The sequence below is a fragment of the Antechinus flavipes genome, chromosome 3 (genome assembly GCF_016432865.1).
Source record: "Antechinus flavipes isolate AdamAnt ecotype Samford, QLD, Australia chromosome 3, AdamAnt_v2, whole genome shotgun sequence".
NCBI classification, from domain to species: Eukaryota; Metazoa; Chordata; class Mammalia; order Dasyuromorphia; family Dasyuridae; genus Antechinus; species Antechinus flavipes.
This window is the reverse complement of record NC_067400.1, coordinates 385295625-386315000: the sequence shown is the minus strand read 5'-3', so window position 1 is coordinate 386315000 and position 1019376 is coordinate 385295625. Positions and strand designations below refer to the sequence as shown.

Genomic DNA, 1019376 nt, shown 5'->3' with positions numbered 1-1019376 from the left:
GTCAAGTAAATTGTATATAATCCAGGTAAGGCAAGAAACTGGTGAAAGGGAAGAGACACTAAGTGCTTAGAGTTCATAAGAGAACTTCCCCTTTGACAAAAATTGGTGAGCTGCCTGAGTGACTGGGATTGGGATTGGGAGATTTTAAATAAAGTCCGTAATGGTGCTCCCGTTTTCCTTTGGTAAAACTGGATGATTCCTCCATCAAAAAAGACAAGATACTATGAAACAATGAAAAAGAACAATAAAAGGTAGTTGGTTCTAAAAACTTATCTAGTGTCCCTGAAAGATAAATTCTTTAGGAGGAATTGGGATGAGGTACCAAAATTTATAAGGATTAAATAAGGTTGTATTGTTTGGGCAGACACTCAACTTGGAGGAACTGTTAGCCCTCACTGAAGACTGGATGTAAATTCAAAAGAGCTTTTAATACCCAATTAGTGGGCTCTTATGGATGAAGCTCCAGAACTCCCTTCCTAGTTCCCCCCCAAGGTGGGGCCAAGAATAAGAGCTTGATTGATTTAGAAAATCAGTTTGTGTGTGTGAGCTTGTGTTTTGTCTTCTGTGTTTCTCTCAGTCAGCTGATTTACAAAGGAAAAGATCTAGCTATTTGGGATTTAAAAGTGCTTTTTTTGTACATAATTGGACTTATGAAAACAGCTTTTAGCTAGCGAGAGGAAGGACTAGTTCTGAGATGGGAAAACTTTTTAACTGCCACACCAAAAAGAAAAAAAAATAGCCTAACAATTCTGTGGACCTAGAACTGGCCAATTTGGGTCTGTAGAAACAGTTACAATTATAGAACTGCTAAAACATTTTAGCAGATTCTGGGGGTTTTGAAACTAATCATTAATTTGCTTGGCTCTGTCTCTCTGTTAGGTAATTTGAGTTAGTTTATTGCATTTTTAAGTAGGCCTAATTTATATGAGTAAATGTTTTCTGAGGGCCTGAACCTGAGGCTTACAGAAAAACTGCAAAAGAAAAAGAAAAAAAGCCCTCTCTGGGATTTTTCTTCTTTTTTTCTTTTCTTCATGCTTCTCTCTGTTGGAGAAGCTTGTGGAGTCTATCATTGCTAGGCCAGTGTCCCTTGCTGGCCTGAATTCTTCTGGAGTTTGTGCTTGTGCCCCAATATCTTTGACATGGCTCCTCTGAATTTCTGGCAGGGAGAGTGGGCTAGTCACTGGTCCACAGACCTGTAGCCAGACACCTGGGTCTAAATTTTTTCAAACCCCTCTCCCCCTCACACAGGGTCCTAAGGTCTACCAGTTTTTTAAAGCCCATCTTGCATGTTCCCCTCCCTTGTAGATAGACTTGAAAAGACAGTTTTCTGCCACCTTAAATTTTGGGGTTGTGTATTTTTAAGTTGGAATTCTGACTTTGAAATTATATGAGATAATTACTATTAATTGGTGCCTGTTAAAATTGTGAACTTGTTTATTATGGCATAAAATTTTAAAAATATGTGTGCGTTACTATTAAAGTATTGCTATTAGAAGTTTAAATATGTTTTTGATTTAATTTTAAGTTAAAAATTGTATGAGCTATGCTTTAACATTTTGTCACCTCTGCTGGATATGTGGTATAAATTTTGTGAAGTTTGGTCCAAAGTTATTTACATATTATCTATATTCTGAATCTTAAGGTTTGTCTTGCTTTTTCCTTTTAACAACAAAGTAAAAGCAAGAAAATCTGGCAAATAGAGATGTGTGTAATTGCAAAATAAATTGTATCTGAAAGGTGTATAATATGTCTAAAGCTAAATTAGAAGGTAGTGAGGAGGAAGCCCTCCAGAGAGAAGGAGCCTGGCTCCAGAATATTCAAGTTAGATTTTACTGAATTGACATCAGTGGGAAAACTAAGTATTTACTGATTAGAGGGGACCAAAGATGGGTGAAAGCTTTCCCCTGAGCTCTGCTGCCTTAAGAGGATTTAGTGAAATAACATTGGATTAAGTATGGATTGGTAGAGACCAATGTAGCTAAGTGTGGATTGGTAGAGAGCAATGATTCTGATAATGGAGCATACTTTACTTCTAAGGTTTTATAAGAATTAATGGGTAGAGATTGTAAATTTGAGTGGCAATTTCATACACCTGGGCAACTGCCTTCATCAGGGAAAGTGGAAACAATGAATCAGATTTTTAAGAAACTGATTACTAAATTTATGTTAGAGACTAAATTGCCTTGCACCAAATGTTTGTCTATTGCTTGATAAAGAATTAGAACTGATCCCAGAAGTGATCTGGTACTTTACCCATATGAAATTGGTTTATTTTATTTAGAAGAAGAAAGAGAAAGATCCTCTATGGAAACAAAAGATAAATTTTTAAGGAATCATATACTGGCAGTGTCCTCATCCCTTTTACCCCTTAGTAAACAAAGATTATTGGCCCAGACAACATCTTTGGAGTTTGCAGTTCCAAGAGAGTGGGTGTTTACTAACTCCTGGAAGAAGCAGAGTGGAAAAGGCATTCTTACCAGATATTACAGATGACTGAGACTGCATTCTGGAGGCTGGGAATATCAGGGCTAAAAGGACCTGTGAGGAATCTCAAGAATGGACTGTTAAGGACAATTTATAACCTCTAAAATTAACTTAGCATCAGGGCAATTAGGAATATTTTGCTGAGAGCGGAGATTAATTGTGCTTAGAGGAATTTTAACAATATTGGTGTTATACCTGTTATTTATATTTCCAGAAAATATAGATTAGATTAGAGGAAGCTGAATTAATATTTTTTAAAAGGAAGAAATTATTAATATTAATTCTGATAGGATTTTTAATGTGAAATTAGGACAGTATATTCTATATTCTATGTGAGTTTTAATTGGTCATTTTAAAGCTGTCCCTTTGTCTTTGTCCCCTTGAACATGGTTAACCAATCTATATCAAAACATTTTCAGGTATTATTGAGCATCTTAAAGTAAAATGATGTGTGTAATATTGAATTTAAAACCATCTACTTAAATATGAAAATAAACTGTGTTCTAGGATGAATCTCTTACTATTATCAATGTAAGATTAGTCAATACTTATTTAGGATATGTGATTCTTGAGAGCTAGATTCATCTGAAGCTTTGATTAATGAGACTTGCCATTTGAGATAAAATCTCTTGGGACTATAGCTGATATTATTTAGAGTTTTGAATTCAGATATGATTGTCTGATGGATCGTGAATCCAGTAACCCACCATCTGAAAGGAATATGCCACAAACTACTCAGAGGAATATGATCTTAAATTGTTATAGGTGGAGGTTGGTATCTGGGCAAGAGTTGGGAAGACAACCTTGGCCTCCCCTTAAGGTAGGTTCATTCTGACTCAGTTTTCCAGTATTGTTCCCTTGAAGAAGAGCCCACCTGATTATTCCCGAATCTGGCTATAAGGTGGAATTGTTATTGCATACAATTACCTAATGTCAAACTGAACTAAAGATACTTTATTCTGACATATATATGCTGTCAGGCTGAGGCCTAAAGGATTAGTTTTTTATTATAATCATGTCCCTGCTTTTTCTTCTTTTAGCAAATTTCTATAATCAGGGCAAGTGTTCAGTAGAAGCTAGGAGCACAATTCAAGTATGTAGGATCTTGCAGTTTCCTATCTGAAAATATGTGGCTATTATATCCTAAATAAGTAGGTAAGTAAGTATTTGGCCTAGTAATCTAGATAACCATTAAAATATTGGCCTGTAATCTATCTGTTGCTAGATACATATGGCTGTCTGGTTTGGTTTGGTTTGGTTTGGTTTTTAGCATTTTTGTTGTTGCTGACTTTCCTGATAGGCATCTTGATTTGTGAAAAGTGATTGAAGAGATAGATGGCCCCAGAAGGACGTTGGGGATACAGAATCCCAATTTGTATGCTGAATAGGCTCATTAGACTCCAGGCCATGGTGGAAATAATTATTAACCAGATGACAAAGGCACTGAATTTGTTAGCAGACCGGGCCACTCAGACTAGAGAAGTAGTAATCCAGCATAGATTGGTATTAGACTACTTGCTAGCTGAATAAGGTAGAGTTTGTGGGAAATTAAATCTATCCACTTGCTGTGTGAAAACTGATGATAAAATTGCCAAAGGCATCAGAAAATTGCCCTATGTCCCATCCAGACCTTATCCTCTCTGTTTAATACCTCTTGGTGGTCTTAGTCTGGAGGCAGCTAGTGGAAACAGGTTTTTTTGGTACCTGCTGACAGTTTTAAGTAGAGTCATGTAATTCTGACATCACTGGCCAGGATGGTAAAGACTGAACAACGTGGAGGGGAAGGTCCAGTTAGACTTGGAGTATTAAAAGGATCAGGATGGACCCCAGGAGAGAAAAAAGAGAAACCAGGTCCAGAGGGATTGGAGACTGAGGATGAGATGGTTGAGGAAATGTATCAAGAATGGTGTAAGAGGTCTTCAAAGGTTAATAAATAAAAAGGGACTGAATGGGATAAACTGAGTGAAGATCTCTCATAAGAATGTGGCCTTGACCTATACCCTGATTGAGAATTTGCAATAACAAGTTAAGCTATACCTAAAAGCTACATGTGTTTAATTGTCTTAAATAAACAAAAGTTTCCCTCCTTCCCCCACCCCTTTTCATTAAGATTTAAGTATCTAATACAGGGGTCCTCAAACTACGGCCTGTGGGCCAGATGTGACAGCTGAGGACGATTATCCCCCTCACCCAGGGCTATGAAGTTTCTTTATTTAAAGGTCCACAAAACAAAGTTTTTGTTTTTACTATAGTCTGGTCCTCCAACAGTCTGAGGGACAATGAACTGCCCCCCTATTTAAAACGTTTGAGGACCCCTGAAGTAGATAAAAAGTGTTCTGGGGTCCATATTTTGTCTCTGGCTAAATCAGATTTTATCAGCCAATGGGAGAAAAGGTCAGAAGTAGGGGTGCAGGCTTCTGCATTAGGGTCTATATAATCCTGTGTTTGCACTTTGCACTCTTCTACTGACACCTTGTCTGTTGGGAGTTGCCCTTTCTTTGGAGATTATAAATCCTTTTTTGCTTTTTACCTTGAGAGTCTCTGATTTTAAGGCTGTCCCACACAACTTTAAAACCCCTTTTTTATAGCCAGTAGTGCACATGGCATGATTTTTGGTCTTCTTTCTGAATAATGAAAATAATACTTTATTAATTTAGAATTCACTAGGGAAACAACTAAAGTCAAACTTAGTCAACAAACATTTATCGAGTGCTTTCTTTCAGACAGGCACTAGGCTAACTACTGGAAAGACAAATAAAGTTAAGAAGCACAATCTGCCTTCAAAGAGTATACATTCTAATGAAGATTACAATATGTAAGTAACTAAGTAAATACAAGATATGTACACTTATCCCTTTAAAGTGGGAGGGAAACTGTTCCCTTTTTCTGAAGTTATGTTCCCTTTAAGATTATCAATGTGAAACTGTGTTCCCTTTACTGAAACTGTTACCTTTAAAATTAAATTGTGTCCCCTTTTTGATTTGAGAGATCAGGATCTCCCAGGCTCTAAGGAATATAGAGAGTACCCATCCTCTCAGGATGAGAGAAGCAACACTATTCAAGGACAAATCAATTCCCATTGATCTTTTTGTATTTCTAAATTCTCATTCAATTGAGAAATCCTGATCTGATCAGCTCAGGCTGTCCCAGCCCCCCACCAAGAGCTACCCATAAACAGGTTTCCTTAAACTCACTCCTTGCAGAGAGGCCCAAAGCAGGAAATGCCATGCCAAGGAATTTCTCTCTCTCTCCCCTTGACATAGCAGCTTGCTAGGACCCTCTGCTTTCTGAGAAGGCATTCTCTTTTCTGCCAGGACTCCTCTGCTAGACTTTTACTTTTCTGTCAGGACCTTGCCATTGAGGAAGTTAGCTTCCTAACAAAGGCCGACATCTCAGTGCCAATAAACTTTTTGCCAATCTAACTTTTTGGGTTGGTAAATTCTTTTACGAAGGACCTGCACTGACCAGAAGGGATTTCCATAACTCTCTGCCCTGCACCAAACCTCATCACCTTCAACAGCACAGGAGATAGGGGGAAGGACAGGCATCCCCCATGTTATAGAAAATCTGAGTAAAATTTTTAGCCCTTGCTTTGTATCAGAGAAGTCTAAATTTTTTCTTTTTCTTTTATGGGGTGCTTAAGGTACCCTATTATAAAATTTGGGCTGATGTTATACAATACTATACATATACAATATTTTATGTATTTCTAACCTTTTAAAATTTTGTCATCTGCCACTTCCACAAAACTTCCCCAAATTTTTCATTTAATATCTTTTGCCAATCCTCAATATATCAATCTCAATGGGGAAAGTTGAGTCATTGAAGGGATAACTGTATGAATAGGTGAAGGTAATCTAAAAGGGAAAAGGCATTAGCACTAGAAAAGACCTCCTGTGGTGAGATTTGAGCTGAGTCTTGAAAGAAATTAGGGAAATTGAGTCAGAGATGTTGTTTGTCCTTCATTCTCAAAAAGGACCATGACATCAAGGAGGTGATAGTGATGATGTATAACTCCTAGGGCTGAGAAACCCTAAAGCTGCCTGACCTTAGGAGTGCCACAAACAGTGCTGGCTGACAGAGAACAATCTGTTAGTCAGTAAGCTATCGAATTCAATTATGGGAGCTGCTCCTGACTCTGTTCAATAACCCTACCCCTAACATGTCTCAATTGTACCTCTAAACCATAAAATTATCATATCAGTGAGTTGAATCTGATCTTTGTTTCTTTCCTATAAAATTATCTTCTTGTTTCTGGCTCTTCCTTAAATTCCTTTGGAACTTAGCTTGCTTCAATTGGCATTTAATTATAATAAACTTTGACTTGGAGGTGAGTAGGAGCTTACAAATTCTTTTGAGACATCTTGTGACACCATTCTAGAATCCCAATCTTTTTGGGATCTCCTTTGAACCTCGACATTGCCATGATGTGCAAGCAAATTGGATTTAAGTGAGGGAGGGCTGTGCAAGGTCATCTGTCTCACTTTCCCCTCCAGAACTTCTGGGACCAGTAGCCAGATAGAGATTAGGATGACTGAACATAGCCCTGGATGTAGTGGAAGACCTGAGTCTTTTTAAGCTAAGGTCTTCAACAGATCTAAGTCTGACTGAGGCAATTACCCATTCAGTGATTAAGGCTGGGTAACAATTGAGGCAAAGCCTCTTTCACCTAGTCAAAAAAAAAAAAAAAATCTAAATAAATAAATTAATCTAGAAGAGGAAGACAATCAGGGTTTCTGGCCAAAGCAGAAATGATTGCTATTTACATTCAGGTTACATTCAACCTGACTTAATCAGGACTCGATGAATCAAATGGAGCTTGGCCTAGGATCTATTGTTGGCCAATTAAAATCAGATTTGTTTTGGTTTAAGGCCTGGTCCTTGAGAAAGAAATCTAGCCAGTAAAGATCAGTATATCTTGGGAGATTTCAGAGGGGCAGAGGTAAGGAATGAGGGTACAGATTATTCCCATTATAAGAAAAAGCCAGTATAAAGGCCTAGAGACGGGAATTGGAGTGCCATGTGGCAGGAATAGCAAATGGAATGGTGTGCCCAGGTAAAAGTACATAGTGGAGAATGAGATGTAAAAAGACTGAAAAGATAGGAAGGAACTAGATTACAAAGAGCTTTAAATTCCAGAAAACTTTAAATGTGACATGGTAATAACTAAGCTTTAGAAAAATTACCTTGACAGTCAAGTAGAGGATCATTTAGAATGGGAAAATATTTAAGGCAGGGAAATCAATTAGAAGTCTCTCAGTAGTTCAAGAGAGAAGGGATGAGTATTAAACCTAAAATTGTGACTGAAGGAGTAGAGAGAAGTAGATTCAAACAAGAGAGGTCGTGAAGGTAGAAACAGCCAGAAATTGAATTTGTAGAGTGAATAAGGCAGAAAAAAGTTTAAAATGATGCAGAGATTTGGGATCAATGTTCTCAGGGCAATGTTCTTGAGATATTGGGATGGACATGTGATTTTACAGACATAGCAAGTTCCCTGCCCAGAAAACTCTCTGCAAATGCAAGTCAGCATCTTTTCTTCAAGTTAAAATTGAAGAGTCTCTGGTGCATGTAAGGTTGAGTGAATTGCCTAGGTTCACACTACCCAATGTGTCAGAGGTATGATTTGAACTTGGGTTTTTTTTGGCTCTGAGATAAGCTCTATTCACTATGGCATGCTGCCCCAAGGTACTCTTTTTTTTTTAATATTCATTTTTTTGGATTATCATGCATATTTTTGTCCTTTTACATAACCACTTCTAAAGAAATAAAATTAAATTAAATCTCTTATAAGAAATAAACATAAACAAAACAAAACAAAACAAATACCCATAAGGGTCATGTCCAAAAATGTATGTCTCATTTCCATATTGGTATATTAACTCTGGTCAGAAGATGGGTTTTTTCATGGAAATTACCATGAGAAGTAATCATTTGGACCCTTACTCTATTCCAATCAGTATTAATCAATTTGAAAGAATCATATCAAAATTCTGTATATAAGGATCCAGACATATGGGTAGGTTCTAAGTTCACTTGTTTAACTATAAGAAATTAACTAAAGACCCTCCATTTTTTTTTTTGACTTATCATGGTGACCAAGCCCAGTATGGCAGAGATCACAACTACATGGAAAGACCCCCAATATATTTTTGGGCCTCTGTATCGATCCTTTGTTTTATAACCATGATATGACTACCTAGGTCACTGATTGTGATAGCTTATCCCATTTCCTCCTGCTCAGCCTAAGGCAAAGCCTCTCTATCTTGTGTAAAGATGTTCCTTACTTCACCCAACTTGTCACCCTGCTGACATTTTCTTTTAGCTTATGTGTTACATGTTAATTAGTGGAATTATTCTATATTTGGAATGACTGGACATCTAGTCCTGTAAAAATAGAGCCTTGAAAAGAGAAGGCATCTCAGATCATGAGGAAGATCTGTGTGCCACTTCACCAGAAGGGACCATGAACCCTTTAATAAAAGGCCATTGGCTCAGAGCTCATTATCTTTAATGTAGGTAGGCTAATTTTAATCCCCACAAACTTTTAGAATAAAGATTGATCATCATGCTTATCAGAATTGTCTTTCAAAATTGTTCTTTTTAGATCTTAAAGAAGGGAAAGGGACCTGTATGTGCCAAAATGTTTGTGGCAGCCCTTTTTGTAGTGGCTAGAAACTGGAAATTGAATGGATGCCCATCAATTGGAGAATGGCTGAGTAAATTGTGGTATATGAATATTATGGAATATTATTGTTCTGTAAGAAATGATCAACAGGATCAATACAGAGCAGTTTGGAGAGACTTACATGAACTAATGCTGAGTGAAATGAGCAGAACCAGGAGATCATTATACATTTCAACAACATGTATGAGAATGTATTCTGATGGAAGTAGATATCTTCGACAAATTTAGTTCCAATTAATTGATCAATGATGGACAGAATCAGCTACACCCAGAAAAGGAACACTGGGAAATGAATGTGGACTACTTGCATTTTTGTTTTTTTTCCCGGTTATTTTTACCTCCTGAATCCAATTCTTCTTGTGCAACAAGAGAACTGTACGGATCTGCACACATAAATTGTACCTAAGATAGAATTTAACATGTTTAACATATATGAGACTGCTTGCCATCTAGGGAAGAGGGTGGAGGGAGGAAAGGGAAAAGTTGGAACAGAAGTGAGTGCAAGGGACAATGTTGTAAAAATTACCCATGTATATGTGCGGTCAATAAAAAGCTACAATTTTTAAAATTGTTCCTTTTAATGTTGATGTCATAGTCTTAATAGTTTTATTTCTTTTATTCACTTCACCTTGCATCAGTTCATGCAAATCTTCCCTAATTTCTTTGAAAATATCTTTATTCCTTGAGGAGCAAACTGATTTTAGAAAAGCTTGGAAAGACTTAACGTGAACTGATGCCAAGTGAAGTGAGCAGAACCAAGAAAACATTGTACACAGCAACAGCAAGATTATATAAGGATAAATTATGATAGATGTGACTCTTTTCAACAATGCAGTAATTCAAGGCAATTCCAATAGACTTGTGATAGAAAATGCCATCTGCATTCAAAGAGAGAACTATGGAAACTGAATGTAGATTGAAGCATTGTATTTTCATCTTTTTTTTTTCTAGTGGTTGTTGTTTGTTTGTTTGTTTCCTTTATTTATCATGGCTTTTCCCCTTTTGATCTGATTTTTCTTGTATAACACAACATAACAAGATATGGAAATATATTTTAAAGTATTTGCATGGGGCAGTTAGATGGCACAGTGGATAGAACACCAGCCTTGGAGTCAGAAGGACCTGAGTTTAAATCTGGTCTTAGACACTTACTACTAGCTGTGTGACCCTGGGCAAGTCACTTAACCCCAATTGTTTTTTAAAGTAAAGAAAAAGAATCTGCAAATATTTATTTATTGATTGTTGTCTTGAGGAGGGGGTAGATAGAGAGAAAAAAATAGAAACTCAAAAGTTTTACAAAAATGAATGTTAAAAACTATTCATGTTTTTGGAAAAATAAAATACATTAAGAAATAAATTTTTAAAGAATCTTCATTTCTTTTTCTAATCAAATTAACTAAAATTTTGTCTGTTTTGTTATTTTTTTTCATAAAACCAATTCTTAGTTTTGCTTTAATAGTTTGCTTTCAATTTTATGAATCTCCCCTTTTATTTTCAAAATTTCAAATTTGGTATTTATTTGGGGGCTTTTAATTTGTTCTTTTTCGAGCTTTTTTAGTTGCATGCTCAGTTTACTGATCTTCTTTCTCTGTTTTATTCAAGTAAGCATATAGACCTATAAAATTTTGGTATGCTGCCTCATTATTGTCATTCTCTTGGATGAAATTATTGTGTCTATGATTTATTGTTTCACCCACTCATTCTTTACCTTTAGATTATTTAATCTCCAAATAATTTTTGGTCTATTTTTCCTTGGTCCTATATTACAAGTGATTTTTATTGTATCATGATGTGAAAAAAAAGATGCATTTATTCTTTCTGCCTTTCTGCATTTGATTTTGAGGTTTTATGCCCTAATACATGGCCAATTTTTGTGTCGGTTCCATGTGCCAACAAGAAAAAGTATGTTTCTTTTTTTTCCTCCAAAAGTCTATCATACCTAACTTTTTTATTTTTATTTTTATCTATGATATCTTTTAGCAAGATGTAGTTTCCTTCCATATCTGTTTTAATTAGATCTATTTTTGTTTTTCCTTGATCTGAGATCAGGCTTGCTATCTCTGCTATTTTTTTATTTGGATTCTGCTCTAACATTTTACCTTTACTCTGTCTGTACCATTCTGTTTTAAATGTGCTTCCTATAAACAACATATTGTAGGATTATGGCTAGTCACTTCTTTTTTTTATGGGAGAGTTCATCTCCTTCACATTCACTATTAAAATTACTAACTGTATTTCCCACCATCTTATTTTCCCCAAGTTATACTTTTTTCTTTCCTTTCCCCCTTTCCCTCCTCACCAGTGTTTTGCTTCTGACCACCACCTCCTTTAATCTGCCCTCGCCTTTTCTAGCCTCTTTCCCTTTTCTTATCTTTTTTACCCCTCTACTTCTGTTCTCTCTTCTATGAGCTTCCTCCTCTCCTTTCCCCTTTACTTTCCTATAAGGTGAGACAAATATTAAACTAAATATGTCTGATATGCTCTCTTTGAGCCAAATCTGATGAGATTAGGGTTCAAACAATGCTCATTCCCCTCCTTTCTTTTCCTCTATTTTAATAGGTCTTTATTGCTTCTTCATGTGATGTAATTTACCCCAATTTACCTCTCCTTTCCTCTTCTTCCAATGTAATCCCCTTTTCACCCCTAGTTTCTTTTTTATATCATCACAATAAAATCAGATTATACCTACATCCTCTAAATATAACCCTAACAAAGATACAATTCTCAGGAATAAAACATATCATCTTCCCATATAAGGATATCAACATTTTAACCTTTAAAGAAGTTTTTTTCTTCCCTTTTTACCTTTTTATGCATCTCTGTATTTGAAGATCAAATTTTCTGTTCAATTCTGATCTTTTCATCAAAAATAAAATAAAATGAAAATTCCCTATTTCATTGAATGTCCATTTTTTCTCCAAAAGATAATGTTTAGTTTTGCTGGGTGGTCGATTCTTGGCTGCAGTCCAACCTCCTTTGCCCTCTGGTATAACATATTCCAGGTTCTTCAATCCTTTAAAGTAGAAGCTGCTAGGTCCAGAGTAATCCTGATTGTGGCTCTTCAATATTTGAATTGTTTCTTTCTGCCTGCTTGCAATATTTTCTCCTTGATCTGTTAATTCTAAAATTTAGCTACAATATTCCTTGGAGTTTTCATTTTGGAGTCTCTTTCCGGAGGTGATCAGTGGGTTCTTTCATTGGCTATTTTATCCTCTGGTTCTAGGATATCAGAGCAGTTTTCCTTGATGTTTCCCTCTTGAAAGATGTTGTCTGGGCTTTTTTATTCTTTGTGGTTTTCAGATAGTCCAATAATTCTATGATTGTCTCCCCTCGATCTATTTTCCAGGTCAGTTGTTTTTCTAATGAGGTATTTTATATTTTCTTCTATATTTTCAGTTTTTTGGTTTTGTTTGATTCTTAATGTTATCATTCTTGATGAGTCATTCACTTACATTTGTTAAATTCTAATTTTTAGTAAATTATTTTCTTCGGTTAGCTTTTTTAACCTCCTTTTGAATTTGGCCAATTGAACTTTTAAATTAGTTGTTTTGTTCATCAGAATTTTTTTTCCTATTTCATTAATTCTATTTTTAGGGAGTTATTCTCTTTTTCTCCTTCACCAATTCTGGTTTTCAAGGAGTTGTTTTCTTTTTCCATTTTGCCAAATCTAATTTTTTTTTGCTGAGGTAACTGCGGTTAAGTGACTTTCCTAGGGTCACACACTCAGGAAGTATCAAGATATGAACTCCAGTCTTCTTGACTTTAGGACTGGTGCTCTATCCACTACACCAACTAGCTCCCCTCAAATCTATTTTTAAGGAGTAGTTTTCTTCTATTTCACTAATTGTGTTTTTTAAGAAGATGTTTTCTTCAGACAATTTTTGTATTTCCTTTTCCAAAGCTCTCATTTCCTTCCCCCATTTTCTTCTCTCTTTTAAGATCTTTTTTGAATTCTTCTGAGAGAGCCTTTCGAGTTGGAGACCAACTCATATCACCCTTTGAGACTTCATCTAAAGACATTTTGCCTTTAGTGTCCTCTGGGTTTGAAGTCTCTTCTTCCCTGTCTCCATGAAAATCATCTATGGTTTGAGCTCTTTTTGCTTTTTTGCTCATTTGTAAAGGTTGAGATCTGCTCTTAGGAGAAAAGGAAGATTGTCCCAACCTTCCTCTATAGGATGATAGACAGGTTTTTACACTGCCCAGTGGCCAGTGCTGCTGGCTTCCTTTTCATGCTGGTTGGTGTGTTAAATCCCACTTGTTACTCTGGGGTTCAAAAGCTCACTATTTGTCTTCTGTAGTTGAGTTGGAGGTCTCACAGCTAGTTTGCTGGTTCATTGATTTCTGAACCAGGACATAGTAGCCAACTCTGCTGTATTTTGACTTAAGGCCTCCCACTAGAATCCTTGTATGGGGCCTCTCCACCCTGGAACTCCCTGCAGTGTGTCTATGGTAGGCCGTGTCTCCCCCTTCCCAATTGAGGCAGATATTTCCTGAAGTTCTTCCAAAATATCCTCTGCTGGAAATTTGTAACACTCCAAATATTTGTGGGGTTTGCCACTCCAAAACCCATTCAGAGGCTTGATCTGTTGTATATTGTGAGGGAAGCCAGAAAGAACTCAAACAAAGCCTTGTCTATTCTCTACCATCTAGCACAACAGTATTTTATTACATTCATACCCCATAAATTTTATAACTATTTCCCAATTGATAGACTCTCATTAATTTCCAATTCTTTGCCACTTAAAAAAAAAAGTTGGAATATAATATATATTTTACATATTAGACCTTTTCTTCCTTCTTTAATTTTTTTAGGAAATAAGCCTAAAAGTGCTGTTGCAGGCTCAAAGGATATAATTTTGGGAGCATAGTTCCAAATTGTTTTCCAAAATGATTAGACCTATTCTAGAAATATCAATGTGTCTTCAACATTTGTCATTTTCCTCTTTTGTCAACTTTGCCAATTGACAGATTTATAGTAGAATATTAAATCTGCTTTAATTTTCATTTCAATAATTATTAGTGATTTGGAACATTTTTTTTTCATATAGCTATAGAGAGCTTGGATTTTTTCCCTTGAGAACTATTCATATTTTTAAACCACTTATCATTTGGCAAATAGCTTCTAATATTATAAATTTGAATAAATTCTTTTTATATTTTGGAGATTATATCTTTGTCACAGGAACATGATGTAGAGCTTTTTCCTTAATTAACTATCTCCCTCCTTATCTTAGTTCTATTGGATTTCTTTATGTAAAACCTATTTAATTTCATATAATTAAAATTTTCATTTTATCTTCTCTTATTCTATTTCTTATTTGGTTATGAACTGTTTCCCTATCCATAGTCTGAAAAGTAATTTGTTCCTTGTTTCTTTAATTTGTTCATTAATGTGACCTTTTACATCTAGGTCATATCCACTTGGAACTTTTCTTGTCATATGGTGTAAGTGACATGTACTATATGATATAAATCTAATTTCTACCAGATTAATGTCCATTTCCCCATGGTTTTTGTCAAAAATCAAATCTTTCCCTCACCAGCTAGGATCTTTGAACTTATCTTTCCCTTAGCTACAAGTTTTCTGATATTATGTTGTGAGATTCATTTGCTTTGATATGTTGATCAATTTATATTTTTGAAAACCATTATCAAATTATTTTTTTTTTTATTTTGGCTTTGTATAGATTGTCCCAAAAGTCTTTTTGCAGGTTTGAGCTTTAATAACTTCATAAGTATAAATGTTATAAACTTTTGAAAAACAACATTAGAAAGGTTATTTAGCATTTTAAAATACTGATGTTTCTTATTAAAAGCCAATATAACTGATATCTTGTGTTATAAGTTATTCTAATCAGCTTTCAAATTTTGTTAGGAAAAAAAATCATCAGCTACTGCTCAGCAACCGAAAGGATAGCATTTATAATTATAATCTTAAGATTATCCAGAGAATGAGATTTTGACACATACATGTTGGTGTTGACATGACCCCACAAAAAATATCTAACGAAGATAGATTAGATGAGTGAAATGACTAGGCAAGGGGATCTCCCCTATTAATCTACCACTAGTCTGAGACACTATCATCCAGAAATTGTTTCACATGTGATACATAATGACAGGATGCCCCATTTTGTTAAAACTAAAATTAAAAATACATTTTAAAAATATGCTAAATTAAATATAAAAGAAACATAAACTTTCAAATGATATTTTCTACATGTTTATAACATTAATACTTCTGAAATTATTAGGTTTTACAATATGATTTTGGGGACAGACAGTAGTATAGTTTGAAAACTATTGTTATCTAATTTTTTAAATTTTTATTATGAGATACTTGTCGTTTTATTTGTTCAATTTGTATTATTTTTTCTGGACAGCTAGTTAGTACAGTGGTTAGCATGCTGGTCTTGGAGTCAGGAAGACCTTAGCTCAAATCTGGTTGCAGGAATTTACTAGTTGTGTGATCTTGCATAAGTTACTTGTTTACTTCAATTTCCTCAAGTGTCAAATGAGAATAATAATAGAACCTACCTCCCAGAGTTGTTCTGAGAAGCAAATGAGATACCATCTCCAGTCTTGATCTATATCTGGATACTGGACCCAGATGGCTGTGGAGGAGAAAGTGAGGCAGGTGACCTTGCCCACCCCTCCCTATTTAGATCCAATTCACTTGCATGTCATGGTATCACCTCCCTGTTGTCATGGTTGTCTGGGAGAATGAAGAACAAAAAACAACAGATACTTAACACAATATCTGATGAATAATTAGGTTTCATATTTCTTTTAATTAGCTCTATAAAGTAATCCTTTGATAGTTTGTATATAGCACTGAACAAGTAAATTTTATATATATATAAATATTATATAAATGTTTACTTTGTTATATTGGTTCAGCCTACCCATGAGTTATTAATCTTTCTCCAATTTGATAGTTCTGTCTTTATTTCCATAAATAGTGTTTTGTAGTTTTATTCCTATAGTTCCTGTACATCCTTCCATAGCTTAACCCCCAAATATTTTATGCATTATATAATAATTTTAAATGGCATTTCTATTTCTATTATATGTTCTATTTCTACATTATGCTATATTGTTTATATGTTTTATTTTAGCAACTTTACTAAAATTAATTATTTTACTTGATTCTCTAGATTTTTCTATATCCTCAGATTGTCTGGCAAAAAATAATTATTTGTTTTCAATTTGCTCATATTATTCCCTTAATTTTTTAAATTGTCTTATTGCTATTGCTAACATTTCTAACATTATATCAAATTGTAATAATGACAATGAACATCCTCACTTTACCTTTGCTCTTATTGGAAAGGACTCTAGTACATTCTCATTACATATTTTGCTAACCCTGAGTTTTAAATATAAATTTTTAATAGTTTACAACTGTTCTAAGCCTTTTGGAAGATCCTGTATATTATTTATCACATAAAGGAAAAGTACTTTCATTCCTTTGTTTTCTAATATTATTAATATTGTTGCTATGACAGATGAGTGTTATATTTCATCAAAAGTTTTTCTGTCTCCTTTGGGGTTTATTTTTGCTATTCTTTTTATTAATATGGTCAATTATAGTTAAAGCTCTCCTAATATTAAATCAACCCTGTATTCCTTGTATAAATTTCACCTGATCATAGCATATAATGTTTTTGTTACTTATACATATATATATATCTGTCTGTAAATATACACAATACAAATATATCCTTTTTGCTAACATTTTATTAAGATTTTTTGTATCAACGTTCTTTAGGATATTGGTCTATAGTTTTCTTTCTTTGGTTTGACTCTCCCTAGTTCAGATACAAAGACCATATTTGTATAATAAAAGAAATTTCATAGAATTCTTTCTTTTGCTATTTTTATAAAAAGTTTGTGTAATGTTGAAATTAATTGTTTTTTGAATATTTCATAGAATATTCTTGTGCACACATCTGATATGAAGAATTTTTTCTCCTTTCAGAGTTCATCTATCATTTATTCCTTTTTTATTATCTATCTCTTATTCAACTCTTTTTGTGAGGTTGAGTTGTTTTAATTCTCTATTTCTCATTCTATTAATTAATTGTAATTATGAATTCTAACAATATTTAAAATTTTGTATATATATATATTCCATTTCATGTCAGTTTTATTGACATCTAATTAGAAAAAACTATTTTACTAGATTCTAAGTTTTATCTCTAATGCTCCTTTTTTGTTGTTTTTACACATGGAAATCTTCATTTTTTTCAAAGAAAAATTACCAACTTACCCCCCCATATAAGTAAGAGGGCATGAGGATTTAAACCAGAGTGTTAACTGTGTGAGAGGTGGGAAACAGATGTAAGGAAAAATTATGGTGATATAATAGTCAAGACTTGGCAAATGAATGACTAAAGTGGTGATGGAGAAGGAAAATTAAATGATAAATATGAGTTTAAAACCTGTGTAGTTAAAAGAATCACATTGCTATCAAAAGAAATAGGGAATTTAAGAAGGAGGTGATAGGTAAGGAGAAGATAATGAGTTTGATTCTGGATGTGTTGAATCTGAAACACCTCTAGAACATCTAGTTGGAAATGTCCAAGAAACAGTTTGTGTACAGACCTGGAGCTCAAGAAAGTGAGACTAAGGCCAAAAACTATAGAGTTGAGTCATTGGTTCAATAGAACCAATAGAGATGACAGCTGAACTAAGAGAACTGAGGAGAGAAGGTATAGAATGGGAAGAGAAAACAGCCCAGAGACAGAAGCTTTGTCCTCACACATGTTATATTCACTATTTTTATCAATGACAGCACAGTATCGTAATTATTAAAAAACTGCTGATGACACAAAATTTGGAAAGAAGTTGATTCATTAGATAAAAAGCATTAAGATGCCACAGATTATGAATAGGCTGAAACAATATCAATCTTGCACAAATAAGAAGTCTAGAATCGTATTTCTTGTGAAAGAGACAAAAGTTTTCATATACAGCAAGCTCAAGATGAATTTACACTGTAATAGCAAGCAACCCAATATGATCATAGGCTATACTGAGACAAATACAGGATCCAGAATAGTGAAAGTCAGGGTCAAAAAACATAGATTATCATCAAATTCTATTTGTGCTCTAGATCCTGGATATGCAAAAATGGAAAATAATTTATTTCCTGACTTCAAGGATTTTACAGTCTTATTAGACTTATTAGAAAGGATGGGAGATGCAAACAAAAAAGAATGATAAAATCGAAAATATAATAAGGTCAAAGGAAATACTCTAAGTATTATGGGATGGGAGGATATCAATGAAGACTTCATGGAAAAGTGGGCAATAAACAGAGCCTAAAAAAAGAGAAGAATTTCAACATGTGCATCTATGTAGGAAATACATTCTAAGCAACATAGATAAATTTAAATGCGTCTAGACAGGAGGTGGATTCAAATGAGCTAGGGAAACTAGAAAAAATCCAGAGATTTTTTATTGAAAAAATTTTGTTTTTAAACAGCAAACCTCAAGAAGCTTTTCAGTGAGCCATTCCCACTACAAAGTACAGTCCTCCAAAATAGTTAAACAAAATAGTATGAGTGATTACAATCACTAGTGTATGCAAGTTTACATGTAACTATGTGTTGAAAAAATGAAAGCATGGTATTTTAACTTTAATATATTAGTGTCAATCATCAAAGAAGGCACTGTGTTTTATGAGGAAAAAGTGGAATTGCAGCAACTCAAAATTAACATGTGATTAGCAAATTTAGAAACATCTCCATTGCAAATGTTCATATAGATTGTTTCTGACCTGTGGTGTTGATCTGATCAGCCATGGTCAGATATGCTGTATTTTTATCCTAACATAATACAGTTATTTCAGTTCTCTGAGAATGGAGTTACAACAATCAATTATCTAATTGTATCCATTTATTTCATCTGAATTTTATTGTCTTTTGATATTGTCTTCATTTATAGTTAGTCAATATATATTTTTTTTTGCTTCTATTTTTTCACTGTATCATTTTATATATCCTCCCTTATTTCATATGGAAAATTAAATTCCTTCCCTCACAAAAGTTAAAATTTGTATGTGAGATATTTTTAGCTTTCTGAAGGAATAATCTTCCTAATACTCTACTAGTTAATCTACTAATTGCCATGTCTATGGCAAGAGCAATAACCTAAGACCTTGTCCCATGTAAATTAGGCTATTTTTTTCTTAAAAGATATTGAAATTGTCTTCCATATTTAATTGGCATAGAAAACCAAGGCTCAATTTATTGACTTGATTTTCTAGGTTACCTGAATACAAAAGGCACTCCAACTGGCCAACTGGAACTCCTGGTGCAAGAGGCAGTTAGATGGCACAGTAGGTGTGCTGGGCTTGGAGACAGGCACTTGTGAGTTCAAATCTGGCCCTAGACTTTTACCATCTATGAAACTCTGGATGAGTCACTTAACTATTATCTGCTCAATTTTCTCATCTGTAAAATAAAGATAATAGAAACATCTACCTCTCAGAGTTGTTTGGAGGATCAAATAAGGTAATATTTGTAAAGAGCGTAGCGTAGAATCTGACTCCTTCCTTTCATGGGCATCCTGAGACAGTGAGCTATATTTAGCTGAATCAAAGCTATATCTTTAAGGAATATCCTTCTTCCTGCTGAGTAATTCTCATTTTAACTTTATGTCTTTGGATAGTTTCATTTCATTCTAGTATCAAATCTATGGTAACAGATAGATCACCTTGGTCATCTCTAGCCTAAAACAGCATCTTTGAGATAATTCACTTAAGAATTTCCCCAATAGGGAAAAGGACCCACATATGCAAAAATGTTTGTAGCAGTTCTTTTTGTAGTAGCAAAGAATTGGAAAATGAGTAGATGCCCATCAACTGGGGAATGGCTTAATAAATTGTGGTATATAAGAGTAATAAAATATTATTATTCTATCAAAAAAGTGATGAACAATTTGATTTTAGAAAGGCCTAACAAGATTTACATGATGCTGAGTGAAACAAGCAGACCCCAGAAATAAACTGTACACAATGAACCAACAAAAAAAGAAAGAAAGAAAGAAAGAAAGAAAGAAAGAAAGAAAGAAAGAAAGAAAGAAGAAAGGAAAGAAAGAAAGGAAAGAAAGAAAGGAAAGAAAGAAAGAAAAAAAGAAAGAAAGAAAGAAAGAAAGAAAGAAAGAAAGAAAGAAAGAAAGAAAGAAAGAAAGAAAGAAAGAAAGAAAGAATTTCTCCCATTTTAAAAATTACAGTGGATAAGACTAATGTCAACCAGCAGAGGCAAACTGAGACCTCATTTCATTTCCAGGGATCAAATTTCATAATTTCATAGATTTAGAGCTGAAAGATGGATAGATAATATATTATTTTTAAATATTTTTGGAAGATACCTCAGAGGTCATCTAGTCCAATCCTATCACTTTTATAGATGAGACAACTGAACCCAAAGAGGTTAACTGCCATGGCCAAAGTTACACGTATAGAAAATCACAAAATGTGGACTCTTTTAAAACTACTCCATTTTTTTCTGCTTTGTCAATATAAATGCTTAGGGATATAAATTTAATTGAATAAGGGGATTATTGATGGGTCTTTTCCCCCTTTACTTGTTATCCAAAAGATAATAAATACTACTGTTCAAAATGATGCACTTCCTAGTGTCTAAGAGATTGATTTACAATAAAGTTTCAAAAGTGAAAAATAATTAGAAATAAAGGCTACCATCTTTGCAAAATTTATAATTAACTCAGGATTCCTGAATTCAAAAGTCTTGAAACTAAGCCAGTTCCTCTGGAGTTCAGATTAACTTGACCTTTGGCAAAATATGACTTCCTGTTCCCTAAGAATATTTTTAAAATATATTTTGAAGACTCAACAAGATCTTTGAATGGTGTGTGTGTATATATATATATATATATATACATATATATATATATATATAAAACTTATGCAAGACAAAATTTATACTATCTAAATATAAATTAAGAAGTAAGATATATAAAACATTTTTCTATAATAATACATTTTAACAAAGAGGGCTTGACCAAGTTATTTTGGGTTTTATTAAACCCAAATACTTAAAAACTAGTCACATTCTGAGTCACAGTTGGGTTTTCCCACCCACACAGTCAGCCAATGACATAGAAATTGATAGAAAGTGCTGAAATTATTCAGAGAGAATATAAAGACTTGGAATTTAGTGTCTGGTTTGTAAGTGGCTGTATATACCTTTAGAAAGAAAATCTATAGCACAGCAACTGAGCCCAAAATATTTTGGTTTTTTTCCCTCCCCCTATTCTTCTAAAATACAACAGCCATAGTTTTTCTGTGAAGAAAAAAATGTCCTGGAAAATATCAACTCCACCAAATTACTCGCTGACAAGTTTCTGGGGGCCTTGCTAAGAGCCAAGAAAAGTCCCTGCTTGTATGAAGAAATTTCCCTTGTTGAGAATAAGAATTTTCTAAGACTGTTCATTAAAGCATTAAGTCATTTTAAATGTAGTCCATTTGAAGTTAGTTATGCTACCAAGACAGGGCTTTGAAATGGAATAGATCCCAGTGCCTATAAATAGAAAAATTGGTGGGAGGGGAGAATAGAAGAAAAATGAATTGAATTGAATCAAAACATTAATTAAGTATCTATGAAACACTAACTAGAGACATCTTGCCAGTATTGTAGAAGATATAAGAAAAATGAGAAGGTTTCTTTCTACCTTCAAGAAGTTTACAATTCACTGGGGGAGGGAACAACACTAACACACCTTTAAAAATGGTATGCGATAATATGCAAGCTCTTCACAGAAATCTTGTACAGTTAGTACAAAACTTTTAATTTCATTTTAAACATTTTAGTTTTTAATAACATATTTGTTAAATTTTGTTGCAATATGTTAACCAAATCAGATTGACTGGGACTTTGCCCCAGAGCAGCAAAATTTAGAAGGCTGTTGATATACTTTGCAATCCTTTCAGAAATATTGAAAGAACTGAGTTTAGCACCTAGTTAGCAACTTTGGGGAAGGAAAGAAAGGAATAGACATTGAATTAGGACTTACTATGTTCCAAGAACTATGCTAAATACTTTACAAATATTATTTCATTTGATCATCATAGCAACCCTGGAAGATAAGCACTGCTATCATCCCAATTTTACAGTTGAAGAAATGGAAGCAGAAAGATAAAATGACTTGCCCAGGATCAAATATCTAGAGTCAGATTTGAATTAGGGTCAGATTTGAAGTCAGGTCTTTCAGTCTTCTATACTTGAAACTCAGCTCTTTATCTAAAAATCCTAGATGATACATAGTCATCACACCCAAGATAAATTTTCCCTAGACTGCCCTAATCTTTGAGAAGGGTTACAGCAACCTTTAAGGACACCTTTAACTAATATCCTTGGCTGAAAAAATGCCAGTTTTTACCAAGGTCTGAGTTTTTAAGACAGTTGATGCAACTGTATACTTCAATATTGTGTACTGTGTGCTGTGATAGCGTAGCCCTAAATTCTATCAGGAGAAACAATTTGGTCTCAATAGAATCACAGTTTTCTGGGGTTCATCACCTTTCCCATACTCCTGTAAGACCCACTGGAAACAGATAAGGGAAACAAGGCAGCTCAATTAAGCAACTGAAACACTTGTTATAGGTAAGCACAACTAAACAGAACCATGGTGAGTCTGGACTGAAATTTGCATCCTAGCTCAGCTTGGAAATTATTATAAAAAATCACAGGAGCATTGGTCTAGATCTAAAAGGGACCTTAGAATCTGGATTGAATCCAACCAACTCCTTTTTTTTAAAGATAAAAAAACTGAGGTCCAAATGGAAAATATCCAAGGGAGATTTGAATCCTCGACCTATTGACTGCAGAGCCAGTGCTCTTTTTTTCACCATATATCTTAATTATTATATCGTGGTTTGGGATCAATCTACTTCAGTAGAGGGAAATGAACTTTGCAATTATCAAATAGCATACTACTGGCCCTTAGGGCTTGAGGCAGATGTTAGTAATTTTGCTCTTATGGCTGTTGTTGTTTATCCTTCTTTTTTTGAAGAAGATCAATGACATCATGATGCTGGGATCAGGATACAGAGTGTTTGCCTATAGCTAATCAGTCCAATATGAATCGAGAAGGCTCTGTCACAAGTCAGGCATGTTGGAATATTGAGTGTGGAAGTGGCTCTGGATTTGCACAACTCACATTTCCTTTGTGCTGCTGTGATTCTGCTTTGCTCACAGACAACAGCACCTTCTTTGATCAGGGCACATCATGCTGGGCAGTCCTGAGCCAGAGATAACTACAATTCTTCTGAGAGACCCTAAGATTGTTCTTGTATTGCTTTTTCTAGTCACCAGATAATCATTTGCCTTATGTGAATTCAAGTGTGTGTTTGGCATTCAGGTTATATGGCCAGCCTATCGGAGGTATACTTGCTGCAATAAAGTTTGAATGTTTGGCAGTTCAGCTCCAGAGAGGGCTTCAGTGTCCAGTATTTATCATTATTATTCAGAATCTCCTTAAGACATTCAAATGGAAGTGGTTCAATTTTCTGGCAGGCTCTAGGAGACTGTCCAGATTTCAGAGATGTACAACAATGAGGTCAACACAATGGCTCTGTAGACTTTCAGTTTGGAAAGTAGTCTAATATCTATTTTCTTCCATACTTCCTTTAGGAGAGTCCCAAATGCTGAGCTAGCTCAGGCAATGCATATATAAACCTTGGAGAGTATTCTTCCAAGTGAACTTACTTATAACATTCAAAATTTCTCCATTTATTTAACCAATAGTTCCACACAAGATGCAGTGCTGACTGGTGAACAGCCTCTGTTTTCTTGGTATTTACTGTCAAGCCAAAATTAGCACTAGCAGCAGAGAATTGATCTGTTGCATCTCAAATTCAGAGGCTGCCTTGAGAAGTTGTACAATTATCTGCAAACAAAAAGTCACATACCAACTTAAACTCCATTTTTGTTTTGGTCAATTGCCTTTTCAAGCTAAATACTTTACCAACAATGCAGTTGCTGACTTTGAGGCAATTTTTGTCCTCATTGAATGTGTTGTTGAAAATTTCAAGTAAAACATCATGCTAAAGAGCATGGGAGCAAGCACTCAGCCCTGCTTCACTCTATTGGTGACTGGAAAAGTAGAGAGCATCATCCTTCATCCAGGAAGCAATTAAGGATGTATCTATAAAGTCCAATAAGAAAGATATTCATCATCAGGTATCTTCTTTGAGAAAGGGTAGCAAGATTGGTTTACTTTAAGTAATCTCTGTGGATTGGATTCAGAACTCTCCCCCCATTTTACCTTCACATGTGAGTATTCCTGTTTTCAGAATCAATCGTAGGGGACAAGTCTCGTTTGTGTTTTCTCTGAAGAAGTAAAGAGGCTTTGGGAGGGTTTACTTGCCTATGTCTCACTGTGGAGCTGTGGATGGGGGAAATGAGGGAGGGGTTGTCATAGAAATATATCTACATCAAAATACTTTCAAAAATTTATTAATGATTTAAACATAACAATAGTAACAATTAGCATTTATGCAGCACTCTGTTTTGTGACCACTTCAATTTTTTCATTTTTATTATCATAACAACCCTAGAAGATAAGTGCTATTATTACCCCTACTTTACAGATGAGGAAACTGAGGAAGATAGAGGTTAAGTTATTTGTTCAGTCTCACAGCTAGTAAGTATTCAAGGCTAAATTTGAATTCAGGGTTTCTTATTTAGCTAGTATAGAAAGCATGATAAAGTGTTGGCCCCAGAGTCAGAAGTTCTGAGTTCAAATATGAACTTAGATATTTATTAATTGGATGATAATAAATCTCTTAATCTGATCAAATCACTTAATCTCCATTTTCCTCAGTTCCCTTATTTGTAAACTGGGGATATATCACCTACTTCAAAGAATTGTTATAAAGTTCCACAGAGTTAATAGACACATAAATACATAGATATAGATATAAAAATGCTTTATAAACTTTAAAGCTTTATATAAATGCTAGCTATTATTATTATATTGTTATTACTTTCCAACAACCCTATTCTTCATTTCTCCAAAGAACCCTTTCTGGTAAAAAGTATATTAAGCAAAATAAATGTTCATATCTTACAATGTATGTGTATTTCCATACCTATAGGTTACCACTTCATTCAGTGATTCAAGATCACTGTGATCTGAAGACCTGTATTCAAATCTTAGCTCTTCCTCTTGTAGCTGTTTGTATAATTTTGGGCAAGTCAATTCATTTCCCAGGACATCAGTTTCCTCAATTATATAATGAGAGGATCAAATTAAATAATCTCCAAGTTGCTTTGTCATTTTGTAAAATGAAGCATAGTTAGAAGATTAATAGTATATCAACTATTATCAGATCCTAGGTAAAGATTCTCCATCCCCCACCCCAACCCCCCCAACCCCAGCCCCACCCAGGAGTGGTGCTATAGAAAGCCTGCTTAAGCTGATAGAAGATCAAGGACTACTTGTAACTTGGGGACAGGCAGCTAGACTTCTGGCTACATTAAAACGCACCTCCCCTTGGTTCTTAGAGGAAGAGCAAATCTCTCTAAAAAACTGGGCATTGGTTGGTCAACAGATCTCCGCATACAACAATGAAAATGGTCCTCGTTCAGTTTCCATTGAAGTATTCTATTTATACAATACGATATAGTTGGCCTTAAAATACCGTACTAGTTCTAGGAGAAAAGGAAAAAACTCTAGGAATAGCCAAAGGGGGAAGCCTGAGATAAAGGAGGAAGACAAAGAACAGATTAATGGCCATATCCCCACAGGGCAGGGAGACTTAAGTGAGGCTCAAGGGCAGGGTGAATCTGAGGCAGCTTCAGCCTCACCTGAGGAGCAGGTAATTGACTCTCCTCCATCAACTCCACCCTCCGAGATGGAGGGAGGAAGGATAATGGGGGGGGGAGGGGGGAGGTGTAGTGACAGCACCAGCACCTCCCCCCCAGCATCCAGCTGCTCCTATGAGTAGATTGCAAAAGGGACTAATTAAGGCCAGAGAAGAAAGGAAAAATGTATCCGAATTTCATGTCCAAAATGCAACAGAGGCTTCCATCGGGCCTCAGAATGCAGACAGATTCAGGGAAACCGGATGAGGGGCCCAGCCCCAGGGCCCAAGGCAAAAAACACTTGGGGCATGATGGCAGCCAATGGTGCACCCAAAGAGTGCCTAGAAGTCCAGTACCCAGACATGAGTACCCAGACATGACCAATCAGCCAGGAAGCCATATGATGGGAGAAGGGGATTACACAGTCAACCAGCCAGGAAGCAACCTGATGGCAGAAGGGAATTACAATTGGGGAGAATAGAGCTGTATGCAGCTGGGACAACTGAGATACCCCCTGGAGAGGTGAAATCTGTTCCTCTCCAGCCTATGGATCCCCTACCTCCAGGCACAGTAGGCTTGACCATTTCACCTCCTTGTATGTACAAAACAGTGTCTATCCACACACTGATGTGGGAAACTGGGGAATGTGTAGATAATATCCCAGTCACTAATACAGGTAGACAATGTGTGACTTATCACCCAGGAGACGTAGTAGCATCAGGTTTACTCATACAGAATCCTAATAAGCAGCCTGGTGATAGTCACCCAGATTCTGACTCCAGACCACAAAATCCAGGAATATACTGGATAGCAGCTGTAACGGCTGACCGACCTATGCTCACTATCTATAAACAGTTTCATCTTGTGTTAGGAAATCCAATGATTCCTGAAGATTTTAAAAGTCTTTTTAACAGTCTCCTTGTCAGCTATGCTCTTTCAATGGTGAGCACAATCAGCAACAGAACCACCCGATATTTCTTGGGTCTTCTCCTTTGTTTCAAGGGTCTGCTCCATCTCTCTGTGATGGACAAGGCGAATGCGGCTCGCAGGCACCCATCTGATTCCTTCTCCACATGTAGAGATGCAAGCAAATCCTCTCCCCCAAGCAGTTTTGAATGAATCATCCTAGGTGATGATTAGTGAACCAAAATGTTGTGGTTCAAATGTTCTTCTTTAAATATTATAAAAGTTCTCTCTGGGTGCCTTCCCTGGAATCAGGATTTTGTCGGTCCCTGTTTGGGCGCCAAAATGTGGAATTCAAATGTTGGAGTTCTTGTTCTTCTCAAAACACAGCTGGTTTAGCTTAGAGCCCTCCGGATGTCTCCAAAATCAAAGGTTCTGTCCTTCAGCCTCTGCCTCTGCTTTCTTCAACCTCCAACCAACACAGAGATGGAATGAATCTCTTGTCTCCTTCACTTGGGGTTCGGCTAGCTTTCTGGTGAGTCTTTCAGACCAGTGATTTACTACATGGAGGTGTGATTTACTAAAAACAATCCTTTGAAGACAAAAATGATCATTGTATTGGTCTTTTGATGTTGCTTTCCTTTACATTTTTATGGTCATTGTATAATGGTTCTTTTTATATCATTTGCATCAGTTTCTATGTACTTTATCTCAAATCAACATACTTGTTTTTCCTTATTAGTCTGCTAGGAAGCTAGGTTTTGCAGTAGTTAGAGTGCTGGGCTTGAGGTCAGGAAGGCCTGAGTTCAAAACTGACCTCAGACACTTATTAACAGGCTATGTAACCTGGGCAAGTCACTTAACTCTTTTTGCCTTAGTGTCCTTATTTGTAAAATGATCTGGAGAAGGAAATGGCAAACCACTCCAGTATCTTTGCCAAGAAAATCCCATCTGGGGTTAGGAAGAGTCAGACACAGTAGAAAAAGGATTGAACATCAAATCTGATACTTACTAATTATAGAAACTTGTACAAGTCACAACTCCAGGACCTTCAGTTTTCTTATTGTTAAAATGGGTACAATTATATCTCTAATTCAAATAGTACAACAATTCAAGTGGTGAATTTACATGGGATAGATTCAATTTTGGTGATCTCTCAAAAATCAGTCTTTTACTCATTTTGTTCTGACTCAGATTTTCCTGAGAATCTCAAAATTCTGCTACAGATAGCAAGATAACAATGGATAGAATGAAGTATTTGGAAATCAAGAAGACCCTCATTCAAATCAAATCTCAGATATTTACTAGCTATGTGATCTTATTTAAATCACTTCATCTCTCTTCCTCAGTTTCCCCTTCTATAAAAGCAGATAACAATAGCACTTCCCTCTCCAGATTGTTGTCAGGATCAAATGTGTTAACATAATGTAAAATAAAATATAAAGTATTATATTTTTAAAAACAACCAGCAATCATTATCACTGAGGGCAACTAAATGGTATAGTAGATAAAGTGCTAGACCTGGACTTAGGAAGATACATCTTCAGATACTTACTAGTTGGACGATGGACGTTTAATCTTGTTTCCTGTAGTTTTCTCATCTATTAACAAACTGGAGGAAAAAATAGCAAATCATTCCAGTATCTTTGGTAAGAAAACCCCAAATGGGCTCAGGAAGAGTTGTTCATTTCTGAAAATGATTGAACAACAGTTATTATTATCAAAAAACACCCAGTTCCCAAGTAAGAATTAAAGGTAATAATACATATTTGATATAGCTTTTTTTGATTATCTTTTGTTTTCCTCAATAGAAAGAATGTAGAAAATATGAAGAATTCATGAAGATGCATGACAATAAATTTCCAACCTAAGAAACTACAAAGTTCTCCTAGTACTATCTTTGGCTTTGGGACTCCTCTCAGAAGGAAAATAAATTTAAAGTTGCTAGAGAGGTAATTCCCTTCCCTTGGACCTGCACCACCCAAATAATTCATTTTAGCAAAAGAGGATAAAGTTCTAGATCCTCTAGCTTTAAAAACAGTTACTTAATCATTAAACCAGCAACTCTTGTTTTTTTATTACTATTTTTTTGAAAGGCAATTGGGGTTCTGCATCCAGAAAAAGAACTAAGGAGACTGAATATAAATCAATACATACTATGTTCACTTCTTTTTTCTCTCTCTTTTTTTAATCTCTCCCATGGTTTTCCCCTTTTGCTCTGATTTTTCTCTCCCAACATGATTCATAAAGCAATGTGCATTAAAAATAAAATTTTAAAAATAACCAATTCCCCCCCCCCAAAAAAAAAAAAAAAAAAAAAAAAACTAGAAGAAAGGCAATTGGGGTTAAATGACCTACTCAGGGTTACACAGCTAATATGAGTTAAGTACCTGAGACTGAATTTGGACTCAGGTTCTTCTGAATCCAGGGCCAATGCTCTATCCACTGTGCTATGGACCAGGAACTCTTGACACCCTTCTGAGAAGCTGAAGTTCAGTAAATCTTCAGTAAATCAGCCACAAGATTCCTTTCTCCGCAGATTCCATGTCTTAAGCCTAAAGGTGGTCATTCTCTCATCAACTTTTCTGCTCTAAAGCAGGGGAGAGTCATCCAGAGGCGACACAAAAGGAAAGGCTTCCCCACTCTTCTCCCCAGGAAACCTTGTCTGTTTTCAAGTATCTAGTCTAGTTCAGCTCTCTTTAGATTTTACTCAACTAATTCTGACACCTTCATCATTTTCCTTGCCCAGTCAGCAAGGACATTAGGATGGATGCCTTGGACTCCACAATAACCAGAATTAATCAATCAATTTCCAATGCGAAATTCCTCATTTGTGTCCAGGTTCCACTCCAAACTTTCCATACTATCCCACAACAATCTTCTCACTTTGGAAGTTTATTCTAACCTTAGTTTCCCTTCTCGTGCTCGAAGTATACACTCTGTTTCTATAGCTTCTTCTTCTGACTGGTTGATTCCTTCCGGAACTCTCATTTTGAGAAAAGGCTACAGCTAATTGTTTTTGATCATCTTGCTCTGTACTTTCTCCAGTACCCTGAAGGTACTCCCTTCCCTCAGGCCATCCCTTTCAACTTCCTTTTATGTGTTGCCTTCCAACGAGATTGGTGGAAATGTTCACACATTTTAAGAGATTATAACTTCTTTAAGTTTGAGCTAGTTCTCTTGGTCAAATCTCTATACACTCATAATACAGAAAACATTTCAATTAATAATAATAATAAATGATGATCTTTGATATTTACAGAGCAATTTGAGCTTTGTAGAGGACTGAATGAGATAATGTGTGTAAAGGACTCTGCATGATCTTTATTATTATTAACTGAAATGTTTTCTGTTCTGCTCCCTACCCATTTAAATCGTACTCATTTTTAAAGACCTAGTTAAAGTCACACTTGGCTCATGACGGTTTTTTCTACCCTCTCCAGTTGCATAGAAATCTTGCCTAGCCTTTTTATGCCTATCAATTCACCTGGCATGAAATAATACGCTTATCTAGCAAGGGAATAAATAAAGCGTTCAGAAGACAATGGGAAGATTAGTGAATAGAAGATGGGAGGGAGAAAATTCTTGGACTTTAGGAAGAAATTCTTAGTCATGTTTCTTATTTAGAACATCAACCACACCTAGCCCAGAAGTTTGGGATGTTAGATTTCCAAAGGAAAAGAATTGAAGCACATTGTTAAAAACAATCTTATAGAAAAGGGGGAGGAGTAGAAATCCGGAAATGTATCACCCACACACATGATTTAAAAAAAAAAAAATGTCCAGCTGAGGCAAGGGAATTAAAGTTCTTTCAGAATAACCAAGTTTCCGTTGTTGGAGGAGTTATTACATTAAAAATAAAGTAATGCATGTTCAAGAATATCAATCTCATTTAGCATAATGGAAGATTGTAGTTAAATGAGGTTCAGATGGGATGGAATTGTAGAGTTCATATGGTTTGTAACAGGAGAGGCACAATCTTTTTAGTTTGATTTCAGAAGGGCAGAATTGTGAATAACAGAATTAGGCAAATGATTGAAAAAGACATTTGTAATTCAATTAGAAGAAAAAATGGTTAGGAAAATCAAGAGTATAAAGGCTTATTTTTTGCAAAACAGCAATCTCTCAGTTCAATAGGTAAGAGATTCAGGTCTCCCAATGGAGCAGGCAGAAGTATGAAAAAGGCTACCTATGCATAATATATCAGGCAGTCCTGTGACTAGAATGTTGGCCCTAGAGTTAGGAGGTCTTGAGTTCAAATATAGCCTCAAACTTTACTAGCTGTGTGACCCTGGGCAAGACATTTAATCCTATTTACCTCAGTTCCCTCATGTATAAAACGATCTGGAAAAGGGAATGGCAAACCATTTCAGTATCTTTGCCAAAAAAAACCCAAATGGAATTGCAAAGTCAAACATAACTGATCCACAAAACAACAAATATATAATGTCTCCCTCACTGGCCTGAAATTCCCACTAATAATTACATCAGTTCTGAAGCCCTACTATAAGGAGTTATATCAGTCAACGAACATTGATGCAGTATCTAACCAAATGAGAGACAATATGCTAAAACAAACAAACAAAAACCAAAAGCAGTCCCTACCCTCAAAGAACTTACATTTAAACAGGGAGGACAACAAGAAAGACTAGTGTCCTTTCAAGTCTAAGGGTTGAACTATGGAAAACTGTCACGATATGCACTTGGTTTATTGTTTTATTTTTGTTTTTGCAATACACTTCTCTGAACTATTTTATGATTTTGTCACGTTATATTGAGTTCCTCGTGTAGTCATCTTGGGAACTACATCCCCTACAAGCTTAAGTAGAACAAAGTTGGTAAATGATACTACATCAGCACACATTAGCTGAATGGGAGATTTTTCAATTTAGTTTTGGAGAGGCTGAGCATAAATACTTATGAGAAAAACAGAATGCTGGAAAGTTAGAATAGGGTAACAGAAGACAAAGAGGAGAGAATGGAAGTAGAACCAGGAAGTTGCTGTGCACCTGGGTTTAATTTCTTGTATTATTAACAGGAAGCTTTTGTAGACAAGCGGTTTGTCATTTTGTTTTGTTTTAATTTGGGGGAGAAAGGCTCTGAAAATGGGAGGGAATAGTTTGCACTTTCAAAAATAGAAAGAAAAATGGGTAAATTAAATATTTTTTAATGTACAGAAGAGAAGGAAATTCAGAGGCAAATAAGACAGTTTTGAATCCAATGAGCTAGAATTTTTTACATACTAAAATTTTAAAAATTCAACTTTTTAAAAAATTCTGAAACAGGTAGTCAATAAACATTTATTGCCTATTGAGTACCATCACTGTGCTAAGCAATAGGGGTACAAATATGACAAAGAAATACAGTCCTTGCCCTCAAGGAATTTACAATTTACAATTTAACGGGAAAGACAACACTTTAAAAGGAAACTGGAACCTCTCCTCTCCAAACTCCAATGAGAGGGGCAGAGATGGAAAGTACCAAGACTGATATGATTTTACAGGATGATGAAGTTCCTGATGATGTTTCCTGGGAATTTGATGGAGAAATCCAGAGGAGTAGAACTGTGTAGGAAATGAATGGTTTTCACACACACACACACACACACACACACACACACACACACACACACGAACATTTGCATAAACAAAGTAGAAAAATATTATACATGAAGTCACTAATATCTATTGCATAGCTGTGCACATAGAATGTGCAAAACATTCAAGACGCTGTTTTCAAAGCTGTCCTACTGATCGATTTTCTTCAGAAAACTTTTTTTCTCATTTGTAAATTTTAAAATATTTCAGTAACCTTTCTATTTTTTGATAATGCTATAACTTCTCCCCCCGCCCTTCCCAGTTCCTCCCTTCAAAATGAAAAACAAAACCTTTGCAACCAATAAACATAGTCAAGCAAAACATTTCTACAATGACATGTCTGAAAATGTATGTGCCATCTGGCAATTTGAATATATCACTTGTTTTGAGCACTGTGCTTTGTAATTGGTTCTCCAGCTATTGTTATTGTATAAAATCTGCATCTTCCCAGATTTCTCTGAAACTGTGCCTATCATCATTTCTTATGGTAAACAACAATAACTGCATTTATATAGTGCTTTTTACATTTTTTAAGTTCTTTAAAAGTAGTTATCTCATTTTATTCTCAGAACAATCCTAAGAGACAGGTCATATTATTTTACAGATGAGGAAACATTGGCAGAGATTAAGTGACTTGCCCAAAGTACAGCTAATAAGTGTCCAAGGTTAGATTTGAACTCTGCCCTTCCTGAATCCAGGTCCAGCACTCTATTGTGCAACCTAGTTTTACAAATTGTTTTCTAGAATTTCCAGAGCAATTCATATTTCCATCAACAGTGAGTTACTTTTTTTACTTAAAAAAAGAGCAACACATAATTAAGATTTATGGTTTCATACACAATACTTGTTTTCTGTTCTTTGTATATGGAAAATTTGTAATGTTTATATTTTTCAAATATAAAATAAAAAATAAACATTTTTAAAGGAAATGTTTAGAGGGTGAAGATAATTGCTGCCATAAGGGCTTGAAGGAGGTAGAATACTAGTAGATCAAAGGCATTAGTGGATATTGGTTTTATGAGAAAGAGAAATGTTTCTTTAACTAGAAAGGAGAGAAGATGCATCTGCTGAAGAGTTTGGAGGAAGTGAGGAGTCAAGATGAAGAAATTAATGTCAGATGAGCTCAGTATTCTCAGTGAAGTGGGAGTATGGGACATCTGCAGTAAAGTTGTATGGGTTAGTTGCAGGGGGTGGAGGTGGGGAGGAAAAGAGAAAAGATTTGGAATAACTGTTGTGAGCTATGAGGCAGAAAAAGAGTCTAGAAAGGTAAAGTACAATGACTGTCAAAACCAACCAAATTTATATACCATGAGTTGATAATGCATGAAATAAACCCCATTTTGTGATTTTTCTCTAGGCATTTGCAAGCAAGATTGGAGCAGGAATAGAGAAATCACTAGGTTGGAATTACCTAGGGATAAAGTATCAAAATATTGGGAGGTATGGAAGATCAGAGGGGCAAGTGATAGGAGCAGCAGTTTATATAAAATAAAAGTGGCTAACATGGGATAAAGGTTGCATATGGAGTCAATCATTCTGCAGTTGTGAGAGATTGACAGAAGAGAGATCATTTAAGGCATTGAGGGTCACAGTTATATAACCTGATCAGGCCTCAGTTTTCCCTTCAATATAAAAGTAATCAGACTCAAACATATATAACAATTTGTGGAGCCATTCCCCACTTGGTGGGAAATTCCTTAATTTTTAATTTTTTGTTACTACTAAAGAGCTGCTATAAATATTTGTCTATTTTGGTCCTTTTACTTTTTTAAAATCTCTTTGGGATACAGACCTTAACTAATATAGTTTGTATGAGAAAAAGATAAAAGACATAGACATTCTATATATGTGTGTGTATGTGTATGTATGTGTATGTGTGTGTGTGAGAGTGTATATACATGGGAAGCTAGATGGTGCAGTGATTAGAACACAAGCCCTGAAGTCAGGAGAAGCTGAGTTCAAATATGACTTCAGACACTTAACACTAGCTGTGTGACACTGGGCAAGTCACTTTTCCTAATTGCTTCACAAAATAATCAATTAATTATTAATAATAATGACATATACGTAAAAGGATTTGGCTACCTATAATATAATATATAAATACAATGTTGTTTTATTCTCAAATTGCATGAAAAGGGAGAAGCATAGGAAAAATTATGTGATGCAAAGCAAAAAAAGCAGAATAAAGAAAATTAATATATTCAAAAATACTATAAGGATGTAAATAGAAGAACAACAAAATTCCAATGTGCAATTATAATGACCAACTTTCTCCCCAAAGATGAGATGGGAAAATGTTTCTTCCTCTCTTTTTTGCAGACTTGGGAGACTCTGGGTGTAGAATATTTCATATTTTTAATTGCATATTTTATTTCCCCCAATTGCATGTAAAAACAATTTAAACTTTTTTTTCAAGAAAAAAATTGAGTTACAAATCTTCTCTCTTCTTTCCCTGCCCCCCCTACTGAGAAGGCAAGCAATTTAACAAAGGTTATACATGTGTAGCCATGCAAAACATATTTCTATATAATTCATGTGATGAAAAAAGCAGAACCAAAAAGAGGAAATTTTAAAAATTATTCTTCTACATATTCAGACTTCATCTGTTCTTTCTCTAGAGATGGATAACATTTTTCATCATAAGTCCTTCAGAATTGTCTTGAATTACCACATTGAGAATAGCTAAATTATTCACAGTTGGTCATCATACAACATTGCTGTTATTATATACAATGTTTCCTGGTTCTGTTTATTCTACTTTGTATTAGTTCATATAAGCTTTCCAGCTTTTTCTGAAAGCATCCTACTCATCATTTCTTACAGCAGAATAGTAAACCATCACAACTATTCAGCCCTTCCCTACTTGATGGGCATTCCCTCAATTTTTAATTTTTTTGTCACTACTAAAAGGGCTGCTATAAATATTTTGTCTATTTATGCCCTTTTCCTTTTTTTTAAAATTTCTTTGGATATATAGAGAATTGACTCTAATTTATAAGAAATCAAGCCATTCTCCAATTGATAAATGGTCAAAGGATATGAACAGACAATTTTCAGAGGATGAAATTGAAACTATTTCTACACATATGAAAGGGTGTTCCAAATCACTATTGATCAGAGAAATGCAAATTAAGACAACTCTGAGATACCACTACACACTTGTCAGACTGGCTAAGATGACAGGGAAAGATAGTGACGAATGTTGGAGGGGGTGTGGGAAAACTGGGACACTGGTGCATTGTTGGTGGAGTTGTGAACGAATCCAACCATTCTGGAGAGCAATTTGAAATTATGCTCAAAAAGTTATCAAACTATACATACCCTTTGATCCAGCAATGTTACTACTGGGCTTATATCCCAAAGAGATTTTAAAGAAGGAAAAGGGACCTGTATGTGACAAAATGTTTGTGGCAGCCCTGTTTGTAGTGGCCAGAAACTAGAAACTGAGTGGATACCCATCAATTGGAGAGTGGTTGGGCAAATTGTGGTATATAAATATTATGAAATATTATTGTTCTATAAGAAATGACTAGCAAGATGAATACAGAGAGATTTGGAGAGACTTAAATGAACTGATGCTAAGTGAAATGAGCAGAACCAGGAGATCATTATACACTTCAACAAAGATACTATATGAGGATGTATTCTGATGGAAGTAGATTTCTCCAACAAAGAGAAGATCCAATTAAGTTCCAATTGATCAACGATGGACAGAATCAGCTACACCCAGAGAAGGAACACTGGGAAATGAATGTGGACTACTTGCATTTTTGTTTTTCTTCCCAAGTTATTTTTACCTTCTAAATCCAATTTTTCTTGTGCAACAAGAGAACTGTACGGATCTGCACACAAACATTGTATCTAAGATACACTTTAACATGTTTAACATGTATAAGACTGCCTGCCATCTAGGGGAGGGGTGGAGGGAAGGAAGGGAAAAATTGGAACAGAAGTGAGTGCAAAGGACAATGTTGCAAAAATTACCCATGCATATGGTCTGTCAATAAAAATATATCTTTGGGATACAGACCTAGTAGTGCTATTGATTGGCCAAAGTGATATTCCAAACCCTCCAGTCCTCTAATGTAGAAAATGCTAAATATTGCATTATCCTGAGGAATATTTCATATCGTCAGACTTAGTTGATGTATTGATTAATTTTACTGAATTATTTCCATCTCTTTTTATTCATTGCTATAGAAGAACAGAATGTCATAGCAGATTTTGAGCTGCTCTTGGAAAAAGATCTGTGTTCAAATCCACCTTTTGATGCAAAATGACTGTGACTGGCCAAGTCACTTAACATCAAAGTACTATAGACATTACTCTAAGATTATAAATTGCAGAAAAGATGCTGCCTGAATTAGTAGAGAGAATTTCCCAGCAGCTGGGGGGGAGGAGGGAAGGAGAGAAGAGGAAGGAGTCCCTACTCCAATGAAATTACAGGTCTAGTTCCTATTCTTAAAAGAAATTTCTCTCCAACTAGAAGGGGAGAAATATATTTGGAAGTTAAAGTTATATATAAATATAATAGATAGAATCGAGATTGGACCTATGTTTCTTCTCTTGACTGAAGGAAATTGCTGAAAAAATTTCCCTAACAATACATAGATCAGATGGAAAAATTAATCTTCCAAAATTCACAAAGGACATTCCATTTTTGAAGAGGACTAAGATGTAGCAAAGACTTTCAAAGATTATTTGTCTGATGAGTCAAATTTATTAAACCCCAGTTGTGAGTTATTGATTTCCCTGGAAAGTTCCATCAGTTGTTAATATAATTCTCACTGTTCCCTTGGTGTATAGAGATAACAGATTATCCTGGAAATTTTTTTCCTTCCAACTCTGCCTGGAGGTTTGGGAGGAGACATGGGACTTGTTTGGACTGTGGGTGTTGGGAATGCTGCTGCTGCTGCATTCCCTTGATATCACAAGGCTTGCTATTTTAAGGAAAATGTTCTTGTTCTTAAAAGAAAAGCAAACAAACAAACAAAAATCTTTAATTCCTCAGATACCAAAAAAGGGACTAAATTTAAGTGTTGAAGTAGGATAGACTAGTGAGAAACTCTGTAACCCCAAGAATCAGGAAGTCTTATTGAAAAAGAGGGAAGTGATAATTGATAACATCTGAAAACAGAGTCAAAGCAAACCTTTCATGATCAGAGGATAAATTGTATTGTATGTTACTGCCCACATTTTGAACCATCACAAAATCAAGATCTTTGCAACACAAAGAATAGAACTTTATGGCATTAAAATGAACATCTATAAAAAAAAAATTAAAATGCATTTTTCTGTGTCTCCTTGTAAATGTACTTAAGATAGTTACCTACCTTGATTAGTGTCAAACCTGTCTAGAAAATTTAATTTAGTACATTAAACCATGGAGCCTAGTTACTATCCAGTTGGAGTAGGAGAGGGACTGCCCTGTACTTTGTGTTGCCTACACATGACTTCTAATTGGTGGAAAGAATATTGGAAAAGGAGCTACTTACCTATTAAAAGTAGGTACCAACTTATCTGAGTTTGTTCCATCCACCCTTCAGAAGAGACATAGAGAAAGGAATTCCAGGAAGGTAATTGACTTTGGAATGACAAAATATGGGAAGCCAATCCCATTATATCACTGGATGTCTATGAAATTCTAGACACTATGTGATTTTTTTGTTTGCAGATGATTGTGCACTCAATGCAGCCTCTGAAGCTGTGATGCATCAAAGTATGGACTGATTCTCTGCTGCTTGTGCTAATTTTGACCTAACAACACCAAGAAAACACAGGTCTTCCATCAGCCAGCAGCATGGCATCCAGATGTGGAACCACCGGTTATAGGAAATGTGAAGTTTTAAATGCTATGGATAAGTTCCCCTATCTTGGTAATATACATTCCAGTATATAATTGATAATGAGATTGACATTGCCAGTGATAGTTTAGTGTTTAGGAGGCTCCGAAAGAAAATGTGGGAGAAGAGAGGCATTGGACTGACTATTAGATTGAAGGTCTACAAAGCCATTGTGCTGATCTCATTGTTGTGTGCCTGTGAAACCTGTATAGTACTAGCATCATGACAGGAAACTGGCTTCCCTTCAAATTGTCTTAAAAAGCTTCTAATTCAAAGTAATATGTCAAGCACTCCAACTTTACTGAAAAAAAGTACAACTCTGTTGGGCTGGCACATTGTTTGAATGCCAAATGTATGCTTGCCAAAAAAAAATTATTTTATGGAGAACTCATACAGGGCAAGGATTCAAGAAAAACCAATGCAAGGATACTCTCAAGGTCTCTCTTAAGAACTGTAGAATTGATTGTATGACATGGGAGACACTGGTACAGGACCATCCAGCATGGCATGCTCTCATCAGAGAAGGTGCTATGCTCTATGAGCAGAACAGAATTGAATTAGCTCAGAATAAGCATCAGATGCACAAAGTTAGAGAATCCACCCCAAATGTTCATAGGAATTATTTATGTCCAGCTTGTGGCAGAGCATTCCAAGTTTGCATTGCTTTAATTAACCACAGTAGAACACACTATAACTTCACTCTAACCTAGTGATGTATTTTGGTCCTCTTTGAGAACCAAGGACAAAAACCAGAGACTCCTTGAGTTAGATCACTTCCTTCTTCCTTGGTTGAGCTGAGATCTTATCATGAGCCCAGTTGAAAAGTTCTTTTATTCTTGATATCCTAATCTGTAGAAATTCTCCCACTTCTGCTTTCTGTTTTGCTCAAATAATACTTTCCACCCATAATGGTCTTTTCTGTATTTCTCCGTTAGAGACTTTTCTTCTGAGAATTGCCATGTATGCCATGTCAGCTGGAGAGTGGACCCAGGAGGGAGGAGGGGGCTTGGCCTCTGAGGCAGGAGGTTGTGTCTTACAGGTGTTTCCTTGAGATGGTGAGGGGTGTGTCCTCTTGCTAGATCTTTTCCTAGGATGCAGCACTAACTCCAGGTGTCTCCCTTTTGCAGATCCACCTACGCAGTGCTGAGTGGGCTCACAGGGCAATCCCAGAGGAGAGTTAATATAAATGGCCAGCTTTGCCATAGGCAAAAAGGATTCAGAGAGACGCAGAGACATATATACACTTGCTCTTGCTTCCTGCTGAGATTACCAATAAAGAAAGACTATTTGGCACTTTAACATCAGTCTCATTTACATGTCTATCAGGGAAGACTGGTATGTATGACCCTGGCAATCAATAACCCTTTGGTGGGAGCTTTTGATGGAGAAGGGCTAAGAGATCGAGTATAAGTTATGGCTCCACATACCTTTAAAGGTAATCAGGAACGTGGCTGTTGTTTTGAACCCTTAGATTACCAATATTTGAAGTGGATAGATATCATTCTCCTATTCTTCTTGGAGACTGGACAAGATGTTTAATGGCAGTTGATGGTTAGTTCTAAAACCAATTGTCCAAAACTTGCTCCCATCTCAGCTAGCATGTCACCCTCAATATGTGTCAAGAAATTTCGCTAACCCATATATAATTTGACATTAGTGTGTGTGATACCTGTGCCAAGCTGTATAAGACAGTCCAGATGCACATACAAAGTGCCTAACATGTCTTCTCATATGGAGAAGTTATAGAGCCTGCTTCTAGGAAAGTTGTGATGATATAGGATGGAAGTATCTATTATGTTGAAGTTAATACTTGTATATCTCCATAGTAAATATCTCAAAGTTAAATTCACAGTAAATTGATGCAATAGTCAATAAAACTGGGATATTACTCACTGACACCTAATAGTAGGGACAACACAATCAATGGGGGCTTAAGCCTATGTCAGGAGAGAAAAGGCACCATATAAACACTTCAGGCTGCATTAGAATCCAGAAGGACAGAAGTAATAGCCTAGCTTTGGGAGAACTAGAGTGTATACTTGGATAGAGAGGTTGTGAGAACCAGTTGGGCTTCTGAGGTGTGACCTTCAATGAACAAATCTCTCTTCCATTTTATTTTTGGCCAGTAGGAATGAAGAATTAATTCAAAACCACCAATCATAGATGGTGAGAAAACACTCGCTGTCTGGGATTTCTTACTGTACCTCTTTTAATCTCACAAGTATAAAGGAAAGGAACATGAACTTTTTTCACCAGGTCCATGCTGACCTTTCATTTCTTCTACTGGCAGAAGAAACAGTCCCACTTGTGCATGTGCCCCAGTCATTAGCCAAGGAGTATCACTGTGACAGGCTTCCTTTGAAGAGATGGTTTCAGAAGACTAGCAGCCGATAGCAATTTAAAGGGAGAGTACAAACAGAGCATCTGGTTTCTGTTGAAAGTCTAGTTCCTGGAGTCTTTGAACCAATTCAGGATTATTTTGTTTGTTTTCTGCTCTGCACCCTGCTTCCTACCCCGACCCTGAAACGCCAGCAGCAGCTGAGAGCCTGAAATGAAATTTGTCATTTCTCAAAGCATGCTCTCCTCATTAGGAAGGGCCTAAGGCACAGAGGAGAAAGTGGCCATTTTAGAAATTTGAATTCTTGGCTAATAAATATGGCCCATTACAAGGCAATACAATCCAGGAGTTAGTTGACATTCCTCACAGGCACTTTTTTAAGCTTTCATGGTGGGGTTTTTATCACACCAACACTGCTTTCAATATTGACCACCAAGAGCTAAAAGGAAAAATAGAATGAATGAACTGGTCAGAGGCCACAGTGCCTTTGGAAGTGTCTTGTTATCAGGTGAGAGAGCCTTCTACCCCTTCATTCCATTGTACTTTCTCCAGACTTCTTAAGTTATCGATCTCCACGACTATTTCTAGGACCTACTGATATACTTCTGCTTACATACATCTCTGAGGCTGCTCCTTTTTGTTAAGTGATTCTTCTCTTTAATTCACGTTTATTTCAGCCATCTCTGAGGCATTATATCCTTAGATCCAGAAATTGTTGTGTTGTTTATTAAATGGACCTCCCACTCTGATACAGAAATTACTCTGGTTTCTTTGTAGTTTCTTCAGTGTTTCTCCATATAGAAGCAGATTAAGCACTCTTCTGTTTCCCCTTCTAGAAAATTTAAGAAAGCTCTTAGAAAGTCTCATAGCCTAAAGTCATTGGATAAATCTGAAAGAGAAACTCTTATTAGTCTTTCTATAATGATCTCTGAAACAAAGTTCTACTCAACTCTTTTCTTAGTGGTTCAGAAAAACTCCTCCCTCAGATCAATTAGGGCAGTAACTGGACAAAGATAAGGGTAAGGAGTTCTTAATTGATCTACATAAGAGAAGAAATCAGGTGAACTTTGGGAATTTCTCCAACTGGAGAGTGGGGATTAAGGGAGTGGAAGTGGGGGTAAATACAGGAAGAGTCCTTGAAGAAAATGATTGTAAGCGAATTAAGTGGTTTCAAGAAAATTGTATTCCAAGATTAAATTATTATTGTTCTGGATTGATGAAACAAAAAAGACACTTTACCCTGAAATGCATGACTATGTTGTAGGATATTGTGAAATATTGTCCAATATTCCTATAAATGTTACTTCAAAAATTACTTGTTTGCAGAATTGTCTGAAGATGTAAGAAGACTCTGCCAATTTGCATAAGTCCCTCTCTAAGCTAGAAAAATGTTTGTATTAAAATAATAATAAAATAATCAAAACTATTTCTGACAGGCTTGTGCCTATAACACAGGTAAGTGCTATTAATATTTGTTACACCTATTAGTGGAGTTTTGTACCTGACAGTACAACACACAACATTTGGAAATGAAACCTTTAATCTACCCTTTATCCAGCTTTATTCACATATGAGGAAATATGGAGCAGAGAAAGCTATATGCTTCTCTGTTATCTAAAGAAATACTTCTAACTTGCATTAAGACCTCACTAATTCAGAACGATTGTGAGAAGCCACCTGAATTAGTGAAAAAATCTGAATTATCCATTTTGTGCTGAAAATGAAGCAGTCATTCATAGGCTCTATCCTAGTACTGATCAACATGGAAACTTTTCATTGTTTCATTTCTGACCAGGGCCAGTTCTTCCCTCCTTGGGCAGCCTGGTGTTCTCCCTTTTCCAGGGATTAACCACATTGGTACCAATCTTAATCTGAACACTTAATTAGCTATAGCCCCACCATGGAACTCTTGAACTTAAACAATCCACTAGCCTCAGTCTCCTTTAAGAGAAGGGATTATAGACATGCACTACCTCACTTGGCTCTCAACAAATTCTTTTTTTAAAATAAATGTAATTTTACTTCTTTAAAACAAGCATTTGAAAGAAGTTAAAGACACGAATAGAATTTTAGAAAAGTTAGATGGATAGAAAAATTGTGGATGGAAATAGAAAGGAATACACTTTTTTCTCAGTGGTACATGGCACCTAAATTAAAATTGAGGATGTTGGGGATAGTTTAGTGGAAGCTGCAGACAACATAAAAAGGCCAGCTGATGATACAGAAAGGTTTATAAATCATAAACTCATAAAATATGTGTATAATGTTATATAATATCAACAAATTTTATCTTTTAAAATCATAATAATTCAAACATCTTCTCTGGTATGAAGAGAGGGTCAAAAAAATTTTACATGGATTTTCCAGATTGTGGTAATAAAAAAATGGGGGTGGAGGGAAACACACCTCCCCTCTCCTCCATGATGTGGAAGAGATAATTGTATAGTCATATGAAAAAATGCAAATTAGATCATATAAGAGATACAAATGAACTATTATAATCAAAAGAAAGAAGGAAAGGGGATGAGCATTGTCTGAAGCTTGATTTCATCAGTTTTGGCTCAAAACAGGAATAACAATCACTCAGATATAGAAATTTGTCTAACTCTATAGAGGTGGAAAAAGAAAAAAAGAAAATGATGGGGCTGGATAGAAGAGAGGGCAGAAACACTAAGAAAAAAGGGTAAGAGAAGGGAGGAGGGATGATAGAAGGGAGTACAGAAAGAGGACAGAGTGAATAAGAAACAAAACACTACTAAGGAGGGATAGGTTGAAAAGAGAGAATAGTTGATCTGTTCACTTTACCAATATACAGCAAGATAATTGTATAAATATGTATGCATGTATTGGATTTAACATATAATTCTACCATGTTTAACATATATTGGACTACTTGCCATCTAGGGTAGGGGTTGGGAGATGCTGGGGAGGGACTGGAATACAGGGCTTTGCAAGGGCTAATGTTGCAGAATTATGTTTGCATATGTTTTTTAAAAAAATAAAAACCTTTAATAAAAAAAAAAAATTATAGTTCCAGAGTTTTGCAGCAATATTCCTTGGGATTTTCCTTGCAGGATCTTTTTCCAAAAGTGATCAATGGCTTCTTTAAATGACTATTTCCCCTTCTGGTTTTAGCATATCAAGGCAATTTTCCTTGATAATATCTTGAAGAATGCTATCCTGATACTTTTTTTTTTTTTTTATTCATGGCCTTCAGGTAGAATAATAATTTCAAAATTGTCTCTCCTCAATCTATTTTCCAGGTAGGCTATTTTTCCAATGAGGAATTTCACATTTCCTTCTATTTTTATTCTTTTTCATTTGTTTGACTGATTCTTGATGTTTCATAGAGTCATTAGCTTCCATTTTCCTTGCTCTAGTTTTTAATGTGTGATTTTTTTTTTTCAATTAGCTCTTGTATCTCTTTTTTTCATTTGATTAATTCTACTTTTCAAGGTGTTGTTTTCTTCAGTGGATTTTTTTTCATTTCATTTTTTCATTTTTCATTTTCATTTCATTTTCATTTTTCATTTCATTTTATTGTATTTTTAAAGAAATAGTTTCTTTGGTCCTTTTTTTCCCTTCCATTTCCAAACTGTTGACTCTCTCTTATATACCTTTTATTTCTATCCTCATTTTTCTTCTACCTCTCTTGTTTGCCTTTTAAAATCTTTTATAAGTCTGTCCAAGAAGCCTCTTTGGGCGTCAGATCAATTCATATTACTCTGAGATTTCCCCTGTGGGCATTTTTATTCTTATCTCAGTTGGTCTTCCCTATCCCCATAGTAGCTTTCTATGGTTAAGGTTCGTTCTGTTTCTTGCTCATTTTCTTCCCTTCTCTTTTTTTATTTCTTCTTTTGTGCCTTTTATGATTGAACTCTGCTCCTGGGGTAAAAATGCCAAACTTCCCAAGCAGCTCAGAGCCTTGGCTTTGAGCACAGGAACTGCTTGTGTTTGGTATCTTGCTCACAGCATGGGAACCCTACTCTTTCCAGGAAATAGCCTGGTTGCCTTCTGAGCTGGAACTGGAGGCTGCCCCACTGGTATGCTTTACTAACTGAGCCAGTGCCAAGGGTCTCATTTGGTGATCTGACGTAATTGAGACCCTTTCACTGGATTTCCCAGACACCGTTTGAGCTGGGCTTTTTTACTCCACTGAGACTAACCTTTCTTGAAGTCCTTCCACTCTATCTTGAGGTGGAGAATTGTTTCATTCATCAGACTCTGGTCAAAGGTTGATTCCATGTGGTTTTCAAGGAAAACTGGGAGAGTTTGAGCAGCTTCCTGGCTTTACGCTGCAATCTTGGCTCTGCCCCTGGAACTCTCTTCTAATCCAACCATTCTGGAGAACAATTTGGAATTATGCTATAAACCTCTGCCTATAAGATGACAGGAAAAGATAACGACAAATATTGGAAAAGATGTGGGAAAACAGGGACACTAATGCATTATTGGTGGAGTTGTAAAATGATCCAACCATTCTGAAGAACAATCTGGAACTATGCCCAAAGTGCTATAAAGCTGTGGATAATGTTTTACCCAACAATGTGCCTGTATCCCAAAGAGATCTTAAAGGAGGGAAAATGTCTGTGGCAGTCCTCTCTGTAGTGGCAAGAAACTGGAAACTGAGTGGATGCCCATCCATTAGGGAATGGCTGAAAAAGTTATGGTATATGAATGTTATGGAATATACATATATGAAATATATGGAATGTTCTTTTTTTTTTTAAATTTTTATTTAATAATTATTTTATATTGACAGAATCCATGCCAGGGTAATTTTTTTTTTTTACAACATTATCCTTTGCACTCGTTTCTGTTCCAATTTTTTTTCCCTCCCTCCCTCCACCCCCTCCCCTAGATGGCAAGCAGTCCTTTATATGTTGGATATGTTGCAGTATATCCTAGATACAATATATGTTTGCAGAACTGAACAGTTCTCTTGTTGCATAGGGAGAATTGGATTCAGAAGGTATAAATAACCCGGGAAGAAAAACAAAAATGCAGTGTTCTTTCTTTGGGTGTAGCTGCTTTTGTCCGTCATTTATCAATTGAAACTCAGTTAGGTCTCTTTGTCAAAGAAATCCACTTCCATCAAAATATGTCCTCATACAATATAATGATCTCCTGGTTCTGCTCATTTCACTTAGCATCAGTTCATGTAAGTCTCGCCAGTCCTCTCTGTATTCATCCTGCTGGTCATTTCTTACAGAACAATAATATTCCATAACATTCATATACCACAATTTACCCAGCCATTCTCCAATTGATGGGCATCCATTCATTTTCCAGTTTCTAGCCACTACAAATAGGGCTGCTACAAACATTTTGGCACATACAGGTCCCTTTCCCTTCTTTAGTATTTCTTTGGGATATAAGCCCAATAGAAACACTGCTGGATCAAAGGGTATGCACAATTTGATAATTTTTTGGGCATAATTCCAGATTGCTCTCCAGAATGGTTGGATTCGTTCACAACTCCACCAACAATGCATTAGTGTCCCAGTTTTCCCGCATCCCCTCCAACATTCATCATTATTTTTTCCTGTCATCTTAGCCAATCTGACAGGTGTGTAGTGGTATCTCAGAGTTGTCTTAATTTGCATTTCTCTGATCAATAATGATTTGGAACACTCTTTCATATGAGTGGTAATAGTTTCAATTTCATCCTCTGAAAATTGTCTGTTCATATCCTTTGACCATTTATCAATTGGAGAATGGCTTGATTTCTTATAAATTTGAGTCAGTTCTCTATATATTTTGGAAATGAGGCCTTTATCAGAACCTTTAACTGTGAAGATGTTTTCCCAGTTTGTTGCTTCCCTTCTAATCTTGTTTGCATTAGTTTTGTTTGTACAAAGGCTTTTTAATTTGATGTAATCAAAATTTTCTATTTTGTGATCAGTAATGGTCTCTAGTTCATCTTTGGTCACAAATTTCTTTCTCCTCCACAAGTCTGAGAGATAAACTATTCTATGTTCCTCTAATTTATTTATAATCTCGTTCTTTATGCCTAGGTCATGGACCCATTTTGATCTTATCTTGGTATATGGTGTTAAGTGTGGGTCCATGCCTAATTTCTGCCATACTAATTTCCAATTATCCCAGCAGTTTTTATCAAATAATGAATTCTTTTCCCAGAAGTTAGGGGCTTTGGGTTTGTCAAACACTAGATTGCTATAGTTGACTATTCTGTCTTGTGAACCTAACCTTTTCCACTGATCTACTAATCTATTTCTTAGCCAATACCAAATGGTTTTGGTGACTGCTGCTTTATAATATAATTTTAGATCAGGTACAGCTAGGCCACATTCATTTGATTTTTTTTTTTCATTAATTCCCTTGAGATTCTCGACTTTTTATTGTTCCATATGAATTTTGTTGTTATTTTTTCTAGATCATTAAAATATTTTCTTGGAAGTCTGATTGGTATAGCACTAAATAAATAGATTAGTTTAGGGAGTATTGTCATCTTTATTACGTTCGCTCGGCCAATCCAAGAGCACTTAATATTTTTCCAATTATTTAAGTCTGACTTTATTTGTGTGGAGACTTTTTTATAATTTTGCTCATATAATTCCTGACTTTCCTTTGGTAGATAGATTCCCAAATATTTTATGGTATCAACAGTTATTCTGAATGGAATTTCTCTTTGTATCTCTTGCTGTTGGGTTTTGTTGGTGATGTATAAAAATGCTGAGGATTTATGGGGATTTATTTTGTAGCCAGCTACTTTGCTAAAATTATGAATTATTTCTAATAGCTTTTTAGTAGAATCTCTGGGGTTCTCTAGGTATACCATCATATCATCTGCAAAGAGTGATAGTTTGGTTTCCTCATTGCCTACTCTAATTCCTTTAATATCTTTCTCGACTCTTATTGCCGAGGCTAGTGTTTCTAATACGATATTAAATAATAATGGTGATAGAGGGCAACCTTGCTTCACTCCAGATCTTACTGGGAAAGGTTCCAGTTTTTCCCCATTGCATATGATGCTTACTGATGGTTTTAAATATATGCTCCTGACTATTTTAAGGAAAAGTCCATTTATTCCTATGCTCTCAAGTGTTTTTATTAGGAATGGATGTTGGATTTTATCAAATGCTTTTTCTGCATCTATTGAGATGATCATATGGTTTTTGTTTGTTTGGTTATTGATATAGTCAATTATGCTAATAGTTTTCCTAATATTGAACCAGCCCTGCATTCCTGGTATAAATCCTACTTGGTCATAGTGTATTATCCTGGGGATGATTTTCTGTAATCTTTTTGCTAATATTTTATTTAAGATTTTAGCATCAATATTCATTAGGGAGATTGGTCTATAATTTTCTTTCTCTGTTTTCAGCCTACCTGGTTTAGGTATCAGTACCATGTCTGTGTCATAAAAGGAGTTTGGTAGGACTCCTTCAATCCCTATTTTTTCAAATAGTTTATTTAGCATTGGAGTTAATTGTTTTTTAAATGTTTGGTAGAATTCACATGTAAATCCATCTGGTCCTGGGGATTTTTTCTTAGGGAGTTGATTGATAGTTTGTTCTATTTCTTTTTCTGAGATGGGACTGTTTAGTATATTTACTTCTTCCTCTGTTAGTTTGGGCAAGCTATATTTTTGGAGGTATTTTTCTATTTCATTTAAGTTGTCGAATTTATTGGCATAAAGTTGGGCAAAGTAACTCCTAATTATTGCTCTAATTTCCTCTTCGTTAGTGGCGAGTTCTCCCTTTTCATTTTTAAGACTAACAATTTGATTTTCCTCTTTCCTTTTTTTAATCAGATTTACTAAGGGTTTGTCTATTTTGTTGGTTTTTTCATAGAACCAACTCTTAGTTTTATTAATTAATTCAATAGTTTTTTTACTTTCAATTTTATTGATCTCTCCTTTTATTTTTAGAATTTCAAGTTTAGTGCTTGACTGGGGGGTTTTAATTTGTTCCTTTTCTAGCATTTTTAGTTGCAAACCCAATTCATTGACCTTCTCTTTCTCTATTTTATACAAATAGGCCTCTAGAGATATGAAATTTCCCCTTATTACCGCTTTGGCTGCATCCCATACATTTTGGTATGATGTCTCATTATTATCGTTTTCTTGGGTGAAGTTATTAATTATGTCTATGATTTGCTGTTTCACCCAATCATTCTTTAGTATGAGATTATTTAGTTTCCAATTATTTTTTGGTCTACTTCCCCCTGGTTTTTTGTTGAATGTAATTTTCATTGCATCGTGGTCTGAAAAGGATGCATTTACTATTTCTGCCTTACTGCATTTGAGTTTGAGGTTTTTATGTCCTAATATATGGTCAATTTTTGTATAGGTTCCATGAACTGCTGAAAAGAAAGTGTATTCCTTTCTGTCTCCATTACATTTTCTCCAGAGATCTATCATATCTAACTTTTCTAGTATTCTATTTACCTCTTTGACTTCTTTCTTATTTATTTTGTGGTTTGATTTATCTAATTCTGAGAGTGCAAGGTTAAGATCTCCCACTATTATAGTTTTACTGTCTATTTCTTCTTGCAGCTCTCTTAATTTCTCTTTTAAGAATTTAGATGCTACACCACTTGGTGCATATATGTTTAATATAGATAGTACTTTATTCTCCATGCTACCCTTTAGCAAGATATAGTGCCCTTCCTTATCTCTTTTAATTAGATCAATTTTGCTTTAGCTTGATCTGAGATCAGGATGGCTACACCTGCTTTTTTGACTTCACCTGAAGCATAGTAGATTTTGCTCCAACCTTTTACCTTTAACCTGCATGTATCTCCCCACTTCAGGTGTGTTTCCTGTAAACAACATATTGTAGGATTCTGGCTTTTAATCCATTCTGCTAACCGCTTCTTCTTTATGGGGGAGTTTACCCCGTTCACATTTATGGTTAGAATGACCAATTCTGTATTACTTGCCATCTTGTTAACCCCGGTTTATGCTTTTCTCCCTTCTTTCCCCTTTCCCCCCTTCCCAGTATTAAGCTTGTGAGCACCACTTGCTTCTCACAGCCTTCCCTTTTTAGTATCCCTCCCCCCGCCTTAGAGTTCCTCCCCTATCTTACCCCTTTCCCTCCCAGTTTCCGTATTCCCTTCCGCTTAGCTTATTCCTTCCCTTTTCACTTTTCCCTTCTCACTTTTCAATGAGGTGGGAGAAGTTTCACCATAGATTGAATATGTCTTAAGATTTTTCACTTAAAGCCAATTCTGAAGGCAGTAAGATACCCACTATATTCATCCCCCTCCATTCTTTCTCTCAGATATAATAGGTTTCCTATGCCTCTTCATGAGATGTACTACCCCCACTTTACCCTTTTTCTGGTACAATGTCCTTTCCACATCAATTTCTAGAACAAGGTATACATGTATTCTTTATACATCTATATAGTCGAATTATAGTTCCCAAGATTAATCTTTACCTTTTTAGATTTCTCTTGAGTTCTATATTTGTAGATCAAACTTTTTGTTAAGTTCTGGCTTTTTCATCAGAAATAGATGAAATTCGCTTACTTCGTTGAATGTCCATCTTCTTCCCTGGAAAAAGATGCTCATTCTTGCTGGGTAAGTTATTTTTGGTTGCATACCAAGTTCCTTAGCCTTTCGGAATATCATATTCCAGGCCCTTCGATCTTTTAATGTGGATGCTGCCAGATCCTGGGTGATCCTTATTGTGGCTCCTTGATACTTGAATTGGGTTTTTCTAGCCGCTTGCAATATTTTTTCCTTCATCTGAGGGTTCTGGCATTTGGCCACTATATTCCTTGGTGTTTTGATTTTAGGTTCCCTTTCAGTGGGTGATCGATGAATCCTTTCAATGTTTATTTTTTCCTCTGTTCCTATGACTTCTGGGCAGTTCTCTTTGATAATTTCCTGGAAAATAGTGTCCAGGCTCTTTTTTTCATCATGTTTTTCTGGAAGTCCAATGATTCTCAGATTGTCTCTCCTGGATCTGTTTTCCAGGTCTGTTGTCTTCCCCAGAAGGTATTTCACATTCTTTTCCATTGTTTGATTTTTTTGGATTTGCTTGACTGATTCTTCTTGTCTCCTCGAGTCATTCAATTCCAATTGTTCAATTCTGATTTTCAGTGAAGTATTTTCTTCACTCACTTTTTTAAAGTCTTTTTCTAATTGTCCAATTGAGTTCTTTTGTTCTGTGGAATTTTTTTCCATTTCGCCAATTTTGTTTTTTAGAGAGCTGTTTTCTGTTTCCAGTTCACTAATCCTATTTTTCAAGGATTTTACTTCTTTATCCACTCTCTCTTTAACTTTCTCCAGGCTTTTTTGCCAAGCCTCCCTCTCCTTTTCCCATTTTTCTTCTAGCTCCCTTGTGAGAGCCTTTTTAATCACTTCTATGAGGTTCATCTGTGCTGAGGAACAGATGATCTCCTCCTTTGGGGATTCACCTGGAGACTGTCTGTTTTTAGTCTCCTCAGGATTTAGAGTCTGCTCTCTATCTGTATAGAAGCTGTCAAGGGTTAAAGTCCTCTTCAGCTTCTTGCTCATTCTGTCTAATAATCAGAGACAAACTAGCAAAGAAAAACAGAAAAAAACTGGAGTCTTTCTTTGGGGGAGGGGCTGGGTGGTGTTACCGAGCTTCCTCTACAGACTGCAGGGGGCAGCAGTGAGGCACTAGCAGGACTGTGCTGCGCCTGCGCTCTGAGATCCCAGAGCGTGCTGAGTCGCTGTGGGGGGGGAAGGGGAGGGCGGCCAGGTCCCGGGAGACTCCAGCTGTTTGGGGTTGTATTCTTCATCCCCGGTGTTTTTAGCTTCTCTGCTGGGCTGCTGACTTGCTGCTGGAGTAAAGTATCCAAACCTGTAGCGAATCTCTCCCCGCAGAGATGGCTGCGATCACTCCCCACTCCCTCTCCAGTCTGCTCCCGTGCTCTCACTGCCGCTGCCCGCCACCTGCGCCCGATCTAAAACCGTCCCAGCCCTCCAGTAAAGACAGACCTTTCTTGGCGGATCTCAAGGATGGCTTCTCTTGGTAACTATTTGTGGGGTTTTTTTCAGTCAAGCATTAATTCAGAGGCTTGTAATGAAATGGATAGTGAGAGAAAGCATGGAGCTTATGCAGCTGTGAGCCTCCTCTCCGCCATCTTAACCGGAAGATATATGGAATGTTCTGTAAGAAGTGACCAGCAAGATGATTTCAGAAAAGCCTAATACTAAGTGAACGTGAACTAATGCTAAGTGAAACAAGCAGAACCAAGAGAACTTGTACATAGCAACAAGAAGATTATGTGATGATCAACTGTAAGGAACTTGGCCCTTTTCAACAATGATATTAACCAAGACAATTCCTAAATAGATGGAATAGATCCTAAATAGATGGAAAAAGCCATCCGCATTCAGAGAGAGGATTATGGAGTCTGGATATGGATCAAAATATGGTATTTTCACCTCTTTTGTTATTGTTCTTGTGTGTTTGCTTGATTTTTTTTTCTTTCTCATATTTGTTTTCCCTTTTGATCAAATTTTTCTTGTGAAGCATGACAAATATGGGAATATATTTAGAAGAGTTGCACATGTTTGACCTATACTGGGGATTGCTTGCTATCTTAGGGAGGAAGGAGGAGTGAGGGAGGAAGAATAGTTTGGAACACAAGGTTTTGTGAAGGTGAATGTTGAAAACTATCTTTGCATGTGTTTGGAAAATATTTTTCTAAAAAAAAGAAAGACAACAACAACAAAACCTCTGCCTACTCTTTGACCTACTGTTTCTCAAGAGATTTTTTTTTAATGGAAAAAAAAACTATATGTATAAAAACATTTATAGCAGCTCTTTTTGTGGTGACAAAATAATTGGAAATGGAGCGACTGTCCATTAATTGGGGAATGGCTAAACAAGTTATGCTATATGATTGGGATGGAATATTATTGTGCTATAAGATATGAAGAGCACAATTGTTTCAGAAAACATGGAAAGACTTATATGAACTGATGCAAAGTAAAGTGACCAAAACCAGGAGAACATTATTCATAGTAACAGCAAGATTATGTGATGATCAACAATAAAAGACTTAGCTATTTTCAGCAATACAATGATCTAAGACAATTCCAAAGGATTCGTGATGCTATCCTCCTCCACGGGGGAGGAAAAAACTTGTGGAGTTTGAATGCAGATAAAAATATACTTCTTTTTAAATTTGATTTTTCTTAAGATTTTTTTATTTGTGTTTTCTTTCATAATATGACTAATATGGAAATATGTTCTGCATGATTATACATGTATAGTTCATATCAAATAGCTTGCCTTTTCAATGAGGGGGAGGGAAAGGAGTGAGACAGAATTTGGAACGCAAAATTTTTAAAAATAGTAAAAAAATGTTTTTACATGTAATTTGAAAAAAATATTATTAAAAAATAAAAATAAATTTAAAGAACAAAAATTCCCAAACTGAAGCTTATAACTCTACAAGATATGAAAAGTTTATTTGTTAAACAACTATGTTAGTCCCTTTGGCAACCAATGGCACAGTGGATAAAGTATTGGGCCTGGAGTCAGGGAGATTCTTCTTGAGTTTAAATCTGGTGACCAACACTTAATAGTTGTGTGACCTTGGGCAAGTCAGTTAACCTGCCTCAATTTCCACAACTGTAAAATAAATTGGAGAAGAAAATGGAAGACTACTTCAATATCTTTGCCAAGAAAACTCCAGAGTCACAAAAAGCTGTACATGACTGAAAATGACTAAACAACAAACAATATTATTCCATTTAAATATTCTAAAAGTAATAATTGGAGGGCAAAAGAGGGGAAAGACATTGAAGAGAGCAGAAAAGAAGTAGAGCAGAGTGGGAAAGAGAGTAAGGAAGAAGATTAATAGTAAAATCTGGAAAATTTGAAAGCAGTCATTGAAGGAATAATTTCTAAATGAATAACTTCTGGACACAAAAACATCTTCATATTGAGCTAGGAAAAAAAATCAGTAGCAACCCAATAGAAAGACAAACAAGATGATCTCCACATTGTCTAGCAACTCCAAATTGATTTCTGCTCTATAAAGTAACAAACTCTGGAACATGCCTTTTGAGAAGCATTTATTCATACTAAACATTCTTGAAATGGTTTAATTCTATTTATAAAAATTTATCTGTCAATCATGATTCTCTGTTTTGTTTTCAAATCAAAAGCAAAAAACAAACTGGAAAATCAACATGATCTCTTTTTTAAAAAATTATAAATTATGTGTTGTGTTAACTGATCATTCATTCTGTAGAGCAATTTGGAGGAATTTTAGCCCAAAGGGCTAAAAACTGCATACCCTTTGATCCAGCAATATTTCTACTGGGCTTGTATCCTAAAGAGATCTTAAAGGAGGGAAAATGGCCAACGAGTGCAAAACTGTTTGTGGCAGCCTTTTTTGTAGTGACAAGAAACTGGAAACTGAGTGGATTCCCAACTGAATAAATTATGGTATATGAATGTGATGGAGTATTATTGTTCAATAAGAAATGTTGAGCAGGATGATTTCAGAGAGACCAGGAGAGATCTACGTGAATTGATGCTCAGTGAAATGAACAGTACCAGGAGAATATTGTACACAGCAACAAGATTATACAATGCTCAATTATGAGGGACATGGCTCTTTTCAACAGTGAGGTGATGCAGACCAGTTCCAATGGATTTGTGATGGAGAGAGCCATCTGCACCCAGAGAGAGGGCTGTAGGGACTGAATATGGATCACAACATAGTATTTTCACCTTTTTGTGTTGTTTGCTTGCTATTTTTTCTTTTTCATTTTTTTTTCCTTTTTGATCTGATGTTTCTTGTGCAGCATGATAAATGTGGAAATATGTATAGAAGAATTGCACATGTTTAACATGTATTGGATTATTTACTTCTAGGGAAAGGAGGAAAGGAGAAAAATTTGGAACATAAGGTTTTGCAAAGCTGAATGTTGAAAAGTATCTTTGTATGTATTTTGAAAATAAAAGCTATTATTAAAAAAAATAAACTGTGTTGACAAGAAACAGAATCAAGAATCTAACTAATTTATTTGCCTATATTCAAATTAACACTTAACAACTTTGATACCTAATTATTATGTAAATAAGAACATTTCCCTTATAAAAGTGATCTTTTTGTATATTTGCTATGCAAATATTCATGGCAAATTCTAGAATTTATTACATTTCACATTAAATATGGAATGTGAAGAAACCAAGACTATAAGGACCAAGAGTAGTTGGGAATCCTTGCTTTAAAATATGTAAAGCGATATTAGGTTAATCTAATTTTGCCTAATAGAGTCACTTGAGGGGGAGGAGCAGAGAGTCATTTTGCTTTAATTTTTTAATCAAATTTAATTTTAGCTTTAATTCCTAGGAGTTTATGATCTAATAATCATCTATTATATCAGGGGTTCTTAAATTGGAGTTAGGATTTCAGGCAATTAATCATTTTGAATGAGGATGAAATCTTTATTTTCATTAATCTTTTTTTTTTTTGTAATTCTATCTATTTTATTTTGTGCATTTAAAAATATTATTCTGAAAATAAACTTCACTATATCACCAAAGGAGTCTACCCAAAAAAATCAAAAGGCCTTGCATTTAAAGACAGTTTTTAAGACTTACAGGAACTGATGCTTAGTGAAGTGAACAGAACCAAGAGAACATTGTGCACAAGAAGATTGTATGACAATCATTTGTGATGGACTTGACTCTTTTTAACAATAAGGTAATCCAAGACAATTCCAAGTCTTGGGATGGAAAATGTCATTTGTATCCAGACAGAGAACTATGGAGACTGAGTGTGGATTAAAGCATAATATCTGATATAGGTTAAACATGTGGGATTCTTCTAAACTTATTTCTATATCAGATTCTTTGCTGCATTGCGGGAAGGGGGAGGAAGGGGAAGGAGAGGAAGAAAAATTTGAGATAAAAGGTTTTGCAAAAGTAAATGTTGAAAACTACCTTTGCATGTATTTGGAAAAGTAAAATACTATTAAGAAATGCAATATCATCCATTTTATTTATTAAATATTTTCTAATTATCTTTTAACTCAGGAAAGTCATACTCCACATGCAGCCTTCAGGCTTAGTACTAAGTGAGCACCAAAGGAAAGTCAAAAGCCTTGCTACAATGATTTAGGCTTGTTCAGTCAGGTACCTATCTTAGTTCTGGTTTCCCATTACCTTCATCCCTGCTACCTCAGCAAATTTTCATTTTAGTGGTTTCTCCTATCCTTCCACTTCTTATCAAAGGTGTGAGTAACTGAGTAACCCCATCTTCTCCTTCCCTTTCCTCCCTCTATCCATCACCCCACTTCACCCAGTTAGACCAGGCTGGCTCTGGCTTCACTTGTCTCTGATCCTGATGGACACCATATAGCTTGAATTTAGATATCTCTTTTAGAATATTTATTTTAGAAATAATTGTACTCATTTTTTTCAGATAAAGTTCTGTTTTGGTAGAACCCAATTTCATGATACAAAACTTGTAATTATATTTTGCTTGTGGAATATTGTGGCAAAATTTGGTTGCCTAGAGGTGTTCATCAGTATCATAGACCAGTTCCATGATTGCATGCTTAGTTCTGGATAACAGAAGCTATTCTTGTGGTTTCCTAGTCACCAGTGAAGTGAAGCTTGCCAGAAAACTGAACCACTTCCATTGTAATGGTCTTAGGAAGATTCTGAAGATCACCTGGCAAGTTCTGGACCCTGAAGTCCTTTCTGGAGTTGAACTGCCAAGAACTCCAACTCTACTGCAGAAAGTACAACTCCAGTGGACTAGTCATGTTGTTCAAGTGCCAAGCATGCCTTTGTCTAAAATCCTATTTTAGGGAGAACTCACTTTTAGGGAGGCACTCACATAGAGGTCAGAAGAAATTATACAAGGACATTTAAAAAAATTAATAGCTTTTTATTTTCAAAATATATGCAAAAATAGTTTTCAACATTTACCCTTGCAAAACCTACCAGGACACTCTCAGTGTCTCTTTGAGAACTTTGGTATTCATGGGAGACTTTGGCAAAGGACCATTCAGCATTGAAGTTGTGTCCTTTGAGCAATACTGCACAATTGTAGTATCTCAAAAGAAACATGAGCTGTCGATGACAATATGAATATATGTACATACATTTGTGTTTATTTGCATTCATGTATATGCACATGTACACAAATGTACATGTATAGTACTCTGTGAATGACTATACATACACTGTGCACAAATGGATGTGTATATAGTTTATATGTGGTGTGAAATCTACAGTATATGTATATATATATACCCGAGTATATGTATATATATTTTATACACTTGTGTCCCTGTGTTTGTGTGCATGCATATATATAATGCATATATGTACATGTCTGTATACATGTGCATATTCACATGTATTGCAGATACACTTATGTCTATATGGATATGGGAGTACTATTATGTATTTTTCCTCATTTTGAGCCTCATGACAACCCAGTTATTTTTACCATTTTACAGATGAAATCAGAAAAGTTACATGATTTGCCCAGAGGCACACAGATGATGGCTTACTCTGCATTACCCAAATTACTTTTCCAATAACAACACTGGAGGGCATAATCCCCATAGGATATGGCCCTATTATTCAAAAGATCATAGTTTTCAGTGTTGGAAGGGCTCTCAAGAAGTTATTTAGTCCCCTCCCCACTTTTACAGATGAGAAAACTGAGGTTTAGAAATATGAAATAACTTGTCTAAGTCATACTAACAGGAGTGGTATTTGAACCCAGGCCCTCTAAGGTTATAGCCAGTGTTCTTCCCACTCTGCCAGGTTAGCTCCTGAGGCTATTATTATGTTGATGATTTTATAGATGGAGAAACTGAGGTTCAGACAAGTAAAGTGAATTTGTCCAGAGTCACATGTTTAGTAAATACGAGAGCTATCTCTTGACTCTTAGGTCTGGACTCATAAAAGAAAAAAAGCTCAGGGTTTTATTAGAAATTGTTTGGTTGATTGTTGATCAGAGAAATGCAAATTAAGACAACTCTGAGACACCACTACACACCTGTCAGACTGGCTAGATTGACAGGAAAAGATAATTGACAAATGTTGGAGGGGATGCAAAAAAACCGGGACACTGATACACTATTGGTGGAATTGTGAATGCATCTAACCATTCTGGAGAACAATTTGGAACTATGCTCAAAAAGTTATCAAACTGTGGATAACCTTTGATCCAGCAGTGTTTCTACTGGGTTTATACCCCAAAGAGAGACTAAAGAAGGGAAAGGGACCTGTATGTGCCAAAATGTTTGTAGCAGCTTTTTTTGTAGTGGCTAGAAGCTGGAAAATGAATGGATGCCCATCAATTGGAGAATGGTTGAGTAAATTGTGGTATATGAATGTTATGGAATATTATTGTTCTGTAAGAAATGACCAGCAGTAGGATTTCAGAAAGGCCTGGAGAGATTGACATGAACTGATGCCGAGTGAAACGAGCAGGACCAGATCATTATATACTTCAACAACAATACTGTTTGAGAATGTATTCTGATGGAAGTGGATCTCTTCAACAATGAGATGAACCAAATCAGTTCCAATAGAGCAGTAATGAACAGAACCAGCTACGCCCAGAGAAAGAACACTGGGAAATGAGTGTGAACCCCCTACATAGCATTTCCACTCTTTCTGTTATTATTTGCTTGCATTTTTGTTTTTTTCTTCTCAGGTTTTTTAAATCTTCTTTCAAAATCCAACCTTTTTTGTGTAGCAAGATAACTATATAAATAGGTATACATATATTGTCTTTAACATATACATTAACATATTTAACATGTATGGGACTACCTGCCATCTAGAAGAGGGGGTGGAGGGAAGGAGGGGAAAAGTTGAAACACAAGTTTTTGTAAGAGTCAATGTTGAAAAATTATCCATGCATATGTTTTGTATATAAAAAGCTATAAGAAAGGAAAGGAAAGGAAAGGAAAAAGGAAAGGAAAGGAAAAAGAAATTGTTTGGTTTTCTTTCGGACTACTTTTTTTTCCCCGAGGCAATTGGGGTTAAGTGACTTGCCCAGGGTCACACATGAGGAAATGTTAAGTGCCTGAGGCCAGACCACATTTGAACTCAGGTCTTCCTGACTTCAAGGCTAGTGCTGACACTGAGCCACCTCGCTCCAGGACTGATCTTTTTTGATATCTATACAGCATTTAGAATCCCAAAATCTATATCACAATCACCCTACCCTTTTTTTTTTTTTATTCACAATCTTTTATGATTCATGTTATTATCTTCCCACTTACCCCTCCCCCATCTTACTACATCCTCACTTTAATTAGTAAAAAGGCCATTTGGTTGTTTTCCTCCTTACATCTTTTTTTTTTTTTAATAGCTTTTATTAGAAATAGCATTATATATCATTATGTAAGTAATCTTGCTTAGTATCTGTTTATATTAAAATTAATTTCAATGCATAACACATAACTTTTTCAATGCAGTCTTCCAAATCTTGTCAGTTTCTTTAATTCTGTTTTTAAAAGAATTATCATTGATCTTTAATATTACTGATAAAATAATTGATTTTTTTTGTTTTTATATTACCTAGATTTCTTCCAATATTTCCCCTCAGAAAAAAGAGAGAAATAAATCACAAAACCAATCAATACATTGAGAAGTCTAAAAACATGCAATGTCCTACATCCATATTCCTCCTACCTTTGCAAAGAGGTAAAGTGCAGTAAAGGTGGCTCCTCTTCTTAGGGACCATTCTTGTTCTCTAAAATTTTGTAGCATTCATTGTTGATGGATTGGAGGAGAGAGAAAAGATTCTTTACATTTACATGATTTTTGTCATTTTGTGTTATTTCTTTGACTGTGATTATTTCACTGCATCAGTTCATTGAAGTCTTTCCATGCTTCTCTGTATACAGCATATGGGACATTTCCCAAAGCACTATAATGTTCATTACATTCAAATGCTTTCAGTAAATTCAAATTTCATTGACCCTTCCCTAATCGAAGGGTATTTACTTTGCTTCCTGTAATTTGGTACTACAAAAAAAAAAAAAAGGATAGCTATAAATATTTTGGTGTATATGAGGTATTTCTTTCTATCAATGATTTCCTTGAGGCATATGCCTCATCATGTAATCTTTGGTATTGTCCATTTATTCTTACTCATTTTTTCTTTGTGGACATAATTTATATACCATTCTGATATAAAATAATATTAAATTCAAACTCATTTTTTTAAATGAGAAAGTGAAAAGAATGATTTTTGGATCCTTAATCAATGGAATCACAAGTCCATTTTTGGCTATCCATAAAGCAGTATTGCTATTGTTTCCCTGCACCAGAATTGTAGTATAAGAGAAGGAACATTGGACTAAGACATAGAAGATCTAAGCTAGCCCAGTACTTGCACTGAGTGGGGTTAAGTAAGCAAAAACATTTTCTCTTTTCCTGGATTCAATTTTTCCCTTCTGTTAAATTAAGGGGTTGAATTGGGTGTTCTTCTAAGGTCTTTCCTAGCTTTATGAATGTCCAAAATCTGAGCCCCAAATACCAACTTGATAATTGCCAAAGAATGGGGTAAATTCCTGCTTTTTGGAGGAAAAGTCATCTTCACTGCAAAAAAAACAGATAAGAAAACATACCTAATTTCTCACTGTAGAAGAGGGAAACTACAAGAGCAGAATGGTGTATATATTGTCAGTTGGGATCAGAATAATAGGGATTTTAAAAAACTGGTTTTGAGAGGTTGTGGGTTTGGGTGTTTTGTTTTTTTTGTCTTTTGTTATTCAGGATGACTCTATTTAGAGGGGTTTGGGGAATTTTCAAAAATGACTATGATGTAAAAACAGAAGTCATCATTTAAATTAATTTCTAAAAAACACACCAGACAGTCTCCTTTCACTGTTGTAGGTTCTACTTTCCTTAACAACCACATAGCCCTAAATATTAATGATTTCATCTTGTTCAATCTCCTTAGCACATCTAGAATTAAGGCTTAAGAAGCCTTGTTAAGTTATAATTTTATTTAGAGAATCTATTTCCAAGTCTTCAGAGAGCTTTGAATTACAAAGAAATCAATAATTCCTTATTCTTCTATGAATTCTTTGAAGTGAAAGGATCACAGGATAATAGATTTAAATAAAGCAAAACCCTTGTATTCCAACTTCCTGATTTTATAGTTAAGAAAATTGAAGTCTCAAGAGTTTAAATTACTTGCTCAATAGAACACAAGTTGGAAATAGCACAGCCAGGTTTGAAATCCAAGACAAAGGAACATAGATTTAGAGCTAGAAGGGATCTTAGAGATCTTTGGTTCCAACCTACAGATGTGGAACTGAGGCACAGAAAAATTAAGTAACTTGTTCAGTATAATGGAGCTAATAACTATCTAAGGAAAGATCAGAACTAAAGTCTTCCTGATTCCAAATTGAGACAGCTAGCTAGTTCAATGGGTAGAATAATAGATGTTCAATCAGAAAGTCTTGAATTCAAATCCAACTTTAGACAGTTACTACTTGTGTGATCCTAGGCAAGTCACTTTCTCTTTATCTCAGTTCCCTCAAATGCAAAATGAAGATAATAGCATTTACCTTGCAGAGTTGTTGTGAGGATAAAACCAGATAATATTTGCTCTGCCTGGTACATTATAGATGCTTAGTAAATGCTTCACAATCCCCTACACCAGTGATGTCAAACTCAAATAGAAACAGAAGTCACTAAACAATTTATAAAGATATCTGAAGGCCACATACTGATTTAGAAAACCATATTAACATTATCTGTGTTCTCTTATTTTTTCATTTATTTTGTTAAATATTTCCCAAATATATTTTAATCTGGTTAGGCTGCAATGTGGCCAACAGTCCTGAGTTTTGATACCACTGTCCTCCACCCCAGTATTTTTTGATTTGCTTAAATTAATTCCTTAATAAGATTTTTTTTAAAAAATCCAATGTTATTTAAAAAATGAAAAAGACAAAAGACAACACTTCTCTTCACCTTCACAGAGACCCACTCCTGATAATTCTGTTGATGAAATAGAATTTGCTATCTATCCACTCAAATATTTATCCACATTTTTCAGGCATTTATTCTATTTTCCCTGTTTATAATTCTGATATATGTTGATCCATTAGAGTTCTCAGACTCAACTCCATACAGGCAGCATGGCCCTCTGGACATGTTCTCTCTTAATCCCATGACCTGAGCGTTTTAAACATGGGAGAAATTTGGGAAAGGACAGAAAAATGAGAGACCAAACAGAACTTTCTTTTTTAATTCTTCCTTAGAAGGATAGAGCACAAAATCAGTCTCCTCCAGGAGTATGACTGACACTTGTGTTTTCTTTAGGTAGAGTCTGTAAAACTTCAACTGTCATCCCTTGGCTGCCTCAGCCTAGCAGTGAGTGAATGTAAGATCAAGTTCAAATAATTCCTCTTCCCCTCCCTCTTCCTAGAAGATACCTAGGAGTAATTTCGTCTGAGGCATGTACTGTTTTATAGCTTAAAAAAAAACAACCTCTATTATGGTACCTTTTTATCACCTTGTAATAACCCCTCAAAATGGCAGACAATTCATGTAGCTTGCCTAGTAGTAATCTCTGAGAACAGGTATAAGTGGTAAATGAAATAGGGGACTGGTTATTTTTTTCTCTTTGTAACCCATGAAGAACATTTTGCTGGAGATTTTTCTTTTTTCCTTGTTGAGACAGCTTTAGCTGTCAAAATCCAAACCAATAGCCACATGGTTTTTATTTCCTGGCCTTCTTGTGTCTCAGGAGTGACCTATGTGCTCTAAAACAAAGGCACTATTCTCTCTGACTGGGAATTATAGACACTGTTAGCTCACAGTTTTCAAAGTAGAGAATTTGGAATCTATAAAAGAATAACATAATAATATAACATTGAAATCTAGAAATAAATAACATAATTGATCAGCTAAAATGACAAATGGTCTACAACAATAAATGAAGTACCATCTTCTCTTAAGTCCTGCTATAGACTTAAATTAAAATATAGCCTCAAAAATAAAAAAATAAAAATTAACTCCTGCCTTTTCAATTATCTGGTTGGTACTTAGAGACTGGATTTGGGGCATTCATAGATAGACTCTTAGAGCCCAGAAAGAACATTAGAAAAGTGTATAATTGAAGCCCTCCCCCCACACAATTTGAGAGAAGAAAAAAGTCCCAAAAGTTGAAATGTTTTGCACAAGGACACCCAGATAGTTTTTCATTTTTAAAAAAAGTGAGTTTGAATTTAGCATAGTTTCAAGTATTTCTAATTTGATAAATGCACAAAAATATTACCAGGATGGGGCTTGACCTAGGCTATATTTTGGGGTAATGTTGCCTTTGGAGACTGTTCTTGCTCACTCTTGAACTTTAACTATTTTATAGCTATTTAACCATATTTCTATTTAGACCTAATATCTCGTTTCACCTGGAGCTGTCCTTCTAATCTTCAAACTTAATCATAGAATTTAGGAATAGAAATGATTTTGTAAATCATCCTATTTTATAGATCAAGAAACTGAGGACCAAAGAAGAGAAGGGGGAACTGAGTTCTATAGCTCTTTTAATGCATAAAAATTTCTTTGTAAACATTATTTAACATGATCCTCTCAGAAAATCTAAAATAGATACTGTGATGCTTAAAAAATTCAAGAAACATAGTTTCTGGGTAATTAATTATTTTATTAATAATGCTAGCATTTTATTAACAAAAGGAACAGTCATTGGTTGTCTCTCACTTGGACCAAAGATAATCATGGTGGAGGGCTCACACTTGTATGCCCTTGGAAAAATAGATGTTCTACAGAATGGCAATCAATTCTGATTGGTTAACAATTAATAAGAGGTAGAGGGACCAAGAGAGTGACATCATCTCTACATCCAGACCACCACCACTCTCAGCCTTGGGCAATCTAGACAAAATATTTGCTGCCACCCAAATTTTCTCGAGTGTAACAAAATAGACAGAAATTCACCTTAGATTAGATTCCTTGTAAGGTTGGATAGGTCTGACAACAATTGAGAAAACAACTGAAGAGAAACAAATTGAAGAGAAGTTCAACCTTGAGAGACTGAGCTTTGAAATGAGGGCTTTAGAAGAGGGAATTCTGGATCTCCCCAAATCATTAGTTATTAATAACCATTCATCTTAAGACCACATATATCATCAGCCCCACTTTGAATAGAAGGAATCTTGAGGCTTTTAGGGAAGGTATGACTTGCCCCAAATCAAACAATTTCAAAGCCAGGATTAAAACTCAGGCCCTTTAACAAATCTAATACTTTTCCAACTACCTGACAGGTTCCTCAAAATCAGCACAAATCTGGCTCTGCAGAGAATCACCGACTTTTACCATGTCTATTTTCTTACTTGTTATAGGAAAAACTGATTTTCCCTCTACTCTTTTCTATTTCTTGCTCTGGGAATAATTTTTAAGAAATCATACTATGATTGGTAGACAAGATATGTGAATTCCCCTAGAGTTCTATTTACTCTTTCTGTGATTTCTACAGTCATAACCTTTTTCCCTGACTACTATTCCTTCATGGATATTATCTTTCTCTATTAGAACTAGGTAGATCAAACCAAAAATAATATAAAAGTTAAGGACTTGAACATAATTTTTAAAAAATTAGATATGATAAACTTCAGGTGTTTTTTTTAATAGGAATAGAAGGGGTATATATATTCTTTCCTGTGAATGTCATCTTTACAAAAATTGACCATATATTGAGGCATAAACTTATAAAAAGCTCATAAAAATGTAGAAAAGCAGAAATATTAAACACAAACTTTACTAAAATAATTTTTAAAATGCTATTTAATCAAAGGCTACTGAACAAAGAACAACTTAGAGAAATAATAATTTCATTAAAGATAAAGATAAAAATGAGTCAACATAACTATTTTAGAGATGCAACTAAATCAGTCTTGAGAGAAAAATTTATTTCTCTAAACACCTTCATTAGCAAAAGAGAAAAGGATCAGACCAATGATTTAGACATGCAACTAAAGAAACTAGAAAAATTAAAGAAACTTAAAAAAAAAACTAGAAAAATTAGGGACACCCCAATTAAATAACAAATAGAAATCCTGAAAATCAAAGAAGAGGTTACTAAAAGTGAATACTAATATATAAATCACAGGATCTCAGAATAGGAAGAAACCTCAGAAGAGCCTGTCCAACCCATGCCTAAATAGAAAACATCTCTTTAATATCCCCCGTAAATGATCTTCCAACTTTTGCTTGAAAACACAGTGAACTAACTAATTCAAGACAGCTTATTCTAGTTATATGAGCTATTCTCCCTGAAGATAAAGTATTTGTACTATCTCTCTGTATAGTGTTTTTTTTCCTCTAAACTTATGATTTCATCCAAGTGGGGAATTATTGATGTAGAAGCTACTCTTACTTACATAGAACAGCAATTTATATTTGTTAATTATCATCACAAGATGGCTTGGTATAGTAGAAAAACATTGAATCAGAAGACCTCAGTTACAGGCCTGTATTGGTTAGGTAAAAAATGACAGTGAATAGAGCCTGGAATTTAAAGCCAGAATCTCAGTTCTTATCTGCATGACATAAGATCAAGTTTCTTTATCAACTCTGAATCCCAGTTTATAGATCATAGGCTCATCGATTTAGTGCTAAAAGGAGTCTTAGAGAAGTTTGAGTGCAATCTCCCATTTTATAGTTGAGAAAACTGAGTCACAGAAAAGTTAAATGACATGCTTTGGATTACATAGTTAAGTGTGTTTTTAAAGCAGAATTCACACCCAAGTCTTCCTAACTTCAAATACAGTACTCTATTCACTCATAGTCATTTGTAAAAAGTAAGTTAAACTAACATCAAACGATCTTGCCAGTTGTTGCCAGCTCTAAGTTCTATAATACTATGATTCTTAATATGGGCAACTTTGAGCAAGCCATCTCATCAAATTTCAGTTTCTTTTATCTGTCAAATGCAGATACTACCACCTCCTTGCCTACTTCACAGATTAGTTCTAAGGTTGTAATATGGAGTGAGATCCTTGAATGTTCTTTAAAAATTAAACAGCACAGATGTAAAGTACTATGATTACATGAAGGGGGTATGCTTTTCCTTAGCAGTGAAGGGAGGTTTAAATCAGTTAGATAGTCATATCTCTTGAAGATGAGGTTAAGACTTCACAAAGGAAGAAGTGAGCTATCTGCTATAAATTGAAAGAGCACAGGATTTCCCTTGTGCTCGTGACCCCTTTTCACTAGAGAAATTTTTATATAGATATATATATAGATATATAAAATAGGTATACAAATCAAACATTTACTGATAATAAATCATAATTTTGTGATCCTCACATTTAGTCAGGAGACCCACAGTTTAAGAAGCTGTGCTCTATAAGCATTCTAAATTTTCTTGGAACAGTCTGAGGATCTACAGCATGAGGCAGTCCAAACACTTGGGAATCCTAGACTTAAAAAAAAAACTAGAAAAATTAGGGACACCCCAATTAAATAACAAATAGAAATCCTGAAAATCAAAGAAGAGGTTACTAAAAGTGAATACTAATATATAAATCACAGGATCTCAGAATAGGAAGAAACCTCAGAAGAGCCTGTCCAACCCATGCCTAAATAGAAAACATCTCTTTAATATCCCCCGTAAATGATCTTCCAACTTTTGCTTGAAAACACAGTGAACTAACTAATTCAAGACAGCTTATTCTAGTTATATGAGCTATTCTCCCTGAAGATAAAGTATTTGTACTATCTCTCTGTATAGTGTTTTTTTTCCTCTAAACTTATGATTTCATCCAAGTGGGGAATTATTGATGTAGAAGCTACTCTTACTTACATAGAACAGCAATTTATATTTGTTAATTATCATCACAAGATGGCTTGGTATAGTAGAAAAACATTGAATCAGAAGACCTCAGTTACAGGCCTGTATTGGTTAGGTAAAAAATGACAGTGAATAGAGCCTGGAATTTAAAGCCAGAATCTCAGTTCTTATCTGCATGACATAAGATCAAGTTTCTTTATCAACTCTGAATCCCAGTTTATAGATCATAGGCTCATCGATTTAGTGCTAAAAGGAGTCTTAGAGAAGTTTGAGTGCAATCTCCCATTTTATAGTTGAGAAAACTGAGTCACAGAAAAGTTAAATGACATGCTTTGGATTACATAGTTAAGTGTGTTTTTAAAGCAGAATTCACACCCAAGTCTTCCTAACTTCAAATACAGTACTCTATTCACTCATAGTCATTTGTAAAAAGTAAGTTAAACTAACATCAAACGATCTTGCCAGTTGTTGCCAGCTCTAAGTTCTATAATACTATGATTCTTAATATGGGCAACTTTGAGCAAGCCATCTCATCAAATTTCAGTTTCTTTTATCTGTCAAATGCAGATACTACCACCTCCTTGCCTACTTCACAGATTAGTTCTAAGGTTGTAATATGGAGTGAGATCCTTGAATGTTCTTTAAAAATTAAACAGCACAGATGTAAAGTACTATGATTACATGAAGGGGGTATGCTTTTCCTTAGCAGTGAAGGGAGGTTTAAATCAGTTAGATAGTCATATCTCTTGAAGCTGAGGTTAAGACTTCACAAAGGAAGAAGTGAGCTATCTGCTATAAATTGAAAGAGCACAGGATTTCCCTTGTGCTCGTGACCCCTTTTCACTAGAGAAATTTTTATATAGATATATAGATATATAAAATAGGTATACAAATCAAACATTTACTGATAATAAATCATAATTTTGTGATCCTCACATTTAGTCAGGAGACCCACAGTTTAAGAAGCTGTGCTCTATAAGCATTCTAAATTTTCTTGAAACAGTCTGAGGATCTACAGCATGAGGCAGTCCAAACACTTGGGAATCCTAGACTTTAAAAAAAAAAAAAAAGGATCCTCAAAGTACCAGAAGCATCCTGCTTTCTCATCTTTGGGGAACACAATCTGAACTATGAACTCAAATCATTGATGCAGACCCACTGGCAAGCCTGGTGCCTGCAGATCCTTTTTACAGTCAAAGCTGGTAATTCCAATGTAATAAAGTTTCATCTCTCTCATTTGCTTTGTATTACTTTAAGTAAATCAGAAGAGGTGTGTTTTTGCCTCTTACTTTGGGGACAACTAATAACCTTAAAAGATGTTATCATTTAGTGGACTTTGCTGCCCTCTTTTGCCCATTAGGAGTTTTTACAAGTAACAGAAGAATTTGAAAGCAAGTTATAAAATCATGGGTCTAATGCAAATTAAAACAATTCTGAACTTTCACTTTATACCCATGATTGGCAAAGACATACAAAAAAAGTGACAGACGCCAGAAGTTCTGCAGGAGAATAAGCACACTAATGTAGTGTTGTTAGTGGGATTGTGTGTTGATTCAGCCATTCTGGAATTATATCCCAGAAACCACTAAATTAGATAGATAGATAGATAGATAGATAGATAGATAGATAGATAGATAGATAGAAAGATAGATAGATAGATCGATCGATAGATCGATCTAGTGATACAACTCTTATGTTTATATCCCTGAGAGATCAAAGATAAAGTGACTACAGGTATAAAATACCTTGAATAACTCTTTTTTGTTGTTGTTGTTGTATCAAAGAATTCATAATAATAAGAGTCCATAGATTGGGAAATGGCTGAACAAAGTATGGTAAATGAATATAATGGAATATCATTTTGCTGTAAGAAAACGTAGTAGATCTTACATGAGTTGACACAGAATGAAACAGAAGCAGCATAACAATGTATATACGATGACTACAACTTTGACCTAGAAAGCAGATTTAAAAACTATTCAATGAAATAACCAAATGAAACTCTAGGGAACCTTTGATGAAGCATATTACTCACCTCCTGAAGGAAAGATGATATATTCAAGTTGCCAAATGTCATATAAATTTTTAGACATGTCAGTGTGGGGATATTTTGCCTGATTGTGTTTATTAGTTGTAAAAGTTTAAATTTGGGGAAGATTTTTGTTTAGTTTTTTTTAGTTTGGAGAAATGAAAGAGTAAGCCATAGCACTGCCAAAAAATAAAAAGTAAAAGTTATTGAAGCATTTAAAATAAAAGGCTGTTAGAAGAAAACAGACAATTAGGGCATCTGTGAAAATAATATATTGCATGTATTGAATGCTTTAAAAAAAACAATAATAGAGATTAATGGCTTTACAGATAACCTTTTTCTGTTCTAGGAAATTTTTTTAAAAATGTTTTTAAAGCTATTCATTTACTACTTGTTGTACTCTTTTGGATTTCTCCTTTCCAGGAACTTTATTATCCTGTAAGAGCACATCAATTTTGGTGATAAAGTCAGACCTTATCAGCACCTCAGTGCCTCTGATTGGAAAGAAGGTAGAGTGTGAAGAACTCCCAGAATTTTCAGTGATGAAGTGTTGGGTGCCTAAGAGGGGTTGGTTGGCAGAGAAAGCCTGAAGCAATGATAGGATTGTAATGCTCCCTCAGGCAGATGGAAAGAAAGTGATGGGATTAGTCTAGCTTTACAGGTTCTCCTCAACCCTACCCTCTACCCCCTAGTCTTTGGACACCCCAGCTTAGTGAATCCATTCAGAAAGCCAAGTTATGCCATCAAATTCCTGAGGTTAAATTTCTCCTATAAATCTGTTCATGACCCACATCTTTTCTGTAATCCCTTTTAGGGGTATCCCACTATGAGGCCCATCCTGCCCCATAGGGTCTTTCTTCTCACCCTCTCCCCAATGCTTTATGGTATCTTTCTCCTTATTATAGTTAACTCTATTAGGATGCTAAACTCATCTTTTAGGGTGTAAGTTCCTCTATGGATTTAGCATGCTAGTCTCACATGTATTTCCTTTCTCCTGGTTCACTGTGAGTTCCACTAGGGAACTTGTCTTTTTCCCTTGTTAATTATTAAAAATCTCTTTCCTTGCTAATTATATGTTCTCCCAAAGCTATTTCATATTTATCACTCCTGGTGTCTATTTTACCTCTTCATTTTGTCCATAACCTCTTACCATAAATAAAGTTACCTTTTGGCAAAGAGACGCCATTATGAATTCTTCAAACATGCCTAGTACCTCATTTTTCCAACTAGGAATTATTACCCAACCTCATCAGGAGGTTACCTTGGCCAACCATCTCTTAGTTTCCCAGCTGGCTGCATTCCTTTGGATTTTTCCATCATACCCTGGCACTAGGTACCTTTCCCCCACCCTCCACCCCATTCTCATCATCTTTTCAAGGATTCTTTTATATTGTCTTCAAACTCCTTGTGAACAAGGATTGACTTTCTTTTTCAATATTTGTATTCCTGAGTTGCCTCGGGAGATTTACCAAAAATTTACTTCCAGGATTACCACTCTATCCCCCAAATTGTGCAGTTAAGTATGCTTTGGGTTTCTTCAACAGCTCCTATGAAATTTGCTAATTTTATGGAAATGGATAAAGTGAGACTTGAAAGTTTTACAGAAGTGCCAGTTGCGAAGGATTGTAAAACTTTCAAGTCTCACTTTATCCATTTCCATTTCCTCCCTCCCTCTTCTCTATCTGTATCTCTCTCGTCTTTCTTTCTCTTCTCTCTCCCCGTCTCTCTTCCCCTCTTTTCCCTCCCCGTCCTCCTTTTCTCTCCTTCCCCTTTCTCCCTCCTCTTCCTTCTCTTCTGTCTGCCTCTCTTTTTTGGTCATCTCTTTTGGCCTGGAAAATCTGAAACATCCCGGCTATCCAATAATCTTAAATTTCTAATACAAGTCAGTGGTTTTGAACTGAAATACCATCACCTTATTCATGGGTGAAATAGGTAGGTGTTTAGATGAAGATATTTGATTGGTGCCAAGTAGCTCCTTTTATCCTTAAAAGTAACCTACTCTTCTTTGCTGCAAACAATTGTATTATAAACTATTTACAAAGCAATTAAAGGAAATTTAGTATTAAAATAGATTAATCATGTAACCATGAGATTTAAAAACTGAACTTTGATCGGTTTAGATCAAAAGTTTGCATAGGTTTAGAGTTGGAATGGACTTTAGGGCTCATCCTGTACAAACCTTTTGTTTTAAAGATGAGGAAGCAGGCTTAGACACTCCCCTCCCCTCGCCCCCCTCCCCCCCCACTAGTCATACAAACAATAAGTAGACCAGTTTATTTCTTCAATGAGACTTAAAATTTAGAATTAATTAAATTGACAGGGTCTCAAAATGTTTTTTTAATATCATAAGGGTTTAGTAGATATTAACTTAATATGCCAGTCTCGGGTTCTCAGATTATTAAGTCAGGTAAGGAAGTTTTCTCCTCAACCTCCAAATAAGAGATTTAGGGTTTTAAAAATTTTGTTAAACTACAAAAGTCCCAAATTATTGAGTCTATTATTTATTTCATTTCCCAACATCTTCCTCTATTTTAGTAACACAAAACATCATCCTTCCATTCCACACACTTTTTCTTTACACCCAATTTTTTACTGAAATTATTCCATATTATTTCTATCTCATCTACAATATTCTGTCAAACATCTCAAGTTTAATTGCTACCTACACTGTGTTTTAAGCTTTCCTGGTCCCAAATGGTAATTAACAATTCCTGTCCACCTCTGGAAATTTGAACCTGTCAGTAATTTTTAATGTGAAAAATAGTTTGCAGGTAATGTCCAAGAAATCATTCCTGTAATTTGCCATAATATGGAATAGCAGACATAAGCAGCTTAGCTTTCACAATAAAGTCCAGTTCTTAAGTCAGGGGTTGGCTACACTGTAACATAAAGAACCAAAAGAGCCCAGATGTTAATAAGCCAGGTTGTGAATATAGGCTTTTTACAGTTGGTTTACTCTATGTTCCTTCACTGATAGATATGCGTACCACATAGGATACAGATACATCTATGTATGTATATCTATCTGTATGTTTTGAGAACTCTAGTTATCTTCTCAAAAATAAATCTGTACCCTAAACCAAGTTGTCATCTCTTTACCTCTCAAGGGAGTATGACTGGTGTGCACTAATCTTTAAAACTCGAGTTTACTTTTTCCTCAAAGTTAGCCACAAACTACAAAAAAATTGTAAAATTGCCCACCAAGAATCAAGCTGAAAAATTCCTTAAACATTTCCTAGGAGCTAAGGGAAGAAAAAAACAGGATCCAGAAGGAATATGCTATCAGACATCTAGCTGTTAAGTCACATAGCAGTGTCTTTGAGAATGTAGACTGTTGTTTGTGTCCTCAGGTTTCAATGTAGGATGCACATAGAAAAGAGCAAGTTTTATTCATTCAACACCTCACCTTCTCCCTATTAACAATAATTACCAAGATTCTAAATTTCATCCAAACATGGAAAACAAGATACTACTAAAGTTTAGCTAGTCTGACTCTTGGTTCTGGGATACTACTCTCACCTCTGAGAAGGTTGGGGGTGTTTGGAAAATAGCTCAAGACATTTGTGAGCTAGTTTCTTATTGAGGATTGCACTAGATAATGAAATTATTTCAGTTAAGTGATATCAGCATTTCATTTATACTACTAAACCTGATTGTAGGAAGATAGAGATAATCTGGGATGTCTTAAGTGACCATCTCAACAAATTTGAACTTACGTTCTTTAAAATTTAAACCTACTTGTGTTTGGATAATCTTGTTTCTACTCAGAAGGTATGGAGGAAGGCTAGAAGGCAATGGGGAAGAGAAATTAAAGTGACATGAAACTTGCAACTGACAGGAGGCAGAAGATAGCTTTTAAAATTAGGTTTGTGAAAAACAATAGGATACATGTATCATGAGCACTACATAATGAACTATTTTATAAAATACTGCTAAAGATGTCATCAAACATCAAACTATATAGAGAGGAGGATAAAGTACACAGATGACTTCAAGATATCAGAACTCAAGAAAGATCCACAAGTATGTAGGGTAAACCTACAGGGACAAGATTTTCACAGGGTTAAGTTAGATTCAGCAAATATTCATTTGGATGAGAACATAGATCTATTGGACACATAAAGGAGGCTATTAATTTCTACTGTTGGGTACTCCTTCCACCAAACAAATCACAACCTCTCTGTTGTTTAGTAGTCCTATAGAGAGCTACCATAATTAAAAAAAAAAAAAAAAAGTCATCATTCTAAGGACAACCTGTTTGAATATAACTAGGCTGGTCTTTGGAAAACATGTAGCTCATCACCAAGTCCCTATTTAAATTTTTCTGGCTTGTACTCCAATGGTTTCTTTTAAGAATCCAATCATCTCCATCCTAGGATTAGGCTTCAGAATAAGATTATGTTGGAATCTGTGTATTTGCCTATCCAGTGTGATGTCGACCAAATTTTTAGGGTAAAGAAAGTGTGAATGAGTCAGCTTGAACCATGTGAAATTTAAAAATCTAAATATTTGCTAAATACATTATGAAAAGAACTTTTTCTCCTGGTACCCAAACATAAACTTCCTTTTTATGAATATCAGACTGACCACTGAGTCATTCCCAAGTTCAAGGTTTGGTGTCCATCTTCCCAGTAAAACTACAACTAAGTCAAGGAGAGTAAAGGAAGACTACTTGCACCTTATTAATACTCAAATTTTCCTTTGGTGGAATCCTTAATATTGAGCAGTGAATCATCAACAATGAATGAATCTAAGGCTGCTAGTAAAAACACCAAAATTCTTGCTAGCTAACAACATCTAGATTATATAAGAACTATATAGCTATAGCTAGAGATATGCCAAAAAAAGTATCTTTAGAGGAATATTTTAAAATTGTTTTGCTCAAAAGAAACTTTTCTCCTAGCACTAAATTTTATTTAAGGAATAAATTCAATGGTATGAATCTTCGATAACAGGCTTCTGAACAACTTATATCCCAACTGTGACAACTTTAGTTTCCTTAAAAATTTCCCTAAATTACTATGCTTTTCTGACTCCACTGTGATACTGAGAAACTTGAAAGTTATTTGCAGTGTTAGAAATTTAACCAAGAACAAAGAACAAGTGGTCACAATAATTTTCAATTTTGAGAAAGTTGGTTCTTAGAAACTTCTTTAATCAGAACTTTCTCAGTAGAAAAATATCATATATTAGCTAATCTTGAAAGTGGCAAAACCAAGACAGTGTAATATCAATATATTCAAACTAGCCGATTAAAAATTGGTCTACTAAATCTTTAGATATAATAAGTTTTATTTATCTGGTGGTGCCTGATGATCACAGGGTACTGTACAACAAATCTTTAAAATACAATAAGAAAAAATTGAACAGCCAAAGAGATTAATTGAGAGGGCAAAGGCCCACAAAGGAACCAACATAAGTGCAGAAAAGAACCCACCCACTTTCCCATTACATTAATTTCTGCCCTTGTTTAAGTTTGGCTTTAGGAACATCAAAACAAATTGTTAAAGAAGTTTGGAAATAAGAGAATTTAACTTCACATAGCGTCTTTCACTTTCACAAAATGCTTTTCTTGTTCAATAATAAGCATACAAAACGATAGTAATTCTTAAGGAACTCTTGAGCCTCTATTTGGTCCAGATGTTTAAGATTGCATCCTTTAGGACTTCCCCTGTCTCTGTGCCCACAAATTCTCTGCATTTATAAAGTCACTTATGGTGTAATAGTCTCCTGTGCTCTATTTTGCCACAACAAATGCATAGATACTTTCACGTGTGTAGCAAGGTGCTCAGCACATAGTAGGTACGTGAGGAGTACTTGAATTGTATTTTCAAATTTTGCCAAGATTGAAAAGAACATATTGCACACAAAACCTGGCATATTCCAATTTGGCTTTGAAATCTTTCTTCAAGTCTCATGATCAATTTTGAAGCTAATTTGACACCAGCTATAGTTAATAGCATCATTTTAATCATGTCATTTCTACCTACTATTATCAAAAACTGCTATAAGAAATTAAGTGAAGATCATTTTGGAACACATATAACTGAGTGTGGGGATGAGGAGGAAGGGGAAGAAGAGTCACATAACATATTAATGGGTCAATGCCAGAAAGCTATTCCATGCACGACAAAGTTCAAATTTAACTGCTCAAATATCAATTCTTTAAAAGCAAATTGAATTCTATTGCTGTATTTTTTTTCTTATCTACAGCTAGCAATAACACATTTCAAAAAACTAGTATACTGAGTGGCCAGTATTAGACAAAGTAGGAAAAATATTGCCTTTGTGCAATGAGCAAAAGTTTTTTCTCCCACTCTATCTCATACTTAACTAAATACTAAGGGCAAAAAAAGTTATTGGTAAAGCCAAAGCCTTAAATGAAGGATGCTGGACCACAAAAAGAGCAGCAGAGAAGCTGCAGGGGGAGGTAGAGAACAACCTTTTCTAAAATATTGCTTATTAGAGAATGACACTTATTTAGTGCTGGTCCCTCCAATAGTAGTATATTTCAGTCCAGGCTTGGAATCTGAAAATTCATTCCTAAGTGCCTAAGGCAAAACAAATGTGAAGCAAATGTAAAATTTTTGGCTGGTATCTTCTTATAATATTGAATCAAAGATGATCAGACAGACATATTTGAGCATGTCATGCTTGGGAGATTTGATTATTACTTTGATTATTACTGTTATTTGGAGATTAACTCCCTCACAATAGATAAAAATATTTTGCAGCAGAAAATGCCTTTAAAAATTTAGTCAGGTATTCCTATAGTAAATCTGTTATTCACTATCAAAAATTGGATACATCTTTCAACATTTGTTTTTAACAATGCTTATCTAGAAAGCATTTTGAGATCATTAGAGATGAAAGGCGCTATGTAAGTGCAAAATATTATTCAAGACAAATCAGTAAAGGTGCTCTTTCTGTGGTGACGATGAATGAACTTTCATGGTCAAATGGTTATGCTACTTGAAGCACTCTCACCCTGAAATAAGAAAGAACAATGGGGTTGTATCACTTTTGACAAAGACATTTGTCACCACTTAAGAGAATGTGCATTCTTCTTGGCTTTTTTAAAAATAAAATCTAGGTAACAAAGGTTAAATTATGCCACTCAATCTACACAGACCGACATTTTATCCAAGTTCCTCATTTTACAAGTCTCCATGTTCAAAAAACACACACAAATTAGCATTTTGTACACAAATGTTTATTTTTCAAATAAACATCCCCTTTAAACACAAGGAATGAAATCTAAATCTTCATAAAGATGAATTCAAAATGAAATCCCTCCAGTATATTGTGTGTAATCACTGTGTCCTTGGTCACTACTGGCATTTACTGTTTAACATCAAAAACAAAGACAGGTTATTTAAAAATCATGCTACTGGATTTCTAGCTCTTCTTCTATGACCAGTTCTACACTGATCTGCAATGTTTAAAATTTTACATCACCAAATTGAAGCAAGTTTAAGGTGTGGAACAGCTGTGCATTAAACACAAAAACAAACAAATAAAATTATAAGATATAGTCAAGTTCATAACGAATATAGGTGTTTTTTTCATCATTGTAGATTCTTGGATAATGTGCTATGAGTGCATCCTGTGAACCAATGTAGATAGAATTGTAAATCTTCCAGTACACATCTCTGACTTTTCTGGCTGGGTGAAACAAACCCTAAAAATAAAAAATAAAAATTAAGAATAAAATCTCTTTAGTTTTTTAAGCAAGATAATGTTATCTGCTTTTCAGAAACATATTTCAAATATAAAATGTCATCCAGCAATCTGGATATTTTTTCTTCTCAAAGGGTAAATCAATTTTCTAAACTGTTAAGCAATTTGTTCAGAAAAGATCCAATTCTTTGTCATTTTCCTTAATGAAGTAACTGCTCTGCCCATATACGTAGTGCCCTATAGATAATTAAGAACAGTAGTTTATTAATTTAGTAATTGATTTTTGCCAAATTATTTTCTTCATTTTGAAAACTGATTTAAATAAGTTAAACAATAAATCAACCTTTTTTTGATTTTTAACATACCTGCAAACAGTATTGCAACATTCTACATGGTCCAATAGCAACTCTTAGGCCTTCTAGGGCTCCCATAACTGCTTGAATAACATGGGGAGATGTCTCAAACACATTAGGCCATACATAATTCAACAAATGATTAAGAGAATCTTCACAACCAAATCCATAAACCCCAAGAGACATGTGTTGCACCACTGCACTGGCAGTCTGTCTGTGTACAAGATCTCTGTAACAAAATAAAATTTAGTTTTAGTTTTCTAAGAAACATCAAATTGCTCATTAGGAGACTGCCTATTTTAGAACATTAACAACAGAAAATACTCCCATGTATTCAATATTTATTTAGCAAAACCAAAACATTCTATCTGCCAAGTTTTGTTTCATCGGGACCAAATTCACCTCAAAAACTCAGCATGCTTGAAAACTTATTTGTCCCCCACCCCACCAGCCAAACTTAAGGCATTTCATGACAAGTCAGAAAAATGGCTATCAGAAACTATTTTCCAAGTCTACAAATAAAAGGGCAAGAATAATAATGTACATGACATGATGACTAAAATAATACATAATGAAATCTTATTAAATTTGAACTTGCAAATTTAGAACATGAGACAATTCAGACATTGAGATAACTAAATTATATACCCTTGGTAAAGTATTAAAACTTTCAAAAGTCAACAGCTTTCCCATACCAAGGAAATAAAAATTTCTTTAATTTCTTATATATTCACTGATAATTTAATATAATTAAGCAATGCAGATTTATTGTTATTTACAATGTGTTTCAATAAAAGCAAAATGTAATTTACACGGAATGTTCAAGTATTCCATGTAACTATGTTTTTCTGTGTAACTTGAGCTTATTAACTGAAGTGTTTTCCATCTTGGCCATTTTTGTTGTTTTCAATTGTATAAGACTCTTCAAGTCCCCATTACAAGTTTTTCTTAGCAGCAGAAATACTAGAGTGGTTTGCCATTTCCTTCTCCAACTCATTTAACAGATGAGGAAACTGAAGCAAACAGGGTTAAGTGGCATATCCAAGGTAACACAGCTAGTGAGTGTCTGAGGCCAGAATGAAACTAAGATCTTCCAGCCCCAGGCTGCCCAAGCTATTTTTAGTAACACTATAAAAACAAGGAAGCAATACCTGCCTTTCAGGGTTGCTTTGAGTATCAAATAAAATATTTGTAAAACATAATGCTTTACTCAGCATAGTGCCTAGCACATGGTATGTGCTTAATAAATACTTATTTTTATTCTCCATTTGAATGGAATTGTAGATTCTCTTGTACTCCTTATTATCCTATTGAATACAGGGAATATCAACTTAACCTTCCCTTAATGACAAAGGACCATGACGATGATCACCAACTATATTTAATGATTCCCTTTGGTATTATGACAAGGTACAAAGGAATATTCCTCTCTTAAATGATCCCAAACTATTATCTTTTAACAGACAATGACTTTTAAATTAATATCTCCTGGTATTAATTGGTCCTTCTGGTCCCAGTCATTTTATTCCAGCTTCCCAACACCTATTAAACTCATACTTTGAACTTCACAACTAGGTAGGTATTAGTTCCACACCCCTTCCCCCCATCTCCAGACAAAAAAATCCTAGGGCTTTGTGGTGATAAGATTTTTACTGCTCCAAGATTTTTCTTTTTACTTCTGTATTCAAGATAATCTTCCTAATGGCTGAGGCTTTCTGAGGTTAAGCCTCCCAATGAAGATGTGTGCGTGTGTGCATATATATATATATATATATACACACAACACCTGAAAAAAATTATAAATTGATTTCACTGTATTAGACTAAACTGATGTTACCCAAACAAGTCATATATAATTTTCATATTTCTAACAGCAATAAAGAGAAAAGGAACCAAAACTTATTAAGTTCAAAAAACTGACCTGTCCATCAAAGCATCTTCAAGTAATGGTGTTACAGCATAAATATAGTCTTTTCCCATTTCTCCAATGTATTCAAACAAGAAAGAAAGTGATTTTAAAACACCATTCTGCACGTTCAGTTCAGGAACTCGATATTCATTCATCAGTGCAGGCAGGACTGTGAATGGTGAGCATGTCTCTGCTACAATAGCTATGGCCACTGTTGTACATACTCGGTTTTGTCTTTCTTGAACTTTGAGGTTGTTTAGCAGTGTAGCCAATACATCATGGGGTCTAAGGGGAAAATACAATAACAAACTAAGAATCAATGTTTTAATTAACTATACTAAAAAACAAAAAAGAGAATAGAATTTTCCTATAATAAAAAAAGAAGTGATACTCTATATTCTCAGATTCTACTTAATACTCCACTTGTCAGAAATGTCAGAGATTCACACATGAAAGGATCTAAAGTATCTCAAAAGTATTCCTAAAAGCCTCTCTTCAAATACAATTATGAATTTACTAACTTTTGTCAGCTTTTGAGGAAAGTTACTTTAATGTGATTGGTTCATTTAAAATGTAGCAAAAGTCATTTCTAAAATGGAAAGTCAAGAAAATGTTCACATTAAATTTATTCTGCATTCAAAGCATCTGAAACTAATGGTTGGTAATGTATGGCATTAAATCTGCCTGGCCTCTAAGCAACTGGTAATGGAACCATATCCACTATAGTAAAAAGGCAACAATTCTTTCTTCTTTTCTTTTCTTTCCACTCTCAAGCAAGATATTAAGAAGGGTGATTGCCACCTCAAAGTCATCAATAGCTATCTGTTGTAAACGAGCTAATATTTTAGTGAACTAAGACACTGTGAAAAAGCCCTTGAGGAAGGATGAAAATAAAACATGCTGAATTAGAACTGTGTGAATGAACTACAGCTTCATATCTGTTAAACACATTATGTCACTAAGTCAGAGATAACCCAACTTTATCGGTCTGTTTCTACTAGTACAAATTGAGAGTCCCCTACATACAACCCTAGACAAGATATAAGGCAGGTTAAAGAAACATTAACATGGAAGAGCATGTACCTCTTTTGATGTTGTTTGATTCATTAATCTTAATATTTAAGAATAATTCCTGAGCTCCAGTCTTGCATCACTAACTGCCTATTAGGTATTTTGAACTGTTCCACAGACACCTTAAATTTAACATGTCTAAACAAAACTCATGATCCCTCCTCTAAATGCATCATTCTTCCAAACTTCTCTATTTCTGTGGAGAGAACCATTATCTTTCCAGTCCTCTGGTAAGCAACTTTGAAGGTATTACTCCCCATATCAATCAGTCAACCACGTCTCACTGATTCCAACTCCACTATACCCTTGAATATGTCCCTTTTTCTTTACAATATGACTACTGCTGAGGCTGAAACTGTTATCACATCTTGCTTGTGCTACTACAAGTTTCCTGTTCAATATCTCCCTCTCCCTCTCCAATTTATCTTATATACAGCTATCAAAGTGTGGTTCTGCCATATCACTTCTTGACTAATAAACATCTATGACTCTTTACTACCTAGATCAAACATGCACTCCTGCCTCACAAAGAACCTTACATCTCTGATCTTTGCATTTTAGTCCTGGCTACAGCTAATCTCTGGAATACATTCCCTCCTCATCTCTACCTCTCAGAATCGTAATTTCTGTCATAGCTTAGCTCAAGTACCACTTACAAATGGTATTTCCTGATTCTTTCCCCAGTTGTTTGTTCTTCCTCCTAGAAATTGACTTGCATTTACTCTGAATGAAAGTGAATATTTGCCCAAATCTTTTGAGGGGCAAGACTATCTTTATATCCTCAGGGTCTAAAATAGAACTTAATACCTTGTAAGAGGCTTAATAAAAACGTTTGTTGAACCAAGACTTGAAATTGTGGCACTGTTCAATATAAATATGGCTGATATTTTGGTTGTATAAACAAAACATCAACAAGCCTGAAATATAATTCTCTGCATACTTCAACTATCACCCAAGAAAAATATTCACATTCAGGGAACCGATGAACCCCAAGTACTGAATGAAGTGTGTGTGTGTGTGTGTGTGTGTGTGTGTGTGTGTGTATTTAAAACTTTCCTCATTTTTTTTTTAGCTTTTTTGGGGGGACAGAGGGGTTTTGGTAGGAGGGAACAACATAGTTAATAGGCAACTTATTATCTTCCATAACTTCACATGAATAATGGGTATCATAATGCTTGCCTTCTCAAAAGGTAAAGAAAGGCCTAGAAAGAGGGAAAGAATTTGGAACACAAAATTTTAAATAAATAAAAAAAATTTTAATGCAAATATTATTATAGAAAATTAAAATACCCTCCCAACCAAATTTTACTTAAAATTTAAAATAAGACACTTTAGAAAATAGCAGTGGAAATAAAATGTTTTTTCAACTATAAATACTTTAAAATATATATTATTTAAGTATTCTGTACCTTAAAAACACATATGACCGGTTTAAAATAACACAAGAAATTTATAATGAAGGGCAAAAAGAAAAAAAAAAAAAACCAACAAAATTAATGCCACTTACCCGATGGCTTTTGCAATATAACCAAATGTATTGACTGTGGCTCTCCGGATAGCTTTTTTGTGAGCTTTTAACAATTCTAAAAGTTCAAAGCAGATCCTCATCCATTCTCTTGCAGAGACATATTCTGCTCCCCTGATTACAAAAAATGCCATTAGATATTCTGAAGTTAAGAATAAACTTTTTAAAAAGCAAGATATAAGGTCTGACATCATGACATTATGGTCCTTTTTTTGGTGTTTTTGGGCCATGTGATTCCTTCCTTAGTAAAAGACAGCATGTAATTGACTATATTAATTACTTAACCATGTGTGGATATGGAATAAGATGAGGGGTAAAGGGGTACATGTGTGCCCACAATGTCTAACTTATCCAGTAGCTCCCAATCTACTAAAGACACAGCACAATGATATTAGAAGTTTCTATCTGGCATATATATATGAGACAGTCACTTTAAAAGGCTGCAGTATTGCTCCCTGGACACCAGATAATGCTCAGCCTGTAGATGCCTTAAATGCTCACACAACAATGAAGCTGTGGCTTCGAATAAAAGCATTGATAAGATCCACTATTAAATATTGGCTTATAAACATTTTTTGTGTAATGTATTTCCTGGGTAAGGAAACTCTTTACCAATGTAATCTAGCATCCATCTCTGCAACTTTAAGTTAAAATGATTTGCCCAGGATAACAAACTTTTCCTTAAAGGAAAGCAAATGTAATTCTTTCTCACAATTTCACCAATTTTAATTAACTCAAAGTCAATTAGCAATCAAATTAGAAAATCTGTTTAAGTCTTAAAATTATAACAGTATTGGAGAAAAATTGCTAAACACTATCAGGCTGATTCAACGACATAAAGTTATTTTTAACAAATCAGTATGAATAAAGTACTTTATATACTCTGGGAAATACCAAATTATTATTTTAAATTAACTTTTTAAAAGGAGTTTTAGAAAAAAAAATTCTCTTCTTTAGCAATACCTGTCAGCAATACGCCCAACAAGATCAATACAGTTTTCTTGTACTTTCTCATGTCTATTCTTTAAGATTGGTGTAAGCCGTGGCAATAAATCTTTAATTGGTGGAGTCATCTTGTGCATACCTATTTAATGAAAATCAATAAACACTCAATTAATGTTTGAACCATATTTTGATTTACTATTCCCTTGACTGAACTTGTGTATATAATAAGATTTTCAACTACCTTCAGAGAACTTCAGACACTGATTTTTAAATTTCATTTTTGCCATCAACTTTCAATTATGCACATTAAATGAAAGAAAATCAGTGAGATGGGCAATTCAAAGTGGTGAACAATCCCCAAAAAAGTTTATTTGGTTTTGGAATGTGTTTTATACTGAAAGTGAAAACAATGGTCTAGCTAAAGATCTGGCAAGGAACACTACTACTTCAAACCAGGGGTAGAAGTTTAAATTAAAGTAAAAATTTCAGAAAGGGCCCCCTTACCCTTTAACTGCAAAACAAACAGATCTCCAGTCTCCCTGCAATGCAGGGGATACTTGGGTGGTATTTAAACCTATGGAGAGAAAAAAAGGAGGCAGCTGGCAGGGGCTCTTGCTCTCACTCAAAGATTTTTTGCTCTGACTGATTTGCTCTCCGCTGTCTTTCCCACTTTCCCCAGGCAATCCATAAGGTTTGAAAACCCCATGCACACCAGAGCCAAATGATTATCCCTCAACAAATCAAATCTTTCAAGTTTAAAAGGGCTTAATTGATTTGGGGATCATATGCATATTTATCAATGCAGTGTTTTAGTTCTCTAACTTGCCATAAATATATTTTGTTAAGTTAGTAGGATGAGTAGCTGCCACAGCCCATAGCTGACTACCTTCATGGAGGTTATTTGGGGCCCCTCCAAACCCTGAATGAGTTGCTTCTGACTGTAGCTGTACTTCAAATATAATGAAGTGATACAGTGAAAGATATGCAGTGTAGCACAGTAGCTAGAGGGCTGGACTTGGAATCAGGAAACCTGGGTTTCAAATCCCACCTTAGATGCTTATTAGCTGTGCCAAATCACTTACCTTCTCAGAGCCTCAGTTTCCTCATCTGTAAAATGGGCATAATACTTGCACTACCTACCTCATAGGGTTGTTGTGAGGAAAGCGCTTTGAAAACCTTAAAGCATTATATAAATGTGAGTTATTATTATTATCGGGAAAGCTATCTTGCTTCATCATACTGCTCTCTTACTAAAAGCTCATCCTCATTCTCATTCTCCACTTTCTAAAAATCATTTACTCTAAGCTTGCTGCATTTGTTTTTGACACTTCCCTTGGGATAGCTAACAGTATTTTATTTTAAAAGATCTACCAGGAAAGGTAGGGAGATGATTAAAAGTAAAAAAACAGTAACTTGTAAATTGTTTTATAATCTCTTAAATCAAATGAACTTAAATGCTAACTTTTTGCCATCATCTGCCAACTGAGTTGTCTTAATGTTCTTTAATATGTTCTAAAGCTAAAATGAGATTTTAGAAGTTGAAAGGACACTATTTCTCAAGGATCTAAATTCTATAATGCCAAGCTCTTCAAATTTAGAACAGCCCCTTCCTGTTCTAACAGACTATATATCAAGCTAAAAAGATTTTTTTTCTTTGGAGATGTAATAATTTCATGGCCTCCTTTTTTAGTTTGGAGCAACCAGAAGTGTGCAAAACCAGGAGTGGGAATTGCTGTCCAAGTACTATGCTTGAATGCAAATTAACAATTATAAATCAACAAGGCTAATGTATATCTCACATTTTCCCACAATTCCATACCTATTACATTCACAATGGCCTTCAGTGCTCCAAGGATGCTTCCCAATACTTCAGGGTACTCTTCACCCAAGTACTCATACAGGACAACACCCAAATGTCCCATCAATTTTTCCTGAAATAAAGAAATGTAATTTAGAAACAGATACCGAAGTTAATTAACATTTTTATATAAAAGAGGAAGAGGAAAAGAAAATTTTAAGTAAAAAATTACCTCCTGACAAGTTTTCATAACAACAGCAGTACGAGAGATGAGGTCAGCAGCCTGTTGTCTGACTTTGGCTGATTTGTTGTTCAAACGCCACAAAACTGTACCACAGATCTGAGGCAAGTATGGTTTGACTCTCTTGCCAAGGGCATTGACTACTGTGCCAAAACCATTCAACATCACTGAGTCCTTTAAAAAAAAAAAAAAAAAAAAAAAGGAGGGAGAATGCAGTTAATTTACAGTATGGAACAGTAACAAATGCTATGATTGTTTCAGGTATTTCATTACCATTAAAGGTTCTTCCTCATATTTATTAAGTGTCTTCAAGTTTAAAAAGCAATATCCCAGGGCAGCTACGTGGCACAGTAGATAGAGCACCAGTCAGGAGTTCAAATCTAGTCTCAGACACTTAATACTTCCTAGCTGTATGACCCTGGGCAAGTCATACAATTAATCCCAACTGCCTCAGCACACATTTAAAAAAAAAAAAAAAAGGGGGGTAGGGGAGAAGGGGCAGGAATCCTTACAGAGTAGGAAGTATAGAGACTTCTTCAGCCCTTTTTACAGATAATGAAATTGAAACTTAGATGAAGGGACATGCAACCTTACCCCGTTACTACAAAGTGTGAATGTAAAAGTTAGAACCTAAGTTTCCTGACACTAGATCAAATACTCTTACTGGTTTGGGTCCCTATGGTTTTAATAGAACAAGTATAACTAGATAATAAAAAGAACTTTACTAAGAAGAAGATGAAAAATTAAAGAGCAAGACAGATTCAAATTATAAGAGGACCCCTACTATTTTAATTTCATTCTTTTTCAGATTTGCATAAAACCTTAGGATACATAAGTTATAGGATATAAAATAAAAAGATGATAAATTTTTCTTCCAAGTTAATCTCATTACTTACCTCTGTGGTCTGTTCCTGAAAGGCATACAGGATGCCATCAATAAGTTGTTCTTCAAGTTTGTGGTCAATATCTGCTGCACCCAAGTTTCCCATTATTTTCTCAATAGTTTCCATAACCATTTTCCTGTACTGTTCAGCTTCATCTTTTAGATCATCCACAATCCGGGAAATAATTTCTGCTGCACCAACTTTGTTTGCCAACTCTACTGTAGTATCCACTAACTGAAAAGAGAAAAAGCAAGCTCTTAAACATTAATTCATTTTTCTGTTAAGGAAATGAAGGCTAGAAAATAATCTTAAAAATAATTCTCCTGTGGTTTTTGAAATCCTTGAAATTTCAGATATATACCAAAAAAAAAAAAAAAAAAAAACAGGATTTCCTGAACAGCAAGTGTAAAGAAGATAATACTTAGTTTAAGAATAAAAAAATGAGATTTTTCTCCCGCCACCCCGACCCCTTCAGCCTAGGTAAAGAAATATAGGTTATATAAGAATTTATCTAACTTAGTGGCATAAAAAAATTATCCTCTAAAAGTTTTTGAATCAATCAACAACAACAACAAAAAAATTGCTAAATACCTACTATGTAATGAGCCACTATGCTAAGCTCTGGAAAAAGACTTGAACTTATTTATTTAGAATTTACTTATCTTTAAACTCTCTTGTATTCTCTCCTCACAACATTCAACTGAAGCTGCTCTTTCCCAGTTACTAAAGACCTCAACTGACAAATAAAACTGCCTTTTCACCATTCTCAAATTTCTTGACCTCTAAGCTGCCCTGACACTTTCTCTCTTCTGATCCTAGATCCATTTTTTCTCTCTAGGTTGTCATGGTTCTCTTATCTAAATGTCCTTTCTTGGTCTCTTCTGTTAATTCTTCTGTGTTACTTATTTAGCATGCATTAGGCATGGGTATTCCCCAACGTTCAGTCCTGTGATGTTTTCTCTTTTCCCTTTAAAATACTGCCTCATTTAATCTCCTCAGCAATCATGTTCAATTACCTGTATCTATGAAGATGATTCTCAGACCTATAAATCCAGTGCTAGTCTCCCTATACTATGCTCCAAATGTCTACTGATATCTTGAACTGAAACATCTCAAATTCAACATGTTCTAGCAGAACTCATAATCTCCCTGCCCCATCCTACTTCTCCCCAAACATTTCCCTTTTTCAAACTTCCCAATAAAGAACATTCATCTTTCCAGTCACACACAGTATTATCATCACTCTCACTCACCTACATATCTAACAAACGTTGCCAAATCATTAATTTTACCTTCAGAGAATCATCTCTCAGATATCCCTCTATTTACAAAGCTACAATGTAGTTGTGAGCCTGGTTCAGACCCTCATCATTTCTTACCTGCACTATGTAATGATTTTTTTAATTGAGGCATACTCCTATTTCAAGTCTCTCCTCATTCCACTTATCCTCCATTCAACTGACAGTGATTTTCCTAAGTCATAAAGTCCTACTGTTTTAAATTTTAAACTCTTTACAACTTTATCTCATCATTTCTAGTCTCTTATACTTTACTCTCCTCTACAAATTGGCTATTACATGGCACTCCTAGCAGTTTTCTGAACCTGACATTTCATGTCTCATCTCTGTGCCTTTGCACAAGCATATTCCCCATACTTGAAATGCTCTCCCTCCTTCTCTACTCACCTTTGAGTCTTTAATTCCTTGACTTCCTTCAAATCATTCCTTTGCAAAACATCTCAACTCGTCCCCACAGCTGCCCAAAGCCTTCCTATCTACTCATACTCAGAGCATATTTTGTACGGACTTAAGTTATTTACATCTTTAAAATATGAGCTCACTGAGGGAAAGAATATTTTATCTTTCTTTATATCTTATCATTCTAGTGCAGTGTCCAGCATATCATCAATACTTTCTAAGTGATTGGTCATCCTGGTTAGTTAAAAGTTTTGGTTTTTGCACTCTGGTTTTAGGAGAAAGCAAGATATCATATAAGGGCAAAGACTAATAGAGAAAATTGAATTCTAGCATATGTACACATTCAATACAATCTATAATAACTTTGCAGTGTCTCTCTGCCATTATCCCAGTTAAACAAACCAGAAGTCTCAGTAATTCTGACTCCTCCCTCTAAGTTACCATCAACAATTAATCATTGGGTTAGTTGTGACATTTGCCTTAGTATCATCCTTTGTTCTTCATTACTATCATGACCTTAGTTCAGATCATCATCTCTCATACTATTTTTGTATTGTATTATTCTCTCTCAATCCTCTAATCTATCCTATGCATTAACAGAGAGTAATGGTTCCCATCTATAATTCTAAAGTCATTCCCCCAACACAAAAAATTTCAGATCTTCCCTTTGTCCATGGCATATAGTTCAAATTTCTTAGCATTTCATAATCTGGTTCAAATCTGACTTCCCAATTTTTATCTCTGACTTCTCTCCTATTGCCTTCTTGTAGCATGCACTATAATTAAATCAAAATATTCAAAATTGTCTCAATTTCTGCTCTTTCCACCTCTGCTTTTATTCATTTTTCCTATACTTAGAATGTACTATGTCCCAACTGTGCTTTTTGAATCTCTTCAATTCTTCAAGGTCAGATCAAGTTCTATCTTTTACATGAAACCTCCCCTTCTCCTTTCAAGTAAAAACAATTAATCAACAAGCACTTAATTGCTGCAGGTAATGTTTGCCAGATGCTCAGGGGCACAAATGCAAGGATTAGAACAATCTCCCTTTTAGGGAGCTTTGATTCCTTTGTTCCTCAAAACTCTCAGTTTGCTTTGTGTTTTTATTCACTTACCATATTCTAATTTTTATTACATAGTGGTACAAAGCATGGGCTCTGGCAGGTCTAGTCAAGCTGGAAAAACATCAAATAAGAGGCAAGTAACACGCTGTCTTATTGTCCCAGGACCTGCTAAGTTCAAAGAAGCTAATCTCTGCATTAACCATAAATGAGGGGTTGTTCAGCCATGATAAGTCTATCAAATAAGGATTGAAATCTGCACTAGATGTAGGAATATTCACTGAGCACAAAATACTTAGAAGTATGCTTGGGATCCTAACTGCTATATGTTGAGGGAATTTGATCTCATCTTTAAAAGGTCCAGAACCTTCATCCAACAGACACTCGGTAAATATTAAACTGAGTTCAATTGATGAAAAGACACAGAATCCTAGAGACTGAACTGTATGCAGGACATTTGTGAAACATCACTAAACAGGAAAATGAACTGAGATAGCTTCTTACACACACACACACACACACACACACACTTCAAGGTTTAGAAAACATGTAACATGGAATTTCTGCTTTCAATGAATGCAACACATTTTGAGGATAAACATGCTTTCCCACACTGTAGAATCAGAAAAGGAAACCAAAAGCCAGAGGATAAACATTGTACATGAAAGACCTTGCTTCAATACTGCACTATTCCACCTTTTAAAAATGAAGCACTAGACAAAACAAGTACTATAACTAAGAGTAAAGTATGACTCTACTAACCTATTTCTTAAGCTAGGAGAAAATTTGATATACTGTCTCAATATATGAGACACATATTTGATTTTGTATTAAATTAAATAAATATGGCATATACATCTCTATATCCCCCACCGTCACTACAAAATTAAGAATGATTGCAACATGTCATAATGGTTTTCATAATTAAACCTTACTTGTCTATAATTTCTTCTGTCCAAGGCCATTCTGTGTTGCCAAAAATGTTTGAAAAAAGGAGGAAGAATCTCTGTTTTGATGTAATTTGCTTCTACACCATCTGTCCCACAGCACTGCTTTACCACCTAGGAGGTAATATTTAATAAATAACAAAATTAAAATGCTACATTAAGACTTAACTGCCCTTTAACATGCTTTTGCAATTTTCTCTTTAGATGGTGACACTAACCCATTTTAGATAAATTACTATGTACCTTCAATACAATTTTTTTCATTTCTTCATCAGGAGATTGGAATTCTCTGATAAGGATTAACATCACTTCTCTAGTATAGTAATTTGCATATTCTGCATCCATGAGGGGAATAAGGTATCCAATAGCTTTCAAGAAGGCAGCCAAGCCCTGTTTTAATAAAAAACGTAAGCATAAAACTATGATTCAAACTGTAACTCTAAAGGGAAGCAAGAAAAGAAAAAGTGGGAACTAATTTTTAGATATACCTTTCCTCTATGCTGGCGGATACCTTTCCACAAAGGCTTTAAAACAGAATCAAAAGATTCAATGCCATAAGGAGTAGCTGCTTCAGCCAGAGCAGCAATAGCCAAAGCACTAATGGTCCGGACTTTCTGTTGTTCATCCACAAGACCTGAAACATAAGACTATAAGTTTTAAAACAAAAAATCTAAACTGCTTCTAACAGGGTAATCAAAACAGGTGAAGCAGGAAATTTAGCAAACAATAAGCCAAAAGATCACATCATAAATATGACCTGTTTGGCATCTAACTTGTATGTCTTTTATACTATGACCTTGTACATCCTAGATTAATTTATTACAGATGTGTGTATGTATTATATGTCTATAGATATATACACAGAGGAACAGAAACAGAGAGAAAGCCAGCTATCAATCAGGCTCATAAAGCTTATATCAATTTTGCTATCAGTAATAGTCAAGAATAGCCCATTACTTTGATACTTACAAACACTATACTTCAATATTTTGCCCAAAGCATCATTTGTCCCCAAAAAACTTTTAAGCAAATATTGCATCTTTAAGTTCAAAACAACAATAAGTGCAGCATATTAATTAACTTACCATGTTCAATGATTTCAACTAAACTTCTGAGATGAGGAAGGATGGCACAACCCATAAGAATAGCAATTTGCTGTACAATCTTAATACCAGTATGCCTAGCCTGCCAGGACTTCTTGCTCTTACACACAGCTTTCAAAAAGGGCAACAATGAAGGAATGCCCAAGGCAGATGCAACAACAGCAAAAGCTCGAGCTGTTGTATTACGGACATATTCATCCATGTTATCAATATCAGGTCGCATAGTAGAAATCATGGTTGCCAGGCCAGCAGCCTAGAAGAAAGATTAAATCACTCATTAAGTTGAACATTTATATCCACCAAGCACTTTGTTAATTACAGCTTATTTTATCGTTAAAAATCTATTCCTTCACAATAGTCTCTTTACCATTTTAAAGGTAAGGAAACTGAGGTCCACAGAGTTGGGTTTGCATTCTTGTAGACACACTTCTAGTGAGGACTGGAGTTCAGGCTTGATTCCAACCTTGAAGCACTTTCTATTACACAATGCTGTCTCCCCTACTTGTCACCAATTAGTTAATTTAGTACAATTTTCTGGTTTTAGAACAAGTGATCGATTAGTTAATTTAGTTAATTCCTTCTCTTTAACTGATATTTACATTTAAATACAGTAGCAATTTGTCCCCTGAAATTTCCTATGACTAGATTTAGCTTTCTTCTTAAAAATGTATTTTAAAAAAATTCAAAAATAATAAAAAATATAAAGAAATACCTTAGCCAAATTTGAAATGATCTCCCTGCCTTCCACTCTGGCATAGTAATCTTCATCAATCAGTAGTGGTTCAATAACCACAAGGATCTACAAAGAAAAGGAAACGGGTATTATGGCAACAATCAGTTTATTTTATACTCTCTGTGTCTTGGGCTTGATGAACAAATATATATATTTATGTACATATATGTATACTAGGACTTATTTACATACGTACACACACACACACATAATTATATTTTGTTCCTCAAACCCCAGATAGAATTTTAAAATATGGAACTTGACTAGTATAGAAATGTTTTACAACACTATGTGTGTGTGTGTGTGTGTGTGTGTGTGTGTGTGTGTGTGTGTGTGTGTGTATAGTGGATATCACTGCTTGCCTTCTGAAGGAAGAGAATTTGAAATTCACAATTTAAAAAAAAGAAATGTTTAAAAATTTACAAATAATAAAGATGGAGATGGAAAAGAAAGGGGTAGAAATAATAAAAATGGAGATGGAAAAAGAAGAGGTAGTCAAGGAAACAATAAAAGGCAAATCAAAATGCAAAACTTATAGGAGGAGGGAGTTATTTATTAAATTGCTCTAACAAACTTCAACAATTACTAAGAACATTCATGTATTAAAAGCACAGTATAACTTATTTTCATTCATAAATTTTGAATCAAGAGGTTAAATCATCTTTAGAATTCTATTTAAGAGAACATAGAATTCTGTAATATTTTCATCTAGACTGATTCAAGGAAACAATAAACTGTTTATTAAAAGGGTTACACTTTATAGCATAAAAGTTCAAGTACTTGGAGCACTATTCCCAGAGAATTCTGGATAATAAAAGGTTTTTAACTGTGCCATTTTTATAATATGCCCAAGTATTCTTTAAAATTGTTTTATCATTGATGAAAACAAATATTTATGTGAAGCTTCAAGGTTTGTAAAAAAGTACTTTGTACTTTAATCCAATGTGGGTAAGACAAATGTTATCAGTGACCCCATTTTATAAATGAGAAAAGTGAGATACAGAAAGGTTAAGTGACCTGCCTAATGTCACACATCTAACAAGTATCTAAGGCAGGATTCAAATACAAATTATCCTGATTCCACGTCATTCTACTTATTCCCATAACCACAACAATATTCAAGTTAAGTCATTTTTCATAATTACAGAAAAAATATGAAAAAAAACTACTTCCCCAATTCTATTCAAAAGCTATCATTTTTTTAAATGTGAAAATTAATCAGTGAAAAACTTTCTGACTTTTAAAGTGAAGGAAAAAAAAAACCTTCTCACAAACCTTATGTACATATGGTCGAACAAGGTCATCTAGCTTGTACAAAATTCTGTCAATAACTTTTACAAGTAAATGACGTTCCTGATCTTCAAGTGTTGGAGACATCAGCAATGGAAGAATTTGATTAAACAAAGGCCCAGCTCCAAATTCACGAGCTTTGTCAGTGATCTGACGCAATGCAGCCTAAGAACACAAAGCAGTAAGTTGAGAGAATTTATTTTATTTTTTCATGATTCTTTTTCAAAAAGGAGGACACTTGGTTAGCATTTTAGACACAACACTAGAATGAATTTACCATATATGAGCTATTAGACTGTATTCAAAAGAAAGGTGAAAACAAACAATTTTCTGGTGCAAATTGTTATAAAGAACTCTAGCAAATAAAATTTCAAAAAGTATTATCTTCCTACTTTTAGAGCATGGATGACATGAACTATCTAAAACTTCCAAATTTTTTCCCACTTTTTCAAAGTTGTTGAATATTCTAAAAGATAACTTCAGGTCTCCAGATGAAAAAATTCCCAAACCTAAAATTCACTTGAAACATTAAAGTTTGATCCTTTAAAAAAAAAAAATCTATCTTAAAACTATCTTTCATCCTGAATAATTCTGTCTAAAGGAAAGCATATTAGAATAATTAGGTAGGTCATAGGAAGAATAATTATAAATTACATAACATGTGATTTTTTTTTTACATTAATTCTTACCTTTCTCATTGGAGGTGTGCCATTCTTGATTTTTAAAAGCAATTTCATTATTTTTCTCTCTTTTTGTTCTTCTGGACTAAGTGTTGATTCATCTACATCCACCTACCAAAAAATTTTCACAAATAATTTAAAAGATAAAATGATATAGTATTGACCATCAATTCCCTGGCTCACCCAACTTAAAAGGAAAACATTAAGTCTCTCACTAATCCTATTATTTACTTACCAATAATTTATCAAAGTATTGAATATCATCAGGTTTTAAAAATGGAAGATTTCCAGATGGTTGGTCATTCACACTTTTCATAGTCCTATCTTCAGTTTGCATGTGGAATCCAGTCATGCCACCTAAAGGTGTAGGAGTTGCTGTCAGCTTCCGGGCTGGAGTACGAATAGGAACATAGCCAGCCGGAGGAGGGAGTACCTAATGAATTAAGAGTTTAACAGTGATATATAAGTAATATCAAAATTATATGATAGCATTCTATGACCTAAAATTTTAAGAATTTCTGCTTGCTTACTGTCAAAAATTTAATACAAATATATTAATACATTCAATATTGAGTTTTAAGTTACAAGAATGAATCACTTTTATAAGAATCAGTGATTACTTTTGATATAATGAATTATGCTTTTGTTTTGTTTCAAAACTGTAATTTCACTGATGTAGAGTGTCTTATGAGGAATTTCCTTTACCAATGAAATTAAACAACTCAGAGGCAGTATTTGTAAGAGATGAGATTTGAACCCAAGTAGTACTATGCTTCACTTAAATATTTGTTTCATTCTGCAGCAAGGATAGCGATTTAAGATTCGCTCACTTAATGTTTTCCAAGTTACATTATAACAAAATTTCATAGCATCAAAGACTAGAGTTTTAAAATTATATGTCAAAAAGTTCCATCAATTTTAAAATTTTAAACAAAAGCAGACATACATATATCTTATGCTTCAAAAATTAAAACAGAAACTGCATAAATTCATGATTTTGATAGAAATGCTATTTTCACTATTTCAAAAAAATTTTTTTTCAGTATTTTCTTTACAAAGAATCAAAAAAATTTCTAAAAGAAAAAAAAAAGATTTTCAAACTAGTTGCAAAAATTAGAAATCTAAAGATTTACTTTAAGCAAAGGACCAAGTTTTAATAAAGATGACCTAAAAAAGGTGCTACAACTGATAAAAGAACTCCTGGCTTTTTTTTTTTTAAAAAACACAGAACATTGTCATGTGCCCATCAGGGAGAACTCATATCATACAACAATGTATCATACAACTCATATCATACCAGTTCAAAAAAGGATATATAATAGAAGACTAACTTCTAGACTTTCTAAGTAGTAGTAAACTCCCCAGATCCAAGAAAATAAGGTTGGTGTGACCAAATTATATAACTGAAGAATCCATCATTTTCCTACCATTGATACTGTCCTAAACAATTTGCACACAAAGAAAACTTTCCAATCTTTCCTGGACAGAAGCAGGTTAAAACCCTCACCTTTCTTTACAGTATCCTGACATCACTGTAAAGAATTTCTGAGCTGTGAATGAAACCTTGAGAATCAATTCCTTTTTGCTCTTTTGACCAGTCCCAAAAGTTTTCTGGACACATACGTGGTAATAGCTAAATAACTCTATCATATTGCTTACATTCTCAATGGGCAAGGGACAGGAGGAATGCTTTTAAAAAACACATTAGGAATAAATAAATGAATAATTAACTAGCTGAAGCAAAGTTCAGTCTTACTGTTTGATATTCTCAGTACGCAATCTTCATTTAGCTGATAATTACAACTTACAAATAACCAGATCTGATCTTATAGAACATACAACAGACCTTAAAGTGCTCATAAAGCTATATGTACATCAAGTACAGGGCTTAAAATATTATGCTTTACCTCATTTTTCCTTTTGGGGACAATTTTCAGAGAAATTTATCTTTGAGAGATTAACTTGAAACATTATGGCTAGATGTGTTTCAATATGTTGTTACACAGAAATGAGGCTAAGGAGAAAATATTAGTGAATGTAAGCTTCAAGTTAGAGGAAATAAAGTCGACTAAAAAATTTTATGCAGTCTTTAAAATGTAGGGCAATTAAAAACAAAATTCAAATTCCAAAGGAAAGAAGCTAAATATATTTTTTAAAGTTTCCTATATTACCCTATTACCTTATATCCTTCTGGGAACATAGCATCCAGCTCTTCATCAGAAAGTGGACGATTTCTCTCATCAATTTCTCTCTCCCATCTCCATGCTTGAAGCTGTTCCGGGGTCATGCTCATTATGTGACCTATATACAAGCAAAAAGACATACAATAAACAAATTACCCACCATTTAATGAGACTTATTACAAAGGCTCTTAAAAAGATAGGTACCATATAGAATATCAAATCCAAGCCTAATAAATTGTATTTTAAACTACATTCATTATCAATGGTATCAAACATAATCAAATATTCTGCATAGCACCCAAACTTTCTTATGAACCATATTCAGAAAAAAACAAAAAATGTAATACCATAAATTGAAATTCATAACAAAATATATATTATCTTAAAATAGCAAATATAGTTTCAGTAAGTACCTGGAGTAGGTGTTGCCATGTTCATAGCAGGTGTGCCTATTGGTGTTTTACCAGGAGTCAGAACAGGAGTGCTCCCACCCATTTGACTAGCTGGTGTTTCATCCCAACGTGACTTTCTTTTGCTTGCTCCAGGAGTTGGTGTTTCACCAATTGAATCTCCACCACGATCTGTACGAGGAGTCTCAGCCCATCCACTTCCATGACCAGGAGTATCTTTTAAAAAACAAAACCAAATATTTACAATTTTAATTTACTCAAGCAATATAATTTTAGAGTATCTTAAGTTTTCATAGAAATCTAAAGAGTTATTTGCTGTTCCTTCATGCCAGAGACCATATAGTACTGATTTCATGGTCAAAAAATGACTCCATTATTACTCAGCAAATCAATATTTAACAAGCCACTCAAATTTGCTTTCTTAACAAAAGCACTTGATCCAAAACACACCTCTTTCAGTTTTAGGAGTCTCATCCCATCTGTTTTTACGTGCACTTGAGGTTGCACCTCCATGGCCTGGTGTTGCATGACCAGGGGTATCACCACGTCCAGGAGTAGCAGCTCCTGCTGGAGTATGGCTAGGAGTAGGATCCCATATTTTTGAGCCAGGTGTTGCTCCAGGTGTCTCACTACCCTTTGCGCGACCAGGTGTTTCATCCCATCTCAAGGAAGGTGTATGCCCAGGAGTCTAAAAGAAAAAAATTCAATCACATGTTAAATATAATTAGCTATGGTTTCTACAAAGAAGTGGTCTGAGCATATTTTGATGGAAGTGGATTTCTTTGACAAAGAGACCTAACTGAGTTTCAATTGATAAATGACGGACAGAAGCAGCTACACCCAAAGACAGAACACTGGGAAACGAATGTGAACTATCTGCATTTTTGTTTTTCTTCCCGGGTTATTTTTACCTTCTGAATCCAATTCTCCCTGTGCAACAAGAGAACTGTTCGGTTCTGCAAACATATATTGTATCTAGGATATACTGCAACATATCTAACATATATAAAACTGCTTGCCATCTAGGGGAGGGGGTTGAAGGAGGGAGGGGAAAAATCGGAACAGAAACGAGTACAAGGGATAATGCTGTAAAAAAAATTACCCTGGCATGGATTCTGTCAATATAAAGTAATTATTAAATAAAAAATTTTTAAAAAAAATTTTTTTGCATGGATAAAAATAAAAAAAAGTGGTCTGAGATCCATTAAAAACAATTTTCCATTCTACTACATTAGATGAAAAAATAGAACATCAGTGGTTCTTCCTAAAAAGCAAATGTTTCCATTCTCTAAATAGAACTTTAATAATTTAGATTACATGGAAATTCAAGACTTCAAAATAGCTAAAAATCTAATCTAAGGTATTTAATGTTTTATAAAGCATTTTCTTCACAGTTCTGTTAGAAAAGTATTATCTCCCAATAGCAAACATACAAAGTTTCCAAAGACAAGTCTTCTTAGCAGCCACTCTCCTCTTACCCCTCCAACTGAAGGAGAGCATGGTTAACAAGCAAATCTCTTTCCACAGTAAAGGAATAAGGACTAGATAGAATCAAATGAGATAGTATCTGTAAAAAGTACCTGACACATAGTGGTTACTATCTAAATGCTTATTTTCTCTCTCCCCATTTGATCAACCTAAGAGATGATGCTTTATGGAAACAAACAGTAGCTACTGTTTATTTTCATATGCAGGAATTTAGCACAATACAATGAGATGCATATTTCTCCTTTCAGGTTTCAAAATTTAGAAACTGGATTTTATCCACAAAATAGAGGTTGATTACCCAAGGTAAAAACTGAGCTCAATAGAATAAATTCTCCCTTTTCATCCAACTACCACCAAGAGCAAGACAAATTCTATTCCACCACTTTAATGACTAAATGTTTGATAAAATAGCTATGTAACAAATTACATATCATTTTAGGTTTACCTTCTCCCAGAAATCTAAACTACCTCTGAAGAAGAGCAAGAAAGATCTATCTTATAGAGCTGTCCACTCAACAACAATGAATAACTGACCTATTGCATGAACTTAGACATTTAAGATTTCAAAATGAAGGCTTACCACGCTCTAACAGGGAAAGGGCAGAATGAGGTGGTGGCACAGGAAAAATATGGGAGAATACAGAAAGGTTACGGGAAATTACTACCTCAGCTTGATCCCAGTTTGAAAGCTTTTTTGGAGTTGCACCAGGAGTCTGATCAGCTGTTTGATCCCAACGCCTCTTGCGTTTTGAAGGAGGCTGGGATGATGCACCATTGACAACTTTAAGTTCTCCAGCTTTAGCTTTTTCTGCTAGCTGTTGCCTAATTTCCCTCTGAAAAATAAGAATAATGATGAAAATCAATTACTCAAAATAACTTTAATAGTTCTCAAACATTATTATCCACACTTCCTACCACTTGTCATATCCTTCTGTTTTACAACATACCTTTAATCTTTCTTTGCTTTATCTTACCCTTATGTTTCTTTTAGTCCATTTTCTCCCTTTCTAGACAACAAAATAATCTCTTCCAACTATATTCACACATATGCTAGGAAAAGCCATCCCATTTATTGGAAAAGATTCTTTCACCAGGAGATCATTGTACACAGCAACATCAACATTATGTGATGATCAATTCTGCTCTTTCCAACAATGAGATGATTGAAGCCAGTTCCAATGATCTTGTGATGAAGAAAGCCATCTACACCCAGAGAGAAGACTGTGGGAACTGAATGTGGATCATAACATTCTCACGCTTTTTGATGTTGTTCACTTGCATTTTGTTTTCTTACTCTTTTTTCTTTCCTTTTTGATCTTATTTTTCTTGTGTAACAAGAGAATTGTCTAAGTATGTTTACACATTCAAAAAAAAAAAGCTTTTTGTGCTACTTACTAGCTATGTGAGCAAATCAGTTCACTTCCCTGAGCCCTAGCTTCCTCAGCATATGTATTTTGAAATGTAAAATTTTCAAATGTAAAATTCAATAATCTCTTAAATCTCTCACATTTGAAATAAAAAACCAAACAAAAGGAAAAATAAAGACTCTTTCTGGAAGCAAGCCTTCAAGCAATTTTCTCTATCCATAAAGAACTGATGCACTTTATCTTTTTCAGAGACATTTTTTTTTTAAATTTTATAAACTAGGGTATGATTTTTTTAAAGTGTAACATTAAATATACTGTAAAGTGCTTTAATGTCAATTTCCTTTATTTATCTCTATAATTATAAAATGATGAGGAAAAAATATTTAACAGACCTCTTCTTTAGTCAAATGTTGTTCTCGCATAACATCCATATAGGTCCTAGCATTCATTTTAGGATCAGGTGTCTTGCCGCCTGCAGAAAATAACAGCAACAGGACAGGAGCACAATGAATAAAAAATAATTAAATTTAAATGATTTATCTGCCCTGCTCTAATAATATGTTATTCCATAATCACTTAATTTTACTTTTTTTTTAATTGAAAACTTCAATAATTACACATCTTACTTTTATTGAGTTTGCTGATCAATTTAACCTGTTTGAACACAAACATAACTACTGCAGTTTAAAACAAGTACTTTAATGCAGATAAAACAATAAAATGACAAAACACAGTTAAGAGTCTTCAGAAGTGATGGGTTCCTGGGTTGCTAATCCGGAATACGTACACTTTCGTGCCTTTGTCTCCACCAGCAGTTCTGACTTCAAGCAGCAGAATAGTAGCCTAGAAAATTATCTCTTTACCATTAGTAACACTTTGGATAGATATTTATATTCAAAACATTACCTGTGCAAGCTGTTGAAATCCTGACTTTCATTAACTAAGCCTAGATCAGTGCATCACATAAAGTTCTAGAATACAGTTATACTTTGGCATATCTGATCGAAACACTTCTATATTTGTATTCAAGTGCCATGTTATAAGAGGGCTTCTTTTTTTTTTATTTCCATGACACATTGCAGAAAATTTTTATATTTTCTCTTGAGAAATCATAATTACAAATTACTTGAAATGTTTAACTACAATTACTATGATACACACACAAAAAAGTCGTGTACAAGGAGATGTGTAATTCTATCCCTGAAGTTTCATTACTTGCTCTTTAAACTTCAAAATATTTTAAAGAAGCCCAATAAGAACAAGATGCGTGGAGGCACACTACTCTTAGAAATGGGAGCTGTGCTATACAAATAGTATAGCATCACAATTTGGGGGGGGAAATGAAATTCTAAAACATTTTCTATGCTGAAGACCATGCCCAATTAGCAGTGTCATTCTGACACTAGCTCTGATAAGACTTCCTTTGGAATACTTTTTCACCATAATCTACACAGGATGTGTTGAACTGCACCCTTAAGAATGCAGACAGGACTGGCATATAGCAGTACTGCTGTAGGAAAGAAATTAAGGACAGTTAGTATGGGCCTGTGAATTCTGACATACATGTTTAAATCAATTACAATTAAGCAAGTAAAAAAATATCCCTACTAATTCATGCAGGCAGAAATTCTAATTTGTAAAACCTGCAACAGAGTCTAATTTTAAGAAACAGGCACCTTATTTTGATTGTGAAACTCACTCACCTGAGGAAAGCTTCCATCAGGCCCACTATGCCCCTTGAACTGACTTGCATACTAAAATTAGCAAAACAGACTCCAACTATTAAAAGGATCCAAGTCTTTGTATATATATATAATATATTTTTTTTTGTTTTAACATAGGAATGCTTAAAGCAAAGTAGGTGCATTACTGAGCTATGATTAGAGCAATGGGCTCTATTCTGAGAAAATAGTATTTCAAAAATAATAATTATTAAATTCTATGATTTGGAAATGAAAACTTTCAAAGTTTTCAAAGACTTGAAAGTACTTTGAGCAGAAACACACACATTTGTTCAAAGTATAGTATGCGTAACCCAAAACAAAAAGAAAAGAAAAACCTTTAACCCTTTGCGTTTCTATGGCATTGGCTCATTATTTTCTTGTCCTTCTACCTAGAAAGAAAACTTGTATTATAAACATGAAGAATATGGCATCTGTGATTTCAAAATCTATACACATCTATAATAGGGGCTGCTTAAAAAGAAAAACTAAATTCACAAGCATGCCAAAAAAAATCAAAGGGCTAAAGACAACTTTATACAAACAAATTTTACAAGAGTTATAGAAAAGTGGGAGTGAATTACCATCTGCAAAAGGATCAAGACGCTCTGGAGAAATTATCATAGTTCGCCTGTGCTTTTTATATTCATCTTCACGGTCTGCAATCTTTGGAGGACGGTGTTCAGCAAATGGGTCATACTACAGAAACAAAGAATCCATAATTAATCAATTTTTACATCCTTACAAATGAATGAAATTATATGCTTTTTAAACAATAAAAGATCTATTGCGAGGATAATTTGAATAAAGGAAAGGGTTCAAAACTAATATCCATGATTTTATTTTTCCAAATATATGCAAAGGTAATTTTCAACATTCACCTTTGCAAAACCTTGTGTTCCAAATTCTTTCCCTTCCCCCCTCCCCAAGGTAACTATATAAGACAAAGAAAATGTTACCTGTTCAGTTGACTGTGGTATGTCATTAAGCAATGCCACTGTGGGTTGGTATCCTGATTTCTTCTGGCCAAGCAGGCTAGTGGATGAGGAGTAGTCATCATCATCCTACAATGCCAAAAAAAAAAAAAAAAGGAACAAAATTTGTCAAATAATTTTAAAACATAAGGGATGTACACAGAATTGACAAATTCAAAATACTTAGTAATATTTTCAAGTCTTTTAACTGACTTGAATTATAAAGAGAAAGTAGTGTATGATAATGAAAAGAGGTAGAATTTATATTATGCTAGTAGCATAGTGCTGGAGGCACTTTTCAGGAAAATTTTATGATTTTAAATATCATAAAACTCTGCTGTACTTACTTGCAATCTTATAAATATTTTTAATATTTAACACAATTTTCTTCAGTTTCAATTACACAGAACAAGAATTCTTACTGTCTCAGAGTATGAGAATGCTAACACTCTGACAACTGTGTAAAGCCCAAGTGCCCATTTGTGACAACCAGGAGAGTTGTTTCTAAATATCAAACAAATTTTTTTTCATGAAAAATGCTCAAAATTAAATAAAAAGCAATTTGAACTTGCAAGAATCAATAAGCAATTTGACAGGTTTTTTAAAACTACTTTAAAGCTTACAAAAACATTTCAAATAAAACCAAAACTACATAACTAAAGCATTTTTCAAAGAAAAGTTAATCATATTCTCACAAATATAAAAGATAAGTTTCTGTGAAATGTTATAAACAAAGAGGAAATTACTTATTATTTCCTCCAAATCAACAAAAAAGACACATCCATTTTAAACTCACATCTTCTAATTCTGTTGCAGCAATTGATGTCACGTAGCCAGCAAATCTACTGTCATTACCACCATAAATTTCTTGGTCATAATAACCTGTAGAATCAAGGCCAACTCCTTGAGCTTCATCAAGAGCTGCCTTCTTCCCTTGGATTTCTCGAATCTGTGCTTCAATATCTGTAAAGAAATACATATTTAAGTATCCAATTATACTCACTCATTAAATCAACATTTATTGATGGATGGGAACAGAACTGATTAAAAACACTGCCCTCTAAGTGGTTACAATTTAGTACTGACTTTCTATTACACAGATAATTCTATGAAATGAGAAAATGTAAAATGCAGCAATTAGGAAAAAAAAAAGTTATCTAGCCACAAAAATAAAGGGATTAGTTCTCCACTAGTTCCAAGTTTATAAATACTGGGGTTCCTTCAACCACAATTAGTCCTTAGCTTTAAAAGGTTGCTTCTTTTCTTTAAGCTTGCTCTAAATTCCTTGTCTGCAACTGAGAAGTTATTTTGCCACTGAAAGAACTTTAAATTAAATAATTGCTTAAGCCAGCCTTCAAAAATTTGCTTTAAATACCAAGAGAGTAGATTAGTCACAATGTCTAACAATTTCTATGTTTCGAATTCCAACACAGAACACTATGTTGAGATGATATGGCCTAGCTGTGTGAGAAAAGGAGTTATTCACCATATTCAAGACAATCATATAGTACTTTAGGGAGAATTTCATGAGAAAATACTGTATTTTTAACTCTTGGAAATTATTACTACTACTACCATTTAGTTCTCACCCTCATCTGCCATTTTTAAGTTACTGTATCTCGGTTTTCAAAGCACTTTCGTTCATTTTTTTAAGTTACAGTATCTTAGTTTTCAAAGCACTTTCACATATATTTCAATTAGAAATTTAGAGTTCATGATATTATAAATATAGACTACGGGGTTCTTTGAGGTGGAAAAGAAACTTCATCCCATTCCATTGTTACATAGAGACTAAGACAAACTTTGGAGAATCTTGATTATTGTAGTCAAACAAAAAAGTCCACTAGGCCCCTTCCTAATATCTCCCTAACTCCTCTCCAATTCTTCCCCTTATTCCCTAGATCCTCCTCCAGCTTAACTCAGAACACATTGCTTAATCATATATGATTCTGCCTTCCTTCAAACTCAAGAGCTATTTCATGTAATAAATGACAAACTTTTGTCCTGTAATAAGTGTCTCTCCCAATTCTTTCATGTCTCTTAAAATTATAATTCTAAATAAAATTTAATTCTAAAATTACTACTTCATTTTCATTTTTTCAGATAACAAATTGAGGATAACACAAAGACTGTTAAGGTCATAAACTATTAAATGCCAGAGTTGATCTTAAAAACTAGATATTAAATTTCTGGTCCTATGCTCTTTGCACTACTTAATTGTTACCTTATCTTTCCAATGATTCCCAAGTTGCTCAACTACACTACAGTAAGGTGAAACTTGGGGATCAGCATGGATAGTTATTTCCAAGAAAAGTCTGCGTCTACATAAGCAAAAGATGAAAAACACCAATTAGCAGCTAGAGGAAGAGTAGCTAAAGGAGTTCTTTGTAATAGTTGATTAAAACAATACTTTCAGACAATATATTCCAACTCTGTACACATCACATCCAAAGATGAGAGTTTTCTAGCACTTTCAAAATTTAAGATTATGTAAAAGCACTACAAAACTCAATACCAGTGAGCCAGGCACAAATCAAATTAAAACAAAGATAATACATAACAATGCAAGAAGCTGTGAATTAGAAATCAGAGGATCTAGATTCAAATTCCAGCTTTGTTACTAGCTTTGTGAGACTGCACAAGTCACTATAAGGTCTCAGTAGCCTCATCTGTAAAATAAGTAAAAAAATCACAACTCTAAATTCTAGAAGTACAAAAAGGAAAAGAAACCAGATAGCATCATGGAGTAAATGAGCTAACATTTGTTATTTTGTTGAAATTTATGTGTTTTTTCCCCAAAATATAAACAGCTGCTTAAATTCTATTATTTAACTTAAAATTTTAGTCCTTATTTGGTATAGTCAATCTTTTTTTTGTCAAGATTGTTAAATGCAAAACAAATTACTTCAAGGATCTGCAACTTTATATGGGTAGATACTCAGATTAAAAATCTTCTACAACATTACCATTGATTTTTAAAACGTTTCAACACCTTATAGTCAAACTGATGCATGAAATTATTAGGCTGGTACTCAGATAGACAGATACTTCATCTGCCTGTAAAAATAATTTAAAATTATAATAATGCATACAAAGAGGCAATTAGGTGACAGCAAATAAAAGTACTGGACCTGGAGTCAGGAAAAAAATAGAGTTTGAATCCAGCTTTAGACATTTTTTGTGTGACACTAAATAACTTAGCAAGCTATTTAAACATCCCCTGCCTCAGATTCCTCAACTATCAAATGAGTATAAAATTAACAGCACACATCTCCCAGGATTGCTCAGAGGATCAAATGAGATTTGTAAAGCATGTATCACTGTGCCTGGCAAATAAAAGGCACTATATAAATATTGGTTCCCTTTTCCCCCTCCTAAATTCAGGTCGATCTTGAAAGCCTAAATTTAATGTCATAGTTAACAATTAAATTGAAAGTTTAACATGGGAAAAAAGTCAAGAATAAGATCATTTAAGTCTAAAATCCATTAGAGGCCAAATAGTTCAACCTTCTGATATTACAGTTGAGACGTCAAAGGTTCAGACAGGTTAAATGAAACTTCCCCAGGATTACACAGTTAAGCATCAGAGGTAGAATCTGATCCTAGGTATTCTGGACTTATAATTACTGAAATATTTAAATGACTTTTTTAATCGAAGTATAATTAGCCTTATTTTGAAAAATAGAATGAGGACCAACGATTGACTAGAGGCTGGATGGAGACAGATAGCATAGCAACATAAAGAGCAACTCCTAATAATTAGGCAGTGACTAAAAATAGCTCCCTTGGAAGAAAGTTCATTCTTGTTTTATGAAGACATAATCTATATATAATGTCCTTTCTAAATCTAAAATCCCCTTTCAATATTGTTTTAACTGAGAAGGGAATACAAAAAAAAAAGATTTGAAAATATTAATAAACCAATAAGAAAAGAGTAAACAAAACCTTTGGTTCCATATTTCAAGCTTAACTCTATACAGTCAACTTAAAATTTCAATTTGTATGACATTTTAAAATCTAAATTAAACTAGTTCAACAAAAAATTACATCCAAGATCACTAAAAATGGAAGGGGAAAAAGAGAGAGAAAAGAAAAATGGAGAAGGGAGGAAGAGAACATAAGATCTCATCAACCAATATTAGTCATATTTTGCACAAAAGAAACACTGGAGATAAGACTTGTGAGGAAACGTCTAAGTAAACTTCTAAGTTCAACAAATTCGGTCTTAAGAAAATCCTACCTAATATTCTTTTGAATATTTCACTCAACCAACAAATTAATTCTTGAAAATATGTGCAAGCGGGGCAGCTAGATGTAGTGAACAGAGCATCGGTCCTTAAGTCAGGAGGACACGAGTTCAAATTCAGCCTCAGACATTTAATACTTCCTAGCTGTGTGACCCTGGGCAAGTCACTTAACCCCAGTTGCCTCAGCCAAAAAAGAAAATATGTGCAGGTACTGTTACAAAGAAAATATTTAAAATAATGTTCATAAATCATTCAGCCACTGCTTTCAACTGTCCCTCAATTTCCCAAATATGTTCTTATTGCATTTGTTCTCAACTTAAACACGTAGTGTATTATATCATCACATAAAGATAGTTCCTGTACTTTGAGGACAAAAAATTCTGAACAATATGCATTTGTTTCTGGAGACAAATGGAAACATTTTCATAATTAAAAAGTACATTCTGAACCTTATTTGCATATACTTTCTGACTTCTGGTGAGAAGTGAGAATTCAAGGGACAAAGGATGGACTAGGCAGTGAAATTTATTTATTCCTACATACATTTAAGAATAATGACTTTGGGGCAGCTACATGGTGCAGTGAATAAAAGTGCAGGCCCTGAAGTCAGGAGGACCCGAGTTCAAATTCAGACACAATACTTTCATAGCTGTGTGAACCTGGGCAAGCCACTTAGCCCCAACTGCCTAAGCAAAAATAAAAATAAAAAATAATGATTTTACAGGTCCACTTGTTCAAAAAAGTAAAATTAAAATAATTCTATCTCAAAAGCATAAGATTAGTGAAGTACCTTGGAAACTCAATTTGGAACTATAACAACAAAGTCAATAACTTTGTATAACCTCAAAACTAAGCAATATCACTGTGAGGAGGCTTATATTTCATTAGGATCCAGAAGCACAAAAATCCTTTCCAACTACCTTTTAGGTTTAGTCTTCTCCCATTAGCATGTAAAGTCCTTGAAGGGATGAACTGTCTTTCTGCTTGTATTTACAGAACATGCAATACTTTATGACTAGTTAATGGACTCTTCAAACTATGCGCCAGTCATTGATCGTCACTTATAATTTTTGGCAAAATTCTACAACATATTACAGTCATGGATTATGAGAATAAGAAAGACAGCACTAAAAATCTAAGTGGGCTTATCAAGAACAAGTCAAACAAATAAATTATTTCCCCTTTTTTGGCAGGTTGGCTAACCTAGTAGGTGATAAGTCAAGGAAATACCATAGATACTCTTTATCCTCTGCCCAAGCATTTTGATTATATTTTTTCATACTTCTCTTTTTCATTAGTTTTGTGCAAAAGCTTTTAAATTTAATATAATTAAAATTATCCATCATTTTGCATTTCATAATATTTTTTATCTCTTGTTAAAACATTCTTTCCTTCTTCATAGATCTGACAGGTAAAATACTCCTTACTCTGCCAATTTGCTTATGGTATCTAACACCCATTACATCTAAATCATGTGCCCATTTTGACTTTTCTTGGTATATGGTATGAAATGTTGGTTAATGCTTAGTTTCTGCCATATGATTTTTCAGTTTTCCCAGTGACTTTTGTCAAAAAATGGGGTCTTATCTCAGATACTAGAACTTTGGGGTTGCCATGCATTAGATTACAGTCATTGATTGCTCTGTCTTGTATATCTAATCTATTCCAACAATCCACCAACTATTTTTTGAGTACCAAATAATGTTGATGATTGCTGCTTAAAAATAAAGTTTTAGATCTGAATCTGATATGGCTAGGCCACCTTCTTCTCCTTTTTTTCCTCCATTACTTCCCTTGATTTTTCTTCTAAATGATCTTCTTCTAGATGAACTGCTATTATATTTTCTAGCTCAATAGAGTAATTTTTGGTAATTTGATTGGTATGATTGGTTAGTATTTTAATTAGGTGTCAGAGATGGGTTTCAAATTCTTATCTTCCTGACTCCAAGTCTAGTTGGTTATGTATTTACTATATCAAAATATCTCTACTTAGAGCAATGTGGGAAATATGTCAGTTATGCATATTCCAAAATACTTAAAATGGCCAGACCCAGTTATTTCAGAACAGCTCCATATAAAGCTGAAGATAGACCTTTTATTGGAGTGTGCCAGGGATTTGTTGTTGGTTCTGTTTTCTTGCACATTTTTATAAAGTATTTCATTGGCTCACAGGCTAGAACCTAAAGTGAGCTTTGAGTTCATCTAGTTCACCCTTCCATCCCCAAACTCATTTCACAATGTAAAATTTAAGGTCTAGAGAGTTTTAAAATCACTTTCACATGTAGATCATATACGTACTAAACAGCAAAGAGAGATTGGAACCCAGGTTCTCTGAATCCAAATCCCAAAATCTGGACTGAATTCCAAATCCATATCAAATTATCAAAATAAAATATGAATAAGCATTCACAAGTGAAGGGGAAATAAAAGGAAGATAAACTATTATACAGAAATTATATGTCACAAAACAAAAGACAAACAAAATGGCTGAATTTTTTTTTAATTTCTTTCTTAAATTTTATTTTATAATAGCTTTTTATTTTTCAAAATATATGCAAAGATAGTTTTCAGCATTCACCCTGCAAAACCTTGAGTTCCAAATTTTTTCCCCTCTCTCCTCTTGTTCCCCCCTCCCTTAAAACAGCAAGTGATCCAATTAAGTTAAACACGTGCAATTCTTCTAAACCTATTGTCACATATCATTGCTTTACAAGAAAAAGGAAAAAACAATGCAAGCAAACCACAAGGTAAAAATACCATGTTGTGATTCACATTCAGTCCCCATAGTCCTTTCTCTAGATGCAGATGGCTCTCTCCATCACAAGTGTATTGGATTTGGCCTAAATCACCTCATTGTTGAAAAGTGCCAAGTCCATTATAGTTAATCATCACATAATCTTGTTGCTGTGTACAATGTTCTCTTGGTTCTACTCACTTCAGTTATCATGAGTTCATTGTAGGTCTCTCCAGGCTTTTCTGAAATCATCCTGCTGATCATTTTTTAAAGAACATTCCATTAAATTCATATACCATAACTTATTTAGCCCTCTCCCAATTAATGGGCATCCACTAAATTTTCAATTTCTCGCCACTACAAAAAAGGGTTGCTACAAACATGTTTGCACATATGGATCCTTTTCAAAATGAGTGACTTTCTACACAAATTTATCAGGCTCAAAATATAACTGGAAATTGATAACCTAAACAATTTGATTTCAGCAAGAGAAAAATGAGACCAGTCATAAAGGAACTCCAATGGGGCTAAGGGATGGGTGGGTCAGGGAACTTCATAACTAGACAAGTTTATCAGTTTAAATCAGAAACTTAAAAGAAAATGATAATCCTTATGTTGGATAAAAAATACTTTTAAATGCAGAAAAGTAGCACCCTACCAAGCTTATAATATAAACAGTATCCAGATTCCTATGGGTATATATAAGGCAAAGAAAGAGCACTAGAATATTAGTAATAAAATAAAAATATTAAATAAAATACTATCAGATTAGATTATATCCAAAAAATTATTCATTATGACCAAGTTAGAATTATTTATTAGGGTATGCAAAAGTTATTTATTAGGGTAATTAGCATCATAAATGACATGGTTAAATTTGGAATTATACCCAAATTATAAAACCGTGCATGCTCTTTGATCTTAGCAAAACCATTACTAAGAGATCAGAAAAAAAGGAAAAGGTGTGTGTGTTTTGTGTGTGTGTGTGTGTGTGTGTGTGTGTGTGTGTCTATGTATAGCATTTTCACAGAAATAAAGAAAAATTAAATAGCTAATACCAATCCAGAGTCAATAAATAGACAGAAAACGATAATAAAGGTATATTATCAAATTTACTTAAAGATTTTAATGATTTATCAGAAAAACATGTATATACTTTGTAGACTTCTTAATTTTCATACCTGCATTCCTAACACAAAGTATAACAGCACACTTGTGGTACAAGAGATATGTAAGCATTTACATGTGATACATTGATTCCCTTTTAGCATGCACTAATAGCATCTCTTTAAAATAAAGGAATCACAGAACAAAATCAAATTCAACAATAATATCACTTTATTAAAATTCTTCAACCAAATTGTAAAGGGACTTCACATCTAATTATTTTAAAGATGATTCTTCCCCCCCTCCCCCAATTTATTATCCAGCCTGAATAAAGGAGGTAGGCTAGTTAAAGGAGCTTTAGAAATCTTTTTCTATATAGCAAAACAATCTACTAGACATACATAATACTATCTGTGCAAGTAACCTAAAGCATTTTTTAAATAGGAAAGCATGATAGGTTTAAAAAAAAAATTAAACTTTTAAAAGGTTATCCTATTTCCCCTTAAAAAACAAAATCAAAACCTCTCTGGAACCTATCTGGTAATTTTCTAAAATAAGCATATCCTTTCATAATGACCATTGTCCTGGCTACCCAAAAAAAAAAAAAAAAAACACCATAACGTCCCTACTTTCAAGGGGTTCACATTCTTAAAAGGGTAACAACATGAAAATGACTACAGATAAGATATAGATATATAAGTATATCTATATACATATATATTAGAGCCAATCGCACAGGAAAGGCTTCTTACAGAAAATGGAATTTTGTTTGTAGCATCCTTTTTTGCAGTGGCAAGAAACTGGAAACTGAATGGAAGAAACTGGAAACTGAATGGATGCCCATCAATTGGAGAATAGCTGAATAAGTTATGATATATAAGTGTTATGGAATATTACCATCCCATGAGAAATGATCAGCAGGATTTCAGAGACGCCTGGAAAAACTTACATGAATTGATGCTAAGTGAAATGAGTAGAACCAGGAGAACATTGTACACCGCCACAAGAAGATTATATGATAATCAATTTTGATGAATGTGGCTCTTTTCAACAATGGAGTGATTCAGGTCAGTTCTAATGGTCTTGTGATGAAGAGTCATCTGCACCCAGAGAGAGAACTGTGGGAACTAAATGTGGATCACAACATAGTATTGTTAACTTTTTTGTTGTTGTTTGCTTGTTTTTTGTTTTCTTTCTCATTTTTTCCTTTTTGATCTGATTTTCCTTTTGCAGCATGATAATTATGGAAATATGTATAGAAGAACTGCACATATTTAACATAATTGGATTACTTGTCAGCTAGGGGAGGGGATGAGGGGAGTGGAGGGGAAAAATTTGGATCACAAGATTTTGTAAGGGTGAATGTTGAAAATTATCATGCATATGTTTTGAAAATAAAAAGCTTTAATAAAAAAAGAAAAATTGTTAAGAAAGAGAGAGAGAAATAAAGAAAGAAGTTAGGAAGGAAGCAAGATGGGATTTTAGCTGAAACTTGAAAGAAGTCAAGATTCAGAGATAAAGAAGCAGAGCATTCCCAGCATGAAGATACAAAGTGGTAGGAGACGTATTCTCTTGACAGTAGAATGGCAAGAAACTTGGTGTCATTGGACCTTAAGTTCGTGGAAGGGAATATTAGGTAGAACAGGGTCAGTTTATAAAAGGGCTTTAAAACCAAATACAGACAAATCTTGTTTGATTTATCTCATTAAGCAAATCTGACCTTTCTTTAAAGAATCCTGATATACATTAGCATTCCAAAGAACTTTGGTTCAGGTACTATATAGCCTCTCACTCCTGCCATCCCTATTGCTCCACCAAAAACCACCCTATTAAAAACCCCCCAACTAAAAAATTTCTTCCAAATGAAAGCAGCACAGATTTACTGAGCAGCCACCTCTACCAAACACTTTCCTTCAGACACCCAGCACTGTGACCCCACCTTCCCTGTGATTTTCCTTTCCTTACATTCTTCTACAAGAGAACATTTTTATTATTAGGTCTTAAGAGTTTGTGGCACAGACCTTCCAAAAGAATATTGCCTTTCCTCTTTAAATTGTAAAGTTTTGTGGATTGCCTTTCCTCTTTAAATTGTAAAGTCTTGTGGAGAGGGAATGGCATATAGTAAACATTTAATAAATGTTTCCTAAATTGAACTGAATTACTGCAATAATATAATGTAATTAGGACAGGCAACACTGTGGTGACAGCATCAAAGAGAAGTGAACTTATGATAGTTTTTGAGAAAGTAAAATCAACAAGATTTGGCAAAAGACTGGACATGAGGAGAGAAGAATATGTAAGAGAGAAAAGCTACAGATGGCACCTTGGAAGACTGGGTAATGGTGGCAATCTTAATAATAAACAGCAAAATAAGGAAGAAAGGAAGACTTTAAAATTAGCTCTATTCAGAAAAGTTGACCTTGAGCTATCTACAGGACATTCTGTTCTAGGTGTCTTAACAGGCGGCTGCAGATAGGTGATTAGAGGTCAGCGAAGGTTATTGTTCTCTAATTGTTTCAGTTGTGTCTAACTCTTCATGGCCTCATTTGGGATTTTCTTAGCAAAGATACTGGAGGGGTTTGCCATTTCCTTCTCTACCTCATATGATAGATGAAAAAACTGAAACAAAAAGGATTAAGTGAATTGCCCAAAATTCACAGCTAGTGTCTAAGACATGATTTGAACTCATGAAGTTAAGACTTCCTGACTCTAAGCCCAGCACTACATGCACCTACCTACCCTAGTAGAGGATGTAGAGTTGGATAAATAGATCCGAGGGTGATTTAGACAGAGACAAATCAAACCCCAGGAGGAAATCACAAAGTGAGAATAGAGGGAGAAGAGGGCCCAAATAGAGCAGGGGGAGAGACGCCTACAGTGCACATTCCCATTCCCACTTTCTTGAGACAAAGAATTGAGGAGGAGCAAGCAGACTGTGAAAGAAGCAGAGTAGAGCAGTGTAATGAAAAAGAATCCAGAAAAGGATGATCCACTATGTTGAAGGTTACAGAAGGATGAAGATTGGTCATTTTGTAAAGAGCAGTTTTGGTTGTTTGTAATTGGAAGGAAGCCAGACTACAGAAGGTTTACAAGAGAGAAGGAATGGATAAACTAAACATAGATTTTTTTTTTTAAAAGGAATTTAGTCAGTTTCAGTAAAGCAGGGTAGTAGGCGAGGCAGTTGCTGGGGTTGGAATCAGGAAGATCTAAGTTCAGGAAGATAAGAGTTCAAACAGTAGATGTGTGACCCCAAGCAAGTCACTTAACCTGTGCCTCAGTTTTCTCAACTGTGAAACAAAAAAAATAATAATACCTACCCTCTCAGGGTTGTTATGAAGATCAAATGAGAAAATAACTGTAAAACCTTTAGCATAATGACTGGAAACACTGTTGTTGTTCAGTCTTTTATTCATGTCTGACTGTCTAAGGGATTTTCTTGGCAAAGACATGGGAGTGATTTGTCATTTCCTTTTCCAATGGATAAAGGCAAACAGAGGCTTAATGATTGTCCAGGGTCACACAAATAGGGAAGTATCTGATGTTGGATTTGAACTCAGGTATTCCTGACTCTAGATCAAGCACTCTCTCCACCAAACCATCTAGGTGCCCCAATTGGGACAAAAGTATATATAAATTTTATAGCTACTGAGATAGATAAGATGGAGGACAGATTGGATTGCGAGGATTCTTTAAGTGTAGGGAGACATGGTTCCTGTTTGTAAGATGCAGAGAAGCAGCCAGTAAACAGGGAGAGATTGAAGATTAGTGATGGTGAGGTGAACAGAGGTAGTAAACCTCTGTAAACAGAGGGCTCAGGTAAAATGGTTTGCCTTAAGGGGTGAAGATAGTGAGAGAAAGCACCTGAGTGGTGAGCTAGAGAAAAGAGGAAGTTCTGGTAAAAGGCTTCCATTTTTTCACTGAAGCATTTAGGCAAACTGACAAGGTAGTCCAGAGAGAAAACTATGGGAGGCTTTAGGAAGAATGAAAAAATGAACAGATTAAGACAATGTAAAAGAGTTGTCTTGCTGGGGTAAAAACTCAATTGAAATTGATTATTCTGCCATTCGTATTTCCTTCTCAAAGAGAACTAATGGTATCACAAGTCTGATGACTTGTCAATGAACTAAATGAGTGAGAAAGAGCTTCACAGGATTAATGGATCCAATCAACATAGTTTCAAATTTTTCCCTAGCTCCATGCAGTAGCATATGCATAGGAACATATGCTTCACAAGGTGGGAATAATTCAAGGCTAAAGGTTGGTAAGGCAGAAGCAGTGATAGGATAAGGAGGAAAGGGAAGAGAAAGAAGAAGATAATATAGAGCTGAATTAGTTAACTAAGGGATGAGATAAGGAGGTAGGGAGGAGAGTATAGCCAGTGCCAGACTGATGGCCTGGAAAAGAATTAAGGAGTAAAAACATTTAAAGAAGATAAAAAATGAGCTAGGGGTCACAAGCCAAAGGAAAAGATATGTCACTTAACTTCTCAGTGGTTCAGGCTATTTACTGACTAAAATGAACAGTGCTTTAAGGTTTTGCAAAGTTCTTTATATGTTAACATATGTGATTTTGAACGACACCCTATAAGAAAAGTGTTATTATCCCAATTTTATGTATTAGGAAACTGAGACACACAGGAAGTCTCCTCAATGGAATGTTCTCAGACCTATAAAATAACTGGCTCCATTTATTAAAATGAACAATACTAAACATTAGAATACTAAAAAGAAGAAGACTTTTGATGGAAAGAGCATTTGTATCCACAAAGAGGACTGTGGGGACTGAATGTGGATCACAACATAGTAATCATCATCACTTTCTTTTGTTTTGTTTGCTTGCTTGTTTTTTTCTTTCTCATTTCCCCCCTTTTGATCTGACTTTTCTTGTTCAGCATGATAATTGTAGAAATAGGTTTAGAAGGATCATACATGTTTAACTTATATTGGATTACTTGCTGTATAGGGGAGAAGAAAAATTTGGAACACAAGGTTTTACAAGGGAGAATGTTAACTTTCTTTGCATGTATTTTGAAAAATAAAAAGCTATTTTTAAAAAATTTTAATGTAAAATAAAATGATTAGATCAAAAAAAAAAAAAAAAAAAAGAAAAAGAAAAAGAAAAAAGACAAAGAAGTCAACTTCCAAGTAGCCTGTTTTCTAAAACAATCCAACAAGGATTTATTAAGTGCTTGCTATGTGCAAGACACTGTGGTAGAGTGTGGGAATCCAAAGATAAATCTAAAATATAGCCCCTGATACTCTCAAAGAGATTACCTTATGCTGGACCTGACCAGAGATAGAGCAAATAAATGATTCATAATTCAACAACACAAACTAAAATGCCTCCCTACATATTAAAAAAAAATTTCCAATAAACAATAGAGTTGAACCTGATTCAGCTGAAATATTCTAAAGTCACCTTCTACCCTACTCCTGGTTTAGAAACAGCATAAAGAAAGTTTTCTGTAACATAGTTCAGTCATTAAAAACTGAACATTTTTTCTTACAAGTTTTGTCCCCAAGCTGCAAGAATGTTGTGTATGTTGTCAGTGATTTTCCTTCCTCTATCCCTCCCCCACTTCTTTTTTTTCCCTCATTACTTTAAAGCTGAAAAAGCAATCTGTTTTTAGCAAATAAATTGACCCTGATGCTCACTTCCATCTCAGTCTTTGAGTTTATGACTCCCTAAGCCATAGATTCACAAGGTAGACCTATTCATTTTCCACCTAACACACCTATTTCTCAAATATTCATTTTCCAAATTAAGTACCTTCTTTCTGTGTCTTAGCCCAGCCAATGAAACACAGATACTAATGAATCCCACTGACAATTCTTCCTCCTTGTTTTATCACAAAGATTACAACTGTTTTTGTCATGGACCTCATTGGCAGGATGGTGAAGCTGTTATCTTTTAAAAATCACAAAATAAAGCATGTGCATCTGCATAAAAAACCAGTTATGTTCAAATATTTATCAAAATATTTTAAAATAATAGAGCCGAGATAGACTAAGAATCCCTATTTTATAAAATCCTCAAAAGAAAAATTTTCACAAATATAAATATATTTGATGATGTAGAAAGTTGCACTGTTCAAGTGTTAAAAGATACAGTGTATAGATTCTGCGGTGCTGATCACTAATTTATTTTTACTTAAGAACTACTAACTACTAGACACAAATATGAGTATTTAGGTGATTAGAATATCTATTTAATCTTCGGAACAATTTCCATGTGAAAGGCATGCATTTTCTGCATTTTCCAACTCCTCTCAAAAAGAATGCCCTTTCAAATCAATCAAGCAACAAGGATTTATTAAACACCTATCAATGCCAAGCATTGTGTGGTGTGTACCAGGATGTATATTCTAGATGAAGAAAGGTAAGGTAATAAGAGACAATATCACATGTGAGGAACTGCAAGAACAGTCTGACTATTCATTCCATAGTGTTTTAAGGGAAATGATATATAACAAAGAGTGGAAAGATAGAGTGGAGCCGGATTATGAAAGGTCTAAAATGTGAAATAGAGTTTGTTTTTAATCTTAGGGCTAAAAAGCAGCCAGTGGAGTTTATTGAGGATCACAACCAGATTTCTGCTTTAGAACTATTACTTTGGCAGTTACATGGAAAATGGATTGGGGACAGAAGAGATTTGAGACAGGACAATGAACCAATTTCAACAGTTCAGGTAAAAGATGATAGCCTTTCTCACTCACCATCCCACTCATGTTTAGTTAACATGCTTTAAGTACCCTCTTAGTATGTGGCATTGTAAGAAGCTGGAATTAAAATGTTGCCCTTAGACACAATCCGAGCCCTTAGGAAGTTTATAGTCTAATTCAAGAAATGTGTTTACACAGATAGAAGGAAAATGCAATAAGGTCCTTTACAAAGGACCAGACAAATGTCTGAACAAAGAGCATAAGAAATTTAAGGGGGGAAGAGACTGCTTTCAACTTGATGGAATTATTCATGGAAAATGTGACAGCCGATCTCACACCTCTCAGATTGGCTAAGAAGACAGGAGAAGATAATAATAAATGTTGGAAGGTATGTGAGAAAACTGGGACACTAATTAATGCATTGTTGGTGGAGTTGTGAACTGATACAACCATTCTGGAGAACAATCTACAACTGTGCCCAAAGAGCTATAAAACTTTGTATACCCTTTGGCCCAGCAGTGTTTCTACTGAATCTGTATCCCAAGGAAATCATAAAGGAGGGAAAAGGACCCACATGTGCAAAAATGTTTGTGGCAGCTTTTTTTTTTGTGGTAGCAAAGAATTGGAAAAGGAGTGGATACCCATCAAATGGGGAATGGCTGAACGAGTTGTAGCACATGAAGGTAATGGAATATTATTATTCTATGAAAAATGATGAACAAGCTAGTTATAGAAAGGCCTGAATGATTTACATGAACTGATGCTAAGTGAAACAAGTAGAACCAGGAATACATTGTATACAACAACAGTAAGAATATGAGATCATCAACTCTGAAAGGCTTGGTTCTTCTAAGCAGTTCAAGTGATCCAAAGCAATCCCAATAGATCTTGGACAGATAATACCATCTGCATCCAGAAAAAGAACTAAGGGAACTAAATGTAAATCAACACATGCTATGTTCACTTCTGTTTTCTGTGTTATCTCTCCCACATGAATTTTCCCTTTTGCTCTGATTTTTCTCTCCCAACATGATTCATAAAGCAACGTATATTACAAATAAATAAATTTACTAGGGGAAAAAAAATGTGGCAGCTGAATTCGATCAAGAAAAGAAGAATTTCAATAGGCAGAGATGCTGAAGAATACTGGAGTGGCATGGAAGGAATTTTCTTTGGGGGAGGAACTGGACAGTACAGGATAACAGCTGACATATATGTCTATAAAGCTCTTTATAAACATCATCACAGCTGAGCAACAATCCTGCAGGGTAAGTACTGCAAGCATTATCATCTCTTATTTTACAAGGGAAGAAAAAGGCTGGGATAGATCAAGTTGCTAGGCCATGGACATACAGCTAGTAAAAGACACAGGGCCAAGATTTCCTTAATAGTCCACCATGCCACCTCACAAATGGTAATAATTTTTACAGCACTTTTAAGTTTGTAAAAATGTTTTCACATATATTTTTTATTTGAGATTTATAAAACTTTTTTAAGGCAAAAGTTAGCAAGTCCATTTCAAGGAGAAAAAAACCCCCACAATGTATGAAGGGGAGGTTTGGGGAACCTCCCCAGGCTGACTTTGTATTTTATGTTAAAAAATAATTCATAATTACTAAAGGTTTATCAACCTTGTTTATCTGGAAGCTTATTTTGGCAGCAATATAATAAGAGTGAAAAATTGGGAGAAAGATTAGTTGAGAAGCTACTACAATAGGTCTGATGAGGGTCTGAACTAGGTGAGAATTTTGAAAGGGTGGGAATCAACAAAATTTGACACCTGACTGGAATCAGGGCAACTAGAGAGCGAAGTGGATAGAGTGAAGGGGCTGGAACCAGGAAGATCTGGATTCAAATTAGGTCTCAAAACATTTACTAGCTACAAGACCCTGCACAAGTCATTTAATCCTGTTTCTCTCAGTTTCCTCACCTGTCAAATGCACTAGAGAAGGAAATGGCAAACCACTTTGGCATCTTTGCCAAGAAACCCCAAAAAGTATCCCAAGAGGTCAGACATGAGTGAATACAATGAAACAATAATAAAAGATAATTTTAAGATAAGAAGTCTGGGAGAATGGTGGTATCATCTAAAGATGTAAGGATACTAGGAAAGCAGGAGTATTATAGAAAAAGGTTGAGTTCAGTTTTAGACAGTTTAAATTTTGAGATGCTAGTGGGATACAGATTTCCAGCAAGCAACTAGTTATGGGGCTAGAATCCTCTGCAGAGAGAATAACTGAAGCCAGGAAAGAGAATGTTGCCAAGTTGGGAAACCCTAGAGAGAAAGAGTCTTGAAGGCAAAGTCTTTTGAGGATGAATTCATGGATGAGAAGCAAGCAAAGGTAGTGGGCATAAATATTTTACATCGATAACCTGCTATCAATTTTTTATTTGTGGTTAAATATAGGTTTTTCCTACAGGATTAACGTGTGAAAAATTGAAACAGCCTATGTTGTTAATAAATTTTTTAAATATACTTTTAAATAGCCTTCAACCTAGGAGGAAATCTTTTAAGTTAAAGACTTTTTTTTTATAAGGGAAAAACTGGGAAATCATTTTGCAGTTACTATTCCACTGGAATTGGATGGATTCACACACAGAGGGCTGAATTACTGGCTGATATACAACTTGGGTACCCAATAGGATAGAGAAGGATATCTCTCTTACAAAGCAAAAAGGACTAACATCTATATTTTAGCTCTCTCAAATATCCTTCAATAAATCTGACTCCAAATACATTAATAAATGTTACCCTTTCTAATCCAGGAAAGATGAAAAATCAAAAAATATAAAGTGTTGTTCATAAGTTAGTCTATGAAGTGATGTTACCCTCAGTAAAAAATAGAAAGCAGGAATAAGTTCAGAGAATTATATATTTATAATTGGGAGGAACCTTAAGAGATCATTTAATCCATCCTACATTTTACAAAGCAGAAAGCCAACCTTGACTTAGAATTGAAATAAATTGCACAAAGTCCTACAAAATTGAAATTTCAATCTCAATTCTATTCATTTTAGTTCATCAATTTTTTCATTTTATTATGCTAGAAGGGTACAGAATGGTATATTAAAAAAAAGACAAAACAAAACTACAAATTCTCAAATCCTCAGACTAATCTTCATACTTTTATTATGTTGGCTTCACTATGAAAAATTCCTAGAAAATCTAGAACACTAAAATTACAGCATGCACACGCGCGCGCGCACACACACACCACCCCAAATATAAAAGATTTTTAGGTAATCCCTTACAAGTTCTTCTACAATTTTGCTGACTCTAAGCTGATCCATGGTTGTTATGAGAATCATAAAAAGAGGTCATGTACATTAAATCTTTACGTACACAAATATCCAATATGGGTTTACTCAACTACAGATACTTTTAGATAAAGACTATGATAAAAGCAGCTTGGTGGAATAGAAGAATATTGGTCCTCAGCTCAATCATTAAACATTTATTAGGTGCTTACTATGTATCATGAATTATATTAAGTCCTGGGAGAAATGGCCAAGTCTTGGCCAGCAAGGTACCCCCATTTAATAGGGAATATTTAATAATTAGGCTCTGTATGTGTGCATGCACCCATACACACAGCATAAATGTAAGATAATCCTCAAAATAAGACATTAGCAGTAGGGAAGAAACTGGCAAAACCCTTTAGCAAAAAGTGGGACTTGAGTTGAGTCTTGGAGGAAGACAGAAGTGAGGACAAGTGAAAAAGGGAAAGCATTCTAGGCATGGGAGACTACCAGTGAAAAGGCAGGAGACAGAATGCAATATGTGAAGAGTCAAAACATCAGAGTACCTATAGGAAAGTCTAGAATACTATAGAGGGGTGGAAGAGGCAGGCCATGTTGTGAAAACCAAAGAGGATTTTATATTTGATTTATAATAAGGAACCACTGGGTTTTACTGAGTAGGATGGATATGTAAGAGAGAGAAATGGGAAGAGGAAAGAACAGAAGGGAGGAATTTGGAATGAATGAAGACGAGTGAAGCAGAACAAATTTAAAAAAAATTTTTTGTAGCAGGCACGAACAAGGTAGTATACTAGGTAGAAGCTGTGTGAATGAAAATAAGGAAACAATACAGTATGAAAATAAAATCAACAGGACTTGGCAACAGATTGGATATGAGGAATGAATTCAAGTGAAGAAATGAGAAAGACTTCTAGGTCACTTGAGTTGCCAGTAGGAAAATAGTGCTCTTGACAGTAGAGGGAGAGTTTGGGAACGAAAAGATAAAAAAGTTCTATTTTAGAGTTGTTGAGGTCAAAATGACTACAAAGGTATCCAAATCAAAATGCCCTAAAGGCATTTAGAAATACAAGATTGGAGAAATCAAAATGCCCTAAAGGTAATTAGAGATATAGGACCAGAACTCAGGAGACAAAGACTAAAACTAAATTTATACATCTGGGAATAATTTGCATGGAGATGAAAATTGAACTCAAGAGAGCTGATAAGAACACCACAAAAAATAATATAGAGAAGGGATTCTTAACCTGGGAGCTACGGGCTCCTGGACAAATTTCAGAGGATCCATGGCTTGGAAAAGAAAAAAAAATTACATATTTATTTCAACAAAATTAATTTCCTGTGTAATCTTATTTAATTTTATACATTTAAAAATAATATTCGAAAGTGGGGCCCATAGGTTTCATCTGACTGCTACGGGATTATGTAGCATAACTTCTGGCTTGGAAGGAGAAAAGCAGAGGGCTACCCATGGTTAATAGGAATCCATTCCTACAAGGAAGACTGAGGAATCATTCAGAAAGAACAGGAAAACCAATCCAAGAAAAAAACGCAGAACTGTGTGAAACATTGCAGTTACAGAAGAATGAAGATTAAGAAAAAGTCTTTAGATCTGGCAAGAGCGCATCAACCAGTTTCAGCTGAATGATGAGGTTGGAAGACTGCAGAAGTTCTAGAAAGATAAGTGAGAAGAGGAAATTAGGAGCACAAAGTATAAATGGTGTTATGGAATTCAGCCATAAAGAGGAGAATGATCGGATAATAGCTAGAAGAGATGGTAAAATCTGGTGAGGATTTTTAAGGCAAAAACAGGGAGGGAAAGAGGAAGAGAGAGATACAGAGACAGGGGAGAGAGAAAGAGAAAGAGAGAGAGAGAGAGAGAATATTAAAACAATGGAAATGTCAATAAAGGGGCAATCTTCTGGGAAGATCAGTTCATGACTTTTTTTTGTGCCAAGTACTCCTTTGGCAGTTTGGAAAAACCTATGGACCCAGTATCAGATTTTTTTTTTTTTAAATTCGTAACTGATCCATCAAGAAAAACCAACAGACATTTATTTATAAGAGCAATATATGGCCAAAAGAGAAAATAAGTAATTTTCACCCCTCCAGTTTGTGGACTCTGAAATCTGTGAAACCTAGGTAGAGAACTCGTAATGTAGACGCATCTGCCTTTGCAAGAAAGGCCACTTCATTTGAGACAGGAGAAAAATAGATAGTAGAGGAAAATGAATGGATAATAAACGGAAGACATGAGGGAACTCTCAGAAAACAGTCTCATCTACTTTGTTGTACTGTTGTATGTACTGTGTATGTACTGAAGCCATACGATCAAAGGGAAAGAGAATGGAGATGGGATGCCATGGAGGGCTCCAGAAGGAATGAAATGGTATGGAATGATTAGGAAGATATAAAAGGATTTCTCTGTTGCCTTGAGAGATCAATTAATATAAACATCAATAAAATCGATACACACAGATGGTGGGAATAATACAAAGTCGACTTTGGCAAGGTGTGATCAGTGGTTGGAAAAGAGAAAAAGTTTCAAATAGCATAGAGCTGAATTAGTTCCTTTAAGGAGTTTAAGATGGGTAAAGGAGGAAAGTGTAGTCAGAGCTGGGATATCATGACAGCCTACTAAAAAAAACAGAGGCAGAGGCATTGAAAGTTACAATAAAGGTAACGCAAGGTTAGGAATCCTAAGGCATAAAAAATGGAATAAGATATTATGATCAGATAAAAGAATTTCAAAGTTCATAAACATGCTTGTGGACAATGGCAAAGAGCATCTCTGCATGAGACTGAGTGAACTGGAGAAACAGATCATGTGAATGGAATAAAAAGAATTAAAGAGTTAATATAGTAGTAGCATGATGAAAGATACACCAAAAACTAATAAAGGTACTTCAGTGGGAGGAAGGGATGTGGTTAGGAAGACAAAAAATAAGGTACAAACTGCAGGTAGAACTAATAACTTTAAGCTGATCTTCAACATGTTAAGTTTTCACACATATGAATTTGGTCAGGAACTTATTGGACAATATATTCTCTGAACACTAATATACAGTTAAGCAAAAAGCCATTTTTGATGACCCTAGTAGTATAGGGACAGTCAATTTGTTCAAGTAGATTATGAAATTCCACTCCATAAGTATTACTTATATATTACTACATAAAGTAGTAATGTAAACTACTTTACATTAATGGCTTCAATATCCTATCCACCAAAGCTTTTAGGAGCTGTGAAAACTTAGCAAAACTTACACCTCTTAATTCAATTTCTCACTGTATCCATGGCTACCTTATAGTAGACATCTTAATAAGGAAAAACCTTTTTAAAGTACAAAGCATAAAAAAAAAGCGATAATAGATAAAATAGATAAAACCAAACTATTTCATAAAATTAAGAATTGATACTATATCTTTAAGTTTTCTAAAACAGGGTTATTTTGTATCTTACTAATTCTCAGTGAGTTAATTACCCCTTCCAGCTTTTGTGTCATCTACAAATTTAAAGCAAATTTATGTTCTTTTATTCATTCTTCAGACAAGCAATTATAACGAAGTGCCTGAAAAGGCTTTCTAACTCTAGCTACTAATATTCTAGATACAAAGGAACAAAACTAGTTTTCACACACAAGAAAATACACCTAAAATCGCCACCATAAGCAGGATTGGACTACATAAGATTTTTAAAAAATACAAATCTACTAGTTTTAATTACTGACCATCTTCAAATTCTCTTCAGAACATTCTTTGGAAGTCTTTTGTGGCTACTAAAACTGGAAAACCAAAACTGGGGCTCCACATTCAAGTATGTCAGGAAGCATTTGCTAAGTGCTTAATAAGTACCAGTAACAATACTAAGTGTTGGGTATACAAAGAAATTCCACTACCCTGATCAGAAAATGGGAGGGAGGGGTAGTTGGTTTAATAAATTAACTACAAATTTGCTAATACAATCCTCTCCTCGCTAAAATCACTTAAAATTAAAAACGAACACCTAAGCTTAATTTAATGAAAACACCTCCCTTTTCCCCTTCCCTCAAGTCAAACAGCATCTAAGTTAAAGCGAATAATGGGTGTAGGGAAGAGGAAGAGTGGGTTGGGGAATAAGAACATTTCTAATCACCCTCACCCAGGCAAATCTAAATACTAAACTGGGACTAGTATTAAAAAGCAGGAATCAAAAACAGTGAGTGCCCCTCTCGTGGCTATACAAAAGTGAAGGAGTTACGGGCAGAGAAGGAGGTAGCGCGGTGCCAAAAATAAAAACATCTATTAGAGTCCCTCCCTGTCTCGTCTGAGGCAAATTAACACTATTCCGGAGGCTAGGGAAGAGCAGCGCGTGTGCCCTTTCCCCGCACCCGATTCCGGTGATTTCACGATTCATATCTCCGAGGTTTTATCCACTGAGCTCCGAAGAAGCCCATCAGGCCCAAAGGGAAAGCAAAAGAGATGCGTCGCCCCGAAGCACAAAACAAAGCGCTGTCGAGGGAGGGGGTGGGCGGGTGGGACGCCATTACATTGTACCGCGGCCTGCGCCGCCGCCCAATCGACCCCGAACCCCGCGGGCGCCGGCTCTGCTCCTTGGTCCAGAGGAGAAAAAACAAAGGGACAAGGAAGAAATGGAACCGCAGGAACCTGAGAGAAGAGGTGATCGAGCGACGACAGGGAAACATTCCTTACCTTCGTGAGTTTTGGCGATCTTCGCCATTTTGTCCACTCGAACACACAGACGGAACTGGTACGTCCAAGAACTTCCGCTCGTGGCCGCCGCCACCGAGAAAAATAGCGGGGGAGGGGAAGCGGTGCTTATGCGCAGGCGCTAACAAGGAGTGCGCGCAAATAAGTATCACGTGACAGAGGAACCACTAAGATCTAGCGGCTCGGTGCATTGTGGGAGTGGGAGGAGCGAGGAGTTCTGAGGTCAGCCCCTGAGTTGGCCCCAGAAGTGAATAAAGTCATCTGTAATGTAACGTCCTCGTGGATAGAAAGGTTTTTCTGCGGAAAAAAAGGTTGGCTTTGTGGCGTTACATAATCAGAGGCCTGGAAGAAACCTTTGGAGGTCATCCAATGAATCCCTCTGCTCCCTATAGCAATAACTAAGTCCCTTCTGCAAAATTCTCTCACAATCGGATGGTATCTGTGCCTTTTAACAGCACGTATGAAAGGAGTTTGCTCGTCTTACTTGGACTTCTGCGGTACTTACCTCGGGTTAGGCCACACGGGATGGTACTAGGACGTCTGAGTTTGGTGTTAGGGTGATTGGATATAAACCATACCTTTGACATGCTGACTTGTAGCCAGAGGGGAATCACCGAACCTCTTTAAGATTCAATTTTCTTTTTTGTTAATCGGTAAACTTGATGATCCATCCCAGTTCTAAATCTATGATCGTAGTTGATTAAAACAATATAACCTCTTAGTGACCTAAACAACCCATTAGGATTGTTGGGGATTCAAAGGGACCCCAGAATATTGGTATTCTGGACCAGTAAAAAGAATATGGAGGCTTAGATAATCTCTAAATCAAGAGGCAAAGTTTTATTATAATTGTGATGCCAGTTAAAGTGGGCTGAAATCCAAAAGAGGAATATAGTAAAGGACAAACAGATAAATTTATAGAGATTTAGGGAGTACAGAATAAATAAAGCAGGATAAATTGGGATTGGGGTTCACAGGATTGGTGGGAAGTTTTATAAAGGGCACTAACAGGACCCACTTTTCTTCTCATGAAACGAAAAAATGCTTATTCTTTGAGCCCCAGTGCAAGATAACACCCTAACCTCTCAGATAACAAACTAGAAGTTCTTGAAGGATAACTTGGTAGAATGAAGATATCAGACCCAACTCCCTTTCTTTCACACAGAGAATGGGCAGTTTCATTAGCTAGTTGGTAAATGGTGATAATCAGGTTAGAGAGGTTATGTTAGAGCTTTAAATACCAACCCAGGAGAATAGTATCACAGTTCTTTTCCTTAAATTTCAGAGAACATTTCCCCAAAAACCACACTTTCCATCTCTTCAAGGGGGTAAGAATGGGGGTAAGAACAGTAGTATTGTATACAGTAAAAAGGGTGCTTAAGTGGCCAAGAGCATTAAGTATTTAAAGGATATTAGTCATTGGGTGGAAAGGATGATGGGTAGAGGGGTTTTCCAAGTGGAAGTGTTCCTTTTGCAGAGAAAATGTTTCCAAGATTTCTGCAGTTCCAGGGGAAACTGCAAAGCAGTAGTTTTAAATCTTTAGGTTTACAGGAATAGTCAAGAAGGTCTGGAGAAGAAGAAATAAGTAGCATCTTTTATCCTAGAAACATGAATCCAGTTGGAAAGGCCTTCTAGTTTAGCAGCAATTGGAGTAGTTAAAATAACCCAGAATGGCTCCTTCCAGTTTGTGCCCAACAGGTCAGGATTGACCCAGGAGTTGAGCCTTCCAAGATTTCAAGTATGCCATAACTCCTAGATTTACTGGCTCTTCACAGAGTGACAATGGTCCATTCTTCTACTCACAAATAGCTCAAACTTTGACAGAGGCACTTAACATCAATACCTACCTTCACTCTGCCTGGTATCCTCAAGTCTAAGGAAAAGTGGAGAAAATCAACCATACTCTCAAATGAGTCTTTATTTGTTTAGAGATTGCTGAGGACTGGGTGAAAAACCAGACTGCTTAGAGTCTACATTTAACCCATTTGAGTTTCTATATGGAAGACCATTCTTAATCTCTGACATTTTCTATTCAGAATAACATTTGGTCACTCAGGTTCCCACACAACTTGAAGGAGTACAAAAGGCCCTTTCTGAATATGCAAATGAACACCTTCCAAAACCATTTTAACAGTCTGTATTCATATTAAAAATCAAAATCTATTGAGCTTTTGCCTTACTGCTCTATGAGTTAAAAATTTTGGAAAGAAAACTTTCAAGGGGCAAAGTTTACTATAATTGTAATGACAATTAAAGTAGGCTAAATTCCAAAAGGATTTAGCAAAGAACCAGGACCAAGAAGATAAATTTTAAAGACAGAGATCCAGTTCTTCATGTCACTGATAGGCTAATTTTATAACTTAGAACTGAGGAATGGTCTGGTATGTACCTCAATATAGTTTCAGAAACTTTGTTATCACTGACCAACAGATTGTTATCTGACAGTGAACAATGTTTATGGGACTATACTATAATATTCTTAAGGCCAGGAGATTTTAGGACCATTGACAGATTGTTAGAATAATAGCACTCCTAAGGTCAGGGGGCCTCAAAATTACTGCTGTATTACCCCTAGATGTTGTACCCCATATACCCCATCATTCCCCTCTCAAGCAGTTTGCGACCCAAATTCATTTGGGACAAAGAAATGGACATCTCATCTTCTGGATCTGTTCCAGGCTGATAAGGGTGGCCCTGTCTAGTGGGGTCCAAATGGGGTAAAGTGGTGACAGCAGCATCAAGGGGATGATGATTATCAGAATTAATTAGCAGGTGATAAGTTCATGGCTTTGGAGTCTGGAAGAAACAAATATCACAAATAGACTAAAAATGCAGGGGCCAGAAATGAGCAAAAAAAAAAAAAAAAAGAATAAACAAATGTGGAGTTATTATGGAAATTATTAGGATGAGTGGCAGAGTAGAGATGGTACTTAATCTTAAGAGCCTCACTCACAGTTTAGATTATTTGAGAAGTGAAGGGTGGGCCACTGTCACTGTAAAGAGCTGGGTAGGTCAAAATGAGGTATGATTTCCTTTAGCAAAAACTCTGAGCTTTTTCAGTCTTGCAGGGGAAGAGTTTTACCCAATTAATAAAGGTATCATCAAAAAACAAAAGCCATTTTGCCCCTGAGAGGGGGCATATATGTAAAATCTATTTGCCAATCCTCCCCTGATGTGTACCCCTCCTCTAGAAGGGCTTCAGGAGAGAGGGTAGGTAACAATTGGAGTTAATTGGGCACAAACTGGGCAGGCCTGACAAATCTGTTAATTGTTTCTCCTCAATTGTGACTAGTGAAAATAAGTCCCACAAGGGATTGGAGAGCCTTTCCCCAGTTCTAAAGCTCTGGTGGGAACAATGAGTTTGGCCCTCCAAGCAAAGGTCATTGTTGCTTTCAGGGTATTGCAAGCTTGGCCTGAGCAGAGCCCGAATCGAAGAGAAGTGTGTTAGGGTCTTGAATAGCTACAAAATCTTGCCATGCCCAGGAAAGTACACAGTTGTTTCTTTGAGGCAAGTTCAGGGAGTGGTAAGATCTAAACCACAATAAAGATGTTTCAGATTTTGTTTCAGTAATTAAGAGAGTAACAATTAAGTCCCATAGACAATGTATTAATTTAGGGGCCTAATTTCGCACAAGTATATATCCCATCATTTACCAATTATTTAGGATTTAATGACTACACATTTTCAGATTGAAAACAGCAAGATCTTACGTACTTGTATTGTGCTCATGGCTTCTACTTAGCACTTGCTCTGATTATAGAAATTTGCTATAAGAGGAAAAAGCAGGGACATGATTATAATAGCATGACAGGAGAAAGCATCTTTAGCTCTGTTTGATAACCAATGACAAACAATTCCACCTCACAGCCAGACTCAGGAATAATCAAGTGGCAAACAAAGAAACAGAACTAGGAGACTGAGTCAGAAGGATCCAATCTTGAGCAAAGGATGATGTTATCCTCCCAGCTCTTTCCCAGAGAAGTCTACTACGACAGTCCAGGGTGGCATCCCTTTGAGTAACTTATGGCAAATGGTAGTTGTTATTGACTTAATGATCTATCAAGTGATCATACCCAAATTCAAAACTCAAAAGAATATCTGTTACAATCCCAAGAGATTTTATTTCTAATAGCAAATTATACTAATCACAGTTTGTAATGCCAGAGAAACTGAGGCAGGAGAGAGATTAGAGAGTTTTTAATATTTTATTAATGGGAGAGTAAGATTGACTGGACAGGACTCTCGTCTCAAATTGTCCAGCCCTGATTGGGGGAATCTCTAACCTTTATATACCTTTTAGAGACAAAGAAGAGGAAAAAAGAGCGGGAAAAGCCCAGCTGGAAAAGGCTATGATAAAGATGTCAGTGAAATATCTTGGAATATTTTAAGGGATGTTGTAAATTTCTCAAGGACAGAAGATAATCAGGAAGTCTACTCTCTTGTTTATCTTACTTGGGCTAACAATTTATATCCTTAGACTAATTGGTCCTCAGCCTTCATGGACCAGAGGGAGATTTACAGCTTAGGGGAGTAATTAGGAAGACTGAGACAAGGGAAACTTATACAAGGAAACTGAGTCAGGACAGTTAAAGAGAACTGTGGCATAACAAGTTTAGGACTAGTTTTTTTTTTTGTTTTTGTTTTTGTTTTTTTTTGCCGAGGCAATTGGTGTTGAGTGACTTGCCCTGGGTCATACAGCTAGGAAGTATTATGAGATCAAATTTGAACTCAGGTCCTCCTGACTTCAAGGTTGGTGCTCCATTCACTGCACCACCTAGCTGCCCCCTAGATACATTATTTTTTTTAAAGTTTACTAGGACTTATACACATAGGAGATTTTGTTTAACATCTTTTATATATTTAAACTCATCCTGATCCAAAGGATCAATAACTAAACAAGCTTATAGTTTCTTAGTAAATACATTCCTTTTTGGAGAACAGTACATCCCAAACAATCTCATTTCTCAGGGCTGATGACCTTGCTTATCTTGATGTCTTCAAGAAAACTGGCAAGCTTACAAATTAAAGGGAGTTGGCAGAGATTCCAGAGAAGGAGCTGAACTTGCTATTGCTCATCCCAACTATCAGCTTCTGTGGGCTGTGTTATTTGATACCTTAATACCTCCCCCCACTCTGTGAAGAGGGAAAAAGGTGCTTCACACCCTCATATTTGAAGGTGAACTGATAAGGCTTTCACCTCATCCCTCTTGTTCCACATACACAGTAATTACCAATTTTAGGTAATTCCTTGTTATGGGCCAGAACTCTGAACTTGAAACAAAGGATGCTTACAAGGTACTAAGTGGAATTGAGGAGACAATGATTAAATCTAGTTTAGCATTGATTTAATCTTAAAAAAAAAAAATGAGGTTTTCTTGGGGTCTCTGGAGACAGCCTTCATTTCAGTTTGGTAGCCAGGGGTTAAAGTCCAAATCCTTTATTATCTCCTTGCCTGGGACCCGAGCAAGCTTTCTTGAGGTCCTCCTGAATGTAACGGTTTCTGTGGGGGAGGCAGGAGGGCTACCACCATGGTCTCTGTCTTCCAGTTCTGATTCTGGCTGAGTTTGTCTGAGTTTATATCATAGGTGTGAATCTTGTAGAACTATATATTAAGTACTAAGTACTTGTACTGAACTAAAGAACTGTTAAGCACCATGCTAAACAACCATTGTCTCTATGAATTCCACTGACTTAGCATCTTGTAAGAATCCTTTGTTTCAAAGATTTTGCAATTGTCAATGCTGAAAAATTACACATACACATATCTTGTAAATAAAAAGCTATAATATAATTTAAAAAAGAAAATGTAGGTAGAAAACAATGGTTTTCATATAATTGTAGAAAAGATTGCATATTATTGCGAAATATATATATTATGCAACTCTATTCATGATGAGGAAACTACATAGAATTATTGTCTTAATGAAATTGCTTTCACAATTATGTCTACATTATTCAGAAAAGTAAAAGTGAAACTAGCAATTTAAACCAAATGTGAATTTGTTTTGAAAGATGTTTTAATTCCAAAATGGCAGTTAATAAATTTCAGCAGTGTCTAATATTATTCTTTAAAAATTTTTTTTCTTAACATATAACTGAAGGAAAATACTATTTAAAAATAAATAAAAACAAAAAATCAAACTCTATATAATCCCCCCCACACTAAAAAAAAAAAAAAGAATCCTTTGTTTCAAGTTCAGAATTCTGGCCCATAACAATCCCTGATGACAATAACTCCAAATAACTTAGATAACAATTTAAGTAACAGGGTTAGCAAGGCTAAATAAACTTTCCATCTTCTTTTAGTATAATTTATTCTGTTCCCAAGCTATTGCAGCTTTGAAAATTCTCAGGAAGGGTTTCAGCTTCCCCCTTCCTTTTTGTTTTAAGGAGAAAACAAGAGAATTCATAAAATTCAGATAGAACAAAATCTATTGAAAAAAATGAATAGGGATCTCATATAATTTACAGCCAAGTTTCCAGTTTTAACATAGATGCCACTTTAAAAGTTATTGACTTAATTTTAGTTTATGAGATTCCCTAAATTCTAATTAAATGTTCCAGACAAACTAAATTGTCATTTGGTTATTTTCCCAATTCATCCAAACCATCTTTCTTTTGTGATCCAGGAAAGGGTTAAGTGCCAGTTTTTACTGACAGGGCTCTCAGAAGTTTGATTCTAGATAACTCAAAATCAGGCTGTTGGTTGCCAGAGTTTTTAAAGTAGCAGTGAACTGCTTTTCTGTTTTCCTAAAGTTCCCAAACTCTTAAATCTCCTGTTAACACTACCAGTAAAAATAGATTACAATTACATTTAACACTTTCTGGGTCTGTGTGACCCTGGGCAAGTCACTTAACCCCAATTGCTTGGGGGTGGGGGGAGAAAGAAAGAAAATAGATTACAATTTACATATATCTCTTTAGTGGGCTTTGATTAAAGTGTCTTTAAAACTGCTTTATCATATCTCAACTAACAACTGAACTGAGTTTATTTCCTTCCCCTCTTACCCCTTCATCCATATATCCTTGCTGCCGTCAGGAAAGGAGAAAAGGGGGAAAAAAGAGAAAAGAGATTCTCTTTTCTCTGTCCACTATTCTCCTAGTCCTGGGGAGATCAGGCATGATAATCTTAATTTTGTTGAATTTGCTTCCAAATTACTTTACACACACATACACAAAAATCATTTATCTCAGGATTGCCATTATATGTTGGTCACATCTAAAAACCCATATAAAATTATCAAATATGAAGCATTATATCCAATAAAGCAGTTAACATTCATGTACCATTTGTTTTATGCTATTTTTGCAATCGTGATCTTCACAACAACAATCATTATTATTTCTTTTTACAATTTAGAAAACTGGGCAGAGATAAAATAATTGGTCATACATTACATAGCTAATACAATTGAAACAGAGAATGGTGGTATTACCAAATGCAAAGAGTAACTGGCTTTCTCACCTCACACTACCATGCTTGGTGCTGCCAGAGGCATCTGGATTCTTCTTGGAAGTTGCTGGACAAACAGGATGAGTTCAGGGAAGTCTGAAGAGATTTACATGAACTGATGCTAAGTGAAATAAGCAGAAAGAAGGAAATCATTATACACAGCAACAACAAGACTATACAATGATCAATTCTGATGGACGTGGCTCTCTTTAACAATGAGATGATTCAGACCAGTTCCAATTGTTCAGTAAAGAAGAGAATCAGTTACACCCAGAGAGAGGACTGTGGGAACTGAGTGTGGAACACAACATAGCATTTCCACTCTTTCTCTTACTGTTTGCTTGCATTTTTGTTTTCCTTCTCAGGTTCTTTTTTTTCTTTCTTTCTAGATCCAATTTTCCTTATGCAGCAAGATAACTATAAATACGTATACATATATTGTATTAAAGATATACTTTAACATATTTAACATGTATTGGCCTACCTGCTATCTAGGGAAGGGGGTGGGGGAAAGGAGGGGAAAAGCTGGAGCAGAAGGTTTTGCAAGGGTCAATGTTGAAAAATTACCCATGCATATGTCTTGTAAATAAAAAGCTAAAATAAAATTTAAAATATATATATTTTTGAAAAAAAAAGAAGTTGCTGAACAGAACTTGCTGAAGGCTGAGGTGGCTAGCACCAGGAACTCCCTTTGATGGTGGTTTCAGGTGCAAGGGCTCAGGGAATGCTGACCATGGGGTCTGACCCTATTATAACTCTACCCTCCAAGCTGAGTTGGGAAGGTGCTTAGGGGGATGTATGGTGCTGTTGCTGCTTACCCCATTTCTACAGATGAGACAGATTGTTGTCTGACAGCAATTTTTGTGGGACTATACTATAGTATTCCTAAGGCCAGGAGACTTTAGGACCATTGACAGACAAATTGTTAGAACAATAGCATTCCTAAGGACTGGGTGCCTTAGGATTATTGCTCTATTTCCCCTAGAAACTGCATCCCATACATCCTATCAAAGATATGCAAAAAAAAAAAAAATCAATACTTCCAAAACTATTCTAGACAGATCTGAGGGGAACAAAGTTCAATGAGACTATGATTTCCTAATTCCTAGAAACTATACCTTAATATAGTATAGGCACATTGCCTCTTTTGGATATAGTATTTTGGCTGCTGTTTCATATTAAGCTTGTAATCCACTAGTAAAAATCTCAGATATTTTCCCTCCAAAAAAAAAAAAAAAACAACCTGCTTTCTGCTTCTCCCACCTTGTAGTTATCCTCTTTTATACTCCACACTTTACATTTATTCTTACCAAGTTTTACATTATTAGATTAAACACCATGCTCTAGCCTCTCAAGATCTTTTCAGATCTTAACTATTTTCCAGTATGTTAGTAATTCCTCTCAGCAATAAATTATCTACAAATTGAATTAATATTCCATCAAAACTTGTAGATGGATCATTGATAACACATTAAATAACACTAGACCAAACACTGATCCCTAGGTTCTTAGCTGTAAAGATAGATCTCTTGTCAAATTGATATCAAATCATTAATAGCTATCTTTCAAGTTCGTAGAAACTAGTAACCAAGAGTAGAAACTAGTTACTGAACCAGAAATGATGTTGAAGATATATAAGTAGAATAAAATGTCCCTTTTGGAAGTATCCATATAAATCATTCAATAAACATGTATTAAGCATCTATTATGGGTAGATTGTTTTCTTGAGTTTTTAAAGAGGAGCAATGGGACATCATGAATCATGTCTTGACCTGCATCTGAATTGGATTTAAGTGAAGCAGAATTGCCCAAAATCTGTTTCCAGAGTCATCCAAGTCCAGTGTCAGGACAAAAGTCAAAGCAACTGGTGATGGCCTGGAATGCCGGGCATGACCTCCAGGTTTTCAATGTAACTAAGATCTAAGGACTCCACAGCATCTGCTTCAGTTGCCTTCATGGCCTTTGGAACAAACTGTTTTCATTAAAAAAAAAAAAAAAAAAAGAACTATTTCTCCATTCCCTCAGTGGGTTTATGGCTTCATAGTCATACTCAACCTGGTGATAATTTATCAAGGAATGGCCAGGGGTTCATGTGACAGTGAGAATTAAGTGCTAGGTGGGTACCAAAAGTGAATGAGTAGTCCTGTTGAGGATCAGCAAGCTTCACATAAGAGGTGCTAGTCCTTCTTGAACATTCATATAATCCAATGTGGAGATTCAAAGGACAAAAATAGTTAAAGAGCTCACATTAACTGGAGGAGAGAATTTGCAAACAACTTTATACAAATAAACTCTATACAGAATAAAGTGGAAATAATCAACTGAAAGGAGGCAGTAGAATTAAGAGTTATTGAGAAAGCAAAGCTCTCATGGTTTAAATTGGCACTTAACCATCAACAATTATTCTTAGAGCCTGGGCATGCAGCTAGTTCTCACTGATCTAATTGTATTATAAGCTCATCTAATAATTTGAGACATTTTAACAAAAACTTTGTTAAAATCTAGGTCAAATATATCCATAGCATTCCACTCATCTAGTTTAGCAATCCTGTTTGAAAAAAAAAAAAAAAAAAAAAAAAGATAAATCAGGGATAAACTGAGAATGGTAGAAAAAAGGCTCTAGTACTAAGGGGGAATCTAGAAAGCTTTCATACAGAAGATGGAATTTTACCTATGACTTCAAGGAAGCCAGGATGCAGATGGGGAGCATCTGGGCAGACATGAGGAACAACCAGTAAAAATGCAAGAAGTCCAGAGATGCATTTTTTGTTTAAAGAACAGCAAGGAGATATGGATTACAGAATCCTAGTTTACCAAATGGGAGTAAAGTATCTGAAAACTAGAAAGTAAAGAAGGAATTTAAAATCAGATTTTATATTTGATCAAGAAGTTAATAGAGTCACTAGACTTTATTGAGGAGTGGGTATACATGGCAAGGTCAGATTTGTACTTTATGATCATTTTGGCCACTTAATAAAGAATAAACTGGAGTAAGAGCAATTTTAAAGGACAGAGAATAATCAGAGGATTACAACAGTAGTCCAGGCCTACAACAGGGTGCTGGCAATATCTGGGGAGAAAAAGGAATAGAAACAAGGAATGGTGAAAATGTGAAAGTAATCAGACTTGTCAGATAATTTTGAATATAGGGAGTGAGTTTAAGTGAGGAGAGATGAAGGGGATGGTGTGTGTTAGTGAGTTCAAGTGAAACATGGAAGAAGATATCTAAGTTACAGACCTAGGAGACTGGGAGGCTAGTAGTATTCTTGACAGTAATAGAGAAGTTAGGAAGAGGGGAAGGTTTGGGGGAAAAGGTATGAATTCAGCCTTAGAAATATTGAATGTAAAATATCTATAAGAGAGCCAGTTCAAAATGTCTAATAGGTAGTTAGGGATTTCTGTCACTTTAGCTAGGAAAGGAATTCTTTTTTTTTTTTTTTTTTACAAATGAATTTTTTTTCTCCATAGCATTTTATTTTTCTGAATACTTGTAAAGATAGTCTTCAATATTCATTTTTGTAAGACTTTGTGTTCCAAATTTTTTTCCCATCCTTCTTTACCTGCCCCCTCTCCAAACAGCAAGAAATCTAATATAGGTTAAATATATGCAGTCCTTTTAAACATATTTCCATATTTGTCATGTTGTGCAAGAAAAATCAGACCAAAAGGGAAAAAACCCAAGAGAAAGAAAAAACAAAAACAAAACCAAAAAAAGTGAAAATTCTCTCTCAGGATGTGATGGCTTTTCTACACTAGTTCTATTGGAATTGCCTTGAATCACTGCATTGTTGAGAAGAGCTATCATAGTTGATCGTTATACAATGTTGCTGTTACTGTGTACAATGTTTTCCTGGCTCTGCTCACCCAGCATTAGTTCATGTAAGTCTTTCCAGGCTTTTCTGAAATCATCCTGCTCATCATTTCTTATAAAAGAATGATATTCTATTACATTTCATAACCTATTCAGCCATTCTTCAACTGAGAGGACATATATATTTAATATATTTAACATGTATTGGATAACCTGCCAGGTAGGGGAAAGGGTGGGGAAAGGAGAGGAAAATTTGTAACAGAAGGTTTTGCAAGGGTCAATGTTGAAAAATTATCCTTGCATATGTTTTGTAAATCAAAAGCTTTAATAAAAAAAAATGAGTCTTTCTTTTCATGGGAAGCTTGGAGTCATTAAAGGAACTTTGCAAGAAGCAATTAGATTGTGCTCTAGGTATCATGCTGGATCTTTAATCAGAAAAACCTGATCCAGTCTCAGACACTTATTAACTATGTGATCATGGGAAGGTTACTTAATCTCTCTTTGTCTCAGTTTCCTCAACCATAAAATAGAGATAGTAACAGAATCTACCTCCCAAAATTGTTGTAAAGATTAAATGATATAAATCATTACCACAGTACCTGGATGTGAGAATGAAAAGTTAGGTTTCCACAGATATTGTCAAAACAGGATGAAGGAGGGGTGAAATATCTTGTTAAACTATCTTCAATCATCTTGTAAGTCAAGAAACTGGCTAAAGTAACAAAGTTCCTGATAAAGGGGCCCAGGCTTAAACTGGCCCTAAACAACTAGAACAATGATAGGACACAAGCTTTTATGTAATTTCATACGTCTTAACTGACATTGCCCAAAAGAGACACTTGTCTGACATATGGAATGGGTGGATAAGGAGAATTGTAACTTGAATTGTAAATATGAACAATTGTAATTCTGATTGTAAATCCAACCTTGAAGGGAGGGATAAAGAATAGAACTAACAGTATAAAGCTTGCTCCCCCTTTTAATTTGGTGTGTGTCTCATTCAAGAACACACCTGCTTCTCATAAGAATGGCTAAATAAAGGATATGTCTCTCTCTCTAAAAGGACATTGGTTGTAACTTTACTAATTTGCAACTGGAGAAGCTGTGGGTGTAGATGGCTCTCTTCATCACTGAACAATTGGAACTAGTGTGAATCATCTCGTTGTTGAAGAGAGCCATTTTTGTATCTCTTTTGAAAGAGCTATAGTCACTCATCACAAACTGGACACTTTGTATTGTATACCTCACACTCAACATGTCAAAAATAGAATTTGTTATCATTTCTCTAATTCTTCCCTTCTACCCAACTTCTCTATCATTGTACCATCCTCCCAGTAACTCACTCTCCTGTGACTGCCTTTCTTGGACCAATATTTCATGCTTCACATCAGTCCCAACTTTCTGGCCATCTCTCCATAGCCCTGATAGCTAAGGGCATCTCCAGTGATCCTAATCTATATCTTGCCCCTGGACCCAGATGGTTCTGGAGGACAAAGTGAGGTAGGTGACTTTTTAGAGCCCACCCTCACTTAAGTACAATCACTCACATATCATGGCATCACCTCTCTGACATCATGGTCCTCTTCAAGGATAAAGGACAAACAATAATAACCTAACTATCCAATGAAAATCTTTTCCTACCCCTTCCCCAATCCTCTAGTTCTGGACCATAAACCAAGGTCAAATCAAATCTTTCATTCTTCCTACATAGAATGTGCCAAAAGAATACCAGAGAGAGAACTGCGGGAACTGAGTGTGGACCACAAGATAGCATTCTTATTCTTTCTGTTGTTGTTGTTTGCTTGCATTTTGTTTTTCTTTCCCAATTTTTTTTTCCTTCTTGATCCATTTTTTCTTGTGCAGGAAGATAACTATATAAATATGTATACATATATTGGATTTAACATATATTTTAACATATTCAACATGTATTGGCCTGGACTACCTGCCATCTAGAGGAGGGGGGAGGGGGAAGAAGGGGATAATTTGGAACAGACGGCTTTGCAAGGGTCAATGTTGAAAAATTACCCTTGCATATGTTTTGTAAATAAAAAGCTTTCATTTAAAAAAAATAAATAATTGTTTTTTTAAAAAGAGATACAAAAGTTAGATAGAGTGTTTAGAATCATCTGCATAAAAATGACAATTTAATCAATCCATGGGAGCTGATGAGATCACCAAGAGAGATTAATATAAAAGGAAAAGAAAAGAAAGTTCAGGACAGAGATTTAATAAATGTCCTTGATTATTGATGGGCATGATTTGGATGAAGGTCCAGCAAAGGAGAATAAGGAGAAGTTTTTCATGTAGAGGAGAATCAGAAGTAAATGGTGTTTTGAAAACCTAGAGAGGAGAATATTTCCAGAAAGTTGGTTAATTCATTGTTGTCCTTTCAAAGGATAACAAAAGAACAAAATGATATCACTATGTTGTAGTCAAGGTGCAGTATTGGCTGATCAGACTGAAACTCTGAAGGCTCTGTCACAAGTTGCATACAAATAGTACACCTGAATATTTGGAGTGGAGGTGTCTCTAAATTTGTGCATCTCACTTTTTTCAAACTAAGTATCTTCTTTGATGTAGGCATGCCATGCTGAGCATTCCTTTGTTAGCGTCTCCCACATCATGAGATAGATTCAAAATTCTTCAGAGAGACTTTGAAAGTGTTCCAATCATTTTTTTTCTGGACAATATGTGAGAGCCTAACTTGTGTGAGTTCTCTATAAAAATAGTCTTTTAGGCAAACACATCTTTGGTATTTGAACCACATGGCCAAGCCCTTTGGATCTGGACTCTGCAGGAGTTCTTGAATGCTTGACAGTTCAGCTTGAGAGAAAACCTCATTGTCTAGTAACCTTTCTTTTTTTCTTATTTAATATGTTATTTTTTCTCAATTACAAATAAAAACAATTTTAACTTTTTTTTCAAATTTCAAGTTCTAAATTCTCTCTTTCCCTCTTTATCCCCCCACATTGAGAAGGCAAGCAATTTGATATAGGTGATACATTTGTAGTCAAGCAAAACACATTTCTATGTAAATCATTCTGTGAAAGAAAACAGAGGCAAAAGATTAGAAGGGAAGCAGAAAAGTGGGGAAAAAATTTTACATCTAAGGGTTCTGATAAATATATAGAGAATTGCCTTAAATTTATAATAGAAGCCATTCTCCAACTAATAAATGGTCAAAGGATATGAACAGACAATTTTCAAATAAATAAATTAAAATCATTTCTAGTTATATGAAAAAATGCTCTAAGTCACTATTGACTAAAGAAATGAAAATTACTACAACTTTGAAGTACATTATATTCCTCTCAGTTTGGCTAATATGACAGGAAAAAATAATGATAAATGTTTGAAGGGATGTGGGAAAACTGGGCCCCTAATACATTGTTGTTGAATTTGTGAACTGACCCAACCACTCTGGAGAACAATTGTATGTCAAATCCTGAAAATTGACACCTCCTTTTCTGTTCCAGTGTTGTCAAACATACATTGTATTGACTCAGCTTTCTTTTCAAGTTAACAAGGAATACTCTAATCTATTAACATTAAATTTTCTGGCAGTTGTCTTGAGGTCACAGCTTTTGTTGAATGCAGATATTTAGCTTGGACAGGATAAGTCTGTGATCAGTCTAGTGCTCTGGGTCACATATCATACTTCTGTTTATTCTACTGACAATGACATAGTCTGTTAACGTCAAAGTTTGCTGTAAAGGTACATCCAAGATGTTTTATTGTGATTAAGTAAATGGAAAACAGTGATGATGATAAGCACAAGTCTTCAATAATAAGTGTTGTTTTTTACTTCATTCCTTCCAAGGATTTCCTGCCATGTCTGATAGCCTGGACCTACTCTTGTATTAACATCATCCAGAAGTATAAGCTTGTCTTTTTTTTTTTCCCACACTGATAATGATGTTAAAATTTTTCTTTAACTTCATCAGGATTTATCATAGTAGGAATATATACACTGATGATGGTCGCATAGTACTTTCCTGTAAGTAGCAATTACATTGTCATGAGTTTGTCTTTCACTCCTTTTGGTAGGTATGCAAGCCCATTGGTTAGATTAGTTTTGATTACAAAACCTAAGAAATCTGTGCCAATTTCATGGTACTCTCTTTGACTATGGCCACTCCAGAAGAATATGTATCTAGTTCTGGCTTTGGTAAGCTGGCCCTCACCTTCCAGGCTTGTTTCATTAAGGTCTGCTATTTGGATGGGATACCTGCTGGGTTCTCTTGAAGAAAGAACTGTTCACCTTTCAAGTCTATTGGATTTTGTGTTGTCCATAAGCGTGTGCCTGCTCCATGTACTGATGGTGAGTAGAATCATCACAGGCCAGTGACAAGACACAATAAAGAAGACTGAGGATGGCTTGGGATACAACAGAAGACTTTGACAACTTAGATATCTCACCCAGCTCTAAGTGTTCCCCAGTGCCTGCTTTAGCTGCCACTGGAATGAAGTGTCCTAATCTGCTCGTTCCATCAGGGGAAATCTTCACATACTTAAGATGGACATTCCCCTAATTCACCGAAGATTTGAGACCTCTCAGTTATCCTCATCCTGATTTAGCCCATCTGCCAAAATGGTTTACCAGGGTCTAGCCACGACACATACTGATGTGGTGCAGCTCCCAGGGAAGATGTAGCAGTGGCCTCAAAGCCACCTGGCCTTGGAAGTGATGTGACTGGAAATGATATCTTTCTTCCCCTGAGTTATCCTGTCCCAGTTTACTCTATATGACCAAAATGCTATGGCTAAAAATATTGCTGTCTGTCAGATAACAGTCTGTTGGTCAGTGATAACAGAGTTTTTGAGTCTAATGAGCAACAATAATGAGATGCTTAAAGATGATGTAAGCACAGAACAATGGGTGTCTGCCACTTGAACTAGTGATGTTTCAGGCCTAAAAAATACCTCCTGAAGGTCCCCCACCCACCCAGAGAATTATAGGTATTGTACCTGTGCACAAAGTCAGAACCAGATGGCTCCTCAACTCCTCCTGTAAGCCATAAAATTAGTATATCAGGGATATGGTTTTGGGGTCCCATACTACAGTTTCTTGCATCCATAGGAGTGAGTTGGGTGAGTCAGAAGGGCACTAAGGTGAAAAATTGTGGAGAGCTGGAACTCTGGAGAAGTATACTTGAAACAAGGTGTTAACTCAGTAGAACTAATGAGATAATGGTTCTCTAGTTCACATATTCAGTATACTATAATGATATAATTATGATAGGGTATTTAAACTGGTTTCAAAGACTCAGAGGATTTGATTGACAGACTGTCAGACTGCTGGAGGAGATGGGTCAGACTGAGACGGGATCAGACTACGACAGACACATACTATGTAAGAGACAATAAAGACTTTGGACTCTATTCTTGTCCATTCTCATGATGTCTATCCTGCTGAGACCAAGGTCCTTCCAGAGGACCTCCAGAAAGCTAGCCTGGACATTACAGAAAGCAACTCTGGAAAGGGCTTGACATGCCCTCACATCAGAAGTCTTAGTCTTCCTTAAACACACCCTATACCCCATTTTGGAGCAGAGAGTAATCTAGGAGTAGAGGATAAACAACAGTGTCAAAAATTAAGGATGAGGAATAAGAAAAAGCCACTGAATATGGTAATTAATTTATAACTCAGAAGAGAGCAATTTCAACTGAATGATGAGATTGGAAGCCAGATTGCCAAAAGTTATGAAGAGAGAAAGAGGAGAGGAAATATAAGCACTCAAGAGTAAATGTTTTTATTTTGTTTTAGTCAAGCAGATAAGAAAGATAAAGCTAGTAATGAAAATCAGAATCAGTAAATTGTTTGTTTTGTTTTGTTTTGTTTTAAGAATGGGGGAGACATAGGTGTGTTTGTATCCAGCAGGGAAGGGGCCAGTAGGTAAAGAGGGATTGAAAATTAGAGAATGGAGATCTAATCTCCTGGATTAGATGGGAGGGAAAGGGATCAAGCATACATGTAGAAGGGCTTGGTCTTGCTTAACAAGAAGAACTACCTCTTCATTTTACATAGTGGTGAAGGAAGAGACTGTGAAGGGAGATAATTTATCCACTTCTGGACTATTTTTTGTGCTGTTATTTTCCAGCCCTCCATATCACTGCTATCTGCTACTGCCATTAAGATCTTCTCAGTGTGTACTCTGCTGCCCTCTAGGAATATATTTATAGCATTATTTAACATTTGTATATACCTTAAGATTTACAAAGTACTTTACATATATTATCTCATTTGATCTTTAAAACAACCCAGTGAGGTATGTTTTATCATTGGATCACCTTCCACCAGTTAGCCACTTCACACTAAGAAAGTAGCTCTTTTAACTCACCACCAGTGTCTATTTTAATTCTTTTGTGATTCAGACTCAGCTATCAAGCCAACCAAAACAGCTTTTAGTTTTTGAATTTAATCTTTGAACTCTTGTGCTTCACTCAGTCTGAGCTATCACTCTTTGATTTCAGTTTACTATTTGACTTTGGTCCATGTGAATCATCCCAAGACCTTCCTTTAGCCAGACTGAAAAGATTAAGATAGGGTGGATCAGATAACCTTCATCCTACTTAAAAAAATTTTTTTTATCTTTTCCCAATTGCATGCAAAAATTTTTTTCAACATTTGCCCTTTAAAATTTTGAGTTTCAAATTCTTTCTTCATACATTCCTTATTCCCTTCCTGAGATGGCAAGCTATTTGATAAAGGCTATACATATGCAATCACACAAAATGTATATCCATATTTGTCATGATGGAAAAAAAGACACGGACCAGGAAAAAAAAATCACCAAAAAATAATAAAAGTGCTTTGATCTGCATTCAGAATTCATCAGATTTTTTTCTGGTGATAGATAACATTTTTCGTCATAAGTCCTTTGGAATTGTCATGGATCATTGCATTGCTGAAAATAGCTAAGTCATTCACAGTTGATCTTTGTATGATATTACTATTACTGTGTACTATGTTCTCCTGGTTTCTCCTGTATTACTTTGCATCAGTTCATGTAAATCTTTCCAGGTTTTTCTGGTACTGCCCTGCTCATCATTTCTTATACCACAATAGTATTCCATCACAACCATATGTGATGTTTTTCTTCTTTAAAATAATATTTAGTTCTCTCTGGAAGAGGGTTTCCCGGAGAGGTTTTCTGGAGGCAGCCTTAGTTTCAGTTAAAAGTAATAATCACCCAAATGCAGCCAGGTGCTAAAAGTTCAGGTCTTTTATTGTCTCCAATATAGCCCCATTAGTTTTTCTTAGTGGCCTATCTCTCTGCTTGTTCCAAGAGCTCTTGCAGCTTTGTCCTTTGCTTCTGCCTCTGCTTTATTCAGCCTCCAATTCAGCTGAACTTCCCCAAACAGCTTCTGTCTGTTTCTTATTTTTGATCTCTTCTGAGAGAGTGGGATTATGGGTTTCTCCTACAGTGCTCTCTGGCCCTGAGAGCTTCAAGGGAGGTGTGAATTCTAATACTCATACTAAATCCTGAAATCTCCCAAACGTGTGAATCTCCAAGGGTGTAAACACAAGCATTGTTTCTCAGTTTCACTTAGTACCTTGTTTCTTCTGGCCCATAACATCTCCTTGTAGGATCAAATCAATCATACTGAACCATGCTAAATTAGATAATTATTGTCTCTATCAATTCTAATGACTTAACAGTTTGTAAAGATTCCAACAACCATATATACCACAACTTACCCAGCCATGCTTCAGTTGATGAGTAGCTCCTTAATCTCCAATTCTTTACTACCACAAAAAGAGCTGCTTCAAATATTGTGTATATATAGGTTCTTTCCCCCTTTCTTTTGATCTCTTTGAGACACAGAGCAATCAGTGATATTGCTGAATCAAAAGGTCATAGTTTGATTGCCCTTTGGGTGTTGTTCCAAATTACTCTCCAGAACAATCAAATCAGTTCACAACTCCATCAACAATGCATTACTGTCCCAATTTTCCCACATTCTCTCCATTATTGAACATATTAGCCAATATATTAAATGTGAGATAGTACCTTAAAGTTGTTTTAATTTGCATCTCGTTAATCAATAGTAATTTAGAACATTTTTTCACATGATTATAGATAGCTTTGATTTCTCCATCTGAAAACTATGTCTTCATATCCTTCATTTATCAATTGGGAAATCACTTGTGTTATTATAAACTCGGTTTTCTATATATTTGAGAAATGAGGCCTTTATCAGAGATACTTGTAAAATTTCCCCCAGCTTTCTGTTTTCCTTCTAATATTGTCTATATTAGTTTTGTTTGTTCAAAACTTTTTAAACTTAATAGAATCAAAATTCTACATTTTACTTCCCATGGTCTACTGAATCTCTTGTTTGGTCATAAACATTTCCCTTATACCTATACCTTACAAGTTAAGTTTTCCATGCTCCCTTATGTTACCTGTATTATCACTCTTTATGTCTAAATCATATACCTATTTTGATGTTATATTGATATCTGGTATAAGATGAAGGTTCACACCTAGTTTCTGCCAAATTTTTTCCTGGTTTTCCAAGTAGTTTTGACAAATAATTATTTCTTATCCCAAGAGCTTGGGCATTTGGGTTTATAACAGCCAATGGTTATTACTTATAACTATGTATGTATTATGTAGAAATTTATTCTACTTATCCACCATTCTATTTCTTATCCAGTAGCACTTTGTCTTTATGCTTATTACTTTGTTACATAGATTTAAAATCTGATATTGCCAAGTTGCTTTCCTTCACAATTTTTCCCCCATTGATTCCTTGATATTCTTGACCTTTCATTTTTCTGGATGAATTTTTAAAATTATTTTTTCTAGCTCTATAAAATGATTTTTGGTAGTGTGAATAGTATGGCACCGAATTAACTTAGATAGAATTGTACTTTTATTATCTCAACCTACTTATGAACAATTATTATTTTTCCAAGTTTATATTTGACTTTATTTGTGGGAAAAATGTTTTATAATACTTCCTGGATTTGTCTTGGAAGGCAGATTCCCAAGTATTTTATATTGTCTACAATTGTTTTAAATGTAATTTCTCTTTTTATCTCTTACTGCTGGACCGTGTTGGTAATATATAGAAGTGCTGAAGATTTAGGCAGGCTTGTTTTATATCTTGAAACTTTGCTAAAAATTGTTAAATTATTTCAACTAGTTTTTTAAAATGATTATCTACTTTTCTCTAAGTAGACCATCATATCATCTTCAAAAAGTGATAATTTTTTTCTTCATTATTCTAATTTCTCCTTTTTGTCAGAATAGCTTCATTATTCTAATTCCTTTGATTTCTTTTTCTTTTCTTATGCCTATAACTAGAATCTTTAGCATAATATCAAAGAATAGTGTGATTATAGGCATTCTTGCTTTATGCCAGATCTTATTGGGAAATCTTCTAGCTTATCTTCATTGCAAATAATGCTTGCTGATGGTTTTATATACATAATGCTTATCATTTTAGGGAAAGTTCCATTTATTCTTAAGCTTTCTAGTATTTTTAAATATAAATAAGTGGTGTATTTTGTCAAAAGTTATTCTATATCTATTGAGATAACAATATGATTTCTGTTGGTTTTGTTATTGATATGATAAATTATAATGATAGTTTTCCTAATATTGAATGAGCTTTACCTCCCTGGCATGAATCCCATAGTATATGAACTTTCTGATATGTTGCTGTTATCTCCTTACTAGTGTTTAATTTAAAATTGCTTGCATCAAGATTCATTAGGGAAATTGATATATAATTTTCTTTCTCTCTTTTTCCTCTTCCTGGTTTAGGTATCAGCACAATATTTGTGTCATAAAAGGAAATTAGTAGGACTCCTTTTTTACCTATTTTTCCAAATAGTTTATATAGTATTGGAATTAACTGTTCTTTAAATGTTTTGTAGAATTCACAATAAATTTAGGAAACTTATTGATGGTCTGTTCATTTTTTTAAAGAAAGGATATTTAAATATTCTGCTTCCTTTTCTACTAATTTTGGGCAATTTATATTTTTATAAATATCTATTTTGCATAGATTGTCAGATCTATTGGCATATAATTAGGTAAAATAGCTCTTAATGAATGCTTCAATTTCCTCTTCATTGGTGGTGAATTCACCCTTTTCATTTTTGATGCTGATAATTTGGTTTTCTTATTACTTTTTCAAAATTAAATTAGTTAACGATTTAGATATTTTATTTTTTTCTTCATAAAACTAGCTTATAGTTTTATTTATTAGTTCAATGGTTTTCTTACTTTCAATTTTGTTAATCTTGCCTTTGATTTTCAGGAGTTTTAATTTGGTGTTTAATTGGGAATTTTTAATTTATTCTTTTTTTAGTGGTATGCTCAATTCATTGATTTGCTCTTTCTCTCTTTTACTGATGTAAGCACATACAGCTACATACACCTGTGCTCCTCTACTGCTTTGGCTGATCCCATAAATTTTGCTCTATTTGTTGTCATTCTCTTTAATGAAATTGATTGCTTTTATTTATTTGTTTCTTGACTTATTTATTCTTTATAATTATATTATTTAGTTTTCAATTAATTTTAATCTATCTTCCTAGTAATTTATCTAATATTTCTGCTTTTCAGAGTTTGGTTTTGTATAGTTGCCATGTACCATTGAAGAAAAAAAAATTACTTTCTATTCTCATTCAATTTTCTCCAGAGATCTATCATATCTAGGTTTCATTTAAGCTTTTTATTTTCAAAACATATGCATGGATAATTTTTCAAACAATAATCCTTGCAAAACCTTATGTTCCAATTCCCCTCCCTTTTCCCCACCCCCTTTCCTAGATGGCAAGTAATACAATATATGTTAAACATAGTAAAAAATATGTTTTAAATATAATATATGCATACATATTTATACAATTATCTTGCTGAACAAGAAAAATCAAATCAAAAAGGAAAAAGAATAAGAAAGAAAATAAAATGCAAATTTAGTGTTTGACAAACCCAAAGACCCCAGCTTTTGGGATAAGAATTCAGTATTTGACAAAAACTGCTGGGAAAATTGAAAACTAATATGGCAGACACTAGGCATTGACCTGTAAAGGGTTGAAAGGTGTGCTTGAATCAGACAACGGAGTACTTAAGGTTAATTACTGATTGGGCAATGATTCTATTAGCATATGTTTAGAAAAATGGCCCTTCTCACTGTTCCATGCTGGCTCAATGTTTGGTGTATACAGATAATTGTAGGTAAGGATTAAGGAGTTGAGTGAGAGAGGCAAGAGAATTTCACTTTGCAGCAGGACCAGGAGAAGGGAGGTTGGTGGCAACTTGTGGCAATTTGTCTGTCTCTTTCACTTCTCCCCCTGAAAACCAAGGAGTTTTACTTATCCTGACTCTGGCTGTTCCTGAGGCCTCTAGGGAGCTAGCCTGGACTTTACATTGACCCATATTTAACACCATATACCAAGATAAGGTCAAAATGGGTTCATGATCTAGACATAAAGAATGATATTATAAATAAATTAGAAGAACATAGGATAGTTTAACTCTAAGTTTACCTGTGGAGGAGGAAGGAATTTCTCACCAAAGAAGAACTAGAGATCATTATTGATCACAAAATAGATAATTTTAGTTATATTAAGTTAAAAAGGTTTTGTACAAACAAAATTAATGCAGACAAGATTAGAAGGGAAGCAATAAAATGGAAAAACGTTTTATATTTAAAGGTTCTGATAAAAGCCTCATTTCCAAAATATATACAGAAATGACTCAAATTTATAAAAGATCAAGCCATTCTCCAATTGATAAATGGTCAAAGGATATGAACAGACAATTTTCAGATGAAGAAACTGAAACTATTTCTAGTCATATGAAAAGGTGCTTCAAAGCACTATTGATCAGAGAAATGCAAATTAAGACAACTCTGAAATATCACTACATATCTCTCAGATTGGCTAAGATTACAGGAAAAGATAATGATGAATGTTGGAGGGGATGTGGGAAAACTGGGACACTGATGCATTGTTGGTGGAGTTGTGAATGGATCCAACCATTCTGGAGAATAATTTGGAACTATGCTCAAAAAGTTATCAAGCTGTGCATGCCATTTGATCCAGCAGTGTTACTACTGGGCTTATATCCCAAAGAGATCTTAAGGGAGGGAAAGGGACCCACATGTGCAAAAATGTTTGTGGCAACCTTTTTTGTAGTGACAAAAAACTGGAAACTGAGTGGATGCCCATCAATTGGAGAATGGCTAAATAAATTATGGTATATGAATGTTATGGAATATTATTGTTCTGTAAGAAATGATCAAATGGATAGACTTACATGAATTGATGCTAAGTGAAATGAGCAGAACCAGGAGATCATTATACACAGCAACAACAAGACTATATGATGATCAACTCTGATGGACATGGCTCTCTTCAATAATGAGATGATTCAAACTAGTTCCAATTGTTCAGTCATGAAGAGACCCATCTACACCCAGAGAGAGGACTATGGGAACTGGTGTGGACCACAACATAGCATTTTCACTCTTTCTGTTATTGTTTGTTTGTATTTTTGTTTTCCTTCTCAGGTTTTTTTTTTTTTCTAGATCCAATTTTTCTTGTGCAGCAAGATAACTGTATAAATATGTATACATATATTGGATTTAATATATATTTTAACATATTTAACATGTATTGGACTTCCTGCCATCTAGGGGAAGGGGTGAGGGGTGAGGAGGGAAAAATTTGGAACAGAAGGTTTTGCAAGGGTCAATATTGAAAAAATTATCCACTCATATGTTTTGTAAATAAAAAGCTATAATAAACATATATATATGCATATATATATGTATATATATATATATATATATATATAGAGAGAGAGAGAGAGAGAGAGAGAGAGAGAGAGAGAGAGAGAGAAGAAAAGAAAATGCAAGAAAATAACAATAAAAAGAGTGAAAATGCTATGTTGTGATCCACATTCAGTTCCCACAGTCCTCTGACTGGGTATAGATGGCTCTCTTCATCACAAGATCATTGGATCTCCTCATTCACCTCATTGTTGAAAAGCATCATGATCATCAGAATTGATCGTCATATAATATTGCTTATATTTTTATGTAAGTCTCTCTAAATCTCTCTGAAATCTCCTGCTGGTCATTTCTTTTAGAACAATAATATTTCATAGCATTCATATACCATAACTTATTCAGCCATTCTCCAATTAAAGGGCATTCACCCAATTTCCAGTTTCTTGCCACTACAAAAAGGGTTGCCACAAACTTAATTGCATGTTGGTCCTGTTTCTTTCCTTAAGATCTCTTTGAGATATAAGCCTAGTAGAAACATTGCTGGATCAAAGGGTATGTAGAGTTTAATTGTCCTTTAGGTATAGTTCCAAATTGCTCTTCACAATGGTTGGGTCAGTTCACAACTCCAGCAACAATGTATTAGTGTCTCATTTTTCCTACATCCTCTTCAACATTAGTCATTTTCTTTTCCAGTCATCTTAGCCAATTTGAAAGGTGTGTAGTGATACCTTGGAGTTGTCTTAATTTGCACTTCTCTGATCAGTAGTGCATATCTAGCTTTTCTAAAATTCTATTCACTTCCTTAGTTTCTTGTTTATTTTTTGGTTAGATTTACCTAGTTTTGAGAGGGAAATTTTGAGATCTTCCACTAGTATAGTTTTATTGTCTATTTCATCCTGTAACCTTGTAACTTTGGCTTTAAGATTTTGGATGCTAGACAATTATTTAGTACATATGTATTTAATACTGATAATATTTATAGGAACTATATGAACATAAACACAAAACACTTTTTATATAAAGTCAGACAAATAATTGGAGTCATATTTCTTGTTCATGAGTAGATAGTCAATACAATTTTTAAAAATGACAATTTTACCTAATTATTTAATCAATGCCATCCCAATTAAATTACTAAAAAATTATCTGAGTTAGAGAAAATAATAACAAAGTTAATTTGAAAGAACAAAATGTCAGGAGTTTCAAAGAAACCAAGGACAAAAAATGTTAATGAAGGAGATTCAGCAGTATCATACCTTAAATTATATTGTAAAGCATAAATATTATTGCAGTGTGGAAAGGATAATTTCAATTATTTTAAATTAAAATGTTCTTGTATAAATAAGCCCAAGATAACTAAGAATAGAAAGAATGTTTAAATTTGGGGAGCTGGAATTTCATAAGCAATCTCTCAAATAGGGTGTGATTGTATGGGAATATTGCTTTGGTGCTGGAAACAATGAGCTGGTTGATTGAGAAAAGACTTTTTTTTTTTTTTTTTTTTTTTTTTTGCTGAGGCAATTGGGGTTAAGTGACTTGCCCCGGGTCACACAGCTAGGATGTGTGAAGTGTTAAGTGTCTGAGCTCAGATTTGAACTCCGGGTCTTCCTGACTTAAGGGCTGGTGCTCTATCCACTGCACCACCTAGATGCTCACCTCCCCTCCCCTCCTCCTCGGCCACTTAGCTACCCCCAAGATTTGGACCTTTGAAAGAAGATGCTATCCACTTTCAGAGACAGAGATTACAAGTGGAAATATGCATAAGATGGTCTTGCATAAATACCATAAGTATATATATATATATGTGTATACAGATATCTCTGTATATGTGTATGCATACATATATATACAATACATATATACATAGATGTTGTATATATATGCATATATATGAATACATATATATTTGATTGTAGCTTTCTTTAGAGAATGAGTGGAGGAAAGGAAAAATAAAGTAAAAAGTACATAGCAGAAAACAAAGGAAAACCTACAAGGAAGTAAAGAAAAGCTGGGTAACTTTAAAAACAATGTATAGTATTTATTATGTAGGTTTATTCAAATGGAAATTTATTGTTTTATATATGTGGGGTGTGTGTGTGTGTGTGTATGTGTGTGTGTTCTGCTATGTACTTGTCAATCTTTTTTTCTTTTCTTTTTTGTATTTTAGTTTTAAATGAATAAAAAGTTATCAAAAATGTATTTTTAGCAAGATGTAGTTTTCTTCCTTATCTCTTTTCATTAGATTTTTTTTTTTATTTTTGCTTTGTATGAGATCATGCTACCCCTCCTTTTTTTTTTTTTAACTTCAACTGAAGCATAATAGATTCTACTCCAACTCTTACCTTTACTCTTGTGTGTGTTTTTCTCTCTCTGCTTCAGATGTGTTTCTTGTAAATATCATACTGTAGGATTCTGGTTTTTAATCCACTCTGCTATTTGCTTTCGTTTTATGGCTGAGATAATCCCACTCACATTCACAGTTATGATTATGAACAGTGTATGCCCCTCTATCCTATATTCCCTATTTATTCTCTTTTTTATAAATCTTTTTTAAAAATTTTTTTAATTTTCCAATTTTATTTTATTTCAAGAAACAGAATAAGCAAAAAAGAAAAACAGAACAGCAACAGAAAAAACAAAATGAAACAAAACAAACGAGAACATTATCATGTGCCCAGCAGAACATCAGGGAGGATTTAAAATATATATAACAACAAATACCAAATATATATATATATATACATATATACATATATATATACATATTACTAGAAGAAATTATATTCATAAGTGTCTATCTTTTCTTTACTTCCTTGAATATTGTTCTTTTGTTCTTTGCTGTGCACCTTACTTACTTTATTCTTTTTCCCTCCTTTTGCTCCCCACCATTACTCCCAAGCAGACTATAGTTAAGAAGGGATATATTTATATATATGGATATGGATATAACATAGATATATATACACTCACACATAGGCATACACACACACACACACACACACACACACACACACATCTCCCTTTTATCCCCCACAAGCAAGCTACAGTTAAGAAAAGATATATTTATGTATATATATGTAGATATATACCTACATCCACACACTCACACCCACACATACCCACATACACAAGTCTTTCCTACATCTGCTGACTCATTATATTCTGTTTCATAACTTGGCTTACCTCCCCCGACCCAGAGAGCCCTCCCTTATCTTCTTCCCTTACCCTTTACTACCCCATCACTTATCCCTCCCCCCTTATTTCTTTATAGATTTTGGAGGGTGCTATATTCTTCATGATATATATGTAGTGTTGCCTATTGAACCCATTCTTGATGTGAGTAGGTTTTTCAGAACTGTGAGCCCTCTACTCCCAGTTCTGTGTCTTTTCTTCCTCTGCACCCCATTTGTATAACATGATTACTATTTTTAGTTTGACTCTGCCCCAGTCTTTCTTTTGAGCTTACCCTATTGTTGATGTAAATTTTAAACATAAAGTATATATTTCCCATGTTAAAAAAAAAAAATATATAAACAATTTGTCCATGTTTAAATAGTTTGTCTGTATTGAGTTCCTTAAAATTGCTCTTTGATATAGGGTCTTATATGTTAAATTTTCTGTTAAGTTTGGTTGATAGAAAGTCCTGAAAATCTGCAATTTTGTTGAATGTCCTTTTTTTCTCATTGCCTGCCATGCTTCTCCCTTTCCCCCACATTCCCTACTATTGTAATAACTCTTTCACATTTCTTTTATGTGAAATAATTCATCCCCATTCTACCTCTCTCTTCTTCCAGTGCATACCTTTTTCTCACTTCTTCATTTTTAGAGAAAAGAGATACATCCCATCATAGTCAACTCACACCCACATCTTCTTCTATATATATGCCAACTGCCATAATAGTGGCAAAGTTCTTAAAATTACAAGGATCATCTTCCTGTGTAAGCATATAAACAGTTTAACCTTATTGAATCCCCTTTGTTTTGTCTTCCCTATTTACTTTTATATTCTTCTCTTGAATCTTGTATTGGAAAATTGAATTTTCTGTTCAACTTAGTTTTTGCATCAGGAATGCTTGAAAATGCTCTATTTTATTTTTTTTTATTTAATTTTTATTTAATAATTACTTTATATTGACACTCGTTTCTGTTCCGATTTTTTTTTTCCCTCCCTCTCTCCACCCCCTCCCCTAGATGGCAAGCAGTCCTTTATATGTTGGATATGTTGCAATATATCCTAGATACAATATATGTTTGCAGAACCGAACAGTTCTCTTGTTGCATAGGGAGAATTGGATTCAGAAGGTATAAATAATCCGGGAAGAAAAACAAAAATGCAGATAGTTCACATTCGTTTCCCAGTGTTCTTTCTTTGGGTGTAGCTGCTTTTGTCCGTCATTTATCAATTGAAACTCAGTTAGGTCTCTTTGTCAAAGAAATCCACTTCCATCAAAATATGTCCTCATACAATATCGTTGTCGAAGTGTATAATGATCTCCTGGTTCTGCTCATTTCACTTAGCATCAGTTCATGTAAGTCTCGCCAGTCCTCTCTGTATTCATCCTGCTGGTCATTTCTTACAGAACAATAATATTCCATAACATTCATATACCACAATTTATCCAGCCATTCTCCAATTGATGGGCATCCATTCCTTTTCCAGTTTCTAGCCACTACAAACAGGGCTGCTACAAACATTTTGGCACATACAGGTCCCTTTCCCTTCTTTAGTATTTCTTTGGGATATAAGCCCAATAGAAACACTGCTGGATCAAAGGGTATGCACAATTTGATAGTTTTTTGGGCATAATTCCAGATTGCTCTCCAGAATGGTTGGATTCGTTCACAACTCCACCAACAATGCATTAGTGTCCCAGTTTTCCCGCATCCCCTCCAACATTCATCATTATTTTTTCCTGTCATCTTAGCCAATCTGACAGGTGTGTAGTGGTATCTCAGAGTTGTCTTAATTTGCATTTCTCTGATCAATAATGATTTGGAACACTCTTTCATATGAGTGGTAATAGTTTCAATTTCATCCTCTGAAAATTGTCTGTTCATATCCTTTGACCATTTATCAATTGGAGAATGGCTTGATTTCTTATAAATTTGAGTCAGTTCTCTATATATTTTGGAAATGAGGCCTTTATCAGAACCTTTCTATTTTATTAGATATCCATTTTCTCAAGAAGGATTATACTCTGTTTTACTGGATAGATGATTCTTGGTTGAAATCCTAGTTCCTTTGCCTTCTAGAATATCATGTTCCAAACCCTACAATCCTTTAATCCAGAAGCTGCTAAATCTTGTGTATCCTGATGGTAGCGCTACAGTATTTGAATTGTTTCCTTCTGGCTGCTTGCAGTATTTTCTCCTTGATCTGAGAGCTACAAAATCTGACTTAATATTCTTAAAAGTTTTCATTTTGAAATCTTTTTCAGGATGTGACTGATAGTTTCTATTTCTATTTTACCCTTTGATTCTTGGATATTAAGGCAGTTTCCCTTGATAATTCCCTAAAAACATTTAGATTCTTTTTAAAAATCATGATTTTCAGATAATCCAATAATTCTTAAATTATCTCTCCTTGATCTATTTTTCAGGTCAGTTTTTGCCCAATGAGATATTTCACACTTTCCCCCTAATTTTTCATTCTTTTGATTTTGTTTCATTGTTTCTTTTTTCTTTTTTTTTCCTGAGGTAATTGGGGTTAAGTGATTTGTCCAGGGTCACACAGCTAGAAAGTGTTAAGTGTCTGAGGTCGGATTAGAACTCAGGTCCTCCTGACTTCAGGGCTGGTGGTCTATCCACTAGGGCAACTAGCTGCCCCTGTTTCATTGTTTCTTGATGGCTCATAAAGTCATTAGCTTCTATTTGCCCAATTCTAATTTTTAAGGTATTATTTTTTCAATGAGCTTTTGTTCCTCCTTTTTCATTTGGCCAATTCTATTTTTTAGGAAGTTGTTTTCTTCAGTGAGTTGCGCTGAACATCTTTTCCTAATTTTTTTAGTGCTTTCTTTACAAAGCTTTCTTTTTTTTTTTCATGATTCTCTTGCATCACTCATTCCTTTTTTACCAATTTTTCTTCTACTTATTTGATTTTTTAAATTCACCCTCCCCCCCTTTTTTTTTTTAATAAGAAGTAATAAAGGTTAAGTGACTTGCCCAAGGTCAAACAGTAACTGTCTGAGGCTGGATTTGAACTCAGGTCTTCCTGATCTTAGAGCCAATGCTCTATCCATTGTACTCTCTAGTTGTTTCTAAAATCCTTTTTGACTACTTCTAGGGATTCTTTTGGGGCCTAATACCAATTCACATTTTTCTTTGAGGATTGACATGTTGCTCTTTTGATATTGTTATCTTTTTCTAAGTTTGCATTTTGATCTTCCTTGTCACCATAGTAACTTTTTATGGTCAGGTTCTTTATTTGTTGCATGCTCGTTATCCAGCCTATTTCTTGATTTTTAATATTATTGCTAAAGGTAGGCTCTGCTTCTACAGTAGAGTGGGCATTATACCAAAATTGAGATTTTTGTCTTTCTGTTTTCAGAGCTAATTCTAGAGGTTTACAAGTTTTCATTTCTTTCAAGATGATATACTCTAATGAGAATGCACTCCTAACCTGTGTTCTGGTCTATCCTGGATCTGTGACCAGGATCTCTGCTCACCTCTGCCACAGGCTATTAGTGTGCTAGTGCTCCTTTTTACCCTCAGATTGTGACCCAGATCCTTGTTTGATCAATGCTACAGAGTCTTTCACCCATTGCCAGCAAAGTGGTCCCTATAATCTCCTTCTGATCAATTATCCACCCTTCTTACAGCCAGTCAGCTGTGAATTTTAGAAGTCACAGCTACTGATTCAATTGCCCTGGAGGCTTGCATTGGCTTGCTGGAACAACCCACTGCTGGCTTGTGGGAAGGAGCAGGCTTTGTTGCTGCCTTTCTTTCTGGAGCGCAGCCTGCTCTTGGCTTGCTTTGGTTGTCTGTGCTCCACTCTCACCTCAGTGAGACAATCCTTTCCTGGCAACTTCTAAGTTGTCGGGCTAGAAAATTATTTCACATTGGTCTTTTGTTGGTTCTACTACTCTGGATTAATTTATAAGCCCTATTTTAAAGCTGTTTGGAGAGGAATTAGGAGAGCACAGGTGAATTTCTACCTTGTTTCACTGTCTTGGCTCCTCGGGTACCCTACCAGTAATAAAATTGCTGCCTTCCCTCTACCAGTAAATTCTATAGTTAGATTTATGGGGTAAAGGCTTATCTTTTAATTCCTTGGATACTAGAATAAAGCTAAATTTTAGGATTTTGAAATTTAATCCATTCAAGAATTCAGAGTAAAATTTGGGACATTAGTGTTTTCTCATGATTTAAAAGTCTTTTTCATAAATGTGCTGATACTACTTTCCTTTAGTGTATCTTTTAGGCAAAAGGCCAGAACTGAGGATTTTGGACCAATGAGCAGCTTTCATGAAATCTCATTTACAAATTATAAAGCATTATATAAACGTGATCCATTAATAGTTGAAGTCAAAAAAGCAAATTTTGGGAAAATTTTAGGGAAATAAACACAATACACAGTATAGGTGCTGAAGATTGACTGGACAGAAAGAATAGAGAGCTTAGCCTAGTTCCATAGGACAAGTAGTTGCTTTGGCTAAGGCTGATTACTAATCATGGGCTTTTATTCTTTAAATCCTAAGTATTTTCATGGCTCTCCAGTAAACCCTGTCTTATAGGCATAACTTCATGTAAAAGAGACTTCAACATTTTACGGCAATTTTACCATGATAGATCAGGAAAAGACTAAATATAGTACTCTAGTCATTGGATTGTTATGGAAAATATGATTTGTAAACTGTAAAATGCTATATAAATGTGAGATATAATTATCTTTCTTATGTACCCAGGAGCCTTTATATCCATATCAGATAGTAGGGTCATAGCTTCTGGTCCAAGTTGGAGATTATTAAATAGTGAGGAAGAACTTAATACAGATTAGTTATCGATGACTTTGTTCATCTCATTCAGAATTTTTTTGTTTCATAAATTCTCCATGATAGTGATCAGAGTCTGGACAAATGCTAGTGTCTAGACACACTCAACATCCAGTATTGGAATAATTCACAGGGTTATACTTCAGCCTTTCCTTCAAACTGAAGGTTCTTGGCCTAAGGGGAGAGAGAAAGATGTTACATACTAGAGCAACATTAAAACGATTATTATTCCTGAGGCAACTAAGACCAAGCCCACAATCTCTTGAGATTGTGACATCTCCTGAGATGTCTGCTGGCAACTCACTATCTGAAATGTTAGTTTTGGATAGTGATGGGTAATAAAACAGAAAATTATTCTCCTACAGAGTAGGTACAACCAGCATTTTTTACATTTCTTTTTTAAAAATAAGGTTTTGTTCATATTTCCTGCTTCTCATATCACTTCAGTACTTATCCTATATATCCTCATTCTCCCAGAGTCATTCCATATAATAAATACTATTTTTTTAAAAGAGGAAAAAAAGGGGAAGCTAGGTTGCACAGTGGTTAGAGCACCAGCTCTGAAGTCAGGAGGACCTGAGTTCAAATCTATTCTCCAACACTTAACACTTCCTAGCTGTGTGATCCTAAGCAAATCACTTAACCCCATTGCTTCAGAAAAAAAAAAAAAAAAAGGAAAAAAAGTTAGCCCAACTGATACATTAAAAAAATAAAAAATTGTATATAATATGTAACATTTGTGAACCTCCCACTTCCATGAAAGGATAGATGGGAGTATATCCTCATAGATCTTCATTGAGTCTAATTTGAGTTTCATAATTTTGTTTTACTTTGAATGTGAATCTTTGAGGGCAGGAATTGTCTTTTGCACACTTTGTATCTCCAATACTTAGCAAAATGGCTGGCACATAACAAGTACTTAATAAATATTGTTGACTGATTGATTTTTAAAATATTATTGTTCTTTCCATTTATATAGTTGTTAGGTATAATCAGTACTGAGAAGAATGACTTAATTGCAAATTTCCTGGCCACATTAGAATCAACAAGTAAATTTACTTTGCCATTGATGCTACACTGAGCAGTTATAAACTAATTCATTCAACTTTTAATATGGATACTGTAGTGTCTTAGGATCAATTTAGGATACATTTTATTGTTTTTGACCAAAGACCATTGCTAGACTTACAGAGCACATAAGGTTAAAAAAAAAAAAAAAAAACTTAGCAAATTTCCAAGCATGAAAATATTTAACATTGTACAGATGCTGTGGATTTTGGGGAACAGTAGTAATAACAACATGTGACATAATTAGATTTTGCTTTTGAGTTGCCACTGTTGACTCAATTTGAACTGCAATCCACTGAAACTCCCATTCTTCACGCATAATGTTTCATCTCCTAGATGCTTTTCTAATGATTGTGCCCCCCTAGAATTCATTCCTCATATCAAATACTTAAAATACCTCATCTTATATAAGATGGAGCTCAAGTACTACTTTCTGCATGAAGCCTTTCTTGATACCCCATAATTGCTAATGCTTTCCTTCCTGCCCATAATTCTATTTTAGATTGTGTTTATTCCATTTATATTTTGTACATTTTTTTATTATACATGTTGTCTCATCTGACAATCTAAATTACTTGAAGAGAAGGACTGTTTCACTTTTGTCTTTGTATCCATGGCATCTAGCATAATATCTGGCACAAGTAGGCACTTAATAATTATGTGTTCATTGAATGATTAATTGAAAATTGTTAGGTCTTTTCTTTTGGTCAAATAATGGATATTTATTATGTGTCCATTTTATTTTATTCTTAACACATTTTTATTTCTTATTATTCTGAATTTGAAAGACACCAACAAATATATGCATTTCCACATACCAAAAAAAAAAAAAAAAAAAGAGAGAGAATTGTATATGCAACCATTATATACAACTTGTTTTGTAATTATATAATAAATTTAATGTGTTGATTGCAAAGCTGTAGTACTTTTCTTTGTTTCCTTCTGAACTTTCTTCTGTTCTCTTGTTTCACTTTTAAAGTTTCCCTATTGTGTTTATCATTCTTTTCTTTTCTTTTGCATGACTATCAGTAGCTTATTCTTCCACTTAATTCTCTGCCCCATCAAAAAAATCTTTTTATGTAATATAAATAGTCCTAGTTCCACCCAACCCTTCCATTGTGCCTTTTGAAATACCTATTTTATAGGCAACAAACTTCCCTTCATCTTAAATGAATTTTTTCCCCACGCTTTCCATCTGCTAACTTTTACTGAAATCTGGTTTTCCTTTGACAAGAAAGGCTTCCTGATCACTTGTTCCAAAGTTGTTGGCACCTTCACTCATTTTCTTCTGCTCACTGATTGAATTGGGGGAGTTGGAATACTCTTTGCTCCCATTTTTACTTCCAGTTTCTCTCCCTTCCTCCATCACTTAGTAACTTCTGTTTCTTTGGGGCTTTACACTATTCATATTTATCAATACCCAATCAAAATTCTGATAGCTATTGTCTACAGACCCCAATCATTCCTCTTCTTTCCTCAATGAGTATGATACCTGGATTACAATTTTTCTCTCCTCCCCTTCAGACTAGAGGACTTCAATGTACATATTGATTTTCCCTCAAAAATCCTAACTCTACCTACTCCTCTACCCACCTCAGCTACACCCAAAGATGGTCATATCCTTGATCTTGCCATCACTCATTAATTTACCACCTTTGTGTTTGATAATTCTGAAATTTCTATGTCTCACAATTATATGAATTTTTACTTCTCCTTCTGCCTCCCCTTACATAATCTCACTCTTCATACATACTGTCACCTTTAATTCCTTGACCCCTCAATTCTTTCCCAGACCATCTCCCCTGCAGTAGCTATTCTATCCTCTTCTCCCTGGTGAGCCAATTCAACTCTACACTATCTTCTTCTCTTGAATCTCATTTATCATATTGCTGATTATTCACACCCAGATCTCAGCCTTGAATCAGTTCCATCATTCATTGCCTTCACTTCTACACATGTGTTGTTGAAAGAAGGCAGAGAAAAATCATGCAACTGTTCCTACTGGATCCACCATAAATTTATGTTACATAACCTCATTGTACTCTCACTGTTGCAATTCAATCCTATCTCTCATCAATTTACCCAGTTTCCATTGTGGCTTTCCCTCCTTCATTCCTCTTAAAATCTCCCCTCCCTTCATGCTCTCTCAGCTAAGAATCTTGCCTAATATTGTAATGCTGGAGAAACTGAGGCAGGAGAGAGATTAGAGAGTTTTTAATATTTTATTAATGGGAGAGTAAAATTGACTGGACAGGACTCTCGTCTCAAATTATCCAGTCAGACAGAGATAAAGATATACTAGGACCAAGGAATCCATGTTGATCCCAGGGCTGGAGGAGACTGTCATCCCAAAGAATCCAGCGTCCAGCATATAGCTGCCAGCGCCAGCCTCCAGCAATGAATGGAGGAACCCCAACTTCTTAAATACCTTTTCTCTAAACAAAGGAAGGGGTAAGAAGTGAGGGAAAACCTCTATCAGGATAGGGAGGCCATAAATCCTAGAAAACCCAGAGACAGGATATCTGAATACAAAGAAGTAAAGATATCAATGAGATATCTTGGAATATTTTAGAGATTATTGTAAATCCTTGAGGACAGAAAAGAGTCAGGAAGCCTACTCTCTTGTTTATCTTGCTAATTTATAACCTTTGAACAAATAATCCTCAGTTTTACTGGATCAGAGGGGGATTTACAACTAAAGAGATTGAGACAGAACAGTTAAGGAAACTGAGACAAGGGAACTCGTATAGGGAAACTGAGTCAGGACAATTAAAGAGAACTGTGGCATAACAATATATTACAGAAAAAATTAATTGAGGCTATTGAACTCATTTTCCCCTCTGCCTTTTCTCTTATCGCTCAAATACCTTCAGTCAGTTTTTTTTTTTTCCTTTACCTCAGTCTAACATAATGAAGTGGCCATAATCTTTACCAAGGCTAATCTCTCTACTAGTTCAAACAATCCCATTCCATCTCATCTCTCTAACAGATTAAATCTCTGTTATTCTCACTTTCACTTACTTTTAATTTCTCCCTCTTTATTAACCCATTTCCTACTGCCTACAACATGCTAGTAGATCCCCATCCTGAAAAAACTCTCATTTGATCCTCCAATTCCCTCTACTGTCCTATATCTCTTTTGTCTTTTGTAGCCAAATTCCTCAAAATCTGTCTACAATGGGTGGCATCATTTTCTTTTCTCTTACTTTCTTCTTAATCCCTTACAATCTGACTTTTGAGTTCATAAATCCCTCAAAATTGTTTTGGCAACTAGGTGATATAGTAGATACAAGGCTGGACCTAAAGTCAGAATGATATATTTGAATTATATCTTGAATACTTTACTAACTGTGTGATCATGAACAAGTCTTTTAATCTCTTCATTAGTCCTTTGGTGTTGGAATCTTTACAAACTGTTAACTCATTAGAGTTGATAGATTATTGATCTGATCTTACAAGAAGATGTTTTGGCCCAGAACCTGAAACAAGGTACTAAGTAGAACTAATTGATACAATGCTTGTGTTCACACCTTTACTCATTGGAGTTCACAAGTATGGGAGTTCACAAAGTTAACTGTGTAACTTTGTGAATTCACACGTCTCTTGAAGCTCTTAGGGCCAGAGAGCACTATGGGAGAAAACCCATAATCCCTCTCTCTCGTATCCCACAATTCCTCTCTCATATAAAAGAAACAGATAGAGGCTCTCAGACGGATTTCAGCTGAATTACGCCAGTAATTCCCCCAAGCAGTTAGTTTATCTGGTCCCTTCCATTCACTTTCTGGATCTCTCCACATCACCTGGCCATCATCTAAAGATAGTGGAGCTGCTCGCACTGGACACTGCTCTACTGATGGGTTATAAAACCTGTCTGCTGGAGCCAGTGCATCTTTATCAAAGATTAAAAAATTAATGGTATAGAGAACTAAAGTTAGAAGTTCTCTAAGGTTACCTGTGGCTCCCCCTTTCTTTTGTTTTTGGAGGAGTGTCTTAATGTCCCTGTTTCTTCTTTCTATGATTGCCTGACCTTGAGGAGAGGATTAAAGGGTATGCCAGTAGTGTGTAAAATCTTATACTGTGCACAAAAGTGTTCAAAATGGTTGGAGGTATATGCTGGTCCATTATCTGTTTTTATTTCTTGTGGCACACCCATAATTGCGAATGCTTGAATGAGGAATTCAGTGACCACTCGGACTGGCTCTTTTGCTGCTGGTATTGCAAAAGTGAATCCTAAAAAGGTGTCTACTACAATGCGGATAAAAGACAGGCGACCAAAAGATTTATAATGGGTCACATCCATTTGCCAGATTTCATTGGGTCTCAAACCACCAGGGTTCTTCCCTGGAGGCAGTGTAGGAGTGTGGAAAGGAAGGCAAGCTGTATAGTTTTTTACTATGCTCCTAGCTTCCTCTCTTGTTATCCCAAATTGTAAATGCAAAGCTCGAGCAGCCTGATGGTATTTAGAATGGGATTCCTGGGCCTCTTGAAATAAAGGAATACTGGCTAACATAGTTAAAAGGCTATCTGCCTTTGAATTTCCATCAAAAATAGGACCTGGAAGTCCACTATGTGAGTGGACATGCAAATGTAAATCTTTCCTGGATTTCTCCACTTACTCTTGAAGTTCTTTAAAGAGCTGATATATATTAGAAGCTGCAAATTTTATTTGGGCTGTGGCAATTCTTTGTACCACACTTACTGAATAGGCTGAATCAGATATTATATTTAGGTCTCCCGGGTAATAAGTGAGAGCTAGCATGATCGCATATAATTCATTCTGCTGAGTGGACTGAAAAGGAGTTCTGACTACTCTTTTTATGGTTAAATCATGAGAATATACAGCACAAATATTTTGTTTGGATGCATCTATAAAAATAGTTGGTCCTTTAAGAGGAACCTTAGAAACCTTCTCCTCAAAAATCCATTGCCAATTATGCAGTAGTCTGGTTATCTTTAATGGAGATCCATGTGCAAAATTTGAAGCCGTGGCCAATAAAACAAAAGAAAGGGGGAGATGTTGGAATCTTTACAAACTGCTAACACATTAAAGTTGATAGATTATTGATCTGATCTTACAAGAAGATGTTTTGGGCCAGAACCTGAAACAAGGTACTAAGTAGAACTAATTGATACAATGCTTGTGTTAACACCCTTACTCATTGGAGTTCACAAGTATGGGAGTGCACAAAGTTAACTGTGTAACTTTGTGAACTCACACCTCCCTTGAAGCTTTTAGGGCCAGAGAGCACTATGGGAGAAAACCCATAATCCTTCTCGTATCCCACAATTCCTCTCTCTCATATAAAAGAAACAGATAGAGGCTCTCAGACAGATTTCAGCTGAATTACGCCAGAAGAATTTTTGTCTAGTCCCCATATAATTCTTTTGCAAACCTCATTGGCATTTTCCTTAGCCAAATGTCTAGTCATTATTTCTATTGCTGCATTGTCTCCAATGGTTCTTATTACAGCTGTTTGCAAACGTCCCACAAAATCTGCAAAAGGTTGATTGGGACCTTGCTCTATTTTTGTGAAAGCATTATTTCCATCTTTCTGTCCAGGGAGAGAATTCCAAGCTTTTATTACAGCCTTAGAAATTTGCTCATACACTGTTATGGGATAATAAATCTGTTCTGAACTCTCTGCATACTGACCTTGACCAGCTAGTTGGTCAAAAGTGATTTGTCCAATAGCTCCTGTTTGTCTATTGCATTGGGCTTGAATCCTACATAATTCATGAAACTCCGAAAGCCACGATAAATTTTGTCCCTGTTCTAGACATGTCTTAGCTATGGATTTCCAGTCATTCAGGGTTAAGATTTCATTAGACAAATTATCTAGTAACATCTTCACATAAGATGATGTAGTCCCATAAAGAGTGCAACCCTTTTTCAAATCTTTAATTTTTCCCAAATTAAAAGGAGTGTATTTTCTCTCTTTTTGACCTGAAGAGTCAAGTTTTTCAATCACAGGATATGCACTTATAAAATCAGATATATCTTCTCCTTCATTTTTTGCCTTAATTAATGCTTTTTCTAATCTTGTCATATTCTGCTTTAAGGAGATGCTGATTGTGCTTCTGCCTCTTTCCCTCCCCCTTCTTCCTCCATCCAGGAAGGGCTAATTGAGAGGGGAGGGTCATGAGATGTGGAATGACCTAATTCCTCCTGCTGTGAAGTATCATACTCAGAATTGTAATTAATTCCATTCTCATCTGATTCGTCCTCCTTTTCACTTAGTAAAGTTGGCATTTCTTCCTTCTGTACTTTCTTTTTCTTGCCACGGGTAACCCTAGAGAACTTCTAAATTTAGTTCTCTATAACATTAATTTTTTAATCTTTGATAAAGATGCACTGGCTCCAGCAGACAGATTTTATAACCCATCAGAAGAGCAGTGTCCAGTGCAAGCAACTCCACTATCTTTAGATAATCGCCAGGTGATGTGGAGAGATCCAGAAAGTGGTGAATGGAAGGGACCAGATAGGCTAACTGCTTGGGGGAGAGGGTTTCTGGCATAATTCAGCTGAAATCTGTCCAAGAGCCTCTATCTGTTTCTTTTATACGAGAGAGGAATTGTGGGATACGAGAGAGAGAGGGATTATGGGTTTTCTCCCATAGTGCTCTCTGGCCCTAAGAGCTTCAAGGGAGGTGTGAATTCACAAAGTTACACAGTTAACTTTGTGAACTCCCATACTTGTGAACTCCAATGAGTAAAGGTGTGAACACAAGTATTGTACCAATTAGTTCTACTTAGTACCTTGTTTCAGGTTCTGGACCAAAACATCTTCTTGTAAGATCAGATCAATAATCTATCAACTCTAATGAGTTAGCAGTTTGTAAAGATTCCAACACTTTGGAATTGTCATATCATCACAATGATCAGAATTCCTAATTCTTTCAAAGTTGTTTACCTTTGCCATATTGTTTTTATTGTATGTATTATTCTCCTGGTTCACTTCAGTTAATATATTTGCATACAAGTCTTACCAGGTATCTCTGAAATCCACTCTGTTGTTTCTTATGTCATAATAGTATTCCATCATATTTATATTCCATAATTTGTTTACTTATTCCACAATTTATGAATATCTCCTCAGATTCCCATTATTTGCTAACACAGAAAGATTTATAAATGCTTTTATGCATTCTTAGAATTATCTTGCTTGGGAACGATCCCTTCCTTAAATTATTTACCCTCTAAACCCCCCTTCTCTTCTTTATCTCCTAATTCCCTATTGAGTAAAACATATTTTTGTATTTAACTGTGAGTATTCTTTCTTTCTTTGACCAGTTCAGATGAGAGTGAAGTTAAAATGTCAACTACTACCTTGTCACTTAGACTTTCTTTGACCCCTAATGAGGATAGGGTTCAGAGAGGTCACATGTATCACTACTCTTCCACCCCCAGAATGTAAGTAGTTTATGTTTGTTTAGCCTTTTTCATTTTCACTCATGCTTGCCTTTTTATGTTTCTTTTCACTCTTGTGTTTGAATTTCAAAGTTCCTATACAACTCTGGTCTTTTCATCAGGAATGTCTCCAAGTCCTTTTTTTCACTAGAGTCTCATTCCCTTCTTTCTACTTCCCTTACCTTACTCCTTACCACCCCTACCACCCCCAGCTTCTCCCAGTTGCATTATAGTCCATTTTGCTACATGCTTAGCTGTTGGGTTATACTGTTTTGGTATACTGTATTCCAAGCTTGCTAATCCTCTTATAGTAGCTGCTAAATCTTGTTTGATCTGACGGTGGTTTCTTGGAACACTTTCTGGCAGTTTGTATTTTTTTCCCCATTGAACGAGATAAGGTGAGATCTTTCAAGACAGTTGTGAAAATCGAGTAAGGTTTCATCTATTTCAAAGTTTGAGTAGGCCTGAAGGACTTTAAGCATTAAGTCAAGGGCATACTTAAAGTGTCTCCTCCCTGCTATTTTCTTAAGGACAATAAAATCTCCTCCCTGTTATCCCACTAAGGGCATACTTAAGCCCCCTTCTTGTTATCCTCCCTATTTCAGCCAAATATGGGCAACTATGTACTTATTGGTCAAGTTCATTTTCTTGGGTAGTTCCCGAGTTTAGAATGTAACATCCTCAGCCAATAAGGATGAAGGTCAGTGGTGAGAAGGGGAATTTGCGTTAGGGATAAAAGCCCCAACCCTGCCCCCTATGGTGCTTCCTCCCTTCGATTGTCTGCTCAATGGGTGGGACACCTGATTCAGAAAGTATAATAAACTTTGCTTTGCTTCTAGAGATCTATCCAGTCTTTTTATTAATGGTTTCTGACCCACACATCATTGATCAGGAAATTCTGTATTTTAGCTATGATGTTCCTAGGAGTTTTCATTTCAGAGTTTCTTTCAAGAGGTGACCAGTGGATTATTTTCATTTCTATTTTGACCTCTAGTTTTAAAATATTTGGGCAGTTTTCTTTTAATATTTCTTCAAATAGGATATGTAGGCTATTTGGGGGGCTATAGCATTCAGATAGTCCAATGATTTTTAACTTTTTTCTTCTTGATCTCTTTTTCCCCCTCAATAATATTTTATTTTTAAAAGTATATGTAAAGATATTTTTCAACATTCATTTTTGCAAGATTTTGAGTCCAAATTTTTTTTCCCTACCTCTCTCTTCCTCAAAATTGCAAGCAATATGACATAGGTTATAAACATTAGGCTATTTTAGATATATTTCCATGTTTGTCATATTGTGAAAGAAAGATCAGAACAAAGGGAGAAAAAACCACAAGAAAGAAAAAGTCAACAAATAAACAAAAAAAAAGTGAAAATAGTATACTTCATTCCACATTCCATTACCATAGTTCTCCTCTGGTTTTGATGAGGACAATACAGCCTTGCTGTACATTCCCTGGGAAAGACTCTCTTCCCACATATTATGCACCTTTTGGATGCAAAACCTACATTCCCTGAGAAAGACTCTCTTCCCACACATTATGCACCTTTTGGATGCAAAAACTACAGTCCCTGGGAAAGACTCTTCCCACACCCTATTTCAAGTATGTTCCTTTCGCATGCAAAACCCAAATTGTTTTGTTTCTGTATAAAAGTAAGCCCTGAGAAAATGTCTCTTTGCAATTCTTTGACATTGATCACTAAAGCATCTCTCTCTCTTTAATAAAGTGCCTCTTCTTATCATAGCCTTTTGTGTAGTTTCTCGCTGCGAACCCGCCCTAACTTGGTGTTCTGGAGAACTAAGAGATCAACCCATATTTCCTGCCAATGTCCATACCTCATCAGTTTCAAATGGCATTTTTGTTCCAAGTTTATTGGAATTGTCTTGGGTCACCATCTTGCTTAGAAAAGCTAAGTCTGTCATAGTTGATCATCACATAATCTTGTTGTTACTGTGTACAATGTTCTTACTTCACTCAGCATCAGTTCACATAAGTCTTTCTAAAGGCATTTCTGAAATTAGCCTGCTCATCATTTCTTATAGAACAATATTCCATTACATCCATACACTATAACTTATTCAGCTATTCCCCAACATTCATCCACTCATTTTCCAGTTCCTTGCCATTACAAAAAGACCTGCTACAAACATTTTTGCACATATGGGTTCTTTCCCTTTTATGATCTCTTTGGGTTATCTACTCAGTAGTGAGACTGCTGGATCAAAGAGTATGCACAGTTTGATAGCATTTTGGGCATAGTTCCAAATTGCCCTCCAGAATGGCTTTGATCTTTTTTCCTAGGTCAATTTTTTTGCTATGAAATATTTTAAATTTTTTTCTATTTTTTTTCGGTCTTTTGACTTTATTTCTTGTTATCACATAGAGTTGCCATTTGGTTTCTATTTGGTCCATTCTAATTTTCAAAGAGTTAGCTGCTTAGACAAGATTTTTCATCCTTTTGTACCAAGTTTGTTATTTCCTTTCCAATTCTATAACTCTCATTTCTCCTATTTTCCCACAAGTATACTTATTTCATTTATAAAAATCATTACTTCATTCTCTTTTAAACTCTACTCCATCTTTTCCAGAAATTCTGGTTGCTTTTTTGCCCAAGCTCTTGTTTTATTTTATTTTTGAGGTTTTTGCTTATAGTTATTTTGGAGTCATTCTGCATTTGTGTCTTGAGTTTGTCTACCACCATAATGGATCAGTGAAAGGGTGCAATGGATAGAGTACTAGGGCAGTAGTCAACAAGACTGATTTTCCCTGAGTTCAAATATGGCCTCAGACACAAATTAGTTGTGTGGCCCTGGGCAAGTCATTTAACTTTGTTTTGCCTCAGTTTCTTCATCTGTAAAATGAATGGAGAAGAAAATGGCAAATAATTCCAGTGATTCTGCTAAGAAAACCCAAAATAGGATCATAGAGTCAGATATAACTGAAAAATGAATAAACAACCACCACAATAGCTCTTTATGGTAGACTTTTATTTTTGTTTGCTCATTCTTCCAGACTACTTGTTGGTTTCAGATTTGATATTAGAGCTGGGCTCTGTGGTGTTTCTTCTTCTTTTTTTTTTTTTAATTAAAGCTTTTTCTTTTTAAAACATATGCAAAGATAATTTTTTGTTGAAGTTTTCTATTTTCAAAGCATAAGCATGGATAATTTTTCAAAATTGACCCTTGCAAAACCTTGTGTTCCAAATTCCCCTCCTTCCCTAGATAGCAAGTAATCTAATATATGTTAAGCCTGTTAAAAAAATATATACGTTAAATCCAATATATGCATACATATTTATACAATTATCTTGCTGCACAAGAAAAATCAAATCAAAAGGGAAAAAAATGAGAAAGAAAACAAAATGTAAGCAACAACAAAAAGAGTGAAAATATTATATTGTGATCCACATTCAGTTCCCACAGTCCTATCTCTGGGTGTAGATGGCTCTCTTCATCACAAGACCATTGGAATTGGATTTAATCATCTCATTGTTGAAGAGAGCCGCATCCATCAGAATTGATTATCTAATAATGTTTTTGTTGCCCATTCTGCTCATTTCACTTAGCATCAATTCATGTAAGTCTTTCCAGGCCTTTCTGAAATCATCCTGCTGATCATTTCTTATAGACCAATAGTATTCCATAACATTCATATACCATAACTTATTCAGCCATTCTCCAATTGATGGGCATCCACTCAGTTTCCATTTTCTAGCCATTACAAAAAGGGCTGCCACAAACATTTTTGCACATGTGGGTCCCTTTCCCTCCTTTATGATCTCTTTGGGATACAGGACTGGTAGAAACACTGCTGGATCAAGGGTATGCATGCATAGATAATTTTCAACATTTACTCTTGCAAAAACTTGTGTTCTAACTTTTTTCCCTTCCTTCTCCCTCCCTGCCCTAGATGGCAAGTAATCCAAATATGGTAAATATGTGTAATTCTTCTATCCATATTTCCCCAAATATCATGCTGCACAAGAAAAATCAGATCAAAAAAGGAAAACATGATAACGAAAACAAAATGCAAGTAAATAACAATAAAAAAGGTGAAAATACTATATTATGAGCCGTACTCAGTTCCCACAGTCCTCTCTCTGGGTGCAGAGTCTGTGGTACTTCTGGAGTGACCTGGACTGGTTCTATTGCTACTTTCTTGGGGTTATTGACTGTAATATTTTTCCTGGACCTGAAGGACAATCTGGGATCTATAAGTTTTCAGTCTCACAAAGTGGTATGACTTAGGGCAAAGTCTAAATGTTACCCTATGGTTGGAGCTCTGCAAGTTCCTGATGTGAGTTTGGCTCTGGATGAGAATAGACTGCTGCTGGAGTCAGTTTCTATCAGTCAGATGGAAAGGTCTGTTGGTCCAGAATGGCAAAATTGTATGCTCCACTTTGATACTGGAAATAAATTCCTAATCTGCTCCTACCGTGTGAATCACATAGCTGCTACTTGCTTCTGAGTTCATACATTTCTCTGAACAATGCCCAGTAGTTCCCTAATGGGGATTGCTATTCCTTTGCACAGGATCTTTTCTCAATTTGTCCTGTTTTGTCACCCAAAATTGAATAGTAGATAACAGTTGGCATCTGCCTCTACTGTGGTGTCCCATGCCAGTCTGGTGGTGGCCTACTGTGGATCTGTGACTTTCTAATCTGGTACGCAGCTTCTCCTTGGGTAATGGGGTGTTCAACACATGATCTGCTCTTAGATTCTCAAGTCCTCAGTGTCCAAAGACTTTTATGACCATGTCCTCCTGCCAACCTCAAATAGACAAATGGTTCATTATGCCTACTTAGGGATTCCCCCATCAAGATTAAGTCTGGTGCATTTTCTAGAATTGTTTGGATGTACTACATCCTAAAACTCCACTGTCTTGGTTTTTCTTAGCACCTTCAGGTAAGTAATAAAAGGGAAAAAAAAACTACCAATCCATGTATTTGCTTTTCCAAGAACAAACTGTGAAGCATCTTTCTACTTAGATGCAACTTTCTTTTGTCTTTTAGTTTAATTTATAGAGAGAATATAGGCATCCATATGATTATGATCCTCTAGTAATGTGAACCTTTATTGATCACTGAACAAGAGTTTCAGATTTAAAGTACTAGCAGCTAAGTTAATGTCATTAAAGTATGAAAAATTATATGATTCTTCCTTAGCATCCTCTGTTCTGCCTCCTGATGAATATTGAAGCACAAGGCTATGACGCTAGAGACATTTTTGTATTTTTAGGAACTATTATAGATAATTGCCAAGTGACTAGCCTAAAGGTGATGAGCTGTTTTCTTTGTAGGTTTAGCTAGGTTCATCCTCAGAACACAGGCAAAGGATATTGTCAGGCTAGAACTGGAAACCTTCCCAGCATGATAGAAATCAGCTAGAGCTTACAGTGCCTTAGTATAACCTCTAGTATTATATAACAAATAGGAAAAAAAATAGATAGGTGAAGCATAATAGAAAATCCAGAAATAGAACCACTTGTATGTAGAAATTTGTTATTTGATAGATCTAAGTTGGCAAAAATTGAATAGAAGTATTGTGAATAATGCCATTCTATACTATAATAGTTCCTAATTTGACCAGTGTTGTACATGTTAAAATAAAAAGTCATAAAAAGTCCTTGAGTTTCTTTACTCCTCATTCCCCTTATTAAAAATGTGAAGAAGAAACATTGTAAATGTTTCAAAAGAGAAAGAAATTAATCTGGTTTGCCTGAGTTCCTCTTATTACCATCCACTGGATAGCTAATTTAGATTATGTCCAATTGTTTTTAATGCAGCCATAATTGCTGATGATCAGTCAGAAGTTATGTCTCAGTAAGGTGTATATTCTTCGGCAAGGGGCCAGAGCACATACCCAGATTCATGGGAGAGACCAGTCCCATACCTCAAGAGTACCTTGGTACTTGATCATGTTGGAAGAGAGTAAGCTCAACATCAGAACTCCCTGGATTCATGTCCCTCCTTGAACTCATAAAAACTAGATTGGTAACTTTGGACAAATCATTTAACCTCTTAGTGTCCCAAGCTACTCTCTAAGATTATAAATTACAGAAAAGTTGTTCATATGTATTGCCAGAGAGAATATCTTCATTGAAAGTTCCCTGTAACAATAAAATTACAGACCCTGGAGAAGAAGAGGAAAAAAGTACACCAGTCCTTTAATAAAACAGTAGTCACTATTTAATTTGCTTTATACTTCAAAAACACTTTTTATAGACCTACAAAACAGATTATACTTTTTGACCTAGAGAACTTCACTAGTAAATCTAAAGATTTTTTTGTCAAAATCAAATAGGTTTTATTTTATATTAAGATTATAAATTGTTACATTGTAATTTAATCTTGTAATTATGAAATGTTTGTTTTTATAACATGAAAAAATAAATAAATCTAGGCATAAAATAGAATTGTATGGAGGTTGTATTTTTTTTAACCTTTGCAGTTATGGATTTTTAGAACTTTATTAGCAATATCATCTATAGTTGTTCATCTTTCATTCTCAAAGATGACCATTTGTAACAAGATAGAAAAACAAAGTCTGGAATTTCATTACTTCATTATAACACTTTGCACAGTGCCTGGCATATAATAAGTGCTTAATAAATGCATTTTGATCAATTGGCTAATTATTTGTTGCTTAGAATGGTAGCAACATTCCTTTTACTTCCACTTCTAGCTCTTGAGTCCCCATTGGCATGCTTCCCATCTAACAAATCAATTATTAACTCTTAATTAGAAATATTTTCTAAATAGAAGACAAAGCAAAAATAACTAAAATATCACATTCTATCCATAAACTTGGGTCATACTCTCCCCTTAATTCATACTTTGTCTGCAGAAGAGAGTGCACAGAACCACACCTAGAAGACACATAAGTAAGGAATACATGTGGTCAGAGCAACTTAGGCAAGAATATAAGCTTTTTAAAAAAATTATATAGTGGTCACTCATTTCTCTGAGCCACACATAGGCAATACAGAATTATCCCAAATTAGCCAAATTAGCTAAATAGGTTTGTAGCTATTAATGTCAAAGACTCATATCAGTCATATATATATATCAGATATTATAGAATACAATAGACTACTTCAGGCAAAAATGAATGTGGCTTCAGGACATTTTTCTGGTGATTCCATATGAAGAAGCATGTTTAAACTCTAATCCTTCCCACATATTCACACTTCCATCCTTAGGAATCCAGGTCTTTTCTTGGGTCTATTTTTTGCCTGGGCTGAACTAACAATCTCTCTCTCTCTCTCTCCTCTCTCTCTCCCCCTGTGTTCCCTCTAATTTCAGTTCTTGTCCAAGATTTAAAAAGCAAAATCCCTGAGCCTTTTCATTGGATAGACTAAATGATCTTTGACCAATGGTCAAAGTGAGTCACTGTGGGTCACATCACTTCCCGTAACTTCACTAACTCCCTGCATCCCAGGGTTCAAGGCTGGGAATAGGGATCATGTGACTTCTTGAAACCTGAGGTCCTCGGTCTCATCTTCCCATTCTGGGTATAGAATCATGTGACCATCTTAATACAAAATACTTCATCCCATCAGTTCCATTCAAATAGAAGCCTTGAGCAAACACAGAATTGGGGGGCTAGGAAGGCACAAGTGGATTCTGACAATCAGAGTTGTGGTTTTGAGAAAACCACAAACTTAAGATAATTGCCCATGCAACCCAAACTAGTTGGGGTCAATGATCTGACTTGACCATATCAGTACTGTGCCTGTTTAATAGGCTAATTGAATATTAAACAATACACCCAATGGAGGTGTTTTCTGCCATTTTTGAACATGGGATGTATGATGAGAGAAAACATGTTTATAAATATTTAGGGGAAATATATAGTGGAAATATCAGAAAGATTGTAATCCAGAAAGGAATGGAACAATCCAGTCTCTGAAGGGAGGGACTGTGCCAAACTAACAAGTATAAAGCTTCTCCCACTTCTGTGCAGAGGGGTCCCTCTTCCAGAAGAGGAATGAGGCCAGTCTGGCCAGAAATGTTAAGATGATTCCTTAAGATTCTTCTTTAATAATTTTTCCTTGATACCTGATGTAATGTTCTTTGTTCGGTTTCCCTGGAGATCTCTGGGCAGCCTTCTTTTCAGTCAGAGTAATCACCACAAGAACACCCAGGTGTTTAAGTCCAGATCCTTTATTATCTCCTTCCTGGGGCTGCGCAGCTTTCTAGAGAGCCTTTCAGACCGACCTTGGTCTCAGCGGAGAAATGCAAGAGGAGAGCTTGCCACCAGGATGGTGAAAGATAGGATGAATGAATCTGAGTCCAAAGGCTTGTGCTTCAGCCTTCAGTCCACTTGTCTTCTCTACCTCTCTGAATCTGAGTGAATCTAGCTGAGGCTTCTAGCTTATATGCTCTACACTGAGTATAAACCAATCATTATATCACTAGGAAACAATTATTTGTTGTAAGATTAAATCAATCATACTGAAGTCAGAGTACTATTAAGTACCATGCTAAACTAGATAACCATTGTATCATCAATTCCACTTAGTTAATACCTTGTAAGAATCCTTGTTTCAAGTTGAATTTTGGTCCATAACATCTCCTGCTTTCTTTTGTTTTGGAACATAAGGTAGTCACTCTTCCTGACTTCTCAAGGAGGTGAGAACCCCCAAAAGGAGGTGATCACGCCTTCCTTGATGTCTCAGAAAGGGAGATGAAAACCAAAGGAAAATGGGGAATCAAATCAGATTAGTGGTTTCTGAAGAGTCTCACTTGAAACAGGTATACATAATATCAACATGGGAGATATTACACATAATTACATAAATTACATAAGCACATAATAACACAGGCTAGTAGTGATGTGACAAATAACATGAATCAACATAATGAATTATACATGTCCATTAGTTCTAGAAATAGTCCAAAAGGAATTGTCCATTACTTCATGTGTGTAGGGAATCCAATGATTTCTGCAAGTTTTGAAGTTCTACAATAGTCTCATCATGTATTAGAGAATCCAATGATTCCTGTAGATTTTGAAGTCCAGCATCAGTCTTATCATGTCTCAGAGAATCCAATGATTCCTGCAGATTTTGAAGTCTTGCATCAGTCTTATCATGTCTCAGAGAATCCAATGATTCCTGTTGGTTCTGAAGTTCTGTAATAGTCTAATTATCAGCCATGCCCTTTCAGTGTCAGATGTATCTTAGGTCTTCTCCTTTGTTTCAAGGTTTTTCTCTTTTTCTGCCTCTCTCCAGGTGCTCATTGGCAACCTCTGATTCCCTCTCCATCTGTAGAAATACAAGCAAACCCTTTCTCCCAAGCATGTCTCTATCACATGGGCCCACCATAGCCTGATAGAAGGAAAGAGCAAACAAATAATTCAAGCCTTAGCAACCACCATCGCCCTAGGACTATACTTCACAACCCTTCAAGCTATAAAATCTATCCAGTTAATCTATCTAGTCCCTTCTATTTACCACTTTCTAAAAATCTCCTCATCACCTGGCAACTACATTGAAGCTGCTTGCACTGGACACTGCCCTTTTGTTGGGTTAAAAAACCTATATTCTCTCCAATTGTAATCTCTTTCTCCCATTTGATTGCTTTTCTGCTGATTGATCATATCAGAGTCCTGAACTTCTAAAGATTCTCTGGGTATAACCTCGGCTGCCATCATGTCCCACCTGTTTTTTGTTTGAGGTTTTGGAGCTGGGCTCTGCCTCTCATTTCCCTGGGTCAATCCACATTCTGAGGCCCAGTGGAAGCCCTTGTGGCATTTTGGACATGGGTTTTAAGTCTTCTCTTAGTCTGTCTTCTCACTCTTATCTCTATGCCTATATTGAGCTTTTGGATGCCCTATTTTTCTATATTGAATGCATTGTCAAGTTTCTCTGGAAGTCCCTTGCCAAGAGGGACCCTGTCTTTTCATGTTCTGTATCATAGCCTGGGTATAAAAAGCATTTGTGCCTACTGTGGCACAGCATGTTATGATCTCCTCTAAAGGAGCATCTTTGTGTATTCCCCATATAATTCTTCTACAAACCTCATTAGAATTTTCCTTAGCCAGTTGCCTTATCATTATTCCTGTAGTTGCATTTTTTCCAATAATTCTTGTGACAGCTGTTTGTAAAGGTCCCACAAAATTAGCAAAAGGTTCATTGGGACCTTGCTCTATTTTCATGAAGGCTTCTCCTCCATCTTTTCCTGGGAGGGAGCCCCATACTTTGATTGCAGCAGCAGCAGCAGCAGCAGCAATTTGCTAATATGCTTCTGTGGGGTAATTAATCTGTGCTGAAATGTCTGCATACTGACCTTTACCTTTTAGTTGGTCAAAAGTGATTTGTATATTAACTCCAGTTTGCTTATTGCATTGGGTTTGTATCCTGCAAAGTTCACTATATTCCGAAAGCCATAAGTTTTGTCCAGGTTCTAAACATGTCTTTGCTATGGATTTCCAATCACTAGGGGTTAAGATTTCATAAATTTCACAAATTCTCTAGTAACTTCTTAACATAAGATGATGTAGCCCCATAGAGTGCAAGCCTTTTTCAAATCCTTAATTTTTTCCAGATCAAAAGGAATGTATCTTCTCCTGGCTTGACCTGAAGATCAAATTCTTCAATCACAAGGTATGCATTTATTTTTTAAATCAGATATATCCTGTCCTTCATTTTTAGCCTTAACCAGTGCCTTTTTTAATCTTGTCATAGGCTGCTTCATAGGTGGTACTGATTGCATCACTGCCCCTTCCCCCTCCTTCTCCCTCCACCCATGAAAAGTTAATTGAGGGGGGTAGGTCAAGGGTTGGGGAATGCCCTAATAGCTTTTGTTGTGAAGCAACACACTCTTTAATTTCATCAGAATTGTTCTTAACTCCTTTCTTGTCTAATTCTTCATGCTTTTCACCTAGTTTGTCTGTATCCTCCCCGAACTGCTCTTTATTCTTTTTTCTTATTCTAATACTTATATAATTTCTTAATGCCAGTTGTATTAAGTTATATGTATAAAATATTTCTTTAGAAATTTAATTGGGTCTATTATCATTGTAATATTCACATAGTTGCTCTTCTACTAATTTCCACTCTTCTGGATCTAATTCTTTTTACTTAGAGAAGCAAGGAGATGTGTACTGTACTGTTTCTAAAAGTTCAATGATCTGCTCCCAAGTTACAATCAAACCTTGGTTTTTCATAAGTCTGATACTACTCTCTACACATTTTCCTTGAATTAGAAAAGAAGGCTGTTTTCTAAACATCTGTCCCATTTTAGCTGAAGCACTAGTTTACCCCTTTACAAAGTTTCCTTCTTGTACTCACTATAATTTCTGGGTCACAGATCTAGGTCCTTGGCCCCACATTGGGCACCAAAATGTAATGTTCTTTGTTCAGTTTTCTTGGAGTCTCTGAGAGCAGCCTTCTTTTCAGTTCAGTAATCACCGCAAGAGTAGCCACGAGTTAAAGTTCAAATCCTTTATTATCTCTTTCAAAGTTTTGTCTCCTTTCCAGGGGCTCAGTTAGCTTTTTAAAGGGCCTTCTGGAGTCCCAAGGGCTTGTGCTTCTGCTTCCAGTCTACTTGTCTTCTCTACTATCTCTCTCTGAATGAATCTAGCTGAGGCGCCCAGCTTATATGCTCTACACTGAGTATAAACCAATCATTATATCACTAGGAAACCAATATTTGTTGCAAAATTAAATCCATCATACTGAACTTAAGAAAACTATTAAGCATCATGCTAAACTAGATAACCATTGTCTCACCAATTCCACTTAGTATCTTGTAAGGATCCTTGTTTCAAGTTCAGAGTTCTGGCCCATAACATCTGATTTTCAATATCAAGAGTATATTTCTAATTAAGAGGGATTAACATGCCGGGAAAAGGCAGAAACTTATATACACAAGTGGATTGAACCATGACATAATAATTCTTAAGTCTTAAGTAGCACTTCTTATGGCAGGCTCATGCATGGGAAATACATCTATATGTCCTGTGGGTCACATAGCAGGATACAGAATTTGAGTTAGTAAGACGTGATAGATCAGGTCTTAGGAAATAGGGAATGCTCCCTGGTTGAACATCTGGGGCTTGTCAAAGCAACACACTTTGTCAGAGGGTGAGATGGTAATGCCAGAGGCAAGATAGAGATTAGAGAGCTTTTAATATTTTATTTGAAAGGGATAGATTGTGCTATGGGCATGATGCCCCCAGGCTGATGTCCAAAGCATCTAGCAACTCATGTGTGCTTCCCATGAAGTATACACACACACACACACACACACACACGCACACACACACACACACACAGTTAGAGCACTCAGAGCCAGAAGGGACTATCAATCTGGTTCTGACAGGGTGTTGGAGGCATCAGACATTCTGATAAATTGGTCTGGTGTCATAATGCCTAAGATAGAAGATCTTTCTCCTTATCAAACATCCTGATGATTAGGAGGGAAGGATAGTGTTGCAGGATTGAGCAGAACAATTAGGAATTGAGGCAGAACAATTAGGGAAACTGAGTCAGGACAATAAAAGGGAACTGTAGCATAACAAGATCACCTAGGATTATTGTTTTGTCAATCTCAGAGCATAGCCTGCTTGCTGGGTCTTAGCTTTAGGAAACAGGTTGTCTCCAAAATATTTTGACATTTCTGAGGTGTCACTAGCCATCTACCAGAGAAAAATGCTTCCCTTTAATAATTCTCATCCTGCATCTGAAGAGGGAAATGCTCCAGAGTTTCTTTTTCTTGGAGGTGTGTGGGATTAACTGAGTGAAGATGCTCTCATGGGAATGATATGGTATAGCTTTTAGGGAAATATAGCTGTAGTTTTGGGGTCCCCTTACATTGAGGGGCTTCTGTTCTGGCAATCTATCTGATTCCAAAGTCCTCTGGCTTTTCCCCATATACACATAATCTAGGAAATGTTATTGTTCTAACAATCTGCCTGATTCTGGAGATCACTCCTCAGTTCATTGCTTACTGTCAGATAATCTGTTGGTCAATGATAACCAGACTGCAGAGACCACTCTTCCTCTTTCTTATGAGCCACAGAATTAGCATGTCAATGATAGAAAGCTGGATAATGTGTCTCCTTGCTTCTGGTTCTTTGCTAATTTCTTTTGGAAATTCAGCCCATTTTGTAATGGCTTTACAATATTTTCTTCCTTGATTTGGAATGGGTTCAAGCCTGAAAATTCTTTTGAGACACCTCACAGCATCTGTCTATGACCCCAAACTTTTAGGATCCCTCTTCGCAACCTCAACAGAATTAGCCTTAAACTATACTTTAATTATGATTTGTGACTTTATAATAACAAATAGAGCTATAGCTAAAAAGTTGCAGGTGCTGTGGTATAATGTCCGAAGTAGCTCCTTGGAGGGCCTCAGGACCATCCAGTCAGAATAAATCAAAGTCCTTGGTCTTTAGGGGGAGAAGTGAAGGAGGCAGGCAAGATACCAAGAAGCTTGCCAAAGATGTATCCTGGATTCTGGAGTCCGGAGTCTCTAGCCTCTCTCCTCCTGCGACCAAGTGACCCTCATTTCTCTCACATTATCTCACTTCGAGACAACTCTGAGATACACACCTGTCAGATTGGCTAGAATGACAGGGAAAGATAACGCAGAATGTGGGAAAACTGGGACATTGATACAATATATTGGTGGAATTGTGAATACATCCAGCCATTCTGGAGAGCAATTTGGAACTATGCTCAAAAAGCTATCAAACTGTACATACCCTTTGACCCAGCAGTGCTACTACTGGGCTTATATCCCAAAGAGATCTTAAAGAAGGGAAAGGGACCTGTATGTGCCAAAATGTTTGTGGCACCCTCTTTGTAGTGGCCAGAAACTGGAAAATGAATGGATGCCCATCAAATGGAGAATGGCTGAATAAATTGTGGTACATGAATGTTATGGAATATTATTGTTCGGTAAGAAATGACCAGCAGATAATTCAGTTTCAATTGATCAAAGATGGGCAGAAGCAGCTACACCCAAAGAAAGAACACTGGGAAATGAATATAAACTGCTTGCATTTTTGTTTTTCTTCCCAGATTATTTATACCTTCTGAATCCAATTCTCCCTGTGCAACAAGAAAACTGTTCGGTTCTGCACACATATATTGTATCTAGGATATACTGTAATCTATTCAACATATAAAGGACTGCTTGACATCTAGGGGAGGGGGTGGAGGGAGGGAGGGGAAAATCAGAACAGAAGTGAATGCAAGAGATAATGCTGTAAAAAATTATCCTGGCATGGGTTCTATCAATAAAAAGTTATTAAAGGAAAAAAAAAAGAAATGACCAGCAGAATGATTTCAGAAAGGCCTGGAGAGACTTACATGAACTGATGCTAAGTGAAATGAGCAGGACCAGAAGATCATTACTTACTTCAACAATACTATATGATGATCAATTCTGATGGACATGGCCCTCTTCAGCAATGAGATGAACCAAATCAGTTCCAATAGAGCAGTAACGAACTGAACCAGCTATACCCAGTGAAAGAACTCTGGGAGATGACTATGAACCACTATGTAGAATTCCTAATCCCTCTATTTTTGCCCGCCTGCATTTTTTATTTCCTTCACAGGCTAATAGTATACTATTTTAAAGTCCGACTCTTTTTATACAGCAAAATAACTGTTTGGATATGTATACATATATTGTATTTAACTTACACTTTAACATATTTAACATGTATTGGTCAACCTGCCATCTGGGGAAAGGGGTGGGGGGAAAGAGGGAAAAAGTTGGAACAAAAGGATTTTCAACTATCAATACTGAAAAATTACCTATGCATATATTTGTAAATAAAAAGCTATAATAAAAAAAATTAATTAAAAATTAAAAAAAACTCTCTTGTCTGATTCAAGCACACCTTTTTCAGAGTTTTAGTCTTCTATTTCCCACCACTTCTTAATTAGCATTTAAGTACTTCTTTTAAGTGGCTTTGAATTTTATATTTGCTTGTATAGAAGTTCTCTAGGGAAATTTAAATTAAGAGTTTATTATTATTGACTTATATTCTTTTGTTTCTAGGTTAGATTTCTGTGAATAGAATGTAAGCTTGGACTCTGGCAAACAATGGAAGAAAAGGTCAGGTGTGGGGGAGGGAGGCTTCTGCATTCAGGATATTTAATCTTGTATTTTGGAAGTTATGCTTTGCACTTTGTTGACAAACACTTTCTCATGGGAGATCAGAAAAAACACCTTTTTGATTTTTCTTACTCTGAAAGTCTCTGATTGTTTTTGTGAACAATACTGTCCTATCACACAGCAGGAAACACAATTTTCCCTGTCTAATGAAATGTCAGACAAGGAACCTCTGCCCTTAATCAGCCAAACAATCAAATAAGTGTTTGTTAAGCCTTTACTATGTTCCAGGTTCTATATTAAACGCTAAGGATAAAAAAGGGAGGTTAAAAACAGAATTCTTTTTCTCAAAGAGATTACATTTTATTTGGAGGATATAATACACAAATACCCATGAACATGCAAGATACATATAATATAAATGGGAAGTAATTCTAGAAGAAATGGATTTGTAATGTGTGTACAGGTGTTTTCATGTTTCTCCCTTGGGCTACAGTCCTGATAATCTCTTGTTTCACAATACTTATCTAGGGATCAGAAGCATACTACTATTCTTATCTCTAAGAAGTTTAATCATGGACACCAGGTTTAGATATTGCAATTCTAAAAATCTGATCTTCTTCCTTCTCTCAGGAATAAAAAGATGATCTTTTGTCTATGTACTGCCTTCACAATTCCTAGAGCTTAATGACATATTTAATTTCTCTCTGAATATTAGTTCAATTCTCCCAAGTTACCCTGGAAACAAGTGAGTTACATAGTTAAAGCTACCTTCCACATCTTGAGTGGGAGGTGAGAAGGAAAATTACATGAACTACTTGCTAGTAAGACAGGTGAAGGGAGGGGAGAAAAAGAAGCAGTTCCCATTACCCTACTCTATGACAAAGTCAAAAACAACTGAACAATGACATTACTGCAAAAGGATTGGAGATGGTGCTACAACTTCTGAGAAGAAATGCATTCTTCTAGTGAGAAAGAGAGAGAGACATAGAGAGACACACAGAGACAGAGATGGAGAGGGAGATGAAAAGAGAGAGAATAGAGACAGAGACAGAGAGAGAAAAAGAGAGATGAAGAGAGAAAGAGTGAAAGAGAAAAAGAAAGGACAGACAGATAGATTGACTTTGGAAGGCCAACATGTAGACATAGATGATTTTTCAACATATCTCTGATTTTCAGCTCACCTCCTGGGAGATTTGGAAAAATTTTCCCTTGGTGAGGAGCAGCTGATAAAATTCCTGGAGTCACTTACTAGCTTTAGATTCCTCATCTGTAAAATGTGTTAAAGAAGGAAATGGCAAACTACTCCAATATTTTTGCCAAGAAAACCACATGGGATCACAAAGAATCTGACACAACTGAATAACAGCAACCCCTTGAACAAGACAGAGGTCTTTAGATGAAAGAGAAAATCTCTTTCAACCAGAAGAGACGTTATTATAAGGTCTAAAGACCTTATTATTGTGTTTTTTCTGGTACAGCTAATTTATATTAGTTTTCTGTATGCTATCTTGCTTGAACAAATGAGTTTATTTTCTATTCATTACTTGCAAAAATATTTTATATAATCAGATTTTGATAGGAAGGAGACAATTCAGTGTACAAAACACTTGGTGTGTACTTCTCCCTTAAAAGGTAACAGTCAGGAAAACAGCTATTTTTTGAAAATGTGTGTGTGTGTGTGTGTGTGTGTGTGTGTGTGTGTGTGTGTATGTGTGTGTGGTACATTGTTAATTGGACTGAAAATAACCTGGAACCTGTGAGTGGCTGGAGCCAAAACAGAACAGGCTAGAGACAGAAGAGTCAGGACGCACCTAAGTTTAATTAATTTCAGAGTAAGGAAAACAATACCTGCAGGTGGAAATCACCTCCTAAAAGGAAGGTTAAACACTGTTGATGGGGGATCACTTATATATATGAAAGGGTTGGTCCACAACACTATCATTCTTAGATCTTGAGGTAGTTCTCATGATTAGCATTTCCCCAATGAATACAGGCATGAGATTTGTAGCAAAGAATGGGTTTATTTGCACTAAGAAAATAGCTGGCAAACTCCTGTTAGGAATTAGCAAAGATGGGTTTACACTGAGAAGAAAATATGTTCATAAGTGGGCTAAGTCCAAAAGGGCATTTTGCAAAGCTTTGGTGTTCAGTCGTCTTTTATTAGCCTTCTAAGTTTTGGGGCTTTTTTGATCTTTGGCCCCTAGCCAGGCACCAATCTCTGGATGAAGCTGAGAAACTGATCTTCAATTCAAAATTGAATGAGTTTACTTATCTTAGAAGTTGTCTGGGAAGTATGTGCTCATGTACTCCTCCCAAAGGCAGGGAGGGTTTTCAAGTCAGGAGCACCCTTCCCCCAAAGGGGACACAGTTTACCTCAGGCCCCCCAAAGATTAAAGGGGATACAATTTAAATCATCCCCCCAACCAGTCCCCCCCCAATTCATTTGGGGCAAAGGGACAAAGGTCTCATTTTCTGTAGCTGCTTCAAGCTGACAAGGGTTGTAGAATTGCCCCTGTGTTCAATGGAGGTTTAGGCCAGGAGGAGAAGTGCAAAATCTGAAAATAGCATCATCATCTAAGGGATGTTATATGTCCAATAGCTTGGAGCCTGGAGAAAACAAATAGCTCCCTAGCTGAAAGTCTAAGAAGGAGTTAATTACGGGTAGGGTGCCATAGAATGACATCAAGAAAAGCTGAAGAGAAGATGCTAGGAGCAAAGTTTTCATCCTTGGAGTGAGAAAAAGTTAGGAAGATGACTGAGAGTGAGAAAAAGAAGGACACAAACAATTTCACACTTCTTTCTCCACCGTGTTCACAGGAGTGCTCTGAAACAACTGAGAAGTAAGAATTGGACTATTTGTCACTCTGCAAAAAGCTAGGGAGGCTTAGGCAAGATATGATCTCTTTTAGCAAGTGCCTTGCTACCTCCTGAGCCTTCTCAGTCCTGCAGGGAACAGCTTCCAACCAATTAGTAAAGGTGTCAACAAAGATCAAAAGTAACTGGATATATGCTCCTTCTCTGAACAGGCTTCAGGAGAGGGAGAGGTTTAAACCAAAAAGAAGGAGAAAGGGTTTGCTCTTGTAGACTATAAGAAGGGGTATAAGAATCTGAAAGCTGGGAGATTAAAGGTGCAGTAGTCAGGGGTGAATGAGCAGCAGCTTTAGCTGCAAACCTATTCCCCTTGGCTTGAAGTGAATCTCCCTTCTAGGGTCCTTTACAATATAATTGAAATCTTTCTGGATTTATGGACAGCCTGTAATAGCTGGAGAGTTTCTCCTACATATTTAATAGGAGAGTTCTTTCCTGTCAGAAGTCCCCTTTCTTTTCATATAGCCCTATGAGCAAGGAAAATATGAAATATGAAAAGCATATTTGGAGTCTGTATAGAACACTCTCATTCTCTTCCCCAGTTCCAAAGACCAGAGGGTCAGGGTAATGAGTTCAGGGCAGAAGTCCCAGGGGCTGTGGCTTAGTCTCCAGGATGCTATTGAGAATAGAGAATAGCCTTTATTTCCCCATTTTCAAGAAATCTCAACCCATCTGTAAACCATTTACCATCTGGGTTGTCAAGGGGAATATCGTTTAAATCAGGTAGGCTGGAGTAGACAGAATCTAAAGCTTCCTCACGATTATGAATAATGTCTCCTGACTGAGTGTTTTCAGGGAGCAGAGTGGCAGGATTAAGAGTGTGACACACCCAGAGAGTCAGGTTGGGGGTATCTAGCAGGAGAACCTGATATCTGATAAGCCCCCCACTAGCAAGCCACTGATGCCCTTTGGCTTATAAAATGCTCTGATGCCCTGAAGTAAATTTTGAGGCTTCTTCAATTAAAAGGGCTGTAGCAGCTCTAAGGCACAAGAGCCATTCTAGGGAAACTGAGTCCAGTTCCTTTGAGAAATAGATGACCTGTCTGGAATCTCCCAGGGCATAGCTCTATTTTTCAGATCAATATAAAACTGCAGTTAACTGGCTCCAAATCTCTTACATCTTTAGCTAAAAGTTTGTGCTTAAGAAATTTCTCAATCCTGAACTAAGGCTGGAATGGCCCAAAGAGGAATCCATTTCCCCCCAGATTTCAGAGGGAATATGGGAGGGCTTTGAGAACAGTGCAAAAAGACTGTCTGGAGTTCTGAGAAGAGAAAATTGGGTCCCCAATTTCACCATTAAATCATGCCCCAATAAGGGAGCAGGATAGGAGGGAATAATAAGAAATGAGTATTTAAATAACAGGTCACAAAACTGGCAAGGCAGAAGAAAAGTCTCCAAACAATTCTTAAATTCCCCTGCAATACCCATTCTATGGCGAAGGGGGAGGGAGGGGCGAGTGAGGCCAGAGTGCCAGAGCAAGAAAGAAGGAGAAGTCCCCAAAGCAAAAAGAAATTCAATGGTCTTACCAGTCACATCCAGGTGTTGGGCTGTCATGGTGGATCGAGGGGGAGCTTGACCAAGCCTCAAACTCCTGCCAGAGAGCAGGACATTGGGAGGTGGGGGAGCAGCTTGTCCCCTGTCAGGCCAGTCCATGACACCTGAAGCACAAACCTCTATCTCCAGATGAATCTGAGAAACTGATTTTCAATTCAATTCAATTCAAAATTGAAAGAGATTACTTATCTTGGAAGTTTCCCTTATGGACAGGAGGGCATGCCCCTCCCAGAGGTCGGGAGGATTTGAGACCCCAAATTTCCCTTTCCCCAAAGATTCTTTTCTGACCCTTCCCCCACATATTAAAAGGGACACAATTTACAGCAGGACAAGAGAGGCATTCTTGGATCCTGTGGGAGCTGTCATTACCTCAAGTGGGGCATAGAACAAGAATTCTGTGGTGGGAATAGGAGTTCAATACCTGTAGACAGAGAACAGGAATTGTGAACAAGTGACGGACAGCTCTGGGAAATTAGAGGGAAGCGGAATCCCTCAGTGAATAGCTGGTACTGATTCAAGCAATACAATTTGCCAGAGAGAGATATGTAGAGCACAAAGAATTATTGTTATGTCAAGTTTAGGACATAACTTGCGTGCTGGACCTTAGCTCTTAAAAATGTGATAGCTCCAAAATGATGAAAAGAATAAATACACATACATTGTATTTGGCAATGTATGTGTATTTATTCTTTTCATCATTTCTTACAACACAATAGCATTCCATTATGCCCATATGCCATAATTCAACCATTCCATAATTGACATTTCTTCATTTTCTAGGCCTACTACTTATATAACTAGGTAAAAGAGTATGTATGCCTGGTTTAATGACTTTGGAGGCATAGTTTAAAATTGATTTTATAAAAATTGAACAAATTCACAGCTCTACTAATATCCCATTAGGCACCCTATTTGCTTTCTCAAAAATTACATGATCGTTAATTGACAGATGTAATGGCCTTTTCTGAATTCTCATCTTTCTTGACCTCTCTTTAGCCTTTTATTTGTTGATCACTTTCTTCTCCTTAAATATTCTCTTCCTCCTAGGCTTTTGGGAGATAACTGTCCCCTGGTTTTCCTCCTATATATCTAATCACTCTTTGCCCTTGTTTACTGATTCTTCTTCATATTGTCTCCCTGATTAGACTATGAGATTCTTTACACAGGGACTATTTTTTGTCTTGTTTTTTTTTTTTTTTTTTTTATCCCCAGAATTTAGGCTAGTACATGGTAGGTGCTTAATAAATGTTTATCACCTCACCATTTTCTGACAGCTCCACTTCATTTGTCAGTTTTCTTTTTTGGGGGTCAAATCTTGTAAGTATGATGTACAATGTCAGAGTTGCTTTCATTTTCATTTTTTTAATTATTAGTGATTTAGAGCATTTTTATATGGCTTTTGATAATTTGCATTTCTTCTCAAAATTGCCTATCTTTTGTCAATTTATCAATTGGGGGATGGCTCTTCTAATTAATTGAAATTAGTTCCCTCTGTATTTTAAAAATGAGGCCTTTATTAGAGAAAAATGCTATAGTCCCCTGTAATGACCGTGTTATTTAAAATCAGCCAGAGTCAGGAACTCAGGTTAAGGGGAAAATCTTCAGTCTTTATTGAAGTGAAGAGATGAAAAAAGATTGCGATAGCAATATGGGCAAGAAGGATTGCGATAGCAATATGGGCAGCTGCGACAGGAAGCCAGCTAGCAGAGAAAGTGGGGCCTGAGCTCTCCTCCCCTTCCTTTTTCACTCCCCTGCCTCCACCCACCAGAATCGTCATTTCCTATACAACACATCAGGACTTGCACAAAGAGTGGGTGGGGGCCATTCTTTCTCCAAGCTTATATATTAATAGAGTATGATCCAATTACTATTTAGCCTTATGTGCTTGGGACCTCAGTGCATCAACTCAAGCCTCAGCCCATTACATCTCCCGCTTTCTTTTGTTTTAGAACACAGGTGATATGCCATCCCTGACTCCTCAGGGAGGTCAGAGCCCCCAAGGGGAGGTGATCACATCCTCCCTGACTTCTCAAGAAAAGAGGTGAAAGCACCGAAAAGGAGGTGATCACAACCCCCCTGATTTCTCAGGAAGGGAGGTGAAAGCACTAAAAAGGAGATAATCACGCCCTCCCTGACATCTCAGGAAGGGAGATGAAAAGCACCAAAGGGAAGTGGGGGTTGCTAGCAGGTTTCTGGGCTCAAGGGTCTTATTATGCACAAACCCATCAGCATGGGAAGTATTACACAAGCACATAGCAACAACGCAGAGGCTATTAGTGATGACTCTCCCCACAGTCAGTGCAGGCTTGATGTGGTGTAACAAACATGAATTATTCACCCAATTAATGGTATAACAAACAATATAAATCAACATTGTGTTGTAAAAGATTGCCAGAAGTCCTAGAAGGAGAGTATGTAAACAGCAGTCACACATACACCTTCTTCAGCAGCCAAGAGATAGTCCAAAACCAATCTATTGTACATTGCTTCACATATCAGGGAATCTGATGATCCCCCCAAGTTTTTGAAGTCCAGCAAAAGTCTTTTTATGTCTTAGGGAATCCAATGATTCCAGCAGATTTTGAAATCCTGTGACAGTCTCATCATTTCTCAGAAAATCCAATGATTCCTGAGGGTTTTCAAGTCTTAAGTCTCAAAGAATCCAATGATTCCTGAGGGATTTAAAGTCCTACAACAATCTAATGTCTCAGAGAATCCAATGATTTCTGAGGGTTTTGAAGTCCAATGATTTTCTATGTCCATGAGTCAAACGCCGTAACTGCCACACTCTTTCAATGGTGAGCACAATCAGCAACAGAACCACCCGATGTTTCTTGGGTCTTCTCCTTCGTTTCAAGGGTCTGCTCTGTCTCTCTGCGATGGACAAGGCAAATACGGCTCATTGGCACCCATCTGATTCCTTCTCCACCTGTAGAGATACAAGCAAACCCTCTCCCCCAAGCAGTTAGCCTATCTGGTCCCTTCCATTCACCACTTTCTGGGTCTCTCCACATCACCTGGCGATTATCTAGAGATAGTGGAGCTGCTCACACTGGACACTGCCCTTCCAGTGGGTTATAAAACCTGTCTGCCGGAGCCAGTGCATCTTTGTCAAAAATCAAGAAGTTAATAGTATAAAGAGCTAGATTTAGAAGCTCTCTAGGGTTACCTGTAGCTTCCCCCTTTCTTTTGTTTTTGGAGCAGCATCTTAATGTCTCTGTTTCTCCTCTCTACTATTGCCTGTCCTTGAGGATTAAAGGATATGCCAGTGGTGTATAAAATGTTATACTGTGCACAAAAGTGTGCAAAATGTTTGGAGGTGTATGCAGGACCATTGTCTGTTTTTATTGCTTGTGGCACTCCCATAATGGCAAATACTTGCGTGAGGAATTCAGTGACCACTCGGGCTGTCTCTTTTGCTGCTGCTATGGCAAAAGTGATTCCTGAAAAGGTGTATACCACAACATGGATAAAAGACAGACAACTGAAAGATTTATAATGGGTCACATCCATTTGCCAGATTTCATTGAGTCTCAAACCACGAGGGTTCTTCTCTGGAGGCAGTGTAGGAGCGTGGAAAGGAAGGCAAGCTGTACAGCTTTTTACTATGCTCCTAGCTTCCTCTTTTGTAATCCCAAATTGTAAACGCAAAGCTCGAGCAGCCTGATGGTATTTAGAATGGAATTCTGGGCCTCCTGAAATAAAGGTGTACTGGCTAACATAGTTAAAAGGCTATCTGCCTTTGAATTCCCATCAAAAATAGGGCCTGGGAGTCCACTATGTGAGTGGACATGCAAGATATAAATCTTACCTGGATGGTTTCTCACTTGCTTCTGAAGTTCCTTAAAGAGCTGATATATATTAGAAGCTGCAAATTTTATTTGGGCTGTGGCAATTCTTTGTACCACACCTACTGAACAGGCTGAATCAGATATTATATTTATGTTGCCTAGTGAGAGCTAACATGATTGCATATAATTCGTTCTGCTGAGTGGACTGAAAAGGAGTTCTGACTACTCTCTTTATCGTTAAGTCATGAGAGTATACAGCACAAATATTGTGTTTGGACGCATCTGTAAAGATAGTTGGTCCTTTAAGAGGAACTTTAGAAACTTTTTCTTCAAGAATCCATCGCCAATTATGTAAAAGTCTGGTTATTTTTAATGGAGACACGTGTAAAATTTGGAGCCATGGCTAATAAAATTTGCCACTCTGGGATGGTCTCACAACATACATTAATTTGTGTATTGGTGTAAAAGGTGTATATCTTATCAGGTCTTGCCCCTGCTCGCTTAATGGCCTTTAACAAAATTCTAGCCACAAGCACTGGGTAAGGAGTAAGGCTTTGTTCTGGTTGTGCCGGGAGGTTCACCCACTCTATCACACTGTCTCCTTGATGAAGGACTGCTGTGGGTGCCTCTTGTGGGGCAAAAACTGATATTTCCAGGGATTTTTGAGTGATTCTTTCAACCACTTTGGATAAAGCCAGTTCAACTTCTCTCAAAGCCTCTTGAGCTTCTTTTCTAAGCTGGCGTGGTGAATTTAAAGCACTGTCTTCCCTTAAAATATCATATAATGGTTGTAACTGATAGGTAGTCAAGCCTAACACTGCGATTCTGGTGGGTGGAGGCAGGGGAGTGAAAAAGGAAAGGGAGGAGAGCTCAGGCCCCACGTTGGGCGCCAATTGTAATGACCGCATATTTAAAATCAGCCGGAGTCAGGAACTCAGGTTAAGGGGAAAATCTTCAGTCTTTATTGAAGTGAAGAGATGAAAAAAGATTGCCATAGCAATATGGGCAGCTGCGACAGGAAGCCAGCTAGCAGAGAAAGTGGGGCCTGAGCTCTCCTCCCCTTCCTTTTTCACTCCCCTGCCTCCACCCACCAGAATCGTCATTTCCCATACAACACATCAGGACTTGCACAAAGAATGGGCGGGGGCCATTCTTTCTCCAAGCTTATATATTAATAGAGTATGGTCCAATGGTCCAATTACTATTTAGCCTCATGTGCTTGGGACCTCAGTGCATCAACTCAAGCCTCAGCCCATTACAGTCCCCCCCTCCCAATTTACCTACTTCTCTCCTAATTTAAGTTCCATTTATTTTGTTTGTTACAAAACTTTTTTAAATTTATGCAATCAAAATTGTCCATTTTAGTTTCTGTGACCTTCTCTATTCCTTTTATGGTTATGAAAGTCTTCTCATACTATAAATATGATGGATAACTTTTTCCTTGATTCTCTATAATTTGTTTATGATGTCCCTCTTTTTGTTTAAGTCATACAGTATAACCATTTGGATATTATACTAGCTTATGATGTGAAGTATTGGTCAGTATCCAGGTTTGTAGGTGATTCTAGTGATTGAGGACTGGACTTGGAATCAGGACTGAACTTGTCTTCATGAGTTCACACATATTAACTGTGTGACCCTGGATAGGTCATTTAACCCTGTTTGTCTCATTTCCTCATTTGTAAAGTGAGGATAATAATAATAACACCTCCATTACAGGCAGGGAATGAATAAATATAAATCTTATAAAAGTAAATTTAAGTTCTCTTTTATTGTTTTTTTTTTCTTTCTATGCCAATATTTTCTCCCCATTCAATTGCTAACCCCTTGTTTCTACCTTTCCTAGCTCTTGTCATTCGTCTTTTGCATCCCAATGTTCGGTATCAAAACATTGCCTTTATCAGGCTCCAGGGTCCCCTGTATCTGTCCTTCATTTGCAGCTCCCCACCAGCTTTACCACATGCTTTTAAACAGTTCTTTCTGATTCACTAAGTGTTCTCTATCTTTCCCTATTTAGAGAAGAAAAAATACATAGAGCAAAATATTAATAAACTGAACAGTGCTGTCTTTTCCTTAGGGGCAAAGATGATGCAGTGCATGGAGAGCTCCACTTGGAATCAGGTAGACTTGATTTTCAATCCTTTCTCTGATATTTCTTAACCGTGTGACCCTAGACAATTCATTTAATCTATCTTGACTTCAGTTTTCTCTTCTATCAAATGAGGATAATAATAACACTTACTTCTCAGGCTTGTTGTGAGAATAAAATAACAAAACACAAGTAACATACTTCACAAATCTTAAAACACTATATACATGCTAATTATTCTTATCTCCTGTTATATACACCTGTTAAAGTCTATGTGCTAAAACCAGAAAATTGGCAGAAAGAATCCACCAAAGCACACAGACTAGTTTAATGGTCTCTCATGGGGCTTATATCAGATAGACTAGAATATTACAAGATTTCAAAGAAAGTATTCCTTTAGTGCAATGGCAGAGGGAATTTCCTCAATGGCAGTTCTCTCTAATGATGATCATTTGTCTTGTCAATCTTTTTCCAAAGTTCAGTCTAAGAAAAACAAAACAGCATTAGGCTGTGTGCGAGCTTTATTTCTCTCCAACAAGAAGGCATGTACAGTGCTGACGTTAGAACTGAGCTCAAGAAAAGGGTTTGGTAAAAGGCATTATATAACGCTATAAGCAAGGAAGTGCCTCTGCCTCAAGATGACTGATTGATAGTCTTCTGGTTGCTGACACAGCAGAAGGATTTCAGGTTCCAGAGATCATCACATAGGATTGTTGCTGTGCCAGTTCATAAGGGCTCAAATCATCCTCTCTGATTGGCCAGTCCAAGTTTTTAGCCTTCTTCGCATGATGAGGCACTCAAGCAAGTCTCATAGCCCCAGAGTGTTAGTGTTCCTGCCATATTTAAAGAATTGCTAGGAGCCAGCACCAGCAACTCTTTATCCTAACATTTCTGAATTTGAGATTAAATTTTTCTTATTGACTTCAGTGATTTGAAAAGGGACATTAATACTTACTCAAATCATTATTAAAGGTGGGACCATTCTCTCATAGGTCAAATAAAGTGTTTGGACTAGATCATCTTTAAGATATCATCAGACTCAGGGATGGCTAGGTGATGCAGTGGATAGAGCACCAGCCCTGAAGTCAGGAGGACCTGAGTTCAAATCTGATTTCAGATGTCATATTTCCTAGCTATGTGACCCTGGGTGAGTCACTTAACCCCAACTGCCTCAATAAAAAAAAGCAACAACAACAAAAAAGATCTTATCAGACTCACATTTTATGAGTCCCTGACTTAAAAGTAGTGAGAGATTTGTTTTTTAAACAAACATAATGGAACTTATACATCCAAATGAGAGTTTGGAGTAGCAGCTTTGGGAAGCTAAGCATTTATTCATGAAATCAACAATTATTACTGTTATTAATAAATAATGATATTGTTATTAAATAATGACTGGGGATCAAATAAAAAGAATGAAACAAATTTCTTCTTCCAAGCTGCTTATATTCTAATGAGAAAACAAGTATACATATGCAGAATAATGAAAAAATGAATAAATACCACTATATTAAGTGAAGTTAAACACTAATAGTGTTGGATAGTTTGAGAGGGAAAACACCAGGGGTTGGAGGAATCAGGAGAGGTTTCATTTGCTACTTACACCATTTTAAAGGAAAAGAAGGGCATGAAAGAGTGCTAAATAAAGTATATTTAAATCTGTGCATCAGCAAAAACATAGAGATCAGAGATGGAACATGATTAGGATTCCTTTTGGAAATTCCTTCAAGGCTAATTTATGGGCCACATGAAATTTGACTCCTCATTTTTAGTCATATTTTCCATCCAAAATAGTACTGCTCATCTTATTCATCTGACTTAGTTTTCCATGATACCATAGGATCATAGATTTAGAGAGAGAAGACCACTTATAATCTAATCCAAATTCTTCATTTTATAGATGAAGAACTTTAGACCCAAAGAAGATAAAGGTCCCAAAGGTAGCAAGTAGATTACTAGAATACAAACCCAAATTGTCTGACTCAGTATCTTTCCACCTGTGAAAAAAAGATTGATTTGCACCCCTACTCTATTCCAATCAGTATTAATCAATTTGATATGATTCCATGGGGTGATGATGATAAGTTCTGATAGTAGGCCTCAGAATTGTGAATTGCAGATCTAAGTTAACTTGCTTAATCATAGGAACCTTAACTAGAGGCTTCCACCAGTTGTTTTTTTCCTTGTTAACCTTAATTTTTCCTTGGTGACCAAGCCCAGCATGATGGAGGTGACTCAATTATATGGAAAGTCCTCCAATTTTTTTTTTTTTTTTTTTTTTACCTTTTGACCACTCCTTGTCCAACATGAGCAGGTGACCATCTTATGACCATTTTACAACCATTTATTGAAGATCTCCCATGTTTCACTCAATCTGAGATTCCTCTTCTGATACAAGTTTTTGGCTGATACATTATTTTTGGCCCTCAAGAGAAAGATCTATCAACCAACAAGATCTGTCTGTATTTTGTGTAACCCCTCTAGAATATTAAGGTATCAGACCTTATTCATTTTTTTAAAAAATTTTTATTTAATAATTACTTTATATTGACAGAATCCATGCCAGGGTAATTTTTTTTTTACAACATTATCCCTTGCACTCGTTTCTGTTCCGATTTTTTTTTCCCCTCCCTCCCTCCATCCCCTCCCCTAGATGGCAAGCAGTCTTTATATGTTGGATATGTTGCAGTATATCCTAGATACAATATATGTTTGCAGAAGCGAACAGTTCTCTTGTTGCATAGGGAGAATTGGATTCAGAAGGTATAAATAACCTGGGAAGAAAAACAAAAATGCAGATAGTTCACATTCGTTTCCCAGTGTTCTTTCTTTGGGTGTAGCTGTTTTTGTCCGTCATTTATCAATTGAAACTCAGTTAGGTCTCTTTGTCAAAGAAATCCACTTCCATCAAAATATGTCCTCATACAATATCATTGTTGAAGTGTATAATGATCTCCTGGTTCTGCTCATTTCACTTAGCATCAATTCATGTAAGTCTCGCCAGTCCTCTCTGTATTCATCCTGCTGGTCATTTCTTACAGAACAATAATATTCCATAACATTCATATACCACAATTTACCCAGCCATTCTCCAATTGATGGGCATCCATTCATTTTCCAGTTTCTAGCCACTACAAATAGGGCTGCTACAAACATTTTGGCACATACAGGTCCCTTTCCCTTCTTTAGTATTTCTTTGGGATATAAGCCCAATAGAAACACTGCTGGATCAAAGGGTATGCACAATTTGATAGTTTTTTGGGCATAATTCCAGATTGCTCTCCAGAATGGTTGGATTCGTTCACAACTCCACCAACAATGCATTGGTGTCCCAGTTTTCCCACATCCCCTCCAACATTCATCATTATTTTTTCCTGTCATCTTAGCCAATCTATCAGACCTTATTCAAAGAAAGGCCTTGCAGGAAGGAGATATATCAAATTGTGAGGAAGATATGAGGTCTACTCCTTTGGGGACAATAAACCCTTTGATAAAGTGTCATTGCCTCAGAACTTATCCTGTTTTCTTTGTTGTAGGTTGGATGACTTTAAACTCCACATATTGTACCATGCTGCCTCAGTTTCTACCCCCTCGTGTCAAGGTCAGAGGACAAATAATTGTAAACATTCAAAAAGACTCTAAAGGTAATTCCCAAAGAAAAGCGTCTAAAATATTCTGAACAAATATAACATCACTGGATTAAGAGTATAGCTTTCCAAATTCAGCATTATGAAAAGGACAAAAAGAGCAACTGTCTCCTTTGTGATTCGTGATTTACAAATTTTGGACTATCACAAATTTAACCATTTAAACTATAGTCATCTATCATATATAAGTGAAGGACTGGTACCCTCTACGATATTAAAGATTAAGAAGTTTTAAGGATAGTTGTGAAAGTGGAATGATATTGTTAAGAGAGAATTTCATATATTTGTTAAAAGGTCATCTCTTTTAACATTTGTCAGAAGAGATACTTCTTTTCTAAGAATATTAGCCTTTTGTAAAACTAGTAAATTAAGGGAAATGTATTTTGCTGTAACCTGGTAAAATTTAAGCTTTTTAAATAAATAGCTATATGATTTCATATGTAATTCTTTTTTCTGTTCCTAGTATATAAAAATGTTCCTGTGTATTGTTATTTGTCAAGTTCAAAATAAATAAAAGTTAACTTGATTGGTAGTAGTAAAAATTCAGATTAAATCCACTCTCTACTCAGAAAAATGTTAAGAGAAAATATTATATATAAAGTATAAAAGCCACCAATGAAGACCAATTTTCTTTTATTTTTTGAAAAAAAAAATACTTTCCCCAGTTACATATAAAAACAACCTTTTTATGAGGGAGGGTCATACACATACATTCATTTTTTAACATTTCCTTATAAATCATGTTGGGAAAGAAAAAATTGGAACAAAAGGGAAACCACAAGAGAAAAAAAAAAAAACAGAAGAAAAAAAAAGTGAATGTAGTATGTGTTGATCTGCATTCAGTCTCCACAGATAGCATTTTCTAGCCAAAGTTTATTGAGATGGCCTTGGATCACTAGACTTCTGAAAAAAACTAAGTCTGTCATAGTTGATCATTGCATAATCTTGCTGTTGTTTCATATACTCAATTTTCTATTATTAGGCATATATAACAGAATATACAAACAGAACCCTAGAAAGGTATATCCAATCTTGCTTAACCTTGTTAAACATTTTAAAATTAATTTAGTTAAGAAAGCTTTATCTCCAACTACCTGAGTGTTCACAAATATTGCATTTTAAAAGCACAAATAAAGCATATATTAAAGAATTATATATTCTCTTTTTAAAGATTTGTGGTTTCATGAATGTGAGTACTATCTCCCCCAGTGCAGACTTCAACTCCTTTAAGGTTTAGCATACTGTGTATAATGAGTTTCTACTGCCAAAAATATTAATTACCAGATCACCAAAAGGTCACCAACCTTCTTCTGGTAATAAGCCTCTCCCAATTTAGCAAGGTTGATCCTTAGTCAGCAGACACACAATCTAGATCTATGCAATGCTTATAATTTCCAGCTTGTTAGCATAGTCTAGAGTAGAGCTTGTACTCTTAACTTTTGAAGAAATTAAAATAGCTTCCCTATGAGGATGAGATACGGAATTTAAAAAATTTTGTTTATATGAATCACATAATGCCCTTTAATAAGATTTAATGAGGTTATGCTAATTTCCATGAACAATTGCTATTACTGTTTAGTTGTTTCCCACATTTGAGGTTTTCTTGATCAAATTACTGGAGTAGTTTGCCATTTCCTTTTCCAGCTTCTGAGGCAAATGGGATTAAGTGATTTGCCCAGAATCACACAGCTTGTAAATCTGAGACCATGTTTGAACTCAGGAAAATGGTCTAAAATCTCAGTTTCAGTTCAGTAGACAATTAACAGGCTTCCCCACCCCCCCTTTTCCCCATGGAGTTAGTGGACAAATAACATTTACAGAACAATCGTGCATGCTCTGAATCAAGGATAAGTCTTCTTTATTACACATTATCACACACTTCCAAAAGTAGGCTCACCAAGACCTTCCTATGAGTTGACAGCAAGCAGAACACATTTACATTCTCTGAAGATCAAATCTGCAACTGGCCAGTTCCTTTACTATAATGAAATAGTAGGAAAGAAGGAAGTGTCAAAGGTGATAATGAGATTTTGAATATATGTAATTGGGTGGTTCTATCAACAGAAAGAGGGAGATTAGGATGGAGGTAAAGGTTAGGTCGAGGAAATGAGGCATTTGGGACATAGTGAATTTGAGAAATCTGGATAGAGGTATACGGTGTTAATTTCAGAAAACGAATGTGAGATAAGTCTTATGGTACCCCATCCCATTCTCTCCTCTTCCTCCTTTAACCTTCCACTTCCCCCACCCCCAAGTTTCATCTAGGGGCTCCAGAATCAAGGGAAATGAAGAAAAGATTCTTCTTTGGTCCTGCCATGTCTCTGACGCAGAGACAGTTAGTTCTTTGAGTTAATTCTCTGAGTTGCCAGGAAGAACAGCAGCTACCTTCTGAGGTATTCTTGAGTATCTCCTCCTCACTTTCTACCATGGTATATTTCAGTGAATTATCATTTCCCTTTGCTGAGAAACTATAAAACCGGAACAGAGAAGATTGTCATTTATTACCAAAATAATTGCTAGAAGAATTAATGCAAGCTTCTCTTTCCAGCTGAAAAGTCATTGTTATTTAGTTTTATGGGTTTTCAGTGGGTGACTGGAAAATAAACAGTGAGAATATTTTCAGAACACCTCCTGGTTCTTCTTACCTTCTTCTTCTTAGCTCATTGTACTGCTAATCTGTCTTACAATCTCAGCTCAAGTAGTCACCTCCTACCAGAGAGGCTTTTTATTTTCTACTTGTTTTGGATATTCTTTTGATTTACTTATCAATATTCATGTTCTTTTCCCATCTTCAATAGAATATAAACTAGAAGGCAGGTACTGTTTAATATTGGTTTTTGATATCTTCTAGGATAGTGCTTGGCACATAGCAGGTTGATTAATAAAAGCTTGTTTCCCCTATTAATAAATGGTCAAAGGATATGAATGGGCAATTTTCAGGTAAAGAAATTAAAGTTATCAATAAGGTAGCAATTTATCCTTTTCTGTTTCCTATGATAGGAAGCTAGGCAGCTAGACAGTACAGTGGAAGCCTGCACCTGGGGTAAGGAAGATGCATCTTTGTGAATTTAAAGCTAGCCTCAAAGCTAGCTGTGTGATCCTAGGCAATTCACTTAACTCTGTTTGCCTCAGTTTCTTCACCTGAAAAATTATCTGGAGAAGAAAATGGCAAATCACTCCCATATTTTTGTAAGAAAACCTCAAACAGAGGAAGAAAAATCATTTCTCAACTGAACAACACAATATAACCCTTCTTTTAGTAGCTTGGACATAGTACCAATCAACTATCATTAGTAAAAAAAAAAATACTGCATGCCCAGTTATGTGTGCTACTGACTGTCCCTGAGAATTACATCATTTAATCAATATTCATTGCAAAGTGCCAGGTCCTGGAAGAGAAACAAATAAGTATAAGATAGTTTCTGCCCTGTGCCCTGTGTTCTAAGTGACCTGCAGTAGTATTCAAGATATATAAAAGAGTCAATTCATTAGTTTCTATTTTAGCAGCCTTTGAATGTGCCATTCCCATGCTGGAATGTACACCTCCTTGTGCTTTTCCTTACCCCACTGGACTGCGATCTGTTTTACAGTCTCAGTTCTTGTTACTTCCTACAAGAGGCTTTTTATTTTCTACTTGTTTTGCTTTTTGTTTTTCGCATTTACTTATCAATCAATATTCATGTATTTCCCTATCCTTAATAGAATATAAGCTAAAAAGCAAGGACTGTTTAATATTTGTTTTTGTATCTTCTAGGATAGTGCTTAGTACATAGCTGGTGATGAATAAAAACTTGTTTTCCCTATTGATAAGTGGTCAAAGGATATGAACGGGCAATTTTCAGATAAAGAAATTAAAGCTATCTATAACCATATGAAAATTATCTAAGTCACCATTGATTAGAGAAATAAAAATTAAAACAATTTTGAGCTACCACCTCATACTCTGTCAGATTGGCTTATATGACAGAAAAGGAAAATAATAAATGTTGTAGGGTATATGGGAAAATGGGACATTAATGCTTTGAGCTGGGGGAATTGTGAACTGATTCAACCATTTTGAAATTTGGAACTATGCCCAATAAGCTAATTTATTGGGAAATGGCTAAACAAGTTGTGACATATGAATGGAATACAACTGTGTTATAAGAAATAATGGGCAGGCAGATTTCAGAAAAACTTGAAAAGATATAAATTGATGCTGAGTGAAGTGAGCAGAACTAAGAGAATATTGTAACAGCAACATTGTGTATTGATGACCTGTGATATAGTTAGCTCTTTTCAGCAATACAATGATCCAAGGCAAATACTCATGACGGAAAATGCTTTCCACACCAGAGAAAGAATTGTGGAGTCTGACTGCAGATTGAAGCATACTATTTTAACTATTTTTGTTTCTTTGTTGTGGTTTTTTTCTTTAAATGTCACAACATGACTAATGTGACACTATGTTTAACATAATTGCACATGTAAAACCTACATCAGATTACTTGCCATCTTGGGGTGGGGGTTAAGAAAGGGAAGGGGAGGAGACAGGAAAATTTGGATCTCAAAATCTTGTAAAATATGAATGTTGAAAACTATCTTTACATGTAATTGGACAAAATAAAATACTATTAACAAAAAAGCCCCCAAACAATTTTTGTTGAATTTAACTTGAATAATATTTTCAAAACATGTGCTTTCCAGAAAAAAAGCATCAGGGTAGCTAAGTGACATAGTGGATAAAATATTGATCCTGAGTTCAAATCTAGTATCACACATTTACTAGCTATGTAATCCTAGGCAAGTTACTTAGCTCTGGATTGTTGCCCCTTCCCTCCCTTTATCCCCCTGCATACAGTAAGATCTAAGTAAGAGGAATTAGTAATTTACCAAGCAATGAACAAGTTATTGCTGTGTTTAAAAAACATTGCCTTTGGCATAAACTTTTGCATTTGACAGTGTGGAAAAAGTTTTTCCTTACAAAGGTTACTGATGTGACTTCACTTCTTAATATCTGGCAAACTAATACTTCTTAAAATTAGGTCCTGAACTTCCACAGTCTAGCAGGGCTAACCAAAGGAAATCCGCAATTACCTAGGATAACGAGCACAGGTAAGTGACATCCATGGTCAATACAAAATTTCTTTCTTTTTCTTTTTTTAGCGAAATTCCAGTTTTCTCCTTTTGCCCAAGGTATAATGAACAAAGTCTTTAGAAGTAGCATGGCTTAATGGAAAGCATCATTTCAAGTCTGGGAATATAAAATCATATCTACATGCTTCTGGTAACCTTGAACAAGTCACTTCACTATTCTTTCAGTTTTTCACCTGTAAAATAAGAGTCATGATTTGGCTAATTGGCTTTAAAATCCCTCCCACCTCTAAATCTATGGTGTTACATTTTTTCAAATTCATGCTGAATTTGAATTATAGAATCATATTGTAACCCCCTCAAAGCCTATTGGTAAGGCACTTTCTCCTTATTGATGGAGATGAAGACCTTGCTCTGTGTGAGGGGGAAGGTGAAGATGGAAAGAGATAAAAGTGCTCCTACCTTTACCTGACCCTTTTGGAATACTCCAGCTAGTCCTCAGAAGGGATAGAGAGGATGAGCATTAGTATGAGGCCTGTTGCTGTGTGGCTAGAAGGGAGGCAGGCCAAACCTCTCAAGCCCCTTTGCCTCTCAACCTGCTCCAACGGAGATTAATTCTTGCCAGAAGGGGAAGCAGGAAGTTGGTGCAAAGGGAACTATTTTGCTCTCCTCAGAGAAATGGGATATAATTAGATTCAATCTAATTTCTGATCCCTTTGTCATTTGACAAAAATGATTAGATCACAAACCCTATATTCCGGATTCGACCCTTTCCTCACCTAATAGCAGTTCCACAACAAATACACTTAGCGAATAAAAGGAAAGCCATTTATTTAAATCTCTGTACAATGGTGAATAGTATCTTCTTTTCAACCTTTTGCTAGGTGAGTGTCCATCATTTCTTTCTACAAATTCATTAGAAAGTTACATTCATTTTTCTATGGGCAATAGAAGATGTTAAATAATTCTGATAGGATCCTCTACACTTCTGGGGCTATTTTGTAATTAGGTATCTCTCAGTTTCTCCTTCAACTGGAAAATGTACTGAGTATAAATAATTGCATCATTTCCTTCTCTGAGGGGCCAAAATACAAGTCAAAAGGTAGGTATTATTCATGCAAGAATATGAGCAAGTATGGTGAATTGTATGAATATACTAGAAGATACATTGACTCTACTGAACCTTTCGTTGTGATCTCAACATATTAAACAGTATTCAGTTAAAATCTTTAGAATATGGGTTTCTTTGGGGATGATAAGGAGTAATCCTAGAATTTTGATAACTTCCAAGGTCTACATTTCATGGAATGACTTGTTCTCAAAGTCCTTGCTTTGATTAGAATGGATACTAGCAAGAAATTCATACACTGAAAAATACTTTTCCCACAACATTTTAGTTTTTCAGTTTCTGGTTAGGTATTATTATGTATACCTGCTGGATGGTCAGTCAGATTTGACTTGTAAGAGGCAATTAGGTGGCACAGTGGATAGAGCACTAGCCCTGAAGTCAGGAGGACCTGAGTTCAAGTTTGATCTCAGACACTTAACACTTCCTAGCTGTGTGATTCTGGGCAAGTCACTTAACCCCAATTGCCTTGGCAAAAAAAAAAAAAAAAAATTGACTTTTACTATCTCCTTCTAGGGACAGAAAAGTCAATAGAGACAAGTTCCAAAGACTTCCTAATACATATGTTCTCCAAAAATGCAGCATGAGTTGGTAATATTTTCCTTTATATACATCTGTCACAAAGTTTTATACTCCTTGTGACATCTATAGCCAGCTTAGGCCAGTGAAATTGGTTTCTTATCAGTCCTAAAGTCTCCTCCTTCTCCTCCTCCTCCTCCTCCTCCTCCTCCTCCTTCTTCTTCTCCTTCTCTTTCTTCCTCCTCCTCCTCCTTCACTTCCTCCTCCTCCTCTTCCTCCTTCTCCTTCTTCTGCAGGCAATTGGGGTTAAGTGTCTTGCTCAGGGATACATAGCTAGGAAGCATTAAGTGTCTGAGGCCAGATCTTGACTCCAGGACCAGTACTCTATCCATTGTGCCATCTAGCTGTCTCTCTAAGGTCCTTTCTTGACCTATATGTCCAAAGTTATCTTGCAAGGCATTCATAGATATTGAGTAGCATGCTTTGGGTAGCACAGCTGCTTCCTAGTTCCATGTGTGGGCTCAGTCACAGTGCATTGCAACTTTTGATCACACAACTCCAACTTTTGCCATTGCCTCAGCAGTAAGGTGCCTTGTACTGTTTGGAACTTCACATGAATAGGATCATCACCCTGCATTTTGGCTTGTATTATTTTTCCTAGTCCTTCATCAGCCATTTGTTCTTGCCTCTAGTCATTTGCAGACAACTGCTATATTGAAAATTAGTTCAATATCACAAGGTTCACATGTGCAGTTGATGTGCAGTCTGGTGAGAATCTCAAGCTATTCTTCTATCTAGTTGTAACCCAGTACCTTGAGTGTCACAGATTGCTCTCACACCCTCTTCTGGTATCACTACAATTCTAGAATTCTGTGGCATTTGAGACAAATTGTGTGTCTCCACATTCACTATGCTGAAATTATAACTGGCTAGTGCTGCTATGAGGGTATCGAGTGCCTTTGCAGCTATATGTCTTAGGCTGTCTGCCAGTCTCATCACCTTGTCTACTTCAGGAGCAAGCTTCTAGGCATATTCTTGGCCTGTGCAACCCAAGTATCCCAAAATTGCCCTTCTGGAAGGCATGGTTCACATTTAAAAAAAAAAACAAAAACGCCAAATTTGGATCTATGGCAATTGTAGGCTACAGAAATTATCTGACAAATTATTATGTGTATTAAGGATTAGACTTTTTCTGTTTGACCCAAGGAGATAGAACTAGAAGTCATCAGTGGAAATTACAAAGAGACAAATTTAACTAGGAACAGCTAGTTAGTTAGTATAGTAGATAGAGTGCTGGGCCTTGAGTCTGAAAGACTCATCTTTAAATTATAATCTGGCATCAGACATCCATTAGCTGTGTGACCCTGGCCAAGTCATTTAACCCACTTACCTCAGCTTCCTCATCTGTAAAATGAGTGGGAAAAGGAAATGATAAACCATGCCAATATCTTTGCCAAGAAAATCCAAAATAGGATCACAAAGAGTTGGATGAAACTGAAATGACTCAACAACAAAAATTTAAGCTTCATAATCCCCTCCAATTTCCTAACAATGAGTTATCCAGAAGGAGAATGGGCTGCCTTAAAATGTGATATTCCCTCTTATCTGAAGGTTTTCAAGCAAAAACTTGATAATTACTTGTCAAATCTATTTCATTGAAAATTTCATTTGGATATGGATTGGACTAGATGACCAATGATTTCCCTTATAGCTCTAAATGCTTGGATTCTGCAATATTTAGGCACCACAGGGTAGTTGCAAAATTATGCTTGGGAGGTTATTGCCCAAGGCTATGCAAATAAATAGGACTTCCTGGGTTCATGTTTGAATGGTATTTAGTGAGAGGGGATGGACAATTTAAGGGAAAATGAGTACTGGATTAAAGTACATAAGGTTCTATGACTAGGAAAGAAGTTGAATTGGAACTATTCATACCCTACCCCAATAAGAAAAAATAAAATATATATATGCTCAATTAAGTACTCAGATAAAACAAGTTCTTCTGTATCCATTTATTATTCCAATTATTTCTATATTCCAATTAGTTCTATATGAAATAATCAGTAGGATGATTTTAGAGAAGCCTAGAGAGACCTACATGAACTAATACTAAGTGAAATGAGCAGAACTAGGAAACCATTGTACAAGGCAATAGCAAAATTATATGATGATCAATGGATGTGACTCTTTTTAATAATGAGATGATTGAGATCAGTTCCAGTGATCTTGTGATAAAGCCATTTACATCTAAAGAGAGGACTATGGGAACTAAGTGTGGATCACAACATGATCTCTTTCTTTCTCTTTTTGATATTGTTCGCTTGCATTTTGTTTTCTTACTCATTTTCTTTCCTTTTTGATTTGATTTTTCTTATGCAGCAAGATAATTGTATAAATGTTTACATATATTGGATTTAACATTAACATGTATAACATATATTATATTGCTTGCCATCTAGGGAAGGGGTGAGGGGAAGAAGGAGAAAATTTAGAACACGAGGCTATGCAAGGATCAATGTTGAAAAATTATCTGTCCATATGTTTTGAAAATAAAAAGCTTTAATAAAAAAAATTATTATTCCAAAGGCCAAGGACAGGAAGGTGAGTCTAAGAGCAACGATAAATACAAAATAGTGAAGATAGACAAAGTGTTCCAGGAATATGTAACACAGATCAACACTATTTCCTACCACCTGAAAGCCAGATATGTCATATTTCTACTTTATCCATCATCCTGAACCAGAAATCTTTAGTTCCCTTATGAAGATTTAGGCTATGCAGGACTAGGAATTCATTATATACTTCAACAACAATATTATATGATGATCAATTATGATGGACATGACCATCTCCAGCAATGAGATGAACCAAATCAGTTCCAATAGAGCAGTGATGAATTGAACCAGCAACACCCAGCAAAAGAACTATGGGAGATGACTATGAACCATTATATAGAATTCCCAATCCCTATATTTTTGTCCACCTGCATTTTTTTGATTTCCTTCACAGGCTAATAATACACTATTTCAAAGTCAGATTCTTTTTGTACAACAAAATAACTGTTAGGACATATATACTTATATTGAATTTAATTTATACTTTAACATATTTAACATGTATTGGTCAACCTGCCATTGTGGGGAGGGGAAAAATTGGAACAAAAGGTTTGGCAATTGTCAATGCTGTAAAATTACCCGTGCATATAACTTGTAAATAAAAAGCTATAATAATAATAATAATAATAATAATAATAATAATAATAATAATAAGAAGAAGAAGAAGAAGAAGAAGAAGAAGAAGAAGAAGAAGAAAAGAAGAAGAAGAAGAAGAAGAAGAAGAAGAAGAAGAAGAAGAAGAAGAAGAAGAAGAAGAAGAAGAAGAAGAAGAAGAAGAAGATATCAGTTCACCTGTGAGGGGGAAAAAAAGATTTAGGCTATGTAGGGTTTTTGCTAATGGCTCTGGCCACCACTGATAAGTGTTCCCTCAAGTCTAAAGAATGGTCCTCTGCACCAAAGTCCCATTTAGTCACTAACAGATTAGCTTTTTCATGCAAATATTTACTTCAATAGATAAAATCACAAATATACGAACTTATTCCTCCAAGATTAGGGGAGATATAATCCTCTTTCCCTCCCTTGCTCTACCCTTTTCTCTCCTCACATTATCTCAATCTCTTAGGAGAAAGAGATTAGGTTCATAGTTCTGTTCTCATAAAGAACCATCCCAATTGCAAGTCTAAAACACTACTCTGGCTAGAATCCCAGGCACTTTGGCTTCTTTGGACTTCCATACGGGCCTGACCACACCATCATTCCTCTTGCAAATTTGGCTCCAAAGTCTCCATAGCTCAAACTCCTAGTCCTGACTCATTCTTCAAAAAGGGTCATCCACTCCATGCTGGGCACAGCACATGGGAGAGCAAAAGAAAAAATAACATTAAATGGCTGTCTCAATTTTAAGGATTCAGTCAGACAATCAAGGAGGCTACCTTTCATCCATTCAGGAGAGCACCAGAGAGTTTGTGTTAGATAAAGTAGGAGTGCTCAAAAGGCCTTTCAAGAGTATCTTCATGCTAGAACTGAGTATGCCCAAAGGAACCTGGGTTATAAATATTTTAATAGAGAGAGAGAATACTTTCATTAGAAGAGTTAGAGAAGGATATATAGAGGAAGAAGCACATGAATGGAGCCTTGAAAGAAGTTAAATATTATGAAAACATAATTATTTATTACACAATTTAAGAACTTGGGAAATCAGGAGTTGGCACATTAAGTTTGAAAAATGATGATAGTTACTGATATAGAGTCCCTGTTACTATATGACTTGAGTTTAAGAATTTTGAGCTATAGTAGGGCTAAAGCTCATCATTTCTTATAGCACAATTAATATTTCATTTCAGTCAATTCCCAGTTGATGGACATCCCCTTAATTTCCAATTCTTTGCCACCCCAAAAAGAACTGCTATAAATATTTTTGTACATATGGATCCTTTTCCCTTTTTTATGATCTTTTTGGGATGCAGACTTGGTAGTATGCGCAGCTTTATAGCCTATTGGGCATAGTTCCAAATTACTGTCCAGAATGGTTGAATCTGTTCACAATGCCACCAAAAATGCATTAATATCCCAGTTTTCCCATATCCCTTTCAACAGTTATCATTTTCCTTTTCTGTCATAGTATCCAATCTGATAGGTTTGAAGTGGTACAAATCTGTGCTGTTTTAATTTGCATTTCTCTAGTCATTAGTGATTTAGAGCATTTTTCATATGATTATAGATAGCTTTTATTTCTTTGTCTGAAAACTGCCTATTGATATCTTTGGACCATTTATCAGTTGGGTGACTTTAATTCTTAAAAATTTGACTCAGTTCTTTATATAGTTGAAAAATGAGTCCTTTAAAAAAGATACTTGGTATAAAAATTTCCCAGTTTTCTGCTTTCTTTCTAATTTTGATTTCATTGGGGTGTAATGTTCTCTTTGGTTTGATTTTCCTGGGGTCTCTGGGAGCAGCCTTTGTTTCAGTTCAGTAATCACCACAAGAGTCACCAGGGGTTAAAGTCCAAATCCTTTATTATTTCTTTCAAAGTCTTGACTCTTTTCCTAGGGCTTCGGCTAGCTTTCTTAGAGGCCTACCTCTCTCCTTGGTTCTGAGAGCTTGAGCTCCCACTTGTCTTCTCTGCCCTCTGAATCTCCAAATCCAAAGATTTGTGCTTCAGCCTCCAGCTACCACAAAGTTGGAGGATGGAATGAATCTGTCTCAGCCTCCGAGAGCTTCTAGTGCGCTTGTCTTCTCTGGCTCAGAGAGCTTTTCTTCTGTGGTTCTTAGTTCCTACTTATATGCTCCACACTGAGTATACATCAATCATTATATCACTAGGAAACCATTATTTGTTGTAGGATTAAATCAATGCTAAACTAGATTTAACCATTGTCTCCTCAATTCCACTTAGTATCTTGTTTCAAGTTCTGGCCCATAATATTGGGAGTTTTTGTGCAAAACCTCCAAATGATCCATTTTATGCTTCATAATGATCTCTCATAATGTCCTAAATTCCTAATGTCCTAATGTCCTAGATCTATAGACCTGACAGGTAAACTGTTCCATTCTCTCTTAATTTGCTTATGGTATCAACCTTTGTATAAAATAATGTATTCTTAAGATAAAGTCAGCAAAGATAATCCACAAAACATTAAAGGACTAACTTCTTTACAACTTGAAATTGGACCAGTTTTCTTCTACTTCATTCTTGGGCCAGTATTGTCCTTTAACGACTCTTGACACCTGCATGTTGTTTCATTTTATTCTCATAAACCCCTGAGAGGATAGTGCTATTATCCTCATTTTGTAGATTAGTAAAAAGACAGAGGTTAACTCTTTTAACTCTGACTCTGAATAGAGATTTGAATTCAAGCAGTCATGACTCTAGGTGCAGTACTCTAACTACTGGCCATACATGTGTGATTTCCATGTTTTGCTGTATTAGAAATCATTCTACAATTAAAGGCACTGCAAAATTTGAAAGTTGGACAGTAGCTCAGTGTCTAACCTAAAAGTAATACTATAAGGCATAGAACAATCAGTTGTCTATTAGTTATGTTATAGTGGAGATTTCTTTTATGGTTAAAAAAAAAATGTTGCTGTACTTGGCAATCCTTCAAGGTTTATTTTCAGGAAATGCAGAAAAGTATGTAAAAATGAGAAAACCATAGAGCTCCTGTCCTCAAGCAGCTTGCTGTCTAGAACTGGATAAAATAATATTCATCTGTTTAGTGTTTTTAATTTTACAAGGTGGGTTTCCCATCTGTTACCTCACTTTTGCTCTTACAGTATCCCTGATGTAGGCTGCTGAGATAATAATACCTACAACTATACCTCCTGAAACTCAGCTGTGAGACTGTGTAATGTACAGAACTTCAGGATTTGAGAGTCAAAGGCCCGAGGTACAAATTCCAGCCATGCTTTGTGACCATGGGAAGTCCCTTAACCTCTCAGAAGATGAACTCGAAATACCTCCTCTCCATCTCTAAGTTGTTCTAAGGATAGAATAATATAGGGCCAAATGCAACAGCTTTGTAATGCAAAAAATATATAAGCATAATTTTAAATTATTATTCTTTCCTCAAAGGCTTTATAAAACCTTTCAAGAATATTTTTCATTTTCACACAATGTATCTTGTACGAGCATAATTATTTGTCTGGTTTTTCTTCCATTATAATATAAATTCCTTGAGGACAAAGGATGCTGGTTTTTTTTGTTTGCTTGTTTTGTTTTGTTTTTGCGTTTCTTTGCAGGCATAGTACTTAGCACAACGAATGACACATAATAGACACTTAATGCTTGCAGACTGGCAGACTACGCTTCTGTTCCCTGGCTCAGGAGCTGCTAGGCTGGGGCACTTACATAATTCACCTCCGCACACTGAGCTCCCTCTTCCTGAGGTAGAGTTCAAATCTATCCGCCCAACTCCGGGCACCGGATGGGGAGAACCATTTCCACCACGGGGTCGCCAGAAAATGAGCTCGCACCACCTGGAGGGCCGGGAACTGGAAGGCCAGTATCAGAAAAGCTACGTGAAACTCTCTTGGGGGTGGGGGTGGGGGTGGGGAGTAGGAAAGGGTGTGCATCGAAACCCCGAGTCCATTTGTGCGTCTCCGGAGGGGCGGGCGAAAGGGAAAGGGATCGGCTACTGGAGGAGCTTGTTGATTGGTCCCAGGGAAGACGCCGGGTCTCCTTCCCCGGTCTGTCCTCTCCCTCCCGTAGGGGCGTGTGAGTTTACGTCAGCTCTGCGCGTCACGGGCGGGGAGACGAAAGTGGGCGTGCCCTGGCGCCTTCTGGCTCCCGCCGATTGGCGGGAGGGTCAGAGCTGTGCTCCCTGACCGGCCGGGAGGAGGGCGGCGCGTTGGGAGGCCCTCAGCCCGGGGGGAGACTTGTAGACCTGTCCAGTAGCAAGATCATGGCAGCACGAACCGGTCAGGGGGCCTTGAAGAGGGTGGTCTCGGGCTATCGCCCGAAGTCGGCGACAGCACCTGGATGCCCGGCCCCGACGCGAGGCCCCTCGAAGAGCGTCAGGTAAAACTGTCGAGAAAAGCGGTCTTCGTTGTCTTGTTGTCGAAGTCTCACTCAGAGGCGGCTGCCTGGAGTGAAGGGAGAGGGGACGCGGAGGAGAGACCAGGGGTGGGGGAGTACATTCCGGCCCCGGCCATCCTTCCTCGAGGCCTCGTAGTCCCTCGAGTGGAATCCAAAGGAATGACGGCCCCGCCCGCTGGGGGCTCGGGTCGAGCAGTGAATCGTGGTTAATGCCGTGGTAAGCGCGGTGGAGAAATAACCTGCCGCGGGGTTCTTCCGGCCCTTCCCCCGCTGCCGGTGCGGAAGCCGGAGCTCGGGGTTGCGGGGGGAGGGGGTCGGGCGGGGGCGACTGGGCTCGGGAGCCTGGTCCCCGCTAATCCTCAGTCCATTGTCCCGCCGGATGCCCTGACGGGCCTTCCTGATTTGGGGTTAGAAGCCCTTTGCTCCCCCCGCCTTTTGACGCTTGCCAAACGAATCGTAGTCGACTTGGGGTGAGGACATGGGGGTGGTGAGCGGTCCTAGACGGTGCTGACCTGGAGACCCGAGTTCAACCCTAGCTTCTGACTCTTGTCGGGTTCAGTAACCTTGAAAGTCTGGCGCTTGCCCATTTGACTTTTAGGTTTGGAGAGGAATGAAGGGATTTCCCTGTACTCTTCTCTCATTTTATCTTGTCACTGATGGGTTTTCAGGGATTGATGATAATATATTTGTGGAACATTTTCAAGTTGGTAAAAGTGTTGTACAAAAATCGGCTCAGTTCATCCCGAGAAAACAAGTGCTATTATGATTTCCATTTTGCAGATAGTAATAATATCCAACTTTTCCAGACACTTGCTTAGAGCTTTGCAATTATTATCTCGTTTGAACCTCACTACAGCTTTGGTAAGTAGATACTATTATCCTCATAAGACAGAAGGGAAACTGAGGCAGGCAGAAGTTAAAGGATTTGCCCAGGGTCACAGGAAACTTGGGGTTAGATTGTGTCCTGAAAGTATTAAAAGTTTATGTTTGAAGTGAGGAGTAAGTATAAACTTTATCCCAGTGAAGGGAAAATATGAATCTTATCTTTATGCCTCTGAAGAAATACAGCTACACAAAGAATACAAAAATCATTCCCTCTCTATTAAAACTTTTGAGTGGAATCTAAATAATTTCTATTCCTTTGTTCCCTGTGTCAATTTATTGTTGTTGATTCTCTTATGATTCCATTGGTACAGGAAACTCCACCCAGACAGAAATCAGTGTTCCACCTCTGAAGTAGTGAGCTTTTGCCCAGGTTCACATAACTAATAAGTGTCTGAGGCTAGATTTGAATGCAAGTCTTATCGATTCCAGGCTTAACACTCTTATCTACTATAATTCTTAGCTGTCCCCAGCTCATATATACAAAGTACAAATTAAGTCATCATTATTCAGTTAAAGAAGTTTTCGTTTATGAAACGCTTCATAATAGCATTTGTTTTTTAAGTATCCGCCTCTTCTACTAGATTTAAAATTATCTAATTTTTAAAAAATTTTGTTTGGCATACCTCTTACACTGAGCAAGCAGAAATATTTTATGGCATAGTTGGGCATCAGAGTAGAGAAATTATAGAGCTCTGTAAGTATTGTAAAGAAAATGTAAGTTGTTAAGTAAGGATTTGGTTTCTAGTGGCTACAGTACTGTAATATGTAGCATATCCTATTGTTGGCCTTTTAAATTTCTTTTTCATGAATAATTTTCAGTTTGTTTTTAGGAGGATTTTTCCATTGGAGTTTATCTTTGACTTTAAAGCAGGGGATGGTGTGAGATAACATTTATTTTTTTTTAAAGGTGTTATTTGAATACTTTTTTTTTCTCGGTAGTATTTTGTTTTCCTAAATACATACAAAGATAGTTTTCAACATTCATTTTTATAAGACTTTGGTTTCAACAAGACAGCAAGCAATATGATATGTGCAGTCCTTTTAAAATATTTCCATATTTGTCATGGAGAGCAAGAAAAATCAGACCAAAAGAGGATAAAAAACACCACAAGAAAAAGCAAACCAAAGCAACCCCCCCCCCAAAAAAAAAAAAAAAGGTGGAAATACTTTTTTAAAAATTTTTATTTTATTTAAAAATAACTTTATATTGACAGAATCCATGCCAGGGTAATTTTTTACAACACTCGCTTCTGTTTCGATTTTTCCCCTCCCTCCCTCCACTCCCTCTCCTAGAGGGCAAGCAGTCCTATATATGTCAGATATGTTGCAGTATATCCTAGATACAATATATGTTTGCAGAACCAAACAGTTCTCTTGTTGCACAGGGAGAATTGGATTTGGAAGGTAAAAATAACCCGGGAAGAAAATCAAAAATGCAAATAGTTCATATTCGTTTCCCAGTGTTCTTTCTTTGGGTGTAGCTGCTTCTGTCCATCATTTATCAATTGAAACTCAGTTAGGTCTGTCAAAGAAATCCACTTCCATCAGAATACATCCTCATACAATATAGTTGTCGAAGTGTCTAGTGATCTCCTGGTTCTGCTCATTTCACTTAGCATCAGTTCATGTAAGTCTCTCCAAGCCTCTCTGTATTCATCTTGCTGGTCATTCCTTACAGAACAATAATATTCCATAACATTCATACACCACAATTTACCCAGCCATTCTCCAATTGATGGGCATCCATTCATTTTTCAGTTTCTAGCCACTACAAACAGGGCTGCCACAAACATTTTGGCACATACAGGTAAAAGGTGGAAATACTATATTTTGATCCACATTCAGTCTCTATAGTTCTCTTCCTGAATGTGGATATCAGATAATAGCATTTACTTGACAGAAATTTCCCTAACAGGCAACTTTATTTGAATATGTTTGTTTACTTGGCAATCAGTCCTCAATTATTCACATTTATGGAATTATATCAAAAAAGGTTGTTATCATCAAGAGATAGATATGTATTTCCAGCCAGTGGGAGGCAAAATGGCAGGTGTCTGAAAAGTCTCTCTCAAATATGTACTTAAGTATAGTTTCCATAATGATTTCAAGAAAAGTAGGAGAAATGATGTCCAATCTCTAATATTAGAGCAGAATGCCAATATGACTGAAACAGACATTATTTGAACTATTCCGTAATCTATGAACTCTTGTTTTATATTAACTCGTTTGTCTGAATATGGATGGTACATATCTATCTGCCCCTAAGAAATGTATTGGCCAACCCTATTTATGGTGTACATTATAAATATTGCATATAATAAAATTTAATTTGACAAGAAACTATTCTGAATACTGTCCAAAAAAATACTGTCCAAATTTGATGATTAGGTTCTCCAAATGTTTCTATTCATAGATGATATACTCATTGCCCTGAAACATTTTAGAGCTTCCTCAAAGATGTCTGTGGTGTAATACAAGAGATTAGGCTAGCCATGAACACTGTAAAAACAAAGTGAATGAAAAAAAACATTGTTCAGATTAATAAACAGATGGAAGGGTGGTTAGTTCATTGATGTTGTGTATCATTATATATCTTTGGTGAGTGCTACAGGTAGATAATGGGTTGGCCTCAGAATTGAGTAGAATGAGATTTTACCATTGCCTTTAGGAAATTGTTTTAACATTTAGAACAGGAGGCAGCATGGTATTATGGAAAGAACTCTGAAATTGAAACCACAGGATCTAAGTTATTATATTGACAATGTCACTTATCCTCTTTTGTACTTCAGTTTCCTCATTTATTAAAAAAAAAAAAGAAGAAGAAGAAGAAGGAATTGAGCTAAGAACTCAATCTTCTGCTCTAGGTCTGTTTTTGTTTTTATTTTTATTCTGTATAGTGACCCTTTTAGCTATAAAATCTCATCTCATCCCATTTATTAAATCATCCATCTGTTTCCTGGAGTTTATTCAGTATATGAATCATGCCATCTACCTCTTTGTGCACCAGTTCCCACCTCTCTTCACTTTTTGTTCAGGTAACATAACAAATTTATATTGCCGTTGGGACCAGGAGAGAGTAATACAATCTTTTGTTCTGTTTTATATTGCACTTACTGTCCTTGAAATGGCCTAAACCACTTCCCAAATCACCATTCCCCAGTTAAGTGTTGTATTTCTATACTAAATATTAGCTACTTGAGGGCAAGGCCTTTATCACTTTTTTATTTGCACCTCAAGTATCTAGCATAGTATCTGAAAAAAGTGAATGTTTTAAAAAATGTTTGTGAGTGTGTGTGTGTGTGTGTGTGTGTGTGTGTGTGTGTGTGTATGTGTGTTTTTAATTAAGACCAGGTCTCCCTATTTCACCTAGGCTGAAAGTAAATGGGTGCTAATTATAAACTCAATCTCACTATTAATTGGCCCAGGATCTTTGACTTATTCTGTTTAGGCAATCTGATGTTTTACTATCTTCCTAAACTTAGTGTTGAACTTAGTATAGATATCTGAGCAGGGGGTAGCTAGATGGCATAGTGGATAGGACCTGAGTTCAAATTTGATCTCAGATACTTAATACTTCCTAGCTGTGTGACCCTAGGCAAGTCATTTAACCCCAATTGCCTCAGCAGAAAAAAAAAAAGTAAAATTAAGAGGCAGCTTGGTGGAGCAGGAGATGGAGCACCAGCCCTGAAATCAGGAAGACGACCTGAGTTCAAATCTGGTCTCAGACACTTACACATCCTAGCTATGTGACTTTAGGCAAGCCACTTAACCCCAATTGACTCAGCAATCTGATCAGCATTAGCCTCACTGCAGCTCAACTTCTGAGCTTAAGAGATCCTTCAAAGTCTTAGCCTCCCTGTTAACTCTGGATCACTGACATGTGCCACCACACATACTCTTTAACAATATTTTTCTTATATTGTTATATATGTTGTGAATCATGGAATAGAATTATTAAAACTATAAATAACTTATACAATATTGGAAAGAGGCAAAATGGATATAAGCCATATTATTAACAGCACATTATTAGCAATAACTTGTTGCTGCCATCAAAGATAAATATGTATGTATATACATATATATCATATATTGGCTAGACATATGATGAAAACAAGAAATAATAAATGAATAACCCAAATATATAAATTGGTACATTCAAGATAGATGCTAAAAAAATAAGGAAAAGTACTCTGAAATCTCTGAAAAGTAATTTCACTTAGTTTCTTCATTAGCCTTAGATTCGTTATCTGGAAAATAATAAAAGAGCTGGATTCAATAAATTAAAATACTTTGATTCAGGCTAACTCTAACAAATTGAATCAGTCTTCTGTAGAAGATTTATGGGAGAAAAAAACGAGGAAGAATCATAGTGGCTGAGGTGTGAAATTGCAATTGTTTACATGTTTACATTAGTGAAGGAAGTAAACTGATGAAATCACAAATCTGATGAAGTAACCAGGCAACTTGTTATATTAGTCAGGATCATATGAAAATATGTTTATTTCTAAAGCTGTAAACATACTTGGGAGTGGGTATCATATGACATGAATTCTTTTAATGAAATTCATTCATTGAGTTATTATATTATCATTAAGCCTTTGGTATGATTTCATTAAAGAAGGTGCTGTGTTGTAAGAGCAAAGGAGAATTGCAGTAGCTCAAAAGAAATGTGAGATGTACAAATTCAGAGACATCTCTGCTCCTAATGTTCATGTGGACTATTTATGCTCTGCCTGTGGTGGAGCCTTCAGCTGGTATTGCTCTGATCAGGCACAGTTGATACAGTGTAACTTGACTCTAACATAGTGATGTCATTTTGTTCCTTTTCAAGAATGAAGGACAATAATCAACTAAGGCCTTGAAGGAGTAATGATTTTTCTGGAGAGTGCCTTTTTCTTAATATTTTATTTTTCTTCACTTACATGTAAAAACAAATTTTAACATATCCTTTTTTTTTTTATTTTACGTTTCAAATTCTATTTCTCCTTCCTCTCCCCTCTCCCTAAGTTAAGTATGCCTGATAAAAAGAATACTTGTGCAGTCATGTAAAACATTTCTGTAGTCATAATTTTGTACAGGAAAATTTAAACTGAAAGAAGGAAAGTGAAAAATAGTATGCTTCAGTCAGTACTCAGACTTTCTTAGTTCTTTCTAGAAAGGCTGATAGCATTTTTCATTATGAGACCTTTGGGATTGTCTTGTATCATTACATTGTTAACAATAGCTAAGGTATTCACAGTTCTTCATTTTAGAGTATTGTTACTGTGTATAGGGTAGATATAATATATAGTGTTCTCCTGGTTTTGCTCACTTCACTTTGTATCAGTTCATATAAGAATTTCTAGGTTTTAATGTTTGTGGCAGCCCTCTTTGTAGTGACCAGAAACTGGAGAATGGCTAAATAAATTATGGTATATGAATGTTATGTAATATTACTGTTCTGTAAGAAATTACCAGCAGGATGATTTCAGAAAGGCCTGGAGATTCTTACATGAACTGATGTCGAGTGAATTGAGCAGGACCAAGAGATCATTATATACTTCAACAACAACACTATATGATGATTAATTCTGATGGACGTGGTCCTCTTCAACAATGAGATGAACCAAATCAGCTCCAGTAGAACAGTAATGAATTGAACCAGCTACATTCAGCAAAAGAACTCAGGGAAATGAGTGTGAACTACTACACAGAATTCCCAATCCCCCTCTTTTTGCCCGCCTGCATTTTTTATTTCCTTCACAAGCTAATTGTACACTATTTCAAAGCCCGATTCTTTTTGTGCAGCAAAATAACTGTATGGACATATATACATATATTGTATTTAACTTACACTTTAACATATTTAACATGTATTGGTCTACCTGCCCATCTGGGGGAGGGGATGATGGGAAAGAGGGGAAAAATTGGAACAAAAGGTTTTGCAGCTGTCAATGCTGAAAAATTACCCATGCATATATCTTGTAAATAAAAAGCTATAATAAAAAAAAATTTCTAGGTTTTTTTGAAATTTTCCTTCTTATTTCTTAAAGCACATTAATATTTTATTACAATTATATAGCACAACATGTTCTCTCATTTCTCAATTGAAGAATATCCTCTAAAAATTCCAATTCTTAGCTACCAAAAAAGTTGCTATACATATATTTGTACAGAATATGTTCTTTTCCCTTTTTGATCTTTTTGGGATACAGACCTAATAATGGTATTGCTGGATCAAAAGGTATACACAACTTTATAGCTCTTTGGGCATAGTTCCAAATGGCTTTGAGAATGGTTGTATCCATTTACAATTCCACCAACGATATTAATGTCCCAGATTTCCCATATCCCCTCCAACATTTATCAGAATCTTTTTCTGTAATAGTAGCCAATCTGAGGTGGTACCTTAGAGTTATCTTAATTGTCATTTCTCTTTATAACTAGTGATTTGGAGCATTTTTAATATGACTATAGATAGTTTTGATTACTTTGTTTGAAAACTCCCCTTTCGTATCCTAGACCATTTATATTTATCAGTTGGAAAATGACTTATGTTCTTATCAATTTGACTCAGGTCTCTAAATATTTCAGAAATAAAGCCTTTATCAGAGAAACTTCTTGTAAACATTTTTTCCTCAATTTTCTGCTTTCATTCTAATATTGGTTGCATTGGTTTTATTCATGCAAACACTTTCAAATTTAATATGATCAAAATTAACCATTTTATATTTCATAGTTCTTCCTATATCTTGCTTGGGCCTAAATTCTCTCCAGGGTATATTTTTAAAAGAGATGAACAAGGAATTGCAAGTTAGTTTTGTTTCAGCAAATGCTATTTAGTCATATTGATCTAAGAGTTAAATGTTCATGCTTGTAGGTAGCAGGTGCAAATACCAAAAGGATATATCTTGTCTTCCTTTATCTCTTTGGGTGTGTTTTTTTTTTTTTTTGAGGAAATTAAAACATTATCTTTTGATTTGTTACTAGGTGCTACTCCCTAGAAATTTAAAAAAAAAAAAAAAAAAGACATGCTGTGAAATAAAATATCATACTTCAAGGTTTGCAGGGTGCTCAAATATTATTATCTTCACAACAGCCCTGGGAAGAAGGTACTATTAATATCTCCATCTTATAAATGAGGAAACCAAGAATGAGGTAGAATAAGTGCTTGACCAGAACCATGCATGGAGATTAGATTTTAATTTTAGTTCAAATGACTTCATGTCTTGTTCTATGTACTATGCCTCCTAACAGATGGGAAATAATTATTTAATAGCCTTTTTATTGTAAAAGGAGAGTAAGATGCATTATTTGAGTATAGGAAAATTGAAATTCTGAATAGAAAATAAGTAAAAAAAAAAAAAAAGTCATATAACTTTATAGCCACAAAACTGCAGTTTCCAGATGGTTATATAAACATACATTGGATACCATGTGCTAACTGCTCTGTCATTGCCAAAATGCAAAAAATGTCCAAATACTAGGCCAAATTCCATGAGTCTTATGCCATTCACATCCATTCTTGTTTCAAAATTCAATATTTTGGTTCTAGGATTTTAAGGATGAAGTAAGAAAAAAAAATTAGTTTTGAAACCTGTAGGCAACTCAGAGCATGACTAGGTTATGTTCCAAATTCAATGTTTTTTAATGCTTTTTACAAACATACCCCAATACAAATTCTTCTTTCCTTTACCATATTCCTTTGTAACAAATAAGTAAAATACAACAAAGTAAACACATTAGGGAGGAAAAAAAGTAAACACATTGTCCACATCTGAAAAGATTACTTTGTATTTCTAATCAAAGATGTTCCAGCCATTGTGTGGAAAAAAATACTTCAAATATGTAAGTCAGGTAACTTTTTATGAAAGATATGAAATCTTTTACCAGTGGTATTCCTTTACATTATTGTGGCCATTATATTAGAAAGAAATAGCTAGGTGAAACAAGACATAGAGTGCTGGCCCTAGAAGAAGACCTAAGTTCAACTCCAAACTCAGATCTTTACTCTCTATGTGACCCTATGGAAAGTCACAATCTCCCTCCATCTTAGTTTTCTCATCTATGAAACAGAGATAGTAATAGCACCTACCTCCCAGGATTGTTATAAGGATAAAATAAGAATATTGGTAATGCACTTTGCAAACTTTAAATTGCTATATAAATGCTAGCTATCATTATCATTATTAAATTATTCTATTTCACTAAATATTAGTTTATATGGATTTTCCCAAGTTTCTCTGAAATCTTCACAATAATAATTTCTTAAAGTACTGTAGTATTCTGCCCCAGTTTGTTCAACCATTCCCCAGTCTAAGAGTCTTAATTTTGTCTTCCAGTTTTTGTAAACAGTGGGGGCTGTTTCTGCAGAGTGGCTCTTTCCATTGTAGTATACTGGCTCTTTTTAAAGATTTCCAGTTTAGTAGAACCAACAGATCTATGTGCCCTGATAGTTTAATCTTTAAGAAACCATTCTGGCCACCATACCACAGTGAGGCATCAGACACGGACTTTTATGGAAGTTCTACTTTGGTTAAATTGGAGAAAGCCTAAAAATACATTATTTTTTATGCTTTACAATGACTTGGAGATTTAGGATGGTAAGTTATTTCCTCATTGAAGATTGAAAGACTTTAAAATAATCCTTGGTATTTAAATTACATCTTTTTCTGATGTAATTAGAGTGAGATCTAATTAATTTTTAAAAATTAAATTGTTTATGAGATGATTGATGCCAGCTCCATTGATCTTATGATGAAGAGAGCCATCTACACCCAGAGAGAGAAAGGACTGTGGGAACTGAATGTAGATCACAACATAACATTTTCACTCTTTTTGATGTTGTTCACTTGCATTTTGTTTTCCTACTCATTTTCTTTCCTTTTGGATCTGATTTTTCTTGTGCAGCAAGAGAATTGTATCAACATGTTTACACATATTATATTTAATATATATTTTAACATGTATAACATATATTGGATTGCTTGCCATGTAGGTGAGGGGGTGGGAGGAAGAAGGGGAAAATCTGAAACACACGGCTATGCAAGGATCAATGTTGAAAAATTATCTGTACATATGTTTTAAAAATAAAAAGCTTAAGATGACAGGAAAAAATAACGATGAATGTTGGAGGGGATGTGGGAAAACTGGGACACTGATGCATTGTTGGTGGAGCTGTGAACAAATCCAACCATTCTGGAGAGCAATCTGGAATTATGCCCAAAAAGTTATCAAACTGTGTATAACCTTTGATCCAGCAGTGTTACTACTGGGCTTATATCCCAAAGAGATACTAAAGAAGGAAAGGGACCTGTATGTGCCAAAATGTTTGTGGTAGCCCTGTTTGTAGTGGCTAGAAACTGGAAAATGAATAGATGCCCATCAATTGGAGAATGGTTGGGTAAATTGTGATATATGAATGTTATGGAATATTATTGTTCTGTAAGAAATGACCAGCAGGATGAATACAGAGAGGCTTGGAGAGACTTACATGAACTGATGCTAAGTGAAATGAGCAGAATCAGGAGATCATTATATACCTCAACAACGATATTGTATGAGGATGTATTCTGATGGAAGTGGATTTCTTTGACAAAGAGATCTAACTCAGTTCCAACTGATCAATGATGGACAGAAGCAGCTACACCCAAAGAAAGAACACTGGGAAATGAGTGTAAACTGTTTGCATTTTGGTTTTTCTTCCCTAGTTATTTCTACCTTCTGAATCCAGTTATCCCTGTGCAACAAGAAAACTGTTCGGTTCTGCACAAATATATTTTATCTAGGATATACTGTGACATATTTAACATGTATAGGACTGTTTGCCATCTGGGGGAGGGGGTAGAGGGAGGGAGAGGAAAAATCGGAACAGAAGTGGGTGTAACGGATGATGTTGTAAAAAAATTACCCTGGCATGGGTTCTGTCAATAAAAAGTTATTTAAAAAAAAAAAATAAAAATAAAAATATGCCTCTTAAATATATACTAAAGTTATCAGGTAAAAAAATAAAAATAAAAAGCTTTTTTTTTTTTAATTATGGGTAATTTTACAGCATTGACAACTGCCACACCTTTTGTTCCAATTTTTCCCCTCCTTCCCCCATTCTCTCCCCCCCGATGGCAGGTTGACCAATACATGTTAAGTATATTAAAGTATAAATTAAATACAATATAAGCATACATGTCCTAACAGTTAAAATAAAAAGCTTTTTTTAAAAAAAGAAAAAAATTAAATCATTTTTAATTAACCAAAATATCTTCACTCCTTCCAGCCCTGCACCATTGAAAAGAAAAAGAAAAAAAAAATTGTCAACAGATTTTTGTTTTTGCATTGGCTGTATCCAAAAAATATTTCTCTCATTCTTTTTGTACCCTTAGGACATCACCTCTCTGTCCGAAGATGGTTAATGTGTTTTGCCCTGGAATTATTTTTGGTCATTGATTTAATAGATTTTAACTCTTTAGAAGTCATTTGTTTTGATAATGCTGTTATTGTACAGCTTATTCAAACTCTATTAATTTTGCTCTGCATCAGTTCATATAAGTTTTCTCAAGTGGTTTTTTTTTTCCTTTCCCTAACACTTCCTTTTGTCATTTCTTACAGCATGGTAATTTTCTATTATCTTCATGTACTATAATTTGTTTAGCTATTCTCCAGTTGATTGGTGTCTCAATTTCCAGTTTTTTGTCGCTATAAAAAGAGCTCCTATCAATGTTCTTGTATAAAAATAGGTTCTTTTCCTTGTACTTTGATCTTTTGAGGAATAATTGTACTAATAGTAGTTGAGATGATTAGTTTGATAACTTTTGCCCTCTTAATTTGATATTTGATAATTCAGAATAGCTTGAAATTTATATTTGCTTAGGAAATCAACACATGGAGTTTACTAACTTTCGACACTATTAAGTTGCCAGAAACTGAATTATAATTTTTGACAATTCAGACTAGCCTGAAATTTACACTTGTTTAGAAAATCTTTTTGTTATTATGCAAATTAATGGTACAAACAAAATTATAAGAGGAATGCTTAAAATATTTAAGAAAACAAAAATTACCAGATATCCTCAAGCACATCAGAAGCATCTGTTTAAATTGATATACTACTTTCAATTTATTCTAATGATCATTGTAAAAAAAAAATTGATGGTTTAATATGAATTACAATAAATACTTGAAAATAACAAAATTGCTTTTTTGTGTGTAATTGAGAATTTTCTCTTAATTTAAACTGTTCTTCCAAATTAGATTCCATGTATGTACATGTTTTTGTACATATGACTGTACAAATGTACTATGACTGGTATATATTTCATGTATATATACACATATGTAAATATGTAATTATACATAATATACAATTCTTCCTTCAACTAGTTCTTCTAATCTAGTTTAATCTTTTTTTATTCTCCTCAGAAAGATGCCAAATCAATATAAGGCTTGGTTTTTTTTGTCTTTGCCTTTATTCATGCTAATCCTTTTTTCTGGAATGCTCTTCAGACTTCTCTCTACTAATTAGCATTTGTCATTTCTTTCATAAACTGATTAAAACAAACTCTTGTAAGAATCTTTCCCTGAGTAACTAATTTATCCTAATCATTTCTTTTCTCCAATTTCTGTTACCACTTAATACAATGAAAATCCTTGTAGCTAAGTCTCTGCTATCTAAGTTTATGACTACCTTTTAAATTTAATTTAATTTTCAATTCTAAATTTTCTCCCTTTGATTTCCTCCTCTCCCTTACTCATGTAGGAGACAAGAAAAATAAAACGTGTTGCATACAAGTGTAGTAGTCATACAAAACAAATTCCCATTAACATTACTACCTTTAAAAACTCAGTTAACAAACTCCTTACTTTCTCCTCATCTCTGACATTCATTAGAATCACTGGTTTTTCAGCTCCTTACCTCAGAGAGAAAAACAGAAAGTCAGAGTCTTGACAAACAGTTCTTGAAAGACTGTTAGTCTCTTTAGGATGCTATACTTAAGTTTTAATCATGTATTTTTTCCTATTTAATTTATTTGTATTAAGATAAGAGGCCCTAATATGTCTTTTGTGACTGCCCTCTTTTCAATAATGAGTAAAATAATATTTTGTGTAAGACAATTGACATTCATATATAGTTGTTGAATAAATGCAGAGTGATTCAAGTAATACTTGAAAAGCCTATTTCATTTCAAGTGCTCAAATATGTTTTTGGCAGATAAGAATTTTTCCGTGTTCAAAAAAATGCAGGTTAGTGAGGCCATAAAACATATCAAAAAAAGCACAAATAATAGAAGTTAAGATTGAGAGAGAAATGTACATGAGAGTTATGTCATAAATAGGAGTACATAAAGATCACAAGGAATTTAGAAAATTTTATGTTAAAAAGGTAGCTAGCTGAAAAGAAAAAGAGAGAACAAACCCAAACCCTCCGTGAATGAATAGCATCAGCAAACATTGTATGTGACAATCTCTGGATACAAAATTTCATATATTGACCAAGAATACATCCACATATTTTTTTGAGATGAAGTGACAATAGCAGTTAAATATATGCAAAATTTTTAAAGCCCATTGAATGATGGGAATTGATCCAATCACATTAAAGTAGATGGAAATACATTGCACAAGATAATTGTGGAGTTCTTAAATAATCATTAAGTAGGTATTATGATCATAGAGATATCTACTATCAGTCTAACTTCCTGCTTTTATAGATAAGGAAACTAAAGCTGCCTTTTTGACACCTAGCTGAAAAGAAAAAGAGAGAACAAACCCAAACCCCCAGTGAATGAATAGCATCAGCAAACATTGTATGTGACAATCTCTGGATACAAAATTTCATATATTGACCAAGAATACATCCACATATTTTTTTGAGATCAAGTGACAATAGCAATTAAATGTATGCAAAATTTTTAAAGCCCATGGAATGATGGGAATTGATCCAATCACATTAAAGTAAATGGAAATACATTGCATAAGATAATTGTGAAGTTCTTAAATAATCATTGAGTAGGTATTATGATCATAGAGATATCTATTATCAGTCCAACTTCCTGCTTTTATAGATAAGGAAACTAAAGCTGTGAGATGTTGTGGGTTCCTATGCTGATGCTTATTCCACATTTCCTAATATGTCCACCTCTTTAATGTGTTGTATGTGGCCAAAACCTTTCAGACACGAAAAACATAAAAAACTGTTCCAACTTTTGGAGAGAACAATTCTAGAAACATTTGACAATTTCATGCTATCATTTTTCTTTTACAAATGTTTAAGCTTTTCATGAGAATTACACTTGTTTACATAGAAATGACTTTCCAGAACCAGCAAGTGAGTGTTTACATACATGTAATCCATTGTTAAAAGGATATATGGGTTCCTCTTCCTCTACACACACATATTCCCTTTTTAATACCATCTATATGGTGGACCTCAAAAAGCCATTCACCTTAGTAAAATAGCAGTAATTGAGCATATGTTGAAAACTTTTGGGATATCTGGTGGAAATTCAAAAACATGATTTTTATTTACTTATAAATAAGTATAAATTCATCTCAAATAAATGTGTTTGTAATTGCCTCCTTTTCTAGTCCCTAGAAAGTAGATAATACCGTGGGATAAATTGAATCTATTGCTACTTCATAATGTATCATATGACTATAAGTTGACTTAAAGCCAAATTTTCAGTGAGAAAGCATTTTTGTAATTTATGATGTGCCAGATACTCTTTCTCATGGACTACAGGCTTGTTATTTTTAGTTTCCCTGAGGTGTTTAAAAAAAAAAAAAAGAACCTACAAAATATATAAGCTTATTAAATGTATTGTGAAGTTTATAGTTTCATATTTATATATTTCAGGATTGTTTAAAGTTGTGATGATTCTAAAATATGATAGTTGTTTCACTAGCTCTAATTGTGTGTTATTGATAATTGTCCAGTCACTCTAAGAAGGCAATTTTTTGTATTTTCAGACATTTGACTTCCTGTGGTATTTTGATGACCAAAGCACCTTTATTACACACTTCACTTATGCCTAAAGAGACTTCTGCAAGAACTTTCTTCAAAATTGCTGCCCCTTTAATAAACAAAAGAAAAGAATATTCAGAGAGGAGAATTATAGGGTTTGTATAAAATTAATAATTTTAATAAGTGACAAGTAAATATCATTTCTCTGATAATGGAATCTCATTTTACCCCTTTTATCTTTCTATACATTCTCTGATTTTTCTTTTAATAGTTTTTCTGCTAGGAAGTTCTATTTCACTTTCTTTGTTTCTTAATTCATTGCTTCTTAAATTTTTTAGTGATTTATACGTGTTCAAAAAGTATAATTTTATTCTACTGTGTATGATAAAAGTTTAAACCTATTAATTTACAAATCATTTTAGCAAAGCCTTCTGTATTGTTGCTCATGAAATTTGGTCACCTCTTTTCCCCACTCTTTTGAATTTCTCAGAGGCAATTCTGTTGTGTTTTATAGATTTATTTTATTTATTATCTTTATTTCTGGTCTCCAACAGATTAAAAATTCAGAGTAGCTACTGATTTGGCAAAAGGCATGGGAATGGAGAGCACTATTAGTTAACATAAATACATTGAATACATTAATATTTCTGAGCAGATAGGTGGAAATTCTCCTCCCAAATCTTTTTTAAAAATGAAAAGTAAACTTTATCAATTTATCATTGATGGTCCAATGATTGAAATTTCTCTCCATTTTCTATCATATTTGACATAATTGAATCCCCTCTCTCTCTCTGAATTTTGTCATTCTTTATAGAAAGCTTCATTTATATTTAGTTCCTACAATAGTTTCATTTTAATAGGAATCTATTTAGATTGTAACTTCATTTAATTTAGTTCACCATGTATTGATTACTACTATGTATTACATATTTGCTAGGCACCAATAATATGAAAATGTCAATAGTTCCCACCTTCAAGAAATTTGCATTTTACTTAATGTTCTTCACAATTTCTGAAATACTATAAAAATATAGTTTTAATTTTCTTATGCTCCCTACTTTAATTATTTTATTTTACTTTATTTTTTAAATCTCTTTTCTTTGACTCTATATCTGGGATTGAAAATGCCAATGAATAAAGAAAAGTCAAACTTCCTTACTTCTAAGGAAGTAAAAGAATGAAACTAACAGGGATTGAGGGTTTGCCATTAGGCTTAAGTTCAGGAGCTTGCCTCCCACCCCATTTGAGTGATTTTAAATTACTTCCAAGGGTTAGTATAATGAAAATGTACTGTACTTGAAGTCAGAATTGTAGTTATTCCTCTAACACACTAACTATGATCTTGGGTAAGATATGCTCCCTGTTATAGGCCTTAGTTTCCTTATCTGCAAAATGAAGGGATTGAACTAGAATATCTTTACAGTACTCTAGCTCTAAAAATTTTAAATTTCTTTGGAATTAATTGGAAAAATCCTTATCTCCAACACCAAATAAAATATACTATTAAGTGTGAAAAATTAAGTGTTAGGAATTTAGAAATACAGCTCCCTAATTCCACTCTAATGATTTGGGGAAGAAAAAAAAAAAAGAATGTTTTAAACATTGAATAGATTTATTAGAAAAAAATTTAAATAAAAGAAAATTCCAGCCCTTCAAATAAATTTTCTTAATTTGGAAATATAATTTGCTATATGAGCCTATGCTATGTTTCCTTCTTGGTTGAAAGAGTTTCAAAGTTCCTTACAATGTTATCTTAAAATAAATGCCTTTTAACATTCTTTAGTTTAAAGAAAGATGGAGAGTCATTTTTGTTGGAATATTTTCTGTAGTAATTAGTATCTTCATTTCTTTTAATTCACGAACCTTTGTAAAGTAGGTGACACATTGATCATTGTCCCCATTTTACAGGAAACTTAAACCTCAGAGAAGGGAAAGGCCTTTCCTCCAGATGACACAGCTAGTAAGTAGCAGAGCTGGGCTTGAAATGGAATCTCCAGAGCCTCTCATTCCAAGCCCAAGGGCTTTTTTTAAACTACATTTTGTTTTGTCTCTACCAAAAAAAAAAAAAAGCTAGTTTGAAGAAAATGGCATTTTTAAAAAATGTCCATATAGAGCCATAAACAAGAACACTTAAGTATAGTAATTTCCTGTTGAATGGCCTGTTGTTTATTGTTATTAGCCAGAAACATGGAATGCCTGTTATGTGTGTATATTATCTGTATTTGCTTTGCTTATGTATTGCATTTAATCAAGTAATAATAGTAACTTATATTTATCCTAGTACCTTAAGGTTTGCAAAGCACTTCCCATTTATTTTCTTTAATCTTTATAGCAACCCTGTGTTAGGTAGGTACTATTATTTTTCCTATTTTACAGATGAGGAAACTGAGTCTGGAAATGGTTTAGTAACTTGCCCAGGGTCACACATCTAGCAAGTGTCTAAGGCATGATTTGAAATCATGTCTTCCTGACTCCAAATCCTGCACTCTATCCACTATTCCAGATATGTTGTTTATTTTTTCTTTGAATAATTAATTTGATATTAGCAGAGATTTGGCTTTCCTGTATTAATGGCAGGAGTTCTTCAATGATTCATTTTGAAGGACGTGTCTTAAGGGCAGTTCTTTATTAATGTATTCTCATTTCTTACTCTGATGCTTCTTGTCCCTCCCTATTTAGGGAGACCTACAGGTAGCAGGAGGAATAAAAGAAGGAATGCATTTTGCTATTGCTGCTAAGAAAAGAAAATGGAAAAAAAATTCACTTGCTCATAATGTAGAAGGGTCTTGCACTTGTCAGAGGCACCATTCCCTATGATAGCTCTATTTTCCAGCTCCTTCTGCAGTAGAGGGAAGGGAAGTGGTTGATTGAAGATTGAATGTGTACAACTAGCTCACTTTTACTCCCTCTTCCCTCCACTCTGTACAGTAATTAGAAAGAAGCAGCTTCAACAAATGTGAAAACAAAATGATTATTTAAAAGAGTTATTTTGTTTCTTTGTGCTTCAAAGGTACTGAAAAATGTGAAACAAGCCTACTTGTAAAATACATACACACACACATACACACATATATATGCATTTATACACACACTTTTATATATATATTTTAAAAATTACGACATGAGTTTTTTAGAAACTTAAATAGAATTTTGCATTTGAGCAATGGAAGAATAAAAACATTTTCTACTCTTATGTATAATGTGAAGAAAAGACACTAGGCTAGCACTAATTTGTGATAATATTCATTCTTCCTTTGTAAAAGATGAGAATGTTTTTTAAAGTATCATAGTAACCTGTTGAAGTGGTAGACTAGAATAGTCTGTTAATAGATGAATGGAAAATAAAGATCTCAACACAACAAATTAAGTTTCATGAATTTTTAATCCAATTTCTGGAAACATAAGTTTATTTTATTACTTAGTTCCCCATCTCTTAATTCAGTTTTGAAGTTATTCATTTTGGAAGTTAATGTCTTTGTCCATAATGTTGCCCCATATGTATTTTTTGTTTATATTCACTTTAAAATATTAACATAACAAATGTATACGATTCTATACTTTATTTCAGATATTCTATGCAAGAAATGTATGATGTAGTATCTGGTATGGAAGACTACAAACATTTTGTACCTTGGTGCAAAAAATCAGATATAATTTCAAAGAGATCTGGATACTGCAAAACACGTTTAGAAATTGGGTTTCCACCTGTGTTGGAGCGGTATACATCCATGGTAACTTTGGTGAAACCACACTTGGTCAAGGTAACTTTTTTCCTTATTTATTTAGTTTTCCCATACTATTTTTTAGTATTTAGTATTTCCCCTAGTATAAAATATTAATATACAGTTGGAGTAGGAAACCTTTTCTTTCTATTGAGATGTCTAGTATTCCATAGTTTTAGGCCAACAAGTGAAAACAAATTAGTTCTTGAGTTTCTTTTTAGAAAGAAAATATTCCATTTTTAAGAAAACAGAAAATTATTTAGAAGATAAAGTACATTTTATGCAAATTAAGAGAAGAAAGTCAAAGAAGAATAGAAGTATTTTGTCTCCCTTTGTTTTTAATATGAAATTTATGTGCACAACTTTGCTCATAACAAGCATTTAAGTGTACTTTGTTCTTTATGAACACAAAGAAACAAACAAGACAAGTATATATAGATCAGAAAAAAAGCTTTCCTGGAATAGCGTCCTTGTGATTTTCCATTGTTATTAAAATCAAAATGAGAATATGTTCTGTTTTTGTAACTACTGGTAATTTCCCTAGCATATTTTTACTTGGTACTTTTTCTAAGAGCCAAATACTATATTACTCCCATCTTTGGTATTCAGCTCAGTTAGGGAAAGGGTGCAGCAACAGCTCTGTGACAACAGAGAGAAGGATAATATTCTAAGTCAGGATTTCATTGTCTGACCTATTTCTGCCAAAGCTTGGGGATAGGTAAACCTGTCATCTTCCAGACCTAGTGTGGTCTAGGACAAAGCAGATATCAGTAATGTAAAGAAATTTAGCTATAGGGGTTCCTGCAGGCTAGTGCCCTTATCTGGTGATCTTCAGAGGTTCCTTAGGGCAGGTTTTTCCTGTGACTTCTGTTCCTTCCTTCTAGCTGCCTCTAGAAATATTTAACTTGGTTATTTAAAAGCAAAAGGAATTATGTTCATTGATTTAAATTGCATATCAGTTGTGCCTAATTGCTGTGCAAAACAGTAACTATTATGGCTGTCATTGAATTCTAAGATACTTTAGAAGATCCATGATTGCTTTAGTGTGAATCATTCCTTGTAACAACATACTTATGCCTTAATAGATATCATGATAAGCTGAGCTAATCAAAAAGTTTTATCACTGGAGAAGTCCCTATTTGAAACTTGTCTTAAGTTGAGTAAAAGTCCATAGTTGTCACTGTATTGCTAGAGCCTTTCAGAATTCAGGACTATTTCTATATCATGGATCATCAAAGTAAGTTTTTCTAGAAAGGTTGTTAAATATGAAGCAGATTACATTTGTTGTTAAGTTTTGATTTCAACACTAAACAGTTAAGTTCGCATTTTGCTTCTCTTGAACCTTGAATGGCCTCTCAACCTTAAAATTATGTGACCATTTTCTCAGGGAATATCAATGTGGAACTTGACTGCAGAAAATCATGAAAAATCATAGTTCTATAACCCAAGTCCAATTTCCTGTGTACTAATTTAAGAAATATTTAGGAAGATCAAGGAGAATACCTGAGGCATTCTGGGACTGCCAGAAATTTTCCTGTGACTTTTTGAGCCATTTCTTTTATACTAAAATTTTCCATTCACCAAAGCCTTTAAAATATACAAATATTTCCAAAAGAGGAAAAGGTTCAGTTTACCTTATGATCTGTTTCTCAGGAATGTTTTTTTTATATTTCCTTAGTTCACCTAGGGAAAGCAAGCAATAATAACAGTATCCATAGCATTCAGTATATTCTGCCAAATGCTATTGGGAATAAAATATTTGAAGATCTTATTTCTGATGAAGTTCACCAGTAGGTGGTTAGATGAAATTGTGATTGTATTTGTGTAAAAATAAACTGTGAGAAATACAATATATTCCCTCTCACCCTCCACTCCTTCATTCACTTTTATTCCCACTTCTCATTAGTAATGATTCCATGGATTATATTTGCATCTTTGTTTTAAGCACTTAAGACATTTGTTTTGTATTTTGTGTAGCTTATCCTCCAGTTCAGAGGGAACAAACACTTGAGGAAGGGAGATGATGTGGTTCACAATACTTCTAAAAAGGGCCTGAATCAGTTAGTGTGTTGATAAACAAAGAAATATATAAACATGTGATTTCCTAAGTAAGTATGTGGCCCATAGGGAACCTTATGTATGGTTTCTAATCCTAGTTTCTATTTGAATTTGACACTACTGTTCTATTCCATTCTCCATTTACATTGTAAACTTTAGAGTCTTCCATCTTTTGTGATTTTCCACAGCAAACATGCAGTGAATGTTTCTCTGAATTGCATTGTTTTACACCAACTTTCTCTTTTAACTTATAAATTGTATTATGTTGATTAAGTTGAGGCATTTGCTAATAAAGATAATAATTAATGTGGAACTTTTGAATACTAATTAGATACAGTGCTTTAATCATTAAAGAAAATTATGAAATCTAACCAATAATTTATCACTGAGTCAAGTTATTAATGGAGATGATAAAAAGAATAAACTTTTAAAAGTCATCTATAAATAAAATTTTTAAGCTCCTGCATCTTATCCTTGGCAGTCGTTTTCAAATATTAGTTGCTAAACATTAATATTTTCTTCATGTAAAATTGCTGTTGAATAAGTAAATGTACATTTGTTTCAGATTTCCTCAAATAAATTTCCATATTTTAAACATTGATTTGTATATTCAAAGGGTTTAGATGAGACTGGAAAACAACAACCAAACTTAAGAATAAATCTTATTCTTTTGACTCTCATTCTGACATATATTATCGCTTTGGATGTTAGAAATTGGACAGATCCCTCAATCCCTTATTTTTTAGTATGTATAGGATAGGACAGAATTCTGATTTTCTGCTTTTGGGAACCAGGCATCCAGCCCTGGATAATAACTCAGGAAGTCAGTTCCTTGAATAAATATAGGAATGGTGATACTTGTTCCCTTAGTGAAGTGTTTTATCTATCCACTAAATCTTATCCTACTTTCAGTTGTCTGACATGTAAGAGTTTTAGCTTTTCCAAATGTTTATTTCAATCAATGAATCTTAGTACCAAATAGATGCATTTAACTGTGCCTTTTATATCATTCTAGGCATCCTGCACAGATGGGAAACTTTTTAATCACTTAGAAACAGTTTGGCGTTTCAGCCCTGGCCTTCCTGGATATCCAAGAACTTGTACGGTGGATTTTTCTGTATGTATATAATAAAATATTTGAATTATTCAAGTCACATGTATGAAGTCAATAGAGAAGTGAATAGACTGGTTGACCATCTTGAATATATTTGTGTCATGACAATGAGCTTCCCCAAAATCGTCAAATCGATCTTGGTGGTTCATGTGGACAAAGGATACTACCAGATATAATCTAGAAATCTTTGTTAAAGATTATAATAAAGTCCAGGGCAAAAAAGAGAAGAACTTGAGCTATAAATGGTATTTTTATCATTTTTGCCAGGTGAGGATAGGACAGAGTCAGATAAGAAGTGAACACAATGGCAGTACACTCTTTGAGAATAGGTTATAGATTTCTGGATAATGACTTCAAATATAGGAATTATGATAGGTTTTTGAGAGACAAAGAGGGAACAAATAAATGAGAGGTGGATAGAGCACCAACCAGACCTGGAGTGAGGATGTTCAAATCTGGCCCCACAGCTAGTTGGCACACTAGATAGAGCACTGTCCCTGAATTTAGGAGGACCTGAATTAGAATCCACCCTCAAACACTTAACACTCACTAGCTGTGTGACCTTGAGCAAGTCACATAATCCCAAATGCTCCTCTTCTTCAGGCCCCTCACACCCACCCATTCCCCTCGTGCCCCCCTCCCCCCTTTGCCAATCTGGTCTAAGACACTTACTAGCTGTGTGAACCTGGGGAAGTCACTTATAAATCCTCTTTGCCTCAGTTTTCTCACCTATAAAATGAACTGGAGAAGGGAGTAGCAATCCTTTCCAGTATCTTTGCCAAGAAAACCCCAAATGGGGTTTTGGAGAGTCAGACATGAGAAAACAACTGAATAACAATGAGAATTGTGTCAGCAACATTAAACTCAGAATGCACTACAGTTGATGATAAATAATACTAAGGACAAATGTTAAAGTGCAGCATAGTTTTTGGTTTTTATTTCTTTAAAACTATGTGAGAGCAAGAGAAGGGTCACAAAACATCCTTCTGTTCAGGGCAGAAAGATGATGATTACTAATGCTAATACTAATTACTAAATACTAATGACAAAGCAGAGGTGTTTAATATTTATTTTTCTTATGTATAAAAATGATTAGAAGCTAATGGAAATCCAATATATGTAAGGAGACAATGAGGTAGTTCTAGGTGGCCTCAGATCATCAGGCAAGAGCTACAGCTGGGAAATATTACTTAATTGTTCCCAGTGATCTCTGAAATATCTTAGAAAATGAAAGAGGTTTCCCAGGATGGAGAAGAGCAAATGTTTTGATTTTCAAAAGTGGGATGATTTATATTTGTGGTAAAATTCTGGAACACATTAGTAATGGGTAAGTTTGGTATGTTAGTGCTTAGAAATAAAAGTGATCTCTGTGAGACATGTCTTCATCAGACTAACCTAATTTACTTTTTTGATATTCACTAAAATAAGATTTATACTCCAGAATAATAGATTCTAGCTCTATTCTCAACCTAAATCTATTCTGTATTTACTTTATATATTTTGCATAGATATTTATATGAACATGGTGTTTTCCCTAATAATATGGGCTTCTCGAGGAAAGAGACTTAAATATTTATTTTTGGATACTTAGTGTCTAGTGATGCCTGTCTCATAATAGGCACCTAAATGCTTATTCATTTTCTATACGTATTTCACTTTGGATTTCACCTTAAACAATTTAACATTTCCCCACAGATTTCCTTCGAGTTTCGTTCACTTCTACACTCTCAACTTGCCACACTATTTTTTGATGAAGTTGTGAAGCAGATGGTAGCTGCCTTTGAAAGAAGAGCATCCAAATTATATGGTCCAGAAACTAGTATACCTCGGGAATTGATGCTACATGAAGTTCATCACACATAAATGAAAAAAGAACTGGTGCTGTCTGCTTATAATTATGATTTTAATCTAGTTCACTTTAAAAAGTGTTTTCATCACTGTGCTTTCAAAAGACAGGCTGTTAAACCTAGCTTAGAGTGTAAAAATTACACCATTGAAAAAATGCACACAAAATATGCAACCAGATGTATATAGAATTATTTGCTTCAATCAAGTGCAATTCAAGGTAATTTGTACATTAGCATGTTCTGTACTTTGAATAATGAAATGTAGTTACTATTGCTAGAATACTAATAACTTTTCCCAGGACAATTTCAAAATTGTAAATCAAAAAAGCAATTGTAATTACTATTTTACCTGAAATATTAGTTTTTCTGCTGTGTAATATATTCACAATACATCAAGTTTAAGTTATTAAATCCAAAATATTTGTAACTTATTGTTATAGGGCCTACTTTGATGGCCTGGGATGTTTGATAATCATCAGTGCATCATTAAGGTAAAAACTTTGTGACCTAAAAATACTGCTTATGAGAGTATGCAGCATACGTTTATGTATTTTCATAGTGATTTTATTAGCCTGATTTTTTATTATATTTTGGTCAGTGGTCCAGAGCTTTAAGCTATTTTCCTAGTAGTTTGTACCTTTCTCTAGGTACTTACTTGGCTGCTCTTTCAACATTGTTAATTGAAGGCCCAATTGCATTGACAACAGATTCAGATAGTTTGGTTGACATCTCTGGCAGTTTGCATCCTCATATTTTTATTTATAGTGTGCATTCACTTTCAATAATGTATTTTAAACCTTAACTGATATTTTTTTAAACAAATCAATGTAAGCACTGAAGAGGTAACTTAATAAAGTTAAAGCAGTTTGTTTACTTTTTTGTATAATTGTCATTATAATTCTTATTTTTATAAATACATATTTATAGCACAAGAACAAATTAAGTAATCATTTCTGATGGCTTAGGGTTTATCCTCATATCTAACATCATTCCACAATCCTTTTATATCAAATTCTAAACCACATGAGCTCTTAAATCTAAAAATCATTTTCATAAAATCATTGTACCATTATCTTTTTTTCTTCTTTGAATATCACCTTGGCAATATTTAAATGAAACCAGAACTGATCGAGTTTTTAAGATTTCAAATTGACCCAACACCTTCCTTTAGGTTAAGATACCAATCCCAGTTTATGGTTGAGCAAATGTAGCTGAGCTTCAGTAATTTGCCAAGGTTAAGAAGTTGAGAGAAAAAGGAATTAAAATCATTTTTATTGTAGAAGAAAATAGAATACTATCTTTACATTTATAAAAGAAAAATCCTTGCATTCTGCCCTAATCCACAATTTATGACCATCACCATTACAAAAATCCTTATGTATATACTTATGAGACAACTAAATGTCACAGCAGAAAGTGTGTACTATGCCTAAAGTCAGAAAAGCAAGTACAAATCTAGCCTCAAACACTACCTAATGTGTGACCCTGGCAGTTTTCTCACCAATAAAACAGGGACAACTCATCCCAGAATTGTTGAGGATGAAATGAGTTAAAATCTACCAATGTACTCTGCATTGACATGGTCTGGCTTCTGAATCCATCTGTCATGGTTTAAAGTCAGTTTTTACCAAGAAAAAGTAAATTAAAGGTGTTTCAAAAAGTGATTGGGGAGAATATTGCAGAAAATAAATTTGAAGGGCTAGAGATGTCCTCATTACTTTAATAATGAAGGCAATGAATTGCTCAGAGGCAGAACCAAGTTTTACTCTGTCCCTGTTAATAGGTCTGATCAGAGCTCAGATGTTTACAGTAATACGTTTAAGATAGGAAATGAGTTCTGGGAAATTGAGTGGAGCCAAATAAAAGTTTTAGCAGACATTAGTGGCTAAAATACCAGAATTTAAATTACTATACCTGTGCCTCACTATGGATAATCTTGATAGGCATAGTTCATAAAATGAACTGTTCTCTAATAATTCAGGGGTCCAATGACAGGTAAATTACTCTTTGATACCACCCCCCCCAACTCCAAATCCTGCTGTATCATATTGTTTTTCCCAATGTTGAAATTTTACTTTAACAATTTTTCATTTATATTTGAATTATTCAGACTAAACCACCATTTTGGTCAAATTTTTTGACTTTAACATCTGATCACTGTATTTTTATGGATTTAATTCCACTAATACACAAAATGAGAATACAATTACTAACTTTAAACAATTTTATTACACAAAGGTTGTCACATAATTGGATATTTTTCTACTTTGTACACAATTTTAATTAGTCTTCGTCTGCACATAAAGGCTGCTTCTGAACTTTCCTTCTAGTGATGGCAATACTACAATTCTGATTTCACAGAATGATAGTAAAAATGCCTCAGCTGGTTTAAGTTGAAAGCAGAACATTGGTACATGGATCTTGCACCCAGTATTAGGAATGTACAAATGTCTTTATTCAAAAAATACAAAATAAATTATCTGTAGGCATGGATAACGACAGCAGTAAACCATTACATATTTTGTCAACTGAAACCAGTAACTGATGGTTATAGTGATTTTCTTGAACATCAGCCTTTTCTTCAGTTCTGTCTCCAACTGACTTCTCTGAAGTTAGCGAAGAACACTGCTTTGAGTCTTGCTTGCATCACAGATCATAATGCTAGAGCATTATTCCAGGAAATTAGAACATGCCACCTCCCATGCCTCCACCCATGCCACCCATTCCTCCCATGCCAGGTTCTTTCTCTTCTTTAGGAATTTCAGTAACAACAACTTCTGCTGTAGTTAATAAGGAAGCTACACCAGCAGCATCCAACAAAGCAGTTCTTACAACCTAGAGGGGAATAAAGTCAAAATATTAACTTTACCTAAAATTCCAAACAGCCTGCATAATCAATCATTCTCTAGAGTTTTGAACTTACTATCTTGAGAAAAATATGCTAACAATGAAGTTTTAAAAAAAAAATTGTTTACCTTAGTTGGGTCAATTATTCCTTTTTCAACCATATTCACAAAATCTCCAAGCATGGCATCATAACCTATCTCTGAGGAGCTTTGCAGAATTTTCTCTACTATCAATGAGCCTTCAACACCCGCATTCTTAGCAATGGTCACTGCAGGAATCTTCAGTGTCTTCTTAATTATTTCTATTCCTATAGAAGGAAAAATCCTTTATAAAGATTATCTTTTGAGTTTCATTCATAATAGCAAATATCACTAATAGCAAACAGCACTTAAATTTGCCATAAATTTTAAATGTATTAAGAATTTGTTTTTTTGTGGAGTTGGGTTTATTTTGTTTGCTTTTTAACTCCCAACAATCTTGAGAGGTAGGTACTACTTTAATAATTGTTTTACAGATAAGGAAACACTTGTCTGGCTCACTGTGCTTGAGTTTGAGGCAATTCAAAGGCAGGTATTGCTAACTCAAGACCTGCACTCTATTCACTACATATATAACATTATAAAAAGTTATAATATGACAAAAGTACAAATCTGAAAATATAATTAGATCACAGCTCCCAACACCCTTCTCTTTCCCCAAAACTAGTTAAATTTCCTTTATTTTGGATTGACAGATCTGGACAATGCCAGTAACAAATATAGTTTGCAACACAATTTTAACAGGGGTAATATATTAAATGGATATAAAGCTTCCTAAAAAGTGAGATGAGCTATGTCAGGAGACAGTGTTAGAGAGGTTTCCTATTCAGGTATCATGTTGGATTAAGTGACTTCTGAGACTCTTCGACCCTAAAACTACTAAGAACTATAATCATCAAATGAATATTAGTCATCTATCCCTAAAATTACATCAAGGACTTTTCCTGCCTTCTGTCAACAGTTATAGTATAGAATTAACACCAGTTCAAGCACAAATCTACAAGATTATATTCTTTACCAATTTTCTGATCATCATTAGCTGGAGTTAATGCTTCTAATGCAGGAATGCATCGAAGCAATGCACAACCACCACCCAGAACTATGCCTTCTTCCACAGCAGCACGTGTAGCATTTAATGCATCAGTAACCCGGTCTTTCTTTTCGTTCACTTCTACATCACTTGTTCCACCAACCTAGAAGTACAAGGAAACTTGGAGTTAAATATTACCATATTAAAAAGCACACACAAAAAACCTCCAACATTTATATAATCAACTTATGTTTTTGTAAGATATGTAATAATCTAACAAATAACCTGTACTGAATATTCATTTTGTCCCAATCATAGTCTTTAACCAATTTCCCATTTAGACTTTTTTTAGTTGCATCATGGGAGTCACAAATGATTTAACCTAACAAAAAAAGAAGTAACTTGCCATCAGAAAGGAAAGAGTTCAAACTTTTCATGGTTGAATTAGGTTATAGATTCTTACCTTTATTACAGCTACTCCATCAGAAAGTTTGGCCAAACGTTCATTTAATTTTTCTTTTTCATAGTCACTAGTAGTAACCTCTAATTGTTCAATAATTTCTTGAACACGTTTTTCAATTTGGGATTTTTCACCCTTGCCTTTCAAAAGCATGGCATCATCTTTTGTCACAATAACCTCTCCAACTTTTCCAAAGTCATGAGGTTGAATATCTTCAAGATTCAGAGTCAAACCCTCCTCTCCAAAAACCTGTAAAAGTGATTAGGAGATATGATGGATATTAGGTAACAAGTTCATTAAGCAGAACTTTTCTGCATCACATCAAGCTTATTTAGAACACATCACTTTATTTAACCTACAAAAGAACTCAGTGATATGCCAACTTCAGATAAAGAATTTAACAGTATGTAACTAGGTACAGTTTGTTCTGATTGTTATCAAATTCAGATTTTCAAACTCTCAGTCCAACTTAATTTATGTACCATTTGTAAGGCATTGTAGTAGTAATTCAGTTGCTTTACTATGTCAAGCTGCACATTTTAAAAACAATTTATCAGATTAAATGTAAACTTCTGTGGATCCCAATAGCCCTAACTTGTGTTAAAACTATTTTACTTACTGTACCACCAGTAGCAATAGCCATATCCTTAAGCTGATTCTTCCTGTTGTCACCAAAACCTGGGGCTTTTACTGCAACAACCTGCAGCCCAACTTTTAGCCTATAAGCACAGAAACATTACAAAACTATTTTTAGGACTACCAGTGAAGAAACTCAATTTTCATTCTTCAGACATCGTTTTATTGCCTTTTATTGCTCTCAACATTAAGGGTTGCTAGCCACAAAGTATTAAAACCAAAGCTGTGGGAGCAATTAGATGGCACAGTGGATAGAGCACTGCCATTGGAGTAAGAAAGACCCAAGTTCAAATTTGACCTGACACTTACTAGCTGTGAGATTCTGGGCAATTCACTAAACTTCTCACTGCCTTGCACATACCAAAAAAAAAAGGTCGGCAATATGGGATATTCTTTACCCTTGAAATCCTGAAGATCTAAGACCATTTTTAAGCACCAGTCATGCTGACAATATATGAAAGGATGGTACAAAATATATTTGATATGTTTCATCTAAACATATTTTCTATGTTTAGTTTGTTCACATTCTAAATTCAGACTGCTATGTTCAAAATGTTAACATAATACAGAGTAAAAACTTGTTTTTGGTCTAGAGATCCAATTTCATAAAATTAGAGATTAAAGAAATTGTCTTTGCCTCCCTTTTTTCTTACTTTTTTTTTTTTTTTTTAAATAAGAGCTGCTCCCAGCCCGAAGGTTTAATAATCTGTTCATAGTTACATGGTTAGCCTTCTATAAAAACAGGTCTTGACTCCAAGGCTCTCTACCCATTAAGACAATTTTGTCAGTAAAAGTTCATAACCCCACATTTATTAATAAAAAGTAAACAGTCATTAGAGAGTCCAGATAATTTCTTGAACACAACTTTTTTAACACCAGTAATTCTACTATATGCAATTGCCTCCCCAGTCAAGTCTTTATTAACTATTAAATTGGTTGTCTTGAAATTAATGGGGAAATGTTTGGCAAGATAAATGCAAAGAAAGCACCAACAAGAATTATATCAAATCTAATTAGGCACCAGGCTTTCTTGCAGTTAAAAGGTAATACAACTATTTCTGTACTTAGGTATTTTCTTGTATCTATGGGTTGAAAATTACAATAGGACTTATAAAATAAAACTTTTTGGCAGACCCAATATCTTATCAATACAGTTGGGTTAATGGCTCTCTTAATTTGTGGAGCCTTCAAATATCCATGCCTCATTACCTGTTCAAAACCAGCGTACTTAATGCTTCTCCATCAACATCTTCAGCAATTATGACTAAAGGTTTACGGTGGGCATTTGCAATTTCAAGTGCAGGTACAATAGACTGGACACTAGAGATCTTTTTTTCACTTAAGAGTACATAGGCATCCTGGAATTCACATTTCTGACCTATATGATATATACGAAGGCAATTGTAAGCAAAATAAAAAATTTTATATTCATCTAATGTAGACTACTTATTATCCTTATAAACTTGGTACATAATAAATTATGTTAAAAAAAAAAAAAGGAGTTTATAACTCAGGCAAATATATCTAGAGAAAGATTGCTAAATAGATTTGTTTTAAACTACCTGTAAAGAGAATCTATTTTTCAGCAGCTTGGTTTATTCCCTCCCTCCAATTTATCAATTCATTGTCATTTTCTCCACCCTTTCCCTTATTCCAACCCCATTCTTTCTCACTAACTAAAATGACTTGGCTTATGTTGACTAGTGACCAGTATTCGTGCCCCCCTCCCACCATATCTCCAAAATGGAAAAATACTCCAGAAATGGTACAATTCAGCTTATACACCCTATACATGTCTTTGAATGTCAGTGATGACACATTCTTCACCTTTAGCTGTATTAATGAAGTATGGAGAGATATAGCCTCGGTCAAACTTCATGCCTTCAATAATTTCCAATTCATCATCCAATGTTTTTCCATCCTGAAAATATGAAGACAAACTATGAATACAGTAGAATACAAACATATACAAGAATCAAGACAGTAAACAAAATGGGAGGGGTGGGGGTGGGGGAGAATCTAAACATTTAATTAAAAATTAGCCCACTGGGGCTATGTATAAAAAGGAATAGGCAAACTAAGATAAAGCAGGTTAGTACAAATTTTTTATTTATCAATTTACAAAAAACCCTATTTTATAGTTACGCCCTTTGAGCTAGGAATTCTAATAGTGTTATAATGTTCTCAAAAGACTATTTTTGTCACTCAAGGGAACATCAGGATGATTTTAAAAAAAAGGAACAAGTTTTTCCTTTAAAATCAATGGATCCAGCAACTCTTTCAAGAAATTAAGTATTAATAAAATTAAAGTTACTCTGAATCTCATTAGCTTTTTATGCCACTAGTCAGAGAAAATCAAATGTTTAGTTTTTTTTAGTACAGTCATCATCATTACTCAAAAATGTATGTTATTGAGGGTGAGTTAAGATAAAATCTTGGTATACAATAATTAACTTATTACTTATACTATTGTAAACTGTCCAAATGTCTTTTATCATGGCTATCAAATAAGCAGCTTAATGTGTTAGGGGTGCTATTGAATAAAACATCTATACAATGTGTTGAGAATTCTTTGACCCAACACAATAGACTCATTATAACTTGCCTTTACTGTGATGACACCTTTTCGTCCAACCTTTTTCATTGCATCAGATATTATGTTGCCAATTTCTCTGTCACCATTTGCAGAAATTGTAGCAACCTAAAATGATTCTCAAGTTACTATTTCAAAGGTAAAAGTTTTATTGTCAATAAACAATCCACTTTGGTCCTAGCACCTTTACTCCTATTTATATCACCCACCATTAAAATATAAAAACAACAGAAAAATCATAATATATTATCATTACGAAGTGACTCACCAAGACAGTTTTATCTATAGAGACTTATTCCCTAAATACAACCGTTTAACACAACATATACCTATCATTTATTTAAAATGTATGTGTGTGTGTGTGTGTGTGTGTGTGTTTGTGTATTTGGTCATTTAAGAGGCTAATACATTACTTCAGTCAGAATAACTCTTAAAGTACCAAAATCAACTTGAAGTTAAATGAGAATCTATAAGATTACCCCTGAATTATAAATACATTAAAATGGAAAACAATACAAGAAAACTTGGAAGTACAATTTACAATGAACATTCTTAGCTTGACCAACATAAAATAAAATGATAGCAACTTATTACTTTGGCTTTTACTTTTAACAGGATACAGTTGTGACCACAATGAAAACAACTTACAAAGAATGCCTACCTGAGCAATTTCTTCAGGGGTTGTGACAGGTTTAGACTGCTTCTTAAGTTCAGCAATGACAGCATCAACAGCCAACATTACACCTGAATCCAGAGTAATAATTTGTTATATTTATCTTGAGTTACCAAATAGTTTCATGAATCTAGCAAGGAATTAAAGTCTTTAAGAAGCCTTTGTGTTGCTTCTATGCCAGTCTTAAGGCATCAAGGGAATTTTCAGTAATATATACTATAAAAGACTCAATGGATAAGTGATCAAAGGATATGAACAAACATGCCCCAACCTTTAACAATATGAATGACTAACCCAAGTAACTAAGAAATGAAAACAAATCCCAGGAACTTCACCTTATATTGAGCAAACTAAAAAAATGTGACAACGAAAATAGTCACAGCGATAGAGGAATTATGGAAAAAAACAGGCACACCAATGTACTTTTGGTAGCTCTATGAACTGGTTCAATCATCCAAATTATACAAACTAAAATGAGTGTACCCATTAATCCAGAGATCCTGGATTTAGGCATATACCAACAAAGAATTCAAAGTTAAAAAAAAAAGTCATAAAGTAACCTGTATCCAATACAGGTTTTAAAACCTGAGTAGAATCAAAAGTATTATGCTTGCTTTAATTATGCACTGACAAAGCTGAATTTTAAAAAATCTTTCTACAAAGGAAATTGATAAAAATCATAAGCCACTCTGACTAATTATCACCAATGCTGGCAGTTTTACTTTCCTTTTAAAGCTCATTTCCCTACTTATTTCAAGGACTGTCAATTCAGGAGTAAAGAATTATTACATCTATTTTTATTACTTTAGCCCTGATGTAACATAGCCAAAATTAATTTTTTAAATTGCAGATAAAATTCAAATAGGCTTTCAAGTGAATTAGCCAATAAACAACTTGTTAATATTTAAATGTAATAAAAATGACATGAAGTCTTACCTCTCCTGATTTCCACTGGATTTGCTCCTTTACTAATCTTCTCAAATCCTTCCTTAGCAATGGACCGTGCAAGAACCGTGGCAGTAGTAGTGCCATCCCCAGCCTCTTCATTTGTGTTATTGGCAACATCCTGAACTAGCCTGGCACCAATGTTTTTATATTTGTCCTTTAAATCAATTGCTTTTGCAACAGTCACACCATCTTTTGTTACCTTGGGACTTCCCCAACTCTGTTCAATGATCACGGTTCTGCCCTACAAAGGTAAGAACAAATTAATTAATAAATATGATAATCACATGCATTCCTTCCAAAGGTAGATCCAAACAGAAACAGAAATACTTATGTGAAATATTGAGGGCAAAATCACAGGGAAACACTCCAAAGAACTGAATATATCCCACTAAAAAGTATTACTACATTGTCTCACTAATAATTTAATCCCAAATCATGATTCCTAAGGATAGATTTAGCAAAGCTGCAGTATTCAATCAAATTGACCTTTCCCCACTAGCAAACAAGGGAACAAATTCTGGATAGTACACTGGACCTACTTAAACCATTCTCATATTTCACATTTTTGAAATGCAGCATCAGTCCTAACTACAGGAAAAAACAATCCCTACTTTCAAGGCTCTTTCTTACCTTCAAGTCTTAAACCTAGGGTAGTAGGAAGTACCTAGTACTTATCCGAGGTCTGAGTTCAAATCCTAACTCTTCAGAACCCAATTTCTTTGCCCTATAAAGAGAATGAACTAGATAGCTTGAAAGGTTCCTTTCAGTTCCAAATCTATAATCCCAGGTCATCCATCTAATTCAAAGATAGGAATTTTTCATTTTAAAGGTGAGAAAATTCAGGTCCAGAAATGTTAAGAAATTGCCAGAAATTCAACCTCTGAGGCATGTGAATGTAATACAATATTAATCCATGTGTTAAGAACAGAGTTCAAAGAAACAAGAAGACTCGTGAACCAATGCAAAGAAAGAACCAAATGGATCCTGACTTTTCCACTTAATAGCCTAAATCAGCAGTGTCAAAAAGTTTTACATGCTCCCAGTTTGGCTCCTATGGTTTATGTGGAGTCACTTGACTTTCTAGGCTTTCAGTTCCTTAACTTGTTAAACAAGGGAGTTGGACTAGATCAAAGTTTATTAAACTGTGGGTGAAAAGTCTGGAAACAAGGTTTCTGAATGTGCTACATCTTGCAATATCAAATATTCCACCCCGATTTAATTCTTTATGTAAAAATAAACAAGCACATTCACCTCATTAGATTCAAATGGTAAAATCATACATACCAAAGAATTATTTTAAAATTAATTTTCTTTATGATTATCAGTAAATGTTTGATTTATATTTCTATTTCATATAACTATATATACTCAGGGCCATATAAAAAATTTGTCCAATGAAAAGGGGTCACAAGTGGAAAAGTTTAAGAAGCCCAACACTAGGGACAGTTGCATGTCCCGAAGTGATAGAGCACCACAGGCCCTGAAGTCAGGAGGACCAGAGTTCAAATACACTGGCAGAAACTTAACACATACTAGCTGTGTGACAACCCCCTTCCCCAAAGTGACTTAATCCCAATCACCCCAGGAGCAAAGTCCTGCACTAGATAATGACTTTAAGATCCCTTCCAAATAAAACTTAATGTTATATATTACCCAAGCCTAAATGAGATCTTTGCATGAATGAAAGAATATTGGTCTTTCATAATGTTTAATGTAAAAAATTCATAAGATTTATTATTTATTGCATTTAAGACCAGAAGTGATGAAATTTTAATTACCCCAAATTCTCCTATGAATAGCTACCATGTTCAATAATTTGCAACACAAATGAAAATGATTATGATACCATGCCCCTCTTTTCCATGAGTGGGAGATAATCTCATTTATGATTATATAGACCTCTAGACACTGGCACTAAATTTAATTTGGACATATGGAGCAATAAAATCCAAGTCATCCCCCAAGATAACTCCACCAATTTGGATAAACTGCCTATGATTACCATTAATCTTTTAAAAACTGATTTTTTTCTATAACTAGACCCAAACCAATTTCTGTTAGGTATTTTTCCTATCAAACCTGTCCTCTCGCTCACCCAAGTTCTTTTCTTCTGAAGCCAGCACCTCACACTCAAAAGTTATTTCAATGTTGAGCAAAGATTAAAAAAAAAAAAAAGTTTTCTTCAAATGATAAAGCTCCCCAAAAAGGATTGTTATTTTTTTCATTCCCCAACTCTTTAAGAATTCAGGCTATTAGGATTTAAGCCAAAGTTTAAACAATACAGGCAAAGCAGGTTAGTTTTGCCTGGAGTTAAGAACTGCTTCAGTACTAAATGGTAATTCAATTCACTCCTATCCAGTTTAATAAAAAAGTGAAAATGGGAAACTGGGAATTGAGAGGAAGCCACATAATTAAAAATCTGGCTTAAGTAGTTCTGGGCCTTAACTCAGTTAAAAAAAAAAAAAAAAAAAGCTTACTCGAAGTTACCCTCTTAATGTAAAATCTTACTCTTGGCTCCCTTGACATTATAAAACTTTTTATACATTATTATTCAATCTAAGACGGTTTTGAGGGAGAAAAAAAGATATTGATACCTTTGGCCCCATAGTAACAGCAACAGCGTCTGCTAAAAGATCTACACCTTGAAGCATTAAGGCTCGGGCATCTGCTCCAAATTTCACGTCTTTAGCATAAGCACGTGTCAGGTGGGGGGCCAGTGCCCTAGACACTGGCCTTATCTGACGAAGAACTGTGGGCAACCGGAGCATTTCTGGAAAAATGAAACCATGAGATCAATTCGAATGCTCTAGATTTCTTGTGGCTCGATTATGCCACCTGTTGAAAGGAATATGAAGTAGTAGGCACCCATTGCACAAGAGCTTCCCAACATCTTCTGAAAGTATATCTCTACTACTACCATTACCAGCAGTGGGCACCTGAGTACTGCTACATCTAAGGACAGGCACTAGTCTTGGCCCTCAGCTCCCCTGCACCATTTGGACCCACCTTTGCTCGAATTTCTCCTTTGGCCTCCAGGTAAAAACCAGAACTAATCGTTTCTGCACTAGCTGAAAACATGCTTCAAGGATGAATCAAAGGCAAGAGGAGAAACTCCAAGGGAGAGCAGAGGCAATGACATAAAGCCGGGATGAGGGGTTAGAGGGAAAATCCCTGACACAGCAAAACGTCCATCAGGAGGAAATGTCTCCTTGTATCCAAATTGTTGAAACAGTATCAATGTGAGATACATTTGAGATTACTAGTGCAAGGGGCCCGCCCGCCCGCTCCCCACGCCCGGCCACATGTCTTTCCATCAGGACACATGGTACAAGGTCAAGGATCCCATCGTTCCTCCCCCTACTGTCGGAAGAGCAGAGCTGCACAGACTCGGGCTGCCCACCACCCCTTTTGCCCTCGGCAAAGACTCCCAAGCTAGAATCATTCCTCTGCAGGTGCGATTGTGGGCCCCACGCTCCATGACCCCGTGCGCGCGCCCTGTACCTCTGCCCCCCCGGAAGGAAAAGGGATGTCTAGAAGCTCCCAGGTTAGGGGCCGGGCCTAGCCCCGGAACAAGGTAGCCCGGAGCCTAATGCTCGGCGGAGATAAGTGCCGCAGGGTTCCGCCAGCCTGTACGGACCCGACCCCACCCCGGCCCTGCTCTTCCACGGCGGCAGCCGCCATTTCCCGCAGTCAGGTCCAGGCCCTCCCGCTGGCTGAAGCAGCGACCCCCAGCCCAGAGGGAAGAGCATGTAAAGCGAGGCCGCGGGGAGCCTGGCGCGTGCCGCGGAAAGACTCTCTTCCGCCATCCACGCGCCAAGCTTGCCGGCGGGGAAACAAAGACCAAGGAGGAGAGGACTGGGAAGGGAAAGGAAAGCGCGAGGCAGACCCTAGTATACCTGCTGGAGCAGGCGGACAAGCGCGCGGTGCAGATCGGCAGCAACGAGTGAGGGACACACGTACGGGGCGCACACGGCAAAGAGTCCCAGACCCCGCCCCCCCACTGCACCACATGTGCCGATGGCGCCTCCACCCCCTACCAACCGCCCCCTGGAGCCCCGCAATCTGCATGAGCTATATCTGGACCCGCCCCTCCCTACATTCGCTAGCGATACTGGGGAGGAGCTAGAGCGGCAGGGCATGATTTAGGCTCGTTCCTGGGACCCTGATTTTTCCAGAACTTTCTGGAACGCGCCGCTATAGCTACGGGTCAAGGGTGAAGTTGCGTCATTTCCTGGGGGCCCAAAGGGATTTAATTTACCGGAGCGCCGCTGCGTAGAAAAGACCAGAAAACTCTTCTTCTGTTTCCCTTTCCTGTGGGTGGGTCTGAGTAGCTGTCCGAAGGACGAATAGCACTTCGCGTAGCGGTCTCCGCTGCCGACGCACCTAAGGTTTGGACAAGATAGGGGGCGGGGGCGCGCCTGCGCAACAACTAGTGTTCGCCCTCTTACGACGTTCACGTGTTTAGCGGACTGGGCTGCAAGTCTACCGGTGCCCGAGGAGGGACGGAGGAAACGGACTGAGCAAGAGCGACAGCTGCAGGGCACTGCGGAGCCATGGTAAGTCCGGCCCTCGCGGCCCTTAAAATGAAGTAGCCACTGCCCTCACTAAGGCCTTTTGAACTCCCTTTTTCGCCAGGTAGGTCGGCAGTCTGACCAGCCGATAGGCCTTTGACAGTTAATTTAAATTAAAAGTAGCCAAGTCCTTTTATCCGTGCAATTACTGTCATTTTAATAGTAATGATCCGGGATGCCCTGAAAAGTCTTTGTGCGATTTTAAGCCACGAAAGCTGTAAACTGCGCCAAGGTTTTCGGGAGGGTGTGTAAATAGCATGTATATAGCTCTCAAAGTTTTGTAAAGCGCTTTACTTAGATTCTTTCATTTGAGCCTCAGCAACCCTGGGAGATCTGTGCCCTTGTTTTACAGGCGAGGAATCTGAGATTACGAGAAATGTTAAATGATTTAGGAATAAAAGCTTGATTTAGGGAGCCCCCGGCTCTGGGAACACGTGGATCCCGCCCCCCTTTCCCTCTCCTGGTAGGGCTTGTGGGGAGGGGCGGTGTGACAGGGGGCAACTTTTACCTTCTGGAATTCGAGTTCCCCTTGCTCTACCCACGTGCCCCTGGGCAGCAGGAGGCGGGTCCTGCAGGTTCGGGCGGGTGTTTTCGGCCATGTGGAAGCCCTTGGCGCCCTTGCCCGGCGCGGGGCGGGGATGGGGTGCAGGTTGTACCCCTAGAGCGCCCCCGCTCTTTCCCTCTCTCTCTGGAGAGAAATGAAATGCTTTGACCTTGTGTAACGTAGAGGTCGTCCTGGTAGCCATTCTGACCTGTGATTGGGGGGAAAGGGTGTCCTCGGGAAATTAATTAAAGTTTGGGAGTGATGATTAGAGGAAAAGTATAAAATTTGGTGGGTCCCCACTGTATACAGAATGGGAAAACTTGGGCCGAAATTCTGACTCCTTGATAGCCTTCAAGAAGAAATGATGTGCGATTTTTGCTTGTTTTTAAAAAAGCATCTCAAATTTCTCTCTCAACAGGCAGGGCAGGCTTTTAGAAAGTTTCTTCCCCTCCTTGACCGAGTTTTGGTTGAAAGGAGTGCAGCTGAGACTGTTACCAAAGGAGGAATTATGCTTCCAGAAAAATCTCAAGGAAAAGTATTACAGGCAACAGTGGTAGCTGTTGGATCAGGATCTAAAGGAAAGGTAAATCTAGACTACCAGTTTTAACTACAGTAAGAGAAATGAAAGATAGCCTCTTTAGCATAACTTATAGGGATCAAACATAATGAATAGACAGCTAGTTCCTATATTATTTAGCTCATTGTGTCTTCAATTCACTCAAATAATTGATTTTTTAAAAAAATTAATAGACTGAAAAAAGTTTTCTTTAATGAAAACTACCCATGTGTATATTGTTACTGCATAGCAAATAGCCCCAGAAGATGATGATTATACTGTTTTCTCATTATTGATCTTGATAAAAATTAGGCATCCATTTTCTTTTTACTTGATCCTGTGAATGGATTATTCTATTTTACTTCCTTGCTCCTTCAAGACTCAAGATCAGATGTTCTGAAGGAGGCTTTTCTCAGTTTCTTTACCCTGCACCTGAGGATTTATCTTCCACAGGATTATCATTGGTACAATTTTTGCATGTTATCTTCATTAGACTGGGCTCTTTAAGATCAGGGACTGGGCATTTACCTCCCTCTTCTCAGTACATAAATTCTTTTAGCAAAATTGTCTTTAGTAAATTTGTACTTATTATATTTCAGAGATAGTATATTATTATTGTTATTTTGTCATAAAGTAATAAAAATATTAAGTAGAAAAAGTAATGGGGATTTTTCTGTCATAGAACACTGAACAAGATAACTATTCTTTCTATATAAACAAACTAAATTGAAGTTCATAGCAGTTGGCTTATAACTACAGACTCTGCAAGTGCCTAGAGGAACACTACTATGCCATGTGACTTGCATTTTAATTATACTTATTTCAAGCTCTCTTTACAGTAGAATTCCTAGTTCTCTATTTTTTTTTTTTGTTAGAAGCATTAATTTTGCTAAGTTTATACTCAGAAGAGTGTATTTAAAACCCCAAAATTCTAAGTATGAAAACATTATTGAATCCAAAATTTTAGGGCCATTTGGAAATTTAGGGGAAGAGTTTTGTTAAATACTTATTATATGCCGGGCACTGTATTTGGTACCTTACAAAAATTATCTAATCTGATCATCTTAAAGCAGCCTTGGGAAGTAAGATTACTAAATCCATATTTTATATTTATAGAAAGACTGGAGGGTAAGTGACACTGGGATATACAACATGTGTGTAAGTTTGGATTTGAATTTAGGTCTTCCTAACTCTAAGAACTATATTATCATCTAATTAAATAAATCATCTAATTGAACTTCTTTATTTTATAGATAAGAAAACTTCTTCAAAATTTATTTGCCCCGGATCCCAGTGATTGCTTAGTGACCGAACCTAGTTTATAAAGAAAGTGCTAGCAAGCTTTTCAGAAGCCTTGAGGGTAGAATTTCACAACCTTTATTGTTCCATGCTGAAATCTGTCTATCTTGCAATCTGTTTGATCAGAATTGCCTTTGTTCTCTTAACTTTACTTCATGCTTTTATAGCTGAATAACAAAATTAGTGAATTCACCCTTAACCTATTGCTTATTAGCACTCCCCTTTTACATAATGTACGTTTCTTGAATTTGAGAATATACATTAAAATTGACACCAGAATTTTTAACTTCTGAAGCTTTTGAGTTGTGTAATAGAAAGAAATTGTGGTCTCTGTAGATTTGTTTAACTTAATGTTTAACTTGAGTATAAAGTTCTTTGAGTAGTTCAGAAATTTAAATATGTTTTTGTGTAACTAAAGTGCATAGTTTTCATGCTAAAGATAAATTCTTAGGCTTTTAGATCTAAAGAACCAATTTTGAAATCTTAATCTTGTAAAGTTAAAATATGCTAGCTACAAAAGTATTTTTCTTATATTGGTTTAATAACCTTGATGGGAGAGTTGGACAAATAGGATATATTTTCTAATTTTTTTTTTCCTATTTTGTAGAGTGGAGAGATTCAACCAGTTAGTGTGAAAGTTGGAGATAAAGTTCTTCTTCCAGAATATGGTGGCACCAAAGTAGTTATAGAAGACAAGGTTTGTTTAATATAACTTTAAATTAGTTAAGTTGCTGTTGCTAGCAGAATTAAATAACTTTTTTTTTTTTTAATTTGCAGGACTATTTCTTATTTCGAGATAGTGATATTCTGGGGAAATATGTGGACTAAAATCACTAATTAAGTGGCGTCATGAAAGTTGCCCATTCCACTGAAGTTCCAAAATCTTTCGTTTCATCATGTAAATAATTTCCAGGTCTCTTGGTTTTATAATTAATGGATATCTTGTGTCTAAAATCCTATTTCTCTGCATCGATATGAACATTTCCAAATAAAAAAAAATTGTATACATGAATGGTTAACTATATTTCTTGTGTTAAGAATTCTCTGAAATATTATTTTAATAGTGTGTTAACATTGAAAGACTTTCAAATTGGGGCTTTGCCTTTAGCTTTGTTTAATCACTAAATGGGTGAGGCCTCAAACTGAGAAAACTGCTAAAAGACTACCTTTAAAAGGGCAAGGTCCCCCATTGCATCCAGGGTCATCCCCAATCTTTCTGATTTATATCTTGTCACTAGACCCAGATATCTTTGGAGGAGAAAGTTGAAATTTTACAAGCGCTCCCTCACTTTAAATCAAATTCACTGGCAATGGTATGCTTCCCTGAAGTCATAATCTTCTTCGAGATGAGGGACAAAACAATTGTATCTGATTAAAAATAATAAACGGTAACATTACTCCTACCTTACTCCCTAGTAACATTTTAACTTTCTAAAAATGGCAAGTTTACATTGTTGAGATAGAACCCAGTTAAGTAGATCTTCACTGCTAACTTTTTTTTTTTGCTGAAAAAAGTTTTCATCTCAAAGGTTTTAGTTAGGAAAATCAAGTTTTTCCAAAAGGTTTACTTTTAACACCAGAAAATTTATCTGCTAAGAATTGAAATTTTAGTTGTTTGAGTATGGTTCTTTTTGTCTCTCAAGAGTAATTCTGTAGTTCTGACAATGAAACTTAATCATAAGATTGTTTGATAAAATACAGTTTCTTTGGGGACAGCTGAGTGGTATAATAGAACACTGGGATTAGAATCAGGAAGACATGAATTCAAATCCTTGCTCATATACTAGCTGTGAGACCCTGGGTCAGCCTCAGTCTCCTCAACTAAAATGAGGATGACAGACCTGTGCAGAATGTTTGAAATAAGGTACTTTGCAAACTAAGCATCATATATGTTAGCTGCTATTCTGTAGGTTTTATCATTACATGACAGAGGGTAATGGTATAATGACAGGAAAATTATTGATAAGGTAGTATTTAGTGGGACTAAGATGAAAACCACTCATTAAACACTTTTGATATCTATGTGCTCTTTAGCTGTGCTCTTAACATGACAATTGATTAGCCTACTAGATATTCTGTGCTCCTGTTCTTGGAAGTTGGCTTAATTAGGTGTTTGCTTTTAGTGTGGTAAAGAATTTGTGCTGAAAAGCAAATCTTCTAACCAATGCTAACTGTGAGATGGTTAACTAGGATTGGAATGTAGACTTTGACCCTGTAAGTAAATGATCTGGACCAACCAAACTCCATTAAAAAGATGGATGATTTAGAGAATTTTAAATAAGATGTTCCTTTGGTGTCAGTAAAAAGGATTTAATTTGAAATCATAAATTTTAGTACTCCCATGACAGTATGTCAAATCTTACTAAGGTCCTTGTAAATCCTAAAATAAGAACATTTCTGCTTGTATTTCCATCTAAATGTGCAAGGGACTCATTTTTATAACTTTTTCTCAACTTGGATTCATAGACCTTTTAGTCTTTTTCCCCTTTATTTTCTAATTGAAAAATTTTATCCAGTGGTAACTTAGTCACATAATTCCATACAGGTCTTGCAAAATAGCTTTCAAATACTGAATTTTTCACTAGGCAAAAGAATATAGGAATAGGATTTGATATCTTTTAACCTAATCTTTTTGAATGCTTGCATATGGCGAGAAGAAAGTTCTTCAAGTCGCTTGAGTTGAGATTAGGAAAAATTTTCACAGAGCTGCTTGATAGAAGACTAATATTAAAAGATGAGGTAACCCTCAGTTCTATAATAGTTTATTGATATTTTCATTTTGCCTGTGAAATAGGGGAAGAAAAAATGGATAAAAGAAATTTAAAGGGTCATTTCAAGAGTCTGAATGTAAAGAAAAGTTTAGGTTTCCCACTTATTAGAACATCTGCAATGCAAGCACTGCAGTAAATTATTTAAAATCTTGTTAATATCTTGAATTTAAGCGTAACCTTATTTTTTTAAAAATTTGAGTGGAAAACCCATAATCTTGTCTCATTTTTCCTTATTTGCATTCTCTGGCTTTTGAAAACTCTTGATTACCTCCTTGATAATTTTCTTCTCTAGATTTTTGGGACAATACTCCTGATTTTCCTACCTTTCTGCTACTTTTTGCTACATCTTCATCCAGATCATGTTCTAACCATATGTGGTCCACAGGGTTCTGTCTTGTGCCTCTTTTCTCTCTGTAGTACTCGACTGGATAATCTCACCAACTCCCATAGATTTCATTATCATCTCTATACTTATGATTCTTAAATGTAACTGTCCTAGTTCATCCTTTTTTTTGACCTTCAATGTCATATCTCCAAATGAATGGGTGTGGCCTCACTTTTAACTTTTATTCCATCTTTAGCCAAGGCCTATCAATTTTCACCTTTGCATCATCTCGGATATATCCTGTTCTCTCTGCCGTTGTCACCACCGGTGCAAGTCCTCATCTACTACCTACTTTAGGTCTGTCTCCTCACTCTAATAAATCCTTCATTTTGCTACCAAAATGACTTTTAAGTGTATGTCTGACCATGTCTCACATTTCTCCCCTCTACCTTTCCTTCTTATCCCTACCCAATTTGATAAACTCAGCCCCATTTTTCCTCCGGTATTAAACACAAATTCCTTTGGTATTCAAAGCCCTTCATAGCATACCCACCTCCTACTTTTGCAAGTCTTATACCTTACTCTGCCACATACTCATTAAGTGACATTGACCTATTGGCTATTCCACAAACAAAGCACTCCATTTCTCACCCGGGGATTTCTCTGGCTGTCCCCCTTGCCTAATTCTCTTTTCCACTTTTCTGGCTTCTTTTAAGTCTCAATTAAAATTCCATCTAGAGAAAGTTTTTTTAACCTCTTAATTCTAATGCTTTCCCTTATACTCTATCCTATCTATCCTGTATATAGCTTATGTGTGTGTGTGTGTGTGTGTGTGTGTGTGTGTATTTTAGCTGCTGTTTCTGATTGTGAGCTCCCTCAGGACAGGACTATCTTTTGCCTCTTAGTATTCTCAGCTCTTGGTATAGTATTTAATAAATATCGCTTAATAAATATTTACAGAATTTTATAAGTAGAGAAAGCATAAAAAAAATTACCTGCCATGAGTGAAAATCTGATTAAAAAAAAAAAAGCATTGCTTAGATCTGCATTACTTTTGAAATAACAATATGATTCAGAACATGATGCAATGTGTTGCAATGTTATTAAACCTTGAAATAAGATTTATGGAAGTGATGATGGGACTTTAGATTTAATGCACAAAAATGTAGAGTGAGAGCATCTAACTACTTAGGAATGAGTTTAGTTCAATTCATTAATAACATCTACTGAAATCATTTGTAAATTTGTCTTTTAAAATGGGGAAAAGTGCTGTTTGGAGCACAGGAAGTATATTTTTAAAAAGCTATTGCCATAGAGGTTGATTCTGTGACTTACTTGGTAATTAGAATAGGAGGACCAAAGTGGAGCTTTGGAGTAAGTCACAACCATATAGTTTTAGTATCAGATGTGATGGCAATTTCTCCTATTTCTTTTGTTTCCTTTTTAGCACCCAGTTTTATCTAGGCATTTAGAACAGAATTAGGGCAACCTTGGTTGTGACCCGTTTATCTGGATCATTTAGGGATTGGGCATCTGACAAATCATTTCTTATGCTGTCTTCTAACACTAAAGAATAATAAAAATAAGGGACTATTTGACAAGCAATTTAATTATTCCATTGGGTTTTAAGAGAGTTTTGACAATGACTTCAAGAAAATCTGATTTAAAAAAAAAAAGCATTGCTTAGATCTGCATTACTTTTGAAATAACAATATGATTCAGAACATGATGCAATGTGTTGCAATGTTATTAAACCTTGAAATAAGATTTATGGAAGTGATGATGGGACTTTAGATTTAATGCACAAAAATGTAGAGTGAGAGCATCTAACTACTTAGGAATGAGTTTAGTTCAATTCATTAATAACATCTACTGAAATCATTTGTAAAGCAGACTTAATTAGCTTTTAATTTAATTTCATAATGTATTCCTAATATTAATAACCTTATGCATATTATTTTTACTTACTCCCACCTGTTAATTTTTTTTTTTTTATTTTTTTGGTAAGCAAATATTTCACCCTCAAACCAGTAGGGGGCGAGACACCACTGACCTTGGAATTGGGAATGCTGGATTTGTACCATTCACAAGCCCTTGATCTTGTTAAACCTGTTTCATCATTTAAGATATGGATAATATTTGTACTAGAACCTGGAAAACAAACGATGGCTACAACAATGTAAATGGAAAAATAACTAGAAAACAATTGAAAATGAATATGAAATTATAAAGAATAAGCCTAGCCCTAAGCCCTTTTGGAACCAAAATCTGTGATTTCATTTATATAGAAATGATAAAGGCACACTGTATCAGTGTGCAGTGTGCTCAAGGCAGGATTTGGGGGGATTTTGTGGGGACTCAAGCTAGCTCTCTATTCACCATATTTGGCTGCCTTTCGTGGCCCAGAAAGTTTAGAATATTGGCCCCAATTTTACACAGTGAACAGAACTAAGTCTAGAACGAAATTCTACTTTCAGCTTAGTGTCCTCATTTATTATTTTGCTAATAAATGGAAGGGCCTCACAATCTATTGCTGTCTTATAACCATCCCTAGGATGATGAGGATAGAATTTATGGATAAGAATGTAACAGAGATAATTCTTTCCATAGAGGTTGATTCTGTGACTTACTTGGTAATTAGAATAGGAGGACCAAAGTGGAGCTTTGGAGTAAGTCACAACCATATAGTTTTAGTATCAGATGTGATGGCAATTTCTCCTATTTCTTTTGTTTCCTTTTTAGCACCCAGTTTTATCTAGGCATTTAGAACAGAATTAGGGCAACCTTGGGTTTGTTTTTGTCCTCTATAAGAGTAAGTAGGATATACAAAGAATATAAACTGTTTCCTCCTTCCTCCAAGAATTAGAAGTTGGCTTATGAAAAATAGTCCCAGATCATTAAAAGAAATGTAGATTAAAATACTCAAGATTCTATCCCACATCTAGCAAACTGACAAAGGTAATAACAGACCAAACTAGTTAATGTTGGAAAATCTAAGACTATAGGCAGTCATACACAGTTCATAGAGTTAGAAATTAATCCAAATAGTCTAGAAAACAGTTTTGAATCAGGTGAATCAAATCAATCCCTTAGTGGATAGAACCCAAATCTGATAGAAAGGAAAGTCTCCTACATATCAAAACCTACTTACCAATATCCATTGTGGAAGTTACTGTAGTATACAACAATAACAACCCTAGAAAGTGGCTCCCAATAGATTAGAGAATGACTACACAAAATGGTATGTAAAAGGTAATAAAACAAAAAAATCTGAAGAAAATTCCATTAACAATAATGTTAACAAGAACACTGGATTCAAGTCCCTTTGCTACTCATTACATGTGTGACATTAGGCATGTAATTTCATTCTTGGTGGTGGTGGTGGGATATTAATTATAAAATGAAAATGAGAAGGTTGGACCAGATCTCTTAGATTCCTGTCATCTTTGTGGGAACTTCTTTGAGGCATTTTTTGACCTTCTTCCAAGCTGTGGTGCCATGCCTCTCCACCACCTCCACTAATTACAAAAATTCATTTAGTTTTGTGTTTTTTTTTTTGCTTTGGTTGAGTTTTTTTGATCAATACTTATGATTTCATTGGTATCAGGAATTCCTACTAAGAAAATTCCTACTAATGTAGAAAAGCTCTTGCTCTGCCACTGCTAGTTTTACATAAGAATTACTTAGAGCAATGAGAGAGGGATTGGAGTGGAAATAATAATTGTTTACTGGCTTAAAAGATAATACAAAAGTTTCTCTGCAACCAATATCTTGAAAAAATAAACTCAGAGGGGGGCAGCTAGGTGGCACAGTAGATAAAGCACCAGCCCTGAATTCAGGAGGACCCGAGTTCAAAAGTGACCTCAAGCACTTAACATTTCCTAGCTGTATGACTCTAGGCAAGTACTTAATCCCAGTTGCCTCAGCAAATAAATAAACTGAGAAAGAGAAAATAAAAAGTAGGAAATCTAGTTCAATTTAGATATTAAATTTGTGAAAATTCAAAAAAGAATAGATTAAAAAAAAGGGATTTGGGAAAGAGCATCATTGAATTTTCCAACTAACTATTCACTAGTATAATAATATTAATGACATTTTTACATAGCACTTAAAAGTATACAATGTTCTGTCCCCAAAATAATCTTATGAGGCATATAGTTGGGGTATTCTTATTCTTACTTTTTAGATAACAAATCTGAAGATTTTAAAGGCACGTGAGAAGATATAAACTGATGTAAAGAAAACAGAACCAAGAAAATATATAATCAACTCTGGTAATGCCAACAAAATGAACACTAAAATAAAGTAGAAATCTAATTATAATGCCACATCTTCATCCCAAAGATGATGAAGATAGACCTAAATAATTGGAAAAATAGTTATTGTTCTTGAATGGGTCATATTAATATAATAAAAAGGGCAATTATTTTATTCAGTGCCATACCAATCATTGTCAAAGGATTTCCTCATACCTAGGGAAAAAAATAAGGAAATTCATTAGAACAAAAAATCAAGAATAAAGAGAAATAATGGGGGAAAACAGTTAAGTGTGGCTAATAGAATTAGACTTCAAATTATAATGAAAAACAGTAATCCTCAAAACTATTTGGTGCTAGTCAAAAATTAGATTTGTCAGTGCAATGGAATAAGTACACTTCTGACATTCAAATGAAACTTCCCTCTTTAAAGTTACCAGTGATCTTTAATTATGAAATCCAATACTTTTTTCTCCTCAAATTTTATATCATCTCTTCAGTCTTTAACATTGTTGGTCACTGTTTCTTGAACACTTCCACTAGGTTTTCATGACATTGCTCTCTTCATATTGTTCTCCTATCTCTCCAATATTTCCTCAGTTTCCTTTGCTGGTGATTCTTCCATATCACTCCCACTAAAGCTAAGGTTCTGCCTAGACCCTTCTTTTCTTTCCCCATTGTACTCTCTGTCTTGAGGATCTCATCAGCTCTCAGGGGTTTAATTATCATCTTGGTGTAGATATATATCCAGCTCTAATCTCTCTCCTGAGTTTGATTCTTGAATTAGCAATTGTCTATTGGACATATTGAACTAAATTTTCCATAGAAACCTCCTATTCAAGAGAATTTGAAACAGAATTAATTTTCTTCCCTCCACAAACCTCCCCTCTTCCAAAATTTCCTATAACTTTTGAGAACATCTACATTTCCCTAGTCACTGAAGCTTACAACCTGGATGTCATCCACAACTCCTCTCTCAAATTAATCTCACATATCCTACTTATTGCCAAGTCTTGACTACATCATTTATCTTCCCTTCACTCCATCATACAGTCACTATCCCAGCATAAGCCTTCAACACTGTAATGTCTGGGCTAGCTTTCTGGAGGATCTCTGGACAGGCCTTGGTCTTTAGGTAGAGAAGTGATGAAGGCAGGAGAGCTACCACGAGTCTGGTCAAAGATGGAGTCTGGAGTCTGTAATCTGGAGTTTTGACTCTTTTGTATCTGTGGCTGAGACTCCCTTAAATACCTCAGTACAATTACATCACTACAGCACACTGAGCATGCATGGACTCTTAGGAGAGCCATTACATCACCTTATAGAGAACCATTATCTCACATTGAGTAGGTACTTAACTAGAAGCATCCTGCTGTCCTTGATTCAAGTAGACCTTTTCAGAGTTCCGGCTCTCTACACAATACTTCACAAGTAGACTTTCATAATAGCCTTTTCTCTGGCCTCTTCTCACTCCAATCTATTCCCTGACTTGCCAAAGTAATTTTCCAGGACTTCCGGGACTTGGCAGAGCAAAAATGGCAGAGAAGGCACACATGACTTTCTAAGCTCCTCTCATTCCCCTCATAACCAACTATTTAATTCAGCCTCAAAAATAGCTCTTCACTGCTTAAATTCATGAAGATTAGAAGCACTACAATTTACCAGCCGAAGTCAATCTGGAAGATCGCCAGGAATGGTTTGTCCTGAGGGGCCAGGAACAGACTAGCACAGGCAGTGAGACTAGCATCCTGAGTAGACCAGGGGCGGGGGTGATCTCTGTGGCTAGAGAAGTTATAGAGACGACTCTGCTATAGGCTTAATGCTCTGCCTTGATTACAAAACAGTAAACTGGCAAAGAAATTAAAGCCTAAAACAGAGGGTACTCTTTTTTTTTTTTTTTTTGAAAATTTAATTTTATTTAATAATAACTTTGTATTGACAGAATCCATGCCAGGATAATTTTTACACAGCATTATCCCTTGCAATCACTTATGTTTTGTTTTTTCCCCTCCCTCCCTCCCCCCCCCCCAAGATGGCAAGCAGTCCTATATATGTTAAATATGTTGCAGTATATCCTAGATACAATACATATTTGCAGAACCGAACAGTTCTCCCGCTGCATAGGGAGAATTGGATTCAGAAGGTAAAAATAACTCAGGAAGAAAATCAAAAATCAAATAGTTCACATTCATTTCCCAGTGTTCCTTCTTTGGGTGTAGCTGTTTCTGTCCATCATTTATCCAATGAAACTCAGTTAAGTCTCTTTGTCAGAGAAATCCACTTCCATCAGAATACATCCTCATACAATATCGTTGTCGAAGTGTATAATGATCTCCTGGTTCTGCTCATCTCACTTAGCATCAGTCCGTGTAGGTCTCTCCAAGCCTCTCTGTATTCATCCTGCTGGTCATTCCTTACAGAGCAATAATATTCCATAACATTCATATACCACAATTTACCCAGCCATTCTCCAATTGATGGGCATCCATTCATTTTCCAGTTTCTAGCCACTACAAACAGGGCTGCTACAAACATTTTGGCACATACAGGTCCCTTTCCCTTTTTTAGTATCTCTTTGGGGTATAAGCCCAATAGAAACACTGCTGGATCAAAGGGTATGCACAGTTTAATAACTTTTTGGGCATAATTCCAGATTGCTCTCCAGAATGGCTGGATTCGTTCACAACTCCACCAACAATGCATCAGTGTCCCCGTTTTCCCGCATCCCCTCCAACATTCATCATTTTTTCCTGTCATCTTAGCCAATCTGACAGGTGTGTAGTGATATCTCAGAGTTGTCTTAATTTGCATTTCTCTGATCAATAGTGATTTGGAACACTCTTTCATGTGAATGGTAATAGTTTCAATTTCTTCATCTGAAAATTGTCTGTTCATATCCTTTGACCATTTATCAATTGGAGAATGGCTTGATTTTTTATAAATTTGAGTCAGTTCTCTATATATTTTGGAAATGAGGCCTTTATCAGAACCTTTAATTGTAAAGATGTTTTCCCAGTTTGTTGCTTCCCTACTAATCTTGTTTGCATTCGTTCTGTTTGTACAAAGGCTTTTTAATTTGATATAATCAAAATTTTCTATTTTGTGATCGGTAATGGTCTCTAGTTCATCTTTGGTCACAAATTTCTTTCTCCTCCACAAGTCTGAGAGATAAACTACCCTATGTTCCTCTAATTTATTTATAATCTTGTTCTTTATGCCTAGGTCATGGACCCATTTTGATCTTATCTTGGTATGTGGTGTTAAGTGTGGGTCCTTGCCTAATTTCTGCCATACTAATTTCCAGTTATCCCAGCAGTTTTTATCAAATAATGAAATCTTATCCCAAAATTTAGAATCTTTGGGTTTGTCAAACACTAGATTGCTATAGTTGACTATTCTGTCTTGTGAACCTAACCTTTTCCACTGATCAACTAATCTATTTCTAAGCCAATACCAAATGGTTTTGGTGACTGCTGCTTTATAATATAATTTTAGATCAGGTACAGCTAGGCCACCTTCATTTGATTTTTTTTTCATTAATTCCCTTGAGATTCTCGACTTTTTATTGTTCCATATGAATTTTGTTGTTATTTTTTCTAGATCATTAAAATATTTTCTTGGAAGTCTGATTGGTATAGCACTAAATAAATAGATTAGTTTAGGGAGTATTGTCATCTTTATTATATTCGCTCGGCCTATCCAAGAGCACTTAATATTTTTCCAATTATTTAAGTCTGCCTTTATTTGTGTGAAAACTTTTTTGTAATTTTGCTCATATAATTCCTGACTTTTCTTTGGTAGGTAGATTCCCAAATATTTTATGCTATCAACAGTTATTTTGAATGGAATTTCTCTTTGTATCTCTTGCTCTTGGATTTTGTTGGTGGTGTATAAGAATGCTGAGGATTTATGGGGATTTATTTTGTATCCTGCTACTTTGCTAAAATTATGAATTATTTCTAATAGCTTTTTAGTAGAATCTCTGGGGTTTTCTAGGTATACCATCATATCATCTGCAAAGAGTGATAGTTTGGTTTCCTCATTGCCTACTCTAATTCCTTTAATCTCTTTCTCGACTCTTATTGCAGAGGCTAGTGTTTCTAATACAATATTGAATAATAATGGTGATAGTGGGCAGCCTTGTTTCACTCCAGATCTTACTGGGAAAGGTTCCAGTTTTTCCCCATTGCATATGATGCTTACTGAAGGTTTAAAATATATGCCCCTAACTATTTTAAGGAAAAGTCCTTTTATTCCTATGCTCTCAAGTGTTTTTATTAGGAATGGCTGTTGGATTTTATCAAATGCTTTTTCTGCATTTATTGAGATGATCATATGGTTTTTGTTTGGTTGGTTGTTGATATAGTCAATTATGTTAATAGTTTTCCTAATATTGAACCAGCCCTGCATTCCTGGTATAAATCCTACTTGGTCATAGTGTATTATCCTGGGGATGATTTTCTGTAATCTTTTTGCTAATATTTTATTTAAGATTTTAGCATCAATATTCATTAGGGAGATTGGTCTATAATTTTCTTTCTCTGTTTTCAGCCTACCTGGTTTAGGTATCAGTACCATATCTGTGTCATAAAAGGAGTTTGGTAGGACTCCTTCAATCCCTACTTCTTCAAATAGTTTATTTAGCATTGGAGTTAATTGATCTTTAAATGTTTGATAGAATTCAGATGTAAATCCATCTGGTCCTGGGGTTTTTTTCTTAGGGAGTTGATTAATAGTTTGTTCTATTTCTTTTTCTGAGATAGGAGTGTTTAGGATATTTACTTCTTCCTCTGTTAGTTTAGGCAAGTTATATTTTTGGAGGTATTCTTCTATTTCATTTAAGTTGTCGAATTTATTGGCGTAAAGTTGGGCAAAGTAACTCCTAATTATTGCTCTAATTTCCTCTTCGTTAGTGGTGAGTTCTCCCTTTTCATTTTTAAGACTAACAATTTGATTTTCCTCTTTCCTTTTTTTAATCAAATTTACTAAGGGTTTGTCTATTTTGTTGGTTTTTTCATAGAACCAACTCTTAGTTTTATTAATTAATTCAATAGTTTTTTTACTTTCAATTTTATTGACCTCTCCTTTTATTTTTTGAATTTCAAGTTTAGTGTTTGATTGAGGGTTTTTAATTTGTTCCTTTTCTAGCATTTTTAGTTGCAAGCCCAATTCATTGACCTTCTCTTTCTCTATTTTATACAAATAGGCCTCTAGAGATATGAGATTTCCCCTTATTACCGCTTTGGCTGCATCCCATACATTTTGGTATGATGTCTCATTATTATCGTTTTCTTGGATGAAGTTATTAATTATGTCTATAATTTGCTGTTTCACCCAATCATTCTTTAGTATGAGATTATTTAGTTTCCAATTATTTTTTGGTCTACTTTCCTGTGGCTTTTTATTGAATGTAATTTTCAATGCATCATGGTCTGAAAAGGATGCATTCACTATTTCTGCCTTACTGCATTTGAGTTTGAGGTTTTTATGTCCTAAGATATGGTCAATTTTTGTATAAGTTCCATGAACTGCTGAAAAGAAGGTATATTCCTTTCTGTCCCCATTACATTTTCTCCAGAGATCTATCATATCTAATTTTTCTAGATTCTATTTATCTCTTTGACTTCTTTCTTATTTATTTTGTGGTTTGATTTATCTAATTCTGAGAGTGCAAGGTTGAGATCTCCCACTATTATAGTTTTACTGTCTATTTCTTCTTGCAGCTCTCTTAATTTCTCTTTTAAGAATTTAGATGCTACACTACTTGGTGCATATATGTTTAATATAGATACTTCTTCATTATTCATTCTACCCTTTAGCAAGATATAGTGCCCTTCCTTATCTCTTTTGATTATGTCAATTTTTGCTTTAGCTTGATCTGAGATCAGGATGGCTACCCCTGCTTTTTTGGCTTCACCTGAAGCACAGTAGGTTTTGCTCCAACCTTTTACCTTTAACCTGGATGTATCACCCCGCTTCAGGTGTGTTTCCTGTATACAACATATTGTAGGATTCTGGCTTTTAATCCATTCTGCTAACCGCTTCCTCTTTATAGAGGAGTTTACCCCGTTCACATTTATGGTTAAAATGACCAATTCTGTATTACTTGCCATCTTGTTAACCCCGGTTTATGCTTTTCTCCCTTCTTACTCCCTTACCCCCCCTCCCTTACCCCCCTTCCCAGTATTAAGCTTGTGAGCACCCCTTGCTTCTCACAGCCCTCCCTTTTTTAGTATCTCTCCCCCCCCCTTAGAATTCCCCCCCCAACTTGCCCCTTTCCCTCCCAGTTACCGTATTCCCTTCCACTTAGCTTATTCCTTCCTTTTTCACTTTTCCCTTCTCACTTTTCAATGAGGTGGGAGAAGTTTCACCATAGATTGAATATGTCTAAAATTCTTCTCTTAATGCCAATTCTGAAAGCAGTAAAATACTCACTATATTCATCCCTCTCCATTCTTTCTCTCAGATATACTAGGTTTTCTTTGCCTCTTCATGAAATGTAATACCCCCACTTTCCCTTTTTTCTGGTACAATGTCCTTTCCACATCTAGTTTCTAGAACAAGGTATACATGTATTCTTTATACATCTTTATAGCCGAAATATAGTTCCCAAGATTAATCTTTACCTTTTTAGATTTCTCTTGAGTTCTGTGCTTGTAGATCAAATTTTTTGTTAAGTTCTGGCTTTTTCATCAGAAATAGATGAAATTCGCTTATTTCGTTGAATGTCCATCTTCTTCCCTGGAAAAAGATGCTCAATCTCGCTGGGTAAGTTATTTTTGGTTGCATACCAAGTTCCTTAGCCTTTTGGAATATCATATTCCAGGCCCTTCGATCCTTTAATGTGGATGCTGCCAGATCCTGGGTGATCCTTATTGTGGCTCCTTGATACTTGAATTGGGTTTTTCTAGCCGCTTGCAGTATTTTTTCCTTTGCCTGAGGGTTCTGGCATTTGGCCACTATATTCCTTGGTGTTTTGATTTTAGGATCCCTTTCAGTAGGGGATCGATGAATTCTTTCAATGTCTATTTTACCTTCTGTTTCTATGACTTCTGGGCAGTTCTCTTTGATAATTTCCTGAAAAATAGTGTCCAGGCTCTTTTTTTCATCATACTTTTCTGGAAGTCCGATGATTCTCAGGTTGTCTCTCCTGGATCTGTTTTCCAGGTCTGTTGTCTTCCCCAGAAGGTATTTCACATTCTTTTCCATTGTTTGATTTTTTTGGATTTGCTTGACTGATTCTTCTTGTCTCCTCGAGTCATTCAGTTCCAATTGTTCGACCCTGATTTTTAGTGAGGTATTTTCTTCACTCACTTTTTAAAGATCTTTTTCTAATTGTCCAATTGAGTTCTTTTGTTCTGTGGAATTTTTTTCCATTTCGCCAATTTTGTTTTCCAGTTCACCAATCCTATTTTTCAAGGATTTGGTTTCTTTATCCACTCTCTCTTTAACTGACTTCTCCAGGCTCTTTTGCCAAGCCTCCCTCTCCTTTTCCCATTTTTCTTCTAGCTCCCTTGTGAGAGCCTTTTTAATTTCCTCCATGAGATTCATCTGTGCTGAGGAACATATGACCTTTGGGGATTCACCTGGGGACTGTTTGTTTTTATTCTCCTCAGGATTTGGAGTCTGCTCTTTATCTGTATAAAAGCTGTCCAGGGTTAAATTCTTTTTCAGTTTCTTGCTCATTCTGTCTAATTATCAAAGACAAACTATCAAAGAAACAGAAGGAAAAAAACCCCTTGAATGGAGGCTGCTTTCTTTGGGGGAGGGGCAGGGTATTCGTGAGGCACGGGTCCTACTGTGCTATGGCGCCTGCGCGCTGAGATCCGAGCGCTCTGAGATCTGAGCGGGCTGAGACACTGTGGGGAGGGGTGGCCAGGTCCCGAGAGACTCCAGCTGTTTGGGGCTGTATTCTTCACCCTCGGGTGTTTTTAGCTTCTCTGCTGGGCTGCTGACTCGCTGCCGGAGCAAAGTATCTAATCCTGTAGCAAAGCTCTCCCCGCAGAGACGGCTGCGATCACACCCCACCCCCTCTCCGCTCTACTTGGTTCTGAGCTGCTATCTGTGCTCTCGCTGCAGCTGCTGCCCGCAGACTGCTTCCGATTTAAATACCGTCCCCGTCCTCGCGCAAAAACAGACCTTTCTTGACGAGTCTCAAGGATGGTTTCTCTTGGTAAGTAATTGTATGTTTTTTTTCAGTCGAGCATTAATTCAGAGGCATGAAATGAAATGAATAGTGAGAGAAAAACACGGAGGTTACACAGCAGTGTATTTCCTCTCTGCCATCTTGGCCGGAAATCCGAGGGTACTCTTAAAAAACGCCAGAACCTAATGAGATCTGGCTGTAACCACTCAAACCCAGAAGTGACTCAGGCAGACTTTAACACAGCCCTGCAGCCATATCCTAAAGTTTGGGGCTTTTGTAGGGGCAGTTACTAATCTACCCAGCAGGAGGGCACAGCCTGGGGCAACAGGACTTCCCCAGCAGATTATGCTTCCGGGGCAGACACTTGCAGTCCCTGCAAATCCATTCACTGCTCAACTGCTAATACCCACAGCCCCAGGGCAGGCTTTGACTTGGAGTAGTGAAACTCTCACTGCTCAGTGCCTAGCCCCAGGGCAGTCATTATCTCACACAGTGGGGGTTCTTTGCAGGCCTGAGTTACTCTCAGGTAGGGAACTCTTTCCCAGAGCACTCCAGTACCTCGCTGCTTTTTGTAGCCGGCTGGCAGGACAGCTACCCCTCCATACACCTTTCACTGCTCTGCAGAGGAAGCTGGTAAGCTGGCTCTGAAGGCAGACCCTACAGGCTTTAACAAAATGAGTAAAAACAAATTAAAAGAACGATGGATAGTTTCTATACAGAAAGAAAACAGCTTTTCAACCCTGAAGAGACTAATAGCAGACAGTCTCCAGACAATTGTTGGTCTCCAATCACAAAAGGCTCTCCTAGAAGAGACTATTAAAAACCTTAAAAGAGAACTAGAAGAAAAATGGGGAAAGGAAAGAGAAGCTATGCAAGAGAGTACAGAAAAGGCATATAACTCACTAAAAGACAAATTTGATAAAATGGAAAAAGAAAACAGCTTCTGAAATGTGAATTGGAAAAGGTAAAAAACTCCCAAGAAGTGCAGGGAAACAGAATTTGTGAATTGGAAAAAGAAAATAACTCACTAAAAAAAAAAAAAATAATAGTGAAATGGAAAAAAATTCCATAGAGCAAAACAACTCAATTGGACATATACAAAAAGAAGTAAAAAAAGCTATGAAGAAAATAACTCACTAAAAATCAGAACTGAACAAATAGAAATGACTGATTGAGACATCAAGAATCAGTCAAGCAAAACCAAAAAAATGAAAGATTGGAAAAAAATGTCAACTATTTACTTGGAAAAATAACAGACCTGGAAAATAGATCTAGGAGAGATAACCTGAGGATCATTGGACTACCCGAAAATTATGATGAAAAAAAGAGCCTAGATACTATTTTACAGGAAATCATCAAAGAGAACTGCCCAGAAGTAATAGAACCAGAAGGGAAAGTAGGCATTGAAAGAATTCATCAAACACCTTCTGAAAAAGACCCTAAAATAAAGACTCCGAGGAATATTGTGGCCAAACTTCAGAATTTTCAGACTAAAGAAAAAATTTTGCAAGCAGCCAGGAAAAAACAGTTCAAATACTGAGGTGCCATGATAAGGGTCACGCAAGATCTGGTTGCCTCAACATTAAAGGATCGAAGGGTCTGGAATCAGATATTCCGAAAGGCAAAAGAACTTGGAATGCAGCCAAGAATAAACTATCCAGCTAAGCTGAGTATTTTTTCCTATGGAAGAAGATGGACATTTAATGAAACAGAGGGATTCCATTTATTTCTAAGGAAAAAACAAGACTTAAACAAAAAATTTGATCTCCAACAACAGGACTCAGGAGAAGTAGAAAAAGGTAAAAGGAACTCTTGAGAATTGTATTTCTGTTGTGGATATACATAAAAACCACATGTATAATTTGATTTTACTGATATAACATAAAAAAGGGAAGTAGAAATGGAAAGGGGATAGTGTCAGAAAAAGGGAAAAGGGGAGATAAAAAGAGGGAAGCTACATGTGACGATGAGGCAAAGGAAACCTATCAAATCTGAGGGAACTTAGAGAGGGGGAGGAACATTGTGTGAATCCTACTCTCATCAGAGTTGGCTCAAAGAGGAAATAATTGACATATTTGTTTTACAGAGAATCTTCTCTCACTTCATTAAAAAGTGGGAGAGGAAAAGGGAAAAGGAAAAAGCGTAGTAAGGGAAGGGTACAGGAAAGGGAAAGGGATTCAAAGGGAGGAGGGAGGGATACTAAAGAGGGAGGACTGCTTGACGCAAGTGGGACCAATAAGTTTAATACTAGGGAAGGAGGGAAGGAGGGCAAGAAAAAGAAAAGCATAATCTGGGGATATTAAGATGGCAGGAAATACAGAATTAGTAATTTTAACTGTAAATGTGAATGGGATGAACTCTCCCATAAAGAGGAGGCGGATAGCAGACTGGATCAAAAGTCAGAACCCTACAATATGTTATTTACAGTAAACACATTTAAAACAGGGAGATACATACAGAGTAAAGATAAAAGGCTGGAGCAGAATCTATTATGCTTCAGGTGAAGTCAAAAAAGTAGGGATAGCCATTCTTATCTCAGATCAAGCAAAAGCAAAAATTGATCTAATTAAAAGAGATAAGGAAGGAAACTATATCTTGCTAAAGGGTACTATAGACAATGAAGCAATATCAGTATTAAACATATATACACCAAGTGGTATAGCATCTAACTTCCTAAAGGAGAAGTTAAGAGAGTTGCAAGAGAAATAGACAGCAAAACTATAATAGTGGGGGATCTCAATCTTGCACTCTCAGACTTAGATAAATCAAATCACAAAACAAATAAGAAAGAAATTAAAGAGATAAATAGAATATTAGAAAAATTAGGTATGATAGATCTCTGGAGAAAACTGAATGGTGACAGAAAGGAGTATACTTTCTTCTCAGCAGTTCATGGAACCTACACAAAAATTGACCATATATTAGGACATAAAGACCTCAAAATTAAATGCAGGAAGGCAGAAATAGTAAATGCTTTTTTTTCAGATCACAACGCAATAAAAACTACATTTAACAAAAAGTTAGGTGTAAATAGACCAAAAACTAATTGGAAACTAAATAATCTCATCTCTCTCTCTCCGGATTCAACTTGGTGCTGGCTCTAGAGGCTGAAGAAAGCAGAGGCAGAAGCAAAGGACAAAGAGGCAAGAGCTCTTGGAACTAAGCAGAGAGATAGGCCTCTTAGCTAACTGGGCTATATTGGAGATAAAAGATCTGAACTTTTATCACCTGGCTGCATTTGGGATAATTATGGTCTGAACTGATACTAAGATGCCTCCAAGAAAACCTCCCCCAGAAACCTTCCTCGAGAAACCTACCCTCTCCCCCAGAGAGAACTATTTTACTTATTTTAAAAGAAGATCACCACACCTTCGGATCTTGGTTTCAGTGGGGAATCGAAAGAGGAGAGCTTGCCACCACTTCTCTGTCTTTCCTAGTCCTGATTCTGACTGAGTTTGTCCGAGCGACCTCTGGACCTCCTTCTCCGAACCCGCGCTCCCTTCTACTCCACCATGACGGCGTCGGCGTTGAGCCATGGCTGAGCGCAGGGAGTTCGACTTGACCGGCGCCAAACAAAACACCGGAGTGTGGCTAGTGAAGGTTCCTAAGTATTTGTCTGAGCACTGGGCCAACGCTTCAGGAAGAGGAGAAGTAGGAAAGCTGAGAATTGCAAAGAATCAAGGAAGGATTTTACCTTGAATGAGGAACTTGCCAATATCCATGATATTGGTGGAAAACCTGCTTCTGTTAGTGCTCCCAGAGAACATCCGTTTCTCTTGCAAAGTGTGGGAGGACAGACATTGACAGTCTTTACAGAGAGCTCATCAGAAGGCCAGCCTGAAGAAAATTCTAAGAGTAGTAATAATGATAAACTTTCATTGGAAGGAATAGTGGTACAACGTGCTGAATGCAGATCTGCTGCCAGTGAAAACTATATGAGATTGAAGAGGTTACAGATAGAAGAATCTTCAAAACCTGTAAGATTATCACAGCAGCTGGACAAAGCTGTTACAACAAATTTTAAACCTGTGGCTAATCATCAATACAATACTGAATATGAGAAGAAAAAGAAAGAAGATGGAAAATGGGCTAGAGCTGATAAGCAACAGGTTTTGGACATGTTGTTTTCAGCTTTTGAAAAACATCAGTATTACAATATTAAGGATTTAGTGGACATCACCAAACAGCCTGTGATATACCTGAAGGAAATCTTGAGAGAAATAGGCATTTACAATGTTAAGGGAACCCACAAAAATACCTGGGAACTGAAGCCAGAGTACAGACATTACCAAGGAGAGGATAAGAGTGATTAGGAAGACCTCATCCATATGCCCACAAGAAGCTGATGATAGGGTGGGCTTGTGACTGTACTAACCAAACCCTGCAGCCCTCCACAAACTTTAGAAACTTTATTTAAAAAACAAAAAGAAATGAAGGAGGACTTTAAAAGTACCAGTCACTTTACTCTTTAACAGACTGCTCAAAGTTTTGAGGACGGCTTAGAGGAATTAAAAAGTACCAGTCACTTTACTCTTTAACAATTATCAATTAGTTCTACTTAGTACCTTGTTTCAGGTTCTGGCCCAAAACATCTTCTTGTAAGATCAGATCAATAATCTATCAACTCTAATGAGTTAGCAGTTTGTAAAGATTCCAACAAATACCGAGGCATGAATTCCAAAAGAAATTTTTTTAAAAAAGTATCCAAATGTACAAAATATTCTAACAAAATGTATCTGCTTTTCCTTTGTGATTTCCAAGGATAGAATATAATTTTTGAAGATAAACTATTTTAGAAAAGGAATAATGACATATCAAATTTAGATTTTTTACAATAAAGCTAGAATCATTAACTTACAAAGTAAGCACTGGATATTATGTTATCCTTTCTTCCATAATCGTTATAAAACTGTGATGACTCTTTTTGAAATATTTGTGTAAAAGGGAGAAATTACAACAGAGAAAGGTCATAAAGTAAGTCAGGATCAGAACTAAAACAGGAATCATTTATCAAATTTACAGACTATACACAAAAATGAGAAGGGGGAGGGAATAATTAGAGTACAGAATGAAACAGGCAGAGAAACACATGGCAAGTGTTCTCAATAGTTCAGCTGAGTAATCACCATGAGAAAAGCCAGGTGTTAAAGTCCAAATCCTTTATTATCTCCTTCAAAGTCTAGTTTCCTTGCCTAGGGCCCAGTTAGCTTTCTTAGTGGCCTTCCCCACCAGCCTTGATCTCAGCAGGGGAAGTGCAGGAGGCCAGCCACCACGAGGCAGATGAAGATAAAATGAATCTTTCTCCTTGGTTCCAAGAGCTCGAGCTCCCACCTCCAGTTCTCTAGTCTTCTCTGGCTCTGTTTCCGAGCCTCTTGGTCCCCCAGGAGAGCCACCAGAGCCTGACCGAAGATGGAATGAATGTGTCTTTGGGTCCTTTCTGACTCTGTGTCTGGCCCTTGTGAGTCTTTCTCTGACTCTTGAGTCCCAGCTTTATGCTCTTTTATAATTACATTATCATAGGTGTGAATCTTGTAGAACTATATACAGCACTAAGTACATGTACTGAACTAGGAATTAAGCACCATGTTAAACTAGATAACCATCGTCTTTATCAATTTCACTAATTTAACATCTTGTAAGAATCCTTGTTTCAGAGTTCTGGCCCATAACATCTTTCTACACACTATTTTCTTGGCTCTGCTTATTTCACTCCACATCAATTCATATAAATCTTTCCATGTTCATTATATTCATATTTATCATTTCTTATATAAATATTATATTACAATCATATACCATTATTCATTTTAATTATTTATTCCCAATTGATAAGTATCTACATTGTTTCCACTCTTTGCTACTACAAAAGTGCTGTGTAAGATGTAAGGTGGGATTGATTTTTGTCAATGATTTCCTTGGGGTATGTTTCTAGCAGTGGAATTTCTGGATCAGCAGCTGTAGATATTTTAGCTATTTTATTTGTTTTATTTATTAGTACAATTCTAAATTGCTTTTCAACATGAGTGTACTAATTCACAACAGGATCTACATACATTTAAAAACTAGAATATATGTTTTTTTAAAATTAGTATATATTCATAAGTTGTGTTTGCTGATTACATTAAGTGATTTTCTTGGTGATCAAAAAACAAAATGACAACAGTTGTCAGGGATAGGTTTTCAGTTCAGTATACCTCAGTGTCCATAGATTGGTATTCAGGTATTAGAGGTAACCTCAGGGTATTCTAAGGTATCCTAAGGAACTTAGCATTAATATCTAACCTGTATTAATGAATTATTAATAAAAATAAACTGAAACATCAAAAGACAGTCAATTCTGTGGTATCTTCCTTTGTATTATATTCTGCTCAAACATATTTAATTATTCTAACTAAATGTATCTGCTTTTCCTTTGTGATTTCTAAGGGTAATATAATTTCTGAAGATAAACTATTTTAGAAAAGGAATAATAACATATCAAACTTAGATTTTTTACAATAAAGCTAGAATCATTAACTTACAAAGTAAGCACTGGATATTATCTTATCCTTTCTTCCATTATTTTATAAAACTGTGATGACTCTTCTTGAAATATTTGTGTAAAAGGGAGAAATTACAACAGAGAAAGGTCATAAAGTAAGTCAGGGTCAGAACTAAGGAATCATTTATCAAATTTATAGACTATACACAGAAATGAGAAGGGGGAGGGAATAATAGTTACAGAATGAAAGAGGCAGAGAAACAGAAATAGAGACATAAGTTTGTTGTGTTATGCCACAGTTCTCTTTAACTGTCCTGACTCAGTTTCTCTGTCTCAGTTTCCTTAACTGTTCTGTCTCAATCTCTTATAAATTAGCAAGATAAAAGTGTAGATCTCCTGACTCTTTTACAATATCCCCTTAAAATATTCCAAGATAACCCCCAATATCTTTACTTTGTCTCCGGATTTTTTAGGGTTTTATGGCTTCCCCTCTCTGATAAAAACTTTCCCTCCCTTTCTCTTCTTTGTCTCCAAAAAGGTACTTAAAGGTTAGAGGTTCTTTCATTCATTGCTGGAATATGGTGACTGGCAGTTGTATGCTGGTCTCCTCCAGTCCTGGGACCAACATGAATTCCTTGGTCCCAGTATACTTATCTCTGTCTGACTGGATAATTCCAAATGAGAGTCTTGTCCAGTCAATCTTACTCTTCCATTAATAAAATATTAAAACTCTCTAATCTCTCTCCTGCCTCAGTTTCTCTGGCATTACAGTTGCTAAGGAAATTTTTTCCTCCCAGATATCAGTTGTACTAAATGGCCAGTGAAGATTCCATACTTCTCTGAAAATCTTTAGAGAAAAGTTTTCTTTTTGCTTTTTTATTTTCTTTGGACTACAGATCACATTTAGAACAACATATTTTAAGTCTGTTATCCTGAAGGCTAAAGAGATTCTTTTGTGTGTGTGTATGTGTGTGTGTGTGTGTGTGTGTATAAAGCTTTTTATTTTCAAAACATATGCATGGATAATTTGACAACATTGACCCTTGCATAGCTTTGTGTTTTAAATTTTCTCCTCCTTCCCCTACTGCCTCCCCTAGATGGTAAGCAATCCAATATATGTTATACATGTTAAATCCAATATGTATACACATATTTATACAATTCTCTTGCTGCACAAAAAAAAAAAAAAAATCAGATCAAAAAAAGAAAGTAAATGAGTAAGAAAACAAAATGCAAGAGAACAACAAAAAAAGTGAGAATATTATGTTGTGATCCACATTCAGTTCCCATAATCTTCTCTCTGGGTGTAGATGGCTCTCTTCATCACAAGATCACTGGAACTGGCATTAGTCATCTTATTGTTGTAAAGAGTCACGTTCACCAGAATTAATTGTTGTATAATATTGATGTTCCTATGTACAATAATCTTCTGGTTCTGCTCATTTCACTTACCATCAGTTCATGTAAGTCTCTCCAAGCCTTTCTAAAATCATCCTCCTGATAATTTCTTATAGAACAATAATATTCCATAACATTTATATATCATAACTTATTCAGCCATTCTCCAATTGATGGGCATCCATTCAGTTTCCAGTTTCTTGCCACTACAAAAAGGACTGCCACAAACATTTTTGCACATGTAGGACTCTTTCCTTCCTTTAAATCTCTTTGGGATATAGGCCTAATAGAAACATTGCCGGGTCAAAGGATATGCACAGTTTGATAACTTGTTGAACATAGTTCCAAACTGCTCTCCAGAATGGTTGAATCCATTCACAACTCTACCAACAATATATTAATGTCCAAGTTTTTCTCCATCCTCTTCAATATTCATCCTTGTCTTTTTTTGTCATTTTAGCCAATCTGAGAGGTGTGTAGTGGTATCTCAGAGTTGTCCTAATTAAGCAAAGAGGTTATTAAAATGTAAATCCTTGTTGTTTCTACCATCATTACAACTAAATTCCTTATAGAGTTTAGCAGTTTCTTCCCCTTGAAGTCTAATTAAGGCCTACGACTCAGGGATCCTCCAACTTTTTAAATAGGGGGCCAGTTCACTGTCCCTCAGACTGTTGGAAGGCCAGGCTATAGTAAAAACAAAACCTTTGTTTTGTGGACCTTTAAATAAAGAAACTTCATAGCCCTGAGTGAGGGGATAAACGTCCTCAGCTGCCGCATCTAGTCCACAGGCCGCAGTTTGAGGACCCCTGGCTAGAATAAGGGAGAGTAAAAATAATCAGAAGTTTGAGAATCTCTTATCAAGGAAAACTGAATATCACTTCCATAGAGGGGAATTAATTTACAAATAATGTTTTTATCATGTAAAAGAGAAGGCCTTGTATTGTATAGATGTTGTATAGATATTGCTCATGAAAAGAGTGTTAGGGTCAGGAGGCCTAGATTTGAAACTCACTTCAACACTTTTGTCAGTATGTAATCAGAGGTCAGTATTTGACCTCTTAATCTTAGTTTCTTCATCTATCAGTAAAGTGAGTACAAAAACATTTATACCACTTAAGATAAAAGGCTATGAAGAAAGCACTTTGCAAATTTTAAATTACCATATAAGATATGAGCTGTTATTAATAAGCATACTCCCTAAAAATGCACATGATATCCTATCAGATCCTGCTATGTACTCTAGGTTTAAAATAAAAATGAAACATTTGCCCTTAAGGAACTTACGTTCTAATGTGATTACAAGGATAAATTTGACATGCATACACATATAAATAAATAAAGATGGCATGTAAAATGCATGAAGAAATAAAGTATAAAATTGGAAAGAATAATTGGAGCCAGATTGAACATCCAAAGATAAAGAGTTAATATTTGAGACTAGAGGCAACAAGAATAGGGGAGTTTTTGAATAGGGGAGTAACATTGTCATATTTATTTATATGAGATTATTTTAGTAGATGTATGGATCACTGGAAAGAGGGAGGCCAGAACATTAATCAGACGTTGCTATAATAATACATTCCCATGGGGTTAAATAGAAGTGGATCCATATGAAAAATGGTATGGAAGTAGAATTTACAAGACTTAGTAACTGGATATGAAGAGGTGAGGAAAAGTGAAGAGTCAAAGATAAATCTTAAATTCTTGACCCTGGGAGACTAGAAGTAGGGCACTATCCTTGAAAGAAATAGGGAAGTTTGGAAGAAAAATAGTTTTAGAGAAAAAGATGATTTCTCTTTTGGACTTATTGCTTTTACACTTCCCAAATGACATCTAAATGGAAATGGACAGCAGGTTGTTAATAATAAATGAATGTAATACAAAAGAAATACTAGAACTAGCTATATATTGAGAGTCATCTACATAGAGATGACAACTGAACCTTTAGGACTGGATGAGATAATTGACAGTGGAAGGAAAAAAATCACAAGATAGTGTTGGGGAATACCCATCCTTACAGAACAGAGGATAGAGTAAAGGAGATTGAAGGGTATTCAGACGTGTAATAAGTTTCATTGAAGTTTCATTGAAATTAAAGGAGGGAAGAGTAACTAGGAAGAGGTAAGAATGTCAAATGTTGTAGAGCAGTCAGGCAGGTGAGGACTGAGAAAGTCTAGTGAGTTCAGATAAAGCAGTTAAGATAAAAGGCAGATTACAGAGAGTTGAGAAATAAATAGGTGATAAGCAAGTGAAGGTTTTAAGTGAAATGATTTTTTTTCTGGAATGAAAAAAGATTACATAGGATGATCAAAGTGAGGCTGAAATTTAGCTGGTTTACAAAGCACTTTAAAGATATTTGATTTTTTCTTGTACATTTGGAAATCAAGGAAAATAAATATTATCCTTATTTCCTGAAGCTCATTAAGGTCAAGTAGTTTGCCCAAGGTTTTGCCACCTGTTAATGGCATTTCTAGGATGCTAATCCTGACCTTCTGTTTTCAACCTAACATGACAGTACTGCCACTACAAGCAAAATAAAAGGTTGAAAAAATTAAACTTTTGGTGGTAACTTTTTTTTTTGAACCAATCTTGTGTTGATTTAGGGATTTGGAAGGAGGAAAGAGAACAACTTCTTGCTATGGAAATGGGCACTCTTCTGGAATTTATCATCTTAGATAGTTGCCTGAGTAAGTGAGAACTTTTTGTTTTATTTTTGAAGTTATTCACTGGGATCACTATGAATAAGAGGTTATATAAGATGAACCCAGGTCATCCTTACCCAGAAGCCAACTCTCAATCTGGTATTCAAAATTTCTTCTACTTGACATACTTTATTTATCTTTTGTTGTAACTTGCCAACTTACTTCCACTGTTCCAATTTATCCTTGAAAATGTCCTTTCCACAAAGAAGAAAAAAGGATGTTATTATCCTTCTTACTAATAGAGATTTGAGACTCATTGGTTTGTTCCAAATCACTATCAAAACTAAGACCAGAATTTAGGATTCTTGAATTCTAAAAAGTTCTAGCAGTTTTGTTCCAAATCATTATCAGAACTAAGACCAGAAGCTAGGGTGTATATATTACCTCCAAAAATAGCATGCCATTTTTTTACTCCAAGCTGTCAGGTGGTCAAAGCATTTCTGATGTAGTTGCTGATGTTTTTCAAAACTAACCCTGAAAGCTTATCAGCATAAATGTGAGGATGTGGAAACATTTCATTCTTACAGAACAAGGTTATTCCTGTGAACAAGGCCAGAATTTACATCAGAAAAACTTTTATCTTTATTACTCTTCTTCCCTCCCACTCAGGATGATGTTTTACCTTTCTCTAAGCACAACATTCCATTTACTTCTCTTATTTTGCTTTATAGGCTAAATGATATTTCCTAATGCTACTTCAGACCTAGAATTCCTTGGTATATTCTGAGGAAAATATTACAGGATGGGTGTATTAAACTTGTAATGGATCTTGAGTATCATCAGTGTGGAGGATCTCTGAAACCCTTTTAGGGGATCTTCAAGGTCAAAATTATTTTCATAATTTCATAATAATATTGATGTCATTTGCTTATTAAAATACTGATCTCTTTTCCAACTATGTTTTGGTATGAGGCCAGATTTCCTTCATGTAACTCAACTAAAACAACTGAACAAATATAGAAGTAGATATGAGAATACAGTCTGACTATAAAGTCAGACATTAAAGAGGTTTGGAAAAAATATGCAAAATAATGCCACTTTTCTCACTTAATTTTTTATTTTTGGAAATAGCTTTCATAAAAATATTTATACATTATTTTATATTATTATTTATTATTATATTATTTATATTAATTAATTGAATTAATGTTTAAATAATTTACAGTTTTAATTTCAAATATGATAAATATTGAAAAGTATCCTGGGAAATGATTATTGAAAATTGATGGTTAGATTTTCAGTGTGAGCATTTATACCTCAGAAATTCATAAATGCTACAAATCAGGCTTGATTTATTAATTTGTTGATTGTCTACATTTAAATGATGGAGAAAAATGTAATGATGCACATTAAACTTAAAAGTGTGCCCTCAGTTATTAAACATTGCCAGAGTCAGCTGTTAAATATTTACCAAAATATTTACTAACAAAACCAAAAATTCCTTAGGATTCTTAATAATTTTTAAGGATGTAAAGGGGTCTTGAGAACAAAAAGTTTGAAACGTTCTGATCTAATCAATTCTTTCCCATTTTATAGATGAGGAAACAAAAAGTTTATATAAAATAACTTGCTCAAGGTGATTCAATTATTAGGATTGGAGTGAGGGATGGAGAAGAGACAACCCAAGCATTCCATATCTAGTTCACTTTCTATTACACAGCAGCTACCTCAGGGCTAGGGAGGTGAGGGTGTTAAATGCTGTAGGAAGGAAGTAAAATTGGGTTAGGCTGAAGAAAATGCCATGCTTATTTAGCACCTACTATGTGCTAGACACTGTATTAATCCTTGAGGAAACAAACAAACAAAAAAAGGCAAATGGTTCTTGTCTGAAAGATCTCAGTGCAATGAGGGAGACAAAGTGCAAACAAGATATATACAAAACAAATTAAAGATATATTTCAGAAGGAAGGAACTAGCATTTAAAGGGAATCAAGAAAGGCTTCTTGAAAAAATGGCAGAGTAGGTCAGAAAATTCCAGGCTTTCAAATTTCCCCCATAAACAAAACAGAACAGCCTCAACTTGAACAGCAAAAATAAACAAAATTTGGAATAAAGCAGTTGTCCACCTAAGAAAACTTGAGAGAATCAAAGGAAAAATTCAACCTCCAAGAGTAGATTTGGCCTGATTGAAGTACAAATATCTCTACAAACAACAAGCCCTGGGGGCAGCTAGGTAGGAAGTAATCTAGCCTCAAGAACTTTCACTTTATAAACAGTATGGGGATGGAATGGCTGAGTAAGGGCTGAGTAGAAGGGCAGAAAGACCCTCCACTGTCTTAGGACAGCTGGCATAGCAGTGCAGACCAGACTAAGCCCAAGGATACAGCTGTGGGAGAGAATGAGCTAGCACATGTTAGTAAGTGCTATAGCAGAGAGATAGGGACATTGTTGGTTATGGGCACTTGAAGGAAAACCAAATTCCTGGTTTCAATTACTCGGCAGAGGGGTGAGCTGAAAGTTGCAGCTATGCAGGAAGCAAGAGCATTTCTGGAAACGTATGGCTCCTAGCTCTGTTTTAGGAGTGGAGAGGAATACCTGAATTTAGACCCTTGGAGAGAATTCAGAAAATAGTAGTAAGCAAGACCTGAGGCCTAAGGCACCATTACCTACTAGCAACTGGAACCTGATTACAATAATAAATTGCTGAAAAGAAAATAAAACAAAATAAAAGCGAGTAAACAAAAGAGAAAGAATGGGCCATGACAGATACTATGGGGATAGAGAAGATCTGAGTTCATGTAAGGAAGAAGGCAGTGAAGTGGAAAAAGTCACTCCTACCTCAAAGAGAAACATCAAATGATTACAGACCCATATAGAGTTCTTGGAAGAACTTAAAAAGGACTTTTTAGAAAGAAAGAAATTAGAAAAATAAATGACCTTAAGAACAAATCAAGAAGAGACAATGTAAACATTGTTGACTACTTGAAAGTTGCAATAAAAAAAAAGAATCTAGATATAATTTTACAAGAAATTATTAAGGAAAATTGCCCTGAAGTTCTAGAACAAGAAGGTAAAGTAGAAATAGGAAAAAAAAAATTTAATAATCACCCACCTGAAAGAGATCTTGAGCTAAAAACTTACAGGAAGATCATAGCCAAGCTTCAGAGTTCTCAGGTTAAGGAGGAAATATATATATATTTAGTTAACAAACTCGTAATTAATAAGTAATATCCAAGTAATTTTAAGTGAAACTTCCTTTTAAATGTATGCAAAGCTTCCAAGTTCTTAAATTATACTACTTCAGAATATTACCAACACAAAGTCAGTAAAGCCAATAGAATGACTTAATAGCTTCCTAACCCACTGATTTTTTTAAACAGTACAATTCTAAATCTAACACCATCTAGATTATCAGAGAAATGTTTTTTCCTAATGATATAACTGACACAATTATTTACTAAATTGCACAATATAAGAAAATTTAGAAATATAATATCATAAACAATATTATGTATTTAAATTAAGAAACAATTAGTTTCCAATCAAGCAACCTTAATTTAGTTGAATGAGTTTCCAAATAACCTTACATAGGAAATCATTCATAACATTGATATTCTATATTAGCCACATATAAAAACCCATATAAAGTTATCAAATATGAAGCAATTACATATAATTAATAAGATAGTAAAAACAGTTAACATTCACATAGCATTTGCACTATGCCATGTACTATACCATGCACTTAACAATCTTGTGATCCTCATAACAATCCTGGGAGGTGGATTCTATTATTACCCCTTTAGGGAACAGTAAACTGAAGTAAATAGAACTTTCTTGGAGCTATACAATCAATATCTTACACAAAGCAGCAAATATCTTTTCATGTTAAGTTGTGATTTATCATAATAATACTGATTAAGAGATAATTCTCAGGCCTTGTTATTTCCTTTAGGACAGATTTTGGTTTAAATCAAATTAAATACAGATAATCATTAATGGCAACATTTTAATTTCTAAGGCCTAATACTCTTGCACTTTAATGTAAGTGATCTCTATTTATTTAATTTTTTTTTCCAGTTATATTTAAAACAATTTTTAAAATTTGTTTTTAAAACTTTTGTCTATTCTCTCTTATCTCCACCTTCCGCCCCTATATTAATAAATTACATGTGAAATTATGCAAAACATTTCTATAAAAGTCATATTGTAACAGAAAACATAGGTGTTCTCCCCTTCCCCAAGGGGAGTAAAAGAGAGGGGAGAGGGAGAGGTAATGTTGCAATCTGTATCCAGATACAATCAGTTCCTTCTCTGAGTATGGATAGTATTTTTTATCCATAAGTCCTTCAGAGTAGTCATGGATCATTGTACTATCAAGAATAACAAAGCCATTCACAGCTGATCATTCCAGAACATTGGTATTACTTTGTACACAATACATTTTATTTTGCTTTTCATGGAGGATTATCCAGGTTTTTCTGAGCATATCCTGCTCATCATTTCCCTAAGAACAATACTATTCCTTATAATCACATACCACAATTTATTCAGTCATTCTCCAATTAATGGGCATCCTCTTAATTTCCAATTTTTTGCCCTGAGAGTTGCTATATATATTTTTGTACAATATCGGTCCTTTTCCTTTTTTTTTTTTTTCAATCTTTTTTGGCATTCATGCCTAATAGTGGTATTTTTAGATCAAAGGATAGATATGAATGAATTTATAATCCTTTAGGCACATCTTTTCATCACTTACCAATTAGGCCTGGCTCTTATTTTTTTTTATTTATAAATTTGAAGTTCTATGTTTGAGAAATAAGGCCTTATTACAGAAATTTACTTGCAAAATTCTTTTTTTACAATTACTACTCCTATTTCTCCCCATTTATTTTATTCTCTCTTTTCACCCTATCCCTTCTCAAGTGTTCTGCTACTAGACTGCTCCCTTCCCAATACACCCTATCTTCTACCACCCTCCCCCTTCCTATATCCTATTCCTCTTCTTCTTTCCTGCAGGGTAAAATAATTTCTATATCCATAGAGTGTGTAAGTTATTTCCTCTTTGAGCCAATTCTGATGACAGTAAGGTTCATTCACTTATCCTTTCCTCCTCTTCTCCTCCACAGTACAAATTTTTTCTTGCTTCTTTTTATGGCAGATAATTTATACCATTTCATTTCTCCCTATCCTTTCTCCCTCACCACTTAATTTCATTTTTTAAAGATATCTCTGACTTCTCTGGGTTGTGTGGATCTTTCCTAGAGCCTATAAACTCTGTTCAGAGAGTTAGATAAAGATTACCAAAGCATTCCTTTAGTTTTCTCTAATGTGCTGTGGTTCACAAATGAAAGGTCACTTTCTAGGTTTCACACTTCAGTGTAATCCTCACACTCTAACTGCCATAATAAAGAAAAAGTTTTTTATGAGTAATAAGGATAATCCTCTCATGTAGGAATGTAAACAGATAAAACCTTATTAAGTCTAGATATCACTTTCCTGGATTTACCTCCTTATGCTTTTCCTGGGTCCTGTATTTGAAAATAAAAATTTCCATTCAGTTCTGGTCTTTTTATCATGAATGCTTGAAAATCCCCCTTTTCACTGAATATCCATCTTTTCCCTTGAAGGATTATACTCAATATTTTTGGCTTGTAATCCTAGCTCCATTGCTCTCCAAAATATCTTATTCCAAATCCTTTGATCTTTTAAGGTAGAAGCTGCTAAATCTTGTGTTATCCTATGTCTCCACCATCTTTGAATTGTTTCTTTCTGAATGCTCAAAATATTTTCTTCTTGACCTGGGAGTTCCAGAATTTGGCTATAATTTTCCTGGAAGTTTTCATTTTGGGATCTCTTTTAGGAGGTAATCAATTGCTTTTCAGTTTCTATTTTACTCTATGGTTCTAGAATATCAGGACAGTTTTTCCAAGTAATTTCTTGAAAGATGATGTCCAGGCTATTTTTTTTTATCATGACTTTCAGATAAACCAATAATTTTAAAATTATCTCTCCTGGATCTATTTTCCAGATCTGTTGTGTTTCCAATGAGATGTTTCACCAGTGTTTTCTGTTTTTACTTCAATGAATTTTAATTTTTCACAAAGTCATTAGCTTCCATTTGCTCAATTCTAATTTTTTAAAGGAATTATTTTCCTCAGTGAGCTTTTGAACCTCTTTTCCCATTTGGCCTAGTTTGTTTTTTAAAGCATTCTTCTCATTAGCTCTTTGTATTTTCTTTTGGAACATTCTCAATTCTCTAATTTTTTCTCTATTGCTCTTACTTGATTTTCAAAATTCCTTTTGAGTTCTTCCATAGCCTGAGACCAATTCTTATTTTTCTTGGAGGGTTTGGATATAGGAGTTTTGACTTTGTTATTTTATTCTGATTGTGTTTTGATTTTCCTTGTCACCATAGTACCTTTCTGTGGTCAAGAAATTTTTTCTGTTGTCTACTTATTTCCTAGTTTATTATTCTACTTTTAACTCTTTGTCAGAGTAAGGCTCTGTTTCCAGCGTGGAGTGCACTATGCAAAGCTTCAGGGATTTTGTGCAGCTGTTTTCAGAGATTCTTTTAGAGCACCTGACCACAAACACTCTTTTCTGCCCTGGAATTGTTAGAAGTGTCCCTGCTCCACTATAATAAGATTTAGGGCACTACAGTAACAGAGATCTTTCTCACTGCTAATAAAGAGACCTCCTATGAGCTAAAGCCTCAGGGAGTTGCCACTCACACCACTGACCATGCCCACTCTTGGTTTGCTGTTTTTCCAAGGCCTTCTCACTCTTGCTGAAAGATGTCTTTGGCGTCTCTGGGCAGAGAAGTCTGGAAACCACCAGTATTGCTGATGAATCAAAGGACCTTGACCCATTCCTGGTTTGCTGGTGTAGGGCAGGGGCTGGGGGGAAAGGCGTGGGTAGTGTAGGGTTGGGCTACACTGGCTTGGACCTGCATTAGAACTGTGTGCTGGTCTCCTACCTAGTGCCACAGACTTTTCCTATCTTCAATCAGAAAATTTTCTGCTCTGTATATTTGGATGTTCTGATGCTCTAAAATATTTCAGTCATTATTTAAAGGAATTTGGAACAGTTTGGGGGAAGAGGTGGGTGAGTTCCTGGTTTTACTCTTCGATCTTGGCTTTGCCTTTATTTGAGAAGGAAATATTATATGCAACAAGGAAAAAAATACTGAGGAACTACAACTAGGATTACATAAGAATTTGCAGCTTCTACACTAAAATATTTTATTATGAAGAGTAAATGAGTTAGGGTTGCAACCAAAAATAAGTTACTCAGCAAATTTGAGTATAATTCTAAATTTTAGAAAAGATCATTTGACAAAATGAAAGATAAGTATTTGTGACAAAAAGACCAGAACTCAATGGAAAATTCAGCATACAAGAGCCGGGAGAAATATAAATATTAAAGATCAAATATAAAAGAATCAATAAGGTTTATGATTTTATTTCTTACATGTGAAAATATTATCAGTTTTATTAAGACTATCTTTGTTACTTGGAAAAAAAGTTGGGGCTGAGCTCAGTATAACAGGGCAATTCTAAGAAACAAAATTGAGTAGGATAAGGTAAAAGAGAAAGCAAATGGAGGTGGAGGGCTGATAGTGCTAGAACCTTATTCTCATTAGATCCGAGGTAAAGATGGAACAACATATATATCTAGAAGAGTATAAATCTTCTAATGTATAAAGAAATAAGAGGGCAAGGGGACAGGTTAAGGGAGGAACTTATATAGAAAGGTGTGTAGATTAAAATTTAGGAAATTGGGAGTAGAGGAGAAGGAAGGAATTCGGAGGAGTGAGTAGAATAAAAAAGAGGAGGATAAAAGGGATAGGACAAGGAAAGAATTCTTTTAAAAAATGTGGAGGAGGTCGGTAGTTAGAAGTAAAGGACTTCTGAGGAGGCATAAGGTAAATAGAGAGGCTGAAAAGGACAATAGTAAAGAAAAAAAATGGAAAAAATGTAGAAATAGCAATTATAACTCTAAATGTGAAAGAGAAATAGTAGAATGGGTTAAAAATCAGAATCTTACAATATATTGTCTACAAGAAAGATATTTAAAAATAAGAGATACAGAGCAGCTAAATAGCACAGTGGATAGAGCACTGGTGCCCTGGAATCAGGGGGTGCTGAGTTCAAATCCAACTTAGACATTTAATACCTGCTGCATCCTGGTGATCCTGGTCAAATCACTTAAGCTCAATTGCTCACAAAATTAAAAAAAAAAGATTTAAAAAATAAAAATGAGAGAGAGAATAAGGTATGGAAAAGAATTTATTATGCTTCAGATGATTTAAAAAAAAAAGCACAGGTAGCAATTATGATCTCAGACAAAATTAAAGCTAAAACAGATTAATTAATAGAGATAAACAGGGAAACTTCATTATGATAAAAGACAACACGGACAATGAAGCCATATCAATAGTAAACTTATATGCACTAAATATAAAAAATCTAAATTTTTTAAAGTTAAATTAATTATAAGTCGAAGTAGACAATAGTACTATAAGTGGAATACTTTATAATCTTCCCCACTCAGAACCAGATAAATCTAACAAAAAAAAAAAATACACAAGAAGTCAAGGAAGTGAATAGAATTTTAAACAAGCTAAATATGAAATTTATATATGTATATAAGTATATATATAATCTGGAGGGAATTTAATGGGAATAGAAAGGAATATTTGATTCATGGTACCTTTACAAAGACTGACCATATATTAGGGCATAAAAATTTATTATATAAAATATAATAAAAATTATATTTAGTAAGAGACCACAGGAATACAAAATAAAAACTATTTAGGAACTAAACAACCTATTATTAAAGAATGAATGTATTAGAGAACCATCATAGAAACAATAATTTCATTAAAGAGAATTACAATAATGAGACTATATATCAAAACCTGTGGGATGCAGCAAAAGCAAGATAAGGTCAAAATGGATACATAACTTAGATACAAGGGAGATAATGAAAGAAAATTTGAAGAACATGGAACATATTACTTATCAGATTGATGGATAGGGGAAAAAATTCTGAACAAAAAAGAGATAAAGAACCCTGGGAAGTGCAAAATGGATACTTTAGATTACATTAAATTTAAAAAGGTTTTATATAAATAAAACTAATATGGTCAAGATCAAGGAAAAGCAGAAAATTGGGGGGGAAATTCATAGTTTTTCAGATAAAGGTCTCATCTCTCAAATATATAAAGAATTTTGTTAAATCTATTAAGAATGAGTCATTCCGTAGTTCATAAATCATCACAAGATGAATCATTTTCTGATGAAATCAAAACGTTTTAAAGTCATATAAAAATGCTCTAAATCATTGATTTGAGAAATGCAAATTAAACAAACTTCAGATATTTTATGCCTCTCCAATTGACTAAAATGATAGAGGAGGAAAGCAACAAACATTGGAGGGGATGTAGAAAAATTGGGTCACTAATTTATTTTTGGTGGAACTGTGAACCAATCCAAACATCGTAGAGAAGAATTTGGAATTTTGTCCAAAGAGTTATAGAACTGAGTACTCTTTGACTCAGCAATACCACTATTAAGTAAATGTCTCAAAGAAATCATAAAAAAGGGGGGAAAGGATATACAAAATATTTATAGCAGCTCTCTTTCTTTGCTACCAAGCGAAGAACTGAAAACTGAGAGGATGCCCATCAATTGGGGAATGGCTAAACAAGTTGTGGCACATGATTGTGATAGAATACTATTAGATTATGAAAAATGATCTAGTTGATTTTGGAAAAACATGGAAAGACCTACATGAAATAATGAAGAATGAAATGAGCAGAATCAAGGAAACATGGTATATGGTAACATTATTTTTAAAATAATTGAGTGACCAAACTTTTTGACTATTATAAATATCCAAATTAATCACACAGGACCTATGAAGAAAGATGTTATCTTCACCTAGAGAAGGAATTGATAGATAATAATATGGCTTTATAAATACATACATATATATATATATGTATATGTATGTATGTATTTAGGTCTAATGGTAGTGGTAGCCATGGTAATGGTGGTGGTGATGGGGAAGTTATACAAGTTTATTATATATTTAAAAGGAAAAGTAAGCTATATATAATAGATTTGCAGTTTCAGATGCAATCCTTTTTATGTGTGTTCTACTTTATTATGGAAATGTTTATTTTTTTTAAGTTAGGATAACAAGAAATAGTGAACTTTCTGGAGAAAGTTCAAGATGATGAAATTTTTGCTTAATCTTGAAGGAAATCAGGGAAACCTTTTAGTGAGGAAGGAAACAATTACAGGCATGGAGTCAGTCAGAGAAAACATTTGGAAGAGGGGATTGTAGAGGAGAGTAAGGTATAAGAAGGTTGGAAAGGTAAGAAAGGGCCAGCTTCTGAAGGCTTTAAAAAAACCAAAGAGAAGATTTTATATTTGATTCTGGAAGAGAGCCACAGAAGTTTCCTCAATGGGGAGAAGAGTTAAATCTGTTGTGTAGGAAAATCTGACAACTGAATTGACCACAGTCTGGAACTAGATGACACCTGAGGGAGGAAGACCAACCAGAAGCATATTCAAACTTGTTCAAGTATGAGATGATAAAGCAGAAAAAGCAGTTTCAGTTGAATAGAAAAGCCAGGGGACTGAGAAGTGAGTGGGAGATGAGGAAATGGAGACAACTTTTTCTAGGAGTGTGGTGAGAAAGGAAGAAAAGATTATATAGGACAACTTGAGAGGACAGCAAAGTTAAAATGAAGCTGATATTTACATATACAACAATCCTGTAGTAGTACAAGTATTATTTTTATTTTACAGGTAAAGAAACTGAAGCCCAGAGAAAGGTTCTTGAATTTTATAGAAGTCTTTCCATTATCTTCATCAAAGAGGCACCTATCTTGGAATCTTCAGTTTTGTTCCTTTTTTTTTTTTTTTTTTTTTTTTGAGGCCCTCTTCTTCTGGAGTATCCTCAATTCATTTGAGCTTAATTCCACAAGTGGACAATTATCTCACTTAAATTAAGGTTAACTCTTCACTTCTCAGACAAAATTAGAGAACTCTAAAGAACAACTGGGAATTTCTTGGAATCTAGTCATCTAGTCCCCCCCCTTTTTTGTTTCCCCCCCTTTAAACTGGCCTCCCAATTAGTATAAACTATTCTTCAAAATTCAGAGTTTAAGGTTTCTGAGCCACAAAACCATGCTTTACATCACTGGGGTAAACACAATATAAATGATTCAGGCTAGGAACAAATAGAAGATGGTAACACAAAAGATAGAAAATTTCCACTTTAAACACGTTCAATAAGAGAATCATTTTCTTCTCTGTTACATTGAACTGTGGAAACATAAACATATGTGCTAAAACTGTCTAATGCATTAAACCAGATAACCATTGTTTCTGATACAAGTATGCACTTAGGGGTTTTTTTTAAACACAGAAATAGGACACACAAAACTCAAATCAAATGGTCTTAATTTTAAATAGGGATCCAGCTCATGCTGAGGTCTTGTGGATTACCAAATCCCTTCTCTCTTTCCTAAAAACTACTATAGTTTTCTATCTAAGAAAACTTTCAATTTACATATTTCTAGCAAATACATGATTTTGAGTATATCGTTACCATTTCATGGTGAACTCCTAGAGGACAGGGATACTCTATGTCTTTCTTTTCACAGTTCCTGGAAAAATTTTAAGTGCTTAATGCCTTTTGACTGACTGGTATGTAGAGAAATATCTTGGAGATATCCTGCCACTTTGAAATTTCAATCTTTAGAGCCCATAAAGATTGCTCTGCTTATTCACTATGGTCACTGAGACCTGTATTTCGGCTTTTTATTGACAGAATCAGAATTTCAGAGTTGAAAGGGATCTCAGAGGACGTCTAGTGGAGGGAAGAAGTGGGAATCAACTATTGCCTAAGCCAGCACATTCCATTTGGGATAGATTGTTAATCAATCATTCAAGTAGGGAGAAAAAATTTAAAAGTCTCTACTTTCAAGTAACTTACATTCAATTAGACCGTAATTTAAGGTTTGCAAAGCTAGTTTACACTCATCTCATTTGAGCATAACGACCTACAGGTATTAATCTCCCCATTTTACAGATGAGGCACAGACAGGAAAAATACTTGCTCACAGAGAAATAGCCATTAATTAGAAGGGAAATTTGAACCAATTTTCTGATCCCAAGTCTAGCACTTTACCCCTTCCCCCACCGAGCCTAAATTGCGGCTGTGATTTCTATCTATTGATCCTTTGGAGTCCAGTGGTACAAAGCTTCCATAAGATAGGCGGGCTTTTAAATAGTCAGTTTTGTCCTTCCAAGTCTTCTTTTCTCCAGGGTAAACATCCCGAATCCCTAAAAGGGATTCTAACCGTACACTCTCCAGGCCCTTCATCATGGCCGACTTATCTTTGGGATTCGATTTCTCTTTCTCTATTCAGGCCTAAAGACTGCTATCGAAAAGGACTGCAATACCCACACGCTTTCACAAAACTATTTCATGCAGCACAAGGCCAAGCCCCCCCCCCCCCCCGCCCAAGAGACGCCCAGCACATTCCCACAAAGGTGCGCTTTCCCAGGCTCTTCCACGTTTTATCCTCTCCCCGTCCGAAGGCGGAATCCTCCTTCCAGCAGTTCCCGCCTCCTTCCCGGCCCCCTCCCGCTCCGGCAAGGTCTTCACTCATTTTTCTTCCCAGTTTTCCCTAATCTGGTCGTTCCTGCCCAGATCTCCGGTCCTTCCACCACAGTTGCTCCCTTTTCTCCCTTTTTTTCTTTATTCGATTCTCTCCCGCCTGCTCCCAGAAAAGAGCGACTCCGTCTGCTACTCTCCCGCCTACCGCTCTCCCGCCTGCCCCAGCCGCGGCTGTTCCGTCTGCTGGTTCTCCTCCCCAGCCCTTGGGCACCTCGGCTCCTCTCCCCTCCCCTCCCTTCCCCTCCCTTCCCTCTCTCGCCTTCGCCGCCCCGCCCCCTCCCTCCGAGCTGGGAGCCGTCCCCCAACATCCGGGTACCGGCTCTAGCCGCCCAGATTCTGGCACTATGGTCATGGCGGAGGGGACGGCAGTGCTGAGGAGAAACAGGCCCGGCACCAAGGCTCAGGTACCAGCGCAGGCCTCTTTAGAGGCCGGGTGCTTTTCTGCGCCGGTCGAGACGCCGGGCTGACCGTGCTGGGAAGGGGATAGAGGCTTGTCTTCGGAATGGAGTCTTGACAGAAGGCGGACGGGCCGGGCAAGTCTCCCGCAGGGGCTGGTGTCCGGCCTACTGCTTCCGCAGCCACTGGCTGGTCCTCCGCGGGCGGCCAACCTCGGGCGGCTCCGGAAGAGAGGCCGCTAGGGATCGGGCCGGGAGTGGGGGTGGGGGTGGGGGTGGGGGGGTGAGCTTGGCCTCGGAGAAGGGACCTCGGGTTGTCTGTCAGGAGACTGTCAAGAGCAGCTGTTGGCGGTCCCGGCTTCCCGTCCCAATTCCCCTCCCCCCCGACCCCCCTCCTCCGGAAAGACCCAGAGGACCCCACCCCCCCGCGGGGGAGGAGGCCCCGGATAAGTGCGAGTGTAAACACAATTCTCTTCCCCTCCTCAGCCTACTCCTTCACCCTTTTCCTTTTCCCCAACTCCATCCCAGCTTGGGTTGATTATGAACTCCATCTAGGTCCCAGGGTAAATGAGGTGGCTCGGGCTTTGTGGTCTGTCTTTGACAAGTTCTTGTTGATACCCTTGTGTGCTTTTCTAGTCCGGCGAGTTTTTCTTCCATCAGGCTGTGACTTGTTAGAAGGCAGTGTCTGCTTTTTCCGGGTCTTCCCTTCCCCAGCTTATGGGAATGATCTGCCTCTGGTTTTGCTAACGTCTAACAAACCACTAAATTGGTGTGAATCTGTGCTTTTAAATTAATATATTTTCTTTTGAAATTTGGCTAAGAGGTGCTGCATTTGAAAAAATTCCCAACTGGTTCCTAGACTTATCAATTAGACTACCTCATAGGACTTTCTTCAAAGCCTTACAATAGGTGCAGGGAATATATATATCTGTGCATATATATATGTATATATATATATATATATGTATAGTATATATGGAAATATATATAAGCAACTATTTCAGTGTAACTAATTTCCTTTATAATCCTATAAAACATCATTCTGAGAGTGTCCATAGGCTTTAGCAGTAAGCCGAAGACCTCCAAAGAACTAAAGAATCTCTACCTCTATCTCTATTTCTTTCTTTTTAAAGAAATCAAATTAAATGTCATTAAGACGGTAGAAAGCTGTTCTAGCTGGGGCAGCTAGCTGGTTCAGTGATAGAGCACCAGCCCTGAAGTAAGGAGGACCTAAGTTCAAATTTTGTCTCAGACACTTAACATTTCCTAGTGACCCTGGGCAAGTCACTTAACCCCAATTGCCTCAGCAAAAAAAAAAAAGAAAAAAGAAAGAAAGATAAAGAAAAAAAATTACAGAAAGCGTGTAATATGTTGCCAAAGATATATTATGCCATCTCCAGCTCTTAACTGAACACAGAATACTTGACCTGTTTTGAAAGGAACAATTTAATGACTGTCTACTGTTTTTCCTGGTAGTTTTATCTTCCTGAGTAAGTAACAGATTCAAACATTTTTCTTTTGTTTTGTGAACTTTCTCCTTTTTAAGTGTAATTTTATCGACCTTTTTAAAAAAAAAAAAATTTCATTGGATTGTTACTATTGGTTCCACATTATCTTTGTGCTGAATTAGATTTCTTAATTTATGAACTTAGGTTTTTTTCCTATCTTGATGTTTATACTCAGCTTACTGCTATCTTCTCATTTATTTAGGTGATACTTTTTGGTTCAGAAAATGTTACCTTAATAATATGGTAACATCTAAAGTGTATTGATATTTATGTGAGAAAAGATAGTTATGTTATAGTAGAAAGAATTGTAGTTCTCTTTCCCTTTTCCCTCAAAATACACTGTTATAGGTCCATTTTGTAAAATAAAAAAGCAGCCATCCAAAAAAGTCTTGACATAAAAAATGATTACTTAAGGATTTGTCTGGTATGCCAAACATGAGATAAGTGAATTTTTTCTTATGGAAATTGATCATTCTCCAAATTTAGGATTTTAGGTGACAAAACTAAAGGGATGGGATATCTCTGGTCTTATTTCCACCTACTTTTGTTTTGAGAAAGTTAAGTAGATGGTTGAAATGGGAGAAATTTAATTAATCTTGATTCTGGACATGTTTCATAGTAAATATAGTGAACATGAATAATTAAAATGATCATTCTGTGTCGTATTATATAATCTCTTTGTGTAAATTCTAAAGATTGTGATTTTTGTCCAATAACTTACTTTTTAAGCATGTGTATCAGCTTTTAAAATAATTTTGAAGAACAAAAAATGTGTATTAAAATTATTTTGCATTTATTCCACATATAAATTTGTATTGACTCATCTGTGTGCATGCTCTTTCCTCAAAGACGTATGTGAGCTTTTTTTAGAGCAAGAAGTTTCATTTTAGAGCAGTGCCTAAGTGTTTTGTATATAATAGGTGATAATAAATACTTAATGTATGAATGAATGCTTATGTTTAAACCATGTGGAAAGAATTATTACAACATAGTTTTTTGTGATTTGTAGGAGATGATAGTATATTCAAAATTACCTAAAGTTAATTTGTTGTATTTATTTCCTTTACTTCTAATTATTAAAGAAGCTATTAATATTGAATTAGATCCATTTGAGTATTAGAGTAATTCAATTTCATTACAATTAGATGATCATTGCATTTTAATAAAGTTGGTTGTTTGCTTTAGAACTGGGAATAAAACCATTTTTATTTTGTATTTATATAGAAAAAAAATTTACCTATTAATTTGGTAGCCTTAATCAAGGAAAATCAATATGTTCAATTAACCATATTTTAGTTGATTTGAACAATTATACAAATATTTAGAAATATTTTCAAGATAAGTTGCCATAGTTAAGTTGTCATAGTATTAAATATATTTTAACTTACTAATTCAATAAGACTTCTCAGAGTATATGTTGAGAAATTTGGAAAGAAAGAATTCAATTTGTTTTAAGATGAAGTAAAAATCTTGCTGTTTATTTGAAAATATTGTGTACAATTTGTAAAATTATTTTTCTAAATTCCATATTATAAGGCCTTTTTCCCTCTCTAGTTGTTAGATGTTGAAATGTAATTTAAAAAGTTGAAATCATTCCTAATTTTTGTATTTTCATAGGATTTCTATAATTGGCCTGATGAATCCTTTGATGAAATGGACAGCACATTAGCTGTTCAACAGGTAGGAAGTATTTTCTTCTTGGGTATTAACAACTTTATGACCTGCAAACTTTACTCAATATGTATCATCATATCTTTCTTTAAAATTTTTATTATAAATTTAGTAACAGGACTAAGGACTGAACCTGTTTTTATTGACTTAGGGAAATCTCAGATGAGGAAACTCCTTTTACTGATAGTAATTGTAACTAAAAATACAAAATAAACAATGGAATAAATATAAAATAAATCTTCAAATAAAATCATTAACATTTTGACTAGAAAATAGTTACATACATTTTAACCAAATTATGCTAATTTTTATTCTGTATCTTTTTCTTTATATATAAATATGTTTTGCTGTTTTTGTCAGTTCTTAAATTGTCATTGTAGGTCTTATTCTAATTTCATATCATTTCACATGTATTTCCATATTTATTTATATTCATTGTACTTTTTGTAGCACAATAATATCTTATTACATTAATATTCTGTAATTTGTACATCAATTTTCCAACCCTTGGACACATATATTTCTAGTTTTTTGGGGTTTGGTTTATTTGTTGGTGTGACAAAGTAGCTATGGATACTTTTATTTAGATACATATTCTTTTTAATTTTGATAAAATCTGTAGACTATAGCCTCAGAAATGGAATCATTAGGTCAGAGAGTTTGGTCGTTTTTGTTATATAGTGGCAGAAACCCTCCACAATTTTCATTAACATTAAGTTAGAGCCCCACTAACCTCAATATTTGCCTGTATGGGTTTATTTTAATTATGATAGTTGTGGGATGCTATCTTAAACTTGTTTTTCTTGGTACTTTTCTCCCTTACCAATAAATACCCAGAAACAAAAAATTGAGTCTTACACTGTAAATTTCTATTATTTACAGTGTTTAAAAGTAAATATTATTCCAAAGTGACAGAATCAACCTATTTTTTCCATATCCGCTCTAAACTGTTTTTGTTGTTGCCTTTTTGTTTAAATTAGCAATTATTCTCAATCTGTCTTTGTAAACTCTACTTATCCACAAATCAAATTTCATTAAAATTAATTTAACTATTATGGAAGGTATATTCATTTTAAACTTTTGTCAGCCATTGTTTTGTTTCAGGATGTCAGACTGAGTCATGAATCAGTCAATCCATCAAAAAATATTATTAAGCACCTACTATGTGCCAGCTATTATTCTAAATGCTGAGGATACAAAGAAAGGTAAAAGATAGTCCCTTCCCTTGAAGAGTTCATATCTAATGAGGAAGACATGAAAATAACAAAAAACAACATGAAAATAATAAATAAATGTTCCATGATAACCTAGAAGTATCTAATTTTTTTCTTTTTTTCTTTTAATTTTTTAAAAAATTTGTTAAAATTACTCAAGTAGAAAAAGTTTATACATACTAAGATACAGAATTTAAATAGTTATGTCATACACTGAATGTAATACATGTGACATTTTGTTGTCATAGTGACCCTGAGAGACAGGTCTAAGTATTTCCATTTTACAAATGAGGAAAATAAGAGAGATAGCCTTTAAGTGAAGACCTAGGAACACAGAACTAATAAAAGTCCAAGGTTGGTTTTGAACCCCAGGTCTTTCTTACTTTAAACATAACACTCTACTGCATCAGTTAGCTGCCTTAATTTATAAAAGAAAATGAAAATATAGTAAGGATTTCTGTGGACTCAATTGGTTGTGAGTTTCTGGTGAAGTCCATTAAAGATTTGATTTAGAATTGAGTCAAATTTTTAGAAGCAAAAATTCTGTGCTATTCAAGAGGTCATTTCTTTTGTTCCTCACATTTATGTCCTATGATCAAAAAGCTGTTTGATTTTATTGACTTAATTGAAGCTTCCAGTATAGAAAGTGCAATTATAGTTCATTCTTTGTATAATACTTGTTCCATTCATGACTACTGTTGTTTGTTGTTTACTGTTGAGAACCGGTAACTCCAGGCTTCTTTGCCTGTAACAAAAAATGAACTTTCTTTTTGTTTTAATATTTTAATAAGGGGCAGCTAAACGGCACAGTGGACAGAGCATCAGCCCTGAAGTCAGGAGAACCTGAGTTCAAATCTAACCTCAGACACTTAACACTTCCTGGATGTGTGACCCTGGGCAAGTCACTTAACCCCAATTGCCTCAACCAAAAACAAAACAAAACAAAACAAACAAAAACCAAAGTAGGCTCACTTTTGACATGGTGAGCTAAGATGTTTTTGCCTTCGCTAAGATCCAAAGAGGTGGAATTAGATTGGAAATTAAAAGTGAAAGAGAACTCCATTATGATTTGGTGGGATGGAATGATATTTAACAAAGATTTATAAAAAACAAGTCTTCCAGAAAAAGTAATATATATTTTTAAATAGTCATAAGCATAAAAATAAAATTTTTACAAAGTGACTAGATTTAATGTTTTGAAGAATTTAGGCATATCCATTATAAGTATAGAAGAAGTAAAACTCATGCTTTTGTTAAGATATAGGAAGTATTTTTGGCACCACCAAGTTTATGTCCTTGCATCAAATACACAAAGGCACATATATTAATAATGATAGCACTAACTCTCCATTTGACAAGATTACAAAATAAATAGCATAGTTAGAACTACAGATGTTACACAATGCAGAATATCTTCAGGGATTTGGCTAGATATTCCATCTGGGATTTTCCCAAGTATATATTTTCTGCTACATGGAAGTAAGACACTTGAATGACAAAACTCTAATTCTTTAACTTTTTTTCCCTTCACTTCAGTTCCTTTTATCTTTAAGAGCATCAGAAGGAAACTGGCCTGTGTTTAGAAATAAATGAAATCAAGAAATAAACTTAGGTGGAAGAGTAGAGAATTTTTTTTTCCACTTTGGGCAATCTTTTTTATTTTCAGAATTCCATGAAGATACACATGAAGCAATAAAGGAAGCAGAAACTGATGAAAGTGATATTTTAGAAAATGACAAAGCAAAGTCACATATAGCAAATTGTATCTAGTGAAAATTTCCCCACTGATTTCTTTTCAGAAAATAAAGACTTTTTAGACGTAGTTGAGATTCTTCTAAACCCTTAGGACATGGTTTTATTCATTTTTTAAAAATTAACTTCACTTTATAAATATTTACTACTGTTTTAGGTATTGGAGGTATAAAGATAAAAAATTGTAGTACCTGATCTCTAGGAAACAAAATCAAGTATTCCTAACTATAATATTGATGTTTTTTCATACATTGGGTATGGTGGCATATGTCTTCTTCTGGGAAGACTGAGACTGGGGGATTGCTTGAGTTTGGGAGTTCTGAGGTGTAATAGGACTAACTCTTAGTGGATTTTTAAAGACCAGTACTAATATTGTGAGTCCCCCAAGAGCAGAGGGTCACCATTCTGCCTAAGAAGGAGTTACCTGGCCCATGCCAAAAAAACAGCTGGTTAAAAACTTTTCTGCTATATTGGGATCAGATTGTGAAAAGCTACTATCCTGTTAGCCTATGTGAAATAAGGAGACCACTTTAAAAACAAATTTATGTTTTTTTTTCTTTCCATTCACTGTCAGAAACTGAGATACAAGATTCTTTTAACTTCAGCAATTTAGCTACATTTGTAACAGATTTTTAAAATTACATTTTACAATTCAATTAGTAATTATTTCTGGAAAAACTATACCTTACATTTTTCTTTACATCAAACATAATATTGTTATGAGTAAATCAGCTTATAAATTACTTATTTTAATGATCTAGATCCAGTTCCTTAGGGAAGCAAAACTATGAGCAAAATCACAGAAGTAAGATTAAGCATAGCATTTTTTTTTTTTTTTGTTTTTCATTTTTTTTTTGAAGCACAGTAATAAAGACCAATCTAATTGAAAACATAGTGTTAGGAAGCAGTGAGAAATGGTTGGATAGGTGTAGGGAAATAAAATTTTGGAGAATTTTTTTGAAAACTAGACAGAACAATTTAATTAGGTAGGAATTATGGAGTTATTGAAATATTTTTAGCAGAGTTAGGATATTGAATGTGATGATTTAGGAAGGTGAATCTAACAATAGTATGAAATATGGATTGAAGGGGGAATATGGAATTAGGAAGGTGGTATATTCAAGACTATGCTTCAAGTTTAAGAATATCTGCAAATTTTGACTATGTTACCAAATTCAGTCTTGAACTTTTTGATTTCATTTGAATAGTTTGTCTTCTTTTTTACTTTTAGTTGAAGAGGTTAATAGTAACTGAATACTTTAGAATTTTTTACAACCCTCTACCACATCATATAATTTAAAATTCATGTTCATTTGAATGATTTTCTGTTTCAATTCCAGTTCTGATAAATTCAATGTCTTTCCTATATATTAGAATTTAATTTCCTTTATAATAGAACATTTAAAAGATATTTAAGAATTAGCTTCTTTGCATGGTAGTTACTGACTGGCTTATTGATTGTAGACTATATACATTTCATTTCTCACATAAAAGTGAAGCATTTTGAAATTTTTAAAATGGCAGAAAATAATTACATATATTTAAAAATAAAATTTGACATAGGCAATGTATTATACTGTATTTAATTTAAATAACTTTGAGGACTTTTTATTCATAGTATATTCAACAGAACATAAGGGCAGACTGCTCCAATATTGACAAAATTCTTGAACCACCTGAAGGCCAAGATGAAGGTGTATGGAAATATGAACATTTAAGGTAGGGAATTACTGTTAGTATTTTTATTTGCCTGACTTCTGCTAAATGTGTTTCAGTAATACTGATTCAGTGTTAACTATAATACATAAATATAAATTACCTATGTAATTAGAAACTTAAAAAATCAAATGGCAAAGTTTTTGTGCCTTTTAATGCTATAATCTTCTCACCTTTGGCATTTACTGTATCAGTATTGTTCAGAATAAATTGAGACAACTGGAACTTGGCTTCAGAGAGAGTTAATAAATTGCCTGAGTATCTGCTCTAACACACTACTAAATTTTTGGACTTGACATTTACCTTTTTTATATGTTGTTTCAATTACTTATTATTTTATTCCATAAGAATATTTCTAGTTTACTCATCCTTTAAGTATCTATTAACTTTTTAATAGCATGCCCTTGCCATTCTTCATATTCTTTGATTTCATGGACTCTGTAAGACTTCATAGACCTGTAAACCCAAATTTGAATAGAATTTTGGCATAAAGAATTTGTTTTCAAATCTTTTTCAGTATTGTTTGGATGAGGAGAGTGACAGTTTTTGAGTTCGGGTATAACAGTATGATCATCTCAATGTCATAAAGTTGCTAGGCTCAGTCTTAGAATTATTGCTTTTAAATTCCAATTTTAAAGTCCAGATTGGAGTTTGATTTGGGAAGTTTGAATTAGGAATCAAAATTATGGAGTGGAATGAGGCATTAAAAATAGCCTTTCAGTTGATTCATGATTTGACTAAAGTAGATAATATGACCTCCCCTTAGCAATGCCATATCTGCCTATGATAAAACACCTTATTTCTTGTTGCTATTACTCTGTTTTTTAGGTTAAGACTTTTTTTCCCCTCATTTCAAAATACTGCCCTTTCTGTAGACTAAAACATTTTTGTATTCCATAGGGTTTTCTTGGTTAAGTTACTTTACTAATAATAAATTGCCCCATTTTTTCTTTTAAAAAAAGAGTTTAACTTAATCTTCAGAGTTATTGAAAAATGTAGATTTATTCATTTTTGAGATTCTTTTTTACTAAGTAGAATATTTTCTTAAGTTCCTTAATTAACTTTTCTATACTCTAATTAAATTTCAATCAACTTTTAACTGCTCTGCATAGTTGTAGCATGATAGTGTCAATACCAAATAAAAGGCTATTTCTTTATTTGTCAGTTTTCTTTTAAGAAAAAGGAAACCATCTTTTGTTTGTAGTATTCTTATTTTAGATCAATAGAACTCTTTATTTTATTTTATTTTTACTTTATTAAGTGAATAATTCAAAATAGAATTCTTATCCATGGTCTATTAGCCTAGTGCTATCGTTTGTTACCCTTTTAAAAAATAATACTAAACAATGTTTTTTTCAGTATTCTATACATTCAGGAAATGTCTCTTTAATGTGTTTTAAGAAAAAAGTTTCAGGGATAGTAAGTAGATTTTTATTTGAAATTGCTACATTGAGACATTGTTTGTTGGTAGTTGTATTTTTAATGAGATGTTGATGAATCTTAGATTATAAATTCTATTCCAGTAAAGACCAGTTAAATTCACTATATTCTTTGACCACAGATTGCAACTCATATTTTATTTTTCTTGACTATTTGGTGATAACAGGAACCAGGTGAGAGAAAACTCATGTTCATCACTAAAAATATAGCTCAAAGTACATGATACAAATAATATATTAAATATGCATTTTAAAATATTTTTTAAATACCAAAGATAATATTAGGAATCTGGAAAAGAAATGAGTTATCTTCTTTGGTTGATCAGTAGTGTCACTATAGTAGTATTCCTAACTTAAAGTAAATTAAGATACTTCTTGCTATTTATTTAATTACATTGTTCTTCCATGGTATTAATAAGATAGGATTCCTTCTCTTACCAGGTGATTTTTTTTTTTTTAAAGCTATGTTGCATTTTTCTTTTAGAGATTGCTCTTTTATTTTCCATAATATTAGTGTTACATTTTTAGGGAACTAAAGCTTTTTTTAAAAAATTAACTTTATGATGCCAGTTTAGAATTTTTTTTTTTGAGGCATTGAACTAAAACTTATTAAATAGTTTTTTTCTTTTAGGAATAATCAGTTTTTTGGCAATTGAAAATAAGACTATGTGGCATATTATTACTTTAATAATTCTTCATCTACCAGTGTATATTACAAAATTGATAAGGTTTCGTGCAGGGCAGAGAGTTGTGGGAAGCCCTTCTGGTCGATAGGTCTAACACGAAAGAATTCACGAACCTGAAAAGATAGGCTGGCAAAAAGAAGTTTATCGGCATTTAGAAGTCAGCTTTTGTTAGGAGGCTGACTTCCTCAGTGGCAAGGTCCTGACAGAGAAGTAAAGGTCTAGCAGAGAAATCCTGGCAGAGAGAAATAAAGAGGGGTTAATGCTGAGAAGAGAATGTCTTCATAGCTGGCAATGGGTCCTCGCAGGCAGCTATGCCAAGGAGACAAAGAGATTTTTTGACAAGGCACGATCCTGCCTTTTTGGCCTCTGCAAAGAAATGAGCCCCAAAGGTGCCCTTTAAAAGAGATCTGAGACCAAAGTTTCAATTGAATGAGATTACTGCCCCAGGCCTAGATTTCCAGTAGAATGAGGTCACTTACTGGGAGTGGTCCTGAGCCAGTTTTTAGCGTAATAGAGATCCAGCTGGTCCAGATCTCCAGCTAAATGAGACCACTTAAATTTGAGCTAAATAGGAGTGGTCCTTGTTCAATCTTAATGAAACCATTTAACTGCCCTGAAGGATGTTGGGTCCCTGTCAGGAGAGTTTCCAGGCTCACCCCAAAGGTCAAGGACAGTTTCATGGTTCACTCCATTAAAATGATACTCCTGTCTTGGTGAATTTTCTTATGTTTAGAGTTGGAAGGGATAATTCAAGGTCATGGCTTTATTAGATTTAAGAAAGACTATAAATTTTATTTTCAACTATGTTTTAAGTTATAGCTAGGCAAAAGGAAATATTTTGATCTTAGTAGATTGTACAGAAATTTATTTACTTTATATCATATTTTCAATTTTTATAATATGGGGACTACATATACCTACATTCTAGTTAAAAATAAATGAGATTTGTGAAGTACTTGGAAGAATTGTAGTGTGGTGTTACTCTTTTGTTAAAAATATAATGTTAAATTAAACATTATCTTTGGAAAATTATAAGATTGATGTTTTCATTTATATATTTGCATTTACAGGCAATTCTGCCTAGAGCTAAATGGACTTGCTGTCAAACTTCAGGTAATTTTTTTGTTTAAATTTTTAAAATTTTTATGTTTCAACTATAATCTTTGTGAAAGTGTTTATGCTTTTTCTGTGTATTTACAGAGTGTTGTTCAGAATTTTAAATGCTTTCTCTTAGAATCTCTTACAGATTTTTGAGTATTGTGCCTTTTTATTATGTTTATATGTTGAGACTAAGTACAAATATTTTAACAGAGTGAGTGCCACCCAGATACATGTACTCAGATGACAGCAACTGAACAATGGATTTTTCTTTGTGCAGCTCATAAAACTCCAAAAGAGGTGAGAATTTATTTTAAAATAATTAGAATGTGATTGAGTATAGCTTTATAATACAGATTCTTTACTTAAATACATGAGTAATGAAGTTTTAGAAGTTGTAAGAAGTTGGACATATCTTTCACTGGAACTGCTTATATTCAGTTTAACAAATATTTATTAAGCACTTAAGCGGTTCAAACACAATGCTAGTACTAGGAATGCAAAAATAAAAATGATAGATTTTGCTCTGAAGAAACTTGCATTCTTCTAATAATTCAAATTATTTTATTTACACATACTACCAAAGGGTTTGTGCACTCTTTGTAATTATCATATGAACCATGATATAAATGACCTAGAGTCACATTGGTAGTAACAGTTATAGATGTATTAAGTTCTCCTTTCTGTAAACTGTAGTAATTGAAATAATCTTATACTCTACTGAAAAAAAGTGAATGTGGATGAATCATAATTCATGAGGTTTTCCTTTTGTAAGAATAGTGTGATTACTATTTGATACTTTATATACTTATTAAATATGAATGAACCTCTTTTGAGTTTTGTAATATCATTAAATAGTTGGGTTTTTTTTTTTTTTCCATCTGTTATGTACATTGAAATCCTCCATATCACTGCTGAATTTTGTAATGAAGTCTTCAGAATCTTCATTCTTATTTGTAGGCATTGATGATTGTTCATTGTATCTTTTTTGGCAGGCAGACTTTGAGGGGTAAATTTAAAGTTTGTTAGATAGTCATTTATGCTGTTTGGCAGCTTTGAGAACTCTAAAGCAAGAGATTACCTTGTTCTACTTCTATAATGTTTGTTTTAAAGAGGGAAAAAATTCTCTAGAATACAATATTTGAAGTGCTTATTTTATTGAATAGTTCTTATTACAAAGACTGAATTTTTTTTTTCTTTTTTGATGAATTCAGGAAAGATTTATTTTACCTTCTTGCAAGAATGGGTGCCTAGGTTAATAGACACACCTTTGAAACTCCAAAGGCAGCCTTTTATTTCCTATTCTGAAGCATAAGTCCCTCACTTCAATCTCCATTAATTGGATATTACTGAAGTTACACAACCTGAATTTCCACCCCTCATTAGTCAGTCCCTGCCCCCAAGGAGCTTACTTTGTAGTTGGAGAAAGATTATTGTGGAGGACTTAGGACCAGGAACAAAAGATTCAAAGACTGACTTCTTCATAATGTTGTTATCATATCCTTTGAATTGATGTTAAACCTAAAGAAAATAGAGATCTAAGTAGCCAGCCCATATCTAGATAAAGCTACTGGCAGCAGACATTTTCATTAAAACAGAATTAAAGGCTTTCATTGAGCCTTTACTATTAAGTCACTTTGGAGGATAGTGATGGACAAAAAAAGTAGAAACAAAACAAGATTAGTATGTCCTCTGGTATCTAGAAAAGAGAAAACAATCCAAAGCCAGTTTAAGTTTCACTCTAGATTAAGGGTCTTGATGAATGGATGTGTTCAACTTGCTGGATGTCCTAGAGGTGTCATGGCTAGTTTCTTTAATATTTTCTTAACATAATATTACTTAGTAAAATGAGATCACTACTAAAGAGGTTTTGTAAACCATTAATCTATCAATATTGGAACTCTATTTGCTACCCTTCTGAATTGAAATGTGTGGAAAATAGATGAAAGCAAGAGTTCTCTGCAGTTACTGTGTGGTAAAGGGTAATTTTAAACAGTATGTGAAGAAACACTTAAAGGATAGGAAGAGGAGCATCATTATATGTTGTGGAAGAAAGCATACCATGTGGGTTACTTAATCATTCTGAAACAAAGGAATTAGTTGGATTCTGAGATAATGATTCAGAGGAATAAATGATGCTCAATTTACAACCAGTGACTTCTTTATCAAAGGACAGTTTTTATAGAAAAGAATGTTAGTTTTATGAATTTAGTCATATTCATGCTTATACCATCTATCATTGTGTCAGTTTTAACTGTGAAGGATGTGTATTTTGGGAGGTGTATTATTTGAATAAATAGTGGGAATGATATTTTAGTAGGCATATGGAGATTAGATTTTTGAAAAAATTAATATTGCTTTGAATGTGAATATGCACATAAAGATACTGCTTATTGTGGTGCCATATCAGCATTGAAACAGCTGGTGGTTTTCAAATAGCAGGTTTAAAAGCATATTTTGCTTTAAAAATATTCTCTCCACTGGATAGAACCATAATTATCATTACTATTTCTTTTACCCGAGTTTCAGTCCTTTTCTTTGCATGCTTGGGTCTCTGCTTGACTCTATTTACTGTTGGTTTCATCCTATCTGCCCTCTGAAAGAGTGGAGAACCTTATGATCATAGATCTAAGCTGGAAGTGAACTCAGAAGCCTTCTGGTCCATTTTCCTTGACTTACATATGAGGAAGCTGAGGCCAGAGATATTAAGTGTCCAAATAGGATATTCAGACTTTAGCAAGGGTAAAAAAAAAAACAAAAAAAAAAACCTAGGATAGGATAGATGTCAGTGTTCTTGATATGATGTGTACAATAAAGAAGAGCTTCTTCCATTGTAATATAAAGAATCTCTAATGCTAGCCAAACCCAGTAATAGCTGATGGGATGAGGCAGGAAGTAGAATTAAACAGATGGTTCCTATTACAGTAGTGTGGTAACACTGAAAAGACTACAAGTTAGGTTCTTGCTCTGGTGTTTACTATGTGATCTTGGCTTAATCAAGATCTTTTTGATTTCTCTCTGGGCCTTCTTTCTCTTCAGTGAAATGAAGAGATTATATTAGATGTACATTTCTTTGTTTAAAAATTCTTTAAAGGCTGGAATGTAAGGGTGGGGAGGAATAGAGAAAGAGAGTTTGTTTTGGAGAAGTCTAACATTAGCATATTAAAGTCTTGTTTACTAAAATGATGATTCGTTTGCATATTCTAATCTGATTCTACCACCAAGAATTCAGCAGAATTTTATTTTGCATTCACTGTTTGCTAGGTTCTATTTCTGTCTGAATTATTATAGCCTTTTTCTTTATTATTCTCTGTTCTTTGGATTAGGACAAGGCTTGACCTTTGGTTCTTGCCATATAAATATATACAATAATAGAGATAGAGATGTTTGGTGATACCGTTTTATACTTTTTTCTTTTGTAGTGTCCTGCTATAGACTACACTAGGCACACACTTGATGGTGCTGCATGTCTTCTGAATAGCAATAAATATTTCCCTAGCAGGTAAAACTTTTAAATATGGTGCTATTTATCTCTTCTATGTTTTATTTTAATGAGTATCAGGTTGTTGCTACAATGCATTTTTTACTCAAATTATATTTCTGGTATAATGTGTTTTAAGTTATTCAGATTTTGAGATTAAATCATATTGATGAGGTCTAGATATGGGATACCTAAATGAAATTAGGGTTTAATTGAGGTCTAGTGGCAGGTTCGGGATACAGGGAGTCAAATAGATCTCCCCTGCAACCCCTTTGGATTCGGCACAAGGATGCGGAGTTAAATGAGGTCTAGAAGCGGCACAAAGAGTCCTCTGCAAAGGAATTTACAGGCCCGAAAAGCTAGATTGATAAAAGAGGTTTATTATGGGGGTTGGAAGTAAGGTTAAAGTATAGTTAAGGAAATAGGTGAAGATAGAGATAAGAAGGGCACCAGAAACGGAATTCCAGTGGACAGAGATCCCTGGCATGCCAGGTGTAAGGCTAGCATGTTTGGAACCTCTGCAAAGAGAGGATTCCAGCTTAATTCTTTTATAACGAGAGATTCAGCTAAAAGGCCTGTAGTTGGCTCCTTTTGGCTTTCAGTGGGGGCTTGAGTCTGCTTGGTGGGGGTTGGAAAACTTGAGCAGATCATTAGAATGGGGGCTGGGACAGGCCTGGATCTTCTGTTGGAATTCAAAGGGACCAGGATTTGTGAATCTAAGGTCCTAGTTTCCTGGATTGATAATCCATCAGCTAGGAGGGGTTGAGAATCAGAAAGAAAGGAATAAATCAGTTCTTAAAGGGGCCACAACCTGCATTAGTATGTTTAAACCAAATGAAATAATTACAACATAGAAGTGGTGTGGGCAGCATATATATGATTGACATACAGATGACCACCATACCCATGCTAAAGAGGAGAGGTTGATTATCATCTTGAAACCATTGTGATTGCTGATTATGCATTTTAATTTTTTGCTTACCTATAGAATTATCATGTCTGAGAAGTTCCATTTCTTGTTCTAAGTGTAAAAGAGTCATTAGACATTGCAGTAAAAATTAAGAGACAATATGTTCTGCTTTATAACAGCAAACCTTTATTGTATTTGTTTTCAATTAGTTGAATTTGGTAATGATTTTTAAAGCCTTAACTATAGAAAGCTAACAATCTGGAAATTCACTAAAAAAGATACTTTCTTTACCTTTAGAGCTGAAATTTAAAAAAGTAGTTCAGATTTATAATGCCATTTTTAAAAAGTCATGAAAATGTATTTTTTTTCCTTTCAAGAAAGAAATAAGATGAAACTAATACCTTTTCATTGTTACTAATTACTGAGAGGACAAAATGTTAAAGTTCTAAATGGAGTCCTAGTACATCATATTAACATCTTAAAACTTTTAACAATACTTTATAAGATTGAATTCTGAGTTGTATTAGTTAACTGAATGAAATAAAAAGATGATTTCTTTTTTTCTCTATTTTTGTAGAGTTAGCATAAAGGAGTCATCTGTAGCCAAACTAGGATCAGTATGCCGTAGAATTTACAGAATATTTTCACATGCTTATTTTCATCATCGGCAAATATTTGATGAATATGAGGTAAGTATGTTACTCTGTGTTGGTGATGGCTATTTTAATCAAATGGTGATAGTTTTGTGGTAGTGGTGGTATACATTTCTGTTGATTTTGTTTTTGGATTACAAATTAAAATTTTTTTTCTCCATTCCACAGAATGAAACATTTTTGTGTCATCGATTTACTAAATTTGTGATGAAATATAATTTGATGTCTAAGGATAACCTGATTGTACCAATTTTGGAAGAGGAAGTGCAGAATTCAGTGTCTGGGGAGAGTGAAGCATGATGGGAATCATACATAAAAATGTACCGAACACATAATTAACATTAATTATGTACTGTATATATCATTTTAGACACTTCAATCATGTATTCATATTATAGCTTCTTTGTTTAGTATAGTTTTGTATGCTGTGTGTTGCCTTTTAAAATGGGAAAGACTTTAAGTTATTCATGAGCTGTATATTCACCAGTGTGGCACTCATGGTTTTTAAATAAGATTAGTATTATCTGTTTATAATGCCTGTTAATAAAAAGAAATTTACAATTCTGTAAAATTGCTGCTAAACAATCGTTGAATCACAATCCTCATCAAACAAATCTATCAGAAAAAGATGAGTGAGCTTTAGGTTTCACATAAGCCATTTACTAATGAAATAGCAACATTTTCCCTTAGTTTTTGTGTCCTAAATTTAGAATACTCTAGGAAATTCCACATAATACAGTTCAGACTAAACTGTAGCTCTTTTTAAAAAAGCTGTTTCCATGGTCTCCTTATGAATTTTGACATACATCTATGAAGATTATGTGTATATCCAAATGTAAAAGCAAGTGCAGTGTTATTAATGCTATAATATTAACCTTACTCTGCTACACAAAGTATATTCTGGGCCAACATACTTGAAAGCTGTATGTTTTTCTAGATTTACCTTTCTGTAATAGTGGATTATAAGTTTTGCATACATCATGGTAATGATGCTAAGGCAAATAAATGTTTCTCCCAATGAAACCCCTTTCTTTCCTACCTCTTTCCCTCAATCCCCTCACCAAAAAATATTTTTGAGGCTACCATGAATTATTACTGCAAAGGCTTATATGCTTATATGTATCTGTATTGCCTACAGATTATACCTCATGTTAACATTCATATTACACTACAAGAAAAATGTACTGACACACTTTTTCATTTATTTATGTTTGGCAGAATTATTTTAACTAAATATTTGGAAACCTTTAGTCTTTAAAATAGTTTGGATATTTCTATGAGTAATATTAATCTTTTTGTTCATCTAGACAGTATTTAGATATGGATAGAAAAATATTGCCTTCTCCCCCTTCCAAAAAATCTCATATTTGAATTGTGTATGCATGTGAGATTATTTACAATAATTCCCAGGATCCATGAGTGCTACTTAATGATGTTGCGCTAGTGGACCTCTTTAAAATGAAATGCCTTAAGGATAGAACTTCACATTTGCTAATTTGAGTGGTGTAACTGAATATAATCTTTTAAAAAGCACTTGTCTTATTTTTATCATATTGTGTAGAAGCATTATACAATAATATAGGATTTAAGAGAGTACAAACAATGAAGAAAATCAAAAGACAGGCTTTTGGGCAGTTTTAAGTTCCCAGAAGAGAAAAATATTTTTTGAGTGTGGAAGGTAGGGTTGTTTGGAAATAAAAGTGAAATACATTCATTTTTGTATCACCATTTCTTCCCAACTTGAGGCTGAACTTTATGAGAGTGTTATAAAATGTACAATAAGGAAATGTGGAATAATATAAGGTATAGAGAATGTTTAGAAATTTTTTTTAATATGCCTTTTGTTCAGATGTATTTGACTGACAGTAGTATGTTCTACTAATTAAGACATTTTTCTATGAAAATATTTTGCCCTACCTCTAGTTCTATCTTTAAGGATATCTTATTACATACGTGATAAAAAGAAATTAGCTCTGAAATTTTACATTTCTTTTAATCTCACTGTAAACCAACTGAAGTAGTAAAATTGCTAAATTTGGGAAGGAAGAAGTATACTTCTAGTTAATCAATACAGTGTAGCTGTTTACCTTAGCAAGGCATATCCTAATGAATTTCTGTGGTTTTATTCATCTCTTGGTGACTAAAGCAATGATTAGGAGAGATGACCTACTAACATTTTTACTTAGTATTTTCAATAGTATAACTCACTGCACTGTGGAAATACCCAAGGCATTTATTCTATCTTTCATATACTATATGTTTGGAGTTGATTCTCAAAAAACCAAGTCCAAACAAAATCCTGCAACAGTTTGTCTTGATTTTGTATTCATATTAACATCTCATTCATATATGTTGTACTGTGAAGTTTATTTATTACACTATGTAACCTGAGTATAAAAGACCTAAGTGAAACAGTTCCTTTTTTTTCCCTTGATGTTGTTTATTGGATCTATCTAAAAATGTATGTGTATTTATGAGGTCTTTACTACAAGAGTTTAAAGAGCCTGGCAAACCCATCAATTTGTATAGTAAGTATTTTAAGAGGAAAATTTGTGAACTTAAAGGCCCTGTATGCTGGAAAGTTGGGTTCCATTTTTAATTATGTTGTAAAGGTCAAGAGGTTAAAATTAAATTTCTTGCTTTCTATGCTGGCGTATTTGGCCTTGTGGCTCACTCTTCTCTTCATCTTTTAGATTGCCTGGGATAGTAGATGCTTCTTATAATTCATTTTTCTATAAATGGCTCATTCTAGTTCTATGTGGTATTTCTCCTTTTTCTTTTCTTTAGTTTAAGGTTTTGATTTTATGTGAGTGGTAGGTTCTCAGTTCTGTTCTATGAGATTTATCTAAATTTTGTTGTTTTTTCAGTCATTTCTGACTCTTGGTAACTTCATTTGGGGTTTTCTTGGCAGAGGGAATATTTTGCCATTTCCTTTCCCAATTCATTTTACAAATGAGGAAATGAGGCAAACCAGGCTTAAGTGACTTGCCCAGAACATACAGCTAGTAAATGTCTAAAGTCAGATTTGAACTTGTTTTCTTAACTCCAAGCCCAGCACTCTTATCTTCTGAGCCACTTAACTACCCCTAAATTCTGTAGAAACAAGATTTAAGTGTAATGAAACATTGATGGTAAGGATTTATTTTTACCTTTGATTAATTAAGTTTTTGGTTGGTTGGTTTGGTTTTTTAAAGACAATATTGGTCTTAATGGTATTTTAAGACACGTAAAAAGTTATTCTTTTCAATTTTTCGGTGGATTTAGTTGTTAAGAACAAAATGATAGTTAACTCTTTTAAAAAAAAAAAAGTTAATCAGAAGCCATAACTTTTTTTAACTGACCTTGTTTTACCTTTACCCCCAGATATCTTCAAACCAGTGGGCATAATTGTAAGTTAGCATTTATTTGGTGGCTTTTCATAACCAGAATTTTGCAAATGATGGACATTTGAGATCTTTGATAATTGTGAATGGTCCATTGCCTGTTGGGATATCGAATGTTCTCCCTATGGTAAGAGCTGAGTTTAAGTATATAAATTCCAGTTTTTAGAAATACTTCAGTTTTACAACTGCTTGTTGCCACTGCAAGCTTATTTTATTTCTACATATAGTATAAGCTTTATGTTAGAAATATTAGAGTTGGCTTCCATTTTTAATATGAAGCTAATGGATAGATAATCTGAGTGCACCTATATTTGTTTCATTACTGTTGACCAGTTCAGTGAATTTTGAAACATGTCAGTGAGAACATCAAATTAATTAACTGAACCAGTTACATGAATCAGTGTCCTGGCTATATTGTAAACATAGTGTTACCAATTAAATCCACTAGGGGGTATTCACTCCACAAAGTGGAAATTAATTTTTAAAATTTAAGAGAGGGGTTCTTTCTGTACTTGGAACTATTCATCTTTTCTGCACTATTTTATTTAAGTGTCTTCTGTTTTTATTTCTCCCTTATGTACAATGTTTTGTTTCAATTACAAAAACAAATAATGGAGTTGGGTGAACAAAAGATGAAATTTTCATAAGTATCCTGAATTCACAAGAGAGTACAAATGCTAAGATATTAACACTATAATCTAAATTTCTGGCCTTGGTTCTAAGATTTGTCAAAAATGTCAATTTTCAAAACCATTTCTGTTTTTAAAAACATCATAGAATTTTACTCTTCCTTAAATTTCTTTTACAAATGGTAAGAACATGTTTTTCCCACAAGCAATATTTTCTGATAGTTGCTGCTTCCCTCTCTCTAAAGTCAAGGGTCATATAAGCAATTTTTACTATAACTTATAACTTTTGAAATATTATTTTTTTAATAACATTTGTGTGCTAGTAAGGGATTTTTTGGATTTAGCTTGTGGCCATTGTGTGAGATAATGATGGGACTTTTAAAATGGGAATGGCTTGTTTATAGGAATGTTTATTATCCTTTAATTATTGATTTAAAGGATTCTTCCTGTGTTGTGTTTGTTTCATAGTTTAGTAGTAATTATGGTTTAATTGGATTTGTGAGACTTTCCAAGGAAGTAAATTCACTTTTTCTTTGGTTTTAGATGGCAGGTATAGGTTCTCTGGATTTTGAAGATAGATTGCTATTTTTACCTCCCTTTTTTTATCCCTATTTATCTTTCAAAATCTGAAGTCATTATTTTATTGTAGTATTAAAAAAATTAGCCTATCTTTCATTACTCTTGGATTTGGTAATTTTGGGTTGTGGTAATAAAACCAATTTGTAAACCACATCTTTATAGAAACATATGAAATTTATAATAATGAATGCACATTGTGCCTAATAATCTTGTAGGTGTTGCACTGGAAATCCTACCTACCCAAGTCTTAAGGAGTTAGCATTAACCCATGGTGGTGCTGATTTCTTGAACCATGGGAATATCTTAGAGGCTGAATTGCTGCTGCCATCTTTTTCACCTTCTCTTTTTCCTGCTTGCTGCTTTTACACAGGGATTGCCCCTATTGCCTTCCTTCTGTCACATTTGTATTTAACCTAAATCCTTCCTGTTCCAGTTAATAAAATGTCATTTCATTGGTGTAAGGAACTCCCATTTAGGAGACACCCTCTATTTGTACTAGTGCAGATGATTATTTCTCTGCAATTTACAATCTTAATAAATCTCCAAGGCATGCAAGTTTAAAGAATTTGCTGAGTCACACAAGTACATGAAAAGCAGAACTTGAACTCAAGTCTTCTGTATTTCTAGACACTGGATCACTTCCTCTTTTTGGTTCTGTTCCTGGTGGAGATCAAGAATAGTTGATTATCTTGCTTTTTTTACATGGGTACCATTAATTCATATGATCATTATTAAATTCCTCCTTCTCATAGTCCTCACCGAATAATTCTATAGTCTTCAAATTCTTGCCATAATTATTACTTAGCAAAGTACTTGATAATCTTTGTACCTTTCTTAAAAGATCCTCTCTCTTCTTCTTGTCTGTGGATCCTTGAAATGGACCCTGCTATGGAAAGTACTAGCCATTGTTGATACCAGCACTTATTTTTATTATATAGTATGCTCCTACCTATGGCTCCCCAAATCTTGCATGTGGTTTTCCTGAGTTTCATACAGGGGATAGCTTAAAACTTTAAGCATATGCCCTTGTTTTTCTTAACTGTAAAATAAGCAAGTTAAACTAGATTTCCTAAGTCAAAGGATTTAGAGTTGGAAGAAAATAAAAGATTTTCATAATTTTATAGCTAAGGAAACTATGATCCAGAATATAATATTAAGTAGTAATATGTCCAAAGTAACAGATAAGATACAGAGCCAGTATTTTAACTCAGGTCTTTTGACTCCAAATCTAGTATTCTCCTATATTATTACCCCCTTAGTTCCTTTCTAACTTTAACAATGTGATTCAGTGACTGCTCTTTCTTGGGCACCATGTATTAAATTCCAACAGGAATTTTAATTAGTGTTAACCAAACATTAATTTGCAGATGGTCTCTTTCTGGGCATAATCTAGCTAACTGATTCATTCACTGAACTTCAGAGGGAGATGGGGCAGAAACAGTATCAGTAGCTGTAAAAACATGTTGAAAATTAACTGCAATTAGAATTTATCTCTTAGGATTATTTAGAAGATGCTGGGGGTGTTAAAAGATACCAGTCACTTCCTGGACTATAAAAGAAGTCTTTGATGACACAATAATGTGAGTTTGAGGCTGACTTTCTTTGTGTCCCCAGCTGATTGCTATTTCTCTCCAGATACTTATCCAATAATAACTTCCAAATGTAACCAGCGCTTAATATTTAAGCTAATGACACACACACATACATACATGTTTGTGTGGATTATATAGGTTCCACAGAGAGGTAATCCTATAAGGTTTACAAAACACTTCTCAAATTACCTTATAAAGTTGATAAGCTAGATGAATGTATTTTTATTTAATGGAAATACCAAGGCTCAAAAAAGTAACTTACTTTAGATCATATAGACAGTACAAGAGATGAATTGAAATTCAAACTAAAGTGTTTTGATTCCCAAGTTTAGTTTCCTTTCTCTTATAAGCTTTTTTTAAAATTGTGAATGTAATCTTTAAGGAACAAAGTACAACCAAAAAAGAGCATTATATAATAAATCATGAACTCTTGTTATATACAGTTTTTCAAAGTGTATATTAAGTTTAACAGGAATTTTTTAAATCAAGTGTTCTTTCTACTGAATCTTAATACTTCCCTTATATGTTATTGGAAGTTACTTTAAAAGACTATCTGGTCTTTTTTTAGTAACAGCTCACATTTAACAGCTTACAACATGATTTTCTCAATATAAGCCAATAAGGTTAGTGCCCTTTAAGACCATTGCACTCCATTATGGACATAAGGGGTATCACATCATGACATAATTTGGAGACATTTTATAAACAGTTCATTGTAATTCTGTTTTGTGTACCTTTAGCCATGATAATGTGTAAATGCAATAATGTCTTTTTACATTGGATGAATAAGCTTTCTTTTTTTTAATTGAAAAATATTTTGGTATATTTTGATATATAGTTTAGGTTTTGACTTAAGCAAATCAGGCAAGTTCCAATTAGTCCAATAAGTTAAGGAGCCACTGCCATAGCAAAACTTTCCCATTCACAATAGAGAAGAGAGCTGAAAGAATGTTCATAGGGCTTTAAAAAAATATTCATTTGAAATAGCCCTACTCTTGGGAAGGAATGAACTCCTGATGTTGACTTGTCTTGAATTTTTTAGATGTGTTATTTTTAATAAAGTTGTGTTAGTGATAGAGACACCTCAAACTGGGTATAGTTTGAGGACATGTACTAACTATATAAAACACATAGTATTAATGATCACTGTAAATGAGAATTTTGTTAACTTATGTCCAACTCTGACTTCATTTGGAGTTTTTATGATGAAGTTACTGGAGCAGTTTGCCATTTTCATTTTCAGCTCATTTTTCATATGAGGAACTGAGGTAAACAGGGTTAAATGTCTTTCACAGGGTCATACAACTAATAAGTGCCTAAGGCCAGATTTGAATACATGAAGAGGAGTCTTTCTGATTTCAAGTCCATTGTGCTCTACATGCCCATTGAGAGAAGTATTTCTACGCAATTGTTCCTCAAAATTCCAATACTCAAAATATCCATACTGCAGTCAGCCAAACTTGACAATACTTCCTGGGAGTATAACATTTACAGATTATCTATGAATTTTTTTAGCCATTGGAAAATATTTACTACAGTTGTGCTATAATGTAGTACACTAAATAGTAGTAATGTTTGTTGATTTCCAAAGACCCTAATTTACTCCCACGGAGTAGTTTATTCTTTATTATGATCTGATTATAAATATTCTTTTCCTGCCTTAAAATTCTAAATGAAAAATAGACTGGCTCTAAATTTCCAGCCTGCACTTACTTGCCATTAGCCAGTTTATAAGGATGCCAGAGTCTTCATAATACATTGATTCTTTATCAGAGCTTCCTCAGGAGATTCATATTAACCTGATGGAAACCCCTTGAGTGGGATCAAATATGTTTATTTAAACTAGTGCTTACTACTGTAGTTGTCATCATTTGGTACTTCCCTCCTGCTCTCAAGTCTCAGGAGAAACATTGAGTAGTGTAGATGAAAAACAAAGAGCTGAAATTGTCACACTCAAAATTATGCAGAAAACATTTTTTAAGAGGTTGAAAAATGAATTTTTAAAAATAAAAAATATTTCAAAGGAATTTGGGAAATTTGGTTAAATTGATACTTCAGGCTTTTGCTGGCCTCTAAGGAAACCTATGACTTGAAGTGGACTAAAATTTAATCTGCAAGATTATTCCAGATTGAACAGCATTTGAGGGATGTGTAGTTTTGTGATCATGGGTACTGTCTATTGAGACAGTTTGTAACCCCCTCCACACTTCGATAGATTGTCTTTGTGAATTGCTGTAGCCAAAGCAATTTATCACCTAGTAATCAACCTGTCTGTGAGTTCCTTCATATGTGTCTTCAGATGCTTGACACATGCTTTGCATTTTGGTATGTATGACTTGGCAGAATTTGGCTGGCCCCAGTATTTTTGTGTCTCTTAACCAGGATGCATCAGAGGAGCACTTTAGTGGAGGAAACTGAGCAATGTCAAAAACACGAAGGGATTAAGAGCTGTAAGAGATCTTCCAAGAGATAATTTAGTTTAAACTTCTCATGTTAAAGATGAGGATACCAGACCAGACACCTTAAATGAGTTATGCAATGTCACACAAGATATTAAGTAGCAGATTTAAGGTAATAGAAAAAAAAATTAAATGCCTTTCAAAAGCATTATTAGAAGCATCCTTATAGTATATATTATTTTATACAGTATTATTGTTGGTACCCTTTAAAACAAGTCTTTGTTTGGATAAAATCACATTTCATATACTTTTGTCAGGAAAGATGAATGAGGCATTTTTAAAGTTAAAATTTTATCAATAATAATAATAATAACAGCATTTTTAAAATGACCCTTTAAGGTTTGAAAAGTGTTTTACAAATATGTTTATCCCTACAACAAATTGGGAGGTAGATTCTATTATGTCTATTTTACAGATGAACAACTTGAGACAACACAAGTTAGTGACTTGCCCAAGGTTGCATAGTAAAAGTCTGAGGCTGAATTTGAATTTAGGTTTTTCTGATTCATTTTCTAGCAATCTGCCAGTTTCTTCTACCTTGGGAAGGAAGAAAACCCTTTTAACAAATTGATGTAGTCAAAAAAAAATTCCTATGTTGACCTTGTCCTAAATGAAATGTCTGTCTCATTTTGCATATATTTGGTCCATTATCTCTTTGTTGGTACTGGTTTAATATTCTTTTATCACCAGTCCTTTAGAATCAGGCTTATTTCATTGATCAAAGTTCTTAAATCTTTCAAAGTCTTACAATATTATGTAACAATTATTTTCCTGTTGTTCACTCTGCATGAGTTCATATATAAGTCTTCCCAGGTTTCTCTAAAAGTGTTCCTTTCCTCATTTCTTACAGCACAATAATATACCACAATTTATTTAGCCATTGTTCCACTTGCTTTCCAGAGTAGTTTTCCAGAATGGCAATATCAGTTCACAGCTTCAACAACAATGGATTAATATATTTGTTTTCCCATGGTCCCGCCAACATACTATTTTTTTTTTTTTTTTGTCAACTTTACCAATCTGTTAGGCATGAGATAGAACTGGAATAAATATTTTGAAACCCTCCCCTCTCCACCCCCCCCCCCCAAATGTAAAACTTGGGAAATTTTGTATGAACTGACGAAGAGTGAAGTGAGCAGTGCCAGGGGAACAATTTACCCATTGACTACAATAATATAAAAGAAAATGATTTTGAAAAACTTCAGAATTCTAATGAATGCAGCAATGAATTTTGACTTGGGGATATATGGTGAAGTCTGCTTCCCAAGTCTCAGCAATGAGATTCTGAACTAGAGACACACATTGATGCATATGTTTTTAGATATGGCCAATGTGTCAAGTACTATTGTTTTATCACATTTATTATATTATACAAGAGAAGGTCCTATTGGGAAGGAAAATAAAGTTGCTGGAAATAGACAATGACAAAAAAAAGCATCAATAAAACATTTCTATAAATATCTAAAGATCACAGAGGCAAAATAGGAAAGTAGTTTAAAAAAATTTTTTTGGTGATGCCCTTTTGTTTTTATGTCAAAGCTATTTTTAAGAATACCTTTTCCTAACCTAAATGACCCCTCTCAAGTTTAAAAAAACAAAACAAAACAGTGAAAACCAACAGATAAGGTTTAGTATGTGTAATATACTGTTAGTTCCTATCCTCTCTGTCAAAGGGAGGGTAGTGAGTAGGAAATGCATTTTTGAAAGTAGCTTGGGCTATGTCAGCCATGATTTCTTGGGAATCAGGATTTAGAACACTTAAATAGTTTTAAATTTGTTTTCCCATATGTGAAATCATGCTAAAAATGCCAGGCAAGAAAAAAGATTTTACTTGTAGGTTTTAATTGCTCCTTGGATAGTACTTTGTACACTTGGATGAATATACCCTAAAATGTATAGATTGCATTGTAAAGTCATTGTAATATACTGTATAGGTAGAACCCTGTTTTTAAAAATTTCATTGTGACATTCAGTCTAACACAAAAAAACCTATTTTTCCAGTTCTGGCTACTATTCAGAATAACTCTTTAATCATGTGGATACAAGAAATTCTGATGTTAACTTCCTTAAAGCTAAATTTATCCACAAAACATATTCACTTAACAATCAGCCTATTTAATGATGATTTTGTCTTTCAGTGCTGAATTAATGTAAAGTAACTATTTTGAATACATCATTCAATATGTACAGTGTTCAATATGTGTTTTTAAAAAATAAAGCTGGACTTTTTTTTAGAAGATGTGTTTGATTTTTTTTTTTTTGAAGGGACTGAAAGGGGGGAAGTGAAAAGTGCTTGACTAATGGTAGATGCTGGTTCTCATCTCAGTCATAGGCATCCTGCCATTTTCTTTTAATGAAATGCTGGAAAAAGGGCTAAAAAAGAATATATTCTTAATCATTAACTCAAGATAGGAGAGCCTATATTACACAGTAATAGGCAAGATTTTTAGACTTAAAGATTTAGATCTAGAAGAGACTAAAAGGATAGAAGTCATCTAGCTACTGCCTTCATTTCTCAGATAAGAAAACAGACCCAGAAAGTGCTTTGCCCAATGTCACACTGTTAGTACAAGGCAAAGCTGAGATCCAAATCTGTATCTGACCCTGAACATCTCAGTGTAGAATACAATACTGGGAGAGAGACAGAATTTAGAGGAGACATGTTCTGTGCCTTTAAGGAGTTTGTAGCCTTGAAGAATGAGTAAATGACTGGCAGGAGGCTTCAGATGGCTGAGGCATTTGGAGAAATAGGGGTCAGGAAAGGGAAACCTTTATTGTATCTTTCAGGGAACATGAAGTGCCTACTGTGCACCTTGCCGTATGCTAAGGTGCTGGAAAACAAATTGGAAAAAGTTACTGCCCTCAAGGAGTGCAATCTGATAGGGAAAGAGAATAAACAAAAGAAAGCTAATAAGAGATCAAAGGCTTAAAGAAATTTGCTCATGGTTTCCTACCTAGTTTCAGAAGTAGAATTTGAACTTAGATTTTCTAACACTGTCTATTACTCTGTAGGCTCTTCACATTTCTATAACATTTTGACAATAATATTGGGAGTAGAAATATTTTTATAGGTAAAGAAGGTTCAGAGAGAAGAAATAACTAGCCCATAGTTACACAAAAAAACACCTTTTATTGATGCTTTTACCTTTAAATCAGTCATTTCTGGAGAAAAAAAAAATTCCCTTACTGTTCATAGTGTACCCTCTGTGGTAAACAAAAAACAAAAGCAAAAATAAAAAATCAAACCATTTAGTGACCACCTTTGACAGGACTGTTGTCTCTCTTAGGAAAGTGGAAAGTAGTAACTTTGCCTTTTCTAGGGGGCTTTCATTGGGAGAAGCCAACTCAAAGTTAGACAATCCTCTAATGATCTTGCAATTAACACCCTGGTAATCATTGTCTTATTTTCTCTTCTGATTATTTTACTATTTTGTGGTTGTTGAGTTGTTTCAGTCATGCTGGACTTTTCATTACCTACCATTTGGGATTTTCTTAGCAAAGCTACTGGAGTGGTTGTCACAATTGTGACAAGTTGAGTGACTTAACCTGAGGTCACACAGCTAAAAAGTGTGTCTAAGAGCAAATTTGAACTCAGGAAAATGAGTCTTCCTGATTCTAGGTCTAACTCTCTATCCACTTCTCCCCCTATCTGCTCTTATTTTTACTATGCATTGGTTAGGAAAAAAATCTTATGTTTCATTGAACTTATATTCATTATTTTTTGCTACCCAATGTCATTACATATTCCATAGTAATTCTTTCAGCCATCCCCCAATTAATGGACATCTATTGTATTTCTAGGCTTTGCTACCACAAAGAGTGATGCTATAAATGTTTTGGCATCTTGGACCATTATTTCTGTGAGTTTCTTGAGATATATGCCCCAGTAGGTTTTGGAGTCAAAGGGTATGGACAGTTGAGTACTTTTTTTTTTCATAATTCCAAACTGATATCCATAAAGTTTGGACTGATTCGCAATCTATTAGCTCAACGTCTACCAAACAATACTGCTTTTTAAGACATCAGGCAGATAATTGGAAAGTCCTCTTTAAAAAAATAATCCCTAGTCTCCTATAACTCCCTTAAATTTTTTTTTTACTTTTATTAATATTTAATTGCATTCAAATAGGGAGCACAGCAGAATCATTCCTCCCTGGTACTATTGCTTCAGAACATCCCTAGATTACAAACATAGGCCCCACTTGGTATTGTTGGCAAATGCAATAGATAATAAATGTTTATGTAAGCAAATTTAAAAAGCCAATAAGCATCATATTGCTTCTCTCCCCTTTAGTATTAAGATTACTTTTTTTTTAAGCTAATTTTAGCTCCAACGTCATTAGAATTTTACTGCTTTTTTCCTTCCTGTGGGTTAGTTCTTAATGTACCATAGTCTCATTGAAACTACTATTGCACTGCCCCCCCCAAAAAAAAAAGGGTGAGGTGAAATTGATCAATAACACAACTGCCTTTGAAGGTAGATTGTCAGTTATCACTCCTTATCCAAGAGAATAAGATGTGACTTCTAATAGATTGAGCCTGTGGTTAAAATCTCAAAATGGACCCTGACATCATTAATTGCAACCTCCATCTTCAAAAACCTGTAGTCATTGAGATATGAGTTATCTACTTGATGCTTCAAGAAGCATGTACTAGGTGACTATTGCATACTAGATACTGAGAATAGAAAGACAAATGAAACAATCCCTGCTCCACAGGAGCTTATAACATTGTGTCTAAGAAGCTAATTGTGTCCATGAACACATTTCACCCAGTGGTATATCTCTGTGGAATCAATGAACAACCTAGTTTGGGCTCAGGCCTACATTTGCTTCTTGCTTTGTAACCCTATTGTTTAGAAATCACAAAGTAAGTTTGTAGGCTCTCTGTAATTCTCACCTGTGGATAGTCATAAGGTATGCATATATTCATCTTTCTTATTGGCATAATCAAGAAATCCAAGAGAATAAGGTGTGACTTCTAATAAACTGAGCGGGAGTTTGAAATCTTGAAACGACTCTGACATCTTTTAATTGCAATCTCCATCTTCAAAAAGCTGCAGTCTTTGAGATATGAATTATTTGCTTGATAAAGATGTAGTTGAAAGATGCTTGTTTTGGAGTCAGGATTCAAATCTTCATTCTACTACACACTATCTGTGTGACTTTGGGTATTCACTACCTCTGGGTCTGAATAGCCTCATCTATAAAATGATAGTGCTGGACTGGATCATCTTAAATGATCTTCCCAGTTTTTATATCCTATGATCCTAGAGTCAGGAGAAGTCTCAGTAATATGCAAGGAATATTGATGAACTTCTGACTTTTTTTGAAAATTTAAACTGTGTATGATTTATATTCAAGATTGAACATCCAGTATAATGGATATTGGTGATGAAATGACTATCTGTCATCTAAGGACTAGCCTAGCTAAGTTTAAAGATGTCAGGTTTGAGGCACTAGCACACGTTTGGGAAATTTCAGGGTTTAGTATGAGATATCTGAATTCACACCTTCCTATAAGCTTTTAGGGCCAGAGAGCACTATGGGAGAAAACTCATAATCCCATTCTCTCAGAAGAGTCATATATATGCCAGTGAAGAGTGATTCAGGGGAATATTTTCCACTTGGCTGACTGGTGGCGCAAGAAGAGTTTTCAGAGGAAGAAGCTACGAGTCGAGATTGAAAAGATTGAGAAGGTTTTCTCAGAGGCAAGACAGATTCAACTTGGTGCTAGCTCTGGAGGCTAAAGAAAGCAGAGGCAAAGGCTGAAGGACAAAACCTTTGGATTTGGAGACATTTGGAGGGAGCTCTAGGACTCCAAGCTAACCGGACTGTATTAGAGACAATAAAAGATCTGAACTTTTATCACCTGGCTGTGTTTTGGGGTAATTATTGATCTGAACTGATACTAAGGCTGCTCCAAGAAAACCTCCACCGAGAAACCTGCACCTCTCTCAGAGAGAATCTATATTATATATTTTAAAGAAGAAAAAAATCACCACAAGAGTTCATTCCCAAATACAGCTCTTTTCTCCTGAAACTAGCCCTATGTTGCAAGAAATATTTTTGATTTGAAGTTACAGAAATTTTTGCAGCAAAAGAGCTATTCATCAAAAGATCACTATAGCAGGAAATATAGAATAGGAGAATGAGTACTGATTGTAAAGTCAGGATTTAGGTTTAAATTGTTCCTCTCCTACTATAGTACATTTTTTATTTTGGGGTTCAACTAGACTAATCTCTAAATCTTATGAAATATCCATGTCTCTTACAGTTCATTTTCCAAGTAAAACTAAATATATTCTTTACTAGTACTGTTGCACTAGCCCTAGAATCTGTAGGACCTTAGCTTAAATCCAGTCTCAGATACTTAATGCTTCCTAGCTGTGTGACTCTGGGCAAGTCATTTAACCCCTAATCGTCTTGCAAAAATACAAGATGATCAGGTTGATTGAAGCATGACAACTTTTTCTACTACAGTAACTCTTGACAGTTTTTTTAATTGTAAAGCGGTCATAATTTACCCCAGTGATTTCAAGCTCAAATAGAAATGGGATCACTAACCTATATGTAAGGATCCCTGCTGACTGCATGATGACATAGAAAATCCTACATTAACTATATGTTCTATTATAGTTTATTAATTTGTTTGAATATTTTCCAATTACATTTTGACCATTCAGGAATAATTTGGCTGATTGACATTTTTGATTTGCACCAATGGGGAACATATTGGTTGGGAAAATCACAGATCTTTGAGGTTTAAAATTTTCTCACTGATGTACTTCTAGCAATTGCAATATACATTATATATAATATTTATGTGTGTTCTTTGTCTAGACCATTATTAATACCTTTTTATATGACATTTTTCCTTGTATCCTAACTCTTCTTCCTTCTAGAAAATTATCACAACTTATAAGTTATATAGAAATAACCTATAACCATCGTTTATAAGAATTAAAAAAAAAAAACCTATAAAGAGAAAAACACCAGGAAAATTGATGAATGTAAAAAAAATTCTGATGTCATTTCCAATGTTCCATACCTATGGATCACCCATTATCCCCATGCTTCTGCAAACAAGAGGAGGAATGTTTTCAAGTCATTTCTTTGAGGCGGGGGTTATTATAATTTTGTGACATTCATTCCTTTTGTTTAAATTTTGCTAAGTTCAATTTTATGTTCAGTTACTAATTCTCAGAGGGCAACTAGGTGGTATAGTAGATAGAGCACTGGGTTTGAAATCAGGAAAACATCTCCATAAATTCAAATTGGGGCTCAAATACTTATTAGCTGTGTGATGTTGGGCAAGTCACTTAATCCTATGCATCATTTTCTTCATCTGCAAAAATGAGGTGGAAAAGGAAATGGCAAACCACTGCAGTTTCTTTGCCAAGAAAACTCCAAATGAGGTCACAAAGAGCTGGACGCCATCAAAATGACTGAACAACAACTACAAATTCTTCTCTACCCATTGAGAAGAAAAGAAAAATAAAGCTAAGTACAAATATGCATAGATAAAGCAAATCTAAATCCGGAATAACTCATGTCATGTATTATTTGCATATATATATGAAAACACCCCCCCCCACACACACACACCCCTCCTATATATGTATATTGTCAACCTGACAGAATCAACATCTAACCTGTGAGTAGCTGGAGCTGAATAGAGCAGACTAGGGATAGCTCGCTGGGACTTAGCTCTGAAAAATAGGATGTCTCTTAATATCTTACATTTCCCCAGTTGGTCAAAGGGATGAGGTATGAAAGAACTCTTACTCTTATAGTCGATTAAGGAAAGACAGATCTATAGTAAGATGCCACAAGGCCAGCTGGGCCAGGCTGAGATGTTGCCCAGGGCATTAGTTCCTTAAGGGAACATATTGTGGAATGTGTCTCAGATATCATTGCTAGCCATTGTTGGCTTGCAAGCAGAAAAGGTGGGGCAACGATATAGAGGGAGAAAATGTCATCTCATGCTTGAATCAAGCCCTGAGAGCAAAAAAATCTAGGGACCGTCCACTTAGCCTTCATCTGGAATCTTGGATCTTGATTGCTTCTGGGTCCATATTCGACCTTGGGCTCCTTGGAAGGTTCTGCCATCCACTCAGGAGTACGATTTCTTTGGATGATCCAAGAGACCATACCCACAAATTTGGCAGCTGTGGGAATAGTGAGAAGGATCTAGTAGGGGAGCCCTTAGAAACAATGACTGATTGCCAGTTTTCAGATAAAGACATATGAGTTACTTGAGATGTACAATTTGGGAAAACTCCTTGCATCAATCTTTGGATTTGAGTCAGCCTAACAACCTAACATAGTTCTCTTAAGGAACTAATGCACTGGGCAACATCTCAGCCTGGCCCAGCTGGCCTTGTGGCATCTTAGTATAGATCTGTCTTTCCTTAATCGACTATAAGAGTAAGAGTTCTTTCATACCTCATCCTTTTGACCAACCGGGGAAATGTAAGATATTAAGAGACATCCTATTTTTCAGAGCTAAGTCCCAGCGAGCTATCCCTAGTCTGCTCTATTCAGCTCCAGCTACTCACAGTCCTTGATTAAGGATCTCCAAAAAGCATATAGGCATTCAGCTATGCAGGGCTAGTTTCAAAGTTTTTTGCAGTAAGGTTTTTCACATTCATTATTACTGCATAATTACATTGTCAGGTACACATCAAACTACTTAGAGAACTTAAAATCAACTATTTCTGAAAAGGGAAATTTACATGTCACCAAGGTGACCAAGAAAACATAAACATCTTGAAACAAAAGACCAAAGCAATATAATGGTTATCATCAATCTCAATGAACATCAATTCTTATTTCCTCCATGTATCCATTCTCAATGTCCATTGAATCGGTGTATTTTGAGTCCCAGATGTTTCATTTTGAGTCCCAGTTATGTGATCCCTAGATATCTTTTTTTTTTTTCCTCAGAACAACTCTGAAGAGGACTGTTTCTCTGGTTCCAAATCTAGAGGTTATCAGATAATTCTGCTAGTAAAAAGACTTAATACAATTTAGTAAATTTGGTTCCCCAATCCTAAAACTTCAGAGACTTTTGGTTTATGTGTCATTTATTATTTCTAACCTTACCAAAATCCTGTATCTGATAGAATTAAAAAAAAAAAATTTACAAGAGTCCAACTGTAAAATTAACTTTTGCTTTTTAAAATGATCACAGATACTTTAATAATGAGAAAATAATTTAACTTTCTTTACCATACAATTTATGTGTAAAATCCAATTTTGAGAACTTATTACTGAAACATAAAGCCTGAATTTTCATGATAGATAAATTTTGGAAGGCAATCATATACATATGTGTATAGTTTAGAGAAAACATCTATCCTATTGTTTTCTTAAAATTTACTATTCCATTTTATTAGAACACTTTTACACTTATTATCCTGTTTAATCATTTCCTACTTAGAGGATATCATCCCTATATTATAATTTGACCACAAATACAGATTAAAATTATAAGATGTTCATATTTGTATCCTATTATAGTACCTCAGAGATGTTCAATCTATTACTTAATCAATTTAGTGTTGTTTTTTTAAAAAAAAAAAAAAACCTTTATTAGAGAAATTTGCTATAAAAGGAAAAAAGAGGGATATAATTATAACAGAAGCAAAAACACACTTGGCTCTGTCTGATTCCAGGAATGAGTCATATCTGCCAACCAATCATGTAGCACATTGGGGAAATGGAGTCAGGAGGATTCTATGCAGGCCATGGTATTGTCATCCCCAAAACTTTCCAGGCACAGATATCCAGCTACTTTTAGCAATTCCCAAACTGCAGCACATGCCATTTTCCACAATTGGCTTCATGACAATTAAAACAACTATGCCTGTAATCAAAGCTCAAACCAATAGCAAATTATAATCTCAAGAATTTTTACTTCAAATAGCAAAATTTTACTAACTGCAACTTTGTTAATATTTCCCTAAAAGTTGACCTTTTTATCAATCCTTTACTTATAAATTAAAACTACCCTTATTCTGGAGCTTCACACTTACAGCAAGTACCTGATAATTGATTCATCAATAATATGTTGAAGCAACATTTATAAACCACCCTATATGATTTATAATAGCCAATGATTTCAAGTAATAATTTGCTATTACATTTTATCTTCTTAAACCTATAAACCTCATTAAATATTAAATTTTAAATATTAGTTTTCAAATATCAATGACATCCTTTTAAAAAGTCCAATTCTTGTATAACAGCATTTAGATTAAAAAGTTGCTGTGCTCAACAGCATTTCTGTTATAATGGTCTCTCAAATTTCACAGTATAAGAAAATTTAGAAATAGAGTAATAACAAACACTATCATATATTTGAAAGAGGAAACAAAACTTCAAATTGAATCAACTGGATTTTCAAATGATCATATATTAAAAATCACTTATTTTATTACATTTGAAATTTTAAAGCCACTTTAGAGTTATTAAAGAAATAATAACAGTGCTCAGCATGTGCTAGTCACTTTGTTAAGCACTTTACAATCATCTTATTTTGATCCTAACAACAACTCTGGGAGGTGGATACTTTATTATTTTTCTCTTTACATCTCAGGAAATTAAGGCAAATAAAGATAAAATGACTTGTTATGTGTATATCTGTATGTATGCATATTCACAAAATTTATGTGTACATGTGCATGCATGCACATATAGGTATGCAATATATACATGTACACATGTATAGTACATGTGATGGGGATGAACCCTGAAACTGTATCTCTTTTAATCTGTAAAAGAAGGGAGATTCAGAGTCTCAGGCTTTCCCCTGAGAGAGCATACCTTCCCAGACAAGTTAAGTAGCTTCATTCAATTGGAGATCTTAGTCAAATCACCCTCCACTGATCTTTTGGGAGTGGCCAGGATCCCTTTTAGGGGGTTCCCAGACTCTGGGAAAAGTCTTCGATTCAATTGGAGATCTCTATCTGATGGTCCTTTATTGATTAGCCCAGATAGCTGCCAGTGCTAGGCCAATTTTTGCCCACATTACCAGGAGACTATTAAACACATCTTTGCTAAATTTCTAATGAGGAGTTTTGTCTGCTAAGAGAGCTCCTTCTTAGTGAACAATAAAAATCCTTTTGCCAGATTTCAAGGATCACGAATTCTTTTGCATTGGATCTGTGTCTCTGAGCAGAGGGGATCTCTCCCCCTATTCTCACACCCAACACATGTACATATTTACATTTTCCAATTACATGTAAAATAGTTTTTATATGGTTATATGTATACATATTTTATATGTATAGCAAATGTATGTATAGGTTTTTTTCCAATTACATATAAAAACAATTTTTAATAATTCTAATGGGGAAAACCCCATTAGAACCACAAAAAGGATTAGAAAGGGAGAGAGGGAGGATACAAGGAGGTATGCTCATGGGACAAGATGGGAAAGTCTAGAGCCACAGAGATTTGAGATAGAAGTAAGCATGAATGGCCTGTTTTCTTCATGAAATAGTGGTTCCAGACAGGAACTCGCCAATCACAAAAGGGATCTTAGATTTATATAGAATTAAGGTCTGGAGAATTGTCTGGGGTTATTTGACTTGACGATATACAGCCAATATATGGATAAAGAAAGAATACAGTCAGAAGGATATCGTACTGCTCTTGGAATCAGAAAAATCTACCTTCAAGTCCTCCCTATGTAAGTCTCCTCCTTTCCCCTCTCCTCTTTTAACTTCCTTTCTCTGTACTCCTTTCTTCTTAACTCCTTCTCCCTCTGTCTCTGTATCTGTGTTTCTCACCCTTTCTCCTTCCCCTCTCTCTCCTTCCCTCCCTCCAATTCTCTATCCCTTCCTTCCTTCCTTCCTTCCTTCCTTCCTTCCTTCCTTCCTTCCTTCCTTCCTTTGTAATGCCAGGGAAACTGAGCAAGATAGAGATTAGAGAACAATTTAATAATTCATTAAATGGAGAGATTTACTGGGACCAAATGGATCCATGTTTGGTCCCAGGGCTGAACGAGACTATTGGCTCAAAGAATCCAGCCCTGAGTATCGGGACAGCAAGATTTTTTATAGGATAACAAGAACAATGACATAATGGGGGAAATACTTGGATGGGGATGACCTAATGGGGGGAGGATCCTAGGATGAGGATGACATAATGGAGGCAGGCACTTAGGATGACATAATGGAGGGAGGTACTGGAGAGGCTCCTGATATGCTAATGATGTCTAAAATGGATAAAGACCTTTATCCCATTAAACATTAAGAGGGAATGGTTATAACCTGAGGTAGAGTAACTAAATTGGACAATTAGGGAAACTGGGTCAGGACATTAAAAAAGAACTGTGGCAGGACATCTTCCTTCCTTCCTTCCTTCCTTCCTTCCTTCTTTCCTTCCTTCCTTCCTTCCTTCCTTCCTTCCTTCCTTCCTTCCTTCCTTCCTTCCTTCCTTCCTTCCTTCCTTCCTTCCTTCCTTCCTTTCTTTTTTTCCCTTTCTTCCTTCCTTTCTTTCCTTCCTTCTCTTCTTCCCTCCCTCCCTCCCTCCCTCCCTCCCTCCCTCCTTTCTTCCTTCCTTCCTTCCTTCTTTTCTTCTCTAAGAAACAAAATATCTTACTAAGAACTCCACTGACTAATGAAGGCAGGAAAGATTTATTTTGCATTCTTGCAAGAATGGGTGCCTAGGTTAGTAGACACACTTTTGGAATCACTAATTGTTACAGAAATTATAGAATGTGAATCTCTACCTCTCATTGCATAGCCAGTCCCTGACTCCAAAGAGCTTACATTCTTATGGAGACAAAATTCAGAGGGCTCCTATTCAAATCTAAAACCTCCATCCCTGATTATTCTTTGATGTCCTTGTGAATTTCAATTTTCTAATTTGTTTCATTTTTCCAATTTTCATAACTGTGGAAAACAAATGCCTATCCATTTCTCATATTTCCTTTTCTTCATCTCTCCCTTTTTCTTTCCTCTCTGTCTCTCTGTCTCTGTCTCTCTCTCTCTCTCTCTCTCTCTCTCTCTCTCTCTCACACACACACACACACACACACACACAAAATGGTAGCAACCACTTAAATAATCAGAAATCTGAGTATGAGTGCAAGAAAAACTTTATTTTTTTTTTTCCCATGAGAAAGAGTGCACAATCTCTGATACATAAACCCTGGTTTGAGAGAGAAACATACATACAAGCAAAGACTCCTTTCTCCATTGACTGGGGTTTCTAAAGCATATTTTCAAAGAAAGCCTGAAAGCTATCAAATGCTCCAAGGAGCTTCCATTCTAGAAGGGGAAGATAACCTTGAAAAGCAGAGAGAGACAAAGAACCTAAGATTCCTTTCAAATCTCAGGCTATCACTCCTGATTACCAAACTCAGACCCTGCCCCTAAGAAGCTTACATTTTTACATTCTTTTGGGGAAGATAACCTCCATCCCAAAGGAACCTGTTGATTTCAATTTTCTAATTTGTTTCATTTCTCCAATTTAATTTTTATAACTATGGAAACCAAATAAATGCCCACCTATCTCTCTCTCTGTATCTGTGTCTCTGTCTCTGTCTCATACAAAAACACACATACACATATTTTGAGGGTTGGGGATATAAAAAATAGAACTATAGATCATTTTTGGCCCATGACTTATATCTTGTCTTGAGGCTTCACATCCCTATCTTCCCATTTAAATTGTGCAGATAAAATAAGAGGATGCATATTACTTAAGTAGCTCAGATTCCTCTCATGATCTTCCCCACAATGTGCCTGTCAAAGTCAATTATCACCTATAGTCAAAGAGTACCCAGCGCTCTTATAACAAAAAATAAAAACTAAGGAACATTCTTGAAGCTCACTATACACTGTACACTATACACATTTTTAGCTACATTTGGGAAAACTTTTGAAGTTTTATACTCTTCCCTATATATTTTGTTATGTCCTGAAAATTGTTCTCCACAAAAGTGTATATATAAAGGGAGGATCTTCCCCTTCTCTGTACTAATCTTGGAGGAAAGAATTTTAGAACCTATTCAAAAACCTCTGGGATGCTTTTCAGAGTGTTTGATGATGAATAAGTGAGGATTATGATTATGGAGTTTTTAACTGGAAAAGGTTAGGATAGAGTAAAAGAAAAGGGAAGTGTGTATTTTTTTTTTCAAAATTGAAGGATAAACTGTTTTCATTCAACTAAGACTTTTATAGCATGGCTCACCTCACATCTTAAATCAGTTTTGGAACGAGCTGCATTTTCAAATAGGGTGAATTTGTTTGGGCTAGTTTGTCTGTTCTCAGGATTTTGTGGGTACATTGTAGTGAAGCTCTTTGGCTGGTTCCAGATTTCATGGTTGCCCTGGGATTTGCTCTGTTTCCTCAGGCATTTTCTTATTTCTCATTCTTCTCATGTTCCCAAACAAGAGCCCTCTTTGCAAATTGAAAATTAAGCATTCCTTCCTCATACAACATAAAAAGTTGTACAGCCCATCCAGATCTTGAATCTCCTGAACTCCTGCTTCCAACTGCTTTTTCTCCAACTTGGGGACAGTGAATAACATGCAGTATTCAGTGTTTGAATCAATAGCTAAGCTGGTAGCTTGTTGAATTGTGTCATAAGAATGCAGTGTGCTGCATGAAATGATAATTATAAGTAAAAAAAATGGGAAGAGTAATATAAGCTTATACTGAGTGAGGAAGGTTGCTCCAAGAAGATAACATACACAATTACAATGATTCTGTAATTGAAAATGACACTAAAGATTATTGGGTTTAGATTAATTGCAATGTCCAGTCTTGATCCCAAAGAGCAGATAATGAAAAATACTTCTCCCTTCTTGTAGAGAAGTAGGGAATGATGAGGATGGTATATGCCAACAATGTTCCATATAGTTGCTTTATCAGTTGGATTTTACTTAACTTTTTTTTTTTTTTTTATTATGAAGCAATAAACATTTATAAAATGTCTTCTATGGGCTAGGCACTGTGCTAAGTATATACAAAAGGAGGCAAAAGTCCCTGAAACCTAATGTGGGAGTCAATCTATAATCAAATATGTACAAAGCAAATTATATAGAGGATAAAAAGGAAATAATAGAACAAAAGCACTAGAATTAATAGGGGGTGTAGAAGGTTTCAAGATTTGGTATGTATATATAAAAAACAAGATATATCTTAGAAAGAACTCCACTGACTCACTGATAAATGCAGAAAAGATTTATTTTACATTCTTTCAAGAATGGGTGTGTACTGCAAAACCTAAGATTATATAGACCCTAATGAAAAAGCCCCCATCCTTCCCCTGACCTTTTCTCCCATTGTCTGGGGGAGTCCAGGCTTATACTCTAAATGCAGAAATCTACCCCAGGAAAAAAAAAATACTAGTAAATATCAAACTCTTTACTCATTAAGTACTTAAATACTAATTAAGAGGTGGTGGTGGTGGGGAAACAAGAGGAGAAATATTTATCTAAGACAATGGAACACCTGCTGCTTTTTAGCTATAACTCAACTTATTATTGCAAAGTCTCCAGTCAGAATTAGGGCATAGGTCTAAGCCACATTCTTATGAGAAATCTTCATTCAGTTTATTCCACTCAGATACCTAGGTTAACAGACACACCTTTGAAACTACAAAGGCAGTATTTTATTTCCTATCCTAATGTACAAGTCCCTCCCTGTTCTCCATTAATTGGATATTACAGAAATTCTACAACCTGAACCTCCACCCCTCCTTACATAGCCAGTCCCTACCCCCAAGAATCTACATTTGTAAATTCATTAAGGGCAGGATAACCTCTACTCTTGATTATTCTTTGATATCCTTATGGGTTTCAATTTTCTCATTTAAGTTTCATTTTTACAATTTAATTTTACTTTCTTTTTCTTTTTCTTTTTTTTTTAAATTAAAGCTTTTTAATTTTCAAAACATATGCAAGGATAATTTTCTCTCTCTCTCTCTCTCTCTCTCTCTCTCTCTCTCTCTCTCTCTCTCTTTTTCTTTCTTTCATTCTTTCTTTCGTGAGACAATTGGGGTTAAGTGGCTTACCCAGGATCACACAGCTAGGAAGTGTTAAGTGTCTGAGACTAGATTTGAATTCAGGTCCTCCTGACTTTAGGGCCAATGCTGTATTTCATTGCATCACCTAACTGCATGGATAATTTTCAGCTTCATCCTTGTAAAACCTTGTGTTCTAATTTTTTTTCCCCTCAGTTCTACTCCCTCCTCTAGATGGCAAGTAATCTAATATATGTTAAACATGTGCAATTCTTCTATACATATTTCCACAATTATTATGCTACACAAGAAAAATCAGATCGAAAAGGAAAAAAAAAATACTAGTAAATATCAAACTCTTTACTCATTAAGTACTTAAATACTAATTAAGAGGTGGTGGTGGTGGGGAAACAAGAGGAGAAATATTTATCTAAGACAATGGAACACCTGCTGCTTTTTAGCTATAACTCAACTTATTATTGCAAAGTCTCCAGTCAGAATTAGGGCATAGGTCTAAGCCACATTCTTACGAGAAATCTTCATTCAGTTTATTCCACTCAGATACCTAGGTTAACAGACACACCTTTGAAACTACAAAGGCAGTATTTTATTTCCTATCCTAATGTACAAGTCCCTCCCTGTTCTCCATTAATTGGATATTACAGAAATTCTACAACCTGAACCTCCACCCCTCCTTACATAGCCAGTCCCTGCCCCCAAGAAGCTACATTTGTAAATTCATTAAGGGCAGGATAACCTCTACTCTTGATTATTCTTTGATATCCTTATGGGTTTCAATTTTCTCATTTAAGTTTCATTTTTACAATTTAATTTTACTTTCTTTTTCTTTTTTTTTTTTTTTTTTAATTAAAGCTTTTTAATTTTCAAAACATATGCATGGATAATTTTCTCTCTCTCTCTCTCTCTCTCTTTCTCTTTCTTTCTTTCATTCTTTCTTTCGTGAGACAATTGGGGTTAAGTGGCTTACCCAGGATCACACAGCTAGGAAGTGTTAAGTGTCTGAGACTAGATTTGAATTCAGGTCCTCCTGACTTTAGGGCCAATGCTGTATTTCATTGCATCACCTAGCTGCATGGATAATTTTCAGCTTCATCCTTGTAAAACCTTGTGTTCTAATTTTTTTCCCCTCAGTTCTACTCCCTCCTCTAGATGGCAAGTAATCTAATATATGTTAAACATATGCAATTCTTCTATACATATTTCCACAATTATTATGCTACACAAGAAAAATCAGATCAAAAAGAAAAAAAATAAGAAAACAAAATGCAAGCAAACAACAAAAAGAGTGAAAATGCTATGTTGTGATCCACACTCAGTGCCCACAGTCCTTTCTCTATGTGCAGATAGCTCTCTTCATCACAAGATCATTGAAACTGGCCCAAATCATCTTATTGTTGAAGAGAGCCACGTCCATCAGAATTGAACATCATAGAGTATTGTTGTTGCCGTGTACAAGGATCTCCTGGTTCTGCTCATTTCACTCAGCATTAGTTCATGTAAGTCTCTCTGGGCTTTTCTGAAATCATCCTGCTGGTCATTTCTTATAGAACAATAATATTCCATAGCATTCATATACCACAACTTATTCATTCAGCTATTCTCCAATTGATGGGCATCCATTCATTTTCCAGTTTCTGGCCACTACAAAGAGACCTGCCACAAACATTTTTGTACATGTGGATCCCTTTCCCTCCTTTAAGATCTCTTTGGGATATAAGCCCAGTAGAAACACTGCTGGATCAAAGGATATACACAGTTTGATAACTTTTTGAGCATAGTTCCAAATTGCTCTCCAGAATGGTTGGATTCATTCACAATGTAATGCTGGAGAAACTGAGGCAGGAGAGAGATTAGAGAGTTTTTAATATTTTATTAATTGGAGAGCATAATTGACTGGACAGGACTCTCGTCTCAAAGTATCCAGCGATGAATGGGAGAATCCCAAATCCTTATATACTTTTTCAAACAAAGAAGGGGACGGAAGCAGGAAATTTCTTCACAGACCCATTTGGTTCTGTCAGGATGTGGGGGGAGGCTATAAATTCTTACTAAAAGCCAGAGTCAGGATGTCTGAATAAACAGAAGTAAAGATGTCAATGAGATATCCAGGATAGTCTTATCGAGTGTCATAAATTCTTGAGGGCAGGAGGAGTCAGGAAGTCTGAACTCCCCCTTATCTTGAGTCTTACATTAGCAATTTATAACCTTAGAGCAAATGATCCTCAGTCTTAATGGACCAGAGGGGAAGGGTTTACAACTAAGGGGATTGAGGCAGAACAGTTAAGGAAACTGAGACAGAACAATTTAGGGAAACTCAGGACAATAAGGGAAACTAGTGAAGGGAAACTGAGTCAGGACAGTTAAAGAGAACTGTGGCACAACAATAACTCCATCAACAATACATCAATATCCCAGTTTTCCCACATCTCCTCCAGCATTCTTCATTATCTTTTCCTGTCATCTTAGCCAATCTGAGAGGTATGTAGTGGTATCTCAGAGTTGTCTTATTTTGCATTTCTCTTATCAATAGTGATTTAGAACACCTTTTCATATGACTAGAAATAGTTTCCATTTCTTCATCTAAAAATTGTCCATTCATACCCTTTGACCATTTATCAATTTCTCCAATTTAATTTTCAAAACTGTGGAAACTAAATCTTGTATTGTTAAAAACAAAATGTCAAGTTAAATTTTTCTAAATGCAATGACCATTATTGATCCACAGGACAAATTATGAAACACTTTTCCCTCTTCTTGAGAGATCTGTGATTAACTACAAATATAGGTTGTTGTATCTTCTGTCAGATAGTATTGAGGCAGAAGACACCTCAACAATATTAGGGTCCCCAGGTTGGTGAAACCCTGTATGATGAAAGAATTTGTAAACTCAGTTTGTCTCCAAATTAAGGGGGAAAAAATTATTGAGTTGTAAATTCCAAGGGAATAGCAAAGAGCCAGAAGCAAGAAGATAATTTTATTGGAAAGAGAAATAAAGACAGATTCAAGTCATTGATATGCTCATTTTATAGTTTATAGATACAATTGAGGAGTGTTAGAGTGTTAGAGGAGTGAAAGAGTGGGTTGCATTCATTATTGAATTCCATGGCTTCTTGAAGAGTATTGAATGGCGATAGAGCAGTTCCCATCAAGGTGGAACAGCTGTTATCATTGAATTCTATGGCTTACAGACCAACAGATTGTTCTCTGACAACCAGCACTGTTTGTGGCACTCCCAAGGCCAGGTAGCCTTAAGATTTCTCAGAAATTGCTGCATTCTGTCTAGGAGCTACATGTCATAAATAACATTTCTATGTCATTTGGTTTTACTTAACATTTTGTTGTTGTAATGGAAAAGGGAAAGGCATATGTTGGAAAATATTAGGTGAAAAATGTGGGTGAAAAAAACATTAATTAAATTTTAAGGAAACAAATTAATTCAATGATCCTCCTCTCTCTAAACTAACTAAAAGGATACTTGATGTCTGTACTGAGTCTGACATCAACACTGGGAGCTCCTAGGAAGAGGGGATGACCAGCCAAGATTGTAACTGGATTAGGTCAAAGATTCTATGCTGATCTGCAATGGGATAAAACCATGAGTGGCTACTGAACTTCCAGCCTCTATGAAATAGGGAAATGCAATCTAAATAAATATAACAAAATAAATATTCCTCAGTACCATCTCTCCAGTGAGGCAGATGGAAATCTGAGGCAAAGTATTTGTAGAAATAGGAAAAAAATATAAAGGGAATCACAAAGTATCCAAATGGTTGCTGGCAAACCCAGCTCCAGCTGCATTACACAGCTGAATGTTTTAATAAATCAAATCCTCATCAGTAATGTGTGTGTTTAAAAACAAAAGGAAGGATATTTTATCATTTGTTATTTCTTAGAAGAACAAACTTAAAAGGGCTTTTTCCCTGGTAAAAGATCTGTTGTTTGTAGAAGTAGAATGAAATGTTCAACCTTAATGCTTAAATTGAAGATCTGGGCCTCAGAAAGAAAAAAGAAACAATTAAATCCCTAAATTGAGTTTGTTCGAGTTTTGTATTAATTAACAGGAGGAAGACAGAGATGCCTTTCTCTCCATTTAAGCAGAAACAAAACATAGTCTGTCTTCTTCCCAGCATAATTGTATCTATTAAAATAAAGTGAATCTCCATTTGAAAAATTACTGTATGTAACACATTGAAAATTCTGCCAATGAGGATTTCTGTTCCCATGAAAACAGAGGAATTATGGTATATGGTATGTCCTTATTTCCCCTCTGGAGCATTGGTTCTACAGTGTGTGTGTGTGTGTGTGTGTGTGTGTGTGTGTGTGTGTGACATGGATTCCTTTTACAGCCTGGTAAAGCCTATAGACATCTCAGAATAAAAATTTTAAGTTCATAAAATAAAACATTTAGGAATATAAAGGAAATCAAGGCCTAGTGAAAAAAGGTGGTATTTTTTTTCCTCATCCAGGTTTATGGACTCCTCTCAACTCAATCCACAAAACCATTGTCGGTTCCCTTAGGTATAAGGAGTTTTCTAGAGCCCCAACACTGAGATGCCAAAATATACTGTCTGAACTAGCTCTCTGGAGGACCTTGGGACCAGCCAGAGTCCTTGGTCTTAGTGGAGGAGTGAAGGAGGCAGGAGACTCACAAGGATGGTCAAAGATGAAGTCTGAGGTCTGAGCTTGAGCTCGAGCACACTTTCACTCAAGTACATTCTCACTAGAGTCTGCTCATCCTCAAGTCCTCTCAGCCCTTAAATATCTTAGTACAATTACATCACTACAGCACAGTGAGCATATGCCAGCTGGAGAATCATTACATCACCATGCTATGTACTAAATATATGTGAATTATAGAACCATTATCTCATCAATCACACTGAGTAAACACCCTGCTGTAAGTATCCTTGTTTCAAGTACACTTTTCCAGAGTTCTAGCCCTCTACATCTCCCCCTTTCTTTTGTTTTAGAACAGAGGTGGTCATGCCCTCCCTGACTTCTCAGGAAGAAAGGTGAAAATACCAAAGGAAAATGGGGAATCAAACCAGATATTGTTAGCGGGTTTCCTTTGGGCCTAAGGGTCTTACTTGAAACAGGTATATGTAAATCCATCAACATGGGAGGTATTACACAAGCACATAGTAATATAACACAGGCTAGTAGTGATGTAACAACATGAATCACATGAGGAATTATACATGTCCATAACTCCTAGAAGGAGGTATATAAATAACAATCACACATATCCCTCCTTCAGCAGCCAAGAGATAGTCCCAAACCAATCTATCGTCCATTACTTCATGTGTCAGGGAATGCAATGATACCTGCAGCTTTTGAAGTCCTGCAATAATCTTATCAATTTTTGATGTTCACTGTCATGCTTTTTGATTGGCACATGTAGTTAGAGATGGAACCACCCAATGTTTCTTGGGTCTTTTCCTTAGTTTCAAAGGTCTTCTTTTTTTCTGTCTCTCTCTGATGGACAAGGCAAATACGGCTTGTTGGCACCCATCTCATTCCTTCTCCATCTGTAGGGATACAAGCAAGCCCTCTCCCCCAAGCAGTTAACCTATCCGGTCCCTTCCATTCACCACTTTCTAGATCTCTCCACATCACCTGGCGATTATCTAAAGATAGTGGAGCTGCTTGCAACGGACACTGCCCTTCCTGTGGGTTATAAAACCTGTCTGCCGGAGTCACTGCATCTTTGTCAAAAGTAAAAAAAATTAATGGTATAGAGAGCTAAATTTAGAAGTTCTCTAGGGTTATCTGTGGCTCCCCCTTTGTTTTTGGAAGAGCATCTTAATGTTTCTGTTTCTCCTCTCTACTATTGTCTGTCCTTGAGGATTAAAAGGAATGCCAGTGGTGGGTAAAATCTTATACAGTGCACAAAAGTGTGCAAAATGTTTAGAAGTATATGCAGGTCCATTGTCTGTTTTTATTGCTTGTGGCACACCCATAATTGCAAATGCTTGGATAAAGAATTCAGTGACCATTTGGGCTGTCTCTTTTGCTGCTGGTATTAAAAAATTGAATCCTGAAAAGGTGTCTACCACAACATGAATAAAAGACAGACAACGAACAGATTTATAATGGGTCACATCTATTTGCCAAATTTCATTGGGTCTCAAACCATGAGGGTTCTTCCCTGGAGGGAATGTACGAGTGTGGAAAGGAAGGCAAGCTGTAAAGGCTTTTACTAAGCTCCTAACTTCCACTTTTGTTATCCTAAATTGCAAATGTATAGTTCAAGCAGCCTCATGATATTTAGAATGAGATTCTTGGGCTTCCTGAAATAAAGGAGTATTGGCCAACATGGTTAGAAGGCAATCTGCCTTTGAATTACCATCAAAAATAGGACCTGGAAGTCCACTATGAGAGTGGACATACAAGATATAAATCTTACCTGGATGCTTTCTCACTTGCTCTTAAAGTTTCTTAAAGAGCTGATATATATTGGAAGCTACAAATTTTATTTGGGCTGTGGCAATTTTTTTGTACCACACTTACTGAATAGGCTGAATCAGATATTATATTTATATCTCCTAGATAATAAGTAAGAGCTAGCATGATTGCATACAATTCATTCTGCTGAGTGGACTGAAAAGGAGTTCTGATTACTCTCTTTATAGTTAAATCATGACAGTATACAGCACAAATGTTATGTTTGGGTGCATCTGTAAACATAGTTGGTCCTTTAAGAGGAACTTTAGCAACCTTTTCTTGAAGAATTCATTGCTGATTATGTAATACTTTGGTTATCTTTAATGGAGACCCGTGTGTAAAATTTGCAGCCATGCCTAATAAAATTTGCCACTCTGGGATGGTTTCACAGCATACATTAGTTTGTGCATCAGTATAAAAGGTAGATATCTTCTCAGGTCTTATCCCAGATAATTGTACTGCTCGCTTAATGGCCTTTAATAAAATTCTTGCCACAAGCACTGGGTAAGGAGTAAGGCTTTGTTCTGGTTGTGCTGGGAGGTTCACCCACTCTATCACACTGTCTCCTTGATAAAGGACTGCTGTGGATGCCTCTTTTATAGCAAAAACTGATATTTCCAAGGGTTTTTGAATAATTCTTTCAACCATATTGGATAAAGCCAGTTCAATTTTTCTCAAAACCTCTTGAGCTTCTTTTGTAAGCTGGGGTGGTGAGTTTAAAGCACTGTCTCCCCTTAAAATGTCATATAATGGTTGCAATTGACAGTAGTTAAGCCTAACACTGGACGCATCCATTGGATATCTCTTATCAATTTCTGAAAGTCATTTAAGGTTTTCAACTTCTCTGTTCTTAAAGAAAGTGTTTGTACATAAGCACCTTAGGATACACTTCATACCCTAAATATTGAAAAGGAGCATGTCTTTGAATTTTTTCTGGAGCTATATGCAACTTTTGTTCCTTAGTGTTTCTATGGTCTTTTGTAGACATGCTTCTAACTTGCTCCTTAGGTGCACACCCCAAGGTATGATCCATGTATTGTAATAACATAACTTTTTTATTATAGCTTTTTATTTGCAAGATATATGCATAAGTCAATTTTTCAGCATTGACAGTTGCAAATCCTTTTGTTCCAACTTTTTCCCTCCTTCTCCCCACCCCTTCCCCAGATGGCAGGTTGACCAATACATGTTAAATATGAATAACATAACTTTTGAAAATGCTTTTCTTACTGGAGTAAGAGCAGCAGCAACATACATCTGACACACAGTAGGGCTATTTTTCATTCCCTGTGGCAAAACTATCCATTCATATCTTTTATAAGTCTCAGCTAAGTTAATGCTGGGCACTAAAAAGGCAAATCTTTTCATATCCTCCTTATCTAGAGGGATAGAATAGAAACAATCTTTAATGTCTATAACCCAACAAGGCCATTCTCTAGGCAACTGAGTAGGTGATGGAAACCCAGGCTAAAGAGTTCTCATAGTTTTCATCTGTTTGTTTACTTTTCTCAAATCAATCAACATTCTCCATTTTCTAGATTTCTTTTTAACAACAAATACAGGGGAATTCCAAGGACTTAGAGAACATTGTAAGTGTCCTTGGTCAAATTGCTCCTTTATTATATCTAATAAGGCCTGAATTTTATCACTTGCTAAGGGCCACTGTTCTACCCTCACTAGTGTATCAGTTTTCCATTGATGGGAACAGGTGAGAGTGCAGGCAGGCTTTCAACAGCAGCCCTGCCTAAAAAAGCCGAAGTACTCAATTCTAATCCTAATTGTTATGTGTCTCTTCCCCACAGATTTATGGGCATTTTATTTACTACAAAAAGAAAAAAAAACTCCTGTTTCACCTTCAAAAGCCCATCTCAAAGGGGCAACACTAATTTCAGCTGCTATTGATCCTCCTACATCAGACATGTAGGTGTCTGCCTTAATCTTTGGCCAGTGACTGGGCCAGTTGGCACCTCTAATGACTGTGTTATCTGCATCTGTGTCTACCAATCCTTCTAATGGTATGCCATTTATATAGTGAGCATAGGATGGCCAGCTGTAACTGCTGCAGGCTAAATACTCCTGGATTCTGTTGCTTGGAGTCAGAACTATCACCAGATTGTCTATTAGGAGTCTTTATCAGTAAACCTGATGCTACTACTCCTGGGTGGAAAGTCACACATTGTTTACCTATATTAGTGACTAGGATATTATCTACACATTTCCCAGTTTCCCACATCAGTGTTTGGATGAACACTGTTTTTAAATACTTTCAGGAGGTGAAATAGTCAAGTTTATTGTGCCTGGAGGCAAGGGATCCATAGGCTGGAAAGGAATAGATATCACCTCTCCAGGGGATATCTCAGTAGTCCCAACTGCATACAACTCTATTCTCCCCAATTGTAATCCCTTTCTCCCATCAGGTTGCTTCCTAGCTGATTGAATGTATAATCCCTTTCTCCCATCAAATTGCTTCCTGGATGATTGGTCATGTCTGGGTACTGAACTTCTAGGTATTCTCTGGGTATAGCATCAGCTGCCATCATGCCCCAAGTGTTTTTTGCCTTGGGCCCTGGGGCTGGGCCCCTCATCCCGTTTCCCTGAATCTGCCTACATTCTGATGCTCAATGGAAGCCCCTGTTGCATTTTGGACATGGGGTATTGGGTCTTGTTCTCCCACCCTGTTTTCTCACTCTGTCTCTATGCCAACATTGAGCTTTCAGATGCCCTGCTTTACCTCATTGAAAGCATTGATGAGTCTCTCTGGAAGTCCTTTGCCAAAAGGGCTCTGTCTTCCCATGTTCAGATCTTGGGTACTCTGCATCATAGCCTGGGTATGAAAGGTATTTGTGCCCACTGTGGCACAAAGTCTTATGATCTTCTCTAAAGGACCATCCTTGTGCAGTATAAAACCTCATTAACATTTTCCTTAGTGAGTTGTCTTATCATAATTTCTTGCTACCTTTTCACCAATAGTTCATATGACAGCTGTCTACGGACATCCCACAAAATCAGCAAAGAGTTCATTTGGACCTTATGCTATATTCATGAATATGAAATCTATCTTGCCTTCCTGGGAGGATGCCCCATGCTTTGATAGCAGCAGAAGCCATTTGCTCATTTGCTCCTATAGGATAATTAATCTGTGCTAAAGTGTCTGCATAAGGACCTACACCTGTTAGTTGGTCACAGGTGATTGTTATATTAACTCCAGGTTGCTTGTTTCCTTGGACTTGTATCCTACAGAGTTCACTCTACTCAGAAAACCACAAGTTTTGTCCTTGCTATGGATTTCCAATCACTAGGAGTTAAGATTTCATAAGCCAAATTCTCTAATAACATCTTTTTTTTTAATTTTATTTTATCTATTAAATGTAAAGATAGTTTTCAACATTCATTTTTTATAAGCCTCTTGAGTTTCATTTTTCCCTTCCTCTCTTCCCCCACCCACAAAATGGCAACAATCTGATATAGGTTATACATGGACAATCATGTCATATTTCTACATCTAATAACATCTTAAGATAAGATGATATAGACCCATAAAAGAGTGCAAGCCTTTTTCAGATCTTTGATAATTTTCAGATTAAAGGGAGTGTTTCTTTTTTTTTCTTGACCTGAAGAGTTAACCTCTTTAATCACAGGATATGCTTCTATTCTCAAATCAGATATATCCTGTTCTTCCTCTTTAGCTTTAACTTTAACAAAAATGCCTTTTGTAATTGTGCCATAGGGGGTGGACAAAGCTGTTGCATGGGTGGTGCTGATGGTGTCACTGCCCCTCCCACTCCTCCTTCTCCTTCTACCCAGGAAGGCAAAATTGGGGGAGGATGGTCAGGAGATGGGGAATGCCCTAAGGGCCCCTGCTAGAGTGTAACTGAGCGGTGAAAATGAGAAGTACCACACTCTTTAAGCTTATCAGCCTGGTACTTAACTCCTTTCTAGTCCAGTTCTCCATGCTTTCAGTTGCTTTGTCAGTACCATCCCCCTCCTTCTCTTTCTCCTCACACTACCTTGCCTGGCTGTCCACCTTAAATCTTTTCTTGTTTTAGAAGTTGTGGGATTCTTTAAAGCCAACTGTGTTATATTGTACATAAGGAATGTCTCCTCAGGAATTGAATCAGCACTCATAGCTTTGTAATATTCAACTAGTTACTCTCCCACTATTTGCACATATCTGGCTCTATTTTTTCTTTCTTAGATAGCCAAAGAGACATGCACTCTCATAGATTTAAGAACCCAGTGATCTCCTTTTGAGTTACCAACAAACCTTGCTTCTTTATTAACCTAACTATGCGTGCTACACACTTCCCTTGAGGTGGGGGAGACTCTTTTGTTAGCATTTGCCCCATTTCAGAGGAAAAATGAAAGTGACTAATTTAGCTATTACCAAAGTTTCCTGTTTGTCGATTTTTTGTATTTAACCTATTTCCTGGTCACAGGGATTTCTCCACTGAGCTTATGATCACATCAGTCAAACTACTGAGTGTAGGTCTAGAGCCTCAAAATGCAGTGTGCTTCTTTCAGTACACCACCAAAATGTAATGTACTTTCTAGAGCCCCAAGTTGGGGTGACAAAATATAGTTTCCGGACTAGCACTCTGGAGGACCTTGGGACCAGCCCAAGTCCTTGGTCTTGGAGGAGTAAAGGAGGCAGGAGACTCACGAGGATGGATGGTCAAAAGATAGAGTCTGGAGTCTGAAGTCTGGAGTCTAAGCTCAAACTTAAGGACACTCTCACTTGAATCTGCTTATTTCAAGTCCTCTCAGCCCTTAAATATCTTAGTACAATTACATCACTACAGCACACTGAGTATGTGCCAACTGTAGAACCATTACATTACCATGCTAAGTACTAAGTATATGTGAATTAGAAAGCCCCTCACACTGAGTAAACACCCTGCTGTAAGTATCTTTGCTTCAAGTATACTTTTCCAGAGTGCTGGCCCTCTACACTTGGGGACCCTAGGTTAAGAATGTCCCCTATGTTAAGAATGCCCTGCTCCAGAAATAGTCAAATGTAGTGGAATACTAGAAAGAGCTCTCTGCATATTTCCTGTGGCATCCATGGGATGTCACTTTTCCTTCTCATTCTCAGTTTTAAGCTGGGAGCAATATTCTAGTCATATGCAGTTCCTGGTGATTCCACAGGAAATAGGATAAAATTGAAACTTACATAGTTAGTTCCAATTGTTTTGTTCATCAAATGAATCTGAATTTCTCCGTTCTTGTGAACTTGAATAATTCTATGACAAGTAAACATAAAATAAAGCAACCTTGCTTCTCTCATTCCTTTTAGGAGCTTCCTCTTGATGGGTTATTTTTCTGTGCTGATTGTCTTTCTTGAATCAGCAGAACTCTTTTTTGTGGTTACTTCCATTCATAGAAATAATGCTCAACATATGGGAAAGGTATGAAAATATATTACACAGACATGGATTTCCTTTTGAATCCATTTGTCTGATGTTTACAAGAAATTAAAAAGTACAAATTACTGTGTGTCCATAGGTGCAGGTATGGAGGAGGGAAATTATTTCCATTTCCTCTAACTATGTCACAGACTGGCTGAGTATCAAGCCAAAATATATAACATAAGATACAGTTTTCCACACATATAGTTCTCTACATCTGCAAGAAAGCAGAGGAGAAATGGAGGTAAGTGAAATATTTTTCTGTTCCATGCTGAGCTGGCCAATGCTGACTGATATAAAGCTCAACCGATCAGTGACAGGAAAATAAAGGAATATCATTTAAATGTAAGATAATATTTTCTTTCCCTTTGCTGACAATGTAATGAAAAAGTTCTATGTAGTGTTCTGAGGACAGAAGCATTAGAATAGCAGTGAAAATTCATAAAAATTGTTCTTCTAGGCCTCCCTCACTACCTTGCTCTGTTTGTTTTTAAATATGTTTGTATTTATTTTGTTACATATTTCTCAATTATAATGTAAATTTTTTAAACATTCATTTAAGAAGCATTTTAAATAAAAAACATTTTAAGTTTCAAATTCTCTCTTGTTTTTCTACCTCCCTTTCTCCCTTTGAGAAGGTAAACAATATGATGGCCATTACATGTGTGGGAAATGGAGAGATAAGGTAAAGAACTTACAGGAATGTTTAAATTCTTTTTCTGTATTTTTTATTATTTCTATGTCTCTGTGACCTACATAAGTACAGTGTGTACAAGCCAATATTTACTTAAAACTTTAGATATATTTACTTAACCAGAAATTATGACATTTATCCTTGTTCAATGTTATCAATATTTAGACTATTAGTTTAAATGATATCAGCTCAGTAATCTGAAGTTTGAAGGTCTGATTGATGATTCCTGTTGGAATCAGGGAAACAAAGCATTCTGTTCTAATCTGCCTTTGGCACCAATGTTTAACATTCAATTAGGGGAGAGAGCATCTATTTCTCAATGCTCCCCAATTTATGATGTAATCCTTTGTAACAGAAATCTTCCATTCCAATCTCTCTGAATAGCAACAACCAATTAGATGCCTCCCCCTCCCCTTCTCAATGCTCTCTTACTTGTGATATAATCTCTTGTATAAAAGCTGTGTATCTTTACTACTTCTTTAGCCCTCCTACCATGAACTTTCTCTTTCTTATCTCGTGATGGGTGGGTTCATCCTTTGGAGGTTTTCAATAAACAACTTTTCTGCTTTTTACTGAATGATTTCTGAGTACTCATTTTGGGTAAGGGTCTTCTACATCCCTCACACATGTGAAGACATTCAAAACATTTTCATATTAGCCACATTACAAAATACAGATACACACACACACAAAGCAAAAAAAAAGTATGCTCCAATTTGCATTCAGTGTTCATCAGTTCTCTCTCTGGAGGAGGATGGCATTTTTCCATCCCTATGGAATTGTTTTGAATCATTTTCTTGATCAGAATAGTTACGTCTTTCAGATTTGATCCTCCTTACAATATTTCTATTACTGTGTGCAATTTTCTCCTGCTTCTGCTCACTTCATTTTGTATCAGTTCATATAAGTTTCACCAGATTTTTCTGAAATCATTCTACTCATCATTTCTTATGGCATGATAGTGTTCCATTACAATCATATACTACAACTTATTCAGCCTTTCCCAAATTGATGGGCATCCTCTCAACTACCAATTCTTTGCCATCACAACCAGGTGCTATATTTTTGCACATATGGGTCCTTTCTCTTTTTCTTTGATCCTTTTGGTTTATAAACTTCATAATAGTATCACTAAATCAAAGGCTATGCTTGTGGGCATAGTTTCAAATTGTTTTTTAGAATGGTACTAGTTCACAACAATAGTGCATTACTGTCCTAAGTTTTCCATATTCATTTCAGTATTTGTAATTTTTCTTTCCTTCTAGTTTTATTAATTCATTTTTTTTACACATAATCTTATTAATTTTACTTTTAACTTTTAGGATTTCCAATTCTTTAATTGATGATTTTTAAATTGATCTTCTTTCTAATTTTAAAAAATTGCATACAGAATTTATTTGTCTGCTATTTCTCTTATTGCTACAAGCATTTAGATATATAAATTTTCCTCTGATTACTGTTTTTGCTGCATTCCATAGGTTTTGATGTCATTTAATTATTATCCTTCTCTTTAATAAGAATTATTTATTGTTTTTATGACATTCTTTAACCCAGTCATTCTTTAAGATTAGATTTTTTTACTCTTAATTTTCAATCTGTTTCCATGATTCCATATTAAATATAATTTTTATTATGGTCTGAAAAGAATGAATTTAATATTTCTGCACTTAACTATAAAGTTTTTATGCCTAACATATGGTCAACTTTATAAAGGTACCATATACCACTGAGAAAAAGGCATAGTTCTATTCCCATTCATTTCTCTTCAAATATCTATTCTATCTAGCTTATTTAAAAAATCATTTCTTTGACCCCTCCCCCTCTTCTCTCTCTCTCTCTCTCTCTCTTTGTCTTCTGTCTCTCTCTCTTCCTTGTTATATTTATCTGCTTCTGAGAAGGGAAGATTGAAATCACCCATTATTTTGCTATTTCCATCCATTTAACTATTTTTTAAAAAATGTGGATGCCAAAGCATTTGGTACACATATGTTTAGTATAATTATTACTTCATTTTTATTGTAACTTTTATCATATTTTTCCTGTTTATCTTTTAAAATTAAACCTATTTTATCTTTAACTTTGAGAACATGGTTGCTACCCCCCCCCTTTTTTTTTGCAGCTGCTGAAGCATAATAAATTCTACTATAACCCTTTATTTTTACTCTATATGTATATCTAATTTTAAAGTGTTTTTTTAATTTACTTTTTTTTTTTGCAAGGTAACTATGTTTAAATGACTTATTCAGGGTCACAAAGCTAATTAAGTATCAGGTGTCTGGATTAAATTCAGGGCTTTTTGACTCCAGGGTTGATGTTCTATCTATTGTACCACCTGGTTGTCCCATTAAGTCTTTAGAAAATCACAAAGGTGAGGATTCTGGGAAGTGGAGAAGTAGGTTGGTAAATCTCAAACTAGCTAGATTTTCCAGCTCAAGTAGAAAAAAAATTGCACTTCAGGGTGCACACAAAGTGGTGAAAAACTAAGAAGATTTAGGGCATGACAGGGAGAAAGCCCCCAGGCTGGGGATTGACCAGTGTGAAGATAAACACTTCTAAGCTAGCTCAGCAGAAGCACCAAGTGGGGAGCCCTGAGGCTAGCTGGATTTCTCTTGAACCTCAGTAGAAACCACAGAAAGTTTCACTTCTAGGACAGCTTGAGGAGTCAGGGAGACCCCTGAGTCCTGGAAGGCTGAGGAGCTTCAGCTGATTAGAAATGCCAGGCCCAGCTGTGCTGCTGAGACACTGCTCTGGGTGAGAAGGAACCAGCATTTCTGGTGAGTGCAGAGGCAGTCGGGCAGGGATGCTGCTGACTTGGCACTTGCTGGAGGATAGAGTTTTGGTTTGGGGCTCCAGATTATTTAAGGGATAGCTGAAGTGAAGCTAGAGTTGTGATCTTCCCTCCCACCCCATGATTAGAGTTGTTTACACGAATATTTCTTATTTTTAAAAAATGTACTGGCAAAGAAGAAAGATCTGGGAATAGGGAAGACAGTGAAGTAAAAAAAGCTTCTACCCCAAAGACATTCAACAAACTTGCAGAGTTCCAAGACTTTCTATCAACCAAACTTGATCAGAATAGAATAGGATAGAAAGTTTAACATATAAAAGCCAATATCAAAGATCAATTTCAAGGAACTCAACATGGACAAATTGTTTATGTGTTTTTTAACAAAGGAAATGTATATCACATGTTTAAGATTGACATCAACAATAGGGTAGCTCAAAAGAAATATTGGGGTAGAGTTAAACTAAAAATACTAATCATGTTTTCCAAATAAGGTGCAGAGGAAGAATAGTTCTGAAAACCTGTTCACATTGGGAATAGATTAAATGGGCAATACTACATGTATACCATGAAAGGTATAGCACCCTCTAAAATTTATAAAGAAATAAGGGGAGAGATATGAGCGGATGAGGAAGGAAGGGTGGTCAAAGAAGATTGGAGGGATTCATAGGTGGGGGAGTAGTAACAAGGCAATTTAAGGAGCAGAATTAAACCAAAGAGTGAGCAGGGATAGGAAAGATAGGGAGGGGTGTGTGTGTGTGTGTGTGTGTGTGTGTCTATTTATCTACATAGATAAATCCTTTTTTAACTATAGCTTGCTTGGGAGGAGGGATAAATAAGGAAGAAAAAGAATAAAGCCAAAAAGGTGTGCAACAAAGAGCAAAAGAACAATTTACAAGGAAGTAAAGAAAAAATGGACACTAATGAATAGAATTTCTTCTAATATATATATATATATATATATATATATGCACTTTCTTGAACTGGTAATTATTTATTATATATTTTAAATTCTTCCTGGATATTCTGCTGGGCACATGACAATGTTCTCTTTTGTTTTGTATTTCTTTTCTGTTTTTCCTTTCTCTTTTGTTTTTAAATAAAAATAAATTAAAAATTTTTTAAAGCGCAAAAAAAGCAATGAACCTAATAAAACAAAACAAAACAAAAACCACACAGGTAAGGCTAGCTGAAATCCTCTTGGAGATTCTGTAATAATTTAAATTCTATGACTCCTTAATCTCACTCATTCTTCTTGTCATAAATAGATGAAAATTCTTTTTCATGAGTTGAGTTTTATTTTCATCAATCTAGCCTTAATTTTTTAACAGGCAAATGCACCTGTATTTTAGAGCAAGAAAAGTCAGTGGTTGGAATTGGCAAGTCAAAGTATTTACTCTGAAATGTGCTGTCTGGGAACTGGTTTGCTTCTGTAGCTGAACTTACAGGCCTGAAAATTTTAAGTTTTAAAGATTTCTTTATTTAGAAAAAAAAGAAGAAAAGCAGTAAGTTATCAAATTGTAAAGACAAAGGCTTTACTTATTATTTGTTGCTTAGTTTTTTTTTGTCCAAATTTTTAATAAAGAGAAATTATCTCTAAATTCCCACCCATTTCTCCCTTTATTTTGAGACTGTAGGTTGTTTTTGTATTGAGCATAAGTGAATAGCATTCTGCTGTGGTTATTTTCTGGATGTCTAGGGAAACAGTGTCTCAGGTAAATGAAATCATTTAATAATATGGCATTCTTTTAGAAGCAAAGATGTACAAAAAGGAACTTTTTTTTTTTTTTTTTAACAAATATCCGAATGAGTAGGGGTTGCTATAAAATACATATATGTTGCAACTAAAGATAAATTGATGAATTTCTACATATAGGAAAATAACTACTAGAAAATTCTTTAATTTAGGAACTCTTTGTGAGATATGGGGCAATGATGAATAGTTTTCCAAAGGACTATTATTCTGGAAGAGTAGTTGACTGATGTAAGTATAACTAGGAAATGTGTAGGGATGTAATGCACAAAAAGATGAAAAATGGAAGGACATTATTTCTTGATACACTAATGACAACTCATTTTGAACAGATGTTCTTAGTTGACAAGAGAAATATAAACACAACCCTAATTAAAGAATTTACTAATAATAGATCTTCTGCATTTAGAGGCAAGAGCCAAAGCCAGCACAGAGGAGAAAAATACATATGTCTGGAGAAACACAGAACATTACATCTAAGTTTATGAAGTAATGTCCTCAATTCAGCATTGAATTAAATTTCTGTAATTATTTACAATCCTTTGAATTTAAGTATCTCCCGCCTCACATACAAGTGACCTGTGTCACCCCATCCTCTTGATCATATTGTCCATCATCCAATTCCCTCAGGACACTGTCGCTGCTGCTGACTCCTGAAAAGCTGCCATAGGGTGCTGGTGTCCCTTCTCTGGCCCAAGGATCTTGAGAAGGAGAGAGATGATGTTCCTCAGACCAGTGTCTGCTTTCTGCAGGGCAAGAAGTAGCTGTGTCTAGCCCAATGCTCCGGCTAGTTAGTTTGCTTTTCTCTTCTCTTGTTTTTATCTGCCTCATGGATTTTTTCTGAAATACAAGAGATATTCAAACATTAGTCATAACCAGACACTTGGCAACTGTTAAACAAAAATAGAGAAGCCAGTGGTGTAAAGTCTGGACAGGGCAATTCTGGATGTGATCTAAGAGCCCATTTGAGACACTTACCAACTGGGGGGGGGGGGAGGGAGGGGAGACTGAAAAAATTATATATCCCTTTAAGTTTCAAGTTCCTCATCTATAAAATGATCTTGATGACCTTGTCAACTCAGTACTCATCAATGCTAAAGAGAACCTGAGGGACACCTTTCAGCTCTAAATCTATGATCAGATATGTAGGTAGTTCAATCTGTTTCTGTAAACTCTCCTATTTTACTTAGGTCTTAGCCCAATGTGAAAAGACTAACTGAGTTCTGCTTTGGTTTGTCCTCAGTCATGGAGCTCAAATGTATTCCAAACCTGCTTCTCCACACGCTGTCTGGCAAAATGGGGATATCAAGCAATATAACAGTGCCCATGCTTTAGAACACTTATCAGCTATGGCTATCCTTAACCATAAATGATTAATGAGTGTTCACAGCATCCTTGATTTTGCTCAGAATAAAGATAACATCACATGGTCTCTGCTAGGGACACCAATTAAGCAAGAAAAAAAGGAGAAGGAAGGCAGAAGAACTGCTGTCTCCAATAACTCACATTTATTGAGAGCTTTGAAAATACACAAAGCATTTCCTTTTCAACAATTCTTTGAGGTAGGCAGTACGAGTCTTGTTGTCCCTATTTTATGGTTCCTGAAACACAGTGGGGACTTAATAAACGTTTTCTGCTTGAAAGATTATTATGGAAACTAAGGCTCAAAGTGGTAGAGTCCAAAGTCAGAATAAAGCTTTCCATTGCTTGTCTGCTAAGACCAGTGTAGTACTTTTCCCTTGACATCATGCTGTAAATGTAGTAATGTGATGGAAGAGATAGATATTTACACATGCTCTTGGAAGTATTCAGTTCAGAGCGTTTGTCACCATGCCAACATGGTTTTTACATGAGTGATATAGAAATGATGCTTATGGGGCTCCTTCTCAAGGCTCACTCTTCTCCAATTCACATGTAGTAGCAGATTGGGTAGCAAGTCCCTTAGATTCTAGGGATAACTCCTATGGGGGGGGCTATCCTCCTAACTCTGTAGTTCCTGAGGACCCACTGGTCCTTTGCATAATTATCCTTTTTTACTTATATTTAAATACATATTAATTTATTATATGTAATTTAATAACAAACGAGAGCAATAGTAAATATAAAGATATACGCATACATACATATATACATAATAAGTAGCAAAGTGATGAAGATCTGGAGTCAGGAAGAGCTGAGAGCAAAATTGGCTTCAGATACTTGGCAGCTGTGTGGCTCTGAGCAAGTCACTTAACCTGTTTGCCTCAGTTTCCCCAACTGTAAAATGATCTGAAGAAGGAAATGGCAAACCATTCCAGTATCTTTGCCAAGAAAACCTCAAATGGGGTTGTGAAGAATCAGACATGGCTGAAATGTTTGAACAAGGTACAAGATACACATGTATGTGCAACACTTGTTCATGATTAACGTTACTGCCACATTCACCTCGGGAGGGGACATTTCTCAGACAACATGAGCTATCTTTAGAGTATCCCCAAGTTTCAGAGATCCAGCTTTGTAGAGAAAGAAGACCCAGGACCAGTGGCTTTCTTGCCATATGCCCCCCATGTGATGCTCAGTCTTCTAATCTTGTGCCTTTTTATTGATATGGAGCAGCTGTTGTTTGTCCTGCGTTGCTGATGAGGACCATGACATCAGGGAAGTGATGCTGTGACATGTCAGTGAGTTGGAGTAAGTGGGCAAGGCCACCTGCCTCACTTTCCCTTCTGAGTCATCTGGAACTAGGGGCCAGATACAATCAGGATGGCTTAAATGGTCTGGATGCACCTTGGTCTTTAAGCTAAGGTCTTTAACAGGTTTCAGGTGCCTCAGGAGACACCCACTCAGTGGTTAAAACTAGGTAGCAACTGAAGCAAAGAATCTCCTCTCTAATCTAGTCCCCCAAAATCTAAATAAATGGAGCAGCCAGCTGGCTTAGTGGATGAGAGTTGGGCCTGTATGGAAGATCTTAAATTTCAAGAGTCCACCTGTATGTATCAGAGCAAATCACTTAATTTCCTCAACTGTAAAATTAGCATAATGATAGAACCTACTTCCAGAGAGGATCAAATGAGAGACTATTTGTATTAACATAGTGCTTGACTCAGAGTAATAACTATACAAATGTTAGCCACTGTTACTATTATTATTGTTAATAATAATATTAACATCTCCAATGCTTGGAATGCTTTTCCTCCTCCACTCTGCTTTTGGTTTTCCCTGGATTCTTTCAAGAAGCTCAAATCCCATTTCCTGTGAGAAGCCTTTCCCATCCCTCTATTTCTAGTGCCTTTCCTTTTCCACTGTATAGCTTTTTTTTTTTTTTTTTACATAGTGTCACCCCTTTGAGAATGTGAGCTCCTTAAAGATAGGAACTGTTTTCCTTTCTCTATATTTCCAATGCTTATCACTGTGGTTAACAAATAGAAAGCATAAACAAAAATTTATTAAGGCAGATACCTTTTCCAGTGGCCTTGATTATGATCCATTCATGCTTTCTCTTCTAATAGAACTCTTGTTCGCTCTGTACTTTATAGGCTTAGAATGCTGCCCCTGCCACTGGGAAGTAATGTGTCTTACCTGCTGTCACAAAGGTAGTATGTATGGGAAGAAGCACTTGTGGCCAGGTCTTTCAGACTTAAGCCTGTCTCCCATGTTATCCTATCTCCCTTGTTCATGGCTTCACCTACTTCCTCCAGAGAGGAGCCACACAATATGCCAAAGACTTTCTTTTAGTTTTTTAAACTTTCTCTAGGTAGTGGTGTTATATTTGGGCTTTCCATCTGTTATCATTTGCTCTACAAAATAATTAAGGATTTTTAAAATTTTCGTTTTGTTTCTGACATTGTGCTTCTCAGTACTTTTAGGGATAGTCTGGAATTTTTTTAAATATAAGAAAAATCTAAGCTTTCTATAGACCATCAGCAAGAATTAAAGAAAACTGATAAAATCCTTTATAATTATGACAATATATACAAAATTTTGGCATTTCAAGACACAAAAGACCTCCAAAATTATTTTTACAAAAACCAGACAAGAACTAAACAAATAGTTTATTCAAGGTTATGCCACACTAATATAGAAAAAAATGCCAATATTTCTCAAATGAATTTAAAAATTCAACACAATACAAATAAAATTACCAGCAGTATATTTTGTAGGATAAAATAAAATTATTATAACTTATATGGAAAAGTAGATGGAGAATGCACAGGGAGAACAGAGAATGTTAAAAGAAAATTAAATGAAGACCAGAAGGAAAAACCAAATAAACAGGATAGCTTTGAAAGCAACATGTTAAATTTATTATATATGTAAAAAGAAAAGCAAGTTTTACATAGTAGAAATTCTCAATTTTATAATTGAGCCTTTTTTTCTGCTCTACTTTGTAAAATGGAAATGCTTATTTTATTTGGTTTTTGTTAAAGTCAGAATAAAATACATCTAAAAAAGAAAAGTAGATGGGCAAGAAGATTAAGAACTAAAAAAAAAAAAGAAAAGAAAAGTGTACTTTAAAGCAATAATTATAATAATTAGTATTGGAAATAGAAAGAAATAAATGGGAAATAAAGAAAATACCCATGTAAGAAGCTAATATTTGATAAATCTATTCTTAAAAATGTAATAACCAACTTGTCTCTGGAATGAGAGGACCTGGGTTCAAATCCCATCTCTGAGGACTGCTATCTTAATGCATTTGGGCAAACCACTTAACTTCCCCCACCTCTGTTTCTCATCTGTAAAATGAGGTGATTTCACCAGATGGTTTCCAAAGTCCTTTCCAGTCTTAAATCTATGATCTTAAATGGAATAGGGAAAACTAGATAGCTGTATGATGAAAATTGAGTTTAGATTCTCATCATAATAACTTAGATTAGTTATGCTATTAGGGAAAGCTATTACTTTTCCTTAAAAGGTACTGCAACTGTCCTTGAGGCTTTATTAGCACAGGGAATTGAGGTTCTGGTCGCAGAAGGCATTTCCTGGTCATCTGAGGACAAAAATACAAGGAGCTCCTCTTCTGGAGGCTTCTGATGTAGTAGCTTCCCACACCAGTAGAGGGAAACTGCACTCAGCTAAATCAGTACCACATCCTTCCCTCGACACTGCTGGGTAAATCTCCTTTTGTTAATTATGAGCTATACGAAAACTGTATCTTTTTCCTCTGATTTTGAACCTGAGGTACTCAATTAGTTAGCTTGACTTGTTACACAAATGATCTCTCTCTATATATACATATATATATATATATATATATATTTATTTAATCATAAAAAAAAAGAGAAGAAAAAGGAATATTTTTGATTCACCAACAAAGAGAATGCTTCATGAAAAGTCCTCCCCAAATGCTTCAGTATAGTGTGGAGATGACTCTGAGTTTGTAGCAAGTTCTATAGAGATGGTCTGTTTTGGGGACTAATAGAGAAAGTAAGTCACACAAATCAAGACTTCCAATGGATCTAACACTTGTTTTTCCTTCTGACTTTTTATTTTACATGTCCAGCTATGGGGTCCATGGAATGATCATTTTTATCTAAATTTATATGGATTCCTGGACAAAGATGATTATGGTGATATCTCAAATTTCAACTGGTATCAAAGTAGACAGACAGAACCCTGGGTCTGGAGTGAGGAAGTCTTGAATTCAAATTCAGCCTAAGACACTTATTATTTACTTGTATCACCCTAAGCAAATCATTTATCCTATTTTTGCCTCCATGTTCTCAACTATAAAATAGATATAATAGCACCTCTCTCACAGAGTTTTTGTGAGTATCAAGAATATTTAAGTGAAGCACCATATCTGATGTATAGTAGGTGCTATATAAATGCTTATTCCCTTCCCTTCCCTTTCTCCTTCAACAATTGACTTTAGTCCTGAAGACACAAAAATCCTTTGAAGAATATTATGAGCCAGGAAAAAGTTATTAAAAGAAATAAACAATGAATGCTGCTATTATTAAACCCTTCTGCATCTTATGAATGCAATTCTTTTTTAAAAACAATTGATTTATTAAATTTTGGCATTCATTAAAAGAATTTAGAATTTCAAATTCTTTCCCTTCCTTTAGCCCCTCCCTCACTCATTGAGAAGGCAAATAATATGATACTCATTATACATGTGAGTATATTTCTATATTAGCCATGTTACAAAAAAAAAAAAAGAAGAAAGCATGCTTCCATCTGCACTCAGAGTTCATCAGTTCTCTCTCTGAATGTGGACAGCTGTTGTGATATGGAAGCTACCTGCCAGTAGCTACTGGAGGTCTAACTCAGACCTACAGAATGGTTCTCCTCTTGTGAGACATGATGCAAGGAGACTGAAGGCTGTTGCATTCTCTGAGCTCTCTTTTCTTCTCTCTGCCTCCAATTTATTTCATTCCCCATCCACAAGGAACATCTGCATCAGTAAAGGCTGCTTTGCAACTCCTTCAAGTGTTATGATCCACAGCTGTGGAGGCATTTTGGAGAATTGACCTGCCCCTTCACCAGGCATGGTCCTTAACAATTCCCCGTTTTTTTGTTTTATGAGACTGCGATTATTTTTCCCCCATAGCATAGTCAGTAAGTTTGTGCATTGGCTGTTATTTGAGTCTACATGCTAAGGTATCTGAGTCTGCATGCTAGAGAGTACAAACAGCACTATAGCAGGTGTTGAAGCTTATGAGATGTCATGGAGGCAAACTTTCAAAGAGAGAAGAACAACAAGGCTTTTAAGTCTCTCATCAGTCTCCTGGCTCGGCCCTTTGAGGTGTTGGCCCATTTAATTAGCCCGACTAAAAAAGTCTTATGGGTCTCTTCTCCCTTTCCTTCCCCACGGGTTACTAAAGGAACTCTGGGAGGATCCTACTCACAAACAGCTCTCGGGTGCTGATGCTTCTTTGTTTCTTGTGTTTCTTATGTCCAACATTCGGGTGCCATATGTTGTGATATGGGAGCCTGGAGGTCTAACTCAGACCTGTAAGATGGATCTCTTCATGTGAGAGGATGATGATGATGCAAGGAGACTGAGAGGTAGTTGCTGTTACCTGATCTCCCTCCTCTTTCTTCTTGCCTTCAATTTATTTCATTCCCAATCCACAAAGAACATCTGCAAAGGCTGCTTTGCAACTCCTTCAAGTGTTATGATCCACAGCTGTGGAGGTTCTTGGAGAATTGACCTTCTCTTTCACCTAGGCATGGTCCTTAACAGATAGCATTTTCCATGATGAATCCTTTGGAATTATCTTGGATCATTGTATTGATCATAGTAGCTAAGTTATTCATCCTTACAATATTGTGGTTGCTATGTTTAATGTCCACTTGTTTCTAGTCACTTTACTTTGCATAAATTCATGTATCTTCCCAGGTTTTTCAGAAATCATCCCCCTTTGTCTTATAGCACAATTGTATTTAATCACAGGTATATATTACAACTTGTTAAGCCATTCTTCAATTGATGGGTAGGCTATCAATTTCCAATCCTTTGCCACCACAAAAAAGTTGCTTTAAATATTTTTGTATATAGAGGTCCTTTTCTTTTTTCTTTGATGTCCTTCGGATATAGACTACCTAGTAGTTTAAAGTGTTTGAACATATTTATAATCCTTTGGGCATAGTTCCAAATTGTTCTCCAGAATGATTAGAGCAGTTCATAACTTCCTCAACAGCGCATCAGTGTCCCTATTTTTTCATATTCTCTCCAGCATTAATCATTTTTCTTTTCTATCATGTTAGACAGTCTTATAGATATGAAAGATACCTCAGAGTTGTTTAAATGTATATTTCTCCATTAGTGATTTAGTTAATTATAATGCAATTCTTAATTTTATTTTTAATTTATGCAATAAAACAAGCATTCCCATGACAAAGTACAATAAAAAAAGATTGCATATGAAACTATAAATGTAGTATGTGCAATTTACTATCTTTCAAATATACAACAAAATTACCATGTTACTTTCTTTTTTCTTTCCTCCATTCCTCTTCTCCCACCCCTAGAGATGGTTATCATTAAATATAGGTAACACACACACACACACACACACACACACACATGCACATATATACATATATACATATATGTATTTTTATTTATCAGTTCTTTCTCTGGATGCAGATAGCATATTTCTTCATATGTCCTTTATTAATTTGGTATTTATAATAGACAAAATAACATATTAAATTAAAATCATTCTTAAAACCAAATTGCTGTTACTATATACAGTGTTCTCTTGGTTCTGCTCATTTATTTCTCCATTATTTTATGCAAGTATTTCTGGTTTTCTGAAATCATTGCATTCATTATGGCTTACAGCCCAGTAGTATACCATTACAATCATACACCACAAATTATTCAGTTATTCCCCAATTTCTAGTTCTTTACTATTACAGAGAGAGATGCTAAAATAAATAAATGCAATAATAATAATAATAAATGAAATTCTTACCAAATACCTGGTATACTTAGAGGTAACATGAATTTTAACTAACTTAAAATTATGAGATATACAGTTTAATTTCTCCAGTGTCAATAGCATTCCTTTATTCAACATTTCAATAAACATTTATTATGTGTTTATTAGATGCCAGGCTATTATCTATATTTAGCTTTGACATAAAAAATATTCTGTTTTAACTAAGGAAAATAATAGACTTTATAGATTAGTGTTTCTATTATAATTGTCAAGATATTTTAGCTCTAGCCTGAACCACCCACATGTGCCATATTGAAATGACTTAAGTAAATTGAGATTTCCTGTTAGGAAAATCAGACATTCATCAAAATTAAACAAGTTAAGTTTAATTAGAAATTGAGCCTTAAGTTTTAATATATACATATTCTTCTGGGTGACATGCCTATGATTAACCTCTTTGTAGACTTCCTTCATATTTAAAGAATCAGTTATATTATATGGAATTTTAAAATATTAAATTACAAACTTCAAAGTATTCTCTTGCATTCTAAAGGATGTAGGTATAAAGATTATAGAAATAACTATCAATGGATCATAGGGCATAAATGTGATTAAAAGACAACAAACACAAATATTTCTGATGAAGGAAACTATTTTTTGTGAGTCTAATATGTTTAGAAAATTTGAATCTCCAGATGTGGGTCTGCCAATCTCAGCAATAGGGCTGGAGGCTGGTTCTATTATTTCCTTGCTATAAGAAACTCCTGGGTAAAGATTTCACTACAACTCTTTGAACCAGCAATACCATTATTAGGTCTATAGCCCAAAGAGATTTTTTTAAAAGGAAGGGATGGGGGGGAAAGACCTATTTGTACAAAAATATTTATAGCAGATCTTTTGTTGGCAAATTTGGAAATTGAGAGAATTATCTATTAATTGGGAATGGCTAAACAAGTTGTGGTATAGGATAGTAATGGAATACTTTTATGCTATAAGGAATGACAAGGCCAATTTCAGAAAAATCTTGAAAGACTTATGAAATTGATGCAAAATGAAGCAAGCAAAATTAGAAGAACCATGTACACAATAACAGCAAGATTGTATGATAATCAGCTATGAATGACTTAGCTACTATCCTAGAAATACAATGATCCAAGACAATGTCAAAGTACTCTTGATAAAAAATGCTAAACACATCTAAAGAAAGAACTGATGGAGTTTGAATGAAGATCAAAGTATACTACTTTTCACTTAATTTTTCTTTTCTTTTTTTTTTTTTTCACATGTCTGTTTCTTTTTTTTACAATATGACTAATATGGAAATATGTATTATATATTTGCACATATCTAATCTATATCAAATTATTAACTGTCTGGGTGGGGGAATGTAGAAGCTAGAACAATTGCAGAGGGCTGGAACTCTGAAAAGGTGTACTTGAATCTTAGGCAGCAGAGTGCTTAAGGTTAAGTACTAAATATGAGATAATGGTTCTATAAACATATAATTAGATGATATGGTGATATGATGGCTGTCCTCACAATTGGTGCTTGCTGAATATGTTGTGATGAGGTAATCATAGGAAAGGATTGGAGGAAGGAGGGAGAGAGTCAGAGTTTCTGCCACAGCAAGCTTAGCAGGAAAGACTTCAGGCTCCAGACTCCAGCGTCCAGGATTCATCTTTAATGAGGCGCTTGGCAGCTTGGCTGCCTCCTTCACTTCTCCTCCTAAAGACCAAGGACTTTGATTGATCCTGACTCTGACTGATCCTGAGGCTCTCCAGAAAACTAGCCCGGACATTACAGGGGAAGATAAAGGAAGGAGAGAAAATTTAGAACTCAAAATTTAAAAAAATTAAATGTTAAAATTGTCTTTATATGTTATTGGGGGAAAATCTTTTTTTTTTTTTTAAAGGGAGAATTTGGGGGTAAAGATAACAAGTTTTGATTTGTATATGTTTAGTTTGAGATACTTCTAGGATATCCAGTTCAAGATGTTTTATGGCAGTTGGAGGTGCATGTTTTGGTGGTTGGTTGTAGTCTTTTGTTCTTGAAGAGGACCAAAATGATGTCACTATGTTAAAGTTGAGTCACAGTGTGTCCGACTGTCATTATCTGATGAGGGCATGCCAGGCTGGGCAGTCCTGTGCCAATGTCATACAATTAATTTCAAAGTTCTTAAAAGAGACTTTGAGAGTGTCTTTTTCTGACCATCTTGTGAGCGCTTGTCCTGTGTGATTTCTTTATAAAATAATCTTTTTTGGCAAGTGCACATTTGCATTTGAATGTGCCCAGCCCAACCAAGGTATGCTCTCTGCAGCAGAGCTGGAATACTTGGCAGTTTCATTCAAGAAAGGCCCTCAGGGTCTGGTGCCTTATGCTGGGGTGACCTTCAGAATCTTCCTAAAACAATTTAAATGGAAGCAATTCAGTTTCCCGCCATGGTGCTGATGTAATGTCGGATTTCACTGATGTACTGCAAGGAGGTCAGCCCAGCGGCTCTGTGCACCTTCAGTCTGGTAGTCAGGCTAACACTCTCCTCTCCCACACTTTGCTTTGGAGCCTCCCCAACACTGAGCTAGCTCTGGCAATGTGTGTGTCAACCTCATTATCGGGGTGGACATCCCTGGGTCCATTGGCAATGGGTACATTTGCTTCACCATTTGCTGTAACTGATGGTTCCATGTGGGATGGTGTGGTCCTAGCTGGTAGAGGACCTGTGTTTTGTTGGAGGACCTGTGTTTTGTTGGTGTGAGATGGCTGTGTACTCAGTGCAGCCTCCAAAGCTGAGATATAAGAAAGTATGGATTGAATCTCTGCTGCCTGGGCTAATTTTGGCCTAAGAATTAACACAAGAAAACACAGGTCCTCCATCAGCTACCATCCGGATGGAGATGCCTGACTCTAGCTTAGAAGGACTGAATATATAATAGATCTAAGAACCATCAGCATAGAGGTGATAATTAAATCAGTGGGAGCAGATGAGGTCACGAAGTAAAATAATATACAGTAAAAAAAGATGACCTGGGCAGAACCTTGCTACCTCTGTGGACATGATATGGACCAATAAAGAAAACTGGGAATGAGCAGTTGGACAGAAAGAGAACTGAGATAATGGCATCCTGAAAACCTAGAGAGGAGAGGATATCTAGGAGGAAGGCATTAGCTTCATCAAGTGCTGCAGAGAGATCAAAAAGGATGAGGAATGAAAAAGTTACAACACTAGGTATGGCAATTAAAAGATCACTGGTAACCTTGGAAGAGGCAGTTTTAATTGAATGGTGAAGTCATAAACTAGACTACAGAAGTTTTAGAAATTTAGTTATTTTTGTACCTGTTTGACATTGTAATCCTGTTGGGGTCATAGACTATGTCATGTCTTATTTCTATTTGTAGTTTCTCCATTACTTACTAGTGTGTTCCACAATAAGGAATCGAAGACTTAGAAGAGCCCTCAATTGTGCCTTAGTCTAGTCCAAGTCAAATGGGAATTTGTAGTAACCTCTCCCTCAAAGAAAGACCTTTTGAGGTCTAAGCTATTGGAGTGGTTTGTCATATCCTTCTTTAGCTCCTTATACAGAAGAAGATACTGAGGCAGAAGGGTTAAGTGTCTTGCCTTGGGTCATTTATCTAATAAGTGAGCATGGATTTGAACTTAGGAAGCTGAGTCTTCCTGCCTCCAAGCCAGCACTCTTACCTACTGAGCCACCTAACAGCCCCAAAGTTTTCCCTTACATTGAACCAACTGAAATTTGCTTCATGGCAATTTCTACCTTACATGATTGATTAAATGTTTCTTGAATATAGAATGAATATAGGTAATTATAGACAATCTTTTAGGCTCTGATTTTTTTTAAAAGCAAGTACAATTGCTCTACAATTGCCACACTAGTGTGGTAGTACTTCACTGTCATTTAAGTTCTTATTTTGCAAGATCTTTCCTAGAACCAGATGGGTAAGGAAAAGCTCAGTTAAAGGATCTTCTAGTCTATCATCTGCCAATTTTCTTTATTTTATAAGCTGTGTTACATTAATTCATGGTTTTGTGTCTGTTAAGGATGAAGCAACATTGAATATACCATATGTATGTAATAGGGTCATAGACAAAAAATTAATTATGCTTCCTAAACCTTCCATTACCATATGATTAGCAGCTAGTCCTAAATCTATTAGACAGCTAGATGGCACAGTGAATACAGTGCCAGGCCTAGAGTCAGGAAGAGCTGGGTTCAAATCAAGCTTCAGACACTTGCTAGCTATGTGACCTTGGGCAAGTCATTTAACTCTATTTGCCTCTGCTTCCTCAATTGTAAAATGAGTCACAGAAAGAAATTTCAAACCACTCCTGTATCTTTGCCAAGAAAACCCCAAATAGGGTCACAAAAAGTTGGGCACTACTATAACAATGGAATAATAACTAAATCTACTGGGCTACCTGAAGATATGATTTAATTTGGAGATATGTGTGACTATCTGTCAACCTAGTTAATTTTTTTTGTAGATCAATTCAATAAATGCCTATTGAACATAATTATGGCCCTATATTTATTTCTAGGCTTGTTGGTACTAAATGTTTGCATATGATACTTTTTGGTGCCCAGAATAAGTGTGACCATCCGTTTTACTCTTAAATTTGGCCTAAACTTCCCTCCTTTCTTCTTCTACCCCCTGAATATGGATGGCTCACAAAATTACAAAATCTCAGAATTAGATAGGATCTCAGAGTCCCACTTATTCAATCTCCATCTCAGCAGGAACTCTCCTCAAAAATTCCTGACAAGTAGTTATCCAAGCTATGTTCAAAGATCTCTAGTTTTGGGCAATCCACAATTCCACTAAAGTAACATATTCTGTAAGCTACAAAAGAAAGCCACTAGACACACACATGTATTTTTCCAATTACTACAATCATCTTCATCTCTTGAAAAAGAAAACTAAACATGAATAAACATTGCATGTGCCACTTTAGACATATTAAATTTCCATATTTTGGGAACATTTCTATAGAGTCTTTTTTGATAACATGTCTGGAAAGGAAGAAATACATTTTGGCAGCATTACAATATTATTTCACAATTTGTGAGTTACTGTGATTTGTTGGGAAGATAAAAGGAAAAGAATAAGTATTTATTAAATTCTTATTACATACTGAGCACTTTACCAATGTTATCTCATTTGATCCTCATAACCCTGAGAAGTCAGTACTACTATTATTCCAATTTTACAATTGAGGCATTGGAGGAAGAAAGGTTAAGTGACTTGACCAAGTTACATACCTGGTAGGTATCTGAAACTGGACTTAAGCTCAGTTCTTCCTGACTCCAAGCCTAATGGTCTATTCAGTCCCCCATTCAGCTGTAGATAGTTAATAATTTTCGATTTGAAAATGGAAAACAATATACCTATTGCTGAGGGTAGGCTAGCAATTTTGGCATGATACTATAAAAATAATACTCTTAACAGGGGTATTCATAACTAAGATCAGGAATGTTTATTTAAATAATTTGAGGGTTCAAAACTTTCTTATGTTTCCTAATTACTACCCCATTCTTTCATGATCATATCTAACTTTGGGGACACAGAGGGAAACTTTAGATCTTTGACTTTATTTCTTTGTAGGGAAACTCCGGATGTGGAAACTTCCTCTATTGAAACAAATCAGTAACATCAGCATGTCTCGCTTACATGTATATCTTGGAAAGTTGACCTCTAGACCCAGAGAGATTAAATGATTTGGGGATAAATGCTGATTTAGCACTGTACTAAGTACTTTGCAAATATTATGTTAACTCTCATGTTTGGAGATTAACTCCTTGTAAAGCCCAATTCCTTATCTGTATCTGCTATAAGGAAATAGGGATGAGGGGATAGATATTAATGGGAATTTATATTGCTATTATATCCAACACACACATATGTGTATGAATGCATATATACATGTATGTGTATGTATATATTATATATACTAAATCTATATAAATATACAAAAAAAAATTTTAAACTTACCTCTGGTGTTTGTACTGCTGAATTCCACATAATAGGCCTTTGAAGAAATACAACCTGCTTTGTAGCCAAATTCCCTTCACTGCAAATGAAAACAGGTTTTGAGAGACCACGGTACTCCATAATTGATACGAATAGGATATTCATAGATTTAGAGCAGGAAATGATCTCAAAAGTCACCTAGTCCTTTTTTGCCCTCCTCCAATCTTATTTTTCACTTCCTCCCATCCCTCCCTCTTCTTTTACAGAAAAGGAAACTATGCATCTGAGAAGTTGAGTGATTTAGAATCACATACATAGTGGGTAGCTGGATTTGAATCCAGGTCATTTGACTCCAAATTGAAAATTGAGAAAATCTGTTAAGTGATTTCATTTTATATCACTTCTGATTTTGTAATTACCTATATCATGTTTCACTTGTCTCTAAGTTAAATTTGGAAGTTCGGCTTTCCTGCAAATTACTCACTGGCTCTGAGTTGAGAAGTTCAGTTTTTCAGCTAATTACTGTTCTATTCTTGTGTCAAGGAAATCTGTTATCCTTGAAGGATGCAGATGGATGCTGAGGAGTCAGGTCTGTTATCTCTGTAACACTGGCTGTCCTTCAAAAAAGTCTGGCTTGCTATTGCTGTGACACTAACTAGGCAAGAAGGGGACTGAATCAGAATTTACTAGTGAAAAGTTGTGGCTAGCTCCCACAGTTCCCATTTTCAGTTAATCACATTGTGCTCCATGCTTCAGACTTTGTAACCAATCATATTGTTTTCCCCATCTAGGATTCTGCATTATTTTGTCTATTTTGTCTCCTCCTTTTGTCTATAAAAATGATCAGTTGACCTTCATTTGGGGCCTTATCTAACTAAGGGGACTAATACCCTGCTTATTGGCAAATTCATGCTTTGCTACTAAATTGATTATGCTTGGAGCTTTATACTTCAGTTTACTTTAATTCCAATTGTGATAAAATCCAGAGTTTTTTCTATTATTCTATCCATCTATGCAATCATATGTCTTTTCCACATTACTATGTTGGCTACAGACTTTTCTTGGCTTGGAATGGCATATTTATTAGTACCAGGGCTTCTGATGTAGAAATCCCCTTTATCAGGATAGATTGCTATGGATTTGTAATTTATAGTTTACATAGTTTTCTGAGAGGTTGGGGACCTGCCCATGATCACAGAAGCACTACTTGAAGCCAGGGCTTCCTCAATTTAAGGCCTTTCTCTGTCCCATTATGTCATGCTGTTATCTCAGTTGATATACAACAGCAAATTAGATAGGCATGGAGACATTTAGAATGCATGTTCAGTCAGGAGAATTCAATCACTTCGGGGTTTTTTTCTTCAACAGTCTTGTCATAGTCTGTCATTCTGAGTTCCTTCCTTATTCAACTACCATCATGGCAAATTATCTTTTACCAAAGAGGGAAAGAGGGCTGGATTCCTCTTGAAATGCTTTTCAGGGTATCTCTGTAGTTTTGTGAATTGGAGTATCTGTAGCTAATGTTGCTCAGTTACAACTTTTATTATGTAAAAAGTCAAAACAAAACCCTACTATTGTAGATGTTTATCTAATCCTGATCTCTTTTATTTAAAAACAAATGCAGTATTGAAATATAACAAAGAAGTTATAGAATTCCACAGAATCTGAAATTCCATATTTTATTAAAGTAGTTTAATGTTAAATAGCTCCATCTTTCCCTAACTGAAGTATATATCCCTAATCTATTTTTAATCTCCGCTCAGGGCCAGAGCTAGCAAAAGTATAAAGATAACATTCAATTCAACTCTTTATTTACTTATTTTGATAGAGGAAAAATTTAAACTCTTTTAGGACCTTCTGAAAAGTGTACTGAAAGGGAATAGAACAGGCCCTATTGCCAAGATGCATGTGTCTTAAAGAAATATGAAATGGGAAAGAATGTCCCTTTATCCTACAATATACATTTTTTTTAAGCTTTTCATTTTCAAAACATATGCACGGATAATTTTTCAACATCGACCCTTGAATAGCCTTGTGTTTCAGATTTTCTCCTTCTTCCCCCCACTCCCTCCCCTAGATGGCAAGCAATCCAATATATGTTATACACGTATACATTCTTAATATGGGGTTTATGAACTTAAAAAAACTCCATCACCTGTTTTTGATAATTGTATTTCAATGTAATTGATTTGTAATCCTACATATTTTATTTTATGCATTTTAAAACATTATTCTGAAAAGGGGTTTATAGGTTTTATCAGTGGCTGAAAGGATCTTTAATTCAAAAAAGTGAAATAAGAACCTCTATTTTACAGGGAGAAAGCTAGGAACATGAGATGAGGATAGAAAAAAAATGTCTTTGGCAATGTTTCAGGGTATTATTTGGGTTTCAGACTGAGGATTACATGAATGTCATAGAATTGGAAACCTCCAGAGTAGGGGAGAAGGTATCAGAGTTCTTGAGTAGAGAATAGGCCTGCCAAGATGATGATGGTGAATATTCAGGGGTATTTTCCTCTTCTAGCATATCCACACACATCAGATCTCTGAGTACATGGGGTGTCCTAGGGTGGGCTATTTGATTTAGAGCTAATGGGCCATGTCTAAGAGAACTCCATGTTCATGGATTATTGAAGTTTCTTGATATTCCTCCACTAAATTCCTGTTTCAGTGCTTTATCACAATGTGAAGGTGAGCCAGGGTTTTCAAAATATGTGTTAAGAGACAATAAACTTTAGCTAGTAAATCTTAGCAAGCTGGAAATGTTTTAAGCAAAGACCCAGTGACTCAAGACCAACTGAGATAAATTTGGAAAGGCTCATTCACAGTGACCAAAAGTAGACTTTTTTTTTTTTTTTTTTTTGGCCACACTAACTTGTCAATTAAAAAGTATTCATTATCACTTATTAATATGTGCCAGGAATTGTATTGTAGATATAAAGAAATACAAAAAGCCTTTGTTCTTAAGGAGCTTACATTTTAATAAAGGAGATTATAACATAGAGAAATTATCACATATAAAACAAATCCAGAGTAAATGGAGAATTGTCTTGGGGGGAAGGCACAAGCAGCTGGGGGGATTAGAGAAGACAGCTTGTGAGCTGAATATTAAATGAAGCCAGGGACTCTAAAAGTCAGAAAAGAGAAAGGAGTGCTTTCCAAGCATGGAGACAAAGGCATAGAGATGGAAGATGGAGTATTGTGTGTGAGGAATAGCAAGTAGACCATTATGGATGGGTATAAAGAATAGAAAAGTTAGGAAGGGACAGGTTTTGAAGAATTTTAAGTACCAAATAGAAATGTTTCTATTTGATCCTAGATGTAATAAGGAACCAGGGCAGTTTATTGAGTGGGATGTGAGAACCAGTAACATGGTCAGCTATGCTTTTTTTGGAAAAAAATCACTTTGATAAGAGTATATATACTGGAATGAAGAAAGATTTGAGGAAAGGTTCATTTAGAACACTATTGTAAGAGTCCAGAAGAGATGTGATGAGGGTCTGAACTAGATGGAGCCTGTCTAATGAAGAAATGGGGCATATGTAAGAGATGATATAAAGAAATTACAAATTTTGGCAATTCACTAAGTATGTGAGTAGATGATAAGAGTGAAGGATGACAGAAAGGTTTTTAACATAGTTGACTGGAAGAGAGATAATACCCTTTGTAGTTATTGTCTAATTCGTGGAGGGAATGCAGTCTATGTTCATAGAGGTAATACCCACTAATAATGTAATGGATTTTCTGAAGAACTTAGCTATTCTTCATATCATACATAGCTTAGTTGCCCTATTTGATTGGCAGAATTTGGGGAGTATTACAGATTAGAGAATTATTTATTTCTCCACACAAATATTTAAATATCTCAGACCATAGGAAGAGAGTTTATTTCACCAACATTTTATTTAATTTAAATAAATTAATACGAAAGGGAATTTTCGTATTTTTTCAGAAAGGGAATAGAGCTAGTGAATGACAGGTGACTGAAATAGTAGAAATGATAGAAACTTCAGAATTGAAAGGTTTCAGTATGTTTCAGGTTCCAAAGTATTTTGAGTTCCAAAATATTGACTTATAAACTTTAGGAATATGATCCAATTAAAAGTTCAGGACTGTCAATATTGAAGTGTTTCACAATAAGACAGGATTTAGAATTGGAAGGAGTCTTGGATATCATCTCATTTGCAGATAAGGTAACAGGCTAAACTGACTTGTTCAGGGTTGTATAGGCAATATGTAAGAGAACCAGATTTGAATCAAGTCTACTGACTCTAAATTTAGTATATTATATATATATTTCAAAACTTTTAAAAACAAAATTTCAGCTGGCACAAAAATTAAATTTTATTATAGAATAAGATAATGATGTTTGCTTGGCTGAAAAAGATCACAAAGCCTTAAAGGGCTTAATTCAAAGTTTAGGATTTCCTAATAATCCTAATATTTCCTAAGTTTTTTAGTCTGAATAGATGGAAAAAAGATGACAGTTCTATTTTAAAGAAAAGGTAAGAACTTAAGCTCAGTAGGGCAATCAAGAGAGTTGGGAGCACATAATAGGCAAACTGGCTTTTTGAAAAAAAAAAAAAACCCAATCTTTTAAAAATGCTTCTCAGGGTAAAATTACTATGATTTAATTCACAGCAGAATTAAACAACTCTGGGTTTTTCAAAGAATTTAAATTAGAAAAGAAAAAAACCAAAAAGGACTAAAAATGATACTTTACAATACCCCCCAACTCCCTTTAAATATGCAATCTTTCTTTTAGGCTGCCACATGAGAACTTAGATGAAGCTAAGTTGATGGTCTTTTAGAGCTGAAAGTTAGTTTTATCCTTTCCAGAGTATATAGACTATTTGAAGTGTAAAATTGCTCTGTCTCTCCTATAGAGGCAATAATTTGTTCTGAGGACTCAGAACTATATTTCAAGACATCCTAAATGAAACCTGCCCAGGACAAAAAGTAAGTTTTCCCAGCTTTTAGGGAAAAAAAAAATCTAGTCCTCAAGCCCCAAAATATTTTATAAAACTTAACAACTAAAATTATATTCCTATGGACAAAGTACCCACATGTAAAGATACAGTGCCCTAAGAAGAGAGAGGGAAACATGAGGTGAGGAGTTACAATTTTAAAGATGAGTAAAATTGGTGACAGAAAATAGTTAATATAATTAATATGACAGAAAATCATTAGTACTAAATGTAATATTACTTGTCACTTCCTAGTAATGTCAGAATTACAGTAATGTCTTTATATTTTTATTTTTAAGATATTTTGTCTGCACTCATAGAACATTTCCTATGGTGGCGGGTTTGCTATCCTGTTATTTCAGTTAAAGATGCTTTATTTTTCAATTCATGACTTTGACTTATTTCAGGGCTTCACACTATGAAAACTAATCTTATTACTACTAGGACTTTTATTCTCAAGATATGTAGGCAAATAAATCTAGGAGTAAAACTATATCTCATTTAATGAAAGAAAAACATTTCAGCAAAGTTTTTGTATGAGTCATATTTTCCTATTCCATTTTAAAGTTATGTATTGCAATAGTAAAAATTCTGGCTCTTGGTTATGACAAAATAACACTTAAAATGAATCAAACCTCTTGCAATGATTTTTTTAAAAAAGAAATGGTAAAAATTTTTCAAAAATTGAAAATATCTCTAACACTACTCTTTGAATTACAATACTATATTGAACTAGACCAAATTATAATTTAAACTTATTGAAAGTAAAAATATAAAATTGTTCTAGAAATGCTGGCTGCACCAGGTTTTGTCTCACACTGTCTCATTTCCACTACAGAATTAAAAATGTCTATATTTTAAATGATTCAACTATTATTTATCTCTCTTTTTGTTGTATTTTTTGAAAGGAGTCTATGGTTTCATAAGTGTAGAAAATTCCTAATACCGGAGCACCTAGGCGCAATGGATAGAGCACCAGCTCTTAAGTCAGGAGGACCTGAGTTCAAATTTGGCCTCAGACACTTAACACTGCCTAGCTGTGTCACCCTGGGCAAGTCACTTTATCTCAACTGCCTTAGGGAAAAAAAAAAAAAAAGAAAATTGCTAATACCAAAATTCTTTCTCTTTCATCCATATCCTTACAATTCTTATGGCCAACCTAAATCCTGCTTGGATTTATAGAGCTACTCTGCTTTTGGGTTTACTTCTTAGTTTTTAAATCCATAGTAGTTCTTAAATGTATGTGGTATTTTCTTCTGATTACTCATTGTCTCTACGCTTAGTTCACAGAGTGAGACTTTGTGCCACAGCTGTCTTCTCTAGCATCCTTATTTTCTGGATTTAATTTTGTCTTTTTTGATCCTGCTTGGTTATTTCTGCTGCCTGGTCGTGGTTATAGATGGGAGGTTCATTGCTGGTCTCCTCCTGTTTCCCCATCTGTAAAATGAGAGGGTTGAACCAGACTTCTGAGGGCAGAAAAGTCTGGTTCTATATCCATGACCTTGATCTTTTAGCTCTTCCAAAACCCTAGCCTGGAACTCAAAACTGGGCCAAGAGCTAGGATTACATGCGGGCCTCTGCTTAATCCCTCTCTTCTTAGTCTATCTTCTGGTAGCCTGCTAGCCTCATTTATCTGTCTCTATCTTCTACTTTTACAATCAGTAGCCCAGAGTTGGCTTTAGTGCCTGCCATGGCCTTTCCTAACAAAATACTGGAGATTATTAGTATTAGTTCCCTAGTGCACTCTGGAAAAAATGTCAGCCTTATTCTATCTGAATTCACTCATGTTGAGGATTTCACTAATATTGAAGGCTGGTGGGTTCAGGTCTCCTGGAACACTCTTAGCCAAGCTGCCAGGACACTTCTATTCTATCTTCATTTCCTCTGCTGCAGGACACTTCTATTCTATCTTCATTTCCACAAGTAGATCCCTACTGGGATCCAACAGAACATTCGAGATTGGGCTGGCTTCAGATCTCCCAGAGCGGGCTCAAGGGCAGGCCTCGGCGCCCCTCTCGTGTCTCCATTTTCTAGGACAGATACCTCCTGGAGACTGGCTTTGATCTCGCTTCTCCAAAAGACAAGGATGGGAATCCTTCTGGCTTCAGGCTCTCTTCATCAGAGATTGTTCTGACCTCAGTTTACTCCCACTCTTATTCCCCAAACAGGTACAGAGCACCTGTGGGCTTGCAGAAATCTTACGTAGGTCTGGACTGAATGAAGGGCCTTACTAGGTCTTCCTTCCCCTTGAAGTTTTTTTGTTTTGTTTTGTTTTGTTTTTTTTGATCATTGCTTTACTGGCGTTATTCTAAACTCGTTTCTGTAGAATTTCTTAGGAGTTGTCTGGGGACCATAAGAGATGAAATGACTTGTACAGCTAGCATATGTCAGTACTTTCTGACTGCAAGGCTGTTTGTATTGATTACACCATGCTGCTTCTCATCATCAGTTATAAATCTCCCCAGTATTTAAAAATTTACATCTGATACAATTCCCACCTCCTTTAATTTGGCATCACTTCAACCACTGGATCTATCAAACCAAGGACAGTAATGTTCAATCCTTACTTACCAATGAGACCTATTTCATAAATAGGCTACTTCAGGGAACAATCTTTGAACTATTGAGTACGACTAAAAAAAAATGGAATCACTGTAGAATGTTACATGCAGACATTAAGCAAGACATTATTGCAAGAGCAACAAAATTTGGGGTGTTTTCAAAGATATGTATAGCACCACAGCACAGCGTCATCTAAAACTGCATGTAGCTCTGGTCCCTGTAATATCCCAAATAGAATGTAAATTCCTTGTGAGGAGACTATTTCATCCATTATATTTATATTCCTAGTACCTAATATAGTGCTTGGTACATATTAAGTGATTAATGAATATTTGTTAGTTGTTTGATAGAAACAAAGGATATAGAAAAAAGTAAATGAAAGGATCAAGGATGAAGAAGCAACATAATGCTAGATGAAGTAGGATGAAGGTTGAAAGAAGAAATGTGACAATCTATATCATCATGAATGACACAGGTAAATGTATAATGTATGTTTGGGGCATATTCTAAACCTCAGAAACCACCAAAAACAGGCCACCATATTCTTTTGCAAGTCCCATAGTGCCTTTATTAAGAGACATGTAACTGGAGTAAAGGTCAGTAAAAACATCTAACATGGCACAGCAATTTATTTTCAGATTGACACTATTGTTAGAGGAGTCACAAAGCCAACCTACCAATTAGATCTTGAACAATGATATTTCTTGAATTTTGAATTTCTTAAAATTTTGTTGTTGTTAAATTACTGTTTCAGGAAGTACTCCAGGGGAAATCATTTTTATGCATAAATGTTCATCTTAGCTTGAATTTTAATGTTGCTCTGAATATTGCAGTGCTTTGCTTTAGAGAATTTAAAGTATGTTACTGTTAAATCATTATCTGCACACAGTACTGTGGTGAGACTCAGTTGTCCCAAACTTGCATTTGTTAGAATTTCTAACAGAAACCAAAAATAACAGTTCCATGGAAAACAGAAAAATAAAATCACAATAAGTAAACTTTATAGGTTAGGTTTCTTAATTGCTACTTCTAAGAGCTTTTAATATTCCATCTGGCCTCAAAAAAGAACTCCTGTTTTAGAGTCTACAAAGCCACCTTTTGTAATTCTACACTGAACACACATTCTCAGGGACCACAAATCATGGCATGTCTACTTAAGCTGGTCTCACTTTTTTTTTTTTTTTATTAAATAAATGCAGTGAACACAGATATACCAATCATCAATAAAAGATCAAGATCAACTATTCACATTAATTTACTTCTTTTTTCTTAATAAGCTACTGAGCCAGAGTGGGATATTATCAGAAGTTCTTTTTAAAGCAATCCAATACCAAGCAAATAATACAGCTATACAACAATTTGAGAGGAATTTATTTTACAGAGCACGTGTAGAAAAATCTCTTCACAATCAAGGATTTGTTATCCCTCAGATTGACTAAGGAATAAAACTGTAAAGATGTGGCAAATATGGAAGCACAGAATTTTAACTCTGAAAAGGATTTGTAAGGATCACTTTGCAGAAAGATTCTGAATCTTTTTAATCTCATGGACTATTCTGACAGGGTGGTGAATATCATATCAAAATGGTGTTTTAAAATGCAGAAAATGAAACACTTAACATTCACATGTTATGAAACACATAAGGATCTCTCCACAGATCCCTTAAGGAAAGTTTAAGAATCCCTGATCTAGTCCAACTCCCTCATTTTATAAATGAAGGAAACTGAGATCCAGAGAGAACTGAATTGCCTAACGGCATAAAGCTAGTTAGATTCTAGGTTTTCTGAGTTCCTGTCCAGTATTTTCTACCACACATATTTGGACTATTCTCCAGAAAAGCAACATATCTTATCCTAAATTTTTGCCACTTTGGAGGCAACAGTTCCTGGTGAGTAGGGATTCTTTAAAGTATCTGTTAAGAATATGTAAAGGGATTTCAAATAATTCTTTAAGAGTATTTAATAGGCTGCCACTTCAAAGGGATAAGTGAAGAAACTGGCAAGTCTACCTGTGGAATCACCAAATGCTCACAGCTGTTGGCTCAGCTGCCTTACTGGTCCCTGAGGTGTAGGGCCATGACCCTTTTCTGGCTTCTGTGAATCTCATATTGATTTGTTTTTATTTCTAGTAGCTCCCTTCTATGTGGGGGCTAAGAAGGCAGTCAGTGGGAAAAAGAGTAAATATCAGTTTAGATAAACAAGACTATTACTGTGGAATCAAGTCTCTAAATAGCACTTTATCTCCAAGAAACTAGTGGGGAAATTTGAGATTTGGAATCTGGCCAATATTGAAACAGATCCTATTGAAACAAAGCACCTATAATTACAATTGTTCAGTTAATTTTGAACTTAGTTTTATAGTGGCAAAATTACCCTGCCAATTTTTAACAAATAAAATAACCATCTTCACAGAGGCTCATAAGGCATAATTAGGCAATGGTCATAAAAACTGCTGAAGAGGAAATGAACAATGCATGGTATTTAACTTTCCCAAGGAGCATAGACCATCATAGTATTTTAGAGCTGGATAGGAATTTAGAGACATTTGGCAAAGCAACTCCAAACAATTCTAGGAAGTGACATCCAGGGAAGAATGTAACCTGTTATACTTATAGAGCAAATGTCCTCCTCCTGTTCTTGTGACACTGTACTCCCTGTTGGACATATTTACCTCTCAACCAAAATGAACACCCAAATAACAATATTTCTAGAAAAGAAAGAGAAAGCTGTGAATAAGATCTAAAGGAAAATGGGGTACAGTGGGATGAGCACAGATTCTGGAGATAGATGACCTAAGATTAGGTACTTGTGGTGACAAGTATCTATATTAACTTTCTTGGGCTTCAGTTTCCCCATTTAAAAATGAGAGTTGGAATAGCTGGTCTCTGAAGTTCCTTTCCTTTTTTGACCTAAGAACCTAATCAATTCAGTTCAATTAGTATTTGTTGAGCACATTTTATGTGCCAAGAAAAGAACAGCTAATGAGGAAAAGCAATATGGAATAAATATCTATCTTAGCATATACAAAGAATTGGAAAATGGTATTTTTTGACAAAAATGGGGGGGGAACAAAACAGATTCAAGTTTGGGATAGAGGGAAGCAAAGAATATAAGAAAGTACCTCCATCAGCAGTTTTCCCCATAGTACCCTAGAAAAATATATTACAAGGATGGATAACAATTTCAGCACACTATCAATCATTTCATTCTGATAAATTAATCTATGTTACATTAGTGGAGAGCAGAGTAATTCATTGAGGAAATGCAATACATGCACATATATATTCTACTACATTATACATATTCAATTTATATTTTACATATAAAATTATATATCACATACTAAATAATTTCTGTCTCTGTGTCTCTTTTCTCTTGGAGACAGGGAAGAAAGATGAGGAAACAGTGTTTGGCACGAATAAGGAGAGGTCCAGAGCATAAATGTCACTTAGTAGAGTTATTACAAGGAATCTGGAGTTACCATAATTGGGGCCCTTGGGAAAGGGCATCAAAGAAAATACGGTAAGTTTGTGTCTTTCTATAGTGATTAGAGGACATGGGAGTTAGGACAGACAAGTCCTGGACCAGTGGATAACTTGATGTAGGAAAGAGCTTCTTTGCATTCTTAATCTTAGTATGTCCGTACGGACAACTGAGTGCTAGTGCCTGCATTCACTGGCTATGCTACCTTATACAAGTCAACTAGCCTCTCAGCTACAGTTTCCTCATCTGTAAAATGGGCATTTTAAAAAAAAGTGTTTTCACTGTCTACCTTGTATGGTGTTATACAGATCAAATGAGTATAATCTATGTAGATCACTTTATAAACCTTAAAGTGCTTATATAAATATGAATTATCATTATTACCATAATGAAATGTCAAAAGCTGGGAAACGCTAAGGGGTTACAACTTGCATTTTGAGAAATGCTTCAGAGGCAATCCTATATATTGAAAATCTGAGTTTGTTGAGCAATACTGTGTTACTCAAGGATTCTTAATTCCCTCCTTCCCGGAAGTGTGGGCATTTTCATTTAAGAACACAGTGAATCAAGCTGTGGTGGGACAAGAGGAAGCATGTTATATAGTTGAGGAAAGATCACTGGGCTATAGTGCTTGTTTTGCTTATATTGGCTAGAGAGTGGCTGTCGTTACCTAAAATGGAAGCAGGTGGAACAGCCACAATTCCTTCATTTGATGATTTTGCTAAATAGAAAGTAGAGGGTGCCTTGATTTGTTTCTTCTTCCTTCAACTTTAACATGCATTCATCAAATGCTTCCAGGTGAGAGAATGAAAGAACTTGAACTTGGGGGACCGGTTTAAAATCTTGGCTAAACAAATGACTATCTTTATAATCCTGGGTTTAAATGGATTAAATCCATTTAATCTCTGGGTTTCCATTTCCTAAACTGTAAAATGAAGTTGGTGGACAAAATGATCTCTAAGGCTCCTTAGAGCTTCTTAGAGCTAGCTCTTATGTGGCAAAACACACATACTAAGATAGATATGAGCATGAATAAGGCATGATCCTTGACCTCATACAACTTGGAGTCTAGGTGGATGTTCAAATACATATACAAATAATTACACTACAAATATTATTTGCTTTTAAGGCATAAAACTTTAGAGCTGGACCAGTTTAGAAGGCCTAATCATTTCTTTATACCCAGTAAGTAGTTAGCCCATTCAATGAGGAAAAAAAAGAGAGAAGTCTTAAAACAAATAAGTTTACTATTGGGAAGAAAAAATAATCAGGATAGGATGAATGGGACTTTGCCCTAGGATCATGATGTAGGGGAGTAAGTTTTCTTATTCTCCATGGGCACTGCTGCTCTTTTACCTCACTTTGTGAGCTCCTACCACTTTGCAGCTGACACACTTTAAGTTCCATCACTATCTCCTTGGCCACTTTCTCTGCTCTCTAGTATCCTCCCTCTCTCCACTTCACTCCAAAGTATTTTTGCTTTGATGAAAAAATTTCAAGTTAGACCTCTTCTCTGTTCAAGTTCATAGGAAAAAATAAAAATGATTCAAGTTTTTCTTATTTAGTTCGATAGTGTTCCCAGGAAATGATAATCGTAGATTTAGAGAAGAGGAAGGGAAATAGGATAGACATGAATCTATGACATTTTAACATTTACAGTTGTATGGATATAGTAAAAAGAAGAAACCAAGGAGTAATATTCATAGCATTCTCACTCGTGGTGAAAATTCAGCAGTTAAAGGTGCATATGAAGCTAAGGTCAACTTAAAGCAGAACTGCCATTGTGGTCCTTAGACTGGCTATTTCTCTAAACCTTATCTCCAGACCCCCAAACCAGACAGTTGTGTCCTGAGAAGAAAAGATGGACACAGACCTTTGTGACTACAACGCAGGATATCAAAGCACTGGGTTTTGGGGGGATGAATACATTTTTTTCTATCTGTTATTTTTAACAGCTCTTTCTTTATTCAGCTTGTCCAATTGAAAAAAAAAAAGATTCAATTTTGTAGAAATGATTTCACAGTCAGTATGCTTTTTTCAATTCCTTGTGGAAAAGTTGAAGAGATAGTGTAGTAGAATGGAAAGAGCTCTGGACCAGGAGATCTGGATTTTAGTTCTGGCTCTGCTATTAAATAGTTGTTATTTTTAGCAAATGAATTATCTTCTCCATGCCTTAATTTCTTTACTTATAAAATGAGAGGGGTAGACTAGATTATGGTGGCACTATAGTGCACAGAGTGCTGGACCTATAGTCAGAAAGACTCATCTTCCTGAATTCAAATCTGGCCTAAGATACTTACTAGCTATGTGACTTTGGGCAAGTCATTAAATTCTGTTTACCTCAGTTCCTCATCTGTAAAATTAACTGGAGAAGGAAATGGCAAACCACTCCAGTATCTCTGCCAAGAAAATCTCAAATGGAGTCATAAAGAGTTGAAAATGACTGAAAACAACTGAACAAGAAAACTAGATGTGGTTATATATATAAAAAACATATATATATATATATGTTTTAGAATGTAATGCTAATATTGAAATATGCTTTCATAATACCTGTCATGTCTTAATATGGGTGTCGGAAGTACACTCGTCAAAAGCCATCCAAATTCAGCCAGAGTATGCAGTAGAGGACCATAATCAGTTTTAATTTCACAGCCCTGCATAAATAAATATAGGTACATCGTAAGTGCTCTTTATATCTATTTTACTAATACCAAGTGATTAATTATATATTATATGAAACAAGTTACATTAGAAATGGTCACTAATGGATGATAAACTTATATCATGTCTAGTTGTAGTAGAGAACTATGTAACATATAATTCGAATAGCTAACATGATAAATTGAAGAATAGTTATACTGATTACCTTGTATCTAGTAATTATTTTTCTTCAAGAAGCTACTGGGTGGGAATACTGCATAAATTTGCCCTTTTCTATTCCATTTATCCTACTTCCAAGATTAGATGGTCTTGGAATATAGACTGCCTTTTCTATTCAAAAACATCTTTTTATATCACCTTAATTTCCCAATATATTTTTCCTGTCTGCCCCATCCAGAAATAGATTTCCTCATTAAAAAAAAAAAAAAAAAGAATGAAGCAAAGATAGGTCAGTAAAATTAGCAAATGCATTAAGTCCAACAGTACACTTTGTATTCCACTAACTTAATCCCTCACCTCTTTAAACGAGGCGGGAGGTGAAAGTACATTCTCATAGCTTTTATTCAGGGAAGGGAATAAGACTTGAGTGCCTACTGTGAACTAGATACTGTGTGTTTTACAAATATTAACTCAGTTGATCCGTAAGGCAATCCTATGAAGAAGATGCTATATTATGATCCCTATTCTATAACTGAATAACTGAAGCAGATAGAGATGTGAGCAGAGTCACACAACTAGTAAGTGTCTGAGGCTGGATTTAAATTCAGCTCTTCCTGACTCCAGCCAAGACTCTACCTATAATATCCCCTCACTGCCAGGCTTATTTTTTATAATAATGATTTTATAATCATAGCATTTAATTTCATTTGTCTGTTGCTATTGTTCTATTTTCAATTTGTTGTAGTCATATAGAATGTTATCCTGATTATTTCTTTGCTTCTCTGAATTTTTTATCTTCATTTCTTGCAATTCAGTTTTATTCCATAAAGTGTTTAGCTGTTTCTCAATATACATCTATTTTGTTTCTACTAAATATGATGCTATAAATATTTTGGGCATATATTGGATCTTTCTTTCTTTTCCTTGTTTGAGTATATATCATTAGTGGGATCTCTAGATCAAAGGATTTGGAGGTACAGCGTCTTTCATAATTTGTTTTATTACCACAAAGATTGCAAAACAAGTACATTTGGTTCCAATTTTCTAGATAAGTTTTGATAAAGAATTCTAAATACTTAGTCAAATGCACCTGTGAGGACAGGCATGAATGACATTATTCTTCTCTTATCTAACTGACTCTATAAAGGACTGAAAGCTAGACAATAAAACTTGAGAGCCTGCAAATAGTTTGCAGATATATTCATTTAAATTTTGATTGATATCTAGTTATTTATTTAGAAATTACAGATTTATTTCATTCAAGTTTTATATATCTCTAGAAGAATTTTTAGTTTCAAAATTTGGATGAAATATAAAAACATAAAAAAGAAACACACATATATGTACATTTATATATATATACATATATATGTGTATATATATATATATATATATATATATATATATATATATATACACATACACACACACACACACACACACACACATTTCATTTTTGTGTGGAGTATTCTGGGCAAAGATACTGGAACAGGTTGTCATTTTCTTCTCCAGTTCATTTTACAGATGAGGAAACTGAGGCAAGCAGGACTAAATGATCTGCGAAGGGTCACACAGCTAATGAGTGAGGCCAGATTTGAACTCAGAAAGATGAGCCTTCCTGACTCCAGGCCCAGACCTCTATCTACTACATTACTTTATAGCTTAAATTCTGAATTTTCTATTGACATTCTACTATTCTTTTAAGGTTAGGATAAAAAGTTTGCCTCCTCTGGGAAGGCAAATTTCCTGCTAACTTCAATACCTTTCATTTTTCCTTTCTCTGAACTGTTAAACACATTATTTTTCATTGTTTCACTTTTCAACTGGATCATGTGTATTGAGTTTCCTAAAATTCACTGTAGTTTTAAGCTATTAAGACTTATTTATTTATATTTAAGTTTTTAAAATTTAAAACTACACTAAGACTTTTGAGACACCCTTGTCCATCTTGAGATATCCCCAAGTCTCATCTGTGAGGCTACAGAAGTTTTAGTTTAGAAAACCTCTATGGTCTCTTCCAGTTCTAAATTTATGATCCAATGATTCTCCAGGAATCTAGACTGGGATCTAACTCGGAAATTGAGGGAAGAAAGGATTTTATTTTGTTCTCTGAGGCTTTCGCTGCCTTCTTTGGGTTTCTATAGGAATTTCAGGCCAGGAAAGGAGGAAGGGAGCAGATGAGAAAGACTTCACTGTATGTTCAGGCTTAATTGAAAAATTTGTGCTTGAAACCATTCTCAATATTTTACTGCCTGTGTATTTTCTAGTTTCATCCAAACCTACTTTTTGGTATATAGCTTGTGAAGGTTAATGATACAAATAAAACTCTCATATATGTAAAATATGATATATCTAAAAAACAGTGCTAGTAATAATAGAAAAAGGCTAAAATGAATTATGAGCTAAATGATTGGGAAATGGATAAACAAATTGTGGTATATGAATGTAATGGAATATTATTGTGCCATGAGAAATAGTGAGTCTGAACAATTTAGAGAAAAACTGGAAGATTTTTGTGAACTGATGAAAGCAAAGAAAATAGCATAAATTCGCATTGACTACAAAAACATGAATGAAAACACTAAAAACTATAGAATTCAGGTCATATAGAGGTTCTAGATGACTGAAAAAAAATACTTTCCCATGCTTTTTGTTAAGAACTGGCAAACTATGACTAGAATGTTACACTGTCAGTTGTAAGCACTACAATCAAATCTATAATGAACAATTCTAGCACTGAGATTAGCATAAAAAATGTGTCTGGGGTAAATTGTGAGAAAATCATTTTTAGTATACTTTTAAAAGCCAGAAAACTTGAACTACAGGTAATGGAGACTTTGGGACACCATGAAGAGGAGAAAGGCTCAGTTAGGAAAGAGCTGTGGCTATATGGAAGTGGAGTAATTATGTTCAGCAAGTTGATACATTCTATTTTTACTAATTATTATTGTTAATGAATGTCATTCATTTTTTATGAATATTGTTAATGAGGTACTAATCTTAGTTGTTTTTGCCTGCTCTAAATTCAGTGACCAGTGGCAAAGCTCTCCCCAGCCAATCCTAATTCTAGTTCTAGTTATATTAGGTAATTTTACTTAATTGGTAGTATGCATATGGATGTGTGTACAGTGTGGATTACTGGGGCATGATTCATATGTCAAAACAAGATGTATCAATTTCTAAAAAAAAAAATGCATTCTCATCAATGTTCTACCCTATTGGTGTTTTATTTGCAGTAAAATGGTGATCCTGAATACTTAATGGTTATATTAGAAGACTGAAAAGTCTGAAACACTCTACCATGTTAGAAAATTTTTGACTCTGGTTTCAGAAATAGAACGTCTGCTCTCCAAGGGTTACCCTAACTAAAATAGCTTCAGAGTGAGAAATGAGAGAGGTCAAAGTCTTGTAGACTATACAGAAATCCACACCTATATACTGTAAATATATTCTTCAAGAAGAGAGCTGGTCTGCAGAGAAGTGATACATGATAGGTACAAAATGAGGCATATATTTTCAGACATGGTCAATGTGTTGATTTATTTTGTTGTACTATTCTTATTTATTACAAGGTAGGTCATTATGAAGTGGGAGTGGGAGTGGGAAATGTAAATATATCTGTAATTGCATTAATCTGGATGTCCTATTCAAGAGCAATCAATTAATAAACATCTATTAATCATCTACAGTGCCAAGTACTGTGCTAAACTCTAGGGATAGAAAAATCAGTAAAAGATAATCTCTTCCCTCAAAGATTTTACAATCTAAGGGGGAGACAAAATATAAACAAATATATATGAAGCAAGCTAAATACAGAATAAATATGAAATATTTAAAAGAGAGAAAACACTTGAATTAAGAGAGATTGGGAAAAGATTCCAATAAAATATGGGATTTTAACTGGGGCTTAAAGAAAGTTGGAGGGAGGAGAGGGCTGGGTGATAAAGGCCTGCACTAGAGGGTGGCAGTGCTGGAGGAGAGAAGACAGCATATTTAAGAGATGTTGCAAAGGTGAAATCAAAAGGCTTTGTTTGGCAGCCGCTTGGATATTGGAGGGTGTGAGAGAGTGAGGAATCCAGGGTAACTTTTAGGTTGTGAGACTGAGGGACAGGAAGGGTGATGTTGCCTTCTCCAGTAAGAAGAAAAGTAGGACAGAAGGTTTAGGGGAAAAGATAATGAATTGTGTTTTGAACATAATTCATGTTATATTTTGAACATATTTAAAATATCTCTTGGATATCCAGTTCAAGATGTTGGAAAGGCAGGTGAAGATGTAAAATCTCACATTGGGAGATTTGGGAGAAACATTGTGGCTAGATAAGTAACTTTGAGAACCAGCAGTATACAGATGGTATAATGATAGTTAAAAAAAAGAAAGAAAAGAACATGGATAAAACATTTTTTTTAAAGAGGGAATGTAAGAGACAATACATCTTGGGCACTGAAAAACAACAACAAAATAAAATTATTATATCCTAATTGTCAGAAAATGATTGATTACTGATGTGAGAAATCATTCTGCAAATAACTATCTGTGTACAGACAACTGACTTATTAGATAAAAGATTAAAATTAGCACCAAATTAGGGGGAAAAATAAAAAGAAGTTATTTCATGTAGTTGAAGTAATTCTGATGTGAATTAAGCCATCTCATAAAGACAAAAAACAGGAAATGGTTAAAATGGACATTGATATAGACTACTACAATTTTCTGAGAGACTTTAACATATATAAATCAATTGCCATAAAATGGAGATCAAAAGAATGTAGGAACCACTTCATCTAGCAAGCATTTGATCTCTCTGCCAAAAGAGTAGATGTATCAGTCAAGGGCAACAATATGGTGAAACAATATAGCAAAAAGCAATGGAAAAGTACACCTCTACGTATTTTGTAGACACACTACAAATGAAAGATATGTTAAACTTAGAATTAAATAGGAAAAAGATTGTGGATTGGGTTGCCTTTAGGAAATTATTTTAGTGCTTTTAATAATCCCAAGAGTCTTCCTGAAATAGAGTATCATGTTGAAACAATAATAATCTTTTGATGATGACATTTGGCTCCAAGTCAGAATAAATTCCGCCATCTATAAAGAATTAAAGATGCAAGTCCCCCAAAAGATGATGAAGAAATACAAAGAAGCCAAAAGAAGTCTCAAGCATATCATCAATGAGTTGTATAAAAGATATTATTAAAGAAATGTTTTGACTATAAAGCAAAAGCATGGCATTGAGGGCTAGATGTAAGAGTAAGGAATACATGGATGGAATTAAAGTTCTCTCTTTGATCTATTTTAGAGGCATTGACAATCTACTCTTGAAGGAAGTATCTCTATAGTGTAAAGTCTTCCATAGTGATGTGGAAGATCACAGATCTGGGGGAAAAAACTATAGAAAGAAGTGAATTAGTTATGTAGTGAGAATGAAGGACAACTAAATGATGGAACCTGGTGTATCATTTGGTACACCACTGGTAGCCTGGTAAAGAGATCTAGAACTCTTCTCTCTTCCCTTCTTCCCACTCTCTAGTCCCAAAGTTGGATAGACCTCCAATGAAGGATTTTTCTAGAATATATGGGCAAGATTCACACAGAATAAGAAGGCATGGATGAGATGCAATATGAATTACAAATGAAACTGCAGATTTATTAAATATCAAAAATGGATAGTCTATTAAAAATGACAGGTACTGAAAGGAATGATCTCAGATGCACAACAGAGTATATTTGTATTGGATAATTCTGCCAGCCACACCCTTGTTATCTCAAGATTATCAGTCCTTTAGAGTGTACAGCATCCACAGAATTATTATATCTGATTGGGAAGCATTATGTTATTATGTAAATTTCTGTGCCAGACCAAAGGGTTTTTTGTTTTGTTTTGTTTTTGTATTCCAAGGTCTTTAAACTGTGCCTACAATGATACTGAAACAACAGGTCAATTGAATTAAAAAAAAAAAATCAAAGTGATTAAATGGGGATGGAGCACTTAATATGAATAATAAGTCTGCAGTCAGGAATATCTTAGGTCATATCTGTCCTCAGATATTATTAGCTTGTGATTTTGGGCAAGTCATTTAATTTCTCTTTGCCTCAATGTCCTCAACTGTAAAAGGAGGAATAATAATAGTACCTACCTCCCAGGTTGTTGTATGGATTGAATGAGGGAATATTTGTAAAGCAATTAGTATAGTGCCTGGCACAGGTAGGTGCAATAAATATGTTAGTATTGTTATTGCTGCTGTTCCACAAAATCAAGTAGTTAGTTGACTAACTTTATGTAGTGTTTCTCCTTTTTAACCATTTGTTGTGTCATTGTATAGAGATAGTTTAAGTGCCATAAGCCTTTTCATTTTATATTAGTATATCAAATCCTTTGAAGGCATGATGTTATCAAATTCTTAGCTAAATATTTGTGTTTCTTTTAAAAGCTTGATTTTTGTTATATCTGATTAAATATAAAGCAAGTAATTTAAATCTGAGAGAAAACTGCCAAATCATTTTGATGATCTTCCAACTATAAATAAACACATATCTAAGAATAATGAGGTAGCAAAAAAGTACTAACTTAGAAAATAAAATATACAAATAAAATTTTTGCCAAATAATTGCAATTTACCTCAATGACAGTCCATTGTTCTACAACAATAGCATCATTTCCTTTCCTGTTAGCATCTGGCACTCCAGAACCTTCTTCTTCATATATAAATAATCCTTCCAAAGATTTGGACAAATGATCTGTGGAGATAAAGGATATACTTATGAAGGGCTTTAAATATGTAATTTTTCATCATACTATCATCATCCTTAAATGAGTTTATAAAAGGCTGAAATGAAAAAACTCCAAATAAATGGTTAATAAGCACTTATTTTAGTTGACCCAATTATATCCTTTTCCTTTTCAGTTAAATTATAGTTATTTTTCTTTTCTTCAAAGGAGACAGACAATGAACATTAGAGTGCTCTAAAGTAATCTTCTGAAATTAGAAACAACAGGAAATACCTTTCAGCTTGAGAAAAGATTTTGGTTCATGTCACATACTTTGGTTACATATTATTTAAGCCAGTAAAAGAAACAACAATACTCTTCTCTCTTCCCCTTGCCCCCCACCTTTGAAATGATATAATGATGCAACAAATAATACTAAGACAAAATTAATTCAAAATACACAAACACAAAGACAAACATTTAATCCAATGAGCCTAATAAAAAACATTTACAATAACAACAGGAAGACTCTAAGCAGAAATCATTGTCAGGATTTCTCATGAGAAGGAAGTTATAAGGGAGTGTCCATCTGTCTTGTTTCTCAAATAGTCAGTCAATTGTAACCTACTGTCCTAAACTACATCTCCTTCATGGAAGTTCCATTGTTTCCCACTGGGCCTGCACTAGGGAAGGTCTTCATGGCCAAATGCTGGTTAAGCTTTTTCGTTTTTATAAAACAGTGTATATTTTAATGATTATATCAAAACTCCAGTTATTTATAATCTAAACATTAAGGACTTTAGAACTACCATTTCTAAATAAAGTATTTTAAAAATAATTATTAGTTTAAATTTTTTATAAATTGGCCAGAGATATGAGGAGTAGATCATTTTTCTTTGAAATGACTCCATCATAGCAGAATACCAAAATACATGTTTTTTGGAAAGAAAGTATCTACTCTTAGTTTAATTTGATCTCTTAAAATCACTGGTTTCCTAAATATAAGATATGTTACTTCCTTTAAGTATAATTTCTAGTATCACACCAAAGATTGCCAGAACAGTCAAATGTTTTTTGAATATGAGCTTAAGGTTTATCTAGAAAATCATTCCAAATATATATTTTGATGTTTATGCAGCTGTATGTAATCTGCTTCTAATTTTCCTTGACATTATATGATGTAACGATGAAGGCCTTGTGGCCTTCAACCTCAGGTTTTCAACACTTGGGTTTCTATTTTTGTTGGAAAGTAGTAATTTAACCTCAGTAGAAGATTTCTATCTCCTGTTTCAAAGAACAAGTTGAGAAAAACCTACATCAAGCTGACTCGATCCATTGTGGGATGGGAGCAGTCCAGGAACCTGTAGGGACTGCATTTTCATTGGTATCTTTTTTTAAATTTTTTAACAGAAATGTTAATAATTGAGTGGAATGGGGGCAGGGTAATATTAGGTCAAATCTTGTGAGGAGATTAAAATCTGAAGCTCTGCAAATACATATAATTATTGGGTATGTTGAAAGATGAATTGATTCTTCTTCTATAGTAAAATGGGAGGGTTTCTCAGTTTTTAGATATCTACATTTTGAATTTCTCTACTTTATGTAATGAATTCTTAAAAAAAATAGAAGTTTTCTTTTTAAATTTTTAATAATAGCTTTTAATTTTCAAAATACATGAAGAGACAGTTCTGCATTCACCCTTGCAAAACTCAAGTTTTTCTCCCTTTCTCCTCCCCCGACTCCTCTCCCTCCCCTAGACAAAAAGCAATCCAATATATATGACTTCTGACTCTACCATTCTACTGAAATTGATTTCTTCAAGGCCATAGTAGTTGCCATTCAAATGCTACAAAAAATGAACTTTGCTCAGTGTTTATCCCCTTTGACCTTTCCATAGCATTGATAGGGTTGACTATGTATTTTTTTTTCCTAAGTATTTTTTCCCATGACCTCTGTTATGCTGCCATCTTCTGGTTCTTCTACCTATACAAATGTTTCCTCTCTGTCTTCACCAGTTGGTCATGCTCCTCCTGCCCAAGTTTAAGGTGGCCCATAAGCTTTGCCTATGACCCCTCTTTTTTCATTTTCCTCTCCCTGAGTGATTTCATTAATTTCCAATGGTCCAATTATAGCTGATTTCCAAATCTATATGCCTAACCCTGGGCATCTCCATCCTGATGTATCAGCCACGGGTTATTTAAATGGTCTGAACGGAATGGTTTCTTCCATCTCTAATGATTCTAGGTCCCAAACTTCTAATTCTTCCAACCAGAATTTGTCTGTCTTCCCAATTGACCTACTTTTTCTAGGTCATCAAGTTCAGAACATTTAGAATCATATTTGATTCTTCCTTCTCTTTCCCTCACGGTCAGTTTATAAGTCCTACTGATTCTACCATCATAGTGCCTCTTGCATCTGTTCCTTTTCTTTACTTATGCTGTCATCGACCTACTTTGGGCCCTTATTTCCTCCTTTATCTGGATTATACTTTAGTAAACTCCAAATGGTTAGCCAAGCTGTAACCTTTGCCCTTTCTACTTTATCCCTCATATTTCAATGAATACATAATCTCATCAATTTGGCCAAATTTTTTAAAATAAGTTTTATTGACAGAACCCATGCCAGGGTAATTTTTTACAACATTATCCCTTGCATTCACTTCTGTTCCGATTTTTCCCCTCCCTCCCTCTGCTCTCTCCCCCAGATGGCAAGCAGTCCTTTACATGTTAAATAGGTTTCAGTATATCCTAGATACAAAATATGTGTGCAGAACGGAACAGTTTTCTTGTTGCACAGGGAGAATTGGATTCAGAAGGTAAAAATAACCCGGGAAGAAAAACAAAAATGCAAACAGTTTACATTCATTTCCCAGTGTTCTTTCTTTGGGTGTAGCTGCTTCTGTCCATCCTTGATCAATTGAAACTGACTTAGATCTCTTTGTCGAAGAGATCCACTTCCATCAGAATACATCCTCAAACAGTATCATTGTTGAGGTATATAATGATCTCCTGGTTCTGCTCATTTCACTTAGCATCAGTTCATGTAAGTCTCGCCAGTCCTCTCTGTATTCATCCTGCTGGTCATTCCTTACAGAACAATAATATTCCATAACATTCATATACCACAATTTACCCAACCATTCTCCAATTGACAGGCATCCATTCATTTTCCACTTTCTGGCCACTACAAAGAGGGCTGAATTTGGCCAAACTTTCAAGCGAAACAGATTATAATCCATCCATATCACTCTTAGAAATGTTTTATAAAAGAGCTATCACAGTGTGGGATAATGGACTGTATTTAGATTCAGTTTGAATCTAAATCTCTGGTACTTGTTAGCAGTATGACATTGGGACATTTCACTTAAATCTCTTTGTGTCTCAGTTTTCATCACTCTAAAATGAGGATCTCTAAAATCTTACATTCCCTTGGAGCTCAAATTACTCTGATCCTATGACTCCATGATCTGAAGGCCTTTTTCTAGGTTTTATAAGAGAGCTCTATAGATACCAGAGTAGTTAGTCAGGTCATCCATCCATCTTTTTTTCCTTCTTCCTTTCTGATTATACATTTCCTTTATGATATCTTGCACATCAACTTTGGTAATAAGTTTCAATTTATTTATGTAGGGTACTTACAATGTTGATTTTTTGGAGATGAGGGTCCTCCTTGATTTATAGTAGTATAATATCAAGGTTAAAAAGATGGATTTCTATATTAGGGAGTTGTTTGGGATTATAAATAGAATTGTTCAATCCACCACCTCTCTTCTTCATTATCAGTTTGGGGTGAAATGCTTATCTTCAGTCTATATGAAATATATTAACTTATGGCCTACTCATTGAGTTATTCTATCTAGGTACTTGTCACAGTTGGGATATAACTGTTCATCATAATTGCTGTGTCTTCTGTAATTATGAGGCTGATTTTTTTGGAGTGATCATGATGTTCACCAAAGAGACTCTATATTTTAAGACCTGAGGTAAACATTACAATGTCATCTGTAAACAAGAGCATTTAGACCCTCTCATCACTTATGGAAAATCCTTCTCTTATTTCAATTCTGCAAAGGATATTTTTCACAAAGAAATGTGCATGGGGCAGCTAAGTGTTGCAGAGTGGATAGAGCACCAGCCCTGAAGTCAGGAGGACCTGTGTTCTAATTTGGCCTGAGACACTTAATACTTCCTAGCTGTGTGACCCTGGGCAAGTCACTTAACCCCAATTGCCTCTGCAAAAAAAATGGAAAAAAAAGAAATGTGCCTTTAGTGAACATGCATCTTCCTGTTTTAGTCTTCATTTAATATTAATATTGAGATCAATGAACAAAGTTATTCCATAGTTTTATCTTTCAAGGAATCTTATATGAACACAATAAGTATGGGAGACTCTTTGCTAGAGGACTCCAAAAATTTCATTTGTCAAATGCTTTTCAAAAAATCAATAAAGAATAAATATAGCAGGATCTTATATTTGATATATCTTTCAATTAACTGTATGTTGATGAAGATGTTTTCTGCTATAGAAAATCACTTAGGAGAGCCTGCCTTTTCCTATTCTTATCAAGGACGCCTTCTATATGTATGTAAATCATCCTTATAAAGATTTTATAGCAATTATGAAATGAACATCCATCACTGAGCTGCCAAAATAATTTTTTAAATGTTCAAGTATGGTCATGCTATTTCATCATTGTTGAAAAACATTTGGTTTCCTATTGCCTAAGGCATAATAAACAAATTAATTAGCCTGTCACTTAAGGCCTTCCACAATCTGGTGCTAACCTACCTTTCCAGTCTCATTTCATATAATTTTGCTTTATATGTTCTACGTTCTACACAAATTAGACTACAATTTTTCATCTTCTCTTTCATATAATCCATTTGTGTATTACCTGTTTAATATTTCTCCTTCTTTAATGATAACTGAGATGCCACATTCTCTATTAAGCCTTCTTTAATTCCACCAAGATATAAGTGTTTTCTCCTCAGATTTTCTTATGGAATTTTGGATCACTTATGTGCTCATATCATATTTTATTTTGATTTAAATCTGTGGACATTTCTATTCCTCCCATAGATAGTAAACTCCTTAAGGGAGCAAAGGTCTAGAGGAAGTCTCCCAGCAGTCTGGTTGGATACTTTATGGAGGATTTATGGGAAGACATGTATAAGAGATGCAGTGGATAAATGAATTGTGATCTGACCATTGGCAAGGATAACAGTATTGATTAGAGCAGATCCCTTCAGAAGAATTGCAACATGACAGAATATCTGAGTCATTGAAGGCAGCATCCACAGGAATGAGGTTAGAGAGACAACAAAACAGGCAGCCTCTCATAGCATAGTGAAAGTTGGGAAATAGAAAAATAATTTCATGAAAAGTGTGTAAGAGACCCAATTATGACAGATCATCAAGGATAAATATATAATTTCACTGTATATACATATATACATTAAAACAATAAAGACAAATATACATATACCTATACACATATACATATGCATACACATACATACATTCATACATATAAAACCTTAAAGATTAAAAAAACCTTTAAGGATGAAAATGTTAGAAATTTACAAAATATGGCAAAAAAATCTATTAAGATTATTATCACAAACTATTTTCTCTATCTATGATAATGGAAATAGCCTATTTGAGAGGCTATATGAGGAAGCAGAAATCACCCTAATGAAGACAAAGACCAAAGAACCAAGTATACACAAACAAAGTTTGAGATGACATAGTTTTAAAGATAATCAGAACTTGATTCTTAAGATATCTGAGAAAAAAGAGGATACCAAATGCTAAGGGAAAAAATCAGGAATTTTTATTACTCTTTTTAAAAAATGAAATTCAGAAAATATCAATAGCTATCAACCCCTATGGGAAGCAATGATTTGGAGTCAAGAAGACCTGAGGTAGATACTTATTGTGTAATCCTGGGCTACTTAATCCTATTTGCCCCAGTTTCCTCACCTGTAAAATGAGCTGGAGAAGGACAGGGAAACCACTCTAATGTCTTTACCAAGAAAACCCTAAACGGGATCACAAAAAGTTGTACACAACTAAAATGACTATACAAACCAATCCTTGTGCCTATTTTCCTTTATGAGATCGTTCTATTTACATATTAGGATATTCTTAATAAGGTGTGAGAGAAAATAGCCAAGTTTTCCCAAATAGTACTCCATATCATACTAATTCATCTTAAATGAATGAATTGTAAAGGAGACACAAGATACTACTATGCCAGTAATTAAAAACAAAACAATCTAATACAGTGCCATGTTAAAGACTCACTCCCGATTTTTATTAATATCTTTTATATTTACATTGCCTACAATTTCTCTTGTATCCTTCTTTCTCTTTCTAAAAAATCATAACTTATATAATTGTTTTTTTTTTAAAGAGGAAGAATGAATGAAAAAGGCAAATTTATTAAAGTGCTTACTATGTGCCTACCACTAGGTTAAGTGCTGATTATAAAAGCAAAAAAAGCAAAAAAGGCTCTGTTCTCAAAGAATCGACCCTTTAATTGGGGGAGACAATACATAAAAGAAAGCTCAGAGGCCAGGCTGATGGAAAGGCCTAGAAACCCTAAGGGTACATCAGTGGAGGAGCATATGGCAAGGCCCAAGGATCACTACATCTCATCACTCAGATAACAATCTCAGGGGTCTTTAGGGCATAGACACAGAATAGATAGATAGTTAAGGACTGGAGAACTTTACGAAACAAGGGTCTGGCAAATGTAAAGCCTATGGTAGTCGTTCAACTCATCAAAAAGAATAGAGTTGGTGACTCCCATCTCATCCAACTTCCTGTGAATTGTAAAGCAATTAAAATGGGTGGTCTATGTTGGAGAAAAGGTGAAGGGGAAAGGTAAGAAGAATGAGGATATTTCCTTTTGGTGGCAGGTCTTCCCACTACCCAGCCACCCCAGACTGAATGTTTAAGAGAAACAGATTTAATCTTGGGAGACAATCCCTGGTTTTTGCTCTTATTATCATGTGAAATATCTGTTTCCATAGTGAGCTGACTTTTGTAACATTCATTAATTTAACTCTTTTACAATATTAGTATTGCTCATGAGTCCTGAGACAATTAGTAAGCAATATGAATGGATAGCTCACCCAAGTAGTTTTCAGACACAGAAATGCCAAATAATACTGAATTCAGTAACTGAGTTCAGCTGTGGTCCTTTAAAGTACTTTTCCAGATGTCCCAGACAGTTTTTCACAGTTTCCCTCTATATTGGGGCATCTGGATAATCTTTATACACTCTCAGTGAAGTCCCTAATGACACACCCAGTGGTCAAACTGCCAAAAGGCTAAAGCTAGTTAGGGACTCTGCTCTTGAAAAGCAGGCTATGTAAAATGTCTAATGAGACATTCCATAGCTGCTGAGAGTGATGATTTTCCCTTAAGCCCTGACTGTAAATAGCTTGGGAAGCTTTGAAACACAAAGGACCCACAGAGTTTCTTTAGTATTGCATCTGCTAAGGTTAATTTTGTTGTAATCAGAGAAGGACCCATCAAAAGTACTGTAGGATAGAGTTAGCATGGGGAATACTTTTCTTTCTCCTCCAGTAAAAAAATCACCACCAAAAATTAGGAGACTAATCAAGGGAGGCCCCAACTTGGACTCTGGAATTGTATGTGTAACTTTATGAAAGGTAAACAGTTGTCCAACTAGATGATCTGTGAATCGAAATATTGCAGCTACATGTCCTAAAAGGCCCTTAACAGAAAAATTCTTTTAAAGTTAGCAGTCCCCTGTTTGGAATATGCTATTTATATAATTCAGAGTCCCACTAATGGCTTCATACATGTATCTTGGTTATTAAGCAATATGACTTAATGAAATGTGAATTTTTGTCTCTTCTTCCAAAACATTTTAAAAGTAGAACTAGTGTAAAATATTTCTATTTAGATAAATCTGCAACTGTAACTCTGAAATGCAAATTGAGTTGCTCTTATTTCATTTACTTTTTCATTTATTCCTTTTTTACCTCTGAGAAAATGCTCTTATTCTGTTTTTAAAATCGCCTATTACAATAATAACTCATAATTGGGAGACTTTCTAATGATATCCTGTGAAACATAGCGAAATCATTATTATCCTCAATTTGTGATGAAAAAATTGAAACTTAGAGAAGATAAATTCAGTGCATTTGCTACTGTATGTCTCTAGCCACATTTCTAATCTCTCCACTATCTTGGTCTCTTCTCACTCACTTGAACAAATTTTTTTTTGTTTTTTGCTGAGGCAATTGGAGTTAAATGACTTGCCCAGGGTCACACAGCTAGCAAGTGTTAAGTGTCTGAAGTCAAATTTGAACTCAGGTCATCCTGACTTCAGGGCTGGTACTCTTTCCACTGTGCCACTAGCTGCCCCTCACCTGACCAATTTTTACCTTTTTCACAGTTTCTCTAAAAAAAGATCATTTAGGGAGTTTTGAGATGATGAGAGATTAAGAAAAAGGAAGGAAAGGAGCTTAAAAGGTCTCACCTTGTACTATATTTTCATCACTAATACTTACTTATAAAATCCAATTTATAGAAAAGGTTAAACATCAACCATAATATGATATAACTTATCTCCAAACTCAAGATATTTTACACTTGGAAATTAACTACTGCATATGGTGATAGATGCAAGATAACAGATATTTATAAAGACAATCTGGCCTAGAATCATTCCTTAGATTGGAAGTATAAAGAGAGACTAGAGGAGGAAAACAAACTAAGCCTCTAAATTAAAAATGCTCAATTCAAAGCACGAAGAATCATGATAATAACAGTTTTATTTAACCTAATTATCTTCAGATCAATAGCTTTCATTTTCCTACAAAACCAGCCATTATTCTTGACTGAACTGTTGTGAAGACTCTTCAGCAGAGATATTGTAAACTTTATTTTTGTTGGTCATATTGATCTGTTTATTTCAAAAAAGGAATGATCAAAAGGCAAGTATTTATTAGAAATGCTCCCCTATATAGCAGGTATCCATTTTGCTGCCTATGGCATTGAAGGAATTGCTGGATTAAATCTGCATATCTCTGTGGCATTGGTTATATAATTATTTTAGAAACCACAAACTTCATCTATTTAGCATTTATTAAGTACTTGTTATACATAAGGCACTGTGATGGGATTACAAAGACCAAAATAAAATCTAACAGTTCCTGTTCTCAAGTAGGAAAGGGTAATGGAAGCACAATTCTTGACACAGTTGCAAAATCTTTTGATATCACAAGATCTCTTTTTGAAATAAGACTTACCTTTAGAAGTTTCCCAGGATACAAAAGAATCGATTAAGGACAATCCTTGTTTATAATAAAATGTAGTCAGCTCTAGCCAGTCAGCATCCAGTGTGCTAATTACAGATCCTTTTTTTGTGACTTTCATTGATAGAATGCCTTCCTGATAGGTCCAGCATGTTGATTCATCATCAAAAACATTGAAGACTGTATATAATTTACTATCTAAGGATGAATATCCAGGAGAGAAAAAAAAAAAACAACTTTATCTTTTAGGGAAATCTTTCAAAAACAATTTAAATAAAAAGCAAACAACTTTGATAATGGCAGCTAAGTAGCACAATGTTTTGCTCTGGACTTGGAGTCAGAAAGACCAGAGTTCAAATTTGACTTCAGACATTTACTAGCTATAGGTAAATCACTTAACCCATGCTTGCATGGAAAAGGAAATAGCAAACTATTCCAATATCTTTGCCAAGAAAACCCCCATGGACAGTTGCCTCTTGGGGTCACGAAGATTTAGACATGACTGAACAACTTGGAATAAATGACTTTTGAAAGTTTTCAATTAAATCAGCAATGTCTTGGACTAATATTGAAAGAAAAAAGAAAATATTGATTTTATAGTTATCAGAAGCAGGTATTGATGACGTTTGAAAACCAACATAGGATTCAGTGAGATAGGGGAAGGAAGGATGACACACTCTCTTGGTACATGCATATCGGGGCGACTCTATTTGGTTATATAAACTGGGGAAAAAGAAAGCTGGAAGAGGGAGATAACAGCATGAGGTAAGCAGAGTGAGAAGAGTGATGTATACAGTGTAGTTGTTTATCCACCATGACATCAGGGAGGGGATACCTTGACATACAAGTGAAATGGATCTAAACCAGGGAGTTGGGCAAGGTGACCTGCTTCACTTTCCCCCCCAGAACCATCTGGGTCCAGTGGCCAGATATAGATCAAGATGATTGGAGATGGCCCTGGAGGCATTGGGGAGACCTTGGCCTTTTTAAGCTAAAGTCTTCAACAGTGACTGAAAAAAACACAGATATGTAGTTGATGGAGAACAAAGTTCAGGAAAGAGCTCCATGGATTTTTGGTTGATAGAAGGACTAAGCTAGACAGTCAATTTAAGGATACTGAAGGTGAGATTGTGCTTCCATCAATAAAGATATACAGCAAATTTTTCTCACTGACTCAGAAATTTTATGAACAGGTGTTGTCTTCAATTACCAGTACTAGCAATATAATAGGATTCAATAAAATCAGCTTCAGACCACTACACAATTGCTAATATATGTATATTCAGTATCATCCATTTTGGGGAAGACTAACCATCCTTGGTCACTGGAAACAAAGCACAAAATCACCTATACTGCAAGTAATGGCATGTGCTTGGATCCCATCTGTTTGCTTATATCATGTCTCTGTGTAGTAGGCACTATGGAGCTGATGGTATTTCCCCACAGAGGATACCCAGGACACTGCTTCAAGGAGAATCATGATGACTTTTAAGGGAAGTTCCTTGGAGACATAGCATGGATATTGAGTTAATTGGTTAAATCTGGCTAAACCACACTGAGAAGAGGCTGTCTTTGGAGGAATTCAATAAAGCCTTGCAGTTTCCATAATTTCCTCTTTGCTTCTGTTGTGCTTTTGTATCTGGGGAAACAAGATGATTCTTTTGCTCTTATAGTACAGTGGCAAGAGCATGATGTAAGGGAAAGAGCTATAGTGCCTTCCCCACCTATCCCCATGGCCATAAAATGGGGCTTCTTTGGACTATTTGTTCAGTTTTTTCTCTTATAGATGCAAGGAGTGGAATCTTTGATCTCAGCCAGAAGAATAAATTACAGGAATATGATAGTTATAATCCAGGCTGGGTGTTGTAGTTGGTCTAGTTTCAGAGGATTGAGGAGAGATCTTTGGGCCTGACAGGGACCCTAGTCCGGCGAAAGAAATTATCTGGACTGATGTAATTTGGTGATCAATTGGTTGTAAACTTGGTAGAATCAAGGAACTGAGTTAAATTTTTATCTTAATTCTACCCTGCTTCTACTCACTGACATGGTATGTATGTATGTGTGTATGTTTTGGGGGATTTTTATTGGAGGGAATTTTGCCCTGAAGAGTTCAGAGAAATGTTTGTTCTTGCTATATCTTTTTAATCTCTTTTTGTAAATGCCATTTGAGATTAAGTAGTTAAATGGAACTGGAATCCCAGTCTTTGGGAAGAACTCACACTGGAGAGTTGAATCATTAGCAATTGAAAGAAAATTGCTCCTCACACCCTTAGGGTACACTTGAATCCTGATGTAGCAACCTGGCTCAGAAGGGGAAGAGTCCCAAGCACACCTAATAGATTTAAATCCTTTTATATGCCTCTGAAGTCTTGATTTTTACACTATCTGTTTGTTCATATAGTATCTAGAGCCATAGTCATGTTTTAGTTAATGATCACATAGGCCAGTAAATCTCAGAGAGGTGAAAATTATCTATCAAGTGGGAGAGTTTTTGTCTAAAATTTTCATATCCTGTTTGTAAGTAAAATCTTAAAACCAGAAACAGCTTTTTCATAATCTTTTTGATGCACATTTACAGGCTGCGTCTTAGAAGTTGGTAAATGGTGGCCAAAGAAGAAATGACTAAATGCTAACAATTCTCTTTAACTGAGTGCCTTGTTGGAATAAAGTCATATTGTAGCAGATTCTCTGAAAAATAGTTTCACTTTAACCACTTATTCTACTCTCGGAAAGGCAAAACAAGTTGGCTTTACACTACCCTTGAAATCTGTGTGCAAAGGTATATATGATGCTTGTTGTCCATTACTATCATAGACAGCCTCCAAAGACAGCCTCCAAATTATGCTATAAAGGTTAGGTTTCTAGGCTAGTTCAAAAGATTATAGTACTGAGATTATAATATAACCAAATGAGTATTAAGAGCTTAATTCCATAATTATAGGACCATGAATTTAGGGTGAGAAGGGTTCTTACAAGTCATCTGGTGTAGACCCTCATTTTATAAATTAACAAATTGAGGCGCAGAGAGATTTATCTCAGATCCTATTGTATTATAAATAACTAAGTTAGGATTTGATCAGTAGCCTAAATTCCTAAATCCTGAGTCTCCCTATGCCCAAGAGAAGCAGAAGTGTGGTTTAAAAAAAAAAAAAAAAGAAAAGAAAAGAAAGAAAGAAAAAGTGGAGGTTCTGGTAACTGGACACTATCAATGGAATTGGAGGGAAAAGATTTCCAGCTGGAAATAAATGGGGAGTGGGATTATGCAGTTGCTCTTCTGACTTTCACAGAAGTGTTGGATAAAGAACTTCAAAGCAAAGGGAATACTTATAGTAGATGATGGATCAGGTAGAAATCCATAATGTCAGAGAGGGGTGGTAGAAGCAGTAGTGAATACACATGGATTATTTTCTAAATCAAGTGTGCACAAAATAGGAATTTTCTGAATCTTATATTTAATTCTATCTTTTCTTTATCAATTTTTAACTATGGTAAATGTCTATAAATAGTGATATCCTTTAAATAATTTTGTTTGTGGATGGCACTGTGCCGACTGTAGCAAGCTTAGGATCTCAAAAAATTAAATCCAAGAATGCCTTCTAGGGGAAGGCTCCCAGCATATTGAGTGGATCCCAACATGTGGAGGATTTACAAGATGCACAGGATGTGGATCAGTCATGAGCCACACTGTGAGAGGTAACCATCTACAACCAGGAGGTCATAAGCGTGTTAAAATCTTTTATACTTGTAGAATGGTAGAGAAAGGTCACACTCAAAATGATTTTAAGGCCTTGGTGAGGGGGCTCTATTCTCTTCTATTTGTGAAATGTTTAGCATAATATGCAACACTTAGTAGGTCTTAATAAATGTTGGTTATACTTGCCCCATTCCCTTTATCCCTCATCTTTCCACCATGTATGGATTCCTATTATATTGTTACCAAAGAACTATTAAGTAATCAATGGCTGAAATATACAGTTATGGGTATTTTTAAATTTTACTGCTGTGCTGAAATTGCTTTAGTTACAGCAAGGAAAAAAATGGTAAATTTTATATAATTCAAATCTTCCTACAAATGATCTCAGGAAGATTCCACCTTTGGATGGTAATTTTTCTGATTTGTTACTTCTTTGGACTTTTGTCTTCTTGATTTCCCTTCTTCCTTTTTCCCATTGCTCCAAAGCACTTTCTTAATCATCTTCATTTGGCATCCATATACAAGACAAGTGCATATGGGAGGCAAATCTTTCCTGGAAAGGGAAGGTCAAATTTCTGCCTACTTAACAATTATTCTTCCTCTTATTGCAAGAATAGTTAAAAAGACTAGGTGTATCAACTGTTTATTGATGCATGAATTTTTAAAACAATTATTTCATAGTTTTTATGTTTTTACTCTGAAATCTATTTTTACAAATGTACTTTATATGCAAATAATTAAAAGAAATTATTATAATTTTGCTTTAAAATAATAATTTTTATCCTATTATTTCTATTTTCCTTGCCTTTTGGATAAAAAAAAAAGACATTGTCCCAACTGATAATTGTTTGATGCTTTGAGTTATTCTTAAATTTTGGATTTTTTAGTGTTAAAAGGATCTTTGTGAAATTACACCCATTTTAAAAAAAATTGACTTCACAAGATAGAACAGTAGTGAAAAACCTCAAGTTCCTTTAAAACGGTGTAATTTCATTAGAGGCTTTTAGTACATGATATATGAGCTACAGTTTAGTTAGTTGATGAAATTTTGAAGAACAGTTTTTTCACATGGATCACAACTCACCATTACAAGTATTTATAAATAGTGCTAATTTGAAAGTAGCATGATAAGGAGGTTTAGTTTTGATTGTAATGATGTTATAAAAAACCTCAGAAGTTTATATTGTGGTCTGGTGGAAGGGAGATGGGCCCTTTCCCTCGAATCTGGGGCAAAGCATTTCTCAAGCTTTAATTTTCTCAAATTGTATATAAAACAAGAAGGTAGGACAATGTGATTTTAAAGATTTCTTTCAGTTTAGAATATTTTAAAACTGCTTACTGCTTTTGGAAGGGCAATGCTAGAGACAATACATTTACTAGCTGGGTCACCACAGATGAATCATTTAATCATTCAGTCTCTATTTTTTTAATCTATAAAATGGAGATTATCATTTTAGTGGTACTTATCTCTCAGAAATGGGGTGAGGACCAAATAAAATTATATATGTGACATATAATATATTAATATTGAGGGCTTTTATTTTCATTAGGGAGATCTATATATTTTTCCCACAACTTGATTTTTATGAAAATGTTTCGCCTAACTTCACATATTGTTAATTGTGGGTAGAGATAAGGCAGAGAACCTAGAACTCAAAAATTTTAAAAATAAATGTAAAAAAAATTTGCTTTGAATATAACTGGAAAAAATATTAAATAAATAAAAAAATTAAAAAAAATTTCCAGAACTTATTTTTACCCATTTGCCTCTTCCCTCTTTCAAAAGTCATATTTTTCTAAATTTAACTTAATAAATGTATTCTAACTCTCCTTTTCTCATTATATTTTCTTTTACCTTCTCCCTTTCTTGATTTAGTGGGAATAGGACTTCCTTCTCTTCCCATTTGCCATGGTCCACTTTCATGATGAATTTCTTCTTCAATTCCACTTTCAGAAGATTGCCCACTCAAAGTTCCTTCATTCCAAGTTTTACAATTTTCATCTGAATTGTGTCTCTGATGTTCTTGAGTTTTGTACAGGATTGACTCTGGTTCTACATCTCCATCAGGGCTGGTGCCATTGCAAACTTTAGACTGAGTACAATGTTGTGTTACAAATCCAACAAATTTCATTCCTCTTTTAGCACCTTCATTTATCTGCAGTTTTAAATGAGATGAATAATAAAGGATGAGTATGCAAGCAAACCTAAAATTTTTCATTTTATGAACATATTAATAATAATAAAATAAGAAATTTTCATGGAATAGATCAGACTCCATTGATCTTTATTAGTTACTGAGTATCTCTACCAATAGCTTTCTTAGTTATTAAATCTCTTGACCAAAGTATTTTAAAGTATTTTATAATCCTTTTGCAAGGGGATATGTTATATTAATCTTATATCCCAATTAATATAACTCATGAGATGTACTATGCCTTGATATATTCATCAAGTGAAATTTCCTCTTTGAGCAATAAAATCAAAAGCATAAACTAGGTGTGGAAAAAAATGTAATTAAGGTGAGAGGGAATAAAAAAAAATAACCACTGAGTAAAATCAAATTTTTAGAAAAAGCTGTATTGGTACTAGTTGAAAGAATTAAACACATCTAACGGATATCAGAGAATATAATTCCAGCAATCCCTTAAAGAGCTAAGTTTTGGAAATGCTTTGAGTAGCCAGATCCTTGTGTCTATAACCAGAGAGGTCAGTGAAAGGAGTTGGAGAGATAGTTCATTAGAAAAGCCACATTTCCTTTTCTCTTCCCTCCTATCTTTTCAGTTATTCATGTCATCTCAGAAACTGGATCAGTAAAAATGCATTTAGCTGGGCACTGAGAGAGGACAAACCAGACAAAGTGAGGAAAGACAGCTTCACTGAGCATGATTTCAGTGAGGCGGAGAGAACTGCAGCTCCAGAATACCAAACTCTCTCAGAGCTCAACAGAAAGCTACTCACTCCCACATACTCAGGGGAATTTACTGAAGCATGAAGGGGATTGTGGGGTTTTGATGCCTAGACCAATGGAATGTTCAAAAGGTCTTACAAAACGTTGAAAAGACTTCAAGTGTGAGTCTGAAAATGACCTACATATACATTACCTGTAGGACAGCCTAGCTAAATCTTTAATATATCTATTTTCTGTGAAATAGCCTAGCTAAATCCTTAAAAATATTCTTCATTACTAGAAAGTTGGTTACTAAATGATGAATTTTAGGCCAGAACAACTTAGGAAAACTGTCTACAAGGATATAAAGGTTGTGTGATTTATATTAATGAAATCATTCTTGAAGTCAGAAGAATTAAGCATCTAATAATTATAATATCTGGACTAGCTTCCCAGAGGGCCTCAGGATCAGCCAGAGTCAGGATATATCAAAGTCCTTGGTCTTTAGGGAGAGAAGTGAAGGAGGCAGGCAAGTCGCCAAGAGACTTGCCAAAGATGTATCCTGCATTCTGGAGTCCAGAGTATCTAGCCTCTCTCCTCCTCATCCTGCCACCAAGTGCCTCTGACTTTTCTCCCCCAGGCCTCCAATCCTTCCTAGGATTACCTCCCTACCACCCTATCACCCAGCAGGCTCCAATCATGAGGAAAGTTATCATCTAAATATATGCTAATAGAGCCATTATCTTACATCAAACAGGTAATTAGCCTTAAGTGCTCTCTTGTCTGATTCAAGTGTACACCTTTTTTTTTCTTTTTTAGAGTTTCAGCTCTCTACAAATAATGAATAACTCTAAACCTTTTTCTGCTCTTATTTTACTTATCCAGGTTAGCTCTTTTATTATGTTCCTTCCTTCACACTTAAAATATTTGATCCCGCTCCCCTTCTTCCCATCTTTTCCTATCTTGCTAACCTCTAGCTCTATAACTTTAGAGTCATTCTTAATTCTTTATTATCCCTCATCACATTACATATGTAGTTTCTAAAAATACTTATTATTTTATTTCTCCCCAATTACATATAAAAACAGTTTGCAAAATTTTGAGTTCAAAATTCTCTCCTTCTCTCCCCATTCCTGCCATTGAAAAGGTAAGCAATTTGATATAGATTAGTATAGGATGCCAATTCTTGCTATTTCTAGCTCTACTTCCTTCTGCTAATATGGATACCACCCTACTTCAATAACTTTCTCACTTGAATTATTACAATAGCCTCTTAAATGTTTTCCCTAATTCCAGAGTCTCCCTTCTCCAATCCATGTTCCACAGAGTTGCTAAAAATAATCATCCTAAAACATAGATTTGACAGTATCACTTAAGAATTTTCAGTGGTTCCTTATCATCTCCAGAGTAAAGTATAAAAATTCTTGATTTAGTATTTAAAGTCCTCATAATACAGTGTCAGACTGATTTCATTTTAGTACTTCCTACTTTACTTATATACTTTATGTTCCAGTCAAATTGGCCAATTTGTTGCTTTTCCGTCTAGGTATTGTATCCTCTATCTCAATGCCCTTTTACAAATTACTTTCCCTCACTCATACCTCAGATATATTTCCTTCTCACCTCCATTTCTTTTTTGGGGGAAAGGGAGGGGTTAAGTGACTTACCTAAGATCACATAGCTAGGAAATGTTAATTATCTGAGTCTGGATTTGAACTCCCCCTGACTTCAGGGCCGGTGCTCTATCCACTGCTTCATCTAGCTACACCATCTTATTGCAATTTTTTTTTTTAATAACCCATTATTTTCCTTCAAGGTCTAGACCAGATGCATCTCCTACTAGAGACATCCTTTGATAAATGTTAGTGTTCTTTCTTTTTTAAAATTATGTTTACTTACTTATATATTTTTTGTATTCCCATTAGAATATAAATTCCTTGGGGCCAAGGACTTTTGTTACTACCTTTGTATCCTCAATGCCTGACATATAGTAGGTGTTTTATGTGTGTGGAATTTCAATTGCTTCCATTCTAAAGTAGCAAAAATGCTGCTGGAGAAAAATCACAAGATCATGTCCACTACCAAGCTATTTTATTAGACTAGACCTTCATAGCTAACATAACAATCTTTGTATTCATTATTTATCACATATTCCTCACAACAGGTGTTCTAAACCTTCTCTTCTTTCCTCATGACTTCAACGTGATTTACCCACTCCCTTTTCATTTTCAGCAGATGATTTCATCCCTATTTTAATAAAGAGATTAAAGTCATCTGATTTGAATTTCCTCAACTCTTCTCTTTCAAATCCTCTAAAAATGATTACTTGGATTTGTCAAACTTTCTCTTTCTCTCCCATGTATCCTCAACACCTCCCATTTTATGAGTTCCTGTCTCTATGCTACAAATATGCTCATGCATAGTTCTTATTTTGAATCAAAAAATCAACATCATTTATTAAGCACTTACAAAGAAAAACTACACTGTCTCTAAGAGTTTATGTTGTATAGGGGAGTAAACATATATGTAAAAGGTATAGATAATGATAATGATAATATTAGTAGTAATAATGATGAAGAGGAAGAAGATAAAATATTTATAGTGCTTACAATATACTAGGCACTGTGCTAAATATTTTACAATATATCATTTGATCCTCACAACTTCTCTGTGGATGATATTAATATCCTCATTTTATAGTTGAGGAAATAGAAGCAGACAATAGATAAAAAAAATAAATATAAGGTAGAATTATAAAAGAGGGTGCTAACATTTGCTGAGAGGGAGTATAGAATCAGGAAATTGAAGTGATTTAGTGATTAATCGTAAAAATAGCAAGTAGCATATCTTGTCATGTCTCTACTTAAAATCCTTTAATGGTTCTCCAATAACTATTGGATGAAGTATAACTTTCTTATCTTGGCACTTAAGCATTGGCACAATCTGGCTCCAATTTATTTTTCCAGTCTTATTTCATACTATTTCTTTTCCATGTATTAGGAGTATATTTCCATTATGAAATTACTTTTACTCTTTCTTCTTGTATTGTCTACTCTTGTCTCCATGCTTTTCTTCATACTGTTTCCCATCCTTAAAAAGGACTTCCTTCTCACTACCACCAAGATTTGTTAAAAGTCTCTTCCTTCTTCGAAATCTTCCCTACAATGAAAAAAATTTCAAGTTTTCTCTACCTACTTTTTGCTAGTTTAAAATGATTTATCTTTAATTTAATAAGTATCCAAGGCTGGATTTAAGTTGAGCTCTTCTTGATCTTTCTGCATTCCCAAGCTGTCTCCTAACAGTAGCTTCTCTTTTCCAGCTTAAAAGATCCCTAGTTCCTTTAATTGATTCTCATATGATATAATCTCAAGGCTCTTCACCACCCTAGTTGTCCTATGTACAATTTCCAGATTATCAGTGTTCTTTGCAAAATGGGGTGATTAGACCTGAACACAATTCTCTAGATATGGCCTGCATAGGACAGAGTATAGTGGGTCTATAACACTTTTAGAAATGAAGAAGTGGAAAAGGGAGGGTAGGATGAAATTGGTAGGGGGAGAATAAAGGCAAATTTGGGGAGGACTAGGAAAGAGAGGAGAAATTGGAGAAAATGAGATAGACAAAGAATTATGGTTAATGCAACATCATTTTCTTATAGCAAATGAAAAAAATTGATAATAGGACAATTCATGAAAATTTTTCTTCTCAATGATAGAAATATATCTAAAATAGTTGATGATTGGGAACAATAGAAAATGAGGAATGAAGTAGAAAAATGGTTTGCTATTAATGCTTTAATTACAAGATTACAATTTGTGTTTATTTTCTATATGTTTAGGTCACAGCTTTCTGTGACAAAATACAAAAGGGTTAACCTTTGCTTTGGGTATTAATAAACAGTGCTGATTCTTTTTTTTTTGTTTTAAAATATGGGGCCTATAAACTGGAAACAGAGTGGATGCCCAACAATTTGAGAATGGCTGAATAAATTGTGGCATATGAATATTATGGAATATTATTGTTGTGTAAGAAATGACCAGCGGGATGATTTCAGAAAGGCCTGGAGAGACTTACATGAACTGATGCTGAGTGAAATGAGCAGGACCAGGAGATCATTATATACTTCAACAAAAATACTATATGATGATCAATTCTGATAGACGTGGTCCTCTTCAACAATGAGATGAACCAAATCAGTTCCACTTGTTCAATAATGAATAGAACCAGCTACACTCAGCTGGGAAATGAGTGTGAATCACTACATAGAATTCCCAATCCCTCTATTTTTGTCCACCTGAATTTTTGATTTCCTTCACAGGTTAATTGTATACTAATCTTAAAGTCCAATTCTTTTTGTACAGCAAAATAACTGTATGGACATGTATACATATACTGTACTTAACTTATACTTTAACATATTTAACAGGTATTAGTCAACCTGCCATCTGGGGGAGAGTGTGAGGGGAAAGAGGGGAAAAACTGGAACAAAAGGTTTTGCAATTGCCAATGCTGAAAAATTACCCATGCATATATCTTGTACATAAAAAGCAAAAATAAATAAATAAATAAATAAAATATGGGGCCTTGATATTATCTTATAATTTTACTTTCATTTAAGAATTCTGAATAATTATTTTATACTCACTTTCAAACTAAAATTGGTATAAGTATCAAGTTATGTTCTATCTTAGCAACTAGTTGTCTTGAAGTCCTTATACAATATAGTTTTCCTAAGATGTTAAATGGCTCTTATCCATTACTACTGGTCATTTACACAGAGATTTTCAAATACTTTATGTGCTTCATTTCCTGAAATGTCTTTCTTTCTGAGATAACTCCATTATTTTAAATGCTGAAATAACAATAATTTTCTGCTTCAATATGTCTTCTATCACATTCAGGAAGTTAGAGACAAAGTAAGATCTCTGCATTTATTCCACTAGGAATATATATTAAGAGTTCAACTTTTAAAATTCAAATAAATTTTTGTTTAAGTGGAAATTTTTTCCAAATATCTTTAAACACTTGAAAATCTGAAATGAATGACTCTTCATGAGTTAATTTTATTTATGGTATTTATAGTTATTACATATAAATATATTTATAATCCTTATGGTTAATTTTATGAGTTTCATGTATTAATCTAACATGTTTCTCAAATATTTGTAAACATAATCCATTTCCTTAGTAGAAACATGATGTATATGCTATTACATCTTTATTCATAAGTAGTTACTGGTTTGTATGTTCCACTGTATATATGTGTATACCTATATATCCTTTACTTATCCTCATCTAAATCAAGAGAACAATAGAACACTGACAAAGTTGCAGGAAAATGTCACATATCTTTCTCACCTAGAAAACAAAAACCAAAGGAGTTTTTGATATCCATCAAAAGCTAAATCACATTATAAAATCATGATCAAAAGCATTAATTAGACATACAGGTGCAACTTGAATATGTTAGACACTGTCCATGAAATCTAGCAGTTTGTGACATAAAAAAACTTATGGATAGTGAACAAAGAGTACTTTGATGGACTTGGGATTTTATCAACATAGGTATTGTTTTCAATGACAGATTGCAACCTCTTAGTTCCTTCTCATTCTGTGTGATTCTTATTTATGTTCTATTCTGTCACAGGGACATTCCTCTAGATCTCTTGAGATGATTGGGATACCAGTGGAGCTCTTAGTCTGTTCATCAGTTATCCTCTGCTCCAACTTCATGATGGAATCACCTCTTTTTCCAGTTATAAAACTTCCTGATGGCACCCTTTACGCTGTCACTCCTGGGCTTTGAAGTGCAGTGAAGACACTGATAGTGTACCCTATTCATATTCACCATGTCATTTTTCGTTGCTCTTTGGGTAAGATAAAACCTTAGTTCTTTGAAGTTTGTGGTATTCCATGATCCACAGGCATAAGGCATCATCAGAATAATATTAATGTTACAAAGTTGGAGACTTTGTTTCAGGGAGAAGCCCTGGGTGGGGGGAAGGAAGTGTCATTAAAAAAAATGCACATTTTTTTTCCAAAGGCAATCCAGATCTCTCTAGATCCAAGTCATTATCTATCCCCAATGTCTGTCCAACATACACATATCATAGAGTTGTTGAAAAATTCTGTTATGCTATTTAAAAAACATTGTATGATTTTGACATATACATGGGGGCATTTGTTGTTTAAGATGACATTTTGCTCCATCAAATCAACTGCTTTTTTTAAGTCAACAATAAATGCAATAGAGTCTTATAATTTTAATACTTTTCAGCCAATTATAGGATTATAAAGATGTAGACTGATATAAAATATTGCTTGCAGAAGTGATTGTATTTTTATCAAGAATGCTCCTGCAAGTATGCAGATATCTCCTGTAAATATTTTGTAACAATGGTAAAGTAGGTCAGTAGTTTTTACAGTTTTTTGATTGCCATTTTTGGGGCAACAATAAAATCTGTGATTTTCCCCCCACAATCATTTGGATTTATTACTTAAAACCTTTAATGTTGTTTCATCTTTAGCAAAATGTCCTTTTTGTATACTTTGCTTTGGTTTAGCTGTTCTTCCCATCTTCATTCTATTTACTGTTCCTTCTTCTTGATTCAGCATATTTGGGATTGTGATATTAGAATGTAAATGAGGTAGCTTCACTGTTACTGATGAGAAAAGTTTGTTACAGAAATCTTTACAATTCTTCACTACTTTTTTCTGTTTCTCCTCTCCTTTCTCCTTTGTTCCTTATTTTCTCCTTCCTTTTTCATCTTAAATGACCTTGGTATGACCCACATGTGGATCTCACCAAATTTTCTGTAAATTAATTTCTTCCTTCATTGTTTTTCATAGTTTTATGAAGTATTACTTATCATTGTCTTTTATTTTCTCCACTAATTTTACAAATTATTTTATGTCCTAAAATAATTTGAAGTTCCCCTTTTCTGCCATAGCTGTGTGATTGGCAAAAAGATGAAATATTTGTTAAATGAAGGGATTTCTAAGATCTTCTGTTCTCTCTTTATAGAATTTCTCTACCTCCTGTACAACAGATTTATGGAACATAATCTGTAATTATCTTGACATGGCCTTTTTGTAAATTCTTATTAGGACCATTGATATGTGAGATGAACAAATAAATTATGAAATAATGTTTCTTGCTATATTTGGATGCATGAAAAAACCAATTTTGCTTACAGTTTTACTTGCTTTCTTAAAAAGAACTTGTGAGTTTACCTTCCATTTAGTCACAATTTTCATTTTATTCTGATTTTTGTTATACTGAGAATGTAAAACTTTCAGTTAGTTCTTAAACGGTATGTTTACTCACTGTACACTGAGCAAGAATCTTACATTTAGAGTGCCATCAGTTAAATTGTTTGTAGATAATCTGAAAAAAAAAGATGATTCTTAGTAACTTCTGTCTCCTTTCTGGCTATTTTGCTTATATTGCCATTTAATGAGGAGATAGATAATGAAAGATTAGTCTTGAAAAGTATTTAGTCCATGAAAGTATTTGCTCTTCCTGATGAGTTAGAGTCTAACTATTAGGCAAAAAATATGCCATATTCCCTGGCTTGTTTCCATTCAACATGCAGAGACAAAATGAACTTATTCCTAATCATGAGTGATAGGGCAACTTTGGTGATGAAGAGTCTTTTAATTGACTAAAAGTACATACAAAAGGTTCAAGTAGATCTCTCATTTTCTTCCTTGATGGCTTTTGAGTATGGTCCTGGTTTCCCCCATCCTGACACCTGCCACCCAATAAGCCTATATTTCTTTTATCTTTTTTGTGCTTTCTTAACCATGGGTGAATGAAACCCAGAGATAGAAATGACCAGGTTATAACCTTGTGAGCATTGACATCTTAGAAGAACCATCAAAAGGTTCCTGACTTGGTAGCAAAGATCACTGAGGCTGGCAGCAGCATAGCTTAGTTTGGTAAGAACCCTGTCCTAAAGAATGATCTGATTGACCAGTCTAGTAATGAACCGTGCTGTTAGCCAAACCATGGAATCTAGTAAGGAGCTAGTCAGCTGACGAAGAAGCTATTCCTTTGCCAATGATGAAAAAAAAAAAAGGAAATTTGATAGAGGCCCCACAAATGGGAAAAAAAGGACTCTCAGGGCCAAGAATCACGAAATAGTCTGATTCTCTTAGATGTGTGTCTGATTACCTCTCTCTGTACTTTTTAGCTTGAGCCTGCTCTTACTTCCCTGAGCTTGAAGGTAGGAAAAAAGTAGAGTGCACCTCCAATCTGGGGGATAGTTTTATAACTTTTGTCCTTACTATATCTTGGGATGGGTAGGACTATTCTGGATGGGAACTTGTGCTTAGAATTAGGGTAGGAGGAGTTAGCTACCATTTGGGGACCTATTCTGCTAGTGAATTGGGAGAGTGAGTTAGAGGACACGTTACAAATGCAAAAGTGAAAAAAAAATGCCACATAAAATTGAAGGTTATTTTATATTTTTATTTGCTCCACAGTTTGCTATGGCCAAAGACCCTGGGATTACCCCATTGCTAATGAGTCTCTGTATTAAGTAAGGTCAGTCCTCAGAAAATAGTCATAGAGTCTGTGGTTAGGACCATGCTTGGTAGAATTTCCAAGCTTGGAAAGGATGGTATTCTAGGTCTGAGGACACTGTAAGGAATGATGAGGCAATGGAACAGGATTTGATGTACAATACAGATGTTCCTAACAGGCCAAATATCATTGTATTAAATTCTAAGAACAGTTCAAGTTTTGAAAAAGGTTTTAAAAGAACAAGTTAATAGAATAGAAATGGCCAAGACAAACGCAGTACCTTTTCTACCAATCCTTTAGCTCCTTCATTTGTTAGAATTTCATTCGTCAAGGGACATTCTTCAATTACGAGCCTGGGTCGACTTTGTCCTTTGGGTGTTGTCTGGGTCTGGCTGTGACAGAGAAAAGATCTTGGGTCAGAAATCTATTGCTGACTTTCACCTAACATTTGCCCATCAAAATACCTATGTTTGTAGATGAATGCTTACATCGCTAGGTTTTATGTGTAGGCCAATCTATAGATAAAACCCTGGCAATAGTTTTTCCACAACTTTATATAAGGCTTGATGGTTTTGCATTTTTATTGTAGACATCTTGAAAACACATTATAATAATGCTTAAACCTTTCTAATTTTGAACACAAGCTGATTTCATGTCTAAAGAAATATTATAAAGAAAATCAGATACTTTCTGACACTGATGTATAATCTTTGTATAACAAAATGAATCAAGAGCGTAAATAAAATGCTACATAGTGAAGATTTTATGTGGAAATAATTTGATATCAGAATGGAAAAATTATTTATACATGGCTGATCAGATTTTAATTAGGACACAAATATTGTTGCTATGTCATGTTTGTTTAGTAATGCTTGAGTTATTATATATATGCTAGGACCAGTATTCTCTTGGAAGCTAAAATGTAATATAGTTAAGTAGGAAATTATTTACTGTAAGGCAGTCCTTCTTGAAAGGACACACCAGGTTAATTCATAATTGTTTTTTTATCAATAATATTGCTAGATTTTCTTTTTTTTTCTGTTTTCTTTCCTTCCTCCTTTTCCTTCTCTCTTCGTTCCTCTTTTTTCCTTCTATTTCTTGGCTGCATAATCATGTTGCTCAGGGTCTGTAGGGCCATTCTAGGCTAAAGAGGCTGCTGATACTTGCTCTAAATAAAATCTGAAGGATTTGCCCTAGATTTTTAGATGAAATCTGGAAAATTGTGTTTAAAAATTGTTAAATTCAGATATTTACTTAGGTTTGGGGTTTATTATTATGACGGAAATGAAATACTTAATTATTTATTGGAGACTTTAATTGAGACTATTAAATTTGTGTATTAAACATAAAAAGCTATTATTTTGAAAAGAAATCATTTAAAAAACATGACTAATTTTATTTTTTTGAATCTACATTTGGGTAGGAATGGGGGAAGGGAAACAAGTCAAGCAATTTCAGGAATTAATCTAGTCTTGGAAAGGTTTGAAATTTCTAATTAGATCAATAAACACATTTTATAACTTAATGCTAGTTTCAGTTGCTACCATGTAATTCAAATTAATTAAATACCTTTATTAGGTTCTTACAAAGAGTAAGGCATTATGATGGATATTGGAGTTACACAAATAAACATAAGCCACATTCCTAGTTTTCAAAGGAAAACCTTTAGCAGGGAAGGTAAGACATATACCTAAATAACTATATATCAGTTAGAATTTGATAATTACTAAGCAAAGTTATGTGAGGAATTTGACAAAGGAAGACTCAGGAGGAGTTGGGGTAAGATCAGGAAAGGTTCTTGGAGAATTTGGCACCTGTGATTTCCTTATTTTCTCCTTTGAAGGAAAAGAGGGATTCTGACAGATGGGAATGTCAGGGGAACCCACTGAAGGCTTCAGGAATGATAATAAAGGTTTGGAAATGAAAGAGCATAATGAGAAAAGAGAATAGGGAATAATCTACTTTGGTTGTAATGCAATGTGGGTGAGGTAGAACATTATTAACTAAAGCTCAAAAAATGGGTTAAAGTAGAAGGAGGTGTTGGATAATGGTTAAGGAGTTTGTAATTTATTATGTAGACAATTAAGAGTCACTGATGGTTATTTTAATAAGGGAAGTGATCAAAGCTGAATATTTGGAAAATTATTTGAGTAACAGTGTCAACAGGGTTAGAGATAAGGTGATCAAGAGACTAGTTAGCTATTATCTAGGTAAGAGGTAATAAAGACAAGAATTTAGGCTATGTAACAGTACAGATAAAAGATATTGTGGAAGTACAATATTACATGATAATTAGTTGGATGTAAGAGGGGAATGAAATAAAGGGAAGAGTCAAATAAAACTTTGAGGTCTCATTTTGACGTTTTTGAGAGAAGAATAGTGTCATTAAAAAAATAAAAACTAGGAAGAGGGTCAGGATATATAAGAAGGGAATCAAAAGTTGATGATAACATGTCCTAAAGATTTGATTTCTCAGCCAAATGTCTTATTACTAAAGCATATTCATGACAGTTTAATTGCTTTTATTGACTAGTGGTGGGAACAGTCATTCCTCTTCTATTAAGAGACAGGTCAATTCTTGGAGAGCCTCCACAGCTATGGATCATAGCATCTGAAGGGGTTGCAGGGCAGCCTTTGCTGACACAGGTGTTGCGGACTGGGAATGAGATAAATTGGAGGCAGAGGGAAGAGGAGAGAGATCAGACAACAGCAACTGCTTCTCAGTCTCCTTGTATCATCCTCTCACAAAAGGAGATCCATTCTGGGTTGGAACTCCAGCAGCCACTGTCAGGTGGCTCCCATGTATTCCAACACTCTTCCTCCAAACACAGAAAGCCAGATTTGAGGAAATTCATTTCAGACAGCCTTGATCTTAGAGAAGCAGGAGAGTTCATTTACTAAAAAGATGGACAAAGAGAACCTAGGTGTGGATTTGAGGAAAGAGGGATAGTTTCTATGGAGTATATGTGAATACAAAAATACAAAAGTGAATACAAAAATCTTCATAAAATAATGAAGATTCTGTTGAAGTCAAATAGGATAGATTTGCAGAAGATTTATTCACAGTTTCTTAATTCCTTCTAGAAGCATTTGACTAATCTAGAGTAGGAGTGGAGATGAAAGATGTGTTTGTCTGAACAGATAATCAAGGTTTAGGTAGATAAATGCTGTTTAGTTGTAAAATACTGAGCATCACTGAAATAGCTTATCAAGCTAGTGTCAAGAGAAGACAGGATCTATAAGAAAATCTTTGCATTATGAAATGAATTTGTAAACATTTATTTTTTTCCCCCAACTGAAATAAGTAAGGGAATTCTGGAATAATCCTTCTTTCTGGTATAACGTACCTTAATTTTAAGCGAGACAGTACAACTCTATACAGATGGCTTGCTGGCAAGTGTCTTCTTCGTCCAAAAGATAATATAATAGGGTGAACAGCTCCTACAATATAGCCTTTAATGTAATATTCTTCAACTTTTGGTACTATATCCAGAATTGAGTTGATCTTGATAACTTCTGGATTTGAGGAAGCTGAAATGTTCAAGGAAAAAGGAAATCATCATAGTTAAATTTAATTCAACAAATGTTGATTGAACAACCTATAAGTGTCAAGTATCATACTAATCTCTGATGTACAGAACACAATTTTCACTTTCTAGGAATTTTGTACTAGGTTTCGCTCACATGGTATTGCCTATGTCTATAACAACAAAAAAGAAATATCAAATATCAACATGACTGTGGTGATCACACACACATATGTACACATATGCACACATATCTTGGTGAGGCAATCTGGGTTAAGTGATTTGCTGAGGATCACACAGCTAGTAGTGTTGTATCTGTGATTATATTTGAACTCAGGTTCTCCTGACTTCAGGCCTGGTACTCTGTTTACTGAACAACCTAGTTATCCCTGATCATATATTTTTTTTTAACAAAAAAAGTCAGAACATTAATAATCTGACACATATTTTCTTCTTAAATGTATACTTCTCCCCCCCCCCCCCATAAATGTAGATAGTGCTGGCAAATCTGTGGCATATAACTACCACAGATGCAATTTATTTTCAAATTAGGTTATAATAATAATTTTCTAAAAATCATATATTCTACATGGTAATTTGTTATAGAAAAATCTAAAAATTGCCTATTTTTCAGTTAAAAAATCACATTAATTACTTTTCAATAAGTCATAACTCAAAATATAAAGGAACTTAAATGAATAAAATGTACAATTTTACTAACACCTAAAATAGGCTATAGTTAACACTGTCTGTAAAATACAAAACAGAAGGGATATAAAATTAGAGAAAATGTTCTGAATGTTGTGCCAGCAATACAACTACAAAAACAACTTTAAAAAAATCCTCTAACAGATTTTTTCATTTTCCTGGAAAACAATCAAGAACCAATGTCTAGAAACAGACTTGTAATTTAATGATCTCCTTGAATAATAAAACATGAAATAATTTCCAGGTACAGTCATTTAAGACATTGGCCTCATGAAGCACTGCCAGTGCCTTTATAAAAAAGAAATGCTGTTGAATGCATTTGCACAGGAAGGAGGTTAAGAAACAGATGAGGAAAAAAGATCAGAGGAAATACTCCACCCCCTACTACCAGCCATTCAACACCCACGAATTGACCCATGGAATTGAAATAGAACTATACCACCAATTGGAGGATATACAAACTTCTTCCAAACCTTTACAAACATTCAAAACAGAAAGCTGTATCAATCCAGGCCACTTCATTTCCCACAACTTTTCATCCCTCTTTTTGCTTTAAAATAATCGTCTATTTAAGTATTTCCTCTTCATCATTAACAGCAGGAATGAAAACAAAGAGAATAATGTTGAGCTTTTAAGAAACAGCTGGGTTTCATTTTAAATAATGCAGCCCTGTTTGGTTATAGTTACATCCTTTAAAATATCCCATTTGTTTTTACTTTGGGTAGTGTTTTGAGTACTAGCCCTGATTTATAAATAAAACCATTTAAAACTTAAAAAAAAAAAAAAAAAGAAAAAGAAAAAAAAAGACTAAATCATAGTTGTGGTTGATTAAGGGAGAAAATTAAATAAGCTGATTTAAAACAACAACTGATTTTAAGAACATATGCTATCCAAAGAAAGCCCTATTGGATTTTTTAGCAAAAATAGTCTATTTTAAAATGTTTTCAAGTATGATGAATTTTTATCATTTGCGCCAGCAGTTAGAATTATAGTTCAATTACTATGTATCTATCATATAACTTTTGTGATTCAAAGCTATTAAACAATAGATACATTTTTAAATATACAATGGCACCTAAAGTCATATTTCAGTTACTCCTCATGGCATGGAAACCCATACCTTGGATTTTTAAAGACTATATCAGCAAAACACAAGCCTGGTAATCTCTACCAAGCTGGAAATATTTCAATTGTGAGCCTGGAATGCTGGAAAGATTTCAACTGTGAGCCTGGAATGGGTTGTATGTCTGATGAGTGAGAATTAGTCTAAACTGGGAGATTCTCATTACCCAAATGGCCACAGGGTGATAATTCCTTTTGGCCACAGCAACTCACAAAGACTCTCAGCTAATGCTTAGGAGTTATGAGCTGTTTTGGTAGAGGAAAGACCTATGTTGATTAAATCATGGATCTTTGAAATGTAGAAATAGCCAAATTAATTTTTAAAAAAAAATACATACTACATGCTACCTGCTCTAAAAACAAAACAAAACAAAAAAAAATCTTTAAGAAATATAAGTCTTCTTCTTTTTTTTAATCTAGTTATTTACTTTTTAAAAAACTGCTTTCAATTACTGTATGTCTTATGGCCCTCAGAATTACTATCTACTGGCCATTTGTACTAAGTATATATATTTATAAGTGGGTGTGCTTTACTATAATTGTTCATTAGTCTGGGCTCCTAATCTCTCTTGGAAGTTAGCCTAGTTATTTTGCTTCTTTTCTGTATTTTGATCTCTTAGGGCTTTGAAGCATCTAATATAACCCTTGGCATATATCTTAACTGGGAGTACAACAATATGCTTCATATAAAGTGGGAAAACAAATGCAATTGAAAAATCTTATTCTTATCAAATGCTTGGATTCTCAAGATGAAAACAATTAAGCTAGAATATGACACTGTTTATGGCCTTATGGGGTATAATCTAGTGGGAATTGGGAAAGGAAATGATGCATAAATACAATTAACTGATAAAAGTTAGTAAATATTTAAATTCATAGGGAAAAATCAAGCAGAATAGCTTAAGATATTAAAAAAATGAAAGAATGATTTCTTTTAAGAGATCTAAAATTATATTACACTAGATCTAAAATTATATTATAAAACAGTGATCATCAAAACCATTTGGTACTAAGAAATAGTGTAGCTGATCAATAGAATAGGTTAGGTTCACAAGACTCAATCGTCATTGATTATAGTAGTCTAGTGTTTGATAAACCCAAAGACTCCAGTTTCTGGGATTAAAAACTCACTATTTGACAAAAATTTCTGGGAAAATTGGAAAATAGTATGACAGAAACTAGGCACTGACCAATACCCAATACCCTATACCAAGATAATATTGAAATAGGTTCATGACTTGTACATAAAGAGTGATACTATAAGGAAATTAGGAAAACAAAGGATAGACTGCCTCTTATATCCATGGAAAAGAAAAGAATTTATGATCAAAGAAAAACCAGAGTACATTATAAAATGCAAAATGGATAATATTGATTACATTAACTAAAAAGTTTTTGTACAAACCCAATGCAAACAAGATTAGAAAGGAGGCAGAAAACTGGGAAAATATTTTTATATCCAAGGGTTCTGATTAAAGGTCTCATTTCTAAAATATATAGAGAATTGACTCAATTTATAAGAATACAAAGCATTCTCCAATTGATAAATGGTCAAAGGATATGAACAGACAATTTTCAAAGAAATTAAAGTCATTTTTAGACATATGAAAAAACATTTTAAATCATCATTGATCAGAGAAATGCAAATTAAGATGACTCTGAGGTACCTACCATTACATACCTTTCAGATTGGCTAAGATGACAGGAAAAGATAATGACATATGTTGGAGGAGATGTGGGAAAACTGGGACATTAATACATTGTTGGTGGAATTATGAAATTTTCCAACCATTCTGGAGAGCAATTTGGAACTATACCCAAAGGGCTATCAAACTGTGCATACCCTTTGATCCAGCAGTGTCTCTACTAGGCCTGTATCCCAAAGAGATCATAAAAAGAGGAAAATTTTGCAAAATTGTTTGTAATGGCCCTATTGTAGTGGCAAGGAATTGTAAACTGAGTGAATACCTATCAATTGAAGAATGGCTGAATAAGTTATGATATATGAATGCCATGAAATATTATTGTTCTATAATTTTGAAACTATCAGCAGGATGATTTCTGAGAGGCCTGGAAAGTTACAGGAACTGATGATAAGTGAAGTGAGTAGAACCAGGTACAAGGCAACAAGATTATATGATGATCAATTCTGATGCTTGTGGCTCTTTTCAACAATGAGATGATTCAGGACAATTCCAATAGACTTGTGATGGAGAGAACCAACTGCATCCAGAGAGAAGACTGTGGGGAGTGAATGTGGAACACAAGATAGTATTTTCACCTTTTTTTGTTGTTTGCTTGCTCTTTGTTTTCTTTCTCATTTTTTCCTTTTTTTGATCTGATTTTTCTTATGCAGCATGATAATTGTTTTAATATGTATGGAAGAATTGTATATGTTTTATATATATTGAATTGCTTGCTATCTAGGGGAGGAAATGAGAAGAAAGGGAAAAAATTTGGAATATAAGGTTTTGCAAGGGTGAATGTTGAAAACTATTTTTGTATATATTTTGAAAATAAAAACTATTTAATAAAAATGGTTTAGCAAAACAAAAATAAAATAAAATAAATTGAAGTGATAATTAGTGGAGATTGAAGATATGAAAGAGAAATAAAGAAAAAGGGGGAAAGAATAAGGGAGGGAGAGACAGAGAAAGAAACACAGAAAAAAATAACTGCTGCATCTAGAACCTAAGACTTGTATAAAGATAGCAAGGAATGGAATTGAGGTTACGGGTAGAGTGATTAGCTTCAGTGCAGTGAAGAAAAGGATTCTATCTAGAAGTAAGAAGAACAAAAGATATGTCAATATGTTGATACTCAAAAGTTTTGAGGAATAAAGGAAGGCAAATGAAGATGTTCACTTTAGATACCCCTAATCTTTTCAGTGAAATAGGGGCCTAGGTCATGTACTCTTAGTGTTTGGATTCAAGGTATTGTTAAGAAAAGAAGCAAAGTTTGGAATGATTTCCAAGGGAATGAGATGGAAGTTAATGATAATCCTTTCATATCCATGAGAGTCACACAGCTAGTATGTTACAAGCAATACTTGTATCTAGATCTTCCTAATTGAAAGGCCAGACTTCATATATGTCATAAACTTGTAGTGGGTCAGATGCATTTCCTAATTTTCTACAGCAGTACCCATCAGCAGGTTTTTGTTTTTGTTTTTTTGTTTTTTTAGTAGGAACAAAGAAATAAGATAACAAGCATTACCCATGGATGAGAATTTGGAATGTCAGGGGCAGAGATTCTATCATGGTAGCTAGTGAAATATTATCATGGCTAACCATGAGATCAGGGCTGAGTCTGAACCCAAGGAAAGTCAAAGTGGGACAAATGGGATGAGAGAATATTAAGAATATTAAGGGACTGAGTGCAGTTACAATAAGAACAAAAAATAGATTTAGTGGGAATGAAGGATATCCTTCCAGCAGGAATAGAAGGATAAAAGGTAGTAGTAAAGTTTGATGAAGGAGACAAGTACACACCAAAGTCCATCAAAATGATCACTTCTTTATAAAAGGATTTACATTTACCTCTGAGGTTTTTTTTTTTTTTTTTGATAATTTTAATTCTGTGCCAATAACATCAGTGAATGGTTCTTCTTTCAAACTAAGGAGTATTGGAATGTGAGGATCATATCTGAGTCCCTTTGCCCTTGTTAATTCAACAGTGGCCACCTCCTTTTCACAATTCTTTAAAAAGATCGACAAATAAAATAATTTTATAACTATATAACTATAACTATAAATTCTAGAAACATTGTTTAAAACTTTCAGTGATTTCCCATTGCTTAATGAGGAAAGTCCAAATACTTTGTAAGCCTATCATTCAAGGTCTTTAATATTTGATTCAACCTATTTAGCTAAATTTATTTCTTACTACTCCCTTATACAACTCTAGTCTTGTTAAACAATTTTACTTATTTGTTCATGAAATTGCCACTGCATGTTCCTGTCTTTCTATACCTTGGTTCATGACATTTCATATATGAGGATTGCTTTCTCCTCTTGTCTATGTTCTACTCTTCTTATAAAAGCCAGTTCAAGTCCCAGTTCCTTTATGAAATCTTCCTTAATTACTTGAGTTCTCAGTGATATCTTTGTTCTCTGAATTTCTGGAGCATTTTATGTATATTCATTTAGCATTTAGATGTTACCTTGTATTATAATTTATTTTTTTCACCTGTAAGTTCTGCCTCTTCTCCTAAGGTTCTTGAAAGCATATGTTTTTGCCATTTTGTATTTTCCTGTACTTAGCACAATGCCTTGTCTGTAACTGACTTTTCTATATTTTTTATTGTTCTTGATGATGATGAGAATCCCTTGTTTTATTTCCAATGGAAGTTAGAGGATTAATAACATTTTATTTAGTAGATTTTATGTTTTCTAGAAGACAAAAGAACCTAATTTGATCTTTTATTATATTCTATGACAAATTCATCTGCCTCAGCAGTCAATGAATGTTCACAGAATTCTAAAGAAATTCATACACATACCTAATTTTTCTATGACTGACTGCATACTGAAAGTCCAATTTGAAAAAGAAAAAGAACATATGTACATATAAGGGCTATTTTGCAATTTTACTGAATGATATTCCAAGATCATATCCCTACATTTGGAAAACAGATAACTTACAATCTTCTTTAATAAATGGGAATTTAAAAGGTATGATTCTATGCATTCTGCTACCTTTAGAAAAGGCATTAATAAGTAAAGAATCAGGAATCTGCATTTTGAAAACCAATATATTCCAGTCATCAAATGGGCAAATTGACTATGGTATCACTTGGCATATAGCTTAAGACAAAGCAGATCTATAATGATCCTATTCTAAGGTCCTTGAAAGCATGGATACAATTTTCTCAACTTCTGTATAAGTCCACCAGCATCCAGAACAACTGTCCCTTCAGGAAGAACTTGACAAATGTTTGGTAAGTGAATGTTGATTGAGGGAAAGATAGTGTCTTCACCAAAAGGTCCACTTTAAATAGGCATATAAATAAAGAATTATAGCTGAACAGAGAATAAAAACAATAGTAATTTGAATTTAGAAATAATCTCAGGAAAAACCTGAGTTTTGAAGGAGATGAAGTCAGAAGAATTTACCAAAAGGAAGAATACTATATGGAATAGCTTAAAGGCAGAAAGAACCTGTAGTCTGCAGTTTAAGTCTCTTACATTGCAGCAGAATGTAAACAGACATATACTGGGAATTAAGGGGAATTTCCAGAATGGGAAGGATTGGAAAGGGGAGTAGCTTGAGTAACAAGTGCTCTGTTTGTGTGTATGTATATCCAAAAATAGATACTTAGGGAGTTTAAGTTTGACTTTTTTTTTTAAGGCAATTGTGGGCCTCCCTAGACTTTAAAGCCTAAAGGAAGTAATATGATAAAAATGATGAAACATTTCATTCATTTTAGTTAAAATAGCAAAGTGGAAATTTCATGTAACCTTAACTGCAATTTAACCTATAACATAGTTGATTCCCCAAAGGCCATAGAACAGATTAGAAAATCAACAATTCAGTAAAATTATAATCAAAAAAACAGGTCACAATAGGAGATTCTCAACGCATATTGCCTTCTCTGGAAGCCCAGTCCCAATCTCACCTTGTGGGATAAAGAGTAGAGAAGGAAAAATATGGGCCAGACTGATAAGGATAATGAAGTTGTATAAGATAGAAACAAGCTGCCTCTTATAAAGAAGTGAACATTTTGATGGACTTTGATGTGTACTGTCATCTTCATTAAACTCTACCACAACGTTGTATCCTTCCACTCATGGCACAGTTTCTTTCCTACTACATCTATTCTGTGTTATTGTATCTGCACTCAGTCCCTTAATATTCTTTTTTTCCCCCTTAATATTCTTAATATTCTCTTGGACCATTGTTCTGCTCTGGCTTTCCTTGATTTCAGATTCAACTTTGATCCTATGGTTAGCTGTATAATGTTTCACTAGCTACCACAATAGAATCCGTGCCCCTGACATTTCAAATTCTCAACCAAAAGGTTGCTTTAAAAGTACTCTCTATCAGACAGCAGAAGTCATTACAATCTCTTCTGTATAATCAGGACATATCAAAGAATCAATTGCACCACATGGTCCTCTCTGCTCAGAAATAAATAGGAGGCAGAGAGTTTTGAACACATCTCTCCATTTCCCTTTTGTCCATGGAGGTGAGATTGGACAGATGGAAATAGTACAGTGCAGCAAAGGTTCAGAAAAAGTATGGAGTGGGAAAGTTGTGGGAATATGAATATGCTTTCTAATTCACAGGCTTGGGCCAAATGGAAAAAAAAATCAAGTTTGGTAGAGGTAGCATGAGGAATGCAGCATGACGAGAGAGGCACTACACCAAATAGGAACCTGGTGTGGATATGAGTGCATACATTAAAGTGTGTATGTTAATGTACATGTATGTAGTTGTACTCCTAAGAGCATTATTTTCATTTGAACACTCTATCAATCTCTAAAAGTAATTCAAGCAATAAGTAGGAGTGACAATTTTTACAGAGAATGATTTAGATTAATGGAACCAAACTAAATTCTCTCATTAAAACAAACTTATTTAAGATTGTTATGCTGTATCTGGGAAGGAAAAGTGTGTGACCTTCCCAGGACATTTTGAGTTATATGGTAGATTTCATAAAGAAAAGAGCAAAAAACAAGTCTTAAATGCCATTTCAAGATGGTTCTAGTCTCCATTTTTTCTAAAAAGCTAAAAGTCTCAAGGGGTACTGAATGTGAACATGTGTACAATGAATTTAGGAAAACTAGTCTTAAATCTCAAAGAGAACAGCTATTTGGAATATAAACAAGATTTTTTTTTTCTTATGTGACATTTCTGAAAAAAAGTATTAAGAAAAAATATGTATAGTTTTAGAAAAACTTGATTTTAGTACTTAAAGTCTTCATTTACAGTTGACATCACAACTGATTTACTTTTACGATTAAAATAAAATTAAAAACATGGTAATTTAATAGAATATAGGTAGCTTAAGAAAAACAGGCACTTTTAAATAGACCTTAAAAAATACAGTGTTTCAAACATTTTGGTGCTGTTTTCAAAATGTAGTAAGACTTTTTTGAAAACCCTATGTACATATAGCTAATATATATATATATACATATATATATATATATAAAACCATTATTTATGGCAAAACACCACAATGGAATTTATATGTTAGCAAATTTTGAAAAAGAAACCTAAGATACTCCATCATCATCATCATCATCATCATCATCATCATTATTAGTTGTAGCTATTTTTGCACAAAGGAATGTTTACTGAGCAAATCAAGCAAATTAATAATGTGCTTTTATATTGGGAAAAATAAATATAATTTTCTGTCCGTTGTGATAATTTAGCTTAGTATTAAGCTTCATGCATCAATAATTATGCAGCTGATTAAAATTCAACAATAGAAACTTCTGGTGTAAAAGTTTTACAATTGCTATTATTTGAAAATCCTAACAACAAATGATTTCTGTTTATCTTTTTAAAAAATTTTAGATTAAAGGGGTGTTTCTGTTCATCCCTCAATGGTCAATTTTATCAATGCATGGTACCCACTATTATAAAGCCACTAGAGAAATAGTTAATTGTAAAATGTGAGGCCAAAGTATCTATGGAGTACAGCAGCCTCTGTTCCCAGAGGGCTGCCATCTGGGGTTGTTTATTTGTGTTTTCAACTTTCTAGAACAGGGAGTTTCTCTGTTAGACAGGACATCCAGCAAAAGGAAGTATCCTGCACTGAGCTGGCCACCGCTAAGCCAGTTTACTTCAAGTTTACCTTACTCAAAATATGAAATGATCATTTATAATAATAATACACTTTGAAAAAGAAATAAGTTTTAAAACCTGAATAACTGTTCTTAGCAAGCCTACAGGACCCCACTACATCTTGTATTTGTCCCCAGGCTTTTCTTTCTTTCTTATACTGTCACTATGGTTATGGCTAATTCCCCTGAAAACTGAACATATATCATGGATCCTTCGGAAACAGTTACTTGATTCAGTCGGCAAAGAACATTTTCCAAGCACTTTTCCTCAACTTCCAGAAAGTACAAATAAGCTAGGTTTAAGAAGACTATTAGAAGATAACTAAACATTGAACATGTTTACTTACAACATTCAATTTAAATACGATTTCAATTTAAATCATAAGGTTTGAATGATCAATCTGAATATGACCATCTCTTTTAAGAAATGCATAAATCAACAGCTAAAAATCAGTAGCGGCTTCTCTTTGAAACCCTGAATTTAGGAGACAAAAAGAAGATAAAAATACCTTCTAAAGTAAAATCCAGCAATACATATTCATAAGCAAAGTCTGTCTTTGTTTCCACTTGTGGTCTCTTCAGTGTCGAAAATATTTTTCCCGGGCTGCTATCATCAGGGTCTTCTAATTTTCTAAGTCCGCACCCCATGGCAAGATCTGCAAAGAATTAAATTGCAGGAAAGGGGGGGAAGCGCTGCAAATTCTGTTGTTCAAGCTGCGAAAAGAAAGCCACCAACTTAACTGCCTGGATTTTGCTTACAACTAAGCCATAAACTCCCAAGGAGAAAAGTTTTGGGTCCCCGGTAAAAAGCTGAAGGCATTTTCTAGCCATTTTTACGCAGAAGCATCGAACCCATGATCAAGCGACAGCTTCAGGAGAGTGGGCTTATTCTTGGAGAAACACACAAGCTGCAACAACTTAGCTGAGATTTTCCATGCCACGTCAATTTATAGCCAGCCCCCAAACAGTGAGGGCTCCGTTGCACAGGGCACTAAGAGTGCTTTGTCCGTCCTTGTTGGCGGAATCATAAGGAGGTGGTGGAGAACTGAAATAAAGACGCAAGAGTGAGACTTGAGTATAATTACCTACAATTAGAAGATGTACTCATACAGTAGCAAACAATTCTCCCTTGCCTTGCTCTCTTCCTCCAATTCTACCCCTCCTCCCTTTTCCACTACCACCAAGAAGCAAGGGAGGGAAAAAAAAATGAGAAGGCTGTAGGATGAAGGAATGAAAAAGCAGATTTTCGACATGGTTGGAAATGAAGATCATTTCCAAAAAGGAAGCCGACTTTGAGAGCAAACAATTTCTTGCCTTGCAAAGGGAAGAAAAGAAAAACATTTTAGTTCCTGTTTAAAATTGAAGGATTTGTTTCTTGCTTTCTTTCCACATGAATTTCCTTTTTTTTTTTTTTTTTTTTTTTTTGCTAGAAAGACACAAATATATTATCACAGCATAGGACTAGAATAATTAAAGCCTCAAACATAATGAAAGTGTGAACATTAAAACAACTTAATTTCAAAGGAGAGACTTTTGTGGATTCTCCCATCCTAAATTCTCAAAATATGCTAGTATTTCTCTATTGCCTGAAACTTAGCAATACTTACTAATTACAATATCTCTATAGCACTAGCAGTATTATTATTAACAAACACTGATATTACAATCAGATATTTAACTTTGTCCAGGCAAAATTTGTGTTAGATCAGTAGTGATTGTTGATTTCATTTTATTATCTATGCAGTGAACAGAGGATTGAAATATTTTTATGTAGGGAAATGAAATGAAAATTTTAGTAGAAAATATTTTAAATAATAACATATATCAATAGAACATTTGAAGTTTACAAGCCTTTAAAAAAATAATCCTGTGAAATAATGCAAATTTTAGTAGCCCCCTTTTACAGATTTAATTAAAACCCTGAGACTCAGGGACTTTAAGTGACTTATTCAGGGTCATATACCTGGTAAAATCACAGTGTTGGATTCTGAATTTGAGAGATCTCATCTGATTATAACTAAATCTTCATTATTCTAATCAGCTTAGGTTTAAAGTCATCATCAAGTTTCAGTTTCCCAAGAATAACTTAGCAAAGAGTATATATCTGAAATATGTAATGGAAAGAGCCCTGAATTTTTAAATTTCCTACATGGCTGTACTCCTCTGGAGTTCTTTGGAGTTCTCCATCATGTATGTGCTCAGGAACTTCCACCATTGAGAAATCTCTCCATCCTGTGAGATCCAATAGTACTCATATCTCTTCCTCTCTGATTGGAGAGTAGTTATGTCCTCCCAAACCTTTCCTTAAAGAAAGGGCTAGGCCACCCCTCTCAGCATTTCCAATGGGGCCACACTCTGGTCGTCATGCTCATGCATTGGGTACCTTCTCTCTGCTTTTCAGCTTTCATCTGTGTATTTTCTCCCATTAGATTATAATCTCTCTGTGGGCAAGGACTGTAGTTTCTTTTTAATATTTGTTTCCCTAGGTCTTAACATATCACTAGCATATAGTCAGCACGTAATGAAAGTTTCTAGACTGAATGATTTGGAATCAGATAAGTTGAGTTTAAATTCTGGCTCTGATTCTTATTGCATATGTCATCTTGTACAAAGTTAGTTCCCCTTTTCTATGACCTCAGTTTCTTCATCTGTAAAATGAAAGGATTGAGCTAGATGATTTCTAAGATGCCAAACTTAGATTATGTGAAAATGTTGCATGGGATCTACTGCAATGCTTGTTTGTGAGCATAGGATACTCCTGTTGCAGATAATGTTTGAAGCATTTGGTTTGAGGTTTTGTATTTTTGAAAGAATGATGATTAAAAAAAATAAACACTTGGTGAATAGGTTACTTTATGCCCAGCACTATTTGATTGGCTGACTACATTGTACTGAGCAAGGAAAATAAAAATAGATGCTTTCAAGACAGTTCCCATTCTTGAGGAGCTTATATTCTATTGGGAGAAGACAGTACAAAAAGGGGAGCTAGGAAGGAATAGGCACATATGGTTCAGGAATGACTGGGAGATCTGGTTTTGGACTACAAAAGGGTTTAATGTTTTATTAGTAGTTTGGGCAGAGGAGAAAACTCACCTTTTAGAGCCTGGCATTCCAGGGGCATGTTCCAAGGTTCCAGGGGGAGATACTTAAGGAGGATAGTCAGAGTATAGGCAGAATTTAGTGGAAAATGGCAAAGAAGTAGAAGCAAAGTGTGGTTTTAGGCAATTAAGCTTTTCATGTGGGTGGTTATATATGTCAGAAGGTATGTTGGAAACAGTATTGATCCAGATCCAGTAAATAAAAAGTCCCTTAAAAAGGGAAAAAAAAAAAGAATATTAAGACGACCTGAGTTTGAAGCTAGTTGTGTCACTTTCTGCCTGCCTGAGCTTGGGCTAGTGACCACTTCCAAGTCAGTTTTTTCCATCATTTTATAAGGTAATAGACCTTTCACATGTGAACAATATGACTCTTAAAGGAGACAAAAGACTTTATGCATGAAAAATGAACAAATTCCATATGTGAAGAAAGTTTGCAGATAAAATATAGAGAAACTTACTGACATAGATTGAGAGGGGCACTGGGTAGACAACTGCTGCCCAGAAGAATAGACTCAGAGGACTTGTTGGAGAGCAGAGAAATAACTAAGGTTTCAGGGCATTGTGCTCTCCCAGATAACAGTGACTCGTTTTTACAGTTCTGAAGGTGATACCTCACAAAATGATAAATTAAATACCAAAATATTTGGAGATTATGAGAAGATTAAATAAAAATATCAGTTTCATAACTAAAAAAAAAGTGAGTCACTGACCACCAGGAGGCTGTGATTTGAGGGAATCCTAGAGTAAAGAAGCCAACAAGTGTGTAGTGAAGCCAGGAGGAGTGTAAACTGACTAAAGGGTTCCAGCTGTTGTGTTAGGAATACAGATGTTGATTGGAGGAGAGGATTGAAGAAAAAATTGTGGGCATTCACTCAATGGAAGGGGCAGAAATCTGGAAGTGTGATATTGCTCTCCAGTGCCACCTACTGTTTGAGAAAGGGGAAACCTCTCCAAAAAATATTTTGTGAAGCTTCTTTCCTTATAAGAAGGGAGCTGAAAGTAATTGGATTTGGCAAATTTTTACTGAGGGAAGAGCAGGATGAGTTTGTTTCAATGACCAAATATCAATCTGAGTAGTTTTTCAATTCTCTGGATTAAGGTAATGATTTATTAATACAATGACATCACATGCTTAGTGCCTTGTTAAGGATTGTCAGTTAAAAGAGCTTAATACTTTTTCATTAGTATGAGAAGAAAAGATTTACCCTCCTGAAAAGTGATTTGGACTAGAATGGAAGGGGATAGCAGAGAACCTGTAGATAATTCCTGAAGGGAATAAGGCATACCATTTATTATTATGAGCTGGCCTGAGGTCCTGAGGAAAAGGATGCTTATTAAGCATATTATCCCAACTTACAGTTGAGAAAACTGAGGAGAATATTAAATATCCGAGATGAGATTTGAATTTGTTTTCCTGATTCCAGGCCCAGTTCTCTAACCACTGTACTACCAGCTACTACTGGGAAAACATGAATTTCTGTACTCATGTGCTTCCTCCAAGTCTGCTTTCTCCATGGACATTATGTACCATGATGAGGACCAAAAGATGGGGTTCAGCAACAATTCACATGTAAAGAATACAAAGGGCCAATTCCTTTACCAAAAAGTAGATTTACAAGAAGAGGTTATGGACAAAACAAAGAGGTAAAATAGTATGATTTGGGAGAACACATAGTTAGCATGGGAAGAGGTTTTTAACAATTAACAATGGAAAAGACAAGTTCCCCAATGGAACTCATAAACTAGGAAAAAAGATGATCACCATGAGATAGTGTATGCCATTAATTAGCAGGCTAAATCCATAGAGGAGTTTGGCACTCTAAAAGAGTTAATTGGCTATGGCAAGGAGAAAAACACCATGAGGCATGGGGGAGGGGATGAGAGAAACCCACAACTGTATCAGCTAATCCAAAAGGGGCTCAGCAAAGATGGCACAGATCATGGACAAACTGATAGGAAATTTAACCTGGGGGGTGGTGTTTGACATAACAACTTGGCTTTCTGATTGGTATTGTAAGGTGGGATTTCCTAAAACCTCCACAGGAGTGGGACTATAAGGCTGAACTGATTCCTACAGTGCCCTTCCCTGCTTTCCTCCAGAAGTATTATAATCTTATCAGGAAATCAGGCTTTCTCTGTCAGGACCTAGTTACCCAGGACCACATCACAACAATGGGAGCGTATCCAGGTTTATGGTTGAATTGTAATGCTTTTTTAAAAAATTAATATTTTACTTGCCTGATACTGAGGAGGTCCTGTGAAGCTAAAAAACTATAACTATAATTATACATATATATATATAAATACATATCCAATATACTTTTGGTGGTATTACTCCATGTTCTCCAACAATTGGGTGGGTAACTCTATCATTTGGTGGCCCTATACAGGGACAATCAATCTGTAGCCCATAACTCCAACAATATTGAAAATTTTGATATGATTATTCTTTCTTTTACCATAATATGTAAATATTTATCTATTTTTAACTTTAAAAAGATTTTTATTTTTAAAACATATGCATAGTTTTCAACATTCTTATAAAACCTTGTGTTTCAAATTTTTTTCTCCCTCTCTTCTCCCCACCCCCTTCCTTAGATGGCAACCAATCCAATATATGTTAAACATGGAGAGTTCTATACATATTTCCACAATTACATGCTGCACAAGAAAAATCAGATCAAAAAGGAAAAAATGAGAAAGAAAACAAAATGCAAGCAAACAACAACAAAAAAGTGAAAATACTATTTTGTGATCTACACTTAGTCCCTACAGTCTTCTCTTTGGATATAGATGACTCTCTCCATCACAAGACCATTGGAACTGGCCTGAAAATGTTGAAAAGAATCAAGTCCATCACAATTGATCATGGAATAATCTTCTTGTTGCTGTACACAATGTTCTCTTGGTTCTGCTCATTTCACTTAACATCAGATCATGTAAGTCCTGCCAGGCCCCTCTGAAATCATCCTGCTGATCATTTCTTCTAGAACAATAATATTTCATATATGTTTTATGTTTTAAGAATTGATGGTGCCATGGTGATTTATATCACAAGAAATGAAGCTTCCCTGGTTTCTTTCAAATCCTAACTAAAATTCTACCTTCTACTACAGTAGCCTTTTTTCAACCCTTCTTATTTCTAGTGCCTTATCTCTATTTGTTATTTCATTTTTATCCTATATTATTTAGCTGTTTTGTACATTTTATTTACTTTTTTATCCCTATTAAATTGTGAGTTCCTTGTGGGCAAGACATTCTTTTTGTATCTCTAGTACTTAGCACAGGACTTGACAAAAAGTAGTTAATGCTTATTGACTCTGATTTTGTGTGAAGGAGAATCACATTCTTTAAGGCTCTGGAGTTATAGTGGCGAATAAGATTAAATCCTTGCCTCAGGAACATTGTCCTTAGGACTACAAGGTAGTCTGAGTAATAACCACGTAAGTATATGAATGTTATGGAATGTTATTGTTCTGTAAGAAATGACCAGCAGGATGAATACAGAGAGGCTTGGAGAGACTTACATGAACTGATGCTAAGTGAAATGAGCAGAACCAGGAGATCATTATACACTTCAACAATGATACTGTATGAGGATGTATTCTGATGGAAGTGGATTTCTTTGACAAAGAGACCTAACTCAGTTTCAGTTGATAAATGATGGACAGAAGCAGCTACACCCAAAGAAAGAACACTGGGAAATGAATGTAAACTATTTGCATTTTTGTTTTACCTTCTGAATCCAATTCTCCCTGTGCAACAAGAGAACTGTTCAGTTCTGCATACATATAGTGTATCTAGGATATACTGCAACATATTTAACATATATAGGACTGCTTGCCATCTAGGGGTGGGGGTGGAGAGAGGGAGGGGAAAAATCGGAACAGAAGTGAGTGCAAGGGATAATGTTGTAAAAAAATTACCCTGGCATGGAATTCTGTCAATAAAAAGTTATTATAAAATAAAATAAAATAAAAAGAGTAATAATCACATAGTGGTATAGTTCTGTGGGATCAATTATTATCTGCACAGTCCACTTTAATACAATTATTGTTCAACTACCACTGACATTTGAAAAACTGTTATTTGTTTAATTGCCAAGTTGACTTCTAAGTGTTTAATTTTTTTTTTTTTTTTTGCCACAATCACTCATAGACACTATCTACTAAAGCATGGAGGGGTTGTATGATTCATCTATGTGCATGGAGATAGTATCCACAGATCCTTTAAAGGCTGAAGCATTGACTTTTTCATGTGTTTGTCTTTTGTCTTTTCAATAAGATTACAGGTTGAATACCCGTACAATATACATGTACTATTATTTTAAATATATTTCCATGTTATTCATGTTGCAAACGAAAAATCAGAACAAGAGAGAAAAATTACAAGAAAGAATAAACAAACATAAGAAGGTGAAAATAATATGCTTCGATCTGCATTGTCTTCATAGTTTTATCTCTAGATGAGGATGGCTTTTTCTATCCAAAGTCTATTGGAATTGTCTTCGATTATTATATTGCTGAGAAGAGCTAGGTTTATCATATCTTATCATCATACAATATTGCTGTTACTATGTATAATGTTCTCCTGGTTTTGGTCATTTCACTCAGTATCAGTTCATATAAATCTTTCTAGATTTTTCTGAAATCAGCCTATTTATAATTCCTTATAGAACAATAGTATTTCAAGTAGTACAAATTCAAAAAGCAGCATAAAACATTGGAATTCAGAGTCTCTAATCTAATTTAATGATAAAATACATTTTGTTCCTTTCAGTAGAGAGATGGTGTAGGATTGAGGGTAAGTGAGAATATTGTAGAACATAATTCAACCACTTTATTTTGCTTAATTGTTTTTATTATAAGAGCTGATTCTAGGTAGAAGGGGTCATTAGAAAATGATTTCTAAAAAGCATTTTTAAATATAAACAGAATCAATAAAATCTCTCAACAGATATGAATTCTTTTTTAATAGTATTTTATTTTTCTAAATACATATAAAGATATTTTCAACATTCATTTTTGTGAGACTTTGTGTTCCAAATTTTTCTCTTTCCCTCCTTCCCCTTTTCTTAAGACAGCTAGCAATATGATATGTATTAAATAAATGTAATCCTTTTAAATAGATGTCATGTTGTGAAAGAAAAATCAACCAAAAGGGAAAAAAACACGAGAAAGAAAAAAACAAACAAACAAAAGAAAAAAGTTTAAATACTATGCTTTGAATGGATCTGAATTCTGTCTCTGACATATATTTAGCTATTTAACCATGAGGGGAATAAACATAATCCACACTTAACATTAATTGTAATGTAAAATCTGTAAATTGGTAATAATAATACTTTTAAGTACCTATATCACAGAGATGTTGTGAGAAATGTGTCATGAAATGTAAAATCTCTAAATTGATAATAATAATAATAATACTTGTAAGTACCTATATCACAGTTGTGAGAAATGTGTATGAAGCACTTTGCAAATTTTAAGCTTTCTAAATGTTGTGTTATTACAAATTATTATTATAAATATTATTATTATTATTACTTCTAATAGCAAGTTTAGCGTTAGAAAGGACCTCTAATCAGAGATAATCCAGTCCAATCTTTTATTTTGGAGGTGAGAAAACTGGAAGGCAGAGAAATTAAATTACTCAGCCTATAACACATATGAAGAAAGAAGCAGAACTGGGATTTAAATTTGGGCCCTCTGACTTCAGATACAGTTTTCTTTCTACTTTACCAGTGGTTCTGTACATATAGATAACTCACTCAAGAGATCACAGTTATTTTTGAGGATCCACAAATCCATAAGTATACTGTCATTTTAATATTTAACTAGCTCTAAAAATGTTGTTTGATTTTAATAAGAAAATATACTTTAATTAGGATCATTAAAATTCATATGTATAAGTATTTTCAAAATATGCAGATACTATTATTATTACTATTAGTTACCATATCTAGAGAAGATTCCAAAAGTTTTAGTGCATTTCAAAAAATTTAATATATTAACATTTACACTAAGACTTCCGGGATCCCCCAGTCTAGTATTTTAGTGTTTTGCTTATATATTATCTTATTTCATCCCCACAACAGCTCTGTATGTAAGTGTTGCAGATACTGTTATCCTATTTTAGACATGAGGAAACTGAAGTGAGAAAAGTTAAATGATTTCCTCGAAATCACAGAACTAGTATGTGAGGGAGGATTTGAATTCAAGTCTAACTCAAAGTCCAGCACTATACTCTTGTCTTTAACTCAATTGATGGGAGCTTTTTGTCATCCTGTATTTTCTCAATACACAGATATCTTTGACTCACTACCATGATGGGAGGTGACCACATTAAAAAACAAATCAAAACAAAATGTTAAAAAGGATTTCTTTTATTTAAAAAAGCTGGAAAATTACTTTGCTATATCATCCAGTCTTTTCTTTTAAGTCCTAGTCAAGAATAGCTACAACATCCACTAATTTCTAAATAAAATATCAGCAAAAGGGCATCATTTTTAGTGATTTTACCAGTAGACTAGCTATGTGAATTTGGGCAAATTACTTGATATCTCTGAGCTTGTTTTCTAAAGTATGAAATGAAAAGATTGATTTATAAGTTCCTTTTCAATGAATTATAAAATTGAATATTTAAAAATTCTCTGTGAAATCAGGGAACAAAAGAATGTGTTAATATATGTTTATTAAACTGTCTAAGATTTAGTTCCTACTCTAGAGGCCTGTATGATCATTTAGTAAGAACTATTATATAAAGAAAAATTACATTTGCTAGATAATTTCTAAATGGATGGCATAGACACGTGCTACTCAATAAAAGAGATCAATGTAGACTGATGAAGTTAGAGAAGATCTCACTGAATAGGTGAGTCTTTAATTAGACTGTGAAAGGTTAGGATCTTTGATTTCAATTTAGATTGAATTTGCATTTATTGCCATAGTGAGTTCCCTTCAAATGGAAGTTTTCATACAGAGACCTAAAAACCACTTGTGGATGATAATGTAGAGGAATTCTTGAGTACTGATGGATTAGATGGCTAGTTAGATTCCAAGTGAAATTCTGTGATTCTGTGTATGTTTCTTCCTTCTCTAATAGCAGTGCCCCCTCGAAGTAAAAATAAATATTGCTCTGGCCTTTAAGAGTTAAATTAAATATTTTTCACCAGTAGTCAATAATTGTAAAGATTTCATACTTTATGTAGAGAAAACTCTTCTGTTTCAATATTAAATAGAAATTATTTAGGGATCAACAGATGAAATTTAATAATATATGAATATTCTGCTTATAATATTTTAATCAGATAGTATGGTATTTAAAAATCGCTTGGGATTTGGGGCCAGGAGCTTTGGGATCTTAAGTTTCAGTGCTTTTTAGTTATGACTATCAGGGAATCACTTTGCCTTAGTCTCCCATCTTTCTCACTTATATATATATAATTTGAATCCCAGAGCCCATTGGTATGATACTACCTCTTTGGTGAAGATCAGTGCGTTGTATCCACTTATATGAGGAGCTGAGTAGAGTTTCCAGAACAGGAAAAAGTTTGGTTTTCTAAGTTCAGCAATCTTTTCAAGTTTTTGAACTTGTTTCAGCTCTCTTTGGACTCTACAATCACTTCGGGTACTTTTAGTTTCTAGCTTTCAGGGAAGAGATGGACCATAACAACCCCACTTCAGATTGCAGAAGGGAAGAATTTGGGAAGAAGATGCTGTGAGAGAAGCTGGCAGTCTCTACCATGTCCCCATCCAGTTTGCTATACCAGAGACTTAGGGAAATTTCTCTTTTGGGGAGATGCAGTTTCAAGAAACTGATATGTAGTTAGGGAAGATGTGACAAATAGATAAGACTGGAAGCCTGGAGCTCTCCTCTATCTGGCTCCTAACAAACCTCTTGGATCCTCAAGCAAAGCAGGACATTAATTTCCAGAAATGATGGGAGAGTCTCATACTAATGACTTTTGTAACTTGGGATATATTATTGGAGAACAATAATACTATTTATCTTACAGAGTTATTATAAAGAAAGCACTTCATGCGATGAAAGGACTTCATAAATATTAAAGTGATATTTAAATGTGAACAATGTTTCCCAATTCAGTATTTCAATACCATCATACGTAGCCTGATGAGCAGCTTACTGAGTTGATTTGTGCATAGATATTTTGGACTGACACTGTTGACTGTAATCAGGAAATTGTATTAGGAAGAATAAGGGATTAGTAAGTGCTGCTTTAAAATGGGAAATCAGAAAGAAAAGAGCAGAGAAAAATCATTTTAAAAACAGAAGAAAGTTCAGAAGGGGACATAAGAGACGGAAAGCAGTATTTTAAAGAAACATGTCAAATTTGAAAAATACAAATACCTAAATATAGAGCTTGAGGCAGCTAAGTATAAGAGAAGTCAAGAAGACTTAGGTTAAACATTGTACCTCATATTTCTATTAACTATTTGACCCTGGGCAAGTCAATTCCTTCAGCCATAGTTTTCTGTCAAATAAGAAATAACATTTATATCACCTACTTATCACCTTTACAATTATTTCATTTGATCTTTACAACAATCCTGGAAGGTTAGTGCTACCATCACCCTCATTTTACATATGAGTAATTGGAAACAGAGGTTAAATAATTTGCTTAGGATCACACATCTAGTGAATATCTGAGGATAAATTTGAACTCCTATCACATTCTCTTCGAAGTACAATCTAGCTGTCTCTTGGAGATAATCGATAAAAGTAAATCAAGATATTTGTAAATTTCTTTATAAACCCAAAGGGCTATATAAATATTGAATGTTATTGATATGCAGGTTTTTTGTTTGTTTAAGAAAGATGTTCGTGTTTGTCTAGTTTATGATTAAAAGTAATTTTTTTTTAAAGTCCCTGACACAAAAGCCTGTCTTTAGAAAAAAATTAAAAAATCAACACCCGTTTTCTCAAATATTTAGTGTAGCAATGCAAATGGAAACTGCTGGATTTGGGAGTTAGATTCTAATCCCGCAAATCGCATGACTTCGGTTTCTTCCTCTAAAAAATGGGGATATTAACTGGAGCTTAATGGGAAAATTTCTTCATCTTACTGTGCCTCGGTTCCTTTATCTGTAAAAAGGGATAATAATTGCAGGGCTTCACTGGGGTGGTGACAGATAAGAGGGCTGTGTAAAGGAGCGATATAGAAAAGTGTACCGGTACCTTGACGGCCATGAATCATGGAACACCTTCATTATTTTTAAAGAATTAAAAATGCAAGTTCATCCGCTCATCCACGTATCTAGGGGAAAGAAGGAAAATCCTTCCCCCGATTTTCTTTCACCTCTTCCGTAAGAAAGAAAACAGAGAGCCCTTGTGGCTTTTAAGACCCCGCTCACATATCCCGGCGGAGATTGCCCAGCTCCCTCCCCCGCCTGGCCCTCCGCTCCCCAAGATTTGCTATAGACTGAGACTAAGATCCAATTCCTCCGTTTCCTCCCCACTCTATCATTGCTACTGCATTGGGATGGCTCTTCCGGTGTGCGGGGCGACGTCATCGTGTTCGCGCGCTGAGATGGCCCTAGTCGGTGATTGGCTGGCCCTGGACAGGCAGAGTAAGCGCCTGCGCTCCTTTTTTACTCCGGCTTGTTCCATGCCGCAGTCCCCTCCGGCTTGCTTTTGCCGGTGCTCTGTTGTCCCTACCCATGCTTCAGGCCGTGCTTCAGGGGCTCGGGCACTCAGTGCGGCGAGGGCCCCGTCTTCGGATTCCTGTCCTGGGGAGCCGCGGCTGGTGTGACGGTGGCGGCGATGGCGAAGGGCATCCAGGGCCCCCGCGTGCCCAGGACGATCGAGCCTACTTCACTACTCCCATCTTTTACGTGAATGCGGCTCCGCACATCGGACACCTGTACTCGGTATTACTCGCCGATGCGTTGGCCCGCTACCGCCGCCTTCGGGCCGCGCCGCCTCAGGGCCCGGGTCTGGCGGACTCCTTCGTCCGTTTCTCTACTGGAACCGACGAGCACGGGCTGAAAATTCAGCAGGCGGCCGCCGCGGCGGGGCTTACCCCTTCAGAACTCTGCAACCGGGTGTCCGCCCAGTTCCGGGCGCTCTTCCAGGAGGCGGACGTCTCCTTTACCGATTTCCTCCGCACCACGGAGACCCGGCATCAGCGCGCGGTGCACCACTTCTGGGGAGCCCTGCGATCCCAGGGTCTGCTCTACAAGGGGCTCTACGAGGGCTGGTACTGCGCCTCCGACGAGTGCTTCCTGCCCGAGGCTAAAGTCACCTGGCGCCCGGGTCCCGATGGGGAAAGCCACCCGGTGGCCCTGGAAAGCGGGCATCCAGTATGTTGGATGAAAGAGGAAAACTATATCTTCAGGCTGTCGCAGTTTAGGGAGCCTCTCAGGCAGTGGCTCCAGGACAACCCTCAGGCCATCACTCCGGATTCTTTTCGCCTTACTGTTCTCCAGTGGCTGGAGGAAGACCTGCCAGACCTCTCGGTGTCTCGAGGGAATAGCAGTTTGTATTGGGGCCTCCCAGTTCCAGGTGACCCAACACAGACCATCTATGTGTGGGTTGATGCTCTTGTTAACTACCTCACGGTTATAGGTTACCCTGCCGTGGAACAGAAGGTGTGGTGGCCTACCACCCACCACATCATAGGCAAAGACATCCTTAAGTTTCATGCCATCTATTGGCCTGCTTTGCTCCTGGGGGCTGGAATGACCCCTCCTCATCGCATATATGTGCACTCCCACTGGACAGTACACGGCCAGAAGATGTCTAAGAGCGTGGGTAATGTGGTTGATCCTTTGACTTGTCTTAATAGGTTTACAGTAGATGGCTTCCGTTACTTCCTCTTAAGGCAAGGTGTTCCTAACTGGGACTGTGACTACTATGAAAAGAAAGTAGTCAAGTTACTTGACGCTGAGCTGGCAGATGCACTGGGGGGGCTCCTGAATCGATGTACTGCCACTAGCCTGAATCCTACTGGGATCTTCCCAGTATTTTGCAATTCCTGTTTCCCTTCCATGGAGGGTGTAACAGTAGCTCTCCCAAAGGCCCAACCAGAAGACTATGCCTTGGTGAGGTCAATGTCAGCTTTGCCTCTACAGGTGGAGAACTACTATGAGAATTTTCAAATCTACAAGGCCTTGGAAGCAGTGTCCAGTTGTGTTCGTCAGACTAATAGCTTTGTCCAGAGGAATGCACCTTGGAAGCTTAACAGAGAGAATTTGGCAGATCTTAAATGGCTGGACACAGTACTGCATGTAACACTAGAGTGCCTTCGGGTCTTTGGATTATTGCTTCAGCCAGTTACCCCAGCACTAGCTGACAGGCTTCTTTCCAGACTAGGTATCTCTGAAACTGAGAGGGGCCTTCAGGACTTAAGTTTCCTTCCTCGATACTATGGGCAATCTTGTCCCTTTGAAGGGAGAAGACTGGGACCTGACACTGGACTCTTATTTCCAAGACTGGACAAATCTAGGGCACGTTTGGCAAAAGTTCAAAGTACTTAGGTGTTTTTAAAAGTTTTGTTTTAAGTCAGGCAAACATCTTTGGTATGTTCCAGAAAGCTGGATGGAAAGTTTCTCAAATGACTTCTTCAAGAGGATGGAGATAAGGGGGTATAATGTGAACCCAGTACCTGGGAGAAAAGATTTATGATTATTGGGGTACACAGTGCCTATACTCTTTAACCTCTTCACCCCATTAACCATTTTACTTAGTACTGGCAATTTGAGTATAGGGTAGGGAAGAGAGAGAAGATAAAAGCAGAGCTGCTGGTACTTCCCGTCTTCCCTTTTCCCTTCCTTCTAATTGTGCTACCTTGCCCACTACCAACTTTTCTGGACAAATAAGTCGAAATTATCAGGTAATTATTTGCTTAGGCTACCTCACTCATTTTCCATAACCTAGGACTTTTGTTCCTGTCAGACAAAATAACTAAGCTATTCTAAACTGTGGTAACCATTTTTTGGTGATAAGATCCAAATTTATATAGTCCCTTGAATAAATTTACCTTCAAATGGTTAGTTTGTAGGTTTCTTAACTAAAGTACATAGAATACCCAAATCCCATTGGAAAGGATTATGAAGGGTGGCTGAATATTTGAACTGTCAGACTCCCTCCCTGACTGAAATACCAGTGGCACCCATTTCTCTAGAGCCTTTTAGTAGGACTCATACCACTTCGCTGATTAGTGCACTTGAAGTACTGATTAAATAGTATAATAGGTAGTGTTGAACTTGGAATCAGAAAGACTTAATTTGCAAATCTTGTGTATCCCTTGTCCTCAAATATTTTTTTCTCACTGAGAAGTATAAAGGTTTCTATCAGTTTGAAGATGGTTTCTCATTAGGACCTGAGAGGTACTAATTGATTGAGCGGGTGCATTTGTGTGACTTTCAGCAAGTCACTTGTCTCTCAGGTCTCAATTTGATGGCCTCCAAGATTCTTTTCAGCTCTAAAGTTGAATTGGTCCTATAATTTTATGATTCCTGTGGTGGTTCTATGGTTTGCTTATTAACCTGTCTGGGACCTTAACCAGTGACGACTAGATGTTTTATTTTAGGCAACTGGTTGAGTGAAACCTTTATTGAAATTTATTTATTTTTAAATTTAGGTTAACTATTGAAGTTACCTAATTAATTTTGTTGATATAACTGCTTAAATATACTGTTGTAATATTGTGCTAATCTGAGCTCTCATTGTCTTTGCAGTCAAATGATATTATAATCCATCTCTGAAATAAAACAGGCTTGCCCTAGAGAATACCTGGTACATGGGATCAGAATCCTGAGGTGCTTAAGGAGAGATGTTGAGATACTGTTTAGGAAATTTGAGGAAAACTTTGTGTTAACAGGTCTCTTAAGATATGTTAGTGGATTATAAAGTGTTGAACATGAAATCACTTGAGTTTGAATCCTTGCTCTGTCATTTTTAATATGTTTGTGACCTTTTACAATCTCCCAAGTATCAGTTCCTTCATGGAAAATATGGCTATGTTAGAAAGGGCTTGGATGGGTCAGGGAATGCTGTATTGGTGCTCATTGGATGTAGTTGCAAATTTCAAGACTTTTAAATTTATCAGTGATGGGTATTTATCCCAGTTCCATTTCAAACTAAATAAGCATTTATTAAGTGACTACTATTTGCAAAGCACTGGAGCTACAAAGAGAAGGGGGGAAGGGAGGCAGGTTCTGTGATTTTACTGGTATTGGGAATTTAACAGATGAGGAAACTCCCTCTGCCAGTGCAGGTCAGCACTTTTAAGATATCCAGGCTTGGATGCCTGGGGCACAAAGATGTTCAGTTAATTGCCTGGGGAAATATAGCCAGTGTGGGTCAGGGCAGGACTTGAACTTATGTCTTCCTAGCTCCAAAGACAGTTTTCTGATTGCACTACTATCCTGCTTCAGGAGGCTACAAAGAAAGAAACAAAGTGGTCCCTGCCTGTAAGTAGTCTGGCATCCTAACAGTTTCTAGAACAGTGATGTTGATAGAAACAGATTTCTGCAAGGAATGTAGAAATCAGAAATGCAGAATAGACATCACAAATTAGCATTATGTATATTGTACTAATGTATATTTTGTTAAACATTTCCAATTCTACTTTAATCTGGTTCATGCTATAATATTTTTGGAAATTTTGTTGGCTGGAATTTGATACCTCTGCTGTACAAAGCATGTAGTATGGTGGAACAAGACATTGGTTAGACCTAGGAGACCTGTGTTAGTGCCAGTACTGGTTTTAAAAAATCTCATCTAATAGGCCCAAACTATGTCCTCTCCCTCCTCTCCCTTAATAATGAAAAAATAATTTGATCTTGCTGGGCCTCAGTTTTTATATCTGTAAAAAGAGAGTCTGGAATACAAAATCTTTTCGGTCTCTTCACGCTTTAAATTTCCTAGCAATTAGATTTTGCTTTTACCATAACAAGAGCATATTATAAAGGAAAATACAACAAAAATTGTATCTGAATATTTTTAGACCCATTGCCCAAGTAATTTGGGCTCTTGTGATTTCTTTTGAAACCTTGGCCGCTTAACAAGTAGGGCGGAGTATACACATCCATGTGGCTGTCTTGTGACTGAAAAACCACTGTGATTTGATAAACCCATTAAAAAACTTTAGCTGCATGTAGTTACTGGAATTCAGAAGGAAAAACACTAATGGAAATTTAAAAGAATCAAGATTTGAATCCTGGCATGGATAAATAACACGAAAGTTTACATAAATTAGACCTAGCAAACTGCCCCAAATTCAATCTTCTCTCATCTTATTTCCTAATGGAAAGGTATTTCTAATTGTGCTCTTCCTGTCTTATTTCCTCCCACTCTTTTTTACCCTCTCCCCCACTGATTGCAGGAAGAGCTACCCATGTGAAGGTGGTATGCCATTAAAATGTACAAAACTGGGAGCTGAGGAATTCTTTAAGAGGTACTTATGAGCAAGTACAATGCTCATTTCCGCTCAAAATGTTCTATGAACACTGTTTCACTTCTCTGGGCTTCAATTTACTTATTTGTAAAATGAGGGGAGTTTGGATTAGATCAAAGCTTCTTAATATGGGGGTTGAAGAAAATTTGGCAACAATAAAAGGTTTCTGAACACAATGACCAAAAATTAATTGGGCAACTTCACTGCAGCTTTGTTTCTGAACACACAACATGCACATTTTGCCCTGCACATCCATAAATGTTGCTAGAAACACCTTAGCTCAGATTTGACATGGGGTTGTGTAAAAATTTCTCAGGAGAAAAGGGGTTGCAAGTGGAAGAAGTTTAAAAAGCCCTGAACTAGATGACTTTTCTGGTTCCTTCAAGCTCTAAAACTACAAAGTACAAAGAAGCCAAATTTTCCTCTGACCTTGGGAACAGCTTATCCTGGAGGAAGATGGCAATTTGTCAGGTGGGTTGTTTTGCATTTGCCGCACAGCAGCACCTTCTACTTTCTGTTACCATCTCAGCTGGATGTGGAGAATCACCAGGCAAAGAACAGCAAGCATCCTTTGACCTTAAGCCTTGGGTCTCCTTGCTGAACCCATACCTTAAGGGAAGAGGAAGAGCAAAGTTGGTGGGGAATGAGACTTTTCTCCTACTGAGTCCCTCCCCTCCCCTTTTTTTTTTCCAGTTCAGTCTGCACCTTCAATCATTCTAGGTTCACTGGCTGAGGCAAGGCAGTTTTCTGTTGCCACTTCCAAATTCTTTCCTCCATTATACAGTAATAGTTCATATTTACTACCCATTCAAAATCTTGGTAGCTGTTGTCTGTAGATCTAGGTCAGTACCTTTCCTTCCTCAATGAGTTTTATATAAAAACTATAGTTCAAAATTTTCTCTCCTGCCCAACTCCTTTCATACTAAAAGGCTTCAACATTCATAAAGGCTCTTCCTCAAATATTCTAATTCCTCAACTTACTTACCTTTCATGAGCTACATGTCTTTTATCTTGCAGATCAGAAATATAACACATGTTGAACAATTTTGAAATTCCCTTATCTGACCACAACTTTTTCACCACAAAGTTTTAACCATTCTGCCTTTCCTTACACCATGACTTCCAATCTTGACTCCTCAATTTTCCCCTATGCTAGCCACTCTCCTTGTTTCCCCATCTTAACTTCTTGGTGAATGAAATCAACTTTGCACTACCCTCCTCTCTTGAAATCCCTGGTTCCTCAAGCTTGTTGATGAGACAAGGGAATGTCCCATGGATGTGAAGAGTTCCCTGCAGAATAAGCAGATGAAAACTGTTTCAGTGGCCATTTTGAAGGCTGCTGAAGCAGATGCTGTAGAATGCTTAGAGCTTAGTCAGACACAGATGACATCTTGGGCTATCACCAGTCATCCTGACATTTTGGCTTGCTACTAGATTTCAACAACTCAGAAAGAGAGAAGTCGATATCTACCTCACTTTAAATCCAATTCATGTGTGATGTTCTTGGTACTCTTTGTAATGAAGGACAAACAACAAAAGCCAACAAAATCTCTTTATAGAACCAAGTAGACTCTTCCAAGTTTCAGTCTTGGATCACTCCTACCGTTTTCTACCTTTGTTTCTAAATACTTGCTGAACAGAGATGGAGAAAATCACAGTTTAGTCTGAGTCCACTTCAAATTTATGTCACACAAGCTCAAATTTATGTCACACAAGCTCAAATGGGCCTTGATGTAGGCAATCCTTTTCTTTTCCAAACCTTTTCATCCCTCCCTTAAACTTCCATGTCTTTTCTTTCCCCCATCCTTTTACCTGAAAAATTTACATATTTTAAAAAATCGAAGTCATTCACCATGACTCTTTTCACTTCCTCTGCCACTCAATGCCTTTCACCACTGTCTCCTTCATTCCTGTCTCTCATGATGTAAGGTGAATTACTCCTTAATAAGGTCATCCCCTCTGCCTGTTCAAATGATTCCATTCTAAATCCTCCAACAGAATACCCCTTCTGTCATTCTTTCACTAACTTTTCTCTCTCCCTTCATACTAGCTCATTCCCTGCTGCCAACAAATGTGTCCATGTTCCCCCATCTTGAAAATACTTCCCTTGGTTTTTCCACTCCTGATACTATCTTTTGTCTTTACAAACTAAACGTTTCAAAAAGTAGAGCACAAGTACTTCACTTTCTCTCTTTTCACTTTCTTTTTAACTTTTAACTATTTGCAATCCAGTTTACAACTTTATAGTTCTACTGAAAATACTCTTCAATGTTATCAGTGATCTTGAGTTGCCAAATTTAATTGTCTTCTCAAACCTTATTCTCCTTGAAAATTCTAATTTTGGACACATTCTGGATATTTTCTCTGTCCCTGAAATGCTGTCCCTTCTAACTCATCTATTGACTTTCTTGGCTTTAAGTCCCAAATAAAATCCCATGTTTTATAATAAGTTTTTTGCTTCCTTTTTCAAGTATTTTGGGAATTGAGCCAAGTTTATAAAAATAAGCCATTCTCCAATTGATAAATGGTCAAAGGATATGAATTGGAAATTTTCCAAGGGAATCAAAGCTATCAATAGTCATGTGAAAAAAAATGCTTTCAATCACTATTGATTACAGAAATGCAAAATAAAATAACTCTGAGGTACTACTTCAAAACTATTAAATTGGTGAGGGCCGTTGCCAGTTCTGATGTTTATCTGGCCACCAGACCCAGATGACTCTAAAGAAAGGAGAAATTAAGGCTGGTGACTTTGCACAGATTTAATTCAGTTACGTGTCATTGTATCACTTCCCTGATATTATAGTTGTCTTCAAGAATAAAGGACAAACAAGAACAACAGTCAGATAGGTTAACATGATAGAAAAGGAAAAAGGCAAATGCTGGAGGTGGGGGGAAGGGCAGGAAAATAAGAAAACAATGCTGGGATTATGAACCAGTCCAAACAATCTAGAAAACAATTTGGAACTATGCTCTGAGGGCTATAATTATGTAAATTCTTCGATCTACTAAAACCACTAATAGGTCTGTTTTCCAGAGAGATAAAAGGAAAAGGACTTATATGTAAAAAAAAAAAAAAAGTTATAGTTTTTTTTTGTGGTGGTAAAAAATTGGAAATTAAGAGGATACACAGCAATTAAGGAATGGTTGAATAAATTATATGATTATGATGGAATACTACTGAGCTATAAGAAATAATGAGCAGGATAGTTTCAGAAAAACCTGAAAAGATTTACATGAACTGATGCAAAGTGAAGTGAACAGAACATCGTTGTACACAACAATGGTAATATAAAGACAATTGACGACAATTGACTAAAGGATTAAACTATTCTAATCAATCCAGGCAATTCTAAAAGATCTAAAAGATCCATGCTGAAAAATGCCATCCATCTCCAAAGAGAAAACAGATGGAATCTGAGTGCACACTGAAGCATACTTCTTTTACTTTCTCTATATTCTTTTTTTTTTTTTTGGTAACAACTAATTTGAAAACATATTTTGCATGATTTCATATGTAAAAAAAGAATTTTCCCCCAACCTCTCTTAATTCTGTTGTCTTTTGTATCCTGTACATAGCTTGTTTGCATGTATTTGTATGGTGTTTCCCCATTACGTTGTGAAGTCCTTAAGAGCAAGAACAAGTCTTTTTGCCTTAAATTTTTTTAAAACTTACTTTGAACTTAAATACAAAAAGTAAAAAAAACAAAAACAAAAACAAACATTTTCATGTTACTTAGCACTACAGGGAGGATTCAATTATAAAACCATGAATTTTCATTTCATAGTGATTTGTGAAAAAAATACACATTGTTTTCAGTTATCCTGTTTTTCTCTGCTTCCAAGTTTTCTTTTGTTCTATTGTGCACTTTTTTCCTACTTTCCTGCTCTAGAGAAAACTATAATTAAACACAAATATGTATATATACACCTATTTATGTGAAGAAATATTATTCACCTTATTTATCAGTTCTCTGGATGTAAATTGCACTTTCATAGGTCCTTTGTAGTTAATTTGAGTATAATACTCAAGGAAGACTGTTAAGAATATTGTCAGCAGTGACTAACACAGAGACAGTCCCTTTGTCACAGGACAAATCTATTCCCTTTACCTTTATAAAGATGAACGATGGAGGTATCCTTGAACTTCTGGGCATAACCTTCTCTTGTCATGTAAGCTGGAAAATTTCAGGTAGTTTTTGGACTGTTCCTCCCCTCCCTCCCAAGTCTCAGATGAAATAAGATCAACACCTGCTGCTTTACTACACAAAAGCAGCCTGATGGCATTCACAATCTCTTCTTCAGTTGAAACTACAGGTGGGGAGTGATTGATTTCAACTTGAGGTACATGATCAGTAGCTTCAGCATTGATAGATGGTGGTTGGTTGACTATGGAAATGCTCAGTCCATCTCTCTAGTATCATGTCTTTAGCACTGAGCAATTACATTTGAGTACTTGAAATGTATCATAGGTCTCTGGCCCATAAATAGCCTTCAGTGCATCATAAAAACACTTTGAATTGTTATTATCAGCATAAAACCGAATTTCATCTGCCTTCTTAACTGAATGCTACCTTCTTAGAGATAAACTATCTTGCTGTAATACTCTGTGGAGTTCTTGTTTTTCATTTAGCAGTTTCCCATCATTTTCATCAAACCAATCTGCGAATGTTCTGACCCAGATGAACAAAGGCAATGCTCTACACCAAATCTCTGAAAGCTGCCCACTCCTTTTCTGTCCATTGTTGCCACCAGTGTGTTGGCTCAACTTACCTTCCAAGTTTGTTTTCAGCCATGTTGTTAAAAACCTTCAATGAGGACAATCTTAGAATCAAAGTCAGCTACCTCATGATGGTAAATTTGTAAACTTGAAAAGGCTACAATCCAAAACTAAAGTGGAGGGAGTATTGGCGCATGATTTTTTGTTTGCAGAAGATTATGCACTCACTGCAGTTTTGAAGCTTGAGATGCAACAAAGTGTGAACAGATTCTCTGCTGCTTGTGCTAATTTTAGCCTAACAGTTAACACCAAGAAAACACAGGTCCCTTATCAGTCAGTACTACACCATCCATATGTGGAACCACCAGTTACAGGAAATATGAAGTTTTGAATGCTCTTACCTTGGCGGTATACTTTACAGGGATGTTCACATTGATAATGAGAGGACCCACACATTGCCAGAGCTTGCTCATTGTTTGAGAGGAAAAGTGTGGAAGAGGAAAGATAGTAGATGGATTACCAAACTGAAGATCTACAGAGTTGTGCTGACCTCTTTGTTGTGTGCCTGTGAAATTCAGTGTGTCAGCTCCATGCCAGGAAATTCAATCACTTCCATTTGAATTGTCTTAGGAAGATTCTGAAGATCACCTGGCAGGATAAAATACCAGACACTGAAGTCCTTTTTTGAACTAAACTGCTAAATATTCCAGCTCTGTTGCCGAGAGTACAACTTCATTGCTGGCCACATTGTTCAAATGCCAAATGTGCACTAATATAAAGACACTCTCGAGGCCTCCTTTAAGAACTTTAGAAGTGATTGTATGACATGGGAGACACTGGTACAGGACCATCAAGCATGCCGTGCTCTTGTCAGACAGGGTGCTCTGCTTTATGAGCAAAGCAGAATTGGATTAGCCCAGAAGAAATGTGAGATGCACAAAGTTAAGAAGCCTCCCCCCTCCCCACATGTTCCTAGGGACAATTTGTGTCTGAGCTGTGGTAGAGCACTCCGAGATCATAATGGTTTGATCTGCCACAACTGGACACACTGTATCTCAACTTAAACATAGTGATGTCATTTTGGTCTTTGAGAATGAAGGGACAATCATCAACCAACCAGAATACTCAATGACTTTGTTATTCAAAGTTCTTCTTTTACTACGTACATTTTCTTGTTTTTACTCATTTTGCTCTTCACAATTTTGTGTAAATTCATTCTTTCTATAACCAACCAGCTCATCATTTTTCACAGTGCAGGAGTATTCTATCATAATCATATACCCCAACTTGTCCAGCTATTGGACATCCTTTCAATTTCCAATTCTTTGCCACCATGAGAGCTGCTATAAATATTTGAGAACATGTAAATTCTTTTCCTTTCCCCCTAATCACCCTAAGAAATAATGCTACTTGCTGGGTCAAAGAATATGCAGTTTAATAAGTCTTTGGAATAATCCTAAATGGCGTTTCAAAATTGTTGGATCAATTCACAGTTCTACCAATGGAGAATTAAGTGTTCCAATTTTTCTACATACCCTCCAAAATTTGTTCTTTTCCTTTTCATTTCAGCCAATCCGATATAAGCTGATATCTCAATAGTTTTGATTAGCATTTTTCTAATCAATGGTGACATAGAGCAATTTTTTTATATGATTATATAGTTTTGTTTATATTCTTGACCACTTATCAACTAGGGAATACTTCATATTCTTGTAAATTTGATAAAATTCTTTATATATTTGAATTATGAGACCCAAACATGAAAAATTGTATAAAATTTTTCTCCCAAATCTTGGTTACCTTGGTTTTATTTGTACTAAACCTTTTTAATTTAATGTAATCAAAACTATCCATTTAACATCTCACAATGCGCTCTTATTTATTATTTTCCTACCTCTAAGCCTGATAGGTAATACGTTCCGTTTTCTTCTAATTTCTTTTATCTTCCTTTATATGTTGTAGATCACATATCCATTTTGAACTTACATCAGTAAATTGTATAAGATATTGGTTTATGCTTAGTTTCTGCCAGACTGTTTTCTAGATTTTCCAACAAGTTTTATCAATGCATTCTTATCCCCAAAGCTTAAATCTTTACATTTATCAAACACAAGATTACTCATTTTCTGCTGTAAATTGTATGTCTCTCTGTGTTCCATTGTTTTGATGATTTTTAGTTTTGATGATTGTTGCCTTTTAAATCTGGTACCTTTTTCCTTTATATTTTTTCCCCATTAATTTCTTTGATATTTTTGACTTTCAAACCAAATTAATTTCATTATTATTTTTCCTAGCTCAGTAAAATTTCTTAGTAATGTAATTGAGATGGCATTAAATAGGTTAGGTTGTCATTTTTATTATATTGGCTCTGCTTCCCCACGAATAATGAGTATTTATCCAGTTATTTATCTGACTTTATTTGTATAAAAAGTGTCTTATAATTATGTTCATGTAACTAATGCGTTTGTTTTTGTGGGTATCTTTCTAGCTATTATATACTGTCTATAGTTATTTTATAGGGTATCTTTTACTATCTCTTCTTGAAGGGGTTTGTTGGTGATATATGGGAATGCTGATAACTGATATGGTTTTTATCTTATAACCTGATACTTTGCTAAAATTGTTTCAACTAATTTAATTGAATCTTTAGGATTTTCTAAATATTTCATATTGTCTGCAAAAAGAGATTGTTTTAGAACCTCACTGCCCATTCTGATTGCTTCAATTTCTTATTCTTCTCTTATTGCTATTGCTGGAATTTCTAATACAATACTGAATATTTAGAACCATGGGAATCCTTTTTTCACTCTTGATCTTACTGTAAAAACTTCTAGCTTATCCTCATTACAAATAATGTTTTCTTGTTTTGAGCAAATGCTTCTTATCATTTTAAGGAAAACAATTTATACCTGTGTTTTCAAGTTTTTTAAATAAGAATGAATTGTGTTTTAGCAAGTTTTTTCTGCACCTATTGATATAATTACTTTTTGATTTTAACTTACTGATATCAACATTGAAAGAATCAGTTATATGATGTTACATTTATAGTCTTCCTTATGTTAAACCATCTCTGCATTCCTGGTAATTTGGTCAGAATGTATAATTTTTGTACTGTACTGTTATAGCCTTTTAGTATTTTATTTAGGATTTTTGTATCCACAGTCACTAATGAAATTGGTCTATAATTTTCTTTTTATTTTTGCTCTTCTTGGAATAGGTATAAGAACGTATTTGTTTCATAAAAATTGTTTGGTAGGACTCCTTTGTCTATTTCAATTAATTTATTTAATTTGGAATTAGTCAATCTTTAAATGTTTGGTAGAATTCACTTGTAAACTCATCTGGTCCTAATACTTTTTTCTTAGGAAGTTCATTTATGACTTGCTGAATTTCTTTTTCTAAACTATTTTTATCTGGATATTCTATTTCTTCTTCTATTAATCTAGGCAGGTCATTTTTGTTTTTTTAGTTACTACTCTTCCATTTCACTTAAATTGTTAACTTTATTGGCTATAATTGGGCAAAATTACCCCTTGTAATTGCTTTGTTAGTTGTTACTTATCCTTTTCATTTTTAATACTACAGATTTTATTCTTTTAAAATCACATTAACCAATGGTTTATCTATTTTACTGTTCCTCCTTCTCTCCCCTTTCAACCTCCCCCCTTCCAAGCCAAAACCAACTTTTAGTTTTATTTATTAATTCAATTGTTTTTTTATATTCAAGTTTTATTAATCTCATCTTTAAGTTTTAGGATTTCCAATTTGTTTGGGAATTTTTAATTTGTTCTTTTTCTAGTTTTTTAAATTGTGTGTCGAGTTCATTCATTGCACATCCAATTTGTACTGCTCTTTCTCTATTTTATTAATATAAGCATTTAAGAAAGAAATTTTCCTCAATGTCCTTTGGGTTTTGATGTACTGTTTCATTACTATCACTCATTAATGAAACTGTTTCTATACTTTGTTCTTTAAGCCACTCCTTTAAGATTAGGGTTTTTTAAGTCACTTATTTTTTAATATATGCTTCCATGGTTCCTTATTAAATATAATTTTTATTGCATTATTATTGGAAAATAATGCATTTAGTATTTCTGTATTTAACTATAAAGTTTTTATGTTTTAATATGAGGTGAATTTTTGTAAAAGTACCATAATTGCTGAGAAAAAAACCTGTATTCTTTTTTAATTTTCATTCAATTCTCTCCAGATAGCCATAATGTCTAGCTTACCTAAAATTTTATTCACCTTCATAATTTTTTTCTTACTTATTTTTGGTTGGATTTATCTGAGACTAGAGTGCAGTTCCTTACTATTATTTACTATTTTTATTTAATTTTTCCTTTAAAAATTTAGATGCTATAGCAGTTGGTGCATCCAGGTTTAGCATTATTGTCTAATTTCCCTACTTATCTCTTAATTAAATCTATTTTAGCTTTTAATTTTGTCTGAGATTATGATTGCTACATCTGCTTCTTTTTTTAAACACAACTGAAGCATAATCAATTTTATTCAAGCCTTTAACTCTATGTGTCATTTTTAAATGTTTCTGGTAAAAAAAAAAAATTAAACAAAACCCAAAACAAAACATATTAGTCCATTCTGATTTTTAATACACTCTGCTATTTGTTTTTTGGTTGAGTTCATCCAATTCACCTTCAAAATTACAATTATACTTTCCATATTGGTGAGATTAGAGGTTTGACATCTCTGTGCTCTGAAAAATCCACTTAAAACTTTTTGGCTCTCTCTTTGTACAAGATAAGTTTGATTTTTCCTTTTTTCTTTTTTAGGGTACTTGTAGTACTTTATTGTCAAATTTGGATATACTTATGGTATTAAAATAAATTGATATTATACTATACATATTTATATGCATACACATATACATTTTATAATATACATATGTTTTATGCATTTCTTAGTTTCAGAAATTTTCCAATATTGTCTTCTTTCATGTCTTGTCTGCAAAACTCTGCAAATTACCCCTCTAATTCTCCTTTAATTTCTTATGCTGAACCCATGATATATCTTAACTGGGAAAGTCGTTATGTAGAAGGGATAATTGTAATTACTAGTTGTATATTTCCCTTCATCCTATTTTTCCTCATTCTTCTCATAAGTCTGATTTGCTTGTAACCATTATCTCCTCAATCCCCGACCTTCAGAATCCCTCCCTTATCCTCTTCCCCATCCGCCTACTTTTTGATCTTTGCACCCTTTTAAAAGTTCCATCTTTATCATATTGCCTTGCCTTTTTATTTCTTTAGAAATTTAGAAGACTTATATACCCTCCTAGATGTATATATTATTCTCTTTAATAGGTCTTCCAGTCACATCCTGTTTGAACGAAATAATTGCTTCATTTTATCTCTCCTTACCAGTTTTGTTTTTTAGAGCATCCCATCATACTCAACTTAACCTCAAGTTCTATCTATGTATGTTCTGTTCTTTCAAATTTCCCAAGTAATGAAAATGTTTTCAATACATTAATATTTTTTTTAAATATAAGAAGCAGTTTGATTTCCCTTATACCTGGTCTTTATTTAAAATAGTTTGACTTCCCTTATACCTGGTCTTTATTTAAAATAGTTTGACTTCCCTTATACCTGGTCTTTATTTAATGTTTGTTTACCTTTTATTTCTCCTGATCTTCTATGTCAAAATTTCCATTGAGTTCTTGTCTTTTTGTTATAAATATCTGAAAGCCTTTCAATTAATTACATATCCATTTTTTTCTTCCATTCAGGATTATATTCAGTTTTGCTGAGTAACTTATTCTTGGTTGCAAACGCAGCTCCTTTACTCTTCAAAATATAATGTTCAAAATCCTCCATCTTTTAATGTAGAAGCGGGTAAATCCTGTGTTATCTTGACTGTAGCTCCAAAGTATTGGAAGTTGTTTTTTTTTTTTTTTTAAACTTGCTTGTAGTATTTCCTCCTCAAACTGGGAGCTTTGAAATTTAGCAAAAATGTTCCTCTGTGTTTTCATTTTGGGATCTCTTTCAGGTGCTGAATGATGGACTTTTAAAAATTTGTGTTTTATCCTCATGTAGAAATTCAGGGCATTTTTCCTTAATAATTTCTCATGTTATTTAGACTTTAAAAGGTAATCCAGCAATTCTTATATTGTCTCTCCTCTATCTATTCTTCAGATCAGTTGTTTTTCTAATCAGGTATTTTAAATTCTCTTCTGCTTTTTCATTCTATTGATTTTATTTCTTGGTATCTTATGAAGTTATTAGCTTTCCCTTACCCAATTCTAGTTTTTAAGGAGTTTTAAATCTTTGTATCTTTTTCCAATTGGCTGACTTTTTTTTTCATAATTTTCTTGAATTGTTATTTTTTTCCTCTTAATTTCCCTTTAATCTTGCTGATTTTTAAAGTTTTTTTAAAAACTTTTCCAGGATCTGTTTTTTGGCTTGTGCCCAATTTGACATTTTCCTTTGAAGTCTTCTCTATCCCAATTAGCTATTTATGGTTATTTCTTCTTTGCTTACTCAATATTACTACTATTATTTTAAGGGCTCCTCAGCCACACTGTCACCACAAATACTCTCACTCTGCTCCATTCCCTTATTAACCTATCATTTCTTTATTGTATTACCACTAATGTTAGATCCAACTAACAGCCCCAGGTACAACCCTATCCCAGTTACTAAATAGGCAATTTGATGTAGTAGAAAGCCAAATATTTATGTCTGATTTTTGACTCTTAAGAATTTTTCCTCTGAACCTGTTTCATTATTAAGAAGAGGGCATTGAAGTACATTAATTCTGAGGTTGTTTTTACCTCTAAGTGATTCAAATCAGAGGTTCTTACCATAGAATCCAAATCTCTTAAGAGAATTCAAGGAAAATATGAACTTGGATGGGGGAAAAAACCAAACATCATTATTTTTGTTAACCTGTAGAAGTTTAGCATTTCCTTCAGTTATTTAAAAATATTATTCTAAGAATCCATAGGCTTTGTCAAGCTCCATGACATAGGAAAAGGTTAAGAAACTCTGACTATGCCAAAATTTTATATATCTTTGTAAAGTCTGGACATTACTTTGAAAACTATAAACTTCGGGTTTGGAGAGCTCTTAAAAATTAACATAATGAAATCACAATCACGTATACTTTATTCAACATAATACACTAAAAATCTAGAATTGTATCTCACAGGTTTAAACAAATTTGATTATGACTAGTTTAATTTAGATGATGGTAATTCAATCTAGATTCTATTTCTTGCTCCATCATTGATTTGGTAATGTAAGTTTAGTTAACAGCCTGATCTTGTAAAAAGGATACATACTCCCAGGATTACTGTGAAAACATAAGGAGAACGTGGACGTGAAATTCCTTTTTAAAGTTAAAATTGCTATACAAATTTGTGAGGCTAACACAGGCAGTCTCTGTTCTGTGAGTTTTCATGACCCTAGACGCTCCTGCTTTTCTTATCTGCTTCTTCAGTTACCTTGCTGACTTGCCAAGCATTATCAGGGTGTGAGAGTATTACCCAAGATTTTATTATATGTTCTCTATCCTCTCTACACTTTCAGGTTTAATTACCAGCCTTATGTAGAACCTAATTATAGGTTCTATGTAGCAAATTAGTCTCTTCTCTTTTCCTTCAATCTTGCATCAATAGCAGTTTAGTAGACCTTTCGCACTTAACATATCCAAATAATTAGTCATTATCTTTCTTCTCAAACACACTCCAACTTCAAACTCCTCTATAACAGTTAACATTCTTCCAGTCTTTCAGATATGTACCCTACTATTCTCAACTCCTTACTCTATCATACCCTATATAATCTGAACAGTTGACAAATCTTACTTAAAATTGATATTTATTAAAGCATTCTACTATATGCTAAGCTCTGTGGAAATAAATACAAAGAATGAAACAATTCATACTCCTGAGCTTCTGTTCTACCTCTTTAGCATCTCTTTCAGGTAGATGGGCCATCACTTCTCACCTTCTAATTGGATTCTAATTTAAGTTTATGTTTCTCCTTATGATATTTTCTCCAGAGTTGCCAAAGTGAATTTCTTTAAGGGCAGATCTGTCTGGCCAGGTCATTTCTTTACTCAGAAAACTGAAGGGAGAAAAGTTCCCTACTGTAATACAAATACACTGTATATGTTACAAATTACAACAAGAAAACTGCAAATACAAACTTCTCTATAAATCTTGTTAAACTTGACCCTAACTTTTTTCCCCAACTTTACTATACATTAATATTTTGGGATATAAATTAATATTTTGTTCATGAAACATGATATGCTATCTTGTCTAGGTGCCTTTACATCCATTTTCCCCATGCCTCAAATGCACATCTTCATTTTTGCCTCTTAGAATCCTTCTCTTTCAAGGCATAGCTTAAGTACTACTTTCCACAAGAAGCTTTTCTTGATTCTAACTGGACCTGTTAAGTACCATATTTATTTTCTTTGTATGTATTATATTCAGAGAGGTAATATTGTAGTTGATCAAGTCTCACTTTTGGCATTTACTGCCTGTAACTTCTTGGGCAAGTCAATTAATTAATTTTTAATTATTTTTAGACAACTAAGACTATAAATTGCAGAGAAGGTGGCAAAATTGCATTGGTAGAAGGAATTTGCTTACCTAGTAATTCCCAAAACCAATGAAATCAAAGGTCTAGTTCATATCACTATCCTTATACTTACATATGTTCTTGTTTCATCTTTTAGAAGGTAAATTCCTTTTAAAGCAGGGATTATTTCAGTTTTTGTATTTGTATCTCCAGGCACATAATACATTACGTTTGTTGATTGATTAAAGAAGTAGTAGTCCAAACAAGATTAGGTGATGTGTCCAGTCATATAGCAAGTGATAGAACAGGTAGTTGAAAAAGATCTTTTTTACTCCAAACCTTTTGATGAAAACAAAGCAAAAACAAACAAGCCCATATTCAAGTCATTGATATAAGATTAAGAGTCCCTTTCCAAAACTCCCAATTGAAGTTATTTAGTGCTTCCTTCAAATATTTAGACATTGGAAATAGCTACATTTTTAAAAGGCTCTCAAATTTAAGAGAAGCAAGACTAAGTTTAATAGAATGGATCAAACCCTATTTCCTTCCAAACTTTCCTAATTACAGTCAAAGGCACTATTATTTTTACAGTTCCTTAGGATTACAACCTAGTTGTCCCATTCTTGACTCCTCATGTTTTCATCCCCCATATTTAATTTGCCTTATAGTATATTTTCTTTCATGACAAAAACATGATTTTTATTAAAAAAAAAAAGATGTACCTGGCTTTTAAGGATGTATTACAGCAAAAGATGGGCAGTTTATATATATGATAATACTGTCAAGGTGTCTTGATAAAAGCAGCAAGGAAATTGCTAAAAACCTATGACACTGAATATGTACAATAAAGAATATGTAGCATGACCAACACCAGTGACTTTTCCATCCAAATGTACAATAGCTGACATTTACATGGTCCTTTTAAGGTTTTCAAGGAACTTTACACAAACTATCTTATTTGAGCCTTCCTTTTGAGGAAGATTATGAAGATCATCTGGCACAATAAGACATCAAAGACACTGAGATCCTTTCTTGAACTAAACTGCCAAGCATTCCAACTTTATTGCAGAAAGTACAACTTCATTGAACTGGCCATACTGTATGAAAGCCAATGTATGCTTGTCAAAAAAAATTATTTTATGGAAAACTCACACAGGGTGAGTGCTTATAAAAAGTGACACAAGGACATTCTTAAAGTATCTCTTAAGAACTTTAGAATTGTTTGACATGGTTAACACTGGCATAGGACTGTCCAGCACGCTATGCCCCCACTGGAGAAAGTGCTATGTTCTATGAGCAAAGCAGAATTGAATTAGTTCCCCTGCAAAAGTTCATAGGAATTATTTTGTGTACGACTTGTGGCAGAACATTCCAAATTTGTATTGATCTGATCAGCCACAGTTGGACACAATGTTAACTTGACTCTAACATAGTGATGTCATTTTGATCCTCTTCAAGAACAAAGGGCAGCAGCCACTGTAAGTACATGTATCATTATCCATGTTACAGATAGCCTTCAGAAGCTAATTTGTGGCTTTTATTGCCACACACTGGCTTTATATTTTACTATTCTCTTTAATGCTATTGGATTCTAGAAAACTGTGATAATCATTAGTGTATCAGAAAAGCCCTAGGTTCAAAACTTACCTTTCATATTCACTAGTTGTGTGGCAACGGGCAAGTCATCATCTTTCTAAGCTTCAGTTTCCTTATCTGCAAAATGGAGATAATACCTGTAGAACTCACCTCACAGGGTAATGATCAAAAGAAGATATTTGTAAAGTTCTTTGCAAACTTTAAAATGTATATACATGACAGCTATTTTATTTGAAAAGATGAGGCTTTTTTTGTTGTGGTTGATGTTGAACATCCTATCATTTTGGCATGCGTTAAATTTATGTTTTCAGCAATGTTTTTCTCTTGTTTTTCTTGATGATTCTCAGACAGGCTTTTGTTGAATTAAAAATCTATGAAAGTTAATCAGTTAGTCTTGGACTCACATACTGACTGGTTGTTCTCACCAAGGAACTATAGGTATAGTCCAAAAAGGATCAGTCAGTTTTAGGACTTGAAAGAAACTATACTCTTTCAATAAGTAAATTATTCAATATATTCAAAATTTTCAATAGGTAAAATTATGGTTGCATTCAGATTATTGCTAATAGTACCTTATATTTATGTACCACTTTAAAGATTATTAACATTTTCACAATAATGCTGTTAAGGTGCATAGTGTAATTATTTCTATTATTATAGATGAAGAATTGGGTAAAGAGTTATATGACTTATCCAGATTCACACAACTAATATCAAAGGACTTGTACTTTCTCATTCTAAAATCAATATTCTTACTGTTTTGTGATGATGCTCAGTAATAAATATATTTTTATAGAGACACTGGCAAATGTACTGAAGTCTAATGAGACTTTTTTAAACAGGTAAAAATGGTTAGAGAGTAAATTCAGATTTGGAGGTGAAAGGGATTTTGGAAAACTCTCCTCAATTTATAGATGAGAAAGCAGAAGTCCAAAGAAATATAGTTTAAGATCACATCGCTATTATGTGGCAGAGCCAAAATATAAAATCAATTTCTGACTTAATCTGTAATCAATTACTAAGAATCTATATGCCAGGCTGAATCATGCTAGACAATGGGATGAATGAAATAATATTTACTATTATGAATGTTAAAATGTAATGTTATATTCTATGAAATTAATAATATCTAGTATATTCTTTTCATTTATGCTATGATTTTTCTATTATTCTCTTTCAGACTGTCTCCTAATCTAAGAGTGATCAAAACAATTCTTTTGTTCCTGCTTCCTGAATCTGCATATTCCTAATAGATCCAGTTTCTCTGTAAATTCTTAATTCTAGTACCAGCTTCAGGCAGTGATTAGACTTCTCTCTTACCCCTGATGATAGCTTTGGCCTATTAAGAACTCACCAGGAAAACACAAATAGGTAACCCTAAGTTATGTTTCCATAATCAAGATAACATGAGCAGAAGAAAATGATTTCTTGATGGCTGAAGAATGTGAGCTTGCCCTCTCAAAATTTGGTGAATTTACTGAGTGCAAAAAGGGGTGAAAATTTTCAGAAAAACGTTTTCTACAGTTAACTCTCTATGTGCTGCTGGGTAAGTGATTTAGAAGTTCAATAATTAATTTTTGCAGGACTAGGGAAAATAAATGGGGAAAGTACTTTGGACTTTTTTTTCTTCATTATTATACTTTCCGTGTTGTTTCAATCTCTAGAATTTACCATTTCTCTTATGTTAAACATATTAAATTTTTATGTTAAATTTGGATACTTCGTATGTTTTTAGTTATTTCAAATATAAATGATAAGAGGAAAAGCTGAACTGCTAAAATAATGAAAACTTATTAATGTTTAAAATTTATATTTACCCCATAAGAACACACAATCAATATTAAAAATTTTTATTGGAATTAACTTTTTAGTTACAAAAACAGAATTTTATTAGGAGTTACAAACTATAGAAACTTGGTTTTTCATGACTGTATTACATACATACAGTTTAAATACAAATGAGCTATATAGTCAATTATGCTAAAGAATCATATATTTACTAACAACTTAAGTTCTATGAATTTATTAAACATTTATTGCTATACACTTATGATATTTTTCCTAACAAGCCTGCAGTAACTACATTAAATGCCCCTGGATTCCATTTATTAACAAAGCAAAACAGCTACCCCATTAGCTAAAATGTTGCATACTGGACAATACTTGATAAATTGCATGTCACACGACAGTTCTGTCATGTTCCAACTTCACAAAATTAAATATTTAGAAACTTTATTATGAATCACATGAAGAGCACTCATTGTTATATTTAATTGATCCATTTATTATGAAATGTAGCCATTTTGATGGACATAGGCTACATAATAAAGAAGTATGATGAAAACCTAAGTCTATGGCATTCTTTTAAGCTATTATTTTAAATATATTTAAAAAATGTATTATAATATCAAAAGGTTCACTTAAGTCCATGCTAACTTGGAAGGCCAAAAAGACCCGTCTCTTTACATTGTGTCTTAAATAAATTATTTAAAACTCTGTTTAAAATGTGAGCAATACATTCTTACAGCTAGCTAGGCATGATGGGTGCTTATCACATTTTTTTTTTTTTTTTTGCACAGTAGGTTATAGCTTGCTGACAGGATCATCAGACTAATGTATCATAAAAATGACCTATATATATATATATATCATAGTTTGAATTTATTTTAAAAATGACTTTTTAAAGGTTTTTTCCTTTACTTTAATAGAAGCTGCCATAAAGTGAAGAAAGCTTCAATCCAGATGAGCTGAAATTACTGCACTAACTTACTTTAATACTTAAAATATCTATGTTAACTTTTTTAGAGAAGGCGCATACTTAAAACTTCCTAAATCTTTTCATCTAAAATACAGAAAAATTTTAACCTATGTGTTCTGGTTGATTTTTATTAAATTACCGAAATGTGATTGATTAAATCAAATTATGACAGCAAAAGTTACCATATTAAGGAAGCCTATTTTGGTATTCAGAGTCATTAAGTACAGAGAAAAATAAGATATACCAAATTACAGAAAACACATGAATACTGGTTAATTGAATGGAGTTTAATGGTTGGGTTTTCATGACATTTTCTAAACATCTGAAAAAAGAAATTCCTGTTCAAATGTAAAAAAATATTATTTTAGTGATCATTATGACATTGCTTGACCGAATACATAAAAATAGTTGGTAATTAGTAATCAAAATTCAAAGTAGCATTTTTTCTCCCATAAAAGCATCTGGTATTATTGTCCATTGTCTTCAAAATCAATTGTCTTATTTTCAGATGTAAATGATGCCCTGAAGATCAAGTCTGTTAGCTCAAATGGATGCATAATATTTTTATCTATTTTTAATGGCTCATGGAGACTATCTTGTGGAGCCAACATTGATTTTACTTGAAAAGCTCTGAGGCAAAACAATCCCTGTATAGCTAAATAGAGGAATTAGGAAATGCAATTTTTTCTCTAGATCTTGGGCAGAAATGGAACATAAATATAGAAAACATTGCTTTATACTAAGGGTAGCAATAATTCCAATCCAGCAGAAGTTTACCAGGATAAGTATAAGTCTAAGTATTAATAACCAAGATGTTTAATAGTCATTTTCCAAAGAGAGGGACATATTAGGTTGAAAGGCAGAAAAATGCATATATTTAAAGGAGAGATATATTCTTAGCTACAAACATAAGAAACTTAAAGGGTAGCTTTTTAGTGTAATGGCATTCTCAAGATTTTAAGTATTATGATAAAGACTTAGTTTTAAGAAAATAAAACTTTTATCTTCTAAACTGAAATGGAGTGACCAAGTTTACTTTTTGGTATGAATATAATTTTATGAAGCAGAAAAGGTTACTGAATTGTAGAGCTCTTAGTAAACAAATCTAACTACTTTAAAAAATTCTGAATCCTTAATGTTCAATTAGGACTTCCACTTCACAAGGATTTTATCTAGCCCTTTTTACTTACAATTAATTTCTTTGATTTGGTACAAATGTTGAAATATTTTCCAAAAACCTTCAAAAGTTTCTTAAAGGTTTCATGAATGTATGTTAAATTATTTTTTGTCCTTTAAACTGAGGTGGTTTCTCTGAAGCACAAAGAATAATTTGTAGCAATACTTTATATTTTAATTCAACCTTCCCTTCATATACAATTTATAGTTTTTGAATCATATGAGGACCAAGAAAAAAGATTAGTAGTTAGTCCCTTTAATTTAACATTCTACATATATGGCCATTTTTATCATGACTTGTAATGAAAAAGGCAAGGCCATTTAAAAATAAAGCCAACACACTGATCTGTAAAATAGTTAAAGTTGCTATGGTACATCATTTGTTAAAATGCAAAATTACAGAAATTAAGCATGACAATTTTCCAATAGATACTCTATTGCCTTCTTTTAAGATTGGTTTTGTTACTTTTTTTGTGTGCATTAATGAATTTTCAAAGTTGCTCAGTCCTTTTTTTACTTATACAGTTGGAGAAAAAAAAAAGTATTATATTACCCTCATAAAACTGAATGAAAATAATAATGAATCCATGGAAATATTTGGGTTTTTCCAGATAATACTTTCCTTGATATACATTTTAAATAATAGCACAATTGTTCATGAAATTAGAAAATACTTCAAATGTAAATGTTTTTGGAATACAATTACTCTTGGACCTATAATTTACAACATTTTTAGAACATTACATGCCTTGGTATATACTTAATAAGCTAGAAATGTGAAAAAGGACTAAAACTTATCCTGCAAATACCAGACAAATGGAGTAAATATACTGTTTCATGATATTTTGAATATGGCTCTAATATCAGAACACAAGACTTTCTACACAGGATATTGTTCTCACAAATAATTACAGTAAAGGAAAACATGTACACATAGATGGAGTGGCTTTAGGATGTGCCAAAATACGCTTGAACGTTCCTACATTGCTAAATTTTAGTGTTCAGCTGAAGTATATTATTCCAAAACATTAAATTGACATCCCCAACAAATTATATACATCAATAGACAGTTTATTGTCCTACATGACAAATGGGGTAATAAAAGAGGATAAAAAACTGTCCTAAATTACAACAATTGGGCGATTTACCTTTTGGAATATTTATTCCTGTTCAACAAGAGTGCAAAAAAGCTTTAGGTAATAGAGTGGACACAAAATTATAATGTAGTTGAGAATATCTAACTCCTAACACATAGTATGATATAATCTCATTAAATATTAAGATTGGATTATGAAAACAACAATTTCAATATTATTAATTTATGTAACCACTGTTGCTATAATGCCCACTCTATAAGAACTTAATTTTGTTTAAGAGGAAGATGTTTTCTCCTAAGAACAGCTGAGATGTACCTAAACTGATGTAAATTTTTAAAAGACAGTTTAACATTTTATAAAAAATATCAACTCTTCCATACTACATTAACAGATGATCCTAAATTCTATTTTAAAAGGTTAAATAGAAAATTCAGTGTTTTTTTTTTTTAAATTCAAGACTAATTTATTTTTTAAAACTGTAAGTCTTATAAGCCAAGACATGAAAGCATAGACAGGTGGATGATTTACTTTCAATAAAGAAATATATATATGTTCTCTCAAGATATAATATGTATATATATTACATATATATGTGACACACACACACATATATATATGTTGCATATATAGGTATATTTAAACTGCAGAGATGCCAGAAAACACTTACACTTCATATATATCAGTGACAAGAGGATCGGTAATAAATATACATGTATTATTAACTGTATTTTAAGAATGTCAGATTTGGCCATGGAATATAGTATGAAACAAATAGTCCTTACCTGACAGACCTCTAAAATTCTTAATATAAATTATTTAAAAGATATATTTGGATAAGAATTCAAATGATAAATGAAAAATATTAGATATTTTAGCAAAATATTTAAAATAGACAAAACATACATAAAAACTTAAATATAGTGAAACTGGATAATATGAGAATGAGTATATATCTAAACATATTCTATATCAAGATATGGCCTTTTTGAGCCCAGCCTATCTTACAAACAGTTTGTCTTAACTGCTTTAATACACTGTGGTTGTGTTTATACAATATAAAACACATCTGGATGAAAACTGAGAAATTTAATCACTTAGAGGTTTCTAAAGTATCTGTGTATGAGGAATCAAGTAGATAAAATATCCAGATGACTCAATTTTCAGTTTTTTAATCTAGACATGTACTGTCATGTAGCTGTAGCCTCTGTTCTACTTATCAGAGATAAGTATATGTTACCATAAATGTTTATGAATTAATAAAGGAAACCATGATTTTATCCTGCACCTCTAATGTTCTGAGCAATGAATTGCAAGATTCCTTTTATTCCCTTTACAAAAAGCAAAGACACCTTTAACTTAGGCACATTCATTAACTCAGTACCAAACCACACATGGAGCTAGTAGCTATTTAGTGTTTGGGATAATAGCCAAGATTTTACTTAACAGAGTCAGTAGAAGAAGGTGGAGTAAGAATTGAATCTTCTGCTCTGAATTCTTTCCTAGGATGAAAGTGAGGGCTTCGGGTATATCGAGGTTTCAGTCCCACAGATGAAGGCTGAGAAAAACTTCTTCTCACAGAATGTAACCTTGGTTCCTATCATGATATTAAAAAAAAATAAGGATTTTTCCCCCAATCTATAAATATTAGAACAATATAATTTGCATTCAGTGAACTCAAAAATAAAAAAATGAACATTTTATTTTATATACTGTTTTTGGGAGGGGAGGAAAGAGAATGGATGGTTTCTTGACTTTATTAGTGTGGTCAGAAACTTTTTTGTGTGGAAACTATTTTTAACAATAACAGATCAACAATCCATTCTCCAATTATAGTCTTACATTGTTGCTCAGGGCATTAAGAGGTTAAATGATTTGTACATGATCATACAGCTAGTATGTGTCAGAGGCAGAATTTGAACCCAGGGCTTCCTTCTTCCAGGACTCTTTTATCTACTATAGCATCCTTTCTATTATTTTATATCACATATTTGGACAGAGTCACATTACATAGAGAAAAAACTACCCACTATTTGTAGCCTTATGAATAATAACTCAGCACAGTGATCTAAATGAGAGGTGCTCAATTTGACCCAACATGAGAGGTGCTAAATTTGACCCAACTGAGGGTTGGCACAGATAATTTTTTGCTCAGGAATCAAAAAGGCATCCTTTGCATTCACTATGTACCAAATAAAAACAGAAGGGAAAGGAGCCTATAAATTTAGAAACAAAAATCTCTGAAATCTAATAATATGCTCAGGCTGTCACTATTTTTGTGAGATCAAGTATTTGTGGACTCAAAAGGTAGCAGAGAGATCCAATATATTTCCTATATGTAATGGTAGGGAAAAACTATTTAAGTGGTGCTCCAGTAAAAACAACTTTCTAATGTTGAATGAATATACAATAGTAATTTATCAAATTGTATTTCTAAAATATTTTAAAAGTTGAAATAATTCTAAAAATGCTCCATTTAACAACTGATATAGTGGAGGGCATCAACTATTTAAATTAGTAAAGCAAAGTACTTTTTATCTTTCAAAAAAGATGCTAGTTGATTATAAAACTTGATGGACATTACTGAAATTGTCAGGAGTTAACTAGTTTCAACAGCTTTTTAAAAAAGGATTCAGGAAAAGACCTTAAAAGCACTTTATTCTGGAACACCTGTTAGTCACATATAATTTTCTGCCTAAAAAGTTTTGCAATTTGTGTAGCTTTCTGGAAAATTCATTCATATAATTTCAGGACTATACAGCAGTTTTTAACCAGAAAAGAAACAAATTTAAAGATATATTTTACATTAGGTTTATGCTATCTAAGATAAGTTTTATATAGTAAAGTACCTTGTCTCACAAAATTTAAAAAAATTTTCCATCAAGAATTGCCATAGTTACATTAAAATGAACACCACAATAATTTTCAGCTATGTACTTGATAGAGTTGTGAGGAATGTATTATGGTTTTATCTGTTTATTATTCTCATGTCAAATTCTTCTAAAACAAAATTTTTAATCAATTAAGTTTAATTGTCTTAAGAAGAATACCTAACCTATCAGTGTGGTGATGAGGATATTGATATTATAAAGCAGCAATTATTACAGCTTAAAAGTGGACAGAATGTGTAGGGCCTGGAGTCAGGAAGACCTATGTTTAAATCCTACTGTAGACACTTATAGTTTACTGTGAAAGGGAAATCCTACTACACCTAAATACTTAAATATGTATCCTGCAACTATAAATGATTTAATGGCCAACCCTGGAAAGAATTCTATCCTTATTACTCTAACCATAGCTACTCATATCTATGCTTACAGGCAATGACTACTTGATAATTACATTAATTTTTCTCCATTTAAAAAACATTTCAATTGTTTCAATAAACATCCCTTTAGATAAGACATTTTCAAATGTTCTGATGCTAGTAACCATTTTCTGATACTTTAGAGATCGAAATATTCTAGTGACTTGGTGAAAGTAGCACATGGTGATGCCAAAAGTGATTTCTTAAGCTATTACATTTCTTAGGATTTTTTAAACCACCTTGAAAGGGCCTCCTACAGTTGAGTCAATATGGCAGCAATGATGACTTTGATATCCATTAGGAAAAACTTATCTTCCAGAATAAAGTTGATAATCCTTTGTACTCTTTCTTGGCTAGGCCAAATCTGAAGTTTTATGTTCATTTTAAGATGCACATTGATAAACTGGAGTGTTTTTACAATGGGGCAAGAAGGATGATGAAGGCCTTTGAGTACATATTATAGGGGAATTGGTTAAGAGAATTTGGGATATTTAGTCTGAAGAATACAGGATTCAGAGTTATCACATATAATAAGAATTAACAATTGTTCTTTCTGGCTTCTGGGATCAGAAGCAACAGCAATAGATAGAAATCTATAAAAAAGCAAATTTGGGCTATCTCAAGTTCTCCCTTAATTAGAGGTCTTTTTGCTGTGGCCAATTATTTGTTGGGTATGATCAGTGGAGATTCTTTTTTTGGGGGGTGAGTTGAAGATAGCTGCTAAGGTCTCACAGATCTTTAACATTTATGATTTTATTATGATTCAAGCAGAATACCCAAATTCAAGTTCTGTTTTGAATATGTACTAGATAAATGATCTTGGGCAAGTTTTTTAGCCTCTCAGGGCCCTCAGGCAACTCGTTTAAGTTGAAAAGTGGCTTCAGATCTGCATTGGTAGAGCTGCTCATCAGGAGCTTTCTATACTAATCAATTATTGGGCTAGATTTTTTTTAAAAGACATAGATTAGTGGAAAGAATGTTGGATCATGGCATTGTAATAACCCAGATTATGAGGCAGGTGGGTAGAGTGCTGGGTCCAAAGTTAGGAAGACCTGAGTTCAGATGGCCTCAGATACTTAGTCATGTGACCCCAAACAAATCTTTTAATTTCTGCTTGCCTCTGTTCCCTCAAAACTGTAAAATAGGAATGATACCAGCTGCTACCTCTCAGAATTGTTATGAAGATTAAAGGAAATTGTAAAGTGCTTAGCTTTACATATAAGAGCAGTTTAATAATATTGATTCTGAGTTTGATACATAACAAATATGTGACTTTAAACAAATCACTTAACCTCTTTGAAACTTTCTCATGTTTTGGGATATCTACTCTATGTGTCTTAAAACCCCCAAAGAATTAATGCATATGAAGATATTTTAAACTAAAACAATATGTAAGAAACATTATTATCCTGAAATGTAAAAATATGGTCGGCCATACTATGATAGTCAAGAGTTTTGAAGCATAAAATTAACATCAAGACTGTTAAAGTCATATTTATTAAGATAAGATTTTGGATACTTTTATACCAATTTAATTATATTCATTCAACAAACATTTATAAAATACCTCGTATGTGCTTGACTGTGCTGAAAGGCCGAAGAAAATCAAGACTTTAATTGCACAATGCTTATCCACAAGAAGCTTAGATTTACTAAAGGAGATAAGATAAATGAATACATGTGTAGTGATAGTTGTAGTACATCATGGAGTGCTGAGCCTACACCTTGGCCCCTTTCAGGAATATAACTCAGTACTCTATGGAGGGTGTTTCCAATACAACACTTGTTATATATGAAGAGAACAAAAAATTGGATGTGATTAATGCACAAGAGACATATAAAACAAGTTTTAGAAGAGCTGAAGAGTGATTATTTCGTGGAAAAAAACAAAGAAAGTTTTCCAGAGAAGGTGGTATTTTAATTGGGCCTTGAAGGATGCTGAAGATCTTAATAGGAAGAGATGAACTCACGGTAGGAGGGATATTCCAGGCATAAATAGTGGCCTGGGCAGAGGCAAGAAAAGTGATTTGGCTGGAGCATAGCATATGTGAAGAGCAGATATTGTATGAAGGCAGATGGGAGCCATACCAATTGTGGAGAGTCTAGAAAGCCAAGTTAAGCAATTCAGATTTTATTCAAAAGACAATGGAAGATCTCTAAGTCAAATGTATTTTGTGTAGAAGAAAGTTTAATCTGTAAACAAAATGGTACTAATTTTAGATTCGGGAAGAAGTGAGTTAAAATCTTGTACTTCCTCCTTTTCCATGTAATTGCACAAATGACTTACTGAGCTTTGGTTTTCTCATTTGTAAACTGAGAATGATACTGCCACTTATCTCACCAGGGAGGATCTAATTATTATATATACTTTTCAAACCTACATATATTTTAAAGAGAGTCCTAAATTTGGAGAAAAGTGACCTAAGATTTGGATAATGGCTCTGCTACTTACCATCTGTATAATAAATCATTTTACTTTTCTGGGCCTCACTTTACTAATGTGTAAAATGAGAGTGTTGGGTTAGATGTTCTGTAAGTCTAATTCTAAATCATGATTTGATGGAAGAAGGAAGAAAGCTTAAGAAACTACTCAGTTAGAGGCTAAGTGAAATGAGCAGAACCAGGAGATCATTATATACCTCAACAACGATACTGTATGAAAATGTATTCGGATGGAAGTGGATCTCTTCGATAAAGAGAGCTAATTCAGTTCCAATTGATCAAGGATGGACAGAAGCATCCTTCTTCATCCAAAGAAAGAACACTGGGAAATGAACATAAACTCCTTGTATTTGTGTTTTTCTTCCCGGGTTACTTATACCTTCTGAATCTAATTCTCCCTGTGCAACAAGAGAACTGTTCGGTTCTGCACACATATATTGTATCTAGGATATACTGTAACCTATTTAACATGTATAGGACTGCTTGCCATCTGGGGAAGGGGGTGGAGGGAGGAAGAGGAAAAATCGGAACAGAAGTGAATGCAAGGAATAATGTTGTAAAAAAAAATTACCCTGGCATGGGTTCTGTCAATAAAAAGTTATTTAAAAATTTAAAAAAAAAAAAAAGAGAGAGAGAGAGAGAGAGAAGAGGAGGCAGATCTCCCCCTGCCAGGGCATTAGCTCACAACACAATAAAAAAGTAATTCAAAAAAGGAAAAAAAGAAAAAAAAAAAAAAAAGAAACTACTCAGTTAGCCCAGGTAAGAAATAATTAGAATCTGAATGTAAGTGGTAATTGTTGGAAGAGAAAGGAGATAAGTAAGAAGTATTGTTAGAACTGGGAAAACATCTTCACAATTAAAGGTTCTAATAAAGGCCTCATTTCCAAAATATATAGAGAATTGACTCTATAAGAAATCAAGCCATTCTCCAATTGATAAATGGTCAAAGGATATGAACAGACAATTTTTAGATGATGAAATTGAAACTATTTCCACTCATATGAATGACTATTCCAAATCACTCTTGCACAATGTGATCAGAGAAATGCAAATTAAGACAACTCTGAGACACCACTACACACCTGTCAGATTGGCTAAGATGACAGGAAAAAATAATGTTGGAGGGGATGCGGGAAAACTGGGACACTGATGCATTGTTGGTGGAGTTGTGAACGGATGCAACCATTCTGGAGAGCAATCAGGAATTATGCTCCAAAAGTTATCAAACTGTGCATACCCTTTGATCCAGCAGTGCTACTACTGGGCTTATAACCCCAAGAGATGCTGAAGAAGGGAAAGGGACCTGTATGTGCCAAAATATTGTGGCAGCCCTGTTTGTAGTGGCTAGAAACTGGAAAATGAATGGATGCCCATCAATTTGAGAATGGCTGGGTAAATTGTGGTATATGAATGTTATGGAATATTATTGTTCTGTAAGAAATGACCAGCAGGATGAATACAGAGAGACTTGGAGAGACTTACATGAACTGACGCTAAGTGAAATGAGCAGAACCAGGAGATCATTATATACTTCATCAACAATACTGTATGAGGATGTATTCTGATGGAAGTGGATTTTTTTGACAAAGAGAAGATCTAATTCAGTTTCAATTGATCAAGGATGGACAGAAGCAGCTACACCCAAAGAAGGAACACTGGGAAATGAATGTAAACTGTTTGCATTTTTGTTTTTCTTCTTGGGTTATTTCTACCTTCTGAATCCAATTCTATATTTAACATGAATAGGACTGCTTGCCATCTGAGGGAGGGGGTGGAGGGAGGAAGGGGAAAAATCAGAACAGAAGTGAGTGTAAGGGATAATGTTGTAAAAAAAAATTATCCTGGAATGAGTTCTATCAATAAAAAGTTATATATATATATAAAGAAGTATTGTTATATAGGACTGACAAGACTTAGTGATTGTTTTGGTTGGGTTGAAGACAGGGAAAAGATAAACAAGCTCCAAGGTTTTGAGCCTGATTGAAAAAAATAGTGAACATTTGGGTAAGAATATAGAGAAATCTACCAAGATCTTGAAATTAATTTACACTTGTATAATTAACAGTATAATTGATATTTGTATCTCTTTCCTAATACCAACAGGTAGATTTTATGCCTGATGAAACTGAAATAGTTTAATAAATAGATTCATTTTTAAATTTCCTTTTGGTGCCTAGCATAATGCCAGGTACTCAACAAGCATTTACTGAATGAACAAACATATGAAAGCCAGTACAGCTGTTCAACAAGAGGCCCTAGCACACCTCTCTGCACTAACCCTTGATTCTATTTTGATGCTGTACTTCATATGTGATATTTCAAAATCATAAAGTATTAAGTCACAATATCATAAATAAATACATTTCCAGTTATGAAAGGATTTCCTGACTTGTGGGAGGGAAAAAGGGAAATTATGAAGACTTGATGTGGCTTCAGGAAACTATTATTCAGAGAATCATACATAAAGAGGCAGGTTATAATAGGATCTTCTTAGAGACATAATGATTAATTAGATCTATTCCACTTCCTGTGTCAGGCTGAGAAGGTAACATTTCAGATTCTCTTCACTGATTATATGACATATGGGTCCTGTGGAAGCTTTATCCAATTCCCTGTTATTATCATTTTTTAAAAATTAAAGTTTAGAGCCACTTTTATAGTAGTATACTAGAATTAGGAAAAAAAACAACTCTTGTATGGTGCCTTATAGACTCCTAATAAATAAAGATTTGCATGGGAAAACTTATTTCAATACTGTAAACTTTTATTGAAATAATTGCCCAGAACAGGAACTGAAATATAATAAGAACTTTTGAAGTTCACATACCTTATTAACACAAAAACCTATTAAATTCTGTTACATTGAATATTCATGTGGATATCAATTGTCTACTGAAACATTCTGCAAAGACATTTGAGTGACAAAGAGTTTTCTGTAATCTTAACATCAAAGTTTTTTTTCCTACACTAACATTTCCCATGATAGAAAGCTTCTTCTTAAGTGCTTCTGTGCCAAAACACTAAAGCTGCATTATCTAAGTGTATCTTTTGGGCTATTTTTATCTGGAAATTAATATAAACTAATTTAATTTTTGTCTCTGTACCTCCAGCACTCAGTACAGTGCAGGGAATATAGAATGTACTTAATAAATGCTTATTGATGGATATACAGTAGAACATACAATTTCCATTTCTAATGTACAATGGACTTCTGTTAGAGGACTATAAGCTATGTGGAAATCAAACATAAGAATTTGGTTGGACAAGAGGGAAAGTGACAAATTTAGGTAGTCGAGAGATATTCAGATTATGGGGTAATCAAATAAAACAAGGATTTAGAAGGCAGGTATAAACAGGGCCAAAGATCAGGGAGGTCAAGCAACAGGAAACACTAAAATGAGCTGAGATATTTATGAAGAAAATATCAGAAGACTCAGGAAAAAGTCTAAACAGGTCAGGGGGCCTAGAAAAAAAGATCTGGGCAAGAAGCAAGCATCTAGGACAGAATTCTGAATAATAATCATAGAACCTCACTATGAAAAATGAAATAAAGATAATGTGATTCAAGAGTATGTTACATAATGCCTGTTTAAAACTGGTTTCAATAATTGAAGTCTTAATAAAAAGAATAACTTCAAAGAAATTAGGAAAACTTGTATTTGGAATTATGTATAAAGTGAACAGAAATGGAACAATTTATACAGTTACAACAGTTTTTTTTATTTTTTAAGTCTTGTTTTGAAAGACAAGAATGTATCAGCCACCTGGATGTACCCTACTAGTATAGATCAATACAGAAAAAAATCAATGGGAAAATATCAAAGAAATTTTACCCAATCACCTCAGTATCCAATTCCCTCTCCATTTCTCCTTTTTGTACCACATGGCCTTGATGCGACGTGTGGTATGAATAAGTTACACTGTGGGTTAAATGAGTTTTGTTGGATATGTATGGGATCTTATTCATTATATGTGGTTTTATAGGAAAATGTACTTCAAGTTTTAAATAAATTAATACTTGCATTTTTAGAAAATAATACCCATCTGCTCAACTATAAGAGATTTAGCTCTTCTTAGAAATACATTGATCTGAGGCAATTCTCCAATAGACTTGGGATAGGAAATGCCCTCTGCATCCAGAAAGAGAGAGCTATAAAGATTGAATGTAGACTGAAGCATGCTATTTTCACTATTTTTTGTTTGCTTCTTCTTGTGGTTTTTGTCTTTTGTTCTGATTTTTCTTTCACAACAAGACTATAATAGAAATATATCTTAAAAGATTGTACTTGTATTGGATGGCTTGCTGTCTTGGGAAGTGGGAAGATATGGGAAGAGGGAGAAAAGAAAATTTGACACTCAAAATCTTACAAAAATTAATGTTGAAAGTTATCTTTACATGTAATTGGAAAAATAAAATACTATTGAATAAAAATAATAAAACAATATCCATCTATAAACTTGTGACTACCTGTAATATTCAAAGTGAGTAATGATGAAAAGATAACTAGGAAGTACTTCTGTACATCATGTAGGAGAAAAAGGGTTAGAAAACATGTATACTTTGGAGAAAGTCCATATCAAATAAGAGAAATTCTTGTTTGGTTTTTTAATATCAACTTGAATACAAGAATATGCTTGATATGTATTTACTGTTCTTTTTTTCATCATGCATTTAAGAATGAGGTAAAAGGGGTACCACCAGAACAGTATGATGCTGAATAACACTCAAGTGTAAAAACCACCATTGAGTTGTCCTTCTGAGTTGGGTGCAAAAAAATGAAGAGGTAAGTGAGAGAAATGACATCTAAATAAATATAGGAAGAAAAAGAACTACTCTAGCTATTAACATATAATAGTTATCCAAAATAGCAGCTGAGATTAAAACAATGGCTTCTAAGATCTCATGAAACACAATGTAAATTTCTATACTTAGGCAAGATTGACAGGTATGTGGGAAACAGGTCCTAGAAACAAATAAGGGTATTATTTAGGAGGTGAACTCTACTTTTGAAAAAAAAGGGAACCATTTGTATTTTTAAAATAGTAGATGGTCATTAAATTTAAAATCTCCCATAAAAGGACAGTTGAGATACCAATATCCTAATTTAAGATAAATCTGAATCCCATCAAGAAGATATTCTTAAGGTTGGAGTGGAGGCAGGAGAGAAGAGACTTAAATCTACATCAGTTTCCTAAATCTATAGCAATTAAAGAATGTACAATGCTAAAAAAAATCGAGAGGCATAAAGAAGAAAAAAAAAATGATCGTAAAGGTATTCAACATAGGTTGGCTTAAGGTCCTAGAGGCTATAAAGGTTAGCCTAGTCTCAAAAATAGGTATTTTAAAAATTCCTCTCAGGAAATCTTCGAAGTGAAAGCATCTAGGATATAGGGTAGTCATACTATTTGATCCAAAGAGAAAGGACACGTCAACTCAATTGAATAAGAAGTTATTAAACCATTAATAAAAGCACTATATTAGGCACCAGAGATAAAAACTAAAAAAATAATTCTCATTCTCTAAGAACTTACTTTCTGTTGGGTATGTATGTATATGTATAAATGACACATACAACTAAACATAATAAAAGGCATATCATGATAGGAACAAAGATACTTAAACAAAGTACTCTGGAAAAATTTGAAGAGTATTCTCTTCTGTGGAGAAACAGGGATCTAAGAAATCTTCAAGAGCTTAAAAAAAGAACAAAGTAGGTTCTGAAAGATGGAGATGAAGAGTGAAAGCATTCTAGGTATGGGGGATGATCTAATCAATTATGAAGGAGATATGGGTCAAATATGGGTAACAGCTGGTTATTTTGGTCAGAAAATGGTGTCTGTCTTAGGGAGTGGAGAAGTAGGGAAGGGGGGGAAAAAGAGAAGTAGAAAATAAAACTGTCAAGTAGGCTACTGTCAGACTGTGAAGGATCTTGCTAAGGAGTCTGCACCTAAATAGAAGCAAGATATGGAGAAGCATGAAGTAAAAAAGGAATTCAAATAAGAACAAAATATTAATTTTTTTTTTTTTTAAGGCTGAGAGTAACCAAGTAGGCAGAAGTTCTAAAAGATTATGTGGCAAGGCCTCCAAAATCTGTAATAAATGGCAGAAGACATATGGTGTGTGTGAGAGGAGAGTGAGATGTGTGGGGAAAGTTAGGTCTTAAGCCATTGGCTTTCTAATCCCTCAGATCCTTACAGCTTCCCAAAGAGGAAGGTAAAATTACCAAAGTGATGACTAGTGACTTTGATTATCTTTAGAAAACTACTAAATTCTAACAGCTATATCCTCATGGGCCCATGGGAAGATATACAAATTGAGGTCAGTACTATATTGTACATAATACATGATAAAATAATACATGATCACTTAATTTTACTACATCAGAAGTACACTATTAAGCAAAAGACTAATAAAACTAGGTCCTAGAAAATATAAGAAAACCAGTATATTTTTCAAAGATAGTTAGGGGTCAATATGGTATAACAAGAATCTAAATCCAAAGGGCTATTCAATTTATTACACAAGTAAAATGTTCAGAAAATCAGATTTAACCTTAATTTTGCTATCAGTGTTTCAACCACTGAGGTTAAAAAAATTATGTCACTAACACTGAGATCCTAAAATATAGTTATTTGACTGGTATAAAATAGTAGACTCTACACATTCCAAGAAAATTTCTACTAGCACAGTGCTTTTTGCACAAAACAGGTGCTTAATAAATGTTTGTTGAATAGAACACAATCTATGTTTGTTAAGTTTTGCTGTATAAGAAATTTGCATAAAAATATAACTGATAAATTAAAAACTTAATCAGAACTGCTTAGTGGAAAAAAGAAACAAAATGAAAATATTATCAAATATACTTGGAAGCAATCTGGAATTGCTTTTGTTTGCTGGTTGAGAAAAGACTAGAATAAAAGGATGATGAAATTTGAAGTAAGGCTAAACTGAACAGATATTATATAGCCTGTAAGACAAAAACAAAGTGTGTAGTGCAAGATAGTTTCAATAAATGACTGATACCCACAGCTTTTAGAGAAAAGTATGAAAAGGATGCAAACTATCTTTTTAGGCATTTATGCAGATGGATGGCAAAATTATTAAATGAATAGTATCCAAATAGAAAAAAGCGTGAAAGAGTGTGTGTGTGTGTGTGTGTGTGTGTGTGTGTGTGTGTGTGTTGGACAGAACTAGCCCAAAGTAAAAATATCATTAAAAAAACCAAAACCTTTTCTTCAGGAAGATATCAGAATTCCAATGCAAAAAGATCTGGGAACATTTAAAAGGAGTCACTAAATTTGGCTTTTGCTTTTTTCAGATAAGAGAAGCAAAATGGGAAATCACATTTCAAGATTACATAAGTAGCCGTCTTTGGCAAACACTGGAGCTGCTTTAAAAAATAGGAAAAGGTAATGCTGAAGGCAAGTAAGGGTAACAGTTTCAGCTCATTTTCCTGTTAACCTAAAACATTGTTCCTTTCACTTTTGTGGATGAATAATCCAAGAAATTGGGAAGAAAGAAGTGGGTTCATAAATGAGGGAAGAAAATGCATAAATACCTACTTTTCCATAAAGGGAATTTTTTCTCTAGGTAGGGAGTACTTCATAAATATGAGCCTTAGATATGAATATAGAAACATATATTCATAAGAGAGAATAAAGCAAGACACTCATTTTTAGTGTGGGCTCTAAAATTAGTTTCATTACTATAGAATTAGTCTATCTTCTATAATCAAAAGATATACAGTCCTATAGGGGAGAACGGTTTCATTTTGACCAACATCTTCACTTACAGTCTGCATATATTCCACTACTAATTCATGATATAAATTATACTATGTACTAAATTACATTTCTCTTTTCAAGTCATCCATTCTTAGTCTATCAGGATCATTAATTAAAAAAGGGCAAAGGTCTTGAGGGTATTTCAGAATATAAAATAAGCCTATCAAACAAACTAAACATTATAGCAACATTAACTATTAAGAACTATAACTTAAAACTTCAGGATTTTTAAATCAGGTTCTACCTGAAGGTTCTGCCAAAAAAAGGGAATATTGTCATCATCCATGTAGTAAAATTATTACCATTGTGACATATGCATAATTGTTTTAGAAAACAATCATGAAATAATTTTGGAAATTTGTCCATAGACATTCAATAAATATTTACTGAATTAAAGACTGAGTCATGATCATCTAAATACAAAACAATGTAAATTCAGAAACTGGCAGATATCTTAACATATTTGTTCTCTTTTTCAGAATGAATACTTTTTTCTAATTTTCAAAAACTTCTACAGAAGATATACTAAATAAATGAAAAATAAAATGAGTTTCTTACAGTATCTGTAATGAGGAATTCTCCAAATTTGTCTCCTCCACAGATTCACACTCACCCTCCCTCCAATCCATCTGTCTTCTGAGGTAATATGGTTCTGGACTGGCAAGCTAAGGGATGGAGAAGGTAGGCTGACATGCTCCAATATTTGCAGGTGCTGTACACAAATGTTGAAGTCTTGGTCGGCTTCTCAAATTAAAGATAGTTTCTAAATTCTATGAACGTATCCATGGAGGACACTCACATATGTATTAACTATTACAAGATCTTTGACATCCATATCATCAATGAATTTTTGTCATATTTGTATTAATTCACATCATCAATGGATTTTTGCCCAAGTGATATATGGCACTGTCCTACCTAATGTTTTCCATATTAAAACTCTCTTAATTTTTGTTTTCAAGACCAGAGATATTAGAGAGAAATTTCCATAGCATAAATGGCAGTAAAAATAAAGACCAAAAAAACCCTTATGTGTCTTGCAGCCAAATATTTAAAGTGGGGGGGAAAAAAAAAGACACCTTCTTACCTGATATTGATACATCAAATGTGGAAAGCAAAGCAAAAAGAACATGACTTCTGAAATTTCAGAATAACAGGCAAAGTGAAATAACATTATTTCACTTGTGTTTTTCTGGAAATAAACATTCATAGATCCTATTGTCTCTCATGAAAGAACTTTAACTGGCAAATATATTCAGTAAAGGCAGCATGGTATAGCGGAAAAAGAGTTGGGCTTGGAGAGCCATGGGTTCAAATCCTGCTTCTGGCATTTTTTTAAGTTTGTGACTACAAGTCAGTCAGTCACTAAACCTTGCTGAAATTTAACTCATCTGTAAAAGATTTCACAGGGTGGTTGTGAAGATAAAATTAAAATATACATAATGAATTGTACAAGCATATCTGGGGAACATGAAGAGGAACAATTTTTACGTGATTTAGATCATTAGTACCAATGCTTTTCTTTTTTCCTCCTGAGATAAAGAGAGTTAAGGAGAATTTTATATGGCTATATCAATCATAACATCAAGGTCTGAATGTCTGAGTTTACTGACTTATGATTTATTCTACAGTTTCTAGAAAGGAAATATTTTCTTAAAAGCTTACTTCCTCATAAAATATGTCAAATTGCCTCCAGAATCAAAATAAAAAATGCTCCTAGGATTCACAAAAAGTGTTCATCTTTTTATAAAATAACTGGTGTGTTGAAGAAAATGTTGAACATGGAGGTACAGGACTTAGGTTCAAATCCTGATTCTGCTGATTTATTACTTGTGTGACCCTGGGCAAGAAATGCTACCTGACTTTAGTTTCTTCATCTGTAAAATGAGGGAATTGGACTAGATGACTTCTAAGGGCCCTTCTAGCTTTACAATTATGAATCTTTTTTATCCTCAAAAGAAATTTCACTTTTACTCTAGAATGTCAAGAATGTCATTAAACTACCATCCTTTGGGTCTGCATTATGGAATGACTTTCTAAATTCACTTTTCTCACTTACCAAAGGGATAGCTACACCATTTACCTCAAAGAATGAAAGTTCTTCAAACCTTCAAGAACTCCTTTAATAGGTTATGAATTATTGTTATCCCATAAAACAATATTTAACTAAACTTGCAAAAGGCATTATCTTATTTAGTGCCTATTATGGTATTCTCTGTAGAGTAAGTGTGCAAAATATAATTCTACTGAATGAATTCTGGAGGAGGTTCTAAGATGATTACATTTAAACATCTAGCAGATTTATAGTACAGTAATGCTCTGGTGCTTATTACAAATATTAAGAGTATCCCCCCAAAAAGGAATAAAAATCTCAATTAAAAAGATATGCTAATTTTTCAAATGTTTGGAAAATACCACAAAAGGAGGCATAAAAGTAAGAATTTTGCTGAAAATCATGATAGAAGTAGAAAAATATAAATGAAGAAAGTCAAAGATTAGGAAACAAGTAGTGGCTAATAAAGAAGCAAACATTAAAATCTGGATAAAGGATAATAAAAAATTTCTAAGTATATTGGCAGGAATATTGACCCAAGTCACGTTAAGGTTAAAACAATACCCTATGATCTAAAAGGCATAAAAATATATTTGAAAATCCAATATAAATGAGGAGTTATTATCATCCAAACAAAGTATTAAAGCAAAAATAAGAGGATGAAAATAACATTCAAAATCTAAAAGTCTATGATGAAAAGAAATATCACAAAGTAGTGAAAAGGAAAGATGATTCACTGTTCCCAGCATGGCTATTATGGAATAAACAAAACATTTATCACAGAAAATGTCACAATAGTTGGATTAATACAAAACAAAAACCAACATGCCATAGCCAACTACTTAATTTTTGTGGAGTAAGTGAAAGGGAGAACTTCATAATATCTAATAGCTTATAGTTGGAAAAACAAGTATGGTGAAGTATCAACTAACCCTAAGTTTCACAACGGGCAGCTTCTAGCCGGTTCGTTGAAGCTGGATCTCGGCCACACAAGGATCATTGGACAAGAAATCAGTTGAGCTGGACTAGAGCTGCCCAATTGTCTTAATAATGAATGCTCCACACTGTCTGTTAAGTAAAGAGAAAGAAAATACAGATCAGAGAAACTGAACAGAAAATGAAAGAACAAGAATAAGAGAGAAGAATCAACTACATCAATCAATATTATTGAACATGCGTGTGGCACTGTATTCATTCAACAAACATTTATTAAGCACCCACTATGTGCAAGGCATTGCTTTAGCACTAGAATATAAAGAAAAATGAAGCAATCCTTTCTCCTCAAAGAGCTTACATATGGTTGGAGATATACAACATATACACAGATGAGTAAATTCAAAGTCTATACTAAATGATATGAGGTAATATTAAGAGAGAAGAGAAGAAATGGGGGAAAGAGCTAGAGAAAGCAGAGAGACAGGGAGACAGAGACAGACAAGAGATGGGGGAAGAGGGAGAGAAAGAACTAATAAATGGGGAGATGATAGAAAAGATCTTGTATAGGAAATGGTACCTATCTCTGCTTTCAAGGAAATTTAAAATCGGTGAAAATGAGGGAGCGTGCATTCTAGTTATGCCTGTGCAAAGGCAAGAGATGGAATACCATCTATGTGGAAGTGCTAGAAGTTTGGTTTGGCTTTAAAAAAAGAAGATATATGAAAGAATAGTATAAAATAACTGGAAAGCCAAGTTGGGAGCTAGACTACGGAGGGTTTTAAGTAGCAAGGTAAGGATTTTGTATTTTATCTTCTTGACAGTAGGAGCAACTGAAGATTTCTGAGAAGGAGAGAGAGATAGTCACATCTATGACTTAGAAATAGCCATCTGGCAACTGTGTGATGAGTGAAGAGACTCAGCATGAAGTATGGAGACCAATTAGGAGACTTGCAATCATATAGCCAAATGGTAATGAAGACTTGAATTCAGGTAGAGCCTGTGTGAAAGGAGAGAAAGAAACAGATGTGAGAGATATTGTAGAGGTAGAATTACTAATAAATGTCAATTGTATATAATAGGGAAAATGGAAGAGTAAAAAAGTCTAGTATCATTCTAAAGTTGGGCCACTGAATAACCAGAAGGATGTGCATGCTCTCAAGATAAAAGGGAAATTTAGAGATGGATTTTGGCTTAAATGAATTCTATTTTACATATATTGGGTTTGTAATTATCTGTGGGGTTATCTAGGTAGAGATGAACAGATGATATGGGATTAAAATTCAGGAGACTGATAGGTCTAGGCATATAGATTAGGGGATCATCTGCATAGTGATAAAAATTAAATTTGGGAGTTGATGAGACCACCAAAAAAAAAAAAAAAAAAAAAAAAAGAAAAAAAAAGAATGAAGAAAGAGAAGCCAGCGCAAGGCAGGGCTTATTTTGAAGAGGCAATGAAACTTCTGGATGGATACATTGAGACTAGAAAGAGAAGATTAGCAAAAAATGAAAAGGAGTACTTATAAATGGAGATCAAGAAGGAATATGGCAAGTTAAAGAAAAAGGAAGAAAATTAAACTGTAAGCTGAAAACAAATTATTTTAAAAATGAGGTGGCTGGTGCTGCTTGCTGAATGAAATGAAAAGATACAGGACAAGAATTAAAAGAAAACCTTTGGGATTTAGCTTAGGCAAAATCTGATCAGAATTCTTCATGTGGCTATTTTGGTTAAATGGTTCCAATAGCAATAAAACTGAAAGAACTAGTCCTACATAGAATAGCACTTTTACAATGACATGAAACACCCCTCCCTTTCCATAGCAAAGAAAATGTAAGAGGAAATACCTTCTATCTTAAATCAGTAGATTGCCTAAAGCCTTTTCTCTCCTTTGCTTCTGCATATTGAACAAATGGGATTGGGCTTAATAACAAAAGAATTTTGGAGAATCAGCTCTAATGGATAGGCAAAAGAACTATTATAGATAAACTCTAGGCAGCAAGAATATGGGATAAAGCCTAGAAACTTAAGATTTTAGAGGAGGAGAAACAGCAGGAATGGTAGAGAGTGAATGACTAGAATAATAGCTTACAAACTGGGGAAAGGGTCTCCTATATAGAAGACAAATAAATATTAAAGAATAGAAAATGAAATGATTGTAATATAAATGAACTTCCAAATTTCCCTATGAAACTTATCAAAGTACTATAAAATTTATTCAGTATGTTAAATTTGCTATCATTTATCTTATGCAAGCAAATCTTCCACTTCCCTAAAGAATACTAGTAATGGCAGTTTATTTTAAACTTTTGTCAGACCCCAAATTTCTGGACTAGAAGGACAAAAAGAGAAAGAGGAGAGAAAGACAGAGATAAGAGACAGACACAAACAAACCTCAGAGACTGATTATATGACAATTCATTCCAGACCTAATTTTTGAATTTTTTTAGGGATTGGGAAATGAAGAAAGAGGCTTTGGCTGACTTGTCAACTAACTATTATGTAAGTGTGAATGACAGGCAAATATTTTTAAATTTTATAATACCTTAGTTGATAAACTTATTCTTATACTATTTAAAACCAATCTTTGCTCCACTGAAAGTATTAAGGAAATTTCCCTATCAATCATCAATTCCATAAAACACATACAAATTACCAAAATAAGAATCCAGACATTCAGAGTCTAATATAATACCAGGCTATAACAACACATCAGTAAAAATTAAAACTGCAGATATGACCAGCTAAATTTCTGCCATAAATGTAATTATCAATAATGTGACTGGCTTCATCCAATATTCCAAAAGACGTGAAATCTCATCAATATATACATTTCCTCCAATGATGCAAATTGCAACCTAATCATGCCTGTCAACTTGCACAACTATTGTCCATGACATTCAGTAAATTCTCATTGGGCAAAAGTGGGGGCCCAATGTTCTGGGGATCTTTTTCATATTTTCTTGACATTATATGGGTACCAGAGCATGTAAACCACCATCTTCTTATCTTCACTCTCACTGACCGGCACATTTTGTTTTTCAGCCATACATTTCTCTTATGAATAATATTTTTTCCTGCATTTTCACTGTTATATGACAAAGGCTGGAAACCCTGCCAAAACTTCTCAAGCTGAGACCTTATAAAACTATTTGAAAGATAACTTTATGAAATAAATATAAAAATAAAACTTTAATATAAAATTATCCCAAAATGCTTGCTCTATACAGTAAAACTAAAAATTCCAAAAGCTAACTGAAATTTTAATATTCAAACTTTAAATATTTTAATCTGGCCATTTTGGAGTGTAATTTGGAACTATGCCATCAAAGTTATACAGTGCATATGACCCAGCAATGCCATTGTGGGGCTAATATATCCCAAAGAGATCAAAGAAAAAGGAAAAGGACTCAAAAATAAAAAATGTTTATAGTAACTCTTTTTGTGGTAGCAAAGAATTGGAAACTGAAAAAATGGCCATCAATTAGGGTAATACGCAACAAGTTATAGTATATGAATATGATGGAATACCATTGTAATGATAGCAAGATGAATGCAAAGGTTTCAGAGGAAATTTATTTGAAGTGATATAAAATGAACCAAGAGAACAATATCCATAGTAACAATATTATAAAAATAATTCAAATGTGAAAAACTTGGTAAATCTTATCAATTCAGGGGTTCACAATGAATCCAAGACAGGATGAAAATTACCATTTGCTTCCAGAAAGAGAACTGGAGAATGATTGCAAATTCAATCATATCTCTTTCTTCTGAACATAGTTAATGTATAAATGTTTTATGTAATGTATATGTGTAATGAGTATTGTATTTTCTGCCTTCTCAATGGCTAGAAAAGGGGTTAAAGGTAGGGAGAAAATATGGAACTGAAAATAAAATAATTTTCTTTAAAAGGAGGATTCTTAGCAAACATTTATGACAAAAATGAGCAGGCTGAAAATTATTTCAAGTGGAGTTGTAATAGTGCTTATTATTATCATAGTTAAGTAATTTTTTTTGCTGCCAAAATAACTGAGGCACTAATAGGAAATTTCAATTTGTGCATCACAATAAGGGAATTTAAACTTTAACAAATGATAAAATATTCAATTTGGTTATACTAACATAATTTTAAAGGAAGAAAACTTTAATCCAGACCAGATGGGAACTATGCCTTTTTTCAGTTGTAAAAATTAAGTTCCAAATTCTGTAAAGGATTTTTAAAAAAAATTATAATCCCTTGACCTTTATGGTCAACCTAATTCTGTTGGGAAGTAGCCATTAATTAAAATGAGTTAAATAAAAGTATTATTTTTATTAATTTTGTGCTTGTAATACACACAAAGGTAAAGAAAGTTTGACAATGTTCACTTTCAAGAAAGTAATAAAGAGATCTCCAACATAAGAAATACAGAATTATGGACTTTATTTTCATAAAGAATCATTAAGAAATCAATCTCGATCAAATCAAAATATACCTACTGGCATCTTAACAATGTTTATTATATTACTTTACAATAGGGAAATGTTATTTTAAGATTATCTAGTTATTCAAACAAAAACCTATTTTATGCAACAAAAAATATAGGGGAAAATTTATTTACTAAAGAATTGGTGAAGGAAGGAATAAAAGTTTTTCTCATGCATTTTACTTCTCTAACATAATTAAAAGAAAAAAATAATTATACTTGGTATGCCAATTTCTCTCAAAGGTAATGATGTCTCTGACACCGTGGGTTAGGAGAAAAGTTATGTAAAATCTTAAAATATGACATGTTGAAATGAAAAAATTATAGATTTTGCATATGAACTGGAAAGAATAAACTTTTAAAATAGTTATTCTATAAAAATAAGTCAAACAGTGAAACTGACAGATCACTTGGGTTCCTAAGTGAACAAGATGAGGTGAAATCTTTCAAGACAGTTGTGAAAATCGAGTAAGGCTTCATCTATTTCAAAGTTTGAGTAGGCCTGAAGGACTTAAAGCATTAAGTCAAGGGCATACTTAAGTCCCCTCGTTATCCTCCTATGACATCAGTGTTTAGGTCAAATATGGGCAACTATGTACTTATTGGTCAAGTTCAATTTCTTGGGCAGTTTAGAATGTAAGATCCTCAGCCAATAAGGATGAGGGTCAATGGTGGGAGAGGGTATTTGCATTAGGGATTAAAAGTATTGACCTTGCCCCTTACAATGCCTCCTCCTTTTGATTACCTGCTCCACCTGTGGGACGCCAGATTCTCGAGAGAATGTTTATTTAAACTTTGCTTTGCTTCAAGAGATCTCTCCAGCTTTTTTTTTATTAAATAAGTATCTGAACCACACATAAGGAATTGCCAATTCTTGATCATTTGTAATATCAAACAGGATTGGCATGGATAATCTAAATTGAAAAATTTATTCTAAGATTTATTTTAGCCATCATTTTTATCTTAACCTCTTTTAGGATCATAGATTTAGGGCTGAAAAATGGTTTAAAAGCCATTTAGTCTACTCTTTTACTAAGCTTACTGTTTATCAGAATAACCATAAAAAAGGAAATGGTTTAATTAAAAAAAATTCCTATCTTTTCTCTAATGGGTTAGTTACAAAATAAAAAACATCTTTAAGTTGTGATAAAAATAAAATAAAATTCAATCAATGAACAATTAAGATAATCAATACATTATTAAAGAATTAACAATAAAGTATGTATGTCCTTTTATTTAGAGTAGCAACTATTCATTTTTTGGAATTTTTATTGCTATCTTTTAAAATATTATGTATATAATGTCTCCCTCCAATCTCTGTATTCTTAAAAATAATTTTTAAAAGCTCAGTAAATTATCCTATATAGTATTCTTTATCCATTTTGCCTCTATAAAAAGAAATGGTAGAGAAAGAAGTATATTCTCTTATTTCTTTGTTGGAGCTAAGCTTTGTAATAATTCTACAGCATTTAATTTTTATCATTGTGATGTTATTCATTTCACTTATATTTTTGTAGCCATTGCCTATGTTGTTTTTCTGGTTCTGCTTATTTAATTTTCATCAGCTCAAAAGTTTTCCCATACTTCTCTGTATTCATTATATTCATCTTTTCTTATGGTCAGTAATTTTCCATTATATGAACAGAAGCATCTATATGAACAGAAGCATCTACTCTGTTTCCAATACCTGGCTTCTATAGAAACTATTTCTATAAATAACAATAACTTTTTCTATAGGAAGCTTTCCTTTTTTTTTTTTTTTTTTTTAAATTACAATGAATCTCATTGGTATATGCTTACTATTACAAGCTCTAGATCAAAGGATTGTGGACATTTTAGTCACTTTTTATATAATTCCAAACTGCTTTGCAAAATAATAGGATTAATTCACAATGTTATGAACTATGTATCATTGTGCCATCTTTGTACAAATTCTCCAACACTGACTATTCCTTTCTTATCATCTTGGCCAAATTGTTAGATGTGAAAAGAAATCTGAGTTTCCTTAAAAGTGCAATTTTCTCTTGTTAATAAATCAATCAACAAACATTCTTTAAGCAGCTACTATGTGCTAGTTTGAAAAGCAAATATAAAGAACTTAATAATCCTTTCTCTTAAAGAACTCAAATTATCAATGTGGAATGTTTGAAAGTCAAATGGTGGTTAATGATGATGATAGCTAACATTTACATGGCTTAGTTTGCAATCTGCCTTTTGAGAACTTTTTGTTCAAATTCTTTGACAACTTCTCTACTGAGGAATACTGTCGGGTTTTACACGTTCTAAGTATCTTAGAAATTTGACTCTTTTTAAAGATATTTGATATACAGATTTTTCCTCCAGTTGATCACTTTCCTGCTTATACTATCTGCATTTGTTTCATTAGTTCAAAAGTTTTTCAATGTAATGTAATTGAAATTGTCTGTTTTGACTTTTGTAATCGGCTTAACTCTTCATTACAAAATTTCAAGGAAGGACAGAATTGAATTTGACCATGTTTTCCTTTGCAGAAAAAAAAAAAAAAAGCCCCAAACATTTTCCCCAATATGATTCTTTGGTAGAGAAAAAAAGTAAATTGGCATTTTATAACATGGTGGCTTCCAAACAATATGAAGAGAACATTGGTGTTTAACAATGGCTAAGAAAACACATCTTAAAATATCTCAGTTTTCTTTGATATGTATGGAGCAGAAAAAAAAGAGTGTTTCAATAAAGCATTATCTGTCACTTGAATGTTAGACATTTACTACACCCAATTCAGTGATTAAGGCTAGGTTAAGATTTAAAGTAAAAAGAAAAGGGCCTCTTTGAAACTTGTTAAAGACCTTAGCTTAAAAAGGCCACGGTCTCTCACTGCATCCAGGGCCATCTCCAATTGTCCTGATTTCTATCTTACCACTGGACCCAGAGACACTGTGCACAATCTACCTCACTTACATCCAGCTCACTTGTGTGTCATGGCATCATCTCCCTGATGTCATGGTCTTCTTTAAAAACAAAGAACAAACAACAATAACAACAAGATTTTTACAAGAGCAGAGCAAAAAATCACTATGTATGTTACTATATGATATGTCCAATAGATGGCATTAATGAAGTATCTGATGGTTTTAAAAAACAGAAATTTAAATAGTGGAATTAAATATGATTCGAAACAATGAAATGTGTCATCAGAAAACATTACTGGGATGGAGACAGTGAAGATGTAAATTCCCAACTAAACCATAAACACATTTATCTATTTCAAGGTTACATAAATTTGAAATAAAGTTGTATGATGAAGAAAAAATGTAGACCTCTAAGCATATGTCAATAGTTTATTGTTCTCAAAAATGAATAGAAGCTAAAGAACATTTTTCCATAAGGTACAGGATGTAATATACTAACAATGTATTTTAAATGATAAACAAAATGCACAAGTTGTTAAAGTCTATATACATTTCATTCAAACACACATAAAAGTAAATTATCACTATCTTAAAACTGTAGGCTACCTAGCTCAATTGAATAAGATCATACTATAAATCAAAGTAAGGGCTTACTAAGCAATTATCAATTATCTGTATATAATGGAGAAGATAATTTCCTGCAGGTCAAAGAAAAGTTGTGGTTGGAACCAAGTGGAATGATTAAACTTTTTGGAGCTTTGGCTTCTGAGTGACAGGTCAAAGTTCTCTACCACTCTATTTACTGGTACAGCAAAATGAAGTATTTTCTATTATCTATAGCATCAGAAACATGATCCTGGTGAGGTTTCTTGTTATCTAGTAACTTCAATACTCTTATGGGGCATAGCTGCCCACCTTTATAGCTGCATATCCCTTCTCTCTGCCTTTGCATAAGTTGTCCTCCTTCTTCCTCATTTTGGTCTTTTAGAAGCTATACTTTCCATTTTTACTCATTTTGATAGATTACTAATTGTACTCGTTTATTAGCATAATGTGATTTAGAGAAAAAGACAATGGTTTATAGCTACAGGAGTTACTAAACTACTAAATATGGCTATGTAGTAGCTATGTACCTTTGACTACAATATCAAAATTTAGGTTCAGTATATCTATCCGAGCCTAGATTATAATATCTGGATGACCTATATATAGCTATCTTAAAAGGGATATTGTTGAAAAAATAAAAGTAGTTTCTAATTATTGCTCTATTTTACTACATCACACAAGATAGCAAAAAGTACCAAAGGCTCAAATTTTAATTCCCATTTGTCTTTCTTACTCTGAAATCTTCCCCCAGTTTCTCCTTGTTCACTATCATATATGTAGAAATAAGTAAAAGTTATAATTGTATATAGGAAAACAACTATTTGGGACTTGTAACATGAATCAAAAGTAATAGCTAAGTGAGGGAAACAAAAGCTCCTTTTACAACCTATATGACAATGGCAATCATATCCTCCTTTATTTCTCAATTTGTTACAATACTACATTTTATTAATATAGTATATTCCTTCTAGGAGTACAGGCACTTCAAGAAGAAAAATAAAAGACAAAACTAAGAATACTCCTGCAAGGGAGGCTGATTTACCTTAGATGAATAGATTACAATAAATTCAGGAAAAGAAAAAAGTTCCCACTAATATTTTGGAGACATAATTCAAAAGAATCTGAGTATATATTTGTGCTTTTAAAAGATTAAATGCTTATTCAGTAGAATACTTGATTACAATGTTTAATACATGACTGATCAACCAATTAATTATCATTTATTAAGTACACACTACATACCAAGAACTGTTCTAAGTGCTAGGGAAGCAAAGAAATAAATGAAAAAGTCTTACATTCTAAAAAGGGACTCTATATGTAATACACGTAAATAACTTCAAATGTACACAAAATAATTTTATTGAGAAGGCACTAATAGTTGGGATGGTGATAGAAAGCTCAAGAAAAAGACTTCAAGTAAAAAATGGCTCAATGAGGAAGCATGCTTTGAAGAAAACTATGGATTCTAAAAGGCTGAAGTAAGGAAGAAGTATAGTCTAGGCATGGGGAACAGCCTATGCAAAGACACAGAGAAGCAAGATGTGGGTAAGGAAGATAATCTGGGAAGCAAAGAATATATAAGAATAAGTTTATAAGGGTAGGATGAAGCCAAATTGCAAGGACTTTACACAGGAGTTTGCATTTGATCTGAGGGGAAACTGGGAATAATAGGGAGGAGAGAAATTTATTGAGTAGGGGAATAATATGACTCTTGCTTTAGGAATATCCTTTTAAAAAGCATGTGAAAGATTGACTGATGAGGGGAGAGAGACTTGATTGGGAAGATCAATTACAATTGTTATTGAGACAAAACAGGTCAGATATATGAGAAATAGTGAAGATCTGAAACAGAGTAGAAAATAGGAGAGGACATGTTCTAGAGGTAGAACTAACAACTGAACAATTATGTGGGTAAGGAGTTGAGTAGATAAGGAGTTAAAGATGATGCCAAGGTTTCAAATCTGAAGACTGTGTAATGCTTTTGACAGAAACAGAGAAGTACAAAAGAGAGTTTGGGGTTGAGTTGAGTTGTTAGATATAACTTGTTTAATTTCAGATGTCTATGGGACATCCATTTGGAAAAGCTCAATATGCAGTTGGTACTGAACTGGTACAGAATCAGATCAGGAAGAAAATCTGGACTGGATATGCTATTCTGGGACTCATCAGTGTAAAGATGATAACTGAATCTATATGAGTTGATGAAGTCATCAAGTGAGATCAAGATAAGAGTTTTTGGTAAATCCTCTATGGATGATGATTGAGCAAGTAAAGAAAATGAAAGGAGGGGTCCGACACAGAGGAGAACCAAGATAGCAATGTCACAAGAAGATAAGTTTATATAAGAAGACAGAATGGTCAACACTGTCAAATGTTACAGAGAAATCAAGAAATAAGGACTGAAGCCACTGCATTTGGAAATTAAAAACTTAGTAACTTTGGGAAAAAATAATTTCAGTTGAGTGATGAGATTGGAAGCCAAATTGCAAGGATTTGAGAAGCAAAAGGAAAGGAAATAGAAGCAATGACAGTAGATAGCTTTCCCCAAGTGTTTGGCTGTGAAAGGGATACTGATATTATTTAAAACCATTATAGGCAGGAAGAAAATGCTTCCATACAATATCTAACTTTTTGAAAAGAAATTCTGTCTTTTTGGAAAAAGATTTCCTGAAAGAATTGGTGAGAAAACAAAATCCTACACAAGTCTCCTTCAGCTTACACCCTTTACACAGATACAAAGTGTATGGATACACCTTCAGAAAGCACATTTTCATCTTTTTTTAAAAAGATTCCTGGAGATCATACTTTTTAAGCATTCTTCTTCCCAAACCTCCACAATATTACTATAGGGAAACTATAGAAAGATTAAATGTCTATGTCTGTATATATTATGGCCATGGTGATCACTGTTCTATTACTAATCAAAAAGAGAAAAATGATACATTGTTAAGGAACTTTACACTTGGCCATGTAAACATTTCCCCCCTATACTGTATTATGATTGGTCAAAGAGTTAATGTTATTAGGAAGAATGGAGATAGGAACTAGACTTGTGATATCATTGGCACAGAGAACTCCCAGGTGAAGGAACTCTTTCATCCAAGGCAGGTCAGCATCCTCCCTGCAGCTAATACCTTTAGAGCTGCCCAGAAAGCTGGGTGTTAAGTGGTTTGCCCAGGGTCACACAGAATTTATGTGTCAGAGGTTGGACTTGAACCCAGGTTCTTGGCTCTAAGGCTAGCCCCATTTCCAGTACTTCATGCTTCTTCTCTAAGAGCAAATGATTACTGAAATATCTGGTCCATGGGAATCAAAATCTTATCTTTTTATACTTTTTTAGATTTGTGACTTTGAACACAACTTAGCAATCCCAAGTCAAGGGGTTAGATTGATTCTTCACAAATACTTCTGTTATTTGCAAATATTAACTTTATTATATATAGATCAAAGATAATTATCTTCTTATACTTTAGTTTTTAAAAATGTTTACATTAAAAAAAACCCAGTAAGAACAAATTTTTATATAATAAATTTCGATTGCAGACCTCTTTTTGAAGTCATCAGAGTTTTACATGAACAGTATAAAAATTTGCACAAAAGGAATTTTAAAATATGTTTAAAATGCTGTTCACTTATTTGAATAATAAGATTACTTTAAAGGGATTTGGTTAAAAAAAAGTTTGTTACAGTACAAAATATTGAAACTAGGCAAAGAATAGCATCAAATTTTACAATTTTTCCACATTTCTGTGAGATATACTACTCAGGTACAAAAAGGTCACATCTGCTGCAAAATATAACTGGCATGTTAATAGCACCAACAGGGTTTTACAGTTATAGTAGAAAAGGTAAGCACATCATTTTTGAGAAATTCTTTAACAGGACATGCAACTTTTTAATGAAAAGGCACTCTGCCTTAGAAAAAAAGAGTACAACAAAGTACGTAATGCAAATTACACTAATTTCTTTGTTTCTTGGAAAAACAAATTATTAAACTCAAGTGATATTTTAAAAAAATCATTTATGGTCTTGACCCTTTTTACTAATGCGCTGTGTGACCCTAGCTAAGTCACTTAATTTCTCTGACCCCCCATTTCCACATCCGTAAAATGAAAGGATCAGACTAGATGATCCTTTTAAGGACTTTTCTTCATTTTAAAATTCTATGTTCTCTTTCTTATACTCATCTACTTAGGCTTTATATTATTAGTAACATTTAAGGAAGATGAAGAAAAAAAGAAAGAGATGGGAAAAGGAAGGAAAACAAAGGGAAAAGCAGGGAGAGAAAGGGAATAAAGGTAAGGCTGGGAAGAGGAAAAAGAAAAAATCACTCTAGGAGTTGAAAGCCAGAAAGAAGAGAAGACTGGTTCTGAAGGAGACTTAAAACTACTAATTATAGTTTTAGAGGAGTAGGATATCAATTTAAAGGATAATTAGTAAACCATTGTTTCCAGTTTTAAACTTCTTGAATCCTTTAATGTAATAATAATAATAGCCATCTAATAGTTTAACTGGGGGGTAAAGACTAGGGTATTTGTGGAATAATTTTTTGAGTTATAACTACATGAAACCGTGCCTCTAAACTCACCCACATGATACCTGATAGACCTAGATCCTAATTCTCTATGGTAGTGGTACAGAAGCTTGAATAAGGAACTATGTATTTTTTGAGGTCAAATTCTCTAGGAATCCAACTTTTGCCTATAGATTCCCCATTCTACTTAGTTTTGTTCCGAATTCATCTATACAACAGACATTGGGTCATACTCAGGTAGTTATTCTCTGTGATAATTTGGAATAAACATTAACCAGTCATAAACTAAATGAAATAATGGATTTTGAGGCTTTCCTTAATTCTTCAGGACATCTGGAAATTATTTGATACTCAAGTGTATTAAAATGTTTGAGAAATCTGTGCTATGACCCCCTCTACTGGGATATAATTAAAATAACTAAAAAATCTGCAGGAGTATTTGATTTATAAGAAATCTAGAAGGTAAAAATAATTGTTATGTAAAAATTCACAGATAATCTATTCTAATAGATGGCACTGCTTTTAATTCCTTTATCTCAGAAGCATATAGGGGAACAAAATTTTAACAATTAGAAGGGAAAATTAATTTTATTGTATTTAGTGATAAATATGATAATGAACTGTTTAGTTTCATTATAACCTTTGCTATAAGTTAAAGTAAGCTAATCTCACTCTGTTTTCATGTTTTCGCTCAATGAGGGAACATTTTAAGCAATTTCTGCTTTTAATGAATTTAAAAGGAATGTCACAAACTGTAGAGAAATAAAAACTTTGTCATCATAAATCCTTTTGGTTCCCTGATAACTTCCTCAAACTATTATTTATTTATTTATTCTTTCCTACTATTTAAAATTTTATTTTTTATTATTTTTAAAATTTTGAGTTACAAATTCTTTCCCTACTTCCCTTCTTTCCCCATTTTCTTGAGATGCTAAAGTAATCAGATACAGGTTATGCATATGCAATTATGTATAACATTTTCATATTGGTCATTTTGTATAAGATTCGAATAAAAGAAAAAAGTGAAAAATAGCATGTTTCAGTCTATATTCAAACAATATCAGTTGTTTCTCTGAAGACAGATAGTATGCTTCATCATTGTTCCTTTGGGATTATTTTGGATCATTGTATTGCTGAGAATAGCCAAGTTATTTACAATTGATAATCAAGTATTATTGTTGTTATTGTGTACAATGTTGTTCTGGTTCTGCTCACTTCACTTTGCATTAGTTCATATAAGTTTTTCCAGGTTTTTCTGAAATAATCTAGTCAGTTCTTATAGCACAATGATATTACATTATAATTATACCAAAGATGGATTAACTATTCATCCATTGATGGGCAAATTTTTGATTTCCAATTTTTAACTACTACAAAAAGAATTAATAGGTCTTTTCCTCTTTTCTTTGGATATTTTTGGAATATAGATCTAGCAGTGGTATTGCTGGATTAAAGGTTATTCATAATTTTATAGCCCTTTGGGAATAGTTCTAAATTGCTTTCCAAAATAGTTGGAGCAGTTCACAATTACACCAACAGTGTATTAACATCCCATTGTTCCTACATCTCTTCCAACACTCAACATTTCCCTTTTTTGTCATATTAGCAAATCTGACAGGAGTGAGGTGATACCTCAGTTTATTTTACATTTCTCTAATCATTACTGATTTAGAGCATTTTTATATAACTATAAGTAACTTTGATTTCTTTCCTGTTAATACCCTTTGATTGACAATACCCCTATCAATTGCAGAATGACATGTATTTTTATAAATCTGACTCATTTCTCTTATATTTCTGAGAAATGAAGCCTTTATCAGAAACATCTGTTGCAAAAATTTCTATCCAGTTTTTTGGTTTCCTTATAATGCTGATGCAGTGGTTTTATTTGTGCAAAACCTTTTAAATTTTATATAATCAAAATTATTTTACATTTTGTGATACTCTATATATCTCTGTAGTCCTAAATTCTTCTCTTACCCACAAAATCATGCACCCATTTTGATCTTATCTTGGGATATGTTGAGATGTTAATCTATACACAGTTTCTGCCATACTGTTTTCCAGTTTTCTCACTAATTTTTGTCAAAAAATATGTTTTTTGTTCCAAAAGCTTTGAAATTTAGTTTTATCATATACTAGATTACTGTGGTAATTTATTGTAATGGAATTTGTATGTAATCTATTCTACTGATCTACCACTTTATTTCTCAGCCAATACTAGATTGTTTTGATAATTACTGCTGTATAATAATGTTTAAGATTTGATATGACTAGAGTACTTTCACTTTTTAATAATTTATTCCTTTGATATATTCGAGCTTAGGTTCTTCCATGGAAATTTTATTTTTCTAGCTCTATTAAATAATTTTTTGATAGTTGGATATGGCACTGAACAAATAAATTTCAGCAGAATGCAGAATTACAACTTTTATTATATAGGCTCACCCTACCTGTGAACATTTAATTTTTTTTCCAATTATTTGGATATGACTTTACTCGTGCAAAGCGTCTTATAGTCATGTTCATATAGTTTTGGGGTTTATCTTGGCAAATAGACTCCTAAGCATTATGTATCAAATACAGTTATTTTAGATAAAATTTCTCTATTTCTTGCTGGTGGACTTTTTTGTAATACATAGAAATGCTGATGATTCATGTAGGTTTATTTTTATTTGTATCCTGTAACTTTGCTAAAGTTGTTGATAATTTCAAGTAGCTTTTTAGTTGATTCTCCAGAATTTTTAAGTACAACATCATATAATCTGTAATGTGATAATTTTATTTCCTCACTGCATATTCTAACTGCTTTAATTTCTTTTTCTTCTCTTATTGCTATAGCTAACATTTCTTAGCAAAATATTAAATAATAGAGGTGATAATGGACATCCTTGTTTCATCCTTAATTTATTGGAAAAGCTTTTAGTTTATCTCCTTTACAGATATTGCTTGCTGATGGTTTTAAATAAACATTACTTACCATTTTAAGGTAAGTTTCATTTATTTTTATGAGCTCTAGTGTTTTTAGTAAGAATAGATGCTGTACTTTATTAAAGGCTTTTTCTGCCTCTATTGAGACAATCATATGGTTTCTGTTGGTTTTGTTACTAAAACAGTCAATTACACTGATCCAACTCTGCATTCCTGGTATAAATCCTACCTGATCATACTGTATGATCCTTGTGATATATTGCTATCATTTCTCTGTGATTATTTTAAAATTTTGTTATCATATATTCATCAAGTCTATTATGTTATAGTGTCATATATATACATATGTGTACATATCAGCATTCATGCTCTTTCTGTTTTAGGTAGCAGCACTGTTATATCATTAAAAGAATTTGGTAGAACTCCCATCTTCACCTATTTTTCCAAATAATTTATGTAGTACTGTGATTAACTGTTTTTTAAATGTCTGGTTGAATTTGTGAATCCATCTGGTCCCAGAGATTTTTTTTTCCTTAGGTATAATTATTTGATGGCTTGTTCAATTTTTTTTCCCTAAGGTTGGGGTTAATGATTGTATTTATTCTAATGTTAATCTAGGCAATTTATATTTTTGTAGATATTAATTCATTTCATTTAGATTGTCAAATTTATTGGCAACATAATTGGGCAAAAGAGATCTTAATAATTGCCTTAATTTCCTCTTCATTGGTGGTCAATTCTCCCCTTTCATTTTTGATGCTTGAAATTGTTTCCTTTTTTAAATCAAATTAACTAATGTTTAAACTTATCTATTTTATTTTTTAAATTTTTCATAAAACCATCTCTTAGTTTTATTTATTACTTCAAAAGTTTTTCTTTCAATTTTATTAATCTCTCCTTTAATTTTGATTTTTCTAAATTTCCATTTTGGTGTTTAATTGGGGATTTAAAATTTCTTCTTTTTCTAGGTTTTTTTTTTTTTTTAAGTTGTATGGCCAATTCATCAACTTTTTCCTCTATTTTACTGATTTAAGTGTTTAGAGATAAGTTTTTCATCAAGTATTTTTTTTGATTGCAACCCAAAAATTTTATGTTGTCTCATTTTTGTCATTTTTTAAAATGAAATTATCAATTGGTTCTATTATTTGTTCTTTGACCCATTTATTTTTTAGAATAAGATTAATTTCCAACTAACTTTTTATTGTCACTACTGAATATAATTTTTGATGCATTATAATCTGAAAAAGATATACTTATTATTTCTTCTTTTCTGTATTTGGTTGTCAAGATTTTAAGTCTTAATATATTGTCAGTTTCTGTATAGGTGCCATATACTGTTGAGAAAAAAGATTATTTTATTTTATATTCCTATTCAATTTTCTCCAGAGACCTTCCATATTTAACTTTTCCAAAATTTTATTCATTTCTCCTTAACTTCATTCTTGCTTATTTTGGGGGTTAGATTTATCTAATTTTGAGAGGGGAAAGTTAAGGTCCCTCATTAGTATCATTTTATTGTCTATTTCCTCTGGTAACTATGTTATACCATTTGGTACACATATATTTAGTATCCATATGACTTTATCTATGGTACCTTTCAGCAAGATATAGTTTCCTGCTTTATCTCTTTTAGATATATTTTTGCTTTTACTTTGAGACCAGGATTGCTACCCCTGCTTTCTTTGCTTTAGCTGAAGTATAATAGATTCTTCTTCAGTCCTTTTTTCCAAGCATCAAATTGCTTCAGATGTGTTTCTTGTAAATAACATATTGTAGGATTTTGGTTTTTAATCCATTCTGCTATCTTCTTCGGTTTAATGAGTGAGTTCATTCCATTCACAAGTATAACTTTTTCCCTCTTTGTGTTTTCCTTATGTATTTCCTCTCTCATCCCTTTTTTCCTCCTCACAAGTTGATCAACATTTTCCTCAGTCCAGCCTCCCTTTATCTGTACCTGTTCCCTCTCCTGTTATCCCCACACTTTTTTATTTCCTTAGAGGAGAGGATAGATTTCGATACCTATATGAGCATGTATGTTATTTCTTTGAGCTAATTTTGATGAGTAAGATTTTAAGCTCTGCCCTTTCTCTCATCTTCCCCTCTATTACAATGGCATTTTTTGGGGCTATCATTCCATCACAGTCACCTTATATCAATGCCCTCTGTATGCATATACTTCTAAGTTATTCTTATAGTAATAATGTTCTAAAGAGTTACAAATATTATCTTGTCACATACACATAAAAAGTTTAACCTTATAAAATTTCTTATGCTTTTTTCTTCCTTTTTAATATTTTCTTAAGTCTTGTATTTGAAAGTCAGATTTTTTATTCAGTTCTGTCCTTTCAATTAGCAATGCTTGAAAGTTTTCCATTTTGTTAAACATTCATTTTCCCCCCTGAAAGATTACATTCAATTTTTCTGGGTAGGTGATTCTTGGGAATAATCTTAACTCCTTTGCCTTCTGATATATCATATTCCAAACTTTAAAGTTCTTTAATGTAGAAAGCTGCCAAATCCTGTGTGATACTGACTGCAGTTCCACAATATCTGAATTGTTCCTTTTTTGTCTGTTTGTAGTATTTTCTTCTTGATTTGTGAACTCTAGAATTTGGTTATATTTCTGGGAATTTTTATTTTGAGATCTCTTTCAAGGCTGACAGGTAGATTCTTTCAAATTTTATATTCTCATACATTTTTGAAAGAAGTTGTTTAGGCTTTTTTTTTTTTTTTTCTTTTTTAATCATGACTTTCAGGTGATCCAATATTTCTTATCTTTCTTGGATCTATTTTCTAGGTCAGTTTTTTTCCAATGAAAAATTTCACATTTTATTCTATCCTTTATACTTTTAAAATTTTGTTTTATTGTATCTTGATGTTTCTCATAGAATCATTAGCCTCCATTTGCTCAATTTTTAATGAATTTTTTTCTTCAGTGAGTTTTTGTACTTTCTTTTCCATTTGGCCAATTCTATTTTTTAGGGAGTTATTTTCTTTGGTAAATTTTAAAAATATCTTTTTCTATGCTATTGACTCTTTTTTCCTGATCCTCCTGCATTACTCTTTCCCTCAATTTTTCTTCTATTTCTCTTACCAGAGAAATCCATTTTCAACTCTTCTAGGAATTCTTTTTGGGCTTGAGAACAAATTATTTTTCTTTTAAGGCTTCACATGTAGCCATTTTGACACTATTGTGCCTTAATCCTCTCTATCTTACCATAGTAACTATAGTCAAGTTCTTTTTGGCTCATTTTTTTCCCATCTTTTTTTTGTGACTTAAGTGATTTCATGTAAAAATTGGGTGCTGAATATACCTTGTTCTAAGTTTTTTTGTGCTGGGGCTTGAGGTCTTGCTGCTAGCTTTCACTGAGCTTCAAAGTTTAACTTTTTGCTTTTATTGTAGGATAAAACTATTCTTCTGACTTGTAGGGTGAGAGGACTCTCTGTAGGCCTCTCAAGAAGGTGAGTTTTAGCAGCCGGTCTACTCTAGGGATGGGGTCTTTCTGTGGGGTTGCTGTTGTGACAGAATCTTTCTGGTGGCTGGCTCTGGAGGAGGAATCTTGTTGCTGATTGGCCTTAGGAGTGGAGCCCCTGATGGGTTGCTATAATAACAGGGTCTTTTTCTTTCTTTCTCTCTGCTAGCAGGCCCCAAGGAGCAAGGTCCTGTTGGCCAGCCCTATGGTGAGACTTCCCTTCAGTTAGTAATAGAGTTAAGGTCTCAATGGTGATTTGTATTGGGGATGGGGGCTTCTGTACTGCACAGACTGTTCATTTGCCTGGGGGGCTGGGCCTCACTGGTGGAATGCCCAAGACTTGAAGCCTTGCTATAGCCTGGCTGCCACTGCTGCTCTTGGAGCTTGCTCCCTTCCATCCCTGTGAAACAGACCTTTCTTGTCATGTTAATAAGCTGCCTCCCTGCTCTTAGGTTATTTCTGAGGCAGTTTTCTAGTTGTTTGGAAGGGGAATTTGGGAGGGTTTCAGAGAGTCTCTTCCTCACTCCACCATGTTAGCACCTAACTATAATTTACCTTCTAACTAAATAGATGTCACATTTAGAACATCCATTGGATGAGTATCTTCAATGTATTTAACCATTATATTGTTAAGCTGCTTTAGAATCACAGCTGACATCCTACAACACATATTTCCTACTTCTGGATACAGAAGAAACGGAAAGTAGCCTCAAGTTATTTGAGAGGTAAAGTACCCTTCCTATATTTTAAATAAATTAGGGCCATGATCCAATTTCCTAAGGGCAATAACATGGTAAGTGAGGAAGTGGGGCAAAAATGGAGGGGTTCTTCACAGTAGCAATGCTTTGTATCCAATATTATATGGCATGGATCAACACCCTAAACAATGGACAACTAGTCTCCTCAATCCTACTGCAGAAGACGTCTCCTTCTGATCTAAAGATTCTGTACCACTACCAAAAGTACTGTTATTGACTCAACTCCTAATAAAAGAAAATTCTCTAAATTGGCACAGTAAGTTTGAATAAAATAATATATCAGGAGAGAGTAAGTACTCTCAGAGCTTGGTCTTTAGTAGGAATAGGACCAAGAATATAGCAAGCACAGCACCACCAAACTTATACCTTGAGCCAATTCTTTGTGAAAACATTTTTTTTTGAGGTGCAATACTAAATCCTCTGTGTTGACCTTCAACCAACCTCAATGTGGCTTTGGACATATTGTCCAAATATCAGACCGCATTTTATAATATATAGGTCCCTGGATCTGCTATTGTATGGAGTTCTAGCTTTCATCTTTGATTTATGTTACTGGTGGTTTGGTCTCTGAAACTCAAAGTGGCTCTTAATTGTGCCTGCTCTATTCTTTGAAGATTGCTGACCTTCTTTCCTTTGTTAATCATTAGTTAAATCTTCTGTTCTCATCACCACGTGAGCTTCTTAAATAGCACTCTTTTGGACTCAACAAATTCATCAAAACCTAGTCCTTTCTAAATTCACCAATAAAAGAGTCATTATTAAGTTTCTGGTTATCTTTACTAATATTTAACTTAAAGAAGATAATCAAAAACATCATATTTTACTTCTGGTATGGCCCAGTTATATCGTGCATAGAACTTTATATAACTAGAATCTATTTAACTATCCATAATCCTAAAATCCACCACTCTTTAATAAATGAGGCTAATTTATACTGTATTCTGAGATAGTAATTCTTTATGTTTAATTATGGTATGAGAGAGATACCTGAAGAAAATCTTTATTTTTAAAATAAAATATTGAAAAATTTGAAATCTGATATGAGGGGGAAAATAATCTAAAATAAACCGCTTACTTTAATTGGTTCAGGCTGCATCACTGGCGCAGGCATAGCAATTGCACTTTGGGCATAAACCTGATGATATGTTGCTTGAACTCCATGATCAGAATAAGGCTAGTAAAAGAAAAAGTATAAATTTTAGTCAAGAAGATCAATTAAAAGAGGCAGAAAAAAAGAGTTCTCAATATTTATAAATTTTCACTTTAAGTTGACACAAATGTCAACTCCCATAGTTGGTATTTTTGGTTTCAACTATATAAGCAAAATTTTCCAAAAACAAATTATACTCTTTACTTATTTAACTATTCTCTCACCAAAGTAAATCCTTTCCTTCTCTGAAATATTATTTATCCAATGCATGGTAGGTAATAACAAAGATATTATCAGCACAGCTTAGAGGACTACACTAAGAAATAACTATCTTGAAATATACTTTATATATATATATATATAAATAACTAGAAAGTCTCTTACATTAAAAGAAAAATTAATGTTATTATACAGCTATTTATTTTTTAGTATGTAGAAAGATGAGAAGCAATGAGATAGAGAAGACCTGAGTTCAAAGTATAGCCTTTGACACATTCTGCTTGTGTGACTCTGGATAGGTCACTTAGCTTCTCATTGTCCTAGGCGACTCTAAGACTGTATGTGTAGAGAAGATGCTGTTCTACATAGGCAGGAATGTCTTGTTTTTAGTCAAAAGCTCCCTATTATCAATGAAATCACTGGTCCAATTCCTATCCCTAACCTTATTCTTTTATAGAAATATAAACTAATAGTAAAAAGAATTATTTTTCCTAGGGCAAAAAGTATAATAAATACTTGCATTTAAAGTCTATTAATTTATTTCTTTTAAATTGCCACTATGTTTCAAAAAGGACATTACACTATAAGGTGGGTTTTTATAACTTTTATTTAAAAATAATCTTGACATGTTTGTGTTATATTGTTAGTTTTAAAAATTAATTTTACTCACTTCTGACACAGAAAGTGAAACGAAGTGTGGTAGAATACAGGAAAAAAAAACCAAAACTGAAAGGAAAAACAACTAAGTTCTCACTTTTGCTCTGTTACTCTATAGAGAGAACTGAGTAGGTTCAGAGAAAGGTTCATGGAGAGGGTAAGATTTTAATTGATGATCATAATGTATACAGACTAACAGAATAAAAATAAGCTGATAAGCAGAGAATTTAGGACAGTGGTTCTCAAACTTTTGTTCTCAGTATCTTCATGTTGTTAAAAAACTATCAAGGATCTGTTCAAAGAGTTTTTGTTCACATGGGTTATATTTATAGCTATTATTACTATATTAGAAATAAAAAATAATTTTGAATTTGTAGACTCTCTGAAAGGGTGAGACCCCAAACAATTCTTTGGACTACACTTTGAGGACTACTGATTTAGGATATCTGTAGGTGAGAAAACAAAAATGAAAGAAAATGGATGAAAAAGCCTAGCAAAAAAACCTTCCTTAGATGGAGCAAAAAGACAGAAAAAGGAAATTGGAAAACAAAAAATTACACATTTTAATAATAGCTTTTATCCCATTTTTAACAATAGCCAAATATTTGTGTCCCCCCTTTTCCCACACACTCTTGCAATTAACTGCTGCAATCACAATACATACCTCTGGAACTGAAGCTTCCATTAGAGAAAGAGGGGGGGGAACACACCCACCATCTTGTGCAATTTCTACGGGTTGATAAATAACCTCAGATGGCTGTAGGTATAAAAATGGGGCTGAAGAAGCTGGAGACTAAAGGAAACAAAACTAATTAAATTATTTCAGTGAAACCTAATTCAATAAGCATTAGTTAAGACGCTTTTAAGGCACTATGATTACCATGTTAAAAAAAAAAAAGTTGTTGCTTTCAAGGAGCTAATAGTCTCCTAGGGATATAGGAGAGATGGAAAATTAAATATACACAAGTAAAATAAAAATAAAACAAAATTAATTTCAAGAGAGAATAAGAATAACTAGGTGGGTCAGGGAAGTCCTTGAATTGGAATAGGTTACACTTTGCAGGAAGGTAGGGATGACTGCAGCAAAATAGTTAAAAGTAGTTTTTATTCCATGTATGGGAGCATCACAGAAAATTAAAACTCATTTTAACAACTTGTTTTTTTGGGACAACATAGAAGATTACAGAATTTTTTTAATTAAATTTTTTTTATTTTCAAAATATACACATGGATGATTTTTGACATTCACCTTTACAAAACCCTGTGTTCTAATTTTTTCCCCTCTCTTCCTCCTACCCCACCCCCTCCCTAGGTCGGCAAGTCCTCTATACATATTTCTACAAATATCATGCTGCACAAAGATTACAGAATTAAAAGACTAGAAGGTAATAAAAATTCTAGTGGGTATGTCACTAAATAATTCAGTAATCCTGGGGAAAACACTGAACTTCCCTATGCCATTGTCTGTCACCCTTTTTATCTGAATTAAGATGAACACATGTACCAAGGGTACCTTTTGCTCTATTGTACATTAATGTTCAGGTGGATATTTAGCTCCTTCAAGTAAGTAGGGACAAATGATTCAATTATATTTTATACATACATGCTACCTAAAACAAGCAACAGATTTCCTAAATATAAATAAAATAGAAACAAAATCTAACTTTAAAAAGTGCTGAATATCTAACCTTTCTTTAAACGTAATAATTTTAAAAAGAATTCATAACCAAGTATATAAGGTTACTGTTATTACCTGGGGGACTCCCCACTGCCATTGTCCTGGAAGACATTGTGCAGGTGCCTAACGTGGAAAAGAAAAAAAAATGTATTAAAAGGTTAAATATATTCAAGGTGTTTAAAAATTATAATTTCAAGCCAGAAATTTAATCAAAATTTCTTAGTAATGATAATATGTGACTTTTAAAGAAGATTAAAATGTAAAATATTAGCAATGTCCTATGTAGATGTTCTTCATAATGAAAGAACATTAACATTAATGACACTTTTTGGTATAAACTACCACCAATTTCATGAATTTAGAGTAGTAAGAACATTTTTCTAATCAGAAACACACACACACACACACACACACACACACACACACACACACACACAGTAATAACACAGATATTATCAGCACAGCTTAGAGGGCTACACTAAGGAAATAACTATCTTGAAATATACTTAGTATACATATACATATATATATATAAAACCTGAAAGAAAAATTCCTTAAATTAAAAAAAAATTAATGTTACTACACAGCTATTTATTTTTTAGAAAAATGAGAAGCAATGAGAGGTGCTGCTAGTTGTTAGCTCAGCAGATATAGCACTGGATCTGCAATCAGAAAGATCTCCAATGTGGCCTCAGACACATATTGACTGATTTTGACTAACTTTTTACCTCAGTTTCCTCAAATGTAAAATGGGAATAACTATGTATCTTGAAGGGTTATTGTGAGGATCAATGAGACAGTATTTGTAAAAAGATCTTAGGACAGTGCCTAGCACGTGGTGATATATAAATGCTAATTATTCTCTTATGAATTAATCAATTAAAAAATGTTGTTCCTGAACATATAGTAACAGAAAGTAAACTTTTATATGATAGCAGAATAATATATAACTACAATAAAATATAACAAAACAGACTACAATTAAGATTTCTGATATTTAAAAATTAAAATATTTGGTAAAGGTAGAAAATAGCATCTAGGAATAAAGTAGACAAGAGCTGGAGGAAGAAGATAAATGGATAGGAATAAAATAGGCAAGAACAGAATCGGAAGAAACAAATTGAAGAACAAAAGAATGGAGGAAATGATTGGTAAATATACCACCATCAGTTAGGAGGCCCACTTATATACATATTTTTAATATATGTGCATATGTGAAGATAGTGGAACTCAGGTCTAATATTGCTACACATACTATGACTTTAATTTTTGTGGCTTAGTGAAACTTGGTTTGGTAGCGGATAGAATCATAGTCAAGGTATATTTGTTATCATTGTTGTCATCATAGTATTATAGTAGAATTGTAGAGAAGTGTATTATAATAGTATTGTATTCTTCAGTTTAGACAATTTGTTTACTTTTTATATGTTATGGGATTAACTTAAGGAAAAACAAGATATGAAAAAAATTTAAAAGTAAATAAAGCAAAATTAAAGTCAGATATGATAAGGGGTCAATGGGAAGAGATATCTGGAAAGCTGGGGGGAAGTTATTGGGAACATGAATAAGCTACATATATATTTAAAGACCATTCATCAAATAAAAATATATAAACAAAAGGCTAGAAGAAAAATGAAAACAAGAAACCAATAAACAATAAAAAATAGTGAGCTTTGAAACATCTACGTGAGATTTTTACCTTTACAGGAGATAATTGCCATATTATTCTTTTAATAAAATGAAATAACTAATCTACTATGAAAGTAATGAAATCTATCAGAATAAGCATATGTAGAGTCACTTAAGTACTCCCTTTATTACAGAATTTGAAAATCAGGGATGGGTGATAGAGAAACATTATATTTTATGGATGTCCTCTCAATGTCATGTGACTATATCTTGGTAACAGATTTAGTATGGTTCTTAAATGAAAATTAATTTAAAGAGAGCATTTATGAATGTAATAGTACTGAGATAAATGAGAATGATTAAATTTCTATTTTAGAAAATCAACAGTCCCTCAGATCAATTAGCAAGGTACATCAAAATACCTCTGAAAGAAAAGAAACATTAATAAAAAATATCTAGAGGAATTTAGGAGTGGTTGATTACATCCTATTCTACCTTCTGCAGAACCCTGAATTAATCATTACCTTACTCTCTTAACTTTTTGACTTCTATTTCCTTCATGAGCTCCATCTTCTTATTCTTTTTTTACTAATGAACATACTTAAGATACCCATTATCCTAAAATAACCTTGCATAACCCCTGAGCAATTCACCTTCTTCCAAACTCCTGTACCCAATCTTGAGCAAATTTTTCAAGAGAAATTCACCTATACTTGAAGCTTCTACTTTTTTCCTATCCACCTGTAATCTGGCTTCCATCCCTACTGAACTACTGAAACGACTCTTTCAAAAGTTACTGACCTACTAACCACTAAATCTAATGACCTTTTCTCAATCTTTTTCCTCCCTGACATCCATACTGAGATGGTGAATTGCAAGGAGGAGTTAAAGTTAAGAGAAGAGGGCTGGAGATACGACTCTTGGAAAATACCCAAATTCAGGGAGTGGAAAAGGAATTAGGAAAAAAATTTAGTCCAGTAGAACAACATATGAAGAAGAAGAAAAGTACAGCAATTAGGAGCAAACAATCATAGACATCTTAATAACTGCTGATAATGATAATGACGATAACAATAACAAATATCACCTTTTATGTGCTAGGTATTGTGCTAAGTGTTTTATAAATATTATGGCATTTGAGTTCTCCAGCAACGTTGAGAAGTAGGTGCTATTATTATCTCCATCTTATAGAGGAAGAAATTGAACGAAAGAGATGTTAATTTAACAAGCCCAGGTTGACATATTATTCAGAATGTCAACCTCTGGATTAGAATAAAAGTAGATTAAACTATGTTCAGCCTATTGTTGAAAAGGCAAAGTGCACATAATATTATTAGAAAGATTTTCTATAACATATGGTTAAAGGAAAAAAAATGACAAATTTTCAAAGATAAATCAGGAACCACTCTGATTCTCAACTAGGAAATGCTGATGAAAACCATTAGCTATCTATCTACTCTGTTCTCTGTCCTTCAACCATGCCATTGAAGAGCAGTTTCAAGTTTGCTCTTTAAAATAGCAAAGAAAAATTCTAAATAGTGACAATCTGGAGGATTTGTCAGTAAGCAAAGTAAAAAATTGTTTATTTTTCTTTAAATATCTGATTTTGGAAGATTTTCAGCATTCTTAATGTGAAGTTATTTCTGGAATTTCAAATTTTTTCCCAAAATAACACATCTCTATTTTTAAAATGAAAAGTAAATGAAAAATGTCTTGATAAAAGAATTAATTCAATTTACAGGTAACTTTTTAGAATATAGTCTGTAATAATAATATCAGCAACTCACGTGGCAAATTTTAAAGTGCTTATGCTTTTCTTATAACCATTTTATGAGAAGTATTATTATTCCTCTTTTATAGGCAAGGAAACTGATATTCAGGGAAAATAAGTGACTTGACTTGGCTAGTTATACACATAGTGTATGTCAAAGGTGGTTTTCAAATCCACATGACTGCTACGCAAGAATCACTAAAAAGACATCTTAGCTTAATTTTTACATTTTAAACTAGTAACAGGGGAAAAAACAATCTGTTTCCTGATTTGTACTATCACACTCTCTCAAAAAGGAAGACTTTAGTCTAAGATCTGAATAATATAAAGGAATAAAAAACTGGTAGCAATCTGATATATTCTGTGGAAGTTTGAGCTGTTTTTTCTAAGAATGATTCAAAGAACAACAAAACCAAAACCAAGACTCAAAGTACAAAATACTATTTTAGCAGTAACATAATCCTCTATTAATTTTTACCTGATAATGATATGCGGGTTGCTGATAAACAGGTTGAGCTACCATCACAGGGGAACTAGATATAGATCGTGACTAATAAGAAAAGAAAAAAATAAGATAAAATTTAAGAAAAAACATTCCAAAATGGAATATGAGAGAAATGTCCCAACTAATCCAGTCAATTTTTGCCTTACTAGAAAATCACTGAATTTCAGCCTTCAAAAGGACTCCAGAAGCCACAGAGTCCAACTCCTTCCTGAAAAATCAATCATATTACCAGATACCTGCTGACAATCATCCAGTCTTTGAAAAATTCTAATGAGAGGGAACCAACAGCCTTCCAAGGAAAACCATTCCTTTTTTGGTACATATGGATGTGGTTCCTTTTTAAGAAGTTCTGTTCAAAAGTATATCTTATTCACTTAAAATATATTTTGAATAGTACTTAATATGCTATTTCAAAAGAAGTACCCATGACATATTAAAGCAATACTATATTCAATTAAGAGTTTAAATTATTACTATATATGATGAAAATGCAGTATTAATATCAAACTTAGAGGGTATGAAAGCTATTCCTGATCCTCTGCTATAAGTTCTTTCTTCCTAATATAAGATAAATGTCTATTAAATTGAATGAAAAGTACCAGGTGGCACTATACTAGGGACTGGGTGTAGAAAAATGAAAAAATATCGACCATCCTTGCCCTCTCTGAGCCTATGATCTAATTGGGGGATAAGACATACAAGTCAGACGATGATATGAGAGGTCAAACAGTGTGAAATTAAAGATCCAGGGAAGGAAGGATGACTTCTACTTGAGGGATAGGATCAATGACAACTTTATAGATAAGGTAGCACCCAAAGCTTGATCATAAAGTTAGAAAAATACTTCCAATAGAGGCAAATATGTTGTGCATGTGTTTGAAAGGAACAGAGGTTGGGTTATTCCAGACTTGGGAAATAGTGTGAATACATAAGTAAAAAAGAGAACAGTGAATAGTGTAGTATATACAGTACATGGAGGAAATAATATGAAATAAAACTTAGACTTCTGTCCTAAGTTTAGAAGTGCTGCTCCCTCACCCCCTTCCACTTTCTCATATAGGCACTAGGCAACTATTACTGTGATTTAAGCAGGGGAGTGATTTTCAAATAAAGATGATCTAACGTTGTTCTATTTTCAACAAACATTTGAATATATTGAGAACAAACTTTCCTGAACTTAAATCACTTACAGGCCAAGGTGGTGGGACAGAAGCTACTTCAGGAGTATGAAAATATGCAACACCGTTATGGTAGGTGTAAGGATAGCCAGTTGAAGTAGTCAGGTACATTGTTCCAGCTGCTGGCATTATACTAGAACCTAAGGCAGATAGTATTATATTGTTATTATATTTCACTAAATTTATATATATATATATGTAAACATACATGTAATATATACACATAAATATATACCTACATTAACACCAAAATTATTATGTTTTATTCAACAAAATGATAACTTTTGGATGTCATGTTAGATTTAATTATATATCTTAAAAAAACAACAACTTTGCTTAGACCTTAAGGTGATATTATGGCTCAATTTTTGTAAACTGAAATTCACTATGTAGGGCCCTTAGACAAATAACTTTACTTGCCCCAAGGGAAAGAAAAAAGATTCCAAGAATACCTTTAAAACATGATTTAAATCAACGTTTGAAAATCACACTAAAAATTAGCTCTTTTAGCTTTACCGAGATTATGCATGGCTAAGTTATCTAACTTCCCTAAAATTTCTATTAACAGATAAAGCATTTAAGAATTTTTCACCCTATTTGCCTATGTCTTCAGGATTTCATTATGTTTAAAATAAATCCCACAATACCCAGACATGTAAATACATCCAAGACAACCAGAATAGTAGTGGGCCCTCAAAACTAGCCCACCAGTGACTGTTGTCCTGGAAGTTTCCTCAGAATGGAACTCCCTGACAACTGATTTTTTATGTCTAGAGTGGCTAAAGAGACTACAAAACTAATACAGAACATAAAATTCAACCAACTATGAATGCTAAATCTAGAAGGCACCTAACAATTCATCAGTGTTTTTTTACTGTGATCAGGGATTGGGTGATAAGAAATTATATAATTTCATATCTTAAAAAAAGTTCAAAGAAAAAGTCTTTTTCTGTGATGAATTTAAAAAGTATATTTAAAAAGTTCTTGTTCTGTGATAAATAAAAATAATCTCACAACATAATCCTAGTGTTTTCTTTAAGTTGCTGGTTTATAATCAGATTAACTCCTAAACATAGAGTGGAAAAGTGAATTAGGACAAAAAAAAAAATGTCCTTTATTCTGATCCCATCAGGACACTAGGGAAGGCCTAGTATTGAAGATATCATGTTAATATGTCTTGATCTAGATGTCATTTGTGAACAAAAGGTTGCTAAAATCAGAAGCTCATGAGAGTGAACTACACAACAGCAGAAAAGAGAACTCAAGTTCAGAAGAAGTTAATAGGAAAGGAAAATCAAAAAATGCTAATCAGAGTTTATTAATATGGTTGTCGTGAAATATTTAATCCAGAAAAAATAAAACAAGTTATTATTTATGCTTCAGTAAGTCTAATATTAGGTTTCATCTTGAAATTACTTTACATAGTATTTTACACGCTACATACATACATACATACATACAACTACATTGTAAATTACATTTAAAGTGGAAATGGTGATAACCTTGAGGGCATATGTTATATAACTATACTTATTATAATGCTTAAGGAATAATGTTATCTGTGTCTCTCATCTAAAAGATATTCAATTAACTGATTTCAGTTCAATTAAGTAAAAAAGTAACTTTTCTACCCAACTTGCTTCACCAAAACTTACAGAATTTTTTTTGGTGGAGAAGGTGACGGGGGTGGGGGGAGATAAGAGAGAGGAAAGAAGAAGTCCCCTAATATCATCTAGTCCCTATTGCTATTATCAGGTGAAAGGTGAGCATACTATGCATAGCATTTTTGTGTAGTATTTTGTTTTATAATTAAACTGCAACAAATGATTACTTTCTGGCAAGAATTAGTATTTTGTCAACTATCACATGATTCTGTAATGTGTTAAAGACTAGCTAAAGAGTGTGGAAATATGTTAAATATGATTGTACATACATAACTTATGCATGCTGTCTTGGGGAGGAGAGAAGATGGAGAAAAATTTGGAACTCAAAATCTTACAAAAATGTATGCTGAAAACTATCTTTATATGTAATTGGGAAAAAAATACAAGTACCAAAAAAAAAAAACCAAAAAAACAAAAAAAACAAAACTAGCTAATAGGCTGATAATCAGTAAAATTAACAAATCATAAACTAAAAATGGAATGGTATAAACAATCTAATTTTCTCTCAATTGATTAGCAAGCTATGATTATATCATAGTAACCCTCCATTAATAGGTAATAAGTTAAAATACTTCAATCTTTTACTTTATGTAATGTTTTTCATTTCATCTGGAGATAACATAACAAATCATGTGGATATTATACAGGATAAAGGTATTTGTGAAAAGGTCAAATTTTAATGATAAAGAAATGTTTCAAAAAGTTAAAAGTAACACGATGTCATGTTGAAAGTGTCACCAAAGTTTGGGGTTGGTCAGTAAATTTTACTTTCCCCCTATATATTAAAGCATCATCATAAAAAAATAGAATGAACAGGCAGTTAGGAAATACTGATTCTAATCCTAGCTATGCCAACAACTAACTATATGGCAATAAATAAATTTAATTTCTCTGAACCTTAGTTTTGATATTAGTAAAATGAAGAGATTAAATTAGAAATCTGGCTTTAAGATCCTATCCTATCAATTATATGATTTTCATGAATAACTTAGGCAAATTTACGAAGCTTAAGAACTGTTTCATATGTTACAGTATTTTAACCTTTGGTATTTTGATAAAAGGGTGTAGCAGGGCTTTAAAATATATAAAATATTATAAAACTTATTTTCTTTGTAAACAGCTGATTATAAAGTTTATTACATGCTCAAGCATTATTTTCATTACATCTTATTATGAACTGCTACCCCCAGAAAAAGTTCCAATGTTGTAAATGAGAAAAAAATGTTCACTTAAAATTTGCAGTTAGATGAATTTTTATAAAGTGAAAAATACCTGTCATTTTAACAAAATGCGAGAGAATATTCTATTTTTAAAATACCAGTGTCAATAAAGTGAAAAAAATATATAACAATACATACGAGGAATCCCTACTTGTTGTTTTCTTATTGCTGGACCGATATTCAGTTTCTTATCTTTATAATTAAGTTTCTCTGCCTAAAATAAATGGAAAAAGATCACTTCAATTTCCCCTCCTTTTGCCAGTTATCTATAAAACTAATAAAAACTTTAGTTTTGATATCCTTTATAAGCTATGTGAAATCTTCCTGAATACTAAAAATGTGTTTTTTAGTCCCTGATAATCAAGTACATGAAACCTTTTCTTGTGAAGTATTAAGAAGCCAAAACACATGCAGACTGATAAAAGAAAAAACAAAGTTCTTCAAAACATGACAGAACATTAATTATGTCTATTATTAATACCTTGAAAAACTATAATAAAAACTCGGTCAAAAATGGAATTATTTCTTAGAATTAAAGTTGTTTGGTTTTCTTCTTTCCTTAAATACAAGAATGCTGGGAATTAAATTTCTTATGGGACCTTTTATAGCTTGCCATATAATAATCTCCACTAGTTATAATTATGCCAAATGCTAATCTAAAAAAAAGATTGTGCTCCAACTCATACAATTTAAATAATTGTGTCATTCTTCTTATTTAATAGTATAGAAGATTCTGGAACAATACAATCAAGATCGGAAGTAATAAACAAAATTCCATAAACTAAAGATTTTTTTTTTTTTTTACTGAGCCATTCTGAAAATGATTCTGATCTTCAGGAATGCTTATAGGGGCAAAAAGAGATTTTTTTTTGTGTGTATGTGCTGATAACAGTGCTTAGGATTTTAAGATAAATCATACATTTACTTAAACAAAGTTAAAACATTGGACTATAGTTACAAAATCCCTCTAAGTCTTTTAAAGAATAATGTTAGCAATAGGGCTTAAAGTCTTAGTCGGGGCAGCAGGACACACAAGCTAATTAATAGTGAAGTATTTTTCAATTTTAGGATCCTATGCTTGTTTTACTCTGTAGGAATTAAATATATCAACACTAAAAGACATTAAGGCCCCAAATTATTCTTCTGTTAACCTAAATTAAGGGGAAACTTATCTATGAAGAATTGTTAAAAATCCATATGAACTAAATTATTTGGAGGTCTTCAAAATATAAAATTGTTATTTATTTGGAATGTCTTGTTCCACTTTTTTTTTTTTTATAAATGGAAAAATTACTACTGGAAGATAAAAACACTTTTTACTTAGAATACATTATAATATTAATTATACTGAACTATACTAAAATCAGTGCTTTACAATCTTTTATCAATTCATGGAGATCCAAAAATGAGATAAAATGAAAAAGTACATGACCAAACAAGGTAAAAAAGAGTCATTTTGAAGGTAAAATGGACAACTTTGATCACACAATATTATAAAGTTTTTACACAAAACCAATGCAGCTAAAATTATAAAAGAACTTTTTAAAAAATCACTACAGCCACTTAGTTTCTCTAAAGTTTTATTTCTGAAGAATAAGAGTCACTCCCCCAATTGCTAAATGATCAAATATGAAGAAGCAGTTTTCAGAAGAAGAAATCCAAATTATCAATAGCCATATGAAAAAAATGCTCTAAATTACTAATAATTGAAGAAATGCAAATTAAAACAATTCAGAGGTTTCACCTCAGATTGGCAAAGCTGACAAAAATGGAAAATGACAAAAGATAGAGAACAGATACATTAGCATTGCTGGTGAAGTATGAACTAATCTAGCTAATAATAAAAGTAATAATTTTAATAATGATAACAGTAATAATAACTAGCAGTTATATAGTGATTTAAGGTATGCAAAGTGCTGTACATGTTATTTCATTTTATTCTCATGGCAACTTTATTGAAGTAGGTACTATTATTAGTCCCATCCCCTTATTTATAGATAAGGAAATTGAGTCTCAGAAAGGTTAGGTGACTGTCCAGGGTCACATAGCTACTAAGAATCTGAGGTGAAATCTGAACTCATCTTCTTGACTCTAAATCCAGCACTCTATCTACTTAGACAATTAGGTGCCTAATTTATTAAACACATACAGCAGGTATTCACCACTACTAGTTATGTACCCAAAGAAATCATATGTACAAAATATATATTTACAGCTCTTTTTTATGTCAAAGAATTGGAAATCGAGGGGGATATCCACCAATTGCAGGATGTCTGAATAAGTGATAGTATATGAATGTGATGATGATTGTGCTATAACAAATGGGTGATGGGAAGGTTCTGGAGACAACAAGACCATCATACAAATTGATATAAAGTAAGCAGAAACAGGAGGAAAATTTGCACAATAATAATGATATGGAAAAACAAACAGCTTTCAAAAAACTCTAGATCCCTGACCAATGCAATAGTCAACCAAAATTCCAGAGGATGCTGATGAAATATGCTACCTATCTCCCAACAGAGAGGTGATAGACTCCAAGTGTGCTAAGACACTCGTTTGGGAGGGGGGGGGGGGGGGGGGAACATGGCCAAAGCAGAAACTTGTTTTATTTGGCTTTATAGATCTATTATAAAGATTTTGTTTTTATTTCTTTTCCAATGGGGGGAGGTGAAAGGGAAAGAGATTGATTTTCAATTAGCTGAAAAATAAATTTCAAAATAAAATTAAGCAAATGTATAATTATATTATAAAATATATTACATAGATAGATATGCCTTACCTCTTGCAAAATTTTTTGCGCATCTTCTTGTGTTTCAAAAGTGATGAAACCATACCTAAATAAAATACATTAATTATTATCTTTTCTGGCAAATTTAAAGATCAATTTTTTTAAAGCATAGGTTGTCACTATAAAATAAGGATTGGCATGATTTAAAAAAGCCCAACCCAAAACCACTTCATCATGCTGAGGAAAAAATTGCATCAATTATTGACAGCTTAATAATTTGATACCTTCATATTGTTCTTATTGAACTATAGATTAAAGCGATGGGTCCTTCAAAGACTTTAAGATATTATCAATGTGAGTTGGGAATATTAATCAGGAGAGCCTTATAGACTTTCTTGTATATAAATTACTATTTGTTGATTTGTTGGTTTTTGTGTTCAAGAATATAAGTTCCCTTTAAAATTGATGTAAAAACCATTCTACTATTTACACATCATGTCAGCATAGATAACAGTGACACTACAGTGGATTACTATTCTTTATTCTATTTAGGGGTTTGTTTAAAGGTAATTTGGGGCAGCTAGGAGGTACAGTGTATAGAATGCAGGCTTGGAGCCAGGAAGACATCTTCCCGAGTTCAAATCTGGTCAGATACTTAGTAGCTATGTAAATCTGGGCAAGTCACTTAACCTTTTTTGCGTCAGTTTTCTCATCTATAAAATGAACTGGAAAAGGAAACGGTAAACCACTTCAGTATTTTTGCTAAGAAAATCCAAAAGAGGGTCACTAAAAATTGGATACAACTGAAAATGACTCAACCACAACAACTTACCCAAATATGTATTCAAAGTAGCAATCTTAAGTCTTAAACTTTTTTATTAAAAAAAATTGAAATACAGCACTTTTATATTGATAACAAGTGAACACAGTTGGGAAATTAAGTAGGGAAGTATAATGCGTTTTCCCTGGAAACTACTAATTAAGCATAAATCAAATAAAAATTTTATGTTTACTTGCAGTACATAATTCTCATTTTAATTATAGTTCATCAAAGATATGAATCATGTAAAGCTATTTCAAGACACTTAAGAGTGGCATAGTGGCTAAAAGGTGTCTTGGTGTCAGGAAGATCTAGTTTCAAGTTCTGCCTCTAATCTATGTTGGTTGTTGCCTTAGGCAATTTGCTTAGCAACTATAAATTTCTGAGCCGGCGCTAATCTGCATTGGCAGAATTTCCTCAGGTTGGAGGAATTATAAATCTAATCACAATCTAATGGGAAGGGGCGAGGAAGATGGCCTGGAAGAATAGAATTTAAAGTTAGAAAAAGGCACAGTGTGCAAATAGGTTAAGAGTGGGAAGAAGTGAATTAGGAGATTGTGATCAGTGAATTCAATTTCACACTACTTACTGGATCTTGAGAGAGATTGTTGGAGCTGATAAATAAAGTCAATGATATTGACTATAGTGAGAAACCATGTAATTAAGTTATTAAATTCAAATAAAATTTAAAAAACTTATTAATCATGTCCTATGCATAAGTTACAATGCTAAGGACTGGCAAAAAAACAAGATATACAGTCCTGGTCATGAAACGAACATGCCGAAGAAGAGATATGGCAAGCATGAATTAAATTAAGCATAATATAAGGGAAAATATGATAAATGCAGGGAAAAAAATCTAGGAGAATTTGACAAGGGAGAAGTAATTTTTAGCCAGTAAGAGGAGTAGGGAGAGAGTGACATTTGTACTAAACTTTGAAAGAATAGAAGGATCTGAAAAGCAAAGATGAAGGAGAAATGGGCCTGTCTGAATGCACTGAAATAGAGAGAGCATGCTGAGTTCTGGGAAAAACCAGCAGTTCAGTTTGGCTGAAACAGCTAAAACCCAATTTATGAAGAAGAATGTGAAAAGTTATTAGAAAAGTAAACTGAGGCCTTAATGCTTTGCTAATATAATAAGCCTGTATTTTATTATATAAATAATAAGGAATCACTTAAGCCTTTGAGTAGGGAAGTTAATAGTCAGATGTATGGACTAAAGATTATTTTGGCAAATTTGTGAAGGAGAGAGTAAAATTAAAGAGATGGGTTAAAAAGCTTTATTACATGATAGTCTAATGAAGTAGAAAAAATACTGGATTTGAAAAGGATCTGGGTTTGAATGTGTGACATAGACAATAAGATGCATTTCCTATTTATCCTGTATACAGCTTGCTTTATAGATATTTGTTTGCATGTTTTCTTCCCCCATTAGACTTTAAGATTCTTGAATGAAAGGACGGTCTTTTGCCTTTTTTTGTACCTCCAGTGCTTAGAATAGTACCTAGCAAATATTAAGTTTAATGTTTATTGATAGGATGGGTAACTGATAGGTCAGTGGGGTAACTGATTGGTCAGTGGTGCCATCAACAGAAATCAATAGAAAAAAAGAGTATCATATACCAAGTACTAATATCATTATGGGAGAATGAATAACCAGTGTGTAAATAACAACGCTAAGTATTTTCTAGTCAGTTAGAATGATGAAGTTCAATGATGAAGCACTGGGTCTTTAGTCAGGAAACTCTGAGTTCAAATATGGCCTCGAACATTTACTATCTGTGTGACACTGTGATATATAACCCTGTTTGCTTCAGCACCCTCATCTGTAAAATTAGCTGAGAAGGTAATAGCTAACAACTCAGGTATCTTTGCCAAGAAAACCTTTAATCAGGTCACAAAGAGTTGGACGTGACTAAAAAACAACTGAACAACAAAAGTTTTTGCTACTCATATATATAAATCTTGACATGCTAGTCTCGTTATGTCATCCACATGGTCCAACATTATGTTTTGTCTATCTTTAATTATACTGCTTTTTCTTCCTTATTCATTTTCTACCTTATTCTTTGTCCATTGAAATTCTACCTTTTAAGATCTACCATAAGATCCACTTTCCTTTATAAAAGCTTTCTGAAATATCCCGACTTTTATTTCCCTTTCTCTAAATTCTCTAAATTTACAATAATTCTTTTGAACTTGACTGCATATCCAATACATTATATTTTTTCCTAATTGCATAGCATGCAATTAGATATAAACAAGATACACAGTCTGTTTCAAAACTATTAGTGCAATTTTAAGCTTAATAAACCTATTAATTTTTGGGATGCCCAATATGTCTCGACTACTAAATTGTAGGCTTCTTAAGAACAGAGACAACGTATACATATTTCACACAGTTTAGTACTTAACTGTTGTCTCCTACTAATCACATTATGGCAAGAGTTTTTAAACTTTAATCACCAAATCCTGACAAATTAGCATAAAATGCATTTAATACTAAAATTATTCTGAGCAGTTTTTACTATTTTCTAAATTAACTTGAGGCATTGTAAAAAAATTTAAATTCCTCTGAGTCAAAGTATCTTACATTGCCTTAGGGGCAATTCTTATGAAGACCAGATATTATTTTGCCTCACATGCATGGAGGTGTGAATTATATAAAATTCTGGTTCATAAAAGACTGGAATGCAGGTAACTTAACAGAGGATCAAACAGATTCACTTAATCATCATGAATGCTTAAAAATTAAGAGAGTCATCTCTTGAAGATATAAGCAGCACAACAAACTTTGATAGGAAGACAAGATTAAATATGACAATACAGAATAATTCTTACCTATGGAAATTTCATTATTTCACCTACATATCTTATACTCCTGACACTATCTCTTACTCCTAACTTAGTTACTCTAGGCCTGAAGCATCCCTTAATCCTCTTGCCCTAATTTAGGGACAGCTTTTTTGATAAAGAATATTAATGTCCTAACATACTTCTAGGGTAATGAGAGGCAAGGTGTTTTGGTACCAATATAGAAGAATAATACATTATAGCTTTTAATTTTAGCTCTAAATATTAGAATAAAATAAGAATTTAATTTCAATTTTTAGAATATGTACTAATTACAACCATACTAACCCTTTTGACACTCCAGCTCTGTCATTTACAATCTTCACTTCTTTCACAGACCCATACTGGGCAAAAAATTTCCTTAAGTCATTTTCATTAGTCTAATAGAGTAAAAGCAAATAAACAAAAAAAGTGAAAATCTTTTCAAGTAAAAAAAAATTAACAGTTTCATGACTATTTTGGATACATTTTAAATGATACAATTCCCATTTCTGCTATATAAACAGTAGATGAAATTATTTGGAGAAAAACATTTGAGCAAAAGGCAAATGTTTATAAAATTAGCTGCCATTTTTAGTCTATACAGATTTTAGTTTGGCCAGATTAGAAAATCCCTAGTTAATAAAACCAGTTATTTATTTAAATTGATTAAAATATACTTTGATAGGAAGGTGAGATATTGAATTATTAAATACTATTAAAGTTTGGGAGAGGTAGGGTTTGCATTGGGTTTTCTGACACCAAAATTATGTTGCTTTTTACTTTCTTCCAATGAAGTAGATATTTATTAAGCTTCTATGTACAAAAGCACAAAGTAACCTCTACTGGTAGAAATGAAGACAGACATAATTCCTTTGCCCAGAAAGAATAAAGGAGTAAGGCACAAAATGTAAATATTGTAGTACTTTGGTTATTCCCTATGTACTTACAATCTAATACTGTTATATAGGTATGCCTGACTTATCTCTCCTACTAAGCAAGAAGCTACTTTAAAAGAGAGACTATAAATAATTTTATGTTAGTCTTACTAGTGTGTCTAACAGCTTGAAATCAGTAGGCACTTAATAACTGATTGTTGAATAGTTTCTCAATTTATCTCTAAATGAAAACAATCAGTGCAGTTTTCCCCAGAATAGGTACTAGAATTGTTGGTTTTTCTCTTAGAGGGTTTACCTCCTTTCTGTTGTCTTTGTTGTCTTGCAACATTCACTAATTGTTCATTCACTCATGAAGGTTTTTAAGTCAGTGAAGTAATAATATTTAATTTGCAGAATATATCCAATTCAATCCTAAAGCTTAAAGTTAAACAATGTACTCTTACTGGCTTCATAAATTTTTGGACTTGGAGTCAACAGAATTTAACAGAATTATATTTGATAGAACACAAGCTTCTTGAGGACAGGTATTTATTCATTTTTGTCTTCGTATTCCCAGTGCTTACCTGGTATAGTACCTAGTATACTGAACGACTTAATAGACACTGATTAATTATTTAGTATTTTTAATTTTGCTCCTTTAATAAAGAATAGTTGTGGGAAACTACTAGAAACCTTTATAATTAAATCAGCATTCATTTAGTTGAGCAATATAGTTAATTCTGGAATTCAGAACAAAAATTTGGGATCTCTATAATCTCTGCCGATTAAGTTGTTTTTTCATGTACTTCCTGTAAATCAAAACAGGTTACTTTACCTCAGAATAATTCCAATAAAGTGAATCCATTGCAATTTAATTTTTAAAAATAAAAATAAATTTAGCAAAACACTTTTCATGTATAAGCATTGATTCCTTTCCTTTTATTCCAGTTCAAAATGTTTTTATAATGCATGGAACAGGCTTCTATCTCCTTAATAAATAAAATGAAAATTTGAATACTCAAAAGTTAGTGACAGGACAATTTTTGAAGTTATTGTTCTACTACTATCTTCAGTGCCTAGTTATTGTTTTTAGTTAGATTCTACTATTTGATTCATAACTACTAATGACATTCATTACATACAAAGCATCATGTTAGTTGCTGAGCAAACTAACCTTGCATACTATTGTTAAAACCTTAAAGATTATTTTAATCTCTTTCTTGACTTCAGTCAGAAAGCAGTAGAACAAAGCTAATTTAGAATAAATAAACTAAACAATATTCTCTGGCAAGCTGTGGTACAGTATGAAAAAAACGATAAACTTAAAAATTAACAGACTTGAATTCCAATCTTGCCTCTGTCACTTGTGTGACCTTGAGGAAAGCACTTAACTTTCTAGATCTCAGCTTCCTTATTTATAAAATGAAGGAGAGAGGCAGGCTAAATCAAGTGTCAAGGTTCAATTCCAACTCTAAATTTATGATCCTATGATTTATTTTAATAAATTTATCAAATTTGAAGCATGAGGTGAACATGTATAAGATATTTATTAGATAAAGGAGAGATAGAAAAGTTTTAAGTTTCTAAGAAAAGGACATTTAAAAGAACCCGTGTCATTGCTGCTGTCCACTTTTTGCCTTGCTAAAACCCATATTAGCCTCAGAAAATGGCCATATAAGGGAAGGGATTTCACTTGGATCTTTCCATAGATGCTACATCAAAGATAACTGGATAACTTTATGACAACTCTTCACTGCAAATATAAAAGGTATAGACAAGACTATAACAGATTCTGAAAGTTTACACTATGTTGAAATATTTTTAACTGTATCAATAATTCACCATATCCCTCAATATGTTTTTATATTCTGGTAAATTCTCAACTTTTTTTTTTTTTTTTTTTTTTGGCAAACTGGAGGTGATGGTATTTGTCCTGTCTCCCTCATAGGATTATTAAGATCATTAAGTGAAATGATAGACATAATAGGACTAACAAATTTGATTTATAAATATCATTGCTGTAGGAAAACTGAATCACAAAGTGCCAAACAAAAGTTCTAAGATTAAAAAACAAACAAAAATCAAACCACTATAAAAAACTTATTTTTTAAATACCTTAAAGTCAATCCCTCCCACGAAGATACGATTAGGAATCACGGTTCCAAATCTTGGGGCGCTTGTTGGGTTATTCAAAGGCACAGGTGACACAGGATTGGGGGATGGAGATAAAGAATCTGTTTGTGTCTGATTTGTGGTTTGCTGTAAGATAAAAAATACTTTTAGGATTCACTTTTAATATCTTTTATGATATCCTACACAATGTAAAGATAAGCATTTTATAAAGATGAGATTAAAAAGGAATGACAGAAAAAAAATCCAACCTTTTTGTTTTCTTTTATGTAGCTTTATAGAAGTAATCCCTGCTGTAATAAATATAGGGAGGGCCTAACTCAGATGAGTTTACAGTATCAAAAATATTAACATCTTTTTTTTGGGGGGGGGGAATAGAAAAAAATCAGGGAAAATATGTGTACAAATTGTCAGGTGAGAATAGAATGAAAAATCAAAGAGAGAATAAAGCAATTTTTTACTGAGCTTAAAATACTCCCACAAGTTAATAAAGTAGCCTCATGACACAAGTAACTCTACCTATAGTTAAAACAAAAAAGTGTGCACTTGCCAAACTAGGAAATTTGAGATAGGATTTGAGAAATAAATTAAAGTTGTAAAGTCTTAAACAAATAATATTGTAGTCTTGAAATTGTCATACCAAAGACTTGTTTTCAGAAAAACATTTACATATGTATATAGCTTTATCTGAGACAAAAGGTTATTATTTAAATAACTTACAGAATAAAAGTTCAAATAGAAGCATAATTCAAGAACCTGCTATTTTTTCTACTTTTGCCTTTTTTATATTTATGTTTATCAGTCTAATAATTTCTGCCCTGTAAGTTAAATGAATTATTCCAAAACCATGTTTTATAGAATCCTGGTATCCCAAGAAAACACAAAAGGTTTATTAGAAAATTTTAATACAAGCTCCAATTAATTACTATTATACTAAACAATTTTTAACTTCCTTCTGGAAAAGGAGCACTGCTTAGACAAGAGCCAACTAATTTGGCATTAATTAGGAATAGTGGTGGGAAGAGATGAAGATTATGCTGGACAGGAACAGAAAAGATAATACTTGCCAATTTGATCAGTGACAGGTGAGTGTGACTCCTTAGAGGGATGAAACTCTAAGGATGGGGAACATATGGCCTGAGACATCATAAAATCATTTGCTTAGGCAACCACAAGCAAAGATGATTTAAAAGCTAGGCCCAATAACCTCCCACTGCTTGAGTTTTGTAAGTTAATAATTTTGTAAGGCTCATAAATGATGTTATATCTAAATAGCTCTTGAGAAAAAAAAAAAAAGGTTCCCCACCCCTGAAATTTATCAATGTGGAAATCCTACCTCAACACCACAGATGAGAATTTCTGTGAGGTTTCCCTCTACTGCTATTTTAGTATGACTCTTGTTAACTTTACAGTCCTGCTGAATAAAATGTATTACTCTATCAATATGTCAAAAACAAAAGTCTTCTGAAGCTAAATTAATTTTTTCTGATTAGAAAAATAGTATTATAGAAATGATTCAGTTTTATTTATTCATTCATTCTTATGGATAAAGAAAAGGAATTTGCCTTTTCTTGGGAGATAAGCGAAAAGTTTGCTGCACATCCATTGTAGTGTACTTTTAGGGTTGCTCTTTGTTCCTATTATGCTTATGCTACAGATAAGTATCTAAGTCAGCCATGTAAATCCCAACATCTAATATAGAAAAATGAACAAAAACATATAAGGGAGGAGGGAAAGGTGGATTTTTTTCCTCCTTCTGTGATTAAGCTATACAAAGGAAAAAAATAACTTACACCAAGTATTTAAGTCAAGTAAAGTACATATGTTAGAGTTCCTTAGCTAATTATATAAGATTTAAAACAACATCTTCATGAATATAGCATTAAAAATTTGTAAATAAATCACAGTAAGATCACTAATAATACTAGAATGGAATCTCTGAATTACCTATTATGTGTTTACTGTGTACTAAGAATGCAAATACAAAGAATGAAACAACTCCTTTTCTCAAAGACTTTATGTTGTAATGGGAGAAACAAGCACTAATACACACAATTTTAATGTTATAGGGTATTAAGAAATTAATCTATAGATTATTTAGAAATACTAAAGATATTTCATTCAAACATAATCATCAATACATTACCCATTAATAGAAATGAAGCAGTACTGCTTAATTTTTCAAACTGTTAATTTTTATTAGCAGAGATAACTAGTCTCATTTAATGTCACTCAAAGTTTGTTTGGAAATTCAAGCCCTTCTTTCTAAAATATGTTCAGTCAAAAGGATAAACATAAAGAATTGTTTAGAAAAATGAGTATCAAATATTCTGAAGATCATTTTAAGGATCTGGAAAGAGGAATCTGCGAAAAAAAAATTTCAGTTGATGGATAAGCATTTTTAAAAGAATTCAATAATCCCTAAAAGGCAACCTGGATGGAAATCATGCCCAACTAAACGTATTTTCTTTTCCTGATAGTTTACATGCTAACTTACAACTCTTTAAACTTTCATGGTCACTTAAAGTAGTTATGACAAACAAAACCAAAATTACTGTTATGAGGAAAACAGTTTAATTACTATTATATAAGTTGTATGGGATAAGTAGGTAAAGCAAACCTACTAGGACCCTCCAAACTTACTCAACTTCAAAAATTTTGATATTCATTTACTTTATGTGAAATGGGTATGGAGGAACATTGAGGTAAAGTATTCACTAGATTTCAGAAATACACAATTCAAAGACTAGTAGACTTCTCAGAAGCATCAAGTTCCTCCCATAAATTTAATACTCAAAAGATTTTGGACCAGCAATCATTGAATGTCCCCAAATTGAAAACGACTCTCTTAAAAGAATTAAATGACTAATTGTTGATGGAGTCATATCAGAATTTGCTTTTTCAGGCAGTTTGACTCATTAAATTAAAAGTCAAAATCAATGTTATAAGGACAAAAGACATAGATAAGAAAATAGTATGCACAATGCAATAATTTCAACCAGATCTATTCAAATACTAATGCCTCAAAAATGGATAATGGAAAGAGCCAATTATGTTGATCTTGATTATCATCTTTTGATGTAAAAATTTATTATAAGTAAAAAGATCACAATATGGAGGTTAAAAGTTAAAAAAAAAACAAAAAACCTTTAACCAACAAATAACAACTTAGGAGAGCTAGGAGCAACACTAGTTAAGAATGTAAACATTTGTTATAACAAAGTGATTGTAGATACTTAGAAATATTGTCTCATAAAACAGAACAAGGCAATGAAAATGTTTAAATAGAACTTGGCTTAACTAAGCCATTATCAATCCAAGATGAAATTAGTGAGACAACAAACCAATGAAAAACTGAACAAATGTATCTGCAGTCTATAAATTATTTTTTACCATCAATGACAACAGAACCACATTTGGATTCTAATACCATAGTCCCAAATATGTTTGACATGCTACTTAAGAAAAAATTAAATCAGGAAAAAGAGTACTTGGACTAAAATTATCAAAGAAATACATGCTAGAAAAAAAAATCTTAAAATCATTGAAGGATAACTCTATAAGGTATTTCAATGAGGGTGATTCAGAGAAATGGCAAAAATCAAGAATAATTTTAATATCCAAAAAGACAACTGAGAAGATATTAATAGCTACTAACCAATATGCCACTTTCCCATTTTTAGGAAAACTTATTTTATGCTATACATTTATCTAAGATACTGGTGAAATGAGTCTGGGCAGGTTTTTGGCAAGCAGCAGAATGGATATTTACAGTCATATAATTAAAGCAAGATTATAAGGATTTTTATAATTCCTTTATTTCCACTACATTGCAGAGCTCTTACTAGGCACTTTGTAAGTGCTTGCTGCCTGACTGAAAAGTGCCAAGAACCAAAAAATTTTATTTTGTCAATTACGGCCTTTTTCCCTCTTATTCCAAATCCTAACCCATTTCATTATATAGACAGTGTAGTAATGGTTTTCCTCAAACAAAGAGTCTTTCAAAGCTTATTAGGATCACAATGTTAAGAGGAAGAATAAGGGTGGGCTAGGTGATGCAATAAATAGAACACTGGGCCTGGAGTCAAGAGGACAATTCAAATATAATCTTCAGATACTTACAAGTTGTTTGACCTTGGCAGGCAAGTCACTTAACCCTGATTGCCTATATTAAAAAAAAAAAAAAAAAAAAAAAAAAAAAAAAAAAAAAAGAAAGAAAGAAAGAAAAAAAAAAAAAAAGAATATAGCTTGCTAATAGGGTTCACCATTATCATGGATGTGGTCTCATGCAAGTCGATTGATTCTATAAAAGGCAAAGTAGTCCAGAGGTACTGTCTTGCAGATAATGCTATGCCAATTGCTACAGATGGAATGATATTGATTTCAGAGTATTAGTCTCCCAAGTCATACTTTGGTTAAGGTATGGATTGATAACAATGGTGTTTTAATGTTAAGCATTAAATTTCATTTGATTCTCATGTCAACTCTGTATTAGGCATGGAAGTATTACCTTGTTTTGCATATCAGGAAACTGCCTCAGAAGAATAAAATGAGAACATGGCTAGTAAATGGTAGTATAAGAACTGAAATCAAAAAGATTAAATTTCAGTACTAGTTAAAAGTTCTGAATTTAAGATTAAAATTCCCCCAAATCAAATGCAGAATGTGAAGTAACACGACACAGATAATTTAATATTATGAGAAAAGCAAACCCAAGAACCTTAGGGCTTAGTTAGCTTTCAGCTGAATATGAGTTTTTAAAAAGGGACAAATATGCTATTCACGCAAATGAAATTAGGCTACAAATAGAAAAGTATAGTGGCCACACCAAAGGAGGTTAGTAATCTTAAGAGTCTACTACAGATTACTGATGTTGCCTGATCATTGTATTTTGTCTGATTGTGGGTACCACACTTTAATAACTATAGTGCCTAACAATTATGCCCAACATAATGAGAAATCTTGAAAGAATGTTACATAAGTAATTATTGGGGCAATTGTAAAGTTTTATTCTGAAAGAGACCCAACTCTGCAGATGTGTGTGGATAGCTATTTGAAGAAAATTTATTATGAAAAACAGCAGTTTCATTTTAAGTTGATTTACAGAGCTCAAGGAGGACCAACAAGAAGAAGTAATTAGGGAGGTTGGTCTGGGTTCAAGTTCCTAACAATGAAAGGTGGCCAGTAACCAAAGAATAGCAAATAGTATATTGTTGTTGGACATGTTTAAAACAGACACTGGATATGATTTATTAGAACCATTTATAGATAGTATTCTTACTGTTGGAAAAGATTAATTATGTTACTTTTTTTCTAGATTACTTCTAAAGTACCTTCTAAAACTTAAATGTGATATCAAAATCTTAAAATACTTTGGCAATAACTATTTCACAGAAACTTTTTGAAAGAATGAGGAAAATAAACTTTCATTAAGACATTCAAAGAAATTCAGTAGATTGTTTTAGTTACTTTCAAGGATTGGACAAATTTAAAGAAAATTCATAAACTAAATCATGAAAAAACAGAATAGCTACCTCCACATTTTTTGTTCAGTTGTTTTCAGTCATATCCCACTCTCTGTGATACCATTTGGAGTTTTCTTAGCAAAGATACTGGAGTAATTTGCTATTTTTTTCTCCAAGTCATTTTTCAGATGAGGAAAGTGAGGCAAACAGGGTTAAGTGACTTGCCCTGGGTCACACAACCAGTAAGCAAACATTTGGGGCTGAATACGAACTCATGTCTTCCAGACTCCAGGCCCAGAACTCTATCCATTGTGCCACCTAGTTACCCCTGTAGTCAAATTTACATTAGATCAAAAGAAATGTAGAAAACCTGACAACTTTCCTAAATGATTGTGTGTGTGTGTCTGTGTGTGTATGTATAAACACCTTGAATAAAACACACAAAAAAAATTTATTGTGGATACTACTAAAATTTGAAAGAAAACAAAAGACTAACGTCCTTGAAAAGCAAGAATAGAACAAATACTAAATAGCACATTTGAGGGAAGAGTTTATGTCAAGGTTAATTCTTAACTGAGGAAAAACAAATGACTTTAAAGTGAGCAACTAGTAATTATCTTCCCTGATACCAACTAAATTTCTGGACTAAGCTTTAACACCTTCCTACCTGTAGTTATCTTTAGAATTTATGGTACCTTAAAAATTCACCACTTCAAATTGAGAGGAACACCTATCTGAGTTAAAAAAGGCTGAATTATGCAGTATTTATTTATACAGTATTTAACACAGTGTACATATATGTATATACACACAATATTTAACAAGAAATGCTTTTTCATTACATTTTAATACATTATTCTAAATTCTATTAGGATTGATTCCTTCAGGAGATAACATTAATGAAAAGTTTAAATTTGTATGTATCTTAAAAGAACTGCAGAAAAATGAGAGTTCATTTTTATCAAGATTGTTAAACAGTAACTTATTTATATCACAATTTTTCTCTTAGTAGTTTGGCAGAAACTTACCTTTCCACTAACATTGAATATCTGGCTGAAATGTGGGTAGGGATCAGATTTAATGTTTTTTTTTTTCTATTTACTGTATTTAAATCAAATCTGAATTATCTGCATTGCATTACTTATGACAAAGTAATAATACAAAATAATAATACAATTAAAAAAAAAACTTGTCTCTGGATAGACTTTTTTTTTCAAGGGGAAGAGAGACTTGACTAGAATAAACCCCTTTTCAATATTATTTAACTATTAATTCCTTTTCCCTAAGAGAGGAAGTTAAAAAAAAAAAAGGTTTTATTATTTGTGAAAAGCAAAAAAGAAATTGTGTTATGCTATATGTAACCTGATTAGATTTTACAGGATGTTTAAGAATAGAAAAAAATACCATTTGTAAAACAAAACCCATGAAGCTGTTTCTATAACCAAAGGCAAGACAGAGACACTCTTATTTACAGAAGTTGTCGCTGATGACAATCTCGAGATTCAAAACAAACAAACCAAAAAACCTAGCAATATGGCACAATGAATAGTGTGCTGGGCCTGCATTCAGACTATCTTCTAAATTCAAATCTAAATTCAGAATTTTACTGTGTGACCTTGGGCAAGTAATTTAACTGTTCACCTCAGTTTCCTCATTTGTAAAACATGGAGAAGGAAATGGCATACCACTTTGTCAAGAAAACTATAAATAGGGTGAGTTAGAGTTGCACATGACTGAACAAAAGTGTATTTCCATACAGAATTCTGTGAGTAACTTTCCACGACAACATCTAAGTAGCATTACAGTAGCAATTCAGAAAAATGGATCCATCACTTACTAAAGACGAAAACTCCATTCCATACCGCACAACTTAACATGCGGCAAAAATACTCCTATTAGTAAAATTCTTTCCCACAGTAATGTCCATTTAGTGACTGTTTTCTTTGGGAGTTAAATACCATAGCTTAGTTTAACTGTAAAACGTGACAAGTTTTGCAAACGGAGCTGAAAGAAAGGGGGCGCCCTAACCGTCACGGTCCCAGTCTCAGAGCCCCGTCCCCTCGGAGGCCAGCCAGCGGGGTAATGGAAGCCGTAAGCACTGCCTCAGACTGCCCGAGATCGTCACCAGAGCCGATTTGGTCTCGAGGATACACTCCCTCCCCAGGGCTCGGGAGGAAAAAGAAGGGACACAAGCGGGAACTTAAGGCCAATAAAGTTGATCCGTCCTCCAGCCTCAAAGCGCCCCCATCTCTGCATAAATCCCCGTACCCAACGAGAGGAAACCTCAACGGCCTCGTTCCCGCCTCGCGCCCCGCCTTCCACGCGCGCGTGCTGGGGCTGGCGGGACCAGCCTTACTGCTGTGCATCGGGCGCGCCCATTGGTTCTCCCGCAAGGCGAGGGGGCGGGGCAGAACACAGCCAGGCACGTTGCCTTAGGGCTACAGCCCGGTTCCTCCCCTCCCCCCACCCCACGGCGGTCCCTTCGCAACACTGGCGAAGGAGAGCAAAGCCTCAGACGGGCCTTGGACCCCAGGCACTGGACCTTGCCCCTCATTTTCTGCCGGGTCAGGGGGAGGGGGCCACTTCGTAGCCTCACTAGAGGCTTCCTCGAGGCCTGAGTTGGCTATGGCTGAACTAGAAAAATTTTCCTTGCGTCGGAGGCTGAGTGGGTGCTGGGAGGGTGCGTGGTCTTCGAGGCCGTGGTTTCGGCGGGAAAGGAGAGCTCACAGCTCACAACCCCCGGTCTGCGCACAGCGGCGTCGCCATCGCCTAGCCTCAGACACCTTTCCAATCTCCTTCCCGAGGCACATGGCCTGGCTGCCGCCCATACCCAGAAATCTCCGTCCCCTTCCAAAGACGCCTTCTGGTCAAGGCCGTCTTCCTTCCTCGCCCCCAAGCTTCCCACCAGCACCTCTACGACTGGCCCGCGGCGGCGGCGTTAGAGGCCGTAACCTGGGCTCCAGAGGGCGAGGTGGGGGCTCCTTCCTTGGGGGAGCTGTTGACCCAGCCCCGCTGCTTGACCCCAAAACGGAAGCCTGAGCCCTCGCTCACCCAAGAAGGGGAGAAGGGGAAGGCAGCGGCTAAGGCGGCCCGGCCCACCCCGGATCCCGTCCCCTCTTACTCACCGCTCCTGAATCCGTCTCCATCTTCCCTGGGCTCCCTTTGGGAGAAAAAAAAAAGTTTTAAAGTGTAAAAAAAAAAAAAAAAACCCAAAAACTAAAAAAGACCGGACCTCGAAACCTTCAAATAAATGAAGCAGAACCACGTTTCCCGACGAGAGGAACTTTCTTCTTCCCACCCCCCCACCCCCGCCCCGCTCGCGGCAGTGGCTGCAGAGGCGGCGGCTCCAACGCGGGGGCGTGAACCTGCCACACGGGAACAAGCTGAAGTCCCCTAGCTGCCGGGGGAGGGGGGATGGGGAAGGTGGTGCGGGCGGGCCCTTTAACCGAGGGAGGGGGCGCTGCGGGCGACTCCTGGGACCTCTACGTGTTGCGGTGCTGCGCGGCAGGCGCGGGCGGGCGGCTTTTGCCCTACCCAGGCAAAGGCGAATTACCAGTAATCTGAAATGGGGAAGGTGGAAGGGAGAGAACTGAATGAATTCTTCTGCGAGAGGAGGGTGGTGAGGAAGAGGGAGGGGGCCCCAATTTAAAGATGAGATGAAACAGTATATATAAAGGACTTGGCAAACTTTAAAACAATATGTACATGCCTGTTATCACTATTCTTTTTTTTTCCCCTTTTACTATTACCGAAGAGTGACTAAAGCTGCTGAGGTTCGGGGGGTCGGATGGGGGTCAAGGGCGTCTAGCCTAAATCTGTGGCCGCTTTATGCTCGTTTCCGAGGGTTGGGAGCAAAGGGAGTGAATTAGGATATATTGCCTCTCCGCCTGTGATCTCTCAATTTCTTTTTCTAGAAGCTTAAATTATTTAGTTTAGAAACATTGCTTCCTCACCATTTCAAAGATTTTTGTTTTAAAGGGGGACTCTTTAAAGGAGCAATTAAGGAGATACTGGTGGAAGGTGAAGAGGGCAACATTCCCATAGAAGTGGGGATTCCTGAGACGCCATGGACAGCTCCCCCACCCTACCCTCCACCTGTTGTCGCTGTCACTCATCCCTGGGAAGGAGAGCAGAGGGCAGGCTCTGAGAACAGAGAGCCCTGCATGCTTCGTTGCTCCCCCCTTCTCCCCTCCCCCCCACTTGGCTTAGATGCCATTCAGAAGAAGGGAGGTTTGGGATCACTCACCTTTTATTTCGAGAAGAGTCCCGAAATGACAACTTTAGTTGGGGCGTTATTGCAAACTTCACCTTCCTAGAAAGGTTTCCAGGCTCTTGGCCACTGGCCCTCAGGGCTCCCTCTGATCCCCTCTGAGCTTCTGCTATGGCTAGATCCTTACACATTCCTTTTCTCTACTACTGTACTCTGGTATCAGTTCACCAGCATGCTCATAATTCTGCTGATCCTAGTCAGGTTTAGGCACAAACCTCCAGTGTTAGTATCGCCTATTAACCTATTCCCTATAATAAGACATTTAATATTTTTGGAGAGAATACTTTCCATAGGAAATACTATTCTAGGTCTCATTGGGAAGGAAAACAGTGCTCAAGAGGTAGTTGGGGCTCACTTAAAATTTAAAATTAAAAAAATATATATGAATCAAGAAGCAACAGCTTTTAACCAGAAATAGAAATAGAGAAAAGTATTTTTTCGTAATAATTCTCTTATAGTCTTGCCAAATGACCACTGTTACAGTGGATTTTACTTCTAAGGTAAGAGGATTAAAATAAAATCAATGAAAGTGCCTAATAGTGATTTTAACGTATTCAAAGATCTAAGGTGATCTTAATGTAACTATGGATATGATGAGAAGTGTACTTTTAATCCTTCTAATGGATTACATCTTTTCTAGATTTTCCCATGCTATTTAAACCTATTTTTTGTTTTATCCTCACTCTAAATAAGAATGTTATTCTTTTGATCTTAAAAGACATGTTCTAGAATTGAGTAATTATGCTTTAAACTTCCAGTAACTCCATTTTTAATTGTTTATCCGGGAGTGGTGATGGGCTTGATTGAACTACCAAACCTTTCTTGCCTTGTTCACACTTTGCCACTTAGCACATATATTCACAAGACCACTCTAACCTAAGTTACTCAGAAATACAGTGCCTAGCAAAGAACAGAAGGAAGATATCTGACAGAAAGATGGGGCACATGAGCTTATTAGAGATGCATTATGTGTAATCAAGTTCAATTATGGGTTAGTGTTCTTAATATCACCCATTCCTATATTTCCTCTCCTAAAGGTGAATAATTCCAATTCCTTCAACCTTTATATCCTTCAGTCTCCTTTATATAACATTTTAGCTTTCCCAAAATAAACACAATTGTTTACAAGGGTAAGCTCATCTCATCTAATGTCATTAATTTCTAAAATGGCCAAAGGAGATAGAAACGATATTTTAAATAGGTGATCGTGATCTAAATATAATGGGGTTTTATAACTTTGTGAAAGAATTTTTAGTAAAATATGGTAAGGATATCATTGGAAAGAAAGGGAGTATTAGTACTGGATAAAGAGCTAGCCTCAGAATCAGGCAGAATTAGGTTCAAATGTGATCTGGGCACTGACACATGTGGGATCTTGGGCAAGTCATTTAACTTCTCAATGCCCTAGGGAATTCTAAAATTATAGATTGGTATTCTGCACTGATGGAATAAATTTCTTCACAGGAATTTCCTATATCAATGTAATTATTTACAGGTCCAGCCCCCTAAAAAGAAACTGGAAAATGATCTTGACTGGGGCAACCTTATTAATGCAATGCTTGTATTCAATTTTCATTTGTTTTCATCCTGTTCCTCTCTTGTTTGAAAGCTTTCAATGGTACCATGTTCCCTAGAGAATTAAGGCCAGATTCCTTGGCTTGGAATTCAGAGTCTTAGGGTGATTTTCTTTTTTCTTTTTTTTTTTTAAATTTTATTTTCATGGCATATTTTTTCAATTACAAGTAAAGATAGTTTTCAAGATTTATTTTTATAAGATTTTGAGTTCCATTTTTTCCCCTTATCATCCCTATTCCCAAAAGAACAAACCAATAGGTCATAAATGTACAATCAATTTTTAACATTTCCATATGAGTCATGTTGGAAAAGAACAATCAAAACAAAAGGGAAAAACTCCAAGAGAGAAAACAAAAAACAAAAAATGAAAATAGTATGCTTTCATCTGCATTTAGTCTCTATGGTTCTTTCTCTGGATATGGATGGCATTTTCCATCCAAAGTCTATTAAAATTGTGGATTGCTGTATTGTTGAGAAGAATTAAGTCTAACATAGTTGATCATCGCATAGTCTTACTATTATGTATACAATGTTTTACTGGTTCTGTACATTTCACTTCTTGTAAGATTAGTATTTTCTGAAATTAGCCTGTTCATTATTTCTGATAAATATAATAATGATAATATATATTAATAATATAATTCTACTTTGTCATAATATAATTTCACCATATTATATTATGACAAAAACATAGTTATTTCCTTTTCTAATTCATTTTTCAGAGGAGGAAACTGAGGCAAACAGTTAAGTGACTTTCCCAGCACAGTTAGTAAGTATCTGACACTGATATTTGAACTCAGGAAGAGGAGTCTTCCTGACTCCAGGTACTCTGCTCTATTCACTTAACCACCAAGCTGCCCATTTGATTTAGCGCCCCCCCCCCCCGCCTTTTTTTTTTTTTTAACAAATGAGCAAATGGGAAAGTAATTATGATATACTTGCCTAACATAAAACAGGCATATAGTAAATCTGTGATAAGATTTGAATATGATAGCAGTTTACCATGGCCAGGTGGTATAATAGATAGAGCCTGGGCCTGGAATCATGAAGACCTGAGTTCAAATGAGGCCTCAGACTCTTCTTACTATGTGACTCTGGGCAAGTCTGCTATAATGTTCAGATCTTTTTAGTACCGACTCCATAGGATTTTTGTAAGGATCAAATGAGAAATTATTTGTAAAATATTTAGCACAATGTTTGCATTTAATTAATTACTCCAATGCTTAATAAGTACAGTACTTGTTTCCTTCTATTTTCAATATATTACACTCCTCATAATTTTTGTATTCATTATATATTTAACTCTTTAATGTGTGAGTTGTTTCTGCAGAGAGGCTGTTTTATTTTTATTTTTCAGTGTTTAGGACAACTATGTATGTAAATATTTATCAAATGATTCATTTAAGCCTAATCATTTACCTACAACCTTACATTGCATTAATGGAGTTTGGTTTTTCCCCTAGGATAGGGAATGAACTTATGATTTTATCAGTATAAGAAAATTTCAGATGAGAAAATGCCATCTACCAACACAGCAGCAACTTTTCAATGATTTGTGGCCTTGGAAAGTTACTTGGGGGTACTGAGAAGTTAAATTACTAGCCCAAGGTCACACACTCAGTATGTGTCAAAGGTAAGATACATCTTGATTCTAAGGCAAGGATTCCTATCCATTCTTCCATGTTCTTTATCTTTTCAATAATAATCTTACTTTATTATACCAAAATCCAGCCAAAAAAATAAAAAAAATTGTAAATATAATTCAACAGAATCCTTCAAGGCTTGCAAAACACTCTATTAAACAGGAGTCTGGAAAATTAGAGTTTAAATCTGCCCTTACACACTTATTAACTTTGTGATCCAGGGCAAATCACTTAACTTCTATTTGTCTCAGTTCCTCTTCCTGGAAATGGGAACACAGGAAATGGCAAACCACTCTGTCATCTTTGCCAAGAAAAATCTTTGGGGTCAAGAAGAATTAGACACAACTAAACAATTAAGACAGTCCTGCTATCTCTCTTCAGCAATATCTCTTAGAGCCTTCAAGGAATGTCTTCAAATCTTTCCTCTTCTATGAAGCTTTCTGAAATCACTCTGGCCTATTACAATCTTTTCTTCCCTAAATATCAATTCAATTCAAATTAGTTCAACTTTACTCCTACAGCATTTGCTTGGTCTATCATTTATTTTAAAATTAAATGTTAACCAAATGTAATTAATTTAATCAATCAGTTGTCTTTGTGTAAAGACTGCCAAGACTGACCAGCAAGTAAATAGCAGAGCTGAAGCATTAACTTTGGTTTTCTTCAAATTTTCTTCACATATTAGTCTTTCCTCTGGATCTTTCTACCACCACAAAAATTCAAACTGCTTTTCTCCCTTATAATCAAAAATTAATCAATGGCATATTTGAGTTTCAAGAAAAACTCAAGCTGTAAGAAATACATTAAAACAAAACTAAGAAATCTAAAAGGGATCTCGAAGTCATCTCTTTCCTCATTCTGCATTCAGATACCATCATACCTAAACATCTCATTTATAGTTAAAAAGCTACAAAGAAATTGTTTTTGTAGAATAATTTTTTTTAATCTAACTGAAATTTCCTCATTTTTTTTCTTTAGAGAAGATAGATAGTAGATAACATCCTCTTTATCAAGGGTCACTAGAAAAAGGGGTTACCTAAAGACTCCAGGAATTGGTTCTACTTACAAAGATGAGACAGAGACCTATAAATTATGGGGCTTTCAATTTCAGGCTTGACATAAAATGTCTCAGGAAATTATTAAAATGACCAGCTATCTTGGGGGATCTCTTAAATCCTGTTACTCTGAGGGAGATATGATGGATTGTTTGAAAAGGCTAAATGGATGACACAGGAAATGATACCAAAGTGGCCACTTGTCAACAATACATGTTAGGGATTAAATGTTGATTTCTTATCTATATTTTGTCTTTTTGGACATAACTAAGCTATATTTGTCTCCCGACTTCTAGCCACATATTTCCAATTGCCTGTTGAATCTCTCTACCTAGGTATTTCAGGGGCAGGGATATACTGGACACTCTCTAGAGATTGTTAAATTTTTAGTATGAGCAGATGCTAACTATTAATTAGGATGCAATTTTTGTTTGCTGATTGTACTTTTTAAAGTGATGGGAAAATGTTAATAATGCAGATCAAATTTAAAAGTGTGCCAAACATCTGTATATGTGTGTTTCCAGAGTTAGTTCCCAGTATATTCCTGCTCATTGGCATCTTAAACTCAATATGGTCCCAAACCAAAGTCTTTATTTAGGCTGTTCCCCATTCTTGGGGAACTTCTCTTCTCAGTTCCTATCAAAAGTCTTTCTTGATTTCTTCTCTGTTTTGTCTCTGTCAAAATCATTTTGTATTTCATATATTCTTTCCCTTGAGAGGAAGATTTATTTCATTTTTGTCTTTTTATCCAGGTTCATAGCAAAGTGTTTGGCACTTAGTAGGTTCTTAATAAGTGATTAATTTAAATTAATTAATGAACTTTAAAGTGTTAATCATCAGGTCTTCTTTCTTCCCTGGCAAAGAATTTTAGCTCCTTTAGTCTAATTAATCTTATTATTCCCTCCATCCTTCATCAAGAGAATGAGTTTAGTGTGCTTGGAGGAACACTAATATGACTAGAATATAAAATGAGAAAATTTACTTAGAATCTTAAACTCATGGAATCTTAGAATCAGAAAGGATCTTATCTATGGATTCTAACAATGTGGCAACTTCTTCTATGGTGTCTCTGACAGATGTTCCAGTAGAGTGAGATCGTAACTTCATGAGGAGTTTAGAGGCAATCTTTAATCAATGGGTGAGTGGGTCATAATCTTTGCAAGCTGTTTTTGAATATATGGTATCAGGCACCATATAAAATAATACTCCAACTCACTAGTAATTTTAAAAAAATGCTAATTAAGGCAATTCTGACTTTCAATCTCAAAGCTATCAGATTGATAAAATTGACAAAAAAGAAAAATTACAAATGTTAGAGGGGTTGCAGGAAAACAAGCACAAAATTTCATTATTAATGGAGTTATCAATTGGTATAATCATTCTGGAAAGCAATTTGAAACAATGCCCCAAAAGTTATTAAATTGTCCATATTTTTTGATTCAATGATTTTGCTACTAGACTATACTCCAAAGAAGATCAAAGAAAGAGGAAAAGGATCAATATGTGCAAAAAATATTTATAACAACTCTTTCTACCACTTAGCACAATACCTAGCACATATTAAGCACTTAGTAAATGTTTATTGATTAATTTTTGTAATGGCAAAGAACTGGAAACTATGGGAGTGTCTTATTTGTAGGAATGACTGAATGTAATGGAATATTGTTGTACCATAAGAAATGATGGAAAAGATAATTTCAGAAAAACCTTGAAGGCCTTGTATTAATCAATGAAGAATGAAGTGAGCAAAGCTAGAAGAATATTTTGTACTATAGCAACAATAAACAACAATAACTTGGAAAGATTTAAAAACTCTGAGGAAGTCAATAATCAACTCTGATGATTCCAGAGGACCAATGATAAAAAATACTACCCAATTTCCAATAGAGAGATAATAGACTGAATAGGCAGACTTGAAACACACACTTTTGGATATGGTCAGTGTGAGAATTAATTGTATTTACTATGCATATTAATTATAATTTTTTTGTTTTTATTTACCAATGGAGGAGATTAAAGGAAGAGAAAATTAATGCTTGTTATTTGAAAAATAAAATTTAATTGTTTCTGAAAGTCTTGCAAATAAAATTAATTATGACTGCAAAAATTAATAGTCATTATTGTGTGTACCATCCTTATATAAAATCGTTAAGTTCAGGATAAACAAGACTGCTTTTAACAAATTCATATAAAAATCATTAGAGGTAAGATTTTATTAAATTTACTTTTCATTGTCTAACCATTGTTTGTATGTGTTTCTGATAAGAGTTGGATTAAGTGGCTTTCCAATTCTGAGGCTTAATGAATTTATTGTTTTTTTTTTTTAAATCTACATTCTAATTTATTTTAATTATGGGTACAAGTTAGTAAGAACTGTCAGAACTGTCATGAAACCAATTGAAGACTTAATCTGAAACATGCAAAAGGTCAATGTTTGCATTATATCAGATATCAGATGTCAGAGTTTTTATCTCATATATCACTTATGTTAAGTTTAAATGAGTATACTCTTGATCCCTCAAAGATTCTATTTCTATTCAGTATTTAAATCAGGGATAGTACAAAGAGCACATGTAGAATAATAAAATAAGATAGAGTCTGAACCAGTGATTTCTTTGATATTTAAAGAACTCTTTAAAAAATATATGCATATATTTATTTATTTAAAACATGCAAAATAAGAAAAAAGAAAATAGAAAAAAAAGAAGAAAAAATAAAACCAAAGAAACATTGTTAGTAACATCATGAAGGATTCAAAATATGTCATAATAAATTTCCATTTCAGGAAAGCATATATAATAGTAGATTATATTGTATTCACAACTGTCTATCTTTTCTTTGCTTCCTTTTAAGTTTTCTTCTGCTCTCTTCTATGCACTCTTTACTTTATTCTTTCCCCTCTTTTTCCTCCTCCCACCTTCCCCAAGCAGGCTGAAGTTAAGCATGTATGTATATGTATATACACTACACATGGGTATAACTTCATATATACATGTGAATATACATATACATGTAAAGCAATATTAATATGATATATAATATAGATTTCTTTCTTGATTGAATCTTTTTTAAGTTTGACTTTGTCTTGTTAAGTTTGATAAATTCTGTTCCTGATTATTGTTATTATGTTTTGTATATCTCATTTCCTATTCCTGCTAACTCCTCTATTTCTACCTGTTGACTTGCCTTGCTATTACTTAACCTCTTCATCACCCCACTTTGCCATGGATCCCTCCCTTACCTTCTCTCTAGACTCTTTCCCTCTCTTTATCTGATTCCTATTAATCTGCCTTATCCTATGTGCCCTTTCCCTCTCTCTTTATCCCTTTCCCATTAATCTACACTCCTTATTCCACTCCTGTTGATTTATACTTCTTTTTGTATCCCACCTTATGCTATTCCTTCTTCCCTTATTTCTTTATGGATTGTGAAGGTGCTATATATATATACATATATATATGTATATATATGTGTGTGTGTGTGTGTGTGTATTTATATAAATTTATATTTGTTTGTGGTTTGTGATGTCCCCTCTTTAACCCATTCCTGATGCTAGTAGGTTCTCAGAACTACCGGTCCTTCTCTCCCATCTATTTCTTCTGTATTGTTTCTTGCTATCAAACTTCATTCATATAGCATAGTTACTATTTTTACTTTTTCCTAGATGGTTTTGCTTTTTAGAATCCCAATATACTCATCTCTCTCCCAGGCTGTCTTCTGGAATGACTCAATTACTATTTTTTTAATTGAAGTTTTTTATTTTCAAAACACATGCAAGGATAATTTTTCAACATTGATCCTTGAAAAAGCTTGTGTTCGAAATTTCCCCCTGCCTTTCCCCCGCTCCCTCCCCTAGATGGCATGTAATCCAATATATGCTAAACATGATAAAAATATATGTTAAATAAAGGCATATGTATTTATGCAATTATCTTGCTGTACAAGAAAAATCAGATCAAAAAGTAAAAAAAAAAAGAGAAAGAAAATAAAATTCAAGCAAACCACAACAAGAAGAGTGAAAATCCTATGTTGTGATGCACCCTCAATTCCCACAGTCCTTTCTCTGGGTGTAGAAGGCTCTCATCATCTCAAAAAACTTCAATTACTAATGTTAATCTTAGGCATATGGTTTATATTTCCTTGTATAAAACATAACATTTTGTCCTTATTGAATCCTTTGAAATTAGTCTCTGATGTATACGTTAAATTTTTTATTGAGTTTGAGTTTGAGAGAAAAATTGTGTAAATCTGTCAGTTCATTTTTTCCATTCAGTATTTTATATTTAATTTTGCTGTATGTATGGCCACAACCCTACTTTTTTTTATTGTAAATATATAGTATTCCAGGATCTGTAGTCTTTTATGGTAGCCATTGAAAAAATCCTGTACAATTCTTATTGTAGCTCCAGTATATTTGACTTGTTATTGTTGCTTATAAAATTTTCTCTTTGATCTGGGGTTTTCAAAATTTAGCAATGATATTTCTAGGTTGTTCTTATAGGATCTCTTTGAGGCGGTGATTGATGGATTTTTTATTTCTACTTTTCCTTCATGTACTATCATTTCATTTGTTTTTTGTATTGTACCAAGAGTTTTTCTTTTGGTCATAGCTTTCAGGTAGTCCAATCATTATTTTCTTTTCCTGATTTGTTCTCTAGATCTATTGTTTTTCTTATGAGATGTCTCATATTCTCTTCTGAATCTCATTTTCTAGTTGGTTGACATTCTTTTTATAGTCTTATTTTTCTTGGATTATCCTAATTTTGTTTGTTCATCTTTCCTTCATCTCTCTTTTGATTTTAAAAGACTTTTGGAGTTCTATAAATTCTTTTTGGGGAGGTAGCCAGTTAGCTTTACTCTTTGGGACAGGAGAAGCTTTAAAAAACAAACAAACAAACAAAAAAACTTCAGTATCCTCATCTAAAAATAAATCCTGGTCTTCTCTATTTCCATAGTAACTTTCTATGGTTGTATTCTTTTTCCTTTGTCTGCTCATATTTTTTAATAAGAACTTAAATAATGTAATCACCTCCAGTTCTGGGGTGAGGGGGATGGTGCTTCTGACTTTATATCTTCCTTCAATTCTTCCCTTCTCTCTGGAATCCCAAACCAATTAGCATCACAACTGTGCCAGGTGTTCCTTGTCAGCAGAAGTTCCCCTAATTTTTCCCATATCAGACCCCCTACTCCTCAGGATTCAGACCTCTGACTTCTCAAACTGTTGGAAGAAGTGAAAGTTCCTATAGTTTTGGCTGAAGCTACCTTCAATCCAACTAGCTCCAGCTTTCCCTGTTAGCCAATCTTTTTTGTGATGAGCTTCTTTGCACATGGATAGTCTGGTATTTAGAGATTATTCACTCAGTCAATTGATGATCAAATATTGAAGCCTTTTTAGCTAAAAAGCACCTGTCAAAATTTGTCTTTCATTGGCATAGACTTCAGTAAACTAGGATCATATCTCTTCCACAAACAGGCATAAAAGAAGATTTTAACAAAGTATCACTCAATGATGTAAACAGATTAAATTCTATCAAAATGTTTTGCTTCCCTGATATTGTAATATCATCAGTACATTCTTATTATGTGAAAATGACCCTGCTTCTTCTTTTAGACATTAGCGAATAGATGAATTAGAATTCAGAGCTCGTAGAGTGTAAGGGAAAAGATGTGGATAAAAAGAGTAATTCAATAAAGAGTAGACCCTGACCTAGTCAGCTGAGAGCTGATTCAATGACTTTCTATGTCAGGGCAATATTCCTTGATGAGATTTCCAAAACAGTGGAAGAACATTGAATGGGAGAATGTATAGAAGAAAAGTTCAAACTGAAGAAGGAGTTGTGAAGATTTGGAAAGTTTGGAAGTTATTAAGAAGTCCAGAGATTAATTATGGAGGTTTTAAAAATAAAGTTTAAAAAATAGAAAATTTGTCTGTTGATCAACACACATTTATTAAGGGTGTCAGGTGCCATGTTGTATGTTGAGATTATAAAGAAAAGAAAAAAGGTCCCTGCCCTCAAACATTCTAATGGAGGAGACAACATGCAAAAAGCTATGTACAAACATGATATCTTTTTTTCTCTAGTAAATTGGAGGCAATTTTTGATAAAAGGCACTGGGAAAAGCTTCTTTCAGAAGGTGATCTTTTAGCTAAAACTTGAAGGAAGCCAGTGAACCAGGAAGTAGAGATGAGGAAAGAAAGCATTTTAGGCATAGAAAACCATCTGTGAAAAAGCATTGAGTCAGAAGATGGAGTGGTTTTTTTTTTTTTTTTGGTGAAGAACAGTCAAGAGGCTACTTTCAGTGGATTGTAGGGTATGTATTGGAAACACTGGAAGTATAGCAGGGCCAGGTTATAAAGGATTTTAAAGGGAAAGGATGTGAAGAAAAGAAACCAAGCAGGACAGAAGAAGAGGGAGCAAAATAAAGATAATAAGAACTAGGAAGAAGAAAAGCATTAATATAGGGAGAAGAAAAAGAACTAGAAGAAGGAGGAAAGGCGTTAAAGAGAAGAAAATAATATAGAATAAGGAAGACAATGTTAAAGGTTAATAAAAAAGGAGAAAAGAATTGTGTTTTCTGTGAAGAAGCTAATAAAGATCTATTGTTAACTAAGGTGAGAAGATGCTATCAAGATGAGGAGAGCAACAGAAATAAAAATTTACAAGTTTCATCTCAAGGGGAATCTACTCCAAAGAATAAGGAAGGATTAAAAATCTCATCAGTAGCAAGCACAGAAAGCAGGATAACTCTTGTAGGACAATCTGCACAGAGTGTGTGATGTTTGTATTTCAACCAAGACCAAATGACTGTTATCCATGTTCAAAGTTCAGGGTGGTCTTCCTCCTAGGAGAGAAGATAAATGGATTAATGGAACAACTTTTTATTCCTCCTATTATGAAAAATTGTATCACTAAAAAAAGCAAAAATAAAAACAAAGTCCCAAACAAGCCAAAAACAAAAAGGAAGAGCTTCAATATGGAAAAAAAAAATGATAAAAAGGATCTAAAGAGTGAGAATGAACTACTAATATGGAGAAGTTAGAAGACAGAAGAGTGACTGAGAAGAGAAAGAGAAGGGGCACTGTAAATTTGGGAGCTAAGTAATGAATATAAAGATTTTTTACCAAAGAATACAGAGTTGGAAAGATTGGTTTATACAGATAACAGTAAATATTAGACACTAGAAAGTATTTGAATCACAAAGTGATGAGAATGATGGAGTCTAAAAAAGGACAGCCTTAGTGGCCATGAATAACTTGATCATGAATAACCACCATGGATCATAACCAGTTGTTACCTACCATGATTATATGCTTGAGAGAGATGGGTCATTGGAAGTTTATGTTTAATTTTGTCTTTAATGCTGTGCAGCCTAAAAGAGAAAAGCTTACTGAGTTTTTCCTCAGGTTGAAATAATCAGAGACTGATTTATATAGGTCCAATGGATACCGAGAACACATAAAAATGAATGACAGTAACTGAGCCAGGGCATGTTTCCAATGTCATGGTAGTCATAGAGACATAGAAACCACTGCCAAAAATGCCTGAGGTAAGACAGACACTCTTGGTCAATCTACCTCTAAAATCTTAACAGGTTCCAAGACTCTTGAGTTCTGTATAAAAAAATCAAAACAAAAGAACATCACTAGTGCAGAGCCATAGGCCTAGAGGCAGTCAGGTGAGAGAGGGAACAGTGAATAAAATTATCCTCCTCGGAGAGGTTGAGAATACAAAAAGAAGTAAAAGACAGATCCTGCTCTTAAGAAGCTTACATTCTAATGGAGACCACATGAAAACAAATAAAACGTAAATAGAGAATAATTAACAGAAGGAAGGCACTAGAATTATGAGGGGTTGAAGAAAACTTCCTATAAAACATAGGATTGTAGTTGGGACTTAAAATTAGGGAGGTCAGTAGGCAGAGTGGAGAATAGAGAAGAGATTTAGTACTTTGCTCAGGCTCACACAGCTGATAAGCTGAGATTGTATAATAATGAAATAACACTCCAGTTATGGACTAATAGCTATCTATGGATATTTTTTGACAAATGCCAAACTGGATGCTTCTTGCTAGGAATGGGTAGCAGCACTGGTCAATTGTGATTTCAGTATATACTATGGGTTTAGTATGGATATAGATGCTTTGTCCAGAATTTCACTGAATGTTAGAGCTATGATGTTATCCAAAAAAGGGTTTGAGATCATTCTGACACACATGAAACTACTACAACAAAGTAGAAGTATATTGATAGCTTGGAACTTTCCCAGACTATATGCCAAACATATATGTAAACCTTATATTTTTGAACCAAACTGTGCTATGTTTGGAGAATATAAATACTAGCAAACCCTTGGAACTTACTTATATTGACTTTCTATCTCTGAAAAGAACTAGAAAATTTTTTTTGTCTCCTTTTGCATTCAGGGTCCATTCATAAACTGAAGAAGGGGCCTTGTTACAGGGCGTTAAGCAATTGGCATGCATTGTTTAATAAATCAATATGCCCAGAAGAATGAATCTTTGTTTTCTTCCATTATTTCATCTTTTACCTGCCACAGGAGGTAGCTGTAATTGTTCTATCTTTGCCGCATAATTCTTTTTGCACATGTGGAGAATGGGGGTGGAAGGAAGTGGTGATTGGAAAAACTGTTTAGTCTTCCCTCTTTATCATTTGATCTAGAAGTCTTTAAGATGAAATTTAATAGGGAAATTGTACAACCTTAAAACAGAGTTTTAAAAACTCAACCTCAAGTATATGATCAAGGAAATGAAGTTAGAGAGCAGTTTACCTCTAAAGATCTCAGTGTTATATTGATCTGCAAGTTCATTGTGAGGAGTCAGCAGTGTCATGCGGCATTAAAAAAAATCTAATATAATGGAAGGTTTTATTAAGAGAAGTATGATTGAGGTACCTGACTAGGCAGGTGAGAGTTCTGCTATTTGCTGTCCTGTCAAATGACATTTAGAGTATTATATCCTATTAAGGGTAGCACCTTTTATGAAGGATATTGATTAGTTGAAGAGGATCCAGAGGAACTTATCAAGGATAGCAAATGGCCTTAAAATCATGTTTTCTTTTTAAAATATCCTAAAATTTTATTTAGTATTTTATTTTCCCCAATTAGATGTAAAAATGTTTTTAACATTTGTTTTTAAAATTTTGAATTCTAAATTTTCTGCTTCCCTACCCACTGCCCTCATTGAGAAAGCAAGCAGTTTGATATAGGTTATACATATGGTCAAGTTTTGCATGACAAGTTTTCCATATCAGTCATGTTATAAAAGAAAACAGACAAAAAAAATCTAAGAAGAATACATTTTAAAAAGTATGCTTCAATCTGTATTCAGACTCTATCAGTTCTTTCTCAGGAGATGTATAGTATTTTTCATCATTAGTCCTTCAGAGTTGTCTTGGATCATTGTATATTGAGAATAAGTTATTCACAGTTGAGCATCTTGCATTATTGCTATTGCTATGTACAATGTTTTCCTGATTCTACTCATTTCACTTTGCATCAGTTCATGTAAGTCTTTCCAGGTTTTTCTGAGAGCATTCTGCTCATCATTTCTTATAGCACAATAGTATTCCATCATAATAATATACCACAACTTGTTCAGCTCAATTGATAGCCACTCCCTCATGTTACTTTTAAAAAATATTTTATTAAAGCTCTTAAAAACAACTTTGCTGTTACTTCCCAGTAATTCCTACCTCCCTCTCACTAATAAAACTCTTCTTTATAATAAATAAATACAGTAAGCAAAACAAATAAACACATTGACCATATTTGATTGTTTTGTCCCTATAGGTCACCACTTTTCTGCCCAAGAGCTACGAAGAACAATTCATTGTCAAGGCTCTTTACATGTCAAAATATATAAAGACATGATAGATCACTGTAATAACTAGAATTCTGATATTTTTAAATGCTATTTTCCCTTACATTATTGTGCTAATTGTATAAATTGTTCTCTGGTTTGGCTAATTTTTCTTTTTTTTAAAATAATAGCTTTTTATTTTCAAAATATATTCAAAGACAGTTTTCAGTATTCACCCTTGCAAAACCTCCAAATTTTTTCTCCCTTCCTCCCTCCCACCCCCTTCCCTAGACATCAAGCAATCCAATATATGTTAAACATATTTTCCTTACTTTTCTAAGAATCAGTTCATACAAGTCTTCACACTTTTCTGAATCTTTGTAACCATAGTTTCTTAGGGCATAATCATATTCCATTATATTCTTATGCCACATTTTTTCAACCATCTCCAACTGATATGATCATGTATCATAAAAATCAATAAAAAGAATTGAGAATATTCAGAATGAAGAAAAGAAAACTTAGATGATAAATAATAGATATCCTTAAATGTTTGAAAATCTATCTTCATGTAGAAGGTTAGATTCTCTTTGATTGGCTCCAGATGGTAGAATTGCTGTAAAAGCAAAGAATGAATATGACATGTATACTTATTGTGCATTTATTTTATACTTTAATATATTTAACATCTACTGGTCATCCTGCCATCTAGGGAAGGGGGTTGGGGGAAGGAGGGGAAAAATTGGAACAAAAGGTTTGGCAATTGTCAATGCTGTAAAATTACCCATGCATATAACTTGTAAATAAAAAAGCTATTAAAAAAAAAAGAATGAATATGACAAAGATTTAGACTTGACTCAAGGAAAACTTCCCAACATTGGAGCCATCAAAAAGTGTAAAGGAATGTAGTATGTTTTCTTTCAGTGGTGGTCTTTTACCACATAACTTTCTCAATTCCAATAACTACTTAATGGAAAAGCTTAAGTAAAACTCTGGTCTCTAAATCCAAGTCTAGTATTGTTTATATTGTGTATGTGAAGTGACTTGTAAACTTTGAAGTGTTATACAAATGTCAGTATTGGTAACAGCTACTATTACTAATGTTAGTAACAAATTTTGCCTTCTGGTTATAGCAAATATGCATTGCTTTTGTGATAGACTGAATGTCAACTAAGACATTACATAATGTATATGCATATTTATATACTTAAATCATGAAAGAACATGCTGTGATTCTATGTTTTTTTGAGAAATTATAGGGTCTTGAGCCTTATCTGGTATTGGTTAATTTTCATTTGTCTTGCAATGGTTATTTATGGAAGTCTGGATTTGTTTAGTTGATCTTGAGGCTATATTCCCCTCTGTTAATATCGTGTGTGTGTGTGTGTGTGTGTGTGTGTGTGTGTGTGTGTGTGAGAGAGAGAGAGAGACAGAGAGAGAGAGAGAGAGAGAGAGAAAGAGAGAGAGAAAAGTGAGAGAGAGAGAGAGAGAGAGAGAGAGAGAGAGAGAGAGAGAGAGAGTGAGAGAAAGAGCGAGGGAGCTCTATTTATACTCAAGGTCTTTAACTGAATTTTCTTCTTCTTAAGCTCTTTGGTTCTTTCCTGCTTTTCCTCCCTTCTATTTTCATATTTATCACTTTCTGACTCTTTCCCCCTTGATTGTATTTTCCCTAAAGGCTGAATATCAAAGTTGAGTTATGTTGCAAGCCTATGGGTTGTCTTTTGTAGTTGGCTGGTTGGGAAGTAGATGCTGAGTGAATATGTTAGGCATTAGGAATTACCCTTCTCTATTGCTATTTCATTGAATTGTTACCTTATTAGAATTCTTGGTGTCCTAGACTATAGACTCAACTGAAATTGCTTTATATCTTGTACATAATTCCTATTTTGAAGAGGTTTGAAAAGTCACGAGGTTTAGAGAAAATGTTTCATTCAATTTGTTGCATGATTCAGAACTTAGCAATATAATTTCATAATTGACATAAAGTAGGTCTTTGGTGATTTATGCCTGGAAGGTTAAGAATTTGTGTGCCTTTTAATCTAAATAAATAGAATCACTTAAAAGAAAATTCTCAGATTCCTACTTGAGAGGATTATTATGGTTATCAGAATCTGATACTATCAAAGACAATTTGTTGCTGTGGCAAATACTCTGCAAATTTTAAACATGTGCAATAAATTTAAATTTAAATAAAAAATTTCAATGTGTACCATATAAATGACACTCTATACCAATTCAATTGTTAAGTTAAATTTTATCTCTATGATGCTTTTTAAATATTGCAAATCTGTTTCTATAATTTTTTACACTTTTTCAATACAGTTATGTCAGTATCTGAATCTTTTCATCAGGGCAACTTTTATACAACACAGAATGGTGTAAATATCCAGTGTGGGTCAACAGCTGTTGCTTCTTCCCAGTGGATCAAAGACAGAAAGAGTTGTATCCATGGTGACCTTTTTGACTCAATAACTGTGAGAACTGTGGGATTCTCTTTGGGATTAATGACTGAGCAAGCACTGTCAATCTAGTTTTAAAATTGGCCAAGAATAGGATTGATTTTTAATATTATGGTATTGAATGAAGTACATGTATTTTTATAGTTCTCCCATTAAAAAATGTTAGTACATCATGGCATTCATTTCTGCTTTCTCATCCTCATAAAAAAATTATGAAAATGAGAAGTATGTGCATCAAGGGCATTCTCTCCAAAATTGAGGGAAAAGAATAAATTAGATTTCTTTGGGCAGTTTTCTATAATGACTATATCTTTATTGTTATACAGCTGACAGAAATGGAAAGATGGTGATGTCTGGCTGTATTTGATATTAGATAATTTTAAATAAATCATACTTTGAAAAATTGTCCTTAAATAAAATATTTTTCTTAAGCACACTAACATCAATATTCCATGACATATTCTACTACAAAGATAATTTTATTCAAGGATTCACTAATGACATGAATTAAAGTCTTGCACACTGTAAAAATAGTTCACCAAAGGTGTTCACTATTGTCAGGGAAGACATCTTATGCAATGTTCAAAAAGACGAATTTCTCATTGATAATGAGGTTCTTCAGATGGTCTTGTTCACAAATGGCATTATATTAATCACATTGAACCTAAGAAACTTCTACAATGATTCCTTTGTGAAATTCAGAGTAATTTAAAATAAAATAGTCTAACCATTCACAATGAAAAACAAAATAGATGAAAAATGTATAATGTTAATATTATGATATATAAATGGATTAGCAACATGTCAAATCATAACATGAAAGTGTATATTCTATTAGACAAATCCGACATATGGGTAATAATCTGAGTCTTAAGTGAGTAGAAGAAGGGGACTGGCCTGGGCTGAATTTGGGAAATTATACAGTGCTTACATTGATCCCAAATTATCTATAATGGCCTACTTTTTTTACATAATCACTTAACAAACATTTATTAAATAACATGCACACAGTGCTAGATAGTAGATTCCTTAACACAAAGTATATCCTATCCCTTTTTATATCTATCTGTAGTTATTTCTTATTTCCCTTTGTGTTTTGTGTTTCTATTTATTCTAGTTTGGAATTTATATTATAAATAATTTGAATCTTACTAATTCAGAATTCTGTTGACCTCTACTCAAATAATTTTAGGAATAGGAAAGATGCATGATTTTGTCAGTATAAATACTTGCTATACTGCAACCCCTCCATTTCTTAATTTCTGAGTGCTGCTGTTCAACCTATGGTAGCTAACTAGGTAACTAGCCTGTTTGAATTTAGCTAGACTGGTCCACAGACAATAATACATTTTCAGTCTATTATGAACTGTGTGCTAAAATTTTTTCCAATTTGAGAGAATATTCCAGCACTGCTGGCACAGACTTCAATAACTCAAGGTCATTCCTGCCCTAAAGAGGAATAGGATTTTACTGGGAAGATTTTCCATATTATCAAGCCCAAAAATGTATATTTATTTTATGTATGATAAAATCCCAAATAAACTAAAAGCAATTACATTAAAACTCTGAGATTTGAACATTCTGTATTTGTTTTACAAATACCTGATTTCTTTCTGTTTGTATTGAAATTATCAAATTATCAGGAGAAATGGTCCTAGGTGCTATGAATTCTTTGCTATTCACATATGAATGATATTAGGTCAATTCTCTTCTAATTCAGAAAGATAAACATATTGATCATCTATCTCAAATTACACAAGGTTCAAATTCAAACTTTAAAAATTGTGGTGACACTGATGGTGGGTTGAGATCTTTGTGACCGTGGTTATTAGTCTTTAATTTTCCTAAAGTTTCCTAAAATGTAAGAACAGGGTCAATTAACTGTCATTAGGGGGTATGGTAAAGGTAGATCATGGATGATTCTTAATATTTCTAAAATCTAGTTATTGTTCCCTTTAAAGATGGCTCTGGAACACTTTCTCATGTAGAGTCCATTTTCATTGCTCTGTCTATGGGGACCAGTATGTGTGCCTCATTATTTGTTCATTTGGTTGTCTGGGCTCTACCCTGATATTGCAAGTATCTTTAATTCAATTAAGAAAATTATTATTGAATGCCATTTAAATAAGAGATGGTATATGTTGGGAGAAATATAAATATGGATCAATCAGTCATGGAATCATAGAATTTTAGTTAGAAGTAATTTTAGTTAGTTCAACCTATAGTTGGATAGCCATTGTGAGCTTGATCCCACCTTCTAAATTCTCTAGAAGATGGAACAAGTAAACATCTCTTTTCTCTCTCAAATCTTCAAACTCTGCCTCTTTATTAGTTTTTTCTCTACTGCCTTCAATCACCTCCAGGTCTCCCCTCTCCTCAAAAAACCTTCACTAAACTTTACTATCCCCTCAAGTTATTATCCTTTATCTTTCATGTCTTTGTCAGCCAAATTTCTTTTCTTTTTTATGCCTTAAATATTTTTATTTCCTCCAGTTACATGTAAAACAATTTTTACATTTGTTTTTTTAAATTTTGAATTCCAGATTCCCTCTGTTCCTCCCTACTCCACTCCCATTGAGAAGGCCCATGTGAAGTTGTGCAAAATATTTCCATAAAAGTTATGTTGCAAAAGAAAACATAGATCTCTCCCTCCCTTCAAAAAGACTCTCAAGAAAAAAAGAAAGTTAGAAAAAAGTATGCTTCAATCTGTATTCAGACACAATCAGTTCTTTCTCTGGGTATGAATGGCATTTTTCATTATAAATCTTTCAAAGTTGTCTTGGATCATTGTATTGATGAGAATAGCAAAGTCATTCATAGCTGATCATCCCACAACTTCATTATTACGTACAGAGTACATTTCACTTTGCTTGAGCTCATAGAGGACTTTCCAGGTTTTTCTGATAGCACCCTGCTCATCTTTTCTTATAGAACAATCATATTCCTTCATAATCCCATATTATAATTTATTCAACTCTTCCCCAATTGATGGTGATCCTCCCTCAATTTCAATTCTTTGCTCTGAGAAAAGAGCTGCTATACATATTTTTATGCATATAGGTTCTTTTAAAAATCTTTTTTGGGAGTCATGCCTACTAGTAATATTATTAGGTCAAAGGATTTGTATGATTTTAGAACCCTTTGGACATAGGCTCTGCCTATTTTTTTTCCTCTCCCTAACTCCTTAACTCTTTGTAATCTGGCTTTGGATGTCATCACCTAACTGAAAATGCTCTCACCAAAATTGATCTCTTAATATCCAGAACTGATAGTTCTTTCTCAGTTCTCATCTTATTCAAAATATCTTGACATTGTAGACCAAGGATACTCTGGATTTTTCTGGCAGAACTATCTCCAGGTTCTTCCGAGGCTCTACTTGTTCGTAGCCTCTGCAGTAACTTTCCCTGTTTATCATCTACAACATTTCTCCTTAAGTATGGGGGTTCTTAAAGATTCTGTCCTAGGACTTTTCCTCTTTTCTCTTAATATACTCAATCAATTCCCAATTCTTTTCCACCGTGAAAAGACCTAATATCAATATTTTTGTACATATAGGACTTTTTCCCTCTTTCTATGATCTTTTTGGGCTATAGACTTAGTATGGATAGGAGTGAGTCAAAGGTCATGAACAATTTAACAGTGGTTTTTTTTTTTTTTTTGATTTTGTAATTGCTTTTGTAATCTTCAGTTCTGCATTACCAGTTATCTATAAGATGGTTCAAACTGGATGTCTCAGGGACAACTCAAATTCAACATGTCCAAAATAACATTAAAATCTTTCTAAATCTTTCCTTCTTCCAAACTTCTGTTTGTATTTTTGTTTCTGTTAAAGAGGACCATCATGCTTGCAGTCTCCCAAGCTCTTAACCTTACCATTATCCTGGCCTACTCATTGTATATCTCACTTCATGATTCCAATCAGTTGTCAAATGTTGCTGTTTCTATTTTCACAACTTATCTTGTAACTGATTCCTTCTCACCATTCAGTTACCTCCTTAGTTTAGGCCCTGATCACTTCTTTGAAAATTTTGTATTTTTTCCAATTACATGTAAAAGCTATTTTTAGTATTCTTTAAAACAATTTTTTTGAGTTCCAAATTCTCCTCCTTCCTTTTACTCCCCCTCCACCCACTGAGAAGGCAGGCAATTTGATATAGGTGATACATAGTGATATATAGATATACATATTTATTTATTTATGCACACACATATAATCATGCAAAATATTTTCATATAATGTGAAAGAAAACAGATGAAAAACAACCAACTTCATCTCATACCACTGTGGTAACAGGCTTTCCTCCTTCATTTCTCCACTGGGATCAAGGCCCGTCTGAGCCAGAGACAGACTCAGAAAAGGGACTCAGAGACAGATTCCTTCCTTCCTTCACTTTTGTAGTGGCTGGAGGCTGAAGCCACGCCCTGGGACTCAAAGCCAGATTCATTCACTTCATTTCACACCATCGTGGTGGCTGGCCTCCTGCACTTCCCCCACTGAGATCAAGGCCTGTCTGAAAGGCTCTCTAGAAAGCTAGTCCAGATCTCAGGGAAGGAAACTAGATTATGAAGGAGATAATAAAGGATTTGGACTTTAACACCTGGCTATTCTCATGGAGATTACTGAACTGAAATGAAGGCTGCTCCCAAGACTTCCAGAAAATCAAACAAGAACACTACATGTTTGTGTAATAAGTTTTTCTTCCTTGAGCTTTCCATTCTTCTTGGGACCAGTTTGCTGTAAAATTTCAGACCATGAAATTCTGCCTATTCTTTTTCATGTTTGTTTTCCTGAAATTTGTATGTGCATTAATTATATTCAGTATTCCTCTTATTTTCTTTTCCAAACTCTAAGTTGGAGTGGATGCTTCCAAGAACTTCCAAGTAGTGGAATTTTAGAATTTTAGAGCTTAGAAGCTTAGAGATCATTTAGCCTAGCTGGGTTCCAAAAAGTGCCCACATAGCTAAGTAGTAGCAGAGCTGGGATTAGAAGAAGACAGCCTTCCTAATTTATAATCTTGTGTATTTCCCCTTATACCAAAATTCATAGATTCATAGGCCTTTAGCTAGAAGTGATATCAAAGGCCATCTAATATATTCATTTCATTTTACAGGTGATGAAACTGAAGCCCAGAGTCCTTACTCATCTTCTATTGTATACAGACCTTCTGGGTCTCTTGCCTCATTTTAGGGGTAAGCAGGAATAGGGATCCCTTCTCAAGAAAAATAGCCAAAAAATAGTGTGATTTTTTGGGGAGGGTTATCTCTAAGTAGAATTAGAGGCATCACATCTTTGAAGATTCTTTCTGGACCTTTTTAAGACTTATGTGGTGAATCAGTAATACTTACTACCAATTATTGGATCAGGATTGGGCTATTTGTCTAAAACAGGCTGAACTAAGCAATGTTTTTAAGCATATAGTTCAGAAAAGGAGTTCAGTGTTGTAAAGATGTTCATGGTTTGTGTGTGTTTTGGGATATTGGAATGAAATGAGAAAGGCTAGAAAAAAGAAAAAATGTTCAGCTAAGTGATATTAGTTCCAAAATTGTAGTCCTATTATTGTTGGGCTGTTGAATAAAGTTGTTTATTGGGAATTCTAACATTTCTATATTCTATATTCTAACAATTCTAACATGAGCATCAAGGGCCATCGATGTAGTAGTAGTAATGTTAGTGCACTCACATACATCAAAAGATGAAGGTTTTATTCCTAGGAAATTTATGGGAGAAAATAAGTACCAAAGGGATTGAGGGAGCAATAAACACTAACTAAGCCAGGAATAGTGGGGAGCTTTGTAGAAATTGGGGAACTTCAGGAATACATGGAGGATAGTTTCCTTAATTAGTGGGGCCTGAAGTGAGTTTAAAGGTCATGAAGATGGAGAAAACTTTTTTAATTGAAATGCTAAAGAGCATACTGACTGAAAAGATGACAATCTCATGTACCAACAGAGGGAGCTATCTTCTGTTTGTTCTGTTTTTGTTCTGTTCTGTGTTTTTTCATCTCCTTCCTTTTCCTTTACTTCATCCTCTCTATTAGCTTCAAAAAATGCAGACTTATTTTCACTAAAACAGAGTTTAAAATAAAGCTATAAAATTTCAACTCAAAGTAACTTTCGTTCCAGGGTGCCTCCCTACCTCTCTCCCTCTCTCCTCTTTATAGATAAGCAAATAGCATATTGTAAGAAATCTACTTCATGCATTTCTTTCAATACTAGCTAGAGGGGGGTGTTGTCTCTAAAACCAGAGATGCTTATATGATCTCGTACTTATTCATGTGCATTTATATTTTTAAGAAAACAAAAAGTTAAGTTTTCTGTTCCTCCTGCCAAAGTTGGAAAATCCTGCAATTAAAACCATCCAAAACTCCAGTTCATATCCCACTGTGGTATGCAGTCAAGATCAGTTTCTGGGACCTATAAGAATTTCAGGAATTAACATCTTAAAAAAAGGAAGAAAGAAAGAAAGAATAAAGAAAAGAAAAGAAAGAAAAAAGGGAAAAAAAAAGAAAAACTGTTTCTTAAATTGAATTTTGTCTTAATTTTAATCTAAATAGCGATGTGAAAATTGTCTAAATTATGACCTAAATCAGAATTTAGGTTACACTGTTTTTTAGACTTCTAAAAGGATGCTTAGGGCCTAGATATCTCAACTCTTTCTTACTTCTGACCTGTTCATGAACAAATTTTGCCTTAGATGTTCACTCTCAAGGCAGTTTTGAAAAGATCTAGTCTTCCTTAGATCTTTTTGTAACCCCTACAGGACAAATTCACACTCTAGGATTCAAAATTTAAAAAAAGTATTTGTAAATTCCAGGCATTTCTGCTTTCTATACCCTTTGGTAAATGTATGTATTTTTTTAATGTATAGATAACTATAGGCAAATGGGTAATTGAGATCATTTTGGTGAGATTTTCTGAGCATAGGGAGCTCTACGTGTTGGAACTCCTTTCATAAGCAGATTAATTGCATGAGGCATCTAGAGGTTAAAAGACACATGAAGGTCATACTGCAACTCAGTACTCTATCCAGTACATCATGCTTTCTTATCCGTCCATCTATCTCTCAATATAAATCTGCTCAGTAGATTCCTGACAATGACAGTAATCTTTCTGTCCACCTATCTATCCATCCTTCTCTCTCCTCTCTCTCTCTCTGTCTCTTTTTAATCTATGATTATTTTCTTCATCATCACCATCATCATCTATCCATTTAGTTAAAAAGAGATCTTTTCTTTTTCTTAGATACAGACTTTTATTAGATATATTAAAAGGCAACAATTTTAAAGGCTCTTTAGACGTCTTAGTCCCTTTAGAGCAGTACCTAATTGTGCTTGTTGAATAGTAAGGAGATCTTTAGTTGAAGTGACTTGGAATGAAGATTGGGCTCCACCAGCTTTCCCTAAAAATGTACTTGATTCAGATCTTTACACTTAATTTGCATAATTAACATTTTTCTATTGCTTTCTTAAGTCTAGTCAACAAACAAAACAGCAAATCAAGCCTTGATTTGTAGCATTTGTTGATTTCCTAGGTGTAAATGCTCATACTGAAAATTTGATAATGAGAACTGGACCTTAGCACAGCCCTGATTGGAATCAACTCCTATAAGTATAAAGGTATGGGTACCTTTCATCCTGTCACCCTAGGAGATTGTGTGGTTTGGCGGTTTCCAATAGGAGGTCTAATATCAGGACATATGTATGAGAAACGATTTTTCTCTATAGGCAGTTTACCTAAACAATGTATAATAGGAGCAAATCTCTCATTCAGCTTTTGAAGTAAATAGCATTCTATTATTTGTGCCTTTACAGAGGGCATAATTCTTACTGAATCCTTTAATTTGTGTTGTTCTTTAGCCTTCGAATTCCTCTTTATTCATCACATTTATTCATACTTACTATTACTATCTATTACTATTTTTCTTTTCTATTTTATATCCTTACAAGAAAATTATTTTCTGTCTCCCGACCTGCTATGAAAAAACCTCAGTAACACCAATCTTATCTCTGTCTGAAGCATGTGTGAAGCTGATACTAACCTCTCTCTAGGACAAGAATACTTCCCCACCCCCAAACATCCCATAAATTACTTTTATAGGCAATGGATGCTTTTAAGCATTTGGATCCAGCACCCCTGGGAGTTTATTTGCTTTGCAGATGGACAAGGATCCCCCTCTCCGTCACCCGCCCCCCCCCCCCGCCCTGTTTTATTTTTCACCTCGATTCAAATTTCAAAACTTCCCAAAAATACGTGTGAAGCATCCTCTTGCATGCGCGCACACACATAGACACACACTCACAGATCCGTAACACACAGTGTTATGTATGAGACCATCTGGATCTATTCCCAATACAGAACACATTCCATTCTTTTCTCTTGGTCACACCCCTCTCCATTGGGGATTGGTCACGCCGACCCCCTCCTTGGCATTGCTCGGCCCCTAAGAGGCCCAGCTGCCTGCCAATCCCCACGGGCTGTCAAAACAAGTCTCCCTCCCTGTCACAACAGAGAGGAGTGGTGGAGGCAGCCGCCGAGCCACTTCCTGCTTGCTCTCCCAGCTCGCTCGTTTGCTCGCCGCCTCGCTCTCTGGAAGGCAGGTGGGCGGGGTGCTCCCGTGCAGCGCTCGCTCGCTTCAGCTCCTTCTGCGCTCTGGCACATACTTATCTCAAGGAGGCCACTTTGAAAAGGCGCCTTGGAGTCTTTTGTTTGGTGGCGAGCGAAGCGTTTGCATAGCATTTTTTGGCAGCCGGACACCTCCCTTCTTCCTCGTCCTTCTCCCTCTCTCTCTTTCTGTTCCCCGATCTTCCTCTATCTTTCCAAATCAAGTTTATATCCTCTCTCCTCTTCCCAGGCTCCCTTCTCGCTCCCCTTTCTATAATCTGACTCGTTGGGGGAAGGAGTTCCAAGGACTGCTCATCCAGAGTAATGTCTCTTCTCGAGAAAGTTGCAGTGGCTGCCTCGGGGCAGTGAAAACAAAGTCTGGAGGGTCGACTTTGGGGTGCATGTTTGCTTGTGGGTGGAGGGGTGGATTCCGATATCCCTAAGTCCCCTCTACCCCGGGAGAAGCCCGAAGCTGGTACCACGATGGCCGAAGGTACGACCTGCAGAGAAGGTCCCTCCTCATCCGAGATGAACCATGGGGAGGAGGATACTCAGGTGTGCACAGATCCTGCATCCTTGGAAGGACTACCGGCGGGGGCTGCTGGACGCCGAAGAGACCGCAGAAGTGGACTTTCGTTGCCAGCCTCAGCGGGCACCTCTGCATCTGATTGCGAAGCTAGTCTCCTGGAAGCTGCCCGGGTGACACCTCGGCGAAGTAGCATTATCAAGGTGAGTCCATGTTGGCCGGGGAGTGGGGTTGTCCTCTGCGTCCCTGGTGATGCCCGGGCTTCCCTTCCCGAGCATCTGGAGTGCAGTGCAGCCTTGGGAAAGAGCAGGCAGGAGCTGGGGGCCAGGATGCAGGATCCCTAGAGACATCTTGAGGTTTTGTGTTGTTTTCCCCACCTCCCTTTCCCCCCCGCCCCTTCATTACCAAATCTTCCTTCCTCCCCAGGATGTTCACGAGAACTACTGTTGACTACAAGCTACAGATTTCTGTCAATTAGGCAAAGGACAAATTTAACTCCCCTGCTATTAATTCTGTGGATATACTTCACATCTACAATCCTCATCCCCAATCCTCTCCGCAAGCCTCTTGAAAGTTTCCATAAACTAGCCATAGGGATTGGGCCGGGATGGAGAGTAGGGGAGGATGAAGAGTGAGAAATTGTTTACAATCGAACTGTTTGTTGCGTATTAATTATATAAAACATTTGTCTCAAACGCGTACTCAGACTTCATTTTATGTTCTCTCTATATATCAGAGAGAAGGTTAGATTTTTGAACAGCAGCTTGTGAAGTGTACGGTTTTCCAGGAGTCAAAGAATTGCTTTCATTAGTAACTGGCTTTGAAATTCCGGAATTTAACTTTCTCAGCAGTGAAGTTCAAGCACCCCAAAATCAGTAGAACCTTTTCTCTGAAGCAAAAAGTAGTGCGGGGTTGAGGTATTGGGGGCGGAGGGGAGGGAAATAGGTCGTAGTCATAAGACAAAATCCAGTCAGGCTCCTGATTAAGCGAGAGTGCAGGGAAAATTAAGGGTTTTTTTTTCCCCCCTTCCATCCAATGGAGATTGCCTCAGGTAGCGAAGTTACGGTGGTAAAGAATCTCTATGAATGCGGGAGTCTCTCTGCTAAAATAGAATCTGGAATCTCTATAACTTCCAATCTTTTTTTTGAATTTAATGTTTCACATCTACCTTGAGGTTAGTGGGAACTCTAGGATTCCTGGGGTGGAGTTAGGGGAGGAAGAAAAGGAAGGAGCTAGGACAGCTAGAAACACACACAGACACACAGACACAGACACACAGACACATAGACACACACACAAACACACACACACACACACACACACACACACACACACACACATTGATTCTTTGACCTTCCTCTCTCCCCTTCCTGCCTCCAGTCTTTTCCTTTTGATTGTACTCGGTTTGGCATTTCATCTTGTGGGTGCATCATTCCACGATAGTTTTTTTTTCCCCCTGGCCCTCAATAGGCTTAGCACCAAACATAATTGGAAGATGTCTATTAAAACAAATGCCTGTGAGCAAGCAGACCTATATTTGATTAAGATCGATCTTGGCTGACATCGTGCTCTGAGTCAGCATGAAACTGCTTAAAAAAAAAAAAGTGTCAATGATGATAACATATGGCTGACTTTGAACTCTTCACTTCTGCATCTTGTTGGTGCTCAAATAAATGCCTGTTTTCAAGATCCATGTTCAGATCTCAGGCAGTGTACCCAGGACCTAACTAGTGGCATTTTTCCAAGATCTAAATTGGAATTCTCAGCACAAGTGTGGGTAGATTACTCCTATAATACATCTATCTCAGCCATAAGTACAGTTTCTGCTTTTTCCCCATACTCTGACACATGCAAGGTTAAGACCATCAAGAAGGGTGCTGTATTAAAAGAACAGTGGGTGGTGTAGACCAGATATAAATAGTTTATAGCAGTTTCAGTGATTTTGTGGTTCAGTGATTATATGGGGGTTAGTGTCCTATTCAGGTTATGAACTGGCATAAAGGGTAAGAAGGTCAAGCTTTAAATAAACAACCCTCCCCTCCCCAGCAATATATACTTTTGAAACTAATAAATTTGGAGTCATAATTAGTGAAGGAAGTACCCAAATTTCAGATGGTTAAACATCTATAATAGATTATACTATATGTAGTTATATACTGAGGAAGCATTTACATTCAAGAGATTTAAAAATATGTGTTTTCTTGGGGGGAAGGGAAAGTTTACTGATTCATGATCTTTTAGAGAGTCAACTCTTTGTAATGCATATCCCAGTCCTGTTCTGCAGTTTAAAATTTGTGAATTACCTAACACACTAGAGTACAAATTCCCAGAAATACTTATAAAGTATGATTATAAGGGAAACCTAAGGATTTCCTGACTCAGAGAATGGCTTGCTATCCACTATGAAGTATTGCTTTGTGATTTAGAAAAGCAAAATGAAAATAATAGTCCCTAAAAACCAGGTTGCTAAAGAAATACCGATTCCTGCAAATATGTTTGTTGTTCTTTAGCTGCACGTTAGATACTCTGCTTAGTATGTTTTCGGTGGATGGCTTAAATTCACACAAGGGCATGTTGGAATTATAATAAAGTTGTGGGGCAATGATTCTTTTACCTTTATTACCTAAAAAAGAAGGTAACAATAACAGGCCTAATCTCTTTTTGTGTTCTTAGTTCAAAATCCTGTGATGCTAATCCAAACTGAATTAAGGTTTGAAGGGCAATAGAGGACAAAGAAAATTGTGGCCTCTCCTAAATTAATATTGTAAAGTTCGGGAGCAGGCTTTTATTTTATAGTCATGGTATTTCAACAGCCATCAAATCGATTTGGAAATTTCTTAATTATATAAGTACTGTTTCTAGATGAGCCTCTTAAAGAAGTTACATCTTTTAAAAATTTACCTATTGCATTTTTGAGATTGGGATTAATACAAAATAAAAGGTTATTCTGACATTTTAACTTTGACTATGTTAGATGACATCTTAAATATTTGTAGCTGATGCACAAACTAACTTTTATTAAAAATTGTGAATTATCAAAGAGTTTTCATGCATTTGTTTGTTGCTTCTTTGAAAGTCTGTGATCTAAACAAGTAGGTTTATTAATGACACTATTTCAAAATCAAATAACTCTTTCCCTTTCCATACCAAATTACAGTGGACAGGGGAAAAAAAAAGAACTGTTTTCTGTTACTTTGATTTATACTTTGTACAAATGCAATTCTGGTTTAGATAACATTTCCTTCTGATTTGGGAAAAAAATCACATAGAATTGCTTTATGTTTACACATTTTCCCATTATTTACTGGGAGTTTCAGTGTTAATCTTTCATAACTCTCCTCACATTTTTTCTTAGTTCATCTCTGTAGAGTCTTGGATTTTCTCAGATTTAACATCTAAGTGAAACTAGATTTTCTTTTTGTTTCCCTACTTATTGTTCACTCTTTCTGAGCTTATTTCTGAGAGCTGAGAGGTGTTAGTCACCAAGAAGCTTTTATTTTATTATTATTATTATTATTTTAGTATTCACATGGAGTGTAAGCAAAGGTAGTACACAAAAGTTGATATCAGTTGTCAACTGATGGTTTGTGGTTTGAAGTGCCATATATTAGATAGGAACCAACATGTAAGATTCTCCAATAGTAATATTGTAAATTTAAAGTAATTTGCTATTCTTTTGCTGAATGTATTTCAACAGTTCTCACAGAAGTGTTTACTTTCTCTGGAACTGCCATAGAAACATGGTGCCATCCTATTGTGGAAGTAGCTGTATTTCATGGTGCATATCTGAAGTGATTCTCTCAATCACTTTTCAATGGTGTTGGAAAATTAAATTTAGTTAGGAGTTTATAAAGAACTTTATGATCTTTTGCTAATAATGATTTAGAAGTATCTGCTAAGGTGTCCATTGTTAGTATTATGATTGTATTTTTTTTCTCTTGGAAAAATCTGCTGATTATGAAAATACGAGCAATGACAGGCACAGAGGAGTTAAATGTATACTGAAATTAAGATTGTGCTCTTCCCACTTTTCACAATGGAGAAAATAGGTTATTAGGTTTTGCATAATGAAATGTCAATTGGACATTTCTTTTTAAGTCACAACCCAGGCTATTGGTATAGGAAGAGATCAAAAGCAACACGTATTTGACTTTTTGGGTTACTGTGCAATTTCCTCCTCGTATAACAGGTTAGCTATAGTCTCATGGAGTAATACAACATGAAAGCATGAGGGACTATTCCTACTTCTCTATTTCTTTTAATGGAAAGAAGAAATATTAAGCACTTTACTTTTGATCCTCACAATGACTCTGGGAAGTAGGTACTATTATTATCTCCATTTTTCAAATGAGGAAACTGAGGCCAAATTATCTGCCTAGAGTCAAATAGCTAATAAGAGTTTGAAGATATTTCTAATTACAGTTGCAGTACTCTATTGATGGCACCATCTACCAGAGGTCCTCGAACTTTTTAAATAGGGGGCCAGTTCACTGTCCCTCAGACTGTTGGAGGGCCAGACTAGAGTAAAAATAAAAACTTTGTTTTGTGGGCCTTTAAATAAATAAACTTCATAGCCCTGGGTGAGAGGGATAAACGTCCTCATCTGCCGAATCTGGCTCAAGGGCTGTAGTTTGAGGACCCTTGAATTAGCCTCTAGTAGTTATAAACATTAAATTAATTCTTTTTTTTTTTCAGGTACACAAATAATACCCAAAGCTGGACATAAGTAAGAATGTAAGCATTTTGACTGACAAACTCAATATATGTATACTTATATCCATTGGGGACTAAAAGAAGGAAAGTTATTACTTTAGTGTCTCCTTGTGTATTCTGGACTCTTACAAGTTGTTTGAGTTTGAGAGCATGCATATTTTTTATTACTGTAATGAAACCCTTTTAAGATAAAAAAATCACCTTTTGGGCTTACTATAGAAAAAGATCTATTTGCAAATTTCATAGAAAAAAGATTTTGGATTTCAAGTGGTTCCATATTTTCCTCCTAGGTTTCATATTTATTAATTATACTGTGCTGATTACAACAAATTAATAACACATTATAGGTTAGCTGTAATCATAGTAAGTACTGATATACCTCAAAATTTTTGTGTATTAAAGGTTTTCCTAAGCCTGAGCCAATGTTGTGCCCAATTTCAAACAATAAATAACTTTATAAGTAACTAAGATCCTAGTCACCTGAGAAGATTTAACAATTTGTTCAGGGCAAGTAAAAAAGAATTACAATTTTAATTTCCTTTATTCTTTCTAGGAAGAAAGCAGGTTGATTTACAAACAAATTTTAAAACACAAAGTTAGGATGATGAACTTTTTTGGTTTATAAAGCTCTCCTAATTATTATAAAACCACAAGAGAATTAACTTTTCCCTGCTATATGCACTCTGAGACAGACTTTAGAAACTATTTTTTTTTTCTTTTTAAATACCAGATGAGAATTTAATGATATCTTATATGAAGTCTTTGTAACACAGGAATTAAAATTTTTTTTGTAGGTTGACTTTGGTAGGTTGGTGAACTCCAAAGACCTCTTCTCAGAATAATATTTTTAAATGCATAAAATAAAATATCCAGAATTACAAAGAAAACTATAGTGAAATGCAGTCATCAGAATGTTAGAAAGTTCATGGACCTTCACTTTTCTCTTTCCCTTCCTCTTTCTCCCCTTTTCTTCTTCCACCCCTTCTAATTCCCCCACAGTTTAATAACATTACTTTTAGGGACATTAGTCTTTTAGGTAATCTCAAGTATAATTAAATTTAGAATTATACTAATACTTCAAGGATTTATGATTTCTTCCTGTGAGTCCTTCCTTCACTGACATTAATGGTATGGCCCTACTAGGTAAATATCCCAAAAGAGACTTAAAAAAGGGAAAAGGACCTATATGTACAAAAATGTTTATAGCAGCTCTTTTCTCAGGGCAAAGAATTGGAAACTGAGGTCATTGGCTGAATAAATTGTGTCATGTGATTATGATGGAATACTATTGTACTATAAGAAATGATGTGCAGGATGCTTTCAGAAAAAACCTGGAAAGTCCTCCATGAGCTTATTCAAAGTGAAATGTACTGTGTACAAAGTAATAGCAATGTTGTGGCTAATTAGCTGTAAATAACTTTGCTATTATCAGCAATATAATGATATAAGATTACTCTGAAGGATTTATGATGAAAAAATACTATCCATACTCAGAGGAAGAACTGATTGTGTCTGAATGCGGATTGAAGCATATTTAAAAATTTTTTCTTGAGGGTTTTCTTTTTTTTTGGTGGGGGGAGATCTATATTTTCTTTTACAACATGACTTTTATGTAAATGTTTTGCATAACTTCACACATGCCTTCTCAGTGGGGGGAGGTGGGAAAGGAGGGAGAGAGAGAAACTGGAACTCAAAAAATTTAAAAACAAAGGTTAAAAAACTGTTTTACATGGAGATGGAAAAATTAAATATTAAATAAATAGAAAAAAAGACTTATTGTGAACAAAAACTTAGTTATCTCAAAACTAACCTGATGATGAGGCTTTTTGAGGCCAATCTTTAGAAAACAGTCCTACAATTCTTCACTGGACTCAAACTTTGAAGCCTTTCCAGAATCATGCATGCTATTTTAAGCCTTCTTTCTTTCCTTTTGAGTCTTCTTGTACAAAATTACTAATATGGAAATGTTTTACATATTTGTACATGTATAACCTATATGTGATTGCTTACAGTCTCAGAGAGGGAGGAGGAGAGGGACAGAAGGTTAGAATCTGGAATTCAAAACTTTAAATAAAGATGTTAAAAAAAATTAGAGGGAAAAGATCTAGGATTATGATGATGAAATATTAGACTAGAACTTGGATAGAGTTTAAAATTAGTTTTTGAAAATAAGAATAATGCCCCCTAACTTTAAAAACTTAAATAAAGATGTAAGAAATAAATATTGTGGTTTAATTATTATATATATTTCAATAGCTAGAACAGCCTCCCAAATGTTGCGTGGAATTCCTGTGTTAAACTTAGAGGACATACAATAAAAAGCTCTAATTAAAAAAAAGAGAGAGAGAGACTAAATTATGGGGAAATTGTAAATGCCTAATGGTCTGTGGATAAAGTGATTTTCTGTGACAGTAATTTGTCCACCTTGTTTTCTGAAATTACCTTAGCTAAATTGACAACACAAGGAGCTAATATATGAAATTTTAAAAAATTCTGAACCTGAAAAATATGACCAAACACCAATATTTCTACAAAGAAAGAATAAAAAAGGAGTGCTTACGAAAAAAGAAAACTTAGAGGAAATAGAACAGAGATTTTGGTTGATTTCCAAAGCCAGAATACTTTTTTTGTTAGTTCTTTAATATTGACTCTTGAAAGATGGGAAGACCAAGTTAGCACCCTGGATACCTTAGAATCAGCTGGAGTCGGGATAAGCAAAAGCCCTTAATCTTTATTCTTGGTCTTTTGGGGTAGCAGTCAGGGGAATGGACACAGGAATCTCCACACCTTCTCTCTCTCTCCACAGCCAAAAACTAACTCTTGCTTCTCTTACTCCACCCTCTAATCCACTTACAATTCTCTGTCTACACCAACAGATCGAGCCAGCACAGAATAGTGGGGCGGGTCATTTTCCAAGCATATGCTAATAGAGTATTATCCAATAAGTAATAGCTTTAAGTGCTCTGTTGTCTGAACCTCAGTGCATGAATTCAAAGAATCTAAAAACTTCCTTGAACAAAGCTTAAGAATTGTCACTGTTTTACATTGGGAGGCTTATTGTATAAAATATGCTTTTATGTCCTATGTTTCTGTGACAATTTGTGAAGATCTCATTATTTTAAATTCAGACCAAATGGCAAATAATTTTAAGTAGTTAACACTTTTCATCAACTTGTTCATTGAAGAAGAAAGCAGCTATAGGGCTTCATCTATATCAAGTTGTTGAAACAGCAGCCTTCCAAGTTATTTTAAACTTTGGCTGCTTACAATTTTTAATGTGAAAATCACATAATTAAATTGCATACATTTTCAGAGGTGGGGAGTATCTATTATTTTTATTTTCCAAAACTAATTTTAAACTTCACTAAAGGATGTAGATTTTTCTCAGGGAGATTTTACAAAACTGACATTTTCCCTATCTCCATTTGTAAAAGGGGATGTATGTTAATATTTGTTGTTCTTTATATTCTGATATATCTGATATATATTTGTCAAGATAAAAGAACACTTGGCTAGAAGGCTATCTAATATTGCAGTCATCAACCACCTATGAAAACTGAAAAGTTCTCTATTTAGTGGAAAATCCCCAAAATTGATTCCTTCACAGACTTCAAGAAGGCAAAGATTTCATTAACACAGATGTTGCCTTTGTCTTGCTAGACTCACTCTATGGTGAAGGAAGAAACATAAATTTTGGGGAAATCCATAACCTTGGGGAAGACTTAAGAGGAATAATAATAATGTAACTTCTGTTAATAGATAAAGCTTCCTAGTGTGGTTAGTAGAGAAATGCTTTAGTGACTTTTAAAAAAATTTAGTAACATACAAAAGTAGATGTGTTGGTAGGTTTTTTTCAGTTGATGGGGAAAGCTTTGTTTTGTCGTACTAAAGTGGCCTAAGGCTGAAAAAATTTAAGAACCATTATTTGAATGCAATGATAGTTATAACCCTAGGATTTTAAAAAATAACCTTCTAATTTGACTTAACTTCTTGTTGCTGCTGTTCAGTCATTCACTTGTGTCCAACTTTTTAATATCCCATTTGAGTTTTTTCTTGGCAAAACTACTAGAGAGATTTGCCATATCTTTTTCCAGCTCATTTTATAGATAAAAAAATTGAGGGAAACAGGGTTAAATGACTTGCCTAGGATCACACAGCTAATAAGTGTCTAAAATCAATTTTGGACTCAGGAAAATCAGTCTTCCTGACTCCAGGTCTGGCACTCTATCCACTGTACCCTCTAGTTACCCTTGATTTAACAAGGACAAAAGAAATTTAATTTGAAAGTGGCATCTTCAGTCTGCATTTAATGAACTTCAGTGAAAAATAATGAGAATCTACACTGTTCTTTAATTTTCATTTTATAATACAATTAATTAAATTCCATGATATGATTAAATTTTTACTTTTGATTTGTGTAGATTTCTCTTTAATGTTTAATTTAATAGACATATTATATTTAATTTAGTAGACATATTTATCTTATTCCTGAGAAATATTTATCTTATCTATCTAGAAATATGGCATCTTGGAAATAATTTAAAATACTTCGATTTTCCTAATTTTGAAATCTTCTTCCACTCATAAATGGTGTAAGAAAAAGTCATTTGAAAAAAAATTCAGTTTATTAATATAAATTGGCAAGTGTAAAAAGGTCAAAGTGAAAGATATTTAAAATGAAGCAGTTATAATTATACATGTTTCTGTGTTGATCCTTGCTTAACTCATTATATGAGCTTGGGTTTTAAAATAATTTTTATGAGGAAGAAGTCATTTTGGAATCAACAACACAGGTTTGATACCAGACATGTGGCCATAAGTCAGTCACTTTGTCTTTTATGCCTCAGTCTCCTCATCTATAAAATAGGAATTCTTTACTATTTGTAATAACCAAACTTGTTTTGGTTTGTTTGTTTGTTTGATTTTTTGAGGAAATAGCTGTATAAAATTTAAAGCACTATAGAACTATGAGTTTTGTGTCTGTACCTGGAAGAGAGACACCGAAAGAGAAGGAAGGAGAGAAAGACAGAGACAGAGAGAGAAAAAGAGAGAGAGAAAGGAAGAGAGAAGAGGAGAGAAAGAGGGAGAGACAGAGGGAAGGAGAAGGAAGGAGGAAGAAAGAGAAAGAGGGAGAGAAAGGGAGGAAGAGAAGGAGAAAGAAACAGACACAGAAAGAAGCTGAGTTTTCTCTGAGATTATTGGGTTTTTATTTTTAATGAGCAAAAGAATTATGTGATAACTTTTTCAGGGATTTCTGGTTTAAAAGTTCTTTCCCAGCTCATTCCTTCCTAGACATGATAATCCCAAAGGGAAGAACTGGGTTTGAAATTTACTTATTAATTACTGATAATCTTTTTATTTGTTAACAAAACTATTGGGACTAATGCAAATACAGTTTTAATTCACAAATTGTGCTTGTTTATTTTTTAATCCCTTTCCTATGTTCTATTCCAGTTCCTTCATGGAGGCTACATGGAAAAACATGGCAAGAATTGTATAGGTTGAAAAGGCATGGAGGACTTTCAATCTGCCTAGGCAGAGATCATTGACATTAATGAAATCGTAGTCTGGCAAAACAAGCACACTTTGTGATTGCCAACTACTTCCTATTCCCCCACTTAAATAATGGTACTGAATTTTCCCTAAGATTTGAAGAGAAAGTACTCTTTTAAGCCCATCAATGTCATTTAACTTTTCTTGGTCTTAACTCCTCCTCTATAATATGAAAGATTGAACAGTAGAGCTTGCAAGGTCTCTTCTTGTTCTAAAACTATGATTTTTAGTCATGATAATGATAATGATAACAATGGCAAACTTGCTATACTTGCTATAAGACAGGCACTGTGCTAATCACTTTTCAATGATCTTATCTGATCCTTGCTATAACCCTGGGAAGTAGGTTGTTATAATCTCTATTTTACAGTTGAAGGAATTGAGGGAAACTTAAGGGATTTGCTGGAGGAAATATAGCTATTAAGTATCTGAGGCTGAATTAAAACTTTTTTCTTCTTGACTCCAGGCCCAGAGCTTCATCCACTGTGCCATTTTTAAAGATTATATGATCAGCAATCCCCTCTCCAAGGTAGTGAAGTTTATTATATTATTATTATTGTTATTTTTAGAAAGAGCAAGTCAGCATTGTTGGACTTAAAGTCAGAGGCTCTAGATTCAAATTCTTCATATTCAGTTGATAATGTGTAAATAGAAAAATAATTTGAATTATTTTCAATCTCAAGAGCAAAGGATATTTTTGTCTTCACATTTTTTTGCCATGCTAATTTAGCTTTTGTTAACATTAAGGTAATTTTTTGATTGTTGGTGTCCGTTAGAATAGTGCTTGCACCTAGTTGGATAATTCCTTTTATAGAAACACACTTTGTGTTCAGAAGTTTGTCTGTACTATAAGATTATACAGAAGGATCTGCTGGTACTAAGACATTAAGTGACTTATCCATGGTCATGTTGCCATTTTTGGAGGTAGTATTCTCATTTGGGTTTTCCTATCACCTATGCAATTCTGTCTTGCTGTTTGGGGGAAATAAAATATACTACTTATCCATGGTCATGTTGCCATTTTTGGAGGTAGTATTCTCATTTGAGTTTTCCTATCACCTATGCAATTCTGTCTTGCTGTTTGGGGGAAATAAAATATATTATCTTAAGACTTCTATTAGTGGAATGCCATTTATAGCAATACTGACCTTAGGAGAGGAGATTTTTTGAGGAGAAAAGTATGGTTATTTGTGATTTCTGTTTAACTGAGAACTATCTTTGTTTCAGCCTTTTTATAATGATTTTGGAAATTGTATTTATATATTTTTCTCATTTAATGAGTATTATTAAACTTTCTTTGGTGATTTAACATCTTGCAGTTTCTGATTACCAGAGGTAATCATTCTGAACATTAATTCTCATTATAAAACAATTGAGATGTAAGATTAACTCAATTTTCACTATTTCCAGAATACAGCCTATTTTTCAAGAAAATTAAATCCTTTTTATTAATTTATTTTATTATCATTTGTGGCTTCTTCCTAAGAAGTCTAATCCTCCCTATTTCAGTTATTTTAGGGCTTTAATGGTTCGAGTCTGCTTAATCAAAATTTAGTTTTATTGTTTGTTTTTTCTGTTTAAGAGGGCTGTATTTATTTTGTTCATAGTGATTTGAACCTAAGCAATAATTGATAAAACAACAGATTTCTCTTGTTGCTACCTTGAAGAGCAAACAACATATCAGGAAAAAAATAGTTCTAAGAATAGCTCTTTGAAATTTTTCCAAAGAGCATTTAATAAAGAATATCTCCTCCACCCCCTTCTCTAAGGTTCTGTTCTCACATTCCTATATACAGTTTTCCTTGACCATCTCTTGGCATCTGTATTCAGATAATCTCAAATCAGTAACTCCAGTTTTCTATTTTTCCTGAGTGCCACTTTACTCCTGAGCTCCAGCTGCCTAAAGGGCATCACTATCAGGATGTCACATTTGCCCAAAATTAAATATGTTCAAAAGCAAACAAAACATCAATTTTTTCTCACGTTTTCTTTTATGAGCATTCTCATTTTCTCAGTCACTCAGGTTCAAAACTTTTGGAATCATTTTCATTACTTTTATGCTTATGGTCAGTAGCTCGACACTATAAATTCTATCCCTTCCATGTCACCAGTCCACTCATTCCCTTCCCCCTTTCTTTTTTTCCTATTTCCACAATTTCTAGTTATGGTTCTAGTTTTCTCTTGCTTGAAGATCTCTCTGCCTCCTCCCTCCTCCCATTTTTACATAGATTATGGATAGGGATTGGGCCTGGGATTTCATCTGTATAGAGAATTCTCTACCAATTCTTACTGGCATTATCTCTGCCACTTGAAATTGTAGAGAGTTAGAGCACTAAGAGTTCAAGCAGCATGTGCTAGGGGTAGGACCTGATCCTGGTCTTGAGGCTAGCTCTCTATCTACTCCATCAAACTGCTTCTCTATAATCTTACATACAACAGCCAAATTCATCATGCTAATGCACAGCTCTGGTCATACCTCCCTTAATATCTTCAATTATTCCCCATTGTATACCTAATGAAATTCAGATACCTCCAGAAAATTACCTCAGCCTGCTATTTCAAATTCATCTGTCATTTCCCCCCTACATATGCCCCTCGGTATATATTTTCCCCATTTTGTGTTGAATACATTTCTTCCCATCTCTGTCATTTGATTCAGTTCAATCAACATTTATTACTTACTATGCTAGATGCTGGAGATACAAAGACAAAAATGAAATAGTCTCCATCCTCATGGAGCTTATATTCCACTTGAGGGAAATAACATTTATGAAAGTTAATAAATACAAAGCACATATCAAGTAAGAGTATTTTTAAATGGAAAGATCTGGCAAAGCTTCATATTGGAGCTAGTACATAAGCAGCTAGGTGACATACTACATTGAAAACTACACCTCAAATCTGGAAGACCTGAATTCAAATCATGCCTTCAGGTGATCCTTGAAAAAGTCACTTAATCTCTCTTGCCCCAGTTTCTTCTTCAACAAAATGGCAATAAGTATATCACTTACATCACAGGGTTATTATGAAGATAAAATGAAATAGTAGTTGTAAAGTACTTTACAAATTGTAAGTGCTATATCAATGTTATTAAATTATCATTATCTCATTGTTTTTAAAGTTAATGAAGGATGTGTGACATAGTGGTAAGAAGAGAATACCGTCTTAAACAGAGAAAACCACCTTTGCAAAGGCAGGGAATGGAATATTGCATATAGATTCTAAATACCAGGCCATATGTTTTAGAATGAAGAATGCTTGATGAATGACAAGAAATTTAGACTGCAAAACAGGTAGGAAAAGACTGTGGAAGACTTGAACACCTTACACATCTTTAAAGAACTATGAGAAATATCTTATACTTCATGGAAGTGTACCTTATTTGTGCAACTGGATACATATCTTTAAAGAACTATGAGAAATATCTTATGCTTCGTGAAAGTGTACCTTATTTGTTCAACTAGATACATATCTTTAAAGAACTATGAGAAACATCTTATGCTTCATGAAAATGTACCTTATTTGTGCAACTGGATACAATATCTCCTTTCTTTACTTTCCCTTAATATTTTGATCATGCCTTTTTGTTTGGTACATAGCATATTTTACCTTTTATATACTTTTATTTTTGTTCATTCCCTCTTTTTTAGATCAACATTAAGAATTGTGTCATTCATTTTTCACTCCTCTCATGTACTTAGCATAGTACTTTCTACATTGTAGGAGCATAATAAGTATTTGATTTTTATTCCTTTGCTTTGGAATGTCTCCTGGGAAGTCTATTTCACAAAATGTAAATTTTTCAAAATAAGTATGCTTAATGTTTTGCATTTGTTATGTTTTAATTCCCATAGCTAGTGTTGATCATTAATTTCATAAAAATTGTATAATGTTTACTATATGCAAGTATGGTTTGTATAATCTTTTTTTTCCACGAAAGAGTTCAAGGCATATGATATGAACCATATAAGAATAAAAGTAGTGTATTATTGAAACCTGCTGACATTTCTTTCATTTTTGAATTCCCCTCCCCACCAAGCCCTAGCCAAATACATACACATATTCTTAGCACTATACTAGATACTTTGGGAGTTAGAAATTTGATATTGTTCATGCCCTCCAGAAGTGTGAAATATTGGTGAGAACTAGTTAACATTGTATGTTAGGTACATTCCTGCTTTATATGTTTTTTCAATTTCTATTTTCTTGCTATTTGGAAATCCAGAGTCAATATATGGGAAATTCAAGTGGATAATTTCAATTAGGGCTGCTTTGCTTTAGTAATATTAACTGTCTTATTTGTCTAGCAGGGAAACTTCAGGTATGAAATTTGTTGAGTTGTAGTATTGTTAGTTTAACTGTAAGCCAGGATCTCTTACAGATTGGTCTGATGCTATTGGAATTGTGAGGGACATTTACATGGCAGGTTTAATGATCCTTCTACAGTTGTTGTTGTTGTTTTTTACTTTATTACAAAAGAAGATAGACTTTGGTTTCTTTACCTCCTGCTCTGCCACAATAAAGTATAACATTTGCAAATCCAGCCCCATCTCAGAACACCAAGTAGATTCTTTAGCAAATCCTTTACCTAGATATTTTGATCTACTAGCAAGGTGATTTCATGTCATTGTTTTCCATTTTAGTGTTCACTCTGGGTCCACCCTTGATGTGTAATGTGAGAAACAATGTGGCATGGTGGACAGAGTACAGGGCTGTAGTGGAGAAGACCTGGGTTTAAATTTCACTTCTAACATTTACTATGATCATGACTAAGTCATCTAACTTATTTGAACCTCAGTACTATGTTACTCAATCATCTTAGAAATCAGAGGAATCAGTGTTATAAAGTCACATAATGGCAAAAATGGAACAGATTAAAGATCATATAGTTCAACCTCCTCCCGACCCTCCAAGTTCCACCTTAGTTTACATATTAGGAAACTCAAGTTCATAAAGGTTAGGAAATTTGTAGACCAGAATAGTGTAGCAAAAGAGTCCTTATATATTGATCAACTAGGTAATATGGATCAACTTCCATCTAATTTCTGAGCATTTTGTCATTTGAGGGGAATGGGGGATCCCAAGCTCTTTATACAAGGTTTGATTCTTTTACTATGAGATACTAGTTTCACAATCAAAACACATAGGGATTAGCAAAAACAGAACAAAACAAACAAAGCATTGGAATCATTGCAAAACAGAAATTGGAGAAGGAGTACATAGGACAGTGTATTCCAGACAATAAAGTGAAGGAACTCTTCCACAGAAAGTGAGATAACAACTCAATTTAGAGAGAAGGTCCTTTGTTTTACCTAAGAGCAAAACTCCCTGAATAATATAGAGTAGCAAACTGGTAATAGGAACATGATGGAGTCTTTCTAGTGTTCTCATGCCTTTTCAGTATCTTTACCTTCAGCAACCTAAAGTGAATTTAGCTTTTTTCACTTCCTCCCTCAAAGCTGGAAGCTGGGAATGTCCAAAGTGACTAGAAGTACTTAAAAAAAACCCCTCAAATCTTGGTAAGTTCCCAAAGAGGACCAACCTTTGGAGAATCCCAAAGAAGGTTGGAACTCTCTTGTCTTTCACTAATTCCATCATGCTCCTCACATATGTCAGGGCCTTCATCTCCACCAATAAGGACATTGTCTCATGCCAATGGACTTTGGGACAGATGTTACACTAGCAAATGACAGACCTGGAGTTTGAACCCAATAGAGAATGGGAACAAAGAGTGCAAGTTTTCTTAAGCTGTTAGAACAAGCTTCTGTTTTGTGAATTGAATGACAGGTATGAAGTCCTTAAATTAAAAATATCTCCCTATAAAAGTCCTGCCAATGCTAATTTACTTTGGGTAAGAGGGAGGTCTGTGATATTTATAAGATCTTAAGACTTTTCAGTCTTTAGGAATCATTTATTAAAATATCTTAGGAGGAAAAGTAATACCATAAACCAATAGTTCCCAAACTACATTCTGTGGAACTCTGATATTGAATGGGATTTGTATAGTTGCCCCATGAAAAATAAACAAAAAATCTATCTTTTCCTCTAAATATATTAAATATGAAAATATTATCTACCTCCATTTCTCAGCTCATTATTAATGTCTTCTATTTTATTCCAAAAATGTCTCAGTTTCCTTTATTCTGGGGATGCTTCATAGCTGTTTCTCAGACTAGCACTTAGGGATTAGTTAATATATTTCAAACCCTTAATGTGACTTTGCCAAATTAATTGGAGAAATGCTGCCATAAGCAATTAACAGCTAACTCTTAGCTAGGGATTTATGAGAGAAAGTGGGAATAGAAACAGAATAGGCAGCTGGGAAGAGATATTTGATATCCAAAAGGAAGAGAGAAGAAAGTGCTAAAAGACAATTTGCCTCAGTTTTGGAGGGTCAACTCTAAGCATGGAGATAAGGAAAGAAATAAGTTCAACATTTTGCTTTCTAAGCCCCATCAGGACATTTTCAAGATGTTACAGAAAAATTGACAATTGGATTCTGATAAGAAAAGTAAATCACAAATATAATTAAAGAATCACAGAGTTGGAGGGGACCACTTTAGAAATTTGAACATATAACAGTTCAGATAAGAAGATCCTTCTGACATTCCCTTTCCTCTGAAAGGTTGTTAGTAGGGAATAGGCTGAGACATTATTGAGGTCTAATTAAGGATTTTCTTTAAGATTCATATACAATACGTGTCTGCTGGTGCTTTTATTCTATAATTTACCCTCTCTTTTGGAAAAACCCCACTGTTCCATTGCTTTCTTCCTTCACTTTATGCTATTCTCCAGAACAATAACCATCACCACCACCACCAATCCTGACCACACCCTCCTCCCCCCACAAGACCAGAATTTATTAGGTCAATGATTTAGTTGGGAAAGGGGGCTCAGTCAGAATGTCAAATCTAAAATGGTTTGAGACTGCTGATTGCTCTGAGATAGTAAAAGCAAGAAGTTAGGTGGCTTAAGGATTTTCTTAAACAGCACTGGCAGAAAACCAGAGAGCATTGCCAGAGCAGAAGTGTAGTTCCTAAGATTATGATATTTGTTATCATTACAGACCTTCTTTTAATACCTTGGTGGTCACAGCTCCCAAGTTTTAAACCACTTCTTTATGGTTAGTTTTCCCCAAATCTAAATTTTATTTAAAATCATTAATTATTTTCTGTATTAATATGAAGTCTTTAGGGATCATTTTATGGATTTTTTTCAAGCCTTTAATATCTAAATACAGTTTGGTAGCCAAGGTCATATATGATCTAATTTTTCATATACTTCATAATTCTTTAAAAGGAAACTCTTAGAACCTACTTTTTTGTGCACATTGGTCCAGAAATCTGTTATTTAGAACAAAAGAATCTTAGCATTTTAGAACTAGGAAGGACCTTAGTGATCATCTAGTTAACTGCTTTCCTTTAACATGTGGAGAAACTGAGGTCAAAGCAGAGTTGCTCATTATCAAGCATTCTGGATTCAAACTGAGATCTCTTTTGACTTCAGAATCTGAGTGTTTCTTTCCTTGTGTCAACTTGGAAATATGATGGAAAAAAGAACTTGGCATCCTGTTCAGGAATGTTAGATTGCTGGAGAATATCCCTAAGACTTACTTTTAAAAAATCTGAAGAACAGTTCACAGATCTTCATAGCATTCTTACACATTTGTTTTGGTTTTAGGTAGACCTTTAGAGCTCGTATAGCTTCCAGAGATCAGATGTTTGTTTACACAAAATGAGAACATTGTGCAGGATGTTTTAGCTAGACTGAACTCTTTCCAGAGAAGTCAATGAGAACTAAACAGCAACTTAACTTTCCTAAAAACCATGTCTAATATCTTACTATCTTTTGAAATCAACTTCCTTCTGAGGTACAGAAACTTAATGCATTGAGATTTCCTAGGAAAACAAATAAGTTAACTTGATGTTCATTAGATTTTTGTCCTCCATCTTTATTTGGGGGGAGGCTATTTTTATTCTTACTTTCAAAGATAAATAGTTGCTCAAGTATAATAAGCTTCAAGGCAATGAGGTAGCATGATTTAGTGGAAAGAATGTGGAAAATAGTGTGACTCTATGGATTTGAGGTCTGGTTCTGCTAGTTAATGAGTAAACTTGGACAATTCAATATAAAAAAAATTGCTAAGCATCTTCTATTAGATGGCAATATGCCAGGCCTGGAGATTCAAATAAAATAAGGTAATTTCTATTCTCAAAGCACTAATATTCTATTTTGTGTGAGTAGGAACACTATGTACATGCATAAATATATGTCTATTGATAGGAATCAGAGAGGTGGCTTTTATAGGCTTGCAGTCAGCAAGGTCTGATTCAAATGTGGCCTCAGACGCTTATGTTGTGTGACCCTGTCACGTAATCCCTGTTTGCCTGAATTTACTGGAGAAGGAAATGGCAAACCACATTAGTATCTTTTCCAAGAAAACCTCATAGACAGTATGGTTCATAGGTCATGAAGAGATAGACATGACTGACTGAATGACAATTATAACATATCTACAAAAACTAAATATATACATATGTAATATATATATATATACACAAATATAAACAAATATAAATGTACAGATAAATGAATACATATATCTATAAATATATCTATAGCTACATGTTTAAGCACATATACACATGCATATATCTACATCTATCAATATATGCATGTACCTATATACACAGACCAGCTACATATATCTCAATTCACAAATATATATACACATACATATATTCATAGACACATATCTACCTATCTATCTGTGTGTCTACATACTCACTAATAAATAAAAGCAAAACATCTTTAGGATGAATAGTGTGCTGACAATTATGGAATCAAGAAAGGCTATTTATAGGAGATAGCACCTAAGATGAATTTTGATGGAACTTAGAGATTCTAAGAGGAGGAAATGGGGAGAATTGGTCTTTTAGATATCTTGTACAATCTGTACAGATAGAGATATAATATGGCATGATGTTTTTAAGATTCCTTCCATACTCTAAATATGTGATTTTAAGTCAAGTTTGGGGACATCTAGCAGATCAGTTTGACTGGAAGGTAGAGAATGTAAAGAAGATAATAAGAAATTTCTGGAAGGGGGGTAAAGCTATATTGAAGAGAGTTTTAAATGCCAGCCATTTAAGTTTGTATTTTATCAAGAAGATGACAGGGAGAAAAGGTCTCTTTGTAATCTCTTTGTAAAATAACAGACAATAATAATTTCAATGTTAGTGAGATATAGTAGCTTTAAGGCCTCATAGGATTATTGTGAAAGGATGATCTATAATATGATATATGATATGTGTGTGCTTATGATTATATAAATATCAGGTGTTATTTTGATTGATAATAGGTTTTTTGCCATGATCTTTTCCCTCTTAAGATCATAGAAATGTGACACACATAGTAACATGGCAAACACTCATCATATTTCAAATCTTTGTTGTTAAGTCACATCTAACTCTTTGTGATCTTGTTTGGGAATTTCTTGCAAACAAAAAATTGTTCTTGCAAACAATGTTTGTCATTCTGACTGAGACTGAGGCAAATAGAGTTAAGTGATTGGCCTAGGGTCACACAAGTACTCAGTATCTGAGGTTGGATTTGAACTCTTGTTCAAAGCCTTCTTGCTTCTGAGCCAGCTCTCTATCCACTGTGCTACCTAAGATCTGTGACATTAGCTTTATTTATTTAGCCTGTCACATCTTTTTTCCCCCCAAAATATTGACATCCTTATGATATAGTGAAAAGACTATTAGTTTTGAAGTCAAAGGATCTGGGTTCAGATCCTTTTTCTAATACTCTGTGTGACCTTGAGCAAATCACTTAATCTATTGGACCTTTTTTCCCCAATCTATGCTTCTACTTCTATGCTTCTAAAATCTAACCAAGTCCTACCCTTTACATGTTCACTTTAAATAAGTGAAGCATATGCACTCTGAAATGTCCCTAAATTCTTTATCCTAGCATAGAATTCAGCATAAGCCTGAGAATATTTGTTCTCACCTGCCTAAATCCTGTACTTTCAGCTTGATGCTATTATATCTGTTCTGAATTGCCCATGTTTCTATAAAAAATTAGATTTATATCCCTTCTCTGCTGTTTACTGTTTGTCCAATCTAGAGCAAGTATCTTCCCATTTCTTTCATTTGTCAAATAAGGCAGTTGAATGAGTTGATTGCTAAAACCCCACCTCTAGCATCTTGTGATTTTAATAACAGCAGCCAAAATTTTTCTAGCACTTTAAGGTTTCACTAAGCTCTTTACAACTCACTTGATCCTCACAACCCTGTGAAGCAGATACTATTACTATCTCTATTTTGTTGATGAGCAAATAGATTGAGAGAGATTAGGCCACCTGCCCAGGGTTACAAGCCAGTAAGTACCTGAGGCAGGATTTGAATTGGGGTCTTCCTGATTCCGAATTCTCTGCTAAGATATCTAGGTATCTATGTAGTAGAGTTCAGGTTTTGCTTTTTAAATTTTTTTTGTTTTTAACTTGAGGCCTTGAATTAGAATGCAACTGTTTAAATTTCTTATCTGTCAAATGAGTGGGTGGGACTAGATGATCTCTAAGGCCCTTTCTAGTTCTAAAATAACATCATTTTATAAAATAAGAAAGAGGGAAATCACACTTGATATTTATAGACTTTGCAGTGAAGTATGCTTGTGTTAAGTTGAAAGAATTAGTTTAATAAGTACTCTTAAGTGAGTGAAAGAGCTAGGTTACTATATATTATCAAAATATACTGTGGAAAGCACTTTTTCTTGAATTCAGGAGTTTTCCTGATTCTATTTATGTGTATATACTAAGTAGTTGGGTTAGCTCAACTGATTAGAACATGATCCTTTTGAAAACAAGGTCAATTCAGTTCAATTCCAGTATGGGCCACTTAGCTTCATGCAGAGATATCTCTATCCTACAGCTATAGTCTGCATTCTTTGTGATAATAGGATAGCATGAAACCATAGGCCACTAGCTTCAAGGATAACTGTGAGGTCAATTGCATGAATGGTTCAATTTAACCTGCCATCCATTTTGAAAATCCATCTGAAGGACTGAATTTGGAGAACAACATATTATTTCATCTTTTTATTGTTGTTGTTGTTTGCTAGTTTTTTCTTTCATTTTTTCCCTTTGTGGATCTTTTTTTAATATACAGCATGTTAAATGTGGAAATATGTTTAGAAAAATTGCACATGTTTAACCTATATTGGTGGATTATTTGCTGTCTAGGGGAAGGGGGAAGTGGGAAGGGAGGGAGAAAAATTTGGAACACAAAATTTTGCAAGAGTGAATGTTGAAAATTATCTTTGAATGTATTTTGAAAAATAAAAAGCTATTATAAAAATTAAAATACATACAAAAAAAGAAAATCCACCTAATATATCCTGTTGACAGTTTATCATTGGGATCACTTTCATGTTTAAATAAATGCAAAAACATTTGTTAATTGCTTGCTATGTTCTAACCAAGGACTGGAAGTTGCTGAACGGGTCTGAGAATAGGGAATAAAGTGAAATATGGCAGGATCTTCCTGAAATAGTGACCAGGATAGCAAGTACAAATTTGGAGAAATGTGGAAGGCCAACCAAAGGATAGCTTTGAGTCCTCTGTAGATTCAATTTTTTCCCCCTGTGGTAATTGGGTTAAATAACTTGCCCAGGGTCACACAGTTAAGAAGTATTAAGTGTCAGCCCAGATTTAAACTCAGGTCCTCCTGACTTCAAGGCCAATGCTCTATTTAGTCCACCATCTAATTGCCCTTTATAGATTCAATTTTAATAAGTTTAACAAAAACTGCTGTTCTAGTGTTAAGTAGAAGAGAATAAAGTCAAAATAATGCTTGAGAAAGATTGGCCTGAATAACTGTATGCAAGTCAAATGAGGAGAAACTAATGACAGGGAGACAAAGCAAGAAACTGTAGCAGTTAATTTATGTGTGAGCTCCTAGAATAGGGCTGTGCCTTTGGAGATGCAGTGAGAAGGTAAAAGATGAGAAACATTTAGAAACATAAATAACAAGACTTCCTAATATTGGTGGAGGGCAAAGAAGAAGTAAAAATGATTTTGAAATTTTGAACTTGAATTATCTTAAGATATTTCATTGCCACCTACTATTTCTTTAACTATCATTACTAGATTATAAAATTGCTTTGATTATTGGAGTTGATATCCTTAAATGATTCTTGGCCTGTTAAATGCTTGATTATGGTTTTATTATAATCTAATTTGTCATAAATTAATGTTCAGTCACTCTTCATGACCCTATTTGAGATTTTCTTGGCAAAGATATTGGAGTGGTTTGCCATTTCCTTCTCCAGCTCATTTTACAATGAGGAAATTGTGGCAAATAAGGTTAAATGACTTGGTCAGGGTAACATGGCTATTAAGTATCTGAGGTTCATTTGAATTCAGGAAGATGAGTCTTCCTGATTTCAGGCCTGGAACTCTATTCACTGCTCCACCTAGCTGGCCCAGTAATTGATGACAAATGACAAATTTGTCATTAATGAATGTTATTTGCAAAATTATGCATGATACAGGAGAAAAAAAATACTATACTTAAATCAGGAAATCCAGATTCCTTTTCTAGTTCAGATATACACTATTTGATCCTGAGAATATCAATTAACTCTTGTGGCCTCAATTTCCTTATTTTAAATGAATATACTTTATTATCTATCTCACAATGCTGTTTATAAGGAAGGTGCTTTGTAAATTTTAAAATACCATATAAATACGAACTATTATTTATAATGTCCAGACTAGTTTCTTGGAGGGCCTCAGGATCAACTAGAGTCAGAATAAATCAAAGTTCTTGGTCTTTAGAGGGAGAAGTGAAGGAGGCAGGCAAGCTGCCACAGGCTTGCTAAAGATGTATCCTGGATTCTGTAGTCTGGATTCTCCAGCCTCTCTCCTTCTCATCCTGCAGCCAAGTAACCCTGACTTCTCTCCCTCAGCCCTTCAATCTTACCTAGGATTACCTCATCACCAAGCATTCAGGAAGCACCAAAGGTGAGAAGAACCAACATCTAAATATATGCTTATAGAGCCATTATCTCACATCAAATACGGAATTAGCTATAAGTGCTCTCTTGTCTGATTCAAGCATACCTTTTTCAGAGTTTCAGCCCTCTACAATTATTATCATTATTATTGCTATTATTATTGTATATTTGCCCAATGTAAGTATAGTGCAATAACTTATTTATTATTTTGGAGGTAGATATATTATAGTTATATATATATATATATATATATATATATATATATATTATATATATATATAAAGTCATATAGATTATGAACTTAAAAACTGAGTTGTGTGTAACTCTACACAGCCTGCTGCAAGACTGGTCTTAGAGTTAATAGGATTTGAGTTAGAGACCACATTGTCTAACACATCCTAAGCAATTCACTTTACTTTTCAGTCTCCCAGCAAATTCTCTAAGACAATGAATAGCAGAGCAGGTGCCTGGTTGATTATAGTAGTTTTTGCACAGGTAATTCTCTATATTAGAGATGTTATGTCTAGTCTCTCCCTACTCTAAATGTAGTTCTCTCTATTTTTTCTTTGAGAATTGTTATAAAGAGTGCATCTTTTTGTATCTTATTTTGGAGTGTTTTGGACACAGTTTGGATATTAACAACAATAGTGTTATGAGGCTTAAATAGAACTATCTAGACTTTAAAGTGGTTTGTAACTGAGTATTATTTCTTGTTAACATCAATATATTAAGATGTTGAATATGGTTTCACCCATGCAGTTATAAGTCAAAGCAAAAATTGACAATGTACTTTAAGAAAAACTATAATACTCTTTTAATAGTACATGGATAACTTTTGAGTATACTCTAATGCATGATTATTTTGAGAATGGACAGACTGCCTGCATGTGATGGTAGGAGGAAAGGGGAGGCCTTAAATTTTAAAAAAGTCTTTAAATTTTGAAACAATATAACTTCATAGAGCCAACCAAGCCTTTCACAATACTTCCCTGTATCAATAGATATTATATCATCAATGTGGATATATACTCCAATGATTCAGCTCACAACTACTCCATGCTCACCCAATATTTTGTACTCTTCATGTTCATGTCCACATAAAACCTAAAGGAAACCTATCCAAAATTTTGGGGCTATTTCATTCTTTTGAAATTGCATGAATAGCAATGAATTATATGGATTATTCACTAATTATATCTTCATGGACAGATGAAATGATCTAGTGAGCAGTAGAAATCAAAGGACCAAAATCTATCCATGATCCATCTATATTGTCATCTACCTACCTATGATTGTAGGGATAATTAATCTGTGATTTGGGGAAGAGTTGACACTGACGTACTAGCAACTGCAACATCTATTTTGTAGGGTCTATAATAATATGTACTCAGTAGGGTCTATAATAAGCACAAACTTCCTTTCTATAAAGGCGATTGATCTATGGAAAGTAGGAGGGAGTACTGTTATTTTTTTTCCTTTATTGCCTTTAACAGGATTTTTGGGAGATAGAGAAGCTATTAAAATTAAGCACTGATACTTCCACTATCAATTAGCCAAAAATTTAGTCTCAATCTTAGTTATAAATGCTCTTCTTTATTTCCCATTAATACTTTAAAAACTCATGATTTAATCTATGTCATTGATTATCCCTGCCCTGTACAAATCACAACCTCTTGATGCCTTAGTTGCATGAATTGCTGTGACCAAAGGGAAAAAAAAATCAACAATGAGTGTTTCTGGGAATGAGCTTCTCTAAACCTACATAATTTGGTCCTAGAGGACTTTTCATCTGTCTTCAGACCCTCATGTGAAGCCTGATACTATAGTCTTCTTCCTAAAATTATGATATGTGTTTATCTGTTGATTCCTCCTAATAGACTGCCTAACAGGCATCAAATAAAAGAAATTGTACAACCAGTTGTTAGACATTATTGTTCTGGGCTTATTTGGCTTTCTTATGACAGAATAGGCAGTTATATGATAATTAGAATTTATGATATTTATGCTATAACCTTTATTTCCTGTCATCTACATTGAAGTGGTTCTCTTGAGAAAACATTAAAATAAAATTAACAAAATGCTTCTTGAACTGGCTTTCCAAAATCTAACATTAATTTATAAAACTATCAGACAAGTAACTGACCAAATATGTAAAGAGGAAAGCTTACCCTGAGGCAAAAGAATTTTATTTGATTTTTAACAATAAAACTTTTTGTTTTCAAAACATATGCAAAAATAGTTTTCAACATCTACCCTTGCAAAACCTTGTGTTCCAAATTGCAAAAGAATTTTAAATGAATTTCGGGATTGACTTTTAAGGTATCTGAAAGAGAGAGAAATTCTAAAAGAATGGAAAAAATCGTTAAAAATTAAGTGTTATAAAAAAGATGACTAAAAAGACCTCAGTGATTCTAACCCATATGTCTATTTCCTCATCTTTATAAAATATTTTGTTAGAATGATCTCTACTCACATGTAGAATATCCTTGATAAAAATAGAAGGGAAAAGGGAAGCTTCTAGAGATAATTTTCTACAGTAGGCTATTTTCATTTTGGGATTTTTTTCTTCTACTCAAAGATTATTAATATTAAAATTGTCTCATTTAAAACATTTGTCACAAATACTTCATGCATGATTTACATTTTATATACTATCATCTTGGTTCTGTTTTATTCACTTTGCATCGCTTCAAGTTTTCCTGTGTTTCAAAGAATTCTTCCTATTTATTATGGTACAGTAATATTCCATTAAATCTACATACCACAATTTGTTCAAGCAGTCCACATTTGCTAGGCACTCTTTTAGTTTCTATGTTTTTACTATCACAAAAGCATTGCTATTAATATTTTTACTATATTTGTGACTTTTATTTCTGTTTAAACATTTTTAGGATATATGCCAGTAATGAGATTACTAGGTCAAAGGGCTTGAACAGTTTAATGACTATTGTCGCATAATTCCAAATTATTTTCAGAAGTCTAGAAGCAATTTACAACTCTACCAAGTAACTTTTCATGTATAACTACTAAGACTCTTATCTGCTTGCTCAGCGCCCTGTGATGCAGTATGACTGGTTACATTGTTTCTCTAGTTGTCCAAATCAGAGGCAAAGGATTGAATAAAGATTAGAGTATTTTTTAAAATATCTAGTAGTGGTTTCTCAAGACAAAGATTGTAATTTACTAAAGAATCTTGCACTAACATTTGCTTTTATACTTCCTCAGTATTTAGAACAGTTACTTTTATGGAATTAAAATGACCATTTATTATAGTGGGCCAGAACTCAGGAGAAGTATATTTGAAACAAGGTGTTAACTCAGTGGAATTGATGAGATGATGATTCTCTAGTTCACATATATTAGTACTTAGTATAGTGATGTAATGGTTCTCTAGTTCACACATAATCAGTATGTGGTAATGATGTAATTACAATAAAGTATATAAGGGCTAAGAAGGACTGGAAAAGAGACATTCCATTTCTGACCCTTACACTCCTGCACTAAGATCAAGTCTGGGCCAGGATAAAGACTCTAGACTCTATTCCTGTTCATTCTCATGGTGTCTATCCTGCTGAGACCAAGGCCTATCCAAAGGACCTCCAGAAAGCTAGGCTGAACATTAAAATTTATCACTTTTCAATTCCCAATTTTAAATAAAAGAAAAATTCTCTCTTGTTGGTTATAATAACTGGACACTGTTCTTCCTTGAATGAAGAGTGTCTAATAATATGGAATGAAGCATGAAAGATTTATGAGCTTGGATCTTGAAAAGATCATGTCTCTGGCTATGAAATAACTTTATTTGTACACAGTGATACAACATAAAATACTTTAATTATTGCATAAGTACTCTATGCCAGATATTGTAATTAAGCAAACTCTTCTTGGAATAGTTATAGGTCTTAAATTAAGTTCCCTTCCAACTTCCCTCCCTTAATTCTTTCCCTTAAAGAACATGAATCACATATGATCCTATTTTTTTGGGGAGGAAGCACATATAATGGGTGAAAATCATTGTATACAATGTGGTAGATTTGGGCTCACTATAATGGAAGTGGAAATTGTGGCTTTAGTGTTTATTTGCACTAAATGAGATGATACACGTGAATGACAGGCCATGGTTAGGATTCTATGCTCCTTAGTCTTGAGAATTCAGTTCCTTTCAACAAGCTTGTTTTTTGTCTACCACATGCAAAACACTATGCAATGTCTGGGACAGGGGAAAGGGATTTTCAACATATTCATAGAGCAATAAAACATAGATAGGATAGCTAGGTGATGTAGTAGATAGATGACTCAAGACTCATAAAGACTCATCTGAGTTCAAATCTGACCTCAGGCTATTCAGCTACTAATGTAGCTTTGTGACACTGAGCAAGTCACTTAACCCTGTTTGCCTCAGTTTCCTCTTCTGTAAAATGAACTGGGAATAGGAAATGGATAGCCTTAGCATCTTTACCAATAATATCCCAAATGAGGTCATTAACAGTGAGGTGTGACTGAAACAATTGAGTAATAAAAACCCAAGGAATTTGAGAAGTGAGAGAATTAAGAACTTGAGGATCATAAAAGGCTTTCTAAAGGAATTGGCATCTGAGCTGACTTTTTAGAGAATTCTCGTTAAGAGACAGATATGAAGATAAGGAGATTATATATTAGATGTGAGGTACACTTAACATAAAGGAAATGAGATGAGAGATGAAATGCCTAGTTCAGTGTCTAGGATAGTTTGGCTAAAACAAAATGAATGAAAGGGAATAATACAAAATATTTGGTAAAATGGATTGTGGAAGATTATGGAGGATTTTAGATGTTAAACCAAAGAGTTTTATCTTGAGAACCAGTAGAATCACTGTAGATTTTTTAGCACTAGGATAATATAGCCAGAATTATACCTTTGGAGGTAATAATAATAATGGCAAAACCAATCATTACCATTTACATAATGCTTTTTTTTTTTTTAGCATTCTTCTTTTTTTAAAATTTTTTTTTAAAATTTTATTTTATTTAATAATAACTTTGTATTGACAGAATCCATGCCAGGGTAATTTTTTACAACATTATCCCTTGCACTCGCTTATGTTTCGATTTTTTCCCCTCCCTCCCTCCACCCCACCCCCCAAGATGGCAAACAGTCCTATAAATGTTAAATATGTTGCAGTATATCCTAGATACAATACATATTTGCAGAACCGAACAGTTCTCCTATTGCACAGGGAGAATTGGTTTCAGAAGGTAAAAATAACTCGGGAAGAAAATAAAAAATGCAAATAGTTCACATTCGTTTCCCAGTGTTCTTTCTTTGGGTGTAGCTGCTTCTGTCCATCATTTATCCATTGAAACTCAGGTCTCTTTGTCATAGAAATCAACTTCCATCAGAATACATCCTCATACAGTATCGTTGTCGAAGTATATAATGATCTCCTGGTTCTGCTCATCTCACTTAGCATCAGTCCATGTAGGTCTCTCCAAGCCTCTCTGTATTCATCCTGCTGGTCATTCCTTACAGAGCAATAATATTCCATAACATTCATATACCACAATTTACCCAGCCATTCTCCAATTGATGGGCATCCATTCATTGTCCAGTTTCTAGCCACTACAAACAGGGCTGCTACAAACATTTTGGCACATACAGGTCCCTTTCCCTTTTTTAGTATCTCTTTGGGGTATAAGCCCAATAGAAACACTGCTGGATCAAAGGGTATGCACAGTTTGATAACTTTTTGGGCATAATTCCAGATTGCTCTCCAGAATGGTTGGGTTCGTTCACAACTCCACCAACAATGCATCAGTGTCCCCGTTTTCCCGCATCCCCTCCAACATTCATCATTATTTTTTCCTGTCATCTTAGCCAATCTGACAGGTGTGTAGTGATATCTCAGAGTTGTCTTAATTTGCATTTCTCTGATCAATAGTGATTTGGAACACTCTTTCATGTGAGTGGTAATAGTTTCAATTTCATCATCTGAAAATTGTCTGTTCATTTCCTTTGACCATTTAACAGTTGGAGAATGGCTTGATTTCTTATAAATTTGAGTCAGTTCTCTATATATTTTGGAAATGAGGCCTTTATCAGAACCTTTAACTGTAAAGATGCATTTACATAATGCTTTAAAGTTTGCAAAGTATTTACATACATTATCTCCTTTGATACAGTTTTTGGAGAATGGGAGAAGATGGAAGCAGGAAAATTAAATTAGGAGACTTTTGTGATAGTCCAGGCAGGACGTTCTGAAGGCCTGAATTAGCACAGACATAGGATGAATGGACAAAAATGGATCTGTGGAAAATATTTTTAGAGGTAGAATCAGCACAACTTAGCCATTGATGGGATATGAGGATATAGGGAAAAGGGAGGGATGATTATGAATTTGTGGACCTGAGTGACTTGAAAGAAAATGGTGCCTTCAGTGGAAATAGGAAGTTTGAAGGAATAGAGAACTAGGAGAGAATAGTACTACAGATATTAAGGGAGGAGAATATATAGGAGGTGGTTGATGTCAAATGCTGCGGAATTATCAAGTAGCATATGGACTGAGAATAAAGACCAATGGAAGTTATAAAGATATGCTTGAAAAGTATCAGAGTAGTGAAGTCTCTTGGATAAAGTGGTATCCATAGAAAATGCTTTTAGGAGTGGCATGTATGGCTAAATAGAGCTAGAAGTCAACCAGGAGGATTAGTCTGCATGGTAGAAGGTTTTGGTTGACTGAGAGATTTGATGTTTAAAAAAAGGAAATTTCAGTAATAAACTATAAAATTTTAAAAAATATTTTAAATTATTTTCAAGAAATAATACAGTGTAATATCATTTTGAAACAAAGATAATATTGTTTCAGATCTTTATTTTTAGGATTTTTTCTCTGCTCAAAGATTATTAGTAGTAAAGTAGTCTAACTTAAAACATTTCTCAGAAATTTTGCATGTAAAGTTTATGTTGTTTTCTAAAATTCCCTCAAATAACTTATTTTTTTAGTTGTATTTAGTATGTTGTAAATTTTCAAAAATTGTGATTTTTAGTTAGTGAGATATATTGATTTAGACAATATAATATTTTTTTCTGTTTTTATTTACTGATCTTTACCTTTGCTTGGTTATAGTCTGACAGATCTGTAATATTTACAGATGAGTAAATATGTTTGTAAGGAAGAAATTAAACTTAATTTGGTTAACTTTTAAAAACAGCATCATAAATATAAGGTATCCTCAAAGTCCTAATATAATAAAAAATCAATAATTTAGGCTATTATTTTGAATTAAATGTGGCTGACTCATTTAAATGATTCTTCAGAGGTTGGCATGATAGAAACATTTGAAGCATGTTTTTCTCAGGCAGCTAGATGGCACAGTGGATAGAGTATCAACCCTGGAGTCAGGAGGTTCTGAGTTCAAACCTAGCCTCAGACCTTAACATTTATTAGCTATGTGGTTCTAGTCATATAACTCCAGTAGATTGACACATACTAAAAAAGGAAAAATGTGTTTTTCTGCTTAGGATTTTTATCATATGCATGGTCCCATTTTATTGGTTTGATGGAAACTGACTTCTCTATTCATCAGATACTTGCAAGAAACCATTTTGGTTACTTACTACAATGTGGTAAAGATGAGAAAGTATTCTTTTTGGAATCCAAGGACCTAAGATTTGAATATTAAATATTGCTACTTCCTTGGCACAGCTAAGTGTCACATTGAATAGAGAGCCAGGAAGACTCATCTTCCTGAACTAAAATCTGGACTCAGACACTTACCCTGGGCAAGTCACTTCAACTCTGCTCACCTTAGTTTCCTTATCTGTAAAAGGAGCAGGAGAAGGAAATGACAAATCATTCCAGTACCTTTGCCAAGAAAACCTCAAATGGGCTTGTGAAGACTGGAAAAGGACCGAGCAATAATAATCTACCAGTTCCTATCTATGTGACATGAAATAACACCAACTTCTTCAAGCCCATTTCCTCTTGTAAAATGAGGTTATTGCATTAGGTGATCCTTAAGATCACTTCTAAATTTCAAACTATGAGCCTATGAAAACTATCATGAAATTGCTATTCCAGTATTATATTTCAAAATGATAGAAACTGAAGTTTGACATAGAAGGTAAGTTGTTTTCTAGGTACTATATTACTTTATTTGATCCAAAAATCAATAATGAACAAAAATAACCAAAAAAGAATTACCTCAGAATCACTTATGACTTATTTACTAAAATGGACAATTCCTACTTGCCTATGTTTTACAAGTTTCCAAAGAAAGAATAAAGTTAATTACTTTTTGGAGAGAATAAGTAGATCATTTCAGGATGTAGTTTATTGTTCTCTGAATTTTTTGTCAGGATTTAGCTTTATCAGATTGATGAGCTCTATACTCTTTCATAGTCAATTTCAGGAATCATTCACTATGTGCAAGCACTGTACCACAAATATAAAGACAAAAAAAAGCACTCCCTCCTTCAAAGAACTTGGAATGAAATAGTAAATATTTTAGTATAATGGCACAAATAGGTTGGTTTGGGGGAGGTGTCTAATTAAGACTCCATAGATGTAAATGAAAGTCTCTGTATATCTCCTGAGGTACCTAATACAGAGTTAATTATATGGTAAGATCTCAGTGAATATTTGCTGAATGAATGAATAGTATTGTTATAGCTCCTGAGTTTAAGAACAGAAATTTTGCTGAATTTGTCTAAGCTAAATGTCTGGCTAGGGTAACATCTTCTTTTTATGCTTGTTAATAGTGAAAATTGACCAAATAGTAGTTCATGGAGGAGCTAGGGCATCCATCAACTGAAGCTAATACTTTAGATAGCTTTAGAGGAGTTCTACTGTTATAGAACTCTGCTTAGTACTAGGAAATGCAATGGATTTCAATGTAGTTTCCCAGAAGTTCCCAAATTATCCAAACTTCCCAGAACCTGCAACTCACAATACAGCATATTTATTGTTGTGGCAGTATTCTGATTTGCTTATTTGAAAACTAAGTGCTTCATTTGATTTGTTTTAATATATATATATATATATTAAATATATATATATATATTTGCACATTGTGACCCACATGTTCCAAAAGCTTGAGGGGTTTCTTACTTCCTTTAGGATAAACAAATTCCTCAGACTTCTGTTTAAGGCCCTCTACAACTTGACTCCCACCTGCTTTTATAAATTGATTCAACATTATTTCCCTCCATGTATTTTATATTGTCAGTATGGTTTCCTTTTTGTCTGTGTAATTCTAGTTCATAGCACCTAGCAAGTTCTTAAGGTAGGGTAGTCATCTCTTTCTTATGTGTGTCCAATACGTATATATGTATAAGAGAGGCAGTGTGACATAACAGATAAAAGCTAGCCAGAAAGACCTGGGTTCAAATTTTGCTTCTGATATACTGGCTCTCTGACCCTAGGCAAGTCACTTAACCTCATGATGCTATAAGCAAATCTCTGAGTATAAATTTCAACCTGTATTAGTAGAGGGAATCTCTTTCATTGGAAATCCATTATGCCACTGAAATGACAGGTCTGTTTATCTTCTGTATGGATAAATTTCAATGTCAGATGCTATTGTTTGTCTGGGAGACATCCAGATATAATTAAGATTACATAGGGGCCATGCTATTTTTAATTTCTGTTTCTTATATAAGCTAAAAAAGCTGTGAATCCAGATGAACACCTAGGACCTTATTTTGAGAAGCAATATGCAGGTATTTAGGGAAGGCTATATGGGTATAAGGGCTGCTGAGACCTCTTCAAGACTGCTTTCCATCTTTGTGATCACCTGGCATCCAACTTTCACCTGTGACTCCAAGAAGTTACAGCATCTGTAGTAGTCTTACTCTGAAAAATCATTTCAGAAGATGGGATAAATTAGGCTAAGAAAAAACAATAGGTCTCAAAACCAGTGGGGGAGTTAAATGTAGTATCTACTGTAAGTATGTGAAATCTTTCCCTGGTAGAATAAACAAATGTGAACAATTTGTTCCAGTAGGTCCTGAAGGCAATGGAGGCAGGTGCTGTGGAGTGCTTAGAGCTTGGGCAGACATTGAAGATACCAAGGTCATTCACTGCACCTTGGACCATAGCCAGTTGTCTTGACTTTTGTCTTGCACCTGGACTTTGATGACTCTTCACATGAGCTAGATTCCTTGGTTTTTGAACTTCAAAATCCTTACATTTCAGGCCTCTAGGGGGTGATGATGATAATGAGATACATGCTTTATTGTCCCCTCCAGCTTTGAAAGAGTAAGGATTCAAAAGTCAGGCAGCACTTCTGCCTGCACCTTCCTCTGGTATTTGCTGGCCTTATGACCATGACCAAATCTTTTAACGTCTCTTTGCCATTCTTTTATCATCTGTGTGACCCTAAGCTACATCTCAGTTCTCTGTTTTCTCTTCTTTGAAATGGAGGGCTACACAAGATGATTTCTTAGCTTTATCTCTAAATCCTATAATGTGGTAGTTAAAAAGGGTTCAAAAGACAAAGTTCCTAGGTAATTTAATCATTTTACCAATAAAGTCAACACATTATTAATAAAAGGGTATTTTTGGTCATCTCAAACCAAAGACTGATAAGTATATATTTTTAAGAAACAAACCTATTGTTGACATATTTTAGTTTTGAAAAATTATACTTGAGTTCTAACTCATAGGAACCAATAATAAATAACTTAAAAGTGAATTTCTTTTTATGGCTTAAATACTTTCAAAATAGGTTTAATTTGAAATATAACATAACATTAAGATATAATAAAGTATAGTTAAATGAAAAATTCATCATGGAATTTTAAATTGTTTTTCTGTGAGGCTTATCATTTATTTTAAAGTGAGTATTGGAAAGGTAGCATAAAGAGAAAATATTGGGGTGATTCAGCAATATTAATTTGAAATTTTTGTATGAAGAAGAGACATCCTTTAAAATTTTTTTTCTCTACTTAACTATTTTGTTTTATAAAACAAAATGGCAGGCACCTAATGTCATGAAATATTATCAATGATCATAACATTTATTGCTGTAACTAATTTTAATATGACTTGCATAAATCCAGGATTGGATACTTAGTGACTGCCATTTTGTTAAAAGCAAATATTGAATGCTGTCATAAACAGTCCCCTAAAGAATGTATCAAAAATATATGGAAGTTGGCTGACTTTAGCTGCCTAAAACAACTTTATAAATGATTATTACTTTCTCTAAAAAGTAACAGATCCCATTGAATCCATTGTAGTTTTTTTTAATATGGGCTGCCAACTGATTGTGTAATTATATGTCATAAAGCAAAAAGCATGATTTATGATATTATTATAATAAGCATACCCAATAGGAGAATAAAAATGAGAAGTGTAGTATTAGCAGACATATTGTTGGAGAACTTGACAGAATGTTGCCATTGAACTTGATAATGATTGGGACAGAACAGATGTGTTGGGGGCAGGGATTTGTATTCTGAAATCAAGGTCATCTTGAACAAAATAAAGTCCTTTAATTTAAACAATGATTTTGGGTTTTGCAAATTCAGGCTTTATTGCAAGATTATTTTCAATAAATGTATTATTATAGCTTTGATAGTTATTGTAAGTTTTCCTATATTAAAAATAATATACTAATTCCCATATTTATTTTTTACAGAAATATTTCAATAAATTCTTATATTTTGTGTTAGTAAAGTTATGTAAAGATAGGATGTTGACAGTGGAAAAATCAATAATTTCTATTTGCTATGTTATTAGTAATGGTCTGCTCTTAATTTTACTGATAAAACTAAATAACTACATTTAAGCTTAGTAACTGAATAATGGCTGTGTTATTCAGTTGCAAAGAGATCTCTATAGTCACAGTTTATTATTATTATTTTTGAGTTTGGCAGATCTCCATCTCCTCTGGCTATACACATGTCATGAAATGCCCTTTGTATGTTATAGGACATATTTTTTCCATGAGGGTTAGAGGTTGGGGTTTCTGATTGTCTCCTTAATAATTGGTGAAGGCTTTAATGTTTTGTGGTGGTGTTGTTTTTAGAGGAACCAAATAAATCTCTCAGTTATATCCAAACTATTTCTCCTTGTGCCCACCAAAAGAAAAGAGAATAAAAGAAAAATAGATATCAGAGTCAAGCTCCTGTAAAAACTTTACCTGCAATTGGTCATTTATAAGTATAAATGATCAGAACCTAATAGTTTTTAGTTACTTGAAGAAGACACAATTATATGCTAAAATTAAAATATCATGGACCTTAGTTCCAGAGCATAAATTGTTAAAAACTGTCACTTTGCAGCTTGATTGTTTAGCATATTTCTAATGTTTTTGCTCATAATTTCTGATTGAGAAACACAATACCACGCATTATCATTTAACCAGCATTTATTTATTAAGCACTTTAAACTTTCTATGTTTTGAGCATCATTCTAGGTGCTACTGATACAAAAATAAAAATGAAACAATCTCTGCCCTCAAGGAACTTAACTTCTACTGAGTGGAAATAACATATGAAGATAGAAGTACATGCAAAATATATGCAAAATAAATATAGGATACCTTGCTGATATATTTAAGTGTGACGAGTACCTTGCAATGAACTGATTAAATATTTGAGTCTAGGGGAAAATAAGATGAAATGGGAAACCATTCAGACACATTGTTTGCTTAGCCTCAAATTATTAGAATTGGAAGAGATCTCAACAATTATGTAGTCCTATCCCATTATTTTACAGATGAGTCCCTTCCTACTTTTCTCCCATTCTTCTTCCCTTCCCTTCTCTTGCCTTCCTTTTTATTCCCTTTCATTCCCTCATCTTTTCCCTTGTCTTTCCTTTTCTTCCCCTTTCATAGCTACTAATATCTTAATTACAAAATCTAATGTCCTTTTTCAGTCCTCATCCTTTTTGATCTTTATGTAGCATTTGACATTATTGATCACCTTTTCTAGAATAATATCTCCTGTCTACATTTTCATGATTTGGCTCTCTCTTCATACTCTTCCTATCTGCTTTATTGCCCCATCACAATCTCCTTTGTTGGTTCTTTACTTATGTCACTCCCATTAATATGGGTGAACCCCAAGGGGTTTTCCCTGAGCTATCTTTTCTAATTTAAAACTTTTCATAACTTGACTATTTTTTAGTCTTCATATCTTTTTTTTTTTTTTTTTTTTTTTTTTTGCTGAGGTAATTGGGGTTAAGTGACTTGCCTAGGATCACATGGCTAGGGAGTCTTCATATCTTTTACAAATCCTCTATGTACCCCATGATCAAATTACATTGTTCTTTTGCTATTCCTAAACTGTAACATTCTCTTTTCTTTCTTTTTGCCTTTGCCATGGTTATCTCTGTCTGGAATGCTCTTGGGATACTCCACCTTTTTATTTCATGAATTCCTTCAAGACTCAGCTCAAACTTCACTTTCTGCTGGAGGCCTTTCTCTACCCCCTTTAGCTATTACTGTCTTCCCTATGAGCTCATTTTCCACTTACTCTATATATATCTCATATGTACCTAAAATATTTACATGCTATCTTCCCCATTAGAATGTGAGCTCCCTGAAGTTAACTGTAACTTTGCCTTTCTATGTTTCTTCAATCCCAGCCCATCACATAGTAAATATTTAATAAATGCTTAAGATCTAACTCACCAAGATGTGGAGCAGGGATGAGAGAATTCATGACTGATAAAATTTTAGTCTTTTTAATATAGTGTGAACTAAGAGAAGAGGACATAAGGAATAGGAAGGGGGGAGTTTGGAGTAATAGCTTTGAGGAATATTGCATGACGTCAAGAGATAAAAAAGATGATCTTGTAACAATGAAAACTCATTTGAGTTTAGATAAAATAAATTTATTATGAGGTCCAGGGGTATTCCCCGATTCCCCCAACTAGTAGCAGATGAAGTGAATGGTGGCGGTGGTATTATCCAAAGTTGGGAATAATCAAGGAAGAAAATCTGAAGATTGAATGGAGAAGAATAACATGTTTGAAATGCTTAGCCATATAACCAGTTAGTTGGTCAATAAGTTTTTAGAATCTCTTACTATGTGTCAGGCACTGAAGAAAGAATGAAAAGGAAAAAAAAACAGGATCTTTGTCTCCTCAAGGATCTCATATTCTAATGGAGGAGGACTACATGAAAACAATTATGAACACAAAATATACACAGGGTAAATGAGAGGCAATCAAAGGGGGATGACACTAAGGGGGAGTGGGGTGTGTGGAGGTAGAAAGAAGCTTCCCTTTATAGAAGGTGAGACTTGAGCTGAGTCTTTTATTTTATTTATTTTTTTATTATAGCTTTTTATTTACAAGATATATGCATGGGTAATTTTTCAGCATTGACAATTGCAAATCTTTTTGTTTCAATTTTTCCCTCCCTTCCCTCCCTTCCCCTCCATGGCAGGTTGATCAATACATGTTAAATATGTTAAAGTATAAATTAAATATAATATAAGTATACATGTCCTAACAGTTATTTTGCTGTACAAAAAGAATCACTCTTTGAAATAGTGTACTATTAGCCTGTGAAGGAAATCAAAAATGCAGGCAGACAAAAATGTAGGGATTGGGAATTCATAGTCATCTCCCAGAGTTCTTTCGCTGGGTGTAGTTGGTACAATTCTGTATGTACATATTTACACAAATACATATATATATATATATATATATATATATATATATATATATATATATATATACATATATATTTACACCCATATGTTCATATATTTTAATTGATTCAGTCATTCCACAATGGATGGATACTCCTGATTTTCTAGTCCTTTGCCACCAAAAACATACAGAGAGCTTTTGATCAAATAAAAAATTTTATATTTTATCTTAGAGGTAAAAGGAGGCAATTGGACCTTATTTTATTTTCCAATTTTACCTCTTCAAAGTGGATATAGAAATTGTGGTTAAATTCCATTAATTACTGTTTTGAAAATATGTATTAATTAAATTTCCCCCCGATTTTGGTGAAAACTTTTATTTTTTAATCAGGTGCAATAAACTTTCTAGAAATTTAACAGACATGATCCATCCATAAGACCTTTGTTTTTTTTTTTTTTTTTAGGGCATTTATTTCAGTTCACTCTCAGGCATTAATGTTCTTATTGTCCTATGTTGGTTATCCTATCCTTTGTTCAATTTCATTGTTGTTGTTGTTGTTGTTGTTTTTTTGAACATATGAGGATGGATAGAAGAAATAAAAAGATGATAACTGCATGTTCAAATTTCAAAAAAAATTTTTGAACAAATTGCTTTTTGTTAGTGTTGGTAAATATATTTTTACATTTAGTTTTGTATGGTTCGAAAGGATTAATAAGGGCATATATCAATAAAACAATAAATAATAGTGCAAGACATATGTCAATCAATAAACATTGATAGAGTAACTGTAATAGTGCAAGACATTCATGGAGATATTATGAGGAATATTAAGAATTCCTACCTGTCTTTAAATAGTTCAACAATCCAGTTGGAGAGATGGAATGCATATGTGGGAAGCTAAAAAAAAAATGAATAAAATAATTACAGTGACTTTACCTGGCTTCTAAAATAAGATAGAAACTCCTCTTTTTGCTTTTAACTTTCTATATATCCTGGCATAATCAATATTTTTCAAGCTTTATTGAACATTATGTCCCCTCCTACATTCTGTTTAGTCAGACTGGTCTTTTCCCTATTCTTCAAAGAAGATACTAAATTTCCCATCTCTGTGACTTTTCACTGACTGTTCTCCATTCCTGGAATGAATCTTCTCCTTACCTCTCACTTATAAAGTCCATCTCTTCCTTTAAGAGGCATCTCAGGCACTATCTTTTGCATGAAACCTTTCCTGATCCTTTTCCTATTCCAGATACTAATGCTCTCTCTCCTAAACTACCTGATATTGAATGAACTACTTTGCATATGTTTGTATTTCCTAAGTTTCTTTATATTTACATATATATATATTTTACATATACATATGTATTTTACATATATACTTGTTGGTTTTCTCATTAGAATGTAATCTCATTGCAAGTTAAGACTGTTTTATTCCTTGTGCTTGTATCCTGTCAGGTGTCAGGTTCATAGTAGGCATTTAATAAATATTATTGATTGATTGATACTAAATTCATAATAATACATACAATTAGTATTTAGGTAGTCTGTACTGGTTAGAAAAGGCTTTATAGAGGGGAGTATAGAATATAACTATAGTTATGGAGACAATGGGTAGAACAATATGGCTTAACTGGAGGGTAAGTATATGGGAATAATGAGAGATGTGACACAAAGATGTCATGTTCCAACTACTTACTGCTACATATAAATTTTGTACTATGTTGTCTGTCTTCTTCTAACCATGGATTTTTCCAGAAACAGAATTTGGAAAATGAACTGGAACAGTGACATAAAAATCAATCGAGCTGCATATAGACTTAGAAAATCACAAATTAACATTGTCTATGTTGTATTATTTTTATTTAAGATTTCACAATTACATTTTAATCTGATTTCAGATGCACTTGGAGGCAAGTTTGACATCTCTGAATGGGCCATAGTTTTGTCTGTGATAATGATCTGATTCCAGCAAAGTTAATTTGTTGAATTCTCAAGGATATTTTGAGGCCTGTATTTGTATAGGGATTTATAAAATCAAATGTGAACTTGCTCTGATAGTACAATTTATTTGGCAGTTAGAAAATAATTACTTATTTAGCCTTTGGAGAAGGATGTAGATGAAATTTTGGGTGGAGATCCTTTCAGAAAATAAGTAATTCCCCATTTCTATGTATTATATATTTTAAATTCTTGTTGGGAAGAAAAAAAAATGAAATGATTTCTAGGTCTAGTACCCTAAGATTAACTCTAGATTAACCAAGTTACCTATCAAATATTTTTATAACTTCCTTCTTTTCATTTATTTATATATTACCTTTGACCTTTTAGTTAACTATGCTGCTCTCAGAATTTGAAGTTGAAGAATTTGGTATAAATTCATTCTTTCTTAAACCAGTATTTAAGAATGGTAGATAGCTTTGATACCCTCTCACCCAAATGATTTTAAAATGATTTAATTATTATAAGAGCTATTATTTAACATTTGAGTATCAACAGTGACTTAGATTATTTCAAAACATAGAAGAAACAACCTATTGGAACAGATTAAATTCTCTTGTTATTGAGTTATTTCATTTGTGCTTAATTCTTTGTGGCCCCATTTGGAGTTTTCTTGGCAAAGTTACTAGGGTGGCTTACCATTTCCTTCTCTGACTCATTTTTACAAATGAGGAAATTGAGGCAAATAGAGTTAAGTAATTTGGCCAAGGTTGCATAACTAGTGTCTAAGATTTGTTCTCAGGAAGATGACCTTTTTCAGTTCTTGCCAAATGAATTTTTAATCTGTCTCTGTCTCTGTCTCTGTCTCTCTGTCTCTCTTTGTCTCTGTCTCTCTGTCTCTATCTCTGTCTTTCTCTGTCTCTGTCTCTGTCTCTGTCTCTCTGTCTCTATCTCTGTCTCTGTCTCTGTCTCTAATAGAGTTAAGTAATTTGGCTAAGGTTGCTTAGCTAGTGTCTGAGGCCAGATTTGTATTCAGAAGATGACCTTTTTCAATTCTTATCAAATGAACTTTTCCTATCTCTCTCTCTCTCTCTCTCTCTCTCTCTCTCTCTCTCTCTCTCTCTCTCTGGAGAACCAATTAAATATATATTTTAAATTTTAATAGCATTTCATTTTTTCTAATTACATAATCTTTTTTAATATTCATTTTTGTAAGATTTTGAGTTCTACTTTTTTCTCCCTCCCTCCCTTACCTCCAACATCCCCAAAACAGCAATCTGATGAGTTATACATATGTAATCATTTTAAAAGTATTTCTGTATCAGTCATATTGTCAAAGAAAAATCAGAACAAAATGGAAAAAAAAAACATGAGAAAAGAAAGCAAATAAAAATAAGTTTGAAAATAATATGCTTTGATCCATATTGTCTTCATAGTTTTTTCTCTGGCTGTAGATGGTATTTTCTGTCTGAAATCTATTGGAACTGTCTTGGATCAATCTATGCTGAGGAGAACTAAGTCTATTATAGTTGATCATCACATAATTTTGCTGTTATTGTATACAATTGAACTTTAAATCTCAATAAGAATTTGAAAGAGAAACCTAGTAATATATGAGTTACTGCATGATGGAGGAAAATTTTAATTTATAAAGCAGGTTTTAGATTTCTGCTATCAGTTTTAAAAATTAGCCATCCTTTCCTTTTTAAAAAATATTATGTCCCTGGCTGCATTTTCATCACATTTGTGATTTTAACCTTTGCAAAACATAGCTTAGAAATGACCATTTGAAAGGAATCCTAGAAAAAGAAAATATAAACAACAATTCAGGCTGAACTGATTTTCTTTTTTAATTATAACTTAAAAAAGTGGTAATGGAAGAGTGCCTTCCTTGTCTACAAAGTATTATAATAGAAAATGCAAAATTGGCTTGGAATACAGAAGACTAAAGTAGGACAAATTAACTAGTTTAGAGTTGAGGGAGGAGAAAGGGGATTTTCCTTATTTTATTTTCCCCAAAAGTTGGCACCATTTCTGAAACTGATACTGGAGCTTTTGGAAGGTTTTAAAAATGTCTGATTAACTTGTTTTCTGCAACTCTTCTTTAGCCACTTTCCTCCCAACATATTTGGCCAGTATGGTAATGAAGTTTTGGGAAGACCTTGGAAAAAGTTTCACTGATTGATTGAAAGACAGACAGTGTTTATGATTCTTCTCTGGAGAGATAATCCCGTACATATAGCTAGTTCAGGAGGTTTATGAGCCAAATATAAACCATAGGTGAGCCAAATATGATGTGAGATTTGAACTTTTGTTCCTTAACTTCCCTCTTCCCCTGCCAATTGAAGCCAACGCGCTCTAGCTAATTTGTTCTATGAATTGTGGGAGTACTGAGGGTGGGTGATTAAGTAATGCCAATAGAGCTCAAGCTGCTCCCTTTTTTATTTCTAATCAGGCCTGATGGCCAGGTCCCACTGTCAACAGCATCTTTGGAAACAAATTTTGTAAACTCTCCCAGCATTCCTTTAAGGTAGGGATAAAAGGGAGATAGTATGAAACAGGAGCTGGTATTATTAGCTGTGGGACTAATGAAAATCATATTGAAAGAAGAAAGGAAATGTAATATGTGTTTCCTTCCTTCTTATCCACTTTCATTTATTTATTTTCTTTGGTTATTGTCACCATTGTTTTCATGGCTTTGTGTAAGTGTATTTTATTTAGAGAGTGTAATTTTGAGAAGACAAAAGAATAGTCACTCTGGACAGGTTTTCATATTCAACACCTAGTCTCTGTGTTCTTAGACAAATAATGTAGCCTCTCTAGATTTATGAACCTTCATAAAGAGTCTTAATCATTCCCCCGGGGCAACTTTTTCTGATTGGAAGGTGAAAGGCTCCTCCCAAAATTCCTATGGTTTAGGCCAGGCTTGCCTTCATTTCCCATCAGACTATATTCACCTGGATTTGTCTATTATTTCTCACTGATACCTTCTCTCCCTGTTCCCTTCCTTTTTTCTATATTATTTTATGTGTTATCTTCTTCCATTAGAGGGAAAACTCCTTTGGGGCAAGGACTATCTTTCTTTTTCTTGTATTCTGTGTTTAGCACAGAACTTACTAAATGATTATAGAATGACTTTTAAGGGGCATAATAAAACTATTTTTGTCTTGATTTTATGTGGGAGAAGTAGTCTTTCCTAAGCAATAGAGATATGCTGTTATAGAAGGAAAGTCACAGTGGAAATCAAGAACTGTATGAACCATTGGAAAAATTTGGAAAGAGCTAGGATGTTTAAGGGTTGAGATAGTTATTCTGAGGCTTATATACAGAACAACTTCTTTTAAGTTCATATTATAATAATACTACTATCTTTCTAGTTTTTCAGACATCAAGTTTCTATCACTATCTTCCTAAGCCTTATTTACTTCTACTCTAGTCTGAACTTTCTCTCTTCCCTTCAAGGAAGGAAAGAAAGAAACAATAGTAGGTTCATTGAGGGCTAGAGAAATTTAATTTTTTTTTGTATTTGTTCTATTCATGAAAACAGAGGCATAGTAAAATTGTGTATTGCCCAAGATGATGATAGCAATGATTGGCTGGTAGGTTGGTAATATACATTTTAAGATTTGTAAAGCATTTTCCATAATTTTCTTATTTGGTCATCACATAACTGGCCAGTAACAGATAATATAGACAAAGCTCATTTTATTGTGCTTTGGTTTTTACTGTGGTTTTTACAAATTGAAAGTCTGTGGCAACCCTGCATTAAACAAATCTTTTGGTGCCATTTTCCCAATAGCTTCATATTGTGTCTCTGTCATATTTTGCTAATTATTGCAATATTCAAAGTTTATTATTATTATTATGTCTGTTATGATGATCTGTGATCAATGATCTTTGATGTTACTATTGCAATGGTTTTGGGGCACCACAATGTGTTTCCCACCTCTCTCTCACTCCTCAGGTCTCACTTTTGCCTGAATCACAATGTTGAAATTAAGTTAATTAATAATTCTATAGTGACCTCTAAGTGTTCAAGTGAGTCAATCAAGATGGCATACTTCATTGTTGTCCTATTCTAAATTGCCACAGCCATCTCATCTTTCAACAGTCACTACCTACATCATTTCAGCAGTCATCAGAATTGAGGCAAGACCTTCAATCAGAGAAAAGATTATGATTCACTGAAAGCTCAGCATTTTTAGATTCGCATTATTATTATTATTTTTAGCAATAAAGTCATTTCTAAATTAAAGTATATGCATTGTTTGTTTTTTTTCTATCATCCTTTTGTACACTTTCCTATGTAGTAGTAAACAAAACATTTCATGACTTGCTTTATTGCAGTATTTGCAACTGATCCCGCAATGTCTCTGAAGTGTGCTTGCTATGAGGATCAAATGAGATAGTAATTGTAAAGCACCTAGGATAGTGCCAGGTATGTTGTAAGTGCTACATAAATGTTAGCACTTACCAGATTATTGTTACCAGATCCCAGGACACCTAAGTTCACTTGCGGTCCTTCTACAAGGAGATGTAAGTTATATCTCAGTAACTTAGTGCTGATTTCTAGAGAATAAAAAAATGGTATGTCTACAATAAAATGATGTTGGTAGTATCAGGGAATATGTATAGGTGATGAGACATTAAATTCTGGTTAAGTTTAGTAATCTGGATGGGAGTAGTAGAAAATAAACTGTTAATGTAGTGTGGTACCAAATTATGAAGGGCCTTGAGCTAAGGAATTTGAATTTTGTTTGGTGGGCAATAGGGGAGCTATTGAAGAATTTTTAAAAGATAAGTGATATAGGTGCAGCTAAATGGCACAGTGGAAAAAGTACAGACTCTGGAGTCAGGAGCATCTGAATTTAAATTTGGCTTCAGACACTTAACATTTACTAGATGTATGATCCTGGGCAAGTCACTTAACCCCAATTGTTTTGCCAAAAAATAATAATAAAAAAGAGATGTGATATAATCATATCTCTGCATAAGGCAGTGTAGTATTGTAGAAAGAGTGCTGGACTTATCAGTGCTTAGATGAGGTCAGAATTCAAATTACTAGGTTTGTGATTGGCTAAATCTTTTGTTTCTCTGATTTTCAATTTCTTTATTTCTTTTTTTTTTTAAATTTCTTTATCATTAAGATGGAAATAATTTATAAGGCTATATTAAAATCAAATGAGATATTTATTAAAGTACTTTACAAAAATTAAAGCACTGAACAAATGCCAGTTATTATTATTTGCAGAAAGTTACATTTGAGCTGAGTTTTGCAGGAGGCCATTGAAGCCAGGAGGCTGAGGTGAAGATGAAGAACATTTTTGGCATGAGGCACAGTCAGGGCAAATGTACCAAGTCAAGAAATGGAACATTTTATGTGAGGAGCAGTTAAGTGATTAGACTATAGTTTTTGTGGAGGAGAGGAAAGTATACAAAAACTGAAAAAATAGGAGGAACCAGGTTGTGAAGGGCTTTAAATGCCAAAAGGATTTCTTTTTAGGGAAAATAGAAAATCATTGGTTGTTTATTGACTACAGAGGTGACATAGTCAGACTCATGCTTTAGAATTGATTGGAGGGTAAGCCACTTTGGGAAGAAAGATTGAAAGGTATTGTAATGGTCTAGGCAAGTGGTATGGAGGGTAATTTCTTGGCAATAAATATGCAAAATTATTGCATTATTGTCTATTATTATTTTAGATTGAAGTGATAGGACATGACAATTGGTTGAATAATTTGAAGTAAAAGAGAGAGGGAAAACAAAAGATATCTTCAAGGTTTCAAATGCAGATGACTAGATGAATGGTGGAGGTTTTTGGATAAAGATAATATTTGATTTTGGACAGGTTACAATAGAAGTGCTGGTGGGAAGTCAAGCAGAAAGAACTGCCTTGTAGGCAGGTGGAAATATGAACTTGAAGCTTGAAAAAAAAGTCTAGACTAGCGATTGAAATTTCAAATTTCAGTTATTTGTGAAGTAAACACGTTTAGTCAAATGAAGAAGGAGCATGCAGTTGTTAAAGTCTGACATCCTTTCCTCTAATTATCCCATAGATTTAGAGGTGCTTTAGGGTACTGACAATCTTGGAAGACTGTCAGTTGGATCTGGGTGGAGTGGATACTGGTTGGTAGCTCTTCCTACTTGAACCCAAAGCTAATTGTTCCTTTTCTTAAGCCTCTGTCTTTCCTGGAAAAAAAAAAAAAAACAAATCTTATTTCTCTTAAAGATACCTCTGCTGGTATCTTTTAATTGCTGTTATGATTATTGTGAGGTAAATAGCAAAAGTTTGATTATTTTCATTTTACAGACAAGTAAAACAGCATTAGTCAGTGCTCTAACTCATTTATTTTCCATTACATCATAATTATTGCTTCTAAAAGTTTAATATGCTTTTTATATTGTGATTTGCTCTTAACTCATCTTTTCCATTTGTTATCTGTTTCATGAGAAGTATAACTGCATGTTTGTAACATAAACTATTAAATATGAGGATTAAATGTAATCATTTTGGTTATTGATTTAATACAAAATTTTGTTGAAAAAGCCTTTTAAAGTAGTTACATCCTAGGGACTATTGGTTTGTTGTAGGGTTAAAATAAAAATTCTTCTAGTTCCTATTCCCATGACTATGTGGCATTCCTTCAAATGAATGAAACAGCTTTTGGCATTAACAGTAGTCCACCCTGATTTCTCAGGAAGTCATTTAGACATTATAAACCATGCTTCATGTAGGAGAAAAAAAAAACCGAGAGCTGGGAATTTACTTAGTACAAGGACCTTGGAGGTCAAACATGTCATTTAGAAGGCTCTGAGATATATGACTTGCATTTTATGCTTCTAATGGTAGGCACTGAGTGTGTGAGCATATTGGTCCTTGCATTTTCAAGTGAAGTCAAATCAGCAAGCATTTATTAAGTGCTTATTATCTGCAAGTCACTTTTCAAAGCTTTGGGAATACAAATAAAAGCAGAAGATAATTCCGGTCTTCCAGGAATTCATATTTTAATGAGGGAAGACAATACATAAAGGGAAGATGAAAAGAGGGTGGGCCAAAGGTACTCTAGTTGAGAGAATGGTTCTGAAGTGAGGAGCCAAGCTTGGGATGAAGTCATGACTGGTCTGGGCACTCCCTCAAAATGGACACTTAAGTGTATAAGCACTATCCAAGTATATGGATTTCAGGATTAGAATTATGGTTTCATAGTCAATTAGGGATTACTTTGGAAATCATTAAGTCTAAATCTACTTTTGTAATCTGGGTCAAGTTGCCAGCCTTCCTAGGCCCAACTTTCTTTCCTATGAAATGAGGGAGTTAGATTAGATCACTTCTGGAGGTTTCTTCTATCAGTAAATTGACTCTGTGTCATAATTTAGTGTAGACTAACTCCAAAGAATGCCATCCTCCTTTCTGCCTATCTCCCTCCTCCTCATTAAATAAACTACAGTAATTTCCTTTTAACGACAGTAGCAAATACAAAATATATTCTGTTACATTACAGTCTTAGATCTAGTGACACTGGTCTCCTGTCCATTCCATAAATAAAATGCTCCATCTCTCAGCTCTAGGTATTCTCTTTAGCACTTCCCATGCTTAGAACACTTTTCTTTCATGGAGACCTTTCTGGTTTCCTTTAATTCCCAACCAAAACCTCATCTTCTATAGGAAGCTTTCTTCAATTTCTCTTACTGTGTTTCCCCGATAATAAGACCTATCCTGAAAATAAGCCCTCCCCTTACTGTGTAAGATTCCTCTAAACTAAGCCTTCCTCCGAAAATAAGCCCTATTGAGATTGCTACTGTAGTGAAGGTGATCCCCTGTGCTACACGCTACATTACGGTACCTTCTGTATGCACCGCCCTTCCCTCCCTCCCCCGCCACCCCCCAGTGAAACGCACGCCGCCTCCCAGCTGCATCCAATCAGAGCTGCAGCAGTGAGTGCGTCATCCAGTTCTTCCCCAGTGATTTGCTTGCTGGTGCCATTGAGAGCATTAAAATAAGCCCTCCCCTGAAAATAAGCCCTCTGGTGTTTTTCTGTCCAAAAAAATAATAAGACAGTGTCTTATTATTGGGGAAATACGGTATTTCTAGTGCCTCTGTTCATTAACCATACTCTATTTATCCTGGATAGAGCTTGCTTTGTATATATTTATTTGCATATTGTCTCCCCGATTATATTATAAGTATCTTGAGGACAACTACTATTTTTTGCCTCTTTTATATTCCCAGTGCACATAGTATGTATTTGATAAATGTTTATTGATTGATGCATAAAAATATTTAGATAAAGCATAAGAGCCTAGAATATGTATTATATGGATACTTTAAATGTATATTATTGGTTAAGAGTAATGAGAAGACATAGAGGAAACCTTTGACACTTCCCTTGAGTAGAATATATTTTAAACTGTTCAGAAATAAAGGCATGAGGAGAGTGAAGATATGGAAGATGGCAAAAAAGTGAACTGAAGTAAAAGGTGAAGAAAGTACAATGAATAAAAGCATATATTTCTGTGATAGAAATAGGGATACAAATGCAAAAGCAAAGGTAATTCTTACACTTAAGGAACTTAAAAGTCTAATTGAAGAGAGGGATGTGTGTGGGTGTGTGTGTGTGTATGTGTGTGCGTGTGTGTGTGTGTGTGTGTGTGTGTGTGTGTGTGTGTGTAGATAGAGCACCAGCCCTAGAGTCAGGAGGCCCTGAGCTGAATTCAATCCAACACTTGTCACTTACCCTAGGTAAATTATTTAACTTTTATTGCCTTGGTCCTCTCTGACCTGCCAAAAAAAAAAAAAGTCAAATGGACTTTTTGGGCATTTTAGAATATTTGAAAAGAGGCTATAAGGTAGGTGAAATAGATAAGTAAGTTTTTATTACAGCAAGAGTAGTTCAGATAACAAAGATGTAGTAGTATACTCAAAGAAGAGAAATATGAGAAAGAATATGAAGGAAAACTTAAAAAAGTTAAGTTGTTAAAAGATGGTCCTATTGGAGGTTCCCAAGACTCTTTCCAGGGGGTCAGGGAATAAAATCTTTTTGTTACTACTACTACTACTACTACTACTACTACTACTACTACTACTACTACTACTACTATGACTATTACTACAACTGTACCTCTGATGTCTACTACTATTACTATTATCACAATTATGATGACTACAATAATGACTATAATTATAACAACTACTACAAATACATTATTTTCCTATTAAAAATATTCCCTTTTCCAATTAAAATTAAATTAAATCAAATTGTATTTATCTGTAAAGCTAGATTTTCTTCATATACTTCAACCAAAAGAAATATATTATAACAGATTAAATGCAGAAGGTGACTAGGTTCTCCTAGCTGTATTTTATGAAGTCAGATATTAGAAATATTTTTTAAAAATATACAAAACAACACCCTTCTCAATATTTTTTGTTTTGGAAAACATGTTTATTTTCATAAAAATTATGTCAACATATCGTGATTTTTTTTTTTCCTGAGGCAATTGGGGTTAAGTCATACAGAGTCATACAGCTAGGAAGTGTTAAGTGTTTGAGATCAAATTTGAACTCAGGTCCTCCTGACTTCTAGGCTGGTGCTCTATCTACTATACCACCTAGCTGCCCCATGATTTATTTTAAAATGAAGTAATACATATATTTAAAAAAATATCGATTTTAATTTTTTCACACAATAAATATCAATAGGTATTATACAAACAAAAGCTCTTTGGGATTCTCAATTTTTAAGATTATTAAGGGCTCTGAGACTTAAAAATTTGAGAGCTTAATTATTAAGTGTCTAAATGGTACTATAGAGAAAACTGTACTTAGAGTCAGGAATATCTGAGTTCAGATCCTACCAGAGATTCTTACTAGGTATTTGAGCTGGGAAGTCAGGGAGGGTTATGACCACCTGTGTTCTACTTCAAGCAAGGATACTTACAGTAGGGTGCTTATAGTAAGCACTTACTCCATGTGATTGATAGGATAATGGTTCTCTAGTATATACTTAGTGTGATGTAATGATGTAATCATACTGAAGTATTTAAGGTCTAAGAGGACTGGAGAGGAGATCTCAAACTGGAACACAGAGAGGAGAGATTTAGAGGAGACACAGAAGACAGAGACAGAAACAGAGATCCTCCTGGTGGCTCTCCTGCCTTCATCACTCCTCCACCTAAGACCAAGGCTCATCCAGAGATCCTCCAGAGAGCTAGTCCGGACACTAACATAGTTCTATTCTTAGGTATTGGGAAAGATGGTAGTGCCTCCAACTCATATGAGGGAAACTGGCAAAGATAGTGACTTTGGAGAAAAAAAATGAGAAATTTAATTTATTTATGCAAAATTTTTGTTTTGGCAAGGCAGTTGGTTGGAGCTTATTTGGAAATTCCAAGTAAGAGGAATTTCAGGAAAAGATAATGAAAAAAAATAAGTTCTGTAGAATTAGATAAAGGAATTGTTTGTGAAATGTATAAAAAGCTATTGATATTAAAGGGATGGTACATAGATCTAGGAACCCAAGAAAAAAAACAAAGGGACTTTCCTGTTAATAGAAGGCAGTTGGTTTAGAGAATCAAAGGCAAATTGGCAAGAGATTTTACTTTGGAAACTGAGGTTAAAAAGCATGTGGAAAAAGAAGGACTAAATGACATTGTTAAACAGCAGAGACATTAAAGGATAATCAGGATGAAAGATGGCATTTGGCCTGATAAACCATTGGGAAACTTTGGGAATAGCTTAAGTATCCTGGAATTTATAATAGGAACAATTTCCTCACTGAATTTTATGGGAGTCAGGATTAGGATGTTGGTTTCTTAATAGAAGCTGGTACAATAGAACTGTACCTATTGGAGAGAGAAGGTGTCAAAAGCCCTGCCTAAATCAGATTAAAATCTAATTGAGAAATATTAAAACAAATAAAAATACAATAGAATTTGGATAATGTTAAGCTTCTCTTCCCATTTCTATTTGAGCTTCACATGCTATTAATACTTAATAGAGAATTTTTTTGAGTTAATTTTTGATAATCAGAATTGGGTTGTGGGCTTTAGAGAAAGATTAAGAGGAACTGTGATGTTGATTTAAAACTTATGGCCCCTTATTCACATTTTAAAACTATGAAACAGTGGACTGGGCTGTTGAGCAAATGTGTGTTCTTTAGTTTTGCAGGAATGGCATGTACTTTGAATTCTTAAAATAGAATTTTAGTTTACTTTCTTGGTATTCTCAGTGAGAAAAGTTCAGGCCATATTTATTACAAATTACCAGAAAACATTTACAGGAGGATTTTCTTTTGAACTATAAGAACCTGTGGCTTTCCATAGACATTCAGTGCATTCCTCACATAAATATGTTCCATAATGCACTAGCTGATCTCATTATTAAATGCTCTGCAACATTCAAGTCACTAGAGATGGGACATTCATAATCGGTATGGCTTCCAGTTTCTTTTTAGGAAAGTATAACTAGAGGTGTACTCCATTTGAAACACAACACATGGCTGCTTTTTAACTGGGACTTTTAATTTCAAAAAATACAGAATTTGAGGAATAGTCTTTTGTATTAATTTGAATGCTAACTGTGACTATGGGTGCATAATCTGTAAAACTATAACTTTTTGTACAAGTCGCTTTCCCAGGTAATGCCATCTATTCCACCCTTCAAATGTAATTTTGTTGATGTTCACATTCTGAGAAACCTTGGTTTTCTGCTCATTTGCTCTTAAAGCACTGACTTCAATCAAGGTTTTGAGCTTTTGGTTCTAATTAAGTGTTCCTATTATTTTGTGGTTGATGCTAGATAGGAGTTGATCCTGATGAATAAATATATATTTTCTCAACCTAGCTCTCAAAGCAGTCTCTCACTGTAGTTATGTCCAGAAATGAGAAGCAGTAGATTACACAATTTTACATTTGGCAGTGGATCTCCCAAGAATAAGTTTTCGCATGCAGTTTCAGGCACCTTTGTGGTTTGGGTTATATTTTGACAGTTGCTAGGTAGCTTGAATCAGAGAGTACAGCTGTGCAATGTAACTTCTTTCCTCTACCTCATCCTTTCTGAAGAAAATAAAAAAAACCCCAAACAAAACCAAATTCTACCCTAACCACTTTTAAAATGTTAATATTATTTAAGATATTTAAAGCCTGCACAAAAGCTATGAGATATAATGAAAGGAATTAAGGTTCTGAATAAGGATGTAGATTCATTAGTCCAAGCCAGATGAAAACTATTTCCAGTATGAGAAAGAGTTGGCTTCTGATCCATTTAACTGAAAGGTGAACCCCTGTGCTTGGAATCCCATCTGTCTCATTACTCTTTATTGGATGTTAGTTCCAGGGCTAGAATTGTCCTTAGGGGCCATCAAGTTTGTGGCACATCCACTGTACTGTTAGTGCTTCTTCCAATCTTGTGCCTAATGTTTCCAAAATAATTTCCAAATCTAATTTGCTTATGTGGTAAAGAGTCAGGTGGAAAGATTGAATTCTTTGAAAGATGAAGTTAAAGGCAAGAAAAACTAAACCAGTGGAATTGTTAAATTTTACTTAAAAAAAAAAGGAACAAGTCTTACAAATTAGGCATGTACTATATAGAAATAAATTCAAAAAGGATCACAGTGAACTTTTGATTATTATTTCTAGCTGTTAGGCTAGATTTCTTCTTTGGGTGTCTTTTCCCAAAATAGCTGTCTAAAAAGGTTTACTGTCTTATGTTAGGAAGAGACAATTTACGAGTCGACAGCAAATGTAAAGATGATTTTGTTTGAGGATATCCTTGATATTTTATCATACTCAACCCTCCTCCCGAAAAAAATAGCAGGAAGAAAAGAAAGAAGCAAATTTTCTTTTTCAGATATTGCCTGTTTCAGGTTTTTTTTTTTTTTTTTTAAATTTCAGCTGAGTTTTTGGCATAGGCATGCCAATTAATCTATACAGTCATGTATAGATAAGGACATCAACAACCACAGAAAAGTGGATATTATAATACCTTTTTCACTTTAAGCTTTTACTTAGAATTTTAATTGTTTTGAGGTGGGAGTGGGTATGTAAGAAGGAGGAAAAGATGGTAAGAGAAAAGCATGAAGGAACAATGCAGAGGAAGGGGCTTTTAAAACATGAATGGAATCAGTGCTCAAACAATAAGAATTACATGAAACATGTTCCATTGTTTTCAGTCTTGTCTGACTCTTTGCAAACTCATTTGGGGTTTTCTTGGCAAAGTTATTAGGGTGGGTTGCCATTTCCTCTTCCAGATGAAGAAACTGAGGTAAACAGGATTAACTGATTTGCTTAGGGTTACAGAATTTATAAGTGTCTGAGGACAGATTTGAACTCAGAAAGATAAGTCTTTCTGATCTAGGTTCAGTACTCTATTCACAATACCACCTGGCTACATTATACATAAAACATAAGGGAACTATTTTAAGATCAATTAAAGTAGATTTAATATAAATCTTATTATGTTAGAGTCTATTGCTAGGATTAAAACAGTTTCAATAAATTAAGCGACAGTGCTAAAAGCATCAGACCCTTTTAATTTGATGTTTAAAGAAGGGGGAAGTATGGACAACAAGGGAATGACACTAGGGAAGTCTAATGACCCTTTCCTATTTTTTTACACCAGGGCCATCTCTAAAAGTGGGGCTAGTAAGGAAGAGGAAAGGGATGAAGCAGGGATATCTCCAGTAAGCTTCAGACACAGTGCTCTTCAGACCTTGGCAGTAAAGGGTCTGCAATAGTTTAGGATTACTGGGTCTATATTTCAGAGCAAATTCTGGATTTTCTTGGATGTTACAGCCAGTTTTAGGATCAGAATCATTCAGCTGTTTTTCTAAGTAGACAACGAGTCCTGTTCAGAAGGAAATACGTGATTTTCCACCTCTGAGATTATAGTCAAAGAAGCAGCAATCATCTAGAATAATCAAAATGTCTTTGTGTGGAACTTCTAAATAAACAAGTTTCTACATTTTGGGGGTAGAATGGCAGTCTCTGAGAAAGAACAGGACAGAAGGGAAGGGTTGTTGGGCAGAAGAAAGGGATATAACTAAGGAATAGATTGTCTAATGCACAGAAAAGGACAAGGTCAGGACAATTAGAAGTTTTTTCAGACCACAATATTTTTATAGAACATTTATTTTCATATGGGTTTTATATAGGTTTTAGGAAGTGCTCTCTCTCTCTGTCTCTCTGTCTCTCTCTCTCTCTCTCTGTCTCTCTCTCTCTCTCTCTGTCTCTCTCTCTCTCTCTCTCTCTCTCTCTCTCTCTCTCTCTCTCTCTCTCTCTCTCTCTCTGTCTCTCTCTTTCCCTCTCTCTTTGTCTCCCTCTTTCTCTCTCCCTCTCTTTCTCCTCTTAGTCTGTAGAGGCTTTGAAAAAGAGAAATGGATGTTCATTTAAGGGATTGGTTATATATTAGATGCTCATACAGTTCAAGAGATCATGGACATAATTATCCAATACTTTCTAAATCTTATTTTTGGTTATTCTACAGACAAAAAACTTTTGACTGAGGATTAGGAGATCTGAGTTCTTGTAGTTGTTCTGGCACTCACTAACTTGCTGGATGATGTTGGGTCCTACCTGGGTTTATACATCTATAAAATGAAATAATTGGACTTGATTGGACTAAGGATTTCCCTAAGGTTCCTTTTAGTTCTAATATGCCATATGTTTATTCTAAAATGGTTTATATTTTTAAGATGATATGCTAGTTGTTAGGGACATGAAGATGAGACAAAGAATTTCTTAAAGGGGCTTACATTCTGCTGAAGGAAAGTAATATAACATACAAATATTACACAATATTTCAACACAAAATAATTTGAGGAAAAAGTATAACCAACGAAAGAATTATGGAAAGGTTTCCTACTGGAGATGACACTTGTCTTTTCTCTTTCAAGGAAACTTAAGATGCATGGAGGTGAGGAGGGAGCACCTTCCAGACAAGTGAGGTAGCCTTTTTAAAGGGATTGAGACCAAAGATAGAATGCCAAGTTCAGGAAACCTCGAGAAGCTAAGTATGAATGGAATGTTGAGTGTATGAATGGTAGTAATTATGAAATAAGTAAGCAAAAGTAGGCTGGAGCTAAATGTGAATGGTTATAGATGCCAAATTGAGATTATATTTTATTCTGTTTTTTAAATTTTATTCTATTGTTTTAATAGAGAGCCACTGAAGAGTCTTGAGCAAAAGAATGACACTGGTCAGACCTGAGCTGTAGCTTTTTTCTTAACCTATTATTATCCCAAATTTGCTTTTGCTTTCTTAATATCTAAGGGCCTATAGTGACTAAAATGGTTTTTAAAACCCATAAACTAAAGGAAAACAAGATTAACTTGAGAAAATGTGAGACTTTCCTGGAATCCAGAGGATGTTATTGCACAGAATTGCTTTAATAAACACCAGAGTGTGTTGGTGATCAGATAGTGAACAATTTGGAAGCTGGGGACAAATGAGCAAGTTTCCTGATTTTTATTAGGAGAAAATGAGGAAGTAGAATGTTTGAAGGGAAATTAGCCGCAAAAAGAGATCATGCATGAAAACTATGTATCAGGAAATCTTTGGAAAGCATTTAGATTGTTGTCAGTACTGCTTTTTCATTCTTTGTAGGAAATGAAGTTACGATGCTATCAACTACAGGTATGGTAAGTTGAAACTTGCAATGTGGGCTAGAATCAATGATTCTTTTTTTCCCCACTGAGGCAATTGGGGTTAAGTGACTTGCCCAGGGTCACACACTTTGGAAGTGTTAAGTGTCTGAGGCCTGACTTCAAGACTGGTGCTCTATCCACTGAACCACCTACTTCTCCCAGAATCAATGATTCTTAAGATCTTATTTTATAGTTGTCTGTACAGTGAAATTTTAGTGTTCTGATGATTACAGATCTGGAACTAACCAGTAAAAAAACCCAGCAATGAGGGAACACTATTAAAAAGACATGAGACTTGAATACTGCAACTGTTATTCTACAGTTGGTAGATTCATCACACAGTAGAAAACAAAACAAAACAAAACAACAACCACCAGTTTGAGTCTAGGGCTCCAGCTATAAGAGAATAATCCTTTTAAAAAAAGTTTTTTTTTTTTTTTGCATGAAATCCAAAAAATAGATGGTGAAAATTTTTTTTTCCTGAGGTGATTAGGGTTAAGTAACTTGCCCAGGGTGCAAGATACTAGGACAAGATAAGTGTCTGAGGCCAGATTTAAACTCAGGTTCTCCTGACTTTAAGACTGGTACTCTATCCAATGTACTATCTAGCTGCCCCAGATGGTGAAATCTTTGAAGTCAGACTATGTTGTTTAACATTTTTATATCATTAGCTTCTAATATAAGGCTTTGTATTAAATAATTTTTGAATGATGCAAGTTATTGTTCAACAGCCTCTTCTTAAGAGTATCATTGGGTTTGGCACCTTGACTTAATCTATATTTTTAAGGAACCACCATTTAGGAAGCTGGAGTCTTGATAACATTCATAAAATCAAATCTTTAGGGATTGAAAAATTTCATCATCTTAAAACTTACAAAAGTGTCAGATATTTATTCAGCAAAATTTAAGCTAAAGATAAAGAGTTTTTTCTGGCTTCAGGCATATCTAAACTAAACCATCATTTTTTTTTTTTTTTTGTAGAAACATGTTAGGTGAAAAGATGGTACTACTATTGTGTAGTCAGTTCCATAGAATCAGTGTCTGTGTACAAGTAGCAAATGTTATAATGATGATAAATGGACTGATTGATACCTAGGGAAATTAAAGGAAAGGGAGACTTTTACATTTAAGTGCTAGCTTAAATTGTAACTATTCTCCTCATGTGTTGCCTCCTTAATGGTGTATTAGCTGAATGGTATTTTCAGAGATGAATGTTGAAATTCAAGTAGTTATCAGAGTCCATGAAGGAATGATACAGATGAAATAGATAAATCTATGCTTAAAGATGGTGATATGGTAGGGGCCTCTTCCATTGAGGTAATGATGAATAAATCATAATTTATGTTTTAAATCGGGCTGGCAAATTGAATAACGGATATTCATAGTAAAGGTGATGATTTCCTGGAAGGTGAGAAAAAAATACCTTAATCTTTAATTTGCTAATTCATTTTGAAGAAAGACAACTGATGAAGAAATCATTCACCCACAGCTTTATGAGAAAGAAGCCAATATTCATAGAGCAAGTTTATATGAGAGATTTCATTTTTTTCTTATTGACTTTTTTATATCACTATCTTTTTCTGATGTAGTTCTGCTTCTTTTCTTGTAGCAGTTAAGCAAAATCATTTGTTTTTGTTTTTTTATTTTATTTTTATTATAGCTTTTTATTTACAAGATATATGCATGGGTAATTTTTCAGCATTGACCCTTGCATAATCTTCCCCCTCAAGAAAACAACTCCCTAAAGTTTGGGCTAGCTACTAATACTTCCCTGTGTTCTACTCAATAGAAATGATAAGATAATAGATAACTTAGACCTGAGAGGACTTATAGATCATCTAGTATTTTCCTATCTTTATTTGCAGCTGCATTTTCAGTATGATATAAAGCTAAAATTCACAAAGCTAATCCAGAGTCATCAAAGAAAGACTGATTTATATTCAGGAAGTCCAGTTTAAGAAGCAAGGAAATTTGCAAGTCATTTGAGAAAGATTTCAATGAAACCAATGCTATCATGACAAACTTCACTAGAAAGGGCCTAGTACTTAAAAGGTTAAATTTCAAAATGATCGTAATCTGGAGAGTTGAAGTTTTATTGTCCTTCAGATTGCATTTTAAAATGATAGGGAGATGTCATGGTCAGCTAAATTTTCTATCTTTACTTATATTACCATTATAATTTTATTGGGAAATATTACATAGATATTCATGTATAAGTCACAAGAGAAAGCTCATGTTTAATCCCTTTTGTTGTATGCATACACATGTAAAGCAACAAGTATGTCTTTAACCTGTAGCCTATCTCAATCCATAAATACTACTTCATGATGATAGAATAAATGTCTATCTAGAACTATCAGAACTATCCTATTACATATCACTTAGTTTTACTTTCAATTTCATTAAATATTACCTATATTGACCTGTATTTTTAGAAAGATTTCAGCAAAATCAACACCATTATAGCAAACAGCTAAATAGATCCCCGTTCTTGAAATGGGCTGGGATGTGTTTAATTATTGAACTGAGAATTTGATCTAGTTCACAGAAGAGACAGTTAACTGAAGTCAATTTTGCTTTGAGTAGATTAAAGTTATTATTCAATTCAGAAAATATTCATTGAGCCCCTACTAGATGCTTTTTAACAAACTGAACAAGAATTTGTTAAACATCTATTCTGTGCAAGCCAAATCTCTGACTATAAATCAAAGGGTAGCTACTTGCATCTATCACTTGAGAGAATTTCTTTCAGTTTCCCACAGTAGTGAAATCAAAAGGTCAAGACCAACACAAGGAGGTACTGTGCAAGGTGCTGGCTGCACAAAGACAGAAATCAAGTAGTTCCTGTGTTTAAGAATCTTACATTTTACTGAATAAAATAAAAACTGATTTATACCCCACAGCATTAGGGCTTATTTGTTCAAATGAATAATATTGATTTCTCTTGGGACCATCACCATATGTCCCAGGGTTGTATAAAGGGCTGGTAAAAATGTGATGATCTGATTGCAAGGACATGGCTCCATACAAGGCCGAGCAAAATTTATTTCACTTTTTGCTGCAAGACTGAACATTTTCATAGAATTAATACACATTCATTGATATTCTTTGCCTCACTATGGCTTTAAATATACAGCTTATTTTTAAGCTATTTAACATATGACTTTATTGCTCTATTAACATAAAGAGAACTAATGGAGGATACAGCAAAGAAATATATAGAAGTAAGCTATAATCAGGATAAATAGGAAACAATTAATAGAGGGAAGGCACTAGAACTTAGAGAAGTTGAAAAAAGGTTTCCTGTAGAAGGTAGAGTTTTAGTTAGGTTATAAAGAAAGCCAGAGAAACCAGAGAACTAAACTTAAATTTAAGACTTCTACATTTTCCATAAAATCAAAGAAAATAAAAAAAAAATTAAAAGTCAAGAAGAGAAAGTAGAATTTAGTACCCATCATTCACTTATTTGTAGCAGAAGGGTGATACAGCAGAAGCAGAATGGGCCCTGATTTTAGAGGGGAGACCTAGAATATTGCATCCATTGTTCTTTGAGCCTCTCTAGGTTTTCAGGACATTGGCTCTTTGATTCTCCTTTTACTTATCTAATTGCTTTACCCCAGTCTCCTTTGCCACATCCCCATCCAGATCATGCCTTCTAATTGTAGGTGTCCCTCAGGGTTCAGTCCTGGGCCCTCTTTCTTTGCTCCCTCTCTACTACTTTACCTGGTGATCTTGTCAGCCTCCATAGATTTTAATAATTATCTCTATGCTGATGATTCTCAAATCTACCTATCCTGCCCCATCCTCTCTGCTGACTTCCACTCTCACATTTTCAATTGCCTTTCAAGTATCCTGAACTCAGTATGTTCAAAATGGAACTAAGCTTTCCTCCTAAACTCTCTACCTTCTCCATTATCACAGAGACCCTCATTATCCCCTTTGTTTCTCAGGTTTTCAAATTGGAAGTTGTTCTCCACTACTTTCTACCTCCCCTCTTCCCCATCCAGTCTTCTGCCTTTACATCTTTAAAACATCTTTCAAATTCTCCTCCCTCCCTGATATTGCTCACACTCTAGTGAAGGCTCTTATTATTTCACTCCTTGATTATTGCAATAAACCCATTATCAGTTGGTGGGTCTGCCTACCTCATCTCTCCCCACTACTGACTAATGTGATTTTCCTAAAGTGCAGGTTTGGCCTGCCTTGTCTCTCCACTCCAATCCATTTTTCTATTCAGTGACTAAAGTGATTTTCCTAGACTGCAGGTTTGACTATATCATCTCCAGATTCAAATAAAGAATCTCCTGCGTAGGGTTCAAAGCCTTTTATATAACCCAGCCTGCTCTTACCTTTTCTTTCTGCTTTCACCATACTCCTCACCATATAGTCTTCCATCTGGTGATACTGGCCTCCTATCTATTCTACAAACAAGACACTCCATCTTTCAGCTCTGGGTATTTTCTCTGGCTGTCTATCCATGTTTGGAATGTTTTTCCTTCTCATTTCGACCTACTGGTTTCTCTGGCTTTCTTTATGTCCTAACTAAAATCCCACCTTCTACAGGAAGCCTTTTTCAACTTCTCTAAGTTCTAGTTCCCTGTTAATTGTTTCCTATGCTGATTTTTATTATATCCTCCATTAGATTGTGAACTCCTTGAAAGTCCCCCCCCCCCCCACTCCCCTTTTTGTTTAATCCTGAACCTTTAGCACATTTCCTGGCACATGGTATGTGTTTAATAAATGTAGGCTCACTTTTCTCATGTGTAAAGTTTAGTTAATAGTGTTATAACTTTATTTCCTACATCGTTTTTGTGGGGAAAGTGCTTTGTAAATAGCTCACATTTATAAAGTCCTTTAAAGTTTGCAAAGCACTTTACATATATTATTTTAACTGTCTCCCTATTACTCTGGCAGGTAAGTACCACAAAAACCTTTAAAACAATTTTATGTGTAAGTTATTACTGTATTATGAGGAAAATGCCAGCTTTTTTGAAGACATTACTTACAAGTTTATGAGGGAACTATTAATGTCAATTGTATAAAATTCTTGAGGTAGTTAGTGGGGATTAGGAGAAGTGCTATTTATTTATTCCTTTAGTGTGTTAAACTCTATTTTAAGCCACTCTACCCTTTCTTAACTCTGGCTTTTGTAGATTTACTCTGCAGTAAAAACTGAGAGAAGAAGATAGGTGCCTTTGGAATATAATACAAAATTATTGACTAACTTGTCTTTCTAGTTTTATAGAATATTGCTTTCCTTCCTTTTCCTGGCCTGCTTAGTTCTTTCCTGTGACATTTCAATTGCCCCTTTCTAGAAGACTGTTAGCCTTTGCATATTTGGTTCCCGCATTTTTGGAATATATAGAGGGCTGGAACTATGCACTGAGATCGGGACTGCTGAGCGCTTGAGGCTAACTTCTGATTGGATGATACTCTATGAACATGTGCTTGGAAAATGGTCCTTTCCACTATCCATGCTGGCTCAATGATTGGTGTATAGAGGATTGTAGGATGGACTAAGGTGGAGTAAAGCTAGCCAGATACACACTCTAGGCAGTAGATGAGGGAAGGTGGTCATGGAGATTCTGCTTCCATCCTGTTCAATCCTGAATCTAGGGACCAAGAATAAAGATTGAGGACTTTTGCTTATCCTGACTCCTGCTGATTCTGGGGTGTCCTGGGTGCGAGCGTAGTCGTTACAGGAATACACCCCTTCTAATTTATATGTCCTAGATAACGAAATCAAATCAACAAGCATTTATCTTTTTTTTTTCCCCTGAGGCAATTGGGGTTAAGTAACTTGCCCAGGATCATACAGCTAAGACTGTTAAGTGTCTAAGACCATATTTGAACTTAGGTTCTCCTGACTTCAAGGCTGATGTTCTATCTACTTCACCACCTAGCTGCCCCTCAACAAGCATTATCAAGTACCTATTATGTATTAGATAATCTGAAATTTGAGAATAAAAAGAAGGCAAAATAATCCTTGCTCTAGTTTTAGCTAGAGCTCACAATATAATGTGGTAGATAACACACAAACAAACAAAATATATAGGAGATAAATCTGAAGATAGGTACTAATATCCTCCCCAGTTCTCAGCACTCTGTCCCTTTGAGAATTACTTTGTATAACTGTGTCTATCTTATGTAAATATATATGTACACACACACACACACACACACACACACACACATATATATATAAAATCTATATCTGATTGTCTGCTTGTCTTTTTATCCTATCTAGCTATCTCATCATCTCCCTCCCTTCAATAGAACATAACTCTTTGAGGATAGAGACCATTTTTTTCCATTTATCACATGAGATGTAACTTGATAATAAGTAATGAACATCCTGCACATAAAATACTTTATATAAAAATTTTTTCTATACTAGCTAGCCTGAGATTATCTATTAATAATGCCAAAAATAATAATTCTTCATATGAGGTGATATAAATATACACATATTTATAGCTTTGTAAACCCTGAAGCATTATATAAATATTATCTATTACTATTATTATTAATAATATATCTCTTTAAGGTCTACAAATTTTTATTCATAACAACCATATGTGGTAGGCAGCATAAATATTTGTACAAGTTTTGCTCATTTTACAAATCAGGAAATTGAATTTCAAAAAAGATGAAATGATTTGCCTGTGATTCACAATTGGCAAGCAGTGGAACTGGAACTCAAAACCATTTCTTCTGAAACCAAATATTCTTTTGAAAACTAGTGATCTTTTCTCTACACAGCATTTTTCATAAATCACCTGTAGCCTAGGTTTTTAAGTTTGCCATTAAAAATCGAAAGCTGATGGACAGCAATCTTCAAGTGACTCTTTAAAGAGAACAAAAATGTTCCTTGTTTATGCTTTGTGTTTTAAGATAGAATAAATCAATCTAAACATTGGCAATAATAATAATTAATAGTAACACATTTAGGTAGCATTTATAATGATAAATACATCATTATTATTATCTCATTGGAGCCACAAAACTTTGTTGAGCCTGAGGGGGTAGGTGCTATTATTACCCCTCTTTTGATATGTTTGTAATTCAGTCAGCAATATATCAGTTGTTCAGTTCACGCATATTTATAGCTTTGTAAATCTTGAAGCATTACGTAAATATTAGCTATTATTATTGTTAATGTATCTCTTTAAGATCTACAAATTTCTGCTCATAACAACCCCATATAATAGACATATTCTATAAATATTAACCATTTTACAAATTAGGCAACTGAATTTCAACTCTTTATGACCCTGTGGATGAATGGTTCATGGGGTTTTCTTGGCAAAAATACTGGTGTGGTCTATCATTTCCTTCTCCAGTTTTGTGTAGGTAGGGGTCAAGTGACTTGTGCAGAATTACATAGCTAGTGTTTGATCTTTCTGACTCTAGGACTGATAATATTGTGGTATGGTTGGAAGGTGGTGGTATATATAACAACAGACATTTACTGAGTTGCCTACTGTGTGTAAGGCACCATGCTTAGATTTTAGGGATTAAAACATAGCTATGATGTAGATCTTGACCTCAAGAAACTGTCAATCTGATAAGGAAAAAATTAAGAAACCATACACAAGTAACTGATATAAGAGAGTGTGAGATAAGTCCAAAAGAGAAGTCTAGGAGAAGATCTGTGAGAAATTTGAGGGGGAAGAGACCAGTTTCAGCTGAAGGAGTCAAAAGGAGTTTCATGGAAAAGGCATTTACAAAGAAACTAATTAATGCAGAAGATAGAGACTTGGACTTCAAGTCAGGGAGAATGAGCAAGAAGGGCCATCTTGTCCTTTTTTTTTTTTTTTTTTGAGACAAGCTAATGAATGTTGTTTAGTTGCCCAGAAGTATCACTCTTTTGATGTGTATGATTGCCTCTTTTCTATGCTGCCATTTGACTATGACAGTATTTTAAAACTTGTTAAATATTTGTCATGGCCTTCTTACAAAATCATGGGTATTTTGTATGTTGAGCAATCACAGGAGCCAATTATATACTAGTTCATCTACTTGCCATTTAGGAAATGTAGGGAATGGAAGTAACCTATATTTGTCATTTAAAGTTGAATAGCATTTTAAATTAATATATTATGTTACTTCTTTCATTTAAGCCTTTTTCACAGGTTGATTTTTCTTCAGTGTTCAAATATATCTGGAGTGCTAAAAAATAATAACTGACATTTGTAGAACATTGTAAAGTTTGCAAAGTGCTTTACATATGTTATCTCCTTTGAGCCACACAATCCTATGATGTGGGTATTATAAAGAAGACATTAAATGATTTGTTCACATTAGCCATGCAAGCTAATCAGTGTCAGAGACAAGATTTGAGCCCAGTCTTCTGGAATCCAGATTCAACAATCCATATTCTGACTTCGAGCATTCCCACTGGGTTCTGGATAATGAACAATGAATGCTCTTGTGTTTTGCCAATCACCAATGGAGTGAAATAAGCTATGTGCTTGCTCCAGTGCTTTTTAGCATGATGTTTTCAGCCATGTTGTCAAATGCCTTCCCTGAGGATGAACGTGGCATCAAGGTTAGCTAGCATACTGATAGTAAATTCTTCAACTTGAAAAGACTATAAGCCAAAACTAAAGTGGAGAGAGTATTGGTGCATGCTTTTTTGTTTGCAGATGATTGTGCACTCAGTGCAGCCTCTGAAGCTGAGATGCAAAAAAGTGTGGGTCTATATTCTGCTGTTTTTGCTAATTTTGACTTAACAATTAACACTAAGAAAACACAGGAACTCCATCAACCAGCACTACAATGTCCATATGTAGAACCATCAGTTACAGCAAATGGAGAAGTTTTGAATGCTATGGATAAGTTTACTTATCTTGGCAGCATATTTTCCAGGAATGTACACATTAATAATGAGGCTGACACATGCATTTCCAGAGCTAGCTCAGGATTTGGAAAGCTCTGAAGGAAAGTGTGAGAGAGAAGTATTGGACTGATGACCACACTGAAGGTCTGCAGAGCTGTTTTGCTGAGCTCATTGTTATATATATGGGAAATCTGAGCATTCTATGAGAGCCAAGTCAGGAACTGAATTGCTTCCATTTGAATTGTCTTAGGAAGATTCTGAAGATCACTTGGAAGGAAAAGGTACTAGACACTGAGGGCTTTTCTCAAACTTAACTGCTAAGCAATCAAACTCTATTGCAGAGAGTGCAGCTCTGTTGGATTGGCCACATTATTTGGATGTCCAACATGTGCTTGCCAAAAAGACTGTACACAGGCTCACATGTGGTGGTGGTCTCAAGGTTTCTCTTAATAATTTTAGAATTGATTGCATGACATGGGAATCACTGGTACAGGACGCCCAACATGACATTTCCTCATCAGAGAAGGTTGCTCTCTAAGCAAAGCAGAATTGAAGTACCTCAAAAGATGCACAAGATGCACAAAGTTAAAGAATCCACTCCAAATGTTCATATGAATTAGTTGTACCTGACCTGTGATAGGGCTGCTGAGCTCTTATTGGTTTGATCAGTCACAATTGGACATCTTGTATCTTGATTATAACATAATGTAATTTTGGTCCTCTTTGAGAAAGGACAACAACCAACATATCCATGTTTTCCTTTACATTTTATGATACACTCAACATGTAACTTTCAAAGCTGTATTGCATTTCTGTGTTTCTGGTCTTATCTTTTCTTTAAATTTAAAAAATATTCTTCAATGACTATCTTTTCTTTTCCTTTTCTTTTTTTTTTCAAAGAAATCTAGCTCTTTTCATTCTTCCTCCTGCCCCAAGTCAAATACTTAAAAAAGCAATAGATTCAAAGGGAACTTGTATTTTCTAGTCTTCTCAGTCTCAGTTGGAGTGTGACCATACAAAGGTATCTTGTATAGAAAATTTTCTATTAAATTCTTTCTATCTCCTTTTCATGTTTTCTTTGAGGATACGCTTAATGAATAAAGTTATTTATGGGAATATGAAAGCAGGCACGTGAATTATTAGTAGAACCTGATTTTTTTTTGGGGGGGTGAGGTATATAGTATGATGCAGTAGATAGTGTGTTGGACTTGTCAGGAAAGATCTGGGTTGTGACATTTCTTCACCTCTAACACTTATTTAACCAATCGTTTAATCTGCATAAGCTTCAGTTTACAAGTCTGTAAAATGGGGTTGTGCATGGGGAATAGGTAATACTTCTCTCACACAGTATTCAGAAGAATCAAATTATATAAAGGACTTCAGATCTTATAATACTAAATAAATGCCAACTATTATTAACGTTGTGATCTTTGCTGCTATTTTGAAATCTATTCCTTTATTAGATACCATAAAAATTGATCCCCAAGGGCCTTTCAAATAGAGTTGCTTGCAGAGTAGATTTCTTCTAAATATGTTTAGCCAAGTCTAACTGCTCCTACCTAATTTTATTTTTTGAAGCATTATTATGATTTAATTACATAGCTTATTAGACATTTAGGTGACAGAGCCCATATGTAGGGCTCTTTACTATTGCTGATAAAATAAGATTGTTTATTAAACTACAGTGGCTCCTGGCTGGGATTAAATATATATTTAATATATATACAAATTATATATAATTATAAAATATAAATTCTCCTGTTTGGCATTTAAAATCCTTTATAATTTGATCTTAACCTAATTATTCTTTATTCTGTTTTTTTCACTCCATAGTCCAGCTAAACTAGACTTCTTGTATTTCTTCACATTTTTCATCTCTGTGCCTTTACAACAATTGTTCCTCCTTGCCTGCAATGTAATCACTTCTCTACCTCTTATAAATCCTTGTTTCCTTCAAGACATTTCAAGTATCACCTTTATATGATGCTTTTGCTGATTCCCTGTAGGTCTTGGTTACTGACCCTCTCTCAAATTACCTTGTTTCAATTTTATGTGTATCTCTTCTGATAGAATGTAAGTTCCTTGAAATTAGAGACTTTTCATTTAACTAGCATTTATATACTGCATTATGGAATTTATATTTATTTCATTTAGCAATAATATCATCTTGCATTTATATAATACTTCAAAGTTTACAAAGCTCTTTTCAAATACTCTCTTACTTCACAACAATTCTGGGAAGCAAGTGCTATTATCTTCCCCATTTTTTGTAGATGAGGAAACTGAGGGAGACAGAAATTAAGTAACTTCCCCAAGGTTATATAACTAATAAGTGTCAGAGACAAGATTTGAATTTGGATCTTCTTCCTGACTCCAGGTCCCAGTGCTGTATCCACTGCACTACCTAGCAGCTTCATTTTTATCTGTTTATTTCTACTACCTATCCCAGTGCTTGAAATGAATTGAAAATTTGACAAATATTTTGGATTGAGTGAGCACTATATCTAAATGTGACTGGGGTAGAGATTTAGCCAGTTTGTATCATTTCATATTTGTTTTCAGGCTGGTTTTTTCCCACAGACGTCCCAATAGAAAAAGAACCAAGAAAGATTTATATTATTTAAAGCCCAAAAAGAAAAGATTATTGAGGAGGAGAGGATAATAGTGTCAAATGCTGCAGAAAGGTCAATAAGATTGAAGAAAGCAAAGAGATCATTAGTTTTGGTGATAAAAAGCTTATTGGTATCTTTAGAGATGGAGTCTCAGTTGATTGAAGTTGGAAGCCAGGTTGCACAGTGTTAAGAAGAGAGTACAAGGAGAAAAAGTGAAGATGCTGAGTGTCGACATTTTCAAGCAATTTGGCTGAGAAAGGGAGGAGATAGATTCAGTTAGTAAATATGGCAGAATCTAGTAAGAGTTTTTACTTTTATGTCAAAAATCAGGAAGTATTCAGTACATAGGGAGAGATCAAAAATTAGAAAGGAAAGAAGAAACAGACAGAGAAGCAGAGACAGACAGACAGACACACACACACACACACACAGATGCACACAGAGGTGGAAAGAGAAAGAGAAGAACAAGAGTAATAGTAGTAGTAGTGGGGACAATGCAATGGAGGTTATAATAGAGGAGGTGATAGAAGGTAGCACCAGAGACTGGCCTTGGTGAAATGAAGTATATTTTGTATATTTTGTACTTTTGATGTTTTCTTGAACACTTTTTTGTTTTGGTTAATTATATAATATGTCTTTGGGAGCATCATTTAGTACTTTCCTGTTTTTGTTTATCTTGAAAAATTAATTCTTTAGCTTCCAAAATTATAGTGCCTTCAGCATTTATATTTATGTACTTGGTCTGGTCTTACTGCCTTTTCCATTGTCATTTTTTAAAATGCCATTTTTACTTCTTCATATCATCAACAACTAAGGTGTTAAGTCCAATATGATGGCTCTATTGTTATCAATGATGAAAAAGATACATGTCTCATTTTTCATGTACTTATTTATCCTCCTTCCTATCTTACTTACAAATGTCCTTTTATGTGTAACTAGATCATCATCTACCTTAGTTGGGCCTCATGGCAAGATTTCTGCTGACTCATTTCCCCCTCCTCTACTCTTTGATGTGTTGTGAAAAGATGCTTATTATGATCTTTTATCCTATTCTACAATAGCATTAAAATTTTTAAAGTTAATTTTTATTTAAATTTTTTAAAAAATTAATTTTTCTGGTTATACATTTATATTAATTTTTTAATACACATTTCTTTATGAATCATCTTGAGATAGAAAAATCAGAACAAAAGGGGAAAAACCCACAGGAGAGAAAAAAACAGAAAAAAAAGTGAACATAGTATATGTTGATTTACATTCAATCTCCATAGTTCTCTTTCTGGATGCAGATGGCATTTTCTATCCGAAGTTTATTGGGATTGCTTTGGATCACTGAACCATTGAGAAGAACCAAGTCTTTCTTGCTATTACTGTGTACTATGTATTTCTGGTTCTGCTTGTTTCTCAGAATCAGTTCATGAAATCTTTCCAGGCCTTTTTAAAATCAGCTTATTTTTTCATATAACAATAATATTCCATTACCTTGATATACTACTACTTATTCAGTCATTCCCCAATTGATGGGTATCTATTCATTTTCCAATTCTTTGTTACCATCAAAAAGAACTACTGTAAACATTTTTGCACCTGTGGATCCTTTTTCTTCCTCTATGATTTCCTTGGGATATAGACTCAGTAGGTACTGCTGAGTCAAAGTGTATGCAGTTTTATAGCTTTTTGGGCGTAGTTCCAAATAGCTCTCTAGAATGGTTGGATTTCCCAACTTCACCAACAATGCACTAGTGTTCCAGTTTTTCCACATCCCTCCAACATTTATCATTATCTTTTCCTGTCATCTTAGCCAATCTGAGAAGTGTGTAGTGGTATCTCAGAGTTGTTTTAATTTTTATTTCTGTAATAAGTAGTGATTTAGAGCATTTTTATATGACTATAAATGGTTTTATTTTCATCATTCTGTTTCATATTCTTTGACCATATCAAATCCACAGATTTTTAAAAATTAGCTTTTTATTTTCAAAATATATGTAAAAGTAGTTCTCAACATTTACCCTTGCAAAACTTGTCCAAATTTTTCTCCCTCCCTTTCTCCCACTCTCTTCCCTAGACAGCAAGTAATCCAATATATGTTAAACATGTGCAATTCTTCTATACATATTTCCACATTTATCATGCTGCACAAGAAAAATAAGATCAAAAAGGAAAAAAATTAGAAAGAAAAAAAACCAAGCAAACAACAATAAAAAAGTGAAAATACTGTGTTGTGATCCACATTCAGTCCCCAGAGTCCTCTTTCTAAATGTAGATGGCTCCCTACATCACAAGTCTGAAATTGACCAGAATCATCTCATTGCTGAAAAGAGCCATTTTCATCAGAATTGATCATCACATAATCTTCTTGTTGCTGTGTACAATGTTCTCTTGGTTCTATTATTTCACTTAGCATCAGTTCATGTAGGTCTCTCCAGGCTTTTCTGAAATCATCCTGCTGATCATTTCTTATAGAGAAATAATATTCCATTACTATGAACATTCCCCAAATGATGGGCATCCACTGTTTTCAGTTCCTTGTCACCACAAAAAGGGCTGCTATGAATATTTTTTGCATATGTGGGTCCCTTTCCTTTTTTATGTAGAAACGCTGCTTGGTCAATGGTTATGCACAGTTAATAACTCTTTGGGCATAGTTTCAAAAACAGTAACATTTTGCAAATAAATTTATATTTAAAATTAATGTCGACTTTAGCTATCATGCCTCTTTTTTGAATAACAAGAGCTAATGTTTTTTAGCTTGGATGATATGTTTCTCCCCCCTCCATATTGTATTGTTTTAACTCAGTTACTTTTGCATGAAATGGGGATGGTCCATATAATTTTTTCCCTTTATTCTGAGTTTTTTGTGTATCATTGTTTGAATAGGGTAGTTAGTGTCATGTTTTCATATTTATTCTTTCTTCTTGACATTCATCGATTTAGAGCTGGAAATGACCTGAAAAGGTGCCTAATCCAATTCCTTCATTTAACGAATGATGAAAATGAGGTCCATATAAGGTTAATTGACTTGCCCAAAGTTATATAAGAATTGTCAGAGCCCAGATTCAAATATATATACTCTTGACTTCAAGTCCAGTGTTAAAGGATCAGTTACATTGACTCAAAGAAAACTAGGAAAGTAACAGTCTTTAGACTGTCTTTGAATATTAATTGAACTATAGTTACTCAAAATGTCCTGTCCAGTGACCAAGTTGGAATATTATGGAATGCCTTGAAGCATACTATATTGGCATTCTCATTATGAATAAAGTCAAAGTATACAGGATACTTTAAAAATTGTCAGATAGTGCAATTTTAAGCTAATAAAGCCTAATTAAATACTTTAATTGAACTTAAATAGAAGGATGATTCACAGCATGGCATTACAAAGTCAAAAGTTCTGACTGCTATGGCAATCATTGAGTTTGGGTATGAAGTTTTCATTAAGGGAACCCTTTTCAGTCAATTCCCCATTCTGTTTTTCCTATTTCTGAACAGGTATTATTATAGTAACATATGAGTTGTTTAGTATTTTTTATCTAATAGACTGGTATTCAAAAATGGGAGAAATGAAAATCTTATAATTTGATCATCAATCATAACAGAAATTGTCAAAGTCTTTTTGTTCTTTGGTTGCCACTATAATTTTCAGTTATTTCAGCTTTCAGAGTAGACTAATTACACATTTACACACAAATACACACACAGACACACAACCACATCTTTAAATTTTTCTTTCAAGTTTAGCTATGCTCTACATGATAAATGCCAGAAATGTCTATGACCTATTATTTCATTAGTGTGGAAACTCCCTTTTCTGATGCTTATCGAAATGTCTAAATCTTAATGTCTCAGAGAATTACTTGAAGATTAAGAGTTCAAGGTATTTTCTTGTGGTCATATAGTAAATCTTAGAATTGGGATTTGAACCCAGCTCTTCCTAATTCAAAGTCTAGCACTGTATCCATTGCTCTCTTTAGTAAGAAAGTGATCAAATGGAAGTTAGAGCATTTGTCATCAAATGAGCAATTTGTTGAATATCAGGCTACATAACATGCTTAAGTAAACAATCAAGCACTGTTTTAAAATGAGGAAATCATTTATATTTGGCCACATTTTAAAAATTATCATTTGAAAACCACACATTTATAAAAATAATTAGAAAATTTGAAAAATAACTTATAAATGGTATTTACTTATTAAATTTCTTCTCTTATGCCTAATTGTGGCAACGACTAGTCTAGCAAAATGAGAACAGCTTATCACTAGAGCTGTTATAAGTACACATCTTCTGAGATTGAATCATCATGCTTTCTTAGATTATTATATAAATTCACTCTTTCATTTTGAGGTATTTTGTGATGAATTTAGCTACCTAGAAAGAAAATGAACATTCTGATTCATTTTTCCCATTAAATTTATTTTGCTAGGTCTGGGGCCTTCACATTTTATTCTGTATCTTTTTTTTTCTTCCTAGAGAAAAAGGAATTTGGAAATTTCTGGTGGCAGAATGCCATAAGTTGGCATTTCCAAGAGAGGTAAACTGAAGTATATCTTTTTATGAAAATTCAATCAAGTATTTTTTGAATATTTATGATGTGCAATATAAGTAGTACAGTAGTTTTATTTAAGAAGCTTACAATTGCTACTTCCAACCCCAATGTTTTGAATGTGGTAGGGGCTTAATTATTTTTTTTTTGTGGTAAAGGAAATAAAAACTTGAGGCTCAAAATATGAAATAACTTGCTTATGGTCAGTCAAGAGATCAGTCACATATTTATTTATTTAACACTTATTATGTACTAGGCGTGTGTTAAGTGCTGGTTATATATCTAAGAGGTATCTGAGGTGGGATTTGAACCCAGATGTTTTTGACATCAAATTCACTTAGTGTCCTAAAAAGAATAGTATGTAAAATAAATGTTATTAACACCTAATAGGAGTTTTAATGACAGGTTCTTGGTTGACCCAGTTAGAATTATTTCAAATGTCAACAGATCAATGAATGCAGCATGTTTTGACATTCATTACACTCTAACCACTTTTATCGAGGCTTGTTTTTCTATTTCTTTTCTTTTTCCTGAAGGTTGTATTATAGCACAGTAGTAAGATTCCATTTCCCATAGATTAGTTGTTTCACTATTAATGAAATGGAAACTGAAATGAGCTAGAAAGGACATGGTTAGATTTTCTTGAGCATAAATATTATGAAGGTTTTGAAATAAGTGAATGTATTCAAGCCTTGTTTGTTGCTCTTTTTAATTTCTTAAGAACAATTTATTACACACTACATCTGCACATAATGAACTTGGAAAAATATTAAGCATATTTTCATTTCTTTTCAAGAGAACATAAATTGTCAAAGCTTTCCCCCCTTCAATGTGTAAAATGACAAATGATGTAAAAATGAATCTTGGCCAAGAGCTAAACAATATGCTTCATGCCAGTAAGAGATAACTATTTGACATTTTGGTAAATCTCAAATCTGAAAGCTTTCAATCAGAAGGTAAGGAATTTTAACTGGAGTGGAAGCTAGCCAGAAATCTCAACTGTATAGGAACATGCTATTTCTTAACTGGTAGGAAAACAACATCAACTGTCCCTCTCCACAAAAACATGCATTAAATGTGATTTTGTTACTTGACAGTCGCTGTTTCAGTAAACAGTATATAATTAAAGATGAAATAAAAATATTTGTAACTTTCCTAGCTTCTGTTGATTGCTTCCTGATTACTTTTTGGATTGCATTTATAATGCATCTTTCAGACACCTGAACACAAATTAGGAAGGCTTCTCTGATATTTTTTTTTCTAAAAAGCTTATGGAAAACTTTATAATACCTCTGAGATATTGCATCCATTCCTGTCTATTCCTTTATAATCCTACTCTCATCATCTTTGTTCTGATCTGTAGTTCAGAAGGGGAGGGGATAATTTGAATTGTGGCAGAAAGGACTCACAGGAATGTCAGTTAGTAAAACTTTATAATTACTTATAAGGAGAGGAGAACAGATCAACAGGGGAGATTCTCAGTATAATCTCTATTGCCGTTAGCCCAAGGGCAATATACTGAGGTGCAGCTTTGGACATACTATTGTGCAATGATGTGCACACATTTCAGTAAAGCCCCAAATTGTGTCAAGGCTCAAATTTATATAGCATTTTAGAGAAAGATGTAATATGAAACTATTAGGAGATGACCCATCATGAGGAAATAGAGTAAACCTGGACTATTGAGATATGAGGATTTTATGAATAAAGAACAAGAACAGATCCAGGAAACTTAATGCTGTTTTGTTGTTCAGTAGTTCAGTTATGTGTGGCTCTTAATGATTCCATGGACTAACGTCCATGAGATTTTCTTGGCAAAGATATTGCTGTGGTTTGCTATTTCCTTCTGCAGTAGATCCAGTGGATCCTTTTGTCAGGTAATCAAAAGTTAAGTGATTTGCTAATGGTTATGCAGCTAGGAAGTATGTGAGGCTGGTTGTGAACTCAGGTCTTTCTTACTCCAGACCCAATGCTCTATCCATTGAATCTCCAACTGCTTCATAATTTAATACTAACTTGCCATAAAAGCAAGAAACTGGAGAGGGAGGAGGTAAGGCCCAAACTTTGGATTTATTGGCTTTAGCATAATATGCATCCTAAGGACCAAACCAGTTTTTACTGGCTCTCCTCTGGAGTACAGTAGTAGCCTTCTATCACATTGCTCCTGATTTGATGAGGGTCTAGAATCATGGGAAAGACCACAGAAGTCATCTAGTCTAATCTTCCTCCCCCCCCTTTTTTTCCTAATTCCAATTTTACAAATGAAGGTTAGGATACATTAACCAGGAAAGTCACAAAATTATTATTAGAGGTATACTTTGAACTCCTATCCTTTTTTAAAAAAGCAAATAGTATTTTATTTTTTTCTAATTGTATGTAAAAGATAGTTTTCAACATTTTTTTAAACAAGATTTGAGTTCCAAACTTTTCTCCTTTATCTTCCCTCCCTCTTCCCCAAGATGGCAAGCAATCTGATTTAGGTTATACATGTGCAATCATGTTGAACATATTTCCACATTAGTCATGTTGTGAAAGAAGAAAACAGAACAAAAGGGACAAGTCACTACCCCCCCTCCCTCAGGTGATAATACCATGCTTCAATCTGCATTCAGACTCCATGGTTCTTTCTCTAGATGTGGAAAGTATTTTCCATCATGAGGTTTTTGGAACTGTCTTGGAACATTGTATTGCTGAGAAGAGTTAAGTCAATTAAAGTTGATCATTGCACACTGTTGTTACTATGTACAATGTTCTCTTGGTTGCACTTACTTCACTTAGCATCAGTTCATACAAGTCTTTCTAGGTTTTTATTTTGAAAATCACTATTTCCTCATTTTGTATAACACAATATCATTTCATTACATTTATATACCACAATTTGTTTAGCCATTCTCTAACTTATGGGGAAAGAATTTCTGATTCTTTTCCACTAAAAAAGAGCTGCTATAAATATTTTGTACATGTAGGTCCTTTTTCCCTTTTCATGATCTCTTTGGGATACAAACTTAGTAATGGTATTGCTAGATCAAAAGGTAGGCAGAGCTTGATAGTGCTGTGGACATATGAACTCTTATTTTTTGACTCTAGAACCAGTGATCTTTATACTACATCTTATCTCCTTCTAATACATTCTGTACATCACTGTCACATCAATCTTTTAAATGAACAGGTTTGAGCATTTTACTTTACTGATAAAAAAAATCTTTGATGGTCCCTTATTTCCTGCCCATTAAATAAAGATCATATTTTCTAACTTATCATTCAAAGCTCTCTACAACTTGACTTAGTTCTTCCTTTCTTATCTTATTTCACCATTCACTAGTTTATATACTCTGTGTTCCAGTAAACTGGAATACTCATCATGTTCTCACTATTTTCTGTATTTTTATTTTTAAAAAAGTCTTTATTTTTTCTAATTACATGGAGAAAGAATTTAAAATATTTTTTAAAAGTAAAATTTGAATTTCAAATTCTTTCCCATATTTCCATATTATTCTCTATTTTTCCACTCTATGTTTAACTAAGTCATGATTAGATTTAAAATGTCCATCCTTTGTGATTCTTCCTGCCACAACCTCTAGAAATTCCCTTTTTCCTCAGTGGAAGAGATTCTTTCCATCTTTGTTCTCTCATGATATTTTGTTCTTAGATACCTTGCCTGTGATATGTGTTAACCTACCTACCATACTCTATTCTATTTCATTAATGTTTTTGCATCATCATTGTTTGGATATATGTTTTATTTCCTTTGTTGGGTTGTAGGTTTCTTCAAAACAGTTCTGTATCTTAGTTATCTTTGTCTTTCCTACCATATCTAGAAGAACATGTGCCATTGTTTAATAAATTCTTATGGAATTGAAGAATCTGTAGTGGCTCATATCAGCTAGCCCTGTCACTGAGGATGTTGAGGCTGGTGGATCATCATTTCTGAACTTTGTTGTTCAATCATCTGGTTGAGTCTGACTTTGTGACCCAATGAATTGTAGCACACCAGGCCCTTCTTTACTATTTCCTATGCTTGTCCAAGTTTGTATTTATTGCTTTCATGACACTATTTATCCATTTCATACTCTTATCTTAATCTCTTCTTTTGGTCTGCAATCTTTTCCAATATGATGTATTTTTTTTTTTCCTAATGAGTCCTGTTGTTTCATTATGTGGCCAAAATATTTAAATTTCAGCTTCAGTATTTGACCTTCAAGTGAATATTATGAGTTAATTTCTTTAAGTATTGACTGCTTTGATCTTGTTGTCTAAGGAACTTTCAGAAGTCTTCTCTAATATCACACTTTGAAAGCGTCAATTATGCAGTGCTCAGCTTTCCTTACAGTCTTTTCTAACATTAAGATTCCAAGTACTTTTAAATAGTCAATGTGCAGAAGATTATTCAAATTACTATACATACTTTAATAATGATATATGCAATGACACCAAACACTTTTTATCAATTTGATAAGGATAAATTTCAGTTCAATTCAAGAAACATTTATGAGACCCAATTTGCATCTATTAGATCCTATGCATGCTTAGGCTGAACTTGCTTGAACTTGCTTGTACCATCTATTCCTTTTCCTGTTCTCCCATTCTCTTTCTATATTCCGTGATAAAGATGAATGGAGACTTAAAACTGTATAATTCAGCTAAACTATATACAGAACTTTTATCACTATCCCAAAAATACTTGAATTGCTCCAAATAGAGCAGTAGGAATCAGCAATACAAACACTTCCCATTTTGTCTTTCAGTACCATTCCTACTTTCACTCTCCAGTTCTCACTAAATCAAGGTTCATCCTAAAAGACCACCCAAACCCCTATGGATTCACTCTTAGATTCTTCTACAAGTTATAGAAAAACACAAGTGAAGACATCCATAAATCCAAATACCATAGCGTTACAATATTATCTAATCTCTTCCTCTCTGTCTCTCCCTCTTCTTCCTTCTCTTCCTCCCTCCCTTCTCCTCTCCTCCTCCTCTCCTACATAACCACTGATAATCATCTATCACACATTCTACTGCTTTCTACTTTCTCATTAATTCTAGATATACTCAAATATTCATAAGCTATAGAGTTCTTATTGAGCTTATTCCACCAATAATTTATTGAATTACCAGTATCAGGAGAAAGTCCTAATTTCCTTTTTTATAGCCAGGGTGATTAATAACTACAAACAGCTGTAAGCCCTCTTCTACTTGGATGTACATCATTCCATATTCAGACTTTATCAACTTGGTGCTGGGTCTACAAAAAGGAAAAAAAAATGAAACAATTCATACCCTTAAAGAGCTTATAGCATTTCCTGTGATATTTATTACATATATACAAGTTAATATAGTATAGTGTGACAAGGGTAAAGAAGAGATCAGTATCAAATGTTCTATGAAAATTTGAGGAAAAAGAGAAGAAAAAGGACATTTAAATAGTGAATTTCAATTATAATTTTTTAAATTAAAAGAATTTACAAAGGACTTTTTATTTAAGAGAAATAGGAAATTGTAAAAATCACCTATATTTACATCGATTATTGAATTACTATGGAAACTAGGCTTTTTTCTTTTTTCTAGATTCATCAAGGAATTATAGAAATGAATCAAAAAGGCAAGAGTTCATGCACTCCTGATGTGTAAATTTTGTTTTATAGAAAATTGCATTTTTTCAGTCCAGACTTTGATTTTAAAGATTGCATATTTTAAGAAAGTTCCATATTGCTTACTATTTGGAAAATTGTGGAAAAAGTCCTTTGTGAATATGTATAGTCCATGACTTTCTTGAGAATGAGTTCACTGTGACTACTAAAAGTACATGTCTTTTCATGTTCAGGATTTCATATTTAAAGTTGTGGCAAAATCAGGGATAGAACCTATTTATCAATCTATTACAAATGACCAATCAACCAAATTATTAAACTGACTAAGGATTTAAAAAATATAAAATTAACTTCTATCTACAAAAAATGAAGAACTAAATTGTGACTTTATTATTTTGTTTTATAAGTTAATTCTTAAAATATCATACATATTCAAAATCAAGATGGAAGTTTTTTCTGTGTGGTCAAAAAAATCAGTGTCACATATTGCCATTGTCAAATATTAAAACATATGCTCTTTCTTTATAGAAAAATCCCCAGTCCCTCACTCACAGTTTACTCTAATATTACATACAATTCTATTATTTTAGTGATATTTTTCTAGCCCTTTTCATGATAGACCCTGAAAGTGGATGGGAAAGAATAGTATAGGCAGAGAAGTTAATAATCAAAAACTTGGTAGGGAGAGAGAGGAACAGAAAAACTATAACATATAAACTTCAAAACTTAAGTACAAGTTTCTCATCTTGTCTTCTCCTAGACTACTGCTGGTTGGGTTGGCCTGCTTCAAGTCTCTCCTTACTTCAATCCACCTTCTGGTCAGTCTCCAAAGTAATCTTCCTAAAACCCAGATTCAATCATGTCACTCCTCTTTTATACCATATTTTCCTCCTGACTATTTCATCACTAAGACACTCCATTTCTTGGCTCTGGGCATTTTCTCAGAATGTCTCCCAAGCTTAGAATATTCTCCCTCAGTTATCTATACCTACTGGCTTCCCTGGTTTCCTTTAAGTCCTAACTAAGATCCTACCTTTATAGGAAAGCTTTCCTCTCTCTTAATTCTCCTGCCTCCCCTTTCTGCTAATTATTTCTTATTTATCCTGTACTTAGCTCATTTGTACATATTTCTTTGCTTGTTCTCTCCTCCATTAGATTGTGAGTTTGTTGAGGGTAGAGACTGCCTTGCTTCTTTTGCATGCACTGGGCTTAGTCCAGTGTCTAGCACAGAAGAGACTGCTTAATAAATGTTTATTGACTGACACAACTCATTGTCACAGCTCATTAATAAATGAGTGCTCCTGAGAGTATCGTGCATCATAGCAGCCTGGAATCCAAATCCTTGTCCCTGTGTGTCCTTAGGCAAATAATTTAACCCCTTTTGATTTCAAATTTTATTATTGTTACTTTTTAACATTTAAGACTTTTTGTCCATTCATTAAAATTATGACATTAATTTATTATTCTAATAAATGTTTATTGATTGCCTATTAGGTGCAAGGCATTGTGCTTTGCCCATAAATTACAATACACTGCACAGTTAATACATTTCCTTTGATGTATTCACAGACTTCAAGGGAATTGAATATGATAGTCCCATTGTTTATGTCCTTGTTTCCTAGGCAAAAGACATTTTTCATAGGGGAGTAAGACCCCCATTTACTTGAACCAAACAGATTTGATTTATCAAATGCTTCATGTAAAATGTAAGAGTTTTGGTTCATGAAAACATTGTTGTGGCCCTGATCAAAATTCAAATGTGCATTACCCCAATAACCTTTGGAAGGAAATAGTGATTGCCTACCTATGAAACTTACTTTTTGTAGATTCTTTGAATTTTTCTTGGGTTTGAGCAAAACCATGTATAAGGAATACTAATTAATCAAGTGAGGGACTGATATAATTGATTTTGAATGAAATCCTACTATTTGACTATATGCTGAAAGTGAAAGATGTATAATTTTATGAGGAGTACTGAGCAAAAATAGGAAGATGTTTTAAGCACCATTGTATCAGTGGTTTTTTCAATGATTTAAAAAAATTTCCCTAGGCATATGTAATCTCCTTTGCTAATTTAAAGGACCAATAATCATTATTGATGAAGTTACCATTCTTTTGTATCCTTGATATTTTTATGTAATTTACAAAGCACTAACTAATGCTTTCTTACGTGAAAAGTAAAGACAATATAATTGCTTTAATAGGTCAATACCCTATTTTATTTTCATCTCCAGTGATATTTATTGGTATAGAACTTCAATTACATAAAAAATCAATCTCCTGTATTAAGGAACTCTAAATATTGAGAAATGTCACTTAACTAGGATTAGTTGTACATTTGGAGAATCTTTTGGCAATGAAGCCATGCTACCATCAGTGTGGCTTTTGAGGAAGGTTTCTAATCATAATCTCCAGTGACTGTATTTCTTCCAAAGTTAAGTCTCAGAGATTCAAAAATGAAGTAAATTCTGTAATTTAAATAGGTACACATTGCCGACTTCTTTAGTATTTAGTATTTAGTGAGTACTTTTGACTTTGAACATCCTAACCTCTAGATTTGATAGTTTGGATTAATCTCCCAGAAAGCTAATTATTCTTATAAAGAAGTTTATAAATGTCAAGAGTTATATAAAATATGAGATGATAATAAATGTGGGATAGATTTTGCAAAACAATTAAAATGTCTGGTTGTGCTTGCCTTTAGGTGCAATTTATAACTGGAGAAATATTCCAAATGCAGATTGCTTTTGGAGTAAAAATTGCTGCCTGTTACCAATGTTTGGAATATTCTTCTCCATCTTTACCTTCTGGCTTCTCTGGTCACCTTCAGACTCCAAATAAAATCTTCTATAAGATTTATACTACTTTCTTGCCAGATTATCTTCAATTTGCCCTGTATATATTTTGTTTATATATAATTGTTTACATAATGTCACTCTAATTAGATTGTGACCTTGTTGAGAGTAGGTACTACTTCTCCCTCCCTCTTTCTTTGTATCCCTATTCCTTATCATAATATCTGGCATCTAGTAGGCACTTAATAAGCACTTATTGACTGACAGCTTGATAATAGGTAAGGAACATCCAGAAATAATGGCACTCCATTTTAATGGTACTAATAGTTTTAAATAAGACAAATTTCTGCTTGGATTATTCCCTTCCTTTCCTCCCCACCCCCAAAGTGACATTTAATTTTCTGATTGTTTAGTAATTCAGGTCAGTGCTAATGACAGATATGTTGCATGCTGAGTTTACTGATCCAGAGAGAGCATCTCCAAAGTTTAAAATGTGATGAAAAGCTAGAAGACACAATTAGGTTCTCTCATGAAATTTATGATTGTAACAAAATAAAATCACTTGAGAAGTTAGTTGGAATAATCATTGCTCAAACATTTGACAGTATTAGTTTCCTTCTTGCTGAATGCTAAAGAGGCAGGGATGGTTAAAGGTGAGTGGAAAGATTTATTACAAGTAGTGGTGGTTGAACAGGAAAAGGAGATTTAGACATTTCCTTTGAAATTATCATCCATTTTGAGCTCTTTCCAAGCAGCTACTTTGCCCTGAGTCTTTACAAGCTGTTCTGAATGAAATTTACTAGATAGTGCACTCAGGTAACTTAGAGTTGTGGAAAGAAACCTGAACTTGGTTTTAAGTTCTGGATTGGGTACACATGGGAAGCCCCTTAAGCTCTCCAAACTGAGTCATCTCTAGAAATTAGGTATAATAATTAGTTCTAATGACAAATGTGCTACATACTGAGTTTTTTTGATAGGCAGTGTAAACTATCTCACAGTGGAGAAAATGTTGTATAGACAATAAATTGAAATATCAGAATTTAAGGAGGATGTTTTCATTTTAACCTATAAATTACACACACACATCTCTAATTATGCATGTAGTAAGGGATTAATAAATGCTTTCTGAATATGAGCTATTGCTATTTTTCAGTTAATAGTACTATTGAGAAGAAATCTGGTATAGTTTTGGAATCATTAGTTTTAAAATCAAGACTTGCATTCAGTTTCTTCCTTTGGCATGAAGTTATTGTGAGATCCTAGGCAAGTCACTTGCTTAGTCACTTAATGCTCCAGCCAACTTTCTGAGACTAGCAGTTGCAGAGAAGGTGCTTATCTATTTTGATGAAGTTTTTTTATTGGAGAGTTAGCTCAAATATTCAAACAGATCTGTGATCTATTGATTTTGGAATTCCCACCAGCAATGCAACTTATAACCCATCCATACCTGCTTATCTTTTGGAACTCTCCATATTCTCCCTAAAATTCATCTTAAGGGGTTCACTTGACATGTTGGAGACATAATTTGATTGCTTCTGATATCAAATGTATTATTGGAGCAATCTAACTGTCTATTTGCTTTTCTTTAATCTTGCTATAGGATCAGTCCATCTTTTTTACCTATCATACAATTCCTTCCTGACATCCTTCACCCTTGTTCTTTTTAGGAGTATCTTGTTGGTTATTTGGCGTTTTGTCTAATACATCACATTTCATCGATTGAAGATACATGGGTTTAGAAATGTGATGTCATCTGCAAGATGCTGTGATGAGAGGCTCGATAGATGAATATTTCTTGATGAATGCTTTCTCCATTAGGCAATGATATTTGGACTATTCAAATTAAAGGCATCTAAAATGTCTGTAGTAACTATTATATTTGCTTGGTACTTAATCTCATTAGTGTATAGAGCTCCTGACACTACCAATATAGATCTTCACCTTCTCTGAACTTTATAGGAGTTAAGCAGCAGTATGATTTAATGAGCAGACATAGTCATAGAGTCATGAAGATGGGGTCAAAGTCTTGTATATACCATATCTTGACTGTGTGACCCTAAGCAAGTCTCCTCACTCAGGGCCCTAAGAAGTTCTACATATTTACTATGTTGTTATTGTTGACTCATTTCGGTTTTGTCTGACTCTTCATGACCCCACTGGAGTTTTCTTGGCAAAGATACTAAGATAGTTTACCATTTCTTTCTCCAGCTCATTTTACAAATGATGTACATCTTAGGCAAAAAGAGTTAAGTGACCTGCTAGAAGTCACACAGCTAGTATCTAAATCCAGATTTGAATTCAGGAAGAAGAGTCCTTCTGACTGTAGACCCAGCACTCTATCTACTGTACCATCAATTGTATCAGCCATAAATTAGTTTTTTTTTCAAGATCACATATGATTGGTAGCATGATAGTAGCATAGTAGTAAAAATGTGTTGTGGTATGATAGAAAAAATGTTGGACAAAGATATCAGGTTAACCCCACCTGGGACCCTTACTCTGTGACCCTAGTGTGGACATGTCATTTATTACTCCAAACCTCTTATGTGACTCATTTACAGAATAAGAATAATAGCACATACATAATTCACAAACTATATTAAGAAAATATAATGTAAAGTATACGTTGTTTTGGAAATAAGTCATAAATCAAACAAGTAAGCATTTATTAGGCATCTATTATATGTCAGGAATTGTTCTAAGCATGGAGGATGCAAAAATGAAAGCAAAATTCCCTGTCTTCAAGGAATTATTAGCTTAATATTTAAGGATTTTGGAACCTATGATACATTGTCTTGCCTTTAGATGACTAAAGGCATGTGTTAAAATGTGTTATCATTGAATTTGTTCTGTTTATCTACTCCAGTTTATTATGATGTAATTTCAGATCACTAGCAAGAAGCATAAAGAATATCTCAGATATAATTGAAATAGCATTTATTGCATTATAAATGGAATAGATATCTTTTTTTTACCCTTTTACCCTTTGGCAAAATACATATCAGCTAGCAATTTATTTTGCTCTAATTATTTTGGTCTATTTTGGATGTTTTTTTCTTTGTGTTTTAAGGAGCTGTGTGCCATTAGGTATTATGAAATTGCTATCTGTTTTCACAGGATACTATGTTCCATTAAATGGGTTTATTTCTATTAATTTCTTTAAAAAATTTTTTCCAAGTGTTCAAGTAAGAGAAATTGTTAGAATAATTACTTATTCTAGAAACTTTCTCATATTGAAGTTTCTGAGTTTCATGATCATTCTGATCCAGTCATCCTTTAACTTTATGAGATAACATAGTGATACTTTGCTTAATCATTTGAAAATTGTGGAAAAATTTGGAGAGTATCTCTGAATCACTGAACATTTTATAACACTATATTTGTTTATTTGTCATTTTTTGATATTTTATTTTTCCTCAGTTACCTATAAAATAATTTTTAATGTTAGTTTTTAAAACTTTGAGCTCCAAATTCTTTCCTTTCTTCTCCCTCCATTGAGAAGATACATGTTGAAGTTAGGTAAAACATTTCCATAAAGTCATGTTGTATCACTATATTTAAAAAACAAAAAAAATTATTTGTATATGAATAATAATGTTGACCAAGACTCTAGGTAGCACAGTAGAATCTGGACCTGAAGTCAGGAATACTTGTTTTAAAATGGGACTTCATTGTCTTACTAGTTATATGATGCTGGGTGAGTCGCTTTCTGTTTGCTTCAGTTTCTTCTACTGCAAAATGGTAATGATATTATCATCTTTCTCCTAGGGTTATTTTAATGATCATGTAAAGTAATTTTACTAAAGTCCTTAGTATCATCCTTGGCACATAGTAGGTGCTTAATAATATTTTTTCTCTTTTCTCCTCCTTTCCTTCTAACTGTATTCTGAGCATAGATGTCATATATATTTCCATACAGCTACATATCTCATTTCTAATCCTTACACCAGGGCCAATATTCTATATGATTTCTAGTAACTCTTTTATAAATTCAGCACACCTCCTGTGGAGGCAACTAATGCCATTTTATTAGAACTGTTTTGATAATGGTTCACTAAAGGTGGTAGTGGTGATTGGAAGAAGAAAGAGAAGTTGGTCATCTTGGCCTAGACTATAGAAGTTTCATAGAAGAGTTGAAATATTAGCTGCATCTTGATGGGGAGAAGCATTTTAGATGACATGTGTGAAGGGCCATCCTTGATAAAGGAGAGGACACCCAATGGAAAACAGACTTAAAGTGGAAAGTTAGTTGTATAGTAATGGAGGTTTCCTCTTTCCCTGGTCTCTGGTGGTATTTCTCTTCTCCCCTACCCCTTCATTCATTCATTTATTTATTTTTAAATTTTTATTTTTTTTCACATTCAGTATTTATTTGCATATTTCCCACTATATCTATTTTTAATAATAATAGCTTTTTATTTTTCAAAATACATACAAAGTTAGTTTTCAGCATTCACCCTTCTAAAACTTTTGTGTTCCAAATTTTTCTCCCTCCCTCCTTCCTCCCCTAGACAGCAAGTAATACAATATAGATTAAACATGTGCAATTCTTCTAAACATATTTCCACATATATCATGCTATTCAAGAAAAATCAGATCAAAAGGGAAAAATGGGAGAGAAAAACAAACAATAACAGCAACAGAAAAGATGAAAATACTGTGTTGTGATCTACATTCAGTTCTGGTGGTATTTTACATTGGTATATACTGGCAATAGAGGCTTCAAGGGATGAATATAACAAATATTTCTTAATTCTTCCCTCATTCCTCAGCCTTTTCTCTGTCTCTGTCTCTGTCTCTCTCTGACTCTCTGTGTCTATACTGTTTATATCTCCTTTTTTCTCTTTCTCATTGAAATATAGAATTTCTTTGTCTATTAAGTACCACTTTTATTTTATTGGAATATTTAAGATGTATGTTATAATGAGACTTCCTATGTAAATGAATAGCACCTGAAAGCCATAAAAATATTAGCAATTCCTATCTATGGAAAGAAGTTGAAATTCTGCTTGTACGAGCCCAGTCTTCTGGGCTTATAATCCAGGTTATTTGAGACCTTGATACTAATTGCAATGTTATTTGAGCCACTTTACATTAAGTCACTTTAATTAATAGAAGATCTTGAAACCCCCTGGAAAGGAGCTTTCTAAGTTTATACTCTTTATGATGATTTGCACTTTGGTGTTCAATCAATGTTAGTTTCAAGGTAATAAGCAGCACATGTTTCATAATTGAAGAACCTCAGGCTTAGCAAAATTAAGTGACTTGCTCAAGGTCAGGTGGTTCAGGATGAAAAAAAAATCAGATTTCTTGGTGTTCATTTCAGGGTTCTGCCCTGAAAAGTACATTCAAACCCGATTAACCAGTTTTTCAGAGGAAGAAATGACTTTTTTTTGTTGTTGTTGTTAGTTAAATAAAGGATCTCAATCTAATGCTTCTCACTGAGGGAGCAATTTCATTGACAACACCCCACCTACTTTTAAAAATATCTGAACATTTTATCTCTCTTCCATTAATTTAATATGAATTGTACTGTTGATACTTCTCTTTAAATGGAACACATCACTTACATATCTTCTCATTTTTCCTCCTCCTTTCAATCCCATTTTCCTTGAGCATGTTAATTTTCCAAAAAAGAATGCTGCCATCATCTTATTTCATTGTTGAAAAACATACAATCGGCTCTCTAGTAATTAGTACATCAAGTCCAAACCCATATATTTGTTTTTCAAGGTTCTCTATTATCTAATTCCATTGTATGTTATTTTCCACTGCTATCCAACTAACTTTCTACTTTAAACTGGTTTTCCATTGGGTACCCTCTCCTTTGTCAAGCATAGTTCTTCACACATACCATTTGAAATGTTCCTCCCCATCTTCCCATTTCCATCAAGATGCAGCTAATTTCTCAATTCTTCCATAAAACCTTCTATAGTCAAGGCCAAATTGATCTTACTATTCTCTGTAGTGCTGTTTTCTCATGACAGTTTAGGACTTGTTTAATGGTTTCAAATGTGGTAACTTGATTTTTTCAATTATGGTTCTTGAAGGCAAAAGCTTTTTTAAAAAAAAAAATATCGTTCTGAGTGCCTGACCATGTTAAGTACTCAATTACTGGCCATATTAAGTACTCAATTAAAAAAAAATCAATTGATGCCATCTTCTTGAGAGAAATTTATTTAAATAGAGAATTGTACATTGTAGGTGGTAATCGGTGAATACTTTCAGAAACAATAATGACTTTTATAAACACAAATCTACATGACTAAATTAAAATGCAAAGTATCACATATCAAAATAAAAGAAACAAAGGACCTAGACTAATCAGTTAGCAGGTAACCAAAACAGCTGTTTCAATAATTTAAATTCAATGACAATGATCTAAATATATTAAATAAAAACTAAATATTAAAAAGATTGGGCTGAGCACAAATGAGCATTACTGCTAAAGTTTGCTTGGATATCCATTATTTTATATAAAATATATCCATATTTTATCCATTTTCTTGGATAAAATCTAAGGTTAACTACCTTTAATGTTTGTTTTGTTGAAAAGTATTCCCTATGTAAGTGAAATGAAAGCAGTTTTAGATTCTTTTCTTAAAATAATTTGGTCTACTTGCTGCCTCATAATTTACACAAGATGAATTTAGCTTTTAATTAGTATAAAATAATCCCAATTATCTTTACTTTTTGTATGGTCTTTTTATTGTGTCGTTTTGTATTTCCTCTGATAATCTCTTAAGAGATAGTGATTTTATAATTCTCATGTGAAGTACATAAAAGACACCTTTTTAAATATCAAGGAACTTTTGGTAGCATCAATAATACATATTAATAGGATGGTAGAACTACCTGAAATAATTTAAGAACCATTAACAAATACAGTACATTTGATCTTTGTTGAACTTCCCCAGTCCTAGATCAGAGAAGAGGACTTTGGGAAAAAAGAATGAAAGAAATGCTATCTATCCTGTGCCACTTTTACTTTTAGATGCAATCTAAGATTGGTGGGAAGAAGGATCATTGCTTTATTTTCATGTTGGTAGGAATCATGCCATTTTTCTTATATACTTTGCAAAGTAGTTATAATTGATTTGATACCATCATACTTGCTTCCATGATCTTTTAGAAATGTGATTGGGATTGTACCAGGCAGAGACTATACCTTTCTTCCATTTGTCTTTGGAGGTAGCCATGGGATTTTCTTTACATTATATAGACAAATTCCTTTCATGGTGTTATTTTTATTCTGTAGAGCAATTGTGTCAAACTCAAACAGAAACTTCCAGGCTATATGTTTACTTAGAAAACCACAAATTATCAATATTTGTTATTTGTGTTTTTTATTTCTTTTGGTTATTATGTTTTATCTAATTCCCAATTATACTTTAATCTGATTCTGGTTGCATTTCGGAGTTGTCTGCAAGTGGGCTGCAAGTTTGTGAGTATTATCAACTGTTAGCTACTGTTAAAAGAATCTCTGTTAAGACTGAAATATTTTTCACATACTTTTGACAAAATGGTGAAGTCAGTAGCATTTTCCCATCTGGTCCCTATCTTGTGTAACTTTCAAGAATGTTGTTGAAGACCATATAAACCTAGTTCATGCTTACTCATGTGAACTGATAATTTTTTTAATACTACTAAGGAAAAATACTGGAAACATTAAAATAATTATTGTCTAGTTTGTATTTATTTTATGTTCTTTTAAAGTTTACTTCATATCAAATTCAGGCCATTTTATTGTTTTAAATTTATTCTTTTAATAAATTGGTTTCATCTCTAACACATGGATCTAGATTTATCAACAAATCTTGAAAAAATATTACTCTTCAGTATGCAGCACTTCTCCATCATATCCCAGAAAGCTCTTCATCCTGGAAAGTCATTCTATATTGGGAGATAGCTGGTGGTACAGTAGACAAAGTTCTAGGCCTGGAATCAGGAAGACCTGATTTCCTATCTAACTTCATCCTTACTAGCTGTGTAATCCTGGGCATATCACTTAAACTGTGTTTGCCTTGGTTTCCTCAATTGTAAAATGAATACAATAAAAAGAACCTACTTTCAGGAATTGTGAGGATCAAAAAAATGCTTACCACAATGTCTAGCACATAGTAGGTGTTATATAAATGCTCACCTCATTCCTTTTCTCCTCACATTAGGAATTCTTCCCAGAATCTCCATCTAGTCACCCAACCAAGCACATCTCATTTTTCTCTAGGCTGCATTCTAGACTTCTACCATACATGTTCAGTTGCTTCATCCTTTACTCTCTCTCTGTCTCTCTGTCTCTTTTTTTTTCTCTCTCATCTCCCTCACTCCCTTTCTTCCCCCAAACCTTTTACATGAATTGAATGGTAGAGAATATCTTTCTGCTTGAATTATATTCCCAATCTTTTGCACAGTGCCTGACACATAATAAATGTTTTATAAATTGCTTATTGATTGATTAAAAAAAGTTACCTGGAAGAACTTTAAGCCAGCCAATGCTTGCCTTGATAATCTCCCCCTCTTCTCTGCCCCCATCTTCTTTCTCTCCTTCCCATCAGTTTTTTTGGGAGGATTTTAAGCTGGGAGAAGAGCATATGTGGCAGGGCCAGGAAGGTCACTGGACGTAGAATCCCATCTCTGTCACTTATGAGCTGTGGAATCCTAGGTAAGTCACAATGTCTCTTGAATCTTAGTTTCCTTCTACTCAGTTATCATAATGGACCTGTGATTTCACTGACAAGGTTGAAAGCATATACCCTCTATGCAGGTCACAACTCATCCATGCTTATTCAAATAAGAATAACAATGTTCTAATTCCTTTCCTCCTTGGTTGTGGTAAAGATCAAATAAGATAATATATGGAAAGCACTTTATAATTGTAAAGTAGTATATAAATATCACTTAATACACTTCAATAATTATCCTGCCATGAAAAAAAAGACCAAATTATGTTCATTTTGCTGTGTTTAAGAAGACAGGAAATAATGGTAAATAGTTTTAGGAGCCTCAGTCAGCTGGATGGGTTGGATATAGCAGAGGTCTTGGTCTTGTGGATAGTCTAGAAACAGGGACAGACAAGACTGTTAAAGGCCTTTTGTTACCATTTTGGTGGAAATTCCTTCAGCTTGCTGTAAGAATAAGAAGGTTAAAGTTATGCTGTGAAGTTGACATTAGTGACTCTGGCCACATAAATTATGGGTAGTCGGGAGTTAAGAGGTAGACTATGGTGGTTCAGAATGTCAGTAGACTTTGTTAACCTGACTTTAGTTGGCTGACTAGTTAACTCCCACATTTCCATATTATTGCCATTAGTGTAACTGCACTCTGTTTTGGATACACTTCCTAAAATGGATAGGGTATGTGATTTTCATGGTTTCTGTATGGCTCTCTCTCTGTCTCTTGCTTTCTCTCTGTCTGTTTTTCTTTCTACGCACACAATGTGTGTGTGTGTGTGTGTGTGTGTGTGTGTGTGTATGTATGCGTATACATATATATATATACACACACATATACAGACACTTACAATACACATATATAGTTTTGGTTCAGAGCCATCAATTAGAAGAGTTTCACTTTGTGGACTCTATTTGCAAGATATTTAAAACATTCCACAGTCATGGTTCTTTTGAGTGGTAGATATTTCTCTGTAGAATCAAGAAATTGTGATTTTTGCCTTTCTTTGATACACAGTGCCTGACTCATAGTAGACAATAAATATTTGTTGACTTAGTGGTTTGAAATTTGGTGATAAAAGTTCTGGACATTTCTTGTTATTTTCTGCCCTTGGCTAGATGTATCTTTAAACTTCAAGTGCAAAAGTTCTGCAACTGTTCACATAAAGGAATCAATAGCTTTGACTTTAATCATGTGGTCATAGTCTTTGGAATACATTTTCAAGTGTGATTTATATGTGAGTTCACATATTTATAACTTTAGTTTTCTGATCTTAGGAGTTCTGCCACTTGTGAAGTCCACAGTTCATATCTAGCAACCCTCAATATATGGGAAAAGTTAAAACAGCAATCAGAAGAGCATCAGTGCTGTTATATTTTGTAAAGTGATAATGATAATCAAGATTGACCCTGTGATTAAAGAGTTGTAATACTTTCTTCTTCAATGAATTATCTGGCACAGATGGCAAAGTAACTTATGTAACTATTAGAGCCTATAATGTTACCCTACTGCTTAAGTCTCTTTCTTCTTTCCACACCTTCATTTATTAATTTTACTGATATTATTTCTGATATAAAAGCAGAGTAGACAACTACTGTAGTTGGTAACTATACCTTTAGTTTCTGTAATTTGCAAACTCACAGAATCACAATTTCAATCGCTATTTAGTCAAACCTCTACCCCTAAATGAATCCCTATTGCAAGATATATAAGGGGTGGTCATTCAGTACTACTTGAGGATTTCCAATGAAAAGAGGTCCATTACTTCCTTGATGGAGACTATTTCACTTTTAGGTAGTTCTAATTGTTAGAAGGTTTTTCCTCCTGGACATCAGGGCTAAATTTATCATTCAGCAAATTTATTTATCCACTATGTTGAGTTCTATCCATTGAGTTAAGCAGAGAAATTCTTCTCACTCTTTCAAATTATAGTTATTCAAATACTTTGAACACAACTCTTCTATTCCCCTTGAGTTTTCTTTTTTGAATAAATAAGCCAAGCTCCTTTCATGTATCCTTATATTAGTCTGGATTTGATGTCTTCCACTGGTGGCCTTTCTCTTACATTGTTATTGTTCTGCCATTCCCAAACTGTGGTGCCCAGAACTAAATACAATTCTCCAGGTGTAGTTTCACTAAGGAAAAATACTGTTATTGTTACCTTCTTATTATTGGAGTCCTTGACTCTTGCAGCCCAAGATTTCATGAGCTTTTTTGGCTTTTATTTCATGCTTCTGCTGAGGTTTCAGTCCTCTAAAAACTGCCAATTATGTCCAGAAAAACTGCTGCATCATCATGCCTTTCTCGTAATTGTACTTGTGAAATCAATATTTTGAACCCAGATGTAAGACTTTAAATTTATTCTTATTTAATTTCATTTTATTGGAATCTCAGTTGAGATTCTAGGATGTCAAATTCTTTTTGCATCCTGACTGTTGTCATTCAGGGTATTAGCTATTTCTCCAGCTTTGTGTCAGCTGCAGATTAGATCAGCACACAATTAATATCTTTTTCTAACTCATTTATAGAAATATTCAACAACATAAGACTAAGCAAATACCCAGAAGTTCTTCAGTGGAGAAATTCCTTCTAATTTGATAATGAGGGGCAGCTAAGTGGCACAGTGGATCATGCACTAGCCCTGAAGTCAGGAGGACCTGAGGTCAAATCTAGCCTCAGACACTTAACACTTCCTACCTATGGGAACTTGGGCAAGTCACTTACCCCCAGTTGCCTCTGCGGAAAAGAAAAAAAAATTGATAGTAATTCATTAGTGGCTACTTTTGGAGTTTAGTCATTCAGTCAATTTGAATCAGTTTAATTGACCTTCTAATCCACATTTTGACCTTTTTTGTGTATGTACTCCTGACTGAATTTTCTCTCCTATGATGCTATGAGTATAACTTCTCTTATGTCTCCTTCTCCTGAAACTCACATCTTCCTTTTATATGCTATTTTTTCTATTGGAATATAAGATTTTTGAGTGTATGAACTATCTTTCTGATGCATAATAAATTTTTATTGACTTGATTTGTTGACAAGAATAACATTAGACATTTTATCATTTAAAAAATCTAGACAAATTCTACACATACTATTAATTTATTTTGGAAATGGATTGTATCTGCCATATTGCTAATAACACTAAATTATATTCTAGTTTCTCTTCTAAAATTAGCAAAAACTTAATTTTATAATGCTTACATGTATTCCTTATTAGAAATCATTTATGACAGATGCCACACTGCAGTATCAAATGACACTGAAAGGTGAAGTTGAAATACCAGCTTGTTTGGGAGACTGAAGCATCACTGATTCCTTTTTCTTCTGAAAATAGCTTGACCAGCTGTTTCAACTGAAATTTAGTTCAAATGATACAATTAGGACTGACATGTCAAGATTATCATAAAACAGCAAGTCAGAGAGAAATGGGAATAAATTTTAAAAGATGTTAAATTTCAAAGTTTGCTCTACCAAATTTCATTGCTGCCAAATTAAGAGACTAAGACCAAGAACTTTGGTGTGAGATGGGGATATATTTATGTTGGGTCAGTGACATAAAGATGACAAAAATTCTCATATAATATAAAGTCTATTTTAGCCCACATTTATAACTACAGGATTCTCTTGTCATTCTCCCTCATTCCTCCATCCAGAATTACATTCTCTTTTTCCCTTCTCTAATTATCTCTAATTGGTCCCTTCCCAATTAAACTTTGAATTGAAGTTATTTGTGTTCACCTTTTATTTTCCTGCTAGACTATTAGTTCTTTGAGATCAGTGCTTTAGCAGGTATCTAATATTTGTTGGATTGAAATGTTATATTATAAAGATCTCTGAAAACAAGGTAATGTGTCAGTGTGTATTGAAAACACTGTTAAAAAGGAAAAACAGGACTTCCGGTTAAGATGGCGGAGAGGAGGCTCACAGTTGCATAAGCTCCGCGCTTTCTCTCACTATCCACTTCATTACAAGCCTCTGAATCAATGCTTGACTGAAAAAAACCCACAAATAGTTACCAAGAGAAGCCATCCTTGAGATCCGCCAAGAAAGGTCTGTCTTTACTGGAGGGCTGGGGCGGTTTTAGATCGGGCGCAGGCTGAGGGCAGCGGCAGTGAGAGCACGGGAGCAGACTGGAGAGGGGGTGGGGAGTGATCGCAGCTGTCTCTGCAGGGAGAGCTTCGCTACAGGTTTGGAACCTGCAGCAAGTCAACAGCCCAGCAGAGAAGCTAAAAACACCGGGGCTGAAGAATACAACCCCAAACAGCTGGAGTCTCTCAGGACCTGGCCGCCCCCCTTCCTCCCCCCCTCAGTGACTCAGCACGCTCTGGGATCTCAGAGCGCAGGCGCAGCACAGTCCTGCTAGTGCCTCACTGCTGCCCCCTGCAGTCTGTAGAGGAAGCTCGATAACACACCCAGCCCCCCCCCCAAAGAAAGACTCCAGTTTTTTCTGTTTTTCTTTGGTAGTTTGTCTCTGATTAATAGACAGAATGAGCAAGAAGCTGAAGAGGACTTTAACCCTTGACAGCTTCTACACAGATAGAGAGCAGACTCTAAATCCTGAGGAGACTAAAAACAGGCAGTCCCCAGGTGATTCCCCAAAGGAGGAGATTGTCTGTTCCTCAGCACAGATGAACCTCATAGAAGTGATTAAAAAGGCTCTCACAAGGGAGCTAGAAGAAAAATGGGAAAAGAGTCTGGAGAAAGTTAAAGAGAGAGTGGATAAAGAAGTAAAATCCTTGAAAAATAGGATTAGTGAACTGGAAACAGAAAACAGCTCTCTAAAAAACAAAATTGGCGAAATGGAAAAAAATTCCACAGAACAAAAGAACTCAATTGGACAATTAGAAAAAGATTTTAAAAAAGTGAGTGAAGAGAATACTTCACTGAAAATCAGAATTGAACAAGTGGAATTGAATGACTCGAGGAGACAAGAAGAATCAGTCAAGCAAATCCAAAAAAATCAAACAATGGAGAAAAATGTGAAATACCTTCTGGGGAAGACAACAGACCTGGAAAACAGATCCAGGAGAGACAATCTGAGAATCATTGGACTCCCAGAAAAACATGATGAAAAAAAGAGCCTGGACACTGTCTTCCAGGAAATTATCAAAGAGAACTGCCCAGAAGTCATAGGAACAGAGGAAAAAATAAACATTGAAAGGATTCATCGATCACCCACTGAAAGGGATCCTAAAATCAAAACACCAAGGAATATAGTGGCCAAATGCCAGAACCCTCAGATGAAAGAAAAAATATTGCAAGCGGCTAGAAAAACCCAATTCAAGTATCAAGGAGCCACAATAAGGATCACCCAGGATCTGGCAGCATCCACATTAAAAGATCGAAGGGCCTGGAATATGATATTCTGAAAGGCTAAGGAACTTGGTATGCGACCAAAAATAACTTACCCAGCGAGAATGAGCATCTTTTTCCAGGGAAGAAGATGGACATTCAACGAAGTAAGCGAATTTCATCTATTTCTGATGAAAAAACCAGAACTTAACAAAAAGTTTGATCTACAAATATAGAACTCAAGAGAAATCTAAAAAGGTAAAGATTAATCTTGGGAACTATATTTTGACTATATAGATGTATAAAGAATACATGTATACCTTGTTCTAGAAATTGATGTGGAAAGGACATTGTACCAGAAAAAGGGTAAAGTGGGGATAGTACATCTCATGAAGAGGCATAGGAAACCTATTATATCTGAGAGAAAGAATGGAGGGGGATGAATATAGTGGGTATCTTACTGCCTTCAGAATTGGCTTTAAGTGAAAAATCTTAAGACATATTCAATCTAAGGTGAAACTTCTCCCATCTCATTGAAAAGTGAGAAGGGAAAAGTGGAAAGGGAAGGAATAAGCTAAGCGGAAGGGAATACGGGAACTGGGAGGGAAAGGGGTAAGATAGGGGGAGGAACTCTAAGGCGGGGGGAGGGACACTAAAAAGGGAGGGCTGTGAGAAGCAAGGGGTGCTCACAAGCTTAATACTTGGAAGGGGGGGAAAGGGGAAAGAAGGGAGGAAAGCATAAACCGGGGTTAACAAGATGGCAAGTAATACAGAATTGGTCATTCTAACCATAAACGTGAACAGGGTAAACTCCCCCATAAAGAGGAAGCGGTTAGCAGAATGGATTAAAAGCCAGAATCCTACAATATGTTGTTTACAGGAAACACACCTGAAGCGGGGAGATACATGCAGGTTAAAGGTAAAAGGTTGGAGCAAAATCTACTATGCTTCAGGTGAAGTCAAAAAAGCAGGGGTAGCCATCCTGATCTCAGATCAAGCTAAAGCAAAAATTGACCTAATTAAAAGAGATAAGGAAGGACACTATATCTTGCTAAAGGGTAGCATGGATAATGAAGCACTATCTATATTAAACATATATGCACCAAGTGGGGTAGCATCTAAATTCTTAAAAGAGAAACTAAGAGAGCTGCAAGAAGAAATAGACAGTAAAACTATAATAGTGGGAGATCTTAACCTTGCACTCTCAGAATTAGATAAATCAAACCAGAAAATAAATAAGAAAGAAGTCAAAGAGGTAAACAGAATACTAGAAAAGCTAGATATGATAGATCTCTGGAGAAAATGTAATGGAGACAGAAAGGAATACACTTTCTTTTCAGCAGTTCATGGAACCTATACAAAAATTGACCATATATTAGGACATAAAAACCTCAAACTCAAATGTAGTAAGGCAGAAATAGTAAATGCATCCTTTTCAGACCACGATGCAATGAAAATTACATTCAACAAAAAAGCAGGGGGAAGTAGACCAAAAAATAATTGGAAACTAAATAATCTCATACTAAAGAATGATTGGGTAAAACAGCAAATCATAGACATAATTAATAACTTCACCCAAGAAAACGATAATAATGAGACATCATACCAAAATGTATGGGATGCAGCCAAAGCGGTAATAAGGGGAAATTTCATATCTCTAGAGGCCTATTTGTATAAAATAGAGAAAGAGAAGGTCAATGAATTGGGTTTGCAATTAAAAATGCTAGAAAAGGAACAAATTAAAAACCCCCAGTCAAACACTAAACTTGAAATTCTAAAAGTAAAAGGTGAGATCAATAAAATTGAAAGTAAAAAAACTATTGAATTGATTAATAAAACTAAGAGTTGGTTCTATGAAAAAACCAACAAAATAGACAAACCCTTAGTAAATCTGATTAAAAAAAGGAAAGAGGAAAATCAAATTGTTAGTCTTAAAAATGAAAAGGGAGAACTCACCACTAACGAAGAGGAAATTAGAGCAATAATTAGGAGTTACTTTGCCCAACTTTATGCCAATAAATTCGACAACTTAAATGAAATAGAAAAATACCTCCAAAAATACAGCTTGACCAAACTAACAGAGGAAGAAGTAAATATCCTAAACAGTCCCATCTCAGAAAAAGAAATAGAACAAACTATCAATCAACTCCCTAAGAAAAAATCCCCAGGACCAGATGGATTTACATGTGAATTCTACCAAACATTTAAAGAACAATTAACTCCAATGTTATATAAACTATTTGAAAAAATAGGGATTGAAGGAGTCCTACCAAACTCCTTTTATGACACAGATATGGTACTGATACCTAAACCAGGTAGGCTGAAAACAGAGAAAGAAAATTATAGACCAATCTCCCTAATGAATATTGATGCTAAAATCTTAAATAAAATATTAGCAAAAAGATTACAGAAAATTGTCACCAGGATAATACACTATGACCAAGTAGGATTTATACCAGGAATGCAGGGCTGGTTCAATATTAGGAAAACTATTAGGATAATTGACTATATCAATAACCAAACAAACAAAAACCACATGATCATCTCAATAGATGCAGAAAAAGCATTTGATAAAATCCAACATCCATTCCTAATAAAAACACTTGAGAGCATAGGAATAAATGGACTTTTCCTTAAAATAGTCAGGAGCATATATTTAAAACCATCAGTAAGCATCATATGCAATGGGGAAAAACTGGAACCTTTCCCAGTAAGATCTGGAGTGAAGCAAGGTTGCCCACTATCACCATTATTATTTAATATCGTATTAGAAACACTAGCCTCGGCAATAAGAGTCGAGAAAGATATAAAAGGAATTAGAGTAGGCAATGAGGAAACCAAACTATCACTCTTTGCAGATGATATGATGGTATACCTAGAGAACCCCAGAGATTCTACCAAAAAGCTATTGGAAATAATTCATAATTTTAGCAAAGTAGCTGGCTACAAAATAAATCCCCATAAATCCTCAGCATTTTTATACATCACCAACAAAACCCAACAGCAAGAGATACAAAGAGAAATTCCATTCAGAATAACTGTTGATACCATAAAATATTTGGGAATCTATCTACCAAAGGAAAGTCAGGAATTATATGAGCAAAATTATAAAAAAGTCTCCACACAAATAAAGTCAGACTTAAATAATTGGAAAAATATTAAGTGCTCTTGGATCGGCCGAGCGAACATAATAAAGATGACAATACTCCCTAAACTAATCTATTTATTTAGTGCTATACCAATCAGACTTCCAAGAAAATATTTTATTGATCTAGAAAAAATAACAACAAAATTCATATTGAACAATAAAAAGTCGAGAATCTCAAGGGAATTAATGAAAAAAAAATCCAATGAAGGTGGCCTAGCTGTACCTGATCTAAAATTATATTATAAAGCAGCAGTCACCAAAACCATGTGGTATTGGCTAAGAAATAGATTAGTGGATCAGTGGAAAAGGCTAGGCTCACAAGACAGAATAGTCAATTATAGCAATCTAGTGTTTGACAAACCCAAAGCCCCTAACTTCTGGGAAAAGAATTCATTATTTGATAAAAACTGCTGGGATAATTGGAAATTAGTATGGCAGAAATTAGGCATGGACCCACACTTAACACCATATACCAAGATAAGATCAAAATGGGTCTATGACCTAGGCATAAAGAACGAGATTATAAATAAATTAGAGGAACATAGAATAGTTTATCTCTCAGACTTGTGGAGGAGAAAGAAATTTGTGACCAAAGATGAACTAGAGACCATTACTGATCACAGAATAGAAAATTTCGATTACATCAAATTAAAAAGCCTTTGTACAAATAAAACTAATGCAAACAAGATTAGAAGGGAAGCAACAAACTGGGAAAACATTTTCACAGTTAAAGGTTCTGATAAAGGCCTCATTTCCAAAATATATAGAGAACTGACTCAAATTTATAAGAAATCAAGCCATTCTCCAATTGATAAATGGTCAAAGGATATGAACAGACAATTTTCAGAGGATGAGATTGAAACTATTACCACTCATATGAAAGAGTGTTCCAAATCATTATTGATCAGAGAAATGCAAATTAAGACAACTCTGAGATACCACTACACACCTGTCAGATTGGCTAAGATGACAGGAAAAAATAATGATGAATGTTGGAGGGGATGCGGGAAAACTGGGACACTAATGCATTGTTGGTGGAGTTGTGAACGAATCCAACCATTCTGGAGAGCAATCTGGAATTATGCCCAAAAAATTATCAAAATGTGCATATCCTTTGATCCAGCAGTGTTTCTATTGGGCTTATATCCCAAAGAAATACTAAAGAAGGGAAAGGGACCTGTATGTGCCAAAATGTTTGTAGCAGCCCTGTTTGTAGTGGCTAGAAACTGGAAAATGAATGGATGCCCATCAATTGGAGAATGGCTGGGTAAATTGTGGTATATGAATGTTATGGAATATTATTGTTCTGTAAGAAATGACCAGCAGGATGAATACAGAGAGGCTTGGAGAGACCTACATGAACTGATGCTAAGTGAAATGAGCAGAACCAGGAGATCATTATACACTTCGACAACGATATTGTATGAGGACATATTTTGATGGAAGTGGATTTCTTTGACAAAGAGACCTGAGTTTCAATTGATAAATGACGGACAAAAGCAGCTACACCCAAAGAAAGAACACTGGGAAACGAATGTGAACTATCTGCATTTTTGTTTTTCTTCCCAGATTATTTATACCTTCCGAATCCAATTCTCCCTACGCAACAAGAGAACTGTTCGGTTCTGCAAACATATATTGTATCTAGGATATACTGCAACATATCCAACATATAAAGGACTGCTTGCCATCTAGGGGAGGGGGTGGAGGGAGGGAGGGGAAAAAAAATCGGAACAGAAATGAGTGTCAATATAATGTAATTATTAAATAAAAAATTAAAAAAAAAAAAAAGGAAAAACAGGGGCTAGAAATGAAAAACACAAAGATGTGGCTAGTGATTGTCAAGATTCTTAGAACTCAGAAGAATTTTTAGGTTTTGGTTGCTTAATTGACTCATTACCAATTTTTTTTGGACTTGGCAAATTCTTGTCTTTTTTGCAGTTAGTGCCAGAATATTTTCTATAGTTGTAGAACCACAGTATCTCCTTCAAAGTACTTTGTGTTGGAGATGTGAGAAAAACCCAGAAACTTTGATTATAGGAAATTATTTGTTTCCTAGACAGCTCTTGGGAGTGATGTTGTGTTATCTGGAAGAACTTCCATGGAATCAGACTAAAGTCAGGTGCTGAGGAAAGATGGGAAATATAGGTTTCTGGGGCTGCATATACCATAAATCTTCAAATTAATTTTTTCATTTAAAATTTCATTGAAATTATTTATTTGCTTATTATTTTAGCTTTTAAATTACCCTTCTGTATCTATCAAACTATCCCTTGTAACATAGAATTATTTAAATGAAGTCAGTTTAAAGGTCATAAAAACACATAGGTCCTCTCAAGTAGGGATTGTTTTATTCATTGTATTTGAATCTCCAGTGCTCAGTACAGTGCTTGGAATGTTGTTGTTCAATTGTTCAATTGAGTCTGACTTGCTGTGATCCAGTAGACTTCTATCCATAAGTTTTCTTAGCAGAGATATTGGAATAGTTTGTCATTTCTCTCTCCAGTGGATTACCAATCCATAGGCAAACTGAAATTAAGTGGTTTGTCCAAGGTCAAACAGCTAGGAAGTCAAACTGATCTTAGTACAAAGCTAACACCAGAAACAAGACTTGAACTTAAGTCTTTCCGAATTCAAGCTGTGGTCCTCCATCCACTATGGTGTCCTATCTTTCTCAGCTGCTAAGAATATACAAGTAAATGAAGTCCTCAAAGGGGAAAAAAGACTTCTAAGGGAACACTAACATAGAAATACTGCTGTGGCTCCATATTCCTAACTATAGACACAGATGAATATAATGGAAAGAAAGGATTAGACATAATGCCTAGAGACAAGGAATCAGTCAACAGGATAATACAGAACATATATTTTCTGCTAATGTTTTCTGTATTCAGTGCAGTTCCAAGTTGCCTCAGAGCAATCTAGAAGTGGATGTGATATAATTTGCTTATATTATCATCTTTTATGTCTAAATCATGTACCCATTTTGACCTCCTCTTGGTTTACAGAGTTGAGATGTTGATTTATACTTACTTTCTACCATATCGTTTTCCAGTTTTCCCAGCAGGTTTTGTTTTTTTTTTTTAAATTAAATAGTGAGTTACAGAGTGTAATAGAAGAATACCTCCTTTTAATGTTTATAACATTGCCATCATAATGTCTCTGGTTGTCATTTTAATCTCTCAAGTTGATTGTGTTCTTAAAGTTTCTAATGTTCCCTATCCTCACTAGGGGTCAGAGGACATACATACCCTAGATACAATCCTGAGATCTGAGAGTCTATAATTACTACTCAGTCATTTGTCCCTGATTTGGCAGCAGTCTGAAAAATCTCAGGCTATGTATTCATTTTGAATATCCACTTAGATAAAGAACCATGTTCCATAGTAAGAAAGAGAGATAAACAGTAAAGAATTTGTTATGTGGTTCTGTCATTTGGTGTTGGCAATGGTTTAAGAAAAATATCTTTTAGAGCTTGTGATGATCTTTCCATTGGTAAGTAGATATGGTATATTCTTAGGAGATTTCAAGTTACTTAAACATAATCCATGTATCTATTCATTGTGCCTCTCTACTGAATTGAAAAAAAAAAAAAGACAAGTTCTGTTATCTGCTAATCAGAAAGTACAGTATAAGCCCATCACTAAATGTGTTCTGACTGATATTGTCTATCTCTTTGGGCAATATAGGTAAGAATAGAGTTATCTCATACCAAAAGGCAAGCATGAATCTATTTAATTGACCTATGAGGTAATCTATTCTCTTAAGTTTATAGTGGAGAGAGGAATAGAAAAGAGAAAATATAAGTTTCTTGTTGTTCTTGGAAATGCAGACTTGTTGCTTAGCATCATGGGTTTTGTTAGATGTGGGCCAAAACTGGGTTTGGTATCTTGGCAGTATCTCACAATACTGTCTTCCTGGGAATGTTAGAGGTAAACACTGGACTGACAGTAGATGTGGGGGAAGAGAGCTGACTGAGTACAAGGAAACTTTATGGGAAGGTCCCTATGTCTCTCTCCTCTTCAATATATCCTCCACATAGCTGCCAAAGTGATATTCCTTAAGCATAGATAATATTTCTCCCTGCTTAATAAGCTCTAGCTTATTGCTTCTAGAATTGAATATAAATGCTTCTGTATCACATTTAGAGATGTTCACAACCTAGTTCCAGTTCATCTTTCTTGGCTAATTATGCATTATCCCCCCTTCACATTTTATTATTCAGCTGACCTGGCTTTCTTGCAGATTCTCACACATAGTATTCTATCTCTTATCTGTTCCTTTGCACAGTCTGTCCCTTATGCTTGGAATGTACCCCCTTACTTCCATCTCTTAGAATTCCCAGAGTTCCAGTAATTGTCAAAACAAATCTGGTACAGTCTACAAAACTGAGTAGTAGATCAATGGAATAGATTAGGTACACAATACATAGTAATATATGACCATAGTCATTTAGTGTTCATATACCCAAAGATCCTAGCTTTTGAAATAAGAATTCACTATTTGATAAAAAGTGCTGAGAAAACTAGAAAACAATATGGTAGACATTAGTATAAACCAACAGCTCATGCTGTATATCAAGATAAGATCAAAATGGGTACATGTTTTAGACATAAAGGAAGATAACATAAGCAAATTAGTAGAGTGTGAAATTATTTACCTGTCAGATCTATGGAGAAAGGAAGGGTTTAGGACCAAAGAAAAGGTAGAGAACATAAGATGTAAATTGACTAATTTTGATTCTATTAAATTAAATCTGCACAAAGAAAACGAGACAGAACCAAGATTGGAAGGAAAACAGAAATCTGGGAAATTTTTTTAGTGTCTGCTAAAAGCCTCATTTCTTAAATATGTAGATAATGAAGTCAAATTTGTAGTAATACAAGTCAATTTCCTAATTTATAGTCAAATGATATGAACTGACAGTTTTCAGATGTAGAAATCAAAGCTATCCACTTTTATATGAAAAAAATACTCTGAATCACTATTGATTAAAGAAATGCAAATTAAAAGAACTCTAAGATATCATCTCACACCTATCAGATTGGTTTACATGGCAGAAAAGGACAATGAGAAAGGGCATATGGGAAAATTGGGACACTAATGCTTTGTTGGTGGAATTGTTAAATAATCCAACCATTCTGGAGAGCAATCTGAAACTATGCCCCAAAGACTATAGAATAGTGCATATCCTTTGATTCAGTCTCTACTATATTAGAATGCCAAAGAGATAATTAAAAAGAGAAAAGGACACACATATATAAAAATATTTATAGTAGCTCTTTTTTTTATTGTGGCAAAGAATTGGAAGTTGAGAGGATGCCCATAAATTGGGGATTGACTATATAAGTTGTGGTATATGACTATAATAGAATGCTATTGTGTAATAAGCGCAACCTATAGATACTTACAGGCATAGTGGTAGGAGCTGGTTATACAAATATAAATGGAAAAAGAGACAGTTTCTGACCTCAAGGAGTTTACTACTTTTTTTTATTAAAGTTTTTTTTATTTTCAAAACATATGCATAGATAATTTTCAGCATTTACCCTTGCAAAACTTAGTATTCCAAATTTTTCCCTCCTTTTTTCTCCCCTAGAAGGCAAGTAATCCAATATATATTAAACCTGTGCTATTTTTCTATACATATTTCCACAATTATCATGCTGCATAAGAAAAATCAGATCAAATGGGAGGAAAATGAGAAAAAAAAACAAAATGCAAGCAAACAATAATAAAGTGAAAATACTATGTTATGATCCACACTCAGTTCTCATAATCCTCTCTCTGGATGCAGATGGCTCTCTTCATCATAAGAACATTGAAACTAGCCTGAATCACCTTGTTGTTGAAAAGAGCCACATCTGTCAGAATTGATCATCACATAAACTTGCTGTTGCTATGTACAATGTTCAAGGAGCTTGCTTCTAATGGGTAAAGACAACATATAAAAGAAAACTGAAAAGGAGTTGGGGGAGATGATTTAAAGGGAGAGAATGCAGAGGTACTTAATCCAGCCATGGCAAAAAAAGTCCAGAGTGCAGCCTAGAGAGAAATGAGACAAGACTGTCTGGAATTAGGCCTCTGAAGCTGTAGTTAAGAAGGTATTTCCAATATGTGCAGTCTAAAGAGTAATGAAGTACTCAGTATATGGTTTTTGATTGATTAACTGATGATCTGGATGAGAGTAGAAAACACTTACGAGATTCTATGGCTCTTCATTTTGTGTGCTAAACTCCAATTTGGATTTGAAAATATATGTTAAATGATTTCTAATTAAAAGCTATATTGGAGGAAAGGCCAAAAAAAGATATCAAGTTACTTTAAATAATTTAACTCGCCTATAAATACTTTTAAAGATAGCCTCGTTGACCTCAGAGATTAGAATTTTTCATTCAATGTCCATTAAATTATATTTGGCAAATTTCTTGCATTGTAAGAAGTAAATGGTATGTGTAGTAGATTTATGAATTCTTAGATTAAGAAGGGGCCTCAAGGGCAGTCTGTGTATCTGAACAGGCATCTCCTCCTTAACATCCTAAATGAATGCTCGTGAAGGCTTTGCTTGAAGACCTGGAGAACTCATTCTCTTATCAAGTATGCATATCTACTGCATAGTTCTCTTCCTCCCCCCTCTCTCCCCCTTTTCTGGACTCTTATCTACTTTTTGCCTGCCTCCCTAAGAGGCTTCCACCCAGAGGCATTCCTCTCCTCAGTGATAACTTCCTCTGGGAATCAACATTTTAGGAAGAACCTCTTCCACACTTCACATCATTCCCCCTCAACACTCAAGATTGCTACATTGCTTTGGAGTAGTTATCCTTTCACTCTCTCCATATTAGATTTCTACTCTTATATGTATCAGAAGCCTGTTTTCTTTTTTGTTGTTGTTGCTTTTTTTTTTTTCATAAAACCAAGTCAGTTTTATTAGTTCAATAGTTTTCTTACTTTCAAGTTTATCAATCCCTCCTTTTATTTTCAGAATTTCAAATTTGATATTTAATTGGGGGTTTTTAATTAGCTTTTTTCTAGCTTTTTCATTGCATGCCTAATTCATCAATCTTCTCTTTTTCTATTTTAATCAAGTAAGCATCTAGAGATATAAAATTTCCTCTAAGAACTGCTTTGACTGCATCCTATAAATTTTGGTATGTTTTCTCATTATTGTCTCTTTCTTGGTTGAAATTATTGATTGTTTCTATGATTTGTTGTTTAAATTGTTTTCTTAAACAGGGACTGTCTTGCTTGATTGTGCGTATATCCCCAACACTTAACATGACTGGAATACGCTAAGTTCTCTCTCTCTCTGTCTCTCTCTCTCTGTCTCTGTCTCTCTCTCTCTCTTTTCTCTTTTCCCCTACCTCTCCTCTCTGTTCTTCCTTTGCTTCCTCCTTCTCTTCCCCCATCTGTTATCCATTTTCTATCTGCATAGTATTTGAATATCTAAAGGGATCGCAAAAGCATTTACACTTTATGTGTAAAATGTGTCAAATATGATTTACATCATCACCTACTTAGAACTAGTTGTTATTTCTTTGAACAGTTTTCCAGTTCTCACAACCAGAGCTTTTTATCCCTTTAACACAATTTTCACTGATTCTAGATGGTGTTTATTCCCAGATTCTTTGAATTAAGTAGTGTAAAATCAGCACAATACTAGTCATATAGCTTTTTTTTTTTTTTTTTTTTTTTTTTTTTACTAAATTTGAAGGGAATTTGGAGTCCTGGATGTCTTAACTTCAAATGACATTGGTGACTTTTCAGCTTTTGTTTTCCTGGCCCCTTAAAAAGTAATTTTAGAAACCAGTGGATAAGAAGTTTTTCTTTACCTACAGTTTCTCAGTCTAATTCCAGACAGCCTTGTCTCATTTTTCTCTAGTTTGCACTCTGGACTTTTTCTACCATGGCTGGATTAAATACCTTTGTATTCTCTTCCTTTAAATCATCTCCCCCACTCCTTTTCGGTTTTCTTTTATATATTGTCTTCCCCACTAGAAGCAAGCTCCTTGAACACTGTACACAGCAACATAGAGACCTTCACAACTTGATTATGAAGTTCAATCTTGTCTAAACTATTACTATGTACTCCCCTAGCTTGAGAAGTTTTATTGTAATATAGATTTGAAAATTATTTTTCATAGAGAAGGAAAAATGGTCAATAGCTGTAAAATAAAGCTTGTTTATTAAAAAAGTTGTAAATATAAGAATATACACAGTGACCTCTGGTTAGTTGGTGTCTAGCTCCCTGCCAAACTGTTTGGCATATCTTTAATCAAGACTTAAATCAGTGTGAAACAATGTCCTTGAGAAAACTTCACTGGTTTACAAAGAACACTTTGAAGTTTACTTGTTCTGCTTTTCTCCTTTGATCTTCATTCTCATAAACAAAGGCATCAATTGATAGTTTTTTTCTTTCTTTCTAGAGGCAATGGAATGTTTTGAGTTGCTATTATTGATGCATGTCATGATATTATCAAGAGTGTAGGGAACAGGCAATCTGGTGAGTCAGAGAGGACAAAGTTTCTAAGAAACAGTTATATTTACGGTTTTATGGAACTTACTAAAAATTATTTGCCAAAAGAATGAAAAGATTGCCAAAAGATTGAAGCAACAGTTTATAGTAGTTCAATTTAAAAAAATTAGTTCCAGGCCTTTTAATTATCTAGCTGGCCTTTCAATTAGATATTGATTTATACTTTTACAAGTTTTATTTTGAAAATTTTGAAGGATCATTTGGTTTGCCAACATGAGGACACTTCAGTTTGTGGAAGTCAGATGGCACAATAGATAGAATATCAGCCCTGGAGTTAGGAAGACTCTTCCTGAGTTCGAATCTGGCCTCAGAGACTTATTTGCTGTGTGACTCCGAGCATGTCAACTAACTCTGTTGCTTTAGTTCCACATCTGGAAAATAAGCTGGAGAAGGAAATGACAAATACCTCCTAAAATGGGGTCACAGAGAATTGGACATGACTGAAACAATAATCAACACTTCGTCTACTGGTAGAAGAGTAAATATTACAGCATTTTGGGAAAAGGCACTAAATTCAAAGAATAGGACAGTCACCCTCAAGATCAACTTTTGTGATTTCAAGCATTTGTTTGATTTTATTAGTAACCACATTTTCACTTTTGTTTTTTACAACGAGTTATATTCACAGGTATTTTTCTGTACTCTGATGTCAATTAAGGATCTCAAATGGTGCAAGAAGCATCAGTGATAGATTATTTCAAGCTGATGCATTCTTCACCATCTCCACCACCCCCACCAATTATTGTATAGTATTTGTGGCATTATAGATTTCATATGTTATAAAAAAGAATATAGTTTGAAGTCAAATTTTTTTATTTAGATGTTAGAACAAAGGATTGTTGGTAGATTTCTAGGTAAATACTACCAAAAAAAAAGTTTTTCATATTACCAATTTTATTTTGTATACTGCATTTTGTGGGTTATTTCATGATTACTTTGTTAGGAAAATGGATATTATCAGAGTTAATATTTTGATATGAATATTTGTATTTGGAAAAGTATATCTCTAGCAATCTCTAGCAAAAGATTATTGTTCTTGGTGGTGGAGGGGACCTAACTCTTTATTTTTAATGGGTTCAATATATCAACATTCCCATTTTTTTACTTTCATTTTTTTTCCAGGCACGTTACACCTATGACAATTGAGGATTGATTATATTTCTCAATCTTTTCTAGTTTTAGGATTTTTTAATAGAAAAAACTCATAGAATCCTACATAACAGCAATGATATTGTATCTGTAGATTAAGAACATACACAATGACAAGAAGTCATTATTAATTTAACAGTGCTTTCTAATAAATTTATCTTTTATAAATTTAAGTATTATCGACATCTACTTGAAAAGAATTGAAAAAGAGTGACCAAACAGACAAAAGTATTTGATATAATGCTGGAAATATAATGCTACATCATGAAGACAAGAAAAAAATGAAGAGAATAAATATAGGTAAAGAGGAAGAAAAAATACTTATTTGTAGATGTTTATTAAAAATTAATTGAAATAATAACTTCAGAAAAACTGAATGATGTAAAATAAACCCACATAAATAATAGGCTTTTAGGTATAATAAAAGCCCAACTCAACAAAGGGAGATGGAAAATTCCATTTAAATTAATTACAGAGTATATAAAATATTTTGGAGTCTACTTAATCAGACGTGTAGAAATTATATGAATATAACCAAGAAACAATCTTTTCAGTAGTAAAGATATACCTAAATAATTAGAGAAATATTAATTGTGCTTGACAAGGGTAAGCCAACATAATAGAAATAACAATACTACCTGAAATTATTTATTTAATGCCATTCCAATCAAAATAAAGGAGTGTCCATCAACTAAAGAATGGCTGAACAACTTATGGTATATGAATATAATGAAATACTATTGTGATATAAGAAAAAGTTGTTTTAATTGAGATTTAGGAAGACTTGTATGAACTCAAGCAAATTGAAGTAAATAAAACAAGGACAGTTCATGTAATAACAACATTGTTAAAAACAGTTTTTAAAAGCTTTAAAAACTTTGATCAATGAAGTGATCAACCATAATTCCAGAGGGCAAATAATGAAGACTTCTTATAGAGAAAAAATGATAAAACCTTTTGGGAGGAGAATGAGATATATATTTTAGTACATGACCAATTTCTTTTGCTATGCGTTTATTGCAAAGATTTTATACACACAAACTTTTTTTTTTCTAGTAGGGGAGAAGGAAACTGAAAGAACTGAAAATGAATGCTTGTTAATTGATTAAAAAGTAAGATAAAAATTGCCCTTTAAAAGCATAATATGACAATAATATAGTTATCTCTTCCACATCATGGGGATTGAAGATGGGGTTAGTGGCATTGTACCCTTCAATCTGGAAATTTTTCATACAATTTTTGGCCCTTCCATCATACCAGAAAAGAAGTCTGAATTTTTTTCTTTTTCTTTTATGAGGTGTTTATGGTGCCTTATTGTAAAATTTGGGTTAAGTATTTTTCTATGTCATCTAGCCTTTGAGTGTGTCATCTGTGACTCCACAAAACTTCCCCCAAATTCCATTTAATTTCTTATGTCAAATTGAGATAGGGAAAGTCATGATATGGAAAGAATAATTGTAATTGCATTGATTTTTCTGGGCAGCAAAATTAGTAGTTAAAACTCATGATGGTATATAATAGGTGTTTGATAGAACAGTGGAAAAATTAGTTTTTTTTTTTTAAATCTCTGATGCTTATTAAATGTGAGTCTTTTCAACAACTTATCTGATCTCTAATTTACTAGGCTATAGAATAAGATATTTGGACTAGATGATTTCTGAAATTCTTTTCTTCTGTATATGTGAGCTTATGACTGTGGTCACATCACTTTAATCTTCTGTACCTTTGTTTTCTTATTTATAATATGAAGTATTTCAACCAGATATCTCTCCCAGCTCTGTCATTTGATAGCTATCTTTTTTTTAACTTAATGGTATTTTTTCCCATATACATATGAACAAAATTTTCAACATTTATCTTTATAAGATTCTGAGCTTCAAATTTTTCTCTCTCTCTTCCTTCCTTCTTTTCCTTCTCCCCAGGACAGCAAGCAATCTGATATAGGCCATACATGTACAATCATGTTAGGCACCCCTCCACATTAGTCATTTTGTGAAAGAAGACTCAGAACATAAGGGAGAAAACTATGAAAAAGAGATAAATAATAAACAAAAAATGAAAGTACTATGTTTCAATTTGCATTCAGATTCCATACACATATACATGCATTTAGACTCTATAGTTCCTTCTCTGGATGTGGTCAGTATTTTCTAAGACAAGTCCCTTGGGATTAATTGTATCATTGCATTGCTGAGAAGACCCAAGTTCATCACAATGGATCATCATATAATACTACTGTTATTGTGTATGGTCTTTTCCTTGTTCTGCTCACTTCACTCAACATCAGTTCGTTTCCAATTTTTTCTGAAATTTATCTGATTGCCATTTCTTACAGAACAATAGTATTCCACTACATTCAGATACCACAGCTTGTTCAGCCTTTCCCCAGGTGATGGGCATCTCCTCAATTTCCAATTTTTTGTTACCACAAAAAGAGCTGCTATAAATATTTTTCTAAATGTGGGCCCTTTCCCCTTTTGGGATACAGATCTAATAGTGTTATTGCTGGATTAAAGAGTATGTACAGTTTCATAGCCATTTGGACGTAGTTCCAAATTTATCTCCATAATGGTTGAATAAGTTTATAACTTCACCAATAGTGCATTAATGTTCTAATTTTTCTATATCCCCTCCAATATTTATAATTTTCCTTTCTGTCATATTATCTAATTTGATAGATATGGGGTAGTGCCTCAGAGTTGTTTTAATTTGCATTTCTCTAATCAATATTTAGAGCATTTTTATATGATTATAGATAGTTTTAATTTCTTCATCTGAAAACTGCCTATTCATATCCTTTGATCATTTAGATGATATCTATCTTTAGAGTGGCATGGTTATTCACTCTCTTAGGAAACAGATTACCTACAATCAATTCCTTACTTTGCTATTCATCATCTTTTGTGGCTTTGGGCTAGTTCCTTTATCTGGGTATCCGTTTCCTCATCTGCCAAATGAGGAGGCTGAGCCTGATAATCTCTATGATCTTTTTCAAACTCTATATCCTATGATTCTGTGGTATGGTGTCTTACTTGGGAAAGCAATGCCCAATTATACAAATATGATTCTGAGAAAATCCAACTGACTTTATGACATGGATTTGATTTCCATATAGACATCACAGGGAAAATCCAAGAAAATCCATTATTCTGTGCTTTTTTGTCTTTTCAAGTAAAAATTTTTATTCTGGACTAATATGACACTTATCATTATGAAAGTATATCAAAACTCTTCTCTTTTTTTCTCCTCTTCCCTTGTAGTCCACCTTATTGATATTATTTGCAAGTTAGATTTAATTATTATTATTATTATTATTATAGCTTTTTATTTATAAAACATATGCATGGGTAATTTTTCAACACTGACCCTTGCAAAACCTTCTGTTCCAAATTTTCCCCTTCTTCCTCCCACCCCCTACCTTAGATGGCAGGTAGTCCAATACATGTTAAATCTGTTAAAGTATATGTTAAATACGATATATGTATACATATTTTTATAGTTATCTTGCTTCACGAGAAAAATCGGATTTTGAGAGAAGGTAAAAATAATCTGAGAAGGAAAACAAAAATGCAAGCAGACAACAACAGAAAGAGTGGAAGCGCTATGTTGTCGTCCACACTCATTTCCCATAGTTTTTTCGCTGAGTGTAGCTGGTTCTCTTCATTACTGAACAATTAGAACTGATTTGGACCATCTCATTGCTGAAGAGAGCCACATGCATCAGAATTGATCATCATATAGTATTGTTGTTCTCCTATATAATGATCTCCTGGTTCTGCTCATTTCACTTAGCATCAGTTCATGTAAGTCTCTCCAGGCCTCTCTGAAATCATCCTGCTGGACATTTCTTACAGAACAATAATATTCTATAACATTCATATACCACAATTTATCCAGCCATTCTCCAATTGATGGGCCAGTTTCTAGCCACTATAAAAAAGGCTGCCATAAACATTTTTGCACATATGGGTCCCTTTCCCTTCTTTAAGATCTCTTTGGGATATAAGCCCAATAGTAATACTACAGATCAAAGGGTATGCACAATTTGATAACTTTTTGAGCATAGTTCCAACTCCACCAACAATGTATCAGTTTTCCCACATCCCCTCCAACATTCATCATTATCTTTTCCTGTCATTCTAGCCAATCTGACAGGTATGTAGTGGTATCTCAGAGTTGTCTCAATTTGCATTTCTCTGATCAATAATGATTTGAAGCACTTTTTCATATAACTAGAGATAGTTTCAATTTCTTCATCTGAAAGTTGTCTGTTCATATCCTTTGACCACATTTATCAATTGAAGAATAGCTTGATTTCTTATAAATTAGAGTCAATTCTCTATATATTTTGGAAATGAGGCCTTTATCAGAACCTTTGACTGTAAAAATATTTTCCCAGTTTATTGCTTCCCTTCTAATCTTGTCTGCATTAGTTTTATTTGCAAAAATCCTTTTAACTTGATATAATCAAAATTTTCTATTTTGTAATTAATAATGATCTCTAGTTCTTCTTTGGTTACAAATTCCTTCCTCCTCTACAGGTCTGAGAGGTAAATTATGCTATGTTTTTCTAATTTATGCAAGTTAGATTTAAAAAAGGATTTCTCAGAAAACATGAAGTCAATGAGTATTTAAGAACAGTTTTATACCATGACTTTCTGTCATGATGCAATATTTCTAAGTCATTTAAAAGGAATGCAGGATGTTGTTTTGGAAAAGTCCCAAGAAATAGGAGATTGGATCTAGACTTGATTCTGTCATCGACTAGTTGTGTGACTTTAGATAAGTGACAACCCATTTGGATCTCTAGTTTCTTTCACTTTAAAAAGATAAAGTTAAAATAAATGATCATTAAGGTACTTCCTGCTCTTTATATTTTGCAGCTACCAAGATTTACAAGATGATTGATAACTTTTATTAGTTCTTTATTACCTCAGTTTTGTGAAGTAGGCTGGTATTGTTATCATCATATTACATATAAGGAAAATGTGATATAGGAGGGTAAATGATTCTCCTTGCCTAGGATTCAGACACAGTTTTTGTATTTAGTCTGTTGCTTAGACACTGAGCACAATTACTACATACATTAGATTTTACTAAAACATTAAACACACCATATTTACAGATAAGAGAAAAGATTAGAAACAGGCTACAAAACAAATATTTTCTTCTTGTTGTTATTCTTTAAAAGCAAATGAACAACATAAGCATAGAATTTCTGGTGGGGATACTCTGGGGACTATAAACAACCAAATGTGGTCTCCTATTTTTATAGTTTAGTTTGATTACTTACTTTTGACTAGCTTTCATAATACTTTCCATAATGTTTTTCTTGGAGGAGGGAAGTATTAGAATTTTAAAATTTTAACCTCAAACTAGAGGAAATTTACTAGCTATTGAAGAATTCTTGGAGCATTTATTCTGAAATTGCAAACGAATTTCTTCAGGATGTTTTCTGTTTTGAAAGCTCCATGAATGGAGAGACTATACCATCATTTAAACATTTTTATTTTAAAGAGTAGTATTTGTACTATGATGGGCCCTCAATAAGTATTTATTGATTGAGATAATTGAGCAATTATCTTTGTCAAAAGTTAATTTCTTTATAATTTTGGTTTCTGTTGGCTGGTTAACAGAACTCCTTTGTTTATGTTATATCATCTTAATTCATGTAAAATTTATATAATCTATATGCTGAACTGTTACATTCAGAGTGTTTACATGTGTCCAAATGCAAACACTGTCATATTGGGCATAACAAAAAACAAGTAGAAATAAATCTATTCCAGAAATAGGAAACATTTTCATATTTACAATAAAAAAGAATCTTTTATAGAGAAGAAATATCCTTACTATCTTTGTGACCCTAGGGAAAGCTTTAAATTTCTTTGAGTCTCAATTTCATTATCTATAAAATGGACTTAATGATTTTGTGACAGTGAAAGTTAAGTCTTAAAAGCAAAGAAAATAGAGGCTTCTTGAATACCAGTGTAAGATTCTACCCACTGAGCCACCTATTTGCCCATCAGTTTAGGACTATATGTTTTCTGTTGGGGACTTCTTACAATAGGCTGAGGTATTGACATCTTTCTCAGATTATAATATTGTCTAATGCTAAATGATATTAATGTGGAACAACCTTTGTAGGCTAGTGAGGCATCTCTTCACTCATTTCATGGATAGATACTCAGATGTAGTTGTACTTTAATAGTCCATTGATGCTCTTATCTTTTTGTGCTGAGAAATGGAAGGTGAAAAATTCTGAAGACTCACAGTAGTGAGAGACAGGGACATCCTGACTATCAAAATGAGAAATCTTTAATATCTATTCTATGGGCAAGTTGACAATAGGATTTTTGTGCTTATATAAATAGAATGTCCATTTTTCTTAACAATTTAGTGGGGAACTAGACTCAACCTTTCATTTTTGGTGGTTGAAAACTTTCTTTTTTTAAGGGAAAGGCGAGATAGGAATATTTTTCTATTCATTATGGTTTTTTGTTATTTATATTGAATTTATATTTTACGTAAATGTTCTTTTGCATTTCTGTTATATGTGGTGTCTGTGTGTATAATTGCATACTTGTTAAGAGTCAAAAGGAAAATAGAGAGTTGTGTTTAGACTCAAACAACTTTTTAGATAATTGCAGATCTAATTGAATGAAACTGAAGTTCAGGGGAAATGAAGTTAAAAGATGAAAAATATCAGAGCTATATGCTGAAAAATATTTTGGGGGTGAAACTGATTTTATCAATCTATGTAGTTCCCACTAAGAAATTCCCAATGTAAACCAGCACCTGCCCTGTACTTTAGATTTAGGAAATTGTGTGGGACAATGAATGAGAAGTTAAATGATTTTTTTCAGGACCCTAGAGTCAATATGTGTCAGTATGTGTTCTATATTGAAGATTAAGTAATTAATAAACTATGTGTGATTCAACAGCAGCGAGAATTTAAGTTTTATTTGAGAAGCAAGTTATTTGGATTTTAAATGTGTCATTTAATATCTCCCTAAACTTTTTTCTTTTGGACGTGGTAAGTAGTCTTGGTTTATTGATGGTAGTATGGAGGATTTCCTCTAAGTTGAGACTATATTTTATAGGTGAGAAAATGTGAATGAAGCTAGTTTCAGTTTACTTTAGTATATTAATAGGATGCCACCGAAATTTCTTAAGGAGAGTCTCAAGAATGTTTGCTTAATGAATCTGGATTTGTTTCAAATGTGTAGAAGCCCCAGACACAAGTCATGGTACAAAACCTGAGTTCTTCATCATCTTTTTATCTTTTTTTTTTAAATCTAGTGTCTCACAGGGAGTTCATTACATAAAGGATTAATAAAGGGTCAAGAAAATGTTTCACTTTTCTCTTTCTTACTAATTGGTTAAAAGCTAGTTCTAGGGTAACATAATTCATTTTCCTGATAACACCCAGGTTCCAAGGATTAGTAGCTCTTTTGCTTCTACTTTGGCAGTGTGATTCAGTGATTTTTCAATTGTGATTAATTCTTTATGACTTTATTTGGGGTTTTCTTGGCAGAGATAATGGAGTGGTTTGTCATTTCCTTCTCCAATTCATTTTACAGATGAGGAAACTGAGGCAGTTAAGTGACTTGCCCAGGATTACATAGCTAATATGGATTTGAGGCTGAAATTGAACTCAGATCTTCCTGACTCCAGATCTATCTATTGTGCCACTCAGTGGGAGCCTTACTATTATTACACAGTTAATCCAGGACAAAGATTTACAGTATATAATATAGAGGGTAGGCCACATAATACACTTTGAAGATATACTTGTTAACTGATTGCCTTGGAGATAAGGATATATATGTAGACTGACAGGCTATTTCTCCTGTTAATAAACAAAATCAAAACAAAACAGCAGTTAAAAAGTATCAAGAAAGAAAATGTATCAAATGCTTATCTGTTAATTACAAATATTACACTTTCTTTTTGCTAATAAATCTAAGGCTGATGTGAAGCCACAGTTTCAGTAGTGCTGTAACTGTTTACTCTTTTGAGTGCAATAATGAAAAATGGATTTTTTGCTTTAAGAAAAAAATGCAATCAAATTCTTTAAAAGACATAATTATGTTCAGATGCCCTTAAAAATATATATATTTTTATGCTTTGAAGTGTAGTGAACTACATCCTGAGCAAAAGTTAAATTCTGGTTATCTTTTAATTGTGCACTGTAGCATATATCTAGTGTTCAATTATGTCAGTCATAGAAGAAAGAAAATTCAGGCAGTTTCATATTTTACTTTTTCTTAATAGCTTTTCTTGGTGAAGAGTGGGGGAAATGAACTTGGTGAATCTCATATCCAACTTGATGAAAACCCTCTTTTTATTATGTTCATGCATAATAATCTGTGCAAACTATTGCATGCACATGTTAAGTAATTTAGATAAACATAGGAAAATGTGAAGAATTTATAAAAGCTATGAATATAATTAGTTTTAATCTTTTGAAAGAAATAAAAACCTAACCATAACTTTTCAAGTGAGTTAGCTTTTGTCTAATTATATTACTTTAAAAATAATTTAGTTTCCATGTAACAGCTAGACCAATAATATTCATAAAATATAGACAAGCTCTAGAGATTTTAGTATAGAAATGAATTGATACTTTATGTTAGGCAGCTAGATGGTGCAGTGGTAGAGTGCTGGACTTAAGAGTCAGAAAGATTAATTACCCTGAATTCAAATCCAGCCTTAGACTTATTAGCTGTATGATCTTGGATAAGTCATTTAACTTGGACAAGTCATTTATTTATCTCAGTGTTATCTTTAAAAAGGGCATAAAAATCACATTAACCAGCTAAGGTATTGTGAAGATAAACTGAAATAGTACCTATAAAGAGCTTTTCAATTTTCAAAGCCCTATGTAAACGTTAGTTTTGGTTATTTTGATAAGGGGGTAAATCTCTTGGAAATAAGCCACCTCAGTATTTTAAACATTCCTAATTTCACCTATGTGGGCACTTCCTCCATTGTTGTTGATGGGATGATACTTTTGCTTCCTTACTTTAAAGCAGGCTGTGTCTCAAAGCTGTGATAGTGAATGTCTCTATTTGGGGATGACTGATATTCAGAGCACAACACCAGAAATATCATCAGAGCTTTTCCAATTTGTTAGTATCCATTAGACATTGTAGTACAGCCTCAGTCAAATTGAAACTGTTAAAGATCTTAGCTTAAAAAGGCTAAAGTCTACCATTTCATCTAGGGCCATCTTCAGTCATCTTGATCTATATCTGATCACTGGACCCAGAAAGCTCTGGAGGGGAAAGTGAGGCAGATGAATTTGCATAGCCCTCCCTCACTCAAATCTAATTCATTTGCATGTCTTGGCATCCCCTCCCTGATATCATGTGCTCTTTCAGAATGAAGGACAACTCCAGAATGTCCAGAACTCATGGATACCTTCAGCCACAGGAGGCTCGAAGAATAGCACCTTTCATGAGATTGAATAATCATAGCAATAGTCTTTGCTATGGAAGGGACTCTGGATCTGGAGACAAAACCTTCATCGAGTCCTAAATTCTGGTTTGAAACCCAATCCTGCTGAGACTTGTTATTATCTATTCAACATTTGCCAATCATTTAACTTTCCTAAGTTATTCAGTGGTTTCAATCATATCTGACTCTTTATGGCAAAGATTTTGAGGTGGTTTGTCACTTCTCCAGTTCATTTTGTAGATGAGGAAACTTGGTAATCGAGATTAAGATATTTGTCCAAGATCAAGCTAGTAAACCAGATTTGTCAAACACTATATTATTAAAGTTATTGGCTGTTTTGTCCTTTGAACCTAACCTATTCCATTGATCAACTAGTTTATTTCATAGCCAATACCAGATGGTTTTAGTAACTGCTGCTTTATAATATAATTTTAGATCTGGTACAGCTAGGCCACCTTCATTTGATTTTTTTTTTCATTAATTCCCTTGAAATTCTTGACCTTTTGTTTTTTCATATGAATTTTGTTGTTATTTTTTCTAATTCATCAAAGTAGTTTTTTGGGAGTCTGATTGGTATAGCACTAAATAAGTAGATTAATTTAGGTAGTATTGTCATCTTTATTATATTTGCTCGCCCAATCCAAGAGCATTTAATATTTTTCCAGTTGGTTAGATCAGACTTAATTTGTGTGGAAAGCGTTTTGTAGTTTTGCTCATAAAAACCAGATTTGAATTCAGGAAGATGTCTTCCTGATTTGAAGACCAGCACTCTATCCACTGTGCCAGCTAGCTACCCCCTTGTTCATCAATAAAATATAGAAATCTCCTAGATTCCCCCTCAGGTCCATTTTTCTCTGTCTACCTTATGATAATAAATTACCACTAGCAAAGTTTTCAGCAAAAGAGAATATGATCTAATAGCTATGAAGTCAAATGTCTTGCACTCTATTCAACTTTCCACAGGACTTGCTATGGTAAGAGCTTCACTAATAGTTGGTTTATTTTCCCTATTAACAAAATCTTTGGAGATTAAACAGTTGATCTCAGGCAATAATAAAGTGTAAAAAATAAGTTGACTTCTGAGAGTTGAATGTAGCAAACTGCCTCACAACTTTACAAATGATATTTTCTATAATAATTAATAACTTTCAAATGTCCTCAACATGAGGCATGAAAAAGGGAACCATTCTATATTCCTTTCCTACAAGGTCAGAAGGGCATTTTTAGAAGATAACAGATTTAGGGAGCTACGAACTACATCATGACATGCTGCCAAGAATACTATACTTGGACTCAAGATGTTGTTCAGTCATTTGTAACTCTATTAATGTTATTTTGGTAAAAGCATTAAAGTGGTTTGCCATTTCTGGTTGTTTTATAGATGAGGAAATTGAAGCAAACAGCATTAAGTGACTTGCCCAGAGTCACATAGCTAGTAAATGTCTGAGACATTTATTCATCAGAATATTCTTCCTGACTCCAAGGTGTGGTCACTTATCAACTTTCCCAAGCGGCTTCTGACTTTCCAAGCTGCCTATTAACTTCTTATATATTTTCTACAAATGTATTTTATTCTTTTCTCTCACCTTCTCCCCACTTCCTTCCACAGAAATGTATGAAGTGGTATTAGAAGTAATAAAGATGCATGGTGTAAAGGGAGGAGGGCATAAGCACCTATTATTTCTCAAGTAAAGTGCTTTACAAATACTATCTCATTTGATACTTGCAATAACCCTTGGAGGTAAGTGCTATTATTATTTCCATTTTACAATTGAGAAAATTTAGATACAGATTAAGTGACTTATCCAGGGTCACATGGCTAGAAAGGCCATATATGAATCCAGATTTTCTTGCCTCCAGACTCTAATGGATAGAGTATCATTTATCCTCTTTTGTTCTACTTTTTTGTTACATGAGGATGTTTTCTATCTTTAAGTACTATACCTAGCCAGACACAGAATGAGAATCTAGAAGAATCTGCAAAACATGTGTATTGAAAAATTGTTAATTATAACTGGCATTTATTTAGCTCTTTAAAGTTTGCAATTTGCTTTATATAGATTTCATTTGAGCCTTATAATCACTCCGTGATTATACACGGGATATGTGTATATAACAGTTATTATCTCCATTTAACAGTTAAGAAAACTGAGGCTGAGTTTATTGCTCTTTCTTATGCTTCTACTGCTAGCAATTGCTAAAATGATTTAAAAGTGGCATATCAACTGTGACACCTGGGGATAACCCATCAGTGTCCTAGAAAATGCTTTAAAACTAAAGCAGTTGCAGACCTTTATTGGTGATTTTCTCTCCTCTAGTTCTGTATAGTAATGAAATCAGAAATCTGAATTAAAACAAAAAGCACCACATCCTAAAGAGAATGTTTCATTGGAAGGAATAAAGGAATAAACATTTATATAGTATCTATTATGTGCCAGGCACTGTGCTTTAAAAAAACAACAAATATCATCTTATTTAATTCTTATAAAAACTCTGTTAGGTAAGTGCTATTATTCCCATTTCATAGTTGACAGAATGGGAACAAATAGAAGTTACATGATTTATCTAGGTCCCACAAATAATGTCTCAGATTAGATTCGAATTCAGATTTTACTGATTCTAGGTCCATTGCTCTATGTGCTGTGCTATCAGCATTGTGATAAACATTCTCTAACTTCTTAGAACAGATTCACATTAGAAGTTAGGTAGTATAATGGACAGAGCTATGGGCAGGAGTCAGAAAGCTTTGAATTCAAATCCAGTTTGAGATGCTACTATTTGATCCTGGGCATCATTAAACCCCTTGTTATTTCAGTTTCCTGTAAAATGTGTGAGGACCAAATAAGTTAATGGTTTTAAAGTGCTAAGTACAGTTCCAGTCAAATGGTACGAACTATGTAAATATGATTTTTACTTCTATCCCCTACATTGCTATAATTTTCTTTGTAAAAGGAAATCTCTGATACTCTACAATAGTTTTACTGATTAGAATAAAATCCACTGTTTTCCTTTGTGATATTCTTGGAATTTTAAAATTTGTATGAGATCTAGGAGAACTGGAAATTTAGATCCAAGGAAAGTTTAATTTGCCAATAGCTCTTTTCCTTTAGAAGCACCAGGCTCTGTGATAATGGATCCCAGAGGTTCAGTGCAACAAGGAGGTTAGCCACTTTTAGCTTTGGAAACAGGGGCAGTTTTTGTGATGGAAATATTGACTGTATCTGCTCATCCCCATTTTATTCGTTTCTCCTTTCTTATTTCTCAGTCTGACTTTTAATAACAAAATGTAATGAATGTTTGAAAGAGTTAATGTGTGACTATATGGGTTTCTTTTGCTTGTGGGTCTGACCACTGCTTACAAAAAGATGTTTGATACTGGATTGCTGTTTAATTTCTAATGTTGGGCTTTGGAAAGACAGGATGAGAAGTAATACATAATGAATTAGTCATCAGCTTCATAAGGTCCTGGGCTGAAGGTCAATATGACACAATATCTATTCAAAGTGATGATCTGGAAGATTAATAGACAAGGAGTAACAGAATGTCAGAGACCACAGAAGCCATCTCTTCCAATCCCGGCATTTTAAGTTACTCTCCTATGCAAAATCAGTGATAAATTTTAAATGGCACCTTTATATAATATGACATTTTCCTAGATTGTAGACAATTTTTGAAAACAATAGTGCAGTGCAGTTAAAAGAAATTAGTAATGTGGTGTGTAGGCAGTTCTGGAGTCAGGAAACCCTGAATTCAAATTCCACTGCAGATACTCACTAGCTAGATCCTTACAAAAATAACTAAACCTGAATGTGCCTTCTTTTCCTCTGTTGTAAAATAGGGATAACAATATCATCTATTACATAGGGTTCTTATGGGCATCAAGTGAGATAATATTTACAAAATACTTAGCATAGTTCCTGGCACATAGTAGGTACTGTATAAATGTTACCATTCCCTTTCGGGAATATTATTTTTATTCCCCATTTGAGAAATATTTTTAGTGAAAATTTTCACTAATCACAAAAGTCCTGGTAAGTGATTTTAAAAATTCTCAGATCCTCAAATAATATTTTGTTGGAAGAAATTATATGGCACTTACCAAAGGAAGCCCTGGCTCACTATTTGTATGCCTGTTTTCTCAACTCTCCTGGACTTTGAATTTTAGGCCTTGTCTGTATTTCAATATATTTCCATGCAACTGATTTCTTTTGTAATACTATGTATTTCATTTTATGCATTTAAAAAGATTATTCCGTAAGGGCATCCATAGGTTTTACCAGACTGTCAAAGGGGTGCATTGCACAAAAAAGTTAAGAATTCCTCCTCTTATATGATAGGAAATAATGAAAAACATGAAAAGTCAGAATAGGCTGAGAAATTCATGAAGGAAAGCACAAAGAAGAATAATAATATTTATATGGAACTTTGCATTTGATCTTCTCAAGAACCTTGTGAGGTAAAAATATATTTTATATTTTTAATCCTCACAGCAATAAAGTAACAACTCCAAAAAGCTGATCTTCAATAAATAGTTCTGTAATGAAGGTAGGCATAATTGATGTGGCAGAGCTAGAAAAAAGTAATAGATTTGGAATCAGAAGCCCTGTGTTCAAGTCTCTACTTTCTCCCTTCCTAGCTAAATTATTTATTTCTAAATCATTTTGGGACCACATTTCCCCCATATTTAAAATGAGGGGTTAGGACTAGATCATCTGGTTCTGTGATTCTGTGAATGGAGCCCATTCGGTTAGGAAGCAATAACATTTGGGTAAACTGTAGAAATGTCTTTACTAATCCTATCTTAAATTATAAATATTCATAACTAGTGTAAAATAGTCACTTATTAAACTTCTCATAGCAGAAAGGAACCTACTATAGTCCAAGGTAATTACATGATGGGAAAGTCTTAGAATTGAGGGAAAATTAAAGGTTATTTTTATGTGATCTTATTGCAAATTTCTTCTCTATTGTTTCCCGCTACTGTTCTTTTAATAGATTCCCTTCATCTGCTCTCAAAGAATGACGTCATTTTCTTTTCCAAAGGTGAATCCTTCATCTACACTCTTGATCCTCTCCTGTCCTTTCTCCTTTAGGACCTTGCTCCTTCAATCATCTCCTCTTTTATTTTTGAATCTCCAGTTTTTCTATCTGTACCTTCTTCTTCCCTTCAGCCTACAAATATGTTCAAATCTCCCCAGTGGTAAAAGAATCTACCTCCACCACCATAACCATCCTTATCCTTTGATCCTATTATTTTCATAATATGAGGCAATATGTTGGAATGAACAGAATTCTGGAATAGGACAAGAACTTTCTCAATATTATTTCCCATTATCTGTATTCTGCCCTGCTCTGGTCACAACTGAAATACATCTGAATACTGAAATGCTAATAAATAAATACATAAAAAATTAAAAATGTTTATGACTCCTAGTTTTAAAATCCCTTTTAGAGTGTTTATATAATGTATTGGACTACCTCCCATCTAGGGAAAGGGGTGAGGGGAAGGAGGGAAAAAAATTGGAACAGAAAGTTTTGTAAGCATCAGTGTTGAAAAATTACCAATGCACATGCTTTGTAGACAAAAAACTTTAATAAAGTAAAAAATAGAGTTTTTGTATAGATATAACTTCTTCCTATTAGTCAGTACCAGACAACACACTTCCTAAGGTGGAAGGTGATCACAGTGATGAAAGGAATTATGTCACATGTGATTTTTTTTGAAAGAAAAAAGGAATGTTTAACCTGGAGATGACAAGACGAAAGAAGAAATGATTGGTGCCTTTAAGTAGCTGATCACTTCAATTGAATAGGCATTTTTAAAATGCCTACTGTGTTCTAGGTAATATGTTCAGTGATTCAAGGGATAGAGAGACAAAAAATAACCTTGTAACCCAAATCAAATCCCCCCCCCCACAAACAACACAAAACAAAAAACCAATTAAGTGTCTGTACCCAAGGAACTTATATTTTTTAGGGGAAAAGAAAGTGTATATAAGTGTGTGTATGTATATATCTATATCTATATCTATATCTATATCTATATCTATATCTATCTATCTATCTATCTATCTATCCATATATCTATATAGAAAAAGAACATAGAAGATGGATTAGATTTAGCTGGTTGGTCCCAAGGGAGAAAACTAGGAGAAAATAGGCACAAGTAACAAAGAGAAAAATTGAGACTTGATGTAAGGAAAAAAACGTATTAATGATTAGAACCATCCAATAGGAGAATAGATTTCCTCTTGAGGTAATAGGTTTTCCCCTTTTTTGGGGTCTTCAAGCAAAGCTTAGAGGACTACTTGTTGAGAAGATTTCTTGCTAAGGAATGAGTCAGAATAGTTGTTCTCTAAATGAGATTTTGTTATTCTGGGCTCTTCCTTCAACTATTGTTATCCTTCCCTTTCTTCAAGGACCAGCTCAAATGTATATTTCTCTCTTCTTCCTAAATTTGCCTTTCAACAACTTTTCCCCATTTCACTAGTTCTGTGACAACAACTCCTCAACTATTTGGATATAGTAATATTTAACTCTCTAGTCTAAAAATCTGGAACATACCTTAAGATTTATTCCCTCAACTTGTACTAGAAGGTTGGGTCTCTAGATGGTGGCTACTATATTGGAATTAGAGGAGATGAGGTATCCTATAGAACCAGCCTTTTTTTTTTTTTTTTTTTTTTTTTTAGAACCAGCCTTCTAAAACTATAGCTCATAAATCTCTACTAATGTACTTTTAACAGTTAGCCAGTGTTTTCCTGTATTATGTTGTATATTAGTTTTTGACAAAGGCATTTACATAAGAGTAGTTGATACATTCCTTCCCCAAATCTAGGATTCTCTCTCCCACAAATTCCCTCTCTTACAGCATCCAGGGGAAGAATTGACTCAACCTTAAAATACAGTAATAGTGAGGTTCATGTATCAAGGCATGCGGCAAAGGTGACTCACAACTCCTGGTATGAGGTGCCTGCAAGATCTTTCTTTCTTTTTAGAATCTTCATATGCCTTTTTGAGTGTAGTGTTTGTGTTGAATAGATTGCTTAACTGACCCCCTATGGTCTGATCTTTTCTTGAGTCCACAGAAATTTTCTCTGTCAAGATGAGAATAATTCTTGAATTCTTGTTTATTCACTTGGTTTACTGTCTTTAGATGTGTATCCCTGCTCTCAGTTGGATGCATTGTTTTCTGCTGGACTAATAGTTCTGATGACATAGTCAATGGAGGTGGGGGAAGAGGGAAGGTAGGAAATTCTCTTCTCTTACCCTTGCAAAAATCTTCCCTATAAAGCATTCTCAGGTACAGACTCTTCAACTACTGAAAGATTTGATTTGTGACTCATTTGATTTGAGTAAAGCCAATGACAACTTGTGGTTAGATTTTGCTTTATCAGAATAAATCTTGAAAAAGATGGCCTTAAAACTTCTCTAATACTGTTCATTTATATTCAGTATTATTACAATAAGCTGCTGGTAATTTATCCCAACATTTCAGATTTTCCTGCAAGATAGGAATATTAAATATCTTTCCTATCTAAGAAGGAAATAGAGCTGAGTTATTAGAATAATAAAAAAAAAAGATTTCCTTGAGAAATTCTAGAATGAAATGTGTATTTGTATCATGCAGTTGTAAAATCCTACCAATGGTCAGAAAAATGGCTTCCATGTTTTCTCATGAATCTTTATCCAGGTTGAATATTACTATTTATGAAATAACACTAGCTTAACCAACATATTGACTCTGCTATTGAAGTGTTCTTTTAATGTTATCACATTCAAAGATAATTTCTTTCAGAATATATTGATTCAAAGTAAAAAATGTGGATAAAAAATGACTTTTGTTTGGGGAGGTTGCTCATATGATGGAAAATTAAAAGACACAGGCCTATGGTTTATATCAGATGTATGATTTTTTAGCTTGTTAGAGCTGAAAGGAATCTTAGAAATGATTAAGCTCAACCTCTCATTTTATAAGTAATGAAGTTGATGCCCAGAGACTTTAAATGACTTTCCTGAGGATGCATAGCAAAATCAGTGTCAGACTCAGACCTCTTAACTTCCACTTCTTTGTGGCAGTTAAATAATTTTTAGAACTTTATTGACTTTTTTCAACTTTCTGAATATTTAGAAAAGCTAATAGAAAAAGGAAGCCAAATTTGGAAGTTAATTTTCTCCATCACAAATAATCAGGTGGTATCTATGTAGGACAATTAAATCATAGTTTACATAAGAAAAAAGTCTATGGGATTGAATGATGAAATTTGGATATTTTCTTTATAACCTTGCTATTAGGAGGAACAGTAGTGATAAATATTATTCAAGGTTATTAAACTTTTCTGTCAAGTTTCATGCCATTTCTCTTAACCTCAGTACCTCATCTGTAAAGTAAGTTTACTGGGCTTGTCAATATTTAAAGTCTTTTATTCTTTTAATATTTTATGATACATCCATGATATTTTCAATCTCCATAAGATTCTTTTCTTTCTTTTATTTTGGTGTAAAAGTTTTAATTTTTTAAAATTTTGAATCCTGAAATTTCATCCTCCCATCTGCTTCCTCCCATTCATTAAGGTAAAAAAAATGTGATCTCAATTATACATGTGAATCCATGCAAAACATATTTCCATTTTGTAAACAATCAATAAAAATAAAGTGGAAAAATTATGTTTCCATTTGCATTCTGACTTCACCAGTTCTCTTTCTATAGGTAGATAGCATTTTTATCATGGATACTTCAGAATTGTTTTGGATCACTGTATTGCTAAGAATAACTAAAGACATTTATAGTTGGTCATCATACAATAATGCTGTTACTGTGTAAAGGGTTCTCCTGTTTCTGTCTACTTTATTTTGCAAGTTTTCCCAGGTTTTTGTGAAACCACTTCTCCCCTCATCATTTCTATTATATCACGATAGTATTCCATCATAATCATATAGCACAACTTGTATAGCTATTCTACAATTAATGAGTATCTCCTCATTTTCCATTTTTTTTTTACCACCACAAAGAGAGTTACTATATATTTTTTTTACATTTAGGACTTGTTCCTTTTCCTTTTGATCTCTTTGAAATATAGACCTAGTAGTAGTAATATTGCTAAATCAAGGGATATACACAGTTTTATAACCCTTTGGGCATAGTTCCACATTGTCTTCTAGAATGGTTGGTACAATTTATAATTTTACTAAAAATGCATTAGTGTCCCAATTTCCTACATCTCTTCAAATATTTGTCATTTCCCTTTTCTGTCATGTTAGTTAATCTGATAGATGTCAGGTAGAACCTCAGAGTTATTTTAATGTGCATTTCTCTACTCAATAGCATTTTTTAAAAAACAACATGACTATAGGGAGCTTTGATTACTTCTGAAAAAATGCTTGTTCATATCCTTTGGCCAATTATCAATTGGAGAATGACATATTTTTGAAAATTTGGCTGTTTCCTATTTGAGAAATGAGACCTTTATCATGCTTTATATTTTTTTCCTCCAAATTTCTTCAGGTTGGCTATATTGGTTTTGTTTGTGCAAAACCTTTTAAATTTAATGTAATTAAAAATATAAATTTTACTTCTTGTGGATCATTTCTATCTCTTGCTTGGTCACAAATTCTGAAGGACTCTTTTCATGAAAGTCTTTCTTTTTTCCTTTCCTTTTCTTTTCATATTTCCTTTTTCTTTTTACAATACCTAATAGAGTGCTTTGCAAATAGTAGGTAGTTAACAAATGTCTGCTGAACTAAATTGAATGCTCAGTGAGTAATGCCCAGGGTACTATCTATGATTTTTCACTTAAGAGTTTCCTTCATATTTTCTGTATATTTCTATATCCACACATAGGTACAGTAAAGTATATGTGAAGTAAACTTTAATTATTTAGAAATTTTGTAAACTTTCTTTGAAATGTGCTGTGAAAATATCTCCAAGGAAATTTTGTTTTATTTGACCTCTCTCTCTCTGCTGAAGTAACATCCTGTTTATTCTTGATTTACTGTGTGAAAGCTTCAACTGAATCAACTGTTTTGTGTATAAGTTAGAGCCAATTTTTAATTACTGAAACTAGTTAAATTTTAAGAATCCCCAGAGAACTGGAGAACATTCTTATGTAGGAGGAGATCTCATACCTTTGTGTGAGGCTGATAAATAGCACTAAGATACACAAATATGTAGCTGAGTCCCAAAGCCAGTTTCACTCATTTCTCCAGCCAGAAATTATTAAAAGAGGATTTATATATAAGTACCTAACAAGGGAGACAAATCAATAGCTAGGATTAGGAATGATGGTACTTTACTTTTACAACATCTTGGATTTATACTGACTGTATTTATTCTTCTATTAAATCTGATTTTATTTTTTTGTTATTGACAATTTAGTGATTGTACATTGGTTAGAAACTGAACAAATGCCATATATGGAAGAAGGATAAGCAAAATGTACTCTTATTAAATGTACATTGTTTAATTTCTGGTCTTAGGGCTGATGATTTTGAATGAAATACTTTCCTAAAAACAACTAAGTGCTCATGAGCCAAAACATGTCTTTGAATGTCCATATTTACATTTCATAATAGGAATCTAGACTCAGGCAACATTTGAATGGGCTGATATTTGTAATCCAAACACTGGGCTTTAGCAAAGTTGATAAATGATCATTTTTCACAATAGAAATGTAAAAATGAAACTATTTATGAATTTGTTTTACTACTTATCCTATCTTATTCTGGATACTAAGCAATCATGTTGTATCTTATGGGTTTTCATTTTTTTTGGAGGGGGACATATCATTGTCCATGATGTAGGTAGAGGGTATTAGTGTCATGGAGATCAATTAGGAGACTGATATAACAGTCTAAGAGAAGGTGTGATTAAGAAAGTTTGCTAGAGCAGGACTACCAGTTGGTCAAGTACCTTAAATCCATGGAGTTTGGTGGAAGGAATTAGAAATATGTAGTCTGGACAAGAGAATAACCATGGGGGCCCTGATAATTGTTTTCAACTATTTAAAGAGCTATCTTATAGATGAAATTGTATATTTCAATTGTTTCTAGAGGTAAAAAAAAGTACCAAAAATTTACATTTCAGATGGACATATTTAGGCACTTTGATGACAGGAAAATTTTCCAACAAGGCTGTCCAGAAATGAACATTCCCCAGGATTTCTCTTCTTCTTCTTTCTCTTCCTTCTTCTACCAGGACTACCATAAAATATAGATTGTCTGGTGTAAAATAATGGATAGAATAGAGTACAAAAATTGGAGTCAGGAACTAGAGTTTAAATCCAAGCTGTATATCCAAGGAGAAATCATTTAACTTCTGACTCTCAGTTTCTTCATTTGTAAGATAGTGATAATACTTTTAGTATCCATCTCTGAGTTGTTCTGAGCCTCATATAAGAGTATATATTTTGCAGCTAGGAAGACCCATGTAAATGTAAGTTGTACTAAAGCTATATGGAGTTGTGCTTACCATTCCTATAGTGCAGAAGGAAGCTCATTTATAGAGTCAGTAAATATTTGACTTAGGGTCTGTAAATTTGAGGGGAATCAACAAATGTATTATCCATGGATATAATACGGTTCTGTCTTAAAATAGATCTGGATTTAAGTCAGATTTTAAAGCTGGACATTTGTATTTGAAACAGAGACTTACTCTTGGCAGTACTTCAGTTTTGAGTGACAATATTTGAAAACATTGAAGAAATTTGATGTGAGCATAAATTCATCTTTGACACAGTGTGTGTGTGGACTTATTATTGCATCTTGGCACCTGGCAGCTATATGTTCTTGATAGGTACTCCTGAGCTCTTGCCTCTATGGGGAAAAATAACATAAATGACTACCATGTATTTCATTTATAACTTCTTTGGGAGAATTAACAATTCTCTCTGCTCAGAATTGCTTCATATATTTGTTGCCACCAGATCATTTTGAAAAAAATAAGAAAAGACTTATGTACCTATAGTATGGTACTTTGCTAGCATTTGTCTTATATATGAAATATTAATTGGAAAAAGTTAAGAATCCAGAAAGACATGTTATGCCTTCCCTTCTCAATCACACAAGTCAGTGAGAATGAGTTTGTTTTTTTCTCTTGGTTAAAAAAAATTAATTTTATTCCTTCTAGAAAAGGAAAGTAATTTTAACCCTATGAATTTTCCTTTAGCATAAGTACACATTAATCTTAACTAATAAAAGAAAGACAAATGTCCAACACAGATACAATAAAACATTAAATATGGAAAAGGAGAACAAAAAGTAGGGAAAAAATGATCTTATTAGAATGAAATGCTTAGGCAAAGACAAAATAAAATCCAAACCCAAACCAAACCTTCAGCTTGAGAACATAGATCAGAATGAACATTTGGTTCTTGGAATACATGAGTAACCATCCATATTTTTTTAGCTTGGCATTTAAAGCAAGGTATCTATGACCCTCCCTTCATTTACATTTGTCTCTGCTTCTCTTAATATCTACTACTATAACCTTGAACAAGAACCTCATTATTAGATTCCACTGAAGTATTTCTATAGTTTCCTAACAAATCTTTCAGACTCTTTTCCCTCCTAATTTACTCTTAATACTGCTGCCAGATTAATTTTCCTTATTCTTAGAATTTTTATGTCAATCCTCTCCTCAAAGTCTTGTGATAGATTGAGTCTACTTTGTTTTCTACTTTAATCTTGCATTCAGAGATTTTTATAGAGAGATGCTTCCCCTTTTTACCTTCTAGCCATCTTTGTATTATTTATCTTATAAAATCTACAATCCAAACAAACTAGCCTACTTTCTGTCTCCTATATGTACTCTATCTTTAATTACCTGTCTATCTATTATCTGTCTATTGATTTTTTTTTTTTTGCCTGAAAAGTCTTCTTCCTGTCAAATTCCTACTTTTAAAAATAAACTCAAACATCACCACTCTTCCAGGAAACCTTCTACCCCATATCCTCAAACTGGTAATGATCATTCCCTCTCTGACATCTCAAAACATTTTGTTTATACCCTTCACAAATTAATCATGTATATTGCTATTTGTGTATGTGCATATCTCTTTACTAAATTATAAACTTCATAAAGGCACTTACGTATTTTAATCTTGTCCCTAGCATAGTGTTGCAATACAATTTTTAATAAATGTTTGGTGAATTTGAATAGGAAGGGCTTCTGTTACTAGTTATCTACCTAATATCATTCCTCTTACAATAATTCCCTTCGCTACACATAGGCTGATTTTCTATCATACTTACTGATCATTGTTTTCCTCTGGATGCTTTGTTAATGTAATTTTCATTCTCTTTCCACTCTGAAATCTATTTCTTTGAATGTCATTTGCTACTTTCTCTCAGTGAAACCAAATGATATTTTTGAAGGCCCAGCTGAAGAAGACTCATTTCCCCTATGTAAGAAGTGTTAGTCAAGTTAACATTAGTCAACTTAATCCTGTATTGATTGTTCTCTTGTTTTGAATTTCCTCAGTATTTATAAATTCCTTTATACTTGTTCATATATGCTGCTCTGGGATTATTCTTTAGTTGTTTGATATTAACATATCATAGCTCTTAAAATAAGTTGTAAACTTCAGGCAGAGAGTTTTCCATTTTCATTCATATGTTTCTTAAATTCCCACTATATGCACAGGGCAGAGATCTATATGACCTATTCTTTTGATATACCCATGTCTATAGTCTAGTGCTCTGCATGATTGATGTACAAAAGAAAGGTAAGAGAAATGGAGTTACTTCAAAGTGATAAATAAGTATCCAATGACCTATCATTAACATTGCTAGATCTCTACCCAAAAGGGATCAAAGATGAAGGAAAAGAACCTTTATGTACAAAAAATGGCATCTTTTCTTTTTGTGGTAGCAAAATCTTGGAAACTGAGGAAATTCCTAACAATTGAGCAATAATTGAATAAGTTGTGGCATATGAATGTGTTGGAGTACTATTATGCTTCACAGAAGAAATGGAGTAATAAAGGAAATGAGGAAATATATGATTTCAAAGAGTCTTAAATAAACTGGTAGAGAGTGAAGTAGGAACAATTTATACTAAACCAAAACGACAAAAACAAACAATTTTGAAGACTTATATGAACTGACAAAGAATGAAATGAAAAGAACCAGTAGAACAACTTATACAATAATAACAACATTATAAAGAGAAATCATTTTTGAAAACTATAAGAACTCTGATAAATACAATAACTATTCATGATTTCAGAGGACAAGAAAATAAAATGTTATCTATTACAGAGAGGTGATAGATTTGAGATCAGAATTAAGACATATATTCATTATACACATATTTACTTATAGCCATTGTGGGAATCTGTTTTGCTTGACTATGTATATTTGTTACAAGAAATTTGTTTTCCATTTTTTCTTTTCACTAGAGCTGGAGCTGGGAAGGAGAAAAAATAAATTTCTTTTAATTAAAAAAGATAGAGAAATGGATGAGTGCTATATTTGTGAAAAGTTTTATGCACTTTTTTAAAAAAATTTTTTATTTAATAATTACATTATATTGACACTCGTTTCTGTTCCGATTTTTTTCCCCCTCCCTCCCTCCACCCCCTCCCCTAGATGGCAAGCAGTCCTTTATATGTTGGATATGTTGCAGTATATCCTAGATACAATATATGTTTGCAGAACCGAACAGTTCTCTTGTTGCACAGGGAGAATTGGATTCAGAAGGTATAAATAATCCGGGAAGAAAAACAAAAATGCAGATAGTTTACATTCGTTTCCCAGTGTTCTTTCTTTGGGTGTAGCTGCTTTTGTCCGTCATTTATCAATTGAAAATCAGGTCTCTTTGTCAAAGAAATCCACTTCCATCAAAATATGTCCTCATACAATATCGTTGTCGAAGTGTATAATGATCTCCTGGTTCTGCTCATTTCACTTAGCATCAGTTCATGTAAGTCTCGCCAGTCCTCTCTGTATTCATCCTGCTGGTCATTTCTTACAGAACAATAATATTCCATAACATTCATATACCACAATTTACCCAGCCATTCTCCAATTGATGGGCATCCATTCATTTTCCAGTTTCTAGCCACTACAAACAGGGCTGCTACAAACATTTTGGCACATACAGGTCCCTTTCCCTTCTTTAGTATTTCTTTGGGATATAAGCCCAATAGAAACACTGCTGGATCAAAGGGTATGCACAATTTGATAATTTTTTGGGCATAATTCCAGATTGCTCTCCAGAATGGTTGGATTCGTTCACAACTCCACCAACAATGCATTAGTGTCCCAGTTTTCCCGCATCCCCTCCAACATTCATCATTATTTTTTCCTGTCATCTTAGCCAATCTGACAGGTGTGTAGTGGTATCTCAGAGTTGTCTTAATTTGCATTTCTCTGATCAATAATGATTTGGAACACTCTTTCATATGAGTGGTAATAGTTTCAATCTCATCCTCTGAAAATTGTCTGTTCATATCCTTTGACCATTTATCAATTGGAGAATGGCTTGATTTCTTATAAATTTGAGTCAGTTCTCTATATATTTTGGAAATGAGGCCTTTATCAGAACCTTTAACTGTGAAAATGTTTTCCCAGTTTGTTGCTTCCCTTCTAATCTTGTTTGCATTAGTTTTATTTGTACAAAAGCTTTTTAATTTGATGTAATCGAAATTTTCTATTCTGTGATCAGTAATGGTCTCTAGTTCATCTTTGGTCACAAATTTCTTTCTCCTCCACAAGTCTGAGAGATAAACTATTCTATGTTCCTCTAATTTATTTATAGTCTCGTTCTTTATGCCTAGGTCATAGACCCATTTTGATCTTATCTTGGTATATGGTGTTAAGTGTGGGTCCATGCCTAATTTCTGCCATACTAATTTCCAATTATCCCAGCAGTTTTTATCAAATAATGAATTCTTTTCCCAGAAGTTAGGGGCTTTGGGCTTGTCAAACACTAGATTGCTATAATTGACTATTCTGTCTTGTGAGCCTAGCCTTTTCCACTGATCCACTAATCTATTTCTTAGCCAATACCAAATGGTTTTGGTGACTGCTGCTTTATAATATAATTTTAGATCAGGTACAGCTAGGCCACCTTCATTTGATTTTTTTTTCATTAATTCCCTTGAGATTCTCGACTTTTTATTGTTCAATATGAATTTTGTTGTTATTTTTTCTAGATCAATAAAATATTTTCTTGGAAGTCTGATTGGTATAGCACTAAATAAATAGATTAGTTTAGGGAGTATTGTCATCTTTATTATGTTCGCTCGGCCGATCCAGGAGCACTTAATATTTTTCCAATTATTTAAGTCTGACTTTATTTGTGTGGAGACTTTTTTATAATTTTGCTCATATAATTCCTGACTTTCCTTTGGTAGATAGATTCCCAAATATTTTATGGTATCAACAGTTATTCTGAATGGAATTTCTCTTTGTATCTCTTGCTGTTGGGTTTTGTTGGTGATGTATAAAAATGCTGAGGATTTATGGGGATTTATTTTGTAGCCAGCTACTTTGCTAAAATTATGAATTATTTCCAATAGCTTTTTGGTAGAATCTCTGGGGTTCTCTAGGTATACCATCATATCATCTGCAAAGAGTGATAGTTTGGTTTCCTCATTGCCTACTCTAATTCCTTTTATATCTTTCTCGACTCTTATTGCCGAGGCTAGTGTTTCTAATACGATATTAAATAATAATGGTGATAGTGGGCAGCCTTGCTTCACTCCAGATCTTACTGGGAAAGGTTCCAGTTTTTCCCCATTGCATATGATGCTTACTGATGGTTTTAAATATATGCTCCTGACTATTTTAAGGAAAAGTCCATTTATTCCTATGCTCTCAAGTGTTTTTATTAGGAATGGATGTTGGATTTTATCAAATGCTTTTTCTGCATCTATTGAGATGATCATGTGGTTTTTGTTTGTTTGGTTATTGATATAGTCAATTATCCTAATAGTTTTCCTAATATTGAACCAGCCCTGCATTCCTGGTATAAATCCTACTTGGTCATAGTGTATTATCCTGGTGACAATTTTCTGTAATCTTTTTGCTAATATTTTATTTAAGATTTTAGCATCAATATTCATTAGGGAGATTGGTCTATAATTTTCTTTCTCTGTTTTCAGCCTACCTGGTTTAGGTATCAGTACCATATCTGTGTCATAAAAGGAGTTTGGTAGGACTCCTTCAATCCCTATTTTTTCAAATAGTTTATATAACATTGGAGTTAATTGTTCTTTAAATGTTTGGTAGAATTCACATGTAAATCCATCTGGTCCTGGGGATTTTTTCTTAGGGAGTTGATTGATAGTTTGTTCTATTTCTTTTTCTGAGATGAGACTGTTTAGGATATTTACTTCTTCCTCTGTTAGTTTGGGCAAGCTGTATTTTTGGAGGTATTTTTCTATTTCATTTAAGTTGTCGAATTTATTGGCATAAAGTTGGGCAAAGTAACTCCTAATTATTGCTCTAATTTCCTCTTCGTTAGTGGTGAGTTCTCCCTTTTCATTTTTAAGACTAACAATTTGATTTTCCTCTTTCCTTTTTTTAATCAGATTTACTAAGGGTTTGTCTATTTTGTTGGTTTTTTCATAGAACCAACTCTTAGTTTTATTAATCAATTCAATAGTTTTTTTACTTTCAATTTTATTGATCTCACCTTTTACTTTTAGAATTTCAAGTTTAGTGTTTGACTGGGGGTTTTTAATTTGCTCCTTTTCTAGCATTTTTAATTGCAAACCCAATTCATTGACCTTCTCTTTCTCTATTTTATACAAATAGGCCTCTAGAGATATGAAATTTCCCCTTATTACCGCTTTGGCTGCATCCCATACATTTTGGTATGATGTCTCATTATTATCGTTTTCTTGGGTGAAGTTATTAATTATGTCTATGATTTGCTGTTTCACCCAATCATTCTTTAGTATGAGATTATTTAGTTTCCAATTATTTTTTGGTCTACTTCCCCCTGCTTTTTTCTTGAATGTAATTTTCATTGCATCGTGGTCTGAAAAGGATGCATTTACTATTTCTGCCTTACTACATTTGAGTTTGAGGTTTTTATGTCCTAATATATGGTCAATTTTTGTATAGGTTCTATGAACTGCTGAAAAGAAAGTGTATTCCTTTCTGTCTCCATTACATTTTCTCCAGAGATCTATCATATCTAACTTTTCTAGTATTCTATTTACCTCTTTGACTTCTTTCTTATTTATTTTGTGGTTTGATTTATCTAATTCTGAGAGTGCAAGGTTAAGATCTCCCACTATTATAGTTTTACTGTCTATTTCTTCTTGCAGCTCTCTTAGTTTCTCTTTTAAGAATTTAGATGCTACCCCACTTGGTGCATATATGTTTAATATAGATAGTGCTTCATTATCCATGCTACCCTTTAGCAAGATATAGTGTCCTTCCTTATCTCTTTTAATTAGGTCAATTTTTGCTTTAGCTTGATCTGAGATCAGGATGGCTACCCCTGCTTTTTTGACTTCACCTGAAGCATAGTAGATTCTGCTCCAACCTTTTACCTTTAACCTGCATGTATCTCCCCGCTTCAGGTGTGTTTCCTGTAAACAACATATTGTAGGATTCTGGCTTTTAATCCATTCTGCTAACCGCTTCCTCTTTATGGGGGAGTTTACCCCGTTCACGTTTATGGTTAGAATGACCAATTCTGTATTACTTGCCATCTTGTTAACCCCGGTTTATGCTTTCCTCCCTTCTTTCCCCTTTCCCCCCCTTCCAAGTATTAAGCTTGTGAGCACCCCTTGCTTCTCACAGCCCTCCCTTTTTAGTGTCCCTCCCCCCGCCTTAGAGTTCCTCCCCCTATCTTACCCCTTTCCCTCCCAGTTCCCGTATTCCCTTCCGCTTAGCTTATTCCTTCCCTTTCCACTTTTCCCTTCTCACTTTTCAATGAGATGGGAGAAGTTTCACCATAGATTGAATATGTCTTAAGATTTTTCACTTAAAGCCAATTCTGAAGGCAGTAAGATACCCACTATATTCATCCCCCTCCATTCTTTCTCTCAGATATAATAGGTTTCCTATGCCTCTTCATGAGATGTACTACCCCCACTTTACCCTTTTTCTGGTACAATGTCCTTTCCACATCAATTTCTAGAACAAGGTATACATGTATTCTTTATACATCTATATAGTCAAAATATAGTTCCCAAGATTAATCTTTACCTTTTTAGATTTCTCTTGAGTTCTATATTTGTAGATCAAACTTTTTGTTAAGTTCTGGTTTTTTTCATCAGAAATAGATGAAATTCACTTACTTCGTTGAATGTCCATCTTCTTCCCTGGAAAAAGATGCTCATTCTCGCTGGGTAAGTTATTTTTGGTTGCATACCAAGTTCCTTAGCCTTTCGGAATATCATATTCCAGGCCCTTCGATCTTTTAATGTGGATGCTGCCAGATCCTGGGTGATCCTTATTGTGGCTCCTTGATACTTGAATTGGGTTTTTCTAGCTGCTTGCAATATTTTTTCTTTCATCTGAGGGTTCTGGCATTTGGCCACTATATTCTTTGGTGTTTTGATTTTAGGATCCCTTTCAGTGGGTGATCGATGAATCCTTTCAATGTTTATTTTTTCCTCTGTTCCTATGACTTCTGGGCAGTTCTCTTTGATAATTTCCTGGAAGACAGTGTCCAGGCTCTTTTTTTCATCATGTTTTTCTGGGAGTCCAATGATTCTCAGATTGTCTCTCCTGGATCTGTTTTCCAGGTCTGTTGTCTTCCCCAGAAGGTATTTCACATTTTTCTCCATTGTTTGATTTTTTTGGTTTTGCTTGACTGATTCTTCTTGTCTCCTCGAGTCATTCAATTCCACTTGTTCAATTCTGATTTTCAGTGAAGTATTCTCTTCACTCACTTTTTTAAAATCTTTCTCTAATTGTCCCATTGAGTTCTTTTGTTCTGTGGAATTTTTTTCCATTTCGCCAATTTTGTTTTTTAGAGAGCTGTTTTCTGTTTCCAGTTCACTAATCCTATTTTTCAAGGATTTTACTTCTTTATCCACTCTCTCTTTAACTTTCTCCAGGCTCTTTTGCCAAGCCTCCCTCTCCTTTTCCCAAGCCTCACTCTGCTTTCCCCATTTTTCTTCTAGCTCCCTTGTGAGAGCCTTTTTAATCACTTCTATGAGGTTCATCTGTGCTGAGGAACAGACAATCTCCTCCTTTGGGGAATCACCTGGGGACTGCCTGTTTTTAGTCTCCTCAGGATTTAGAGTCTGCTCTCTATCTGTGTAGAAGCTGTCAAGGGTTAAAGTCCTCTTCAGCTTCTTGCTCATTCTGTCTATTAATCAGAGACAAACTACCAAAGAAAAACAGAAAAAACTGGAGTCTTTCTTTGGGGGGGGGGCTGGGTGTGTTATCGAGCTTCCTCTACAGACTGCAGGGGGCAGCAGTGAGGCACTAGCAGGACTATGCTGCGCCTGCGCTCTGAGATCCCAGAGCGTGCTGAGTCACTGAGGGGGGGGAAGGGGGGGGCGGCCAGGTCCTGAGAGACTCCAGCTGTTTGGGGTTGTATTCTTCAGCCCCGGTGTTTTTAGCTTCTCTGCTGGGCTGTTGACTTGCTGCCGGAGGAAAGTATTCAAACCTGTAGCGAAGCTCTCCCCGCAGAAACGGCTACGATCACTCTCCACCCCCTCTCCAGTCTGCTCCCGTGCTCTCACTGCTGCTGCCCGCCGCCTGCGCCTGATCTAAAACCGCCCCAGCCCTCCAGTAAAGACAGACCTTTCTTGGCGGATCTCAAGGATGGCTTCTCTTGGTAACTATTTGTGGGTTTTTTTCAGTCAAGCATTGATTCAGAGGCTTGTAATGAAGTGGATAGTGAAAGAAAGCGTGGAGCTTATGCAGCTGTGAGCCTCCTCTCCGCCATCTTAACCGGAAGTCCAGTTTTATGCACTTTCAAATGAAGTCAGTAGATTATTAGTTTTGCTTAGTCATTTTATTTTTTTACAAGGGAACTTTCATGGAAGTGGAAGTAGTCTGTAAATGTTTGTTGTATAAAATTAAAACACATCAATAAAATGTGGAAGAAAAAAAAAGCAGTTACCAGTAGGAAGAAGAGGGGAATAAATTGATCATGGGTTGAGGGAAAATAGGGTCTGAAAAGAGTAATCCATGATCAGGTTATGGATTCATGTATTATACTTGAGTTCACTTTTCTTCTCTTCAGACATAATTAATGGCATTTGGCCACTGGGCTTTTTCCTTAGAAGTGGTATCTGGGAGCAGTTCAATTATGAAAACATTTTTCCTTCCTTATTCAAAAAGCAGATATTGTGCATGGTAGAATCAATCTCGTGCTTTAGAAAATAATAAATTTTTGCCCTGTTACCTATAGAGTACTGATCAGATTTTTCTTAAAGGATTTCTTAAGTAGCTTCATAGCATTTAACTACTAATAGAGTAGCAGCTGGTTGTTGTGCCATTTCAGTTTTGTCTCATTCTTTGCAACTCCATTTGGGGTTTTCTTTGCAAAGATATTGGAGTATTTTATCATTTCCTTCTCCAGGGCATTTTACTAATGAGGAAACTTGAGGCAAACAGGTTAGTGACTTGTCCAAGGTCATGCTATTAGTAAGTGTCTGAAAACAAATTTGAATTCAGGAAGATGAGTCTTCCTGACTCCAGACTTGATGCTCTATCTCTAAAAACATGATCTGGAAATTAGCTAAAGGAAACTAAAAAAATCATTTAAAATCCAAGAGAATTGTTTAACTGGTTGGGCACAGTACAGCCAAAGAGGAATCCCTTATCAGTGCTGTTGGTCCAAGGAATCCTGCCTTGGGAAACTCTGCACATGTTCTTAGGCTCCTGCCATTGCTTTATATTTTTTAGAGCTCCTCTTTTTGAATTACCTTCAGTGACATTTTATGACATGTCTAAGAAAATTAATCACTATTGTTACTTTACAACCATACCTTATTTTTGACTGAAAATGTATTCCTCAGTTTGGTCTCTTGCTTGGTCATCATTCTTGGTATGGAATGACTTCTGGCTGTTTCTAAAAACCAAAGCCATTGTCAAGAAAAAAAATGAAGACTTGTTCCATAAAAGAAAAAAAAAGAAGTGCTGCAGACTTTGGATACAATTCCCAATTTTGAAGGCTGATTCTCATATAAAATTTTCATTTTAAAACTATCAACCACTGATGTTCTCTTGGTTAACTTTGAAGAATCTCAGGGAAAATATAGGCAAGTCAGAGATTAATCATTTTAGCTTTTCTCTTTTGTTGTATTTCTGTTTATTCACTTAACTTTCTTTTTTTATATATGTTGATTTCACATCATTCTAGGAAGAAGTGAATAAGACCCTTTAAAAAAGAGTTAGATGGCTCAGTAGATAGAGTGCTGCACCTAAAGTCAGGAAAACTCATTTTGTTGAGGTCTCAACACTTCAGTGCCCTCAGACACCTCCTAGTTGTGTATCCCTGGGCAAATCACTTAATTTTGTCTCACTTTCCTCATCTGTAAAGTCAGAGTAGTAGATGGCAAATTACTTCAATATCTTTGCCAAGAAAACTCCAAATAGGAATCACCGAGTTAGAAAGTATGAAAAATATCTGAACAACAAAACAAATGCTTGTTATAAAGCATAATTGTGCACTGGTTTCTTTTAAGTTTGTTAGCCTCAGATATTGAACAACACAATGATTGTATTTCAGTAACAGATTACATTAATACAAATTGTATTTGAATGACATCCCAAGTTGATAAATAATCAATAAATAATTAATAGGAACTAAATATCAACTTAAAAAGAATCTCAGCATTGCCTTTTATATTTAAAAGTAGTAAAGTTTGAAATTTCAGGATTGGTATCAAGTAACAATTATAGAAAACAAAATTAACGTGAAAAATAGATCTTGAATGAGAACACTTGGGTAAAGGAAACACCATGACATACTTCTGAAAGATAGTTATGAGAATCATTTACATCTACATACACTTATGCCAACAGACACACATAGCATATATGATAAAGCCCTTCTTGATCCCCTGAGCTGCTAGTACCTTTGTCTATAGGCCAGACTATTTTGTTTTTAGCTTTGATTATATTTGTATATAATACATGTTCCTTCCTCAGATAGCATGTAAATTCCTTGAATACAGATTCTGTCCTCAATTCCCACTGTTTGTATCCTCAGTGCCTGGCACATAGTAGGCATTTGATAAATTCTTGTTGGTCAATTGAAGCCTTACCATAATATTGCCCTTAAATATGTGATGTATGAGTATATTTGGGTATTTGGTAATCCTTTGAAATAAACTCATATGTCACTTTTTATTGTTCAGCCCTTGTTGTGCCCACTGAACTCATCTTATCTTATATGAGTTTAGAATGGCAGACATCAGAGAAGAGCAAAAAGGCTGATGATTTCTAGTGATGTACTCATGATCTATTTTTGCTTTTTCTTTGTATTACCAGTACTTAGTCTAGTGCCTGGCACTTAGAAAGACCTTGAAAAATGATTTGTCAATTGATGACCTTGACCTACATAACTGTTTTCCAATTTACATAACCAACCACAGATTTTAGATTGTGAGCTGTTCAGCCAAGTTGGTTGTGCTCCTCTGATATTGCCCTAGGGATATAGCATTAATGCCTTATACATTTGTAGTACTAACCATTTGCATATGTACTAAAATGAATACAAATATAGTACATATTTTATAAATTATTACACAGTTCAAAATATGTTTTTCCTACATTCTGCACATGATACATATGTTAAACATGGGAAAGGGCTTAAAATATAAATATAAGACACATAAAGCTGTTTATCCACATGATTTTTACACATTTGTCTGATTATATACTCCTTTATTCAAACCAGCAATTTTCTCAAACATTAAAACGTTCTCTGATTAAAGTTTAGTGGTCCTTGTTTACATGTACTCAGTTAAAAATTTGAAAATAACTTTGGCCTTCTTTCATCCAGTTACTTTTTTTTCTCATATGGAAATTTTTGTGCTTAATTTTCATTTTCCTCAGAGGAATAAAGTTTAATGTTGATTAGCATTTTAGGTGATAAACCTGTAGTTTAGGACCTACTATGTTTGGTTTCACCTCAGTTAAAATGAGAGGGACATTTTTGTATTGAAAAAAATTAAGATTTAGTTGAGAAGGTTAAGTTAAGGGAATGGTATGGGGATAATTAAATGTTCTTTTTTTTTTTTTGTATGTGTAGTACAAAGGCATAAAAATTTAGAATGATTTAATTTAGGTACAGGGAATGCTGTAGGCACTGTTCAGAGTCTGAAAGAACACATAGTCCCTAGCCCTTGGGTTCATAGTCTAGCAGAACATCATTGAAAACTCCTGAACAATGTCAATTGAATATTCCCCTTCCCATTTCATTTTTCGTCACTATTTCTTTGTCTATAATTGTCTTATTGGTAAAAAAACTTTTTTTTTTTTGGTGAAGGATGCTTATTATAAGGTTACATGTAGAAGTAAATTTTATAGATGGATTTGAAGGAGAGGAAACTGCAAAATGATCCCATATTTTCCTTCAAAATGTGCATATAGTTTCCAGATAATTGGATCACTTTTTTCTCCTCCTAGCTTCATTAAAGTACTTTAATTTTGGAAACTCTAAATGACCAGGGAAACTGATAAAGAATGAGTGGTTAGTCTCTGTGATTTGAATTCTGGGAATATAAAATAGCTCCTGCATGAATGTCAAACAATTATTTCTAGGAGCTTTTTTTTCTTCTTTAGTGCTATTTCTCATAGAAATCAGCAAGTAAGTCTTTCTGAGTTAGAATAATTAATTTTTTTTAAGAACTGGAAGGAACTGTAGAGTTCAATCTCATTTTATAGATAAGGAAATTTGGATCCCAAGAGATTAGATGTTTTACTTAAGATCACATAGTTGATTAAAAAACTGGTCAATAACTCAGGTTTTCTGACTTCTAGTCCAGTATTCTTTCCAATAGAAAAAGTTGAAATCCTCAAGAGACTTATTCACCAAAAATAAGCTTGGAAAAAATATTCCTCATTAAGTAACTCTGATTAGTGAACATGATAATACAGGATATGAAAAAGAATCAGATGTACCCTTATAAATGTCTCATACTTAAAAAAAAGGATACAGTGTACTTCAAAATTCAGAGTGAAGCTCTTACTTTTATCCATGTTAATTTTTTAAACAATTTGCTTTCTTTGATTTTATTGCTATTAAAGAGTTTGAGGAAAAATCAAACAAATTTTGCCAGTCTAGTTGCAATTTTCATTCTAAATTTTTCTTGGTTACTTGCTGAGAAGATCCAAGAAGAGTAAAAATATCTAGTTCCACACTGGCAGTCTGCAATCTGTTTTGATGTGCCATTGCTGGGAGCTTCACAACTCGTCAAGTATAGAAGGTTGGTGGCTTTCTATTCCATCCACCCTTCCTGAGGAAACTACTATGGTAAATCACATCCTCTCCTGGAAATATAAAGGTTTATCAGTCTGATCATAATTTTTTAAATCTCTGAGCTCAAATTAGCAACATCCATCCATAGTAGTATAATCTCCCCCCAATTTTTGAATCTGCATTTAATTAAATAGATACAAACCATTTTTTCCTCCTCTTAAAATTTCTTATAGCATATAATAGAAACAGAAAGTTGGAGTTCATACCAAATGGTATATAACTGCCCAAGGGTAGTGCCAGCTTGCCAAAACACCTCCTCAAAGAAGAATTATACTTATGCATGAGGTTTTGCAATGGAATTTTATGCAATTATTCAGAGATTAAAATAAATGATATATAATTCTTATGTTTTCAAAGAACAAAAAACTAGGATTAGAAAACACTTAAAGCTCTGTTCAGTTTAACATTCTATGATACTACAGTAATTGGAAAAACAAGTTTTGCATGAGAGTAGAAAACCAAGTCCTGAAATAAAGTATCAAAGAGAGAGAAGAAACAGTTAAGATTTTGGACTTATGAACTAATATGACTAAGTTTTATGTACTAAAGTATAAAAGCACAGACACTGATCTTTTAATTGAAGTTTTTTTATTTTAAAAACATATGCAAGGATAATTTTTCAACATTGACCCTTGGAAAACCTTGTGTTCTGATTTTTCCTCCCTTCCCTAACTCCTTCCCCTAGATGGAAAGAAATCCAATATATATGTTAAACATGCTAATAATATAGGTTAAATTCAATATAGGAATACATACATTGATCTTTTTTTGGAGAGTGGGGATTGAGTTATTTGTTTCTTTGTAGGGTAGGACAAGCATCTTGCAAAATGTTCAGTTGTTCAGTCATTTCTGACTTTTCATAAACCCATGGACCATAGGACTTCTATTCTCTATTCTCTGTCCAAGTTGACATTCATTGTTTCTATGATATTATCTATCTAATCCTCTGCTATCCACTTTTTGTTCTGCTTTCAGTCTTTTACAACATCAGTGTCTTTTCCAATGAATCCTGTCTTCTCAAAGTATTTAAACTTCAACTTCAATATTTGACCTTCCAGTGAGTAGAGCAAACAGGAAATACATATTTGATAATCTAAAACTGAATGATAGAGTATAAGCTCCTTTGACTAAGTTGTAAACTTCTTTGAATTAAAGACCATGCTTTAATCTTTCTATACTTTGCACATGGTAAGACTCAATGATGTTTATTGAGTGAAATGATATAATAAATTATGATTATCATGCTGCATTTGAAAGTTCCTGAGAAAATTAGTTTGCTAGGACACCTATGATAATAGAAATACTATCTGTTGTGTTCTGGGAGATTTTCTGTTCTGGGTGAATTTCAAGGATATGATTTGGATAGAATAATCATCATGAATAAAATTAATTGTGGTTCAAATTAGATGATTTATCTGGGTTCTGGGATTCAAGATTGTTTCTGGTATCAATTAATTGGGATATAATTTTGGTAGAATTGTATGTTATATGGTATTTTCCATAAAAGTAATACAATTCAACAAAAAATTTTTTTAGAGATAAGAGATGAAAAGTTTAATAAATTCATGGTCGTTGCCCCTAATAAGCTAACTGTAGAGAAAGTAAGTAAGACATCAGCAAGTAGCTGCTAAGCATATTATATAATAAGTCCATTAGGAAATTATGAAATGAAGTTCTAGATGGGGCATTAGGGGTATTTATTACTAACTGGTGATGGGGAGGGAATGAATCACTAATATCAAATGTAACATTCCAAACTCACTATTAATAGGCTCACCTACTATGAGCCACTTTCTCTTAGTGTTGATGATTAGATTTTTGTTGAACCATTTACCTGGACTATATTATGATAAATTGTATTATATTTGCAAAATAGCTGATGGAGCTATACTGTCTGGTCTTGGAATGATTGAAGCAGTTTTCTCCTTCCCTTAAATCCCCAGTATGCTATAAGGACATTAGTTTCATTGGCATCATATAAATGAATGCATACTTTTACAAGCTTGATATAAACTCTTCCTTTAGAAAGTTTTATCTTCAGAATCATAATGTTATATAACATGGAGATTTTTGTTTCATATTTTTATAATGCTATAAGAGGGCTAGTTTACAAGATTAAATGAGGCAAATAGAGAATGATAGACTGTACACACACACATACATTTAATTCTCAAGGTTGATTTTAGGTTTATTAGCCTTCTTCTTTTTCAATTTATATTAAATATACCACATATATTCATGAGGGTGGAGAAAACACATGATAATAAAATTTTAGAGTTTCAAGAAATCTTAGATGTCATCTAGTTCAACCTCTTACTCCATGAAAGAATTCTTTTCTAAAACCTCTGACAAGTAATCACTGAACTGCTGGTGCACACTCAGTAACGGGAGCTCTGTTTGTGAGGCTGTCCATTCCATTATTAGATGATTTTAATGGTTAAAACATTTTTTTCATATATTGAACTGCTAAAATCTACCTCCAGGCAATCAATTGAACCTGTGTTATGTGCCAGGCACTGCACTAGGTGCTGGTTATAGAAAGACAATAGCAAAACAGTCTGAGCTTTTAAGGAGCTTATATTCTAATAGAAGAGACATATACATATATAGGTATATGCAAATATATATTTTTGTATGTATATGTATACATATACACACACATATATAGATACACACATATATATATAGATACACATAAAAACATATAAAATATATGTAGAGTAAACTTAGTAGGGGAGGAATTAGCAGGAGGGAGGACAGGAAAATTCTCATGCACAAAAAGGCATTTAAGTTAAGTCTTGAAAGAAACAAAGATTTTAAAGAAAATATTAGGAATTCATTTGTGACAGCTAATGAAAAAGGTATGAAGATGAGAAATGGAGTCATGTATTGAAATGAGAAATGGAATGTCAAATATTTGGAAGTAGACTAGTTCTGCACTTCAGAGTATATAGAGGGAAACAATTTGCAAAAAGTTAAGAAAAGATAATAGGATAGGGCTTGGTTGTAAAAACCTTTAAATATCAATCAAAAGAATTTATATTTTTGATTATGTAGAACACTGAAATTCATTGAGTGATGTGGTCTGACTTTGGAAAAATAATAATATTAGATATGTACTTGAAAATATGATTATAAGTAATAAAAATTATATACTAAATAAAGATATTGCTTTTTCAATTCCTGCTATTGATAATGGCCACAGATATTCTCCCTGAAATAATATACAAAATGTCTTTTCTATATGAAGTGCTTTATATTTTTGAAACAGCAATCATATAATCTTTAAAACTTTCTTTCACAGACTTAAATCTTTGGATGTTACTCTAACAATCTTGCTTATTTTTCTGTGATATGCACAAATTTTTCAATATAATCTTAAAAGATGATACTAAGAACTAAACATAAAACTCACAATGTTTTCTGACAATCAGAGAATATCTTCCATGTTGCTCTCCTGATATATTAATGTAACCTAAAATTACAGCAACTTTGAAAAAACTCATAATTTGAATTGTTATCAAGCTTGGTATACAAGTCAATCTTGTGCTTAAGTTTTTTTCCAACATGAATATGGCACTTTCTATTTTATTTTTGTAGCATATCAAGGCAGCTTGCTATACAAAGGGTTAACAGAGTTGGGTAGGGAATGGGCCACAAGGCATGATCTAGTGGTGAGCGTAACAGTCCAAGAGCAGCAGAGAGCCTTGTCATTTGGAGTAAGACCTCTTTCCTTTATTCTATCCACTAACAGAAATGCCAACAATTTCTTTACCATTTGTTGGAATGAAAATGATGTATAATCAGCTGAATTTGAACCCATCTTATGAAATAGGGAGACAAATGTGTGTGTGTGTGTGTGTGTGTGTGTGTGTGTGTGTGTGTGTATGTGTGTGTAAGAATGTAAGAACAGAAAGATCTGAAGGAGAAAGATCTAAAAACAAGTGCTTAATTTAACAGATAAGGATTAAGCATACTATGAACGGGACAGGAAGGGTACAAAATGTAGGATAGTTAGGGGCCATTGAGAATAATGGATTCTTGGTTGCTACAGATCTCTTCTGAAAGTCCTGGATGACTCTTATGGTTGTAGGTCATTTGGTACTTAAATGGATTTACACTTTTTGGGAATGGCCTCTTACTCCTCTTCTAGCTCCTCTTACTCATCTTGGCCTTCAGTTTTCTTTCAGTACATCAGGAAAGATATATTGTAAAAGGACATCAGGTGAAAGAGAAAGGGAACACAACAACAATAATGATAACTTTACATATTATATAATGCCCATTTAATTTTCATAGCGATAAAACAGTAATAAAATATAGGTGGTTGAAGATAACAGATAAGATAAAAGCATGGTATCACATATATCTGTATTTTATAGGCAGATCTTTATGTATCCTCTGATTAAGTTAGTTTAAACACAAATAATGTATCATTTACTAGTCTTATGTTTTCATTATGATCAATAAAAGTAGGGAAAATATTAAGTAAATATCTTAAATTTTTATCACATTTTTAAAAAGTATACTTTTCATGTGTATGATATTTCACTTACTGACACTAAATAGCAAAAAGATATTTTAATTATGTTTTTTATGATTGGATAGAGAAGTAACAATTTTCTACAGAAACTATTTTTTGTAGTATTTTTTTATTGATCATAGAGGCTTCAGAGACTTAGTGTTAGATCTCTCCTTGAAGAAAAATGAGGCATCTAATATTTCCTTTATTTCTATGTGTTGCAGAAAACACTTGCTTTAAAAGAAGCATAAGGAGTGAAAAAAATTATGAGGACATATTGAAGAAAGTATTAAGTTTATAAATGTTTGATAATCTGTTAAGTGATCTGTAGATAAGTATCTGAATTTCTTGTCTCAATAGCAAGGTTAATGGTCTTTTTTTAAAAGCACATACAATAACAGAAATACATAGACTTTTAAAAGAAACTGAAGGTGAATCTTTGCTATTTCTGTGGTGGTAGATTTAGTCCCAGAAGATAAATATGCCATTCAGTTTCCCACAGCTATTCATTCCAGGAGATATTGTATGCATTTGGCTAGTGAGCTGCTTTTTTTTTCACTTGGAAATTGTTTTGAGTTTGGAATTTGCTGTTTAGATCATGATTCACATCGCCAGAATAGAATTAAGGATACTCTTCTAGGTACTTGGCAGAGTCAGGAAATGTTTCCATATATAGATGGAAAACCTTTGCCACCCATTTTTGGCTTGAGGAAATGTTATTTTAAAAATTCAGTTCCCAATGACTTTTTGCTCAGAAGCAATGATAAGCACTATAAATTTATATACCTACAAGAGTTGATATTCTTTCAACAAGGAGAAAAGGTCATATATCTTGATAACCTCTTTTTTGCTATTTTAATCTATCCATACAAAGTCTCCTCCATCCCTCCCTGATAGCTCCAAAGGTATAGCTATATTTTTATTTGGGATTAGGAGAAAGAAGGATGATGACAATTCCTAATTCCATATTGGTCTTCATAGGTCAGGAAATATCTGAAAATAGGTGCTCTTCTTTCCTCTCAGTAGAAGTTGCCTTAACATCTTGAGAAACTGACCAGGAACTGTTAGCAACTATAGGACTGTGGGTCTGTAGGGCTTATTTTATTATTGGTTTCACTTCTTAGAGTATATTTGGGACTTGGTCTTGGGAGGGTGTGGTGGGAATATAGCAACAGGGGTTATTAGCAGAGCTAGAATTAGCAAGGCTGGACATCTGGAGAAGGACTTGCTTTACTCTACTCCTTGATCTCACCTCAAATGGTTCTCTGTATTGCCACTCCCCTCTCTCAAATAAAATTGAAATAAAAGAGGAAAAATGCTGAATTTGTTTTTGCTAAGTGACATTATGGTTAGTTACAATTCTGGTAGTTAGTATAATATATGCCCATAAAAAACCACAGGATCATAGGAGTGGAACCGGAAGAGACTTTGGAGTTCATTTAGTTTAGTACTCTTATTGTATGGTTGAGAAACTGAGGCTGAGACAGATTAAATTAATTGCTTGAGTGTAAGAGGTAACATTTCAACCCAGATCTCTCAGCTAGAGTCAGTGCTCTTTTCATTATGATAATAATACTAATAATTAATGATAAAACTTTAGCTGGTATTTATATAATATTTTAAGATTTGCAAAGTGCTTTACAAATACTAAATAATTTTATCCTCATAGCCAAAGCTGGGAGACTAGTGTTATTATCACCTCTATTTTACAGATGAGGAAATTGTGCTAGAAGTTGTGATTTGCCCAGACTACTCATTTAACCTCTAACTATTTCAATTTTCTCCTCTGTTACCAAAACCAATAATCACATCTCAATCCTCATTCTCAGATCTCTCTGCAGCCTTTAACAGTCTTCATCACCTTCTTCCACTTGAAAATGTTATTCTATATAGATTTTTGGCAATCACTCCCTCTTGGTTCTCCTCTTACTATCTGACCAATTCTCAGTCTCTTTTGCTGGATCTTCATCCAGATAATGGTCTCTAACCATAGAGTTTTGTCCTGGGTCCTCTTGGTGATCTTATCAGCTCCTGTGGTTTCTCTTTCAAGTCTCTCTCCACTCCAGTCCATCTTCCATTCAGTCACCAAAATGATTTTCCTAAAATGCAGGTCTGCCCATGTCACTTCCTCAACTTAATAAGCATCAGTGTGTGGCTCCCTATTGCTTCCAGGATCAGATACAAAATGCTGTTTGGCATTCTAAGCCCTTCTTAACACAGTCCCTCTTACCTTTCCAGGCTTCTTAAGCATTACTTCCCAACACATACTCTTCAAATCAGTGGTACTGGCCTCCTGTCTGTCCCACAAGCCAGACTGTCCATTTCCTGGCTTTGGGGATTTTCTTTTGTTATCCTCCATGCCTGGAACAGTCTTCCTTCTTATCTCTGTCCGCTGGCTTCCCTTAAGTCTAAACTGAAATTTCATCTTCCAAAAGAAGCCTTTTAATTCTAGAACTTTCCCTTTTTAATCCCCCCATGTCCTCCATATAACTTGTTTGTACATAGTTATTCCTTTCATATCATGACTTTCCCCACCTTCACTGATCCAGTTCATGGATCAGCATGAGAAATTTAATGGGAATTTTTGGAGAGTTTTGCAGAAACCACAGATAACTTAGAAAGTCAACAGATAACATAGAAAATATTTAGAAACTCAGAAATGCATAAAAATCTGTATACTTTTGTATAATATCAACCTAAATTTTATAATGAGCTACTATAAACACTCAATGAAAAGATAAAAAAAAAAATCAGAATTCTTTGGTATGGAGAACTAAAAATTTTCACATGAATTTCCCAGCTCAAGGCGGTATCATGCCCCTAAACATGTGGAAGGAATAACTGTTGTCCTTTGTTTCTTGTCTTCCCCATCATATTGTGAGTTCCTTGGAGACAGGGACTGTCTCTTGCCTTTTTTGATAGCCCCAGAGCTTAGCACAGTGTCTGGCACATAATAGACACTTATTTTATTTATTTTATTAACCAATTGATAAATGTCTAAGGATGAATTTGAATTAATGGCAAACTTACACACTCGAGGATATTTCTTATGATCAATTCTGCTTTTAACCTACTTGTATATAGCAGCTAGGTGACACAGTGGATGGAATACTGGATTTGGAGTCAGGAATCTTTGAGTTCAAATGCAACCTCAAACATTTATGAGTTATGTGATCCTGGGCAAGTCACTTAAACTCTGCCTTAATCTCCTAATTTGTAAAAAAAAAATGGGACAATAATTAATTACATTTATTTACCTGGGTTGTGATGAGATTAAAATGGGATAATACCTGTAAAGATAATGCAAATGATAGCTATTATTATAATAAAAATTTGGCAAATAAGGTAAATCCCTCTTACCCAATCTGTACTTTGTGTGAATATTAGTATGGAGGCAAGCAGGAGAAGGCATTTTAAAATTCCTTTTTTCTTAGGATATACTTCATATTTTCTATGCAGAGTGTGAATTAGTTGCATAGAAAATTGTGAAGAAAAGACTGTCATTAGAGACACAAAGAAAATGAAGTATCACCTATTTTGGGGAACTGAATTAGAACTGAGAAGGTTTTTGTTCTGTGTAATTAGCTCTGTAACAGACTATATAAGGAAAACTGCATGTAGATAGGATCAATTTGGGTAAGGCTGAATGGAAGGAGGGATGATGGTAATAATAATGGTAACTAACATTCATCTAGCATTGACTATTTGCCAGGCACTGTCCTTAACTACAATTATTACCTCATTTGATCCTCACAACAATCCATTTTATAGATAAAGAAACTGAAGCAAAGAGAAATAAAGCAATTTGCTCAGGCTTACATCGCTGGTAAATAGTCTAAGGTGGGATTTGAACTCAGTCCTTCCTGAACTTCCTGACTCCAAGCCTGGCATTCTATTTACTATGCCACTTTGTTGCCTTATAAACTAGTATAAAAGTAGGGTTGGCCTTAAAAAATATTTTCAAATATCTAAAATTTAACTTTGGTATATTATTGAATTATTTTCCCTTTGTGCTGGAAGATCATTTTCCTGACCACTTGCAAAATTTTATGATTCTCCGTAAAATTATTAAATTTGACCACTATTCTGATCTACTTGGAAGGATTAATTTTTCTCCCTCTTCTTCCCCTACCTCTTTCTGGCAAAATTTGCACATTCTTTTTATTGAGAAGTCCTGGACAGTTAAAAAAATAGTATTTTTTGTACTTTGGTGTTTTTTAAAAATTTGTTTAGTATTTTAACTTGTTGGTATTAAATTTTTTTGAACTATTATTTTGGGAGACCTGTTAGTTTTAAATGATCTCTGCCCATCCTATCTTAAAGACAGTGACTTGTATAGAATTTGTATGGATGTGTGTGTATTAAATAATGTTGTTTTTTCCTTTTATTAAGTCAACTAAATTTACCTTCACTTCAGCATTTTTGTGTTTCAAATTTCTCAATCTGTCCTTCACAACATCTCTTTATTTAGAGAGGTTCTCTATTATGAATTAAAATTTTCCTACTCTGCCAATTAGAAAAAAAGTATTGAGATAAAATGTCTAATTTTTTATTTTACGAATAAACTAATTTTTTATTTTATATATTATACTTTTCTTCTGAACCTTTCTGAAGTGTCTTGTTCCATGATTTCTGCGGAGTATATAGGAATCTGATTTATATTATTTTATTTGTAGATTATAATTCTGAGTTGAAAAGGATTTAGAGACTATCTTGTCTAATCTTTTCAGTTTACAGATGAAGACCTGAAGCATAGCTATTTCAATAATGTTTCCAAGGTCCACAGGTACTAAGTTATGCTCATCATACCCTGTTTCAGTTTGAGATTTAACTCATTCTTCTATTTTTAGGACCAGTTGATATATCTGCTGAAAAGCAGAACTTCTATTAAGGCTTTCTCGCTATCTTTTTTTGGTATTTCAGCCTTTTTCTGTCATTCTCTGTCCCTTTTTGGCTCTCTTCACTCTCTAGTGGGCAGACCTCTGAAGCTGGTCTGTCCTGTGGGCAGAGGCTGCCATAGCCTATTTATTTTGGAAGATATGCTGATCATTGTTTGGATACCTGCCCTGAATAATCTTTGAGAGATTTCTGGTAGTCCTAGACAGTTTTTCTATTTCCTTTCCTTTGGGCTGATACAGACACATCCAACATATTTTCAAATTCATCAATTTGTCCTTCGACTTTTCTTCTTTCTTAAAATGGAAGAAATTAGGGCCCAAGTCTATGGTTTTCTTGTATTTTTTGTCATAGAGATGAAGATGTAGGTGGTTCTTTTGTGTTAATTCTTGAAATTTTTAACCTTGCTAAGGGATGGTTGACGATATCATTGGGTCTATCTTCTAATTCTGTGAATTTAGATCTAATTACTATACAATTGATTCTTAATCCCTTTTTTTAATGTTAAAAGTTTGAAGAAGTTAACAGAAAGTGACTCCTTCCATCTTGCTGGTCATAGGATTTTGCCTGGGGGGATGTGTGTGAAGGGAGGCCAAGATGGGCCAAAGGAGAAGTCCTCATCTCTCAAATTCCTTGTCCTTCATCCTCAGAATTTCTTGACTACTGCTCAGAATCAATCTATCTCTATCGGCTATAGAACTTGAAAAAGAAAAAAAGGAAAAATATTACAAATCAAACATGTTCCTTTTGTGCCTTCCCTTTCCTCCTCAAACCTCTTATAAACTTCTCTGACTGTAACCTTCCATTTTCATAATTTAGCTCTTTCCTTCCTCCATTTCCACTAAGCCTCAGGTGAAAAATATGCTTGATTGAGTTGTGAATAGTTTGTTACAAGATAATATAAAACAAAAGGATTGGACTAGAAATCACTAGATAATCTTCAAAGCTCCTTCCAGCAATAACATTATTTGATTCTAAAAATATTACTCAGAAGTTTGAAAATCGCATTTGTAATTTGTTCCTGATTCTTTGTTCACAGTGTTCATTAGGAAACCCTCTAGGTTAATGGCAGATAAAGGTTGTCTATCACTAACTTTATATTAGACCTAATTGCAACTTCACTTGTCCCATACTAATGAAAATCAAGGATAATTTTATTTGGATAGACTGGGGGAATCTACTGAATTGAAAATGTATTAGAGAGAATGATAACTATGACCATGTCACATACACTATTTTATATTACCCCCTCTACTCTGACTCTGGGTACTTCGTGGAACACAACATCATGACCTGGCATGAAGTTTGACCTTGGAAGAGGAACTTGGACAATCAAACCTCCCTCAAAAGACCTGTCTTCAATCTGGTACTAGCCTGAATGTATTCTTCAGTGATTCACTAACCTCCCTCCCTTATAATCTGTCTATTCCAATGACTCTGAACTTTTGTCTGCCAATTTATCATCCCATACCTCCTACACATTTACTCCCATGCAGCTCAAACCACCATTCTTCCAGTCTCTCAGGCTCACAATCTAGTTGCCAACTTTAACTTCTCATTCTCTCTCTTTAGCCCCCATATATAATCTTTTGCCAAGTCCTATTAATTCTGCCTTTTCAATAACTGTTGTATATGACCACTTTCTCTTCTCTTATACTGCCATCATCCTGATAGTAATCTATAACTTAGCAACTGAACCACTGCAATATTGAACTTTGATGCCTAATGTTTCTTCCCACCCCACTTCCTCTTTCTAAAAATGATCTTGCTAAATAAAGTGCACGTCTCACCCTGTCATGATCTCCTCTTCAATAAACTCAGCATCTTCCCATTTCCTCTAGGATCAAGTATAAAATCCTTTCTTTGGCCTTTAAAGTTTTCATGACTTGACCCCTTCCTATTTTCTAGTCTTCTTGCAATTTACTCTTATTCTACTTCACTCTACTAGTGACACTGACCTTCTTACTTTCTTCATATGATTCACATTCATATTAATTAATGTCAATGAGCCAAGTGTCATGCTAACTTTTGTCAAGTTATCTGAAGAAGTCTCCCACAAAATTCTTTATCTAGTTATTCTCATTCATTTTCCCTTTTACCTTTAACCAATTCTTAGGTCCCATAGAATGCTTAAAATCCAATACCAGCTAATATCCTGTATTAGACAATATGGGTAGTATATTTGCTAGAGGATCATCCTGAAAGGTCTTGGGGTAAATAGTAATTGATTAACTTAAGTAGTAATAATGAAAATAACAACTCAACAGTTATTGAGCTTTGTAATGTAAGACATCATACTTTGTTAATGATCTTTGTTATTAAGTTTCTCACTATCTTGCTAATTTTACTTATATTCAAAGTTTTATGGGGTTTTATCATTTATTTGGTCACAGGTAGATAATATTATTGTGTTATTTTTGTCTACATTTTCAATTTTCTATTGAGAATACTCCTTTGGTAGATGCAGATCAATAGTATTCTGAAATTTAGAGTTTTAGAAAGTTGCCTAGGGACATTGATTTGGTTAAATGACTTGCTAGGGGATCATACAATCAGTTTTTGTCTTTCTGATACTGAGATCAGCTTTCTACCTACTACTACATTATTCTACATCTTGCTTTTATTTTAGGTAGTGGTATGTAAAAAAAAAAGTGCTGAGATTGGTCTTTGATATAACAGATATAATAATTATAGTGAAAGTGAAAGACCAATTCTAACAGAATTAATAGTTCTAAATTTAGTTCTAATAGCATAAATGAGCTGGTATTACTTAAATTTACCAATTGTTATTCCTTTCTGTGGCTATTAGCTGTTAGTTTGGGAAAGTACATGTACTTTTTTTCTTTTACTTTAGCCTTTATTTCTCTTTTTACCTTCATTTTTAATTTTTAGAGGAACTGATGCAAATGTAATAAAGAGAAATGACTATGATAAAGGAATTTCATCAAAAGAAAATAAAAAGGAGCTGAATTTACATCTATGAATTATAGATTTTTCTGGAGGACAACTGACTGCTTGTTATCATTGCTTCATGATTAAAAACCTTTTGGAAATGACTGAGTTTAATGAGCTCACAGAATTCTTGAGGTTAAGTAGTTAAAAAGAAAATGTAAACAGTTTACATTTTCTGTTCCCCCCCAAAAGATGACCTTTTTGTTTGTTTGTTAATTTTCCCATTAGTACTGTTCAGGATGGAATTTCTAAGGTTTCTAATATATGAGATATGAAAATTTGGATAGTAAATATGGAATTATTGGTGATTTTTATTGTGCTTAATGAAAATAAACAGTGGGAGGCTTTACCAATACTTTGCTTGCTTTCCCCCATTAGACTGTGAGCCCCTTGAGAGCAGAAACTCTCCTTTGCTTTTCTTTGTATCCCCAGGACTTAGCATAGTTCAAACTTAACAAATGCTTTTTGATTCTATATACATATAGTCTGGACTGATTTTTAATTAATATGAATGATCAATAAAGGACTATTGATTTCTTCAGATATATTGGATTTAGTAGTTAAGTGGTTTAGTTTAATAGTTATGACCTAAAGAACTGATAAAATTTGGTAGATTATAAGATAAAAGACTCATAGATTTAGAGCTAGATTGGACCTTAAAGGTCATTTAAAACTACCCCTTCATTTTACAGATGAAGAAACAGAGAGGTGCAGGAAAGTGAAGGAAGTTTTTCAAAACCACTGAGTTAAGAGGTAAACAAAATCAAGACTTGAACCCTTATAACTTAAGTCTTTTGACTTCAGAGCAGTTTTTTACCTCACCACACTGCCTTACTATTAGGGCTTTGCTAGAGGCATATTTCAATTGAGTGGCTTGTGCAGAATTATTCAGATATTAAATGTCAGAGGTAGGATTTATGTATTTCTGGCTCCAAGCCCAGTACTATACCACATTATCTATCAATCTGAATTGTAAACATGTAAAAATAATAATTTGAAGTTGAGGAGGGTTATGCTGATTTTTCAGAGAAAGATTCCATAGTGATAGAAGAATAAAGTATGGTATGGACTCTCTTCACTTTTAGGTCCTTGAAAGTAACTCCTTATAATGGAAATTGTATTTTGAACCTGTGACTTTGATAAAAGAATCACAATGTTGTCTTAAGACTATAGTAGAGTAAATGAAAAGAAAGTAATTTTTTTTCAAATGTAACATTCCCAAATTTTAAAAAATGGTAATTTTAATAGCTTTCAAGATATGTATGGAAGATAATACTAATCATTGCCAATGATGCATATCTATTTGTACACACATACACACGTATTCTAATCCCAATGTCTTGACCTGACATTCAAAATCTTTTTTTGTGATTTCTTCTAACCAATATTTTCTCTTACCACTCTCCAGTTTATCTGTTTTGCTTCATTAAGCCTGTGTAGCCTAACATAATTGATGTTCATCACTATACTTTTGCTCATATTGTGTCCTTTCTTTAAATGGATATCGACTTCTTCCTGTTCTTCAAAGGCTCAACATAAAGTCTTCCTCACAGACTTCTTTTATTTTCATCTCACCATTTTCTTCAGCACTTAGGGCTCATCTTACCATTTAACATTCAGGCTGAAGTGTTTTCCAATTTCGCAGATTGGTCTTTTGAAGTTTTAAGGTTCTCAAAAAACTATATCTTATATTTCTTTGTGTTCCTAAATGTGCTTAGCACAAAGCTAGGAACACAGTATATGCATAATTAATAATGGTTGATTTTACTTGACTATGGATGGAATCATTAATTGCTCAGGGACTGGAAATAATCATATTACAATTGTGTGCCACACTTTCTGCATTAGAGGGAATTTCCATTTGTATTGCCATAGAGGAGCCTCTTGGGTATTTACTGTTAGATGAGGAAGGAAGTAATGTCACAATTAGTCTGAGTTAACTTGCAGCAAATCACAAATCTGTATAGCATAAAGCAGAGGGAGTCTATTAGGGATCTTAATTATTTTGTGGTTCATAAGTAGAATTTTCTTCATTGTTCTCTTATTGCTTCAGCATTTGATGAAAATTGTAGGTAAAATCATCTTTTTTTACTTAGTGTGAGTTGTGGTTCTAACTATGCTTTGGATTAGAAGCAGGTTTTTTCCCAGCTAATTATTTTGGGAAACTCAGTACAGGCATCTAATTTCTAAGTCATCCTTTTGATACAGCATGATACAGTCACTATTTTTTAAAATGGGAAAAACCATATAAACAGATCTGAGACTTTTTTAAAGATACTATGCATAGAAATGAGGTAGTTATTTGTAATGCTTAGCCAGGAAATTATTTTATTTTGTTTTTTTTTGCAAAGCAACTGGGGTTAAATGATGTGCCCAGAGACAACACAGCTAGTAAGTGTTAGGTGCCTGAGGTGGAATTTGAACTCAGATCCTCCTGATTTCAGCCATGTGCTATATCCACTACACAATCAAACTGCCCCAGGAAATTATCTTTAACAACACATACATTTTCCTATGTTATACAGGTTTCTACTTAAGCAGAAAACCCCCCAATTACATGGGTTATGAAATTAATTTCTCATTAAGAGTAAAATCTTTAGACAAAACAAAAATATATGCAGAAAAATATATAGGGGAGGGAAGGTTGTTCTGAAGTATGATGTTTACATTTCTAAATTTTGCTACTTAAAATTGAAAATTTCACATATTCTGAAAATTGCAAAATGGTTTTCTTAATCTGGGGAGATAGAATTGGATTTGGGAGCAAGATATCATAGTTCTGGATACTAAATTATCAAACTGGAAGACCTTATTATTAAGCTCTTGGCAAGAACTGTGCTCCAGGTGTGTAGAAATCAATAACATCATTAATTCTTTTTAACATCTCTCATATATGAACTTCCTGCTGTCCATTCTTTTGATTGTATCTTCCTTTGATCATTGCAGCCTTTTCTTCATTGTTCTCTGTCAAGTGATGATTTTCTAGTCAGTTTCATATGTCACAGCTATCTATCTGTATCTCCCTGTCTCTATCCATCTTGTATCACAGTGTGGACTTAATGAAAATTTTTTTTTTTTATGCAACACACCACAAATAATCATTTAATAGATATTTCCTAATCATTCATATGTGCTGTGTAGGAACAGGAGATCTCTGTTCTTCATGTGCTAACTACAATCTAATAGAAGAGTTGAGTACACAGATAACTTTACTACAAACTAGAATATGACGAATACATAGAAGTCCAAAGTATTATGAGATTACTTTTAGCTGGAGGTATCAGGAAAAGGTTTATAGAAGAGTAAACTTTTGAACTAAGTCTTTTTAAATTAGATAGGACGTCAGTAGATGGGGAAGGGGGAAAAGAAGGAAAAAGGCAGAGGTTGGAAAGTATAGCATGTTTGTTTGGATTGTAGAGTAGATGGGAGACAGAATAATAGGATATAAGTCTGGAAATGCAGATTAAGTGTACCAGGAAAAGGAATTTATACTTTGCATTTTATCCCTTAGACACTGTGAAGTTAATGAAGATTTTTAGGATGTAAATGTGTACCTTGTGTCTTTAATACTAATATAACCATATGGAAGAGAAAGATCAAGGTAGTCTCCTCTATTGTGAAGTTTGTATGATCTGTCATTATAGTTTTATTTACTTCCCAATTTCTGTATCAACAACCTCTATGTATCCCACTTGTTCCATGGCTTTTCAGTTTTAGAATGAAGCTGAATTGGTATGGACTCATATTCTAATTCTGGGTTTTGTACAATGTCTAATACCTTTTGATGATGAAGGGTTATTTTTAAACACAAAAAAGGAAAAAGAGGAAGAGGAAGAATTATAATAAGCAAGAACTAGCTGTTAGAAGGGCAGACAGCCAAGGCAATAATAGATAAGTCTGCTCAAGGTACATCTTGCAAGGATTTGGGAGGAATAACTACACTGGTTTCTAGATTTAGAAACTTTTCTGGCTCATTTGGAAGAACTATTTGGGAGGAAGGATGTCTCTGTAGACATTCTTTCTTGTGGATCAGGTCTTATGATTCAAGTTTGCGTGGGTGAGATATTAATACTGTTCCCAAGGGATGGATTGCATGACTCTGTTTCTAAGAAGAAAATGTTTTGAGCGATCAACATCCATATTTATTACCGAAATTTCATTAGGGTTATGTAGTTCTTTAGGGAGTGACCAGAATAGATAGTTATAATTAGCACTGATATAGCTGTGGTTAGGTCACATGAGAATAGAATAATAATGCTTTGCACATAGTAGGTTCAAGAGGGAGAATTATAGAATGATATATCTAGACTTGAAAGAGATTTTAGAGGCCATCTGGTACAATCTACTCAATTTACAACTGAGGAAGTTGAAGTCCAGAGAGATCGTGACTTGTCCAGAGTTACCCAAGGAATAAATGCCAGGGGGCAGAATCTGATCCTAAGTTCTTTATCTCCCAAGTCAGAGTTCTTTCCATTATACCAGAAGCAATATATGTAAAGAATTTCATTGCAATTGGAAAAAAAGGAAAGGAAATCTTTTTAGGCTAAGCATGAACCTTTTTAATATGAAAAAAAATGCAGTGGTACATACTTTAATAACTTGAACTTTAATAAAGAAGGTTGTGAAGGCATGTATGTAAATTTCCTCATTGTATTGTCTCTCAAGATGATGATATATTTTTAGGCAGCATGATATAGTAGAAATAATGCTGGATTTTGTCTGTGTGACCACAGACAAATTGATACTTTTGGCTTTGGTTTTCTCAATGGCAAAATAGAATTTGTTATCATTTGGGAGTTTTTTTTTCAGAACTAAGTAAGAGATTTATAAGTTGAAAAGTTTTATTAATATGTTACATATAGATATAAAAATAAATTATAAGTATGTGTGCTTATATACATTCATATCCATATATATTATAAAGTAAAGTAAAATAACTGGCCAGCTATATTCAAAGATGTCTTTAAGGAAAAAAAATTTTTTTACTTACCTTTGCTCAGTAAACTATGCTGCCAGATAAACATTCTGAATGATGCATTAGCTCTTTGGTTTAGACAAGCATTTTGTTCCCAATTAGATTATCATTCACTTTAAATGGCTTAAATGTCTTGGCAAGGTTAAATCTTCTTGGCTCTGTATTCAGTGGTGCTGATCAAGTGAATGCTGCTATTTTTTTCTTCTCCCCACAATGCTGTCCCAACTGTGAAGAAGTTGAGAGTAGCTCCCCATTGATTACTGGCACAATTAAGCCTGTCTTGTCCCATTTATTAGGAAATTTTTGAGGAAAACAAACTAGATGCTAGACAATCTTGGAATTGTATGCCTTTGATAAATATTCAAGATGATATGAAGAGAATCCACATTGCCATAGTTGCTTTAGGGGCAAGCTTATGGGGTAACACTATGTAACTTTCTAAAAAGTAAAACTGCTTTGAAAGTGGATCATTGACATTGCATCGGATTGGCTTTTCTCTTCAACTTTTCCCAGTATCTGTATATGACATGTTTATAGGAATAAAAGTTCTATTATATCAATACAAAGTGTGCTTGGAATTTATATTTAAAAGGCTGAATTTATTGGAGAACCAATGTTCCATTTTACTTCAAACTAGACTAGGGGAAAAATATTAAGCTGAAAATAATTTTATTTTAGTGAGGTATGATGAGAAAAGTGTTAGATACTTAAGTAAATCTTCCATCTCTGATTTCTATTCTTTGCTTAAATTCTGAGCCTTTGAATTTTGCTTATAGATAAACAATTATAGACAGGTTTTGTGGAGGTAATATTTTCATCTTGATGTGTTTCGTAAGTTGCAGCTTTCTTATGTCCACCATTTGCTTTGCCATTGCCCTTTGGGTAATTTTTAACTCTACTTCTCTGAAAATAGTAGGTTTCTATGACTTACAGTCATATAGCTTTACTGGAAGAGTGTGGTATTAAAAAGAAATAAATTTATTTCAGAAAGAAGCTTGGGGTCATTAAAAAACACAAAATTTTGTGAGGAAATCCAACCTACTATCCTCCTTACATTCAATGCTGGGTCCATCTAGCTCATTGTTCATTTGTAATTTTCTTCAAGTTTTATATATGTATATATATGTGTGTGTGTGTGTGTGTACATATATATGTGTGTGTATGTGTATGTGTTTTCTGTAGAATGTTCATTCAACTATATGTTATAATCTGGACAATAGGCATTTTTAATCCACTTGGTTTTTCCTATGTGGTTAGTTATATGGAATTCTTTTGAAATATTTTACCTATAATTTTGGCATCTTTGCTTTGTTCTGGAGATTGGTATAAGTAGAACAATGTCATTTCAGTCAGTCAAGAAACATTGAACACTATGTTTTAGGCACCATTCTAAGCAGTGGAAATACAAAGAAAAACAAAAAAGAGAGAAAATAAGAAAGTAGTGATGAGGAAGGAGAACATTCTATTTAGAAACCAAAGTACTTCATCATATATAGGAAATCCCTCCTTGACTTGCACTTTGCACTAGACCTCTTCTATAACAACACTGACCTGATGGATAGCTTGTGTTTTCCACTGGCATCATCATGATAGCCAGAGGAATCAAAGATCTCTAAAAATATTGGGTGGATCCTTTGTAACAAACTTATTGGAAGGCATAGACAAGTTTGAGAGTGTAAGGAGGGTTGACACTTACAATATTGGAGGAAATACTTCTATTGGTGAGCTTGCAGATGATCCTGAATATTTTGTAATTATTTATATCTAGATATCTTTCTATCCATCTCTCTCTCTCTCTCTCTCTCTCTCTCTCTCTCTCTCTGTATGTATGTATGTATGTATATATACACACATATATATCTATCTTGAGCCTTCTTGAATTTTAAGGATCTAGATAAACTCTGGATGAAAAAGCACTAGAATGGACCTCTATTTCCTGGATATTGTAATGTGTCTTGTCTCATTTCTCTCTTCTCCAATCTAGTCTACATACAACTGCCAAAATGATTTTCCTAAAATACAAGTCTTCCTATGTTGTTCCCTGACCCAGGAAACTCTTAATTATTCTTTGTTGTCTCTGAGGTCAAACAAAACTCTTTTGTTTAGCTTTTAAAACCCTTCAAACCTGGCCCCAATTTGTCTTTTTAGTCTTACACATTACTATCCGTCCTACTCTCTATGCTCCGTGTAAATTGATCTTACTATTTCTCACAAATGATATACCATCTACTGTGCCTATGTCTTTGCATTATATAAACATGTCCTCTATGTCTAAAATGCACTCCCATCTCACCTCTGGTTTTCATAATCCTTCATTTTCTTCAAAACTCTGCTCAAGTGACACCATCTTCTACTTAAAGCTTTCATTACCCTCCCCACCCACATTGTTCTCAACTACTAACATTCTCTCAAATTTACTTTGATTTGAGGGGAAATATATTTTTATATGTTTATATATGTACATTTTGTCCCCTCTGATAGAATATTTGCTTTTGGGGAGCAGGAATTATTTTATTTTTGTGGGTATATCACTGGCATCTAATTGAAGGGTTGGCATATAATAGTCACTTAAAAAATTCTTATGGTTGATTGATTCTTGGGCTTATGTGTTGAAGAAATGTCCTTATGATGATTTCTTTCATAGTTTTTTTGGCTATCCAGAATGTTCTTTATTCCCATTTGTGGGGATAGTCTCTTGCCTTGGGCACTTCCAAACCATTACATATAGCCAAGTATTATGTCTGTGAATTGTTTTGGGTAAAGAAAATATTTGTGAGTTTACTGGGAAATCTAATTCATTCAATTGTCTGCCTTGAAGAGCAGTAGTTCTTAACCTGGGGTCCATGATCTTGTGTTCTTACCAAATCACTAACTGAATTTCAGCATAATTTATTTCCTTTATAATTCCATGGATTCGACTTCATGCCTTTAAAATATTATTCTGAGAAAGAATTAATAGGCTTAACCCAGACTGACAAAGGCATCTGTGATACAAAAAACATTAAGAATCCTGTCTAGAGGTAAAGCAGGTTGTGTCATTAGTGTCTGGATATTAGGTAAATATTATAAAATGACAATTGGGGAGTGGGTATTTTGTAAATCTAAATTATCAGAAAAGAAAACTGAAAGGCCATCTGGGAAGGTTAGAGAGAATAGAGAATTGGGCAACTGTAGTCTGGTGAGGTGGAGGGTAGGGGTAACAATTAAATGCTAATTAGTCAAATGAATGCTTTTCTTTTTCCTTCATGCTTTCTCCAGGCATAAATTTCTTTCTTTACAGTTTTCCCTTCTTCCTGATATCTCAAAGCTACAGGAGTAAATGATTGCAAAAGAGAAAGGAAATGAGAACATGAATGAACAAATTATATATTTAATCAGAATTAAGTTATTGAAGAAAATTTATTATCCAAATTAGTTTGTTTGCCAATTCCACTTCCTCTAACTAGTCTTGAGCCACAAATGTTTCACTGAGTGTCAATTGGTGTGGAGGCAGGCAGAAATGGGGTGGGCTATTCTCCCCAGGGACGAATAAAAGGACATACTATAACTTGTGCAGAAGACCTACAAGTAAGAATTTTCCCAGAATGGGGAATAATCCATTATTATTGCTCCATATAAAAACACATTCTAAATAGGTTAAATATGGAATATAATATATACTATTTGAGATTCTTCCAAATTAAAAAAAAAGAATTTTGAAAGAAAATAGTGTTATTTGAGCATCTAGAGTTTCTCTCTCTCTCTCTCTTTCTCTCTCTCTCTCTCTCTCTCTCTCTCACACACACACACACACATATATACACCTATATTTTATTTTTAAATAAATGTTTTTGGAAAAGTCAGTCAAAAACCCCATAAATTATATGTTTCATCAAAAGTCTTTTGAGAAAAATGTACAATGTAAAGCATTAGTCACTGCCCAAAAAGACTTCCTCTAAACAAAGTAAAACACACACATACATATTATATGCATTTAATATATACATTTGTACACATATGTGTACATATGTGATACACATATGTGCTTATATTCTAGTTTCCACAGCAACATGGATTACTGTCTTAGGAAAGAGAGATTTGCATTCTATTATTAATATTATGGTTATTAATTTATTTATTTTTGTATTTGATGACTCAGAAGCTGTAGAGTTAAAATTGAAAATGTAATCCTAGGATTAGTCTTAATTTGCTATATATATGTTTTCTTCTCACTAGTTCATTCAGCAAAAGAACTTTGTTTTTGTACTTCTTTATATGCAAGACATCTTTATTTATTGATGGCTATCTTTGATCTGCTTTGCAAATTTGAAAAAAAAAAAAGAACTGGAGGTCTTCTCAGATCTCTCTCTTCTCAGACAACAGCTTTTATCAGTAGCTAGGTCAGCTGACCTGCTAACAGTTTGTCTTCCTTGGCAATCAGTATTGACTGAATGACAATACATGAGGAACTGGAGTTCCCATCATGGGTCATCACTTCCATAATTCCTTATAAATTCTCATGTGACTGCTAGTGTGGACTGTTCAAGGTGAAGACATCTGATTTTATTAATGAAATTTCTAATTTGCAATGCTTACTGTATAAGGAGAAGGATTTTTTTTTTTTGTTCCTTTTCTATTAAGTTAATTCTTAAGATATTGTGGAAGTTTACTCTTTAGGACATTTCTCCATTAATATCCTCAGTGATCTGTTGTATAAATTCTAGTTAAAATGAACAAGAGCAGCTTTGAGGAAGGAAAAGAAGACAAGATATCACCTGTATGAGCCTGAGGGGTATTCGGTATAAGCTGATCACACCCTCTTTGATTTTATATAAGTACTTTTAAAAATCTGCCCATCTGTCTATCCATCTGTGGATCTGTGAATGTATGGATGTATGGATGTAGCTATCTCCAGCCATCTCTCCATATATGTGTGTATGTATGCATGTGTGTCACTCTCTCTGTCCATTTGTCTATCCATCTATACATGCATGCATTTGTGCATCTCTCTCTGTTTCTGTCTCTGTCCCTCTATCCCTGTCTCTGTCTCTTGTCTGTCTATCTCTCTTCTAGTTAGTGATACTAGGTAGTGTGAGCTCCCTTTTTAACTCTCCATGCAGAATCTCTGTGCCTACAGTTTTGACCTCCCTGTTTTTGAAGTAGAAGTCCCTAGGAAAACATGGCTGAAGCAATTGCCTGTGCTTGCCCAACCCCAGGAAGGTTTCTGTTGGTTATTTAAGTGCTTCCAATTGCTGTTAAAATCACTGATAACAGTAGGAGAGTCAGGTTAGGATAGGATAGGGTATGATAAAGTAGCATAAGAGTCAGATTGAACTATTATTGTGAGACCTTTGTGAAAAGGGGCTTGTTTGTGTCTCTAAATTCTGTCCATATTGACTGGCATTTCAGAAGATTTCTAGAAAGTATGCAATTTACTCTTGACAGCATTATATTCTCACCTATCTCCCTGGGTCTTGTTACATTATTGGAGAATAACAGGAAAATATGGGTGAAGAAGAAGGAGAAATATGATTAGTGGATTATTTTATCAAGTTCCTAAATAATGAAATTAGTTATTTCCTTTTCTCTTTCACATTTCCATAATAAATGTGCTTTTCCTTTCTAAAATCACTGTTGCTTTCTCTACTAGAGCTATCTTAGTGATCACCTTTTGTAGGATATTCCCAGAAGGCAGGGTAGTATAATGGATACAGGGAGAGACTTGAGTTCAGGAAGGTTGAGGTCTGGATGATGCTATGACTCATTTGAGTGGGCTAGGTATACTCAATTGGCCATAATTGACATTATTTATATAGTCTTGTATCCTAGCCTGATAAATATAAGCTATGTTGTTTTTTGGACAGAGGGAAATCCTCAAATTCCTAGCACAACTAGAAGTCTTAAAATAATCTCATCTAATATGGGTAGCCTTGTAGAATAGGTAAGAATTAGGATAAATGAAAGAGTGCCGTGGGATTCTCCCACTTAAGGAGAAGACTGATAGATGAAAATATGTACATATATTATATATAATAACTGTATATCACATATATAGATATTACATATAACATATATACATAGTGCTCTACATGTCATATAGCTATGGAATGTGAACTATTATTATTTCAAAAGCACTTCTTCCCCAAGTTTTACATGGACCAAATTTTTCCCATGAAGAAATGTGGCTTGGCTTGTGAGTAATCCAGGGAGATGTATCTTAATGACTTAAACTTGTGGTAACTTAAATTTAGAGTAAGATATAAAAGAAGGGGAAATGTGAACCCAGAAGACAAACTGTCCATTTCAGTTTAATCAGGCTTGGCCTTTTTTAGAACATGAGGGTTGACTGTTTTAAAAGAAATTCTGTTGAATATCTGCATAAGATACTTCTTATAACCAAAAGACAAGAGAAACATCAGTTTTTCTTTTCTGGAAATCTAGTGACTGATCCCTAACTTTCCACCTTGTAGGAGTTCTTAACCTTTACTTGTTTCATAGCTCTCTTTAGCAGTGTCTAGTAAAAGCTATGGCCCTTTTCTCAGAAAAATACATCATATAAAATACATCAGAAGCATGTATATTGAATATAGTTATCAAAATCTTAAACAAGTCCATATACCCTAGATCAAGAATCTCTACTAAACTAAGTCATCTATTAATCCTGTCCTTAAATGGGGCACTCTTTGGCATTCTCTTTTTAAAACATAATTCCTATCCATTTAATAGGACCACCAATATTGGTTGAGATTATTTTAAGAATGTATGAATAGGAATTTGGAAATCCCTCTGTAATGGTTTCTATTGATCAGATCAGGATTCAAGGCCATCTGTATGAGGTCAAAGATGGACAATTGAGGGTATCCAGCCCACTCAGTGGGTCATAGAGTCATATAGATAACCATGGCTCAATGCAATTGGACCAATATTTATAAGTCACCTACCACATGCAAAGTGCTCTTAAAATAAATTTTAAAAGTGCCACTTGTTTATTAATTAGGAGTATGCAATACACACATAAATATACTACAAGATATAACATAAAGGACAAAACAGATTCAGATAAAATACTAAAAGAAAACTCAAAGACAGAAAAATCATTCATTGTCAAAGGACAATGGTTCAAGTTGTCAAAGAAGTTTAGTGGTCAAAAAAGGCTTCATGGAAGATGTTGCACTGAATTCTAAAAATAAGAGAAATTTTTCAATAAGAGAAAGGTAGAAAGTATTTTTACAGTTAGGACTATGGAGATAGAAAGGATCTTAGCAATCATTGAGTACAACTCAAGTCACTTTAAAGATTAGGAAACCCTTTTGACCCAGCAGTGCCACTACTGGGTCTGTATCCCAAGGAAATCATAAGAGAGGAAAAAGGACCCACATGTGCAAAAATATTTGTAGCAGCTCTTTTTGTGGTAGCAAAGAATTGGAAAAGGAGTGGATGCCCATCAATTGGGGAATGACTGAATAAGTTGTGTGGTATGACGAAGGTAATGGAATCTTACTGTTCTATATTGATGAACAAGCTGATTTTAGAAAAGCCTGGGAAGATTTACACAAAAGGATGCTGAGCAAAACAAGTAGAACCAAAAATACATTGTATACAATAATAGCAAGAATGTATGATGATCAACTATGAAAGACTTGGTTCTTCTAAGTGGTTCAGTGATCTAAAGCAATCCCAATAAACTCTAGATAGAAAATGCCATCTGCATCCAGAAAAAGACTATGAAGAGTGATATGAAGAGAAATATATTTTCTGTTATAGATCTCATAAATGAGGAATTAGAGAAGAACAGAGACCCCAGTGAGTAGAAACCATCATTAGATGACCCATAGTTCTCTCTTTGGGGGTGGTCATTTCTACACCTGCAACGTTCACTTCTGTTTTTTCCTTTCTCCCACAGTTTTTTTCCTTTTGTTCTGATTTTTCTTTCCCAACATGATTCATAAAGAAATGTGTATTTAAAAAGTTAATATACATGCATAACTAGAAAAAATAAAACAATTAATAAAAATGAGAAAACAGAATTGATAGAACACTCATGGGTTTGCAAAACACTTTGTTTATTTTATCTCATTTATCTCATTTTCACAACAGCTCTCTGTCATATATAGGTGGTTATCCTAATTTTACAGATGAGGCACATGAAATTGAGAGAAGTTAAGTGACTTATTCAGTGTTTAAGGCAGGTTCTGATTTTAGGTCTGTCTGAGTTCAGATCTGAAATAGTATCTATTATGCCACCTTGCTGTGTGGATGACATGCCTAAGGTTGGTTGGTTGATTGATTGTGCTTTGTTCTTGAAAAGGACCAAAATGATATCAAAAGTTAATGTGTCAGACTGTGATTATTCAGACCACTTGTGAGCTTAGAATGCTCTGCCACAGATTGGACACATATTGTCTTTATGAACATTTGGGATGGCTTCGCCAACTCTGCACATTTTGCATTTCTTCTGTATTAATTCAATTTTACTTTGCTCATAGTGACTGAATAATAGAACCACGTTCAGTGGTTCCAAATTCTGAACCTTTATGGAACTTTCTCCCCTCAAATTAAAAGTTCATTTTTCTATAAAGTTGTGAGACCATTATTTCAGCTGTTTTCACTTATTAGAAATAGCTAAATATAGAGCTTCTAATTACCCTTAAGAATTTAGAAAATAAGGAGCCTGAGGCTACTTTGGGAGACTAGCTAGTACTTCATGTGGCCCAGGTCTCCACCCCAAGACAAGGACAAGAACACTCCATCAAACTGACCTAGTCTTATGTGCCACATGTATCTCTCCTAATAGAAAGGCTCCTAATGGTAGGAAGAATCTCTGCCCTAGGACTTAGTTTGGTGATTTGAATTGAGTGCATTCTAGGCAAGGAGTTCCTTTATGCAATTAATTGACATGACAAATCAGGGAACAGCAGGTTGGAACACAGAGTAAAGCAATTTAAAATGAAGGTAGAAAGATAGGATGATGCCAGAATGTGGTGGGTCATACATGCATGCCACGCTAAAAAATTTTTAAATTTGTTATTTAAGAGCATGAGATCTCAAACTATCCAAGTGTTACAAAGATTAGGGTCTGATCTGAAAAATGAAATGAAAAAAAAAAGACTAAAATTCAATAATAGACAAGATTCCAAGAGAAATATATTTTCTGTTATAGATCTCATAAATGAGGAATTAGAGAAGAACAGAGACCCCAGTAAGTAGAAACCATCATTAAATGACCCACAGTTCTCTCTTTGGGGTGGTCATTTCTAGTCTTGCCATGGATCTGATATATCATGCATAATGGTTGGTAACTCAAAGAAAAACAATTCTGCTAATAACTTTAATGAGGATGGTGATGAGCTTGGGAGAGGGAACAAGAGGAGGGATTAGGTGTTGTCTCTCCATCCAACTCTTGATTATTTAAAAACTATTCAGTCACTGAATTATTCAAGCCCCTTTTTTCTCTTCCTCCTCCTCTTCTCTTCTCTCATCTACATTTGGGTCATTTTCCTGCTCATTGGTATTTTATGCCAGGGTAAGGAGACAAAGAAAAATTCATTTGCAAAGAATTGCAAATTATTTTGTTTTGCTACTGTAGTAGTAACAGCTTAGTTTGGGGACAAGCTAAAACTATATTATAACTATGGATAATTGAGAAATGAATGAATTCATTAGAACCCTTGGAATGTAACCAAACTAAGTGAATACTCATCAGGGTATGTCTGGGATGAAAGAGGGAGAGAGGCCTCCTTATTTAACATCATGTAAACTTTTTTATTTATTTTGGTATGGCATGTTTTATTGTGTGTAAAGATTTCATGTTATCTAACATGACACAATTTCTATCAGCATTTACATAGTATTTAATACATTTTTAGCTTAAATAAGCTTCCTCAAAAAGAAAGCTATATTTAAAAATGACTATTTCAGACAAATTCTAGTCTATGATGTGTTTCCACAAGCCTGTGAAGGAAACTTAAGAGCATCTTGACTCAGCATATTTAACTCTGAGTGTCTTCCCCCTAATCATGTTAAATCTAGGAAATCTCAGCCAATTAGAGTTTATGGCAACTGTTATATAAACACAGTTACATTAAAGGATGTAGATAGGTTTTTGGAAAATCAACTGCTGGTGTCTTCTTTATCGTAGGAAAAATATTTGGACTATAGTTAGGCAGCTTTCTGATTCTGTAAATTGTTAGGATTATTCCTTTCAAAGGGATTCCTCTCAGCTGTTTAATGCCCCCTCCCCCAAAACAAAACAAAACAAAACAAAACAAAAAACCCAAACAGTTATACACATGTAATGCCGAGAGTAATATATTATAACTTTCAATGAATTTCTAAACCCAATTGTATTAGATCCCTAGATGCTTGTGGAATGGACAGTGTGGTAAGTGGTAAGTAACATTTATTAGTACTAAGGAAGAACCATTGGACATTGTTTCTATTTTGATTTCTAGAGACATCATATTAGTGAATAACATTGATTCTTTCTCTTTTTTCTTTCTCTTTCTTCCCTCTCTCCTTCCTTCCTTTTTTCCTTCCTTCCTTCTTTCCTTCCTTCCTTCCTTCTTTTCTTTCTTATGTGAATTTTCTTGTACAAAATGACTGACAGCTAAGAAAAGTTTGAAAAGAGAGTAAGGTATTGTGAACCTTAGGAAAGGAACAATCTAGTTAAGGTAAGCAACTGGTAAGGGTGGGGGAGAGACTGTAAGTGGTTCTAAGAGGTGGTGAGTTGGCTGAGTAACTGGGAGTGGGATTGGAAGATTTTAGGGGGTCAGAGTCTATAAAAAGCTTCCATTTCCCTTTGATGCTGGGAAATTCCAAGCTGTTCCAATCTGTAAGGTTTTTCCCATTTTCCTGGTAAGACTGGATAAGTCTTCCATCACAATCTAAGGTATCTGGTTCTAAAAACTAGTATCTTGGGAAGATAGCCCTTTAGGAAGAACTGGAATGAAGTACCAAAATGTATAGGGATTAAAAACTATTGTTTTGTTTGGGCAAGTATCCTGCTTGCTGGAGGAACCTTTGATCTCCTGAGGACTGAGTGTAAATTCAAATGATAGCTGGCCAGGAACTCCCAAAGATTGGTCTCCAGAGCTCTTCTCCTTGCTTCCATCCTAAAGTAGGGCCAAGAATGGGAGCTTGATTGATTTACAAAAATAGTTTCTGTTTGTGTGTGTGAGCCTGTGTTTTATCTTCTGTGTTACTCTCAGTCAGCCGAATTATGAAGGAAAAGATCTGGCTATTGGGGATTTAAAAGTGTTTTTTGTTTGTTTGTTTTGTATATAATTGGATTTATGCAAATAGCTTTTACCTAGAGAGGAAGGTTTAGTTCTGAGAAAGGGAAAATTTTTAACTGTCACACTAAAAAGAAAAAAAACCCTGACATTTTACGGACCTAGAACTGGCCAATGTGGGTCTGCAGAAATAGTTACAGAACTTCCAAAAAATACTTTAGCAGATTCTGGGGTTTTTAAGACTAAGTTTTAAATTGCTTGACATCAGTCAGCTAAGTTGAATTAGTCTATTGTATTTTTAAGTAGGCCTAATTTATATGACTAAAAGCCTTCTGAGAGCCTGAATCTGAGCCTTTCAGAAAAAAAAAAAAAATGACAAAAGGAAAAAAAAATCCTCTCTGGGAATTTCTAAGCTTTTATCTGCCATGGAGAGGCTTGTGGAATTTATCCTGGTCAGGCTGGCCGGCCTGGATTCTTCTGGGGTTTGCACTGGTGCCCCAACATCTTCAACATGACCCCTCCATGGCTCCTTCTCTCCTCTTCAGCATTTCTGGCATGGAGGGTGGACTAGTCACTGGGCCCCAGACTTGCAGCCAGACATCTGGGTCCAAATTTCTTCAACCCTCTCCCCCAGGGCCCAGTCTTTCAATTTCTTAGCTGTGGACTGACTTGAAAAGGCAGTTTTCTATCACCTTAAATTGGAATTTTGATGCTGAAATTATGAGTTAATTATTATTAAATATGCTAAAATTGTGAACTTGTTTATTCTGGCATAAGACTTTAGAAATATGTGTGCATTAATATTAAAGTGTTGCTACTAGAAATTTAAATCTGTATTAGATTTGGTTTTAAGTTAAAAATTTTTGTTACTCTGGTAACTTGCCTAAAGAAGTCACAATGTTTGTATCTCCTAATTACACCATATTGCTTTCTAAATTTTAATTGGGTAATTTGTAAAAATTGTATGAGCTGTGCTTTAACATTTTGTCAGCCCTGCTGAATATGTTATAAATTTTGTGAAATTTGGTTCAAAGTTATTTAGATATTATCTATATTCTGAATCTTTAAGGTTTGTCTTGCTTTCTCCTTTTAACAAAGAAGTAAAAGCAAGAAATTTTGGTGTATAGGGGCATGTGTAATTGTAGAATAAATTGTATCTGAAAGGTATATAATATGTCTAAAAACAAATAACAAGTTACTGAGTAGGTGTCCTTCCTGAGGGAGAGATCCTGGCTCCAAAATATTCGTTAGGTTTTAATGAAGCCATGAGTAGGGATGGGTGGAAGCTTCCCTAGCTCTGCTACTTTAAGAGGAATTAGTAGAGTAGCACTGGAACAAATTGTACTTAAGTGTGGAGTGGTAGAGGCTATTGATTCTGATAAAGAAAAATATTTTCCTTCTAAGGTTTTAGAAGAAATAATGGGAGGGATTGCAAATTTGAGTGGCAATTCCATTCATTTGGATCTCTGCCCTCATCAGAGAAAGTGGAAAGAATGAATCAGATTCTTAAGAAACTAAAACTAAATTGATGTTAGAGACTAAATTGTCTTGGGCCAAATGTTTGTCTATTACTTAGTTTAAGAATTAGAACTGTCCCCAGAAGTGACGTGGGACTTTCCCCATATGAGATGGGTTTATTTTATTTGGGAAGAAAAAGCAAAGACCCTTTTTTGAAACCGATTGAAATAAAGGATAAGTTTTTAAGGAATCATATAATGGCAGTTTCCTCATCCCTTTTAGCCCTTAGGAAGCAAGGATTGCTGTCCCAGACACTACCTTTGGAGTTTGCAGTTCCAGAAAAGTGGGTGTTTACTAAATCCTGGAAGAAGTAGAGTAGAAGGACCTTACCAGAGGTTACAGATGACTGACTAAAGTCTGGAAGCTGAGAACATCAGGGTTAAAGGACCTGTGGAGTAACCTCAAGAATGGATTGTTAAGGACAATTTGTAACCTCTAAAATTGACTTTGCACTGGGGCAATTAGGAATGTTTTGGTGGGAGGGGAGATTAATTGTACTTAGAGGAATTTTAACAATATTGGTGTTGTACTTGTTATTTATATTTCCAGAAAAGTTTATACAGACTCCTTGATTGGAGGAAGATGAATAAACATTTTTTAGGATGAAGAAATTATTAATATTAATTCCGATAGGGTTCTTTAATGTGAAATTAGGACAGTTTATTCTATATTCTATGTGAGTTTTAATTGGTTGTATTGAATCATTTTAAAGCTGTTCATATTGTTAAAGATGGGAAATTTTGAGAACAGTAGTCTATGTCCCTTTGAACATGGTTAATATTTGAATATGTTTTGATATAGATTGGTTATTGAGCATCTTAAAGTGTAATGTTGAATTTAAAACCTATTTACTCAGATATGAAGATAAGCTGTGAACTTTCTAGGATGAATCTCTTACTGTTATCAATGCAAGTAGGTCTAGTCAGTACTTATTTAGGATATGTGATTCTTGAGAGATAAATTTATCTGAAGCTTTGATTAATGAGACTTGATATTTAAGATAAAATTTCTTGGGACTGTAGCTGATATTGTTTGGAGTTTGAATTCAGGTATGATTGTCTGATGGATCATCAAGCCAGTAATCCATCTGAAACGAATATACTACAAGCCACTGAATGGTTACAGGTGGAAGTTAATATTTGGGCAAGAACTGGGAGGACAACCTTAGCCTCTGCTTAAGGTGGATTTATTCTGACTCATTTTCCCAATAGTGTTCCTTTGAATAAGAACTCACCTGATTATTCTTGAGTCTGGCTATAAGTTGGAATTGTTATTGCATACAATTAGCTAAGGATGCTTTATCTTGTCATATTTATGCTCTCAGGCTGAAGCCTGAAGGACCAGTTTTGATGCTATTATAATCATATCTCTGCTTTTTTCTTTTATAGCAAATTTCTATAATCTGGTCAAGTGGTCAGTAGAAGCTATGAACACAATTCAAGTATGTAAGATTTTGCAGTTTCCCATCTGAAAATATATTGACATTCTATTCTAAATTGGTAGGTAAATGAGTATTTGGCCTAGTCATCTATTTGTTGCCAGATGCATATGTCTGTCTGTTTCTTTTAGCATTTGTTGTTGACTTTCCTGATAAATATAGACATATTTAGTTGTGAAGAATTACCTACTCTAATTACTAGGGACACAAATGGTTGGGATGGTGACCCCAGATGGGGGTTGGACATACAGAATCCAAGGCACATTAGACTCCAGGCCATGGTGGAAATAATTATTAACCAGCTGACAAAGGCACTGGATTTGTTAGCAGACCGGGCCACTCAGACTAGAGAAGCAGTATTCCAGCATACATTGGTATTAGACTACTTGCTGGCTAAAGAGTAGAGTTTGTGGAAAATTAAATATTTGCTATGTGAAAATTTATGATAATGGACAGATAGTGAAGGAAATTGCCAAAGACATTAGAAAATTGGTCTATGTCTCATCCCAAACCTGGTCCTCACTGATGTGATCTATGGTGTAAGTTGGGATTTGGTCATGTGAAGAATTCACAATGGCCATTCTCTTTGGTAAAAGGTAAATTTATTTGGGGAAATGGGTTATAGACAACATGAAGGGATATGAGTTAGGGGATATACCACATGGCATGGGGGAGGAGAAAAAGCAGAATGCTGGGGTGGGTTGACCTAAAGGGCCCACAAGTAGGTTTTATAGAGAAAATTTAACCTCAGGGAAATGACTGGGATTTCCCCAGAGGAAAGATTGAACAACTTGGAAGAGGAGGTCCACTTAGTCTTGGAGTATTAAAAGGAAAAAGATGGATCCCAGGAGAGAAAAAGACAAACTGGGTCCCAAGGGATTGGAGGCTAAGAACAAGATGGTTGAGGAACTATATCAAGAATGGTGAGAAATATCTTCAAAGGTTAATAGCTAAAGTGAAAGGACTGAATGGGATAAATTGAGTGAAAACTTCTCATGGGAATGCGGCCTTGAGACTTTGCAATAACAAGTTGAGGTATAGCTAAAAGCTACAGGTGTTCCATTGTCTTGGATGAACATTTCCCCTCCTTTTTTTCCCCCACTTTTTAATTAGCATTTAAGTGCTTCTTTTAAAGACAATGTTGGCTTTGGGAATTCAAGTAACAGAATTCTCTCATCCAAGAATATCTGCTTGTATAGCAGTTCTCTAGGGAAATTTGAATTAAGACTATTTACTAGTATTCTTTTGTTTTCAGGATAGATTCCTGTGTTTAGAGTATAAGCCTGGATTCCCCTAGACAATGGAAGAAAAGGGTTGCTGAGCTTCTGGTCTGTACAATCTTGTCTTTTGCAGTTTGCAGTTTGCACTCCTCTATTGACTACTTGTCTGTTGGGAGTTGCTCTTTCTCAAGAGATCGTAATAAATCTTATTTTTTGCTTTAAAAAGAATTTTTTTTTAACCTTGAGAGTCTCAGATTTTAATTTGGGCACTGTCCCACACATGTAAGGTTCCTGCTAAGTTTAGCATTTAGTGACTCTATGAATAGGGGTTTTAAAATAAAATACCCAGTACATCACATCAGACTTCCTAAAAGGTTAACTAGAGCCTAACAAAATGATTTTTTGAGATTTTATATCTATATCTATATCTATCTATCGATCTATAGCTATATGTTTATACACCAAGAACAACTTGGAGCAGACTCAGAGATGAGTCCCAAGGAGAAAAGATAAGAAGATTAGACAAGAAGAAAGATCATGTGAATGATAATGATTGAACCAGAAAGAGAAATCGTTGATTTAAGTGATCAATAATGGTTTTCACAGCACTACACTATTAATTTTACACCAGAGACAAGAACATAAAATTGTGTCCTTTTATCCTAATGGAGTGTCTGATACAATTTTTTTTTGAATTTTGTATTCCTTTTTAATTTAATTTTATTTTTATCTTAATAACCTTTTATTTACAGGTTATATGGGTGGGTAACTTTACAGCATTGACAATTGCCAAACCTCTTGTTTCAATTTTTCCCCTCCTTCTCCCCACCCCTTCCCCCAGATGGCAGGATGACCAGTAGATGTTAAATATATTAAAGTCTGATACAATTTTAACATTGTTTTCCGTGCATCTTAGCTTTTAGGACTAACAGGAAGTGCCTAATTTGCCTCACCCTTGTTACAGCCCTGGGTCTATAGTAATTTACTCTGGATTTTGGGAGATTAAGGATCTGTTTACATGCATAATAGATTAGACTAAAGAACTTCAAATCTGGAAGGGACTTTAGAAAAATTTTAGTCCAGCTCCATTTATAGAGAAGGAAACTGAGATTCTGAGAGGAGTGATCTGCCCAGGTTAAGTACTGTTGTTCCTACAGGTCCATGACTTCAGAGAGGGGATGCCATGACATGCAAGTGAATTGTATTTGAGTGAGGGAGGCTGCCTCACTTTTCACTCCAGAGCCAGCAAGGGTCAGTGGCAAGATAACAGATCAAGATGACTAGAGATGACCCTGGATGCAATGAGAGACTTTGGCCTTTTTCAGCTTTGACACAACTGGGATTAGAACTCAGATTTGCTGACTCCAAAGTTCAGGACTTTTTAGAGACATCTGGGCAGCAAATGGCCCACAACATTCTGGAGTGTTACCCGTGTTCATGGAGTAATAAAAAAAGAAGAAGCAAACATTTTCTGAGTTGATCTATAGTCTGCAGGGATCCTTTTGTTTGGTTTAATGATTCCTGTTTCTTTTTAAGTTTGACACCACTCACTGTATTACAATCACCCTAACTAAGCATTTGAATGACATGCAAACAACTTGTGAAAAGGTGGTTTTTTGTGTTTTTTTTTCTTTTTGCTTAGATTAAATTTTATAAGAAGAAGTTCATGATAGGATGATTGTACTGTGAGATGTATGGATCCTTATTGCTCTGGAACATTACAGGGATAGTTTTGTATGAATTTAGGGGCTGGAATGGATGATCACTCAATTCCTTCTAGCCTGGTGATTCTGCAATGCCTTTGGGGAAAATTGAATATTCTATATTAGCATTTCTATTGGCTTCTGCACAGTATTATAGATATTGATATTCTTTGCGTCTCAAAAGTTTTAGCACACGTGAACCTCATGTATGTATGTGTTTGTGGGTGTGTGTCTCAGACTCAATTTCTATCACTTAAGCCTCGTTAATTTGTTTTCCCAGTGGGTTTGTGCTGTGAAATCAGCTATAACAGGAGATTGCCTTTTAGCCTTTATTAATTAATTCATTATGTTGGGGTTCAAAATGAACCTGCTTCATACTGAGTTTTACTTCATAATGAACAGTTTTAAGGTGTGATTCCAAGTTGAAGTTTTATGCTGATGTGAAACAATAAAGCTTGACTTCCAATTAGCAGAGGTTCAAATTTCCTTATTATCTTTATGAGGAACATTTATTAATTATGTCTTCACACTTATAAGGATCAGAATAAAAAATGTTAGCATAGAATAATGAATTTATTTTGAAAATGATATTAAAGTGGATTTTTGAACATTGATATAAATTTGACATCTGTCTCTATGATAATGTTATGTAGGCACTAATGAGGATGAGATTGTAAAGTAATAAAATTTGAACCACTTTGTGAACAAGACACAGTACTGGAAAACAAACTCATTCCATCTATATTGCTGAATAAACTAAGTAGCATGACCCTTCTCAAAAAATGTAAAAGCTGAAGTTGCTAAAAAACAAAACAAAGCAAAAATAAACACAGTTCCTTCTTTTATTTTACCATTGAGATAATCCAGCATTCATATATTTGCTCCACCAATTAAGATATGAAAGATAAGTAGATTTAATATTTGGAGTGCAATGTGTGACTTCCAGAAAATGCTTGTAACGAGAGCACATTTTTCTTACACTTCTTCAAATGGTTTCACTTAGGAAGAAATTAAGAAAATATAGTACTCTCCACCATTCCCCAGTTTTGCTTTTAATATAAAGCCTATGTCCAGATACAAAAAAGAGCAACCTTTTTCTTACATGGAATTATAATTCTATGACATTGTCCAGTATCAGATATTGACAGATATTGTGTGATTTGAGCTCTTCTTAATTTTTATCACAATAAACTGAAGGACATTGAATGTGCTGAAATGTAAGGAGAAGGAATAACATACATGATATTTTAATGATTAAATATGTGAAATGCAAGAACATTCCAAATGAAATGACATGATTAATAATTAAATATGTGAAATGCAAGTACATTCTTTTTTTAAATAGTAACTTTTTTATTATCAAAATATACACAAAGATAGTTTTCAACATTCACTCTTACAAAATCTTGTGTTCCAAATTTTTCTCCCTCCCTTTCCCCAACCCTTTCCCCAGATGGCAAGTAATCCAATGTATATTAAACATGTGCAATTCTTCTATATATATTTCCATAATTATTATGCTGCCCAAGACAGATCAAAAAGGAAAAAAATAAGAAAACAACAAGCAAGCAAATTACAAAAAAGGTGAAAATAACATATTATGATCCACATTCAGTCTCCACAGTTCTCTTTCTGGATGCAGATATAAGACTAAATTTGCAGATTTGCAGTGTAAAGGAAATTTCTTCACTAGAAGTTATTCAGTGATCCTACATCTACAAAATCATAGAATCATAGGTGTGGTCCTATATGTATATGGCAAATCATTGCAATAACTTTGCCAAAGAAATCCCAAATGGGGTCATGAAGAGTCAGCATGACTGAACAAGAGCAGAACCAACAAACATTATGTATATATGTTAGATACACAATATATATACACAAATAATATTAAAACTATTTGTAAATAGTTTGAAATAATTCATAACAAAGTATATCAAAATTTTCCTGTTTTATAGATAATAGCATTTCCAAGTATATAAAGCATATAGTTACAATGGAAGAGTTGATTTTATTTGACTTTTCTCATTGTAGATTTCTCTTATAGATTTATTTACTATGCCCTTTCCCCTATTATCCTATTATAAAATGCACAGTATCTGCTTTTTAAGTTTTAGCTTACTAATGATGATTAGGAGTATGTTTTATTTTGGTCAATTAGAGTTCCATCTTTTTTTTTTTTTAAGGGGAGTATTTATCTTTCTTGATCATTCATTTATTGAAAAACGATACTTGATATAGCACAGAATGTCCCAAAAATCTTAGTGCAATTTTAATTTTAAGGTTTTATCTATGTTAATTACCTATGTATTTTGAGTATTAGGCTATACTTATTGAGTAGACTTGGTTGGAAAGTTGAAAATATAGCATTTGTCTCTGAAGAAAATTTAACTTTTTTTGCAGGAATCATTTATTTTATGATCAGGCTTATTTTTAGGTGGTAAGAGGTGATGTAAACACTTTAGTATAGTAAAAACAATAAAATACAAATTGTAATTTACTTTTATAATTTGTTATTTTCTAAATTATTTAAATCCAGTCATTTACCCATTCATCCATTCTTTCATGAGTTTTGTGAGACGTGGCATCATGGGTTATGAAGTCTGTACTGAAATAATTAAAAAGTTAAAAAAATTAAATTTGTAATCTTCAAACAAATATATGAGAAATAACCTTCTCACTTTGTTGTTAGTTCAGAGTTGAAAGATCCCAGAGAGGATCCTTTTTCTTGGATGATCTCATCCTATAATCTAGAAACTCTTTGAGTAATATTGAAAAAGTAAGTAAGAGAGAAAGTGAGTGAGTAAGGTTAAAGAAAAGATAATGATTTTTACAGAGGTGACTGACTGAGATGAATCTTTTGTATAGAGAGGAAGAAAATCACTACAAAGCAGTGTCATACAGAAATGTTAAACCATCTGCTTGGCCCACTGGCCATATACTGCCCACAACATTCTAGCTGGAGCCAGATTAAAATGAAATTAAGAAATTGTGTAACAAACTAATACCCCTCACAAACAAAATACAATCAAACTGATAATATTACATTTGATAAATCAATATCCAGCGATGTTTAGGTATGGTTTATGGCCTCAGTTTCCATTTGAGTTTGATGCTATTGGTGTGATAAAAACCAAGAATGTCTAGATTTTAGGAGAGTTAGTTGTTAACAGCATCAAATGCTGCTAAAAGATCAAGAAGAAAGGAGTTGCAGAAAAGACTATTGAGAAAAAAAAACATTTAGTAATATGAGATAATCAGTGACCTTGATGAGAGAGGTTTCATTTGAGTGGTGGGCATTCAGGCCAGATTGCAAAAGGGTTGAGAAATGAGGGGGAGGTGAGATAGCAGAGCCAATGACCCTAGAGTGCTGCTTCTATTTTTCTAATAGTTTGGTAATAAAAAGTAGGAGCTATGTAGGAAAATATTTTGAAAGAATGGTAGGATTAATTGAAGGTTTTTTAAGGATGGATGGAACCTGGGTGGGTAAGAACAATTTTATTGATATAGTTTGTTTTCACATTGCTTTCATTTTCCAAACAACTACTCTATATGCCGAAGTAAAATTGTGGATTAATTTTGAGGTGTTTGATTGGGCTATGAGAATGAACCTGCAATTACAACTTGTTTCATTTAAAATAAATTACAGAAAACTGAATATTTCCAATTAAACATAGAAAATGATTTTGAACATAGAAAAATTAGTATATTTTGCATGTCTAACAAATACAAAATTTCTTGATAATTTAAGTTTCTTTTCATTTCCTCACTTCAATACCATTTTTACAAGTAGGATAATCTAGTACAAAGGAAGTCATAGCATAACAGAATTTTAAGCCCTGATCCAGGATTCAGGAAATATAAATTTTAGTCCTGACTTTGCCATTGTGTGACCTGGGTGGGGATCAGCGACTTAATACGCCATTTTCTTTTGTGTAGAATGGCAATGAGAGTACTTGCACATATTACTTTTATTAGCTGTGAAGATTAGATCAAAATATAGATGAGAAAGCCCTTTGAAACATGACAGAAAAAAGGATAAATACATATAAGGTGTTATGATTGTCATTCAAGAGTGAATCATGGCTCCAATTGAATCTGGTTTTAGATGATAATATCATAGCAATTAAAAAATGGATGGAGTAACAGTTATTATGATATGGTATTTTGGTAGTATTTTTTTGTATATTAAATGGGAACAGAATATGAATGAATATGATGCTAAAAGTAAAGTCATAGCAGTCTCATACTATCACATTATCAATGAATTCAGTCTGAATGATATTAATCTCTTAGTGGAAGTTTATTTTAAAAGCATTATTTATACTATTTTTACTCTAAAATGAGAATGGTCAGTAGTTGGAAATTATAAGCAGCTCTGGATCCTAGTTTTTACTGCTGTTATCCTCAACAACCTTAATTTGGAGATTTTGACTCCCAATTAATTAAGAACAAGTTACCCAAGTTTTATGGCAATTACAAAGTTGAATGGGGTCTGCTAATAAAGAATTTTAGATATCAAAGGAACATTAGATATTATTTAGTTTAATTCATCTTATTTTCTACATGGATTTATTCAGATTTAGAGAGGAAGTGATTTGTCCAAGGTTGTAATATGAATAGTGGCAGAGTTATTTTTTGAAACTAGATCTTTTATTTCATTGTCAAGTACTTTTTCCATTTTTCTATGTTACCTTTCTAGCTAGTCAAATAATTCCCTCCCCCTTTTTCCAGAAAGACTGGCTATATTTTTTTTTAAAGTTTGAAGGATTTAAAATAAACATTTGTAACTTTTTAAAATTAAAGCCTTTTATTTTCAAAATATACACATGGATAATTTTCAACATTCATCCTTACAAAACTTTGTCTAATTTTTTCCCCTCTCTTCCCCCTACTCCCTTCCCTAGATGGCAAATGATCCAAAATATGTTAAACATGTGTAATAGAATGGACATTTGAAGAAATCATTGACTTTGAATGCCAGTGTATGTTAGTTAGTTTGGAGTGGAGTTTATACACCTTTGGGCACAGCAAGGAGGATTAGATAGTTGTAGAATCAGTTCAGGGAAGATTATTGCTTCAATATTTTCTTATAGAATTAGCATATGTTCTACATAAATGCCCTTGTCTAGTGGCCAAGTAACAGCCTGTCAAATTTGGTGCCTCATAGCTACAATCCAAGGGAGGTAGGAAGGTTACAGAATAAATGGGAAAAAGAAGTTTGGGACAGCTTTTATTGTTGTTGTTTTTTCAGTTATGTCTAATTTTTGGTGAGCCTATTTAGGGTTTTCCTGGCAGAAATACTGGAGTGGTTTGTTATTTCCTTCTCCAGTTCATTTTACAGATGAGGAAACTGAGGCAAACAGGATTAAGTGATTAGCCTAGGGTTACACAGCTGGTAAGTGTCTGAGGTCAGATTTGGACTCAGATGAGAATTCCTAATTTCAGATCTAGCACTCCCTCCAATTTGCCACTTAAAAACTGAATTCTACTTTTTCTATTCCTTCCATTCCTGATGGATGGTGAAGGGAACAGGTAATCCTAATTACCTTGATTTGTGGTTTATTTCCAACAGTATTTTCCATTTTTTAGTGGTGCAAGACTGAAATAATGTTTTGATTATTATAACCTGATAGTGAATCCTTAATTGCTTTGTTATGCTTTAAAGTAAATTGCACAGTTATAGAATGTAAGCCTGGGATAATCATCTCATCCAAATCTTATCTGAATTAATCCCTTCATACCTGACAATCATACCTGACAAGTGGTCATCCAGGATTTTTAGAAGGCTTCCAGTGAAAGGGATTTTGTCACTTCTTAGAATCAGTAGCATACTATATAGAGAGTGATGGATTTGTAGTCAGGAAGACCTGAGTTCAAGTCCAGCCTCAGGTTACTAGCTGTGTGACCCTGGCTAAAACACTTATCTAATACCTTATTTACCTCATTTAAATAATAAAAATGATAGCACCTACATTCTAGAATTGTTGGGAGGAACAAAGGAGATAACATTTGTAAAATACTTTGTAAACCTTAATGTGCTATATGAATGCTGGCTAATATTATTATTATTTTAAAACAGCCCATGATATCTTTGGATAGTTCTAATTACAAGGTTGTTTTTCTTTATGTAAATTTCAAATTTTTCTTTCTGCAACTTGTACCTATTGTTCCTAATTACATCCCCTTGGGCAAGGTAGGCCATGTATATCCTTATTTAATTCTGTAAGAGTCTTTCTAATACTATCAAGTCCCCTTCAGGCTTACCATCTCTGGTTCCTTCCTCATGTTTTCTCACCCCTCTGTTCATTCCAAACACTTCATTCTCTTCTGCGCAAATTCTAGCTTGTCTAAGTATTTCTCAAAATGAAGTGCCCACAGTTAAACACAGTATCCCAGATATAGATAGATCTCAGTCCTTGTTCTGGACACTGCCTTTCTTAGTGAAGCCTTGGATAGATAGTCTCTTCTGGCTGCTAAATTGATATATATTACTTGTAGTCCATTAATCGATCCATCAAGAAACATTTATTTAATGCTACATCTTTGGGATCTAGAAACACTGCCTCCTTGCTGTTCCTCTCACAATACACTCCATATTCAGACTTTACTGGTTTTTTCCTATCCCTGGAATACTCTCTGTCTTCATCACTGTTTCCTGGCTTCCTTTAAATCATAGCTAAAATCTCACTTTCTGCAAGATTTTCTGATGTACTCAATGTTAGTGCCCTTCCTCTGTTAATTATCTCCACTTTCTCTAGTTATATTTTGTTTGTACCTTGCGATCTGCATTTTGTCTCCATCACTGACTGACTGGAGAGCAGGCACTGTCTTTTTGACATAAAAAAAGTATTCCTAGCACTTAGCAAAATCCCTAACACCTGGTAGACACTTAATAATACTTATTGGGCAGCTGATCTACTGTGCCAACCTATGCTAAAGCCTGCTTTCATTGGATTTATACTACATCTAGGGAAATAAACTGTACAGATATAAATACAAAGTATATTCTAACTAAATGAGATAATTTTGTGGGAGAAGGAGGTCCTCATTGCTGGCAAAATTAGGAAAAACTTCACTGAGGTGGTTCCTGAGGTAAGCTTTGAAGAAACCTAGGGATTATAAAGGCAGAAATGAGAAGGGAGTATATTCCAACATGTGAGAGAGACTGTAAGGACCTGAGAGGGGAGATGGAATGTCTGTGTATGATGAACAAGTTGGCAAGTTTAACTAGTCAGTCGAATATAAGAATGGAGTAATGGACTTTAAATCTGTATTGGTAATATGAAGCCAGATTATAGGGGCCTTTAAATATTTGGGGGAAAAAAGAGTTTTTAATTTTACCCCTGAAGCAAATGGTACCTATGTAACTAAATGTTATAGTGGATAGAGCACTGGGTCTGGAGTCAGAAAAACCTGACTTCAAATCCAGCTTTAGACACTAGCTCTGTAACCCTGAGTTTATTCTCTGTTTATCCCAATACTAAAAATGGGTATAACAGCATTTCCTTCAAAGAGTTGTTGATAGGATCAAATGAATGGAAGGATGAAGGGAGGGGAAGGAAGGCTCATAAATAAGCATTTATATAATACTTCCTATGTTACAAATATTATCTCATTTGATCTATCAACAACTCACTGTAACTTTTTTAAGCTGGTGAGCAACATGGTTAGATTTTTGTTTTAGGATTAATACTTTTTTTACATGAAATGTTGTCTAGTAATGCTACTCTTAGCTAGCAAACATAAAGATGATTTCTATAATTTCCCTCCTATAATCTTAAACCGGAAAAGTCTCCTTTTTCTTGAATTATTTCAGCCCCTATATTCTTGGAATCTCAGGGAGAAGTGTTTTCCATTTTTCCCTGCAAGCAGAAATGTGCTTTAATGATTAAATTTAATGATTAAATATATGATTGCCTTCAATACACCAATTATCTTCTTATTAAACTAATTTATATAGTATATGTATATAGATATATGTATATATATCTACAATATGTGTATATCTTCAAATTTAATTCCATAATTTAAACAAAATCACATTTCTCAAATGTTTAGATGGTTATATTACCCTGATTAGAAAATTTTTAAAATAGAAGACTTTCAAGATATATAAAATTTGCCCCCATCTTTTAAACACACAAGGACACTAAGTAAACATCAGAGAAAGCAAGCAGTTTACTGAGACTACCTTAGTGACAAATGACTTGAACTCAGGATAAATGTCTCCTATTTAACATGCTGCTTCTCATATTCAAATACTTTCCTCCTTTATACTTAGGGGTAGTGAACTATATAGACTGATCCAAAAGTCTTAGTGCAGTTTTCCATGATTAAAATTTTTTGTGACATCTTATGTATAAACAATGTTTTTGCCTTTAGTAGGGACACCATTAGGGCTGTTAAACAGAAATTGTATTCAAACCTACAATTTTGATCGTTAATATTTCAGAAATTCTTAATTTCATTTTAATATGGCTAATTTTTTCCTTCAATGCTAATTCTAACCTCTTCAGACCTTAGTAGACAGTACACATGTATTGATATGACTCTTTCCACCCAGAAAATAATTCATTATCTATTAGCCATGTCTTTGTGAATTTTATTGGGAGTGTTATTGAACCACTGGGTCAATATTTGAAGTTTTCTCAGTTTTTTTTTTTTTTCGGTAGGACCTTTTAGGTTAGGAGTTTTTAATCTTGTGTGTGTGTGTGTTTGATGAACTCCTTTGACAATCTGATGAAATCAATGAATTCTTTCTCAGATTAATGTATAAATGTATAAACTAAAATATTGCCAAGAAAACTGATTATATTGAAATCCACTTTTCAAAATATTTTAAAAAATTTCATGGACCTCTAAGTTAAGATTTCCTGTGCTTCCTTTTACACAGTCTTCAAAAACTCAAAATATGATGAGACATTGGATAAGGACTTTGATACAGGACTATTTCAAATAATCTTGTAAAATTATTTTTTTAAAAACTCAAAAATTTAATCTCCAAAATATGATAGGATCACCTTCAAAATATAATGTGGCATTGGTTAAGGGTTTCAAATAATCATGTAAGATCATTTGTAAAATTCAAAATTTTAAAGTAGCATGTCTTAGTGAGAATATAATAAATAAGGCATTTTAATTAGAATCTATCTTTAAGTTACAACAAGTAGAATCAGAAGTTTTTTAATGACTAAAAGAGGAGGGTTTGGGACTGACAGAAAGAGCTTTTGAATTATAAGGGACTGAAGATTCTCCCCCGCCCTTTTTTTTTTTTTTTTTTTTTTTTTTTTGCATCCCATCAGGACAGGTGTATGCTGGGACTTTTTGGCAGCCTCTGTTTGGGGGTGGGAAAGTGTTTATAATGATCAGAACACATGGATATACAATAGGTCTGCTTTATGCCAGTCTTGTGACATCAGTGTTCTGGCAATACTTTCTGGTTCCCAGGTGTTATTTGGTATGGGGTGGGGCAAATGTCTTCTGATCCTGGACTCCATTCCCTCCTCAAAACAGACCTTTTTCTTTGTATTTTCAGTGCTCTGTATAGGGCTTGCCACCTAATAGATGCTTAATAAATGGTTATTGACTAACTGATTGACTGACCTGCCTCCTTCCTGTCCTTGCTTCCACTTATTCTGCTTGTGTCTTCCCTGCAGTTTTATTTACTTTAAAAATATGCCTTGGCAGGTCACCTGTGATTTAATTAGGCCTTCCAGCTACCAATTAGTCACAGGTAGAATTTACAGGTAACAATTACCCCTGGCTCATGTGAGACATGCATGATAAACTAATTAGGTTCTTTTCAAAGGCTGCATAGCTGACAACAGACCAGGCTAGATTATGTTCTTTTCAGTTTCATGGTTATTGTGCTTTTTGAGACCTTTTACTATGGGAACCCTTTGGGACCCTTTACTAGGAAACCCAGAAGAAGAAAAATCCCAGATCTACTAAAAGAGCAGGGATTTAAGGAGGAAGGACCAAGCAAAAAGTGGAGATAATGCTATTCTGGGAGAAAGGAGACTAAAATAGAGTTGATAGGCTTTTCATATTCTTCATAAATCAGAATGATACTAAGTAGAGTGGGATTTTTGATTTGTGACGCCCTGATGGAAGCTCCTAAAGCAAGATTTCCACTGTTCCTGGCCTTCTCACCCCTACAACAAATGAAAAGAACTGGGCCTATATAAGTTTTCTGCAGGCTTAAGCTACAGAATTATTAATTCTCTTTTACAGAACTCATTTATCACCCTGACAAGAGGCATAAATTCAGGTCACTTTGTTCCTATTATCAGATGTAAGAAGATTGAATATGTCATAACTTCTCCTAATCTGATTATGACATGAAATTTCATTGACTAGACAAGCTGAACAATATAGGAAGGCTTCTGTGAATAGTTTGGATTTTCTTGTGTTGGCCAGAATAAAACGAAGGAGCTGGAACTCTTAGGGTTAAGGAAGTGGTCATCCTCTTAATTCTAGAAATACTTTTCTCAAAATCTTAGAAGGGAATTCTTGCTCCTAGTCTAGAAAACTAATTTAAGTCCATACAAGAACAAGGTGAGCAGTTTGGGATGGCTTTTCCAAAATGGAACACTAGAGAAGGGCTTTTTCTAGTGGTCAAGTTTCCTTTATGATAAAATTTAATATCATCCTGTAATAGCAGGGAGGCTAGTGCTAGATGATGTAGTAGTTAGGGGGGTCTGGAGTAAAAATCTGGCCTCAGATGTTTATTTGGTAGCTAGGTGACCTTGGCCAAGTCACTTAAGCTCCATTTGCCTCAGTTTCCTCATCTGTAAAATGGGAATCACAAAAGCACCCACCTATTCAGTAAGGATCAAATAAAATGATAATTATAAAGCATTTAGCACAGTGCTTGGCATTTAGTAAGTTCTATATGAATGATAGTTACAATCATCACCATCATCAATATCATCATCAACATCATTATTAGTGTTGCAATTCTTTTCAATCCTGAGTAAATCTAGCTTCTTTCTGCCTGTATTGTCTTTCATGGGCTGTCTAGTCTTAAGGTAGGACAAAAAGGAGCCTCAATAACCAGTGGTTCAGTCTTGGAGCTCTGAGCATTGTAGGCAAGTGGGGAATGAGAGATTAATTCAGGGTTCATATTATTTGAGTTATTCACCTAATAGACTGAAGGCCTGTGACTCCAGTTGCTTGTGTCTGTATTCTGATGAAATTTGTGAACATAAGAGGCAAGATGGGCATTTCCAGGATGAACTGTGCTCCACAATTAGAGAGAGAACAGTGTACTCATCAAAATCTCCCAGTCTGAGTACATATAAGTCCCTATAGTTCTAAATTTATAACCCAACAACTCTGGTTTTGTATCACTCAGATATATATCTTGTTGTAGGAGAGGTCAAACCAGTCTTGGAGGTAAGATCTGGACCAACACAACACTGGTATGTGGGTGAGCAGGTGCAATCTTTGTCTCTGAAGCATTTCAGACACAAGTGAGCACCAAGTACTTCCCCATACTATGGAGCGATAATATTCCCAGATCAATGAGAATGCTTAATTGGGAATAGAGCATTAAACTTGGAGCCAGAGAGGCTGGTTTTGAATTCTGGCTATGACACTAGCAGTGTGACTTGGTGAAGTTTATTTGGCCTGTATAAGATTCAGTTTTTTCATCTATAAAAATGAAGATAATAATATATACCCAGTGTTATAACTAGGTTAAGGAGAGTGGAGGTTTTCCCCAGGGCACCACAATTAAGAGGATATTTACCGCATTTGAAAGCCTCTAGGAATATAAAATTATTATACTTAACATATTGGTAGCAAAAATAATGAATTAAAGTAGGCGTCTACAAAATGGCATGAGATTTTTCTTCATGGGAAGCTGTATGGCAGCTGAGCTCCTTCTTAGCTTGACCTGGCCCTGATTACTATTACCTTGATTGTAGGCTCTATAGCAATAGCTTCACAATATTCTAGGATATATGCTTTCTCCATCCTCTGCCAAACTCTACTTGACTCAACTTTCCAATTCAAAATCCCTAGTTATAGCTCTCTGTTATTATTTACTTTTTAGGGTTGTTGCAAGGAAAGAGGGCTTTGTAAATCTCAACAAGTAATAGAAATGTTAGAATTAAAAGCACCTCTTCAGGTCCCAGTGATCTTATTTCAAACTTGTTAGAAAAGTATGGTTTAAAGTATTTGTTATCATCTTTGTAACTGAGCCTTTTCTCAATTCACTATTCTATGTATTTTAAAATGGTTAGCAATTTTTATGTTTTACCCTTTCATGACAATGGAGTTGGCAGAATTTTTTTCCTTTGAAGTCACACTTTGCACCTTAATTTTGATTTAGATGGGTAAAGATTTGTGGTCCATTTAGTGTGGGAACAGGTCAAATATCTTAAGAATAAGCTAGGATAAGATTTATTATTATTAGCTCTATATTTGAACAAAATTGCAACCATTTCACTCATTATTATACAATACTTTTACTGAATAAGTCCATCCCTTCTTGCTTTTTTATCTGACTGCTTCTGTGTACATAATCACATGTATTTATAATGGATTGTTCTTACCTATCATCTCAGAATAGTATGTCATCCCATATAGACAAAATCAGGTCATTCAAAATTTGCTGAGGAAATCTATTATGGAACAGGAATGTGGCGTAAGCATTGATATTGACCTTTTGACTCCAAAATTGTGGTTGTTTCCAGTAATAAAATTGAGTTGCAGAAACTTCTGAAGTTCTTTGGGATATCTTCAATTAGTAGGAAAATTTTATTCTAGCCTGAGGTCTGCTTCTGGTGGTGTATGAACATGTTTGTGAAATCTGTTAATTCTTTCTTGTAGGAGTATCTACATAGAACGTTCATTGAGATAAAGCCAAGAATCTCTGGCGTAGGTTAGTGTCAAATTATAGGTGTATAAGGCACAGAATACATTTATGTATGTATGTTTAGTGCAACATACATGACTTAGCTTCTGAATTTATGTCCTTTTGGTACAAGATATAGTTTTATTTTATTTTTATTTTTTCTTTACATTGTTGTTATTTCTCAATTTTCTCTTTCCCTTAGAATGGTTCTTTATAAGAAAGACGCCTCCTTAAGAAAGGAAAAATCTTCAAATATATATATCATGTCTGACAACTCATGACTCCCTAAATAGTTTTAAGAATTGGTATTTACAAAATGAACAACTAAGGCAGACTGAATTAAAGTATTACCTCTTCTAGTTATCACTTGCCTTTTAATAATACTACTTTAACATCATAAGAATGAGTAAGATGGAATGGCAGTACAGTAAGCCCAGGTAGGGAAATATATTTGTGTAAGAAATGTATTTCCTTTTATCCATCAAATCATGAAATATCTACCTCCTCCATCTATTGGTAACATTGCTGTGATTGCAGAAATCACTTAATCTTTAAACATACATACCTCATCTAATGCTTCATAAAAATGTAACTTTAGGCAAAATAAAATTTCTAGAAGAGGAATGTTAGTTTCATAGAAGTAATGTTCAAATAGTATGGTGTTGGTAAGCATGGTATTTTTCAGAGAACTTAGTGTTTGTAGGGCTCTGGTTTAAATTGCATAATTCAATTTTCACTTCAGGGAAGAAAATAATGTGATAGTCTTATAATTTTATAGGTTTTGTTATGTTACATTAGTAAACATTATTGCAAAATGACATCATATTGTTCTGGGATTCTTCCTGAGCTGAACATCACAGAGGTCATATGTTCTTCCTAAGTAGAGATGATTATTTCTGTTGGAATCGAAAATTTTGAGCTAGAAGAGAGTTTAGAACATTTAGACTAATCTTCCTCTTTTTTATACTTGTAAAAACTTAGGTTTAGAGAGATTGTGATTTGTTCAAGGACATAAGGATTGATTCCCACTTGTGGTGAGAATAACATTCCAATCTATCATTCTCATGTAAGTCAGACTAGGTTTTTTCCTTGAAAAATATTGAAACAGTCCTTGAGACATGATTGACTCTGGTGACTGAAGCCCTAACTGAAGTTCCTTATGGTTCCTTTATATAGGTTCAGTCTTCCCCTCTCTCTTCTCCCACCTCCCTTTTTTTAAAGCATTTAAGTTGGCCATGACTGATAACAAGGGTATGGAATTCATTTAAATGAATCACAATTGTATGTCCTCAATGAATTTCCTTTTTAAATATCTTCTGTTGTAACTAAATAAATCTCCTTTTGTTAACTCTCACACAAGCTTCAAGTGTCTTGTTCTGTTCTAACTGAACATAAAACTATCAGGAGACTGGCCTGAGTTAGGTCCAGTCCTGAGGAACTGAAGGCCTGTTATGGGTTAGGCTGTCACAGTTATATAATTTTTCTGCCATCAGATGCTAAAGGAGTAAAATGTAATAGTTGACATAGTAAGTTTCAAGGAAGACCACGGGCATAGTAGTGTAACCTATTTGGATTATAAAGAACTGAAACCCATTTTTGGATTCTATTATGATATTTTAAAATAGTCAAGTCATTCTGAATCTATTTTGGTGAATATAGTGTACAGTCAAGCTGGGTAGTACTGTTTTTAGTCTAAACTAAAGTGTTACTCTAAAGTAGTATATAATTCTACATTATACTATAAATAATGGATCTAGTTTTCTCATGGTTCATTAACTGGAGCCCAAGGGAATTCTAAACAAGTTTTATGTAGAGAAAATATTTCTACCAGCTTTCCAAGGTGACTACAATAAAGAGGACAATGCTGATTTAGTCTTCATATTTATTTAAGGAAAATCAATCGTACTTTATAATAAAGGCATATCTTGCATAGAACAAGAAAGCATTTCTTGTTTCTCTTCCACTTTTTGCCAGTCTCTTCTCTCTCCTTTGGTTCCTTTACTTTTACCATTAATGTATTTCAGTATGTGTTAGTTCCTATTCGTGTTACTCTGGACAAGTGACCTGATCTATTTGCTTCAGTTTTTTTTCTAAGCTGTAGATACATTTTGTTTATTTTATATTTATATTGTTAATCTATATTATAAATAGGTAGATATGTGTGTATGTATGTATTTCTACCTATTGAACTATTTTTTGGGTTTGCTAATACTTTAAATTTTCTTTATTATTAGGAAAAGTTGAAGGGAGAGGAGGGAAGGATTTTTTTCTAGTAAAAAAGTAATAGTAAAGGAAAAGGAATCGGTTAAAAAAATTTAAAGAAAGAAAAAAGAAGAATGTAAGAAGCATCCATTCCTAAAGATATGAAATTAGCATTAAGATGTCAATCAAGACTGTCCAGGAAATAAATATGCTATTATCTTTATAGTGCCTGGAAAGATTTTTTCCCTTACAGATAGTAATGAATACTCCTATTAGTTTCTTCAGTCCAGAAATTAATGTCAGTTCCTCATATTCTCCCTTAGCTTCTTGTGGAATGCCTATTGATTGATGACCGACTGAAGTGACTTGTATTTCTAATATGTCTTTATTTCTGTATGATACATATATTATACATTCTATATGTCTGTTTTATAAGTCTAATCCAGATCTTTGTGAATTCAGGTTCATTGAACACTTTAACCATTAAACAACAGTGCCCTTTAAAGCCTCGACTCATATATCATGCAATCATATTACATAAATACCATCGCTTGGTATGTCTTCTATAAAATGAAGAAATTCCTTGTTATCCCTGTTCTTGCATACACCATAATCAAAAACACAGATACTTCAAACTACCCCTCCTCAAATAAAAGAAATTCTCTTTGTTAAAAATCCAGTTTTAATTTTTCTAGGAGCTAAACTTTGGATTAACTTCAAGTTAATATCCAAATAATATTCCACTCTTTTTTTGCACTTAATAGTATTTTTACAATTACATATAAAGATTGTTTTCAATATTCATTTTTGTTAGATTTTGAATTCCAAAATTTTTACCATCTTTCCCTTCTCTCCCCCTCCTCCAAGAAAGCAAGCAGTCTGATATAGGCATGTACAATCATGTTAAACATATTTCCATATTAGGCATCTTGTGAAAAAAGAATCAACAAAAAAGGAAAAATCTCAAGAAAGAAAAAAGAACAACAACAAAATCAAGTTGAAAAAAAAAGTAAAAATAGTATACTTCAATCCGCATTCAGAATCCATAGTTTTTTCTCTGGATGTGGATAGCATTTTCCATTGCAAGTCTTTTGGAATTATCTTGCATCATTGCATTGCTGAGAAGAGATAAATGTATCATAGTTGATCATCACATAATGTTGCTGTCACTGGTTCTTCTGGTTCTGCTTGCTTCATTCAGCATCAGTTCACATATGACATCCAATTCTAAGGTATCCAAGGAACTATTGCTTTTCTTGTTTCTAGCTTCTCCTTCTCTCTTCTAACTTCTCCTTTGATGACTTGCCAGTTTCTTCAAGATTGTTCTGGATCAGGAGGAAGAGAAGAAGGAGAAGGAGAAAAAGCTCAAAATAGTTCACATTAATACTTGTTAACACTGCTGACAAAAGATTTTGTAAAGAAGGGAGCTAAAATGTGTGTTTCAAATACATTTTTAAAAATTCTATTATGCTCTCCTCTTTTTGAATCTGTTTTCTATCCTGTGGTGCCACATGCTACCTTCACTGTGTGGCTGTAGAAGGGGAATTGGCTGCGATTAAATATTGTATGATTAAGGAATCACTGCCTTTTTTTCCTTAATGCAAAAACTGATCTAAATAACTGTTCTCATTATATCAGTTGAACTTAACTCAGAAGCTCTTCATTGAATTCCTATCTTCCCTTTGGCTAGTAAAAGGAAATCTGTTACATATGTTATTCTCCTACATAACAGGGGCGTATTATCATATTTTTGGGTAGGAAAAAAAGACAAGGGAGAGGTCTCGGCAGTCTTTGAACAAGTCATGAGATAAAAAGGTGGAGGAAGACTTCAATAGCTGCCTTCTGTGTAGGCAGACTATAGAGCTATCTACGGGATATGTTTTTAGGAGGCAAAATGTCTCCACACCTACTTACAGATGGCTAAAACATGAGAAAAGCTTTATTGTATAATTAAGAGATAGGGCTAAAATTTTAGAATCCCTGAATTCATATGAAGATGTAAATAAGTGATATCAGATCTTTTCCTGAGAATAGGTGTTGATGGGGTTTTTGAGGAAGGAGAGAGGATATGAAGAATAGGAAAGCAAGAGAGTCTCTTGAAAGGAAGAACACAATATTGAAAAGAAAAATCTGGGAAAGAAAGCTTCATTTTCACAAAAAGTTTGCCTATGCCAAAATTATTACCCCACCCCCTTAATGTGTCTATAGTCCCTTTTTTGGGGGAAAATTACATATGTGATATCTCCAGAGTGTTGCAAATTAATTCCATCAAGCCATGTATGGTGTACATAGTGTACTTTCATGTATTAGAATGTATTTCAGATGTGTAACATGATTTTGCGTTCTCAAGAAGGTTTCATCCAGTTAAGTATTGTAGGAATGTTAGCTTTCCTGTCAGCTTCTTGGCAAGGGGTATTCAATTATGCATTTGTGCTTCATAGGGAAGATCATGTCAGAAATATTCTGGCAAGTTTTCAGATTTTATTTTGGAATTTAGCAGTTGATTGATGTTATTTATATAATCCAAATCAATAATGGCTTGTGAGGCACAAATGTGTTGGTCTTAAATAGTTGTCACAATACATTTCAGGGATGAGAGTTTGATTATCTTCCCTTTTCCCATCCCCCCCCTCCATGTATACTTTAGCATAGCATATTCCTGGGTATATCCCTGTTCCTCATGGTACTTTGATGTTGGGATATGATTTATCAGTCACACCCTGAGAAATTTCAGTGTCTGATGGATGGATCTTCCTTTTGATAGTAGGCAAATGAATAATTGGTTCACTTATATATCTTCCTATTTATTAATTAAGTTAGTGTTAACTTCAGCTAGTTGTGTTTAATTTCATTCTGGATGGATTTGTATCTTTCTAGTTTTTTCTTTTTCTCTCTCTCCTTTTTATTTACATATAAATATTTTTATTAGGTACACAGAAAGATAAAAATCATTATCAAAATTTTATGATACTTCATATATAATACTCCTATTGCAATTGTATTCAGTACTTTAGATCTCAGATGATTGTTTACTATATTATTAGCCTTCTCTAGATCTTGGATAAAATAAACTTAGGACTTGGGGGCAGTTAATTTCTCTTTCCTGTATTTAAATAATAGATTCTTTTTGAAATATATATGACTTGAGAAATGAGGCTTTCGATTCAAGGGAATTATTTTCTGGAACACAAGGAAAATTCTTTCTCTGGAGTCTCATTTTGTTGTAGAGTTGATCCTAGGATGTCAAAGACGATGTTAGGAAAGTACAGGATACCAATTAGAAAAGCTTTTAATATTGTTGAACAGTCTCTACCTCCCATGGAAAAGTTTCTCTGAGTCAGAGAATCTGATCACTAGGAGGCTGGTCACCACATGGTAATTTTTTTTTCCATAGTAATTTTTTGCTGATCCTCTAACAAATTTAGAGAGAATCCTTGAAGGTAAGGATGGGTGGTAATAGTATTCTTCCATTATTTCTTGCCTCTTCACTTAGTAAAGGTAACAGAAAATAACAAGATGCAAATTGATTTAAGCAAAAGATAAATGTACAAGGTGAAGCTAATATCTGTCTGCTTTATAAAGGTACTAGATTATTATTAGAAACAGAATTAAATACAAAATTATAATTAGAAATATTCTTTGATGTATATAGATATATGTATATTTATGCATATATATAGGTCTATATATAGCTATATCTCTATATTTAGAAATATATTACCTTAGTAATGATAAATTTTTAAAATTAGCATGGAATTTGAATAGTCTAATAGTAGATGACAAAGCATTGCTTTGAATATGAGAGTAATAAATTATAAATTACTACATTTCCTTAGAACATATCTACATAGTGGGGCATTTAATAAATGATTGTTGATTTGACATCCTTCACATTTAACAGATGTGTATACATTAAGCTTATTGAATGAGACACTAGGGAAGTCACTGAAAGTTCATAATTCATGATAACTCTGAAGTTTGTCTCATACTTATTCTCTTTTCATATTTACATTTTCAGAAATAGCTTTCAACTCCTCAAAAAACATAGATGTCTCAAATAGCTAACCTCTTTTTCAGCTTTACCTTAAGCTTCCTCTGTCTTTGAAATACTAATCATATTTACTAATATGTTTGACTTCCTTGATAGAGATAGTGACCATGTTGTACATAATGTAAAGGAAAGTGAATTTAGATCTGGAGTAGTCCCAATAATGCCGACCCCCTTGCTTTTTCTTATATATGACTCTTCATCTCCAGACTGAGTGTTTTACCAGATTGTCTCCCATGGCTGTCCCTCCCTACTTCTTTCTCCTATATTTCTCTAGTTCTCTTTAAGTATCAACCAATGTCCCACCTTCTGCAAGAAGCTTTTTTCAGTTCTCCATTTTAATGCCTTCTTTCTGTGATTGTTATTGCTCAATTATGTGTGATTCTTCATGATTCCATTTATGATTTTCTTGGTAAAGATATTGGACCAGTTTGGCATTTCCTCCTCCAAATCATTTTACAGATGAGGACACTGAGGTAAACAGGGGTAAGTGACTTGTCCAGGGTCACATAGCTAGTTAATATCTGAGGCCACATTTGAACTTAGGAAGATGAGTCTTCCTATCTCTAGGCTCCATTGAATTAATACCCTACAACCTCAGTTTATTTCGCTGATGGTTTTAAAATGTTTTTTTTTTCGTATTAAAGCAACTCAATTACCTGCATGGGTCATTCATGGTAAATTTTAAATCCTAATCTAGTTTTCTTCTATAATCCAACATGTGTCTGGCACAACTTGATTTATTTGGGAAACACCAATCACTTTTTAATATTGGCCTTGACAAAAACGTAATGAAGAAGGTAAATCTATATAATATTAAGCAAAGAGTTTCAATTAAATAGATGCAATTTGATTGCTGACATTCACAATTTTAGAATGAAATGTGATCATTTATACTATTATTGTGTGATATGACATTATAAATGATATGACTGAATTAAATGTGACAGAGAAATAAAAATTCAAAATGTTGGAATTGTCTTTTATATTTAAAGACTGTAAATGGATTTTAAAGAGTCATTTGAAAGTAAGACAGTGTTAGGGATCTATAAAGGCATTTGAGCCATGAATTCAAAACAGACTCAAAAATACATATTTATGTAGTAAGTTTAAGGTAAGGTTTGATACCTTGAAAATAAGTACAATGAAAGATAAAAAACATAGGTTTATGGATAACATTAAGTTATCTTTCCCCTTTCCCCCTTTCTTTTATGTTATGTTATATTGTTATGTTATTATGTTTAACATGTCTGATCAACCCTCATTCCCCCCTTTTTCCTACATTTGTAACCATTAACTTAGTTTAAGCTCTCATCATTTCTCCTGCATATTGAAATATTCCCAACTATTCTCGCTCTTTCTCAAGTCTCTCCTCACTTCATTCTATCCTCCACACAACTGCAAAAGTGATTTTCCTAAAGGGCAAGTCTGACCATATTGCTACCCTACTTATTAAGCTATGATGTTCTTTCCCTATTATTTATGAGATTAAATATTTTAAACTCCTCTTTTGCCATTTAAATCCTTAATAGTTTGGCACTAACCTACTTTTCTAATCTTATTACATATTATTTCACTTCATGTGTTTTATAGCCCAGTCAAATTGTTCTTACTTTTCCTTATTAGGGACACTCCATGTCCCATTTATATAGCTTTGAACAAGTTATATCCCTCCCCCATGCATTTTTTCCTTACTTATGCTTTGTTAGAATCCCTAGTTTCTTTCAAAATTCAGCTCAGTTACCATTGTTATGAATATTTGAATCTCCCCTATATTTCATTCTATCTATTCTGTATATAACTATATGTGAAAATGCTCAATCTTTCCAAATGGAAAGTATGTTCTTTGAGGGCAGGAAGTATTTCATTATTGTCTTTGTCCTCATAACTCCAAGGCCTCACACACTAAGTTTAACAGTAGTAGTAGGAGGAGCTTAATAAATAGCAGTAGCTTAATAAATATTTGTTGATGGATCTTTCAAAAAATATTGTTAGGAAACCCACTTTTATTTCATGATCTTAACTAAAATAATTTTAAAAACACAGGAAAACCTTTATAATCTCTTTTTTAGCTTGTAGTTGATATTATTTTAATCTACCAATACTTCCAAATAACTTTTTTCCTGCAGTAAGCTGAAGGGCCACTTCATCTGGTGACAAGTTTTTGGTAATGAGCCACTTCAGATTTTGTGGTCTTCAGACACATAATCAGTGACCAGATCTATTGTTTTTGAAGTCTTTCCTGTTCTTTTAGGAATCCAAGCTCTTGCATGCTACCAGTGGAGAACTTTTATTGAATCATTGATATCAGTAAAAATAATTTACTTAATATTCTTCATGCCTGATGTTCTTCATAAATAAAGGTAATGTCTTTTAATCATAGTCAGTGAGTATTGTATTGTTACTTCAATGAAGAAAGCTTGGAATTAGATTTTCTTTCTATACTCAATACAGATCACTACTTTTAGAGAGAAAGAAATTAATTGGTCCTTTTTTCTTTTCTAATTTTTGTGAATTTATTTCTATCATATACTATCATACTCTATCAGCTTTGTACTGATGTCCGTCTGGATGACTAGCTTCTAATGAATATAGTTATTGCTGAATCTAATTATGTGTTATTTATTATTCCAGTGATACGTTGTTACCTCAATGTATATTTTAAATTTAGAAGTACAGAATTAGAAAATTGCTGAGTTGTAAGAACTCAGAGGTCCCTTAGTCTACTCCTAAACAAATTATGCATCCTATTTGTAAACATCTCCAATGAATGATCACCCAGTTTCTGTTTGAAGGCTTCTAGTAATAGGACTCTTGTTTCTGAGGCAATTTAGTCTATATTTTTCAAACCTCTGGTGATTAGGATGTTTTTCCTTGTATTGAACTAAAATATGCCTCTCTCTAGACTATTGATCCTAGTCTTCCTCTTCAGAGCAATAGTCAGCCAACAATCATTAAGTGCCAGGCACTGTGCGAAATCCTGAGAATATAAAGAAAGGGAAAACTAATTTCTTTCCTTAAGCAGTTCATAGTCTATGGGGAGAAGACAACTAGTGTATACAATTAGGTATATTACAAAATTGATGGAAAATAATTTCAGAGGAGAAGGTACTAGGAACTATTGCTGTGGATTTAGGAAATGCCTTCTGCAGAAAGGAGCAATCAAGATTATAGAATAAGAAGTTGTAAATTCAAAAACCAATTACTCCAATCCATATCTAATAAGAATCTCTTTTTGAAACCTCCTTGACAAGCAGTCATCTAATTTCTACTTGAAAACCTTTAAACTTGGAGGACTCATTTCTTTCCAACATAGCTCATTTCACTTTGAGATAGTTCTAATTATTAGGAGTTTTTTCTTTATATTAGAACTAAATTTGTCTTGTGGCAACTTCAACTTTAACTTCTGGTCTTGCCAATGTTAAGAATAACAAATCTGATTCTTATTTCACAAGACAATCCTTGAGATACTTGAACACAGCATCACTTCTCCACTCCTAGTTTTTGCTTTCCAGTTTAAATACATTTCCAGTTTTTTTATCTGTTCTCATATGACATAGTCTCCAATTCTTTTTAGTAGTCTATTCATTTCCCCCCTCTTCCCTCCACCCCTGAATGCTATTTATTTTATAAAATTTAGAGTTGAAAACCAGAATACAGTATACTAGAAATGGTCTTAATAGGACAAAATAAAGGATACTATCACTTTCCAAATTTTGGACTCTTTCCCCCCCCCCCTTTTTTTTAATGTAGCATTAGCTTTTTATTTTATTTTGTTTTGATCACACTGTTGGCTTCTTGGGAGCCTGCAGTGCACTAAAAGCACTAGATTCTTTTTCTCAGAATCTCTTTTCAAGCTATTCCTCTTCCATCTGGTACTTGATATTAAATATACAATTGTAAAATTTTATGTTTATCCCTATTAAATGTCATTTTATCAGATTTGGCCCATCTTTCTTGCTTATAAAGTTCTTTTGGGACTCTGTCAACCAATATACTTAATATCTCTTCTATTTTTATTTTATCTGATAATTAGATGATTATATCTTGTACAAGTATATGCTGCTATTGCTGTAGTTTGTTTTTAGTTCTCAAAGATTACCATGACATCAAGAAGGTGAAGCCATGACTTGTAAGTGAATTATATTTGAGTGAGGGAGAACTGTGCAAGGTCACACTTGAGGGAAGATATAGACTCAGACTACCAGAGATGGCTTTTGATGCAGTGGGAAAACTTGACCTTTTTAAGCTAAGATCTTCAACAGACCTCAGTTTGAGCAACTTTATGTAATTCACCAATAAAGACACTTAATGTTCCAAGACCAAGAATAAATTTTTGAGACGCTTCATTTGAAGAGAAACTCCCAATCTTTACAGTTCATATTGTATCATTAATGGCTGCTCTTTGCCTCTGGTACTTTGATCAATTTGGAATCCACCAAAAAAAAAAAGCTATTGATTTGTCTATAGCATCTTTCCATTTGTCTTAAATACATTTCTTTATTATTCTTTGTGATAATATATGCTAAAATTCTGTCCATTGCTAAGCTGAAGCTGGAGGAACTCTATTCTTTCCTTTCATGAAATTAGGACATTATTCTTTCTTTTCTAGTTTTGCAGCAATTTTTCTGTTTTCCATTTATTATTGTTGTTGAATTTAAATTGATTTTCATTCTCATCTTAACAAACACCAAATAAAATAGTCATTTCCAAATACATATTAGAACAGAAAGAAAATTTCACAAGTCCAGCTTACTTTTCTTTTTAAGTATATAAACTCAGCATCTAGCTTTTTAAATTGTCTTGATTTTTTTTTTTATTGGCCTTTGTTTTTTTCTCTGAATAAAAAAAAAAGATGACAATAAGTCAACCTTATTATTGTATGCTATACTCTGGACATTTTGTGACCTCAGTTTTTTTCAGAACCTCAGGATCAAAAGTCAAGTAAACATCCTTCACCCTTTTAATTTTTAACATCTAAATTTGCTTGAGTTTGGACTCCTGACTAGGAATAGTTGTTCTTTAGCTAACTGCATACTTGCTAAGGACCCACATTCTAAAGGAGCCTCTAAGGATCAAGCAAAAAAGACAATCTGGAAACTATCTTAGCAGCAAGCATATTGCTTAAGGATTCAAAGTTCTATTAATTCTTCACGAGATATATGTCATGAGATCACTCTATATATATATTTCAAAGTCTTATAAACTTTGTGCATATCCTTGCTTAAGATTAGTAATTCACCTTGTTAAGGATTAACTACTCATGTGAATCTTGCCTGATTCAAAAAAACACAAAAATATTGCTAGATATGATGGTCAGGTTATGTACTATTACTACTTATAGTCCTATACTTTAAGTATGTTGTAGTTTAAATAGGCTTCTGTGTATTGGTCTGAGATATAACTGTGTCAGCAGGAAATCATGTTTGCAGCTTGAAAAGGTTTGTAGGTTGAGTGTTGCATATAATTACAACTTCTAGGCGATGTGAATACTTGTATACTGTAGTACTAGACTCCTCCCCTACTCCTGCAAAATTATTTTGTTTTTGTTTATGTATATTTTGTATCTATACATTATTTCTGCAGCTTCCTTCCCCCACCTCAGCATTTTTCCTTGAGGGAAGGAAATATCTTTTATTTTTGTTCTTGTTTCCCAGTCAATAAGCATTTGTTAAGTCCTAAAAAAAAAAAAAAAAAAAGAAAGAAAATACAAAAAATACACAACTTAATCTCTTTACGGTCTTTTTTTAATGTTTAAAATGGGGAAATCCTTGGATCATAAATTTATCTTTTGCATAATAAATCAATTAAATTGCCACCTAAATAGACTCTGCATGAAGAAGACGTCATTAATTTTAATTAATTTTAGTTAACAAAAGGTAATGGGGTGTCAAAATTTCACATTTCAAAATAGATGGCTGTAGTTTCCTTTATTTTAACCCTTAGTTTGAAGAAAACAAATTAAAATATCCATTCAAAGGAACTGGAGTTAAAGATAATTATTGTATAAATGGTTTATGTTTTAATAAGCTCTATGAATTCAGATTTAGACTTTGTTATTAATGTGCTGGTATGGGGGTGTGTGGGGAAGCAGAGGGGAGAGGGAGGGAGAGGTTGAAGCAGGATTTGAAGCATCAGATATCAGAAGTCCTACTAGGTAGTGAGGTTTAGAATCCAGGTCATCAGTTATGGCTTAAAGGCTCAGGTACATGTTAGAAGTTAGACAGGAGGTAGGATCAGGGGATAGCCACATATGAGGATCAATATAAGCAACCAATTAGAAGCCAGGAAAACAGACTAACTTAAGTCACAAATACTCTAGGTTAGAGACAAAAGAGGAACAAAAGTCAAGGCAAATAGGCAGAAACTAGTAGATCTGAGGGGCTGAATAAAGCAAGTGGGAGAACAGATGAGATACCTGTAATAAGATCTGGTTATCTATGCCAGTCCTTAGCTTTGGCTAAAAACGTTTATGTGTATCTTGTTAAAGCAAGAGTCCGAAGTGGATTAAGATGCTTTGGAATATTTAGGCTCCAAGATTCTGGGGATCTTTCTTTCAAATTTGACATGTTAGAAAAAAATGCATAGATGTAACCATAAATTATTATATCAAACTGAAATGCCTAAAAGAAAAATTATAATTTTGGAAACAGGTTTATTGTTGTATTTTATTTTCAGGTTTTTTTAAAATTTGATTTAAGGGTTAAAATTTAAATACAAAATAATGTCCTAGTACTGTTATAATTTTTATAATTTACGAGTGACTTGTAAAGTTGTAAAAGAAAAACTGGATTAAGCAAATATAAAAAGCATGCTGTAGTGGAAAAAGTCTTTAATTTGGAGTAGGAAGACTTAGTTCATTCCCTGCTTCAGACCCTTACAAACTGTATGATATTGTTCAAATGACTTAAGCTCTTTGAGTCTCAGTTTCTTTATCTGTAAAATGAAGGAATTAGACTCAATGCTTTATGTAAGGTACAGAGCTAAGCATTTTTGACTATCTTATATCATTTGATTCTTAGAACAACTCTGAAGATAGGTGCCATTATATAGATGGAAACTGAGGCAAATATAGGTTAAATTACTTGTGCAGGATCACACAGCTAGTCGTTCTGACTCTAAGCTCAGCACTCTATCTACTGTGTTACCAATTAAATAAATGGAATAAAACATTGAAAAAATAAGGTCTTCCTTTAAATTTTATGAAAATAATAATGACATGTATTAACTATAATAACATGGGTATCCTACTTGAGGTCATGACTTATATGTGAGGCAGATAGAACAGGGAGAGTTATAAGGCTCAGTCTAGAAATGGGTCCCTAGAAATGAGATTATATTTGGGCTTTATGCCAGACTGCAAAAGCCCTGAGATTTAAGGATCCTTAAGATATGGAGCATATCATTTGTCCATACCATCTAATTTGTATCAGAATATAGAGACTGGCCTTCAAAGGTTGTGCCAAAGAGGTAGAGGTGATGGGTGCTCTGCCAGTATTTAAACAAATGTTTTGAAATCAGAGGAGCAATAGATCTTCCAAGAATAAGGGTCATTTTGGCATCTGCTTGTTGTGTCCTGCTGCCATCATCTTAAAGATCCTTAGGCATGTGTTTCTAGTTATCTATTGGGCAATCCAATATTTTAAGTACCCATTCCCAATAAGGTTAACCTGGAACTTGTAGGTGAAAATAAATGATAGCATCTTCTTGGAATAGGGAGAAAGGAGATGGAGAAAAAGTCAATTTCCTGTGGAATTTTACAATAATCATTGCCATGGTATCCAATCTTTAATTTGTGACCTTTCTCAGATAAAGTGCTAAATTGTGTTGAAATAATCTTGTTAAAATAATTATGGATTACAATTCTATAATTTGGATTAGGAGAATTATTTAGGCATTTTCTTTCCTTTATCTATTAGTGTAATTAGTTACCTATGACATAATTTCTAATAACTGTCTATTGTGTATAAAACCCTTTACATGTCTCAACATGCTATATTAGTACTGCTATTATGTCTTAGGTCAAGAACATTAATGATTTTAAAGAAGGGGTTTGTGTCATGCTTTCAAATGAGCTAAAATCCAAGTGCTAGAGTTTGATATCATTTATTATTTTGGTGAGAAGTTGTCAAAAATGTTTGAGCTTGGATGGTACAAATAGAATAAATTACTTGAGTTCTTTATGGGAGAAGACAATACTCTTGTGAGTTTTGTTTCAGGAGTTTGTATCTTATGCAGAATTGTTTTTTGGAATTTCTTTTTCCTAAGGGATGTTAGCTAGATTTCAGTATCTCACTTAAGGAATCAGTTTCTTCTACAGTACTTCAAAGGGATTGTGGATCATATTTCAACTCTCAGTTGTTTTTAAACTATGTTTTTTCCCTCAATTGCTACAGAGTTGAAAATAGCTTACTTAACTCTTCCATGACACTGCTGGGATTCCCAACATTAAGCCCTGTTTAACATAATGAGCTGTGACAGAACCATGCTAAGAATTAATGGCCCACCAAAAGCAGATTGAATAAAAGAAATAAAATACTTTATTTTCTGCTTTGGCAGAGAATCACTCCAGGGCAGGAAGAGAATGAAGTAAAAAAAAAAGTTTTCAGGGCAATTTAGTTTTGAAACCTCTAGATTGCATTAATAATACAGTCTCATGAATCCAGATGATGAGGTCAGTTGTTGGCTAAAGTAAAATATATGTAGTGCTTCTCCTAGAATGTTTGTGAACAGTCTCCAGATGCTTCAAACAGCTGCCTGTATTAGGAACCCTCAGAGACTTCACTCTTAATTCTTTCCTTTCACTTCCCTCTTTCCTAAGGGACTTTTTACTATCAGGACCCATCCCCATGATCTCAAGTCTTAGGGAAAATAAAAAGTCGTTTCTTCCCACAGAAGAGGTTAGGCACTCCAGCTGTAAATTTTATTTGATAGACTCCCAGAAGCATTTAACTCATATTTTGCCAGTGGTGAATGGAATTCTAAAAGAGGAAAAATAATGTCTGAGATTTCAATTATTGTGATAATTTCTTTAGTTATAGCAGGAAGAGAGAATCTTCTCTTTTCTCCAACTTTGATGAATCATAAGATTTTATTTGTTTGCTAGCATGAATGTTTATGAACAGTCTTTTGTGACTAGCTGTGGAAATGACATACAATGTTAATGATGATGTTCCTGAAGGGAAGATCAAGGGAACAGAATGGGATAATGATTGCAGGTGAGGCAAAATCTCAGTCTAAGAAACCTCTTTCAAAGAGGAGGACTTTGATGGGAAACTAGATTTTCTGAGAATAGAAACAGAATCTCATAGTGTGTGTATGTGTGTGTGTGTGTGTGTGTGTGTGTAGGGAAGGGAAAGTGTAATATAAAACACTTCTATCTCAAAAAAACCATTGTGGCTTGCTTTGATATAAGCTAACAGACTTATGAATGTATGCTACAAGAGGCCTATAACTCCCCATTCTGTAGTGTCCCGTTGCTTTTCTGGTTTGTATCAATGGCAATTTTTGTTAGGAAAATAAGTTTAATTTCCTCTACATTGCTCCAAAATTTCCATGCTCTCTTCTTTATCCTGGAGAAAGCTCATAGTTCCAGGATCTTTTTTCCTACCCATATTGCTCAATGGTACTTATGAGTTGTATGACTATATTTCAGGTCCCAAATAAGAGTATCCCATGTCTGAATTACTTAGAGAATCTCAGTTTTTATTTATGTCCTCAGAAAAGAGAACTTTAACTAAAAGGATCTGGCCTAATGAGAGTAGTAGCATTTTGTGAAGACCTCTAATAAATGTGAAATAGTGTCTTTTGTGATCCAGTGTTTTACCTATGGTTAGACTACACCATTGGCCCATTTTAAGAATAAATTTTGAGTTTATTATTTTATTAAATGATATATTTTCATTGATTCAACTACTGATCCAACAAGATACTCTTTTTCCTAGCTGCCTGGTAATGAATGACGCATTTGCAAGAAGAAAGGCTCCAGTTAGGACATATATGCCCAGAACTGATCACAGAAAACACTTATGTTCTGTGATCCTGGTGCCTTTTCAACATTTTTAATTTCCCAAATTCTTCATTATTTTGGAGACAGAGAGGCCATTTATTATTCTCCTCCAGCACTACCATAGTATCTTGTATGAAATAGATGCTTACTAATTGTTTGCTAATAGGGTAAAAAGTATAAACAATATTAGATTTTAAATTCTGACAATGTATCAAATTAAAACATTTAAGATTCAATTCTGCTCATTCCAATTTCAAATTATATTCTGGTTGACCCCAACTCAGCACCAATTAAGCTGCCAGACCCCTACAATCCCTACATCACCCATTTTACCCCTAGTAAATGAGCAACAGAGAGGAGAGTCTCTGTGGGCCTCAGGGCAGCATCAGTGAAGTACCAAGTAAACAACCAGGACCTGTAGCCCTTGACACAAGAAGACTAAGACAGTGCCCCTTCCAACTTGGAAGCATAGCTCAAATTAAAAACCAAGAAAAATATGAACAAAACAACAACAAAAAGAATTTGACAACAGAAAGTTATGGTAACAGGGAACATCAAGATACAAACTTAGAGACGACAACAATGTCAAAATCCCTATGGCCAAACCCCCAAAGAAAAATATGAAGTGGTCTCAAGTCCAGAAAGAACCCATGGAAGAGCTCAAAAAGGAGAATAAAATACTATAAGAGAAATAGAAGAAAAATTGTGAAAATAAGTGAGAGTGATAAAAAAGAACTTTGAAAAAAATCAACAGCTAGGAAAAAGAAAAAAAAACTTTAAAAAGTAGAATGGGCTGAATGGGAAAGGAATTACAAAAACTAACTGGGGAAAATAACTCCTTGAAATTAGAATTGGGCAAACACAGCTAATGACTCTGAGGCATCAAGACTCAATCAAACAAATTCAAAAGAATGACAGAATAGAAGACAAAGCAAATACCTCACTGGAAATACAATTGACCTAGAGAACAAATCCAGAAGAGATAATGCCAGATTCATTGGACTACCTGAAAGTCATCATCAAAAGGAGGACCTAGTCAGAATCTTTCAAAAAATTATCAAGGAAAACTGGTCATCCTGGAGCCAGAGGGCAAAATAGGCATTGAAAGAATCCACTAATCACCTCAGGAAAGATAGCCCAAAATAAAAGCTCCAAGGAACATGATAGTCAAATTACAAAACTATCAGATCAAGGAAAAAATAATATAAGTGGCCAAAAAGAAACAATTTAAGTATTGGGGAGCCACAATAAAAATTATACAGGATTAGCGGCTGCAACATTAAAGGACCAGGGATCATGTAACACCAGAAGGCAAAGGAGCCAGGATTACAACCAAGAATCACCTACCTAGCAAAATCAAGCATAATATTCCAAGTGGAAAAATAATCATTCAGTGAAATGGAAGGATTTCAAACTTTCATAAGAAGACCAGAATTGAACAAAAATTCTGATCTCTAATATCAAGACCTAAGAGAAGCCTAAAAAGATAAAAACGGAAAAGCAAAAATAAGGACTTCAAAGTAGCTGAGCTGTTCACATCCTTACATGGGAAGATGATACTTGCAATTCTTTAAAATTTACCACTAATAGTACAGCTAGAAGCAATATACATGGACAGAGGGTATGGATATATGGTAAGTTTGAGAGAATGACATAAAAACAATTAAATGTTGAGAATATGAAGTACATTGGGTGTAGAAAGAAGGGAGGAGTAGAATGGGGTTAATTATTTCACATAAAATGTCAGGGAAAACATAATAGAGGATAATGTGGGAGGATGGGTGATGGGCATTGCTTGAATTTTACTCTCATTAGTATTGAAACTCAAAGAGAGAATAATACATATAATTACTTGAATATTGAAATCTATCTTACCCAATAGGAAAATAGGAAGGGAGGAGATTAAGTTAAGACAGAAGATGGGAGTGGGAGTGGGAAACTGACAGAAAAGAGGGCAGACCCAATGGAGGTGGTAGACAGAAGCAAAACACTCTTGAGAAAGTAAAGGGTGAAAGAAGAGAAAAGCAACACAGGATGAAAGACAGGATAGAGGGAAATACACAGTTAATAGTGATAATTGCAAATGTGCATGGGATGAAATCTCCCATAAAAAAGAAATGGATAGCAGAGTAGATCAAAAACCAGAATCCTGCAAAATGTAATTTTCAAGAAACACACTTAAAACAGAAAGACACACACAAAATAAAGGAAATGGGATGAAGCAGAATCTCTTATGCTATAGCTGAAGTAAAAAAAAAAGCAGTGGTAAAAATCTAAGTGAATCTTAGATAAAGCAAAAGCAAAAATAAACCTACATAAAAGAGATAAGGAAGGAAATTTCATCTTGCTAAAAGATATAATAGACAATGAAGTAATATCAAAACAAAACATATATTCATCATGTGGTACAGCTCCTACTTTTTTTTTTTTTCTGAGGCAAATTGGGGTTAAGTGACTTGCCCAGGGTCACACAGCCAGGATGTTAGGTATTTGAGGCTAGATTTGAACTTGGATCCTCCTGACTTCAGGGCTGGTACTCTATCCACTGCGCCCCCTAGCTGCCCCAGCTCCCACATTCTTAAAGGAAAAATTAAGTGAATTACAGATTTATGACAAATAAGAAATAAAGAGCATTATAAAACATAAAATAGATAATTTTGGTTTTATTAAACTAAAAAGCTTTTATATAAACAAAACCAATACAATCAAGACAAGAAGGAAAGTAGGGAGCTAGGAAACAATTTTTGCAGCAAGTGTCTCTGACAAAGGCCTAATTTCTCAGATATATAAATATGTCAAATTTATAAATATACAAGTCATTCCCTAATTGATAAATGGTCAAAAGATATGAACAGGAAGTTTTCAGTTGAAGAAATGAAAGCTATCAATAGGCATAGGAAGAAGAGTTCTAAATCACTTTTGATTAGAAAAATGCAATTTAAACAACTCTGAAGTACCACAAAAAAGGAAAATGATAAAAGTATGAGAGGATATAGGAAAATCGGGACATTCATGCACTGTTTGGTGGTGTTGGAATTGACCCAATCCTTCTGGAGAGCAATTTGGAACTATACCCAAAGGGCAACCAAACTGTACATACTCTTTGATCCAGCAATTCCACTTCTAGGTCTATATCCCAAAGACATCCCCCCCAAAAGAGGGAAAGGATCCATTTGTACAAAATATTTATAGGAGTACTTTTTGTGATGGCAAAATATTGGAACTTAAGGGGATGCCCACCAACTATGGAATAGTTGTACATGGTGAGATATATTATAAAGGGCTGAAACTCTGAAAAGGTGTGCTTGAATCAGACAACCAAGCACTTAAGGCTAATTACTGATTGGACAATAATTCTATTAGCATATGTTTGGAAAAATGGCCCTTCTCACTGTTCCGTGCTGACTTGATGTTTGGTGTATACAAATAATTGTAGGAAAGATTGGAGGATGGTGTGAGACAAGGCAGACTCACTTTGCAGCAGGATCAGGAGAAGGAAGGTTGGTGGCGAGCCTGTGGCAGTTTTGTCCATCTCCTTCACTTCTCCCCTTAAAGATCAAGGACTGTTGCTTATCCTGACTCTGGCTGATCCTGAGGTTTCCAGCGAGCTAGTCTGGACTTCACAGTATGTGAATATAATAGAATTCTATTGTGCAATAAGCAATGATGAACAGGCAGATTTCAGAAAAACCTGGAAAGATTTGTATGAACTGATACAAAAATGAAATGAGCAGAATGAGGAAAACATTGTACCCAATATCTGAATCGTGTGATAATCAACTATGAATGACTCAGCTCTTCTCAGCACAGTAATCCAAGTCAAGTACAAAGGACTCAGGAAGGAAAATGCTATTCACATCTAGATAAAGAACTAATGAACTCTGAATGCAGATTAAAGCATAATTTTTTTCACCCACTTCCTTTATACTTTTTTGTGGTTTTTATTCCCTTTTGAGCTGCTTCTTCTTTCAGAATTGTGACTAATATGGAAATATGTTTTACATGACAGCAGTTGTGTAACTTTTGTCAAATTGTCTACACTTTTAGAAGGAGAGGAGAGGAAGGAGAGAGAGAAAAGTTTGGTACTTAAAATCTTGTAAAAATGAATGCTAACAATTGTCTTGATATGTAATCATGAAAAAAAACTATTTAAAAATATATACTGCTTCCCATGATGAAATTCTGCCCATTATTCTTCTAAAGTGCATTCAAATAGATGGATTGAGTTTCATCACAGGAAAACTCAAAGGAGACATCAAAAGATGTCTCATATACATCTAGATTTTGGGAGTCATCTTGATATTTCTGATCATTTACAACATTTTAATCCTCTTCCTCTTTTAGTTCACTAAATAATGGTTTTATCTTAAACTGTTGTACTTGTCTTTCTCCCCTAACTTTTCCACACTCTGTCCCTTAAAATTCTCTTCTATTTGCATAACCTTCACTCTTCCATCTACATTTCTAGTTCTAACTATTCTTTTAAAGTTAGTTTTATATTACATATTATATCCTATTATATTACATTATATATTATGTTATATCACATTACATAAATTATATTACCACTTCTTGCTGCATTTTTCCAATTCATTGTCCTGCTATCACATCAAATAAACATTTCTAAAATGGAACTTTTTAATATACTCCAGAAAGCATTTGTAATTCTCCCTTATGATTTTGCTATTTCTAAGTGTTACTCTCCTTGCTACACATTCTCAATCTAGTATTCTACTAATAGAAACCAATTCCCTAATTCAACAAATAGAAACCAAATACTCTACCTAAATATATCTTGCACTCTCCTCTTTTTTTATTTCCCTATCCACAATTCCCTTCTTCTTTCTTCCTTTCTATGGAAGCAATTAGGTGGCTCAGAGGACAGATTGCTGGATCTGGAGTTAAGAAGATCTGAATTCAAATCTAGCCTCTGATACTTATTTACTGATGAGACTGTACAAATCAATTAAACCTCTGTTTTCTTAATTCATTGGAGAAGGAAATGGCAAACCACTTTGGTAGCTTTGCTAAGAAAACCCAATGGATAATGTTGCTGTGCTGTGGTCCTTAGGCTCATAAAGAGTCAGTCATGGCCAAATGACTGCATAATTTCTCTTCTCTGCTTAAAGACTCAATTAAACTCATACTTCCAATGAGAAGCTTTCCTGGGTCATCCCAGCCTAAAATGAATTTTTTTCCCCCAGAAATGAACTAAACAACTGAATTTTAGAGATATGAAAGACTTTAGAGATTATGTGTTCCATTTCTCTCATTTTATAGATGCGAAAACTAAGATACAAAGGAGCCTTGTCCCAGGTCAAAGAGGAATAGTAATAGTAAGTTAATAATAGAGTAAGGGCTAAAACTCACAGCTTCTGTTTGCTGTCATAATACTATGTCTTGACTTACAACCCTGTATGATGAATTATTGTTTCATGTACACACATACATACATGTAATTATCTTTTCAATTAGATTATAAGCTCCTCAAGGAAAAGAATTGTGTTTTCTACATCTTGCATTCTCTTCTCCCTCTTGTACTCCTCACCTAATACCTAGAAAAATGCCTCTATCATGTAAAATTTAGTATTTTGGGGGGCTATTGTTAGAGCTAGAATCCTAAAAGAAATGCGTCTAACCTATTACTGTAGTTGACCATCTATTGTTCTGGCCTTTGTGACAGCATTATACTTCATAAGCAATTTTTAAATATATCCATCACAAGGTGACATTTTGACATTCTTAACATCTTTCTGTTTTTTTTGCTGTATCCATTAAGTATAACATCTCCTGCAGTCTTTAGAACCCAAGCTTTGCTGGAAGTTATAACATTTTCAGGAGTCAGTAAGACATTGCATGGTATTTGGTCTTAATGTGATATAGGAGCTTTTTGGATAATTTTGTTTCTTGTAATAGATCTAATGAATTATTTTATGCAAACATAATGTACCTTTACTTCATTTTTTTTCCATTGCCAATCCTGATTCTGCAATTCTTCAATTGTTTATAAAGAATTAGATTGTATTTAAGCAACAAATAATCATTAAGTATTTATAATGTGTCAAATTGTGCCTTTTCTAGCACCTATTAATTTTAATGCTTTCCCTCTTTGAATATTTCCTATTTATCTTTTTTATTTATATATTTTATTTACAAAACATATGCATGGGTAATTTTTCAACATTGACCCTTGCAAAATCTTCTGTTCCAAATTTTCCCCTCTTTCCCTCTACCCCCTCCCCTAGATGGTAGTTATTCCAATACATGTTAAAATATGTTAAATCCAACATATGTATACATATCCATACAGTTATCTTGCTGCACAAAAAAATCAGATCTAGAAAGGAAAAAAAAAACCTGAGAAAGAAAATGCAAGCAAACAACAGAAAGAGTGAAAATACTATGTTGTGGTCCACACTCAGTTCCCACCGTCCTCTCCCTGGGTGTAGATGGCTCACTTCATTACTGAACAATTGGAACTGGTCTGAATCAATTGATTGTTGAAGAGAGCCACTGGATCTTTATTTTGAATAGCAGTTTGTTGATGGACGGAATATGGTACAAAGAACATTGGATTTGAAGCCAAGCATCTACCAAATATTATAATAAGGAAGAATTTGAGATATAAAGAAAGGCAAAAGCCAGATTCACTCTCAAGGAGTTCACAACCTGGTATTCACCCAAAGAGACTAAAGTAGTCCATATGTTAGAGACTTCTGAACAAAATTTGTCTCCATGAACAATGAAGTTAATTGTTTAAGAATTGTTTATGGATGCTTTGACTATATGGATATGTCCTATTCTTATTGTAATAATAGAGTGTGGTTTTAGAATTAGAAGCTCAAAGATTTTCTGTCTATTTCTGCCATTTGCTACTTGTCACTTGGGGCAATTAGGTGGTACAGTGTATAGAATGCTGGACCTGGAGTTAGGAAGACTCATCTTCCTGAGTTCAGAGGTGGTTTCAGACAATTACTAAATGGAGGCACAAAGAATCAGGCATGACTGAAACATCTGAACCACAACTTGTTACTTAATCTTGGATTGGCACCTAATTTTTCTGAACTTAATAAAAAACTACAATTTCCCTTATCTGTAAAATTGGGAGGCTGATTGGCCTGGGTTGCATTTAAGGTTGCAAACTCTAAATCTGTGTTTCAGTGATGTTCCCAAAGATCCTCCATGTTATCTTCAGAACAAAAACTGTATCACAGATTCTTTTGTTTGTTACTTCACTGATGTGGATTATTTTTTAGGGTTTCTACTAGTTAAAGTCCTCATGCTATAGAAATTCAGAGGTAGTGTTAACTACTATTACAAAACACAGTTGGTAGCTAGATAGAACAATAGAGTACTGAACTTGGAGTTAGGAAGACCTAAATTCAAATCCTGTCTCAGTGACTTCCTTGCTGCATCACTCCTAGCAAGTAACATTTTAGCTTCAGTTTCCTCATTTATAAAATGGGGATAATAATAGCACCTACCTCAGTGTTATTATGAATGGCAAATGGAATATCAGATGTAAAGTACTTTGCAAACTTTAAAGCATTATATACATGCTAGCCATCATCATTATCATTGTCAAAAATAATAATGAAAAGCCAGATAAAAATAAAAATAAAATATATCAAAATGAAGTTCACGTGTGAATCAAGTGACTGCAGTATATATTATATTTTTAGGATCAAAGAAGTGTCAATCTGTACTATATAAAAACTAATTCTATACAGTACTCATGGAGAGATTACAAATTGAACTAGGATCGATGGTCTTCTAAGTAGCTAAGTTAGGTGCATGAATTTGTGTCTGGCCCATGCAACTCCTTTTGGTGTAAGAATTATACCTCTCAACACGTTCAGTTTGTGTCCTGGAAAGAATTGCTCAACAAGTATTTGTATATATTGAAATATTCCTACTTTATAGGTCAAAAACTATGGAAACAAATTTTAGTCCCATGTTCCCATCCCAGTAATCCTATTATATGATTTTAAAGGTGACAGTAATTAGAAATGCTTTATTTTCTAAAAGGCAAATAAGCTGTCTTAATGATAAAGTACTTTTTTTTTTTTTTACAAATAGTTTAGTAGTTTTAAAGAAAATCTAATATTTGAATTAATCTTCCTTATACTTATAAGGTAAATACATGGCAAGCATAATGTGTATGAATGAAAGAGTTGGAGAGAGGGAAAAGAGTGAGAAAGGCAAAAACAAAAATAAAAATCTTTCAAAATATAGGTAATAATTGAATGAACTTTTAAAGGATCTGTGCCTTTTATTTTCTTTTATTTTTAAAAAAGCCTTTTATTTTCAAAAAAAATGCATGGGTAATTATACATTGACCCTTGCAAAGCCTTGCGTTTCAGATTTTCTCCTCCTTCCCCCACAGATGGCAAGCAATTTTGATATATGTTAAACATGTTAAAATATAAGTTAAATCCAATATGTGTAAATATATTTATACAATTCTCTTGCTGCATAAGAGAAATCAGACCAAAAAAAGAAAGTAAATGAGTAAGAAAACAAAGCATTTTATTTTCTTGTTTGAAATTCTTGAACCACCTCCTTCCAACTATCTTCTGAAACTGTCAAAAGGTCTGCTTACCTAGATTTCAAATCATTAGAAAATTCAATGGTATGCATCTGTTATACATACATATATGTATGTATATAGATATAGGTATATATATATGTATATATCCACTAGAAAGACCTAAATGATAAGTTTAATACTGAAGAGGTAAGTTACCTTCTAGGATATGTCATAGAATCTGTACGTTTCTAATCAAATTTCTTTTATTGCCTGTATCTTTAATAGTACACAATAAAAACTGATGATCATAACAAGGACACTAAAGCTTTGTGGGTCCCTGAGATGGTGTCTTCATTGTCATAAAAAGATTAAATCATAATCATTATATTTTTGATATTAGCTATATTTTCTTAAAGAAAATATAGAAAAGGGGATCAAATGCTTACAAATCAGTATTCTAAGTCCAGAAAGCACCTCGAAATTACTCATGTCCAACATCTGGCTAAGAAGAAAGACCATAGAAGGAACTTTGAGAGACCTAGAGAGGTAACATCTTTATATTAACATTTATTTATTTGCATAAAGGCATTCACATTTATGTGCAGAAATCAAAATTTAAATTATTTGGAAATGTTAAAATAGTGTGCATTCATTTCTACTCTTTCTGTTGTTGGCTTGCATTTTTGTTTTCCTTCTCAGGTTTTTTCTTTCTTTCTAGATCCAATTTTTCTTGGGCAGTAAGATAACTGTATAAATATGTATACATATATTGGATTTAATATATACTTTAACATATTTAACATGTATTGGACTACCTGCCATCTAGGGGAGAGGGTGGAGGGAAGGAGGGGAAAAGTTGGAACAGAAGGTTTTGCAAAGTTCAGTGTTGAAAAATTACCCATGCATATGTTTTGTACATAAAAAGCTATAATAATAATAAATAAAATAATAGTGTGTATTCTCTTGCTGCTTTTACTAAATTATTTTAAGCAGGAAAACTTTGTAGAGATCAAGAATTCTGTTAAGTGAACATTAAGCTCATATTGGTTCCCAGGGAGTGTCTTAACTGCAGATATTTATAGCATCAATTTCCTCTTTTCTAAACTAGGTTGCAGTTGAATTTATAGCTAAGTAAAATAAAAGATGAGGGTAACCTTATTTAAGATTGAATAGTATTCATTATTATACAAAGAAAAGAAAATATGTGAATTTACCAAGGAATTTGGATTGTGTCATAAAAGACCCATATTGAGTGATTTGGCTTTTTGAAAGGGTGGTTCACAAATGTTGTAAAGTAATTGAAATATGAGGCTTGTCTAGTAGTATCTGGAGGGCAAATACAGTAATTAAACCAACTTTGTGGTATATTTAGAATGATTCCACTTCAAAATGTCACTTTTAGCAATTAAAAGGAAAAGCAAGTGTTGTAAGAATAGAAGTATGTTATGAAGACCATGTCTACAATACCATTCATAGAAATAGTTAATACAGTTAAATAATTTGGGCAGAGTTCTTGGGCATACCTGAGTATGTCCCAAATAAAATCATAATTTCAGATGTAAAATTCTTTGCCATCATTATGATGTGGAAAAATCATACACTTCACCATTAGAAAATCTTTGCTTGAAGCTTTCCTATGCTATTCACTATCTGGGTCATTTTGGTCAAATCACTTTAGCTCTGTGAGCTTTATATTCCTCATCTGTAAAAGAGAAAATTAAACTAGATAATCTAAAAGGTGCCTTTGGAATGTAAACCTTGTACTCCTATAATGTCAAGACTTCCTTTTTAATGGCTGAATGAATGAATAAGGGACATTTATTAGGGCCTTACTATGTGCCAAGATCTCTCTGCAAAAAAATATAGACAATTCTTGTTCTCAAGGAACTCACACTATAATTGAAGTTGACAACAGATAATATTAAGTTGGACTGGAACTTAGATGGAAAAGCCTAGGAATCTTAAGGATTCAACAGTGCCTTAGATTACCCCAGTGAGTCAGATGACAATGGTGGAAGATATAGAAACAGAGTGGATGTTTAAACCTAGAGGAGCTGAAGATACTAGGCAGGGTAGTTAGTAATGGTAGTCCTTCGTTTTGCCAAGAAGAATTGGTGACTTCTATTTCACCTAATTCATGTAATCAAGCAAGAAGGTCAGATAAATTTTGCATTCCCCAGGTGAAAGGAAAAGAATAAAAAAGCTGGTACTGTGGTGGTAGGTCTTCCTGCCAGAACTGAATAGTAATTCTATAACAATATTAAGAGGCATTTGGGCATGGTTAGGTGACACAGTAGATAGAGTGCTCAGCCTAGAGTTAGAAAGACTTCCTGAATTCAAATCTGGCCTCAGGTACTTACCATCTGTATGACCCTAGGCAAGTTGCATAACCCTATATACCTCAGTTTCCTCATTTGTTAAATAAGCTGAAGAAGGAAAATGAAATCACTCCAGTCTCTTTGCCAAGAAAATCCCAAACAGGGTCATGAAAGTCAGAGAAAATTGAAATCAACAACAACAACTAAATGAGTCTTTGCTAAAGGAAAAATGAGTGCATATAATGTTACTTCAAATTATATGATTATATAATTAGCTTGCATCATTTTCATGTTATTGTAATGAGCACCTCATCATATCATTGTCTAAAAAGTCAAAATTTCCTGGTAGATTTTGTATTTTTTTTTTTAAAGGAGCTTCAGTCATCCATTTATCATAGTTGTTTCCTTATGTGCCCTTTGCTTATCCTCAATGAATCCTTCTTTATAATAAAAAAAAAGTTACTGAGAAAAGGGAAATATGTTTCATCATTTGTTCTCCAGGCCCCAGATGAGTCATGGTAATTGATTTGTTTAGATTTCTTATAATGTCCTACAGGAAGTTTTAAAGTTAGTTGTTCCATTTATTCAAAAAATATGTAAAGCTCTGATGGACCTATGCTCTCTTCAATGTGTGTATATATCCTTCAATGTGATAGATAATGACCTATTTTAAGCCTTCCCATCTTGTGTAATTATCTCCAACTCCTACACAGGAGATTTACTCGATGTGTTAGGGTAGGGAGAGCAACCTTTAGACATATTGATGTATTTAGAAATATCAATGAAGCTTATAGGCTATATACTGATTATCCTTATTTTTTGACACAAACTAAGTAACTGCTTTTTCAGCCATATATCTCTCTGCTAATGAGATGGTTTTGATGTAAAAATTTCCCTTGGTGATATGTTGTAGCTGCCCATGCCTGCCATACACCTCTCCATTGTCTTTTGGGCAGCCTGAAACTTTATTTCTTGGACACCATGGTATTATATAATGCTGACATATAGCATCTTTGGAATAACACTGATGTTAAAAAGATTGACTTTTGTCTAGGCAAAAGCTTAAGGTCATTAAAAGTATGGCATGAAAAATGTTACTGAAAAACTATTGAAAACTGAGTCATATGCCAAATTTTTCAATTCTACAAAAATTTATAAGAATACAATGAAGGTATCTTTGGTGAAGAAATGAGAAGACAACAGGCAGATTTTTGTAAACAATATTCAATAGCATTCAGTCACCCAGTTGACTTAAAGATTCAGAGAATATTATAAAATTTAATTTGGTACATCAAAGCTCTACTATCAAGACCCACAAAACAAAAATCAAAATCATAAAAAGACTTGGAATATTTAATAGCAGAGTTAATGTAGACAACTTTCTGGTCAATTATTAAATAAGGCATAAAACCTTATGCTCTCTAACATCAGTTGCCACTCTCATGGAGGAGGCCTAGAGTAGGGTACAGATTGGAAAGGGAGTCTCTATATACAGTGAGGTCCTTTAGATGCTTTGTGGTGATAGTATCGAGTCCCTAATATTTCAGAGCCTTCCAGATCTCTGAATACACACACACACACACACACACACACACATATATATAGTTCAGAAGAGGGTCAGTGAACTCACAGTCAACCCAGGAAAAAGCAATTGGAGGAAAAATACCTATTGTTCAGAATATAATAAACACTATGGATGGACAATGCATAGAACTCATCCACCTGTTCAAGGATCATAGAAAGACACTGCTGATTGAGAATGAAACAAGGCCAGAATTGAATAAGAGGAAGAAAGTGAAATGGATTGCCTTTGGAAACTATGGGATGCATTTTATCTAGATCATATGCTACATTAAAAAAAAATTAGAATTTCATAGAGGAAAAAAAGTCCACTAATGCATTTTTTATAATCATATAGTAATTACTCCTCAATATTTTTGTGTTAGTTTATTTGAATAATTATAATAACCATATAACATTTATGATAGTTAATTTGCAAATTATGATACTAGTCTGAAAGTTCACAAGCAAAACACAGAACCCACAAAAAATTTTCTTCTTTGAATTTCCTATAAGATTTATTTTAGGATAAGCTCCACTGAGGCTCTACTGAATTGTTGTGCATTCTAATGAAAAAATTATTCATCCTTGGGAGGCCCAATTTTATCTTTAAATCAGAATTTTCCTTCTAGGAAACTATCATAAGCTTTGGGAATGGTATTATTGAGGTGAATGCTGAATGGGTAACACATGTATTGTCTGATTTGGTAGCATGTATTAAAAAATCTCTCTGAAGGCAGAAACTAATTTTGCTTTTTTCTTTATTTCTGTAGTATCAAGCATAATTTAAAAAATGCTTATTGATTGATTACTATACCCTGTTGTTTCTTACAGGTTTTCTCCAACTGTATTTTATTAATGTTCATCCATAATTTTTCCCCAAAGTGGATATCATTTAAATCAGTGATTTTTCAATTTAGGGGAATAATGAAATTCTAAAAGCCACATTTGAACTGTACTTCAAAAAAGAACACAGCAGGTCAAACCTAAGCACTGAAAAATATGGGTAGGTAGATGGAAATCAATTAATAATTAAAAAAAGAATCATTTCTTAAAATTCAAAAGGGAAAGTGCAAAAAGCTGCCAATTACTCCAGAGTCCTTGAGCATGAATCTTAATTGCTCCCTGGAGTAGTCCAGTTCTATTTAGAAAAGCTAGGGCTAGATGAAAATAGTGTATATATGTGGAAGTCAGTTCATGTGCATTTTAATTTTTGTTTAGTTTATGAATTTTAGATTTAGATATTTATTGCATAGCAACAAATTCTATAAAAGGTCATTACTTTTAATAAAGATATGATTGATTGAAAAATTCATTGCTTCAAAACAAATTTTGGATTTGTTTTAACAGGTCTAAATATGTTAAAATCTAAAGTTGGCTTTACTTCATCATCTAAGGCTAAAATGCTGAGTGATATCCTGTAAACCACAGTGAAAGGCACTATGGGGTAGAAATGGTGGTTAGAGGGCTAACCACAGAATCAGGCCAATTTTGGTTTGAGTCCTACCTTTCACATGTAGCGGCTGTGTTACTATAGGCAAGTCACTTAATCTTTTAATAAAGATACGCAGGCAGCTCTCTAATGCCATATATTGCAGAATAGTTGCCAATCTGCATGTGTAGTAGCTATCATTTCTGGAACCAAGGAATCACAGGGCCAGAAAAAAAATAAACCATGGTTATTTATAAGTCATTGTAATGGAATTAAATAAAAAATTAGGAATTTCTAAAGCAAGTCATAATTTACACAGAAATGGCCAATATAGTTTTAAAACCCAGAGCTAGACAACCAAATCTGCTAGAGACACTGGCATGTATACTACTCAGTTTTTTAAGAGAAAAACTCTAATCCATATTTATTATTATATTTAATGTTTGCATATCAACTAAAATTGATTCTCATTCTGGAACATAGCTCTTTAATCTTTCTTTTAGAATTCTCTTCTTTTCTTGCAATAAGTCATTACAGGGGTTCATTACCACACTGATTCCCATTTCTTCCTACACATATATTTTCATAATTTACTACTTCTAAGTAGTTTTCCTAATGGGTTCACCATATGCCTTGGGTATATCAATCATGACTTTTTGAAAAATGATCTGACAGATCAAGAAATTTAGAGAATTGTAGCTTCTGAGAGCAAGAAGTTCATTTAGAGACTCTCACTTTTTCTTATTCCACAGCTTAGTGAACTGAGCATTAGAGAGGGGGAAGTGGCTTATTTGCCCAAGTTCACATGGTGGTTAATGAAAGAGCCAGGACTAAAATTCCAGTGTTCACATTCTCAGGTCAGTGTTCTTTCCATGACTCCATCCTGAGCCAAGAAGGAAGGACCTAAAATCTTTCCTCACCCATTGAGGCACAGCTGGATAAACAGCTGCCATATGGAAGAAAGATTAAGCTTGCTCTATTTGGTCCCAAAGGGAAGAACTAGGAGAAATGGGTAAAAGTTACAGGAAGGTAAATTTCAGCTCAATATTAGGAAAAAATTCAGAGCAATCGAAGCTTTTCCAAAGTGCAGTTGGCCATCTTAGGAGGCAATGAGATTCCCCTTCAGTAGATGTGTTCAAGCAGAGACTTGAGGATTATTGTCATAGTGGAGAATGGGTGGAGAAAGGTTTGTCTATAACTAAAGGGTTAGAACAGATCATGACTGAGATACCTTCCAAGAGTGAAATTCTGGGAGCCCTGAAAATTTTTATTTGGTGTTACTAATTTGAACCTTTTGTGTTGGGCTTCAAAATATAAGAACTATATTAAAACTGAAAAAGGATAAATACAATTTTACTGATCTAAATGCTCAGGGGAATTTATCCCATTGCACTTAATAGAGTGCCTAGCAAAAAGTAGAAGTTTAATAAATGCTTATTGATTGCTTGATTTTATTTTTAGTGTCTGGGTTTTGTCCAGGTATGACCCAAGAAAATCACAGAAGCCAGAGGAACACTGAATATATTACTGACAGCTACAAACTTTTGTAGACTGTTTACTGAGATAGGTAAAGGAGAGGAAAATAGCAACCAAAATAATTATAGCCAATAATTTAAGAATTGTTCATATGACCCTTAGGTAAAATTGTGAAAATTTCAATGGACAAGACCTTTTATCCAGGGACCATTGAAAAGACCATTAGTACTAATAAATTACTAATTATCTCTCATACTGATTTTAGAAAGTAAGACTGTATAGGCAGCCACTTAGTCAGTATTCACCTCCAAAATAACAACATCCCAAGTATAGAATGGTCTCCTAGAAAGAAAGTTGCTGAGCCAGAGATAAAATCGGACTTCTGGGGGTGGGATTGGGGAGGGATACAGGGGACATTTTTTTTCTTTAGAATATATTTGAGGGCTCCTTAAGTACAGGGCTATTTTTATTTATTAGTATAGGACTAATAGTCTTTTTCATTGGCCCCATGATTCTATGAATTATTTTCATTAATAGTAAATCATTGCTGTTATACAGGTAAAGAAAAGAGTTCTCACCTTTTAACAGAGGAGTTGTGATCCACAGGTGTTAAAAGCCTTGCCCAAATATCAATCAACAAGTCAGAATTAGAGCTTGAAATAGACTTTCTAGAGCTCATAATGCCCAGATAAAAGCTGAGAGATTAGCTGTCTTTCAATATGAAGGGAATACTTTTAGAAAATTGCCAACTCAAACACAATTCAAGTGTTTTCTCCACTCCCTTTTCACTTGTCAAGGTCTTAAAATGTATAGATCTCCTAGTTAATTTTCTTATTTTAGAAATTGCAATAGTCTAAGAGGCAACTCAAGAGGGAGGATCTTTGAAATAAAACAATGCATAGATATTATTCAATTGTTAAAAAATGTTTTCTGAGCTTATTTTGTTTTTTATTATGGTGAGATATTTTAAATTAAACAAAGAAAATGTGCCATATCAACAGTTAGTTATGGTATGTCAGCTTTAAGAAAATCAAAGGTATAAATGATCAGTGCTAAACTTTATAAAATGTTTTAAAGTTTTGCAAAGCACTTTGCATATAAAAACTGATTTGATCTTCATAATGACCCTGTGAGATATGTACTATTTAATATTATCCCCATTTTATTGTTGTTGTTCAGTGGAATCTTATTTTGTGATCCCATTTGGGCTTTTTCTTGGCAAAGAATTAGTAAACATGTTTGGCAGAATTAGAACCCATGCTTTCCTGATCACAAATCTATATGTCAAATTATTTTTAATTTTGCAAAAGGGACAAATAAGGGATGATGATTCATAGTACATTTTTTTACTTCATAAAAAGATTTGTCAAAGAATTTGTTTCAATAATCATCTTCCTTACCACATTTGAAATATGATCTGATTTAGAAATATTTGAATTTCATGCAAGTTTTCAGACATACAACCTTTGTATAAAGTGAAGTAGTCAATCAATATATATGTATTAAGTGCCTACCATGTTCCAGACTATGCTAAGCGCTGGAGATAGAAAGAAAGGCAAAAAAGATGATCCCCTTACCATGAGGAGCTTACAATCTATTGGGGGAAACTACATGTCAACAAATATGTACAAACAAGCTACATGTAGGATAGGTAGAAAATGATCAACAGATGCAAGATACTATAATTAAAAGGGATTTGGAAAGTTTTCCTATAGAAAAAGGAGTTTTAAGCTGAAGCTTGAAAGGTTTCAGAAGGTGGAGATGAAAAAGGACAACATTACATGCATAAAGAATAGTCAATGAAAATTCTTGGAATTAGAAGATGGAGTATCTTTTTTTTTAAGGAACAGCAAAGAGGCAGTGTGACTGGATCAAAAAGCACATGGAGATATATAATGTATAAGAAAATAGATAAAGTAGACATGAGGGTCGGGGAGAAGCTAGGCCATAAAGAATTTTAAATAGCAGAGGATTTTATTTTTGATCAAGGAGGGAGAGAAGGAAGGAGCCATTGAAGTTTATGGTGTGTGTGTGTGTGTATGACACAGTTGGACTGGCATTTTAGGAAGACCACTTTGACAGCTAAGTGGAGAATATACAAGTGTGGGGAGATGCTTGTGTCAGGTTGACCAACCAGCAGGCTATTGTAATAATCCAAGTATGGAGAGCTGAGAGTTATGGCAGCATTAAAGGAGAAAAGAGAGTGTATATGACACATATTACAAAAGTAAAATCAATAGACGTTGTCAAACAGATTGGATATAGTGAAAACTTGAGGATGACTCCTAAAGTGTAAGCCTGGGGCACTATGAGGTTTGTAATCTCTTTGACTATGACATTGAAGGGAAGAGGAAATGATTTGGGAAGAAAGTTTATGAATTTAATTTTAGTCAATAAACATTTGTTGTTGAGTTTAAGATGTATATTTTACAGTACACATGAAGAAGCAGTTAATAATAACAATAATCCTAGTTGATATCTATAGAGTATTTTATGGTTCATAAAGCATTTTGTAATAACTCATTTTTTCATGAATGAAGGATTATTTAAATTAGTGAAATGTAAGTCTCATAATATTTTGTCAAATCATGATTTGAATCTTAACATTTTTTAGAATTTTTTTTGAGATATCCTCTTTTTATTTTATACTTCATTTTCATCAATTGGATCTTTTTCTTTCTTCAGGTCAAAGAAAATTTGTACTGAATCACCACTGTTATGTTTGCATTATGTACAACTTAGTTATCAAAGCACTTGCAAAAAAATTTACTTGGTCTTCCTTGCAAAAAAATTTAGTAGAGCTGCTTTTATTAGTTTTTGTAACAATCAGACAGACCTGTGGAGATTGGGTATCTTCCAATTTTCAAAAACCTAAACAGGTTTTAAGATTTTGTTTCAACATTTTATTTCCTCTGTCTCAGTAATTGAATATAATGTTGCCTGGGAGAAATAGAGAAATGGTAGGTAATTTCCTTTATGATAATTTAGAAAAGGACATTAGGTAGTTTTCAAAATTCTACCCCATCACTTATTGTAGACCCTACAAAGATGTTTTCCTAGATGTAAAACAAATCCTTATACAACAATTCTGTCCACAAACAGAAGTTGTTAGCAAAATGTCTAAATTATTTTAAAATTAATTTATTGTCATCTTTTTTATATTTCTGCAGTGTTCACTGAGTTAACACTTTTCTTCCACCATTTCCTGTTAGAGTCATACTAATTAAACTGATTTTTTCTTATCTTAAAAAAAACCATTTTAAGATAGGATTTTAAAAATATATATATTTTTAAAAAGACAAGTTAAAAAAACAGGCTAGCTAATTAATACATTGAAAAAAAATATGTGAAATGTGAAACACTTATGGATCTCCCATTTCTGCAAAGGATTTGGTGGGAATATCTTTTTTTCAAAACATATATGTTCCACTTTTGATGTGTGTGTTTGTGTGTGTGTGTGAAAGAAAGATTCTTTTTGTTTAAATTGTTGTGTTTTCTTGAAATGAAGATTTTGCATTGGTTCATAGAGATAAACATGCTTCGCTGTATTTCTTTCACTCATAATTTCTTACAACATAGTAATATTACATTAGATATATGGACCACAAATCAATGGACAAGCAAAGTATCTTTAAATGTTAAATGGACTTGTGTAAAATTACCCATTTTTAACATGCTCCACTCAATTTTCTCTGTAAATATTGAGCAGGGGCTATTTCTTTGAATTACAGATGGATACAAATGATTTGTTTGGATACTTTTAATAGGGTGCTGTGGCCTTTTAAACTTTCTTCTTGGCTGTCCCCTGTGTGGTCTACAATATCAACATTGTTATGTTGATATTAAAAATAGATTTGTATTTTGAATTCAAGCTTAAGAGAAGGCAAAAGCATATCTTCAGTGACTGTTCGGAGTGAGCAAGTGAAAGAAATCATTCAGTTTACGGGCCAGCAAAACTATTTATGTTACCAGAAAAAATTGCAGCTTTAGAAATGACTTTTTTAGTTATTTCATTGGCTCTTTATAATAGAGCGAATGTAATAACAGTTTGTAGGCTTAATTGAAAATAAAAAAGATCAGGGAAATAGAACTTATCCTTAGTCTTCAATTTTTAATTTGAATTAATCTTGTTGCCATTTACTCCTTTTGTGCTTCAATTGGAGATATGTTTTAATGAGGGTTTTACTGTGTAAATAATAATATTATTTTCTAGAACATAACTTTGAATACTTGATGCGATTTTTGTGAAAATATTTTCCCCCAGGTAACTATGAGCATGTTTTGGATTCAGTTTAAAACACAACAAAACCTTGGAGGTCCATAATTTTGCTAGATGAGGCAAGAATGGCCATAAAGAAATGCCAGAGTGGAGAGTATGCTTGGTATTCTCATTGAAACGATTGTATTCCTCAAGACAAATTAGCATTTGCCATTTGAGTGTTTTGAAATTTATGTAACCTTGTCAATGAATAGCAACAATCATGATACATTTAACAACAAAACAATTAAGGGTTTCTTCTGGAACAATGACTCTCTTGGATTTCTTAAAATAAGCAACATTCAGTCAATGAACAGTGCTTCTTTGTTTTTTTTTTTTTTTTTCTCCCTTTTCCTTCTGTAGTTTACCACTACTGTTCAGAGTTTAGACAACAAAGTATCTGTTTCTCCTCTCAATCATATTTATTGAAAGATTGGGTGAAATATATTAAATAATATTAATTCAAAATATCTGGAAACAGAAAAAAAAGAATGTATCAGAGAATTATATAGCTACAAAAGACTGTTGAGATCATATTCCAGCCAGAATAGTTAAGTAAACTTCACTCCAGATTGCACAGATAAATAGTACTGAAACAACATTTGTAATGTTCTCTCTAAAATGTAATATTCTCTGTTGAGGTTTCTTGGGGTTTCTGGGAGCAGCCTTCGTTTCAGTTCAGTAATCACAAGTGCAGCCAGGGATTAAAATCCAAATCCTTTATTGTCTCTTTCCAAGTTTTGTCTCCTTTCTTGGGGCCCAGTTAGCTTTCTTATGGTCCAGATCCTTTATTATCTCCTTCCTGGGGCTGGGCAACTTTCTGGAAAGCCTTTCAGTCTCGCCTTGGTCTTAGTGGGGGAAGTGCAGGAGTCTAGGCCAGCCACCAGGAAGATAGAAAATCGAATTGAATTTCTCCTCTTGGTTCCGAGAGCTTAAGCTCCTGCTGCCAGTTCTTTGCCTTCTCTTGCAGTGTCCCCAAATCTCCCTGGTTGAGGCTTCTAGCTTATATATTCCACACTGAGTACAAACCAATCATTATATCACTGGGAAACTATTATTTGTTGTAGGATTAAACTAGATTTAATCATTGTCTCTTCAATTCCACTTAGTACCTTGTTTTAAGTTCTGGCCCATAACATCTCCTTGTAGGATTAAATCAATCATACTGAACCTTGCTAAACTAGATAACTATTGTCTCTATCAATTCCACTGACTTAGTACCTTGTAAGAATTCTTTGTTTCAAGTTCAGAGTTCTGGCCCATAACAAACATTTCACTGCTGTTTTCATACAATGACATCTTTTTGTCCAATGCAACATGGTTCAATGCTGATTCTGGAGTCAGAGAGGCCAGGTTCAAATCCTTGCTACTGATGTTTTACAGCCTCTGTGAATTTGGCAAATGGCTTAAACAGTTCTGGACCTTAGTTTGGTCATCAAAAAAATGAGAGATTTGGAGAAGATGACATCTATAATTTCTAAATCTATGAAACAAGATTTATGAAATAAGCCAGCTACAAGCTTGCAGTTATTTATGCACTACTTTAAATCGACAGAATGTATAAAGAGTCAGAATTTGGAGTCAAAAGAACTGATTCAAATCTACGCTTTCACACAAACTTGGAAGATTTTGCCTTCCCCTCATCACTGATTTTGTTAATTTAGGGGGCTATATCTAGTTTAAAATGAAAAAAACAAAACAAAACAAAACACTTGTCTAGTTACTCCTAAGGGATAGGGGAGCTTTTAGTTTATCCTTATTTGCTTAGCCCCTTTCCATCAAATATTGGTTACACAAAATTCCATCATAAATAGTAAATAGTGAGTAAATGTATATGTTCAAATAAACAGAAAATGGAAAAGTTATAGATTAGCATATGCTGAAGAACATATGAGTTCTTCAGCTGGGAGTGGAATGAGAGATCATGAACAAATCAAGAGAGAAGGCCACAAATCTTCCAAAGAAGTCATTTTTTCTAGTTTCTAGGAAGGCAAACTGGACGTCAGGGACATGGTTACAAGTTGGTTTCTGTTACATGTCTGCAGCTTCTTTTTTCATGTGTATTTCTGGTAATGAATCTAGAATTATGTTTCTCTCAAAGACTGTCACAAACTGTAAATACATACTGTAAACACAAAGGTAAATACATCTCCTTTGGCATACTTGATAACTAGATGCAAAATACTCCAAGCTGAGACAGAAGTCCAATTTTACTGGAGCATTTATTACTTATGAGATCATGGGAATATCATCTAATTTCTCTATGCCTCAGTTTCCTCATCTGACAATAAGGAGTTTGGATTAGATGACTTCTAAAGTCTTTTCTAATTCTTTAACATCCTTTGATCCTTGGATAATATCAAGTTTTTACTATATATTCATTTGTTTTTATAGGCATTTGAAAACATTAATTTATATTGTTGTCAACAGATCCAGCCTATGACCCTGGATTTTTGAAGACTATACTAGAGAAGTGCAAACACTGGTACCAAGCCAGACAGAAAGATCTTGAATATAAGTACAGCAAAACACTGTTGTCTAAGGATCAGTCTATCTAAGTTCAAAGAGGCTCATCTTGGGAAAGTGGCTACCAGATATTTTTTTTCTTAAATCAGGGGGCAAAAGAAGGACACAAGAATTCATGAAAACAACAACAACAACAAAAATATTTATTAAGGAGCAGAAAAGTTGTTATTTGCTTTGATAGAAGGTTTGCCTCTATTAATAAAATCCTAAATCTTTTGATATCTAGACCAGTCTAAGTAATTGTGATTGAATTTGCTTTTTAGAAACAGATCTCTATTTCCATCTTCTCAATCAAAAATTGAGTGTCTCCTATGCATTTTTTGTAATAATGGATTATATAATTCAAAATTAGGATATAATTCAAAATAAGGATATTAATAACCTATTTTCCCTTGGACAATCAATATGTAGAGGTGAGAAAAATAAGGACAATAAAAAAGTACAGTAGATAGTTGGAAAACTCATATTACACAAACCTTTAAAATGCATAAGGTATTGAATGATGTTTTTTCCTGATAGGTATTATCTGTCACTCATTCATTTATTTAACAAAGAGCAAATTAATAAATATGTAAAAAGAAAAATGAGGTGCAAGGATCTTATTCCAGCATCTGTAAGAACCCAAGGACATAGGAAAAAAAAGTTCTCAAGTCTTTAATAATCTAATTCAGAGAGATAAGACAAAAACACAAATTTCTGTACTATAATATGTTCCATTATATGATAAATGGCATGTGTGACTGATCTAGACAATCGTTACTGTAAAAGTTCAAAGGAGGGAAAAGCTACTTTTCTCCCCCCAGTCTTGTACATTATTTTTATCATATACTCTTTGTTCTACAAAACTAGCAATCTTGGTAATCTTGTAGTTTTTTTACATATAGTATTTCTTCTCTTTTCTCTGTTTCTTTGCATAATCTGTTTCTCATACCTAGAATGTACTCCTCCTCACATTTGCCTCCCAGAATCCCTTGTTTTTTTCTATACTTGTCTGAGGTTCAGATGCTGCCTCTTTCAAGAAGACTTTCCTGATTTCAGCAGCTGCTAGTGCCTTTCCCCACCAAATTTCCTCATATTTATCTTGCATATAATCATATATATGTGCCATCCCTTATAGAATATAATTCTCTTTAGAGGGGTGATTATTTTTTTCTCTTAAAAAATGCTTCTCTCCAGTTACATTTAAAACATGTTTTTTACATTAAAATTTTTTTTGAGTTCCAGATTCTCTCTTATCTTCAACCCCCATTAAGAAAGTATTTGTGAAGTTATGCAAAACATTTCCATAAAAGTGAAAGAAAACATAGATCTTCCACCCTAAAAAATAGAAAGCAAAACCTCAAGAAAAATGAAACAAAGAGAAAGAAAGAGAGAGAGAGAGAAAGACAGAGAAAGAGAAAGAGAGAGAGAGAGAGAGAGAGAGAGAGAGAGAGAGAGAGAGAGAGAGAGAGAAAGAGAAAGAGAGAGAGAGAGAGAGAGAGAGAGAGAGAGAGAGAGAGAGAGAGAGAGAGAGAGAGCGCTTTAATTCATTTTCAGATACAATCAGTTCCTTCTCTGGTATGGATAGGATTTTTCATCTTAAGTCTTTCAGAGTAGTCATGGATCATTGTAGTGCTGAGAATAGCAAAGTCATTTATAGCTGATCATCCCAAAACATTGCTATTACTTTGCATATAATATATTTCATTTTGCTTGAGTTCATAGAGGACTTTCCAGATTTTCCTGAGAGCATCCTGCTCATCATTTCTCATAGAACAATAATAACCTATCATAATCTCATACCACAATTTATTCTGCCATTCCCCAATTGATGGGCATCCCCTCCATTTCCAATTTTTTTGCCCTGAGAAGAGAGCTGTTATAAATATTTTTGTACATAAGGGTCCTTTTCCTTTTTTTAAAATATCTTTTGGAATTCATGCCTAGTAGTAATATTGTTAGGTCAAAGGATATGCATGAATTTATAACCCTTTGGGCAATGGTTATATCTTTTGATTATTTATCAATTGCAGCATAATTCTTATTTTTTTTCTTACACATTGATTCAGTTCCCTCTATGTTTGAGAAATGAGACCTTATTAGAGAAATTTAATTCAAAATTCTTTTTTTACAATTATTATTGCTAACTATATCCCCCCATTTGTTCTTTTCTCTCCTTTTATTCTATGCCTCCCCAAAAGTGATTTGCTACTGACCACTTCCTCTCCCAATATGCCCTTTCTTTTATCACCTTCCCTTTTCCCATATCTCATTCCTCTCCTACTTTCCTGCATAGTAAGATAGATTTCTATACCCATAATGAGTATGTTTGTTATTTCTCCTTTGAGTCAGTTCTGATGAGAGTAAGGTTCCCTCCTCCCTCTCTACTCCCCCTCTTCCCCTCCAAGGTAAAAGCTTTTTCTCGACTCTCTATGTGGCAGATAATTTGTATCACTCCACTTTTCCCTTTCCCTTTCTCCCAGTACATTTTTCTTTCACTTCTAAATTTCAACATTAAAAAAAAGATATTATCCTGTCATCTTCACCTCAAACTTGTGCCCTCTATCTAGATATGCTCCCTTTAACTGTCATAATAATGAGAATGACTTTATAAAAAATCAAGAAATAATAAAACAAAACCACAAAATTAAAAAAAAATAAAAAAAAGTGAAATATCTCATTGTAAAAACAACTGAATTGGAAAATAAATCCAGGACAGTTAATTTTAAAATTATTGGCTTACCATTTCTAATGAGTTACAAGTATCCTCCCATTTAAGAATGTAAACAGACAAACCTTATAAAATCCCTTACAACATCACTTTCCTGAATCTCTCCTTTTGTTTTTCCTGAGTTTTGAAAATTTGAAAACCGAATTTTCTATTTAGCTCTGGTATTTTCATTATGAATGCTTGAAAGTCCTCTATTTCATTGAATTTCCACCTTTTCCCCTGTATACTCAGTTTTATTGGGTAAGTGATTTTTGGATGTAATTCTAGCTCCATTGCTCCCTGGGATAATATATTCCAAGTGCTCTAGTCTTTTAACATAGATGCTTCTAAATCTTGTGTTATCCTGACTGTGGCTCCACTATACTTAGATTGTTTATTTCTGGATGCTTTCAGTGTTATTTTCCTTGACCTGAGAGTTCTAGAATTTGGCTATATTCCTGAGAGTTTTCATTTTGGGATTTCTTTCAGGAAATGATTGGTGGATTCTTTCTATTTTACCCTCTGGCTCAAGAATATCAGGATAGTTTTCCTTAATAATTTCTTGAAAAATGATGTCCAGTCTCTCTCTCTCTTTTTTTTTTTTTTGGTCATGACTTGTAGGTAAATCTGTTTTCCAGGTCAGTTGTTTTTTCAATGAGATATTTCACTTTTTTCCTATTTTTTTCATTTTTTGATTTTGTTTTATTGTTTCTTGATTTCCCATCAAGCCATTAATTTCCATTTCCTCAATTTTAATTTTTAAGGAATTATTTTCCTTAGTGAGTTTTTGCATCTCCTTTCTCATTTGACCAATTTTGCCTTTTTAAGATAACCTCATTAGCTTTTTGTATTTTCTTTTGCATGCCTCTCAATTCTCTTCCTAATTTTTCCTTGATTTATCTTATTTGGTTTTTAAAATCCTCTTTGAGCTTTTTTTTTTTTAGCCTGAGACCAATTCCTGTTTTTCTTATTATTTTCTTTTGAGTGAGTGTTTTTATCTTCCTTGTCACCATAGTCATTTTCTATGGTCAGAAATTTTTTCTGTTGTATGCTTATTTTCCTAGCTTATTACTAGGATTTTAATTTTTTATTAAAGTAGGGCTTTATTTCCAGGGTGGAGAGTACACTGTCCTAAACTTCAGGGGTTTTGTGCATTTGTTTCCAGAGATCCTTTTAGGGACCTGACCACAGGTCCTCTTTTTTGCCTTGGAAATATTAGGAATGTCCCTGCCCCAGTGTAGCTGTAAGATCTACTGTGCTAAGACAATAGAGTCCTTCCTCAATGTCAACAAAGAGACCTCCATGAGATGAAGCCTCTGGAAGCTGTTGCTGTCAATACTGCCAACAATAACCCTTGATATGCTGATTTCCCAAGACCCTCTCATGTCATTGACAAACATTTTCTGCCAGTCTTCCAAGTTGTCTTTGGTGTGTCTGAGCTGAGAGATTTAGAAATCACCAGTGCTGTTGCTGCTTCAGCAGTCCTGCTTTTCTGGTACTGGGGCTAGGGTTGCACTGGTATGACAGGAGCTGGGATTGCACTAGACACCTATATAGACACACACATATACATGTGTACACATATGTTTAATGGAATATTATTATGCCATAAGAAATGATAAAAGAAATGGTTTCAGAGAAACCTACGAAGACTCAAATGAACTGATGCAGAAGGAAGTGAGCAGAACCACATCAACATTGTAAAGACACACAACTTTGAAATACTTAGGAACTTGGATTACCAACCATGATTCCAAAAGGCATCTTGCTTTTAATGACATTTATTCAAAACAATAAATTATAAATTTTCTTATCTCAAATGGGAACCCATGATTATTTAAATGTTAGGTGAAGTCTCTTGGTTCCTCAGAATTTCAGAAGATGATGAAGGTAAAGCATGGTCAGATGATAGATTCAGAGTGCTAATAGACAAATGATATACTCAAGTTGCAAAATGAAATGCAACTTTTGGACATGGTCAATGGAAGAATTAGTTTTACTTGACTATGCATATTTGTTACAAGTTTTTTTTTTAATTCTGTGTAGATTTAATTTTTTTTTTAAAGTGCCAAATTGAAATGAAAAAATGCTTTCAAGTAATAAAAAATATCCTAGAAGATTAGTTACTATTTTTAAAGAGGGGACAATCAGTGGACAGGTATCAACCTAAAGCAATTTAGAGCATTTTTCATAATGAGTTTCATATGAGTTACATTGTTTGAGCAGAGAGTAGGGATTACCTGCATATGATACACAAAAGCCAAATATACTGGGGAGTAAGAGCAGATGGTAGATCAAAGCCGAAGGAATGCTCTTTTGCTGGATGGAATATTGATTTTGGAATGACATTTTCTTTTTCTAGTGCTTTTATAGAAAAATTCTCTAAAAACTGAAAGCACAGGCCAATGAGGATATCTCTTGCCTTTCATGACATTTGTTTAGAACAGTAGATAATATATTTTCTTATCCAGAGTGGACATCTATGGCTATTTAAATTCTGGGTGAAGTCTGCTGGCTCTTCTTCTGACTCAGGGCATTTTGGTTAAACAGAATCTATTTTGTCAGCAATGCCCTTCCCCCATCACTCCAGGTTTACTTAGAGCAAATAAAGGCCAGAAAATTGAGTTCTTCTCAAAGAGATACTAATCAGTTGCACAAATCTGTACTGATCAAAATGCAGGCTGTGCTACATCCTGTTTTTGCAACTCCTAGCATATACTGTTTTACTAGTTAAAGAAAAAAGGAAGTGCAAGGCTTGCTTTTTGAGATGAACTGTCAGGCACATTTTACACTAGAAGCTATTGTTATTCAGTCATTTGAAGTCCAGTATATCTCGTCATGACCCCATTTGGGGTTTCTTGGCAAAGTTACTGGAGTATTTTGTCATTTCCTTCTCAGCTCTTTTTTACAGAAGAGGAAACTGAGGCAAACATAGTTAAGTGGTTTTCCCAGCGTCACACAGCTAGTAAATGTCTGAAGACAAATTTGAATTCAGAAAAATCAATCTTCTTGATTCTAGGTCCAATACTCTATTCACTGGGTAACCTAGCTGCCCAATGTACTGGAAGAGTTTATTTATTAAATTGCACTCATCTCAGTACAGTCACTCAGGTGAATGACTGTACCACTACAACACTCATACTTCTTTTTCCTTAGCTGAAGAAAGCAGAATGATATAGAATATAGAACACTGCAACGATAACCAGTAAGATCTGAGTACAAATCCTGCCTCTAATCCTACACTAATTGTGTAGGATGGGTGAGAAGTGTTACTTTTGTAAACCTTTGTTTCCTCATATGTCCATTCCAATAAGAAGTAAGAAGGGGGGAGGGTTGCTGGAATGTCATACCTGCAGAACCTCTATCACAGGATTATCACGAGGATTAAGTGAGACGATGTATATAAAGTACTTTGCAGACTTTAAAGTATTTTATTATTTTGTTATATATATTATTTTATTCTTATCAGCTTTTATTGTTGGATGAAACAGAACTAGATGTCCAACCTGATCTTACTGCTATTTACAGAGAATCATAACTCATATTGTCACTCCCCTCCTGCCTTTCTTCTCTACTTCTCCCTCCCCACTCTTCCTCCCCAATTAATTTTGCAATCAAACTAGTTTTTTCTTTGTCTACTGGAAACTTTAAGGCTTCAATCTTAACACATGCAACTTGACTTGTCATATGTATCATAGATAGCAGGGGGTTTCGGCAAAGAGAATGTGTCTGTTGGGATAGACTTGGGGTCTTGGGAATAATGTTCCTCTAGGTAATACTTGTCCTGGGGTCTGGTTGGCTCTGGTAACTGCAAATCCTGAATTTGTTTTGATATATTAAAGATATGCAAAGTACAAGGATGGTGTGGAAAAATTCATTGAACTTAAAAGATATAAAAGAAAAAGAAATGCTGGCCAAGGCTGTAAGAAAGCCATACCTGTTCCCTGTCACTTATTAGTGTTAGATTTACTATAATCAGATTTTGTCCAATGTAGTATAATCTATAATGTATTTAATAAGCATATTTCATCAGTGATAGACTTTCAGGGATAGGTAGGCATCCAAGCCAGAACAATGCACAATATAGTTTTCCAAGTTTACATCCATAGATACATAGATGGCTCTCCTGAAGTTCAGAAAACTAAAGAAAGGAGAAATGAATCTCCTTCTGAATGATTTTGTCTTGTGGATTGGCACTAAGAAGTGAATGGAATGTTGTCTCCTGTGACACATAATTCTAGTGCCTTTTGATTCTGTCATGATTTTAATGATCTAATTAAACTCTTTATGAATTTGACTCAATTGAATGTTTATTATCTGAATGTGCTAGAGAAAGTTGACAGTGGAGTGGGTGAATCAGGAATATAGGTAAATCTAGAAATATAGCAGTGTACTCAAATAATTCCAGTTCTAGGAGTAGTTTTTGGTACCCTATGTATCAAGGTAGATGCCAGTTTGTTATATCTTAGAGATTTTATCACATGTATCAATTAATTAGCAACTAACCCTGTTCCAGGCATTGTACTAGCTGTACTTCTACTTTATATATTCTCATTTGTTGCATAGCTGTTTGTATACTAGTCTTTCTTCACTATTATAAAGAAGATTCCTTCACATTATCAATGTGTGGTTTATCTCAGCATTACCAGCACCTGGCATAGTTATTTGCTTTCTGAAGGCATTTAATTTTTTGTTGAATTGGATGAATCAATAAATACTTATCGACTGATTGAATGAGGTGCCCTTTGTTTTTGATAATATTTCACCCTTTCCCCACCATAGTCCTATAGTAATATTGCTATTAAAAAAAATAACAATTGTGTTCTAAGATCTAACTGATGTTGTTAGTAAGATGCCCTTATCAACTGGATTTCCTAAAATGAAAGTTTCAATTCTCAGAATTCTGTAATGATGAAATTTCTTACCTATTTAAAATACCTGAATTTTGATATGCCTATGACAGGTAATTAGTGTTGCAAAAAGCAAAAAGAATCATATCTATTACTCAGTTTGGGATTTTGGAGACAGATACATCCTTAGTTTATTTCATCACTTTCCCCTAAAAACTAGAAAATAGAAAAGAAAGACAATCAGACTGAAAGCAGTGTTCTTGGATTTTGTTAATTGGGTGTGGTGGTTATGACTGCCCTTATCAGGATTCTAATCACTCTACCCTACAAGACTCAAGATGAGGTAGCCAGTGAGTGGGCCTGAATAGAATAAACTAGAAATTGGGAGCCATGTTCAGAAAAGACTATGTCCATCAGGCACTAGATAACCATCCAAGATAACCATCCAAGACAAGAAGAGCAATGCTCTGGATAGACTACCAGACCATACAGTTACCAAGAGACTAAGAGAGACCTGAAAAGCAGAATTTATAAGACAACACATCTTTGGGAAGGCTCAATGACAGCAGCAAGATAACATCAGGAGAACTCATTAGTGGTTTTGTAGCATTAGTTTATTCTGAGAATATGAAATTTGAGATAGCTGTTCTAGGTGCCCCATGACTTTCTTAATCTTTCCATGGAATCCTACTGAGGTAACACAGCGTATACCCATTCATTCCTAAAGTTGGCTCTTATTTCTATGTAATCTTTCTGATCCTCTCTTGCCTGACTATTCTGATATTTGTTTCAGATGGACATATCCCAAAAGCCAGGAATAGATTCAGTTCATCTTGCCATATTTAGCTCTTAGATATGGCATGTGATGAAGGTATCTAATATGATCATAGGTGACAAAAGGGAAGAAAATTGCTCTTATTTTCATCTACCATTCATTAAACCTGAATAGTTAGCCATTTTGATTTAGGCAAGAAGAAGAAGTCAGTTGGGAGACAGAGTAAGACTGATTTTGTTTTCATTTTGTTGAAGTGTGTAGAAACCTATGTGCTATTATTTCAACTAAATTAAGAGGTGCTCTTAAAAGAAGTTTCTCTATCTACTCTTTGATGTTTAAAATCCTACATTTTGGGATTCATTGTTTTGGGCTTTTTTTCCCTGTTAAAATTTAAATGACAATGAGATTGGTGTAAATATATTTATTAAAACCTTTCCAGAGGTCAGGCTTTAGAAGAGGAAGGATGTAGAGAGTGGGAGGTGGGAAGAGAAAATATTTGGAGACACTGGGTATGGGTACCATAGGGGAAACAACAGGTGGTTTTGCTAAAGGATAGAGTAAAAGGAAATAGAAATATGATGACTATGTAATATAAATTTGCCTCCTTGACAATTTTGCCTACTTGATCCAAAGAGCTGAGATACACACACACACACACACACACACACACACACACACACACACATACTGAAATCTATCTGTCTGTATATACCTACGTATGCATATGTATACATATGTTGGTGGAAAGGTCTGTTGGTGGAAAGGGGAGAATTGGTGAAAGAATTAGCAGTTAGGTCAGTAAACTTCATTTGTTCTACTCAGTCAGCCTACACAGTTCCTACTACAAGCATCTCAAGTCCTTTTGTAATGCTCTGTATAATAGTATTTACACAAAGTGTCAAAAACCTTAATGGTTGGACCTGATTCTAGACAGAATTACTATTTGTATTTTCTTGATCAAGATTTGGCTTATTAAATCACATATTCAACCTGTGTTGTAATATATTTAAATCAGATCTATTCTGTTCATTCAGGGGATTACACTCAGATCAGTAGATACATTCAAAGCCCTAATTTTCCAGTATGGTAGGTGGATGAGCAGATGTTACTCTACATTGATAGTCAAATAGACTGAATTTGATCACAGTTTTGCTATTTATCCAGCTGTGTGGCTTACCTTTTCTGGACCTCAGTTTCTTATTTGTAAACTGTTGGCAGTTGTATTAGTTCACTTCTAAGATGCCTAAATCTATGATTCAATGAGCCTATATCTAAATTTTTAAAAAAATTAATTACATAAATTGAGGTGCTTTAACTAAGGTATTATTTTTCTTTGATATCTATCATATATAGACATGTCTAGCTTATTTTTTCCTGATCATTCCTGTCATAATTGCTGTGTGAAGGATAAGGACATCAAGAAACCTGAACTTTAAGTTGATTTTTAAAAAGTCTATAGAAATTTCTATAGAAGCAAAACAAAACTATATCTGCAGAATTCGCATGTGCGTTAACTGGAGATAAAACTGTATATAGCTGGAGGGTTTCTAATAAATTGTTAATTATATTTTTTGTTGCAAAGTAAATGGTACTAAATATCCTAATTGACCATTTCAATTCTTATATTACCCAAAGGATTATCTCTGAAGGCCTTTCCTCCCTAAATCTGATGATGGCTTTTATACTGAAAGTAGAAACTTTGTAAATGTGCTTGCTCATAATAGTTTTATAATGTTTTAAATGAAAGAGAAAGCTAATAAAGTAATTTCTGGATTAGATAGTAATTTTCTTACAATTAATTAGATCATTGTGATTATTTGAACCTTAAAGTATTTTCAGGAACAGATTTTACAGGGTTTACAAAGCTTAGCAGTTTAGCTTTTGGTATGCATTAAATATATCTGTATATAAATGAATCTAATTTCCAATTTATTTAACCACAGAAAATAACCCCTTTCCTTCTTCGCCCCCCCCCCCAACTCCAACCAAACAATAGTCAGATGGACTAAGCTGAACTTGGGTAGTATATGGGAAGTTATCATAAGAGACTGATTTTGTAGCCATCACCACCAAGATTTGTTGAGTAAATCCTCAAATGAATCATTTTGGGGGGATTAGACTTATTTGATACTCAACATCCTCTGATACTTAGTTGTAGATGTTGGCAAGGTACAGTAAATATAGCAAGGTATAGTAAATATAGTAAATATAGATTCTCATTCTAAAGATTTTATTCTATATCTCTTTTCTTCTTTATGGCTAAAGTCCTTGAAAAGGCTGTCTACAATAGGTGCCTCCACTTTCTCTTCTTACTCTCTTCTTGATTATTTACAATCTAGCTTCCAATATCATTATTCCAGAGAAACTGCTCTCTTTGAGAGGAATCAGAACAAAAGAGAAAAATCACTAGATTCTCTAATTTTTAAAAGAATGACAAAATCAAATGGAGATATGTAATTATAATCCATTGTTTCTAAGTCAGGAGCTTGAATTATTATTATTTACAAAAACAATATAGTTGTAAACATAATCTCTAATTAGAAAGACCACAAAAGTACAAATGACCTGTTTTTTGTAGGATTTCTCTGTGGGATATGATTCAGAGTATGATGTAACTGATATTCTATGACTGGATAAAATCCAAACTTTAGTCACTAGTAGGCTTTGTTATAAGATAATTAAAATTCAGAGTTTAAATTTCAACACAGTACTATGTTTCTATAGGTTAGCTCAAACTTTTAGAATCACAGAATTTTAGGTCTGAAAGAGATACCACTTAGTCTAAACAGATGAGAGACTTAAGAGTCTGAATTAAACAGAACATTCTCTCCCCCCTCCCCTACTTCCACCCTCCCTCAGCCAGGAGCAGACATTGCTTATAGCTATTCTGTACCTTGAAGGCCATGGCTATTACATTCCTTTCCTGGTTTCCACTCATTAATATTCTCTATGTGGATTGATCACATATGATCTAGGAACCTGTGCCACACAGGTAAGATGCCTGGGATCTTTTGTAAAGCTAGCTATAGTCACCCTTCAACCTTGCTCTGGCAATAGAAAACATAAACCTAGACTTCTCGGGGTCCTGCATTTTCCATTGGAAATATTTCTTTGGACTATCCCTCTACTGTAAAATTGTTGGATCCTAGATTTTCCTGTCATTCTTTCCAACTGGTGCTTGCTGAAGCTTAGCTTTCTTTTGAAGACACATTTCTTGGCATTTACCTCTAGCCTGGCTATATCTTCTTTCATTCTCTGACACTGTTATCCCAAACTTATTATTTATTTTCAATCTTTTCCTTTTTAGTAAGTACCATTTACAAACATATTCATGTCTCCCCATTCTCAAAATACCCTCACTTGATCCTTTCATCCCTGCTAACTTTCATTTTATATTTCTTCTGTGCTTTGTAACTAAGATCTTGAAAAGGTCTATAATAGGCTCCTCCACTTTCTCTTCTCTCATCCTCTTTTTAACTACTTACAATCTAGCTTCCAATATCATCATTCCAAAGAAACTGTTATCAACTCTCCTTCCCTTCCCCTCCCTCTTCTTCTCCCTCTTACTCTCTATCTCTCTGTGTGTCTCTGTCTCTTTGTCTACCTGTCTGTCTCGGTCTCTTTGTCTCTGTCTCCGTCTTTCTCTCTCTCTTCTTCTCTCCCTCCCTCTTGTATTTAATAGTATCTTCCCCCAATTATATATAAAAATAGTTTTCAACATTTTTCAGAAGATGTTGAATTCCAAATTTTTCTCCCTCCTCCTTCTTCCTCTCCCAAAGACTACAAGCAATCTGATATAGTCTATACATATACAATCATATGAGTTAAACATATTCCCACATTAGTCATGCTGCGAAAGAAGACTCAAAAGAGAAAAAGCACGAAAAAGAAAAAAAAAAAATGAAATAAAAGTGAAAATTAATGCTTTGATTTGCATTCAGACTTTATAGTTCTTTCTCTGGATGGAGTTAATATTTTCCATTACAAGTTTTTTGGAATTGTCTCAGATTATTATATTGCTGAGAAAAACTAAGCCTATTAGAATTGATCATTATACAATATTGCTGTTACTGTGTACAATGTTCTCTTGGTTCTTATCACTTTACTCAGCATCAGTTCATGTAAGTCTTTCCAGGTTTTTCTGAAATCCATCTGCTCTTCATTTCTTATAGAATAAGAATATTCCATTATAATCATATAAAAGAACTTGTTTCATCATTCCTCTATTGATGGGTTTTCCCACAATTTCCTCAAAAAGTATTTCTAGGAATATTTTTGTACATGTCAGTCCTTTTCTACTTTTTAAAGATCACTTTGGAATATAGACCCAGTAGTAGTATTACTGGATGCAGTTTGATTGCCCTCTGGGTATAATTTCAAATTATTCTCCAGACTAGTTGGATCAGTTCACAACTCCACCAAAAATGCATTAGTGTTCCAATTTTTCTATATCTTCTTCAAGATTTGTAATTTTCCTCTTTTTTTTGGCATATTAGCTAGTCTAATGGGTATGAGGTGATATGTAATTTCTCTAAATCAATAGTGATGTGTAGAGCATTTTCTAATATGACTATAGATAACTTTAATTTCTTCATCTGAAAACTGTCTGTTTATATCCTTTGATCATTGATCAATTGGGGAATGACTTGTATTCTTATAAATTTGGTTCAATTCTCTGCATATTTAAGAAATAAAGCCTTTGTCAGAAATATTGGCTATAAAAATTATTCCCCAGATTTCTGTTTTCCTTCTAATTTGATTTTGTTTGTGCAAACCTTTTTAAATTTCATGTAATCAAATTATTCATTTTAAATTTCACAATTTTCTCTATTTCCTGTTCAGTCATAAATTCTTTCCTTCTCCATGATCTGACAGGTAAACTATTCTTGCTCTCCTAATTTGCTTATAGCATCACCCTTTATGTCTAAATCATGGACTCATTTTGATTTTATCATGGTATTGGGCACTTATCTCTTAGCTGCCAACTCACTTAATTGGACTTTTTCCCAATCCTCATTCTACTTGAACTTTCTCCATTCTTTGTATCTGTTGATGATCCTCTCTTTCTCAATGTGAGGGATGTAGAAGACCCTTACCCAAAATGATTACTCAGAGGTCACTTAGTAAAAGGCAGAAAAGTTGTTTATTGAAAACCTCCGGAGGATGAACTGTCCCATTGCGAGATAAGAAAGAGAAAGCTCGCGGTAGAAGGGCTAAAGAAGTAGTAAAGATACATAGCTGTTATACAAAAATTACATCACAAGTAAGACAGCACTGAGAAGGGGAAGGGGAGGCATCTAATTGGTTGTTGCTATTTGGAGAGATTGGAATGGAAGGTTTCTGTTTCCCTGAAATCTCCTGATTTCTAGGAAACAGTCAGGCCTTCAGGCTTAATCAAGCAGACAGTGGTCCAGCTAATAGACTAAATATCAATAAATGTCAAATAGCAATAAATGTCATCAGCTCAGGTTAAGTAAATATGTTTCTAGCTGGCCAAGGCTCAAGTAGATATGAGCCTGCACATATTATACAGGTCAAAGGGGAGACACAGAAATAATAAAATACAGAAAAAGAATTCATACATTCCTGTAAGTTCTTCACCTTTTCTATTCCCCACATCAATATTTTCCTCTCTCTAGGTTTTTAGGATGCTTCTCCATCTTGGTTCTCCAATGTACCTGACTGCTCCTTCTCAGTCACTTTTGCCAGAGTCACACCCTCTAAATATAGGTGACCCTCAGGGTTCTGTCCTGAGTTGTCTTCTCCTTCCCTTCACTGAAAAACTTTTGGTGATCTTATCAGCTTCTATAGATTTAACATTTCTATGCTGATAATTCTCAAACTGGACATGTCAAACCGGAGGTCCAGTATTCATCTTAAGCGTAATGTCCAAAATAGAACTCATTATATTTCCTTTTGCTCCCTACCTCCTCTTACCTTCCCTATTACTGTAGAGGGCAATACTTTTCTGGTTACCCAGGTTTGAAATTTAAGTGTCATTCTTGACTTCAGTATCTCTCAATTTATCATGTATAACATATTGCTTATTGATTTCACATTTGAAACATTTCCTCAGTATCTTCTTCTTTTTTTTCTGTGACGCTGCCATCTCTTTAATCTAGGCCCACATTACTTCATTCCTTGATATTGGAATGGCCTGCTAGTCTACCTGTCTAAGTCCCTCTCTATGCTAATACATCATCCATGCAGCTACCAAAGCAATTTCCCTAAAGAACAGTTCTGACTATGTCAGCTGTATAATTAACTCTAATAGTTCCTTATTGCTTCAATGATCACATATAAAATCCTGTTTGGCATTTATGGTTCTTCTTAGCTTAATTCCCTTTTTCAGTCTCTCCTCCTTGCTGCATATTCTTTGTTCCAATGATCCTGAGCTTCTTGTTCTTCCATGAACATCTTTTAGCTTTAGGGATTTTCTTTGGCGACCCCTGATTCCTGGAATGCTTTTCTTCCCTCAATTCTGCCCTTTGTTTTTCCTTAAGTTCCCTTATGTCCCATCTACTACAGGAAGTCTTGCTCAGCCTCTCTTAATCTTGATACCTTTCCTAGGCTAATTATTTCCTATTTATTTTGTTTATTATTCTTGTTCAGCCGTATCAGTTTTGTCAGATTCTTTGTGAAACCATTGGGGCTTTCTTGGCAAAGATACTGGAGTGGTTTTCCATTTCATTCTCCAGATCATTTTACAGATGAGGAAACTGAGGCAAATACCATTAAGTGACTTGCCCACACAGCTAGTGTCAGATGCCAGATGTTAACAGGAAGAGGAGTCATTTTGACACTATCCATTGCACCACCTAGTGGCCCATCCAGTATATAGCTTGATATATATTGGTTATCTTCCCCAATTAGATTGTGAGTTCCTTGAGATAAGGGTTTCTCTCTCTCTTTTTTTTCTTCTTCTTTGATTTATTTAATATTTTTATCCATTTACATTGAAAACAAAATTATTTTTTCATTTGTTTTTAAAATTTTTGAATTCTAAGTACTTTCCCCTATCCCCACTCACAATTAAAAAACCAGATGGGAAGTTATGCAGAACATTTCCATAAAAATCAAGTTGTGAAAGAAACTTTAGATCTCCTGCCCTAAAGAAAATAAAAACCCTTAATAAAAATTAAGCTAAAAGGAGACAGAGACAGAGAGGAAGAGAAAGAGAGAGAATATGCTTCAAATACTTTTCACACACAATCAGTGCCTTTTTTGGGTATGGATAGAACTTTTTCATCATAAATCCTTCAGAATAGTCATGGATGAGTATACTACTAAGAATAGTAAAGTCATTTATAATGGTCATCCCAGAACATCACTATTACTTTGTATATAATACATTTACCTTTTCTTGAGTTCACAGAGGACTTTTTAGTTTTTTTTCCCCTAAGAACATCCTGCTCATCATTTCCCAAGAGCAATAATATTCTATCACAAACACATAGCATAGTATATTGAGCTATTTCCCAATTGATGGGTATCCCCTCAATTTCCAATTGTTGTGAATACTTTTTATACATCTAGGTCTTTTTCAGGAATTTTCTTTTGCTTCTTTTTTATATCCCTAGTAGTTAATATAATCCCAGACAAATAGTAGTGCTTAATATTTTTTGATTCACTGTCTGGAGGAGTTGGCAGACTCCTTGATTCTTACTGCTCTTTTCAGATCCTATGAATGACACATTCTATAACTCAGCAACCGTCCCTTATTCTTGTGCATGTTCTTGTTGAGAGCCCCTCCATCCAGGTTACCTTGCTTCTTCCAAATAAGTTCAGTGCTTGGCTTTTCTCTACTTCTATCCCTTCCTCTTTAAAAACTTTGATCTTCTAGATCTTCAACCTCCCTAACTCCTCTGACCTTTCTCCTCAGTCTATTTAATTATAATATAGCTATGTGCTACTCTTCTGCCCTCCATTATTGCTAATGGAGAATTCTAAGTGCTGGAATTTTAAAATATAACAACTGTAGAGGAAAAGGTAGAAAGTTTGGATTAGAATATGAGGTCTCCTGTCTCTCAGTATAACTTCCTTTCTATTATCATCACCTTAAAGATATTTACCATATTAAAAATTAAAGTATATCATTATTAGGCCATACTTTGAGAACCATTGGTCTAGAACACTAAGAATTTAAGTGGCTTTCTGGGGAGGGGGCGGGGAGGGTCACACAGTCATGTGCTCCTGACTGTAAGATAGTTCTCTAAGGTCTTAGCTTAAAAAGGCCAAGATCTCCCAGTGCATCCAGGGCTATTTCCTGTCGTCCTGATCTATATCTTGACAGATGACTCTGAAGAGGAAAGTGAAACAGTGATCTTGCTCATCCCTCCCTCACTAAAATTCAATTCACTTGCATTTCATAGTATCGCCTCCATGACAGCACGGTCCTCTTTGAAAATGAAGGACAAACAACAGTCTACTCTGCCTCTACTTCATAAACAAAACTTGAAATACTTGTCTCCTTTTTCTAATTTTTCTTGGAATCAATTTTTTCCCTGTTGTCTGTTCTCCAGGAAGCACTGCCCCATGTCTTTTTCTTCCCCCAACCTCCCACCTAACCCTCAGTATAACCTGATTACCTGAAATCTTATCACCAAGAAGAATGACTTAGATTTTTTCTACTCTTTTTCAATTCTCCTTTGGTTAACTTTCCCTTTGATAGAGTGTTGATTCAAATAGCTCAATAGTCCAGACTGTAAAACTTCCAGCTGTATATCTAGCTGCAGTTGGCTAAGAAAGAAATTATGAGGTTATTAACAAATCGAGAAATAGGCAATTAATTTCTAGATTTTGTTGACCAAGTTAATTTGAAGAATGTGAGGTCAGGAAGAAGGAGATCTAGAGAGGCAGATGACATGATGTGTGTGTGTCTATGCATTACCTTTACAGAGCTTATTGATCAGCATAATTCTTATGATCAATGGTGGTAATGACTATAACTGTTTTCCCATTTCCCCATGCTTCTGATTGCCCAACTGTCCCATTCAAGATGAAAAGGAAAAGTCAAGTTATCTCTATGGTTTTTCTCAAATAACTATTAGGTTACTTTGACAGCTCCATCTTACCTTCAGGTTCATCTATTGTCCCAGTCCCGAACTGCCTGTAATATCCTCACAATTCTGGCCAATGTTAAATCACAAAGGACAGAGTTGGAATTAAAATTAATCTCAATTGATACAAATGAGATAAGCAGTAATGAACCAAACTTGATCTCATAGCCATCAATGGAAATTGTTCCTACATGAATATGTGTTGTGTGAAGGTACCAGAGCAACAGAGATAAGAAATGTGAAGGATAGAAACACTTGTGAGCAATCATCTTTCCTGTCCCCTTGCCATTTTTCCTTCTCCAACACACCAGAATTTTTTAGAACCTTCAACAAGAAAGCTATAGTATGATAAGTTTTTCCTTTACTAGGAAATATGCTTGACAGCTAGGTGGCATAGGATGTAAGTCAGGAAAACCTAGTTTAGACATTCCCTGAATGGGTGATGCTGGGCAATCACTTAACCTCTTAATTTGTTTCCTCATCTGTCAAAAAGGGGGAAATAAAGTACCTACTACTTAGAATTAATGTGAGGATCAAATAAGTTTTAACATATGTCAAGCACTTTGCAAACTATAAAGTTCTGTATAAATACTAGCTAAAATTTGTTATTACTTATAATAGAGACTTTCTCTGCAAACTGCTAACTTCAATTATAGGTCTGTAATGTAATAGTCTCTAGTGGACATTAATACTTCATTTTGAGGAATGAAATTGAAAATTTTTCTTCATATTCCATAAAACATAGTGCTTTGGAATGTTGAAATTCTGAAATGGAACTTTGGTAAGTGGGATAATTTCCTTCAAGAGACTACAAGACTAGTCATTTCAGAGTCTTAATTGTTCAAGAAACTTGTCCTTCTGTCTCCAAATCTTCTGTATTACAAATTTGTTTTATTTAACATATTTTACTTTAAGTTCTGGTTAAGATTCAGAAGTGTCATTTGTCCATGAGATATATCTCTCCTGGAGAGTAGAAATTTAATTTTCCATACTTTCTTAATGATTTTCTTTTTGTCCAGATAACCTCTTTAATTTTTTGATAGTTATAATGTCCTGCTCCTTCCCTTTGCCATGAAGAAAAACAAAATAAAACAAAACTGAAACCCTCATAAGAGCTAAGTGGAAGATTTTTGGTTTTTTGTTTTTTTTTTCTCAAAGATTGAGTCTTCATTCTGCTGGACAAATAGTTTCTTGACAGATAGCATGTATGTGAGTAATTTAGTGCTCAGGGCAGAAATACTGAACTCCTCAGAAGTTAATATCACAGGTTTAAACTAGATTACCCATGTGATAGTGATTTGGGGAAATAGCACTTTAAAAGATGTTAATTAAATGACACTATTTAGCAAAGTAAGAAGAGTAATTTAATTAGAATGTGAGCCCTTTGCTAGTAAGGTTTGGCTTTAATCAGAATCCCAAAGATCCCTTTATGCTATTTATCTACTAAGAAGGTGTGCTCTAGTCTATCATGCAACAGCTGTTCTGAGATCTGAAACCTCACTCATCCCCCAAAAGATTTTACTCATGCCCCTAGCAAAAGTGTGATCCTGAGTCTGGAAAAACAGGTCACATTTTTGATTTATATTCTTAGTAAGTTCTTCAAGTGATATTCCATTGCTTTTAAAATTCATTTGGACTTAGTTTGGGGATTTCTTTTGTATTCATTAAAAATGAATCAATGATTCAAAGTGAGATAACTGAAAACATGCATTTTTATGAACTGAGTTTGTCCTTTTTATATGCTGCTTTTTTATCCTTGTACTTATGAACACCTGATTCCCTTTGGAGGATTTTGAATCCGTGCTACCCTTTTGGCAGTTCAGGCCATATCTCAAGCTGGAACACACTCATGTTTCTCTTTTGTCCCTTGAAATACTTGTCTTCCTTTTTCTTTTCTTTCTTTCTTTCTTTTTTTTTTTTTTTTTTTTATAGAAGTTAGGGTTAGGAGACTTGCCCAGGATCACACAACTAGTTAATGTGTCTCAGGCTGGATTTGAATTCAGGTCCTCCTGACTCCAGGGCCAATGTTTTATCCACTGCACTATCTAGCTGCCCCTTGTCTTCCATTAAGAAGATGACAACTAATCTGAGAAGCTTTTATATCTCCTCCAAATGTTGGTGCTCCCCTCCTGGAGCTGAAACTAGAGTAGCATAATGGGGTATTGTCAGAGTGCAGAAGTTTTGGGGATAGTATCAGCTCATGTAAACCACCAGAAAACATCTACTATTAAGTTTATCCTCCATTTAGCAAAAATCATTAAGTTTTTTACAATAGGAAACCACTATTTAGTCTGAAACCTGGTGAGGTCCTCCTTGATACTTAACTCTGACTTCATGGGGTATTCATTTCTATGTATGGGACTAGTGTCTTAAATCTTCTTTTCTCCTGTCTACTGTGGAACTTTATGTCTTGAATTCACTTCCACCCTCAAGATAGAATTTGTCTTAACATGTTGATTTTATGGTATCTTTCTTGTTACTTTCCATATTGGGGGGAAGTGGCTTTCAGAATCACTCATTTTAGCTTGGCTCTCTCCTCAAAACACTTTGTATTTTCTTACTTCTGTCAGATTGTAGAAGGTACAGGAGGGCATAAGCTCTTTGAGAATAGAGACTCTTTCAATTTTGTCTTTGGCCCCTCACTTATCTCTCGCATATAGTCGGTGTTTTAAAACTGTTTACTGAATTTAGGTAAATTTATTTGAAGAAAGCTCTTCCACTTTCATTTCTAATTAATCAAGAATTCCCTTTCCTAAATTCCATTCTTTAAACAATTGTTACCAGTTGGATACTATTTAGTTGACATATGCATTTTGGGGGATACATTTTATTTTGACTTAAGATTAGTTTAAAGTTCAAATCTTTTCACATACCTGTGATTCAAATATAGAACTTTCAGTCGAGGTCATAGCCTACGATATAAAAGCTGATCTGTAACAATATCTTATAGAATTGAGAGGTTGTAAAGAAATCAAACAAAATGAATTTATTTAGTAAAGAACAATTCCTTCTGTCATATGTCTGAGCAGAATTTGAATACAGGTTTTTCTGACTTGAGGTCTCTGCTTTTTGATGGCTCTCAATTTATATCACATATAAATACATATTAAATATTTGCTTTAAAAATCCATTATATTTTATTTTGAAACATTTTTATTTTTACTTCTGAAAATTTCCAAGGAAGCATTCTAAAGGAGTGCAGAACAAATTATGACAAATACAGAAAAGTGAGTTAGGAGTTTAGGAGGATTGAGTATGTGATAAATGAATATTCAGAAAAAATAAACTGCTATATGCTTTCCTCTGTTCCTTCCTAGCATGAATATGTAATAACTATTTGTTTATGTGGTCAATATGCACAATTGGTAAGGCTGTGCTAATGCTCCAGGCTCAAATCCTCTATCTCTATCTATTTCCAAGCTTTTGGCCGAAGTTGAACAAGACAAAAGTATGTAGTTAGAGCTATATAAATCCTTTAATACTATGTGACAAAAAGTCTCAGTAATTAGTTGGTGTTTTTTTGTTTGTTTGTTTGTTTTTTTGTTTTTGTTGTTGTTTTTAACAATGCTGCCATCTTAATAAAAGATGTCAGTGGCATTCCTTAATGGCAAAGACCTTTAAGGTAGTGAATTTACACACAATTTATCGATCCTTGGAAAAGTGGATGTCCCAGAAATCAAATGTGACTGGTTTACAAGTGATGAGGGAGGAATAGCTAGGTGGTGCAGTGCATAGAGCACCAGCCCTGAAGTTAGGAGGACCTGAGTTCACAGTTGGTCTCAGACTTCCTAGCTATGTGACCCTGGGCAAGTCACTTAACCCCAATTGCCTGGGGTGAGGGGAGGGAACCAACCAAGTAATGAGAGAAGGAATGTTACAATGAGAAGTGGACTTATTCCAATGAGGAGCTGAGAGAGTGACATCATTTCATTCTTGGACAAAGAATATCTCTCTATTCCGACTATCCCAGGGAGTGGACTGGGTATAATTTATTCCCACTTGAATTTAAATAAGATTTAAATTTAAACAGAATACAATGGGATTAAATTCCTTGTAAAATTGGATGGGATCTGACCAGGATTGAGGAGATTAATTCTATCTTGTTTTCAGTAATGTCCTTTCAAAGACTCAACTCTGAAATGAGGGAAAAAGGAAAATCCTTGTTGTCCTCAAATGACTGGTTATAAATAATAATTTTTCTCAATTACTAGGAAAATAGTTTACAGTGTGTTTATCTTTTAGATGACTAGGTAGTATAATGGATAGAGTGCTAGATCTAGAGCAGCAGGACTTGAAATCAAATCTAGCCTCACATTTATTGGCTGTGTGACTGGGCAAGATACTTTCTCAGTCTTAATTTCTTTATCTATAAAAATGGGGATAATAATAGTACTGTTCTTACAAGGCTGTTAATAGGAACAAATGAAGTAATATGTATAAAGTCCTTTTTTTTGTGAAACTTATAACAGTATATCAGCATTAGCTGTTCTATGAAACATATCATAGAATATGCAAAATGAATTGGGTTTAATAGAGTGAACTATAGAGTAATTCAATGGAATGAGCATTCATTGTCATCACAATCTTATTATCCATTAGCATTTAAGTACCAATGGAAACTACTTGGTAACACAATGTGGAAAAGTTGTAGTGAATGAGTTATACCTGATTATCAGATAAGAAACTGGGGATAAGAACTGTAATAAGTAGGGGATCAAATCTGGCCTATTTCCCAATATGGAGTCCATTTAAAATAAAAATTCACAGATCAGTTCAAATACATAGGCACATACACTGTAGAGATTAGGTTTTGGAAATGGTTCACTTATTCTGAAATTTCAATACAAGGGACATGATTTAAATGCTTTAGTTGTTGCACGGTATATTCAGATCCCAGAAGATGAATAGCTCTATTTTAATTTCATCAAATCTGAAAATCAAGGTTGGTTAAGGCAATGTCTTTTCTTATTGTAATTTGTGAGGATTATGGATCCTGTATAATGTTCTATAACCTGGATCAGTGAATCCTGCTTGAATTATGTCATTACTGAGCTATTCTTAGCAATATTTTTGGGGAAATGTGATATATTGGAGAACTGTCAGAGGAATGAAGTAAATTTTGTAATGACTTAAGAAGATAGAGAAGATAAATTCTTTAAATTATAGATTTTTAAGCTGAACTCCAGGTTCTATACAAATTCATCATTCTGAACAAATTCATCATGGCACAGTGGATTAAGATTGGTCTTTGAATGAGGAAGATCTGAGTTCAGGTTATGTTTTTGACACATTACTGTGTGTTTGGGTAAGTAGACCATTCTTTCTTTGTTCTAGGCAACTCTCTAAGACTTTAAGTTCCAGACTATTTGCTGAGGATTTGGACCCCTATGTCTCCCCTTTCTCAAATTTGTGAAAAATTACTGACTCTACTCATGTATCTCACCTTACATGTAGAATTTTGGGTGTGCCTGTCCTCAGTTTCCTTATTTGCAAAATGAGAAAGCTGGACTTGATGTCATCTGAAGTCCCTTCCAGTGCTAGACTTTTTGATCTTATAAATGAGGCCTGGTTTATGAGGTTTTGGAAGGGGAAGGCAGGACTTCTGATAACAACCCTAGTTTATCAAGATAACACCAGAGTAATCTAATTTATGCTTTGATTGCAAAACATTTGAGAAAGTGTCTCCTAATATCCTAATGGACAAAACTATACTAAAATAGAATCAGAGCTATTTCAGTAGCTAGACTCATAAAGTATCATAAGATAGGTCAATGCCAACTTGTGGGAAGGTCTGTAATAAGGCTTTTGTTAGTCATTTCTGGAGTATCTGACTCTTTTAAGACCTTCTTTAGGGTTTTCTAGGCAAAGACTCTGGAGTGGGTTTGTCATTTCCTTCTCTAGCTCATTTTACAGATGAGGAAACTGAGGCAAACAGAGTTAAGTGACTTAGCCAGGATCTGAACTCAGGTTTTCCTGACTCCAGATCTGGTGCACTACATAACTGCCCCATGTAATAAGGTACATGTCCCACAAACTTCTCCTTGGTTCTATATTGTTTGATATTCTTCAATAATTTCACCTCTTTCTCAATAAGTTACCTAAAGTTATTGAATATTACAATCTGAGATTGTAATATTCCTTTATTCACTGCTACATTTAGTAGATCTCTCAGAAAATCTCTTAAACAAGAAATAGGCTTCCACAAACTTAGTGCAACTAAAATCCTTTATAGTTTTAAATAAGATATCTTTCTTCAGATGTCTAACTAAAGTTTGACATAATATTACTTGGGTCTGTCACACTTAATTTTTCCATTGTCAAAGTGATAATATTTCTGAAAAGGAGGACAAAACCCCTTTATGTTAGTGGCCAATTTCACAGTGAGGTCAAGTGGCTTTAAATGGTGTACAGGACTTTTCTGACACTGAGAGTGAGATGAACATTACTTCATAAGGCCCCTCTGGCCAAGCAGCTCTTGGCCTATGTTGCTAATGTCTTTTGCCACTTAATTATTTTTGGAATTTTCCACCAAAAGCCATTTTTCATCATATGAGACCAACAGTTGGAAATAAAATTGGGTTTTGTACATTTTCTCTTGCTTAGGAGACAGAATAGTCTTTTGGGTAAGTTTAAGATCTTTATAGACCCTTAACAGTTTTTGTACTTGATAACATCTCTTCTTAATGGTCCTCTATTAAAAATGACATTTTCCCTGTTGTGAGAATGATTCTTGTATTTTATTTCACTGCCAAATTGCTGCTGTGGCTGACATTACCTGCATTACTCAGAGGTCTCTGAGGTGGAATGGGCAAAGGAAAAAACAATATTCTTAAACAAGCTATAGCAGCATACACCATCTGTGCTTATGTTGATGCTCAGTATGGCCAAGCTGTGTCTCAGAAGCCATTTGTGCTTCTCAGTACAGTCTAAAAAACTGGTTACTCTTTCTGGTTACTCTTATAAGCTACTGATTGATTCATGATATCACCAACATCAATATCACATTTATATAGCATTTGGTTTGTGATGTGATTTCCCTTCTAAACCTCACTGTGCTATTTTCTTTCTTTCTTTCTTTTTCTTTTTTCTTTCTTTCTTTGCTTAGGCAATTAGGGTTAAGTGACGTGCCCAGGGTCACACAGCTAGGAAATGTTAAGTGTCTGAGATCAGATTTGAACTCAGGTCCTCCTGACTTCAGGGCTGGTGCTCTATCCATTGCATCAACTAGCTGCCCCTCAGTGTGTTATTTTCATTTCCCTATGGCACTTTATGACCTAAAGAAAGGAAACAATCTTGGTTATCATTATCTGTCCCCTATAAATTTTCAGCTCCTGAATTATTGATAACATCTATATTCTCCCCTTTCCTTACACAAATGGAAGAGGGAGAGAGTCAATTGGTAGTGATGGTAGAAACTGGGTAACCGGCAACAATTCCCTCCTAGAATAGAACTGGAAACAGGAACTGGAAATAGAACAGGAAATGTTATTTAGGCCTTGGCAAGAGGAAAGCCATGGCATCTGAGATACTTTGTATATGTGGATCTATGAATTGTATATATTACTAAGCATACTCATCTAAATAAAATAACTTATTCCATCATGGCTATGAAAAGGGGCTTACATTTACTTCATACACCTTAAAATTTTCTTTTGCATCTGTTAAAATCTAGGTTTTAATGAACCAAAGCTAAAATTTTCTTTCCTTTTTATGCCATACAGCACTCTGTAGGTGCTTAATTAATGTTCATGAATAATTTTTTTTTAAAGAAAATTTGTTAATATTATTTGAAGGTGATGTATGATTTTATTTTCTGGCTTTTGGATGACAATTAGACTTTTGTTAAATATGGTAATATAAAATAATCTGAGAGCATTTGTGTAGTGTTGTCATAATTAATGAGAGGAAATATGGAACTTAATAGCTTTTAATTGTTTTATTGTGAATGGGTAGTGAACAGTCATACAGAATTGACTGGAAACAAGATATTTTGTTTTCACCTATACATTTATATGAGATCAAAAAGCACATTGATTTTTTACTCATTAAAAACTAGTGAGAATTTTTAGGTTTTCTACAATAATTTTATGATGTATGTCTTTAAGAAGATGAAGGCTCTAGGAGAAATGGTCTCTAGTCTGTGTAGTACTCAGGCAAAGAAAATACTCAGCAGCATTTATTACCAAAAGCTTTTAAATGTTTGGACATTTTCCCTAAGCAATGACTGCACTAGTCAAACATACTGGTATTAGCACTTCTAAAGCAGGTTTTAAAAGAAAAAAAAGAGCTTTAAAAGAACAGCAACCAGAACTGTGGTTTATTTTAATCCCCATATTAATCTCCTCAATTATGGTTTCTGAAAGTCAAATGAAGTAGGATTTCATCTCTTCCTTTATGTAGGCAAAAGGAAAGTAGCATTAGGGTTGTATTTGTATGATCCCCAAACAACCACTTTGGTCATTTAATTAATTTTTTTAAAAGAAAGTGTCAGTTAAATTGATTGGTACCTTGGAGATCAAATAATAAAATTACTGAATTTCTTTATTGAAGTTAAAGCTTTGTGTTATGGATGAATTTTCTAGTTTGGTTAACTGTCTTCAGAGTGGTTTCCCTTTTTTAAAAACAGATTTAAAGAGCATTGCTTTACTAATAGAGAAAGGGATTGAGAAATTACACTTTCCAAGTAATTTAAAATATTTCTTTTTTGTTACAAACTTAATAAGTGTGATCACATATAAATATTTTAATTTTACATTTTAATTTTAATATATACATGTAAAGGCAGGGTTGGGTGGTTCAATCATTATAACCTACTTAAAGGTTATACCTCTTATACCTTTATCAGTTGAGGCTTTCTTCATTAAATCAATCAATCAATCCATCAATCAATTAATCAAGTGCAAGCATTAAATGAGGTGTAGAAATATCATCAATTGATTTAAATAAGTGAAAGCAATGGGATAAAATGAAATGATGCTACACAAAAAGTATATTTGGATTGATTGAAGAAATTCACTCATATTCTGTAGGGATGTAAGCCACTTTAAAATCTGATAATCCAATGGTAGGTCATGCTAGTGGTGGAAGAAGTTCTGGCCAAACTTCTGAGAAGGAATTGTTTAGGAAGAAGGAAGGAGAAAGTTTCCATCTCTTTCCTTCTCCCCTTGACCAAAACTTTATGAACTTCAAAAGGTCAGAAGTTTTTGAACTTTACAGGAATATCTTAGCAGTGTCCCTGCAAAAGTGGGAGCCAAAAACAAACTAGACTAAAGAAAAGCAGTTTCAGGTCTCTATAGTCAAAAAAGAAAGCTACACAAAAGAGAAAGACACTTTTAAGGGGAGAAAAGATCTGCCAGTAAATAGATGTTACTCCTTTAATTTATATGCTCTTTAAACTTGAGCCCCCTTTCTCCTGGACTTTGTATATATTTGTAGAACGGTATGCTTCTGGTTTGGGTGCAATGCTTTATATTAATTATTCTTAATATATGATCTTCATAATCATCTATTTTTAAAGGCTGATTAAGCCTAATCAATCAATTTGATAATCAAATAGAGGGGTGTAGTGGTAGGGACTCATGAGCAAAGCTCTACAGAAAAGCACTCCCGGGTTACTCCCTAGAATCCTGAGGGGAGAAGTATTATAATCTTTGCTGTGGAGACCTGACCTCTTAATTTGAGTGGTGATTGAATGATTGATCTCCAAAGAACTATGCATTACATAAACAAAAACAAAATAGGAAATTGTAAATAAAACTGTGGACTTCTGGTATGTAGTTTTTTCCTATGACATAGTTTTTTTTTTTTCCTATGTCTGATTTTAAAATCTACTTCCTTTGTCATCTAAGTAGCAAGTAGAAGAGTATATTGTCATTTTTATTCAATGTTGACAATTATTCTTGATCTCTCCTCTCTGACCTCCCCAAACCCAAAAGGTGTGATGGTGTTTGAAAATTAAATTTTCTTTGTATTTTGAGGCTGTGGGTTGAGTTGAGGTTAAGGACTTGAGGTTTGCAGCCTAAGAATAGCTCCCTTACTGTCTAAAATGCACCCAGTTAATACAATTTGAGTCATCAGATAGCCTGCAAAGGCCAATGAAAAGTAAAACAAATTTAATTTCTTTAATTGAGAGGAAAAGAGCATTAGTATCCATGACATACACACTAATTAGACAAACTAAGTCTTTCAGAATTGCAATGACAAAATAAAAGAATATTCAAAATAAAACAAACTAAAAATCCACCACTCAGAAGCAGTAGATTACTGTAGCCTTATCTTCTACTTTGTCATATCTCTCTAATAGAGCATTCCTTAAAAGAGGGGCTAGAGCCTTGGAAGCCTTCCAGGTTCAGGAAGGTTAAAAATCATGGAAATTTAAGGAGTTCCTTAAAGGCAAAGCTTCCAGTGCATGACATGGACACAAAATGAGAACCAGTTGTGTGTGTGTGTGTGTGTGTGTGTGTGTGTGTGTGTGTGTGTATGAGAGAGAGAGACAGAGAGAGAGAGAGAGAGGAGGGAGAAAGGGAGGGAGGAAAGGAGGAACAGAGACAGAGAGACTGAGAGAGAAAGAGAAAGAGACATAGAGAAACAATCACAGAGACAGAAACACAAAGAGACACACCAGAGCGAAAGACAGACAGACAGACAGACCACACACACACACACACACACACACACACACACACACACGGACACAGAGATGCAGAAACACAGAGAGATAGATAGAACGACAAAGCAATACCATCTCCTTTTAAAACTCTGAATGGGGTACCATTGTGAGAAATTATCACAGAGGATGGTATATAAATGAAATCCATCAGAGTTGCCAATGTTGAGGAATATGCCAAACTCTAATGGAAATGTTCCCTCCAAGTCACCAGTATCTTTCTGATGTCTAGATCCATGCTCTCCTTTCCGCCTCCCTTCCCTCCCCGCCTCCCCCCCCAATCTCTTACCTCTTTGATCTAGTCCTATTGACTTCTACTTTTTTTCTGAATCTTTCTTCTCCCTTGGATTCTGAGGTGCTTCCACATTTCTGATTTTATAGATGCAAAGATGAGGAATATGAAGACTGAAGAAAAGAAATGATTGCTCAAAGTTAAATAGGTAATAAATGGAACAGCAGAAATTCATACTTAGGTTGCCTGACTAAGTCTTAGGTTTTCTCCACTGCATTTGCCTTCTAGTTTTTCAATTTTTCTTTCTAATCCTTTCTCTTTTTTTCTGTTTACTCTTCAAACTCATTAAATACTGGGATCCCAAAGCTTCATTCATTACTGTTCTCTGGATTACTGCCAGATTTATAATTCCAACCCTAACCTCTCTCTGAAGATTGCTTAACAACATCTCAGTCTAATACTTACATATATAAAGCCAGTATCATTATTTTCTCTTATGGGATAACTTTTTTTTCAAATTCGCCTCACTCTTTTAGTGATACCATTCCTCTCACAGTTACTAGTTTTATCCCTCTCTCTTTTACCACTTGCAATTAGTTCCCAAATCTTGTTTCTTTCTTTATAATAGTTCTTAATTTGTCCCTTCTTTCCATTCCCCTTGCCACCATCTTAGTTAGGGATCTTATTAGCTCAAGTTTAGACTGTTGAAATAACCCCCTAATTAGGCTCCTTATCTCCAGTCTATTTCTGATGGACTCCATCTTGCACAATGATGCCAGATACATCATCCCAAGAAACTTATTTTGAATGTGTTGCTCTTGTTTAAAATCCTTTAGTGATTATTTCCTGAATCTGCCTCCAATAAAGTCTAAACCCCTTAGACAGCCATTAAAATTCATGATCCTTCAGTTTGGCTTCAATCTACATTTCTAGTCATGCTTTCTACTACTGCTCACATGTAATAGTATGTTTACTATTTTCTGTATGTGCCTCTTTGCTGCTTGCCATATCTTTGCTCAAGCTGCTCTATTTGGAATATTGCCTCCTATTCTCCTCCATCTCTACTTTTTGATGCCTTACTTATCCTACAAAGTCCAGCACAGATGTTGTCTCCTCTGAAATCACTACATCTGAGGGTGATCTTTCCCTCCTCTAAGCATTTCTTGTTTCTGCTTGAAGGATCATGTTAGAATTATACCTTATATATGAACAGCTGTGTGATCATGAGTAAATTACTTAACCTCTCAGGGTTTGTTTCTCCCTCTGCAAAATCAGAATATTCACATACACAGAACCTACCTCATGCTATGATAGTGATAAAAAAGCATGATATAAATGTAAGTTATTGTTATCTTTGTTATTAGATTATAAACTCCTTGAAGGCAGGAACTGTGTCATATTCAGTTCCTATCATAGCATTTTGTCCATACAAGTTGCTTGTTGAATATTTGCTGAATAAAAATGAAATGTAATGTATGAACAAATTTAACATGTCATAGTTTGGATAAGGGCCTGGAGTTAAATCCAGCCTCAGAGACTTACTAGCTATGTGATCTGGGCAAGTGATATAATCTTTGTTTGCCTTGATCCAGTGGAGAAAGAAATGGCAACTTCTTACAGTATCTTTGCCAAGAAAACCCCATGGGCAGCATTGTCATACTATGGTTCATAGGGTTACAAACAGTTGAACACAAGTGAACAGCAGCACTCTAATTCAGGCAGTAATGATGATCTAGAACAAATTGAGGTTCTGGAACTGGCTTTCTGAGTGAAGAGACTTGATTAGAGAAATGTTGAGATGAAATAAGTATAACTTGGCATCTTGAATTGCTGATTTGAGAGACTAGAAGATGGAAGTGTCTCAAGAGAAAAAGGGAATTTCTTATAATACCTACAGTTTGCTTTATTCTCTTGTTTAAAAACAAGAGCTTAAGTGATGTCCATTGTGAGATTTTTTTTTAAGTTTATCTTTTCTTAAAGAAGTTGTCTTTACTGATAAGTGTAAATTATTTCCAAAAGCTCTCAGTGTAGGAAAATAGTTTATCCCTGATTTTATCCCTTGTTGGTTCATTCCTGCTGTCTTATGGTGTTCAACACTTAATCACAAGGGGCTAAATGATTTCTCAAGTTGTCTCATATGCCCGGCAGCCTGTCCTCTTTGCAGTCCTGGGCTTCATTTCAATCCTGCCACATTTGTTCATAGAGAAAAAATGAAAAGTTAAGCTGATAGTTTTTTTTTTTTTAAGTGTCTGCCCTTGACAAAATTGTGAAGTTTGGGAAATTGGTCTTAAGAAATCTTCTTTAACAATATTCCTTCTTCTTTTTCCCTCCCATCTCTTTCACACTCTATTGTCCTAGAATTGACCTTTGTGGCTTACGTGTTTTTATGCTTGCCCTTAGATTGGGATCTTGGTACTGCCAAGGATTCCTTCCCCATTATTGAATCATATATGCACAGTATTTCACTATTGAACCCCACCCGGTCATTTTGTACTGTTGGGGTTTTGGCAGAGAAGAAAAGCACTTGATTTGGAGTTAATAGACAGTATTTCAAATCTCAGTTCTGATACATACTACTCATATGACCTCAAGGAAAAATCATTTTATCTCTTTTGGTCTCCATTTCCTCATCTGTAAAATGGTAGGATTGGATTAAATTATCTCTAATGTCTCAGTGAGAAATCGTATGATGTTAATATATAGGTATATACAAATTATAAGGTACATATAAATCAGGGGGGAGGAAATGATTCCCTCTGTCTTTTTCCATCACGATCTCTGACTTGCCAAACAGTCAATCAGCATCTGGACAGTACTTTAATTGCTGGTCATGTTATTGCTGACTGATAGGTGATGATGGATAATTTGGCACACCTTCCTTTCCTCCATCTTCAGATGCTGATTCAACACAAGAAGAAAGCCCCAGACATTCAAAATATGTGCTGCTGATCCATAATTGAAGTGACATCAGACATTGCTCCATAGAGTTCAGTTTTGACCTATTACCTCTCTGTTAAAGTGTTTTCCCTTGCTCCATCTTACCATTAGGGTGAAATGCAGATTCCTCTGTTTGGCATTTAAAGTCCTTTATATTTGTCTCCAGCCTATTTTTGCAAGCTGATTATACATTACTCACTATCACACACTGTCCATGCCAGACAAACCTTCCTGTTTGCTGCTTTCACACATGACATTTCGTCTCCTAGCACAGGCTGTCCCCCTAGTTCCTCCCCCCTTGTCTGAAATACTCTCATTTCATCTTCTTCTCTTCTTGAGGGACTGTCTTTTACATTTCTTTGCATTTCCAGCACTTAGCACAGCATCTGACACATAGTAGACATTTAATAAATGTTTATTGATTACTTGCATGCCAGAAGGACAGTATGATATAGCTTGGGACATGTCAGGAGACTTGGGTTTGAAAACTGGTCTTGACACTTATTTATCCAACTGTTTTGACTATTTCACTTAAATTCTCTGAACCTCCATTTTCTCCTCTCTAAAATAGGAATAACAAATATTTGAAATACTAATGTATTTTTTTAAACCTTTGGATACTTATATATAATGATACTTAAAAAGACTTGGGATTTGACCTTAATCATATATTGATATGGAGGAACTTTGTACTGAAGCGACCCCAAAATCATTATAAGGCTTCTTCAAATGTCTGAATGTAGCTTACAAATTTCAATAACTACCCCCAAAAGATTTTTGGCTATTTGAAGACAGATCTCTTTTTCAGAGAAATAAAAAGATCAGAAAGTTTCATTTTAACTAGTTAAGCAGTGAGTTTCCTTCATTGACTTTATTTATTTACTTTTTATTATTTTAAAATTTTTAATAGCTTTTTATTTACAAGTTATATGTATGGGTAATTTAACAGCATTGACAATTGCCTAACCTTTTGTTCCAATTTTTCCTCTTCTTCCTCCCACCCCCTCCCCTAGATGGCAGGATGACCAGTAGATGTTAAATATATTAAAGTATAAATTAGATACACAATAAGTATACATGACCAAACCGTTATTTTGCTTTACAAACAGAATCGGACTCTGAAATATTGTACCTTCATCGACTTTATAACCACTTTGATTTTGGATTCATTTTTCTCATGATCCTTTTTAGGATTTGGTTAGATAATGAATGTATTCAAAATGTTTCATAGTGTTAAGGGTCTTTAAACACCACTGGAATTTGACCTCATTGTTTTCTTACAATTTCCTTATTTATCTGTCCTAATTTTTATTTTTGGTGCTTATCACACTATGGGAAAAGAAAGCTAATATATTATATTAATAGATTATATTTATATGTTATAGATTGTAAGCTCCATAAGGGCAGAGATCATTCCTTTTTCATCTCCTTAATAGATCATATAGTATCCTACATATAATAAGCATCTATGAAAGATTAATGAAATCAAATGAATTAAATTATTCTTCTATTAGCTGGACAATATGGGAGTTTATACATGTCTTCTGTAAACACTTCTATTCAGGTTGGAGATCCAGGAAGATTTTTATGGATAAATAGAGTTCTTTTTTATTGCTAGTTTTTCCCCTAGTGTGTCTTTGTATACAAAAATTCTCTGAAGAATGTTCAATGAATATGACTTGATTTTTATCTGGTCTCCCATAGGCTTGGCCCCATAGCAACCAGGAGTTTAAGGAAAGCTTATCTTGCTAGTCTGTCATTTTCAGCATCCACATTGTTATCTTATTGTAGGTGCACATAAATAGACCAATTATTCCATTGTAGACTAATATTTGCTTTCTAATGTATAATACAATGGCGATTTTCCAGGTGTGGGAATAGTAGAATGTATGCCAAAATCTTGTCATTTTGAAAAGCAGAACAGCCAGGAAATGCTTTTGTTCTCCCTACAAAACTCAAAATAAAGACAGTAAGACAGAAAATATTGCCTTGATATTTTTGCAGGAAAAAAAAGTTTTTTCTGCTATTTGGAAATTTTTTTACCTTCAGTTTCTCAGTTCCTAGTAAATAGAAGCACAAGATATTAATTTGTCAAATTGTAGACTAAACTGTTATTTGAAGATGAGAAGAATTTAGCTGCTTGACTCAAAATTGTCTTCTCTTAACATGAGATTCCTACAGAGAGGCAAACCAGAGCAAAGTCTGGTCATTATGTCATTATGACAGATCCCTTGTGCTTTTTCACAGGTGAACTAAACATTTCATGGTTTAGTGGGATTAGGGAGAGTTGTGGTTGACTTGGGGCTCTTCTCACTAGAAAAACAAAGTAAACAGAATCCCAAACTTTTCTACAGTTTATTGCTAATTTGGATACTCTGAACTACTCACTTTCACAATAAGAAAATGGAAAATTCTTATTCCTTGATAGTAATCAGTGATACAAATATCCTGGATTAATTAAATGCCATGAGAGAGACAGGTTGGGTGTTTCTTTTGTTTTTTGATTTTGTTTTTTGGAAACATACATAAGAAATACAGCAAACAAGATTTCTTGGTAATAGGATGCTAGGTAAACAGAAATGGAAGAGATAAAACTAAATGATTAAGATGATTAGCTTTTAAAAATACAACTTGTTTCAGGGTAATCTTTTTGCAAGCAACTTCTACTTAACTAAACATTCATAGTTAACTTTAAAAAGCAGCAAGATTGTTTATGGATATGCTTATCAGAGATCAATAGAATTGACTCTTCCCACTACTTGGATAAATCCATACTGTCTTTCTGGGTTGTGGCCCCGTAGTGCAGTGCTCTACTCGAACTGTAAATCTTTCTCTGTCTCTGTTTCTCTGTGTCTTTCTCTGTCTTTGTCTCTCTCTCTCTCTGTCTCTGTTTCTCTGTCTCTCTGTTTCTGTCTGTCTGTCTGTCTGTCTGTCTCTCTCTTTCTCTCTTTCTCTTCCTTCTCTGTCTCTTTCTCTTTCTCATTCTTTGTCTCTCTGTCTCTGTCTCTCTCTGTTTCTCTCTCTTACACACACACACACACACACACACACACACACACACACACACACACAGAGTAGCTCTAAGAGGAGCCTCCCAATCCACTAGAGAACTAGAGAATATGGCCTTTGCTTCTTTATGGATTGAGGAGGATGAAGGAAATCTGGGAGTAGGGGGATCATCATGAATAATTAATCAATCCATAGGTATTTCTTAACTCCCTACTATAGGCCAGGCACTCTGTTAGGTGCTCAGGATTACAAGTTAAAAGAATGAAATAATCCCTACTACTTACAATAAGATTCCATTCTAATTGAAAACACAAGTACCTACATTTAAAATATATACAGCATAAATATGAAGTAAATGATTTCAAATATATAGAAAATTGTGAAGTACAAGGTAATTTGAGAGGCAGGACTCTATCAAGAAAGACTTCAAGCAGAAGATGATTTCTGAATTGTATTTTAAAGAAAGAGAAAGGCTCTATGAGGCAGAGGTTAAGAAGTCAGTGCATCTCAGGCACTGGTGACATTATCATTTCATGGAGACCAAAGATGGAGTATGATGTGTATTGAATGGGAGGAAGAACAGTTTGGTTGGATCGCAGAGTATAGGGAGGCAAGTAATGTTCACTGAAGACTGGAGAGATACGTTTGGGGACATTTAATATATTTAATACATTTAATATAATATTCAGGGAGGAATACTAGGCAGCATATGGGGGATCTTGGTGATGTGTGTAGGAAGGACATTACCAAGGGAAGAGCAGACCCTGCCCTGGGCAAAGTCCTGTTTACTCCATGCTAGTAATGACTTTGTTAGAGACTACTCTTAATAACTTTCATTTGTATAATGAAAGGAGAGAGTGCAAATTCAATTTTAATATTGAAATGGTTGAATTTCAGGAGCTGTATTTTCAGATATCCCTATGACAAGTTGAATAATCTAGTTTGGGGTCATTGGACTGGGGTGGAGAAATCTTTAGGAGAGACATTTATAACCTTTCTGTAAGGTAGTTTGTCTTAAAAGGAAATATGCAGCCCTTTTAGTCACTTTTGTTTATACTTTGAATAAACTACTAAGTTAGGGAATCTAGATATGTCTTTAAAATGGTCGGATTTTGTTCTTGAGCCTTTATTTTCCTGGGTAAATGAGATCAAAGTCATTAAATTTGTGTTGTAGGCAACTTTTCCTTGAGGGAAAGATGTCCTCCTCACTAAACTAATACAGTGACTGATAGAAAAAAAAGAAGCATGCTAATATTGAAATGTTTCACCATTATTAAAGAGAGCCAGGGATAACATAAGGAAAGTTTGAATGCTGTATACTATGAAAAAGGGTCAAATGCTACCTCTGTTCTATGGCTTTTTTCCCTACAGAGCTCCCTCTTGATCTGGTCCCTAAGTTTTGGGACTAGCTTGCCTGTATTAGGGATAATAATAACACCTATCTCCCAGGGTTGTTGTTCAAACAAGATTTTTATTTTTTATTTTTTATTTTTAAAGTTTTTTTTTCAAAACATATGCATGGATAATTTTTCAACATTGACTCTTGCATAGCCTTGTGTTTCAGGTTTTCCCCTCCTTCCTCCCATCCTCTCCCCTAGATGGCAAGCAATCCAATATATGTTATACATGTTAAAATATATGTTAAATTCAATAGGTGTAAACATATTTGTACACTTCTCGCTGCACAAGAAAAATCAGATCAAAAAGGAAAGAAAATGGGTAAGAAAACAAAATGCAAGTGAACAACAATAAAAAGAGTGAGAATGTTATGTTTCCATCCACACTCAGTTCCCACAGTCCTCTCTCTGGGTGTAGATGACTCTCTTCATCATAATATCATTGGATCTGGTATCAATCATCTCATTGTTGGAGAGTCATGTTCATCAGAGTTGATAATAGATGAAATAATATTTGTAAACTGTTTATCACAATGTCTGACACATAGTAGGTACCATATAAATGCTAATGTTATCATCATTATTATTTCTGTTGTTTAGTCATTTCAGTCCTGTCTGATTCTTTGTGACCCCATTTGGGATTTTCTTGGGAAAGATACTAGAGTGGTTTAACATTTCCATCTCCAGGATATTTTACATATGGAGAAACTGAGACAAAAAGGATTAAGTGACTTGAATTCAGAAAGATGAGTCTTCCTGATTCTTGGTATGCTGCTCCATCAACAGCTACTCATTATTATTAGTGTTGCTGTTATTGTTGTTAATTGTTAAAGCTAGGTAGCTGGATGATAGAATTCTGAGCCTAGAGTCAGGAAGATTTGAGTTTAAATCTGGCTTCAGATACTTTCTAGTTGTGTGAACCTGAGCAAGTCACTTGATCCTGTTTGTCTCTATTTCCTCATTTGTAAAATGAGCTGGAGAAGAAAATGGCAAATCACTCCAGTGTCTTTGCTAAGAAAATTCCAAATAGAATCACAAAGCTGGACACAATAGAAATGACTGAATAACTGTAACATTTAAAGGTTTACTGAATCAAGATATGGAAAAATCCCTTGTCTTAGTTCAGAAGAGAGAAAGGGTGAATTTTTCACTAGGAACTTGTGACAATAATCTAAGTAAAAACAAAAGATACTGAAATGAATCTATTCACAGAGTACCGATTAAGTCGGAGAGCTAGAAGGGCCCTTGATGGTCAGCTAGTCTAACCTTGTCATTTTGTAAATAAGGAAGATGAGGCACAGAGAGTTGAAATGGCTTGATAGCATCAGTAATAAGTAGCAGAACCAGAATTTAAGCCTATGTCTTTTGCCTCCACATCTGTCTTTTTGTTATGCTTTCCATGTTGCTGTATGTATGCATATGAACATTGAATTGGTTGGCTCAGTTTATGGGATTTTACCGGACGGGATGGAAAGGGAGCCTGGTGATGCTGATTATATTTTAGCCTGATGCTAATTGCTCTCTTGCTCCTTTTTCTCTCCTGGCAGAGCTCAGAGGTCTTATAAATTCCCTGTTTTTTTTCCTTCACATATATTTCTGCCCATAACATATATATTGTCATACTCCTTTGTCATACCTCTGTAAATGCCATCAATTAAAATCTGAAGATGTATGCATCTTTCAAATGACCTTAGCAAATATAAATCTGAATGCAGATTGTCGGCTACAATGCTTTAGAATGCTGGCTAATTACTTTAGAATCCAAATAGTAAATACTCTAAGATTGTAAATGAGCAAGTAACCACCAGAATAAAGTAAATAGGAAATAAAATGCTTTTATGTTAACAACTCACATTTGTAAAATTCTTTAAGATTTACAAAACTCTTCCCTCAAAGCTATCCTATGAGGTATGTAAGCCAAATATTATTATTCCCATTTTTTATTTAAGAAAACAGAGATTCTGAGATATGAAATGACTTATCCATGCTCACACAATCGTAAATGTTTGAGGCTGACCTTCTTGAGACTATTATGATAATTATTCTGCTTCTCAGAGAGTCCTGGATTTGGAGTCAGTTCCTGTGTTCAGGAACTTGCTATCTGTGCTACCATACTCAAAGCACTGTTACCCTATGGGACCTCAATTTCTTCTGAAAAAATGAGGGGCTTAGACTACAAGATTTCTAAACTATAATCTTCTGAACTACAAAGATCAAAAATACTAACCATTCATCTGTCACAATAGAGGAAACATTATTTATTTGGTCACAAGGTGTTATTATTTATTAAGTCTAGAAAGGGCAATTGAATTGTGTGAAAACTTGAGGTTTAAGTTATTATTTTAAGGGAATGAAGATGTCCAACTTACAAATACTGACAAGAAACCATGTCTACTGTTCACATGAACTAAATTGCACTGTAATAGACATCAGTGTGCTGGTAAATGTTTAGCAGCTGTGTCTCTGAAAAATAAAAGATAGAATTTAAGTTTCATCTGTTTTATTAAATTATTCTCTACTATTTTCTTAAGTTTAGATAACCAGCAAAACAATAAATCAAGTGTTGATTTATAGAATTTGCTAATATCTGAAAGGCAATTGCTCACACTGAAAATTTACCTATGGGTTCTCCAAAGTCTTTAAAGCTGACTTCAGCACACCCCTGTTGTAGATTGCCTCTTTCAGAAGCAGTGCTTTATAGTGGACAAAAGTCTGGATTTAGAGTTGGAACATTAAAGTTTAAATCCTTTCTCAAAAGCTGTGTGATTCAAGGTGAGTTTCTTAATCTTTTGTCCTCTGCTGAATGATGGGATTGGACTAAAGTGTACCTGAGGCCCCTTCCACCTCTAGCTTTGTGATCTTATGAGTCTTTGTTTTAAAATAATAATTACAGTTAAATCAGCTATGTTTAATATTTAAGCACGAATCACATTAAAAACGAATCAACTAATCTTTAGTCAGAAAAAAAGGCCACCTTGAAACTCATATCAATATTGTATATTTGCTGAAACTGGAAGGGTAGCTAAAATTGTTATGATAAACCTGTGCATTTCTAGTAGCTACTGCATATATGAAACATGTTCTAAAATATATTTTATGTTTCTTAGAAATATTTATTTCACCCTTTTAGTAGAATTTCCAGCAATAAGCTAGTACTGTGGACTATCCAAATACTGCCTAGTTCACAGTAATTTCTTTGATCTCTGAACTCCTAGAGCTTGTCATCTATAACATTCATTTAGCAATTCATCACGTATCATCTTAGGATATTCTTTCAATCATTAGTTAACTTTTCATGTGTTTCTTCATGCCCTCCTTTAAGGCCTTTTTCTATTTACATCATACCTTCCATACAGTAGGTACTCACAAAGTACTTGTCACTTGATTGAAACAACTATCCTTTAAAGTATATAATTTGAGTCTAGTCTTATAGTTTCCTAGGATTTGTTTTGTCTGTTGAAGAGCAAAACCAAAGAAGATATTATAATAACATATCTTAATATGTGCAGCGCTAAAAGTAGGAATTTTGATGCTCAGGGTAAATTTATTTGACTGGAAAGGAGGGAGGAACCACTAAATATTTAACCACCCCCCAGAGACTCCAAACCTGGCCTTCATGACATAACTAATGCTTTCCTTGGGAAGCATTAAGGTATGTGTGGAAAGGTGAAGAACTTACAGATTAAGCACATATTGATCAGACTGTTAAATAAAGTAGATCAAGCCTATAGGCCCCAGTCATGTGATTTTAGATGAGACCTGGACTGCGTTCCATTGTCCAAAGAAGGAATTAAGTGGCCGAAGCTGTATATCACCTTTTTCACTGCATTTCACTGACCAAATAGGGAGATAAAGGTTTATGTAACCAATCACAGCTTGTAAAGGGTGGGATTTTGGGGGTTCTTTGTCTGAAATGTATAAAAGTTGTAAGCACTTCAAGTGAATGAGTCTCCTCCTGTGGATATCTTTGCTGTCCTTTCAGGCCTACAGGCCAGGACAGTCCGCTTCTCGAGATTCTAATAAATTCTTTCTGTACATCATTTGGAGTGACTCCTGAGTAGTCAGTTTGGGTAGTTGCAATTGCCCCAAACAGGTGGAAAAATATGGGCCATGGCAGATGGTTATGGCCTTCAGCAGAAGTGCTTATATAGTATGGTCCAATGGGGGATTTCAAAGTATAGGAGACTACCATGGAAACTCCTATTTTTATGTATCAACATTCTGAGGCAAGGTTTCTGTGCTTTATCCTAATTATGGTATAGAGTATATAAATCAAGAATAATATCTTACCCAAATTTTCTCAGATAAAATATTGAAATATTAGCAGAGACCTTCAACCCAATTGAGACTTCCTACTTTCCTATTATTTTTCTGCTGCTACATAAAGACCTCCCTACTCTAGTCAGTATCTTTTTTTTATCTGCTTGTTACACTTTAACAAGAATTTCTTTGTTATAGTTCTACCAGCTATTATTTTGGATGTTTATATCATATTTTATTAATCAAAGTTGCCTGTAATGTTGAAATTTGATTTTCAAAATTACACCATATCCATAGGCCATCTTTGGGTTAGTATCATAACTGGACAATTCAGTTTTGAAGGGTTATCCTTGATATTCTGACCCTTACTTGTTATGAATTTATTAAATCACAATACAGTAATTTCCCTGATCTGGTCCCATCCTGCATTTCTATTTCTCCTTATTCCACCTTGTATTGCAAAATGGACTGCTTGCCTTGAGTGTAAAAGTAATCTTTTCTCTCCATCCATTGAAATCTTACTTTCTTTCAAGAACCAACTCAATTGCTACAACCTTCATGAAGCCTTCCCATATATTTCCATCCAAATGCCATCTCTCTCTTTTCTCTTTTAAGCTACTGAAGCCCTTATTGCCTCTTTTTGGATATTTATAGTTCCACTCTTATGATGCCTACTGGATTTTAAACTTTCTATGGCTTATTAACTTTTTATTCAATATAGTGATATATACAAAACAATAGCTGTTTAATGGAATTGATTTTTTTGCAGTTTTAGTTATATTAGAGGCTTTAATTAGCTCATATGCATACAGTTACTTCTCTGAAATACTTTCCTGAAAAGGAATAACCCTTTTCAAGAAATGTCTAGTAACATTTATAATATTATTTTAATGTTAGTTCCTAAGACATGGCAAACATAATAATTTATTAAAATAAAAATCATGTGACTTTTAAAGATCTTGGACCAGAGATTCTTCTTTCTTTAAGATGGCAAGAGTTACCTGTCAATACTCTCTCTAAAAAAACAAAACCTATAAACAAACCTTCTTCCTCCCTTGTCCCCAAATCCCCTTATTTTTTTTTTTAATAATACTTATTTCACAAGTAATTTTTTGGAGCTTATTTTTGCATTAAAAATCTTTGGGTAATCTTACTGTTTCACCATATGGGATAGAGAAGATGATTGAGGTGGAAAAAGGAAAACATTTCTACCAGTAGATAGACTATAAGAATATAGTGAATGTATCTAGAATTGAAAGTGACTTCAAAGATTATTCAAGCTACCCCCTTTATTAACACATGAAGAAAATAAAACCCAGGGGAATTTAATGACAGTTTGGAATAGAAGCAGTATTTGAACCCAGGACTTATTATTTTGGTTCAGTGTTCTTTCTGCTGTGCCATTGAAAGATGCCTTAGATCATTGACTCTTATTACTAATTTCATGGACAATGTTTTCACGATAGTGACTTGGCCTTTTATCATTTTGTGGAGAACTTTGGGTCCAGTACTCTGACTGTTTATCCGTCATCTTTCAGTCTTACTGCCCTATTTCTGATCATATATTTCCTAGTTGGCTTTACTTATTCTACTTTTTGCACATGGGTCATCATTATATTTATGCTTTAACCTACTGATTCCCATCATGTATCCTTATTTTGCTTTTATGGATTTACTTGTTTTATCCTTGTGTCTTTTCCCAACTTTGTCTTCTTAAATGTCATTTCCACTTTCTTATATTGCATATTAAGGACTAAGCTTAGTGCATGTGTTATGGTTTCACACTTGTTGATGATCTAATGATTTATTATTACTTTTTGCAAATTTTAGTTATTCTGATAACTTGACTACTTTATTTCTGAATGTCCTGAAATGTCATAGTTCATTTGAGACATATCAAATTCTCTATTACCTTATTTTCATAATGAAAATTTTTATTCCATGGAATCTGCAATCCTTTTATTTGGATTTTTATTTTGGATTCAAAATCAATAGTTGCCCTTGACAGTCAAGAAATTGTGTTTTTCTGGACTTTTTTTGGCCTCCTCATTATGATAGTTAATCAAAATCAGTATCATTGCTTTTTTCAATTTTTCATTTTTTCATCATTTATAAATTATTTGTGAATGGTTAATTATGAACATATTGTAATCATTGCTAACATCTTCTCATATTTCTTATCCAAATTTGATATTTATTTTGATCATAACTCTACCTAATCATTTATCTAGCTGTAGACAATCAATTAATCCTGTTATGACTCATAACAGTAACCAAATGTTTCTGCATGTGAATATGTGATGTTTTTTGGTGTTCTGATTTTCTTCTGGAAGGACATGTTCATACTATGAGGACCTGAAGTATCTGAGTAGTCTATAAGCAACTTATTTTTAGCTTCTTTCATACCTCAAACCTCACATATTTTGTCCAGCATAATTTTTGTTATTCCTCTATCTACTTTTGTACTGAAGCCATTGAATATTTATGTATAAGGTGCAGCACAGTATTAGTGTGGAGTTAAGCTTTACCAATTTTTAAACTTTTGATGTTGACAAATCATTCCCAATATCTTTGCCAAGAAAACTCCAAATGGGGTCATGAAAAGGCACTGAAATGAATGAACAATAGCAAGATTAAAACTGCATTAAGACTTTAGGGACACCCAGTGTGTGCTGTCTTGGTTTGGAGAATCTTATCAAGTTCTTTGTAGTGTCTCTTTCTCTAACTCTATCTCTGTCTCTCTCTGTTTTTCTCTCTATCTCTTTTTTTTCATTTTCTCTTCCTCTTTCCTGACTTCTTCTCTCCCTCCCTCTCTCACTCTCTCTCATTCTCTCTTTGTCTCTCTTTCTCTCTCTTTCATCTCTGTCTCTCTCCTCCCCCATTCTCTCTCTTTCTCTCACTTTGTTTTTCACTTTTTCTCTCTTGTTGTCTCTTTCTCTCCTTCGCTGTCTGTCTTTGTCTTTTTTCATCTTTTTCAGGGTTGTTGATGAATACAAGGAAAGTGACCATAAGGTTGATAATCGTACCAATATCTGGGATAGAGGATGAAAAAATATAAACTGATGCATCTTATTGCCTTTGTGTATAAAATAAAATTACTGTTGCCATTTCCCTTATTTACTTTTATAACATGAACATGTAAACAATTTTTCTTACTTAGGTGTAGCATTCTTTTGTAGTCTACTTTCCTTTCTGATGAAAACATTAATATTGTTATGATTCTATTTTTCCAATTTTATGTCAGCATTTCAGTCTTTGGGTAAAGAAAACATAGTTGTAATATTAGCAATTAAGTTGAAGTTTGTAGACAGTATGAAAATTGTGATTCTTAGAATCCAATACTTCTATTGCTTTCATTCTATTACTGTCAGTAAAGCCCCTGAGAGAGATTGACTGTGACTGAAGGTTCTTTTTTGAAGGTTTTCTGTTTTATAAGTTGTTATGACCAAAGAACTGAGTGACCAATTTGATGATGAGTCCATCTACATTTAACTTTTTTGATACATGAACACCAAGAAAAATTGGACCATATCAGAAATCCCAATAGCAGGCATTATTGACTTGGGGTCTTGAACTTGTCTTTTACAAATGTTTTGAAAATTATTTTCACAATATCATTGGTTTTCTTTGTAATCCTATGTACTTTGTTTCATGCATTTAAGGAACCCATAGGTTTTCACCAAACTATCAAAGGTGTCCACAACACACCAAAAAGGTCAGTTTTACAATTTGACAGATAGATCCTGCCAGTGTACATGTTTTATTGGCACAGACTTTCAAGGTCCTTTCCACCCCACTAAGAGGGATTAGAATAGAAATTTACAGAGAACTTTATATTTAAAAATAAACAAAAAAATTTGCTCCTGTTGTTGTAGGTTTTTTCCCCTTAGAAATAGTTAATTAAAATTACAAAGGACACAGCTAGGTGACTGCAGTGGATAGAAAGCCGAACCTGGGATTTGGAAGATGAATTTAAATCCTACCCCAGACACTAGCAAGTCACTTAACTTGTCTACTTCTTCTGATAAATGGGGAAAATTATAGCACCTGCCTCCCAGGGCTATTTAGTACTTAGTGCCTAAAATGTAATAGATTTCATAATCATTTAGCTCACAGAGAGACTAGGATGTGCAAGGATAAAGGCAACTTTTAAAAAAGCTACTTTTTAACTTGGTCAGTAGGGGGTTTAGAAAATTGTTTGGCTTGCATAAGAAGCTCACAATTTTTAATCTTCTTAGGAGAGTTCTGTGCCTAAGGCAGCCCTATTGTTAATCAGTAGGGTTAGGTTGGGATCTCTTAATCCAGATCATCATCTCCTTAAAAAATCTAACTTCACCTTAGTCTTCATTTCCTTGCACTGGGTGGCTTGGTGGTTTGAGGCTTACATAGGAAAGAAACCTCTGCAGCTTGAATGACAGCTTCTATTCTGAATGCTGATTATACCTACTAATTCTTTTAGCCTTTCAAAACTGATAATAGGATTTACTCTCTCCCCTCCTCCCCCCATCTTTCACACCTCCTGGCGCTAGAGGGATCTCAGAAGTAAAGGGGGAGAAATTACTATTATTTTCTAACCTTCTAGGGGAGATATGAAAGACCTTGTCAGGTGAATATTCAGTAAGTCCCATGTTTGAGACTATAAACATTTATTTAGCTCCTTTTCTGTTCATGTGGTTGTTCTAGAATCTGAGAATATAACATGTTCTAAGTCTTTATGTTGTAAGGAACGAAATTGGGGAATGTGATATAATAGGTACATAGCCAGATATTAATACAAGGAAGAGAGTGATGGAGAAGAATGAGATCTAGAAAAAGTTTTCTAAGAAACCAAACCTAACTACTTCATCTAGTGGTTCAATGAAATTTAGCCAACATTACTAAGTACTTACTTTGTGCAGGTGAGAATAAAGAGTAAAAAACCAAACCAAAGCAAACCAAGAACCCAAAATAGTCCTTGCTTTTGAGGGGCTTAAGTTTTACTGGGATAACAATATAAAAACAGATAAGCAATACAGGATAATATGAAGAGTGAGAAGGAGCACCCAAAACTAGAGGGCATCAGAAAGGTTATCACTGGACAGTTTATTTTAGCCATGGAACAGTCTGCTTTCCTAGCTACTTGATGTTCCTATGATTCACCCACCATGATGCCTGTCCTTTTAATTTAATATCTGTTCTGTGATGTTTGTTTTGGGACTAAAATTGGTCTTGATTCTTCCTCCTGCCAGTCCCTTGGATTCAACGCCTCTTTTTTTCCCCATAGGTCCTCCATCTCATAGAGAATTTCTAGTAAAGATGTGCATTCATGTAATAATACTGCATACTTCTTCCCACTGTCTGACTGAAAGCCAAGTTTCAATAAGAGAAACTACTTGGCTGCCTCAACGTTCAGTCATTTGCTTCTGACTTTGGTATCCTCTGCTAGCTCCTGTGAACTATATGGTCCAAAAGCAACCCTTTGATATTTCAATTTAACTCCTTAATTCTTGGGTTCCAATTCAACCCAGGATAAGGGATGATATGGAGTAGAGTCAGAGGAATCTGTCCCTTCATTTAGAATGTAAGCTTCTGGAAGGCAGAGATTCTTTCATTTTTGTAATTTTTAAAAGTAGCACCTACTACAATGTTTTGCTTACTAGTTAATAATGGATAATTAAAGCTTAATTATTACCCACTTAATTGAACTGAAGGATCAATAAGATAATGCTATTTATTGTTCACATTTTTTTTTTGGTCTTAACCTTTTTTGGTGAGAGAAATTCTTGGACAAAATAGATCTTGTATTCAAAAGATATTGATGTACTATTTATTCAGTAAAACAAACAATTTAAATTATATCTAGATGAGACACACAGTACTGATAGTAGTCTCAGTTACTTGGAAATGAATTTCATCTCATTTTAAACAGGCTGCCTAAACACAAAAGAAAAAGTTATTAATTTGCCAATTCTTCTAATGTCTTTCCACTTTAGTAAAAATTTGCCATGGTGATAAGACTTTCATCATAGGCTCCTCTCCATATTTGCAAACAAACTCATCTTGATTACAAATTAGATTTGCCTCTGTGTTGTTCTATTCACAATGACCATACATAATAACTTCTTGTAGATAGTGTTCACTTCCTATGATACACAATTTTTTTCAGGTCTTTTCAAGACAGAATATAATTAGAGACTAGACCTATATTTTCACTGATATAAAAAACATCTTCTAGTAATAATTTGCCCAGGGTCACATAGACAGAGGTGAAACTTGAATCCAGGTCTTTCTGACTGAGTTTCCAAACATTTTGCCTCTCATAAGAAAGTATATTTTATTAAAATGGCAGCTGGTTTTTACATGATTTCCTAAATTGATATTATTTTAAAATGTTTCATTCTTTATAAAAAGAACTTGCTATCAATCCAAAACGAATTTTGCCAAACTATAGATTATAGAATAGGAGTTTTCTATATAGTTATTTGATTATTGTATGTGGCATATTAGATTGATGTAGTGAATTTATAATCCCATTTTAATCCAAGAGAACATGATCTCTTTCTTCATAGAGAAATATCACTCTGTTCCTATAGAGTTCATAGGGACTTTGGGAAGATTGTTTTTTAATACTCCATCATACTCTATAACTTAAAAGGTTTAGTATCTAGACTAATACCCTTGTCATAGTTTAATAATGCTTTAGAAAGAATAACTATGTACATTTAGTAGTAAAAATAATATCAAAAGATGTTTGAATCTGTGTTTTTAGTCAGTATGTAGAAATATTAATATGACCTTTAACATAAAACTTAAGTGACTTGCCCATAGTAACATATTTAGCATGTGTTAAAGTCCATCCAAAGATGGAATTTTAAGCTAGGTCTTCTGATTTCAAACCTAGACTTACATCGATTACCTAATTGCCTCTACTCAACTAACTTATACATGTAAAATCTGGAGAAAATTGATTTTATGCAAATATGGCAGGAGAAGTGGATCTCAAATTCAATGAGTGAGTGGTATGGTTCTATTGTCAACAAATAGCTCATGCCAAGGTATTGACTAAGTCCTCATTGGACTACTATGTGCAAATTATGTTTTTGCATTTTCAAAAACAGGCAGAAAAATTGAAGATGATTCAGGAAAAAAATACAATAAAAATGATCAAAGAGAAAACTGGAGATAATTTAACCTGGGGAAAAGAAAAGGCTAATGAAGGAGTTAGGTTTATAATTTCTTCAAATTCCAGCATTGATCATACCTGAAAAATAAACCTCATTCTACAGTTTGAATCTATTATTTTTCTTAGTTAAGAAATGGATAGCATGGTTTATTATTGACCCTCAGGAATCAGATGATTTTTGACTTGCCCTGAGAAATTGTTTTCATTAACAATGCTATTATTATTGTATAAATTGTTCTCCTGGTTCTGCTCACTTCACTCTTCATTAATCCTACAACTGTTCTCAAGGTTCACTTAGTTTTCCTTAATTATGATTTTTTTGTTACAAGGATTTAATTTATCTTTTTTTTTTCCTCCAGTGAAGAGAAAGAAAATTGATTTTTGTCAATTAAAAAAAAACAATAAAAATAACCTAATTCTAAGGATATTGCAGAAGACTGTGTTCTATTTTGCATGTTCTGGGGGAGTTACTGAATAGATATTGTTTTAAATCATAGCAAGAATGGGGGTTTGATTAGACATAAGGGAGAACATCTTGACTGTAAGGTTGGAACAGGCTACTAAGGAGGTTGTGGAATCTCCATCCTTGGAAATCACTAAAAATAGTTCTAACAACCATCTGCTTCAGTCAGAGATCTGGACCATGTTGCTTCTGCCAGTCTTTTCCAGCTTCATGATTCCATGATTCTATGATCACTAGCAAGTGGAGTTAAGCTTTGATATGAATTATTGCTCTGTTGTAGATTCAGGCAGACCATCTTCTTAGTGTTACTCCTTTCTTTAAAAATTAACTAAACCAAATTACCTGATCACTTCCCTTCTGGGGCTCTTTCACTGGCTTGTGTCTCATCTCTAGAGCTTCTGACACTGTCAAGAACCACTGTATCCCAAATACCAGATCCACTTTTAGACTGAAGGAAATGACCCTCCCGGACTTTGCCTAGGCAGAGTGAACAACATGACAGTTAAAAGATTTTTGATTCAATTTGCCTAAATAAAAACAATGTAGAGGAAATATGCAAATATGTTGAATTTTTAGGTATGCATATTACTGAAGAATTCTATTTTCAATTCCTTAGATCTATATTTTTGAACTTCACAGTGGACCAGCAAGAGTATTCAACAACAACAAAAAAATACTTTATATCATGTCAGAAAATCAACATTAAATTTTTACTATTGGATCATAGGATCTAGAAATAGATGAAGTGGAAGTAGATGAAGTAGAAGAATGTATAGAAAATGAAGATATTCAAACTCCTCTCTTTAAACTCCACAGAAGTAAAGCAAATATAAATATATCATCTCCTCTCCAAGACAATGTCAATCCAACACATCAATCATTGTGCTTAGGAAAGAACGGTATTCTTGGTTTGCCATCATTAGGCCTAAAGTATAGAATATTCCAAGAAAGTCTTGGAACAGCTAGAGTTTGTATTATAAGAATCCAGGGTTAAAGATATTCAAACATCAATATTTGTTCCTGTTTAGCCAAATGAATCATCTGAAAATGAAGACGTAGAAATCTAAAATTGTACAGATTTACAGATGATTTTAAAATATCAAAATAGTCAAATAGAAATGGATGATGAGTAAGGAGCAAAAAAAGTTCATTTTAGGTTTCTGTGACAAAAACAGAGATGACACAGTTTCCCCAGATCTTCCCATACAACTACTTGGATTTTATTTTTTTCTCTTGTATGTGTGAACAATATGGTGATTTGAATCTTACAGGTATGCAAAATGTAACTGTGTTAGCTGAAGATCTTTTGGCACAAATTTGAGAGTAGATAAAACAATCACTGAAAATCAGTCTCTGCTTTTAAAAATCTGTTTCAGGTCATAGAAATGACATTCTCATATCAACAAATGATTGAAGCAGAATGGAAGCAAAGGGGGCAGAGCACCTAACAAAAATATTTATAGTGTAACCTTTGCAACATAGGTACTAATTGCCAAATTCATCAGCTATCTTCTACAGCAAAAATGTGTTTAGAGCATGTATTTTCACACAAAAAAATCATTCTGTGCTGGTTGGGCATCAGAATCAGTGAGAGTCTTGGACAGTGTCAAGGACTTTTATTACATCGGATTTTATCTCAGTACTGAAGAATGTATAAATGATTTGGAAATTGGAAGTGATGATTTTGTTCTAGAACCACAGTAAAAGCCTAGCCCATATGCTTGTGTGATTAGCTTGAGAGATGATCCCAAAACAGATGCAGAGGGGGGAACAGTGAATTTTAGCTAAAGAACAAGTGTGAGGTTAAGCTGTCATCCAGGGCACAAAGAATCATTTCACTTTCTTGAAATGGTATTCTATTCTTGATGAAAATGTATAAGTTGACTCCAGAACAGCTGGATTGCATACATGATATTCGAAGACAAAGTAAAAATAGAATTGTTTCACAATGTTTTCCAAAAAGAAAACTTGACTGCATACAAAATCTTGAGTTAAGAAACTGAGAAGTTGAAAAGGAAGAGAGTTTACTAAAGAAAAGAGATTATATTTTGTCAACACTGGGTGAGATAAAGCAGAATCTAATTGAACTTTGCCAGGTATGCAAAGAAGCAGCTTTAACTCATAAACAAGCCAGATACTTAGAAAGTACTCTGCCTCAGGTTGCCCAGTTACATTGTTAATTTTTTAAAAAGAAAAAAAATTTACTCCTAATTCTGAACTTCTGCCAGTATGGATTTAGCTCTTGGACTTATGAATATTCTCCCATTCAGAGAACAAATGTGCAAGAGAAATAAATGATTTAATGCAGAACAACTACAAGATTCTAAATACAACTATCCATAACCTTTCATTTTTGCTTATGGGACAATGTTTTCAGAATTGTAGTATCACAGATTTGTCAGATGACTGGTAAATGCACTAATGACAATTAAAGCTACATTTCATTTTCTTTTGGCTGTTAATGATTTTTTAAGTTTTAAAAAACAATCAGATTTCAAGTTGTCAGCAAGCATTTATTAAATAACTACTGTGTTCCAAGCACAATTTCAAGTGGTTGGAGATGCAAGAAAAGGGAAAGACGGTCAACTGAGGAAGACAACATTTAAACAACTATGTAAACATAAATTATGTATAGGATAAGATTTGAATAATCTTGGGGGAACATATTAGTATTTAGGGATAGTGGGAAAACCTTTTTGCAGAAGGTAGGATTTTAGCTGAGATTAAGCAAAGAATTCAGGAAGAGGAGATGATACAAAAGAGAATTTCAAATGTGAGTTAGTTTGTAAAAATCTATAGTGTTGGGAGATTTAGAGTATCTATGAAGAATAGTAAGGAAGCCCATAACCCTGGATCAGAGATGATCTGGAGGGAGAGTAAGGTGCAACATTTCTAAATTTTTGTCGTACACACACACACATTTTAAAAAAAAAATTTTCCCCTTCTATCAATGAATAGCTGAATGACTATTTTAAAGAAAATTTGGCTTGACATGGTCAAATGCTTCCCAAAATTGGGAAGTACTTTTCCATGAATTAAAGATGAAATTTTATTAAGTAAATTTCTGTTAATGTAAAGAGTTGAATAATCAAGTAAAATGTTTAATAATTTGTGAGTCTTTGTGGGCATATTATATCATACCACTCCTGAATTTAATTTTAAAATTTGAGGTTTAAAGTTTTTCCTTTAAGATATTTAGAAAACTTCATTTGATATTTCATGTCTTATGTAATGTTCTGAAAAAATTACATTTATCAGTTTTAATTGCATTACATTATTTTTAGATTTTTTTCATAATTTGAATACTAACAGAAAATTATGTGCTACTTAAAACCAATGCAAATATAATTTTTTGCTAAATATTTTCCATATTTAAAAATATTTGAAAAATGAAGGGTTCCATATAAATAAATGTTCCATGTAACTGAAGAATTATATAATAGAAACAGATTAAAGATGGCATCAGAAAGATATAAATGGAGGCAAAACAATAAGGGTGAGGGGTAACCAATAAGTAGCCCCTATTGGTAGCTATGTAAAGTCAAGATACCTAGATAAAAACACCAGCCCCCTAGGAGCCTTCCCTTTTCTATCCCCATCTTTCATTAAAGACATGGACAAGAATTATACAAGATGGGGTACAGATGGTTTATCATCTGCACCAATAAAAGGAATATTCTCCTCAATGATAAGTCATTCCTCAATGATTCTGAATATATGAAGTATGGAAAATTTCTGAATATATAAAGTATAAAAAAATTGAATTTGTAAGCCAAGGCAATGGAGGGACTTTTTGTCAACTATTTACCTTTCCACTGCCATTTTGTTGATTGAAACTTTTATTTTCCAGAGACTAGAATTCTACAATTTAGCTATACAGCTTTACTGAAAGAACATCAGGGTTGACTTTTGTATTAGGGAGGACTTTGGGATCAATAAAAGAACTATGCAATTTCCCAATAGCCATCCAATTTCTATTCTTACTCCAGTTCAATTCTGAATCTAGTTGCTGTTTGTTCAAGACATACATATTACCATATCAGCTAGATAGGTTGTCCAGTCAAATGAGTATCATGACTTGGAAAACAGGCATTCTTTATTCACTTGCTTTTTCCTGTTTGTTGACTATAAAGAAGTATTTTTTTAAAGCAAAATTCTATCTTTTAAGATTCTTCTCCAGTAAAATGTCTCTTATGGATGTTAAAATTATGTAACATTATTTTTAAAATGCAGCAAAAGAGTTCAACCATTTTTTACAATAATTTGAAACTATGTCCAAAGGGATATAAAACTATTCATGACCCATTGACCCCATAATGTACTAAAATATTTATAGCAGCTCTTTTTGTGGTTGCAAAGAAATGGAAATTGGGGGGATATTCAACTGAACAAGTTGTGGTATGTGATTATGACAAAATACAATTGTGCTATAAGAAATAACAGGTGGGATAGTTTCAGAAAAAATCTGGGGAAACTTGAACTGACTTGAAGAACTGTTGCAAAGTGAAATGGACAGAACCAGGGGAAATTGTACATAATAGCAATATTGAAATAATAATCAACTATGAAAGATTCAATATTTTGATAAAAGGCAGTTCTAAAGGACTCATCATGAAAAATGCTATTCACCTCCAGACAGAGATAACAAACTTTGAGTGCAGATTGAAGTATAGTTTTTCCACCTTATTTTTCTTGATTTTTTAAAATCATAGTTAATATGAAAATATTTTAATAACTTCACATGTGTAACAGATAGCATATTGTTTGCTTTTACAATAAATGGACTAGGGAGGAAGGGAATTTGGAACTCAAAATTAAAAAATATATATATTAAAAAAGAAACAAAAGAAATAACTTTAACATTTTGATTATTAAGAATAATAGAGTCCAAAAGACATATACTCACTAAAAGTATCTACCACTATCAAGCACCACTAGGTTTAGCAAAAAGTACAAATGAAAGAAGAATTTCCTATAATTGATGTGGTTCTCCAGATGTTACTGTTTTCAAGTGACTTTATGCTGATTATATAAAACTCAAGAACACTGACAAACCTACCAAGGAGATTCACTCACAATAATGTGAGAGAGTTTGGTTTAACATTCCACAATGGAATTGAAATTTTAAATGTCCTGACATTTAGACTATTCTTGAAATATACATACTTCTTCCTTTTTAAAGGAAGTTACATGTCATAACTTAATTTTTCTTAATAATTTCCTATCATTATTATGACCATCAGTTATTTTATTCTCTACCTTTTTTATAAGCAGATGATTTACTATGAAACAAAAATCAAGTTCAGATAACAGATTTGTTTTATCATATTTTTTTATCAATTATAATATTTTAAAGAGCAAATCATGGTTCAGGCAAACTTCATGTTACATTATCTTTAATTAAGTCAATTAATGTGAATAATAGGAAGTATTATACATATGCATTTATCTTAATCATTCACATATATCATTGAATTTAAGAATTTGAATTGGTTGACTTCTTTTTATTGTCACAACTCTTTCTTATTTTTGAAATTAGTTTTTTTTTTTTTTTTTTTTACATTATGTTTCCTAGAGGGAACCAACAGGCTCTGTAGGGCCAATAAAATTTACTTTTCTTGTTCCAGTGTTTATTCAATTTTATTTAATGTTGCAGGGGAATGAGTCATAGGATTTGAGGTAATGTAGAACACACAAGAATATATTAGATTGAAGCTTAATTTGGCTTTCTTGCTCCAAATTTTATCACAATTGGCTGGGTTTTTGGAGGGGGATCAATTTTGATTGTATGAATCATTAAAATGTTATTTGACAGATCAAAAAATCTTGCTATGTAAACTTTTCATATTGTAATGGATAGTAAAATGGCAAATATTCATTATTACATGGTTTCAGCAATGATTTGTATGTTCTGGAATTATACAGGGCTGAGAGTGAAGAGGACAAAGTACTCAGTTCACTTGACATTTTAAAATAATAATGAATTTTAATTGCCTGGAATCAATAGGTAAGCTAAAGACTTAAATTAATTGTAATGAATAGATATTTGCTTGGAAATGGATATTGGCTACCCTAGGGTAAACCCTAGTTGACTGAATGATCTTACTAATGGCCTATAAATAAAAGCCTAACTAGATTTATCAACTCTTATTGAGATATGGGAAATTAAAATCTGAGGTCATACCACAACATAGTATTTCCACTCTTTTTGTTGTTTTTCGCTTGCATTTTTTCTCATTGTTTGATTTTTCTTGTGCAGCATGAACTTTGTGGAAATAGAGAGAGGACTTGCACTTGTTTAATATATATTGCATCACTTGCCAACTGGGAGAAGGGATAAGGGAAGAAAAAAAATTAGAACACAGGATTTTGTAAGGTTGAATATAAAAAGTTATCCATGTATATATTGTGAAAATAAAAAGCTTTAATTAAAAAAATTGAAGTCATAGATTTGCACTTATAGAAATGACTTAATAGCACAGTCTAGGTTGCCAGAATAAATGATAAAATGAATAATTGTCATAAGACTTTGGGTCATTATTTTACCTCTTGGGGAAGCCAGTTCTTTCTCCTTGTGGAATCAAAAGAGAAATTTGTTTCGCTGTAATATCTCTAGTCCTAACGTTAGTACAATACTGGAATTTCTCCTCACTCTGTTAGAAGATGCCTAATATTCTATTCGTTCTCTATGTATATAATGGGAAACTGATATAATCTATCAAGTTAATGAATGAATTAAGCATGAGTGCAATTTATTACCTGCCTGGACTTGGACATGCCATTTAGCTATGTGGGCCTTGGCTTGTTCCTCTGTGTAATGAGAGGAATGTACTTGATGATTTCTAACATCCTTTATATTCTAGATTTAGAGAAATTGATGTATATGCATCTCATCAACCAGCTAAGACTTTAAGAGACATATGTAGGAGATGAAGGAAGGGGAAATGAAGGAAAATAAATGCAAAAGTGTGGTTTATCCTATAAAAATAGTTTCAGAAATAATAAAAGTCAGAAAGAATTGAGCAAAAGTATCTGGACAAACAAAGGTCTGCACAGTAGGGTTTGACACTAAGAGGATGGACTGAGAAGGGAATGGACAGGCAGAACAAAAATGGCCAATATGGAACTGAAACCTAAGACACATGGAGTTGTGTTAAGAAATAATCTAGGGGTCCTCAATGAATTCATGTCATCGGTTCCAGGTGAACTATATTCCAGGATATGAAAGAACTGGTACTTGGAATGGATGAATCATCCAAAGAGATACTTGAAAGATTTTGGAAAATGGGAGTGGCTCAGCAAACTGGGAAAAGAGTAAATGTTATCCCTATTTTATCTGTTAAAGAAAGAGGGTGCTAACAATGGACAAGTGAATGTGACTTTAATTCCTGGCAAAATTTTAGAATATACTATGAAGGAATTGGTTAGATAATATCTACCACAGAAAATAGTGATTACATAGAGCTAGAAGAATGGTACGACAGGAGTACTATGCGTAGCCTCTTGCCTGAAGAGCTTGAATTCATAGAACACCTAGAGTAAGGGTCCTTAATCTGAGGTCTAAAGAAAAGAAAGAAACATCAAGTACCTATTAGGTACTGTGCTAAATAAATGCTTTACAAATATTATCTCAACTGATCCTCACAACAATTCTGGTGGGTAAATGCTATTATTATCCCCATTTTAAGTTAAGAAAATCAAGGCAAATAGAGATTAATAGCTTGCTCAGAGGCACGATTTCAACTGAGGTATTCCTGACTTGAATCTCAGTTCTTTATCTATAGTCCTACCTAGCTACCTCTCTGTGATGAGATTTAGGGAGTTCTCTGTGTTTGACAAACTAATTTCATTTACCTTATTTTGTGGACTATACCCCCTCGTGGAACAAAGGAGTATAGTAGAATAGAGATAATAGTCTTTGATTTTTTCCCAAAATCCTATACTCTTAATTTCTTTAGTACTCGATGTGAATTTGTATATATTGCTTGGACAGTGATTTTAGTTTGTAGAGGGAAGGGACTGTGCTTTATGCCATTTTCCCCCCTTTTTTCTTTCAAAGTCTTGAGCATACAGCAGTAGGTTGCTTTTATCATAAATACTTGTTGAGAAGAAGTGATAGGTACAGTAAAAAAGCATCATTTAAATATGTTTGTTGAAACACATTTATTTTCCCCCATCTTTGAAATGTCTTGAAGTATTTCCAGGTATCCATAGCAGTTAATAAAACATCAATATTCAGTGACTTTTCAGGTTCTGAGGATGATAGAAAAGAAAATAAAAACCATTGTTCCTTGCTTGAAAAGATCATAACCTTATGGGGAGGTGGAATTTACATTAATGAAAGCAGAATAAGGGTTCTTAACTTGGGGTATCCAAGGTCAGTGGAAAGCTTTCAGAAAGTCTTTGAACTTGGGTGAGAAAAAAGAAGTATCCCTAATTTTTTGCTTCTAAGTGAAATTTAGCATCTTCTTCAATTTCAAAATAGTCAATAAAGCACAGTAGCATTATTTATACTTATGACTTTCTATTTTCATATCATATTACAGTTGTTACATTTATACTCATTACTTTGTTCTATAGCTATTAAATCTGCCACAAGATTGCATATGATATCAGTTTTCCTATTTACAAACCATATTTCTATAAAAGTATTTTCCTTTGCAATTCTATGTATTTTATTTTATGCATGTAAAATCATTTTCCTGAGAAGACTATAGACTTCACCAGACTATCACCAAGATCTATGCCAATGAAAAGGTCAAGAAACACTAAACTAGAGGAATGTCCAAGATTTTGTACTTGGTTTCTTGAGGGGCAGGATGAACCTGTGAATAAAGTCAATCAAGAGGGCCTTTGGAAGAATTCTCCTTTGAAAAGTAGGTGAAATATAATTTATGATCACACAAAAGAATAGGTCATGCTTGATCAAGCTAGAATTCTTTGAAATACCAAGCCCAAAGGATAAGGCAGGAAATGAAGTTGCTCTCAACACCCTAAGACCTGGTATTCAGTATTGTAGTCTATTATTGTGAAGGCCCTTCAAAAGAGGTTCAGTGAGTGCTAGCAGAATGAGCATTTGTCCTATACGACTTGATAAGCTAAAAATTTTCAGCAATTTCCTTGGACACCATTCTTTTACGGGTATGCTAGCCTCAATCTCTAATTGATTTTCTGATAAGACCTTATAAAATCAGGTACTAAACTGTGTAATTGTTAGAAAGCCTTCACTCTTAAAAAAACCCCAAACTCACAGATATTTGTGGAACATTAGTTTTCTTAGTCTTGTTGAGACTGAAACCCAGTATCACTGGGTTGTGTATATGCCAAAGTATCATTGATTCATTAAGCAAAGATTCATTGAACTATCAAATGCAAAGTCTTATGCTAGTCACTGACTTTTAATGACATATGCTAATGTTTGGTAGTAAGCCTGGAAAATAAGAATGAGTGCCATGCCATGAGGGTGGTCATGGTTAACGGGCTTGGGACTTTTAGAGGAAATATGAAATCATAAATAATAATAAGAGAAAGCCAGAGGAGTATTTCTTAGACTTTTGGCTTAGATCATATGTTAGACAAAGGTAGTTTAATCCAGTTGTGGATTATTAAATTGGGACTTGAATGGTTTTGAGGAGAACAATTTCCATGAAGAAGTGATGGATAAAGACCTTGGGATCTAGATAGAAAAGATCTACTTCTTCAGGAAAAAGTAGAGCCAAAAGGGGAAAAAACCATAAACTAATCCAAATCTAGGATAGGAATTTAGGGAATTCCAGTAAGGGATTAAGGAATTGATAGTAAATTTTAGAAGCTGATCTATTGTGTGAACATATTTCTAGATTAATTAAGTGACATAAAACCTACAATTTAAACAATTTCTATGAAATTTTGCTCCTTAATTTACCTTGCATGCCTTAAAATATTTTGTATGCTCTTCACTATAGTGTGTATAGTGGCTGAGATAAAGACAGTTACTACAAAAAGAATTAAGGTAAAAAGTTATGAGCAGAAATCTTTTTATTTACTCTGGATGTGGCAGCAGAAAATTATTCCTAAACCTCCTCTTTCAATAAAGTAATACAGATTGCCAATGCAATAGGAATTTAGATAAGGAAGAAATCAATAACTGGAGGAAACTTGATGGAGGAAATGGGATTTGGATTAGCTCTCAAGAGAAGTGTGTGATTGGTTAGATAGGCATAATGGGCAGTATTATAAGAGGAGAGAACAAATTAAACAAAGACATGAAGGAAGGAATAAGGAGAGCTGATCTGAGAAAAAATAGACTGCATTGTAGACTTATATTAGGATAGAGTAGAAGACCAGATTGGGTAGATAAAGTTGTGTTGGACTGCTTTGTTCAGAATTCTTAGCTAACATTCATTCAAGTTACCTTATAGAGCTCTGGGATTGGAACCCAGGACAATGAGTTTTATATGATACGATGTATTGGGCCTGAGATATTTTTCTTTTTGATCTGTTTACAAAGAGATAGAGAGAAAATAAGAAAATTTTTATTTTGTTTTGAGCACAGAATTTATTATTTCGTATTATTTCCTTGGGACAAGTGAGGTAATTTTTTTTTAAAACTAAAAGCAAAATAGGAACTGGAAATCTTCTGTAACCTGTGGACTATCCTTTAGAACAAGATGCCAGACAGACACAGAGTGAAGAGAGAAAAAAACATACAGAACATTTGTTGTTTATTCAACAGATATTAATTAATTCTATGCATAATTTATACAGGGCATCATGTAATTAAGGCTCTATGGTTTGTGACTGATGAGGCAGAAAATGAAAATGAACCTGGAAATTGTCTGAAAGTGAAGATGAGGAATCCTGAGCTTTTTTTCCTATTGTTCCCCGAAATGAACCTTTTCAATGAATGTCACATTTCTAAAATGAGGTATTGTCCACATTGTGGCTATGAAAAGACATGTTTTTCAATGTGCCTGTAACAGTAAATTCCCCCGAGTTTCTGCTTTCCAATACCTCAGGCAGGATTTCTAAATAATTTAAAAGGGAAACCCAGATGAATGGTATCCCTTTTGCAGCAGCAGAAACAGCAGAAGCAGCAGAAGCAGCAGTAGCCTCAACAATAGTAATAGCAGCAGCAGCAGCAGCAGGTCTCAGACTTCCTAGCTCATTAGGCCTGTAAGTCACAGTATCTTTTATGATTTTTGATTGAAAGTTAGAGTGCCAGGCAACCGCTGTGTGGAGGTCATACTCTTTCTTCATCAATATTAATAGCAGGCACCTTCTACAGAATGATCAAACTGGGCAGGCCTGTGGAAATAATGATTGATTAGGAAGTTGAAAGATTCTTCAGAGAAGCAAATGCAATGGGTGCCAAGGTGAGATGCAGCAAAAAGCCTGGTAAATAAGAAAAGTTGATGGAAGCATCCATCAACTTTGGTACACAACTGCAATATGGAACAGCTGGTCTTCAAGCTGTGGGAAGGGCTTTAGATGAAAGAGACATTAAGCATCATTGTTGAATTGGGGTCAGATGTGTGTTTGGTGCCAGTGGGGTGGGGGAGGGATGGTGGGGTTCACTAACTATAGTCGAAAATTTGGCTACAATGATGCTAGACATAATTTGGAAGGCTATGGCCTGTAGCCATCTGGTTGAGGGTGTGGAAGCTGCTCCCTCCTCATGCAGTTTTCCCTGTTGCCAAGGCCATGATTTTTTTTTTTCTTCTCACAAATTGAAAACATTATAGAGGCCCTGTGGGATTAGAGAGGGGCCCCTTTCAGTCTGGCAGAAGAGATTGAGAAAATATTTAAAGAATACAATAATAAAAAATGACCCTCAAATGCCTTTAAACATTAAGCAAAAGTCCAGCTAATCTTCTCTAATTAAAAAAAAAATTATATATCTAGGTTTTTGATCAGGATATCATTGGAGTCAAGAGTAAACTTACTTCCGACAACAATTTTGTATCTGTATTGTTAACATAAAGGGCACTTGAGTGGTAGATGTGGGAATAATGTAATAGAAACTAATCATCTGAGAAAACTTTGAAATAATAAAAACTAGAGAAAAATAGAACTATTTCAATACTCCCTTTGAAATGGTTCCTAAAAGATACATTATCTTGTATAAGGTAATAAAACATTCTCTTATCCTCAAAAAACCCTTATGCTATTTTAGGATTTAGAAATAGTTTCTCTGGGAATCCAGAAGACCTGAATTCAGATAATGATCCTGACACTAGTGGCTCTGACTGGACTGAGACCTCTTGGTGAAACAATTCTCTAAAAATGTGGATGGCAGAGCAGTGACTAATTGGTAAAATGGGTTTCCTGACCATGGATTCCTTCTATCTCTGAAATCACAAGTTCAGTTAAAAACAACACATACATTCTCACACCCACATTCATACACACCCTAACTTTCCTCTCCACATACACACCTTGAATCTACTAGTGTTTTTCAGTTGATATTGTATACCCTTTGTATTTATTTTAGGACTGACTATCTTTGGAAAATTTTTGTAAATAACAATTTTGTCTTTTTAAACTTTGGGGGTCCTCATTTAAACGGTCATTTCCATTGTTTAATCAGCCTTCAAAGGGCGATTAACTATATCTCTTTCTTAGGGTGCTAGGGGTGCCTTTGGGTGCTTAGAATATCTTCTTTAAAAGAAATCTGAATTTAACCACTAAAAAGAGAGAAAATTTTCAATACAATTTTGAGCACAGAATAGTATACACACAAAGCATAAATTTCTATTCTGTATTGCTTGTTTTTTTTTTTTAATTCAATCTGTTACTTTAAAAGCTACTTCTCCATGCTTGCTTCTAAATTATTGTCTGTATACTCCTGTGCAGTTTTTAAATGTCAAGCAAAAACAGATCCATGAAATGTCTATGTCCAAAAATTCATCTCTTATTCAAACTGAGTTAATCACCTCTCTATTAGGATATGGCTAGCATGTCTCTTTATAAAGACCCTGTAGAGATAGCAAGTCATTGCCCTGCTCAGAGTTTTTAAAGTGTTTAAAATTACTTTTCTTCATAATGTTGCTGTCATTGTATGAATTATTCTCCTGGTTCAGCTTACTTCACTCTCAATCAATTTCTACTTCCTATGATTCTTTGAATTTGCTTCTTTATAGCAAAATAATGTCTTTACTTTCACATATCACAATTCATTCAATCATTTTTGGCATATCTTCTAATGTTACTAGCTCAAGTCACTGTTGTATTCTCTATCCAACAGTTATACATAATATCTCCCCTTTATCATTAAATGATCCAGTAATTGTTAACTCATTATTAATTTTACCAGTTATCTCAGTATCATCAATAAGCAATTAACATCAATTTTTTGGTGTTTTTAAAGGCATAATTACTGAAAAGATATGGCAAGAACAGAAGTAATAAAATAGCTCTCCCAAACTAGAAGACACATTTCCTATTAACTTTGATCCTGTGAAGAGTGAGTTTAAACATCTCAGCAACCAGATCATCATTTCTGGGCTGAATTTTATAGGGATCTACTAGTGCATCACCAGGCTTTGGTCCTGGAAAACTCTGCTGTAGATCTGAAATAGCTCTCCTGGTCCTTGAAAGATCATAGAGTTGTTATTTCCAATATTTTTTCACTTAAGAACAGTAAATAATTAATTTATTAAACATATGCTTTTAGCTTGACATAGGAAGAAATCAAGTTTCACTTAAAGAATGAGGGTGGAAGATATGAGGGAATTTGCTCATGATTGAAAAGGAGGCACATTGAAAATAAAATGAGATGAGATAAAATGAAAGAGTAACCAGGATAATATGAACACCAGAAGAATCAAGGGACATACACACACACACACAGAAGCAGACAGAGAAACTAGAGAGAGAAATAGAGAGACAGAGAGAAAGTCTCAGAGAGAGCAAGTGAAAGCACATCTATGATACAATCAGGAACTCAGAAACTTTCCAATGCAAGATCACAGACCTAGAGATGGAGAGAGAGAGAGAGAGAGAGAGAGAGAGAGAGAGAGAGAGAGAGAGAGAGAGAGAGAGAGAGAGAGAGAGAGAGAGAGAGAGAGAGAGAGAGGGAGGAAGAGAGGGAGGAAGGGAGAGAGGGAGGAGGGAGAGAGGGAGGAAGGGAGAGAGGGAGAGAGGGAGGGAGAGAGAAAGAAAAGGAGAGAGATGGAGGGAAGAAGGGAGAGAGATGGAGGGAGTTTTTGTTCTTTTTTCCCCAGTCTTTTTCCGGCCTTTCATTTTTATATTTATAAACCCAACATTTCACATTGTACTTGGCACTGATTAGGAACTTGTTGATGGACTGATTGCAACATTTTTCTTCCTTGCCTCTCTATATTGTCTACTCTTTCACTTTTTTTTTTTTTTGCTCTCTTCCTTTATATTCTCTCACTCTGTTGATAAATTTCTAGAATGTTACCTTCAGGAAGTCCTTACAATCTCAGATTAAGCTACATTTCGCAAATCAACACCTCTGAAAGCTGTTTTTAGTTAAAACAGATAGTTCTGAAAATAGTCTGATTTGAAAAGTGGCATGCAGTACAATTATTTGAAAGGGAGACATTTCAAGGTCCAACCATAGAGCTAGAAGGTGGAGAATTAACTGAGTCAATTTTATCTCTTTTTAGTTCAAATAATCAAATTCCTGATTTGAACTGAAGGAATGTAATTAAGTTGTCACATTTTAGCAAGGTAGGCCTGCTTATTTATGGTGGAAAGGGAGCAGGATTTCAAATAACAGGACCTGCATTTAAGTCCTAACTCTGCTACTTATTAATTATGAGCCATTGAGCAAATAATTTGTCCATTTCAGGCCTCAGTTTTCTCATCTAAAAATGAATGGGTTAGATAAATGACCTCTAATATCTTCCATCTTTATAATTATGATCCTGGTTGAGAAAAGGATGAAGTCATTAGAAAAAGATATGAAGAAAATGTTGAAAACTGGAATATTGAGGTTCCTACACTAAAAAAGAAAATGTATAGGTTCTGCATTAGATATAGCTGAATAAATTTGATGAATTAAAAATAAAAAGGATGTCTTTTGTGATTACTTTGGTTCATCACTTTTATGGATAGTATAAACTTTAGGGAAGGAAAAAAATCTACTCACAACATTATAACTTTCTTTATATTTTACCACATTGTAATAACATTTAGGAATGCTTCTATTTTGAAGTGCTTGAATATTCTGAATGAGTAAAAAAAAAATGGTTTGTTTGGGCTAAGTGCTGCTATATCTTCCTTCAAAACTACTGACTTTGATCTCTAGAAAGTCCCTTAGAACAAATTTGAAGGTTAGCAAACTTTGTCTTAGCATTGTCAACTTTCATATCTGATAGATACTTTCCCTCATGCTGGATCCAGTTCCTTCAAAATTATTCTCTTTCTACCTATGAAAACTCATTTCTAAGAATGGATTTGAAATTTATTCATGCTAAGTTGTTAAAAAAAACTGTTAACAGTTTATGTTGCTACCCTTGTCATTTATAGTTGAAGTTTGTTGCTTAAGTAATAAATCTCTCACAGTAGAGTTTCAGATACCTGCTCTTAGGAAAGGAAGTTTCTACATGGTTAGTGGGACTTTCCTAGTACAACATAAAACTAACAAGTGGACAATTGCTCATTGCCATGATGTATAAGATAGACCAAACTGATCATTATGGATTATTTACATGACTTAGGCAATTATCTGGAACAAAGAGATGGTGATGGGTTCATGTACTTTCCTGAAATATTTTTGCATCATTGAGGAGTCACAGAATAATAGAATTTAAGATATAAAATCTCATGGCTCATTTAGTCAACCCATACTAGAACAGAATCCCAAATATGTAGTTATCAAATCTTTTCCTGGAAGATCCTTTAGTAGAGGCAATCTACTTCTTCCCAAGGTTGTTCATTCCATTTTTGTATCTTTTTTCAGACAAAATGTTATCTAATCATATAGTTCCTTTATCTAATACTTATGAAATAAAATTTTTGATCCCAAATATTATTTTTATTATTAAATATTATAAAATTTTGGATCCCAAATATAAAATTATTATTAAACATTATCTTATTTATTTAGTTCAACTTTTATATCATTTCAGTTCAACAAGCATCTTCAATTCAATTAAGCACTTATCATGTATAAGTTATTTCAATATGTTAGAAACTAAAGACAAAAGAGAAAGTAAAAATGAAGAAAACATTAACAAGTAGGAAAAACTATCTTCAAGGCTAAGGATTCTTACTATAGGAAAGTTTTCCTGCTGTTAGTACTCTGTTCAAACAAACAAACAAACAAATAAATAAATAGAATATTAATGTACAAAAAGAAAATTTGCTGGGGGTTAGTGTGACAACCGTACTAGCACCAAGGACACCCCAGAATCAGCTGGAGTCAGGATAAGCAAAAGTCCTCAGTCTTTATTCTTGGTCTTTAGACGCAGGATAGAATAGGATGGAAGCAGAATCTCCCCAACCACCATCTCCCTTGTCTACTGCCAAGGAGTGACTCTGGCCAGTCTTACTCCACCCCCTAGTTTCTCCTACAATCCTCTATACACCAATCATTGAGCCAGCACGTTTAGTGGAAAGGATCATTTTCCAAGCATATGCCCATAGAGTATTGTCCAATCAGTTAGCCTTAAGTGCTTGGCAGTCCTGACCTCAATGCATCAACCTAATAGTTTCATCCCTCTACAAGTTAAGAGTAGTCAATAAATATTTTTTACTTCATAGGTAGAAGGAAGCAGTCTGGGGAAACATATGAATAAATGCACAGAGATAAGAATTAGCACACTATGTATAAGAAGTCTTGATTAATTCTTAACCCTAACAATTAGGGAAGTAGAAATTTTTTGCTTATGCTATCCTGCAGTAGATTGGATTAATGCTAGATGATCTGCCTATAACAGAAGGTACATGTTGAATAAGAATATGAAATATGCTAGTAGGTTAGAATGGACACAGATTCTTTAATTTTCTTGAATAATATTTTACTTTCTCCTAATTACATGTGAAAATAATTTTAACATTTGTTCTTCAAAATTTTTGGTTTCTAAATCCTCTCCTTTTTCTTCCCTTCCTTCTCTCTGATATGCTAAGCAATTTTATATAGGTTATTCATGTATAATCATGTAAATCATATTTCCATATTAGTCATGTGAAAGAAAACACAGACCAAAGGAAAAAAAAATCATCATGAAAAAAACAAAGAAAGTGAAAATAATATGATTTGATCTTCATTCAGAATCTATCAGTTCTTTCCATGGAGATGGATAGCATTTTTTCCTCATGAGATGGGCACAAATTCTTTGGGATCTTGAGAGTTAGGTGACAGGATCTGGACTTGATATGAAAGCCAATGGGGAACTACTAGAGATTCTGGAACAGGGCAGTTATTTGCTAAAAATAAAAGAAAGTGAGCTTCGGGATGTTTAGACTGGCTATAGTGTGAAGAGTATGTTAGAGAGAGGAGAAAAGGCAGGAAGAGGTCAGGAAGCTATTGAAAGCATCCAGATGAGAGATGATGAAGATATGGACTAAGGTGAAGGTAACATGAATGGAGAGGAATGGCAGGATATATTTGAGAAAGTAGGTGACCTGCTAACAGACTGACTATAAGAGGTGGAAGATAAACTAAAATAATGGGAATTTTATTGTTCAAAACAAAGGTATGGGGAAGGGAAACTGGATATGGGGTCAAAGATTATGAGTTTTTTTTAGGACTTGCTATAATGAGGAATCTTTTGGGTTTTCTGGCCTCTGCTTTATAATCTATTTCCCATTTCCTTTAGAGACTTTTGTATTGCAGTGGAGTATTTATAAGACTGCATGGTTTTGTTTTGTTTTGTTTTTTTCCCCTCTGGGAAAGGGCTAGAGGGTCAATTCAGAGGAAAAAGAATTGCGTGTGGCCCTGCAGGGATCTCCCTTTGGCCTTTGTAGAGCCAGGAACAGACTTCCCTGACCTTGGTTTCTACTCACTACCATTTGGGCAGGCCCTGTAGTAGAGTGGATTACAGAGCTGGCTGCTCTAGCATCTTCCTTTGCCAGATATGCAGCAGTTTTTCACCGAGGGGAGCTAAGATGAGCTTGTTTGTGACTGCTGCCAGCATAGCTTTTTGCCAGAGGAGCACTGTGGGAGGGGATGCATTTTAACATCCAAATGGCTTACTGAGTAACCCAGTCCAGATTTCAGATCAGATTCAGATTTATAAAGTCAGAAGGCAAATCCTTGAAGTCTGGACTCTCTAGGGAAAGAGGCTCTAGTGGGGGGAACCAAAGTAGAACCAAGATGCAGTTATCCACTTTTCCAAGCTGTTATTGGTGATATAAGAATGATAGGCTCACTGGGAGGGAGAGCCCATTCTGCATCTTCAATGCTCCACGTGGAGAATCCCAGAGTGGCTTCAGGATGGAACAATCATTTGGCAACTCAGATAGTGTCATGTGGTGGTGATGATGGGGTGGGAATGGGGAAAGGAGGCTAATAAATGAAGAAAAACAGGAAATGGACACCCTCTCCAAACTCCTCTCTTCTTCCCAGATTTTTTATTTTTTTCATCACATTGTGCAGGTCGGAGGTTCTGGGAAGAAACATCCCCTGCTTTAACCAGCCTTCTGCATTTCTCTCACTTCCTGTTTTTAAAGCTATTGAGGGGCTTGGGGCTAAAAGATGCACAGAACCAATTGATTTAACCTTTTCAACCCTCCAAATTCACAGATCTCAAGGACTACTGGCTAAATGTGACAAATCTCTTCCAGCTGTGTCCTCAAGGTGCTGAAATTATTGATTCTGAATCTCAAACAATCCCTGATTTTAAGGCTAATTTCCTAATAATTACATTTTGAATTATCTCTGCATTAAATGCATCCATTTGGCTTCCAAATTGCAACTAACTTTCCATTATCTGTTTGAATGCTGAGTTAGTATAGGATTGGAGCAGAGGTACTGTAATAATACAGTATATAAATGGCATATTAAAATGTTCTCACAGATTCTGGCAAATACCATTTCAGGTGGGTTACCATTATTATTTTTGCTATTACTATAACTAGTAATTAATCACAGCAGTATTAATTAAATTATTAAGTGATACAATTATTAATAACAGTGTTAATGATATTAACAATTGCAAGTAATATTATTGCTCTTCTACACATGAGAAAACTAAGGATTATAGAAACTAATTGATAGTTTTAGATTTTACACTCTGGTCTTCTGATTCTAAGAATTTCTATTATGTATAATAATATAGTTTCAGGAAATAAAGATTGGTGTTAAGTGACTTTACCAGGATCACAAAGTTAAATTTGTTTTGGGGGAGAAAAGTAGGAACCTGTGACGTTATCAATATGGAGGAATCTTGGTATAAAAATTCCCTAGGATGAAAGAGACTGGTAAGATAGTGCCTTTCCCATAGAAAGATTAAGTGATTTACCTAGTCATTTCCATATTATCATAACAAATAATATAATTGAAAGATGATATTTGGGTTAATGTTTATAGTCATGATTTCATTTCCATTGAAGTAAATCATCACTCCTTCTGTACCTCAGTACATAGTTTTATGAGTTGTAGGTTAAAACACCAAAAATATTTGCCATAAGGAGACCAATTCTCTGATAATGAATCCTTCTGAATTTAGCCAAGCTGGTCATTTTATGTCATTTCTATGTTTCTCTGACACAATCTTTTAAAAAACCTTTTAAATAATATTTTATTTTTCCAAATATGTGGAAAGATAGTTTGCAACATTCACATTTGCAAATCTTTGTGTTCCAAATTTTTCTCTCTCTCTCCATCTCTTCCTTCCTTTTCCCTCTTCAAGAGAGCAGAGCAATTCTTCTAAAGATATTTCCAAATTTGTCATGCTGCACAAGAAAAATAGGGAAAAAAACATGAGAAAGAAAAAGCAAGCAAGCAAACAACAATAATATAAAAGGCAAAAATACACTCAGTCTCCATAGTTCTCTCTCAAGTATGGATGATACTTTCCATCATAAGTCTATTGGAATTGTCTTGAATCACTTCATTGTTGAAAAGAGCCTAGTTCATCACAATTGCTGGTGTAACAAACATTTTTGAACATGTGGTTCTTTTTTTCTCTTTTCCGATAACTTTGATATATAGATCCAGTGGAGACACTGATGGATCAAACGATATGCAGTTTTACAGCCCTTTGGGCATAGTTCCAAATTTTACTCCAGGATGTTTGGGTCCTTTCAAAACTTCACCAACAATGCATTATTCATACAATCTTTCAGTGAATTTATGCTAGAAATCTTTCTAACATGGCAGAGCTTGGGCTATTCGACATAATCTTTGAGAGTTCAAGTTCACTTCCATGTTATGATGAGGAAGCAAATTAATGTCAATAATGGACATTTATGGAACACCAAAATTTTTACAAAACTTTAATTATCTCATATGAGCTTGCACTAAGCTTGTGAAGTAGATATCATCTTGATTTTATAGATGAAGAAATTGATACCAATATTAAATAGTATGTGCTGGAGATGGAATTTGAACCCAGCCCTTCCTGATTTTGTGGCCAGAACTCAATAGTCTACCAATTTGCTTCTTTTTTTAATGGAATTTCTTAACAAAATCCAAAATAATCCAAAGTCAGAGATCGTAGATATAGAGCTAAAAGGACTCTTAGGGATCATGAGGTCAAACACACTCATTTTACAGCTAAAGAAATTGAGATCTGGAGAGATTATATAATTTGCCCAATGTCAAAGAGAAAGTAAGGAACACAGTCAATATTTGAAATCAGAGACTGATTACAAGTTCAATGTTCTAAGTTGCTATATTGTAAAGGAGCATAATGTTCTTTTTTGAAGACTTGGTCTTAAGGCCATCTTTATCTCTTTTCATAAGATATAAAATAAGAAAAGAGCTTGGAGATCTAGTCCAACCTTTTAATTTCCCAATTGAAGAGTGGGAGACCAAGTGAGGGCAAGAATTTTGTCAAAGCATATATGTATTATTCCTGAAATTTGAATATAGGTTCTTTAAATATAAAGCTAGTGTTCTTCCCAAAATATTGTACTGCCTCCTTTCTAATAAATGGTGAAATCTGGGAGTGTTCCAGTGAAATTGTATTTCACTGATGATGAAAACACTGAAGCCAACCCGTATTTCATCATTGCTGATGCACGGTCCTGCAAACACAGTGGGACTTAATATCTTGGCAGCCTTTCGCTTATGAAGGCTTTCCAGCCAGCCTCCAAGGATATGGCAAAAAGTCAAATGGGATGGGGATGTTCCAAGTGGAAAATAGAATAATTTGCTTCAGATGGAAAGGTTGTTGAAATTTCCATAATGCAGTAGTCAAACTCTCCTTGGCCTAGGGTTATAATGGAAGTATGATGCATCTATTTTCAATTGGAAATAGGAAACAGTCAAAGCAAAAAGATAAGTTTTAAAATTTAAAACAATAAAGGAGAATTTGTTTAGACTTTAGATAATTATGGATTATGTGTGATGGTTTAATTAAAATAAATTTAAAAGAGAAATATTTTGTAACTGTATATTTTTTAGAGTAGTCTTCTGGTTAAGTTTTATTCTGCCCTTTCTACATTAGGTTCTGGGTATTTTGTGCTTCTTAGCTACCACTAGTTAATAAAATAATTTTGTTGGATTGTAGAGGGGAAATATAGCCTTGTAATTTTCCATAGACATTAAAAAAGGAAACTTTGGGAGCAGCTAGATGTACTGATCTTGGAGTTCAAATCAGGCCTTAAACACTTGACACTTATTAGCTGTGTGATCTTAGGCAAGTCACTTAACCCCAAATATCTTGCCAAAAAAAAGGAAAAAGAAAACTTTTCTGGCTTCTTCATTTTCTGTTGGGGCTATTCTGTTACCTTGAATGCCTCCCATAAACCTTTGATAATTTGTTCTTTATCCTATTGCTGTTATGTTCCTAAACCAGAACAATTGAGGAATTGTATATTCTTACTTAAATAACCCATAGAAACTTGCAGTTGTATGTGTTGGTATTTTAGAATAGTATCTTGGCAATTTTCTCATTTGGACCTATGCTATATTTAGTAGCGAGTTTGGTCATTGCAAGATACTGGATCATGCTATTTGGCCACATATCTTTTTTTTTTTTTTTGGGGGGGGGGTCTTATTCCATTTTGTTATTTACTTCGACTATTCATGTGTATCTTTGTGTTGCTAAGTTTGATGAATGAAGAGTGCTGTAATCTTTAATTTTCAGGGACTTTAAAAATTAGGGAAATTTTTTGGTAGTGATATATAATTTGACTTTTCTGTTCTACAGAGAAAAGAATTAATACCAGTAATGCGACCCAGTAATGTGGCCCAGTAATGTGGTTTTATTCATTGACTTTGATTCTTGATTAGCCTGTTACAGTATGTTTTATGTCAGCATCAGCATCTTCAAGTCATACAACTCTTGGTCCCTGTTATCTAAACTTTAGCAACAATGTCAAAAATACAGCTCTACTTCCATCATTCATCATTCTTTCCCTTCAAGATTTTGCCCCTTTCATTCCCCTTATTGTATTTGGTAATGTGTTAATAAAAATAGTTTTACACTTGAAGATGCAACACACTTCTAACTGTTATGTGAATCTGCACCTGGCATATATGAGTGCCCTGGTTTAAAAAAACAAAAACAAAACAAAACAAAAAAAACAACAAACTAATATCTCAGGGGTTTTTGTCTTTCCTTTTCAATTATGTTCTTAATCACACCTACCAAGTAGCAAAATTAAACTTGTGAATCATTCTAACAACCTGCTTTTCTTAATGAGCTAAAGATGCTTTATTTATTTATTTATTTTCACAGTTAAAAAATCCTGTGGTTTCTCACAAGAAGCTATTTTTATCTAAATTAAAAGCCTTGATTAAATTGTAGTTCCCTAACACATAAGAAATTCACCCTATGATTAGAGAAGGCATAATTTATTAAAAAACCATAACCTACACAAATGGCTTGTTTATGTATACACACAAATATTACACACACACACACACACACACACACACACACTCACACACACACTATCCTAGAATTATAATCACATTTTGTACTTCAGCACTTTAAGGATCTGGTACATTCTTAGTGTATGTATTTCCTCTCTCTGTGTAACACAAATCCCTCTCTGACTTAATAGATGGTTTTACAGACTTCTTATAGCTAAAATATTCTTTGCCTGAGGATGAACTGAGTAGTAAATCTTTATGAACTTGGCTTAATTAGCTCCAACAACACAATCTTTTGCTGACCTCATACAATGTTAAAACATGCATCATCAAATTGCAATCATCATTTACTTATTTATTTCCAAACATAATATAGTACTTCTCTGGGCTATTTCCCTCCTTTTTCCCACCTTACACTCTCCAATGAGGTATTTTACATTTTCTTCTAATTTTCTTTTCTTTTTTTTTTTTTTTTTTTCTTTTTGGTTTCGTTTGACTGATTCTCATCTCATTGAATTATTCACTTCCATTTGCTCAGTTCTAATTTTTGGTGAATTATTTTCTTCAGTTAGCTTTTTTACCTACTTTTGCATTTGGTCAATAGTACTTTTAAAAGAGTTGTTTTGTTCAGTATATTTTTTTTTTCCCATTTCACCAATTCTATTTTTCAAGGAGTTGTTTTCTTTTTCCATTTTGCCAAATTTATTTTTTAAGGAGTTCTTCAGCCAATTTCTGTTTTCTTTTTTAAGCTGTTGGGTCTTTCCCCCAAACTTTCATGCTTCTCCTGCATAGCACTCATTTCTCTTTCCCGTTTTTTCTTCTCTTTTTAGTAAGATCCTTTTTGAACTCTTCCAAGAGAGCCTTTTGAGCCAGAGACCAGTTGATATCCTCTTCTGAGGCTTCACCTGGAGGCATATTGCCTTTGCTGCTGTCTTCTGGGTTTATGTCAGAGCTCATTTTGCTTTTTTTGCTCATTTTTAAAAGTTGAGTTCTGCTCCTAGGACACAAAGGAAATTGTCCCAAACTCTTTTGCAAGGGGAGGGGGGCGAGGCGGCTCTCACTGACTGCACTGGGCTGAGGCTGATGGTGCTGCAGGCTTTCCCATGCACTGGGTAGGTCACAAAACTAGGAAGTGTTAAGTGTATGAGGGCAGATTTGAACTCAGGTCCCTGATTTCAGGGCTGATGCTCTATCCACTGCACCACCTAGCTGCCCCTGACTACTTTTTTTACAATGTTGGCCCCACTCTTTCCTCACTTTACATTGTCACATGATTAATTGGTCCCTAGGGGGATAACGATTCCCACAATTCAAGTATTCAAGATGCTATACCCTATAGCATCACTTTTTAAAAAAGTATAGAACATAAGCCCCCAGTGGTATTTTTTGTACTTAATAGCCAGTAGACTCGAGTAGTTTTTAGCAAAGACATTTATTTAAATACCTCTCCCCAACATAAACCTTATACTTTCCCACAAATAGATACTTTTTGGGGATGGGGACAAAAAACTTAAAGTATGGTGAGCATGTGTGTCGTGAGCATAAGAAGACCAAACAATTTACAGATCGAGAACTGTAGGATTTTGATTTCCTTTCCTTTTAGAATCCTCACAAAGAAAACCTATGCTAGAGAGATTACTCAATAAGGTTTGTTCCTCATAGGGTAAATAATTTTTACTGGCTGATTTACTCTCAAGACTTACTCTTTATAAAGCAGATAACTATAGTTTCTCCTACCTTTAGTTTAAACTGCAATCTTTGACTGGATTACCACTTAGCCTAACACAAAGAACAAAGATCCTTAGCCTAGGACTGAATGGTCTTTCCACTTCTCTTTCTTTAGTCTGACATTTGCTGTCTCTTGGGCAGCAGCTGAATCAGCAGTAGTTAAGCTTTCTCTTTCAGCAATTCTTCCAGATTTAGGACTGCATCCTTTTAATACTAGAACTTGCCCTAAATTATGGCTGATATACAGTAAATTTCCCGTTTTCATCCTTGCAGGGTCGACCATAACCAGATAATGGCCATCTTCCTAATACTCATCAAGTAGCTGTGGGGTTCAGTGTTCTTCAGTTTCTTGAAACTTAATTTCTACTTGGCCTTAAAAAATGAGTATCTGGGAAAAAAAGTCACAGAAGCAATTATACCCTGGGGGCATGTTTATTGATTCTGTTGGCTACTCATTCTTGGACTTTTTATATGTAAATGAGCTGCTCAAAGCCTAACATCTTTTAGTCCACTCACATCTGAAAAATGGTTTATCCTCTGTAAAACTGGTAGCAAAACCCACCCTCTACATGTGAGTCCTTACATCTTCTTGTTATAGTGACTTATCCCTTTGTGATCTGCAATTTGCTAACTTAAATCTGAAAGAAACACACTCTTAGATTGTAAGTAGATAGTATTATGACTATGAAGTTAAGGATACTGATTATTTTAAACATATACTCCAAAATTTGGACACCCAAAAGAGAGGTCCTTTTCAAAATATTTACCTTGAGAAATGATAAAAGACTTATTCCAAAGATAATACTTTTCTTCCTCAGACACTTACCAGTTGTAAGATCCTGGACAGGTCTCTTAATATTGAATTTGCCTCAGTTTTCTAATCTGTGAAGTGTGGATAATACTAGCATCCACTCCTAAAGGGTTATTGTGAGGATCAAACAAGATGATATTTGTAAAGTGCATAACACAATGCTTGATATATAATAGATATTGAATAAATGCTTGTATCTTCTTTGGTTTATTCATATATGTATGTATATATGTATACACATATATGTGTATATGTACACACCTATACATGTATGTATGTATATGTTGTTGTATGTATACATAATGCTCCACCATACAGTGCAACTTAATGTGGTACAAAAGAAAAAGAAAAGACTGAAATCAGAGAACCCAACTTCAAATACTCCTGGTGCTTGCTCTCTGTATGAGTTTAGGAAAAATCATTAGCCTCATACTTCAATTTCTTTATCTGTAAGATGAACAAATTGGACTACTTGATTTTTAAAATCTCTCCTCATTCTAGATGTAGGAATCTATTCACTGTACTATACACATTTGTTAAGTATTAATGGTGAAGCTTTAGAACACCAGCCTAGGTACTAAAGAATGTATAAGTATGTATAAAATGCAGTTTTTCCTCACATTCACTTAACAATATAGTAACCAGTCTTTTTAATTTTATAGCAATACTATGATGTTTTAGAGAAATTTCTGGACTAAAAAATATATTTTTCTGTGTAATCACCTAATTTAATAATTAAACATTATTCCAGATGATTTTTTGGTTGTCACAAAAATCAGTTGTTTATTCAAGGAATATGGATTTGTCATCACTGAGGATATTTGTGAAAATGTGCCCCAGATTTTGAAGACAGTTTTGAAAGGGGGTATTTCAATTCAATTCAAGAAACATTTATTTAGCGTTTATTATGTACCAGAAATGGCAACTAGGTTTGGAGTCAGAAAAACTCCTCATCACAAATTCACATTTGATATCAGACACTTCCTAGCTGTGTGATCCTGAGCAATTTACCTAACTTTGTTTGCCTCAGTTTGTAAATGAGATTGTTTGTAAAATAAGCTGGAGAAAGAAAGGGCAAACCACTCAAGTATCTTTGCCAAGAAAACCCCAAATAGGGTCATAAGTTGGATATGAATGAAGAACAACTGCTCAACAAAAGAAATGTGCTTGGCACAATGGCAACATTTTTATAATAAGAATATAGGGCAAGGACCATTTCAATGTTTGCATTTTGTTTTGTTATTAAAAAAACCAAAATGTACTACTACATAGTTTTATTTCAGATTGGAACCTGTGTTTTTAGAAGTTTAAGAATTAATATATAGTCTATGTATTCTTCTTTCAAATTTTTTCTTTTTAAAAATTTGTTCCTGTGTTTCTTTTAATTTTTTTAGGGAAAATGTTTAGCTTTTGTTATTATTCAGGTGTGTCCAACTCTTTATGACCCTATTTGGGATTTTCTGGGTAAAAGTACTAAAATGGTTTGCCATTTCTACATGAAGCAGGAGAGTCTATCTGCATGTTCCAAATTTGGTAGCAATCTTGTTAACAGTGTCATTGTTGCCCCTTGATTATATTGTCCAGTCTCTTAAGTGAATTTCATTAGACCAACAAAAGGCACACATTTGCTATATTTTGGTCGACATTCTTACTTTTCATTAAGCAGATGAAAACTTGAGTAACTGAAGATGATTCTCAAATTATATAGATGATGCATCTATATGAAAACAGAGGGTCCTACAAAACAGATTGCTTTGAGACCAGAGTGTTTTTAAGAAGACAGATTCTAATTTTCTTCTTTGCTATTATTTTAAGCATGCTTGCTAATGACCACATTTTTTCTATCATTTCCAAATATTAGACCATGCTGCTTTAAAATTTCTATAAAGAAGTTTATGTTCATCTCTTTGTATATTTTTAAAAATCTGTACTCATTCAAAATTCAACAAACATTCATTAAGCATTTACTATGTACAGCATACTGTGCTAGGCAGTGAGGGGACATAAAAGGATAAATCAATCTGAGTTTTTACTTTCAGGGAGATTTAATATAATGATAACCTATGTCTCACTATTTCCCAACATGAATCCTACGCTCCAGCCAAGCTGATCTTTTCATCATTCTCTGAACACAACATGCAAAACTAACTCTGCTTGCCTTTGATGATCTTATCTTCCCCAAATAATAACTGATTTTTTGTAATAATTTAAATTATTTTTTATTTATTATCTTATTTGATCTTCATAGCAATTCTGAAGTTTGTGTACTAAAGATATCATCACCATTCTATAGATGAGCAAACTGAGGCTCAAGGAAATTGATAACTTATTCTTAGTCCTATGACTAGTTGAAGGTAGGATTTGAATCTTACTTCTTCCTGATTCCATATCCACCACTCTTTCTGTCTCATCATGATCATAATTTAGATCAATTTAAATCTTTCAATACTTAGCTTAGATTTACTCTACTCTATGAAGTCTTCTGGTCCATATTGGTCTTACTTTTTTTTTTTTTTTTCTGAATTTCTGAAGCACTTCTCTTCAATAATTTTTATTTTTCTCCTAATATAATGATTTGATTAGTTATTTAACTTTTCAAGTATATAATGCCAATTTTTTCCATATGGACTGGAAAATCCCTGTGGTAAGGTCTTGTGTCTTTTACTTCTTTCATGGCTTCCCACAAGACCTGACATAGGGCTTGGTAGATAATATATGCCCAATAACTAAAGTCAACTCATTGAATTTGACTAACCATGTTATATTTTAAAGGGATTTTCTACTTCCCCTTAGGATCACATATCTTCATTACCAAGGAAATTCATGGACCATATAAGCTCAAATGACTTGCTCAAGATGAAAAAGGTAGTAGTTGGACTTGAGATAGTAGAACTTGAACCCAAGTCTGTAGACTGCAGAATCAGTATTCTTTCTGTGGTTTCATGTGATGACTTCTAGCATAAAATAGACACCTCTGTTTGTCATTTTTAAAATTGAATAGAATTTTGAAATTTAAAACATGGAATTAGATGATTATCATCATGATCAAATGATAACTATGAGCCTAACGAAAGACATATTGATTGGGTGGAAATTATGTAATATAGCTTCTAGAGGAGATAGTAATGATTCTGAGGTCCTCTGACTTTAGAGGGCTTCTGTTCTAATTATAAGTCAGTGATTTTAAGTCCTCTGGCTTTGGAGTCTGGCCCTGGGAACTCCCATACCCAATCTATTCTAAAGTATTCCGGTTTTAGGATAGTCCCACAGATCAAATTCTTGAGACAATGGTGAATAGACTACTCCCCAATTCTTTGCTAACTCTCAGATAATCTGTTAGTCAGTATGACCCAAATTCTAGAGACCACTCCTTGGTCCTACCTCTGGGCCATAAAATGAGCATATCTATAACATGAAGAACCAGATAACTGTGTCTCCTTGCTTCTGTTTCTTTGCTAAATTCTCTTGGAATTTAGACTGCTTCCAATTGGCATTACAATTACAATAAACTTTGCCCCTTGATTAGGAAATGGATTCATGTCTGCAAATTCTTTTGAGACACCTCACAGTTCTGGTCTGTTAACCCAACCTTTTGGGATCCTTTCCCAACCTCAACAGAAAGAAGACTGGAATGGGAACGAAGAGATCCCTGCCATAGTCCTGAATCTGCCAGTTACTTACTGAGCAAGCACTTAGTCAACCCCTTCCATTCACCTCAGTTTATTTACAAATAAGATGATTGTCCTAGACTCAGGGGTCCTCAAACTACAGCCCGCAGGCCAGATGCAGCAGCTGAGGACCTCACCCAGGGCTATGAAGTTTCTTTATTTAAAGGCCCACAAAACAAAGTTTTTATTTTTACTATAGTCTAGCCCTCCAACAGTCTGAGGGACAGTGAACTGGCCCCCTATTTAAAAAGTTTGAGGACCCCTGTAAGATGATGTCAAATGTTCCTTTCAATTCTAGAGTAATGGCTTGATGGCTCAAATTTGGAATTCCTTGTGTCTTGATGGATTTCTATCTGCAGAATCCATATCATGTTAATGACTAGATCATTTTATAAATGAGTCTTATAAAATTAATTATCGAGTAACTTAATGCTAATATTCTATGTTCAGTCATTTTTCAGTTGTGTCTGACTTTTTTGTGCTGCCATTTTCTTTGCTAAGATGTAAAGTGGTATGCCATTTGCTTCTCCAGATCATTTTATAGATGAAGAAAAGGGACAAAAAAGGTTAAGTGATTTGCCAAAAATCACATAGCTAGTAAGTGTCTGAGGTCAGAAGCTGTGTCTTCCTGACTCCAGACTTTGCACTCTATCGACTTTGTCATTGGAGTTTCTTAATAAAGGTAAAGTGGACTAATAGGCGAAGTAAATTTGCTGCTGAAAAAAGAGACTTCCAAGGGACACAACAAAATTTTTGTTTCAATTCACATCATTAGATATCAGAAGGCAGAACTGACTGTGTTTAGTTTTCCACTTTGGTGTGCTGAGCCATATAAAACAAACAAAAAAAAAATTTTAATACTAAGATTTGGATTGGAAAACAAATCAGACCAAGTCATTATAAAGCCTATAAATGTAAGTAGAGAAGGAGAAAAGAGGGGCTGTCCTATGTGGGGCTGGTAAAAAAGAGAATTGCTGGATTATTCATAGCACAGCTAATGGCCAACAAAGCAATCATAAGTTGCTAGGATAAATCAATTCTGTTTGTAAAACAGCATAATTTGAAGGCCAGAGAATCAAACTAATAATAGACTACTAACAGGTCTGAGATGGAAGAAAAAAATTCACTTTGTTGTATGATAGTATTGATTGATTATAGAAATAAGGTTATGTGTGTGCTTAAGTATTGCTATCAAATAAGCTTGCATATATTCAGAAACTAAAGAGTGGAAATTAATGATAAACTAGAAAAGTCATCATCTTGACTCTATTTTTTCTTGGAATCAAAGATAACATCATTGATATCTGACTACTTCATAGAAATGATTAACAAATTAATAAATAAAATTCTTTGAGCTCTTGATAAAAAATGTTTTGGTATACTTGATTTTATACATGTAAAAATCCTTACTGGATGTCAATGGGTCAGCTTCAGACAAACTAATAATAACAGCCAGCTTTTATGTAATGTTTTAAGTTTTGCAAAGCACTTCATACATATTAACTTGTTTGGTCTTCCCAACAATCCAGTGAGTTAAGTGCTATTATAATCTCAATTTTACAGATGAGGAAATTGAGATGTAGAGAGGCTATGATATTCCAGATAGGAAAATGTTTAAGGTAGGTAGTAAGTGTTTTTAAGTGTCTGAAGGAAAATCCAAACCCAAGTCCTCCTAAATGCAACTGAACTGTTACCAGAACACATTCACAATATCATCTAGCAATCTAAAAATAATTTGAGGAAAAGAAAAAATATTTTGGTTAAAAGTGACAAAATAATTTTGGAGAAAATGTTTTGAAAGGCCTTCAGACATATTGTAAGTAGATCCTTTCTCTTTTATTAATTGGCCTTTTGTTAGTGTGGATATCACTATAAAGCAATACTTTTATTCATTCATTTATTTTGTATGTATTTACCTTTTGGTAAAGGAATATATGTGAAATCTCATTCCAGTTTAAATAAGTAAGAATGGCAGAAAGGTGTATTTAACGCCTTCCTTTATCCCTCATTGATGTTTATAATCAACAATGCTTAGATAAAAGTTATGTCTATCAAGAAATCTTATATGAGTTTAAGAAATTCATGAGAGACATATTCTTTAAAAAATGCAGAGGCTCAGCTAGATGGCACAGTGGATAAAGCATTGGCCCTAAAGTCTGGAGGATCTGAGTTCAAATCTGGTCTCAGATACTTAATACTTCCTAGCTGTGAGACCCCAATTGTCTCAGCAAAATAAAGTAAAATAAAATAAAAATTGTAGACATAGGGATAGTAGAATCATGAAAAAAGCCAAGCTCTGTTACTGTCCTCTTGTGGAGTTCATATAAGAAAAATGTTTATGATGTTGGAAAGTTAAAAACATTTTATAGATATAAAATGTTAGTAATTAAAAATAACTCTTCCTTCAATTTAATATGGATTTTGATTATGGGCAAAATTGTCTTTTTTGGAAGATTATTAGAAATATGGGTTTTATACACTATTGTGGAGACAATTCATTAAAATAAATTTGATTTAATTGAAAATTCATTTATTTACTTGATTGCAGAATTATTAATGAAAGGAAGGAGGAATGATGATATAGTGGTTAGTGTTCTGATGTTGAAGTCAGTAAGACCTGATCATGTCCTACCTCTAAAACATATTGGTTGCTTGGTTATAAGCTAACCTTATATGCAATATAGAAGTTTAAGTTACTTAATCTTGGGGCCTTGGAAAACTTTTTTAAACCTATAGGTTACAGATGGCTTGCTTCTCTACGCTGGTGAATGGAGTTTATTTTTACAGTAGCAAAATCATAGACCTATTCCACCCTTCCCACCTTTTAAAATTATTAATGAGAAGGTACTCATTAAAATATTGTGTAACTAGGCATAAATAAATAATATACTATTTGTCAATAGAATATTCAAAAGTTTTCCTAATAATGATCGTAATTAAATTTAAATATGCTATTAGATGTAGAGGCTTTTTTTTTTCTACTTAGAGGTTAATTAGAGATTATTTTCTATTATTGGTAAATATTCTTTGGAATTGTAAAATGTGCAGTAAAAGTTCTGTATTTGGGAGAGACTGATTAATTAGATTGACTATTTTGATTGGGTTTGATTGAACTGATTAAACAATTTGATTAATTTCTTTTTCACATGAGTTCTATAAAATAAATTACTTATTGTATTCTTTTAAAATGAGATAAAAACTCTTAAAGGATATTTTTAACAAAGTGTAAATAACCAAACATACTTAGCATGTTTCTTCTTTTCTTGAAGCTCATGATCAGTTTTTCCTTTTATGATTAAGTGACTAAAGAGCAATCTGTAACATGAATTTTTTTCTTTCTGCTTCTTCACCATGGGATATTAACTCCCTAGGGAAAAAATCTTATTACTATCAGACAACATTAATAGAAGTATGAGAAATTTATCATCTGTAGAGTTGAGCCATTCAGCTTCGTCAACATATGGAAAAGCACAAGCCTTCAGAAAAAATAATAGCCTTATGTGATTTTTTTTTTTTGAGTTTCTAAAATTGTGCACTTGAAATATTTTTGAGTTCAGGCAATTGATGAACTAGAATAGAGTCTGTTTGTTGAGTACCCCTGTGAATGGTTGCAATAGGAGTTACTTTTTTAAGACCCCTAAAATAAATAAGCACATTTCACAAGGTTCTGAAAATCACTTAATAATAAAGTATTAGAATTAAAAGCCTCCTTTAGAGGTTATTTAGTTTGATGTCTTATTTGTCTAGCCTTATTATATATGATTCCTAATTTCATATTCTCTGGTATAATCAGCCTGGGTTATTTGCTGTTCCTCATATTATGTTCTACCTGTAAGCCATTATGTAGTTTGCTTACTAAGCTTGAAATATATTGCTTTTACATCTCTATCTCTCAGACTCTCTAGCTTAGTTCATGTATTAGCTCCTTCAGGAAACCTATTGTAATCCTATTTGCTAGTGCCCTTCTCCTCTGGAAATCATTCTGTATATATTTTATGTTGATTTATCTTTATATTATTTCTGCACATTATTTATACACATGTGTATCTATATATTATTTCTCCAACAGGGGTTCTTAATCTAGGTTCGTGAAATGAATGGTCATGGATCTCTCAAGACGGTCTATAGCATATTCCCAGCTATATTCTTTGAGGGTAGAAACTTTGTCCTTTTTTCATCTTGCATTTCAAGCTCTAAGAATAGTGCCTTGCACATAGTAGAAAATTAATAAATATTTGTTTTACTGAACTAGCTTTCCTAAAGGACAGAACCTCCTTCTGTTTATGGAAGTCATATTTATTGCATCGAACTCAGAAATAGTCACTTTGACAACTGATGGTCTTTCAACTGGAAGGACATGGAAAGTTTCATTGAGGAGACCTGAGGAGTTCTTTGTGGAATTAACTGATTTACGACCACTCTCATGGAATATACCCTTAAACTCTACTTTTGACTTGAGACTTCCTTCATAAAAATAGAATTATAACTAAAAAGTTGCAGGTGTTGTCTCCTCCTATTTCCCACCACTTTTTAATTAGCATTTGATTACTTCTTTTAAAGGTGTCGATAGCTTTGAATTCAATATCTACTTGTATCACAGTTCTCTAGGGAAATTTAAATTAAAAGTTTATTATTATTAACTTGTAGTCTTTTGTCTCTGGGTTAGTCTCCATCATTAGAATGTAAACCTAGATTCCCACAAAAAATGGAAGAAAAGCCCAGCCTGGGAGGCAGTGGGCACTTGAGGGGGGAGGGGCTTCTGAGTTCAGGGACCTATTTAATCATGTTTCCCAGATTATGCTTTATACTTCTTTGCTGACAAACACCTTGTGGGATGGAAAATACCCTTTCTCACAAGATTGTAATAACCCCCTTTTTGCTATTTTCTTACTCTTAAGAGACTCTGTTTTTGTTGATGATACTGTTCCACACAATGCCTTGAAAGAAAAAAGGGAACTTAATAATTGTTTATGACAGAATACCTTCCAAGAATGGGGATAGCTCATGCACAGAAGACTGCATGGGGATGAAAGTGGGTTGAGATCAGGTAATATTTCATTTTCTGTCTGGCTGCAATAAAGTGTGAAGAATAATGTGAAATCTGGTTAAGAAAGACAGAAACCCAAAACTATAGAATCTAAAACTTGAAAGGACCTTTGAAGTGTTATAATAGTAGTGAACACCAACTGTCTCAAGATAGTTTGCCCCACTTTTGGATAACTCTAATATTAAAGTAGTTTTTCTTTTCTTTTCTTTTCTTTACATGAAGCTCCCTTTATTGTGATAGCCCTTCAAATTTTGTTTTCTCTAGGCTAAATATTTTGAATTTCTTTAATGGGTGCTCATAAGGCACATTCCAGAAACTTTTAGGTAGAAGTCATATTATGAGGGAACGTTCTCTCAGTCACTTAACCTCACAGCCTTATGTCATTTTTGACTCCTCATTCTATCCAATCTCCTTAACTTTATGTCCCAAATTCAATTTGTTGCCAAGGCTTCAAGACTCTTGAAACAGAGTCCAGACATGAACTTGTCTATTGATTTGCCTGTTTTGAGTTTTTGCCCCTTCTAATCCATTCTCCACTCAGTTGTCAAAGTGATTTTTCCTAAAGCTCAGGCTTTACCATGATAATCCCATACTCAATAAACTCTAGTGACTCCCCATCATCTTTAAGATCAAGTATAATATTCTTTGTTTGTCAGTTAAAGCCTCCATTCATGAAGTGCCTCTTACTTTTACATCTTCTTGTATTTTATGTTCCACCCCCTCTATACATACTTTAAAATCTCACCTTCTACGGAGGCTTTTTCTGATCCTCTGCTAATTATTTATAATTTTTCCTGTATATAAATTGTTTATACTTAGTTATAGTCTTGTTATCTTTCCCATTAGATTTTAACTCTTTAAGAGCAGGGATTATTGTCGTTCCCCACCTCCCCCCAAGTGCCTGGCACATAGTAGACACTTAATAAATGTTTATTGACTGAATGATTGGTCTTTAGATGTCATGAAAGGATATGTAATCTTGGAGCTTTATAGATCCACTGAAGGCATATCGGTGTCTTATGAAGATTATTCTGCCATTTGTTTTAATGGCAGACCAGAAGAAAGCCTGACAGCAGGGAGATTATAAAATAACTCCAGTGAAAAGTTATGAGCTTGAACTAGGGCCTGAATTACTGGTGTCTTAATGAGAGAGTGAAAAAGTTCCACAGTGTTCACCAATGAATTTTGGAGGGATCAAAGGTAGAGGGAGACAGAAAATTCGTCAAGTTTTTGAACTTGTGTAAATGGAAGGTATTGGTGCCTTCAACAGGAAAAAGGAAATCATGAGTTTGGATTGAGAGAAATGAAATGATGTAGAGCAATGCTAAATTTTAAAGTCTACATTTGGTATTGTATTTGGGATGATATTCAAATGGAATAACAACTTTGAATTTGGAGAGCTCCAGCTCCAGCTGTGGAGGGTTGAAATAATGGCATTGAACTCAAGAGTCATAGTATTACTCTGAATCAAATTACTAGCTAAAAACAATCTCAGTAGTTTTAAGATAGGAATTTTAGATCTTTAACAAATATTTGTTGAATTGAATTGATTTGATTCAAAAATATACTGTCTCTCTTCCTTTGAAATGGTGATCAATGGAAAAAAGTTAAGCAGTTAAAATTATATAATTCTTAACATGGGCAACTATGTTATTAACAGGGTAGATTTTAATTGTTAACTTAAAAAAGTAAGCCATTTTATCAATTTTTATATATTGAAATTGACTTTCTTTATTAGACTAATTTTATTGCTATATCAGAAAGAGGATGATTGAAAAATATTTGAAGTGAATACTTTTGGAATCATGAGGCCAGGAATCTCTAAATTTTCAGATAAAAAATGGGATTATTGTGTTATATAATATTAGTAGGACATCAATTTAAGAACACTGAATGTTGCAATGGTGTAATTTAACTAAAACAAAATAAAAATGCAATATCTGCATAAGACTAGGCAACTTAGATATTTTCTTCACCAATGTATATTTATTTTAAAAAACCGTAATTTTAAATTAGTTATTTCAGCTACATAAGTTAACTTAAAAAATTAATTTCCCCATTTCTTTTAATCATCTCTAAAGATATAAACCCACAGTTTGAGATCTAACACAAAGCCTTATTTATTTGTAGTAGTATCACATAATTGCATAACATTTTTTACTTTTCAAAGAACTTTCACATCCATTATCTGAATGGATCTTTACAACAGTCATGTGACTTAGAAGTTTTAATATCATCTCCCAGTGGCAGACAATTCAGGCTTAGAGATCAATTGACTGCAAACCTTGTGACTTTCACTGGAATGATTTTATGATTTAGTCTAGATAGATCAGTCTCCAGCATCTTGAGAGAAAAAAGGAATATGGAAAGAGATATAATGAAAGAGGAATTAGATTAATTGAAGAATATTCATGAGTGTAAAACCCAATGAATTTCTACAAATCCCTATGTTTAGTCTCATTTGATCCATTCAGTACAAATACATTTATAAGAGGCTCTGGCTCTCTTTTTTCTACTTTATAAAACTTCATAGTCCTTCATATTTAATGTCTTGTTTGATGAGTTTGATGATAAAATATTTTGTATGACTATATCAAATTTCTGGAAATAATTCTCTATATGGTCTCATTCTTGTACTAGACAGACAGAGAACCCAACAAGTATCCTTCTTGTGCATATGCATTTATGTGTTCACATAAATTTGTGTGTATGTATTACATATAATATGTATTATAAATATAGGTATGTATGTCACTTGTATGCTATTTGTAAGTCCGAAAGTCAGCTTAATGTGGATGTAGTTGAGTCATTGATCTTTGAAAATCTAAACATAATAATTCTAAAACTGTCTGATCTTTTTGAAGCAATGCCCATAGATTGATATCTGTGACTTAGGATCATAAATTAAGAGTTAGAAGAAACTTTGGAGGATATTAATTCCAATCTCATGTTCTAAAATGACTTAGGTCAAGTGACTTTTTCAGGGCTATTCAGCTATTTAGTGTTTAAGGCAGGATTCAGAGCTCTTTCTGATTCTAAGTCTACCAATCTATTTAATGTGCCATCTTTTTGCCTCCAAATCCAGTAACTGAGAATAGAGAGTATCATTTAATAAAAAGGAAGCTTAGGAATTTGAGTAGAGAAAATTAGGATAAAGAATCAAATCATTATTTGGGAGAAGGCAAATGCTTTCTTTTGACTTATCTTATAGCATTTTGCCATTATATAAACTTGTTTTCTTATAGAAAAAAAAGATTTATGTACTTCAGAAGATGAAAAATGACTATTCTTTATCATTAGAAGGAATAGTTTGGGTGATAATTTTATTGAGTGGGAAAGTATTATTTTTTAAAATTAATTTATATTTAGAGGAAAACAAAATTAATTCCATTGCTTCAAAATCTATAACATTTTCTTTTATGAGATCTTTTTATTTATTTTTAGCACATGTAGTATCATCACAAATATAATAGAGTTTATTCCATTCCCAAGAAATACCCTGAACAAAATAAGTTTCATAGGTGTCTATTTAAAGTTTGAAAGAAGTGCATCTAAACTTGTATCTTGTTTTAATCTGCACCAAATGTTGTAAAGGAAGTAAAAAAAAAAAATCCTGGCAATTGACCTGATTTTTTAATTACTCTTCCATCAGTGAAAACTTTTTTTTTTTGCTCCAAAGTATCACTGATCCTTTCTGTAATTTTAATCTATTAGTTTAACAGTAGATGATTTGTCTCTTCTTAAAAATGTCACCTGTTTCTGAAACTGCTTTAATAATAGCCTATGATAATGATTGCCAGAGCTGAAGTAATGTTGAAGCACTACTGGCATGTCCTCTTCAATTTTAAACATACTTTATTTAAATTTTAATGGCAATGAATATGTTTAAATTCAAAAGTGATTGAAAATCATGCAAATACCATATTAATATTTCATCCTTGGGGGAAAATGTCACAATTCAGGAAAAAAAATCCTTAAAAGTCAAAATAAAGGAGAAAAAATTCTCAGTATAGTTAATGAGCTTTGTTCAAATGAAACATGGAGAAGGTTTTTTTTTTTTTTTAATAACCCCCCTCCTTTATAGTTCTTTCTTGCAAGAATACTCAGGATATGGAATCCACGTAATAATGTGGGCACATCTCTGTTGACATTTTAATTTTCAGCTAAAGCATTTTAATTATGTGCATAATATTATTTGGAGAGAATAATAAAGTTGTGCATTATGTAAACTGGATGCTTACTTCTATATCACTTTCTGATGAATGACCTCATTAAAGCCCTCCATTATAGATTTCATTTATTGGATGTTTATGAAAGTAATTGGGGCATTACATTAATTTTCTGAAAATGCATGTTAAAGAGATTTTTTTTTTTGCACCACTGGTAATGAGTGGCTATTTTATTTTCTACTAAGGACTACTTTTTAAGGGAGAGTATACTGATAATTTTTGTTAAAGAGCAAAATTCTTCAATTAACCTTCACAATAATTGTAAAGGTCTCAACCTTATCTGTGTGTTTGAACTTTTCTGAGGATGGAACAAGAGAACAGTATCTCATTGTTGTGATCCACTTATTCCTGGGTATCTCTGTTGAGAAAGCTTTCCAGGGTGCCAATTAATTTTAATTGTGTTTTTATGTGTGAGATAGGTTTGTCTTGCTGAAACTAGATTTATACCAGCAGACCAGGCTGGTGAATGGATACTAATGACCTCTACAATTTTCATCATCACCCTATTGATGGTACTATCACTTTGCCTCTGCATTGTAGCTTGTGTTTTTACTGAGTCTTGCAATAAATCACATCATAAATAACATGTTATAGTTGGCACTTAAAGGAATTCATATGCTATGGTAGAATAAAAACATGCATGCACTTTGCTTCCCCACACAGAGTAATTGCATGATGAAGTTAGAAACAATAGCAAAGTTTGACCCCAAAGAAAAGGGTTTGAATTCTTGATTTGTCACTAGTTGTGTAATCTGTAGCAAATGACTTAACCTCTTTAAATCTCAGTTTCCTTATCAATAAAAATGGGAGATAATATTTGGGGCACTTTACTTTAGAGTGTTGTTGCAAGGATCAAATGAAAGAACAAAATCATTGTAGTAACTATGAAATACTATATGTGTGGTGATATGAAGATAGGCTGGGAATTTTCAAGTACTAAAGAAGAACCTTCCCCTTATGCCATCTCTTTATAGTTTTAAGTACTTTAATCTTGGGGAGAAGCCCAATGAATTGTGAAGAAGAGAGGAATAGAGAGGAGGAGCATCAAATATGGCATGTTTGTTATATTGACTATAGTTATAAATAGAATCTATGTAGCCTGTAATGGCAGAGGAAGAACAAACTGGGCTGGGAGTCAGGAGGTCTTGACTTCTAGCTTTAATTTTGTTTCTAATTATCTCTGTCACCTGGGGCAAATCTTTGCAGCTCTTGAAGTTTTAATTTTCTTATTTCCAAAATGAGATGTTGCTTAACCTGCAATCTGGGTACACATTTTAGTCCGTGAACTATAGTGGGAAAAAAATGACATTTTTTTTTACCAGCCTTTGATTTCCTTTGTAATCCTATATTTTTTTCACTTTTAGATATTTTGTTTATTTAAATTTTCTTGGGAAAATAATTTTTAAAAATTCTCCTGAAAAAGAATTATTCTGAGAAGGGATCTGTAGGTTTCATTAGATTGTCAAAGGAATCCATGACCTAAAAAAGGGATAAGAACCCTACAACTAAATGGCCTTTAAGGTCTCTTCTGGTACTAACATTTTATAAATCCATGGATTCCACTTGTCTCTTGGTCAGTGGCACCCTTAGCTTTTATCCATCCAAATGAATTGTAGAGATGAAGGGAAGGAGAGAGAGTAAGCAGAAAGATTATATACCTAAATTAAGAATTTGGACTAGATCTATAATATATTTATGTATATATTTATATTTATCTATATAAATATATGTATATGTATATGCACATGTAGACACACACATATAGCTTTTATTTATACATATACATATATTTTTATTCTACTCTACCACTTCTCACATGAGCATATTTGAAGATTTTTAGCATAGTTAATTAAAAAGAAACATTTAACTAGGTAGTAGAAATGACACACTGCAGTATTTAGTATAGTGTTACTCTATCAGTAGCTTAATAAAAAAACCTGATGAAGTAAGTAATGGAAGTATTTTATCCCCCATTTATAAATAAGGAAATTGAAGTTCAAAAGTTGATTAACTTATATAAAGGCACAAAAATAAGAAATAAACGGCAGAATTCAGGTTAAACTTGGGACAACTAATGCCAACTTCTTTCTTTTTGTATTATAAATTAGAAAGCATAGGGTATCTTTTCTGATTATATTATATCAAGTAAAGCCAGGTCCTGATTAATGTGAATAATGAATGCCCTGAAGTGTTTACATGTATTTGGATTCATATTATTTGATATTATAATTATGTAAAAATATGGCAAATGGTTCTATCCCAATGGAAATAATTGATAGGAATTCAAATAATATAGGTACCTCAGAGGATTTATTATTCACATTAATCAGGATTTTAAGGCACCAAGTTGTCTACATTTATAAAATTTCTTTTCATTAAAAAATATGCAACAGTTTTAACATCATTGAATCATCAATGTAGACAAGAGAAAGATGTTACAAAATAAAAAGTGGTGGGGTATCAAACTGCATAACGATAAAGGATTTTGTTGTATATATTTTCTTTTTTTTTAATATATTTTTTTTTTTTTTTAAACTTTTTATTGACAGAACCCATGCCAGGGTAATTTTTTACAGCATTATCCCTTACACTCACTTCTGTTCTGATTTTTCCCCTCCCTCCCTCTACCCCTTCCCCCAGATGGCAAGCAGTCCTTTATATGTTAAATAGGTTACAGTATATCCTAGATACAATATATGTGTGCAGAACCAAACAGTTCTCTTGTTGCACAGGGAGAATTGGATTCAGAAGGTATAAATAACCTGGGAAGAAAAACAAAAATGCCAGCAGTTTATATTCATTTCCCAGTGTTCTTTCTTTGAGTGTAGCTGCTTCTGTCCATCCTTGATCAATTGAAATTGAATTAGCTCTCTTTATTGAAGAGATCCACTTCCATTAAAATACATCCTCAAACAATATCCTTGTTGAGGTATATAATGATCTTCTGGTTCTGCTCATTTCACAGCATCAGTTCATGTAAGTCTCGCCAGTCCTCTCTGTATTCATCCTGCTGGTCATTTCTTACAGAACAATAATATTCCATAACATTCATATATCACAGTTTTGTTGTATATATTTTCATGTAGATGATAAAGCCCAAGTCACTCTGCACATTTTTTGAATCAATAAGAGAATTTTTTAAAATAGAAGTGAATGTTGAACTTTATCAAAAGTTTTTTTGCCTCTCAATATAATCACATGATTTTTTTTTTTAATGATAAAAGAGAAAAGTGACAAATGTTGGACAGGATGTGGAAAAATTGAAACACTAATTCTTTGTTTATAGAACTGTGAATTGATCCAGTCATTTTGGAGAACAATCTGGATTTATGCCCAAAGAGTTATGAAACTACTTATATACTGTTTGACTCAGTAATGTTACTATTCGATCTATTTACAAAGATAATTAGAGAAAAAGGAAAAGAATATATATGTTCTAAAATGTTTATAGCAGCTCTCTTTGTGGTGGCAAAGAATTGGAAATTTCAGGGATGTCCATCAGTTGGGGAATGGCTGAGCCTAAACAAGTTGTGGTGTGTGATTATGATGGAATATACTGTGTAATAAGAAATGATGAGCTCAAAGATTTTAGAAAAAAATGGAAAGACTTAAATAATGAAGAGTGAAATGAACAGAACCATTGTATATAGTAACAACAATATTGTTTAAGAACAACTTTAAGTGATTAAGTTATTTTGTCTTTTATAAAAACTCAAATTAACTTTAAAGGTCATACAAAGAAAGACATTATCTACATCCAGAGAAAAAACTGATAAAGAGAAGTATGTATAGAATTTTATTTACAAACACAAACATTTATAATTGCATTGGATAGAGACTGAAAGAGTTGGCCTGTATTGTGGAAATTTAGTCTTCTGCCATCATTGTATAGGTTAATAAATGCCTTCAGATTGTTATTAAAAGTTATTTTGCTGAATCTCAAATGGTAACAAAACAATAGCAGAATAAGTTACTATAGTAAAATGCCTCAGAACCTTTCTAAAAGTCCAGGCAAGGAGTGTCATAGGTGATGCTGTTATGACTATCTCTTTCAAGTACTTCAGGAATCAAACTTCCTTCATGGATGAGGTCCAAGATTTGAACTAGTCTAAATTTCATTCCCAAGCAGACTGTGTTAGAGTAAAGCATTGATGTATATTGTTTTTATATTATGACATTTTTGTTAAAATGATATTTGATCTTTAATTTTTTTTTTTTATTCAGACTTACCTTGGTGAGCTTTGACCATCTTAGCATGTTTTTGCTTTCTCTCTTGTTCTTCAACATCTCTTTAAGGCCTTCTGTTAAAGATATATGTTTAAATAACAACCCTTTTATAAACTGTCTATTATAGGCTAATTAAAAAACCATATATGTGTGCATATTATATATATATATATATATTTATCTATACCTATACATTTCAGTTCTTTGTTTATCTATTTTATTCATCAGGTAATTCTAAGTTTCTTTTCCTCAGATAAATTGTTTAACTGCAAAAAAAAGCCTCTCCTTGAAATCATATAAATATATTTCTATAAATAAATTTTATTCATTTAAGTAATCTTAAGGATCTTTAAAAAAAATACCTGCACAAACGAAGAACAAAAGGGAAGTATAAATGATTCATAAGTGATATCTGTTATAGGCAGTTTTAATATTGTAGCTAATGATTTTCTAAGACTGAAAATAATGTATGGTTAATGAATGAGAAGAGTTGTACTTGCAGGCAAAACATAAATTGACAAAATTATGTAAAGGCAGAACTCATGCTCATTTATTTATATAGTGTTTTTTAATGAGTTCTGAACTAACAATTATAAGAAGGTGCAGTACAATAGATGCTTCATCTATTTTGCAAAATAAATCAATAATATTAAACATATTACATAGTAACAGGAAAGTTTCCTAGAAGCTGTCCCTGCATTTTCTTTTGGAGCACCTATTACTTTTGTTTTCAAGAGAAGAATCTTTTAAAGAGATAATGTGAAAAATTCAGTCATTGTAAGAACTGTTTTCCTTACTGTGATCTTTTTGGCCATTTTAATTGGAATAGGGTTGTGGAAAGAGACAGTTTTGAATACAGTCTTTATTCTATAGGTCATCTTTTTTCTCTCTGTCTTCAATGAATTGGCTTCATGGGCCTCATAGGATACAATATTGCTTTTCTCCATCATGATGAACATCCAGGGATGGATGGCCTTTCTGTCAATGCAATGTCCGATTATGGGGACTGATGATGATATATGTTACCTACTTCTTGAGATAGATATTGAGGTGATGGCTCAATATACAGAATAAGATATAATTTTTGGTTCTGATCAGTTTGAGAATATGTTTTATTTTATAATATATTGGTTATGATGATAATATTTTTATTTCTTTTTCAGTTGAAAGAGGGAGAGAAAGTGTTAGGGACAGAAAATAAATGCTTATGAATGAAAATATAATTTTAAAAATCTTTTCACCTATCTCTCTTAAGATTCTTCTCTCTAACAGCTGATAATCTGCCTGTACTCTTTCTTCAATGATTAGCATCGCCTCTTTTAGCTTTTCCTGCTACTACAATAACTCTTTCTTTCTTTCTTTCTTTCTTTCTTTCTTTCTTTCTTTCTTTCTTTCTTTCTTTCTTTCTTTCTTTCTTTCTTTCTTTCTTTCTTTCTTTCTTTCTTTCTTTCTTTCTTTCTTTCTTGAGGTTCATTCAATTCAAATTTGTCACCAAATCAAGATTCTGGCAGTTATTATTTACTGACTCTAGGACATTCTTCTTCCTTCCCTAGAGAGACTCTAGATCAATTTTTCTCTCCATCTGAATTCCTTCCTCATACTAGGGAATTTAACATCAATATCTATATTTATAGATAAATAGATAGATACATCCTCAAACACATTAATGTCTAAGTTCCTCAATATATTAATTTCCCATGGTTTATTCCCCTATTGCACCCCAGTTCCACATAGAAATCCTGATCATTCTATCACCTGACATGTTCCTTATCCATATTCATGAACTTTGAAACTCCTTTATCTCTATTTTGATCTCTGGCGAACCAATTCTGCTCGATTTCCCTCTAAACTCAAGTCCCTTGTCTCCTTATTCTATTGTTCAGCCTTACTTGCTAAGCCCCAACCCTTTATCTCTGTCATCATCCCACCTTAACTTCTATTCATGTGGTGCTGAAGAAAATCATGAAATTGTGCTGACTGGGTCTACTACAGACTTGTTACATAATTTCAACTGGGCTCTTTAACAAAGTAAATGTTTTGTACTCCTCTAATCAATTTAATATCCAAAAATTTTCTAATACATGCAAAGATAGTTTTCAACATTCATCTTTGCAAAACCCTGTGTTCCAAATTTTTTTTCCCTTCTTATCCTTCTTCCCCTCTCCCTTAGACAGCAAGCATTCAGATATAAGTTAAACACATGTAATTCTTCTAAACATATTTCCATATTTGTCATGCTGCATAAGAAAAATCAGATCAAAAGAGGAAAAACATGAGAAAAAAAAAAAAAAGCAAACAACAGCAATAGCAAAAAGGTGATGATACTATGCTTTGATTCACATGCAGTCTCCATAACTTTCTCTCTGAATGCAGATGGCTCTTTTTATCATAAATGTATTGGATTTACCTTGAATCACCTCTTTGTTGAAAAGAATCAGTTCCATCACAGTTGCTCATCACATAATGTTGTTGTTGCTGTGTACAATGTTGTCTTGGTTCTCCTCACTTCACTTAGCATCATGTTCATATAATTTTTTCCAGGGTTTTCTGAAATCAGTCTGTTCATCATTTCTTATTGAACAATAATATTTCATTACATTCATATACCATAACTAATTCAGCTATTTCCCAAATGATAGGCATCCACTTAATTTTCATTGCCACTAAAATCAATTTCATTTGCCACTAAAAAAAGGGCTGCTACAAATGTTCTTGCACATATAGGTCCTACTAATGAAGCATCTTTGAGGGGGAAAGATTTTTCATTCTTTTGTCATATTATCGTTTGCTTATCGCCTATTCTCTGCTTCTAACAGCAGAGTATTTCATCCTGTAGAAAAGCATAAGAAATCATTGGCCACTGTTAGCAACATCTGAGATAATTGCCTTCTTACTGTAGAAATAAGACTACGCAGCCAGCTCAGAGTTGTCTTGACCTTTTGTTTATTGTGGGAAGTAATTGGACATCTTATCTTAGAAAGTTTTAACAGAAAAAACTGGGCACATTTGGCTGGAGCTTTTGATGTTTCCAAGATTGTCCAAGCTTGCAACTATAAAAAACCTTCTTGAAGGGTGGTTTAATTGAAGACATAATGAATTTCAAAAATGTGAAGATCTTCTTGGGATCTCTTTCATGTTTTGATTTTTAGAGATATTTTGTCTCACATATGAAGACTATGTAAACCATAGAACTTGGTTTATTTATTTTATCATTAAAAACTTGTTTAGACATTGTATCTTCTTGTGAGGTGATGAAATCAAAAATTAAACATGGGAGGGTTGGGATATAGAAAGGATTGAGATTGGGGTCTGACTAATTCCTTGGACTGATTCCTTAGTACTGGAGTCTAGGCTGTGTTTCAAGAGGTGGAGCCAGAATGAGAGGGGAAAAAAGGCAAGGCATTACAATAGACTTGTCATATTCTATTCAGTGGAGGTCTTTGGAATCAACCTATAACCCTGTGTGAATTGCTCTTACAATTGGGACTGTAGCTCTTTCCTGCTGATTTTAGGCTTCTGGCTGAGAAAAGTTAGGCCTGGAATAAACTAAAAATACTTTTTATTTTCTGACAACTACTTAAAATAATTTCTGGTCTTTGCCTTCTTTTTGGAGACATTACAATAGCAAAATGAAGCTGGCAAAAATATATAAGAATAAATATTATGCCAAATTTTTGTTTTTTTTTAAAAAAATAAGTTCCAGAAGTATTTGTCTTATCAGGAGTCAGAAAGAAGCTACAATGGAGTTATCCCTAGAACAATGTTAGCATTTCTTTCATCTTTACAGCAGTTTCACTAACTCCTTTGCTTTGGCAGTGTTCTTCTTCCCAGCTGGTGTTCTCCACCCTGATGATAATTGCCATATGAGGGTGTGTAGTGTTCTTTAAATCATTATCACTGAATCTGAAGCCAAGATAGAGGTCCTTCATACATAACTGGCAAGGAGATTCTGGATTTGAGTCACTCCTTGATTTCTAGTTAGCCTCACATTGCAGAGACCCTCCCTTCCCCAATCTTATTCAGCATGACGATATGACATGATTCTTGAAAATGACCAGAACATAATGCCTCTGAATGCTAGACTCCTTTTACAATAACACAGAAACATTAGTCTCCTGGAGACATTTTTGATTATTTTGGCAATAAATCATTTTGGCACTTGTCATAGGGAAGCAAGTTTATTATTCCTTCACACATGTACTTTTGATCATTTTTAAACTCAGTAGGTGGCTTGTAAAGCCTGAGGACTTTGTCACTTATGAGAGGTGAGAGGAAGAATTATATCCTTTGTGACTTATTCAAGGTATAAGATATCTTTGGTTTGTTTTTAAAACTTTTTTTTTTGTATGTGTATGGCCTAGATATAATTGCATTGGTAATGGGAACTCCCAAAAAGAAAACTCCTTTTTATCAACTCAGATTTTGTGGTTCAGCTACTTTTCAATTGTGTCCAGCTCTTTATGACCTCATTTGGGGTTTTCTTGGCAAAGGAACTGGAGTGGTTCCTTCTCCAGCTTATTTTTACAGAGGAGTAAACTGAGGCAAACAGGGTTAAGTGACTTGTCCAGGATCATGCAGCCAGTAAGTAATTTGAACTCAGGAAGATGACTCTTCCTGACTCCAGTCTCAGAACTCTATCCATCAAGTCAGCTAGTGGCCCCAATATAGATCTATCTGTTGGGCAATTTAGAGTCAGAGTAGCCTGGGAGCATGGGATCAGGAAAAAGTGATCTTCTTTGGCTTTTGGTAGTTTAAAGAGAGTTGCTTGAAAGCCTTGAGAGTTTAAATGATATACCAAGCGTCATGCAGCCAAGTAGTGTTAGAAATAGGAATATAATCCAGGCTTTCCTAACTCCAAGGCAGGCTCTCTTTCTACTCTACCAGAGTGCCATTCCTTATAACTTTGTAGGTGCTGATTTCAATTAAAGGCCATAGTAAATAATAAAAAAGCAATGTTACCTTAAAATAAGGCATTTTGTAGTGCAGAATATTTGCGCCTGGGTCTATCTGAAGAAAAGCAGGGAGCACTGTGTAGGATTAATCCTGGAGAAAGATATAAAAAGAGAATCTTTGAACAGACCTGGAGGGGAAGTGATTAAATAAAAAAAGTATTTTACTGTAAGTCATTTGGAAACCATCATTTTGTAGCTACATAATAAGATTTGAAAGAGATTTTAGACATGGTATATTAGAGCAGCCATATTAGTACTGAAAATGCTGGATATCCCATAACCCACCATTTATATTTGCTGTGACTTTTTAGGCTGTTAAATTAGCTTGGAGATACACAAAGGGCATGCCTTCTGTTTATATTCTCTGGGAAGAGTAGACTGTATTTGTTCAGGGTTTTAGCAATGGGACATAATGAAGAATGGGATAATCCAGTAGACAGTTCAGTAAGAAATGAATTCCCTCAGGTTCACTAATTGGTGTATTTATGATTTCTTGCTCCAAGGCATTTCCTCTTGTTATTGTTTAGTTCTTTTCGATTGTGTCTGACTCTGTGACCCCATTTGGAAGTTTTCTTGGCAAAGACACTGGAATGATTTGCCATTTCCATCTCCAGCATATTTTACAGATGAGGAATTAAGGAAAACAGGATTAAATGACTTGCCCAGGATCACACGGCTTCTAGATATCTGGAGACTAGATTTGAACTCATATTTTCCTAACTCCAGACCTGTCTCTGTGCCTGTGTCACCTCAGTACCCAAAAATTTGACTTAGGAAACCCTTAATATTTTGGCCCAATATTAAATTCTTTTTCTCTTGACTTTAATAGTAATAAACATAACTCAAAAATGAAATGGTTAGTGGGGAAATTTATCACATTAATATGGAATGATATAGTTATCTTTATAAAAGTACATAAATAAAAAAGGAATAGTTTCCCTGTCAATAATTCTTTTTAAAATTTTTTTTGAAGCTCTGCTAATAATTATGCTAACACAAAATTTTCTTTTATAAAAATTATGTTTAATTTGAAAGCTTTCATTAGAGTGAGATAGTAGTCAAACAGGGTTTTTAGAAGCTGAGACATGTTCTAATTTACCCAATCACAATTTGTAGTTACATTATGTGATAGATTAATTCCATTGAAGCAATGTCATTAGTTGCCTACATTAATGGTAGGAAAATATACACAACCATTAGAAATTCCCATTGATGATTTTAAATTTGCTATAATATGGCATCTGTGCATAAAGCCCTAAAAATTTATTGTTATTTTATAACTAAGAGACATAGAAATTGACTACACTAATTAAAAAATAGCAATTCTGTAGTAAGTCCAAAAGCTTGGTGGTTAAATGCTAAAAATACTAAGAAAAAGCAAAAATCAGTTGTTTAAAATTGATAATATATATCTGTCACTCAAAGATCCAATATGTAATTTATTCAATAAATCATTTCACCAGAATCTTGTAATGAAAGTAAATTTTGCATAATTTTCAAGGATGTGGTTTTAGTCGATTGAAGAATGAATCATTCTGTCTTTTTAAAATTGGGGGTTGTAAGGGTTTTTCAGACAATATTACAATTAAATTAGGCCAGACATATGGAAAATGTTTCCATTTTTAAAGATTTCTATATGGGAAGATCAGATAGTTTCCTTTGATTATTCTTTCAATATTCTAGTAACTATCATATTATGTTAAAATGATAACAAAATGAATGTCAAGGATTTGGTATAAACCCATGGAAGACAAGATTATATGGCTTCACTGGGATATCTAAAAATCATTTTGTGAGTAAACAGTACTCCTCTGTAACTGGGGTATGTATGAATGCTTTCCACCTTTTCCTTAGGAGTAGTTTGTATACATAGGATAAACTACAAATATACAACATTTGAGTTATAAAAATGTATGTAATTGCTTTTGAATTCTTCTTTAGAAGCTGTTGAAGTTATAAGTTTGTACTAGGGAAGTTAGTAGACCCAGTAAGAAGTCAGAGATATAACTCACTTAAGGAATTTATGTTTCTAATGAGTTTACAAAATAGAAAAGATCTTTGAATCAAATCTTTTTTACCCAATGACTTTTATTGTAAATGTAGATATGCATTTCTATGGAAATAACTTGGCATTATGAAGAATGATATTTAAGAATATTGTGTTTTAAATGTTGATAAGTAAAATCCAAAAATACTCCATAAAAATATAAAATAAATTCCCTGATTAGAAAAATCAATACTCATACTCAAAATAATTTGCAAAGCACAGATGTGTTTACAATGAAAATATCAAGTCTGAAGTTATATGGCTTGATCCAGGGGAAACAGACATAAACCAATTTGTCTGATCTTCTAAAACCATTCAGCAGTTAATTTGTTTTCATAGAATAAATATTCCTTTTTAAATCTTTTTCTAAAGGGGTTTATGTTAAAACTATAGAATCACAGATTGGAAAAAAAATCAAGAAACCATCTATTCAAAGATCATAGTCCTCTTTATGCAAATGAAAACATAATTCTTATTGCAGGAGATATTCATGAAGAAAAGAGACAATTATTGGCACTGAGTGATTTTAAACATTATTCATAAACTGGCCTAATTCGATATAAGTGCCTAGTAAATACTTATTGAGCTGAATATAATATGTGAAATTGATGACTATATATCTTCAGTTCCTTTTTTCAGATTATCAATAAAGATAATTGTAAGGCAGAATTGTGTACTAGAGAATTCTCTATATAGGAAAGCAGGAGACCCAAGATTCGGCTTTATTCCTGATTTGTTTGTGCCATGTAACAAGTCACTTCATTTTTTGGGACCTTTGTTAATCATCTTTAATTTGAGAGGGCTAAACTAAAAGATCTTTAAGTTCTTTCTAAGTCCTGAAACACTATGATTTTGTGTTTTTATTAATGAGAATCTTTTGAGAAATCATTCTAAATACTGAATTTTAGTAGGTTGATATCTAGTCATTAAAGAATACCATTTGGATTCAGTCTTTAATATAGTTCACTTATTTTCTATAAGAATGTCACATTGGAATCAAAAGGAATCAAAAACCTTTCTAGAAATTCAAAGAGGCATAGCAGATGTACTAGAAAATATTCTAAAGCTCACAAGTGTATGGTCTGTCAATCACAAGAAAGAATTCAATTGCTAAGGTATGATTTGCTTGTCACAAAGCCATTGATTGATGCTTAAATGCTGTTCTTCTACATGATTTCTGAGTGATTGATAATTTGTTCTATGCATATAGTTACATGCTCAATGAATAGCAGTAGTTATTACTGTGAGCGATTATTGTAGTATTTCTTTTGTCTATTTTGTGACAAAGAGGCAAATTTGCATACTGTTTTTTAAAAATCTACCAAGCAGTTCCCTGGAAACATTTTTGTAAGATATGTAGCACAAGTAACATTTATTTCCCTCATTTGTAGATGAGGTAAATGAGACTAATAGAACTGAAATGATTTGCTCAGGCTCATACAGGTAGCATTTGGTGGAACTCAGATTCAAACTTAAGTGTTCTGTCTTCTATTCTGATATATCCTCCACTACATGATGAGTGCTACCTCCTATAAATTATTTATTCTGTTTATCTTCACATACATTGGAAAAGCAGACCCTCCTAATAAGTCATTATTGTGATTTATTATTTTTATAAATACAGATTACATAAATTATATTTTCTTTGCACGCCACTCAAAGGACTTGGACCTTATTTCTGAGTTGCTATAGGCTGGTGATAGATCTGGACCAAGAACACCAAGGCTAAGCCAACAATCAATATAGAGAACAGGCAGCTAAGGTAGCACAATGGATAGACTGCTGGACCTGGAGTCAGGAAAACTAATTTTCTTGAGTTCAAATTTGGCCTCAGATAATTACTGGCTATGTGAACCCAGCCAAGTCACTTAACCCTGTTGGCTCAGATTCCTTTTCTGGAAAATGTGGTGGAGAAGGAATTAGCAAACCACTCCAGTTTCTTTGCCAAGAAAACCCTCAAATGGGGTCATAAAGGGTAGGACACTTCTGAAAACTGACAACAACATTCAATAGGAAGCAGAGACATCAAGCAGAAAGCAAGACATAGAATGTGTCTCCTTTTACCTATTCATATGACTACCACCCTGGCTCAAATCTCTTGTCACATCTCACTTGAACTATTGTGATAGCTTCCTCATTGGGCTTCTTCCTTCTAGTCTCCCTCAATCAATCCATCCTCTGCAAATTGTTAAATAAGTTTTCCCAAAGCACAGATGTGCTCATACTTTTATCCTACAGTGGCTTCTATTTCCTATCAAATCATTGGTAGCAACTTTTCTGAATAATTACTTGCTTTGCTCTATAATCCCTTAATATAGTCAGATCATTTTCTTCTAGTCATATTTTGCTAGGGTTGTACTTGGAACACAGATATTCTTTTTTATTTTCTAACATCTCTCTATTAGAATAATTGAGTGTTAAATCTGAAACATCCTTTTACATACTTCACTTAAACACTGTAAAACAGATGGGTTTGGATGCCAGGAAATACTTTGGGATCTTTGAAAATGCCATAAACTCTGACACACTTTGCATGATCCTTAAATCTCCAAAATCACCTACCTTTTCGCATAGACTTAGTGCATATTATTTTATGTGAGACTTGCCTCTTCGAGTATAAACCTTCCTAAGCAGATGCCATATCAAATAATAAGCCTTTTCATGGTGCTTGCTGTGGGAGATTTGCTGCTGGACTGGTTTTGGCCTCTGGCTTACAAGTTGTCAGGCCTAGCAGATTCTACTGAACCTGCAATCCGGTGGAATTTCCAGATGAATCTCCAATAGCTAGAATCTGTGAGAAAAGTTTTTCTTCTAAGCTCAAAGCTCAAAGAAGATAGATTCTCTTCCCTTATCCCCCCAAAAGAGAGGGGTTACTGTGAATCATTTTCTTCTCCAGAAGGGATTCTGTTTCTACTTTGTCCCCTGTTTCAATATTGTCTTTTTTTGTTTAGCTTTCTTTTTATAACTAGTTTTTGTATAGAGAATAGAAAACATTGACTTTTATTTTAGAATTATAGGTTAGTAAAATCGGGAGGTAATTGGCCCTTTTACCCTTGTCAGAGGCCATATTTTGGTTATTTATATATTTAGAAATATACAAATTAAATGGACTCAGATTTCTGGAATTAAAAAAGAAATCAGGGGACTAACAAAATGGGAAGCTCTTTACTAATACATATACACAATATACCAACATAAGTATCCACTGCTCTCTTTTATGTCTAGAATACATTCCATTCCCTGCTCTACCTTACTAGATTTCTCTCTTCGTTCACACTTAGTTTAAGAATTATCTTCTATCTAATTTCTTCTGTATCTGAGTCCTTTTGGCAGTCTGGTAAAGCCTATGGACTCAGAAAATGTATGTATTTAAATGTATGAAAGAAAATACATTGGATTACAATTTTTATCTATTTTTATTGATATAGCTTTCATAAAATTTTCTTCTTTAGGTACTTAAACTGCTAGTATTCCTAGATTTATTTTTTTTTTTTTTGGTATTATTGTACTTTTTCTTGTTCTATTTATACCTATATATTTTTTGTCTCCCTTATTAGAATGCAAAATCCTTGGGAATGTTATTCATTCTTTATATTCATAGCTTCAGCACAGTACCTTGTCACAAATTAAATACATAATAAATACTTATTGACTGATTCATGTGAAATGTTTTAGAGCAGAAAATGTTGAGTTGAATTACATAAGACTGACCCCTAACAACAGATGATACTATCTATATTTTTGTCCTTTTATAAACTATTACTAAGAACACATTATACACAAAAAAGCAGTTGCAGCTGATTTTCAAGGTTGTTTAGTGTCAAATTTCTCACTGCATTTTCATAGTTTTCTATTTGAAGGGTAGAATGATTACAGAATATTCAAAGTAGTTTATAAAAAAGGATAAAAATTTTGTTTCAGAAATAACTGTAATATAGAAAAGTCATATTGTATATATAATGCTATGAAAGGAATACTAACATACATTAAAATTGTATAAATTTAAACTAATTTTGGGAAAAAAAATTATCCCAAATTAGTGAAATGTTTTGGTTGCATTCTATTTAAGAAGAAAAAACAATTTGATTGTTTTTAGTAAAATGGTATATATGGTATACTTGAAATATATAATATATAATATAGTATATATTTAGCAAAATGGTGTATATATATATATTGAATAATATAGCATCAAAGAATTACTAATTAGAGGTTCTTAGATCTAATGTACTGAGTAGTTTGTAATTAGGACATTACTTTATTTGAATTGTATATTTGAAGGTATTTGACAAATCTGCTGATTTATAACTTTTACTTTCCTTCATCTTCTGTATGTTATTACTTTTCTCCCTCTCCTTCCCATATTGTGAAGGTGAACCTCAGGCAGTTCTGAATTAAATAGATTTTTCTGAATTTTTCAGTTTTACAAAAGACATTTATTCATCATTTTCCAATTATCTTACAGGATCCTTCAAACCAAAAATGTGGAAGAAAGAAGACCGTGTCATTCAGCAGTATGCCATCGGAAAAGAAAATCAGCAGTGCAAGTGATTGCATCAGTTTCATGCAGGCTGGCTGTGAGCTGAAGAAAGTGCGTCCCAATTCCCGGATATACAATCGTTTCTTTACCTTGGACACAGACCTTCAAGCTCTTCGCTGGGAGCCTTCTAAGAAAGACCTTGAAAAAGCAAAGCTTGATATTTCTGCTATAAAAGAAATCAGGCTTGGGAAGAACACGGAGACATTTAGGAACAATGGACTTGCCGACCAGATTTCTGAGGACTGTGCCCTGTCTATACTCCATGGGGAGAATTATGAGTCTTTGGATCTGGTTGCCAATTCAGCTGATGTAGCAAATATTTGGGTTTCTGGTTTACGGTACCTAGTTTCTCGAAGTAAACAACCCCTTGACTTAATAGAAGGCAGCCAGAATACTCCAAGGTTCATGTGGTTAAAAACAGTATTTGAAGCAGCAGATGTTGATGGCAATGGGATTATGTTAGAAGATACATCTGTAGAATTAATTAAACAGCTCAACCCTACCCTGAAGGAATCTAAGATCAGGTTAAAGTTTAAAGAAATTCAAAAGAGCAAAGAGAAACTAACTACCAGAGTCACAAAAGAGGAATTTTGTGAAGCTTTTAGTGAACTTTGTACCAGACCAGAAGTTTATTTCTTACTCGTCCAGATATCCAAAAACAAAGAATATTTAGATGCCAATGACCTCATGCTGTTTTTAGAAGCTGAACAAGGAGTTGCTCATATAACTGAAGAGATGTGTTTAGACATTATCCGAAGGTATGAGCTTTCTGAAGAAGGGAGGCTCAAAGGTTTCCTTGCAATTGATGGCTTTACCCAGTATTTATTGTCACCAGAATGTGACATTTTTGATCCTGAGCAAAGAAAGGTGGCTCAAGACATGACCCAACCATTATCACACTATTATATCAATGCTTCTCATAATACTTATCTAATAGAAGATCAGTTCAGGGGACCTGCTGATATTAATGGCTATGTTAGAGCTTTAAAAATGAGTTGTAGAAGCATAGAACTTGATGTAAGTGATGGACCAGACAGTGAGCCGATCCTTTGTAATCGTAATAATATGACAACACCTCTTTCCTTCCGTAGTGTCATAGAGGTGATAAATAAATTTGCCTTTGTGGCTTCTGAATACCCACTTATCCTTTGCTTAGGCACTCACTGTTCTGTACCACAACAGAAAGTCATGGCCCAACACATGAAAAAGATCTTTGGCAACAAGCTATACACTGAAGCACCTTTGCCATCTGAAGCCTACCTCCCTTCCCCTGAGAAACTGAAAAGAAAAATAATTGTGAAAGGAAAGAAGTTGCCTCCTGACCAGGATATGTTGGAAGGTGAAGTAACAGATGAAGATGAGGAAGCTGAAATGTCTCAAAAGATGTCAGAGGACTATAATGGTGAACAGAAAGTAATGTGTCTCTGTAGAGAACTATCCGATTTGGTATCTATATGTAAATCTGTCCAATATAGAGATTTTGAACTATCTATGAAGAACCAAAGTTATTGGGAAATCTGCTCATTTAGTGAGACAGAAGCTAGCAGAATTGCCAATGAATATCCAGAGGACTTTGTAAATTATAACAAGAGATTCTTATCAAGGGTATACCCAAGTGCTATGAGGATAGATTCCAGTAATTTGAACCCCCAAGACTTCTGGAATTGTGGCTGCCAGATTGTGGCAATGAATTTCCAGACTCCGGGTCCAATGATGGATTTACATACAGGCTGGTTTCTCCAAAATGGGGGTTGTGGATATGTTCTCCGACCCTCCATCATGAGGGATGAAGTCTCTTACTTTAGTGCCAATACAAAGGGCATTGTTCCAGGGGTCTCTCCTCAAGCCCTGCATATTAAAATTATCAGTGGTCAGAACTTTCCAAAACCCAAGGGAGCATGTGCTAAAGGGGATGTCATAGATCCCTACGTCTGTATTGAAATACATGGTATTCCTGCAGACTGTTCAGAACAAAGAACTAAAACTGTTCAACAAAACAGTGATAATCCTATTTTTGATGAAACTTTTGAGTTTCAAATAAACCTGCCTGAGCTTGCCATGATCCGTTTTGTGGTCTTGGATGATGACTACATCGGTGATGAATTTATAGGACAGTATACAATACCACTGGAGTGCCTGCAGCCTGGCTATCGGCACATCCCTTTGCGCTCTTTTGTGGGAGATATCATGGAACATGTGACACTCTTTGTTCACATAGCAATAACCAACCGGAGTGGAGGAGGAAAGGCCCCAAAGCGCAGTCTTTCAGTAAGAATAGGGAAGAAGGTTAGGGAGTACACCATGCTCAGGAATGTTGGTCTGAAAACCATAGACGACATCTTTAAAATAGCTGTTCATCCTTTGAGAGAAGCCACAGATGTGAGAGAAAATATGCAGGTAACATATTCTTATGACATTTGTGTTTTTAATTGAATTCTTTCTTAAGAAAAAATAAAAACAGTGTATTACTACTATTATTATTATGAGCAAGCCAGCATCTTTATATAAGATTTTTAAAGTGCTATCTCTTTTTCCCTCTCTCTGTCTCTCATCTTATTTGATCCTCACAACAACCTTGAGAAGTAAGTACTATTATTATCATTTTCATTTTATAAATAAACTGAGACATAGAGTAACTTGCCCAGTCACACAGCTAATAAGTTTCTGAGGCAAGATTTGAACTAAGGCCTTTCTGTCCCTTGAAACACTAAGCAGCTTTATACATGATTTATCCCTAGAGAAATTATATGAACCATTGTCAAGAATTCATAATAGAGAGCTAAGTTCAGGTCTTCTAAGGGACTTTGTGCAAGGAACAATTTTTCTTGTTTCAAATTGGTAAATATGTTGAGTGTGCCTTATGCTTTTATTTGCATGGTAGTAGGCACATACATCTTTTTGTTAAATTGGACCAATCTGCAATTACCTCCCTTTCAAAACTTCCCTCTCTACTAAATAATCCACTTAAACTTGTAAGTCATTTAGCATATCTATTAATATAATAAATTGCCAATTAGCTATAGATAGGCTATCTGTGCTTTGATTTATTGACAAATGATATTTGCAAATTTATGCTGATTAATGCTCATTCTGTTAAGGATTTGTTATGTTAAAGTTTTCCTTTTGAGGGGGCACTTTCAGTTTTATCGATATACTTTGTTTTGATATCACTTAAATTTATAGATTATGCCACTTTGAGAGAAGTCTCTCAAACAGTTAAGTAATAATTCAGTGACCTCATCTGAAAATGGACACAACATTTCACAAGTATATTACTTCTTCTACCTCTTTAGATCTATTATGAAACATGATTTCATGATTTAGAGTACAAAAGAAGACTATCCATCCATCCATTCATCCATCCATCCATCTATCCATCTATCTATCTATCTATCTATCTATCTATCTATCTGTCTGTCTGTCTATCCATCTATCTATCTATCTATCTATCTATTTACAAGTATGATATATATATAGATATACAAAAGTAGACACACACAATAAGCATACAAATATGCATGACATGGATCATGTACATACCTCATGTATATATGTATATATGTATATGTATATACATTTGAGAAATTGTTTTTCTTGATTATGAATATTTGTTACAATATATTTTTTCTTTTTTTCCCCATCTGAGTAGAAGATGGGAGAGAAAGAAAATAATTTCTATTCATTTAAAAAAAGCAAATTTCACCTTCATTCCTTTACTTTTATTCAGAGAAGACCTATAAACAGAAGCACAGTTCTATCCTATGTTTCCTGGTTAGTTCAAAAGAGGGAAGTCTTCAGTGTAATCATCATGAAAATCAGATTTTTAAACTGGTTTTTATGGACCATTTTATAAGGGAGGCAAGGTGGAGAAACTGAATAGCTTCCTTTCCTTGAGTCATTCTTCAGAAGAGTATCTTTGTTTTATTTGGAATGAATTTTTCCCAAGTAGACCTACTTATCTGTAGGTAGAAAAATACATACCATAATAAAGAAAGCATATTTGGGATATTATTTATTCTCTTGGCTTAGGTATGTTTTTTTTTTAATGCTGAAATTAAAGAAAAAAGTTTGGTATATTTTTCCCAATACTCTTATGCAGAGTAATACTATGCCAAAGTTACTGAAAGGTCCCAGAGCTGAATGAAAGAAAATATTATAAAAATATTAATTTTTCATTTTCTAGTACCATATTTTATCTTAATTTACTTGTTAATGGAATTTTAGCAATTAGGTAGAAATATTATCAAATAAATTTCACAGTGCATATTTTACATATACTTAGTTTGAAAATTCCATTCTATCAATATATATATGAAAAAAATATATTTTTCCTGTTTAAAGAAAGTATAAAAATACCTTGTTTGCCTCTTTTAAATCATTGAGACCCATGTTAGCATCTCTTATTAATTTATTCTGTGATAGTATAAATAATGAGATGAGCTAATATTGCATTTGAAATATTAAATCAGAGGATGATAATTTATTTATCTGACTTTAATAGAATAATTTATATAAATAAGATTCAATACAAGAGACTGATAAACGGAGTATCAACAGAAGGTATTCTAACTAAAGGATAATTTGATGTTTATATTTCCTTAGAGTTTTAGCATTCTGTTATTATGTATAGAAAACATAGATTAGAAAGATTAGAAAATGGCAACAATCACTTTCACTTATTATGTTAGAAACTATTCTCTAGAACTTAAGAACTGTTCTCTATTATGAAAGAGAAAGAAGAACTAGTGTAATAGAAGAGTAAAAAGTAATCATAGCAAAAATTAAAGAAATTATAATTAACAAGTTATTGTTAGTTTAAAAACTATTTTAAATTTTTTTGGAGGAAATTTGCTTTAAAATGCATTAATGTGATCTTTAAAAATGACTTGCTTTGTTCTTATGGAATATGAGAAATTTCTTAAATCAGAGAAGTGTGGAATGATAAATTAGATATTCATATAAATGAATATTGTTATTTTAAAATACTGGTCATTTTTCAATTTACCTCAAATTTTGCAGTTGTTTTAATCTGTTTTGGAATTATAAAAAGTCTTAATAGAATTATCCATTAAGAACAGATGCTTTATAAAGTAGATGTATTGTGTAAAACCATCCAATGTAATTCCCATTTTTTTCCCCTGACAGAATGCAATAGTGTCTGTTAAAGAGCTTTGTGGACTCCCTCCAATTGCCAGCTTGAAGCAGTGCATGTTGACTTTGTCCTCTCGGCTAATAAACAGTGATGATACACCCTCTGTATCTCTCATTATGAAAGATAACTTCCCATACCTGGAACCTTTGGGGACGATACCAGATGTACAGAAAAAGGTCCTAGCTGCCTATGACCTGGTATGAAATTTTACAACCTAATCTAACATTTTTTATAATTGTTTTGTGTGTTTGGATGAGTGTTGCCATTCTTGCGGATTATAGTTTATTTTGCTTTGTTCTACTCATTGAGTAAATGTGGGGAGAATTCTTCTAATTCTATCTATGGAATGCAGGCAGCTACAGGCTGAAATGGCATTCTCCTTATTCCCACCCAAAGTGAAACTTTTTATTTTAAGTTAATATTATTGGTGTTATTGCTAAAACATTGTGTACCAAATATTAGGAATAGTATTGATTGTAAATGTCTCCTATGAAATTGATATACATTGTGAAACAAACTTAGATTTCAGTAGTGATTTGAATGCAATTTTTTTGAAATCTTAGTTTTCTTAGTTGAATTTAAAAACTTTAAAAACATTTATCAAGCACCTGAAAGGGACCACGCTATAGGACTTGAGGATATTTTTAAAAGGATATTGAACACAATCCGAAATGAAGAATCACTGTTTTGCAGAACCTCTTCCCAAATAAGAAGATAAAAAGGAATTAATAATAAAATCCAGTTACTGATATTCAAACTAAATTTCACATTAGTTTTGGCTAGAAGCTCATTTGTTCCCCATATCTCATTATTCATGAAACCTATTTTCTTTCCTTTCTTTTTCCTTCCTTTTTTACTTTCTTCCTCTTCCTTTCTACTGTTGCCAAAGCTGCCACTTATACAGTAGACTGAAGTAATTGCTCTCTAAACAGTGACTTTAGCTCCCCTAGTTACAATCAAAGTTGATGCCATGGAAACTACTTATTTCTTCACTTGATTTTCAAGCTAAGAATTAAAATTCATTCTTTTCAGAGAAGGGGAAGAAACTATTCTCCTAGCCCTGGAACAACAACAACAATAACAACAAACAAGAGAAATCAGGATGGTGACTGGTTGTTTTTGCTGTAGATCCTAAAGTTGGCATTGGCCATCACTGGTTTATTAGTTTTATTGGCTGAATCAGAGCCTGAACATCAACTTTTCTATACATATTTCAGAAGTATCACTTATAATCTGTGTACAGCATGCTTACCTGAAGTTTAGCCCCAAAACTACAGTTGAAAAAATAATAGGCTCATCACTCTCTTGTTCATAATTCCCATTTCTATACAAGTAGTGAACATGACTAGTGCATTTGCTATACATTTGCAGTACCTTATTTGTGCCTCATAGACACTCATGCAGATAGTCTTGAGACCCACTTAAAATAACTGTGAAAACATTTGACTGTCTTAGGTGAACATTTCTTATCAAGAGGATATCCAACTACTCTTGCGGATCTTATATGTACTTAATTATCAGAATGTTGTCTTCCTCATTAGAATGAGTTCCTTTAGGGCAGACATTGTTTCTTTTTATCTTTAGTGTCTGGGTATAATAAATGCTTAATTAAAATACATATTGAATGAATTTGTTGATAAGAGAAAAAAAGAGATATACCTATAATAGTCAGTTTGTTCATCAGTATATCACCAATTCTTTCTTCCCAATATAACTTTCATTTCCTCCATGTACTTTAAATAGTGAAAGATAGTTAAGATTGAATGCTTGGCCTGGAGTCAAGAAGATCTGAGTTCAAATCTCACTTTCAGACACTTACTTATAATGTTATACTGGGCAATGGAAGTTATTTAATTTCTCTTTGCCTCAGTTTCCTCAACTGTAAAATGAACATGATTATAATAGTACCTGCCTTTCAGGATTGTTGGGAAGATAGATTGAAACAATATTCATGAAGCACTTAGCACAGTGCCTGGAATGTTGTAGGTACTTAATAAATTCTTTGTTGTTTTTCAGGCATTTTATTTTTGTCAAACTCTTTGTAACTCCATTGGGGTTTCCTTGGCAAAGATACTGGAGTGGTTTGTGATTTCCTTCTCCAGCTCATTTGATGGATAAGGAAACTGAGGTAAAGAGGATTATGTGATTTGCTCAGGCTCATATAGCAGCTAAGTGTCTCAGGCCAGATTTGAATTTAAGAAGATCAGTTTTTCTGACTATAAGCAGGGCAGTCTATTCACTTGTGTCACTTAGCTGCATTTGATAAAATCTAGTTCTTTAGAATGTAAACTCCTTGTGGGTAGGAACTTATTTTGCCTTTCTCTAAGTGCTTAACACAGGGCACAAAGGCCAGGGCATAGGAGACAAAAGTAATATGCTGATAATTTTGGCAAAGAAGTAAGTAATACACTTTTTTTGTTGCCTAAGGTACAGTGTTTGCTTTAGGTTAGTTAGTATTCCTCATGCTTTTATTTCTTTAATATTTGTTTCTGGGATATTCTAAATGTTACTTTTTGTAGAAGCATGGGCTTTGTTGTGTGTGAAAATAATAGTTGTTTCAATTCAATAAATGGGCATGATTTAAAGCAGTTTCATGAGTTCTCTTTATCCCTTGAAGAGATTGTCCTTTAGTTTTATGATGGGGAATAGAAACTTGTAGGCTGTTTATGAAATATGATTAATGCCCTAGATAGAAAGACAAAGACTTAATATGCTGTGGAAAACAATTCTACAACATAGGAATATGAGTTAGATATGTGATAATTGAGGTACTTAAATTGGACCCCAATCATTACAAATTCAGGATTTGGCAGAAATTGCACTTTTCTAGTTGTCTTGCCTTGGGAAGAAAAAACAGCAACTATATTCAATAAATGGATAAGAAAATACAGTTTTCTTTGGCTTAGAGGACAAAAGACCATGAAAATAATTCTACAGAAAAAAGGTTTGGCTAAACAACCATTCTATGCTGATAATCAAATGCTTGTATTATGTGTCAGGCACTATGCTAAATATAAAATAAGAGATAAAAGATAGTCCCTGTCCTCAAGGAGCTTACAAGCCAGCAACATTAATGAATATTATTATCCTTACAATGGTCCTTTTTATTTTAATATTTTTTTCAATTATATGTACAATTGTTTTTTTTACATTCATTTTTTTAAAATTTGGGGTTCTCAATTCTTTTCCTTCTTTCCTCCCCTCTCTTGTCATTGAGAGAGTAAACAATTTGATTTGGGTTATACATGTAGTTACGAAAAACATATTTCCTTATTAGTCACACTGTGAAACAAAGCACAGTCTCCTCCCTCTTCCCAAACAAAATAAACCAAGAAAAGTTTAAAGAATTATATGCTTCAGTCTATACTCAGACATTATCAGTTCTTTCTCTGGGATGTAGATAGTATTTTCCATCATAAATCCTGCAGCATTGTTTTAAATTATTATAATGCTGATAATAACCAAGTCATTCAGTTGATCATTGTTCAATATTGCTGTTACTATGTACAATGTACTTCTGTTCTGCTCACTTCATTTTGATTAGTTCATATAAATTTTTCCAGGTTTTTCTTAAAGCATGCTGTTTGTCATTTCTCATAGTACTACAATATTTTTATCACAACATTCAACCATTCTGCAATTGATAGGCTTCCCCTCAATTTCCAACAATCACCTAAAATCACTATAACTATTTTGTAGATATAGGTTCTCTTCCTTTCTAAAAATATCTCTTTGGGATACATCCCTTGTAGTGGTATTGGTGGGATAAAAGTATGAAGTTTTCTAAGTCTTTAGGTATAGTTCTAAATTGCTCTCCAAAATGTTTGTATTGATTTAGTATGTATTAATGTTCTAATTTTGCTATCCCCAACAGCATTGGTCAATTTTCTTTTCAGTAACATTAGCCAATCTGGTTGTTGTGAAACATTTCTCTAATCAAAGTGATTGAGAGCATTTTTATATGAATATAGTAGTTTTGATTTCTTCAACTAAAACTGCATGTTCATATCTTTTGACTAGTTATCAATTATGGAATGACATGTATTCTTATAATTTTTTCTGATAGTTTTTTTTAAGTTTATTTTTTTTAATACATATTGCTTTATGGATCATGTTGGGAGAGAAAAATCAGAGCAAAAGGGAAAAACCATGGGAAAGATAAAAAAAAAACAGAAAAAAGAAGTGAATGTAGCATATGTTGATTTACATTTAGTTTCCTTAGATCATTTTCTGGATACAGATGGCATTTTCTGTCTAAAGTCTATTGGAATTGCTTTGGATCACTAAACTGCTGAGAAGAACCAAGCCTCTCATAGTTGATCATCACACATTCTTGCTCTTTATTGTGTACACTGTATTTCTGGTTCTGCTTGTTTCACTCAGCGTCAGTTCATGTAAATGTTTCCAGGCCTTTCTACAATCAGCTTATTGATAATTTTTTACAGAACAATAATATTCTTTTACCTTCATATACCACAATTTGTTCAGCCATTCCCCAATTGATGGGCATATACTCACTTTCCAATTCTCTGCTACCAGAAAAAGAGCAGCTAAAAACATTTTTGTGCATGTGGGTCCTTTTTTCTCCTTTATGATTTCCTTAGGCTACAGACCCAGTAATGGCACTTATGGGTCAAAAGGTATGCACAGTTTTATAGCTCTTTGGACATAGTTCCAGATTGCTCTCCAGAATGGTTGGCTTATTTCATAGTTCCACCAACAATATATTAGTATCCCAGTTTCCCCATTTCCCATCTCCTCCAATATTTATTATTATCTTTTCCTGTCATCTTAGCCAATCTGAGAGGTGTGAGGTGATATGTCAGAGTTGTTTTAATTTGCATTTCTCTAATCAATAGTGATTTAGAGCACTTTTTCATATAGCTATAAATGACTTTAACTTTGTCATCTGAAAATTGTTCACATCCTTTGACTATTTGTCAATTGAGGAATGACTAGCTTTCTTATAAATTTGATGCAGTTCTTTATATATTTTAGAAATTTACTTCCTTTTTAATCTTATTTCTGTTGGCATTTTTATAAATTTATATATACTTATATGTAAATTTATAAATTCAGATCTCTATATATTTGAGAAATGTGACTTTTATCAGAGAAACTTAATATAAAAATCCTCCCCTATTTTCTGCTTTCCTTTTTACCTTGATTGCATTGGTTTTATTTGTGCAAACACTTTTTAATTTAATGCAATCATATTTATGCATTTATTAAATAAGCTTTATTTTATATCTTGTAATGCCATATATTTTTTGGTTACAAATTTTTCCCTTACCCATATCTGACAGCTAAATTATTTCATATTACCCTAATTCGCTTATGGTATTACCCTTTATGTACAAATCATGTAATCTATTCCACTTTCCAATTCTGTTTTATTGATGAGTAAATTCCATTTATGCTCAGAGTTATGATTTTTAAATGTATATTTACCTCCATCCTACTTTTTCTGATTTATCCTCTCTCCTCTCACTCTATCCTTCTTCAATAGTGTTTTGTTTCTTACCTCTGCCTCTCCCAATCCTCACTCCCTTCTATCAGCCCCTCTCTTTCTCTAGATAGATTACATACCTAAATGAGAAGATATATTATTCTTGTTTTGAGCCAATTCTGATGAGGGTAAGTGCTGTCTACCACTCCCACTTCCATATTTTCCTTCACTATTAAAACTCTTTTGCTTTTTTTTTATGTCAGATAACGTATCCTTTCTATCTTCCTCCTCCCCTAATCTGAATGCATCTTTATTTTTCACATTTATTTTTATTTTGGGGGGTTATCTCTAAACCATCCCATCACAATTAATTCATACCCCTGTCCTCTATGTATATTCCTTCTAACGGCCCTAATAATGACAAAGTTCTTAAGAATTACAGTATCCTCTTCCCATATAAGGATGTAGCAGTTTAACCTTATTGAATTCCTTAAGATTTCTCTTTCATCTTTAACTTTTTTTTTTTTTTTGCTTGTTTTGAGTTTGCATTTGAAAGTCAAGCCATTAAATGTTTGACTTTCTTCTAACCTTGCCTATTGACTCTTCTCTCTCTCTGTAACTTTCCTTGAATATGATAATCCCTATGTGTGAAATACTCCTTTTTTTCACCTCCACTTCATCAAATCTCTGTTCAGTAATTCAGTTGTGTCAGAATCTTTGTGACCCCTTCTAGTATAGCATGCTAATGCTGGACATGGAGTTTTCTTGGGAAAGACACTAAAATAGTTTGCTATTTCCTTCTCCAGTGGAATAAAGCAACTTGGCTAAGGTCACACAGCTGGTATCAGAGGCCACATTTAAATTCAGGTCTTCATGATCCTTGGCCACCACTCTATCTACTGAGCCACCTCCTACACCCTAGGAATTCTTTGCTTACAATTTCAGCCCAAGTACCATCACCTAGAGTAAGCCTTTCTAATTTTTGTAGTTATTAGTACCCTTTTCCAAGAAATTGTATTTATGTATTGATATAGTCTTTAATTTTTTTATGTGCATGTTTCCTCCCAAAATAATATAACACTTTAAGGATAGGGACTGTTTCGGTTTTTTTGACTTTGTATCTGCAATACTTGGGGACAGTTCCTGACAAATGGCAAATGCTTAATAAATGGTTACTGAATGAATGAAAAGTTGGTTGAACCAAAGGATGAAGATCTTAAATTCCAGGCTAAGATCAATAGGAAATTACTCAAGTGACTTTTGAGCGGGGGTTGTAAAATCACCAGGGTTTTGTTTTGTTTTGTTTTGTTTTTTCTTAAGAAGATTTTTGGAGAATCTGGAGGCAGGCAGATCAGTTAGGTCAGAGATTCTTAAACCTACCTCTCTCTCTCTCTCTCTCTCTCTCTCTCTCTGTGTTATGGACTCCTTCAATAGTTTGGTAAAATCCATGAATGCTTTTCAGATTTATAAATCTATAAAATAAAATATATAGAATTACCAAGTTGCCAATTACATTGAAATATAATTATCAAAATATTTTGAAAACACCAGGTAAAAGACTCCTGAGTTAGATAATAATTTTACATATAAAATACCGAAAGAACTAATAATCTACATGGAGAAACCATGCATATGCATAAATAGTAGCAATGCAAGATTGCATATGGTTGTTTTTTCTTAACAATAATAATTCCTATAATTGTGACCCTCTTGGGGATTTATAGCAACTTGAACGTCTTATGATAGAAAAATTCAGATTAGCTTTATATAACTGTAGTGCGTGAATCATTGAGAAAGACAGTCTATGCATGCTCTAAACACAGCTCAATTATGCAAGACTTACAATGCATTGGAATTATTCTTAAGAACACCCTGGTGCCAAACTATCATTCTCCACTTTTCCTTTTTTGTCTGATTTAATCTTGGTTAAATCTAGTTTTTTCATAGGAAAAAATTCTTTCTGCAAAGTGCATAATGTATCTATATGATTTTGAACATTAAGTATCCTTGTAATTGGACAGGGATACCTAGCATAAACACTATCAGTTATCTACTATATATCTATCAATCATCTATTTATCAACATATTTATCAATTTTCTACCAATTATCTGTCCATCTATCATCTATTTATTCTACTTTGAATATCACCTACTCCTTCCCTCTCCTAGCCAGATTTCCCTAAAGACAATGATTCTAGCCCTTTTCCAAGTCTAACAAAAATCCCTCCATGTTACAGAGACCTTTATCCTGTGCTAACAACATAAAACATAAAATGAAACATAAAAATGAAACAAATGATGTTTTCTCTCCCTAACTTGAATATAACCTCCTCAGATGCTGTGACCTCATTTTTCTTCCTTTAAATTACAACCAATAAGACAAGGCACAGTGGATTTGCTGGCTTATAAAGAATGTTTATAAATACTATTGAATGACTTTCTTCATTTTTTTTTTTTTTTCATCTTTAAAGGCTGATATTTTGATTTCAGTCTTGTTAGATGTAGTATAAGATGTCTCTTGATGCATGGCCGGGGAACTCTTGTGGGTTCCTTGTGATTTCTTGTATTTGAATTAATATACAGAATATTTATTGAATCAAGAATGTCTTGGGTAAATTAGCCAGAGGTCAAAGTGGTTAAAGAGTATATGTAGCTATAAAAAAACAAAAAACTTCAAAGCAATTTCTGCAGATGATTTCTAGACTATATTCTTGAACATTAACATAGAAGTTAAAATAGAATTTCCGAAGATATAGGACAACTAAATACAATTTATAATACATTGACCTAATGTACCTGAATACTTTACCTTGTCTATAAAAGGGAACTGGGAAATGAGTATTACAAGAAAACTCTCAAATTGAGTTAATTGCTATCTAATGCAGAAGGATGATGCAATGGATAATACTCCAAGCCTGCAGTCAGTCTTAGTAGCTGTGTGAACCTGAATAAGTTACTTCACTTCTATATGCCTCAGTTTCCTCATCTATAAAATAGAGATTATAATATCATCTGCCTCTTGGGATTGACATGAGGATCAAATAATATATTTGTATAGTATTTTGCAAACCTTAAATCACTATATAAATAATAGCTAGCTTTTTTTTTTTTTTTTTTTTTAACAATGGAAGCAATATGATCCATATGGGCCTTCCTAACCAAGGGTTTTTGAGCAGAAAAAAATAATTTTTCAAGTATTTGGGGTTATTCCATAGTTCTGAGAGGTATTATGTTCTCAAGTGATACTAAGAATCAGAGATAAGAAAAAGAGGCAATGTCACTGTGAAATCCCAGCTGTGTTGAAGTCCCAATTCTCACATATATTGCTTGTATAACTCTGGAAAAATTGATTATTCTATGAGTTCTCCAAGGAACCAAGCTATAAAACTGCCAATTTGCATTGGTAGAGCGATTTTCCTTATCCTGAATTCTCTACATCAATTTAATTACAAGGATGGGCAAAAAAATATTGTTTTTCAAAGCAAAAAAAGTTGGTCTTCTAAGAGTACAAATATATTTTATCAAAATATTTTGAATTCCAACCAAACAAATAAAACATTCCTTCCTCATCCAGGAATATTAGTTTTCCTTAGTATGTCTATCATATTAGTGTTAATCATACACAAAATAATTGACTCAAAGGATAATAATGGGGTTAGTGGAAAAAAACCCACTTAAATAAAACAATAATTTATTGACATGCATCACTTACAAAGAACCACAACCCAAAGATTCAAGTCATAGATCCCAGCATCCTAATATATCAGAATTGGATGGATTCTTAGGGGCTGGAATTCTAGAAGTTCCAGATGTAGCTAACTAATAGTCATCCAGCCTTGGCTTGAAGACTTCAGTGAGGAAAACCTTCTTCTTCCAGAGACAGTCCTTCATACTCATATTTTTCCTTACATTGAGCCTAAATCTACTTCTCTGTATTAATTACTCCTGTTTTTTTTTCCCCCTGAGGGAAAAGTAGAGCAAATTTAATACTTTTCCCACATGATAACTTTGAAAATACTTGAAAGAGAGCCATTATGTACTTTTGTTTTTCTTTTGCCAGGCTAAACATCTCCATTTTAAAAGCCAATTCCCATAAATATTGAGATCGTTTTTTTAAACTTGATCACTAATTTTGTATATTCTCCAACTTATCCTTTCTAAAATGTGTCACTTAGAACTATAATACTCCAATTGTGGTTTGACTGGTAAGAATGCAGTGGAATCTCTTTGATCTTGGACACTGTATAGCTCTTGATGTGGTTTCCACTGGACCACTTGAGGTTCCTGCTGCATAAATTCCACATTTTGTCTCTTAGTTCTCATGCTCTCTTTCAAGTCTTAGCCCAAAAGGACTTTCCTAGTCCTCCCATCTGCCAGTGTGGTCTCCTCTGAAATTACCTCTTATCTATTCTGTATATGTCTTATCTGTATCTGGTTATTTACATTCTGTCTTCTCATTAGAATGTGAACACCTCAAGGCTCTGGTTTTGTATTACTTTATAGTTTAAGCACTTAGCACAGTGTTCTGCATATAGCAAACAATTGATAAATGGTTTTTGATTGATCATTAATTTAATCCACTCCCTTTTGACTCATTTAAAATTGCAGAATATGAAAATTCATCTATCTTTTTTCAAAATAATGTCTAATTACAGTATATCTTCTAACTTGTAATTATAAAATTAATGTCTTGAACCTGATTTTAATATTCTCTCTCTTAGGCACACACATCTATCTATATTTATATCCATATCCCTGTTACATTTAATCTTATTTGCTTTGGCCCAATATTCTAGCTATTGTTTTTTGACTCCTGACTGGTATCAACTTTGCCTTCTTGCATTGTCATATGCATTTTTTTTCCTTTTTATTGTTCAAGATATTTCATTGATGGAGACTATATGGCCAGTAGTTTTTTAAATTGTCCAAAACAACAAATGGCACAGCAGTAATTAGTAAGAGAGCTAATTAGATTGCAGAATGTTACCCTTCTTTAAAAAGATAACTTGAAAAACATACAACAGATATTTAGATAAATAAATGTGAAAAAAAAAAAAAGACAATGAAGTTTTCTAAACATGTGCTTAGTTTTCTCCTGAGCAGGTACTGTGTAACAAGACAAGAAACTGTGTTACAAGTTCTCATCTATGACATGATTCAAGGTCTTTTCCTCTCCAAATAATATTGACAACTGACTCCAAAAAAACAAAACAAAACAAAACAAAACAAAAAAAAACACAACAACTTAGCTGCCTAGGCAACTTATCAGATTGGTGATACCTTTAATGTCATCTACCAATCTGATGAGTATGGCATTTGTGGTTTATCTAAGTCTCTGATCAAAAATAATAAACGAGTATTTATTAAGCTCCTACCATATTCTATGCATAGGAGCAAACTTGGATTCTAGGGTACCATTCTAAGTATCTCCTTTTAAGTAAACATGGGATTATTCTTTTGGTCTGATCTTGTCCATAATAATAACATCAGAGACTATCAAATTTTTGCTAAAATACAGGTAAATTATAGCATTTCTTTGGTCTTTTCAAATAAACCTATTAGAAAAATAAATATAATTAGTCTGGCCTGGTCTGTTTTATATAACCTTTGGTGGTTCTTTTTGATCCTATTTTCTTTTTTCAAATGATCACAAAACCATTCCTTTATATATATTATATATTTTTCCAAAAAGTAGTGTAGCTTATCAGATTACTATTTCTTTCCTCTTTTGAAAATAGGGACCTCATTGTCCTCCTTCAGTCCTTTGGCACACCTCTTAATCTCTATGATGTCATTCACAGTGGCTCAGCAATAGCATCTGCCAGTATTTTTTTTTAATGGTCTAATAGTGACTTGAACTCAAGGGCACCTTAATGCTCTCTTATACTCTCTCTCACTTGTCTTTGGATTCAACTCCTTTCTAAGCCATTTTGTTCTATTCTTTTCCATCAGAAAATGATTCTTCTTAGTAGAGAAAATAACAAAATTAGAGTTGAGTAGATATATCCACTGTCTCTTGTCCATTATCATGGTCCTAACTGTCTTGGGAAGTGGTCTTATCCTTTCTTTGACTCTCCTCTTTCCCCTCTGGGGAGGTTTTCTGGATGCATGCCCTAGTAAGAGAGCAGAACTCTCTATTGCTATTGTCAGGGCAACAAATAGCTGCCTCATTAGCCCTCAGCAGTGAGTCACCAATCACTACTATTCATCTCTACTTCCTCTAACCCTTACCAGATGACTCTTGACAAAATCAATTTGACACTGTGTAATGGAGCTGATGAAAGCTCTTCAGAGTTGGCAAAAATTTCTATTGGATAACAGTATTACTTGAACATTGGGGACCTAAGAGATATTAGGAAACAAGCAAGCAAGGGCGATTCCATGTGGCAATTGGGTTTTAGTTTATAAGAAATATTATACTTACAAAAAATATTTCACTCAAAACAAATAAAGATTCAATATAACATATCTCCAAAGCAATAGTACAAAGAGGTTTTTCTTTAGTTCATGTCATATAAATATCTACTTTGCGATTTTTAAAATATCTGATATGTTTTGGATCCAAAAAGAATAAAATACATAACAAAATAAAGATTGACCTGTCTGTATTCATTAGGTGATGTAATGCACAAAAATGCTTTGCAAACCTTAAAGCACCATATTTGTCAGGATTTTTTTGCTAATGTTATGCAAAGAAAAACATTTATTTAATATTTTCTCATTTATTCCTAAACAAATTATGGAGCTAAAGTCTTATTTAATTCATGATTTCTAACCGGATAAAAATTAATTTAAAATCACACCTAAGAAATCTCATATTCAGTTAATGGATCACTGTTCCTTCTATATGGTTGAATGACCAGAGCCAAAGAACAGTGATGAATGAATTAGTGTCTTTCATGGGATTTTCTCCTTGATAGATTTCTGTTTAATCTTTTTGTCAATATTTTGAATAAAGTCCTAGGTGGCATGAATATCAAATGACAGAAAGTGGGGAGGATTGCTAATTGATATCATAATGAAGGTTCAAAGTACTCTTGACACATGAGGATGATAGATTGAATTGTTTAAGACAATCTTAATCGGGACAAATGAAAAGTGTTCTACTTTTGTCATAAAAGAGAGAAGCATGGTGATCTCATCCATGTGAAAAAACAAAACACCTGTGTATTTTTCACATACTGAAAGCCAAATATAATTTAATGTCAGGAAATGGAAGTAAAAAACAGAAACCTAGTTTTCAGGATGAGAAAATGATAGTTCTGTTATATTTAGCTCTGGACAGATAAGACTTGGAATTTCTATGATCAGTGTTGGTTGTCACATTTTATGAATGACATGGATAAGGTGAATATATCCAGAAGACATGGTGAAGGTACATGAAAGAACTGGGGGTGCTTAGCCTTGATAAAACAAAGTTTTTGATGGATTGTAGGGAGGAAAAGGAATAATTGGTGTAGTCAGTCAATGCTGGATTGTTATGTGGAAGAGGAATTAGGTTGGTCTTGAATGGTCTCAGAAAAAGCAACTAGGAACAATGTTTCAGAGATTAATGTTTTGGGTCAATATAAGGATAAACCTTCTTATTGGATAATGGATTGACCTGCTTGATATGACCTCACTAGAGGATTTCAAGCAAAGACAGATTATCCATTTGTCAATGAGATTGTAGGGGTGATTTCTGTTTAAGTATAAGGTAACTAGGTAAAAGCTAAGGCTTTTTTTTTTCTTATTGGTCCAGTTCTGAGATTCTCTGAAAATGACTCTGCAGTGGTCAGAAAGGATTTTTATGGCATAGGTAGGAATAAAGGTGACAATTTGTGGAATGAGTAAACTAATGAGTCTGGTGATATAAAAGAAGGCATTCCAAGAGAAAGCAAATACAATATAAGCAGTCATGGAGGCTGAAAATAATTATTTTCTGTTTCCTTGACTTTGTCTACTATGGAAAAGGGAACAATGTATTAATGAGTAGAGTTAAATAAAGTTGAACAATTAAAATAAAGCTCAGAATGTATAGAGCCTTAACAGCTGGTTCAAAAATGGGAGCTACTGAAGATTGTTGAACAAAGAAATGGTATTATGAAAGTGATGTCATATTATGTGCTTTTATGGTTTAAGCCCCTAGATTGACTATGCCATTATTCCAAGTTAAGTATAAATAAGAAGCAGCAGGTAAATATGGGAAAGATTTGGGAGATGAGATTGAAATCCCAAAGAACATTAGCAATTTAGAGAAATGGTCAGGAACAAATGAAATAAAATTTTGCAGGAACTTTAACAAAAAAGCTCCACTTAATAATCAGGTACACAGAGAAATGTTTACAAAATGTATGCATGGGTAATTTTTCAACATTGACCCTTGCAAAACCTTCTGTTCCAAAATTTCCCTTCTTTCTCTATCCCCTCCTCTAGATGGCAGGTAGTCCAATACATGTTAAATATGTTAAAATATATGTTAAATCCAATATATGTATACATATTTATACAATTATCTTGCTGCCCAAGAAAAATTGGATCAAGAAGAGAGAAAAAAAAACTGAGAAAGAAAACAAAATGCAAGCAAACAATAAAAGAAAGAGTAAAAATGCTATGTTGTGATCCACACTCAGTTCCCACAGTCCTCTCTCTGGATGTAGCTGACTCTCTTCATCACTGAACAACTGGAAGTGGTTTGAATCATCTCATTGTTGGAGAGAGCCACTTCCATCAGAATTGATCGTATAGTTTTGTTGCTGGGTATAATGATTTCCTGGTTCTGCTCATTTCACTCAGCATCAGTTCATGTCTCTCCAAGCTTCTCTAAAATTATCCTGTTGGTCATTTCTTACAGAACAATAATATTCCATAACATTCATATACCACAATTTATTCAGCCCTTCTCAATTAATGGGCATCCACTCAGTTTCCAGTTTCTTGTCACTACAAAAAGGGCTGCCACTAAGATGTTTGCACATATGGGTCCCTTTCCCTCCTTTAAGATCTCTTTGAGATATAAATCCAGTAGAAACATTGCTGGATCAAAGCGTATGCACAGTTTTATAGCCCTTTGGGTATAGTTCCAAATTGATCTTCAGAATGGTTGGATCCATTCATAGTTTCCCCAACAATGTATCAGTGTCTCAGTTTTCCCCCACCCCCTCCAACATTCCGCATTATCTTTCCCTGTCATGTTAGCCAATCTGACAGGTGTGTAGTGTCTTACTTAAGACTTACTTAAGACTTGTCTTAATTTGCATTTCTCTGATCAATAGTGATTTGGAACACCTTTTCATATGACTAGAAATAGTTTCAATTTCTTCATCTGAAAATTGTCTGTTAATATCCTTTGTCCATTTATCAGTTAGAGAATAGCTTGAATTCTTATAAATTTGAGTCAGTTCTCTATATATTTTAGAAATGAGGCCTTTATCAGAACCTTTGACTGTAAAAATATTTCCTGAACTGTTATCCTTCAAAGAAAGATATAGAATTTAAATTTGACCCATCCATATCTTAGGACATAAGAAATGCAAATTGCATACTCACTCCCTAACACACACACACAGAGTCACATACATACACACACACACACACACACACAGAAAAAGAGAGAGAGAGAGAGAGAGAGAATCAGTCTAAATAGTAATATGTGTAGGTAGGTGGCAAAGTAGTGACTCCAAAGTCTGGAAAAAGGAAGGCTCATTTTCATGACTTCAAATATAGCCTTAAACACAATATATAAAATTACTAGCTGTGTGACCCTGAGCAATTTTCTTAATCCTATTTACCTCAGTTTCCTCATCTGAAAAATGAGCTATAGAAGAAAGTGGCAAATTATTCCAGTATCTTTGCCAAGAAAACACAAAATGGGATCAAGGAGAGCTGGTCATAACTGAGATAACGAAACAACAAGGTGTCTTCCTATCTCTTCATTTGTGATTTCGTTTGTTTGTTTAGGGAACTGTGAGTGAAACTCTCTCTTTATCAGTGAAGATCAACATCTTTTACCATATGAACCTAGACAGTTGAGCAGTGAAAAGTAAAGTGATACCCAGAGTCTCAAAATCAGTATCACAGGCAGCAAGTGAACCCATATTTTTGACTTAAAATTGAGCTGTTATGCCGAGCTACCTTCTGTACAGATATGAGATATGGAATTAAGTACTATATAAAATTGTAGCTAAAAATTTTGGCATTAGAAGTGTGTTACTATTGGACAAAAATGATAAAGACATTTGGATTCCAAAAAAACACACATAACAATATTAATATGGGAAATAATCCCTTCTATATGAAATATAGCTGAAACCTGAACCAGAATATTTTATCCAATTTCAGATGATGTGGAGAACTTGAGAGGTAGAAGGAAAGAGGAGTGTAATGCAGATTGAAGAATTAAAGAATGACTCTACATAGAAAGGTGAAAGAAATGGGGGATATTTAATTCTAAGAAGGGAAATTTGAGAGTGTTTGTGTACCAGAAATTCATTAATAACAGTAAATTTAATTGCCCTCAGGGCAATCCAAAAGAAAACCGATTTGAAATGAAGCCATGGCTTCTTTCCAAAACAAGTTTAGAATAACTTTTTAAAAAGAGAATAGATTTACATTTGGCAGAAATCATTTAGTTATGGCTGTTTCCAAATAAAGACAGACAGACTAAGTGATACTTCAAGCTTCCTTTCCATAGAATCTCAGAATTTTTTAATTGCAAGTTACCTCAATAATCATCTGGATTATACGATCTTTAAAAGGAACCAACTTTAGTATATCCATTCAGGACATACTATAGTCTCAATATGCAATCTTCCAAAGAGGGAGATCCTACTCTGTCATGAAGCAGCCCATTTTACATACCTCAGCAGGTTTAATTTTTTAAGAAGTATTCTCTAATATCAGGCCAAAATTTGCCTCATTTCAACTTCTACATATTGCTTTTTACTTCTGATACAAAATAGAACATCCATTAAGTTAACTCTAACTCCAAGGCCATATTCATATGTTAGTTTTCTTGTGAGTAAAAAAAAAGATCAGTCAATAAAGATATATATATATATACACATACATACATATATATACACATACATATATATGTATATATGTCATTCACTGTGTTTCAGGTTTCAGACACTGTGTTAGGATCTGGAGAAACATACAGAAAAATGAGGCACTTTCTGTTCTCAAAGAAATTTGCATCTTGCCAGAAGGAAATTTGCATTATAGTATACAATGGAAGTAATATTGGGTTTGTAGTTCAAAAGACTTAGGTTATTTATATATATGTATACACACACATATATGTATGTATGTATAATGTCTCTACTACTAACTGATTGTATGACTTGAGATAAGTCACATAATTCAAGTCAACCTTTTTATTTTTAAAAATGTTTTTTCAATATATTTTTTAAAATAAAAGCACTATTAGGTATGCAATTTTGCTTTTCTAGGCCTCAGTTTCCTTTTCTCTAGAATCATATAGCAGGGCTTGATAATTGTTTCATCTAGCTTTTCATTCTGTGATTCCAAAAATTTACATGTTATTTGTTTGTCATATGGTTGAAACTTTGAGACATTCTTTGAGAAGAAATATTTCCCTTATCTATATTTCACCAAAACATGTCAGTTACTAACTCTTTTCAGAATAAGTCCTTTAAAAATTTGCTACAGAAAATCATAAAACATTTTTTAAAATATGATTGAAAACTTAACAAATAGTCCTTGAAATAAATGGCAATTTCAAAATTATAAATGTAGAAAATAATGAACAAATAAAAAGCTAGTTCTGGCTTTATGTTAGCCACTTTTAGAAGCTGCTGAAGGAATTCTAAGTGGAATAGTGATGAGAATATAGAATTTATCAGGAAAGAAATAGTTATTATATTTCTACTATGTGTCCACTATTGGGCTATATGCTTTATTAATATTACCCCATTTGATCTTCACAATAAACTTGATTAATCTCATTTTATAGCTGAGAAAATTGAGTAACACAGAGATTAAATAATTTCCTTAGTGTCACCCAGGTAGTAAATAACTGAAACAAGATATGAAGTCAAGTCTTTTTAAACTTCAAGCTCAGTGCTCTCTCTACTATGCCACTAGCTACTTGTAGGAAGAAATGAATTAAAACCCTTCTAATATGTGTAAACCTAGAAAAATCATTTAATTTCTTTTGGTTTTGTTTTCCTTATCTACAAAATGGAGATATTAATATCATCTACCTATTAAGATTATTGTAAGGATCAAAGAAGATAATGGCAAGCACTATATAAATATTAACTATTTGTTTTAAGTCATAAATATACAATATCATGATATGTTCCGTAGATATTTGAAAGTTAATATTTCTTTAAGTCTGCCTTTCATGGAGCAGGTGTCTGCATGTCTAAGAATAGGATTGTCAACTACCTTATTCTGGGCATTCTTAATATTTCAGTGGGTCTGTGATCTCATTGCTTAAATATTTTCTTCATTGATTCAAATTGCAATTCACATATGGCTGCCCTCTCTTTATTACTCTTGTCCATGTATTCTTATAAACCTAACACTGTATATCTTCACCTATAATTCTGGGGTCTTTTTCTTATTTTCTTAGTCTTTTTGAGGTAACAACAGATCTCAAAGACTCTCCATTAAATATTTCTCTCTTTCTCTACATAGTTAATTCATTTTTTTCTTCCTTGTCACATATTTTTACATCACTATTTTTTTCTTAGTAATTTATTATTTGTTATGCACTGCAGCCTACTCCTGCCCACCATATGCTTCTCCATTGCCCTCTAGGTGACCTCAACTAAAATTCTCTTGTGATTACAGTATTCCATGATTTATAGCAATAAACATTATCAGCAGATTATTGGTACAAAAATAATAAGATCCTTTCATTTTTAAAGGGAAGCTTTTCACTAAAAGAACTATGTCATTTTTCCAAAGATAATCCAAGATTCTACTTCCTGTGCAATCTTCACCCAGCACATTGTCTATTTTCAGAGTCTTTCCAAAACAAATCTAATGATGAACAAGATTGATGGATTGCCTATTCAGCTCAATGTAAACATTCTTCATCTTCTAAGTTTTTCTATCTCTCTCAAAACTGGATATAGTGCTCCAAAAGTGGTCAGATCATCAATGAGAATAGCCTAATTCTTCTGAGTGAGCATGGCTCTAATCCATGAGGCTCTACAATATTTTGAATGAACAGTTCCAGATTTTATACTTCTAATAGAAATACATCAATCATTAATAATGAGGCTCATTAGACATATAGATGTTTATATACCTCTTCTAATTAAATAAGAATCAAATACAAAATGGTCTTCATTGAAATGCTCAATCCAATCACTTACGCAGAAATAAGTGCCTTAAAGTCAATGTAGCAGAAATGTGTATACACACATACACATTCACAAAAAATATGTATATATATATATGTGTGTGTGTGTGTTCATTTAATTGTCAATATAATTCTCTGAGGTAGGTGATATAATTAAACTTATTTTATAAATGAAGAAATTGAAGCTAAGAGAGTTTGACTTGCCAAAATTCACATAGCTAGTAACAATTTATAGCAGATTTGAACTTAGAACTTAGTAATGTCACCTATCTGCATAAATGTTTATGTAAATGAATTTAACTGAATTTTAAAACAATATTTATAAACCCTTTTAATTTTCCATTCTCTAGGCTAATTGTCTCTAGTTCTTGCCATTCTTTTTGTAGTTTCAAGTTCTCATACTTTTCTGGTCACCTTTCTCTGGATGTACTTATTTGTCTATGTCATTCTGAATGTGACACCAAAAATTTATTTAATATTATGTGTATGTATATGTGTGTGTCTGTGTGTAAGTTTAGAGGGTTGATTTAAGTGTTTCCTTAGAATGTCTGCTATGTTGAAACAAAACTTATATTTAAGAAGTAAAATGTTACAAAATGTATGTTACCTAGAAGTGAAATTATTCTCCCTATGTGGTACGATTAACAAAGAGGACAATAGAATGATCAACTTATCCCAAACATTTTATTTGTTTGGTGCATTCAAAAATTGATTTAGCCTTTTCTATTAAGCATATTATGTTTGATTTGTGTTGATACTGCAAGCAAAATCCTATTTTTTCCCATCCTAACATGTTATAAAGTAGTGCTTTCCCAATTTGATATTCATGAAGATCTTGCATAAGGCTTTAACATTTACCTCTATTAACTCTTGTCAGATTTAGTCCTCTCTTCATGCTTGCCAAGGTATTTTTAGATACCCAGTTTGTCATCTACCCCATTTTCAATCCCGTCTAGTTTCATGTCACTAACAAATTTGATAAGCAAGTCATTCAAGCAAGCAAGTCTTTGATAAGATGCCCCAAAAAGAGCCCCAGGGTACTCACTAAGCTACTCTTTCCAGCCTGGCATCATTCCATTTATAAATGATTTTTGGATTTAGTTCTTAATCAGGGCACATCTACCAATCTATACAATTATCCAGCCTAAATTTATCCATTTTGTTAGTGTGATGGTCTTTTTAAAATATAACTTTAATGTATATTAGCATATTAAGTATAGAACTTTTTTTTAATAACTTTTTATTGATAGAACGCATGCCAGGGTAATTTTTTACAGCATTATCCCTTGCATTCACTTCTGTTACGATTTTTCCCCTCCCTCCCTCCACCCTTTCCCCCAGATGGCAAGAGTCCTTTACATGTTGAATGGGTTGCAGTATATCCTAGATGCAATATATGTGTGCAGAACCGAACAGTTTTCTTGTTGCACAGGGAGAATTGAATTCAGAAGGTATAAATAACCCAGGAAGAAAAACAAGAATGCAAGCAGTTTATATTCATTTCCCAGTGTTCTTTCTCTGGGTGTAGCTGCTTCAGTCCATCTTTGATCAATTAGGGCTCTCTTTATCGAAGAGATCCACTTCCATCAGAATACATCCTCAAACAGTATCGTTGTTGAGGTATATAATGATCTCCTGGTTCTGCTCATTTCACTCAGCATCAGTTCATATAAGTCTCGCCAGTCTTCTCTGTGTTCATCCTGCTGGTCATTCCTTACAGAACAATAATATTCCATAACATTCATATACCACAATTTACTCAACCATTCTCCAATTGATGGACATCCTTTCATTTTCCAGCTTCTAGCCACTACAAACAGGGCTACCACAAACATTTTGGCACATACAGGTCCCTTTCCTTTCTTTAGTATCTCTTTGGGGTATAAGCCCAGTAGAAACACTGCTGGATCAAAGGGTATGCACAGTTTGATAACTTTTTGAGCATAGTTCCAAATTGCTCTCCAGAATGGCTGGATGTGTAGAACTTTTTTTTTAATCAATCAATCTAATCACCTAATGAAAAAAGGAAATGAGATCAATTTGGTATGACATTTTTAGTGATATTACCTTCTATTAATCACCATTTTGAATGTTCAAAATCTTTTAATTTAATACCTAAAAGTGATGCCAAGTTTATAATTTTCTGTTTGTAGTAGGTAACAGGATTTATGCTTAAATGTCACCATCAGTTGTCCAATGTCAGAATTCTGGAGCTTCTCCTTTTTACTCAGATTGTTACCATTTTTTGGCATTGGACAAATATATTTTAGATCTTATGGAGCAGTGTTATTAGCACATTATGATCTGAAATGATTAAAAAAGATAGAGAAAAGTATGAAAATCTTGGTATGCAATAGGAACCAAAATCCTAAGTTCAAATTTGGCCAGGATGTCTGAAACATGACACTGTCTCCTCAGATATTAAGAATCAGGTTTTTCTAGACTGCTAAAACATTAACTATGATCCAGAAACAGTAAGGGATGATTTATATCAAAGAAGACCTAAGTTACATCCAAATTATTCCTTTTAACTAAAAGTTAATGACTTTTGGAATTGTGGTTTTAGAAGACCAGTGTTTCTAAAGTTCTGAAAGAAGTCAGGGAGACTTATTGCAAAATTTTAAATGAACAATGCTTAGAGATTATCGGAACAGTGTAGAAATGAGTGGTACAGTGGATATGACACTGGATTTGGAGTCAGGAACACTCATCTTCCCGAGTTCAAATCTAGCCTTAAATCCCTAGTAGCTATGTGACTGGGAAAATCACTTAGTTGTATTTACCTCAGTTTCTTCATCTGTAAAATGAGCTGAAGAAGGAAATGGTAAACCACTCCAATGCCCATGTTAAGAAATTAGTTGGGAATCAAGAAAACTCTAGTTGGAGTTAGAAAGAATTGGTTGGACACGACTGAACAACAAAAAGAGATTATTAACTTTAATTCAGTAATCTTATCCTTAAGAGTTCCCCCCCCCACCCCCTGCAAATACTCTGGAATTTAATTTATCTGGGCCAAGAGATTTACTGTAACTTAGAAAAAGTGTTAATAATAACCCTGCCACTTATACCTTTGATCCTATCTCTTCCAGTTTCCTAAGAAAAGACTAAGAATTTTTATTGACATTTATTTTGCAACTCAGCAGTAACCAAAATCATTGTGCTCCTTCACAGTTCTAGAAACATGGCTTTATTTTTGCTTCCAGTCTTACCCTCTAAGCTCCTTATTAGCTCCCTAGTGCCCTCAGAATAGAGTCTAAACATCTCAGATTGTGCCTTGCATGAAATCTCACAATTTGGCTCCATTTCCTCTATCCTACTGTCTCTCCCACCATTTTGGAACTTCAAGTCATTCCTTTAATCAGACATGTTTCTTTACTATCTCTTAATGTGACATATTTGTTCCCTTCTTGCTGTTTTTTAAACTGTTTCCTCTTCCTTAAAAAACAAACAAAAAAGTCTTCTTTCTTTTTCTTTCTCCAAATTCTACTGTTTTTTGAGTTTTAATTCTGCTTGTTCCATAAAATGTTCTTTGTGAATTGTCAACCTATCCTGATCTCTTTCTTTCCACAGCTATATTATCAGTCAATGGGACTGTGAAGGTTAAATGAGATAGTGAATGTATAGGACTTTGCAAATATTAAAGTACTATGTAAATGCCAATTATTTATTATAATATAATATATTATACAATTATAATATATTAATCATTACATATTATATAATTTATACGTATATTATATTGTTGTATAATTTATATATTATCTAATTATAATATATCATAATTATTGTTGTTGTGTTTATTATTAGTGTACAGTTACTCTATATCCCCCGTCTGCTGCTGATTTCACTCATTAAGCCTTCTTTTACACTCCTGCTGAGTTCAAGCAATGTTTACATAGCAATATAGGGGTGTGTTGGCAAATGTTTAACAATTAAGATCTCCAAAAAAGCTTGCACCCACACTTTTAGTTTAATCTGAATTAACTCTTTCTTAAGCCTAGAGAACAAAACAATAAATCAAGCCCTGTCTTGTAGTGTCTAATTGATCACACTGAAAATAGAACAGTTGGAGGTTAGAATTGACTCCAGCTTACCCCTGAATAGTAAAGAATCCACCATTTATTTACCATATACTAAGCACTGTTTAGCACAAAAGGACAAAAAAATGAAGTCTATAATGGAAGACAAATTTACAAATATTGGCACATATAGAATAACTATTTAAAAATAAATATAAAATAAATATTAGGCCATGAAGTAAAATGTAGATAGATATTGGTTATTAGACAAATATTTTATACTTAATCATAATAACTTTGATTAACATACCCATATATATATAGCATATACGTACAAATACATGCTTTACCTCTAAAATCTAGTTTAATGATGCTGAGCAATAATTTCTTTTATTTTTGTTTTGTGACAGATGATTCAAGAAAGCAAATTTCTTATTGAAACGGCAGATACCATCCATGATAAGATTATTCAATGTCAAAAAGCAGGTAATTATATGATTTTCTCTTTGTATTTTGTAGAATAAAAGTGATAGTAACACTAACTTTGAATGGACTTTTAATGCATAGCTGTGAGCTCAGTAGGGTTCTCGAATTGGCCATATTTTAATTGTTATGCTCAGAATAGTTAGGTTTGTACTTTATTGATTAATTAGTCTTTGCTTAGGACCAAAGAATTCTTAAACCCATTGGTCTTCCTGGGGATGTAGGGCTTTCAAAAATTATCTGAAGTGTTGAGGCATCTGATCTTGTCTCTGCATTCTTAGGAATCTAAGTACTACACTAGAGAAACAGTAGCTGGGCTTTCCACAAATTCCTTTAGCTGACCCTTGGATGGCATCTTTCTTTGATTTATTCACATCAATCATAGTTAGGGACCATTTGGCACTGTATGGGCCGAGGGACTCTATTTTCAAGTTAGTTATTTGCCGAGGCTCACCTAATAAAAAAAAGCATGGATGAGTTATACTAGACAATGTTGAAAATACTAACATTGATAAAGTAGTAGGGTCACTGAAGTATGAATGACATCATAAGAAAAACAGGAAGCTGAATGCTTCTGGCTGACAATCCTTGGTTTTATTCCCTAGGCAGGGATTAATAATTATAGCTCATTGACTTTCATTATTTATATATTATTACACTCTTATAATTTTGCCTAATATGTGCCCAATATGTGTACTCTGAACAAGAAATTATTGGCAGGGATGTACAAAATAAATGGAAGGGATTTTTTAGAGGCAAGGAAAAAATATGATTTTTTCCCCCACAATTCATATATTATTCCTTATTATGGAGAATCATATTTTCTAAAGTCTGTTATTTTTTACTTTCAAAGGGATGGAATTCCATGAGGAACTTCATAATCTTGGGGCAAAAGAAGGTTTGAAAGGAAGAAAACTCAATAAGGCAATTGAGAGTTTTGCATGGAACATTACAGTACTGAAGGTAAATGGAAAATACAGCTTACCCTTTGAATTTTCCCATTGTCCACTCTATTCTCACAATATGCTCAAGGGCTTCTCAGCTGTGGACAATGATTTAGGTTCCTTAGAGTTATTTGTGGGCATATTGCCTAGTTCATTCTCTGTGGGAGGCATGGGAACATGCAGATTGAAATCAATAAACATTTTACCATAATAGGGCAACTAAATTTGCACATAAGGCAGAGGGTTACAGATATATGATACCAGATTCCATTCTCCATTGGTTGGGTATGTTCTTTAGTTGAACATTGTAGAAATTAATAGGGTCTCCATGTATTTGCCGTCAGCAGAATATGACTAAGGGAAGTTGCTACAAATTACAGAAGACAAACTGCAGTGTTTGCTGAGGCATCAAGAACTGTATAGTCTTTATAATAATCACCCTACCCTCTCATGCCCTATCATACACTCTCTTCTTGTTAGGGAATTGTTTAGGAAACCAGTTTGTTTCTTTATATTTGTTAGATTGTTAGTAAAAGGGACAGAGATGTAGATTCAAGAAGACCTGAGTTTTAATGTGACCTCAGCCACTTATTAGCCCTTAATCTCTTTCAGCCTCAGCTTCCTTCTCTGTAAAAGGAAAATGATAATCATTATTAGTTTAAATTATAGTTTAATTTTGGAGTAATACAGTAAAAGTGCCACTTTTATATTTTTAGCTCTGGTCAGCCCAGTTCTGAAATGTTGTTCAGTTCTGGTCATCATGTTTTAGAAATGACATTTAGAAGATTAAGGCCATCCAAAAGATGGCAACTAGAATGTTTAAGGTCTTCAAGATCATTCCTTATGGTAGGTAGTTAAAGGAAGTCAGGATGCTTAGGTTAGAGAAGACAAGCCTTGGGGAATGAGGGTAGGGGTGGGAGTGAGAAATGATAGATTTCTTCAAAAACTATAAATATGATCCTGGAGTAGAGGATACTTAAGACTTGTCTGTTCTGCCACAAAGAAAGAATTAGAGCAGTGGGTAGAATTTATAAAAAGAAAAAAAAAACAGGTTTGATGTTAGGAAAGCCTTCCTAAAAGTTATAGCTATCTTAATGAGGCATGGGGAAGTTTAGGCAGGAGTTTTCGTATTGTGGAATATTTAATTGATGTGTGTGTGTTGTGGAAGAAATAGGTAGAGTTAGATGATTGTTCTAAAATTTTGTGGTTCTTTAATCTACCAAATTAGAGATTATTTAGGCACTAATAAACTTGACTATGGCTTATTTTGGTAAGCCGTGGGCTGGATGTGCATACGTACCCACTTATATACAAAACTCAAATGCTTACTTAGCCTTGTGCATGCTTATACAATATATATATATTTGAAAGGGAAGATCTTAAGAAATCTTGCTACATTAGTTTGCACATGACAGTGAGGGGAGCTGTGGTTTGATCTATGACAATGTTACTAAGTGGATCCCAAAATATATTAAAAATTCTTTTGTATGAATATATATGTGAAACAAAATATGCTGATTTTGATGTTAACATTATTAGTGGACCCCAATATATATTTTAAAAATTCTTTTTGTAGGTATACATAATATATATATATATATATATATTGGAAAAAATATGCTGATCTTGATATTTTAAGAGAGCTGTGCTGACACAGTGATTTTCTATGAATACAAATGTGACTAAAAACAATAGGGATTCATCAACTAACTAGTCTTGATCCAGTGGCTATATATATGTTTTTATTGAGAATGACAGATTAAACTAATTTGATAAATTTGTGGAAATATAAGGAATTTAAGTGAAATAAGTTTGGAAAAGGAGAGAATAGAATCTAGAAATATTTTTAATATATAAACTTCTACATTTTTTTGCAAATTCAAAAATAATCTTTTAAATTTTTTAATGGTATTTTATTGTTTTCACCATTCACCTTCGCAAAACCTTGTGTTCCTATATACTTCTCTCCTTGCCTAAGATGACAGGAAAAGGTGATGATGAATGTTGGTGGGGATGTGGTAAAACTGAGACATTAAAACATTATTAGTGGAGTTGTAGCCTGATTCAACCATTCTGGAGAGCAATACGGAACTATGCCCAAAGGGCTATCAAACTGTGCATACCTTTTGATCCGACAATGTCTCTACTGGGCTTGTATCCCAAAGAGGGAATAATAAAGGGGAAAATACTTACATAAGCAAAAATGTTTGTAGCAGCTCTTTTTGTAGTGGCAGGAACTGGAAACTGAGTGGATGCCCATCAGTTAGAGAATGGCTGAATAAATTATGGTATATGAATGTTATGGAATATTATTGTTCTATAAGAAACGATCAGCAGGATGATTTCAGAAAGACCTGGAGAGACTTACATGAAGTGAAGCTAAGTGAAGTGAGCAAAACCAGGAGATTATTGTACACAGCAGCAATAAGATTATATGATGATCAATTCAGATGGATGTAGCTCTTTTCAACAGTGAGGTGATTCAGGCCAATTCCAATACTGATCAGCATGAAAATTTTAACTTGCTGTTTTTTTAACATTGGATTGGCTTGCTCCTCTCTAGGCATCTTAATGAGCATTCTGCTCTCAGAGGCTTAGCATTTAGATACTTTATTTGTTATTAATTAGCTTTAGACCCACTACAACTCAAAATTCCTGAGTTTAAAAGATCTACCTACTTCAAGTCCTTGTCATTCACAGTTCTTCAATATATAATATTACTGTTATTGTGTATAACATTCTCTTGATCCTGCTCACTTCACTTTGCGTTCATTCATGGATATCTTTCTAGGTTTCGCTGAAGTTACTCTGCAAGCCATGTATGTTTTGTAACTCTTGATTGTGACTTCTTGTAAATTCTCTGCAAGGATTTTGTTCAATATGCCCTATAACTTAACATTCAATGGTACCAGTAAGCACATGAACTGGTCACAACTTGATCTTGTTATGTGATCATTTTTTAAAAATTATATTCCTCTCTGATAATATATCCTTTGAATCAGTGTGTTGCCATATAATTGTATCTACTGTGTTCTTCTCCATTCAACTTTAATTCTTCATAAATGTGATATTCCATAACTGATCTGGGCCCAGAATTGAAAAAGAGGAGGATTTTAGGCTAGATTGTCACAGAGAAATTGGGCAGAGCCTTTAATGACCCTAAATTTCTTTCTGAAGCAATGGTCTGTCTTTTGTTGTTTTGATGTTTTGTTTTATTTGCAACAGCATTCATCCAGTGATACACACATCAAGGCTGTGAGTCATTATTTATAAAAGATTATGGTTTTAAAATATCATGATAGCCATACACATAGTTTCATAAGGAAAATGACAGACAAAAAAAGAACAAAGAAGAAAATACACTTCCTCATAAAATCTTATGTGTTATTGAAATTAACTATGAAATTGCAGGGATGTGGGACTTTGATAACTCCAGTCCTCTTGTATTGATATCTATCTATCTATCAATCTATATCTATATATAAAATTATCTCTCCAAAACTTTAAAGATGGTCTTTGAGATTTTTAGTATCCAGAAAATCAATCGTAACCAATTTTATTATGAGCCTCTCAATTCAATAACATTTATTAAGTGTCTACTCTGTGCCAGGTACTATACTAAATCCTGGAGACAAAAAGAAAGCAATGAAATAGTCTTTTCTCTCAAGGAGCTTGTATTCTACTTAGGAAGGGAGAAAGGAACAATATGTACATAAAACAAGATAATATAAAATATATACAACATAAATAAATAAGTGATTTGAGATGGGAAGTACTACTAACTAGATGATTTAGAAAGGTCCTGATATAGTACATAATTTTTAAACTGAGTCTTAGAGGGACTTGGAGAATTGAAAATGAGGAGGGCAAGCACTCCAAATCTTAAAGATAATTTAATTTGGTTAGTCCATCTTTAGTCCTGGATAATTTCTTTTGATACCTTAATATTTTGATAGATTTGTGATCTCATCAATATGGGTATTCTCTTTAATGATGCAAATTGAACTCCAACCAATCCCTTTCCTTCTTTGAAACCCTTGTCCATGTTCTCTTGGAATATCTCTACCAGCGATCCACCTAGTGTGATTGGATCTTTTCTCTTTATCTCTTGGCACACTGGGTATATTATATGGACTCCTCATTAGTTAACCTTAACTCAACAGTTTGCTTCAAATATGTTTATGCCTTCAAGCCATAGAATATACAGTCACTGAAGAAGTTGAGGGTCAACCAAAAATCAAGGGAGAGGCAAATGATAGACATAAATAAGCTGCCCCTGAGAACTGTGCAAAAAAAAAAAAAAAAAGATGCAAAGAATGTAATATTAGAGATATAGGGTTAGAAAAGAAGGTGCACCAGTTATATGTTGCAAATGAAGAATTACTGGTTGTTGTTGATACACTTTAAAAATATCCTGACTTGTATTATTCTCAAATACCTCTTCTTTAGGATTCTGGGACAGAATTGTAATCTTTTATACCTTAATTGAAAAATAGATTAGTTTTATTGTTATGCCATTATTAGAAAGAAATATCTCTTATTTTTCCAGTTTTAGATAATTTTTGCAAAGGCAATATTAAAATCTCTGAGAAATTGTATGTATTAAAAAAAAAAAACCTGACTCAATATAAGGCACAATTGTACTTCAGAATGCCGTTTTGGAACTTTTCCCCTTATGCAAAAAGAAATTAAGCAGTTTAAAAATAAATCTCTTTCTAGAAGCCATTCTAATTCAATATTCTCTTGGATTCTAATTCCATGCTATCTTTGGTCTACACATAGACTTTTAGGTTGTCACTTACACAGAAAAACCTTTTCTCAACATCTCATCCTTTCTCATGTTGGGAACAGAGAGCTTGAAAATGCTATTAAAGTGGAAAGAAGGACCCAGAGACTGATTGTTTCAATAATTAGTGGTAAAATAGTGCAAAATTATTGCTCTTTCTCCATGAGATTATATCCATATGTGTAAGACCATCAACAATAAAAAAAAGTAGAGTTAGCCTGAATCCCCACCATCTCCTTCTCTACTCTAACATGCAATGACTTCCTATAACTTCTAGGTGTAAACGAGATGCAGTTTGTAATTCAAAGCCTTCCATCTACTAGTTCCCGCTTATCTTTAGTCTTTTTACACATACTCTTTGATCCAGTTATGCAGACATTTTCTCTGGCTGTCCCTAATAATTGCTTTTTCCTCCTCTTCTACTTTACTTTCCACTTTCTTTATATCCTAACAAAAATCCAACCTTCTATTGGAAGCCTTCCCTAATTCCTTCTAGTGAGTTCCCTCTTTTAATCATTTCCTGTTTATCCTGTACATAAATTACTTTATATATATTTGTTTGCATTTTGTTTTCCCAATTAGATTGTAAGCTCCTTGAGGCAGAGACTGTCACCTCTTTTTGTATTCTCAGTACTTAACATGGCACAATAATTATAAAAAATAATTATTGAATTATTTATCGAGCTTAATTTAATTTATTGAGTTATATAATTAACATTGACCCAAACATTCAAATTCAATCTTGACAATTCACCTGTAGTGCTTTTCAGACATTTATGTAACCCTGGACAAGTCACTTAATTTCTGTTTTAGTTTCCTCAATTGTAAAATGGAGACAATAATAACACTCACTTCCCAAGATTGTTGTGAAGATCAAATGGTATAGTATTGTGAATCATTTACCACAATGCTTGGCCCTTAATAGAACTTAATACATAGTCATATCTATCTCCTCATTTTTATAGTACTTAAAAATGCTGAATTGTTCTGATAATGGATTTGTTCACAAAGATCTAGGAGGGGCTATGAACCTCTAAAGAAAGCAGTTCTATAAATTTCTTTGATTATCCATGCCATCTGTGTTTGGTGTAAGGAGGAGCTAAATTGTCTGAGGCCAAATCTGAATTTAAGTCCTCCTGTGCTTTCTAGATGCTTAGGTAAGAGAAAAGAAAGAGTTTCATCTCTATTAGTCAGTGTAGATCCAGAGAACCCAGACTTACAAGAAAGAGAGCGGAATATCAAAAATATAAAAGAATATAGAAAATTTCTTTGCTTTTCTTAATGTATTTGAATGAATTTCTTTACTTAAAAATTGAATCTTCTTAGTTAGATGTAGCACTGATCTGATATTAATCAAAAGGAAAAAGGCTCATAAAAATTGTAGGATGGTTTAAAAAAAATTAGAGAGATGAAAAAAATGCTTGTTTGCCCACTTTTTTTTTAATTAGCCTCACAGATTTAAGCAAGGTATAAATGTATCAAAATAAACATGAGATCTTCTCTGTGTTTTTCCACATGATAATGATTATCAATTATTCAGCAATAATTTATTTAGCATATATTCTATGCTATGAGGGATACAAAAGATGGAAAAGAAAAAAAAAACAGTTCCTGACTTCAGGGAGCTTACATTTCTTTTTTATTAAAAAATTGTATTTTATTTTTCCAAATATTCAAAGATAGTTTTCAACATTCACCTTTGCAAAACTTCGTGTTCTAAATTTTTCTCCCTCTCTCTCCATCTATTTCCCAAGACAGTAAGTAATCTGATGTAATTTAAACATGTGTAATTTTTTAAAAACACATTTCCATATTCATCATGCTGCTCAAGAAAAATCAGATCAAAAGGAAAAAAACACACACACACACAAAAAACAAACAAGCAAACCAACAACAACAAAGGTGAAAACATTGTGCTTTGATCCACATTCTATTTCCATAATTTTCTGTCTGGATGTGAATGGTACTTTCCATTACAAGTAGTTAGGAATTGCCCTTATTTATCTCATTGTTGAAAAGAGCCAAGTTCGTCACAGTTGATCATTTGTACACAGTAATAATGTTCTCTAGATTCTGCTCACTTCATTTAGCATCATTTCAGTTAAATCTTTCCAGGCTTTTTTGAAATCAGTCTGAAGCTTAAATTTCTAATGGGGCAGACAACATGTAAATAATTAGGTACATACCAGATATAGAGACAGTAAGTCAAGATAATTGGAATTATTAACAGTTGGGGGGAAAGGGCTGGAAAGGATGGAATTGAGAAAGGCTTCTGATAGAAAGTGGGATTTGAATTAAGAGTTGAAGAAAACCAGGAAAACCAGGTGTGGGAATGCAGAGCTTGTGGGGATGACAAAAGTAAAAACAGAGAAGGGAGATGGAATGTTATATTAGCAGAACCACAGGGAGATCAGTGTAGCTGCATTGTAGAAGTCAATTTTTATTCTCCCTCTCGTTCCTATCCCGTATCCATTTCTTGCTAGGTTTAGGATATGCTCTGACAAGAACCATTCTCTCCATCTCATTTTGTAGTATACATATATTACATACTGAAGTGATTCAGACACCCATACCTATTTCATTCACACATTAGCAGATTCATCCATCTATCTTTTCTTAATGATGTTCTTCAGGAACAGGTTTATTCTGATTGCTAGCATGATTTTACATCTAACTTAAATCTCTCCTATTTTAAAAGACCTTTGCTGAGAGAAAGTCTACAACTTCCCTTGTTTATTCCTTTTAGGGAAACGGGAATTAAATTTAGAAGAGACTCTGGGGACTTGAAAGGTTTTGAACATCTACTCTCAGCCTTAGAGATAAAGAAATTAAATTATGCCTAAGACAATATGCTATATTCACCCCTCTAGAATGAAATTGACTTAAGGTGTTTTTATCTATAACATGATGCCAAAAATACTGAGAACAGTATTCTAGAGAGACTCTGGAATAAGTTTTTCTGGCTCATTCTTTTCTATGCTTATAAGGGGCTCAAGATGTCATCATCATTAAATTTTAGTGGCCTTGACAGATGACATCCATTTTTAGGAGGCTAGGAAAGATTTTAAGTACAAATGGAAAAATAATAATGGGGAATATATTTTTGGAGTTTTTATTATGAAGGGAAAAAAAAGAAGGAAGGTATTTACTAGAGAATGAAGTAAGGGATGGTAAAAAAAATGAATTTAGATTTTATTTGTGAGTTTTGATGATAATTGGATAAATGGAATTTATATAGTATAGATGGCATTCCTCAGCAGTAGTTTCTTATATGGAATGATTCTTGACGAAAATTCTTTTTCCATAATTTGCTATTTTTTGGTGTGTAAAATAAAAAATTATTCTCATTTGACATATATTTAGCATATAGATGAAATGTCTTTTTCTAATTCTTCTTATGTACTTCAATATTATCATGATAATCAATATCTCAATCAATCACTTGATTATTATTTCTTAAGTAATCGCTATATTCCAGGAACTTAGGCTTGGTACTGTAGATACAAATAAAAAAAATGAAACAATCCCTACTTGGAACAAACTTATTTTCTAATGGGAGGGGCAAGTACATATATAAATTTATACAATATAATTAGAAAAAATGCAAATATATACAAAATAGTAAAATACAAAGGAATTTGTGAGATAGGGTGTTAATATTTGGCAGGTGGGAGGGAGACAAAGAGGAAAATCAGGAAAGGTTCAAGTCAGAGGTGTATTTTTTCTTTTAGGTAATTCGGGTGAGGTAATTTGCCCAGGACCACATAGTCAGTAAGTATCTGAGGTTGTATTTGAACACAGGTTCTCCTGACTTTTGGTTGGTGCTATATCAATTGCACCAGCTAGTTGTCCCTAAAAATTGCTTCTTAATAGGAAGACAGGGAATTCTCTGAGGTAGTTATTCCACAAGGTCAGTGCAAAGAAATGGATTATTCTGTGTAAGAAGCACAGAAGGCTAATGTAGTTGGATAACAGAATAAAGTAGGGAGTAATGCTAAGTGATACTGAAACAGTAAATCAAGACCCAATTGTGTATGTACCATCTCTTCCATTTCTATTCTATATCTTGGTTATTTTTTTTTTAACTTTCACTTCATTTTAATACTTCTCTTCTAAAATTTCAATTCCTCTGTCAATCAATAAATATTTATTAAGTACTTACTATGTGCCAGGCACATTGTTGAGCAAAAGAGATACAAAAAGGCAAAACACAGATCCTACCATTAAGGAGTTTACAATCTAATTTAGGAGACCAACATGCAAGCAGATATATACAAAGCAAAATGTATACAGGATAATCATGAAATAATTATCAGAGGGAAGGCACTAGAATTGAAAAGAGTTGGGGAAGGTTTTTTGGTAGAAAGTGGATTTTAAGTTGAGACTTCAAGGAAACCAGGGAGCTCAGTAATTGGAACAGAAGTGAAAGAACATTTCAAAGAAAATGCCTGACATTAAGATGTGGAGTGCTTTGTTCATGGAATAGCCAGTAGGCCTGTGTCACTGGATCTAAGAATAAGGGAATAAATTGTAAGAAAACTGGAAAGGTCTCAACAAACACATTTTTAAGACTTAGGCACTGTAGGAATGAATAATTCCTGACATAAAGGAATATTTATTCTAATGAAAGGAATATTTATTCTATATGAAAATACATAATATATGTATACAATAAAATGTTTTAATTGTGATTATAAAGAGCTTTCTTATTAGGTAGCACTGATATAGTGGAAAAAGTATTGGGTTGGAAGTCCAAAAGTTGGAGATCAAATTTTGCCTCTTTTTATGTGTTAAGTCCTCTCCTTAAATCACTAAACCTTCCTAGCATTGCAGTGTTCTCTTCTATATAGTGAAGGGATCATGCTAGATGTCTCCTAAATTTTCAGCCTTCTGCTGGCAGGCATTAAATAATCTCTTTTCCCTTCTCTTGCATTTAACATACATGGGAAACTGAGACAAATAGAGAAGAAGGGATGGGACATTCATAATATTGGATAGGTAGTAAATAGTAGATCTGGGATTCTACCAAAGTTCTCTAGCTACAAAATCAACTAATCAATCAGTCAACATTTATTAAGTGCTTATTATATGCCAGGCACTATGCCAAGTGCTAAGGTTACAAAAAGAGGCAGAAAATAGCCTCAATCCTCAAGAAGCTTATAGTTTAATGGAAATGTCTATGTGGTGCAACCTCTTAATCTCATCATCCCTTTAGCTTCCCAACAGATTTCCAAAGATATCAAATGTCTTATCTCATCCAGAGTTCACTTGGCTTCCCACTATTCAGGGCTCTCTGGGAATCAAATATTCATTCCTTATTGGATGACAAGAGAAAGAAGAATGGAGACTGAGAAAAGCTGATTGTTATACACTATGTGTATTCTTTTCAAATTCTTGAAACAATATCATGTAAATAAAACTTGATATGTGCAAAATAACTGAACTGGTATAACAGATCTGATACCAGATTAAGGTCAGGAAGACATGAGCTGGTATCCCACCCCTAATACCTATCATATTATCTAATTATATAACCATAATGGTTGTGGTCCTTTATTTTCAAAGAGGACTAAAATGACATCACCATATTAGGGTAAAATTATTATCTTCAACTATGGCTGATCAGCTTGGAATGCTCTGCCACAGATCAGACACAAATATGAACATTTGGGATGGACTGTCTAACTTTGTACATCTCATGTTTTTTCTGAGCTAAATCAATTCTGCTTTGCTCTCAGGGCATACCAGGCTGGACAGTCCTATGCCAGTGTCCCTTGTCAAACAATCAATTCTAGAGATTTTAAAGAATACCTTGAAAATGTCCTTGTATCACTTTTTCTGACCCCCTTCAAAGTGCTTGCCCTGTGTGAATTCTCTATAAAACAGTATTTTTGGCAAGCGTACATTTGGCATTCACTTACATTGGCAGTATACTTTCCAGGATGTACACATTGATAATGAGTTTGACACACACATTGCCAGAGCTAGCTCAGTTTTTGGGAGGCACTGAAGGAAAGTATGGGAGAGAAAAAATTAGAACTGCCTACCAAACTGAAGATGTACAGAGCTATTGATCTCATTGTGTGCCTATGAAACCTGTTCAGTATACTCACACCATATCAGAAATTGAATCACTTCCATTTGAATTGTTTTAAGAAGATTCTGAATATGATTTGGCAGGATAAGGTACCAGACACTGAGGTTCGTTCTCAAATTAAATTGCCAAGCATTCCAACTCCATTGCAAAAAGCACGGTTTGGTTGGGCAGGCAACATGTGAGCGTGGAAAACTCCCTTAATGTCTCTGACCTTCAGTTTTTTTTTTTTTTTATCTGTAAGATCAGGAGAATGATATTTATGCTATGAGACTTACTGGATTATTATGTGACTTAAATAGATGTGAAGTTTTGTGAACTTTAAACTATTAGGAAGAAAGACAGATAGCAGATGCATCTTAGATACATCAGACCGTGTGATCCTAGTCCCTTAATCTTTTGGAATTTCTGACAACTCTCTACTGTTAAAAGTTGTAGAAAATTTGTTAATCTTCACAGGCAAAAGGAATTGTTTTTTCACCAGAAGTTCCTTATAAGGATGACATCACAAAGCAATATATAAATAAATATTCCAATAATATTAATAATAATAATAGCTATATAATGCTTATTATGTGCCAGGCACCAAGCCTGAGAAATTTATAATTTAAAATTTACAATAAAAAACTATGTCCCAATGCTAACATTTTGAAAAGGGATCTTTCTCCTCCTCAATTTCATCGTTACTATGTTGTTGTTCTGAGTCATGTCTGACTCTGTGACCCTATCTGGAGTTTTCTTGACAAAGATACTAGAGTAGTTTGTCATTTTTTTTTTTTTCAGCTCACTTTAGAGATAAGGAAATGGAGACAAACAGGGTTAAGTGACTTGCCAAGGATTGGACAGTTAGTGTCTGAGGCCAGATTTGAACTCAGGTCTTCCTGATTCCAGTCCTGGCACTTGATCCATTGTATCACCTAGCTGCCCCCATCACAACTGTGCTCTCTTTATAACCCCCCATTCTTGCTTTACAACTCTTTTCTCCTCCATTTGGGACAGAAAGATGAGAAGATTAGGATGAAAGCTTTCAGCCTTCTTTGAAAAATGCAAAAATTCCTTTCTCTAGGAAAATTTTCCTAATACTGAACTAGTTTTTAAAATAATATTTTCATAAATTTCATTTTAATACAATGAGTTTCCATTTTACTACTGTGTATTTTATTTTATAAATCTAAAAACATTATTTTGAGAAGGGGTCCATAGGCTTTACCAGAATTCCAAGAGGATCATGATACAAAAGGTTTATTAACAATACAAAGGAGTGAAAAGGTAGGATTTCTTTTATTAAAGCTTTTTATTTTCAAAACATATGCATAGATGATTTTCTCTAAATATATCATCATGTCCTCTACAAAGTAATAGTTTTATTTTATTTCCTCATTGCCTATTCTAATTCCTTTAACTTCTTTTTCTTTTCTTATTTCTAAAGCCAACATTTCTGGTACAGTAGAATAATAATGGTGATAAAGGACATACTTGTTTCATCCCTGATCTTATTGGGACTGTATCCAGCTTCTCTTCATTACAAATAATGTTTGCTGTAGGTTTGAGATAGGTACTGCTTATTATTTTAAGGAAAGCTCCCTTTATCCCTATGCTCTCTAGTGTTTTTAATAGGAATAGGTGCTGTATTTTGTCAAAAGTTTTCTGCATTTTTGAGATTATCATATGATTTCTATTGGTTTTATTATTGATATGGTTGATTATGATAATAGTTTTTCTGATATTGAATTACCCCTGCACTCCTGGTATAAATTATCCTGTTGATAAATTGCTATAAGCTCTTTGTTAATATCTTATTTAAAAATTTTGCATCAATATTCATTAGGGAGATTGGTCTATAATTTTCTTTCTCTGTTTTGGCCCTTCCTGGTTTAGGTATCAGTACCATATTTGTGTCATTAAAGGAATTTGGCAGTGCTCCTTCTTTACCTTCTTTCTTTCAAATAGTTTGCATAATATTGGAATTAACTGTTTTTTAAATGTTTGGTAGAATTCACTTGTGATTCCATCTGGTTCTGGAGATTTTTTTCTTAGAATGTTCATTAATGACTTGTTCAATTTTTCATTCTAAAATGGGAGTATTTAAATGCTTTGTTTCCTCTTCCATTAACCTGAGCAATTTACATTTTTGTAAATATTCATTTTTTTTCAGTTAGATTGTTAGATTTGTTGCCATAGAACAGGGCAAAATAGCTCCTAATTATTGCTTTAATTTCTTTTTCATTAGTGATGTTTGCCCTTTTCATTTTTGATGCTGGTGATTTTTTGTTTGTTTGTTTGTTTGTTTGTTTTTGTTTCCTTTTTCTGATCAAATTAACCAAAGATTTATATATTTTGTTATTTTTTTTTCATAAAACCAACTCAGTTTTGTTTATTAGTTCAATAGTTTCCTGAGTTTCTATTTTATTAATCTCTCCTTTGAGTTTAAACATGTCTAATTTGGCATTTAATTTGGGATTTTTAATTTGTTCTTTTTTTAAGTTGCATTCCTAATTCATTGATCTCCTTTTTCTCTATTTTATTTATGTAGTTATTTAGAGATATTGAATTTCCCCTAAGACCTGCTTTGGCTGCATCCCATAGGTATGTTGTTCCATTATTGTCATTTTCTTGGATAAAATTATGGATTGTTTCTCTGATTTGTTGTTTTACCCACTCATTTTTTTAGAATTAGATTATTTAATTTCCAATTGATTTTTAGCCTGTCTTTTCTTGGCTCTTTGCTGAATATAATTTTTATCGCATTGTGGTCTAAAAAGGAAGCATTTACTATTTCTGCCTTTTTGCATTTGATTGTGAGGTTTTTATGCCCTCAATACATGGATCAGTTTTTGTGCAGGTACTGTGTACTACCAAGAAAAAGGTGTATTCCTGTCTTCTTATTCAACTTTCTCCAAAGATCTATCATATCTAGATTTTCTAGGATTCTGTTAACTTCCCTACTTTCTTTCTTCTTTATTTTGTGATTAGATTTGTCTGATTCTGAGAGGGGAAGATTGAGGTCCTCTGGAAGAATAGTTTTGCTATCTATTTCTTCCTGCAACTGACTTAAAATCTTCTCTACGAATTTGCCTGTTCTACCATTTGCTGCATACACATTTAGTATTGATATTATTTCATTATTTATGGTACCCCTTTTCAAGATATACTTTTCCTTCTTATCTCTTTTAATAAGACCTATTTTTACTTTTGCTTTATCTGAGATCAGAACTGCTACTACTGCTTTTTTTTTTTTCTTACTTCAGCGGAAACATAATAAATTCTGTTCCAGCCATTTATCTTTACTCTGTATATATCTCTCTGGGACAATGTGTTTCTTGAAGAAAAAAAAAAAAAAAAAAAACAACTTGTAAGATTCTGCTTTTTAATCCACTCTGGTATTTGCTTCTGCTTTTTGGGAAAATTCATCCCATTCACATCAATAGTTATGATTACCAGTTCTGTATGTCCCTCCATGTATTTTCTCCCCAGTAAATACTTTTGTTGTCTCTTTCCACCCTATCCTTAGTCATGTGGTTTTTTTTTTTTTTTACCCAATCCACCTACTACCTTACCTCCTATCATCCCTCCCCCTTCTCTTAATAGTGTTTTTTTTTAACTCACTCTAACCACTATGTTATCTTCTATCAATCCTTCCCTTCTTCTTTTACCTTTTTCCCTAGTGTTTCTGCCTGCCTTTCCTTCTATCCTATCTCTCCCTTTTCTTTTCTTCTTTCTCCTCCTACTTTTTTTTTCCTGAGGCAATTGGAGTTAAATGACTTGCCCATGATCACATAACTAGGAAGTATTGAGTGTCTGAAATCAGATTTGAACTCAGATCCTTATGACTTCAGGCCTGATGCTCTATCCACTGAGCCACCTAGCTGCTCCCTCTTACTTCTTTATAGGGTTAGATAAAATTATTAAATTTTAATTTAGAAAAATTATTATAATCATTCCCTCTTAAAGCCAAAACTGATGAGATCAAGCTTCATACAATGCTCATCCCCTTCCCTTTTTTCCCTCTTCATATGAATTAATTATCCATTATACCTCTCCTTCCCTCTTTTTCCAGTACAGACCTTTTCCCACCCCTTAATGTCTTTTTCTTTTATGTCATCACATCAGGGACCATTCACAACCACACTCTCAGTCCATGTGGGTGCCCTTCTCTGTCTGCCCCAGTGAACGGATACAACTCTCAAGAGTTACAGATACTGTTTTCCTTTTTAGGGATGTAAATATATATTTTCTCCTTGTTTATCTTTTTATGGTTCTCTTTCATCTTGTGTTTGTAGATTTCTATTTAGTTCTGCTTTTTTCAATAGAAATGGTTGAAAGTCTTTTACTTAATTGAAGGTCCTTTACCTCTCATGAAAGATGATGCTGTATCTAGCTGGGTAGTAAATTCTTGGCTGTAAATACAGGTCCTTTGCCTTCCGGAATATGATATTTCAGGCCCTCCAATTCTTTATTATGGAATTTGCCAGATCTTGGGTAATCCTGACTGTTGCTTCTTGATATTTGAATTGTTTTTGTCTGGCAGCTTGCAGTATTTTTCCCTTGAGATTATAGTTTAGGAGTTTCACAATGATTTTCCTTGCAGTTTTCCTTTGGGGATCTCTTTCCAAAAGCATTGATGAATTCTTTCAATGAGTATTTCCCCCTGTTTCTGGAATATTGGTGCAGTTTTCTTTAATGACCTCTTGTTGAATGCTATACAGGCTCCTTTTTTGGTCATGGCTTTCAGGTAAGCCAATAATTTTAAAATTGTCTCTTCTGGATCTATTTTACAGTTGACTGTTTTTCCAATGAGGTATTTCACTTTTTCTTCCATCTTTTCATTCTCTTTAGTTTGTTCACTGATTCTTGCTAACTCACAAAGCCATTCGCTTCCATTTGCTCTGATCTAGTTTTTAATGTGTGATTTTCTTCAGTTATCTTTTGTCTCTGTTTTTCCATTTGATTTATTCCACTGTTTTAGGCGTTGTTTTCTTCAGCCAATTATTTTCCTTCCTTTCCTAATTTGTTGACTCTCTCATCCATAATTCTCATTTCTTTTCTTCTTGTTTCTTCTACCTCTCTTATTTGCCTTTTGATGTTTTTTATGAGAATTTCCAAGAAGCCTGTTTGGGCTTGAGACCAATTTATCTCATTATTTGAGATTTCCTCTGTGGACATTTTATCCTCATCTGAGTTTGTGTTTTGGTCTATCCTGTCAGCATAGTAGCTTTCTATGGTCAAGGTTCTTTTCTGTTTTTTGCTCATTTTCTTTCCTTTTCTTTTGGCATTTCCTTTTTTTTTTTTTTTAAACTTTTAAGGTAGAACTCTGCTCCTGGGGTAAAGGTGGCACTATCTCAAATTTCCTGTGAAATTCTGAGTATTGGCTTTGAGCATAGGGATCCCTTGTGTTTTTAGGGATTAGCTTTGCTTGCTCTTTTCAGGAAATAGCCTAGTTTACCAGAGTTTGCCTTCTGAGCAAGGAGTGGAAGTTATCCCACTGATATGCTCTTTTACTGAGCCAGAAGTGAGCATCTTAGTTGCTGATTTGCTGTGATTAAGACCTTCATTTCACAAGCCTTTCTATAGTTTATTTGACTTGGTTTGAATACTCTTTTTACTCCAGTGAGACTGATCTTTCTTAAAGTTTTTTCAGTCTAATCTGAGCTGGAGAGTGGTTTCATTCCACCAAACTCTCTTCAGAGGCTAGGGTTTCATTTGGTTCTGGAGGGAAACTGGGAGAACTGAACTTTACTTTACTCTAGCACCTTGGCTCTACCCCCAGAACTTGCGAGGATAATTTTCAACATTCATCCTTAAAAAAACTTATGTTCCAAATTTTTTTCCCTCCCTTTCCCCCATTCCCATACCCAGGTAGCCTAATATATTTTAAACATTTACATTTAATTGGTGTCTAGGTGCCCATTTAGATATTATTTAGCTCGTAAAAGGAACTAGTTAGCTCATTTAGTAGAAAAAGAATGCTGGTAATGGATTTAATTCCACATGAGCTACTTAGTTTTTTTTTTTTTTTTTCTGTCACCATAGAATATCTTATCATTATAAGTCATTGAAGGCAGTTAGGTGGGTTGAGTGAATAAAGTGCTGGGCTTGAAGTAAAAAAGCACTAAGCTTGCATCCTGCCTCAGAAAATTACTCATTTTTCAGCTCTTTGCAAGTCATTTAACCTCTCACAATTCAGTTTCTCATCTGTAAAATGAGGATGAATAATAATAGCACTTATATAATATGATTACTAGAAGGATTAAATAACATATATAAAGTCCTTTGCAAAATAAATGTGCTTTTTCGGAGCAAAATATACACATTTAGAAAGCATGATAGTAACTCTGGCTTCTTAGAGATGCCATAGATTATATCATGAATTTAGAGACAGAACAGTGTCTCTTTATTATTTAGTTAACTAGGCATTGGTGACTATAATGTTTATGTAGGAAACAGAAAAGATGGTTTCTCTTTATAGTCTTGTTATATTCAATAATGAAGAAAAAGATCCTCTCACCATTCCTCTTCTCTGAAACCACAATGTGGCATTTGGTAAGTAATATATTTATTTCATCACTATCTTTATAGATAATAAACTTGGAGGCATTTAGTATAAAGATACTTTTGACTTTATGTCCATATACTTAATTTTCTTAATTTCTAGATCTGTCATTCATTGATGTATGACTGTAAAATCTCTTCCATAAGTCAAAAGATTTGTGATTTGATTATGGGTCCTCCATATAATGATGACAATCTCAACTGCTTTGTGCCTTAGAAGAAAGACAGTTCCTCATGAGTTGCTGTGGCCAAAGTATTACTCACTTGTATGCAACTTCCTGGTGATGAGGCTGATTTTTAGCCTGTATACTCATGGTACATGGTGTACCCCATATACCAATCCTTTCTAAGTTAAGTTTTGTCAAATTGAATGGCAAAACCCAATGGAATTTATGCTTCACTGACTTAGCCTTCAAGAATACAAGGTCATATTTGTAATACAATGAGGCATCAAAGTATAACTTTAGTTGATATGTCTGTTAGAACTTCTCAAAATGAAATAGGGATTGATATATTATTTTTTAGAATTATTTCAAAGTTTATTTCATTAACTATTCATTAGTATTATAAATAATTTATTAGTGCATTAAATTTAAATAAAGTGATTGTTAATTGAAAAAAGAATTTAAATATTATATTATGAATGGAATTAATTATCTAGGTTATAGAAAATAATCTGTATTATCATTTAATTATTATTCACATCCATAAATGTCATTTAAAAACTTATGGAAGAAAAAGTAAGGAAGAATATTTTATAATAGTAAAAGTTAACTTGTGTTAAGGACAAGAATGTTAGTGAGAGGCAGTAGGGATATAGTGCAGTGGTTCTTAAAGTGTATTGTCTTAAGAAGCTATCAAGAGCTCTGCAAAATGAAAACTCTTTTCATTATAATACAAAGACATTGTTTTCCTATTTAAATACTCTACCTAGGTTAGAGCTAGGTCGTGCAGTGGATAGAGCACTAGCCCTGAATTCAGGAGGACCTGAGTTCAAGTCTGGTCTCACATACTAACAATTTCTAGCTGTGTGACTGTGTGGCAAGTCACTTAATCTTAATTGCCTCAGGGGGGAAAATAACTCTACCTTTTCCCAACTACATATATTTGTGAGGCTGAATTTTCCTCATATATTTCAACCAAATTAATTTCACAACAGATTGAATACAGAAGCAGATATGAGCATGTAGCTATCTTTTTTTTAAAAGAAGAAATTATGCTTTGAAATGAATTCAGAGTCCATCAGTTTTTTATTTGGTTATGAATAGTATTTTCCTTTCTGAGTCCTTTGTACTTATCTTGGATCATTGTGTTTCTGAGAAGAGTGAAATCATTCATAGTTGATCATCATACAATGTTGCTGATATTGTGCACAATGTTTTCCTGATTCTGTTCATTTGCATTTATATTGGTTTGCACTAGCCTTTCTAGGTTTTTCTGAAATCTCTGTGTTCGTTGTCATTGCACAATAGGATTCTATTATATTCATATACCCCACCATGTTCAGTTATGCTCAATTTATGGGCATCTCCACAATTTTCAGTATTTTGTTACCACAAAAAAGGTTGCTTATGTAGATTCCCTCCCATTTTTTTTTTTATGATTTCTTTGGGATATAGACACAGTAGAGATACTGCTAGATCAAAGATCACAGTTGGGATGCTCTTTGGATATGGTTCCAAATTGCTCTTCAGAATGGTTTGATTAGTTCACAACTTCACAACAGTGCATTAGTGTCCCATTTTCCCACATTGTTTCCAACATTTATCATTTTCTTTTATATAGGTATGATAGATATGATGTTGTACCTCAGAAATGGTTTAATTTTTGTTTCTTTAATCAAAAATTTTTAGAGTACTTCTTCCTATGCCCATATATAGCTTTGATCTTTTCATCTGAAAACTGCCTGTTCATTTCCTTTGACCACTTATCAATTGGATAATAGCTTGTATTCATATAAAAATTTAACTACTTTCTCTATGTATTTGAGAAATGAAGAAATGAGAAATGAGAAATTTGGGAAATTTATCAGAGATACTTGCTGTAAAGATTGTTTCCTAATTTTCTGCTTTCTTTCTAATCTTGGTTGCGTTGCTTTTGTTTGTGTAAAAGCTTTTAATATAATTAAAATTAGCTTTTGTGAAGTCATGAACTTATATTGTACTTAACTTCTTCAATTATTTAGATGCTATATACCACTAAGTGCATAAATGTTCAATTTTGATATTATTTCATTGTCTATAATACTTGTTAGGAAGATGCAGTTTTCCCCTGTATCTCTTGTAATTAGGTCTGTGTTTGCTTTTGCTTTGTCTGAGATCAGGATAGCTACCATTGCTTAATTTTTATTTTTTATTTTTACTTTAGCTGAAGCATAATAGATTCTGTTCCAGCTTCTTTCTTTTACTCTATGTGTATTTCTTTGCTTTAAGTTTGTTTTGTGAAACAACATATTGTAGGATTCTGGTTTTTGATCCATTTTGCTATCTGCTTCTGTTTTATAGGAGAGTTTATACTATTCCCATTCACAGTTATAATTGTCAACTATATATCTCCCTTCATCCTATTTTTCCTTTCTCTCCTTTCACCCTTTCCCTTTGCAACATTGCTTTGTTTCAGTCTATTGCCTTCCCTAGTCTGCCCTCTCTCTGTCAATCCCTCTCCCATCCTCTACCTCCTTACTTAATCTTCTCTGCTCTTGGTTTCCTATTGGGCAAAATAGATTTATATAGTCAACTGATTATGTATATTATTCACTCTTTGAGCCAATACAGATGAGAGTAGGATTCAAGTAATGCTCGCTGCCTACCCTTCTTTCCTCCACTGTAAGAAGTTTTAATTTTTCTCTTTCTGCCTCTTCTCTCCCTTCTGTACCCACTATATTCCTCTTTCTCATCTCATAATTAGATTAGCAATCTCTAATTATTACTTTTTTATCATTCCCTCAAATTCACCTTATACTCATACATTTTCTCTATATGTGTTCCTTGAGCTATTCTATTAGTGGTAGGTATATACATACATATATATATATATATATATATATACATATATATATATATATATATATATATATATATAAAGAATTACTTGTATCATCTTCAGCTCTGTTGAGTCCCTTAGGTTCCCCTCAACCCCAACTTATATATATGTATGTGTATATATATATATATATATATATATATATACATACACATACATATATAGCATTTTAAGCTTCTTTTGGCTTGATATTGAAGATCAAATTTTTTGTTCAATTCTAGTCTTCTTATAAAAACTTGACATTCTTTGATTTCATGTGATTGACCTTTTCCCCTTCTTGATTATGTAGGTTGTAATCCTAGCTCTTTTGCCTTTCAGAATATCATATTTCATGGCCTCTGATCCTTTAATGTTGCAACTGCTAGGAATTGTGTACTCCTGATTGTTGCTCTCTCATATTGGAATTGTTTCTTTCTGGCCACTTACAGTATTTTTTCCTTAACCTGATAGATCTGAAATTTGGCTATAATGTTCCATGGAGTTTTAATTTTGGAATATCATTTCTGAAGTAAATGAATTCTTGCAATGCCTCTGGTTCTAGGACATCAGGGCAATTTTCCTTGATGATATCTTGAAAGAGGGTGTCCGGGTCTTCCCTTTGATTATGCTTTTCAGCTAGTCCAGTGATTCTGATATCATCTCTCCTGGATGTATTTTCCAGGTCAGTTGTTCCAATGGGGTATTTTATATTTTGTTCTATTTTTTTATTCTTTTGAACTTGTTGGAGTGATTCTTGATGTCTTCTAGAGTCATTAGCTTCTACTTGCCCAATTTTAACTTTTAAGTTGTTTTCCTCAGTCAGCTTTTCTACATTCTTTTCCATTTGGCCAATTATACTTTTTAAGTACTTGTCATCTTTTCCCAAGATAATGACTCTTTTTTCACAACTCTCTTGCACCACTCTCATTTCTTTCTCCAATTTTTCTTCTATCATCCTTATATGATTTCAAACTCCTTTTTGAACTCTTCCACAAATTCTTTCTGAGCTTGAGACCTCTTACTTGTTTTTTTTTTTTTGGGGGGGGGAATTTTGCTCATAAATGTTTTGACATCTGAATTTGTATCTTGATTTTTTGTGTCACTATAATAACTTTCTATGGTGAGATTCTCTCTTTTTTATTTTACTTTTGTTCATCCTTTTGGCCTTTTTCCATTCTTTTCAATTTGGGCTCTGCTGCAAGGTTGGAAGAGATGTAGTCTCAGGCTTCTTGTGTTAGGGACTGCAGGTGGGGCTGTTTGTCTAGCTGCATTGGTATTGCCCTGAGGCCCATGCAGACCATTTATATCTGGTCCTGTTTTTAGAAGACGTGGTGGGGAAAGGAAGCAGTAGGAGTCTGGTAGTGCTGAGTTAAGTTTTAGTGTTGGTGTCTTGTGTTTGTAGAGGTTTGTAGGTGCTTCTTCCTTTCTCTGGGGCTTTACTGAAGCGTTCTGGAGTCTGCCCCTTTACCTGGACTACATGGTGAGGGGCATGTTGGCTGCCTGTTTGCTTAGGCACAGTAGGGTTGGTATCTACCTGTTTCCTCAAGACTACACTGAAGCACATGAAGTCATTGGAGTTACCTGTTTGCCTGGGGCTATACTGAAGCATGAGGCAGTTTTAGCAGTTAGAATCTTTGAGTTCCCCTGGATATTCTTTTTTTGCCTGTTCCACTGTACTGGGGCTCAGAATCTTCCCCTAGTTTGCTGAGGTGTGGCTTGCTGCTGGCTTCCTGTAATACATTTCCCCTTTACTTAAATGAGACAGACCTTTCTTGTTGATTTTCCAAGTTTCTTGCATTTAAAAAATTGTTTACTCCATCTTTTTGCTGATTCTGCTATTCCAGGATTTGTTTGGGGGAGACTATTTTCTGGTTGTTTGAAGGTGAATATGAGAGAGTTATAATGATTCACTGCTAATTCGACTATCCTGGTTCCCACCTAAATATCTTCTTTTAAACAAGATACTAGATTTTTATAAAAAAATATATAAACAATGCCATCCTTCTAAATTTTTATTTAGAAAATAGTTATTTGTCATAAAATATGTTATTTATATCAACATGTAATGGATTTATTATTGTTGAATTAATAAATACATATTTTTAAGTATTATGAGTTTTAATTTCTAGTATGATAGATATAATTTACATAAAGAAAAACTCTTTGGGCATCTGATTTTAATAGTTTTTTATAGTATAAAGAGATTCTGAAACCAAAAAGTTTGGCATGTTATAGAGACCAATATTCTTGGAATCAGTAAGACTCAAGTTCAAGCCCTGACTCTGTAACCTGGTTCAAATCTTTCACGTTTGACTATTTTCCTGTCACTTAACCTCTTGTTGCCCCAAGCAATTCTTTAAGATGTTATGTTGCATATGAGTTAGTGATCTGCATCAATGAACTGCATTTTATAGGTTCAAACCAAATTAAATAAAATAAGCAAAAAAAAAATTAAGTTCAGAATTATAGGTTAAGAGAATGAAAAGCAACCTTTGAAGTTGCAGACTCTTCATTTTACAGAGGTTGGAAACATGGGATCAGAAATATTAATTGACTCATCCAGGGTTACAGGACTAGTAAAGAACTGAGCAGAGATCATTATAATTAATATAAATGTAAAATGGAAGTACCTATGGTAATTATATAACTAATTTAAAACATGCTCTTTCTGAATTGCTCTTGTCTCAATTATGTAAGGAACTTTTAGCAATGGGTTTCTAACGCTTTTTAGCAATAAATAGGCAGTTACTCCTCTCTGCCTTTTCACCTTTGGTGGCTGAAACCCAACTGTGCTGTCCAGGAGACTGGCAGAGATAAAAGCCAGGCTGTTGACATGATTATGGAAGCACAGACTACGTTATTTTTTTTTCCACTCAAACTAAATTTAGCTTCTCTCTGAGATACACTTTTTTCTTCAGAGGAAAAGCAGCATATCTTACAATGATTATTAAATAATTCAGAAGTGGCAGAGTCCTAATGAATAAAGCTATTAAAAAGGCTAGAAGAGTTGGCTTCAACTTTGGAGACCATTCCCAAATTTTACTTTATACAGTGCATGTATAGGGCAGAATAGGGGACTTTCTCTCATGGATGTTTCATATCCCTTCAAAGGCTTTTGTAGTTTGAAATGAAAGTGCTATCTCAAGTGTTTCCTAGAATGGACATGATAAAGCTAAAAGAAAACCATGTAAGTGGAAAAAATGTCAGCTTTATCCTCATGTCCCTGAGCCCCCATTTAATTTAGGTAACAATGTGGTAGAGTAGAAAAGACATTAGCCTTGGAATTAGAAGATATACATATCCTTATCTTTGCCACTCACTAGCTCTGTGATCTTGGTCAACTCTAATCTTTCTGAGGCTTAGTTTTCTCATTTCTAAAATGACAGTGATAATGACTACCTTGAAGTATCTTGGAGAGTTTCCAATGAGATAATATGTGAAGGGTTTTGTAAACTGTAAGGAATTAGCATGTAGCAGTGTCTGATATATACTAAGTACTTAATGCATGATTTTTCATAAATTTTACAGATGTAAAGTATCATTATCAATTCACATTTGAACAACCTTTTCTCTCTGTTGCTTTGGAAACTGAACAGTTATCCCAGCTAATCACCAGTAGTTTTTGCCCATTAGCTTGAGCTTACCTTGTGGAAAAGGCAAACCCATGATGTACACATTATAGAAAAGACAAAGAAATTAGATGGTGTCTCTGAGGGACTGGCTTGAGTAGATCCCTATAGGGAAGAAGAGATATGGCTGTTTCCCAGGTGTGGATATTTCCTAATTGAAATTGATTTTCTTCATCTTAGTCCTGAGTCAAAGACCTGAGGTCTCACTAGACAGTGAGACCTAGATCAACAATTCAATTACATTCAACTCAATAAGCCATTAATTAAACACCTATGTTATATGCTATAACTGTCTTAGGTGCTGGGGATACAAGATCCCAAATTCAAAAGTTCATGGAATTAAAAAGGAGTCTGTTTTGAAGTTCTTTTCTTTTGAAACTATGTACCTTAACCACTGAAACAATTTTTAAAATCTGCTGTACTCTTGGTGTGATTTAAAGTAGTATAATTAACTGTATATGATAATTAGAATGTATAAAAGAGAGAAATTGAGATACTCCTTGTTTTAAAGTGATAGTTATTTTAGGGATTTTAAAAGTAGAATATTTTTCTAGCATTTGAAATATGATTGTATTTCTATGCAACTTTTAGAGAAAACAATTATTATTTTTTGTTTTGGAGGTGGGAGGTGCATTTGAGAGACTTTTTTCTTCTTCCCAATAGACCTCTCACCAGAATTTCTTGTGAAATCACTGGAGAGGTATTATCAACCGACTAGATCATATCTGATGCTTTCTGAAACAAAGAGAACCATGGGCCTTTCTAGCCAAACAGAATACTTCTTTGGCAGCAGAAAATACTGCCTCCTAATGATTAGGTGTGTAGGCTTTTCTCTGCCAGCACAAAACTGTCTAAAAATAGTCAAACTCTTGTTATGTTTATTTAAACGATACTATTCTCAATGGGCCTTTGAATCAGTTATATTTGGTGATGAAAAGTTCTCAAGTTACTTTATAATGTGTTTCAGAGTAAAATGATTGTAATCCAAATCTTTCATTGGTACTACTTAATCAATGGGAATATTCTCTAGCAGCAAAGGAACTACAGGGAGAACGTCATTACCATTATGAAATAAGTAGAATGATTTTGCTTTGTAATTATTATACATGACAAAGTAAATCCTTTATCTGACTGCCTATGTTTATGTCACTCATTTTTTCTGTATCTCTCTTTTTCTTTCTTTCTCTCTGTCTCTGTATCTTTGTCTCATTTCTATCCAAATAAAAGAATAAATGTGAGTTGTTAATGTGTCAGTGAATGAGTTGAACTCTTTCAGCAAAATGAATGTTTTAAAGTTTTATCAAGATATTGAAAACTGAAATCAACTTGGTTCAATATAGATTGATTTCTCTACCTGGCGCTGAATTTTTGTAAGCTTAGCACTATTTAGAGGATTATATTTAGAAAAGATCGTCAATATTATCTAGTCTAACTTCATTTTACAAATGAGGAAACTATGATAGAAGTAGGAAGAATCATGATTTGCACACTGGTCATTTGACTCAAAAGCCAGAATATTTTTACATTATAATGCTATTCAGTCTGGACTTTCTCAAGAATAATTATGTGAAATAAATATTAATTTTACTTATATATTTATATGATAAAACATATTATACAGTTAACATTAAAATAGGTTTTTTTGATTATTTGTTGAAAATGAGACTGATCAGTAATTTTTTCCCCAAGAATAAATTTTCTGAACCTAAATGTGTCTGTCTCAATGGTGATGATATCAAAACATTAATAGTAAATGAAAGGGACTGAAGATTCTAAACAATGTACATTGTGTAGCCACAATGCCAGCTCATTGACTACTTAGCATGCTGTAGTCTGAAAATGGAGGGGGTGGGGTGGGGGGAAAGCCAGAAACTTCCTTCCTTTCCTCTTTTAATAAAAGATTTGTGTGGGAGAGGAAGACTGTCACTGAAAAGAATGCTCTAAAATATATTGTGATTCTGTGTGTGTGTGTGTGTGTGTGTGTGTGTGTGTGTGTGTAGTATGCAAAGCCTACCCTCCCGTTCAAATATTGTCATGACCCTGTTAATAATAACACTCACTGGAAGGAAGATTATAACTATACCTAACAATGATAGGTAGGATCTTGGTCACCAAAGAGAAATGGTAACTTCCTTTTAGTTTTTGGTTATTTATATAAACCATATATAAACTTATTTATATAAACAAGACTTAGTTATTCTCTCTTAAAACATGAATATATGTCACTAGGAGGATTTCAGATTTACTCTGAAAAATACATGCTTAGCAACAGTATGATGAATTTGGTGTAAGATGACATGAGATTGAGTTCTGATTTCTGCTTGCTATTTCTGCGACCTTGAGCAAGTCAGTTTATCTGTAAAATGTGGGGATTAGATTTGAGTACCTCTAAGTTTCTTTGTATCTCTATATCTATGACCCTAATTGAATATTTATTCTTTCATATTTCAAAACCAACATTAATATAATTCTTTTAAGGCTTGCAAAATGATTTCCTTAAATCAAACTTCATGAACTTTATATTCTTGCCAAAATTTCCCATTTGCTGTTTCCCAAACTGGACCTTCTCTCTTCTATGGTCTTTGAAAGGCTTCTCCCGAGACCTGGAATGCATTTCTCCCTCATCTCTTATACTCTCAGATATATTATGTGTATGCACCATCTCTTACAGTAAACTTTTCCTGACTTCCTTAACTATTATTTTTCTTTCTTTACTCAATTGCCATGTATCTATTAATCTATTTCAATGTTATAAGAGGCAACTGGGTGGTTTAGTGGATAGTATTCTAGACCTGGAATACTCCTTTTTGTGAGTCCAAATCTGGATGCAGACACTTATTAACTGTGTGACTCTAGGCAAGTCTCAGCTCTGTTTGACTCAGTTTCCTCATCTGTAATATGAGCTCAAGAAGGAAATGGCAAACCACTACAGTATGTTTGCCAAAACTCCAAATGGAGTCATAGAAAGTCAGGACATGACTAATATATTCCTTGAGCAGAATATAAGCTGTTCAAGGGAAAGGACTGATTTTCTTTTTGGTTTCAAATCCCCTACCTAGTAAGTATTTAATAAATGATGAATATTTTGGAGGCAAAAAGGTTATTATTATTGTTATTTTATGAGTAAGTAAATTGGTTTGCAAGGCTAAAATGACTTGCTCGGAATCATACAACTAGTAAGTACTAGAGATGATAAAATTTATTTCATCAGTGAACTTTCTACTGTGTGTTATACCAACTCTCTTACTAGCATCAAAAGCTGTGAATTATCAGCAAATCAAAGTCAAATCTCTGAAGGTGCTACAGAGATAACAGACTAAATGATTTCCATTGACCTTACTCTTTTCACAAAAGCTTCTGATCATATCCTTCTCACCTAATTTGATTCTTAGGCAAAATTGCCACAGTGTTCATAAAATTCATGTGGGAAAATGTGGGACTGATTGTAGGGTTATTTATAGAAACCCCTGAACTATTCATTAGCTCTGTTTTTTTTATTGTTCCATTATGAATTTGATTGAAGCAAAATTTGGATTCATACAAAATTTTCCTCTCTAGTGCAAATACTCTGAGGTACTAAGGTGTCTGCAGAGCCTTTTTTTTCAAACCCAAATTTAAAAATATGATACTTGAATTTTACAAATTCAACAGACTTCTAGTCCTGCCACTGGATTATCATAATGGTGAGTGGGGAATAGGAAGGTATATCTTTAATGCATTATTAATTATAAGAAAATTATTGAGTTGCTACAAACCACAGTAGTTAGTACAATCCAATATCATGCTGAAGTTAATAGCCAAGGAAACTGATCTCATGACCAATAATACTTAACAGACAAAAAGTGCTATCATTAATTGAAAATTTGAAATTATTAAAAATAATACACCTCAAAGTCCTAAGGCACAAAAATTTATGTCTTTTTGTATTGTTATTATTATTATTGGTGCTGTTATTATTATTTTATATACTGGAAGCATAGCATATGAAATCAGAAGCTGAACTATGAAAAGTATTATAGAGATTAATAGATTTCATTTGGTTATGAGAACCCTGACTGCTATGGATTAGCTAGATTTATACCTTCATTGATTTTGTTAACCAGACATACTTAATTTGGTTTGTTCTCCTCAAGAAAGAAACAAGATCACGACAAGCAAAAGCCAATCCCTCTTGAAGTTCAATCCAAACTGTGAGAGAGCAAATTAAGTTTTGTCATCTAAGGAAAAAATAAATTTCTCATTTAAGGGCCTGTCTTTCCCTCTCCACTCCTTTTTTAAACAACCCATAGGAATTTGAAGGATGAAAAATTAGTCTTTTAGGTGATTTAGATGAAAACACAACAATGGTACCAGTGTAATGAGGCTTTGCATACAGGTGGTGACTCCTAAAAGGAATTCTCGGTGGATTTATCTTCCTCTTCCTGCATTCCATGGAGATTGTTAACAATCCCAGGGATTAGATTTTGGGATAGCTTTATATGATCTTTTACTGTTATCTGTTTAACTTTGTCCTTGAGTTCCTTCCTTCCTTCCTTTATGAATCATCATCATCTTCATCACTGTCATTATGAAATATTTATTGAGAATTCATTGTGTGTCTGGCACTAAAAATAAAATGTCTTTTGCCAGAGAGCTATTCTCTTCTTCCAGCAGAGTCTTCCCATACTCAAACCTGGCAAGTCTTGTTCTTTCAGGCTTACTTATTGTTTTGGAATAATTGTATTTTAGAAACACCTTTTAATATATTTCTTTCTCTCTTGTAACTGGAATCTTTGTTGAAAGGTAACTTGGGTCAACTAGCCAGACAGATTAAATTTGGAGAAATTAGATGTGAACTATATGGCTACTCAGAATTAGTAAATTAGAAGTACAATTAATCTCAGAAAACCTGGGTTTGAATCCTAATTCTACCATTTAATCCCTTTATAATATTGGGTAAGGATCTCATTTTCTTCATCTATAAAGTCATATTGTTGAATTAAATTACTTTAAGCTCCCTTTCAGCTCTCAATATGTAACCTACATTGTGCTGTTGTTTTTTGGTAAATTGATATAGGAAAAATACAATTACTAAGATGAATAATGGAGTTTAATAGAAGTGTTTGTGTTCTAAAAAAAAAATAGGGACAGCTAGATGGCACAGTGGATAGAGCATCAGCCCTGAATTCAGGAGGACCTGAGTTCAAATCTGATCTCAGACACTTAACACTTCCTAGCTGTGTGATCTTGACCAAGTCACTGAACCCCAATTGCCTCAGCAAAAAACAAACAAAAGAATAAATGGTTCTCTCTCTGGGAATCAAGATGGTAGATTAAGTAGTAATTATAACTCTCTCATATTCATAAAATAGCACACCAAAAAATATTTTGGAAGAGCAGAACCAGCAAAAGGATGAGTATTTTAGCCCAAAAAAACTTGGAAGATCATCAACAGAGGTCTGTTTCATTTGGGGAAAGGGGGAATGCAGTCTATGACAGGAAACATCCTAGCAAGCCAGCAGCAAGTCCCACCACAGCAGACCAGTGGGAGATCCTGAGCCCCAGTGCAGTGGAGAAGGCAAATATTAACACCAAGACCTCCCATATATCTCAGCATAGTTAGGGAAATGGACAGACTCCAGCATTAAGAATCTCTATATGCTTTAGCACATCTCTGAACAAAGAAACACCCAGCAACCAGAGCTCCATGTGCTTTAGTATTGCCCCAGAAAAACACAGAAATATCCCACAAATCTCAGCATACAAAAGATACAGCTCTACAATCTGGCTCAGCACCAGGTAAGCTGTCAGACTTCCATAACCTCCAGCAACACTAGCCACCCTGTACCTCAACCCCTCACCACAGCATCAGGTATAAGGGACCTCCCTGAGCCTCAGGGCAACACCAGTGCAGTATGAATAGCAAGGATCTGTGGCTCCTAACACAAGAAAGAAAAAGATCCAAAAAATGAGCAAAAAACAAAACAAAACAAGGAATTTGATTATAGAAAGTTATCATGGTGACAGGGAAGATCAAGACACAAACTCAGAAGAGGACAACAATATCAAAATATCCTTGGGCAAAATCCCAAAGAAAAAGAGGAACTTGTCACAAGTCCAGAAAGAACTCATGGAAAAGCTCAAAAAGGAACTTAAAAATCATATAAGAGGGGCAGCTAGGTGATGTAGTGGATAGAGCACCAACCCTGAAGTCAGGAGGACCTAGTAGAAGAAAAAATTGAGAAAAGAAATGAGAGTAATACAAGAGAGTTAGGGAAATATACCAAGTGCTTAAAAAGTAAAATTGGCCAAATGGGAAAGGAAATACAAAAGTCCACTAAAGAAAAAAATTACTTAAAAGTTAGAATTGGGCAAATAAAAGCTAATGACTCCAGGAGACATAAGAATCAATCCAACAAATTCAAAAGAATGAAAAAATGGAAAAAAAAAACACATAAAATATTCCATTGGAAAACAATTTACCTGGAAAAAAAGATCAAATCAGAGTCACTGGATTACCTGTAAGGAATAATCAAAGGGAGAACTTGGATAGCATTTTTCAAGATATTTTCAAGGAAAACTGCCCTGATGTCCTCGAACCAGTGGACAAAACCAGTGAACATTCTTTCCCCCTGTAGCCAAATTTTATCATTTCTATTTTTTTTATAGCTTTTTATTTACAAAACATATGCATGGATAGTTTTTCAACACTGACCCTTGCAAAACCTTCTGTTCCAACTTTTTCCCTCCTTCCCTCCACCCCCTCCCCTAGATGGCAGGTAGTCCAATACATGTTAAATATGTTAAAGTTTATATTAAATACAATATATGTATACATATTTATACTGTTATCTTGCTGCTCAGAAAAGATTGAAGCTAGAAAGAAGGCAAAAAAAAAAAAAAAACCTGAGAAGGAAAACAAAAATGCAAGCAAACAATAACAGAAAGAGTAGAAATGCTATATTGTGGTCCACACTCATTTCCCATATTCTTTTGCCTGGTGTAGCTGATTCTCTTCATTACTGAACAATTGGAATTGGTTTGGATCATCTTATTGTTGAAGAGAACCACGTCCATCAGAATTGATAATCATATAGTATTGTTATTGAAGTGTATAATGATCTCCTGGTTCTGCTCATTTCACTTAGCATCAGTTCATGTAAGTCTCTCCAGGCCTCTCTGAAATCATTCTGCTGGTTGTTTCTTACAGAACAGTTATATTCCATAACATTCATATACCACAATTTATTCAGCCATTGTCCAATTGATAGGCATCCATTCAATTTCCAGTTTCTAGCCACTACAAAAAGGGCCGCCACAAACGTTTTTGCACATATGGGTCCCTTTCCCTTCTTTAAGATCTCTTTGGGATATAAGTCCAGTAGTAACACTGCTGGATCCAAGGATATGCACAGTTTGATAATTTTTTCAGCATAATTTCAAATTGCTTTCTAGAATGGTTGGATTTGTTCACAATTCCACCAACAATGTATCAGTGTCCCAGTTTTCACACATCCCCTTCCAACATTCGTCATTATCTTTTCCTGAAAACCAGTGAACATTGAAAGAATCTATTGGTTACCTCCAGAAATAGACTCCAAAATAAAAATTCCAAAAACAAAATTTCAGAACTATCAAGTCAAGGAAAAAATGCTGCAAGTGGCCAGAAAGAAACAATTCAAATATTAGAGAGCAACAATTAGAATTGTATGGGATTTAGCAGCTGCAACATTACAGGAACAGAGATCATGGAATATGATACTCTGGAAAGCAAAGGGAGATAGAATTATAAAGTAAGCATAATATTTCAAGGGAAAATGGTCAATCAAAAAAAAACCAAAAGATTTCAAGCTTTCATCAGGAGAAAACCATAATTAAACAAAAATTTTAATTTTTAATATCAAGACCCAAGAGAAGCCTCAAAAGATCAAAAGGGAAAAGAAAACATAAGGAATTCAATGGAGCTGAACTGTTTATATCCCTACTTGGGAAGATGATACACAAAGTAAAGATAAGAAACTGGAACAGGATTTATTATGATTCAACTAAAGTGAAAAAAAAAAAAACAAAACAAAGAAGAAACAGGGGTAGCAATCCCAATCTCAGACAAAGCAAAACCAAAAACAGATCTAATTAAAAGAGAGGAAAGGAAACTACATCCTGCTAAAAGGTGCCATAGACAATGAAGTAATATCAATAGTAAACATATATGCATCAAGTAGGGCAACATCCAAATTCTTAAAGAAGTGAGTTACAGATGTTTATGATAAAGTAATAATCCTGCAGTTTTCAGATGAAGAATCAAAGCTATTTATAAACTTGGGAAGAAGTACTCCAAATCACTTTTTATTTGAGAAGTGAAGATTAAAAGAACTCTGAAGTACCACCTCAAAACTATAAGATTGGCTAATATTTTTTAAAAAAGAAAATGATAAATGTTGAGGTTGAGGGAAATTTTGACACTAATGCACAATTGTTTGGTGGTGGTATGAACTGAGCCATCCATTCTGGAGAACTTTTTGGAACTGTGTCCAAAAGCAACCAAACTATGTATACCTTTTGATCCAGCAATATATCATTACTAGGTCTGTATCCCAAAAAGATCATAAAAAAGAGAAAAGGACATAAATATGTAAATATATCTTTAACAACCCTTTTTTGGTGGCAAAATATTGTAACCTGATAGGTTGCCCATCAATTGTGGAATGACAACATACTGAGGTATATGAATGTAATGGAATCCAATTGTGCAATTAGAAATGATGAATCAGCAGATTTCAGAAACACCTGGAGAAATTTGTCCAAATTGGTGCAAAGTGAAATGAGTAGAACTAGGAAAATGTATCAGCATCATTGTGTGATCAACTATGAATGACTCAGCTATTCTCAGAAACTTAATGATCCAAGACAAGTACAAAGGACTCACAAAGAAAAATGCTATTCACATCCAGATAAAGAACTTATGAACTCTGTAGATTCTTTTTTCACTTATTTTATTCTTTTTTCCATTTTTTGTTTTGATCTCTTTCTTCTTTCACAACTGTAACTAATATTGAAATATGTTTTACCTGACAGCACATATATAACAGGTGTCAAACTGTCTACCATTTTAAGAAGGGGGAAGGGAAAGAAGAAGAGAGAAAAAGTTGAAACTCAAAAACTTGCAAAAATCAATGTTAAAGACTAAGTTCTCTTTAGGACTAAACTCACTATGAGGGTTCTTTCCTTCATAGTATCTTCCTTCCAATGGTGCCATTCTCCTTACTCTAGCTAAGTCTAATCAGTCTAACCCTTCCAAATAATGTCTTTCTCCCACTTCATGGACTATTTCCTTTATTCTGGTTAAATGTGAGTTCCCCTGGAGGAACTTGTCTTTTTCCTTAGTCTAACTATATGCTCTCTCTCAGTTTTATTTTATATTTACCTTTCCTACTATCTATTGTATCCCTTCTTTTTGTCTGTAATCTCTTTCCCCTAAATAAAGCTACCTTTTGTAAAAAAAAAAAAAAAAGTCAGTGCTAAAATTGTCTTGACTGGTGATTGGGAAAAAATTGAAATACTATTAAAAAGAATAAATATCTAAGCTAAAGAAAAAAGAATAAGTGGTTCTTTTAAGGAGACTCTTTTATTACATTTAAATATTTACTAGTGGACCCTTAAAGCCTTGAGAAAAATTCTAGAGTCAATCAAGTAACTAAACACTGAAAATTGGAGCCAAGAGAAGAGGCACTTAAGACGAAGACATTTATGCTGCTACAATTTAAAGCTCCATTGGAAATGAACATAACTTGTCCCTGAAATGTTTCACTGGAACAATATAATTTCCAAGAAAAAGCAGTTGTATGAAAAATCTCAGTAAAGTGTATTGTGTAAAGTAAGTTTGCTTTTGTCCAGTCTAATCTGACTCTTTGTGATCCTATGAACTATGTTATCCATGGGATTTTCTTGGCAAAGTTACTAGAATAATTTGCTATTTCTTTCTCCAATTCATTTTACAGACGAGGAAACTGAAACAAACAGTATCCACACAGCTAGTATATGAGACTGGATTTGAACTTAGATCTTCCTGACTCCAGACCCAGCACTCTAGTCACTGGGCCACCTGCTACCATAAAAGTGTTTTCTCATAAAATGAGACTATCTTGAAATTCTATAGCATGGTGAACTGTGCAAAGTGTTTTATTCACAATAAACTTAAAATTATGCTTAAACTATGGGTGCTTTAAATATTATTATCCCTATTTTATAGGCGAGAAAATTAAGGCTTAGAAAGATTAGCTAACCTGCTTGCAGTCATTTATTTAATCAATGCAATGGCTGTACCTAAAAATATAGTCCAGTGCTTTGTGATGGGAGAATCCCTGGGGAAGCCAGCATAAGAATTAGTAAAAGGTTGGCAAATAAATTCCCAAAGGGAATCTTGATTGGAAACATCATAGAATTGTAACTAGTTTCTGATTTAAAAAAAAAAATTAAAGTCCAACATCTATCTAGGCTTTCACTAATTTCAACTTAATATATAAAATATATGTTCTGCTGATGCCTCTGTTTTTACATAAGTGATTTTTTAATGAACAATTTTCATATAGTAACTAGGGGATTTTGTGTTTTCAAATTTTTTTCAATAAGAATTCTTCCCCCTTCCCCCAGAAAATAAATAAATAGTTCCTGAGTATTTGATAGGAATGAGCAGTCTTGCCTAAAAGAGTATGCCGGGATGGTGATTTGCTGGTCACTAGCATTTATCTTATTCAGTGTTTGCAGGCTTATACTAGACTGCAGTGCAGCTACTGCTTGATGCCTTTTCAGGAGAGAAAGAAAAAGTGTGTTTGTTTGTGAGGCTTGAGGAAGGTGGTTGGGAAAGAGAAGATGGGGGAAAATAATATCTGTTGATCTGAGACCTTAGCTGTTGCCATCAGCAGATGTATTGAAATATATGGTAAAAAACCTGAGAGCAAAACCCAAATTCAAGTCAGAAAACATGTTTCTGCAGTAACACCTGAAGGTCACTTTTTAAAGGGACATCAGATGTCCTTCAGAATTTGTGGCTCTTTTTTCGAATTGTTAAGCATTCTTTGTCAGGTATCATCCTAGTTCTGCATTTTAAAAAAAGCAAAAAATTCTCATTTTCTAAGTAGGGAAACTGATTCCTAGGAGGGAATTAATTTACTCAAGGCCACAAAATTATTTGGTCGAAATGCTGAGACTCAAATCTAGTTTTTCATTCCTAATCCAGGCTTCTTTTCCTGTTGTTATTCCATGACTAGTCATCTGGATAAGATTTTAATGGAGGATCAACTCCATTAGTGAGCATAGATCTTTATAAATTCTGTAGCATCACCTCAGGACAATTAGATTTTGCCTCAGTAACTAACTGGATAATTGCATTTTTTTCTTTTATGTTTTCCATGAAATGACAGAGGAAAAAAGATAGAAGCATTCCTATTTCTGATACTTTTGCCAAGTGATTGGGTTTGGGGAAAATGTTCTTGACCAGTTGGTGTTGAACAGGTTCAGTCCTGGTTATTTACCATTCCATTCAATTTTTTGATATTCATGTAAATTCCTTATTTTAGTTGATAACATGCCTCTGCCACAGCTTATGAATTCTCTTATTTTGACAATACAATTTCCCAAACATTTCTTCACAAAGAAAAAACAGTTTTATCTAGTCTTTTCATGGTTATTTTGAGTCTCATTGTATAGTAAATACTTGATGTGCTGTCAATGGGGCCAGTCCTAAGAAAATAAGGAGGATGAAGGTATTATTGTTCAGTTGTTTCCAATTCTTTTTGACCTCATCTGGGTTTTTCTTGGCACAGACACTGGAATGATTTGCCATTTTTTTCTCCAGCTCATATATAGATGAGAAAATTGAGGTAAACAGGGTTAAGTGACTTGCCCCAAGTCACACAGGTAGGAAGTATTTGAGGTCTAGTTTGAACTGAGGTCTTTTCAGGCTCAATGCTTTGCCTCTAGTTGCCCTCAAATGCCATACAAATGCTATTATTATTAATTATCACTAACACTTTGCTCCTCTCCATATACCCTATGATCCAGACACAATGACTTATTGGAGGTTCTTCATACACAGAATTCCATTTTCTGTGTCCACAATTCTGGAATATTCTGACTCACATAAACTGCTACCTGTTCTCTTCCACTCTAATGCTATATTTACTCTATATTTATCTTCCACTTACTCTATATTTATCTTATATTTACAGATTTTTCCAGATTATCTCTCTCACTAGAACTCAAGTTCTTTGAAGACAGGGAAGGTTTTTGCTTTTTCTTTATACTCCCAGAATTTAGTATAGTGCCTGACACCTAGGGTTTAGGAAATGCTCATTGATTAATTGATTAGGCATCTTTTTCCTCAGTCAAGAAGGGCTCACATACAATTTCCATAACATCTTCTTTGACTCATTCTTCACTTAGACAGGAGTTCGAGACCGGAGTTCTCCTTGTATGTCTTGAATCCCTCTGTATAAACTCTGTTAATACATATATTTATCAGATTTTTAACTTTCTTTGCTTTCAGATTTCCAAAATATTGAGTTTTGGGCTAGAAAGTATCTTATAGATCATCTAATCCAACTTTTTTATTTTACAGATAATAAAAAAGCAGAGAAATTAAATGGCTTGCCTAGATTCAAACAGTATGTAGCAGAATCAAGAGCTTGGCTACATGGAAGGTTGTCTGTTGGCACAGTGTATAGGATGCTAGACCTGGAGTCTCTTGTTTGTTTCAGTATAATCCTCATCCAGATTTCCTCAGCTGGAGATGGAAGTAGTACACTAATCCAATATCTTTGCCAAGAAAACCCCAAATGGTTCACAAAGAGTTGAACAAGACTGAAAAATGACTAAACAACAAGGGATTGCTTGGCCCCAAATCCATTGTTCATTCCAAGTAAACATCTACCTATAAATAGGTAGATAAATTAGGGTAATATAGCTAGTGTTCTCTGGTGATAGAGTTAAAGGATATAAGAGCTGGAACTCATTTCAGATGTCATCTAGCTTTATGATTACATTTTTTTGATAGGGTATTTATATACCTATATATACCTAAATATGTGTGTGTTTACATGTTGTACACATAATCACATACCCACACCCAAATTCAACACATGGGAGCCACCTGGTGGGCAATATAATAATTCTTGATACTTCATACTCATGTGAGCCTATTTCATATCTTTATGTTTATGATTCAGTTTTATTTTCATTTTTAAAATGATACTTTGAAAATTTCTTATTTATTGCATAACTCTATTTTTTAAATAAAAGTCCAAAGAAAGTAGAACATATTGAAGATGTGATGAAATTAGAACAATCAGTCTCCATAGAAGTTGAAGCTATAAATGAATTCATTCAACTTTTTATATGTTTTTTTTTTCTCTTGATAATTCAAAATTCAGGCTGGATGAGTTTACATCCAACCAGAAAGCCTTTTCTAAGTCCTGTACAAAGTATATTTATGGCTATTTAAATCTTTCACCTATGCATTAATGATGTGACTGACATAGATCAAGAATAAAGAATTACAGGATAGAAAAGAACTTTTAGAAAATTCATAAATCAGGTCCTTTTTTGTCATTGTTTAATTGTTTTCAGTTGTGCACAACTCTTTATGATCCCATATGGTGTTTTCATGGCAAAAGATTCTGATGTGGTTTGCTGTTTACTTCTCCGGTTCATTTTGTAGTTGAGAAAACAGAAGCAAAGAGTATTAAGTGATTTGCTCAGGGTCACACAAGCTAGTAAGTGTCTGAAACAAGATTTGAATTCAGAAAGATAAACCTTCCTGACTCCAGGGGCTCAGCACTCTATACATTGTGCCACCTAACTGCTCCCAGTCCCCATTTTATCCTTTAACTAGCCTTTTAATTAAAAACCAACTAGTATTGGTTAAATAAGGCCTCATGGCATCGATCTCAGATGTCAGACATGAAGATGTTGTCTGAAATGAGTCTTTTTGGTGAAATCAGATGAATTTCCTTGACGTCTTCAGGACCTCCTTGATTTTATCAGTGAAACATCATATATTTGCCATACCTTATGACTGTCTTCATAAGTGACTAAACAAAAATTTATTACCTGGGCCAATTTCTGATGCTGGACTTTTCCATTTTTAGCTAAACCTGTCCTCAGGCCAAAGGCATTAGGTTATCACCTAGTCTGTAATTGAAGACTTTTCATCTTGCTAGCCCCTGCTAAAACTCACAGTCCGCTAACCAAGTCTTAAAAACCTCACTCACTTCATCACCTTAAGCCTGGACTATTTGCATAAATCTGCTAATTCTCCCTCCTGCAAATCTCTCCCTACTCCAGACTGCCCTCCACTGAGATGCTGAAGTGATCTTCCTAAAATTCAGGGCTGAGTCTCATCACTCCTCTGACCCTATTTAATTTGGTCCTGAGGCTCCCTATTACAGATCAAAGTTTTAAAAACTTTTCAGAACCTTTTCTTCTTACCTTTTCAGTCTATAATCTAGCAACAATGGCCTTTTTGCTGGTTCTTCCAAATGGCTCTCCACTTCTCAATGCATGCATCTTCATTGATTTGTGCCTGGTTCCTACAATTCCTACCCCCCCCCCCCCCCCTGCCCCCTTCTCATCTCTGCTCCTGGCTTCTCTAGCTTCCTTCAGGTCTTAGCTAAAACTCAACCTTCTGCAAGAACCCTTTCCTAGTACCTGCAATGCAATGCAATGAGATTATTCACAATTTACCCTGCAAATGTCTTGTATTATGCAGTTGTTTGAGCGCTGTTTTCTCCATTAGAATGTGTGCTACTTAAGAACAGGGACTGTTTTTGCCATCCATTTAATTCCTGTCTACCACATAGTAAACATTTGATAACTGCTACTTGACTTACTATTTCCTTGACATAATGAGACAGAGGAAGCTGACATATACTAATAAAATTTTGAATTCACTTTTCTTTACTGATAGGTCCTTTTGACTTTAACCAAAAGAGAATATCTCACTTAAAATGAACAAATTATTTCTCTTAATAAAGTTGTTGTGAAGACTCAGTTTTAAAGGGTTTAGTACAAAGCTTGGCACATAGTAGGTGCTTTATATATATATATATTTACTGATTTATTGAAGTGTGTTGATTTTTCCTTTTGGAATGCACACCAGTTAGAGTTTGATTTTGAGCCATATTATATTGCTGTTTCCTCCCCTTCTCCCACTTTGGCTTCTATTTTTTTTTTTTTTTGCTTTGTTTAAATACAGATCAATGCAAATTTGATTTTGGTAAGAGTAGTATAGAGGAAAGATAATTGCTCTTGGAATCAGAAAATCCCATTAAGTCGAGGCTTGACCACTTGTTAGCTTAAGGTTTTTGAATGTTAGTTAGTTTTCCCATCAATACAATGGGGCTATCAATGATCTTACTTTCTGCTTCACAATGTTGTTGAAGCCACTCCTTTGTAAATGTTAGAGCCTTTGACAAATATGTCATTATTACTAGTCAATACATCTTGATTTTACTTTGTTTCAGACACATTTTTAAAAATATTTACAAAGTTGATCTAAAAACAGTCTTAAAATGCTGTTCAGGGGAAAAGTTGTAACAGCTTGAGTGATGGATTTATCCATGGATGTTTCCTAATGACAACAGGAGCTGTGCTGTGGAAATGTGTATCAGCTAAGGTTTTTGAATGCTCATAAATGTACCTTTTGATATGGTGTATGGCTTAAATCTTAATTTTGAAGTATTAAGAAAGTTTCGTATTTCAGGAGAGAAAACCTTAGATTTTAATGGCCCCTCCTCCCCAAAAAACCTCAATAAGCCAAAAGTAATGGTTCTTTTTGAAGCAATAGAAAGTACTTTTCCAAATATGAGGCTCCCACAGTGTTCACTTCACTAATGGAAACTTATTAATTCAACAGTTATGGGTGGTACATGCTGTGCTTCTTCTTCATTGTAAAAAGTCAAACATTTCTTTTAGTAGCAGTTATGGTTTTGAGAATAAAAGTGCCTGAGGGTTGTATTGGGGGACAGCAGGTTAAACAAAATTACTCCTTTGACACAAATTTTGCTAATGATTCAGTTTAAGTGAACTTTAATTCAAGGTCAAAATTGCAACTGTGCCTATGAACCATTGGCTGTGTTACCAGTGACAGACCAAAAGATGTCCTTAAAAGATAACATCTCCATCTACTTAGAAGTGTTATGGACTTGGATCTTGATTAATAACACCTTCATACGTATTTTCAGATAAAAGGACGTTTCTGGACCTTTAATTTTCATCATTAAAACTTCTTTTACCTTTTGAAATGCAGAGCGTATTATAGCAGGGTAATCAATTGAGACCATGATTCTTTCTAGCTGCCTACTGTTACTGTAAATTGGTCTGTTTTGGTATGACATGCTCATTCTTCAGCAGAACTTAGAGGAGCACTTTGGAGAATTAGTTTCTTCTCTGATGAATTATCAATAGTTGCCATCACTGATATATTTGGCATGAATAAACAATTGCGAAAAGATTGGAGGACATTTAAAAAGTATCATTCTACAATTGTTAACAGTCCCAATTTTATATTGCATTAGTTGTGTCATCTAGACATTCCTTCATTATTTTGATAAACACACACATACGACACATACATATATGTCAAATTAGTTACATAAATCCTGGTTTTTAGAGTCATTCATTATTCAGAGAAAATTCACATGTATTATAGATCATAAGATTGTAGATTTTGAGCCAGGTGAGACTTCAGAAGCCATTTAGTGTGAATCCCTTCATTTTACAAGACAGAGAAGCCACAGCCTAAAGAAATTAAGTGATTTGTCCAAAGTCATTTTCAGGTAATAAACATAAGAATCAGAATTTGAATTATTATCCCTTGAATTTAAAACCAATTCTTTAACTGCCAAAGTGTTCCAAAATAGTATGTTTTATTGCATTAATAAATATTTGTTTTATTAATTGAAATTTCATCTGAAATGTAACTAAAAACCTTTAGCTTTACCAATTTGTTTAATACACTTCAGGCCAAATTTTATATTTGATGACTTTTGAAGTCCATTCCTACTTTTGGATTCTATGATCTCAGCAGGAACACTCAGAAAGGATAGAGAAACATATTCAATCAGAAAGTAGAATCAAGTCCTTCCTCACACAGTTAGTTGTGTAACTAGGCAACTCAATTAATTTCTCAGTAAACCCAGGTTTTAAGACCACAAGTTATAGAACAACCACTGATCTGCATTTAGTAAAGTCAGTACCCTTAGTAGGGCAATTTCACTAATGAAACTACAGTTTTGGAGTATGGCAGAAGTATCAGGGGAGTATGTATCTGGGAATACACACATACACAAACACACACAAACATATGCATACATCTGTACTTATGGCTAATAGGACAATGACAGAGATAACTGAGAATCGATAAGGGATGATTTATTTTGGTTCTTAGAATAGTTCATATACATGATATATTGTGTATATGTATGTATATATACATATATATAAATGTAAATGATAGATATATATAAATCTACATATATAATATATTGAAACATGTACCAATAGAAGAAAGAAGAGAGATAACTATGAGAATCAACGAGATATTTATTTTGGTTCATAAAATGAATGGTTTTTATATGGATGTGAATACTTATATATCTATACATATCTATATCTATATCTATATGTATGTTATTCCTCTGCTTATCTACATATATCTTATGAACAGATAAAAGGCAAAGAATAGCTTTGAGAATAAACAAGTGATGGCATTTTGGTTCACAAAATGCTTCTTTTGTCAGTGGGAGGTAAGGAAATCATTCTGGGCACCTGAATCACTATGCAGATTCATAATGCTTATTTCAATTTAATCGTGTTTTAAAAGTTTAACTTGGATATTTTCCCCTCTCATTTTATTCTCAAGAATGTTTATCAAATATTGGGTCCTATTGAGTCCCATTGTGTACTGTATAACCACTAGAGGGAGCCAGCTTGATTATCCTCAGCCTCTAGGAATTCACACTTTTGTGGTGGGTCAATACCAGGAGTCTTTCACAATTCAAGAGATAGATATAACTTAATTACTGGGACGAGGACTCATATTAATAGATGTCACTTAATTAATTAACACGACACTGATAATTAACTTATATTTAAATCTACATTGCTTCCCTTGATTTTCTTTTTTTTTTTTCCCCTTGATTTTCTTTTTTTTTTTTTTAAGCTTTTTATTTTCAAAACATGGGTAATTTTTCAACATTGACTCTTACAAACCATGTGTTTTATTTTTCCCCTGTTTGCCCCCACTCCTTTCCCTAGATGGCAATTAATTCAATATTTGTTAAGCATGGGTAAGATGTATGTTAAATCCAATATATGCATACATATTTATCCAATTATTTTGCTACACAAGAAAAATAAAATCAAAAAGGAAAAAAATGAGAAAGAAAATAAAATGCAAGCAAACCAGAACAAAAATAGTGAAAATGCTATGCTGTAATCCACACTTAGGTCCCACTGTCCTCTCTCTGAGTATAGATGGCTCTCTTCATCACAAGACCATTGGAACTGGCCTGAATCATCTTGTTGTTGAGAAGAGCCATGTGCATCAGAATTGATCATCATATAATCTTGTTGTTGCCATGAACAATGATCTCCTGGTTCTGCTTACTTCACTTAGCATCAGTTCATGTAAGTCTCCCCAGGCCTCTCTGAAATCATCCTGCTGGTTATTTCTTTATACAATAGCAATACTCCATAACATTCATATACCATATTTATTCAGCATTTCTCCAAGTGATGGGCATCCATTCAGTTTCCAGTTTCTTGCTACTACAAACAGGGCTGCCACAAACATTTTGGCACATACAGGTCCCTTTCCCTTTTTTAGTATCTCTTTGGGGTATAAGCCCAGTAGAAACATTGCTGGATCAAAGGGTATGCACAGTTTGATAACTTTTTGAGCATAGTTCCAAATTGTTCTCCAGAATGGCTGGATGTGTTCACAATTCCACCAACAATGCATCAGTGTCCCTGTTTTTCCACATCCCCTCCAACACTCATCATTATCTTTTCCTGTAATTTTAGCCAATCTGACAGGTGTGTAGTGGTACCTCAGAGTTGTCTTAATTCTCATTTCTCTGGTCAATAGTGATTAGAGCACAGTATATAGGAAGCAAGGGATCCTTGTGACTTGCAGATGGATAATACTAACTTTTATATACTATTTACTATACGTCAGATAATGAGCTAGAACACCTTATTATAATCCTTGCAGCACTGGGAAGTAAATGTTATTATTATCTTCATTTTACAGTTGAAGAAACTGAAGCAAATAGGTTAAGTGATTTGCCAATGGTTACTCAACTAGTGAGTGTCTGATATTAGATTTGAACTGGTCTTCCTGACTATCCATTGTGCCACTTTTTTTGCTACAATGGAAAAGTTACAAGACTTGGAATCAGGGAACCTTTGCAAGTTTCAATAGTGCCACCAGATAATCCTAAGCAAGTTACTTAGCTTTTCCAAAGCTCTGTTTCTTTATCTGTAAAATGGGAACAATAATCCTTAATTACTCACCTTACAGGAATATTGGAGAAAATACCTTTTAAAGCAATATATGTGTATTAATAATGGTGTATTCTGATGTTTCATTGTGGTTTGATTCCAAAATAATGATGTCATTTTGATCTTTGAGAATGAAGGACAACCACCAATCACCTTCTTTGTGGCATCTCGAAGGCTATCCCAGCCTAGCCCAAGCTCTGAGAAATCCTACTCAGCTAGATAGGACTTGACTACAGAACCATATCTTTGTTATCTGAGAGTCAGCCTGGCTAATTTGTCATAGAGTCATCGCAGCATTGCTTGCAAGGTTATACATTTTTTAACTCTCAGTCCTCTTTAATAGTTCTGAGAACTATTTTATTTGACATAGGCCATTGTTTATTATTCAGCTAATGTCATGTACTCAAAGCAGACTATAGGGTCGGGGAGCAGAGTCGGATAATTCCAGATCTCTCTTCGGATCCCATAAATCTTTTGCTTTTTACTCAGTAGGCTTTAGCACAACATTTAGTGGATGCCAATGTGTGAAGCATGTGTGTTAGGCATTGTGGAGGAATTTACAGGGGAAGAGGAATAAATAGGTCACATTTATATAACACTTTCAAGTTTATAAAGAACTTCACATATATTATCTAAGTAACTTTCCTATAGTTACACAGGTAGTTAAGTATTAGAGATGAGATTTAAATCTATGATCTATTTGACTCTCAGTCCAGTATTCTAATTACCATTGTATTCAAGTTGGTCAGAAAAACACAGTCTCCCTTTCCTAAAGGAGTTTACCATCTAGTAGGAAATACCAGATAGCACGACTCCCTTCACACATTTTATGTTACAGTCCTACATGCCAATCTCTCTCTGACTTAGCTCCTTTCCATATCTCCGTGGCATTATCTCACCTCTACCTCTGAAACTCTTTCACTCCCTCTAAGATCCTGCTCTGAGGCTATAACCTGCATGAGATGGGACTGTTTAGGATATTTACTTCTTCCTCTGTTGGTTTGGGCAAGCTATATTTTTGGAGGTATTCTTCTATTTCATTTAAGTTGTCGAATTTATTGGCATAAAGTTGGGCAAAGTAACTCCTAATTATTGCTCTAATTTCCTCTTCGTTAGTGACGAGTATAACCTGCATGAGATGGGACTGTTTAGGATATTTACTTCTTCCTCTGTTGGTTTGGGCAAGCTATATTTTTGGAGGTATTCTTCTATTTCATTTAAGTTGTCGAATTTATTGGCATAAAGTTGGGCAAAGTAACTCCTAATTATTGCTCTAATTTCCTCTTCGTTAGTGACGAGTATAACCTGCATGAGATGGGACTGTTTAGGATATTTACTTCTTCCTCTGTTAGTTTGGGCAAGCTATATTTTTGGAGGTATTCTTCTATTTCATTTAAGTTGTCGAATTTATTGGCATAAAGTTGGGCAAAGTAACTCCTAATTATTGCTCTAATTTCCTCTTCGTTAGTGACGAGTATAACCTGCATGAGATGGGACTGTTTAGGATATTTACTTCTTCCTCTGTTAGTTTGGGCAAGCTATATTTTTGGAGGTATTCTTCTATTTCATTTAAGTTGTCGAATTTATTGGCATAAAGTTGGGCAAAGTAACTCCTAATTATTGCTCTAATTTCCTCTTCGTTAGTGACGAGTATAACCTGCATGAGATGGGACTGTTTAGGATATTTACTTCTTCCTCTGTTAGTTTGGGCAAGCTATATTTTTGGAGGTATTCTTCTATTTCATTTAAGTTGTCGAATTTATTGGCATAAAGTTGGGCAAAGTAACTCCTAATTATTGCTCTAATTTCCTCTTCGTTAGTGACGAGTATAACCTGCATGAGATGGGACTGTTTAGGATATTTACTTCTTCCTCTGTTGGTTTGGGCAAGCTATATTTTTGGAGGTATTCTTCTATTTCATTTAAGTTGTCGAATTTATTGGCATAAAGTTGGGCAAAGTAACTCCTAATTATTGCTCTAATTTTAGCCAATCTGACAGGTGTGTAGTGGTACCTCAGAGTTGTCTTAATTCTCATTTCTCTGGTCAATAGTGATTAGAGCACAGTATATAGGAAGCAAGGGATCCTTGTGACTTGCAGATGGATAATACTAACTTTTATATACTATTTACTATACGTCAGATAATGTGCTAAAACACCTTATTATAATCCTTGCAGCACTGGGAAGTAAATGTTATTATTATCTTCATTTTACAGTTGAAGAAACTGAAGCAAATAGGTTAAGTGATTTGCCAATGGTTACTCAACTAGTGAGTGTCTGATATTAGATATGAACTGGTCTTCCTGACTATCCATTGTGCCACTTTTTTTGCTACAATGGAAAAGTTACAAGACTTGGAATCAGGGAACCTTTGCAAGTTTCAATAGTGCCACCAGATAATCCTAAGCAAGTTACTTAGCTTTTCCAAAGCTCTGTTTCTTTATCTGTAAAATGGGAACAATAATCCTTAATTACTCACCTTACAGGAATATTGGAGAAAATACCTTTTAAAGCAATATATGTGTATTAATAATGGTGTGTTCTGATGTTTCATTGTGGTTTGATTCCAAAATAATGATGTCATTTTGATCTTTGAGAATGAAGGACAACCACCAATCACCTTCTTTGTGGCATCTCGAAGGCTATCCCAGCCTAGCCCAAGCTCTGAGAAATCCTACTCAGCTAGATAGGACTTGACTACAGAACCATATCTTTGTTATCTGAGAGTCAGCCTGGCTAATTTGTCATAGAGTCATCGCAGCATTGCTTGCAAGGTTATACATTTTTATTCTCAGAATCTTATGAAAGATCATTTGCTAAGTTTGGGGGGCTAGCGTGGGAAGTTGTGATGTACTTTGGTGGAAGGAGTGCCCAAATCCTGATGAAATCACTAATTTTTGTTGTATTAGTAGTTTCACACATTCTACTTCCTCCACCTCCTAACCATTCCCCTTCTCATTTTATTCTCAAGAATGTTTATCAAATATTGGGTCCTATTGAGTCCCATTGTGTACTACTCACTGTATAACCACTAGAGGGAGCCAGCTTGATTATCCTCAGCCTCTAGGAATTCACACTTTTGTGGTGGGTCAATACCAGGAGTCTTTCACAATTCAAGAGATAGATATAACTTAATTACTGGGACGAGGACTCATATTAATAGATGTCACTTAATTAATTAACACGACACTGATAATTAACTTATATTTAAATCTACATTGCTTCCCTTGATTTTCTTTTTTTTTTTCTTTCTTTCTTTCTTTCTTTCTTCCTCCTCCTCCTACTACTACTGCTGCTGCTACTATTACTACTACTACTGCTGCTACTACTACTACTAATGCTACTATTACTATTACTACTACTTCTACAACTATTACTACTACTACTGCTACTACTACTACTAATGCTACTATTACTATTACTACTACTACTACCACTTAAATAGCTAATATTTATGTAGACACTAAATATGCCAGGCAATATGCTAAACATCTACAAATATCTCTTTCTATCCTTACAACAACTCTGGGATGTAGGTGCTATTATTATTCCCATTTTATAGATGAGGAAACTTAGGTAAACAGATTAAGGGACTTGCTCTGCATCAGATAACTAGTTTGTACTGAAATCTTCTTGATGTCAGGCCTGCGTTTCTCTCCATTGCATTTTTTAGTTGAACTTTGAAGGACTTTGGATGACTAACTTGTGAATTTAGATTTTATTAGATAAGTTTCTGAAAGTTTTTGAATAGTAAAATGATGTGATCAGAGCTCAGTACTGAAAGATTCATCTGGGAGTATTGCATTAATGGATTTGAGGGTGTAGAGAAACCAGTTAGGCTATTAAACAACCATTTATGAAGTCTCTACTCTGTGCAAATCATTTTTATTAGGTTCTGGGAATAGATTTTTTAAAACAAGGCAGGCTTTGCTCTAAAGGAATTCATATTTTACTGGTAATGATAGAACATGTGTACAGATAGGCATAAGATATGACTGAGTGTAATGGAGTCAAAAGGGATAAAGTCAAAGACTTTTAAGTATATTTAAAGAGAAAGAGAATTTTTTAGGTAGGATAATAGGTAGGGTAACAGAAGAGGTAAGCTTGTAAAGTGAGCTTGTAAGGAAGAGAAGAGTTTTGAATAATGGAAATGAGAAAGGAGAACACTCTAAAAATGGGGGGTGGTCAGCTAGAATCAATAAGTTAAGGCCATAACCACTGAGCCTGGGACAAATTCTGTTGCTGGCTGGGAAGTAGCAAAGTTACAGAAGACAGTTATACTATTGGTGAAATCACAGGAAGAAGGGTATTTTATCCTTTAGGGAGTCCCAGCCTTCCCCTCATAAAATTGTGACGGAAGGAGGTCTCTGGAGGATTATAGGTGTAGGTGCAGACATAGTGGTCTCCACAAGGAACAAGCATTTTTCTCCCTCCATCTCCTAAGAGGTTAATACTATTACAAAGCCATCTAAAATTATAGTATTTCAAGAAGCAATGAGGCAACTTCTAGTTCTAAGAGCAGTACAATTCAAATCTTTGAGATGGGAATGACTTCAGGAGTTATGTAGAATTGTCAATCACTTAACCAATAACTATGTATTTGGCGTCATATTAAGAAAAGGAAAAAAATAGTTCCAGCCCTCAACTAACTTACATTCTAATGATAAGAATCTCTGACTCCCTTACCACATTATTAAAATATATATATCTTAATTTATTTAGTATGGAAGGGACTTGTAGAGGGCCGCAGATAGTGGGGAGAACTCTAGGTGAGGTGTTAGACCAGAGGGAACCTGCTGTTCTACTTGAAGCAAGGGATACTTATAGTAAAGAGAGACATTTATGTATCAATAGCGGGGTGCTTATAGTTAGCATTATTAGCTATTTCTCTTTCAGGCTTATGTATTCTTTTACATTCTTATCATATTCTTGAATAAATTTATTTTGAAAAATCTTTTTATTGATTAATTTTGATTTTATATTATTGTCTTTTCTGAATCTTACCTTTCTTTACCCAGTGAGGAATTCTTTGTAAAAAAAAAAAAAAAAGATTTTTTTTTAAATAGGAAAAAATTATAGTTAAGCAAAACCAATCAATTATTTCTGATAGTATGTATAATATTCCACAGTCACATCTTCAAAGAGGGGAAGGAAATGAGGTACACATTTTCAAGTCTTCTCTTGGATCAAACTTAATTTTCCTTTCTATGGATCTTCCTTGGGTACCAAAATAATTTTATCCAGCATTCATTTTTCATATTTGTTTTGGGGGGAACAATTGATTTATGTAGTTATTCTTCTATTTCATTTAAGTTGTCGAATTTATTGGCATAAAGTTGGGCAAAGTAACTCCTAATTATTGCTCTAATTTCCTCTTCGTTAGTGACGAGTATAACCTGCATGAGACCTTTCCTGATACCCCTGATCCTTTTCCTCAGTTGAGATTACTTTAAATTGAGGTCCTGTCTATTTTCCCTTATTAAGCTATATCTTTCCAGGAGAATATTAGTTCCTTGGGAGCAGGGACATTGCTACTTTTGTTTTTGTATCTTCAGCATCTAGCTTAGAACATTGCACATAGTAGGTATTTAATAAATGCTTGAATAAAAATTGAACTGAATTGATCTGAATAGTAGAATGATAAAGGGAGCACTGGGACTTCAGCCAAAAGCACCTGAGCTCAAATTTTGCCTCAGACATTTATTATTCCTTGGAGAAAGATAGTTAGCTTCTCTCAGCCTCAGTTTCCTCTTCTATAAATTAAAGGAGTTGGACTTGATAAAGATTTCTTCTAACTCAAAGTTAATGATTCTATGAAAATCATGGATATGGAAAGAGAGGTACATGTTTTATGAAAGTTTCTAAGAGGGATAAAGAGCATAAGCCCCTAGAGCAAACAAGATTTTATGGAGGAGGTGATATTTAGTCTGGAATTTTGAAACATGGGAAGAATTTCCACAGATAGAGCTGGAATTCCATAATGATGTAGCTCAACAAAATCACTCAAGGCACAGACACAGGAAAACATGGGATTCCTTCAGAGGTTATGGAATAGTCTTTTTTGGAAGAAGTTACAGGAGATCTAAAAAGGAGTAGTATGAGATTAGTCTGAGAGCCTCATACTACTACTACTACTACTGCTGCTGCTGCTGCTGCTGCTGCTGCTGCTACTATTCCTCCTCCTCCTCCTCCTACTACTACTGCTACTACTACTACTACTACTATTACTACTACTTCTACAACTATTACTACTACTACTACTACTACTAATGCTACTATTACTATTATTACTACTACCACTACTGCTGCTACTACTACTACTACTACTGCTGCTGCTACTATTACTACTACTACTACTACTACTACTACTACTACTACTACTACTACCACTTAAATAGCTAATATTTATGTAGACACTAAATATGCCAGGCAATATGCTAAACATCTACAAATATCTCTTTCTATCCTTACAACAACTCTGGGATGTAGGTGCTATTATTATTCCCATTTTATAGATGAGGAAACTTAGGTAAACAGATTAAGGGACTTGCTCTGCATCAGATAACTAGTTTGTACTGAAATCTTCTTGATGTCAGGCCTGCGTTTCTCTCCATTGCATTTTTTAGTTGAACTTTGAAGGACTTTGGATGACTAACTTGTGAATTTAGATTTTATTAGATAAGTTTCTGAAAGTTTTTGAATAGTAAAATGATGTGATCAGAGCTCAGTACTGAAAGATTCATCTGGGAGTATTGCATTAATGGATTTGAGGGTGTAGAGAAACCAGTTAGGCTATTAAACAACCATTTATGAAGTCTCTACTCTGTGCAAATCATTTTTATTAGGTTCTGGGAATAGATTTTTTAAAACAAGGCAGGCTTTGCTCTAAAGGAATTCATATTTTACTGGTAATGATAGAACATGTGTACAGATAGCCATAAGATATGACTGAGTGTAATGGAGTCAAAAGGGATAAAGTCAAAGACTTTTAAGTATATTTAAAGAGAAAGAGAATTTTTTAGGTAGGATAATAGGTAGGGTAACAGAAGAGGTAAGTTTGTAAAGTGAGCTTGTAAGGAAGAGAAGAGTTTTGAATAATGGAAATGAGAAAGGAGAACACTCTAAAAATGGGGGGTGGTCAGCTAGAATCAATAAGTTAAGGCCATAACCACTGAGCCTGGGACAAATTCTGTTGCTGACTGGGAAGTAGCAAAGTTACAGAAGACAGTTATACTATTGGTGAAATCACAGGAAGAAGGGTATTTTATCCTTTAGGGAGTCCCAGCCTTCCCCTCATAAAATTGTGACGGAAGGAGGTCTCTGGAGGATTATAGGTGTAGGTGCAGACATAGTGGTCTCCACAAGGAACAAGCATTTTTCTCCCTCCATCTCCTAAGAGGTTAATACTATTACAAAGCCATCTAAAATTATAGTATTTCAAGAAGCAATGAGGCAACTTCTAGTTCTAAGAGCAGTACAATTCAAATCTTTGAGATGGGAATGACTTCAGGAGTTATGTAGAACTGTCAATCACTTAACCAATAACTATGTATTTGGCGTCATATTAAGAAAAGGAAAAAAATAGTTCCAGCCCTCAACTAACTTACATTCTAATGATAAGAATCTCTGACTCCCTTACCATATTATTAAAAATATATATCTTAATTTATTTAGAATGGAAGGGACTTGTAGAGGGCTGCAGATAGTGGGGGGAACTCTAGGTGAGGTGTAAGACCAGAGGAACCTGCTGTTCTACTTGAAGCAAGGGATACTTATAGTAAAGAGAGACATTTATGTATCAATAGCGGGGTGCTTATAGTTAGCATTATTAGCTATTTCTCTTTCAGGCTTATGTATTCTTTTGCATTCTTATCATATTCTTGAATAGATTTATTTTGAAAAATCTTTTTATTGATTTATTTTGATTTTATATTATTGTCTTTTCTGAATCTTACCTTTCTTTACCCAGTGAGGAATTCTTTGTAAAAAAAAAAAAAAAGATTTTTTTTTAAATAGGAAAAAATTATAGTTAAGCAAAACCAATCAATTATTTCTGATAGTATGTATAATATTCCACAGTCACATCTTCAAAGAGGGGAAGGAAATGAGGTACACATTTTCAAGTCTTCTCTTGGATCAAACTTAATTTTCCTTTCTATGGATCTTCCTTGGGTACCAAAATAATTTTATCCAGCATTCATTTTTCATATTTGTTTTGGGGGGAACAATTGATTTATGTAGTTACACACAAAGTTTATCTATATTCTATTTTCTCAGAATTTGGAAAAAGTGCAAATAATCAATGTTTAGGGTGAATCTGAAAATTTGCTGAGAATGGTAAATTGTTTCCTCTTAAGTGCTAATTGAGTAATTTGTATTGTATTGTCATTATTTAAAGTTGGAGTCCCTTCAGGAAAAGATAGTAACAGATGCTGGAGGGGATGTGGGAAAACTGGCACACCAATGCATTGTTGGTGGAATTGTGATTGGATCCAATCATTCTGGAGAGCAATTTGGAACTATGCTCAAAAAGTTATCAAACTGTGCATACCCTTTGATCCAGCAGTGTTACTACTGGGCTTATATCCCAAAGAGATATTAAAGAAGGGAAAGGGATCCGTATATGCCAAATTGTTTGTGGAAGCCCTTTTCATAGTGGCTAGAAACTAGAAATTGAATGGATGCCCACTAATTGGAGAATGGCTGAATAAATTGTGATATATGAATATAATGGAATATTCTTGTTCTTGAATAATATTGACCATCAGGATGATTTCATAGAGGCCTAGAGAGACTTATGTGAACTGATGCTAAGTGAAATGAGCAGAACCAGGAGATCATTATACACTTCAACAACAATACTATATGATGATCAATTCTGATGGATGTGGCTCTCTTCAATAATGAGATGATCCAAACCAGTTCCAATTGTTCAGTAATGAAGAGAATCAGCTACACCCAGAGAGAGAACTATAGGAAATGAATATGGACCACAATATAGCATTTCCATGCCTTCTGTTATTGTTTGCTTGCATTTTTGTTTTCCGTTTCTGTTTTTTTTTTTTACCTTCTTTCTAGATCCGATCTTTTTTGAGAAGCAAGATAACTATATAAATATGTATATATATATACTGTATTTAACATATACTTTAACATATTTAACATGTATGGAACTACCTGCCATCTAGAGGGAAGGAGAGGAAAAGTTGGAATAGAAGTTTTTGCCAGGGTCAATGTTGAAAAATTACCCATGCATATGTTTTGTCAATAATAATAATAAAAAAATTGGAGTCCCTCAAGCAATTTCTCCATAAAAGGGGGAATCAGAAACTAAGGATTCCATGTAGAAGGATGAGAACCAGCAGAAGGATGAAGCAAAAGTGTCCATATGTAATTGGATTCTGGCTGTGTCTGAAACCAAAAACTGTTAGGAGGGTTCCCAGGAGATCTGGGAATTGAGATAGAAAGAGTAGGTCAACTTGAAAGGGGTAACTTTTTGCATCTTAGGGGACTTGATGTTGGGAAGGGAAATATGGTGGCTTAGCTTTCTTGGTCCCCAAACATTATGGCTTCCAGAAAAGAGAAGGCTCCAAGGCCTATATGTGGATAAAATTCTTAATCATTTTGTGTCATGGAATCCCCTGACACTTTAGTGAAGCTAATGGACACTTCAGAATAATGTTTTTAAGTATTATAGGAGATGCTGAATTTCCCATACAAGTTCATATATTTTTAAAACTCTATTCACAGATCAAGAATCCATGAAGCCAAATTGATTCCCAAGTATTCTATAGGATTTTAGATAGGGAAGTCAATTTCACAAACAGGGATCATACCAACTGTTATAGGAAACTAGTGAAATATTAAAAAAAAATCAGAATATTTAGATTAGGCCAATGTTAACAAAGAGTCAGATATTTTAGGGATTTGGAACCTTAAAACCCCTAAGAATGTGATTTCAGGCTTTTTGCATTCTGAAGCCTGAGAAGAGAAAGATATTTCTCAAGATAATTCTCAAGGAATCAGGAGGCAAGGACAAGGCTCCATCTTGAATAAATGGCCAGATAGGTGAGAAGGATTCATTTATGGAGTAAGAGGAAGAGCAAGCAGAAGAAGGGAGCTTAAAACGGGAATGAACCTGTCAAAGCCTAGTTCTCCATACCCAGATCTAAATATTGGAAAAAATGGTACTAAAAAGCTTGTGTGACTAATAGTTTTGTCTCACTGAATCTATTGACCTGAGCTCTCTCATTGTCATCTTTATCTTATCTCTGTGTCAAATTCACAATTCTTGTAACATTAAGATGAACTTTTAAATCTTATTTCATTTCAAAAGTACAGAATTCAATTCAGCAAACATTTGTTAACCACCTACTGTGACTAAAAGACTATACTATATGCTTAAGGTACAAAATTAATACAGTTCCTACCCTCAAGGAATGTACAGTTTAGGAGAAGGAGCAAGACATGTACTTGGATAAATCTAGTACAAGTTATAAAATGTTTCAGGTCATAGTAGAGGGGGGTGTATCTTTGAATACACTGACTTTTGCTCTTCCCACACAGGGAAGGAGGTATCACATTCAGCTGAGGGGCAAGTCATCATAGAGAAGATAGTAAGGGAGGACCTAGTTACTTACATTGTGTACAGGTAAAGTAGATTCACAGAAACTACATCTAAAGTAGTTAGTAAGTGAGTAACATATTGAAGTGAGTGTGACTTCAATCCCTAGTGCAATTCCAGGATGTCTTATTAAAAGAATCTCTTGTGTGCATTTAAAAAATTGATTTTTAGGAGTTACTACATTGTCATCAAGATTAGGCCATGGCACTCTAATCTCATTTGCTTTTCTATGAGGATTCCTAGACTGTTAGATCAAGGGAATGACATAGATTTAGTAGACCTGAATTTCAGCAAAGCATTTGACAAAATCTTTCATGAAATCTTTGCAGACAAGATGGCTTTTTTTAAATAGGAAAAAATTATAGTTAAGCAAAACCAATCAATTATTTCTGATAGTATGTATAATATTCCACAGTCACATCTTCAAAGAGGGGAAGGAAATGAGGTACACATTTTCAAGTTTTCTCTTGGATCAAACTTAATTTTCCTTTCTATGGACCTTCCTTGGGTATCAAAATAATTTTATCCAGCATTCATTTTTCATATTTGTTTTGGGGGGAACAATTGATTTATGTAGTTACACACAAAGTTTATCTATATTCTATTTTCTCAGAATTTGGAAAAAGTGCAAATAATCAATGTTTAGGGTGAATCTGAAAATTTGCTGAGAATGGTAAATTGTTTCCTCTTAAGTGCTAATTGAGTAATTTGTATTGTATTGTCATTATTTAAAGTTGGAGTCCCTTCAGGAAAAGATAGTAACAGATGCTGGAGGGGATGTGGGAAAACTGGCACACCAATGCATTATTGGTGGAGTTGTGATTGGATCCAATCATTCTGGAGAGCAATTTGGAACTATGCTCAAAAAGTTATCAAACTGTGCATACCCTTTGATCCAGCAGTGTTACTACTGGGCTTATATCCCAAAGAGATATTAAAGAAGGGAAAGGGATCCGTATATGCCAAATTGTTTGTGGCAGCCCTTTTCATAGTGGCTAGAAACTAGAAATTGAATGGATGCCCACTAATTGGAGAATGGCTGAATAAATTGTGATATATGAATGTTATGGAATATTCTTGTTCTTGAATAATATTGACCATCAGGATGATTTCATAGAGGCCTGGAGAGACTTATGTGAACTGATGCTAAGTGAAATGAGCAGAACCAGGAGATCATTATACACTTCAACAACAATACTATATGATGATCAATTCTGATGGATGTGGCTCTCTTCAATAATGAGATGATCCAAACCAGTTCCAATTGTTCAGTAATGAAGAGAATCAGCTACACCCAGAGAGAGAACTATGGGAAATGAATGTGGACCACAATATAGCATTTCCATGCCTTCTGTTATTGTTTGCTTGCATTTTTGTTTTCTGTCTCTGTTTTTTTTTTACCTTCTTTCTAGATCCGATCTTTTTTGAGAAGCAAGATAACTATATAAATATGTATACATATACTGTATTTAACATATACTTTAACATATTTAACATGTATGGAACTACCTGCCATCTAGAGGGAAGGAGAGGAAAAGTTGGAATAGAAGTTTTTGCCAGGGTCAATGTTGAAAAATTACCCATGCATATGTTTTGTCAATAATAATAAAAAAAAAAAATTGGAGTCCCTCAAGCAATTTCTCCATAAAAGGGGGAATCAGAAACTAAGGATTCCATGTAGAAGGATGAGAACCAGCAGAAGGATGAAGCAAAGGTGTCCATACGTAATTGGATTCTGGCTGTGTCTGAAACCAAAAACTGTTAGGAGGGTTCCCAGGAGATCTGGGAATTGAGATAGAAAGAGTAGGTCAACTTGAAAGGGGTAACTTTTTGCACCTTAGGGGACTTGATGTTGGGAAGGGAAATATGGTGGCTTAGCTTTCTTGGTCCCCAAACATTATGGCTTCCAGAAAAGAGAAGGCTCCAAGGCCTATATGTGGATTTTGGCAAGAAGTAGGAAGATAAAATAGAAAAAGACTTAGAATCCAGGTGTAGTGATGCTTGCCTATAATCCTTGACTCTGGGGGAGGCTGAAGCTGATAAATTGTTGAAGTTCAAGATTTCTGAGCTTCTGTAGGGCCAAAGCTGATTACATGCCATAACTAAGTCTGGCACTAATATGGTTAGCCTCTGGGGATATGGAGCCCTCAGGAGATGCCTAGGAATATAGAAAAAAGGTGAACTGACCCAGGTCATAAATGAAGGAGGTCAAAGCTTCTATGATGATTAGCAGTAAGATTGAGCCCATAAGAGATTACTTCACTTCTAGCTTGAGTGAGATAACCAAAATAATTACTATTTTTATAGCACTTGCTACATGCCAGGCACTATTTTAAGCACTTTACCATTATTGCTTCTTTTTGATACACACAAAAATTCTAGGAGTTAGGTGCTATCATCACCTCTGATATATGGATGAGGAAACTGAGGCAGCAGTAAAGTGACTTTCCCCGGTTCACATAACTAGTTAATGTTTTACTTAGATTTGAACTCAGATCTTTCTGACTCCAGACACAATGCTCTATCCACATGCTACTCAAATAGGAAGATCTTGTTTTTAAAAATGAATAGAGGAACAGAGCAATAGAGATAGGAATACTCATGTAGGTTGCCCTTAATCTATTCAGGAAGGTTGGATGGGTGGAGATAGTTTGTGGGATTAGGAGCTAAAGTTTTGAAATTGCCAGGGCGAGGATTGAACTAGGGAGATAGTAAAATAGGAATGAAGCAGGAAGGGTTCATTTAAGATTACATATCACAGAAGATGGTCAAAAATCAGAATTAGTTAATGTTGGAAAGGTTGTAAAAAGACAATCACATTAGCACATTGTTAGTGGATCTTTGAATTGACAAAGCCATTCTGGAAAGTAATTTGAAAATTTGAAAATAGAATCACTAAAATGTCCAAAGTTTTGGCATGCAGAATTTCACTATAGGTATATACTCCAAGGAGGTCTTTAAAAAAAAAAAAAAAAGAAATCCTCCATTAGTACCAAATATTTATAGTAGCATTTTTTTTTGGGGGGGTCAGGGATCACATGCTCCTGGGTTCATACTGGTAGAAAAGAGAGTCACTAAAAAGGAAGAATTAGTTGGGATGAGCAAATGGTACCCATACTATTTTTACTATTTTGCTTGAGTCCAATTATTATTGGGAGTGAAGATTAGGAGTGGGGAAAGGAGAATGGACAGTTAGTCAATTATCAATCTGTGGCTGTTGAGAATATGACCTGACATTTTGTGGCTCCTTTTAAAAAAAAGGCATTAAAATTCTTTCAGGAGTGCTTCATGTTTAATCCTGGGTAGTATGTCATTAGTATTGACTGCCTTTAGTCCTTCCTCTTTTAGCTTCTGCCTTTTCTATTTTTTCTCCCTGTGTTATGCAGCAAGGACGTTTTGTCTCCTGGGTTATCAGGAGGTGATGCCGTCATGTTCTTGTGAGCTGGTACAAATTGTTTTCCCCAATTTGCTATTGTTTTCTAGAGAAACTGACTTCTGTTTACCAGAACTGGCACAGTCTGGTGCTTGAGCACACATACTGCTGATTGGTGGCCAAGAGAAAAGTCTGGTGATGCATTGGTCAATTAATTTGTAATTAAGAAGCTTTAGAAATATTAAATATTTACAGGATAGTGGAGAGAAAATATGTATGTGTAATATAGATTTTAGTATCTTATATACTTTAGCAGTCACTGGAAATATGACACTGTTCTTCCTTCTGAGAATATTTCCAAATTTAGAAAACACAATAATCAAAAAATTCAGGGTGAAGTTTATTTGGAATGCATTTTTAATAGTCCATGTATGAGAGATATCTTTGCTTGAAACCAGTATGTGTGTTTTTATCATTCATGCTTTTTGTCTTTTATAAACACCATTTGGAATAGGTGCAGATACAAAGATGATTGAGGCAGGGGCTCTCTGACTTGTCTTATTATCCAGAAACATTCTGGAGGAACTCATAGCATCAAAGAAGCATAGATTTAGACTTGGATGAGAATTTGAAGTACAATCCATTCATTCTAGGAAACTGAGGCATGAAGCTGTTAAGAGATTTGCCTAGGGTCACATACCTAGAAAGTGTCTAAGGTGGGATTTCACATAGTGCATATAGAATTTCACAAAGAATGCCCTCTGTAGGGTGATGGAAGTACACTGATTATTTCACAATATTAGTATTTAATTATGGTTAATTTATCTAAGTTAAACCCTTTTGTAGCCATGTTTTAAAACAGATAAGAGCTCTGAGTGTTTGTGTACATAGTTGTGTGCACATGAAGGAGACAGATCTATTGTATGTTGATCCCCATGTACTAAGTTATTCCCCTCCCAGTTTTCTAATTTCTATTAAATTTGAAATTCTAAAGATCTTTCTGATTCCAAATTCAGCGCTCTTCTTTAATTCCACTTTGCCTAAATGAGGATTTATTTATTGCGTCTTCTCTTTGCTAACACTGGGCAAGAACAAAAGAGAAAATAATCTGTAGCTTCTCAAATGGTTTACACCATTTTGGAAGGAAACATGTTTAATAATCACAAAATATATGTATATGTATATATTTTATATTAAATACAAAATAATTTCCTGTGTATGGAGGAAACCTTACTAATTGGAGGGCAACAGGAAAGGCTTTTCTAGGAGATATCTCCTAGAGTGAGGTGTATATGGAGTTAAGGATTCCTAGAGGCAGAAGGTAAAGGAGCAAGGTAATTTATGCATGAAGCATATTCTGTGTATGTATGTGTATGAATACATATAAGTTTCCATTAAAGTTCTATTCCAATACCTTTTTGTGGAGCATCTTCTGGGGTCATACAGCTTATAAGTATCTGAGGCTGGATTTGAACTCAGATCTTCCTGTAATGCTCTTTAGTGATTATTTATATATATCAAAGGCTCATACTATATGTAAAATACAATATATATCAAATATACATACTCTATATATGTATACATAAAAATATACAATGTATCAAACATATAAATACATATCAAACACACAGTATATGTTAAATACCCATTATGTATACATATATAAAATACATATATCAAACATAATCTATATGAAATATACCATATATTACACAATATATCAAACACATATAATATGTGTATATATCGCAAACATATTATATACATATATATCACTATTTATATTTATCATACATAATATATCAACCTTATTACATATGTCAAACAATATAGAACATATACTATTTATTTTATATGTACATATATAGTAATTACATGTGTCATGTTTATATACAAATATACATCAAATATACATACTATTATGCACATTTCATGTATACCAAACTCTCATTATATAATATATATATATGTTAAACATACATATATATATAAAATATACATTCATGTGTGCAAATATATAAATGTTTGTATCATATATGTGTATGTACACACACACACACACACACACACACACACACACACACACACACAGAGTAACTCAGGAATCTTAATCAATCATCCTTTTATTAAGAGTCTACTATTTGCCAGGCTGTGATAAGCACTTGATATACAAAAAGAGGCAAAAAGCAGTTCCTGTTCAAAAGGAGCTTACCGTCTAATTAGAGAGACAATATGTAAACAATGCATAGAAAGGATAAAGAGGAAATAATTAACAAAAAAATCCAGTAGAATATAGAAGGCTGGAGAGACTTCCAATAAAAAAAGGATTTTAGTTGGAACTTAAAGGAAACTAAGGGAGTTCAGTAGGTGGATTGGAGGAGGAATAGCATAGGTGTAAGGGATTAGTGAGGTTTTAGGCTTAAATAATATATTCTTATTTTAAAATACATGGAATATATGTTTAGGGAGAATGAGCCTGTGATTCATTTATCTAAGTAATAGCATGAGAAAATTTGAATTATTTCATGTTGAAAATATTATTTCTCATTCCTAATTTCTTCTTTGTTCATATTTGCGCACATGTACAGGGACAAAGTGATCTGTTGAAGAATGCCAAGAATGAAGCCCTGGAGAACATGAAGCAGATACAACTAGCATGTTTGTCCTGTGGCTTGAGCAAAGCAGCTGCTGGTGGTGCTGAAGCAAAGAGCAAGAGAAGCCTCGAGGCAATTGAGGAGAAGGAAACTGGAGATGAGAATGGAAGGCTCTAAACTGAGGCACAACTACTGGGCTTGTCCTTTGGGTCAAGGACTTGAAACTGTTTTTTAGAGCATTTAGAATTTCACAAAGAATGCCCTCTCTAGGGTGTTGGAAGTACACAGATTTTTCACAATGTCAGTATTTAATTGTGGTTAATTTATCTAAGTTAAAACTTTTTGTAGCCATGTTTTAAAATAGATCAAAGTTCTGTGTGTTTATGTACACAGGTGTATGCATCTGAAGGAGAGATTGGATAAAATCTATTATATGTTGCATCTCCATGTACTAACTTATTTTTCTCCCAGTGTTCTAATATCTGTTAATTTTGAAATTCTGAAGAGTATTTCTTGTAACTAGGTTTTTACCTTATTTTACTTTCTTGCTTTTGTCATTTAATTGAGAGCTCTTAATATATCTTATTGTTGAAGGAAGCCAAATTTATCAATAGATAGATGTTTTGATAGCTTAAAATATAAATTAGAATAAATTCTCTGAATCACACTATCAATGTGAATCAATAAAAACAATAATAAACCAGCAGAATTTATGGATAGATCACCAAAGCCATTGCATTCAGCCATTGCTGTTTGAAATTTATTTTTTAAAAATTCATTTATTAGAATTCAGGGAAGTAATGCACCTGAGACTAATGAACACCTGTAACTTCAGTGGACAAAGCAATCAAGAGTGAAATAATGGCCACCAAAGAGGGCCTTGGTAACACAGTGAAAGCTGTTTGCCATTAGGATTTTAATGCAGAAATGATATTTAGGAGTTCTGAAATTTCAGAAAGTTCTTAAACTTTATAAACCATGAGCCATGAGATAGATTTGTATGATCAATGAGGAGCCATTGAGTGTATCTTCATAAGAATTTTAATGAAGAGTGCCTGATTGCTGTAAAAGTTACAGGATTGTAAATAGAGAGGTGGAATGGGTCTCAGATGTCATCTAGGTCAGCCCCCTAGTTTTGCAGATGAAAAAATGGAGTCCCAGGAAGGCTAGAAATAGCGCTAAATAAAGGGAATCACTATTGCTATCATCATCCTCATTATTATTGTTGAGATAGATCTCTCTACCTTGCCCAGGCTGTAAGTTCAGTTATCATTCATGAACCTGTTCCACTGCCTATTGTCATGGAAACTTTGACCTACTCAAATTCCAATCCAGACTAGTTCATCCCTCCTTAGACAACTTAGTGGTTAACCTCTCAAGAAACTCATTATGCTGGTGCTGGACTTGGTGTGGACATCTGATTGCCTTTAGCCCTACTGTAGCTCAGAACTCCCTAGCTCAAGCAGCCCTCCAGCCTTAGCCTCCCCAGTAGCAGGGGTGCATTTGTGTATACTGCTGCCACACCCAGCTAAAAGAACAGCATTCTTGTAAAGTGATAGCATATTGAATGATACAGGTGTCTAAGAGTGGGGTAAGTTTTGAGAAATAACCAATTTCAAGGTACTTTTAACACACCTTGGAAGACACATAGGTCAATGAAGAGACAAATTAGCCTTCCATCCTGGTAGAATCTGTGTCACTGTTGTTATTCCATCTTACTGATAATGTACTTGAGTGTAATATGTATGTTATCTCTGACAGAACAATATGTTCTATGGTTATAAAAAGAATATATTTATTTAAAGCATTGCTTTTATTTTGAAAAGCTACTTAATTAATTTGATTAACAAATGTGCTAATTTTTTGAATTTAATGGAAGGTAATTGTTGAAAGTTTGCCTATCTTAAAATCTAATATTGTTAGTGTGTTAAGTTATTCTGACTTCCTCTTAAAATTATGTTCATGTTGCACATTACTGAGAGAGTAAAAATATGGAAAAAACCCTTTGACCTGTATTTCTTTAGTGAACTAATTGAAAAGCATGGACTATAAAATAAGTGGAAGGAAGCAAGTGGGTATCTAAGTATTATCTGGCCTATAAAATATGATACAAAAAGTTCTGCTGTTTCTCAGTGGGAGAGCTATGATAAGTGATAAATTAAGATCGGATATTTTATTATATAAATGGTTTTTTTTAGTCCAAATGGTGCCTCAGTGTCCTCAAAATATTTCAGTTACAACTCCAAATGCCTTTTGCTGACAGAAGTGACAGTATTTTTTAAATGAGAGCAGGATCAATTTGTATTTTTCAAGGGATGCTATTTTATAACTTGTTTTTAACATTTAGCACATCTAAAGCTTGAACATATTTTTATATTTCCCTTAAAACGTGCTCACATTTCTTTTTTCCTGGTTTTAGTTTGAAGAAAGGCAAAAGATCCAGGTGGTTTTTATTCTTGTAATGATAGAGGAGGTAATTGGAGAATGTGCAATTGGCCTAAATGTTGTGATTTTACCTTGATCAAAGAAATATAAGCTAAGATCAGCAAAGATCATAATTGCAAAATCACCAAATTTTTATGGTTAGGAATAAACTCAGCCAAATTAAGCTGAAAAATAATTCCTATAACCATGTGCAGGGCAAGAGATCGTCTAGCTTCTACTTGAAGATCTCCCACTGGGCTTCTTAAGAATCCTTGTTTAAAAAAAATAGGTGCTATGATCTGCTAACTGGTTATGATTATTATTATTAAAATGAAAGAATATTTTATATTAAATTTATAAGGAAGTTATACTTACTTAAATTATGGATAGGGACGACTGTTTTATAGTACCTCTCCTGAAGTTTTTCATTAGGTGTGAGTATAGGCTGGCTTCAATTAAGGTTTTTAACTACACATAAAGTTTCATTTACCTCATTCTATTTATACTAAGCAATATGACATAATGGAAGGAGGCCTGGCCTGAGAGTCAGGATAGCTTGTGTTTTAGCTTATTTTCAACATATACTATTTGTGTGATCCTGTTGTATAACTTATTGCTCCAAGAAACTCTTTAAGACTTTAAGAATTATCTATTCATTGCTAATATTCACTGATGAAGGAGGTTTTTACACTTGCTTTCAGCAGTGATGAAATCACAGGTCCATTTCCCTTTGTTCCTCCCACCCAAAACAAACAAACAAACAAAAATTCTATATGAACTTAGCAAAACCTGTGCATTTGGGCAACTACATAGCATAGATGACAGCGTGTCAGCCCTAAAGCCAGGAAGATTTCTCTTCCTGAGTTCTAATATCTCCTTAGACACTTAGCTGTGTGACCCTGGGTAAGTCACTTAATCCTGTTTGCCTCAGTTTCCTCATCTATGAAATGAGCTGGAGAAGGAAATGACACAGAACTCTAATACCTTTACCGAGAAAACTCCAAATGGAGTCAGGAAGAGTGACTGAAATCACTGAACAACAATAAAATATTTTTTATAACATCTTGAGGAGGTCGGTAAGATACTGCTGACATGGTGCAGTCAGTTGGAGAAAGTGAGGCAATCATAACTTGCTTACTCTTGGAAGTCAGATCTTCTGAATCTGAGTGTCTTTTCTATTTCATCATAGGAGGGTTAATTGCATGACTTTCAACTAAGAACAAGTGTATTGGAGTTATTCTTATTTAGAGCAGTAATCTGGGATTTCAACTTCCTTAAACTCTACTTTCCCAAGTGCAAAGTGAAGTATTGAGAATAAGAGAGCACAGAACTTTTAGGGACAAAGCTGGCAGAGACTTTGGTCGTTATATAGTCCAAATCTTTTATAAATGAGGACAATGGTGGCCAGATACATTATTTGCCCAAGATTATTCAGTGGTAAGCCCTTGGCGTCTTCATCAACATTCATCCCACTGCACTCTGCTGTTTCCTTTCTTTCCATGACATGTTTTCATCCAGAAAAAAATATTACTGGTGGGTTTGGGGCATCCTAAAGCTATGAATCCTAAGGTCATGGTTCATTAAAAAGCCACAAGACATTATGGACATGCCTTTAAGCATTCATGGGGTCAACTTTCTCTTTGATGGCACCATCTGGACAGTTCTGATATGGGCAACCTTTACTACAATGATAGAGAGGACATAGAATCTTCCATTCTGTATCCATGTGTTTCTAAATATATCACATAATAATGCTTGTCTCTTTAGCAAAATTTCCCTTTGGAAATAATGTACACTATTTGCCAGATTGCAGGTTTGCAAATAGGTCAAAAACAAACAAACCAAGAAGTAACAACAATTAAATACAACAAAATAACAAATTCCAGCATTTTTTTCAGAAGATATTAATGACTTTTGAAATCTAGGGAGGAAGATAAGTAAAGCCCCGATATCAGGAATTGACAAAACTTTTTTTTAAAGCTGGTTAGACTTTTTATTTGGTTATTTGATATTATAGAAAACTTTTAAAGCTTTTAAAATAAATATTGTTTGGATCTACACATTATGATGTTAACTCATGATTGATAGTTCCTTTTAGTTTTATACAAGGGCTGTGTAAAGGCTGAATATGATAGGAAATTCACAAATAATAATCCCAAAGCATCTTAATCATACATCTCCCAGAAGTTTCATCCAGTGTTTCAGTTTGCTGCACAGGCCTAAACAGGCCAATTGTTTCATCAGCATGGACAACATGGAACCACACAGCATCTTTACACTTAAGAGCTGAAAAGGATCTAGTCTTACTCTGTCTCCTGCCCCATCTCATTTTACAGATGTGAATGCTGAATGTAAAGAAAAGAGAAGTAGTAGATCATGAACTCAAATATTATAAGTAGCATATTTGGAATTAAATGTAGATCTTCTGACTAATTTTTTTCCCTCTACCACAGCTGCTTTTTCTTTATATTATGTTATAATATGCTATTATATTATTATTACTCCACCTAGACTCCTACTTGCCTCCTTTCTTTTCCTCCTTCTCTTGCCTAAGTAACTCAAAATTGTTTGATTGCTCACATAGCTTGGTTGAGATGGGATTTACACAGAACTCTAATACCTTTACCGAGAAAACTCCAAATGGAGTCAGGAAGAGTGACTGAAATCACTGAACAACAATAAAATATTTTTTATAACATCTTGAGGAGGTCGGTAAGATACTGCTGACATGGTGCAGTCAGTTGGAGAAAGTGAGGCAATCATAACTTGCTTACTCTTGGAAGTCAGATCTTCTGAATCTGAGTGTCTTTTCTATTTCATCATAGGAGGGTTAATTGCATGACTTTCAACTAAGAACAAGTGTATTGGAGTTATTCTTATTTAGAGCAGTAATCTGGGATTTCAACTTCCTTAAACTCTACTTTCCCAAGTGCAAAGTGAAGTATTGAGAATAAGAGAGCACAGAACTTTTAGGGACAAAGCTGGCAGAGACTTTGGTCGTTATATAGTCCAAATCTTTTATAAATGAGGACAATGGTGGCCAGATACATTATTTGCCCAAGATTATTCAGTGGTAAGCCCTTGGCGTCTTCATCAACATTCATCCCACTGCACTCTGCTGTTTCCTTTCTTTCCATGACATGTTTTCATCCAGAAAAAAATATTACTGGTGGGTTTGGGGCATCCTAAAGCTATGAATCCTAAGGTCATGGTTCATTAAAAAGCCACAAGACATTATGGACATGCCTTTAAGCATTCATGGGGTCAACTTTCTCTTTGATGGCACCATCTGGACAGTTCTGATATGGGCAACCTTTACTACAATGATAGAGAGGACATAGAATCTTCCATTCTGTATCCATGTGTTTCTAAATATATCACATAATAATGCTTGTCTCTTTAGCAAAATTTCCCTTTGGAAATAATGTACACTATTTGCCAGATTGCAGGTTTGCAAATAGGTCAAAAACAAACAAACCAAGAAGTAACAACAATTAAATACAACAAAATAACAAATTCCAGCATTTTTTTCAGAAGATATTAATGACTTTTGAAATCTAGGGAGGAAGATAAGTAAAGCCCCGATATCAGGAATTGACAAAACTTTTTTTTTAAGCTGGTTAGACTTTTTATTTGGTTATTTGATATTATAGAAAACTTTTAAAGCTTTTAAAATAAATATTGTTTGGATCTACACATTATGATGTTAACTCATGATTGATAGTTCCTTTTAGTTTTATACAAGGGCTGTGTAAAGGCTGAATATGATAGGAAATTCACAAATAATAACCCCAAAGCATCTTAATCATACATCTCCCAGAAGTTTCATCCAGTGTTTCAGTTTGCTGCACAGGCCTAAACAGGCCAATTGTTTCATCAGCATGGACAACATGGAACCACACAGCATCTTTACACTTAAGAGCTGAAAAGGATCTAGTCTTACTCTGTCTCCTGCCCCATCTCATTTTACAGATGTGAATGCTGAATGTAAAGAAAAGAGAAGTAGTAGATCATGAACTCAAATATTATAAGTAGCATATTTGGAATTAAATGTAGATCTTCTGACTAATTTTTTTCCCTCTACCACAGCTGCTTTTTCTTTATATTATGTTATAATATGCTATTATATTATTATTACTCCACCTAGACTCCTACTTGCCTCCTTTCTTTTCCTCCTTCTCTTGCCTAAGTAACTCAAAATTGTTTGATTGCTCACATAGCTTGGTTGAGATGGGATTTACCAGTACTATTACTTCTGATGAAATGGAGGATCAAGGGCATTATCACTTGACTTTTGCCTCCTAAAATTCTCCAGATTTTGCCATCTGCTTTGCTTCTATGTCCTGAAAAATCCTGTCATTGTCATCTGAATAATTATTGAAGTCATCAAAAGCCACTGGGCTTTGCCATCAGCCCCCTCTGATGTACCCTAAGGACACTCAGAAATTTCCTATCAGACTTGCAGTTACATTTTCTTTAATATGTAATCTCCCTTCATTAGATTGTAAACTCCTTAAAAATAGAAGCATTCTAAGCTTTTCTATTTGTGTCCTCAGTGCTGTGCACATACCACACTGCTTCTGAAAAGGATGTTTTGCTTTGACTAACAGGAAAATTAACTAGGATGACCATTGTCAGCTGTATCACATGGGTTTGGAAAGTCCCTCCTTAGGACAGTTTCCCTGCTACTCTCTCCCTCTTGTCCCTTCGATTCTGGTGTTAAGAGTCTATCATCTATAAATTGTTTCCTTCTAGTGTTAAAATGTTTAAATCCTTGGGATCTGCATTTGAGGCAAAGAATGCCAAATTTTAAGAAGCTATATTGATTGCCCCATTTCTTTTGTATATATTTTGTTTGTACATGTGAACTTCTTGAGAGCAAGGAATGACTCTCTTTGTGTGTGTCTCTCTGTTGCTCAGTATTCCCATTTCCCTCCTTCTCCTCCCCTTCTCTTTCTCCCATCTTATATCTCTTTCTTTTCCTTCCTTCCTTCCTTCCTTCTTTCCTTTTCCTTCCTTCCTTCTTTCCTTTTCCTTTTTTCCTTCCTTCCTTCCTTCTTCCTTCCTTCTTCCTTCCTTCCTTCTTCCTTCCTTCCTTCCTTCCTTCCTTCCTTCCTTCCTTCCTTCCTTCCTTCCTTTCTTTCTTCTTCTTCTTTCTTTCTTTCTTTCTTTCTTTCTTTCTTCTTCTTCTTTCTTTCTTTTCTTTCTTTCTTCTCTTCTCTCTCTCTTTCTTCTCTTTCTTTCTCTCTTTTTCTTTCTTCTTCTTCTTTCTTTTTTTCTTTCTCTTTCTTTCTTTCTTTCTTTCTTTCTTCCTCCTTTCTCCTTTCTTTCTTCCCTCCCTCCCTTTTCTTTCCTTCTTTCCTTCTCCTCTTCTTCCTCCTCCTCCTCCTTCTTCTTCTTCTTCTTCTCTCTCTTCTTCTTCTTCTTCTCTTTTCTTCTTTCTTCTCTTCTTCTTCTTCTTTCTTCTTCTTCTTTTCTTCTCTTCTTCTTCTTTTTTTCTTCTTCTTCTTTTCTTCTTCTTCTTCTTCTTCTTTCTTCTTCTTTTCTTCTTCTTCTTCTTCTTCTTTCTTCTTCTTCTTCTTCTTTTCTTCTTCTTCTTCTTCTTCTTCTTCTCCTTCTTCTTCTTCTTCTTCTTCTTCTTTTCTTCTTCTTTTTTTCTTCTTCTTCTTCTTTTCTTCTTTTCTTCTTCTTTCTTCTTCTTCTTCTTCTTCTTCTTCCTCTCTCTCTCTCTCTCTCTCTCTCTCTCTCTCTCTCTCTCTCTCTCTCTCTCTCTCTCCCTCTCACTCTCCCTCTCTCCCTGTCTCTTCATTTCCTTTCTCTCTCCACACTCACAGCTTAGCACAGTGCCTGGCACACAGTGTGTGCTTAATAAATGTTTCTTGACTGACTTGAATTCACTTCTATTTTACTCCTATTTTCTCTGTCAAAGAAAATGAACTTCATCTTGAAATGGGTTGTATGTAAAGAGTTACAAAGACAATGAAATCCAAGAGAAATGAGGAGAGAGCAAAGGATCCATCATGTAAGTGTTCTCTTACTATCTCTTTCTGCCTAAATGAATTACTTTCCAAGGGAATAGAAAAAACTTATCGATGTTATTGCTTGAACTGATGATATTGATCTTGGAACATTGTGGAAACCAGGAGAGTTGTAATATAAATTCTAACAAGCAAATTTTGTTCTAGTTTTCTGAAAGGGGAGGAAGACAGACTTAACTTTTAGTATGTGGTAAGGATATCAAAATTCTAGAATGAATTTCTGTTTTGAAGATTGGAAAGCATTTACAATGGAAAATAATTATTATTTACAAGCCAGCACAAACCAATGGAGGACAAATCATGTCAGACTAGCCTCATTGCCATTTTAGTCTCTTGTTTTTTGTTTGTTAGTTGATTGGTCTAGATCTATGATTTCATTGGTATAAGGGATTCCTAAATGCAGGTAGGCAACTTGTCTTTGATTTAGGGTCTATTTAATTTGGTAATGGACACACAGTTTGTATCCTTTGGTCACATAGACAGAATGTCAGAGGCAGGACTTGAATCTAGGTCTTTTGGGCTTCAATTCCAGCCACAAATCAATATGTACTAACATATATAGATTTGGATAAAGCCGTAGACATAGCACACATATTTGCATTTGGTTCTGGTTGCCACAATTTGATAGGATTATTAACGAGGGAATACATACACATTATGTGCAGACATGTGATAGGAATTGGAAATGTTTAACCTAGAGAAGTGATTAGTGGGTATGGAAAGAACAAGTTTTTTTTTTTTTTTTTTTTTTTTTTTTTTTTTAAGCAAGGCAGGTACTGTATTGAGAGCTTTACAAATATTATCTCCTTTGATCCTCCCAACAATCCTGGGAAGTGAGTACTATTACTCTTAAAAACTTGGAGGCAGACAGAATTGAAGTGACTTGCACAGGATCCCACAGTCATAAGTGTATGAGAATTACATTAGCACTCAGGTCTTCTTCACTCTAGGCCTAGTGATATATTTACTGAATCATATAGCACTCTTTATGTGAATGATAGGCAGGGTCTTATGGTCACTATTTACAAATATTAGCAGGTTTGTCTTATGCAAGAATTTGTACTACTTGTTTTCCTCTGATCTAGAAGGCAGTCCAACTCCATCCCTCCTGCCCTACTCCCCCAAAAAGGCAAAAAATTAGAGGATGACAGATTATGACCTCACATACAAGAGAATTACCTAACCATTAAAACTTTCCAAAAATGGAAGAGGCTGCATTAGGGGAGTAGTGGCTGCTTATTTGGGCAGAAGTTAAACCATTTATTTGAGATGATAAAAAAGATTTCATACTTCAGGTAGGAATTGAATTAGACAGCTACTAATATTCCTATCCCACTCTGAGACTCTGTTGTTCTATGATAATGCAGAAACACTGGAAAAATCTCCAGAATTTTGGTCTCATTGGTTACTTCTACTGATTTCTTTTCCTCTTTTTCCCATCAACAGTTGTTTTAATCCCAACAGAACTAGTCACCACAACTGATAAGTTGTTATACCTTGGTGTTATATCTAGGAGATTTGGAAATGAGCAATATATTCTAAAAGCAAAGTTGAAGAGTTTGAAAGAGAATTTGTTTCTGGTCTTTTTGATGTTCCCTCTTTCTTACTTATAGGGGAGTTAGGTGGCATGGTACATAGAGCACTGGCTCTGGATCAGAATTCAAATCCAGCCTCAAGTACTTCCTAGCTGTAATGACCATGGGCAAATCACTTAGCCCTGTTTGTTCCAGTTTCCTCATCTATAAAATGAGCTGGAGAAGGAAATGGAAAACTCAAGTATCTTTGCCTGGAAAACCCCAATTGGAATCATGGAAAATTGGACATAGCTGAAATGATTCAATAACAACGTTCTCTCCTAACATAACTATAAGTTTTTCTTTAACTCTTCATCATTTGAGCTAGAGAACACCTGAGTAACTATTTCCACTTATCTTGATTGATGGACAGAGGGCATCCTCTTTATGTTTACTCATGGTATCAAGATTGATTAGTCAAGATGACCTGAACCTTGGGTGCACTACAGAGGTAGATTGAAAAAGAATGAAGTTCAGTAAGCATAAGTGAAGAGTAGATGGGAAAGGAAAAGAAAATTCCTTGAATCCAAGATGGAGGAGTGACTATGTAGGAAAATGGCAGAAAATGATCTAGAGCTCAAAAGAGTAGAGACTTATAGATGGAAAATTGGGAAAGCCCTTAAGGGCTTTCTTAGCAAAGGCTAATCTTAGAGCCAGCACCTTTAGTGACTTGTTACTGATCAATTATTTTCAGTCATATCTGATTCTTTGTGACCATATTCAGGGTTTTCTTGGCAAAGATACTGGAGTGGTTTGCCACTTCTTTCTCCAGGTCTTTTTATAGATGAAACAAATAGGGTTATGTGACTTGCCCAGGGTTACAGAGCTAGTAAGGGTCTGAGGGCAGATTTGAATTCAGGAAGATAAGCCTTCCTGAATCCACTGCACTACTTAGCAGGCCAAATGATGTAGTCAAAGTCATATAGAAAGCATATCATTTGAATCCACATCCTCTGATTCAAAGTAACATCTTTGTCCAAAAAGAAAATAGTTATATTTCAGACATACTAATATGAAATCCTCTCCTGCTAGTCTATAGATAGGTCTATAGAAGAGTATAAAGAGACAGTTTGTACATTCAGGTTGTTTTTAAACTGCATCTTGTTTTGTCTTGTCCAACAGAAGTGTTTAATGTTCTTGTTCTAAATAGACCCCTGTGGAGTAATAATATTTATGAAAAATAGCAGCTGTTGACAACAAATGTTGTCATTTACATTACAGAAGAGGACCAAGGATGGGGAAACTAATGTGGACCAACATACATGAGAGAAAGAATAGAGCTACAGCTTCATTCTCCAGCAAGAATCTCACAGAGGAGAGCTCATTTTTTCCCACAAGCTGTTGAATCAGTAGTTTTCAGCTGGGTATCAAAGGGTGAATTCCATGAAAAATAAGGACCAGATAAATTAAGACTAAATATGTTTTCTACTTAATTTTTGTTCTGACAAGAGGAGGTCAAACCAATATTTAGCACACAATGGAAAAGTTTGTCTATGTAAACACAATGAAAAAATGTGGCTACTATCTAGTTTTTAAGATTTCTCTTCTTGAGAAAGACAAGGCTTTGGACCAGTTGTTCTGAAGTAGGATCATTTCATATATTTTATGCAATCCTGAATAGAAGTCAGAATGTTTGGGTTCAAATTCTAATTCCTCTATTTCTATGATTTTAGGGATATAATGTTACATTTTTGGGTCTTGTTTATTAATCTATAATATGAGAGAAAGGGACTAGTCCATCTCTTACTATGCTGCTATAGAATCAATGAAGTGGAGTTAAAAATAAGAAGGCTCATTGATTTACTTACGTGACAACTACATACATATAATCTGCTGTGTTCCAGGGCCTGATGTGAACTTGGATCTTGTAGTAGGCTGAGATTTTTCTCATTTGGATGATCAGTAGAGCAATTTTTAAAATATCCTGCTATCTGGGACATAATTCTAATTCCTTACAGATGCCTTTTATCTTGATGCCCAGTCCCCCTCAGTGTTAGAAGGTATCTATGTAAACAGAAAGCTTCCTATCTAAATTGCATCCCTTTCCCTCTAGCTTATGCGATGCTGGATAATGTCACAGAATTGTTAGTGCTATTCCCATGGCAACAGGTGATTGTGTTACAGAGGAGAGGGTCAGTTTGTAGCTTCAAAAAAGATGGATGGATATTACAAATTTCAGAATAATTTCCTTTACTAATATTTATTTTAGGAGGAGTTATGATGCACTGTGACTATAAAATAGCTTATTCATTACTTCTGCTCAAGGATAGTGTGGGGAAAAGGCAATTATTTTCTCAGTAACATAAGTACTAATCTGAGATTACATGGCAAAGAAAGGATTTATAGATTATTAGAACTAGGAGGGACTTTAAAGGTCATCTGATTCAACCCACTCATTACTATAGATGAGGACACTGAGGCCCACAAGGAAGCAGACTTACTCATGGTCACATAGCTAATTAGTGGGAGAATAGGGACTTCTGGTCATTTGACTCACTAAACCAAATGGATTCTTTAGCCATTCATGGAATATTTTGGATTCCTTCTGATATAGGCTTGAATGCATAAATAAGAATGGCAATTCTCTCTGCTAACAAGTTACAATCTATTAAAGAACTGCTGGAGGTACTTAGATGTTAGGAGTTTTAAGAATAATAGCTAACATTTATGTAGAGCTTACTATGTACCAGACACCATGCTAAGTGCTTTAAAATGATTGTCTTCTTTGATCCACATTAATTTATATTATTAATTAATAATTAATATCCTCATTTTACAGATGAGGAAAAAGAAGCAAACTGAGATAAAGTGACTTCTCAGAATCAAGCATTTGAAATTATATTTCAATTCAAGTCTTCCAATTTTCAGACACATTAGTGATTCAGTTTCCTGGCATGGCAACAGAGAGTTCAGTTTTCATAGGCAGACAACAATAAGGTCAGCACAATGGCTCTATAGGCCTTTATTTTGGAAGTCCACCTAATACCTCTTTTCTCCCACACTTTTCTTTGAGCCTCCCAAACATTGAGCTAGCTCTGGCAATGTGTGTGTTGACTTCATTATCAATGTCTACATCACTGGAAAGCTTACTGCCAAGGTAAGTGAACTTCATTGACAGTATTCAAAACTTCTCTAGTTGGCTGTAATTGATTCTACATAGGGATGGTGTGAATTGCTTCTATTTGAATTGTCTTGGAAAGATTTTGAAAATCAACTGGCAGGATAAGGTACTGGACCCTGAGGTCCTTTATCAAGCTAAACTGCCAAACGTTCAAACTCTCTTGCCAAGTACATAATTCTGTTGGACTGGCCACATTGTTCAAATGCCAAACATATATTTGCCAAAATTTTATGGAGAACTCACACAAGGTAAGCACTCACATTGTGGTGAGAAAAAAGTAATACAAAGATACTTTCTAAGTTTCTTTTAAGAATTTTAGAAGTGATTTGATGAGACATGGAAGACACTGGCACAGGACTGTCCAGAATGGTGTGCCCTCATCAGAGAAGGTGCTTTATTCTCTGAGCAAAACATAATTGCAATAGCTCATATGCATATTGAGAGACTCTATCTCAAATGTTTACATGGACTATTTGGGTCTGACCAGTAGAACATTCAAAATTCGTATTAGTCTGATCAGCCACATAGTGATGCCATTTTGGTCCTTTTTGAGAACAAAGGACAATAATGAGCCAATCCTGATTTCAGATCTGGTACATTATCACTGCACCAAGGGAGAGTGTCCAGTAGTACTGCTAATAAGTTTCAGAGGCAAGATTTGACTGTAGATCTTTCTGTATTCATTTTTCACATTTTTTTTTACTCTACCATTTGGCTTCCATAGGAATATACAAATAACTTGATGTTTTATGTTCCTGATTCAAATGGCTTTGATTCTACATTTTTACCTTTTGGGTTATGCATGTAATAAACTCAGAAGCAATAAACGATCTCTGATTGAGACAACCTTCTTAATTTGTAACCCACTTGTAGTTTTCTTCATGTCTGAAACTGGGATGATCTTTGATAAGCTGTTTGAATGATCTGTCCTCCAGTTTCTTTATTCATAAAATCAAGTTGGGCTAGACAATCTTTAAAATCTCTTTAATTCTAGAAATCTCACCTTTACCATGAAATCTCAAATAAACTGTTAAATTATTGAGAAAGTATTGATATTTATTACACTTAAATGTTCTGTGATTCTAGAATGCTTTGTGCCAACAGAATCTTTTTATCTCTTAACACTGCCTTATTCAGGCCATCTATTTAGGAACAATAATCAAACCCAGTGTATTTGGGGGAAATCCCACAAGTGAAATACTGTGTGATTAGGAAGAAGAGGCCTATGAATGGTTGAAGCTAGGAATGAAATATAGAGGGGGGGAGTTTTATTGGGAAAAAAAAAAAAGCAAACATGAGAGTAGTACTGGAGGAAAAGATCCTAGGAATATTGTCTAGATAAAATAGGCAAATTTGTTCTCATTTTAGCTTGAATATGTATTTTTATAATGATGAAAGGAAAGGTAATCAATCTAATTTTTTCCTGCAACTGTCTGTATTTTTAGAGATTAGTTAGGGCTATTATGTCATGAGGGTTTGTAATCTCGAGGAGTTGCTATTATATTATATTGTATATATTTATATTAAATTTAAAGTGTAAAACCTTTCCCAAAAAGTACCTCCTCCTTTCGATTGCTTGCTTGAAGGGAGAGACTCCTGATTCTTGCAAAAACATACAATAAAATTTTGCTTTGCTCCTAGAGATCTCCCCAGCTTTTTATTAAATGGTGACCCCCTCACCAATCTGAGCCACACATGACTTGATGAGTAGGTAAACTCTTGGGTGCTAGTGGAACTGCGCCCTGCCCTGATTTAGGCAGCCTGCCAGCGTCCAGGGACTTCTCCTTGCTCCTCAAGGTAAATTGGGCTGAAATGGAGAGACTTAGGGCAAAGCAAAATGGAGAGACTACACGGTAAAAATTCCGACTGGCTCGGTGTGAGGACAGATCAATCAAGCAATTTGCTGCATAGCAACCCAGAGTTAAGCCCTCTGTGAGCCCTTTGAGTCGAGTTACAGACTCTGGAGGGGTGCTCTGGACAGAATAGAATAGGTGTTCTTGGGTGACTGAGGTCAATTGGTGACAATCGTTTTGGGATTTAGATTCCATCGAAATTCAATGGGTGTGGCCCTGTCCCAGCTATCCCTCTTGGAGAAAAATGATCAGATCAGAAATCATTGATAGATAGTCCCTTGGGAGATAATTAATTGGAACAAACTGCCAAAATATAAAGGAAAAAGCAAGAAAAAGATGATAGGGTATTCTTGTTTTTTCTGAGGTAACAACACTGCTGGTGGAGGCACCATTTGGCCTAAGTATGGCTCCCTTGAAGACTGGGTGTTCCAAAAACTAAATTTGTATGTTAATAGTAAAGAATCTGTTAATCTAGAGGATGCTATATATGCTGGACTATGACTCTCTAGGCCAATGATGTTGAATAAGAATTAAAGTGAAAAGGGCGTAAAGGAGGAGACTTTAAAGACACAACAATGAGACCCATTGTTATCTCTCTCTCCTCCATACTTAGCCCCACTTCAGGAAGCTATGGCCTCCAGATCCCAAAGGGAAGGAGAGGACAGTAATTCAATCAGCCCCTCGTGGGGCCCTGAGGGCACAGGAGGACTTAATTCAATTAACCCCAGCCAGGCCCACAAGGGACCATTTGCTTTACTAATCCTGAATATCAGAAAAATATGAGGGATCTTAGAGAACTAATAATTATGAAAATTCAAAATGCAGTGCCTAAGGCACAACATGAAAAAGGCCTTTGGAGTGATTCAAGGGAACCTCTTCTGAAGCCCCAAACCCCAAGTCCTAAATTGTATCGCTTAAGAGAAGTTCCCTTGGCTCAGGGAGGTATAGGATATGTGAATATTGCCCTAAGCACCTCAGAAGTCAGAACCTTTAAGAAGGAAATAAGGCCCTTAATAGACAGTCCCACCAGGCTAGCAGAACAATTTGAGCAATTCCTGGGCCCTAATCTTTTTACTTGGTGAGAACTTATTTTGAATTCTTCTTCTCACAAGAGGAGAGGGGACTAATTAGAGGAGCAGCTATGAAGGAGTGGGACAAGAGTCACCTTCCAGCAGCAGGAGTAATTCCAGCTGAACAGATTAGTAGATCCAAAGTGGGATCACAATATGGAATAATAAGAGCCTTTCCAATCTATTGGAGGAGGCCACTAAGGTGTATGTTAGGAGGGATGATAAGAAACAAAAGCACAAAGTCCAGATGGTACAGGGAATTGCAAAGAATGCAGAAAAGGTAACAACATAGAGCCCCAAGGAAAGGAGACAGAGATATCAGGAAGGAACCAGAGGCCTGCTGTTCCTGACAGTAGAATGCCTTTGAGATGTTGGGGATGTCAGAAAGTAGGGCATATACAAAAAGACTGCCCCCAGCAGAGGATGGAACAGCAGATATGTTCCCTTGTTGAGCTTGATGAAGATTAGAAAAGTCAGGGGTTCTTGAACACTCCCACCAGGAACTCTTGGTAAATTTAAGGGTGGGATCCCACCAGGAGACTCTTGTGTTCTTAGTAGATACCAGGGCATCAAAATCTTCAGTGACCCCTTTGCCTGAGGGGATTAAATTATCTAAAGAGACCCTGGTGATTTCTGGGGTTAAAGGAGAAAATTTTCTTGTATTTATATGGGAAAAAAGGAAATATTGGGCAAATTTCTGCTCATCTCAGAAGCAGGAGTAAACTTGCTGGGGAGAGATTATTCCACATGGACCCAGCATATACCTCATTAGAATGCACTAATGAATGAAGAAGAGCAGACTAGGCTACACTCTGAGGTTTGGGCGGGACCTGACAATCCAGGCAGAGCAGAGCTTCCCACCCTGAGGTTTGGGACCCATATACCATTTTGGGATGGATTCCTAGTTCTGCTAAGTGGTTCATTGGCTCTGAAGGATGCATTCTAGAGCTGCCTTTTAGAGGAGAGTAATAGAAACCTCTTTGCTTTCCAACAGAAAGATCCAGAGACTGGAAGAAGCAGCAAATGAGATAGTGCATCTTGCCCCAAGGCTATACTGAGTCCCTGAATTTGTTTGATCAAATCCTTGAAAATTGCATGGGAGACTTGCAACTAGTAATGGGAACTTGGGTGTTACAGTATGCAGATGATCTATTAGTAGTGTGTGATATAAGGGAATACATCAGTAGTTGTACCATTGATCTATGAAATTTCCTGGGAGGATTGGGGTTTAGAATATCAAAAGAGAAATTGCAGTTTATGGAGAGGGAAGTGAAATATTTAGGGCATTTGATTAGTGAGGGCAGCAAGAAATTGGACCCTGCCAGAATTGAGGGAATATTACACACACCCAAACTTAAGACAAAGAAAGAGCTATGCAGATTTCTGGGGTTAGTTGGATTGATTCTTATCAATAGATTCTTATGCTGCTATCACTAAACCCTTGTATAAGCATCTGCTGGAGGAAAGTCCAAATTCTATCATATGAGATCAAGAGAGTGATCAGAAGTTTGAGGACTTAAGGCATTTTTAATTTCACCACCTATATTGGCTCTCCCCACCTTGGAAAAACCTTTCCATCTCTTTGTCAATGTTGAGGGAAGGATGGCTCTGGGAGTTCTTGCTCAAATAAGAGGGGAACAGAGAAGATTTGTGACTTTCCTTTCTACAATGTTAGATCCTATAGCCAAAGGATGGCCAACCTGTGTACAAGCAGTAGTACAAGTACAAAGCCGTTCTATTGGTAGGAAGCTCACTTTCGAGGCAGTCTTATAGTGAGTGTCCCATACCAAGTAAGTTCAATACTAAATCAGAGGGCTGGGAGATGGCTCACAGTTTCCAGGATTTTGAAATATGAGGCAATACTATTAGAAAAGGGTGATCTAGTAATCATCCAAGATCATAATCTTAATCCTGCCTTCTTTTTGTCCCTTGGAATAGAACAATCCCCAGGAGAGGAACATTGTTGCATAATTAATTGATTTTCAAACAAAAGTAAGACAGCATTTACCTGGGGGAGTAAATTGGTTTATAAATAGTAGAAGGGAAAAGGAAAAATGAGTTTGCTATTGTGGATGGAGATAAAACTTCCACTGTTACCAAGGGCAGTCTACCTACTCATTGGTCAGCTCAAACTTGTGAATTATATGCCTTGAATCAGGCATTGAAGCTATTGAGGAACCAAGGTGGGAATATATACACTGATTCAAAATATCCTGCGATGTGGTGCACGTATTTGGAAAAATTTGGGAAGAATGAGGGTTTGTAAATAGTAAGAGTAAAGAACTGGCCCACCAGACACTAATCAGAGATATATTGGAAAACATTTTGGCTCCTAGAAATGTAGCAGTAAGGGACAAGGTGGGAAATTTTTTTGCGCCAAGGGGAAGTAGATTAGCAGATGAGGAGGCCAGGGGAGCTGGAGACCAGGAGATTTCTCATATAATGGCCTTGGCAGCTGTACTTGCCCCTAGTCTGCCCTCTCCCAGTTTTACCCAGAAGGAGAAAGAGAAGGCCTCGACTCTCAGAGCAGTTGGGAACTTGGAGGAAGGACGATGGCTCTTACCTGATGGCAGAGAGACACTGACCGAAGCAAGTATGAGGCAGGTCCTTCAGCAACTGCACCAGAGCAGTCTCTGGGATGTCCAAAACCTGTGTGATGCTGTGCTGACAAGGTATGGTTCCCCTGGCCTATATACTATGGCCCAACAACTGGTGGACGGCTGTCTCGTTTGTCGAAGGACTAACGAGGCTGCTCAACGCCAGATCTCAATAGGGGGATGACCTCTGGGAATCAGACCATTCCAAAGCATCCAGGTGGACTTCACTGAGCTGCCACCAGGGGGTCGCCTCAAATACTTGCTGGTCATAGTGGACCATCTGCCCTCATGGGTGGAGGCTTTCCTCTCAGCCCAAGCAACTGCCTCGACAGTAAGGTCTTATTAGAACAAATTATTCCTAGATATGGAATAGTGGAGAGGATAGACTTGGATCAGGGAACACATTTTTCTGCCCAGATGTTGCAGAATGTGATTGGGGCTTTAGAAATCACTTGGGATCTCCACACCTCTTGGCATCCTCCCTCTTCTGGGAAAGTAGAAAGGATGAATCAGGAAATAAAATGGCAACTGACTAAATTATCTTTAGAGACCCAACTACCTTGGGCTAAATGCCTTCCTCTCTCTCTGATCAGAATCAGAACAAAGCCTTGTAGAGATATTGGGCTTTCACCTTGTGAATTATTGTAGTCATCTTTTCCAGACTTATCATATAGGAAACTGGGACCCTTAGAGACAAAAGGTTTATTTCTTAAGAAATATGTTAAATCTGTATAAGACTGCCTGCCATCTAGGGGAGGGAGTGGAGGGAGGGAAGAGAAAAGTTGGAATAGAAGTGAGGATAAGGGATAATGTTGTAAAAAATTACCCATGCATATGTTCTGTCAATAAAAAGTTGTAATAATAATAAAAAAGAGATATGTTGAATCATTGGTTACAACACTTATAAGAACTACAACAAAAAGGATTAATAGCTCAGATTCCTCCTCTAGGTTTCCCTGTTCATAAAGTTCAGGTTGGAAATTAGGTTTTGATCTGATCCTGGAAGGATGAGAAGTTGACTCCATGCTGGGATGGATCTTACCAGGTGATACTGATCTCAGACACTGCAATTTGGACCCAGGAACAAGGCTGGACACACCACATCAGAACAAAAGGACCTGTGGTACCACCTTTATCGGAGTGGACAGTTGAAGATAAGGGAGATCTCAAATTACATTTGAGGAGGGGGCCTCCACTGAATGGGGAACACAATCTCTGAATCCAGTGCATTGTAATTTTCTATGTATCACTCTTCTTATTACTTTTTAAAAATTGCTTTGGACCTCTTTACCTGTTTGGGAACTGATATATTTTTCCCCTAGGAATTTCACCTTAACCTCCCACAGTGTACTTCTTAATTGGACAGCGATCTGTTATATTGGATTAATAAGGCCAACTTTTTTTCTTTCTTCCTGAACAGGCAGACAAATCTTTAGGGATTCAGTTCTATGATGATTTGGGAAGAAGGATACGGAGTTTAGATACCTCCATTACTCAGACTGGAGATGCAAATGGTTGAGGTGACACCTGGCCTCCAGAAAGAATATTAAAGAATATGGGCCAAGATGGAAGTTGGGGATATAGAACCCTAATATATATGTTGAATAGGATAATTAGACTTCAATTAGACCAAGAGATTATCACCAATCAGATAGCTAAGGTATTAGATCTTTTGGTTGACCAAGCTACTCAAACCAGAGAGGCTCTTTTACAGTATAGACTTGTGCTGAATTATTTGTTGGCTGAAGAAAGGGGGATTTGTACAAAACTAAATTTATCAACAGGTTGTATAAGGAACATTAGAAAACTTGCTCATGGTCCTGTACAGACTTGGACCTCACTATTCAATACTTCCTGGTGGTCCTGGTTGGGGGGAAGCTGGTGGAAGCAGCTTCTTTGGTTTGGCTAAAGTTACATTACTCCCTACCTGCATACCTTGTTTGATCTGATTGGTAACTAGAATAGTCCAAAACTCATTATCTAGAATGATTAGGTTGGAAGGCAAAGCTGAAGGGTCTGTTTGATGGTGTTAAAAGGACAAGGGTGGGAGCCAGTGCCCCAAGAAGACCAACAGGAGCCAAAAGGAGGATGAAGAATTAGATAGGGAATGTGAAGTTAAGTTACAAAATTTGAAGAGATCTCAGTATACAAATAAGAGGGGAGACTGAACGAGATGAGGTGAGATCTTTTAGACAGTTGTGAAAATCAAGTAAGGCTTCATCTACTTCAGAGTTGGAGTAGACCTGAAGGTCCTTGAGCATTGACTCAAGGGCATACTTAAGTCCCCTTCCTGCAGTTCTCCCATGACATAATTCACTTTCTCCCTACTTCAGTCAAATATGGGCAACTATGTACTTATTGGCCAAGTTCACTTTCTTGGGTAGTTACCCTTTAGAATGTAAGACTCTCAGCCAATGAGGATGATGGTCAGTGGTGGGAGGGGTGGTTGCAAGTTAGGGACTATTTAAAGTGTAAAACCTGTCCCAAAACCTGCCTCCTCCTTTTAATTGCTTGCTCGAAGGGAGGGAAGCCTGCTTCTTGCAAGAACATACAATAAACTTTTGCTTTGTTCCTAGAGATGTTTCCAGCTTTTTATTAAATGGTGACCACTCACCATTCTGAACCACACAAAAGGAAGGTGTGTATATATTTTGGAATATTTAGGAGTGGAAAGAGTATGTACAGGGGAAATTTTTATGAATAGATTTTTTTTCTTTCAGATGAAAAAAGTAAAAAAGTTTTCTTTTTTATCAGGTAATTTTACATTTTAATCCTACATTTTCATGTTTTATTAGTAGTGCATAATATTTATATGATATATAGTAATTACTAAAATTATAGGACTGCTAGATGATGCAGTGGACAGAACTTCCAGTCAGAATAACTTAAGTTCAAATCTAGCCTTAGCCACGTAATTGTTGTATGACCTTGAGCAAGTCACTTAATCATGTTTGCCTCAGTTTCCTGGTTTGTAAAAAGAATTAGAGAAGAAAATGGCAAACACTCCAGTATCTTTGCCAAGAAAACCCCAAATTGCAATACAAAGAGTCAGATAGAATTGAATAACTACAACTTTAGTATTATAATGGAAGTAGGTGGAGGAGGAACTGTTAAACCTTTTTTGATATTTAGTGACATTCAGGACTAGAGCCCTGTATTCTTTCCTTAGAATCCACAATTATTTCCACTATACCAGCCTTAATTCAAATCAAACTGCCCCTCCTTTCTTAAGTGCTTGCTATAGGCAAAACACTGATTCAAGTGATAAGAGGAGATAAGGATTTAACAAGAAAATCCCTTGTCTTGAGAAGCTTACAATGAAATAGCATATTGGAGTGAATTGAATGTTATACATCAAGAAGACCTGACTTCAAAATCTGGCTCACACAACTGCCATACTTTGGGCAAGTCCCATAGCTTTTTTTTTTTTTTTTTTAGCTTCTTTCTCCTTAAAATGCAGTAATTTCCTCATAAGATTGTTGTGAGATTAAAGTTGAATAATTATATAAATTGCTTTGCAAACTTCCCTGTGCTATCGAAATATTAGCCAGTATTACTTTAGCATAGTATTTACAGAGATAAGTAAATAAAAAATAATTTGTGGAGATTATGAGCAATAGCAACTCAGAGAGCTTGAGAAAGCTTACCAAAAGAGGTGGCACCTGGTATGAATGGGAAAGAAACCTAAGAATTCTAAATGGTAGACATGAGATAGGAGAGCATTCCAGGTAGTAAGATGGCCTAGGGCAAAGGCATAAAGGTGAGAGAGGTAGAATGCTGGCTCCAGTAAGATCAGATAGGCCTGTTTATCTGGAACATAGAATTCATGAAAAGTCTTACAGTGAAATAACTCTGAAAAAGTAGGATAAGAAAAAATCTGAAGTGCTTTAAGTGACAAAGTAAGAAGGTTGCTCTTTATTCTGAAGGCCATAAGGAGTCATGGAAGCTTCTTGAGAAGAGGAGTGAGAGAGTCAGATCTATGATTTAGATGTTATTTTGTCTTCTGTAAGGATTATTTTTTAAAGGAATAGAAACTTGAAGCAGAGAGATCAATTAGGAGGGTATTATTATAGTTCAGGGCAGCTCAGCTTCCTGAGGCAAAAATGTAAAATGCAAAATGAACTGTAGAAGGAAATGGCAAACCATTTCAGTATCTTTGCCAAGAAAACCCCAAACAGGTTAATAAAGGGTCAGACATAAATGAAATAACCAAACAACAGCAACTCAATAGTTCAGGTGAAAGGAAATTAGGACCTGAACTAGAAGATGGTTTTGTGAAGAGAGAGAAAGAAAAATAGAAAAGATTTTGTACAGGTAGAAACATCATGATTTGGCAACTGATAGTAAGATGGACATGAGAGAGGGAGATTTGAAGATGAGTGCAATCATGCACCTGAGTATTTGGCCATAATTAAGACTATTTTTACATGCATTTAAGAATTAGAATGGCAAAGGTTTAAGGCAGTTTTTCTTCCTCTCATCTTATTCTGGACATGGGTCATAATGACTTATGTAATTACTAGTAATGAAGTTGTCCTCAATAGAAATGGGAAAGTTTGGAGGAGGAGTGGGGTAAGGATTGGGGAAAAGGATGAGTTACTTTGGATATTTCAAATTTTAGTTGCTTCTTGTTATCTTCAGGTTATCATCATTTTCATCACTACTATCATCATTATGAGTGATCAAGGTTTCTACAACAGTTTAAGGCTTGTCAAGAGCTATATTTCAATAACTTTGCAAGTTTTTGCTGAGCATTGTTAGTACTTTTTAGATATCAGTGTCAGAGGTGGTGGTTTTTGGCAGGTACAAGAAAGATGTCACAAAGACCTACTTAGCTGGAAAGAGAATAATTGAATAATGATATCAGTAGTAGGAAGATAATATAATTTTGTAATGGACCAAGTTAAATATTCTAGAATTCTCTAAGAACTTGTGAGGTAAGTGTGCATATTTAAAAGTGTGTGTGGTATGTGTGTGTGTGTGTGTGTGTGTGTGAGAGTGTGTGAATTAGTTTCATTATTTTATCCTATTTTTTTTTTTTTTTGAGGCAATCAGGGTTAAATGACTTTTCCAGGATCACACAATTGGTGTCTAAGCTCAGCTCTGAACTCAGGTCTGCTGAGAATTATTTTTCTGTGATGTGCTAAAGTTTTGAACTTGGAGACAAATTCCAGACCTAACTCTGGAATTTATGAGCCATGTTCCTGAAAGCAAGTCACTTAAACTCTCAGCCTTAATTTCTTTTTCTATAAAATTGGATGAATAATGATTGTAGTATTTATCTCATAGGGATGTAATAAGGATGAAATGAAACAGGTGGAAAGCAATGTAAACATTAGTTGTAATAATAGCTAGCATTTATAGAGAACTTTAAGTTATACAAAGAGTTTTACATGTATTTGATCCTGGGAGGTATTATTAAAAAGCCTGGGAGAGACTATTATGATATCCATTTTGTAGATGAGGAAAATGAGGGAAGCAGATGATTAAGTGACTTATCCAATGTTACTTAGCAAGTGTCTGAGGTCAAATTGAAATTCAGATCTTTCTAACGTCATGGCCAGGGCTCTATCCTCTGAGACACCCAAATAACTAATTACCATTGTATAAGATAGAAGTGGATAGGTAAGAGGACAAAACATCAATAATAGATTTTTTTCTATTCCAAATATAATTTAAATTTTAAAAATCCCATTTGCTTCCTTTAGATTTAGGCAAAAACATATCATCCCTGCAGCGAATAGCAAGTCCTAAAGATTCTTATCTCAGGGAAGGAGTGAAGAAAGAGAAAGATATTCAAAAAAAAAAAAAAAAATCCACCCTTTATCAAAAGTCATCTGTGACTCTTACTTCCCTCCCAAAGCCACCAGACTCTTACCTATCTTAAATAACTCTATGTCCTTCATTCTACTTGGATGATTTCTTCAACTATAGAAATTAATTATTTGGCTGATGTGGTGGGTGGAGGATGAGGTGGGGAAGCAGATGGCTCATTTTCTACTCATTGCAATGGCAAGGTTGGAGGGTTTCCAGTGATGAATGAATATAGTTTCTATTTCTCCAAATGGAGTTATATATGAAAAAAGTCATGGATGATACATGGGTGATTGAACTCAATTGGACAAGGGAATTATTTATTAAGTATCTATAAAGTGTCCTGCACTAGGCTATGCTCTGGAGATACAAAGACAAAACTTGAAATTGCCCCTGCTTTCAAGGACTTCATGTTCTATTTACAGTTCTTTGGTTAAAAGGAATGTGGTATTAGGTGATTTGATGGCAAATTAGAAGTCGGAAGAAACTAGAGGACTTTGAGACCAGAGCATGGTAGATATTTAACCACTAGGTGGTGGTATAAGTCATTGCCCTGATCCAATTCATTAACAAAAAACAAAACAAAACAGCAACAAAAACCCCAGACAAAACAAACAGCCCTAAGAAGTTCCACTGGTGGTGGTTGTCTATGGTTTTCAGAGAGCATGTGATTTTCTAACTTTCAGCTTCACCTCTCTCTGGGTGGAAGACTTGTCTCCAACTTAGTCTAAGAGCTATGTTTAGTTAATTTACTCAATTAGATTACATTTTAAAGCCTGTTTCCTGGAAAACTCTGATTTTCCCTTGAATATGCTATATTGTATTGATCCTAAGACTTTGGCTACACAACTGGTACTCCATGGGAACGGGCAGGAGTTTAAAAAAAAATAATATGTTTGATATTTTGCCCTTTTTGTGTATTGAATCAATAAAAGAAACAAACATAACAATAACATAATATAACATAACATTATAAGATCTGTCATATGGCTGCATGCTCACATCATCTCAAAGACCTAGGTATTCCCCCTAACAATATATAGGATGCTCCAAACCTGGGAGACCCGGGAAAACAAAGTTCATTTGCTTAGTCTCCTCATATCTGCCACTCTTATGAGTGTATAAAGATAGTTTCCAAATGATATTTGGCTCATGGCATCTCACAAGGCCAGTCGTTACATGAAAGACTCAGTAACTTAAATAAGGATCCAGACTAGACTCTTTCTCTTTGCAAGGGACAAGGACAAGAACACAAGGAGCGGTCAAGTACAAAATGAGACTCGAAAACAGTTGCTTTTCTATTTTGTTTTCCATGGTGGGTGAGGACCTCTTGATGTACTAACTTATTATCTATCTCTAATTTCTTTTTTTTTAATTTTAAACTTTTTCTTTTTAACACACATTGTTTTATGAATTATATCGGGAGGGAAAAATCAGAGCAAATGGGAAAAAAAAAAACATGAGAAAGATAAAAAAAGAGAAAAAAGAAGTGAACATATCACGTGTTGACTTACATTCAGTCTCCTTAGTTCTTTTTCTGGATGTAGCTGGCATTTTCTGTCCAAAGTCCATTGGGATTGCTTTAGATCACTGAACCACTGAGAAGAACTAAATTCTTCATCATCATACATTTTTGCTGTTATTGTGTGGTTCTGCTTGTTTCACTTAGTATTAGTTCATGTAAATCTTTTCAAGCCTTTCTAAAATCAGCTTGTTCATAATTTTTTACAGAACAATAATATTCTATTACCTTTCTATATTACAACTTGTTCAGCCATTCCCCAGTTGATGAGCATCTACTAATTTTCCAATTCTTGGCTACTACAAAAAAAGTTGCTACAGACATTTTTTGCACATATGGGTCCTTTTTCCTCCCTTTTCATTTCCTTGGATATAGACCCAGTAATTATACTGTTGGGTCAAAAGGTATGCACAGTTTTATAGCCCTTTGGCCATAGTTCCAGATTGCTCTCCAGAATGATTGGATCATTTCACTACTCCACCAAGAATGCGTTATTGTCCTGATTTTCCCATATCTCCTCCAACATTTATCATTATCTTTTCCTGTTATCTTCACCACTGAGGTGGTGTGAGATGGTACATCAGAGTAGTTTTATTTTTCATTTTTCTAATCAATAGAGTTTTAGAGAATTTTTTTTTTTTTTGTGGTCTGAGAAGGGAATTGGTATTAGAAGGTGGTCATTATACCATTATACCACTTGACTTGTTAGAACCAGCTAGACATGTGAATAATGAAGACTCGTTTACGTTGCTCCTTCTAAATACAACTCTTCCCATGTTTGTCCACACAGTTCTTTTCAGAGACAACACATTTGAAGGTTTTTTAAATTTTTATTTTTATACAACTCTGGAATCTGAAAATTCTTTCACAATCAAGTGAATCTTGACTAGAATGTAGATTTTAGATGTAAATGGTGAATCAATTGAAACTGAGCTACTTGGCTCGGGATGAATTATTTTCAGTTCAACATAAAGAGCAGGCTGGAAATTTACATAGCATTTTAATGATTCTCAAGCTTATCCATGAAACAAAGACTTATCTTCCTAAAACTAATTTTCTTCTTCTTCTTCTTTTTTTTTTTTGTGTGTGATACATAGGAGAATATCAAAGTCTCCAAAGAATTAAAATTGTGAGTTACCTACAGAATAATGGAGAGATGAATGTTTAGGGATGAGGAGAGTATAATAAATTACCAATGGAAAAAAAATACATACAATAAAAGTACAGAACCAGAAAAGAAAATGGAGTGGTCACTTAGCAAGAATGATGGATGACCATTGAATAGTCCCATGCTTCTTTGATGTCTACACAATGTCAGGAAATCAAGAGCATTTATCTTCAAAGGAGCCCCTACAAGAAGTATTTCAGATGATCAGTAGGGCTCTAAGAAGAATATACAGCTCTAAGACCTCTTCTTCTCCCATGTAGACCTCTATCTGGATGCCATCTTTGCAAGAAAGTTGGGCTTCTATGATGGAATGTTGACACATCTAAAATTTGACATCTTTTTGAATAATTATCATTTTGTATTCAATATTATTGCCTTAGAAGAGCAATTTTAATGTGTCAATACAGAAGGATACTAGATGGTTGAGCTTACCATCTTCCTATATAATTTCAGAGCTGCTGAGCTGTTTTTTGTGTTTGTAAAAATAGACATACAGGGTATTTTTTCTGATATTTTAATGAAATTGTCACATTTGAAAAAAAAGATTATTGTTAAGAAAGCTGCTTTCTCAGGAATATTTGTTGTCACTGAAATAAATTGTGTATAGTTCATTTCAGGGAAAGTCTGTAATATAACTAGAGAAAATTGCCTATATGAATGTAACCCTCAGTCCTTCCTCTCATATTCTCTTTCATCATTTCTGGTTCAATAAGCAATCTTGTGTGTATTATTGTACTAGTTTGGAGTAAATTTTCCCACATGTGCTTAAGTGAAAATTCTTATTTCTCAATACCCATGATCAATGTTATTTAGAAAAGTTGCATCGTTTTCCAGCATTAAAAATCATTATATAAGAATTACAAAACACTCATGAGAGACTCATTTGTGTGGAGTTGAGCTATGTGCATATGAAATATACATATGAATAACATATATATATACACACACACACACATATGAAATAAGGGATCAAAAAGGAGAAATCCAGATATTGGTTTAGTTCTTGGGGCTTCAGGATGGGCATTTTGGAAAGGCTATGAGCAGGTGTATAAGTGGTCTTCGAAGAGAATGGGGATGAGAAGGTGGAAGAATGAGTGGCTATCATAACTCCCATCTTTTTTTTGCATTGCCTTGAAGTAGTGCCAAATGTGCCAAATAAAATAAGAATAAATATCAAAAATAGAAGGGAAAGGGAAAAAACTCTCTTCCAAAGAAATTAAACAGAGATGAAAGAAATAGTGAAAAAGAGTCTCAGTACATTGAGTAAGTAAGCCACAATAAAAAAAAAAAAAAAGAAATTTATAGATGAAAACATTACTGTCAGTAATACCACCACCATAACCACTATTACCATCAATAATACTAACCACAACAGCAATGACTGCATTCAGGGCCTTCTCTAGTCATCCTGATCTGTATTTCGCTTCTGGACTTGGATGGCTCCAGAGGGAAATTGAAGCAGGTGACTTGTATAGCCTTCCCTCTTTTAAATCCAATTTACTTTTGTGTCATGGCTTCACTTCCCTAATATCATGGTCCTCTTTGAGAACAAAGAACAATAATGACAATATTACCCCCATCAGTAACAGTGATAACAGGAACAACAATACAATCACTGCCACCGCCACCATCACTTCTGGAAGAGATAAAGAGACATACCATAAAAAGACATTGAATGGAAGTAAGATATAAAAGAAGGTTTAACATTTTTAAGATTGGAAATAATATTGCTAAAGGAAGGATTCAAAATGACTAACATGATTTAATAATAGAAAGTTTGCTGCAAAATATCTGTCAGGTATTGAACCCTCTACCAGGGGTCCTCAAACTACGGCCTGTGGGCCAGATGCGACAGCTGAGGACGATTATCCCTCTCACCCAGGGCTATGAAGTTTCTTTATTTAAAAGCCCACAAAACAAAGTTTTTGTTTTTGCTATAGTCCAGCCCTCCAACAGTCTGAGGGACAGTGAACTGGCCCCCTATTTAAAAAGTTTGAGGACCCCTAAAATAGGTACAGGAGGAAGATTGGGCAGAATGAAAAACAAAGATATTAAAGAACTAATAATGAATTAAAATTTGAAGAAGACACAAATCTTTATAAGCCAGAACTATAGAGTTAAGAATATGATAATAATAATAGTGAACATGGACACATACACACATTTATGCACATATACATATTTTTGTCTTTTAATCCACTCCAACACTTTTTGACCTCATTTGAGATTTTCTTGGCAAGGATATTAGTGTTGTGCCATTTCCTTCTCTGGCTCATTTTACAGATGAATACACTGAAGCAAACAGAGTGAACTGGCTTGCCTAAAGTCACATAACTAGTAAGTGTTAAGTGTCTAAGGCCTGATTTGAACTCAGATCTTCCTGACTCCAGGGTTGGTGCTTTTTCCACTGAGCCAACTTTCATTCTTGCAACAACCCTTTGAGATAGGTACAATTATTATTCACATTTTGCAAATGTGGAAACTGAGATAGAGACTGAGGAACTTACCCAAGTTCAGGGACAGCACTCCATTCACTATGCCCTGTGGCATAATAGAAAAATAAAATTTGAGAATTAATGGTTTGCAAGAAAAATATAAAGACATAAAGAGTTTAATTTGAATACTCTTGTTTAAGAAGTCAAATAACAAAATTGTTCAGAAATGAGGCATTGTGGGGTAGTGGAAAAGTCCTGGAATGAATATCCCCAAGAGGTTCAAAGTTTGCCTTGGATACTTTTTAGCTGTGTGACTCTGGCCAATTCATTCATCCTCTTCTTGCTTTAGATTCTTCATTTGTAAAATGGTGAATTTGGATTTGATGGTCTCTTAGATCCCTTCCCTTAAATGTATGATCCAAAATATAAGAAATGGAAGGCAAAATGCAAACTGATTTGCACATAAGACACATCCTTTCATAAGGATTTCTCACATAAGACAATCCATCCCTCAGCTCCCTTCATCCTCCATCTCCTGGCTTCCTCAAGATTCTATCTATAATTCTAAATTCTGCAAGAATCCTTTCTGGATCCTCCTTAATGCTTGTACTTTTTATCTATTGATGATTCCTATCGTATAGGACAGAAAAGTGTACAATTTGTTTGTACAATGCTTGTTTGTATATAATTTTGTGCATATTGTCTACCCCACATTCAGTGCTTGACACATAGTAGAAGTAATAGATGTTTATCAATTAAATGGCTAGCTTTCCTTTACACAAAATCTGCCCACGATCTAAATATTTGTAAATTAGGCCCTGTAGTCTCTTCCCATTCCCATCCTGGCATCCTTGTTTCCTAATTCTCTGGCTGACTACTGCCACAATAAGCTGCCACCCGTGGCAGACCAAACTTTCTTTCTCGTATACTCCACCTCCTTCTCAAAAGAAAAGGGAACAGGTTTAGTCCAGCTGTTTGTTTCCATAGAATGTTTTCAAAAAATAAAGGAATTGTTTATGCCAGAGCAAAAGCCTGTGAGTCCAGTAGTGTCACCTTGTCAGGGTGGGGCTGGTGGGGAAGAAGCAGATGAATGAACACACTGGTGAGTAGGTATTAAGTTTTCCCAATTTATTGGACTTTTCCCTTATTAGGATTTTTGGGGTCTTAGCCTATGGAGCAGCAGTAAATGCTTTACTTCTTCTGCATAACTTTTATTTTGGGAAGATTCTGAGGTTATCCGAATAGAAGGATATATCAGGTCCTTTATTTTACTGGTCAAATGACTTGAGATGTCTTAAGTACAAAGTTGTTTTTCTTTGCAATGTTGTTATTGTTGTGTAAATTGTTCTTGTTCGTCTCATTTTATTATTCATCAATACTTTGGAATCCATGTAGAAAGGTTTATGTGCTAAAGAACTCACAAACAAATGCAAAAAGGCAGAAGCCATAAATGCATCCTTTATGAACCATAATTCAATAACCATTTTAAAGAAAAAATGCCAAATGACAAAGATAAATGGGACTTAAAAATTGTATCCTAAATAATGGATAGCTCAAATACCAATTCACAGAAATATAAACAATTAAGAAATGATTATTATTTGCTACTTGATGTGATTAGAGAGAAATTATATTAAATTTGTATTACATTATTTATATAAATATGCAATAAAATAGAAAATATGTATGTGTTCTTATAAATTTCTATATTTAAATTAAATTAAAAGATAAAAAGAGAGAACTAATGGACTGAGAATGGACTTAATAACCAAAAATAGTTCTAAAACAGGAACAAAAGTAGATGCTTTTTGAAAATTAAGTTTTGAAAACCAGATTTGAAAATTTAAGAAAAAAATCAATTGGTAAAAGAAATCCATGTAATTTTCTGAAAAGACTTATACTATTGAAAAACTATTAGCTAATTGAATTTAATAAGAGAAGGCAAACTTAAGTTAAGAAAATAAAAAGTAGGGGCAGATAATTGGCTCATTAAATAGAATGTCAGTCCTGGGATTAGGAGGACCTGATTCCTCAGGCCCCCCAAACACTTGACACTTACTAGCTGTGGACCATATCATTTAATCCTGATTGTCTTGCTAAAAATATTTTTTAAAAAGAAGGTTAAAAGAATTCATAAGAAATATGGGGAAAGTTAAAAAAATTATTAGAAACTACAATTATATATTCTCTGGCACAAAATTGCAATCCCAAAGGAAAAAAAAAAACTAATATTTTCAAAAGACATACAATCCCTAAATAAGCAAAATAGAAAAAGATAACCTCAATAAATATCTTCTAGGAAAATAAATTGAATAACTTATAAATGATCTCCTATAGGAAAAAGCCATTTGGGCTTTACAAGTGAATTCTATCAAGTATGCAAATAACATGCAACCTCTATGTTTCATAAGTATTTCAAAAACAATAGTTGATAGATAGAATAGATTAAATAAACAAGAATTAGAAGGAAATACATGTAGTAATCTGGTCTAATCTTGAGGAATGGTTGAATAAATTGTGATCTTTGAATTCATTGGAATATTATACTCTATAGAAGGACACATAATGGAAATATTGAGAGACTTGCATGAAGAGACACAAAGTGAACAAAGCAGAAAACAAAACACCCAATATCCCCACTTGTAACTTTGTAAATTAAGAAATTGAAAACTGTCAAAGTATAATGTTGTAGGTAAGTCATTCTTTAATGTTATTTTACTTAATTATATCAAAAAATTATATATTTTCAGGTATCATTTGGGAGTATAATGAGGATATAATATACTGAAAGTATATTAATTAGCAGTTTTTTTTTTTTTCCTAAGACAGTGAGTAAGGCTGTATAGTGAGAAGGAAATAATTTATGGTAAAATGTGGAGAATTCTGTTATTTGTATGTAAAACTTGAAAATCCATACTTTTTGTTTTTTTTTAAATAATTTTTACTTTTAATAATTAATTTTTTAATTATTTTACTTTAATAATTTACTTTATTTTAATAATTACTTTATATTGACAGAATCCATGCCAGGGTAATTTTTTTTTTTACAACATTATCCTTTGCACTTGTTTCTGTTCCAATTTTTTTCCCCCTCCCTCCCTCCACCCCCTCCCCTAGATGGCAAGCAGTCCTTTATATGTTGGATATGTTGCAGTATATCCTAGATACAATATATGTTTGCAGAACCGAACAGTTCTCTTGTTGCATAGGAGAATTGGATTCAGAAGGTATAAATAACCCGGAAGAAAAACTAAAATGCAGATAGTTCACATTCGTTTCCCAGTGTTCTTTCTTTGGGTGTAGCTGCTTTTGTCCGTCATTTATCAATTGAAACTCAGGTCTCTTTGTCAAAGAAATCCACTTCCATCAAAATATGTCCTCATACAATATCGTTGTTGAAGTGTATAATGATCTCCTGGTTCTGCTCATTTCACTTAGCATCAGTTCATGTAAGTCTCGCCATCCTCTCTGTATTCATCCTGCTGGTCATTTCTTACAGAACAATAATATTCCATAACATTCATATACCACAATTTACCCAGCCATTCTCCAATTGATGGGCATCCATTCATTTTCCAGTTTCTAGCCACTACAAACAGGGCTGCTACAAACATTTTGGCACATACAGGTCTCTTTCCCTTCTTTAGTATTTCTTTGGGATATAAGCCCAATAGAAACACTGCTGGATCAAAGGGTATGCACAATTTGATAATTTTTTGGGCATAATTCCAGATTGCTCTCCAGAATGGTTGGATTCGTTCACAACTCCACCAACAATGCATCAGTGTCCCAGTTTTCCCGCATCCCCTCCAACATTCATCATTATTTTTTCCTGTCATCTTAGCCAATCTGACAGGTGTGTAGTGGTATCTCAGAGTTGTCTTAATTTGCATTTCTCTGATCAATAATGGTTTGGAACACTCTTTCATGAGTGGTAATAGTTTCAATTTCATCCTCTGAAAATTGTCTGTTCATATCCTTTGACCATTTATCAATTGGAGAATGGCTTGATTTCTTATAAATTTGAGTCAGTTCTCTATATATTTTGGAAATGAGGCCTTTATCAGAACCTTTAACTGTGAAGATGTTTTCCCAGTTTGTTGCTTCCCTTCTAATTTTAATTTGCATTAGTTTTGTTTGTACAAAGGCTTTTTAATTTGATGTAATCAGAATTTTCTATTTTGTGATCAGTAATGGTCTCTAGTTCATCTTTGGTCACAAATTTCTTTCTCCTCCACAAGTATGAGAGATAAACTATTCTATGTTCCTCTAATTTATTTATAATCTCGTTCTTTATGCCTAGGTCATGGACCCATTTTGATCTTATCTTGGTATATGGTGTTAAGTGTGGGTCCATGCCTAATTTTTGCCATACTAATTTCCAATTATCCCAGCAGTTTTTATCAAATAATGAATTCTTTTCCCAGAAGTTAGGGGCTTTGGTTTGTCAAACACTAGATTGCTATAGTTGACTATTCTGTCTTGTGAACCTAACCTTTTCCACTGATCCACTAATCTATTTCTTAGCCAATACCAAATGGTTTTGGTGACTGCTGCTTTATAATATAATTTTAGATCAGGTACAGCTAGGCCACCTTCATTTGATTTTTTTTTTTTTCATTAATTCCCTTGAGATTCTCGACTTTTTATTGTTCCATATGAATTTTGTTGTTATTTTTTGAAAATCCATCCTTGTAGGAATCAAGTTCTAGTTTTATTTGAATATAAAGACTGTTCAAATTTTTTGCAAGGCTATTATTTGGAAACTTTTTTCAACTTTTATCCTTTGGACATAGAGCACATAGAAAGAAGAAAGATTTGGAAGGAAGAATAATCATTGAAGACTAAAGCTCCTTTTATTATTGATGGTATAGATTTTAGTGAATCTAAAACTCATAGTTCCTAGAAATTCATATCTAATATTTATAGATAACCAAAGTTACAATATTGTATTAATACATAATAATATTGTGGGAACAAATTTGTTATTTCAGAGGACAACTAAATAGCTAAAGTCTACACAGTTTTAGATTAGGAAGGAACTTCGGAGAATTTTTAAAACAATAGCTAGTCTTTTTCTCCTCTAAATTATCTTATAAACTACGACCAGATTAATTTTTCTAATTCTTTTGTCAGCCATTTTTTGCTGGGTTTATTTCACCATTCCCTTTTATGTATTTCAGGCAAATTTGACTACACATAGGATCATCAGATTTAAAACTGGAAGGCTCCTTAGAGATACTGTAGTCCACCTTCTACTCCCCCAACTCCATTGAATCAATAATAAAAGGCAAAGAACCAGAATATATACTATTGAAATTGTATTGAGATTCCCTATCTATATCATTCCATATGCCTAGGATGATCTTGCAATCCACTTCTACCTATTGCTCTTTCACAGCAAAGCCTTGTGCTAGCATTAGGTCCATGAAGTATTCTGTGATTAACTCAGGACTGTGGCTATAATTAAGTAAGGCAGGGTGATCATTGCTTAAATCCAGGTGGCCAAAATTTAGGGAGCACTGATAACACTTATATTCCTCTAGCTATACACTAATAATAGAGTATAGAATCAGGTTATTAAGAAAAATTAACTAAAATTGGAAACTATCAGATGGCATTATAGCTAATCTCTCCCCCATGGATGTTTGTAACTCAGAAAAACTCTAAACTTTCCCCCTACAACCCTAAATGGCATTACATTTTTCCTGTATCTTTTGAGGTGGTGGAAGAGTCTTTTTCTCTCCGTCCTGATTAAATTTGTCTTGTTTGTGTTTTGTGAACTTTATCCTGGATGGAGGGAAAAAAACTGGATCAAATTCAACCAGAAATGATCTTTTCCTTTGTGTGCTTTCACTTTGTTTAGACTTCACGTATCCTTTTATTATAGTCAAATTTGAATAGTAGCTATTTACATATTCATCCTAGCTATTCTGGCAGATTGTAAAGTTGATGAAAGAGGTCATGTTTTAAATATATTTGTGTCTTTTTCAGTTCTTAGCAGAGTGCCTTGCACATACCTGACTTTCAATAAATATTTGTTAGATGCTAGTTGAACCAAGGAAGGCACAAAATCCTAATGTTTTTAGAAAGCTCTCGTCTGACACTGCATGGTTTATTTGTTGAAGCAATTCAAATCTGTGGATAGCAAAAATGTATTTTTCTTAAACACCACTCCCTGCTAGATAAATCTCTATGCATGAAGTCATTCAGTTGCCTTTTTTTTTTTTTTTTCAGTTTGGCTTAAAGACAGCCAACTTTACATTCTGACTCCTCATAATATCTATTTCGTGGAGAGTAAGGGAATTTTGACTTGGGCTGTTTTTTTTTTTTTTTTTAATTAAGATGCCTTGGCATTTGGTAAATGGCGTTGACTCTTTTAGTGAGATTCTGGTATAATTCCAACCCTGGAAGAGACTAAAATTTATATCAGTGAGTTGTGTTTACATTTCTTTCAAATAAATGAAACAATGTAAAATAATTATTTGGATTGAAAGTACCTACAACCATACACTTTACAACTTCCAGAACAAGAGATAATACTCATACAACAGTCATTTTTAATAACTTTGTATCAGATAAATTGGGTCTTCCCCAATTTTTTTCATGTATAATACTAATACATTTTTTGCTTATTACCTTAAGGTTTACAAGTGCTTCTCATTGCCAACAACAACAACCATATAAATTAGATACTATTGGTATTCTTCTTTTACAAATAGGGCAATTGAAGCTCAGAAAGTTTATGGAATTACAAATTTTCACTGTTGGAAGAAACCTCATAGACCAACTAATCCAATTGTCTCTTTCTACAGATAAAGAAACTGAAGCCATGGAGATTGATGTGATTTGTCCAAAATCATATGGGTTGTAAGTATCAAAGGCAATATTTGTTCTCAGGTCCTTCAATTATAGAGTGCTCTTTCCACTGTATTATGCTGTTCTGTGATTCTGTAAGTACCTCAATAGATCTTCTGATGATTCCCTAATCTCCCGTATAAGTCCTGAATTTTTGCTCATATCATTCTCTTTGTCCATCATGGTCTCCTCTCTGCAGCTAATTTTTTTTTTTTTTTGCAGCTATTTTTTATTAAAGATTTTTATTTTCAAAATATATGCATGGATAATTTTCAACATTCACCTTTGCAAAACCTTGTGTTCCAATTTTTTCCCCTTCTTTCCCCAAACCCTTTCCTCTAGATGGCAAGTAATCCAATATGTGTTCAACATGTATAATTCTTCTATACATATTTCTACAGTTCTCATGCTGTACAAGAAAAGTCAGATCAAAAAAGAAAAAAAAATGAGAAAGAAAATGAAATGCAAGTAAACAACAACAAAAAGAGTGAAAATGCTATGTTGTGATTCCCACAGTTCTTTCTCTGGATGTACACGGCTCTCTTCATCATAAGATCACTGGAACTGGTCTGAATCATCTCATTTTTGAAGAGAGCTACATTCTTCAGAATTGATCATTGTATAATCTTGCTATTGCTGTATACAATGATCTCCTGGTTCTGCTTGCTTCACTTAGCATCAGTTCACGTAAGTCTTTCCATGTTTCTCCGAAGTCATTTGCTGATCATTTCTTATGGAACAAGAATATTCCATAATATTCACATACTATAACTTATTCAGCCATTCTCCAAATTATGGGCATCTACTCCAATTCCAATTTCACTACAAAAAGGGCTGCCGCAAACATTTTTGCACATGTGGATTCCTTTCCCTTCTTTAAGGGATATCTTTGGGATACAAGCCCAGTAAAAACACTGCTGGATCAAAGGATATACACAGTTTGATAGCCCTTTGGACATAGTTCCAAATTGCTCTCCAGAGTGGTTGGATCACTTCACAATTCCATCAACAATGTATCAGTGTCCTAGTTATCCCATACCCCTCCAACATTTGTCATTATTTTTTCCCGTCATCTTAGACAATCTGAGAGATGTGTAATGGTACCTCAGAGTTCTCTTAATTTGCATTTCTCTGATCAATAGTGATTTAGAGCACCTTTTCATATGATTAGAAATGGTTTCATTGTCTTCATCTGAAAATTGTGTGTTCATATTTTGATCATTTATCAATTGGAGAATGGCTTGAATTCTTTTAAATCTGAGTCAATTCTCTATATATTTTAGAAATGAGGGCTTTATCAGAACTGTTGAATGTAAATTCTCCCCCCAGGCCCCCCCCCCCCCAGTTTATTATTTCTCTTTTAATCTTGTTTGCACTGGTTTTGTTTGTACAAAACCTTTTTAACTTAATATAATAAAAATTCTCTCTCTCCAGCTATTAAAAACCTATTTACCTTCATAGCCACGAAGCTTTCTTTGATTATTCCAGACAATTATGATTCTCCCTCATTCATCAAGTTTTGCTTCCCATTTGTTTGTGCCATTCTTATGAATGTATCATTATACATATTGTATTTTGAAAGGTAATTCAATTAAAAAATATAAATTCAATGTCCACTCTGGATAATGGGCTGAAGACTGTTGCTCTAATTATTATTCAAAGGAAGATGTTGCTGAATCAGCAAAACAGTGAGAACTAATATGGCTCTGGATATGACAGAATTTAGGGTACCTTAGTAGTGTGAGAGTTTTTAGGTCTGGTCTCTTTAAGTGTTTTTTTTTTTTTTTGATTATTATTATTATTTTTTTTATTGCAAATGAAGTCTTATTTCCTGACTCTCTGGCATGTGCTCAAGATAAACTGGCAGGATAATTTAACAGTGTGGCAAGTCAAGACAGGCCAAAAATAATATCCTTCCAACTATCAGTCAGGACAACAAAGAAACTGTCTTTATAATACTATTCTAGCAGCAACATGCTTTTTCTTTACTTTCTTATAATACTTCACTTTTTAAGTAGACAAAATGGGTCAGTTCTTAATTGCAAATACTCAAATTAACTTCAATGACTTCTGCAGACTCAATGAATAAATGCATCTTGGTTTTCCTGATTTCTGGCATACCCACAATTATTCTTCAATTGGTCAGTTTACCAGCCCTTATCATTCAAAGAAAATACTCACTCTGAATTTCTGTCCCATTTTCTAAAGCTACTAGAATTTGAATTATAATTGATTTGCAGAAATTTAGAGTTGGGTAGAATCTTAGATATTATCTAGTCCAAATATCAAAACAAAGTTTTAGAGTTGGAACCTCAAAGGTTAATTACTTGAACCTTTCTTTGCATTATACAGATGGGGCAACTGAGGTTTAAAAAGACAAATAAGTTCCTTGTCCAAGGTCAGACACATAGTAAATGTCAGAGGTGTGACCTAAACCTGTGTTCTCTGATTTGAAAGTTAATGTTCTTTAGTTTGCAGTATCCTGTCTTTATTCTTATTTTAATTTTTGGCTGTTTATAAAAATACAATTTCTGAATAGATCTTCTTTATAATCAAGGTAAAACAGCTAAGAAATATAAACACAGTGATTCAATGGGCATTGGGTGTTGATTGCCTCTCTACTAAATGGAGGGAGATGTATTTTAAACAATAAATCAACAAGAATTTATTAAGTATTATTATTCATATAATAAGGCCATAATACTAGGCCTTAGGAATATAATTTCAAAATTGAGACTATCTCTGATTAATGAGTTTAGATCTTAGAATCAAAATTAAGTCTGGTATGTGATCTGAATTCTAATATCTTATAATATGTTTTTCATTTGCACTACTGTTGTCACTGGGTATGTTGATTTACCCATTCTACTTTCTTCAATCTGCCTCAGTTTATGTGTATTTCCATTTTTGACTGATAGTTAAAGGTGTCTCTTTTTTCTCTCTCTCTTTTTTTTTTCCTGAGGCAATTGAGGTTATGTGACTTGCCCAGGGTCACACAGCTAGGAAGTGTTAAGTCCTATTTGAATTCAGGTCCTCCTGACTTCAGGGCTGGTACTCTATACACTGCACGACCTAGCCATCCCTAAGGTGTCTCTTTTCATTTATAGGGGTTGGTAAATTGAATAATTAACTGAAGAGCAATTGTGGATATGATAGAAGCCAGAGGATATTAAAAGTGAAAATTGGCACAGTTCAGTATTTCCCTCCAGTGGCTCCCTTTTACCTCCAGGATCAAAAATAAAATGTGACTTTTGGATTTTAAGGCTCTTTAAAACCTGGCTCCTTCCTATCATTATAGTTTTCTTATACTTTACTCTCTGTATGTATTCAGTGACTTTGGTCTTTTTGCCATTCCTCTCACAGGATACTCCATCTATTAACTTGGTGACTTTAAACTTTTTACAGAAGGTTTTTCCTGATCTTTTTTCCTTGCCCAATGGCTAGATAGTTTCTTCTCTTTGAGATTATTTTCCTTTTGTACATTTATATTACACACACATTCCAAATGTCTTCTTGTTTGTCATTTTGAAGAGGCCCAATGACTTCACGGGGTGATATCTTGCAAGACTTGCACATGGATTAGATTTAAGTAAGGCAGACTTATACAAAGTTGTCAGCATCTTTTTTTCTTCCAGAATTATCGAAATCCAATGGCAAGACAGAAGTCAAGACAACTGGTGGTGTCTCAGGATACAACAGCTGACCTTGGCATCTTTGGTGTCAGATGAAGCTCTAAGTGCTCTACAGCACCTATTTTAGTTATTTTCATGGATCGAACAATTAACTGGAACAAATTGTTCTTATCTTCCCATTCCACTAGGGGAAGATTTTATATGCTTGGGGCTGAAATCTTCCAATTCATTGACAGGTGTGAGGCCTGTTGGTTATTCTCAACCTGGTTTAATCTGTCTGCCATGATTACTAGGATTTGGCTACTGTACATTTTTGAAGCTACAAATGAGAGTTAGAAGAAGGTGGACACCAAAGGTAGATGAGCAGTCCTAAAAAGACTTGGCAAACCCTCATGAGCGGTGCTGATCTTCCCTGAACACTCCCTTCCCATACCCTCTCAAGTGGCTTCTGCAATTTTAAATTATTAAAGTTTATGTATAAGATATATATGCATATGAATATAAAGGTATGTTGTATATCATCTGTGTAATTTTTTACATGTTTTTCCCATTATAATGTGAACTTTTAAGGGAAAAAATCCATTTTTTGGCCTTTATTTATATATCCAATGCTTCTCACAATGCTTGGTACATATTAAGGACTTAATAAAAACTTCTTGACTGACTCGACATTTCCTTCATTTTTTAGGTCATGTATTCAATGACTACTGCAAGGTAGTTCAGAGAATTGAAGCAATTTAATCAAGGTCACAAGGCAAGAGAGTTTCCCGAATTCCAAAAATGGGTTTCTTGATTCCCAGACCAATGGTCTTTTTTTAAAGTTACTCTGGCTTTATACAATGCTTTTCAGAAATGGAAAAGATGCAAATGATGAGAGTAAAACTCTGCTTGATCTGAATCAGCCCTGTAAAATTATGCAAAATCACCAACAAAAATGTCTCTTTGATCTATAAACCCAAATGGTCTTGCATCCTCTTGGAGCAAGATAAGCTTTCTTGGAGGAAGCCATGACTCCCTGGAAAGATTTCACATCCACTTGAGATTTCCCTGAAATTCATGCATAAAATGGGTTTTCAGAAAATGACTGTTTGCAGATCACTTCTCTCTTGAGAATGATATGCCCGCCAAGTGAATCCCTCTTGATATTTCTTTAACAATAAAGCTTTTTCTTTTTTTCCATAGCCTTTGGATTTAGCAAAATTGCTTCGCCAGAACTCACACCTTGGACAGCTGAACCTCACCCATTCCTGCCTAACCTCTTCTTTGGTACCCTCAGCCCTCATCACTGAAACAAGTTTTTTCATGGCTTAGCCCATATCAAAGATTGGCATTAAGATATCATCATCATTCATTCATTTAGCAAACTCACATTCAGGACAGCCATAAATTCTATGGTGAGAAGGAAACAGTGTCTTTAAATTTATTCCCTGCATATAAACACACATTATATATGCATATATAAATGTATATATGTGTATCCCAGAATTCTTTCTTTCCAGGCTACTTCCTTCAAATTCTACCTCCTTCAAAAGGCCTTTCTGATTCCCCAGTTCTTACTGCTCTACATTCTGCCTAAATTACTCATATATATTGGAAAATCTTACATTTACTCACCTGTGTACCTGCCATTTCTTCGTTTTAGAGGTCATAACAGAAGCAATATCACGTTGTTGTTCAGTCATTCTAATGTAAGAGTCATTAAACTCTTAAAGTTTAAGAAGCACATTAACAAACTAGAGAGATTACAGAAGAGAATTACTAGACTAGTGAAGACCCTTGAATTCATTTCATAGAAAAATCAGTTGAAAGTTTCTAACTCTTTGTGACCCCATTTTGTGGTTTTCTTGGCAAAGATCCTGAAATGCTTTCTCTGTTTTCTCCAGGTAATTTTATAGATGAGAAAAGTGGGGCAAATAGAATCAAGTGATTTGCTCAGATTTACATAACTGATAAGTGTCCAAGGCTGGATTTCAAACCTTGATTCCAAGCCCAAGCTCTATCTACTGTACCACCTACATGTCTTAACTGTATAATAACTTGTATTACTCTCTAAAGTTGGCTGAGTGTAGGCCCTGTTTTGTTTCTGTTCTTGTAGAACCTAAAACTTTTATTTCCAGGTCAGTGATTTCATCAGTAAGGACAACTTCCAGTGAGGAGTTACCCCCCTCTAATTCAGACCTGGAGTTGTCGGGCAATTCTTAAAGAGCTTCTTTAGGACACTGAGAGTTTAAATGACTTTCCTAAAATAACAGCTAGAATGTGTCAGAGGCCAGGTGTAAAAGCAGAATTTCCTAATGTGGCAGTCAGCTCTCAATCCTCTATGTATTTTCAGGACTATGTATTCTATGGAGGGACGCAATTTGGATTGAGTTATGTTTTGGCAGGCAAGATCACTGCAATCTCTAAACTTTAGAAATTGTAATCTCAGGTCTCTTAAAGTTTAAGAAGCACATTAACAAACTAGAGAGATTACAGAAGAGAGTTACTAGAATAATGAAGACCCTTGAATCCATTTCATAGAAAAATCAGTTGAAAGAACTGGGGAGGTTTAATTTGTAGAAAAGAAAGGATAAAAGGGCTATATTGAAGTAGGATTATGTTGAAAATAAATTAGATTTTGTTCTGTTTGGTCCTAAAGAGCACAACCAGGAACAATGGGTAGAAGTTGTAGAGCCCAGATGACTCTTGGTCAAATATATTGTGGATGGGATTTTCTTCAGATATTGTTATGCCACAGTTCTCTTTTATTGTCCTGACTCAGTTTCCCTAGTTATCTTGACCCAGTCCTGACACAGTTTCTCTGTTTCTCTAATTGTTCTGCTTCAGTTTATAATTATCAGCTCAAAGCTCAGTCCTGCAAACTCCCCCCGTCCTTTATGAGAATATTTGATAAGGATAAAAGATCTTGTTTTAGAATATCAGAATGCCTCTCCCCATCCCAAGCCATTGGAATGTCAGATACTGTTTTATCAAGATGCCTCTCCCCATGTCCGGGATACCTCCCCTCTATTATGTCATCCCTGTCTGGAGGTTAACCCCACTCTGTCAGAGTCCCGTTCCTGCTCTCAGTACCCTGACTCCACCCCTGCCTCAGTGTACCCCCTGAGTCTGAGCCATGTGTATATAGGTCATTGAGAACTCACATTGTTGGCTGGATTCTTGGAGATGATAGTCTCATTCAGCCCTGGGAGCAAACCATGGGTGCATTTGGCCCAGTAAATCTCTCCCTTTAAATAAATTATTAAATACTCTCTAATCTCTATCTAACCTCAGTTTCTCTGGCATTACAATATAGATGGTTACTGAGATCTCTTCCAACTTTAAAATTCTGTGATTTTGTGAATTGAATTCGATGCAATTATACAGATCTCCACAAAGCTCTATCTATGGTATGCCTACAATACAAAATGCTTGTGTGACATAAGAGAATGAAAATACATCCCAAGTATTGTTAGAATATCCTTTGGAAAGAGATGACATACTGAAAAACACGTCATCCATCTTGCAAATTTCTGGCAGTCTAAGAGTCAGCACAACTATTATTAGCTTTAATTAAACTAATGGCAGTGTATAGTTTTTAGAAAAACTCTTCCCAGGAGAACAGAAAACTAATCTTCAAATCTAGCCAGTATTACTGGGAAACACTTGGCATCTAAGATTTGAAGGTTAAATTAGAAATGATTTGGATAATAGTCAAGGCTACCTTGAAATGAAACATTTACAGAATCAAAGGAGTGAAAGCAGCCTATAGTTTTCTTCCTTCACTTTTCACCAGCCAGCACTGAATTAATAATCCAAGATACTTAAATATCTTTAGGGATGACAGTTTCCAAACTTCTATTATTGATGTATTTAGCCTTAAATTGTAGAGGGCTGAAACTGTGAAAAAGATGTGCTGGAATCAGACAATGGAGCACTTAAGGCTAATTACCTATTGGATGTGAGACAATGACTCACATATTTTTTGGATAAATGGCTCTTCTCATTGTTGGTGCTTACTGAATGTTTAGTGTTAAGATAATGGTAGACATGGATTTGAGCAGGCGAGAAAGGGGTGAGATAGTCACTTTGCAGCAGGATGAGAAGGAAAGAAGTTGGTGACTTTGAACTCGAGAATCCAGGATACATCTTTGGCAAGCTTCTTGGCAGTTTGCCTGCTTCTTTCACTTCTTCCCCAAAAGACCAAGGACTTTTACTTATCCTGACCCTGGCTGACTTCGAAGCCTCCCAGGGAGCTAGCCTATACTTCACATTAAACTATCAGTAAGTTCTTTATAATACCTAGCAGAATTACTTACAGCTAAAGTTCAAATTCACATCCTGTTTCTGTTGTCAGGTACTTTCCCACAGATGCCACCAGTCCTGTAATGCAGATTTGGTATGTTAATTCAATGCTTGGCCTTTTAATTTCCTGCAGTAGATAATTTTTCCTGTGTAAATAATTCACTTCCATTAATTTTTCTTATTTGCCCAATTTCAACAATTCTCTTTTTAATATTCCCCTATTTTCTCTGTCATTTTTTTTTTTTTTTAGAAAATTCAAAGATACAAGCATTTATTAAGTGCATTATATGATGTGCTAAGCATCAGGGTAAGGTATCAATGAAGAAAAAAGGCACTTTAGGCATGAGAGACAATGTATGCAAAGGCATAGAAATTGAAAATATACTGGTGAGTTCTGAGAACAATTGATCAGGCATTTGGGCTGCAACAGAGAGTTTATAAATTGGAATAATCTGAAACAAGTCTCAAAAGGAAGGTTGGAGCCAGCTCAAAATATTAGGCTGATGTGTTTGCATTCCATCTTTCTTAAGGATACAGATATTCACTGAAAATTTTTGACCAGGAAAGTGACATAGACAGATAACTTAGGAAGATTGTTGCTGGCAGTTCTGTGAAGGATAGATTGGAGATGGAAGAGGCTGAATGCAAGGAGACCATTTAGAAGGCTATTACAGTAATCTAGGTGAGAGATGATGAGTACCAGAAATTGAATAAGTGTAGAAAAAATAATGGATGTGAGAGCTATGGAAGTAGACTAGATAAGACTTGGAAACATGATTAGCTAAAGGGTGGTGGTTAGGAAGAAGGAAGGAATCAAGAATGATTTATTATATGTCTACTATTTCCCCAGTATACTGTTAGCTCCTTAGGACAGAGACTACATATGTCTTTGTATCTCTGGTAGTACTGTACTAGTTCAGAAAGCACTTAGTAAATTTTGTTCTTTGAATTGAAGTGGCTGCTAACTGAATTCAGCCAGATAACCTGTCATATTAACTGTGTTCAGTTGTGCTTTATTTTAGGTCTTTAGATAATCAAAAGATGTTGAACAAGTTGGTTTCCTCTCCTGAGAAAAGTCAGAAAAACTGAAAGAAAGAAAATAGAAAGAGGAAAAAGTTAGAGAAAGAAACAGGAAAAAAAAAAAAAAAAGGAAAAGCAGAATCTCCACTAGTTTTCACCACCAAACCCCAGCAGGCAATTTGTCATTGCAGTTTGTCATCAGACTTGGCTACAAGAAATACTGAGAATAAGCAATAAGTGTGAGTACTTTCAGGAAGATTAAAGAGAAAAGGTAAGACAGTCTACTGCAGACTTGCTCTCTTCCCTCATTCTGGGGGATGGGAGCACATAAAAATATAGTCAAAGGAGTTTGCACGAAGGACCAAAATATTTAGGGAGGGATAGTGGTATTGTAGTGTAGAGTGAAAAGTGCACTGATTTGGAAACAAAAGACCTAAGTTTATTTACCCACTCTTCCCCACACTACCTGACTACCTGAAAAACTTTAGGCAAATACTCCAACCTCTCTAAGCTTCAGTTTTCTCACTTATTAAAAATAAGGGGTTTGAACTAGATGGCTTCAAAAATACTTCTAGCTCTAAAGCTATGATTTTATCTTTCTCCCCAAGATTTTCTTTTCTTATTTTCTATAAAAAGGCAGTTAAGTATAACAGGCAATTTAATGCTTAACCTGGAATCAAGAATATGTGACTTCAAATGTCTTCTCAGACACTTACTAGTTGTATAACTCTGCACTTAACCTTAGTTTGCTTTACTTCAAAGCCTTTTCTTCTTTAAAACATATTCTTTTTTTTAAAAAGAATACTTTATTCTCTTCATTCTGGTTGTTTTTCTTTCATTGGCTAATTCTAACTTATCAATGCGTGTGCTAAAATATTTCCCAGAATTGAAAATAATAATCCACAGGTGGCTCTGACTGTAGCAGAGTAGAAGACCATTGCTACTTTAGTCCAAGATGTCTTACTTTATCTGATATTTCTAATGTAGCAAAATTTTCTACCGTATCATACCATGGTACCATTATACTACATGAAATTTATAATCCAAGAGTAAAACTCTAAGAACTAGCTTCTTAAACTTTCAATTTTTTTTTTTTCCTATCATGAATTCCTTTGCAATCTGATGAATGCTATGGGCCTTTCTAAGAGTAGTATTTTTAGTGGATAAAATAAAATACATAATATAAATATAATATATATTATAATATGTATATTATGTTATAATACATATTATATATAAAATATAATATAAAATATATAACAAAGGAAACCAATGTATTGAACTAGTTTAGCAAAATAATTTTTAAAATCCACAAATCTTAAGTTAAGAACTTTTGCTTTAAAGTACTTTTTTCCAGATGAACTGCTGCCTATTTTTGATTTCCTTATCTTCTTAAAAGTTTGTTTTAAAGAATTTCTTTATTTTGAACATTTGTATATCTTATTTATATCTCAATACCCTACATATTTAATAGTGTTTTGAACCTTTACTTTGTCAAGTATGTTAGCTTTGTGTCATTAGGAAATGAGTTGATTGCCAATTACATTTTTATTTAAGCCACTGATTTTTTATAAAATCAAATAGCACAGAGCCAATGATTGATTCCTGGGTCACTTCACTGGAGACCCCCTTTCAAACTGGCATATAATCATTAATAACTACTTCTGATAGTCAACTAGTTCTGATCTATTTTAATTGTGATTTGTATAACCAGTTTCTTTCTAACCTTTCTAAATGGTTAATACAGGAGACTTTTGTCAAATGTTTTACTAAAATCTAGACAAATTTTTTTTAATTTAGATTCCTGTGATCAAGCATTTTTGTAAAATTGTCCATAAAGGAAATGAAACTCATCTTTTAAGTCAGCCTGTGGGTCAAGCTAATTATCAAGCTGTCTCAGTGTGATCATTACTTCTTTTCTAGATGCTCATTAGCAACTGATTACTCATAAGAGGTTCTAGAATTTTGCCATGAATCCAAGTCAAGCTCACTGGTTTCTAGATTGAAAATTCCATCATCTTTCCCCTATTCCCTCCAATATTTAGGGGGAAATTTTGGGTGAATTTTGTTGTACCTTAACTCTGCAGTATTTTCAGTTTTCCATACTCTTTCAATATTCCTGACAATACTTCATTAATCATATCTAGCTACTTTTTAATATTTAAATTTGAAATTCATCTAAACAGGTGACCCTAATATATCAAAGAGAAGTTAGACATTATTTTATTAGTGTCTTGGATTTTATTTGTCTCTTTTCTTATATTTCACCTGTTATCATGATCTGTACATTGTTAATGTAATTTCCCTCCCCCTACATGATGGTTATGATACCTGGCTTCTTGTTTGTTCTTTCTTCATGAAAATAACCATGACAACAGGGAGGTGATGCCATTCCATGCAAAGAATTGGGTTTGAGTGAGGAAGGCTATATAAAGTCACCAGCCTTTCTTTCTTCTCTGGAATCATCTGGGTCCAGTGGCCAGATATAGATCAGGACAACTAGAAATGGCCCTGGATATAATGGCAGATCTTGCCCTTCTTAAACTAAGGTCTTTAACAAGTCTCAGTCTGACTGAAACAACAATCATTCAGTGATTAAAACTAGGCAAAAAAGTAGGGAGGCTAAGAATCTTTTTTACCTAGGCACAATGGGTATACATAAGCAGGATACACAAAGGACAGTTGCTGCTGCAGTTGATACTGCTGCTGGGGCTGGGATAAGGAAAGTCTGAGCTTAGATCTAGCCTTAGACACTATCTAACTATATGATGCTGAGCAAATCAATTCACCTCTGTTTTGACTTAATTTCTGTAACTGTAAAATGAGTATAATAATTGTTTGGACCTGCTCACTGGAGGATTTCAGTACCAGCCCAAATCCTGATCATGGTGAGAAGTGAAGGGGCAGAACTCTCAAAGATGGTCAAACAGGAGTTCATTTATTCAAAATTCTCTCAGTTTTATATACCCTAATACACTTATATAACTATAGTATACTGCATATGCATTAACTATAGGAAACTGTGCATATAGGACCACATAAACAACTTGCTATTATGTGCAGATGTTTCCTTGCCACTTTAATATAACCCCATTGTAATTACAACACAGGTTGTCATGATCCTTGACTTCTCAGGAAGACTAAGATGCCCTTAGGAATGATGGGGAGCCAAACCAGATATTTCAGCAGAGTTCCACTAGACTAAAGGGTCTTACACCTCACTCAGGGTTTCCCATTTTCTGTGACCCTTTAAAAATGATAAGAGCACCTACTTTTTCAGAGATGTTTTGAGTATTAAATGGGATAATATTTGAAAAAATACTGAAGTGCCTAGAGCATAATAGGTGCTATATAAATCTTTATTCCTTTCCTCCTTCTCTTTCCCTTTATAAAAAAAAGGTGACAGAAGAGATCATAGGTCAAACAGTAGCATAATATATTCAGGAATATGTATCTCAGTTATCTTATCTATAGAAAAATAACTAAGTCAGTGAGTCACCTTTGAATCTACACTGAATCTTTTTTTTTTTTTTTTTAGAGTGCTTCCCTATTTCCTTTCTTATTAAAAGTATTTTAAACTTGAATGTTAAGAGTTCTTTATCTTTTTTATGGGACAACTTTCTCTATAGATTTTGAAGCTAGGAATCTTATGTAACATTCCTTTGAATCTATTGAAAGCCAATCACATATTCAGACCTGAAAGGAATTGCAGTGGACAACTAGTCTAACGTTCTCAAATGTACAGATGAGGAAATGAGACCCAGAAATTTATCTTTACTTTCTCAAGGCTGTAGGAATAAATGAGATCATGAGGGAAGATAAGGTAGAGAGAGAAAAGGTCTAAGAACTCAGAATCTTATGGGAAGCATATGCTTAGTGTTAGGAGAAAGATGAGGAGTCTGGAAAAGAGAAAGAGAAGGAATAGTTTCATTACATGACATAGTTTTTCTGTTTCACTGAACATCAATATTTTCCCTATATTATTCTATTTTAGTAAATTACCAGAAGAAGCAATTTTCAATTTGCCTTCTCAATGTAGGCTTGTAAATTATAACATTATTAGTAATATTTACAGTGGCTCAGTATATGTGGTAGGATTATAAATTGTGTCCTGTGAAAAAGATGTAAATTTGTGGAGCAATTATTGAAAGAAGACAACAAAGCTTTAGCCATTATTTCAGTCAAAATGTCTGCAGCAGAGTTAGCATTTATCCTGCACATTTTGACACAGAAAAGGAAAAAAAAATGAATTCTCTTTTTATAATCCTATAAGAAGAATAAATCAAAGGTATGCAGGCACAGGAAGATAAAAATAAAGATGTTAGGATCTTCTAGTCCTAAATCTTTAGACCTAAGACCATCTCAGTCTTCCATGTACAGATGTGCCAAAGCTTATTAATTTCCTTTGTAAAAAATGATGCCTATGTAAGATGATCAACTTTGAATGACTTAGTTATTCTGAGCAATATGATGATCCAAGATAGTTCTAAAGGATTCATGGTAAAAAATGCTGTCCATTTTCAGAGAAAGAACTGATGGAGTATGAATGCATATTGAAGCATGCTATTTTCCACTTTGTTTTCATTTTCCTTTTGGCCTGTTTCTACTTACAAAATATGATTAATATGAATATACTTTACATTTTTGCACATATATAACCTATATCAAATTGTTTACCATCTTAGGGAGGGAGAAGATGAAAGAGGGAGAAAGGGAGAAAATTTAGAACTCAAAAAACAAACGTTGCAAATTGTTTCTACATGTTATTGGAAAAAAAAACTATTTTAAAAAATGATGTCTAGAATGGAAAGGAATAAATATTTATATAGTACCTACTATGTGCCAGACATATGCTAAGTGCTTTACAAATATTATCTCATTTGATGTACAACAAACCTGAGAATAGATGATTTTATCATCTCCATTTATAGTTGAAATTAATTTCCTTTGTAAAAAATGATGTCTATGTAAGATGATCAACTTTGAATGATTTAGTTATTCTGAGCAATATGATGATCCAAGATAGTTCTAAAGGATTCATGGTAAAAAATGCTGGTAAAATTATTTGCCAAGATTTTACATAGCTAGTAGATGTCAAAGGCTTCATTTAAACTCAGGTTTTCTTGACTCTAGAGACAGAACTCTATTTACTGAGTCCGTTGTCCACACAACACTTCTGATCAAGTTGGGAATTATCATCTCTGAGATGATGATTGAGAAAAGCAGTATTATGTAAGAGAAATGAGCATTGAATTCTGAAGTTAGAGGCCTTGGATTTGAAATCTTTCTCTGACAATTATTATCTGACTTATATTTGTGTTTGCAATCAGAGTCACGAGACTAAGGTTAGTGTGGGTGATGATTATCATTTTACTTTTTTGGGTCTCTATTTTATCTGTAAAATGAAAAGGTTGAATTATATGCCCTCTAAAGCAATTTCTAGTTCTAAATTTGTAATATTTTCCATATTAGAAAATGTTTATTCTATATCATATACACAGAGACACAAAATGGCAGAAGGACATAAGTTTAGGTCTGAACTCTGATGCATTAGCTCGCATTAGCTCTATCACTATGTGATCTTGAGTAAGTATCTTACTCTCGGTTTCCTCACCTCAAAAATGAGGATGATAATAAAACCTGTCATTGTAAAGTGTTTTGCACACTGTAAGGGCTATATAAATGTTAGCTCTAGTGATGGTGGTGGTGGTGATGGTGATGGTGATGATGATGATGATGATGGTGATGATGTAGACACTGTTTAGTCACTATAACTCCACTGTGCCATTGGTAATTTCTAATATTATAAAATATGGATGAATTTACTTGCAGTGGAAGATGGAATTTACATAATAGAAATTCCCTACTCTGATGAAATCACAGACCAAACTCCTCCTCCTCCCCCAAAATTCTAAGTGTCAGTGCTTAGTAAGCAACATAGAAGAAATATGTCAGAAGTTCTCACATTTCATGGGGGTAGGAACAGTAAGCTACAGAAGTGAGAGTCTGGTCTCCTCATGTTCAGATGGAACCTCCAGTGTAAGGATCAGAATAAGCAAAGAGTATCTTCAGAAATCAAAATGTGAGGCTTCTGAGCTGAGCATTTATACAATGTAAAGGAAGGTTGACTATTTCAAGGGAAGCAGGATTTTCAGTCATATTGATGAGAAGGTAAAATAAAAGTCAATGGATTTTGTTGTTTTCTATTAGAGGAGCTGGGCATTAGCAGAGATGTGTAGAAGGTCTGGAGGAGAGCCAGTCCATGCTTGCTTTCTATTTTAAAAGAAGAGTCCTAGAAATAAATGCTTTTCTACTTCTGAGAATGAGCATATTATTCTTGCCTTTATCCAAATGTTCATAAAAATTCTGAGCAGAACAGAGTCAAATGTTGATAGACAATCTTAGAACCTTTCTTAAGGTTGTCATTGTTGATTAATCACCACTTCTATCCAATCAGTTCTGAATCCACGTATTATCATCATGTTCACATCTCTCTATCTTGTCTCCAAGGGTATCAATTTGTTAAATGCTTTGCTGAAATCCAAGTGTACAGTGCCTGTGGCATTCCATTTTAATGTTCCCAGTCTAGAAATCTTATCAAAAAGTAAATGAGATCAGTCTAGCAAGACCTTGTGCTAACTTTTAAGAGTCTCTACTGCTCTTTCTAAATGTTCCTTGGAAGAAGGTATGACTTCTAGGGGGAACTGTGGGTATCAGTCAAACCCTCTGCCCATTTGTTATGGTGGGATTAGATAGGGGAAAGCTAATCTGGGATTTGGCATTGATAAAAAAGGTCCATGTGTGTCCATCAAATGAATTTCTCATTTCTTCTTCCTTCCCATGACTTCTGTCACTGAATTGCCCCTACGCTGACTTCATTAAAGTAATTTATTTGAAGGATAAGTTGGGGAACTGTGTTCCCAAACATTCCCTCAATGATGTCTGCTTCATCATTTCTACCATCAGGATGTATCTATAGAATCCAGTCATTTTATACCTCTTTTCTGAATTTTTATAGTTTATTTTTCTCAATTACATGTAAAACCAATTTTTAACCTTTGCATTTTTAACAATTTTGAGTTCCAAATTCTCTCCTACCCTTCACTGAGAATTCAAGCAATTTGATAAAGGTTACACATGTGTAGTGATGAAAAAAATAGTTTCTTTTTCTCAAAGGAATTGAAAATCAAATAAAAAAACTAAAATAAATGTCTCATTTAGAAAAAAAATCTAAAATAGCTTTCAGAAAAATGTCATTCAGGAAAGGGATGATGCCATTTGGGCAAAAATAGTAAATTAAGATTTTTTTGGGGGGATGGATCTGGTAAAGGGAAATCAGTACTAATGAGACACATTCTTTTATTTCCAGGTACTCAGTGCATACCATCATTGTCAAGCTGGCCTACCAAGGGGTAAAAGGAAACTCTTAGGGCCTTCCTCTCTTTTTACCATCAGCTATGGTAAATTGTTTAGGACAAAGCCATGATAAATGGCAGCTCATTATTTATGATATACCCTTGGTGATGTCTGTGTTGAAAGGTCAGAGTTCATTATAGTGGCTAAGAGCTTTATAAGAAGTAAAAACAAATGAAGGCATGGGATATTCTCATATCATTTAAAGCAGATTTTACTCTTTTTTGAAATATAGGTTTTTTTTAAAGTACATTTAGAGTTGAACAGAAGAGATTTGATAGAGAATGGAATGATTGTTTCTTTTCTTGACAGAAAGATAATGGACTAGATGCAGAATGAAATATGCATTCTCAGACGTGGTGAATGTTTATTTGTCTTGATTGACTTTACATATTTGTTACAGGAGAGGATTTCTATTTTTTAATTTTATTTTTGATTTATGGAATAAAACAAGCATTTTTATAACAGTACAATAAAAAAGATAATTACACATGAAACTTTCAATCTTCTAAGAACAATTTGCTATTCTTTTCAAATGTATAACAAAATTATCATGTAAACTTCATTCCCCCCTCCTCTTTTTTCTTCTCTTTCCCCTTTCTACCCTAGGGATGGCTATCATTAAACACAAATAAGTGTATACACACACAAACACACACAAATGTAAAGTTATTCTATATGTACTTCTATTTATCAGTTATTTTTCCCCTACCCTGGGGATAGATAGCATCTTTCTTAATATGCTCTCTATAATTACTTTGAGTATTTATAATTCTCAAAATAATTTATTCACTCAAAGCTATTCTTAAAGTAATATTGCCATTACTGACTACAATGTTATTTTGATTCTATTCATTTTATTTTCATTATTTCTTGCAACTCTTTCAGTGTTTTTCTAAAATTATTGAGCTCATCATTTCTTATGGCACATTAGTATTCCATCACATTCAGATACTACAACTTGTTCAGCCATTCCCCAATTGATGGGCTTCCTTGCAATTTCCAGTTCTTTGCCACAGATAGAGCTGCTATAAACATTTTATAATACACAAGTTATTTTCCTTTCCCCTATTCATCTTTGGAAATAGACCAAGAAGAGGCACTGTTGGATCACAGGATATAGGTAACTTAGTAACCCTTTGTACGTTATTTCAGATTGCTCTTTAAAATAGTTGTATCAGTTCACAATTCAATTAACAAGGAATTAGTGTCCCAATTTTTCCATATCCCTTGCAACATTTATCACTTTCCCTTTCTATCATTTTAGCCAAAATGGTGGATTTGAAAATGATATCTCAAGGTAGTTTTATTTTTTATTTCTTTAATCAATATTGATTTAGAACACTGTTATAGGACTATAAATTGTTTTTATTTTTTAATTAGAAAACTGCCTGACATCATTTATCAGTTGGGGGATAACTTGTATTTTCATAGATTTTCATATATTCATAGATTACATATTTTATATATGAGATTTTATTTGATAAACTGTCTACAAAATTTTTGTCCTAATTTTCTGCTTTCTTCTTGATTTTTGCTATTTTAATTTTATTTTTCCAAAAAATTTTAGTTATAGGTAATTGAAATTATCCATTTTATATATACCTTTGCTTTCTATTTCTTGTATATTTATAAATTATTTACATATCCATAAATCTGATAATTTTCTTATAAGATCACTGTTTCTATCTTGATCACATCAGTTTCTGCCATAGTGCTTTCCAGTTTTCCAAATTTTTTTTTTAACCAAATAATGAATTCTTATTCCCAA

At 34.3% G+C, this 1019376-nt stretch overlaps 8 protein-coding genes and 1 pseudogene across 31 annotated transcripts; 5 read left to right on the top strand and 4 right to left on the bottom strand.

Annotated features, from left to right (window-relative positions):
• Positions 1-73772: 73772 nt before the first annotated feature.
• Positions 73773-123383, bottom strand: SF3B1 (splicing factor 3b subunit 1). Of its 6 annotated transcripts, XM_051985951.1 has the most exons (25): positions 123255-123383; positions 101355-101521; positions 100544-100648; positions 100169-100283; positions 98256-98335; positions 97162-97329; positions 95459-95696; positions 95012-95224; positions 94595-94716; positions 92651-92848; positions 92425-92526; positions 91721-91900; positions 90425-90511; positions 89695-89965; positions 89098-89243; positions 88853-88999; positions 88598-88723; positions 84917-85138; positions 84012-84194; positions 83801-83912; positions 82000-82120; positions 81019-81150; positions 78453-78725; positions 76544-76760; positions 73773-76179 (listed from the first exon to the last, which is right to left on the bottom strand). In XM_051985951.1, exons 1-25 carry the CDS (start codon positions 123280-123282, stop codon positions 76021-76023), a joined length of 3912 nt encoding a protein of 1303 aa, XP_051841911.1. In that variant the 5' UTR covers positions 123283-123383; the 3' UTR covers positions 73773-76020. The 6 variants fall into 6 exon arrangements, 5 of the variants coding, with proteins under 5 accessions (XP_051841911.1, XP_051841910.1, XP_051841912.1 ...); XR_007951988.1 differs by lacking the exons at positions 73773-76179; positions 76544-76760; positions 78453-78725; positions 81019-81150 and adding exons at positions 82486-82555; positions 83122-83157 and having other exon boundaries at positions 82043-82120; positions 123255-123368; XM_051985950.1 differs by lacking the exons at positions 100169-100283; positions 100544-100648; positions 101355-101521; positions 123255-123383 and adding an exon at positions 98651-99944.
• Positions 123384-206881: 83498 nt separating this feature from the next.
• COQ10B (coenzyme Q10B) lies at positions 206882-231542 on the top strand. Of its 2 annotated transcripts, none has more exons than XM_051985944.1 (5): positions 206882-207086; positions 221934-222083; positions 225497-225689; positions 228724-228825; positions 230518-231542. In XM_051985944.1, exons 1-5 carry the CDS (start codon positions 206971-206973, stop codon positions 230683-230685), a joined length of 729 nt encoding a protein of 242 aa, XP_051841904.1. In that variant the 5' UTR covers positions 206882-206970; the 3' UTR covers positions 230686-231542. The 2 variants fall into 2 exon arrangements, with proteins under 2 accessions (XP_051841904.1, XP_051841905.1); XM_051985945.1 differs by lacking the exon at positions 206882-207086 and adding an exon at positions 210471-210853.
• Positions 231543-232879: 1337 nt separating this feature from the next.
• Positions 232880-243902, bottom strand: HSPD1 (heat shock protein family D (Hsp60) member 1). Its single transcript, XM_051985943.1, has 12 exons — positions 243791-243902; positions 242489-242664; positions 239883-240135; positions 238935-239017; positions 238286-238381; positions 237508-237601; positions 236890-237058; positions 235664-235763; positions 235048-235293; positions 234573-234747; positions 233645-233823; positions 232880-233504 (listed from the first exon to the last, which is right to left on the bottom strand). Exons 2-12 carry the CDS (start codon positions 242660-242662, stop codon positions 233352-233354), a joined length of 1722 nt encoding a protein of 573 aa, XP_051841903.1. The 5' UTR covers positions 242663-242664; positions 243791-243902; the 3' UTR covers positions 232880-233351.
• Positions 243903-244157: 255 nt separating this feature from the next.
• Positions 244158-312990, top strand: LOC127554437 (MOB-like protein phocein). 4 transcript variants are annotated; one of them, XM_051985949.1, is made up of 9 exons: positions 244158-244450; positions 245428-245592; positions 289109-289171; positions 293747-293847; positions 297040-297082; positions 297281-297367; positions 300490-300569; positions 302036-302147; positions 302280-312990. In XM_051985949.1, the coding sequence occupies exons 1-9, from the start codon at positions 244448-244450 to the stop codon at positions 302409-302411; spliced, it is 786 nt and encodes a 261-aa protein (XP_051841909.1). In that variant the 5' UTR covers positions 244158-244447; the 3' UTR covers positions 302412-312990. The 4 variants fall into 4 exon arrangements, with proteins under 4 accessions (XP_051841909.1, XP_051841908.1, XP_051841906.1 ...); XM_051985946.1 differs by lacking the exons at positions 244158-244450; positions 245428-245592 and adding an exon at positions 285487-285992; XM_051985947.1 differs by lacking the exons at positions 244158-244450; positions 245428-245592 and adding an exon at positions 286955-287473.
• Positions 265882-267028, top strand: LOC127554435 (general transcription factor IIF subunit 2-like; annotated as a pseudogene).
• Positions 312991-343542: 30552 nt separating the features above from the next.
• Positions 343543-416951, bottom strand: RFTN2 (raftlin family member 2). The gene is made up of 9 exons (XM_051985930.1): positions 416807-416951; positions 406492-406675; positions 403425-403536; positions 393585-393885; positions 388030-388233; positions 378650-378768; positions 371760-371863; positions 358217-358295; positions 343543-344678 (listed from the first exon to the last, which is right to left on the bottom strand). The coding sequence occupies exons 1-9, from the start codon at positions 416943-416945 to the stop codon at positions 344403-344405; spliced, it is 1518 nt and encodes a 505-aa protein (XP_051841890.1). The 5' UTR covers positions 416946-416951; the 3' UTR covers positions 343543-344402.
• An 11266-nt stretch (positions 416952-428217) lies between these two features.
• On the top strand, positions 428218-434003 carry MARS2 (methionyl-tRNA synthetase 2, mitochondrial). The gene has a single exon (XM_051985928.1). The coding sequence runs from the start codon at positions 429076-429078 to the stop codon at positions 430891-430893; it is 1818 nt and encodes a 605-aa protein (XP_051841888.1). The 5' UTR covers positions 428218-429075; the 3' UTR covers positions 430894-434003.
• A 324-nt stretch (positions 434004-434327) lies between these two features.
• BOLL (boule homolog, RNA binding protein) lies at positions 434328-634819 on the bottom strand. Of its 15 annotated transcripts, none has more exons than XM_051985932.1 (16): positions 634664-634819; positions 622924-623053; positions 594910-594953; positions 585078-585133; positions 519543-519577; positions 510938-511081; positions 508254-508345; positions 504344-504398; positions 501700-501775; positions 498690-498817; positions 497473-497544; positions 493670-493717; positions 492581-492709; positions 490966-491064; positions 455161-455310; positions 434328-434426 (listed from the first exon to the last, which is right to left on the bottom strand). In XM_051985932.1, the coding sequence occupies exons 4-16, from the start codon at positions 585121-585123 to the stop codon at positions 434361-434363; spliced, it is 1140 nt and encodes a 379-aa protein (XP_051841892.1). In that variant the 5' UTR covers positions 585124-585133; positions 594910-594953; positions 622924-623053; positions 634664-634819; the 3' UTR covers positions 434328-434360. The 15 variants fall into 15 exon arrangements, 11 of the variants coding, with proteins under 11 accessions (XP_051841892.1, XP_051841897.1, XP_051841891.1 ...); XM_051985937.1 differs by lacking the exon at positions 594910-594953 and adding an exon at positions 577406-577448; XM_051985933.1 differs by lacking the exons at positions 434328-434426; positions 594910-594953 and adding exons at positions 447331-447428; positions 448737-448802.
• On the top strand, positions 545461-969209 carry PLCL1 (phospholipase C like 1 (inactive)). The gene is made up of 6 exons (XM_051985927.1): positions 545461-546568; positions 875133-877604; positions 880353-880556; positions 903557-903632; positions 904483-904592; positions 964777-969209. Exons 1-6 carry the CDS (start codon positions 546323-546325, stop codon positions 964957-964959), a joined length of 3291 nt encoding a protein of 1096 aa, XP_051841887.1. The 5' UTR covers positions 545461-546322; the 3' UTR covers positions 964960-969209.
• Positions 969210-1019376: the final 50167 nt, after the last annotated feature.

Coding starts and splice junctions, on each gene's coding strand:
- SF3B1 (XM_051985951.1), bottom strand. CDS start 123,282: ATGGCGAAGATCGCCAAAACTCACGAAG. Junction 95,225..95,458: donor GACTCCTAAAACTGAAAGAG/GTGTGTTTTGGA, acceptor GTTTTTTAAAAG/ATACTCCTGGTCATGGAAGT. Junction 89,966..90,424: donor TCATTTCAAATTTGGCTAAG/GTATTTCTTTAT, acceptor TCTTTCTTCTAG/GCTGCTGGCCTGGCAACCAT.
- BOLL (XM_051985932.1), bottom strand. CDS start 585,123: ATGCATTCCATCTCTCCAACTGGATTGTTGAACTATTTAAAGACAG. Junction 508,346..510,937: donor TGGGAGGGATTGACTTTAAG/GTATTTAAAAAA, acceptor TTACTCTATTAG/ACTAATGAAAATGACTTAAG. Junction 492,710..493,669: donor GGCAGTGGGGAGTCCCCCAG/GTAATAACAGTA, acceptor TGTTTCCTTTAG/TCTCCAGCTTCTTCAGCCCC.
- PLCL1 (XM_051985927.1), top strand. CDS start 546,323: ATGGCCGAAGGTACGACCTGCAGAGAAGGTCCCTCCTCATCCGAGATG. Junction 877,605..880,352: donor ATGTGAGAGAAAATATGCAG/GTAACATATTCT, acceptor TTCCCCTGACAG/AATGCAATAGTGTCTGTTAA. Junction 904,593..964,776: donor GGAACATTACAGTACTGAAG/GTAAATGGAAAA, acceptor GCACATGTACAG/GGACAAAGTGATCTGTTGAA.
- RFTN2 (XM_051985930.1), bottom strand. CDS start 416,945: ATGGGGTGCGGACTTAGAAAATTAGAAGACCCTGATGATAGCAGCCCG. Junction 371,864..378,649: donor AACAATGGACTGTCATTGAG/GTAAATTGCAAT, acceptor TTATTTATGCAG/GGCTGTGAAATTAAAACTGA. Junction 358,296..371,759: donor CCCATATTAAGACATGACAG/GTATTATGAAAG, acceptor TTTCATTTGCAG/TGAAGGGAATTTGGCTACAA.
- COQ10B (XM_051985944.1), top strand. CDS start 206,971: ATGGCAGCACGAACCGGTCAGGGGGCCTTGAAGAGGGTGGTCTCGGGC. Junction 207,087..221,933: donor GGCCCCTCGAAGAGCGTCAG/GTAAAACTGTCG, acceptor TTGTATTTTCAG/ACATTTGACTTCCTGTGGTA. Junction 225,690..228,723: donor TGAAACCACACTTGGTCAAG/GTAACTTTTTTC, acceptor ATATCATTCTAG/GCATCCTGCACAGATGGGAA.
- LOC127554437 (XM_051985949.1), top strand. Junction 289,172..293,746: donor GCACATTAGCTGTTCAACAG/GTAGGAAGTATT, acceptor TTTTATTCATAG/TATATTCAACAGAACATAAG. Junction 302,148..302,279: donor AAATATTTGATGAATATGAG/GTAAGTATGTTA, acceptor TCCATTCCACAG/AATGAAACATTTTTGTGTCA.
- MARS2 (XM_051985928.1), top strand. CDS start 429,076: ATGCTTCAGGCCGTGCTTCAGGGGCTCGGGCACTCAGTGCGGCGAGGG.
- HSPD1 (XM_051985943.1), bottom strand. CDS start 242,662: ATGCTCCGGTTGCCCACAGTTCTTCGTCAGATAAGGCCAGTGTCTAGG. Junction 237,059..237,507: donor CTTCATTAATACAGCTAAAG/GTGAAGAATGTG, acceptor TATATCATATAG/GTCAGAAATGTGAATTCCAG. Junction 233,505..233,644: donor GAATAATTGACCCAACTAAG/GTAAACAATTTT, acceptor ATTCCCCTCTAG/GTTGTAAGAACTGCTTTGTT.